General features: G+C 38.5%; 5 protein-coding genes, 1 long non-coding RNA gene and 2 pseudogenes across 23 annotated transcripts; 7 read left to right on the forward strand and 1 right to left on the reverse strand.

The window, feature by feature from the left end:
- The first annotated feature begins 29,592 nt into the window (after positions 1-29,592).
- Positions 29,593-56,039, forward strand: UBE2D1 (ubiquitin conjugating enzyme E2 D1). Of its 2 annotated transcripts, XM_032491438.1 has the most exons (7): positions 29,593-29,869; positions 47,134-47,197; positions 47,291-47,322; positions 49,400-49,477; positions 50,527-50,632; positions 53,270-53,363; positions 54,102-56,039. In XM_032491438.1, the coding sequence occupies exons 1-7, from the start codon at positions 29,846-29,848 to the stop codon at positions 54,145-54,147; spliced, it is 444 nt and encodes a 147-aa protein (XP_032347329.1). In that variant the 5' UTR covers positions 29,593-29,845; the 3' UTR covers positions 54,148-56,039. The 2 variants fall into 2 exon arrangements, with proteins under 2 accessions (XP_032347329.1, XP_032347330.1); XM_032491439.1 differs by lacking the exon at positions 47,291-47,322 and having other exon boundaries at positions 29,638-29,869.
- Positions 56,040-69,880: 13,841 nt separating this feature from the next.
- Positions 69,881-82,877, forward strand: TFAM (transcription factor A, mitochondrial). The gene is made up of 7 exons (XM_006190994.3): positions 69,881-70,303; positions 70,865-70,983; positions 72,260-72,330; positions 72,733-72,882; positions 75,103-75,198; positions 79,515-79,571; positions 80,056-82,877. The coding sequence occupies exons 1-7, from the start codon at positions 70,203-70,205 to the stop codon at positions 80,200-80,202; spliced, it is 741 nt and encodes a 246-aa protein (XP_006191056.1). The 5' UTR covers positions 69,881-70,202; the 3' UTR covers positions 80,203-82,877.
- A 74,961-nt stretch (positions 82,878-157,838) lies between these two features.
- On the forward strand, positions 157,839-409,488 carry BICC1 (BicC family RNA binding protein 1). Of its 5 annotated transcripts, XM_014564592.2 has the most exons (22): positions 157,839-158,297; positions 238,301-238,347; positions 302,636-302,705; positions 366,903-366,982; positions 368,937-369,095; positions 370,366-370,419; positions 370,864-371,058; positions 371,285-371,536; positions 373,727-373,858; positions 375,956-376,142; positions 377,956-378,117; positions 378,720-378,916; positions 379,056-379,188; positions 379,726-379,882; positions 387,108-387,273; positions 389,970-390,009; positions 390,399-390,553; positions 394,929-395,085; positions 398,576-398,736; positions 401,407-401,506; positions 404,209-404,288; positions 406,885-407,021. In XM_014564592.2, exons 1-21 carry the CDS (start codon positions 158,108-158,110, stop codon positions 404,262-404,264), a joined length of 2,850 nt encoding a protein of 949 aa, XP_014420078.2. In that variant the 5' UTR covers positions 157,839-158,107; the 3' UTR covers positions 404,265-404,288; positions 406,885-407,021. The 5 variants fall into 5 exon arrangements, with proteins under 5 accessions (XP_014420078.2, XP_006191055.2, XP_032347331.1 ...); XM_006190993.3 differs by lacking the exon at positions 404,209-404,288 and having other exon boundaries at positions 406,885-409,488; XM_032491440.1 differs by lacking the exon at positions 404,209-404,288 and having other exon boundaries at positions 387,111-387,273; positions 406,885-409,488.
- On the forward strand, positions 276,413-277,626 carry LOC116667344 (annotated as a pseudogene).
- On the reverse strand, positions 390,924-927,792 carry FAM13C (family with sequence similarity 13 member C). Of its 11 annotated transcripts, none has more exons than XM_032491443.1 (20): positions 927,040-927,210; positions 921,245-921,301; positions 917,668-917,869; positions 882,097-882,215; positions 866,478-866,541; positions 852,647-852,731; positions 838,118-838,328; positions 836,856-836,994; positions 831,948-832,029; positions 830,295-830,503; positions 822,797-822,892; positions 821,384-821,583; positions 819,824-819,925; positions 816,524-816,648; positions 700,817-700,886; positions 462,112-462,197; positions 406,934-407,149; positions 397,730-397,821; positions 394,889-394,970; positions 390,924-391,286 (listed from the first exon to the last, which is right to left on the reverse strand). In XM_032491443.1, the coding sequence occupies exons 1-14, from the start codon at positions 927,099-927,101 to the stop codon at positions 816,525-816,527; spliced, it is 1,752 nt and encodes a 583-aa protein (XP_032347334.1). In that variant the 5' UTR covers positions 927,102-927,210; the 3' UTR covers positions 390,924-391,286; positions 394,889-394,970; positions 397,730-397,821; positions 406,934-407,149; positions 462,112-462,197; positions 700,817-700,886; position 816,524. The 11 variants fall into 11 exon arrangements, with proteins under 11 accessions (XP_032347334.1, XP_032347335.1, XP_032347336.1 ...); XM_032491444.1 differs by having other exon boundaries at positions 394,889-394,996; XM_032491453.1 differs by lacking the exons at positions 390,924-391,286; positions 394,889-394,970; positions 397,730-397,821 and adding an exon at positions 927,527-927,792 and having other exon boundaries at positions 407,019-407,149; positions 927,040-927,078.
- On the forward strand, positions 432,041-447,574 carry LOC116667157. The gene is made up of 3 exons (XR_004323939.1): positions 432,041-434,263; positions 435,936-435,942; positions 447,564-447,574. It is a non-coding gene; the product is annotated as an uncharacterized LOC116667157 (long non-coding RNA).
- LOC116667404 lies at positions 549,554-549,653 on the forward strand (annotated as a pseudogene).
- On the forward strand, positions 768,606-815,134 carry PHYHIPL (phytanoyl-CoA 2-hydroxylase interacting protein like). 3 transcript variants are annotated; one of them, XM_032491454.1, is made up of 5 exons: positions 768,606-769,300; positions 806,305-806,501; positions 808,330-808,504; positions 811,576-811,693; positions 814,069-815,134. In XM_032491454.1, the coding sequence occupies exons 1-5, from the start codon at positions 769,195-769,197 to the stop codon at positions 814,601-814,603; spliced, it is 1,131 nt and encodes a 376-aa protein (XP_032347345.1). In that variant the 5' UTR covers positions 768,606-769,194; the 3' UTR covers positions 814,604-815,134. The 3 variants fall into 3 exon arrangements, with proteins under 3 accessions (XP_032347345.1, XP_032347347.1, XP_032347346.1); XM_032491456.1 differs by lacking the exon at positions 768,606-769,300 and adding an exon at positions 774,530-774,549 and having other exon boundaries at positions 814,069-814,812; XM_032491455.1 differs by lacking the exon at positions 768,606-769,300 and adding an exon at positions 778,447-778,738 and having other exon boundaries at positions 814,069-814,812.
- Positions 927,793-1,069,409: the final 141,617 nt, after the last annotated feature.

Here is a 1,069,409-nt window from a genome sequence, read left to right on the forward strand (position 1 = left end):
ATAATGCCATCCAGCATATGGACTTGAGTAAGTCCCTGATCCTGAAGAACTTTTAGTGCTCTCAGAAGTGTGGTCACTGGTCACAGTTTAGGTTACAATTCTGTGACTTAACACTTTTGGCGTCTGGTTTGCTGAGACACTGGTAATGCTACATGACATTTTTTTTTAACCCTGAGAAAGAAAATGTTTCAAATTTTGACCACTACAATGTGCCCAGTACCCCAAACAGTACATAGCAGGTGTTTGATAAACACTTGTTTTAATTAATAAGAGATTTTAATGTAATTTTAAAAGAATACAAAGGTAATTGCCAAAAAGTCAGTATTTCTGTCTTGTTCTGCCCCCAAATCCTGATTATCTTTTTTTTTTTTTTCAAATTTGCTCCTCTGTATGCAGTATTACAGACTTTGAACATGCCTGTTAGGAAAATTTACTAAGAGCTATCTTATCCTGACAAGATTGGCTATAATTTAATCAATACTTCCATGCTTAAACTTCTAGTATAAAACCCAACCAACAAGCAAGTACTACTACCTAGATAAGCTTGTTTTGAGCCAGTGTGCACATGATGCTTTATCATTGGGGGGAAATGTGGCACTTGGGATGTTTAAGATCTGTGGACATTGCTTCAGGAGAAGAGAAAGCTGTTTAGAAAAAGACCAAAGGTTTGTCAGCCCAGAAGGCTTTCTAATTGCATTTATCACCTCTTTGGTGGCAGTGTGTGGACAGGGGCAACAGTCATGGGCTTCTAAATCAGACTTAAGTTAAAATCCCTGCTCTGCCACTTGAAGAAATAATTTTCTGTGGCTCTCCATGATGGTTAATTTAGTATGTCCACCAGACTGGACTACAGAGTGCCCAGATGTCTGGTCAAACATGATTCTAGGTTCTTCTGTGAGGATGTTTTTGGATGAGAGTAACATTTAAATTGATAGGCTAAGTAAAGCAGATTGTCCTCCTTCATGTAGCTCGGCCTCGTTGAATCAGATGAAGGCCTGATTAGAACAGAAAGGCTGACCCTTTCTGGAGGAAGAGAGACTTTCTGCCTGCAGCCTTTGAATGGAAACATCTACTTTTCCTGGGTCTCAAGCCTGCCAGTCTTTGGGCTGGAACTACACCATCGGATCTTCTCGGACATCTCCACTTTGCTGGCTCACCCTGCACATCTTGGGACTTCAGGTAGATAGGTATAGATAAATAACTCTAGAGATCCCTGACTAATACAAGCTCTTTTGTCATTATTTTTAAACATGTAAAAGGGGAATTATATCTACCTGAGAGGTTTAGAGATCATGTATTGGAGCATCTATCATCTCACACATAACTTACCCTAAAAGCATGTCCCCTACTTAAAGCAAGATAGAAGGATATTTGAAATGGTTTTCTACATAAATAATACAAAGAAATGATGGAACGTTGGCAAACTTACTTCGTTAACACCCCCAGGACAATTTTCTAAAAAAGTCACCTATTTTTCTGCATGAGGGGGAAAAAATCAGTTTTCTAGATTGCCAGGTCTTTCTACACCAATTTCTACAAATAATTATTAAGTACCTACTGTTTGCCATGCTGTAAGTATCAAGACTGAAACAATCCCTGCCCTTATGTAGTTTATCAACTGATAACTCTTGGGAGGAGGGGAGGTTGTTATATCATCAGGCCATTATTAATATGATTAGAGCTATGAGGGTGACAGTTACAAAAAGTATAAGAGCACAAGGGGAAAATATCCAGAACCAGAGGATGAGTAAATGTCTGAGGGGGAGGAGAGGTTTTAATTTTCAAGGCTGGGAGACCAATTCAGAGTGGTCCACTTTGCCCTCTTCTCCAAAATGGCCCTGATTGGTTCTACCCCTTGTTATGTCTGCAGTGTTCCTTCCTGTGGCATGATCACCTGAACAGTCTTTTTCTTCTGACTTTAAATTGCAAGATGAAATCCAGTTGCCATCCCTCATTCATCAAGTGAAAGCAAGACAAAGTCAGGATTAAACCCAGGTAGGTAAACCCTCATTGCTTGGGCTAAAACTGAAAAGGTCTTGTATTCAACCTTGATCAGTTCACCAGTGAGGCCAAGAAGTCAAATCAGTGGAGTTATGTATTGTCACTGGCTAATAAAGAAATACCTGATCTACATGGAAATGTTTCATGATCTCAGTACCAATAGTGGTGTTTTAGATTAAGCAATACTACACAGTAATTTTGAAGAGGAAGATTAAGTGGATATTTACACCAGAACCATTCTCAGTATTTGCTGCCCATCAGTTAGCACGTAGGAGGGTCTCTAACAAAGTAAAGAGCTGAGGACTCTGCCTTTTCCATTGTGTGACCTTGGTCAGATCACTACCCTATTTAAGCCCCTATAAAACAGGGAGAATGCGACTGACTATCTCACAGGGCTGTCATGAAGATGAAATGCACATGAAGCGCTTGACCCATGCTCAACACCTGGTAAGTGTACTCAGCTGCTCATTATTGTCCATTATTGTTCAGCTGTTTAACAGAGTACCAGAGTGCTGTAAAAATTGTTACGATTGCATCTGCCATGACCATTTTAGTTCAGAAAATTTTTCTTGATCAAAGACTACCATTTGGTTAGAACCACAGTCAACCAATCATAGTTAGTTTGTGTGTAAGATTTCTTTGATTATTACATTCTTTGATCAACATCCAGAACAAGAAACTGGAAAAGAACAGAAGCAATAAACACCGCACAAAGGTGATAAGATTGGAAATAAGCTGAGAGAAGTAACCCAAACAGTCCTACATTTTTCTCCTTCCCACTTTGTCCTTTAGTTAACATCTGCTCCATAGGATGAAAAAGCCTAGTGAGAAATGCAAAGTTCTGAAGATTCCCAGGTACCTATTACCACGACCACCAGGGGGAGACCTGGCCACACCTTTCTATGGCCAGGTACTAGGTATAGTGGAGCAGTCTCTTTCTTGTAAGTTTCTTATTAACATTTAATCAAGAATAGAAAAACTGCAGTGCTGTTGACTAATGGGAGTATACTAGTTGATTTCAAAGAAGCTGTTTCATCTAGCTAAGCTTTTATTAGTATCCTCAGAAAAACAGAGGAGAATGTAAACCCTAAGGGTAGAATCAAACTCCAAATAATAAGCAGATCAAAGCAAGTGGATCTGAGACTTTTTTATCAGTAGGCACAGAAAAATGCACACGTGCAGGGTAAGAGCTCCAAGAAATTATGTGTGTGATATCAAATACAATTTCTAATCTCACATCACCTTCAAACACATCTTAAATGATAGGAAACATTTAAAATAATCCACTTCCCGAGTGAAGCACATTTCTCTAGCCTTAATCTTCTAATTTTCTGAAGAGTAAGGAGATTTCTTTTCCTTCTTGGTAAGAAGGATTCAATAAATTCATAATTCTTTGGGAGGATGAAATGAACAGTCAACTATCTCTTTCTCTGTGTGTGTGTTTGTATATGTGGAAAATACTAATGTTTTACATGTATCAGCTTCAAGTTAAAAAGTCACTTTACAGATATAAATCAAAGTATAAGGTATGCAATTACAAAAGAAGCAAACTGCTTTTGGAGGTTAAATTTTTATTGCAAGATGTACCAGCAGAAGGTCCAGAGAGATTCAAAAAAGATAAAGGACTTCCCTGGGTTTCAATAGTTAGAAAAGACTACATGAGAAAGCCAAACATAAACTGAGTCTTAAAATACACACAGTAAGGAAAGAAAGACCTGTCGTAGTCCATTCAAATCTGCTAGAATAAATGAACAAATGGCTTCACTCCCTCAAAACTGTTTGAACAGAGGTAAAGCAGCAGAAGAGTTCAGTGTGAAGTGGAAGTTCATGACAACCTTCCTCTTATGCAAATGCCATCAAATTTCTTAACCCACTAGTCACTTGGGCAATCATTTTAACCCAAATAATTTAGTAAGAAATCGTATCTTCTGCTATTCCATTTGCATGATCTGCCCTCCCTCCGTCTTATTTGTGTATAATATTACTTATGTTCAACATCCATCTCAAATGCGATTTCCTCTGAGAAGCCAATGACAATCTTGTTCCTTTCACACTCCCCAAACACTAATATGCAGATATTTAGTCATTCAAGGAACAAATATGAAATATCTTAACAGACACTTTGGTTGGATACAAAGACATACTTAAAAACAGCCCTTAACTTTAAAATGATTCCAACCTAGTTGGAAAACTAATAATAATAGCCTAAAACAAAATCATTATAGCTAAAATAAAAGTATGTGCAAACTACAGTGATCCAATCCATTCAAATTCCGTTCTTAGGGCTTACAGAGAGGTTGAGACCATCTTTCCAGAAAAACTGGCATTGAACTGGTACATAAAGGATAAATGAGATATTCCCAGTCAGAAACTAAGAAGAAAGACATTAAGGACTGCGGGGCGGAGAAACCAATGGGGAAAAAAGCAGAGAGGCTTTAGGCTGTATAGGGCACTAGTGGCGTGTGAAGTTATGGACTCAGTGTAGTTCTTCATGACCAAGCCCGACTACCCTCTGGCGCCATCATTCAGCATTCCCAAACTATGCTCTAGGAATCAGCTATTCCATCCTAATTTAGATACCATACCAAGCTGCTTTCTCTTCTTGGAATGCCCCCCTATACTTTAAAATATATATAAAAATCCAACTTCTCCAAGAATCAAAGAATCAATTCAGACAGACATTGCCTCCTCTGGGGAGCCATCCCTACTCCCTCAGTTAAGATTAGCTGCCCCTTCTTTGCAGCCCACAGAACTCTGCTTATTTTCTCTCCGAGTCCTTACTACACTTATTAGAAGCCTTTTCGCTTAAGCCATGAAGTCTTTTCTGTTTCCCTACCAGCTAATATTTGTTGAGTGAGTGAATGAACACACAAGTGAATGCATGGACCTCTGTTAAGTACCAGAAACTCTGGTAGGTGAGGGGAGGGGGACAGAGGTGCAATAAGACATAATCCTTTCTCTTAAGGAGTTTACAAGTCCCGGTAAGTCATCAGTGATGTTATCAGTGGCTGAGGATGAAGGGAGAAGAGAGGCCACTGAGTTGTAGGAGACATTGGCTGACATTGGAGGGAAGAGGGATGCCTGATGTCTGCTAACACAAAAACTGAGAACTGGTAGACCCGTGGCCAGAAGAGCCACTGGCAGGTTTTGTTTACCTCTTTAAGCTAACATTAAAAAACCAGAAGATTTTCTGTAATAAGGTAGATTTTTGGCTTCATTTGAATAATTTGGTGACATGGAACTGCATTCTCAGGACTAAAGGAACAGCTTCCCTTTTTAGATATGGCATTAACTCTCACGTTTGCCAGTTTTTATATTAGAAATAAACTTATCTCAGTTAAGGAATGTGTCACTTTAAAGAAAAGCTTAGGTAAATCACCGTGCAGGCAATATTGAGACATGGCCTCAAAAGTGACGGTGGCATTTAAATGATGATTCAAGGCCACAGAAAACAACTTCAGATTCTCACCTACAGTTCCCAATAATTGGTCAAACTGTACATGTGAGTCGGGCATGACTATCTGTAAGAACGTCACTGTATACAGCACAGTTTTATAAAGTGTCATCTTTGTAATTCTTTTCCAGACTTTAATCTCATCTGAAATTAATATCATAACCCCTACCTTCTTTTATTTGTATTTTCCTAGAAGATCTTTGTTCATCTTTTTCAAATTTTCTGAGTAATTTTAATTTTGTACTTTCTGTGCAGAATATACATAAGAGAAGTGCAGAATGTTCTTTATTTTGTAATTCAACTAGAGTCTTTTTTTTTAGTAGTTAGATCCTAACATATTTATATCTGTGGATACAAGTAGTTAGATAAGTTTTACTTCTATCATCTTTTAATGATTTCTTTCTTATCTTTAGTTTTTTAAAAATAAAATTTCACTCTATGTTCTACACTTGTGTTGGTGTATGTTTTTCTTGTGACAATTTTGGAAAGTTCCTATTTTTGTTTTAATTGTTATCTTTATTATGAAATAGACTTTCTCCTCTATTTGATTAGACAGTGTCTGACTCCTACCTCTTCAAGAATCATGCCACGAGCACATTTGCACTATCTCTCCCTGCCTTCCCTCTCTGCTACCAACCTAAATAGACATCTGAGGGAAGTAGGTTATGGGTGGCAGAACAGCAAGTGTAAAGGCATAGAGTATATTATGCTCAGCGTTTTTTGTTTATGTGTTTGAAGAACAGCAAGGAGGCCCCTGGGGCTGGAGCTGAGTGAAAGAGGGAGTGAGAAGTGATGAGCCAGAAAAGTTGTTAGAGCTACGTGACTATTTGTCTTTTACTCCGAGAAGGAGCAAACACTACTGGAGGTTTCTGAGCGGGAGGCTGACATCTGATTTACATGTAACACAGGCTCCTGTACAGAGACCAACTGTAGGGGCACGAAACACAGAATCATGGAAACCTGTTGGGAGGCGATCGCAATAACCCAGATGAGAGGAATGGTGGCGACTTCATCTAGGATGCAGTGGTGGAGAGTTGGTCAGATTCAGGATAAATTTTGAAGATAGAATAGATCAGATTTGCTGATGGGCTGGCCATAGTGTGTGAAAAGGAGAAAGAATCACTGCAAGGCTTTTGACCTGAGCACTCACTGAGACATTCTCCAGACTGCTGTAGGAGGATAGCAAAACCTGTAATTAAACCCCGAATTAGCAACCTCAGACAGTTAAACCTATTATTAAACTACAATAATAATTGAAATGGTGTGATAATGGAGCATGAATTTGCACACCAAAAAAAAAAAAACTATGAAAAGAATTGAAGCTTAGAAAGGATATTAATTCAAATAAGAATTTAAAGTAAAAGTGTTATTTCTAATCATCATTAAAAGGATAAATAATTCAAAGGATTATGCTAAAACAACTAAATATCCAGCTGGGAGGAAAGAATAATGTTGGAAACCTGCCACTACCTGATATCTTACACTAAATGCTAATCCTCCCCAAAAATGTAAAGATGGTGAGAGACTATAAAGTTCTGAAAGAAAAGACAGAACAATATTTTTTAACTCATGAAGTGGGAAAGACTCATTAATATAACACAAAACACAGAAGCCATAATTTTTTACTTCATTAAAAGACAACAACTTTGCATGACAAACACCCAATAACTAAGATCAAAAGACAAACAAGAAACTGGGGTTGGGGGTACTGTTTGAACAAACATGTATGATATACTCGTCACCTTTTTGTAGTTAACAAAAAAAGCTTTTTAATCTCATAATAAAAAGATTGAGAAGAAAGATAGAATTCTGTAGAGATTTAGGAATAGTGGCACAGGGCATTGGTGGGGAAATTTTTCCCTCACATTTTTCTGATTCCTGGTAAGTACGAAAGCTGTGGAAACAGAGAGGAGGCTTGATAATGCAATCCAAGGCCAAGAAGGAGACAGACATCCTTTCCATTTATTGGAGCTATGTTAGCAGGAGGCTAACTTTAACAGTGCATAACTTTGACACAACATTGTAAAATGATTATAAATCAATAAAAAATGTTAAAAGCAAACAACGACGACGACGACAACAACAACAACAACAACAACAACAACAACAACAACAACAACAACAAAAACAGTGCATAAGGCTGGCTTTCTTTTAGGTACTCTACCCGTTGTCCAGAACACAGCACAAGCCTCTTCCCCATTGCTTGTCCTACCTTCGGAATCTGAAAATCCCTGGCCCCATCTGATAACTGAAGCAATAAAGGCAATTTAAACTCCAGGAATGAGAGAGGAGCAAAAGGATTTATTTAAGTGAACTGAGCAAGGGAAAAGAAGGAAATAGATAGAGTGGGCCAAGGGAGAGAGGTTTTTGGAGGGGAGATTGGTCATGCAGATTGTCCCTAGAGCTAGGAACTGAGGCCACATCTGAGCACGTTGGATGAGATAGGTAGGGATATTTCACACTCTCCTGCACTATGCAAGTGCAGCACTAGGACACTGAAGGCTGCAGAGAACACAGTGCCATTTAAGCAATGGATATGGAAGGTTCCTCTTGAGAAGCCTGATGAAAGCAGAGGTAGCAGGGCTCACCGCATATGACAAGCACCCAGTGGGAGCAACTCTCCTGTGAGCACTGAAGGTAGCAGCAGGATGGTACCAAGCCCAGTGACAATACTGAAGTCAAGGACACACAGCTCATACATACTGACAGAGGGTTTCAAGCGGAGGACCACAGAGGAGCCCTTGGGAGGTGGTGGAGGGATTCTGTTACATGGAGTTGGATGACTTCCACACGCTTGTCTATGATGAATTCTGAGCACTTTTGAGAGCCCTGGTTCTTTTCCTTCTTGTATGTGGTATGACTTTGCTTCTGGAGTTTGTAATTTTGGGATGGGCCCTGTGAAACTTTGGTACGAGATGGGCAAACTGTCCAACTGCATAAGACTGATCAAGATGTATCATGCAGTGGATTTCCTTTAAAACGTGTGTGTGTTGTTTGGAAGGAAGAGTAGTGATAATATTTCAGTACTTCTTTGTAGGCAGCTCAACACTAGGAAAGAAGACTGAAGAGGCACACTTGGCCCAGTGACTTAAGCTGTTGGCCCCACTGATCCCAGGAAACTGTAGTAAGAACCTGAGGGGCCTCCCGGGCAGGGACACTGGCTGGGCAGATGTTCAGGCCAGGAATCCGCCAGGATGGCCATTTCAAATATTAAATTATTGAAATTCCTCTGAACCAGCCGGCGAATGGCCTCTGCCCAGAGACGACCCCCAAGTGCTGCCCTGGCTCTCCTACATCTTCTCCCAAATCCCCTCTTCCACCCAGTTCCCTGCGATCCAACAAGAAAAGGGCCTCCAAAATCCTGTTCCAACACTACAGTCCAAGGGAATGAATGACCAGAAAAAGGTCTCAATTTTTCCGTCAGCTTTTGCATCATTTTCCAAACTTTGTTACACCCTCTCCATGCTGGTTAAACTTCTTTTTCCCCCTCCCTTTTCTACTTCCCATGTAGAAGTAGCTAGAACCTTCTTTTCTCCCTACACTTACCCCCACTGAGCCCAACTTCTCAAGATAACCTTCTTGAGACTAAAACTCTGGAAACTGCTGACCAGTCCTGGATCTTCTGTTGGAGCAATGCCCAGCTGCTAGGCTGCATCCAGTTTCTTGGAAGGCTGGGCATCAGCTTCTGCAGCTCTTGAGAGTGATTAAACTTAAAAGGAGGGTGAGGTTCCTCTAAAAACAGTGTCCCTCCCAGCCCCTTTTCTTCCTGTCCTCTCATTTCTGCCTTATTTTCTTCACCAGGTTTTTCATTTCTTGGTTTCTCTCCACTAGGCAGATGCTCTTAAAACAGAGACTGCCAGACCCTGGGGTTCAGACTTGGACATATTGGGCACCTGGCCTTTAAAGAGGCCTTTCCTCTCCTGGTGTGCATCTGTTAGGAGTAGGAATACAGCCTATTTCTGTTCTGTTTTCTATTCTCTTTTTAAGCAGTGTAAGGAATGGTTTCTTTCCCCATAACTTATTCAGCTACTTTCCTCTACAGAATATTTTCTCATTTCTAAGACAGGTGAATTTTATAAAACACTTTTGTCCACAATAGACACTAGGAATACATTTTTTTAAAAGTTACTTGAAACACATCCTTTTTTTTTTTTTTTTAAATGGAGATCCTGGGGATTGAACCCAGGACCTTGTGCATGCTAAGCATGCTCTCTGCCACTGAGCTATCCCATTCCCCCAGCAGTACTCTTTACGTGAATGGTGTGTGTGCTATCAGAGTCTGCTAAAAGGGGGTCAAGTCTCTGTTTAAGGCATTATAAAGGTGAAATAAATGCAAAAGAGATTTCCCCCATTCTTTCAATAGTTTAAATGAAATACATAAAATCTTCTCCATCCCCAAATAAGTAAGTTTTCTGATAAGAACTAACCAGGGCTTTATATTTAATACTGGCATTTTCCCCAGATGATATAAGAGTGAATGACTCCTTTACAATCAGTACTCTTTTCATATCTGACACGAGTTAACGCTAGCTGGCGTTGCTGGAGAGAACAGCTAGCTACTGATCCTGCCGCTGCTCGGTTGAGAGCACGGTACTTAGAGATGCCCTTAGAGGAAGCAGCTTAACTAGAAGCAAATTCCTGAAATGTAAAGCTTCCAAACCCTGGTTCATTATTTTTAGAACTATTTTACTGTAAGTGAAGCTCAGAGAGGTAAATAACTTGGCTCAGATCACACAGCTGTTACATGGAAGAGTCAGGAATCAAACCCAAGTCTCTCTGACTCCAAAAGTCCAAGTCCTTGCACACAACTCCACTTTTCACTCAGTCCTAAACAAAGATGGATGCTGAAGTCACTACTTGCTGTATTTAAAGAAGAGGGAGAGCATCCTGGACTAAAACGGGCAGAAATCAGCTTAGTTCCTCTCTCTGGAAGAAGGAAGAGAGTGAAGAAAGGAGATACTGCAAACCGGGGGATACAAGGAAGAGGACTAAAAGACACAGGAAGAGAAAAGGCAGAAGGGTATCACTCATCTATTGCTGCCTAACAATCTTACTGGAAATTTAGCAGCTTAAAACAGCACACATTTGTTTTCTCACAGCTTCTGTGGCTCAGGACCCTTTATTTCAGGGTCCCCTGAGGCTGAAATCAAGGTGTTGGCCATCTCATCTCAAGATTTGACTGGGCCAGCATCTGTTTCAAACTCAGATGGTTATTAGCAGAGATCTGTTCCTGGTGGCCTGTTGGGCTGAGATCTTGCATTTCTCACTGTCGGCAGAGACTGTCTTCAGTTCCTGGCTGGTTCCTGGCCAAAGGGCTACCCTCAGTTCCCTGCCACAAGACCTCCCTAACGTGACCTTTGCTTTATCAGTGCTGTCAAGGTGCACGTTATACCTCATGAGACATAACTGCAGAAGAGACACACTGTCTCCTTTGCAGTATTCTGCTGGTTAGAAGAAAGTCACAGGCCCCACCCACAATCAAGGGGATGGGATTACACAAATACATGAGTACCAGGAGGTAGGGGTCATCGTGGGCCATATTAAAGTCTGTCTACCACAGGGAGCAAGGAGTTTTAGGCCTCCAGACTCTAGTTTGCCTCTCTAAAGCCAAAAAGAAATCCCAGAAACCAACACCTCCTAAAATTATTCTCCCACTTCTTCATCTGCCAAATGCATAATCATCCTTCCAAACTCAGGTCAAATTGTTATTTAATGATGAATTTGGTTGTTTTTTCATGGTACCCCATCCACATGTTTCATTCCTCCCTCCTCGGTTGTTCCACAGTGTTTTGTTCAAACCTCTAGTAGAGATAGCACTTAGTAATTGTTTATTATTATCTGTTTATGTGTCTCCTACCCATTCCAGCTTTTGAGGGCATGGCCCTGTCCTAGTCATTGAAATAATAACAGAATGTAGGCAAATACCTGCCACATTGTAGACCAGCAATAGTTGTTCACTGATTAATTATGACATTAAATATCTCAAGATAAATTATAATAAATCCTAGAGAAATGACATAGTAAGCATTCAGAGAAGTGAGAAGTTACATTTATTTCCTATGACCACAGATATTACAGTTAGACTTGTGGGTCAATTGTACAAGGAAAGCAAGTTTAGGCTCACTATAAAGAGAAGTGTTAACTATAAAACCATCGCAGGAGCTGATCTGTTCCCAGACTCACTAGAATATCTTGTCATTACAGATCGTCAGGTCTGGGGATTCCTGTGTTTTTTGAAGTATGGGACCAAGTAACCCTTAATATCTCTTCCAAACTTCCAGCCTATAACTTTATAAAGTTCCTGGGCTTTTGCTTCCAACTAGCATCTCATCTGTACCCTCTTCTTGGGTTTGATATATAAGGGGATTTTTTTCTCGGAGGACCTGTTGAAGGAATTGGAACTAGAAAGAGCTCAGAGTTTTTTCAGCAAAGTAAATCTTAGTCTGCATTCAGATGATCAGTTCACCCTATATTATGTATTCTGTCTGTTGGGTTGGGGAAGGGGTTCAGGGATAAGAATTTCCATTCACAAATGAGGTAATTACCTGGGCAGGTTTGCACCAACCATTTGTTGCAGAGAAGGAAAGAGGTGAGAGGAGGAGGACTAGACACCAGATGCTTGGGCCTGGTCACAAGGAAAGAAAACAGAACTTGAGTCTAGATGGTAGGGACCCATTAAAGTGGCTTTCAACAGACGAAACTTGAGAAATAATGATAAGAATGAGATTATAATGAACCTTTTTCAAAAAACCACATCCCCCTACCTTTTCCGATATAACCAACTTCCCTTTTCCTGGTCCCTAAACTGCGCTTCTCCCCATCACTTTCCTTCCTGCCCCCTGAGAAGCCCCCCCCCCTTCCTCATGGTACCCCTCCAAAGCCTTCTCCCTCTTCTCTGTTGCTGGCAGCTAGACTTCTGCTTAGCGGATCACCTTGGTTGTGTTCATTTCCTCAGTGTACTTACCCACGCTTGTTGCCACAGTCTCCTGCCTGCCCGAAGACCGGGACAGCCAAGACCCTAACCCCGACCCCTCAAGGCTTTGAGAGGAGCCTTGGAAGAAACACGAAAGACTTCTTCTTTCAGAGTTTCTCTGATGAGGGGGTAGGTACAGCTCAGTGGTAGAGTGCATGCTTAGCATGCGTGAGGTCCTGGGTTCAAACCCCAGTAATTCCGTTAAAAAAAAAAAAAGTTTTCCCTGCACTTTTCATCTGTGTGAAAGTGGGTGTTTGGTGCAGGAGGATTTTTTCCTTCTCTAGTGTTTGTACTGTGTCTCCAGTTCTCGCCTTCCCAGTTCTCTTTCTTCCTCCCTGTTTTAAGTTATGCTTTGCAGATAGCACAGGCCCCAGCAATATGGGCTGAAACGAATCGAATGCACTTTCATGGTAGGCTGCTTCACTGGACCCAGCAGCCAGTACTAAGCATTAATGGATCAATCTTTTGTTTCTACGAGAAAATAACTTAGTTTCAGATAAATACAAAAACCATCAATGTTAACCTCTATGAAGGGGATTAGGTCATTATCTTTAAAAATTAAAACCTTAACATACCATATACCAGAAACTCCACTTCTAAGAATTTATCCTAGAGTCACTCACACATAAGTAAAGGATATAGTTTTGAGGTTATTATGTGATGCATTGTTTGTAACGGCAAACCAAAAGAAACAACCTAAGGGTTAAAGAATAGAATTCAGACAATGAAACAAAATGCAATTTTTAAAAGAAATGGGGTAGATCTTTATGTACTGATACTAAACTCTCTACAATATATGTTAAGTAAAAAAAAGTGCAGAAGAGTTTGTATATGCTTTATTCATAGCTACATTTTGTATGAAAAATGTACATTTGTGTCAGTGTATATTTGTGTGGATATGCATAATTATGATTAAAATCATAAGGTTTCAGGAAAAATCAGTGTAAAGCTTTACCCATAGCTACAACGCTCAAAATATTTGTTACATTGGATGGAGTGGCATTAGCTTCTGGAATCCAAGCCCAAATCTGAAGATGACTGGAAATGGTTGGTAGAATTTTGCCTCAGTTATAATAGATAAACCAAAAGGACATGAGCTTTCTTCTCTAAGCAGGTCCCTCTAAATCAATTCAGCACTTAAAGTTCTGACAGACCCAACTTTTCACATTTCCTTATGCAGTTTCCTCTTTCTTCTATAATTCTGTATATAAATAGTCCCTTTCAATTCCTGCTCAACTTTTTTCCCATAAAGCCTTCTCAGCTGTAAGAACCCCTAGTGACGGCTCCATTTTTTGATCCAATAAAGATCTCAGTCAGGTCTTTACGGGCACTTGCCATATATTATTTATATAATTTTATCTGTTCATCTTCATTTATGGGTTCTGAATTCCCAGTTCAGCTCCAAACACCTGCAGCAGAGTACCTCTCATTGGAGGAAGATCCGGATTCACATCCACTAGTTAGAAATTACGTGTTACTATGTAACCTTGTTTACTTTGCTAAACTTCTCTAAACCTCATCTGTAAAATGAAAATAATAAAACCTACAGCGTGAAGTTGTTGGGATGACTAATTCAAAAACATGATGCCATTCCTAGCATCTGACATGTGTGAGTTCCAGATGTGAGTCATGCCCCACCCAGGTTCTAACAGAGTAATTTGCAGGAAGTCATTAGTATATCTTTATTTATGATAACATAGGTTTAAAAAAAAAAAGGAACGAAACACAATGTAATTTTCAAAGACGATCAATGTAGTGGTTAAATATCTTGCATACCCAACATCCAGAGTAGATCATTTTGTTCTTGTTGCTTTTAAACACCAACACCTTCTATTCTATATGACAAAATTAGCTTCAGTAATATTGTAAAAAGAAATGAATAATAATAATGGCCAGAAAAGAAATGCAGATGGAGAAAATTTTCTTTTATTTAACTTTATGTATATCAGCATGCTGGTAAAAATTAAAATTTTAATATTTCAGTAAAATTAAAGAAAAATAGCATCCATGCTGTTTAATTACATGAATGTCTTTTTTGAAAGAAAAGGAAAACACCTACATATTGGTCTGTGGCAGAAATGAATAACATCACATTTTCTGTTTGGGGTGTTAACTTAGAAAAACTTGTCAGTAGCTTTATCAAATTAGACCTTCTTTGTATCTTCAAGTTAATACTATGGCCAGATTTGTGGATCTATCTTCAGAGCAAACAACACATTTCAATCATTTTAACTTGGAAAAGGTTTCTTTAACACACAGAAACAGACATACAAAGAGTTAAGGAAGGTTTTAAACGTCACGATAAATTTGGCAGAGTCATAAAAATCAGATTTAAAAAGAAACTCCAGAAATTGCAATACACTTCATGTCTTTGTCTTCAGGTCTGATTCTAGAGGCTTTCAAAAGTCTCCACATCAAAAATTTTCTACTAAAATGTTACCTTTACCAGAATTTACCTTTTCAGTAATTTAGTAATAACTTCCACAGGTTTTCATTCTATTAAAAAAAAATCTGTGAAAATGACTGAATAATAGTAAATACTGGCATTTTTTTGGATCCATTGCTTTAAAATTGATGTCCAGTGCTTGGAATTCAAACATTGACTTTTGATTTCTTCTAGCAATGTAAGACCAGAATCTTTCATTATTTCTCTTGGCAGTCTTTGAACTTTTATTCTTTTTTAAATGTGAATGTCCCATTTCCTGAAATTTTGTTGTTATATAGCCTTCTCCTCAATTTCTGTGCACAGATCTTCAGGGAGAAATTTCAAAGCTTGGCGTTTCATCAGATATTATTCAAGTTTGATTCTCGCTGTTGGCAAATATTTTCGTATCTGATTAACATCATCTAAAACTTTCATACCAGAAAAAAAAAAAACAAGAGAAACTTGCTTATATCTATCATTGTTTATTTGAAATCTATAGTTTAAATGTAAGTATGCGTAAATTACAAGGATTGGAGGCAAAAGCTGCCCAATGACCTAAAACAATGCTCAATCATTATGAACTTATTTTCAAAATGAATGCATGTAGCTAAATTCCATTGGGTCAGAAGTCAACAGTACAACTGGAAATTCTCCAAATTAACTTGCATGTAGTATGCAAACCTATTAAAGGATTAGTAATAAAAAAATGTGCTAATTAGAAGCTTACTAGTGTATTACTAAAACCCAACAGGTGATGAAAATGTTCTAAACTCGGATTGTGGTGATGGCTGCATAACTCTGTGAATATACTGAAAACTATTGAATTGTGTACTTTTTAAATAGGTGAATTTTGTGGTAGGTGAATTTTATTGTAATAAAGATGTTAAAAAAAACTGAAAAGAGACTGCAGCGATGGTTTATAACTTAACATAAGTGAAAGATTTTTGAGGGTCGGAGAATTTTTTCACTGACTTTGTTTAGAATTGCTGGCAGCTTTATATTATTGTTAAATTCTCTACAGTGAGCCCCATGTAGTCTGTACCCAGGGCGAACAGTGCCCTTGCACACTGCTGGATCATTCACGAGTTCATAATTCTATGTAATATATTTGTTACTAAATTTTACTCCTTTCGGTTCTCAACTCAGGGCAGCTATATTACAGTTGCCCAAATGCTGATCCACACACTAATACAGAGGATTGTGGAATCAGCACAAAATGACATAATCAGGGATGACTTTGCAATTTCCTTGCCTCTGATACTGATTTTTCGGTCTTGTAATTCCTCTGTCTCTCTCTCTCCCTTTCCCCTCCCCAGCATTCTGTGTTACATCTGAAAATTATTCCAAGAGGCTTAATGTTCTGAAACCTGTCAGTTGCCTGAGACTTTTTTAAAAGGTGGTTTCCCTTTTTTAAGGTACAAAGGCTACAGCAGCTGTGTAGTTACAGCACCTACCTCAACACCTACCTTCACATGAATTCCACCTCCTTTTCCTGCCAAGGCAAGAGAAACTTCAACCCAGACGCTGAAGACTTGCTTTGTTTTGAGGGGGGTGGGATGTTAATGTTAAAATGTGACTCAGTTTTTTTCCCCATCCCCCACTAGAGTGGTGGGCTGGGGAGACTTAAGAAGTTAACCAAATAGCAGTCACTTATGTAAGTGCACCTTTATGGGATGTTTTTGTCAAAGCCCAGACACTGTGGCTCTCTTTCCCATTTCTAATCAATTGCCCTCTTCCATTTCTTTCCCGACAGGCAAGCTTCAAAACAGCACAGCTATCTCCTAGCAAACAAAGGGCCTCTGCCCAAAGTCTCTCGCTTTTTCTCGTGGTCAAATGTGCTTTCTCTTCACTGTTTTCTAGGCAGCTGAACTCTTTAACTTTCAAGTTTTACAAGGTGGATTACCCCCACATTTTCTAACTCTCCTCATGTCTTGCGTCTCTGCATCATTTAATGATAGAGTTTGTGTCTTTTCTTCAGGACAGCAATGGATGGAGTTCTTTGGCAAGTAAAAGCCAGAGACAAGTGTACAAAAGGGACTGGCTCCCAGGGTGGAGTCACCCATCTGCTCTCTCTATAATAGAAGGGTTGGTAGAGTGAATGCCAAATCCCACCCTCTGAGAGATCGACTGTCCACAAGAGAAAGGGGTTATTTGTTAGGGGAACACAGACATTCAGAAGCATATTCTGGTGCAGTGGAAGGCGGTGAAGAGCTGTGGCTAACAGCTTGGCTATTACCTCAGTCACTTATAGGCTATGTGACCTCAGGAAATAATTTTTTCCACTTTAAATCTCAGTTTCTATATATGTAAAATGGGGCTAATAAGAAGTATTTCCTTAATTAAAAAGCAGACTGTTTTTGTATTTTAATGTTTATGACTGGGATATCTGACCATCTGTGCTGTTTTATATTGCATGTCTCCTAGTGCCCACCCTCTAGGGTTGCTAGGAGGCTGAAAGGTGATTGTATTTTTTTTTTTTCTAATGGAGGTACTGGGGGTTGAACCCAGGACCTTGTTCATGCCAAGCACACTTTCTACCACTGAGCTGTACCCCCACCCCTTTTTATTTTTTATTTCTGATTATGTGTAAAGTGCAGTTCACTGGTGGAAATTCTTCTATGATGGACACATTCTTCTTTGAGAAAGTAGGGGAAGCATGTTAGAATCTGTGGGAACATGAACATTTATTTTTATTGTTGGGGGTGTGAGTTTGTGTATGTATGGGTCTTTATTTTCCTTCATATCTTCATGTTGGCCAGAGCTCAACTGAGACAGCTCACCTCTGCTCCAGGAAGCACTTGCCCTGGAAACTTGAATAGGGCTGGAGGACCTACTCCCAGGATGGCTCGCCAGGTGCAGGTGAGCCTGCATCTGGTGAGTTTATTTTTAATATGTATCTTATTGAGGCATAATTTACATACTCTAAAATTCACCAATTTAAAATGTACATGTCAATGATTTTTAGTGAATTTATTGAGTCTAAGCATCACCACCATCTAGTTTTAGAACATTTCCATCACCCCAAACAGTTCCTTTGTGCTTCTTGACAGTTCATCAACGCAAGCTTGTTGACTTGCATTCTCAAGCCTAGACAGCCACTGATCTGCTTTATTTCGGTCTTCATAAATTTACTTTTGTTGGACATTTCATATAAATGGAATCATACAATATGTAGGTCTTTTGCGTCTGGCTTTTCTCACTTTGCATAACATTTCTGGTGTTCAACCATGTTGTAGCATGTGTCAGTAGTTTGTTCCTTTTTATGGCCTAATAATATTCCATTTTGTGAATATGCCCCATTCAGTTTATCTGTTCACCTGTTGATGGATATTTGGATTGTGTTCATTTTTTTGGCCATTATGAATATTGTTACATAGATGTCTTTTTGTACACATATGTTTTATTTAGGTTGATTCTAAAGTGTGAAATTGCTGGGTCATTTGGTAGAGTTTATGTTTTTGTTAAGAAACTGTCAAAATATTTTTCCAAAGTGGCTATACTATTTTATATTCCCACTAGCAGTGTATGAGGAGCTCCAATTTATCCACATCATCTCCAACATTTGTCTTTTTAATAAGACTTTTTTTTTTTTCATTGTGATTAAAAAAATGCCCCACAAAACTTACCATCTCAACTCTTTCTAAGTATACAATTCAGCAGTGTTAGGTATATTCACATCATTGTGCAACCAATCTCTAGAAATTTTTCATCTTGCACAACTGAAGCTCTATACCCATTAAACAACAATCCCTCCTTCCCCCCACCTTCTAGGCTCCCTGGCCCCTGGAAAGCGCTATTCCACTTTCTGTTTCTATGAATTTGATACCTATTATAAGTGGAATCACATAGTATTTGTTTTTTTGTGACCGGCTTATTTCACTTATCATAATGTCTTCAAGATTCATCTATGTGTCAGAATTTCCTTCCTTTCCAAGGTTGAAGGCATGAATTTTTAAAGGCTAAGGAACACTGCATTTATCATCCTTAGGGTTAAGCAAAGTCCCTCTTGCAGTCCTAGGTGCAGGGGAGGGAAAGGGAAAGAGAAGGAAAGAGGGAGGGAAATAGGAGAAGGGTATTGGGGAGGAAAGTTTCTGAAAAGGAGAAAGAAGTACAGAAAGGAGTTAGGAATACACACTTTATCCCCGTTTTGCCCAAGGTGACCCCAGCCACTAAACTCCTTGGCAGTCAGAAGTAATTGCCTCTCACAAGATACATGGATACATGTATAAAGGTTCTCCTGGGCAGACTGGCTTTTGGAGTCCTTGCAGCTTTTAATTGATTATGTAGTTGGCTCTGCATTGACTGCCCATAATTAGATCCTCTTAGGCTTTGCAGAAAAGCATATCCAGCCATGATTCTGGGCACTCGGAAATAAATTTGTTAAAGGGCTGTATCATGTAGACTTGTTTAACAGCTTTTATAGAATTCACATGTTTAATATTGTTTAAACTGAGAAGTAAAATTCCTAGTGCCTCTTTTTCTCAGTAAATTGTCATATATTGTCCTGGATTACTTAGAGAAATAACAGAGCAGGGTAGTCATTTACTGCCTCTAAAGAATACCCTTTACTATTACATGGTAATATCAGATGGAAAATGTCCAACTATTGGAAAATAGAGCAAAAATTCCCAGAGCGATGAAGTGTAAGGTTGGAGTTGACAGGTTCCATCCAGCACATTTATATCATAGCCTAATATGACAAGTCCCATCAAAGGATGAAGGGACTAAGTTTCTGAAAATACTTGTGGAGAGGCAAGAGATTTCCTGCCATAGGAGAAAATTATTAAATAGAATTGAAAAAAAAAAAGAAAAAGAAAAAGAGAGATCTGAAAAGGAAGAACTCTGCAAAAGGGTAGAACACATCTAATCAGGGAATAAGATTCTCTCCACAGACAGCTTTCTGCTCTAGGACTATCAGTACCTTCATCTTTTTTACATGAAACATCTGAACTGAGTTGCTTAGGGACATTTTCCTATAGAGATTTCTTTTTTCATTTTAGAGAAGAAAACATGAGAGGAGACTGCTGTGTTGTCATTGTTGCTTCTTTAAGAAATTATACAAATGAATTCGTGTACTATTTGTATAATTTCTTAAAACATTTTTTTTTAACAAGGGCCACATCAGTGATTTCCAAACCTGTTTTTCAAGTGCTAGAAGCCATTCTTCTAACAAGCTCTGAAGTAGAATCCAAACACAACAGCAGCTAATTTTTTCCTAAGAAGCCCCATGATCCTCTCACTGGGCTAAGTGCATCACGTGCATTATCTCACGTCGCTCTATGAGATGGGTGCTGTTAAACCAATTTTTATATGAGGAAACTTACCAAGTCCACTGAGATAGGTTAGGAAAACCAATAAATGCCAAATTGTTCCAGTACTTGTGTGGGATGAGAGGGCCCAAGCCTAGAGACTCATCCACTGGTCTGCCGCCAGCACCTCCTCATGCTGGCTCCCACGAGCCGAGCCCTAAGTTCTGGGACTTCAGTGAAACACCACCCTGCCTCAGAGTGTACTGTCGGGAGCCCATCTGCTGGGCACTGTGCTAAAGAAGGAGGTGATGCAGCTCCTCTGTTCAAGGAGAGTCCTAGCCACCCAGATGTGGTTCATTTTATGTGTCAGCTTGAGGGGGTGTGTGTGGGGGCGATCACCAGCCTGAGAAAAGAAGATCCTTCTCACCAACGGTGGTGGTGTCATCCAATCTGTTGACGGCCTGAGTGGAACAAAGAGGCTGAGGAAGGGTGAATTGTCTCCCTCTCTTCTTGAGCTCAGACATAAATTTTCTCCTGCTCTTGGACATCAGAGGACACCGGTGCTCCTGGTTTGGGGGCATTCAGACTCCAGAACCTACACGAGCATCCCCTTCCCTCCCTCCTCTTTCTCAGGCATTTGGTCTCAGACTGAAGTTGCATCTTAGGCTCTCCTGGCTCTTAGACCTTCGGACGTGGACTGAACGACACCACCAGTTTTCCTGGTTCTCCAGCTTGCGGACAGCATATCATGGCACACCTTAGATTCCATAATCATGTGAGCCAATTCCCATAATAAATCTCTTCTAACATATCTATGGTCTGTAGACCCTATCGGTTCTGTTTCTCTGGGGACCCCTAACTAATTCACCAGGGCTGCTCAATGCTTTATTAAAATGGATTCTGACTGGAACCACGGAAGGCTTTTCCTTCTCATACCATATCAAACAAACAAAACCCCCCAAATGTTCAAACATTCTTCTGCTTGCTGTTCAGTGCTCAAAAGTGGTTTTCATGAACAATAAAAAAATAGGCTACAAATGGACAGAAACAGTTTTGAAAAAAATGCAGGTTGTAGAAGGGTACACATAACAGAAACACCCTTGAAGGAAGCACATGTCTGTCACTCCTGAGTTTATGGCTGACTTCATAACCATGAAGGCTCTCTGTTCTGTGCCCCTCTCAAACCATGGTTCTGGTCTAGTTTCAAACAGAGGCTCACTCAACACTGGGTCCTAACTCAATAGAGGCTTACTTGGGAATAAGGAAGTTGATGCTACAAACACAGGCCCCAGACTGGAAATGGTCCCCTTGAAGTCTCCTGGCCTGTAGCTGGACAGAGTTAGTAGGAGAGAGGGTAAGGATAGAATCTTGACAGCCAGCAGCCCAGACAGCTATTCTGGAAATGCTTTACAAGGAAATGTTTTGACTTCATGTGCACCACACACCTATTCTGAGCTATTCTGAGTCTTCTGACTGGGTTCCACCTCCTGGTGATTCTGGTTTTACAGTTATGGAACCACAGAATCACAACAGGGAAAAGGCCCTGTTGTATCTGAAGACCACAGTGGTCTTTATGCCTGGAACTGTCTTATAATAAATGAGAGCTCTCATCAGCCCCAAAAAAGCACCCACAGGTCAAAAGAGCTGGGAGCACTTGGGCAGGGAGGCCCTTTACAGACAAAGACTTTTGACAGCATAGCCACAAAGAGGCACAAAGGAAAAACCAAACGGAGCTCTATATTTGCAAAGACAAACATGTCTTCATAGAGAGCAGGTGGAGGAAAAGCAAAATTGGCAATCAGCAGCTATTCCCAGCAGTACCTGAGGAATCAGATAACTTCCTGTTCCAGAGAGAGCAAAGCTGATGGTGGTGTCCCTGGCAGGGCAGCCACTCTGCTGGCCCTGCTCAGCCAGGGTGAAGTTCATGGACTATAGACACTGGACTCCTGGCACAGGCTCTACTCCAGCATGCCCCGTTCGCCAGGAATGCCTGACTCTTTTCACCAAACCCTTCCTTTGCACTCTGCTCTGAAAACTTCTGGCCAGATCAGTGTGTCAGTTTCTCTAGTGTCTTCATAAACAGTCCAGGTGTCTGTTTTGACTCTATCAGGTGTGCTTGGCCAGCACACGTCAGCTGCTCCCAAGAAGCTCTTCGTTCACCTCTTTCACTTGCTCAGCAAACGTCTCCAGGGACTTCTCCAAATAGGACAATTCCTTAATTCAGCCTCTTTCCCTGGACCAATCTCTTTCCCAACTAACATGACTTGGAAACCACTCTGTAGTCCAAGTGCTGACAACGGCTGCTCTATATCCTGCAGAGATTTCCATTTAAAATTTGAGTTTCTGAAAGGAAGTGCAATCCATGTGGCCAGTTCAACAAGGTATGCAGCCGCCATTGGGTGATGGTTCTGCTGCAGGCCTGCTGCCGAGTGACAAGAAAGTCAGGATTCTCATTGCCGTGGGTGACGGTCGCATGGAGACGTGGAGTCTAGCTCCCACCACCTCCTAGGTCTGGCCCAGAGGGAATGAACTATCTTCTTCAACTGCCTCCCAGAGCTTCGGGGCAGGCAAGGCAAGTGGGTCGGGTCTGTGGGCCACGCGCCAGGCGAGCAGAGGCAGGAAAGGGCCAGGTGGCTCTGGGTAAGGCCTGTGGGTGAGCTGCTGGGGCCACCCGTCCCTGTGCCTCCCTGTGCCTCACTGCCCCAATTCGGATTTCTAAAGAGTGATTCTTGCTAATTCTGATGCACAGCCAGTGTGGCGAACTACTTTACAGATGTTGGGGCTGGAGGATTCAGAGATCTTCTTTCATTTCTTATTTGGAGGGGGTGGAAATACAAACTCAGCAGCCTCAAGATGGAAGCTGGGTTAGGACTGACCAGGGAAGAATCCAAGGAAAACAGTAATGGTGATGAATCCTGAGGATTCAAAGCCCAATGTGGATAGAACTGACTTAATCTTTGTAAAACAAAACAAAAACAAAAAACTAGTTTTATTGAGATATAATTACATACCGTCAAGCTTAGAGTGTACAGTTCAATGCCATTTGAACAACATGAAGAGCCCCTGAGGGCATTATGCTAAGTGAAATGAGCCAGACAGAGAATGATAAATATTGTATGATATCACTTATACATGGAAGAATCTTTTCTAAAAAATCAAACTAATAGAAACAAAGAATAGAAAAATATTTGCCAGGGTCTAGGGAGAGGGTGAATAGGGAGAGGTCTGTAATAAGGTACAAACTTTCAGCTACTAGTTGAATAAGTTCTGAGGATCTCATGTACAGCATGGTGACTATAGTTGTTAACATTATATTGTAAAATTGAATTTTGCTAAGAGAGTAGTTCAATGGGAACCTCAGTCCTACAACCATAAGGAACTATATTATGCATGAGCTTAAAAGAGGACCTCAAGCTCCAGATGGGAAGGCAGCCCAGCTGATACCTTTCTTTCAGTCCTTCAGGAGGAAGAAAAAAAAATGACACCAGATGAAAATTTAGATCTACATGAAGGACTGAAGAATCCCCAAATAGCAAATATGTGGACAAATGTAAAAGACTATCTTTGTTCTGACTGTTTAATGTAAAATTATAATGTATATTGTGGGATTTATAATGTTCATAAGTGTAAAATATATTGTAACAATAGCACAAAGAACAGGGAGTTAAGCCATTGTAAATGCTTACAGTTAACCTGAAGTGATACAATGTTAACTCTGAATATACTCTGATAAATTTAAGACACGTATTTTAATCCTTAGAGCAAATGAAAGAAAGAAAGAAAGAAAGAAAGAAAGAAAGAAAGAAAGAAAGAAAGGTAAAAGAGGAAAAAGAAATATATAAAGGATTAGCTACAAATCTATTGGAAGATTTTCCTCATATTCTTCCTTTTCTTATTCCCCATCCTTTTCCTTCCCTCCCTGAATAATTCAGATCTAAAGCCAACAGGTAGGGCCAAGCAAGGTAGGCGTCTATGCCAGCGTTGGGAGAGACACAGTGGCTCGCAGTGTGGTGTCAGAGCCCAGCTAGAGTGAGGAGGGCATCCACACGGGGTGGGTGTGGTAAGGAAGGTACGGGAAGCAGAATTCTCAGATGCTCTGGTATTAGTTTCCTAGGGCTGCTATAACAGAGTGTCACAAATTGAGTGACTTCAAGCAACAAAAGTGTATTTTCTTACTTTTCTGGAAGCCAGAAGTCTAAAATCAGGGTGTTCATAGGGTTGGCTCCTCTGGAGGCTCTGAGGGAGATAGCTTCCCATGCCTCTCTCTGCTTCTGGTATTGTCGGCAATCCTTGGCATTCTTTGGTTTGTAGCATCATTACTCCAATCTTTGGCTCCCTGTTCCCATGGTCTTCTCTGTGTCTACCACCTCTGTGTCCAAATCTCCCTCTCCTTTCTTTCATAAAGACACAAGTTATTGGAGTTAGGGCCCACCCTAAGTCCAGGATGATTTCTTCTTGAGGTCCTTAATGAACTACATCTGCAAAGACCCTGTTTCCAAATAAGATCACCTTCTGAGGTTCTGGGTGGAAATGCATTTTTAGTGAAACTATTTAAATCCACTGCATCCCCTAAGACTCCCACCCCCTGCTAATTAAAATAAAATTTTTTTTTATTGAAGTGTACTTGATTTACAATGTTAGTTTCAAGTGTACAGCAAAGCGATTCAGTTATACATATACATACATACATACATACATATTTTTTTCTGATTTTTTTCCATAATGTGTTATTGCAAGAAACTGAATATAGTTCCTTTTGCTACATTTAACAGACTGTGACACCTTGAGCAGAGAATCCATCTATGCCCTGCCTGGACTTCTGACCTACAGAAACCGTGAGATAATACACAGGTATCATTTTAAGCCTTTAAGATTGTGGTGATTTAATACTCAACAATAGAAAACTAACACAGTGTCTGCAAAGAGGGATGCCTGGTGCAAGGTATAGGAGCCCAAGTTGGGTAAGAGCATCCATGCAAAAGGAAATTCCAGCTTGGATTGTCAGTGAGCAAGAGGAGTAAGGAAAGTGTCCTGGTGGGAGGGTTGCTTGGTGGGGGGTATCAGAGCCAGGGGATAGGAGATGGAATTCACAAGGGGAAGCACCCCACTGTGGGGTGCTTAAACACGGTAAAGAAAGCGTCCATTTTGAGGGGAGAGTAACCTGATGCAGGTGTTGAAGCCTGAATGGGTGAAGAGAGCTTTCATGCAGTGAGACAGCCCAGAACAGAGAGTTGGAACAAGAATGGGATGAAAAAGTCATCCATATGGGGATGGAGGGAGAGGTGGCTCAGTCCAGAGCATTGGAGACCAATTGGGAATCACAGGTACTTGGCAGGGGATGGGGAGCAGGGGGGAGCCCTAGGAAACTAATACCAGGGCATATTAGGAGATGAATTACATCAGAGGATGATAAGAAGCAAGTATTTTGAGTATAATGGGAGATATGTTCATGTTGCCAGGAGAGAGAGTTTAAAATATAGAAATGAAAAAATTAGAATGAACTTCATAGTGTTAGAGTTGAATTGGAGCTATTGGTGTAAATTTCAATTTTCACTATATCAAGATAGTTATAGAAATAGCTATAAATGCAAATGTTTGTACCTGCATATACACACATGCATATAGTCCTTAACTTTGTCCATGGTGAGGGCCTCGGAATAACTGCACCCAATAATAGTGATACATCAAATGCCCAGATTTTGGTTTCTAAATAATAATAGCTTTTCTTTTTAGATTCCACATATGAGTGATATTACATGGTATTTTTCTTTCTCTTTCTGACTTACTTCACTTAGAATGATGATCTCCAAGTCCATCCACGTTGCTGCAAATGGCATTATTTTATTCCTTTTTTATGGCTGAGTAGTATTCCATTGTGTAAATATACCACAGCTTCTTTATCTAGTCATCGTCAATGGACATTTAGATTGTTTCCATGTCTCGGCTATTGTACTATGAACTATTGCTATGAACATTGAGGTGCATGTGTCTTTTTGAATTAAAGTTCCCTCTGGATATATGCCCAGGAGTGGGATTGCTGGATCATATGGTAAGTCTACTTTTAGTTTTTTGAGGAATCTCCATATTGTTTTCCATAACGGCTGCACAAAACTGCATTCCCACCAGCAGTGTAGGAGGGTTCCCTTTTCTCCACAGCCTCTCCAGCATTTATTGTTCATGGACTTTTGAATGATGCCATTCTGACTGGTTTGAGGTAATATCTCATTGTAGTTTTGATTTGCATTTCTCTGGTAATTAGCAATATTCAGCATTTTTTCATGTGCCTATTGGCCATTTGTGTGTATGACCCAGTAATTTCAGTTAAAAGGTTTTATCCTAGAGAAATGTCAACATACGCCCACATAAGAGATGTGTACAAGAATACTCATAGCAGCATTATTTATAATAAACCCAAACTGAAAATAACCGAATGTTCATCAACCTGAGAAATGAGGAAAAAATTATAGCGTATACATACCATAGAATACTACTCAACAATTTAAGAATTAACGACTGATACACATAACAAAATGAAAGAATCTCAGAAACATTGTTAAGCTAAAAAAAGTCAAATACAAAAGGGTTTGTATTGTGTTTTTCTATTTACATGACATACAACAACAGATAAAACTCATCTATGGTGATGGAAATCGGGACAGTGGTTCCCTACTGGGAACTGAAAGGGATCACAAGGGAGTTTTCTTGGTGATAGAAGTGTTCTATGTCTTGATTGTGATGTTGTTACACAGGTATATTCATTTGTCAAAATTCATTGAATTGCATACAGATAGGTGCATCTCATTGCATGTAAATTTTAGCTCATTTTAAAAAAGACATTTTCCATATGTTCATAGAATTCACGTTCTAGTAAGATAGCCAGTTATGAGCAAGATCAGTGATATCCCTAGAGTAGGAACATCTTGCTTCTGAAATTCAAAGAATAATATAAATATTAAATCCACTTCAGTGAATAGGTAGAGGAGGATCTCATAAAAGCCTGTATCATTTGAGTTGGGTCTTAAAGAATGTGTTTGTTGAGTGATTGGTGGGAAATCATTCTATGCAGATAGAATGCATTATGCAAGGATACGTGACATTAATTAACTATAGTGTGTAAGCTAAAGACGGAAAGGAGGCATTTAGGGACAAATTGGGATGGATATTTTGCAGTAAGCTGAGGCATTAGACTTCCGTGATACAAACCAATAGAGGCTTTTAAGCAATGGAGTGATGTGAATAGGGTATCTTTTAGTAGAATGTAGGATATCCAGAAATAGGGAGAAGTTGATGCCAGTGTCCTGGGTTCTCTGTGCCTTCTGAATGAAATGGCCCTGAATGTACCTTCTGCTTGAGTGTGTTTTTGTGATCTATTGAGTGATCATAAGACTGTTCTATCAGGACTTCCCACTTAATGACCCTGGAGATCTTTTCTGGGCTTCTTGGTAATGAGTTACCTGCAACTAGTGCTTCCCCATAGTGGGAGTGGCTGAGCATGGCCTCACTTCCTGCATGATATCCAAATACGACCGGCTTGGAAATGCAACTCTCTAAAACAGCTGGTCTGTCCAAGCCAAGACTTTCTCCCCTATTTACAAAGACACTCTCAGGCTTGCCCTATAAAAAGGAAGAGCAATGTTGGGATAAGGTCCCAAAGATGGTGCATCAAGCTAGCCCCAATAGCGTTTCAGAATCCTCTGCCCCAAAGTTCTTCAAACTTCCCACAGCTGATTGGACCATAGGTGGCTAACCAACCCAAGAGTAGTCAATCCACACTTTGCTCCCTAGCTGACAGTTTATAGCCTGGAGTTAAAAGATGGGTTATAGCAATGAGAGTCTTCCTTTTAGGGAGATAAACAGGGAGTACCAAAAGGCTGGGCCGTTTAGCAGCTGAAGCAGTTACTGGAAGAGTGTCAAAAAGTAGAGTAAGGGTGGTTGGAGCTGAGGCCATGTACAAGAGAAGCTAAGGGGATGCTGGAAAAAGGAGGGTGGGCCAGTATGCAGAGACAGGAGACCTCAGGAAAAGGAAAGTTAAAAGAGTAGCCAGACTCCAGACCTGGCTTTTAGTTTTAATTTTTTAGTTTTAATTTTTTTGGGGAGGGGGTGAGAGGCTTCTAAATTAAGTTTCAGATTCCATTCATTATTTCTGTCATTCTTTCACTATCCTATTTCCTAGGACATTTTACGTTACGCGAGTAGATTTTTTTCCCCTTGCTCTTTGTAAGTCTTTAGAGTGCTATGGTAGCTTTTGTTTGGGGCTTCCTGGAAAGCTTTCCTCCAACCCTCACCTTGTAAGACATTCTGATTCCTGGCCACTGTGAAGGAAGGTGGACATGTCCAGTAGGCTTTTGGACATAAAAAGCTGAAACTGGGGTGAAAGTTTGGCTGGAAAGAGAGATTTTAAAGCTATCATCATACAAATAAAAATAAATAAGGAAATCAGTTTTATAGAGCACTTTCAACATATTAGATATTGGGTTTGGTACATTATATTAATACCAGTTACTTCTTGCAATAACATACCCAGATATTATTATCTCTTTTGTCATGAGAAGACTGAGGCTTAGAGGGTTTAAGTGGCTACCCAGTCACACAGTGTGCAGGGGTCAGAGCTGGGATTCTGTCCCAGAATAGGGGTAAGTGTACACAGCTCGAGCTCCTCCAGCCACACTGAGTGGCCTCCCAGTTCACGGAAGGACACGAAGTCTATCTTCCAGGAAGGTATTGATGATGAGAGATCAGAGAATGGAACTCCAGGGCGCTCTCACTCTTGAGAAGAGGAGCTAGTAATGGAAAATGGAAAGTCAGAGAAATAGAAGACCCAGCGACTGTGGTGCTGTGGAAGCCAGAGGCAGTGAACGTTTTGAAATGTAAAAGAATGACCAGCAATCCAGTGGCCCAAAAACATCACGGAGGATAAGGAGTGAACTGGATTGGGAATTAGAACCTCAAGAGCAACCTTGGTGAAAACCGAATTCTGCCGGTGCTGAAAGCAGAAGCCAAATTTTAATGAGCACTCAAGTTCTTAAGAATTGAGGGGATGAGGAGGGCGAGGAGACTGCATGGATTGAGCGATAGTGTACTGACAACGGAAGGGAAGGAGTCAAGAGTGAGGATGAAGCTCAGAATTCAGAGTTACGAGGAGGGGCGGACATGCGGGATTAGCTCGGAGAGAGGAGGCGCCTTTTGAAATAGGAACTAGGGAGCTAAGTGAGGCGTCATAACTGATGTGAGTCTGTGCACGTGTGAGAAATTGAGGCAATTTATATATTTGAGAAGAGAGTGAAATCTGTAAAGGTAACAATGACAAGATCAGCTGTAGCACATTTTAGAAATTCCTGTACACGCTTTGCGAGCTAATTTATTGTCCACATTCACAGGTTGGAGCCCAGGCTACAGGTGGAGGTGGGCTCTGAGCAACCCGCCCTCGCAGCGCGCTGGAACTACACTTCCCAGTGTGCCCGGCGGGGCGGGGCGGGGCGGGGCGGGCGCTGGCTCCTTCCCAGAAGCAGAAGCGGAAACAAAAGAGTCTCGCCGGCGTCCCCGCCCGCACACTCGCGCACTCTCGCGCTCGGGCGCACTCGGAGCAGGCACCGGCGCCCGGAGCGAGCCAGCGAGCGGCGAGCCCGGGACCCACCCGGCTGAGCCAGCCGAGCAGCCGGCGAGCAGAGCCCGCGACGACCCCACGCCCCCGAGCCCCGCAGCTGCCCGCCGCCCGCCAGTGTCCTCACCGCCCTCCCTGACCCATGGCGCTGAAGCGGATTCAGAAAGTGAGTGCCCGGGCCGGGCCTGGGGCGGCGGGGCGGGCTTCGGCCCCCTGCCCACGCTGACCCCGGCGGTGGTCCCGAGAGACGCGCCGGGAGGGCACAGGAGGAGAGGGTGTGCTGGGGCTGGGGCGGGGACGGGGGCCGGAGGTGCCGGCCGGGCCGGCGGGCACCCGGCAGGTGAGGAAGGAGCACCGGCAGGTCCCGGGGGCTGGAGGTGCTTGGAGGCAGGGAGCCCGCTGTGCGCTCGCGGCGGAGCTGCTCCCGGAGCCCCCGTCTGGAGATCCTCCGGGATCTCCAGACCTCCCCGAAATCTGTGCTTCACGGTCACGGCTGGATTTTGCCCCTACCCCCGGCTAGTTTTGGCCCTTGTCATGCTGCTTTCTCCACGTTGTTTTCTTAAGCCCGTTCTCTTTGATATTCTTGCTTCCCCGAGCTCCTGGGGAGGGCTAGGAAGGTGTGGTGGGCCTGCAGCCTTCCTCCGCGGAGCTGTTGGGTTTGTTCTTTCTCTCCTGTGCGGCTGGCTCTTGCTCAGATGCCCGAATGGGCTGGAAAAGCTCATTTGGGGCCGAGAAGCCTCCTGCCCCTTCTATTTTGGTGCCTCTGCTGCTGCCACTTCAGGTCACATAGCTGTAGTGAAAACATAGTTGCTGATACACAACAAGATGACCTCCTGGCTGTGATTCATGGTGAGTCAAGCCAAGCAGGTTCTTTTTCCCTCATGATAAACTTGTAAGTAAAGTTTGAGACACAACAGAAACTGTCACAAATTAAATTGTTTGATGCTTTGACGCATGGGTATAGAATGAGGAAGAAATGTATTATATTCATTACATATTTATCCATCCCAACGCAATGTGAAGAATTGTCTTACCTTGCATAATATTATCACTACCGTCTTTAATGTGAACGTCTTACAAAATTGGGGTTAGGGCATTTTCTTTCTGTTTACTTTTATTATTTGTTGGGTTATTTGGTCTGTTCACTGACGCAAGTTTTAGGTTTCGCTATTGTAGTTCATGGGGAGAACATGGAGAATTTGTTTTTTTAATGAGAAGTTCGTTCAGCCAGTTAAGCCAACAGTGGATAGCATGTTTTGTAAAGGATTTCAGAAGACATCTATGCCTACCAAAAGAATTTATCAGCTTTTTCAGGCATGAATCAGTAGAGCAGTGATAGAGATGTATACATTGTGTTCTCAGTCTCCATTGGTGGCATCTTCTGGTACAGCGGACAACAATTTTGAGACCTAGCCAATTTTTTTTTTTATTTTTGGTTCAAATACTAAAACTAGAATATTGGTTTTGTGTGTGTGTGTGTCTTTTAAGATTCCTCTCACTGTAAAACACAAAGCTAATTAGCATTTATTAATTAATATGTTTTATGATTTGAAGATAATGCAAGTACATATTTTTTTCATATAGTTAGATTCTAATTTTGAAGCCCTACTTGGCATCTATGCCATGCTTTGTATATTTATTAATGATGATGTAATATTGGCTCACATTTGAAGTAAACAGCACATATTTTCCAAGGAAGTCTTAAAATTCCACTTCCTTCTTCCCTAGTTGTGAGAATTTTTCGCAAGACTTTACACATAGAATAGATTTGAATAGTATAGAATTTGTCCACAGTAATTAGACATTCAAAGAAAATTGACACTATTTGTGAGTATTATACTGGGCAATTATCAATCATCATGCTGAGTGAATATATTTGGCTTGTATTTGTAATATGGCATGTACCCAAGTCGTATTTTTAGTAGGTATTAGTTATTATTAGTTTCTAACAGAGTTGTCTGGCAAAAAAAAAAAAATTCTTACCTAGAAATGATGTCAGACCTTTAACAAATTGATATTTTGGAGAAGAAATTTGGAATCACATAACATCCCATCTCTGCGTCAATCTTTGGCTTTCCTTTTCTGTTGGAAAAGTTGACCTGCACAAATCTCTTTCCATTAATCACATTTTCAAACCATTTCCTCAAACTTTAGGTGGTATTATTTTGTTTGATTCCCCCCTTTTCCTCTTTCTTTACCTACCTCCTTGATTAGAAGCCAGTTCCAGGGGAGGTGTGCTGTTTGCCACGTGAACAGTTACAAACCCCTCTTTGATATCATCAGTGTACAAATTCTTAAATCTTGGATGCTTCAGCAAAAGAATGTACATATTAGCTTTTGGACTTTCTTTTTAAGTTAATTAAAGTAACACTGTCAAGTACCTTCCAGGTCATTGGGTTGTGATTTTCTTGTACCCACACGGGCAGACTTTAGAACTATGCAGAACCTCAGTGAACTCTGCAGTAGTGCAGTGGAGTCTCAGAGTGGAGTGGAGGGCAGAGGAACAGCCTCTGGGGTGGTGTATGAGAATCATCCCCGGGACATTTTCAGACTGTCTCCGCTGCTGTAAATGGAGAGATGTTGAATCCCTCGGTTGGGCTGGGGTAGAAAGAAGGCTGAGAATCACTGATGTTCTAGTCTACTCTCCTTTCTGTTCAGAGAAGGAGCCTGAGATCTGGAGTGGAGTGCTTTGTCCAGGTTAATCTCTTAAGAAGTGACTTGGCATATTTGAAAATGTTAAAAAGTTCATGACTTTACATTTCTTCAGTCATGTGAAAAGATTAAAGATGGCTGAGTTAAAATTGTATGAATATACAAAGTATGAGGATATGAGTGCTTAAATATATTTTTATGCTTGAGTATGCTAAATGATTTAATACTCTAATTTAGACATCCAGTGCCAGTTTTGCATTTCAGCTCATAAATTTACACACCCATGCCCTATTTTTAGATGCAGTGGTAGATGTTATCACAGTCACCTAAGTCACTAAAGGAAAAAAATCTGAACAAAGTCTGAGGAGAAATATCTAAAACATGTCTGAAAAAGAGGGCAGTTTTCCAGCTGGGCGTTTATTATTTTCTAGAATTAATTTTGAAGTGTTTTTTCTATCAATTCTGTTTTCAAACCTTGGTAAACTTTTTTTTGGAAATAAACTTTTTTTTTTCAATACTGAATGTCTTGAAAACCAGAAAGGAAAAAAAAAGGAAATCCTAATACAGTCATCATCATCTTAGTATATTTCCCTCTAGATTTTTTTAATTTGTCAAGAAATTGAAGTAATAATCATACTAACATGATGTGATCTATCTTTTGAAAAGTGAAACAAAAGAGTTTTGTTTTGCAAATATAGCAACACAGATATCTATTCCTTAATGTATAGTTCTGTCCCCAAGATGGATTTTTTTTTTAGTAGTCAATTTCACTTAAAATGTATATGTAAATATAAATTAAAATACAATTTTATGAATGTTTTAAGCTGCTGAATTTTTCAATTTATACAATTTCACATTAAACTATTTATGTCAGTGTGAAAATCTTAGGATACTTTAAAAAAAAAAACAAGAAACACCCAGCCTTTTGTGGATGGAGCATCAAATGGGAGAAGCAGCTCTGGTTTCTATTCCTGGCTCTGAATTACTAGCTTCTTCCCCTGTCCCTAATGACGCTGCTGAGAAGTACAACCAGCATGTGTAACACATAATGATTACTCTGTGCTAGACACTGTACTAAGTGCTTGACATATATTAATTGATTTTATCATTAGTAAGCCCAAGAGATAGAAACAATTATCCCCATTTTACAGAAGATGAAACTAAGGCACAAAGATGTTGAGTAGTGTACTCAGAATCACATATGTGGTAAGTGGCAGTGTTAGGAGTCCAAACCAGACTGTTGGCTCCAGAGTCCATGCTCTTAACTATTTCACTATCCAGATGGACTCACATCTTATATCTGTTTTACCTAAATTGAAAGACATAGAGTCAGATGAACTTATGGATGTAAGTATTTTGCAAACTGGAATTTTCTATACAAATGTAAAGTGGCATTATAATTAACACTGGCATATTTAATAATTTTCATTGATGGATCACTCGTGTTGGTTATGCATTGTAAATTTCTGCTCTGCAGTCATACGCACTGGATCAGTTAACATGGTAAAAGAATAATATATCTGTACATCTTTGTTTTGTCACTTATTCATAAATGTAATTCATAAATGTTTTGTCATAAGTATCATCTCATTGTGAAGATTTCATTTGAGAAAGTAGTTTATGAATTGATCTAGCTGTTTAGTTCCTGTAATGACTTTGAATAGTAGTCAGCAGTTCAGTTTGCACAGATATGTTAGGAAGACTGGCGGATTAGAAGATTAAGCCTAAGACTCCAGGTTCCTTCCAAAAAAAAAGACACTGCTTTAAAAAGTTTTTAAAAAGAAGGAACACAGTATTCATGCTTTTTGGTAGATAAATGGTTTGTCCTGAGATGAAAGGAAAAAAGTGTTCTTTATCTAAAAGCCACTGTATGAATTTTTCTGCTTTTAAGTCTTTATAATTAAGCTCAGTCTTCCTTTGGCCCCAGTATCATGTATTTTTCTTTCCTCATCACAACAAAGGTGTAAAAAGACAAGATAACTACTGTCTATCCTAGTTTAAAAGTTCTGAGGTTCCTTCTCTGTGGAAATAAATAGCATATCCAAATATGGCTGTTTGTGCCTATTTTAGGAAGCCGGGTACATATTATAAAAACCAAACCTAGCAGGATGTGGGATTGCCTCCAGCGAAGGAGAGTAGCATCCTTACTCGTTTTAGTTCCCCGAAATACATGTAGAAAACATATTTAATGAGTGCCACTAATCAAAATGGTCAGTCTAATAGTTCCCATCAAACTGAGTTAATAGGTGTCTCCAAGGTATTAGTTCCCCTCATCCCTTTTTCAACAGTGGATGAACTCGTATTACACTTAAAAGCTATTATTGAGGTACTTGTCCTCTCTCCTCTTAACCCTGTATGCTGCAATAAAAGATATTTAGTTCTGGGATGAATCTGTGAAGGTTCAGTTAACACACATTAGATGGTAGTCCGAGGCTCCTGTGTTCCAGGGGTTGTCCTTAGTATGGGAGGGCACTGCCATCCTGAAACAGTCTGGCGCTGCCCATCTGATCACCACCTTTCTCTGCGGCTTCCAGACTTGTCTCTTTTCGGAGGTTTCCCCCACTGTTCTCTAGTCATACTACCCTGTTTGTGTGACTCTTCTCCTTCACTGACGGCACCTTGCTTATTAGGCTTCTCATCTCCTTTGAGATTTTGGAAAGCCTTTCTAACTGGGGTGAGGTAGGGGATTGGTTCCTTCACCTTAAACTTCTTTAGCCAGTAAAATTAACCTGATGGTTCTCACTCCAGGAGGCCACCCTCCTTTTGTGAGTGGTTTGGATTGCTCTGGAGGGGACCTAACAGACCCGGTGCCTGGGCTCATGTTCTTCTCTAAATCTGTAAAACTCTTGCCTGTGTTTTTACTTGCCCCAAGTTTTGATGTGTTCTGTTTTTTATTTTCACTTAGTTAAAAATATGTTCTGATTTCCCTTTTAATTTATTTTTTGACTCAAGTCATTTAGGAGTATATTATTTATTTCCCAAATAATTGGGATTTTACAGTGCTTTCTGTTCTTGATTTCTAATTTAATTCCATTGTGATCAGAGAATATGTGTTTTTATTTGACTCCTTTAAACTTTTTGAGATTTGTTTTAGGGCCCAGAATGTGGTCTCTCTTTTTTACTTACGCAATAATAGCACCCTTTTGGTGTTCAGCATAGCCTTTGAATGAACAGTGAATGAAGTTTAATAATTTCTAGTCTTCATTTTGCTGGGTGTCTGTAGAGTCTAGGTTATGCCTAAGGAATGAATGCCAAACTAAGGTCTACACCTTCCCAGTGCCTCAGTGTCTCCTTGTACTTCCCTGAGCTTTCAGAACAGGGGTGACATAATCAGTTTAGAGGATCACAAACAACATTTTAAAAATTGGAGAAGGAAATATTAGTGCTTTGGGTGTAGTAATGGTGTTGTTTTTTCAAACTTTTGTTTTAGTTATGTATATATGTCCCTGTGTGTGTGTGTATGTGTATGTGTACTAGGTTGTGATGTTTAATGTTTTTCTTATGAATTACCATGAGGGAAGATTGAAAATCATTGTTCCATAGCATAAGATCTTTAGGTAAAAACAATATTGTCAAAAATACCTGCCATATATTCATACATGTACATATATGTGTTAACATGTATGTATAGAGAAAGCAAATGAACACATACACACACATATATAGATAAAGACATAATGTAAAATATTCTAGCCTTGGAAATATTTCTATGTAATACGAACTGTCAGTGCTCTTTGTTATCTAGTACAAGTAGCAACATTTTATAGTCATAAAATACAACCACAGTATTTAAGAATAGAACTGAGTGATGCTAAAAGAGATTAATTTATGATGCAAATACTTATTAAGTGCCTACTATATCTATGCCAGCTATTAGGGACAGAGCTGTGAGAAAGTAAATATTTGGTAAACATTGGTAGATAAGTTTGTGTTTTAAGTAGGTTTTAAGAACTAGATTGCTAGTTTTTTTCTTTTTCCTTGAAGCACCGTCTTTCTTGGTTACCATGAAGTAAATAGTAATTTTTCATAATGGGGCACTCCAAATGTTCTATGTTGCATGTTCCATTGTGTGTCAAAATTCTATTATGTGTTTGAAAAGTTGTATGTAATTTCCTATCTTTTTTTTTTTTTTTTTGCATCTCAGAGTGTCTTTGAGCACAAACACTCTCAAAGCGTATGAAGTAGTGTTCATGTCTAACCTTAAGTCTCCTGGGAAAAGGTAATAAGAATTCCTTTTCATTGCTTCACTCTTCACAGTTTTGTTTCTCTTGAGCATAGCTGAAAATGTGCAAATGGCCTTAATTCAGTCCTGGAGCATTGTTGGCTCCAGTGTTGATTGAGAATAATGTGCTCTAGTTATTACAGCCTTGAGATGAGTATTGTTTGGGGTTGGGAAGGGTGCTGGAGTGGAAATCAGCTGGTCTGAGCCTTTGTCCTAGCTTTGGCTTTGTGACCTTGGCCAAGAAACTCATAGCCTTTATTCTCTTTATCTAGGAATGGATTGAACTAGGTAACTTCTATGGTCCTTTCTGATTTATAATTTTTGGCACACCTAAGTAATGTTATTTACTGTTTTGTTCTTGTTCCATAGAAAAATGGTTATAAAAATAAATATTGAGCAATGCTATATGAAACTTGAGTTAACATTCTATTTATTTTAAATTGTCAGAATTGAAATAGACATCTTAATGTATAAGATCAGTGAGCCTCTAAAGACGTATTACTTTTTGATTAAAGAGCATTTATTTGTGATGCAAATAAGATGTATTTCTGTTTTTGTACTGGTAACACAATGTACTTTTCTAATTCCATTTAGCATCCATCTGTTTCACAGGTATCTTTTATACTTTGAAGATTATTTTATCCATGTATTTAGACAACTGCCTTACACAACTGCCTTTCATGTAGATTTTTTAGATTCAAGTTAATGCATTTAGGCAGCACCTTACGTATATAAGGCATATACAAAATGTAATAAGGAGATATTTAGGAAAGTAAGGATAGCCAGCATTGTCTAGAAAATTTAAAACTAATAAGGGTATAAAACATCTTCTGTCTAAAAGGAAATGATGTTTGAAGCTAGGGGCAAGATAGCATTTTGCGGAATTTAAAGTCATTATGACTGGTGTAGAAAACATTGGGGGAAGTGGGAGAATATATGAGGCTAGAGAGGAGTCAGATCCTGGAAGGTCTGCTCAGCCATTTTAAGGATTTATAGCATTTTAAGGATTTATACATCTTCTGTTAAGGCTAATGAAAAGCACTGATACGGTTTAACGTGGTACTTTAACAAGGTGATTTTGACCCCACTGTGCTGGTAGAGAAATAGGAGGTCAGTTAGGACATCATTACACTTGTTAAGTGAAACCCAAAAGGATTTGAGCTAGCGTGATGGCAGAGGACATTTGGAAAGAGGGGTATGTAAGAAGGGTATGTAAGAAAATTACATACTTGGCCTTTTTGAATTGGCCTGACCCACCCATGCCTGCCCCTACTTGGCCCTGCAGGTCACACCTCTAAGGCTCGGCAGTCTGGCCAGTCTTCCGCCTACTGCCTAGTCTGTTCTCAGATTCCTTCATAGCATCTCCCTGGTTTACACTTTTGGCTTCTTACCCTGAAATGTCTCTCCTCTGGCTTTTCTCTGATGCCCTTTGGACCTCAGGTTTTTTTTATGACTAGCCTGTTCCTGGGACCATTTCAGTGGGAGGATCTGTACCAAAGGAGAAGCTGAATAACTTGGTACTGATTCATGTGCGGGGGTGGGAGGGTGGGGTGGGACAAGAAGGGAAAAATTCCAAAGTTTAGAGTTCGGATTACTGGAATAAGTGCTTTTTTACTATAATACTTCGTAAAGTAGACTCAAATACAGTTTTTTTTTTTCCCCTGGGATACCTTGGACTTGTCTAAGATGTGTTTTTATTTATGTAATTCCTACAATGGAAGTATTACATGTGAAGGGAGGTGATTGAGTCTTTTCTTTAAAAGGAAGCCATGTTTTAAATTAGAGGCAAGATAGCATTTTGGGAAATTGGAAGTCATTATGGCTGCTTTAGAGAGCACTGGGGGAAAGTGGTTGCAGATCTGAGGCATTGGGTAGACAGTGTCCCTAATCCTGACCTCAAATGTTTATTCTAAATTGTGCTCTTTATAGTTCAGATTCAGTAAATATTAATTTGATGTGGTGAAGTCAATGGCATCATTGCTTTTTTGATCTTCTTCCTTTTGTGTTGAATTTGGCTGCTTTGATATCATTACTTTTAATAAACAGCCTTTGCCAGAGATACCTGATCCAAAGAGACAGAGAAGCAGCCAGGACCAGTTTGTTGAAGTGAATTTGGTCCCTATAACTTAATTGGATGTCGTCAGCATTTTGAAGTCTTCCAGCAAGAATCTCCATGGTTTAAAATAAAGATGTTCTTTAATTCAAGGGCTTAAAGAAGTCTGTATTCAGAGACATTTCTGAGAATTGTTTGACATCTCCCTATTGAAATAGCTCTAGTCAACTGGATAAGGAGATCAGAGTCTGAACTATAAGCCCATGAAATGTTTATTTACAGACAAACCAAATATAGCTCTTATATCCCTTTAGAGACAACATCAAAAATGCAATCCAGTAAGAATCACTGCCTTGTTTTAGGAGTTTTGAGATAAAGATGGTTGTGTCACATTAATTAATTGCCTGTTGAACCAGGATTTTTGAAATAATGCTTTCATATGCTTTGGATTCAGTAATTTAGAATTTGGACTGTAAATCAGTCCTTATGCATGGGCTGCTTATGTCCTTTACACACACCCGGTGGGGTATATATTATATCTATTATGGAAATTTAGACCTTCTGAATGTTGAAAGTAGACAAGAACAAAGCATTTTCAGTCTGGTCAGCATAAATTTTAGAGAATATTTACTGCATAGTGTCATATGAAGTCTGACCATAAATAAGGCAACTGACTTGTTAGCTTTCATTCTCTACTGTTCAGATTGGGCTGTTACCCTTCTGGGAGCTGAGAGATTAATGCAGCCCTCTCTTCTCTTATATTCCCTTCTTTGTTTCCTTTTATTTGCTTACTTTCTTTGAATTAGGCAGCCTCGTCTACTTTTAGATTTTAAGTCCCCTAGAGGCAGGGACTGTGTCTAAGTTGGTTTTATGGAGAACACTCAGCATATTGTGGGGGTGTTATAAACATACCATCCTTGCCAATTTAAAATTCAGCTTCAGGCCTCTCAGTACTTTTCTTTGTGTCTAGTTGGTTATAAAAATCTGAACCAGAATAGAGGTGCTTAGCCATGTAAGTCTATATAAATGCATTAAGTACTTGTTTTTGTGGATTCATAGTGCTTTTATAGTGCCAGTCATAATATAGGGACTATCTTGTAATCTACCTTTCATTACTGTATATCTTTATTTTGAAATTTAAATACCCTAATTAGTTTTTTTTATTTGAGTGTGAGTCACACTGGAACAGAAAACTGCTTCACTGACACAGATTACACAGATAACTTTAGCATTCTTTCACCAGTTTGATTGATCTGTGTTTAAGTATAAGGTTGGTTTGTTTTAAACTTACTTTGTCTCAAAGGAGAAGGAAATTGAAACTGTATTTCAATTTTAGATTTAAAAAGTCACTGAAAATGAAATTGAAAGATATACACACACACACAAAATATATGTATACACACTGTGTTTACTGTAACAAGTTCTTTTCATGTATGGGTTTATAGCTAGTATCATTATTTGATAGCCATCTTTTACATCATATGATTTCTCTGTATTCTGTTCAAAATATAGCTGGCAGTAGAATTGCTGGGTCCTTGAGCATACCTGTGTTCACTGTTAGTGGTTATTGTCAAACTTTTCCTCTTCTACCAGCAGCATATGAGAGTTCCAGTTGCTTCATATCTGTGCCAACATTTGTACTGTCTTCTTTAGTGGCATAGCATTTTGAAAAATTTTCCATTTCCGTCCACTACAATGTCACTGTCTTCACTTGTAGTTTTTGAATTCCAAGTTTGCCATTTTCTTTCCATTTTCAGCAAATTGATGAAATAAAGTTAAAGTAAGTTCTCATGGTCCTACTCAGATGTCAAACATCAGCTTAAAGGATGTGCTGTCCACTTCTTTTATGTGCAACTTTCTGTAATGAAACTTTGTAGAGCCTTGGAAGGGTTGGGGAGGGTACCAATCACATTGAAGTCTATGTAAATGGCGCCCCTTGGAGTTGGTGCACATGGCCTGTGGGGCAAAATGCAGCAGCCCTGACTGCTGCTTGTAATAACTGACAAATACACACACACACACACACACACACACATGCACACTCTCTCTCTCTCTCTCTCACCTTTTTCTGTGCTCCAGCAATCCACATTTTAACAAATGAGGATTATTTGTGTTTAAGCATTGTGGTGTGCCACAAGTTTAAAGGAGTGGAGTAAGGTAGAAACCCTGAGGCAATCCGTCTGGCTTTTCAGCATTTCCTACCTCTTATAACCTTTTTAATGTTTCATATTTGTGTTTATTTTTGATATAGAAGGTAGTTTGTGCCAGTCAAGCTATTTTATACCGGTTCCTTCCTAGATCACACTTCTGTCCTAGGAGAAACTTTCTTTCTAGCACTCCCTTGAGTGTTGTAAACCTTAATGAACACATTCAGATGGTGACCCTTGAGGCTTGTAGCTATTTTTACATACATTTTCTTGGAGAAACAACTACGTGGAAGTTTCTAAGGATCCAGAGGACCTCTTTTCTATATCTTTTAAACCATATCTTATGAAGTTACTTAAGTATTTATTTATTCATTTATTTTGTTAAGAGGGGCACTGGGGTTTGAACCCAGGACCTTGTGCATACTATGCACCACTGAGCTATACACTGCCTCCCCCATGAAGTTACTTTTTTCCACAAATAAGTTCTCCTTGAATTTCATGCCCCAGTTTAATCATTAACAAATGTGCCTGACCAGTGACTTATGAAGATTTTTATTAGCATCATAATATTATGTCATTAAAATAAATCTTTAAAAGATTGGGAGTGTACAGTTGGGACTAGAGTATAAAATCAGAATCATGATCCCTATTAGAAAGGATGTTGAAGTGCTTAATAAACTCTTGCTATAATCAGTTGGGCTGGTTAAATTGAGCTTGGAACAAGTAAGGAAAAAAAACCTCTGTCCAGACAGGCAGCTCTGTCTATGGGTAGCTCTGTCACCAAGGATTGCTAGTGTTTGGAAGACAACTTAACTTTGAGACTAGGTCAGCTCAGCACAAATCCCTAACTCCTTTTGGAAAAGCAGCCGAAAGCTATGTCCTGAAAGTAGGTCAGCAGCATCTTAAATAAACAATAAGAATGGAATGTTTAGAGTGTTGAGGGCTTCTAAATCAGAAAAACCATAACAAAAATGTCTAACAAGAATTCTGTGTGGCTTTGAACACCTTGCTAGAATGTCATACGTTCTGTAAATTGAAAATAGTTGTGGCAGTGGTATGTGTTTTTAATACCTTAATGATTAATATTCTTTTGAGGTTCATTTCTAGATGTTATTATATGTTATTATAAAAAGCTACCCCCAGTGTTTTCAAGTGATTTTTCACTATTTTCAACACCTGTTATTAAGATTTTTTTTAAATTATATGCAGTCTGTATATCTACATGAAGGAGTAATTGATTCTGATTCTATTGCCAAATCTAATCATTTGCATTCCTAAAAAATAGAAATTTGAGATATCTATGCTCTACTGATCATGTTATTCCTTAAATTTTATTGTTTAACTCAAACTATCAAACACCTGATATGAAAGGCATTGTGCTAAGTATTGTGGAGGAATCCATGAATAAAATGCATGTAAATCCTGATTTTAAAATAACATTTTGGTAGAAGAGGAAAGAAAAGGAGGAAACTAGTATTTATTAAGCTTCTGTTATACACAGCAGATATTAAGCTAGGTACTTACGTGTTTTCATTTAATTTTCAGTGTAGTTCTTCGAGGTCATCAGTGATATCCCCATATGAGGCACTTGAGCAAGAGGTCAAGCAAGTTGGCCAAGGTCACATAGCTAGTAAGTGCCAGTAGCAAGGCCAGCTCTGACTCCAAAACTCATGTTTTTTAAGTGGCCATTGGGAAGACAGCCACTGTTAAGGACAATGGATAGAATTTGGGCACAGGAAGATAGTGTAACAGGGAAGAACAAATCTGACTCCATATTAGATCTGTTCCTTTAGCTCTAACTCTTTGCTGTGTTTCCTGGGTTTAGTCATGCTGGTTCTGCACCTTTTGTAAAAGAATGTTGCCTATTGCCTGAAGATAGCCCATTCTCAAGGCTCTGACCTGTAAGGGTATAAAACTTTTTCATTCATACAGAGATAAGAAGTTTCAGAACACAAAGGATTCTGACACCAGAAAGTTTCCAACAACCAACCACACTTCTGCCCCCTTTTAGTGTTAAAAGAGCCTAAATTCTGACTTGGGTGAGATCGTTCTCCAGGACGTTTGTGCCCCATCTTCTCGGTCTGCTGGCTTTCTGAATAAAGTCGTTATTCCTTGCCCCAACACCTTATCTCTCATTTATTGGCCTGTTGTGCAGCAAATAGAATGAGTTTGGACTTGGTAACAATAGAAGGAAGGTTATTTTGGACAATTATTACAGTGAGGTGAAATTACTGGGTCAGAGACCATATTCATTTTCTGCTTTCACAGTTACTGCCAAGTTGCCCTCCAGAAGATTCTGTCTCAACTTACTCTCTCTCCAACATCGAGTGACATGCTTATTTCCCACCAAAGCCATGGGTGGAGATACTCTAATAGGTTGGCTGTGGTTTGGTTTGGGTGATGGCCTTGTGGGGGTTTGACTATTTATACAGTGCTCTCTCTGTTTCTTCCCTACAAAGCACTGTTTTCCTTTGTTTTGCTTCTGTAACACACACATATACACACAGATACAATACTTAATTAAAATGAATGGTTTAAAATGCTTTGTCTCTGGGACCTTTTACTTTTAATCAGCATGGGATAAAATCATAGCCATGAGCCTTGGATTTTGTGAGGATCCTATACATTTGAGCAACTTGTGTAAGTCAGTGTTAATTCTTAGAGAAAGAGTGAAGAACAAAGGAAGAGATTACTGGTCCTAGCATTTCCTTTTGAAATATAAGAATCACTAAACTATTTTTAATACTCCATATGTGGGTGTGATGCTAGACGTAGATAAATAAGAATGCCAATAATAGTAGAGAAAACATAAATCAATTAATAGGGTGGTTTTTGAAAACCTTGGAGTAAACTCAGTCAAAGGGAGAATTTAACAAGTATAAATAGTCCTTGATTTCTTGTGTTTATCTAGAAGTACACTGGCTTCTGAAGAGACTTAAGAGCAAAAGGGATGAGTTTTGGTTTGTTTGTTTGTAGTTTTTGTTTGTTTTATACTTTCACCTCCTTAGCACATCTCAGAATTCTTCATTTTTCAAATTTAAGACCTGTATTTTTGTGGGCAAGGGAGGGTATTTATTGTGCCTTTTGTTTTCTGTTGGTCATTCTGTCTGTGCATATGCACCATAGTTTCAGTGGCTTATTTCCAGGAACGTTTCCAGACATTTTGACAAAGGGAGAGAACATTAGAAATTTAGACCCTTTAAAAGAGTCTAGGCTGTGTAAGTCTCCTCACCAAAGTGCTTGAGTCGTTATTAGTCGTAAGGAATGATTGCTGTGACTGTTAAGAATGATGTACTGTCAACTGCCTCTTTCCTATAAGTGAGCTTTAAATAGACAACTTAAGAACCTGGCCTTTGTAGATCAGTTGTTAGATTTTATCTCTCGTTCTTAGCTCTAACTTCAAACAGGAGGTAGAATCAGGACACAAAGAAACGAGAACAAGATAACAAGTATTTTTCTATACTATTTTAAAGGGATTTGAAAGAACAGTCTGACATTTGAAATTTGAACACAATTCAAGGCTATTCCAAGTAAACTATGGTTTGAGGTTTTTTGTTGAACAAAATTAATTTGTATGTGTATGTATAATTTATTCACATATACATTACTAATAAAATATATACATGCAAGTCATCAGTTTTTTTTTAAACCACAATTAGAGACTATCATTTTCTAATTAACTAGTTTTTCTAGTTAAGGGCAAAGAAGTTCCATTTACCCATTTAAACTAATGTTTAGAAAACTCAACATGATGAATCTTTTCAAAAGCAATCTCCTAAAAGCCCAAATTTAGAAAAATGTTAAGTAAAGCACAGTAATTCTAAAATGGGGCTGTGACTTGGGAACTGCTCCTCCCCAGTCACTTAAACTGGTTAAATAATTAGAGAATTGGATGGTTGTCATCAGTTCCATATTATCTTTTTTTTTTCTGAGGGGGGAGGTAATTAGTTTGTTTATTTTTTTTTTTACGTGGAGATACTGGGGATTGAACCCAGGACCTCCTGCATGCTAAGCATGCACTCTACCACTGAGCTATACCCTACCCCTAGTTCCATATTATCTTTTTTTTTTTTTAACATTTTTCATATTATCTTAACACTTATTTGAATGCCTTCTATGTGCCAGAGACTGCTGTATGCCTCATATGTACCATTTCACTTGTTTATCATAGAAACTGTGGATGAAGGCTGTAATGCCATTTTGTATTAAAGGAAACTTAAGGCTTGTAGAGAAAAAAATGTTTTGCCCAGGATCATTTGGCAAGTGAGTGATGGTACATGGACTTGAACTGAAAAGCCTTGCTTTTTTAACCACTATCACTAGGTCAAAGACTGAAATCTTCCTCTTTATTGTTTAACTAAACCTGGACCAAAGAAGCCGCTAACTCTGTTAGTTAATTCTTGTCAGGAGGAGAAGCACGGCACCAGCTGTGGGGGAAAAAAACAACAAAAAACAAAAATGAAAGTACCAGGGTGTAGAGGGTGTATTGAGAAAGACTGGACGCCTTGGAAGGAGACTTGAGGTTGCACTTGGCCCAGTTCCTTAGCTCATATATCACTTTCTTTTCCCTACCACATCCTCTTCCTTGTTTGTCTCTATTAGAACACTGAACTCATTGCTGTAACCACTGTATTGCAGTGATTCTAAGGCGCTCGTCTTTTTCATTTTAACATTTCTAAAGTCTGGATGTGTCTTTATAATTGATGGTGTCTTAAAATTAATTGGCAGAGTTTTTTCCTTAACTATTGGTACATAAAATAAAGATGTAGTTTACAGTCAATGGTGTCTTAGATTTGCTGAATACAGTGTTTGTTTACATGTGTCCCATGAAAATGTTTATATCATTTGCACGGTTTTAAATACCAGGTGTATACAGTGCTTTTTCTGATAGCTAGTCCCTTTTAATCTCCAGCCCTGCATGTTGAGCTAAATTTTTCCTTGGTGTCACAAGGATCACAGATTCATTGTGTCTGTTTTCCAAATCAGTGTGTCTTGTAGTCGTCCCACATCTCAGTAGGTGGTATCTACCTTTGTTACATTTGTGAAGCTAAAAAGCCAGAGGTTCCACTACCAGGATTTGATTCCCAGTTCCACCCTATACTAGTTCTGTGAGCACACAGTGAAGTGTGGCACCTTTATTCTTCATCTGCAAAGTTAGGAGCATAGTAACACCTATGTCTCAGGATTGTTAGGATGGTAAAACATCAAGTAAATATTGGCTGCCACTAGTCTTCACCATACGTATTTGTGACCTTTCTCCTTACTCTGTACATGTGATTCATCATCAAATCCTGTGATAAGTAAGCCCTTCAAAATATCCCAGACCCGTCCTCTTTTACCTGCCCCTCCTCCAGTCCAAGCCCCTCTTCTTGTAGCTTCTCTTTCCCACCTCTAATCCATTCAACACACAGACCAGTCGGAGCCATCTCTTAAATCAGATCATACCACTTCTTAACATCCCTCTCAATGCACTTGGTGTAAAACCCCAAATCCTTAATATGGTGTATGTTGTTCTCAGTTTTCTGCCTGGCCTCTGCCAATTTCAACCTCATCTTATACCGCTCTGCCTCCCAATGTCACTCATTTCTCCCAAAATTAACTCTCTCGTTCTCTAGATTTCAGCTGAAATGTTACTTTCTCAAAGACATTCCCTGATCTTCCCAACTAAATTAGATTCTTCATTCCTGACATTCGGTCTTTCGTATTGAATGTGACCCTTTCATATTTGAGGGTGAGCAGTTCCTTCCAACTGAAGGGAAGGAAGTTAAGTAATTTCCCCAAGGTCACAGGGCTCGAGCTGGAATGCCAACCCAGGACTGGCCAGCTAAAGCTGCGCCGCTTCCATGTTTCTTCCTTTGCTTCCTTGAGAGCAGGAAAGAGCATATGAGTCAGTGTGCTAGGCTTCACAATGTGGCCCACTGCTCTCCTTTCTTTCCATTTAACCTGCACGTTGTTCCTGTAACACCCATCTCTCTGTGAGCTTTCACTTGACCAACTTGGATTATGAGCTTGTTGAAGTAGGATCTGTTTCTTACGTATTGCATACCTAGCACTTAATATACGTTACCTTGAATGCAGTAGATACTCATTAAATATTTTGTCTTAGGGATGTTCAAGAAAAACCGTATTTTAACCCATTTGATTTTTTCCCAAAGTTTGGAGCTGTCTCATGAAGGAACTTAATATCCTTATTCCATACTCTTCTACCTGTCAGTGACAGAGTACATTTTATGTCTCCATATTTTTGAATAGGACTGCCTAAAATGATTTTAAAATGAGTAGTTTGTGTCTTCATGGATTATTATGCATGTTTCCCTGGAAAAGAATTAACCTGAAGTATTTTTTCTTCGCTTCAGGAATTAAGTGATCTACAACGCGACCCCCCTGCTCACTGTTCGGCTGGACCTGTGGGCGATGACTGTAAGCTTTGCTCTCTTGCTAGGATTTTACTACCATTAATAATACAGGTCTGAACACTTGTTAATGACTCCAAAACTGCTTTGTTTGTTTCAGTGTTCCACTGGCAAGCAACTATTATGGGGCCTGTAAGTATGATTCATATATATGAAATTAAATCCCTCAGCCATGCTTCATTCTTGACATTTCACCTTTGAGCAGATGTTTGTGGCTAGGGTTGAAGTTTCCTGTACCCTGAATCACCCAGGAAGCAAAATATGAGTAGAGGATTTATGATGATTTTCTAGAGCCCTGGTGGCAAATACTTGCTAGGATGGCGTTGTCTTTGCCAAATCCATGATTGTTAGGCGTAGTAATGGATCGCCCACAATTTGCAACCAGGCTGCATGTTTGCTTTATCTTTTTTTAAACACAGGGAGTCAGTTGTCCAGAACTAATCATAATTATTCTCACATCAACAGTTCTAGTAGTTTAGAAGTGAGTCTAATTAACCCAGTAATGGAATTCCTACACAGAACAAGCACCAGTTTGCAGTCAGTCTCATCGCTGTTCCTGTGTGTGAGGGAGAACTGATACTTAAGTATCACAGTGGCTCTGTCCTTGCCACCTCAGGAACTGGCCTCTTGGTTTCGTTGCATTGTCTTGAACTTAAAATTATCTGCTGTTTTATGCCTGGCTTCTCTTAACACATATTACCTTTATTAAGATTTTTTTCTTTCTACACCTGAGAAGCAGTTATGACTTGAAGCAGGCTCTTCTTTCTGTGGGCAAAAATCTGATTGCATAAGAATGGGCCCTGCCAGCTCAAATCTATTTTCTGGGTGAGAGTAACTTAGTAACATGTTTCCATGAACAGCATTCTCTCCTCCTTCCCGGGACAGAGCCTTACCTACCTAGTAAGCCATAGAGTTTTTAATCTTATTCCCTTATGTTTAAATTTTAAAAAATAGAACAACTGTTGAATTTTCAGAGCAGGAGTCCTGGGCCAGTGTCTTAAATTACTAAATTGTTACATTAAGTTAGTTTTTTAAAAGGGTGAAGTGCACCATATTTATTTATCTAAGAATTTTTAGTAAGAATCTATTTGTTTTTCATTGCTTACTAAGACCTTCAAAATAGTATCATTTCAAGGCTCACCCTTGCCATTTGAATTATATAGCCCTTGACAAATATTTCTTAGGTGAATCACGTGTAGCAAATGGTGACAATTATGTACTCATACCTACCCTTTCCTTTAGTAATGTAAATACGCTGCTCTGTAGTATCGTTTGAATATCTAAGCAGACCATATCTGTTGATTGTAATTTATTTACATTTTCTACATTCCTTATAATTTTTTATGAATTAGAATTATGTATATAGTAAGAATAATTCTATAGTACAGTCCTCTAATGTATATGCAGAAACTTAAGGAGGAAGTAATGAGCTTTGCTATTATTACTAAACTGTTAATATAATACAATTGATTAAATATAAAGGAATTAAAATAGAATTTAAGGTATTTTTGCTACTTTTTTCCTTTTTAAAAAATCATCCTTTTTTTTCTCCTTGCTTGTAACATTATAAATATTTCCTAATTGCCATAAAAAGACATGGCCAAATTTAAATTCCTGTTAGAAAGTTGTTTCTTAATTTGATAATTGTATGAAATTGAATTTGTCTAGTTTTGTTTGGGGCTTTTTTGCATTTTCCATGTTATCTTCTAAACTGTTGCTAAGTGAAGATTTGATATCTAAATGATGTAGCAGTGTCACTTAGCCTTTTCATAACTTGGTCATTTCAATTCATCTCCATTCTTGCCCTTTAAAGTACCGTCAGAACTTAAGTTTCATAATTAAGAAGGTAAACAGTAGCCCCAGTCCTTTTTTCCATACTGATTGCTGCTGTAGAAAATTATTCTTTTCTCCCAACAGCCTTGTGTGTTTACTGATCTTTAAAAGTCTGTACTCATAAACAGATTTGTTTGGGCAAATCACACCACTGTGTGTGTCCTATTTTTGTTTTGTTTTAAACTGTGATGCCATTATGATTGTTGGAAAATCCTCCTTCGTGCCTGCAACGAGAAACCTGTTTTCAAGGTAAATGATTTGAACTTTTGACAAGATGGCATTTTTTTTTCAAACTGGTAACTTTGGGGGAAATCATTTTAGGTTACTAAATAAATATAGTAATCAAACACTGATGCAATTTATTTTGTAATTTCAGCCTGATAGCGCATATCAAGGTGGAGTCTTCTTTCTCACTGTACATTTTCCGACAGACTATCCTTTTAAACCACCAAAGGTATTTTTATTTTAATGATTGACGTGAGTCCTGGTCAGGGATTTTACTCTATCCAGAGATATTTTCATGATGTCAGAAGACTGTGGGTAGGTTAGCATGTTCAAACTGTTTTATAAAACCACTGAATCTAAAATATACTTTCTTACTCAAATATTGTATTGTATCTATAAATAAAAGGTAGTATCTGTTAGGCTGTAAATTAGCTTCCCTACTTGTCTTTCTCTCCTTATGTATAGTTTGGGAAGTTTTTATGGTCAAGAATTAGCATTTTCCATTCAGTCGTTCCTAGGTTGACCCTTCTTTCTCAGTTTTTAAGTCATCAGCAAACATTTATTGAGCACCTGTACTGTTCTGTTGCATTGGGGAAGACACAAGAAAATATGACACAGTTCCTTTAGTGTGATAGGAAAGATAAAAGCACATCCTTATTAAATCTAAAGAGGAAACAAATGATGGAGGTATCAATGAGGGAGAAAATCATTAACAAATTGTGTAACTGAGGAAATAATTATTTTAGATTTCTGAAAACACCTGATTAATATTATATATGAAATAATGTAACAACTCTTGTGGGAGAATAGAATTCTTGGTGGATTTCTTAGGACAAGTAAGCTGGGGCTCCTCAACCTTCCTCTGAAACAGGGTCAACACCCTAATTTTAGTTCCAAATATCTCACTTCCAGGTGTCACTTGATAATCAAGTTAAGACAAGGATTGCTTTGAGGAATGATGAAAGCAATGGTTGATTTCTTCCATTGCTACTCAGCCAGTCACACTAGCTATTACAGACTTAATTTACTACACTTTCCAAAATACTTCTCAGTTCCTTGGGGTAGGGGAAGGCAGGAAACTGACTTTATTTACTTTCACATTTTCAGTAGATAAAACTACATGTGCATAAAGTAGATGTTCATCCAGTTTGTGCTGAATATATTTCTCCTCTAAGATCCCATAAAACTGAGGACATTTTACCCTAGAGCAAATTAGTTCTGTTTGGTTTCTCAGTTTATGGATTATCACAGTTTTGTTTTGTTTTGTTTCATGTTTAGATTGCTTTCACCACAAAAATTTACCACCCAAACATAAACAGCAATGGAAGTATTTGTCTTGATATCCTGAGGTCACAGTGGTCACCAGCTCTGACTGTATCAAAAGGTAATTTCGTTTATCAGATTTATAACAGTGAAACAAGAAAAACACAGCAGGAGTATCTTAGGGAACAAAGTGTAAAAAAGCCAATCTACTATGTTTTTTTCTGCTTTGATCTTGCTTTGCTTTCTTAGCTCTTATGTTGTTCTCGCTTTTAACAGTTAGCTTGCGGGACTGATGGGCAAGTATAAATGATGAAATGAGAGAAAGTTAAAATGCTAGAGCTAGGAATTTGGGGATAAGCCTGTTGACATTTTACCCCTTCAGTTTGGGCTTTATCTTTTAAAAAAAGAGAGAGACAGAACCAGAGACACAGAGGGAGAAAGAGACAGAATTAAAAATAAGATTTTAGGACCAGTTTTTTCTTTCATTAAATGGAATTATTTATTGATACAATGCGTAAAGCATTATATCTCTTTTACTTCATGTAAGAAGAAATGTCAGATTAGTCAGATAAATGATTTAAAATGGAAGACATGGGATTGGGGATTAACAGACACACAGTACTATATATAAAATAGATAAACAACAAGGACCTATTGTATAGCACAGGGAACTATGTTCATTTTCTTGTAGTAACACATAATGGAGAAGAATTTGGAAAGAAAATATATATGTATGTTTGTGTATAACTGAATCACTTTGCTATACACCTGAAACTAACATTGTAAATCAACTACACTTCAATAAAAATTTTAAAAAAAATAAAATTTTAAAATAAAAATACACATTCTATATGTAAAAAATAAAATGGAAGACATATTCCACACTTCAGAAGAATGCAGTACATATAGCATGTTAGTCTAAACTTCAAATAATCAACAGCATCATTGTAAGGACTGGTACACAATCCATGTGGATTCTCAACTTTAACACATTCTTTGCTAAATTATGAGATATGTATATAGAGCATTGGAAATTGTTTTATTTCATTAGCCAATACTATTTGCTGTGCCAGCCTCTTAATTTTGTCTTGTTTCTCTAACAGAAAAGAACCTGAGTTACTGTTCTGAGTTAGAAGCGTCTGCCCCTGAAAGGAACTTGGCAGTTTTCCCTTTTTATAAAATTAAGAAAACTGTTTCTCTTGAAGAATCTGGGGGAGGAATCCCTAGTCATTTAAAACACTTTTTAAAATAAATGCTACCTGAATACTTGTTTTAAAAAGTGGTAAGGTTTTTAGGAAGCAGTGTCCACAACCATGATTATTTCAAGTATTAGATAAGTAATAACCCTTCAGGTCAGTTAGTTATTTTTGAATGACAGGTTTTCTGACTTAAAATGTTCGTATACCACATATGCACCCAGCACATAGTAAGCACTCAAATGATTGTCAACTATTATTACCTTTTTCCTTATCTTAAAACATTTTGATTTGTTTGCATAATAGCGAAATCAGGGGACGTGGCTCTTGGCAGCAGGAGTGGGGAGATGAAGAACTTCCCTGTTGCTTATTATTGTAGCTTAAACCTTCTTCCTTTGTTTGTACATTTTCTACTTTTTATATTTTAAATGTCTTTTTTTTTATCATGAGTTTAGTCTGGGAACTTTCTGGAGATCTGAGCCCAGATAATCTACCCTGTTGGTTTAACATACAAGACTTGAAATTTCACTGGGCAGACAAGATAAAAAAGATGAATAAAGTATTAGATTTTGTTAGTTCTTTGCAATCCCTTTCCATGTCATTTAAGAATCAGCTCCACTTTATAAATTCACTTCTGTAAGAGTAGGAAAAGATAAAGGAATACAGTAGAGTAAAGTGAAGATGAAAGATTTTTCCAGAGATTTCTTGTACCGCCTCAGAAGCGGTGGCATGTAATTGAAGCAGACAAATGAGGAACCAGAGTCCTATTCCCTCCTTTTTCAGATACTTACATTTGTTAAAAATTATAGCTATTTGCATTAGTACTTTGATGTAATGTTCCAAGAAACAACTACCATATTTTTTCAACTTTCATTTACATTTTAAAATATATGTTACGAAGTGATAGCTGTTCATATTATTTTTAAATGCATTGATATGGATAATGCACATGGAATAAAAAATTCATTGAAAATAATCTTACAAATCTTCCTTCTTTAGCACTAAGCCCAAGCTGAAAAAATGCATGAGCATGATCTCTAAAATAGTAGATTGTTAACTATCATTTGATTACTTTACCTTTAATTGATTAAACACAAATTTTCTGCATTAAAATGGAATAAAAAGTGGACAGTTTTCTCATTAAAGTAAAAAAATATCTCTAAGAAACATCTAATGCCATTCTAGTATTTTTTCCATTATGTACCATTTGGGGTATATGTGTTGTTACCTAAAAATATTTTTGTAGAGAACTTTTGAGTTTAAAGGTTATTAATAGCTACTTTGGAGGCTCACATTTTTTAAATAAGTAGAAATTCAAATTGAATTTAAAGCTTCAAAAGTTATAATAATTTTGTGTTATACATACTGTACAGTAATTTTGCATTTTAAAAAATTAGATACTTGCTACCAACCAAAGTTAACCTAAAGTGTAATTTAATGTGTTCATTTTATTATATGTTTTCTTTTTAAGTTTTGTCTATTCAGTATAGTTATTTTCACATGTGTAATTTGTATAAAGTAGAAAACTCAGAATCTAATATGATGTTTTCTTTTAAATCTAGTTTTATTGTCCATATGTTCTCTACTTTGTGACCCTAATCCAGATGACCCCTTAGTACCAGATATTGCACAAATCTATAAATCAGACAAAGAAAAGTAAGTGTTCACTTATGTTAGTTTCTCTTTGGGTACATTTTCTATGTAATCTGCCAAAACATAAGTATTATCAATGTTTTAAAATACATTTAGTTATGCTTGTTATGTTTATATTGTTTGTTTATCTTTCCAATGCAGTAAACCTTTCTTTTTTAAAAACTCTATTAGTCTTTTTACAAAGAATCTTCTTCCGTCTCACTTATTGTTTAATCCTTTATTATTTAATGGTACTTCTGCATTTGCATAGTATGCATATTTTTTGGTAGTAAAGAACTATAATTTTAGGTAGTAAATTTATAAATGAAAAAAATTGATAATTGGAAAGTATTGAATATCATATTGCTTAGCCTTTCCCAGAAAGAGGGTTACTTCTAATTCCCCACTAAACTGACCTAATTTTCAAGCTGTTTTATCTTACTTACATTGATTCATTTGCATTTTACAAATAGTGCCCATTCAGGGTTGGCGTTTATAGGTTTCTATTAGAAGTTGGTTTCTTCATTTTTTTTATGATTTAGGTATGTTTTCATATAGGTTATGAAGAGATCCATTAATTTAAAAAATCATTTTATGTTTTCTGTTTTATTTATTCATGAGCCTAAGTTACATTGACCCAATAATTAGTGTATGTATGATTATTGCAATTAAGCATATGAAGGTAGAGTATACAGTTTTATATAGATAGATTCTAAAAGATTTAATTTATGTTTTGATTATATCCCTTTTGTATACCTACAGATACAACAGACATGCAAGAGAATGGACTCAGAAATATGCAATGTAAAATAAAAAAATTTTTCATATATACCAGAGTACTGTAAAAGCTAGGTTTTTTCAACATTAGCAGTAAATTGAGCACTGTTTACTGTTTCATTGTACCATGAAATCCTTTGATTTTTACCCATTTTAAATGTATTTCTGAAGCAAGACAAAACAAACTTCCAAAAATATCCTTAAGACTGTGATGAGAGCATTTATCATTTTGTATGCATTGAGAAAGACATTTATTATGGTTTTTAAGATACTTGGACATCTGCATCTTCAGCTTACAAGATCTACAATGCATCTGAAAAGCAACCAAATTATTTTTTGCTGAAGCTAGATGTTTTTACATGGAAAATACTGTATGTGTTGTCTGAATGTCGTCAGTTTTATAAATCTGTATTCAGATTTCATTCTTTGTTAGCTCACTTTATAATTTGTATTTTTTTACTGTATAGACTAAATATATTCTATTTACATGTATGTCAACTCATTACTTTTTTCCTGTGAACAGTATTGATAAAACCCAACACCTGATAATGAAATGAATTAACTGGCTGTCTCCCCTGTCTTAAGGTATTCTGTAGGTTGCAGATTTCTTAAACATGAAATGATCTTTACACTGTAATTCTCAGTATACTGATTATGAAGAAACACTTGTTTTGATTTTGTTATACTTGACTTAACTTTATTGCAATGTGAATTAATTGCACTGCTAAGTAGGAAGATGTGTAACTTTTATTTGTTGCTATTCACATCTGAATTTTTTTCCTGTATAGGCAATATTATATTGACACCTTTTACAGATCTTAATGTAGTTTTTTCCATATAAATAAAATGCTTTTTCTACTATTTGTCTTGATTACTTAAAAAGATTTTAAAAATTACTTTAAATTACTTTATAAGTAAGGATCAATACTCTATATGAAATTTTGCATGAAAATTAATTCCAAATTATGAGAATGAGATCTATTGTATTAGGCATTAATCACCATTAGTTATATAAATTTTGTTGTTTTAGATTTGTATCTGTTTGCCAAGTTGCCAATCTAAAGGATGATATACGTTGGTTCCTTGTTATAGAAGAGAGTTTAGAATAAGTTGGGGTTTGTCTTAGATCACATCTAAAATGGATTATTTACAAAAGTACTGAGATGAATGTAGGTAGTGTTACCCAGATTGAAGAAAATCTTTATAGACTTGAAGAATAATTAGGCTAATTCATTAAAATGCCCCTCTAGGTGTAACTGATGTATTTCTTAACAGTGTAAAACTAGAATTTCTAAAATAGAATTTTAGTGCCATCACAGTTTAAAAGAGGACATCCATTTTTTACCGTAGAAGTTACAAAGAAAATTTTGAAATGATACTTTTCCTATTTTATAAATTGTCAGTTAAAAGTGATTTAAATAAGCAAGTTATTGTTGCAGATTTTAAAGAAAGCTAGAAAGTTCTAATGTTTTAACTTGGAAAAAAAAATACATCTCTGATTACTAGCATGCTTACCAAACCTGAGTGTCACTTTTAGGAAGGGTTGTAGCTCTTCTGATGATTGCAGTAGCTGTATAAGTGTGCAAGAATCTGTGATGGGTGTAGTCATTAGCAAAGCATTTAAATCACTGAAGTATTTTACCATGGTTCATTATTATTAAAGCACAAAATAACCCATTGTTAGAAAATGTGTTTTTATAAATGAATGTAAGATAATGAAATGAATTGTGAAATGGATGTTTAAGAAAATATAGGTTTAAAAAGTAACTATATTAAGTGATGTCTTGAAACAGCCATATCATGAAAAACACTACTTTACTAGCTACATTATTATAAGCTACATTAGCCCAGAATTTGAACACGCAACATCATTATATTTAAGTATTTAGTATATTTTGATAATAAAAGGTTTTGTTTCTTGAATATCTTCCACTTTTTAAAAAAACTTTTATTTGTGTGGCATTTATTTTTAGAAGTGTCTCTTTTTCCTTTATTAAAGTTTTTGAAACTTGCCTAACTCTTGTTTGCCTTTGCTTACATCTGAATTGTACAGTCACACTCTTGAGGAGTAAGCCCAAATTCTCATAATTAATTAAAAATCTTCAAAGTTCAGCAGTGGCATATTGGTCAGTCAGATCACCATTTTGAGTATGTTGTTTTGTTTAATTCTAACAGAGTATGTGAATTACCTAACTGAAAATTCCAAGCCAAGAGCCTTTCTCCATAGGTTAACCATTAATTTAAGGACCTCCTTGGAAGAAGGGAAATGGGTAGTCTTTTGGAGATTTAGGATCCTATCTCTGGAAGTCCTGGATGCTTTGAGACATAGTTGGAAACCATATTCAAATTGGATTCTGGACACTTGGTTTTAAATTGTAAATGAACTGAACTAGTAGGAAGAGGGAATATTCACGTAAAAGTTCTAGCATTTGGGGGACATTTTTGTATGATAAGATTTATTTCTTTTCTTTTTTTAAATAGAGGTGCTAGGAATTGAACCCAGGACTTTGTGCATGCTGAGCACATAATCAACCACTGAGCTATACCCTCCCATGAAGATAGATTTCTTGACAGACTTATTTTAGTGCTCTCTTAGGTTCTACTGTTGTAGAGGGAGGGATGTTCCTTTCTTACCTCGGGAGGAAGTCGCTTTGATTATGCTGGCACAAGTGCAAATTCTGAGCGGTGCTTTCCTCATCTCATTTACTTGATTGTGTTAAGATCTTTCTAGTGCAAAAGATCACTATGAGTTGTGTACGAGATTTTTTTGTTGTCAACTCTTAATATACATGTTGTGGGGAACAGTTGTGAGACCACTTGTGTTAGCACTCCTGATACACTTGTTTTGGCAGGCCTGTGACCACCCACACATTCAGTGTGTCAGTAGAAGAATTCACAAGACGAAGCATATGGTTGTGCTCACAGCTAAGATTTATTATAGCAACACAGCAAAAATACACAGCTGTATCAGTAAGGGGGAGAGACAGATCAGGCAGCGTCTTAGGAAGCCATGTGCAGTCTTCCTTGTTGCATTAGTGAGGATCACCCCCAGCATTATGCTAAATACAAATTGTAGTAGCAAGCCTTATTTGTTGATATCTCAGGCAAAGCTTTCATTACTTCAATATTAAGTATGGTGTTTGCTTCATATTACTAAGTTACCTTCTATTCCTAAGTTTATTGAGGATTTTTTATCACTGTTGAGTTACATGTTGAATTTTATTGAATGTGTTTTCTACATCAGTAAGATTATTATTGTGATTTTTATCCTTTTTCTCTTTTCATGTAGTATGAGTGATATTAACTAATGTTCAAATGTTAAATTATCCTTACATTTCTGGACCAAAACCCACTTTGAGATGTATTATCTCTTTAAAAATCACTGGATTCTATTTGCTAAATTTCGTTGAGGATTTTCACATCTATGTTCATAAGAGAAGATGGCCTGTAATTTCCTTTTTTGAGTATTTGTGACCTCATAAAGAGTTGGGCAGTATTTCCTCTTTATTTACTGAAATAATTTGTGTAAGGTTTGTGTAATTTCTTCTTTAAATATTTTGAAGAACATTCTGAAGCCATCTGTGCCTGGAGTTTTCTTTGTGGGAAGGTTTTAATAACAAATTCTATCTCTAACGTATATAGGACTAGACATATTTTCTAATTGTTACTCTGTTTTGTTAAATTGTGTTTTTCAAGGAATTTGTGCATTTCATCTAAATTATCAATCTAATTGGCATAGAGTTGTTCATGATATCCTCTTTATAGTCTCTTTATAATCATATCTTACATATTATATATTTATATTTTCATTCTTTTTTCTTGATGACTGCTAAGGGATTTTTAATTTTATTAATCTTTCAAAGAATCATTTGATTTTAAAATTTTTCTCTTGTACATTTGTTTTACATTTCACTGATTTCTATTTACAATTTTCTTCTATTTCTTTTAGTTTTGATTTTTTAAGCTTGTTGAGATTGAAACAGATAATTTTAGCCTTTCTTATTTTCTAATATGTGCATTTAAGACTATTTCCCCTTAAGCACCACTTTACCTGCATCTTACAAGTTTTGAAATATTACATATTATCATTCAGTTTTATAATTCCTATTTTGATTTTTCCATTTACCCTTGAGTTGTATATACAAATGTATTGTTTAATTCTCAGACAATTGTGTTTTTTAAATTTTTGCTATTTATTTCTAGCCAAGTTCTCCATGGCCAGAAAACATAATCTGAGTTATTTCAATCCTTTGAAATGTGTTGAAGCTTGATTTAAGGCCCAGAATATGATAAATTTTGATAAATGTTCCATTTGCATTTCAAAATAATATGAATCTGTTATTAGGTGCTGAGTTTATGTGCCAATTAGATCAAGTTTGTTAATTGTGTTCACAATATTTGCTTGTTCTCACAGCCATTATGGGAGATGTATTCATATCTTTATGATTGTGAAATTGTCTATTTATTAGTTTATTTTTGCTTTAAAGATTATGAAGTTGTGGGGAGGATACAGCTCAGCGGTAGAGCACGTGCTTAGCATGCACAAGGTCCAGATTTCAATCCCCAGTACCTCCTTAAAAAAAAAAAAAAGATTTTGAAGTCATAGTAATGGATACACATACAGTAAACTCACATATAAAAAGATGTATAGAATGCCTCATTAAGAGATATTTCTTAATGAGAAAAGGATCATTCTCATTATGTTTTATTGGCAGAATGAGAATCTTATTAAAAAATGTCTCTCTTTATAATAATGCTTTTGCCTTAAGGTCTACTTTATCTAATATTAAAATAGCTTTCTTTTTGGCTAGTGTTTGCAGTGTATATCTCTTTCTGTTCTTTAACTTTCTTTTAAAAAATCTGTGTCTCTTGTGCTCATTACATAGTTGGGTTTTATTTGATTTGGTTTTTGTCCAATATGACAGTTTTAGTATTTTAATTGGAGTATTTAGTCCTTTGCATTTAATGGAATTGCTGGTGTAGTTGGGTTTCTACCATGTTCCTGACTTTTTTTTAAACCGTGTTTAATTTTTTGCCTCCTTTCTTGCCTTCTTTTAGATTAATCAATCTTTATAATAATCCCATTTTTCCCCTCTGATAACTTGTTAGACATTCTTTTCTTTTTGTGTGTGTGTGATTACCCTGAATTAAAATATCCATCTTTGTCTTATACTTTTAGTATAAATTCTTACTTATACCATTTTCCCAGTAATATAAGAAACTTAAACTACTTGGGCCCGTTACCCCTTTCTCACCTTTTACATTATTACTGTTACGAAGTTTGACTCTACATATATATTAAATTCCACAAATGTTAATATTCTTATTTTGTATGTTATTGCCAGTATACAGACCTCTGTATTTACTTTTCTAGTGTTCTTCATTGTTTCTTGAATTTTCATGTTTCTATCTGAGATCATTTGCCTTCCTTTTAATATTTTAGTGCAAATCTGGTGACAAATACTTTTTTTTCTTGAAATGTTTTTCTGCTATCATTTTTTACAGGATATTTTCACTGGGAATAAAATTTAGCTTACTATTTTCTTTCAGCACTTTAAAGATATCATTCCATTGTCTTCAGATGCCACAATTCTGTTGAGAAATCAGCCATTTTACTGTTGCTGCTTTAAAAATAATGTCTATTTTCTCTGACTGCTTTTAAGATTATACTTTTGTTTTTTATTTTTAGCAATTATACTATGATGTTACAAGGTGTGGTTTTCTTTGTCTTTATCCTGCTTGAGGTTCATACAGCTTCCTGAACCTGTAGGTTGATATATTTTCGTGAGTTTTGGAAAATCTCAGCCATTGTATTATCAAACATTGCCTCTGCCCCATTCTATTTTTCCCCTTTAGGACTCCAGTATAAAATATATTAGACCTTTTAACGATATCCCACATATTTCCTAGCCATTTTCTGTGTTATCCTTTGTTCTTTTTTCCTTTGTGCTTCTGTTTGGAAATTTGTATTCACCTTTTTTCCAGTTCACTAACCCTGTCTTCTGTGTATTCAATCTGCCCTCAAACCCATCCACTCAATTTCAGATGCTGTAGTTAATTTCAGGTGTATCTTTTCAGTTTTAGAAATACCATTTGATTTTTTAAACATATTTTAGTTTTCTATTAAGTTCCTAAATTGTTTATTTTGTCCATGTTTTTTTCTATTGTTTGAAGTCCTTAATCATGGTTATTTTAAAAGTCTTTGTCTGCTAACTTCAATGAACGGAATCACCTGTGGGTGTGGTTTTATGCTTTTATTGAAAGCCAGATATTGTGTATAAAAACTGAAGAGTCTCTGTATGATGTTCTGTTCCACCAGAGAGGGCTCACCCTCTCCTCTGCTAGGGAATAGCGTGTAAAGACGATCACCTTAAGGCAGTTAGGATCCGCACTTAGTTGAGTCTGGTTTGCAGTTTTAAGTGATAGAGTTTTGTCTGGTTTACCCTTCTTCATATGCATAGCCTTCTAGGATTGTCTTTGTCTCCCCAGACCAGAAGATTCCACTCTGCTTTTCAATAGTATTTTTGATTCACAGCTTTATCCTCTTGCTTCTGAGAGCTGCAGAATTTGGCAAACATCTGGAGGGGTAACTAACCATACATTTGAAGCCTTTCAAACCCACCATTTTATCACTTTTGATCTGTGCAACCACCAGAAGTACTACTTGTTTTTCAATCATGAACAGTCACCTTCTGTCAGAGATGAAGCCTGAATTCTCAGCCTTATGCTAAGTCCAAATCAACAAGTGTCCCAGGTAAAAGGGGGACTGTCGATCATCAGTGTCAGCTCCCCACTTCAGTCTTTTAACTCCTAGTGTGTTCCTTGGGGCCCCTGTCTTTCTGCCGGCCTTGGTCTTAATGCTGTGAGATGGCAGGAAATTATACTACTTTTTCACAAGTTTAGTTCTTTAGCTTCCTTATCAACATCGCCTGATTCTGGCACATATCTTGAGGAGAAAACCAGTTGCGTGTTGAAGTCCTTTAAGTTTCCACTTTTGTCACTTCAGCACTATGCAACCACAGGAAGTCCTGCTAGTTTCTCTGTCCCCTAATGGTGCTCACTGCCTGTGCTCAGCCCAAATTCTCAGCCTCTAGCTTCTGCTCCAGGAGAATGACTGCAGATACTCAGAGCTCAGTTTGATGTATTTCATCCAGTTCTGATTCTCAGTAGGACCTCCGATCTGGAAACAGAAATCCCTACCTCTTCATTCTTTGAAGAGGTACTACTACAACCTCCTACCTTTTTTCCTACCCTTGGACTGTCTTCAAATTTGTCATCCTCAGAAATATGAAAGTATTTCATTTAACCCAAATCTCATCTTGTGGGTTATCATTTAAAAAATTTTAATAGTTCTCCACAGCCTCGGCAAAGAAAGAAAGAGGAGTCTGGGAAAGAAAGAAGGGAGATGCTTATGGGTTAGCCTTTGAATCCTACACTTCTACTTCAAACAGTGAAGCTCATTTTTATCGGATTTATATATCAGTGTCCTGTGGGTTCACAGGTTCATTTTCTTGGTTTAAATATCAACCAGTAGATTAAAGTACTAAGTCCTTAAGACTCTCATGATCTGACGTGACTTGCATCTCCAGACTAATTTTCAACTCCCTGGTGCCCACCAAACTTCCTACAGTTCCCATTGGCTCTTAACCTCTTCCACTTCAGTAGAGACTGGTGCTTCTCAATCTCAGACTTTGGTCAAAATGTTCATGCTGCCTAAAGTGCCCTCTTCAATCCTTTAACTCCATAATTCCATGTTTCTTCTTCCTTACCTGATGAGGAAGTGAGTAGTCCTCACTGGTGCTGACATTACACTCAATGTTCATCTTTTCCCACCAGCTTTGTTGAAATACAAGTGACATAAAACAGTGTGTGAGTTTAAGGTGTACAACAGGTTGATTTCACACACGTGCATATTGTAAAATGATTGCCACAGTAGAGCTAATTAACACCTCACATCATTACTTTTTTTGTGGTTAGAAAATTTAAGGTTTATTCTCTTACTAGCACATAGGCTTTCTTCACTCTTTTTCATTTTTTTTATTGTTTTTCTCTTCTGATTGGATAATATCAAAGTTTTTGCCTTCTAACTAACAGATTGTTATTTTGCTTATTCCATTGTGATATTGATGCTCTTTACTGTACTTTGCACTTCATTCATTGACCTCCTCAGCTCCAGAATTTCTGTTTCAGTTTTTTATGATTTGTATCTCTTTGTTAAACGTCTTAATATTTTCATTTATTGACTTCCCTATTTCATTGAATTGTCTTTATGTATATTCTTGTAGCTCATTAAGTTTCCTTAAAACAGCTATTTTGGATTCTTTTTCAGGTAAATTGCAGATCTCTGTTTTGAGGATCAACTCCTGGAAGACTACTGTGATCCTTTGTGACATCACGTTTCCTTGATTTTCATGTTCCTTGAAGTTGTGTGCTGCTGTCTTTGCATTTGAAGTAGCACCTCCTCCAGTATTTACTAACTGCCTTCAGGAGAGAAATAACTTCTGCCAGCCCTGCTAGGGATTCTGAGGCTTTCTCAGACCTTATATAGACACACCTGCTCCATACTTCTTGCTCCATTAGTGGCGGACCTCTTAAATTTGGATGCCTTTTCTCAGTCCTGTAATGCACCAGGTTGAATTCTGACAGCTTTCCTTTTGTTTTCTCAAAGGGGGCGCTAATGCTCAAGTTGCAGTCTCTCTGGCCTGCATATTCTGGCTGGCTTTCTGAGCGTGTTCACCAGCCATATGCCAAAGCTGGCTCTCACTACTGTTATCAGAAATGCATGCAGGGAGCTGGACACAGGGCGGGTGTGTGTGTGTGTGTGTGTGTGTGTGTGTGTGTGTGTGTGTGTGTGTGTGTGTGTGTGTGTGTGTGGTGTACCAAACATGGGATGCTTGTGAACCAGCTGGGGGTCCACAGGTGATGTGTCCCTTGCAGCTCATGGGCTGGTTTCTTGATGGAGTCCACAACACAGTATGAGCCGTGTCCCTTTAATGCCCTCCAGGAATTCTGTCAGGCATTCTCCCAGCCTCTTCCTACTCCCCAGTTCTGAAGTTCATGATTCAGTATTCTGGATGGGCTGAGAGAACTCCTTTCTGTGTTCCACACACCTGGGGAAGCCAGGTGGGCACTTACTCTCACTTTCCCTTGTTGGAGATATCACAGGCTCAGAAGATGGAGTTGAGCTGTCTGGTGGGAGGGTTGACGTGCAAAAATCCAACTGTTCCTTTTACCTTCTCCAATATGTCCAAACTCATATATATATATATTTGATTTAACACTGTCCTGGAAATAATAAAGTAAAAATAAGTGAAAGTGGCCTTGGTAGGTTTATGTGCAATTAATGAGAGAAAAAGATTAGGTGGAGAATACTGGATGTAAAACCTTGATTTGATAGCCTGCAAGAAATCAGTGTTAAGTTTTTGATCAGCAAAATGATATAATAAAAGCATTTGTCTTGGGCTATTTATCTAGCAAAGTATCAAATCTGAATTGGAATAGTCTGTCATAGTAGAATCCTCAAGCCAGTCTTAGCTTCCAGGTGTTTAACTAGTTAATGAAATCCTGGTGATTACACTTAGAAATGTCTTTGCAATATGAGCCATGGCAGAGTCTTAGTTCAGAATCTCAACCTCTTTCCTGGATTATAGCAATAGCCTCCTAATTCATCTCCTTCTTTACAGTTTCCTCGCTCCCATCAGTCAGTGCTCCTACCAAAGAGGTTTTTCTAAAAACAAGTTTAAGCTGCCTAAAAAGTTACTTGTCCATCTTTTGCTGACAAACTTCTTAGCACATTACACATAGCCCTTCACAACCTAATGCGACTCAGCCTCTTTAGATTTGTCTCATACCTCTCATTTCACATACATTTTGTGTTTTTAAGGACACCATGCCCTCGTGCATATCTGTGCCTTGTACACACTGTTTTCTTTTTCTGGAAAGTATCTCCACCCTTCCTCACTTGAAAAAACAGTTCAAATGTCACCTACTCTATGAAGCCATCCCCTATTCTCCCAGCAGATTTAAACAGATGGATCATGCCTTAGTCATCTTTGTATTTTTAGAACTTACTGCAGTATCTAACATTGTACTGGCTTCTACAAAGAACTGAGTTTTTTTTTTTAAGTATTTAAAAAGATAAAGATTACTGTTGTATTTTGAAAAAAATGTAAAACAATATGGAGCCATATAAAGTAAAAAGTGAGTGCCATCTACTCACTCCTGAAATACTCAGGTATAGTCACCATTAAACCCAATTTTGTGTGTATTATTTTGCACAATTTTTACGCATCACACACAGGCATAAGAATGTGTGTAGTTTAAAAAATTTGAGCCTGTGGTTTTGAATGACTGAATGAGTGAATAAAGGAACTTCTTTTATTTTAACAATCCACTAATTGTTAAAGAAGACAAGGAAGAGTCTTTATGAGGATGAGGATAGGAATAAACAATACAATGTAAGGGAGTGTTAAAAAACTACTGCAACAACATGACTGAATTGCCTATAGTATGCTTACATAGAGTCAAATATAATTTCAAAGCTGCAAACTGTGAATTTATAGTCAAATATAATTTCAAAGCTGCAAACTGGATTTACAGGAAATTTTTAACAAGATGAAACAAGGGAGATAATCCTTTCTATATAACTCTCTGAATACCAGTTTCCATACCTGTATAATAGAAATAATTCCACCTTGTAGGATTTATGAAAGGATTAGGGATAATACATTAACATGCTTGGCACATAGTTGAGCAATAAATTATAGTTACTATCACTTGTATTGATCATGTTTTTTACAATAATGTGAGGGCAGATGATGTAGGTTATCTTGTTTATTAATAGCATTATTCCTGCAATACAATTATTCTGAATTTCTTTCATTCTTTAAATCAGCTTTCAAATCCGGCAATGTGAATTTGGGTTTTATAAATTTGCATAAAATTATAGCTATCCTTTTTACTTGTCCTTCCTCCTGCTGACTCATAGAATCAGCTTTAAAATAGAAAAGCTATATTTATTTTGCATAATACTGCTACAGTGAGTGGCCAGAAATAACTCTGATACACTCTTAATAATTAAGGATGCTTGCAGATGTTGTTCTAATTGAGAAATAATTTGTAAACTAATTTGGGTATATGGGAACTATTAATATGCAATAGATCTTTCTTTCTAATTTATCTCTTCCATCTTTTTGTATACTGTTTTTAAAGGCAAACTCGTGATGTGATAATAGACTCTAAATGAAAGAAAATGGTTTGAAGAAAATTATACATGTAGTTTTCTTCATATATAAATTATATTACTGTTGTATTTTGAAAAAAGTTGTAAATGAAGAAAACTAACTTTATTAAAATTTTGATTTGTAGGAAAGATAAGCTCAGAGATATTCAGATTATAATTTTTTCTCACATTGCTGCAATAAATTGTTACACTTTTGTAATGTTCGTATGTTTTTACTTTATTTCCCCGGTCAAAATGTAACCCCTTTGAAACAGGTATGATGTCATCTTTTTGTACCACTTCTAGTGCCTATCATAGTGCTATCTGACTGCTGATGAGTAAATTTTTTTTAACATTTTTTATTGATTTATAATCATTTTACAGTGTTGTGTCAAATTCCAGTGTAGAGCACAATTTTTCAGTTACACATGAACATATATATATTCATTGTCACATTTTTTCCTCTGTGAGCTACCATAAGATCTTGTATATATTTCCCTGTGCTACACAGTAGAGAGTAAATTGTTTTTAAATGTAGTATTTACAGTATAATCTTATTTCTAGAAATATATTTTACTTATGAGTTCAGAATCACATCTATACCCCGTGCTGAGCCTACTAGGTGATTGCTTCTACTGTTGCTGGATTATTTATCCATTATAATTACAAAAGCAAGACTGCTTTCTCTTAGGAATATTTTTTTCTTGAAGTGATATCTCTGTATCTAACTCTGTTATTCATCAGGGAATTCTCTTGGTCTCTGACTACTGCTATTTATTGGTGCTACCTTCAGCTTTACCAGTGTGCAGTTATCAATGAATGTGATCATTGTTTTCATAGACATGTTCCCAAATTTTACACGGTTCCCATCTTGACCCATAGCTGTCCCTCCTGTTGGCCAATGACACTTGTAACAGGTAAGTGCTGTTTTCTATGGGGCTGTTTGTATATAAATAATTTGTGCAGGTACTAATCTTCTCACATTTTTTTATCTCCCTCTCTCTGTCACTCTCTTTGTCCCTCAATCCATCTGTCATGCTCAATACACTATGCTAGGTACTATAGGGGACAGAAAGAAGCAGAAGACTTAATGTTGTACTCAAGTAGCTTACCAAATGTTGAGGAAAAAATATTTGCACATAAACATAGATTAAAAACTGGAGTGCTATATGATGTCACAAGAAAATAATACAAGCTCATATACCCTAGAAGATCCAAGGAAAATCTTTTGAGCTGGAATGATGTGATGTGTTGACTGAGTCTGAGGGAGAGTCTGATAATGGGAAAAGCACAAGACAATGAATTGGAAGACCAGGTTTCCACCTCCACAACTTACTAACTATTGCAACCTTGCAACGTGGGCTTTCTGAAGTTAATTTCTCTCATCTATAAGTTGGGAACTATGATGATAATACCTTCTCTGTTGACTTCTTCAACTTGGAATTATACAATTAAGTACAATTACATTAAAATGTTCTGAAAACATTAAAGAATGATTCCAACCTAGGAGTATGTTGTTTTAGTTTTTCATCACCTACCACAGTGTTTACACTCAAACATTGCTAATTTAAAAAATGTTAAAAGTTCAATAGAAGGGGAGAAGCGATGCAGATATATAATATGTATGTACATATGCTATTTAATATGGAGAGGAAACAACCAGAAAAGTAAAGACAGGGCTGTGAAGCAAATCTGACTTTTTTTGTTTCAGGACAATCCATACCATATCTATAATTATTTAGATACTAATAATAATTGTTATGAATAATGTAAGGAAAATTATAGCCATTATTTATTGAGTTTTTACTATGTGCCAGAGGCCATGTTAAGAACCTTTAACACATTTTCTAATTTAATCTTCATAATGATCTCAAGAATCAACCATTACTGTTCCTTCACAGAGGGGAAATCTCTGGGTCAGAGAGATTGTCATCTGGCAAGGTCACATAGCTAGTAAGTAACAAGAGCAGGATTTGAACCTAGATCTGTCTAACTTCTAAGCCTCTATTCTTATTCAGTAATTTCCATAACTTTGACATATCACAGAAAATGGAACAGTAAACTCAGAGCCAGACTGAAGTGGTTTGATGTACTTATTAAATCAGAAGAAGAAGTGGTTATTTAATTAATAAATTATTTCAAACAAAGGGGAAGTGAGGAATGATGCTATAGAGGAAACAGAAAGGCCAGTTCATGGAGGACCTGTATGCCATGTATGAGAATTGAAGCTTGATTCTGTGGGTAATCAGGAGCCACTGAAGATTTCAAGTACATAGAGTTAGTGCTCCATACGTGTCTGATAAACAAATGAATAAATGGGATTTGCCTTTTAGAAAGATGGACCTGGTGACAGTGTGGAATACAGTTTGGAGGGAAATAAGACTGAAAGTAGGAGAACTACATCAGATTTTGGGAAAATATGGCAGAGCCTGAACCAGTGGCATACAGGAGCTGGTTGGTACAGCTTGAAGAGCCAATTATGTGTATGTCAGGTTCAGCAACATCCAGGTGGTACTTTGAAATCAGCCATGGTGGGAGTATTTACGCCATGGAGAGCTGATATATCATCACACTACTGGCCTGAACAAATGCAGTGGCAATAGAGGCAAAGAGGAGGGAAGTACTTCCTAGAGAATTTAATGAAGTAGAATCAGCAACTTATCATCAGTTGGTCGATGGGGGAGGAGTGAGGGAGATTATAAAATGATTTATCAATTCCTGGCTTAGATAATTTCAGTGGGATTACTGGTGTCTCTTACCAAGAGAAGGAGTTCAAGATAGGGGAAAGATAGTGAATTCTGTTTAGGGAAAACTGAGGTAGCTGTGAAACATAGTGGTAAAGATGCACAGAAGAGAGCAGTTATACAGATGTGGGACCAAAAGGAGAGATCTGGATTCAAAATAAAATACGGGAATCATGAGGATATAACTGATAGCTGATGTGATGGAAATGGATGAACTTTTAAAACATAATAAAGGGACGGAACCCTGGAGAAGACTGTGGTAAGTCTTCAAGTTTTGTAAAGTGAATATACATGAAACCGTATGCCTTTTTGTTTAAAGAGAGTTTGCATAAGTAGGTAGAATTACATTTTTTGTGTAAATACTGAATTTGGAATAAAATTATCACTGCAGTGTACATGAGTTTTAAGGAATATTGGCATCTGATGAGAACAGAAATGTTACAGATCAGATCTATAAGAATTTTACAGCAAGATTTATCAAAATGACATTTTTAAAACCACAAAAAGATTTTTTACATATCCAAAAGAAGAGTAACTTTATGTCAAACATCTGAAAGAAGAGAAATATTCTAGAAAAATGTAGAGAAAAACTGTTTCAGAAATTGTAATTGTTCATTTTTGACCTCTGCCACTAGACTTTACTGGAGGTGGGGAGAATGTCTTGCCTTTTACCTACGTTTGGGAACTTGTACATAAGAAAACTCCCCCAAACACCTGTTTCTTGCAAGACAGGGTGAGAGGTGAGAACAGATGACCTAGAAGGTCCCTTTCAATCCTGAGAATCTGTGAAAAGGGAAGTGGTGATACTTGCTTATAACTGAAAAGAAGTGGGTTAGTCCTTTGCAGCATCAAAGGGCCAGTGATTCCAAAGCTACAGAAGGATAGCAGATTCTCCGTTCCATATTACACTGCTGAGAATTTTCTAACACAGCTATCCAGCAGAGGAAAGGCTGTTTCAGGAGGCGGCTATCCTTGAAACTGGAATGTAAACGCTAGAAGGGCTCTTAGATAGCTTTAGTTTCGGTCTTCCCAATCTTTTTCATGCCATCACCCCCAGGGAGAACAGTTGTACAGCAAACGCCATCAGGGAGAACAGTTGTACAGCAAACGCCATCGCAAGGCGTACTTGTCACACGTTCTCAGAGCTTAGGTTGAGAAAACTCTGATCTGGTCCAACATCCTTAACTGCAGTGGGAGAAATTAAATCTGAGAGAAGGGATGCGACGTTCCCGGATCAAAATGTTAATGCTAACGCTGGGGCTAGAATCCGTTTCCGGACAGCTAACTAGCCAAAGTTTCCTTCCTGCAAATTAAGCATATTGCCTTGAAGACTGGGTCACCGATGGTTGCAGTGGATGGGACGATGGTATTGCTTTAAATGTGGTCCCATGACTACTGGCATTAGAACTTGTTAAAGGTTGAGGAACTTGTTAAAAATACAGATGCATGGGACCCACACAGACGTACTGAATCACGCTTTGCAGTAAAGCCCGGGAATCTGCATTTTTAGATTTGAAACCATGTTCCATTCCCCTCCTCGGCAGTGTGTAGTCGGACTCCTGCTTGCACTGAGGCGCTCAGGTGGGCTCGCAGCACCCAGCAGCCTGACCTCAGCAGCGTGGGCGGCACAGCTACCCATGTCCTCGTGGTAATACTGTTTGTTACGTCCTAGCCCTTTCCGCCGTCACAGGCGGACGCCACCCAGTGCCTGGTCGGGGTGAGGACATCGTAGTGCCTCCATCAGCCTCCAGGACCCGCGGCGGAACAGACCGCGGAGGGGGCCCGGGGGCAGAGGCGGCTCAGCAGCGCCCCCTCGAGGCCAGGGCCCTCCGCAGGCGAGCCGGGCTGCGGTTTCCCTTCTCCGCCCCCGAGCTCCTCCTCCTCCTTCGCAGTACTGCCCACCAGGGTAGCCGGTACAGCGCCTGCGCCAGTACTTCCTTGCCCCGCCTCCTGCCTAAACCGGATGTTAAGCGATTTCCCACAGTGCCCCGCGAGTGGCGGGCATGATAGCGGGGTCTGGACAGTTTCTCACGGCTTCAAGTCGTCATTGTTGGAGTTGTTCTTGTGTGCCAGGGGGCTGTACGAGGTTGGGGCTTGGTTAGTGCTTTGTCCGCGGCTGCAATGGCGCTGCTCCGGGGCGTGTGGGGCGTGCTGAGTGCCCTGGGAAAATCAGGAGCGGACCTCTGTGCGGGCTGTGGAAGTCGACTGCGTTCTCCCTTCAGGTAGGACAGCCCGCCTGCGCCTCAGGAGGCGGCAGGGCTCAGGACAGCCTGGGATTGGAATGTAGGCGCTTTTCTCCCCTTTCTGATCCTCCTAAAAGGTCAGGGCCATCTTGGCCCTTTGATTCACACCTCGACCTTGCCTAGGGGGTCGTGGTTTTGGGACCAGGCCTTACTCCATCACTACCCAGTGCCTTGGCTTCCGGCCTCCGTCCACCTTCCGCCTTCCTCTCCGCCCCTCTTCACCATTCATCCTTGGAGCACCCGGTTCGGCGTGCCCTGCGAAGTTGCTCCAAGAGCCTCCCGCCTTCATTTAGGCATGGAGAAGGCGGGGCCCAGGAGCTTTCCTCCACTCTCTGCCCTAAGGAGGTAAGGGCTTTGGGACTTAAGTTTTGCAAGCTCTTACCCCTGGATAGGACAGGATTTTAAATGTAACTAGCTTTCTTGTCGGCGGTGTCGTATTAGCATCTTGATGACATCTTATTTGGCATCTGTGTTCGTGTGCATATGAATATGGGCACTTAAATGCTTAATGATGGTTATTTTCTTTTTATTTGTATGTAGTTTTGCGTATGTACCGAGATGGTATTCATCCAACTTGACTGGTTATCCAAAGAAGCCTATGACTTCATACGTTCGATTTTCTAAAGAACAGCTACCCTTATTTAAAGCTCAGAACCCAGGTAAGGAATTTTGGGCTTTGTACTCTTCCCTGATGTAATAAAGAGATCATTAAGCAGTTAGACTGCAAACGTGATTTACACTACTAAACCACCTACTGCCTGCAGAAACATAACCGTTCAGTTTAATGGACTGTAAAATAGGAGGGTTTTTTTGTTTGTTTGTTTGTTGGTTGGTTGGTTTTTTTTTTTTTTACCATAAAGGTGCTTTAAATGTAATTGAGGACTAGTGAAAGATACTTTAAAAATAGTGTATAGAGGGGGAAGCACCCAGGGAAGAGGATGAAAAAGCTGGATTTTGGGCCTAGTTGTCAGTGGCCTAGAGGACCATTGATGAATCATTTTATCTCTTGCTTACTAGATCCTCCTTCTGCCTCAGGGAATTGTTAAAGTTGCAGTGAAATAACTTTGTGGAAGTGTTATGTAAACTTTAAAGCTCTGCACAAATTAATGTTAATTTCAAGTGCTTTTTCACTGAAAATTGGTTCTTGAGTTCCTGAGATTTCCAGTTAGGTTTGTTGACTCCCTAGAAAGACTGTGGGTCTTCATTTGGGTTATAGTGTGAAAATAATGACTAAATTAGTAATAGCCTTTGCTTATGATTTCTAAAGCCCTTTCACACACAGTGCATCACCAGGCACTTGGGAAAATCAAATGAGTTGTAATCTCACATTATAAAGAATTGGTTTAAGACACATGCTTAAGTACTTACATCTTTTAAAATGTAGGAGTTGAAACTAACAAGTGGTTTGTTAAATCATTTATACCTTGTTATTCCAGTTAAGATGGGGAAGGAAGTGGGGAAAAATGATTGATTTTAGGATGATTTAGTTTTTTTGCAAATGGTATTATGAAATACAAGGAGGTGTTATGTGAATCAAGACTATATTTTGTTGTTTAGTCAGGTTTTATGATCTTGATAATTACTGAAAGACTTGAAAAAATTGTTTCAATGAAATATGAAGTAAAAATCTTGTAGACATTGATTACCCAATTGCTTAAACTAATAATGAATTTCTGAGGACCATTTTGGTAGTGTGTGATATATTCCTTAATTAATCGATAACAGACTTTAACACTGTTAAAGCATTAAGTTATTTATCATTTAAATTAGCTGGTTAAAGGAAAGATAAATCATTGTATTAAGTTGTGTGAGTATAGGGGTGTCTGTAAAAATACTAACTTTCAGAGCTAGTGGATTATGTGTTCCTGGAAGTCTTTAGAAATTAATCCTGAGACATAAAATTGTGACATCTTTTTTCACTATTCCATTCTATAGATGCGAAAAATTCAGAACTGATAAAAAAAATTGCTGAGCTTTGGAGGGAACTTCCTGATTCAGAGAAAAAAGTAAGCATATAGGTTTTCAACATTGCTGACCAGTTATTCAGTTAAAAACAGTTGTCATCTCCTTTAAGGGACCAGATGCCCTGGGTTTTACTTAACATCCATTGCCCAAAAGGAACTTCATACCTTCTGATCCATGTAGATGATGAGACTGGATATATGGGGGTGGCAGTGAAGAGTTGGCAGGAATTTGAAATTGGAAGCCAATTGCTAGATTCTTACCTTGGTTATCATGTATATGAAAAATACGTGATTTATAAATGAGATTGCAAGGCACATTTTCTACCTGGTGGTTCGGTATGTCTTTACCCAAAGTTATGTAATTGTCTCTCCCTGGCAGATGTGCTATGTTTAATTAGCCAGCAACAGCATAGTGACTTCTTATTTGGGTCTTTTAATTTATAGATATATGAAGATGCTTACAGGGCAGACTGGCAGGCATACAAAGAAGAGATAAATAGAATTCAAGAGCAACTAACTCCAAGTCAGGTGGTATCGTTGGAAAAAGAAATCATGCAGAAACGTTTAAAAAAGAAAGCGTTAATAAAAAAGAGAGTAAGTATCATTGAAATATTCTTTTCCTTTGACAAAGAACTGAAATTTATGTATCTATGAATATAGGTCTTTTTTTCTTATTTTGATGATATATGTGGCTATATGGTAGAATGTCATCAGGTGTACTCCAGTTAGGAAAAAAGGACAGTTCCCTTCTGCCACTAGAGAAGCACTTGCCTTTGAGTCTGTGTTGGAAACCCTTGTTGATACTCTTGGATGTATCTGAATTTAAGATATATAGTTAGGACTAGCATGAAAGCTGTAGGAACATAGTTTTGAAATAGCTAAATCAGGAATAGCAAGAATCTTCGTTTCTGAGTCTTATCTAGAATAGCCTGCTGATTTGAATTGTTCTATAGCTAATGGTGAATTTGATTCTGAATATTGCTGAAGAGATTGGTCTGAGAATTCCAGCATTCCTGCCATGTCTAGTTCTGATGCTTGCTTTGTCTCTTCAGATTAGGTTTTTCACCTTTTAGTATGCCTTGGAATTTTTTCTTAATAGCTAAACATGATATGCTAGATAAAAGGAACTGCTGTAAATAGGCCTTGCTAATGTGGTGGTAAGGTGTGGGGGGCAAGGCAAGTGTTATACAGTCCTGTGATTAGGTCCTGGTCCTTTAATGAGCCTATGCCTTTGCATCGTGAAGTTCACAAGTGTTCCTCAGATTTTTCTCCCCCTCCCTTTGGTGGAACAGGATGGCTTGACTGAGCTGCCACTCAGGGTATTCCTTTCACTCAGTTCAGGCTCTGATAGTACCCTAGCAGGTTAGGTTCTGATTAACTAGTTTTCCTTGAGGGCAGTCTTTGTTAAGAATAATAAAGTGCTCAGCCATTTCAAAAAATTCCTTTTCCTCTCCTCCTGCTCGGAGTAGGAGAGGATTTTTCTTGATATTTAGTGTGAGAATCTGGTAAAGTTCCTGGAGGTAAATCTCACAATATTGTGAGGGCTTTCCTATGACTGTGTCCCCCTGGAGTTTTTAAACTCTCAGAGTTGCCCATGTGGAACCTCTAGCATTTTGTTAACTATAGTTCAGGTTTTCCTACCCAGCACGGGTTTCCACTTCTGAGTTTCTCCTTCTATAAGCTCCCTGTGTTCACCTGTCTGTGTCTGTGTCTCCAATCTTGGGGGTAGCAGTTTGCCCTGTGTCCTCTTCTGTGGATCCAAGAAGAGTTGTTGATATTTTAGTCTCTTGAGCTTTTATCCTTGTTGGGACAGAGTGGTGACTCCCAAGCTTCTTACATGGGGAACTGGAAACCTGAATCTTGAGTATTTTTTCCTGCAGATTTCCATTCTCTCCTGTAGGAATTTTTCTTCCCATTAGGTTCCCAGTTCCAACTAGTTAGAGATCAGGTGAGAAGTGTGGGAACCAGGAAGTTGCAACTGAAGCATCTAAGAGAGAAAACTCTAGTAGTAGCTCTAGAAACAGAAGGGGAAGTGATGCATGGTTAAGTTGTAAAATGCCTAGAGTCAACAGTAGTTGCATGACTGAAAGGTTCAGGAGGAAGGAAGTGATCTCTACGTGTAAATCAGAGGAGCCCTACTTTACTTATCCATGAAAATTGGGTTTGTTATTGACTATACCAAATTGCTATTAAAAGCCACATCATTTTATAAACTACAATACTATTTAAATTCAGAAACTAAATAGGCAATATCCCTCATCCTCTGAGCTTAGAAACGGAATTGATTTAGATAGCAAGGAATACTTGTATTCTCTTCCATTCCCACCCCACTTTTGATACCTAGTAAAAAGAACTGAATCTAACACATCTATTGAGGGTTAAAGGTTGAGAGACATGCAGAGAAGGAAATGAAATAGGAGTTTTATTAACAGATGTTCACGAGTTGTGGAGGCACATAGTGATTTGTCCAAGGAGATGGTAGTGTCCTGTAAGGATGAAACAGAGATTGTTTTATCTTTTAAGAAAGGTTATGTACATATGTGCTCAGTTATTCAGTTCATGGAGACCATGAAAATAATATGTAAAGGAAATGTTTTTGTATGAAAAATAATTAATAAAATTATAATAATTTTCAAAATAGTACTATCAAAAAATTCTGACCCTAAGAGGGAATAGTCACATACTTTATATAAGAATTGTAATACTCACTTTAAAGAACATTCTGTAATGCATAGTAGTGACTAAAGTTTCTGTAGGTAAAATTAAGTCTCAGAGGTTAAAACTTCATCTCACTCTTCGATTTTTAATACTCAGGAGTTAACAATGCTTGGAAAACCAAAAAGACCACGCTCAGCTTACAACATTTTTATAGCTGAACGCTTCCAGGAAGCTAAGGATGGTACATCACAGGTAAAACAGAACTGTGTTTGTTTTAAAAATTTTTTTTATTCTAATTTTTAAATACCTTGACAAGAAATTTTAGTGGTGCCATATGTCAGGTGGTAAAAAGAAGTAGTAAATACTATAAACAAGTACCATATACAAATAAGGCCCTCTTTCTTGTATCTCTTTTAAAGAAAAATCCTTTTTCTTACCACATACAATTAATTTGAATATGTAGTTGCCAATATGTATATATAGTTAACTTTTTTAATTTAAAAGACATGTAAAATTTTCAAGTTTATAAAGGTGTTAAACTTCTGGAGACTTTTCCTTTCCAGCAATTCTTCACTGTTTTACAATCACCAGGAAAGAATGAGAGTAGAGGTATAATATTTTGTACCAGGATTTGCATATCATCTATGGCTTCATGTTGTATCCTTTAGTAACATTTTGGTTATGCCCATGGCAATGTGTTACACATGTGAATGTCGTCATATGAATGTGTCAAAAAAAAAAGCTTGTCATTCCTGTTGTGGCTTAGTCTTTCCTTTATTTCCTTCTCAGAAGCTCCAAATTGGCAGTTGTATTTTTCCTTTTATAATATGACGTGGTAAGAAAAGTGTTCAGATCCCTAACTCTTGTCAGTCTGAGATTTAGGTTTTTGCCCCTCTGCCTCTTTGGGTTACTTGGATCTTTAGTTCATTTCGCACATCCTGTTAAATATATGATTAAATAATGTGTATGTTTTATGTACTTTTTTTCAGGCTACATACTTTCGCTGATTTACTTCTATTGGGATTTTGGATATAGTGTCCATTACTAAATCTACATTACTACATTACTAAAAATGCAAGCCTTTTTTTTTTTATTTTTTTAATATATTTCTATTGAAGTATAGTCAGTTTACAATGTTGTGTCAATTTCTGGTATACAGCACAATACTCTGGTCATATAGGAACATACATGTGTTCATTTTCATATTCTTTTTAACCATAAGCTGCTACAAGATATTGAATATAGTTCCCTGTGCTGTACAGTATAAATTTGTTTATTTTATATATAGTAGTCACCCTATTTATTTTTTAAGTTGAAATTTGCTCAGTCACGAATTTACCATGGACTTAGTTTTCTTATTAGTATAAGAACGTTATATGCTAGAGAATCCTTCTAAATCAGTGATTCTCAACTCTGTACTTTGGAATCGTCTTGGAATCTTCATAGCTGGGTCTTTTTCCTGGAAATTAAAATTAACTCGATTATATCATTTTTACTCATGTAAAAAATGTTGGTTATACATCCTTATAGTAGAAAGAATCAAAATAAGGTTTGTTATGAAAGATACTAGTTTTTAAGTTAGGGTCCTTACTCCTAAAGCAAATACATTTTGTTTTAGTTTATTCTTGCGGTATTTCCACATCTCTAAATAATATCCTTATATTGTTACCTCTTGATTTTTTTGAAATTTTAAGCATTACCTATTTTAGGCATTACCTCCCACTGTTTATTTAAGACGAAAATTAACTTTTTCTCATTCTGCTATTCACAGTTCCATCACCCTATTGCCCAATATAATTACCATAATTTTGTTTAGATCAGTATTGAGTACTTACTATGTGAACTGTATTCATAGGTGAGCTGTTCCACTTGCTAAGATTATTTTTCCTTTCTTATAAGACTTTTCCTGAAATTGATTATGTCTTGTTTTTTATTTGCTTAGTTTTTTATGTACTATCAGTAATTCAGCCTCAGGCTCTTCAGTTTTCACTAGCTTTGAGTACATTTAGTTGCATTAGATATTCTGTCAGTTTGAATCTGGAGCTGTTGATTTGTTCCAGTTTGGTTGTTTCCTTTTCTACCTAGTGTTCAGCTGACATCCTGGGACCTTCTTCATCCTTGTGGTGCTTTTGCTTCTTTTGTTGTCTTTCTTGGTTTACTAATTCTGTTATAGCATCTCCCCCAGTAAGAGTACATGGGAGATTAAGTTTTTGAGATTTTGTATGTCTAAAAATGTCTCCACTTACATTTGTTTGATAGGTTGACTTGACATAGAATTCTAGGGTAGAAATCATGTTCTCTCAAGATTTTTAAAAGATTGCTCCTTTCTCTTGTAGCCTTTTTAAATTGCTTTTGAGAAGTATAAAGCCATTTTCGTTGTGGATCTTTTGAATGTGATCTGATTTCTTTTTTCTCCCCTTTTCTCTCGCTCCCTTTTTTTTCCTTCTGACTCTCTTGAACTCTTACTTGTTTATGCATCTTCTGAACTAGTCCTCTGATTTTCTTAACTTACCTGTATTGTTTTCTCTTTTCTGTCAGTGTAGTTTTTGCTTTTCTTTCTGGGATATACATTTTCACTTAATCTCCCTGTTTTCAGCATGGTACCATTACCCCAGCTGTCCTGGGTATTCACAGAGCAACTGTTTGAAAGGATGAATGTCCTCCATGGTGGGGGTTTAACCTCTTTTTAAACAGACCTCTTCCATCAGTCCTCCTGTTTTAGCCCAACCTTCACCTCTATTTTATACCTATCTGGTGCTGCCAATTTCTGTGCTACTTGGGAATTCTGCATTGTAAATCAATCTGCCTTTTTGACTTTCCCACAGCAAGCTAAGTTATAAAAAAAAAAATGAGGGCATTTAAGCAATTCTTTCCAAAACTAAGAGAACAGTTATTTAGTGAGTAACTATACCTGAATATATTAGATGTGTTTGTAAAGATAAATTTAAAATGTTCAAAACATAGTGGTTGTGTAGGCTCAGATACTATTTTGTACCTTTATTTTTGTTGATAGGAAAATAAAATGCTGTCAAAGCTTTGGTCAGAATAGTAAAGTTCATTGTTCTAACTCTACTTCTTAAAATCACTGATGTTACCCTCCTAGCTTTAAACAGATACTTTTCAAATCATATTCCTCTTTCCCTCATATTCTCCTTCTCCTGTCCCTCTGTCTCTGCCCCTCATTCTCCACCCACCCATTTTCCCCTTCAGTCTTTGCTGTCTGGGAGCAACAGCACAGGCTGTGTGAGGTGTACTCACTCTCCTCTCTGCCTCTTCTCCAGCTGTGGGATTCCTGCATCCCTTTAATTTTATAGATGAAGAACCAAGCCTAAGGGAGGTAATACGACTTTTTTCCAAGTCACATAATTAAGTTCAGCTAAGTAGAATAAGGACCAGTTGTTGTTCCTATTGCTAACCTAAACACTTCGGCACAAATTTTAGAAAAAAAAAACACTAAGCTACAGAGAGGAAATAAAAACACTTAGTTTTTAAACTTAATCTATGACAGGATGTAGATTATACTCAAATATTAATATTTCTGAATCCAGAAAGACAAATATCTGCACAGCAAAAGGAACCACCAACAAAATCAAAAAGTCATCCTACCAAATGGGTAAAATATTTGCAATGATTTATCTGATAAGGGGTTAATATCCAAAATATATAAAGAATGCATACAACTGAATAGCAAAAAAAAAAAATCTGTTTAAAAAAGGGCAAAGGATTTGAATAGACCTCTTCCAAAAGAAGACATACAGATGGCTAGTAGTACATGAAAAGGTGCTCAGCATCACTATCAGGGCAATATAAGTCAAAACTACACTAAGATATCACCTCATACCTGTTAGAATGGCTACTTATCAAAAGGTCAAGAAATAACAAGTGTTGGTGAGGATGCAGAGGAAAGGGAACCCTTGTACACTCTTGGTGGAAATATGAATTGGTGCAATCACTATGGAAAACAATTTGGAGATTCCTCAAAAAATTAAAAATAGAACTATCATATGGTTCAGCACTTCTTGTGCATATTTTTCTGAAGAGAGCGAAACACTAACTCAAAAGGATATCTATACCCGTATGTTCACTGCAGCATTATTTACAATAGCCAAGACACAGAAGCAACCAATGTGTCCATTAATGGATGAATGGATAAAGAAAGTTACATATGCAGTGGAATATTATTCAGCCATTATAAATAAGGAAGTCTTACTATTTGCAACATCATGGATGGTCCTTTAGAGTATTACACTAAGTGAAGTCAGAAAGACAATGTATAATCTTATTTGTATGTGGAATCTTTAAAAAAAAAAAAAAAACAACTCTAGATACAGAAACCAGATTAGTATTTGCCAAAATGGGGGAAGGTGGGCGAAATGGGTAAAGGTGGTTAAAATGTACAAACATCAGTTATAAATAAAGTCCTAGGATGTAATGTACAAGAATTGGTGAGTCTCTGCCCATGATTCTTGATTATCTGAGTTTTTGTTGTTGCAATGAATAATTTAAAAAACCTTCCTCTAGTCACTGAAGTCCCTATATCTGGTTCTTAAACATACATTGTTTTACAGGTAAAGCTGAAAACTGTAAATGAAAACTGGAAAAATCTCTCTAGTTCTCAAAAGCAAGTAAGTAGTATGGTTCTAGTCTCAAGTGTCTAGTTAGAATATCTATGAGAATATATTAGGACAAGTCTTGATTCATGTGAAAACAACGTTATATCACTAAGTTCACAGTTAAAATATTTTAAAGTTATTTTCGTATTCTTGGAACTAATTTGGCTTTTTTCTTTTGGTAGTTTTTGGCTGCAAATAAAGTTGGTTTTTAAAACATTGTCATTTATAACTTAGTGTTGCTCTATCTAGTGATGATCACAGTCTGCTCTTGCTCCTTTTCCACATTCCAAGCCTTGAAATTGTAACAACTTCATTAATATTTAAAAATCTTTATCTCTTACCTTTTTCTTGTCTAATTTTTACCTCACAGAAACACTCCTTTTCAGTCCCCCTTTATACATGCACAATAGTAAGGTAATTTATAGGGAAGCATTTCAGAAATTATTTGCAGAAATTCCTCTAAAGAAATCATTTTAACAATTACACTTTTTCTCAGGTATATATTCAACTTGCTAAAGATGATAAAATTCGTTATTATAATGAAATGAAATCTTGGGAAGAACAAATGGTTGAAGTTGGACGAGATGATCTTATACGTCGCAAAATGAAGCACCCAGCAAAAAATGACACTGAGGAGTATTAAAATAGAAGATTGAGTTATGTTCATAATGGATAGACACAAGAAACCAATTAGGTCTCAATACCTAAAGCTGTTGTAAAATTAGAAAGGATAAAGTTGGTAAACATTTTATATTTAATTTCTTTTTCTTTAGCCCATGGACTTCTGCCAGCCAGTTCAATACATTTTGTATTGGTATCTTGCTTTGAAAACCCAAACAGATGAGAGTTCATGCGGAATTTATTTTGTGTTTAGGAACTACTGAGGATCAAAATAATCGATGAAAGGTAACAAGTGAATCATTTTACCTTTGATAAAGGTAAATCAAACTGTGAGGGTTTTTTTTTTTTTTTTATATTTGATGACTATGGAAAGAGTATTCTTGTTTCCTTATATTATGGAAGCAGGAGTTTCCTGTTCAACAGTGTCTCAAATTTTGTGGAAGCCATAGTGTGCTATGATACAACTGTGCATTTTTAAAAGAGTGTCCAGAACTCATCTTGGTAAATTCCAAATCCTAGGTGTAATTCATATTGCAGTCAGATTTGATGGTTGTACATGCGAGGAACTGCTGGTGTCAGTTGGAACTTTTATGAAAGGGATGGTGAGATTTATAAATCTTTTCCTCATGGTCTTTTTTCCTAAAGTAAAAACTAAGAAATTATGTACCAAATCTATTTTGCAGCTTTCTGTCTTTTTTTTTAAAGTAAGATTTGTATTCTGAATAATTTTCTCTCTCATGTAAATATATTTATCCAGAAAGTAGAAAACTTGTCTGGTATAAGCTTTAAAATGAGAGATATAAAAAAACAAGTCTCCAGAATCTCTAGACTTGGAACCTGTCATTTTAAAACATGTTGCGTAACCTATAAAAGTCTAAAAGGGACAGCCAGCTCTGGCCTGTTGGCCGAATCCAGCCTGCTTCTCATGGCCTTGTGAGCTAAGAACTGTGTTTATATTTTAAATGTTTAAAAAAAAAAAGAATATTTCAAGATGTAAAAATTAACATGAAATTCAGTTTCCATAAGTAAAGTTTTACTAGAGCAAAGTCATACCATATCCTTTACTTATTGTTTATGGCTGCTTTTGTGCAACAGTGACAGAGTTGACTACTTGCTAAAGAGCTGCATAGCCTGCAAATGCTGATCCATATAGTGTGGCATGAGATTCTCTTAAATTATTTGCTGTGGCTTGGTAAAATGAACCTTAAGAGATTGCCGGTTAGCACATAAACTTCATCATCTTTTAGCATTTGTTTATCATTTTAGGAGGGTCAAAGCAAAGGTTTGTAAAATCCACACCACCTTTTTGAGCTAAATAATTCAACTGTCATCATCAGTTCACAAAAATAGGATAACTCAAAATTTATATGTACTTTATATTATGCAAAAGATTACACAAAAAATTGTATATCCTAGATCTCCAGAAACAAGTGAAGATTTTTGTTGTTTGTGGATAGAAAATAAGTAAAAAGTCACAAAAAATGACTTTTTATATACTGAACTTGATAAAGGTAGGGACTGTAAAGAAAAATATAACTTAAAAGGAAACATAAGATTTACATATATAAAGTTGAGTGTTTTCAAACAACTTTCCCTGTGGTTAGGAATACAGGATGGAGTCTGTCATTAGATAAATAGACACCAGGGGTCTGAGGCTAGACTATTTTTGGGGGGAGGATTTAGGAAAGAAAAGACGTGTGCTAGTGTCTGTCATAAGTTTTTCTCGGTTAGGTTTCCAGGAGAGAATTAAGCTGTATTCCCTGTAGCATCTAGAATAGTGCTGATTTTGTCCTTAGGAAAATGGAGAAAATAATCACTCAAATCATTTACTGTGCTTTATGCTTCAGATGAGCCCAGGAGCCAGTGTTTGTAATGAATATTATAGAATGGGTGAAGTAGAAAAATGAATTATGTAAACACCTGTAGGACAAATGTAGTATAAAACATGACTTTGCAATTACCTTCTGAGCTCTTTTGGTACTTTATAGTGAACATATTCAAATCATGTCTTCCCAAGTATATTGTGGAGTTCAGTGTCTAGTAAGTTCTCAAGTATTTACATCTTAATATGGTGAAAAGAGCTAGAGCAAGACCATTTTATGATAATATTTGGGTTTCTATGTTTCTAAAAAAATTGTTAATGCTTCAAATATTAGGATAACCTGATTTTACACCGTAATAAAATTTAGTACATGTTGAAGACTGGCATGCCATATATCAGATACCATCCAGTTTAACAGTATACACAAGTTTTCTGTTGTTACAAAGAGTAAGAATTTACATCAAAAACCATTGGCCAGTCATATAAATTCTTACTTTTAAGGCTTTTAAGTTGACCCAACAAAGTAATTGCTGTAAGAGGTAAAGAAGAGTGCCACGAGAAGGGATGCTGAAGAAATGAAAGTGGTGTTTATGGTGTCTGAGCAGTTGGTCATAAAGAGATGTTTACACTTTGGTTCATTAGCATACCAATATTAGATTTTTTGGAATAATTTGATGATGGACAGGGCGTGTGTGATGATTTTACTTTCTGATTTTTATTTAATGAATATTGTGTGCAAATTCAGCCTACTGTAATCATGTAATTTTGCTATTGCTTTTGGCTAACTCCTTTTTTTTACAAGTTTTTTAAATAGTCCCTGTGAATGTGTGTATTTAAATTTCTGAATTAAAATGATACTACTTACAAGTGTAGTTAAAGTAACTAGAAAATTTTATTGATTTGCCTGACATTTACTATACCTAGAGTCACCACCAGGTTGTGCTAAAGTAGCAGGAAGTTTTTATATGGTTAAGTGATAGTACCCCATTATTTCTTCTAATTTTATGTATCTTTACTATAAGAATATTCTCTCCCTTTCTTTCCTGTCCTCACAGCCACTCTCCCTCCTTCTCTTCAAAGCTCTAAGCTGTTACAAATTTGAAAATGTTATAAGTACAGATTGTATGTATATGTTTTGAAATTTTAAAGCAGTAATACTCTTTTTTAAAACTGAACCTTTGGGAAGAATAAGAAACAGAAAGCGAAACTATACAAAGCTAGTATCATCAGTCTCACATTGTTCACAAATAAAATACTTTTGGTAATTGAAGGAAATAATAAAGATCAGAGCAAAAAGAGAGACTAAAAATCAGGAGAGAAGACCAATGAAACTAAGAGCTGGTATTTTGGAAAGATAAAATTGATAAACTTTTCATCTGCCTCATTAATAAAAGATAGAAGGCCCAAGTAAACAAAATTAGAAATGCAAGGGAAGTGACAACTGATATCACAGAAATACAATCAGAAGAGAATTCTGCAAATAGTTATATGCCAATAAATTGGGCAACCTAGAAAAAAATGGATGAATTCCTAGAATCATACAATTTTCCAAGACTAAATCAGGAAGAAATAGAAAATCTGAATATACCAATTACCAGTACTGAAATTAAATCTAATTTAAAAAACTTCCAAGAAGCAAAAGCTGAGGACTGAATGGCTTCACAGGGGAAGTCTACCAAACATTTAAAGAGTAATACCTATCCTCAAACTATTCCAAAAAAATTGAAGATATTATATATAGAAAACCCTAAAGACTCCACCAAAAAGAAGAGGAAATACTTCTGAACTCATTCTACAAGGCAAGCATTAACCTGATAACAAAACCAGACAAAGATGCTACAGAAAAAGAAAATGCACAGGCCAATATTCTTGATGAATATACATGGAAAAATTCTCAACAAAATCAGAAACATAAATCCACAGAATGGATTAGAGAACCAGAATAAACTCAAACACATACTGTATGACAAAGAAGATTATACAATAGGGAAATTACAATCTCTTCAATAAATGGTGCTGGGAAAACTAGATAGCTACATATAAAAGAATGAAATTGGAACATCTTTTCCATATACAAAAATAAACTCAAAATGGATTTAAGACCTAAATGTAAGGCTTGAAATCATAAAACTCCCAGAAGAAAACAAGTAGTATGCTCTTTGACATAGGACATAGCAATATTTTTTTGGATCTGTCTCCCCAGGCAAGGGAAACAAAAGCAAAAATAAACACATGGGATGTAATCAAACTTAAAAGCTTTTGCAAGGCAAAGGAAACCAGCAACAAAATGAGAAGGCAATCTACTGATTGTGAGAAGATATGTGCAAATGATGTGATAGGTGTTAATATGTAGAATATATAAAGAACTCAAAACAACTCCATATCAAAAAAGCCAAACAACCTGATTGAAAAATGAGCAGAGAAACTGAATAGGCATTTTCCCAAAGACATACATATGGCCAACAGGCACGTGTTAAGATGCTCAGAATCACTAATCAGGGAAACACAAGTCAGAACCATAATTAGGTATCACCTCACACCTGTCAGAATGGCTATCCTCCAAAAGACAAGAAATAACAAGTGTTGGTGAGGATGTGGAGAAAATGGAACCCCAGTACATTGTTAATAACAATGTAAATTGGCACAGCCACTGTGGAAAACTATGATGGTTCCTCAAAGAGTTAAAAAATCCAGCAATTCCATTCCTGTATATATATCCGAAGAAAATCAAAACTGTTTCAAAAAGATATGTGTACCCTAATTCCATATGTAAATATAAAATGTAATTATTACTCAGCCATAAAAAAAAAGAGTAAAAATTTGCCACTTGTGATGGACCTGGAGGGTATTACACTTAGTTAAATAAGTCAGACAAACAAATATTGTACGTTTTCATGTATATGTAGACTCTAAAAAATAAACTAGGCAATATAACAAAACAGAAACAGACTCATACAGAGGAACAAACTAGTTATTAGAGAGAAGAGGGGCAAATAGATGAAGGAGATAGGTAAAAACTACTACGTATAAATAAGCCACAAGGATATAATGTACAGCATAGGAAATACAGCCAATATTTTATAACTATATGAAGTATAATCTATAAAAACATTACATCATGATATACCCCTGAAAATAGTGTAATACTGTAAGTCAAGTATACTTTGATTTTTAAAAAATTACTTTTTTTAAGTTGAAATTTTTATTCATTGAATCTTGGTTAGGGAAGCAATGAGAGGAGGAGTCTAAAGTTGTTTATTATTATTAATTATTATTAGAAATTATTAAAGCATTATGACCATTCTTCTACTCAATTTTGAATTTTTTTCCTCAGCAGTCTGAACAGTTCTTCAGTAGTTGTGTGACTAAGGTGAACAGTTTTACTGGTGGTAGTTACCTAGAATTGCCAGTAGTTTTTCCAAGCTGAAATTTGTACCCTGACTATAATACTTTGTAGATGGGGAGTAGTGGAGATTTGTTAAAAGTAGAAACATTTTCTTATAATTTTGACATGAATAGCATCTGAATTTATGTATGTTTAGTATCAGATATTAACAGTTTGAAAGATTTTTCCAAAACTCCTCACCTTCAGTTTTTACTTTTGCTAAGCTCCTAGTTGTCATTTGTAATAAGAGCCAGACTGACAAATTGACTGGTGACTTTACAACTCATAGTCAGTACTATTATTGATGGTGTTATCTTGGATTCAGAAGAGAAGTGTTCCTCTTAGGGAAAATGGGAATTGATTGTTGATTGAATTTGTTGCTGGGTGGTAAGAGCTAGAAAATGTACACAAACGAAACAACCACAATAACTAGTCATTGTTCTATAAAAACCAAGTGATGAAAAAAAGGCTTGAAAATGATGAGACTAAGTCTTCTTTTTCCCTCTTCCAAGGTTTTATTAAAGTGACTAAAGAAATGCAAAACAAGTATAGCAGACAATAAAGCAACATTAGAAAACAGGAAACAGTACCATCAACAGAGCAACAATTTCTAGGTATTTTTGGAAGTTAGGAGTTAGGAATCAAGAGGTGCTCATTAAAGCCAATATGAGCGAACCACATAGAGTGAGTGAAGTAGAAACACAGAAGTCTCACTAGTTCTGGGTTTGGGGGAAGGCGATAACAAAGGTTAATCCTTAAGGTGAGTGGAGAGACATTGGGATTGGTTGGTGCAGGAGAGGAGTTCATGAAAATGGACAGACTAGAGTTTGTTTCTTCCCGGTTACTTTGCTTAAACTGAGGAAGTAGAGTGATGCGCTACTGCAGGGCAGGCTCTGTTTGAACTAGGTGGTGTGATTCTCAGCGCTTGCTTAACAGAATCAGCCCTAGAGCTTTTATACATACAGATGTTTAGGCCAGAATCTGGAGGATAAAACTGGCATTGGTGTTTTTTAAAAGTCCTCTAAGTATAGTAATACTCAGCTAAGCTTGAGAACCAGTTCGTGGGAGCAGTGCCCTAGCTCAGAGCTTCCCAACCTGATAGAAGTATTTGGTATTGAGAGGGTTATAGATAAGCTAATCATAGCCCATTATCTAAGCTGGGAGATTTTTGAAAAAGTGGAAAACTATTAAAAGTTATACCTGGACGACAGGCAACATGACACAGTTGCTCTAGTTATGAATGTTCTTGGTTATTCATTCCTTTCACCTCTTCATGTAGTCGGCTACTGCCTAGAAGAGCCAGTGCTTCATTAGGGAGCCTCTTCTGTTTACTCCAGTATGCCTTGTGAATATTAGTGTTTTTTGTATGCCATGATATGAAAGATGGGTAAATATGGTTTCTAGCCAACTCTATGCTACTTTTAACATGTAGTAAGATACGAATTTCCTCTGAAATAGATGCCACCTCCCATGGTGTTGAACCCCCAATATAAACCTTGGCCAGTAGGCTTAATGCTATTGAAGCGTGGAATCAAACTGACTGAAAGACTGTTTTCCCTTTTTCCCATGTGTGGCCAAACATATTGACTTTCTTTTTAAGAGCACATGGAACATTCTTCAGAATAGGCCATATATGTTAGGTCATAAAACAAGCTTCTGTAAGTTTAAAAAGATTAAAATCATACAAAATAATCACAGTGAAACAATAAGAAAGTTTGGGAAAGTCACAAATACATGAAATTTAAGCATCACATTCCTAAATAACAAATGTGTCAAAAAATGAATCACAAGAGAAAAGGAAACTATTTTGAGATGAGTGAAAATGAAGACAACATACCAAAACATAGTGGGATGCAGCTAAAGCAGTGCTTAGAGGAATATGTATAGGTACTCCTGCCTACCTTATAGACAAAGATCACAAATCAACAACCTAAACTTTCACCTTAGGACAGCGGAAGAAGAGCAAGTTAAGTCCAAAGCCAGTGGGTAAAATGAAATGAAAATTTCAGCAGAAATGAGTAAAATATTCTGTCTGTGAATAACCGGGTGACCAGCAAATTATCTCTGTTGCATTTCCGTTATAATTATTAAGTGATATAAGATAACCCTCAAGCTCAGAAGGACCAAAATTTTGAATTTGTGGAGGAGCTTGCTTCCGTGAACAAATTTGTCAGTGAACAGTAGCCAAATTTTAGGGCTCTTGAACTTGAGCTTGAGGCCAAATGGCATGGCTGGATGCCCTTCTCGTAGATCCTGGATCTGACTTCAACAATGTGAGACTTTATCATCACAGATGCTTGTTCTCTGGTTACTGTCGCATAGTTTCTCAAAGACTGGGCCAAGGATCTGGTGCGCCAGAATCACCTTTTGTGCTTGTTTTAAAAAAACCCAAAAAACCAAAAAACCAATGGGCCAAAGACCTTAACAGACACTGCACCAAAGAAGGTATACAAATGGCAAGTAAGCACATGGAAAGATGCTCCCCATCATATGTCTTTAGAGAAATGCAAAATAAAACAACAATGAAATAACACAACGTAACTACTAGAATCTGAAAAGGCTACGTACTGTATGATTCCAACTATTAAGACATTCTGAAAAAGGGAAAACTGTGGAGATAGTTAAAGATCAGCAGTTTCCAGGGGTTAGGAGAGAAGGAGCAATAAAAAGGTAGAACACAGGAAATTTAGGGCTGTCAGACTGCTCTGTGTGACACTGTAGTGGTGGATACACGTCCTTATACATTTGTCCAAACCTATAGAAATGTGCAACACCAAGACTGAACTATAATGTCAACTGCATACTTTGGCTGATAGTGGTGTGTGTCCATGTTCATTCATCAGTTGTAACAAATGTGTCACTCTGGCAGGATATGTTGTTAATGGTGGAGAGGCTATACCTTGGCAGGGGCAGGGAGCATACAGGAAATCTCTCTACCTTCCTCTTAGTTTTGCTGTGAACCTAAAACTGCTCTGAAATATAAAATCTGTTTAAAAAAAAAACACCCTCCTCCCCATGCCAGGGCCCAACCCTAGCCCTACTGAGTCCCAGTCTCTAAAGGTCCCTTAAATTTTCATTTTCAGCAAGTAACTGAGATGATACCTATGCCCACTAAAATTTAAAATCTGCTGTGCAAGAGGACATAGACACCCTCAGCTTTTTCATCAGCTGATGCTGCCCAGTTCAGGAACAGCTCAGTCCCCAGCTGGCTGTGGCTGAAGGCATCAGAGTCTGACAGCGAACTGGAGTGAATGTCAGCTGTCTTCCTTCCAGAAAATAATCTTCCCTCTCTCCTCTGCTTTCTTAACCTCAGCTAGTGATGTAATACACATACTGTGCTGCCGCTTGATTTTTGTTGTTATTTTTACATTTAGCAATATCTCAGGACATAGAGAACTTTTTTAAGAGGCTGTACTGTATTCCACTGTACCATAACTTTTCTTTAACATATTCCCTAATGTTGGTTTTTAAACATTTGCCATTACAAAAAATGCTACCATAAATTGTCTTGTGCATGCATATATGTAGATGCCATTTTGCTCCTTTGTGAATATATCTGTAGGATATACATGGTAATGCCAGATTAGAGTTATATGCATTTGCATTTTTGATCTGTGGTGCCAAGTTACCCTCCACAGAGGAAGTACCAGTCATAACACCCATCAGCAATATGTGGGCACTACATAATTTTTTTTAACAGCTGCATATTATTCTGTTATAGGGATTGCCATAATTTGTTTAATCTGTCTCCTGCTTGTGAACATTGAAATCGTTTCTCTATCACATTTATTTTGCTCTCAAATCCGCACTGTTCTATTGTACTATGACTAAGCAACCCACCATGAGGGATTTGACAGTCTCAGGAGGGTCCTTGTGGTTAACTTATTATTGTCATTATCATAACAACAGCACTACAAACTCTTTCCTAAGGGTGTCTGTGTCTATGATCTCACTTTTGTGGCTAGACCTCACCTCTAGCCCCTGGAAATTTCTTCTGTGAACCCAGCAGGATGACATCCCTCAAGTCAAATTCCACAGCTTTGAAGCAGATCAGGAGATCAGGGCCCCCTAATGACTGATTACACACAGCTCTGACCCCACACAGCTTCAAGCTTGTTGATTTCTGCAGCCTTTCATCCCTGCATCCTGAAGATGAGTCCACCTCTTCCCCAGTGGGAAAGCAAACAGTGGAGCAGGAAAAGCATGATGCATGTCCCCCAGGCTATGCAGAGGGGAAACACTCTGATCTCTGCAGTGACTTGTTTGCAAATGCCTTTCCCTTAATGCCAGAGGACCCAAGAGAGAAGTGGGAATGGGGACTGGCACCTGGAAACTGAAGGTTTATTGGCATGAAGCAATATACAAAGTGGTTTCGGCTGAGCATCTCCAGCTTCTCATATCTTAGTACTGCTCTAGCCTCAAACTTGGATAGTTTCATACTGTTTGTCAAAGAGTTCCCAAATATTTATAAGTTTTCAGAGATGATGGTCTTAGGGTAGGGACAGTTCTCAGAAAAGAGTGCTACAATTCCTGCCATGGTGGCTTTTTCTCAATCTCCTTGGCTTCTCTAGATTGTATCCAACTAGAAATCAGAGTGACATTGAAATGCTAGTAGAAATTATTTTGGCCAGAGACACATGAATATTTAAATCCTACCAAAGAATAACCAAGAAAGGCATATAGTCAAGGAAGGTTAACAAAGGAAAACAGAGGAATGCTTGATTGAAAAATGTGCTCCTTGACCCCTAAACCCAATATAGACAATTCATATGAAGTTGTCCAAAGAGGAAGCCTATCCTTACTCAATTTCACCCATCCAAAGATCCCCAGCCACAGTTCTGGTGTACCACAAAATGGCCATGAGGGAAGAAGAGGGACGAGAAGGAGATGACTACAACCCGTGAGCATAGACCCTGGACCTTACCACCTTAGCAGCTTGGAAGGAAGACAAAAGAGAACCACACTTCTATGGATGCACCTCCAGGGGGAAGCATGATCAAGCAAGGACAAGGTAAGGGCATGCTTCATGTGTCCAAAGGACAGCCCCTCATCCATGGATTTTATTATTCAATCCATGAATCTGGCAAGTGTTTTGTATTGCAATTGATAGCTTTGGATTTAATAATTTTAAACATAGTAGCCTTCAGTTCTTGGTTGCACTGAGCAATGTTTTATTTAGAGCGTTGTTTTGTTTTGCTGACATACACTTACGCTTCCTGGCATAAAAAATTCTGAAATCAGTGATGTTCTCCTAATCACTAACTATGATGGTGGTATGGTTACAAGGATCTTGTAAAGATGGATAACAGACCAAGAAAAGTCAAAATTAAATTAACAATACTGGCAATAAATTAAATGCTTTATTGGAAGTCTTCTCTTGGACCCATAGTTTATGAAAATGATTTATAATTTAATTGATCATATGCTTTACATGATCTTTACATGATCTTGATCTTTACATGAAAATCAAGAAATATTTGAAATTACTCCCACTCTGCTATGAAGGAAAAAGTAAGCTATATCAAGAGGTCTGAGTCAACACCTTGGCAAACCTGAATGTCAATTGGCTGCTTCATTGGGAAGTAGTTTTGTTGTCTAGTTCAGTGGATTTTTCCCAATTTCTATGAAATTCAGACATCCATAGCTATTCACCCTGGATAACTGCAGCTCCACGCATACTCTCATCAGGCTCTGTTTTAGCGTTTTTCAAAAGTAGTTTATTCCACAAACATCAGAGGGCAGCATTTGATAGGGATTTCAGAAAGGCAGCAAAAATTCCCCCTAGCTCCACTGAGCTAGGCTTTTCTCTCTTCTTTTCTCTCTTCTTTCCTGGTTTCACTCCTGTTTTCAAGCCAGGAAATGCCTTTTTTTTTTTTTTTTTTTTTTGCTACCCACTGCCCGCTGCTCCCTCTAGGGACACAGCGAGCTGGCTGGGGTTCCTAGTGGGTTAGTGCTTGGCACCCCTTTCCCCTCCTTTTAGGACTCCTGTCTGTACCACATAGGCTGGACAGGCAAAAACTCAATTCCCTTACAGTTAAGGTTCCAGATGTGATTTAAGTTTGTCCAATCAGATGAACTTGTGGGACGTTGGAAGACAGATACGGAGACTGGACATGGAGAAGCACAGTTACTGCTTCTGTTTCTTGTAGGCAAGCGTGGTGTGGGGCGGCTGGGCTTTCTGTAGTAGCATCACCATGTCCAGTCACTAGCTCCGTGGGCGTCAAGGCATGGGGTCTTGACTGTGGATTTGGATGATGCCAGTCCAGCAGCGTGCCTTTGAAGGCTAACAGCAGCACCTGTGGGGCATCATGCTTCTCAGATTGCTGCTTAGGCTGTGAGTTTCCGGAGCTAACAGTTCCAGGACTGTTTCCTGATCCTACCTTCTCGGTTCTACCTGGTGCCTTGGTAGGGCAGTTTTGTCATTTGGGAGCCATTCCTGGAGGTCCTACCTCAAATTTACTTCTCCAGATCTTCTAATATTTTATATTCACCCCATTCTTAAATCCCTTCCTGCTTACAATAGCTAAAGTGGTTTCTGTTTTTCTAAGCTGAGCCCTGGGCTGAAGGCAAACAAAAGCTGCAGCCCAAGTATAGCACTGTCATCCGGATCTCTGTGCTCTTGGGAGCCATCAGGTGAACCGATGAAGCACCAGCAGGAAATCGCAGGAGTAATGAGCTCCTTCTTCCCGTGTGCTTGGCTCCATGTCTAAAGCATGCAACCGTGACCCCACTACTGCTGCTATTATAAGACATGTGAGGTGGTAATCTCTTGGACTGCATGTTGGCGACCAAGCTCGCAGCCATAATTCATTCAAAAAGTGTTTACCTAGCAGATGACAGTGAGACAGTTTAGGAAGGCTTCTTAGGACTAACCACACTAACATTAGTGTAGCATGGCTTCGCTGGCCCCCCACAGACACACTGGCTAATGGGTTCTGCTATCACTGGCTTGAGGGACCTACAGCTCCGAGGATGCCTGCCAACTTCCTCAGCTATTCTGCATGCTTTCCTTGTGTATGAGACACAGCTGGGATGTGTTTCCTGACACTATTCACACACTAGTATGAGAAATATCTAGACTGATTCAACTTCATGGGATAGATCCTAAACCAGACACATTCTACTTACTTATGCTTTTCAACAGCTGCTCTTGGAGTATTTGAAGTCCAAGGGCACTTTCCATGAATCTGCAGTATACCAGCCACTCTTAGAACGACTTCATTACTCCAGCTGGTATATCAAATACAGAGTCTCCAGTAAGTGGATTCTTTACTGGATAAATGTCCAGATTTTTACACAAGATACTTGACAAGACTCCAATTCAACCTGCAGCTTACAAAATCAACCTCAGAGTTTGATTTTCAGAGAGTCGCAAACTGAAATTACTCAAGTTTTTTTATGACCAGCAACCTACAAGAATCCCTAACTTTTGTAGCTGCAGGGCTGAGACTGCTATGAGAATTAGTAAATGAATCAGATTTCCAAGTACTCAATCTCAAAAGCCCACCATTAAAATTTCATTGCATAAGGAAGCAATTCACTTCCTTGTCTATAGAAACCATTCTTTTTGCCATACTAAGAGCTCTGTTCCAAGAGGAAGCTAATAACTCCCCTCACGCTACATCTACTGTCATCAGGCCAGGGACTAGGACCAGCTTTCATTTGTTGCCTGGAGTCATATGCAAAACCAGACATTTCAAAAGAAAGTTTATGTTCTGAAAGCATTGCAAGAATTGGTTAATTTTTATCAACAAAAGAAAAAAAGAAAGAGAAAAATCTTTCTATTAGTAGATATTGAGGCTACTTGGCTCAGAAGCATAGATGGTACTTTCAGGTGGGGCTAAATTTGTTTCTCTGGGTACACAATTCCCTGATGGTCTACACCCTACAACTTGCTCCCTAGAACCAATTTTCACGTGTTAGAATTCTTCAATTGTAAACAACATAAACCAACTCTGGATAACTGGAATGGTGTAGTGATTAATAGCTTCGGCTTTCCTGGGTCCAAATCCTGATTCTTTAACTTACTAATTATGTCACTGGCCAATGGACTTCTACTTGCAAGAGCTAGCTTTATTTCTGTAGGAACATGCTGCCTCATTTCACTTTGAACCCCCCACAATATGTACATAAGTCCTTAATAAAGATTTGTAGAATGAATGAATAAAGGTCTGCAGAAGTGTTTCATAACTTGCTTCAGATTACCCAGGAAATGTATTAACTCATTAAGCATTTATTGAGAACTTACTATGTTAAGACTAGTACTTAGAGTTAAGCAACACAGACAAGCTACCTATCCTTACGGAGCTTAAATTCTAGTATACACTGATGATAAGGATACTGAGAATAAATAAGGAACAAGAAAGTAGCAAAATAGTAAAAAACTGCTATGTTGGAAATATGTAATAGAAGTGATTGGCAGTGTGGTTCTTTATGTGCAGTGGTTGGAAAAGTCTGCAATGAGTAGACTTTTTAAATTGTAAAATATACATAATATAAAATTTACCATTTAACCATTTAAAAACGTACAGTTCAGTGGCATTAAGTCAATTTACATTGTTGTACACCCATCACTGCCCTCCATTTCCAGAACTTTTTTGTCATCACAAACTGAAACTCTGTACCTATTGAAAAGCACTAACTCTCCATTTCTCTGTCCCCTCAACCGCTGGTCACCACTTATCTACTTTTCATCTCTATGAATTTGCCTGTTCTAGGTGCCTCGTGTAAATGGAATAATACCATATTTGTTCTCCTGTATCTGACTTATTTCACTTAGAATGTCTTCAAGGTTCATCCACGTTGTAGCATTTATGAGAAGCTGACTTTTTAAAAAGCTTTTAGTTGCAGTATAACATACAAATAGAAAAATGGATAACTCCTCACAACCTGAACACATCAGCGAGCAGCATGTAGATAAGAAATATAGTTACCAGCACTGCAGAAGACCCCTGTCATGCTCCCTTCTAGTCATAATCCCAATGGTAACTTCTCTCCTGACTTCTAAGAGCATAGATTAATTTCACCTGACTTTAACTTTATATAAATGAAACCATATAGTATTGGTTCTTTTTCTTTCTGCTTCCTTTTGCTTAGTGTTATGTTTGTGGCATTCATCCGTATTGTTGTGTCTAGATATAGTTCTTTTATTCTCATTGCTATGTGTGAATATTCTCATTGCTACGTGTGATTACTCTCATTCTTTTGTGTGAATATACCACTGTTTCTTTATCCATTATGCTGTCGATGGGTGCTTTGGTAGTTTCTGTTTTTAGCTATTATAAATAGTGCTGCCATGAACATTCTTGAACATGTCTTTCAGTGAACACATAAATAGACTTATTTATATGTATATATGATGTATGTTGAATATATAGTACATAATATAAATATATAATATGAAAATATGTACAGGTTTCCCCTGCTAACCGAAAACAGGGTGTTCTTGTGAAACCTTTCATAAGCCAAAACAGAGTAAAGTGAAGAAACAACTACCTTAGGACACATCTTGCTGGTGGAGGCACAGGATAAGCAGAGATAAAGCACAGGTGCTCACGGGCACAGTTCAGAGCCCTGGTGGCTTGATGCTGCGATGCTGAGTGTAGTTCCCTTGCTGCCTCTGCAATGGCTTGCTGCAAAACAAATGCTGAACGCTGCTTTTGTTTTTCACTTTTTTTTTTTTTCAAAAGCAAAAACCCTCTTCAGATTTATTTTGGTTAGCAAAAACAGGTACTAAGTTGGGTCTTTGATTAACGTGAAGGGGTATAAAGCAAACTTTTGAAAAGCGGGGGATACCTGTATATGCATGTACATGCATATTCAGAGTTGGAAATGCTGAGTCACAGAGTGTGTATGTGTTCAGCTTTAGTAGCTTTCCAGAGTGGTTTACCCATTTAGAAAGGATCACCTTTAAGCAGAGGCCTGAAGGACGAAGTGGGGTGGAGGCTGCCTTGAGATTTCTATCTTAACACCTCCACACCATTCTGCCAAAAATATGCCCTTTCTTAAAGTGGTTAGTGTCCAATGGGAGAAGTCCTCCCACTCCTTTCTGCGTGGTCTCCCAGTGACACTGTGGTGAGAGGAGCCTCTGTCATTTTGGGCAGACCCAGGGCGATGGGAGATGATGACTGATGACTCAGCCTCCCCAACTCCATTCCCCAGGGCTCCACTCGCCACATCAGTGAGCCTGGCACTGGGGGGAGACGTAAACACAACACGATGTTGATATCAATTCTAGCAGAGATGGCAAGAGCCACAGCCCGAGAAGAGGAGGAGAGAATCAGGGTAAATAAGCTAGTGAGAAAAAGACCAAGTGAGAGACTCGAAAGGCATGTGCAAAGAATTGTTTAAGTAACAGTGGCAAATGGAAACAAAAGGCCTGGACTGCTAAAATAATCAGTGGTACCTGTCTCAGATTCCCAGGCATCTCTGTGTTTTGGGGAGGTCTTGGGGCCCGGGGCTTGGCCAAATGTGTGGCCTGGGAGAAAAACCATCAGTAGAGGCTGGAATTAGGGCTTTCTTTTCAACAGAAATGAAAGGAGGCAAAAAAATAAATAAAATAAAATAACTGGCCACAGTAATGCCTGTAAATGGTGTGTGGGTGTGAGGGCCTGCCTCTTTGTCCCAGCTCAGGAAGTATAAACAAAACTGGTAGAAATGGGTCATTTTGGGAAAATGTTTCCAGTGGGAAAGAGAAGACTCTAGTTGCTTTGCCCTTCAGTATTTTAAGTTCCTTCAGGGTACAGAGAGATTCAAGTGGGCATCTTTCAGATGCTGCTCATAAAGTCCGATTTTTTAAAGAAAATAAAGAGCAAAAATGGTGGGTACGTCAAGGTGAGGTTTCCTTTTGTATACAGGTGGCCACAAATGACTGATCCCTTTTCAAACTGCTGTGTCTTTAAGGTGGCCAAGCAGGTGTGCAGCCAACTGCTCTCAACCACAATGCCCAGGGCTAGAAGGGACTGAGCCTTATGCCAGAATCTCTTTTGGTTACTTTTGTTTCTTTAGTATGTACAAAAAGATTTTAAAAGTAGCTCAGGCTCATCATTCTGAACTATAGTTGAGTGTTCATATTAATAGAGTTGTAGATGCAGACAGTATTAAAGATGGGAGCGTACATATCCTGTCACAGTTGTGCATATGTACGTTCTAAGAGAATTTCTTGGATGACATAATTCTCTTTCATTTATTTGTGTTTCCTAAGAGTTTTCTGGGAAAAAAATACAAGTTAAATTAGCTAAGAAAATTTCAGTTAGCTGGGTTCTACTCATCTTGGTTTCCCTATATACAGGGATAAAGGAAAGGAGAAAGAGAGAAAGAACCCATTTAAACACGGGGCCCCAAGTGGTCCAGTCTGTACGGTGTGTCACATTCAACTAAACACAAGTTTCACAATCAGACTCATCAGAATGTAGTTCAAATACTTACTGAGACTCTCAAAGAAAATCAGAAGACTGTCTTGGGGAAGTCCTTAAAATGATTTCTTCGTCGCTTATTCTATTCCCTACCCACTCTAAAGTTCTTTCCAAAGGCTCTCTCGGATCATCTCACCAGATCTCTTTCTCATCCCTGTGTGCACTCAGAGTTCTGCTCTTTCCCCGCTTTTCTGCCCAGACAGAGTAAGTTTCCCCCCTCTTTCTAAGGTTAAAATTATATACACCCTCAGTTTGCCTATTATCTTCCAATACTCAGATCTTTCTATCCATTGTCCTGATTAGCTTCACAGAAGGCCTGGAGGCAAGCACACAGTCACAGAGGGGCAAAGTTGTGAACTCTTACACTGTAACTTTTTGGTGCCATCTGCACAGTAATTTTAATATAATCCATATGACAGACTGTTTTCCCATCACTAAATGGCAATTTTTTTTTTTTAATTAGAGGCAAGGCTGACAGAGTTACCCAAATCCACATTTTTGAAAACTTGAGGAAGGGATGTGGGAAAGAACTGAAACGTGGTACAAGATGAGCAACAGCTTTGAGCAGAGCTGTAATTCTGCTTAGACCCACCTCTTTCCCTCCTCTGAGGACATCACATAGGCTTGTACTTTTCCCTGCAAGCCCCATTTCTTAAAACCTGATGTCATAAACCAATAAGTCTTCCCCTTGGAAATTTGCCTTTTTGATGGTTATTTATTTGATCAGAAGACAAAACCTAAAAGGGAGAGAACAGAACTTCAAGGTTAAGTTTAGCCATTCCTTTGCTGTCTCTAGTGCCTGAGAGTTTCTTCATTAGGACTCTCTTTCTCTATTAAAATCAAACAGTCTGATCTCTGCTTAAAAAGGGGCTGGGATTGTCCACTGCTGGTATTTAATGCTGAACCTGAAGCCAGGACAGCTAAGGTGCTTTACCTGCAGCATCCTCAAACCAGAGCAGTCAGAGAGGGAGTCTAAGAGCACACAAAGTAAAAACACATAAAGATATGATTTGATAAGATATAAGCATAACAAAAAGAAGAGAAAAATACTACATACACGCTAAATATAAACATGCTGAAGAGATCGTCAGATAAGAGGGTTTTGATAGTGTGACAGAACAAATAAAGAAATATTTCCTCAACCAATAGTATATTTAGAAAATTTCTGTGTCATTTGTACTTGTCTAGAAAGAGCTATTTCAAAAGCATCTAGATGTCTTGAGATTAAACTTCTCAGCCCTTAGGGAAAGAAGCAATTGCCTGTTCATTTACTCATTCATTCAAAATATATTTAAGCAGAATTTACACATACCAAGCACAGTATTAGGCACTAGGAATAGGACAGAGACTAAGATCAGCATGGTCCCTTCCGTCATGCAGCTTACAATATGACAGGGAAGGCAGACATTGAATAGGTTACTACTCATTCAGACATTGAATATGTGCATTGATATGATGGAGAAGTGCATGGTGCTTTGGAAGCTAGTCAGTCAGGGAACAAAATGGAAGAATATGAGTTTAAAAAAAAGGAGGTTAGGATTGCCTTCCTTTTTTGGCCTGTTAAACCAGGTGAGTGTCTGTTGAGCAATCCAGGTACCACTGCTGTCACCTCTGGGCAGAGTCTTTCTCCTTTGCCTGAAAAGAATACATTAACATCAGATTAAGCAAAGAGCTCATAAAATGCTTGATGGCGCACTGACCAATCAAAACATACCAAGCATTCTTTTCCAGAGGATTGGGAAAGAGATTCATTTTGAAATAATTATCTGGCAATAGGTTCAACCTGAAAAAAATAAACATGAAGCCATAATTATTTTTCAACAGAACTGGAGCCTTATTCATCCTACTTGCTGAAATTGTATATCTATTTCATAGCACTGGAAGCTCAATACTGTGTTTTATGTTCTGAGGGTAAAAACATGATGTCTGTTTTATTTCACAACATGAATTGAAAGCATTTGTGGGACAGGATGTTGTTTTGGTTCAGTAGGTTGTTCAAGGTTCCTTAGGAGTTTTATCCAGTAACTGCTTTCAGCTTTAAGATATTAATGTTTCCATTTGGTTTTCAGATCCAAAGACTGCATAAGCAGATTTTTCTGTTTTTGATGCCTTACTCTACTGCTAGTGTGGTTTAAGGTAATCAATCATATAACTGAGAGTAATAAGGGACTTTGGCTAGGAGTTTTTACACAAATAAAACTTGCGTTGGTTTGAGTGGGGATGGCGATTATTCAAGGATTGCAGGAATTGCTTGGAGTCAGACCTCAGAAATGTCCCAGACTTGCAGCTCATGTGCTGTTTGGGAAGGCTGTCCCTCATGTTAATTCAGGTAAGATGCTGGCCAGGCTCATGCTAGGAAAATGAGAGTACCTGATGGTAACGATAAAGTGACTGATTCCCTTAGGCTATCCAGCAAGTCTCTACCTGTAACCTCAGGAATCTTTCTGCCAAACACCAGAAGGAAAACCTGCTCTCTCTTTTCCAAGTCCAGGGTTTGTGTTTAGGAACACAATGAAATAAGTCAAATTTGTCATGGACTGTTTTCCCTAGGACCCTTTTTCCCTTCAGGAGTGTGTTATTCCCATTTTCCAGGACTCAGAACTCTCCTACTGCCCTCTAGAGTTCACCACTGCGGAGCCCTACTTTGGTTGGCCCTATTTGGCACAATATTGCTACCTGTTTTGATATTTTCCCCCAAGTTTTATGCTTCCCCAACATTTTGGCTTCCAATTGTTGCAACAGGTTACCTCAAGTCAGGGCTTAAACCAGCACAATTTTATTATTTTACAGATCCGAAGGTCTCACTGGGTTAAAATCAGTGTTGGGCAGGGCTGCATTGCTTCCTGGAGACGCTAGGGGAGAACCCATTATCTTGCCTTTTCCAGTTTCTATAAGCTCTCTTCCATCTTCACAGCCAGCAATGTCTGGTTGAGTCTTAACTCAGATCATGTATCTCTAACTTTGCTTTTGTCATCACTTTTTACTCTGACTCTTACTCTCCTAGCTTTTCCCTTTCCAAACATAACACTCTTCCCTACCATTGGTGGTAACCACTAACCTAACTTCTATGTTTCAATTTCCTTGCTTTTCATTTTAGTTTTGCCGCCCAGTTACATATCCCTAAATAATATATTTTTGTTTGTTTTTAAACTTTATATAAATGAAATCACACACTACATATTTATTGTGGCTGACTTTCTTTTTCCATTAAAAAAATTTTTGAAATTAACTCAAATTTACAGAAAAGTTGAAAATATGGGCTAAAACTTCTCTTTTCCTGCACTATTTGAGATAAATTGCTAACATAATCATCATTTTAGAATTCTTTAGTATTTCTTACAAACAACATTCTATTGCATAACCTCAATGCGATTATCAAAAGCAGGAAATTAGCATTGATGTGGTACCATTTACTCCTTAGATTCCATTCAAGTTTTGTAACTTGTCTCAGTAAAGTCCTTTATAGCTAGTAGACCCAGTTTAAAGTCACATGTTGCATTTTTTTGTCCTGTATCTTTGGTCTCCTACAACCCAGAATAGTTCCTCAACCTTTCCTTGACTTTCAGGACCATGAAACTTTTACAGATTATAAGTCAGTCAGTTTGTAAATGTCCCTTAACTGGAGCTTATCTGATGTTTCCTCTTGATTAGATTTAATGCATACATCTTTGGCAGAAAAACTCTAAAAGTGATGTTATGTTCTTTTCATTGCATTCTACCAGATGGCACATAATTTCTATGTTCCATTATTGTTGTTCATTTTGATTAAGCTGATTAAGTCTTCTAGGCTTCTCAACTGTAAATTTACTCTAATTAATAGATATTTTGTGGGAAGATTTCATTTTATTTTATTTTTTATTGAAGTGTAGTTGATTTACGATGTTAGTTTCAGGTATATAGCAAAGTGATTCAGTTATACATATACATACATATATATATACACATACATATTTTCAGATTATTTTCCATTATAGCTTATTATAAGAAATTGAGTGTAGTTTCCTGTGCTATACAGTAGATCCTTGTTTTTTTTCCCATCTATTTTATATACAGAGAACAGTATGTATCTGTTAATCCCAAATTCCTAATTTATTCCCCCCTCCCTTCCCCTTTTGGTAACCATGGTTTGCTTTCTGTGTCCATGAGTCTATTTTTGGCTTGTAAATAAAATTTGTATCTTTTAAAAAATTCCACATATAAATGATATTATAGGATATTTCTCTTTCTCTGTCTGACTTACTTCACTTAGTATGATATTCTCTAGGTCCATTCATGTTGCTGCAAATGGCATGATTACATTCTTTTTTATGGCTGAGTAATATTCCATTGTGTATATACACCACATCTTTATCCATTCACCTGTCAATAGACATTTAGGTTGTTTTCATGTCTTGGCTATTGTAAATAGTGATGGTATGAATATTGGGGTGCATGTGTCTTTTCAAATTATAGTTTTTCTCAGGATATATGCTCAGGAGTGGGATTGCTGGGTCATATGGTAAGTCTATTTTTAGTTTTTTAAGGAACCTCCATACTGTTTTCTGTAGTGGCTACACCAAATTACATTCCCATAAACAATGTAGGAGGGTTCCTTTTTCTCTTGTGGAAAGATTTTTTGATGATATTGAAGTACCTTATTTAAATATCCCACAAAACTTTTAGTTTATTCATTTTAAAATTTATATTAAATTTGAGTCATGGTTTCCAATTTTATTAAGTGGGCTATAATGCTTTAATAATTTATTTTGATGCTCAAATCATGCCAGACAGTGGTCCCTTCAGGATAGTTCTTTGCCCCTTTGACCTGTCACCATCATTTTTTTTTAGCAATTCTGCATTTTCTGGCACAAGAAGACTGTTCCAGGATCAACTTCTATTTTCACGCCCCTACCCTGGAACCAGCTATTCCTCCAAGAAATTTAGCTGTAAGATTCCTTTTAGTGGGTATTTAGAGAACAAGGTCTGGGCAGTTGGTTTGCTCATTTCTCTTGAGTGTATTGTTGCTCCCATGCTCTCTTAGTGGACATAGCTAAAGAATATAGGTATGTGTATGCATACATTTATGTGTATATATAATATTCACACATAACAATACATATGTACACCTATATTTATTTCTCTATCAATTTATCTACGTGTTAAAAACTATGAGTCCACAATGATAACTCTAATTTTAATTCAGTACTAGTTTTTCTCTTTCTACATTATTACTCCCTTTCTCCCAACAGTCAGAAAGCTGCTTCCCATTATTCTTAACAAATTTACTTAATTGATCAAGCCCTTGTAGGCAACCAATCTCCTATCACTGCTTCTGGTCCCTTCCCCACTTTTAAGCTCTCTTTGCTTTACTGGTGCTCTGACACCATGCAGTAGGCCTGTGACCAGCCTTATGACCGTTTGTAATCCCTCTGCCTTGCGCCTCCCTAAGCAACCATTGATCTCTATCACTATAGATGGGTTTGAATTTTCTGGAGTTTTATGTAAATAGACTCATACAGTGTGTACTCTTTCATTCGGCATAATTAAAATTCACCCATGTTGTTGTGTTCCCAGTTCCTTCCTTGTCATTGTGGAGTAGTATCCCATTGTATGGACACACAAAAATTTGTTTATCTGTTCACCTGTTGATGGACATTTGAGTTGTTTCCACTTTTTGGCTAATAAAAATAAAGCTGCTATAAACATTCATGTACAAATCTTTGTATGGTCATATATCTCCTTTTCTCTTGAGTATATACCTAGGAATAAAATAGCTGGATAATATTCTAGGAATATGTTTAACTTCTAAAGAAACTGCCAAAATCTTTTCCAAAGTGGCGTGCCATTTTGTATTCCCACCAGCAGTGTATGAAAGTTTCAGGTTTTTGACATCCTTGTTCATACTCTGTAAGGCCAGTCTTTTTAATTTTAGCCATTGTGATAGGTATGTAGTACCTCACTGTGCTTTTAATTTTTCATTTCCCTAGCGACTAGTTGAACTTATTTTCATATGCCTTCTGTGTATCTTCTTTGGTGAAGTACCTGAGTAAATCTTTTGTCTAGTTTTTAATTGTGTTGTTTGTTCTCTTACAGTTGAGTTCTGAGAGTTCTTTATTTATTCTGGATACAAGTCCTTTATCAGATATATCCTTTGCAAAGATTTTCCCCAGTATGTGGCTTGTCTTTTCATTCTTTCTTTAATTTAATTTTATTTTCATTCTTTTATTTAAAAAATGGTTTTCAAAGAGCAGAAGTATTAAATTTTGATGAAGTCCACTTGATGAATTTGTTTGTTATGAATTGTCTTTTTGGCATCATATCTAAGAAATCTTTGCTTAACCGAAGGTCACCATAAGTATTTAATATTTTTGCTGCTGTTATAAATGGTAATGTTTTTCAATTTAATTTTCCCAATATTTGTTGCTAGTCTATAGACGTAATGCTATATAGTTCCTCTCCATCATGTCTGGAGGCACATAATGTCTGGTTTTTCCACTCTTAGCCATGTTGAGATTTGAGTTGAGATAGTGTCAATATGATCTATCCGTGGAAAAGTTCCCCATCAACCTTTCACCTAGTATTTCTGGACCACCAATATTGCCTAAATGAATTATTTCATTAGGGGTTTCAAACTGATGATTTTCTAATGCTATCATTCTTCTTTTTTTTTTTTTTTTAACATTTTTTATTGATTTATAATCATTTTACAATGTTGTGTCAAATTCCAGTGTAGAGCACAATTTTTCACTTACACATGAACATATATATTCCCTAATGCTATCATTCTTCTTGAATTTACTAGCTATGGTTCACTTATAAAGAAGAAATTTCCTTGGTCACTTATTTTGTTAGCCTGAGGTAGTGTACCGGGAAACAGTGTACAAACTTGATTGTTTCTTTTTATTTATCATTTTTAGAATAAAGATTTCATGCTCTAGCAACTTCTAATATTGATCAATGAGTTTTTATTTGGAGTATCATTAGGGACACATGGATTTGTATATATTTGATGTACTTCAATCCATCAGAGCCATTATATTTTAGATGCTTGAGTTGTCCCATCTTGGCCTATATGAGCCCCTTCTAATTGGCTCGTGTGTTCTTTCAGTATCTCTCTAGTAGCCACGGATACCTTTTTAGCTTTCAGGCCAGGCAAGACATCTCAGATTCATCCTGTACATTTCCTGTTACAGATTTAGAGCTGCCATTTCTATAAGGTGCCCTGGTTCTCTTTTTGGAGACATAATATAAAGAAATGATCACAATATACATGCTTTGGTCACTCATTGCTCTGGGACTGTCATTATTTCTTTCAATGGTGTATGTTCGTAAACAGAAGTATTTAATTTAAATTTAGTCAAGCTTATTAATATTTTTCTTAATATTAATCTTATATGTTTTGTGTGTCTTGTTTGAGTATATTTTCTTACCCTGAAGTTCTAAAAATATTCTCCTATATCATCTTCTAGAATGGTTTATTGTTTTGCCTTTCCTATTTAGTGCCACGAGCTAACTGGAATTGATTTTGCTGCATGTCAAGTGTTCCAACATCATTTTCCCCCAGTAATGCTCCACTTCCCTGTCGTTATGTATTGAAAAGTCCACCCATTTCTAACTACTCTGCAGTACTTCCTTTCTCCTAAGTCAGCTCTCCATATGTGCAGGTCCCTTCTGGAGCACACATATTTTCTTCCATTGGTCTATTTGCCTATCCTTGCACCGCTACCTCATTCCACTAAGTACTATAGTTTAATGTCTTACTTTCCAGTAGAGTCAATCTTCCTATTGTAATTGTTTCTTGTGTATTTTTGGGTTTTTCTATGTATAGTGTGGACATTTTAACAATAGTAATTCTTCCAATTCATGAGCAGGAATATCATTCCATTTATTTGTGTCTTTTTCAATTTTTTTCTTCAGGCTCTTATAGTTTTCTGAGTACAGGTCTTTCACCTCCTTGGTTAAATCTATTACTTGGTTTTTTTTCTTTTTGATGTGATTATAAATGATATTAAAAACTCTCTTTCTGATAGTTCATTATTAATGTATAGGCACACCACAGATTTCTCTATACTGATTTTGTATCCTGACATTTTACTGAATTTATTAGTTCTAGGTGTTTTTTTGGTGTCTTTAGAATTTTCTATATGTAGTGCCGTGTCATCGACAAATAGTGACAGTTTTACTTCTTCCTTTCTGATTTGGATTGCTTTTATTTCTTTTTCTTGCCTAATTTCTGTGGTTAGGACTTCCAATACTGTGTTGAATTGCAGTGGTCGGCGTGGACACCCTTATCTTGTTCCTGATTAAAGGAAAATCTTTCAGCTTTTCACCATTGAGTATGATGTTAGCAGTGGACTTGTCACATATGGCCTTTATTATGTTGAGGTACATTCTCTACTTCCTTTGTTGAGAGTTTTTTTTTTTTTTTTTAATCATAAATGGATGTTGAATTTTGTCAAATGCTTTTTCTGCATCTGTTGAGACAGGTGAGATGATCATATAGTTTTTACCCTTCATTTTGTTTATTTGGTGTATCACATTGATTGATTTACAAATGCTGAAACATCCTTATATCCCTGGAATAAATCCCACTTGATTCTGGTATATGATCATTTTAATGTATTGTTGGATTTAGTCTGCTAAAATTTGTTGAAGATTTTTGCATCTATATTCATTAAGGATATTGGCCTGCAATTTTCTTTCCTTTTTCTTTAGTGTCCTTGTCTGGTTTTGGGATTAGGATAGTGCTGGCTTCATAAAATACATTTGGAAGGTTTCCCATCTTTTCAGTTTCTGGGTAAAGTTTCAGAAGGATAGGTATTGAATCTTCTCTGTGTGTTTTGTAGAATTTGCCAGTGAAGCCAACTGGTGCTGGGCTTTTGTTTGTTGAGAGATGTTTAATTACTGTTTCAATCTCCTTACTAGCAATTTGTCTATTCAGATTTTCTATGAAATAACAAATTTTAATTTTGATTATATATCCAGAAATCTTGCTAAACTGAATTAATAATATATTTCTAGATTATTTTTGTATTTATATGTATATATAATCATACCAAATAATGACATTTTTGTGCTCAACCTATATTGATCATGTTTCTTTGTCTTACTTTATAGTTTTGACTAGAACTTTTAGGGCGGTGTTGCCAGGAAGTGGGATAATGGCATCCTTATTTTGTTCCTGATATCAAACAGATAATTTCCAGTGTTTCCTCATTAAAAATTGCTTGTGGGTTTATAAAATTTATTTTTATATACTATTTCTAAATAAGGAAGAGTCTTTCTATTCCTAGTTGACCGAGCATTTTCTTTTTAATCACAAAAGAATGTTGAATTTTACCAATTTTTTTCTGCATCTACTGAATTGATTTAAAATTTTTTCTTCTTGAACTTCTTAATATGGCAAATTCCATTGGTTGATTATTTTTAAGTGTTAAACCAACTGAGAATTGCTGGTGTAGACCCACCTTGGTTTATATTATATCCTTTTGCTATATTACTATATCTATTACTATACTGCCAGATTCAGGTTGCCACCTTAGTGGGGTTTCAGAGGTGAGTGAAAGTAGGTGCATGTTTTCAGCCTGCCATCTTTACCTCCAAGTTAATAGTCCTTGATTTTTGCCAGCTGATTTACTATGTTGGCATCTTCACTTCTATGTGGTATTCCTTGCCACCTCTCTCTACCCTGAATTCTGGCATCCCTAATTGAATTATCTTCTGGTTGTAAACTAATATGAATGTTCCCAGCATTGTGCTGGTACTACATTGCAAGTATTTTACTTGTGCTAGTTTTCCTTTATTGGACAGTGAACCCCTTGAGATCCCAATCTTGCTTCTTTGTCTTTGTGCTGTCAGATGCCTGACACAGTACATGTCTAGTAAATTTGTGATGAAGGAAAGGCTGGACAGGAACCTCCATTTTCCCCTGATATGTATCAAAAAATCCCTTACCGCTACAGTACCATTTGGCAACTGCTAAAAATGCAGCTGCCAAATGATGTACAAGACTGTGTTTAAATGCCCCATTGGGTACAATAAATTCCACTAGTATAGAACCATTCTGTTTAAACTTTCAAAGCATTTTAACAATAGTCCTCTTCTTTGATCCTCACAACAACTGTGAAATAGGTATATTAGTAGCTTTATATGTAAGTAAATGAGTCCAGAGAGACTAAATATTTACCCAAAACCATATGGCTAATGTTTGGTCAAATTTAGGTTAGAATCCAAGTCTCCAGACGTTAAACTCAGGCTCCTCTAAGTAGAACAGTTGTTCTCAACCTGTGGGTCTCAGGAGCTGCCACAGAATGAGGATGGGAGTAGGATGGAGGGTAAATGATCAGAGATCTGAGCCCTCCACCCTTGTCACTGTTCTGCCTTTGTCCCCTCTATGTGTTACCATTCCAAGTAACTTTTCATTTGGAAACTAGCTTTGTTGCTGATAACAACATGAATCCCCTAGTTTTTAAGCACATACTTACTTTCTGGCACCATGTGATGTTTCAGTTTTACTTTGTAAATTCCTGGTCCTGTACTTGGTTTCAGCCATTTCTCCAAGGAGTTCTGGTTCCTTTTGGTCAGGAATGAGTTTTAGAATACAACACCTGGGCTCTAGTTGTGCTCATGGCTACTGGTGATCCCCCATTTTTTCTAGCTCTTTTCAGGGAAAAGGGAAATAACATTTTTTAAAATCCTGTGTTTTTTACTGATATTACATGTATCAAATGCAATGTCATAGTGTTTCTTATCTTCTCCCATTCCATTTTTTTATCTCCCTTCTCCCATAGTGAAAACTCTGCTATCCAAACAACACTGCAAACAGTATTTTGTCATTTTCTCTGTCCTACAGTGTACACGAAACATTTTTAGAACAGTAACACCAATACCCTTATTCAACTCAAAACTTCTGAATAGAGTTCAAAATTTCTTTGCAGTTCATTTTTGTCTTTAGGCTATACCATAGTAAGTGTGAACAGTCAAAGAATTGTGTTCAAAATTTACTTGAATTAAATTAATTATTTTCCAGTGTGGTTAAGTGTTCTATCAATTTGATTTATAGATACAGTCATTTGTTTTTGTTTGTATTCAATTTTAGAGTTTGGGTTTTAAAAATCCATTTTGATTTGACTTAAAAATATTTATGTGTTTCACAGTTGAATATGTATGTTTACATAGATAGATAGATATGTGTGTATTTACTCAGAGAAGTCCTGAGCCCTATTTTTTCACTCCTCTCTTAGTTCCCAACTACTCCACTCTATTACTCCAGTCCATATAATCATTTTCATTTGTAGTTTATCTTTTCTCTGCTTCTGTATATACATTTTTTTCTTCTTTCATATAAAATGGCAGCATACTCTATACCACTCTAATGTATCTAGCTTTAAAGTTTTAAAAATATATTTGAATTTATCAATTTATGACTTTAGTAGTTTTTGCGTGTTGTTTAAGAATTCTTTACCTGCCCGAAGGTCATGAACATTTTCTACTGTATTATCCTGTAAATTTTTAAAGTTTTGCCTTTTTCATTTAAGTCTTTAATCAGTCTAGAGTTGATTTCACACATGGTGTAAGGGAGCAGTCCATTATTTTTTGTTATTGTTTGTTTTGTTTTGTTTTTTAATATGAATGTCCATTTATCCTATTTATCCTGATATACTTTGTTGAGTAGTTTATTTTTTACCCACTGATATTTAATGTCAGTTTAGTTACATAATCAAGTGTCTGCACTTTCATGAGTTTTTTTCTGAGCTTTTGCTCTGTTTTATTTGTCATTTCATCTATTTTGGAGAAAAATCTCTAATTTTAAAATTTCAGACATATTTTTTCATTCTAGAATTTTCATTTTAAAAAATAATTACCATTTCTCTTTTGGAGGATTTTCTACTGTTCACTCATTATGAATGTTTTTCTTCTATGTTCTTGAGGATAGTTAAAATAAAATCTTTGCTAATTCCAATAACTGGCCAGTCATTCTCCACTGATTGCCTTTTCTCTTAAATATGCATCACATTATTCTATTTATTTATATGTCTGGTAATTTTGGATTATATCCTGGACACTGTAAAGATATTTTGTAGTCTCTATTAGATTCCTCTGAGAATGTTGATTTTGTAGGCAATTAACTTTTCTTACTTCAAGCTCCTAACTCTCTTTACCATGAAGGTAAAAATCTATGTTTATCTCTTTCAGCCTTATCAAGGCTATTTAGAGTCTGTTTCATGCATGCACAGTTAAGAGATCAGCCAGATATTTGGGTAGAATTTACATCCAGAATTAGGGACTTTCCCTTTTTGACTTCCTCCTTTCCTGGATCTCTCCCCTCACCTTTCAGCTATTGTTTTTGGCCCAAATCTGTTCTTCGGTTTTTAAAGCCACTAAGATTGCTGACTTCCATCTGAGTTTTAGCTGACTAATGCCTGTGTGCAAATAAAAATCCACTTGAAAATGAAAAACTCACCCAGTTCCATTACCTTCATCTTAGTGTAGACTCCTCCACAGTTTCTACCTGCTTTTAGTTGCTTTCCAGTTCTTTCAGGGAATTGTTTTTATATTTTTTCTAGAATATTATTTGTTATATGTAGAGGGTTAGTCTAATAGGTGCTATTTAATCATTAATAGGAGCAGAGTACCACACTATTTTATTTATTTTGGCTTTTAATTAAACTTATATCTTGTATAACAAGTCCCCTCACCTTAGTCTAATTCTTCAAAGTGTATTAGCTATTCTTGTGTAGAACCTGAAGTCTTAGCTCATACACTCTTCTACTTTCCAGGATAAATGGAAGGACTCTGGAATTAGTCATGCCAAAGGAAGAATACATGTAATACAGGAAAGGAAGCTGTTTATGCTTTGTACCTGCATCTTTAATGTCAAGGGTGGTGGTAACCTGAGGCATAGACATGATATACACATGCATGTCTGGTGTGTTGAGGGAAAGTCATTTAACACAGGACAGAATATCTGAGAAAAAAAAGTATTTTAGTTGAATGGAGAAACACCTGGGAATTCTGAAAATGGAGACATGGGTGGGTTAGTTGAACAAAAGCAACTGTCACTGAGAATGCAGAAAGGGACCAGATATGAAAGGGAATTAAAAACTGATAAACTTTGTATTCAGTGATATGTTGCTAAAGGAGATACTTATAAGGATAAAAAAACATTTCCTCCATCACTCAAATCACAGCACGTGTCAACCTCTTACTTTGCTTACACATATAATAACACTATAGAAAATCCAGAAAAAACAGGAAAAAAACATCCAAAATTCCACTCTCTTTATAAAACCACAAATATTTTATATTCCCTTCTAAGTCTTATTCAGAAACAAACACATATTTTTCATATATGTAATCATACCCTGCGTTGAGTGTCCTTGATATATCATAATTTTTATTATTTCTATCACCTCAGTGAATAAGCAATTTTCATCTTGCTGATCTTCATAATTACATCTTTTTAAATATCTGCATTGTGTTCCGTTTTTTTCAGGTACCTGACTTTTTGAATCATTATTCAATTTGTTGGACATTTATACTGCTACTAACACTATAAATAATGTTCCATGAACATTTTTAGTATATTGTTAGTCTTTCCTTTTTGTGGGAGACAGATTGTCAGCAGTAAGATACCTGTCCTAGCATAGATACATATAATGATGTTTCATGCATCTTAATATTTACTCACTAGAGCCCGGATGTTAAAAAGCCCTTAGGGGGATATGTGTGAGAGTCTTTCTATTCCAGATCATTACTAAGAGAAGGGACTTTGCCTGTTTGTGGTTTTAGGATCTAGCATAGTGCCTATTATTAAATAGACTCATAAGAGTTGTGTTTCAAATGAGTCAATCAGTGAATAAATGGATGATTAGTTTAGTTGTCTTGTGAGGAGAGTTTTAACTCAATTCTTGCCATCTGGATGCAATTTGGATACAAATGTACCCTATGAGGTTGGCAAGGTCTAGAGAGACATTTAGAGAGTTACTCCTGTGATTTAAAGAAATCTGGAATCTTGCCCTAAGAACACAATTCACAACAGTATCTGTCTGGGATTTTTACTTTTGCTTCCTGGATCTCTTCAAATCCAAGTACTTTCATGGGCACCCTTCTCGGGGGAAAAAAAAGAATATGATCTTTTCTTTTTATTTATTTATTTTTTGTTTTTTAATTTTTAAAATTGAAGTATAGTTGGTTTACGGTGTGTTAATTTCTGGTGTATAGAACAGTGATTCAGTTATACACATACACACACACATATTCCTTTTCATATTCTTTTTTATTATAGGCTGTTACAAGGTATTGAATATAGTTCTCTGTGCTATATAGTAGGTCCTTTTTGTTTATCTGTTTTATATATTAGTTAGTATCTGCAAATCTCGAGCTCCCAATTCGCTACTCCCTTCCCCCCGGTAATCATAAGTTTGTTTTCTATGGCTATGAGTCTGTTTCTGTTTTGTAAATAAGTTCCTTTGTGTCATTTTTTAGATTCCACATTAAAGCAATATCGTATGGCATTTTTCTTTCTCTTTGTGGCTTACTTTTTTCTTCTGAAGGAAACTTTCCCATTACTTTCTACCTCAGTGCAATAGGTAGAAAGGTAGGGCAGGCTAAGCTTGGGCCAGAATGTTTGGATACCTTGGCTCTGTTCTCTCCTGGGCATCAGAGAACAACTGCGTTCACGCTCAACTTAAACGGGGTCAATGTTTCTGTTTTGCTGTTTGATGCTTTTTTTTTCTTTTGGTGGTGGGATAAAGGGAGAGAAACAATTTTGGTTCAGATCAACTTGTAAAAAAGAAGTTTGCTTTGGGATTTAGCTAATCAGATTCATAGAATTGTGGAAAGGAGATTTTCTATCAATGTCACTTGTATTTTACTAAAAATAATAATTACTACCGAAGACACTTTGTGCCAAGCTTTTTTCTAGCACTTTGCTTACATAACTTGGCTTGATTCAATCATCACAACAACCTAACCCTAGGAAGTAGATAATATTATTATTATTGTTTCCGTTTTGTAAATTCGGAAAATGATGCTTGAAGTTCTTAAATCACCTTTCCTTAAGCTCACGGAAGTGATGAAGTCAGGATTCAAAGACAAGTCTGCCTGATACCAACGTCCATGCTTGTGTATCCATTTACAGAGCACTTCTGTGTAAATTCCACTCTCTGATTCACAGCTGCAGCAGTAGGAAGGAGACTGGGATTAGTCCTGCATGGCAGAGGTAGAGACAGGGATTCAGAGATCCTGGTCTTTGCCATCCAGGTTCTCACAGGAAAGAATGATAAGAGCCGGGCTGCGCATGTAGACCTTCTGGTTCCTCATCCCACACCCTTCCCATTGCTCCCCCTGGAGATCTCTCTGAATCCTCCACTTTAAAGTTGAGGAAACTGGGGCCCAGAGTATTGCAATGATTTACCAAGGTCACACAGCTGGTTAGCAAACTAAGACAAGAGCCCAGGTTTTCTGCCTCCCAAGCTAGTGTCTTTTCTATCATGTCTACGTGGCAAACAAACGCTAGTTGTTAAAGAATGTTCAATGTGAGTTATATTCCAAACCAGAAAAGATATTAACACAGGCCTTCCAGGGCCAAGACCTTTAACATCGATTTCATTTTGAAAAAATGTCCTCCATCATTTGAAATACCTAGTCTATCTGTTAACCGTCAAATATATACTGAATGATTAATAAAAATGTGCTTAGCACTGGGGCCAGCCCCTGAGTGGGGTCTCCACAGTCATTCTATGAAAAGTCTCAGGATTAGCAACCCTCCCTCCCCCAGTGTAGACCTCAAAAGAGCCAAAGTAAATAGAATTTTCCGCCTCAACAGCTGTATTTATTTTGGGCTGTTTCTCCACCTACAACGCCCATTTGCTGTCCTCGGAGCTTCTGAACCTGTTTATTTTCAACCTCCCAGAGGCAGCCAGCTGTTGTATTCCTGTGTCAAGGCAGAGAGAAGTCTTCTGGAGGGAAGCAAGCCATTTCAAAAGCTTAAAGGAAATAACCCAAAGGAGAATTTACCAATTGAGGCTATCTCCTGAGCAAGACACCATCCCTGCTCTCAAATATCTTAAGTAGCTTAACAAGACGTAATTGGAGATAGCACTTGAGCACTGAAAATTACACAATAAAATAAAAAGGGCTAAGTAGCAATATAAGCTTAGGTTTTAAGTGGTATCAAGTGAATGGGATTGAACAGAGTCTCCTAGTTGGTGGGCTGGACTAAACTCATGGAAATATTTTGCCTGGGCTCTGAGTTTGTTTCTGCATGTATTTGCTTTTTAGTAGCCAGTATTAGAACATTAAGAGCCTAAAATCCAGATTTCTGACTCCAAGCGACAATTACTATAACAAAACCCCAAATGACAATTACTATAACTAATAATAGTAGTTACTTTTTTGTGGGGTGGAAGAGTTTAAAATTAACTTTTAATCTTGTCTTAGGGCAAAAGACAACCAAAAAAAAAAAAAAAGCAAAAAAACCCCCAAACAAAACCAACCCCAAATTTAATTTATGCACATAAATTAAAAGACTTTGTTTGGAGGATGGGCTTATTCTCTGAGTGACCTTTCTTTCTCAACTAAGCCTGTGTAACATGTTCCAACGGAGTTTTAGCAGACAAAACATTTCAATGTATTTTCATGGCTTCATGATTCATGGCACATTTACATTTTATTGTGATGTTTGATTCTCTTGAGTTTTCTCTAGGGTAAAGAAACTGGCACATTTAAATTGTATTTAAAAATGGTGTTTATTTGCCTTTGCATGGATTTGGGGAAAAAATAAGTTTCTATGTTGTTCATCATTCACTTTTTAAATACATTTGAAAATTTCTAATAGTTACTTTTATTGAGCTATTTCTGTATTCCAAACAATTTGTTAAATAACTTACATGCTTTAAATTTGTGAGGGATTTATTATGCGGAGACAATTCCATGTGGGTCCTGAATTTCTGCACATCTTATGAGCAAGGTGCTGGCTGGCTCCCCTCTGTTCCAGACTAGCTTTTGAAGGATGCTTGGATAACAAACAGCCTTGGAAGACAGACAGGTGTCTCCTGTTAGAACAAAGGACAGGCATGTTTATTGACCATTATAAAAGATTCCTGTTCCTTAAACTCAAGGTTTCTCTTTTGTCACACAATCCTCTTTGCATCTCCAGTGGGAAATGGGGCTTGGGGAGCCAGTGCAGAAATGCTGATTCTCTATCTACTGCTGTTGCTGTAAGTCATCAACTGTCCTCTGTTTCTGACCCAGGAATCTTCTATCTTCTTCTATCATCCATGAACGTATGGCAGGCTAATCTATTCTTGGGCAAGTAGGGTAGTATCTCAGAGTCTACACAGTCCTTTGAAAGATTTTATTATTCCCATTTTACAGAATAGAAACTGAGGTTTTAGGAGGCATTTTCAACTGCTAGTATGATTATATCTGATTTTGTACTTCAGTTTTTCCTCTGGATAGTCTGCCTTTTAGAGATTAAATTGCCATTTCAAAGTGTATTTCTGGCACCCAAGTCCTAGTTTGATTCTCAGTTCCTCAGACAGTCATCTGTCCGTCTATTGAATGTTTACTCAGTGCATAATATTGATCTTGTTCTCATCAGTTCTTCCAGGGAATGAAATCTATCTTTGAACCTCAGCTCCCATAACTCATAGTATTGTGGTGGAAATTAAATAAAAATAATGGATATAAAAACATCTAATACAAATGATTCTCAGACTTTAGGTGGCATGTGAAATGCCAGGATTTAAAACACAGAACCCAAGAAAGACCTCATCCCAAGAGAATTTGAATCAGTAGATCGAGGTGAAAACCAAAAACCAGAATTTTCACTGTCTAGTCCTTGCTTACCTCTTGTCCTGTCACTCTACCTTGTGCTTGACTTTCTAGCAACTCCTAGGAGCATGTAATTCTTTCTGCTTCTCCTCTTCTGCACCTTGGCCATATTTCTTCTCCACCTAGAAGAGCTAACCCCTTTTCATCCTTTAGCTCAGGTGTCTCCCCCTTTAGGAAGCCTTCCCTATATGACAAAGGGACATCCTTTTTTTATCCTCCCAACATTTGCTGTGTTTACCTCTATCATTCACTTAGACCTTTTATTAAATGCCTATGTCTGTCTCTACCACCAGACTATAAACTCCTTGAGGGTAAGTAATTTGTCTTGTTCACTCTTATACTTTATACAGGAAGCCTTTTATGGGATAGTAGAGTATATGGTTCCCAAAAGGTGTTGGGCTTTGAAATCAATTTCTGTTGAATGAATAAAAGAATGAATAAATGGTGGAATGAATGAAGCCATTTGTTTGCAGAAAACTTTCAATATAAAATCCCATTAAAGATATACTCTTGATTTTCTTAGCTACACTGATTTAATGTGAGGTAATCCCAGAAATGTGAGGAAAGGGAGAGAGAGCAAGAAGTTAAATTTTAGCATGGGTAGAGAGAATGAAGATAATAGAGCCTGGCCTCCTTACTTTACTGAGAAGGAAACTGAGGTTAGAAGGAATAAGTGAGTAACCCAACATTACACAGCTTGTTAGTGGGAAAGCAAGATTGGAAACTTCATCTTTTGCTTTTCTGTCCCAAGTTCTCTAGACTAACCATGATCCCTCCCTTCCACTAAGTTATTACCCTACTCCAAGCCCAGCTAAAGTTTTCATTATCCTGGCTTTTATTAACCTCATCTGATATTGATAATATTGTTATTTCACATTATCTGAACAATTCTAATACCATGTTTTCTTTACATAAATTTGCTTTCTCTGATGTATACCCAGTATTGTTTTTTAACTTTCATTGTGTTTATACTTAGTGTTTAATTATATTTTTGTTTTTATATCCTGTGAATCATATTTGCTTCCTCATCTTGACTGACTAGTTTTGATATGATAGGTTTTTCCAGAAAAATGATTCTTTCACTAGTATTTAGGGGAGGAAAATGCGGTATATTAAAAAATAAGCCTCCTTGGTTTCCCAAATTCATCCAAAATACAATCATCTCCATCTGTGTTTCTTCTCTCACTTTTATAATCAGATGTGGAAAATATTTAACATCCCATTGAGTCCTCCAGTTTAAGTCAGCACACATGATAAATTGCATGGGGGTGTTTAATTTGCCTCGCAGTGGAAACCTTTATCTTTGCCCTGCAGCCTGACTGTAGTTTAATGAAAGAAAGGCCCTTTGACTAGATCTTGTGCAATATGGGGTCCCAACCAGGTCTATGAATAATTTATTAGGCAAAGATCTTATTTCTGTTTATGAAATACTATTCTGGGACCAGTAGGGCTAGACCTGTGCAGTAGTCACAAAGTTCTTCTTGAGTTCCAGCTAGGACTGTGCAGAAAATTGTTGCTAAAACTCCTCAAACATATGGCAAGGTCCCGGGCAATCTGTAACTTTTTTGTGTTGTGTCCAAAAGTTTCCAATTATCAACAAAAGATGGCATACCAGCTCAATTACTCCCGATGCATTCCAGTCAAGGATTCCAAGTAACCCTAGTTGTGTGGGTGTACATGGCCTGAAATCACAGGATCAGTGAAAATTTCAAGCGTAAATACACAATGGAGATCATTTACATATCACAACCAGACAAACGTCTCCCACTGAGCTGAGTGTGCTTTCAACAGGAAGCAGGAATTTTTGGGCCACCTCCCAACCCCTGATTCTCAGCGGTTGTCAACTATTTCAGATACATTTTGTTTCCAGTTTTGCAACAAACTTCTCCAACAGCTTATTTGCTTCATGTGTCAACAAACTTGAAAAATTAGTCTCTTGCATAAGATCATGAGAAATGTGAAAGCTATTGTTAGTGACCTGTCTCCCCCCAAAACTTGGGCAAAGATATTATGGACTGACATGGAAGCAGGCTTATCGTGATGGGCCTTAGCTCGTCCCTTCAATTCCTAGATAACTCTTACATGCATTGGAATGAATTGGCCGGGGATCCTTTTAAAGGATGTTTATATTTAGTGACTCTAAGAGCCAAAAACTAACAAAGTAAGAAAGGGAAAAGAAGACTTTGCATGGTTCCAGGAAAATCGTTGCTGCCTGCTTTGGAGGCAAATCATCCCCAGAGATGAGGCTACAGGGAGATCCCTGAGGGCAAAGCCCCGATAGCCTAGGTCCTGTGACGGCGCTCAACATTTTCTTTATCTGTTCAGATATTAGCAGAAACTACCAAACCTGTCTGTGAAAGTGGCACAAAGTCAACCTTGATCTTCCCAAACTGCAGCTCAGATCATGTCACTGAATAGTTACTGGTTCTTCCTCATTTATAAAATCAACTGCAGAATTCTCACCCTGGCTCTCAGTACCCTCCCCAAATAATTATCCAATCTGATCTTCCATTCATCATACAGATTCTAATAAAAGTGGATTATTGGTGAGTCCATGAGATAGCCCCTATCTTTTCTATTTTGTTGTCTTTGTCCATGTGGTGTGACAAATACTGTTGACAACGGTACTGTTACTAACTCTAGTATTTGTTGAGTACTTGCTGTGGGCCAGGTACCATGTGACAACGGTCCCTGCATTGTCTTATTTCATTCTCATCACAATCTGTGAGGTCAGGACACAGAGTTGCTGCTTACTTGCTTAAGATCACAGAACCTACAAGTGGCAGGGTAAGGAATTTGATCCTGTCCTGTGTATGTTTGACACGAGAGCCCTTGTGATACTGCATCTGAAGGTCTGTAAAAAATCATATCTTGGAGAGAGTTCATTTTCTCTACCATTCTTTATAATCACTTCGCAATCTTTCTGACCCTCTCCCTAATGACATGGTGAGAGTGGGGAGCACAACTTTGCATTTTCTATATCCCATGCAGCACCATGGTCTTGCACAGAGTAGGTGTTTATTTGTTCTAGATGACTCTCTGATTATCTGGTGATGAGGACAGGATTCTGAAAAGAAAGGGAAATAAGATCCAAAGTGACCTCTGGCATCGCGGTGTTCCCTCTCTGTGCTCCTCTTTTCCTCCTGGGAGAAGGTCCCATTCTCCAGGGCACCATCAGAATGGGGAAGCAGAAAGCTGTAAGTGTTCTATCAGGGCCAGAGCTGGTTTGTACCACTTCATGAGAATCAGTAACGAGTATGTTTTCTAAACTTTATGCTCAGAGGGAGTAACATTGGAAGCTTGAAATTGACCATGTGGGCACATTTACACCATGGAAATCAGCAAACACTACAAATTAGGACCACCCCCTGCCCATCTCCCAGAGAGCTGGTTTTGCCAGTACCCTAGAGCCTGCCCAAAGATGTGAGGGCCCCATGATTCCAACTGCCTCTGCTCCCTTTAACCATCTCAACTTTGGGACCTGCAGAACTTTGTTGAGTGCCTACTGGAAGCAGATACTCTGCCAGGTGATATGAAGAATACTATGATTACTGCCATCGGGTTCCTCAATGAGGAAATAACAGATAATGAACAACATGAGTAATTGCTAACTGATGATCTCATTTGTTTTCTCTCTTCATTAGTTTTAAAATTAAAAGTATGTCTATTTACCTCTATGAAAGTGTAGGAGAATTGTAAGTGTCATGAGGGCAAGAACTTGACTTTTCACCACTGTTACCCACATGCTGGAATAGGGTGGGGCATGGTGTAAGTGTTAAACAGTGAATGAATGAAATTACACATGAGGAAACTGAAAAGAATATATTAAAACACTGACAATACTTACCTATGAATGGTGGGGTCATGGGTTATTTAAATTTTCTTCCTCTTCTTTTATTATTTGGTGGGGGCCTTATCTGTAGTTTGGAAAATTTTAGTAATGTGTATGTATTACAATGGAAGCCAAATACAAATAAAAGGAGAAAAACATCTGTAATTATGCAAAGTGGTGAATGTTAAGAACCAGAAGACACAGAAACACAAGCCTTAGTGAAGTCTAGTTTCAGGAGAGTCTTGTTGGAAGGCTACTTGCAGAAAGGCTTGAGGTTTGAGACAGGTTCAAAATCTCTTTCTGTCAGTCATTGTAGGCTAGCTATCACAGGAGAAGGATCAGGTAAAACAGTTAATGCTAAGGGCTGAGTGACTGGCAGCTAATGATACCATCCCTCCAAGCACTGAAAATTCAAGCAGGTGGACTATGCAGTAAAATCTTCTATGGTGTTGCCAATTTTTCATTTGCTTCTTTGTCAATTACTGAGAAATGTACATTAACATCACTCACTTTGGTGGTGGATTTGTCAGTCTCTCCTTCAGAAACAGCGATTCATTCTGTGAAATGTTTTTCAGATCTATTTTCCAGGTCACTAGTTTTCCTTTCATCTGTGTCTAAACCAATGTTTAAACCTTCCTTTGAGGTTCAAATTTTAATTATGAATTAAAAAAAAATCTTTAGACACTTTATTTGGTCGTTTACCCCTTTGTCTCATCAATGTTGATACTTTAAATACTTTTGTATAGTTCTTTAAACTTATTTTTGTGTTTGGTATCTAATCATTCCATCATCTGCAGTCTGCTTAAGGCTGGTTCTGCAGTTTATTTATTTCATGATGTTGGTGATGACTTGCTTCCAAATACACTTAGAGTCTTTTTAAATTGCGCACTAAATTCCTCTGGCAACTTTGAGGCCCATCTTTAAGTGTGTTCCTCAGGAGAGGACTGGCTTCTTCTGTTAGGTGTTTTATGGCACTATCCACCTGGGGCTGTTTAGATGTGTGAGTTCTAGCTCCAAATCTGTGAGGTGGGCTCATGATGAGTTAGCAATTACCAGGGGAGATTTTTTTTCTTTTATTCTGCTCCTTCTAGAGCTAAGGCTGAAACAGCATAGTGTTCCCACTACTGTTCTTTCATAAATTTTTCCTCCTAATTTGTCCACTGAACTCATTATCTTTTAGGGGCTCCTGAATTTACACAGTGGTCTATGATACAACCTCCCACATTTCAGTGCTTTTGCCACTTGTGCATAGACTGTTAGACTCAAGCTGTCAGCTACTAGAGACTTATAAAATGACCCCCAGTGAAAGGTGGTTCCAATGCTTACTTTTTTCTTGGGACTTGTACTTTCTTGTTATTTCCTCTTCTCCCCACTAGTTCAGCTATGTATTGAAAAATATGAATTCTGTATTTTAGAAAACATTTTTGGATGTTCTGTACTTGGAGAGCCTTTCTGGAGTATAGATTGCCTTAGTGTCAAAAATAGATGTCCTGGGTCCAAGCAACAACTTGCTGTCCTGTTTAAGAGGAGTCAGTGCCCTCATTACCCTTCTCCTCTGCAAGTTTCATTCTTCCTCATCCTCCCATCATCATTTCATCTCTTCCAACTCATAAGTAATAAGAGCTCCCATTTTTCTGAGCACTTGCTATGTGTCAGTCATTGCCCCAAGTTCTTTACATGTTTTATTTCATTTAGTCTTTAGAGTAGTCCTGAGATGTAGGTAAAATTTGAATCTTTATCTTGTAGAAGAGGAGCCTGAGCTTCAGAAAAGTTAAGCTATGTGCCCATGGGAGTCTGCGTGCTTGTCCACCAGGCTAAACAGTCTGTCATGACTGACAGGCAACTTGATGTGGCAATCTCAGTGTCTTGAACTCAGATATGTTTAGGAAACCCAGGTAATTAGAATTAAAGGATTTTCTTTGCAGAGAAATACAGTAAATGTGCACTGTGAGTCTTTAAGGGAGTGAAGTATGTAGCTTTCCCCAAATTCCTTCGACCACAGAACTCCTCTTTTTTTTCCCCCCAGGGGAACATCTCTAACATCAATGTCATAGAACACATTCTGGGAAATGTTACTATAACATGATGAAATTTATCCCTCTCTTTCTGCACACTTAAGCATCAAAAATTTTGGAAGTTTCAGAGAAAGGTGAAAAACAGTTTTTATAGTGATGATGATGATAATGATCAACACCAAATGGAGGGTCCCAGCCTGGCCATCCTTTTAATCGTGCAAATTTGTCTTCACGTGACTTTTCCAGTGTTTACAACCAGCCTCTCATGACTTATCACCAAGGGCATCAAAAGACTATGTCACAGTCTAAAGGGAGCTAGTTACCAAAGGGGGTTCCCTGACTTCCTGCTATGTGGAGAGCATTGTTGGCACAAGTGTAAGTGTCAGAGGGACATTAAAGGGGCCACCCTCACTAGGAGTTATACATTCAGCGACACTAAAATCCCAGCAGGCTCACCAAAAGGAATTCACAAAAATGTTGACAGTGATTATGACTGTTATTTTTCTCTTTAAACTTGTCTGTATATTTAAAATGTCTACAATATTATGTATGATTTTTTAAAAATTGAGTTGTGATTGACATATAATGTTATATTAGTTTCAGGTGTACAACTAAGTGATACAAGAAAAGGATTTTTCAAAGAGGAATCTTGTAACTACTTACGAGGGCCAGTAAGTTTTAAAATTTTTGGAATCTGAAGTGCAGGGAGGAAAGTGGCGTTTCCAAAGCCACACGGTCTGTCAGAGGTCAAATTGTAGTTCTTTACTTCCCTGGCCAGGATGCTCCTCAGGATACGGTGTTAAATTACCCAATCGTCACCCAGGGTGAGCCACTGCTGGGGCTGCCCTTCCTCAGGAAAGAAGTTCCCCAAAGAAGAGAAACATGTGTCTTCTGGATGAGTGAGTCCCCACCCTCAGGATAAACAGGAAGCTATGCTGCCTGTTCCACGAGTTCTCTTGCCCACGCTTCAGAGTTACTCTGTTTTTCTCTCCCAAAGGGTGCTGTGAAAGGAGAGGGAAGGGCTTGCAATAGGAGTAGGGGAGAATTTCCCTCTCTCTCCAGGACACCCTCCTATGATACACGGGGCATTGTTGCTGCTGTTTTTGTTTTTGTTTTCCCAGGCTGTTTATTTCTATTGAGAACCCCCAGAAGACATGGAGAAAGAATGTCACTCGGCCTCCTTTCTAGGGAAGAGTGGCTAGAACCACCTAATGTGAAAGTTTGGGGGATCTTTGGTTGCGGAGGTTGAGAGATTGGGAGGTCTGTGGTGATTCTGGAACTCATTTTACAAAATAGACAATGAAGTAATTGATTGATTCACTGTTTTCAATTAAGATTGCATTTTTGTGGTTTTTCTTGTGGAAATAAGAGCTCAGAGGGATGACGGTATAACATTGGAAGAAGGATGTTGGAACCTCACCCACCTGTATTTGCCCTCCCATACAACTTGAGCAGTGGAAGCTGGAAAGTGGGGGATGAAACGAGGACTAAGTCCTAAGTCTAAGTCCTCCCTCATCGTGGTGTAAGACTAGAAGGAGCACCCAGAAAGCCTTGGTGCCAGCCTCCTCAGTTCTCACATGGGGGAAAGGAAATTTTACAGAGGAGGCAATGATAGTTATTTACATATTCATTGACTATCTAGGATGTACTACATCCCGAGCTAGGCATTGACCGTACGGCAAAAAACAATACCGGCGAGTCCCTGCCTTCTGCAATCTAGAGATTCAGTAAGTGAAACAACAACCCCCAAACCAGAATCCAGATCTCTGAGGTCCCAGTCGGTGGTCTTTCTTACGTTTTCCATCTAATACACCTTGGGCACCGAAGTTTTTCTATATGATTTTGAGCAGCTCACTAAACATGTGTAGGCTTCGGTTTTACTCATGTACCAAAAGAAACTGATACATTTATTCATTCATTATTTATTTACCAAATATTTACTGAGAACCATCTATATCCCAGGCTTATAGAACTCAGAATAGGATCTTTTTGCTGAGAGCAAATTTCCGTCTGTCAGTCAGGAGTTCTTTCCAAACAGTAACCAATAGGTGGCTGGAAATTCCAGAGTTGGCTGCATTTTCTTTCCGCCATTCAAAGTTGACTTACTCCTCCAAGTACCTGAACCCCAACTGGATTTCTTTCCCCTTCCTTCCCTTCTTCTTTCTCTTCTTTCTTTCTGCCCACCCATCTTCTTTCCACCTGATGTGTAAAACTTAACCCCAGTGAACTGATTTACAATAAGAGATTTCAAAGTCATAAAGCTGGATACTTGCACTGGCACAGTTAGTATATTCTTGCTTTGTAGCTGCTCCTCATTGTAACCTTTATTTGTTATTCCTAAGTGAGAACTTCTAAGTCTCAAGTTTTTATTCAACAAAGGGGATGTCAATACTGGATTACATCTACCACCATGTCAGGAAAACATGTTGCTGGCATTAATCCCATAGAAGGCAAGAGTAGGGGGAAGAAAAAGGAAAAATGCAAAGTGACATGACTGATTCTTGACAAGTTCAGATAAAAAGGAAGAAAAAGGCACTGGTCCTTATCAGGGCAAATAGTGTTATCTCTCAAAGTACATAAGAATTTCCAATATTAACCAACCTGTACCCTTCAAAAGACGTTTTCTCATAGCTGAAGAATCACATTCGTGTTGGCAGCTGATTTATAAGGGCAGGAATGTGGTTTCTTGGACCATTGCCTCATTAGAATGGAGAAAATGTAGAACTAAGTGGGGCTCATCTGTTTGTTTTTTCAGTTCACTTGCATGTAATTTTTTCTTTCAACTTTCAGGAGATTAATGAAAAGTAGTTACTTGAAATTAGCAAGAGTTGATGGGCATAGTTCGAAACACTGCACAGTAGCCCTTTCAGGGTCTTATTTCAATAAGTGAGCAGGTGAATCTACATACTTTCTTTGAAGATCATTGTTAGAGCAGCGTAAAGATGGACCATCTCATTGAGATATTCCTCCCGTTAAGCTGGAAGTTCTCCCAGACACTCTGTGTCCATTCATTGCTCGTGGTGTGTGTGAAGGGGGTAGGGGGACTGTTTCAGAAGGCCCTGGGAGCCTCAGCAAGTACAGTTGATAGATCTATGGTCTAATTGGTAAAAAGGGCAAGTCCTGACTGGAGAAGCACAAAGCTGGCCCCCCTTTTTGGCAGGATCTTGATGCTGCCAGGACTTGGTTTTTCTCAGGTCGGAAGTACTCTCCTGGAAGCCAAGTGGGTGCCATTTCAAACATTTTCCTATGGGTGGGGAAAAAATGGCAAAGTTAAAAAATACACACACACACACACACACACACAAAGACACACACACACACACCCTTATTTATTTATTTAGTGGAGGTGCTAGGGATTGAACCCAGGACCACATGCATGCTAACTGAACTATACCCTCCCCTACTCCCCAAAATGTCCAGTTTTAAAGTTCCATTCTATTGAGAGCAAGAAGATCACGACCAAACAGTAGGCTGGAAAGAAAACTGTTCTTCAGAAAATCCCACGTGATGCTCCATTGTACTGTTTGTTTTATTTTTTCACTTAACGTTTATACTTCTGTTTCCGCGACAACACCTACCTATTGCACATGTGCGTTTTTCGCAGAGCACCACAGGTAAGTGTCTTGTATCCCTTAGCTACAGTTCTTGCTACTCTGTACCACTACTACCTCTGTGACTGCCATCAGTCTTCCTGTAACTACTACCCTGGGTCATCTCAGCATTGTATTTGGATGCTCAACAATTCTAATATTATTCTGAACTCTAGAAAACTGTGATGTTTTAGAAGTCTGTCTGTAGGTGACAGAAAATTTAACACAAACTGGGGTTAAGAAAAGAACATTAGCGTTTCACTGTTGACTATACAGTGAGCTAAGACAACCTGAAATCTTCCCACGACAAACAAAAAGAAATGCTCCATGAATTTTTTTCTTGATTTTAAACCATGAATTTGATTTCTCAAATATTTTTGGAGTATTCACATTATTTGTTTTATCAAGGATGAGTTTTAGTATTTCTGCTTGTTTTTACTTTATTGTTTTTGGGCATTTTGACTTTATTGTTTTTCTGTTTTCTATTTTATTGACTTCTGCTTTTACCTTTATGGTTTCCTTCTTTCTACTTGCATTGAGTTTATTTTGCTCTTTTTTCCCTAGTTTATCAAGGTCCTTTCTGTTAGCATTTAATGTTATAAATTTCCCTCTAAGCACTGCTTTAAATCATCATATAAATTCTGATATGTTGTATTTTCATTTTTGTTTGGTTTAAAATATTTCCTAATTTCCCTTGAGACTTTGATGAATGGGTTTATTTTGAAGGATGTTGCTTAATTTCCAAGTGTTAGGTTTCCTGTTATCTTTCTGTAAGTATTTCTGTTTTAATTCCATTATAGTGAGAGAGCATACTTTGTTTGACTTCAGTTCTTTTAAATGTGTTAAGGTTTGCTTCATGACCTGGGATATAGTCTATGCTGGTGACTGTGCCACATGCATTTGAAAAGAATGTGTATTCTGCTGTTGGATGCAGAAGGTTCTAAAAGTATCAGTGAGATCCAGTTGGTTGATGGTGCTGCTCAGTTCATCTACATTCTTGCTGATTTCCTATTAGTTCTATCAATTACTGAGAGAGACAAATTGAAGTCTCCGTAATTGTGGATCTGCCTATTTCTAGCTTTAGTTCCATCAGTTTTTGCTTCATGCATTTTGAAGTCCTGTTAAAGGTACAAACATATTTAGAATTGCTATGTCTTCTTGGTGAAATGAGCCTTTTATCGTTATGTGATGCCCATCTTTGTCCTTAGTAAGCAGTTTTCTCTGCCGTTTACATTGGTATTAATGCAGCCACCATAGCTCTCTTTTGATTAGAGTTTGCCTAGAATCTCTTTTACTATCCTTTTACATTTAACCTACCTATGTCATTAAACTTGAGGTAAGTTTCTTAGAGACAGTGTATAGTTGGGTCAGATTTTTTATTTATCTACTTTGGCATTCTCTGTCTTTTAGTTAGTGTGTCACAACTGAGGATCATTTTGACACCTCTCTCATAGTTGTGTCAACCCAAACTGTCTCCAGATACTGTCAAATCTCTCTCCCTCTCCCTCAATATTTCTTTCCCTCTTTCTCTGTCAGTCAGCTGTCTATCTACCTACCTACCTACCCATTTGCCAAATGTCTCTTGATGGGCAGAATTGCTCTCAGTTGAGTGCCATTGCCCTAAAGACTTCCATATGCATCCTTAACTTGTCACAGTCTGTCTTACCAGTACACTTCCTGAAGAATGTTAAGAATCTTAGAACTTGATTCCACTTGTCCCAGTCCTTTTAGTGAGCTGTTGTCATATACTTTACACTGTGTCATGTGTTCTAAGTTCTAAAAGATGTTATTATCATTGTTGCTTTGAAGTTAGTATTCTTTTCTATTTATCCACAGGTGTATACTCTTTTCAGTGCTTTTCATTTCCTTCCTCCCAGTTTTTTTGTGTTTCTAGCTGAGAAAATTTCCCATCTACCTAAAGAAGTCCCCATAGTACTTACATCAATGATGTGCTACTGGCAACACGTTCCCTTTGTTTTTGTTTGAAAAAATATTTTCACTGGCCAATAATTCTAGATTGGCAGTGTTTTTCTCTCTCACAACTTTAAGGAAGTCATTCGATTGTCTTCTGACTTCCATAGTGTGTCACTTTGAGTTCCCTGAGGAAAACACCAAGATGATATTAAAGATGCAAGAAAGACTTACTGGAGGAAAAATGCTTGTGAAAAATAAAAGGAGAAGGAGAGGAGGAGGTAGGGAGAACCTTCAGTCATCCAGGAAGTTCCGACACCCGTGAAAGATGAGAAGGAAGAAAGGATTGGTCAGAAGGCCTCAGACTATCAAACAATTGTAAGAAATGCTTGGCCAGACCAGTGGAGGTCTCCTTAGCTAAGCTGCCTGTTAGAGAAATCCCACATCTACTCAAGTGGCTTGGTTCTAATACCTTCTTTGTGCTCATTCATTGGCTAGAAGCGGCCTAAAGGAAGTGTGACTTCGTGTGAAGGTTTCAGTGAATCTGAACATGCAGCAGCTGTCAATCAGATATGCTCCCTGCAGTAGGGTTTCTTGAAAGAAGATGTGAGGAGTGCACTTCCATGGCCATCACACACAGTTTCTCCTGAAAAGGTAGCAGTCCGTCTTCCTGTAGCTCTCCTTAAGACAGTGGGTGTTTCTTTCTCTGCCTGCTTTTAAGAATTTCTCCTTTAAAAAAATAGTTTCTATAATATGTCCACATATGAGTTTTCTTTATGTTTACAATGTTTTGGAATTGTTGAACTTCTTGAATTGGTGGGTTGATGTCTTCCATTGTTACTGGAAATTTCTCAGTCATATGTTTTCAAATATTCTCCTGCTCCATTTTCTCTCCCACCTCTCCTTCTGGGACTCCATTCTGCCTATATTACACTGTTGGAGTATGTCTCATGTTTGGACATACTTTTTCTTTCCAGTTTAGTTTTTCTCTGTGGTTCAGTTTGTGTATTTACTACTTATCAGCCTTTGAATTCAGTAATCCTGACTTTTATGTCCTGTTTGCTCTTAAACCCACCCAATATGGTCTTAAATCCAGAAATTACATATTTTTAGTTCTGAAATTTTTGTTTTATATTGTGGATTCTGGTTTTCTCTTTAAATCCTGTATCATTTCTTCTGTTTTCTTTAACATGTTAGGCATACTTATTGTATTCCACTTTTACTATAACTTCATTATCCCAGTCCTCTATGGGTTTGTATTTATTTTATTTTTTGAGTATCAATCACTGTTCCTGCTTCTTTGAATATATAATATATTCTGAGTGTATGCTAGGCATTGTGTGTAAAAGGACTGTAGACACTTCACTTCTGATGATATCTTCCATTAGAGAGGGATCCTCTTTTTCTTTGTTAGGAAGATAAGGTCAGTGGCTAATCACCTCAATTCAGTCATAGACGGAGTTGGAATAGGGCTGGATTTACAATTTTAGCAAGATTCTGTCTATCCCTGGTTTGTCTCTGTCCTTTAGGCAAGGCCTTTCCAGGCCTTTCATTGAGAGCCTGGGGTGTCTTCGTCTTCCCATCCCTTAGAAAGACTTTTATTTCATCTAATTCTCCTCATCTTCTTGATGTCTTTAACATGTTTCTTTCCATTTATCCGTTTGTTTTTTAGTTGTTGCAGAAAGAGCTTTGACCTCCTGTAACCTCCTACATTGTATCCAGGAGCAGAAGTGTATCTAATCTGTTAGTCATACTAATAATATTGCAGTACGTAATCTTGTACATGCTTCATTTCATACAAATGCAGTACAGCTATAGGATAAATTCTTATACCAAAGACACATACATTTGTAATTCTGGTAGATTTTTCCAAATTGCTCTCCTTAGAGACTGTACCAATTTACATCTCCACCAGCAGTATACTGAAAATACCTGTTTCACAGCACTATTACCAGTACTGTGTGTTAACTTTGCAGGTCTTTGTACACAGAGTGACATGATCAGAGCCTTGCATTAAGGTTAATTCAGTGACATTTGATAGATGGATAGGAAAAGGCCAAGGACAAAGTTTACTTACCTCATAGTTTTGTTTTTGTTTCTAACGATCTACCAAGTGAAAGCCAACTGTACTCATGCTTGAACATGTTCCCCATCTTTTCCCATCAGGCTTCTTTTTAGCTGAAAAATTGATGGCTCCACATCCTTTCATGGGCTTGGACAAATGTTAGGAGATTTTTAATGGCTGTATGTCTGTTTGTCACACCGATCTCAGCATTGGAGTCAGGAACAACCAGTTTTGTGATTCAAGAGTAGAAGGGACAGAGATGGCTGTGGTTTCCCCTTAGGGCTCCAGCAGAGGAGACAATCTGGGGACAGCAAAGAACATGTGATGATGTCTCTGTTAAGAAGAAATCTGTTCCTGCCTCATTCTTGGCCCAAACAGCCATAAGCCTGATAAAACAATATTGCATGTTAGCTTCAGGAATGTAGCTCAGCCATTTCAGTGTTTCCTTTCTGGGTCTCTGTGGACTTCTAACCCTCACTTTAACAGTAAGGCTATATTATCCTCATTTTCTCCTGCCATCACTCGGCTGTTTTTCTTTCTCCTGGGTTCAGTGAGTCATTTCCTCAAGTCTTCCCTGGTTTGGCTTCAAAAATTTAGGGTAATCATCAAGAGCTGTCCTCCTCTCCCCTTCAGGCTTAAATTCCTCTCAGTGTTAGAGACCTTTCACACCCCAGTGTCTGAGGTGGGTGGGCTCCAGCTAATATCTTTCCTTAAATCTTGGTGTGTGTGCTTGAGAAAGCTTGACAGTTAAATTGCGAGAAAGAGGTTAACAAAATGAATATTACAGGAAAGAAAGAGAGGAGAGAGAGAGGGAGAGGCAGACTCATGCTTCGTCCAAATTGCTGATATAGATGCATTACTGAAATATTTAAACCACTGGACATTTCCTTCAGAATAACATGAAAAAAAAAACTGCTTTGTGAGAAACTGACATAGTTTTTGTTTTGCCTTCTAGGTCTCTGTGTTCTTTAACTCTATGTAGATAAGCTCTTGAATCCTGAAGTGAGACAGATCTGGGTTCAAATACTGACCTACCACCTTCTAGCTTTCTGATCGTTGTCAGGTTATTTGACCTGCATGTGTTTTCCCTTTCTTATCTGAAAACGTGGAGAGTATAATAGTATCCATTTCACAGGACTGGTGGAGCCATTAGATGAGGAAAGCTTCATAAATTGTAATCCACTATTTGCTCGTATGTTTTTCTGGGATGTTCTCATGTATTCAGTAAATAATTAGGTCTACATCAGGTGTTGTCAGACTACAGCCTACTGGGCAATCTGGCCCACGCCTTATATTTGTAAATAAAGTTTCATTGGAATAAAGCCATATACATTTTTTATATATTGTCCATGGCTGCTTTTGCTCTACAGTTGCAGAGTTGAGTATTACAACAGAGACCATGCGGCCCTCAACAACAAAAATACTTAACTGGATGGCCCTTAATAGAAAAAGTTTGCCAATCCCTGGTGTAGATCATCATATTTTAAGTGTCTTAAAAGTAAACAGTTGTGGATAAATTTGTAATTCTGTGTCTCGGTTTCTCTAAGTGAAAAAAAAATGCATATATTAGGTAAGATGACTCCTGAATAGGATATTCCTAGAACTATTCAGCTATTGTAACTTGTGGAATCTGGGAATTTGCAATTGGTTTGGTCTTTCTGGTGGGCCCTTCTATAAGCTGGAAGGAGAGATGAAAAGCAGAAAACAGCCCTCAGTAACTCAGATGTCAAATATCATAGTGAATCACAAGGAGAGATTTATTCCAGAGAGGGGGATGGCAGTTTTGTGAGGCTTTAGCGTTTTCCCTCTGCAGCCAGGTGCAGGAGATTTTGGTCACCACTGGGCCCCTTCCTGGCTGATTTAACAATTTCCCCAATTCTCTGGCTTAAAAAGAAATCATTCTATCCGTCTTCCCACTGCCTGCTCTCCATCCCCCTCCCTCTCCAGGTTGGCCCCTGACTTTTTGTCCTCCTCTTGTCTGACTTCTTTCTCCAGTGGTTTCTCAGCCCTCGGCTCTCCACCCTCTCCCGCCCCCAAATGCAATAGAGGTGGACTGCCCAGTGTCCCAGCCACCCTCGACTATGCCACCAGTACTGACTCCAGCAGAGCCTCAGCTCAGGGCCTGAACTCCAGGCAGCTGGGGGACCAGCAAGCAGTATGAAAGGGAACTACCACCCACCAGTAATCATGTGACTCATGTGTCCTTTGAACTTTAGGGGTGGGAAGCAGAGAAACCTGGGAAATGTTTGACCGTTCCTGCTGGGTACCCGGGGAGCCGCCTCAGACACTGAGTCAGGACTCTCTGTTTCAGCTCTGCCCCAAACCAAGCGTGGAGTCCTTGGGTGGTCCCTTCTCTTCCCTGAGTCTTAGTTTCTCTGAGTAAAGTGAAAATCAGTCCTTTCCTGCCTTCCTCACAGCGCTTTATGCTGGTCACATGTACCTGAAAGAGCTTTCTTTTTTTTAAAAAAAAATTACTATTTGATTTCTGTTTTTTCCTTTTCAAAATTGCATCATGCTTATGTGCTATAAGAACATCTGTCCTTTTCACGGCCACCCAGCAGTGTCCACCATTCTTCATTACAGAACCCTGATTTCCTTTGGGAGAGTCAACCTGCCACCATTGTGTGTAATCTTGCTGAGATAAAAGTCCAGCTGCCTGTGCCCTGAAGGTCCAGATGGTTTCTTTCCTGCCTCCTGTAGCCAGAAGGCGGGCAGTGGCTTCAGCTGGGCTGGTGGAAGCTCTCTGCTGGGACTTTGACTTCTGAGTGTGTGAAATTGGTCTGTGAAGGGGTTGGCATTCTTTTTTCCCGGCAGCAACATCCCTGCCAGGACCAATCCTATAATTCCTGCTTTCTAGACCCTGAAGCTAAACTGGCTTCTGCCTATTTCTGGTTGGAGGCCTAGTTCTCCAATTTTCCTGCATTTGTTTTAAATAGATTTTATTTAAGTTGGCCAGAATTTACTTCTGTTACCTGTAATCAAAACCCCCAAATGACACACATGTTCATTCAGGATCATTTATGGAGTATGGGTAAGGCCATGTACTTAGAGCCCTGCATCCATTATTTATTTAATCTTCCTATGAGCTGGTTATTATTATTTCTAAATAACATATGAGGAAACTGAGGCTTGGTGAGGCTGAATAACCTACCCACATATGCGTAAGGAGCAAGTGCCAGAAATAGGTATTAGAACAAAGGTTTGATCCAAGATGTCTTTGATTTTACACTTTTTAACCTTTATATTATGTGAAAATGGTACAACAGTGGACATTTTGTTTTGTAGCATGTGCTTTTTTGGTTTAGAAATTTATTATGAGCATCTCCATGTCAATAATATTCTTGAACAATATGACATATAATGGCTGCCTAATAGTCCATCATTTGAATTCACTAGCATTTACCGAAACAAATTGATAATGATTAAAATTATGCAATACACTTAATGAATATCCTTAAATATCTCAAATTTTCTCCTTAAAATAAGTTCTTAGATGTGAAATTTCTGGGTTTAAAACTCCTGCTTAATATTAAGATTTTTGATGCATATTGACACAATGCCCATCAGAGAAATCTCAAATGTTCCCGTTCTTCTCAAATGTTTGGGTACCAACAAAAGGGCTTTCTAAATGGGGGAAAGTGCTAAAAAGGTATTAAGAGCCCACAAATTAATGCCTTTCTTATTAAAAAAAAGAATAAAATGCCTAAGTTATATCTATCACAGGAAAATAATAGAGAAATAAAAATAAATAAGGGTCCAAAATTAAGGTACAACCTGAAATGTAATTAGTATTCAAAATGTAGGCATTGGGTTTGTATACAGATCCTGGAGAAAGGGAATTACTTTAATTTTGAAGGTTTTTTTAAGGAGCAGAATCAAAGAGGGAAGCAAGGGGAAGGTGATGGTGAGGCTGGAGAGGGGGAGGGAGAGGAGGATCCCGCAATGCATCTGTGGTGGTCATAGAAGCTGCTTGGATTTACTCCCAAGGCTTTTCCTCTGCATTCCTCAAGAGACAAAGGAAAGTGAGGTTTCTCCCCAGACTTTTGGTAGCCCCTGTGGTAAGGAGGCAGCTGGGCCACCCAGACTTACATATTTGAGGCAATAAATAGTGATCAAAGCAGTATGCCTTGAAGGGAACAAAACTCTTCCTCTCCGTATACCACTCTTTTTATTCCTCAGTAAGTGCACTTGGTTTCTTTTGTAAGAACTTCTACATTAGGATGAAAACTGACATCTGAAAATTCTATTGCCCATCATGAAAACTCTAGCTATAATTGCTTTATAATTTTTATTCCAATCATTTAGCAAGACCTAAGAGAATGAGATACATGACTGAATTATTTTCAGAGGGACAAGGCAGCATGAGGAGGTAAAATCATCATGGTTAGCAGTAAGGGACACCTCTAGGAAGTTTTGGAGACATTTGGGAAATGAGTGGGAACTTGAGGCTTCAGGGAGCCTGGAGTGAGGGTGTGAAGAACCACTGGTAGATAGAAAGTGGGTTGTGTAATAGGGAGAAACAAGAGTGAACTTTGCACTACTTGATAGACTAGTATAGGTATGTTGTAGCAAATGCCAGTAATGTGTCAGGGCTTAGAATAAGAAGTGAGTCTCCCAACACCTGAGTGTATCTCATTGATTCTGGGATCTAGTTCAATATCACTGAAGATGGGATGCATCTTACAATCAATGGTGTGTCATTTGGTAGTATCTTTTTCTTTATTAGTGGTACATAAAGAAATGGTGCATATTCGAATCTATGGTGTCTTCAACCTGTGTGTGTGTGTGTGTGTGAAAGAGAGACAGAGAGAGAGAAAGAGAGAAGGGGAGAGATGGAAGGAGAGAGAGGGAGAGAATACTGTTCATCAAAGGAAATGTCAGAAAGAATATATATTGACTACATACTCTATTTACCTTAATAGTTGGTATCCTCTTGGTTTTCATTTTTCATTTATTCTTTTCTTTTTGGAGAAAGAAGCTTATAGACCACTGAACCTGATGTCTTCATTCTGCTGATGAGGAAATGTCCCTGAAGTATTAGGTGACATTGTGTCCATCACATGCGTTTGGGGAGCAGTGATCTGAGTGAGCGTTTGGAGCATCACTTCTCGAAAATGGCTTACAAATTACAATGGTTAGGAACCCCAAGCAATAGGGTCTGTTTGGAGTAGAAGGACTAAGAGTGATGAGAGGTGTGCTCTGTGAAAACCACAGAAGGGGAGGGAGGATGAAGACACTGATCAGGGTCCGGGGTAGTCCGTAGTGTTAACACTGGTTCCATTTTGCTGACCGGACTCCCCACCCCCACTCACTTTAAGTGGCTGTGAGGCATGGTCAGATACTGGATTTAGTTTTCCCTTTGAATGAGGAGAATCTCTCTTGCCTTGTTGGCCAGAGAAGAGACACCTGTTGTTTTATGTCCTCTCCCTACACCTATGGGAATCAGTCAGCATTGCACTTGTTATTTACGTGTAGATTTGGGTCCAGGTGGGCCCGGACAAAGCAGCATGGTCACATTTTTCCCGCTGATCACCCTAAAATTGTCCCACCTAATTTTTAGCCCCCTTACTGATGCTGTAACCTCCCTTCCCACAATTTTCTCTTTCTCTAATTAAATGATATTCTGATCATCCTCAGGTCTAACTGGGACATGGCTGAGGAGTGTTTCTGGATCTCCTTTTAGTCACTATCTTCTTTGAGTCTTAGTGCTGGCGTTTTAGCCATGTGACCCTGGGAATCTTGAACCACAATTTGCTCATTACACATAGGGATAGTGAGACAATTAAATGAAATGCACACGAAGTCTTTTTGTTTCTCAATGTCAGACACAATGTTCAATAAATGATAGCTATTTTAAATTACTTTTTATGGTAGTTCCACTCCCCTTCCTCAAGCACTATATTACAATTTTTTCACCATTATAGCAAATTTATTCTCTATAAATTATAGCTTTTAATATTAATGAATGATGCTTGTGTGATTTTTAAGTTGTTACTCTCCCAAGAGGGTTTGCATGCCTCACTTCAGTTTGTTTTTGTAGAGCATAGACCCTTCTTATACTGAAGGAAGTCTAGTGAAGTCATTTCAGGGGGTACACTGGTGGGGAGGTGAGGAGGAATGTCTTCCCATCCACTTTGTCTCCTCCTTCCATCTCTAGGTAAGGCTGATCCTATTGTCTACCCAGGCATTTCCCCTTGTTCTAAATGCCCACTCTGTGGCAGTCCCAGTCTTGTATACACCAATTCTACATCTTCCCCATTTAACTTCTCTGTTCCAGAAAACCATTCCAGGTCTTTTAAAGTAGAGAAATATTCTCTCTCTTTTTCTTTTTTTCCACTACCACCTACTTCCTTTCTCTCGATGATGATACCCCAGGCAAAACACAATTGAGTTATTTTCACCTCTCTCCCATATCTCAAATTCTCTTTAGCTTTCTCTTTCTTTCTACTTCTGCACAATAAATTGCACTGTGTCTTCTATTTGTAAATCCAGAAATGACTATGATTGTAAGTAATAAGGAGGAGACTGGAGACTGTGGTAAGAACAGTATCCAGGAAAAGAAAGCTGTAAATATTTTTGTGTTTTTATTGGATTTATTCAGATTATAAAAGTAATACCGAGTCACTTAAAAAGTTTGAATGATATAAACATGTATGAAGGGGAAAGAGAGAGTCTCATATAACCTCACCTACAAGAGGCAACCACTGATAACATTTTGGGGCATATCGGTTCAGAGATTTTCTTTTTCCTAGCGGTGTTAACTTTTGAGGTGTAATTAGACATAATGGAGAAGAGCTGGTTTCCTAAAGCTCTAAAGCACATTTGAAAATACCCAGACCCACTCTTAGGAATCAGCATAAAACCTCCAATAAAGTCTGGTCTTCTTCAACCCTTCTTCAAAATACATAAAAAGAATCTGTATTCAACTTGCTATTTTGTTTAATAACGACCATTGCTCAAGTATTGTATGGCACTGTTTTCTTAATAAACAAAATGGGTTTCAGATTCGTGATAAGTAGAACAGGCCTAACCTGGAAACTTGGCCACCATTAAAATATTATTTCTGTAAGAAAATGTGTACTGACAAACTTTGGAAAGATAATTTGGGAACAGCTAATATTTACTTCCAAGTGAGTGAAGCTTTTGGTCAAAGCATGCAGAAAAGGACCAGACTGGGAGCAGATCTCACTTCATTGGGTGTTAAAGAAAACCTGGCTTAGAATCCAGCTCTGGCTTAGATGATAAAACCTTGGGCAAGTCATCGAACTTTGCTTGGTTGTTTGGCTCTTGCTAGGAAATACTGTAGCAGGTATCATCTGTATGCATGAATATTACGTGGTGGCTGCCACGAAGGCAACAAATAATGGTTTGAGAATGGAAAATGGGACCGTTTTGTTTAAAAAAAAAAAAGTGCAGTCAAGTGTTTTTAGAAAAAAAAAAGTTGATTTTAGGGCTAAAACTAGCAAAGTGCAGCAAATTAAGAACAGCTGAGTCAAACAGGCAGTGACAGTGAAAACCCGGGAACTGAGGCTATTCCACAACCTTTCAAAGGCAGCAAGGTCTGCATTCTTGTGTTTCTCTCTGCATGCTGTCTGTCCCTGCTCTCCAATAATTTTGACTTATAGGTGATGGCTCTGGCTGTGAGCTTGACTCTGAGCCAGACTTTGATATCTTTGAAACTTGTCTTCCCCAGTGAATTGAGCCAGTCTTTCAGTGTCCCAATTTCAAATCCTGAGAGTGGAAAAATCTGATTGGCCCAGATTATGTCAAATGTCCTTCCATCATCCAGTCAACTGTAACTAGAGATGCAGTAGGGGCTCGGCTTGGGAGTAGATTCTCTTAGAAAAAGCTGTGGTAGTGATGGCCACCATCTTTGACGTAACTTAAGAGAAAAGAAGGGGGGGTGCTTCTTAATTTCTGGTTCTAATTCTTTGATAGCTTTTATTTCAATGTAATTCAATTCGACAAATACTCAGATCTCTTCAGTTCTAAGTCATACTTTTTCATAATTTAATGTATCTGGTATCTAGTCATGCCTCAATCACTGTGTTCAGCCAATGATTTAGGTTGTAATATTTCTTTTTCCTCCTCCCTCATAGCCAAAAACTATTACTAAATTGATGAGATTTTTGGACCAAGGAGATACCGCCTATATTACCGACAGGGCATCCATTGCATTCCATGGAGGACATAATAAAGTTGCCACTAGATATGGGGCTGGGTTAGAAGATGGGGAAATATTTCAATGTCTTCTTCCCACCACATCTTAAACACTGCACCAAAAGACAAAGGAGGCTGTTTTCCTCTTTGCTGTAAGAGATGAAGTCTATTAAAGATTCTGAGGTGGTCTTAGAATTTATAGCCCTGGGAAGCAAACATTTATTTTATAGAATAATAACTATCAGTGCTGACTGAGCAGGAAGCCAATGCTAGAGCACGTGTGGGTACAAAATGTAGCTTTGTATGCAACCAAATTCCAAGCAATTGCCTCGTCTAATTCACTCAGAATTTTTTTTCTTGAATGCTTCCTTTGGAAGTGAAATTCTTTCTACTTGGTTTCAGCCCAAAGGTGAGCATTTTTTTTTGAGAAGGTTAAATCTTTTCAGATGTTTTTGAGGTGTACAAAGAGGAAAAGCGAAACCATCCTCTATTATGCATATTTCTCGCTTCCATTACCCAAATAAGTTTAAACTTTACTATTTTTATTCTATTTTGAGAGTCCCATGATCTGCTCAAAAAGTAGCTTATGGAAAAAAGAACTCTTCTCGAATAAGTCCTGAAAATAGCAACTTTTCTGCTTGCTTATGAGAGTAAACTTTTCAAACTATGTGAGAGGTACACATAAGATCTATATATAGAAACTCATCAACTGGAAAACTGGCAGATAGAATCTGGTACATTCCAGGAAAAACTTGAATCAAGTTTTTAAAAAAATAGTTAACCTTTAAAGCATCCATGGATTGGCAAAACAGAGCATTCAAACTAATTATGGAGGCCGCACGTACAGTGGGTCAGCTTTGATGCTTAGTAGCTGACTGTGGTTGGTTAAATTGCTTCCCCTTTGTTTCAAGTTTCTCATTTGTAAGAGGGTCATAATAAAATAACTTATTTCAAAAGATTGTTGTGAGCAATAAATCAGGTAATAAACCCAAGGCACATAGAACAGTGAGTAGCACATTGTAAGCTATCAGTAAATGTTTTTTATTGAAATACATGAAAACTACTTTAAGATAGCTACAAATACTATTTAACTGAGAAATCAACAGTGCCATTTTAGTAGTCATTCGGTGTTTCAACTCATTACTGTCAAACTTAATGGCATTTTTTTCTCATGTCAGTGATTTCATGTGTTTCTTTACAGTTGGTGCAACCTGCCAAATGCAGACTGGACCAATTGGAAATGGGACAGTTTCTGAGTATGAGCATTCCGTATGCATAGTAAAAATTCCAAGCTACTCACTAGACTGCACATTTGGAGATACTCTCCTGACATTTGATATGTCTCTGGAAAAGCAAAAGTGACTCTTGTAGAAACAGGAGACTGTTGGCACCCAGCAGACCCTCCTGGGCCCATCCACACCCCACCACCTCCAGTGTTAACTTTGCCGGAGAACCATAAAACGTGGGGGTATCACTGATGCCACCAACAATTTCTTTAACTGGCTTACTACCTTTCTTTTGCATGAGGCTAAAAGATTCCCGATTTTTCCCTTTAAGGCTGGCTAGGCCAGAACTCCATGCTCAGCATCAGTGACCATTTTGCATAACACCCTGAAACAAGGCAGACACTCAATTTGATCAATGTTAATAAGTGAAGGACACATTTCCACTGTAGATGAATATGGATTTCCATGCTATGTTTGTTCCTAAAATGTGTGCTGTAGACTACTTTTTTATAAATTGAAATTGATCATATTGTCCTTTCATAGACATAATTTCAGGTATCTTTTTACTTGTCTACAGACATGTAACATAAAGTTTAAGTGTTTCTTTCTTTTTCTGACTTCACAGCCTACTAATACTGACTCCCTCTTCTCTGTCAAGACAGTCATGACATGCAGGCATCTCTTTTGAATTAGAATTATCAGTTCCACCACTCTCCCCCTCAACATTTGCTTCTTGCAAATTTTAATTTCCAAGTGATAGGTTGTCTTCAAGTCAGGGCATACCAATAAATATATTTATTGCATCATCAAAAGGCAAATAGAAAATAAATTTCAAAGGTAGATAATGTTTCCAATTTTATAATCCTGAAATTAGTGAATAGAAAGAGTATCAATCCTAAGAAAATAAAAGATGAAAGTTTGGGGTAAAATCTCTTAAACGTAACAAAAAACTCTGTTACTTTTATGACACAAAAACCAAGGTACCTATTTTCCCTTGGCATAAATAGTATGTGTTGGCTAGCTAGGAATGGTTGTAATTATGTGGTATACAATAAAAGGTTCCAAAGATGCCAAAAACAGAAAAATGGGTGAACCAGACCAGAAATCATGTATTGGGTAAACAGCTTCCCAGACAAATGAATTTAGCTGATTTTAAAAAAGCAGTTTCATTTACTTTCAGTTTTATGATCTTTATAGGTAGATCCAAACTCTGTTAAAAGATTTAGGTACATGGGTTAATATCACATATTTAATTCCATGAAATAGTATAGTTTAACAGAATAAACTGACCGTACTTTGGGAAACTACTTTTAGGACTTGAAACACCAAGTAACTTAAAGCTAACCTTTGTACAAGTTATAAAAAAGGGTGGGGAGGAAATTAGATCACTCTTGATTGACATCTTGAGGTTTTTTATTTGTTGTCGTTTTTTGTTTTAGTTTTGTTTTCTTCTTGGGAGAAAATTTTAATTAGATTTAACTCTTTTTGGTAGTAGGATGCACAATAATTATGATTTTGAACAATGTCTAATCATCTGGGATTTAATATAAAGTATACATTTAAAATTCTAAATTTAAGATAATTTATATTTTCTCAAATAAAATAGAAAATACAAATAAGCAGAAACATTTTAAAATCTGTGATATTTTTCAACCAGAGATAATCACTGTTAACTGTTAACTTCAATATATATATATTCAGTCTCTTATTCCCCCATGATTTTACAATCAAGATTTTTAAAAATAGCATATATATATATATAATGCCATACCATGAATATTGTTCTGAAAGCTGTTTTTCTAACCTAACAGTATATAGCATTGACATGGTCCCATGTCACTCTTTGGAAGTTCTGGCATTTCCTATTTTATGTATAGGACCAAACAGGTGCAGGAGAACTGATGGCTTTGGAAGCAACCAGCTATTGTAGACTTGGCAAAGACATTGACATTGAGATGTCTTCAAAGAAGTTTTATGAGACATGGACATGGTTAAGTGGGAGCTGGAACATTACATTGTGGATGTCTCATAATGGGTTATGCTAATAGATTGATGTGTGACAATATATAATGTCCTCTTTGAAGAGCCCTTTGAGGTGGCACTAAACTTCTGTTTTAGCTGGTGAAGAAGTGCTTGGTGAAAGATAAATGTGACCCCATTTGCAATCACAGTCTGCTGAAGGGGAACCTGATATTTCTGTTTCCTTATGTATACATTATACATTCACCATCACAAATAAGTTATCAGAACTCAGTCAAGAAAACAAAAAATGCACTATTATTTTTAGCAAAGAGAAATTTTTGAGCATTTCCTCCAATAGGTTTTATGTATTGATAATCTGCTAGAGCACTTCACTAGTTTTCATACATTTCATATTTAATCATCATAATAAACCTGTAACCTAAGTATTTTTCCTTTTTATTTTTTCATTTATTTATTTTTTATTACATTACTTTCAGGTGTACAACATAGTGATTCAATATTTTCTCAACATCAAAAACCAAACAACTCAATTAAAAAATGGGCAGAAGACCTGAATAGACATTTTTCCAAAGAAGACATACATATGGCCCACGGGCAAATGAAAAGAAGCTCACCACTGTTAATCATCTGAGAAATGCAAATTAAAACCACAGTCAGAATGGCTATCATCAGAAAGTCTACAAGTGAAAATGTTGGTGAGGATGTGGAGAAAAGGGAACCATAGTACACTGTTGGTGGAAATGTAAACTAGTGCAGCCACTGTGGAAAGCAATATGGTGGTTTCTCCAAAACTGAAAATAGAACTACCCATATGACCCATTAATTCCACTCCCGGGTACATATCTGGGAAAAAAAATGCTAATTCGAAAAGATACATGCACCCCAGTGTTCATAGCAGCAGTATTTACAATAGACAAGACATGAAAACAACCTAAGTGTTCATCAACAGATATATACACACACACACACACACACACACACAAGGATATATTGTACAACAACAAAGAATAAAGAGAAATGAATCTAAAAATATTTTTATAGGTTATACTCCATTTAAAGTTATTATAAAATATTGGCTATATTCCCTGTGCTGTATAATATATTCCTTGTAGCTTATTTATTTTATATGTAGTAGTTTGTATCTCTTAATCCCCTTCACCTATCTTTCTGCTCCTCCTTTCTTCTCCTTCTGCTGTGGTCGGCTGACTACAATGGACAGCCTGATACGTGTGAGTGGCCCCTAGTCTGGTTGGTTGCTGGGCCCTCCTTTGTGTAGAGGCTACCAGCTGTTGGTTGGCATGGCCAGGTCATGAGGAGGGTGAGGCTGGGGCCCTGGGACCCTTCAGCCCCTTATTATACTGGTCCACTGTTGGGCAGAATCATGTTCTAGAATAAATAGTTGCAGGGCCAGGGTTCCCAGTGTCGGCCTGCTGATGATGGGGCAGGTTCCTGACATGGCTGGCACCAGGTTCCAGGGTGTTCCAAAGCTGGTGCTGGCCTGCTGGTGAGTGAGGCTGTATCCCGGGCTGGTGGGCTGAGGGGTCTCAGGTGTTGGTCTGGTGGTGGGTGGGGCTGAGGCCCAGGGCAACACGAGGCTCATGCTGGCTCACTGGTGCGTGGAGCCAGGTCCCATTATCTCTGGCTGCAGTGCCCTTGGTGTCCCAGGGCTAGTGCTGGGTCACCAGTGTGTGGGGCTGGGTCCTGGACCCTCTGGTGGACAGGCCTGTGTCCCAGGGTGGCTGTGGGATCAGGGGGTCTTAACACAGTCCACCTGCTGGTATGTGGGGTGTGTCCCTGCATGGCTAGGTGCTTGGCCTGAGGCATCCCAGGGTGGTGAGTGCAACCAGGTTCTGGTGCTAATAGGCTAGAGGGAGGATTCCAAAATGACACTCTGTCCACATGGCAGAACAAGCTCCTCAGAGTGGCTGCTGCCAGTGTCTGTGTCCCCGAGGTGAGGTAGAGTTGCCTCCTGCTTTTCTGGGAGACTCTCCAAGATCAGCAGGTGGGTCTAACCCAGACCCTTTTCAAATTACTCCTGCATTGGGTCCTAGATCATGTGAGATTTTGTGTGCTTCCCTTAAGAGTGGCATCTGTATTTCCCATATCCCTTTGGGTCTCCCCAAAGTAAGCCACGCCAGCCTTCCAATTCAAATATTCTTGGGGCTTCTCTTCCTGGTGCAGGACTTCTGGGCTAGGGATTCCAACTGGGGGCTGGAGCCCTTGCTCCTTGGGGTTAACCTCTGCAGTTGTAATTATCCTCCTGTTTGTGGGTCGCCCACCTAGGGGTGTGGATCTTGATTCTTGACTATACTGGGTCTCCGCTCCCCCCTACCCATCTCATTGTGGGTCCTTCTTTATATCTTTAGTTGTAGAAGATCTTTTCTGTTGTATTCTAGTCTCTCTCATCAATAGTTGCTATGTAAATAGTTGTAAATTTGGTGTGCTTGTGAAATGAGTTGAGCAGAGGATCTTCCTACTCCCCCATCTCCCTCACCCTTCTAACAGAAAGCATTTAATACAGGAAATTGATTATTCAGTATTGGACATAGGCAAAAAGGGAACATTAAGGTAGTACAGATAAACACTTGCGGGGAGCAACTGTGATCCCCATGGCTGGGAGGACAAAAGGAAGAGCTAGAGTAACAAAACCTGCAAGTGTGGAGGGGCCCCGAGAAGCTCCAGCCACCACCTCTACAGAGGCGGTGCCACCACCTGCTCTTGGTACCTCTGAGTAAGAAGCTAATTCCAGCAGGGGTGGAAGAAGCTCAAAACTGCAACTAACCTGTGCTGCTGGCGCCAAAGGACATTACTGGGACAGTGATGACAGGAACAGGTGGCACAAAGGACAGAGCAGATCCCTTCTTCCTCCTCCAGCCTTCTCGTCTCCTCTATTGTTTCCATTTACAGAACCTAACAGAAAGTGCTTTTGCAAAAGAGAGATGGCATGTGCAGAGCCCCGGGCCCAGCATCATGGAGCAGATATAAAAGAGCCAGTTTGTAGCTGAGAGACGGTAGCTTAATCCCTCACAGAGAGTGCTCGAATATACACATGATTCCCATTTTGTAGTCACAAGGTGCTAAATGAGAGCTGGACATTCCTGTTTCTCTGGTTATGAGTTATTAATCCATAAGCACAGGCGAAAAAGCTTATGAAGAAGACAAGTTGTCTAAGAAGGTAAGCATGGGTTCATGGTAATTGAGTTCTCCACTAATCTGTGCTTAGTAAGTAAATCCAATTGATTTTGTCAATAAAAAAGTAGCAGTAGTTTCCAAAATTATTTTAAAAACCTTTTTTGACAGAAAAACTTAAAATTGAAGATATTCAATTGTCAATTTGGTATTTTTAAATCAATTGGGGGAAATGTTATTTTATTTACTTGAGAATCTGAGCATTAACCCAACCCTGCATTCTGCCGGACATATTTAGAACCAGCATCAATTTGGTAGTAACTGGCTGTAAAGAGTAGATAGGCACCACATACTAAGGGCTAGTCCTCTTTTACTGCTTGTCATTTAATCCCTTCCTTGAAATAGCTCTTCTTCTAAAGTCCATGAAAATAATCATTTAAAAGCCATATATATATATGGTTTTATATATATATATATAAACTGTCACTTAGAGCCAAAAAAAGCAAGAGAGAAATTCTATTGGTTATTTTGTGCTTGAGCAGAACTCTTGATGTTTTATCTTTTCCCCTTTTCGTTCAGTTTTGTTGGAAAGTAGAACATTAATTCATTCACTGTATTTAGTGTCTCCAGTGTGTTAACTTTGTTTAGTGCTGGGAATATAAAGATAAAGAGACTGAGCCTTCTCTTGAGGGACTTAATGAACTAATAGATAAAGATGGGTTTGCATACAGTAACTGAATTGTCAGGTACCACAGCAGCATCAGGGGACAGTGCCATGAAGACACTAGAGCAGTGGTCAATTCTGCCTTTGGGATGGGGGTGGATAGGAAAGTCTCCACTGAGGCATTGACTTTTGAGTCTTAAAAATGAGAATGTATCAATCAAGTAGGATGCATTGATCCTTCTTCTTTCCATCCCATCCCTTTCTTGTGTGGATCAGATGTTTTATGTGGAAATATCAGAGATATTGTACCAGTGAAACAGTAAGAACAAAACCACAGGTGTAACGGCCCAAAGAAAGAAGAAAGAATTCAAAAATATAAAGATCTTTGCCAAGAAGAGCAAGTTTGTTTTTTTTTTAATTGTTGGTTTGACCTTGAGCTTTCATAATACACTCTTCCTCTTCCATTTAGCTAGTCACATACTCCCTTCAAATGTTATTTTAGCCATTTTGCCTTTGGCCTTATAAAATGCAAATTATACAATGGAAAAGCAATTTTAATATAGGAATTAAATGCAGACTCCATTTGTTTTCACTAAGTATGTGCTATAATCAGGGAATACTGAGCTGTATAACTGATGGTAGAATTTAACTTGGAGTTAAAATACGGCAGTAATTGAAACATATTTGAGGGAGGATTTCAATCACAAATATGCGGGGTTTGAGTGGTTTGGATTTTTGAACAATGTGTTTGAACATGGGTTGAAGGATGAGTCTGGAAGATTTTTGGTTGATTTTCAAGAGGAAAAATATCATTGAAGTGTTTAATTTCTCTTTATATTAAAAAAAGGAATATGTAATTGGATACCTTATTACTTCAGTGAAAGGAATATTGCAGGAACTGACTATATCCCAGTCATTTGTGCCCCAGCCAGCAAGACCCAACTTTAGAGAAAGGTGTGACACCTGGACATAGAGATTATGTTTTGTTGGAGTAAGAATTTAAAATAGTGATTTTCAAATGACTTCTGGGTCTTCTGGAAAACATGTTAATGTGTAGATCTTCAAGCTCTCTTCCTCCATTTCCCTCTGTGAGATTCAGATTCAGTTGGTTTGGGAAGAGTCCCATAAATCTGCATTTTTAGTAAGTACTCCAAGTGATTCTAACATAGGTGACCTTGGGCTACATTTGAAGAAAGGCACCATAGAAATTTCATTCTGAAAATTTTTGTATCTGAAATTCCTTCTTCATAATGCAGAATACAAAGCCACTGAAAGGCAAAAATCTTGGAACAATTCTTAAATTCTTCTTACTGATTTCTGCTAAAGTAAGATGACTTTCCTAACTTAATGCCTGTAAGCATGAAGGCAATGATGGTGTATGGTCTTGTTAGTTATCGTGTTCTTTTTCTTTTTTCTCTCTTTTAAGATTTTTCTGTTTTTCATATGCTCTCCTGGTTCTTCCTCATTTCTTTCTGTTGTATTATATCTACATTGTCAGCACATAGAGACATTACAGACTATACTGTCTCCTGTATCATGATCATTTAGTCTTAGTTCTGCAGGTAATATATGTTTAATGTTCAGTCCTTATATTGGATATCTCCCAAATCATTTTGTGTGCTGAGAGCTTAAAGTAGATTCTTTAGAAGACCCCGTAAGAAGGGCTCTTGGGAGCAATATTTTCTAAGTATACTCATAACAGTTTATCTGTAGCCTTGTTGTACTAGTAAACAAGTTTTAGCTGCATATAGAATCCTTGATATGGGAGTTTTCTTAATTTTTTCCTTGAATGCCTTAATTTTCTCTTCTTGAATATATTATAATAAATATAAAATAAGTTGAATATATTATATTAAATGTATTATTTCTCTGACTTGTGGCATAAAATGTTGCTGTTGAAAAGTCTGATTACGATCTTATTTTCTCCTTATAAATGATTTGGACTTTTTTGCCTGGCAGTCCGAAGACTGTTTTTCTTCTTATTTAAAAAATATAATCACTTTTACTAGAATATTCTCAGGGTTGGCTATTCTAGGTTGATTTTCCTAAGTTCTGGAAGACTCCTTTAAATATGTAGAGTCATATCATCCTTTATTTCATGAAAGTTTTCTTAAATTACAGTTTTTAGTATTGTTCTGCTCCATTGCTTTGATTTTCTTCTTCAGAGACTCCTATTATGTGGGAGTCCTCCTCCCATTGTTCTAACTCTATCACTTTCTCTTAAATCTCTTTAAAATATATCTTTCTTTCTTTATTTTTCCTTAAAATATTATTCTCCTTCAATTTTTCTATTCCTCTTCTGGTATTATTCATTATGTCTGTTTACTCTTTAGTTTCTTCTAAGTTAGTGTTGATTTCTTAATTTAAATTTGGTTAATTCTTTCCTGAGTCCTTTTTCCTCTCTTTCAAATCTCCATTTCCTCCATTCATATTAGAGTTTTTAAAATTCTTATTTATTTCTTCTTTCCTCAAGTAGAGTTCTCAATTTCTCTACACAAAACAATTATTAGAAATAATGTCCATCATTTATTGAGTATTTACTACATTCCAAGTCCTGAAAAAATTAAATGTTTTATAAGGTATTAGTTGATTTTTATCACACCGTTTGGACGTAGCCACTTTATGCCTATTTTAAATAAGGGAGTTCACTGATGAATATAGATGCAAAAATCCTCAACAAAATACTAGCAAACTGACTCAAACAATACATTAAAAGGATCATACACCATGACAAGTGGGATTTATCCCAGGGATGCAAGGATTTTTCAGTATCTGCAAATCAATGTGATACACCACATGAACAAATTAAAGAATAAAAACATATGATCTCAATAGATGCAAAAAAAGCTTTTGATAAAATTCAACGTCCATTTATGATAAAAACTCTCCAGAAAGTGGGCATGGAGGGGACATACCTCAACATAATAAAGGGCATATATGACAAGCCCACAGCTAACATCATACTCAGTGGTGAAAAGCTGAAAACATTCCCTCTAAGAACAGGAACAAGACAAGGAGGCCCACTCTCGCCACTTTTATTCAACATAGTTTTGGAAGTCCTAGCCACAGCAACCAGAGAAGAAAAGGAAATAAAAGGGATACAAATTGGAAAGGAAGAAGTAAAACTGTCACTGGTTACAGATGACATGATACTATACATAGAAAATCCTAAAGGCACCAGAAAACTACTAGAGCTCAATGAATTACTATTAGATCAATACATTCGGTAGAGTTGCAGGATACAAAAGTGACATACGGAAATCTGTTGCATTTCTATACACTAACAACAAAACATCAGAAAGAGAAATTAAGGAAACAATCCCATTTACCATTGCATCAAAAAAATAAAATGTTTAGGAATAAACCTACCTAAGGAGGCAAAAGACTTGTACTCTGAAAACTGTAAGACACTGGTGAAAGAAACTCTGACGTAAATCACAGGAGTAATTTTTTTGGATTTGTCTCCTAGAGTAATGGAAACAAAAGCAAATAACATAAACAAATGGGGCCTAATTAAACTTAGAAAATTTTGCACAGCAAAGGAAACCATGAACAAAATGGAAAGACAACCTACAGAATGGGAGAAAATTTTTGCAAGTGATGCTATCAACAAGGGCTTTGTTTCCAAAATATATAACAGCTCACACAGTTCAGTATCAAAAAAAAAACCAAAAACCAAAAAACCAAAAACCAAACAAACAACTCAGTCAAAAAATGGGCAGATCTAAATAGATATTTCTCCAAAGAAGACATACAGATCGCCAACAGGTACATGAAGAGATGCTCAACATTGCTAATTATCAGAGAAATACATATCAAAACCACAATGATGTATTACCTCACACCAGTCAGAATGGCCATCATCAAAAAGTCTATAAATTAATAAATGCTGGAGAGGGCATGGAGAAAAGGGAACCCTCCTACACTGTTGGTGGGAATGTAAATTGGTGCAGTCACTATGGAAAACTGTATAGAGCAATGATCCAGTAATCCCACTCCTGGACATATATCCAGAGGAGATTCTAATTTGAAAACATACATGCACCTCAGTGTTCCTAGCAGCACTATTTACAATAGCCAAGACATGGAAGCAACCTAAATGTCCATTGACAGATGAGTGGATAAAGAAGATATGATACATATATACAATGGAATACTACTCAGCCATAAAAAGAATGAAATAATGTCATTTGCAGCAACATGGATGGACCTATCACACAAAGACAGATATCATATGATATCATTTATATGTGAAATGTAAAAAAATATGGTACAAATGAACTTACAAAACAGAAATAGACTTGCAGACATAGAAAACAAACTTATAGTTATCTACCAAAGGGGGAAGGGGTGGGGAGGGAATAATTTGGAATTTGGCATTAACAGATACACATTGCTATATATAAAATAGATAAATAAGGACCTACTGTATAGCACAGGGAACTATATTCAGTATCTTGTAATAATCTATAATGTATAAGAATCTGAATATATATATATATATGCTGAATATATATTCTGAATATTCAGTATATAACTGAATATATATATATATATAAAATATATAACTGAATCACTTTGCTGTACACCTGAAACATCATAAATCAATTATACTTCAATAAAAAAATTTAAAAAATTTTAAAAACGGATAACTAAGGTTTAAAGAGGTAAAATATTTGGTCCCAGGTTGGAGTAGGCAGCTTCTAAGATGGTACTAATGATTCCTGCCTCCTGTTATTAATGCCCATATGTATTCTCTTTCCCTCATTATGGACTGGATTAAATGACTTGCTATAATAAACAGAGCATGGAAAATGTGATGGTATGTCACTTCTGAAATTAGCCCACAAAGAGACTATGATATGGCCACTTGCTCTCTCTTGCTTTCTTGCTTGCTCATCCTGATGGAAGCCAGCTGCCATGTTGTATGTTGCCTTAGGAGAGACACATGTAGAAGGAACTGAGGGAGGTTTCCAACCAATAGCCAGCAAGGAGCTGATGCCCTCAGCCCCAAAGCCCATGAGGAACTGGATACTGCTAACAACCATATAAATGACTTGCAAGTGGATTGTTCCTCAGTTAAGCCTTTGAATGAAACTGCAACTCCAGTTGCCGTTTTGATTGCAGTCTTGTGAGAGATTTACAGCCAGAGGCACCCAGCTAAGTTATACTTAGATTAAAAATTTACTAATAATATTTGTTGTTTTAAGCTGTTACTTTGGGAGTAATTTGTTATACAGCAAGAGCTAAATAATGTGCAGGTCATAAAAGTAATAAGTGTGATAGCTGACTTGGAACACAGGGGCTCTGGTTCCAACGTCTATATTCTTTACCTCTTTGTGACATTGACTTTGAGTAGCCTTTACCTTTATGAGCTACTATTTCCACCATAATGAATTTGATGGTCTTCCTGTTCTTTCTTTATTCTATTTATTCTTCTTTGAAAGAACTTTTTCTAACTAGAAACTGTCTGTTGCTGAACTGAGTAATAAGTGAGCACTGTATTTAACTCATAGAAATTTGGAGTTAGAAGGAAACTGAAAATTCAGATAGTACAAACCAAACTGTTCCCAGTTTTTACACGTGAGGAAATTACGCTCAGTGAAATTAAGAGACTTGCCTAAAGTTACAGAATTAATGAAAGAATGAGAGTTAAAATCCAGGGCTTCTAATGTCCGGTTTAGGGCTGTGAGCATGTACCTACTGATAATTCTGCATGATCATAGCTCTTTACCACATTCTGAATCTGGAGTAGATTCAATTTGATTCTCATTCATTTCCTTTGTACAAAAACACAGGGATCCCCAAGGGAATAGCTGGCAGACAATGAGTAGGATATTTACTTCCTTTGCTCTTAGGCTCACCTTCTCTGAAGGAGGGGTCCACAGCCTGTCCAACTGAAAGACTATTCGTCTTCCAATCCCTTAACCACAGCACTGGATCCAACATGGCAATGAAGTTGCATTTTAAGAGCCAACTCAGAATAATTTGTCTTGGCTCTTTGGACTTACTGAGAAGCATTTCCTGAACTGGAGTGGAAGGGGCTGTGATCAACAAGTAATGTCAGCCATGAGTGGAGGTTGAGGGTGTGGTAGAGTATGTGCCATGTATTTGGCCACTGGCATTTCTGCAGTTTTGGGGCCCGGTCCTTCCTTTGATGATCCACACTTTTCCTATGAACCATTTTTGCCATTCAAACTGCCCAGGAAGGCTCACTTTCAATGCTCCGTTGGCCCTCACTCCTGGAATCTTCTTCTTCTCATTTGACGTGAGGTTCAGCACATAAGTGGCATTGGTAGAATTTACCTTGCAACTGAGTGTAGTGTTAGAAGCAGAGCCAGTTCTCACATCCCTGAAGGTTGGATGTTTTTATGGCTTTGTAGGCTTCATTTCTGGCTGGATCTAAAAGTCTCATTGCCAGCAGACTGTCAGTCCATCAGAAAAAAATGTAGCAAGGTACAATTTTGTACATGCGTAATCTGTCATCTTTTGCTAAACATTCCATCTTCCTCAGTCCCAGGGAGTCATGAGAATAAATTTATGTGTGAGAGTTAGTCCATGTATCCTGGACGACAGGGTGAAATACCGGTTTAGTAGATCAAAAGCACAATTAACATGTGTCTTGAAACTTGGACAACTGTAGGAGCTATGAGGCTGAGGCTTACACATCTCCATGGGTGGTAGTTTCATCATAGTACTGGTAGCTGGTTTTTTTTTTTTTTTTCTTTTTCTTTCCCACTTTAGCAAAGTGGAGTGTTGGGTACTATTAGAATTCAGGTAAGTGACTGGAATAGTTCATTTCTTTCTTTTATTCTTTTGTTTGCTGTTTAACTTTCTTCTTCCATTTTAATCTACTCTATTCTCTTCAATGACCCACATTTTCTCTCTTACTTTTCAGCCCCGGGGTGTTGAAACCCCAATGAACATTTTTACTTTTCAGAATTTTTTTTTTTATTAGAAGCCTATTTTATTGAAATAATAAGAAAATCCTAGGATATTCCCTGATAACAAGATATCCTCTGCCCTTGACTTCTGGAAGACACAAAACCCTTCTGATGAGAAAGCAACAAAAACCTGAACATGACTTGGTGCTTTGAGCTGTGGAATTTGGGCAAGTCACTTTTGCTCTACTTCATTTGTACCCAGGTATAAATGTGTGTGAGTGTGTGTGTGTGTGTGTGTGTGTGTGAGTGTGAGAGAGAGAGAGAGAGAGTGAGTGAGAGAGAGAGAGAGAGAGAGAGAGAGTGAGGGAAAGAAATCAGTAGTTTTCTGAGCCTTTGGAATCCTGGGATCATGGAAGGCAAAGACTGAGCTAGTGAAATACCCTGTCCTTCTTTGACCAGAACAGCTTTGTTATTACTAATTTTCTGTGAGAGCTTTCTGCATCAGAGTTTATGTGGAACACAGATTCTAGTTTTTAAATGTGAAGACTGCCAGCATCAATGGGCCTTAGGTACCTCCCACCTCTAAAATTTTGCATTACCTGCATCCAATCAGATCGCCTCAGGTAGGAGGGAAATCCCATGTGATTGTTAAAAACACCATCTGTGTCAGATGTCTCTGTGTTTGAATCACAACCACTCCAGACTGTGGGTCTCCAGGCATGTTATCCTCTCAAGGCGTTAGCTACTCTCTTCTTTAAGATGGAGGTAATAATTGTACCAATCTCATAGGATTGTGGTGAGAGCCAGGTGAGATAATTAACAGTGTCCAGCAAATTATAAATGCTCAATAAGTGCTAGGTATTATTATTAGCCCGAAAAGACATTCACATTACACATGGTATGCTCAGCTTCCTTTATTACTTCATTTATGTATATTTCAAATAAGCCTCCACCTAGAACCAACTCTGAAGGCATGAAAATAGAATGTTAACTACATGGCTGCTCTTTTAACTTGACATCACAGGGAAAATTTACATAGTTTTAGAATGGTCATTTAAAAGCAAACTAATCTCTAAAATCTACTGCACCATACCATGGCTGTATAATTTGAGGCCAAAAAACTTCATTGAAAAGTTAAAGTTAAAAAAAAATTGAGGTGAAATAAATTGTTTCTTGGATGATGCTTTGCTAAAAATCAGCTTTTTCATAAGTTTTAAGTGTATATTTGCACATCTTAATTTTTGTTTTGAGTCTGTGTGTCTCAGTTTTTTGAACTGTGAAGTCAAAGGACTGGACCAGATATTTTTTTCAAATTCAACACTGATGATTCTAAGTTGATATTCACAAAATGTGTCACCCTAATCAATTGGTCTTATTTCTCCAGTCCTTTGTTTCCTCAGTGGCAAATTAAGAGAATGTTCCTGCCTATCAGCTGCTTTTAATTCTAGCATTAGAGTTTTGACTTTTCTTTTATGTTCTTCTTCAGCTGAGTTATTCTTTGGTTATATAATCATCGAAACTGTATCAAAAATAATTTCTAAACATATGTTTCTAAGTGCATAGTTAAAAGCTTGTTAACTTACACCAGGCAATTGCTGGGTGTTGGTGACAATGATGTAAAGACACATTTCCTGCTTTCAGAATCTCAGACATCAGATAAATAATAATAATGATGATGCTTATGATGATAATAAAGATAATAGATGCAAAGATAATTGCTTTGATGGGAATGAGCACAGCATTCACTCGAAACAAAAGTTAAAGAGAAGCTAAATCCACCTGGTGGTGAGGAGCTTGTGAAGGTCAGGTGAACAAGATGGGAGAGAGTATTCCAGCTGCAGTGATACTTTTTGTAAAGCAGCGCTCCAGATAAGAGCGCAGGGCTAGACCAGGAATTACAAATTGTTCTGTACTGTTGGAGGGTGAAATGTAAAAAGAGAATGAGGTGGGCTCGCTAAACAGGAGCCCGCTAAGAGCTTTGCAGGCCATTTAACTGAATAATATCTGGACACATACTGAGATTATTCAAACATAATTGAAATGCCAAGATTTTAAACTAAAATAGAAAAGAGATTTTAATGTAAATTGCTGAAACTCTTACAAAAGTACATAAGTTCAGGATCAATAGTTTTGTATTTTGCCTTAGAAGAAACTAACTCAGAGAAACTAATTAAGAGAGTCTGGGAAAGAACACCAGCCTATTTTACTTTAAAATGTTCCCAGAGGAGATTTTTTCATCAGATTACCACTAATCAAAAAGTCCAGCATTCATTTCTAAAGTAAATGTAACATAATACTGACTTCTAATTTTGTTTTGTTTTTAATCTCCTATGGATTTTCATATTTTGTAAACTTGAAGACTTAAGGTGATCTTAGGTACTCAAGTTTTTCTCAGTGATTTGCTTTTTGAGAGCCCTGCTCCACTAAAATAAAATCTACAACGTTGATTCTCTGGCATCTGATCTGTTCCTATACTTTTGGGTAATTGAAATTTATTCTTTTATTAAATAATGTAGGAAGATAAAGGCAAACAAAACAAATATACTTAAAGAGGACAAAAAAGATTGTCAATTATTCTAATTTTGGTTCAATTTTTGTAGGAAAGCACTGCACTTAAAGTTGTGAATTCAAGGTTCTGTTATTTATATACCATTTTAATGACAGTACTATGGATTAGTTCATTAGCTTTTCTTTCTTTTTTTTATCTTTTAATGTTTTTTTATTGAAGTATAGTTGGTTTACAATGTGTTAATTTTTCGTGTACAGAATAGTGATTCAGTTATGCATATATATTCCTTTTCATATTCTTTTTCATTATAAGCTATTAACTTCATTAGCATTTCTAAAATTAAAGTTATGCATCCATATGGTTTACAGAATCAAATTGTTCTAGAAGACTTGTATAACAACCAGAAGTACCATATGCTTTCCCATTTCCTACAGGCAACCCCTGTTAACACTTGCAGCTTCATTCTATTTTTACCTTCATATCTCGAAATAACATGCTTATATTGCTACTTCTTGATTTTAAAAAAGTTTGAGTCATTATCCATTTATGTTCCCCTAAAGCAGATGAGGTTTCACTTTTTTTTAACCATTGCTCCCCAAAGCACCCACTACCCACATGCATACTTCCCAGTCCCTCAATTCCTAATCTAGTTCTATTTATAACTTAGGTTAAATCAGTATCTGTGGTTTACATGATTACAACTACATACATCCTAGTTATATACATACACACATCCTCAGCCATGTAGCTTACTCTGACTACTCTAACTTTTCAGCATAATGCTTTGCTTTTCTTGGAGTTATCAACTGTCTTTATTTTTTTTTTTTTTGTTCCATCGTTTTCTATAAACCAATCATGACTTTAACTCCAAAGTCTCCACCAACTTTCTTAATCTCCTCTGAATATGTTCATACTCAGGAATTCTATCATTTAATCTAGAAGAAATCTCAACCTTTGAGACTTCCGACCTATTTCCGTTTTTGTTCTCCTTTCACCATCATTCTGAGGAGCCCCTTTGCCTCTATCATGTGCTGGATCTCTTATTTTCCTTGTTTCAGGTTTTTCTCTTCATCTCGATGTACTCCCTTGTTGTGGTGGCACAGTCTTGCTCAGATAGAGTGTCAGGAAAAGAATCTTCTTTGAGACCTCTCTTACTTACACATGAATTTGTCCTCATGTTTGATTGAGAGTTTTGCTAGGTTTTACTTCTTTAAGAGCTTGCTCAGTGTCAGGAAAAGAATCTTCTTTGAGACCTCTCTTACTTAACACATGAATTTGTCCTCATGTTTGATTGAGAGTTTTGCTAGGTTTTACTTCTTTGTTGAAGGAGTTGAAGATGGATGTTGAAAAGGATCCATCAGGCACTGCTGCACTGCCTTCTAGCTGCTGGTGTTTCATCTATTTGGCAGGACTCCTCTGTTTTCTCTGTGCCTGCACCCAAGAAGCTTAACACTGGTGGAGAAAGTCAGGACAAGCAGGCTGATCCCATTATAAATTTATAACTACCAACATCAACTGGGCTTTCAACAGTACCAATTCATTCTTTTAAACATTTTTTATTGAGGTATACTTGATTTAAAACAGCAGCATGTCTAACTCATTCTTTTACAGATTCAAAAGGCTATTTTAAAACTTTTAAACACACACACACACACACCCACACACACACACACACCCCTTTACTTTCCTCAAACCTCTGGTGGCTCTCCTCCCAAACTCTCAACAGATAACTTTGACTTTTTTGGGGAAAATAAATGCCATCAGATGGGATTCCCTTGTGTTCTAGAAACAAAACCTACAAACTAACCAACATTTATACCCATCTGTTCATCTTCTGATGAACTGTTTCTCCTCTGCTTGTGTCTTGGAGTCTATTCTGTTTTTGTTTTCAGATTCCTATAATATTGATTCCTCCTTTTATTCTTATGTATTCAATTTCTGTCAACTGGATCATGTGTAGTGGTTTTTCCGGTGCTCAAACCTCACCTTTTGATTGTCATCCAACCTAACAGCCAACCAACCCAATAAACAAGAAATATCTTCTACCCACATTATTCTTCAGCTACTGCTATTTCCTCCCCTTCTCAGCCAAACTTCTCTCAAACTGTTGCCTTTACTCTTCATTTCATTAGCTATCTTCACTCCTCCACCACTCCATTCTGGCTTTCTTGCTAAGGTTCCAGGGACCTCCCTCAAAAAATTTGGACCTCCCTTACTATACAAAGATGATCACACTTTCCTTTTGGAAATAATCCTTTTCCTGGGCTTACATGACAAAACTTTATTTGTTTTGTTTTTTTCTTATCACTTTTTTCATCTCCTTTTCCATTATACTGTGATCTACCAGATCACTAAATATTAGAATTTGTGAAAGACTCTTTCCTTGGTTTTCTTTAACTCTTTTCTCATTCCTTAGACAGTAGTAGCCATGTATATGGCTAGAATTACCACCTAGAAACAAATCAATAAAATGTTTTAATCTCTATCCAAGATCTTTTCTGAACTCCAGACCCATATATTCAGTTGTTTACTTGACACATCTTCTTGGAAGTCTCAATGGCACCATAAACTCAATATGTCTAATTCAACTTCATCTTTCCTCCAATGTAGTCAGTCCTCTTCCAGTGTTTCCTATTTCAGTTAATGGTATCTATCTCTCTCCGATTATGTTAGCCAGAAGCCTAGAGTCATTCCTGACATTTCCCTCTGCACCACCCCGTGTCCAATTTGTTACCAATCTAGTTGATGATATTTTCCATCAAAGTATTTCTCAAATCCTCGCACAGTTCTCTATCTTCATTACTCTAGAAAAGCTACCAGCATCTGTTACCCAAACTTCCTGTATAGTCTCTTAATTGGCCTAACTACTTCTATCCTGTCCCTCAGTCTGTTCTCCATCCTATAACCACTGTCATCATTTTAAAATGCAAATCTAAGTAAATCATCCTTTACTTAAAGGCTCTACATGGCTTCCTTTTGTTCTAAGGATAAAAACAAAAACTCCTTCACTGGACCTATAGGGTTTACATGCTCTACTCTTTATACATCTCACCTGCCTTGGCAAGCACCACCTGCTTTCTTATTGTCTTTTACCAACTATGCTGGTTTTCTTTTGGTTCCTCCAATGGAGGGACATATGCTGCTTCCTCTAACCACGTTATCTTTGCTTATGCTGATCCTACTGAGAGCTGATAGATAGCTTAATGGCTAAGCATAGGGCACCTGAAGTCTGATTTTCAAGGGAGACTGTCTGGGTTCAGATCTTGATTTGATAACTTACTTGTTTGTAGAACCTTGAGTAACTTACTTTACCTCCTGTGCCTCAGTTTCCTCAACTGGAATTAAAGGATAATTTTATATTTGATCATAATAATGCTATTATGAGCAAACAATCATTTTCAGGGAAGGCTCTTTCTTCTCTCTTGCCCAGTTGATATTTTCTCAAACTTCTGTTCTTAGCCCCAGATTCATTTTCTCAGAGAAGCTTTCACTGACCTCTCTGAACCCCATTACTTTATTACAGGTTGTCTTGTATGTTGAGTCTCATTTGTAATGCTTAGTACAGGTAGATCTTTCTACTTTCCTGAGTGATTTATATATTTATTTTTGGTTGCCATTCTGTCTTTCTCACTAGAATGTCAGCTCCAGGAGCCAAGGGATAGTGTTTATTTTTGGTCACTATTCTTTAGGCCTACCACAGTATCCATCACTTGGTAGGTTCCCCCCCACCAAAGTATTTGTTGACAGAAAAAGACTGTAAACATCTTTGATAGAGGGCTCCTTGACAACCTGTTTTGATGCTTAAATTAAAGTGCTTTGCACAGTAATGAATAAGTTCTGAGAAGGAACACATGGTGGTGAATCAAGCACTTAAGCTATGCATCTGCTCCTGGGTCTTCAGGAGGACCCTGAGCAGGAGGGCTCTCTGCTCACAAGGCAGGGCTTTGTGGAGATGATGTGTCAGGTGCACAGGCCTGGGTTCAACCCTTGGCTCCATTATCTGCTGCAACCCTTGGCTCCATTATCTGCTGCTGTGTGACCTTAGTCATGTCACTTGACTTCCCACAGTCCGGTTTCCTCATCTGTCAGTCATATCACAGGACCCAGCACAGAGTCAATTCTTGTTAATTAGGCAACTGAACCTATAAGAATTTTGACTAATCTTAAGCATAGTACATGACTCTTTATGGGCTCCTGCCAATGATACTGCTTGCCCCTTGTGTAGGCCAGTACCCAGTCTTCTTGGCTGGTTACAAACTATCTCATTCTCCGCTTCTCACCCTTCCACCCCCCCCCCCCCCATAAAAAATAAAGTATTTGTGCTCTTGGTCACAAAAGAGGGTTATGAATCAGTGTGAACGGGGAAAATAAAGTTTCAATGGCATCCCTGATACAAACAAGTTTCTTCTTCCCTGGTGCTTCAAGTCCAAGTTTGACAGTGGCAGTGATGGGCCGACCTGGGAAGGTGGGATCAGAGATTCCTCTGCTGGTCATCATCTGTAAGAGACTGACCTTGGGAACAGAGAAAAGCCCTCAGTCCCTGACAAGACAGCTCTGCCCAGATGCCGGCTGGTTCGGGCTAACCACCACAAGACTCTCGGAGCCTCTTTCCTCCTGAGCCTGTCTTTTTTTATCAGCTGAATCCATTCCTTGAGAATTACATAGAAAATGACTCCCCCCTCACCTCATTTAAGAAAAACAAAATCCCATTCCTCACAATAAAGAGTAAGCCTCCTGTCCTTCCACCTGGCTACTTTGCTGGGATGAGAGGAGCCATCTGCTTTGAACTTTTAGTAGAGGAATAAAGTTCATGTAAGCAACGACCACAGTGATGTCTGCTAGGGATGGACATTGTTTCTTCCGCAATCCTTCCCTTTTTCTTCTTCCTCCTGTTTCAAACTTGTGGGACCAACCAGGGCTGTGCGTTTTAGGGTGAAGTGTGTGTACGTAAATAAAGTGGGATCTGTGTGTACTCCGAGTGCGATCAGAAGGGTGCTGTGCTGCAACCGGGCCAGGCTCTGTGTTGGAAGAAGTGTGAAAGTATGCGTGTGAGACCAGACTTATACGTGTAAGCGCAGGAGAGTGGCAGTGTGTACGTGGTGAGTGTGTGCGCGAGCCGAGGGCCGGCCGCCCGCCCGCCGCGGCTCCCCGTGGGCCGGCCGGGCCAATGAGCGCGCGGCTGCAGGCGCGGCGGGCGGGGAGGGGGCGCCGGGCCCTGCGGATGGAGGCGCGGGCGGCGCGGCGCGCTCATTCCGCGCGGGCGTTGCTGACGGGGGGCGGCGCAGCCACTGGCCCGGGACCGGGGCCGCGACCGGGGGCGGCGGGCGGCGTAGGTGGCGCCCGGGGCTGGGATGCGCCGGGGGCTCCGTGGCGGCGGCGGCGTTGGCGGCGGCGTCGGCGGCTGCGGGAGGACGAGCTAGCGCCGGGGCGCGGGGAGCCAGTCGAGCCCGGCCGGCGAGCGGAGGCGGCGGCGCAGGCAGAGCGGCGGCCGCAGCTGGAGTCCGAGCGCCGCGTGCCCACCATGGCCGCCCAGGGCGAGCCCGGCTACCTGGCGGCGCAGTCGGACCCGGGCTCCAACAGCGAGCGCAGCACGGACTCCCCCATGCCGGGCTCCGAGGACGACCTGGTCGCCGGGGCGCCCCTGCACAGCCCCGAGTGGAGCGAGGAACGCTTCCGCGTGGACAGGAAGAAACTTGAGGCCATGTTACAAGGTAGGCATCCCCGCGCGTTCTCGGACACACCGGCTGAGCCCCCGACTCCTTCCCGAACATCCTTGCCTAGCGCCCCAGCGCACGCCACTCTGGCCCAAAGCCGACTTAGTTTCCTTGTCCCTTCCCCCGCGGAGCCGGGGGACACCCAGGGAGTGGAGACCTGGCGGGAGTCTCCACCCTTCCACGCCTCCCAGGTCTCCACGCACGGGAACGCTGTGCTAACTTGACCGGCTTCAGAAAGCCGAGGGCAGTGTGTACACCGGCGCGCCCGAATTGCGTTCTTGGACTTTAGAGGTGCCAACTTTAGTTCGGACACCTGGGCTGTGACATCCGGACTCAGTCGGACCGCACAGAGTGTGCGTGACTCTCCCCACTCTGGCAGTCTTGAGGTCTAGCTGTTTCTCTCTCTCCTCGTCAGTATCCACTTCCTTCAGCTGAGGGGCCTTGTCTTGCTATTGGGAAACGCTCTGCAGATGTCAAGGCTTAAGACCAGAGCTCCCGCCCCACCCCCACCTCCACCCAGGAGTAAGAGGGGCCAGGATGGGGGTGAGCGGCCAGAGCGTGGGGATTGTGTCAGGGCAACGCTGCTGAGTTGGAGGACAGTGTGTGTTCATCTCCTGACTGGTTTATAAAACACATCTTGAGTTACACTAGATTATTAAAAATCTTCCCGTACTGTGGGCGTCAGACTTTGTCTTTCACAACATGGGGTTTTTAAAAAAAATTTAAATTTTGTATTTTTTTAAACTCCCTCGTTTCTGTGGGACTTTCCCAGGCATAACAGCTTTAACCATATCGGACTGGGAACAAATTCTGATTTTTAATGGGAATGATTGGAGTTCTCAGAGCGAATGCCAGGATGTCCAGGGTCATTTTTATCTTCCTTAAAAAAGTGTTAATTACTAGCCAGTAGTAGTCAATGTGGCTCATTTCCCTCATCCATAGAACTGTTATTCTTAAAATACTGTGGAGGGACCAGGCAGTACTTTCACTAAGGGTGCAGTAGTGGATTCATTCAGTAGCTGGTGTCCTTATATCAAGGGAGGATTGGAGCTTTCCAACTTTCTTTTGTGGTTTGGTGCATAACTTACTTTGACTTTATCAGTTAGTGCATCGCAGTATGGGAGCTATTTAGCCCTCCGTGGAAGTGCAGTGGTTTTTTAGAACAATTAAGCAGGTTATTTTAAGACAGAACAAGATGTTTTCCAAAACAATAACTTGGTGGAAACAAATAGCAGGAGTGTTTGGCAGGCATTTTTGGATGAGCTACAGACTTGTCTCCCTTGTGCTTATTTTTATTGATAAACATCCCCAGGGCTTGTCATGTCTCTGTCCTTCTCCCTCTTTTTTTCCCCCGTTAAATTATGTAACTTTCTAGGAGAGTTACTTCTGTGATAAACTGTTCAGGTTAAGAATACTGCAAAGTAGATTAGGAAATTAAACCCCAGTTGCATTTTCAGTAGCCTATTTTAGTTACTTCATTTGTCCCATGGTTTTTTTCCCCCTAGTATCTATTATAAAACAAAATATTAAATTTACTCAAAAATATTATTGTGAGCTTGTTTGGGTTGAACTGATAACATACATACCTATCCTTTCAACAGGTTTCCAATTTGTTTTCCACATGAGTTTGGAAGGATGTGAAAGATGGATCTCCTAATAATGCTGTGTCTTCCTTACCTGTCTTGCCTGGGTGCATACAAGTAACCACAGTCGTGGTAGCTTCTAGGAAGCCCTCTTGCATGACCTGAGTTTTAGAAGTGGATTTCTTTTTTGAATTAATTCCCATTTAGAATGAAATGAAACATGAATGAGGCATTTTTTTTTAAATTTGAAGGCTGTTCCCTTTGTAGATATGACATTCTGACATGAGATGGTTGGAAATTGCTTTGCTGTGGTAGTTTCTTTTACAGAAAGCCTTAATAGAGTTAGCATTTCTTCAGCAACATATGTATCAATGAAATATTTACACTTAAAGTGCAAAGAGTTCTTTAGTAAACGAACATAATGCTTTGATTAATGTTGTAAAATCATTAAGTGAATGATGTCTTCTAAGAAAGTAAGAAAGAAACCTAGCACACTAAGTACCAAGGCATTTTGTCATGTGGGCTTCCTAGTGTCATGTTTTGTTGGAATTACCACGTTTGAAGGAATAAGACTAGTTTTCCGAAGCAAACATAATCATGTGTCTCATTGCTTTTATACCAGGTGGTTAAAGCAAATGTGGGTACTAGAATCACTCAGATCTAGGTTCAAATCCCAGGAGGACCTTGGGACAGTTTCTGGGCACCTCTCTGTCTCAGTTTGCCTGTCTGCAAAATGGGACTGATATTAGTACCTTTCTCTCTCAGTTTTGTGGGAATTAAAAGAGATATTGCCTAATAAGCTAAAACTTGCCACACTGCTTTGTAAATGATAACAGCTTAATATGTCAGTTACTTTTGTTACTACTAGTAATAAATATAGCATGGATTCAAAAGATTTCCAATGCCTATCACAATTTCTGGCATATAGTATATGTTTAAATATTTAGGGAACAAAGAAGAATTCTGTAATTTCATAATTGTGGAATGGAAATAAAATAGAGAACAAGGTAGAAAGTTTGGAAAGTCAACAAATGTTCTAGTATTGTTAGATATTCTTGGGTGGAAAGCTTTTCATTAAAAAAAATGCCGAGTAAGAAAAGTCTATATTTGCCTTGTTGAGTTTCTGATTATTGTGAATTTGGATTTGCTATTTTTTTTGCACAGTTGCCTTAAAATATGTGGAGGTTTCCAGTTTAAGTCAGGATAAGTAAGATTCTCTGCCTTTAAGTCTGCATAGTGCAAATTGGTGATTATAATGCTTGGAATTTGTTTCCAGAGAGACTGTCCTGGGGGTAAGTTAATCTTTAATGAGTTGTATTTTTATTAGTAGAGAAATTCTTCTACGCAGTGGACCAAAAATTTAGTGAGGTTAAAATATGGGCAGTAGGGTAGTGGTCAAAGAAATGAAATATCATTCTTGGATGATCATTGAATCCCAAAAGAATTGATATGCATAAAATCCACCAGGCCAAAAATGTAGGGAAAAAATCATTAGCTTTTTATTTTTTAGTTTTTATTTTGTCTGAAAATTACTTTGGAACAGCCATGCAGAGTATCTCGCATTTTTGTTTGAATCTAAATTAAAATCTTATTAGTCAACAGTTTTGTAAATGGGAATTTATTTTCAAGTTTAGTTTAGGTTTTTGATGGGTATGATCAGCCTTGGAGTGGATACCATGGACAGCATTATAATGACAAAAATTGTGTTTGATTTATTGAATTCTGATCTTCAAAATTTAGACTTCATACTTCATGTGAGGTAGTATCGATTCATTCAAGTCAATTAAATGTGCGTTACGGTGGGTAAAGAGGAAGGTAGGTTCAGAGCAAGGTCTGTGAGAAAGTAGGAAGTAAATGGGTTAAATGAGTCAGAAATACAGCCTTGATGTTTGCCAGAGTCCTGAGAGGCAAATGTGGAATTTATATATTTATACTTTTCCTTTGTTTTATACCTTACTATTATACTTTTATTTTTATGTTAAAGAACATATATGTGTGCCATGCAAATAAAAATTCCTACATAAAATTTAGAGGCATAGGCATTTTCAAAGTTCTGAATTCCTTATTTCATCATAGAAGGAAGTGTTATAAGGGGGGCAGCGACCTATTTTCATGAATTGAGGTTGACATCTGGTGGGCTTTTAGGATATTGCTATTAAACACTTTAAAAACCATGTTGCATTTTTACAGTTATGGGCACAACAAGGATCATTGACTGCTGCTTGCTTGAGCAGCAGAACTGGCCTCCAAAACAGCTAATCACACATTGATTGAAAGTAAAAGCAGCAATTACATAGTTATGTATCTTTTTAATTTGGCAAACTTTAGTGAAGATTGTCTTATGATTTGGTAAATAGATAATAGTTTTTTAGATTAGTTTTTGTGGGAGCAGGGAGAAAGATGAAGTAAACTATATGAAACTGGGGGAGTACTGAAATTGAAAATAAATAAGAGCTAAGCTTATATAGTTTTCTAGTTAAGGCTTGATTAAGGCTGATAAACAACAAGAATAAATCAAATAACTTTATGAAGCTTAGTGTTCAAAAGCAAGGGGCCCTTGGCCAGATCTGGATTTGAGTGTCGGTCTTACCTTTTAATAGAGAGCTTGGGAAAATTCATTACCTGTAGCCCCCTTTCTAAAAGAGGGTGTTAGTCATAGTGCCTACATCCTGAGGTGGTTGTGACAACTAAGAGAAAAAAAGATGTATGTAAAAACCTCACAGTGCTGGCCACTTAAGTGCTGAATAAATGAATATTAACCATATTCATTATAAATCATAGTTCATAAAATGCACATTCTTGCATTGAAAATGAAAATCAAGTATATTGGGAAATGAATTAAATGATCTTATGATAAATGAATGTTCACAGCTATGTAAATATTATTATTGGCCTTCCTGGTAGCTCACAGCGTGCTGAGGGTATTAGCCCCTTGTAAAGGTGGATGAGTACGTTCTGAGTGAAGCCGTATTAGACACGAGGGTGGAATTGTAGATTTTGCTCAGGATGAAAGGGCTTTACACCCTCTTGTCATTGTTCTTGGCTTGCATATTTTTTATTCTTTGAACAGTTCTGAACCAGTCACTTCTAATATTTTTACTAGAGATTAGCTGCAAAATCAGTTAATCACCCTTTTAGTTTTATGTTGCTCTGAACTTGTGGTTCATTGGTGTCCAGAAAGAGACTTTTTCGAAGAAAATATTGTGCCTGGGCTAACGTGTTCTCTTTGCTCTCTTGTAAAATGGGAACAATCATAGTCCTGTCTTCCGGGGATGCTGTGAGCACAGAATGAGGTGATGTGTGTGAAATGCATAGCTCACTGCCAGGCACACGGTGCTTGGTCACTGTTACTGCAGCAGCAGGAGCAGCAGCAGCACCGTGCCTTGTGATGGACAAGGATTTCAAAGGCTTAGTTGGTTGCCAGGCTTTTTTTCTTGAAACAACTGCATATGAATTTTTTTTTTTTTTGACGGAGGGGAAGGGGTGATTTGTTTTTCAGTGAAAGTCTTCCTCCGATCAGAAAAGTTTATTAGGACGCATGTAATAGAATCAGCAGAACTGAAGGTTAAGAATGTTTTCTAAACTAAATGAAAAAAATCCATCAGAGGTTGTGGAGCCTGGCAGTAAAGAGCTCAGGAACTGCCCTCCAGCCGGCCTGGGTTGGGGTCCTCACTTTGCCTTTTGCCGAGTCCCAGGAGGATGATGTGAGGTGGGCCCTGTGCTCGTGGGCATGGGGTCAGTGCTCTCAGTAAATGTACACGCTCTCACTCAGTCTTATCTCTGTGCAGACTTCTGGGGTTTTGGTTAAGTTGATCATTGATAAGTTAAAACGGAAAGGCTTGTCAGATCGATGATTTTAACAGGCAGGAATGTATTTGGCTGCAATTAACAGAAAGCCCAACACAGAGTGGCTTCGTCAAGCCAGGGGATTATTTTCTTGACCAAACAAAAAAACTGGGGCTAAGAGGTCCAGGCCCCAGTAGCTGCCTTGAAGGAGCCCAGCAACTTCCCCCACGACGTTGGCCATCCTTACCTATGGCTTTTGGACTTATTGTTGCGGTCTGGCCTGGGGTAAAAGGAGGACAAAACTTGTTTTTTATTCCAGATTTCGCCTAAAAAGGCAAAAGTGTGACAAAGAGTTCTCCCTCCTGGAATTTCCCACTGTATTTCTTTGGCTATTCTTTGCTACAAGAGATTCTGGGAAAGTAGCTTCTTTTCCAGCTTCTCTAGCAGAAGTAGGTGAGGAGGAAGGGAGTCAGAACCGATGCAGAGTGATCCAACCCATGGTTTCCCCACAACAGGCGAAGCAGGGGGTGTTGTGACAGAAATTCCAAGTTGTGTCTGAAGCAAAAGGTTACCTGTGTCAGACACTTTGGCCTGCATTGATAATCTCCAGAAATCTAGATTATTTGGCAATTTTTATGTGGGTGGACTTTCTTCTTGGCATTAGTCTGGGAATAAACCTAATTGCCAAAGAGAAAACACTTTTGATCATGGAAAGCTGCTCTCATCTTGTTACTCCATTTGCAAACAGGACCTAGGGCCTCTTAATACTGTAACTATCTTTCCTTCCTCCAGTATTTTCTCCCTGTCAAGTGTTTTGTTGTTTTTTTTCACTGAAAATTACATGACACAATACAAATGCCTGTTTTACCTTTTATTACTCTAAGATTTCTTTTCTCCTCTCCCTCTTCCTTACCACCCACCACCCATCTCAAATTGCTTTTAGAATTGATGGGTTCAGTGTAGTTCATGCTCCTGCCCTTTTGGCTTTTCTTAGAGTGGTCACTGCAATAGAATCTGGCTGCAAAGCCAGAATTTGTTCAAAAGATGAAGTCATTTTGGAAGCAGTTTGGTAGTAGAGTTATCATCAGATTTGTGCCATGTTTTGCTGTTTGAAATTGCCCAGAGTGATGAGCTAATAAAATATACTCATTGGCTCATCCTTGGTTTATTCTGTTGATTTTAAAATATAGTTCTTAAAAAAATGCGTGGGATAATAGTGCCCAAATGATTCCTTTACGTAAAATGCTTCATAAACTACCTGGAGTGAGGCACAATTTTAAGGTTAATTTATTAGTGGCTTTTGCAATGTGTGGGGGTGATCTTGGCAAGAAACCCTCGTTGTTATACCGCAGAAGCCACCACATTCGATTTTTAATCCATGCGGTACTAGCACTTAGGGCAGTGTGTTACCAAAATGCACAAACCATTAATAGAAACATTTTGTGGATAACGTACATTTATAAATCAATTTACTACCTAATAAGCTACTAATAACTGAAGTTGATAAAAGCATTTATATTTGTAACATGTATTAAATCTTGTTCCCATTTATGATGCTGGCATATAAAAATACCATGCTCACTTTCTAGCTACAAAGTAGTTCCTCTGATACAGTGAGTAAGATAGACCACGTATTAGTCGGCATATTGACTTGCTCTGGAGCTTAACTACATATCTGGTGGAAGAAGATGCTTAAACATAAGATCTAAAAATTAGCCATTGCGTTTTTTCCACATTGTGAAAGTAATACAAACTTATTATAGAATACTTGAAAGTACAAACAGATGTAAATAAGGAAACCCAAAAGTCACCCCTAAGTCCAGAATCCAGCAGTAATCACTGATAATATTTCAGGAATTTTTTTTACTGGTCTTTAAAAAGTATGTTCACACATAATTTATTTTTGCACAGATATTGAGTTCCTCCTATAGTCAGGTACAGTGTTAGACAAAACCAAAATAAATTATGGTCCCTTGTTTGACTTGTGTCCCTTAAATTCTAAACTGGGGTCACACTTCCTTTCTTTTTCACTTAACATTGTATCATGGGTATTTTCCATTTCATTTAAGATTTTTGAAGAACATAGTTTTAAGTAGCTATATAATATTACCTTGACATATCATGATTTGCTCAAACATTATGACATTTTATAACATTTTCAGGTGGCCAGGCAGTGGGAAGAACCTAATGTTTCTATTCAGACTGTCCCAGATATAGATACTGGCTTTATCATTTATTGATTACATGGGCTGGGACAAGTTAATAACTTTTCTGAGCCTCAGTCTTCTCATTTCTAAAATGGGATAAATATAATTCCTAGGTTGTGAGTGTTAAAAATACTACATGTAAAGCATGCGACCAGTGCCAGATGTAGTGCACATACTCAATATTGGCAGATGATGAATATTGACACTGCTACCCCAAACCCTTTTGCCTAAAACCTTTTTTTAAGAGGGCATCTTTAATTATTCTTACAGGAAAAATTCCTACTAGTGAAATTTTTCAGGCAAAGGGAATAGATATTTTTAAGGCTCTTGACAAAGTTGCAAAATTATTTTCTGAAAAGAGCCACAGGTTAGGCAGAAGAGACAACAGCTTTGCAGGATTTCTGCTCCTTGTACCTTTGATCCCAAACCTGACTTATTTGAGCTGGTGATTGTGAGAAATTAGGAAATAATTGAATTACCAGTCCAGAGTTAGGGTTTGTTTCTTTCACCAAAAACTTTGAGTGACGTTTATTGTACCCAATTAGCATGTCTGGGAATTAATCATTCTTCAAATCTGAGCATAAAATTCACCTGGGGAGATTGTACAAAATGGCAAACTCTGGGCTCTCAAGAGATTCTAGTTCTGTAGGTTTGAGGGCCATAGTGGTGGAAGGAATCTGTAGTTTGAAAAGAATCTCATGTGAGTCTAATCTACATGGTCCCAGGAACATACTTTGAGAAATATTGCTAGATATTTAGATGAAGATGATCAAAAGTAGGAAGACTGAGATCCTTTTCTTTGATTCCGTTTACCCCTGAAGCTCGTAGTTTCTCCATGTTATTAAACCATTTTGAAGCATTTTTAGTCTAGGAGCATAGTTTATAACTGGCACAGTGTTGTTTAGAGTGGCCTATCCTAAGGGCCTTGGAGGAACAGCACAAACCTATATACTCCTGTGGAGGAGATACATTGTCTTTGTTATTGCACAGTGGGCTCAGAGTGCATTCAATTTTCCTACAAACTCCTATTGAGTTAGGTGTAATAGACACCTTTTGAATATATTATGAAACAAGTTAAAGCACACATTTTTTTATTACAGAAATTTAAAAAGCCGTATGAGGAGAACTTTTAGAAAAACAATCACTGGTAATCTAACCATTCTAACAGCCATTTTCATTTTTCTGCCGTGAAATGTAGTCCTTGCAATATGGTCCTTGACTATTTGCATAGAGTTTATGTAGCTGCTCTTGTAGCACTGACTACTGTTTTGCATTCAGCACTAATCTAATATATTAAGTATTTTTGTATTTCTAAGCAGTTTTCAGAATTAAAATTTTATGGTTACATAATGGTGCATTTGGTCCAAAAATATTTCTTTGCAGTTACACACCACCTTACAGTGAACATGAATTATGTAGCTTTTTTCCTCTTTTGAAACTATATTCTGAGGAAAAAAATTTGAGGGCTATGGCTACTGAAGAATGATGGTGATTTTGAAAGCGGTAGTTGAATTTAACTGAGCACTTACTATGTGTGAAATACTGTTCTGATGCTTTATGCCTGTACAGATGCTGTTTGGATCTGATTCATAGACAGAAAAGCTGTTAAGTCCTTTCAATTTGGGGCCTGGGTTTCTTTTTGGAATTCTGAGTGGATCTACATACTCATTTTCTTCTTAGGGTTGTCATAGATTCATAGCTCTTAGGTAGTATGGAGACATATCGAGTCTGAGCCTAGAATGATAAACTGTACTCCAGAATAGGTTCCAGTGCTTCCCCGGCTCCCAGGTGAAATGCAGAGGGGTTTGGTGGTAGGACAGGGGTGAGTTAGAATTCTTGGTGAGAATGCAGACGTTCCAAAGCATTGCCTTCTGCCAGCTTTGGTTAAGTTTTCTCTGTTTCTTCCTTTGTGAAATGAGGATAATAATACCTTTCTCCTAGGGTTATTATGAGGATTATATGATAATGTATGTAAAGTTGGCTTGCAGTTGGTGCCCTGCAATGGTCTGTGTGTTTCAAATTAATTTCTTATTCCTCTCCAGCATCTATCCCAGTGCTGTGAAAATACACAGAATTTCTATGTTTATGAAAAAAATTCTGTGTTTATAGAATAAATGACTCACGATGAATCTGAATTAAAAACTGTCCCATTTTGGGCTGGTGGACCTGGCATTGACCTCATAGAATGGAACTTTAAAGCTAGGGCATGTACTTGACCTTAAGAAACACCAAATAGTTCTGCTTTACATAAATAAGGCAGAGTATTTCTCCACATACAATGTAGTCTTTCTTCACCCTCAGTCTGGGCTGTGTAGAATGTTGTGTTATTAGTGACAGTACATTAGTGTGGAGTTTTGAGTGAGGATATGCAAAACTTAATTCAAGTGAGGTTAATGTTGGATAATTTTTGTCTGTGTCTGATCTGGATTAGTTTTACAGATTAAAATTGGTCAAGGTAAATATAATTTTTCAATTTATTTGGTTACAGACACTAGATTATCTTATTCTTAGATCAGTACATCTTCAGATACTTGTTTAAATATGATTTTAAGGCTTGTCGAATAAAAGATAATCTACTTTTAAAATAAGTGGACTTTTATGTTAGTTTACTCACTGTACTGGGATAACTCATTGAGGTATTTTGGGTCAAAGGGAAATAAGTGGAGTGGGTGACCGGGTGTCAGGCGACTTGAGTTCATGACCTGCTTTTGCCACTGGCACGGTCACCTTGCACGGTCATTTAACCCCTCAGAGTTTGGATTACATGCCCCCTAAAATCCCTTCCAACTTCAGCATTCTGAGTCTTTTGCGTATTATACAAGCCCAGCAGTACTTGGCATGTGGTGTTGGAGCCTGACTCAGATCTATACCCCTGAGAAATTTTGGGAGTGATTTGCCCTGATTTGAACCCCACACGTGAACATTCACAGCAAATGGGGAAGCTGGTGGAATGAAAACTGTTGGAGTGTCTTTGGAGGGGCAAATACTCCCAAGACAGCTGACCATAAGCTCTGCTTTCTGACATCTTGGCAGTCAGGTTGACAGTGCCCTGTAGTCTGTGAGCTAGATGTTAGCTAATTTAAGGTTTTCTGCAGTAATTGAGCAGGAATGTCAGTGTAAACTATAGTTGAGACTTGTTGGTGTTGACATCCCATGTTAGGTGAACAAAGGAGGTTGTATGCGTCCCCAAGTAGCATCTTTTTGTCACATTTTCCTTCCTCCTCTGCCAACGTGTTCAGTTACCAAGTTTCACGTTCCAGGGTTTATACGCCATGTAAACCACTAGAGAAATGTAGCAGGGAAGCATATTAATGTCCATTAGAGTAAAATCTCAATTTAAAGGACGTTTATATGTTCGAGTTTTAGGTATTTTCCAAATTATTGTAATTTCTTGATTATTGAGAACTAACGGTATTTCTCTTATCTTATACAGAAGACCATAAGGCTTATATTATCTGTTTTGAGTTGGTTCCTATATCATATTTTGAGCTTTTGACGTGCCAAACAAAGGCAATATTTTGGCAAGCTTCTATTATCTTTCAAATTGCTTGATTGTTATAATTTAATTTTATAAAGCCAGGAAGATACATGTTTAGCTTGAGTATTACAAGAGGAACCATATAAAGAAGTGTTTATTTTAACCCAGGGGGAATGTTTTTCTTAAGTTAAAAAAAAAATTGTATGGGAAACAGAAACCCAAGATTAGCATAGTTCTATAGAGTTTTAAGTGTTTTTTTTATTTTAACAAAGATCTCTAATTTAGTAAAACATTGTTGACAGTCATATTGTCACCTGAACAGAAAGATTACCTTCAAAAATATATTTACTCTTAGTGAATGGACATCTGGGATGCATTATCTATGGAAAGTTTATTTGACTAAGTTAAAACAAGTAGGCTTGAGCAAAAAATATTATAAAAATAAATTTGAAGGAAGTTCTACATAAATGATTAGCTTTCAAGCTTGTGAATATTTTCTCATTATAAATCATTGAGACTTCTGGGCATACCCAGAGGGAACCTTACTTAATTCAAAAAGATACACCTGCACCCCAATGTTCATATAAGCAGCACTATTTACAATGGCCAAGACATGGAAGCAACCTAAATGTCCATCAACAGACGACTGGATAAAGAACTTGTGGTATATTTATACAATGGAATACTACTCACCATAAAAAAAATAAAATAATGCCATTTGCAGGGTGGACCTGGAGAATGTCATTCTAAGTGACGTAAGCCAGAAGGAGAAAGAAAAATACCATATGATATCACTTATGTGTGGAATCTTAAAAAAAAAAAAAAAGGACAAATGAACTTATTTACAAAACAGAAACAGATTCACAGACATGGAAAACAAACTTATGGTTACCAGTAGGGGAAGGGGTTGGGAAGGGATAAATTGGGAATTTGAGATTTGCAGATACTAACTAATATATATAAAATAGAAAAACAGGAAGTTTGTACTATATAGCACAGGAAACTATATTCAGTATCTTGTAACTTGTGGTGAAAAAGAATATGAAAATGAATATATGTATGTTCCTATATGACTGAGGCATTGTGCTGTACACCAGAAACTGACACAACATTGTGAACTGACTATACTTAAATAAAACTATATAATAAAAAATAAATCATTCAGGAATAGTGAGGCCATTTGAAAAACTCAATGGGAAATTATGGCATGTGTTAAAATCGTGAGGTCTTGTAATGGAGCTGCACAAGTGAATGAGGCCTTTTACCTTTAAGAGGAATACAGTCTAGTGGAAGAGAGGAAGCCTGTCTGTACTTGTTCACAGAAAAGAAGAGACGACCCCACAGAGTAAGGCCCTACTTACTTAATGTGCATCTTTGTCTGGGGCTGCCTACCTCAGTCGCACAAGATAAGGATGTGTGACAGCTGGTTTATTTGGGAATTGCTCTTAAGTAGAGTCACATGCGGAAGAAGGAGGCAAAGCCAATACAGTGATGCATTATTGAGTTGGTTACCTCTGAGGGTGATTGCTATTTCTGGTGAATCCTAGAGTCTACATCCATAAATCTCCCATCTAAGAGACTCAGAAAAGTGTTAGTCTATCAGCTTCTGTCACTCTTTGAAGAGGATTAAGGGTTGCTCCATGAGGTTTGCCTCCCGTGTACTTCTGGGTTACACATGTGTGACACCTACGAGTCCCTACAGGCATCCAACAGACTCTCAGTGCAAGAAGTGAGAAGTCTGTCTGGTGTAAGTTTGAGATGAGGCACTGTCAGCACAAAGTGGTGTTTTTGCCTTGTTTTTTTTTTTTTTTTTTTTTTTTGTTTGTTTGTTTTCTTTACTGTAGCCTGACTGGAATCAGAAATGAAGTGCAGTGGAGGTGAGGTGTTGTGTACAGTCCAGTATCTTTATATACTTTAAATGCAAAAAAACCCCCAAAAACCTTCAGAAAGGGAGAGATAGAGGTGGGCATTTGAAATGTTTCATACTTTTGTTCTAATCAAAGAAAAGTCTTTACTGTAAATTCTTGTTTACTTCTGTTGTGTATGTTTATGCTGGGTTTGCTGTATTGTGAGATTACAGAAATGAACCTGCCTGTGGTCAGACAGATGGTGGAGTAGGAAGCTCCAGAATTCACTCTCCTACAGAAACACTGCTTTAACAATATACAGGTCAAAAAGCCACTATGTGAATGTCAAGGCAAACTCAAAGGCAAAAATGGCTGCAGTGAAATGGGTCAGAAAAGTGCTTTGACTTTATCTACATCAGCCCCCTTTTCAAGCTGGCAAAGCTAGCAGTTGAGAGGAGAAGCCCAATGTGCTGCTTTTCCCTTGGAAGGCAAAGAGAATAGTGGAACTTACAGCCAACATTCCAGTTTTCTGGGGGGACAACCTGAGGGATAGGTTTCTGTTTTGCCTGACTTGGAGTGCTGATGGGGAACTGGCATACTTTGGATGGCTGGTGGCTGTTGAGAACTAGAGAGAGCTCAGCAGCCTGTGGGGGCACCAGAGAACCTGCAGTGCTGCAGACAGACATCAGAGGGGCAGGAGGCTAAAGCTGTATGAAAAAGAAACCAGCAAGCTTCCCCAATTGGTAGATCACACACACAAGCCCAGAGAAGATGCATCCTTGTAAAAAGTTTGAAAGGCACCCAGAATATCTAACTGGGCTGATTGATGGAAGTCTTCCTCTGTACGAAGCCAGTTTGTAAAGGCTGGGAGAGGTGGCTGTCTTTTAAATGCAAAAACCACAACAGAAAATGACAAGGCACACCAAAAAGCAGGAATACATGGCCCAATCAAAGGAATAAAACAAATCTTCAGAAACTAACCCTAAAGAAATAGAGATCTATAAATTACCTGACAAAGAATTCAAAATAATTGTCTTAAAGCAACTCTGTGTGCTGCAAGAGAACGTAGTAAATGAAATAAGGTAAACAGTGCATGAACAAAATGAGGCCAGTCAACAAAGAGGAGTTATAAAAAGAGAACCAAACAAAATCTGGAGCTAAAGAATGTCATAACTGAATTGAAAAATTCACTTAAAGTGGATCAACATTGGACTTGGTCAAGCAGAAGTATCAGTGAACTTAAAGACAGATCATTTGAAATTACTGAATCAGAGGAATGAAAGGCAAGAAAAATGAAAAAAAGTGAAAGAAGCCTAAGGGACTTACAGACACTATCAAGTGGACCAGTATGTACTGTATGGGAGTCTCTGACAAGAAGAGAGAAAAACAGGGAGCTTATTTGAAGAAATAATGGCAGGAAACTCCCCAAATCTAAGGAAGGAAATAAACACCCAAATTTAAGAAGCTTAAAAAAAAAAAACTCCAACTAGGATGAACCCAAAGAAGTCCAAACATTATGATCAAATAGTCAAAAGTCAAAGGCAGAGAATCTTGAGAGGAACAAGAGAAAAATAACTTGTTATGTGCAAGGGAGCTCCTGTAAGCTTATCAGCAGGTTTCTCAGCACAAACATTATAGGCCAGAAGGGAGTGGGATAATCTATTCAAAGTGGTGAAAGAAAAAAGAAACCTGTCAACCAAGAATGCTGTATTCAGCAAAACTGTCCTTCAGAAATGAAGGAGAAATAAAGACTTTCATGGATAAATAAAAGCTGAGGGAGGTCATCATCACTAAAGCATATGAAAATATGAAGAAGTGCAAATCAAAACTGTAGTGAGGTATCACCTCACACCAGTCAGAATGGCCATCATCAAAAAGTCCAGAAATAAATGCTGGAGAAGGTGTGGAGAAATGGGAACCTTCCTACGCTGCTTGTATGAATGTGAATTGGTGCAGCTGTTACGAAGAACAGTATGGGAGTTCCCTAAAAAACTAAAAATAGAGCAACCATATATTCCAGCAATCCCACTCCTAGGTATATATTTTTTTTAACATTTTTTATTGATTTATAATCATTTTACAATGTTGTGTCAAATTCCAGTGTTCAGCACAATTTTTCAGTTATTCATGGACATATACACACTCGATGTCACATTTTTTTCTCTGTGAGTTATCATAACATTTTGTGTATATTTCCCTGTGCTATACAGTGTAGTCTATTCTACAATTTTGAAATCCCAGTCTATCCCTTCCCACCCTCCACTCCCCTGGTAACCACAAGTCTGTATTCTCTGTCTGTGAGTCTATTTCTGTCCTTTATTGATGCTTTGTTTTTGTTTGTTTGTTTGTTTTTGTTTTTGTTTTTTAGATTCCACATATGAGCGATCTCATATGGTATTTTTCTTTCTCTTTCTGGCTTACTTCACTTAGAATGACATTCTCCAGGAGCATCCATGTTGCTGCAAATGGCATTATGTTGTCGGTTTTCTAGGTATATATTTAGAAAAGATAAAAATTCCGATTCAAAAAGATACATGCACCCCAGTGTTCATAGCAGCACTATATACAATAGCCAAGGCATGGAAACAACCACATGCTCATCACCGTAAGATTGGCTTAAGAAGATGTGGTGTGTACGTATATGTATAGACACACAGTGGGATATTTCTCAGTCATTAAAAAGAATGAAATATTGCCTTTTGCAGCAACATGGATGGACCTAGAGAATATTATACTTAGTGAAGTCATACAGAAAAAGACAAGTATATCACTAAGTGGAATCTAAAACTAATAGAAATGAATCTATATACAAAACAGAAACAGACTCACAGACATAGAAAAGAGACTTAGGGTTACCAAAGGAAAAGGGAGGGTGGAGGGATAAATTAGGAGTATGGGATCAAAAGATATGAACTACTGTACCTAAAATAGATAAGCAACAATGACTTACTGTATAGCACAGGGAATTATATTCAATATCTTGTAATAACCTATAATGGAAAATAATCTGAAAAAATATATAATGAATCACTTTGATGTATACCTGAAACTAACACAATATTGTACATCAACCATATTTTAATAACAAAAATGAATTATAGACCTAAACATAAGACCTGAAGCTCTTAGAAGAAAACATAGGGAAAAGCTTTATGACGTTGGGTTCGGCAGTTATTTCGTGGGTGTAATATGAAGAGCACAAGCACCAAAAGCAATAATAGACAAATGATATTACATCAGAGTTAAGTGCTGCAAAGGAGACAATCAGCTGAGTGAAAAGGCAACCTATAGAATTGGAGAAAATATTTGCAAGTCATATATCTGATTGAGAGATTAATACCCATGATAAAGAACAATAAACAATGTAATTAAGAAGTGGGTAAGAAACTTAAGCAGCCATTTTCCCAAAGAAGATGTACAGATGGCCAAAAAAAAAAAAAAATGAAAAGGTGTTCAACCTGAAATAATCATTAGGGAAATGAAGTTTAAAAACACTGTGAGAGACCACCTCACACTCATTAGGATGGCCATTATAAAAAAGACCAGGAAATAACAAGTGTTGGTGAGGATGTTGAGAAGTTAGAACTCTTGTGCACTCTTGGTGGGAATATAAAATGGAACAGCTATGGAAAATAGTATGAAAGTTCCTTGAAAAATTAAAACTGTCATGTGATCCAGCAGTCCTACTTCTGGGTATATATGCCAAAGAATTGAAAACAGCATCTCAGAGAGAGAGGTTCACATGCATGTTCATTGCAGCATTATTCATAATAGCCAAGTGCTGGAAGCAACCTAAATGTTCAACAGTAGATAAATGGATGAAGAAAATACAGTATGTACATAGAATAGAATGTTACTCAGACTTAAAAGAGGGAATTAAAAAATGATTCTGATAACTTTTTAAAAATTATTTTTTTAAGTATAGTCAGTTTACAATGTGTCAGTTTCTGGTGTACAGCATAATGTTTCAGTCATCCATGAACATATTTATATTCCTTTTCATATTGTTTTTCATTACAGGTTACTACAAGATATTGCATATAGTGCCTGTGCTATACAGCAGAAACTTGTTGTTTATCTATTTTATATATAGCAGTTAATATCTGCAAATTTCAAACTCTTAATTTATCCTTTCCAACCCCTTTCCCCTCCCTGATAGCCATGAGTTTGTTTTCTATGTCTGTGAGTCTGTTTCTGTTTTGTAAATAAATTCATGTGTCTTTTTTTTAGATTCCACATATGCATGATATCATATGGTATTTTTCTTTCTCTTTCTTGCTTACTTCACTTAGGATGACAATCTCCAGTTCCACCCATGTTGCAGCAAATAGCATTATTTTATTCAGAAAGAGGGAAATCTTATCACATGCTACAACATGGATGAAGCTCTAGGACAGTCACAAAAAGACAAATGTATACTGTTTGATTCCACTTATATGAGGTATCTGAAATAATCAGACTCTTAGAAACAAAAAGTAGAATGGTGGTGCCAGGGCCTGGGGGAAGAAAAAGGAAAATTGGTCAGTGGTTTAAGTTTCCATTTTGCAAGATGAAAAACTTCTGGAGGTCTGATGCATGACAGTATGTGTGTAGTTAATCCTAGTGTACTGTATACTTAGAAAAGGTTAGGATGGTAAATTTTATGGACCACCAAAAAAAAAAAAAAAAAAAAAAAAGAAAAGAAAAAGGAAAAAAGTCCTTTGTGCTGATTTTTTACCTAATATGACAGATTTGCCTTAAATAAGCCTTTATGAACAGTCATAATCTTTTAAAAACTGAAAGTTTTCAGCATGAAAGAGAAAAGGCACTTAAAGAATCATAACTAGTTCTTTATCTTTTGTTCAAAGTTTAGAGAGGGGAAGCAGTTTTATTTCAGAAGGGTGAAAGCATTCGTCCATTGAAACCTGAACCATGAGTATTTCCTTCTGAGAGATGCATAAAAATAAGCAGGCCTGAAGGCAGAGTCCTGCAGTAACTGGAACCTCGTAATAGCCTTTACATTTGGTTCTAACACGCACATAACAGGAAGAAGGATTCAGTTATTTTCAAGCCCTCAAATCCCAAATGTGCTGAATAAACATTTCTTTTAAAAAATAAATACTCAAAATGGATTTGTATGACTTGAAGTTTGAAAGAAATGTTCTTGCATTCCATAGTTAACAATTGTAACAGTATCACTTTCTCAAATTCCCATATTTTTAAAGTGGACTATTGTGGTTTGGCTTAGCTACTAAATTAAATTATTGCCTGCTTGCACATTCCTGCTGGTTACACTATAATCTTTACCTCCGTTGGAAAATATGCCCTATTTTGAATGTTTGTTTCGAGCTACTTGGCTTGAAATACCTCTGTTTAGCTGTGAGGCATAGATATGTGTGTGATCTGTGTTATGAATCTAGAAAGAAAAGAAATAAAATTGTGTTACACATACACGTTACTTGGGCTATGAGGCACTTTAGAAGTGGAATGAAAAATACTAAGTACAGTTAAATTGTTTTGACAGTTGGTAAGAATGGTTCTAATTATATACATATACACATACACATAACACATATATGTGCATATGTGTAAGATACACATACATACATGGCTGTATATGTTATGGAGTGAATTGTGTCCACCCAAAATTCATATGTTGAAGTTCTAAACCTTAGAATCTCAGAATGTGATCTTGTTTGGAGATAGGGTCTTTACATAGGTAATCAAATGAAAGTGAAGTCATTAGGGTGGACCCTATTCTGGTGTAACTGGTGTATTTATAAAGAAGGGGAAACTTTAGACACAGAGGCACGTAGAGGGCAGACAGTGTGAAGAGACACAGGGAGAACCTGGCCTTCCCTCACAGCTGTCAGAAGAATCCAACCCTGCAGTACCTTCACTTTGGACTTCTAGCTTTCAGAACTGTGAGATGGTAAATTTATGTTGTTTAAACCTCCCAGTTTGGGTACTTAGCTATGGCAGCACTAACAAAGTAATACAGTGTGTTTCTCTATTATGCTGCAAATCAGGATGTACTTATTTAGCTGTAATACAAGATGAGTCTTTGAACATTTTAACACTTCTTATTATCTCTTAAGCACTCTTTCTTTTTTTTTAATTGAAGTACCATCAGGTACAATGTGCCAATTTCTGGTATACAGCACAGTGTCCCAGTAATGTAAATACATACATATATTCATTTTCATATTCTTTTTCATTAAAGGTTATTACAAGATATTGAACATAGTTCCTTGTGCTATACAGCAGAAACTTAAAAAAAATCTATTGTTATATATAGTGGCTAAAAGTTGTAAATCTAAAACTCCCAAATTCATCCCTTCCCACCCCTTTTCCCCGGTAACCATAAGATCGTTTACTATGTCTGTGAGTCTGTTTCTGTTCTATAGATGAGTTCTTAGTGTCCTTTTTTTCTTTTGTTTTTGCAGATTCCACATATAGAGTGATATCATATGGTATTTTTCTTTCTCTTTCTGGCTTACTTCACTTAGAATTACGATCTTTAGATCCATCCATTTTGCTGCAAATGGCATTTTATTCTTTTTTGTGGCTGAATACTATTTCATTGTATAAATATACCACAACTTCTTTATCCAGTCATCTGTTGATGGACATTTAGGTTGTTTCCATGTCTTGGTTATTGTATAATTTGTATATTGCTGCTATGAACATTGGGGTGCATGTATCTTTTCAAATTAGAGTTTCCTCTGGATATATACCCAGAAGTGGGATGGCTTGATCATATGGTAAGTCTATTGTTTTTTTTTGAGGAATCTCCATACTGTTTTCCATAATGACTATACAAACAACATTTCCACCAGCAGTGCAAGAGGGTTCCCTTTTCTCTACACCCTCTCCAGCTTTTATTATTCATGAATTTTTGAATCATGGCCATCCTGACTGGTGTGAGGTGATACCTCATAGTTTTGATTTGCATTTCTCTGATGATTAGCAATATTGAGCATTTTTTCATGTGCCTATTGGCCTTTTGTATGTCTTCATTGGAGAATTGCTTGTTTAAGTCTTCTGCCCATTTTTGGATTGGGATGTTTGTTTTTTGTTCATAAGTTGTATGAGCTGTTTATATATTCTGGAAATTAAGCCTTTGTCAGTCACATCATTTGCAAATATTTTCTCCCATTCCATAGGTTGTTGTTTTGTTTTGCTTATGGTTTCTTTTGTGTGCAAAAGCTTATAAGTTTAATTAGGTCCCATTTGTTTATTTGGTCTTATTTCTGTTGCTTGGATAGACTGCCCTAGGAAAACATTGCTAAGATTTATGTTAGAGAATGTTTTGCCTATGTTTTCTTCTAGGAGATTTATTGCGTCTTGTCTTATATTTAAGTCTTTAAGCCATTTTGAGTTTATTTTTGTGTTTGGAGTGAAGGAGTATTCTAACTCTTAAAAAATTAGTTTCCCAGTTTTGCAGGTTGAGAAATTCAGGTTGGCTGTGATGATGAAGCCGTTAGATTTGAAAGTGGATCTAGAAGCTCTGACCCTGCTCTGTACAAATACAAATCAGACCTTATTCAGGAGTTTATGAGATTGTGCAATTTATATCAATGGTAGAGTCCTCTAGAGACCTAAACAAACCCACTCTCATCTAGCACCAAAAAAAAGGGAAAAATCTTGAAATTACACATACCGGAATTAAGTTTTCTGGAGATTAGAAACAGATGTCATCAAATGACCATTTTCCCCACTGCCCCAAGGTATACGTGCCTTTTTCTTGTACTGATGTTGTCATCAGTAGAAGGGACATGAGTTCGGTGCTTGGAAAAGTGGGAGATGCAGTGTTCTTTCAGCTATATGCCTCTACAGTCCAATGCATACCCCGGTTTCCCATATCCCATGTCTGAGTAAGTGCATATCTGAGTTTATGAACCCCAAATGATGCGAGAACACACCTGGCTTACCCAAATCTCTGACTGGGGAATATTGGAGTTAGTGCTAGAGAAGAAGAAAGCTATTTAAAAATGCTAGGTATTATTGTTGTTGCTGTGGATGTTGAGAGAGGTTAACCTTTGGGTGAAGAAGTACTATACCTACTTCAATTTGGTGGATGAAGGTAGTGAAGGCTGTTAAACTGGCCTGAGCAATGATTTTCACAGTAATTTTTAATTAAGAAAGTGAAAGAAACTACGTTAAATAAAGCTAGCCTTCTTCCTGTTATGTTATTGGCTGTTTGTCTAGTAGTCTAGTAACTCAAAATACACCAAGGTGTGTCGTCTAAAAGTTCTTGGTGTTTACTGTTAGACTGTGCGATTTTTGGAGTAATGAAGACCCTATATCTCTTGGAAAAGTTGACCTAGTCATTGGTAGACTTTTATGGTCTATTCCAAAAATGAATTTCATCTTTAGAAAATAGCTAATCGAGGGAGATTATATGATTTATTGTGTTTATGAATTTGAATTATTGTTTGTTGTCGCTCTGAGTGCCCTTTCTAAATGTGGTGTGCTTTTTTATGACTATTCCAGTCATAACATTTCAAACCCACGGCTTTTAGTTATAAAATAATCTAGTCAGTCACTTCAGAGTAACTTTTTGTTTTTATTTTTAATATTTTAAATTGTGAAGTGTAATACAGATACAAAAATGTGGCAGAAATGAACAATAAAGTATTTCCATCACTCAGGTCAAGAAAGAAAATATTGTCAGCATCCCAGAAGCACTCTCTTCATGCTCACTCCTTGCCTTTGAAGTCCCAGCTTCCTTGTTTGGATGCTAATCTCTGTCTTAGTTTGCTGTATAGATTTACCACCTATATGTATGTGAATCCCTGTATATTTTGTTGGCTTTTGCCTTCTTTTAAACTTCATGTAAATACAGTTATATAATATATAATCTATTGGGTCTGGCTTTCTCCCTTAAAATTTGAAATTCATCCATATTCTTGTATATATTAGAGTTTATTGATTTTTTTCATTGCTGAGTTTTTCTGTGGTATAAACATATTTTAGTCTATCCTTTCCACTCTGACAATCCTTGTTTTTTAATTGGAGTGCTTAGTTCCAGAAATACTTAATATGATTTTTGAGATAGTTGGATTTTTTTTTTTTTAGTATATATGTTGCTGAAACAAGCATGAGATAGTTGGATTTAGATACATAATTTTATGGGGTTTTGTCTTTTTTTTTTAAATTTTACTTCATTTTCAGTAGACTTTATTTTTCAGAGCAATTTTAGGTTCACAGGAAAACTGAGAGGAAGGTACAGAGATTTCTCCTGCATTTCCTGTCCCCACACATGCAGTCATTGCCAGCGTCTCCCACCAGGGTAGTACAGTGGTTTCAGTCGCTGAACCTCCATCAGCACATCGTAATCACCCAAAGTCCATCGTTTACATTAGCGCTCACTTTTAGTGTACATTATGCGGTGAACAAGTGTGTAATGGAATGTTCTTTGCTTTTTCCTATCCAGCCTTATTTTGACTTAATTGATTACTTACAAAATTTCCACTTAACTTATCTAATAGCTTTTTGGCAATAGCCCTTTTTCTTATTCATGGTGGCTGTAGGATTATACGGCCATATGTATTTTAAAGCCATATGCATTTTAAAAAAATTAAGATGGTAAGTTTATTTGTGAATCTGTTTACATAGTTGCCATTTCTTGAGCTCTTTATTTCTTCCTTAATATCCAAGTTTCCATGTAGTACTTAACTTTCATCCTGAAAAAAAAGATCCTTTTATTACTTGTAGTATAATTTTTGCTGGAGACCAGTTTTTAAGGTTTTATTTGAGCATGTTTACTGCTGTAAATTTGTACTTTTTTTGCTCTGGAGTCTACCATTGTATGCAAATACTACAGTTTTTTTGTACTACCAGTCATGTTATTTTTGTCTGTTCACTATTATGAATAAAGCTGCTATGAATGTTGTTGTGCATACTGTTAGGTTGACTAATTTCTATTGGACGTGTGCCTAGGGATGAAAATGATACATGGTAAAAAATATGTTTAATTTTAGAAGGTATTGCCAGTTAGTTTTCCAAAGTGGTTGTACCACTTTGCACTTTATGTATAAGCTTAGAGTCTTCTAGCTGCTCCATAACTTTGCCAGTAATAGGCATTGTCACTTTTTAAAATTGTGGTCCTTCTGGTGAGTGTGTAGCAGCATTTCATTGTGGTTTAAATTTGCACGTTCTCGATTACTAATGAAGTTGAGTATTTTTTTCATGTTTACTGGCTATTTGGATGGTCACTTTCATGACACATTTATTCAGTATGTTGTAATCTTACATAACTCCAGTGAGTCTTACATAACTCCTGACTTTTTAGTTTCTAGCTGAGAGCATGATGTGGGTTCTCAGATGCCCTTCCTGAAATCAGCATGTGCTTCCCTGGGAAGGCCCCAAATCTGTCCTCCCCTTCCCGGTCTTCTGTACCTCACTATATTCCTGGCTTGGCAATTCTTCAATTTCTTTTTAATTCTCTAATGCCTCCAAGATTTAAAAAAAAAAAGTCCATCTTTTCTAGATAACTACAGTGAGAGGATCTCTGTTATCTGTTACTTGGTCTTTCATTACAAAAGTGGAATTTCTCAGTGTTTTTTTTTTATCAAATGATTCCAGTTTTTCTAATAATTTTAAAGATATGGAGGAAAACATCATGAGACATTAAGTTTTAGAGGGAGTAACTTTTAAGGGAATTTGTATGGAACTTCACTTACGGTTTTGTTACAAATTATTTCTTGGCTTTCAATGAATTTTTCATATAAGAGCTATGCTTAAATTTTCGGTTTTCATTTTGCAATATTATTTCTTGATGTTTTAAGAAAAAATATTTTGGCTACACTTGAACTTTAAAATAGTCTAGATATATAATTATGGCAGCAAGTAAAAAAGCACATTCTTTCACAGTAATTTCTTATATATCAGAATATCTGCCCTTTCAGTTGAGTTGATATAAATAGACTGACTGGATAGATGTGGATTGTGTTCTCATAGAACTTACAAAATGTAATACAGTGGGTTGGGGCACCAGGGATCTGTCTTCCCACCTGGACAACAGTTGCAGTGGCGGACTCTATCTGCTGTAACTATTTTGGAACTCTGGAGTCTGACACATGCTACAACATCGATGAACCTTCAAGATGTTATGCTAAGTGAAATAAATATGATTCCTCTTATATGAGGTACCTAGAGTAGTGAATTCATAGATACAGAAAGTAGAATGGTGGTGCAGGGGGCTAGGGGAGGGAAATCGAGTGTTACTGTTACAAGTAGAGTTTCAGATTGGGAAGATGAGACAGTCCTAGGTGAAAACCACCTAGATGGTGGCGGTGGTCACACCTCAGTGTGACTGTACCTAATGTCACTGAACTGCACACTTAAAAATGGTTAACATAGTACATTTTATGTTATGTGTATTTTACCACAATTAAAAATAAATGATAAAAAGTGATACAAAACATTGGAAAACATTTTATTAATTCTTGCTCCTCAAATATCTAAATGAAGCCACAATTTGGATGTTTTACATGTTGTAGCTATGCATAGAAATCATATAGTGAATTATTTTCCTGAAGCGAGGCCTATTTTTGACCTGATGTTTGTTTTTATAGATTTAGAGTTTTATATATTTAGTTTCTTTTAGTGGGACCCATTGTCTTGATGTGACATACAACTCTTTTAGGTGAGGGAGCCTTCTCCATCTAATAAAATAAATCCTTGACTATTTGTAAATTATTGTTGGAAACTCGTTCTAGATTGTAAATTATCCAATGAGCATTGTGTATGTGCATTCTTAAAAATGATATGGCTGTGGTAAAGATTGTGTAGGATGAGCAATAATAGTTTTCCTGACCATGGCAACTTTTTCAGGAGAAACTTTATAAAGACTAGTAAGCAAATGAATAAATAATTGGAAAACCAAGTTCATCCATCCAGATTATTCAGTACCAAGTTACAGGCTCAGAAACAATTTACTTTGAAAATACAGCTGAATTATTCTGCACGTCTGTAGGTCCTGCAGGCTTTGTATAAACAACCCTTGTTTTACTGCAGAAGTAGTATGTCCCTCACGTATGGCCGTTGTGCTGCTTGCTTCAGCTTAGCCTTTTAGATTATTTTAGTCACCTTTTAATTTAGGATGTATAGATGTGCATTTTAGTCTTGGTTTTTAATTAAATACTTGCATTTACACTTCCATAAATCTGCTCTTGCAGGTTGATTTAAAAGTTATCCTTTAGGTGGGAGGGTATATAGCTCAATTGATAGAGTGCCTGCTTAGCATGCAGGAGCTCCTGGGTTCAATTCCCAGTACCTCTATCCCACCCTCCACCCCCCAAAAAAGCAAATGAAAGTTATCCTTTGGATATATTTTTAAGAATAATTTCATTCTTAAAGTTTAAAATGGAAAATTTCAACTTTGATTTCTCCTTAGAGTATTTATTACTATGGTACTGAGTAGTTTGGCTGTTTTGTGACTGCTTTATTAGATACGAAAGTATGAGGTTTGATGTTAACTTGTAGTGTTTTTCTGCGTCTGAGATTTGCTCATGATCTTGTATCTTGGATTTGAATGGTTGTGACTAGCTTGAACTAGCCTGACTTCAATGTTTTTCTTTAAATTCATTTGATATATGTAGTGGAAATAGAAAATGCCAAGAAAAGTGGGTACTCCATTCAGGCCGATATTTGGCTCATATTCTTTAGGTATTTGTTGGAGGAACAGTGCCTGGAGAGGCGAGCCCTGCGTGGGGGAAGGGTGAAGTTGGCCCTCTGGTGGCAGCTCCAGGCTTCTTTTTCTTGTTTCAGGAAATTTTGTTGCTGCCCAAACTTGCACATTCCACCTAGTGAAACAAGCCCACCCACCCCTTTAATTAGTCCTGCTCTCTCGGAGACTCTTTGACCTGTCTTTTGTGGAGTTCACTGTTTATGCAAAGAAGGTTATCAAGTTATTCTCTCCCAAACATGCAGCATCCTTTCTGTGTTGGGCTCTGGTAAATACCATTTTCTCTGTCTTACTGTGTTTGGTTATGTTCTGGTGCCCTAGAGGTTTAGAGCCCCTGCAGGCTTAGCTCCCTGGAGAGCAGCTCAGTTGGGCTGGCCCTTATTTCAGCTCCAAAAGAAGAAGTCCACACAGGTGCCCAGGGCCTCGTTCCTCTTTGTCTCACTTAATGAGCCCATGACCATCCCATTATTCTTGATTCCGAAAGGTAGACAGGAGTTAGCAGAGTGTGTGTCATTGTATCTTATTTTATCTGTTACATACCCATCCTGAGCCTTGATTTCTCTTTTGAACCAGAACTAAGCAGTTAATGCTGTTTTGACATTTTTAGTCCTGTTGCCCATTATTACTAGTATAATTGAGGATACTTCTGGGTCATGAGACAAAAAATACTATTACTTGTATTAGCTTATGGACATTGTTGCTGTGTCTCCAAGTTAACTGTTTTTCGAATTTCAGGAGTAATAGGGTGGAAGGTGCAGAGCTGTAAGTAAGTGGTAAGTGAAGTGGGTTTGGATATTAAAACTAGGGAGTGGTGGGGGTTAAGGCAAACTGGAGAGGCTGTGCCTGGCCTAAAGGGAACACCTCTGCTACATCAGGTTGTGGCCCTGTAGAAACGCAGGCCAGATGTGGCCAGATCTTTCTAGTGTTCAAACAAAAAGGCAGAAATTTGATTTTTTTTTTTTACGTGCAGTCTCCCAATTTTTATTATTGGCAATGAGTTCAGATTAAAAAAAAATTATGGAACAAGTAAAATAGAACCCTTTTCAGCCTCCAGTGGAGAGTATAGGAAGCTGGTTTGTTGCCCCTCCAGGTAGCAGGTGATGCTTATAGAACGTTCCTCCAGTGAGGTGTCAGGGTGACTAGTCTTGTAGGAGTCGGCTCTGGGGCTCTCAGGAAAAACTCAGATCCAGATGGCACTCGCAGTTGATCACAGTTTTACCTGAAATGAATGGTGCTCTTTATTATTGTAATTTAACTTGTTATCTTGTTATCAGTAGTTTCAAATCGTTAAGAAAAAAAAATCAATGTAACAGTATCAGTTTTGGAATCCAGAGGATGTTTGTACTTTTAAAAAATGATAGGCTTTAAAAAATGATAACCTATTGGCCTCCTGCCTTGTGAATGTGTCAGCTTTTATTTTATTTTTAATATTTAAGGTATGAATCAGACTTCTAGGTGCATTTTAAATTGATACCTAGAGAAATAATGGAGGAATCTTATTTTCTTCACTGGTAAGAATTTTTAACTCATTCTTGTAGCATTTTTTTTAAAGAAAATTTTTTTAGAGCAATTTTAGATTTACAGAATAGCTGTGAATATAGTACAGAGAGTTCCCATATATCCCACACCCAGGTTCCCCTCATTAATAATATCGTACATTAGCGTGGTACATTTTCACAGTTAATGAACCAATAATGGTGTATTATGACCCAAAGACCATATTTTATTCAGATTTCCTTCTTTTTAACATAATGTCCTTTTTCTGTTCCAGGATCCAATCCAGGACACCACATTACATTAATTGTCATGTCTCCTAGGCTCCTCTTGGCCTACAGTTTCTCAGACTTCCCTTGTTTTTGATGGTTTTGACAGTTTTGAGGAGTACTGGTTAAGTGATTTGTAGACTGTCTTTCAGTTGGGACTTGTCTGAGGTTTTTTTTTTTTTGATTGGACTGGGGTTCTGTGTTTTGGGGAGGAGGACCAGAGAGGTGCAGTACCAATTCTTACCACACACAGTGTGACCTGTTACTATGCATGTTAATCCTGATCACCTGGCTGACTTAGTATTTGTCAGGTTTCTCCATTGCAATATTATTCTTTAAAAATTTCCCCTTTCCATGTTGGACACTTTGGAAGAAAGTCACTAGGTGCAGTCCACACTTACGTGGGGACTTATGCTGTACCTTCCTGAGCAGGGAGCACCTATGTAATATTTTGGATTTTTTTTGCATGGGAGGTAGGTTTCTTCTCCCCCTTTTCTTTATTCAATCATTTGTGTATATCAGTGTGGACCATGGATATTTATTTCATACTTCGTGATATAAGGCAATACTACTTTATTGCTCAGATTCCAGCTTTGCCCATTGAGAGCTTTTCAGTTGGCTCCTGTGTCCCTTTGGCATATTCACATCATTGTTGTACCTTTTTTTTTTTTTTAACTGAGCACTTTCTTACTTTCTGGCACTGCACGATGGCCATGCTCATCTTTTCTAGCCCTTGATCAGCCCTAGAATCAGCCACTTCTTTGAGGAGTCCTGGTGTCTTTAGTTGGAGAATGGTATTAAAAACCAAGATCTGGTGTGCTCATGGCTGCTGAGATGTGTTACTTCTAGGCCCTCTCACTGACAGAGCAAGAAGCTATACTGTGCATAGTAAGCCATGTATATAAACATATTTCTCTTTGCATCCACTTGTATCTGTACTAAGCTAAACATGAGCTCAGAACTGGTTGCTCCGACTCTAACCTCACACATGGATTGTTGGAGCTTTCTTCTCTTGTTTGTAAACTCTTGCTCCAACCATGAGACATCTGGCTCCCACGGTCCACCATTCATTTCCTTAATTGTTCACCTTCGGTATACAGTGTATAGTGGTTTTAGAGTTGTTTACTAATGCCTGCTGTGAGAAATAATTTTATCCACAGTTCCTTTTGCCTTTACCCTTCCATACTGCAGTTATCTCTGAGGATACTTAGGTTGGCACTTCCCTCTTCCCACTTTGGTGAGTTTATGTCACACATTTGTTAGAGTCCTTTGTCACAGTCTGCATTCCATCCTGGGGTTCTCCAACCTCATAAACAGTTTAAAATTGGCATACATTAAGGTTTTCTCTGTATGCTGTAAAGTTTTACGGGTTTTGACCAGTGCACAGTGTCATGTATTCACCATTATAATTTACAGAATAGTTTCACCATCCTAACCATCCCATATACTTTACCTATTGAACCCTCACCTCTTCCCAACCTCCTGGTGACGACTGACCTGTTTACTATCTTTGTAATTTTACCTTTTCCAGAAGGTCACATAAATGTAATCATATAGTATGTGGCCTTTTCACATTGGCTTCTTTTACTTAGCTATATGCATTTAAGATTCATCCATATTTTTGCATGACTTTATGTAGTTCACTGTCTTTTGTTTTTTTGGTTTTTTTCCTGAATAGTATTCCACTATAGGGAAGATAGTTTCTTTTTATACATTTACCTGTTGAGGCTGTTCAATTTTTTGGCTATTATGAATAAAGCTTCTATAAACATTCTTACACAGGTGTTTGTGTGGACATAAATTTTCAAATGAATTGCATAAATGCCTAGAAATGAGATTGCTGGTTTGTCTGTTAAGTCTATGTTTAGCTTTATGACACTGCCAAACCATATTCTAAAGTGACTGTGTACCCTTTTGCCTTCCCACCAGCAGTGAATGAGAGTTCCCATTCTGCATTTTTGTCAGCATTTGGTATTGTCAGTTTTTTGGATTTTAGCCATTCTAATATATGTATAGTGGTATCTCATTTTAATTTCCTACTTGGTGTATTTTCCTAATGATGTGTGGTGTTGACTAGTTTTTCACATGTTTATTTGCCATCTGTGTATCTTCTTTGCGAGGTTTGTTCAGATCTCTTGCCCTTTGTTTTTTTGTTTGTTTTTAAAAAAATTTATTAATATTTTTACATATTTGATCATCATGTTAAATACTTTGAAATATTTTCCTTATGCTACTCATCTATTTATTGATTTATGCATTTCTCATTTAAGCATGTATGCTTAAATTTTATATAGCATTTATAGATATTTAAATTTATACTTATGAAAGGAGATTATTCTGATAATGATTTACTGCTTTGGGGAATTCTTGTAGTAGAACTTCCCAAATTCTTCAGGTTGGTTTTTCTTTCTTTCTTTCTTTTTTTTTAATTGAAGTATAGTCAGTTTACACTGTTGTGTCCATTTCTGGTGTACAGCACAATGTCATACATGGGTATACATGTATTCATTTTCATTTTCTTTTTCACCATAAACTGCTATAAGATATTGAATATACTTCCCTGTGCTATACAGTATAAACTTGTTTATCTATTTTATATATACCAGTCAGCATCTGCAAATCTCTAACTCCCAGTTTATCCCTTTCCACCCCTCTCCCCCCATCTTGCCCATTTTTAAATTGGGCTGTTTATTTTCTAAGTGTTAAGTTTTAAGAATTCTTTGTATCTTTTATATGGAATTCCTTTATTGGATATGTGTTTTGCAAATATTTTCTCCCAATCTTTGACTTGTTTCTTTGTTTACTTAGTAGTATCCTTCACAGGGAAGTCCAGCTTATCTTTTCTTAGATCGTGTTTTTGGTACGTATCCAAAATTTCATCATCAGACCCACGGTTGTGTAGATTTTCTTCTGTTTTTGCTTCTGGAACCTTTATAGGTGTTTTTTTTTTTTTTTTTTAATTGAAGCATAGTCAGTTACAATGTGTCAATTTCTGGTGTACAGGAATCTTTATAGTTTTGCATTTTATATTTAGGCCTATGATCCACTTTGTGTTGCTTTTTGTTAAAGATCTAAGCCTGTGTTTATTGTTACTAATTACTTTGCGCATACATGGCCAGTGGTTCCAGCACTATTTGTTGAGCAGACTGTCCGTTTTCCATTGAATTGCTCTTGTGCCTTTTTTCAAAAATCAGATGTCTATATTTGTGTGGATCTATTTCTGCTCTTTTAACTCTGTTCCATTGATCTATGTGTCTATTGTTTTGTCAGTTCCACTCAGTCTTGATTGAGTTTGATCTTAATTGGTATTAAATTTTAGTTGAGAGTTGAGAAGGAGGTTCTCATTCAGTTGTATAACAATGCTTGTGTGTTCGAGTGTTCTTAAACCATTAGATCTTTTATCTCCTTCATCTTGTCATTTACTCTTTTTTTTAAACTTTTTTTATTGAGTTATAGTCATTTTACAATGCTGTGTCAAATTCCAGTGTAGAGCACAATCTTTCAGCCATACATGAACATACATATACTCATTGTCACATTTCATTTTCTCTGTGAGCTACCACAAGACCCTGTACACATTTCCCCGTGCTGTACCGCATAATCTTGTCCATCTACTCTACACATGCCCATCAGTATCCACAAACCTTGAACTCCCAGTCTGTCCCCTACCACCCTCCCCTTGTCAGTTACTCTTAACATTGCGCATCATGTTTGTTTTCAAGTGACATTGAGAATGCACGTCTCTAGTCCTCCTTCGTATCTCTGTAAGAGTGGCTACAACTGCTCCCTGACATGTGATGTACTTATTTACTTGTTTTTCATCTGTTCCTCTGTTCCTTCACAAGAATTGAAGACCCACTGGAGCAGGACTTGGTGGTTGTTCACTGCTTTATCTCTTTCACCTAGGACTTGCCTGGCATATAGTAAGTGCTCAGTGATGCAGTGTAAACTAGGTGAAGGGAATATGGTGTCTCATCTTTATAACATCCTTGAGCAATAGGTTACCGCACAAAGGTGCATTTACCAAATAGCTAAGCATTCTAATCATGTAAGCGTTAAGCAGGACTTACAATTGGAAAAATCTGCAGTTGGTGTTGTCAAAGCGCAATTCCATGCTTCTCTCATTTCTTAAACACACTGTACTGAACCCAATGTATTCTTTCTGCTGTCTCATACAGTATTTTGACCAGAAATCAAAAAATTGAGTTAAAGGACTATTTCTGAAATTCACTAACCAAGGGATCATAGAAAAGTTACAATTTCTTTGGGTCTTGGTGGACCGCTGCTTTCAGTGACCAGATGAGCTCTTTAAGACCCCATCAGTCTCTAAAATTCTGATTGATAAAGACCTCATTCCTTGTGGCAGAGAATATATGTCTTTCCTCAAAATAATGTTCATGTATGTAGAACTGTTATCTCTAACAGCAGGTGGCTTCAGCCAGCCATATTTTTAATTATTAAAAAAAAATCATACGTCTGTCTTTTGTTGCTAAGTGTTCTTGTGTTTATCTCTGTATTTTCCCCACTGAATTGTTGTTTTATTTTTTTTTTCATCCTCATTAAATTGACTCCCACAGGGCTTGTCCATCTTATATTCTGTGAGTGGCTTTCTTAGTAAATAATAGATGTGGTAGGTGGCAGTTGTCCTAAAGTCCACATCCTAATCCCCAGAGTCTGTGAATATGTTACCAGGGCAAGGGAAAATTAGGGTTGCTGGTGTGAAATTAAGTTTGCTTATCAGCTGACCTTAAAATAGGGGAATTAGCCTGAATTATCCGGGTGAGCCCACTGTAATCACAAAGGTGGTAAGTGAAACAGGGAGGCAGGAGGGTTAGAGGGATAGAACGTGAGAAAAACCCAACTGACCCTGCTTGGCTTTAAATGAGCCAAGGAATGTGGCTAGCCTCGGGAAGCTGGAAAAGGCAGAGAGACAGATTCTCCAATAGAGCTTCCAGAAGGAACACAGCCCGGCCAACACCTTGATTTTAGCCCAGTAAAACCCATTTGGGACTTCTGGCCTTGAAAACTGTAAGATAATAAATTTGTGTTGTTTTAAGCCATTAAGTTTGTGGTAATTTGTTACAGCAGCAGTAGGGCGCTAATGCAAATACAGCTGTCTAGTGCAAAGAGTGCTGTGTGAATCAATTTCAGAAATTAATTTTCTGAAAATATTTATAAAATATATCAAACCAAACAGTTTTTTGGGAGGGAGACCCCCTATTTTTAGCTTTCTGTAATGAATTATAGTGATCATTTTGTATGCTAAAACATCTTGTGTCATTTTCAAGGTTAGCTCTTTAGAAGTTTTGCCAGTAGAGTACAAAAATTATAAGAAATTTGAAAGTGTCAGCCTGCTGGGTCTGGATGAGAGGACATTCACTCATATGATTACAGTTTTAGCTTCTTGGTTACTTACAGTATTTGAGGGGGATAGTGACCTACAGAATTTAAAACATCAAATAATTTATATTTGAATTTGGATTATGTTGGATGGCTTAGAATAAAACTTTTATTTTAAAAATAACTAAAATTTTTATTGTGTATATTTAAAAATAGTTAATACTAAAATGAATTACATATTATCAGCATTTTAACGGGTGATTTCTTACTAGCTGGCAAGTGGAAGGCAGGAATTGATTGAATTCAGGGTTGTTAATCCCTTATTAGAATCACCAGGAGCCATGAAGATTTGCTGACGTCACACTGATTCCAGCAGTAAGGAAAGCTGTGGTTCAGCGAGGGTAGTTGAAGGGATTAGCTCAGGTTAGCTAACCTAACTTACCTAGCTTTGTTTTAGAACCCTGAGCAGAGTTTGCATCTCTGGGTTCTGACACCAGTCTTTTTCTGTCTTGCTGCACTCAGAGGTAAGGTAAAAACTAGAAAATTTTAAGCTCTTAAAGTTAAACTTCATTGCTTCCATTAATTCTGCAGTTACGTACTTTTCATAAAGAGCCTGCAGGATATAGATGCTCTTTCTAGATGCAGCATCTTAGACAAACAGGCATTTGTATTGTTCAGTTTCTGAATTTTCTGCTTTTTCATTTTTCTTGTAATGCAACCGTAGATAGCAGTAGTTCTGGAAATATAAAGAAATGGCCAAGAATCAGATAAAATGCTGGTTTCTTTGCTAGGATAAAATGCTTTGTTTGCTTTCCCCAAAAAATGGAAGCTGAGGTCTAGCATATTCAATATAAGAATTACTTTGTGCTTTGGACTCATATGAACACTTGATAAGGCAAAAATGAAGGACCTAGTTTTAAAAATTTAGTAGTAATATTGTTTTAACTGTCTGATTTTTTAAACTTTCTACGTAAATTACAGGTAGTTTTTTCTTCCCCACCTTTGTTAGAATTTAATTTTGGTATAAATTCTGCTACATTTTGCCTACCTCTTTTTCTATAATGCATATTAATATGCTATTTTATTTCTTCATAAGCTTAATTATGTTATGTTTGTTTCTTTTTTGGCTTTGTGTCTGATCAAGAGCATAACAGAAAAACAAAACAAAGCAAAACCAGGCTATCAGTTTGACGAAGCTGAGTTTAGACTTTAACTATAAATAAGGTACCTGATCTTTTTGTATTGGCAGTCATTCCTTATTTCACGATTGTAAGCATGTTACTGCTTTAAAAAATGCAATGCTTGGATTTAATAAATAGGGGATTGCTAAAATGTTAAAAAAAAAAAAAAAGAGCACAACCAAATGTGTAAACTCTGAACTCATTATTTTCAGTTTGCATGTTTGTTCAGATTTCGTGATAGATACTTAAAAGTCCTTTCAAGAGTAAAAGAACAAATCATAAGTAACTCACACATAGTGGGGAGAGTAAAATCATTATTTTAGTTAAAATTGTTTAGCTTTAGAATAATTACTTGGGGAAAAGTACATTTTTGAGATTTAAAAAATTTTTGAGTTATGTTCAGATGGTGCAAACTTCTGAAACTTGCTGTAATGCACTTTCTGTGGTTATGACAATTTCATGAATATCAGAGTTCTTTTACTGTTGAAGAGAAGGGAGGCTGTTGGATTCCTCAGGTGGTTGGCCTTACGGAATGAGGAGCAAGCTAACAAGTGCAGCTTGTGGTCCCAGATACTTCACCTGTTTGATTGAATTAATTACACCTGAGCAGCATTGCTTTTGTGTCGTGTCGGGGAGAGAGCTGACTGCCCAGTTGGTCAGAAAGTAGAGTCCGCGGTAACCCTACCAGGAGTCCTAAAACATCCATATAAATAGGCACATTTTCACTTGTGATCATCGAGATCAAAAAAGGGAAGCTGAGTCCAGGTAATGAGGTTCTCTGTATGTGGAGTCAGTTAATTTTCAGTGAGCCCAGCAGCATTCCCGCCTCTCCTCACGATAATGATTAGCAGCCCGTGGCAAGGGGAGTTTCAGGGAGTGCTCAAAAAATGTGTGTCAGTGAGGCCTCTCATGTGAAACGAAATGTTGGCCTGGTATGTCTGGAACCCAAACGATGGCCAAATGGGTTTGGCCTTTGTTAAACAGAGTTTTAATCATTAAATGGAAATAGATGAAGTTGGTGAACTATAAATATAGTGGCTTCAAAGCCCTGATTTCTGTTTTTAAATAGTCCCTAACCTTGCTTGGCGGAGAGTCAAGTGAAATATTTCACCGCTGATGTTATCACTAAAGAGAATTAGTTCTGTAAATGGTCCTCGCTTCTCTAAGCATGCCGTTCTACACTGAGGATCAGAACCGTCATTCCCGGTTAAGGTAGCATTTGGGTGGAGAAGTAATATTAAATTGTATGTTTTTAAAAATGTCTTCCCTTTATTTGCTTAATTATGTTTATTTCGATAATTTATACATTACAGAATGAGAAAGCCTATTTGTAAGACGAACTTCTATTTAGATGTGTTGGAGGATGGTTAATATTACGACCAATTATTAACTTGGGATGACAGTTACACTCCCCAGGTTGTGCTAAAAATGTGACTTTACTGCTGAATGGGAAGCCTTGATTCTGTCTAATTTTTACTGTCATTGGTGTGTGCATGCAAGTGGAAAAAGATTAACTTTGCTCATTTGCAGTTTCTCAAATTCTGAAATTGCGTGACTAATTCTAAAATGTTATAATAAGTCACTTTGGTCATGCATTGAAGCATTTCATGTGAGGAAAAAATGTATAAGTTACTGAAATTCTTGATGGGCCATAAATCCACTCAGCATAAAAGTTTGCAAACTGGTTAAGAGTATAAAAGGGAAAAAGTTTTCAAGAAATGTTACATACAGAATTTTGACATAGAGTTAAGTTAGCTTAATTTCATTTTGTCCTTAGAATTAATTTGATTGCTAGAGCACTTGATGCAGGAAGACAGGAGCCTTGGCTTTTTTCAGATCACTTTTTTGATTGTTTGTGAGTTCTTTTAATAAAAGAGCTTTTACAGTATTACAAATATACAAATATTGCTTGCTGCAGAATTTGCTGCAGAATGCTTGGAGTGGTTAAGAAAAAAACCAATCTTAAATTACTAAATCTGCAGATAAAGGAGAATGTTCCAGGCATCAAAGTCCAAAGGAATCTCAAATTTTTTCATACGTCTGTTTCTTCTCAGTCATACTCAGTTTATATTGTATTTTAAATATCATGTATTCTCTTGCATTATTATTATTTTTTGTTTTAGTGTAACATTTTTAGTAATTTCTTCGTATAGGGTGTATAGTAGGCAGAATTATAGTTTCCCCCAAATGTCCGTGTCCTTATTCCTGAACCCTGTGAATGTTTCCTTACACGATAAAAGGTACTTCACAGATGTGACTAAGTTAAGGACCTTGGTGAGATAATTATTTTTCTTCTTTTTGAAGAATTTCTTTTACTATTTCTTACCCTTGAACATTCTTGTTTTGCCTTCATTTTTAAAAAATATTCTCACTGGGTAAATAATTACAGGTTAACCATTTTTTTTCCTCTCTCATTACTTTAAAGACGTTTCACCATCTCCTGGCTTACTTTGTCTCTGAGAAATTGATAATCATTATCTTTGTTGCCCTGTAAATAATATGTATTCTTTTCTTTAGTTGTTTTAAAGATTTCCTCTTGAACACTGGTTTTAAGCAGTTTGATGACGCTATATGTCAGTGTTGTTTTATTCATGTGTCTTAAGCCTGGAGTTCATTGAGCTTTTTGACTTTATGTGTTTATAGTTTTCATCTGATTTAGTAAATTTTCAACCATTATTTCTTCCAACGTTTTTTTCTGTTCCCCCTCCTTGGGGCCCCATCTACATGCACATTAGACTGTTGAAGTTGTGTCACAGCTCGCTGATGCTGTTTATTTTTTCCAGTACTTTCTACCATTGTGTTTCATTTTAGTCTCTATTACTATGACTTTAAATCTACTAATATCTTTTTTTTTTTTTGCAAATTGGTTAAGAGTATGAAGGGAAAAATTATCAAGAAATACGATTTACAGACTACTGACATGGAGTTGACTGTCTGTGACTGTCTTAATGTGCTGTCCACCCAGTGTGTTTTCCACCCCACATATTGTAGTTTTTCCTCTCTAGGAGTTCAGTTAGGATCTTTTGAATATCTTAAAAATTTAAAAATTTCACCGTTGTTTATGTCCTCATCTGCTACTTCTAACACGTGCCAGTTCTGGGTCAGTTGTCCGTAACTGATTTATCTCCTAGTTATGGATCGTATTTCCCTGCTTCTTTTCATGCCTGCTCATTGCTGATCAGATGCCAGACATTGTGCTTTTCATCTTGTTGGGCACTGGGTATTTTTATATTCTTGAGCTTTGTTATAGGATGTAGTTAAGTCACTCGGAAAGGGTTGGATACTTTCATGTCTTGCTTTTAAGCTTTCTTAGGCAGAAATGAAGCAGCATTTACTATAATTTTATCACCTCCTGAGGTAAAACCCTGCTAAATACTCGACCTGATGTCTTGTTAATGATGAGATTTCCCACTCTGATTGGTGGGAACAGGAGGAGCCATTTCCAGCCTGTGTGGGCCTTTGGGGATTGTTCCCTCTCGTCCTTTCTTGTGGTTCTTGGGTCGTTTTCTCTCGCACATGGCTCGGTCAGCTGAAGACCCCAGGGGGAACCCAGCATACCTCCACGTGTCTCTGTCACCTCTTCATCTTTGTGCTGTGCCCTGCTGACGGTGGACATCAGCCTCCTGGAACCGCTGGCTCCATCTGCTCCGCTCAGGGAGCTCACCAGCCCGCCTGGCCTTGTGCTCTTTGTGCTCCAGTCTGGAAATTCTGTCCAGGCAATAAGCTTCATGTGGTTACCTTGCTTGTTTCCTATCTCTCAGGAATCACTGTCCTTTGTGGCTTAGTGTCAAGTGTTTTAAAATCATTTTTTAAAATATTCTGTCTACTTTTGAGTTGTTAAGTGTGTGGATAAATCCAGTCCCTGTTTGTCCATCTTGGCTGGAAGAGGACGTCACTTGCCTATGTATGAGATCATAATGATCTCCAAGTAACAGTCTTAGGATTGCCTTGTTGTTAACTTAGGATGCCTCTTGTTTAATAAAAACACCCAGACTTTTGTTCTTTTGCTGTGGCTTGAACAGTATTATGTTGTTGTACATTTAGGATGACTGATGACTTATCTAAAGGCCTATAAGACAGAGTAAAAACTTCAGAGTTCAGTGAGAATGCTGGAAGGTATTAAAATTCACATTCTGAATGACTTAACAAAACTGAGAAATGGTAGCATACTTACTCACTTTTTTCTGTTTTAAAAACATGTTTTAAGATCAGAGTGCAGCTATTATGTAGGTTGTGTGTATCTGTTTTCTGGAATACATAAAAATTTAAATTCAGAAACAATGGAGTGTTTTAAAGTTTCCTTGAGTGTCTCTTAGCGACAGCAAACAAATAATTTTCTTTGGATTGCATTTTTATAGGTGATAAAATTTTTCGTGATATGACAAAGTTATTGAAATTTCTTGGGAAACAGTTGCCAACGTTTTCTCCAGTGTTTGCTATAAGAAACAGGTTGTGTAGTTGAATACCCAAATGCGTGTACTTAATTACTAATGGAATCCTGTTCCACATTTTATTATATACAACTTTTCCTTTCGACTTGCAAATGGAAAAAAATAAAAGCTCTGTGCTATTTGCTGATAGCTATGTGATCAAAGTTTGCAGTGAGTGAAAGGTGATGACATGTTTTAAGCTGATTTCAATTAGAAATCTCTTTGTTTTAGCTTTATGTTTTGGTTATGTATCTGGGCAAAGCATAGTAATTTGGGGTCATTTTCAGTCTTCCTTTTCCCTTTCTCATTTTGGGCTGTTTAAAAAATAAAATGGTTTTAAAGCAAAGTCTTTCACAAAGTGCTTTGCTCTTAGTTACTGCTTATTTGCCATGGCCCAAAATCAAGTCTGTAAATGAGAAAATGGTCTGGGCTCCAGAAGTGCCGATAGCCACATGGAACCATCGGGGCTCTCCTTGGCTCTGCAGGCGGCGGGCACTTTGTGCTCATCATCTCAGAAGCCCTGGGAGCACTGCAGCGACGTTACAGATGAGGGACTCGATCCTCAGTGAGGTCATAGGAAGCTGCCCCTCCAGTCACACCACCAGCAAAGGGCTGACTCTCTGGGCTCTGTGACACCCACGACATTGTGCTGTCTTCTGCCCTATCCTTTTGGACAGGTAGAGACAACTTTTGGCTCTTCTAGGGCCCTTGTCCTGTCGTAGAGATAGGTACCTTCAGCCAGGGGAGCACTGACCTGTCAGTTACAGTCGTGAACTAGTCTGTAGGGAAATTCCACCGCTTTATTGAAAGTGGGCTGTGATAACCATTTTATATGATTTTAGGAAATGTGGATGTGAATGGCTCTGACTGTTTAAGAAAAGCCTATGAAATGATGTCCTTTTAGGAACAATTAAAGAGTATCTATGAAATGACACACTTTTGTGCATAATTTTGTTCTCATATCAACGGAAAAGGGGAATAGGGAAGAAGAAACTATTTAAGAACCTGGGTGCTGGCCACTTCTGACACTCTCTTCTTTTTGATTTGCATCTGATTTACGTATGTACCATTTTTGCTTCATTTTATTATAAGCCAAACCTTCCAGCACTTTTTCAGATTTGCCAATTCATCTCCTGGGTATAACGTGAATATTTTTGACTATTTGTGTTCCTGAGTTAGAAGGTCATAGTTTGAAAATCGAGGGAAAGATGCATGTTACGTTTAGGATTTTATCGGCCCTTATGCTTACTATATGGGATTTTAGCAGGGAGGCACAGGTGAGGGATCTCTGGCATGTGTCTGCTAGTCCCTGTGCCGAGGGACACAGTGTGAACATGGCAGGCCCGGGCTCTCATCTCCAAGGGCTTGCAGTCAAGGATTGCAGGACTTTTGGAACCTTGAACAGAGGCTGAGCAGAGCCTCCTTGATCCTGTCCTCAGGGGAGCTGGTCGGTTAAGTGGGCCAGAAAGCTCTGCCTCTGTGCAACCCTTGGAGGTTTAGGAAAGAGAACAAGCCTCTGAGGGAGAAGGCAGACTACCCCTTGTCCTCACGGTAGCTGGAAACCACTGTCCCCCCAGCCCGGACTGCCTGCCCTGGGAGGACAATACTAAATTCTAACGGAAAGATAAAATACTGTAACTGGGAGCCCTTTGTCGTATTATGTAGATCTCTCTTTGGTTCAGGTTGTAAAATTGATTAATACTCTCAAAGTCCTTGAGAGTCTGTGCTAGCTTCTTCAACTAATCTGTGGAAGAAGCGGGGAGATGGCATTTTTAAAATGAGGGTTTGTGATGTAGTGCTGGTCCAGGTAAATATCCAGGCCAAACCCAGATTTTTCTCTCTCCTTCTTCTATTTTTCTCCTTTTTTTAGTTTTTCTTCCTTTTATTCTCTCTTCCTCTCCCTCTTTTTTTCCCTGTAAAGAGGGCTAAGAAATGCATGAGAAATGTGTTGTTTAATATTTCCCATCTATGAACCGAAAAGTGTGCATGTATAAATGAAATTTCAGTGAGTAAAATGTTGGATGTTGATTTTGTTATCTTTTGGGGGTGTGGCTGTACTTACGCTAAGCTTACCTGTGTGCTCTTTGTTTGGACCATATCTGTAGACTGACTTTGTGATTTACACATCTAAAACTGTTAAATATTACATATATGTGTGTGTATAAGTCTGATTATAACCATACTAAAATGCATTTTAAAGATTTGTAGGTGGCTTATAGCAATTAAAGTACTTATTCTGAGACATTCATTTTCCTGAAGCTGAGAGGGTCAATTAATAATCAGAATGTTGCTTGGTAACGCTATAGAGCAGATCTTCAATTAATAAATAAAAATAGCTGATAAATGAATGTGGCCTTATAGCAGAAAGGGTTATCCTAATTTAACAGTATTTCTGGAGAACTGAAGCCTATACTTTTAACTCCCAAGTGAGTAAAAACTGTATTTCAGCATGTATTTTTCAGGTTGTAAAGATAATGTATGATTATTGTAGACAAAGTTACAAGAAAGGGTAAAAAAAAAATAAAAGTGCCTCTATTTTAACTATTCTGCAGTACTTTTTTAGTGATAATCACTGTTAATCTTGGTTTTATCTTAATATCTTTACTTTTTTCCCATGGCTATATATGCTTGTGTCTGTTAAAAATCAGCATCAGATTGAGCATATTGTAAAACAGATAAAATTTTAAGTTTAGGTGCTTCTGAAATTCTTTATACACTTTTCTGCCTTCTTGAATACACTGACTTTCTTAGTGTTTTAAGATCACGATTTTGTACTGTAGGGTGTGAGCATTTTATTTTTGTCTCCTGGTCTGATGTTAATCTGTATCCTGAAGTTAGGCTCCTAACATGTCCTCCGTTCTTCTACATTGTGGTTCAGTTGTGCTGTGACATGGTTTAGCAGGTAACTAACCTTTTTAGGAATTTTGTTAAGAGTCAGTAAAATTCAGAGAGAGGACTTAAAGAATAAAGAGGAGGCTTTCTTGCTGGGATTCATGGTTTTATTTCCATCAATCTCCTTATAGGAGGCTGACAAATCCTCCCTCCCCCCAAGATGTCCATGTCCCAGTCCCCAAACGTGTGAATATATTACCATATATGGCAAAGGGGTTTTGCAGATGTGATAAAGAATCTTGAGCTGGGGAAACTGTCCTGGGTTATCCAGAGGGCCCCATGTAATCATTGGGGTCCATATAAGAAGAAGGGTCATAACAGAGAAGGAGACAGGAGGACAGCAGCAGAGGTTGGAATGATATGCTTTGAAGAGGGGGGAGGCGGCCTGAGCAGGGAATGTGGACGGCCTCTCGTAACTAGAAAAGACAAGGGAATGATTCTCCCTAGAGCCTCTGGAAGGAATGTAGCCCTGCCAACACTGTAATCTTAGCCTGTAAGATCCATTTAAGATTTCTGACCTCCTGAGCAGCTAGATCATAAATTTGTGTTGTTTTCAGCCACTAAGTTTGTAGTAACTTGTTGTAGCAGCAATAGGAAACTAACATACCCCCCAAACAGTGAGGTTTCTAGAGGGCAGAACTTTCTTACATTTTAAAATCTAATGCAGAACACAGTGCCTGCTAACTAAAGGTACGGAAGAAGAAAAGAATGAGCAAATTAGGAAATGAGTACTGACTTCAACACTGGAATTTAGTTAAACTTACAGTCTAGGGGTTGTCAAAGTTGACAAGAATGAAATTTTGAGGTGGTGGTTTTCAAAAAAAGGCTTCCCTAAATTTAGAGGAATTTGTAACAGAGATCTGTTAATTCATTAAAACTCAGCTGTGCTTAGGGATGTAATTCTCCATTTAATTAAAGAATGTTTGTGTTTAAAACACCCTTGCAGCACAGCAAGTGCGACACTTTTTTTTTTCAGGGGGGAAACTCATCTTAACAGTTAGTTTTCTGAAGTCTTGCCAGGAAGTGGCCAGGGACATCGAGAACGGAACTTGCTTTCTCATTGCCAGCTGGAGCAAAATCACTGTCAATAGCTTTAGTGGGAAAAAGACTCTCAACACCTTCTCCTATTGCATAGGTCAGCTGAACTACCTCAGCAAAAAGACCAGTGTCTGTAGTAACCGTCCACGCCTGGGAGGCTTTGGCGGCCATGAGACGTGGTTAACGGAGGGCGGTGCCATCCTGACACGGCCCGTGCTTCCCGGCGGGCGGACACGGTGCCGCCTCCGCTTGTTTTGTTGGCAGGTAACCGCTTCCAACCCAGGCGTCTATGAGAAAGGCACTTACTGCGAACCCGAGTGTTTTCCTCCGTTACTCAGTTTCAGCAAGTTTCCTTAGCTGGGCCGAAGTCTGCAGCCAGCTGCAAGTGGCACATCAGAAGCTTAGAGAAGGAATCCTTAGACCAGTCGCTCCGACTGTGGTCAGCGTGGAGCACCGTTGGAAACCTGATGGGAGAAGTAGGAAATGGTGTGAAAACTGAGAGTGGTCTGGGGATGCTGCCCCTCACGTCCCTGGAGGCTGTGTGGCATTGTCATTAATGTTCGTGGTGATGACCTGGGTTCAGCTGTCTCTCTGTGCCTTATGAAAGGTGTGGAAAAGGTGTCTCATACGTTTGTAGAACACTTCATATACTTAATGATTAACTTCAGTTTTGTTGTAGTTGTTTTGCTTAGGAGTATAAATTTCAGTTTTCTATGATTAATTCCCTAAAAGTGCCCGAAGTGTTGATCTCATGAACCAGTCTTTACCATAAACCCTCAGAAATAATTTGAACTCTTTGCCCCTTTTGTGAGAGCTGTGAAAAGAAAGAAAAGTGATTTGTCGTTTCTTAAAAAAGGAAATATACAATGTATCTATAATGAAATAATACATAAAATATATATCTATTTCCTCTTCCTCCCCCCATAATTGGCTTATTTGACTTTGATGCTTCAGTATTTGATTTGAGTTTTTAAAAATTTTTAATTTTTTAGCTCCTGCTCAGTGCTATAACTAGACTTGTACATAGTATAGCCGACAAGAACTTAAGACCAGCAGTTTCAAGTTGAGATTTAAATAAATTGCTTATTGTTAAATGGATAATTTATAGTGGTATTTTTCAAGTTCCTAGTGTCTAGAGATCCCCTGGCCAACTGTGTCTGGCAAGGTGGTGAAGGCTGCCCCGGTGGGGGTCGTGAGATACCATCATCTGGTTCTGAAGTGAACTTCTCAGGCAGGGACAATCAGGCAGAGGCACCTTCTAGCATAAAGGCTCGGGTGTTAGGAGGGAGGCATGGTCTGCTCAGAGAGATGAAGGATGTTAGGTGATCAGAATACTGCAGGGAGGAAATCTGAAAGACAAGAAAGAAAAAAAAATGTTAATCTCTCCTGGAGTAGGAATTTTGCAGCCAATGACATTCTAATCCTAACTTTCCCACCACATGAATTTGGGTAATTTACCCCACGTCTCTACCTTAGTTCCCATCTGCACAATTGATGGTGCTAATAGTGTCTGTCTCTAGGAGAGCTTTCATAAGAACCAGCTGAGATGATACAGAAACTTCTACGACACTGGCTGGAATCAAGTCCTCTACATGGGATATCCCTCCTTTTCTTCATTCTCCTCAGGACCCCTAGTGACCATCCCTGGGACTCTGAGCAGGCTGGATCGGACTGTTCAGGTGCCAGACAGAGCCCCAGACTTGTATGGGAAGGGCCTGGCTTGGGAATGCCCTTGCTAAGCACCGTTTGGTTTATTTCCTTCAAAGAGGAGTTCCCCCTTAGAGGTTCACACACTACACCTGGGTCACATTTGTTTCAAGGCCTTCTAAATCTAATTTTGTGTTGCATAGTATTTTTAAAATGTTCCAGCAGGTTATCTCTTCACCCCAAAGTTTAAACTGAGAAATCCTCCTGGCAGGGATGAAAGGAAGGGAGGAAGGGTTGCTGGCCAGCAAAAACAGAATAGAAGAGAAGCTTGTGCATGGATCGCCCACATCAGCACACCACATCCACTCCAAGGAGGCAGGAGGTTTCCCAGTCCCCCACATCCAGCCAGGGTTTTTTTAGGTAAGGGTTGGTCTTTGTGTTCGCTGTTTGTCTTGGACTTCTCCACACTCTTTCCTGCTCCTGGTGCTCCATCGCCTTCCCCCCACCTCCCTCACCTTCTCTCTACTCGTTGGATTATCAGAAGAGAGGGTAAGAATCATATCTGAACACCTTCTGTAAGAACGACATGAAAATACCAAGGCCTTTCTGAAAGAAGTAGTTTCACCTCCCAGCTGCTGGGCCGTGGGCTCTCCTTGCGGCGGGATGCGGAGACCGCTCAGGCCTCCCCTCTCTTACCTTCTGTGTTCCTAGGGAAAGGTTTCCCCCAAAACCAAGTCAGGACCTTCCACTTTTTAGGTTACGCTTAAGAATTCTCAGTTTGGGCTTAAATTTTTTTCTTTTCCTTCTTCAGATAGCACAGGTAGGGAAATGAACCTGGGTGTTTGGTAAAATGCAGTTACAAGTGCTGTTTGTGTGCTTTCTCAGGTTACGCTGAAAGAGGGGAAACAGCCCATCAAGTAATGTGTTGATTTACAGTTCATACAGTTGGTACAGCCAGTGACATTCATCTGGAGATGGTGCAACTCCACGTTTATCTGTGCAGCTTTCTGGAGGGTCTTCAGTCTCAAACCCCTTTAATTACCCAGAGTTGCCTTGTCTCCCTTGTTACTGTTCCTTCACCGCAGGGAACGTGGGTCCTTGACATAACATTTTAGCGTCTCGGTGGCTCTATACCACAGTTGAATGGAATGTCAGGAGTCTTTCTGGGGGAAATACTTATTTTTATGAGTGTCCTTCAAACCTATAGCCTTGGGAACTATAACTCGAGGTGACTTCTTGATCACCTGCAGTAATCAGCATAGAAGCAGCATGACCGCCCAGCCACAGAGCAATATTGAGATGAATGTGTGTTTCTTGGTTCTGGGAAGCTCAAGAAAATTTCGTAGGAGTTTTAGTTAAAAACAATAGGTGCAGCGTCTAGTTCTGATGTCAGGCTTAGAGAAATTATCTTTGGCCAAGGTTGTCTTCTATCTTGTCTTGCAACATTGAAATGCCTGCTGCAGCGTGATGCCTGCATGTGCTTTTCCTGGCTCACTGCTCTCAGAAGTTTGGCCCTGGTAGGCTTAAAGGTTCTCCAAGTTGGCCCAGCTCTCAGGACGAGCTCTTTGAGTGTGATAGGCTGGAGGCAATGGCAGGAGCAGCCAGGATAAGTGGAGCTACGATTCTGGTGTTGAAAGAGGATGAAATGGAGCTATTCAGAACAGATGCAGAGTTACTCATTCCAATTGATCCCGTCTTCGTAGGCTTCTTGTCAAGCTTTAGAACTGCTTCTTACTTTGGCTTTGTATGTTTATCTTTCCCTTAACTTTCTAGCCATAATGTATTTGAGCCAGCAGAACCCAGAATTTGTGCGAATACACTTTGGAAACTTAAAGGTTAGGGAAGTTCCGTGTCAATAGGAAATTTAACTTAAACCAGAACTGGGTGTGTATTTCCTGGACCTGAACCCATTTAACCTGGAATCACTAAGCCAACTGGTAATTTAGCGTTGACCCAACCTAAACGGAAACAAATGGGTAGCAAGTACAGTTTCGGTCAGACTCTGCCAGATGCTCTTGCTTTATGTGAAACATAAAGTAGGATCTTGGTCACCTTGGTCAGATGTTTCACGACACCATTTCTGTTTCGGGTGTGTGAAAATACTGCTGCTGGTCTTTTTTTGTTCTTCTTGCATAGAAATATTTTCTTGACTCTGGTCATTTTCAGTACCCAGCAAAGGTATCCGTTTCACAAATTTCCCATTTCCTTTACCTTCTTTTGTCATTCCTGTGTATCCAGTGCATTCTAGCCTGGTTTGTAAGCAGTACGTGAAACAATTTGAATTGTGAACCTGACTTCCCAGTTTTCTTATTTCTGCTTCGTAGCCTGCAAGTTTTTAGGAGGGCACTCTGGTCAGAGCTGACCAGTTCTGAATGGAGTAATGAGAATTCAGAGACTTGCATAAGTTTATTTTGGAGGGAGCCTTTGTCTTTCCACTGGCCCTGTCAAAGTACCTAGCTAGTGGAAATGCTTATTTCAAAACTTGTTGAATTGAGCTGATACAGTCAAGCAGTGTATTGTTTTTATAGATGGTGTTGATGGAGGCCAGATTTATAGAGATTACCTAGAGGCAAGACTGTATTACTTCCATGGGGATTCCATTATTAACCTAATATGAAAACATCATTTGTGGATTCAAACAAATTTCATTAAAAATAATATGATTCTTTATGTGCATAAAACTGAAAACCACACAAAAAAATCACCCTTAAACATTTAACGTCTCTCATACCTCTATTTGTAGATAGATATTTAGCATATATATTTATACTTAAATATGTAGAGAAAACTAGGCGGACAGTATGCCAAAAAGAATTATCTTTGATGTTAGGAAGCGTGAGAAAAAACAGCCAGAGAGAAGAACACCATGTTGGTGTATGTAGGTATGTAGTTGGTGGTCCCCTCACTTTTGGAGGGAGAGGGAAATAAAATACTGTGAATGTTTTCCATTGTCATTGGCTATTCTTTGAGAGCATGTTTTTCTGTGGTATTCCATCATATGGATATTTAGTTTGTTTTGGTTATTTGGGGGATGGGAGAGAAGATTTAGTGCTTATTATTAATAATTCTTCATCAGGATTAATGGAAGAAAACTCAGGCGGACAGTTGACATCTGACTTCGGATTTCGTACTGTCTGAAGTCGTACTTCAAGCAAAATGACTGTACAACGCCGTGATGTGGCTTCAATTTTGGAGGCTGCGTATTTTCCCTTCTCAGCTCCGTCCCACTCTTCCAACACTTTCTCTTCTGCCTTCCCTGCTTCCTCCAGTTGCAGGTGGGGCTGCGCTAGTGATTGTGCTGGGATGCCCTGAGCTGACTACCTTTTTGTCTTCTGAAGTGTCAGGCCCAGTTTCTAGCACTTTTACAAAGGCGTAGCTCAGTGCTGGCTCCTTAAAGTAGTCAATGGATGTTTGTTCCCTTAACTACTTTTCTTACAGGAGAAGGTAGCTAGATGCCTCATAAAAAGGTAGCTAGACTCTGAAGTGCATCCATTGGAAAAATCTTACCTGGCCTTTGTCGGTACTGAAGATGCTGGCTTTGTAAAGCTTTTGAGCCCTTCTAGGCAGCTCTTAGTTAGGTGACAGTGCTGGACAAGAAGGAGTAGGCATTTCTGAGGCCACAATGGTTTGAAAGAGGTTTTGCTAACACTACTAAACTAATTTGATGGTTTGTAGTTCTTGGTCCTTTCTGGAAGGTATTCATAGCCTCATAGGCAGCATAGGTGAGGGCTGTAGGTTTGCTCCTCAATAGCCTTATGCCAGGGAGGGTGTAACTACTAAAACAAATTTCACATGGAAGTCTGCCTCACATGCAAAGCCTTATTAATGAGCAGGGCCCAGTATGGCTGTTTCATAAGTTCAGTGAGATCCTAACTCTCTGTCCTCCTGTGATGTCCTTCCTACAGTCCTTGTGTGATGTTCACTCCAGCCAGAAGGGAAGTTGTTCAAGCACCATGATTAACTTTTGGTCAACCCATGCACTGGAAGTGCTAAGCCTAGGGTGCTGATCCAAAGGGGCTGGGCCACTGGACTTGCTCAGTTCATGGGCTCTGTTTGGTCAAGGGCTGGGGTACTCTACAGTCTTCGTAGCCAGTCCACATTTTACAGATATTGCCATTTCTCCCATGAAAACGATTTTTAACATTTATTTTGCTAATTAACAAAGCCTCTGGTATTTAAGAAAGGGAAAGAAAAATTCACATGCCTGCTGGCTGACCTTGGAGTGTGTCCTGAGTGGAGGCTTTCAGATACTAAGGAAGCAGGCCTGCAGTGGTCTTAGCTGGAGTATCCAGCCATTCCTGGGGTGTGGGTCAGAACCAGCCAATGTGCATTTGTCACATGAGCTGTGCTGAAGTATTTAAAATATAATTGCAGAGAACACAATAGGAGGATGCTTTGTGATTTTTCTTGTATGTGAGAACCAGATTGGGACATGCATTTGGACACAAAAATGTTGAAATATAAGGAACATTTTTGTGGTTGATGGGAAAAATTGGAAACATATTTGATGCTAAGATGGGCCTGGAAAACCTGGACACATGGTTGCCAGAGAAGAGGCCATTTCAGTGCTGTTTTCTGGGCAGAGGCAACTTGAAGTGAGATAAAAACACAGAATGCTAATAAACTTTGCATAAACTAGAAATGCATACTGAAGTAAGGTATATTTACAAATACAAAGTTGATTATATGTATGGATTGCATATGAAAGCATACACAGCCTTTTCACCTTCAGCAGTGTTTAAATATTTGGTCTCTTGGCCCTTTGAATTTAAAAAAAAAAATTTAAGGACTCCCAAAGAGATGTCATTTGTGTAGATTACAGCTGTTGATATTGACAGTATTAGAAATTAACATGGAGAAATTTTAATATATTTATCAGTACATTAAAACATAAATCTAAACCCATTGCATGTTAATGAAAAATTTTTTTTCATGAAAAATTCTGAATTTTTCCAAAATGAGACTTTGAGATGAATGACATTGTTTTATGTTATTGCACGTCTCTGTAGTGTCTTCTGTACTGCAAGGCAGCTGGATTCTCATGCCTGCTTCTGCATTCAGTCTGTTGCACTCTTAACTCTTCATGTAGCCTCTGAAAAACTCTAGTGTACACTTGTGAGGACAGGAGAATGAAAAAGGCACAGAATGACCGAGTATTGTTACAAAAATAGTTTTAATCTCTCAGACTCCCCTGGAAAGGATGTCAGGGGTCCCCAAGGGTCCTGGACAACACTTTGAGAACTTTTGCTCCAGTGTGTCAACAAGTGCCCTTTCACCCACTTAACACCAGCCCTGAGAAGCAAGTAGTGTCTCCATCTACAGCTGAGGGAAGCAGAAGTTCCTGCAGGCCTCCCCTTGAGCACACAGATCCTGAAAGTTCCTCAGGTGCCACTGCAGCAGTGTTTCAGCCAGGGTCTTCTCATGGTTCTGCTCACGCGGTTGGTCCTTCTCAGTAATGTCTTCATTTACCAGAGCTTGTGTCTGCACATCAGCGAGGGGGAAGCATTCGCCGTCACTGAGGCAACTTCACATCAGAGATTTGTTGTTTGCAGAGTTACAGCTCTGGGTGATTTTACAGATTTTTTTTATATCAGGTTTTCACTGTAATATTTTAATGCTTAATGAGCACTTACAAGAAGAGTAAGTGATACTCTTTACTATGGTTGTTTTTTTTTTTTTTGTAATTGTTTTTAATAGGTTGTTTCAGGACAGTCAGTCATTTTATTTTTCTCACCTTATGTGGATAATATTTCACACCTTAGAAGGGAAAGTGGATTTGGCAGAATGTCACCTAATGAACTATGTTTATACTCTCCACAAACTTGTGCCCTCCGTGGAGGTCAAAGCAAGTCTCTCTCCCAAGTCTTTCAGGAACAGAGCTATTGAGTAGGAGCTGTACTTTGAAATTTTAAAATTGTGGTAGACTGTTCCTTTTTGTTCCATGTACTGTTCCTTTAATAGTCAATGAAAATGAATTATGAGAAAAATGAAAATTACTAGAAAAGCAGCAGAGATAAGCCCTGCTTTTTAAATTATTTTATTCCATATACATGTGACAACTCTTTCAAGTTACTGTAAAAGTTTCTAAATGCTTCTCAATTCTGTTATTCAGTGTCATCTTGCTGTCTGGGAACAGGCCACACTTTGAGTATCATTCAATGTCCATTATAACCACTGTGCCTTCTCACATAATTCAAACCTGGAATTTTAGTCATTTTACATCCCACCTTCCATCCTTAACCTCAGTTTAAACTAGAAAATTCTTATATATTCTGTGCCTCCTCAAATAATGTGTAAATAGTATTGTACCTTGGAAACTATGTTACAGAAGTAAGGTGTATATATTCAAAGTATAATATTAAAAAGGATCACTTAACTCTTCCAAAAATACACTCAAACATGAGTTCAAGTAACACTGTTCTGAACCTTATTTTCTCACCTAACAACATGTCAGCACTGGCTTCCTTGTTTGAGGACAAAATAGCAAGTTAGTGAGAGATAGAATCCCAGATGGCTTGAGTTAAGGGAAGGAATGAGTGGTTGCTTATTTTTTCTTTACTGGATTCTTCGACAGTCATTTGGTGGAAGGCTTGTGGATGAGGAGGGGAACAGAGCCACAGCCAGTCAGAAGGGGTGGCAGCTGAGAAAAAGAGGGAGAACAGAATCAAACAGGTCAGCCAGGAGCAGAGGGGGCGCCGGAGACAGCGAAAGCCACTTTATATCAGATGATGTTGGTTTCCAAGCTGTCCAGCTGTCTACTGGACCTGTGGCTGTCGTGGTCAGCGCTGGGTCTCTCTGGGCATTGACCACTTATTGGATGCCTACCACGTGCCAGGCAGGGGCTGGTTTCTTTTCATGTAACCTCACTGAATCCTCACGACAGACCCAGGGAGGAGGGCAAGAGGGCAGTGAAGCCCATGAAAGTGAAAGACTTCTTCAAGGGCACACGGCTGTTAACTCGTGAAGCTGGGATTGGAACCCACATCAGGGTGATGCCACAGCCTGTTGCTCCTCCCTGATGCTGCAGGTGGAAAAGATCAAGAGTTGAGACCGAGGTGGGCCTACATGAGAGCTGCAGTGTGTCTGGGGCTTACTCAGTCCGGTGTAGATTCCTACCCATTCCTCCAGGACTTCTCCGGATAAAGAAGATGGACGATGAAGTATCTGTTTCCAGAAACATTTTTAAGGAAATCAGAGAGAGGCCAAGAGGGACTTAAGTTTCTCCAGAGAGGAAGTTGAGAAACTCAAGTATAGCAAACCACTAATGCCAGATGTTATTTATCCAAAGGTTTTTGGCTGCGTTGCAATGCTTTCTGGATCTCTGCTAGTTCTCTGCAATCTCTCTGAAGCTGCTTTGAGTTTTATAAATATACGTACCTGAATTTGAAACCATGGTCATTTAATCCAAAATACGCTCTTAAAACCCTAAATTCTTTGTAATAACAATGGTGGAAGCACAGAAGGAATCACTCCAAACGATTATTTGAAGTATTATTTTATTCCAAGTGGAAAAGATATTTCTGCACTGGCAACTATTTCGGCTAGAGTAAGCTGTGTTTTTGCTTTAAAGAAAGTCACATTTAGCACTGTCTTACTACATACACATGGAATGTTTCCTACTTAAATTTTTAATTATTATTCCTTAATGGAAGGCCAAAAGGAGGTTCCACTGTAGCTGACTTCGACTTTTCTACCTAAGTGATATCAGAAGCTTTTATATTTAGTCATAAGGCAAAAAATAATTACTTACTACCACGTAAAGTGTGTGGAGAAGTGGATATGGGGGTAAGGACAACTAAAATTTTCTCTTGTAAAAAGTACTGTTGATTGGCGACCTCAGTTTCTAATTATCCTTCTTTTCCTGTGTGACATTTTCAGTAACATTCCAACTTTGATATCTTTACTTTTGATCACTTTTTTCTCTTCATTTAGAGAGTGTTTTCAAGGGAGTATTTTTTTGTTCCAGAGACTTAAGAATCTCTTCCCATTGCTGTTTTTTATTTTTCTACAAGTACATTTTGAAATCTGTTCCTCAGTATAATCACACAGCCCCTAGTCTAGGGCTCACGGTGTATTCTAATACACCTTCCTAATTGGTGGAAAACTTGGAGTGTATTAGTCTACTTAATTTATTTTTCTTCCTAATAAAGAGTGATGCAGAAACATTTTCTTCTCTTTTTGACTCTGGCTGTTGAAAATGTTCCTAAAATAATAGCCCACATTCCTGCCTTAGTAAGCACAGTGGAAATGATTGCCTCCTGATGGCTAAAAACTTTGTAGTGTTTGAGAGCGGCTTTTCCAGATATCACTTCTTCTTAAACTGACCACTGTGTGGTGAATGGGGAGATTTGAAAGGAGTGGAAATAGACAGCTTCTGGCATGACTGTCAGGAGGCAGGGGATCTGGTTGCTGTGTCCCCGTCCATGAAAGAGGAGCTCGGAATCTGTGGCTGAGCCGTGCTTCTCTCCCACCTGTGCGTGTGGGAGTCGCAGGTGTGCAGACTTCTCCCCGCGCCCCTTTGCTGCTTCTCAGTGAGAGCTTTCATCCTCTTGTGCATGTGAAGGAAGAAGTGGCGGTGTTGAAATAAATCCTCATGACACCTACATGACTTACGAGTTGATCCCTCGTGAAAGTCTGGGCTGATGAGGACTTGATGAGGTGCTCAAAGCTGCCCTCGTGCTGGACCACTGATGGCCACCCATCCCTGCTCTGCTCCCCCAGAGACCTGCTGCCCTGATTCGCTTGTGCCTCTGGCTTCACTGGAACTTCCCTTACAGCTGGTTTGGAAGTGAGGCTTCGTGGGTGGCCGTCTTGGGGATGGGCTGCTCCACGTGGGAGAAAAGACACCCTGACTTTACTCTCAGGTTCCGCTGAGGTGGCCTTACACCTGTGGTAGAGGGAGAAATTTCCTTACTCAGGAGTCGCTGTGTGTGTGCGGGTGTTCCTTGGTGGCAGACACCATAACAGTGTCTCATGTCACTGTGGTCACACCCTGGAGCCTGGCCTGGGGTGAGGAGTGTTTCCCTGGCTGCACTGTTCTTATGTTGCCGAGAAATTTAGGGCTCTCACTGGGTGCCGTCTTATCACCGCCAGGGGATTAGTTCCTTCTCTCAGGAGGGAGGCGGAGTGGAAAGTGCTCAGTCCTTCCTAAGTTATGAAGTGACGGGAGAGTTTTCTCCCCAGCAGCTGAGCCAGTTGTGAGGCACCGACGCCTCCCCTGTGTCACCTGTGTGCCTCTGGATTCCTCTGGCCATTGAGCTGTGTGCTCCCAGAGGGAACGCAGGCTCATCAGCTTTAAGGGAGCATGATTAGAAAGGTAAATCTACAGGGCAAAGGAAGCCCTGAGGTCTTCCAGTGAATAAAAGAGCAGCTTTTGGGATTACCAGTTATTTTAGATAATATGATGTGTGCACTATCCACTCTTTTTTTAAAAATTTAATTAATTAATTTTAAAAAAACTGAGTTATAGTCAGTTTACAGTGTTGTGTCAGTTTCTGGTGTACAACACAATTCTTCAGTCATACATGAATATACATGTTCATTTTCATATTCTTCACTGTCCACTCTTACTCACTCCAGTTTAGTTCCGTAGCTGTGTGAGAATTGACTCTGTTCCATTTTCCTCTGAATTTGATGCTTTGGGTTTTTTGGCTCTCTGTGCTACCAGCCTCTCCTTCCTGATTTCAAACAACATTTCCTTTAAATTTGAAAACTTAATGGGGGATACAAACAAGAGAGATTAAACTCCGTGTATAACAGAGCTAGTGGTTTTTCAAGATCAGCATCAGAGGAATTTTGTGTTTAATTTTTAAGTCAGCTTAAGATGTCTTAATGATGGGAGTAAGAACAGAAAAATTTATGTGACAGCTATTGTAGTTGATTCTAGGAAAGGTTTTAATCAGGGAGAGCCACGGTGTGGTATTCAGATTTTGAAGTTGTGCACAGAAATCTTAGAGGCGTCTAAGAATTATTTTCTTTTTTTGTTTTTTTTTAGATTGTGATACAGTTGACATGTAACATTATATTAGTTTCAGGTGTACAAAATGTTTTGATATTTGTATATGTTGTGAAATGATCACAATAAATCTAGTTAACATCTGTCACTATACATAGGTACAATTTTGTTTTTCCTTGTAAGGACTTTTAGGATTTCCTTTCTTAGCAACTTTCAAATATATGATACAGTATTATTAACTGTAGTCACTATGCTATATTATTTTTCTTTTAGAAAATAAATGGTAACTATTTCTTGGTCTCCTGAAATCAGTGAAATTTTTCTCTTGTCCATATTTATTAAAGGAAGTAATAAGAACCTGTTTATATTCTCATTTTTATAAGGATAATACAATGTCTCAGATAACTGTGCTTAATAATATCAAATGTTTCATACACTGAAGCATCTTCTTAAGCATTAACTGAACTACTTTTAGTAATAGTCCTTTCCTAAATTTGTGTACTTCAGAGAGCCACAAAAAACTAAGTGGTAGTGATTATATTTAGAATGTTAATCAGTTTATTATGATATTAAGTCATTCACTGTCAACTTGTTTGTAATCATACACATACATGTTTAATACTGATTTAGATGTCTTCTTTTTCTTGATCCATAGATATTGATTGATATGGTCCTTGAGAGAATGTTTGAAATACAATCCAGGTTTTAAAAAGAGGATATTTCAACTTTTCATGTGCCTCTGTTTTGTGGTTCTTTTAAAAAAAAGTTCAAAGGATGGATTTTGGGTATTCATCATGCTGTATTAGAACTAAGAGGAGGGAAGTGCTGAGGGACCCCATTTGCTCCAATTTGGGGAGATTGAGAAAAGCTCATCTCTTTGCTTTGAATGGATAATACATACACATGGTAGATTTCAAAAGATAAAAATATACATTAAAAGTAAATTTTTTCCATTCCTTTCATCATCAAATTACTCTTTTTTTTTTTTTTTTTTTTTTAAGATTACTATTTCTACCAGGTTCTTAAGGTTTTCTCCACCCACAGGTCATCTGTGCATATATACAAGCATATGTTTGTATAACCTGTTTTGTTTTCAAACCAAAATTCTAGCATTTTCTACACACTTTCTGTAAGCTTTTCATTTTTCACTTAATACTTTGAAGGTTGTCCTTTACCAGTACTCATTCTTTGTAACGTCTGGCTGGATATACTAATACTATTTATCTAGGGCTCTATTGGTGAGTATTTCTGTTGGTTTCAAATAGTTTTAGGGTATGTGCAAGTTGATTTCAAATGATACTACAAAGCTGCTCTCCGTAGACTCCCCACTTTGTATTCATGGCAGTAATCAGTGAGATTGCCTAGTTTTCTGCATTCTCTCCAGCATCATGTAGTCTAACTTTCTACCTTTTATTTAATCTGATAAATAAAAAATGGTGTTTCAATGTAGTTTAAATTGGCATTTCCATTAAATGAGGTTCAACATCAAAGAATACCTTTAACTGTCACGAGATATGATTTGAGCACCAGCCTGTTAGGCCCTTTTCTTTGTGGTGTATATCCTCTGTCTAGATGATATATATTCCTATTCAATTACTATCCACTCAGATGTCTCAAAGTCCACTTATATTTGGTTCCTATTGGTTCTGTAATAAAGCACCACAGACTTAGTGATTTAAAACAACACACAATCATTATCTTACAGTTCTGGAGGTCCGGAGTCCAAAACGGATCTCACTGGGCTAAAATCAGTGTGCTGGCAGGGTTGTGTTCCTCCTGGAGGCTCTGGGGGAGAATCCCTTTCCTTGCCTCTTCTGGCTTCCAGAGGCTGCCTGCATTCCCTGGCTCGTGGCCCGTTCCTCCATCCTCAAAGCCAGCTGTGAAACCTGACACTGACTGACTCTTCCATCTTTTAAGGACCTTTGTGATGACACTGGGCCCACTCAGAGAACCCAGGATAGTTGCCTTACTTTAAGGTCAGCTGCTAGCAATTTTAATCCTATTTTAGCCCATGTGCTTCCTACCCATGTGACCGAACCTGTTCACAGGTTTCAGTGATTAGTGTGTGGGGGCCATTATTCTGCTTACCATGACTCTTAAACTGCATGTATCCAAAACAAAATTCAGCTTTCCCACCCTAAACTAAGTCTTCCTCTGATGTTCTGTGTTTTAGGAAATGGCTCTACTGTCTGTTGGTTGAGCAAATGGTTACCTCAGTGTTGTCTCTGATTTCATCTTTTGCTTTCTTTGTATGTAATCTATCGTCCACTTTTGTAGATTTTGCTTCCAAGAAAGCTTTCAGGGCAAAGAAAGCTATCTGTCTCTGCTGTACCTGTGCCAGGGCACCTTTTATATCTTGTTTGAACTGCTGTAGAACTTCCTAACTACTCTCCCGGTATGTTTTTTTTTTTCTGCTTTATTGAGGTATGATTTGCAAATGAAAATTGTCCAGTCAGTCCTCTGTATTCGCAGGTTCACGTCCACAGATTCAACCAAATGCAGATTGAAAATAATTGAGAAAAAAAATTCCAGAAAGTTCCAAAAAGCAGAACTTGAATTTGAAGCTCGCAGGCAACTATTTACATAATACTTACATTGTATTTACAACTATTTACAAAGCATTTACATTGTATTAGGTATTATAAGTGGTCTAGAAATGATTTAACTATACGGATGTGTGTAGGCTACATGCAAAGACCAGTGCCATTTTGTATAAGGGACTTGAGCATCTGTGGAGTTTGATATCTGCCGGGGCCAGGAAACCAATCTTCCTGTTGATGCTGAGAGACGACTGTATATATGTGGGTTGTACAACACGATGTCTTGTAAGTGTACAGTGTTTGGGTATGTCCTTTTGACCTCCTCCAGATGTTCTCCACATTTTAGCCTGAGTGATTACTTTAAAAAATGCAAATATGCTAGCGTCACTTCTCTTCTTAAAAGCTTCAAGATAAAAAAGTCTATGATGTGGCTTCAAGACTGTACTACTGTTCCTTTTCTCGTCATTCTCTGTGGTCCTTCTTCCAGTTTCCACTGTGCCTCAGGGCTATCATGTGGACTCGTCCCTCTGCATCTCTGCCACCACTTGCCATCTTTACTTAGTTAACTCACATTCATTCTTCATATTTTGGTCAGTACACTTCCTCACGGAAAACCTTCCTTGTGCCCATCACACTGTGTCAAGAACCTCAGTTGAGGGCTCTTGGACTTCTCTGTACTTTTTCTTCATAACTGTTGTCACAGTCTATAATCTAAACTACTTTATTGACTAGTTGAGTGTCCTTACTTTGAATGTTAACACACCACACACGTGTACACATGCATAATTTTTCAGCAACTGTTCTTGGCTCTGGTATGTTGAAACTCCCTTTTCTGTGAGGTAGAGTATAACGTTCCTTAATGATGTTTCAGAGATGATAACTTTCCTTTCTCATTTCTGTGTTTAAGTCTCAATCTTGTGGTTTTTTACATCTTTTATCTTCAAATCAGGAATGGGAAGAAATAACCTCTTCCCCCATGAATTCTATTCTCCCCAAAAGGTGACCATCCCCTGTGTTGTCAGTTGCAGTTACATATTGACTAGGGTTTGGGTGGTGTTGGGACCAGTCCTGGTGTCTCTTAGTAATATCTGTGTGGAGGGCTTCCCCAGCATCTGGTGCCCCGCCGCTACTCTGTGAACAGGTTCTGAGGTGTCCTTAGCTCTGGGCCTTAGCTGTAATTGCGGGTACAAGGACTGTTGCTGTGATGCTCTGCTGATTTCTCATGGTGTTGGCTAATTAATTTCTCTCTTCCTTATTGGGCAGTGAGGTTCGTGTGTATAAGAATCATATCTGTTTCTTCCTCTTCATTTATTTCTTAGTGTGGGTGACCAACTATCCCACTTAGTTTAGGACCGATGGGTTTTCTGAAGAAATAGGACTTTCAGTGCTAACAATGGAAAACCCCTGGGGAAACTGGGATGAGTTAGTGTAGTTCAGTGTTTTCTTAGTACAGTGACTAACACAGTGGGTATACTACACTTTTTGAATAAATGAGTACAGAAGAGTTTGACAAAGTCTAACATGATTTCAAGTGTTCCTGTTTTACTCAGTTAATAAAAATTCAGAATAAATAGTCATTGTGCAGCATCACCTGTATAGTTATTAATTTCTTTCTCCTTAGATCTCTAATTGGCAAGTGTTAATTTAAGGAGTTTTGGAGGTAGAGAATGAAAAGTGGAATTCAGTTGACTCAGTGCTGTGTAAACCAGATCAACAATCTGTGATATTTCATAAGACTGGAGTAATGTATTTGTATAGTACTTCTTACTGCTATTCTTTCCTTTGGTTTTGAAGAGTGTTTTGCATGGTCAAGTAAGGATCAGGTGGTCTGTGTGCTCTGTTCCTATCCAGGACCATGTGACACAACTCCCTGTGTGGTCATTTTGAAATTCACTTTTTTAAAAAAACAGCTGTGTTTTCTCAATAATTATTGTTAATTCATTTGTTCATTTAATTATAAAAATTCTAGATAGTGTAGGTGTCATTTTCCCAGTATGACAGATAATGATATATCTTCAGCGAGGTAGTTAAGATGTACTGTTACTATATGTTAACAGATGAACAACTTTTGTTTTGAAAGGTAAGGTTTGGTACACTACACACAAAATTCACAGTATTTCTAATATACATTTTGATTGTTTTCTTTCAGTTAAACATTATCGTTTAAGAGAGATCCTCACCTTAAAGTTTTTCTGTAACTGTACAGTGAGCTTATACGAGTTAGTCGTCAAAATGTAGGCACGTGCAGTTTTCTCTATGAGGATTAAATCCTCTAAGTAGAATAACTGAAAAATGCTACTTATTTCCTTGATTCTTTTGTTTCTTAATCCATGTATTCATTCATTGATCCACCCATTTAATGTATATTGTAGGTCTGCTACATTTCAGGTACATAGATTAGGGGATTGGTGAGTAAAAAACAAATGTATAGGTACGATTCCTGTCTGGGTGGATTTCAAGCTCTACAGTTCCTGGTAGCCCCTGTTGATGAGCAGTTAGCTCTGCAACGCGTGCCGAGTACTGTCTCAGGCATTGTTGCTAGCTGCCTGAAATACAAAGCGTATAAGATCTGCACAGATTTCCTGCTCTCACATGTCACGTAATAGATATAAACACACACATGCACTATACACATACAGACACTACACACTATATGTGTATGCAAGTACATATACAGGCATAGAAGCATGCAGTTACATATAAACATATGTACCTTGTTTGGCATTGTGTGTGTGTGTGTGTGTAAATCAGTGAGCTCACGGAATTGGCTTCAGTGACTTCTCTGGTCAGGTTTGCCCACACCTCTGTGAGAGAGACACAGGGATCTGCCAGTTAGCCTGCTCCCAGCTATGGGGTTTATTTGCGTGTCTTGTGCAGAAGATGTTACCACGGTGGCATAATTAAGACCTCATAAATATTGAGTGCCACATGGCTCATGTATAATTTGCACATCATGAATATTTAGTACCTCAGGTGCCTCTTGCGTATTTACAGCCTTACGAATATTATCTGCCTTTTGTATATTTAGTGCTTCATGAATTTTTAGGTGCCTTTTGGTCCTTCCATCCCTTTCTGTGTTTGCACACAAATGTTCAACTTTGTCACGTCTCATTACTTATCTAAGCTTACACGTTTGAGGAGTTTCATTTATCCATCTATTTTTCCTGTATCATTGAGCTGAATTTTCTGCCCTATTGACAAGAATTGAATTTTCTGAAACAATACAGCAGGTGTACATTACAGATGGCAGGTTATGAAGTTCCCTGAGCCTCATGTGCAGAAGCTTCAGGTAAAGGAAGAAATATTTCCCATAGTCAAAATTTCAGATCAGTATTGTGAAGTTTGTGGATGGAGATAGTAATGCTGTTTGAAACACTTTTTTGTCCTCAGGATTTTGAATTTGATCTTAGTTTCATTCTTCTACATTGTAAACATTTTTAATATAGTTATGAATCAAAGTTATAGTGTTTGGAAGTGTTATTTTGTAAGATAAAGTGTCAGACTAATGCCAGTAGGTTTTGCGTGGCTAAGAAGCTCCATTTCATTCTGACCAAGAGCCAGGTCTTCATGAAGCTCCTGGCTTTTGAGTAAATCTGAGAGCATGTTTAAGGTTAGCAGGAATCGATAGGATTGTTTGCATTTTTCTGTCTTGTGGAAAGTAGTTCATTCTTTTCATTAATAACCGGTCAGGAAGGGGCCTAGAGTTTGGTTTCTTGTCTGCCATTTTCAGGGAGAGTCTCACGTAGATGGTTCGAGGAAGTACCTTTGAACAGATACCCCAGCCACCCGACGTGTACTACCTGGAGAAGTGGTTTCTGGCTGTCTACTGAGAAGTGGTTGCAGACAGTGGAAGGGCTTTTCCAGTGTGACTCAAAGAGGATAAACTTGGATAAATTGGGGGATCATACGAAAAATACACATACTGTAAATATTTATACCCTTAAAATATAAATATACTTTGACTTTTGTTGTTGTTGTTATAGGGCCAAGGCATTTTCTGAATATGAAGGATTATAAATAGTCACATTTTTCAGGATTATTTATTTGACAGACATTTGGGAACAGATGCAGCTGGTGGGGGTGGAGCTGCCCTGGGGTGTGTGTGTGTGTGTCTTGGCAGCCTCGAGGGTTCAGGGCCGTCTTGGGCATCGGTCACTTCACTTTGTAGGAGAGCAGGGAGAATGTTGGTGATGTGGAAGGTGACCAGGAAACCTGCTTCTACTGGTTTTGACATCTTCAGTTCTCTTTTATCTCTAACCTGAATTTCAAGCTGAGCGTCTCTGCTCCGAATCAGTGACAGAGCAGGTAAGAAAGGTATCTCTTGCGTCAGAGCCTCTCCTTTGTGGCATTCTGGAGCCTTTGAAGCAGGCAGGGCCTGAGCAGTGTTCTCCAGCGGACCCAGCTCCCCACGCGGGGCCCTCCCTCCCAGGGAGGGCGTGATGCCCGGTGGGCACACCGTGGTCTAGGCACCTCATGTCTCCCAGGTGGTGAGAGCAGATCCCATGACTCTGACGTTAGTGTGAATATACAGATATAGCTCTCATCCACCGCTGAGTGCTCCTCCGGACTCAGCACTCTGCCTGGAGGAGCACATCCCATCCCCATGATGGATGGCAGAGCAGGCGCTGGCGGTGCCCCGCCATACCCCATCCACTCACAGCACCAGGTAGGGGGGCCAGTGGCTTGGTTTGCCTGGGCCTGAGGGCTTTCCTGGGAGCTGGACGTGGAGCTGAAACTGGCTGATGAGTTGGTCCCTCAGGCCCCTGAGAGCACTGCAGGGTTTGCTCACGGCAGAAGCTGGCCTCCCCCAGTGACAGGCTAGGGCGGGGAGGTGAATGCCCGCCTCTGAGCCTCGCAGGGGGCAGCACGGTGATGTCTCTCTGAGAGGTCCCCACAGAGGGGACCCCTCACACACACACCTGTACACTTTCTTCTTTCCTGCTTCATTTTCCCTCCTCCCCTGGGATCAACTTCTGCATCATTTACTTTCACTCAGGTACTTGTCACGGAGTCTGCTGGGAGGATCCAGTCAAAAGCATAATGACCAGGAGCCATTTCTGCCCTCATTTAACAGAAGGGGAGACTGAGGTGCAGGGAGGTGAAGTCACTTTGCTCAGCGTCATTCAGGGGACACATGGTCAAGCTAGTAATGAACTTTCTGTTACTGCGTAGTGCGCAGATTCTGCTTTGTCCATCCTCGCCCATTTGCAGTTATTTCCAGAAAATCTAACATTTTATTCACATGGAATTAACAGTAAGCAGCCATCCATCCAGTGGGATTGTGGATGGTATGATATTTATTATTTTATCTCTGCTCCCTTTATTTTTGGAGGATTGAGTGTGGAGCAGAAACCTCCTCTTAAGAGGGTTTGGGGTGTTTTCACTAAGGAGAAATCCGTCTTCTATACAGAGTTTCCCAGATCAGCGGAGTTGCTGACTAAGGACGCAGTGCTGATCCTTGCCCTCGCGACGCTCAGTCTGGCCTCGGCTGGAAGGAGGACGTTGACGTCTCTGGCGGGGTTGAATGTAAACGGCCTGCTTGTGCTGAGCACTTGTGTCTGCTGCTCTTGGCTCTCACCCTTCAGCTCTCTATCTATGAAGTGACTCATTATAAGGAAGTCCGTTAGGAACAAATCTCCCCTGTGTTAGAGCATCTCTTAAAATTTCTCTTTAATTAAAGAATTTTGGTGCTTTTCAGTTCTAGTTACTACCAAGAAGCGTAGTGTGTGCGTTGAGGGAGACTGTGATAATTATGGTACTTGAATTTCTCGTAAAGATGGATGCTTTGGAAAATGGGTGTATTTCCCCCTTGTTTGAAAGAAGGAGCCTTGGGAACTTAAAAACTTAAAAAAAAAAAGCTTTCACTGTAGACCTGCAGCCTAACTGAAAGTGACTCCCTACGTGAGCGTTTCAGTTCCTTTCCCACCGTTCTCCATCCCTCACAGTTTTATAGATTCTTTAGATTCTCTGCTGAAAAAAAGGCAACTGCCTGGCAGATGGTCCACAGGAACGAAATGAGATTGTGCAGAAGTGTGGAATATAACCATATGCCCATGTTTAGGAGTCAGTGGGAAATATTTTACTATAAAAAAGACATGAAAGAATTTTGCTTTTGCGAAGCCGATCTTTGACTGTAAGGGCTCACTTGCCTTCTCTAGTCTGTTCATCCTTTCTCCAAGTGCGCTGCTGCCTTTCCTCAAAGATCTAAACAGATACTCCCCAGTTTTGGGAAATATGCCCTCATTAGTCACATCTGGCTCCGCGTTTTCCAGCTTCACATCTGCCTCACATCCTGCGCTCTGAAGTGCCACAGACGTGTGTGCTTGTTCCCGTTGCGTTAGGTGCTGCTGAGTCGTGGGAAGACGAGAAATGCTGGGAAGGACTAAACCCGGTGTGGGTGTGATTTGGGGGCCTCTTCCCTCGGGAAGACTGGAAAACATTCATTCCCTCTGTTGTGGCATAGTAAGAAGTACGGGATGTTAAGCTTAACTGGCGGGGAGGTTGTAAGATGCAGTGAGAAAACGATATTGTCCCAGGTGCTCTGAATTCTTCTTGTATGTAGTTCTGTCTCTAGGCTGTGCAACCAAGTATCACAGGTTTGATACCTACATAAAAAGTAGTGCTCAGCCATGTTTCTCAAGATGAGGTGGTGATGACTATTTTTCTAGAACACATAGAGCATAGTTCCTGGGATGTGAAAACCTTTGCATTCTCTCCATACCTTTTATAATTTTATACATGTGACTTCATGATATCCTTAACTTCTCCCTAGAATGAAAGTTTCCACAGAATATTTTGTTAGGGGAAAAATATCCTCTAATAAATACCTCATTCATTATATTAATGGGTCTTATCTGGACACAGTTCTTTTTTCAGGTGTCATGATGAGAAATACATGCAGTAGTGTGGCTATTATTTTGGTTACAATCAGGATAATATTCTTTGTCCTCTCTTTCGTTGTTCATTTTTATTTTTGTGTGTGGCGGAGAAGGTTGGGGACAGATTTTGAGTCACTATCATTAGAGAATAGTCTGCATAGTTGAAAATAGTTGATTTTCCTTCCTAACTCCTTAAAATAAGTTTTGAAAAAACTCTTCTTCATTTTTCTTTTACTTACCTGTCCTCTTCCTCCCCTGTTATCTCCACCTTGGAGAGGATTGGATCCAGTGTCTATTGCTTCATCAAAGATCATCTCCATTTAAAAATTCAGAGACCAGTTTCCCTCCATTTCAGGGCAGAAGGGGGACGAATAAAGGAGACTATTTTTTTCCTTCCGATGGGAGTATTTCTTCATAAACTGTAACCACCTGAGTATCTCCCAAATGACATTCTTGCTTGAACCAGTGCAAGACAATGAAAGACATTTGATTGTCTTTCACAAAGTCTAGTAGAACAGGGATGGGAGGGAACACTGGTGCTTCTCTGCTTTGTGATTCCTTACATTTTTGGAAGTTCTTCAGGCAAAGATTGCTCAAGAATTGCTTCAAGATGCATGTAGGGAGGCTCAGGATAGTCTTTGCTAAGTGTTCGGGGTGAGCTTTTTGCTCCTCCCTTTGCGTGCATTGTCTCTGCTGGTGAGTGTGAGGGGGGTTTCTCGTGGTTCGTCCAGCAGCGCTATTTTGAGAAGTTGAATTCTGGCCCTTGCTGCTGTAACAGGCACATCACATGGCACCCCATTTTTTGAGATCATTTTTGTTGGCTTGTGATGGTGCTTGTAAAAGGTGCTTATTTGGAAGGCCCACAGCTGTAGAGTTCTGCTTATAGCCACTGAGTAGGTACAGTTAAGCTAAATGCCTTGTACCCAGGGAGTCTGTGTGGATTCAGGGCCGGGGACCAGAAGATCAAGGCTGTCTCTGAATCGGCGTGGTGGGAGGAGCTTGGCAGGACCTGCTGGAAGGCAAACATCCTAGCTTGGGTAGACATTTGAAGAATTTGGGCAAGATGTATTCTTTTGTGCATTCCTTTTGACTTCGTTAATCTTAAAATATTCTTAAAATATTTGGAAGTTTAGATTCTATTGGGTTTAGTTAGCTATATGAGTAAACACAAATTCATAAAGTCCTTATTTTCTCAAAGGAGATAATTTAAAAAATGAATAGACTTATGATAAACACTTACGTGGTTTTTACTTTTATGTTATGTGTGTGTCTATATTTTGGGGGAGATCGTTTTCAGTGTACTCTATTTATATCCCTAGAAAATTTTGGGGAGTAAAAATACATATAATGCTATAATATAGTGATCATATTCTTTCCTAGCATACACATTTTGGCCATTTAATGAATGGCCCTAGTTTTTGTGTGTATACTAAAAGAATAATAGTTGTAATCAGTATTGCACATACAATTTTATGACCCATTTACAAATCATGCCTTATTTTATTTGTTTTTTTTACTGGATAGTTAATTGTTTTTCTCTTACTGCTTCACCTTTTGCAAATCATTAAAACTGTCTTTTCAGATAACCTTAAAATGTTTGAATCAGTGCCTGTGTCTGTATCTTCTCAGCTCTCATATTGCTTTTTCCATGCCCTTTGCTTATTTATAAATATTTTTAAATGAACATATTTATGCCAATAGTTTTTCCTTTTTACTTCATGTTTTGGGTTATATTCTTAGGATCTAGTCTCCTAGAAATAGAATTACTGCATAAAATACATGGAAATTATAGGTACTCTTTATATAGATCACATTACTTTCTAAAATGATATACACACATTTGCATTTCCCTGGGCAGGCACTGTATCCTTACTGGTGCTTACAGTATTACTGAATTTCATGGTTATTATAGTTAACATAAATTGTAAAACTTTTACTTACTTGAGGTAAAGTCTTTACATGCTCTGGGAAAATATACCATTAAAAAAACAAAAGGATGCATTCAGGTATTGTATCTGACCCATTACATACCAAGAATTTATTTTCAAACCATTCTGAAATGAACCTAAACAGATTTAGCAAAATTGGAAAGATAATCTAGAGAATTTTTACACTTTAAAAATTAGGATAGGTGCTTTAAGTGTGAACATCTAGAACTTGACAGAGCACTGCCAGCTGTCAACCCCAGGCTGGAAGAGAAATTTTCATTACCTTTTTAGAAAAGCTTGAATATTTTGAGACTGGTGAATAGTCTAGGTCTAAGACATTTAAGTTCCTTGAATGTAAGAAAAACGAGCTTAAACTTTCCAAAGTAAACAGAGTACCAGAAAACTGCTGAGAAGATAGAACTGTTCAAGGAAACGAATACATCCAGGCCCACTGTGCTATTAACAGCAGATTCATTTTAATTGAGATAGAATGTGGTCCTTAACCAAAGTTACAATTCTGGGAATAAGAATAAAGCTATGGCTTAGAATATGACCACCACGTTTGCATCATAAATATACGCACATATTTTATGAAAGGAAATCGAGGTACTGATACCGGTCGTTAACTTTTATCCTAGGCCAAAGACTATTACCTTAAAATTACTCTTCAAGCATTGTTTGAGATGAAAACCACATTTAAAGGTGGTTTTCTGCCTACTGATGAAAAACGAATTCATGTTAACAAACCAAGGACCTTAAATGGAATAAATTATAATCAGATGTTAGATTTCAATCAGCTTTAACAAAAACAAATGATTCCTTTCATAAATGAGAATTGATGGCTTAGCCCTCAGAGTTTATCTTTCTTCAAACTAAACGTCTCGAGAGGAGGGGATCTGCTTAATTTCCTAAAAGCAGGCTTGTGATTTATCGGCAGCAAACTGCTGAGTTCAAGAAATAAGAGCTCCCCTAAATGTTGTCCTAGGCATTCTGAATGAGGATGCCTTGATCTGTAGTAACTTGATTATGCAAAGCCACATTGTACAGAAGGTTGAGTTGTGCGGCTGGCCGCAGAAGCAGGACCTGCGGAGATGGTGGTTCAGAGCCCCTCTGAATGAGTACCTTTGCTGTCTTCCTTTTGCATACCTGCACTCATTCCATAACCCTGTGGATTATAGACCTGGTCCTCTTGAGTGGAGGAAGACGTCCTCCAGGACTACCGGACACCTGCTGACTGTCTTAGTACTTTACACTCCCTCTCGTGAGATGTGTCAGGCCATGTTGGCTCAGCAGTCCTTGAGTACAGCAGGTTTAGAAAGAGGAGGAAATGATTTTAGTAATAAAATAAAAGTCTGTGACCGCTTCTGCTGTTCTTTAGTTAGTCCTGCAAAGCAGCTTCTCTGGGCTGTAACGAATTATGCTACATACCCACACCACTGGCATGGCCTTAATGCGAAGAATGACTTATGTTGTCAGATGTAAACCTTTCACCTGTCTCAGTATAATTGTATTTCTCTGTAGTCCTGGGGTTAAGGTGAAATGTGCAGAAGATGGCAGTGGGGGCAGCTGGCCAGGATATTAGGAAACCAATTTGATGGAGAGTTTGGAAACAAAAAGCATCCATGTCACCATGTGATTTTGGTGATGTCACAGTGCTTGAGACTTAACTGTTTGTTAGAACTATCTGGCATGTTTATTAAAATGCAGATTTTGGGGTACCCATAGCAATTAAGATTCAGTCTGAGGGTGAGGCCCCAAAATATGATTTTTTTTGTGAGCACCCCTCTCCCCTAGTGTGTCTTCAAGTTGCTATGCCTACAGTCCACTGGGATGTTAGAAAGCCCTTGTCCAATTGGTTTGTTTGCTTAAGCAGATCTGTCTCATTCGAGCTAGTGGGAGCGTCCAATGAAAAAAGATACGTTTTGTGATAATAGTTAAATTTATTGACAACTTAAAAGATGACAGAAAGGTCAGGTGAATGCATTGCCCGCTTGGTAGTTCACAGGTTAATTTTGTGGAGAAAGTGAAAGTACCTAGACAGTACGTTGACAGAGGTGGAGTCCTCCTTGCAGTGAAAATTACAGTCTTCCATCAGGAGTGGGAGGTCAGTAACATTCTCTTGGTACAATTTCTAAACTCATAAAGGAAATCAATAGAAGAGTGGACAATAAGGCACGCATTTAGTCCTGGATCCAACATGCAAGTAATATTAAATATTACTGGTATTAGGTAGGCCTGTGGAATTTTTCTTAATAATGGTCTTCAGATAAGTTCAGATCTGTCTGTTGTGTGCAAAAGCCTCTCTCCTTTCTTGACAGCTACAGGCATTCTCTGCCCCGCTGCCTTTCCATTTGGCCTTTTTCTGCTTCTGCCTTCCGACAGGATTCTGCACTGCCCAGAAGACTTCAAAGCACAAGGGCTCTTCCAGTCTGCTGCCCCTTGAGTGATTCACTTAATGCCACCATTATCCCGCAGCATTCTAGTAGTAGAAGAACCCGCAAGTCTTGCTGCTGCTGTCTTGAAGGCTGCAGTGATCAGCTACCGTTTTCTTTTTGTTGTTGCTGTTTCATAATCTGATATTTAGACCACTCAACTTTAGTCAGAATCTTTTAAAATAAAATATAAGTGTACAGCCTCTAAGATCAAGATAAAAAAATTAAAAGCATGATTTCTATCTTTACATATCATGGAAGAGCATTAGCTCTGCTTTGTACTTAGCAAATGTAGTTATAATGGTCTTAGGCCAAATGATCACACTTGCCCTTTGTATTCTTTCTGTGTCCAGAGTACTGAAATTGTCTGGTACGTTAAAAATGATCATCAAATAATACATATACACAGTTTAAAAATGAAATTGTTTAAAAGGTTTATTAGGAAACCATAGTACCCTTTCCTATAATATCATGTACTATTCCTTAGTTGCAGTTGCTTTTTACTCTTTGAGCTATTTCTTCTAGTATTTTCTCCATTTTCTAGATTATTTTTATTGCTTTCTCTTGATTCATTTATTTCAGACATATTCTACTGAACTCTTCTGTGTTACAAATGGTTTAGTTGTCCACTTTTCTCCTCCCCTCTCTTCCCAATAAAGATAAGTCGCAAGTTTTAGTTAAATCAGTATTTAGTCTTTATATTATATTATGTATCTGCTGCTGTTCCCTGACAAACCCAGGAGTATACAGAGATTTCATTTCCTCCTTTGTTAGAATTTTGTTTTCCCTGGAGTTAATGATTGCCTTGTTTTTTCCCCCTCAAGCTTAATATTCTTTATACCTATTACAAACTCTTCCCACACTCTATATGTCCTCCCAGTGTAATTTTCCACATGGTCAAGGTTTCAGATGATTAATCAGTTACTCCACTCCTCCCCCACCCCAAGAACCTTCCTCCTGAAGCTAGTTGTTCTGCTTCCTCCTTTACCATTTGCCTTCTGTTCTGGGTGTGCAGCTGTCATCTTGGAATGGTCCTACCATCTAAGGAATTATTTTCACTTCCATCTTGGAATCCCCCCCCCCCCCAATCTGTCTTTAACTCTCGATTTCCTATATTTGGGAAAGTCTCTCACTTCCTTGGCTGAGTTCCTCATTTGGTAGCATGCAACTTATAATAGTGCCAGGAACTAGTAGGGAAATAATTTTTTTTTTCAACTTTGCCTGAAAATGTCACCATATCCTTTGACTTAATTGAAGGTTTAGCCACGTAAAGAATTTGGGGTTGAAAATTTCCCTTAGAATTTGACTTTACTCCATTATCACATGGCTTCCTATGGCATGAATGTGAATTCTGATGCCATTATAATTGCCTGTGACTTGTTCTAGTCTCTCTGGAAGATTTTAAGATGCTTTTATTCCAGATGTGAAATTTCAGTAGGCTATGCCTTGATATGGGTAATTTTTAATTCATTTAGCTAGATATTTAGTTGGCTTTATCAATAAAAACTTATTTTTTTAATTCTGAAAAACTTCTGGGTTTTTGTTTTTTGTTTTTTGTTTTTTTTTGATATTTTCTCTCCAGTTTATATTCTGTGTTCTCTCCTTCTGGAGAATTTGATTAGTTGGTTTTGGACTCTTGGACTGGCCTTCTTAAAAAAGATATATTTTATCTTTCCTCCTTTATTTTATATACATATGTCATCTTGTTTCCTTTCCAGAGATTTAAAATTTTTTCTAAATCTTGGATAGAAATGTATTATTTTTGTTATATTTTTAGTTTACAAGATTTTTTTCTTATTCTCTAAATATTCTCCTTTTAAAAATATTGTCCCATTTTGGGAGTGCATTACTTTTCCTTCTCATTTTGATAATACTGTAGGCTTAAAAAAATTCCCCATTCTCCTTCCTCTGTCTTCCCCTGTTCCCCACCCTGTCCTTCCTTACTGTCGTCTCCTCCTTCATCTTCCTCCTCCTCCTCCCCAATCCTCCCTTCCTCTTCTACCCTTCTCCTTTCTTCTCCCTGTCCTCCTCCTCTTTTCCCTTCTTCTGCTTCTCCTTCATCTCCTCCTCCCCCACTTTCTTTCTGTCATTTTGTTTTGCTCTTGTTCATATTTTAGAGTGAGGCACTAAAACCTTATCTGCTTTGGTGGGATTTGTTGACAGGTAGTCCTCACCAACCAGAGAATGACCTTGTATGCTGATACTTTCCAAGGTGAATAACTGCTCTGTGGCCATCTTACCACAGTGCAGTCCTCAGCACGTAGAGCAGTGCAGCAGCTGTGGACCGGAATTAGAGTATGCTGCACTAGAATCGGACATGTGCAGTACCCAGGAGCAAATTTTAACCCTGAGTAGGAGCAGCTGTTGTAGTTTTCATGGCAGTGCGTGGCCCTTGAGTAAGTCTAAGCCACTGATGGTTCAGAGAGAAGAGGCAGAGATAATGTGCTATTTAGAAGATCATTTACTGCCCCATCTTGTGACGACAGCAACGGAAAACACCCATATATTTCCAGACACTCCTCTGGGGAGCATTGCCTCCTCTGGTAATGAATCTCTGTGAGCCAACTTGGGAAAGTCACGTTCCCGGTCACTGGGGAGCTCCCTGTCCTCTCTGCTGTCCTGCACCTACAACTCCTTTTAGGAACAGGTGCTATTTTAAGGGCTCTGAAGCATATAAAAGGGAAACTGAAGTTTTAGACAGACAGACAAGGGTGTTCACAGCATTCTGCCTGCCATGTCTTTTCCACATCACCCCATGTCTCTTCTATCTCTTCCCTTATTTAACAGTCTGCTCAGAAGCTCCATACTGTATTCATATTTTGAATTCCTATTACCTGTAACTCTTATATGTATAATGTTCAACTTTTCAGAGTCTTGTCATTTTTTTATTATTGGTCTCAAAGAACTTACAGTCTTCCTGGTAAGTTCTTTGAGACCAAAGTTATGAGCTTTCATTTATTAAGTTCTTATAGAGTGCTTATTTGCATATTTTAGAGGTGAAGATAGAGCCTTCGGGAGGCTGGATGACTTGCCATTACACTGCTAGTAACTGGTAAACCTGGAGTTGAACCTAGTTTTTTCTGATGCCACAGCTTCTATCTCCTCTCTCTATGCCTCAGGTGCTAAATAAGTAGTGTTTAAGTGAATCAATAAATGAGCCTTTCAGCATTAAGATGATTGGAGTAGCCCTGATGAAAGCAAGCCCACCTTTGCGCTCTCCTGCCCCTGTGCCCACTTTGGTGGAGAGAATAACAAATAGTTCACTCTGTCACAGATTTTCTGCGTATACCTGAACTTTAAACATGCCTGGAACACATTTGGTTCTAATTTGAAAACCAGTTGGTGTGCTCCATTGCCATGTTATTACAAACACAAAAGAAATATAAACTTCATTCCATTAAATAACCATCCACATAAACTCTTAAATAGTTTTGGGTTGGGACAAAGCTGGATATTAAGGAAATGGTTATTAATGTTGTATGTTTAACTCAAACTACTCTAATACTTTAACTCTCCCACCACCTCTCCAGACACCAACCAACCTTTTTCTTTTTTCCCCTCAAAATGTTTCCCAGGATGTTGAGACAGATAACAGCTTTGATTTCGAGCTGCCGACGCCCACTATTTGGAAGTATTCCTTGTTTTCAGTCCTTTGTAGCCTGTCACAGTGCTCTCTGCTTGGATCTTTTCAAACCTCCTTGGGTCATAGCAAAGCAAGTTATTATCCCCTATAGTATAGCACTGTGAAACGGAAGCGTAATGTGTGCCACAATGTAATTTAAAATTTTACAACCATATAAACAAGAAACAAAACAGGTGAGATTAATTTTAATTTAATTTTCTTTGACCCAGTATATAAAAAATTATTTCAACATATAATCAAAAATTATTGATGAGATTTTTACTTTTTTTTTGTATTGTCTTTGAAATCCACTGTGTTTTGTAGTCTTGTAGCATGTCTGGATTCAGACTGTAGCCACGTTTCAAGTGCTCAGTAGCCACAAGTGGCCAGTGGTTATTGTTTTGGACAACACAGGTCTCTGGCAAGACCAATGTGAGCTACATAAAGGCTATGAACATCCTTTAGCTTTTGGTAAAGCTAGAAGAGTATTGATTAAAAAAAGTAAACTAATATTATGTAATACTCCAAAGTTGTCAAATAGTGCTTATGACCACAGGCTGAACTAAATGGTGCTTCAGAGATTGCTTATTTAAGAGAAATAGGGTTTATCCCTATCAAATTATCTAGGACATATTTCACAGAACTAGAACACATCATAATAAAATTTATATGGAAACACAAAAGACCTAGAATTGCCAAAGCATTACTGAAGAAAAAGAAAGAGGCTGGAGGAATAATTCTCCCAGACTTCAGACAATTCTATAGAGCTACAGTAATCAAAACAGCGTGGTATTGGTACAAAAACAGACATATGGACCAATGGAGCAGAATAGAGAGCCCAGAAATGAACCCACAAACTTTTGGTCAACTCATCTTTGACAAAGGAGGCAAGAATATACAATGGAATAAAGACAGTCTCTTCAGCAAATGATGTTGGGAACACTGGACAGCAGCATGTAAATCAGTGAAGCTAGGACACTCCCTTACACCATACACAAAAATAAACTCAAAATGGATCAAAGACTTAAGCATAAGACAAGATACAATAAACCTCCTAGAAGAAAATATAGGCAAAACATCTGACATACATCTCAGAAATGTTCACCTAGGGCAGTCTACCCAAGCAATAGAAATAAAAGCAAGAATAAACAAATGAGACCTAATTAAACTTACTAGCTTCTGCACAGCAAAGGAAACCATAAATAAAACAAAATGACAACCTATGGAATGGGAGAAAATTTTTGCAAGTGAAACTGACAAAGGCTTGGTCTCCAGAATATATAAGCAGTTCATATGACTTAAGAAAAAACAAACAACTCAATCCAAAAATGGGCAAAAGACCTAAACAAGCAATTCTCCAAGGAAAAAATACAAATGATCAATAGGCATATGAAAAAATGCTCAGTATCACTAATTATTAGAGAAATGCACTTCAAAACTATGATGAGATATCACCTCACACCAGTCAGAATGGCCATCATTCAGAAGTCCACAAATGACAAATGCTGGAGAGGCTGTGGAGAAAAGGGAACCCTCCTTCATTGCTGGTGGGAATGCAGTTTGATGCAGCCACTGTGGAAAACAGTATGGAGATTCCTCAAAAGACTAGGAATAGACTTACCATATGACCCAGGAATCCCGCTCCTGGGCATATACCCAGAAGGAACACTACTTCAAATAGACACTTGCACCCCAATGTTCATAGCAGCACTATTTACAATAGCCAAGACATGGAAACAGCCTAAATGTCCATCAACAGATGACTGAATAAAGAAGTGGTGGTATATTTATACAATGGAATACTACTCAGCCATAAAAACTTACAACATAATGCCATTTGCAGCAACATGGATGTTCCTGGAGAATGTCATTCTAAGTGAAGTAAGCCAGAAAGAGAAAGAAAAATACCATATGAGATTGCTCATATGTGGAATCTAAAAAAAAAAAAAAACCACAAAAACATAAATACAAAACAGAAATAGACTCATAGACATAGAACACAAACTTGTGATTGCCAAGATGGGAGTGGGAAGGGATAGACTGGGAGTTCAAAATTTGTAAATACTGACAGGCATATGTAGAATGGATAAACAAGATTATACTGTATAGCACAGGGAAATATATACAAGATCTTGTAGTAGCTCACAGCGAAAAAACAATGTGGCAATGTATATATGTATGTTCATGTGTAACAAAAATTGTGCTGTACACTGGAATTTGACACAACATTGTAAAATGACTATAATGCAATAAAAAAATGTTTAAAAAAAAGAGAAATAGGGTTTGAAAGCAAAACACTTGACATGACCAAAGTTTCTGTTAATCAGTTGGACTGAGAGTCCATTGACATACATTAAGATCATCAGCCCACAAGGAAGTCTTCATTGTCAGGCCAATAAATTTGAAGTCTGAATAAACTGTTAGCCAGGGTTGCTTGAAGAGTTCAAGTTTGCTTGAAGCAATGAATCATATAACTTAGATGTTCTCAGATTTTTGTGAAGTTCGTTTTCCTGCATTTGACAGCAACAGATGCTTTCTGAAACTAAAGCCCGTAGATTAGAGAACGCTGGCCTTTGCTGGAGGCTACTCTGTGCTCTGAGTGTGCCAGGGCCACCACTGTCTTAGATTGTCCCTTGCATTAGACTGTTGGCAGAGCTTTGTTGCCCTGAGAGATTTAACATGAAAAAAAAATCCCCTGCAATACTAGTTTTGAGAGATGTGTAGTCTGCAAAGGACTTAACTTAGAGTTAGCAGATGTAAGCTTTAGAGAGGCAGCAGTGGCCTCCGTTGTTAGAAGAGATCAGGGCTCCTCTCCTCACTCCATCATCTTTGTCATTCCTATTAGCTCTGTTGAAAATTTGGTGGGAAAGGAAATTTTTAAAAAGTAGCTGCCGTGGATGTCTTGGATGATTGGTGTAGTTCATGCTCTTTGCCCAAATTATCATAGATAATCCATCCCTTTTCTTTCAGACTCTTAGCCATTGAGCCCTTTTAGAATGTGGTAAATTACTAAGGTGTTATCTGTTTTTTTTTTTCTTTTTTCCTGTTTCATTTAATGTGACCTTCCAGTAAAAAATGGCTTTCTTTTAAAACTACAATTTATTATTGATATATAATTAGAAATATATGGTAAAATCATTCTCTTTTGATTCCTGCCTTTTAGAGAGCATCTCTTTCTGTCTTTTGGGTAGCTATTAAATTTGGATGTGAATTACAGAGGGTTTCCAAATACTGGATTGTTTAGTGTTTTCAGCTGTGAAGTTTCTTACCCTAGGTGTAAGTTGGTAAAACTTCCTTACTGAGAGTTAAGTTGCACATAATCAGTAATTCAGTCTAGAAAATGCCAAGTTAAGTAAGGCCTATGATGTTCCGTATTTGGTGTGATTTTATTGACTTTTATCTGTAGCTGATACTACATGATTCATTTGTCTCCTTAGTTAGCTTATATCCACATTGGACCTTCAGATATTTGCCAGGTTGTCTCATACGCTGGGCTGAAAATGAGGCTGTGACAAATTTGTAAAGGTAAAAACCTTGGTTCACTCTCTAATAGGAAGAACAATTTCAAATGATTTTTACGTGATTTTTCACCCTAATTAAAGGCTATTAAAAGCTATTTATTTAGACTTTTTAAAGATACTCTGAAAAATGCAAAGGAGGAAGCGATAAATGACCCAATAATTCATCCACTCAAATAAGACTTGTTAATATTTTTATGTTTATCCTGTAAGTCTTTTTAAATCTAGCATAAACATTGTATGTATATGCACACATGTATATATAAATACAGAATTGATCATTTTGTACATCTTGTTTTATAGTCCTCTTTAAGAATTTTTTGTATTTTTGGACTTGGGAATTTTTTTAACTGGAAAAATAAAACAGTATTTAAGGAAAAAGCCTGAAGCTGAAGAAAACCATCCTGAAATATCCAGCCACTACTAAGATAAAAAATTTATTTTATTTTATTTTTGTTTCTTGTTGGTTTTTCTTAGTAGGCGTACATGACTCTTTTTTCAGAGTGGCTGAGTTTGATTTGTTCTCAATGGACTCTGGGAAGCAGTGAGGGAGTTTTAGGAGAGACAGGGTCTGAAAATCCTCACACTTACTGTGATACACAACCTTCCGATGACACTACTTTCTACTGGAGGGACCCTCTTGGAGATGTTCTTGGGAGATGTTCTTCAGTTGGTTAGAGTATTTGAATGATTTTAATTGTGAATCGAAGAACCTTTAAAATTGACTTAATGTCCGCTATTTCTGCATTTAGTTCTCAGAGCTGTGCACGCCAGTCCAGAGTTTAGATACGATTCATGAACGTAAGTTCTCTGGGGATATACAGAAACTGCATCTTCTACAGCTCTTGCTGATTCCTCTCTCAGTAGAATTGGCCAAATTGTAGGGAAGTTTTCTGAAAACAGTAATATATGAGTAAAATATATGGTATAGCTCTTTTAGCATGTAGATTAAATTGATACATTAAGTGAATGTTTAAAAAAAAACTGTTAGTAAAATATTTTTGCAGGCAAATCAGACTAGCTAAATGGTTACATTTATCTTACAGGTGCCCTTAAGATACAGCAGCCTTGTTATTTATAAATGTGCTACAGTTAGGTTCTGTGGGGGGGAAAAGCGAGGAATGCCCTGAATCTTTATAGATTTGAAGAATTATTTCTCAATTTTTTTTTATAATTTGAATTTATTTTTTCTTGCTCAAATTTCACAAAGGTGAAAAAACTCATTGCTTTTCAAAGGAATGTTTAAACATATTCCATACTATATTTTAAATATGAAATACATAGCCCTTGTGTTTTTTTATTTGGCTGCATAAAGCATCAGATGTTATAGTGGAAAAGCATTTCAGAATGAAAAGGATATTTAAACAAGTTTCCATATGCCCGGTGAAGAATTTAAAATTGAGCTCTTCCCCCCCTCTTTTTTAATTCAGTAATTAACTAAACTTGCCCTGTAGTTGGAGGGACTGTAATAGTTTACACCTGTTTCAACTTTGGCTGTTTTTATTGGCTGGGGCTTTTGCCATCCCATATTTCTTGCGAAGCAAAAATATGAAATAAAATATAGCAGAGCATTGGAGAAATTATAATAAACATAAAAAATGAATTGTTCAGCTTAAAATATGAAATGCTTACCTGCACAATCCACAAAGCCAGGTTTCAGTAGTATTGAAGTAATTTATTCTTGGAGTTCTGTGTCGTGAAAATAAAGACAGTTGCTTTCATTGGCAGGAATAACCCAGGGTTTTTTTTTTTTTTTTTTTTTTTTTATAATCAGATGATTAAATTTTGGAACATCAAGGCAGAAGGCATATTGTAAAGACAGAGAAAGCCTGCTAAATCATCCTGTGTGTGCGTTCATGTTACTGTGAATAAAAAACCTGAGGGTGTGCCGGTGTGTAAGAGAGTGAAGACTCCGTAGATCTGTTGTACCACAGAAGAGAGTCAGCCTTCAAAGGTCAGGGCGTGCTGCGATGGCAGGCGTGGGCTGGCTCATTTCACAGGCAGCGTTTCCCCCTCCAAACGTAATGAAAAGAAAACTGTTGGGTCAAGATAGTATCATATCATGTTTTTTCTTGCAGTCCCACTTTCAGAGGGTCCCCCAGAAGCACTCTTTATCCTTCAGTCCTGACGTTAGTTGCTGAGCTCTGGTGTTGGGTAAAGAGTAAGATGACTAGCTTCTTAGTGCATTGTCCAGAGTAAGAGGAGCTAAATTAAATTTCTGGTAAGTTTTAATTTGGATAGAGTTGTGACTGTAACAAGATCTTTGGGAAAATTGTCTCTAGAACTGAATTTTAATTCTTGATTCACCTCACTAGTTGGATGGCTGTGCCTGTATGAACCAAGGTTGCAGGTTGAAGGAAGGCAAGGCCTTGCCTGTTTCGATTCACCAGCAGCTGGTGAGAGACTGAGCTGCTCTTTCCTTTCTGGGTCTGTCAGATGAACATCTTAAATACCTGAGTTTACACGGAGAGAGAAATATTCTGCAAACCTCCTCCCCCCACTCTCTCGTTTCTTCAGGAGTTTATATTTTAATACCGAGGAGTTTAGAGTAAGTTTGAGAACTGGCCCCTCAAATGTGAGCACAGGAGGACCCCTCTTTGCAGAGGGGAGAGAATGATTTTGGTGAAGTGTTGCTCTCCCTTGATTGACTTCTTTGGTCTTGACAGCGTTGCTTGTGTGGGGTCTGTAAAAGTCATGTGGGAGACCCAGCAACCTGGCTCAGTTCTGGAAAGCAATACGAGGCATGCCGTGAGGACACTCCCAGCACAGGGCCGCTGACCGGGCCTCCCCATGGTCTGCGCCTGACACAGTGGCTGACCGGGAGCCCAGCCAGGGGCTGTTCCCAGGTGTTTGCGGTCTTGGAAATGGGCACGTCTCAGGATTCAGGGGAAAATCGGGCCCAGATTTGGAGTTTCTTGTACACTTGGACTTAAAAGAGCCCCAGGTTTTTGGTGCCAATGAGAGTGCCATCTCTGACTCCCTGCCTCCTGCTCCCCCTCAAATTGTAAGGTTGCTAAAAAATGCAGGTATTTGGTTACATTTTAGATGCTTTTCCTGGGAATACAGTTATAATTTGGGTCTAAGTAAGGAAATGTCCCCTTTTTTATTCATCCAGGGATTGAAAGGCCATTCTATGAAGTCTGTTTAGCTGGACTTGGCATGAAGGGGCATTTCAAGGTTGTGACATAATGCACTTGCCATGAGGAAAATAAGTGTCCTAAAAGAAGTTTCTGTAATAAAATGTAATCGTATCATGAAATTAAAACTGAGAGATTCTAAGTGGTGAAGCAGCCCCCTGTGGGTGAAGGGGGTGTTCATCTGCCTTGCTCGATAGGCCTTGGAAAACATCTTAGTAAAACTTCATTTTAAGGAAGAGTTCCCTCCACGTCACTGCAATTTTTTTTCCAATCTTTGTGCCCTGGTATGCAATCTTCATTGCCAAGCAATTGTGTCATCGAGCAGGGGCTCCCTTTAAACTATTTTAAAATGGAGATAAAGATAGCCCAAGAGGTGGCTGGGTTGAAATGCCCCCAAGGCTTTTGTGTCATTAGGTCTGGGGGCTGACCTACTATCTCGCTGGCCCCTCTGGCTGGGATCAGCCACGTTTGCCAATTTATTTAGGAAGAGTGAGCTTTGTTTTTTTGGTTCAAAATTGCTTTTTATGTTCTTTCAAAAGCTTTAGTGTTGGCATCTTTCCAAGTCAGAGTGAAAAATTCATAACTTGTAGAGTTAACTACAAAGAGTCTGTGTAAATGCGTGATTCACATGCTCACATCAGTGTCTCTGCTCAGTTCATGGTGTTGATGGTGTGGTGTTTGTGTAAAAAGTACAGTTAAAATTATTAGTTTCATTTTGGCGCTGTAACAAATCACCACAATTACAGGGCTTACAGCAACGTAAACTTATTTTCTTGCAGTTCTGGAGGTCAGAACGCAGAAATGCACTTTACTGGGCTCTTTCAAGGTATTGGCAGGAGCACACTTTGTCCAAAGGCTCCAGGGGAGAATCTGTTTCCTTGCTTCTCCCAGCTGCTGGAGGCCACCTATATTCCTTGGCTTGTGACCGCGTCCTCTGTCTTCAAAGCCAGCAGGGTAGCTTCTCTGTATCTTTCTCCACTCTGACCCCTTTCCTTTTGTGAATTGAGATTTTAATACTTATTATTTTCAGAGCAGAGAGAATTTCTTGGAGTTTTGAGTTCTCTACTTAATGGGAAGATCTGCCACACCTCTTGGGTCTTTAATAATTTTAGCGAGTGCCCTCGTACATACACACGCACACACACGCGTGTGTGCACCCACGTGTATGTGCAGTGCCCCTTGATGACATTGCCCAGCAGGTGTTTGGGCTGCCGTGGTCTTCTAGATTTCAGTCTCCGGGAGTTCTTGCTCCAGCTCATTTCTCCAGTTAGCCACTCTTCCACCCGGGGCCTGAAGCTGACACTTGGTGTCTGCCTTCTGAAAAGTGCAGTTTGAGGCTGTTGCAAGCAAGATGCTGTCAGCTCTTTGCCCCGTCTCTCCTTTTAGTCAAATTTCCCACGCCTCCCCACAGATTAAAGAAAAAATGTTCACAGAGTTGTAAAAGTTTTGAACGTACAGAACTGGGTTTGTCCTTTATTTGTAGGCTACCATTTAGATACAAAAACAAATGTTCAAACACAATGACCTTTCAGTTAAACTCACATGAAATTTTGTTGTCTGTTCCCCTCACCATTACTTTTTAGTCCTCATGGTCCCTCTCTTTGTAAATGTTGAATAAAGGATTGAGTTAAAGTAGTATATGATGCCAGCCGAAATCCGAGTAGATTATATAGTCATTGGAAAGCATAAAACTGAAACAGCTCCTAGCAGGCCTTGTCAGATAAGCCATCATTTGAAAAGGCAACCTCATGCCTGGGGCTGATTACAGACAGGAAGTGCTCACAGCACTACCGCTGAATATTACAATGCATTGTTCATGTATGTAGTTGCTTAACAATCAGGGGACAATGTTACTTTCATCCATGTGTGAAAACAGACATTTGGAGGCTTCCAGACAGAAAAAGGGGTGTGAAGTTATTAAAGATGTCTAGCTGATTGGATTAGTGCATTATGCTTAGCAATGTTGCATCACAGATGAGGCCTGTAATAAGCGTGCGCTGGGCTTTGGGAGAGCAAGGCTCGGGTCTTGTTTACCTTTGTATTCCCATGCCTGATACTTGAGAGTGTTTTGAATGCATAGGTTGAAAAATGAAACTATTTTAAATGTATACATTTTTATTTACAGCTGCTGCTGAAGGAAAAGGCAAAAGTGGGGAAGACTTTTTTCAAAAGGTAAGTTGCTTTTTACTCCTACCTTGGTGATAATTAAGGAGAAATATACCTGTCCGAGTTGCTCCAGCAGAGGCCCCTGAGAGCTCCCCTTCCATTTGAAGGGGCGGGGAATAGGTTTCAGTAAGCTAGCTGGAGCTGCTGGTGGGGGCAAGGAAAGGGCAGCAGGCTGTTTAGGACTTAGGCTTCTTCTGGGCAAATGTAGTCAAGTTTTTGCTTGGAGGCAAGGAGGCCTTGAGGGCTGCCAGATGTGCTGCCTAGATCATCCCCCTTTCCTGCTGCCGCCCACTTCCCCCTTCCCCAAACACCTGCCTGACTTGGGTGGTGGAAAGAAGTGGTCGCTCACAGCCTCTTCATTTTTTTCTGGTCAGCACGACCGTGAGTGGGTTAAATATAATCGACAGAAGATGCACCGTTAGACCTGCTTGCTCACGCTTGGTAACCATGTCCACTGTGTCCCTCGCTGCCCTCTCTAAGTTCTCACCCTCCGTGAAACCAGTCTGGCCAGTCATAGATGGAAATAGGAGTGGAGCTGATTGAAGATGAGACACTATGAAGAGAAGTTGATTAATTCTAGTTAGCTGTGTTTTAAAATAAGTGTTTTATGTAAGGGAAGATGCCTGTCCTTTCAAAGAAATGGACTCGAGTTAATTTTCTTCTTTCCTTTGTTCACTGGAATTCATTAGATTTGTGTGTTGTTGGGATCCAGAAAGCATGTGTGTAGGGGCAACCGTGCAGGTGTCCTAGAGTGAAATGCAGCAATTATGGATGAGGCTAAATATCACTGTAGAGGGTTATCGAGCTTTTGGAAAATACCTGTGTGACCAGATGTGGCTTTTACAAGCCTCTTCATTCTCTTGCCTTCTGTGTGACCTGCTCTTTTTTGGGGGGGGGGGGTCAACTTCATCCTTCATCTGCATTTTCTTCCAGAGATATTAAAAGTGAGTATTTTCAGATCTGACACTGGTATTGCCATTTCTTCATTCTGAAAATACTTAACCACCTGCTGCATGCAACACGCTGGAAAGACCAGAGTGAGCAAGGCATAGTCCCTGCCCTAAAGGAATCAGTCTGGTGTTTGATAATGCAGTCACCTAAATAGCAGGAAAGTCTGGGGCCATAGAGGATTAAGTACTTGACTGGGACTTGAGATTAAAAAGGACTTCTTGAGGTCTTTAGAAGAGTAAAAGTTAGCTCAGTGAAGAAGTGGGCTTGGGTGGGTTGGAAGGGCAATCTAGGGGAAAAAACAGAAAAGAAGAAGGCTCAGAGGTGGAAGAACTCACGCAGCTCTCAACGTCAAGTACCTGGCTGGCACATGACATCTGAGGGGTTCATGGTGCAAGGTGAGGTACACTATCCTGTAAGACCAAATACCTTCTTTATGTGGGCTGCCTTTCCTAAAGGGATTTCAGTGTTAAAAACTTAAACATACTGTGCCAGCCGAGTAGAATGTGCCAGACCACAGTTTTCCACCCCTGCTTTTTAGGCTCATGCTGTTGAAGTTTGTGTCCTGTGCCTGAAGCCTCTTTCATTGGCATTATCTGCCACTGGTTAATATCCAACTTGTACTCAATCCTTGGGCGATTCAGAATACTCTGCTTTTAGCTGGGGCAGGCTTGCCGCAAGGGGAAGAAAAGAGAGGACAAATAGCAGAAGTCACAGATTTGCCTTGGGTTGCCTGGGATGGTACAAATACACGCGATCTGTGGAGGGTTTTAAAAAATGTTCTCAAACTTACAAAGAGATGTGAAAAGCAGATTGCTCAGCTTTGTGTGACTCAGACTTTTAAAAAGCTGAATCAAAACACAGTGTATGTGGTTATAAAGGACCTTCATTCTTGGAAGATTTGCTAATATTTATCACTCTTTGTGGAGCCATATATACATTCCAGCAGTTTAAACGGAAACACATGTTTGAATCCAGAAACATGTGTCTGTCCCACAAACTGAGTTGGAATCGTGGATTCCATTCTTGGTCACAGGTTAATGAGGTTTCTGAATAACTAAATGGGAGTACTTTTCTTCTCATTTTCTTCTCTAGTTCAGTAAAGACTGTCTTCCTGATTGACAAGTGTCCATATAGGATTTGGATATTTACTCTGGAAACAAGCCATGTAACTTAATACAAGGCAAATATCCCCAATTTCCGGAAAGTAATTTTTAGTGTTTTGACCAGACAGAAGTAGACATTATGGTTCATCTGCAGTAGAGTGAAGGAATGGAGAAGTATGGGATTGTCCTCCAGAAACTTTCTTCTAGTCTCACGTCTACCAATGAAAAATAATGGCATTTTGGGGAAACATTGAGGAACAAAAAATAAACCACATTGCTAGTCATTAGCATCTTTGAAAAAAACTTTCTTCTTCCAGGGAAATGCAAATATAATGATTCTATATGCTTATTATTAGATTTTTTTTTTTTTTTGGTTTTGACTTTTGGGCATGTATCACAAACCAAAATCAAAATCTCTCTTGAGCTGAGTTTAAAATTTGACTCTCCTGACTTTAAAAACATCTGAGTCTGAAAGGATACCTCTCAGATTCATACTGGCTCTCCCTAAAGAGGGGATTGGAGGAGAAGTGTGAGACTTTTATATGTTACTTTTTTTTGGTACCATCAAAATATATGTAAAATGATAACAATATGATTATATTAAAGTAATCATTCCCATTAATAATTTTTGCAATTAAAAATAAAGGAAAAACTTAAATATCTTTAAGAATAAGAACTGGTAGATTTCTACAAAGGGTCAAAATTGTAGTTTAACAGCTACTGAGATCATTAAATACATTGTCTCAGATTTGGAGCTGTGCTAGTAGTTGTTCAGTTTACTCTACCCTTACACTTCTCCCACAGAGTCACAGTTACCGTTTCTTTCAGAGATCAGCCCCGATTTTCTGTGTACTGTTCTATTGTATGTGTTTAAAATGTTTCATTTCCACTGCTACTCTGTTAGGATAAAAGACCAACTTACTGTAGCAGTCGAGCCATACAGTATAGTACCTTGAGGAAAAGTTATTTATTTTACTTCCATGTAACGTTCTAAGGAGAATGTTCCTGCTTGGTGGGTGGCGTCATGCCCTGCTGCCAGTTAGAGACCAGACCCCTTCTAAGACATAGCTCTGCTGTTCCTTAAGGCATGGAAGTCACCTCTGTGTCTGAAGCCGGGTCATCACCGTGTCGGAATGTGAGCTGGTGAGAAAGAGGGAGAGACGATGGAGGGAAGTGTGCCACGGTCTGAAGGCCCAGGCTCGGTTCTGGCACGTGTCACTTACTCTCACATTCCACTGGAGAAAACTCATTTGTGTGGCCTTACATAACTGCAATAATAAGGGTGCGAGGAGGAGCATACGGAGGAAATACTGATTTTGCAAGCACTATCTACCAAAAGACAGATTGGTAGGAAAAAAATACATGTGGTCAAAGTGTAATGTCTCTGCACACTATGCTTCAAAACCTTTTGTATTAATTTTTAGGGCTGCTGTAAAAATGTACCAGAATTCCAGTGGCTTAAACAACAAAAACTGGTTGTCCCACAGTTCTGGAGGCTAGAAGTCCGAGGTCAGGGTGTGGACAGGGCTGGTTCCTTCTGAGGCTGTGAGGGAGAAGCTGTTCCACACCTCTGTTCTAGCCCCTGGAGGTTGGCTTGCCGTCTTTGGCATTCCCGGCTTGTAGAGGCATCACCCCGATCTCGATCTTCTTCACCTGGTGTCTCCCTGTGAGTCTCTCTCTGCCCAAATTTCCTCTTTTTATAAGGACACCAGTTGCATTGGATTAGGGCTCACCCTAATGATCTTATCTTAATAATTACATCTGCAGGGACCTCATTTCCAAATAAGGTCACGTTTGAAAGTACTCCCGGTTAAGATTTTCACACATGAATTTTGGGGGACACAATTCAACCTGTGGTAGCTTTTAATGGGTGAAATGATTTTGTAGAAAATTTACTGTAATTAGAAAAATTTGGCAAATTTGTAAATGTTATTATCATGTTTTGATGCTCAATTTGATCTATGGATTTTAACTTCCTAGTCATTTAAACCAAATCATTTTCCTTATTACAAGTCATTTTTAAGTTGTCTGTAACAAGTGTATAATTAACATGCAGGAAAGAGAAAAAAAAATCTACATAGTCATGTCACCTTTGAAAGACAACTACCATTTATACACCCTTAGTCCTTTTTTCTGTGTCTACTAAAAATGTATATAAAGTGCTTTTTAATGTTCTCTAATTGGCTGATGGCATTACAAATTAGACTGTTTGCACTGGATGCATCCCAAATATTTTTCTATGTTAAAACTTTGCAAGTTCTCCAGTTATTGTAATTTTCATTCTTTGGATCTAACTGTACTTACAAAAGGAGAGAATGAATACAACTTTATTGATATTCTCTCTAGTTCTTTGTCCACTTCTCATGGCAACTTTAATTGAAACACATGGAAATGATCTGCCAGGATTTTTACAGTCCTTTGGGCCGTTGTTCATGGCTTACTCACTGTCTGTCCTGCTTCCTTTTAATCTGTTCTTTTTTTCTTTCTCTTGTGAAATGACTATGGCTAGATCTTGGAGGGGAAAATGTGTTACAGTATATTAGGTGGGGATGAGTAAAGTGATTGTATTACAAATGTGAGTCATCAAAGCAAAATGCTTTACGAAAGCTGAATCCCAGTGGCTGAAGAAGACAAAATCCAGTCAACATCATAATTGATAAAAGCCAAGTTTTTCACTGCATTGAGTTATATACATCATTTCTTCACAAAGTACGTATCACATATTTTAAATGTAGGGGGATTTTATATTCTCAAAATGTGTCAGTTTAGGAAACTGACCTATAAGCTGTGGCTTTTCAGAAGGGCCATCAGTAAGATTCATATAAATAAGATACTGTTTGGTGGTTTATGTGGTATATTTTTATTACCCTCAAACTCATCCTTTTTAGGCAGACAGATTACTTTTGTCATTTTGGAAGTTTTATGTGTCGGCTTCTGGGGAAAATTGCTGGGAGGAATATGGGCTCCCTTTGTGCCTCAGAATGAGTCTTAGATGGGGGCTGCTTGAATCTTTCTATTGGAGGGAGGCAGAAATCCCCAAGTAAAATTGCTTGTTCTTTCTCCACTGGCCGTTGTTTTGTATAGGTTGGATGGATCATGTTACTCTGGTAATAGAAATAACTTTTGTTAATTATTTAGAAGTGAATTCAGTTGACTATAGCCCATGATATACTTTCTCTGAGTCTTTATGCTTAAACATGTAAAATTTTGATTTCAATAAAATTAGGATAGTTAAAATTTTGATCTTAATATTTGTTTCAATAGGTAGTAAATTCACATGATTCACAATTCAGACATTACAAAAGGGTGTATATATAGGGAAGAGTATTTGCCGTCATGGTTCTGAGGACATGCTGAGAAGGCTGTGCAGAATTAGTGTCAGTTTTGATTCCAGACTTAAGCAAGGGTTATCAGCAATGGATGTCATCACTAATGGACAGTTAGGCCCGAAAGCTAGCATTCAGGGACACTGTGTTCTTGTTCTTGACTCTTCTGCATTACAGCCCTGAGAATAAGCTTCACTTAGAGAATCTGTGATCACTGTTCTCTCATATGACTGGCTAAATAAGGGTAACTGGCCCGCACAAGACTTAGAAGAAAGGAACAGCCCCTAAAATAGGCTATCTGGTCATCTTCTAGAAAGTTGTTACAGATGAGAATCTGTCCTATTTTTGTATCTTTTAATTTGGTCTCTGTCTTCTACCCAAGAGTCCAGCAGATAAGGGCTAGTGAGAAAAGATTAAGAAAAAGGCTGTCTTAAGCTCATCACCCGTTCTTCTTGCCTTCTGAGCTGTGTCTTTGTGTTCATTTGGACACGAGAAGCCTGGGTGTCACACCCGTATTCTCAAGCACGTTGTCACCTGTTGAGTTCTGTCACAACGTTGCATACTCGGCTTTTATTTTGGCAGTCATTTCACACAACTGCTCTATAAAAACCACATTTGCTGTTTTATTCCTCTTTCTGCAAACATGGAAGCAGGGGATGTCCGTGAGATTCCTTTAGAGAGTGTGTTTCATGGCAGTGAATATACCCTAATTGCTATTTTGATTTTTTAAAGTGAATAATTGTAATAAATTTAAATCTGTATCTTGTGAAAGTTTAGTTGTTCCTGGTTGTAATGTTCTTCTCTCTTCTTGAAACCAAACTCAAAGCATGGGATCATGTGGAAAATCAAATTAACTTTATGATTGGATTACTGTATAGGCCTTAAAAATCATGCTTTTTTGGTAAATACTTAATGACTTGGAAAATCGAATATCATGTAAGTGCAAAAATTAGGACAAAAGGCATATAAATAGCTTGACTCGTTTTATATATATATATATATATTTATGCTAGAAACATTACTGGGGCAGAAATTATTCTAAAATGTTAACAATGTCTGTCTCAGTGGTGGGATTATGGTTGATCTATATTTGTTCTCATTACTTTCTGTACAGTGAACCCCTATTACTTCTAAAACCAGGATTAATAACCACCACCACTTCATGGAGAAAAACAGATTGTAATGGCTAAACTAGGTTGAGATTGCCCATGAATGCATAAATTATTGCCAGTTTATAGAACATACCATATTTCGTTGAAAGAAGTCTGAAAGGTCGTTTGGTTCTGCAGTACTGAAGTTCCTTCTGTATCCCCTACAGCAAGCAGGTATAAAGACAGTACGGGGCTCAGATGCGAGGTAGATCATTTTCAGTCAGTGCTAATTTTCAGAAAGTTTTCCCCTTTCTTTCATCCATGTGCCCTTGTTTTGCCAGTTGGAGGTATAAAAATTTTTTGAAGGTTTTTTTTTTTTTTTTTTTTAGAAAATCTGTATGTCTTCTTTTCTTCAGACTAAAGATACTTTGATTTTATTTATCATATGCCTTGATTTTCAGATCCCTTACCATTCTATTCACTTTCAGGAGCAAGATCAAGGTTGCATTTTAAATGTGGCAGCAATATCTGGGTACAGTATTTTGGCTATAGCCTAACCCTGTACTGTTACAGTGTCCATGGTGTGGATGGATGGGATCCAGAAGCAGCTAAAGATTATGTAATTCTCAGGCACTGTTAAATGGTCACAGGCATGAGGAGTTGACGTTTGTTTTACCGCTCTTCATCCAATCAAAGAGGAGTGTTTGGCTTCAGTTGTCATTGCTAGGTGCATGTAAAATAAGGATGCTAGATTTCTGACTGGCAGGTAAAGCTTAGAGATAGCTCACGTATTCTGTCTCTCACTGTAAACTCTTGACCTGACATTTTGCTTGAAGACCACATGGCCATTAAGGTGGCCAGAACATGGAAGTGTGGGAAGCATTCCTCTGAAAGATTTTACCCGGTTCTGTGACTGCGTAGTTAGAACTCCTGTGTGATGTTCTTTCTTCAGTATGCATCCACAAGGTTTCCTGGGGAAAGGATTCGGCTGCAGGAGAACAGTCCATTAGATGATGGGGACAGTACGGTGCCTTTCAGTGTGACTCCAGTGAATGCTGTGACAGTTAGTAAAGAACTTTAAGCTTTGCTGATTTAAAATGGGTTTTTGGAAGAGTCAGTGCATTTTAAAACTGGGTGTGGTGGTGATGTCTTTTTCTTCTAGACAATGATCTGAATAGTCTTTGGTTGATTTTTTTTTTTTTTCAAAGTCAGATAGTTAGTTGGTGGCAGCTAGGACTTGAAGAGTGCTTTCCTGACTTTGTTTGACTATTCTTAATAAAACATAAATGATTTTCTTTAAATCAGATGTTATCATGTCCTCTAAGGTGGATGGTGCTCCTGTCATGAGAGTTCTGTCTAGAGCTGTAAGTTTTGCTGAGTAGGGCTCTGAATTAAGGTCATTGTGGTACATTAGAGGGCTAAACAAGGGGCTAGAGATAAGTTAATATAGTGAAATAAATGGTGTTGATTTTGTATTCTTTTTTATTTTGTTGGAACACTCAGATTTCAAAATCATATTAAATTTGTTCTGAAGTCTACACCTGATATTTTACTATTTTACTCTATCTAGGAGACTTACAATAATGGCTTATTGTCATCTCCTGAATCAATCCTTTCTTGAATTTAGGAACTCTGTTTTTTAAAAGCAGCCTTCTGCTTGATGTGTTTAACATTTTGCACTTTATTTAGACAAAACAGATTGCTGTGGAATTTGTCCTTTCGCTAATTAAACTCTTACCTTGCTTTTTGTCTCTGAATAGTACTTTTAAATGTACATACCTTGTCATTGGTGTGATTGTATGCCTGCCTTCCCACATACCCTCCCATGAAAAGAGGAGAGGGGCAAGCCGTGTTTTACATCACCTAACTCTATTGCCCAGCTCTTCCAGCCACAGCTGACAGATGTAGATGTGGGCACCAGACCCAGTGATGACTCTTCCACAGACACTTGCCGTGGCCTGTGTGACTGGCTCTGAAAACTCACTGAGTGAGACTTGTTTCTAGCAAAATGGGAAACTGAGACCTGCAGTAATGATGGGAATGGGATGGGAAAGGTCCTTATGTAGGGTGGGGGTGGGGAGAGAAGCCGGGGTGGCAGTGTTGACCACGTGGAAACGCTGGAGTCATAGGGAGAAGAAGCTGTGAGGAAGCAGCGGAGGCTCACCCACAGAAGGGTGCGTGGAGCAAAGAGAAAGAGAGAGAAGTGGACAGGCTGGAAGTGAGTGATGCCTCTGTGGAGGGCTGGCCATTTGTGATGCTTCTCAAGTTTAGATCTGTCGGTGTATTTGCAGTCTTCTTCCTTCTCTTGACTTGGCTGAGAACCTTTGTGAGGCCTTGAAACTAAGATTCAGACTAAAAATGCACAAAAGACATTCAGTTACTTGAATAATTGCATAATCATCCTCTTCAGAAGGCTATCCATGCACCTGTTCACAAACATGTGGGATGTGGGATGTTGAGTAGCTTAACCCCTCAATGAGTATCTCAAATTAACTTACATCTTTAAAGGAGCAGCATTCTAGGTAATACATAAGACATTCTCCCAAAGCAGGTCATTAAAATATGTCTGTAGCAGCAATACCTCAGTGTGCTGGAAAACATGAAAATGTACTATACTGGTACCTGATGAACACTCTGAATATAATTCATATATATGTGTATATATGTGTGTATGTGTGTGTGTGTGTGTATACATATATATGAATTGTATTCTCATTCAAGGTGTGTTTCTTTTTGTAAGTCAGTTGCCAGCATTATTCAAGGAATAGTAAGATCATAATTGCTGTTAATATCTTAGGTGGAAAAAGCTTGTCCTTATTTTCCAAAAAGATTTTGTTGTGGGCTTTAATTGTACGTTTTAGGATTTCTCCTTCTCTTTGACTGCTGACACTAATAATTGTTTTACTCAATATTGTACTTTTTGTGGGAAGTTTGCAGTCAGCCAACATACAGATGGGTTAGTACAGCCTAAAACATTTTCTATTTTTCTTAATAGTGGTTAGGGAGAACACTTTGTTACTCTCTGCCTCTTTAAGTAACTTGATCCTTAAATATCCTAAATGTTACTCTTTGATTTTGTATGTTTAGCAGTTGTGGTTTGTCTCAAACTAGTTCTTTTGCAGTTTTTAAAAATTTCTTTGGAGGCAGTTTCCTTCTTGAAAGGAGCTGCCTTTTGTCACTTTAAATGGTGAAAAAATAGATTTCATGACCTTTTTATTTTCCTTTGGTGGAGTCAGAATGGTCTAGGAGAAGTGTATCTGTTTGTCGTTCTATCCTCACCGTTGACCGCTGCTAGTCCTCTTGTCACCCTAGGTTATCATCCACTTGCTCAAATTTGCTGCTGCTTAGTGGCTAAATTGATGATGGTTGGGAGTGAAGGCATTTAGCCAGAGGTGAAACCAACTACAGGCAAATATATAGAGGCTTCTGTGTTTCCTTCTTGATTTTCTTTCTTGAGTTCACCATCAATAAACTTTTTTGAGAGAGAGAAAAAAAAACCAACTTCAACTCCCATGTGCCTGTTTATTTTGGAGTTACCAGGAAACCCTAATCCTATGTGAATAAGAAAACTTTAAACTCCTTTAGCTTGGAGTTGTTTTCTTAAGTAGACTGTCTTCCTGTTGTATTTTTGTAGGGATTTTCTAAGATGATGGTCCAAATCCACGTGTAAGTCAGTAGGTGGTGCAGTATCGAAGCTCTGTGGCTCTTCCCTAAGTTGGTAGGTTTGGAGAGCCTACATTTTTCTTGGTTTCAGCCAGTATTTTGAGAATTTTTAACAAAACTGACTGAAATACTATTTTTCACTGTTCAATTGGAACATAGATACTGAGTTTCTTCTCGTGTATGAGTACGACTTCACTTCAGTATCCCACTCCTCCGTTAACATGTATGGTGTGCCTATGTCATACTCTGTGAATCTAAAACCTTCTATTGTCTTCTATTTTCATAGAAACGCTAAAGAAGAAATAATCTCTACCTTCAAAGAGCTTTCAGCCTGAGGGGGAAAGATGTTTACAAGAAGGGGTTAGAATGAGTGATTAAAGACAGGCTTTACAAAGATGCTAAAGAGGCCATTCGTGAGATGTTTACTGCCCTGCCTGTGAATGTGGCACCGCCCAGGTGCACGATCGTGGTGGGGGGAAGCGTGGCCATCTGGCCCCTGTCCTCAGGAGGGTCACACTGTACAGAAGAGATGACAGTGTGGCAAGAGCAGGTGATGGGGAAACAGGAGGAGTGACTTGTTCTACTCTGAGGAATCCTGGAAGGCTTCCCTGGGCAGAAAGTGAGCAGGGATTTGAGGAAAAGGTAAAAAGAGTATGATTAGTATGTTGGGTGAGATTAGGTAAGGCTTTGTGGGAGAGTTTCTGAGCAGAGAGCAGGGTTTAGATTAGGTTAAAATGCCTTCTTAGATCTGTGATTCCATGACCTAAATGTTTTAATGGAGGCAAACAGACAGGCATTCCTCGCAGAAAGAAGGAACTGAGTGCCGTTGCAAAGACAAGAGTCAGTGGAGAGTGTTTTTCTGTGCTATGACCGAGAAAGCAAATGTGTTAAAAGTGATACATATCATTGTATCATTTTATCTGAGCTAATTATTCAGATTCAAGGGAAAGGGTGAGAGGATGAGTAGGAGGTTTTGAAATCCAGATTCAGTTTAGGAGATCCTGTTGTTCGTATTCTTTTGTCTACTGAGAGATGATGAGAATTAAAGACAATAGCTGGGATAACCAAACACTTTGCAGTACAGTTCGTTTTGCCACTTTTGACTTCTTTGTAAGCGCTGGGTATGGGATGTATTACTACTTTTTTCTTCCCTCTGCTTTCCTGGAGGGTAAATACATTCCAGGAAGATTAACTTTTTAACTGTGCTTTTGAAACACAAGTTTTCAACTGTTGTCATACTTTCATTCCGTTTTGGACAACAAAATTTCCAAGTTTGGAATGGTGGCTCTAAAAGAAAAAGCATCATTTGACTAAGTCCTGAACCTTCTATGATAGCAGTTTTTAAAAAAATATATTTTCCAAGAAGACTGTTGAAAGTTTTGGTTTTGCAATTTACTTCTGGCCGTGTTTTATGGGAATCAAAGTAAAACTTCTGAGACCAATGATTCAAATTTGGCAAATAATAGAAAATTTGGTTCTATTTGTACTAAATTAAAGCCTCTCTTAAAGAAATTGTTGGCTATCAGTGACTTAACATTTTCTAGTATCAACGTTAAACCACCAGTATAATGGTGAACAGGTACAGAGAAGAGAAGGCCAAGAACATTCAAGATCCAGTATTATATGCAGAATAAATACAGCCAATGCTGAATTTTTTAGGTTAAAGTTTTCTAACTGAATTAACTGGAATTCATGTTCCTTCCCTTTCACATTTCCCCAACTCTATCATTAACCGTTTTAAAGTTAGTAAACTCTTAATCTACAGCAGTGTTCTTAACCCTCATTGGTGTAGGTTTGCCTGAGGATCTTGAAAAGTGATTGATGCCCAAATTAGAGATTCTGATTTAATTGTTCTGGAATTGAGTATTAGTATTAAAAAAAAAAAACTGCTCAGGTGATTTTTAACATGCAGCTGAGGTTGGGGACCACTGATATGGCGTATGGGTAAATGCAAAGAGAAATTGTAAGTTCATGTTGGTCTCTAATGCTGATTAAAAGGAAGGCATTGTGTGTATTTTGTGTGTGTTTGTGTCAGTTATAGATGGATTTCACTTTCTTTTAAGTTTCATACTCTGAGGACTAAATGTTTCATGATATGATTTCGAAGAGGGTATACTGTGGAACACCAGTTTCTGCATTGTTAGTAAATATCATACTTTTAAAAGCTCCATGATTAGGAGTTGGAAGAATATACAGTTAAAAGTTCTTTCCTGCAAAACTGCTTCCAGCTGTTAATGTGATAATTATTTGCATTTTGTGACTTTTTAGAGGCACATATAGTATACAGTATGCTTAATACTGTTTGATCAATTTTTTTTCTTTGGTGAAAATCTAGTCTAAACAATCAGCGAATCATTTGGAAATCGTTTTTCACTGACCAAGATTTGTGTTAGGGCTGGACACATCGTTATACAAAGGAGGCTTTCTTAAAAAGTGTATTATCAGTGAGCCTCATGATAATGTTGAGTGTAAATCACTTGAAAGTGCATGATTCTTTCCAAAGACACAACTGCTATTGTTTGATAACCAAGCTCAGAATTTCTTTAACATCTCTCCATCACTGTCTAGATGAAGCTAGTTGTCTACCTTTGGCTTTGAGTGTTCATTCCAGTCTGGTTCTTTCCTGTTTATTTACCTTTGTCTCTCATTGCTCCTCAAACCAATCTCCCTGGTATCAACCAGTGGTTTCCCCAAGCTGTAATCATTCCTGACTCTTGTGGCTGGAGATAAAATTATCTACCCACCTAGGTCTTTCTCACCTTGATCTCTGACCCTCTCCAGTTGTGTAACAAAAAGTCCCACCATCCTGTGGCATGTTCTGGGCAGTTCCAGTCCACATTGACAGTTTTCATTTCTTTATACATTGCACGTACATAATGGCATCATTTTGGATTTTATTAAAAAGTTTATTTTCTTGCATTGCCATTCTGTTGCTCTGGATTGATATACTAATAGTCCAACTCATTTCTGAACTCCTGAAAGACTCAAGTATTTTGGGCCCTAACACATTTCTTTGTGGGTATGTTTGGGGCTAAGTAACTTCTTAGAATCTTGATACTGCAAAACTGGGAGGGGTCTTAGAGATTTCCTGGTTTAGCATACAGATGAAGGAAGACCTAGAGAATTTAATTCATCTGTCCAAGTCATGTAACTTCCTAATTCTTGAAGCTGGGGAGGAAACTCAATTCACTGTTCTTTTCATTACACGGACAATTCACATCTTAAAAAAAAAATCCATATGTTCTTCCAAGAAAAAATTAAAATCTCACGTCCTTATTTCTTGTTAATGGTAAAACACAGTAAATTATTGTTACTTAAAACAGATCAAAGCAGTAAGAGTCAGTGCTGTCATGCTCCCTACCCTCCCACACCACCTGGAAAGATACCTTGGAAGCTCTTCAGGAGCACGTGTCTCTGGTGGGGTCTGGGAAGCTGGTTTTTTTAAAACTTGAATGTTCCGAGAGGTGATTACAATGGACATTCCTTTATACTGTCGTCTCCTTATCCCTTCTTCCCTTTCCTGATTCATGCCATGTCCTCATTCTGAATCAAGCAGTGGGTGAAACAGATAAAAGATGTCCATGTTACCAAAAAACACTAAACTAGGAGCCATGAGATCTGAGTCCCAGCACAGTCCCAAACTGAAATCTTGGGCAAAGCATTTGGTTGTTGAGACTCAGTCCTCTTGCAAAATGGCGACAGTTCCTTTGTGAGGAGAGAATTGTTGTTAAAATCAGTTGAAAGTGAGCAGTTTCAAATCAGATGAAATCAAAAAGCTTTGAGCAAATGTGAGAGACAATTGGATTCTTCAGAGAGACATCCTCTGCCAGTGCTTGCATCTTTGAGGCCGAGGGCAGCCTGCAGGGCTTTATTGTGTGAGACTTTGTCTTTAATTGCTTGGAGGAAAAAATCACACACATGTCTATAATATTGTTGGTGATCTTCTCAGTTTAGAGTGGAGTGGGGATAGTAGCCTTCATCTGAGGATTCTACTTTCTGGATTCTTATGCTGAGAAAAGATTTCCATTTATTGGTTTTTTTAATTGACATATGTTGATAAGTATTTTTGTATTTTGCAGTAAAAATGTTTGCTTCTTTAACGGTTTTTTTTTTTCCCTTTCTTTTTATTTTTTCTTGAGGTGGTGTTGATGGTGTTAAGTTCTTGTGCAGCATGATAGTTTGTCACTTATAGAAATCCTATTACTCCTTTGTTATGAAATGGAGAATTGTCAGGGAATGAATGGTAGGCTGTGGCTGGGTGAGGTTTGCTACCAATGAAGAATTATCAGGGCAAACTCAACTTTCATTTTGGATACAAAAAAATATTTTTGTTCTGCCTGGCAGAAGAGGATAAAAAGAAAATCCAAGCAACTTTTTGATTCAGGAGCTGCCAGTTCTCTCCATGGCTCAAGGACCGTTTGAGGTCTCGGCCACAAGTATTTGCCATCTTGGTTCAGATGTGCACCATCTTCCCTCCTCGTGCGTGCTCTGCTTTCAGCTTGTGGCTTCATGACTCTCTGCTCGGAGTGATGAACGTCTTTTGAAGACTACTCATGAACTCCTCTTTCTCCAGCCCACTGACCTGTTGACAGGGCTAGTGGGAGCCATGTGTCATTACTGTTTGGAAGGCTTTTGTTGAATATGGAATGCAGGGCACTGTTAGGCTTCTGCAGGGATGTGATAAGACAGTAGATTCTGTTGGTTGCTCACCATAAGGGGAGGCATGTAATTGAGGATCAGTACAGGTTTGAATACTGTACCTGACGATTACATTGGTACAGGCATGGTCGACTAGTGCTGTGGGGGTTAGGGGGAGCCACTTAAATAGGACCGTAAGGTGAAGAAGACCGGAAAGTTTGGGCAGATATGAGATAGGAAGATAAAGGGGCAAATATGAGGAAATGGGAGTGAGGAATCTTGCTAGCAACTAGTAAAATGGAGAAGAACATGAAAGAATGAAGGATGATGTCAAAGTTTCTAAGGCGTAAAGAACAGACATAGTAGCGTCTAGCAGGAGAGCTGTTTTAGAGTCATGGTGGAGACAGTAGAGTGTAGCAGAGAGATCAGGGCAGGAAATAGTGACTTATTTGGAATCACTTGCATTATTCTAGAAATGGAGAGGTGATTCATGTAAAATTGCCCATAAGCTAGTTTTCTTATCCATCTTCTTAACATTATGGAAAATAGCAGTTGTATTTTATGGTAAATAAGTATGTTTTTTTTTTTCTCTTAAGATTTGGAATAAAAAGAAGCCGGCTAGAAGATATCCAGTAGGAGGTGTGGGCATATGTGTATTCTTTTTGAAATGTGGGTCTGGGTTTGGAATCACTCCAGCTGCAGCTAAAGGAAGAAAGCTTCGTTTCTTCGGCTCTTGCCTGCTCTTCTCTCTCCCTGTCTCAGGCTCCTCTCCCCTAACTCTCCTGCCCTCACTTTGGTCTCAGTGCTACTGAGATGTACGCCAGTGCCTCACTGCCACATGTGCATCAATACGTGGTTACCCAGAGTTCACAGACTTGAAAGTTCCTTCTTCTGAAGAGCCACGTGTGTCACATCAGCCTGCCCAGTGGTTTTGTGGCATGGTGGTAACGAGAAAGGAGGTCCAAGGCTACTGAACCCAGCTTATTAATAGTTATTGGGAAAAGAGCATTGGATGAGGTGAAAGAAGGGGGAGGTAATCCCAGCGCTGGATGTCTTTTCTAGGTCTCTGGTTCCTTTTTCATTATGAGAGGCTCAGAACCATCTGGTCTCTAAAGCTCTGACACTGTTTTTTTCGTACCCAGATCCATGCCCATACCATAAGCATTCCCAATAAATCAAAACAGAGTGTAGTAGCCACTCATAGAGCATATTTGTTCTTCATGTGAGATTATGTAGCACTCTTGCATTTGCCAAGGCTTTTATTTTCCTACGCTCCCCAGAAGGATAGTGTAGTCGGAAGGTCTTCAGCTGTTCAAGTAGTCTTGATAAGCAAGCCTGCCATTGAAATGAATCCAGGTTAATCTTCTCAGGAACCATGTGGTCCTGATAAATGGGGTCAGGTACAAAAAAAGGGATTCAGGGTTTGCCCTGGGCCTCATTACTAGCTCTTGTTAACTGCATTTTGGACAGAAATGGTAATTTCTCATTAAGCGTAAGAAAGCATTATCTTTAGTACTCCCTTTACTGGCAGAAGCAAAATATAGTGAATTAAGCAATATAAGTGTCTCAGAAAGGGTTGGATGAGAAAAAGAATTGAATCCACAGCATAGTTTCTGTTCTAGATTCACATCATATGCCCTACATTTGTTTAGGGGAGACATTCCTTGCAGACTCTTTTCTGTTTGGTACTAAAGGTGTTGGTTTTATAGGAAGAAACAAAAGTGATGGCAGAGCCATTATACCAAAATGTTTACCTGTAAACAGGTGGGGCTATTGTGAATTGTAATAAGTAGTCTTTATTCATATTGAGAAAGCTGAATTGTGGTTTTTTCACATGTGAAATTTTAAGGTGTTTTTAAGTCATTGGATTTTAAAGAAATTAACAAACTACCCCTCTCTCCATTTCGTGAGTTTTTAATTCCAGAGACCAAGGAAATTTACATATGCAGCTTATAGACATTTACTAAATCTTAAGATGGTTGTAGGGATCACGGAATAAAGTTACTCAGTACATATTTGTTGATAGAATGAGTGAAATGATGAATTTACTCATTAAAATGATTTTTTTGAGTTTTTTAGTGTGTGCTAGGTACCGTGTTGGGCATTAGGAATACAATGGTGAATAATTTAGATTTAAGTTCTGCCATTATGGAGCTAACAGAAATTTTACTAAAGGATACAGACAAAATATAAGAAAATAAGCAAATAAAATAATTATGGATTATAATACATCTATGAAAGAAACATGCAAGGTGCTGAAATGGAGGAAGGCTAGGACAAACACATCAAGTAAAAAACTCAATTTTTAAAAACAAAGTAATTTCAGGGGACAGCTAAATTTTAATCATTTGCTTTGAATAGACAGAAAGCTTTTTTAAGTATTTACTTCAGCTTTCAAAAGCAAGTCTTTACCCTCCCACTTACTCTAACACATTTAAGAAATCTTACCCATTAAGAATGTAATTGTATTTTCTTTCAGTTGTCTTGATTGGAATTCTTTTACAGTTCTTCCCAAACAGTGATACATTCCTTAGAGCTAAGCCTCAGCAGGAATAATGAAGCATCTCATTTGATGTATTATTCCATTACCTATGATGTCAAGACGGTTGGTAAATAATTTCTTTTTATAGAGCAATCAGAGTGGAGGGGGAAGGGGAGAAAGAAGGATTTCACCCCCAATCTCAACAGTCTGGTCCCTAGGAAGTGATTTAGGGAGGCTCTGGCATGTGACGACTGCTATTCATTATCTGCTCTCTGTTGGACAGACTTGGGGTTTTGTTTGCCTTTTAAATCAGGGCAACACTTGGATTGTGGTTTTGCTGTCGTGCCCTTTCTTCATGTGGGAATTTTTCTAGGGCTTGTTGCAAACTCCGAGGCAGATGTTTGTCTTCCTGAGGTTAGGGGATGATTTGGCGCCATCTAGGTTGATTTCTGTGCTTTTCCTGAAAGAACATTTGCTCAGTAGTTTCAGGCAGTCACGGCAGCTGAAAGGAAGTGGGAGGGTGGTACCTTCGTGCCCCGAGCTAGTCAAGTATCTGTTAGCCTCAACTAATCATTTGTAATTTTAAGTTCTAATGATGGAGTGAAACTTATCACTCATATTTTAGGAAACCAATAGCTTTTATACTTTCTAATGAAAGATGAATTGGCCAACTGGTTAATAACATGGTTAGTCAGAGAAAAACTCACTTTAAGGGATTCTTTGGTTTTTGTTATTTTGGTGAAATACACATACCACAAAATTGATCATTTTAACACGTTTAAGTGTGCAGTTCAGTGGCATTAAGTCCATTCACATTTTAGTAGTACTTAAACTCTTGCTATGAAATAGCAGCCCATCTGAACTGATATTTTAACCTTAAGATAGTCACATGTTTACAGGGAAAAGAAACTTAAATTGAATCACAGATCCAAAATATTCTGCTGGGAAGATAAAATTGGAACTGTAATTGCTTTACAGTAACTGGAATAGCCAGAGTTCTTAGAGGCCAGCTTTGTGCATTTCAGTGAACGGTGTCTAGTCACTCTGGAGCAGGCAGTTAGAATTATTAAATAGTTGATCGATGCTGAGTGCCTCAAAAGAAGCTCAAGGAGTTGTCTGCATTTGTGAGGGTAAGATGCCCTGCACTTCAGGAGTGAGTGACAATAAACTGCAGCTGCTTCTCGTGGCTCTTACTTTGCGTTGTAAAAGGTGCTGGTGGGGGAGGGCAGAGCACAATCCCGTCTAGAGCCCTGTCCATCTTCCTGGAGGTGTTTATTAAGTCTGTGTGTGCTGTGTTCCCATGTGGAGAAGACTGACGCTGGTAGGGCAGAGAAGGAAGTCAGAGAGATGAGTTCTAGGCTGGTGTTATTCCTGGAACTTTGTGGAACTTTTTCTGTAATGAGTTCCTGGTAACTTGAGACATCTGTAAAACCTTGCCGTTTTTTGTGTCTGGGCCATGAAGTCATCACTCCTGTTCCACCGGCCTGGCCCGTCGTCCTCTATGCAGCCAGTGGACTTACAGGAAGGTGTGGTTGACTGCACAACCCATCACTGAATTTGACAGATCAGCAAACAACACATATGCTCCTGAAAACATAGACCATTCATTTCTATTATTCTGAAACCTTAATTGCCTATGAGGTGATATTTACTTATGGGGCTTTTCAACCAGATCTGTCTTCTCTGGGACACCACTAAACGAAATTTTGTGTTGTCTGGCTTTTTCAACTAACCATTACTTAAAGGAAAGCTGAGTTGACTTTCTCAGCTTAAAAACTGGGGAGTTGTAATGCCTGTGGTTGGTTAGCCTCCTGAAGGCTTTGTGACGGTGCCAACCTCGGATCAGGACATGAGCATCCGAGGGAGGGATAATATTCTCGCTTACGTGATGGCCTTGTGCATCCAAAAACATTTGGCTGTATCTAGCAATTTGAAGCACCCTCCTTTGATTACAGAGGTCTTAGTCGTCTTCTTTCTTTGCATCTAATTTTGTCAGGCTTCCCAGATATTTCCTGAAGCAGTTTCCTCCCGAGTCATCAATCACCATCTGTCCATCAGAGAAACCTTTCCATTACCTCCAAACTCGAACTTGGCTGGCCTGGGTTGAACACAGCAATGTTAATATTTTTAGTGTGAATTCCGAATGGCAGAGTGGTCAAGCTTTAAGATCCACTGTGTTACCCCTTGTTCCAAAAAGGGATTTGAAGTGATTTAATAATCTACTAATCTAGTAATTTAATAATCTAATAATTTAGTAACAGACTGAAAGAAATGCAAGAGGAAATTGGTGTGAAGGGAAAATTAAGAATTGGAAAATAATTTGAGGTGAGGAACAGTAAAATTTGTCTACAGCACACACCTCAGAATCAGAGCTTTGCCCCATGGCCAGAGCCAAAAAGGAAGCCTGACCAGTTGTAAGAATCATAAGGTCCAGGAGATTAAAACTGAGTCAGGGACTCAGGAATATCACAGGTTTTATTGCTCCAGGAACCTCAACCTCAGAAGAGTTTGCCTGAATTTTCTGAAGGAGGCACTGCAGTATGTGTCTGGTAGAATATGTTGTCAACAGCAGCCACCTAGCCCGGTGTATGATTGTTCCTTTTCACCTCTCTGTATAGGAAAAATAGAGTTGCTGCTGCGTTTGTGCTAATATGAATGAGAGCAGTTCTACAAAAGTTAGGAATTTAGGGTTCCTGGGATGACTTACACAGCTGTGAAGCAGCCCTCTATTCTCCCAGCTGAGTTAGGTAAGCTATTGCTTGTTTATTTTTCATTGTCACTAGTAACTCTGGCGATAGCACCCCTTACGGCACGCAGCCACCCTTTCCTGTGCCTGTAATGCATCAGACATGGTACTAAGGCACTCACTGCAGGAGAGCTCTCGTAATCCTTGCAGAAGCCCTGTAGCTTTATCCTTATTTTAGGGCAAAGAAATTGGCTCAGAGAATGTGACTGACCCGGCCAGGTTTTCATGGCTGCCTGGTGCTGACTCCATCACCTGAGACCAAGAAGTGGTGCAGAGAAGGCAGTGCAGCTCTTTTGAGCCAAATCTCAAAAGCAGTCCGGGGAGCAGCCTTTTTTCCACATTAGCTTGTGCAGCGCAGACATGGCCCCCACCGGCCGCCGCCGTGCTGGGGCGCCTCTGTTTTCTGTTTAGCCCCGGGTGTGTTGCCCGCGCGCTTTGTGACATTCCACAGCTGGCTCCCCTTAAGACTCAGACGTGGGCATCCAGGGCCACGTTAGAGCGACTGGAAAAGCAAGATTAGAACAAGTTCTTTTTTTTTTTTTTTTTGCTTTGATTTTTAAATATTCTTAAACTTTGAAAATATAATTAAATTTAATTTGGCTAATGTTACCCGGAAGGGCAGAAAGGGGGGAAAAAGTCTTCCACATAAAGATATCTGAGATCTGATAGTCTTTCTGCCATGTCCTCTTGATTAAAAATTTAAGTTAAAAACAATGTGTATATTATCTCTTTCCATCATTTTGACGGTATGGTGTATGCTGAAAAGTATCTTTAATATGGCTGTATATATTTTAAGCTAGAGGCAAGGTTACTTTTAAAGGTCAGTTGTTAATAACATCATTTGTTGAATGGTGTTGTATCCACATTCTAAAAGGTTTAATGTATGTTTAGACAAAGTGTTTGCTTTATATGGACAGATAGGCTCCCCCCCCCCCCAACTGCCCCATTACACACACATCATTTTGGTACCTTAGGTCAAAGTAGAGAAGCTGATGGTAAGTTTTAAAGAGAGAAAAGATATGCAATTAGAACCATATTGGCATTTTGGCAGGTATTTATTTTTCCAGGGTGAACGTGCTTTCGGAAATTGCCAGTAGTTGCTAGGCAGACTTCAACAAACACAAAGGACATTACCCAAGCGTCCAACCTGGCTGGTTTCTCAATTTAAATTTTGTGATTCTGGCTCACAGAATGTAGTAAACTCTATTACTCTTCAAACTCGGAGTGCAGAATTTTGTCAGCAGTCCCACTGGCATTTGAGGCAGTGATGAAGTTCTCTCCCCAGGAGGCCAGGTGACTGACTTTAAGCAAGGGTGTGCTATCCAAGGTTGTGGGCAAGGTCATATGAACTGCCTCAAGGGTGGAGAGAAACTATATAAAGAAAACAGCTCCCTCTTGCCAGGAGCGGTCGTCTTTTCCTTTGGTGCTTTCCTTTCTGATGACTGGATTTGCCTGCCGAAGATATGCTGGCTTTCTGTATCTTTCTCTTTCTTCTGGCAAATGAACAAAATTTTGTTGTACTCAGTCTTTTACTTAAATAGCTTTTCTAGATGAATTTTGAGCAATGAAACTGAAGAAATACATGCCTTTTCTGCACTAGTGATTAGATGTGAAAAACTTAAAAAAAAAATTACTGGTTAACCATAGGTCTGTCCATTGATTGTGTTTTGTTTTGCACTGACCCCCCCCCACCCCAGGCCAAGAACAGTACTATGCTATTTACTATGAGTTAGAAAATGCAGATGAGGTATGAAGGCTCAAAGTTTAAAAGACAACACCTCTTAAATGTGTCCACCATGCTATGGGCAAGATGCTGATAAATATAACTTTTCTTTCTGCTTTCCCAAATAGAGTAAACATGCACATTTGGGATAGTAGTAAGAATGTAAAATAGGAAATTTACCTTTATCTGTAAAAGGATTGAGTGACCCATTGTTTGGGCTGAAATTCTCCACAATACACTAACAGAAGTAGCTTTACCATGCGTTCTGGTGAGGTATGACTGTCATCTGTCCTTCCAAAAAGGCTTCGGGTCTTGCAGGCTGCCTGCGTTATCTGTTTGGATATCATTACATAGAAATGAGGCTACGGCGGTTACTGTAAAGATGGATATCCTTCTGTGTATTGCTCTGACTGCTAATAGCCCTTTTTAGTTAGTCTCATGTGTCTGGAATATTTTGATGGAGGCTTGCATAGTATCTGTGCCTCCTGCACAGAGCCTCTTAGGAAGCTCACAATAGAAATAATGGGAGTAACAATTTTATTTTAGGTCATCTTTTGTGAAAAATGCAACAGGTAACCCTGCAGTTGAGAGACATAAGGTCTCTCTTGCCTTCTTCTGAATTTAATTTTTTTTAAACTAACCACTAAGGAGTTTACATGCTGGATACAACAGAAGATGTTTCTTTTTGTAAGTTTATACTCCATTTGGAAAAAGACCTTTTTCTTTTTGGTAAAAAATGCTTTATACTCACTGAAAGAAAAAAAAAAAAAGCAGAATTGCTGAGCAGAAACTAAAGAACAGCCAAATTCCTCCCTGAAGATAACATACAAATTTTGGAAGCATCTCTCTGCTCAACTTCCCATCATAATTTTGCCTATTAATTTTTATTTAATTGTCACTTACTCTCTCAACTAGTCTATATTCTGTTTCTTCTAGTCATCAACTTTTCTTGTTCGTAACTATGGATTTGAACGTCCTGTTTGGTGATCATGGAATCACTTAATTTTCCCATAATAATATGAAAATATTTTACTAGAAAACTAGCATTAAACATTGAAAATTTATCTATAGGAACCATTGAAAAGAGAGGATGTTAAATTTCTGCTGCAAGAAATTTAGTGTATAAAGCATTGAAATTAGGTTGTCTTAGGAAATAGCAGGAATGTCAGAATCTCTCTGCTGCTTTAGAGTATCAGAAATCCTTGGCTTTTAGCTTAATTCAGAAATTTGAAAGAACTTACAGATAATTCATGAGTTTAGGAAGTATTTTAACGTCATAAAATACTAGTTATCTGGAATCCAGAGGAATGAATCATAGTGGTTATAGTATCAAAGACTGAAGGAGTGGTTTTCCCAAGGTGATTTTCCACACTCCTGAAAACCATCATCTGCACAATAACCTGTGTCTTTTGGCTTGTCAGCACTTTGGAAACCTAAGACTTTTCCAAGTCACAAAACCCTCTTTGGCTCTTCACAACTCCTTTTCTGTCTTGTTGATGGGATATAAAGAGCTATCCTTCACCATTGCAAGAATGTGTGCTTAAGGGATTTGGGGAGTGCTTTCTCAAAAAAAAAAAAAAAAAAGAAAGAAAGAAAGAAAGAAAGTGTGTAATCATGGGAGAGAAGCATAGCACAGCCCTGCAAATGTGAAACCAGGTGAAATTTTCTCCAGCCACCTTTGGTCCTTCGCTTGGTCTCGAACTACAGAGAAAAGTTGACAAGCATTGCCGTGATTGACTGTTACTGTGAGTGTTGTAAACTTTTCGGAGGACACACTGTGTTCAGCAGTGTATTTTCCAGAAATCACGACATTTTTTCCCACCCCAGCTTCAGGACACGCTGAGTACTTCGTCAACTTGATCTAGTGTTTTCATGCCTTATTTGAATTTGGAAAGGTTTTCAGAAATAAACATGACATAACCAACTATAAAAAAAAAAAACAAACCAAAAAGAATCCCCGAAGATTTTGCTTGTTCAGCAAGCCACCAGGCCATCCCAGTGAGCGGTGTCACCGCTTTTGATGGAGACCTTTCACAGTAGAACATGGCTGAAGTCATCATCTGCTGCAGGAGCACGTGGTACTTGGAAGTTTTAGATGCTCACAACATATAAAAATATTCCAGCAACTCTCCTCTCTGAGCTGTGGTCTCGTACACATCCCAGTGCACGTGGAGTCTGAACTGGTACTGATCCTTCAACATTTTCTTGTGCTCACCCGTTTTAAATGCCATTTCCTTCTGCCCTTTTTCAGAGAAGCCTTTGCGTCTAAACTATAAATGGTTTTTATCAGACACAGAATTTTATTCCATGTTGTGTACTGCACTCCTGTGTGATAACCACTCTGCTGTGACTTAGTTTATTACTGTGGAGATGTCCTATGATTTTAAAGGCCGTAGTAGAGCAATGCCATGTTTAGCCTCATTCTCTGAATCAGTCAGTCTCACTCTGTCTCACACCCACACACACACCCACACCCACCATCCTGTATCTTTAACTGCCAGAGCGCTGAGGCACAGAATGGCTCTCTGTTGTTGGAAATCCTCTCCACTGCCTAAGCATAAAGCTCCTTGGTCCTTCTGCCTCTCCTCCTGATCATGTTGACTTCTGACCACTTTGCTTCTCTTTCCTCTTAGCTTTTCTTGTTTTCTTGGTAGTTCCACTACACAAGATTTGCGCAGGACCTTGTCCTGTTACCTCATGATTGGCACCGAGGACACTGAGTGGAGGGCCGTGTGTCCCTGGCATTCTGAAGAGAGCTTCAGAAGAACTGCCAACCCTGGAATCCGTGCAGCTCTTCACACTTCCTAAGAGGTGGCAGAAGCTGCTGTAAGAACAGTAGCCGCTACTACAAGCCACCCCTCTTCCCTGCAAACCCCCTTCCCAGTAAGAAGATGGAAGTGGGAGGAAAGAGGTGGAGAGTCGTTGGTGATATGGGGCTCGTCCCCATGAAGAGGTGAGAAGGTGATCTCTTGGGAGAAAGGACTTCGCAAGGAAATCTCAAAGACTGGACGTGTCTGCAAGAGGAGGCGGGCCACTGTTTTATTACCTGCTGGTGCAGATGTGCTGATGTGCCCCAATGCCCATGTGAGATTTGAAAAGAGGACTGGGCGGAAATTCTCCTGTAGTTCACTGTGGGTCCAGTAGATACCACTGAAGATAACTTGACTGGAGAGCTGTCTTTCTGGTTACTCACCGCTAGTGAGTGGAGCTCAGCATCTAGAGACCACTGGGTGTTCTGCTGGTGTCAGAGGATAAGGACACGTGGAGGCTGTTGGTTTTCTCATGTCAGGGAAGTGTGCAGTGGAACCAAGGATGCTTCTCAAAGCCTCATACAGATTCCCCACAAGAGAGCCACACCCGCAGACCTTCCCTGCTGAGCCTGTCAGCCGCTGGTTAGCATTAGCCAGGGAAGCACTGGAAAGCAGTGGAGAAAAGATTGCTGATGCAGCCAGAGAAGTAAGGAGGCATTTTTCTTCCATTCCATCTTCCCCTTAATAGCTGATCTTCACTGGCATGTGCTGTCGGCTTTAATGTGTTAACTCATCTAATCCTCCCAACCACCCCAGACCATAGTTTCTAATACTGTTCATAGTTTAGATACATAGGAAACCAAGGCACAGAGAGATTTAGTACCTGGAATTTGGATCCAGGTGGTCCAGCTCCCAAGGACATGCTGTAACCACCATATTGTGTTGTCACACCATCCGAAATCAAAAGAAGTGATTTTCAGTATTTTGACTGTAACCAGCAGTAAGCAGTACATTCTACACCCTGACCCAGTACATATCTACATAAAAATAAATGATAAAAGTTTAATGAAATAACATTTACATGTAATACAACCTGATCTTTTCCTATTCTTTTCTCTTCTGTTAAAAAAAAAAAATGCTAGTTCCCACCTACTTCATGGATGCTCTGGAGCTTGGAAGAGATTTGAAGGGAGGAAAGGTCAGTGCCCCCTCCCCAGTGTGCCTTCTCTCTGTGTTGCTCTCTCCTCTTCTGTCCCTTCTCCCATGCCGCCCTGAGTTTCCTGAGCTGTAAATCCAGCTGGTCATGGCGCATGGGGTTAGCAGAATCGGTTATGAGGGTGGGGTACTGCACTGAACTGGACTGAGTTTCTAATACTGAAAGTGACCAGAAATGTGTGTATGGATGCTTAGCTTCATGAGAAGAGATGGGGAAGAGGGGTCCAGCGAGCCCTGTTGAAAGTAGTGACAGCAGGGTTCATGGTACTGTCCCCTGCCAGTCGATTTCTTTGTGAGCTGGTGATATCAGCCTTTGACTAAATGACTCTGTGAGGGGCTGCAGTCTGACTGAGATGGCCTGTCCTCTGTGGGTCTTGCCTGCCATCCATGGAACATAGGCTACACTCTTCTTACTCACAGCTGAAGTGGAGCTGTTAGGTTTCTCATTTCAGACCTCAAGCTATTTGGTATTACTAGCCCAGAGCTGATTTTTATCGAAATGGCTTATTTTGCTAGTTCAGACTTACTTATTACTGCATTTATTACTTATTGCATGTCATAGTCATTCATTCCTCCTTGGTGTATAGTTTATTTTCAGTAAAACTCAGCCTGTTTATATCCTTTTAATAAGCTTTCAAAGTCAACCTGGAGCTCCTTTGTTAAAAATAAGTCAAGAAGAAAAAAATGTCTCAGTAGGAGAAGATGAAACCAATGGCAGTGAGTCTTGAGAAATTTATAAGAAGGACAAATGTTAATGGCAAAACTTCTGATAGAGTTCATTGAATCACGCTTTCTAGAGACCAAAAAATTACTAGGCTCCTCCTTCACCCCACTCCCAACTTCCAGATTACTTTTGTTGGTGATGAGGAATGCCTGCCTTGAACACTTTCCAGGCTGAAGTGATCGTGACCAGGCTCTGAGCTTTGTGACCTTAATCGCCCATTTGTCTGGGAGTTGGAGTGAAGCCAACTTCTCAAAGGGAGATTTTGGCCTTTTTTGCCTGTACTTCAGTGCTTGCATGTACTTCTGCGGCCCAGTGAGGTGGGCTGTCTCTTCTTTATTTGGCACTAGGCCATCATCCTGTATTGAGAGACTGTGAGCAGAGAAGACCCAGCACATGCCAGTATTGTGGAGGACACTCACCACATCACAGACTGGACCCTATGGGGAACCTCCAGGGAAATTGCTTACAGATCTTTTTTTTCCCCCAATTCTAATTTTTTATTGAAGTGTAGTTGATTTCTGATGTTAGTTTCAGAGGTACAGCAAAGCGATTCAGTTATACATATACATACATATTTTTTCAGATTCTTTCCATTACAGCTCATTATGAGAACTTGAATAGAGTTCCCTGTGCTATTCAGCTTGTTCTTATGGTTTATCTATTTTATATATAGTAATGTGTATCTATTAATCTCAAACTCCTAATCTACCCCTCCCTCCACTTTCCCCTGCTGGTAACCTCAGTTTGTTTCTATGTCCATGAGTCTATTTCTGGTTTGTAAATAAAATTTGTATTTTTTTTTTTTAGATTCCACATATAAGTGACATGTGATATTTGTCTTTTTCTGACTTACTTCACTTAATACGATAATCTCTAGGTCCATCCATGTTGCTGCAAATGGCATTATTTCATTCTTTTTTGTGGCTGAGTAATATTCCAGTAATATTCTTCTTCTGTGGTGTATATATATATATATACACACATCACATCGTCTTTATCCATTCATCTGTTGGTGGACATTTAGGTTGGTAGCATGTCTTGAGTATTTGTAAATAGTGCTGCTTTCAATATTGGGATGCATGTGTCTTTTCAAATTATAGTTTTATCAGGATATATACCCAGGAATGGGATTGCTGGGTCATACGGTAACTGCTTTTAGTTTTTTGAAGAACCTCCATAGTGTTCTCCATAGTGGCTTCACCAATTTACAGAGTTTACAGATCTTAATACCAGCTTACAGACCTTAATTCCAGCAACTCTGTGCTTTTGCCTTGAAAAATGGAGCTTACTTTTTAGCTTTATGGACCATGTTGAATACTATACAAATGTGGTTTCTCTTTTTGCTGGAGGGAAGCAGGAGTCAGATTTGCAGCCCAAGGAAGTGACCATTCAAGCCCGTGTGGTGTGAAATTCTCTGCTCCAATCCTTCCCTTGGCTTTATTCTTCTCCCATTCTAATTTTCCTTCTGGGATTCTCTTGATTCTTCATACAATGCTTTTGTCTCATACATGCTTTTTAAGACACCTCCAGTCCTCATGGTGAATTATGTACATCCAGAGTGCTGTTGCCACATAAGTGTAACGTGTGTTCTTAAAGCTTTAGCCTCATTCATCTACTGCCTTAAGTAGTGGTTGTGGTTGAAAAATATGTTAAGACTCCAAATTCATAGTGGGAGAATGAGACCACAGCTTCTCTACAGACCTTGAAATCTTGTTCCAGGTTTGGCAAGGGTAGATATGATTAAGATAAAAGTGAATTTTTCTTCAGATAATAGGATGAAGATGATTGAAAGGTCATGTTAATTACTCAGAGTTACCTAGGAGATTTTAAGGAACCATCCAGAGGGCCGTCCCAAACTGAGTAAAGAATTTGGACAGAAAGCATATTAAGAATTCTTACTCAACAGTTCAGAAGGTGGAATGTGAGGTGTTGATACTGAGAAGCAAGAGAACTCTTAAGCAGCTGCACTGCTTTGAGAAGCTGCTTTCCCTTTTTCAAATTAGTCATCCCCTCTGTAAAGTGAAGAAACTAGGCAAAGTGAACATAACAATCTTTCCAGCTCTAAAGCTCTGTGATTTTCCAAAGGCAACTGAAATAGAACCTTGAAAAGAGAGTTTACCATCACTACTTGTTGTGAGTAGAAACTTGGAAGTCTTGGGATTCGGGGCCCTTAGTGGTGGTGGAATTAACCTTCATCCACAGACCTGCACTGCAGCCTCTTGGCTGAATGATTGGCCTCCAGACCCAGAATACAAGTGTTTTTCTGACAATTTGCAGTATAGCAAATGAAAGTAACTGTGTGTACACACATGTATGCAGGTGTGATGATAGTCGTTACCAGGAAGGTTACCAATTCACAGTCATGTTCTCAGTGAGTTTTGATATGCCCATTGTGGGTGTTCAGTGTTTACTGTTCTGACTTGAATTTCACAGCATTACCCATTTAAAACAGTCAGTTATAGAGAGGTGCCAAGATGGCAGAGTAGAGAGACTCACAGCTCACTCTCTCCCACAAATACACGAAGAATTACATCTACAAACCGACTGAATCACACAGGACACTTACTGAACTCTGGTGGAGTGTCTCTTGTTTCAAAATACACAAGGATTCTCACAAAATCTGATAAACAACAAGTTTATACTGTATAGCACAGGAAACTGTTCAATATCTTATAGTAACTTGTGGTGAAAAAGAATATGAAAATGGATATATGTATGTTCATGTATGACAGAGGCATTGTGCTGTACACCAGAAATTGACAAAACATTGTGAACAGACTATACCTCAATAAAAATATATACATACACAAAAAAACCCTGGTCAATTATATAATGCCTTGTTACTTTACCTTAGAATGAATTTTTAAACATTTTATAGAGACATAACATTTTAAAGTTGGAAGGGACCTTAAAATCTACCTTGTTAAGCATTTTAGTTTTGTGAGTTTGGGGACAAGGGTATTTAATATTGCCTGGCTGGATGTAGCTTGCTTTTATTTGTTTTACAGAACTCTTAAACATAGTCTACACATTTGGTAGAAGAAAACAAGCACTTTGCCTAGCATGTAGTTGGAGCTTAGTTTTTTCTTCCTTTCCTCAAATGATTGTCTGCTGTTAGTGGAAGACTTCATAATTTGCATGTGTACACGTGGAGGCTGAGCTGAGGTCTCCTTGACGGCCTGGTGTATATATGCACTGGAACGTTTTGGCCATGGCAGTAAAGACTTTAACCACTAATACAAGAGACAAACAGGGAACAGATTAGTAGACTAGCCACACAGTAGCACATAGTTACTGCCTTAGAGCTAATTGTTGAGTGCTTTTAATGTGATTGCAACATTGTATTTAAAAAGCTAGTTATTCTCTACAATGTGTATATTTAGCCAGGGTGAATGAATTTTGATGGTTTGTGCTGCTGATTGGTAGCTGCCAAATTTCACAAAAGAAAATGCATTTTCAGTGAGGAGGAGCAGACACAGATACCGCCCTGAGCTTGGCCAAGTAACCAGAAATAGTTTGGGGATTCATGGAGTTGTCTCCAAAATTCCAGGGATATTGCATCATCTTCCTGGGTCTGGTTTGTTTTCGGTTCTTTTTGAAACTGAGCCCCACTGGTGGCACAAATGCTCCATAAATCACACCCATACTAAGATTGTGCACACCAGAGGCATTTGCGGAAATTTAAAGCCCCCGTCGTAAGCATCAGACTGGACAGGTCTCTTCTGAAGTATGGCTTTAGGTCTGTGAAAACAGCATTTCATCAAGGTTTGAACTCAGAATAGTTGAGCATGAAAAACTGCTGAAGTCTAACCTTCATTTGCCATCTGTTCAATCCACAGTCCTGTTTGAATCAGGGTACTGTGTATCCTTTACCCAGTATTACTGCCGCTGCCTTGTTCCACTCCAGCAAGTACATGTTTAGCCTGTACGGATTTTGACTTCAGTAAGGAGACATAGTTTTTTAAATCACAGAAGTTCTAGTAAGTTTGGTCTTGCAGAATTTTCATGCCTTAATTTTTATTTTTATTCCTTAAAATATTCGCAATACTTTATTTCCGAGGATTCTGTAGGCAAATAATGTTTGTATTAGTTTGTATCCGTATTTGAGATCAAATTCAGTAATTGTTTCGTGATGCTAATAAGCATCTGAGAGATTAAAGACTTACTTTCCCATCACTATTAATATTTTACTTACGTTTTCTTAGTGCTGTCTCTGCTAGCAGTATTGACTTTGTCAGTTGTGTTAGAACTATTTAAAAATATTTTTCAATATATGGATTATGTTCTGCATGTAGACATGTAAGATTATGTTAAATATGATCATTTCAGCAGTAGTGTCAACCATGTACTGAGCAGTTACTGTGCATCACGGAGTGCCAAGTTGGTGGGTTTTCCTAAAAGCATTAAATATTGGTCTTTGATTCCACTCCCCATCCCCAAAGATTTGATTGGTCGAAGGGACAGCCTGGAGTATTGGGATTTTTAACAACCTCCCCAGGGGATTCTTTATTAATAGGTAAGTTTCTCTTTTAAATAATTTTAGATCTCCACAAATGTTGCCAAGGCCTCTTGCACTCCTGTCACCCAGATTCCCAAGTGTTAACATTTTCAATGAGTTTTCTCCCCTTTTTATTAATCTATGTAATATTAAATAATGAAATAAGGTTCCATCAACCCCAAATACTAAATGCTATGGAGTGTACCTCCCCCAAAGAAGAACACTCTCCTGCGTGCACTTATATTTACAATGACCACTCTAGTCTTCTTCCCCCTTCACCTCCATTCTTCCTGCCCCATTTGCTTGGGTGTCAGTGTCATCATGTTGGGGGTGGGGCAGAGTAAGGCAAAGGAAAGTAAGGGAAGGAATTGGAAGAAACTGTCTATTAGCTGTCAGGAAATTAGCATTATACAAAACCATCATACGGTCCACACACTTCATTCAGATTTCACCAAATGCCCCAGCAATGCCTGTCTTTCCCTTTCTAGTCCAGAACTGTACGTATGAGCCTATGTTGAATTTAGTTGCATGTCTATCTGTCGTCTTCAGATGGAACACATTCCTTTGTCCCTTGCTTGTTTTTCACATTCTTGAGAGACGATTCCTTCTGTAGGGAAACCCTCAGCCGGGACCACTCAGTGTTCTCCCCTGACAGGACTCAGGCTGTGCATTCTTGGCAGGGGTGATGCCATGCCCTTCAGAGTGCATCACGTCACAAAAATACTCCGTTGATCTGTCCTGCCACTGGTGATGTTAACTGTGATCACCTGATGAGGCTGGTGAATGCTGACTTCTCCACTGTGAAGTCACCATCATCCCCTTTGTATTTAGATTTTATGAGATGTTCCCAGATTGTGCCGATATCCTGTTCTTCATCAGTCTCCACCCATAAGCCCTTGAGTTCATTAATGGTCCTTCCTTTTCAGGCCTCCCCCTCCCCTGAGAGATGCCGAATGGTGACTATTTATTTTAATTTTCCCATCTACATTTGTTAGTTGACATTCTGTAAGGGCTTTCTTTTCTTCTCTGTTCATCAGTTTATTTATTTACTTGTTTATATCAGTATGGATTAATAATTCTCATTTTATTCCATGGATTGTAATCTGATAATTTCATTATTTCGATAGTCAGATTGCCCCAGATTTGAGCTCTTTCCCATCGACTCTTGTGTTCTTCTGACAAATTCCCATCAATATTCTCTGCCCCTGTCCTGACCCTTGTTCTTTTGAGGAGAATCATGATCTGGGTACCAGTGGTGTCATTACTTCTAGGCCCTCCCAGCAGGCAGAACTAGGAAATAATACATAAAAGGGGAAAAAATTCAGTAAAATATTAACATTTAGGAATCTGGGTGACAGGAGTGCAAGAGTTCTTGGCAACATTTTTGGAGACCCAGAATACTCATGTGTATATCTGTGACTATTTCTGTATCTTCCTCTGTTTGTATAACTTAAAAAAAAATGGGTTTATTCTGATCAATTTGTAATTCAATTCCTCAGTATTCTTTCAATTTGTAATTCAATTCCTCAGTATTCTTTCTAGCCTTCCTTCTCCAGAAGTTGAGAAAACTGGCTTTCATTATCCGCAGTGTATTAATCTTATGCCCAATTAATTAAGTCTGCTAATGTAACCAATATTGCAACTATTCAGGAATTCTCTTTTCTGCCATCTTTGTGCTCCCCCGTTCCCCTCTCTCCCTGGCTGTCCGCGCACGATTCCCCCACCCCTCCCATCGTGGCCACACTTCTTTGGATTTCAGCATCTTCATGCCGGGAGGGAAGAGAAGGGGATGTAAAGAGAGAAGTCTCCCCTCCACCCACTGGTGATTAATTGTACTGCCAAGATTGAAAATCACTGTATTTAACGTGTTACGTACATTAGGTCTGATTTAAATATTTCAAAACATATATTTCTTTCTCATGAAGATTTGAGAAGATATATCTTTTTAGCAGCTTAGCTTTTTATAATTAGTCCATTTCTCCCGTAAATGGAGTCGAGAGCAATTCTTATAAATTGGGAGGCTCTAGCAGGGTATTGATAGCTGGATTTTACTCTAATGCTTTTAATTTCCTTCGTGGTAGTAGGATATGCGTGATCTGGTATACTGGTAGCAGCCTGCTTCTGGCGGTGTTTTTAAGTGGGGAGATTCTTTTCTTTATATTTGTGGCTTTAAAGGGGCTCGAGTCCTGAGCTTGGATTTTTCTGATTTTTCTTTTGGTCTCTGCAGTTCTCTCATGCCTCTGCTTCTGCTTCTTCACTCACCTCGGGAGCACTGACATCAAGATGGTCCTACGTCTTCTCTCCCTGGAGTTTAGAAATGGCATTTGAAAGCAGTAGCACATCCCCTAAACTAACCCCTGTCTGTCCCTTTTAGGAAATCTGGAGGGAGAAGTGGTTGCGAGCCAGTGGTCTAGACGATAAAAATCAAAGCCCCCAACCTGATTGGAGTCAAAAGAATCCTAGGAGTGATCTAAAGTGAAATGCGTTGCTGTGTGATTCATGATGATCTAAGACTTTGCATCTGTTTTTCATTTTCTGAAGATTGTTAAGTTGGTTGCTATTATCGACAGTGTTTAGGTTTAAACAATTAAAATTGAGGTGTAGAGTTACCTCTGTATGCTGTTGTCAGATTTTGCTTATTTGTTGGCACATGTTCATTCTGCAAAGGTTCTATGGCACAAGTTTACTTTAGATAATCTCTTACATAGTGGAAAATATCTGAAGTCGGTTGGAGGATAACAGAGTACTTGATGTAAAATTTCACTTTTACTTGAAAAATTGGATTAAGTATTATTGAATTTATACTAATTTCAAATCTGATACAGTTTGGATTTTAAAAATATGAAACTTGTAGTATTCATTTGACTAAAGGTTAAATTTCATAACTGAGATTTGATCCAGTTTTAAAAGATCAAGAAGTCAAGAAAGGAAAAGCATAAAAATTAGAGTGTAGTTTGAGAAGAAAATTGGGAAAAATAGAGAACTGTATTTTTAACTTCGAGAACTTCCGTATTTTGGAATTTTCAAAAATGGCTATGAATGGGGGATACACGGTTGTATCTCTTACGTTCTGAATTCCTGCTCGCTGTGTTTTCACGGTGATGACGTCTGTGTGAGACTCATAGCATCACGCAGTTCTGTCATCTCAGCATGTGTGTGGAGTGACACCTGTCATCTCATGTACCTGAAGGAAGCATCAGGGACTGTGGAATTAGTAGTCCATACAGGCCGAGATATTGTTGACACAGTTCATGGAAATATTCTACTAGAAGCATATAAATGTCCCAAAGGCTTGTAAAAAAAAATTAAGATAGTGTTAAAGCAAAAGAAAAAAGAAAAAAAAATTTTTTCTAAAGTTATCTCTGTAAATTATGCCACCTAAAATAGCTTCTTCAGCAAAAAGATACTCCATTTAATTTTTCTCATTCTGGAAAGTATATTTTTTATAGGGATATTCCATTTTAAAAATGCCTGAATGAAATGAACCTTTTAAGAAGGATTTTCGTATGTTTTCCAGTAAGGATAAAGAAGGAAGTTCAATATAAGACTTTTAACTAAAACTGGGAATAGTTTTGTTGTCCTTCAGTTCTTACATTAGAAATACAAAACCAGACATCAGCTAAGTCGCCATAGCAATCATCTCTGTTTTTGAGATGAATAACAGATTTCAGTCTGAATTTTTGGCAAATTCTTGAAAAGTGAAAAAAAAGTTCACCAAAAACATCAGGTGTTTTGACTAGAAATTCAGTCATTGATTATTTTGCATTATAACTAGAAAGTGTGACATGACCACTGATGACATTCACAGCTTTCTCACTTGGGTTCTTATCCGTGGGAACATAGGAAAGAACTATTTTGTTGGTTAGACTGCAGTTTCATATGGTTCATGGTAATAAATATATTGTAAATCATCATGATAAAACAAAGAAGAGTTTGTAATGATCTGTTAAGAAGATGGAAAAAAAAAAAAAAAGAGTTCTGCCTGATGACCTTGTCAGCCTGTGGAAGACTTGTACTAAATGAATTTGATTGCATTTGTTCTCATCTGCTACTTTTCCAAATATTCAGACTCTTGCAACTGCAGTTGCACAGTGTCTAGAGTGGTGCTGGCTACGTCGCAGGTTCTCAGTCAGTGTTTGTTGAATAAATAACGTGCATAATATTTTTATCTGTAAGTTGGTTTTGAAAATTCAGTTAAAAGAGCCGTTTCCTTCCCCTCAGCTTCCACACCTTCCTGCCACAGATCTGTTTCTCCCCCTCCAGTTTGGCCTTTTCCAGGATGTCATTTATGTAGCATCATGCAGTATTTAATCTTTGGCATCTTCTTTTGCTTAATAATAATCTTTCGAGATGCATCTGGGTTTCTGGGTATATCAGTAGTTTATTGTTTCTGTTCTTAGGAGAAGGAGAAATCTGTGGTGTAGATTTACTACTTTTTTGTTGTTGTTCACTCACCAGTTCAGAGGCATTTGAATTGTTTACATTGTATGGCCGTTATACATGAAGGTTCTGTAGAATTCACAGATTGGTCTCTGTGTGGCCATACATTTTTATGTCTCTTGGGTAAGTGCCTTTGATTGGAGTTGCTGGCTCATAATGGTAAGTGTGTGTTTCACTTTGTCAGAAGCTGCCAAATTGTTTTGTAAAGTGGCTCTACCATTTTGGATTCCCACCAGCAGCGTGTGAGCATTTCAGTTGTTTCACATCCTTTCCAGCGCTTGGTACTGTCCACCTTTCTAATGTCGGCCCTTCTGGTGGATACCTTAGTTAATTTCTCATTGTGGATTTATTTACATTTTTCTGATGACCAGTGTTGCTGAGCAGGTTTTCATGTGCTATTATTGGCCATTTCTATGGAATCTTTTGTTCAGTGTCTGTTCCACATTTTGCTAATTTTTCATTGGGGCTGTTTATTGAGGAGTAAGAGTTCTGGATGCAGGTCCTTTGTTGGGTGTATGTTTTGTCAGTATTTTTCCAGTTTGTGCCTTTGTTCTACATTTCAAGCATTTTCATTTTACTCTTTCTATATAGTTTTCATCTCTAGTAAACTCACCCCCTCCATATGTACACGGTGATCATTTTTGCAGTCAGATCCTTATCATAGTTGTTACTGTTTTAAATGTCCTGTCTGATGCTTAAAATCTGGGCCATCTTGGGGTCTGGTTCTGTTGACTATGTCATTTGTTAACAATCATGAAAAAATATAGAATAAAATGGAAATCTTGAATACTCTTATTTTTAGGAAGTAGTTTTAATTTCTCTGTTCTAGATTTTTTTTCCTTTAAAAATCAGATGTGTTACCAAATATCACAACTTTTGGGGTAGAGGTGCTGCTCCTTTTACTACCTTCTTGTGGAACAGGTGAAGAAGAGTGAAACTGGATAAAGGCAAGGAAGACAGGGGAGAGGTGGAAGGGAAGAAGGGGGTGTGGGCATCCATCATCAGTTCCTAAAAGGCCAAATTCACCTTTTAATGTAACTGAAATGTTTAGTTGAGTCTTTATTTTGCGAATGAGAGAATAGAGTGTCAGAGGTGACTGGTATTTATAAGATCAATATGTAAGATTTATTGCTACTTAATGGCGAAGCCAGGACTGAAAGATGCTCCTGATTCAAAGCTCCATGGTGCTAAACAAGATCTTTGATCTCTCTAAACTTCCTTGTCAAGTGTCGAAGGAGGAGCATGCCTGCTTTATAAGGCTGTATGGATGAGGTGGAGATCGTGTGTGTGTGTGTTTACGAAGTGTTGATGTATACCAGGTGCTTGGTAAACGTTTCTTTCCTTGGTTTCATCTTGGCTTACTGTAAATTACTTTTTTTGTGGACATACTAAATAGAAAGTTGGTAGTAAATGCAGAATTAAATCTTTTATGATCCTTCGTTTTTTTTCCCCCCAACAAAATGCACAGGGTCAGACTGAAAGTAAGACTTCTTTTGGAAGATTCCCTGAATCATTTCAGCTTCAGAAAATAGAAGTTTTATATCATCTTTAGATGCTCTGATTTCAGTCAGTGCATATTATTGCCTTGGGTCAGGTATGCCAATTTATACAAAAAAGCAGTTTTGAAGACTTTTCCTTGCCTTTTCTTCTGTGAATTCCTCTTGTTGTGAGCTTTTGATCTTCACTGAATGACCTTGGAAAAGAAAGGGAAAAGATCAATAAAGTGTAAATCTTAAACTTTCCCGTCAATTTTTTTTCCCACATGAATTCACAGCATTCTGAATCTCACCTTTAGGTCTGACCCTCATTGAAGAAAACCTCAAAAATTTTCTTTGGCACAACAGCCTGCATCCTAGGAATCATTTCTGAGCTTTGCACTACTTTGTTTGCCCTTTTAACGAACACACATTCCAAGGATTGCATTAGTTTAAATGGATGGTGTGTGTAACTCGAAGTTCTCTTACTTGGGAAAACTCAGTTTTATTAGTGACATTGAGTTCTTGTGTTTGTTTACTACATTTATAGAAAGCGCTTTGCTTTGGGCCAGTTACAGTATGCAAACCAGAGCCCATCAACTTGTAAAACAAGATTTCTTTTCCTTCTCTAAAACTGGTGGGTGTACCTAGTTCAATAATTTTTCTGATCAGACCAAAGAAGAATTTAAAAACTGAGGACTTGGGACCAGCCTTGTGTTCACGTAGCTATTTCTTTTTTCTTTAACAGTAGGGTTCCAAGAAGAGATAGTGTCTAGATGTTTACTTGAGGGATTAATAAACCTTTCTTTTGGAGTTTAAAAGGATTGTAAAAAGTTTTATACAGTAAAAGTCCAAGCTGATAGCGTGAGCAGTTAGGAAAGCTATTTGTCTTAGAATATTCACCAGACTATATGTTAAAAACTTCACTGCTGACAGTGAGCAATAAATCATAGTTTCCTAAGCCGTGTTTATGAATATGTAATTAAAATACTTCTGCTACTAAGTGAAAACTCTTTTCTTGTGTAGTATCTACAGTAGTGCTTGCCACGTAGTAAGCTCTCTGTAAGGATTGGTTGAGTGAGAGTAGATATTGAGCCTTTTAATTTGTTACTGGTTTTGAAAATACAGTTTAGTTAAATTTTTTACTTAAAAGGATTATTTGAGCTTAGGGCTCAAGGTGTGGCCTGTGGTCTGTTCAAGTCAACATTCTCGCTTAAGTGTCCAGAGAAGAACCAAGGTGCAGAAGATGGAAAGAGGTTGGCTCCGTGGGGAAGGACTCTTCCTCTGCCTCATTCTCTACCTGCTGCTCCAAGAAAGAGAGACACTTTCGTTATTAGTGACTTAGGTCTTGACCAGCATGGGATAGATCCTGTGGTCCAGCAGTGTTTGACAGAAATGCTTCCATCCATACATCAGCCACAGCATTCCCACTCATGTCAGCATCTCCTTCACATGATGACATCGTTCCTGTGGCTAAATAGGATCTAGTACAACCCGTTGATGAGGTGGAACCCAGAGGAATGTGGGGGTGTCAGGAAGTGCAGCATGGCAGCTGAGAACCTGTGGCTTCCAGATACCTTCACTGAGGAGTTTGTGGATGTGGATCAGGTGCCTGCAGGTCTCAGGGCTTGTGTCAACAGTGAAGGTCCATCAGATACGATAAGCCACTATGGGTGGTCAGCATCTGAAACCTGGACATCTTCTATTTCCCCATTGATGAACAGAGCTTCACACTCACCTTTGGCGCTTTCATCTAAACCAGTGGCCGTCAGGCACAGGTCCAGCTTCTACATGATGAACCTTCTGGTAAACCGGTGGCTTTCTGCTTGTCATCAGTGCCTTCAGTTTCTAAGTGCTGGCAGAAGGTGAGAGTCGTGCCCCATTCCAGACGATACTTCTGCAGGACCACGTTATCTTTCTACCCATGATGAATGACTTATTCCTGGCCACTGGCACCCCCTCATCAGTGTCTGCTTGGCCCTGTTTATCTCTGATGGTGCAGGTCAGCTTGCTGGAGACCGTGTTCATCACCTGCTTGTTGTACCTGGCCCCCACCTATGCCTTGGGGGGCCACTCTCTGTTTCTATGTTGCACCAGCCCAAGGAAATGCTGCCCCACTGCACACCAGGAGGGAAACAAGGGTCTAGGTCTCACCCCCGGCCACCTACCTGCCCTGAAGGTGCCAGGGACCAGAGAGACAGAGTTAAATGGATGCCTTGCATCAACAAGGGCCGCTAGGAACGTGAGACTCAGAAGCAACACTTGGTAGACCTGTGGGTGCTGTTCAGCCACACAGTAGACACTCTGTCTGCTCTTCCACCTCTACCTGCCCTTCTTGGCCTCCTCAGTCAGCACCGTCATTATTCTCCAGAACACCTCGGCCGACGCCCATGTGCAAACTCCAGTCCACAGCTTCTCTTGCCCCTGAAGACCAGTCAGGCTCTCATGCCCGTCCAGGTCCCAGCCCCACAGCCCTGGCAACCACCTTGTTTTTAACTCACAAATTCCTGCTGTACTTCTTTGGTTGAATTATCCCCAGTAAACTCCTTTGCAGGGGGAAAAAGGGGGACAATTTGACTTTATTTTTTGAAGATACATTTTTGGTAGAATTTAAGCCCTTAATAATTTTATAGTTGCTAATGTTTTTTTGTGAAGAAAGATCTAGGAGTTTTAAGTAAAACGCTTGTGTTTGATAGTGTACATTGAGAATATAAACAGTATTCCTAGGGAAACTTAAAAAATACGTTAATAAGTAACATAATGTGACATTCAGTATGCCAGTAGTAGTTACATACTTGTTAAATAGGTCCAATGTATGAAACTAAGAAAATAGTATCCCTCAAAATGTTACATAATTCAGAGTGACCATTATTTTCCCTATATTAGCTGGAACTTTCCCCATTTTCCTCCTGAATTATTGTTTCATTGCTTAAAGTGCATTAAAATATTTCTGTTTGACTCTTTTTCTGCAAAGTACATATTTTGGGCCCTTGATGATTTCAAGCAGCATAAAATTAGTTTTCTTTGGTGACTGAACTGGTTACAAATGCCTTAGTAGTAAACATTCATGGATTCACAATAAAAGGGAAGAGGTGAAGGGAAGGAGGGAGGGAGGGGTGCGCTTGTCTGTAATACTGTGAAGTTACAGGTAATGCTTTTAAAGAAATGTGGTTTGGTTACTTAAGGCTTTTCTACCATTTTATTATAAAAAATACAAAAAATTTCAAAGGATGATGCAAGGGCTACCATATACCCACTACTTACATTCTGTAACTACTTTTTCCATACTTCCTTCATCACATGTGGATCCATCTGTCCATCTTTCTGTTTATTCGTCCATCCATTTTACTTTTTGATGCATTTCCAATGGATGTGCAGACATCAGCACACTTCAGCCCTTCACTGTGCATACCAGCAACTGGCATTTGATACGTATTCCTAGTGTTTTGTTGCTGTTAAATTTTGAGTAAGTGTAGCATTCAATATGTTTTGACAAACATACACATCCCAGTAACCCCAAGTCTTAGGAAGATATAGACTATGACTTGAAGTTTCCTCCTACCCCTTCCCCCAAACTCCCTTGAGTCTCCTATCCCACCCACTGTGACAGCCACTCTGAGTTTTTTTTTTTTTAATCAATAACCTTTTTTGTTCTAGAATATTACATAAATTGAGATCTACCATATGTACTGTATGGTGTAAGACTCACTGAGCATAATGTTCTTGGGGTTTCATCCATATTGTCACGTATATCAGTAATTCGTTCATCTTTATTAATGAGTTGTATTACACTGTATGGAACCCACCAGAGTTTATTTCCTTGTTTATGGACACTGGCTGCTTCCCGTTTTTGATTATTATGAACAAAGCTGCTGAGAACAAGTCATTTACTTGCTGGGTATTTCCATTTGATTAACTCGGGGACTTGAAAATTAGTGTGCTCAAAATTGAGCTCACCTGAATGTGTCTCTTCTCCGTGAGTCCCTGTGTCAGTGAGTGGCACCACCCTGCGCAGTGCTGCCCGACTCATAACCTCGGGTGCCGTTCTCGACTGCCCCCGTCCCTGATCTCTCAGCCATAGTCAGATACAAAGTCCTGCCAGTACTGTCTTCGTGTCTACTCACTTTGCATTGTGCCATGATCACTATCCTGTTGGAAGTTGTCACCATTTTCCTCTGGGTTGCCAAAATAACCTCCTTACTGGGCTCCTTGCCACCTCTCCGGGTTCTCCATTACTTTCTCCAAACTACGGTCAAAGATCTTTGAAAAAATACACATTCGATCACATTATTTTCCTATTAAAACGTCTAGTTGTTTCCCATTGCTCCTAGGATAAAAAAGTAAAATCCTTAGTTTGCAAGGCTCTGCATTGATTTGACTCCCGTATCTTCCCTGGTTCTTAAATTTCTAACCACGTTGGGTCTGCACATCCCACGTGCTTCTCACCTTAGACTTCATCTTCCTCTATCTTGGAATGTCTCTCTGATCAGATCATTCCCACTTACACAGTTGTGTTTTAGTGTCTCCTGTATTAAAAACAGACCCAAACTGCCTGTATTATTTGGGATTAGAATTGTCTGTGGAAACGGAAAGTGAAAGCAAAGCACAATGATGGTTGTTTAAGTAAGTTGGAAGATTATTTCTCCTGAAAGGATTCTGCGTGTACAGTTTCCCACTCCGAGACTGTGGCCCTTGTCTTCATAATCCAGATTGGAACTTCAGACGTTGTGGTCCAATCAGCAGGATGGAAGAAAGGACATGAGACAGTCACTATTTGGATGGTGAGACTTCCTGGAGCTGGCTAACACTTCCCTGGGCAGAACGTAGTTACCTGACCACACCTGTTTTCAAGGAAGGCTGAGTACTTATGTTAGGTCCATATTCCCAGGTAAAAACTGGAGATTCTAACTGGGAGAAAGTCAACATTGGGGTAGGCTGTTTGCAACTGCCAGACTTCCCTTAACCTCACATTCCCCTCCAGCACTGTCTTGTTTTTTCTGCTGCTTTTTATAATCAAAACTTGAAAGAGTTGTCGACTAATGATAATTCTCCTTTTTCAAACCCCCTTCTCAATTCTCAAGTCACACCAACTCCTGTGCTCGTTTTCCACTAAGTTGATTATGTCAAGGTTACCCTGACCTTGGTGTTTCAGAAATCCAAAGAGTACTTAAAAGTCTTCATCCGATTTGATTTCTCAGTAGCTTTCAGTTCTTTTCTTTTTCCCTTCAGGGACGCTCCTGTGTGCAGATCAGCCTTGAGTTTTTCATTCATTTTCTGTGACTTCATCTGCCACTATTCTGGAAGCTCATTACCTCTTATTTTTCAGCCTCTCCTATTCTGCCCATTGTCTGAATGCTGGAGTTTCTCAAGGTTTAGGTGTTTTTCGTTTGTTTGTTTGTTTGTTTAATTGTAGTAGCAGACACATAGCATAAAATTTACCGTAAAACTTCAGCCATGTTTAAGTGGCATTAAGTATATTCACATTGTTATGCAACCATCACCACCATCTACATGCAGTACTTTTCCAGCTTCTCAAAGTAAGACTCCATAACCATGAAATAATACCTGCCCATTTCCTGTACCCCCAGTTCCTTCCAGCTGCCATTCTGCTTTGTCTCTTCTTGGTGTCCTCCCTATGCGAGAGCCTCAGTTTCCATGACCTTAAATGTCACCTATCCAATTCCAAATTTATGTTTTCAATTAGATTTTTTCCCCCTTTGATCACTAGATTCTTAAAACTTTAGCTTGATATTTCCACTTGGATGGAAATCTACTTCAGTGGCTCATAGACTTTAAAAATACAACTTATCTAAAACTTAACTCTTAACTTCCTCAGTCTCATTGCTTCTTCTCCTTTCTTCATTGATGGCACCAGCTATCCAGTTATTTAAACCAGAGATGTGGTTGATAACTTAATAACTTCCTTTCCTTCCCACCTCCCCAATCAAATCAGTCAGTAGTCTTGTGCGTTCTGCCCTCAGTACATGTGGATTTGATTGACTTTTCTTCGTTCTGCCATCCTAACCCTTCTCCATGCTCCTGTCATCTCTTGCCCGGCAACTGCAGTGTCCTCCTAACTCATCTGTCTACTGCCAGTCCTGCCCCCTTCAGCGTGTTCTTTAAAACACAGATTCAGTCATGTTCCTCCAAAACTTGGAACCCTTCATTGCCTTCCTAGTGCTCTGAGAATAAGATCCACTCTTTCTCATGACTTTCCAGGCTTTGTATGAAGTTGACCCTTCTCTCTGCATCTCATCTGTTGCCACTTTCTCCTTCCTTTCTGGTCTTTCAATTCCTTTAACACCGAGTTCCCTCCTGCTTCAGGGCTTTTGTGCTGCATTGTACTCTCTGTCTGAGATGTCCTTTATATGTGTGTGTGTGTGTGTGTGTGTGTGTGTGTATAATTTTATTGAATTATAGTCAGTTTACAATGTTGTGTCAATTTCCAGTGTAGAGCACAATTTTTCAGTTATACATGAACACATATATATTCATTGTCGCATTCTTTTTCACTATGAGGTACCACCAGATCTTGTATATATTTCCCTGTGCTGTACAGTATAATCTTGTTTATCTATTCTACATATGCCTGTCAGTATCTACAAATTTTGAACTCCCAGTCTGTCCCTTACCACCCCCCTCCCCACTGGCAACCGCAAGTTTGTATTCTATGTCTATGAGTCTGTTTCTGTTTTGTATTTATGTTCTTTTTTTTTTTCTCTTTTTAGATTCCACATATGAGCGATGTCATATGGTGTTTTTCTTTCTCTTTCTGGCTTCACTTAGAATGACATTCTCCAGGGACATCCATGTTGCTGCAAATGGCGTTATGTTGTCATTTTTATGGCTGAATAGTATTCCATTGTATAAATATACCACACCTTCTTTATCCAGTCATCTGTTGATGGACATTTAGGCTGTTTCCATGTCTTGGCTATTGTAAATAGTGCTGCTATGAACATTGGGGTGCAGGTGTCATTTTGAAGTAGGGTTCCTTCTGGATATATGCCCAGGAGAGGGATTCCTGGGTCATATGGTAAGTCTATTCCTAGTCTTTTGAGCTTTATATATTCTTAACTTCCTTCAAGTCTTGGCTTAAATGACCCTTCGTTGGAGAGATAGTCCCACTCAGTGTAAAGTACACACCCTGTTATTGTTCTGATTCAGAGCATCCTGTTCTTTTTTAACCCCTCTCCCACTTTAAAAAATGATTTCTTCCCCTCCTTTCTCCATTTCCTGAAGTAGACTTATTTTGTTAAAAAATTTGTTCATTTCCCACAGTAAATTGTAAATGTGACCAGGGACTGTTTAAATTCTATTCACTATAGTATACCTAATGTTTCACACGATGACTGGCACATGTTTGGCGTGTAGTAAATATTTGTACGTGAATGAAAGCTGATCCTTCTCCCTGGCATGATTCATGTTACCCCCTTTGATGTAGCCATGCTCCATACCGTGGCTTACTTTTTCAAGGTAGCTTTCCCTGTTACAGACTACGTGACATCCCTTTTTTAGGTGGTATCATTGCAACTTCTAGATTTCTTTCATGAAAGGTCTTGTTCTGTGTAATTATACATTGGTAAGGGTTGTTTGGTTGGTTGTTTTCCTGACTATACGCTCAGCCTCGTGAGAGCAGTGGCTGGACCTGTGTTTGCCTGCCATTGTCGTCCCATCAGTTGAGGATAGAGTCCCACACTCATCTTGTGTTGTAAATGAATTCATGGCTGTGAAAGTATACCTCACCAACGGGTTCGCATTTCATAATGTGATAATTATATGCCATTTTATCAGATGTGGCTAGGTGCTGGAAACTGAGGATGTATTGAGAGAATCTTAATTTCTTGAAATTAGCATTTGGAAAGTTTAGTGCTTTTTAATTGGATTCTCCTTGGATCTTTAAGAACCTAAAAATTCACAAAGCAAAAACTGTTTTGAAACTTTCACTCTAAGAATCACATGAAGAAATCTGAAATACTGCTAAATGTGATTCTGCACTGTTGCGGATTAGTGAAATCCTACATCTGCATGTTTGTCTTTCCAGGTCTCCCTTGTGACATCATTAGTGAGCTACAGCCTCCAGAGAAACTTCTTTGGAAATTTTCATAATCAATTAAATTCATTTTTGAAATGTGTGAATTCTTTGACTGTTACTCATAACTTTTTATGGGCTCCACACATTTTCCTTTATCAGAAAGATTTAAAATTACTTTCGCAGAAAAATACATTTGGAGTACAGGAGATATTTTCTACCACACTGTATAAATTAGGTGGGGTAACACTTTATTTATCTGGCATCCTCTTGGAAGGAATTATTTCCAGTGTTAATTCAGGAAAGTCTAGTGGCTTTTAAAATCCTGCCATGTGCCAGGGGATTCATGTACAACTTTGTGTTAATTGGCCTCAGTTTCCCAGCAGCTTTTAACCCTAGGCCTCCCCACCATACACCCTTGACCAGAAGTCAGGTGCTGGGCTCCAAAGCTGTCTGTTCACTCTCATTCTCCCTAAGATCAAAGCCTAGCTAGGTATAAAATACCATAAGGCACTGCGTTTTCTGATTCTGGTAGCAGCACCGTCTATGCACTCTTTTGGATACTGCCCCTTTCCTGTTGAGTTTCTTTTAATTTAACTGAGGTAAACAGGAAATGGACGGGTAGCTTGCTGGTTGTATTTGGCATACAAGCCTGTTTCGTTAAGTCCGCACTATATTCGTCTGAGTAGTGATTTTTGATATGTTATGTATCTGCCAACATTTAAAAGCAAGGAGATTTTACATACCAATCTGGTTTGGTAGCTTTTCTTGAAAAATCTGAGAGGCTGGGTGCGTTGGGCCAGCTCCTGTACATGCCCATTGGAGCTGGTGATGGTAGCCCTGGGCAGGACAGGTGCTCTGTTTGTCTCACCCCCCTGCCACGCACTGTTGTTTCCCTGACACTGAGGTCCAGTGTCCATTACCATTTATCCTTGTTGTGAGACTGTTGATTTTCTCAAGGTGGACTAAAATAGTTCTTGTACCCCTGTCTGGAAGTCAAGGGGAAAGGTGATTGGGAGGGCAGTGAATTCCAAGAAAATGAGAGAAGGTATATTTGTTTGGGGGAAATGAGTAATTTTCATATGTCTTTTTCTTTCCTTTGTGGAATGTACATCTGAATTAAAAGCATGCACTGTGCCCATTCATTCCCCACAATTCCTCGCTTGGCTCTTCTAGACATACGGCTGTGTAGTAGTCCATTGTATATATTCCATTCTTCTGTCTATGGGCACTTAGATTGTTTCCATATCTTGGCTATTGTAAATAATGCTGCCATGAACATAAGGGAGAGTGTATCTTTTTTAATTAGTGGTTTCATATTCGTTGGATAAATACCCAGAAGTGGAATAGCTGGATCGTATGATAATTCTATTCTTAATTTTTTGAGTACTCTCCATACGGTTTTCCATAGTGACTACACCAGTTTACATTCCCATCAACAGTGTATGGAGGTTCCCCTTTCTCCACATCTTCTCCACCATCACTTGTTATTTCCTGCCTTTTTGATAATATCCATTCTAATGGGCAAGAGATAATATCTCATTGTGGTTTTGATTTGCATTTCCCTAATAATTAGTGATGTCAGGCATCTTTCATATGCCTGTTGGCCATCTGTATGTCTTCTTTGGAAAAATGTCTGTTCAAATCCTCTGCACACTTTTTAATCAGGTTGGTTTTGTTTGTTGTTATTGAATTTTATGAGTTCTTTATATATTTTAGATATTAATCCCTTATCAAATAAATGATTTGTAAATATTTTCTTTCATTTAGTAGGTCATCTTTTCATTTTATTAATGGTTTCCTTTGTTGTGTAGATGCTTTTCAGTTTGATGTAGTCTCATTTGTTTGCGGTTGCTTTTGTTTCCCTTGCCTGAGGAGACATATCGAGAAAGATACTGCTAAGTCTGGTGACCAGTTGCATACTGCCTGTGTTTTCTTGTAGGTTTTTTATGATGTCAGGTCTTAGATTTAAGTGTTTAATCCATTTTGAGTTAATTTTTGTTTATGTGTAAGATAGTGGTCTAGTTTCATTCTTTTGCATGTAGCTGCCCAGTTTCTCCAACACCATTTATGGAAGAGGCTATCCTGTGTTCTTTGCTCCTTTACCATAAATTTATTGTCCATATATGTGTAGGCTTATTTCTGGGCTCCCAGTTCTGTTCCTTTGATCTATGTGTCTGTTTTTCTGCCAACACCATGTTGTTTTGATTACTATGGCTTTGTAGTATAATTTGAAATAAAAGTGTGTGCTCCCTCCAACTTTGTTCTTTTTTTTTTCTTTCCCTAGAATTCCTGTGGCTATTTGGCATCTTTTTGATTCCATACAAATTTTAGGATTGTTTTTTTGTATTTCTGTGAAAAATATTGTTGGGATTGCATTGAATCTGTAGATTACTTTAGGTAATGTAGACGTTTTAACAGTGTTAATTCTTCCAGTCCAGTGAGCACAGAATGTCTTTTCAGTTCTTTATGTCTTCTTCAGTTTCTTTCAGCAGTGTCTTACAGTTTTTAGTGTACAGGTCTTATGCCTCCTTGATTAAATTTAATCTAAGGTATTTTGTTAATTTTGTTGTGATTGTAAATGAGATTGTTTTCTTAGTTTCTCTTTATCACAGTTCATTATTAGTGTACAGAAATGCAACAGATTTTTGTATATTGATTTTGTACCCTGTAACTTTACTGTATGTGTTTGTTATTTCTAAAAGTGTTTTGGTAGAGCCTTTATGGTTTTCTTTGTATAAAATCATGTCATCTACAAATAGTGACAATTTTACTTCTTCTTTTTCAATTTGGATGCCTTTTATATCTTTTTATTGCCTAATTGCTCTGGCTAGGGCTTCCAATACTGTGGTGAATAAGATTCGGCCATCCTTGTCTTGTTCTTGATATTAGAGGAATAACTTTTGTTTTTCACCATTGAGGATGATGTTAGCTCTGGGTTGTCATATATAATGTGTGTGTGTGTGTGTGTGTGTGTGTGTGTGTGTGTGTGTAGGTATGTTCCTGTATACTCGTTTCATTGAGAGTTTTTTTAAAAATCATAAGTGGGGGTTGCATCTTGTTGAATGCTTTTTCTGCCTCTATTTAGATGATCATGATTTTTATCTTCTATTTTGCTACTGTGGTGTATCACATGGATTGATTTGCAGATGTTGAAACACCCTTGATTCCCTGTAGTAAGTCCCACTTGATCATGGTGTGATCCTTTTAATGTATTGCTGTATTTGGTTTCCTGATACTGTTATTGAGGATTTTTTTTCATCTATCTTTGTCAGAGATATTGGCCTGCAGTTTTCTTTTCCATGTGTTGTCTTTGCTTTTGGTATAGGGGTGATGTTGGCCTTGTAAAATGAGTTAGGAGACTTTCTCTCCTCTTCACTTTTTTGGAAGAGTTTGAGGATAGGTATTAAATTTCCTTTGAATGTTTGGTAGAGTTCACCAGGGAAGCTGTCTGGTCCTGGACTTTTGTTTTTTGGGATGTTTTTGACTGCTGTTTTAATCTCCTTACTAGTGATTGATCTATTCAGATTTTCCTTTTCTTTGTGATTTGGTCTTGAAAAGTTGTATGGGTCTAAGAATTTATCCATTTCTTCTAGGTTGTCTAATTTGTTAGCATATAGCTGTTCATAGTATTTTCTTATAATCCTTTATATTTCTGTGCTATGTTTTTGTAATTTCTCTTTTTTCATTTCTGATTTTATTTATCAGAGCCTCTCTTTTTTCCTTGGTGGGTGTAGCTAAAGGTTTGCCAATTTTGTTTATCTTTTCAAAGAATCAGCTTTTAGTTTCATTGATCTTTAGGTATAAGATTAGACTGTTTATTTGAGATTTTTGTTTGTTTTTGAGGTGGGCTTGTATTGCTGTAAACTTCTCTTTTAGTTCCTCTTTTGCTGCGTCCTGTAGATTTTGTTATGTCATATTTTAATTTTTATTTGTCTTCAGGCATTTTAAAATTTTTCCTTTTGTTGTTTCATTGACCCAATAGTTCAGTAGCATGTTGTTTAGTTTCCACATATTTGTGATTTTTCTAGCTTTCTTCTTGTGATCAATTTCTAGTTTTATACCATTGTGGCTGGAAAAGATGCTTGATATGATATCAGTGTTATAAATGTATTGAGAATTGTTTTGTGTCCCGACATATGCATTTGAGAAGAATGTGTATTCTGCTGCATTTGGATGGAATATTCTATATAAATCTAAGTCCATCTGGTCTAATGTTTTATTTAAGGCTGCTGTCTCCTTGTTGACTTTTTGTCTGGATGATCTACCCCTTGATAAAAGTGGGGTTTTAAAGTCCCCTACTATTATTACATTGCTATCAATTTCCCCCTTCGGGTCTGTTAATAATTGCTTTGTATGCTTTGGTGCTCCTATGTTAGGTTCATATGTATTAATAACTGTTGTGTCTTTTTGATCATTTGTCCCCCTTTTCATTATATTATGTCCATCTTTGTCTCTTGTACCTTTCTTGTCTGTTTTGTCTCATGTGAGTATGGCTGCACCCTCTTTCTTTTGGCTGCCATTTGGTTGGTATCATCTTTCATCCCTTCACTTTGATCCTGTGTTTGTCTTTAGAGCTGAGATGAGTCTCCTGGAGGCAGCACATAGTTGAGTGTTGTTTTTTACTCCATCTGTCTAGTCACTTTGTGTCTTTGAATTGGTGACTTTAATCCATTTACATTTAGAGTGATTATTGATATATGAGGACTCAGTGCTGCCATTTTAGCTTTCGTTTTCTGGTTGTTCTGCATCTCCTTTTTTCTTTTCCGTTGTGTTGGTTTCTGACTGCCATTTTATTTTGGCAGTTTTCTGTAATATTTTTCTCAGTTTTCTCTTTTATGTTTTTGCTCTAGATTTATGTTTTGTGGTTACCATGAGATTTGTATAAAATGTTTCATGGCTAAAATAGTCTTTTTTATGTGGATAGCATCTTACCTTCATTTATGTCTATGGGTTCTGTTCTTTTCCTCTTCTCCTTTTATGTTTTTGTTGTCTCAAGTTACCCTTTTTATGTTGTGAATTTGATACCAAATCAAGTAGCTGTAGTTTTTTTTTTTTTAAACTGCTTTCCCCCCTTTAACCTTTAGGTTATAATTAAGTGTTTAACAATTACTGTGATACAGAGTTGCATTTTTCTGATTTCTCCTGTCTGATTATCACCTTACTTAAAAGTTTTGTGTATTTTTGCCTTTTCGTTCCAGGGAGAAGAGCTCCTTTCAACATTTCTTGTAAGACAGGTCTAGTAATGAACTCTCTTAAAGTATGTTTGCTGGGAATGCCTTTATTTTTCCTTATCTATGAAGGATAACTGCTGGATAGAATGTTCTTGGCTGACAGTATTTTATCTCTCAATACTTTGAGTATGTCATTCTACTCTCTGGCCTGTAGACTTTCTTCTGAGAAATCTGCTCATAGCTTAATGGGGGTTCTTTCTAGGTTACGGTCTTTTTTCCTCCCTGGCTGCCTTTAAAATTTATTCTTTGGCATTGACTTTTGGCAGTTTTAATGTAGTGTGTCTTGGTGAAGGTATTTTTTGCATCAAGCTAGATATCCTCTTGGCTTCATTGACTTGTATATACAGTTTCTTCCCCAGGTTTGGGGAGTTCTCAGCTTTTATTTCTTTTTCTTTTTCTTTTTTTATAGAAGTATACTCAGTTTACAATTTTGTGTCAGTTTCTGGTGTACAGCATAATAGTTCATTCATACATATACATACATATATTCATTATAGGTTACTATAAGATATTGAATATAGTGCCCTGTGCTATATACAGAAGAAACTTGTTGTTTATATATAGTAGTTAGTATCTGCAAATCTCAAACTCCTAATTTATTCCATCCCACCCCCTTTCCCCACTGATGACTATAAATTTGTTTTCTATGTCTATGAGTCTGTTTCTGTTTTGTAAATAAGATTGTCTTTTTTTTTTAAGATTCCACATATGAATAATATTGTTATTTTATTTCTCTTTCTGGCTTACTTCACTTAGAATGACAATTCCAGGTCCATCCATCTTGCTGCAGATGGCATTATTTTATTTTTCAGGGCTGAGTAGTATTCCATTGCTGTTATTTCTTTAAATAAACTCTGCTCCCTTCCCCTTCCCTTCTCCTTCTGGGATACTCATTAATTTTATCTTGCCCTTCTGATACATCTTACCCTTCCTAATGGAGTCAAGATTTTTTTTTTTTCCAAATTTCTTTACTAGAAACAAAATCTTAGCCCTCTCTCCTGGGTAATTTCTAGATTTCTGTATTCAAACTTACTAATTCTGTCTTCCATATGGTCTGCTCTGTTTCCAGTGCTTTCTAATGTGTTTTTCTAAAAAAAAAAAAAAAAAGCCTCATTTACTGAGTTCTTCAGTCCAGAATTTGTTTAGTTCTTTAAAATTTTAGAGTTTCAGTCTCTTTGCTAAAGTATTGTTTCCGTTCACAAGTTTTATTCCTGAGACCATTGGACTATCTTTCTCATACATCACTGAGTTTCTTCATGACAGGTACTTTAAATTCTCTGTCATTCAGATTGCAGTATTCCTTTAAGAAATGACTTTAAGTTTGGTTTCTGGAGAATTGTCATTTTCTTTTTGCAATACTATGTTACCATGGTTTTTCACGATGCTTGATGAGTTGTTCCTCTGCTGGTGCATTTGAAGTAGTGAATGAATACCTTTCTTCCTTAGGTAACGCTTTTTTTTCCACTTGATTCTAACAATACAACAGGTTTGTAAGTAGAGGCTTTTCTTTCAGTAGATGGCGCTGTATCACAAGTTTTGTATTTCTCTTACCTGAGCTGCCTTTTGGCTATCTTGAGAATTGGCACTTGCCATCCTCCACTGCCTCTCTGTCAGTTATGTCTCCTGATGCCCTCATTGTCACTGTTTGTGCCTCTGGGGTTGCTGGTGCCTTGCTGCTGCTGGCGTCACTGCTGGGAATAGTGGGAGGGTGGGCACCTCCACCATGTCTGGGCCACCTGGGTTGCAGGCACTGCTGCTGCAGCAGGTGGAGAAGGAAGGATGGGGAGGTGAGTTGGGGTCATGGATACCTCTCTGCATCCAGGGTTTTGGGGTTCATGGGCACTGTTGCTGCATGTTGAGGGGGCAGCACCAGGGTTGTAGGCTCTGCTTCTGCAGCTGCCCAGTCCCCTGGCTACAAGTGCACTTGCACCTGGGAGGCCAGAGCCTTGTCCACTGACTCTCCTGCTGCTGCCGAGTTCTCTGGTTTTGCTGGCTCAGCCGCTGTGGCTGAGGGCCAGGGTCATGGATGCTACCTCTGCTGCTTCCCTGGTCTCACCGCCTCCATGTGTTCCAGTCCACCCATTTTTAGGTATGCGGACGTGCGGATGTCTCTGGTGGCCTGGTGTGTTGGGCAGAGGAACCTTTGTTGAGTTACAGATGTTTCACTAGTTGTAGATTAAAGGGGAGAGACAGAGGGAGCATCTCATGCCACCATAATGCTGATGTCACTCCATCTTAACCATTTTTAATTGTACCGTTCAGTGGTATTAAATACCTTCCTCACCACCATCCAGCTCTATAGTTCTTTTCAAAAAGTATTGAAACTCTATACCCATTAAATAATAACTCCCCTTTGCTTTCTCTCCACAGCCCCTAGAAACCACTGTTCTACTGCTGACTCTATGATTATGACTCTTTAAGTTTCTCATATAAATGGAGTCACACAGGATTTGTATTTTTGTGACTGGTTTATTTCACCTAGCATGATGTCTTCGAGGTTCATCCATGTTGTAGCATATGTTAGGATTTCCTTCCTTTTTAAGGCTGAATACTTCATTGTATGTATGTATCACATTTTGTTCATCCATTCATCCAGTGATGGACATTTGGGTTTTCACATTTTAACTCTTTTGAATAGTGCTGCTATGAACATGGTTGATACATGGAAGTACAGATGTTTCTCCAACACCCTGATTTCAGTTCTTCTGGGTATATACCCAGAAGTGGAATTGCTAAATCATATGTTAATTCTATTTTTAATTCTTTGAGGAACTGTCATACTGTTTTCCACAGTAGCTGTACCGTGTTACATTTTCACCAGTAGTGCACAAGAGGTCCATTTTAGCCACATTCTTTTCAACACTTGTTACTTTTTTTTAGTAACTATCCAGATTGGATATGAAGTGGTATCTCATTATACTTTTGAGTTGCATTTCCCCAGTGTTCAGTGGTGTTGAACATCTTTTCATGTGCTTATTATCCATTTTGTATATCTTTATTGGAGAAATACCTATTCAGATTCTTTGCCCATTTTTGGATCAAGTTGTTTGTCTTTTTGTTGTTGAGTTTTAGCATGCCTATTTTTAAGCCAGTCCCTGGCAATGGGAGTGACATCTGTCTTAGATAAGTGGGTTGAGTTTTGGACTCTGGGTAGGCAACTTACCATGCCCAGTTGCATGGAGAAGAGATTGTGTTCAGTTTAAACACGTCTAAGGAGCTAGTGAGATATCAAGGTGGAGACAGGCTTAAAAGGCTGCGTGTCTGAAAAGAGCAAGGGAAGGTTGTACCTTGGAATAAGATCTCGGACTAACTGATGCTGAATCTTTTAAAGAACTATCTTGCAGAGGCAGTAATGCCCAGCAAATATTCTAGGTGCCCCTTGCATGTCCCAGTTTCCTTTGGGTCTGCAGAGCTAGATATGTAGTCATGGCCAACAGACTGTGAGGGAGGTAGTGTGTTTTCCTTTTAGGCCAGGGCAGTAAAAGATCAATGCAGGATTCTTCCTGTTGTTCTCCCAAAGGGAGACTGAGGGGGCCATGGACTCCAGATGGGCAACTGTAAAATGGAAGGGCCTCCATCAGCTTGGGTCCCTGAATGACTGTGTAGAGCCAAACCCCTTGCTGACTCATGCAGGCCATTCAATGTGAGAGAGAAATAAACTTTTGTTGTGTTCATCTACAGAGCACACTACATGTGGAGTTGCTGCAGTAGCACAGCCTGCATGGGGTTTTACCTCTTCTTGATGTTTCAAGGACATTGTGTTATTGTATTGATCTGCCATTTCTCATCAACGTCAGTGCCTTCAGGGATGACTAAGCTAAGTAAGGTTGTTGCTCTAAGAAGAGTAAGATGAGCTGGGTGGTATAATGTATTGCCTAAAGAAGTATTTAATGTGGATTCATATGAATGGAGTAACTAGGCATATGAAAAATTGGAGGTTAGAAAATTAACAATCAAAGGTTGGTAACTTAATTTCATTAAATATATCAATAGCATTGCATCCCCCCTACCCCAAGCTGTATGCTGTTACACTCAAGTTACACAAATGTTAGAATCTGATAGTTCAAATGTAATAAATCTCTATAGCTACTCATGATGTCATGTAGAGATCTGCGTAATCCTTCTGAACAATTATAATAAAGTGATACTTGGAGAATAAAATAGCCTGAAGAATCACAGATCATTATGTCTCAGGGGAATCAAGAAACCAAATTTTCACTAACATTGTAGGCCGTCATGAATAACTCACTCATATGCCCTGAAAATTCTCCTTGGTTTGGAGCATAGATCAAAAAGTGGAAACTAGATGTTTTTCTTGCCTACTAAGTGTTTTTACATAATTGAAATGAGTCCCAACGTTTAGAAATAAGGAGATTTAACACAAAAATCTGGCTCATCTTTTAAAATGAGTGGGCGTGCTCCCTTCCCCCACGGCTGTGCCAACCATAGGCCGGAAAAGAAATGACAGAACTTAGGTTTCCCACTTTCCGCAGCCTGTACTTGGCCCAGCTTGCCCCTTGCTGTACCTATCCCACCGCTTCAGACATCTTGGTTGAGGGGTGGGTTTCCTCTATCATAAAGCAGATATACCCTGGGGGAATTAATCCTGTCTGTGGTCTAGAATTGACTTTCATTTAATGAATATTCACTCAGTTCATTTATTCTGATAAGCATACTCCTCAAAAATACCACGTTTTGGATGAGTTAAAGGAGCCTTTGTAGATGGAACGGCCATACTGTGTAATCCACCGAGTGCTATGTAACTGGAAAGACTTGTGTAAAGGGAGTCTCCTCTTGCCTTCCTGATGCCTCCTTCATCACTGCTGACTATGTCACCACTGCTTATTGAGATCCCTAGTGCTAGATTCTCATGTTTAAAGATGGAGAAAATACAGTTGTTGGCCACCAGGAGCCGAACTCATTGGTGGGATTGGTTACATAAACGAAGAAATAAGCACTATAACATTGTTGCTACAGAGTCTGAATGGGGAGGGGAGAGAGAAGGCTGACCTCTGACTGGGAAAGTTGGAGGAATTTTCACAGTGGAGGGCACATTTGAGCTAGGTTTTGATTGGTAAGTAAGAGTTCTCCGAACTTTTTGAAATAAAGTAGCTAAACCTGCCTACAGTATAAACAATTTGAAACTCCTTATCAGTGATTTTCAGTGGGGCATAAAAGGTCGTCCTCACCTTGTACCAGTGATGTGGGACCCTCAGAACGACTGTGCAAGCTGAAATCGTGCGAAGCCCTTTTAGCAGTCAGTGGGAAAGTGGAATGGTCTCCAACCTTTAAAACTTTGTCAAAACATTAAAAAAAAATCTCTTGTCAGTCATGAATGTATAGGAAAGTGGAAAAGGAATAGAAAAACTGATACTTACTCAGAACACCTGATTTAAACATTAGAAATACTGAGAATGTGTTTTCATTTGTAAAAAAAAAAAAAGCTTGTCAAGAACTTGTCGAGTTGGAACAGTGCTGGCTTTCTTTTTGTTGTATAACTTGCAGTAGGGAGAGAGTATTTTCTTTGCCTCAGTAAAGTGTCATAATCATACATCTGGATCAGATTCAAATATTTCATCCTTTGTACTTTCAAAATTGTGAAATATCTCCCAGAGACTTTTTTATGTGAAGTGTTTTGCTGGTGTGTCTTCCCCTGGGGCATCTTAATCCTTTTTGTCAGAACAGCTTTCATTCTTTACATTGATACCTCTGTCCTCGCTGAGTTCCTGTGTGTATTCAGAGTCTCTCAGACATCGGCAGCGTCACCATGCCCCGTGTCAGCTGTTGATCTTACACCCATTGACATTTGATTCAAATTTCAATTCCAGCCGTATAATTTTTTGTTTCTTTGCTGCACTTTCATCTTTGTTGGCCAGTTTTCACTTTTGGTTATCCATTTTTCATAAATGTCACTTGGTTTTACCACTGGAAGATGAGAGTTCAGCACAATTCCTTGCTTTGCTGTCTGTGCGTGAACTGATGACAGATGTCCAGTGAATAATCACAGACAGACTCTGAAAGAAGCACCATGATTGGTCACTAGTCAAGGTGAGCATCTGTTATATATGTAATCATTTGTCTACTGAAGAGCTGGCAGTGGAATTTGTAATTTGATGCAACCACTCACAATCACAATTAATATACTGTGGTAACTGTAATGTAAACTTGTGTTGTTTGAGGGTTGGTAGTGTTTCACTGAGCTGTGGTAACTGAAATTCATGCATGTGAAAACCGTGCAAAGCCAGGACTTTCTCTGTGGATATCTTGAGTCAGTTTTCCCACCCTTTGTTGGAAGTTCAGCATCTGGAGTGCTGGCCGCTGGGTGTCACTGTGACAACCAAAATGCTTCCCACGTTCTCCGTGCGTGGGGATGAGGATACTTCCCTGGACTGAACCATTCTGGAGCCATCTATGAGTCACTCTGTTATTAATTGATCAGAGTGTTGAGGGGCAGCCCCTCACTGCTAGTGACTGTGTCAGTGTGGCAGAGTTCAGACGGTGACCTCCCCACAGTGTCTGGTGCCTTCCACTTTCTTCATAAGCCAGGTGAGGCAGAAATCGCCCTTGTGCAGGGAATCATGTGACTTAGGATCGAGCTGGGCTGTGTCATGTGCCTCTCTGCTGCTTAACCTCTTTGAAGCCTGATTTCAACTGTGAAGCAGGTGTCACACGTCTGATTTGCAAGATGATTGTGAGGACTTGGGACGTGTGCGTGAATGTCAGGCAGATGTGGGCAGTTGTTCTGGGGATGATGAATCATTGGACATTTCTTGGATTTGGAATGAAATACAACAGAGGCTTCAAATGTCTCAGTAAAATAAACATCCTCAGCTTTGAGACACCGCCTCGTGTGAGAAGTTCACTGCTTTCCCATCCCCACTTTTCAGCGTCTTCTAATTGGCTTTTTTCTCCCTTAGCTCCTTTTATGGTGTGGTTCGGCAAATTGACTCATAATCCCTTAGTGCACGAAGTGACTTGAAACAGCCTTCTCCGTGAAGGTGGACCTTCTTATTGTTACAAGGAAAGCAGAGCACACATGAGCTAGTCTTTTGGAGACGCAGCTGCAGATGGCTCCCAGCTGGTAGCCATTGTGGGCGATGAATTTTCAATAGTTTAGAGTCTGAATGCCGAGTGTTCTTTTCCTGGTCCAAGAATAAATGGTTCAAGTAAAGTCAGCATAAATAGACCTGTCTTGGGTTGATCTGAGATCCTGATTATTTACCTGTGGATTTTTCACCTTACGTCTGGATTGAAGAATTGGGTGAAATAAGCACGTTAGTAGGATGTTGTTGGTTTGGCCAGGGTTTCCTTCACCTGTAAGATATTATCCTATAATTGCTGCACAGACTTGCAGGATGTGTGGTATAGAGAACACTCATAGATACGTTCTCTTTCCACATGGTGTGCTAATCCGGAAGTTGTTGGCGATGGAATACAACTATTATAACTTGAGCATTGAAGGATTTAAGTGGAATTTTTAAAATCATGAATCTACATGAAGGATTTGATTAGATTGTGCTTATTTTATTCTAATTTTGGCAAGTTATTTAAGAAAAGTGATATAATTTAAGTGATTGCATGTAAATCTGAGGTGAAATTTTTTTCAATAGCTGATAGAACTTGCTTCCAATCAAAAAACTTCCGTATTCCAGCTTCTGTAAACGTCACTCCCCCTTCCCACTCTCCTTCCCTTACTCCCCACAGAAACTGAAACCAAAATAAGAACATAGGGTCCCAGGTTTATTAGGTACCTTTTTAATATAAAAAGCAGTGCTGCTACTCTTTGATGAGGAAATATTACTCCTTGTTTATGAAAAGCAAATATGAATTAGAAAGCTAAGATGACCCTTTAGGTTCCAAAGCTGTTACCTGTCCATAAGATTTTATCTTCATCAGACTTTCCACGATGAAATGTAACCTTAAAAATGAACTATAAAAGTACCTGTTCTTTCTAATGTTAACAATCTTAATTTTAATTGCTGTATATATTCCAAAATTGGTTTTCTTTGGTCAGATACTTTCATTACAATGAATATTTGCATTTCATCATATAGGAGATTAGCATAAGAATTAAGTTCCATTTTAATTATGAATCCCCTGTAAATAATGAGTGCAGTAAGTCTAACAATAGAAATTTAAAAGTTATTTTTCAAAAAGTTACATTTTTAGATAGGCTTCTCCAAAATTTCCTCTCTCCCTGTGATATACAGGATTGCTGCCTGTTATCAGAGAGCAGCTAAAGAAACCTAGCAGAAGTTGGTAGGATTGAGAAGGGATTCTTTTGACAGTGAAGATGTCCGGAAGTTGAAACTGACCAGTTTGAGATGTCGTAAACATACAGCCTCCAGAATGATGACTTAGAACAAGTCTTTAAAATATTCAAGATGTCTTTTAATGTTTATTGAGAATGATTCAAAATCACATATTTGTTCTTGGAGCTTTGATTTTGTAAAGGTGGAAACCAGGACAATAATACAATTTAGGGGGAAAAGAAACTAGCTAGAACTCACTTCAAGATTTTTTCTCTTTTTTCCTGAGGCAGAAGATAGTCATTTTCTCCTTAGAGGTTTTGTGGCTTTGCATACCTAGGCATTCCTAGCTCAAGCAATGTCAGGGTATGTGTAGTTTTAGTCTTGAAAGGAAACGTTAGTCATTTTCAGCATGTTCCCTAGCTTTCAGTTCAAATTTCACACAATGGGGGGCATCAGCATCTTATTTTGGTCAGCGTTCGCCACTTAATTGAGTTATTCCTTGAATGCAAACCGAACACTTTGGACATCATCCTGATTTGCTTAAGAATGAGGGTGTCTTGTGGGTTTCTGGGAATTGATTTCTCTGTGAAGTTCTGCAGGAATTAATTGGATAATGGAAAATGGAGACTATCCTCTTGAAAAGGTATCATTGTTTCCATGCATTATAAGATCTATAAAATGAACTGCTTTTAGTGTCCTGTTTCCATGATTTTTTTTTTAAATGTCACTTGAATTCTCATGGTTATCTGTTAAACCTGTCTCGATTTTGTGAGGATGGTGAGACGGCCCACAGCCCCTGTGATAGCTGCTCCTGCTGATCTCCTTGCCCAACGTGCTGACCCATTGGATGTAGTGGTAACTTGTTGCATCCATAGCCCAGTCTACTCAGTGACTTACACATCATGTGTGTCCACACCCAGGCTCTTGTTCAACTCAAAGACATGGCCTCTTTGAAAAGAAAAGGAAGCGCTTAGGTCAGGGTTGTCTGGAAGCCCTGGGACCTCTTTTTAGAAACATGTGGAACTGACCTGTAAGCTTTCTAGCTCTTTTTGCCCCTAGGAGGAATCCTAGCTTTTTCTCTGACCTTCACTCATTAGCTGCTTTATTAATGTACAGCATCCAGAATTATGAGTTAAAACAAGAATCTTTAAAATGTTTAAGGTGTAATTTAATGTCTGTAGGACATGATTCAAAATGAGTAGTTCTTTGAACTTTGGTTTTGTGCAGGTGGAAATGGGCCATAATAAGATTAAAAAAAAAAGCTGGAACTCACTTCAGGACTATTTTGTGTGTATGAGACATGATGGTAATTTTTTTTTTCTCAGAGGTTTTGTGGTTTCTTTGATTTCAGCCACTGCTTCCTGACCTCCCCTTTTCCAGTTCCCCCATCTACCTGTCTTGATGACCCTGTAGGGTATCTTTTTAAGCATAACATGCTAGATACAGAGCTTCTGACCTGCTTGGTGCCCTCCTTTATGCCTCTGAACTCCCTGACCCCCACCCTTACCCCACTTCTGCCAGGGGACATGGCTGCCAGCTCCCTGTTCCAGTAATTCAGTGTCGGTCCTGGGGTTCCTGGCCCAGCCTCCACCCACACTTCCAGCGGAGACCTGTACTCCCCCTCCTCCTGATCATGCTCTCTGCTGCTGGTGTCTCCTGTACCACTGCTCCTCCCACAACTGGCTGTTGTGAAAACCAGTTAGCAGTGTGCCATGTCTGAGCTGTAGAAACTGGCTTGGGGTCACTGTAGATGATGATTTGAAAAGCTTCATTGGTAAATTCCTATGCGGAATTTTGACTGCCTAAAAGTGAAGTATGGCCCCTTCCCATTTGTAGTTAGCCTGCCAGTTCTCAGAATTGACGCCTGGCAAGTGACAGTGAGCACAGGCCGCCGGTGGCTCTGGTTTGTGTGGGGTCTTCAAGTCTGTATTGCGCATGTCCATGCACAGAGCCATAGAAGGGTGGTGAAGATGAGGGACACACTCCCTGGCCTGGATGCATAAGGTGAGCCTTGAAGCAGCTCCGCTGGCTGCATGAATCACGCTCAGGCTTGCTGGGGTACCTGCCCCCTCTTCTAGACCTTTCTGCACGCATTGCTCTTCTGCCTTGGTCGCTTTATCCCCCCTTTCCCCAGCTAGCCAGCTCTTTCTCCTCCTTTAGGTGACAGCATTAGCGGCATTTCCTTGAGATAACGTTCTGTGACTGTGTGCGACGGGGTCAGGATCCCTTCTGTACATCATACTGGCCTGCCCCATTCTGAAGCTCGGCGCACATGGTACCTAACGGTGGCTTAACTTGTCTTTTCCCCTGTTAGACCACGAGCACTCCCTTGTTTGCTGTTGTAGCCCTAGTACCTAGGACAGTGCCTGGCCAGGTGTCATCAGTAAGGAACGAACACAGCAAGGGTGTTACCCAGCACTCAGTGTGTGCCAGGCTCTGTGCCTGGGGTTTCCCACGTGTTTCATTATTGAAATCCAACAGCAGCTGTGTGAGTAATTAACTGTATAGAGGAACAAAGCGAGGCTGATGAAAGTAATTTGCCCAACACGGTAGCAAGAAGGCGGCAGAGCTGGTCTTTGATTCTTGAGCCACGTGCCCTTAGTATTTTAAACACAGCGATGAACAAATAAAGGGGTGTCTGAGAAGGCATCCAATCAGAGCTCCAGTGGGGGCTGCAGCCTAGTGAACGACCCCCGAGGTTGGCCTTGGCTGGCCACAAACAATCAGTGGAGTTGGTTTTTTCCTAGTCATATGGGAAAGGTCAGCTACAGGTGCCCAATTCCAAAAGTAGTATTTTTTTTTTCTTTAAAAATTTTGACATTTACTGCAGCTCATCGAATTTTGGAGATCACGTGGTACGGAACGATGGAACTCTGATTTTAGAATTAGGGATACTAAGCTTGGGATATCCTCTCTTCCCCTCATGGACAGTCTTGATGTGGGTAGTTCGAAAGTAAGTTTTTTGGGTCTCACTTCTTCACTGCACAGTAGAGACACTGGACTGGTGTGAGGTTTAGAGGGAGTGTGTGTAATGAGGCATTTTGACTTGGTGACTATTACCTACTGTTAGGATATTTTCTGTGGCACATTATTTTCTGTCATAGAGCATCTATTGGTGTTTAATATAAAGAGATGATCACATGCAGGGTAATTTCTGCAAATAATTAAGATTTCAGAAAGTTATGTCTTCCAGCAATATTCAACAAGGAAGCTTCTCTATTACAGTATTATAATGATGGCACTGGACATAGTTTACTGGTTTAAATGGCCAAATTATTTAATTAAGAAAAAGTATATAATTTTCTTCCTGCTCCCACACCAATAGCATCATAGTGAGATTGTAATTCTCCATTTTATCTCTTAAGGTGTCTTAGCCAACTTAGAGGAAAATTTTGAATCTAATTTCAGTCACTTTGGAGATGCACGTACAGTAACTGGAACTAATAGGTGATAAAGTGTGACCAGTGAGAAACCCCTCCTACCTGGGCCTTCCTGCCCTCGTTCAGTGACTAGTGAACTTGCCCACAGATTTGCGTTTACTTGGCTTTTGGGACTTGAGTGATTTTGCAGGTTTTATCTTGGAGAACCCTTTACTAACGTCCCCCCGACCCCGACCTTTCCGGAGAGGAGCCGGGGCCCCTGGTGCGCTGGTTCTGTGTGGTACCCAGCCCGCTGCCAGACAGTCGCCCTTTTTTGTTCCTCCGCATCCCTGACTTGACTGTGAGCTTGTGAACACAGGGAATCGTTTCTTGTTGCTCTGGGCCCTGGCACCTGTGGCACCTAAGGAGGCTTTTGATAAATATTTGTAGGTTGTTAAAACCAGACAGTCTGCCCAAAGTACACACATTTGAAAGAGCTAGAGGCCCCGTATTCAGTGTAGTGCGGTGGCTGAGCGAATGGTCTTTGTCTGCGCTCTGGGGCTTTCCTCCCCGCTGCTTCCCTGCGGCTGTGTGGGGAATAAAGGAATCTACTTCCTCAGGGTGTCGTGAGGATTTATGTACCCAAATGTGTGCTGGCTGTGTGCAGGGTAGAGAGCTTTTATTTTGCAGAGACAAATGATTAACAAAGAGAAAAAAGGAGAATTTCAGATTGTGATGAAGGTTAGGAGGGAAACAAACACAGTGAGGGGTTGGGGGATGGGGTGCGGGGGAGGGCGTTGGGAGGGTGGTGGGTGGGGACGTGAGGGTAGGTGCACTGCCCTGAAGGGGACACTGGGCACATTCTTGGGGGGCCCAGTGCGGCTGCAGCAGAGGATGTGGAGGAGGATAACATTTATTTTATTTTAAAATGTGGATTTAGAGTTAACTGAGCAATTTAATGGTGAAGACAATGAAACACGTTAACACGGACAGTGTAGATGGGAAGAGAAGAGGCAGGGGCCAGGTCTGTAGGATGCGGGTGACAAGCTTACCTACCTTCAGGGCCAGGCGGGTACCTTGACTTTGTGAAGATAGTGTGAACTCACTTTTGTTTGCCAATTTTTAATAGAGACAGGGGTGCAGGGAAATACTTCTCCAAGACAAACGGCAATGCAAACACCATGATGAATGTCAAGTTCTGTGCCGGCACCCAACCCATTGCCCTGCAAACGTGGTGATGATAATGGCACTTGGCTCTTGATCTCATTATGGGAGACCCAGCCTGCAATCTTCCGACCCTGAGTGAAGGGGGCATCTAGTCCTCAGTGCCAGCTGGGTGTGGCTGGGTAGGAACGTGGGCTCCAGGTACTGAATCTGCCACATTTTTCCAGAGAACCAGAATCTGAATGTCTATGTGAAATTCCCAGGTTTAAGAATGTCGGCTCACATTAAAGAAAGAAAAACTTTATAATGGGTTGACAAAATGCATCTGTGGGCTGCCCATCCGAAACGTCGGCTGCAGGCCCTCTTCTGCTCTGATCAAGGGGATTAAGTGAAGTATAGTGCACGTTAACATGCTGACCCTCTCACCTCGTGCCCAGTGCATAGCCAACACCGAGGGGAAAGGGTGCTTTTTATGCATCGCACTGTTGGTGCGTTTCACTGCCTTCACCATTCATTTGTTTTGTTAACTCCAAATCTGTATTAAAAGATAAATATTCTAGTGATTAAGTGGTAGTTGCTGTCATTTGCCTACTAATTTGTTTAGCTGTTTGCTCTGTTAGATTGATTAATTTTATATTCGTGGTATAAAAGTAAATATGAATCTAGGCTAATTCATGTGATAAAAGTGGAGAAAAACAAAGGATGAGTGTGTTTTGGTTACTTACTCTTCTCATTTACCGTCAACATTCTCTGCTTTGCACACATGACTTTCATCCCTGCTCTGGGGCTTTCGCACATGGGGGTCTCAGGTCCTCTTGGCCAGTGTTAGCTGTGTGTAAGTGGGAAAGAACTGTGGCAAAAATGCTATTTTAGACCAGGCGAAAGGTGATGGGGAGTGCAGCTTTAGGATGACGTGGTGTTCTGTTTAGATGCTTTACGTCAGTTTTAATGAAGTACAAATGTGCCCATAGCAAGTCACCCCACCCCCCGAAAAAAAAATCTTCATTAAGTATGGCCTAACCCACGTAGTTTTGTATTACAAGGATCATGTTTGGTGTGTTGAAATCCACTGGCGATTGTCTTGGGGAATTTTATTCAGTGTAAGCATCTTGAATGGTTTGGCATCAAACTGGGTCAGTTACTTATTCGTGTACTTTTTGGTCTTGACGTTAAAATTCTGGGGCATCACAGAGAGGAACATGGGGAGTAACAAAATATAGTTGAATATTTTAATAGATTAAAGGCTTATAAAAATGCATCTCTTTTTTCCCCCCAAGGGTTTATTTTTTTGCATTGTTTTAAGAGAAGATCATTTTGTTGCATCAACATGAGGCTAAGGACTTGAAAATAATTTTTGAGGGGAGAAATCTTATCTGTAAATACAAGCTCTTAATTGAATCAACATTTTTCTTCTCATTTTTGTTACAGATTATGGAGGAAACAAATACGCAGATTGCTTGGCCGTCAAAACTGAAGATTGGAGCCAAATCCAAGAAAGGTAAATCATGAGAGATGGAGAAATTGGTAGTTTTGATAAAGGAGACTGTGGAATTCTTGCAAGTTTGCCAGGGAGAAAAATCAGCCTTTATCCTTACCATGTTTGTCCCCAAATATTTGTTAAATAGCAGTGCTTTGGGAGGATTATCATAATGAAAAACAATGTACAGCCTTTTATTCGATAGCAGAATGATATTTTAAAGTATTTTATTATAATAGAAATGTTATTCCAGAAAATGCCATAGCATGTTATGATTTCAAGGATGACCACGAGTCATGGTAACTCTTCACAAGTAATCGCGTGTTTTCAACACATGAACTCACACTGTTTACATTTTAGGCTTCCTTTTTCTGTACCACACAGATTTAATAGCTGATTATTTTCCCTTCCAATATGATATGAACTTAGTTTCCTTTCTCGTCGGCTTCTTCTCTTTCTCTGTCACACAGTGAAGAACCCACTAGACTTCTCTTTCAGGCTGAGCATTTCTCTAGCCTGGCCTTCCCTCGGCTTTAACCTAGAGGACACTCACGCACACTTGGGTGGTCAGAAATGGAAGTATGGGACCCTTAGTTTTCTCGCAAGGTTACATCGTATTTTCAAATGATCTGCCAGTATATATTTTTATGGATAGTTTTTCTTTTCCCAGCATAACCTCAGTGTCAAGAAACTTGGTTGTGTGTAATTCATTAAAAGATGCACATAGTCGCTAGCAGATAATGGAAGCTGCTACCATCAAGCAGTTTAAAAACCAGTGGTTGTGCAAGCTGGCCATCATCTGCTAGCCTTTTTCTTGTTGCTGTTTAGTTTTGTGTTTGCTGTCCCTTTTCCCTGTGACTTTTCATGCTAAATGGTCCTAAACACTGCAAGATTTGCAACTTTTTTTCTTTTTGTCCAGATTCCCTTCTTTTAATCTCACGTTGTTAGAGTTACTCCTCACATAGAGTGTAAGTTACTTTACAGCTATTGCTGTGAGTGCTATTAACTGGACTTCAGTGCACTGGAATTCCTACTGAAGTTCTGACCTTGTTACTATCTTTTTTGTGACCATGGTAGGTAAGAGAAGGGAAACTTATGTGCTCAGCCGTCATAAGAAGACATGGTGAATTTCTGAGTGGAATTCCACAACTTTGTGGAAACCTTGCATTTGCCAAGTGCTGTTGGATAAGTTTCTCACCTAATCTTCAGTGTGCTGAGTTGCTGTAGACTCACTCTGCAGGAGAAACTGCCTTTAGTGGGCTGTCTACCTGTTTGGTTGTTTGTGGCCATTCAAAACCCCTGGCCTGCAACTTGAATAAATTGTAATTTGGACATGTCCTGTTGTCAGGTATTTTAACTTAGAGAATGAAATGAGCTTCATTACTAGCTTAATAAAAATGTAACTTGATGTCTCCCCAAAGAAAACCCCCAAGGAAACAAGAATATTAAAACAACCTCAGATAATTTTGGATGGCTTATTCCCTTGCGTCACCCACACTACAGTTTTCCCCCCACGATCGTGAGAAATGGAGAATTGATTCATTTTTTAGTTTAAAATGTGGTTACAACTTTAGAGATGTTAAATAATATGGAGATGAATGGATTAATGTTTTAGATTTGTTTCCAGTCGTTGACACATTTAACCCATTCAGAAGGGCCAACTATATTCCACATTTTGATTATACATTGTGCTCTGAAAATAAGAATATTTCAGCAGTACATTTGAGGGCATTTAGCATAATTTCCACATGGTTAAAGTTAACCTTTGGAATTATGCCTAAGAATTGATTCCTCCAGGCCTGGGTCTACAGACATCATTTTGTTTTTTTATTATTTATGAAGTGCTGTGAATGTACACAGTACTGCACGATGAGCAGGATGTGCCAAAAGAGAGAGGCTGAGTTCAAGGAAGGGAAAAAGAAATCAAAAGTTTTCCTTAGAGGAAATTACTGTTCAGAGTTTACTTGAGTTGCTCTTATTACTTAAGCATACAGCTGCTGAATCAGTTCTTGGCTAACATTCTTGATATGATGAATATTCCTATATTATTTTTAAAATGGTCTTGTTCAGAGATGAAGTTTGTTTGACTGCAGTTTGTGGTTAGTGAGAATGCCATGCAAATGGCAGGAGGAACCTGAGGAGGTAATGGCTTGCCCTTTCACCGATCGTGGCTGTCCTTTCTCACCTCTGAACGTCGTAGAGGAAAGTTAGTGGTCTTTATTTTAAGCCTTCTTCATCCCAAACTATTATTATTTCATGAGACCAAAGAATAGAAATGTATCTAGGGCCCCGTGCCACGTTTTGGATGGTTATTGAATTCTGAGTCCCAGGGTGATGTGGAGATTTGGAAGAGACAGGCGAGCCCTGGCGTGCTGGAGAGACAGTACAGCCGTGTGTTTGTGTTGTACCTCACTTTCTAGATTTATGATGCTTACTGGTTGAATATTTGAGCCTAGACAAACATTTTTCATGGCTACTGTTACCATAGTCTGTCCCTTTCTTTACCTTATTGGAATTAGTCCTGTGTTTTTCAAATGAACTTCTAGTAGTCCTGTCCCAACTTTATATTTTTAAGTCATCAATCTTTTGTCAGAGCCGCCATATGACAACTGCCTGGATCCTGCCTGGCAGAAAGGCAAGAAGCCACCAGCTGGCATTTGCCATCATTTAGGAAATGAAGATTCTTCTCTAGAGATTCCGGGTCAGTCGGTCTGAGGTGGGACTGGGAATCCATATATTTAACAAGTTCCTCCAGTGGTTCTTAAGGTTGAGTTTGGGAAACCAGAATCTCACCACCTGACACAGAAATACCATGATTTAGTCACTGAGGAGACCATGTGTTCAGAAAGGCAGCGAATGATGACTGCTATTGAGAAACAGGCAACATCCTTCAGTGGTGGTTGCTCTTGGATAATGTCCATCTTGGTTTCTAAAGGACAACACCTTTATGGATTCATTCATTTTAAGTTTCTTTGCAGTCAGTTAACATGGATAAGTGTAGAGTGATGATCACCTCGCTGTTCAGTGTCCGTGTGAGATAGTTTTGGATAAAAGATCGTGTGGTGTTTGTCCTGTCCCCTCCACCTCTCTTTCTCCTGTGCCACCTTCTCCCCTCCCTCGTGTCCTTTCACTCGTCTTCCATTCATCTTTAACCACAGAGAAGATAGTGGAAAAAATGGAATAGGAGCATTGTCATTTAGTAAGCAGGACATTTTGGGGAAGTGCATGTTTTATGATACAAATTCAGGGACTATAGAATTTTTAAAAATATTCCCTAGCATTTGAAATTATTGGAAGATTGAATCCTCATTCAAGCCAGAAAAAACTTAAGAATTTAAGAGTCAGTACACCAGAAATTGACACAACATTGTAAACTGACTATAACTCAATTTAAAAAAAAAAAGTCAATATACTGGGCACTTAACTAGGCCAGTCTAGGAGTGTCTTAATGTGAGTCATGATTAAGAAAAATAAAGCAATCCTTAGTATTTCTTCTGTATAACATAAATTCATTTTGAGTGGAAGAAAATGAAGCTCCAGCTCTTGGGGTCAGAATACTAGAACGTTCTGCTTTATGTAGAAAAACCTGAGGTTTGTGCCTGTGAGAGCAGTATTTAAGAACTAAGGTATATAATACTGTAAAAGCTTACTAACATAGAATAACTTCAGGCATTCATTAGAATTTTGAATGTTACTCTGAATCACAGCCTATTTTAAAGTAAATGCAGCTTTATTAAAGTACAAGTAACATTTGGAGCAAGTTTAACTGTTTTGCCAAATAGAAATCCTGCCAAAGCTGCCTTAGCAAATAGATAAAAGTGATTTGTGATGAGAATTTATCACCCTGGTATGATCACGCTGCGTGCTTCGTGATGCCAGATGAGTGTATTCTTTCACATAAAGGAAACATTTTTCTTACAGTCCTCTTCTTGCTCTTAACTTGCTCATCAATCTCTTTCTTCTTCGACTGGCAAGGGTAAAGTGGGTAAAAATTGTTGACAGTCTTCATGCCAGATTTCAAATAAATAAGGTCAGCATTCATGAAGCTTGATTGTCTTTTGTTCTGGGAAGAGCTGTCCTGCAGAGTTTAACTAAGTGATGGGAACTGTTCTCTGTGTGCGTTTCTCTGACGACCACGTAGGACGCCCCAGGACAGCGAGGGGATGAAAGGTGTTGACTGGGTGGCTTGATGCATCCTGTTTTGGAGGCCATTTGGCACCAAGTTTGGCTATTCTCTTCCTCCTCGAATAAACAAGAGAATCATCAAAATTCCATGAGGTTTTATTATTTTTGGTTGTGTTCCATCAGAATAAGCAATATCTGGTAGAAAAATCTTAGCATGGGAAAAACCGTAGGCTGTTTACTTCATTCTTTTTCAGAGGAAAAAATTTGTTGAGTGTGCTTCTACTTTGGCTTTGTGTCCTCACCTGGGACGAGGTGAGGCCTTTACCATAGTGACACTCAGAGGGCAGAAAAGAGGCCTGGCGTCGTGTGCTGGACCACAGTGTTTCCAGGGGTGGGTTGTGACCTGTTCGTGTATCATGAATTAATTTAGGTGGGTTGTGACCTGTTAGTGTATCGTGAATTAATTTAGGGGTCACAACCAGCTTTAAAAAAAATACAGCTAGATTAGAGAAGAAAATACCGGACTGTGCAAGTAGTGTCATGAACCTTTTTGTCATATACGTATGTTTATACATACGAACAAATACACACATGTATATGACTAGGTCATGATGTAAAATGGGTGACAAAGGTCAGAGAACCCTGTTCTAGGCAGTTAGCTCCCCAGAGGGTAAAGAGTACATGAATTTTGTTTATCACTGTGTCCCTAGTGCTGTAACCAGCACATAGTTGGCACTGAGTAAATATTTGTAGGTTGTCTGGTCCCTCAGCTCAGTTCACTCATGGTTATAGTGGAACTGCTGATACGGACGGGGATGTCTGTCACTACGGTGTATTGTGTAGGAAGAAGGTTTAGAACCACAGCCTTCACGAAGGAGTGGCATTCACTATTATGAATTACTATTATCAGTACTGTGACTAATGGTATCTTTCCTGTAGACCTCTTAAGTGAACGAAGGTGGGACATGATTTGTGGCTGAAGCTTCCTTTCGTGGTTCTGAGCAGCCCTAGCTGGGGAAGTGGAAAGAAACGTAAGGGAAATTAGCTGGTGGTTGTCATTCATGGGACACCTGAATGTCAGTGTATCTCTTTCTACATGAATAACCTCATTTGTAGATAGTGCCAAACGTGCACACTTGAGTTCTTTTCTGAATGTGATGTTCTCATACACAGACACACAACACATGCACACACACACACTTCATGTTGTGGGTGAAACGATTCATGCTATGTGACACCTTATCTGGACTCAGGACCCGAGCTTGGGTTTGTTTCTCGATCTCCAGCAGACTCCGTCTTCTTCCCTCCTGAAGGCCCCGGGATGGGCTTACTTGCTCTTCTTGTAACTACTGCAGGGCAGCTGCTCGCTCCAGTCTTCTCTCTGTCTCCTGTGCCAGGGCCGGAGAGGAAAGTGGTCATTGCTTTTCAACTGTCCCCTCAAACCTGAAAAAAGCAAATAAATCTGATGGTTTTTTAGAAAGATATTTTTCATTAACTTAGTTAAGGAAGCGAATTTGGGATAGAATGGAGAGGTGAGAAAGTCAATGGAAAAGTGAAAGCATTAAGATAATAAGGAGACAAACCAGAGACTGGGAGGAAATATTTGCACAAGATATATCTGATAAAGGGCTATTACTCAAAATGTGCAAAGAATTCTTAATACTCAACAGTAAGGAAATGAACATCGCAGTTAAAAATTGGGGAAAAGGCCATAATAACATATACCTCATCAAAGAAGGCATACAGATGGCAGATAAGCATGTGAAACGATGCTCAATATCATATGTCATGAGGGATTTGCAAATGAAAACAGTGAGCTACCACTACACACCTGTTAGAATGGCTGCAGCCAAAACGCTGACAACCCCACGTGCTGGTAAGGACGCGGAGCAACAGGAACTCTCACTCATTGTGAAATGGTACAGCCACTTTGGAACGTAGTCCAGCAGTTTCTTATAAAACTAAACATAATCTTACCATACAGCCGAGCGATTGCGCTCCTTGGTATCTCCTCAAATGAACTGAAAACTTAGATCCACACAAAAACCTACACACAGATGTTGATAGCAGCTTTATTCACGGTCAAACTTGGCAGCAACCAAAAGGTCCTTCGGTAGGCGAACCGGTACCTGCAGACAGTGGGATATCATTCAGCGCTGAAAAGAGGTGAGCTATCAAGCCTTGAGAAGACATGGAGGAACTTTAACTGTGTATTACGAAGTGAAAGAAGCCAATAATAGGTACTGTATTATTCCAACTATATGACGTTTTAGAAAAGGCTAAACTGTGGAGACAATAAAAAGATTAGAGGTTAGTATCTGCTAGGGGTTTGTGGGGAGGGAAGGATGAATAGGAAGAGCACAGAGGATTTTTAGGGCAGCTCAGCTATTCTGTATGATCGGAAGTGGTGAATGCATGTCATTATACAGTCATCAGAAGCTACAAAATAGGTTTTGATGTTGGTGTGATGTTGATGGTAGGGGAGGCTGTGCCTTTCTGTGGGGAGGGGCATACTGAAACTGTACTTTGCATCAGTTTTGCTGTGAACCTGAAACTGCTCTGAAGTAAAGTCTGTATTTTAAAAAGTAGTCATATATATTGGGTGCAACACTTTAATCAGCATCTTAAAATGTATTATATACAAAGATAATGTTACGTGATCAATAACTCTTAGTGTATAAGTGTAAAAGCACCACAAAATCTCTTAAGAACCAATGAAAAGTTTTGTAAAATTAAAAGAAGAAAGCAAGAAGGACGGTTAAATGGTAAATCACACCTTTTTTTCCCCAGAAAGTGGCTGGAGCCAAGTCATGAGCTCTCTTAGCTTACCTGCCTCTGTGACCATCTCCTTGGAAGAGTTCCTTTTCCTTCAGCCCTTTTCTTTCCTGAACAGGTGTTTTATTTGAAGTCCGTTGCCTTTAGTGAAGAAAGTGCCACCCCAGGACCCTGTCTAACTACAGTTCTTTCTTCTTGTTAAACCCCGTGAGGGGGAAGGGCAAAAATATTTCTTACTTGCCTCCCTTGTAATAGGCGTGTTCTCGGTGTGTTATCTCTCTTAATCCTCACAAAATCCTACATGAATGGCTGTTATTAGCCCTGTTAAACGTGTTAATAACTGATGCGGAGAGATGGTGTAACTTGTCATGATAGTGTTTGAAGTGATGGAGTTAGGCTGTAAACATTGATTTCAAAGTTCAGGGTAATTCCCACCACTCCACAAGCAGGCATGTTGGTGCTAATGATGAGTGCTGGTGACCAGACAAATGAAGATTCACTTGCACATTCATTTAAAAACACTCAGATTTAGAGTATGTTTCTTAACTGTCTTCTTCAAGAAGAAATGAAATCCCAGCTCCTTACTCACGTTTTAGAAGCTTGCTGAATGTCCATCTTTTACAGTTTTCAACCTAGATTTATGTTTATTTTTCCCTGTGCCTTTTGCAGTATTTTTTCCTTCCTTTTGGCCTCTTTTGAGACCCATTCATGGTTTTACTGGGATTTATGTACTTTTATCTGGAGTAGTGGTTCTCAAGCTGGGACGATTTCATTCCCCCGGGGATGTTTGGCACTGTCTGGAGATATTTTTGGTTATCACAGTAGCCAGTGGTGCTACTGGCATCTGATGAGTAGAGGCCAGGGATGAGGCTAAACATTCTGCAACTCACAGGACAGCTCCCCCCACAATGAGGCTTATTTGATGCAAAATGGCAGTAGAGCGAGGTCGAGAAATGCTGAGCTTAGAGGAGCAGGCGTGGTATCAGGAGACTGCTGTCTGCACAGCACTGGATTCTTAGGCCATTTCATGAAGCGCAATGCCCTGTGTAACTAGTTTCCTTTTGCAGCCTTAGAAACAGGATAGTTTATCTATATTGGTGACTCCCGAAGGAAGGGCATACCTAGGTAACAATGTAGGCGAACTGACAGAATTTCAGTAAGAGAGAGAAGACATGGTAGGGGGGCAGGTGTACACATTTGAAAAGCTGATTTGCAGTCTATTTTGATTTGTGGAGTTTGTGCAACTTCAACTGCTTGTTTATTCTCTGTGAGTGTTTGAACTGTGTTTTAAGTTGTGCCTGTAGCCCCAGGGCTGGGGAATGACGGATGCACCAGCTACCGTCCCCATTCCTGCTGCCTGTGTCTTCTGTCCCTCTTTTCTGGAATGTGTGGTTGTGATCACTGTGACAGTTTATGACCATGTTTGAACACTGTGATGGTGCCGTGTGCTCCTCTCTTGGCCTGGAGATGGACACCAGATTTTGATGGTTTCCCAAACCACGTGTGGCATTTCCCTAGCTTTCCTCCATTAGTCACGGCACTGCTGGACAGAACTGGGTGACAATCTGTCAAGCCTGTCCGTAGCCATTAGATGATTTTCCCGAAGCCTTTTGCAGTTGCAAACATTACCGAGCTACCATGTGGCATTTCTCATTAGCTACAGAAAACAACAAATCATAGTGGCATCCTCATTTCTTCAGATGGTCTTTTTGTGGCATTAAAGGATGGTTTGTGGCTTATTATAACATTCTTAAACAAACCTTGGTACTAACAGGCATTTTTATCAAAAGATACTAGAGAGATTTCAGGAATGAGGAGTTAACGTTCTTTTTATATCCTGTTGCCAGACATGACTCTTAAAGCAGAATAAGCCCTGCCTGAAATAAAAAACAAGAAAACAGAGTATGAATGTGGTTGGCTCTTTGGTCTATGCACAGAGCTCTGTATTATCGCTTTGTGAAAATGGGCTTGTTCTATGCACACACACATTTTTTGCAATGGGGTTTATCCACTTAAATGAGAGGATATTTTCCATATAAGCACGTAAATAATAATGCTATTTTTATAGCTGTATGAAATGCCATTGTGTGTATGTGGGGTATGGATGTATCTTAATGTATTTTGACAGATCTGTTTTGCTGGACATTGGGCTATGTTCTCTATTTTTCTGCAATGAATGTCCAATTTATTTGTGCATTTATATATAAGCTCTTTTGTTGCATAAATTCTTACAAGTAGAGTTCTGAGGCCACAGGTAGTGAGCAGCTTTGATAATTTTTAGGGTTGCACCTTGTCCTCCCAGATGACCATTGAACCCCTACCAGGCAGGGACCCACTTCTGGAAAGGGACTGGCTCTTCCCTCCCGTCTTTGCCAGCATGTGCTTTCCCATCCTCGGGCAGCCTAAACAGTGAAAAAGACGTGGTCTCCTGCACTTTGGTAATTAATAGAAAAATTGAACACTTTCACCTGTTTATGGAGCGCTTACTTGCATCCTATCAATTGTCCTTTTGTTGATTTAATCATACCCTTTCCCTATTCTAGTCAGTAGTTCATCTGTTTTTTCCCTAATGAAATAAAGTCCTTTAAATTGCTTTTTTCTACTCGGCAGTTTAAGATTACTTATGTGTGTCTCTAACTGTATTGTCCAAATGGCTCATTTCTCACTATTAATATTTATTTACTACTAATTCATGGATCATTGCTATTTGAAACTAGAAAGAGATGAATTGACTTTAAATGTTAATAATGTGTTAATTTTTGAAGGATTGTAGAAAAGTGTGCATGAATACTTAACACACTGGATTTCCAAAGTAAACTATTTGAAGATTAGATCTTTAATATTAATAGCATGGAATTTGTCTAAACATATATACACATATACATATACATATGTATATATATGTACGTGTATGTGTGTATGTATTTGGCAAGGCACGAGAAATGGAATATTATTTAAGAATCATTGAGCTCTGGTTTTATATTTTAGTGGAGAAAGTTTCTGAAAATTTTTCCATTCCCTTATTTTCAAGGTAAAGATGCTTAAATACGTAATTTTGGGTTGACCTGCATTCCATTTCTACATTGTCTGCATTTTTAGAGTGGGATCCATAAGTAAGAATATTTAGTTGTTGGTATAATTTACTTCCTCTTCAGCATTCAGTTCACTTAACAGAACAAAAACCACCTTCTGCATTGCCCTGTTTCAGAAATGCCCCTTTGCTTTCTTTGTTGTGATTGCTTTCTCAAATCTGACACAGCCCCAAGGGGTTCTGATTTATTTCACTTGGCTGGGAGGTATGTATGAATTCAGGAAAGTGAGGGAGAAGAAAGCAAAAAGGACTTTCAGCCACCAAGGACATACATGTTTGAAATCAAACTATATATCTTAATTTCCTTCACTTTCATGATCAAATGGGTATATTCTACTTTAATCCTCTTGGCAGGGAGAGGGTATAGCTCAGTGGTAGAGTGTGTTTAGCATGCACGAGGTCCTGGGTTCAATCCCCAGTACCTCCATTAAATAAGTAAATAAATAAATAAACTTAATTACTACCCACCTCTCCACCCCCAAAAAAGGTCCTCTTGGGTTTTCTCCTTAGGTCAGGTTTTGAGTACAGTTTGTTTCAGCAGCACTGACTTCTGTTCAGTTCCCCAGCCCATGAAGCCATTTCACACCTTTACGTCTGCTGTGTCTGCTGTGTGTTGACTCTTCATTTTCCTGTTGGTCAGCTCCTAGTCATCCTTCCACATCCATCTCGGATGGCGTGTCTTCCTGGAAAGCTTCACCCACACTCCAGATGGAGTCTGTACTCTGTTCCCTGCATGAACTCAGTTCTTAGACATACTTACATTTTGGCACTTTTCATGCTTGTGATGTAGTAGCCTGGACGTTGCCCTTTCCTCCTGGACTGTGAGCGCACGGACCTGTGTCAAAGGCCAGCACATCTTCCTCCCTTCCATGTGCATGTGCCTGTCAGGAGTGGACTTAAAGTTTACATTATCGTTTAGGTTTAGAATAAATGTGAAGTTAATTCAGCAATGGTTGAAGTCATTCTGGTGTCTTTTGAGTAATTTTTGAGAAAGTGAAGAAGAGCCCTGGCAGTTGGCCACACTGAATACCCCTCACAGAATATAAATGATCAGACAGGGCTACTCCTTGAGTGTGTCTGAGGCCAGGCTGAGACTCTGCAGCCACGAAAGTAATTAAGCCTCTCTCTCTCGTGACTGACCTAAGTGATCACTGCTACTTTACCAATGATGACTCTGACTCTGCTTTAATCCTCTGCCTTCTACATTAAATTTTCCAAGATACTCACTGAATACATTTCCCTTACTTCTGGACAGTTTACAATCCAAAACTGGCCACTATTTCCTTACACCTTGGAATCACCGAAAACAAACCCAGATTCTATAATAAGCATACTTCAGTTTCCTCCTCAGGTGCCGCAGTTTCTTTGGTGTCTTCTCTCCTGCTGTAGCAAGCTGAAGAAGTCTCAGGTTACTGACTGCAGGTGTGTTCCTGGTGGTTTTTGGGTAGTGGGCACCACAGTGAGTGTTGGAGGAACTTAGGAAAGAAGCACTGATCTCAGTCTCTGCCCCTTGGATATTTAGTTTGACCCTCTGCCCTACTCACTTGCAACAAATTTTTAAAACTGCATTTGCTGTCAAGACTAGAATCATTTAGTGGAGAAGGAGGAGAGTGCAAGCCACAGCCAAGGATGATATTCCTTAGGAGTTGGGAGTTCCTTGTGTGGATTTTGGAAGCGTGGGTAGGGTTGAGGCATTCTATGTGGGAAAGACTCAGAGCTGAGAAGGATCATTGTGTGTTAGAGGAAGAGAGGAGGCTGGTGAAAGGGAGAGAGTTCGAAGGGTTGGTAGCTAATAAGGTTGGACAGGTGGGGCAGATCAGTGAGAGCTGTGACCTCATGAGAACCTCGTCCATTCTGTAGACAGTGTAAAGTCTGGGGAAGGGGGTGGTGGTCACAGGAGATAATTGACAATTGTTGTAGGAGGAGGGTAAAGACTGGAGGACAAGTGTGATGGATCATATTTGATGGCAGTAGGATCAAGGAAACTTTTTTAATTGAAGCATATTCAGTTACAACGCATCGATTTCTGGTTTCTTAAAGGGTGAGTCGGCAGAACATGGCGACTTGACAAAAGCAAGGAACTGGGTAGTTGGCTGATGTAACAAATACTGTTCTTAGGCTCTTGGTCTATCTCTGCCTACGTTTACCTGTGGTGGGCATTTCCCACGCAGGCTGACAGCTTCCCACCTCAAGTGCTGCGTCCCTGACCTTCTCTCCCGGGTCAGCACTGCGAGAATTTACTCCTCTGGGGCAGAGCAGCCAAGTGCTGGCAGTGATGCTGGTGTGTGAACTCTCCCGGGGACAACCTTCAACCAGTGAAGGACTGAGGTCAGAAAACAAATGTCCAGTTTCCCCTTCTCTCTGTGGGACAGATCTAAGGCAACTTCTTCACGTCCCCTCAGAACTCCCTGGGGGGATTGAGCCCCAGCAGTGACTGTTCATTCCGTTTTCTTGGTTGGCTTCCCTCTCTCTCTGTCGTGTTTTCCTTGCTCCCTAGCTTGTGCTCCCTGGGACCACCTCTCAAATAGACAAGCCCAAGAAACACACACTAACCCAGAGTCTTGTCTCAGTGTCTTTTTTGAGGGAACTCAAACTAAAATGGCCCTCTTGGATGATTGAACAGTCATTATGCCATGGAAAAATGGAATTGGCATTCTTTCCCCGTCGTTAATTACCGACTCTTTTGTTTAGTGAAAAAATGACTTCAGTGATCTCAAGTGTATTTTATATATCAGTACAGAAATATGGCAAAATGATTTAGAGTTCATGGCTCATTGTGAGAAAAAAAAAATGCTCCAAACCATCTGCAGAAGTATTAAAATGATCCCAAGTGGAACATAGACACTTGAAGCAGTTTCCAGGCACATTAGATTGTTGTCAACAAAGAGAAAAATATCCATTCTGGAGAGAAGCAGGAAGAGAGAAAGGGTCCGGAAACCTGTGATTTTAGCAGGTCAGGAAAAAAATGTTAGTGGGTGAGCAGGCAGGAGCCCTGAGCTTCCTCACCTGGGTGTCATCCAGGTAGTTGAGGAATCCTAGGCCATTGGCAGCTCTGGTGTGATTCTTGCCAGGTTAGGGAGCACTGATGATCGATCACTGGGGAGAGACTCAGCCATAGCATCGTTTCTGTCCACTTGTCCTCTCCTGAAAGTCATGCTTAGTGGCTTGAGCCAAGTTAGGAAAAATATTTCCGTTACTAACAATGTAGTTGTTAAGTGTGCTCCATGGGGATTCTGAAGTACTTACTTGACAGTAATCATTAATTTCAAATCAATTTCATTCTTTTCCTACTTTTCCTCATGATCATATTAGCATCCAAATATTTTAAAAGTCAGCACTTGATGGAGTTTAATAGACAAATGGCAAGAACATTGCTTATAACTAAAAGAAGCAGTGAATCCAATCAGTTTCCATGAACAGTCATACCTACATTCTGCAGCATTTGGAACTGATGCTTGACTGAAAAGATGCCCATGCAGGGGTGGTCCTGTCTATTACATTCTCTTAGAAAATGAAACCCTGGCTTTCCTTAGCCCTATGTTCTGTGTTGGACCTTATTCTAGAAGGGAAAGAATAGTGTTTATTGATGTTTTTCTCCTAACATCTGTGAGTCAGAGATGCTTAATTCTGTTGAAATGAGTTTAAAACATGGATAGTTTGTTTACCATTTAATATATTTTGGAGGGTTCATATGCATTATCATGTTATAAACTCATCAGTCACTTGAATTAAGGGATAAGATAATAAGACATGAATTCTTTTTAGGAACATTTTTTTTTTAAATCAGATCTTCACCTCCATTGAATAAAACATCATATATAGGAAATTAAAATTAAGTAATGATCACATCAGTGGCCTTTGAGAGAGCAACAGAACCTAGAATACAGTGATCAGGAAGGGAAGAAGCAGCAGCGAAAGCTGAAGGGCACCTGTCTGTGAGACAGGATGGCAGCAGACGGGGCGATGCTTGACACATCGTGGGCTGAGGTGAAATTAGCTTATTTTTCTTGTTCTGTTTCATCCTTACAAGAATAAAAGTCAGTTGAGTGGATGTCTAGGCTGAGAAAGTATAGAGAAGAGCATGGCACTAGGGAAAATAGGAGACCAGGGCTAGATTTAAGAGAACATGTGTTGGGGCTAGGATTAGTTCGCCTTGGGCTATTCACCTCAATTTGTGAGTCCTTCTGCTGATATGATGCTCATTTTAATAAAATAACCTACTTCAAATTTTGGTTTCTGTGGCCCTCAGTTGACTACTAGGTATGCTCATGAGTTTAATGAGCCAGGTCGTTAATTCTGCCAGGTCCTTGCCTAGTAGAATGCTCGGCTGGTAGTATGTCCTCAATAAATGTTTATTTAAACTGGTCTGAACATATTTTCCTGAGTTTGGTGAGAAGGAGGTGAAAAGAGTAAAGATTATTATAGATTTAAGAGAAAGGGGAGAAAATTGAGTGTAAATTTCCTCTACTTTTTCTCAGTCTATTTGGAGATGAAGTCATCTCTTGGGAGCATAGGGGGATAGTCTGGACACTTGAAGAAACTGAGGAGAGTTCAGAACAGCTGCTTATGGAAAATTCAATAGAGATGAATAAAAACTTGCCAAACCAAGTTAGTATCCAGCTGAGGCTACATAGTATGTATTTGTAGAATTTGTAGTTCTGGTTGTTTGGTCACTCAGAAGTGGAGAGCACAGATTGGGGGAATTTCAGGGTGTGTGATGAGAAGGTGAAATGGATGACCAGGGAAGACTGAAGGCAGCAGGAGGCTAGAGAGAGGGCAGGGAACCAGCAGACACGATGACCTAGAGCACCTGTAGGGTTGAGGGCATTCAGGAGCTGCATTGCTGGGAGAATGTATCCACAGAAAGAAATCATCAGTTAGAAGTGGCATGGTCTGGGTTGTGATAAGGTTCAGTTTATGGCTGGCTGAGTTTGTGAGTTACTAATGCATAATTAATTACACAACTTAATAATTCTTAGCGCCTTTAAGGTCGCTTAGCAGAATTACATTGGATTCTTTAAACAAGCAAAAAGAAACTTGTTAATGAGTTAAAACCAAGTAAGATTGAAACAGTTAGTGTCATTATGACTCCAGTTTACCGAATTTTATGTGATTTTAAAGCTAAGTAGCCAAGCTCATATTCCTTTGGTAATTGACTTTCATGTATGGAAGAATGACTTACATAACAGCCTATCAGTGCTTTTGCTAGCCAGTTTTAAAATGTTACATGTGCAAACACCTCATAACTTATGCATGTTTTCCAGTGAGAATTACATCATAGGTCGAAAGAAAATAAATGCATCCATGTTTCTTAGATGTTACACAATCTAGGAACTACATAACTTCCTAGTTACATAATTTGAAGTCATTGTGTAATCTCATGGCTCCTGACAAGGGGGAAAAAGTTCTATTTCTTATAGAAGTTCAACACAATGATTGGCTAAAGAACATTTGTGTGTGGGTGTGTGTGTGTAATTTTTCAAATACGCAGATATTAAGTACTGGTTAGAATTGATCTGACCCTCTCTCTGGCTGCTCCCTCTCGACCACCCAATGGACATCTGGGTCATCTCTCAGTTCCAGAACATCGGTAGTTGTGACCTGTGCCAGCCCAGAGCTATGCACAGGGTTCCTTGGAGTCATAGGGAGTATTGGCCACCCTCCCACCCGTTCCTTCTCTGCCAGGCCTTTGACTCTGCCTGAGTGGCCATGTATGCTCAGCCCTCCTTGTCCCACCAGCATCCCCTGAATTGGTTGCTGCAGTGGCGGGGCTGGGTGACTTCCAGGATGTGTAGGCTTTGGCTTACAAACTGCCAACTCTGGAGCACGTCTGCCCAAAGCCACAGCTGCCACTGTCATGACAAGGCAGACAGTGCACCTTCAGGTCTCTGATTCTGATACCTCCAGTGACTCATCACAGGGTCTGGCCTCCCTTACTGAGAAGGGAATTGGAGAGATGAAGGCAGATCAGAGTCTCCACAGATCTTGCTGCCTGTTCTGGCTGCCTGTCTCTGCCCCTTTACTAGCCAGAGTCTTATTTGAACGCAGATACCTGCCTGGTACAGTGTCAGCTGAAGTGCTCTACTCCCTTTGAAATCCGTTTTGCTCAAATCCCTCCTCATTTGCAGTGAGGCTCCGGAGTTCTCTCTAGCCATGTGGGTAGGGGGTGGGTTTGGGGAGACGGTCATCTAGCTGGTCATTTCTACCTTATTTAACGTGTGGCTTCATTTCCCGCCTGTGCTCTTTATTATGTGTTAATGGCAGGGAGCACAGTCTTTCCTTTTGGCTCTGTTTTACAGACATCAGCCAGACGAGACGTGTGTGTTTGTGACCGACTTAAATGTGCGCTGCAGCGAGAGATCTCGCTTAGTCTGCGCTTTTCCTTGGAGACTCTCTGCTTCCTGGCAGCCCCACCCTGCTGCAGGCTCTACTCTGGGCTCTGCCCACACGTAATTCTGCAAACATTTTAAGACGTCAGATTTTCTCTCTGCCTTCATCTTGATTCTGGGCCCCATTTGGGCTTCTCTGAAGTGTAGATCATCTGGTCTAGGTTCCAGCTTGTGAAGTTACCTTCTCCCTCACCTACCCGTCCTTAAGAGGGGAGAGGAGCAAGCTGGGAACATGTTTCACCACATCATAGCAGAAGGCAGAAATAGCTACTTTGGGGAATTAAACCTCATGTGTTTGTGTTGTGTGTTTGCTTGCTTTACTTTTACAAATACACTTGGTTCTTGAATCTTCAGACTGTGGTGGACCTGTGGACCCTCATCTAACTCCTGGGGCCTTCCTGGCCACCTCAGGATTGGTAGATGGCTTGGATTACTAGTCTTGACACCACACATTTGGAACTGCCTGAGGAGATATCCTGTGGGCTCTTGGTTTCCTGAAAACTTGTTTTTAGGGGAAAGTTAGTAAAAAAAGATTTTTGTATGCTGAAGTATGTTGTTGAAGGCTTGCCTTATGATTGTTTTGATTGATGTTTCTTAACTTTATGGGGAACGGTTGCACACTCAGTGCATTAAAAATACCCTTTATAATTGGGGATGCCAAGATCAACTTTAATGTAGATTTAATGTTAGTGTTGTTTTTACTTATAAAATTATTTAAAAGGTTTCTGCTGCTTTCCCTCTCTTATCCATAAGGGATTAGAATCTGTTCCTTTATGTAATGTAATTTTAATTAGAATGAAAATTGAGTGATTTGATCAACTCTTCCCTTCTCATTAAAATTAAGTCTTTAGAGAGGAGGGTATGGCTCAAGTTTAGAGCACGTGCTTAGCATGTATGAGGTCCTGGGTTCAATCCCCAGTACTGCCTCTAAAGATAAATAAGTAAATAAGATCCTCATTAACCCTCCCCCCAAATTAAGTCTTTGTCCCCTTGAATGGGAAGAATTAAAAATAAAAATGGAATCAGATAATAAACATGTCTATTTTCATTCAGATAAGACTATATTACTATCCACAGTGGGTTTAATATTTTGACCTGTTTCAATAATAATAGTAATCAACTATTATTTATTGAACACCTACCAAGTCAGGCACTGGTTTACAGTGTATATGTTTTATAATTTATCTCACTGTAATAAATTCTTTGAACTAAGCATCTCATCTCAAATGCAGAAACAGGCTCAGAGAGCTCCACATGGTTATATAGCTCGTAGGTGCCCTAACTGAAATCTGCATCCACAGTTCATTCTGTGGTATCCTGTCCTCTTGACAGTGCTTAGAGCTTCTAGTATAGAACCCTGGACCAGACGTTTTGTACTCGGAGAACACAAACATACTTTTGAGCACTTTAATCTTTCTGATTTTATAAGACAGTGCTTTTTATTCCATGTCTTATGCATAGAGAGGAGATGGCTGTGCAGCCCTCGTCCGCCCTGTGTCTCTTACTTGTACACAAAAGAAATCAACTGGTTGCCTTTTCTTTTGGAACAACTAGAATTGGCCTCCTACCTTTTTTTTTTTTTTTTTTTTTTTGATCATGATCTTAAAAATATCCACCTATTACCATGGAATGTTCTACATTTGTTTCTTAAGGTTGAATAACTCAATTGATGGTAAATATCTTTTAATCTGTGTACAAAGGAACAAGTTTACCCCAGGGGAAAAAAATCAGATCTTCAGACTGTTACGTAAGATGAAACCTTTTCCTCCTGGAACTTGGCAGAGTTTAGAGTCCAGGAGGAAAAGAGTATGTGTGTGAGAGGGAGATTGAGAAAATGTGAAGAAGTTGCCTGAGAAATGTAAGCAATTGATTGAAAAGGAAGCAGAAGCTATTCTTACAGAGCTTTGTAACTATCTTACTGATGTTAATGTTTGCCTTTAAAAGATGATAGAATTTATTATAGCTCTTTTTGTTCCAAAACCCAATTGAATTTTACTGAGAGAAAATGGAATTTTCCATGGGACAGTGAAAAAGTAATACATACGTGATTAAAATGTTCATTCTGGCTACAGTTTACCTATTTACTTCCCCTTGAGAAAGCTTAATGCATATGTCCAAAATCTCTAGCCAGATAGTTAAAAAATGGTTTTCATACTTGACAATTGCAAAAGGATTCATAGAAAAGTTCTATTAAAAAAGTAGATGTCTTTTTGTATTGAAAACATAGTCTTTAAAAATAGGATTCATGTTCATTTAGCAGTACACCTGAGTAATACCGCTTAAGAGCTTAAGCAATAAGCTATGAATGTATGGGGAGATTAGATAGACAATCATGATGTAGCTATAATAAGCTGAACTCTGTGGACACCTGTAATCCTTCTCATTTTTATAAATCGCTAAGAATAGGACTTTGTGAAACAGTTGCCAGCTCTTGAGGTAGTGCCGGTGCACGGTAGTATTCAGAACGTTTTTTGAGTGTGCATGTGTGAATAGGAACATGCATGGTTGATGCCTGGGTCGGTGGTTTGATATGTGACTACATGGGTATAACACCTCCCTTTGCTGCCGATGCAGTTTTTCCTGGTTCTAATACACAGCCAGTGGTTCCTCTTCTTTTCCCTGTCTCCTTACTCTGATACACTTAGATATGTGCTCAGGGAGTGTGCTGGCTTAAAACTGGAAGGATAATCCCAGGCACACAGGCCAGATAAATTTGGGTGAGATTTATGTTATGGAGGTGGTGTTGGTAGGGACCAAGTCTCACCCAGAATAGCCTCAGCACCCTGGACATTCTCAGTCCCAGACTGAGCTGAAGCCGAGCAAGTCAGAGGGCTCGCTGGCTGCCGCAGCCACCGCGTGGTCAGTCAGCCTGGTTGTGGTGAGTGCAGGACTGGCTGATCCTGATTATCTTGGAAGCACTTTCTTTTATGCTTTAACGGTCTCAGCCTAGCACAGAGTAATGGTTAGGACCATGACGTCTTGATCCAGAACTGCATATGTTGGAATCCTGGCTCAGCCTACTTGCTCGTTATGAAACAGTGGGCACTGGGCCCCCTTAAACCTCTCAATTCCTCATCTGTAAAATGGGAACACAAGTACTAGCTATCTCTTAGGAGATTTGTATTGATGTCCACCTTCGACTGTGAAAGCTGCACTTCCATCCGTGGGAAAAGTCTTTTCTTTGAATGTGGTCACTGACGTGCCCAAGGGTCTGAACAAAAATGAGGAGGATTCTAACATGTAGTCAGGGCTGTGTTTAATTATTCATCTGCCACCATGCCTTGGTCATCTGCAACTACTGGGGAGCGAACGCTGTCTCCCTGTGACTCGTGAGCTTGGTGAGGCCTTCGGGTCTCTGTTCCCATCAAGTGCCAGTGTTTAATTAAACTCTTCGGAGTCTGTGATCATGATGATAAAAATGTTCATCCTGGAAAAGTTTGAAAATGCTTTCTGGTTAGAATGAGATTTTTAGTATGTTTTGACTGTGATCTTTGGCTATAAATGCCTGAAATGCTGACATAGTTGAATTTATTTTTGTTTTAAATACAATTGCTAACATTTCCAAGCGTCCATATGGACTCGATAAATACTTTGCTTCTGCTTACTGTATATAGGAACTGGATGAAAAGGAATGATTATGATTTGGGGAATCCTGAACATTTGTCTTCATTTAGCTTGATGCTGAAGTGAATTAGAAATATTTCTTTGTCATCATAATTTGGGGGTTTCAGAATTGTTTGCATTTTCAGGAAATTGGTGGTAACTTTATGTTAGCTGGGGAAAGTGAATTTTAAAATTCTCCTTGAAGAGGCAAATGATCTATTTTTCAGAGGAAAAACTTATTTTTCAAGAGAATTTGCTGCCAAACTACCTGCATTGGCTTTAGGCATTGCTTGATCTTTTGGCACATCAAGAAATTATTTTCTTTGTCTAAATATTAAATCAGTATTTGGGGAAGGCTGGGTATTAGATGGGGTGCAGTGTGAGGGCACAAAAACAGTCAGCTGTGCGTATTTCCATATCTGCAAGCGGATTTAGTTTCTGCAACTGTCAGTCAAGCAGATCTTATGGAATGAATTTTCATTCCCCCATGAGTTGCCATACAAATTCTCATTCTCCAGGAAATAAATCACAATGGCCTTTCTGACAAAGGTAGATGGTGAAAAACAGTAAGAGGATGTAGTCCCTCCACTGTTAAGCAGAAGTAAATTGCTTGTTTTGTTTCTTTTATACTATTAAAAAAAACAGTTTCTTCTAAACATGCCTTATCTACGTGGGGAGAGGCTGTGTTCTTTTTGTGACTGTTTACTTCTGCCCGCAGCGAGGACTGCTTGGAACATGCGGTCTGCTGGGAGGCCCTTGTCGGGGCTGTTTTCTCAGCCTCTCTACGATAGCTGGCTGGTGCGTGGCGGCACCTTCGGCTGTGATGTGCCACAAGCTGTTGAAACCTTTTGATGCTGAGTTTCACAGGGCACAAAGCCCTCTAGGATGTATTTTATCAAACTCTTCCGTGTATGTGTCCATCTTGTGGAGAGGTTGGTGTTACTTGTGCTTAACAAATGTGTTCACTGAGATTGGAAGAGAAATACAAAGTAAACTTTTTTAAAGCATCTGCTATATCTCAGTCAGTGAGCTAGACCACAGCCACCCTGGGATTACCTCCCCACCCCCATGCATGACTGGGAAACTGATACTGTGGCATTTCTGGGAAGCTGTCCAGCTAATAGGTGTGGGTATCAAGCTTGTATCCTTTAGACTCTAAAGCCCACATACCACACCAGTCACCTCACTGAATTTTACAGTGACGTGAACTATTCAGGATCATCAGTGAATATTGTCAAGCTGGAAAGAAATTCACAGAATTCCTGTCTGTGTCCCAAGCTGTGTTATTTGCACCGTTAGGTCCCTGGATGAAAGTGGATTTCTCATAGGTGCCTTGTTCTTAGCTTGACCCCAAGTGAACTTATGATCTCCCTAGATTTGTCCCTCTTTTTGAGTTCCCGTTTCAGATGCTCAAGCCAGAATCCCAGGAGTTACCCTTGACCCCTGTCTCTCACCCTCCACATTTCATCGGGCACAAAGTACCATTGATTCCAGCTGTGAGGCATCACTGTGTCCGTTGGGAGAATGTCTGGGGAAGAAGCAGGGTAGAGGCCTGGTTTAGCTCTGACACCTGCGAAAGGAGATTGCGGGAGAGGAGACTGGGTCAGGGGCGCCTCAGACTGTGACACAGGTCCAACAGCGCCTCTGCTGGGCCAGCAGCAGTTCTGAAGCAAAAGTTGCCTGTTACGGAAATCCCTCGTGAACAGAAAGGACAAGATCCTGATATGCCCCTGGGCTTAGTCTTTGGGGGCTGCTGGGGGAGAGTGTCCTGGGCTTACAAGCGGAGGTGAACCCTGAGCTCTGCAGCTGGAGCAGTCTTGCAGCTGCACTGCAAGTTCTGAAAGGGAGATGGGAATAGTGCCCCTGACTGGCCACCAGCATTGCTCCAGTCTGTTCACCCCGACCCCAGTTTCTCCTCCCAAAACCCCGCCCCGCTCACCTGGGCTACGGTACTCTGGCCACTGGGTCTCCATTCTTGTTCCACTCTGATCCATCCCTCCAGCCGTTTGGTTTTCCTTTGGTTTTTAAGAAGGAGGCTTGATTCAACAAATGCAAATTTAAAAGTTTCTGCTTCTTGTAGGCTACATCTCGAAGTAAGACCACGTTTAAAATGGATTTGTACAAGTCACCTTGAATGAATTCTCTTTGGCAGAATTATGGCTTATTTGCTAACACCTTTTAGGTAACTTGGAAACCAAGAAATAGAGCCCTCAAAGGAGTTATATACAAAAATACCGACCAGGTGGCAACAGGGAGAGATTTTCAATAAATTTTCCCTGGTGTGACTTTTAGACCGCATGAAATATTAAAACTGCGAAGTCTTGCTTAAGGTGAAAGGACGTGTTTCTTTGTCCTTCTTTTCTTTTTTCTTTTTCATTTTGTTATAGTGTCACTACTAGAAAATAGCTAATATGACACATGAAATGGGATATTTTTTAACTTCCTGTGGTTCCATGCCAGAATTTTTTAATGAATGCCATCTTAGACCTCTAGTATTTCTAACCTAAGGCCTTTGAGCATCACAATACATGCATGAAGCCAAGGTTGGAGGACCACCAGTATACAAACCGAGGAATAGTCAGGTTTATCAGAATTTCAAGATGATTTCCTTTCCATGAAAGGCTTTGGGTACATCCACCCTGATGATCAGATCACCTGGCCTCAAGGCCTGGGGAGAAATTCTCTAGTGGGCCATTGTTTATTTTTCTCCTGATGTTCCCTCTTTGTTTTCTCTTGTCCTCTTTTTGGACTCACCTCTAATGATGTAAATAGTGATCTTATCACACCTTTATTTTTTAACCCCCAGGCTGAATTCCAGACAGGGCCCTGAAGGAGCTGTCCTGTGTCCACCACTTAACCTCTCATCCCCGCTCACCCTCGACCCCAGTGTTGGAGAGCAGACTCTGAGTGGGAGTTTCGTGTCGGAGACATTTGTGGGGGGTGCCCTCCCCCTGGAGACAACATGTGGGGGAAGGCGGGGTGGAGAAGAAGGCTTGACGGGGGAGGGAGGAGTAAGCTGCAGGCCCGCCTCCATGGCAGGGCCCCCTACCCCCGGGAAGCTTTGGCATTGAGAGGCCCTTCAGAGCTGCCCCAAGTTGGGTCACAGGGCCAGGCTTTTATTTATCATGAGCTGAGAAGTCCCTAAATGCTAGTGGAAGGAGGCTTGACCAGGCAGGGGAGTTTCTCCAGCAGGGGCTGGCCACTCCCAGCATCCTAGGGGGAGTGAGTCCTGCATCCTGCAGGGAAACCGGCAGGGCTCGCCTCCGCTGGGCTCCTGGGCTGGATGTCTCCTCCCGCGGCCCCTGGGCCTGCTTGTCTGCTGCTCCTCTCACCCGCACACTTCCTATTGGCGGGTTCCTCCCTGCTTTGCCTGTTTACCTCCTGTTTGCTCTTCAGATCTTACCTCGTGGCTCTCCACCACAGGGAAGCTCTTAGCAGACTAAACTCTTGTTATGCAAAACCCAAAGCTATTTCTCTTTCTCCTCCTTTGTAGTGTCATTACTTGTTGAGGGTCTTCATTCCCTCTGAGAGGCCCCTTTGTGAGGCATGGCCCACTGACTCCCTCAGGGGTGGTACATGGTGCTGCCAGGCATTCAGCAAACAGATTTTGATTCAACAAAATGAGGCAGTGTTAAAATTACTTATTAAAAAATTATTTTGCTTTTCAAATATTTCTTCTCTCATAAACAATTTAAATAATACGCAGAGTTCTGTGATTACATTTGGTACTTGCTTTATTCATTACTTCCTCGAATGTAACATGCTATTTTTTTTTTCTGGTGCTTCTTGTGAAGAGTCAAATACTAAATAACTCATGTGAGTCATCATAGAGGTGGAAATATTGGTCAGTTTGGAGCATTTATGACTGACTAAATTTCCGTAAAATTTAAGAAACACTACAATGCTATATTTCTAATGGACATATCTGTGATTTATTGATGCATTTTTAGAAAGTATAAACAAGCAAACAGATTTTAAAATTATCTCCATGCTGATTAAAGAAAGACCATGTGTGAAGGTAAACATGTATTTACTTACAAAGCAGTTAAATTGAAGGTCAGTGTTACGGTGTAGAATTCTCGTGTCAGTGGAAGACTTAGTAGAGCACAGTGCTCACCAGTACTTGACAAACAGCAGTGAGCTGAGTAGTTTGAAGGAAACGTAAGTCTTAATTGTTTGTCATATTTGTTCAAGATGAGAAACATTGATTTGGTTGGAAGAGTAAAGAAAATAGAATTCACGAAACTTTGGTTTAATATTTTCTGTACTTTACTTCCAATAATTCTTACATGAACTGCAAGATTTTCCCCTCATGTTTTTTTTTTGAGATAATATAGATACATTTTAGTATAACAAACTCCTTTGTTCTTAGACTGAGCTTCTTTAAATTGAATTTATAAGTTCTGTCAAATTTTAAAAATATTTATATATCCTTTTCAAAGGAGATGTTAAAGTTTCTCCCTTTATAAGGAAATAAAAAGTACTTTTGATGACTTGGTTTAGCACTCTCAGAGATTGGTATATAAATCTTAGGTGAATGGCTCATGTGGAAGCCTACTGGTTAGAGAAGGCTGCCCCTTTGAAATGGACAGTCTGAGCAAGTCTTTGGTAATTGGCTCCATGGAAAGTCATCCAGTTGGCCTGGCTTTTGGTACTATTTTGTAGCTTATAGAGTATGTGCCTCAGCCAGGGAGTCACAGGGTCTGGATTTGAGTCCTCACTGGGTCATGTCTAGCTGGATTCCCTTAACCTTTGTGACCAACCTCCTCATCTGTGAAATAGAAATAATGACTCCCGCTTCATTGCGTAGCTGCAGGATGTACATGCGGGCGTCTGTGGGGAGTGCCCTGGGGAGTCCTGGCACTAGGCCCCCAGCAAATGGTAGCGATTATTATTATGACCAGTGTCTGGAAATAGCATATGCTTTTATTTCCTTATTTCAAAGTTAATTTTTGAAATGAAGGTTTATTTCCCCATCGAGTTCTAAAAGTTTTACACGTGTATAAAGAAAAGACTGTTACAATTTAGAAATTATATTTTGGAAACTTATGAGACTCTTAAAATTTTGGGGCTATTCCCTGAAACTCCTTTGACATTTAAAAGTTGTTAAGACACCATCAGTTAATTCAAAACGAGATCAGGTCTGATTCATTTGGATGAATCTGATGGGGTCTGAATTTATTTGATTATATTGAGGCTTTTTGTTCCCAGTATTTCCCTGGATCTTGTGTGTGTATGTATGTGTGTGTGATCAAGGGGAAGTATGGAGTGCCTGGGATTTTGGTGGAAAAAAACTCTTTGGGAATTAATAATTTCTAAATCAGTGTTTGTATCCTTTACTTTTGTTCTTGAATCTTAATAGATCCCCAGGACAGAGTTGAGAACAAAGTGCTGTGGAAGTCCACAGAAGGAGTGACTAACTCATTCTGGAAGGCCTCACAGAAGAAGTGACATTTGGGTTGGCTTTGAAGGATGACTTGTTTGCCAGATGGAGAACGGGACGGGTGTGGGGTGGCTTTTACAGACCAAGGGAGTGATATGTGAAAAGGCAGAGCCCTGGAAGCACACGCATTTCATTAACAGTAAAAATATTAGCCACTGGAACCGCAAGCAGTTACAGTGTGAACGCTGCTCCCAGAGCTGTGCTAGCGGGGCCTCAAGTTGGGCAGGTGTGAGAGATACTGGAAGGGGATTTGGGGCCCAGTTGAGAAGGGTGTGTTTCTCATGGAGTTTGTTCTTTTCTTGGAAGGCTGTGCTCACGTTTGTATTGTAGGGAGGTTTCTGGGTGGAGCAGTTGCTGAGGAGGTGAGAGAATAGAGGGGCTGTTGGAAGGCGTAGACCATAATCCCGGTGAGAGATGAGACGTGGTGACAAGTGAGAACCAATGAGGTGAAGAGTGGGATCCTTAGGTGATAGGATTGATTTGCAGAAGGAGAAAGGATTTTAATTAATATGTATGGGATGTCATGAGCTTTAACCTCATACTGAATTTTTTTTGAAGTGAAGAAACAGGAAGTTTATTTTCTAAAGTGCATCCAGTGAGTATCTTACATAATTGAGGAAATGGTTTCTCTTTTAGGCATCTGACTCTTTTATCAAAAGAAAATCTGTCCTGCTGAGCCCCGCCCCCAGGGGGACAGAAGCAGCCCTGAGCAGTGTTCTGGTCCCAAAGTGAAAGGCGGGTGCCCGCAACAGAGCCCCTTCAATGCCCAGACCCCCTAGGCCTGGTAGGACTGCTGTGAGGGGGGCAGCACCCTAAAAGACACCCACATTTCCCCACACACAGCCACAGAACCCATGACATAGGTTAGTATTTTGCAACCAGTTGTTTTTTTTTTTTTAAGAAGAAGAAATGTCAGTACATTCCTTAAAAAAAAGTAAGACAAATAAATTTGGGAAAGAGTAATTAAACAAAGTGAAATAGTTTTTGCTCTAAATATGTTATTCCTCATAATCTTTAATCTGATAATATGCTTTGTGAATTCCAAGAGAACAATAATAGAATAACAGAAATCTATCTCAAGATCTATTTGTTTTCTTTTATTTTTTTTAATTCTTAGATGACTCATATCCTCACTTTACAAAATGGGTAACTGAGAGCAAATAAGATTAAATATCTTGTCCAAGGATTTTATAGTTAATAAGAAGTCCTTATATTTAAATCCGTGCTGTTTATTTTACATGATACTGGTTCCCTTTTGAAATTGTTGGGTTTAGGGTTTGAGGATAAGAAACAAGTCAAGGCCGACTCAGAGGCTTCTGGTTTGAGTGACCACAGTTGCTGGCACTTTTAACTGAAATAGGAAATGTGAGCCAGGGAGCAGTTTTGTATTTGTTTTGTGTGTGTGGGAACAGAATGGATAATCATTTAAGCTTTGGACTCGTGGCATTTGAGGTAGTTGGTGGAGATGTCTAGTAAACAGTTGGAATACCAAAAAAAGGAAAGGTGTATTTTTTGTACTTGACAGAACTGTAACTTTTTCTGCTATACAATGGGCCAATAAAGTTTGGATATTCAATTGTATTATGACTTTAAATAGAAGTTTCTAAGCTGATGTCTCAAATTGCCACAGCAGTACACTTTGAAAGCTTCTGGGTTTTTTTTTCTAGATGAGATTATCACTTCACACCCAGGTAGCATACTTTATTTTTTGTGTGCATATTTTATTAGAAAGCTGTCTAGAAAAAACTTGAGAAAAATATGTTTAATCTTTTTCTTTAGAGAGAATTATGCTGTGTCTAGCTCCTCTGGAGAATTTTAAGAATTTCCTGACACCAGGAAGCATCCTTGTGAATAACTGTTGTATCACAGTGGTGTTTTCAAGAGTCATTCATCTCTGCTGTGAGGTTACGTGTATGATTTTTTTAAAAATTATGTTCTAATAGTGTGTCTTATACAACTTTGGCTTGGTCCGCTTAAAGATTCATACTTCACTGTTACTACGTTGTTGATTGTTGAAATCAATATTCCTTAGTTTTTTGCCATCCCTTCTATTACTGCCCAGCTTACTGGAGAACTAGCCATCAGATCGAGAACTGTAACTCCCTCTTCTTTTTTTTTGTATTTATGTATTTTTAAATTGAAGTATAGTCATTTTACAATGTTGTGTAACACCCTTCTTAACTGGTCAGTATTACATAGAGGTGAGGTAGACCCCTAAGTACTCTGGGATGCATGAAGTTAATGTCAAGTAAGCCATATGAATAACATAGTTATGTCAATTCAGAAGGCATGTGTGCTGGATGGGGCTTGGTCATGGTTTTATAGACCATTTTCTCCTTGTAGGAAGGTGGCTCAGAGGGCATTCCGGTGGTGGGTATGATGAGGGAAAGTCAGAAGGGCACACAGCATCTTTATGGAATGACACGCAGGCTGATTAGGCTGGAATGCAGGGTTCATGGAATACTGTAGTTTGAGATAGGCCTAAAATAAGGTGGCTTGGAACTAAACTAACTTTACAGTATCTGTTTTTTTAAGAAGATTCAATCTCCAGGTCTCTAAGTATGAGTCTGGCTATCAGCCTTCCGTGGGCTGATGTAAGACCACAGGGCCAGTGCAACTGAAGCTGTAAAATGGCACACGGATGCTGCCAGCCAATTAGGATCTGGTCCTCCCCTCTTCTCTCCTGAATTTTCATTTCTCTGATGCCACTTGATTTCACCATTTGGGCAAATTTTCTGATATTTTGATGGTGATTTTCAGATAAGCTTAAAGAAAAAGATGAAATTAGCTGAATTTATTTTAAAATACCAACAGAAATTAAACAAGGAGACAGCAGCTGTAAAAACATACACCAGACTTGTCAGTTACGGTCTTACCGTGCCAGCGTCGGTGCGGGCTCACACCGTGTGCTGTGGTTTCCATGACTACTGCTGGGCAGCAGGTCCCCCAGGTTGGTAAGCTCTAGCTTCAGAGTTTTTCATGGAAAGGAAATTTAAGACTTTTCAAAGACTGAAGTCAATACTTCTTTCTTTTTTTTTTTTCTTTTAGCAGATGGGTTATACATTTTTAAAAAAAGAAAAATGGTCACCACAGTTTTGATTTCCAAGTTATAAGTGAAGCCAGACTTGAAGGCAGTATTTCAAGGGCTTTGAAATTCTGGCATCTAAATGGTTTCTCCTATATCGTCCCCATGACAACAAAACTCAGTGCAGGTATTGAGTGTCATCTTTGCTGTAAAATATTCATGCCATGAAATTGCCTTTAGGTCTTCATGCTACTTAATAAGCTAAGGCAGGAGAATTTAGCTTGTTTACGGTGTTATATGGACAAATATTTCAAAATCTTTTTTGTTTTATGAGCTTAATAAAATTAGAATTATAAATGAACTGCTAAGAATTGAGTGATACACTGTATTATAGTCTTAATGTTTTGTTTACTTAAAAACAAACATTATTTCAGTTGCCAGTTGGAAAAAATACTGTTTTATGATTGAAAATTTTAAATTCCTTAAGCACAGAAGAAGATTGTTGTTTTAATAATGCTGATTTTTGTAGTGTAATAAAGTCTCTCAGTATTCTCGAATACACCCTCTCCCCAATTCTGCCAAACAAAAACTTTATTTCCCGGTTAACACCTGATCAAGCCATACATTCATTGAAAGATGTAATTTAAAATAGTTTTCAGTGTTTTAGTTCAGTGGCCATTTTAATGTGTGCTTTTTGAAGCTTTGTAAAGGATTTAAACTGTTACCCAGGTATAATGAATGGGGTGCTTTTAAGGAATAAGCTGTTTATTCCTTAACCAGAAACACTTGAATTTTAAATCTTGTATTTGTTTATTGTTAAATATTCTGTTTTATTTTATTGACCATTGAGGAGAAAGCATAAAATCTTAAATTCCATGATGAACTTTCCATGATTTGACATCTTTATTCTTATCTTGGGTAAGAAACCATTTGCTGATCCCATTTGTCAAATCCAGATGTCTCTGTGTGGTGTTCAGTACAGTGTCCACTTCTAGACCACAATTCCAGGAGAAGGATGCAAGAAGTCATGGCAAAGACATTGGGAGGTGGTGAGCAGGGGTAGCTATATAAGCTCTGAACCACGGAAGGGAAATTAATTACAGCAAATGGACAGGATGTCTGGTCTGGAAGAAATGAGAAAATTTGACTAATTTTGAGAGATCTTACAAGTGCATTTTTACTTGGTGTATTTCCACAGATTCAGTCAGGCCTTAAATTAGATTTTTCTTCTTGTCTCCTGTTATGACTTTATTCTGATACATCCACATTCTTGATTAAATGTTGCAACATACCACTTCCCTCACTTTGACCACATGGTAACTCTGATTTTCCAATGACTCTTCATCACTTTAAATTTTAGCCACAGGATTTGGTTGTTCATGAGGTGTTCTCTGCAGCGTTATATCTTTCATAGTGGAAACCAGTGGCTGACAGTGTGGGCACTGGAGCCTGACTACCTGGGTTTGGATCCTGGCCCTGCCAGTGACTGGCTCTGTGACCTTGGGCAAGTTACTAATGTCTGTTGTCACAGTATCTTCATCTGTGAAATAGGAATAGTAATGGTACCTGCTTCTTAGGATTATAAAGGAATTGAAATAGCAGAGTTGTCTAATATGTCGGTTTTCTACCACTGCTGTAACATATTACCACAGCCTTACTGACTTAAAATAACACACATTTATTATCTTACGGTTTTGTAGGTCGCAATTCCCACACAGGTCTCACTGGGTCACAGTCAAGGTGTCAGTAGGACTATGTTCCTTTCTGCAGGCTCTAGGGGAGAATTCATTTTCTTGCCTTTTCTGGTTCCAACAGGCTGCCCACCTTTCTTGGCTTGGGGGTGCCCCATTCGTCCACCCTCAAAGCCTTTTCTTCTGTAGTCACATCTCCCTCTGACTCTCCTCTTCTGCCTCCCTCTTCTCTTTTTAAGGACCCTTGTGGTTACATAGAACCCAATTATGTAATTCAGGAAAATCTCCCTACTTTTAATATCAGCTGATTAGCAACCTTAATTCCATCTGCAACCTTAAATATCCTTTGCCATGTAACCTAACATATTCACAAGATCCAGGGAGTTAACATGTGGAAATCTTGGGGGACTGTTCTGTCCCTTTTGACCTCATGCTGGTGTTACAGGGTAGATGTGTTTATATTTTCGTATAGTTCTTCTCTGTTTTGGAGCAGATATGTTACCACAGGCAGAGAGAGGAGTCAGAGAGAGAAGTGGGAAGAATTATTTGCTGATGCTGGTTTTTTGCACCCACATAGACTAGGGATAATTTCTCTGTCATACTTTCGTAGCCATCCAAATTGGCCTTCCCCTTTGGTTAGTGCCTCTGAAAGTTTGCTAGTAGCAGTTAAGAAGATATGAACAACATTTAATCCGTTTATCCTTGAGAGGTTGTTTTTCTAGTGAAATTTTTTTTTATCCATAAAATATGACCTAACTACATCAACTATTATGATTTAGAGTGGGCAAAGACTCAAAACAATGAAATAAAATGTATTAACATTGGCGAGGTGGCTCACAGGTTACAAATGTTTTCATAAAGATTATTTTATGAAGCCTGTCAGGATTTTTGAGAAGTAAAGCAGCCCAAATCTTTTAGACAGCAGAGTCATCTCTAGAGATTTGCTTGCTCATTGCTTCTGCTGAGGAGGACGGGGCAAGAAAAACACCTGCTTCTAACTTAATTAAAATTTGGCCTAAGTGGGATCCGTGGGAAGAGGGAAAAATGAATGCGTAGGTGACTTTTCACGTGTGCCGCCGAGGAAACTGAGGCAAACGTGACGGCTGCCTGGGTTTGTGCCTGTGTTTCTCCGTCCGTGTGGTTCTCTGTTCCTTGATGTGACTCAGTTTGCAGGGGTGGGACAGGGGAGTGGAATTCTTTTCCTTTCCTAAACCAGGCCAGGAATATATGAAGGCATTGTTCTAGTGCAGCGTACAGTTACCAGCACACTCAGTGATCACATGTAATAAAAAGGAGGTGGAGGGAAAAATCTGTTCTGAGTTCACAGAACTCATGAAAGAAAAAATTTGAAGTCAGCTGATATGTCAACAGCAGCGAAATAATTCATTTTCTTCAAATAGTGAATGCCAATAACAATAGCCGTGATTCTGGCAGCGGAATAGTGCTTGCGAGGGCGACTTTCAGCCCTTGGCTCTCTCCTTTGCCTCCGTTTCCAAAGGACATTCTCCCTAACAACAGAACCGAATGATTTATCCTTGCTCATGTAGCAGCCGAGGTCCATGGGACCACACAGTGTGGTTGGGGGGCCAGGTCTGTCTTCCTAGGGCTATAATTGCAAAGGAAGTACTCTTTTTACAAAAAAGAGAAATACAAAGTGATATATTAGTTACTAAATCCTTTTGGGATGCAACGGAGATTAGCTTTGGGGTGCCAGAGTAAATTACATTAAATAAAGTCATGAGCCTTTTACTACTGTCTTCATTGGCCCTGAAGCTTGTGAGGTCAGTGAAGTGAATGAGGCAGCCTTCCCTTAATGTCCACCTTGCTTGTGTCTCTGTATCAAAAATGTTGAAAGATACGGGAATGAACTTTATGTTGACTAATTATTTATAAGTAAATAAATAATTTATGTAACAAGTTGATGTAAGTCTCCACAACTTTTTTCATTTTTAGAAGGTATAGATTTTAAGTAACATAAACATTAATGTGCTTTCCCTAAAAATAGGCATTTGAAAGCTGCTTATAGCTTTTCATTTGCTTTTAAATATAAAAGTAATAATAGTTGTAGCGCTGTTGCTTTTTTGATCAGGGGTTGGCAAACCACATTCCACAGACCACATCTGCCGTGTTGCCTGTTTTTGTAAATAAAGTTTTATTAGAATGCAGCCACATTCATCATTTACATATTGTCTCTGCTTACTTTCCTGCTACAGAGGCAGAGTTGGGTAGTTGAAATAGAGACCTGATGTCCTGCAAAGCCAAAGATGTTTACTGTCTGGCCCTTTACAGAAAAAAAATATTGTCAACTCTTAGATAGGTAAGGTATATCGCACCACACTAGGTGATGTGGGTTCAAAAATTATTTAAGGCTGAGTCTCTAATAACTTACAATATAATTAGAGAAGAGACATCCTCAAGTTGAAGTGATAACACAAGTCAAATTTAAATTCATTTATTCATTCACTCAAATTGAGTGACTTTTGAGTGTCTCCTGTGTGGATCTAGAAGTAAGCCGTGAAGACGAAGTTTCTGTCTTCATGGAGCTCACAGCCTTGTAGAGCAGGCAGATGATAAAGAAATGAACATACAGTGTAATGGCTGGTATGTGCTTTTATTTTTATATGTATTGAGATGCAATCCTGGGGCCCACCAACGATGTTGTTTGTTTTCAGCAAAAAGAAAATAGTTAGTTTTCCTCAAGGTCTTAATCTCCAGTGAGATTCAGATTTTTAAAAAAGGGAAGAGAGGGAGAATGAAAACATCTCAAACCAATAATTCTTTCTCTGCGCTTTTGCACGTGGTTCAAAATTATATTTATACATTGATAAAAAGTGGCAAAGACGGTGTACATGTTTTGGTGTGGTAGAAGAATATTTGATCAGGCAACAGGAAACCTGTGTATTAGTCCCTGTTAAGTCACTTTTTGGCCGAGTGGCCTTTAAAGGTTCTTAATGTCTCTGCAACATGTAGGCGGTTGTGTCCTGTCAGTGCCTCTCAAAGTTGAATGTGTATCAGAATCATCTGGAAGGACTGTTAAAACCCAGATTGCTGCCCTGTCCCCTGAGTTTCTGATTTAGTGGGTCTGTTGTGGGGCCTGAGAATTTTCATGTCTCACGAGGTCCCAGGTGAGGCCAACTCTGCTGCTGGCCTGGGAACCACCCTGAGAGAATCACCACCCTGCGTGATTGTGGGGGGCCCTCTCAGTCCCGCGATTGTTTTAAACTCCCTGAGAAAAGCTTTGTAGCTCTTAGGACCAGACTAGAAGATCCCACTAATGGTTTGACCAAGGTGACTACTTAATATTCAGGACTGTTTACTGAGGAAAAGCTTCCAAAGAAGTGAGAATTATAAAACACTTTCCCGTGGTCACATGGATTGATATGCATTTATTACGTTTTCTATGGCTTCTTTAGGAAAATTAATGGACAGTAAATTCTGAGGGTGGAAGCCATGATTGTTCATGATTTTCTCCTCTTTGTATCCCAAGCCCACGGTTTGCAGTACGTGCTCAATACTAATATGTTTAATGGACCTACACTTAGAGAAAGATGGACTGCATCATAAGGTCCTCTTCCTGAGTGCTGTTGGTTTCCTGTAAAATTCCACTTAGAATTAAGGAGCATTAATTTCATTGGATGCCAGAAGTCTAAAATGTATTCTGTGTTTGCAAACTGTAGTGTTGTTATTTCTATAGAAATTAACCTCAAACCTTCAGTGATACTCAGTCTCTCCCCTTTTGAATGTACAGCAGAAGAAACAGGCAGATACAAAACAACCAGCATATTAAAGTAAATGAAAGTTCTCCACACTTTTCATTATATATGATAGCAACCACTTACTTAGTTCAGTGTAACTGAAGACATTTCAGTTAGGACTTTTGCAGAGCATCCCCCAAAGCTGTAACGTTAGTAGGGTGGGTTTTTTCTCTAAAAAGTAAATATTTATTTCAATCTCTGTTTATAAAACTGCTACTGTGGGACTACGAAGATAAAATTTCGACCATCAAGAGACTTTCAGACCCTTAATTGGATAAGGCAAGGATTGCACATTGAAATGTCTAAGAAGCTGGGCACCCAATACTGAAACTTCGGATTTTTGTGATTTTTTTTTTAATGTTGGCTCCAGTTAAAAATAAAACATAAAGTGAATCAACAAAACGTAGTTCACCAGCTGAATTCCAACCTGAGGCCTTCCGTTTGTAATACCCAAATACGGATCGTGCAGACATAGTATTTGGCGTGCCTCAACGAGTTGGGGGGTGAGACCAGATACAGATGCAGAGATTAGAAAAGGCTGTTTAGAGAAGGTGGTATTTGACATGGACTTTGAAAGATGAGTAAAGGTTCAAAATCTAGAACAGTGTCAGGATAGTGCATGAGGAAACAGCAGGAGAGAATGTGGGGACGTGCTTAAGGGAGGTGGATGGAGCAAGCGTTTAGGGCATCGTGAGCAGTTTATTCCCAATAGCGGGACAACCAGCATCGTCGCTACTGAGGGCAAAGCCTGATAGAAGCAGTTGGGACTCTCCTGCGTGGGGGCCCTACTGGCCGGTGGGAAGGCTTGATGCTCAGTTAGGCAACTCGAATCACCAGTCACGGCCAAGTGCTGCTTACCTGGATTGTATTTATGCCCTGCTTTATTGATTCCAGTGCCACGGGACATACATGTACAGCACCCGGGGAGAAAAGAAACGCTACCATTTAAACTAAGATGCGGTCCTTTCTGGTCATTTGGAATTATTATTTTAAGTTTCTAAGAGCTCTTTTAGAAATGTTTGGACACAAATGTGAAAATATGAACCTTTGTGTCCCAGTTTGCACAGTAATGGAACTGTGCCATCCATGACCAGCACAGGACCAAGGGCTGCGGGAGCTGTCAGTTGAAGGTGCATCACAACTTCACTGGTGTTGAAATATACATCTTAAAATCAGTGAAATACAATAAGTAAGATTTCTACTTGCTGGATATTATGTTTCTGCCCATAAACTGGATTGAGTGGAAGATTTTTGAAACTAAACAGCTAGATCATAACTAACATTACCGTCCAACTGTTATCACTTCCAAGTGAAAAGTTTTTTTTTTAAGAAAGACCTAAGTTTTAGAAATCTGAAGGGCACCTGCTTTTTAATTGGAATCAGTCTTTACTCTTTTGAAGCCACAAATATTTTCTTGCGGGAAGGGTTCTCACTGAACACAGCTGATTCCCATTTCATGTTTGTGTTCTTTTTTGGAAAAGTCTTTTGCTTCCCACATTTTTCTCTTTCTAAAAAGAAATGTTAAGAGTTTATGAAGTTGATGCACAACCCTGGAGAATCAACTATTAATCACAAGCTGATAGAAGAGGTTTGCAATGGAAGATGGACACACCCAAATCAATAGCAGCGGGGGGGGAGCAGGGCTGCTGGTTTCCAGGAACTGTTCTTAATTCAGAAAGTGCCATGGGCTCAGAATGATTATAGTTGTTTTTCTCATCTCTGGTAATTTTTTTTTAAATCATCCATTCCTGTAACTTATCTAAAATACCCCTTTAAAATTCTACACTATGAAGTGATTCTAACATAAATGGTACAGTTGCTAAAATACTGATCTTAACTGTTTCCTAGTGTCTCTACTGTGATTTTGACTGGTGTCAGCTTAAACATCTCAGTTTTGAAATGTTACTGGTAAATGTTTGTAATATATAGATGTCAAAAAAAAAAAAAAAACTGTGTCAACCATAGATGTCCTTAAAATTTAACTAAGTCTTTTATTAATAGTATCTGAGATATGTTTTGTGTTTATGAAGGAACATGCCTAGTAGGAACTAGTTCATCTTTTTCTGTGTGTGTGTGTGTTTGTGTTACAGTTTTGGGATACAATACTTACCAGTTAAGATGCAAAATATTTCACTACTGGAGCAAACAGATCAGTATTGGTGGAGAAAAACAGGAACTAATACAACCCCAAATATAACCGGGGCTTACTGTCACTCAGAATGCATACTCTGCTTATATTTTATTTTTATTTTTTTGCTTATATTTTAATTTTCCTTTATTGAACTATAAATGCTTCAAATTTTGTTTCTAAGAGGCAATGAAAGTTGATTTATTTTTAAAGTGCCTGTAACATTTATCCATTTACGTGTATCTTTGGAACCAAAAATTCATAGGCTCAGTGTTTTTAGGTGATCTAATTCACTTGGGAATTGAGACTGTGCTTTTTTTTTCTCCCCCCTGGAAAATCAAGTTAAAGAGAAGGTGTTAAAATGGCAAGTCTCCCTGACTGTTATAAACTTCTCTGCGGTGTACTTCGCTGTGATCTAGCATGAGCCTTTGGACTTGTGCAGTGTTGCTTATTCTGAGACCTAGAATCGAATGCTGTGTGCGTTTTTTCTTTTATACCGTTTCAGGTAAGGAGGGAAAATGCGCCCCCACCCCAAATCCAAAAACCAAAACCTAGTTTGGTGTAATAGTAGTTCTGAATCTGAGATATTTCTCAATTGTTTTAAAAACTCTGAAATGTTTTACCGGAGGCATGGTTGGCCCACTGGCGCTTGGGTTATTGTTGAGTTGTTGCCTGAAACATATAAACCAGCTTTTGTTATCATCATTGTATTGATGGCATTTTCAATGGACGGTTATACAATTCTCTGATCTCAGAAGTGCTCAGGGGCAGAGTTTGAATATCTCAGTAGATGGACCTGATTCTGTCTCACACAAGTGCAGAGACTTCTTAACTGTCCCAGTGTCCCTCTGAGGCCGATTCCACCCTGAAGGCCTTTGGACCCTGGGGTGGCAGCAGTTGAACCAGGACTCAACAAGGGTGATGGAAGAGCTCTTTTCCTCCAACACTATTATCTTCCTTGGCCGCTGACCACTTTCTGTCTCATGTCTCTTCCTCCTGAGTCTTCCTCTGATACTCAGATCCTCCACTGGATATTTTAGAGACGCTGTTGATTGAGGAATTAGTTTTGATTATTTTCAAGAGCACATCTGCTCTGTGTATTAGGAGACATTTTCAAAAATAGTATGGGCATAGTTTTGTCAGCCTTGGGGATATGTAGCATTTACTTGATCATGCACTGTCGTTCATGGCTACAAAGAACAGAAACCTCAGTCAGCAGTAGTTTCCAAAAGCAGAAGCTGTGTTTTTCCTTGCATCACAAGAGATCTGGAGGCCAGCAGCCTAGGGCCAGTTCCACTGATGGATAATGTTTGAGGCCAGGCTCCAGGTGCTTGCATTCTCTCAGTTACATGCTGATCTTCATGCTTGTCGTCTGTGGTCACAGGATGGTAGCCGCATCGCTAAGCCATCAGGAGGAAGTGGGGAGGAAGAAGGCCTGTGTGATATTCCATCCCTCCTTCCTCTAATGATGGAAATTTAGACTGCCTCTGCTGGTCTCCCACCAGCCCAGAGGCTCAGAGTTACCTGATTTTTTTGTTTTCCTGTTTGATTTTACCTTTCAGGTGTAGATCTTTGATCCATCTGGAATGTGTTTTTGTATATGATGTGAGGTAGGGATCCAAATTTATTTCCATAAAAGGATTCAATTTTCTTAGCACCAGTTTTTAGGAAATCTAGGCTTCCCCACTGATTTGTGATGCCATTTCTCTTGATAACTAAGTTGATGTACATAGACATACAGACACACACTCTCTCTCTTCCTCCCTCCCTGATATTTTTCTGGAATTTGTTCTTTTTGTCTCTTAGATGTCATAACATGTCTTAGTAAATCATAGGCAAAGACTGTTTTTTCTAGTCCTGTCCTGTCCTTCCTGTCCTTTTTGTTTTCTATTTTATCCTAAGATTTTCTTTTCCTTTTTTCTCTTTTTTGCTTTCCCCATCTTAAAATTGACATTGTGGTGGAGGTGGTGTCTCTGCATTCTCATTATGTGGTAGAGCTTATCAATTTTTGTGTTTCTATTTCACTGATCACCAATTTAAAAAGCAAGTTTGAGGTATTAGGTACACAAGAAGACTAGATTCAACAATAACCCCTGTAAAAACAGCAATATGAAAATCATACTATGCTGGCTACCACAGAAGTTCGTGGTTTGGTTTGATTTTCTTTGTTTCTTTACTGCCAGATGGAACAAAGTGTTCACCTAAAACTATAACATTTGGCCCTGAACAGTGTGGCCTTTTTTCACTCTTGTACCCTCCTCATCCCTCTTATCTGGCTAAAACGGAGTGTACTGGGAATTTAGAGTGAATAACTTTGAGAGGAAGTGCTTATTTTCTTGTATTCCAAGTAGAAAATGACATTTTGGATTCTGTTGAATAGTACTTGAAAGACTCTGAATAAATCTAGCAAATTCCATCAGCCAACTGGAGAGTCCTGAGGTTGGAAACATGAAGGTCTACAAAAACCAGTCACAGGGGATTAAGGCACCTTTGGTCACAAGTTGTTTTAAAAAAACAACAGCAGCAGCAAACTCTGCAGCTGTTGTAAAGTGGGCGTTTCCTCTTGGAGAGAGGTGCAGTCTCTTGGAATTCTATTTGGATTTCTTTCTAACCTGCCAGAGGTTGGCAGCCTCTGCTCAGCTGATATCCCACACTGCAGGGAGCAGAAGGAACGTCTCATCTATGTCTGGAGTGTGTGGTCTAGGGGGAGCCCAGGGACACCTTAGGCGTGGCTGGGAATTTTTCCTTCTGTGGCCGTCTGTACTGTACTGGCTTTAGGGAATAATGAGTGTGTGTGTGTGTGTGTGTGTGTGTGTGTGTGTGTGTGTAATTGTGTAAGACTCTCCTTGAACTATAAGGAATTTTTTACCTTCCAAATAACCAAGAGAAAAAAAGAGGAAGCCTGAAAAGGGACTTTGGATGTGAAAATGCTCTTCTTGTAGCAGACCAAAATTGCAAGCGGGTACCCTGCAGACCTGAGGCTTATTGCTGCCATACCAGACGAATTACAGTATGTATTGTAGCCATTGTATTTTAGGTTACATCTGCTTTCTCTTAAAGTTCCTTGGTAAACCGAAACTGTCAGTGAGTAGAAGCCTGACTCTGAACATTTGGAAAAGCAACCATGTCCAGATCACAAGACTTTCCTTTTGTTTTTGTTTTCATGGAGGAATTGTTCTGGGTTTGGTGACAGTTTATTTAAACCAAGTTCGAATATAGGGAGCTAAACAGCCTTATTTTACCCTTATAAACTTTGGTTTGTTTGATTCCTTTTTTTAAAAAAAAAAAACCTGCCAGGGCACACATTTTAGTGTCTGCTCTGCTTTCTGTCCCCAGCACTGCTGTCTCGCCCTTGGTCGTCTTGGGGAAAGAGGCAGATGACAGCATTTGTCCTCTGATTGTTCTCCGCCTTACAGCCTCCGCGCCCAAAGCCAGAGGGGCTGTTGAGCTAAAAACTGAGAAAAGCGGGTCCCTTGGTGGGCAGCTGAGACTCTTCATGTGACTTTGGTTTACATTTGGTCGGTTCACATTACAGTCCATTTGGTGAATTCTTTCTTGGGCTCTGGCAACTCCGCACCACTTCCCAGGTTTCAGTGGGGGTTTTTCAGCTACCTTCCTGGATTATTTATACATTTTTTTCTTTTTAATTTTTGTTTTCCCTTGGGTGTATTAAATGACAGCATGGAAGGGGGATTCTGATTGGGTTTTGGGGAAATCTTGGCAACAGCGGTGGAGTCTAGAGTAGACCCGGCCGCACCCACATCTGGAACAGCCCGGGACTCTGCTGGTGGCACTGCCCGTGGCGTGGTGATGGTCACCTCTCTGTTCTGCTCTCTCGGCCGTGAGGTGACCTCGCTTGCCCCGTAGGTGCTCATGGGCCCTCTGTCTGGTTTTGCCCACCTCTCCTTTCTCCATTTTCCTCTCGATTTGTTCCCCCCACATTTCTTTATGCCATTACTTCTTCTCACCCTTCAGATGTCACACCTCTGCGTGTTCCATTTTCACTAGTGTCTTGAAGTTTTGCGTCTTTTCCTTTGGAAAAAAATTCCTTTTTCCACATGTGACCCATTCTAGCATCGTCAGGATGGAGGCCTTTTTTCAATTCCCTTTCACATCTTTAGAAATCAGTAGCTTTTCTCACTCAAAGACCAGTTGGAAAGGCTTCTTTTTGCTTTTCTGCTTTTTTGCTGTTCCTCAGTGGACTCGGTTGCTTCTTCCTTAGAAACCACAGCATTCTGGGTGAAATGAAACTCACTGTTTTGAGATTGTGTGTGTGTGGGTAGAAGAGCAGCATATTGAGTCTCTAGTCTCTGCCTCCCATAGTTGTTTTTTTTTTTTTAACATTTTATTGATTTTACCCTGTTTCTATATTTAGGACAAGTTTACTGAGTTTGCCTCTGGTTCTCTTTCTAGCAGGACACCCAGGAGCCCTGTTTGTTTGCTTCTTCTTACCGTAAACGTTCTCCGGGTAGACACACCTCTTTCCATAGAGGTTCTTGGTCATCGGAACTCTTTAGCACCTATTAGGGTTTTTGCTAGAAGGTTCTCCATGGTAATAATGACATATTAAGTTAGCAGCTAATTCCTTTGTGAGGAAAGGCAGGAGTTGAATAAACAGAGTGATATTTGTACAAGTATATCTGATTTGACACTTTGGCAACATTGAGATACCTTTTTAAATGGGTTCATCTCACAAAGAAAAGAAATAACTTTCTATCCTTTGTGTGCTGCACTGTGCAAACCATGCTATCAAAACTTACCTGTCTGAAACTCAGGGACCTAATAGATCCAGATAACGTGAATTTATTAGACTTTGGTAGTGAAGAATCCTTGTATGGTATTTGCAAAGAATTTCCCTAGGTGCTAACATTAAAATTTTCAATTTATTTTCTTGGTGCTTTAATTTCTTATTTGCTGTGACAAGAAAACTCTTATTATGCATAGAAATAGCCATATGTAATTAAAATGCACAATGCTGAACATAATTCATGTGTATAATCAGATACCTCACTTTAGAATAGACAAGGGGTGCATGTAAGATAATACCAGTTCTCTGCCTGGCATGAAACCAGCCGCCTCGTTGGACGTTAACACTACCGGCATATTGTCTTCTGTGGATTTATATTTGCTCAAGAATGTGTGGACATTTCTCATCTGTGAAATACAGATTTCAGTAAGTTCTTTGAAATCATAGCACATTCTCTGTAGGAGGAGTTTTTGGCTTTACCAATTCATTTTCCAACTATTGCATTTCTGTGTCTACTGGAGAATGCATGCCTAACTGAGATGTAGGAGGTGAAAATCTCACCAGATACCAAAGTGCCTCTGTGTGGGCATTGCTTTTTGTGTGAAAGACACAAAAATAAATGTCAGAGAGTCCACTGCCAGCGTGTAGCTCAGGATCATGAGTGGATATTCAGGATCTCTGACTTAGGGTTCCGTCGCTTCAGGAAGTGTTGTCTGGAAAGAGGGGCAGGAAGGGCACAGGCCTTTTCCTAACTGCGCACCTGGGTAGCTCGCGTCCGGCCCCGTCGTTCTCAGGCGCTCTGAGTTAGAGAGTAAAGGAGGTAGGCAGGACTGGACCAAGAGAAGACGTTCATCAAAGATGATCTGTATGTTTAGGTTGCTCATGGGTAAAGTGTGTTAGAACCCGAGACGCTACACATACTGATGCAGTCTGTCCTTAGGCCTGAAACCTCCAGCTCACATCAGCTGTGAGCAACTGGCCTGCTCATCAAAGGCTTCCCTTTTTGCTGTCGCAGCAAGAGGTTTGACGTTCTTGGAAGCTGGCGACGCTGAGAAGCTGCGCAGCCTGTCTCAGAGACAGCCTTAGAAATCGTGCTTGCTTTTCAGAGCGGTTCTGGAGAAGACAAGACGTACTGACGTGCATTTGCATTATGTTTTCTCTGTCTTAAAAAATTATACATCTAGATTCTTAGTCACCCAGTGGATTATTAGGCCTTTGGGAGCCAAACCTGGGACCAGAGCCATCATATTAAAAAAATTTTTTTCTTGGCTGGGAAAATACATTGCATATTTTCTACAACCAGTCCATAAAAACCCTTCTAGAATGCACCCTGTTCATAAGTTTGTAGTCCACAATGTGCGTTGAGCATGTGCTGTGTGTACCCGGAGACACTGAATTACGTGGGAGCCCTCACTGTAGGTGCCTAAAGATTGCTGGGTGGTTTCTCCCCCTCCTCCCGAACCAAATGAACACTTCACTGAATTCTGCTGAGTAAAAAGGGAATTTGTGGTAGATCCTGGTGGAGGCAATTCTGTTGCTGTCATGAGTGTGATACTCAGTAACAAGCAGTTACTGGCACACAGTTATCTCTTTTTTTCTCCCCTCCCCCATGGGGGCTGTGACTGGAAAAAAAAAACAAAAACAAAAAACAACAACAAAACCAGCCCATTATTCTTCCGATCTCCCATTTGGTAAAGACAAAGTTACTTCTAGTAACCAAACTGTTGGACTAGATAATTCCATTTCAGCCCTTTAGACCATTACCAAAAGCTGTCAAGCATCAGAAATATTTCCCCAGCCACTTCTCACCATCTGTAGGTCCAAGATAATGAAACAAATGGGACTAACTTTTATTATTTCTTACTTGTAAAAAATTTCTGTTGCTCTTGGGACTAAAAACTATTAAGTTCTGTAAAGTGTGATCAGAAAAAAGAAACTGGAATTAAAATAAAAACTGAGCATTTGTTCCAATGAGGGTTTTTTTTTTTTTTTTAAGCTGGCCTCTTGCTGAAAGCTCAATTTAGATTCCATGGACAATACCTTTAGGCATTAAAATAGAAGTCTAAACATATTCCAGTATAAACAAAAACAACCAAAAAATGTAAAACCTAAAGTCTTTGTAAACTGTTCTAGAGAAAAAAATCAGATTGCTCTCTGGGAAGTAGGCATTTTAAGCCCTTTTCTGGCACGTGGAAAGGATTAATTGGTAGGAACAGCTCCGCATGCTCACGGTTCGTATTTGGGTAGTGCCAAGGAACTTTCTTCCCCGACTTACAAGTCAAAGTAGGGGAGGGATGAAAACGGCTGAATTGCTCTTTCATTGTTAAGACAGTACTTTCCGTTATTCTTTTTCTTTGTTGTAAAAGAAACTCCTTGTTCACCTTCTGTTTTGTGAAACCTAAAAATACAGTTAGACTAAGAAGAAGGACAGAAAGGTGAGGAAGTTTCACTTCTGAGGGAATTGTGGTCGTTTGAAACATGGCATCGCGTTAGCTGTTTTCCATAAACACATTTTAAGCTGACACGTTCTTAGCTCTGTTTTTGGTTTTAATAGTAAGTCCACTGTGAATTCACACATTGTGGGAAGAGCCAGTGGTGCTAAAAGGAGCCTGGCTGTTTGTTGCCAGGTCTGAGAATGGGGTTGGTTTTCTCACGGAACCCTTATTCCACCAAGGGTGCTCAGTTACTGTAAATTACACTCCTGCAGCAGATTGGTGAGTCCCCAACTGACAGTTTCCACTACTTTCCAGCTTCTTAATGCATCTGTGCCTGATAGTTTTGCTTCTTGTTAAGCCGAAGAACTCATACATTATGAATCTTCCACAGAGAAGCTCACGTGCACCTTCTAGGTGCAATCTCACTCACCACAATAAATACGTCACCACCAAACACTGGAGAATACGTTTCCTAAGTCACTTATTTGAACTAAAACTGAATGCAGAGAAATTTCTCTTAGCCAAGAAATGCTTTTTGGAATCTATTGTAATGGGATTTAAACTGTCTTTGTTAATGGCCTTGGGATTATTTGCTTTAGGGTTAAAGGATAATTTTCCCCTCAAATGGAAAATCCTGACTCTCATACAGATATAAATTGAACACATGTTAGAGATTTTATTTATCTCATTATTAGTGAGAGAGCCAGACAGATGTTATAACCTTGCAAAGGAGAAGCACGCACTTTCATGGAATAAAGGAACGTCAGGATGAATTTACAAATGAATCTGAAGCGGGCTTTTTATCTAAAGGGAAGGGGGAAGGAAGTCAAGTGATTCACCAGGGGACAGAATTTACTTGCATGTGTGAGACAACACTTATTCTGCTTTGCTCTCAATTACCTAAAATTTAAGGAGTTATAAATAGTTCAAAGGCACTGCAAAGCTAGCGTCAGAGAACCTGGGAGGATGCGCCCTGAAGGACGTGCGGTTCTCCGCGGGAGACACCCCGCAGTCTCGGGTGCTTATCGTTGGCTCACATTAGTTGTGAGGGACACGGATGAACATTCGATGGTGCCAGAGGAACCAGTTGAGCCATAACATACACAGCCTCCCTGTGTTTTTTCCTGAAAGGTCACAGGTTATTATAATTCCTTTACAGACAAAGGAACATCTTCATTCACTGTCATCAAGGATGTAAAGTTCATTCGTTAGGGGTATGATTTAAGATTCTGTAAGGTAAGACACTAAGAATTTATAAACAGAATGATGAGTTTGTGTGAAACTAGATGATGCTGAGAAAACCTCTCCTTTGCGAGGTTATAACATCTATCTGGTTCTCTCACTAATAATGAGATAAATAAAACTCTTTAACGTGTGTTCAATTCCTATCTGTATGAGAGTCAGGGTTGTCCATTCCAGGAGAAAAGTATCCTTTAACTCTAAAACAAATAATTCCAAGGCCATTAATAAAGACATTTAAAATCCCATTACAGTAGATTCCAAAAAGCATGAATGGAGGTCACTCCCTCTGTACCAGCTGTCTGTAGAAGGAGAAGGATGGGGCTGGGAAGAAAGTTGATTCCTTTCTCATTGGAAAACGAGATGTACAAGTCCTTGAGGAGAAGGCAGTGACGAGGTTTTAAATCTACAAGAGAGAAACACTGAAAAATGAGTCAGTGAAGGACTTTAAGCTCCATGGAGCCTAATCCAGTTTCCCTTTGAAGGAACTGGCAGAGATACCTGTCCATATAGCATTTTAGGGATGGCTTATTGTGATTTCCCTTGTACGTTAATTAGTTCCATCTGTCTCTCTTTATTTTGATAAAATCACTTAGAAAAATGTAGACATGTTTGTGTGCTTAAATACTATAAAACAGCAGGAAAGGGTGTTGTGCCCCTGTAGATAAGGGTTGTCGAGAATAATTGACTAACAAATGGTCCAGGCTGCTGATTCCTTGATTCTGTTTACGAAAAATAAATAAATGAATAAATAACTGAAGGCCGTGACTTGGGCTCCTCTCCTGGAGACCGCAGAGCCGGCACTGGCGTGGGAATCCGATTGCTGGACTGTGTCACCATCCTCCAGGAGTGCGGAGTTAAGTGCCTATATAATCCTTTCCATCAGCAGATTTTAAGAACTGATGGGTTTTGAAGTTCACATCAGCCACTGAGAAAAGCAACCATTTCCATGATGATTTTTATAGGGAAAAAGTTCTTATGAAATATTTCCATCAGGAAAGAACTGGGAGTCTCCAGCCAGATGCAGATACGTCCAGTTGTAGAAGTCAGCTTTGTTTGGTAGGTGTGAGTCCAGGTTTCTATCTGAATCCTTTTTCAAGTGTCTGTTGTCAGCTTGGCACTGCTTCCCCCACGTGTCACTGTTGTTGATTTACATCGGAAAGAGGCTGCACACCCTGTGGCCCCAGCCTGGGACAGGCCCGTTCCTCCTCACTTGAGTGGAAATTTGTGGCCAGGAGCCTCTCTGAGCCTATCAAATTCAAGGCCAAGTAAGTGAAAGCTGAAGAAAGTGCAAACACAGAAAAACAAAAATCATGGAAACTGGAAGAGAACAAGACAAGAGACTGGAAGAGGTGACACCGACATGAGGAAGTCGGGTCAGACATTGAGATCTGATTTGCAGCCAGCTTGATGGGAATGTCTGTGAAATATTGGAGAGGGTCATTGTCAGGCTTGCTGAATACAGTACAAAATGTCTGAAGCATACAGTGGAAGTGCCAAGATCAAAAATCCATAAGGTTTTCCATGGTATCTGGCCAAAAATGTAGTCAACTTTGTTTTCTTTTGTTTCCACATCATGTGGTTAGAGAAAGAGGAGTAGGTTATTAGGTGCCTGGCATTCTTTACAAGCCCAGGGGTCTGGGTCTGCCCTGCTGCAGGTGAGGTCCGGCCTGTCTGGTTAAATGAGTGGACTGATTGTCACAATGGGCCACTTGGGCCAGGTGACATATGTGGCATTAAGCTCCTGTACATTCTCTCTTCAAAATTTTCTTTACATGGCAATTGACTTGAGTTTTTATTGTGAGATGGAAATTAAAAGGCATTGGCCAAACATGCAAGTGTACTTTGGAACTTAAAAAAAAAATTAAATAAAAGAGTATTCCTCTCTTTCTAGATTTGCCTTATAATCACAGTGCAGTATTTGGGCAATTTCATCTTTGAACAAAGGATGGTCACTGCATTCTTCACGGCCACAGCAAACCCCCCTCCCTGTGTGGTTAGACTCAGTGGAATAGAAGGTCTATCTGAATTTCATAGGTTCTAAATGAAAAATGAAGCCAGCTCTATTATGTTTGCTGTTTCAAAGCCCTGTGATCTCTTTGTGAGTAAAGGAAAGGTAGGGGAAGCCACTGACAATTGAGTTGTTAACATGAAGTGATTTCCCTCCTGATACCCAGATGTCGTTCTGTCAGATCTTCATACTGACCCAATCTTGCCATCCCTACCAGGGATAAAAATAATAGAGTTTTCCAGTAATGAATAAACCTTGAAAAAATAGGATAGTTACTTTAAAGATATCGGAGACTTTGGGAAGAATTATTGCCTAACATGTATTTTATCTTCTTTTCCCTATATTGTTCAGGCAGCGGCCACTGTAGCTGATCGTACAAGTTGGCCAGCTTTTAAAGGTGATTTTTGAACTATGAGCATGTAGCCCTGAGCTTCTCCTAAGACAGCATCCCCAAAAGACAAGTTAAATCTGGTTTAGATGAAGGAAGAACATGTTTGCAGATAAAAGTGAACTTCATAAATTTTGGCCTTATTCAAAGAAAAAAATAAATACAGTGATTCCTAATAATGGTTAGCGCCACCCTGGCGGGTGCCGCTGAAGATGAATTACTCACGGTGGGGAGAGAACCAGGAGGAATTCAGTTCTGAGCACAGACCCTGTCAGGTGGGACAGGATCACATGCTGGTGATCTGTTCATCTTTGAACTATTTTTTTTGCACAAGCATGTTTCTTCCTAAACTCTGGAGATGCCCATTTCTCCCGAAAGCAGAGAGGACAGTAATAAATTTTGGACCTTCCATGTTGAAATTGGAGAGTGTAAGGTTAGTGAGAAGTTGTTTGCTAGTGGCTGGAACTGTAGGGAGACCAAAGCTGGGAAACTAGAGCTGGAAAGCACCGGGGCATTGGGTGGGAGTTAAAGCTACACTAGTAGATGGATTATCCAGGCAGATGACACAGACAAATGCCAAAGGGGATACCTCGGGAGCAGAGGCAGAGAAGGCGGGAAAAGAGTCTGAGAAGGAATACCGGGTGAAGACTCAGTCATAAAATTGCTGTAAGTTTAGTGCTGTTTGGGGGCCCCTGGAAGGTGTAGGTGCAGTAACACATACTAATGTTCACTAAGCACGTATTAGGAAATAGGCAGTTTATCAAAACCGTTTTATGAGAAGGAAACAGTTCACATCAGTAGAACCAGGACTCATACTGATTTTACTTTGATAATAACCATTTGCCTACCTTAGGCTTTTGAATGTTATTAGGCAAATGTTCAAACACAGAGAGCTAGAAATGACTGCAAATTGCCAGAAACACAATTCCATCAAGGATCTGTAAGAATTTAGCTTGCTTACCCAGAGACCTTAGACGTGAGCAGCAGATGTGGAAAAAATCTAGTTTATGTGACTGTGGGGAAAATCTGTACTTGGCATGTGGTATCCTTTTCCGGACACCTTATTGGCAGGGAGATCCATTAACTTGGAAGGGGCCTGAAATTCACTTGTGGATGAAAAAGCGAAAGAAATGCTTAAGGCAGTAAAGCATACAGAAAGTGAAGAAGGGGATACGTGTGTGTATGTGCTGATATAGCAGAAGGGCAAAAAGACCTGAGTAAGAGTAAAACCCGCCCCAGACTCAGGAGAGAGAAACAGAGAGCCTTGAAACTGAGCCATAATTTCCTTTTTTGGGGGTTCCAGGTCAAGTGTTTCCCACTTTATTTCTAAAACAGGAAAAAGGGTTGGTTTTAAATTTTATGCCTTTAATTTTCTTTAATCCCTGTCTAATAGAGAGAAAAATATAAAATTAGTGGGCTGAAATTCAGGGACACTGAGGAAATGAAAATGGAATAAAATTGGGCAAGTTCACTAGCCTGTCTGGGAATAATCAACAAATTATGTGAGAACAAACATTTCAGTAAATCACGACTCATCCAGAATAATCAGTCTGTGTTAACTAGGAGAAAATTTGAATTCAAAAGCTATTATTTGAAGAAAGTTTTCTTTCCTTCCTTTGGGTTGTATTATCAAATTATTACCTAATACTCCTGAGGAGACTAGTTTAATGACTAGTTGTTATGATTCTGTTGGTAGTTTATGGTTTAAAAGGTATAAATTTGGCTTCTGAAGGACCAGATGGTGTTCAAATAGCATTTCTCTAGCCCATTTTTGTTTACATTCATTTACTTATTAGCACTTTCTTCATTTCCAAAGAAAAGTAAACCCCAGCCTGGCTCAAAGCTTCCTTGTTTGAATTGGTGACATTCACATTAGTGAGGCTGCACATAATAAACTCTCAGTGCGAAGCCTGAAACATGTTCTCTGACAAGGATATGAGAATCCCTTTAGTATCTCAGATTTGAAAACCTACTTGAGCACAGTTCAGGATAGGCCATAGCACAAATGAAGCAGTCTAACCTTTCTCCAACTAAAATTTTTGGTTCTAAGATATGGACTCAGAAGGGGAAAAGACTATTCTCCTGCTCCAAAAGGGTACTTCTCATGCTTCTGTACTTACGAATACTTTTGTCAGAAAAGTTAATGCCTATTTCACTTCTTCTGAGCTCTATTAAGAGGAAAAAAGCACCGTTAAAATTTAATCAACAGAAGCAGGTGTTACAGAGAAGGGTAGGTCTGTTGAAAGATGCCAGTGAATCCGACTACCATAACTACCATCTCTTTCCCAGGCACACGATAGTGTTAGTCCACAAGGCACATGAAATCTTTCAAGTCCCAGTAACGTCAGAGGACGTGTTGTGTTACTGGATGCAGTGCGGAATGTTCCCTTTTGGCCCAGTTCTTAGCCCCACATCCCCAACCCCCAAAGCTTCCTCCTGCTGGTTTGAAAATCTTGATCACTCAGGCCGGACAGTAGTACTGCTCTCCAGTTACACTGCTGTGAGTGTCTGGTGGTTGCACAGGCGGTTCATGCTGATCATGTTCCAAGAGAAAGCAATCCATGAGCCAGAGTAAGGGCAAATCTCGTCTTGGGTACAGGGCCGTGGGGAGGGGTAGAGAGGCGTGGCAGGGCAGCTGGACCTTGATGGAATACTGTAGTAGGAGAATAGCCCCGTGCATGTATTTTTAAATGTCACTGCTCTCCCTGGAATGTAGTAGGGAGAGTAACTGAGTGTGGGTGCAGGAAAATGTTTCACTTCCTTGTTAGCACATACACTTGTGTGTGTTATGCAAATCTTAACAGTTGGATCATCTCAGAGTTATCAACTGAAGGAGCTAAGATATCTTCTTCAACAATAAAATCTCTTAATTTTTGAAGCAACCCCCCCCCCTTTCATGCCCATATTTCATTAGGGAAGGATTTTATACCATTATGAAAATGAGTACCATGTCATGTATTTTCTTCGATTTTAAATTTCTCATTTTTCTCTATCTCTTAACTGGTATTCTCTGAACCACTATTGGCCCAACCATAGATACATAAACAGGTCTAAACTTGAGCATTCAATAATTGTTATCTTCCTTTGGAAAATATTTGTGTGAATATTGATGGCTTTTTTATTTTGAGGTTTCACCTTCATCATATGTTTTATTTCATTAACCATATACCATGTTTATATTTTAGCAGCTAGGAAGCTGAGAGGATCCCCAGATATTTAAGATTTGGGCCTAAATTCCTAAAAGTGGGAATACATAGAAAATGCTCAATAAAGTAGTGTGGGTTAGGGACTTTTGTACCGATTAGTATGAACATGGGAGATTTTTGGAAATAGGACTTGCAAAGTGTCCCAGGTTTACATGTCTTTATTATATGGTCTTTCAAAGCTATCTGAACCAGTGGTTAAGTTTTTAATTACCATTGCAAAATGAAAATTCCTAAAATTTTCTGAGTAATCATTTATAATATGTAGCAGATATGACCTAGTTTAACTTCTAGAAGTCTTGCTTAAAACTCCTTTGCTGGGTTTTCTAATTTATAATGTATCATTGAGAGATTCTGCTATGAAAAATATAAATCATAGAGATGTGATGGATTTATGCTAAATTAGTCTTCATTGATTTCTCGGTTTTAGAATTCCTATTGTGGCCATAATGATCTAATCTGATTATTTTGCTTTTTGGTGCAGGGGAGCGGGGAGGAACAATGAGGTGACAACAAAGTGGATACACCTCGTTTTAATCCTTGCCTTTCTCTTCTCAAATGCTCTCCTCTCACAGGCTGCAGAGGGAGTCTGTCCACTCTAGGGAGTTACTGTGCTGCTGTGTTGGACGTTCCTACTACTCCTTAAAAGTGAGGGAAGGTGGGAGAGTACAGCTTAGTGGTAGAGTGTGCTCAGCATGCACGGGGTCCTGGGTTCAATCCCCAGTCCCCCCATTAAAATAAATAAACAAACCTAATTACCCTCCCCTCCCCCCGGGGGGGGGGGGAGTGAGGGAAAGTAAAAGATCAAATGTCAAATCGCATATAAATGTTTTCCTAAAAAGCCCGGAATAAGAGTTTATCATATTGTCTTTTATTAATCTCTCTTCATGATGCGAACAGTCCAATAGGAGTTTCCCATTAAAAAAGAAATACTCATGTAATAAAGCTAATCAGAGACATGTTAATGTAATTTATATTAAACCCATAGTAAAAGAGAAGTTGTTGGCACTTGATGGGACAGTCCAGGGAGGGAGAAATGCAGCGCTTACAGCAGGGGGTGTGAGGGTGTGCCAGAGATTAAAGATTCAAAAGAATTTAAAATTTCTTCACTTAAAGTCAGTTCCTAGAAGGGACAAGGGAGGGAAGCAGGGACGATTGCCCCAGAACAAAATGATGGCGAGTGTAGCTGGTGGCTGTGATGGGTGTGCCAAGAGCAGTGGGCTTCTTTGCGTGGAGGAGGTGGGGACACAGGCATGAAAAATCTCAGTCAGTCTCATGAAAGCCTGTCATCCAATGCCTGGATTCTAAGATGCAGTGAGCAGCATATTCTGTGGAGGATATAAACATGCACACAGTGCATCCCGTCAGATCAGGGAGCCTGCAGACTGAGGAGAGTGGTAGGTGTGTGGATAATAGGGAGCATGTGCAGGACTGCTCAGGGATGAACAGTGACAGGAGAAGCCAGCAGGGACCTGATGAAACGTGACGTTGGGGTTGACCTTAGGTGGGCGGATTGGACAGGTGGAGCTGAACGTAGGGAACAGTGTGCTGTGTGATGACTTCAAGCACAGAGGCGTGGAGATAGGGAGTCATGGGACGTTTCGTTGTAATGGTGAGTGTTTAGGTTTGGCTGTAGCAGGTTATGAAGGGAAAGAAGGGAAGTGAAAGAGAAACAGCTGAGTGAGATCCCAATCGTTAAGGTTTTGAAGAGTACAGCAAACAGTCCATGTTTCTGATTCTGTAAAGTTGGGGAATCATTGGAGGTTTATGATGAGGAAGATGGTTTGAAGAGAATTATTTTTAACAAATAACTTTTGCTGGTTGCAAAAGTAGTACACTTTCCGTCAATAAGATTGTAGCAGTCTTGATGACAGTTCGGGAGGAATGTTACAGAGAAGAAAGCTTGCTGGGAGTGGGGAGTTTTAAAAAACTGGGCCCTCAGTGAACCTGATGAGGGAAGAAGGGGTGGGGATTAGGACTCAGTTCCATTCCAGGTCTGAAGTTTTTTGATATGATTCAAGTTGTTCTGAAACAAGATTTCACATCATCAGTTGAATAAAGATCTATTTCTGGAGCAGAATGATAAAAGTTCTAGGATTTTTACTCTTAAAAAAAATAAGAGTTTTTAAAAAGAAATAACTTGATTCAGTTGTGCCTTCTTTCACAGACTTTCCATTCTTTCTGATTGTTACTATTTCCTCCTGTGTCTCTTAAAATAACTGAGCGAAGTGATGAACACAAGTTTGGGGTCATCTTATTGGTTAGCATTCATGTTTTAAATGTAATTGCTGAAATTATATTCAAAAGTATAACTGTTGAAAATTTCTGAATAGAAGATAAATACCAGCTTGCAGTAGTGCCAAACGAAAATTGAATATTTGAATGTTTTAAAATAGGCTCTCCTAATGTCGAAAAAAATTCCATACTCCTTAGACCAAGACTTCTTAACATTTTCAGCCTTATTGAGACGCTATAGATTCATTCAAAAAATTTACGAAAGCAGGTGTGCACAGTCTTTGAATGCAATTATAGGCTGGTTCACAGGCCCCACAAAAATGATCCATAGACCTTTCCTGCCCAGCAAGGGAGTCCGGCTGTAGAATGATGCAGTGGTTTAGAGAAATTCCACTTCTGTAGATTTGAAGTTGGCACAAAACAGATCTATGTATATGTTTAAAATAGTGGTCTTTTTGGGAGGCATGCAAACAAATACTTTAGAGGTAACAGTTGCATAGAAGCCCAGAAAATATTACAGAAATTTTTAAGTGCTGTTGAATCCACACATGTTTCTCAAAGGTCCTATAAACATTACAACACATTTATCTAGGAACATCTGAAGGTGCCAGGATACTTCTGGTAATGTACCAGGGTGAACATGACCATATGGTGGAAATGCATTTGCATAGCCTGTGGAGAGAGAGACAGAGAGACAGAGACAGAGAGATAGCAATGGGTGTGGGGGGAGGGAGGGACAGAGGAGAGAAAATAAAGAGAGAACTGTATTACGGTTCTTTACTATAGTTGTGAGATTGGCTGTGTTGAGCAATAAGAGGAAATCAGTCTTTTCTGAACATGTCTGCTAAGACCTAAGGAATATTATTTTTAACCCATGTAAGGAAGGCATAGGGTCCACCCCTAATGGTGCCTTTGTGGAGAAGAGGTGGCGCTGATGCTGAAGGCCGGGTCCCCCACTTCACCACCTCAACCTCAGGCACACTTTCTTGTCCAGAGAAGAAGAGGAGTTGTTGGTGGAAAAGGTGTCCTCTCAGTCTTAGTCTGACAAAAGCCAAAATCAACTCCCAGTGATTTAAATAAACTCAAACAAAGGAGCGAGCTACTTAGAGTAGACAGAGTAGATGTGCGGAGAGTTATTAATAGATGAAGAGGCACAAAAACTGGCAATAGCTGGAAACCATTTGCACCCAAGGGCTGAAGGGGCAGGGGGAGGACAGAGTGGTGGGAGCCTGGGAGAAGGGGCGGGGCCGGAGGGTGCTCAGTGGTGTCCCCGCCATGGAGCCACAGCTCCAGCCAGAGATGCTGGTTCAGCTTCCTGGGCACAGAGCAGAGCGGAGGAACCTGGGGCAGAGGTTTTCAATTCTTGGACTTCTGTGCTGAGCAGACAAAGAAATTGTTACTGCCACCCTGCTGAAGCTATTTTTGTTAGGAGGGCACTGACTTAGAGATGATTACTTACTTACGTTAATCGGTGGTTTAATCGCACTGTGGGAATGATATGTAAGTAATGCTTCTCTCAATGTCTTTGCTTGGTGGGGGACATGGAAGAATTCTTTCAAGAAGGAGCACTATAATCTCACTACCAGGATTGCTTTTGTTTCCATTTATTTTGGAAACAATTGCTGAAGAAAAAGAGACATGTGGCCATAAATGTTGGAAAGAATTCCATGTGTAGTGAGTGGTGGCGACGAACACATGCCTTTCACCAACTCTTTGGACTCTGTTCCGGCTGTGTCTTTCCACTACAGTTCACCCCATCATTATACAGTCTTGCTCCAGTTTCACTGGGGAAGTCTGTGTTAGAGCCAAAGTACGTCGATAAACTATGAAGGGCAAGGGCACAACAAATAAAAAGAGGTGAAGTCCAGGAAACGCCTGGCAAGAAGCCTGTCACAGAGTTGTAAGTGAGAAAGAAGGAACTTTTCTAACTGAGAAGGCACTGTTGTTATAATCGTGCACGTTTTTAAAGGTCTCAGTTTTTAAGAGAATTCTTCTTGAAATATTGTGCTTGGAAAACAAGGAGTTCTGACTTAAATACATTTTGTTTTAAAGTACAAGGATGTAACGGGAGCAAGGTGTTTCAGGTTTTACTGATACAGATGATCTTCTTTTAAAATATGCATATTTTTCTCACATTATAAACGTATTTCTTTTCATAGTAGAAAATACAGAAGAGCCTGAAGCATAAGTAAAATGAAAATTACCTGAGACCCAGCTATTTAGAAGTAGTTGCTATTAATTTGGTTGTTTTCCTCTTTATTCTATGGAATATGTATGTATGTATCCTTGAAATTATGATATTATGAGTCTTCATTAATATTTCCAAATTGCTCTCCAGACATTTTTCACCAGTTTTTATTTCCATCAAGAGTATGTTAGTTTGTCTAATTATATCCTTGTTAGCCCTACAATTTAAAAAATCTTTCTCAATTTAAAAAAAAATTTAATAAATTTTATTCATGTTTATATATTGCTTTTGTTGATGATTTAAATTATCTATTGATTGGCCATTTTTCTATTAGGTTATTTATCCCTTTTTTTTTTTTTTTTTTTTTGCCTATTTTCCTATGAGACAATTAGTATTTTTTCCCTTGATTTAGAGGAGCTCTCTGTATGGAAACAAATTTATTTAAGATGATCAAATTTCTTGTTAGAAAAGATACAACAGATTGGTCACGCCTTATCAGGTGACATTTGTTTTCTGTGATTTTTGATGAGACGCCCCTACGTCCTTGTTCTCAAAAGATTAGTCAGTTTTTAAAATACTGAACTCTCCAATTTTTCCTTATTTAAGATATTTAAGCAGGAGTATTACCTTTGGATAAATATTTGGTGAATACTGAATTTAGAAATCGTTAGGCCTCAAGGTAACTTTAGATTTTTTTTTATTAAGAACAATAAGGGACCATTTTAAAGTTATTAGATAATTTAAACTACATTTCCCCCAGAAGACAGAAATCTCTTAGGACTGAGAAATTAAGACACTTGGTTCCTAGTTCCTGGAAACAGTTACCAGAAAAGTATGAGTGAGTGAGCGAGAAAAACAATACAGAGAATAGTTTACAGCCAGACACAGGGGATGACTATTGTTTCCAAGCTGTGCGGCCGCATAAAAACCAGTCACCTGCCAGCTGCTGAGCGGGTCTGTGGATGGTGCAATGGGGGTAGGAGGGAAGGATTGGCAGGTAGGCATTTTCCAAATAATTTTCAGGCTCATTTACCTAATATTAGATACTTTCAATTTTTTTTTGTAAACATTACTAACTTTCTTGAGATCACAAAAAAGATTGAACTATCTTTACCACCCAGAGTCATCTGAACGCTTAATTAGCTGGTCTGCAGTGCAGTCTGTAAAACTTCCTCACGAGATCTTACGACAAAGAAGAGAAAGGTGGAGAATTTTAATGCCAGTCTCAAGCTGGTGAGTTATTTTTAGAACTGAGCTCGTAAATTGTGCTATGTCTTACATAAACCCTTAATTGTGCCTCAAATACCTTTTTCAAAAGACACAATTTCTGTTTTTTAAATTTCTCCTCTGCATAGGCCAGACATCAAACAAAGGGACCATGTATGTGGTGTGACAGGGTCACATCTTCATTGATGGGACGTCCCTTGTGTAATGTGTGTGACTCCTCAATGTCTGGTGGCTTCTTTGTGACGGCAGCCAGAAGTTACGTGTTAAGACTTTGCATGAGTGGTCCCAGCTGCTGCAAGACGGAGCAGTCTGCCCTGGCCACAGATGCAGAGTTTGGGGTTGAGACCACAGGCAGTACCGCTGGGACTGCCATGGACACTGTGGGCATCAGTATTCCTTGGAGAGAGACGGAAGATCAGTCACTTCTGGCTCCTAGAAGTTCTTGCATAACTTGCTGTTATCTCAGTAGTTTCCTGGGGATACTTGATCCTGGCACGAGCCTCCAACCCCACTTTTGGGCTCCTTCCTTTATTAGATGGACCACTGAGTATCAGACTGGACTCCAGTTCCACTCCACGGGGCTAGTTTTTTTTTCCACGCCCCTTCCTCATCCCGGGTTCTTGCATCCTGGATTTTTGCTTTTGTCACGCGATGTGGCTTGGGCTGCTTGCCCACTGTCACCGAGTTGCCCATCTCTAGTTGTCCATATGTGGCGTTCTTCCCGGGAATAACCTCGCACTGCTCACACTTTCTGTAGACTTAGGTAAAAACCATCCTGACGATTCCAGATCTCCTCCTGGCACTTCCTTCCCCTTCCTCTCCCTTCCCAGAATCCTGTTCCTTATCTCTGGAGTGCAGAGCTCGGATGCCAAAAGACTTGAAGCACTAATTGAGTTAAGCTTTGTGTTTTTAACTTTCTTTTTCCACCCCCTGTGTTCCGAAGCTAGATTTCTCTTGTGCTTTGAATTTTTTTCCTCCCTCCCTCTACCTGAACAGCAGCTCTGCAGTTATGCTCAGAGTTCAATTTACGCTGCATAAGATAAGGTGGTTTACACGATAAGGTCGTTAACTGTTTTCCAGTTCTCACACACCTTAAATACATCTGTTCTTGGTGATCTCATCTGTTATGCCTTGAAGTTTGCTTTATACTTTGTTTGCATTTTGTTGTTTTTCTCTGAGATTATTTCTAGGTTTTTGCTGAATCCCTAAAACTCTGTTTCTGATTAAATAAATACCTTTGATAGAGTACAGAGGAATCTTAACAGAAAAGAGGTATGTGCACAATTTACCTCCTTTTTTATGCCTTATTTCCTCCTCAACTTGAAATATCAGTAAAGAACAATTATAATAGCATGTTATCATTATATTTGAACTGTCTTATTGCTGATTTTGTTGGGAACGCTGGTATTCCATCAGCAAAAGCTCTTATATGTCTTCTAGCTAGCTGTAGATTTTCTCAGGTTGATAGCAAGTTTCTGCCAACTTGATGAAGGGTCCACATGCTCCATCTTGGTACGTGAGTACACCCTTTCATTTCGTTCCACAAGAACTCGCCTGAAGTGTTTATTTCCATAGTGAAGAGGGCGCCCCATCTCTAATCACTGCCAAATACTTAACTGAAAAATGTCTCGAGGAACTTGCCATAGTTTCTGTCTTTTCGTTTGTTAGTGTCATTCATGCCCCTGTCATGTCAAGAATACCCTTTCTCTGTTGAGTACTGTTTCATTCTGCCAAAAGGAATTTTGACAGGAAGTTATCTAAGGGCATCATGGTATATAATGGAAACATTTTTTTTCCCCTGGTGAAAACTAGATTTTTGAATTTAGAATATATTTGCTTTTTCACATCTCACTGTTCCTTTTCTCTTCTAGTTGACTGGCAGGTAGATTAATTTTTTTTGTTTTAAGACAAGGTAAATAAGGCTGAACACAAGGCTTATCCTAAAGCAGCATAGTTGCCTTAGGTGAATTTGTTTTTTCTCGATCCCAGTTGTAATGTCTAACTGTTACGGCCACTCACCAACATTTTGCCTTAAATACTTAGAGCTTCGGCTCTTCCTGTCCAAATAGACTCTTTGCCCTTTTACCCTAACTCAGTTTATTGAAATTCTTGTTGTCAAAGAGCATCCCTTGAAAGAATCTGGCAACTATATTACTGGCTACAAAATAAGCTTAAAGTGCATTGACTTCCTGTTACTCTGTTTCATTCTTTTAAAGTCATTTCCAGTCAGGTTTAATAAGTGAGTTCAGGTTTTCTCTCTCTGTTGACAAAGTGTCTATCTTTACTTCAAAAAAAATTGTGATACTGGTGTTAGTTGACCCATATAACATTTCTGTCTAAAAAGGAAAGTCTGTTTCTCAAGAAGTCAGATGGAAACTCTTTTTAGTTTCACAGAAAAACTTGGGCCATGGCCAGTTGACTGTAAACTCAATTCACTTTTGCTGATCAGCAAAGTGACTTTCCAGCCTAAAGGAAAAGTGATCAAAACAGCAGACGTATTGGATGGTGTCTAATTTTGAACTGGGACACTGTTCAAGTAGGGCTGGAGGTAGAATCCCACCTCCATGTGGGGTTGTCGCTGCATTGTGTGTGTGCGCGTGCGCACGCCTACAAGCACCTTATGCAAGAGATGCCCGTGGGGCGAACACTTGATACACATGTCCGCGTTCCTAGAGTGTTGCGAAACAGAAGGAAAGCGCACGCTGCCGTGTCTGAAGCCGGGGGGGGGGGGGGAGGGAGGGTGTCTGTCACCGCGGTTGCACAGAGCTAACCTTCCTCCGCTCAGAAGCAGATTGCTCTTTCAGACATATTTGTGTTTACTCCCTGCATCTTCAGGTTCTTGGAAACATTTAAGATTGTGATATCTTTGGTGTGAGCCACTTATCATGAGATAACCAAAAAATTGGAAAATAAACCTGTTTCTGAGGTTAGTTTTATTTAAGAACCTGTTAGGACTGCGTCACACCAAAGAAATTTAGATTTGTGAGAGAGTATAGCAATGATCTGACCAAACACCCTCGTTTTTTTTGAAGGAAGTACATACTCTAGAGACTCAGTGGCCTTTCCAAGGTGGCAGAGCTTGTTTTTGCTTAATGGGATTCAGAACTTAGTATCACGATGGTAGAATCTACATCTTTCCCCACAACATGAAGGGAATGTGTAGCCTGTGGCAGAGTCAGAGACGTGGAAACTTCCCCCCTTCTCTGTGGGCTCTGCTGGTTTTCCCTAGCATCTCCCTGTGTGATCCAAGTCAGGCAGTGCCCTTGAGATGTGTGGGGCTTTTTCTGAGACTTGATGTATTTTGGCTGTTTGACAGAATTCTTACCCTAGAGCCAAAGTCTTCCTTACTTAAAAATGTTGGCCGTTACTACTTTGGAACTACTTGCCAATGGTGGATATATCTGCAGTGGTCAGAGGGAATTTCAGAGGAAGTTGAAATCCTCTGCCTGTCAACACCGACTACTCCCAGTGGTGTTGATGGACCTGTCCCCAGTCAGTGTCCTTCTTGGTTAGACAGGTTTAAAGGCTAAGACTCTTTAAGGAGAACATGAAATAGAAGTGAAGAGAGCTCCAAACCAGGAGGAAGTGAATTCTGTCCACTGGTTTCTTCTTACGGATTTAAGGCCAGTTTGATCGTTTGTTTATAGGCATAAGTGTGCCAAAGCCGACTTGACTTTAGGCCACAATATGGAACAGATGCGCAGTTCTAATGTGATGTCTTTTATTTTGAGGTGTTGTGAGTGGGAGGAGTGGGGTTAGTCAAACAAAGGATTTTCTGTTGTTTTCTCTCTCCAAGAGAACATGCTGAGAATGAAAGCATTGCTTTGAATTTTTCTGATTGAATCTTTTCACTCGACAGCCTTCAATCATGGAGGCAGGAAGGCAGTTACAGACAGATCATTGGTGGAACACTGAAGGCTTAAATTCATCAAGTGTCAACAGCGCCTTCCTTTCTGTAGCATAATAAATGCGGTGAAATGGCCAACAAGACTTTTCTATAGATTTTTGCTGTGGGATAGGAGTGAAATGGAATGGGGTGAGGAGTGAGACGCTGTGGAACGGGGGTTTAAGCTTGAGGAGAGAAGGAAAAGACAATCAAATACTCATCAGTGTTTCCAGGAATGGGAGTGTTTCCCAGGATGGAAGACCAGAGAGCAGAAACCAGAGTTTCAAGAGATAATCTTTTAAAACCATAACTTAAGCTTGTATAGACATCCCAACTCTTTGAAATGTTTATCTTTACTGAAAGTATGGTTTTTAGCATGTTCTTATGAAAACAATTGTTGCCTTACCAAGTCCTTATGAATTTCCATATAGAGTTGTGAAAAAAAAAAAGAACAACTTTTTTTTTGCCCCAAAGTTTAGCTCTTTTGCAGGGTACACGTAGAAAGCACCCATATCATATCCTTGTCCGAACAGCTTCATGTTACCTATAGAAGGCTGGATCACTGTCTGGTCTCCTCTCTTCCATAGGGTGACACCAGAGAGCAGAGCAGACTGATGTGATAGGAACCTAAAAAACCAAAAATCAGGATGAATATCTGACAGTTTTCTGTATTTTCATAGAGGTACTAAAATCAGAATATTTGAAATCAAAACTGTTTTGGAAGTGCAGGATACCTGGTCACCTTGGATAGGAGGTTTAGACTCTGACTACAGATTTGCAGCCCCTCTCTGTGTTTAGCCATCTCCAGAAATAGGGGAGCCATCAGTCTTTTCAGCAACAGTTTGCTAAGTATGTGCTCCTTATTTGGCAGGGTGGAAGTTACAAAACCAGTTAAGACAATCCCTGTGTTCAGAGAGCTGGAGGGTGGATTGTACAGCAGTGGTTATGGTTTCTAGAGTAATGGCTCCAAACTGCCATGCCCACATTAGAGCTGTCCTCCAAAGCAGTTAGCTTTGGGGAGGGGGAGACTACACACTTACCTCCTGTTTCTCCACCAGCTTCCAGCAGTCTTCATGGCTGACCTTTTCCTTGTGTTTAGGTTTATTAATATGGTTCATACTTTGATTTTTCATCTCTCCATCAAGTTTTTCCAGAATGGGTCTGAATGAAACCTAGTTCCTTGTGGTATTACACTGGACAAGCCTGAATGGTAAACTGTAACGCTCATTGAAAGCAGAGAATTGTACTTTGCGGTTTGAATGAGCACATTAAGTTCAACTGGGAATAAGGGCTCCAATCCTGTGGATATCTTCTGACAAGAGGGAAAAGGGAATGACAAATACAAACTACTGGCCACTTAAGCAGTCTGAGCCAGAATTTTGTCATTTTTGTTTTTCCCCGTACTTACAAGACTTGATTATCTAAAGAATCACTTGGGTCCTGATTTGGGTCCTGGAGACAGCTGCATGCTGTTGGCGACTTTTCTGTCGCGTGTGTCCGTTGATGGTTTATTCTGTTGGTCACTAGATGGTGCTCTTTCACTTTGAAAGACTTTTTTTCTTAATTGAGGCTTTTGCTTTTTTATTTTGTTTATTGTTCTGTTGACGCAGAGATGGTGGAAAATCAAATTCTTTCCTAAATTGGATCTGAGGTTTCCTGTCCCTCTGAAGATGCATAGGAGTTTTAATGTGATTATCCAGACTGCAAAGTAATAGGTTTTCAGATTATCATACCACTCAGTACTTACTGTTAATTTATTTTGTGAAAAAACTTTTTTTTTCTTTAGAAACATTTTATGTTATATATACTTGGCCAATACATAAGAGACTACAATTACATTTTTTATGTGGTTTGATCTACCGTGTCCAACCCTTGATTTAAGAATCACTTGGGAAAACAACAGAATGCTGATTGCTGGGTCCTGGAGACCCAGGAACCTGTGTTTTAGCAAGTGCTGCAAGTGCGTCTGATGAACAGGCACGTTTTGGGAAGCACCAGGCTGTGAACCCCCGCTGGAGGAATGAGCATTTTTAGTAGACATTTATGTCAGAGTCAGCCTACAGTGGTTCAAAGCAAAGTTGAAGATCGTTGAGACCAAACTTTTGAGTGTCGACAGCTCTTGAGTAAATATTGTCTAGAGGAGTCCTAATGGATATGATAGGAATTCCTAAAGAGAATATTTGTTTACGTAAGTGTGTTAAAGTTGGCCAGAGCCTCACACAGAAAGGGCGGTTCCTGTTAGGATGCATTAAGGAGCAAGCAGTGTGGACAGGAGGCTCTCCCAGCTTATGGTGGTCCAACCTCAATTTTCCCCTACTTTTATTTAGGCTCCTCTCCTTATAATACCTGATATTTAAACATTTTAGAAAGTTTTAACCAATCTTGAGGTCTTTGATCTTCACAACGTACCTTTGACGGGGCAAATGTCAGAGGAGGGATTAAAGAACAGGATAAGGAGAAGTGCCCAAGCCAGGAGCCTCCACTGGGAGACACAGTCTGGGGAGAGGGTGGGGCTGGAGGTGATGGCACCGACTCAAATTAAACACAGCTGCGGGGAGGGCTCCCCAGGAGGCCAGATACATTCCTGAGCTCTGAAGCTCCATGGTGTATTGTTGTTGACTATGATTGCTCCATCCTGGTCCTGAGAGTGGGTAACTTTAGAAAATGGTTTCCTTCCTCTTCCAGTCTTTCATTCCTGTCTGTCTGTCTGTCTCTTGATTCTTCTCTCTCTCTTTCAATGGCATTGATGACTGTGGGGTGGAGGAGGATAGCGTAAATCAGTTTCAGGAAGTATCCACAGTTTGACAAAATCTACACTAGATTGTTTTAGATAATCAGTGGTTTAGAAGGACTTGGGCAGAACTGCTTGCTCATTTGGAAGTTGCTCAGCAAACATTAGCTAACTCTGTTGTTGACCTAAGTGTATGAAGTATACTTAGCAGAGAAGGCAGTGTGTTGTAGGCAGTCAGTAAGATTGGCATTATTAATGACTGTGATGATGGTAAATTTTCTGTTATTCAGCTTTATCACTAAAGCTAATGGTGTAGAACTTTCCGCTTACTCCAGGATGGTAGGGTAACAGAACACCCAGACTGCTGAAGAGACTTGAAAACCTGATTAAAGAGAGAATCCAAGAGGCATGTCCCCTCACCTCAAGAGCTTCAGCTCCGATGTCTCCCCGCACCTGGAAGATCCTAGCTCAGCCAACTGCCTCGCCTCCCCTATGCCTTACTTCTTAGTGAAGCCTAATGCCCCTTCCCATAGCTGGTCTTCCTGATCCTTTGTCCTGTTCTCCTTTTTCTTTTTTTTCATAATAGTTATGTTCTGATATAGTAGGTAATTTGTTTATTTGATTTCTTTTTGCCTCCCTGCACAAGACTGCAAGCTCCATGTGGACAGAGTCCTTCTTTGCTTTTTCATTACTGATGTATCTCCCAGCCCCTGGAATAGTGCCCAGCACATGGTAGAGGTTCAGAAAATATTTGCAGAATGAGTGAATGCTTGACTGTATAATATTCCCTGGCAGCAGTAAACAATAGACATAGTGCATATATATAAATTTTTTTTAATTGAAGTATAATCAGTTACAATGTGTCAATTCCTGGTGTACAGCATAATGTTTTAGTCATATATATACATACATATGTTCGTTTTCATATCCTTTTTCACTAAAAGCTGTTACAAGATATTGACTATAGATCCCTGTGCTATACAGAAGAAATTTATTTTCTATCTATTTTTATATATAGTCGTTAATATTTGCAAATCTCAAACTCCCAAATTTGTCCCTTCTCATCCCCTTTCTCCCCCGGTAACCATAAGATTTTTTACTATGTCTGTGAGTCTGTTCCTGTTTTGTAGATGAGTTCATAGTGTCCTTTTTTTTTTCTTAAGATTCCACATATGAGTGATATCATATGGTATTTTTCTTTCTCTTTCTGGCTTACTTCACTTAGAATGACAATCTCCAGGGCCATCCATGTTGCTGCAAACAGCATTATTTCATTCTGTTTTTATGGCTGAGTAGTATTTAGATATAGCATGTATTTAGTCACTTGATACTAATTCTGAATAAATATTAAATATTACTGAGTGAAGATTAAGTTTTTTTCTATTAACCTTGATCCATAAAATATCTTCTAAATTATCACATAGTTTAAAGTATGGATCCAGAGTTAGAAATCACTGGATTATAATAAGCCCTGAACAGTTTTCTGGGCAAGTTAGTAAACTGTTCTGTGCCTTAGTTTCCTCTGCAAGTAACCTCATAAAACCGTGTGTAGATTAAATGAGTCAGTGCATTTAAAGGCTTAGATCAGGGCCTGGAATGTAGCAAGAGATGAATTAATAAGTTGAATGCTTAGACTCCTCCCTTGTTTAAAAAATAATCACATGGTATTCTTATTTTGCAATTAAATTTAAAGTTGGGTTAGCTAGTGTTTAGAAGTAATAAAACGTAGATAAATGCACGGTTTGGGTATTTTTCATATTCCTGTTTTTAGCACAATGACAATACACCTAGAATAAACCAAGCACCGGGTTTATTATGGCATCACTTTTCTTATATTGTAGCATCAGTTTTAAAACAGAGTTTGGGGGTTTCTTATGAGCCCTTTGTTTCTAATTTCTTGTAGATCCCCATATTAAGGTTTCTGGAAAGAAAGAAGATGTTAAGGAAGCCAAGGAAATGATCATGTCTGTCTTAGACACAAAAGTAAGTGAATGTTAAGGACACTCAGATGTCAGAACCTTGTCTCTGCAAGGGCTACTTCATGCTGTTATGAAAGAATCATTTGGAGAAGAAAAACCAGGAGAAAGTAATGGTGGGTTTTAAAATAAGCACGTGTGATTCTACAATGGATGTAAAGTTCTGTTTAAAATGTGAATAGGTTCTCTCATACTGGGTAATTGAATAATATATTCTCTCTCTCTGTATATGTATATGTATGTATGTATATATGTATGCACATACGTACATATATGCCATCTTCAGAAAGTCATCGACCCCGATTGGTATAGGGCAAGTAATAAAGATCTCAAGAATTAGCATATTTGCCTTCATGATGCCAGTGGAAAACCAAAGGAATCTGTATGGCTGTGTGAGAGATGGCATGAAACTTGACACTTTGTCCTGTATGTTCCTCTCAGTGCAAGTATATGTAGAGAGAGACAATAGGGAAATTAAAGTATGTAAAACTGTGTACTTATTTGTGAGAATTTATTTTAATAAACACTTCTAAATCACTTACTATATGCCAGGCACTGAGCTATGCACTTTACAAATATTAATTTGTTTAATCCTCATACCTTAACTCAGCACAGAGATAGATGTTGGGGAATTTGCCCGGGATCCAGTAGCTGATGGGTGGGGAGGTGATGTCTGGTTCTTAACCACTATGTTTTGCCACCTAGTATTTACTGAGATGGTTTCTGATCTCTTCCTCTTTCTTTTCTTGTTCCTTTTTGTTGTTCCTGTTGTTTTTTATTTTTAAGAATGATTCACCTTATAATTATTAAATATTTTAGAATTTTCTCTCTAAAAAGGATATCTTTTTCTTTTTTTTTCAATTTTAGAGGTTAAACTAAAAACTGTTTAAAAACTAAAATATTTCATGGATATAAGTTTAAAATTTAAGAATTCAGAAGATGTAACACTATTGATATTTTTAACATCTTGCTGTATTTTGACTTTTTAATTTTACTTTCTAAGGACTGAAGAATTTCAATATCAATTTTGTAATTGATTCATAATCATAATTCATAATTATTTATGAAGCCTTAGAATTTTACATTTTGCTTTAATATAACTAATCTGACACTCTGTATTGGTTTACTCAAGCCATTTACCCTGGAGTTCTGTACTTGGTGGTCCCTTCATCACATTTCCTACCAGCAAGAATACTACATCTCCTTTGTCAAATTTGACATACAGTGACAGAGAAGTTGTGGAAACATTTGTAAATACTTTTTTTTATTCCATTCTGAGTTTTATTTTTACTTCTAGTTTTCTCTCATTGTTCAATAGTCCTAGTAACATACATACTCAGCCTTGTAATTGTTTTCATATGTTTCTAGTTATTTGAATTATGTTTCATGAATAAGGCCTATTAAAGAAAAAATGAGTTATTTATTTGTAATTGTATCTGAATTACGTAACTGCCACTTTCTAAAACATTGTCTTGGTAAAGAATGTATCTGTCTATTTCTTCTGACAAGTTTGTCTTTAAATGAGAATTTTTTAACACCTTCCTTGTGGTATGACTCCTGTACAGTAAACTACACATATTTCAGATGTACAATTTGATGAGTTTTGATAGGTGTATAGTGGAAGGGCATAGTGCAGTGGTAGAGTGCTTGCCTAGCATGCATGAGGTCCTGGGTTCAATCCCCCGTACCTCCATTAAACAAACAAGCCTAATTCCCCCCAACAACAAAAAATAAATAAAAAGATAAACTTAAAAAAAAAAACCCTGAGAATTTCTTTTTTATTAGCCAAAGAGAAATAGATAGAAATTGAACATTCATAGATTAAGATTATCTCATTAAGAAATCTGTAAGATCTCCTACTGGGTCACTTTGTTAATACAGTTCCCTTGGGGGAAAGGTGTTTGAAGGAATTGTTCTTTCCTTTTTCATGCATCAAGAAATAATACATTATTTCCATGTAGAGCAATCGGGTTACCTTGAAGATGGATGTTTCACATACAGAACATTCTCATGTCATTGGCAAAGGTGGCAACAATATTAAAAAGGTGATGGAAGAAACAGGATGCCACATCCACTTTCCAGATTCCAACAGGAATAACCAAGCAGAAAAAAGCAACCAGGTGCTTTGTCTTTTCACATGAACTTTTACGGGACAAATTAAAGCTTGATTTTTCTGTATGCATGTCTTCTTTTGGGAGAGGAGAGCAAAAGAGTAACCACGGAGACAGCACATGGATAGACTGTGTGTCCTCCTCTAAGGAGACCGGAGGTGCTCTGCTTTTGTAAAGAGATGAGTTGTAGATGGGCCGTAAGTTCTTGGTCTCTACATGGGTGGCGGAAGAGAGGGAAGGATGTCAGGGCAGCATACAATGCGGTCCCCTGTGGAAAGGCTCAGAAGGCCTGTGAGTTAGGAGAGGACCTGCAAGCTTGCCTGGTCCCAGCTCCTATGTTTTTCTGGGATTGTGCATCGCACAAGCGGTCCTCCTGGCTACGGCACATCACATTCTGAGAGACAGTGAATGAGTGTCCGACTTCCTCAGGTTGACTTAAATTGTGTCTCTCTTTAGTTTATACACATTTTTTTCCAGTTCTTGTGGTTGAAAATAAGTGGAACTCACCTGTCTACATGAAAAGGCTTTTAGTACTTGAAGAACAGGTGGTATTATTTGTGCCATTTAGAAGTTTTCTCTCCTGATCTAATCACACTACTAGGAATTAGGTCAGCCACGAAGATGAGTAAGATAGTGTTCTCTGGGGGGGACTGATGGTGACAGTGGGCACGTACATGAGGAACTGGATAGAAAGCCATGGATGAAGCGAGGGCAGTAATCAGAATATGTGACAGCTGGTGTGGCTTGGGCATGGCTCACGAGAGCAGTGTCCTGGAGCCCCACCCCTTCCCCTAATGCCGAGAGTAGTTCTTTAGTGGATGCAACATAGGAAGGCCCAGGAGCTCCCAGGGGAGGGCTGCTGGAGCAACGGTTTTTTGCCAGGCAGCATGGGAGTAGTTCATTATCTTGAGAACTTAGCGCAGCAGCATCACTGCACGTTGATGTCCATCTCGTATGCAGAGAGTTTGAACCAAAGGGAGAACATGCAGTGAACAGGAGAAATTATGAAGGGGGCAGGATGGCCTGCTGGGGCCTGTGATGTTTTAGGTAAGTCCAGGAGGTGATGTAGATCACCGGACACGAATGTTAAAATACAAATTCTGATCAAGTAGGTCTGGGTTGGTGCCTGAGATCCTTCACTTTTAACGAGCTCCCAGATAAAGGCCCTGCTGTTTCCTTTCCTGGACAACACTTTGAGTAGCGAGGATGTAGATAACTGGAAAAACAGATGTGGGTCCAATTACAATAAATCTGACTCTTTGTTTTCTTATTTTTGTAGGTATCTATAGCAGGACAACCGGCAGGAGTAGAATCTGCCCGAGTTAGAATTCGGGTAACTATTTATTACTTTATGGACTGTAAATCAGTGTCCGCGATGCTTGCATTGTAAGGCAATAAAAATACCATAGTTTATCAATCTATATCCAGGTCATATGTTCAATATGTAGGAAATAGTGACAGAAATTGTTTTAATGTATTGAAGATGTTTCTTCGACTCATTCTGGATTTTATCTGACTTGGTTTCTCTGATGATTTTGAAATGATCAAAAAGATTCCTGAGGAAAAACGCCACAGGCAGTCCAGGTTACATAGTCTCAGGTTTCACCAAAGGCTCCTTTCATTTAAAAAACTTTATACCGTCTGTCTAAGTTTATGGCTGTAATAAAAGCCTTATGCTTTAAGATTCCATCTTTAGAAAAGAATGAATGAATTATACACATCTCTAAATGTCCAGCGATTTAACTGTCTGATCTGGGTTCTCATAATTTATTTTCAGGAGCTGCTTCCTTTGGTGCTGATGTTTGAGCTACCGATTGCTGGAATTCTTCAACCAGTGCCCGATCCTAATTCCCCCTCTATTCAGCACATATCACAAACGTACAACATTTCAGTGTCATTTAAACAGCGGTCCCGCGTGTATGGTGCTACTGTGATAGTACGAGGGTCTCAGAATAACACAAGTGCTGTGAAGGCAAGTGGTTTTGATAATTCTGAACATTGTAGGTGTATAGATCATGAAAGTTTTATTTTTTAAAGGATTTTAGATGAATTTGTTTCCCAGAATTTTTTTCTCTTATTACATTCTGGTTTTTAGAACGTGTTGAATTTTTCCATAGCTGTCAGAAGTGCAATAGACTCTTTCCCTTTGTGTGGACAGTTACTGTATAGGATTATTTCTCTCCCGCCCTTCCTCCTAGGAAGGAACTGCCATGCTGTTGGAACATCTTGCTGGGAGCTTGGCATCCGCCATCCCCGTGAGCACACAGCTAGATATTGCAGCTCAACATCATCTCTTTATGATGGGTCGAAATGGAAGCAACATCAAACATATCATGCAGAGAACGGGTGCTCAGATCCACTTTCCTGATCCCAGTAATCCACAAAAGAAATCCACCGTCTACCTCCAGGGCACCATTGAGTCTGTCTGTCTTGCAAGGCAATATCTCATGGTAGGTTTACTGAAATTAATGTTACACTGTACCCAGAGAGGTAAAAAAAAAAAAAAAAGATATGTTGCTGCACATATTGTACCAGTGTGGTATTTATAGAAGCACTTTGGAATCCTGGTCAAATAAGGAAGTGTCTTGGTAAAAGGAAATAAAAGAATAAGGTATATAGTGCCTCACAGACTTAATTTCATTAGCTAGGTGAGTAATTTCCTTGCAGTCTTTGTTTTTTTAAACTTAGACTAAACATGGAAGAGGTTACAGTGAAAGAATTGGCTGTATTTTGTGAAAGGTGATTATTTTTATCTGATGTATTAGTTTGCTTTGATAAAGAAAGTCTTCTGTTTAAACAGAAAAGTTAAAAAATACATTAAAAATTTTTTTAATTTTTTATTGACGTATAGTCAGTTTACGATGTGTTAATTTCTGGTGTACAGCATAATGCGTCTGTTTTATACCTTTTGAAAATACATTTAAAATTTTACCCTCAAAGACATAAATTTTGGTAGCATGAAACTTTGAATATTTCATAAATCTCTGAAACAATTTAAAAAATGCTATTTAAGCCATGAATTTGAGTGTCGTGCATTGAAGAAAAATAGCAGTTATATAATGTACTACTGCTTCCAACTTATAATTTGCAATTTTTCTTTCCTTCCTATATTCATTTAAAAACTCAGTGTGTAGGTTGATATATAGTAACAAAATGGACTGACATACTCTGGACTCACAAGTTTTCTTATTATAAACACCATTGTATTCTCCTGTTCAAGTTAGACCTTTAGTGACATTTGAATCCGTAAGCTTCAGGTGTGACCTTTGCTTTTATTAACTTACAGAATTAGTTTTTGAGAAACTTAAAGAAAATCCAAATTTGTATTGTTGATCCAATTCTTCTGACAGACGACAATCTGTTATAATCAATAAAGGTTATAATACACTAATTTTAAGAAATTAATTTTGTGCATGATTTTTTGTAGCCAAGCTGAGTTAGGCTATTTTTAATATGCTACTAATTAGATAGCGTTTTTGTATCCAAAGATTATTATGATTATTCTTCACATTTTTTTGCACTGTTCAAGTTCTTTAGATCTTATTCTGAGCTCAGTGAACTTTCAAGCATTCTGTGCAGTAATGAGTTCATATTCATACTTTGATAATACCAGCCAAAATATGGGTGTGCAGTGAGATGCAGTATTATTATTGCACAATCTTGAAAGACGTGAGGAAAGGGTAAATTAAAAGGCTTTAACTTATGTTTTAAATGCCATCACTTTTTTTTTATAGCAATGTCCTTACAAACATCACTTATCCAGAGGAGAAACGGAACACAGTGATTTCATTTTAGTTCTAGTATGTTTGATGGTGACTTCTGAGACTTAACATGCAGACCCGTCAGTCAGTGGGCCAGCACTGAGTATCCTGTGCATCAAAAAAAAAATGTATGGGTTGTGGTTCCTATACTTAGTAGATGAGGGGACAGAAAGAAAGCATCAGAGATAAAAAAAAACAGTGCTGAACTCTGTGGTGCTAAGAAGTGAGATAGTTTAAAGAAGGGATAATGGTAGCAGTTTACTCCAGGAAGGAGGTAAGGTTTGAGCTGCATCAGAAGAGAGGTACCCCAATACTTTCGATAAGTAAAGACCCCGATGGACAGCATTTCTTTAAAAGATAGTCAAGAGGGTGGTCTAGTCTGGAGGAAGGGGCGGATGTGTACACATGTAGGCCCATGATTGCACAAGCAAAGCTGGGCTGAGATGTGGAGATTTTAAAATGCTGACACATGTTTAGATTCCATTCAGGAGGCGATAAAAAGCCACTGCTGCGAGTCTTTGAGCCAGGGCACAGTATTGGTACCCTTGATGTGGTTGAGAAACTAGTTTCTGGCATTACTAACAAAACCAAAGTCAGAGAGTGGAGGAATTTTCCAAGGTGGAGAGTAGGTTAAAAGTTCAGAGCCAGAAACAGAAACATAAGATGTGTATTTTTGTCATCCAAAAAATAGTTTCCACCCCTCAACATTATTTCCACACCAGCATTCTAAGCTGTGTGAAGGTATGTAACTTAGCTTTAATATTTTGGCTTACTTCTTAATCCATAAGATACTGCATTCTTTGTAGGCATGTTACATTATTGGATGTTTAAATGAGTAACCTTTTAACCTCCCACACTTTCTCTCATGATGTTTCCTAGGGTTGTCTTCCTCTTGTGCTGATGTTTGATATGAAGGAAGAAATTGAAGTCGATCCACAGTTCATTGCTCAGTTGATGGAGCAGCTCGATGTCTTCATCAGTATTAAACCAAAGCCAAAACAGCCGAGCAAGGTGGGTTCAGAGTCTGGACCCAAAGAGAACCGCATATCATATCACATTCTGTATAGTTTTATTTTCATTTAAGTGTGTATTTGCCTATACATGAAACTAAATATTCTATATAATATCCATCATTATGTGTTATACTTAGTTATTTTATATAGATACAGATTTGTAACAACATTCATTATGATCATTTTATCTATGTGTTGGTTTTTGGAGTCCATTTGTGACTATTTTTATTATATATGAGAAGGAAAGAGAAAACTTTTTTTATTAACTTGCCATCTGGTAACTTGAAGGTTTACTAAGCTGCCAGAGAGTTGATAAGGCTAAGTAAACGTTACGTTCTGTGTGTCAGTATACATGTACATACCCGATGCAGTTCAGCAAATACCTAGGTACTTACTGTTTGTGAGCCGCTGGGAGATTCAAAGATTAGGTGCCGATTCTCCTTCATAAATATTTTACATAATGACATGTCCCCAGTTCAGCCTTCTTGGAATTTCTCCTCTAAGATGTTGCAAAATTTCATTAATTACATGTACTGCCCAAATTTAATGGGATAATTATGATGATATCAAGTACTAGTGAACATGTGAGGAAAGAGGAATGTTCCTACTTTGAATCGTGTACATTGGCACAGCCACTTTGAAGAGCCATTTGTAACCATCTGATCATGCTGGAAAAGCGGACCGGCTTCCCACCCGCCCCCAGCAGTTCTGCTTCTAGTTAGACATGCTGATGAAGCTTTGTATCAGAAATCAAAGGACAAGGACGGTGTTAAAAAAAAAAAAAAAAAGAAAAGAAAAGCAAGTTGTGGAATAACATGTACTACATGATAACATTCATGTATACATTTTATTATAGTTGGTAAAACACCAAACAATTGTAACTCCCATTTTTTAAATTTCTAAACTGTGAATTTTATCATAGCTGCCTATGGTATACATGTAAGATGCATTACTGTATACAATTTTGTATATGTGTAAATAATGTGGTGTTTGGTGGCCAACTTAAGAAAAGCAAACACGCCTTCCTCAGAAGAAAACCATAAAGGAAAAAATAGGATTGCTTCTAAATGAACTTGACATACTGAGTTGCACGTTAGAGAATAGGATACTAATTTTATGAACCGTGGAGCTTTACGCTTGACTAATCTGCGCTGACTGGAGTCACTGTAGGTACCAGGACTGAAGGATACAGACAGAAGGGACCTCTGAGGACTTGGGCATGTAGAGATGCACAGGCATAGGAAGATTTCTAGATTTGAGTGAGAAGTGAGCCGGGGTCAGGGGAGAACAGGTTGTGAGAGCTCTGAGAGCTTGAGTGGCCCCAGGGCCGTGTGATGCTGCCTCGCTGGCCCTGAGGCTGACCACTGCCCTCACTGCTTTCTCAGCCACACGTTTTCTTCATTGTTCATTGGAGGCTTTCCCCCTTGGGTGCACATTTTCAGTTCTGCAGATGGGTCCATTGAGGAAAAAAAAATGATTTATTGTCTGGAAATGAATTTTACCACAAGCTTTGCCACAGATCTGTCATCGAGAAATAGTGGCACCTCAGGGTCCGTTAGTTAACTAGTAGACTGTAAATGTCAAATGTGACTGTTACTGTGCAGTCTATATATGGTGACAAGTTGGATTTGTTTTGGAAAGACGAGGTGCAGGGGGAGGGGAGCTTTCGTGTAAAAGCAAGAGGATGTGAACGAGAAAAAAAAGAATGGGCTGAGGGACGGCCCCAAGTTGCAGCCCTCTGACTGCCCCTCCACAGCTGCGCCGTGACCGTGGGCAGCGAGGCCCTGAACCTCACTGAACAGGAATAAGAATTCCCACCCCATAAGGGTTTGGCAGGAATTGAAATATATGTGCAGCTTCCATCAGTGCCTGGCACACAGGCCACACCCAGCAAATGGTGACTAACATTTCATGGCCTTACCAAAAGGACTGAGCTTCAGAAATAAGGGGTTAGAATTTGCAGTTGATTTTAAAGCAGCATTAATCCAGTGCCTGAGTGGAATTCTTATTACCATATTCATTTCTCATCCTCCTCCCCAGTTCATTGTGGACTACTTGCATGTCACTTTTTCTTTCTCATTATGTGTTTTCATAGTCTGTGATTGTGAAAAGTGTTGAGCGAAATGCCTTAAATATGTATGAAGCAAGGAAATGTCTCCTCGGACTTGAAAGCAGTGGGGTTACCATAGCAACCAGTCCGTCCCCAGCATCGTGCCCTGCCGGCCTGGCATGTCCCAGCCTGGATATCTTAGCTTCAGCAGGCCTCGGACTCACTGGACTAGGTATAAAATTTATTATTATAGCCTTTCTTAGTCACTGGGGGATTGCATATCCAGTTCCCTTTCTTTCTGTCATTAGAGGCTACATTTTAAAGGCAATACTTCTCCCTCTTCAGGCTCTTAAGATCAGGTGAAAAGCAACAAAACTCGAATCAATCCATTTTGATTTTTTTTGTTAGACTCTATGGATTTCTGTTAACCAGATTCTTTTTATTTCAGCATAAATAATCAAGGTCTGGCTGTTTTATTTTCAGTGGCTGTGTTTGTTCTTCTAAATTAAGAATGCCATTGAGAGTGAAATGAGCAGACTGACTGTAATTTATGTGTTTGTTCTCCCTTGCATTTGCAATATTGCCATCAGTCCCTAGAGATAAAGATTATCCAGTGTGCTTTTCAAAAAGTAATTGCAAATCTGCAAGAGAGGTGGGGAGAAGGGGAGGTGAAAGCAGGCAGGACCCCCACTCCCACAGGCGAGGCCTGCCTTGCCCAGCCACAAAGGAAATCTAGCCTGTGGCCACCAAGGGAAGCAGACGGACCTGTATTTATATCTAAGGCGAAGAAGAGAAAGATGAAAGGACAGCAGGATCTCGGTGCTTTAGTTCCTTGAGAGAGTAGATGTGTGTTGCCTCATTTACAGATTCCCATCTTGCGGGCTGAAGCTCACTGCTATATTACCGTTATGCTGGGTTCACTACTTTCTTGCACATTATATTTAAAGTTAATGTAACAACCCTCACAAATCATTCTGCCTCATTCAGTGTTGATTTGAGACAGAAAAAAAATATACTTTCAGCAGGCTTTAAATTTTTTAATAGCTATTCTTGCTTTTAGAAAGTGTAATACGGTTATACTATGATTAGGATTCCAAATAGCCCTGCCCAGACACCATTACAGGTAAAGTCAGATTCCTACCCCACCTTGGCCCCTAATCTCCTACAGTTGAGGAGATCTGAAGAGTCGTAGTAACACTGCAATGCATGTGAGTTGGGAAATTGCCAGTCAGGCGACTTAGCAGGAACTGAGTTCCTCCTGCACTAGAGAGGAAAAAAGTGGACAAAAGATCAGAGTGACTTAATTTTTAAAAATGTTTTCATGACTGTCCCTATCCTGTAATACTTAATGCTCTAAGTATTCCCGGAAACTTATTATACAGATTCACTCTTCAGAACATATTTGAAATGCCTAAAGGGAAATTTCATTACTAAATCAAACATTTAATCCTTAAAAGAAGCAAAAACCCCCAAATACTATTTTCCTGAGAAAAGTTTTCATATGCGTTGGGATGGACCACAAAGAAGTCATGGATGTGTTTTGACATCCACACGAAAACGTTTCCAGGTAGGCTAGCCCGTCTGCAAATGGACAGAAGGAAGCCATCCCACCGCAGGCAGACATCCCCTATCCACAGCTAATTGTAAGTGGTTTGAAAAGAGGTTGTTTGGAAGCTGGTGACAAGTGAGTTATGCAGATAAATAAAAATGGGTTTCCACTGGAGCAGAGCTGTGCTCATCCTGGCAGTCGAAGTGAGTCCAGAGCTGCAGGGGGGTGCTCAGTGACTGGGCTGCTGTCCTGGTCCGGGCACACCTGTCTTCCATTTCCAGATCACCATCTACTTCTGGATAAGCTGGGTCCTGTGCTGGAGTTGTGCACATGCAGTGTTTCATGTGAATATTTGAAAGAAGGTAGTCTATCACTCATATGTTATATTTAGAAAATATCAGATTATGTGTGTGTGATTTTAAATGGCAATATTGGTGCCATCTGTATTTTAAAATTTTAAATTTATGTGTATTGACTTCACATTCATTCATTACAGGTCTTTTGGGACCCACCACCTTGTCTCTAAACACTTCGACTTCTCCGAACTCACTCTTGAATGCTCTCAATAGCTCAGTCAGTCCTTTGCAAAGTCCGAGTTCTGGCACCCCCAGCCCCACATTGTGGGCACCCCCACTTGCGAATACTTCAAGTGCCACAGGTCAGTATCATTTAAGTATAACCAAAGGCGTGTATCCTTAGACATGATCAGTTTTTAAATGAAATTTATGAGTGGTTCTGTTTCCTCAGGGAAAAATTATGGTTCAAAGCATACTGTAGCCAGACAGATTCCCCAGTGTGTAAATTAGCTAAAATGAAGCATAGCAAAGAAGTGAGTTTTTTCATAAAAGTAGTATGTAATCTTCCAATGTGACAAGCAGATCAGGAATAAGAGCATGATGTGCAGGGGGCAGTGGCAAAGGCACGGAAGGGTCACTGACCCGGCAGTGAGGAAATGCAGGTTCTAGTTTGACAGATTTGCTTGGTAGCCACATGCACATGCTGAGTCCAGCTAGTGTCCTCCTCTGCACAGTGAAGAGCTTGGATTAAATATTCTCTAAAGTGTTCTTCCATTTTCATAATTTTTGTGTTTTTATAGTAATGTGTTAAACCTGTTAACAGAGGTATCAAAATTGAATTCTCTTCTGAATGTGCAGCAACAAAAATGACATTTTTTGTTGTCATTACTGAAAATGATAAAATAATACGTGTTGATTCTGAATTTTTTTCCTGTCTAATATTTGCCTTCATGCAATGTTGTAGGTTTTTCTGCTATACCACACCTTATGATTCCATCTACTGCCCAAGCCACATTAACCAATATTTTGTTGTCTGGAGTGCCCACCTTCGGGCACACAGCTCCATCTCCGCCTCCTGGCTTGACACCTGTTGATGTCCATATCAACAGTATGCAGACAGAAAGCAAAAAAATCTCTGCTTCTTTAAATGGACACGCACAGGTAATGCCCTTCAGCTAGAATCATGTGATCAGTGCTGTTTGTGAGGGATAAGCCACAGGTGACACATTTAAGCTTTCACTGAAATGAATTTTAGAATTATGACCATATCTGTATGTTATTTTTTCTATTATTATTTCAGTCTCCAAATATAAAATATGGTGCAATATCCACCTCGCCGCTTGGAGAAAAAGTGCTTAGTGCGAATCATGGTGATCCTTCCAGACCAACAACTGGATCTGAGCAGGTGTCTCCCAAATCAAATCCTGCAGAAGGTACCTTTCCTTCTGCTCTGCATTTTGGATAAAGGGGATTGTAGAAAGTCTGTGCAGTGATTTTAAGTTGGTTTTGCTAACTGGTCATAATTCATCCTGCCTCTAGTATGCAGAAAGACATTATCTTGAATAAAATTCCAAAGAGCATGGTGATAAACTGAAAAGGACTTTTCCACAGAAAGAATCACTTTCCCATTACATTGGACTCCCTCAATTAAAGTGAATGTAATTGTGTAGCAGGAAAGCATCAGTTTACTCTGTGTGTGTGTGTGTGTGTGTGTGTATAATTTTTTCCAAGTAGAGTATTTCTTTTTATAACTCCTTCATCCCCTAAGAGTCTTTCAAAAATATGAGCATCTTTTCTTCAAAGTTCATCTTGAGATTTTGAGACAGCCTGAATTTAAGATGTCTTCTCTGCAGCTGAAAATTGTTACATTTATGTCTCTATAGTGTTGGATTCTGATTTGTTTCCACTGCAGGTGATTGTTGATTTTAAGGTGATGATCGGATTTTACTTTTTTCTCTCCTCCTCTGCAGGTTGTAATGATGCTTTTGTTGAAGTCGGCATGCCTCGAAGTCCTTCTCATTCTGGAAATGCTGGTGACTTGAAACAGATGATGGGTCCCTCCAAAGTTTCCTGTGCTAAGAGGCAAACAGTAGAACTATTGCAAGGCACGAAAAACTCACATTTGCAGTATGTATTTTAATCTTAAAGGCCCTTGACCCTTTGATAGAAAGTGTATAATAGGCTGGAGTTGTTTTAAACTCAATAGTTCATGCTCTTTAGTTCAAGTGAGTTTGATTTTATCTGAGTTTTTTCATTTCTCTTTATAATTACCCTTTCTTTTTCCTTTTAAGCTTTTTAAATTAAGAAATAATACCTGGTAAATTTCACCACTGCTATAAAACAAAATTCAACTGAGTAAATTTAAAGATCAAATTGGCTTTATTTAACGATTCATGCATCAGCAGCCATCCTATTTAGCAAATAGAAAGGAGCTCCAAAGAGCTGCAGGAAAGATTTTTAAAAGCAGAAGGAGGGTGGGACAAAGGATTCATAAACAAAAGAAAGGTTTATTTCAGACAAGGTCACCTTCCTTTGGGAGAAGGCACTGATCAGTCAGGTGGATTACCTCACTAGTGCTGGCCAAGAAATTCTAGATAGGGCTGGTTAAGATTACATTCCTAGGAGAGGCTGAAACTGGTTAGGTCAGGAATAAAGTCTTGGTTTGCTGACAAGGGGTTTAGCACAAGTGACTCCATTTTGGGACTGTTGTGTCCAATTCTCTCCTTTTGATCAGACTCAGCCTGAGCAAGAGATGTGAAAATTTTGAGGCGTTAGTCCCACTCTCAGGATTCTGTAGTTCTTACAGCTTTTACTTATTCTCTATGTGACATTCACAGGTCATGATTTTTTGTTGTTGTTGCATCTCTGTGGTATTCAGAGGTCATGACTTCAGGCTCACAATTGTTTGCTCAGTCATTTTCTTCATTTCTTTTCTGGCATTTAGCTGTTAGGGAGATCATTTGCTTGGTGGTTAGTGGCTGTGAACGTGCATTTAAAACTTTTGAGAGAATGCAATGCACCAGGGAGATCATTATGACTATCTGTGGTCCCCCAGACTCAAACCAACCAAAATTAAATAAGTTAAAGCCCTTGCTGAAAGAGTCATTTTTTTTAAGCCAAATGGCTTTTGCTCAGTGACCTTATGTAACTGGCTTGTAGCTTCCCCAGAAGTGTTATTCCAGGTGCAGCAAGGGGTGTTGGCCGCAGCACAGACACTTCCTTGCTCAGCTAAAAGACAGTCAGAGGCTATCCCATTGTCAAGAACAACGCTGGTCAGAGAGTCTAAGGATGTTTGTTGGGCGTCTGTTATCTTAGTAGTAGATTCTACAGTATTTTCAAGAGTTAAGGAGAGGTTCCTGATAATGGTTGACATAAATTTACTCATAACCATGGGGGTAGGGCTCGGCCATGGAATGTGAATCCTGAATCATGGAAGCCTCTTGGTAAATCTTTTCTAAATCGACAGTGTAAATTCAGGGGAAGTTGCTCAGTGAAGTGTCTCAGTTTGATCGTAAATAATTAGGGGCACAGTTAGAAGACCTAAGAGACATTGCCCAGTTAATGCGCACGCCATCTAGGCATCCATATCCCAGGGAGAACGATAGCCACCACAGACAGAGATAAATGCTGTCAGGGCACAAACTACTTCCACTGAAGTGGCTCTGTTCGGGGCTTCATTCGCAGGGGCTGTTGCATTTGCCCACTCAAGCTACTAGTTTGTTAAGTGTTCAGTGCCTTTAGAAAGTAAATCTAACGAAATAAGTTCTAAATGCCAGAGGTTACCCCCTCTTAGCAGTGGCCTTGGGATACAGGTGACGGTATTATCTTTCCAGTACAATTCTGAGTAAATGAAAGAAAAGGAGAAGTATAAAGTCTCGTTTAAAGTATAAAGTCTCGATCTCGGGTCTTGGGAGGAAGCAGTCTACCTCAGTCACTTCTCTCACTAGTCAGCTTGAGTCTTCGGTCTCCGGCTGGTGTGCAGGACTGGATGTCGGGTGGAGGCGTCTTCAGCTGTGAGATGTGTGCCTAGGGTCCTGTAGTTTAGCTGCCATCCGGGTAGTGAAGATGATCTGACATAGTGCCTTCCAAGGAGACTCAAACACTTCTTCTTGTGATAATGTAAGATAATAAAATGCCTTTGTGAAGAGATGAAGTGAGGGGAATGACGTAGGCATTGCGACGTCGTGTTAGGCTTCTACTGACCTGGTGGTACGTCAGAAGGAGTATCGTCTGCTCCAGGTGGTCCTAGATCGTTGAGCCATGATGGTGTTCATGGCTGGGGATCCCAGGATGGAGTGGAGGGAGATGGCCACTTCACCACACTTCTCAGAGAAGTGCACTGTTTAAAACTTACGGCTTGCTTATTTCTGGAACTTTTTATTCAATATTTTCAGACCGAGGTTGATTGTGAGTAACTGGAACCATGGAAAGTAAAACCGCAGATAAAGGAGGACTACTGGATTTAATTTACTTATTTTATATGAGCATTTAATTTGTTAAGCCATTTAAATAGAGGTTTTTTACAAATTAATTTTGGCAGTAACATCTGAAGGTGGAAAATACCATACATCTGCAACACATATGTAGGCACACATAAATAGTCTCAAACAGAGACCTTTTGGATTTCATTTTTAAATCACTGCCATGAATCAGGTACAATAATACAGAATTCATTAGTTATGAAAGAAGTTGGATTTAAGTTGTTTTTCTGGTAGATGGAGTAAGTTAAGTTTACCTACTCAGATGGTTAAAGCATTTGTGGGGAAGCCACTTAAAAGATTTTTTATCTACCTTTGTTTCAATGACTGTTTCCCTTTTGTTTACCTTCTGATAAGAATTACCTCCCTGAAGTTTGTAGAATATTTACATCTCGGAGGTACAGGGAAAGAACGCAAGTTTCTCCAAGGACTTTGGTTTCCTAAGGGTAGAATTTCTACAATGCTTATAAGCCTTTTGGGATAAATAGGGGAGGTCTGAGGATTGGAAAAAGGCGTAGGTGGATTTTGAACTACCTCTAGAGCTGTATTTCTAGTTTTGCAAAGATTTGTGAGATACAGTTGCTCTGAATTCCTTAAAGAATTGGGTTGCAACCTAAACAACATCATAGTTTGATCCACCCATCCAACTACATTATTCTTAATTTGCTTTAAAAAATTATATATATATATATATATATATATATATATATATATATATATATATATATATATATATATAAAATCAGGGAGAAGATTTCTAAGATGAAAATCAGAAGATTTCTAAGATGGAAATCAAAAGATTTCTAAGATGGAAATCAAAAGATTTCTGTGTTTTAGTAAATCCCTTTCACAAAGGCTTAAGAGGGTTTTTCTTTCCCTCTGAGTTTTTGACTTAAGGGAAGAGGCCTAAAAAGAATTCCTATCAGGCTCTGAATATAAGCTTCCAATTTCTGACCAACTTCTGACTAGAGGGCTACTTTAAAAAATTCTTTTAACCTAGTGTACAGTAGGGACAAACAGTAAATGTTTCTGGCGGTAGTGAACAACCTCATGGATTTCAGAGGTGCTCCCCAAGAGGGTGCAAAAGATATTTTATTTTCCTCTCTTTATTGGGCTCTACAGACAGAGCCCCAGGAGCGCTGACTCTGGTAAGAATTCTCACCTTTAACCAGCTCCTGCCAGTTTTCCTGGATGCCATATGCAGACCCCAAGTGGGGTTTAAGGAAGTGGATGTAGCTCAGTATTGGCCAGAATTTGGCAGTTTTTCATTAATTTTAATTTAGTTTCCCTTAGCTATTTAGGAGAATAATGTAGCAGTTTACCAGAAAATTCCTCAGAGTCTCAACAACTCTGGGAGGGTCCCATAGAGGGGCTCTCCCTTTGACAGTAGATACGAGGGTCTATAAGACCACTAATTTGGCAGACTTCTGTTTAGTCTTGAAGTCTCTTCAGAGTGGAGACATTTGAGACAGGATTACTAGAACAAGTGCTCAAACAAAGGAGGGTAGAGGGGAGCAGGAGGAGTCACATCAGTCTCATAGTCCCTTGTTTAGGTACCTCTGGTGTCTTTAATTTTTCATTAGCCTTTTTGCAATGAATCTTTCAATGAATCTGTTTTGGAATTTTGAAGCCGTTTGGAGGCGTCTGCATGCCAATTAAAATAGGTGTCCCATTCTGTTTGATTTAGGAGCCCTTGCTTTTAAGTACAATTTCTTAAATAATGTTATCTATTTGGAATGTTCTTCATAATGGCCATTGTAATTCTGTGTTGTCTTTAGTAAGACTTGGCCATTTTTGTAGATATCTGTAGCTTCCAGGATCATAGTTCTTAGACATAAAACAAACAGGTGTACTGGCAGATAGCACACTTAACTCTTCGGGTTTTAAGAATCCCATTTTTTTTAGCCAAGCTATTTGTGGCTTGGAGCCAGGTTAATACCTAAGAAGGATGTGCCACAGGTTTTGGGATTCTGTGGTGTTTTACAAAGTGAACCTTGTTGCAAAGAAATCTTTTTGACGTTGGTGGGTGACCTAGTGTCAATCTAACCTGCTCTGTGGCCTAACACAGGAGCCTTTGTGTTAGGCGGCTAGTGCTTTAACAGCTTTTTAAGTGTGCCACCTGCACTCACCAATTTTTGAAGCCTTTTGGCTTCTGACATTCCTGTTAGCAATAGCCTTTATCTACACAAAACAAGACAAACAAATGTGTACACTTCATCAGTAACCAAGAGATGCTGTGTCCTGGCCCAGAAAAGGCCCTTTGTATACCGCCAACAATTCCCAGCATGGAACATTGGCCTGGGAAAGGACTGAACCAGAAGTCCTCAACAAATGGGAACTAACAGTTCCCACATGGGTCTTGGGACAGAATCAAAGCCTGGGTTTTCCACCAATTAAATGAGAATCGTGGTCTGAAATAAAGGCTAGGGGCTTGGGCTCCAGGCAGAATTGTCTGCCAGCTCAAGCTGACCTGCCCTGTACTGGAAAGCCAGTTAGATTGGGAGCTCCCTGCAAAGAAAGCAGAGCTCAGAACCAAGAGGAGATTACCTACAGCCCTCAGACACAGTGAGAGAGACAGAGAACTCGAAAGGGTTTGCGGGTGCCACACCTGTGTTTCTCATTTGTCCCCAAAGCTGTTGAAATCTCCTGCAGTCCTATCACTGCCACTTAATGAGTTAAAAAACAAAATCCAACTGAGTAAATTTAAAGATCAAGTTTTCTTTATTCAGCAATTCCTGAATCAGACAGCATCCCATCTACAAAGTAGAAAGAAAATTTGAAGAGCTGTAGAAAAAGAAAGATTTTTAAAGGCAGAAAGAAGGAGGGACAAGGAAGTCAAAGAAAGGATTATGTCAGTCAGTCGGTCAAGGCAGGGATCTATCAGTCAGCTTACCTCCCTAGTGTTGGCCAGGAACGTCCAGACTGACTGGCTGAGGTTGTATCGCTAGGAGAGGCGGAAACCGCAGTCAGGTTAGGGATAGTCTTAGTTTGCTGACTTGGATCTTAGAGCAAGTGACTCCACTTGGGGCCTGTTGTCTCTTTTTCAGTACCTTTAAGTCTTCTCTATCGTTTATGTCTGGGTCTTCTAAACCATCTATATGCCTCTGAGACTTTAACATTCTCTCTGCTTTTCAGGAATCAGCAGGGCAATTTTTACTCTCTGATTTTTGCTATTAGAAATTTTCCTGCTGTGAATTCACCTTCATTTAGCTTTGAGTTTCTAAGCTAAACTATGGCTCCCTTGTTCCAAGGTAGTTAATTGTTCACCTTTGTAATAAATACTTGGCAGTATCATGATTTTAATTACTACAACTTACAGTAAGTATAAATACTTAGGTTAACTATAACTGTCTCTTGCCATGGCACCGTTACAGATGTGTTACCCTTACTCTATTTTCTTTTTCCATTTATTTTATTTTCTCAAATAGGCAGTCTATTCACGTTTTTTAAAAAAGCAAAACAATGGAATGCTTCTACATTGAAAGGTTTTGCTCCCTAGCACCTCCATCCACCCAGTTTCCTCTATTTTCTTACCTGTCTGCACAGAATAGAGTATCTTTAGGCAAATATAGCATATATATTATTTCCTTTTTCTCAATAAAATGTTTGTTTTTATAAACTCTGGTTAATTACCATTGTCTTCATTTTGTCCAAATCTGTTTTATCTGTGTTTTTATTTACATGGTACTAATACCCCAAATTAACATTATTTAGTATAGGTCAGAGAAATGATTTTATTTTCTCTCTATATTGATGCATTTAAAGTACATAGCTGTTACTTGCATCATTAAATGTGATCCCTGAGTGTTTTCTGACTTTTTATTTCTTATCTGCATTAAGCTGCAGTTTCCAGAATGGTCTCCCTGCCTCCAATCTCTTATTGGCTTGATCAGTCCTTTATTTTGTTCTAGTAATTTCTGTCACATTCTGGCTTTAAAACCACCAGTGATCTGCCTTACATGCTTCCTTTTCTTTGCTTATGCTATTCCCGCTGAGTTGCTCTTCTCTTGGCCTTTTGCACTGGTGAGCCTGAAGGTGTCCTTTAAATTCCAGTTCCCATACCTGTGTGAAGCCTCTGAACTTTTGTCAAAGTTCATCGCTCCTCCTCTTGTATTCCAACAGCCCTTTCTAAATTCCTCTGAATTCCCCTGGCACAAGTGAGTAGTGAATGATAAAAAGAAGAACGCACGAAAACATCAGCTCTTTGACTAATACCGTTTCTTATTTCTGATTTACTTGAGCTTACTGTGCAGTTGGATTTGAACTTGAGATGCACGTACAGGGCATTATCAAGTCTTGTAGCTCAGATAAGTGTCCCCCATTTTAAGAAGCACTTTCATGCTCTTCCCCTGCACCCTGGACAGATGGTAAAGGATATTTATTTATCTGCTACTTTTATCATCACAGACTTATTAGCAATGTCATGTATGTTTCACACAGATGGACTGGACCATCTGCACGCCTTCAGATTAACTTAGTCTGCTTACGTCAGTGATATCTCCTTGATGTATACAAATTAAAAATCTTGTCTGTATGTCTATTTCATATATACCAACTACAGTATATCGTTATATTTAATATGTGTGAAAAAATATCATGAATAGTTTCAGCACCAGCTCTGGGGTCAGAAAATCTGGGTTCAAATCCCAGCTCTACCATTCACCAGAGATGTGACCTTAGACAAGGTACTTCCCTCATCAGAAAAATAGGGATGGTAATACTGCCTTCCTCATAGTAGTGCCGTGAGGATTAAATGAGGTAATACCTGTAAATGGTTGACAGCGGTAAAAGTACATAGTAAATGTGGCACCTAGAAACATTGGGTCCATTTGTATGGAACAGTGGAGCATTCAATTCCAAACTCTCTTTCACAGCAGCACTGACAGGTTGCTCTCAGATCCTGAACTGAGTGCAGCAGAAAGCCCTCTGGCTGACAAGAAGGCTCCAGGGAGTGAGCGTGCTGCAGAGAGGGCTGCAGCCGCCCAGCAAAACAATGAAAGGGCCCGCCTGGCCCCACGGCCATCATATGTCAATATGCAGGTAATGATAAAAATAAAAAGAAATGGGTAAGTCATCCAAATGTAGGGTGCGTGGGTGAGGGAACAGGGAGTTCAGTGAGTCTTAAGCAGTAGAACAGAAGTTAAGTTTTCCTTCTGCATGCTGGCCAAAATTAAATTTAACTTTATATGCACTAGTTAGGAATTGGTTTTGGTATAAACATTAAAAATGAAGTGCAGGATTTAGTTTAAGTGAGAATTCTTTAAAATATAGTATTAAAGATGACATAAAATGGTCTATATCACTATGTCTTATGCAAATGACACTTTTCATCTGTTAAAAAGAATTTAGATGAATGTGAGAGCTGTTATTTCTCAGCATTATTGCCTCATGTCATAGTCATAGTCTTGGATAAATAGATGTAATATCCTTCTGTCTGTGAAATGGAGATAATAACTTTGTTTGGTGTCCTTAGTCATTATAAAAATAACTAATGTGAGGCTTTAGTTTTCCAAAAGTAGATGCTAAATATGATTGATGATTATGTTGGTTCACAGATTTTTATGATTATTTTACACTTTCTTCTGCCAGGATTTTCTCTGTATCCATTTTCAAAATACTAGGTTAAGTACTCAAAGCAGACTATTGATCATGAAATTCAGAATTCTGATCTTTATATCGATTGCAATATGAAAAATAAGGATTTTGTGCTTTTAGAGATGCCTATAAACTTTTTAGTATCGGAATCACTGGGTAGACTTACCTACTTTATTAAGGGATTTATCATCCTTATCCTCCACCTCCAAAAAAGGGAAAACTTTTCACAATATCCTGCAAACAAAGACACTGTCACAGGTATATCCAAGAAATTAATTCATGGAACTAAATTGTACTTCTATAATGCCAGTGAACACTACAGTACAATCCTACTTGTCTGTTTTTTAAATCCTTTGCATCTGAACATTTTCATGAGTTTTTAGACGAATGTTTTTATAAAAGCCATGGCCTTTATAAAGTACAAAGTTAAAAAAAGACATTTATTACATTTTCTCTGGTGGGTTTATTTTCAGTTAATATAAATTAAAATTCTCTTATAATCTAAGAAGTATCAAATCCCTTTGTGATCCCTTTATGGTTTTTGTGCATTTTGTGATTTTCATCTTTTCCATCAGGCTTAAGCCTACAGTGAACCATTTTCATGGTCCTTTCTTTTAGGATGGATATGAATATTCTTGGTGATAGTGTTTCAACTTAAATAGATGTATTTATGCCATTAGTGAAGAGCTGACTCTTAAAAAATCACTAAGAAATCAATGATAGTCACTGAGCATTGACAGGGAGGAAGATGGAAGACTTCCCTGATTCCTTCAGCTAGAAATGATCTCTGTCTCCTGATTGTTCTTGGAGTTCTGTATCTCCAGCTCTCTTTTCACATGTTTCTCACTTTCTAATTTATTTTGCAGTGATTTCTTTCACCCATTCCTGCTAAGACTCTACATGCTTCGAGGCTATAGATTATTCAGTTCATTGTTGTCTTCTTCCACAAAGTGCAGCACAGTCCCTTTAACCAAAAGGCACTCGATAAATATTTATTGAACAAGTGAATTTAGAATCTCCCCACAACTTGCCCTTACACATTAGTCATGAAAAGCTGATTTTAACTCCTGGAGCCGTTTTTGACCTACGATTTCAAAAAACATCAAACCGTGTTATCTAAAAATCTGACCTTCCCAGTTTACTGGCATGTTCTTTCTGGTTTGTCGGGATCAGCCCGTTTACTTTTTATGATTTTGGACCAATCATTTGTAGCACGGTTTACTCTCAGAAGTGCCCTGTTTCAGACCATAAATTATATGGACACCCTACATATGATGGCATAGTCCTCCTGGGAGGAAGGTCCAAAGAGCTCTTGCCAACTGGTTCTTGACCCTCCTGGTAGACCCTTGAGACATTCTTGAATTGAGTCTAAGGTAGTTTCTAAATTGGGTAGTTGAGAACACTGCGTTAGCATTTGAGATGTAGCTATTGTATCTGGTCTGCTTTCTTCAAAACAACCTACCTTGGTCCCTACATAGCCCTGACTGTCACAGCCACTCTTTCAGTGTGAACGGGAAGAACAAATGGTGTCATCCTAGTCCTATGCAACAAAAGATAACTAGGTTTTATTTTTTTCTTTAGGTTAATTTTTTTAAATTTAGGTTTAATTTTAATGTGTTTTAAAAGCTAGACATTTACCATTTGTGTCATTTCAACAGCAAAGACAATGCTGATTAGGCTAAATAATCTCCTGGGTTGTCTTGACATCATGCCACCTTAGGCCATGCTTTACCTAAATGAAGAGGGGACTTGGAGAAACAAAGGAGGCTGACAGAGAACCTGAAAGCGTTTTGATAATGCATTGTTTTGAAATGTAGCATAACTATCATTAGGCTGTGCCCTATACTTTAGCATATGTTGGTCCTGGTGTGTTAAATATTCATAGTAAATAGGATTTTTTTTTCCTTTTGAAGGAAAATTTCTAACTCTTATCACTGTCATGACAAAGTCAGAAGTAATAATTTATTATTCTAGTTAATTAGTTTTGAAAGGATGTTCAAGTTTATCAGACAGTCTGGATTACTGTCACATTAGCATGTGTCCCTGGCAGATTCATGGGCTGTAGTCAAAATCTTTGTTCCCTAATCATGGGGAAGACATTAAGATAGACTGGCAATAAAGATACTTTCTCTGATTTTCAGGCATTTGACTATGAACAAAAGAAGCTATTAGCAACCAAAGGTATGTGATATGTTAATGATCTATACTTTGATTTTTTTTTCAACAGACACATAAAAAGGTTTTTCAATATTTATGTTGAACTGTGAAATTGAACCTCCATTTATAAAAAGAAACCCAGAATGTTTAGGTTCATGTTGCACAAATTTTGTTGAGGTGGAATAGATTATTAGCATTAGATCAATTAAGAAATATGTATCATTTAAAAATTTACCATTACTTTGTATAAAATGTTTCATTTGTTAAGATATTTTAAGGCATTCTGTGTTAAGAAATAATATTCAGTGATAATAATTTCTTTACATGTATCAAAAAAACAATACTCATCAATATTTCATTTAAGAAATACATTTAAAATACCAAACATTTATTTTATGTTCTGTTTCCCAAAGCAATGTTAAAGAAACCAGTGGTGACAGAGGTCAGAACACCCACAAATACCTGGAGTGGCCTCGGGTTTTCTAAATCCATGCCAGCTGAAACTATCAAGGAGCTGAGGAGGGCCAACCATGTGTCCTATAAGCCCACAATGACAACCACTTTTGAGGTTTGTAGCGTCATGCCCTACCCATTCTTCCTGTCTGTTCTCTTCAGCGAAAAGAGAACAATCATCTCTTCCCCTCTCATTCTGTATTTACATAAGGCAAGCCATTCATGGTGATTTTTTAAAAATTTCTATTTCTGTAAGTATATTGCTGTGAAATTGATACAATCTAATTGCAATCTTTTATATGTCTTCTGTAAGTTGTTGACCAGCTGAGAAGGAGATGTAAATGTGGATAAATGTGTTTTTGTTACGGGGGAGAGTGTCGTAAGTGATACAGCAGGGCTGAGATTAAGCAAAGGACAGATGTATCACTAGCAAGCCCACCATAGGGGGAAAAGGCAAATACTCAAGAAAAACAAGTTCTCAGATATGAGTTAAAAATTCAGTGTGTTCACATGTGCCAGGAACACAGCAGGAAGTATCACAAACAAGAGCTCCAGAGTGTTATGTTTCCCAGACGCCAGCTGCACTGCTCGCGGGGGACTGGGAAGCTAGCATCCTCAGCATATGGAGAAGGGATCCCGAGTCCCAGGCTTCTGGGTCCGGCTCTACATGACTCACTCAGCAAGGGCCTTTCAATAGGAGAGTGTCAGACTGTGGCTCTGAGCCTTTTCTAAGTGACGATGGAGTCAGAACGCACGTACACACGTGGTACTGGGGAGACCGCGTAAACCCAAATGTGGATGAGAATGATTTATCCAAGAATCGCCGTGTTCAACCACAACACTGTAGGCTGAAAAAGAGATACTGGTTCAGAGTTTATCATAATTGTTAGCCTAATGACTAGCATTTAGAGACTGACCTGCTTTTCTCCACCCATTTTCTTTGTAATAAATTAGAATGTCAATGAAAGGCGAAAACAAACATGCAATTTTTTTCTTTGTCCCTTTGAGTAAGTGAAAAAGAAAATGCTATTGCAATACAAAAAGAACAGTCTCCTGTGAATTTCATGGTCAGACTTACAGTAGCAACCTGGCAGGCTGTATTTAAAGATTGAAGTTACTGTCAGCAGCTGGAATGTCGGAACCATTATGAAAAATTTGAGGCTCTAGGAGGTACACGCCTCTTTCTGCTGTTAAAGTTCTGAGAGGAAATAAGCATTTCCTTTTGTGGGCAGAAACCTTAAAACCGCTGTGCTAATTCTTAGGCTTCCACTGGTGCGCCTACAGTCGTCCACTCCACTTACCTTTGTCATTGGCAGAGTAGAGTATTAGAGATGGCTGATTGAGTTTTTGTAGTTTCAGAGAGGAAATACTCCACTTTAGAAATGCTAATTTGGTTCTCAAAGACCAACAGCAAGGCAGGTTGAATGGTGAGCATTCTAACAGCGTAGTGGTCAAGTGCAGGGACCGAGGGGTCTGACAGCCACCACCGCCAGTTGTACAGCCCCGGTGAGTGACTCTACTCTTCTGAGCCCAGTTTTCTCATTGGACTTGTTTCGAGGATGACAAGGGAGAGAGCACCCAGTATGTAGCATGGTGTGTAGGAAGTTCTCAGTGATGTTTACTGAAAAATAGGCTACTGTTATTTCCACTCAAGAACTTCACTCTGAAGGAAACCAAGAGCCCGATGAAAGATGTGATCATGTCTGTGAATGCTGATGCTGGGAGTATTTCTGCACATTCAAACTAGGTATGTTTCTTATATTTAAAGGAATAACTTAGAGCAGTATATGAACATATATAAAGTACTAGTAATAATTATCTTAAATCACATTCATTTATTTCTTTGTGGTTTATTAGGTACATTTTCATCCATAAGCTTATTTGATTCCTGTAAGCTCCCAGAGGGAAAGCAGCCCAGATGGGTTAAGTGCCTTACTTGAGGTCATGGTGGTAGGTGTCAGAGAAAGAACCTGAATTCATTTTGCAAAATTTCTTATACTCCTCTGCCTAATGGTTTAACTCAAGAGGATACATAGCAAAGGTGCTAGGTAAATGTTCTAGAACCATGTTGCCATACCTTAACAGATGTAAGAATCACTTGGAGAACGTGATAAAAATGCACTCTCCCCCCAGGATCCCATTCATCAGTTAGGGAGCCAGCACAAACCAGTAACCTGCATTTTCAGCAAAAGCCTGGTGTGATCCAGTTGAGGCACCCTTCTAGAAACACTACCCTACAGGGCTGTAACACCAAGAGGGATGACACAGAAATGATGTCAGAACCGGACTCTTCTGCCCCAGCACTTGTCCAAGGACAGTAGACTGCTTCCTGTGGGCAGTAGTGTGCAGGGTCCTGACACAGTGGCTGAACCCCCTCCTGTGGCTTTTCGTGCTTTGGGCCAGTCTGTCCCGCCTTCCTGGCTAACATCTAACAGCCCACTCACACTGAAGGTGGGGGAGAAGATGTGACGAGCTAGATTAGGGCAGGGTATCCACCGTGTAACCTGCTTTTATCCTGGCCCCTTTAAACACTGCTGATGGAGAGAGAATCACACTCTCTTTGGGAATGGTGTTCTAGATCCGTCCTGGTGTGCAGGACTTGAACTTTCCCTCGGGCATCTCAAGTCCACTGAAATGGGGTGGAAGGGCCCTGGTAGCATGATCTGATATTCTGCAGCAGTTCCTCTCTGCAGCTGCATGCCTTTCCCTTGTTTCTGTCACAGCTCAGAGGGATTAAAACTGGGCAATTAGTGAGGATTGCTTCTCTGGGTTAGGACATGGGGACGGGATGGGGTTGAGAAGGACCTGGGGAAAAGTGGAGAGAACTTAAAAAAGTTTTTTTGAAAGATTGACCACATCTCTGCTTGTAGCACTAATATTTTCAAATTAGAGGGTAGCTAGAAACATTCTCTTTCCTTATTCTTAACGGACGGGAGTAGATGCTGATCTGGAGCAGCACGTTTAGCCAGTAGGTCCTGGTGGGTGTGCGGGGGATCAAGGTACAGGAGCTTCCTGCTCTAGGAAGCTTGCTTAAGGCAAGAAATTGATACTGTGAACACCTTGTTCAGATGACTGAGAAACTAGATTTGAGCAACTATTTCCAGTTTTAAGGCAGTTTTGAGAAATTAGCCTTTTCCAACGAGCTCCTTTAGATAAGAAGCAGATAGCTTGAGGCTTATTTTTGTTTTCTTCAAGACTCAAAAATATGATCTTATCCACTTGTTGATAGACTGGGACACCAAAGGGCAAACAAAAGGCTGCTTTGACCTGCAGTATTTCTGTCGCATTAACAGAACTACAGAAGGTTTGGGATTTTCCTTTTCTTTTTGCCACTCATCTGTTAAAACCATTAGGAACGGTTCCATATTCTCTGGAGCAAATAAAAACCTGCATTGGGAATCAAAAGTTTTTTTAATTTGCCCAGCACTAAGAGTGATGAGGTTGTCTGATTATTTTAAGTTTTACAAACCTAAGAGTGGAGGTGAGCTGCTCTTTTGATACTTTAGTTAGTAGATAGCAAACTATTAAATATTACAAGATTGTGTTTGACGTAATGTTTTTAGAAAACACCGTGTTTAGCCAGGTCTGATACAGCTGTGTGCATTAAGTCAGCTTACAGCTTAGATGAGTGGTTTTTTTATATTCAAAGAGTTTAGATGCAGAAGTTTTAAAATATATAGAAATAATGCATAATGATCTCATTAATGCTTGTAGTAATTACCATTCCTTAGTAAAAGATTCTGTTGGAATTAGCCAGTAAACATAAAACTTTTAGAGTCAGAGAACCCCGACTCTTAATACTCTAGATAGAGTACAAAGTAAGGTGCCTATAATACAGTGATTTTAAAAATGAATAAAGAATGAATAAATGCAAGTTCAGTGCGGATTTTGAGATCTTTTAAATTACTATTTCTATTTAGATTTGGAGGAATTAAAGGAAAATTTTCCCAAGTATTTGTAATTTGCTGGGAGATCATATACTTACCTGGATACAGAAGAAATGCCAGCTCCCTCTCCACCTCCCACTCTGAGAGCCTGGGTGCTCAATTCCTGTCAAAGCACTGGGCGTAGCTACACCTCTTCCCCATTCGTCCTTCTTACGTGATACAAGGCAGAGAAGCTCCACTCTACCAGCTGGAAGATTTGCCTTGTGGTTCCCCAAAACAGGAGTCTTAGTACCCACTCTTCCAGGTCTTTAGGAGTGAATCTTTATGCTGGGGCTCTCAGAACTCCTCTGGGCACCCTCATAATCTGCTCCCTCATAATGAAGGAAGAACACCTCACCGTGCGTATTACCAAGTGTCCTTGGTGACTGGAGGACAAAGGCTACAGACGGTTATTGCAGCCTCTTGAGAATCAGCATCCGTGGGTAACTGCAGGGGCTAGCAATCAAAATTAACGGTAGTGGTCCAAAGTGGATTCCTTTCTCTTCCTACCCCAGGAGACCTACCATTTTAAACATTTCCTTTTCTGGCTTTGATTGTTTGCAGGGCTCGTCGATGTCCCTCTCGAGGTCCAACAGTCGTGAGCACCTGGGAAGTGGAAGCGAATCTGATAACTGGAGAGACAGAAATGGAATAGGACCCACAAGGCATAGTGAATTTGCAGCTTCTATTGGCAGCCCCAAGCGCAAACAGAACAAATCAAGTGAGCTTTGACTTTTAGTCATACTTTTAGATGTAACCAGCTTGGAATTTGTTTATTTGGTTTAGGGTGATGTTCAAGTATAAACTCTGGACTCCATGCCTTCAAGTGTTTCGGATTACTCACAGAAGCCTCTGAGAAGCCTTCCCTATTTTTCCAGGGAAGCAGGCCACGTGGTTCTCTGCTTTCACTGCATTTTGTATATGTTTTCACTCTCACATTTGTCGTATTGAAGCACAATTACTTACGTATCTCTCTCTTTCTATAGAATTTGAGCTCCATGAGCCAGGGACTGTATTCAATCTGTAAGCAATTATTTAGTGTCCATGAGCCAAGCATTCTTTCTGCCTTATTTTTTTTAATTGAAGTATAGTTGACATACAATATTATGTTAGTTTCAGGTGTTCTGATAGTGATTTGACATTTGCAGGCATTATGAAATGATTGCTACCATCAGTCTAGAAATCATTTATTCCTATACAGTTATTACAGTATTACTGACCATATTCCTTGTGCTGTATATTACATCCCTGTGGTTTACTTATTTTATAGCTGGAGGTTTGTACCTCTTAATCACCTTCATCTGTTTCACCGCCCCCACCTCCCCTCTGGCAACCACCCCTTTGTTCTCTGTATTTACATGAGTCTGTTTTCATTTAGTTTTGTTTTGTTTTTTTGGATTCCTCATTTAAGTGAGCTCACATAGTATTTGTCTTTCTCTGACTTATTTCACTTAATGAAATACCCTCTAGATCATCTATGTTATTGCAAATGGCAAGACTTTATTTTCTTTATGACTGAGTAATCCATTGTATGTATGTATGTGTATACACAGACGCACACAGAGCACCTTTTCTTGAATCCAGTTGTCTGTTGATGGACACAAGTTGCTGCCGTATCTTAACTATTGCAAATAATGCTGCAGTAAACACAGGGGTACATATAGTCTTTTGAATTAGTGTTTCTGCTTTCTTTGGATAAATACCCAGAAGTGAAATTGCTTGAAATGGCAGTTCTATTTTTAATTCTTTGAGGAGCCTCCATACTGTCTTCCATAGTGTCTGCTCTAATTTATAATGCCACTAATAGTAGGCTGTGCCTTATTTCTTAATTTGTTTTTTCCTCCCAGATGTCTAATGGGGTCTGACACCTCATAGGTGCTCAGTAAATGTGTGTGGAATGAATGTGTGAATGAGTCGTGCACACATGAACATCGAAATTATGAGGAAAAGGCAGGGATGTAAAGGAGTTGAACAGAATGTGGTCAAATTAGTATCTTGGACAATAGAAGAAAGTCTGCCCAGCTACCAAAGGTGAAGAACAGGATTTTTCAAACTGACAAGATGTAGCTAAATGACATCAACAGGAGAAAAAGTTTAAAGCATAGGCTTTGAACAAATATTAAGACTGAGCATGAGTCTCGTGGTTGTGTCTGTAACAGCACCCATAAGTCTCCATAAACAGACATGAATTGACACAGTAATCACCAGGTATGCCCCAATGCCTTTTTTTTTTTTTTAAGGGTTTCTGGCAATTTTGAAAGCCTGAAACATATAGCTTGGAGTATTTGAAGAATACTTGAAGAAAGGCAATCTAAATGAGCACAGTAAACACTCAGTAACAGCCAGTTGTTACCATCAATCAAGAGTCTCAGATTGGAAAAGGCCGGTCGTGGTGTCGGCCAAGTCTGAATAAGAAAGCATGGCCAACTCTTTCATTCCCAAGTATGCTGTCCGTGGTACCTAGAGGCCTCCTTGAGTCCTGGGCTAGGTCCTCCATCGCCCACAGGGGATGGAGCTAAGAGGCTGGCTGGTGCCAGGGGCAGATCTCAGGGTGAAATGATCTCCGTTTCACATTCCAACATAAATTAGCTCTGTGCATCTCTCCTCTGTCTTTATCTCCTTTCCCTTCACTTAACAACGGATAATTAAAATTGACTATGCAACTTAGCTGCACTGAAGTTCAGAATTGGGGTTAAGATAAAAGATTGATTAAAGAAGAACTGTTCTTTGGCTTTTGTCAGATGTTTTAAGAGCCTAGCGGATTTAAAAGAGACTATAGACACTGTAAGTAAAGATAAAAAGAAATGTAAAAAAAAAAATGGTGTATCATTATAAATATTTGTCAGATAAAAATATTTTAAAACATTTTTTCAGCTTTTACTGATGTACTTGCTTCACCCAATATATGTAAAATATTATCATTTAAACATGTAATCAATGTAAAGACATATACTTTATTTTTTGTGGTAAGTCTTTAAAATATGGTGTGTTGTATTTTACACTTACGGAAACATTTTAATTCCCACTGGCACATTTCAAGTGCTCAATAGCCACATATGGCCAGTGGCTACTGTATTGAACAACAAAGTTTTAGATAATTTTTCCTGACACCTTTACCAATGTCTAGGTTTTCTCTGGGCATCCCTGTTTCATCAGGTGTCCCACTATAATTCTCAGTAACTCTGTCTTTTTTTTTTTTTTTTCTCAAAGTAACCTATCATTTGGACAGTAAACTATGTGGCCAGCCTGCCAGTGAAGTCCATGTTGTCAAGTCAGTGGCCACTCCAGTGCGTGTCACACTTGAACCAGGACCTCACTGGTCATTCATTCCTCCTCGGTCTATTTTGGTGACTTTGGGGCCTTACCTTCGATTGGTGGAATGTTCCAGGGCTCAGGGCCTCAGGGCTTGGTCCTGGATCCTTTTCTCTACACATTCTTCCCACAAGAGATGAAACATCTATTTTTAAAAGAGAAACCTTATCAAGAAACTTCTTCCACCTGAGATATACATAGGACTTTCAAATGGGAGATGAAAACAATGACAGAAAGTAATTAGTGGCACCCGGTGCAGTGCAGAACAAGATTCTTAGATTTGGTGAATGCACGGATCCCAGAGGAGAGTAGATGGATCTGATTAGCTTGGTGAGTGTCTTCTGTCCCCATCAGTCTGGGAATCCCTCCTGAAGCTGCGTCTGGTGTAAGAGGATAGAATCCCCACAGTGGTGACAGTCGGTTGTCGGTCAGGTAGGAATGGCTGCACAGCTCTGCTTGATTCTGTAGATGGCTACGGAGGGCCATCCTGCATCCAAAAGGAGCCTGGACTTCCTGTAATTTTCCATACCTTTATTGTGCCCTAGGGGTCCTCCTTCCAGTTCCTCATTTAATTCACATCAAATCAATTAGAAAGAGCAAATGTTTCAGAATGCCTGGGGAGAATATGAAGAATGATTATGAACTACAGAGGCACTGTTGCTGAATTGCTGCCCCCCAAGTGTAACCTTTTAAATGGCAAGAGCCTCCCTGAAAGCAATAACCAGCATTTCCTTAATGAAAAGCCAATGCTTCAGTAAAGGATGGCTGTATTGCTGCAGCTACTGCTCTATTCAGCCCAAAACAATGACTCTGGAATATTTGAGTGATTAAAACTTTTAATTAAACCACGTTCTCTCTGGGCATTTGTGCTTCAAGCCTGCCTCTCCTTTCCTTTTCAGCGGAACACTATCTGAGCAGCAGCAATTACATGGACTGCATTTCCTCGCTGACAGGAAGCAACGGCTGTAACCTGAACAGCTCTTTCAAAGGCTCTGACCTCCCTGAGCTCTTCAGCAAACTGGGCCTGGGCAAATACACAGACGTCTTCCAGCAGCAAGAGGTCAGTCATTATGTGTTTATTTTCCCAGGCACCTTTGTTTTGGTTGTGTGTATGACGACTTGCAGAATGGAACCACTCGCTGACCTAAGATGACTGTGCTTTCACCGAGCATTTATGCAAGTCTCACAGCTTGGTTTTGCTGCTGAGAAAAATCGCCCTCTCATTTCTTATTTATTTAGTGCAGCTGGTAAACAGGATAGCAGAAACAGGAAATTGTGTTTGCAAAAACACATATAGCCATCCTTCACCAGTTTCAAAACTAAAAGACCTAAGGAGTATATTGATTCGTAGGAACTTTTGATTCACGGCTTCCCTAAGGTCAGCAGCAAGTCTATATTTAATATGATTTTCCTGTTTCATCTGTTGCTATATCTTCATTTGTGGCACTAAAAAGTAATAATAGCATCTGAAATAACTATGGTTGTTTTCATGTTACTGAAGTCTGTTCTCACAGAATATAATGCGCTTTTTATACATGTTAACTTATTCATTAATTTACTGTTTGGCTTTTACCTCAACTGAGACAGAACTAAGATGTCTCCTGAAACATCCTTACCATGGATTTTGGTCAAACTGATCAGCCGTGGCCATGCAGCACTGGCATAAAGAAAAAAGCTCCTAAGCATGATTCTTTCTCGTCATCTGATCTAGTCATAACACCAGGGCACAGCTAATCCACGGCAACAGGAAGTGAGAACAGTTCTCTAAATCTGTCTGTTTTTCAAATCCTGACATGGTCCACGTTTCATGCCAGTTGGCTTTATTTCATGCTAGAGAACATCTGATTATGTCAGTAATCCCCAGGCATGCAGCAGTCAATAAAGAATCTAAGATTTTCATTAGGCACTTTATATCATAAATCTAATGTCATGCCCATGGTTCAATAACTTATCAAGTTTAATTGCTGAACTTTTTTAACACTCAAAAAATGGATATTTTGGACTTCAGGATAATAATGATTTTGTTTTCTTTTCCCCACGTCTAAATGAGTGTTCATTTAACTGAGGGTTTTTCTAAGTTGAATAATAATACTTTCATCATCAGTACATTAAAGAACTGCATTTACTTAGTCTTGCTGGTTAGATATAGGTGGCTGAGAAGCTCAAGGGCAGAGGTATTTTAATTTGTTCATGTATAGAAGGTTTTAGAAGTAAGTGATTAGATGTTATTCAATGATATTCTGGGTTTGTTTTTGATATATGTATTTATTTCCTATTTGAAGAAGCACAGAAATAAATTGACCATAGTTACTGCTTATCTAGTTACTTCAAAAAGAAAGAAAACATAATATAAAGCCAGGATGGCTTATCTAATATTAACGGGAGCAGGGGTCAGCGAATTACAGCCTGCAGACCCAGTGCCTCATTTTGTAAATGAAGTTTTACTGGGACACAGCCATACCAACTCATTTACATATTGCCTGTTTGCTTTTGAGCTAAACCAGCAGAGTTGAGTAGGTGAACCAGAGACCATATGACCCACTAAGCCTAAAATATTTATTCTCTGGACCTTTAAGAAGAGTTCGAGGATCCCTGAAATAATCTTCCTTGACCAGAATTTCTAAAAAACATCTCTAGACCTGTTATAAATGATAAATAAAAAGGTTTCTCAAGATCTGGATGTACCTTCCAAATCAAAACAGAAAATTGCAAATTAATTTCCATATAATTTGAGTAAAAAGTATATCTTACTATTTGCAGGTGTGTTGAAATTTGGTACTGTTGCCTTCATGGAGGATATTTTCTAATATTCAGATATGACTTAACAAGAATCCCCCATTAAGCAACCTTCTGAGATTTATTTTAAGCAGGATGAAGATTTATTTAGCAGCTTTCACAGATGATCTGTCTATATGCATTGTTACTAACCATAGCTGCCAGCTCTTTTACCCCTTTGGTGAGTGCACTGCATTGTATCTAAGATCATGTTTAATGTCCACTACAACCCTGTGAGGTATGGTCTTGTCAACCCTAAGCGCCTACAACGCATAGTGGCACAGCGTCTGAGCCCAAGTCTCTCTGGCTTCAGAGCCTGTTGCCTTTCTGTTCTTCCAGACAGTCTCCAAAGGAAGGTGAGACTCTTGGGCTGCTTCCTTCCACACTTTGTTGCTGATGCCAGGTTGTACAGTTACACTGTTCCTGGAAATACTTCATATATGCCACTTTCAGAGATCGTCTGCTGGGCTGAGCCAAGTGTGTCACGGGTCTGAGGTAGTTGGTGAATTCTGCTGTGACTCTTATGTAGACTATAATGGAAGATACCACTTATGGTGCTATTTTTTTTTTAATGGGGAGACATTTAACCAAGTCAGAATCCAAAACTAAGAAATATTTTCTCGCTTGAACAGATAAGTGTTCCTCCTTTCACCAGTTCACAAAAACCGTGTAATTTGTGTTTTCCTTTTTGCCCTGAGTGCCAGGATGCTAAGACCTAAGTTTATATCTCAGGTGCAGTAAATCATTGGCTTAGACTGTCTTTGGCTAGAATTACTGCCTTCATTTTACCACCTCTGTTACTTAACTCTTGTCCCTGAGGTTTGTGACACCACCATTCTTTTCTGGAAGTAAGCAGAGCATAATGAATAAACAAGTGTAATAATGAGTTGAACCTATAAGGAGGAAGAAAATAAGTACTTAATATATTGATTATAGATTACTTTTTCACCCACAGATTGATCTTCAGACATTCCTCACTCTCACAGATCAGGATCTGAAGGAGCTGGGAATTACGACTTTTGGTGCCAGGAGGAAAATGCTGCTTGCAATCTCAGGTGAATATAAATGTTCTTATTCACATCTTAAAATCTGAAGAACCTCTGCCAGTGGTCTCAGCCAGCAGGGCTGGTTCTGCCCATCACTCGCTTCCTGTCCTGGGACTTCGTGGTTGTGCAGAGTGTTTTCCCACCAATGCTGACATATGCCAAGAACACCCCCACTCCTTCATTAAGGCATAGCCTGAAAACCTGCCTTGACAATGTCATTCCTTAAAATGGATCTCTTCAGGAAGGTCTAACCCAAATTCCCCTTGCAGAATGTGAGGATGAGGGAGCAGTTTAATTCTCCATTTCGTGGTTGTGTTAACTTATGATCACTGGGTTTGTGAATAATTATTCTGGGTTGGTTATCATGCTTTAAATGCATGTGCCCTCATAACCAGCTCAGGTCACTGCACCAGAGAAAAAGAATATGCTCCTGGGTATAGCTGGAACCTGGTAGTGTTTCTTGTCTTAATGCTTTTTAATTTTTCTCCAAGTTTTAATAGAATTTGTGAATCATAGAAGAGTGTAGTATCCTAAAAATAGTCACAGGATGAAGGAGAGTCTGAAGGTCTGTCTCCCAGACTGCCACTTTAGTGCATCTTTTGCATAAGAAAATATTCTATATGCATTTACTAGGTACCTCCGCCAGGTGATGAGTCGGGAGTTGGCAAATACTTAACGATGTACCTCAAAAAGATGTTGACAGAAATGAGGAAGAAAATTAGGGGGCAAAAAAATGATGTGCTTACTTTCTGAAGACTTTCTGATAAAGTTCATGAGTGTTAATTTTATATGTGTGCCAGTCTCTCAAAAAGACAGAGACACCAGGTGTCAGGTGTGGTGAGAAAATGACTTTGCTTTTTCAAAACACGGAATTTGCAGGCTTTGCTAGTTTGAGGCCAGCAGTGGCCTCCAACTGGTGAAAGTCCTTTCTTAAACAGCATTCTCTGATCAGATCATCAAGTAAAATTAAAAGCCTCCGTAGTTTTCCATTTTATTTTAGCAGCAGATCAACGCTACCCACCACCCCAATATCTGCTTTAGATTTTAGATCTATATAAGCAGAGTAGCTTTAGGGCTGGAAATTCAGCCGTTGGGCAGCCTGTTAGGCTCCTCCATGGGTAAATAGAGTTCTGCACACAGCAGACTGAGAAGCCTTCTTCCACCCGGTGCACCCAGGCTGCTGCATTAACGGTGCTCCACAGGGCAGCCGCTGTTTCTTGTGCTTGTATCAGCTCGGTACAGTGGATAGAACGCTGTATTCAGAATAGGAGAACTGACATTTGCTTCTCCACATCATGAGCCCTTGGATGAGTTTCCAAACCTCTTTTGGTTTTGGTTTCATACCCATGACGGTGGATTGGCGTAGATGATCATGTAGGGTCACTTTCCATTTCTAAGCCCTGCCCTTCCATGTGATGGCTCACCAGGCGGAGTGAAGCGAACCTGAGGTTTTACCAGTACGTGTTATTAGGAGGGGTCCCTTGTTCTTTTTTACTGTCTATGCCAATATCATAGTTTTCAACTTGTTTACCCTAAAGCTCAGCTTCAGAGGGCTATTTCTGGATCCAAATTAACTTTATATATCTTTATATTCTTTTAATTGTTTGAAAGTAAAATTAATATACTGCTTGAAATTTGATTAACTCAGTCACCACACCAGTACTGTTAAAATATGCCAGTGGGCTAGCACATTTACACCAGAGAAGTGTATGTTTCAGAACGCCATAATCTTTCACTAGAGATTTGTGGGATGTCCGTGACAGTATAATGAATAGTCAGTCCTTTCTTTGTGCACCAACCCAATTACAAACTTTCTAAAACTTCCAGCAACAAGCACACATCTCTAAATATTTTCACAGGTTCCAGTTGCATCGTCAGTACTTCTGCTCTGGAATACATAGGTGATGTATTCCAGGTGTGTTCTGGGGAGTAGGGTGTGAAACAGGAGGCGTTTTGAGTCCTTGTTTAAAAAATATTTTCTTTAATCATCATCTTTAGTGTGGTTCTATTGAGATTGTAGCCTGCTTCTCCAAACTGCCTCTCAGTGGGTTTCACAGGTCCTCTTGCTTTTAAAGGGAATTAAAGACTGAATAAGATGCCTTATGAATGCTCTGCACAGCAAGAAGTATTTGATTATTTTAAGGATGATTTTGCCTTACTTTGTTGAGTGCATTTGTTTGAACCTGGTAAATCATTTTCTCTGCAAGAAATAAGTTTTTATAGAGAAACACTTCATCAAAAAGCTTCTTTTTCCAATTCAACTCATCTGATAACAGACATTCATTTATAGTCTCAGAGCACTTCATTTCCAGATAGATGCAGGGTCTCAGGGCAGCCTTGACTCCCGTTGGTCTTGTGGTTACACAGTTTAGCTATAGAGTTTGCTCAAAATTCCTTTTAAAAATTTTGTAGATTTTTAACTGGAAATCAAGAGTTGTTCTTTCAGTGTAAGGTTTTGTTTTGCTTTTAATCTTGGGCCAGAAGACATTTATTTTAATTGTTATAGGAGTTAAGATTTATCTCTAATAGAATGGACCAGAGAAAAAAAATTCTTTTTTCCCCCAAATTCACAAGTCGATTTTTCTCTGAGAATTATAGTGATTGGTTACCTAAGTGTACAGGAACTAAGTGAAAGGAAGTTTAGCATCCTGTTGACAGGCTTGCCGCCACGGCCTCAGGTAGATCTAACATCTCCCGACCTATTCTTTTAGTTTGTGACTCTGTTCAGATCCGCACCAAGATCCTGAGAGCTGCCAGGATTGTGTGAACCTTGGAATTTCAAAGAAAAAAGGTTGGTATTTTCCCAAACTACCCCTTAGGCCTACTGAAAAAAAAAATCAGAAGAGGGAGTTTGCTTTTTAATTTAAAAAACAACAACAAAAAACGGAAGTCTCTTTGGTAGGACTTGATTCTTGATAATCTCTCTAAAAGACTTACCTGTGTACTTCACACTCTTAGAAACTACATCTTTAGGGAATGGCTGACTTTCTTCATGATCATTTATTCTCTCAAAAATCTGGGGGATGTGACTTTTCACATTGAAGTTTTCAACATCTATTTAAAAATGTCTTCGGTGACCCGATCGTTTTCATGTGCTTAATTGTACATGTTTTATGTGCTAGGAGAGAACGGTGTTTGCCGCCTTCCTTTCTTTTCCTTCTCTATAGTGTGGGAGTGTCCTGGATTCATGGGTTATCCCCCCACGAGAACATGGAGGGCAAAGAAAGTCTCCTCATTTAAAGGCGATAAAAACTTTCCCAGGCTATGTTTAAGAGGATTCAGATATTTTTAATTCTCCTACAAGTGTGCCTTTAAATATATTCAATTGTCTTGATTTCTGAATTTTTTGTGTTTGTTTTTTAAACAGGACACACGTGATAGGAATGTCATTGCTACTGTTTCTGGGGGAACTTGAAACAGTAGCCATCCATATGCATGCCTGCATGTTTTTTACTCCTAATATCTTCCTTGCTTCTTTAGAGTTTCTAAGCTATGTTTTTCTGTTAAAAAAAAAATCAATTTAGTATACATATAAAGTGCGAAAGGAAGGCTCTGTTATCCAGCATACCTGAAACTACCAATTTCTCAAACTTCTATTCCCGATGCCTTGGGTGGTCTCCACCCAGTGGGTAGATCCCTGCCGCCCACAGCATGGACCTTTGCCTCAGGCAGAAAGGGCTTCCTACTTCATCCGTTTCTGAAACTCAAGTTTTCTTATCTATAAAATGGAGGATGGTAGTATTACCTGCCCTTTAGAATGTAAAGTACTTGTCATATTAATAGGCTCTAATAAATCACTGTTGTTTTCTTTTCTCCCCTAAAACCTAGAGGTAAACAACAAAGAGGTGTCTCCCCTCTTGGAGTGCCCCTGTGGGGCAAACACTGACATTTTGGGAGGCAGTGGGGTGAAGTGTTAAGGTCACTGGTCCATCTTTCAGAACTTGGGAGACAAGAGCATGTCTGGCCAGATGGCTGTCCCTGGACACCTCTGACCCACTGCAACCTGCCTGAGTCTCTGTTCTCGTCCTCAGCTTTCCTGTAGCAGGCCATCGCTTGCCCTGTAACTTCAGAATTCAAAAAGGGATTGTATGTGTGTATGGTTGAAAAAGCACCGAGCACTTTGTAAATATTAGGTGCCGACTCACTTGCTCCACCTGACCCCCACCCTCCCAAAGAAAAAGACAACTTTAAGCACATCATCTATATAATCCCTCTATCTGAGACTGAATAAATTTAAAGATACAGTTGACCCTTGAACCACATGGGCATTAATCCCTGTATAACTTAAGTCACTCTTTGTATCTGCAGTGCCTCCTTCTGCATCTGCAGATTCAGTCAACCACAGACCAGGTAATACTAGTATTTACTATTGAAAAATATCCACGTAGAAGTGGACCCAGTCAGTTCAAACCCACATGATTCAATGGTCAGCTGTACTTGCATTTGGCAGCTATCAGAAACCCCACTTTCCACAGACTGACAGTTCTATCTACTTGTATGAATTCATTAGTGAGAATTGTATCAGTTGACTTGAGGATTTGTGAATGTGTGTATGAAGGGGAAGATGGGACACTGCTTCAAGTGTTCACCTTTGTGGTTAATCATTTTGAGTTGGGAAAAGACAAATTAAACAGTACTGTGGTTTCTTTAAAATTAAAATTGAGCATCTTAGTTTTTCCCTGAAAATTTAGATTCAAGTATTGGTCATTTTCAGTTGTGTTAATTTCCTAAACTGTTGCTATTTTTACTAAGTTGATTTTTTTACTCAAAGAAACCTGCTGGTAAGCTTCTTCGGATAGCTCTTCCTGACTCAAGGAGTGTAGGCAAATGAGTCCCTGGAGCCATGGGGCTGGGGCTTAACTCAACTCATCAGTATGCTCCTCCAATGTTCTTGTGTTTAGATGTGGAGTCTTCTTTTCATGTCTGATTTAAATAATTAATGACTTCTGTGTTTGATATGGGTGAGTTTATTGAGCTGTAATAATTTTCTGGGTCACTGGTAATGCATCCTCTCAACTGCCTTTTACCAGCTTCGATGGTCCCCCTCCCTTTGCCTCAAATGACATCTGGGATAGGTCGAACTGTTTATATTGTGTATCTGGACTTCAGAGGGTTCTGAGAATGACATATCCCCTGGGTAGTTTACAAACTGCAATGAAAACTATTTGCTGTCCTTGGTTCTCTCAGCTACAAGATGCTACCTTTCATATCAGACGTTCTAGCATTTCAAAAATGTCTTGACAGTGGACTAAAGGTTTTCCTTTTTGCTACCTACTTAACTTTCCCCCCAAAACTTAACCACATCACCATTTCTGAGCTCTAATGCCATGTCCTGAAGATTACAGAACTTCCCCACTGAGCTAACAATCCTCTCTTTCTCTCTCTAGAATTAAATAAAAACCGAAGAAAGCTTTTTGAACCACCAAATGCACGCACCTCTTTCCTGGAAGGCGGAGCAAGTGGGAGGCTACCCCGTCAGTATCACTCAGACATTGCTAGTGTCAGTGGCCGCTGGTAGCAGGACCCTTCAGGCACATGCCCGCCAACTCTGTCAAGTGGACACAGGAGCTCTTTGAACAGTCTTCACTGCACACCGTCCTCAGCACTCTGGGTGTCTGGTATCAGGACCAAAGCATCTTATTCGCACCTGAACTTTGTGCCAGAAAGGAAGAAAAAAGAGAAGATGTTCTTATGTCACCATACAGAATGCCACATGTGGATCACTTTTTTTTTTAATGGCAATTGGACAGAATTTGCAATATGAGGATAGGGCTTTTTTTCCCCGTTTTTATTTACCTATATAACATGTGCACTGATTTTTTTTACTTAAAATGAAGGATGAGTTGACATCTGGGATGCCAGAAAACATAGAACTTATTTTGTTTGCTTTTTGGTATTTGGGGATTTTTAAAAAAATAATCAAAGTGGAATTTCCTGGCACTGCTTTAGAGCAATTGCTGAGGGCTTGCAGCACTTTACGCTTTCTAGCTTCTCGTCCTGTGGAAATGCTCTCTTTCATTTTCATGTCACTTGATGTATTGGTACGAATCGGATTTAGTCACATCTTTTCTGCGTTAAATTTTTATTTGAATTAGTACTGGATTATTAGTTTTTGTGCAGAATATTCTGTGACTTTGGGAAATAGTGACTCCACTTGGTTCTGGACCAGTTCTGTTCATTTATGTCAGCATCCTAGGAACACTCAGCGTTGAACCTAGTTCACCGTAACAGGTACAAGCAAAGAAAGACCAAATGGACTTTGCAATATTAACCCTTTGCAGTCATCATATTTAGCTGCTGCCTTTATTGCTAAAATGATCTTAATGGTTATCTGAAGGCAAAGGGCTATTCTTAGTATACTGCCACTAAAGGACACTTATTTATATCAAACTTTTATTTTTAGATATTATAAGCATACAGTACATAACTGATTAAATTGATATCTACTAGAGATTTATGATAGAGAATGGACGGCATTCAATAACTGGAGCCCTAGATTGTCACTTTATTTAAAAAAGACAAATAATCATCTGACAAGACAGCACTGTTGCCATTAGGAGGAGAAATACATTACTGTCTTTATGTACACATTAGCTGTGCTCCATATGGTCACAGGACTTACCTAAAACCACATCTGTCTGCTTGAAGTAGACTTGGGTTTGTTGAGAATGGAAAGGCTTTATTTGAGTCTCCAGGGTAACAATTTATAAAGACAGCTGAATTCTGAAGGAGGGGGAAAAAAAGACTATTTTGTAAGTGGCTAACTCATCGTTACAATCTTATACTGTGAAAGTCCAAGAAATCAGGCAACATTGTTTCCTAGGTCTTTTCAGACATCTTCTTATGGATTTATGAAGGGTTTTCAATCCATGAAGAAAATCACTAAGTGCCTTTCTTTCTTTAAAGCATTATTATTTCCAAGTGTATTAATTTGTTGGAAAACTTTCCCATAGGAAATGTTGTGACTTACCTGTACTGTAATGACTTATTTATGTTCAGTATTCAAGACTTTCTACGTGGACATAAACCACTGTCACGGGCTCTCCTCAGAAGGCATTAGATAATCATACAGAACAACTGGGGACTTTCATACAAGTGCGGGATCAGAAATACTTGTCTGACATTTTTCCATGGCTAAGTGTTACCATTAAGGTAAGAACAAGAATTAAAATTTTGCACAGAGAAAAATTCACTTAAAAAAATTGGTTACCTTGAAGGCATAGATAATGGACCTGTCATAAAATTATCAATTGTAACGGCTCTAAGGGGATGTAGAACTAACTTGCTCCCTGTGCAAATACAATGGTATCATCCTGCACATGTCACATGTATGCAGGTCACTACGGGAAGCTCCCTGCCTTATGGGGCTGTATGAACACAGTCATGCTACACATTCAGCACAGGGTAAGAATTCCAGATCTGTTTCCTGTTCAACAACTATACTTAATAAGACCTTCCCAAATAGAAAATAATCATTTAGAGTTTTATCCCAGCTCTCAACCTGTTGCATCTGTAGCAGGAGGAAGATGGAATGGATTTACAGTGTTAAGTTGATACAGGTTTTATGAACAGTGCTTTAATATTATGCCAAAGGGAAAAGTGTCCCAATTAAACTAGATTAAATAGGGTGGCTAAAAAAAATAAATAAAAACACTGGAAATGACTTTTCTCACTTTCTCTTGATGCAATGAAGGGAATATGACACTACAGTATACGGTGTTATCAGTGTTATATGATGCACAAAATATTTGGATTATTTGAATAAATGTTAGTTTTTAATCAATCTGTGCCTTAATAGTGACCGGTTATCTGTAAATATAGAACAGATACAGATTGTATTTTTGTGTGGGTTTTTGTCCTTTTAGTGATTTTTTTTTTAAAAAATGAAAGATGGAATTAAACATTGAAAATGGGAATTTTTCTAAACTAATCAATTGTTATATGAAAAATAAATTTATATAATCCGTTTGTATTGCCCTTGCTAGATGAAATGAGTCTTTGTTTTCTAACTTTTTTTTTTCTGTTTTCAGCAGAATTGAATATGCACTCTCTGTCCTGTTGTCTTGCATTGATGGTCCTCATTTTCAGCTAGAAGCTAAGGCACTTTATTTGAGCCAGAGAATCAAGGACCAGTAATCAGCCATCCGTTCTGTGGCCACCCATAGGTACATACAAAAAGAGTAAGATTATGAACAGGTTTATTCTTCTTCTTTCTTTTATAAAGACTCAGGTATACGATTGCTTTGATGTCTTCATCCATCAGCAAAGGAGCTCCTTACTAAAGTGATGCTGGGCTTCTTGACCCAGGTTCCCATTTCAGAAACTAACCACTGTGCTATCATGCTGGATGGTTACTGTGCCTTGCCCTGAGATTTGTCTAAATCTCAGAAACCCTAGCCCTCCACCCATTATGCTCCCAGAAATATCTCCACTTAAATTACGTGTGCCAATGGTTCTTAAAAATTGTTTCTAGCACAAGAGTTCTTTTGATAACTAGAAATATTACTTGGGAACCCAATATTAAATAATTCATCCGTTAACTCATTCATTCATTACATAAATACTTAATGAGAGCTAAGTACCAGACCCTGTTCTAGGGACACCAGTAATTGAACCATAAAGCCTTATCCTCACTAGGCTTACATTCAAAATGAAGAAAGACGAAAGTGTTGTAGATGAATAGAAGGATGGAATACCCTACCCTTTAACACAGGCCTCCGTGAATTTATAGCACTTCAAGCCAACTCGAGTGCTGCCTAGAAACCCTGGTTTTTGACAAAACTTTTGAAAGTACCTATCTCATAAAAACAGGCCTTTGCTCCCAGTGCAGCATATTGACACCTCCCCTTCCTTTTTCTAGGTTTCATAGGTTTAATCACATTCTTAAAAGGAGTGTGTGGCCAAAAGGGTTATGACACACCTTGTACAATGACCTGTCACTTCTTAGATTTGACTCCAAGTGACTTTGCAGTATTTGGGAATCAAGTTTACCTTGAGAGAATATGTGTTTGCTATCCCTGAGGATACTCCAAGAAGGCAGTCATAGAGAGATGCCACCCGGATGGTAACAGGTTATTCCTGACTTTGCTTCCCTTCACTAAAACAAAAACTAATCACTATTGATGGACAAGACACCACTAAGGAGGGGCTTGCAACAACCGGGGCTCAGGTCTTGGCAGTCTGAGTTCCTCCCTGCAGTGCCCAAGTAGCATTCCCAGCCAGCGGTTTTGCTCATCTGCAGAATCAAGAAGGGAGCACAGTCTGACGAGGAAACTCAGAGGGGTGCAGGGGTGCCGGTCTGCCTCATTCAGGCCCTGGGGCCTGGTCTGCCCATGCCAGGTAACGGAGCTGAGTCATAGCTCCACCCACCGCCAATCCTGGCTCCAGGCACCTTCTGACCAGAAGCCCTGTTTGGGAAAATCTGGGAGTTACCTGAAGCGGGCCCTCCCAGTCCCACTCAGGCAGGAGGGCCGAGTCATAGCCCCAGCCTCTGTGGAGTGTGACGCTTCCACTCCATCTGACAGGAAGGGGCTGTATCACAACACCTGGAAGCTGCTGCAAAACCCAGTAATGCTCAACCTGAGAGGCGGGAGATCAGAGATGACCTCCTTCAGAGCAAAGCAAATGGCCCTGTGTGGGTTGGGTTGAATCAAAACCACAAACAAAGAGACTTTCATGGGCGCTGCTCCTCCCACTGCATTAGGGAGGGAAATGAATTCATATCGTTACTCAATGTTGAATACAGCCTTCAGGCTGCCTGACTAGAGAACCTAATCAGAGAACACCGCAGAGCCCCTCTAACAACCCTGCTTATGGCAGCCCTTAAAAGGAGCAAGCCATGGCTTTTCCCATCTGCAGAGCAGAACCAGTGGCCTCATCTGACCAACGTATTCAGTGCACGCTCTTGCCTGATTCCAGTCCCCAAACAAGCTGTGTAGCCCCTGGGTCCTATCCTACAACCCTGCCAAGCAGGCTAATTCATAGCCCCACCTACTGTTGAGTATAGTACCCAGTAGTGACCATTTAATAAACATCACCAGAGAATCCAGGCAACTGCGGAGCCCATCCTACAGCTTCCCTGGGCAGGGAACCAAGCAGCAGCAGTCTGTCCAGCTGTTCTCAGCTATGGCTCATGCCTCACCCCAACCTCAGAGCTCAAACAGTTGCCTTGCTCCAAAATAGACCTTAATAGCAGTTGCCCACCTGCCCAAGGATGTTACCAGCAGACACGCCCAGAAAAACCAACTGAGCTGACCGGTGAAAAACTGTCTCTGCCTAAGTAAACCAGCAAAGTCTGGAAGGGGAACCTACTTATTCAAATACAACAACATAAGAAATAAAGGATCACAAAACATCAGGTAAATGTGGCAACATGCAAGGAGATTAATAAATCACTAATAAATGAGCCTAAAGAAATGGAGGGCTAGTAAATGTCAGGGAAATAATTCATAATAATCCTCAAAGAAATTCAATGAGATACAAGAACATAGAGGCAACACAATGAAATTCGGAAAGTAGTCCATGAACAAAATGAGAAGTTCAGTAAAGAAAAAGAAACCACACCCCAAAAAACCATACTGGGAATCCTAGAGCTGAAAAAAGTAGAATAACTGAATTGAAGAATTTGATAGAGAGCCTTGAAAGCAGGCTTGATCATGCAGAAGAAAGAACCAGCAACCTGGAAGATAAAACATTTAAAATTATGTAGTTGAGGAACAAAAAGGATGAAAAAGAGGAGGCAGGTTGGCAGAGCAGGAGATTCTGAGCCCAACTCCTCCCACTGACACACCAAACTACATATAGAACAACTTTCTCTGAGAACAACCTAAAGACAAGTAGAACAGCTCTTCTACAACTAAGGATATAAGGGAAAAAACCCTTGAGACAGGTAGAAGGGGCAGAGACACAATCTAGTCAGGGCCAACAACCCTAGAGGGTGGCCCACAAGCAGAAGGGGCTATCACAAAGTTGGAGATCCCACCTAAGAAGTTAGGAGTTAAAGCCCCAAATTGAGAACTGCAGCCCTGGGGATGGCACTGGGAATATAAGCCCCCTTAACTGGTTTTGAAAACCCTTGGGACTTACAATCAGGAGTGCCAGAGGACAAGAGGAAACCAAGAATTTGCTCTTAAAGGGGTCACTTGCTCTAAGTTTCAGCATAGAGGCAGCAGAATGAAAAAAGTACCTGTTACTCTAGCCAGTCTGCTAAGACAGCCTTAGCATGCCCCTCACCCCCCAGCCTATTCTGAGCTCCAGTTCTAGACCTCCTTACCCACCAGGGCAGCAGTTCCCAGTGCACCACAGGAGAAGCCATGGTCTATAATGGGCTCCAGTGGCCCTCACCCTAACCAAGGTGAAGACCCCAGTGTAACCTTAGAATCCCTGGCTTTTAGCAGGCTCTGACCCCAGCCCCTAGTCCCCAACCCCTACCTACCAAGGTGACTGTCTTGGCATGCCCTGGGAGAAACCCTGGTCCATGACCACTTCAGCTCCAACCCTTCTGCCAAAGCCACCAGACACACAGAGTCTGCATAGGGATGCTTCGACACAAGGGCATACTTTCAAAACTGGGAGAGTAATTGTCACCTAATTTGTAAACACAGAAAGTCAAACAAAATGAAGACAGAGAATGTGTTTCAAATGAAAGAAAAAGGCTGAACCCTACCAAAAAAACAAACAAACAAACAAAAAAAAACACTAATGAAACAGAGATGAGTGATTTATCTGATAAATAGTTCAAAGGAATGGTCACTAAAATGCTCCCTAAACTTGGGAGAAGAATGGAGAACACAATGAGCACTTCAAGAAGAATTAGAAAATATAGAAAAGAACCAATCAGAGCTGAAGAATGCTATAACTGAGACAAAAACTACACTGCAGGGAATCAATAGCATATTAGACATAAAGGGGGAAAAGTGACAGTAATACAGTAATAGTGGGGAACTTTAACACCCCACTTACATCAGTGGATAGATCATCTAGAAAAAAAACTAATGAAGAAATAGTGGTTTTTAATGACACATTAGCTCAAATGGAGATTATATATATGTATATATATCCATATATCTATATCTATATATATAGAGAGAGAATATGAATGAGAGAGAGAGAGAGAATTCCATCACATAACAGCAGAATATACATTCTTTTCAAATGCACTTGGAACTTTCTCCAGGATAGATCACAAGCAAGGCCACAAAACAAGTATCAGTAAATTTAAGAAGACTGAAATCATACCAAAGATCTTTTTCACCCACAACATATGCAACATGAAATTAATTACAGGAAGAAAACTTGAAAAAAAACACAAGACACTGAGACTAAACAATATGCAACTAAAAAACCAATGGGTCAACAAAGAAACCAAAGAGGAAAAATTTTTAAAAAGCACCTTGAGATGAATGAAAATAGAAACACAACTTTCCAAAATCTAAGTGACACAGCAAAAGCAACTGTAAGAGGGAAGTTCATAGTGATACAGGCCAACCTCAAAAAATAAGAAAATGCCAAATAATCTAGTTTTACAACTAAAGGAATTAGAAGAACAAAGCCAAAAGGTAATATAAAGAAGAAAATAATAAATATTAGAGCAGAAATAAATAAAATAGAGACTAAAAAATAAAAGCAAAAATCCATGAAACTAAGAGCTATTTTTTTAAAGATATAAAAAAAATTAACAAACGTTTACTCTGACTCATAAAAGAAAAAGAGGACCCAAAAGATAAAATTGGACGAAAGGGGAAATTACAACTGATACCACAGAAATACAATCAAAAGAGAATATACAATTATATGCAAACAGAATGGACAACCTAGAAGAAATGGATAAATTCCTAGAAACACAATATTCCAAGACTGAATCAGGACTAAACAGACTATCTGAACAGACCAATCACTAGTAATGAAATTGAATCAGTAGTCAAAAAACTCCCCCAAAACAAAAGTCCAGGACCAAATGGCTTCATGGGGGAATTCTACCAAACATTTAGAGTTAGTACCTTTCCTTTTCAAACTATTCTAGAATACTGAAGAGGAGGGAATATGCCCAAACTCATTTTACAAGGCCAGCATTACCTAATACCAAAATAGAAAAGGACACTATCAGAAAACTACTGATCAATATCTTGGGTGAATATAGATGCAAAAATTCTCAATGAAATACAAGCAAACCATATTCAGCAGCACATTAAAAGTATCATTCACCATGGTCAAGTGGGATTTATCGCTGGATGCCAGGATGAATCAAAATATGCAAACCAATCAATATGATACATCACATTAATAAAATGAAAGAAAAAAAAACACTATGATCATCTCAATAGATACAGAAAAAGCATTTGACAAAATCAGTATCTTTTCATGATAAAGAGTCTTAACAAATTAGGTATGAGAAAGAAAAATGCCATATATCCCTTCTATGTGTAATCTAAAATAATAAGGACACAAATGAACTAATTATTATTTATAACTCAGATGACTGATTTCTTGAATATGTGTAAGCACATCTGACTGTCCTTTATGATTGGATTACCACATTCTGTTTATTCTTATTTTGTGGTTGGGTTTATTCCTTTGTTAACTATGTAAGTTTAAAAAGCTAAAGCTCTAATCTGTTCTTAGAAACAATGATCAGTACATATATTTAAACTAAAAAAAATGTGCAGTATATTGTGTATATATATATTCACATGCAATATAATGTTTATGTGCAAAAAAGTAAGGTATAAAAGAAATGTATCTCAATGTAATAAAGCCCACAGCTAACATCATACTTAATGGAGAAAGGTTGAAAGCTTTTCCTAGAAGACCAGAAATAAGATAAGGGTGTCCACTCTCTACACTCTTATTCAACATAGGACTGGAAGTCCTAGCCAGAGCATCAGGCAAGAAAAAGAAATAAAATCATCAAAATTGAAAAACAAAGTAAAATTGTCTCTCTCTGCAGATAACATGATTTTATATGTAGAACATCCTTAAAGATCCCATTGAAACACTGTTATTTCTAATCAATGAATTTGGTAAAGCTGCCAGATGCAAAATTAACCTACAAAAATCAACAGCATTTCTACCTACTAACAAAAATTACCTAAAAAATAAAGAAATGGATCTCATTTACAAAAGAATAAAAATAGTAAATACTTAGGAATAAATTTAACCTAGGAAGTAAAAGATCTATCTCTGAAAATTGCAAGACATCAAAGAAAGAAACTGAAGAAAACAAATAAATAGAATAATATACCATGGACATGGATTAGAAGAATTCATACTGTTCAAATGTCCATAACTACCCAAAACCATCTGTAGATTCAGCATAATCCCTATCAAGATTCCAATGGCATTTTTTAACAGAAGTAGGAAAAAACCTAGATTTTATATAGAACCAGAAAGACTCCAAATAGCCAAAGCAATCCCGAGAAAGAACAAAGCAGGAAGAATCATCCTTCTTGATTTCAAGCTATACTATAAACCTATAGTAATCAAACCAGTATAGTTTTAGATAAAAACAGAGAAATAATGGAACAGAAATAAACCCAAACATACATGGTCAACTAATATTTAAAATGGAGCCAGAGATAGTCGACAGAGAAAAGGCAGTCTTTCTAATAAATTGTCATTCACATGTAAAAGAATGTAACAATATCCCTATCTTACTTTGCTCACAAAAATTAACTCAAAATGGATTAAAGTATTAAATGTAAGACCTGAAACTGAAACCATGAAACTTCTAGAAGAAAATACATGAAAAAAGCTCCTTGATGTGGGTCTTGGCAATGATTTTTTGATACGACTTCTAAAGCCCAAGCAACAAAAGCAAAAATAAAAAGTGAGACTACATCAAACTAAAATGCTCTGCACAGCAAAAGAAACAGTCAACAAAATGGAAAGATAATCCAGGAATGAGAAAAAATATTTTCAGTCCATACATCTGATCAGGAGTTAATATCCAGAATACATGAAGAACTCATACAACTCAAAAGCAAAAAACCAAAAAATCCAATTAAAATAGGGCAAAAGAACTGAATAGATTTTTTTCCCCCAAAGAAGATACAGGAATGGCCAACAAATACAAGATAGGATGCTCTACATCACTAGTCATTAGGGAAATGCCAATCAAAACCACAATGAGGTAGCACCTGATGCCTGTTAGAATGACCATCATGAAAAAGATGAGGGAATAAATGTGTCAAGTGTGGAGAAAAGGGAGTCCTTGTGCACTACTAGTGGAACCGTATACTAGTATAGCCACTGTGGAAAACAGAGTGGAAGATTTTTTTTTAAATTAAAAATAAAACCATCATGTGATCCAGCAAATCCACTTCTGGAAATATATCCAAAGCAAACAAAGACACTAACTTGAAAAGATACCACCCCTATGTTCATAGCAGCAATATTATTTACGATATCCAAGACATGAAAGCAACCTAAAGGTCTTATCAATGGATAGAGTTTAAGATTAAGAAGTTGTGGTAAATAAATACAATGGAGCATTCATTATTCAGCCATTAAAAATGAGAAAATTCTGTTATCTGCAACAACATAGACTGAACATGAGGGCTTTATGCTAACTGAAATAAGTTAAAGAAAGACAAATGTAGTATTATCTCACTCACATGTGGAATCTAATTTTTTAAATTCATAGAAAAAGATTAGATTTATGGAAGCCAGAGGCAGAAGGTGGTTGAAAGGTACAAACTTCCAGTTATAAGATAAGTACGTGATGATAAAACATGATGACTATAGTTAACACTTCTGTATGATATATAGGAAAGTGGTTTAGAGGGTAAATCCTAAAAGGCCTCATTACAAGGAAATAATTTTTCTTGCTTTTTCTTTTTATTGCATCTATGTAAGATGATGGGTGATAAATGTTGCAGCAATCATTTTACAATATGTGCAAGTTAAACTATTATGCTGCACACCTTAAATTTATCGAGAGATGTATGTCAATTATAGCTCAATAAAACTGGGGGGAAATGCAGTAATATTCAGAAGTTAATTCCAAAAATAGACCTCCCAATTGTTTTATGTATCCCTTAACAGCCTATTGCGGATATGGATGATTTTAGTACTTTTGTCTTTTACCTTCCTACTAGCTTTTTGCATAAAGGATTTCTGACCTTTACTGTATGTTTGCCTTTACCAATGAGCTTTTTAATTCCATAATTTTCTTGTTTCTAGTTGTGGCAGTAATCATGAGTAGAGGAGACTACAAATGCAGGGTTTTAAAAATGCACTTGATATTAAGAGATTGGCAACTTAAAACAATTTATACACACACACACACATATACTCATACATATATATATGTAGAGAGAGAGAGGGAGACTGCTATATAAAAAACTCATGGTAATTACACACCAAAAATTTATAATAGGTATACACACAAAAAAAGAGAAAGGAATCCAAACATAACACTAAAGGTAGTCATCAAATCATATGAGAAAAGAACAAAAGAAAGGGGAAAAAAGACCTGCAAAACAACCCCCAAACAAGTAACAAAATGGCAATAAGAACACACATATCAATAATTACCTAAAATGTAAATGGACTAAATGTTCCAATCAAAAGACATAGAGTGGCTGAATGGATACAAAAACTAGACTCATATATATGCTGCCTACAAGAGACAAACTTCAGACCTAAAGACACACACAGACTGAAAGTTAGAGGATGGAAAAAGGTATTCCATGCAAATGGAAATCAAAAGAAAGCCAAAATAGCAATACTTAATATCAGACAAAATAGACTTCAAAATAAAGACTGTTACAAGAGACAAAAGATACTACATAATAATCAAGGAATCAACCAAGAAGAAGATATAACAATTAGAAATACATGCACCCAACATAGGAGCACCTCACTATACAAGGCAAATATTAACAAACATAGAAGGAGAGATCGACCTAATACAGAACTACTAGGAGACTCCAAAAACCCCACTGACATCAATGGACAGATCATCCAGACAAAATTAATAAGGAAGCACTGGCCTTAAATGACACACTAAATCAGATGGACTTAATTGATAGAGGTATACATTTCATCTGAAGGCAATAGAATATACTGTCAAGTGCACATGAAACATCTCCAAGATAGATCCCATGCTAGGCCACAAAACAAGCCTCAGTGAATTTAAGAGAACTGAAATTTTATCAGACATCTTTTCCGACCACAATGCTATGAGACTAGAAATCAACTACAAGAAAAAAAAAAAAACTGCGAAAACACAAACACATGGAGGCTAAACAATGTGCTACTAAACAATCAATGGATCACTGAAGAAATCAAAGGAGAATTCAAAAAGTACTTAGAGACAAATGAAAATGAAAACATAATGAACCAAAACCTCTGGGACAAAGCAAAAATAGTTCTAAGAGGAAAGTATATAGTGATACAAGCTTACCTCAGGAAACAAGAACAATCTCAAATAAACAACCTAAACTTACACCTAAAGCAATTAGAGAAAGAATAACAAAACCCAAAGTTAGTAGAAGGAAAGAAATCATAAATATTAGAGCAGAAATAAATAGAAATTTAAAAAACAATAGAGGGGGGGTGCCAGGATGGTGCAGTAGAAGGATACTCCAAGCTCGCCCTCTCCCACAAATACACCAAGAGAGACATCCACAGACCCACCCATTCACTCAGAACACCTGCTGAACTTTGACAGAATATCACCTTCTTCAAAAGACAAAATTTCTCACAAAATCTGGTAGGAAAAAAAAAAAGGAAAGGAAATTAGCGTGGTACTTGTCCCACAGGGAGGGAGAAGCAAAGAAGAATAGCACTCTTATGCTGGGATGCCCCTTCTCCAATGGAGAGGTCAGTGGGGACAGAGGGATAACCTCCAAAGCTCAGAGGAATGCACAGCAGCCTCTTGGCCAACAGAACTGAAACCAGCATAAGGGTCTCTGTGATCCCCAGTGCTAGACATGAGCCGGCAGGGGTGGGCAGGGACTGGCTGCCCGACCTGGGTGGCAGGTTGGGGCAGACTGTGCAGAGGCAGCCTCAGGGGGCTGGAGTGTGCTATGGGCTGTGGCTGGGATTGTATACAGAATAAAATAGCCTGGATCCCCCATTAAAAAAAAAAACAAAACACTGCTGGTGTGTGTTGTGGGGAGGGGTGGAACACAGCGTGGCCATAGCCACTGTCTTCACAGGCCCAGGCGTTCTCATGAGAAGAGAGGCGGAGCTCAGCAATAGCCACCATATTCACTGGTGCGTGGCTCTCAGGCAGAGGTGGGGTTGAAACCTGAATCCATACCCAGGGGTTCTGCAACTTCATACCTGGGACTGAGGTTTATTTACAGCTCCAAGAACAGGGGACTGATTTGCTCCACAGGTGCTGTTTTTGGACCCATGCCTCTAAGAAAAATGAGCAAGGAGAGGAGTTCTGTCACACAGCAGGGGCGAGGGCTAGTGCAGCCATTTTCAGCGGGCCTGAATACAATACAAGGATGTGGCACTGGGGACGGTGCTGACCTGGTAGCATGACTGCACAATTGCTGCAGGCCTGGAGACTCTAGCAGTGCAGGCCTCTAAGATGAATGAGCAGAGTCTTCACAGCAGGGGTGAGTGTAGGAGCAGCATTTTAGCGAGCCTGCTTACCATGCATGGACGTGGTGCTGACCCAATAGCACGCCACAATCCATGTGTGTGGCCCAGATGTCAGTGGATCTGCACTGGTAGTTCTGAGGGCAGAGAACCTGGGGGACACCAGAGCAGAGTACTGATATTCCTACCACTGAAGTGGGGACAAGGGCAGCATCAACAAACAGAACTTGAAACACACCAACCCTGCCTACCATGCACTGCAGCTCAGAACCAGGTCTGGAAGCCTCCCTTCCACAGAAGAGGAACAGACCTGGCCCCTGTCAGGGCTGTGACAACCACAGAACAAAAAGGAGGACCTGCCCAACAACCAGGGCAGGCTCTGATCACAACAAAATCAGCCACACCCCCAAAGGGATAACAGTCAACACACACAGAAGTAAGACATGGCAACCATCTATACTAGAAACAGACCATGCGACAAAATTATTAGAGATACACAGTCTACACAGGAGCACATCCTTTTTTTTTAAGCCCTCTAAGACCATAGTAGATAATTGATACTCCATAATCCACAGTGCCAGAGAGATCTAAGTAAAATGAAGCAGCAGAGGAACTACTCCCAATTAAAAGAACAAGAGAAGTCCCCTGAAAAAATGATCTAAGAAATAGACCTTGATAGTCTACTAGATCACGACTTCAAAAAGGGGATGATAAAAGCACTGAAGGAAATAAGAGAGACTATGAATAAACATGCAGAATACCATAAAAAGAGGGGCCAATTAAAAATAGAAAACTCAATGGCTGAGATAACAGCCAAGCTAAAGGCAGTCAAAAGGAGACTACATAATGCAGAGGGACAAATAAGTGACCTAGAAGACAGGATAACAGAAATCACCCAATCAGAACAGGCAGAAAAGCAAGTGAAAACTAGTGAAAGAAATATAAGGGACCTATGGGTCATATAAAGTGCATCAACCTACACATAATAGGGGTCCCAGAAGGAGAAGAAAGAGAAAAGGGGATTGAAAAGGTAATTGAAGAAATTATGGCTGAAAACTTCCCAAACCTAAAGAAGGAATCAGATATCCTAGTATAGGAAGAACAGAGGGTCCCAAATAAGAAGAACCCAAATGGACCTAACCAAGACATCTTATAATTAAGATGGCCAAGGTTAAAGATAAAGAAATGATTTCAAAGGCATCAAGAAAAAAAAATAATCAGTTACAAGGGAACCCCCATAAGGCTTTTCACCTGATTTCTAAACAAAAACATTGTAGGCCAGAAGGGAGAGGCAAGATATATTCCAAGTCCTGAGTGAGAAAAGGCTGTAAACTAGGATACTCTATCCAGCAAGACTATCCATTAGAATAGAAGGAAAGATAAAGAATTTCACAGACAAGCAAAAACTAAAGAATTCAGCAATACTAAACCTATGCTAAAAGAAATACTGAAAGGTCTAAATAGAAAAGCAGGATGCTACAGAAATGAGAAAACCATAATTAGAAATGAGATAACTACAATGAGTTGCAACAGAACAAACATGAAGATGCACAAGAGGACATCAAAATCATTACAGGTAGGAGAGAGGAGCAAGAAAATACAGATTATTTTTCTTTTTTTCTTTCTTTTTAGGATATGTTTGAGCTTATATGACTATCAGTTTAAAGCAAACAGATATAGTAATGGGTTAATATACTTGAAAAACAGAGTAACCACAAATCGAAAGCATTCAATAGAGTCACAAAAACCAAAAAGAAACCAAGATAATACAAAAGAAAATTATCAAACCACAAAAAGAAACAGAAAGGAACACATATCTATCAATAATTACTATAAATATCAATGGACTGGATGCTCCCATCAAAAGACACAGACTGGCAGACTGGATAATAAAACAAGAACCTACAACATTCTGCATATAAGAGACCCATTGTAGAGTGAGGGACACATAAAAGATTGAAAATGAGAGGATGGAAAAAGATGTTTCATGCAAATGGAAACAAGAAAGCAGGAAGAGCAATATGGATTTCAGATAAAATAGACTAAAACAAAGACCATAAAGAAAGATAAAGAAGGACACTATATAATGATTAAAAAAGCAATACAAGATGACAATATTACACTCATAAACATATATGCACCCAATATAGGAATATCTAAACATATAAAGCAAATACTAACAGACATAAAGGGAGACATTGATGGGAACACAATCATAGTAGGAGACTTTAACACCCCATTAACATCACTGGACAGATCTTCCCGACAGAAAATCATTAAGGCAACAAAGAAACTAAAGGACACAACAGAATAACTGGAGTTGGTTGATATTTTCAGGACATTACATCCCCCTAAAACAGAATATACATTCTTTTCAAGCATGGAGCATTCTCCAGGATAGATCATATTTTCAGGCACAAAAGAAGTCTCAACAAATTTAAGAAGACAGAAATTATTTCAAGTATCTTTTCTGACCACAATGCCATGCAACTAGAAATCAACAGAAAAACAAAGGAGAAAAAAATGACAGCATAGAGATTAAACAACATGCAACTAAAAAAACACCAATGGGTCAATGATGAAATCAAAGAAGAAATAAAAATACTTTGAGACAAATTATATGAAAACACAGCCACACAAAATTTATGGGATGCAGCAAAAGCAGTTCTAAGAGGGAAGTTCATATAGAAATAGGCCTTCCTCAAAAAACAGGAACAATCTAAAGTTAACAACCTAAGCTATCACCTAAAAGAATCAGAAAGAAGAGCAAACAAAACCTAAAATTAGCACAAGGAAGGAAATAATGAAGATCAGAGAGGAAATAAATAAAATAGAGATGAAAAAAATAGAAAAAAAATCAATCAAACCAAGAGCTTTTTTTTTTTTAAGTAAACAAAATTAACAAACCTCTGGAAGGCTCACCAAGTAGAGAAGAGAGAGCACAAATAAACAAAATAAGAAAGGAAAATGGAGAAATTACAACCAATACCACAGAAATACAAAATATCATAAGAGAATACTATGAACAACTACATGGAAACAAACTGGACAACCTAGAAGAAATGGACAAGTTTCTGGAAACATACAGTCCAAGACTGAATCAAGAAGAAATAGACCACTTGAACAGATTGATCACTAGAAAACGAAATAGAATCAGCAATTTAAAAAAGAGTCCCTGCAAACAAAAGTCCAGGATCAGATGGCTCCACTGGGAAATTCTACCAAACATACAAAGGAGAACTCATACTGATCCTTCTCAAACTCTTCCAAAAGACTGAAAAGGAGGGAGTACTCCCAAACTCATTCTATGAAGCCACCATCACCATGATACCAAAACCAGACAAAGATACTACCAAAAAAAAAAAAAAAAAAAAAGTACAGGTCAATATCACTGATGAACATAGATGCAAAAATCCCCAACAAAATGTTAGCAAACAGAATCCAACAGCACATAAAAAAGGTCATACTTCATGATCAAGTACAATTCATCCCAAGGACACAACTATGGTTCAACATACAGAAATCAATGTGATCCACCACATTAACAAAAGAAAGGACAAAAATCACATAATCATCTCAATAGATGCAGAAAAAACATTTGATAAAATTCAATACCCATTTATGATAAAAAAAAAAAAACCTCTTACCAAAGGGGTATACAGGAAACATATCTCAACATAATAAAAGCTATTTATGACAAACCCACAGCCAGCATAATACTCAATGATGAAAAACTGAAAGCCTTCCCACTAAAACCTGGGACAAGATAAGAATGCCCACTCTCACCACTTCTATTCAATATAGTCCTGGAATTCCTAGCCACAGCAATCAGGCAAGAAAAAGAAATAAAAGGGATCCAAATTGAAAGAGAAGAGGTAAAACTGTCACTATATGCAGATGACTTGATATGATGTATAGAAAACCCTAAAAGCTCCACACAAAAACTACCAGAGCTGATAAAAGAATTTGGCAAGGTAGCAGGATACAAGATTAACATCCAGAAATCAGTTGCATTTCTTTACACTAAAAATGAAATAGCAAAATGGCCATCACTCAAAAATCCACAAATGACAAATGCTGGAGAGGCTGTGGAGAAAAGGGAGGGAATGCAGGTTGGTGCAGCCACTGCAGAAAACAGTATAGAGATTCCTCAAAAGACTAGGAATAGACTTACCATATGACCCAGGGCATATATCCAGATGGAACCCTACTTCAAAATGACGCCTGCACCCCAATGTTCATAGCAGCACTATTTACAATAGTCGAGACATGGAAACAGCCTAAATGTCCATCAACAGATGACTGGATAAAGAAGAAGTGGTATATTTATATAATGGAATACTATTCAGCCATCAAAACCGACCACATAACGCTATTTGCAGCAACATGGATGCTCCTGGATAATGTCATTCTAAGTGAAGTAAGCCAGAAAGAGAAAGAAAAATACCATATGAGATCACTCATATGTGGAATCTAAAAAAACAAAAACAAAAACAAAAACAAAAACAAAGCATAAATACAAAACAGAAACAGATTCCTAGACATAGGATACGAATTTGTGGTTGCGAAGGGGGAAGGGGGTAGGAAGGGATAGACTGGGATTTCAAAATGTAGAATAGATTAACAAGATTATACTGTATAGCACAGGGAAATATATACAAGATCTTATGGTAGCTCACAGAGAAAAAAATGTGACAATGAATATATATATGTTCATGTATAACTGAAAAATTGTGCTCTACACTGGAATTTGACACAACATTGTAAAATGATTATAAATCAATAAAAAGTGTTTAAAAATGAAATAGAAGGGAAAGAAAGTAAAGAAACAATCCCTTTTAAAATCACATCCAAAACAATAAAATACTTTGGAATAAATTTGACCAGGGAGGTGAAAGACTTCTATATGGAGAACTACAAAACATGATTAAGGAAATTAAAAATGACTTAAAGAAATGGAAAAATATTCCATGCTCTTGGATTGGAAGAATCAATACTGTTAAAATGGACATACTATTCAGGGCAATCTACAGATTTAATGTGATCCCTATCAAATTACCCAGGATATTTTTCACAGAACTGGAACTAATGATCCTGAGATTTATATGGAATCACAAAAGATCCAGAATTGCCAAAGCAATATTGAAGAAAAAGAACGAAGCTGGTGGAATAACCCTCCCAGACATCAGACAATATTACAAAGCTACAGTAATCAAACCAGCATGGTATTGGCATAAAAACAGACACATGGATCAATGGAAAGAATAGAGAGCCCAGAAATAAATCCACAAACCTACGGTCAATTAATCTTTGACAAAGGAGGCAAGAATATACATTGGAGAAGAGATAGTCTCTTCAGCAAGTGGTGCTGGGAAAACTGGACAGCAGCATGTAAATCATTGAAGTTAGAACACTCCCTCACACCATACACAAAAATAAACTCAAAATGACTTAAAGACTTACACATAAGACAAGACATGATAAACCTCCTAGAAGAAAACATAGGCAAAATATTATCTGACATAAATCGTAGCAATGTTCTCTAGGGCAGTCTACTCAGGCAACAGAAATAAAAGCAAAAATAAACAAATGGGACCTACTTTAACTTATAAGCTTTGCACACCAAAGGAAACCATAAGCAAAACAAAAACAACCTATGGAATGGGAGAAAATATTTGCAAATGATGCAACTGACAAAAGTTTAATTTACAGCATAAACAGGTCATACAACTTAATAAACAAACAAATCAATTCAAAAATGGGCAGAATACCTAAACAAGCAATTCTCCAATGAAGACATACAAATGGTCAATAGGCACATAAAAAAATCTTCAATATCACTAATTATCAGAGAAATGCAAATCAAAACTACCATGATGTATCACTTCACACCAGTCAGAATAGCCATCATTGAAAAGTCCACAAATGATAAATGCTGGAGAGGGTGTAGAGAAAAGGAACCCTCCTACACTGCTGGTAGGAATGTAGTTTGGTGCAGCCATAAAAACAGACTAATCATATGATTCAGCTATCCCACTTCTGGGCATATATCTAGGAGGGAACTCTGATTCAAAAAGATATATGCACCCCAAAGTTCACAGCAGCACCATATACAATAGCCAAGACATGGAAGCAACCTAAATGTCCATCAACAGATGACTGGATAAAGAAGTTGTGGTATATTTATACAATGGAATACTACTCACCCATAAAAAAGAATAAAATAATGCCATTTGCGGCAACATGAATGGAGCTGGAGGTCGTCATTCTAAGTGAAGCAAGCCAGAAAGAGAAAGATAAATACCATGTGATATCACTCATATGTATTAAAAAAAAAAGAAAAAAAGAGGACACTACTTAACGCATCTACAAAACAGAAATGGACAAGCAGACATACTTAACAATCTTATGGGAAAGGGGGTAGGAAGTAATGAATTGCAGCAATTGAGATATGCAAACATTAGCCACTATATATAAAAGTAGATTTAGAAAACAAGTTTCTTCTGTATGGCACAGGGAACTATATTCTATATCTTGCAATAACCTTTAATGAAAAAAATGAAAACAAATATATGTTTGTATATGCATGACTAAGACATTATGCTGTACACCAGAAACTGACACAATGTAACTGACTATACTTCAAAAAAAAAAAAAAATAGAAACGATCAAAGAAGCTAAAAGCTGGCTCTTTGAAAAGGTACACAAATCTGATAAACCTTTAGCCAGACGCATCAAGAAAAAAAGGGAGAGGGCCCAAATTAATAAAATCAGAAATGAAAAATGGTAAGTTACAACCAACATCACAGAAATACAAAAGATCATAAGACACAACTACAAACAACTATGCTAATAAAATAGGAAACCTAGAAGAAATGGACAAATTCTTTGAAATGTACCATCTCCAAAGATTGAACAAGAGGGAATAGAAATATGAACAGCCAATAACCAGTAATAAAATTTAATCAGTAAATTAAAAGCTCCCAACAAATACAAGTCCAGGACCAGATGGCTTCACAGGTGAATTCTACCAAACATTTAGAGAGAGCTTAATACTATCCTTCTCAAACTATTTCAAAAAATTGCAGAGGAAGAAATACTTCCAAACTCATTCTATGAGGCTACCATCACCTTGATAACAAAACTAGAAAAAGATATCATAAAAAAGAAAATTACAGGCCAATATCACTGATGAACATAGATTCAAAAATCTACAACATAATATTAGCAAGCTGAATCTAACAATATATTAAAAGGATCATACACCATGGTCAAGTGGTATTTATCCCAGGGATGCAAGGGTTTTTCAATATCTGCAAGTCAATCAACATGATGAACCACCATAACAAACTGGAGAATAAAAACCATATGATTACCTTAATAGATGCAGAAGAAGGTTTTAATAAAATTCAACAGCCATTTATCATTTTAAAAAAATCTCCCAAAAGTGGGCACAGAGGAAATATACCTCAACATAATAAAGGCCATATATGACAAACTCACAGCTAACCTCATAATCAATCATGAAAAGCTGAAAGCATTTCCTTTGAGACCAGGAAGAAGACAAAGATGCTTAGTCTCAACACTTTTATTCAACATAGTTTTAGAAGTCAAAGCCACAGCAATCAGAGAAGAAAAAGAGATAAAAGGAATCCAAATTGGAAAGGAAGAAATAAAACTGTCACTCTCTGCAGATCACATGATACTGTACATAGAAAATCCTTAAGATGCCAACAGAAAACTACTAGAGCTCATCAATGAATTCAGTAAAGTTGCAGGATTCAAAATTAACATACAGAAATCAGTTGCATTTCTATACACTAACAATGAAGTGTCAGGGAAATTAAGAAAACAAGCCCATTTACCATTGCATCAAAAATAAGATACCTGGGAATAAACCAACCTAAGGAACAAAAAATCTGTGCTTGGAAAACTACCAGATACTGATAAAAGAAACTGAAGATGACACCGATGGAAAGATATACTGTATTCTTGGATTGGAATATTAATATTGTTCAAATGACAGTATTATCTAAGGCAATCTACAGATTCTGTATAATTCCTATAAAATTACCAGTGGCATTTTTCACAGAACTAGAACAAAATATTTTTAAAATGTTTATGGAAACACAAAAGGCCCCAAAGAGCCGAAACAATCTTGAGAAAGGAAAGCAGAGCTGAGGGAATCAGTCTCCCTGACTTTTGCCTATACTACCAAACTACAGTAATCAAAACAGTATGATGTTGGCACAAAAACAGACAGATCAATGGAGCAAGATGAGAGCCCAGAAATAAGCCCACACACTTATGGTCAATTAATCCACAACAAAGGAGGCAAGAATATACAATGGAGAAAAGACAGTCTCTTCAATAAGTGGTGCTGGGAAAACTGGACAGCAGCATGTTAAATAATGAAATTAGAACATTAACTAACACTGTACATAAAAATAAGTTCAAAATGCATTAAAGACCTAAATGTAGGACTGGGAACCATAAAACTCCTAGAGGAAAACAGGCAGAATGCTCTTAGACAAAAATTGCAGCAACATTTTTTCAATCTGTCTCCTAAAGCAAAGGAAATAAAAGCAAAAATAAACCAGCAGGACCCAATTAAACTTGAAAGCTTTTGCACAGGAAAGGAAACCATCAACAAAATTAACAGGCACCGTACTGAATGGGAGAAAAGAGGTGCAACTGATATGACCGATAAGGGGCTAAGATCCAAAATATATAAATACCTCATAACACTCAACATTAAAAACCAAAAAACCCAATTAAAAAATAGGCGGAAGATCTGAGTAGATATTTTCCCAAAGAGGACATGCAGATGGGCAAAAGGCACATGAAAAGATGCTCAACATCGCTAATCATTGGGGAAATGCAAATCAAAACAATGAGATAACACCTCACACCTGTCAGAATGGCTATAATCAAAAAGAACACAAATAATAAATGTTGGCAAGAATGTGGAGAAAAGGGAACCCTCATATACTGTCAGTGGAAATGTAAATTAGTGCAGCCACTGTGGAAAACAGTATGGTGGTTTATCAAAATAGTAAAAATAGAACTACGATATGACATAGAAATTCCACTCCTGGGTCTATATCGAAAAAAATGAAAACACTAATTTGAAAAGATACATCAACTCCAATTTTTAATCACAGCATTATTTACAATTGCCAATGTACAGAAGCAACCTAAGTGTCCATCAACAGATTAATGGAGATAGATAGACAGACAGACAGAAAGACAGAAAGGAATCAATGGAATACTACTACTTAGCCATAAAAAAGAATTAAATTGTAGCAACATCGATGGACTTGGAGGGCATTATGGAATGAGTCAGATGGAGAAAGACATTTATTGTATGATACCATTTATATGTAGAATCTAAAAAATACAGCAAACTAGCAAATAAAACAAAAAAAGAAGTAGACTCACAGATACAGAGAACAAACTAGTGGTTATCTGTGGGTAGAGGGAAGGGAGGGGCAACATAGGAGTAGGGGATTAAGAGGTACAAAGTATTATGTATAAAATAAGCTGTAAGGATACACTGTACAACCAAGGGAATAAAATCATTATCTTATAACAAGAAAAAAAACAGCTCTCCCAAAAGACACTGGACAACGGAATCATGGAGTCTCTCAGATGACGTTTCCAAGGGAATTTCAGTCTCTTGGCTATGTAAATCTTGGTATACATTATTAAATTGGCTCAGGATTTGTCCTGAGTAGTTATTAACTATATTCAATTATGTTAATGTGCATTTAACTTAATTTGGATAATATACTGAAGTTTTTTCAATGTTACATAATTCCAGTCTTCACCAGAGGCTATGATCCTGCTTTTCCTTCCCCTTACAATCCTGCTCCAGGTAAGTCTTTTCCTTTTCTCACCTCAAGAGTCATTCAGATAACTTTCAGTGAATTTGGCTGAGTGGTGAAGAAGCTGGACTTCGTAGTTTGACAAACATGCACTCAGATCTTGACTTTAGACCTCAGGAGAATCCGTCTTTGCCTGACAGGCCCTATCTGTAAAATGGAAATAACACCTACCTCTTAGAGTGGTTGGAAGGGGAAGTACAAGTCCTGTGTTAGTCACCCCACGTGGTACATGGCACATAGTGAGCAGTGATTCAGGAGCAGCTACTTTGGTTACTAGCTGGGCGTTCCTTTCACTGTATGTTTCCTTGCTCATCAGGGAGCTTCACTGTGTTCATCTGCCTTCTGCTTCAGGAGGGGAAGCCCATTTCCTGGGCCAGAATATTAATCATGAGAACCATAAATTCCAGTGTCAGGTACCTGCCTCCAGACTGAAGACTGAAGTCAGGGCACTTTCCTGAAGGTGAAGGTCAAGGACCTCACACTTTGTACAGAAATCTGTACTGTATTTGATTGCTTTTTATTTTGATTCTTTTAAACCTCTGACTCACCAGAGTTCTGATAACAGACTTCTCCAAACGTGTGGAGAGGATTTAGCAGCTAATTCTAATAGTCATATACTTTGTGCCTAATTGTCATGTTCCAGAGAGTTCTTACTACTTCCAGATGGCTATTTTTTCCCCTAAGATCACCTCAAACCTACTCCCTGGTTTTGCCCAATTTCTCCCATTCTAATTCCCTTGGTCCCACCACTACCCTGAGATTTAATACTGGTTTCCTTTGGTTGTGTATAATGAGCTTTTCTTTTCTTCTCTTTTGGAAGTAGCCATTTGCCTAGATTTGTGCTAAGTTTAGTTGTTTTCCACTTTAAAAAGTGAGTTGAATTAGATAATAGTTGACCATTTCCACAGATGTGGCCAGGGCATTTCAAAAACACTTCATCAAGGGATTTCACATTTTGATTGCTTTTTAAAATACTTTGACTCATTCTGCAAGGAGACAAGTGGAGCCTGAAGTTCCCTTTCTCAAGGATTAGGCCATGAGTGTGTTTTGGAACAGATTTTTGGGAACTGGATTCTCAGTCTGACTGTGGAGGCAGAATTTCAGTGTGGGAACCAGAATCTTTAGGAAAAAATTACAGTAACTAGAATGTTTCACTTTGTAATAGACTGTTTGGATGGATTACAAGAATAGCTCAATAATTTGGTGTGTGTGCCCCCCCCCTTTTTTTCAAGGCCAGAGAAAATAAGTGACTCTGAAATTACTGTGTTCAGTGCTTCTTAATCCCTAATAGAGAGGTTGTGGGAATTAGACATTACAGGACTTTAGCAAAACATCTAGAAAACAATTTAGGTTCAAACAAAATTTTCACTGAAGTACTACTGACTTTGTCTGAACCGCTGATGCAGTCTGATACATAAAGTCATTGTGGATGCTGTTCTTCAGTGGTTTAACTTTGGTGATGTGGGTGGGTGACACTTCCTGTATTTTTTCCCTTCTTTGCCAGAATCTTCAACTGGCACTAACAACAACCAAATGAAATTGCTCTACTTAAATTCTCTCTATAGGTTGAAAGATTCTCCACAGTGAAAAGTTATGCTACCACCTGTTTCATAAATCTGAGTTAAATTCCTCAGCGGGGGTGGGGGAGTTCCATCCTATTACTTTCTTTATATATTTTAAATCTTTAAAGGACACATAAAACCATCTTAAATATTTCCATCAAAATTGTGGGAACAAGGTAGCTTTAAGGACAGTTACAGCTTTCACCTGTCATGAAATAAATTTTGAATCAGGTACTCCCATATAATGATGTCTTTAAAAAACTGACTTGTTAAAAAATATCAGAGAACATAGAACTGAGTTAGAAAAGAGTATCACAGGAATGATAAAAGTAATACCTATCTCCTTTGTATTTTTAAAAGCCTAGTATAAATGCAAACTTTTTGGAATATCCAACGTATTAGGAAGTGGAAACATGAAAAATGGATCCCTTAATTTCTGGTCACACTACTTTTAAGGCAATAATAAGTTAACAAGACAGAGAGGCCAGTTAAAAAGTTAAAGAAAGAATTTAAAAGCAAACCTTAGGTGCCTAACTATACGTCCTCCTTATACAGCACTTCTTGCTGAGGTATTCTGTATTTCTGCCAGTTTGTTAGAAACAATTAAACCTAGGTGATGCAAACCTGGGTGTTATTCCGGTGCTTCCTAAACCGTTACGTGATTAAAAAGCCAGCTTTTTTCAATGCATTTAAAAAAAATGAATTCATTTGACTAATACAGTTGTAAAATACAGTAAAACATTGTGGCAGTATGAAATTATTATAGTTTCTAAACACTTCCTCTCACTTCCTGTACTTACTGGAGACCAGGGATAGACAGTTCTCCCATGCACACCTGTCCAGAGACCACTCTTAGAGGAGGACTCAGTGATAAGGTTTCAAAACAGATACCTTAAAAACGTATCTGAAAGGATCCACATGGAATTACTGTCATCGCATACTTTACCAGCTGTGCCAGCCTAGAGAGAACTTGGATGTGCTTTCAAGTGTCTTTAAGACACAGCAAGCTGAATAAATCTCCTGGAGAAATACTGAATGCGCCTCCTGTGTGTGCTCAGCATCAGCGTGCTTTGCTGTTGATGTCTGTTCTTTTGCCAGCCCTGTGGCTACTACTGCTCCTTCCTCTGTGCTTAGTGTATCAAATTCTCCCTCTGCTGGTTTCTCCATCTCACGCTGTCCCGTGAATTTATGCTTCCCCACAATTGAGGGGAAATAGCATTTTCAGGCACTTGGAGGAGAGTTTATTTTGTGTGGCAGTACCTCTAGGATCTGGCATGCTCTCGAAGCGGAAAATATTTCCTTTGATGTTCTCAAGATGGTGGCTTGGAGGGTTCCAAAGCAAAGGCTGGAGGGGCACGCATGTAATATTATAGCATTTTGGAGGCAGGCCCGTTGTCATTTTCACCTTTGCAAGGCTAATCCAGGCCACTTTGTTTGGAGCCATTCTTTATTAGCAGATGTTAGAACTTTACCTCTTTAGGATACTCTAGGAATTTGATTTCAATGTTTCGCTAAAGTAGAGGAATCATCTCAATACCCATGGCATGCAGTGACAAGGATACACTTTCAGCAGCAAAAAAAGGAAGCAAAATCCCAAACAGTGGCCACTCCAGCCCACAGCCTAGAGAAACAAGTTGACAGTTATGTGAAGAGGATGTCCAAACCAATGTGCCTGCTCTGGAACCAGAACGGAGAAACCACGTGGAGCAACTGTAACAAACCAACTACAGGCTGGTTGAGGATTATGAGGAACAACTGTTCACATGAAAGGGAAAGGAACCAAATACAATAGTAAAAAGGAAAAGAGAGAAAGTGGGGGACATGCTACAGCAAGCCTCTGCACACGGCAGAATGAAATCCCCGGGACTGTGTGTGTGGACCTTGGGTAGGTTCTGCGTCCAAATCCTCCAGCCACGCAGTGGGAACTGCTCCATTTAACAAGCGGACTCCTGAGATGGTGGCTCCATGAAGCAGCTTCCTTTCCAAGGACTGCTCAGGCCTTCCATATCTCTTCTAGTTCTTTTGGGGGTAGAGAGGGGACAGACAAGAGCACTGCCATTCCCATGATGGGAGGAGTGGGGGAGGCACCATGGCAAATCTGAAGTTAAGCCATGATCAGAACTTGGACACAGAACCTTCCTTTGTAAATAAATAAATACACCTCCTGCAGCTACACATCTACTGTCCTGCCTGGGTGCATGGGGCTGCGTGTGTACAGTGCCCGTGACGGCTTGGAGGGTCGCGTATGATACTCTCACTCCTGGCTCTCAGCCTCAGCTCCACTTGTGAGTTACAAACATTCATTCCTGCCTTGTGCTTTTTTTCTTTTTTGACTTGCCATGCTTCTGCCCATACATCTAATTTTAATGTTTACTGAATTAAAACCAATAGTTTTGAAATACAGATGTCCCAGCTCCACTCTTAATGAAAAATTTCTGGGGGAAGGTTCAGGGAATCTGTATTTTTCTCAAAGCTTCCCAGATGGTTCTCTTATATCAGGGCTAGAAGCCCAGCCTTTGTAACCTTTGGACCAGACCATTGTTAAGTGATCATTTCAAATTCAGCATTTTCTATTGTAAATTTGAGTCTAAAACCACCTTTTAAATACTATGTAAAGAATTCTGGTAGAGGATGAATTGCAATTTGCTTTTGTTTGACAAATCCATTCTTCAAAGTGTAAATAAAAGGGGGGCAATTAAGAGTTCTAAATGGGGCAATCCTGAGGAACATGCATTCTAAGCTCTCTCACACATTAAAAACATGTACTGTGTACACATCAGTTGCAAGATAATCGAAAATCAGTCACAGATTCCGTAAAGATTTGTATAAGGCAGTGGTCTGAGTATTAGACTAATGGGTTGGACATTGTACTGGGAAGGGACAAAATTACATTATTAGAATTCTGCCTTTCAGACTGGCCTCCCTTCCCCCAGTTTGTAAAGCACCCCCCAACCGCTTTAAAAGTCAATTTTTGTTACTGAAGTTCTTTTTTGTATGATAAAGCCTAAACCTCCATGTCCTCAAGCTCATCATTAGAAGTAATGATCTGCCGCATTCTGTACCGCCATATTCTCTCCCTCTTTTCGTACACCAACAGGTTTCTCCCTCTGAAGGGATGAGATGTTAGTCGGGACCCAGAGCAGGCAGTGGCACCTGTGTGCTGAAGAAGGCAGCTCGCATTGTGGGTCTGGGAGCCCACGCGCTGCTGGGACTTAAAACATTTCTCTTCCCGGACTGTCACTGTACCCGAAGCCCATCATTAAATCTGCCTCTTGGGCAAAGACAGCTATGTTCCTGAACAAGCTGCAACAAGATGTGGAGGTGGGAATCTGTATCACTGTACCTCTTTTTATCTTTCCTATGTTGCTGGATCCCTCGGTTCTGAGTTCGGTCAGCTTCATGGACATATAACCAGTGCAGCCACCCAGGGCCAGATGCTTAGATAGGCCTTGTGCTTGGTTCAATGCTCTGCTGTTGCCATCTTGAAATTCTTAGTAATTTTTGAATAAGAGGCTATGCGTTCTCATTTTGGGCCCACCAATTATGCAGCTGTTCCTGCCTCTAAGGTTGATCCAGCTCCCTATGAATGCTCAGAAACACTTGGCCAGTCCAACTTCCTTTCCATTTTTGTGGCTGTCACATTAAACTGTGCAGCAAAATGAATGTGGAGAGGTGACCTGATTCGGGGGATTAGACATAGGTCTTCTCACTGGAACTGTGATGGGGAGAATGCTTCCCTTGGCCCATTTCCCCTACTTGGCAAGACACATAGAGCTCCATCTGAGCCACACTTGGCCCGTAGACTGGGCTCCATTCAATAAACAGCCAATTCGGCATATAATTTTATCATTATTGTTTCTGTGGAGAGTTTTAGGGAAGCCAGAATCATAAAAGAATCCTTTCTTCCTGGCCTCTTGCTTAGGCTGGGCCATGGCATGTGTGTGAAGTAAAAGGGCCATGTGGTCTGGCCAGTGACTGCCATTAACTTCTTGTTCATTCTGACCAGGGGCTTTGCAAAGGAGCCTGCAGGTCCACTCTTCTCCCTTTTTGGATCATCTGCCTTTCTGTAATCTTTAAGCTAAAACCAGCTTCGTATCAAGTGGGACATCAGGAATAAAATGAGAGTGGGAGTAAAATGAGAGGAAAAAGGGATGTTGGACCAGGACAGGGCAGGTCAGTGGAGAAGGAAAATTGTTTTCTTTAGCCTAGGGCATTGGACAGGAAGGAGGTAGCATGTAGTCAAATGAAGGTTAAAACCCTTGCCCAGAATTGCTTCCTGAACCCTTTAAGTAGCCCATGATTTATGTTCTAAGATATCCTGGATTTAGCCTGATATGTATCAGGGAGGAGAAAGGTCAGATGGAAGAGTCAACATGACAAGTAGAGGTGGCACTGGGAGGAACAGTACCTGGCTAAATTCTGAGAACTGCAGAGATCAGAAGTTACTCAAAGGAGAGAAGAATGTGAGTGTCTTGGTATTTAAAAGTGCTGGGGACTTCCTGGCAAGCACAGCCTGCAGAGGGGGTCAGTCTCTTCCAGAGAGCTTTGCACACATCAGGATGTGAAAATGGGCAGGCTGACTCTCAACTGCTTACTGAGCTCTTGCCAAGTACTGTACATGCACTGTGCTAAGTAGTTCACACAGATTATCTCATTTCCTCCTCACAGTCACCTTCAGGGAGAATGTATTGGTTAGCAGTCCTTAGGTTGCAAGTGACAGAAACTCATCTCAAATGTGTTTTAGCCAAAAAGGGAATGCATTGACTCGTATAACTGAAAAGACCAGGGAATGCTTTAGGCATGGCTGGATCCCTGTGCTCAACAATGTTCTTAGGAATCCGTTTTTCTCCAACTCTCAGCTTTGCCTTTCTTTCTGTTGGCTTTATTCATTAGCTCTCCCCAAGACAGCTGCTAGCAATTCTAAGTTTATAGCCTATGGAAAGATGTCTTTCACAATATTCTAGCAAAAGTCCTGAAGGAGACACTTACTGGCTTATATCAGATCACATGATGAACCCTGACCCAGTCTTTGACTTTGATTAGGCAGGCTTGGCTTACACACCCATGCATAAAGCCCACAGAGCCACATGGATTGAGTAGGGGAGGTGTAGCGCCCCAAAATAAAAAGGACTGTTGTTGGAAGGAGATGAAAAAAAATATAGCATGGAAAACAAAATCTTCTATTATAAAGTGGCACTATTGTCACTCCCTCTTGCAAATGGTAAAACTGATGCTGTCATTTACCTAATTTGTGGGAGGTCATAGAATCACTGGGAGATTAAATGGGATTTAAACACAAGTTCTTCTCCACTCTTTTCCACTATGCTGAGATGCAAAAGATCTGGGGCAATGTGGGCTGGGCTGATGTGGCTGGGTCGCAAGTTGCCTACTTGTTTTTAGAGTGGAATTATGGGTTAGAATATTGGAAAATGACTTGAAATGGAACATCTCTGTCTCTGGGAGCAGACAAGAGGGTGGGATTCTGTGCAGCCTGCCCTCTGCAGGCAATGCTGAGAAGTGCTGATCAGACTATCATGTACAGGCAAGGGTCAGAGCTGAACGTGCACAGCTTAAAAGGGGCAGGACCTCCTCCAGACTGTGTGTTGAAAACTCTTGACTTGGGGGAGTCACAGATGGGAATAAATGTGGAAATGCTCTTTCCTGACACTTTAGCCCTCTTGGGGGATTCACATGCTCTGATTTCTCTAATTGTCAAAGAACCTAAAGAAGCCTTGACGTGGAAAATAATGTAAGGGTTATGTGTTTTAGCCAAAAAGGGAAAAAACTGACTCTGTTTTCCAACTTACATACACTGTTTTCCAACTTACCTTTTTTTTTCCAATCAAGAAAAACACTGCAGTTATCACAGGAAGGGGAAGAGGCATGGAACGAGGCAGATATCCCCCATCCCACTTTTACTTTCACCCTCCATTCCCAGCCCTTCTTCCTGGAGGGGGAACATGTCTGATGTATCTTTGAATTCCTCCAATGGTATTGCTGGGAAAGTGTTTAATTCCAAACATTCTGCTGTGCTCCTCCCAGAGATCTGATGGAATTTAAAAGGTGACTATTGGATTTAGCCCACTTAGCAGCTTGTCATTATTCCAGAGCAAGGTATTTGGCTTCTCTGACACTCAGGCTTCTCATCTTAAAGTGTAGTTAACAAATGACTACTACCCAGGGTTATGCTAAAGATTAAATAAAACAATTGGGCTTAAGCATCTCACTTGGTATCTTTCAATCAGCATGTACTCAATACATGTTCATATCTTCTCCCCTTCTGTCCCAGTTATCTTTGGAGGGCAGCACTTCCAAAACTGTTGGAAAAAACAACTACTAAAGCTATCTGCTTAGAAATGACATTTTGAAATCTGACATCCAGGTTCCTTGACTCTCCTGAGGTAGATCTTCCACATAAAATAGTTGTCGATGTCTCCCAGCCAGACTCACAGGGAGCACACCTGGAGCTGATGACTGGATTTATTCTCCATTGCAGGGAGGAAGAAAGCACCCTGGTGAACTGTGGTGTCTCAGTATGTGGTGTTAGGAAGGCCTTCAAGGGCCATAAAGAAAGATAAAGTAGGACATTACATAATGATTAAAAGAGCAGTACAGGATGAGGATATTACACTCCTTAACATATATACACCTAATATAAGAGCAGCTAAATACATAAAGCAAATACTAACAGACATAAAGAGAGATATTGATGGGAACACAATCCTAGTAGGAGACTTTAACACCCCATTAACATCACTGGATAGATCTTCCAGGCATAAAATCAACAAGGCAACAAAGAAACTAAAGGACACAATAGAATAATTAGAGTTGGTTGACATTTTCAGGACATTTCATCCCCTCAGACAGTATATATTCTTTTCAACTGCACATGAAACATTCTCTAGGATAGATCATGTACTTAGACACCAAAGAAGCCTCAACAAATTTAAGAGGATAGAAATTATTTCAAGCATCTTTTCTGACCACAATGCCATGAAACTAGAAATCAACAACAGAAAAACAAAGGAGAAAAAAATGACAGCATGGAACTTAAACATGCTACTAGAAAACCAATGGGTCAATGATGAAATCAAAGAAGAAATTAAAAAGAACTTGGAGACAAATGACAGTGAAAACACAGCCACACTAAATCTATCGGATGCAGCAAAAGCAGTCCTAAGAGGGAAGTTCATAGTGATACAGACCTTCCTCAAAAAAACAGTGTCAAATAAACAAACTAACCTACCATCTAAAAGAATTAGAAAAAGAAGAGCAAACAAAACCAAAAGTTAGCACAAGGAAGGAAATAATAAAGATCAGAAAGGAAACAAGTAAAATAGAGGTTAAAAAAAAGACAAGAGAAAAAAATCAATCAAACCAAGAGCTGGTTTTTTTTGAAAGAGTAAACAAAACTGACAAACCTCTGGTCAGGCTCACCAAGAAGAAAAGAGAGAGAACACAAATAAACAAAATAAGAAAGCAAAATGGAGAAATTACAACCAATACCACAGAAATACAAAATATCATTAGAGAATACTATGAACAACTATATGGAAACAAATTGGATAACCTAGAAGAAATGGACAAGTTTCTGGAAACATACAGTCCAAGACTGAATCAGGAAGAAATAGACCACTTGAACAGATTGATCACTAGAAAATGAAATAGAATTAAAAAAAAAAAAAAAAGCCCTACAGGCAAAAGTCCAGGACCAGATGGCTCCACTGGGAAATTCTACCAAACATACAAAGGAGAACTCATACTGATCCTTCTCAAACTCTTCCAAAAGACTGAAAAGGAGGGAGTACTCCCAAACTCATTCTATGAAGCCACCATCGCCCTGATACCGAAACCAGACAAAGATACTGCCAAAAAAGAAAATTACAGGCTATATCATTGATAAACATAGATCCTCAACAAAATATTAACAAACAGAATCCAACAGCACATAAAAAAGATCATACATCATGATCAAGTAGGATTCATCCCAGGGACACAATGATGGTTCAACATACAAAAATCAATGTGATACACCACATCAACAAAAGAAAGGACAAAAATCACATAATCATCTCAATAGATGCAGAAAAAGCATTTGATAAAATTCAACACCCATTTATGATAAAAACTCTTACCAAAGGGGGTACAGAGGAAACATAACTCAACATAATAAAAGCTATTTATGACAAACCCACAGCCAGCATAATACTCAGTGGTGAAAACTGAAAGCCTTCCCACTAAAATCTGGAACAAGACAAGGATGCCCACTCCCACCACTTCTATTCAATATAGCCTTGGAAGTCCTAGTCACAGCAATCAGGCAAGAAAAGGAAATAAAAGGGATCCAAATTGAAAGAGAAGAGGTAAAACTGTCACTATATGCAGATGACATGATACGATATATAGAAAACCCTAAAAGCTCTACACAAAAACTACTAGAGCTGATAAAAGAATTTGGCAAGGTAGCAGGATACAAGATTAACATCCAGAAATCAGTTGCATTTCTTTACACTAACAATGAAATAGCAGGAAAAGAAAGTAAAGAAACAATCCCTTTTAAAATTGCATCCAAAACAATAAAATACTTTGGAATAAATGTGACCAGGGAGGTGACAGACTTCTACATGGAGAACTACAAAACATGATTAAGGAAATTAAAAATGACTTAAAGAAATGGAAAAATATTCCATGCTCTTGGATTGGAAGAATCAATACTGTTAAAATGGCCATACTACTCAAGGCAATCTACAGATTTAATGTGATCCCTATCAAATTACCCAGGATATTTTTCACAGAACTGGAACTAATGATCCTGAGATTTATATGGAATCACAAAAGATCCAGAATTGCCAAAGCAATATTGAAGAAAAAGAACGAAGCTGGTGGAATAACCCTCCCAGACATCAGACAATATTACAAAGCTACAGTAATCAAACCAGCATGGTATTGGCATAAAAACAGACACATGGATCAATGGAACAGAATAGAGAGCCCAGAAATAAATCCACAGATCTACGGTCAATTAATCTTTGACAAAGGAGGCTAGAATATACAATGGAGAAGAGATAGTCTCCTCAGCAAGTGGTGCTGGGAAAACTGGACAGCAGCATGTAAATCATTGAAGTTAGAACTCTCCCTCACATCATACACAAAAATAAACTCAAAATGACTTAAAGACTTACACATAAGACAAGACATGATAAACCTCCTAGAAGAAAGTTTAGGCAAAATATTCTCTGACATAAATCTTGGCAATGTTCACCTAGGGCAGTCTACTCAGGCAATAGAAATAAAAGCAAAAATAAACAAATGGGACCTACTTTAACTTATAAGCTTTTGCACACCAAAGGAAACCATAAGCAAAACAAAACAACCTATGGAATGGGAGAAAATATTTGCAAATGACGCAACTGACAAAGGCTTACTTTCCAGAATATATAAATAGCTCATACAACTTAATAATGAAAAAACAAACAACCCAATCCAAAAATGGGCAGAAGATCTAAACAAGGAATTCCTCAATGAAGATATACAAATGGCCAATAGGCATATGAAAAAATGCTCAATATCATTAGTTGTCAGAGGAACGCAAATCAAAACTATAATAAGGTATCACTTCACACCAGTCACAATGGCCATCATTCAAAAGTCCACAAATGATAATCGCTGGAGAGGGTGTAGAGAAAAGGAACCCTCCTACACTGCTGGTAGGAATGTAGTTTGGTGCAGCCATTATGGAAAACAGTGGAGATTCCTCAAAAAACTAAAAATAGACTTACCATATGATCCAGCAATCCCACTTCTGGGTATATATACAGAGGGAACTCTAATGCAAAAAGATACATGCACCCTAATGTTCATAGCAGCACTATACACAATAGCCAAGACATGGAAGCAATCTAAATTTCCATCAACAGATGACTGGATGAAGAAGTTGTGGTATATTTATACAATGGAATAGTACTCAGCCATAAGAAAGAGTAAAATAACGCCATTTGCAGCAACATGGATGGACCCAGAGATCGTCATTTTAAGTGAAGTAAGCCAGTAAGGGAAAGATAAATATCATTTATCACTCATATATTGAATCTAAAAAAATAAAGGACACTGTGAACTCATTACAAAACAGAATCAGACTTGCAGACTTAGTAAGTAATCTTACGGTTACTGGGGGAAGGGGGTGGGAAGGGATAAATTTGGGAGTTTGAGATTTACAAATGTTAGCCACTATATATAAAAATGGATTTTAAAAATTTCTTCTATATAGCACAGGGAACTATGTTCAAGATCTTGTAATAACCTTTAATGAAAAAAATATGAAAACGAATATATGTATATGTATGCATGACTGCAACATTGTGCTGTACACCAGAAACTGACACATTGTAATTGATTGTATGTCAATTAAAAAAAAAAAGAAAGGTCTTATAGGATCTGGGCTGGTGTTAGGTGATTTGGGGGAAGGGTTTAAAGGAGAGGTTTTGCTCTGGGTGGGATGCTGTCAGGAAACAGGGGTAATTCTGACTGGGTAAAAATGCATTTTATCTAGAAGGATACAGGATAGGATAAAGGTGTAATATGTAAAAATGCAACAAGCAGTGACTCATATGAGCTAGGATAGTGGGATGTTTGGAATTCTGAGGGTTGGACAATGTTCATGTTTTGTCTATGTTCAGACGTGGTGATGGAATGGTCTCATTTTTGTCTTCATCTATCACGGTCACAGAGTGGCCTTTTCTGATGTTGATGTTGTGTAAAACTGTTTGTGTTCAACAGGAGAACAGTGAGTTCTGGCTGTGAGTGCCAGGCAGCACTCCCAGATGTTAGGGGCTACCTTTCTCTTGTGACTTTTTTGTTTTTGTTCTGGTTAAGTATTTTCTTGAGCAAGCTAATTTATGTATAGCGTTGACTATCTAGTACATGCCAGGGATTGTTCCAAGAGCTTAACTGATGTCAATACATTTAATCCCATAATACCCTTGAAGAGGTGAGTACTTTTTTTAAACCCCCATTTTACAGATGAGGAAACTGAGGATCAGAGAGATGAAATAATTTGCCCAAGATCATGGCTCATGGCTGACAGAGCCTGGGACACAACCCTACGCAATCTGGCTCATGAGTCAGGGCTCTTAAGCTTCATCAATGAAGACAGATTGTGTTTGTCCCAGAAGGCAGCCATCTGTGTCCTTTCAGCAATCCCCATCCCTGCACAACCACATGAGTTTTACCTGCCTGCCCTTTAGGACAGCTCCTGCCATGCACACAAGAAGGAAGAGATTTTGAAAGGGCATGTCCCTACTGCCCTGATGTCTGGGACTGAAGCTTCAGAACTAGTCCTGGGACAGCTTGGGAGAGAAAGGCCAGAAAAGGACAGAAGGAACATCAACCACAACAAGTTCTCATGGTCCACATAAAGGTTTTTCAAAGTTACTTTTGAGTTTTGCTCTTCCTTGGATCTTCTCATTCCATCATTGACTCTGGATTCTCTGCATTTGTTCATTCAAAATTCTTTAACTGAATACCTACTGTGTGTACACAGTGTGTGTGTGCCTATGTGTAACCCAGACATTGCCAGCCAACCTGTGGGCAGTCTCCCTTCTCTGCTGCACCTATGTCAAAGAACCGGCACACCGGCCCCTGTTTATACCAAAGCAAGAGACAGGTCACTCTCTCTGGTTCAGTTGTTGGCAAGGGAGATAGTGAATCTTGAGGGCAGGTCAAGTCACAACCTCCTACCTGCCAGCACTTGGACTGTGTGGCCAACACCTGAGCAAACGGGATGAGACGTTTACAACCCAGAGAATGCTGCAGCAATTCCAGGTGTTGCTCAACCAGAGTGACAGCGTGGAAGATGAACTGATTAGGTTGGGAATGGCTGACCAACCATTCACTACTGTTTTAGTGCTGAGGTCAGAGAGTGGGAAGATGCAGGACCATCTTCCTACATGGTCAGCTTATGGACACAGTGACATTGGCTTGAGGTTTCTTTTGGCAACGCATCTTCCAAAGGAATTATAATCGAGACTCCTCCCAAAGCTATAATCTAAGACCATCAGCAATTTCTGTTGTCTGCAGTATTTCTCCAGAAGGAAAAAATGCAAAGACCCCAAAGAAAGTGGGAAATGCATGTGGAAATGGCAAAGATAAGCTCAGAGCTGATAAAGACGTGAGATTCTGCTTCTAGGGGGTCAAATATCAGTGAACAAAAAGCCCACCTTCCCTCTAGTAGCCTATCTTGTAGAAGCTACTAGGAGGGAGCTCTTCCTTATGCCTAGTTAAATCTCTCCTTCCGCAGCTAGTTCACCTCCTCTTTGCATGCTTAGTTCTTTTGCATTGGAGAGAAACAAAATTATCTGTGGGGAAAAAGCTGTAGAATGAGTACTCTATCCTTGACAGGCTCTGCGTTCAGCTTCCCTTCAGTCTTCTAGACCCTCCAGTTTCCCCTCCTGTATCTATTTTCATAGGCTCCCCAGCCTGTGTCCCCTTCCTCGACAAATCAGTTTTGCTTTCAGGTCAAATAAGCTCACCTAAGGAAGAGAGGGAGAAAAAAATCTGCTTAGGTGTGAATGGGCAAGAAATTCTTTTAATTCTCAAAGTGGCTGTTGGTAACTTGTCCAGAAATAATGACTTTATCCAACAGAATGAAGAACCAATGGTGGAGTATCAGGCATCAGCTGTTGTCCTTTCTAGAAAAGATTTTCTGTATGGTTTTTGTAAAACTTTGAATGGTACCAGGGAACCAGGCACTTGCTCTGTCCCCATTAGAGGCTCCGTGGAGGACTGATGATCATCATGAGTTAAATAAATAAATAACGATCATCATGAGTTAAATAATGCTGTTGCCTGTTTTGTGGTCAATGCAAGGCATCCATAATCATTATGGTCTATGAAACTGCTTTTTACATACTTTGGTTATTACTGAGATGGGCAACTGAACCTGCAACTGGAGGTCATGATCTTGGAGAGTAATAGATTCAGGCTGGGTTTAATGTGTGGGAGTGCCATTTGCCCCATCTCCACTCCAGGGTATCCTGTTCTCAAAGGACAATTGGATGTACCTTTAGGCCTTGCTGTGCTTTTTGTAACTAACCATGTGATCCCAATTGCTTTTTATTAGTACATGACCCTGGTAATTTATACTCTGACATTCTGAGCTAAAATATCCTGTGAACATCATCCAGGACACAAGCTGACAGAGGCTTGGAAACTCACATTGGACATACACCAAAGATGCCTGAAACCAGACACTATTATAGAGATCTATGTGGATCTGAGCCAAGTCATGTCCCAGTTCTGACATATTTATCAGGGAGGTAAGGTTTTCATTGGCTAGCTTTGGGGGAAGTGAATCCCCTCCTTGCAGTGCTCTAAGGTCATTCCAGAAAGACAGGGTAGGCTTAGCTGCAAATTACAACATGAAAGCATCCTGGGTTAGACCCAGTGACATACAATGATATACGAACAGGTTCCTTTGGGGATGATTATGCTTCTCATCCAAGCTCATGCCTCAGGGTAAATGAGAGTAGTCATAGAGGAACCATCATTGGGGATGAGGCACGAAGGCATTTACACAATACACTGAAGTCTAAAGTAAGAATGATGTAAAATTAAAAGTGGAAGGGGGCTAAATCTAATTAATGTTCAAACTGGTTGTTGTGGCTCTTTTCTTAGCTTGGTTTCCCCAAAATACAGAAGAAAATCTTTTGTGTTAACACTTCACTGGGAGTGCACTGATCAACGAGGAGTGAAGATAAAAGGGGAGTGAGTCAGAGAAGGCAGGACTGTAAAGATAAGGCAGCGCATCCCCAAGCTGGACATAGCTGTGTGACGAGATGATCGTGGGGTCTTGCAAGAAGTGTTCCAAGGGCCACGGATCCCCAGTCTCTCCAACCAGCCATAATCAGACTTATGCTCCCCCAAGCATCAATTCCCACATGCTTCTTTCTGGGGTTGTGCATGCATGGGTTCCAAGAGGATCCCTTTGGGCCTCACACCTCAAGGGGGCAAGCAACCCCCAAGCAGATGGTACACAGTACGGGCATGAGCAAGATACTGTTGTGACAAGCTCAAGAGAGACTGAAGGATCAGGACCAACCCACACAGCAGGCCCTGCAGTCCACGGCAGGAGATGGAGGCAGAGATCTGACTTTCTGACAATAGCGCAAGCTAAGGTTAGGGCTGTTTAAACCAGAAAGCAAGGAGAGGGTACAGGTCTACATTTCCTATCTCCTCCTCACACCCTGGAGGGTGCTGAAACGAAATGAAAACAGAGTTTGCCTTTCAGCCCGCAGGTAGCCAAGAGTCAAGAAAGCCTGAGTTTAGAAGAAGTGACCCAACAAATTAAAAACTCTCTGGACAATGGCCTTATAGTTATCGTTCAGAACAATGGGATAAATAAATAGATCAAAGCCATGGAAAACAAAAGATACTGCTTTTGATGCAGCAGAAGAGTTCATAAAAGGATGTCACCATTTGGAGGAAGGGGTAGAGGCAATTAACATTTTAAACAGTTTAGAGGGAGGGATTATAATAAGAGATTTTCATAATTATCCTATTAATATTATATTCTTTTTGCAATGTAGTCTAAGAAAAGACAACAAGAATAAATAGGAAAAAAATGTCCTGAAGGGCACCTTTTTGGAGGAAGCTAACGTATTTCAGAAGATAGGTAGGGGCTAATGAGAAGGCAGTATTGATCAGACTGATAATCCTGAGTCGGAAGGGGAAAGAGACCAGGGTTGGTAAGAAGAAAAGAATGGGTGAGGTCCGTGGATTCAGAGTAACATATATGGATTACAAAAGATTGTGTGGGGAAACAAAATACAGAGGGGAGCCTGCAGAATGTTTGAACTGTGTAACTACAGAGTAAGGTAAGCCAAGGACACCGTGGATGTTAGAGTAGAGGTGCTTCTGCCATTGGGGTAGGACACCTGTGACCTGTGGGGCTCCTCCTCAGGAGAACACCTGCATACAAATGAGGTAAATGGTCTTTAGAGGTGTTACTATGGGTGGGAATTCTAGAATTTGAGAGCTGAGAGCAAGTATGAAGAATGAGGTGAAGGAGAAGAATGTGAGTTCTGCAAATAGAGGTAAATGGAGCCTGTGTGATCCTAGGGTCCTGGAGGGTTTGGTTTTTGTAGAGGTTAGAGCAAGTATTACAAATATCAAGCAGTTTCTTACCCACATTGCTTCCAAGCTGGACTTAACAGCAATGTTGCCTGAAGGAACTGAGGGATGAAGAAGTGATGGACACATTCTCTCTGGGTTGCAGCGAAGGGTGAATGGGGACACAGCTGTTGATGCATAGATTCTCTCTGCTTTTATTTCCAGGAGGATGGTCTGGCCCACCCAGAAGGGAAAGACAGAGTAGAACAGGAAGGCCTCAGGGAATAGTATCCAAAGGGGAAATGAAGTGCTTTTTTTTGTTAACAGCTGAGTCCATACCCAACATTACTTCCAATTCCCCCTCCCAAAGAGGGCTTCTTTGACAAAACTGAGTTTGGGAACATGGTTGAGGTAAAGTGAGGTATCCCTTCCCTCTGCCATGATACTGGACAGTTGGGTCGATGGAGCGCAGTCTGAGTTCATCCCTAGGGGCTGGGCCCTGGGCACGCATCACATGGAAACAGAAAGTGGGAAGAGGAAGTGAAAAGGGGGCCCATGGGGCAGGGACCAGAAATGGCACGAGGCAGGCTGAAGCCTGGATTCTGTCTCTGAAGCTCAGCACTAGCCCACTAGGAGTAACAGATCCAAAGAATGCTGGAGGCTCTGCCAATTTGATCTGTAAATTTTCCTTTTTTGTGGAGGAATATATGGGAAAGACCATTCAATGACACTTCTCTCCTAGATGTTAGCTGACCTAGAAATTTAAGGTGACAGACAGGAAAGTCATCCCCACCTCAACATTCCCCAGTTCCTCAGATCAAGGTTCAAGTTCCTTATTATAGTTTTCAAGACCCTCCACACTTCGTTTCTAGTCTCATCTTCCAAGACTCATAACACATACCCTCTGATTAGCCTGAGTAAACAGCTAGATAGTCCTTGAACATTCTCCATATCCAGGAGCACACGTCCATGTCCCTTCAGCCTGATGTGCCCTCCCTGACACTCGCTGGTTGGAGAAATCTTACCCATTTCTGCAGGCCCAATTCCAAAGGCAGCTCCACCATGCAGATTTCTTGATTGCCTGGGTGGAAGTATCTTATTCCTCCTTTGAACTGCTGTAGCTCTAAGTAGCCCTCTCACATGGTTGGTCAAATATTGCCTTGTAACACAGTCTGAGGATGGATGCTAGCTTTCATTCTTCTTTCCACTGCCTCAGTGGGCGGCTAGGATGGTGCCTAAGGTAAGGACTCAACCATACGAGCTCAGCAAATACTTGCCAGCATGAACTGAGTTCAAGGATACTTGATGGAAAATAGGAGATACCATAGAGAAGTGCAAATGACCAGCATTTCTCTTCTGCTTCTGCTTAATAAATATTACTGCATAATCAGTTACAGCGGAGGAGGTCCTGGAGGTGCCTGAACTAAGGCAGGAAGCAGAAGGGTGGAAGACACATGAGTTACAATTATCTTCTTTCCAAATTCAGAATCTGTTGTTCTTGAAATGGGCAAAAAGCATGCTCGGCTGCAGCTCAGTGTCATTTCACAGCATGAGCCATCTGCTATAATTGCTCTGTGAATATTTGTTCTGACATTTGGTTTGATGTGTGTGTCAAAGACCAAATGATGAAACGGATAAGAATTACTGAGAAGAGCTTCAAACTGGAAAGGGGAAATGGAACTGAGAACAAAAATGAAACATAAGTAGGAGCAACTAGGGGTACTATCTGGTGGCTGATATCATTGTGGAGTGTACTGGGAGTCAAATCTGCTAAATAACACGCTTAGCAATGAGGACTTTCACTGGCCTGAGAAGAGGCTGGTACTAGAAACCAGGAAATCTAAGTTCTTTTCATAGCTCTAATCTCCTCTAGCAATTAACTTCGATCGACCTCAATTTTTCCATCTATGAAATGGTCCTGATACACTGCAAAACATCTGTCTCCCAGAGAGTATGGAGCACACAAAAGACACTCCTCTCAATTCACGTCCTGAGAACCCCTGGCCTTTAATTCTATTAGAACAACAGGTCATGCAGGACAACACAATTTGTATCAATCTATTCCAAAATTATTGCGTAAGTAGCTACTGTGTGTGGGCTCTGCAATATGTTCTGGGAATGGAAAACTGAAAAAGACAGATACCTTTTGAGGCCAAATTGCATTTGATATGATTGTAGCCAAGTTTGCTTTACGAGTATGACCTTGGGCACCCTGCTTTCCATCACCAAGCCTGTTTCCTTACCTGAACAAATAAGATGACAATAAAATCCAACTCAAAGGATTGTTGTGAGGATCATATAATATAAAGATGTGCAAAGCTTTCAGCAGAATGTCTGGCACATAGACCACTAACAAATGTAAGCACTGATGATGATAATGATTTGAGTGTATCAGAGTGACAGAGAAGCTAGGATTTGGAGGGAGGCATGCAGACCAATCTGAGTCAATCACATGACAACTTTTAAAAATTCAGATAAATCATGGTACATTCAGACAGTGGAATATTATTTGGTGCTGAAAAGAAATGAGCTGGAGAGTGACTTCACCAAGATGAAGGTCAGGTCACCCCTGACTTCACTCCCCCTCACAAGAAGAAAAACTAAAACTATTCATGGACAGGACACCACTGAGAGAATCCTAGAACATGGGGATGAGGCTGAAGCACCTCCAATACCACAGAGACCAAGACAGACTGCACTGAATGGGCAAGAAGAAATGGCTACATGCTGACCACGTTGCCCCCACCCCAGGCCAGGGTAGTACCATGTGGTTGGTCTCCTCTGAGTCTGTAGTTCCTCCACAGGAAAACAGAGCCTGGGAGGGACATCTAGCTCCCCGCCAGTGTGTGGCTTGGTGGGAGCCCCCACTCTAGTGTCACCCCATGGGAGTCTACAGGACTCAACCACTGGGCATTTGACTGTGAAGGAGAAGAGAGGAGAGGCTTGCAACCACAGCACTCAAATCTTGGCAGACTAAGTTCCTTCCTGCCAAGCTGCAAACCAGCAGATTTGCTCAAGTGTAGAACTAAGTTAGTGGTACACTTTGACCAGGAAACTCAGTGGAGTGCAGGTCTGCCTGATTCGAGTCCTTAAAGTTTTGCCAGCCTTAGAGCCTGGTTTGCCCATGCCCAGGCAAGGGATCTGAGTCACAGCTCCACCTGCTGCTGCAAGCATGACTCCTGGCCCCAGATGACCAGCTGGGCTGGAGGGAAGCTAGCAACCTAGCAACACTCCACCTGAGAGCGGGCAGAGCTCACGTCCAGGGCAAAGCCAGTACCAGGTGTTAAGAGCTCCGCTGCTACGTCCAGGCAGAGGAATTAACCCATAGCACACCTAAGGCTGACGTTAGCTCCTGGCCCCTCCTGACTGGAAAGCCTCTTCAGGAAAACTAGGAGTTGCCTGGAGTGGCCCCTCCCTGCCCCACGCAGGCAGGGAACTGAGAGCTCACCTGCTGTGGAGCCTGGCTTCTGGCCCCATCTGACCAGAAGAACTAGAGACAACACCTGGAAGCTGGTAACCCAACAATGCTCAAGCCAAGAGACGGGCAGGCAAAGTTTAGTCTGCAGAGCAAAGCCAGCGGTCCTTTTCAACCCAAGGGAAGTTGAGGCATGGGTCAGCTTGAGTTAAGGCCACAAACAAAGAGACTTACTGACCTTAGAGCTGCTTCTACTGCTGTGCCTGGGCAGGGAAGCTACTCCGTAGCCCCATTTATGCACAAACAGGGAAACTAATCAGATCATACAGGAAGCTGCAATGCCCATTCAACAGTGCTCACTTACAGCAGCACTTGGACAGACAGTACAGTTTTCCCATCTTCAGGGCAAAACCAGTGGCTTCACATGGCAGGGAATTCAGTGCACACACTTGCTCGACTTCTCCAAACACAAGGCATATAAGCCCTGGGTCTTGTCCTACTGCCGTGGCAGGGCAAGGAAGCTAATTCACAGCCCTGCCTACTGCTGAGTAAAGTACCCAGTCAAGACCATCTAGTAAGCAACACCAGAGAAACCAGGCAACTGTAAATTCCTTCTTACAGCCTCACTTGGGCAGCAAACCAAGCCAGCAGGCATATCCAGCTTCTCAGCCAGTGGCACACCCCTCATCCTGAACTCAGAGGTCAAATAGTTGCCTCATCCAAAAACAGACCCTAATAGCAGGCCCTGCCTACCAGGGGCATTACTAGCAGACATGCCCAGAAACCTAAACTGAGCTGATTTGTTAAAAAAAAAAAAAGTCTCTGCCAAAGCAAATGTGTAAAGTCTAGAGAAGAGTCTGCTTATTCAACTACGCAGATACCAATGTAAGGAGTCTACTTATCTGAAAAGTTAGATAAATATGACACCACCAAAAGAAACTAATAAAGCTCCAATAACTGACTGTAAATAAATGGAGATCTATGAACTACCAGACAAGGAATACAAAATAATCCTCTTAAAGAAGTTTAGTAAACTGTAAGAAAACACAGACAGGTGACTAAAAATTAAAAGAAAACAATGCATGAACAAAACAAGAAGTTCCAAAAAGGAGTAGAAACCATAAAAAAAAAAAAAAGACATCTAAGAGCTGAAAAATGGAATAACTGAACTGAAGAATTCAATAGAGAGCTTCAAAAGCATACTTGACCATACACACAAAACACTCAGCAACCTGAAAAATAGGCCATTCAAAAGTATCCAATCTTAGGAGCAAAAATAAAAAAGAACAAACAGGAGTGAAGAACGCCTATAGGACCTATGGTACACAATGTGAAGAAACAACATTATGGAATTAGAAGGAGAAGAGAAAGAGAAAGGAACAGAAAGTATATTTAAAGCAATAATGGCTAAAAATTTCCCAAACCTGGGGAGAGAAATGGCATCCAGATCCAAAAGGCCCAAGAGGACCCTAAATAGATTGAACCTGAATAGGGCTACATTGAGACACATTATAACTGTCAGAAGTCAAGACAAAAAAATAATTTTAAAAGCATCAAGGGAAGAGAGAAGTAATATACAAAGTAGCCCCCATAAGACTGTTGGTGGATTTCTCAGTGGAAACATCTCAGTCCAGGAGAGAATGGGGTGACACACTCAAAATATTGAAAGAAAAAAACTGTCAACCAAGACTTCCATACCTAGTGAAGCTGTTCTCCACAAATAGAGGTACAAAGACTCTCCTAACAGACAAAAGCTGAAGAAATTCATTACCATTAGATATGTCTTACAAGAAATGCTAAAGGGAGTTATTTTAGTGAAAGCAAAAGAACACTAATTAACACCATAAAAACAAGAATGTAGCATAAAACTCACTGGTTAATGGTAAATATATAGTCAACATTAGATTCTGTAATATGATAACGGTGGTACATAATTGACTTACAATTCTAGTTTAAAAGTTAAAAAACAAATGAAGTCAAAATATCCATAACAACAATAATCTTATTAGTTACACAATATAAAAATACATAAATTGTAGCATCAATAACCTAAAATGTGGGGAAGGGGGAGTAAAAGTATGAAGTACAGGAATCCTCTTGAAGTTAAAATTTAAACCCTTATTTTAAACTGGTAACAGCTTAAGATATTTAACGTAAGCTTCATGGTAAACACAAGGGGGAAATTTTTAGCAATTACACAAAAGAACATGATAAAGAAGTCAAAGCATACTGATATCAATAGACATCAAAACACACAAAAAAAGACAGCAGTATAAGAAACAAGCAGTAATGGATTTATAAAAAACCTGAAAACAATTAACAAAAAGGCAATAGTAAGTCTTTGCCTATTCATAATTACTTTAAGTGGAAATACATCAAAATCTCTAATCAAAAGACACAGAATGGCTAAAGGAATAAGAAAAATCAAGATCCAACAATATGCTTCCACAAAGACTCACTTTAGCTTTAAAAATGCACACAGACTAAGTGTGAAGGAATGAACGAAAGGTATTTCAAGCAAATGTCAGCAACAACAAAAAAGCAGGGGTTCTATACTTATATCAGAAAAAGTAGACTTTAAACTAAAAATGCTAAAAAAGAAACAAAGAAGTTACTATATAATGATAAAGAGGTCAATCTATGAAGAAGATTAAAAAATTGTAAATATTTATGTACCCCATGTTGGCGCACCTAAATACGGAAAGCAGAAACTAACAGAAGGAAAAATAAACAGGAATACAATAATAGTTGGGGATTTGATATCTTGCTCTCAGACAGAGAAGCAATAAAGAAATAGCAGATTTGAACAACACTATTGGCCAAATGGACCCAACAGACATATTCAGAACATTCAATTGGACAACAGCGGAACACACATTTTTCTCAATCACACCTGGAACATTTTCTAGATATGTTAGGCCATAAACCAACTCTCAGAAAATTCATAAAGACTGAAATCGTTCCAAGTATCTTCTCTTATCAAAATAGTATGAGCCTAGAAATCACTAGAGTAAATCCGGAGAATCCATGAATGGCAACACAATATACCAAAACTTTTGGGATGCAGCAAAAGCAATTCTAAGAGGGAAGCTTGTAACAATAAAAACCTACATCAAGAAGCAAGAAAGATCCCAAATAAATCACCTAACTCTAACTCTACTCCTTAAGGAACCAGAAAAAGAAGAATAAACTAAGACCAAATTTAGCAGAAGGAATAATATAGATTAGAGCAGAAATAACTGAAATAAAGAACAGAAAAACACTGGAAAAGATTAACCAAACTAAAAGTTGATTCTTTGAAAATAAAAACAAAATTGACAAACCTTTAGTTGGACTAACCAAAGAAACAAGAGGAGACCCAAACCAACAAAATTATAAATAAAAAAGGAGTCATTACAGCATATACCACATAAATACAAAGGATCATTAGAAGCTACTACAAACAACTATATGCCAACACACTGTACAAACTAGAACAAATGGAAAAATTCTCAGAAACATACAATGTACTAAGACTGAATCAAGAAAAAACAGAAAATCTGAATAGAATTACTAGCAAGTAGATTTAATCAGTAATCAAAAATCTCCCAACAAAAAAACACCCAGTACTAGATGGCTTTGCTTTTGAATTTTACCAATTATTTAAAGAAGAACTGACACCAATCCTTCTCAAACTCTTCCAAAAAAAAAAAAACAAAGAGGAGCTCATTTTTTATGAGGCCAGCATTATTCTGATACCAAAAGCATAAAATAAAACACTACTAGGAAAGAAAACTACAGGTCAATATCCCTGATAAATATAGAAGCAAAAATTCTCAACAAAATATTAACAAACCAAATTCAGCAGCACATTAAAGGGTCATTCACCACAATCAAGGGGAATTTATCCCTAAGATGATAGGATATTTCAATAACCACAAGTCAGTCAATGTGTTATATCACGTTAATAATGATGAAGGAAAAGCATGATGTTATCATCTAAATAGAGCAGAACAAGTATTTGACAAAATTCAATATCCATTTAGGATAAAAATGCTTAACAAATTAGGTAAAGAAGGAACATATCTCAATGTAATAAAGGTCATATACAACAAGCCCACAACTAACATCCTTAATGAAGGAAGATTGAAAGCTTTTTCTCTAAGATTAGGAAGAAGACAAAGGTGCCCACTCTCACCACTCCTAGCCAACAGTGCACTGGAAGTTCTAGCCAGAGCAACCAGGCAACAAAAAGAAATAAAAGGCATCAGAATTAGAAAGAAAGAAGTAAAACTGTCTCTATTTGGAGATGATGTGATTTTATACATAGAAAATCCTGAAGACTCCACTAAAAACACCTTTTATCCTAGTCACTCTCTTATTTGTGGGGGACACATTCGAAGACCCCCATGGATGCCTGATATCACGGTTAGTACTGAAGCCTATGCATGCTTTTCCCTATACAGGTACTAGTGGGCAGGTAGTGTATATAGCATGCACATGCTGGACAAAGGAATAAATCACATCCCAGGCAGAACAGAGTGAGATGATACAAGATTTTATCACACTATTCAGATCAGTGGGCAATTTGCAATTGATAAATTTTTTTTATTTCTGGAATTTTCCATTTAATATTTTCAGACCATGATTAGGCTGTGAGCAACTGAAACCACAGAAAGTGACACTGTGGATCAGGGGAGATGACTATATATCTAATCCGTGAATTCAGTAAAGTTGCAGGATACAAAATTAACAAAAATTAATAGTGTTTCTATACACTAACAACAAAATGTCTGAAAAAGAAATGAAATTGATCCTATTTACAATAGCGTCAAAAACAATGAAACTTAGGAATAAATTTAACCAAGGAAGTGAAAGTTCTCTACTCTAAAAAATACAAGACATCGATAAAAAAAAAAATCAAAGACACAATTAAATGGAAAGGTAGGCCATGTTCATGGACTGGAAGAACTAACACTGTTAAAATGTCCATACTACCCAAAGCCGTCTATAGATTCAATACAATCCCTGTAAGATTCCAATGGCACTTTGTACAGAAATATGAAAAAAAATCCAAAAACTTATATGGAACCACAAATAGCCTGAATAGCTAAAACAATTTAGAGAAAGAGGAAGAAAGCAGGAAAGCTATAGTAATCAAAACAGTATGGTACTGGCATAAGAACAGACAAACAGACCGAGGGAAAAGGATTGAGAACCCAGAAATAAACCCTAGTATACACGGTCAACTTATATTTGACAAGGGGGCCAAGGATACTCAATGGAGAAAAGACATTTTCTTTAATAAATAAATGGTCCTGGGAAAATTGGATATTCACGTATAAAAGAATGAAAGTATAACCCTATCTCATAGAAAAAGAAACCATATTTATTGTTACCAGAGGTAGGGGGTGGAGGAGGGGATTGGAAAAGATGGTCAAAAGGTGCAAACTTAACAGCTGTAAGATGAGTAAGTGCTTGGGATGTACTGTACGACATGGTAACTATACATACAGCTGCTGTAAATACATATGAAAGTTATTAAGAGAGTAAATCTCTTAACATCTGTCATAAAAATGGAGTTATCAAGTCACAAAAAGACATGGAGGAAACTTAAGTGCATATTACTAAGTGAAAGAAGCCAATCTGAAAAGGCTACGTACTGTATGATTCCAACTATGCAACTTTCTGAAAAAGGCAAACTACAAAGACCATAAAAAGATCAATTGACAGAGATGGAGAAGAAGCAAGAGGGAAACACATCGAGGATTTTTAGGCCAGAGAAAATACTTTATATGGTATGATAATGATAGATATATTGTCATTATACATTTGTCAAAATCCACAGAATGCACAGCAGCAAGAGTGAACCCTAAGGTAATCGATGGATTATGATTATGATTATGGTGAGTCAATGCAGACTTATTCTTAATAACAAATGTACCATTGTGGTGAATGATACTGATAATAGGGAGGCTATTCATGTGTAGGGACAAGGGGCACCTTCTTCTGAATTTTACTGTCAATCAAAAATTACTCCAAAAAATGAAGTTAAAAAAGTACTTAAAAAAAAATTCTAATGTCCTGAATAAAATCCTTCTCTTGGGTTTTGGTCACTTAGAAATTCCAAACATTTCTACTCTTGGCTTGCACTTAGCAGATGTTCTATTCAATGTTCCTAAGGTCCAGGATTCAGTGTTTCAGTGTTCAGTCTCTAGCTTCTGTTGTTGGCACTTAGGAACTTTAAGTAGTCATGACCATGGCTCATGACAGCTTCCTATCCTGGGGAAGGCTGGGAAGGGTGAAGAAGTGAGCAGGGGCAGCCCATGAGGGACACTTGTTTTCAGCTTCCAGCTTTCCCAAGGTGCCATTTTCTGTATTTGAGAAGATTAGACTGCCAGGAGTGACAGAAATTGAGACTCAGAGATAGTTAAGTGGCTTGCTATTTAGGATTGGGACTAAAACCTACATTTGCTAACTCTCACTGCAATACTCTCTCCTTTATGGTACATTTCACTGAGTTTGTTGCATAGCAAATGATAGAAAAGAACAAGGAGGGTCTGTGGTCTTAAATCTGTATCTCTCTTGATATGTTTTTTGTCATCAACAAGTTCAAGTAAGTTTTAAGTTAACTACGTATAGTATCCAAGATGGTTTTATGCTACTCTGCATTGTAACGGGTTAGCCCCAGTCTCCTTTTAAGTACTCCCAAAGCACATGTGGTTTTCTTTTCTTTTCTTTTTTTTTTGGAGCAGCAATATTCTAAGGTAAGTTGGGTCCCTCCTCCAGGTACAAGGAATGACCCACAATGTTTCTAAAGCCCATTACACTAATCTCAATGATTGGCTTTGTTCCGGCCAATGAAATATAAAGATATATCTATTAGGGACTTTTGGGAAAGAATTTCCTCTCTGACAAAAAAAGAAAAAGTCTTCTAATAAATTCCTTCTTATGTACTCAGCATGGGAGAGGCATTTTCCTTAACTTCTTGTCTTTGGCTCTTTCCAAAATGATGAGATGTTGTGGCAGCCATTTTGTGACCATGAGACAAAACCAAGAGAATTGGAGAGAAGTCATTAGGCTGTTGAATTGCTTAACTCTGGAACTCTCTAGCTTCAAGCTTCTTTTTACATGAAATAATGACGACTAATTATTTTAAATATTCTGCTACTTAGAGCCAAAAGCATTCTAACTGATTTTGGAAACTTCCTGGAGGAGACGAGAAGTAGGTCTTAAAAGACAGTAAGATTTAGACAGAAGGTAGACAGAAAGGAAGTGGGGCAATCTTCTATTAGAGGATGAGCAAAGGCAAAGAAATAGAAATTAGCTTAACCCATTTGGCTGGTTGTGGAAAATGTCAAATGAAATAACTGCGCCTTTAGAAACTCATAGTATTTACTTTTACTCTGTGTATATGGATTTGCAAATGTTTATTTGTTTGCCGATTTTTGTCAACAGGATGAGAAAAGTGGTTTGGCTCAGGTACCTGAGATGAGGACAGTACGGTTTTTTTCCCAGCTTTTAGTCCCTGGCCAGGCCCCACAAGTTTTTTCTGCAGTCTTACGGAGCTGTGGCTGCAGGCAGAAGCCAAAGGAACCCTTCTCACAGGGTGTTGTATAAGGCCGGCCCAAAGCAGAGGCTTTGGTTTTCAGGTAACTAGACTCCACAGAGCTGCGGCAAGGCCAACACTGTGTGGACTGCTTTAGCCAGCTCTAGGGGCACCAAAGGCCTGTGGACTGGGCTGCATCGTTGTCTCCTGGAGGCGGGTATGAGCAGCTGTGCAGGAATTTCTCTCTGAACTGCCACAACATGGGTAGAAGCTAAGGGAAAAAGCCTACATGACCCAGGTACAAATTCACCTGAGACAGTTCCTGCAACACAGAAATAATAGCATGAGACCCTGAGGGGAATGAAGTCCTTCACTGTGCGGCTGGGCCTGATTCTATGAAATATAGTCCTTACAGTCAATGCGGCTCTGCTGGAATTCTCTGGCAAGTGAAGCTAGATCAGGGTTTCTCATTATCAGCACCACCGATTCTTGGGCCAGATGAGTCTTTGTTATGAGAGCTGCCCTGTGCATCATGGGATGTTCAGCAGCATCCCTGGCCTCTACTCACTAGATACCAGGAGCACTCCGCCTCCTGAGCTGTGATGACTAAAAGTGTCTCCAGACATTCTGAGAACCACTGGTCTAGAGAACCATGGGAAGAATGAGTGAGTGAGTGAGTGAGTGAGTGAATGAATGTGTGTGTGTGTGTATGTTTGTGAGAGAGAGAGAGAGAGAGAAACGCACACACATGCATGAGAGAGAATGTAGTATCTGTTAGTCATTTACATTTATATTTGTCGATCATTTAGATTTCCATCTTTTCACTTTACAAAAGCTTCAGTCAACATTTCCTTAGTTTAATCTTTGTCAACATCTGTAATTATTTTCCTGGGATAAATTCCTAGACATGGAGTTGCTTGGTGAAAGAACAGTAAACTTTAAGGCTTTTTATATACACTGACTAAATAGGCCTATAGAAAGATTTTTCCAAATTAGATTCCAATCAAATTCGACACCTCTTTTGAATCTTTCCAGAGTTTAGGACCTAGTTTTGCACATGGTAGGTCCTCAGTGAATACTTGCTAGTTAATTGACTGAATGTTGTTTGTGAGTTTCCACCCCTCTTTTTTCCAACAAATACCTGGTCATGTTGGTCTATGACACTTCGTAACAATTTCTGTATGGGCTGGGTCTGCAGAAGAATATATAGATTACATATATTATTTCCTGTAGATCCACACCTCTTAAAGTGTGGTCCTTGAACCCATGATCTTCACCTCGGAACTTTCTAGAAATGCAAATTCTCTGGTCCCACACCTCGACCTACTTTGTGTTTTAAAATCCTTCCAGGTGATCCTCTAAAGCTGAAGTCTGAGAATCACTGCAACAGACAGTAAGAATGAACAAACACTTCTCTCATTAGCATGAAGCTGCTCTTCCTTAGAACTTCCCTCTATAATGGCATCTCCCTGGTAGGAACTGGCCAGCCTGCTGTTTGTTCATAAGAGATTCGTGATCCTTCACAATCTAAATGTATGTAATGCTGTCTCATTCCATCTGGTACCTGGTTGGTCTCTGTAAGGTTCTCCTATACCTTATACTAAGGCTAACTCAGCCTGCCTGATGGTCTACTGCCTATAAGCCAACAGCTGAGATGATCACAAGAGACCCAGAATTGCCAAAACAATACTGAAGAAAAAGAATGAAGCTGGAGGAACAACCCTCTCAAACTTCGGACAATACTACAGAGCTACAGTAATCAAAACAGTATTGTATTGGCATGAAAACAGACACATGGATCAATCGAACCAAATAGAGAGCCCAGAAATAAACCCACAGACCTACGGTCAATTAATCTTTGACAAAGGAGGCAAGAATATACAATGGAATAAAGACAGTCTCTTCAGCAAATAGTATTGGGAAAACTGGACAGCTGCATGCATATCAATGAAGTTAGAATATTCCCTCACTCCATACACAAAAAATAAACTCAAAATGGCTTAAACAAACATAAGACAAGACACTATAAACTTCTTAGAAGAAAACATAGGCAAAACATTCTCTGACATAAATCTCAGCAATGTTTTCCTAGGACAGTCTACCCAGGCAATAGAAATAAAAGCAAAAATAAACAATTAGGACCTAATTAAACTTATAAGCTTTTGCACACCAAAGGAAACCATAAGCAAAACAAAACAACAATCTATGGATTGGGAGAAAATATTTGCAATTGATGAGACTGACAAGGGCTTAATTTCCAGAATGTATAAACAGCTCATACAACTTAATAATGAAAAAACAAACAACCCAATCCAAAAATGGGCAGAAGAATGACACAAGCAATTCTCCAATGAAGACAAATGGCCAATAGGCACATGAAAAAATGCTGAATATCGCTAATTATCAGAGAAATGCAAATCAAAACTTACAATGAGGTATCACCTCACACCAGTCAGAATGGCCATCATTCAAAAGTCCACAAATGATAAATGCTGGAGAGGGTGTGGAGAAAAGGGAACTCTCTCACACTGTTGGTGGGAATGTAGTTTGGTGAGGCCATTATGGAAAACAAGTATTTTGATTCCTCAAAAAGGCTAAAAATAGACTTACCTTATGACCCAGCAACCCCACTCCTAGGCATATAACCAGAGGGAACCTTAATTCAAAAAGATACATACACCCCAGTGTTCATAGCAGCACTATATACAATAGCCAAGACATGGAAACAACCTAAATGTCCATCAACAGATGACTGGATAAAGAAGCTGTAGTATATTTATACAATGGAATACTGCTCAGCCATAAAAAAGGAATAAAATAATGCCATTTGCAGCAACATGGATATACCTGGAGATTGTTATTCTAAGTGAAGTAAGCCAGAAAGGGAAAGAAAAATACCATCTAATGTCACTTGTATGTGAAATCTTAAAAAAAAAAAAGACAAATGAACTTATTTACATAACAGAAACAGACTCACAGACATAGAAAACAAACTTGTGGTTACCAGCAGGGGAAGAGGGTGGGAAGGGATAAATTGGGAGTTTAAGTTTTGTAGGTACTAACATATATAAAATAGATAAACAAGTTCATACTGTATAGCATAGGGAACTATATTCAGTACCTTGTAGTAACTTATGGTGAAAAAGAATATTTTCACGTACGACTGAAGCATTACGTTGTACACCAGAAATTGACACAACATTGTAAACTGACTATACTTCAATAAAAAATATACATATACAAAAAAAGGATACTTGCATGTTCAACCTCATTTGCTAGATTGCTCATTAGATAGATAACCCTATCTTGGCCAGATATGAAGTACCCTGTGAGTAAGGTGGCCATCTGTTCAGGACTGGGTCCTTCCTCCAATATAATCAGAGATCATGGGACTCTAGCAGGCCCCCCTGCCAGAGCAAAGAGCAGAAAGGTCCCTGGGGCCGAACTGCACAGGTGGCTGTGAGCAGGGCAGAGGAGAAGATGGGGTGTTGCACACACCTTCCAAGGCTGAGTCATTCTTTCCTCCATAAAGGACAACCCCAGGGCATCCAGTTGTCTTTCCAAAGTGTAGGCGACAAAGTCAGGAGGTCAGTTTGGAAGGGAACAGCTGCAGTTGGCAGGAACCTTAGTGCTTGCACTCACACCTGGTTCCCCTCCTCCCTCGTGGGTCAGAAATGAGTTTCTGTACTAACAGCTCCTGACATCTGTAATCTCTGGGAACTACAGGATTTTTTGTATGTGCGTGTGTGTGCGCGCGTGCATGCAGTTGCCTAATTAGACTGCACTCTCTTAATTAAAGGACAGGGGCTATGCCTCTTACCACATGCTCAGCCTTGCTTATAATGGGGATTTTTAAGTCAGACTGCCTGCAATCCAAATGCTCATGCATGCTGAAGGACCTCATCTTCAGGCTTCCCAGGGAGCACTGTGTGGTCCTGCTCACAGGACACATGCTTCTGAGAAGCTTAATTGTATAAGAGATTAAAAAACCTAATGAAAAACAATTAGTCAAAATTCTTCATTAGGGCCAGTTTCAGATACTGCTTTGTAACTGAGAAGTTTTTAAATGGTGAAATGTATCACTATTCATGTCTGACATCTCTATCCCAGGTTCACAGGCAACCTATCTGATGACCAGTTCAGAGAGTCAGCAGCTCAAGGGAATGGGGTTAAATTCTAAACAAGCCGGGAAGCTCTACAGCCCCTCTGGCTGGGAGGCAGGAACTAGTCAAAATAATCCCATCTGATTTAAGCAGACCAGGTCAGTGAATAAAGCCACCATTCTAAGGAAACGGGTGCCAGGCGTTCGAGCAGTACTAGCTGAAGTGAGAGTCAGAATAAAATGCGCACAGTCAGAACACGTTTGCATGACTGGAGGCCTCTGTAGCTGTGAAGAGCACAGCTTGACATGGCTGGAATGCGCTGGAATGAAGAATCCTAAGGTTTCTTGCTAACCTGACCCTAACATGAGTGGACGGTGACCAACTGTTCTGGTTTTACACTCAAAGTCTGTGTCCCTAGAAGTCCCTCAGTCCCAGAAACACTAAGGTAGGTCACTCTACCTGGCTTCTGGACGTCTTCTCTGACAGTCTCTTCCCGCAGAGTTCAGAGATGGCTGAATTCCTCGTGAGATACATTTGATGCAGTCCTGGAAAATAAGAAAGCCAAGTCAGCTATTTTGATCTGAACTTTTCTTCTCTCCATGAAGTGTGTGCTTGGTGTTTGTAGATTTTATATGTTTTTCCTACCTCTCAGATCTACGGCAGGGAAGCAGCAGGTATGGCAGTCCTAAAGTGGGGCAGCTGCTCAGTGTTGGAAGTAGAATCTGCCTCAACACTGGGGGCCAGACTTCCCCGGATCCTTTGAGTTTCCTCCAGGTGTCTCCCCTCAACCTCTGGTGTTCCAGCAAGAGGTGTTGGGTGAGGTGATGTGTTACAGTGGGAGTGTGTATTATATTGCTACAAGTTTCGGTGTCTTTCCCATTCAGTTACTTGGTTATCACCTCTCTCATTCCTAGGACCCTGGTCAGGCGTGTTTCCGTTTACAGGCTTATCAATGCCCTTTTGGATTTTTGACACTGTCTGGCTACAAAGTCTAAAATTCTGAGAAGCACTTAGGTTCCAGAATATTTGAAAATAGAACAGTAGAATATGTTGAGAGTATGGTTTTTGGATTCAGACTTCCTGGCTTTGAATCCCATTTTCTTCCCTTTAATATGTATGACCTTGGGCAAGTTATTCAAATTCTCTGACCTTAGTTTTCTTACTATAAAACAGGGGTAGTAATGGTATCTTTCTCATAAAGTTGTCATGAGAATAAATGAGCTAATTTATAAAATAAAGTGATTTTCAATTAAAAAATTTCTTTTCCAGTTTTACTGATATAATTGACATTAACATTGTCTAAGTTTATGGTGTTCACTGTATTGATTTGCCGCATTTACATATTGCAAAATGATTACCGCTAGTGTTAGCAAACACCGCCATCACATTGTTACTATTTCTTTTTTTGTGTTGAGAACATTTAAGATTTACTCTCTTAGCAACTCTCAAGTACGTAATACAGTATTTTTAACTATAATCATCATGCCCTGCATTAGATTCCCTCGAACTTATTCATCTTATAACTGGAAGTTTGTACCTGACAGTTTTTCTTTCATGTAATGCAAGTGTCTGACTGAAGCTTTGATTGCCAGGGATCCACTTCAAAGAGGCATCCACTTCAAAGACAGCTATCTTGAATAAACACCTTGCCTGCCACATGACTAGATAAAGAGCCAGGCTCGAGCTGCTCCCCCACCACTCAGGCTCCTTTGTTTCAGAGTTTTTTCTTTAATAGCAGTAGCTTTATTGAGATATAATTCACAAAGTTCATATCTTTATATCTTTAAAGTATACAATTCGGTAGTTTTTATATATTTACAGAGTTGTGCAAACATCACTGTTATCTATTCCAAAACAATTCTAAAATTCCAAAAAGAAATCCCATCCCTTTTACCATTTCTTCCCGTCCCCTGGCAACCACTCACTGACTTTCAGTCTCTATAGATTTGCCTATTATGGACATTTCATACAAGTGGAATCATACAGTATGTGTGGCCTTTTTCACTTAGCGTAATGTTTACAAGGTTCACCCATGTTGTAGCACGGGTAAGTATTTACTTTCCTTTTTATTTCTGAACGTTATTCCATTGTTTGGACAGACCAATTTTTTATCCACTCATCAATTAAGGAACACTTAAACTGTTGAAAAGTAATACTTTTAAAATTACACAGCTTAAAACATCAATCCCACATAATGTATGTGTGGACTAGTAATGATCAGTAATATTTATTGTGGATCTACTATACACAAGGGGTTGTTCTAAATGCTTGTAAGTTTCAGCCCATTTAATGTTCACTACAACCCCATGAGGGGGCTGTCACTATTACCACCATTATTTTTACACAGAAATTGGGAAATAAGGAGATTAAATGACCTATCTCAAGATAAACAGTTAGTATATGATTCAAACCTAGGAAGTCTGTCTGCAAAGCCTGCATTTTATTTTTCATTAAAAGAACTATTATATAATAAAACTGACTTTTTTTGTGGGGGGGGGATATACAGTTCTATGAATTGTAATACACACCACCACAATCAGATAAAGAACTATTCCATAACCCCCACAATACTCTTTATATCCATCCTACCCTCGTCCCAACTATTGGAGGAGGTCACTGAGAGGATGTGACAGCTGGTTTCAGAGATCTTGGTTGATTTTGGTAACTGACCACTTGGGCTGCTTGTTTTTTCCCTTCCTGTTCTATGTCTTAAGTTCACCAATAAACAGAAGGCCTTGAAACCCTAGGTCCCCACATTTGATCCCAATAAAGGCAGAACCTCAGAACTGCTGCCTGATTTTCCCTATTCTTGACCTCACTGTGTGGGCTGAAGTATGCTGTGTAATTTCCAGGACCTTCGAGTAAAAATCCTTTTTATTCCCCAAAAGTTTTCTATTATTGTTGAGCTCATCTTGCAATCATGATAAGGACCACAAGGGCCAGTCCAGCAACAACACTGGTTACTGATAGGTTGAGACCAGTATGAAACAGACCCCTTGATCCACATCTCCCCTTTTTCCCTACACCTCAGCCCTGGGTAACCAACACTCTCCGTTTCTATGAGTTTGGCTTCTTTAGATTCCACATAAGTGACATCATACAGTAGTTGTCTTTCTCTGACTTATTTCACTTAGCATAATGTTCTCAAGATCCATTCATGTTGTCTCAAATGGCAGGATTTCCTTCTTTCTCATAAGTGAATATTTTCCTATTATGTGTATTTATACTACAACTCCTTTATCAAATCATCCCTTAAGGGACAGTTGGGCTGTTTCCATGCCTCGGCTACTGTGAATAACACTCCAGTGAGCATGACAGTGCAGATATCCCTTCAAGATATTGTTTTCATTTCCTTTATGTATACTGAGAAGTGGGATTGTTGGATCATATGGCGGTTTTATTTTTAATTCTTTGAGTAACCTCCATACTGTGTTTTATAGTGGCTGCACAAATTTTCCCACCAACAGTGCACAAGGGTTCCCTTCTCTCTACATCCTCATCAATACTTGTTATCTTTTATCTTTTCCAAAATAGCTATTTTAACGGGAGTGTGGTGATAACTTATTATGGACTTGATTTGCATTTCCCTGATATTTAGTGATGTGGAGCTTCTTCTCATGTACCTGTTAGCCATTTGTATGTCTGTTTTGGAAAAATGTCTAGTCAGTTCCTCTACCCATTTTTAATCAGATTTTTTTTGCTTTTTTAGTTGTATAAGACCTTTATATATTTTAGAATATTAACTGCTTATTAGCAATATGATTTACAAACATGTTATCCCATTTCATAGGTTACCTTTTCATTCTGTTGAAAAAGAGCATTTCTTTTGCTGTGCAGAAATCTGATGTAGTTCTACTTATTAATTTTTGCTTTTGCTGCTTATGGTTTTGGTGTCATATCCAAAAAATTACTGCCAAAATCAATGACAAGAAGTTTTTCCTATGTTTTCTTGTAGGAGTTTAATGGTTTTCAAGTCTTATGTTTAAGAATTTCATCCATTTCAAGGATGGGATGATGTAGGCAAAATGAATTGTCTTTCTTCTCTTCTTGTGTAGTTATTCTCAGACTCCACCCACCCCCCTCCCCATGTTGCTGAAGTTTATTAAGCAGGCTCCAGGGCTTTTCCAAGAGCGGCTTTTGTTCATGGATAGCTTTCTAATTGTTGATCTTTGTGAGGAAACGGAGGCTGGAGTGATGTCACCTCAAAGAAATGCTTAGAGCACAAAAGGAGTGCTATGTAAACACTTGCTATAACCATTATGCCCATTAATATTATGGCTGCAAGTGGAAAGTGTTTAAGAGAAATGGCTCCAAAATATACTTTTATTATTTGCTAGCTGTATGGTTTAGGCAATTTATTTTACCTTTCAGTCTCAGTTTTCTTACTGGTAAAGTCATACCCCATCAGTTTGTTATGAGAACTAAATGAGATAACTAGAGTATCCAGCAAAATGTCTGGCAGCTGGCTTGCTGATTCTTTTCTACCCATAGTAAGTTAACACAGATTTGGTGCCAAAATTATTTAGTCACATTATTCAAGTAGTTACATGTAAGGCTGGTCCCTGGATTGTCATTGCTCCTGGGTTGGGTGCAGCGTGTGCTAAACTTTATACATGATTAAAATTGACATCCATGGTCTCTTTGTAACTTCAATGGCAAGGGCTACTGAAAAAATTTCTCTGAACCCCATAGCTCCTGAGAATATATAACTTCACTTCACAACAATGCATATTTTCATGAGTCATGGAAACAGTTATCCAACTCCCAGAAGATTTTGTTAACAATCACAAGATTGCTTATTAGCTATAAATGAATGCTTCGGTCTGGCCAGAGCCAGCTCAGTACCATGCAGTATCTGGAGATGTGCCAACTAGGGCACTGCGGTCTTTCTCCAGATGGTGCCATTACAGATTGCCTTATGTCTCCATCCCTTTGATCCCCTCCTTGCATGGCATGGCCTCACACTCCCCCTGCTTTTTGCCTCTGTTACTTTGTCTGACTCACAGAAGAGCACGCACAGCCCTCCCTTCTCCCACCCCCGACACAAGACAGCTTCTACATAGCATCACATTGTCTATTTGTTCCTCCTGCTTTGATTTCTTGGAAGAACCAAGCTTTCAAGCTTGATCTGTCTTTCCTTGAGAGGACAAGAAATGAGACCCTTTCTGACCCATGTGTAGGGTTCATGCCTCTACCATATGGTTCCAAGGAAAGTCCACAGCTGTTCTGGGGCCAGGGAGCCCCATGCTAGTCACCACACAAGAAAGGTCAGCAGCATAACTCTCTTTACCTTACATGCATACTCCCATTCTTTTCACCAGCTTCCATTTTTATCAGAAGGCCAGATAAATGGATCATGGATTCTAGACAACTGTTCTAAGCCACACTTCTGAGTCTTTAATAGAGCAGGTCACGTCTGGGTGATAACACTTGCATCTTTTCATTACCTTAAACAGTTCACACTTCTGGGTATCTGATATGAATGTAAAGATGAATAAACAACACGATTGTTTCACGGGTATGAGATCATGTCTCTTTACATCACCATTTGACTGAACTTTTGTTAGCCACCCACTGTATGCCATGCTGTGCCAAGCCCTGTGAGAACAATTCACATAACACGCAACATATTGGCACGACACTTGTATTATGGTGAGAGAGAGAAATTCATCAGTGATAAGAGGACCATGAAGTAAAATCTATGACAGAGACATACTGAGGGGAGCACGCTGAGTCCTCGTTGGAGGCGAGGGAGGTGAACAAGGGGGAGATTTTGCAAAACTGACACTAAGCTGACTTAGTGTGGAGCAGTGGTTAAAAGCCAGATGGATAAAGACAAGTGGGAGAGAAACCCACAGCTCCCTTAGCCCTCTGTCCCTTCTGATTTTGTCACTGTAGACTACACATTGTCCCTGCTCTCTCTGTGCATTATGGACTCTGGAATTTTCACATAAAGAAATGGAAATCCCTGTTCCTCATAGTACAACAACAAAGTAAAATCTCTATTCCTTGGGAAACAGTGACTGTTCAGGGTAGTTTTGCTCCACTCTGTACTCAGACATGGCCTGTAATTTTAGTTTTTGATTTGTTCTCCACTAACCCCTTATGATACTGGGGCTGCAGATGGAGCAGGTTCTCCTGGATCTCTGAACTTGAGAAGACAGACCATTTCTATGATGCCCTGTACCCTCATCTTTGGGAATCTGTAATCATGGAAACAGGGCAGGCAAATTTCATGAGGAAAGGGTTTTCTGCTTGGAGAGTTCAGTCCTGTGTAAGTGGCAGGAGAAATGTCTGAGTAATCAGGGAAGAGTATGAGGATTCAGGATGCCAGAAGAATGTAGGGAAAGAGGAGGAAACTTGTAAGGGAAATAAGGTAGCTTCAAATATAAACTTGGTCTTCCTTGCAGCATTTTTGTTGCATTCTGATTACGTCCCTAGCTAAGTTGCTCTGGGCAACAGAAAACGAATTATAGCATTTCTTAAGAGATAATCAAGCCTTAGCAACAACCAACATCTGTAGTGGAATTGCAAGGACTCCCACGCAAGGATGCACATCCAAAATTACCAGCTCTTTCCTAGGGAAGGACTTTATTTTCCGGAAATAATCTGTTGTTCCTGGAAAACTAAAAGCCCTCTGCAGTCTTTTAGGCCTGACTGAGTATATGGTTTCTATGCTGCTAAACAGGTCAGGATGGATGCTACGGGATATGCTAGCAGCTGGGGTGTGGGGTATTCCTGTCCTCTGAGGTTCAATTTCACCCAGAATTCTTTAACACCAGCTTCTTGTCAAGCCTTCACTAGCTGTTTATGATAATAACCAACCATTATCTGAGTCTAGTCTGAGAACCTCACATAACCTTACCCGGAATTTAGAGCTGGGATAGAATTACAAGTCCAGAATTAGGATTTCATACAAGGGCCAATTAGGGAAAGTTGCATCACCCCTCACAGTTCATGCTGCAGTAAAGTCCAAAGTAAAAACCACAGCCTGTTTGTGATTATTTAATATTGTTCTGGGACACAGTCTACTCAAATGCAAAACAAAATGCAGTTTATTACATTATGCTGAGAAATAAAATAAAGCATACTGTAATCATTAGCAGAATATTTTGGGGGAAAAGATGATTCAAAGACATTTTTTTCTTTTAGTCAAAGTCACCTCTTCCACTGGACATACTTCAAAACTTTGTAACCAATACCTATTCTAATTCTTTTAAGCAATACAGGAAGGAAACAGTAGATGAAAAAACAATTTCCCTTTTGAAGAATAATCCAATCCAAAGAATGTTGCACAGCAATGCTGCTAATAACTCTGAAATTACTTGAGATAATAAATGTAAATGTAAAATTATGATTATTCAAGAAGAAAAATAGAAATAAGATAGTTACATAGTAAGTAGTATATTTCTGTACAGAATTGTCAAAGGTGTTTCAAAAACAGAATCATAGTTATCAGTCTAAAGGGACAGTTACAGCTGACATTCAGCTTCTCCAGAACCTGTTCTGATCTGTTTTTGCTTCTGCCAGAGCCTGTTCTTGAGACTAAATAAAGATTTCATCCCCTTTTTAATTATTTGTTTATTTAAAGAAGAATCAAGAGGCTAACTGAACGTAAGAACTGAGAGTGACTGCCAAAAGAAGAGTCAGGAAATGAAATGGGAAGTACCTTGAATCATGGCATAAATATATTGACTGGGGAAACTGAAGCAGCTCTCCTCGGACAATGAACATAAAAGCCCTTATCTGTTATCGTTAGTGAAATGGTTTCCCAAACACGGGCTGATGGACCTGGGAAAGCTAACTCTCACTGGATGTTCTCTTGCTATCTTTCTTTCTCACGCCTACAGAACTCTCACGGGCATAAGTACTTTCTTTCTCGGATGGTGACTTGAGAATGAGACAGCTGTGATACCTGCCAGCCCTCTGACTGCTGGGGTTGATGTAACTGATCTGGCTGCCATATCCTTTTCCTCACTCCTCACATCATGAAGAATCCTCCCGAAGTTCTGAAAGGATGTCTTTTCTAAGAAAAGAGGATTATTCTTTAATAAAAGGAAAGCAATCACAGTACTCTCCTGCAAGGCTAATTTAAGTAGAAAATGGTGATTATTATGAGGGAAAGGGGATATTTTTAGAAGAAAATATAAAAGAATATTTTCATGATCTTGCCTTGTTATAGTTTTCTTCATGTTTCTTGTTCTTGAGGTTTGTTGAGAATCTTGCATGTGAGTTCATAATTTTCATCAGATTTGAAACATTTTCAGCCATTTTTTCTGCAAATATTTTTTCTTTATTCTCCTTTCTCTTCTCTTATCCAGGGACTCCAGTTGCACATATAGTATGTTGCTTGAAATTGTTGCATAGTTCATTAATGGCCTGTTTGCTTCTTTTTGGTTTTTTTCAAATGAACCTTTTTGTTTCATTTTGGATAGTTCCTATTGTTATGTCTTCAAGTTCACTAATCTTTTTGTCCACAATGTCTAGTCTGCTATTAATTCCACCAAGTGCATTCTTTGTCTCCTGCATTATAATTGTCACCTCTAGAATTTCAATCAGGATATTTTTTATGTCTTCCATACTTATCAGGTTTCATTTTCCTCTAGTTCTTTTAACTTAAGGAATACAGTTATAAATGCCTTTTTTTTTCCCAGTACTTGTCTGCTAATTAAAGCATTTACATTACATTCAGTTTCAATTTTTAATTTATCTTCTTATTGCGGGTTTTTCTGTTGTTTCTCCTTATTGCCTGGAAATTGTTTAATTCGATGGCGGACAATGTGAATTCTACCTTGAGAGGTGCTAGGCACTTTTGTATTCCTGTTGAAAATAGTTTGATCATTTTAGGCCTTGCTTTTAAATTCTGAGGTGTGACCACAACACTTATTCTATGGATAATTAATCCCCACTGCTGAGGTAAGAGCCTTCTGACTACCCAATTTCTTCTCAATTATAAGATTCTGTAGTTTGGTGGGGACAGGAGTCAGGAAAATAATGCTTTCTTAACAGACTGCTGGTACCTGAATAAAAGGATGTTTGAATGGCAGACAAGCCTTGGGAGTTAAAGATAAAGGGCCCTTGGTACTATTAATAACTGACTTAGGGATCTTCATCCTTTATCCCACAAAGAGCATTTATGTTAAAAAGCAGAAGTCTTCCTCTCTCTGGAGGAGTAGTGGTATCAGGTGTACAGCTCTCCTATATAGACCCCATGCACACACAAGAGATTTTTGCCCCCAGTGCATTGCCCTTTGGGGAACTGGAGCATGCAAGACTGATAACATATGTTCTGAGTAATTAAAAATTTGTCTCTGATCTAGAAACCTCATGTTTCCTGTCAAAATAATTAACAAATATAGATATAAAAACTTATTAACAGGCACATTCCCAGTACTGTGTGAGCGCTGAATACATTTCTTCTAATCCTTTTGCATGGTTCATTTCCTAGCCTTGGATATTTTTATCACAATCATGTGCTGATTCGTATTCTGCTGTATCCCTTTGCAAATCTTGAGTTTTATCTCTGTTTATATTTCTCTCCTCTGGTATTCTGTCCTGTGAATTCTAGCTATAGGATCTCCCTGGACCCCTCAGCTCTGTTTCTTCAGCTTAGGGAAAACACAAAGCTTTGCCTGAATTAGTCCTTACTGTACCATAACATGAAAATTCTCTAAAGGCAATAAATTAGGGCATCAGAGGGCTCACCTCACTTTTTTCTTGTCTCTTAGAGATCACTGTTTTTTGTTGACTAATGTCCAATGTCATGTATTTTTTGTCCAGTGTTCTGTTACAGAGGGAGCATTGGTCAACAGAGAAAATTGTAAAGAGAATCAACTGCTCATGTCAGAGGAATACAGACATTTTCTGATAACCATACAGTGATATACACTATAGCTTGAATTTTAATGAAAAAATCTGACATAAACAGTATTTAGTGCCAGAGACATACATACAACTGCCTCCTCAATATCTCTACTTAGTATAAGTGAAAAAGTAACTTGTGGGATAATATGTAGATTATCATACAAGATAAATGTGGTTTAGAAAGATGCAAATCCATACTATTATATATTAATTTTGAATATGTACACATGGAGGATGAGCATAAACATTTCTACTAGAATGATAAGCATCCAATTGAAACATGTTTATCAGTTACCTTTTGGGAATAGCATATATTTACAGTTTTATTTCCTAAAATATTTGGTCAGTATCTAGACATCTGATTGTGGACAAAACAGCAGCTCTCTTCAAAATGCAGCTCTGTGGTGTTTTCTGAACTTATTCCAGGAAACTCAGATTTTAATCTGTGTTTTCAACAGTGATGTAGGAATACATGTAATATTCTATATAAGTCCCTTTCTGCTTAAAGTAATTAGAGTATATTCAGGTCTCTGCAATTAAACTTGACTCATATAAAATACCATTCAAAAAAAGGAAGAAATGGAACATGAAGAATGTGTAAATTTAAATGGGTAGAGATGGGGGTAAGGTATTTTAGGTAGAGAAAACAGTAGAAAAAAAGGATCTGGAACTTCTCCATTTACATTTAAACATTCTTAATTCACTCACGTCTTAGAAGAAGGGCCAAGTTTCCCTCTGTGCACTTACACCTGGTTTCTGCCAACTAACCTCCTTTTCAATAAAATCATTAGACAATTTCAATCTTCAGATTACTTGACCTGTAAGTATAGTCATTGTTCCCAATTATAAATTCTCTTTCTTGAGCTTATAATACTATATTCTGCCGATTTTCCCCTTTTTCTCTAGCCTTCTTTTCTCAGACATCATTGCAGGCTCATATAGCAGGCCACTTAATATTGGACTTCTTAAAAGTCTGCAATAGGTCCTCCTCTCACCTCAATACAGTATCCCTAAGGAATATCACTTATGCCCATGGTCTCAACTATATTCATGTATAAATTTCAAATTTCTATCTCCTGCCATGACATCTCATGTGAGCTCCATCTTTTATATACACCCAACTACTTAGTAAATATTTCCAATTAGTAAAGGCTCATCAAACTTAACATGTTAAAAATCAAAAAAGTATTATTTGCTTTCAGTCCGGTATGCAAGTTAAGCACCAATTTTACAAATGAGGATGATACTTGGTGAAATCAAGTAACGTGACAGTTACAGGACCCAGGAATTTAATGAGGCAAGTAAGTCTTGACATTTGTCAGCACTGATTAAATATGTCATGACTGTATAGATTAAACCCCATTCAGAACTGATCATCACCCTCTAACAGTACAATTGGTGCAATGATGAAAAAAATTGTTGAAAGTCTAATTTCCATGAGTGGATCTGGTATGAATTATAATATTTAAACAAGTTAAGGCAATTAAAAGACATACAATCATACATCCTTAATGTGAACTTCCTTAGGATGCCCACTCTCACCACTTTTATTCAACACAGTCTTGGAAGTCCTAGACAAAGAAATTAGGCAAGAAAATAAAGTCATCCAAATTAGAAAGAAAAAAATAAAACCATCAATGTTTGTAGATGATATTATATATAGAAAATCCTAAAGACTCCATCAAAAAACTGCTGAAACTAATAAATTCAATATAGTTGAAAAAATCAATATACAAAAATCTGTTGTTTCTATATACTAATAGAAAACTATCAGAAAGAGAAGTTAAGAAAACAATTCCATCAAAAAGAATAAAATAGGTAGGAATAAATTTAGCCAAAGAGATGAAAGCTCTTCACTGAAAACTACAAGACACTGATCAAAGAAATTAAAGAAGGTACAGATATATGGAAAGATATTCCATGTTCATGAATTAAAAAAATTAATATTGTTAAAATGTCCATACTACACAAAGAAATTGACAGATTCAATGCAATCTCTAGCAAAATTCCAATGCCATTTTTCACAGAAATAGAAAAAAAATCCTAAAATTTGTATGGAATCATAAAAGATGCCTATTAGCCAAAGCCATCTTAAGAGAGAAGAACAAAGCTGAAGGCATCATGTGCCTTGATTTCAAACTATGTTACAAAGCTGTTGTAATCAAACAGTATGGTACTGATAGAAAAAGACACACTGATCAATGGAACAGAATCAAGAGCCCAGAAATAAATCCAAGCATGTATGGTGAATTAATTTATGACCATGAAGAGCCAAGAATATACAATAGGAAAGGACAGTCTCTTCAATAAATGGTGTTGAGAAAACCAGACAGCCACATGCAAAAGAATGAAACTGAACCACTATCTAACACCAAACACAAAAATTAATTCAAAATTGATTAAAGACTTGAATGTAAGATATGAAATAGTAACACTCTGGAAGAAAACAAGCAGTAAGCTCCTTGTCATAAGTCTTGGTAGTGATTTTTTTTAGTCTGACACCAAAAAAGAAAGCAATAAAAGCAAAAGTAAACAAGGCAGACCATTTTAAACTAAATTCTCCAATGAAGACATACAAATGGCCAATAGGGCACAAGAAAAAAATGCTCAGTGTTGCTAATTATCAGAGAAATGCAAATCAAAACCACAATGAGGTATCACCTCACACCAGTTGGAATGGCCATCATTCAAACGTCCATGAACAATAAATGCTGGAGAGGCTGTGGAGAAAAGCAAACCCTCCTACACTGCTGGTGGGAATGTAGTTTGGTGCAGCCTTTATTGTAAACAGTATGGAGTTCTCAAAAAGACTAAAAATAGACTTACCATATGATCCAGCAATCCCACTCCCAGACATATGTCTAAAGGGGATTCTAATTTGAAAAAATATATGCACCTCAATGTTCATAGCAGCTCTGTATACCAATAGCCAAGACGTGGAAACAACCTAAATGTCCATTGACAGACGACTGGATAAAGAAGCTGTGGTATATTCATACAATGGAATACTACTCAGCCATGAAATAATAAAATAATGCCATTTGCAGCGATATGGATGGACCTACAGATCATCATTCTAAGTGAAGTAAGCCAGAAAGAATAAGAAAAATACATATGATATCACTCATATGTGGAATATAGAAAAAGAAAAAAGAAGATACCAATGAACTCATCTACAAAACAGAAACAGACTCACAGACATAGTAAAGAAACTTATGGTTACTGGGGGAAAAGGGGTGGGAAGGGTAAACTGGGAATTCGAGATTTGCAAATATTAACTATCATATATAAAATAGATAAAAAACACTTTTTTTTTCTGTATAGCACAGGGAAGTATATTCAATATCTTATAGTAACCTATAATGAAAAAGAATATGAAAACAAATATATTTTTATCTGTATGCCTGAAATATTATGCTGTACACCAGAAATTGACACATTGTAACTGACTATACTTCAATTAAAAAATGGGCAGAGGATATGTTTGGATGTTTTTCCAAAGAAGACATATAGATGGCCAACAGGTACATGAAAAGAGGCTTAACATCACTAATTATCAGGGAAATGCAAATTAAAACCACAATGAGGTATTACCTCACATCTGTTAGAATGGCTATCATTTAAAAGACAAATAAGTTTTGGCAAGGAAGCAAAAAAGGAAAGTGAATTTTGTGTACCATTGGTGGAAATGTAAACTGGTGCAGCCTCCATGGAAAACAGTAGAGAGGTTCCTCAAAAAATTAAGACAGAACTACCCTGTGATCCAGCAAATCCATTTCTGGGTATTTGTTAGATGAAAATGAAAACACTAATTAGAAAAGATATATGGACCCCTTGTTCATTGCGGCATTATTTACAATATCCAAATTAGGGAAACAACCTAAATATCCATTAATGCATGAATTGATCTGAAAAAATGTGATACACACGTATACACAATGGAATACTATTCAGCCATAAAAAAGAACGAAATCTTGGCATTTGCCACAACATGGATGTACCCTGAGGGCATTATGCTGGGTGAAATAAGTCAGGCAAGAAAGACAAATATCATATGATCTCACTTACATGTGGAATCTCAAAAACAAAACAAAACAAACCCCCAACAAACAAACAAAAACCCCTCAACAGAGAATAGGTTGGTGGTTGCCAGAAGGGTTGTTAGAAGGTAGATGAAATGGGTGGTCAAAAGGTACAAACTTTCAGTTATAAAATAAATAAGTCCTGGAGATGTAATATACAGCACAGTGAATATAGTTAATAATCCTGCATTGAATATTCCAAGTTCCTAAGAGAGTAGGTCTTAAAAGTTCTCATCACAAGAAAATTTGTAACTATGTGTGGTGATGAACGTTAACTTATTGTGGTGATCATTTTACAATATACATCAATATTTAATTCGTTTATACCTGAAACTAATATAATGTTATATGTATAAATATCTCAATTAAAAAGAGGAACATTTTTAGCATGGTTTAATTTGAGCAAATCATTAATTAACTAGAAGTGTTAGAGGAAAAGATGAAAGATAGGTAATAATAATAATAGGTATTATTTAGGACCCTTACATATGGGAGTGTAATAGTTGTTTTTCTGTGTGTTGGGCTGACAACTTGCTATCATGAATAGCTGTTTAACATGCAGCAGAGTAATAGTGGAGAACTCATATGTGTTCTACACAGAGATTAGACTTTTTTGAGGAAGAGCAAAGAGAATTACAAAGAACAATCAAACAAAAGTGTATTTTCATAACATATAATAATGTTTTGTTATACTTGCTTGTTTTTTTTAAAAAGAAATTAAACTAAAGTCCCTATGTGTTCACTGCTCCTATTTGCAGACTACAGAATCCACTCAGTTGAGCTGAAAGGGGTTTTTAAAGGGTAGTAAGGTAGTGCATAAAAATCTCACGAGGGTAGAGGACCAGGCTTGATGCTACATAGCCAGGATCAATGCAGCCGAAAGACTAGACCAGCCATCATGGGTCTGTTGGAGCAGAAGCACCACTGCTGTTGCCACCCATTACTCAGTACTTATGATGCTAGAGTTTTGAAGCTAAGTTTGCCACAATGCCTCAGAAGAATCACGTGCTTTCACCGTCATGCATTTCCTCAGGCAGAACCACCATCTCACAGAGCTGACTCCCCTGTTAAAATTGTACACAAGGTCTCTGCTTGGCAGAACCTAGGCCATATGAAGAATATCAGCTGCAAGACAAACTAGAAAGGGACAGCATGAGTGTGGAGCAGACAATCAACGGTGTTTATTCACTCTAGTCCCTTTGATCACCACTACTGGTCCCTTTTTCCCTGTAACCCCTTACCCTTCCTCCCCCAGAAGTAACCAGTATACACATTTATCTGTAAACAATACACATTTTTAATTTATATTCATTGTATCTTCTTTACATGGTTCTATCACTTGATTTTTCCTTTTCACATACTTGAGACCTATTCATTATCATATTTTACTCATGGGTACCCTCCATCTAAATATGTGCCATTTTTCACTCACTTTTGATGGCTAGTTTGTCTTCTTTTTTATTATAAAAACTGGTAAAATTTATATCAATATACATATATCCTTGGGCATAATTACAGAAATTACTCGAAGACAAAAATCTCTGGAGGTAAAATCACCTGGGGGGCACTTACTATAAACAGAGCTTTCCAGGCTCCTCCAGAACAGTCAAGGGTCAAGTAGGAAAGTTGGAAAACTTAAAAAAAAAAAAAATGCTGAAACAGGTTAATTACAAGGGGATTATTTTCAAAACTAAGTTTATAAGTTATGGGTGGGAAAACCTTTTCTGTCAAGGGCCAAACAGCAGTGTTTTAAGTTTTGTGGGCCATATGCTGTCTTGTCTTCCTCGCCTTTTTTTACAATGGTTTAAAAATGCAAAAAACATTTTGAACTTAATGGCTGTGCAAAAAATAGGCTGGTCATTTGCTGCCTCCTGGTTTGGTGAAGCAAGGAGTAGTAGAGTCATCTTGAGACAGGAAGGGGGCAGGGTCCAGCCATTCAAGGAATGCTATAGCAGTTAACATCAAAATGGTGAAAGATTCAACCCCCAGTAGGCCTTGAGGCTCAGGATGATGAGATTTAACTTCTAATAGATCTTGAGCTTCATTATACGTCCATTGTAGTATATTAACATGGTGAATAACATGCCCACAGTCACCATGGCAATCCCAAGGCTAGCCATAAAAGGTCAAAGAGTGGAAAATGGCCAACTTCCTGCGAATCCCAGCCCCTTCCCCTTAGACTGGTCCTTCCACTTATTAGCATATGAAGCCACCAAGCCCATAAAAACCAGCAACATTGCTCCTAGAGGCCAGGTGCCCCTCTCTCTCTCCCTCTTCAGAGACGGCTCGCATTCTGCCTATGGAATGTGTACCTACTTTTAATCCGAGCACTCAACCCCCACACCTTGTGGCCTTTCTCTTGCCTTTCAATGTATCTTTCTGAATAAATCTACCTTCACTCAACTGTGGCTCGCTCTTGAATTCTTTCCTGTGCAAAGCCAAGGACCCACACTTGGCGGGGCACGTCCCAGGGGCTCAACTGAAACCTGGGACACAGCCCTTCTCATGCCCCACATCTGTTTTCCTGCATCAATCTGGTGCCAGTAGCAGTGGAGCTTTTAGTCCCCAGATCCGAAGGGAAGAGAGAGGTTACTGGGACTTGAAAGGAGAAAGAGTATCCTCTGGAGTCAAATGCATGCCTTGAGGGGAACTGTGAGAGAGCCTGCCAATGGAGATATTCCAGGAAGAAATTAACATCTGAACCTCACTCCTCTGCCCTCCTGCTGGGGCTCGCTATTTGGCTAAGCCAATCCTGAAGCCAGGGGCAATGGAGCCCTGTTATGCTGTTATGCAATCCTGCCTTCTGGGACAAAGAATAGGGTGGGTGAGGGTAGAGAGCGGGTTTGGAGGAATGAACAGAATGCATCCAGGAGGCTTCCATTCATGATTTGAGTTAGTATAGCTGGGATGGAACCTGGGAACTGCTGATTTTAACAAGAATCCAGGTGATGCTGACCAAAGCTTGAGAAACACTGTTCAAAGGTGTACAGCTAGAAGTGAAACTGCTCGATCAGAGAATATTACCCATTGAATATTACCCAGTGAATTACCCATTTTAGAGCTAAATTATTCTCCAAAGTGACAATATCAATTTAATCTACACCATCAGAATACAAAACCAGTTTTCCTTTTAATCTGACCAAATACTTGATATTGCCAAACTTTTCCATTTTTGGTAATTTAATGGGTGAAAAATGGAGTATATTTTGGTTTTGTTGTAACTAACATTTATCTCATTTTCAGTGAAAGTGAACATATTTTCATTTATTTGCCATTCTAATATCTCTCCTTTTTTGAATTTATTTTCTTTGCCCATTTTTTCTATTATATTATTTGCCTTGTATTATTTTCTTAATTGGTCAGAATTTTTTACATATTCTGGATATAACCCCATGTCTAATATATACTTTGTATATATGTGAAGGAAAAGCCCAGATGGGCTAACGAGCTAAGTCACAAATCTAAGTGTGATAAGTGTTGGTTTACTGATATAAGTTCTGCCGGGCTAACTCGTAAATCTGAAGTTTAGTGTCAGTTTACTGGGCTAACAAGCTAACTCGTAAATCCAAGCTCAACAAGTGTCAGTAACGTGATCTGTTCTGAATTGATAAGCTTCAGTGTACTGATTCCTTGCTTTTTGTTGTTTGAACCTTATTGGCTAATAGCCCCATACTTGTAATTAACCCTATAAAACCTCATGCGCACGTCTTGGAGGTGCTCAGAGCTTCGGAGCAGAAGCCCCTCTGAGCCCGCCGGCGTAATAAATCTGAGTACTCCAACTCTCCGAGTGGTGCTTGTTTCTTGACTGGCCTGTCGTTTCTGTAACATATACACCTTTTATACACTTTGTATATACACCTTTGTCTAATACATCTTTTCCTAGTCTATGGCTTACTTTTTTCATTCTGTTGATCTTGTCTTTTGCCATATAGAATTCGAAAATTTTATGTAATAATTTTTTGATTTATACCTTTTATGACTTGACTTTTTATGACTTCTCCTATCAAAAGTTCATTAATACGTGTTCCATTACTTTCTTATAATGTCATAGTTTTATTTACCTTACTTAGTATATCTAAAATATTTCCAAACATAATACACTAAAAGTCATATAAAATTATGCTGAATTAAACTATTAATTCAAAATTCATTTAAAGGATTTACATTTTTCTGAGGGCCAACATGAGCAAACTATTTATACAACAGATGTTTGAACATACCAATTAAGAAAATTTTGAAAGAAAATATATTCGGCTTTGGTTAAAATAAAAACTACTGTATGAAGTAAAATCAATTTATTCCAGTTAGCATTAATAATGAAAAAATATTTCTCAATGTAATATTATTGTGTAATACAAGAACAATCTAATATAAAAATGTTTAAGTTGAGTCATCTGGCTAATAAGTAACCTATTATTTCTATTAAAAATTATGGAGAAAGTGGTGCTTTTAAGAAATGGAAAAATGATATTAAGATAGTATTTTTGGAATCTTGTCAAAAGTCTGGCTTCAGCACATACATCTACCTCAAACATCCCAAATTTCTATTGAAACAAGAGAATGAGTTGAAAATAAATGTGATAATAAAAGTTCTGAAATAAAAGACAATCAGCAGTAAACCAGAACATTTCAAGGAAATCCTGGAAAATATAAAATATATGGAATCAGATTAACGAAAGAAAAGGGAAAAGATTAGGGGATGCCACAGTTTTCCCCAAACAGAGGCATAAACTCTCCTTTTCAGGGAGCATCCTTACTGCTCCAAGCTCAAAGTGAGCAAAGTGCTGGATAATTATTTAAAGACCCACTGTGTTAGTCTGTTTGGGCTGCTATAACAAAACTACTTAGACTACGTGGCTCAAACAAAAAACATTTGTTTCTCACAGTTCTGAAGGCTTCAAAGTCCAAGATCAAAGCACCAGGAGATTCACTGTCTGGTGGGGCACGCCCCCAGTCAATGGTGGAAAGAGCTCTCTGCAGTCTTTTACGAGGACACTGATCACTTTCCAAAGACCCCAGCTCCAAATACCATCCTCACATGGCGTTCACATTTTAGAGGGGAAAGACAGGCAGTAACAGAAATTCAAATTCAGAAAAAGGCTAAGAAGGAAATAATCAGGATAATGTGGAAGGTGGTGTGGAGGCTGCTTCAGAGAGCATGTGAGAGCCGGCCTTCCTCAAGTAACAGATGAACTTAGATCTGTAGCAGGAAAAGGAACCAGGCATGAGAAGAGCTAAGTGGAAGCACATTCTGGGCAGTGGGAGGAGAGCGAGCCAGGCAGCGCTCCTGTTTTTAAGGGAGTGTTGAAGAAACAGACCTACACAGATAAACGGTGAAGGACTTCCGTTTGTCTGCCAACTTTCCTTTTTGCCCCCTTTAGTTTTTCCCTTTGAGCAACTGCTACCCAACCCGCTCCAATTAATGAGGGGATCGTCAGCCATGGGGTTCTTCCTCCTCATTCCTACTCAGGTGAACCTATAGCCTCAGTGATGCTTTTGCTAGGAGTTTATATCTTGAGTGGAGCACTTCAGGGGAGAAGTGTTTGGTGCTATGTCATTTTAAACGTAGCTCCTTAAATAGGCTGCCGATTACTTTCTGCTTTCTGCGGCCCGCTGGCTGCCTGGCACCTTTCCTTCAAAGGCAATTTTCTAGTTTCAGTTCTATGGCTCTGAATCCTCCTAGTGAATTTTGCATCTTCTTAAGTTAACTTTTTCTTCATAACCAAATTATCCTAACTTTACAGAAGACCAATCCAGGCACCTATGGTAATCAGTCTAGTTCTTTAATCACTGAAAAAACCTGAACTAAAGATCACATGACATTTGGGGAACACTAACAGCAAAAAAGTTATTAACCAAGAAGAGCAACTAGAAAAACTGGTATCAGAGTTAGCAAAAGCACAAAGTGATGATTATAAAACATAAAATAAATATTATAATTTTGATCATTAAAAAAATACATATAACAAACAATAAGGCTACAGAGATGCAAGTGGTTGGAAGTATACATACGTTCAACTTCTCATCTTGCACAGTGGGAAGTCAACAAACCCCTTAGTATCGACAACTGAAGCCAGAGAACTATGAATATATTATTTAAACTTGTAATAGTCAACACTAGAAAATCTTAAAATCAGGTACTACCTAAACTAACTACTTCAGGGAGACATTGATTTGAAGGTGGGGAACAAGAGGATTTTAAATTTTAGACTCTTGCATGGTTTGAGTTTTTTAAACTCCACCTAGTTATTAATTTAATTAAAAACTAAACCTAGTTAAAATGTAAAAACATAATTTGTATTATGCAAATAATGCATATTGAGTTAACACCTGCCTATGTTTATTTTTAAATAAGAAATTAAATCCATTAAGGCTAGGATATCCAGAAAACTCCAAATCTCATTCTTAACTAACGACTCTTCCCCAAGGGTCCACAAGTATGAAATATGCACACAGGAGGCAAAGCAAGGCAAACCGAAGGCAAAGTAACCCTTTAGTCCTAGCTGTGGTCTTATCCCACAAACCAGTGCTCAACATCATGACACTAGTTATCTGGGCTGTGACATACTCGGCACTTTCTTCCTTAAATAACCTGAGAGTCAGTCAAGCAGGCTGTGAGGCAGGCTTGCTTTTCCCCACCTATACCAGAGTCAGAGCACACACTCCGATGGTAAAGAAGTCCAATCCTGAGTTCACTTGCCAACACCAGAAAATTTGAAGCCCTAGAGTCAAAAGCCCAAGAGAAAAATAACTCCCCTCCCACCAAACTGAGGAGTGGAAGCTTACCTCGGGAGAGCGAGCCGCCTGTGCGTCCTCCATTTTGGAGCAGCTCTCAGCCCTTCCAGCTTCAAGTCGTATGGAAGCAAACAGCAGGAAGAGAGGCAAGAAAGATCCCACCCACGCGTGCTGACCCTTACCCAATGGCTTGCAGCCTGGCTATACATAGAAATCACCTGGGAAACTTTAAGCAAAGGCCTGTGCTATAGCCCAGAAGTTGATTTAATTGTTCTCAGGTGCCTCGGAGATAGGCGCTTTAAAATTTCTCTATGTGGGATATGGATTAACAATTCTGAAACTGCGTTTTTCTGTATACTCGAGTCAAAAAATAAGTAAATGGATGGTGGATGGTGGCTGACAGTTTTCTCAGTCAGAGAGGAAAGTTCCAGATAAGCAAGAAAGGAAGGCTAGAATGAACCTTGTGGTGCTGGAGTTGGGGACATCAGTATGAATGCACGTTTAGCTACACACACACACACACAGACACACACAGACACACACACACACACACACACACACACACACACACACACAGTGAATAGTACAGAATACAGATACGTGTTTATATATAGACTAATACACAAATACATATTACTTAGCTCGGTTCACTGAAAGCAGTGACACTCCAATAGCAGCAAGCATTCCCAGTTCCTAGATCTTGGTTGTTAATGATCGTTCCCCCAATAAAAGTAACCAAGTCTCTTTGGAGAAATGGCTGGTTCTGGGGCCAGAGCAGGGAAAAATACAAAATAAGCCTGGAGTATCTTGTACTACCACAAAGTAAGGCAGTGCTCAAAAAAAAAATAAAAGGATGGGGTCAAAGGGACACAGGAAGCAATCTGAACGGACTCCCAATGACTAAAGCTGGAAGTATTTGAGAAACAAAATAAATAACATAGTATTTGATTATAACCCAAAGTATGAAATTAATACACATGAGTTCATACTGATATAATTAAATAACTGAATTGATAAGTGAGAAGAAAGAGACAAATCTTTTGTACAGAATAATTCCAGGTAATTTATGTAGATACTATCTTGTCCAGGAAGTGGAGCTTCATTCTTCCCTCACCTTCCTGAGGGTAGGCTCAATTTTGTGACTTGTTGTTAAAGAATAAAGTAAGGGAAGGGAAGATAGTAACTATTTAAGTGGAGGAACCTGGAAAACACTAACCAAGTGATGAGGGTTAACACTGCCAATGATGTCACGTGGCTAGCTCGGACCCTCTGATGTGATGAGAAGGGCATTTGATCTCTGGTACAATTTTCATAAACCCATAATTACAGTCTAATTATGAGAAAAGTATCAGACATACCCAAATTGAAGGACGTTCTATAAAATACCTACTAGTACTCTTTAAAGCTTTCAAAAAAGTAAGAAAGGAGACTGAGAAACTTATAGACCAGAGGAAATCAGGAGACATAATATCTCAATGCAGTGCAGTACCCTGGGTTGGATCCTGGAAGAGAAAAGGGAAAAACTGGTGAAATCTGAATAAAGTCTGGATTATAGTTAATAGTAATTTACCAATGTTAGTTTCCTAATTTTGACAAATGTACCACAATAATGGAAGATGATAATGTGAGAGGAAACTAAAACTGGGTCGGGGTATAGGAGAAATCTGCACCATCTCTGGTACTTTTCTGCGAATTTAAAATAATTCCAAATTGAATTTTACTTAAATAACAACAACAAAAACGACAACAAAATTAAGCGGATAAAAACTGGCCAAAAAAATGCCCATGCCCAGAAGAAGCAGGGATGTGCACAATGATCTTAAGAAAGTTCTGATGTGGGAAAAGCAGATTCCCGAGCTAGCCATGTGACGTCACAGGCAGTGTTAACCTTCATCACTTGGTTAGCGTTTTCCAGGTTCCTCCACTTAAATAGTTACTATTCCCTTCCCTTACTTTATTCTTTGGAAACAAGTCACAAAATCGAGCCTGCCCTCAGGCAAGTGAGGGAAGAATCAAGCTTCACTTCCCCACATGATTCTAGTAGCAACCACATTTGAGAATCCCTGTTTCAACCCCTTTGAAAGCTTTGTCACTAGAACAGGTGACCAAATTGGAGTCTTTGATTTTGACCAAATATTCCACTTCCTGTTGAAATGGAAAGAGGAGGCGGCTTGGGGAAGTGAATATAAGGTCTTTGAACTACTTACTCCACAGGCCAGCGAGCTAGATTAGGGTTGTAGAGGAACACTGTGGATTGCGGACATTTAATTTTTCTTATTTTTCTCTGACAGGCTCTTCAGGCATATTTAGGAAAACACAGGAGGAGAACTAAGGATGAAATCAGCACTGGCTTGTAACGGGAAATGGTATTGATAGTAAGGGGGGATCTGTTTCAGCAATTTAACCAGGTTCCAGAGAAACTGAAGGAGCATGCTATGCGTGTTCAGTGGTTAATGTTTCCTTGCCATGGCACATAGAAAGCACTAAACACATACATACTGAATAAATGGCTTAATGTCTTCCAGCGGCCAGTACAAGAGATTAGAAAAGAAAATTCCTGAACTTGAATCACAAGACATTACTTATGAGAGAAATTGGCAGCATGCACTTAAAAAACTTGAAAAGATGTACAGTCTGGCATGTTAGAAATGCGTAATAACGCCCCATTTGTACTACTTCCACCAATCTTTGTAATTTATGTACTGTGTTATGGGGGAAAGAAGAAATGATCCTAAAATGAGGAAAATCTACTTTTTGTTTTTCAAGGATTTACTTAATTTCACTTCCTGAGGTTCAGAGGTATTTTCAGAAAACACAACTTCCCTCTTTACGTATCAGTGAAAAATACACTTTCTTAGAGCTCAAGAATTCTTGCTATCCCCTGGGAAATGTGGTAGGACACTGAAAAACTTCATTCCAAATGCCAAACCCATCTTGGCAGATGATCTCATGGCTTATGTTTTCTGGGGGAGAAACAAGATGAAAATATGGCAGAGAGAGGAAAGAAGAAAGAGGAGGGAGGGTGATTAGGAATGAGTGGTGAGCTGTGATGCAGGAAGAACCAGACAGTTCAATAGGAGAATTAAGAGTCAGCCTTGTATCAGGGAAATTAGTCCTGGCCTAAGAGGAGGTCTGGAAAGGACAGGGGGCAAGGAAAATGTCTTGAGAAGATCTGGTCCAGGACCTCTCCAAGGAAAATAGTTTATAAAAGTTTAACAAGGGAAAAGATATCTGGGATTTGTCATTCCCCGGGGGCCTTTCATTTTGTGTTTTGAACTGAGAAAAAGAAGATTGCGGCAAGATAGGTTCACCACAAATAGAAGTGCTCACAGGGTGCCCACTCCCCAGATCCCCAAATTGAGCACATCAAGCACACAGGGCAAATGTGGGAAGCTGGAGGGATGGAAAATGTAGCCCACAATGAAAGGCGGGAACAAGGGGTGTATTTATCAACCTCAAAATAAGCATTGTAGAAGTTGTCTTCCCAGATCCTGACCATAATGGAAAAATCTTTCATTATCAGAAATAATATCTACTAAGTGGTTCCTTTTTTTCACTATTGGCAAATTTTTTTTAACATACAAAAAGCTGTGCATCATTAATGTATACAATTTGACAAGTCGGGAGATAAGTATACATCCATGAAACCATCACCACAATCTATGCCATAAACGTATCCATGACCTCCAAAGTTTCCTTCTCCTCTCTTTCATTACTTTGTAAGAAGAACACGTAACATGAGACTTACCTTCTTAACAAAATTTTAAAATAATGAGTCGTTCTTTAAAGGTAAGGAACTTGAATTAAATGGGGGGGGCTGAGGGCTAAATGATTCTGCCAACTGTCTGTTAACACTGGTGAAATCTGAATAACAATACGAGAGTCTACAGGATATGAGTCAGTGTCTTTCAAACCAGGGCAGACTGAAAGAAGGTAATTTCTTTCCTAAATTAAACTAAAAACTCAATTCCTTGGTTCAAAGTATCCTATCTCCCTTTTTTTTAGGGCAATATAGTATGCTTAAAAAATTCAAGGAAAGATTATTCAATCACAATGGAGCTTAAACACTAGGCTTTATCATTACTTGCTGAATATCCATCATGTCCCACGCATTGAAGAGGCACTCGGGACACCAGGACAAACAAGAAAGAACATCGTCTTGCTTTCCTAGCTTGTAGTTATCGCCCAGTTAGCAACAGGATCTTTGAGAACCGCATAGATTTAGCTCTCATTTCAGAGTCTGCAGAAAGCATAGCTCCAAATTTCTGCAGTGCACGTCTGGGCTTCTGACCTAATGGTACACAAGGATAGACAAGTGTTACACTTGGAGAGACAGTTTGAGTTGTAAAAAGATGAAATATATGCCTCTATCCATCTCCATTAAGAACAGAGACATGTTGGAATAGTGCAAGTGGTAAGAACGATTCCACTAAACTTGACCAGTCTCTGACATTTTAGAGTGAGTATATCACCTTTGGAGATCACTGATGTTTTAAATAAAGCTGTGAGAGCTTGTGAAATTATTTATCCTTTGAGCCTCAGTTTCCTAGTCTGTAAAATTGGGATAATACCTACTTTACAGAGTAGTCATGTGATATCAATATCAATCTAGTGCTGGGTACACAGCTGATCCTCAAAATGGTTGATTTCCCCCCCTTCTCATTTTTCACAATTTAAATGGCTGATTGATGAAGTGGCAATTATTCCGTATGTGGAAATATTCATTACTGAGGTACTGGAATGAGTAACAATTGATAGAGACGATACAGAGACAAGCCACTCATCAGAAAGGACTAGAACACGTCTGGATTGCTTTCCAACTCTGAGAGTCTTTAAAAGCCTTGGTTGGATGTTGCTGTGGAACTGTGGTTTCTTCTGCCTTAATAAGCAAGTAAGGACACCCAATCTACTTTAGAGGTTCAGCTGGGCCTAGGTTGTTTTCTTAAGCATCTGATGTGGGAAGCACATTCCAGATTATGGCATTTAATCCTTCCAACACCCTGGTGGGAAAGGGATTTTAAGATACAACAAAAAAGACTCAGCAAGATAAAAATTCAATGTAAACTGAGCATAATAATATTTAATGTAACAATTCAATATAAACTTAATGAGTAAGTGAGAGTTTGAACTCAAGACTTTCCACTAATTCAAATCCACATCCTTCCCTCTCTTCAGTACTCAGGGTAAGATGTGGTTAGAATGGAGCTCGATTTATTTGGCAGAAGAGGCCATAGGTAACGGGTACGTTGGCCCCTGGTCACTAAACTCTGCATGTGCTCTGCTAACTTCACGTCAGCAAGGGCCACCTGTGCTTCTCACTGTTGCGGAGGCCACTTGGACAGCATTTTACCCACTGGGTTCTGGGAGCACAGGTGTGAGGACTAGAGTAAAAGCAAAAAATTGAATGATTTTTAACTCCCAAAGCATGGGGCTCAGGGCTCTCAAGCCCTGAACTGAAGGCACAGTGGAAATAATGAGAAGCAGCTGCATTGTTTTCCATCATTTTTAGGTTTTAGAAGGGTGCGGGGCAAAGGAGGTCATTGTAAGTGATGTATTTTATAAGTTCCTGGCATATTAGAAGAAAACCTTTTAATATTTGTCATGTCATAGTTGAATATGAAATGTAATTGCATTTAAATTTTCTCATCAAGCCTGGAAAAAACAATTTTGCCCAGAGGTATCCATCTGGAAGTTTAGCAAACCAGGCACCAGATACATTTCATAACAGACTGGAGAGATACCCAAGAAAACTAGGGTGTGCTGGCAGAAGTGCTAATTTTCATTAGGTCAACTGTGGATGGTAAGAATTCCTCCATGAGGCTTTGAGCCCATTTATCCAAAGGAATCTCCAAATAAAGTTCTCTTTTCCTAAGTGACCAACAAAGGCTGACAGAGTTGAAAACAGAGGAAACTCGCTCTCTTTTCAAAGGTCTGCTGGGCTCTGGTTGTTAAACCCACAACATCTAGCAGAATATTTAGACACTATTTTGCATACTGAACTCAAACCTGCATTAAATATTTGCAGCATGGAAGGCAGTAGATGTGGAAGATAAAACCCCAAACAAAATATTCTTTACTGCCCCCGTGTAAGAAGTAAATGAACCTTCCTCCAGTATTTGCTGTGATCTGTGTGCTGTTGGGATCTTGTGCAGTTACTATGGAAATGTCAGGTCTGAAAAAAAAAGCTATGATTTCCATTAGTACTGCAAAAATGACCCCACTTAGCACAGTGAATTGATTGAACCCTGCCCTGAAATTTGGTTGAAGGCTTAAAGGCCTCCAGTCTCTCTCACTGTTCTTATTAAAAGCAGTGGGCTCAAATAGCTTGTGTTAGAGAGTAGTAAAGAAATGCAATGGTTTAGTTAAAAACTAGACCATATATTTAAGGCCGCACATATCTTTAGAATTATAATATCAAATGATGTTTCATTTCTATTGGAAGTTTAGGAATGTGAAATGGTTAACCAGGCTCAACTGGTAGTATGCCATTTATTTTATTTCTCAGTGAGAAATGATCATTTGTTATCCACTGCAAATTTATTCTGAGGTTTCAAGGTAAGCAGAGAAAAAAATGTTTAATTTTTCACGTTTGAATTGGCTAGGAAATCACAGAAGAAAAGAGATGAGTTGTTACCAGATTTGATATTTCCATCATTTGAAATATGTCTAAACTCGTTACTGTTCTAACTGCACTTTTCATCAAAGGAATTGACATGTAAATTATACACCACAGTGATCTGAATATTAGAGAGGTGAGATCCACTCTTCCCTATTTGCTGATGGGTGGTGAGCTGTCAGGGAGACAGAGAACCCTGCCAGGGAATGAGGAGGGCAGTATTTCCTTTCGAGTTGTATTTTCTTCCAAACCTGGGCTACCCAATTACTTTCCAACGTCTCCACAGCACCACCCCCCCCAATTTAAAGATGTGATGCTTTGTGCCTATTATTTCATCACAAGCTCCTTGCCCTCAGCCACCCAACACATACTTATTCAAATTCTACCTCCTATAAGCCCCAGATCAGAGTTCTCTGTAATGCTGCCTCAGCTGGTCCAGTCAGCATCATTAAAATTTCTACAAATGAAACTTTTTCCCAAACCACTAAGCCACTTGTACTCTATGCCAGTCATTGCATTTTCCCCAGTGAATCCAAGAGCCTCTCTTAGTTTTCAGCCTTACCAACATCTCTGCATCATTTGGCATCACTCACCAGACCTCTCTGCCCATGTCTACCATGACTCTATCCTCTCTTGGTTGCCCCTTACCTTTCTTAATGCCCTTTCTCTGGTCCCCTGCTGCCTTCCTTTCCTTTACACAACATTTGTTCATTCATTCATTAGACAAATTCATTAAAATTTATGAGTTGCTTATCAAGTATGAGGCTCAGTATTGAGAATCTGCAGATACAAAGATGAATAAGATTAGACTCCCTCCATCAAGAAGTTTACAATACAGCCTAAAGGAGAAGAAAGGTCAGCAAATCAGCTGTTGTATTGTAATGATTCCTTTCCAGCTACATGTAATGTCCACTGCTTGTGAGAGCAGAGACGAAGAGTTTTTAAAATCCAGGTCAGAAAAGGAATTAAAGGCTTCCTGCAGAAGGCAACCCTTCCTACAGAAGCTAAGTCTTGATGAAGGTGTAAAACTTACTCAGATGAAGGAAGAAAGTGAGTTTTTCAGGCAGAATAGCATGCGACAAGGCATAGACATGTGGCATAGCATGTTCGGGGAAATAAGGAGCTTGTGGGTTGGGAGACAGTGTTGTATAGTAGGGAAAATGATAGTCCCTGGAATTGGATGTGGGATTGGATCTTGGTCATATGACCATGGACAGATTGCTTAACCTCTGACTCAGTTTTGTCATTTATAAAATAAGAATAATATCTACCTTGTGGTGTTCTGGGGTGAGGTTTCATGATAAATAACATTAGGCACTTGTATGAAACCTGGCAACATAGTAGACACCCAGTAAATTTTTAACTATGGTTATTACGGTAATAATGATACAGTGGTTAATTTTATGTGTAAGCGTGGCTGGGCCACAGCACTCAGATATTTAGTCAAAAATTATACTGGATGTTTTCTGAGAAGGTGTTTTTTGGATGAGATTAACATTTAAATTAATGGATTTGAGTAAATAGATTATTCTCCATAATGCAGGTGGGCCTCACCTAATCAGTTGAAGGACTTAAGAGAACAAAGACTGACCTTTCCTGAGCAAAAAGGAATTCTGCTTTTGGACTTGAACTACAACTCCTCCCTGAGTCTTGAGCCTGCTGGCCTACCCCATCAGATTTTTAGACTCATCAAACCCTCCACAATTGTGTGAGCTAATTCCTTAAGATAAATTCCTCTCTCCTTATATACACACAGACACACAGTTAATTCTATTTTCCTGTAGAACTCTAATATAGATGGCTTACCTGAACCAATATCCAACTGCCTACTTGAAATCCTCACTTGGCTAATCAGCATTTCTAGTCTAGTATGTCCTAAACTGAGTTTCAGATTTACCCTCCCCCACCCCTCGCACCAAACCCTACTCTTCCTGCAATCTTTCCCCTCCCAGTAAATAACATCTCCATTCTTACAGTTGTTTGGGTCCCAAACCTTGATGTCATTCTGGACTCGTCTTTGTCTCATACTACACATTCAATGCACAGGCAAGTCCTGTTAGCTCTATGTTCAAAACACATTCAGAATTCAACCACTTTTCACCACTATCCCCATGATCCAAACCACCTGGATTATTGAAATACCTTTCAAAATTGTCTTTCTTCACCTCCTTCTCAGAAACCAGAGAGATCCTACCATTCTCTGCTCAAAATCCTGCAGGGTCTCTCTGAGAGTAAAAACCTGAAGTCCTTACCTGGCCCTCAAGGCCCTACTCAGTCTAACCCCTTCCCTCTGCCTCATCTCCCACTATTCTCCTCTTGCTCATTGTTCTTGGCTGCTCTGTCCTCCATGTTGTTCCTCCAATTCACCACATCACAAAGGTCTGAGAGTACTTGCTATTCTCTCTGCCTGGAGTGCCTGCCCCCAGATTTCTGTGTAGCTCGCCCCTTCTCTCCTAAAGATCTCAGCTGAAGACAGTGATGACATCTCTGAAAATCCTGTCTAAAATTACAACTTCCTTCTCCCCATACCCTCTCCACACACAATTCCTGTCCTCCTTCTTTGCTTTATTTTTCTCCTTCACACACTTATCACCATCTAACCTACTAGATTTAAATTATTACCTTCTTTACTCTCTCTCTCTCCCTACTAGAATTAGGCTGCATGAGAGCAGAGAGGTTTAGTGTGTTTCATTCAGTGCTGCAATCCCCAGTGCCTAGAACAGAACCTGCATAACAGGAGCTCAATAAATATCTGTCAAATGGTCAAATGATCAAGATGATGATAATGAGGAGGAGGAGGAGGAGGAAGAATACCTAAAACAGAGGTAGGGTCCTGATGTGTTATCTATGATATGGGAACATGTCCGTCTCTCAAATCTCCCAGCCTCAGAAATCTAATACCTCAATGTTGGGCCAACTTCCCCTTCCATTTCCACCAAGAATACTTACTTAAAATGCGGATCGGTGGGTCTTACTTCTGAGATTTTGATTCAACAAGCTTGGGGTAGGCTGTAAATCTTTATTTAAAAAAATGACATTGATGCAGGTGCTCCTTGGACCATACCTCAAGAAACAATGACTAGGACTGAGTTCCAAATTGTGTAAGCCATGTCTGGCTCACAGATGTATTTCATTTGGTCCAGAAAGTATTGGCTCACAAAATGCTTAAGAAAAGTGCATTATTTATCGACATCTAAAAATGAAAATATTTCCTATATCATCATTATTCCCAGATTTCTGTAATGACTTGATGACCTGGCAACACTGGTCCTGTCTTCCTAGATAGCAAAAACTGGCTGAAGCTGGGTGGCAGCTGCAGATTTCTTCTAAAAGACGTATCTAACTGCCCACTCCAGGTTACCACAGATACCACCTCCTCATTATGTCTGAAACACTGCACTCATCTACATTACTCACAAACCCCAGGAAGCATTTGAGTGTAAGGCCACTCCCCTAACTGAGACAAGCCCAGGATGGGAGTGGCGTCAGGTTGGCATAACTCTGTACACAACCTGAAACTCAAAAAGTCTTTCGGCCACTGCCTGAATCTGGGATGCCCAGAACAGGAAACACAAAGACCACAGCTGTGAGGATCATGAAGAAAATTGCCTTTTTCTTGTTTTGCTGATTCTGTTCTACAGGAAACATAAACCACTGAGTAATTTCTATATCAAACTTTTAATACATTAATCATTTTACTGGTAAGGAGCAATCAATTTTACATGAAGATGTAAAAGATGTACCTAAAGATATACATAAAGTTTTTCATAATTCTTCCATAAGACATGAGTGATCAGTTCGTGGCTCCTCAGAAGAATTCTGCTCATCTCACCAGAAGAAAGACAGACACACACTGAGAATCACACTCCAGAAGGAATATTCTGATTGGACCAGGCACCTGCTCTGACATATCAGACTTCTCTCCTAGGAGGAAGCCTCTTATGGTCAGCCTGGCAGTACAGTTTTGGTTGTGATCTGGCTGTGCCACTCAAATATAATCCAACCCAGTCCTAAGTAAACTTTTTCCAGTTGTCTCAAGAGTGGATTAGAAGAAAACAGGCAACCACACTTTGGAGAGCCCAATCTAAACATAACCCCCACTCTGAGAGTCCCAGCCTCTGAAAGAGTGGCAGTCTTATGACAGCAGGAGCCACAGCTGTGACACTGAAGGACCATTATTGGCAGAACTAGTGGCTCGCCAGTCAGGCTGGCAGGCAGTTTGGTGAAATGTGACCTTGATATTGACAGTAAACAGACGTAACAGGCTCTCAAGGGGCACATGGAGACTTTGGGATCGTACTAAAGTAAGGGAGGCTACTCCAGCTTCTAGTGACTGTAATTGGTGTAGCCTTAGTCAAAGATATTTTCCATTGTTATTGTTATCCAGGGCCTTCACAATCTCCCCCAGCTTCTAAGGCCTAGGAAGCAGTGGCTACATTGATAGCGGCACCAGCATTAAATGAGTTCAAATATTTTTATCCTATTCAAAGGTAAAAACGCTGAAGATCCTTTTTCCTGTAGTTTTACAGGAGTTTTAAAAAGCTATCGGTCCATGCAAAACCCACTGTATTAAGATGGTTATTTCCTTTTTTCACCCTCTAAGTGTCTGTCCTAGGATTCCCTAAGACTGCTAAATGCATTAGATGAGCATCCAGTCAGATGCTATCCTTGAGTTGGCAGCCCCACCCCGCTCAATCAATTTGAGGATGGGCACCATTTTTATATTCTTATTGGTCACAAAAAGGACTCTACAAGAGTGTAGACCAATGAGGAGAAAGACTCTCCTCCCCTGGAAAAACATCCGAGGACGAATGACTCATTTCCAGTTTTCACACAGAATGCAGCATGTTGGGAAGAGAGCAGGTCTGAGGCCTGAAGAACTTGGGTCAGGACTAAACCTCTGCCACTTCCCGGGGGACAGCCTTGAGTACTTTATCTGCTCCCTGGAGCCTTAGTTTTGTCATCTGTAAAATGACGATAATAATTCATTCTCCATAGGGTTTGGGCTCAGATGAAATATAACACGTGTAAAGGATCTAGTCCACTGCCCGGCTCACCAAGGCTCCACGAAGCGTCACTGATTTGGTTATTGTGACTGTTTGGCCACAGTGGATGTCACAGGGAATCAAAGAGCCATAGAACTGAAAGGGACCTTAAGTTTTCTAATCCTACTTTCTTTAAGAGGCACAAAGCATTTCAGATAAGGTATTATCCAGCCTTTGCTTCAAATTGTCATTTGCACTCATTGACATTAATATTCCCTAACGTTGTTTGCATACTGACTATGTGTTAATCTCTGGTGTTGAACGCTCACTCCAGTACTATCTCCCTGCTTTCCAACTGAGGACTTGGAGGCGCAGGCAAGTTCCATCACCTGCCCAAGGTCAGACCGCTGGCCTGGATCCCTGATGCTTTCCCCACCATTCTATGTTGTCTCCATGTTCAGACTTCCAAGGTCAGTCCTGCTGCCCACACAATCCCTTTTTTAATCCTTCTAAATAAAAACCAGGCAAATGGAACACACATACCTCCCAGGCATATAAAACCCCTGCTGATACCAGAGTCTCAAAAAGTAAACACACCTGATTCATTAGCCTTCTGTTTTTTGACCTCTTTTCACCCTAGCTGTAGCTCACCAAATTCAGAAGCTAAAACCATTTTAAATGCCCTTGGCTTTTCTGTGATGATGGGCAATAGGACACCTTTCTGAAATCTTTGCCTGAGAGATTCTGGTCTAAGGTTCCACTTCATGATTTTACATGTTGGGGTTGCTACATGACTATGTTCGACTGGGTTATTCCAACGTGCTCTAGTGGTGACATCGTTACGGGTGTAGCTGTGAAAAGGTGAACAGGGAATTTAAGGGACAAGGTGAACCTGACAGAGCACTTAAGGATGGAGTCTGGCTAGAGGGACACTAGGGGTCAGATCAGTCTGAAAGGAGGTGGCAACATTTGTTTCAGGGTCTGTTGCTGGTGCATAGAGTCTGGATAGGGGAGGGTAGGAACCTCCTCTGTCTTCAGCTTCAGGGGTAGTGGTCTGGCTCTTTGGTGGGAAGAGTGTCTGACTTAAAACAGCAATATGTACTCTATAAATATTTATGGGATCAAGGAACAGGAGCAGCTGAGGAAGGAAGAGAAATGTGAAGACAAGGAGAATGGTCTTACCAGCAGTGACAGCAAAAAAGGGATACTTTTCGGGTGACAAGCAGAGAAGTAGGTGACTTTTCAGGTCAGGCAGCCAGTCATACATAAGTGAGAGTTTTACTACAAAAATAGGACACAAAACTCCATAGTAAGTTGTGGATGGATAAATGAATGGATCCATCCACTAGAAGTTTGTAGGGTTTATAACTTGGGGTGGAGATGATGGATGGTTTTATTTCCTTCTTTTTGTTTATCATTGTTTTATTATTTCATTGTCTTATTCAGGTTTGTTAAAGTTTACCTAAACATTATGCTTGGGTGTGTCACAGCTTGCAATTAACTCTGACAAAGCCTCTGTCCTTTTGTCTCATGTGGGACTGACTGAAATCTGCAAGTCAGCTGAGCCTTAATGAAGAGAATTTTTCTTAACTTACCCAAGGTTTGTTTGACTCTCTCTGCTTACCCACACCAGCCAGCGGTTGACAGATGCGCCTTTCTTCATGACTCTTTCTGTCAGTTCTTCCTAGCCCTTGTTCGAGTGCTTTCCTCAGCTTCCCCAGACATCAGTTAAGAGAGGGATGTTTACATTATCTTTTTGAATGGACAATGCCCTATTTTCTTTTCTTATGTACAATCTCATGTATAATAAAATCTTATTAAATATTGGTAGCTACTACAGAGACTTACAACAGTAGCATAAGAGAAGCTGTTTTCTCAGTCCAAACGATTGTAGAATCCTATTGGCTTTGCAGGTGAAATGTATCTCTGACATTGACTTTGGTATTTTCCTTCTTGTCTTGCCTCCCTGTTTTTAGCCTTAGAGGTGGTGTCACCTGGGGCTTGATGCCAACCTCTGGGTGCTCAGCAGGATAAGAGGCCTGGGAAAATATTGTTGGACATAAAAGAATGTTTAAAGTTTATTATTTGTGAATGTGCTGTTGTGTACAGAACAATTACGCTACACCTTACTGACTTCCTTTTTTGCTTGGAATATGCCTCGGCTCTGATTTGCCTGATGGTTATCTACATGTAGCCTCTCTCTCCCTCTCTCTCTCTCTCATTCCTGCTCTTGTTGCTCTCATAGATAAAATAGCTGAAGAAAATAGAGGTGAAGAATGGGAACAGGGAGGAAGGTGTTGAGATTTTTCAGCATAACTACTGTAATTTGAGGAACAGATATCGGGGAAGATCCCCTTACTTTCTGATGAATTTAAAAATTCAGGCTTATGTATAAACAGTTTGGAACCCACGTGATCTCTACTTTTAAAGGATAAAATCCTGGTGTGGTAACCAGCCCCATTTTTTAAATTGAAGTATACAGTTAATTTACAATGTTGTATCAATTTCTGGTGTACAGCAGACAGATTCAGTCATATGTATATATACATATATTCCTTTTCATATTCTTTTTCATTACAGGTTACTATAAGATATTGAATAAAGTTCCCTGTGCTGTACAGTAGAAACTTGTTGTTTATCTATTTTATATATAGTAGTTAGTATCTGCAGATCTTGAACTCCCAATTTATCTCTTCCCACCCTCTTTCCCCCGAATAACTTGTTTTCTATGTCTGTGAGTCTGTTTCTGTTTGGTAAATAAGCTCATTTGTGTCATTTTTTTAGATTCGATATATAAGTGATATCATACGGTATTTTTCTTTCTTTTTCTGGCTTACTTCACTTAGTATGACATTCTCCAGGTCCATCCATGTTGCTGTAAATGGCATTATTTTATTCTTTTTATGGGTAGGCAGCCACATTTTATAGTGAACTCTCTGAAATCTAGGTCTAGGGGTGACCAGAGTCCAAGGGATGGAACAGTAGGCTTGGCTGTTTGCTTCCTCCTGGTTTTCCCTTTCTACCCCATCTTTCTTCCGCAAGGTACTCTTGTCTTCATCAGGACCTATCCCTTGGAAGGAACGGATATCAGGCATTTATACCTTAATGTAAATGGAAGTTTCTGTGTTAGCCTTTGTGAGCATTTTAATCTTCATCTCTCATTTTGTGTCAAAAGATAATACTCTGAGAATTTAGTAAAAGGTAAGAGGTACAAATCAAGTCTGATAAAGGTTGATTAACTCCTCCAAGACACTGTGTCCATTAAAGTGACATCCATCAAAGGTACCAAGGGAGCAGTGGGTAGGTTCTGTTCAGGTGGATAAGTGAGAAAGGCAAAGATACAACATACTTTCAAGGTTTTTTTTTATATTAAACAATTACATATTAAGAAGAGGATGCATGTTTATTAACTCATGTTTCCTGATCACAAGCCAACTGTAAGAGCTGGAATAAAAGGAACGTAAACATTACGTACAAACTAGAGTTTTTGTTTCTTTTGTTTTGTATTATTTTTACTACTTCAAAGCAATAAACTACACCAAGTTGAATTTTTTTTATACCTAGAAGAAGACTATTATTATATATGTCTCTGTATCTGTGTATCTGTTTTGTCAGGGATAATAATAATTAATGTGTTTTCTTTTTCCTCCTCACCTGCTAAAGAAATTTTGATATTTGCCCATTCCATCTCTCTCTCTCATTAATCTCTAATGAAAATACTCTTTGAGTGTTCAGTTTCTGGGCCTTTGTAATGCAGAAAGGAACTGCACCAGATACAGTCAGTTTCACCCTCAAGAGACATAATTTCAAGAAAAATGAGGGAGGCTAAAGAAAGGAAAAGCGAGGAAGACTGGGAAAGAAGGGGAGACTAGAGATGGTTTGACAAAAAGGTTTGGAAGCATGGAATTGGGAAAGAGAACTTTAAGAAGTAAATTGGGGTTATATATTGATATCCTTTGAGAAAATGGAATAAAAATTTTGATTAGTTTTGATTACTAAAGTGTTTTCCTTTGAATAAAAAATAGTAATAAGAGAACCATGATAAATCCTTCTAAATATAATCAGAGTTCACAAATGCATGCATATGTATTCTGTATTTCATTTCTGAGATGATTATCTAATCTGTGGTTATTGATTTTAAGATGCATCCTCATTTCATAGACCTACATTTAAGAAAGAGAAAAACACTTTTAATCATTATTTTAACAAGTCACCAATTACAAGATACGTCTGTTTCAAAGATATTAAAATGTGAATAAAATGTGTATCAATAAAAGAGTATAGAAAATAACAGAATAAATACACCAAAATATTGAGTACTTATCAGTAGATTTTGGAATTGTAAGCTATTTTTGTTTTCTTCATGCTTTTATGTGTTTTGAAAGTGTTTCACTCTGATCACGAGTTTCTTTTCTAATTAGAATCAAAAACATGGTTCAGATGTAGTTTTGCCAGAAATTCACAGGGAATGAAGCCTTTTGCTTCTGGGAAGTTCTGATCTCATTGGCAAAAATCTACAACTGCTACCACCATCAGATAATTCTGTTCTGAAGTCCAGCAAAAGAGTCTTTGAAATTATTGTAACAATTTGTTCTCTGGATTTCCCAGGACCTAGTGAGTGTCCCTGCCAACAAAACAAACATAACCTTAGTTAGCATAAATTATTTGTACATCTATAAATGCAGACATACCCTTTACAAAATGTAATAGTGGGTGAATTTCTAAATAGTGCAGTGCACAATTTCTTTTCAATGGCCAGTAAAACGTTAAAGTCTATCGATGTTCCTTAGGTCTCTTTGCTTCTCATGCTTGCTTAGCTCATCTGATGGCCAGTGGGTTCAAGGTTTGAAGTATCTGCCATGTAACCTTAGGGCTTAACTCTTCCAAATGACTGTATTCAGGGGGTTAAAGTGTCATCTCCCACCTTCCCGTAGTGAAGAGTTCAATGGAAGAGAGAAGCTTAATCAGGAAAAAGCTTTCATATTTCCTGTGGCAGAGTTTTCAGCTTGAGCCAAGCTCAGTATGCCTAAGAATACAAATGATTTTGAGTGAGAAGGGTAGCTTGGGAGGAAGAAGGACAATGATTTCATTTCTGAAAAACTTTCCCCCAAAGCATCATCACCTTTTAATGATTTTTTAAGATAACCATCAAAAAAATCTCTAAAAGTAATAAAACACTGGTGGTCAGACAGTGAGACATGCAGTCAAAGGGTGGTGGCTGTTTATGTGCTTGCTCCCAACCCAAAGTGCTTTCACTCCCAGCACCATCAGGACCTCGTTTGCTTAGAGTCTGGGCACGTCTTGAGGGCCTGGAGGGCCAATCCCCAGGGTACAGAATGGGAAAGACTCATTCAACTGGATGAGGGAGTTGGGTTCACAAATTCAAGCCAAGGAAAATAGGTTGGAGTCAGAGGGCAGAGGTAACTCTAAGTCCAGTGGAGTGTCTGCCTCTCAGTATGTCCTCTGGATCATCTCTTGCAGAGTCATGGATTGTTTCTGGAAGATTACTTCAACAGAGAGGAAGTTTAAAGAAAAAAGAAAACAATTCTAATAAAACCTCAGGAAGACCAGGAGAGAAGGGAGTGCCGTGGAGCAGAGGGTGTGCAAGTGGGGATAAAGGAACCTTCTTGCCTTGAGGAGGCCTCTGGCACATGGAACAATCTGGCTTACATGCAGACTGGAGACAGAAGCCTGGGAGATGAACCGTGGAGCCCCAGCCACACAAGATACTCTGCTAAAGAAGAGATGGTTGACCACAGTAGCTTGAACAGGAGCAGAGGGAAGACAGAACTTAAATTGCAGCCCAGAGTTGAGGCTAATGAGCATGTGATGTGTTCTGTAAGGAAGTATGCAGAGGCAGTCTGAAGTGGGGCAGGCTGGTGTTGCAAAAATACCAGTGAGGGCAGAACCGCAGACACACTGTTCTGCTATTCTTTCAGTAGCACTGTTATGACTTACAGAATCTGGGTTACATACTTAAACCACTGTTCTAAACCGGGCACAGAGTGACTCCTGATTTTGCATTTGGTCACTGAGGCTAGAAACTGAATCTGTCCAGGGATCATGGCCCTGAGGCGGTGTTCGATGTCAGAGATAAGACTTATTGCTGGGCGCTGCCCCTCTTCTAACACAGGAGGCTGGAGGACTTCAGGACTCTAAACTTGGCAACCTTCACATAATTTAGAGCACCCCAGATTTCCATGGGTTCTCCAGGTTTCAGAAGGAATCCTTTCCCCAAACCAGTATTCTTATTTCCCATCAGGTGGAACTTGGGAATCCATTTATTTTTTCAGAAGTATCCATCCAAGTATTTCCTGGGAATCACCAAAGAACAATTAAATATTCTGGTTTTGGGTTTTTTTCTTTCTTTCTTTTTTTTTTTTTTGGTCACCTGAGAAGAAAACTACAATGCAGAAAAAAAAAAAGCTTAGAGCTGAATAGAGACACCACTCTTCCTAAACTTGTTGGAAATGTCCTTCTAGAAGGTTCTTTACTTGACATTGTCACCAGCTTCCAGAACTAAGCCTACCCCCTCTCAGAAATACGCCTTTGAGCAGAAGTTCCCAGTATTCTGGCTCCCCAACTTGCAGCCCAAGAGTGGAAAGTGTCGCTTCCTCCTCCAGGCTAAAACCTTCCCCATTTTCTCTCTTCAGGTGATTTGAGAGAGGAGACATAGGTTTTCTTTAGAGGAATGCCATGCTCTTGTTTATAGGATTTGGCCTGGCTCCCAAGTCATGGGATAGAGCGAGTACAATATCTGGACAACAAGACTTGTCCCAGTTGGAAGTATGCTACTTGGGGCTTTTAGAAGACCAGCAGAGAGTGGGTGCTGGCAAATCCCATCCATTCTGTTTAATGATCCAGCCACCAGCATGAGGTAAAGACATGCCAGACCTCATCTTTCCTGCCATCAACCAGTCTCAGCTTCTAATTTCTTGTAGGTCATCCTTAGACATCACACACACACACACACACACACACACACACCCTTCATAGGAACAAAACAATACTTTTTTGTGGATAGAGATATCTAGACTAAAACAAAAAAAATCTTAATCTGTAAAGGCACAATCAGACATCTCATCTGTGTTACTAACTGTGTGTTGGGAGCAGTGTTCTCTAAGAGAAATGGGTGAAGTACTTGTGCTACAGCTGCATTAATAAAAGCACCAGCTCAGATGGCCGTTCCCAAAGACAAATTCTGGTCTTTACTACAGAATAAAAAAGTCTGCACTCAGATGAACAGTTCCTAGCTTTGATAATTTAAATTTTCATCCTCCACTGGCACCTTCCTTACAGAAATACATTAGTAAATACAATCAAATAAGACCTTGAGAAGCTGCCTAGTTTCAAACACTTTTAAGGCACATTTGAATGATTTTGGTTAAGGATAGTCTACTAAGATAAATATTTGGATAAAAGTGGTATTCTGGCCTGATTCATTTCCAGAATATTTTGAGTTAGGATCTATGAAAAGGAAGAGAATAAGCACTTGGATTTCATTCTGGAATAACTTTCTTACAAGCCAGCACAACTCTGTGAACTAATAAATACCTCTACCGCCTTTACTTTTACATTTAGAAAAGGACTTTCTTCTTGTCTTTTAAATGGTCCTTTGGAAAAATAGTTTAAATCCTCCTGAGGTTTTTTTTTTTTTTTTTTTTTTTTTCAATTCTAAGCCTAACCTTTTGAATCACTACTTGCTGGCTTCTCTTTGGGATCATGTTTTTCTGTTTGATTGTTACAGTTCCAACCTAGTAAAAGGTTCACCCAGGATGAACATAGTCAAAGCAATGGAAATGGCTACCTACGTGGAGTTCTCCAGTGCAGTGCTCATCAGGGGAAAAAGGGAACTTCTGAGGTTATGCCACCTGGACCCCTCATGGCCTTGGAGATAAATAAAGTCTTTGCATTTTATTTTTATTCACTCTCCTAGATTTCACTCTACTTTCATTTTGTTCCTCCAGATGTTTTGTTCCTCTGATTTTTTGCCTAGCACCTAGATAACGATCTATTTCCTAGACAATGATGCAGCTGCCTAATTTTATTGTATTAAATAAACATTTATAAAATGTTTTGCTCACTTCCTTTTCTTACATTAGTTTTCTCTCCCCTCTCCTTTATCTAGTAAAGACTGAAAGGAGATAAGGGAGCTAGCCATATGGATAAAAATCTGGTGAGAAAACTTTGCGGAAGAGGAAACAGCAAGTTCAAATCCTTGAAGAGGAGTGTGGCATGGCTGGCACAGACTGAGCAAGAACAAGAGGGTAGAAAAGATGAAGGAGAAATCAACTAGGCTTTATCAGCCATGAAGAGGGTTTGGTTTTCACTGAGTGAGATGGAAAGCCCCTGGAGGATGCTGATCAGGTTTAACCTTCAGTTTTAAGAGGCTCACCCACACTAGCAGATATGTTGAGAATATAGTATGACCGACCAAGATAGAAAGGTACAAAGGTGAGAGCCAACTGAAATAATCTAGGAAAGGGATAATAGTGACTTGGACCAAGTTAGTAGCAGTTAAAGAGATAAAAGAGTTGTTCAGATTCTGGATATATTTTGAAAGTAGAGCCCACAGGATTTGATAACCAACTTGATGTGTGATGATGAGAGAAAAAGAGATAAAGGATGAATCCAAGATTTTGGCATAAGAAACCGGAATAAAGGAGTTACCACTAACTGAAATGGGAATGGCTGGGACTGTGGGATAAGAACAAGATTAGGAGCTCAGTTTCTTTGGATATATTCTCATTGGGAGTCCTAATAAATACCCAGATGCAGATGTCAAGTAGGCAGGTGAATTTATGGATTGGGAATTCAGGGGAGCATTTCAGATTGCACATACAAATCTAAGAATTCTCACTATATAGGCAGTAGTTAAAGATGGGAGAGTGAATGAAATTTCTAAAAGAGTAAGAGGATAAGAGCAAGAGATAAAAGGGAAAGGAGGTCCATGGATAGCAGCCTAATCTACTCAAGTGTTTTCATCTTATGTCCCATTACTCTAAATGTCTCACTGGCATAGCAGTCTGTCCTCCCTTTACTGGGAAAATGCCCAGAGAATAAACATCCTATTGAGGGCCTTTTTTCTGTTCCTTCCATAGAGTGCACACATTCATTGGCAGTGATCCAAGAACAAATGTGTGTTTGTCTGTGAATCTGTGTGTTTGTATATTTTTTTCTCCTGATTTTGAAATATGTTGAGTGCACCAGAGTGATGGGAAGTGTCATCTATCGAAGGAGGAAAACATACCAAGAATTGTTAGAAGAAATAAGTTAATTGATAAATCTAGAGAAAACTGATGACACAGGAAGAAGAATTTTGCTGAACGTGTATTTCTTGCTACCACAAGAGTGAGGTGAGCAAGAACGCTATTACAGCCTGACCAGATGGGAGAAACGCTTGGCTGACTGCACAAGTGCCATCCCTGGTTGCCTTGGTTACAGGCAATTTATAACACATGCAAATGAGGTAAATGGTAATTAGCAATGGAGCAACAGGTGACCTAGCTAGCACTACCTTGGGGGAAGGCCATGTGGCAGGAATAGGATGAGGACGGGAGACAAGGAACTTAGGTGAATAACAAGGGCAACATTAGGGCTGCCTGTTCAGGAACCTCTCAGTGTGGTGGAACTTTTTGTATCTTCCACTAACTTTGTTCAGCCTCCATGTAGATAACCTACATCATTGCCACCCTGGTCCTGTCTACTGTCCTTCTAGTGCTGAACAGAAGGGCACCCTAGGGAGAACAAAGTGGGTGGGTGAACAAAATCATTTAAAGAAATCTTTGTTCTCACAAAAGGGAAGAGGACGTTCTGAAATGCATCTGAGCATTTTAGCATTAATTTCCTTGGAAATCTCTGCGGGAATATACCCTCAGATATTAGCTATGCATTATTCCAAGATAAAGTGAAATGGAAAATAAATCATTAATAGAATCTATGAACATGGTTCTGATTGCTCAAACCTTCATAATAAATCCAAATCTCACAAGTAACATAGGCAACATTTAAGGCATGAGATTGTTACTGCCATTATAGGGATCTGGTAGTTTGATCTGAAACAACTCAGAATTTCTCTGGAAGCCTAGGTGTGAAATTAACTCCCTCCTCCCCAACTGGTGGGTTGGCCTAATTGGGTTAATGACGTCTCAGGAAGAAGCCAGCCCTCTTCTTGTGAGGGTTGTGGCACAGCCTCATAATTTGGAGCTATCAGAAGCCACAATGAGTAACAGTATTACAACTGGGGCTCCTTCTTGAAGCATTTAGAACCAATTTGATTTTGATTCTGCTCCCTGGCACAAAGATACTTTGGAGGTGCTGATTTGGCCATTTCAATATTGGCTTTACAGGAATCCTACAATGTTTTGAGGGTTGGATTGAGGAAATAAAGGTAGCCAGGAAACAAAGGAACTTATTTCTGTTTCTAATGTTGATCCTCTGCCACCTGGATAGAGCGTACATGAGTGGGAAATGGTGCACAGTGTAGATTTCAGCCAGCAAATTTGGGAAGTCAATTATTTTGCTCCATGTGGTTTCATCAGGGAAAGAAGAAGAAGGTTAGGACCATCGGAGGAATGCCAGATACAAAACATGCTTCCGCAAGCGAGAGCACATTGGTCATGTTGTTTGAGCAAAGGCAGAGAGAAGCTCCAGCCATGAGCACAAGCAGATGGAATATCAATTTTTATTCTTGGCAAAATAATAAAGTCAACACTTCAAAGCTTTAAAAGCTTTTCAAATTATTCAATATTCACCCAAACATCAATTCTTCCTGTTAATGTTTATGCCGATAGGAAGAAGTACCTTGTGGCTAAATGAAGCCCATAGACAGGCAATTACCACAGTGTATTAGGAATGCTCTGTGTAAGGGAATACTTTAAATAACTAGTGTCTCTTTGCATTGAGATATCTTTTCCCCCTGTACAATCTGAACAAGAACATCAACAACCTACTTTCTCAGAAATAGCATTAATAACAGTTTAAAAAGGAAATTTTTACGTATAGATGCTAACTGCTTTGAGAAGACTCATTCTTAAAGCGAACAAAAACATTTGGAAATCAAAAGCAGAATCTTCTTTTCTTTAAATAAGATGGAAGGAAGCAGAGAGTATTTAAAGCTTGACTTTGTTGAGTATATGCCTTCAAAGAGAAAATGCTGAAGGACGACATTTCTTCGTCAGGATGTTTTCTTTTTTAATAGAGATGGTACGCATTTGTGTAATCCACACATTCTGTTTATGCAGCAAGCATTGACTGTTTATTATTCTCTTTATTAAAGATGTGCGCCATCCACTTTGTAACATGTGTGACCCAGCCCCTGCCTCTTGGATGTGCCCGAGAGAACTTAGCAGTTAGCTTTCTGACTAAACTCAAGGAGATAAACTTTTACAAGCTTATCCCATGTGGAAATTACTGTAGTTAACTAGAAATTAGAAATTACCATAGATGCTTGTTATTTAGATCTTTTTTAGGTCTGGATGTAGGTCTTGTTATTTAGCATGTAAATAAACATATCACTATATCACAAATTTGGTTTTTTAGATGTTTTGTATTTGACTATAATTGGTTTCCTTTGTGATTTTACATATTTTATGCATTTAAGGACCTTATTCTGAGAAAGTAGTCATAGTAGTCTCACCAGAGTGCCAAAGGAGCCATGGCACAAGGAAAGTTTAAGGACTTTTTTGCAGTTCTTGTTTGTCTGAAAAAGTTTTTCTCTTGCTTTTGTTTTTGGGAAAAAAAATTTTTTTTTGTCGGATATTAAACTCCAGGTTGGCTATTATTTTATTTCAGCATATTGAATGTATCTATCCATGGTATTTTGGCTTTCATAATCGCTACTGAGATGTCCCTTCTAATCTAACTGTCACTACTTTGAAGATATTCTCCTTTTTTAAAACTACTCTTAAGGTTTCTTTCTTTCATTTTTCATTTTCAGTGAATTAGGTTTAAATGTGTTTATTTTTTTATTTGGTTGGCTTCTTGAAGCTATGGCTTAATGTTTTTCAATAGTTTTGGAAAAATTCTCTGAAAATTCTCTTCAAATTTTGCCTCTGCTCTGTTATCTTATTTCTTTCAGGGACCTTTTCACTCTGCCGTATGTCTTTCAGTCTTTCTTTTGTATCTTACATCTTTTTGTCTACTCTTGTGTTATTTGGTTATTTTCTCTGGTCTGTCTCCCATTTGTCTGATTATTTCTTCAGCTGTGACCAATTGGCTATTATCATTGTCCATTGAATTCTTAATTTGGGTTTATAGTTCTAGAATTTCTGTTTGGCTTATTTTCAAATCTGTTAGGTTGCAATTTCAGAGCCCTTGAGTTACAGCTTTTTTTTTAAAACTCTTCTACTTTCTCTTTTCCAAATCATGTTTCCTTTCCTGCATTCATTAGAACCACATGTAGATTAAAAGGCACAATTAAACTTTGCTTTTAAAAATAAGTTTAAAATCATTGAGTTCTACATAGACTAGAACTTGGGCACTGGAACTTCTCTCTGGGCCTCAGTTTCCCTCTCTGTAACATGAGGGGACTGGGAAAGATCAGTAGCTTCCAGAAATTGTCGGATTTTACAAGTCAGTAAAATTTCCAAAAATAATTTGGTATGCATTAAAGGGTTGTCAATCCTTTTTATGTTTCTAAACAAGGGTATTAGCAAAATAAGCCACCATTACTTCTGAGAAGAATGGGCATTTAACACAAACAAATTTTGAAATAATGATCAATTCTTCCAAAAGAAAGTCAGCTTGCAACTTCCATGCTCTCCTTATTCTTCTCATTTTTCTGCAGACCAATCCTGGAAAGAATGAGTCCTCAGACGCAAGTTTTGGAACCAGATGAATTAAGAATATGAAGTTCATTCCAGAATTTACATTATCTGATTTCTAAAAGAAAGTACTAATTATGTAGAATTTTTAATGAACACAATCAGAGATTCATTAGAGAGATAAGATGGTTTAACTTTGTTGAGCAAAGTTTCACAGCAGAGTCAAGACTTTCACTGGAACTGTTCTATTTCAGCCTAAGAATTGTCCTGGGGAGGTTTAAAAATTCCCAAAGCTCAGGGTAGTGCCATTCTGATTCTGACTGAACTGGTCTGGGGTGGAGCCCTGACAGGGACAGTTTTTTACAGTGCCCAGGTGACTCAAATGAATAGCCAGGATTGAGAACCGCTGTGCAAACCTTACGGGCTTTGAAATTAGAAAGTTTGAAATTTAGAGCGAACCCTATTGCTTATTTAGTATATGTATGATTAGGCCACTCAAGATGGTGGTTCTCTTGCTCTCTGTACATCCCCTGGTCCAACCAGTCCCTGCTTCACCTACACCCTACTCATATGACTATCCAATCCTCTTAATTATAGGGCATAATCAGTAACTACATGCTTGCCCCCTGCTCTAGCCGCTGGTTTCCATGGTAAATGATGAGCCAACCTGACATCATTTCCCGCTATAAATGGTAGCCTTCTCCCTGGAGTCGGGAAGACTGTTGTCCTGTCTGCCATACATGGCAGGGTCTCACTCCAGGACCTTTTGCTTCTTGTAAGATTTCCTATCCAGTAAATCTTGGCTGTCTCTTTCTCTGGATTCTTTCTTCAGTTTTGTGGCTAGGCAGTTATAAGGCCTGTAGACCTGTGGAGTGCAGCCCAACACTATGTAACCTTTGCAAGTTGTTTAAACTTTCTGGCCGTCAGTTTCCTCATCTGCAAGGTGGGGATTATAAAGCCTGTTTCACTGGATCAAATCAGATAATACATGAATATTCCTTTGTAAACTATAGAATACTGTATAATAAATCATGTGATAATGTTATCATCTTTCATTGTTGTAATGAAGGCAGAGAGACCAAAGACAGCCTAGTGCGTGTGGAAGTGATAGAACAAAGACAAGCTTGACTGTAATGGGGAACAGTGAAAAACAAAGATTTATTGGGTCTTCAGTGTTTGGCATAAGTTTCAAATTAAAGCAAAAGTTCTGTATTACTCATCAGAGTATTGGAAATATTCCCATATGAGAGGTACTTTTTTTAATTGGGTGCCTACTGCATTGATGCTAGGTGCTTTACCTGTATTATTTATAATCTTCAGAATGGCCCTACAGAATCTTAGTATCATCATTTGACAAATGAGGACACACCTCAGGAAGCAAAATCACGTTATCTAAAGGTTACCTAGTGCATAAAGAGCAGAACCAAGATTTGAACTCAGGTCTTTCTAGCTCTGACTCCTGTGCTCTTTGCATATGTAAGAACACCAGGGTGGTATTTCAGTTCTGGGTTGGTCAACAATCACTTTAACATCTTATTTTGTAAACTAAGTTGTCAGCTCTTAGAAGAGGAAAATATGTTTTAAGCCAAATCATGTAAGCTAGGTAAAAATATCACTTGCAGATAGACCCAGCCCTGGTATTTCTGAAGCTCAAGTTCATAGGATGAAACTGATCTCGGAGAGTCCTCCATCCCTTCCCTCATCAAATAATCCTCCCATTGGGAGAATTTTCTCCATCTCACTCTTGTGAGTTTCACTAGCAAATAAAACAAAATAAGAGACTGGCAGCAGTTCAAATATTCCCCTTCCAGGGGTACCTGCATTTCAACAGGGAATTCATCAAGCTTGAAACACATTCAGGACTCAAACAAATGAATCGCCTATTATGGAAGGTTAGAAACTATGGTCAGCAGCTGGGGAAAATATTTTAGGACAAAGCACTTTAATTGAGAGCCTCTGGAATCATAGCCCTGAAATGTACATGAAAATGCACAGTTTATTTTTACTAATAGTGGTTTATTAGAAGGAAAAAGAAAAGAAAGATGAGAAACATTTCAGTATTGGGTAGTGAGACATGGAAGCAAGGGTATCATCCTCACAACTTAAGATACAAGAGCAGCCACAGGAGTCTGAAGCCAGTGGGTCTAGACACGACTCAAATAGTTTTTGATGCTCTGAAGTTAACTCTTCAATCTCTGCTAGTCTCCATGGGCTGCTTCTTCCTGTTTGGCTCCTAGCCACCTCCTTCTAGATTCTCTCTTCTCTACTAGTGACCTTCTCTTGGTAAGATTTCCTACTTGTGCTACTTTGGCCTCTGCTTACTCTCACTGTAAGTCCCATTCAAAATCTCCAAAACATGATGAGACTAATTTGAACTGCTACCATCTGGTATGAAATGCCCCCACTGGGCAGAGGTCTCAAGGTAGACCGCTTCAGAGGGCACAGACCATAGACAACTGTCTGTAGCTCAGATGTTGACTCCTGGTCAAAATGGCTATAATCAGGATAGCTGGAACCCATCGTACAAAGTGGGGTGACTTTTGGTTAAAGAACCACCAAAAAGGGGACTAAAAGAATGATAGGCATTCAGTATGAACTGTTAAATACATGCTCCATGTAGACACAAACATATTCCATATACTTCATATCTGATTACTGTTCAGATGTCCTACTGAGCAGGGCTGGGATTAGGGGAAGGCAAGAGAAATAAGGTGCAGAATTTTAAGAGGCACTCAATTTCAGGGTCCTGTAAGGACAGAATCAGTGCCTAAGAGTGAATGCCTCCTTAGGTTTTGTATCCTAGGCACTTCATTTGCCTTACCCTAGTCCTGGCCCTGCTGTAGAGAGGCAATTTCCTTTGCTTTGACTTCCTTTTACTGTCTATCACTTAAGTTTTAATGGCTGTCTACTACTAACACTGGTATTCCAACTATTAAAATCCATAGAAGTTCTAAAAGCCTGTCTATATGGTTGTATTTTCTTTGTAGAGGTAGCATTTAGCAAGTCTTTCTAAAGGAATTCTAAAGGAAAACAAAAGATCAACCAGGTTTCATTTCACTTTCATAAGGGTTAATTAACAGTTTAAAAACTTTATCATCAATTTGGTTCCTTTTGGTATTGAAAGAAACATAACAAACAGCCCATGTAGTTATTTTCTGAGCTGAGCTCCAGTGAACTGCACACATTTTAATTCTCTTTCAGAGGTGAAGAATGAAATATCTTGTGATAGAGGGTCAACTATTTTTCACAGAACAGAAAAAAAAAGGATAACTTTTTCCCTTAATGAATTGCTTAAAATTTGAATCATGTGGTGTGCAACTAGAATTATTTGCATCAGGCTATAAGCTGTTGCCAGTATTGGTCATATTCCTACACAGATGAGTCATTCTATAATATCTTAAGTGGCACATCTCAAACATATTGGACTTGAAAGTAAACCAAAGGGCAATTAAAGAGCAAGCACTAAGGGTAAATGGCAATTTTTCTTCCCTAGTAAATTAAATGTGGATCATAAAAGCTTTCTTTGGTTAAATAAATAATAAGACCTATAGTGAGTGCACCAACCAGATCCTTGTTTAGGAAATCATTCCTCCAGCTGGCAAGAGTGTTAGCCGCTGAAGGCTCATGACCATGTCCCTATTTGGGGAACTGCCCTCAGTCTACTGATAACTGCTTTACCCAAGGTTTTGCCCCTTTCCAAGGGAGCAGCCTGCAGTCAATAACTGGCTGGTGCAGGGATACAAAAGCCTGAAACTTTTACCTGTTACAGACATCTCTAAAGAACCATCCCAGCTTCAGAGCATCCTGTAGGATCTATGAGGGTATTGCAATTGCATCATAGTTCTGCTTCTCACTCTGCCCAATTCTTTTTACCCTGTATCCTCAGAGGTGTTGTTCCTGAAAACATCCCTCAAAAACTCTCTCACATATGCAAACCTCAGAATTGCAGTATTTATCTCCTGATCTGTGAGAACTGGAATCAGAAGCTATCCTAAGAAGCAGACTCTAAAATGAGATTTTGGAGCTGGATAACCCCCTAGTCGGGCAGCAGTGAGAACCTGATCACTGGTGGTAGGTGGAGGACAAGTAGTGCCTGACATGCTATAGGAAAGGAATTGCTAATAATTAATTGGTGCGGAACTGGGATGTGATACTAGTAGAAGAAAATGCACTGAGAGGTATATCTCAGATGTATAAGAGATATGGGTATACTGTCTTTAGAATATGGCTGTAAACTTTTTATACTGCTCCCATTAATAGGTAGGAACTATGTCCTCTATCCGTGAATTTGAGCTTTTGACTGTTTTGAGCAATAGGTTATGGTGGAAGTGATCCTATGTGATTTATGAAAATGTCATAAAAGGCCTTGCAGTTTTTTTTCTAGATTTGTTTACTCTTTTTCAAACAACAGATTTTTATTTATATATTTTTCATTTTAATCATTTATAGTGTATATGGCTCAGTGACAGCATTATTTTTGAAACTTCGTACCACCATGTAAAAATTCAACTGCCCTTAGGTTCCCATGCTATGAGGGAGCCTGTCACCTGGAGAGGTCCTGGAAGAGCCTAGCTGTTGAACTGTCCTAGCCCAGGTGCCCAATATATGGTGGAAGAAGCCTCCAGATTAGGATTTCTCAAACTTAGCATTATTTGCATTTGAAGCCAGATAATTAATTCTTCATTTCGGGGGACTGCCCTGTACACTGCAGGATGTTTAGCAGCATCGTTGACCTCTACCTACCACTGCCAGCAGTACTCCCTTTCCCCTAGTTGTGACAAACAAATATGTTTCTGACATTGCTGTATTCCAGGGGACAAAATCACTCCCAGTTAGGAACCATGCCCTCAGATAAATTCAGCTCTCAGCCCTTTGTATAACAAGGTATTTGAGCCTTCCTAGGATGTCTCCCAGAACCATGAAGCCGAGAAAAGCAGTATCTCCCTATTGTGCCATGTCTAAATTCCTGTCCTGCAGAATCAGTAAATATACAAAAATTGTTGCTGTTTTACACCAGTAATTTTGGGAGTATTTTAAGCAGTATTAGATAATCAGAACAAGGGAAAAAGAGTAATTATGATGACTATGGAATTGAATGACTATAGCTGGAGGCAATCAATACATTGGAAAAGATAATGAAAACTGAAGATGTTTAATCACTAAATTAAAAAAGTGAATGTGAAAGCCAGAGGTTCCTGTTGGCAACATATAAAGAGATTTTTATCTCCAGAAAGCTGAAAATTAGGTCCCAAATCTTAATTATAAAAGTAGCAGGACTATAGAAGAGACTGAGTTCTCAACTTTGGCACATTTTCTATGCCAATGGCAGGGCTATATTTGGAGAAGAGAGACCCTGGGACATGGCACAGAGAAATTTGGGGTGATTATCTAAAAAATCTTGAATCCCTTGATTTTCCTTAACGTAGTAGGCCTGAAAAAGTGGCCCAAACCTCTCTTAAAGTTCAGTTCTCTCCACTTGCTGAAGTCCCTTGCCTTGCTTTCACTTCCATCCTTCGCCACCAGGTGAATAACTAGCACTGAGTCACCATTCAGTCCAGCTATGAAAGTGCTGGGACTGATGAGAGAGGAAAGGGGCTATATTCTGAGGATGTGGAGTTGCAGGCCCGAGTCAACATGTGTCAGCAAGAATTGGGAGAGAGTGTACAGTACTTAATCCTGAACTTGCTGGATCAAGCAGGGAAGAACATATGGGAGAGCTTATATAGAAGCACTTTTGAGTAATACAGCATTTAGCACCCTGGAAAATATATTGAGAGATGATGTTAATGCTGTCTTTGAGGACGGCTCTTAGAAGCTTTGAGGGAGATAAATTCATAGCAACAAATAAAGAAGATATTAAAAAGCTAAGTTAATTGGACATGCTTGAGTAGATACATCATATAATTCAGGAAAACCCACCAGCCCACTATATTCTGTGAGAAGGCCCAGAAGACACTCTATTTACTGATGTCATAAGGAACACACCAGTAAAAGGGGAACAGCATTGACAAAACTCTTAGTTATGATCTTCCTCTGTAGGCCAAGGTTGATAGTAGGAGATGTTGTGTAGAACTGGGTCTCTTGACAGCAATAAAGTAGACAGGAGAGTGATTTCTGAGAATGATTAGTACATTCCTGGCTTCTATTAAATATCAGAAGTAGAGAGTTACTGTAAGTGTTAAATTAGATAAAGTATATCACATTACTTCTTAAACTATAAATGCTATTCATATAAATGTCCAGGATTGTTATTAGTAAGTTGTAAGACTAAGCCATAGTAACTCTGTATCTCAGTCAAATAGCACAGTGCCTGGAATGCAGAAGGGGCTTAATAAAGGTTTGTTGATTAAATGATTGTGAAAATTAACCATTCATATGCCCAAAATTCTCAGAAACGTGAGTGACGTGAAAGAGTCAAAATATCTATTTTTAATATCAAAATTGCCTTGACAACAATCAACCACATACTTATCATAAATTGTAGAGGAAACTCAATTTAATAAAAAATTAACATGTAATTTTTAATCTCTACCCTTGAAGACAAGCTCTATAGTTAGAGATTATAGTTGGAAAAACTAGACTCACAGCAAAAACAGTAAGAGAACAAAAGGGAACAAGACAAGAGAGCATATTAAGTGTACTGTAGATCAGAGACTTTAAAGATCAGTGCAGGTTGAAATGGCCATGAACAGCAAGGGGAAAACAAATAATTAATTATAAGGGAACCCCCATAAGGCTTTCAGCTGATTTCTCTATCCAAACACTGCTGGCTAGAAGGGAGTGGCAAGATATATTCAAAGTCCTGAATGAGAAAACTCTGTAACCTAGGATACTCTACCCAGCAAGTCTATCCTTTAGAATAGAAGGAGAGATAAAGAATTTCACAGACAAGCAAAACCAAAAAGAATTCAGCAATACTAAACCTATCCTAAAAGAAATACTGAAAGGTCTACTCTAACTAGAAAAGAAGCAAGAAGCTACAGAAAAGAGAAAACCATAATTGGAAATGCAATAACTACAATAAGCTGCAAGATAATAAACATGAAAATGTAAAAGAAGACATCAAAATCATAAAAGGTGGGAGAGGGGAACATAAAAGATGGGAGAGGGGAAGAATGTAGATGTTCTTTGCGTTCTTTCTTGGATGTGTTTGAGCTTATATGACTACAAGTCTAAAGTAAACAGATATAGGAATGGGTTAACATACTTGAAAAACAGGGTAACCACATATCAAAAGTACACAATAGAGTCACAAAAACCAAAAAGAAATCAGAACAATAAAAAAAATTATCAAATCACAAAAAGAAAAACAAAAAGAAAAAGAAATAAACAAAGAAATATCAAATCAACTAGAAAACAAAGTTCAAAATGGCAATAAACACACATCTATCAATAATTACTGTAAATGTCCATGGACTAAATGCTCCAATCAAAAGACACAGAGTGGCAGATTGGATAATAAAACAAGAGCCTACAATATGCTGCATATGAGAGACAAACTTTAGGGTGAAGGACCCACATAGATTGAAAATGAGAGGATGGAAAAAGATATTTCATGCAAATGGAAATGACAAGAAAGTGGGGGTAGCAATATATCAGACAAAATAGACTTTAAAACAAAGGCCATTAAGAAAGATAAAGAAGGACACTATACAATGATAAAAAGGAGCAATACAAGATGAGGATATTACACTCGGTAACATATATGTACCAAATATAGGAGCACCTAAATACATAAAACAAACACTAAAAGACATAAAGGGAGACATTGATGGGGACACAATCATAGTAGGAGACTTTAACATCCCACTAACACCTTTGGACAGATCTTCCAGACAGAAAATCAATAAGGCAACAGAGACACTAAATGACAGAATAAAATAGTTGGACTTGGTTGACATTTTTAGGACATTACATCCCCCCAAAACAGAATATACATTCTTTTCAAGTGTGCATGAAACATTCTCTAGGACAGACCACATACTCAGACACAAAAGAAGCCTCAACAAATTTAAGAGGATGGAAGTTATTTCAACTACCTTTTCTGACCACAATGCCATGAAACTAGAAATCAATCACAGAAAAACAAATGAGAAAAAAATGACTGCATAGAGACTGAACAACATGCTACTAAACAACCAATGGGTCAATGATGAAATCAAACAAGAAATTACAAACACTTTGAGACAAATGACAATGAAAATACAATGACACAAAATCTATGGGATGTGGCAAAATTAGTCCCAAAAGGGAAGTTCACAGCAATACAGGGCCCCCTCAAAAAACAACAATCTCAAATAAATAACCTTATCTACCATCTAAAAGAATTAGAAAAAGAAGAACAAATGAAACCTAAAGTCAGCAGAAGGAAAGAAATAATAAAGTTCAGGGAGGAAATAAACTAGAGATTTAAAAAATAAAAGAAAAATCAATCAAACCAAGAGCTGGTTTTTTTTGAAAGAGTAAACAAAATTGGCAAACCTCAGGCCAGGCTCACCAAGAAGAAAAGAGGGAAGACAAAAATGAACAAAATAAGATAAGAAAATGGGGAAATCACAACCAGCACCACAGAAATACAAAAAAACCCATAAGAGAATACTATGAACAACTATATGGCAATAAATTTGACAACCTAAAGGCTCCACACAAAAACCTACCAGGGCTGATAAGAGAATTCAGCAAGGTAGCAGGATACAAGATTAACATACAGAAATCAGTTGCACTTCTTCACACTAACAATGAAATATCAGAAAAGGAAAGTAAAGAAACAATCCCTTTTAAAAATCACACCCAAAACAATAAAATACTTAAAAATAAATCTGACCAAGAAGGTGAAAGACTTACATGCAGACAACTATAAAACACTGATTAAAGAAATTAAAGATGACTTAAAGAAATGGAAAGATATCCTAAGAAATAAACAGTGGAGAGAAGACAGTCTCTTTAGAAAGTGATGTTGGTGATACTGAATTTGTGCCTACGTATTACATAGATATTAATTACATGGTATGGGTGACTTATGTGGAATGTGAGTTATATCTCAATAAAGCTGTTATAAAAATAAATAAATTTTTTTAAATGTTAAAAAAAAAAGATAGGGTACCAGAAGGACGTTCAATCCTGGAAGCCACACCCTAAGTTGGCACTCCTCATGTTCTTTAATTGGGAAAATATTTGGAATTACAAGACTTAGAGGGAGCTCAGGACCTATGGAGTCAAGAGTCTAAAGCTAGATCAGAAACTTATGATCAGAAGCACTGACATTATCCAATTGGTGGCTCTGTGATTCTCTCTGAGCTGTGTCTAATGATTGACATCATTAGTAAGACTAGGGTTTGGGTGGGATGTGGGGGGTTTGGCTGATACACAGCTATACAAACATGAGACAAAGAGGTTATCAGAGAGGGACAGACTGGGAGTTTGAAATTTGTAGATACTGACAGACAAATGTAGAATAGATAAACTAGATTATACTGTATAGCACAGGGAAAAATATACAAGATCTTGTGGTAGCTCACAGCGAAAAAGAATGTGACAATGAATATATTTATGTTCACAACTGAAAAACTGTGATCTACATTGGAAATTGACACAACATTGTAAAATGAATATAACTCAATAAAAAAAAAAAGAAAGTGATGTTGGGAAAACTAGACAGCAGTATGTAAATCAATGAGATTAGAACACTCCCTCAAACCATAAACAAAAATAAACTCAAAATGGCTTAAAGACTTAAATAAAAGACAAGACACTATAAACCTTCTAGAAGAAAATTTAGGCAAAACATTTCTTGGCATAAATCTTAGCAATGTTCCCCTAAGGGAGTCTACCCAGGCAATAGAGATAAAAGCAAAAAGAAACAAATGGGACCTAATTAAACTTATAAGCTTTTGCACACCAAAGGAAACCATAAGCAAAACAAAAAAACAACCTATGGAATGGAAGAAAATATTTGCAAATGATGTTATTGACAAAGGTTTAATTTCCAGAATATACAAACAGCTTATAGAACTTAATAACAAAAAAACCAAACAACCCAATCCAAAAATGGACAGAAGACCTAAACAAGCAATTCTCCAATGAAGACATACAAATGGCCAATAGGCACACGAAAAAATGCTCAATGTCACTAATTATCAGAGAAATGCAAACCAAAACTACAATGAGGTATCACCTCACACCAGTCAGAATGGCCATCACTCAATAGTCCATGAATGATAAATGTTGGAGAATCTGTGGAGAAAAGGGAACCCTCCTACACTGTTGGTGGGAATGCAGTTTGGTGCAGCCATTGTTGAAAACAGTATGGAGATTCCTCAAAAGACTAAAAGCAATCCCACTCCTGGGCATATATCCAGAGGGAACTCTAATTTGAAAAGATATATCCACCCAATGTTCACAGCAGCACTGTTTACAATAGCCAAGACATGGAAACAGCCCAAATGTCCATCAACAGATGATTGGATAAAGAAGTTTTGGTATATGTATACAATAGAATACTACTCAGCCATCAAAAAGAATAAAAGAATGCCATTTGCAGCAAGATGGATGCTCCTGGAGAATGTCATTCTAAGTGAAGTAAGCCAGAAAGAGAAAGGAAAATACCATATGAATATCATTCATATGCAGAATCTAAAAAAGAAAAAAAGAAGACACTAATGAACTTATCTACAAAACAGAAACAGACTCACAGACATAGAAAACAAACTTACCGTTCCAGGGTGGAATGGGGGTGGGAAAGGATGAACTGGGAGTTCAAAATTTGCAGATACTAACAACTATACATAAAATAGATAAACAACGAGTTTCTACTGTATAGCACAAAGAACTATATTCAATATTTTGTAGTAACCTATAATAAAAAGGACTATGAAAACAAATATATGCATTTATATATATGACTGGGACATTATGCTGTACACCAGAAATTGACACATTGTAACTGACTATACTTGAAAGAAAGAAAGAAAGAAAGAATGAACGAGTGAGCCATGAAGGTTTCCAGGAGGAAGTGGAATTTGGGTTGTGTTTAAATGAGAAGAGAGTACCCTTTTAATTTTTACTTCTTAAACAATTCTCCCAGTTTTAATAATATTTTTCTAAAATATTTTTATTATTATTATTCTTAAAAATCCACATCATTTCATTTTATTTCTCTTGGTTTTGATGTCCTGTTATTGATTATACACAGGTTTCAAATACATTTTTTCCCTCTTTTCTCCTTTTTTAAAGGTTTTTAAAAGACATCTCAACCCAATTGCTATTCTGCTTCAATTTGCTCTTCTATTATTCATTATACACTGTTTTCAAACCTTTTTTTCTCCCTTCTTTTAAAATTCTCTTTCTCTCTTTTTTTTAAAGTTTTATTCCTACATAGGCATTAGATAGATAAATAAATAAACTCCTTAAGGACCACAATAGATAACTGATAATCCATAAACCACAGTGCCAGAGAGGTATGAGCAAGATGAAGAAGCAGAGAAACCATTCCCAATTAAAAGAACAAGAGAAATCCCCTGAAAGAACAGTCAATGAAATAGACATCAATAGCCTACTAGATCAAGAGTTCAAAAAAGGAGTGATCAAAGTACTGAAGGAACTAAAAGAGATAGTGTTTAGAGATATAAAATATGTCAAAAATGAAATGGAAGCTATAAAGAAGAGCCAAGTAGAATTGGTAAACTCATTGGGTGAGATGAGAATTGATCTAAAGGCTGCGCAAAGCAGACTAGATAATGCAGAGGAACGAATAAGTGGCCTAGAAGACAGGACAACAGAAAGCACCCAATCAGAACAGCTAGAAGACAGGACAACAGAAAGCACCCAATCAGAACAGCTACAAGGTAAACAAATAAAAACAAATGAAACTAGCATAAGGGACCTATGGGATAATACAAAGCATGCCAATCTTCGCATAATAGGGGTCCCAGAAGGGGAAGAAAGATCAAAGGGGATTGAAAAGGTACTAGAAGAAATCATGACTGAAAACTTCCCAAACTTAAAGAAGGAGTCAGATATCCAAGTACAGGAAGCTCAGAGGGTCCCAAACAGGAAGAGCCCAAACAGACCCACCAAGACATATCATAATCAAGATGGCCAGAGTCAAGGATAAAGAAATGATCCTAATGGCAGCAAGAGAAAAGCAAAGAGTGAGTTACAAGGGAACCCCCATAAGGCTCTCAGCTGATTTCTCTACACAAACACTACAGGCCAGAAGGGAGTGGCAAGATATATTCAAAGTCCTGAATGAAAAAAAGATGCAGCCTAGGATACTTTATTCAGCAAGGCTATCCTTTAGGATATAAGGAGAGATAAAGAATTTCACAGACAAGAAAAAACTACAAGAGTTTAGCAACACTAAACCCATGCTAAAAGAAATATTGAAAGGTCTACTCTAAGTAGAAAAGTAGCAGGATGCTACAGAAATGAGAAACTCACAACTGGAAAGGTGATAACTCATGAATTACAAATAAAATAAACACAAAATTGTAAAAGAAGACATCTAAATTATTGAGGGTGGTAGAGGGAGGCAGGAAAATACAGAATTTTTTTTCTTCCTTTTTTAAATTTTTTGTTCTTGGTAGGATGGGTCTGAGAGCATCTTACTATCAGTTTAATAAAAACAATGATAGTAATGGGCTAATAGACTTACAAAAAATGGTAACCACAAGCTAAAAACTTACAAGGAAGTCACAAAAACCAAATAAAATCCATGATAATACAAAGGAAAATTACCAAACCACAAAAGGAAGAAGAAAGGAACAAAGAGGAAATACCAAATCCACTACAAAGATAAGTTCAAAATGGCAATAAACACATATCTATCATTAATTACTGTAAATGTTAATGGACTGAATGCTCCAGTCAAAAGACATAGAGTGGCAGACTGGGTAATAAAGCAAGAACCTTCAATATGCTGCATACAAGAGACCCACTTTAGGGAGAAGGACACATACAGATTGAGAGTGAAAGGATGGAAAAGGATATTCCATGCAAATGGAAAAGCCAAAAAAGCAGGTGTAGCAGTAGTGATTTCAGACAAAATAGACTTTAAAACAAAGTCCATAAAGAAAGGTAAAGAAGGACATTTTATAATGATTAAAGGAGTGATACAAGATGAGGATATTACACTCATTAATATATATGCACCCAATATAGGAGCACCTAAATACATAAAATAATTACTAACAGAGATAAAGGGGGATATTGATGGGAATAGAATCATAGTTGGAGATTTTAACACCGCGTTAACATCACTAGACAGATCTTCCAGACAGAAAATAAATAAGGCAACAGAGAAATTTGTAAATAATACAATAGAAAAATTAGATTTGATGGATATTTTCAGAGCATTACACCCCTCAAAAATAGGATATACATTCTTTTCAAGTGCACATGGAACATTTTCAAGGATTGATCATGTACTTGGGCACAAAAGAAACCTCAACAATTTTAAGAAGATACAAATTATCTCAAGCATCTTTACTGACCACAACGCCACGAAACTAGAAATCAACAACAGAGAAACAAAGGAGAGAAAAAGGAAAGCATGGAGATTAAATAATATGCTATTAAAAAACCAACGGGTCAATGAGGAAATCAAAGCTGAAATTAAAAAATACCTTGAGACAAATGAAAATGAAAGCACAATCACACAAAATTTACGGGACACAGCAAAGGCAGTGCTAAGGGGGAAGTTTATAGTGATACAGGCCTTCCTCAAAAAAGAAGAACAATCTCAAATAAACAATTTAACCCATCAGCTAAAAGAACAAGAAAAAGAAGAACAAAAAACCCCAAAAGGCAGCAGAAGGAAGGAAATTATAAAGATCAGGGAGGATATAAATAAAATAGAGATTTAAAAAACCATAGAAAAAAATCAATCAAACCAAAAGCTGGTTTTTTGAAAAAGTAAATAAAATTGACAAACCTTGAAGAAAAAAAAGAGAGCACAAATTAGCAAAATAAGAAAGGAAAATGGAGAAATTACAACAAATAACATAGAAATACAGAATATCATATGAGACTACTATGAAAAACTATATGGAACCAAACTGGATAACTTAGAGGAGATGGACAAGTTTCTGGAAACATACTGTCAACCAAGACTGAATTAAGAAGAAACTGACCACTTGAGCAAACTGATCACTAGAAATGAAATCGGAATAGCAATAAAAAAACCTTCCTACAAATAAAAGTCCAGGACCGGACGGCTTCACCAGGGAATTCTACAATACATACAACAAATTCTACCAAACATACAAAGAAGAACTCATACCAGTCCTTCTCAAACTCTTCCAGAAGATTGAAAAGGAGGGAATACTCCCAAACTCATTCTATGAAGCCACCATCACCCTGATACCAAAACCAGGCAAAGACACTACCAAAAAAGAGAATTATAGGCCAGTATCACTGATGAATATAGATACCAAAATCCTCACCAAAATATTAGCAAATAGAATCCAATAACACATAAAAAAGATTATACATCATGACCAAGTAGGGTTCATCCCAGGGACACAAGGCTGGTTCAACATATGCAAATCAATCAATGTGATACATCACATAAACAAGAGAAAGGACAAAAACCACATGATCATCTCAATAGATGCAGAAAAAGCATTTGATAAAATTCAACACCCATTTATGATAAAAACTCTCACCAAAGTGGGTATAGAGGGAACATATCTTAACATCATAAAAGCTATATATGACAAACCTACAGCCAGCATAGTACTCAACAGTGAAAAACTCAAAAGCTTCCCACTAAAATCTGGGACAAGACAAGGATGCCCACTATAACCACTCCTATTCAACATCGTCTTGGAAGTCCTAGCCACAGCAGTCAGGCAACAGAAATAAAAGGGATCCAAATTGGAAAAGAAGAGGTAAAAGTGTCACTATACGCCAACGACATGTTACTATATATAGAAAACCCTAAAAGGTCCACACAAAAGCTACTAGAGCTGATTGAAGAATTCAGCAAGGTAGCAGGTTACAAGATTAACGTTCAAAAATCAGTTGCTTTTCTTTACACTAACAATAAATCAACAGAAGAAAGTAAAGAAACAATCCCCTTTAAAATAGCACCCAAAGTAATAAAATACCTAGGAATACTTCTAACCAAGGAGGTGAAAGAATTATACACAGAAAACTATAAACCATTGATGAAGGAAATTTAAGAACTTTAAAAAATGGAAAGATATCCCATGCTCTTGGATTGAAAGAATCAATATTGTTAAAATGGTCACACTGCCCAAGTCAATCTACAGATTTAATGCAATCCCTATCAAATTACCCAGGACATATTCCACAGAACTAGAACAAATAATAATAAAATTTGTATGGAACCATCAAAGACCTAGAATTGCCAAAGCATTACTGAAGAGAAAGAAAGAGGGGAATAACTCTCCCAGACTTCAGACAATACTATAGAGCTACAGTCATCAAGACAGCATGGTATTGGTACCAAAACAGACATATAGACCAATGGAACAGAATAGAGGGCCCAGAAATGAACCCACAAACTTCTGGTCAACTAATCTTTGACAAAGGAGGCAAGAATATACAATGGAATAAAGACAGTCTCTTCGGCAAATGGTGTTGGGAAAACTGGACAGCAGCATGTAAAACAATGAAGCTAGAACACTCCCTTACCCATACACAAAAATAAACTCAAAATGGATCAAAGACTTAAACATAAGACAAGATACAATAAGCCTCCTAGAAGAAAATATAGGCAAAACATTATCTGACATACATCTCAAAAATGTTCTCCTAGAACAGTCTACTTAAGCAATAGAAATAAAAGCAAGAATAAACAAATGGGACCTAATGAAACTTACAAGCTTCTGCACAGCAAAGGAAACTGTAAGTAAAACAAAAAGACAACCTATGGAATGGGAGAAAATTTTTGCAAATGAAACCAACAAAGGCTTGATCTCCGGAATATATAAGCAGCTCATATGACTTAATAAGAAATAACCAAACAACCCAATCCAAAAATGGGCAAAAGACCTAAACAAGCAATTCTCTAAGGAAGACATACAAATGATCAGTAGGCACATGAAAAAATGCTCAATATCACTAATTATCAGAGAAATGCAAATCAAAACTACAATGAGGTATCCCCTCACACCAGTCAGAATGGCCGTCATTCAAAAATCCACGAATGACAAATGCTGGAGAGGCTGTGGAGAAAGGGGAACCCTCCTACACTGCTGGTGGGAATGCAGTTTGGTGCAGCCACTGTGGAAAACAGTATGGAGATTCCTCAGAAGACTAGGAATAGACTTACCGTACGACCCAGGAATCTTGCTCCTGGGCATATACCCAGAAGGAACACTACTTCAAAAAGACACCTGCACCCCAATGTTCATAGCAGCACTATTTACAATAGCCAAGACATAGAAACAGCCTAAATGTCCATCAATGGATGACAGGATAAAGAAATGGTGGTATATTTATACAATAGAATACTACTCAGCCATAAAAACTGACCACATAACGCCATTTGCAGCAACATGGATGCTCCTGGAGAATGTCATTCTAAGTGAAGTAAGCCAGAAAGAGAAAGAAAAATACCATATGAGATCACTCATATGTGGAATCTAAAATCAAAAACAAAAACAAACAAACAAACCATAAATACAAAACAAAAACAGACTCATAGACATAGAATACAAATTTGTGGTTGCCAAGGGGGCGGAGGGTGGGAAGGGATAGACTGGGATTTCAAAATTATAGAATAGATAAACAAGATTATACTGTATAGCACAGGGAAATATATACAAGATCTTATGGTAGCTCACAGAGAAAAAAATGTGACAATGAATATATATATGTTCATGTATAACTGAAAAATTGTGCTGTACACTGGAATTTGACACAACATTGTAAAATAATTATAAACCAACAAAAAATGTTAAAAAAAAAAAAAACAGATAAATGAGAAGAGAGGACACTGGCAGAATGCGTGAAGTTGGTGTGGTGGTGGAGAACAGATGAGGTGTGGGAGGTCAACTAGATTGAAGGCCTGGAGCCAAAATCCTAAAAAATATACAATGGAGAAAAGACAGTCTCTTTAGTAAGTGATGTTGGGAAAACTAGACAGCAGTATGTAAATCATATTTGAGTGTGGTGAGTTTATAGATGGAAAGGAAACAGATTCCACCACATACTCTGGTGGAGTGTATGTTGAAGGGTAGTGGATGATTTGCTATGGTAAAAAATGAGGAGTCACTGGAAATTTTTTAGCATTGGAGGGAGTTATGTGCTCTTTCCAGCTCATTTACCCTTATCCCTACACAGTATTCCTAAGGCACCTCCAACCACTAAGATAAATCATTCAGAGCATTTTAAGATTTCTCTGTATTTTTCCTTTATGTGTGTGGCTTTATGATGATGCTTAGTCCTGTATCCTTTGAGGATAAAGTTAATGTATTTTTCTATTTCTTTATTATCTTGCAGCTCATCTATAAAGATGTGAAGGAAATGGCACTTAGCAACTGTCTTTGACCTGCCTCACCAGCTCTTTCTGACTGGCTAGGTACATTCCTATTTATAACGATCATCACTCTGCAATTGCAGTCAGCTCTTTTTGATCTAGTTACTGTTCTTTCTTTCTGCGTACTTTTACTAAACTCTTCTAGGGTAAAGCATTATAAGGCTACTGAAATTTAGAATGGTAAATGTCTAAAACAATATTTAGAAATTATTTCATCAACCAAATTGGTTCTTTTTCATATGTTAAAAATATGTTCCCTATTAAATCAGTTCCCTAGGCTTGTATATTCTGTAGAATATATAATTTGTGAATAAAAACATTCCTTTAAAAAGTCCTGAAACTTGACAGCATCTTTTGCTTAGAGGAAAAAAGTTAAGGAAAGAAGGAAGGAAGGAAAGAAAGAAAGAAAGGAAGGAAGAGAGGGAGGGAAGAGGGTGGGACATAGGGAGGCAGGGAAGGAAGGACAGAAAAAGAGATAAAGAAAAGTCATGTCTGACATGGAATCTGTCAAGTCACTGCTATTTTTCCTGATGTGTGGTTGTGTGTTGGTCAATATATATTGAGACTGCATTAGAAGATTTACCATGTAGGAATAAATTTGCTAAGGCAATATTCTTGGGGTTTGGTTAAGAGACAACTGGTGAAACATTCTAGGGTAGAATGTATTTCTCTTTTCAAATTATTTCAGACATGAAAAGTGACTGCCACCAAAGTGTAAACTTCAGTTTTTAAGCACATCTTTAAATAATTAAAATGTAGCCTTTTATTGCTTGAATACTGATTGAATTGAGAAAAGATGGAACATCACTTTTAAAAATGCCATTAGGAGCCACAAATTGGCATATTCTGTAATCTCAACCATTTAAAAAATGATCAATCATCTAAAACTGGTAGTCTCTGTGAACGGAGCCATAAACTGCTGAAGTTTCTTTATGGTTATTACTCTCTGGAATAGGTTTTTGTTAATAAGTGGGTGACAGAGTTCTTTCCAGTTGCTTGGTTGCTTGCATTTTTGTTTGTTTATTTAAATCTCTTAGGTTTTGGACCCTATTTGTGTCATGTTCGGTGTGGGGATCCTAGTGGTCTGGTGAAGAGAAATGCATTTTCATAAATGGCTATTTTGACAAACTCTGACTGAAATTTGCCATTTTGTAGTTTGTCACCTCAGATAACATGGCAGTCCACAGAGGCAGAGAACAAGTAAAGACTAGAGTGATAAAGACCTTTAGACATCCTAGTTCACATCTTTTATTTATAATGATAAATGAGAGACTAAGATCTGGAGATTCATCCCACAGAGATGGGAGAACTCAGAGTTCTTAACTCTTGGGTTAATTTATCTTGCCTGACTTTATCTTCTCCTCTACATACTAAATGTTCCTCTCTTCAGCTCACTCTCATTTGCTCCCCTGCTCACACACAGACATCACCACAGGGATGATTCTGTTGAAACATTCATCTCAGCACATTCTAACTTGGCCTTATCAAATATCAGTGGCTCAGATAAATTTGTATTTGGAATACTTTCTGAAAAGGACCTCCCTAGCCACCATAATTTAAATACACAATATTTATAAGCAATATACAATAATATATGAGTGCTTGTATGTGGCTTTTTTTTTTTTTACCAAATGTGTACTCACAGAAAACTCTTAATGCACTTTTAAATTCTGATGCCTTCAGATAACTTTAAAAAAATTTTACGGATCCTATATTAACTAATCTTCAGAGGTTTAGTATTTTTCAGATTATCCAAACTAAAACACTCTTTCATTTAAACACTTGCCTCACCCCGATGACCCTTCCTTACCAAGCATAAAATATGGACCATTAATTTTAAAAAAATTGAAGTATAGCTGATTTACAATATTATGTTAGTTTCAGGTATACAGCAAAGTGATTCAGATACACACAGACCCACACACACATATATATACACATATATTCTTTTTCATGGGCCATTAACTTTTGACTGTCAATCTCGTCTTGTAAAACTTCCATCTAAACTTTAACCATTATTTAGGACTGGTTAAATATATAGATCTTTAGAATCTGGGTGTTACTGATGGAAGGCAGATAGCTTCTCATTAACTCCACTGTTCTAGAATAGCTCGTCTATGATTGCCTTTCTTGTGTACCAGAAAACTTCTTTTTCATTTTGACTTTTAGTCCTGTTAACCTTGAATCACACTGGTCCAGGTCAACCATGTCAACAATTCAATGAATTCCAAATTATACCCAGCAGCCAGACTGAAGGAGCATTAACTGAAATAAACTGCCCCGAGGGTAAAGGTACCATGGGGGAAACAAAACAAAAAGCCACAATTCTATTCCAGATATAGGTCCAAAGAGCCTCCTTGACTGATACTCTATCAAGCTGTTCTGCCCATACTGAAGACCATTTAGCTAGGGGAATAAAAAAAACTAAAATACCCATAAAGCCGTATTTTTGAATGCCTCTGTTAACTAGTATTTAACACCATGATGCTTTTTTGTAGATTTAAGGGTTTCACTGGATTAAGTTTTTATTAACCAGTTTCGCAGGTGTTTCTATGATTACGAAAGTAATATAATTTCTTTATAAAATGCCCATATTTTACTGAAAAGCATAAAATGAATCACTTGTCATTCTATCAGAGATAACAACTGATAATATTTTGGTGTAAAGCTATGCAGACAAATGTATGCATATTACAGAAAGTTGAATCATGCTGTAATACTGCTAATTTCTCTAGATCATCTTTTCTATATAAAATCAATTGTCTTATGAGTGACTCTACTAAATTCCACTTCATGGACATGGCCCAGTATCATTAACTTGTGCCACTTTTTAAGTAGCTTCTAATTTGAAACTGTTATAAACAACACTGCTGTGACCATCCTGTTTATGCATCTCTGCCTCTTTGTCTAGTGCTTTCTTAGGATTAATTTCTGTATGTTCAATTTCTGGGTAAAAACATACATTTTATGGATTTGGATGTATACTGCCAAACTTCCTCTCAGAAAGTATGCCTAGATAGACTCCTAGCAACAGTAGAAGAGGACCCTTTCCCTCACTGTGTGCCCCACACAAACAATAAGATTTAGAATTCCTTTTACCTTCGCTAATCTGAGACGTGAAGAGGGAATTTTGCTATTTTACTTTGCTCAAATACTAGTAAGGTTGAACATCTTTTCACATATGTTTTGGGTCAAGTCTAACTAGAAAGCAACTTAGAGGAACTCAGGTAGAAATTGTATCTAATGTTGATTTTATTGAACTGAAATAAGTAGGATGGTGAATGTACTCTTTGAGGCTATTAAGTTAACTGAAAGTAGGAAAACTTTTCATTGCTGAGTCTTTTACAACAATAGAAGTTTACTGAGTACTTTTATGCCAGGAATTTTTCTACCTTTGTTGAATTTAGTCTTCATAACAATGCTGTGCAGTAGGTACACTATTTTATTCATTTCATCAATGACAAGATTGAGGAACAAAGAAGGTAAGTAACTTACCCAAGTTAGGTAAACGGCAGAGCTAAAATTTAAACTCAGGTCCTGCCTCCAAAACTCACACTCTTAAACTCTACGTCACTCTGGCGTTTTTACCTGCACACATACCCAAGATACCTTGATGGAAGGTTATTAGTAGTATCTTCCTCTATTTTATGTGTTATTAATAACTTCTCTACTTATTAATAATAATATTTGTACAATATATCTATTGATAATAATACATATTAATAAATAATAAATAGAGAAGTTATTGATAACTTTTTATCAGTTATATCTTCTGCTATTTTGTATTCATTATTAATAAATTCCTCTATTTTATATGCTATTAAAATAGAGTTAATAAAGTAGTTTTCTTAAAAACTTTTCAGAAAATATTTTAATTTTACTTTAATTTTCAGCTCTGATTTATATATATAAAACTAAAATTTGTGCTCTGCTTTTGGGGCTGAATCCTCAAACCTTCAGAAATACACGACTTAAACTTTCATCAATTTAGTCGTTTAGGCTAAATGTTGAAGCCCTCACTGGAAAACAAAACTCTTCGCTTTTTTTTTGGCTGACTTCTCTTCTGCTCAGTAATGAGCTAGTTTTCTGTATTCATAATTACCTGAATTATCAAGCTGAACTGCTATTTTTTGAGATTTGGAATGCATATCCAAGGTTATAGGATTGGATGTGAATATATAAAACAAGTTTATACTTAAAAAATATTTAAATGCATAAGCAAATGTGTATGTGGTTGGTGATACATAAGTAATGAAAAGGCTGCTACCATGGGTGACTGGAAAAGTCAGGATGAAAAATTACTTGATATCGGCTTATGGTAATGAGGATTAAAAAATGAAAAACATAGTTTTGACTTAAAAGGCCAATCATCTAGCAAACGCCAGAAAATACTAATTATTTACCCTCAACCAGTTCAGAGTAAGAGACCTGAGTGCTGATGGTCAAGATCCCCTTACCTATGAGATGAAGCCTCACAGTTCATGGCACTCAGGTCTCAGTGCATTAAGTGCTTCCTACACTCATGGAAATCGATCTTCTCTTTGGGTTTAGGAAGCTTCAATCCCAAGTTCTTGCCTGAACTTGCAGGGATTCCAATTTGCTCTAAGTATAAGGGGGGCTCCAATCTATTTGGGCCAGTGATGCTTCATATTCTAAGTTTGATTTATAGAGCTGAGAAAGGTAGAAAGTGATTTCTTTTGAGTACCAAACAGTATGATATTTAATTCACAGTAACTCCACGGGCAGGTCATAGCACACTCAGGTTGGAGAGATGAGCTCCCTTCATTCAAGGAACAGAAAGATTGCTTGGGAGACTGGCAGCACTCCCTTTGTGATACTCCCCTCTTCCACCCCACCACCATCCTGCTTAAATACTTAATGCTAAAAAGCTTGGTCACAAGAATGTGATAAAAACAACTGCAGTCAAAGAAAAAAAGACAACTCTACTGATAGCCCTAGAGATATCCTAGTTATCTTGGGAGTTGAATAAGATGCAACAACTATCATTTTAAAAATCCATTTTTTTTACAAGATGTACATTTCAGTTAAGATACAAGCTTTATATGAATTCTCTTCCAAATCTCAATTATTTCTCCCTTCTTTGCACCACACAACTAGTTAAAATGTGAAAATTTACATGGTCATCTCTTGCTCTCTCATTTTGTAGATCAAAAATCCCTTTTCAGTCTTAATATTACAAAATAGTTTATTTGATTGCTTTTCTTTTATTATTGCAATGAGATGGACATATAGAAGTTGTGAGTATTAACCTCAACACTGTCTCTTTTTCCAATAGGACTAACAGCAATAACAATAGCCAACAGTCATATATGTGTTCTACTCTATTTATATTCCAAAATCCTTCTCTAATGCAGTTAGTGGGGTCCAAATAACTCAAAATTCTAGAGAAGCATGATTTAAAGTTCATTGTTAGACGGCTAGGAATTTCCTGGGACAATTATAATCCATCCTTGTTCTGGCTATGGCTTGACGCCATCTGGGAGCAATAATTCTGGATCCTGAAATCCCAGCTGAGGCTCCCAGGACAGTATGAATGATTCCAGGAGTCTCTTAATTAGGTGATACCCATTTCTTCAGCCCAATCCTAGGATATATGATGAGTAGAATTCTGGGGTCATAGGCTGGACCAAGGATGGGAGTGAACCAGGTTATGTGTGAATGTGTGTCATCGTGGGGATAGTTATTCTAGGAATTGCTTTCTGTATTAACTCGCTAAAATCCCAAGGTAAATACTATTGCTATCATCCCCACTTTTCAGGCCAGAAAACTGTGGCATTGAAGACTGAGTAATTTGCCCACATAGCTAGTAAGCGGAGGAACTGGGATTCTAACCCAGGCAGTCGGGCTGTACTCTACTGCCCCTTTTACCCTTGTCTACCCCGTGATTCCCAAGGATGAACCATGTATAACCTTGTGAATTATTACCCAGGACCCCCCTACCTGTGTGCTTCAAGCGTTTTGGTAATGGCAGAGGGATTTATTATTGATGTACGCAACAAAAGAAGACAATTGCATCTCTGAGACAAGAAAGAGGAGAGGGAGCAATGGCCACCTGCCTTATTCTAGTACCTGAATGGAGCTTCGGGAGGGCTAGTGTTGGTGGGGACTGACTCAGGAAGTCTGTAAAAGCCAATCTGCAGTTTGTGAAGAGGAGTCATAATCCTGTCATTAGTTGTTAGACCCATCAATACTCCTGCAGCGTGACAAAGCCAGCAAGGTTCCAGAATGCTAACCAGGTAATTATTACTGTGCTAGGGCTTCTCTTGTTTTCCTTCTTTGCCTGAAAAACATAAATGAAATTACGTTGCCGTTCATTTTATTCTTTATGTCCTCTTACTGTTAGGTTCTTTCTTCTCTTTCCCTGCTGTTAGCTAGATGAAAAAGGCTGCATATTTCAAGGCTTTCTGTTGACCTTTGAGACTTAAAAGTCTCCCACAAGGGAAAGAAAGCATCCCTGAAATAAATGCGGATTCACGAAACACCTCAGGCTTGCAGAGGAAACAAATGACTCCGGGTTCTTTTCAACTCACAGCACATCGCAGACAGAAAAGCAGCAATTTGAGATTTCAGTGAGTCTGCGAGCCCCACAAGATAATGCTGAGGGTTGGCAGTCAAAAGTACTAGTAAAGTGTTAGTGCTGCAAATTTAAAATGTTCATAGTGCCCAGGATTTGAAAAAATAAGGCAGCCATAAGCTTATTAAATTTGGGCTGTCAATAGAATTTTTAAAAATTTATCAATTTGGAGGGAATTCCCTTGCTTTTATTTGGTAAAGAGACATCTCGATTGCACATATTCATAAAGAATTCTAGAGAAATGAAAATGTTATGCTGTAAAGGAGACACAGCATAGCATACTACAAAGATTATCAGCTTGGAAGGAAGACAGACTTGTGTTTGAACTGACCATTGAACAATTAATAATTCTGTCTTCTTGGGAGGATCATTTAATACCATCACTGTCCCTGAATTAGCACAGTCAACTCCTAACTTGTTTTTCTTCTTCTACCCTTACTTGTCACGCTTACGATTAAATCTAAATATGAAGTCCTTGCTATGACCTATGAGGATCAACCTCTCACCTTATTCCTGACTAATCCCCCTTCTTCTTCACTCTGCTTTAGCCACACTGGCTTCCTTGTTCTTCCTTGTTCACCAAGCACAGATCCACCTTGGGCTATGAACATGCTGTTCCTTTGCCTGGAATTGTTCACTCAGCTGGCCCCTTCACTGCATTTGGTTCATCTCAATTTCATCTCTTCAGAGCAGGCTTCCTTAAACTAGTTTTCTAAAAAAGTACGCCTTGCCATTTTCGATTCCCTTACTTTGCTTTATTTTTCTTCTCAGTTCTTATCTCCATCTGAAGCTGTTTTAGTTTACATGGTTGCCAGTCTTCCCAACTACAAGATAAACTCCACATAGACATATTTCTCATCTGTTTTGTTCATCACTCTATCCCAAGTGTCTAGAACAGTGTCTAGTACACAAAAGGAAAACAATAATTATTTATCAGATGTGGTTTGGTTTCTCTCTCATTAAAGTGAAGATGGAAAAAAAACCCTTGCAGCGTTTACAAAGACTATAAATAATGTATTAAATGGAATCTCAAAGTCCTCTAGCACATTTCAGTAAAATTTGTCTGTGCCTCATCTGTTTCCTTCAGGCTTTACCTATTGTGTGTACTCTGCTGGACTTCCAACTGCCAATGCATGCTGCTCTCTGCCCAAGGACTATTCTTGAAGACTTGGAAGGACAGAAGTGCCTGGGAAATAACACTCTCACCCCAGAAGCCCACAAATTATGACTCTTAGGTGCTGGTGCATAAATATCTCAATTGCCTAGCAGCTCAGGATAATTCTAAGGCTTCCCACTGCTTCTCCAAAAAATCAAGCTGTAGCCAATCACTGCAGTAGCTGGCTTAACAACTCATCCTTTATTGGCTGTGTTCCCTTTCCTTTATCATTTCTCCACTCCTCCTGTTGTTTCCCAATAAAATAATTGCATTGAATTATTGCCTCAGGATCTGCTTCTGGGGGGACTCAAACTGAGACATTTAAAAAATGGTAGTTATTAATATATAATGACTTCCTCTAGTCTACCAGGTAAAAGGCAGAGTTTTTAATGTAAAATAACTGTACCGGTATAAGTGTGTGCTATTCTACAAATCTTAATAATTATTAAAAAATAATAATATATTTCTCTGATATTTAGCTCATACCCAAATATCTTACACTGCAGTCCTCATCTCTGCACTGCATATTTATTTTCTCATGCTTCTTCCATGATGCTTAAGTGTGTTTGATTTATTTATATCTGGCATAACTATTTGATTGTTATATGGTTCTCACACCTAGCTCTGTTCCAAAATTATCCATATTTTTTGGGTTACAGATCATGTATTGATACTTCAAAAATCTCTTTCATGGTCTCCTGTGCAACTAAAGTGGCCAACTCTGGTAAGTCTTCTGTAATTTCCCCCTTTTCCACGATTTCAATAACTTTCTTTTTTTCTCCAGAGTTCTCTGCAGTTCTATATGCTCACAGAGCTTTATTTTTTTTTTATCTTAAAAGCCTCTTTTCTCTGTTTTGTTAGCATTTGTTTATGGGTTATCAGAGTTTCAAAGTTAACAATTTTTAAAATGTCACTTAAGTCATTTAAATATTTAAAGCCTTAAGATTTTGTAACACAGCAAACTGTTGATTTCAAAGTATGTGAATACATTTAAGTTAATTTATAGGCATTTTAACCTTCATTTAAAAAATACTAAGCATTAATACAATGTGGTATTGGCATAAGGATAGAAATATAGGTCAACAGAAGAGAAAAAAAGAGTCCAGAAACAAATCAGTATGATAGTCAACAAAGGTGTCAAGGTAATGCATTGGAGAAAGGAGAGTCTTTTCAAGTGGTACAGGAATATCAGATACCATATGGTATTTGTATATATCAAAAACTTTGACTCATAATTTTACAAAACACAAAAATTAACTGAAAATGAATCACAGGCCTAAATTTAAGAGCTCAAACTATAAAACCTCTATAAGAAAATATTGGAAAAAAATTGTGACCTTCCTTGGTTTAGGCAAATATTTCATAGATACACATTACAAGCATGATCCATTAAAAATATTGGTAAATTGGAAATGCAGTTTGGTGCAGCCATTGTGGAAAACAGTATGGAGACTCCTCAAAAGACTAAAAATAGACTTACCATATGATCCAGAAATCCCACTCCTGGGTATATATCCAGAGGGAACCTTTATTCAAAAAGACACCTGAACCCCAATGTTCATAGCAGCACTATTTACAATAGCCAAGACATAGAAACAACCTAAATGTCCATTGACAGATGACTAGATAAAGAAGTTGTGGTATATTTATACACTGGAATACTACACAGCCATAAAAAGAGTAAAATAATGCCACTTGCAGCAACATGGATGGCCCTTGAGAATGTCATTCTAAGTGAAGTAAGCCAGAAAGAGAAAGAAAATTACCATATGATATCACTCATATGTGGAATGTAAAAAAAAAAAAAAAGACAATGAACTTACTTATAAAACAGAAGCAGACTCACAGACATAGAAAACAAACTTATGGTTACCAGCAGGGAAGGAGGTGGAAAGGGATAAACTGGGAGTTCTAGATTTGCAGATACTGACTAGTATAAAATAGATAAACAAGTTTATACTGTATAGCACAGGGAACTATATTCAATACCTTGCAGTAGCTTACGGTGAAAAAGAATATGAAAATGAATATATGTATGTTCGTGTATGACGGAAGCATTGTGCTGTGCACCAGAAATAGACACAACATTGTAAACTGACTATACTTCAATAAAAAAGTTGGTAAATTACACCACATCAAAATTCTATACTTCTGCTTTTCAAAAGACACCTTTGGGGCAATGAAAAGACAAGCCATATACTTGACAATGATATCTGAAAAACATATAAGGGAATTATTCAGAATAAGCAGATAAGGGAATTATTCAGAATACATAAAGAATTTTTATAACTAAATAACAAGAAGACAACTCAATAGAAGAATTGAGCCAAAAGTTTTCAGAAACAAGTTCTCATAAGTGGCTACTGACTACCTTCACCTGTCAGTATTAGTATCATCATTTCTAAATTAACGTTTGTGATTTTCAGGTGGTCATTAGATACTTTCATATTCTAATTGGTTATCATGATCACATAAAAATTATATTCAGCTCAATATTGGGCAAACATACTTAAGCAATTTGCACATAAAGATATTTGTTCAAAGGTAAAGAAAGTAAATGTATAGATAAAGGTGAATCTTGTGGAGATTCTCCTTTACCAGAGTGTTTCTAAAGGGCCAATTACAATTATGTTCTAAAGAATGGGTAAGGTGCCTTCTACTTCCAAACAGAATGTAGTAATTCATGGTAGGTAATGACAAGATTTAGTAAGTTATGCCCCTGAGGCCAACAACTAGAAAAAGCCAGACAAATAATAAAAATCATATGAAAAGAATTATACAATAGAATACTACTCAGCCATAAAAAAGAATAAAATAATGCCATTTACAGAAACATGGGTGGACCTGGAAATTGTCACTTTAAGTAAAGTAAGCCAGAAAGAGAAAGAAAAATACCATATGATATCACTCATATGTGGAGTCTAAAAAAAAAAATACAAACAAACTAATTTACAAAACAGAAACAGACTCACAGACATAGAAAACAAACTTATGGCTACTTGGGGGGAAGGGAGTGGGAAGGGATAAATTGGGAGATCAAGACTTGCATATACTAACCAGTATATATAAAATAGATAAACAAGTTCATACTGTGTAACACAGGGAACTATATTCAATATCTTGTAGTAACTTATGGTGAAAAAGAATATGAAAATGAATATATGTACGTTCATGTATTACTGAACCATTATGCTGTACACCAGAAATTGACACATTTTAAACTGACTACATATCAATAAAAATATATATATATATACACCAAAAAATCATATTAAAAGAATTAGAGAGATATAGAAGTCTAAGGAACTACTTGGACTAAAATTCCAGAGTGGGGAGAATCATTTATCGGTGAGTGGACAATTAGCTACGTGTTTTTGCCTGAGGCACATGTCAATTTTTTGTTTAGGCTGATAAATGGAACTTGACCCATGTATAAGGCTGATACTGGGGAATAGATAAATCAATAAATCTTTAAAAAATTGGAGATTTTAGAGGCCCCAATTAATTTTTTGGTTTTCTACAAAAGACATTTGCTGTAACCTGATGTTGTATGAGGGTTAAGAGATAAAGAAAAAAAATCTGACAGGCTGAACAAAATCTCTTGCAGTACTTAAGAAACAAAGGTCAACCAGGCCAATCCTGAAATTAAATTAGGCAAGAAATGAAATCCCTAGAGGAAGTATATAATTGACATTGAATATATGTCTTTTCACCTGGGGACACCTCTTCGGGGAAGGGAAGGAAGAACACAGGAAGAGGCTGAAAACCCAAGTTTGGCCCTGGCAAAAGCTGCTGTTAGGGACAATAGCATAGTTTTTGGCATTCACGCCGGACTAGTGAGTTGAGATTCCTCAAACACATTGCTGGTCAAACATCTGACAGATTTGAAGCTATGTCAGGACACTAACAAACTAAACTGAAAAACTCTGAAGAGTAGAACTACTGAAGTTTTATAGAGCCAAGACGACAAATACTAACCAGTCTTTAAAATGAAAACTCCAGAGGACCATACCCTAGAAATACTAGCAAATCAGAGGTAGACTGAACTTTAGCAAAACCAAAGTCCAGAGAGGACCTATCTCAATTCCTGAATGGATTCAGGTTGAGTAGTCCCTTACTCGACTTAACAAAGGAAAAGAAGACCCCTCTGTGGTGGGAAATAACATCATCTGGGAACTCTATGGTTCTTTCACACACACACTTTGTAGCATACAGGAAAAGTATGAGACATGTGAAGAGGTAATACCATACAATAGATAACTGGAAAAAAAAAAGCCCAGACAATAAAAGATCAAATATTGGAGTTAGCAGATGAGAATATAGATGAGCTCTGATTAATATGTTCAAGAAAAAAGAGAGAAAAGAGAGATAAAATATAAAAGGGTGGAGAATTTCACCAGAGTACTGTAATTATAAAAAGGGAATCTAATGGATGTTCAAAATATAATAGCTGAAATTAAGGACTGATGGATTTAACAGCAGATTGGACAATAAAGAATCTAGAGTCAGTGAATAAAATTGGTCAGTAGAAAATACCCTAACAGACTGAAAGAGAGAAAAAAAAAATGGGGGAAAAACTCAGATGTGACATAAAAGATAGGTGAAACACAATCAAAAGATCCAGTGTACCTGTAACTGGAGTGCCAGGTAAAGAAAAGGGAGTGGAATACAGCAATATTCTTTGGTGTTTTATCCAAGAATTTTCCAAAAATGATGAAAATCAACTAAGATTTGAGAAATTTAGCAAAGGTCAAGCAGGATTAAAAAGACAAAAACCAAAAATCCCTAGACACATCATAGTCAAAATACTGAAGGGAAAAAATCTAAAACTTGCCAGAACTTAAAAAGCAAATTAATTTCAAGGATTCACAAACTGAAAAGCTAATTTCTGAACAGAAACAACTTCCAAAGCCAGAAGAAAATTGGACAATGTCTTTAAAGTGCTGAAAGAAAATTAATTGCCGACTTGGAATTTCATACCTAACAAAAATATCCTCCAGAAATGAAAATCAAATAAAGACATTTTCAGAAAAATTCTGATGGAAATCATTGTTAGTATGGTTGTATTAAAAAAAAAAATAAGAAAAGGGCTTTTTCCAACAGAAGGAAAATAAACAGAAAAACATGGAAATGTTGGAGAAAATGAAGAATACCAAAAAGGGTAAATATGCAAGAAATAGAAATAAATATTGACTATTATAAAATAATTACAATGTTTATATAGTTTAAAATGTAATTAGAACTAAGTTCATGAGAACAGTAACAAAAAACTTGATAATGGGAAATTAAAGGGGTGAAAATGTTCTAAAGTAGGTTTTGGGGAAGTGATAATTATTTGAGTTAGCTATAATAAATCAAGAGTGCATATTGCAATCTCTAAGGTGGTCATTAAAGGAATAATATTTACTATTTAAAAGAGGAAAACTAAAATAATACAAAAGTGATTGATCCAAAAGGAGAGAAAGAAGAAAAAAAGGAATATAAAATATGTGAGAAACAGAAACAAATGGAAAAATTGTAGTTATAAAATCAGTTATATCAGTAATTAAATGTAAATAGATTAATATTACAATGAATAATGAAGATTAATTGAATCAAAACCACAAAACCCAACTGTATGTTTCTTACGAGTGAAGTATTTTAATTTTAAATAACATTACAGAAAAGTCAAAAGTGAAAGGATGGGCTTGGAGATCTTGAGACTACAAAGATTGCTACTCCCACACTTTTATAAGAACATAAAGAGCTGTGCAATTTTCAAGTTCATGACTTTCCTTGAACCCAAGAGACTGCAGTACTTAAGAAACAAAGGTCAACCAGGCCAATCCTGAAATACGGACAAAGATGGGACACAAGAGCTTGCTTTCCTGGGTAGATGCAGCCAGACACCAGCAAGAAGAATTCAGCTAGGATAGTTGATAAATAGGCAAAAGTAAACGCAGGCTAGAGAGGGAGCTGGAAGACCTTGAGGTCCACAGATGTAGGAGAGGGGAGGAGTTTACATCCTCTTGCAAGTTTTTTTCTCTACGAATCTCTACAAATCACAGGCACTCACCAGGAAGACTAAGGAGAATCGTGAGAAAGAATCTTTCATGGTGTAGGTCAGGGAAGGAGAAGAGCAGCTGTTGTGGCAGGAGTACAAAGCTCTGCACCGATCTTTCTCCTCTATTTCCCCGTCTCCTCTTTGGAACAAAGCCTTGCTATACAGCGCAAGGAGAGGGCAACAAAAATTGTTGCACCTAAGGTAATGGTGAAAAACTCCTCATAGCTGAAAGAAGGAAACAGAGATGTTACCGTCTGCCTCTGGGGGAGGAGCTTGAATTTTTCTTGGGTCCAGAGCTATAGCTGGAGGATAGGCAAGAGGATTCTAAAGGCTACAGTCCCCAGACTCAGGGAAACAGTAACTTTCTAAGAGTGAGGTTTAATCAGAATATCAGAGCACATAACCCCTACTTCACTGCCTCCATAATGCAAACAACCATTGAGTGAAAGAATCGGGTGGACGACTGCCTGGAGAGCTGTAATATTCATACCCTCTATACAGCGGAGCATAAAAGGGAGACCTAAAGCTGAGATTGGAACAAAGAATGAGAAACACCCTCCTGGCAACCAGCCCCCAATCTAAACACATGTTATCATTAGAGAAACTCTGCATGCAGTGAGAGCAAACTAAGCAACAACAAACCTCAAACCCAAGCTGAGTCTTTGATTAACACAAACCCCCCAATACTAAAGGCCTATCAGAAGGAAAGGTGTGTCCATTGCAAGTTCAAAATCTACTTTACCTCAGTCTCTATTGTCCTTCATAAGTCAAACACACACTCACACTCACACTCACAAGAAGCAGAACAGTCAGCAGAATCAGATGTGGCTATTATAGGGATGTTGGAACTGTCTAACAGATAATTTAAAATAACTGATTCATATGGAAAAGACTCAATAGAAAAGTTGGACAATGTGTAAAATTATATGCGTGATTTCAACCAAGACATGGAAACTAACTAAAAACGGAGTTACCATATGATCCAGCAATCCCATTCCTGGGCATATATACAGAGAAAACTATAATTTGAAAGGATACATGCATCCCAGCATTCATAGCAGCACCATTTACAATAGCTAAGACATGGAAGCAACCCAAATGTCTACTGACAGATGATTGAATAAAGAAGTTGTGGTATACGTATACAGTGAAAAATGACTTAGCCATAAAAAAGAATGAAATAATGCCATTTGTAGCAACATGGATGGACCTAGAGATTATTATACTGAGTGAAAGTAAGTCAAACAGAGAAAGACAAATATCACATGGAATAAAATATTTGCAAGTCATATTTCTGACGATATTTGTATCTACCAAATATAAATAATTCACAATAATAATAAGAGAACCAACAACTGATTTTTTAGCTAAGTGATTCAAACATACAACCAAGTTTGGAAACCTCTCTTCAATGGCATCTTCTCTCACTTATGTGAGAATCATAACATCATAACATCTCTTCTATCTTAGATTAGAGTTGGCTGTGAAATATAAATCTAAACTCCAGGCTCACTCAGATTCCTTTGAATTTGTGGTGGTTTCTGGTGTGTGTAGTGGCAGCCTACAGACATCTGGGCTGGTATTTCCCTTCTGGTCCTTCTGTCACTTGTTTATTCTATTCTTTCTTAGCACCTATAGATTTCAATTTGGCTTATCAGGCAGGCATATCTCTTGAAAGGCAAAATATGGAGTGTAAACATCTGATATTTGCCTTTAAAAGATGCTTCTCAATTTATCCTTATAAACTTCTACACTGATAAAGTTAGGACATCTTTGAGCACCTCTCCATGAGCAATTTGGGCATGCCTCTTTTCATTTAGGACAGACCTTCATGCAAACCCATTAATAGTAGAAGAATGGTGGCAAGTTAGTTAATTCTTCTAACATTGAGTTTTATAATTTGCTCATCAGTTTGTTTCTAAGGACAATTTCCTATTAGAGTGATGATATTTAGATTTTAGCAGGCATAAAAATTACCTAGAGAAGTTTTAAAAAATGTAGATCCTTGACCTCCCACCCCCAGAAATTGTGGGTAGTTAGCGTTGGGTAAGCCCCCCAAATCTATATTTTTAAATAAGTACCTTCCCATGATTCTAATGTAGCTGGGACTGTAGAAGACCCCTTAAAAATCCTGGTAAGGATCATCTCTGAGAATTTTGTGTTTATGCATGTCCTGTTACTGAAAACTAGCATAGATATTTAACTTCACCAACGCAGACATTGTGAGGCAAAAGAGAGTTTGCTAAAATATAACAGGAGAACATCTAGCCTTGAAAATGAGCCTCCCTTTCACTGATGCTTTAAAAAAAATTTTTTGTAAATGACAACTTTTGTGAAATGACTCACTGGAGACTTATTATGGGCCACGTAAGTGATAGTCATTCATATTCTGGCCACAAATGCATTTCATTTGGTAAATTCTAGGCTCTTCAAAGTATAAAGCATCTAATGTAATTGCATTCTGCCCCTAGGACAGCAGACCCCAGGGTAGCCAAGGATCTCTCTCTTGTAGCCCTGGATAGAAGCCTCAACCTGTGGCCCTGAAGTGGAGTTGTTTCAGTTTTCATCCTTCCTCCTATCTCATTTTCTTTTAGACTACTCAGTTATATTCAGAATCAGAGGGAAGAACATTTTTTTCAGTCTTTTCATCCTAGGGTCCTGACTGAATATGAAAATATTCTGTTTGGAAAGTTAGTGTAAAAAATTTATTTCCATATATATACAATTATGAAACTAGTAAGGGAAAAGGGGATATCAATTTGGTTATCACCACTGTACTGTGTATTGCCTTTGCCTTTTGATTTTTCCTCGGATCTTAGCCATTTCTTTAGTGAGGAATCTTGGGATATGTTGTCATTATATCCACCCCCAAAATACTTACCCCATCAAGTGCATTTTCTTTCTTTACTTCATTTGCAATTTAGCTTTCGCTAAGTACAACTGGGAATGGTATTATGGTCTCAGATAATAGAAGAAAAATTAAATGTGTTGAAAAGCTCTCTGGTGCCTTTTCTGGGAGGGGGAGGCTCATTGTCATGCATGGACCTATTGGTTGACTTCCAATGCCGAGCATAGGAGTGTGAATCTGGAAAATCTTATTGTGTTTTTTGGGAGCTCAGGCAAGCTGCATGGTCACCACGGCTCAGGCATCCCATCCTTTGCATTTGTTAAAATTATATTTCTCATTAGAGATAACACTTGTAACAAGCCAGAGGAAAGTAGGTCTTGCTGCAGTTTAATTTGAGGAAATTGATTGAGATAAATTTTAGATTGTGCCCATCTTAGAGAAAAATGAAATAACTCATTATGAAAAGAACAGACTGCTTTCTATTATTCTGATAGGGAGCAATTTAATGAGCAAATTTATGAACTGTTGAAGCTAACTTCTTGGCATTTGCAATTTGCCTCGTGGTTCCTAAAAAAAAATAACCCACATTAGGACGTGAGCAGATGTTAACACAGAAAAATTTGGAAAATACACAAAATTACAAAAGACAAATAATATTGTTAACATTTTGATGCATGTGCTTCCAGCCAGTTTTCTATGTGTGTATATGTTTTTTGACATCATATTTTATATACTTCTCTGTATACTGCCTTTTTTGCCCTATTCTTTGAGTGTAAGCATTTCCCAATGCTATTAAAATATTTTCACAAATATAAATGTAATGTTTGTATAATGCTACCTTTATTTATGCACTATGTTTTAAGTAACCATTCTTTTATAATTGGATATGAAGTTTATCTATAATGCTGTAATAATCTTGATCCATCATAGAAGGTCTAACAGTTTTATGAAAGATCTCGTATTTCCAAAAATAAATTAAATGGCAGATGGTGAATTCTGGATCTTCCTGTTTATATTAACTAACTCACCTCTTGAGAAAATATGAAATGTTAAATAAGATTGTAGGCCTTAAGGACTGGTTATTTTGGGAATGTCTTTTTGTTATATTTGGTTTATTTCTGGAGTTGTGTCCATGTTTGAGGTCAATGGATTAAAGCAATAGTTTCAGTCTTTTCTGCAAGAATTGAAGGAGAAAAGGGAGGGAAGATAGATTACAGCTCCAAATCTGCAAAGTTGTGGAAATTCATCATGAAGTCTCTGAGCTGGGTATGAGAAACTGATCTCAGAAGCTCTGATTAGGTAAGGAAAGGGAGCAAGGGTCTATGGTGAGAAAAATGGAAGTCTGTGAAATCTGTGAAGTGACTAGGACTTGACATGGAGATACTTTGGGGAGAGAAGTGATAAAGTAAATTTTTTACCAGATAAAAGTTTGAGATTTTCTAACACTACACATTTGGTTGGCCACATCAAAGGCTAATTTTGGAGTGGGAAAGCCCAACTGAAAGCCTGAGTAAAGTGTTGAGCATCATAAGTAAGTAAGTGGATGAGTGAAGAATAAATGAATGAATGAATGAATGAATGAATAGCTCTTATTTCCCAATTCTCTAAGACAAACTGGAATCCAACATTTCAATTCAATTCTGACACTAACTCCCGGATTTATCAACAAACCCCACAGGTTGAGGGTTCAGTCTCACAAGCCTGCCCTTCTGTCTAGCTTGACTGGAATGATTCACAGAACTTAGGGAAATTCTATACAGTAGTCTCCCCTTATCCACAGTTTCACTTTCCATGGTTTTAGTTACCTGTAGTCAACCTCAGTCCAAAAATATTAAATGGAAAATTCCAGAAAGAAACAATTCATAAGTTTAAATTGCATGCTCTTCTGAGTAGTGGTGTGAATTCCTGTGTCATCCCACTCTGTCCTGCCCAGGACATGAATTGTCCCTTTGTCCAGTGAATCCACACTGTATACATTACCCATCCCCTCATCACTTTAGTAGCTGTCTTGGTTATCAGGTTGACTTTTGCAGTGTCATGGTGCTTATGTTTAAGTAACCCTAATTTTACCTAAAAATGGCCCCAAAGCACAAGAATAGTGATGCTGGGAAAACCACAGTATTTATAGGATTCAGTACTACCCATTGTTTCAAGCATCCATTGAGGATCTTGGAACTTATACCCCATGGATAGCGGGGACTACTGTATTTACTACTGCAGTTTATTACAAAGGATAAAAGTGAACAGACAGATAAAGAGGTACATAGGTTGAGGACCAAAAGGGTCCTGAGTGCAGAAGCCTCTTTCTCCATGCAGGTGGGGCACACCACCCTCTGAATACTTCAATGAGTTCATCGTCTTGGAAACTCTCCAGACCTTGTCATTTAGGAGGTTTTATAGAGGTCTAGTTGTGTAGGAACAATTGATTAAATAACTGGTCATTGAGGGATTGAACTCAATCTCTGGCCTCTGCCCCCACCCTTCAAAGGAATTTAATTTTAATTGAGAAAGCATCTTAAATCAGTCAAGCTTCACTTTATAAAAAGTTCTTGAGACTGCCCAATAACAAAGGAGGGGATTTCTTCAGGTCTTGCCTGCTATCTTCCCTCCCAAACCCATTTGCTCTGCCTCAGAGGCAGCATTTCCTCCTGTGAATCATCTCCAGTAGGCCTCTTGATGGGTAATACTTTGATCCCAGTCTTGATTCACCCCACAGGAGGGCTCCTGGCTCTGCCTTTGGCCCATATTCTGCATTCACTGGCAATCCCAGGTTCATTTAACCTCCGCCCTGTCTTGAGCCTTGTCTGTCCAGGAAGGGAGAAGGGAACACACACAAAGTAACATACAAAACAAGTTCTATTCAGAATTGCAAACTGGCTCTTTGCCATAATATTAACAATATTAATAACAACAATGTTAAAAACCAATAGCTATAGAGAGCTTACTAAGCACCTGGTATTGCTCTACCCACTTTATATGCATTATTTTAATTAATTCTTATGACAGTTCTATTAAGTTGTTATCACTATTTTACAGATCGGGAAACTAAGTTACAGAGAGATTATTCAAATTGTGGGTGGAAGAAATAGGATTCAAACCCAATCATTCTGATGCCTGTACTAAGGCAACGTGAAGCTACACTGATAGACGAAAAAAGGTGAATTAGGGAAGGTTTCCTGGAGGAAGGTTTGTAATTTCTTTAATTACAAACTGGATGGGAGGGGGCATTCCAAATCAAGAAAATGCTCTGTACCCATGCTCCCAGAACCTAGTGTGATTTCTCTTAGCCTAATGTCTTTGCCCATGTTAGTTTCTGTACTTGGTATGCTTTCTGCCTTTTATTCATTTGACTAACCCTGGTATAAAACTTAGCTCAGATACTATCTTGTTTTGAAGACTTCCTTGCATAAAATGCTCTTGGTTTATTGCTCCCCACTCACCCTGTGCTGACTTCTGACATAGCTCATGGAAGATTGATTGTAAAAAATGCCCCTACTTGTCCACCTCTCTCTGTATTCATGTACTTTGCCATGTACCTTTGCAGCCCTAGTCAGGAGGTGGGATCTATTTCCTTTGACCCTTGAGCACAGGCTGGCTTTATGACTTTCTCTAGCCAGTAGAAAGTGGTTTGACTGATAGCGTGCGAATTTCAGCCTGAACTTCCAGAGATCTTGTGACTTCTGGTGTCTTAGAGCTCTGCCTCTCCCATGAGAACAGGCTGGGATGCCTGTTAGAGGGGGAGGAAGCCCATGGAGGAGGGCTAAACCAACCCCCTATAAATAGATCATAGATACATGAAGGAGCCCAGAAGATAACTGTCAAGTCTGGTCCAGATAAGCAAAACTGCCTAGTCTACCGGAGACATGAGAAACAACAAATGGTTACTGTTTTAAGCAGCTAAGTTTGGGGATGATATATTGCACAGCAATTACTAATGCACACAGAAATTGATGCCCATAACAACATCCTCATTATGTGCCATTGGTTTTGTGGCATTTGAGTGATGAGTGGAAGCAAAAAATGACGGGCAACTGTAAGCTCAGGCTGGAAAAAATGATGAGGAAATTTTTAGGAGAGGCTGGAAAAACAGTAACCCATGTTATATAGTAATGAAATGATTAGCAAACTTGGAGCAAGGGATATATGCCTAATGACCTTTTCGATTTGGCTAAGAAGATCTCTAGGCACAATGTTGAAAGTATCAGTTAATTTCTGTTGGATGAAAATGATAAGGTACAGAAAGAAGATGTGCTTAAAAAAAGACTGGTCAGGTTTCAAAATGTGAAGAATGGAAAATAAAAATGTTTCTCATCTCTAGCCAGCAAAAGACAAAATACCCCATGCATCAGAAAGACATAGCCTTAGGGTAAAGATGGACATGGAAACAGGGAAGCAATTTATAGAATATAGGAAAACAGATTTTGATCTACTAAGAAAAAACATAATTGGTTAACATTGAGAAATTAATATGCAAAAAATCTAGAAAGGACTGAGATAGCTTTAAAATTTGTTTTTTATTTTAAACATTTTTTTTATTGAGTTATAGTCATTTTACAATGTTGTGGATGTGGACTTATGTCTAAACCCGTCAACTTCTTTTCTCCCCATAACTATCATCCTTTTCTCCTTCTCCCTCATTTGCTCTATTTCTTTTTGCTTACTCCTTTCCTATCTCTCAGTGATGAGAACAACATAGTAATTTAAATATAATATCCCTATAATATTTCCCAAACCATCCTTTTTATGTAACAGACTCTGTATGATGAGTCTTAAGCATAATTATGATAATTGGATACCTGGTAATTGCATTATTGAATAAATGTATACTTTTAAAGAAGAAAGTATAACTTAATACTCTTTTATTATTGTGGTGGGTAAACACTATTTAAATTTGAAATTACAGGCAAATCAATTTATCAAGTCCTAGGTGTCAACTGAAAGTCCCTTAAAACAGAACATTGTGGATATCTTTCTTTTTTATTTTTTTGGTAAGCAAAATAGTTGTAGAGAACTTTTTTTTTCTTTTTAACCACTCTTGGATTTGGGTCTAGTCTGAAGCCTAGCCTTTTGGGCTTCTGCTTTCTACAAGTCACAGGGTGGGGATGTTTCTGTTTGCCAAAATTGAAAAGGCCAGAATAAAAAAAAATCGTATGTTGCAATATTCTGTTTCCATTGCCAGAGCAGGCTTAGTTCCTTCCTGGTTAGACGAGGTCAAGTGGAGATCTCCTTCTGAGTCACCTCTGGAAAAAGCTATCTGCAGTCTCCACATATTTTCAGTGAGTAGATGATGATGATGATGATGATGATGGTGATAATGATGATGGTAGTGATGATGATGATTAACATTTTTCAGAATAATTCTTGGAATGCAGTTTCCCACTGCACAAAATGGGTGAAAGATGTGATATTTGGATTCAGAATAGTTTACCAGTGTGGTATGCTGGTTAGCAAGGCAGGATGGGACACATCAGCAAAAGAAGTGAAATATGATAAGCAAGTCTCTCCTTTCAACCATACCATGGCTGAAAGTTCACCCAAACTAGCATCCGGTCATGAGTCTCTGTGCTCTGAAAGTTGTGAATATGTTGGGGGTGTTTAGAAGCAAGCAGGCAGAGTCATAAGTCCAGCCTATACAAGATTTAAAGAAAGGATCAAAGAGTATCCAAGACTATTAAGAGTATTTGAGTATCTAATGGTCATAAGTAGTGGGTCAGGAAAGCTGCCTGATCACTAGGACTTCTGTTTCTGGCATCATGGAATGACTTGTATCAAACTAATTCTCCTGCCAAGACAAACTGTAAAAGCTGGATAAAACAATAGTTTGAAGATACTGGGGAGCAGCCAAGTCAGCCAACACTCGAAGGGCCAAGAACTCTGAGAGAAATGAGGTGCTGAAGAGAGCCCACATTTACTTCCACATCTTACCCTGGGTCATTTGCCAATTTATAGATCAAGGAATAGAAGCCTAGCAGGTTGACACAGCCTGGAATTTTGACATTCTCATTAGGTGAGGAAACAGATATTGGAGCTTGAGGCTGCCAAGATAGCAAGGAATTGAAGACCCAGAGTCCTGGAAAGAAGGGAATCTTGGAGAAATGAGCCTGAAATTCTGTGTGAAATTTTCCCTGAGACATCCTTCAGATCCTAGCTGTGCTCATGTAAGATAAAGTAAGCCATATCTCTGAAGAAAACAGTAGACAGCAACAACTGGGAAGCTAAGTAGCTGAGCAGAGATTTTGGCAGTCATCTAACACTGGGTAGACAGAAGTTGGGGTTCAGGGCTCAACAAGGTAGAGAAGCCTTGGAAAACACTCTCATGCTTTTAGCTGAGACTCCAGAAGGGGAATGCACTGAGGGCTAGGGCTAAACAACAGCAATAAAGACAGTCCTGAAGTAGACAATGTTCCCCTTATCTCTTACTGTTTTCCAACCTTTCTCAGAAGTTAGGGACTGAAGACAGTGACTTATTATTATCTCTCACAGTTCAAGAGGTTGACAGATTCAGTTGGGTGGTTTTTGTTTGGTGTCCTTCATATGCAGCCAGATAGTGTTTGATACTGGACTCATTTGAAAGCTTCTTCACTCACGTGTCTGGAGCCTGGGTTGGGAAGTCTGGAGTAGGTGGGGAGTTGCTGAGCATTTATCTCTACAGGAATCCTCTCCACATGACTAGTTTGGGCTTCGTCACACATGGAAATCTCAGTGTAGTTGGACTTCTTATATGGTGACAGGTTTTTCCCAGAGTGGACATCTCAAGAGACAGGAAGTAGAGCTGGCAATCTTTTATGATCTTGGTCCAAAATGGCACAGCATCACTTCTACCATATTATATTGGTCAAAGCAGTTCCAGAGCCCATCCAGTTGTCAGAGAAGACCTAAACCCTTCAACTGGGTGGGAAAAGTGTAAAAGAATTTGAGGCCATCTTTATTATGCCACAAACTAGTTCTAACAAAGCTTTAAGCCCAGCCTTGACTGAAGTTGATATTCACATACTCACCTGCCTGTCAGACAAAATTAAATCCTCCAAAGAGAAAGATCACTTCACCCAGACATTCTACAAATTGTTCACGCAAAATGTTGAATAGTCAAGGAAAAATTACTAAGAATGCCAAGAATCAGGAACAGACTAAAAACGCAAAATAAAAAGCAAATAATAGAAACAGGTTCAGCTATGATACAGGAAATTTAAAGTAACTATGATTAATATGATCAAGAAGATTTTTTAAAAGATAGCTTTGCCAGAAAACTGGTTATCTATAAAAAAGAACAGTCAAATGGAAATTGTAAAACTTAAAAATACGGTATCAGTTACTACGCATTCAGCAGATCACACATGGAGTAAAAATAGGTCATTAAACTGAAATATAGGGTAGTAGAAAATATCCAAATCTAAACACACAGATAAGAAAAGAATTGAAAATACAGAAGGAATTTAAGAAATATATGGTAGATGGTTAAGATGACTACCACGTGTAGTAGGAGTTCCAGGAGAAGAGATGGAAGGAAACAGAAACAACTCATTTGAAAAAATATTAGTAAGGAATTTTCTGTAAGTCAGAAAACATTACGCTTACATAGTCAAGAAGTGCTCTAAACCCCAAGCAGGATTAACACAAAGAAGACCACATCTAGACAGAAAATATTCAAATTGATAAAAAACAAAATACTCAGGGAAAAATCTTTAAAGTAACAACAATAAAATAGACATCCTCCTTCAAAACAATAAGATTGACAGTTGTCTTTTCAACAAAAATGTTGAATGCCAGAATTCGGTAAATTGATTGCTATATTTAAAGTGTTGGGAAAAATAATTGTCAATTTCAAATTCTGAATATACTAAAGATGTCCTCTAAGATAAAGTAAAATAGAGACAGGTTTAGACAAACAAAAATGAGAGAATTTGCTTCCAAAAGACCTGCACTAAAAAACTACTAAAATGAAAATTTTATTTTATGCAGAAAAAGAAAAATATGACCTCATATGGAAATAAAATAATTCAAGAAGGAATGAAGATCACTGTGGGTGGGGAGAGTGAGGAAATCTAAATAAATATTGATGATTGAGAAAAACAATTACAAAATCTTCTATGGTTTAAAATATATAGAGTGCTATAATCCATGAGAACAATTGCGTAGATGGCTATGGGGAACAATAAAGAGAGTTGCAGTGATGTATCTGGGAAGCAGTAAAATAACTACTGTTAGGAAGACTTTCATAAATTAACAATGCACCTTGAAATGTCTAAGATAACCACTAACACCATTCTTAAAGAAGAAAATAGGAAAATAGTTTTAAAGACATTTGATTTTTTTAAAAAGGCACAAAAAAAGGATAAAAACAAAAATAGATGCAATGAATAGAAAATAATCATGTAGTAGATTTAAACCCAAATTTATCAATAATTACGTTAAATATAAATGAGGTAAATACTTCGATTAAGAGACAGAGATTGCTAGAGTGTATATACAAAACAAAATCCATATATATGCTTCTTACATGGTACAAAATTTAAATATAAAGCACAGGTAAAAATAAAAAGAAAGTATATCATGCAACACTAACCAGAAGAAAGCTGAGATAACTATTCCAATATAAGACAGAGTAAATTCTAAGGCAATAGCACATTACTAGAGATAAAGAGATATTTTACCATAAGATGATAGGCACACATTATATAAAGAAAAAATCTAAAAAATAAAAAAGCACTTGCTTTGGCAGCACATATACTAAAATTGGAACAATACAGAGATTAGCATGGCCCCTGCGCAAGGATGACACACAAATTCGTGAAGCATTCCATATTCTTTACTGACAAGTATATACAGAATAGATAAACAAGTTTATACTGTATAGCACAGGGAAATACATTCAAGATCTTGTAGTAGCTCACAGTGAAAAAGAATATTGAAATGAATATATGTATATTCATGTATGACTGAAGCATTGTGCTGTGCACCAGAAATTGACACAACATTGTAAACCTACTATAACTCAATAAGAAATTACACACACACAAAATAAAATAAAATAAAATAAAAAGAAATGAGAAAATGACAAATCCAAGATCACTGACTTGTCTACTTTTAACTCAATAGTCTTTGTGATAAATAGAACAAGCAGACAAAAGCAAGCAAGAAAGCATCAAAAGGAAGAAAGCATCAAAAGGAAGAAAGCATCAAAAGGAAGAAAGAAAGCAAGCAAGCAAGCAAGAAAGGAAGAAAAAGAGAAAGAGAAATGACCAATAAGGATATAGACAATCTCAACAACATATTAATGAACTTGAATTAATTGACCTACATAGAATAGTACACCACAAAACTACAAAAAGTATTCATTTCAAGCACAAATGGGATATTTGCTAAAACAGACGTATGTTCAGTCGTTAAGGAAATCTTAACCAATTTCAAAAGGATGAAAATTTGATATTGGGTTATTGTACAACATGGGGAATATAGCCAATATTCTGTAATGATGTAAGGAAAAAAAGAAAAAAATTAATACTATGTACTCTGACAAGAGTGAAATTAAACTAAAAATCAAAAACAGAAAAAGAGCAAAACAAAGAAGTCCCTAATTTAGGAAATTAAGTAATATACTTCTAAAAACCCATGGGCCAAATTTGAAATCACAGTCTAAAATAGAAAATGTTTTTAACTTTATGACAAAGTGTAACATATCAAGATGTGAGGATGTAACCAAAGCAGAAAAATGTAGTCTTGAATGTTTGTCTTAGAAAAGAAGACATGCTGAAAATCACTCATTTGAGCAAACATCTCAGGAAGAAACAGAAGAAGAAACAATACTTAAAGAAAGTGAAAAGAAGTAAATAAGAAGGAAAAGACTAGAAATCAGTTAAATAATGAACAAGTACACAATGGGAAAAAGCAAGAAAGTTAAAAATTGGTTCTCTGGGAAGATTAATAAAATTGTAAAGCCACTACCAAGACTGATCAATAGAAAACAGAAATTATCAATGTTAGAAACAGAACAGGGGACACCAATACAAATTCTACATTCAAAAATAATTAAATATTATGGCAACTATATGCTGATAAATTTCACAATATGCATAAAATATACAAATATTTTGATAAAGAGAAATAGAAAATCTGGATACTCCTGTAACTAAAAAAGGAGATCCCAGAGCCAGATGGTTTCACAGGCAAATTCCACTAAATGCTGAAGAAAATTAGCATGATTGTTACACAAACTCTTCTACTAGTGCCCAGTACTCTGTTAAATGCTAGCACAGTATACACTGCAGAAGCATAAGGATAGGGTTTTGTTTGTTTTTTCACTGAAGTATAGTTGATTTACAATGTTGTATTAGGATAGGGCTTTGATTACATGCAGTTTATTTGTTCTGGAGGAACAGATCTTTGCAGAGAATGTACAATTGAGTTGGGTCTCTAATGTTAGGTAGCAAAACCTACCAGACACAGAAAAGGAAGACCTGACATTCCAGGAAGTGAAACAAGGAGAGCAAAAGGGTCATCTTGAGTATGTTAGTTATGGTCAGTGTAATCAGCTTGGTGTAATGAGTACAGGTGCCTGAAGCAGGGAGAAGGCAGTGAGAAAAGGTAATCAGTGAGCTACTGCCTGTCTTGTTTCTTTCACTTTGACTCTCTGGACTCCCATAGTTGATTTCATCGCTGTTTTCTCTTTGCCAGTTTGAGGTGAAACAAGCAACATTTAAATTACCTTGGCAAGAGGCAGGAGTGTAGGGAGCAATAAAGGGAAGACTGTGGGATGAAGGTGGAGAGATGCAGGAAGTAGTGAGAGGAAAGACAGCTAGTATCTGCCACTGTCCCAGATATGTGATCCTGCTGCCCCAGCAGTGACAGATGCACTCTGGTACTGATCCAGAATCCCAGCTGTCTCCACTCCTATATGTCCCAGTTCCTGCAACTTGACTTCTAGTTTTGTTCTCACTGATTCTTGATATTTTTATGCCCAGGCTTCTATGAATGTGGGCACAATAAGGGTCAGGGCTGAAATTGACCTGTTACTGAATGGATCATTATCATGACAACATCAGGGCCCTAAAATTGGAGCAGCCCATCTGCCACTTTCTCCTGAAGTCACAGCAGGACAATCGGATGCACTAGGGAGACCAGACCAATAACCATTAGAGGACAAAAGAAGGTAGCATATAATTAAGCTGTTATATTGTCGATATAAGCTTCCAGTCGTGTGGCAGAAAATCACAAAGAACAATAAGGACTTCTGAAGTCAGGGGAGTCCTCATATGGATGATATTTTTCATCATGACCACCCGGGAAAGAACAGAGCATAAACATTTTTGTTTTCATAAAGAAACAAAGAAAACCCTGGAGAAAATACCGGGAGGAGAAAATATTGTCTATTCATGTCACTTAGTCTATATTGATAGGAAACAAAAACAACCAGTCAATGCAGTTGACTCAATGTTAGAAGAAAACATCAAGCCTGCTGCCTAATCAATTTTGTTATTTGACTGAGCTTGACAAAGCCTTGAAGAATCTCTTGTCTTCAGAAAATAGGAATAGGTTCAATAGTCATTGAAAGGGGTTAGTTTCAAATAGTTTGAAAGTCCCAGAAGTAAGGCTGGAAGTAGGGCCAAAGACCTCGAATGCTCTCTGTGATTTTACCCTTGATTAATTGGCCTTGGCCAGACTTTTGTTGTGTTTTTGTCTGAGGTTGTTTTGGATGGCATTCCACTTGTCACATATCAAGACTTTGTAATTAGATGCTGCTGGTTCTTACCAGTATCTCCTCAAATGCCTTCTGTTTGACGTCATTTTCTCTTCCTCTCAAAGATGAATTAAACAATAACTGAAACTGTTAAGAATATTGTTTGTAACTGGTGTTAGAAATGGTTAGCCTATTTTGACTAGTTGGCACTAAGCTCTGGACCCAAGTAGTCAGTTTAACTGCCTGCAAATGTTTTGTTCAACCTGAGAAGTTTGTTGACCTGAGAAAAGTAGATTCATGAAGTCCATTTGCATTTCCTTTTTAAAAAAATTTTTTGTTAAAGTGTGGTTGATTTACAATGTCAGTTTCAGGAGTACAGCAAAATGATCCAGTTACAGATATATATATACATATATATTTTTTTCTTTTCAGATTCTTTTCCATTATATGTTATTACAAGAAATTGAATATAGTCCCTTGTGCTATACAGTAGGTCCTTGTTGTTTATCTATTTTATAAACAGTAAAGTGTGTCTTTTAACAAACCCCTAATTTATCCCTCCCTGCCCTTTCCCCTTTGGTAACCATGGTTTTTTTTCTATGTCCGTGAGTCTGTTTTTGGTTTGTAAACAGAATTCATATCTTTTTTCTTCAGATTCCACATATAAGTGATATCATATGATACTGGTCTTTGTCTGACTTGCTTCACTTAATATGATAATCTCAGGGGGGAGGGTATGGCTCAATGGTAGAGCACATGCTTAGCATGCATGAGGTCCTGAGTTCAACCCCCAGCACCTCCTCTAAGAATAAACCAATGAGTAAACCTAAATACCTCTCCCCACCAAAAAAACCAAACCAAAACAAAACAAAATATGATAATCCATCCATGTTGCAGCAGGTGGCATTATTTCATTCTTTTTTATGGCTGAGTAATATTCCATTGTATGCATGAACCAGTCTTTATCCAGTCATTTGTTGATGGACATTTAGATTGCACCCACATCTAATAGCAAAATGTAGTAAAAGATTTTGGTTGGTCATTTTGGAAATTTTGGCTCTCATTCACTGTTTGTGTCAAGTGTTTATTGACAGACTACTATATTTCAGCTTAGGGTGTTTTGTGGGAATATTTAGGATAGTGTTTTCTAAACTGAACATCAAGATGTTAATAGATGTTCCTTTGATAAAATGGTTTTTGTAACACAAACTGTCCTCTTTGAGTCATAGAGCATGTTAGAATAGTCAAGTTTCAGGTAAGTCTTACAGCAAAGAAATCTGCTTAATTTTTCTTTGATTTAACCCAGCATTCTCTTTTCTTAAATTATTTCTGCTCATGTAACCCCTTATTTTGGAACACCTGTTAAATTCCATGGGATTCCTGGGAATTCTGGGAAAAGAGGACTGAACTAGTCCTGTCTGCTGCCCACCCCGACCCCAGCCCCTTATTTACTGGGGATGGACATTGATGAGGCTTAATGATACACCACGTGTCAGAGAAGTGCCCAAAAGCAATGGCTGTTATGAAGAATCTGCAGTAAAACATGTTAATGGCAGAAAAGATCCAAGATCCATGTAAACATTTAGTCAAACTACTTTTTCTCTCTCATTTTCTCTTTTTGTCTCCTTATTTTCATCTCTGTAACCTTTCTTGAGCCTCAGGCACAGAGAGGCAGTAATTCCTTTTTCTGGAACTGTCTTATTGGTCACCATACTGTGCCTTCTCTCTCTGCCAGTTTCTTAAATTATTTGTTTTAAGTGAAGTGTAGTTGATTTTCAATGTTGTGTTAATTTCTAGTTTACAGCATAGCAATTTGGTTATACACACATACACATATGTATACTCCTTTTTATCTTCTTTTCCATTATAGGTTATTACAAGGTATTGAGTAGAGTTCCCTGTGCTATACAGTAGGACCTTGTTGTTTACCTATATATAGTAGTTTGTATCTGCTAATCCCAAACTCCTAATTTACCCTTCTCCTCCCCTTTTGATTTTTGATGCTGTACCTACAACCTATGTTAAAAAAAGGTTTGGATTTACCTTCTCATTCAAGATGCGTGACCAAGCCTCATCAAGTCAAAAGCTGGCCAACAAGTATGAAGGAGATTATTTGGAGACAGATTCCCAAAGCAGTTGGTGGCTGCGCAGCCAGGAATCTTTCCCAAATATGAAGAATGTCCCTAGAGTGGGTAGAAGACCAGAAAATTGCCCCAAGTGCACAATTAGGTTAGTTATTCCAAGAATCAGGGGGATCATTAAAATACTAGGGGTGTCGGTTAGTCTGGTGAGTATGACAGCACCCACATTCCCTTGTGGAGGCTGTGAGGGAGAATCCATTTTCTTGTGCTGTCCAGCTTCTAGAGGCCACCCACATTCCTCGGCTTGTGGCTTCCTTCTTTGATCTTCAAAGCCAGCAACATAACATCATGTGACCCTGCTTTTGGTGCACATCTTTCTCTGACCAAAGCCAGGAAAGGTTTCCCTACTTTTTAATGATTCATGCCATTGGAATGGGTTTACCTGGATAATCCAGGATAACACACTTATTTCAATGTCTGTAACCTTAATCATATCTGCAAAACCCCTTTTGCCATGCAAGGTAACAGGTTCTGGGGATTAGAGTGTAGGCATCTTTGGGTGGGGGTGGGTGGGTCATCATTCCTCCTACCACAGGCAGGGATGACTCTGATGAGGTAAGCAAAGACCACATCATGGATGGAAGGCCCTGTGTGTCTGCCACGTTTTTGAACAAGGTTCTGGTTTCTCTTTTCCAGTTTGAATTGATTCCCTTGCCAGTGCTCTGCTATTTGGGGGCTGAAGCTGGTCTCCGGTCTTTGTGGCTTATTGACAAAGAGAATGGCTGAGGGCTGATTGCTTTTCATTGTTCTCCATGGTGCTCCCTGACCCCAGGCAACTTAACCCCTGTACCAGTAATTAAAAAGCAATCTGCTTCCTCTTCATTGTATATCTGAAGACACACACCAAGATCAAAGGGAGTTTGACTTCCTACAGATTCTGCCAAGCCTATTTTCTGCCAGATAGTGCCATCCTTCTCTTAAATTTGATTTTCAGTTACATGCACATAAAAAAGATATGACAGATTCTACATATATTCCTTCCAACTGACTTATATGAGTTACTAAAGATGAAACTGGTCCCAAACCAGTTCTTGAAATTATCTTGTTCTGTATTTTATAGAAGAAATCTTTGAGACAGTCCAGCATTTCTCAAACTTTTGTCCTCTTTCCACACTGTTCCCATGCTCAGTCAATCTTCCTCAGAAACAGCACTCATTAAAATAAGTGATTCTTAACGGAACATAACTCAAAGTTTGAGAATAGTGGATCTGGTCAATCTCCATAATTTTATAAACTAGAAAACTGATACTCAGATAGGTTCAGTGCAACGTGATCAATGTCACATAGCTACTTAACTGAAAACCCAGGATTTGACAAGACTATCTACACTTTTAAGCTTTAGACTTCACATCAATTTAGTTTCAAATTTAATTTTCTCTCAGGATTTCCAATTACTCCTTTGTTTAAAGGAAAATAACTTTTCATTTAAGTCTCTTGTTTTCTTTGGGTTTTTTGTTTTTGTTTTGGCTTAGTCCTATATTTTAGAGGCTTTACTACCTTTACTGGAAAGGTAAAATTTAAGGACCAAACACTGACAGGTAGTCTCCTACTATTTTTGACAAGGAGAGATTAGCTTTGTTGGCTTATGTTTCTTTTTTTAATCTGTTCTTTTTATCTCCCTTGTAAGACTCACACTCCCCTCACTTCCTCTTCACTTCTAGTTCTCTTTCCTTTAATAAAATCCTGCACTCTATACGCCTCCTTGTTTCCTTGGGGTCTAAGACTAACAACGGGCAGACACAAATAGCTGCAGCAGTGGATGTGGATTTAATTGTTTGGCCACATTCTTACTTTTCTCCTAATTTTCCAGATGCTTACCTAATTTTCCTCCTCCTTGCTCTATTTTTTCCCTTCTAAAGAAAATGCACCCAGCCCCATCCACATCACAATTTTCTGTCAGCTCAGGCAAGGAGTCAGCATCCCAAAAAAGATGGATATATTGAGCGTTTATGTAGCACCTGCCCCCTCAGCCATTGAAAACCTTCCATGGGGGAGAGATATGCCATCTCTATTACGTTACTGATGAGAAATGGAGGCAGGGAGTAGAAGGAGAACGCTGCTGGAAGGTGGAAAGAAGATACATTACCAGTTACACTTTACTGATGGAGCAACCAAAGTACAGATTAGGTCTACCCAACTATTTCCCTTTATCATTTGGGGCCTGGGAGGAAGTCATAATGTTGGAGCATTGATCAGCAGACTGGCTTGCCAAGAAATCAATCCAATCCTGTAGCGAAGATACCTGAAATAGAGAGATCTACACAGCCCACAGAGGAGAGCCGAGGTGGGACCAGCTGCCATAGAACACAGCAAGGCACCGTGATGAAAGGCGCTGCATACAGGGCTCGGACGCTTTTCTATCTTTCCCTCATTAATCTCCATGAGCCTGCTATTTCTTGTCTGTGAAACTGAGAAGGGCAAATATGCATTTCAGGGCTGTTTTCAGTGTTAAGTGATTTTTAAAAGTCTTGAATTCAGTTAAAAGCTGGAGGGAAAGATTCAGTATAAAGCAAAAAATTTAAGATAGGAGAGGAGATAATTTATAAAGCAAGGTCCCTCCCTGATAAAGCAGGGCAGGGGATGGTGCAGGGTTAAACCCTAACTAGAAAGAAGGGCCTCTCTTCTATAGTGACAGGAGGCAAGGTGGAAGAAAGTCTGCATAAGTGCATGGGTCTGTCAGTGTGATGGTGGGAAGTTGGAGATTGTCTCCTCTGAGGGTCTCTATCATCTCTGTGAGGTAGGAGTTGATGCCACCTGTTTTGAGTACTGAGGGATGTGAGGAAGTTAAAGAATTAAGGACAATGGAGAAAGTATGTAGTCCTCACTGTAGAGAATAGAAGAGAGAACTGGTGAAAACTCAACTGAATTTCTGGGCAGTGTGTCACGTCCTGTTGAAGATGCTGACAATGAACACATAATGACAAGACTCTGCCCTGATGCTTTTTCTGCAACCATGCTCAGCAACCTTGGTCGATATTTGGATTCATTGAGAAGCCAAGTAGGTTTGACAAAAGGATAGTGGGGCAAGGGAATTGAGGAAATTGATGAGAGTGGTCGAAGTAAACGAACACTGAATATAAGTAGAACAGGGAAGGAAGTGAGGAATGAGTACACTGATAAGTGAGAAATTGTGAGGGTGGTCCAATGAATTCAAGGAGCTGGTTTTACAGAAATAACAGTGTGTACCACTTGGAAGGATAAGAGTTGTGACATGTCTGAGTCGTTGATTTTGAAGGCAGAATTGTTCTGGGTGGTAACAAGGTCCATGGAGTGGCAATAAAAACACATGACCCAAGTTGGGAGTGGAGTGAAGATGACAGAAGATGAAGAGTTCAAGGAACCCAGCAGCCAGGATGCTGGGTATTAACATAAATGAAGTCACATGGGATGGTGACATTAGAATCTGGGGATAGAGACCATGATTTGGTAGATAATAGTGACAAAGAGCAGTAGAAGATGGTAAAGCCAAAAGCAGGAGTCTTGGTGGAGCAGGGGCTTTTACAAGAGGGTAAAAGAACAGTAGTGCGCAAATGTCACTGTGGAGTGAGGAGGCCCCTTCAGACTCTAGGATGTGTGGCTGAGCAAATACTCCTTGAGAAAGCTGTGCAAAAAGTTTTACCTCCAGGAGAGAGCGAGCAGTCTACAAAATGGGGACAAAGAACAGTCAACCCTCTATCCGCGGGGCCAACCAACCGCAGATTGATCCAGGGTGGGTTGAATCCTGGGATGCAAGGCGTGGGGATGTGGAGGGCCCACTTCATCACTTTGTATAAAGGACTCGAGCATCCAGGCATTTTGGTATCTGCGGCGGTCCTGGCACTATCCCTCTGGATACAGAGGGACGACTGTACCTACACTACGGAGTTATCATGATTAAATGCGATACTGCATGTTGAAATGTCTGCCATATAAAATGACGGTCTTATATATTTAAACAATAGAATTTACAATGCACATGATACTATGCTAACTACATTTTGTGCATTATCTCATTTAATCCTAACAGTCTGATAGGGAAGTACTGTTATTATCTGCATTTTATAAATGAAGAAGCTGGGTTTTAGTGGGGTTAAGTAACTTGCATGGGTCTCCCAGCTCAGAGGTGTCAAATGTGAACCCAGGCAGCTGAGGCCAGAGCCCACACTGTTAAACATTAGTAGAAGCTGACTATTCTTGTTTTGAAAACAGCATTATTGGGTTGTTACATATGAATGAACTCAACATATGAATTTCTTTTGAAATCACTTAAACTAGGCCTAAACTAAGTTAGGCACAATTTAAGGGTAGATACAAAAATTCTCAAAAGTGTAGTGTTTATGTTATTTTCAGCATGAAAATCACACTACCATCATACCCTATTTATAGGGCCAGGAAGGAGGATTAAGTCCAGTTAATAATTTTTTTTGAGCCTGGTGCCTCAAGGCAAGTCTGCAAGGCTATTTTGGACTGTTTGATCTTGAATGATGACTCTGAAATAACAGTGTGAGTCAGGGAAGAGATGAAAATGAGCGTGGAGTAAATGTAGCTGATAGTTGGAGTAGGTGGAGATACAAGGAAATATGTTGGCAGGTGTGGGATGATGGGAGGGCTAGAAAGGGAGAACCAGGGGCTCTAGTTGCCTGCATCTCCTTAATGTAGATCAGAGAAAGGACAGAGGAGGGGATGCTGTTCCATCCCTCATGGGTCTTGCAAGGGGGAAATTGTCACTCTAGGCTATTGGGGACATTCAAACATAATTTAGAGTCCCAGAATTCCAAGAACTCTGAGTTCATCCCCAAGAGGGAAAAGTCAGGAGTGGTAATGGTCAAGTCACAAGAACATTCACCCGGTCTTGGATGCTTATTTGGATCTCCTTGTCCTCATACAACCACCACACTGAAACTCTGGGTGAATGTTCTCAGTCTTTTCTTCTCTGAGGAGCTAAAGTCTCCAGGACCTCAATGCAGTGCTCTAAAATTCTGCCATCAGGATAGTGCTCTCAGCCATGGGCACTGTGTGAAGATGGAAAGGGTGCACAGAGATTCAGATGCAAACTAAGGTCATTCTTGATCACATCTGGGGATGGTGAAATGATAAGCATCACTCACCACGCTAGTGGTTGAGACTGGAGGAGAGATGATCATGAGAAAAGACTGATGGAGTGAATACTGACATTTCCCTTAGTGTTTTCCTTTTTATCAAGAAGATTTTTTTTTTGTCCCATCACTGAAGGGACCAAAATGGTACCCTAGATGATCCTTAACTCTTTGGGACCCTGTACTATTTTCCTCCCCTGGTTTGTCCCAGGAATGTGAAGTAGTTACTTTTTCAATTTATGGAACAAAGTGATAAGCCTGAACATGTTCATGAGCTGGTGGCACTGTTTTGAGTAAAGAAGATTTTTTTTTAAAGTACATTCAGAGCCAAAGAGTTTCAGGTAAGTTTTTCTGAAGTACCCAGTGAGAACTTCCAGACAGCCACATCTTTTTTTTTTTTCCCTTTGTTTCAGAAGCCCAGTCCCTGAAGTGCTCAGTTCTGAGCCTTGTTAGGAAAGATGAAACTCCTGCTGGCAGGTACTGAGAGGTTTGGTTTGTTTGGACTCTGCACTGATCCCAGGAATGTTGAAAGGCATATTTTCATGCAATCCACACCGATAAAAAAGATGACTATGGCTAAATCCAGTCCCATGGGGTAGCTAAAAAAATAAAAATATGTGTATGTTGCAAAACCTAATGCTTCTGTAGCCAAGTCTGACAGGTTTACAGAGGGGAGCTTTCTGGAACGTTTTACACCAATGCTGTCTATTCTGATTAGGGTGGCAGTCCCTAGCTTTTTCAGTTATGGTTTGTCAGTTTTTCCATTAAAGATGACGGCTTCTCGGAACACAAATTTCTGGAGTGTTTCTAATCCCTCCCAAGTCTTGCTGATGGCAGGCAAGCCAATGGCATGCAACACACACCCTGCTCCACATCTCTGTCTAACTTTTTGGTGTGAAATTCCAAGTTTTGTAAGTCTAATCTTTCCCACATGATCCCATACAGCTGTCTTCAGATCCAGGAAATCTTTGGACAGAGAGCAGAAAATCAGATCCTCTGCTTTCTGGAATGTGAGGAGTTTTAAACAAGGGAGTAAGAGATTCCTGGCATGTAACGTGGAACAAGTTTCAGTTGTTTTATTTTCTTTTGGAAAAAGTCAGCATTGTTGGCCAGATGTACTTCTGTTAGCATCTAGAACAAAAAAAGCCTGACTTGGTCAGGAAGCCTGGATTAGAGTTCCGGCCCTTTCACTGAGTAGCTGTATGGCCCTGGGTGATCATATACTCTCCATGGGAAATGGCTTCCCCTTTAGTAAAATGAAATGGTTGAGTGTGTTGGAATCTAAGCCTCTCCTAGCTTTCCAACCCAGTAGATTCTGGAGAAAATGAAAACGTCTTGTCATAGGTTTCACAGTACTACCCCATATCACCAGTAGATGGCAGAGTCGCATTGTAATTTGAAATTGATACCGTGATGTGATACCAGAAGTCCCAATGGTGATGAAACCTGTCAAGGTAGGTACAGTATAGTCACTATTAAAAAAATAAAAAGATTCTCGGTTACCATTAAACCCAGTGGGGACTCCACACCTGAACAACTGGCATCCTTTCAAACTATATTTTGAAAGGCAACGTACCCACTGGAGCAAATCATGCATTTCTTCTCTCACTTATTAATTATTAACTTTCATTTATTAATTAAAACTCAACAACTATGTGTCAAGTCCACTATGTTCCAGGTCCTGGGATAAGTGCTGAGGATACAGAGGTAAACAAAAAAGACTTCAGCACTCAGGAAGCTCATCCCCCAGAGACTTAGTCCATTGAACAAGTAATTGTTGTCATCAAGGAGAAAGTCTACAGAGAAGCACAGAGGAAGACCCTGAAGCATGGGTGCTGAGAGGCAAAGGGTGTCAAGAATAACTTCCTGGGTAAAGTACTGGATATTCGAGAATCAGTGAAGTTTGGTTTAACAAACAAAAAATTAATTGGAGAAAGAAGTGCTCCAGGCAGAAGAAAAGTATGTGCCAAGAGTCAAAGGCGAGAGAGGGTGAGGAGCATTCCAGAAGCAAAAGAAGCCAGAATGCCTGTGGCATAGAACCAGGCAGAGAGTAGCATAAGAGGAGGAAACTAGATCTCATGGGGCCAGTCTAGGCCATGAGAAGCAGAAAACTGGCTTGATAGAATTCTTGATTTCCCCATGACACCATTGGCAAGGGCAATTTTGTCAGACCAGTTAGTTGGCATCTTGGTGGGGAAAGGAGCCTGGTCCAATAATAATAGTAAAAGAGAGAACAGGTTCAATTTGTCTGGGAAGTAGAAGACAGGAACATGGAGATCTGAGAACCAAAATGGACTTGGATCAGTTTAGACCAAAAGAGTATTCATTGCATTTCTGGGGTTAACTGATCTACCCCTCGCTGGCCAGCACCCAAGATGGCCACAGCTAGCCTGTCAAAGTGCCGCAACAACCTCTCACATCTGTGTACCGTGGGCTGTATTCTCCTTAACACTGCTCACGGCTACTTGTGTGCCAGACACTGGGAGTGCCACTTGCACTGCAAGAATTTGCAGCACTCTGGAACCACACAGCTTGGCTGAAGAGGCCTGTGTCACCCCTCATTTGCCTACCATCCTCTCACTCATCATGACTCTGTATCAATTAAGCAATTGTTTTTCTCTGTAAATCTCAGCTCTCCAATAACATGGCTGCTTAGCAAATGACACTGTGAATTAGCTCCTGAAGTGTTTCTACAGAGTAGAGGGAACAAACAACATGTCATTATGGATTTTCTGGCCATAAAACCAAGACATGTATTAGATTTTAAAGACTTACAGGCTGAAGACAAGGAATCACTTAGTTTCAAAAGCCAAGTTAGGTTTGTGATCTGCTGTGAGTCATGGAGTGGTCACGAAGTTGAAGGTAGAGGAGTTGTATCTGTGAACTCAAATGACTAGCCCTGTACAATGCCCCCTTCCCCAGTTCTGTTTAAATGCCCAGAATAGTGAGTACTGTGTACTTAGACATTTGCTTGAAAGCATGCAAAATCCAAAGTCAATGAATCTTTTCCCCCTGCCTTTATGTGGAGCTAAGCACATTTACATAATGCAATTCTGTGTGTGAGAAATCAGATGCTTTGGGTCCACTGGAAAGTTTTCATTTAGCTTGTAGTGACATTCTTAGACCATGTAGAAAAAAAAATCAAGAACTATTTGTTTTCACACCCTGGCTGCAGTTTGGCATAATACGGTGGCCAGCCATTTATTTTCACCCATCTCCTTGCCTGATCTAACCATATGTCCAAAAGTAGGTTACTATAAATATAATGAGGATCGTTTGGGGACGTGAGCCCAGCGTCTTAGACAGTTTTAATAGTATTCATAAATATTTATGTTACAGATGTAATCATATTATTACAGTTTTGTATATACTCACATAAAATTCATAAGCTACTAATTTTATCAACTCAGCCATGCCCCCACTCCTAGGCAGAAAAATATATTAGAGATTATAAAAATAAAGACCTATCAGTATCTTGGCCACAATGCTTCTAATTGAACCATAGTGCTTAGGGTCAGCCTGACCCACTGGTGGGTCAAAAGGCTCTCCCCTCCCCATATTGCTCTTCTCTCCTTCCTGGCCTGAAATCCTCACCTTTTGAGACAATCATGGATGGGACTATCAGTTAATAGATTTTTTCCACTGAAGGAGGCGCAAGGGGTAACCTCCCCATATTAAACACAACTACGGGTTACCTAAAGTTATGTACAATTCTCAGTGCATTAATTAAATTCCCACTTCATTTTCCACTCATAAAATGTAACTGTATCATTTACATAAGATGTGAACTGTGAGCAAACCAATACACAGAGCAGTTGTAGTGAGAAATAATCTCTGATATATCCCCTGTTATTGATTCCAGGTTACAGTCTTCAAGAGGTCCAAGGGAAGACTCCAGAAAGGAGCCTACAGGGCTTCACTGACTATCTGAAGAATAAAATAATTATATAAGAATAATAATCACGGCAGTTATTATCACTGGAATGCCAAAGGGAAGGGACAGAAGCAGCATTGGCCAGCTTCTTAAGAAGTAGAAATGAAGATCAGAGCACCTTCCCAACAGAACTGTGATCATCAAGACAGTAGGGTTTTCTCTGCACATGTCCATGTGTCCCTGGATGGACGCAGTAGGGGCACATGTACTGACTAGATAACTTTGAAAGGCTGGATACAGGAGGGATCAAGGGGTGCCATTTCCTGTCTATGTCTTGTTGCACCGAGGCTGACAGAACGTTGGAGCTAGGAGGAACTTAAGAAGTCTCCCTCACTTTCCAGATAGTTGAGCCAAATCCAGAGAGGATGAAGTTCACCCAGGAGCTGTGACCCAGAGCTGCTGGGGCTGTGGCTTGAACCCACTTCTCGTAATTACCAGTGAGGTCCAATTTCCCTCACAGTGCATATTAAAGCAATTTATAGGAGAAGCAAGGAGGATAAAGAAACAACAGTTCAGTTGCACCCCCAGGAATTCCTTAGCTTGCTGAAATGGATACTTCCATAAGAAACAGTAAAATGCAATCCTCACATTACTCTTGGTTAAATGATGTAATGGACAACAAGCCTTTGGTGTGATCTGTTGAATACAGTCCTTTCTCTAAATTAATCCGTTCTCTTTGTCCATTTCACACAATCCTGGACCCCTTGTGCCTTTTGAAATTCCCCACCCATGCCTGATCTCCTCCTTCTTTTGGCCAAAACAAATAGTTGCTTCCATATGAAACATACATCTTTTTAATTTTGTCCTTCAAGGTCAGATGTCTTTTGCCCAGCAAGTGTCTAGCTATATAAGCTGCTAAACCTATTCAAGTCATCATAGTGAGGAAATCTAAAAGGTACTCCTAGAGTTATCCTTCCCTACTTAGCTACCTTGCCCTGCCTATAAGTCCAGCAGCATAATGGAAAAAGGAATTAGAAGACTGAATTTGAGTCTTAGCTATATGACCATGGGCAAGACTCAATGTTTTTGAGTTTTAATATTCTCATCTATAAAACACAAATTTAAAATCCCTCACTTTCTATGCCTTACAGTGTGGTGAGATCCCAATGTGAAGGTGCTTTGATAAACTTAAAGCACCTTGTAGATTCAGTGCATTGTTAGTAGCCCCTAGGAGTCACGCAATGGTAGGAATCTGAATCCAGGTATAGAGAACTCCTAAGAATTCTTAAAATTCATGCCCTGGTGACTCCTTGTTTAACCTGCACATAGAACCAGCTGTGCTAGATTTTCTCACTGAGAGAATTATCATCTTCATGGAGATAAATACACAATATTACACCATCCCTAATACATCAGAAATTGCCTCTTTCCACTGTTGCAACTAACCCAGAAGCATAGATGGTTCAGGAAAGAACCAACTTTTCCTTATTATCAGGAAACCATGTGGGTTTTCCTTACAGTATCTTTCCAGAAGATGCCTCAAAACTTTCCTGTGGCCTCCTTGACTATCTTGATGATACCATGACAGAAACTTCACCTGGTATGCACACTTTTTCACCAGTCATGAGTACTGTGCAATAGAAAAATGTTTTTTCTCATTGCCTTGTAAGCCAAGAGTACCAAGATTTGGTTTTGCCTGCATTTTCCGAACGAATTTCCTCTGTAACAAATTTTTGTAGTAAATCTTTCTTGAACCTGGCATATCCTTTTCTTTTCGCACATTTATCCCATAAATTCACATCTTTGTTTTCTCACCCATCTGACACCCTGACAGACAGTATAATTTACATAAAGAATTAAATGTGCTCTGCCTTTACGCTCTATAGGATGCCGCCCAAGCACAGGCCACGCACCTGCCCTTTCTCACCTATGACATTTATGGCTTGGGCTCCATCAACTAATCATGTTTGCATCCTTCCAGACCCAGTTTACACTGGACAATCTTGGAATACAAATCAGATCAAGTGCTGATCATTTGGCAGATTATCTGAACTCAGTCTGTGCAGAAGCCTTGGGAAACAGATATTTCCAGGGAGATGAAAGGATTTGAAAAACATTAACAGTTTAGGTAAATGTGTGTCCAGTAAATAGAGGGGACATGGTTGAGTTCAGGTGGTGGCCCAGAAAATTGTTAGAAGGCGTCCCATATCTCCTACTATTTTTGACCAGGGTTCTTCTAAGACTGAGGCTTTTTATTTTATTTTTTGCCCTGTCAAAAGGATGAGTTGAATAGCTAAACACACTCTGTAACAAGAACTATGTAGAGGGACTGAACATTCCTACATACAACAAATTGTACCTCTGTGTGTGCATGGGTAGTTCATGTCAGCTTCCCATTCCTCTTACTAAGGAAAAGATGGCTAAGGATATGTTTTATTTAAATTATTTGGATTTATTTTTACCCCAACTTTCCATCTTGAAAATTTTCAGATCTACAGAAAATATTATAAAAAGTAAAATGAATTGCTGTCTATCCTTCACCCAGATTTATTAACTGTTAAATTTTGCCACAATTTGTTTGATCTCTGTCTTTATATTTCCCCCTTTCCCCTAGAATGACTGAAAATAAGTTGCAGACATCATGATAATGCTTCACTCACAAATACTTTAGGGCATTTCTCCTAACAAAGGCAATATCATTATTATATCTATAGAATTTAACATCAATATAATTTTTAAATAAATTTTTACAGTGAGACAATTTACATATAGAGAAATATATGGATGTGTACAATTCAACTGGTTTTAACAAATGCATATAGTCCATGCCTCTATTAAGACACGTCTCTATCAAGAAAAAGGGCATTTCAGTCACCCTAGACGATTCCCTCGTGCCCTTTCCCAGTCTTCACCCCAGAAGCAAACACTGATCTGATTTCTACTGCCACAAATTCATTTTGCCTCTTCTAGAATGTCACATAAAAGGAGTCAGACAGTATGCATATTTTAGTTTAGCATTTTTTCTCTCAAAATTTGTGAGATTCATTCATGTTGCATAGTATATCAGTAGTTCATTCGTTTTTATAACTGATCAGTATTATATTATTTATGTAGCTCAGCTTGTTATTTACCTCACCAGGCTGTTTTGAGTTTTTAGGCTATTATGAACAAAGTTTTCTGGACATATTGATGCAATATTCCTAATATATAGTCTATATTCAAATTATTCCAATTATCCCCCAAATGTCTTACAGTTTTTTTTTTTTTCCATTCCAGGATGAAATCAAGGATCACACATTACATTTGGTTGTCCTTTCTCTTTGGTGTCCTCTAATTGAGAACAATCCTGCTTTTTAAAAATATCTCCTGTGTCATTTGGAAATATCTACACTGGTCTTTGAGCATTTTGAGGGAATAATTTTAACTCTAGTTCAGTCTGGACCTTCTCTGTGGATCCCAGAGTCTATACAGCACTGGGATTTCTGTCTCTTGTTTCAGATCCCCTATTAATAATTGCAGAATTAATTTAAGTAAATACTTACTGAGCACCTGTCAGCACCAGGCATTGTTCTAGGCCCTGGGATACAGGCCTAGATGAAAATGTGACTATAAGAGAAAAAAAATCCTGGGTGTTATAGAATTTACATTCTAGTGAGAATGTCTCACATTTTGCTTACATAATTTTTCAAGTTGTTCTAAAGACCAAGCCTTCATCTCCTGCTTCTGTAGAGATTTTTTTTTCTGCTCTTTAAAATACAGGCTGTTTGCTTCTTTCTTAATTAAGGTGGCAGCTTATTGCCATAGATCTTCTTTCTCTCCCTCTCTCTCCCTCTCCCTCTTTTCTCTGGCTCTCTCATCTCCTGAATTCTTATATTTGAGTTCCTTTTGGTAGTTACGTCTCCTTCATAGGATCAGCCATCCTTTCTGCACTATGACAATGAGAGAAGTGTTTTAAATATTTTGGACATGAAAAAAGTCCCTTCCATCTCAGAGTCCAGCTGAAACTAACTTCTATATTCTGCAGCCTCATGATACTTTCTGTGAAAGACTATTAAGTTTCTCCCAGAGGCAGTCATTTGGGGCATTACTGTTTAATCACAGGAGTTCTAATTCTACTATTAATTCTAATAGTGCATGGGCTGTGTGAGGACCTAGATGATGTGAAGCACACAGTCAAAGCACAGCTGATGCCTATTGAATGTAACGTAATAAACCCTTGGGTTGATGTGACTGAACTGACTGACTATACATGTGGCTTGCTGTTTTAGTATTACGTAGGTCTTTTATTTTATGTGGAAGGTTAAAATCCTACTCAAGACTATGGTCATTTGGGGCTTCTTTCCTGTGCAGAAACTGCTAACTCTAAGCAACAAAGACTATTGATCCCTCTTCTGTTTCCTTAGATTTCATATCAAAACCTTCTTCTACTTTTCCTCTATACCAGTGTTTCTCAACCGGGGAGCAATTTTATCCCCAGGAGACATGTGGCAATGCCTGGAGATGTTTTCAGCAACATGACTAGGGGGTGCTATTGACATTTAATGGGTAGAGACCAGGATGCTACTAAACATACTACAATGCACAGGACAGCCCCCCACAACACAGAATCATGTGGTCCAAAACATCAGTAGTGCGAGGTGGAGTAATCCTCTATACGCATGGTCTCAGTCACACTATAATACATAAAAGTGCTAATACCCAGAGTGTAAGTGATGCCTGGACATAGCCCTGGAGTACCATAAGCAACCGTAGCACTGGTAATGGTAGCAGAATCAAATTTTAGGAGCAAATGAACAATCTGAGTTACTAGGGGAACTGAGTTTCACAAAGAATGATCTAGAAAGGGTTTGAGCTTTTGCTGCTCTCTGTGGGCTTTTTAAGGGAATTCTACTCTGCCATTTGTATTTTTTCTTCACTGTTTCCCTCTTGGGTACATGTGAAGAGGAATGGTCCAAGGACTCCAGTAAAAGATGCCTTTATCCCTTCCTTGCCTTACTAAGCCTTTGTTTCCATAACCTGGCTTGGCCTAACAGTCCTCACCTTGCATTAGAAAGCACCGATTCCATTCTTGAAGCGCTGCCACCCTCACCCTGTTGGTGTTTAGGGGCCCTGCTTCTGGTGCTGGGCCATCAGCTGCTTCCACAGCCAGCGAGCAAGTGAGGTCACACAAGCTGTGGTGGCAGAGGTTTCACCAACTTTTTCATTTGGCCTGGAATCCCATGAGGCATTCAGTCCCCTCTCCTGTGGTGCTTTTGTGGGCCTGCCCCTAACAAATGCCTGCTTGTTCTTCCTCAGAGCTCACAGGGTGTCAGAATCTAAGACTGAGCCCTCATTTGCATTCCCAGAGCCCACTGGCATGACCTCAGGAATCCTGCAGCTGCAGCATGAATGGAGCCATTGGACGGTTTAGCTGAGGGCTTACGTGGAGTTGGATGGCACAGAATCCTCCCATTTAACAGCACTGTCAAATCTTCAACCAGACTCAAACGAACGCTCTTTGGAAAAATCACTTGCTTGTCTGAGTTCCCCAACTTGCAACTCTGCAACAGAGAGCATCAGAGATCAGGGTTCTGCCCCACAGCACCAGCACTGGGCTTGGCACACAGTGGTCAGTAAATATTGGTTAAACCAAATGATTTAAGCCGAAGTGCCAAAATAAATGAAGCCTTATGCATTGATTGGGACTCTAGGGAAGAAAAAGAAATCATTTTTCTCCACCCATTTTAGCTTCTCTGGCTGGAGCCCTATAAATTAGACTGACAAAAGACAGATTAACAAGGGAAAGACACAAGTTTATTAACATGTGCATCATCCATACACATGAAATACTCAGAGGAGTAACTCAAAGGAGTGATTAGAATTTGGGCTTATATATCAACTTAGAAAAAGAGCAATACATTTTGGAGAAAGGACAAGACAAAGGAATAGGACTTTGAGTTTCTAGCAGCGGCAAATTGTGAGAAGGCAAATACGGGGGAAACCAATGGCAGATAAGTGCTAGTTTTAGTGAGGCTTGTTACATGGATTCCTCTGGTGCTGTCTCTGGACCAACAAGGAATGGTCCGGAGTTGTCTCTGTTGGTTAACTTCTATTCTTCCTGGTTGGGGAAGCACTTTTACAAATTTATGACCTGCTTTTAGGCAAATAGGGAGAAGGCAGAGAGCTTTTCTTATATATGCTTCTTCTCAGTTGCTTTCAGCTCAAAATAATCCTCTTGCCAAAGTGCCATAAATTTGGGTAACATTCTGTTACCCTCCAGTACTGTTTTTCTTTGTCCCCAACCCCATCCTATTGCCCCTATTTTTAAATTTAAAGAGCAGCATTTCCTGAAAGGAGTAGTTTTCAGGAAGAGCAATAATATGTTTCATTACAGTCAAAGAAATCCCAGCCTTAACACCAGCCATATTGTTCCCATATAGCAAACAGACTGATCACTTTTAAAATGCAAATTTGACTATGTCCAACCCTCAGGGAAAACCCAAAGTCCTTGGACAGGTTCTGGGATTTTCCACTAGTGGCCTCTGTAACCCTCTGGACTCAAAACTGAACACTTCTCCTCCAAGTCTAACACTCCTGGACTCTGAGCTCACCAAACCCCTTTCCACTCACCAAACCCACTTTGCTGTCTCTGCCACTGAGCCTTTGCACATTCTGTTTTCTGTAATACTCTTCCTGCCTGTCTTTGTGGGGCTAACTCCTACTCAGCTGCATTTACCTTAGACAAGTGGGTCTCAAAATTTGCTGCATATTAGAATCAACTCGGGGAGCTTTTCATCACCCTGCCCCCGCCCCATACCAATTAAACCAGACTTGCTAGGGGTAGAAGCCAGGCATCACTAGTATTTTCAACTGCCCAAGTGATTCCAGTGTGCAGTCAAGTTGGAGAACCAGTGGTTTAGAGAGGTGTTTCTCACACTTAAATTGCATAGGTATCACCTGGGGCTTGATGCAGCTTCTGACTCAGTAGATCAGGGTGAGGCTGGAACTGCCACCTTTCTAACAGGTTTCCAGGTGGAGTCTATGTCATGATGCTGCTGGTCTGCAGACCACAGTTTGGGTAGTGTAGGCTGAGACTTTGGTTCCTCTAGGACTGTGGTTCTCAAAGTGTCATCTCTAGACCAACAACATCAGTGGCCTGGAAACATGTTAGAAATGCAAATTCTCAGGCTTCCCCTGAGACCTACTGAATCAGGAACTCTGAGGTGAGCGGATCTTATGCACACTCCTGCTTGAGAACTGCTGCTCTAGGAAATATTTCTGAGACCCCAAGTCTAGGTTGATTTCTCTCTTTCTAGCCTCCTCTGCTTCCCAGAGCATTCTGTGCTCCCCTCTGCTGTAGCATGTTTTATTCACACTGTTCAACTGTTCATTGGCCTATATCTCAAACTGGAGGGGAAGTCTATATCCCTGGGCCCATGGGATACCCATGACCTAGCAGCTCAGTGCCTAACAAGCACTCAGTAATATTTGTTGACTCTGTTACATAAGGACAGAAAGGTAAACTGCATCTCATTGTGTCATTCTTTCGAGGTAGTTCCCTCTGTGGCTAACATAAAGAATGAGGCCAAGAGAAAGAAAAGGTTATAAAATACCATCAAGGTCACCTTGGTGCCTGAACTCTGTCCTGAAGACTGGCCCTCAGAGGGCAGGGCCCGAGTTTCCATGACTCCTCTCTCTTGAGGAGAGCTACAAATGGCAGTTTAACAGATGCCTTTCTGGGAGCAATCTGAGTCTGGCAATAATCAAAATTGGGGAAGGCAGAGGGGCAGCTGTCTGATAGATTTTCTTGTAGAACTACCTGGCAGTAGTTTCTTTCCACTTTTGCTGCAACATGATGAAAAGAGAGTGATTTAGATTCCTTTCACACTGCACTCTCTGAGGTTTTCCCCCTTACCTGATGGGGTCATCTCTCTGATGCTCCTCTCAATAGGAGCACCTCCATTTCTACCAGGGAACAGAGGTGGGGATGTGCCAATTGCTAGGGATCATAAACATGATTTTTTAGCAGTAAGATATAGGGAGAGAGACTCTTGCTATCCCTCAGCCACAGCTATCAGCAGGTTTCAGGGAGTATCCCTAGCAAATTCATTTTGGTTGGTATAATTCTGTTGGAAAATGTAAAATTGCTTCTAATCTACCCAGAGAGGCATAGCAGGCATCCATAATTCTCCTCCCTGGAGTCACAGAATCCCCAGACAAATGCCTAGACCAACAAAATCAGAATCTCTAAAAATAGGATCTGGGCATGTGCATTTTTAAACGCCCCAGGTGACTTTAATGTTCAGCTTCAGAACCACTAGATTGGTGTTAAGACCAGGTAGGGGCTAAAAATCACCCAATCCAATACCACACAGTGGTGAAAATGAATGAACTAGATCTCTGCACAGAACAAAACATCACAGCATGGAGTGCAAAGAAAGCAAGTTGCAGGACAGAAGTGTAGAAAGATTCAAATTATAAAATGCATCCCCAATATTATATATTCTCTGTGTTTTCATATAAGTTAAAAAGGTCTGCAAATAGACTCAACGGAAGTGCTTAATTTCTTTCAAGTGGTTTTCTCTGCAGGAGAGGAAGGGGTCTAAGGAGGGAGGATCAAGGGCCTAGAAGGGGCGTCCATCTTCTGTTGTGCTGTACTTCATTTCTATTTTAAAAACAGGTTTTGAAATAAACATTACAAAATGTTACCAATCCTCTCTTTTTGCTGTAAGGTAGACATAAATAATTACATTCCTTTGCATTTTTCTATATATTTTAAACGTTCCCAAAACAAAAATGATAAATAAAAAATAAAGATCTAGCACCTAGGTTTTTCTAAATGAGAACTATGAGGCCCTGAAGCGTATTTGACCGATCACCATGTCAAAGGCAGGGCCTGGGCCTCTGGACTCACCCGAGGGCTCTGCTATTGACCTCTGCTGAGTCACAGATCGCCCTGCCTGGAAAGCTCTTCTCAGCGCTCCCTCTCAGCATCGGCTTAACTGCCTCCTCTGATGGAGGTTCACGGCCTCCCCAGCGCAGGGGCTCTGGGGTTGGACGGCTGCCGGCTGATTTCTCCGCCTTGGCCCCTGTCCAGTGCGGCGCCGCCGGCCCGCTCGGAGCCAGCGCGGTGCGCTCTGCTGGGCAGCCCGGCTCCTGGGCACCGCGGCGTGACCCGGGCAGGCTGCGGCAGTGGCCGCCGCAGAGCGGGCGCTCAGGTGGGCGTTCCCAGGCGGGAACCCTGCAAGGAAGGCAATCAGTCCGCTTGTATCCACGCTGAAAAGCCCCCTCTGCAGGCAGCAACTCAGACACAAAGCTGGATAAATGTGCTTCGCTGCAGAGCATGCAGCTGGATTATTGACTGGGGCTCAGAAAGGCGTTGAAACGAAATCGGGAGACTGAAAAGATCTACTCTTTGATTCGGCTCTTCCAGAACTCTGCAGGCTCCAGATGGCCCTAGTCCAAAGTTAAAAGAAAAAAAAAAAAACCCCAAAACCAAAAAAAAAAAAAAAAACAAAACCCTCCCAGTGATCCTAAGCTAAAATTTGGGGGAGTCATCTGAGTGAATAATTTTCTCTTAATTAAAAGCAAGTGCACGATAGCACGTGCTGGTTTTTCTCCCCTCCCATGTTCTGATGAGGTTGGCTCACCTGTCACTGAGCTGTTTGAATGAGCTGGGTTTTTCCTCTTTCTTAGCAAGCCCTAGTGTAAAGCAAGCTGGTGCCTGGGAACAGCTGAGGAGCCATGTTCATGGAGTAGGAGTACAGTGGCAATTATGCCAGGCAGTCAGAGGCTTTAATGGATGAATAGCTGTCAAAGCACAGTGGGGTGTTTGATAACCTCTAAGGCTGCTTATTGTGAGTGGAAACCACAAGGTGAAAAAAGAGACAGGGATGGATGAGCTTATGTTTCTTTCCCCTCCTTGCCTTTGACGAGTCTGACAATACTATCAAGTATTCCTTGGGGAGGGTACTCTTAGGGACCTAGCAGGACTCTGGTTTGAGGAATGAGGAGGAGAGCCACAACATTATGGAAGGAAAAAGCAGAAATTGGGGGCAGGGCTGCACATTTAATGCAGGAATTCAAAGCATAGAAGTTCCATGGAGGGGAAAGAGACCAAAGCCCCATTATCCAGTATCCCCAGAGGAGGAGCTGGAGTCACTGAGATAGGATCCCCACCCAAGGTCTCCAAACAGAAAATAGGGAGACGGAAGTAGAAGCATCTGTTCACTTTTAAATCGGTCTCTCTCAGGATTTTGCCAGCTCCAGAAACTGAGCTTGAGGGGTGTTCTAGGCATCAAAGTGTTTTATTGCTGGATTGCAGTAGGAGGAATTTTCCTTAATGCCTGGAAACAAGAGGGCATTGGCTCTCTAATGCAGGGACATCAGACAGAGCTCTGTGTACTTGCCAATGCCATTTGAATGGCAGTGGCTGGCTGGAACATTCAGTTCAGTCAGGAATGGTTTTAAAGTCAGATCCAGGCTCTGGGGGGAATATTGCTTGATTGATAAGTGACATCTCTCTTGGGTATGGAATGGTAAGGGTAGTACATGTGCTTCCGAATTGTCATCTCTGCTCGGGATGATTTTCCTTCTGTAGGACACCACCATCACTGACATTAATGTAATAATCTTAATTTCAGACTTTTCTGCTAAGGAGCTTTCAATTTAAAAGGGAAGGTCAGCCATGGTACTTATTTCTAAATTTTTTAGGTCCTAAGAATTTGGCCCATGTATAAATCAAGTGGCACTGAAATGCTTTCCACTGGCTTGCCACCATTACCAAAATGCCTGCAGTCCTTATGCCAGAGAGAACAGACCTTTTTGTGCATAGATTCATCCTCTGAAATTAAACTTGTATACTTAGGCTCATCTTCCCCAACTGAGCAACCAGAAATTTACAATTATATGGCTACAATAAATGTTCAGTGACTAAGTCTTTCAAGAGCCTGATGTACGTAGTTTTGAGCACAAATCCAATTATGCAATGTATCCTTGGGCTTCTTGAGCACTAATAACGCTTATGGTGAAATAAATAAGGAAGGGTAGCTGGAACAGAACTCTGCCACCAACGTCTTGCTCCCTACAGGAGGAAGGAAAAGCCCAGAGATGACTCAGTATTCGAATCCAGACAGAGCTGAGTTGAAGGGCAGGGAAGAGAGAAAAAAGAATGTGAGAGGGACTCAAATCCTTATTGCAGACAGCCCCAGCTTGTCAAAAATGTGAAATACTCAAGTTCATCATGATAGCCTGTGGTAGGCTGAATGACGGCCCCTCAAAGACACCCAGGTCCTAATCCCTGGACCTGTATATGGTAAAAGGCACTTTGCAGGAAAGATTAAGATTATTTGAGATGGTAAAATTATCTTGGATTATCTGAATAGACCCACTGTAATCACAAGGTTCCAGTAAGAGAGAGGCAGGAAGACCACAGTCAATGAAGGAGATGTGATCAGGGAAGCAGAGGTCTGAGTGACCCAGGCCATGAGTCAAGGAATGTGGGGAGTCTCTAGAATCTAGAAAAGGTAAAACAGGTTCTTTCCTAGAGCCTCCAGAAAGAACACAGTCCTGCGGTCCCATTTTAGATTCTGACCTCCAGAACTGTAAGAGAATAAATGTGTTTTGCTCTAAGCCATTAACCTTGTGCCAATTTGTTAGAGCAGAAATAGGAAACTAAGTCAGAACCCCGGCTGACTTCTAAATTGTCTCCTCCATTCCCACAGCCTTCAGGCTTCTCAGTCCCATAAATGCCTCTTCTTAGGAAAGGAGGCCACATCGTGTGTTGCTTAGAATAAGTTTTAGTCACACATTTCAGTCAACCTCAGCAGTGTTTGGCTAATGGCAAATTTTGACCATGTTAAAGGAATTCCAAGCATAAGGACCCCTTCCTAACCCTCTACATTTAAGGCTACTAGCTTAGCATCAAAGGAATAACTATGTACAAAGAATCTTTAAGGTGGAAAATCCTTAAAATCCCAGACTGTGACCTGTTTGCCATGATAAGGTATCACTAAACCAATAATTAAAAATTTTTTTGTTGCTCTGTCAGTTATGAGACTATAAGACATATCTCTACATCACCCCATTGAGGGAAAGAGTTACTTCAGTCAGGCATCTAAAAGCATCTGTGTCTTTTCAGGCTAGTGAAGGTAAAATACATTGAAAACTTCTTTGAGAGAATTAACCTATAGGTTCCATGAGGCCAGGATCAGGGCCTGTGTTTAGCCATCAATGTGTTCTAGCAACTAGCAGAACACCTAGTTCAGAGCAGACATTGAAGCAATAGATCTCAGATGGATAAATGAATGAACCAAGAAGTAAATAATCTTTGATGGTGGTCATTCAATATGTGAATTTCCTAGAGGGAAATGACACATAAAAAATACTAGAGACTATTGTTGATTTTTACAAGAACTATAGTAGTCCTTAATATGGAAGAAAAAAAAGAAGATTTCCCTGCATGTGATCCTTGATATAATTACAGGAGATTTTCATTTTCTCCCTCATCTTTGTCTGTATCTTTAAATTTTGCATGGTTAATATAATTTATATTTAGAATCAGAAAAGAAAAATTTAAAGTAGGTACTTAGGGAATATAGGTTAGTTGGCTAGAGTTGGATGACTTTCCTTGGGGATGGATTTAGCTGTCAGAGGGAGGCATTCAGCTCGTGAATATAGTTGATTATTTATCCCTAGTTTTCTTACAGGAAAGTAAGACATGGATACAGCCAGGAGGTACGGTTTAGTGTTAAAGGTCAGAAGCAGTGGCTGGAGTCAGAACTTGAGTCTGTCCCTTCCTAGTTGTTTGACTATAAACAAGTTACCTAGCTTCTCTCAGCTATGATGTTCTCATCTGTAAAATGGGGTAAACATACCTCACAGGACTACTTAGAGGTTAAGTGAGATACTGGCTGTAAAGCAGTTAGCCCATGCCTGGCACATTACAAGTACTCAATAGATGTCAGCTCTTATTACTCTTCTTATGAACAAACTGAACATTCTTGGCCTGGATGCTGACATTTCCTGCTGATATGCAAACTGGTTTTTCAGTGCACATACATGGAGGGCACTGGGAATTCCTGCATTTTTTCTTAGCAATAATTAGAAATGACAGAGTGATTAGGTGGTTAGAGGACATAATTAACCTCTCTGACTCTCAGCACTCTTCTCTGTAGGAGAAGGGAATGGAATTGGAAAACCTTTAAGATTCCTCCCTGCTCCCTGTTTAAGATATATTTTTTCACTGGAAACCTTCATTCAGAGGATAATGACTTTTGTAAAATTCAGTTTTTTAAACTTTTTTTTAACTATGATCCTCCTACAATCTATTATCCCAAATGAACCTGGGAACATAATAAGAATGATCCTGGTATCTGGCCAATTGTCTTTGGATTCTATGTACAAGGCTAGAGGTAGATTCTAATTTTTGTTGTCGTTGTTGCTTGAGAAAATTAAACAAAATTTGTCTTGGAAATGTACTAGAGGATGAGGAGGGCTAAGAATTTTTAAAACTCACATATTGTTAAAGAGAGTGGGAGCTAACCATGTCAAGGTGAGCTACGGCTAACATTGTGATGGAGAAATTTAAGACTGTACCTGACTAAAACGAGTAGTAACTTTTGTTTTATAGATGACTGCCGCATGGCTGCCCAGGGCTACCAATTATGGTGCCACTTCATCTAACCTCTCACTCTGTCCCTTTCCTCCTCATCAAAACTTACCTGCTCAATGTTTCATCCCCCTCAGGGCCTTGCTTCTAGTTGCTATGGTAACAGCTAGCTAATCCAAACTTAATGTGCCCTTCCTGCCTTCTCAAGCGAGGGAGACTTCTGCAGACATCTCTTCCTAGACGTGAAATGACACTAATGGAGGAATCTCAAACTAAAAGTTAAGACTGATATTTCAAAACAAGTAGCTTGTTGCACCCCTCAAATTAAAACATGGAAGCAGTCTTCCTTCCTACCTATATGTATAGCCAACTTGGTACCTTGTTACTCTTGTTCGTTCCTTTTGCTAAACACCTGAGTCCTATCTGCTGTGATAACAGTGGCATGCTGACTGTGGTCTGTCCCATGGAGAAATACTGAGCACTGTGTCTGCACAGGTGATATTCAAATCCAACTAGCTAGTACCTTTTCCTGGACTCTCAGTAATGCAGGAAGAAATGACACTGTAGGTAAAACAAAACAACCTCTGGCAATTTCTCACCTTGTGTCTGATTGACTTCTTTTACACCCCAGGGAGGTATTGTCAAACCAGCAATCCCCCAGAGCTGTGTTGTCTTGGAGATGCTAAATTGCAAAGGGAAAACATCTCAGTGTTAAGGAGGAAGAGCGCTCTGGATGTGGAATAATTATAAGGTGGAATAACCTCTGGAAAAATGCTGCAACATCTCAATAGTCTTATACTCTAATATTCTAGTTCTGAGATTTCCCATCTCAAATGCTCAGACTTCCAAACTGTATCTCCCCCCCAACCATACTTTCTAGCATTTCAATGCACCAAAGAAGGTAAATGAGTAACAACAGTTTCATGTTACCCATCCCCAGAGATATCTTATCTTGACATGGAATGAAGAGGCAGTTCAAACTATAGTAGAATTCAAGTGTAGAAGCAGGAAGGGATAAGAGGAACCCAAAATGCAGATGATTCTATAGTCCAGTAACCTGGAATGAATCCCATCTGCACTTCTGCCTTTGAGCAAGTCACTTAACCTCTTTAAACTTTCATTTTCTCACCTATATTAGGGGATCATAATTGTTCTATCTCATAGAGGATGTTCAGAAGACTAAATTAGTTTATCCATATAAAGCGTCAAGGGGTTGAGTACATGCCTAAGAAATGATGGTTTTTGCTATAAATAAAGCTTTGAGAGAAGTAAATTAAGACTAGTTGTGGAATTTAAAACATTCTTTCTTTCTTTATGCAACAAATGCTTCTTAAGCACCTGTCAAGTAAGTCCATGTACTGTTCTAAAGGCTGGGCTGGGAGAACAGCTATGAAAAAGGGGGACAAATTCTCCATTACTGAGCCTACATATTAGTGGGGAGAGGCAGGGAATAAACAAATGCATATATAGTATAATTTCAGGTACTAATAAGAGCTATGAGTGAAAATAAGTGGGATAAGGAGATAGAGTGATACGGAGGGGGGCTATTTCAGACAGGATAGGCAGGAAGATCTCTGAGGAGGGGACATATGCACAGAACTTTAAGTGAAATAAGGGAGTGAATCAAGTGAGCTCTGTTGGAAAGAATCAGCAAATCAGTCATGCTTTGTTGAAAGATTGGTTTTTCTGAAAATTTCCTGTTACCTCTAAAATTATATCAATAGATGGAAATTTACTTGGCTAAGGGTAAGACTGATCTTGAATCTCAGATTAGGGCTAGATGAAAGAAGGAAACCAGAATTTGCTGAGTTCTTATTATGTGCCAGGGGTTGTACTCACTGCTCTAAACACGTTCATTTTGTTCTCTAACTACCTAATCACTCTCATTTTTCATAACAGTCTCTGATGTGATTATTACTCTCTCAGTGTGGAAGCTGAGCCTTGAGAATTTTCAGACACTTGCCCCCAAATAGTAAGGGGCGGAAATGGAATTTAAACAGATTCCACTGATCCCTGGTAGCCCTCCTTTAGATAGTACACTCAGTAAGACTGTGCCCTGGAATGCCTTGGAAAGCAGCAGCTACTCTCCTTCCCCTAGAAAGCCTTTAAAAGCCATAAGCCCTCATAGGGTCATTGAGAATGTATCCAAAAGCCCTAAATCTTCACTGAGCACAAGCACAGATTACAGTAATCTGACCGTGAGCCATCTTTAAAAAGAGTATAGATTCTACTTGAAGCAGAGAGCTGCCCATTTCTAGACTCACCAAGGGGAGAGCTAGAAAGTAGGCATTCTGTTGTTACAAGACGACATTCTATTGCTACCTTCCTGTGCCACTATTTGTGGGCTCAAAGAATTTCACAGAAGACCAGCTGTTCTGCTCTGTGGGGAGTTTTCAGAGGAGTTAATGATTTTTTTAATGTGCAGTCAAGTGGCAGATTGCCCACAATGGGCCTTTGGTCACTTGTAGCAGGTGTAACTATAAAGAATATTACCTTTTTGTTGTCTAAAGGAGCATACAAGGAGGTAAGTGTAGACAAGAAGGTTGACCCTTGGGAAACTTCACTTATTTAAGATGCTGCCTTTGCTTAAAATATTCTACCTACCATTTAATTTTATCTGTTTAAGAGGTAGGTGATTTTATCCCCTTTGTGCAGATGGGGAAATCTGAGACACAGAAATATTTGTTGAGTTACCTAATTTTAGCCATTTAGTAAGCTTAGATTTGAGCCCGTATCTGTCCAGATATGCCAAAGTCTGTGCCCTTTCAACTAAAGCTGCTATTTCTTTTGAAATTTACCTTCAGAATTGGCAGCATGTTCTTTCAAATAACCCCACTTGTAGCTGACCATTGTCCTTTCAAAGTAGAGTCAGGTTCATTTGAAGTCAAGACTAAGTGGATGACCACATTGCATGATGTCATTTCTCATTCATCTTTTCTGACCTCTAGCACAAATACGGTATTTTACACAGTCGATCAGTGTATATTTTTTATTTAAAATTATTTGTGAAATATTACACATTGATCTGTCATCAGCCATCTATACTTAGCATTAACTTGTTGATTAAATTGTCTGTCAGAGAGGAGAATCCTGAAAGAATAGGATAGAGAACAGGTGAATTTTGATGGTAGGGTTAGGATGCAGGAAGGTCAAAGGAGATGGGGAGGCTGGAAGGTAAAGGATGAGGAAGCTAAAAGGGAGGAGGTGGGGATCCTGTGGGTAAAAGTATAGATGGGTGGAGGGCAGAGGTGAGAAGTGTGAGAGCAATGAAGACATGACTATAGGACTAGCTCTCAGAAATCGGGCTGGAGGGGAGAGACTAGAAGGAACAGGGAAACTTACCTTGACAGTCTTTTGAAAGAAAGGCATTCTGGGAGTAAACTATAATAAAATGTTACATAAAATTATACTTCCAGGAACCACTTAACACCTTGGAAGAGGTCATGGTAACCTCATTTGCCTCAGGGAGAGCCAAGTATTTTTCTCACTTGATTCACCATGGAATTAACTCCAGCTAAAATATAAATCCCTCTTTTTTTTTTTTTTTTAAAGAGATTTAGTAACTTCCCTACCTCAAATGTAGCTGTGGCCATTGTGGAATGATGATCTACCTTTGACCTCATCCATCACCAATAATAAGCAAAGGGAAATTAATTAATTAAAAGTAATTAATTAATGTCTGAATATGCTTTAATTTACTTGGGCTGGGCAGGCTTCTCTTTCCAGTTAAATATTTACTGAGAACAAATAGTTACATGTTAAACCATAGAATTCTAAGAGCATACATACAGAGGCTTGTACACTTTACCTTAAGTAGAGGATAATTCTTGGAAATGGAACTTTAGTAATATAGCCACCCTCACTGGTGGAGCTATAAAAAGCAGTTCCAATTTTAGCAAGGCACCTAGAATATGTTATAAAATGTCTGCATATAATTAATTCAAAATACTCTCATTAAATCATGTAATGATGCTTTGTGAGCCCACATAAGCTTAATTAGGAGTAACGAAACTAAGGAGACTGAGATCCAGAGTGCCATAAATAAAATAACAGTTAGCAGCTCCTACAGTATAAATTTAGATCATAAGGTAGTCTTGAAAATGTCCCAAGATTTGTTCTAGGTTGATAGTCTCTATGTGAAGACAACAGAAAAACTGCTAAGTCTTATCACTGGAAGATCTGAAGAGTTTCACTTAACAGTCAATAAATTCCTTTCAGTCTGCAGTGGGTGAATGAGTACAGCACATTCAGAGGTCCCTGGAGGGTGGGACATTATACTGTAGTGAACAGAGTTCTGCAGATTCAAGGACATTATGTTTGACCTCAATAATTTGTTTCCTCATCTGTAAAATGGGCAGAGTGTATTGAAGATGAAATGAAAAAACTCATAGAGTGCCTTGATACAGGTGCCTGGCACACAGGAAGCATTCAAAAAATGCTATTGGTTTTCCATGCCCCCAGCAAAGAGTGTTCTGCACAGTGTAAGAACAATAGATAATTGTTGACGTGACTGAAGTGTGCCCATTGAGATTACTTCCCTAAGAGGGTGGCCTATATTTTCTAGTCAGACATTGAAGCAACAAATGGAACCCCAATCAGATTTAAGGCACAATCAGGCTAATGGCAAAAGAGAGACTGGATAAACATCACAGGGTCAATTGTGAAAGGAGTCAACTCCTTGCTCTCCCATGACGGGATCCCAGGCTGAGGGCAGAAAAGCAGACGTGTGCCATTTGTTCTGCTATTTCTCCATATGCCCCTATAGCCATTATTAAGTGACCACAGCCATCTGCCCTCTCTTCCCAGATGGGTCCTCAGATTCCTGAATACAGCATTTGGACAGCCATTCATAATCAGGTAGTGCTGGCATTTGTGATAAAACCAGCAGAAGAGTACAGCCCACTGCCTGATGGACCCTATTAGTTGAATCTCAAAGAAGAACAGCTACTCTTCTCCTTCTCTCCCCTTCCTGAATCCCTTCTAAAGCAAGAGGAAACGGCTGAGTATGTTTCTCTTTGTAGAGTAACTTTTTAGTCTATAGGTGATTCCTTATATTTGAGCCTTTATATTTGGATACCACTTCAGAGTTTGTATAATATTTTAAAGTGCACTTAATCCTGATAATAACCATGGGTGAGAAGTGCATTATATATTATTACCCTCACTGTATATAGGAGAAAACCAAGGCTCTGAGAGGTTAATGAATTTATCTAAGATATCAGTAAGTGGCATAGTTGGAACTTGAAGATTGGGATATCCAACTCCAAAATCTGGCAATGATTTAGAGACAAATGCTGCCATTAATAAATAACATCAGGGAGAAGACTATAGACAATGATGGCATATGAATGCTCCTTAGAGGAGAAGCTAGTCTTCAAAGAGAAGATAAGATTTGGAATTGAGAAGACATGGCAGGATGGCATTCTAGGCAAGGTACTGTGAGCAACTGTATGGAAGTACAACTTTCTGGGCATGGCAAGCAGTGGTGGTTGGTATCAGCCAAGCATGGAGATGGCCACGACTGTATGGGAGGTCACAGGAGGATGCTAAGGAGTATTAGGAGATGAGTGGACAAGGAAGGTACATCTTCTGGGGAAAGCTTTGAATGCAAGGCCAAACATGCTGAATTACTTGTTTTGATTATTGAGCTATAAGCTCTGATTTTATCAAAACCCTTTTGGAATCAGTTTATATTTTCAGTTTGTCAGATATGGTCACCATCTAAATTTCCTTGCCTTGATCCTAAAATAATGCCTTTGAAGAAAAGAAGAAAGGACTAATCTGATATTCTTTAGTTCGCAAACATGTCTCTATCCTTTCTTCTTACTCCTCTAGTGACTTTTTATGCTGCTATATCTTGGGGCTATTGGCCTTTCTTGGAAAATAAGAATACTGAATAAAATTTAATATACAAAAGTCAATAAGGTTCATATATACAAATCCTAGCAAGTTAAATTTTATAAAGGAAGAAATGATCTCTTTCAAAATATCAAAGAAGAAAAGAATCCAAATCCATGAAATAACTAAAAACTAGGCTTAAATAAGAAATGTGCAAGATTTATGTGAGTACATTTTTAAATGTTAAAGAGGGATACAAAATAATGACTTGAACAAATGAAACTACACATATACTTTGTTTTTGGAAAGACTCATCATAAATATATCAATTTCCTTTAATTTAAAATATACATTTAATGTAATGTATATGTATACATGTGTAACATAATGTCATTATCAAAATACCCTCAGGTTTTTTTTAAACTAGATAATCTGTTGCTAAATTCATCTGGAAAACTAGAAAGCAATAACATCCAGAAAAATTATGAAATAGAAGAGTAATGAGTTAGGCATAGTCCTATAGGATGTAAATTATAAAAAGACAGTAATTAAAATAGAACAATTAATGGACTAAAATATAGTCCAGAAGTAGACCTCAATATGTATTTAGTATATGATAAAAGTGGCATTGCTTATCATTGGGATAAGGGATTGTTCAGTAAACATTAAAAGTAGAAAAAGAAATCAGAAGTACTAGAAGAAAAATAAATATATATATATATAAAATATGTATACAATTCAAAAAATAAAGTCTATATTTTTACATATAGACTACATATTACTATATATCAAGTATATTATGTATTATATATAATATTTTTATATATAAGTGAATATATATATATTTGCAGAGAGGGGAATGCTTTGTTAGGAATGACACAAAAATCCAGAAATCATAAAAACTATCCATATATTTACTGGGATAGATCTTAAATTTGCAAGAACAAAGAGCACAAACAATCCTAAATGGACATCTAAGAAAAAGTATTTGTAGCATATCATAGGTTCATTTTCCTAATTAAGTATAAGTGAGTATGAGAAAAAACTAAACATTTAATAGAAAAAATTAGAAAAAATATGATGAAATAGTTCATAGGAAAATAGATCTTAAACATTTAGAAAGATGTCCAGTCTCACTGATCATGAGAGAAATACATATCAAAGCCACAGTGATATTCCATCTTCACCCATCAGAATAGCAATGATCTTGTTGACCCTGCATTGTGTTAGTGAAGATGTAAGGAGCAATCCATATCAGACATCAGTGGCGGGACAGTGACTGGTGCAACTCTGTGGAATGCAATCTGCAACATCTTTTAAATTATAAACGCACATTCACTTTATCTCAGAAATATCACTTCTAAGAATTTGTCCTATAGGTATACTAGCACATACATATGTAGAATATGTAGAAACATATAGGGTATATCTATGATGGTTTATAATAGTCAGAGATTGAAACAACCTAAGTGTCTGTCAGTATGGTGCTGGTTAATTAAACTTGGTAGATATATATAATGATATATGCATATATATAATGTGCAACTATTAAAATTTAAAAGTAATAAATTTTAAATATTAGCTCTGTTTTGACCACTGCAGAGCTCCAAGTTCTCTTTTCATTTTTGGCAAAATCTCAAAAAGTTATCAGGAAGATGGGAGGGACTATGAGTGGTAACTTCTCTCTCCAGTTAAATTCGTTATAATAGAGTAATGCATTAGAAGGATGATTCATTATATTTTAGACAGGCAGAGTGAATAGACTGTGGCTGCCCTTTAATGTACATCCCTGAGAGTGAAAAGGAGATCATGAAAAAGATAGTTGTATGTCATAATCAGGAATGTTCCTGGAAAATCTCTAAGGAGACATAAACGGAAAATCTCTAGGTCCAGTTGTACAAGAGGCTGTGTAATCTGCAACACAGACACAGACCAAGAGAGATGGCCTCAATATGGCATAGCAAAATGTCAGGATCAGGACTCCAGAAGCTAGGCCTAGGGGCCATGGGTTGCTGGAAGCACAGTGCTTGCCTTCCTGGTAGACTAAGATACTTCCAGGTGCTGATATGGATGGGAATTGGGGCAAGGGATAAAAATCTGGGGGCACTTTGTGGAGAGTTGTCCACTGTCACTATGCTGCGAGCATCCCTGTGAGGAACAAAGGAGGACATTGTGGGCCAACATTTATGCAGACATATCCTTTGATTACTCCAAGGGTTCTCAGGCTCAACCCTGCCTGCTCATTACCTGGAGAATCACCTGGGTTGCTAATAAACATTTACCAGTACCTAGGCTCCTCCACCAGTGGTTCTGATTTAAGTGGTCTGGGTGTGGGCCCAGGCATTGGTATTTGCTAAATTTTCCCCCAAGTGATTTTACTATGAACTGGCTATTCCCCAGGTGATTCTACCAGGTCTGAGATCCTTGGGACTGTGCTCTTATAGCTCTTTTTTTTTCCATGCTTAGTAATGCTTGTGTGTAGAAATGTTTAGAGTTCGTGAGTTTCATCTCTGTTACTCCCCAAACTCAGTTGGGTCTCTCATCAGGCTTAAGAGAAAGAGAAAGAGGCAAACAGAAAAACAGATAGAATCATTGAAAAGAAAACTCTGACAGAGAAATTTAAAAGAAAAAGGGAGTGAAAGGGAAGTGTCGAGTTCTTCACTCCAAACTCACTCCAGAATCTTTGAGGACAGGACCTAAAATTCTTCGGAAGTTTATAAACTTCTGAGTTGATTTTTTTATGCACATTTTAAGTTTGAAAGCTCAGATCTATTGGGAGATCCATTTAAAGTAAAATCAATGAGAGAAGCAGATAGGGCTCATGTGCTAACTGGTGATGGGTGATGGAACAGAGGGTTCCATCATCAAGGAGATGTGGACTAAGCAGAGGAGCTTGTGTAGATTGCTTGTACTTTGCCTAAACAACCTCAATTGTTTGAAATTGGGGGGCTTTATGTGAAAAGCAAAACCTAACTACATCCACTTTTTGATGGCAAACCAAGCTGAGTTGGACACTTGGAATGAAGCTTGTCACTGACACCCATCATTGGATTTAACACCCATTCTAATCCACTTCTTCATCTTAACTTGATTGGGTCAGCAAAGACCCTCTTTCCAGATAAGGTCATATTCATAGGTACCACAGGTTAAGATTTCGACATATATTTTTTGGGAACACAATTCAACCCACTACAGATAACTTGTGCAAAGCTGTCTTCCATTTAGCTTAAAGCTATTTTACCTATGAGACCAGCAGTGGCCACACTTTTGAGATCCATTTTTCCTACCTCTTCATTTATAGACCTATAAAGTACTTTTTCTAGAGTGGTACTTCCATTTGGTAAAAGAATAGCTGAGAAACAAGGGATAGTGACACTTTACTTTCTCCATCACCACACTGATAGGCATTAAATTACACTGACAAGACAGATGCCCTAGGAGCAAATGGCCAGTTTACAGAGAAAAAAAGAATAGCAATCAAAGTACATGTGAGGAGAGCTCATTTTAGACCTCCTTTTCCTGCCCATACATTGGAATACTTATTTGAGCACAAGAAGTTATTTGGCTTCACATAGCCACATAGCCATTAGTTTTTTCTGTCCCCAGTACCTGAAGGTCAATGTGAGAAAGCACAGAATTCCAGAGACGCAGGTTAAGTAGCCCCTTGGGATTCTTTGGGAACATTTTGGTCTAGTTATTTTTTTTCCTATTAAAAAGGAATAGTTATAAGAAAAACTCCTAAATCTAGTTCCAACCCAACTGCCTTTAAATCCATGTAAATACTCCAAACAAAGAAACATCTTTGCTATTTGGTCACTGACTAGGAATAGACTGAGTTCTTACTCAAAGAGCTTTTATTTCCACTGGGACTTGTAGGCATGATTTTAAGTGGACAACTCTAATTCCAAACTGTTAATGAACAGAGCCATTGGCATCAGGTTGCCAGGATCTAGGGTCAGGATCATACAGATAAGTGTGTATAGAGGAGAGAAGAAGTAGGGATAATAAGGAAAAAAGGGAGATCAGAGGAACAGATGTTATAATCAGAAGGAAGGTTATTGAGCTGAATGGGAGCAGGATAAAATATACAACTAAACCCCCTCATTTATGCCTATATGACTCAGATAGGATGAATATACTCAAAAGGTTTAGGTTGCAACTATGTTGGCATTATGCATTAAGAATTGGGGGTTTCCCACACACTGAGATTTAAGGGATCCTAAGAAAAGGTCCCCTCAAAAAATTTTCCACTAGGACTCCACAGAATTCTCACAGCTTGTACTTCCTCGCAGAAAGTTAATACCCAATTAAGAGATGTAAAGCAGCCTATAATGGTAGCTCTCCAAGCCAGTCGCCATCACCATCTTCACGGCTATTCTGTTTCCCCTGGTTGGAAATCTCAGCAAGTGTCATGCAGGAGGAGCACTGCCCTCTCACCTATTCTACTGACCAGCCCCTGTGAGCACCACCCCTCCAGCTTTCAAGAAAATGAATAGAACCATCTTCTACACAAGAAGTTAGGGCTCCCTGAGTTAAAGCATTTAAGTTACCAGCTAACTACATATAAAACATTTAAGTCTTAGCAGTCTTTAATGTATTAGTGTAAATTTAGAAGCAACTTGACATAGAAGCCAAGTGGGTACAGACTTGGACTCAAAAGGCCTGAATTTAAATCTCAGCTTTTCATATCATTGCCGTAAAAATCTGGGGCAAGTTATGTAATTTTTTTGAAGCTCGTTGTCTTTACATGTAAAATACTTATCTCACAGCATTGTCCTAAGGATGGGATGACACATGTGTAGTTATGCTTGAACACAGTAGGGAGTTAATAAATGCTTATCTAATAAATAGATGATTACATTTTTCAAAAGGCTTTTATACAGATTACCCACTTATTCTAATTCTCCAATGAGATAAGACAGGGTAATGAGGGCAGAACCAAGATGAGAATCCAGGACTTCTGACTTCCCAGGAGTAGATCTGGTGTTTCCCAATAGCATAAATACAAAGGGAATAATGGAAGAGCACATCCATCTACTTAATTACTCAGGAAATTAAAGAGTTAGATTGAAACGGAGGGTAAACAACTTGCCCTCTGAATAAAATATTCAGCTGTCTCTCCTTATTTGGTAGATAAATTCATTCGCTCCCAGGTATTGGGCTGTGTCTTACAACTGTTCCATTTGGGAAGCTCGTTTCAGGAGTTTAGCACAGCAAGTTTCCCCTGGACAAGTCCCAAGAGGCCATATGAAGAACCTAAGCAGTACAGCCTGAAGTCAGCGCTGTCAGGCTCCTCAGGGGCAGCTGACACAATGACTGACTTACTCATTGCCAGCTCATCTGTATCGAGTCACAGGTTTTCTCAAATCCCTAGATGGACTCCCCCTTTTTATTTTCACCAGTTATCGTGCTTTTGAAATAGTTCTTTTGGAGGGATGCTAGTCCTCTTTCTCAACCCAGGAGATTCAGAGAGGTAGACTCACCTGGCTCCAACATGAATTGCTGTCTTTGCCAGAAATGGTTATTCTCTTCAAATGCCAGGGTGAGCAGTCAGGAATACTATTGCTCTTTTTGGGGTACCTGATAAGTGAGAAGTGTGCCTGTCCTAGGGGACGTTCTCTTCTATCTTAAAATTACAGGAATTTACATGAGTTCATGTTAGCTGTGGCATAAATTAACGTGCCTATGAATCCTCCTTTTAAAATATTTAGTTAATTGGAAATGAGGATTTATCAGGTAATTCCATAGTAGCATCTCAAAAAAAAGGGTAGTTTCAGTTTCTGAGGATATTTTTATTTTAAAGGCCACCCAGCAAAAAAGTTCAACATAAACTTTGGTTGTTGTCTCTGAAATGGCTCTAAATAGTGGTAAAAGTGTTTAACTTGTTTCAAAGATGCTAATTTGAGCCTCAGACAGCTGCTGTGGTTATTAATGTGAGCACAATGGCTGACAATCTGACAACAGCCTCTAGTTTTCATTTACTGCTTTCATACTAAATGTCCCTTTTGTGCACAGGGTGTAAAAACCATGGTCAGATGACTGAACTGGGAGACATGCCTGTAGACTGGCCAGCATCTAAGAGCCTTTTTTTTTTTTTTTTTTAAGAAAGTGATACCCTTTTATTAGGGAAATTGATAGATCTTATACTAGGTTATAAATCTGTAACACATTATTAGTCTTTCCACAGTGCAGTAAAAACTCAAGAAGAAACTTATTAATAAAATTAGTGAGGAGTGATGTGTTCTTAATGCATATTTACTCTAGATAAATTGACCTATAAAGTGTCATGGGACATTGGCCTAGTGTTAGAACAAATAAGCAGTTCTTTGTCATTCGGCTGAAATGTGATTTAGAGATAAAAATTTAAATAAAAGTTACATTTTGCCTGCTTATTCCTTGTAATTTTCAAAAAGTAATGCTATCTAAATGAAAAAAACCTAAAACATCTACAGAAAAACATCTAATGACATGTATTTTCTTTTCATAGTAGTTTTATGAGTCTGAGCCAAGTGGATGTGTATTTACGTGTGGTCTGTGGGTTTTTCCTACAGAGCACCATTTTGCTTGGTTGAACTTTGTTTTGTAAATGCACAAAGGCTTAAATCATCCTGTGAGCATCTCTGCATGTGTCACATTCACCAGACAACTTGTCCAACTCTGTGAATGTGTTTCTTTTGAGGGACTCAGCTGATCCATTGTTTGAATAAAAGCAAATAACCAGCTATATTCTGAAAGATGTACAACTTAGTGTCTGTGATCCAGGCTCAGCCAAAGGCAGAATTATAAAATATAAGCATTTATTTCTATAGTGTATGATTTCACAATTTAAAATGAGTATCTTAAGAAATTACTACAAAGAGATTGATTAATTAGGAAATTACACTTTACATCAAGCAGTCTGTCTTCCCAGCCAGAAGGCAAGTACTATATGGCCAGAGAAAGTGTTGTTTCACTGTACCTGGTTTGGTGTCTGTCACATGAGTGAGTGAATGAATGAATGAATGAATTCTTATAGGACCTGAATGTAAATTGTTTAATTCTCACTACCAGTATTCAATGTAGGCGTTCCTATTATCTTGTTTTACAGAGAAAGAACGTTAAATACAGGTTACAATGATTTGTCCAGTGTTATCCAGCTAAGAAGAGTAGAGGTGAAAGTTGAATCCTATCTTTTCACTCCTAAGTCTAGGCAATTTCTAAGTCCTCATAATGTCAAAACCCTGTCCTTAGAATTTACTTCTGCTCCTATGTTGATCTTATTCTAGACCATTCTTTATCTTTTAAGTGTAAGCAATCTTTCTGTGAAGGACCAGAGAGTAAAAATTTAGGGTTTTGTGGGCCATGAGGTCTCTGTCTCACAGTTTCTCAATTATGCCATTGTAGCACAGAAGCAGCCATAGACTCGCTACATCAACAAATGAGCACTGTATGTGTTTCAATAAAACCTGATTTATAAAACATGGTGGGCTGGATTTGGCAGTCCTCCAGAATAACAGAACAGAGGATCATTCTTGGAGAATATCAGAGGATCTAAGTCTTAGTCCAGGGTATAGTATGAGAAATGGAAATAGTAAGACAATAAAAATAACAACAGCACATTAATTAAGCAATTCCAGAAAATAAGTGCTTCATCAAATTTATCTCATTTAATAAGCCTACATACAGAAAAGCTATCCTATTCATTCAAGGTCACTGAGCTACTAGTTGTAGAGCTGGGTTTAAACCAACTCTGCCTACTTCATATCCCCTCAAGGCTTCGGAACAATGATAGGAAGCTCCTGCTCTCACCAAGCTCAAAAAGCTGTGCTGCAGAATCTGAAAGAAGTGAGTCCATCATCTTTGGTGACATGAAACCCAGGAAGAAACTATGCTTTTTGTGTTCCCATTGGCTGGAGTGTGGGATGCTGGCTGCCTAGAATGAGCCCATGGCTGCATGATGCATCCACTGGTGACACAGGACTCTGGAGAGAGCAGGCGCTGGGGGATACTCGCTCCTCCTCCTGGAATTTACTAACTATTCTCTCTAGGCTCTGATTGCTTTCTAGTACATCAATTAAAATGTTTTCCTTTCTTTGAATATCTAATAAATAACTCATTTAAATAGAATTATGCAAAGATCGTATAAGACAAGTCACCATGCCAGATTCAAAGTTGTGTGAACCTGCACTCCAGGCCACAATACCTTTTCACCATCTCATCTTCATGGAATGCATGTCTGGTGCCAGACAGGGACAGACAACCTCACTTCATGGGCGTGGCCACCAGACAGTCTCCCAGACTGAGTGTGTATATGTTACCCTCAGAGCTTTGGAAGGGTGCCCTTGCTGAGACAGTAGTACTAGACTCCTGGCTGCAGGTACGTGGTTGGGTGGAAAATTGAGAATTTTGGACAGGCACGACTCAATGCAACAATGGTCAATATAGAGAGCTTTCACACAGGCAAAATGTGCAAGTAAATTTCTAGCCTTACAAGAACCAAATAGTCTTCCCCTCATTTTCTTCCACTGGCAATCCATTCTTTGCCACTTGGTTCACAGACTCCATAGGGAAGATAACATCCTGAGACCGTGGCATCTTCAGATCCCTTTCCCCACTGTTGAGATAGACCAGAGCAGCAAAAATTATATGGCACCATAAGAAGGTGAAGAAAATGGAAGAAAGACACAGAAAGAGGAAAAGATGAGCAAAATACTGCCTTTGATTAGTTTAAAAAAGAAACTGGGGGAGGGATGGGTTGATGGTGCTCAATGGGTATAAGAGCTTTAGTTTTGCAAGATAAAAAAGATTTAAAAGTTTTATTTTTTTAAATTGGGTAGTTTGAGATTTGCAGATACTAACTACTATATATAAAATAGATAAACAGCAAGTTTCTACTGTATAGCACAGGGAACTATATTCAATATCCTATAGTAACCTATAATGAAAAAGATTTTTAAAATGAATATATGTTTGTATATGTATGACTGAAACATTATGCTGTACACCAGAAACTGACACAACATTGCAAACTGACTATTCTTCAATTAAAAAAAAGTTCTAGAGATTTGTTGCACAATTTGAAAATCCTTAACACTACTGAACTATACACTTAAAAATGGTTAAAATGGTAAATTTGATGTTATATGAGGTTTTTTTTTTACCATAATTGAAAACTTTAAAAAAGAAGAAAAAGTTCAAAACCTAGCTCCATGACTAGCTGTGTGAATCTGAGAATGCCTAGCCTTGTTTTCTTTATTATTAAAATTGGGGTTAGGATTCCGACCTCATTCGGTTGATGAAGGTTAAATGAGATAATGTACATAAAGTGCCAAGCGGAGTACTTCACACCAGCAGAATCTCAATAAAAGCTAGTGTTCTTTTCCCACGTCTATCACTTTCCTCCAGCAGTTCCTCTCCCTGTTGCTGTGGTAGCAGATTTTATCTTTCTATGGAATATTTTTTCCAAGGAGGTGAAAAATATTGCCAACTGAATTTAGCTTGCTTTTCTTTTCCCTCATTACTCAGCTGGTGTGCATATACGTTGTGGTCCACCCAGTGTGGTGAATAATAAACTAACAGTTACATTTATTCCGCATTAACTCTTGAGGCCATTAAATTGCAAAGTATGAACTCAAGGAATGTGGGATGAAATGAGGTAGAGAAGCATTTCCTGAGTGTCCCAAGGAAGAATATGGGTCATTAAACAGTGCTAAATCTCCAGGCATGACAAGATTAAGGAAAGTTAAATATAGAATATGAATCAGGAAATGTGATGCTAATGAACTGCCAGATGTCTCCTTCAAGGACAGTAGTGGAAGCTGGGGACCACATTGGTGAGGGCTATCTGTAGCATTTACTAAGAATTTATATTTCACTCGATGCTTTCTAGAGGCAAGGTGATTTACCTTAGTCTCCTTCCCATAGCCTCAGATTTAGTTTGACATCAAGTGTTTCATGTAGAGACATGTATGGTACAGTTTTATACAACCTACTTTTTTCAGTGGCCCTTGGCTTTTGACATAAATTTGTACCCCGTGCCTACTCTGGGCATAGAGCATAGTGTAGTGCCGCATGTCAAGAGGAATAATGAGAGAATGCCAAGGGTCCTTCCATGGTCTCCTGGGTAAGAAGGCAAGAATGGAAGTGTGTGAGCATACGCAAACACACAAGCACATGGACCAGTTAAGCACAGTGCAGGGCAGGTACATTAGTAATTACAAACCCGGAGCCTTGGACAGTCACTGCTTCAGATGTTTACAGAAATGAGAACTCAGGGTAACATGGATCAGTGTTCCTCAAACTTTAAAGTGCAATTGAATCCCCCTAGGATTTGTTAGAATGCAGATTCTAATTTGGTAGGTCTGGGATGAGACCCAAGAGTCGGCACTTCTAACAGGCTTCTGGTCCACTTTGTTTGTTTATGCATTTGTTCATCATTGATTCTGCCATACACCATGCATTGTGCTATAAACTGGGGGTAAAATCATGACTAAAAGGTAGCCTTTCCCTCAAGAAGAAGACAGGTAAAGCAAAGATTATAACTTCATAATTGATAGAACTATCCCCCAAGGTTCTTTCTGAGCCCAGAAGTATAGGATGCAGGCTGATTTATGAGGGATGGATAAGAGTTTCCTCAAGAAATTAAATCACTAAGGGGAGGAAAGAGGTGGGGCAGTTCAGGCAGGAGAAACAGCATGTGTGAAAGCCTGGAGATATTCAACAGACTCCTTAGGGTGCTTTTACATCTGGTGATATGATCAAAGCAAAGGCTCTGGGTGGAAATGCACAGGGAAAAAGAGCTGGACAGTGGTCAGGGGCAGGGGCTAGGTCCAGAGGGCCTTGTGTGCCAAGCCAAGATGTTGGCATGACATCCAAAGAGCTAAGTGAGGTGTGGAAGGGAATCCAGAGACAGCTCAGAGGTCCCCTGTCTGGATGGTGTGTCCAACACCTTGTTCCTTCACTCTCAGGGGACCATGCCACCTCCTCTGCAGCACTTAAGCCCTTATTTATGTTTTATCTGATTTGATGCCCAGTCCTCACCCCGACTCAAATATGTGAAGCTCTGCTGCTCCTGTTTCTGATGCTCCAATGATTTTCTTGAGAAGAGGATGTGATGCCCAAAGTGGGGCCTCTCAGAGGTTAAGAGAAGCTTCAGCAGCTTTCAACATTTGAGTTTCCTGATTTATTTAAGAAATAAACATGAATCAAAAGAAGGTGACAAAGTTTACAGTCTATTTTAAATATTCCCTTGAATAATTAAAACCTTTACCATAAGAAGTGTACCACAAGTGTATGCTATTTTAGAGATAATTATAGTTTTATAAACATTAAAGTACATTAAAAGCAGAATGGAGCACAAGATTAATACCTGCTTTCAATTTTGCATCTCTGTGGTTGTATATATAACCTAATTTGTAGACAAAAAGTGAAAATATGTAAATGTGAGGCTAGGGCAGACTGCCACTCCACTCCTAACCTCCCTACCCATTCATTCTAATAGGCTCTGATCCAGGAGCTTTGGAAATTCTATTTTCTGCTTTAATTATTGGAGAAACAAAGCCCTAGACCTCACAGGGAAAAGCAGCGCACTGACTGAACAGTATGCAAAGTCAAGGACCAAACATCAGTGACCTTCAAAAGCCACCTTGAGGGCCAAAGAACCCACTGTGTTGCTCCAACCTAATGCCAACGCATGGGCACTTTGAGCAAAATGACAAAAACCACTGAAGAGGAAACGGGCATGTCATCACGTAAAAGACAGACTAGCTGGTCCTCTATCATCACCTCTCTCTCTCTCTTCCTTTTTTTTTTCCCCTTTTTTTCGGCTTAGTGGAAGATTTCCTGATTTGAAGAGACGGGTTTATTTCAGAGACAGTGAAACACAAATGAATGCACAAACAAAAGGCGTATCTGGCAGCAGCAAAAGCAGTTTGGAGTTTAAAACACAACGGCACAAACCAAATTTAGCTCCCATCCCCTGAACAAGCTGAAAACTCAGCCACTGCTTGTGCTCAGCAAGCCACATCCAGCACGCAGATCCACCTCTGTGCTGCGTTTGCTGGCCCTGTACTTCAGGGTTGCAGATATTTGTAGGAATTGCTCCTGGGCTTTCACGATTTTTTTTAGAAAAATAAAACAAGACCTTGATCCTTACAGAGTCCTATGAGAGAGCTTACTGAGAGAAAGGGCTTTATCATGAGTTACAAAGAGGAAAAGGGATTCCAACAAGGGAAAAAATAATTCAACTACTCTTTAGTCACTTTGATAAATGAACATTGCCTAGCCTGGGCAAAGATCTGACTGTCCAGAGTGAATCTGGGAGTGACATTTTAGTTTTGTCTTTTAAAAGCCATGTAAATTGGCAAGCATAAAGCTGACAGGACCTGCAGGCTTCAGAGAGCACACACTGTCCCTCTCATTTATTTACAAGAACGCTGCCCCAGCTCAGAGGCCTGCAGTGAGCCGTGCCACTGCGGTTTGGGTCATGAGTGCTTGATGCAGTCTTGCGGGAGGGTGGGGTAGCACCAGGAGCATTCAAATGAGAAAGGAGTCTGCTCTGGAGAGACAAAGGAGCCACAGAGCCATAGGCATTGGTCCAGGAAAATTCCCATGTGCTGCCCTTTCCGACACAAGAGGATTTTTGGCATGGCTGAGACCTGAAACTTTTCCCCTGAGAATTCTGAACTCTAGTTTTTGGAATTAGGATTTTAGGGCCTGACAGAACTGTAATGATCAAAGTAGGTTAAATTGATCACTTTGATCCATCTCTGATTAAATGCCCTGTAGGATACAGAGGTGTCTGGTCCAGAGGATAAAGAGGAGGTTGGAAACTATAGTTGAAATGGGAACAGAGAAGTTAACCAACTATGAGGATGCCAGAGCAGAAGCGGCTTTAGAGGTAACCTGGCCAGATGCCCTCATTTATACAGATGAGGCAATGGAGTGAGACCTCAAGTGATTTGCTTAGGGTCATACAACGATATGTCGTTGAGGTAGAGTATTTACAGCAGTAGAACGTCTGGTTTATGTGAGTTCGGCAGATTTATTGCCAAAGTGCCTCCAATTCTTTCCTTCTTTGCATTCCTCTCTTTAACTAGAGAAACCCCCAGCCAGGGCCTGACCAAGATCAGCAGAAGCAGCCAGCCCACTGTGGATTTGTGAACAACAATAATAGCTGTTGTTCTAGCCCCTCGGTATTGGGGTGGTTTGTTTGTGGCATTCTTGTGGCAATACTTAACTAGTTGGTGGCACTGTAATGAGAGGTCAGTCACTGAGACGAGAAAGCGGTAGCAGGATAATCTGCCAACTTGTTAAATGCTGCAGTTTCCCTCATCTGGGAATAGTGGAGAACTTGGAGGATGAGAATACGTGCTGGAAATGGGATTCCGGAAAAACCTCCTCAAAGTTGTGTAGTTGTGTGCTCCATTTGCTAGGAGATCCTGAAGCACTTGTGTCATCACACAGTGAAGCTGGGACAGTGCTGGAAATAGTCCCATCCTGATTTTACAGATATGGAAACAGAGGCTACGTAGGGTTTAGGCAGAGTTGGCCTCATAATTTGAGGGATCCAGTGCAAAGTGAAAATGTGGAGCCCCTTCTTAAAAAATTAAGAATTTCAAGACTGTGACTGCAGAGCACTCAACCAAGTGCTGGCCCCTTCCAGGTGAGGGACTGAGGGACGCTTATGCAACTCGTTGGTCTGAAGCCAGCCTGCAGTTAAGCAACTGGTTGAAGGACACACCTTCAGAAATCCATCTGGTTAATTTTTACCAAAGTTTATAACTTATTTGTTAACAGCTAATTGAAGATGTAAGGCAAGAATCTAAGGCCTCTAGTTTCTACTCCAGTGACTCATTTTCTTTATTTTGGGGCAGGCTCATAGAAAGAAAATCTGAACCAGAAACAATGTGGCTGGCTTGGGGTCTGACTCAGAGGGAAGAATTTCTAATTCTTCATTGAACGTATTGAAGCATGGGAATTTGGATTTAGGCAAGGGAAGTCTGAAATTAGAATTCTTACATCAAGTATTTGCTGTGCCCAATTATAACTTCTTTGATACTTTCTTTGTGGAAGTTGATTACTGTTCCTTACAATAAATTACTTGAACTGTCTGTCTCTTTATTTAGCTATTTTCTAGTCTTTGCTTTCTTGTTTTTTCTTTTTTTTTCTTTTTTGGTAAGCAAAACACTCTCAGGTACTAAATGACAAGGGTTTAATTCTTTTTTGTTTGTTTTACTTTCCTTATGACATTAATAATTTTCCAAAAGCTCTGAATTCTTTCCTTTAGAGCTCTGGATAAATGGTAGCTTAGTATGTGTGTTACCCCATCCTTAGCCAACTTCATCACTATTTTGAACATTCTTCTTTTGGACTTATGCAAGACATTACAGTTAAGTATTATTAGAATCTTTGTTTCTATTGGAAATCAGTCTCCATTATTTTATTTTATAATTAATTAGAAAGAAAATGGAACCCTGGGCTTTTTTTTTTTTTTTAAGGCGTCTATAAGTTTTTTCTCATTGTCTTATAAGGGGGAATTCAAAAGGGCTCTTTAGGTAACAGAAATGAGTTCTTGAATTAAAAAAAAATTATTTTAGAAAAGACAAGGTTTCTGTGACCTCTGTTTTTAAAGACAATGAAAGTGATAAGGCAAGATCTTAGATGATTAAGTTAAAGGCATCACTAAAGGCAAAAGTCAGAGATGAGAAACAACTGTAAGAACACATATAAAAAGCTTGTGGTGATGTCATGAGGAACAGAGCTCAATTTTGCATCGAAGTTTAAGCTAACCGAACACTAATGCTTCAATCCAGGTAGAGTCCCTGCTAGGTAGAGGCTGGTTGCTTTCTGCTTTAACACAAGTGCTTGCTTTAAAGGTTGCTTGCTAACTCACCAAAGACATATGTCAGCCCTGTTATCTGCATCCTTTTTTAAGGCTCACATCCACCCTGGCTTTGTCTATGCAGCTACAAAGGAAGGCTAGGTTCTCAGGGCATTTACCCTCCTCTCCACTTCTTTTCCTTCAAAAATCACCATTCTGGGCTTACATTTAGCCAATGGCATCTAACTGGATTAATGAAATGAAATGCCTAATTTAATTTGGAACAGTGAGCCTTGATTCTACTTTGGCTTGTTCAGGTTTTTATTAAATCAGAATACATTTTCATAGTCCCTAATGGAAATGGCAATTTTCTCCATCAAGGTGGCACAGCACTTCCATTATCAAAGAAGTTTACAAACCACTTTTCAGAGGAGGTCCCTTAGGGGTTAGAATTGGTCAAAGAACTAGGGGTTGTAATACTCATAACCTGGTTCTGGTTATTATCTTTTGGGCCTGGTTTCTCTTCTGCTATCTGTTGTTTCGACCCCCCATGTATTTCTTACCTCTTTTCCTCTTTTCTCCCCTATATTTCCCCCCAAATACCAAAGCTGTGATCCTTCTTTATGTTTGCCAAGGTCACACTGGCACAGAAATCTTTCTGCAGGCTTCCCTCAAGGACAAAATCAAACTGAAACTTTCTGCCCTTAAGCTAAACACTGGGTAAACTTCTAGCTACTTGGCTTCTGTTTGGCTTTTATTTTCTCTTCGTCTTTTAGGTACTCTTTGCCCTCTTCTTATCCCAAATACCAGATACTCTAGATTCCTTTCTCTGTCTCTCTCCTGCTTTCTTTCATTTGACCCTGAAAGACAAAATGCTAATAAGCTCCATCCCTTTGCCTCATTAAAAAATTGCCATAAAATTTACAGCTGGCTTAGGCCAGCCATCACTGATCTTCTTGATTTAGTTACTGCCAAGAAATGTTTTATGATTATCCACTGACTTATTTACAACAAACACCACAAAGTCCTTGGTGTTAGGAATCTCTATAGACTTTCTGATTTGTTTGGAAAATACAGTGGGTACTTGAAGTTCCTTGTGTGGAATGAGGTGGTTTGGGTGGTCTGACTTGCACATATTTATACAGGAAGATAAAATCCCCAAGCCTTAAAATGTAATAGCATCAAATCATTTTGCTGTTGAGTAGAAAAGGTATACAGCTCTGAGACAACTCAGGAAACTTTCCAATACTTCCCTAAGCATTAGTTTCAGAAGGCCATTAGTGAGGCTGGTAATTAAAAACAAACTGTATTGGTGACGTTAAAATTGTATACTGGTGGAAACTGTTTGAATAGCTGAATGTGATGAGGTTAATTGATTATACAAGAGTGATTTAGAGGCTGATGGAATAACCGCTAGTCTTGAGTCTGCTATTTGAAGGATGAGTCAGAGCAGGAATGATTTAAACGCTATAAACATTTGAATTATGCTGATTATTCAGTTGTATATTTGAAACACATGAAAGTGATCTCTTCCTCCTGTGACTCGTATATCATATTGGTCACTATGTGAATTTAAGGTGTTCGATAGTACCCAAAGGTCTCTAACAAATGATGTTTTTTCTCAGCAAAACACTGTAATTATCTGGAACAGATCCTTAAAAAAGAGTTCTGATGTGTGTTTCCAAAAAGAAATCTCGACTGCATCTTTTGGAAGTTCACTCAAAATTATGATGCCAGTGGTTATTTGAACACTTCACTGTCATAGAAGGAGTCATCGAGGAATGGTTGTACTGTTCTGCCTTCTCTAGTTACTTTCTCCAACATGGCTGAGGCTAGGTTTGGGATCTGGGGTCATGGCAATGAAGGTTGGGTGTCTACAACTGTACCATCGACAACTGTTCACTCCTTGGATGAAGGCAATGCTATTCTATGGGGAGTTCCTGGTGGAAAAGAGCTTGTTGGTGAAGGTAGAAGGCTCATTTGCATAAGTTTAAGGTGCAGTTCCCCCAATAAATCCAGAAGTCACGAGGAGGAGCAATCATGTCAGCGCAAGCCTGTCACAGCACTGTTACAGAAGCGCCACTTGGACATTCAGGACATGAACCAAGTACAAACTGGGGCCCCGTGTGGCCTCATCTCCACATGATGCTTCATTAAAAAGAATGGTCCAGAAACCAAAGTAGTTACAACTCAAAGCTAATTGTTAGTTTCATCTCTTAAAGATCATGAAAGTAGATTCAATTTATAATCCACAGTAAAACACCTTTCAAAACTCTCTTTGCTTCCTTCTCAGTTTCTCAGACTCCAAATCTATTGCAGAGACTCCCCTATACACTTATCTCATGTAACACGTGGACTGCACATCCCCTGTCCCACCCTTTCAGTCTTCATTTTGCAAGTCTACTCTGCCTGTCTGGATTTATTCCCCTATCTTTTGTTTAATGTGGCTCTGCCTATTCTTACAGAAAGGGCAGTGTGAACGAAAAATACTGCAAACCATATCAGTAAACAAAGACTGCTGAAACCATCAAGTCATCATCAGCTGCTGCCACCCCCCAGTGAAGAAAAGCCTGCAGCCCAGCCCCTGCAGCCCAGCCTCTGCAGCCACTCACAATGGTGCATTCTGAGAGGACTCAGAATAAGAAAGGACAGGATACTGGCCCTAGATAGCTAGGTGCTTGTCAAAGAAATGAATTCAAAGAGCCCAAGTGTTTGCTTCCTCCCATACATAGAAAAGCACTAAACTCTTTAATTTGAGGTGCCTGGTTTTCTTTAAATAACAAGCAATCATTTATTGTTCCAACTACCTGGTCTTCGCTGTAAAGCTCCTATATATCCTAGCTCTCCGGAGCAGTCCCTCAGAGTGATCTGAGAGGCTATCATCCCGGCTTGAGTCCTCCTGCCAAATAATACATAACTCTCAACTTTTAGGCTGTACATTTATTTCGGTCGACAGTAGTACTTTGGAAAAATTCTCTTACAGCGTAAGGCAAGGGCAAGGGGAGAATCTGAGCAGGTAAAGACAACGTTCTCTTATTAGCTGGGGTGGGACCAGGAATGTCAAATTACTGCTCAGGTTACAGGTAAGATAACTTGTCCCTAATACAATTGACAATAAAAGCCAACATTTATTAGTAGTTAACATGTTTCACTCATTGTTCTAAGTGTTTTTACATCATGTAATAACATTTTGCAAATTTGTAATAACACTTAAAAATAAGGCAACTGTAGTTTAGAGAGGAAAGTGAGTTACTTGCCCAAGCTTACATAGCTGGTTAATGGCAGAACTAGGATTTCTGGTCCTCAGTCTCCTTCTAAAGCCCCTGTTCTTACCATTCATAACTTCAGGGATCAGCATCCCCCAGTGGCTGAGGTTATACTGACAATAAAGTGATCATTTAAACACAATGACACTGGTTTGTACATACGAAATACAATTTTACTCCATCCTTGAAACTTTTTACCCTTTTATTCAATTTTTTAGCTGAATGTACCATTTTGGACTCAGATCTGCAATAGCATACCTCTTATTAAACGTTGGACAGTTGTCTACAAATTAGTACTGGAACTTCTCAGTTATCAATGCTTGGGATTTGGGAGAGCAACTTAAAATTTAAGTTTCTGTTATTATTTTAACTTTTTTTTATTCATTTATTTTTACTGTTTACTGTTTTCCTCCTAAAAGTTCAGAGGGTATTCTGTGGCTCAGGATTACAATCTTGAGTGTGTTCCCTCTGAGTAATTCACTCATCTCCACTGGCCTCATCTGTGAGGCTGGAGGAAGGATTTAGAAGGAAGATTAGGAGCTCATCAGAGCATGACAGTGATGAATGGTACCCAGAGTGCATGTAAGAAACTCCAAAAGCAGTTGTCTGTAGGCTCTGCTGTCAAGAATGCAACTCAAAAATTATCTTCACATTAAATTTCTACTTTTTGAACAAATTTCGATAGATGTTTCTGTACTAGCTTGGTATCCTGACTGCAAGTGAAATGCTATGCTTCTGATGAGATTCCTCATTATTCTTTGAAAGGTAAGTCTTAACCCAATGCTTTCCATTTTTCTTTTTCAGTAGATGCCTTCCACAAGGAATACATGCGTTGAGTTAGTCACTTTCATTTTCACTGTCTGGAATTGGTGTTAACTCACCATCTTGGTAGTGAATCTCAGGTCAATTTTCTGGGCTGCTGATTGGTTCTCTCCTGATTGAAATTAGAGTTTGAGCTAGTTATTTAAAGGAAATGGAAACAGAGGGATAGGGGATAGGGGAGGCTGGATGTAGGACTCTTACCATACATTTGGAGGCCTGGGCTTTTACAGTTAAAACAAACACCTGAGCTATAAAAAGAATCATTCTAAGTCATGTCCTCAGTTTCTTGACCCTATTAAAGAAGGGGTGTATGGAATTATTGTAAGAGATCTACTCATCCCTATGTAGACTGAATAAAGCTTACATCTTACACATGCATATACTATTTACATTTCAAGTGTTGTAACCAATATGATACAACTTATTTTAATAATATTAATTTTAGTGTTTATTTTATATTATATATTTTTAGTCTATATATTAATATAGGCAAGAGATCCAACTACTGTCATAAGACATTTATGAACTCTTACATTCGAAAGGAATTCTCATTTTTAAAATAGTTGGGGATCACTAATCTAAATAGTGTTGGTTCCCATGTGAACAGTAAAATGAGAAGAAGCATGAAAAAGGTCAGAAATATGAAGGCATGTCCACAAGAAAGAAGAGTAGGGGGCCCCTACCCAAAGCTATCAATTCCTGACAGGAAATTGGCTGACATATCCTTGCTTTACCTTGGAGCTATGGGAGCCTGCTGCTTGATTTAGCACGGGTGTTAAAGTACCCTGTGTCAGCAAACTCACAGAAAGAACTTGTCATTTCTACTAGTATTCTGTCTAAACTTCAAAATGGCACAGCACTCAGGTACCCTAGTATATCAAAATGTCTTTGACATTCTCCTGAGGAAAAATCACAGATTATGAGGCAATGTAGAAAAGGGAGAATACAGGTTATCCCTGACTGTGAAATTTCTGCCTCTAGTTGATGATCAAAAGGATCATTCAAGGGGCATAGCATGTACATGGTTCTGTTGGTTTTTACAGCCCCAAATTGACCTCTCCTGCCTCTGGTAACAGAATCTTTGTTTTCCTTTAGGGAATTTTCCATACCCATTGCTGGCACACGGCTCAGACTTAGTCTCAAAACTGCTGCTAGAATTACTAAGAAAGAGGTGAATTCCTCTGGATAAAGGTTTGAAGCTGGGAAGAGGTCAGCTTAGTGCTGCTTGCCTGTGGTCATTTTTGCCATCACTGGGGGGAGCCTGAGCAAGAACAAAACAACACATGGGACAGTTGGCCAACAAGTGGAGAAAGAGTCCAAAAACAACATTTGAACATCTGACCCAAGTATTCCTGATTTTGACTTTTGGGTTATGTGAGCCAATCAAGTTTCCTTTGTCGCTTACATGTTTGAGTTAGGATATTATCAGTGCGACCATAAAGAAACCTGATTAATGCAAGGTTGTCCTTCAGCCTCTGATGGAATTTACCATTCTCTTTGCATTGTTTCTTTCCACCTTCCAACTCCAAGACATCTGCAGTCTGCCGTGTCAGGACTGCTGCAGCCTTACTCCATTATGAACCCTCTCAGCGTGGAACAGGACTTTTCCTCTAGCTCACCAGCTGACTCCTAGGGACAAGGCAGTCACAGCCCTGATGAGGTTCCCCACAAAATGGTGAGAAGTAGAGACCCAGAAGTTCTCCTGAAAAGCTTGACTGTTGGATGGCATGGAAAAGTCACCACAAACTGAAATGCAAACTGAAGCTTTCTTTCCAACTGGCAATAAACAGTGAGTGAAGCACTGCAGTACACAAAGGTTGCCAGCTTTATAGAGTAGCTCAGTAGCTCAGCCAGGGATTCTACTAAGAGGGAAGACTATAATAAGCACTGTTTTATAGAGAGGGGGTATTTTGATGCTGACCCTTCAATTTTGCTTCTATTCTCTTTTTCTGATTCTTTTTCATTCTTATTCCCCCCACACCATGTTCTTTTCCACTAACTGGACCCACAGAAATGAGCTTGTAAAAAGGGGACATGAGAATCCCTAAATTTCCCTCATTCTTATTTTCTACTTTATTAATATTTCAGTTTATGAGACATACAGGAGTTATTTTAGCTCACTGGCTCTTCCACTTAGTCATGTTACTGTCTAATCTGTTGCATGGAAAATTTGAATATGCATCATAGCATCTAAAACCGACATTTCTAAATCTGTCTGCAGTACATTATGTAGGAAAATACTTCAGTCTCACTTGTACTTGAGAAACCCTCATCATACATCATTTAAACCTAGGGAAAAAAAATAAGAGGGAAAAGAGGAACAGCAATATTGCAACCCGTTGATAAAGATTAAATTGTCTTGCTTAGCTTAACTGGACATGGCTTGTCTTTGATTTTTGTGTCTCCTTGTGCTGCTTAATACAAAAACAAGTAAGATAATTGTTCTTCAGTGGTATTTGCATAGGAGTAAAACAAAATCTGAGGGTAAAGTCTTCATAAACTTTTTAAAGTTTAAGTGATTTTTTTTTCCCTCCATGAAGCTTTCTGGGTTACTCCTGAACGAATGCAACTGTTTGGGTTTTTTTGGTACACTTGACTGTAGTGTCTTTTTACCTATACCATACGTCCTAGGTTATAATATACTACAGAATCCTTCACATATGCTAATTGAAAACTTTCTGCTTTAGTTGTTATTGTGTGTTTTATGTCTGGTCTCCCCACCAGGTTGTACTGAGGGCAGAAACGGTGTCTTTTGTTCACCACTGAATCTCCTGTCCCTCCTATAATATGCGAACATAGTGAGCACTTAATAAATATTTGTTAAATAAGTGAATAAATAAATTAATGAAATAGCTCAAGTTAGAGTCATGGTCACTGAATATTAGCATGGATCAGTAAGTAGTTATCAATGACGTGTGACCAGGTGAAACTAAAAGCAACAGCAACAGCAACAATGACATCATCCTTGCGCTTCAGGGTAAAGCAGCGCGATGTATTACAGGGAAGGGAAAGAGAATGATCCTCTCCTGAGTGCTTATTATTTAGAGAGAGTATAATGCCATGTATGTAAAAAATCTTCATAACCTACAGTAAAAAATACACTCTATAGCAACACTCAGTATACATGCACATTCCACTAAAACAAAATTTTCACAGAATATTTACCTTTACTGTATGGGACATACTAATATTTCTATTCTAATCCATTTTATGCTTTCTCTTTTATTTCATTAAAAGATGCTGATCATAAGCCACTAAATTGATCTCATGTCTCTCTCATGGGTCTCAAGAACCCCCCGTAGCGGTGAGGACTGAGGGTTCTGGAGTCAGACTGCTCGCTGGCTCTGTCACTTACTAGTGGTGTGACATTGGTCCAAACATCCAATGTTGTAAAGCCTCATTGCTTCATCTAAAAATGGGAATAGTGTTAGTAACTACACCATAGGGTGGTTGTGAGGATGAAGTGAAATAATGAGTGGAAAGCTTTTACCACAGTGTCTGGTACAGAGAAAATCCTCAAAAATAATGAGCCACTAACAGGTACCAGATACTACATGTACGCTTCTCAGGCATCTCCCTTTATTCTCTGAAAAGTCCCATAGTGTAGTATTATTATCCCAATTTTACAGTAAGGAAATTAAGGTTTAGTGAGGTTAAATGAGTCACCCAGGGCCAAATGGTCAATAAATGGCAGAGCGGGGTACTCAAACCAGGTCTATCTGACTCTGACTGAGACCTGTGGTTTTTATAGGAAACAGCAGAGAACACTTAAAGACGGCCCCATGGAAATGGCGGGACTTGAGATGGCCTTTGAAAGATGAGTGAATCGTATAGAGCCATTATGCCCAAATGTTATTGCCCGTGTTTGAAAGATGGGGTTTAGGATGAGCCACACCTGGGTTCTATCCTTGGTCCATCATTTATCAGCTTAGTAATTGTGTGCAATTTTACTTAGCCTCCCTAAGCCTCAGTTTCCTCAGCTTTATGCTACTGATAATACCACCCTTGCAGAGGTCTCATGAATAATGAACCACATGATACATTTTTTGTCTGACCAACAGGTGCTCAACAAATGGAAGCTATTTTTATTAGACAGAATTTGCTTAGAGGGTACATGAGTTGAAACAATCTCTCACCTAGGGGTTCATTAAATTTGCAATTTGTAGACTTCAATAGATGTAATCTGCAGCCATATTGAGAGCATGGGTAAAATATACTGTATTAATCTTAAGGTCTGGTAAGTTTTATTATTAATTATTGTAAGCAGTTCCAAATAGTGACACTGAGGTTGCAGCTATTGATTGTCCTTCTGGTAGTAGAGTTTGCCCAACATAGTCTCTTCCAAGTTAACTTGTAATATTATTTGGCTTTTCAGGATTAATGTAAAGTATATTTGCCTCACCTAAGAGTCATCAGGACGTTACAGTGACATTTTGACAAGTATTATAGAGCATCAGATGACAACGGGGCCAACTTGGCAGCATTGTTCATTTCCATCTCAGCTTAATTACCAACTCTGCTGCCTGCTCTTCAAGCCTTGGGACCAAAGAGGAATCAAATATAGGAAATATAAGGTTGACTTCTGTTTCTGCCCCATCTCATTTCTACCTCTGTGAATTGGAAAACAGAGAAAGCCAAATTTCTTGCTCCCTAGGGTATCAATGAAAAACACACGACTTAACTGGGCATGCTGCTTCATCTGTTCTCAGCATTCGTTACTCTAAAACCATTCAGTTTATAGTATTTCCCCTGTGGATGCCATGGTGTGTTAGGTGGTTACTAAACCCCTGGACATCAGAGGTGGAGCATAGCTGTGACTCTACAAGGTGCATTCACAGGTAGAGAATGGTGATGGAAGAGCTTATGAAGTTGCGATGCACTCTTAAGGCTCTTAGGTGCCCAGTCAACCCTGGAAAAATTCTATCCTGCAAGTGAATTACAGAGATGCAGGGAGAATGAATGTTTTAGTCTCTGGGGCAATTAAAATACTCCTCAGACAGAACTACCAGGAGAGTGGAAACTGTTAGAAAGGTGATTTTACACACATATATTTTCTTAAGTAGGAATATGATTCCACATATCAAAAGGGAAGTTTTAGTTTTTGTGTTTGGTGACAGAGTGAAAAATGCTTTAGTAAAACATATGCCCTCAAGTAATTTATTTCTTAACAAGGAGCAGTAAAAAGCACTGAAGTTGAGAGAATGGAATTTGAGCCCTCATCCTACTGCAATGGTTTCTGTTGACTTGAGTAAATCACTTACACTTTAATCTCTTTTTTTTTCTAATTTGTATAATTCAGATTCATATCCATGGAACACACAGTCCAGTTCTAAGACTATCTTTCTGATATTCTGAAAGTTGCATGTGATCAAGCTGAGATTTTTGGATTGGGATTAACCTCCATTAACCTTTCTTGAACAGCAAGAACATTTTGTACTACGTTAAGGGACTCTATCCACATAAATCAGCATATGACTTGTCAGGTGAAAGAACCAGGTGTACAATACTTCAATAAAATATATCCCTTCAAATATTATATTTATTAATGAGTAGCAATCAAAGAATGAAAACTACAGTTTTCAAGATTTTCACCCATTTATCTCATTTGATCCTTATAAAAATTCTGTAAAGTCATTTCAGTCTAACAAACGAAAGTAACTAGGATTTTAAAAGGATTATTCTCTTGACTATATTTACCTAATTAATAAATAGCAGAGATGGATCTTAGCATTCATGTTCTTGACGTTTACCCCACTGAGGAACCCAAGCGGTCATGATGATATTAGGAACCCTTTTGTATTCTGCTGTGTACATTTCAACTTTCAACTGGATGCTCCTGATCATATGCATTTGGATCAGCTAAAGCAGGAGCTGTTAATCTGTGAGATGCAAACCCCTCGGGAGTTGTTTGGAAGGTTATTTCTAAAGGCATTTGAATCTTCATGGACACTAAGAAATATCTATTCACTAAATGCCTTAAGTCAATTCAAGCTGCTATATAATCAAGCACCATAGACAGGGTGGCTTATGAACAACAGAAATTCATTTCCCCTGTTCTGCAGGCAGGAGGTGAGGGTGCCAGTATTATCGAGTCCTGGTGAGAGCTCTCTGCCACGTGACAGTCAGCCGACTTCTTGTGGTATTCTCACAAGGCAGAGAGCAGAGAGAGCTCTCTAATGTTCATAAGGACATTAACCCCATTTGTGAGGGTTCTACCCTCCCAAAGTCCTCACCTCCTAATACCATAACATGAGGGGTTAGGAATTTTGGGGAACATGAAATATTCAGAATATTCAGTCCATAACACCAAATAAGTAATACCTCAAATACATGTGAAGAGTTTTTTATTACTCAATTATTTCCATGCACTATTATTATTAAAACAAATAATTATGTGAAAACATTACTGAATTAGTATTTTCTATCCACATGTATTTTCTAAATCAATGGATACTGAGAGTTCAACTAATATTTGGATTCTGTGAAATTTTGGATATTAAAATGAGACCCTGTGAACATCCTGGGGTTAAGGAAATGTTCTGTATCATGATTCAAGTGTTGGCTACATGAGTGCATATATTTGTCAAAATGCATTATTTTGCTTAGGATTATATGCCTAGGATCTGTATATTTCACTATTATGAATTTTACTTCAATTAAAAAAAATTAGGGCTCAGGTACTTGGAAAGTTCACAACCCAAATGTACAACAACCTCTCAAGTCCTAATTAGCTTTCCCCTTTTGGCAGTATTTGTGGTGATAGTGAGGTGCCCTTCCTCTTGTTGTCCCCCATGGACTAAACTACTAAACATCACCATTAATGGTGAAATTAGACAGCTGTAGGTGCAAACTAAGAAATGTCTTATAGATGTGTGCCTGGAAAGTGTGAAAACAATTTCAGCCAAGGTGATCAGGACATAGATTTGTGAAGGCAGAAAGAGAATGTGATTGCAATTTAGAAAATGGAATCTAATTGAATGTTTAGAGAAAGGAAAGAGTCAAAATAATTGATTAGGTTTTTGTGAACAGAAGAGGGGTAGTCAATCTGAAGCATAAAAAGGAGGTCTGAGGACTGGCTAATGCTGCCCAGGGAAGAAATGTCCTGAATCTAGTAGGTTCAAATTCAGGTGTTCTCTTGGGCGGAAATGTGGGTCATAAAACTTCATCTAGTCTGGATAAAATAGGTTTAAGTTAACCATCTTCCTTTGTTCTGATCCCCAATCTTGAGGCAATCTTTTGTTTGCTGACTTTTGCTTTTCAGGTGACATAATTCTGAGAAATGGATGCCATAGGTAGAAGACATGAATATCTTAGAGAGTTGCAAAGGTCTATTCAATTAATTTTCTGTTTCATACATCAGTCTCTTAAGTTTGGTGAATGCAAGTCAATTCCTTTGTGTCTAATCATTTCTAAAGACCTCAACTTTAAGTTCATGTATCTCAAGACTATATTGACTCCTTGTATCAGTTAAGAATTTTGTTTTCAAGTAACAGAAACATAACTCAAACTTGCCTAAGCAAAAGCAGGAATTCACTGGCTCATTTAACTTAGTTCAAGTTGGCACAGCCTTCAGATGAGCTGGATCCAGACAATTGAATAATTTGGTTAGGAATATTGCATTCTTCACTGCTAGGCTCTGCTTTCCCCTCCATTAGCTCCATTTTTATTCAGTCGTACCTTTTGTCCTGACCAAATGGTCGTCAACAGATCTAAATTAGTCCTACATTCTAAGGTATTTCAGTGAGAAAAGAATCTCTATTTCCAACAGTTTCCCCCAAATCGCGGACTCATATCTAACTGGCTTGTCTTGAGTCAAGTGGCTAAGCTTGAACTAACCACTGGAACCAGGGAAATGGAATGGACCAGTTGGCCTGAGATTTGGATCCTAGACGTCTACTGCAGCTGCAGGGTGGGATGGCCCCTTCCAATTTGTGAGGAATTTGGGGAAGGGGAGTTCTCAAATTGAAAGCAGAGGTACTAACATCAGGTGAAGGAAGAATGGAAGCTAGGCAGATAAAACACAATAAATATCCAGCGCAGCCCTCAAAGTCACACTGGTCTGCGAGGCTTTGCCTGGCCTGTCCACCAATAATCCCTGACTCGTCCTTCCTCCCTCTTTCCTGTGTCCCCTCCTTTCTCCAAACAACATAAGAGACCAAGGAAGTATGAGTGGGTCATGGTTTATAAATGTCTTTTTAAAAACTAATCTATTCTAAATTTCATTTAGGAAGTAAATCTGATGTAATGTGGAGTTGTATCTTAAGGGTATCATGACCCCACTACTTATCCTTCTATAAATGGGGATCTGCTGAGAGCAAAAAGATATCCTGAAACTAAAATAATATTTTTTGAGGTGTGATCTGCTTTGGATTTTCTATTCTCCTCCTTTAGTTTACTGAGACTGTGGCTGGGATTTTTTTCTGTTTGGTTCACAATAAATAAATAAGCAAACAAATAAAGGCTGCTTTGTAACAGTGGATTATCTACTTCATTCTGCAACTAGTTATTAAGTACCTACTATGTGCCCAGAATTGATTCTAAAAGAATATAGTATTAAAATTCTGTTTATGTGATTGTGAATATGTGAGATAGTAATGATTTTAAGGATAATAATACTACCCCTCATTTGGGTGGGTATGATTAGTATTATTATCCTCAGTTTATAGATAAGGAAACTGAGGCACTGAGGCATTGTGTCTTGCTCTAAATCATACAGCTAATAATTGATGGAGCTATAATTTGAGCTTCGCCTTCAGAGTCAGTGTTGTTAATAGACTACTTGCAGTAAGGTAATCACTTAAGTACATAACTGAGGCTCAAGAAATTGCAGGGCATGATTATCAGCAGTAAGTCCAGGAGCAGGTCATGTGCAGTGACCCAGGAAATAGGCTAGTTGCTGATGTTAGGAAGGATTGGAACAAAATCCCAGGTGTGTGGTAAAAATCTAGTTCTTAGGAGAATTTGTCAGGAATAAAAGTGAGTCTCCTTCCTGGAAAACTGCTAAACCTTGGAGATTTTAGGCATAAGACTGCGGCAGCTGGGACCATAATATGGTCCAGGTCCTGGAAGAGTGTCACAAAGTGCAAATCATCTCAGAAACAAGGCAGAATCCCTGCAACTAAATGGTAGCTCATACTTAGAAATGGGCTAGCAAGGAAGCACGGCATGATTCCTCATCAGCCAGAGGGCTCTGACTAGCATGAAGTCAGCCTGGGGGATACTGAGCTACAGCTGGGCATCAGGCAGCCCCGCTAAGAGGAGGGAGAGACAGGCAGTGGGAGTAGGATGAGGCAAGTTACCCCTGTCACGTTTAGTGATGACAGTAAACTGCTGGTTTAGCAATCCCGTGTGTGTGTGTGCGTGTGTGTGTACATGTCTGTGGTGTTAATCAATCTTCTAGTGTGTATGAAGCTATTTTTAGAATGCATCCTTCCTAAGCGTACTGTGGATTCCTAAAACATTTCTACAGCCACCTTATCAAAATGACTCTTTGAAAAAATAAGCTCGTTATCTGCAAGCAACCAACCAACTATAACAACAATGATAAGAATAAATTGTAAAACCTACTCCCAAATCAATCATTACAATAAAAATAAAAATTAAAAAGCCCTTTTAAACAAAAGGGAGACTAGATTTTCAACCGAGTAACTATTTAGACATCATCTTTAAAACATGTAGGATCTTCCTAACCTTTCATTGTTTGAGAAAATAAATGCAGAACCATACAGAGTGATTAACTAAGGAATAGACTTAGGAAAAGATTGTGAGGAAATCAGCCAGATAACAATAAAGGACCTCCCTCCACTCCATTTTCTTTTTTCTTTTTTTTCCCCTTTAAATCCAAAATTTGAAAAGAAAAACCTGGCCTGGACTTTAGAAAGAAGCACTGGACCCTAGTTCTCCAGGCTGTTTCTTCTCCTGGCATCCTTTGAGGGAGAATATGGAACTGAGCTGATAACATCTGGATGAAGGACAGCTCATTTCCGTTTAAGTTTACGTCTGTTTCCAACTCACATAAAAATTAAATGTGTTTCTTCGGTATCTTACTAAAATCGAGGCTGAGTCTTATGTAAGTTTCCCACAAACTAGTTGTTAAGGAACGAGAAAATCCAAATTCGGGTCTGCAATCTATCTTGGCAAGTATCTTAAATTTTCTGGGGCTGTTAATTCCTCTGCAAACCAAACACTTTTGAGTAGATTCAAATTTTTAAGAATCCTGGCACTTTGGCAACATGGTAAAGTTTTTATATTCACAGGCTAAATATAGACAACATGCCCACATATGGCAAATTATAATGAAGAATTATACTAGTTTGAATCCTATGATCCATAAATTAAAAAAAAATTTCTTCAGAAATGGTTAGGAGACTCCAAAAATAATAACAATGTTAATGAAGTACTGAAAATAAGATTAGAGGCGGATGTTGTAATATTTTCCTTCTTCCTTTCCATGTCATTCCTTTTCTGAGGCATGTTAAATTAGGCATTGATTTTCTACCTCCAGGTGGCAATGTATAGCAATCTGGCTCCGACACTGGGGCCAATAGCGATAACAGCAGACACTTCTAACCATATGGCAGACCGTGTCCCAAGCAAGGATATCACATACACATACCCTCTCTGCAACACACACACCATTTTACAGACACACACACAGAGTTTTTTCCTAATGCTCATATATACCAACACCAAAAGCAACAAGGGAAGAAGGACAGGCCTAGAGGTAACATGGAGTGAAGGCTTCCAGGCACTAATTATGTGTGGCCTTGGGTGAATCTCTCTGATTGACCTCCTCTTCGTGTAGTATGTTGTTGTATGATCAGAAAGACTGGGTGTTAAAAAAAACTATAAACTCAAAATTAGTCAAATAATTAGACAACTAAGAGCACAAAGTACCCCTGGGAAGTGGAGGGATGGGAACCCTGAACCAGAACAGCTTTGGTTTTTCTTGGGTCTCAGGATGATAGGTCCATTATCTCTGCTTGTCAACTAATCTGCATCCAAGAGGCATTTTTAAACTTGGAAAGTGCAATTCAATAGGAAGTGTCACTGTACAGAGATGATCACAGTTAACATTTCTGTGTTTTTTCCTAATCTTTTTTCAATGCGCGTGCATGCATGTGTGTTTCGTGTGTGACCCTCTACATAGTGCAGCTTGTCAGCAGCCTGTGGCTTCCCCCACACTCATCTTCTATGTAGCATTCCACATACAATGAGCAATTGCTATGTTACCGATAATTTCAAGCAAATGAGAGAAAGGGGTACAAACTGCCTCAGAGAGCAAGTAGTATTTTGCTTTAAAAAAAATACCTGTTCTCTATTCAGCTCCTGGCTAAATCCTCTCTCCCACTGTATTGTCCCCCATGTAGGCAGTTCTGCTTCTCTTCTCAGCTTACAAATACCATAATCAGAAAAAAAGGCTGGCATCTTGCTGAATAGCTACCATGTAATATCCAGGTGAAAGCAAATATGATTCCAAGTGTCATGTACATACATGTGTAGACACATATTATCTTCTGAGAACTATACTCATATTATATATTTTTATCTCCTTTTTTCACTAATATAGTCTATTCATTTCCTCACGTCATTAAATATGCTTCAAGAAAACATAATTTTCAAAGGACTCCCAACAAGAGTAAGAACTTTTGATATGAGAAAAGCAGTGTGGATGTGACATGGACTTTGTAAGGTGCAAGATGACCTTCATCATAGGAGACTACGTGGAACTTTATCACCTACAACACTACATGAGGAAGCTGAGATTTCCCAGAGGGAGCAAGGAGGTATGGAACCTAATACTGTGTGCTTTATCCTCATTATCCTATTTAGTGTCCCCCCAAAACCTTATGAACTATTACTTTCCTATTTTTCATATAAGGAAACTGAGGCCCAGAGAGCTCTAGCTAATTTGGCACAGACCTTGGATTTGGGACCAGAGATGCCTGAGTCTAGACTCAAGTTTTTTGTTTTTTTTTTCCTATTTCACCATAATACTGTCCCTCTGAAAATGGAATCTTAAAGTCAAGTCATATAAAATGTCTCAGAACCACATGAAGAAAAAATTTTAACAAATGTTATGAGCAAGAATAGAATATTCAGTTACTCAGAATGAGAGAGAAAAATGTAATGTCAGCGTACCTTATATTTAGCTCCCGAACCTAAAATAGGAGTCCTGTGGGCCTGGCAGGGAAGCCCTTTCTCCTTGGACATTCAGGGATCTGGGGGCTGGACAAGGGTGGAGCAGCTGCTGAGATGATGTGTGGCTCAGCTTGAGGGGAGTGGAGCCAGCTCAGCTGTGTATGAACCAAGTACTGGAAGGGACTGAAAAATCTCTGTAAACCCTTCATCACTTCTAACAAGTAGATCTGCTGGTCTAGAAGGTATTCCAGCAGTGTAGGGTTGAGGACATGAAGAGAGGTCTTTTAATATATCTTGGCCAAATGTCTTAAGTGATATTTCAGAATCTTGGCAATAAAGTCCTGTACTCTACAAAATCATGATTTCTTAAGAAATTTTTAAAAATTTTATTTGCTCAGTTTGTATTTTTCCCCTTTGTCTTTTTTGACCTTCCCTTTCTAGCTGGGCCTGACTCTCTGACACAAGCAAGAAGCAAGACAAGTATTCAAGTAAGTGAACTATCAAGAAGGCCAGCAACCCAAGTCAATGCCAAGAGTTACCAGGACAATCTGTTTCCTATCTTCTCTCCAGGGTTTCTGCCAATCAGTGATGGTGACAGGTAGGCCAGGAAGTTACAGATGCCACTACACTTACACTGTTCCTTAAGCTGATGGAGAAACAAGAGTCAGGCATGATGCCCAGAAGGTCTCAAGCAGGTCACTCAGGGCATCATTTTACTCAGAGCCCCAGATATTCTCTATCAACTCTCAGGAATGGAGCCCAGACTCCTTCCAAGATCTTCAAGGCCTCTATATAATTCCTTCTCCTTTAACAACCCTGTGTACCCAGTATAGGCTGGGAGAGACACGTTCTTATTACTGATGAGCTTAATTCTATCACCTTAACATATTTTATTCTGCCAAAAAATATAACAAATTATTTCCAAGCATGAACAATCACATAAATTATGCCTTTTATGTATAGAACCTAATAGAACATACATTTCTCTTCATGTGGCTTAGAGTAACAATCTCTCTATTCCAGGCTACAATAAAGAGCAGAACTACCATCTACATTCACCTTTACCAAGCTGAGGGGAAAGGTCACCATGAGCCAGCCAGATGAGAGCAGCACCAGAAGGTGTAGTGCCAGGTTTGGGATAGGGACAGAGCCAGGGACACTGGGACAGTTCCCGAGGTGGGCCTTCAGAACTGAGGTGAGGAGGAGGGACAGCTGTGGCAGGAACTTCCTCCCTCCTTGTGAATGTTCTTAGCCACCAATAGCTGCATTGCCTCACCAAACCCATCCCAATGTCCCCTTGACTTTTCCATCAGTGGCTTCTGCTGTTGTAATGGTAGCCTTGGCCCCTGGCAGGGTCAAGAGATGTGCACAGTCATACAGTCCCTCTTCACTCCTTTCTGAGTCCTTATATAACTTCATAGACTCTTGGGTTGAACAGAATATCCTGTCAAAAGCAAGAGGTATCAGAGAAAAGGAGGCAAAGGAGAATTTCAGGGCAGACTCCCTAGTTCCCTCGAGCCTTGTCACTGATGTCTGTCATCTGGTAATAGTCTGAATTCCCCCTTTCCCAGTGTGCCCTCCTCCAGAAGCACTCACATCTCTATGGTCCAGACAGCAATTACAATGAGCTGCTGACACGCAGGTCAAGGAGGTCTGACAAGATTAGCCTCATGTCATAAGAACAGGGTGTGTGTATGACAGAGAAAGAGCCAAAAGCTTTCTTTACTCCAGAGCAGCATTTTATTTTTTATTAAAAGATCAGTTACTCAAATTCTACACTTAGATATATACCTGAAAGAATTGAAAACAGAAACTCATACAGATACTTGTATGTCAGTGTTAATTGTAGCACTATTCATAACAGCCAAAAGATAGAAACAACCCAAGAATCCATCAACAGATGAATGGATAAACAAAATGTGTGTGTGTATATGGAATATTGTTCAGCCATAAAAAGGAATGAAGTTCTAATATATGCTCACAATAGGATAAACATCAAAAAATTTGTTTTAAGTGAAATAAGCCAGACACAAAAGGACACATATTGCATGGCTCCACTTACATGAAATATATAGAATAATCAAATTCTCAGAGGGAGAAGACAGATTAGAGGTTAGCAGGGGCTGAGGGGAGAGAGAATTGGGAAGTTATTGTTTAATTATTTAAAGTTTCTATTTGGGGGTAATGAAAAAATTTTGGAAACAGAAGTGATGGTTGCACAGCATTGTGAATGTAATACATGCCACTGAATTGCACACTTAAAAATGGTTGAAACAGCAACTTTTAGGTCATATATATTTTACCACACAAAAAGAACAGTTGCTCAGTGAACATTCATTTTCCTCGCTATTCAAAAACTGTCTTTTTAGATTCTGCCAAGTTGCTGGAAATTTTTTGATGTCATCAGAGTGGCACATATTTTCTTTTCTCTTTCTGCACAGCTCCATTATCTGATCCTCTGAACAACTATTAGTAAAAATGGAGTCCCAGGCAATCTTCTGTTCTACATGACTTAAAGACTTTAATTTACGTGAAAAGTACTATCCTTATCATCCCTATTTTACTGAAGTGAAGGAAAAGCAGGTATCCTTCCCAGTGTCACCCAGCAATTAAGAGCAGAGTCAGAATTCAGTCGTGAATAGTCAGGCTCCAAAACTCACATCTTAACCATTAGTCTATGGCATCCTTGGAACTCTGCAATAGACACTTTCAGGGAACTTGTAAAAAATCAGACTCATAGCTTACCTCATATTTAAAAAGATACCCATGTGTTCCAACTTCAAAACTTACTAGAAAGCTATAGTGGTCATGCCAGTGTGGTACTGGCATAAGGATAGACATAGATTAATGGAACAGAAATGAAAGTGCCCCATACTCTGGCAGCGTGTAGAGGATGGACTGGGATGGTTAGAGACGGTTATATGAGATTTTAGAAAGAAAAATTCTGAGGAAACTGTAGTAAATTACCCAATTTAGAGACGAAGACTGGAGTATGACAAGGGGTAAGGGAGGGGAACCATTTGAAAATAACTCCATGGCATCTAGCTTGGGTGACTGATAATAGAGTAATGCCATTTTCCAATAAAAAATACTGGAGAAAGAGCAAATTTTTTGAGATGAGGAAGAGGACAATGAATTATTTCAGATTTTTAAAACTTAAGCAGCCTGTGAGGCTATCCAGAGTGGCTTGGCAACACCAGTCAAGAGGTATGGGCTAGAGATCTAAATTTGGGATTCAGGTGCGTGGCGGCATTAACTGAAACAGTGGAGGAGGTGAGATTCTCTAAAAAGGTCAGAGAGACGGAGAGCCAGGATGAGCACAGCACATTAGGGAATACTGATACTTAAGGGGTAGGCAGAAAAAAGAGGCACAATTAATGGAGGCTGAGAAATAGATGGAGAAGTACGAGAAGAACTGGAAAAGATTGCAAGGCAGACATTCAAAGAGAATGTGGACCCAACACACCCATCGACAAAGTACTTATTATGATACTTTAAGCTGCAAGTAGCAGAAATCCACTTGAGCTAACTTAAGTGGAGGAGGAGGATTTAATAACAGGATTCAGAAGTGTTTCACTCAATCGAAAGGCAGACTGTATGGTTGGGGCTCCCACGGGGGCTAGAATCAGGAACCTGACAGCTGTCAGGAACCAAGGGAGATATCTGCTCAGTTCTTTAAACAACTGCTTCATTTATTTCTCGGCAGACTATCTGTTTGCTTTTGCCCACCTCACAGTGCCTGATATGCATACTGAGTAGTTCTCTGAATCCAATTCCATGTCACTAGAAAAAAAATCTGATGAGCCCCAGTTGTCAGGTGTCCACCCATGATCCAATCAGTCACGGCCACACTGGGGACAAGGAAGACACATACAGAGCAAACATGGCAGCCACGATTCACTTCTTAAATAAAGGGAGTAGTCTCAGAGATGAACCACTTTGAATCTGGTGGATGCCCCCAAAGATATGTACTCCAAGCTTAATCAAAATGTCTGCACAAAGATGTGGGTGCCCATTCACGGAGGCATTAATTATAAGGAAAGTTGTGAGAACCCTGACTTTTCCTCTCTCTCTGTTTCTGTTTCATCTGTCAGCCCAGAGGGAAAGCTGCATTAAAGTCTGTGTTGATTTCTCCGTAACAGAGACAAGAATAAAAGAAATTTCTTGAGAAAATGCCTTGACATCCTTAGGTCAGAGAATCTAAACAAATACAAAGGATCTTTTTTTTTTTTTTCTAGGGAGAGCTAGAGCTTTCCTGTTGTTTTTGCCTTTGGCTGGGTCTCATTGATTTCCCAAATTGTACTAGATGCTTTCTGGCTTTCATTAATCAAACTGCCACCTGTGATAGACTGTTGGTCCCTCGTCTTATTTTGATTAATTCCATTCTCACATTCATCTCTCCAGCACAGTTTGCAGTGGATGATTTGTTAGGGGCAGAGCAGGATGGGGGATGACTAGAGATGTGTAGTAGAGCAGTCTTCTCCTGAATCTGACTGAGTCTATCTGTTAACAGAAATATTTTCCCCCCTCATTCCTTCCAGCTCCAAGAATAGCAGTACCAGCTGTACTTGCCTGAGCCATATCTAAATTAATAAAATAAAGTGGGATTATTGACATTTTCTTGCTTCAACTAGCAAATGTGCATCTTTGAATTTTTATCAACTAAAATGCTCTTAACATGGAACATTCGTAGAAATGGGCTTGACTTAAAAATGAAAATGCTCACTTGACTCATGCTAATTATGCATTTGTGTATGTTGTTCTTTTATCTATTTTGCATTTTAGAAATTAGTATTAAACTAAGGCAGTTAAAGGAAAGCAATGTAACTTAGTAGTCAGGAAAGGGGTTTTGTGGTCAGACTTGTGTCTTATTGCCAGCAATACTACCTAAGACCTGGATGACTTGAGGGAATTTATTTAGCCTTTCTGAGCCTTCCTTTTCACATCTCCGCTATTACTCTCTTTTGCAGTTTAAATGATACATGTAAAGAACACACCATTACAGCCACTATGGAAAACAGTATGAAGGTTCCTTAAAAAACTAAAAATAAAGTTACCATATGATTGCCAGCAGTCTCACTCCTGGACATATATCTGGAGAATACTATAATTTGGAAAGATACGTGTACCCCAAATGTTCATAGCAGCACTATTTACAATAGCCAAGACATGGAAGCAACCTAAATGTCCACTGACAGATGAATGGATGACTGGATAAAGAAGATGTGGAAGATATAAAATGGAATACTTCTCAGCCATAAAGAAGAATGAAATAATGCCATTTGCAGCAACATGGATGGACCTAGACATTATTATACTAAATGAAGTAAGTCAGAAAGAGGAAGGGAAATACCATATGATATCAACTTACATGTGGAATCTAAAGTATGATACAAATGAACTTATTTACAAAACAGAAGCAGACTAAAAGACAGAAAATAAACTTATGGTTCCCAAAGGGGAAAGGGGGTGGGGGAAGGATAAATTAGGAGTTTGGGATTAGCAGATACAAACTACTATATACAAAATAGATAAACAACAAAGTTCTACCATATAGCACAGGGAATTATATTCAATATTCTTTAATAAACCACGGTGGAAAAGAATATGAAAAATTATATATATATATATATATATATCAGTGAATCACTTTGTTGTACACCAGAAACTAATACAACATTGTAAATCAATTATAGTTCAATATTTTTTTTAAAAAAAGAATGCAACATTAGTATCTGACACATAGCAAAAGTTAATTAATGTTAGTTCAGAAAAGGTGTTTTGATGTGTAGAGAGTAACTTCTCAGCCACACTATTCAGAACCTTTGTTTCAGGTGTCGAGATAGAGGAAGAGTTTAATGTGGGGATAAATCCAAGAGAGATCTGGGGATTTGATGTAGCAGGGGAGAATAGTGGAAATGGTGGAAATGGGGTCATGCTATCTTTTGCATCGCATAGGAGAACGTGACAGAATTAACAGTCTGAGAACCTGTCCATTCTTTACACTTTACACTATCTAAAGGTCTCTGGGACTGGTCCACAGCTGCCTATTTGCATGAAGGCCTGAGGAGGCTTCTGGGAAAGAACTCTTCCAGGTTTGTGTGACTAGAGGCCACAGGCCAGGCTCAGTAAGCAGGGTGATATTGAATTGAAATACTATTCAAATGTCCTGTGGTCCAGACTATGGGTCTCATGGTTAAACTAAAACTAAGAGATAAATGATCTCCACTGACACCCTTGTAGGGCATTCAGAGCACAAGGCCGCATGGCTTTGTAACCTGCTTAATATCACAAATCAGGGTAAATGAAACTTTCCTGCCTTAAGATAACTTCTAGAAGCAAAACAAGTCAAGGCTACAAAGGCCTGAGCAACACAACTGATTACCTAGAAAATGAAATAGCAAAAGAAGAAACACTTGCGGGCCCTTGGCAGCAGAGGACTAATTCACAAACACAGGCAAGACCCAGGGATCCGAGCTGCCATGGTGGGGTTATGGGCAGAGCTAAGGAAATGCCATTTGTGGCTGCTGCTGTGATGCTAATTTTACCCTCTGAAGATGTAGCCTGGGAAGTAATCGGTACCTAACAATGTTTGTGGAATAAATTTCTACTAAGTAAGCAATTTATATGCATCATACTTGTATATTGTCCTTTTCATTTATTTTGTTTTTAGGGATTAATATTGAAGTTAAAAAGTTCAAAGAAGTCTGTGTGGTGTAAACATGGGCTTTGGCATCTAGGAGGGACTTGGGCAAGTTACTTTATGTCTCCATGCCTTTTTTATTTCATCTATAAAATAGGATTGCTGGGAGATCTAACTGGACAATGGTGTCACTGTGTGTCTGATCCCAAGAATGGAGTTTTCTGCATAGCAATAATCAGACATAAGCCGCTTACCAAGAACTCACATATACAGTTGTGTCTCCCTATTCTCATAGTTGAAGATATAATCACAAAAAGGATTCAAAATTAACGTAAAATTAATGAGTAAAGATGTCTGCAATGAGAGGGGCAATCTGACCCATTTGAGTTACAAATTATAATAATTTTATTGTAAAGAACATGTCTCATCCTTATTTAATACTTTCTGAAGTCTTTAGCAGCTCTCGGTTCATTTAGGTAGGTTTTCAGTAAATACATACTAATGTACTGCTTGGGCGTACCCTTCACAATTCCGGACAATAATAATGCAGCAGTAGAGCCACTGAACTAGGAGCCAGGAGACTTGGGTCAAGACCTAGTTTTGCAGTACTAATTGGCCTGTGACCTTGGGTAAGCTTTCAGGACTTAAAATATTCTTCCTTAAAGTAAAGCGTTTCCTCCAAATTCTTACCAGCTCAAATGTTCTATATTTTCACATAGGCTCTGAAGAGTGTTTTTCAGGAGGAAAAAAAGGAGCATGGAAATAGCAGATGGGAGGGCCCCCACGTGAAAAATCACAGTATCCCAGGCACTAACAACTTGTGAGAATCAGAGAAATGATACAGTATCAACAACAATTTGAGTGCCTATCAAATTTTAAGCACTGTGCCTTAGTGCTTTACATACATTATTTTATTTAATCTGGACAATAATCCCATGAAATAAGTATTTATATTCCCAATAATAGCTAAGGAAACTGAGTTTTAGACACTTAAAATTTTCAGTGACCACTTGCCTCTTACACAAACCTGAGAAAATCTGGGATGCCCTTCTTATTAACAAAGGGAACTGGAATTCGGTACTGGAATTATGTCCATAGCCTTGGTTTGTTTATCATGGTTCTTAACCTTTATTGAATTACAAATGCTTTAGAGAATTTGATGAATGTCATACAGATGGCAGCAGAAATCACAGACCCTTTGAAGTGCATTTATGGTTTAGAACATATCTCAGATAAAGCATCAAATCCTGCCCACAGTCTTTAATGGCAGTCTAAGAGGATCCAAGAACATCTCAAGTAACTGTTCAGAGAGTGCTTCAAAGGTCTAGCAAGGTGATAAAAACCCTTGCCACTATTATCCTTTCAAGATATCATGTTTTCTCATTTCTTAAGTCTTCTTCCATTCACATACCTATTTTACTGAGGCCAGAGTGTTTGCTTTGGAGCAATAAAAGGTGAATAATTTGCCCTAGATTTTTGCACTGCCTTTAATCCACTTCTCCATGGGCTTTAATTCTGGATCTTTACCACATCCCCCCTGGATCTGGGGGATGGAGATGATTACCCAATACTTATGGGTATTTGTGATAAGCTTGGTGACAGCACTTCAGCCTGCTTATTCCATCAACTGCAATCTGTCCGGACTGAATTAGATTATAAGGGGCTGCCATCCTGCCATTTAAAGACCCTTCAAATTAAAATGGCCAAGAGTCAGATAAAGCAGGACCTTATCTGCATTAACAAGGAGTTTGCATTATATACCAGGGGAAAATGTTGGAGAGTTTGAAGCAGGGGAAATATGACCTGATCAGATTTGATTTTTCAAAATGGCACTGTGACCACAGGAAGAAAAGGCTTGGAGAAGATGAAGAACTTGCATAGGAAAACAAAGTAGGAGAATTAGGTCATCCCACTTCCCTTTGAGCTCCTTGAAGGAGAGACTTTGTCAATCTTTCTCATGATGGTGTCCACATCACCTAGCACAGAGCCTGGTACAGTTTAATTAATCAGTGAATGAATTAAGAACTAAAAGCTCCTTGAAGGCAAGAATTCTTTGTCACGTCGATATGTGAAAGGCTACTGTTTACAAAGAGTGGGCTTGGTGTAAAAAATCACAAAGTGGCACAGCATCTTTCTCAGTAAATTATAAGCTCCTGAAAGCAGCAGCTGTAAATATTTTTCTTTGTGTCTCTGAGTGCCCTTCCTCCTAGCACTTAGCACAGTTGTATCATAGACTAGTAACAAATGTTTACTGAATGAAAAAATCTGTTTGTAGACTAATGGAGTTTTTTCTTTTAAGCAAAGTGCTAAAACATCATTTTCAACATCCTACACTTACCAGGGCCTCATAGTGGGGCTGATTCTGAGAGTTACATCTATGAGCAACTGAAAGAAGTACAAGCAAAGAATGCCCAAACTGGGGAAGGCTTTAGAAGTTATCTGATCCAACTCCGTGGACTGTGAATAAGAGTACAGCTACTGTGGGTACTGCTTTATATTTTGGTCTCATGCTCGACCCCTGCCTGACTTCTCTGAGCTCTGTCCTCATTTCTTTCCAGCCCTGGGTAGTACACATTTGTATGACTCTACTAAGTCCATTTGAAAATATAAAAATGGGATGAATTCCTGGTGTGATCCAGTGCCTGTCATTCATCTTGGCTCAGATCAGCTTCTTTGGCACTACTTAAAGGAGGGCCTTGGCCAGGAAGTGCTGGGAGTTCTAGAAGTAAGTATGCGCAACCAGCAGGTTAGGGGGCATCTTTGTGGGATTTTACAGTGTGTGCCACTTGCCCCTACCAAGCACATTAATAAGCAAAGCAAAGGTTGCTGGGGGGGTGTTGGGATTATGTAAATTCACCATTTAACAATTTTATCATTAATAAAGCATTCCTGGGCTCTGCAGTAGAATTTTTATACCTCTTATCTATTTATAAATAAAATGCTTCCATGGATCTTATTTCTTTTTGTCAGTACTTGTTTTGGCACCTAAATTCTTTAAAATATCACTGATGAACACTTACTCTGTGACACACACTGTGATTTGTGTGGCAGGCCATGCAAAGAAGTAGAGTATTTGCCCGGTAACAGCACGTTTCAGTTGCCAGCAACAGAAAAACTGACTAACTGGCTGCAAGGCTATCAAGCTAAAATAGCAGGCTTGGCCAAAACAGGATCTGGTAGATCTAGGAAGCCAAGGTAGCAGAAGTGAAACAACTGCCCCAGGTCACTGCCACTAGAATAAATCAACTGGTTTTCCCTATGTTTGTGATACTTTGTTAGAGCTTCAAAGCCCTGGGAGAGAATTCCAAGAAACCCTTAAGTTACCTACTTACCCTTCTGGAAAGGAAGGGCAGAAAGCTCTGATGGGCTGTCCCGTCAAGGCCACACACAACCGAAGAGAGATAACTTCCTGAGAGAGAAACAAGCTACTGTTTCCAATGTAGGACAGTGGATACCGAATAGCCAGAAAACAACATATGACTACTACCACTGGTTTCCCTGTAGATTTTACAATCGGGCTTGGAAGACGTCATGTATGTCCATGAAGAGTTAAAAGGATGAGGGTTGAACAGCCAAACAAATCAACAGCACAAATATCTCAAGTAATGGTCTGTTTAAGTCTCATATAAATAGTCATACTGAGGATAAGAGCTGTGAATTTAGAGAAACCAATAAATGACTAGGGAAAGTCAGGCAGCTCTCACAGAGAAGGAGCAATTTAAGCTGGGCATGGAAGGATGGGTAGAATTTGATTAGGTGGGTGTTGTTCAGCATGCATTCACTCCTGAGGAGATTTAAAATAAAAGGTCCAAGGTGTGCCTGGACTAGAATAGTTCATGGGATTAAGTGCAAAAACTAATTATTGAGCAGCAAAAGATAAGACATGTAGCCTATTTAGAATAGGGCCTTTCCCATAGTAAGCACTTAACAGATGTTTACTATTGTTATTAACATTATTATCATCATTATAAGTTTAAAACTATTCTTCAAATTATACATGGCATTAATTTTTATATGTCTCCAAAAGAGTCTAGGTCTGTGCCTTACATGTTACAGAGTCTGATAGGAACATCTGCCAAAGACTGTGTCCCTGAACTGACTGAAAACTGATTTCTGGGACTCAGATTTGAAAGGTCAGCCATAGCAATCATAACTAGATTTTCACCTAAATTAGCCAGGATATTTTTAGATGCACCCAGGTTGATATAACCATACCCTATCTAGCATGCTGTTCCAGTGTTGTCACTCTCCCTGACAAGACATTCTTATTTGTGTCACATCAAGTTATTTTGCTGTAATATTTACGTGTGCTCAAGTGTATAGAAATGGAAAACAACCTGTCAGCCTTCTCCTCATAATGATTGTTATACTTGAATGTTATTGTCATTTTTTGGCTTCCTCCTCACCAAGCTAAAAACAAGCTCTTTTCATCTTTCTTTTAAAGCTCCCCAGCTTTAAAAAATGCTGTTGTTGCTGCTTTTTTTCAGGATCACTTCCAGTTTCCACACATCTCCTTTTATACTTTCTAGAACAAAATTATATAGCGTAGGTGATCATAGGGAGTTCCTATGAATAGGGCCAAGAGACCTCTCAAGAAATAATAATAACGAACAATTGTGGAGTGCTTATTATGTCCCACGTATTGTGTTGAGTAATTTACAGACATTCTTTAGTCAGAATACTCCTATGAAGTAACTATTATTATCCCTATTTTATGCATATGCAAAGTTTCAGAGCCAGTAAATGCACAGATAGGATAGTAATTAGATCTGTTCAATACCAAAGTCTATGCTTTTAATCCTCAGGCTATATTCCAGCCAACTGAGTTTTGGACCATGGTAACAAACAGAACATTAGATGATTAAGGCCCCCAAATGCTCTACCTTAGAGCAGTGCTTGTCCAATTTTTCCCACTCTAATGTTCAGAAGACATGGCGGGAGTCACAATGTAGTCTACCAGAAACAGGAGAGATTCTTCAGGAACTCATCTTTTATCTTAAAAATTCACGTATAATTTTGAATTCCATTTAATAATATACTCACATTTATTCACATATAAAAAAGTTCAGATTATAAACACCAAAGTAAAATTGAATCTTCAGAAAAGTGCATCATACTTATGGACACTTTGAGTTCTCTAGGACTATGGGAAGCCCAAATTGAGAATTAGAGCCTTGGCCTCGGCTACAATAACTTTAGCATGGGAAATATTTCAAAGAAGTTGTAATCCTTTTCCCTAGAACCGCCCTCCCCAAATCATCTTAGCCAAGCATCGTAAGAGATCAAGCATCACTCAGAATGACATCCTGATGTGCTCTCTAATATATACTGTTTGTAAAATGTCTGTAATAGAACTCAGGGTCTATGGCATGGTGTTATTCAGAATAATCTAGGAAAATTTGGGGATATCTGCCTTAAATGATGATTATCATTTAAAAAAATGATTGCTCTGCTGCCTTTCATTCTGGTAATAATTAAACATTATGGAAGGAGTGGTTGCTTGTTAAGCTCATTCTGAGTTTGTAACAATAGTCTATGTCACCTGCATTTAAGGGAAGGCTTTTCCTTCTACTCTCTTTTAAGAGTGGTGGTGAGGAGGGTGACAGTGCATCAAGCTTATCCCAAAGTATAATTAAATAGTTATTCTGTGAAGTTAAAAGAGAAGGAAAATGTTTTCTGCTTCATCAACTTAACTTTCAACAGTAGTATTAGTGGTTATTGGTAGCTCTACTTGAGTATCAGTTATTGGATCAGGAAGGAAAGTCTGGCTCAAAACAAGGGTGATCCTATAATTTATCATTCAAACTGGGGCACTCTGGAGAAAGAAAGAGGGCACTATTAATAAATAGGCCTAGACAACAGTCATAAACTGGGACTGTTCTGGTCAAACTGGGTCACACAGTCACCCTACCGATAACCAATTCTTCACATGAGTAAAAAGCCAAGGATGGTTCATTATACTAAAAACCTAATGTCATTCTATGTAATTTCAGGTTGTTTTTTTGGTGACACTTAAGACTAATTTTTATATATGGGTGAGAGCTATGGGCTCTCAAATTTAAAAAAGCCCTCTGTCCCACTCTTGACAATTCCTATACTAATGTGACTTTCTTCTTCCCATACTTTAGGTGTTCATGTATGTCTGTTTACTAATAATTACATCTAAACTAGCAACATCCATTGCCTATTCATGTCCAATTTATGTTGCATTTTGACCATGAGATTTTTTTTGCAGCAATAAAGCATTTAGTCACTTTCTCATCCTATATCTCAGTATGTGTGTTTGCTCTTAATTGCAATCTGTATAATTATTGAATTTCCATTCCATTTTTGAAGGATTTCTTCACACTTTACAGTAAATTTGATTCCTGCCTTTAAAAGTGTTGGTAACATTTGTCAACTTAACTCAGATGCCATCTTAATTGTTGTTGATATCACAGGACTGTTTAGTGTGACACCAATGAAAAAGGCTTCCAAGGTCATTCTAACTGCCCTAACAGATAACTCTAAAATCTCAGTGGTTTAACAAAATAGAAGTTGTTTTTTGACTCAGGTCAAAACCAAATGGTTATTCCTAATAGACTTACCATATGACCCAGTAATCCCACTCCTGGGCATATATCCAGAAGGAACCCTACTTCAAAAAGACACCTGCACCCCAATGTTCATAGCAGCACTATTTACAATAGCCAAGACATGGAAACAGCCTAAATGTCCACCAACAGATGACTGGATAAAGAAGATGTGGTATATTTATACAATGGAATACTGTTCAGCCATAAAAATAACAACATAACGCCATTTGCAGCAACATGGATGTTCCTGGAGAATGTCATTCTAAGTGTAGTAAGCCAGAAAGAGAAAGAAAAATACCATATGAGATCGTTCATATGTGGAATCTAAAAAAAAAAAAAAAAAAAAAAAAAAGAACATAAATACAAAACAGAAATAGAGTCATAGACATAGAATACAAACTCGTGGTTGCCAAGGGGGAGAGGGGTGGGAAGGGACAGACCAGGAGTTCAAAATTTGTAGATACTGACAAGTATATGCAGAATAGATAAACAAGATCATACTGTATAGCATAGGGAAATATATACAAGATCTTGTGGTAGCTCACAGAGAAAAAAATGTGACAATGAATATATGTATGTTCATGTATAGCTGAAAAATTGTGCTGTACAGTGGAATTTGACACAACATTGTAAAATGACTATAACTCAATAAAAAAATGTTTAAAAAAAGAAAACTGCCACTATCTTATTTATGTTAACTTTCAATAGGTTTATCATCATCAAGTGAATTAATTTCTAAGGAGGTTAGTTTCTTATGCAGTAAATATTAATAAATACAGTCCACATAAAAAAGCTCTTTGAGGCCTCAATAATTTAAAGAGTATAAAGAGTTCCTGAGACCCAAAAGTTTGAAAACCACCAAGAAAGAGAAAGACATTAGAACAGTGTAGGCACTGAGGAATTTCCAGTCAAGATGGTCAAGTAGTAGGACCACGAACTCTCCTCCTCTCATAATCACAACAAAACTACAAGTGATTGATAAAGTATTGATAATTAACTTAAATGTAAATGAATTATATGCTCCAACCAAAAGACACAGACTGGCTGAATGGATACAAAAACAAGACTCATGTATTTGCTGTCTACAAGGGACCCACTTCAGAGCTAGAGACACATACAGACTGAAAGTGAGGGGATGAAGAGCCAAAGAAGGACATTACATAATGCTCAAGGGATCAATCCAAGAAGATGTAACAACTGTAGATATATATGCACCCAACATAGGAGCAGCTCAATGTGTAAGGCAACTATTAACAGACATAAAAGGAGAAATTGACAATAACACAATAATAGTGGAGGATCTTAACAGTTCACTTACATCAATGGACAGATCACCCAGAGAGAAAATCAGTAAGGCAATAAAGGCCTTAAATGATGCATTAGAACAGATAGTTTCAATTGACATTTACAGAGCATTCCATCCAAAAGCAGCAGAATACATATTCTCCTCAAAGGCACATGGAACATTCTCCTGTAACACATGCTGGCCCACAAAGCAAGTCTCAGTAAATTTAAGAAAACTGAAATCATATCAAGTATCTTTTCTGACCACAGTCTTATGAGATTAGACATCAACTACAAGAAAAAACTGCAAAAACCAGAAACATGTAGAGGCTAAACAATGTGCTACTAAACAATCAAAGGATCACCAAAGAAATCAAAAAGGAAACCAAAAAATACTTAGAGATAAACGAAAATGAAAACATGATGATCCAAAACCTCTGGGACACAGCAAAAGCAGCTCTAACAGGGAAATTTACAACAATACAAGCTTACCTCAGGAAACAAGAACCATCTCGAACAAACACCCTAACCCTACACTAAAACAATTAGAGAAAGAAGAACAAACAAAACCCAAAGTTGGTAGAAGAAAAGAAATCAGAAATATTAGGGCAGAAATAAATGAAACAGAGACTAAAAAATAATTTTAAAAAGATCAATGAAACTAAAAGCTGGTTCTTCAAAAAAAATAAACAAAATTGATAAACCTTTAGCCAGACTCATCAAGAAAAAAAGGGAGGGCCCAAATTAATAAAGTCAGAATTGAAAAAGGAGAAGTTACAATTGACGCCACAGAAATACAAGGGATCATAAGAGGCTACTATGAACAACAATATGCCAACAAAAAAGGACAGCCTAATTGTAAGACTGGATACTATAAAACTCCTAGAGGAAAACATAGGCAGAACACACTTTGACATAAATTGCAGCAATATTTTTTTTCAAACCAATTCCTAAAGTAATAGAAACAAAAGCAAAAATAAACAAATGGGACCTAATTAATCTCAAAAGATTTTGCACAGCTAAGGATACCATCAAAAGACCAAAGAGACAACTTACAGAATGGGACAAAATATTTGTGAATGATGTGACTGACAAGGGACTAATTTCCAAAATATACAAACAGCTCATACAGCTTAATATCAACAAACAAACAGACAAAACAAGCAACCAAAAAGTGGGCAGAAGACCTAAATAGACATTTCTTCAAAAAAGACATCCAGATGGCCAACAGGCACATTAAAAAGATGCTCAATTTTGCTAATTATTAGAGCAATGCAAATCAAAACTACAACGAGGTTATCACCTCATACCAGCCAGAATGGCCATCATTAAAAAGTCTATAAATAATAAATGCTGGAGAGGGTGTGGAGAAAAAGAAACCCTCCTACACTGTTGGTAGGAATGTAAATTGGTGCAGCCACTATGGAGAACAGTACGGTGGTTCCATAAAAAACTAAAAATAGACTTATCATAATGTCCAGCAATCTTACTCCTAGGCATATATCCAGAGAAAACTGTAATTCAAAAATACATATGCACCCCAATGTCCATAGCAGCACTGTTTACAATAGCCAAGACATGGAAGCAACCTACATGTCCATCGACAGACAACTGGATAAAGAAGATATGGTGTGTACATACATATGTATGTACATACATATATGTATACACACACACACAATGGAATATTACTCAGCCAAAAAAAAGAATGAAATAATGTCATTTGCAGCAATGTGGATGGACCTAGAGATTATCACATTAAGTGAAATGAGTCAGACAGAGAAAGATAAATATATGATCTCAATTATATGTGAAATCTAAAAAAAATTACAAATTTTATTTACAAACCAGAAATAGTCTCTTAGACATAGAAAACAAACTGTGGTTACTAGAGGGGAAAGTGAGGCAGGGGAGAGACAGATTAGGAGTTTGGGATTAACAGATATACATTACTATATATAAAATATATAAACAACAAGGACCTACTGTGTGGAAGAGGGAACAATATTCAATTTCTTATAACATAAAATGGAAAAGAATCTGAAAAGAAAAAAAATGTATGTATATGTATAACAGAATCCCTTTGCTGTACACCTGAAACTAACATTGTAAATTGACAACTCTTCAATAAAAAATAAGAATGAAGAAAAGGTTAAAAAAAAAGGTTATTCCTAATGAACAGGATGACTCTACTCTGAGCAGTGACTGAGAAACCTAATTTTTTTCATCTTCTTCTTCTTAGGCTAGGTATGGAGATGGTACACATCACATCCAGCTATCTTCTGTTGGCCAGAATTTAGTTGTATGACCACACCTTACTAAAAGTTTTGTAAATGTAGTCTAGCTGCAGTCCCAGAAGGGAGAGGAATTAAGTTTGGTGAACACCTAGGCATTCTATGCTACAGAGGTGATTTTTCTATACCATTTGTTTGGCATCTTAAGCAAGAATTATACTTAACACAGTAAGTTCAGAACCTAGTCTATACCATATCTCCTTAATGTGCAAATAGCACAGATACTAAAGCTTTATCAAAGCCCTTGCAGAGGCAAAAGATCAAAGAGAGTCAGCATGACCTTATGTAATTCACTTAAATTCTATAAGCCTCAATTTTCTCATCTGTAAAATCTAAGTAAAAGTACCTGACACAATTCCTGGCACACAGAAAGCTCTGTAGTTAAGATTATTTCTTAAGGTCTCACAAGGAATGTGCTATACATCAGTATTTGTTTCACTGTAGTTATTGCTTTGTTTTGTTTTTGACACTACAGTGTAAACTGACTATAATACAATTAAAAAAAAGAAAGAAGCACTAGCATTAACAATTGTAAATTGTTCAAAATCAAGAACTGTCTTCAGGCCAGATTCTCATTAGACATTGTTTTCTGGCAGTGTATATAAGTGCCATTTTTTTATTTTTACATTTTCCTTCAGGAAAGAGAATGTCATGGGCTTACACATATAGTAGAGGAGGGAGGGAAAAACACACAATAATAGGCACTTACCTACATTAACTCATTATTTTTCCCAGTTGTATTGAGATATAACTGATACATATCATTGTTTTGGTTTAAGGTATACAACATACTGATTTGATATATATTTATATATTATGAAATGAACATTAAGCTATTTTATTCTAATACATATAATCCTATTAGGTATTGACACCCTCATTTTAATAAAATGAGTCAGCCAAAATTCAGAGAGATCAGTTGACTTGTCCAGTTTTGAGGGAGGCTTTAGGCTTCACAGAAGACACATGCTCCTTTCTAACCCAGAATTTCTCAAGATGTGGTCCAGGTACTACGGACTTCAGAATCATTAGAGCCCCAGGCAAGGTCTGTAGGACCCAAAATCTTGGAAGATGGCTCTCAGAAACCTATATTTTAAACAATCATCACAGGTAATGTTGGAGCCATAGTGTAAATCAGCTGGTCTCCACCACTGCTATCCCTACTGTCCCTACTGCTCCACAGAAATCAGTCTAGCTGAGGTATGCTATGACCTGCTGGTACTAACTCCAACGGATATTTTCACTCCTAATCTTACAGTCTGTCACCTTAATTTGAAGTTACTGATCACTTTCTTTTTGAGAATTGTACTACCTTGGCTTTTGAAGCAATTCCTGCTCATGATTTGTACATGCTCTGTTTCTTTTCTATCCTCTACATGAGTCCCCTTGCTCTGCCTGCACTTTAAATGCTGGTATTCTCCAGAGTTATGCCCAAGGCCTACCGCTCCCCTCATTCACACTCTCTTCCCACAGGGTTGCTAATACCTCTCACCTGCTGTTTGTTTTTGCTGCCCAGAGATTCAGACACACCTACCCAGGGGTCCATTATGTGTCTTGATTGTCTACTTCAATATCCAGTATACCCCAAACAGAACTAACCATTCACACACATGAACTACTTTAGTTCTGAAAAGAATCTATTCAACTTTTTATTGAAATATAACATATATCCTGAAAAGAGCACAAGTCATAGGCTTAGATCACAGATTGATGAATTTACACAAAGTGAACACAGACATGTAAGCAACACCCACATCAAAAAATAAGTCATTGCTGGCCGCCAGCAGCCCTCCCCATGACCCCTTCTAATCACTGTCCTCCCCATTTTAAAAGTAATGCTATTCCGACTTCTAATACCATTGATTAATTTTGCTTGCTTTTGAATATTATATAAACAGAAACATCTAGTACGTTTCCTTTGTGCCTGGCTTCTTTAGCTCAAAATTATGTTTATGAGATTCGTCCGTGTTGTTGTATGTAGCTGTAGCATGTTTATTCTCATAATTATGTGATATTCTATTGTATTAAATAAATAACAATTTATTTTTCCATTCTACTACAGATGGAGTATTTTGTTATTTCAAGTTTGAGGCTATTATGACTAGTGAAGCTATAATATTATTGCACATGATTTTTGGTGAACATATGTACACATTTCTGTTAGGTATGTATCTAGAAATGGGATTGTTGGCTCAAGGTTATACGTAAGTTTGACCTTAGTGGATATTTCTAAACACTCTTCCAAAGGATGGTGCCAATTTATACTACTACCAGCAGGATATGAGAGTTCCAATTTTCCCATCCTCACCACCACTTAGTATTGTCTTTTTTTCATTTTAGCCATTCTGGTGGGTGTGAATTTAATTTGCATTTTCCTGGAGAAAAATCACTAATCATTTTTGCAAGTTCTGTTTCATTACATTGGTGCCACCATCTACCCAATCATAAACTAGAAATCTGGGCCTCATCCAAGCCCCTCTCCCTTCCTTTACCCTCACATGCTAATTTTACCATGTAAATATTTATCAAATCCTTCAGCTTGCTGCTACCAATCCCTTCATTCAGAGCTTCACTACTTCTCAATTTGTTTACTTCCAAAGTGGTTTCCTCTTAGTCCCCAAATTAATTATCCATAAAGGCATTGGAATGATCTACACCAAACCCAAATTTGCCATGTTTCCACCATGTTTAACCACTTCCATGGCTCCCTGCTTCCTCTAAAAGAAAGTCTAAGATTCTGAAAATAGCATGTAAGACCCACCAGTGTCTGGTTTTTGTCCTCCCATTTGGCTTTATTGCTTATTATCTTCTGCCACTGGCTCCACATTCCATAAAATACACATTTTTTCCTAGTGTCTCTTTTCCTCAAGAAATGCTGTATCTTCCACTTTTCACTCCAAAATCCATCTCATATGTCCTTCTCTGCTCCTAGAAAAGTTTCAGTTTACACTAGGTCAAAGAAATGGTTGCTAAACCCTGAGGTATTTCCTCTTTATAGGATTTTTTTTTTTTTTGAGGCTGAAAAACTAGTCTCTAATTGTGGAATTTCTAGCATTAGTGTAGATGTGGAAGAAATACAAAATTACACCATAAAGCTTGCAGCCTATGCATAAAAACAGCTTTTTGAAATAACAATTTTAAGTATATTTAGGAAAGAATAAATCTACAGCCTTATATAAATCATTACACCAAATTCCAGATGGATCAAAGCTTTAAATGTTAAAAAAAAACCCAGAAGAATGTGAGAAGAAAATATTTTTTAAGATAATTTGATGAGAGGGAAAAGCCTTTCTAAACATCATAAAAAAGAAATTATGAAAGAAAAGATGGATAAATTTGATTCCATTCGGGAAAAAAGCAATATATGAAAATAAAAAGAATCAGTATAAATATGATTGAAAGACAATAGTAAACTGGGTGTGGGGCATAGGTTTCCTATATCTTTGCTGCCTGCTATAATTGGAACAGCCTTTGTGGAGAACAGTGTGGCACTTTGTGCCAAAATGTAAAACATTCGTTTACTGAGCAATCTCATTTTGGAGCCATTAACGTGGTGATACATATTGATGGAATGTTTATGGCTTATTATTGAATGGAGAAGTGAGTAGATTATAGGCTGACTTTAAAGCAATTTCATTTGTTTATAATTAGTAAAATGATATATGTATATATCTACCTGTGTGTTTATGCACAGAGAAGTGGAGCTCTTCAAGGACCATTAAATTCTAAGGCATGAGGAAAGACACTATTCGGTCTTGCACACACCTCTGAAAGCACAGTGCCTGTCACATAATAGGTGTTCAATAAATATTTGAGGGAGGAAAGGAAACAGGAATGGAGGGAAGGAGGAAGGAATGGAAAGATTATTTGTCAAAATGTTTATATCGGTTTATAGGCTTCAAGTTGTTTTTACTCTGAAGATTGTACTTGTTTATATCTTCGTGATTATTTTTTCCTCCGAGGAGCATGTGTAATTAGAAAAACAATAATAAAGTTATTTTTAATCAGTAAAATCTTTGTAGCTGTACAAATTTTGGTGAGATCTGGAGGATTTGTGAGAGATTCTGGAGTAGTCCAAGAGTGAGGAGAAAGGGCTTTCACACAGCCAACCAGCAAGAATGGGTTTTCATTTCAATTGTAGTTCAGCGCTGTTTTGCCACCAAAAATGTAACTACTTCCTCCTCAGGTTAAAACAGGAGACTTTCATCCTAAACATAGCAGGTGGTGCCAACAGTTCCCAAAGCCTGCTTCCCTGCACAAATGGAAGTCCCCTGAGCAAACTGGACCCAGCTCAGCTCCAGGTAGAGTCCCCTAGTTGGTATTAGCCGGAACCATGGGATTTGCATTGCTGAGCTAAAATCATCTTCACCCTCCTTCCTCTCTCCCTGTTCCCTCTTAATAACCTCCTCTGCACTTTTTCCCTCAGTCACTGATTTCCATCTTTTAGGTATCCTAGGCACATGATCCAGTTCTAGTTTCTCAAACAGACAAAAAGGAAAATGTCTGCCTGCCAGGAGAGGAAACAGAATGCTAAAGTATTGCCACATTGCCCCACATAAAGTGCTTCTGTCTGGATCTTCTCCCAGAATTCTTGGGAGAAAAGGGGGAGTGCCTTTTCAGATGGGTTTTGGCAAGTCAGAGATATTCTCACTTCTCTCTGTGCTGTGGGAACACTCAGGCCAGATTAGAGGAATGTGGTCTCTTTGGGATTTGCCCCTGAGAAGCTGAGGCTAGTGCTCTGGTGTGTTATCTGCCCAGGGCTCGAGACAGCCAGGCTCCAGTCAGCTCAGATGGATAACAGCACTTTGCCTTTGAAGGCCTTTCCAACCTGACTCCTAACATTGACAGAACCACCTATTTCTTTCTAAATGAATAGAAGCCAAGTTTAGTTCCAGGGCACTTTCTCAAACAATTGGTCTTTAACCTAGACAATGAATGTACTTTGACTTGATATCTTAATATATACTCTGAATACTTACTTCTGTATTGGTCAGTGGGTTGTCTTGTTTTATTTTTTGAAATAAGAATGGTTTCTCATTTTCCCCTCTCAAACTGCATTTTTTAATTTAATTTTAATTTTTTAACCCTGTCTGCTTGCTGCTTTGGAGTTACAATTATACTTTTATTTGCTTCTTGTGCAACTGATATAGTAGCTTAAGGATCAGCAGTATCCTTTCAATACTTTTTCCAAAAATGGCAATTTTTTCTAAGTATTCTTTTGACATGAAACTTGAACAGGGATTTGTTAAGACATACTGGGGCTTTATGTAAAGCCACTCCTTCCATGCAGTGTGGGGAGCTGTGGGCATTTCTGGTAGAGGATGGTGAATGAGGACCCTCATCATTGGTCTGCGAGCCTGGGTGCCCCTGCCAAAAACCAATTAGCTTACACAATTAGAAGACTTGGGGGAAGGGGTTCGGGGCAGGGGTGTGACACAGGGTAGAAAAAGTCCCTGAAGAACCAAGTTTTGGGAGGAAGGAACCAGGGCAGCTTTGGATACTTCCCAGTCTAAAAGGAGAGCATTAAAAGCTGTCACAATTCTCTTTCTCTTCGTGGCGCTTGCTTCTGCTTCTCTGTGTATGCTCAAAACTGTATATTCTCTTTTAGACTGAAATGCTTTTCTCTACCAGGTAGGGGAATGTCCTCTGGCTGTACAATCCTGTGTTCTGAGCTTTCCCAGCAACAAGGAAAGAATCCGACCCCTGAGCCTGCCTGCATCAAGCCCTTGGCCAATCAGGAAGGGAGGAGAGTTGTGGTCCTGTGATTGGTGCCTTGCTGGTCAGTCCTCCAGCTCTGGACCAATCATTGGGGCCGGTGAGGCAAGGTCACGAGGTCTTGTGAGAAGATGACCGCTCTCATTCAGAGGACTTGTTAGAGCAGTTCCCCAGGAGTAGGGTCGTGCTGGGTAGACTCCAAAAGTCCTCTGCAACTCTCCCTCAGAATACCCGTCAGTGGTTCCTCAGTCTACAGAATGTTCCTCACAAGCACGCTTGTCCTCCTCTGGTTCTACCTTTGTAGTTTCATGTCTTCCTCTGCAGTTCTGAAAGAATTTCAGTTACTCTGCCAAGCCTTTCTATTCCCCTGGGCACGCCTCTGTGTCATCAATTTAGCAAACTTCTGTTTCACTTTCAAGATTCCATTCAGATGTCACTTCCTTGGACAGACGCTCCTGCATCATCATCCTTCCCCAGGCAATTTTTTCATCCTGTGGGTCACCATAACTTCTTGTTTACATCACTGTAGTTCTTAGGACTCAAAATTGTTTATTTATGTGTTTTACTGTCTCTCTTCCTCAGGACCAGGGGCTACACTGAGCTCTACTCATCTTTGTACTCAGGGCTTGACACAGTTGCTGGCACTTCCTAGATGTCTGCAGAGTGTGCAAGTGAGTAAATGAATGGAAGAGAGGGAAGAAGCAAAACCCTTTCAATCTGACCAGGTTTATAAGCACTTTAGAAAAGAATTTATAGAAGGTTATATAATTTTAAAGCCTCCATCATCAAAGCAATTTGTATTGGAAACATGTTTGCAAATCAGAGGGTAGTAGCAGCAGAGCAATCCCCTACCTTATATTTAAATTAATTAAACTACACCTAGCAGCTGGAATGCTGGTGGAGGGAGGGAGGGAGGCAGCTTGGAACAGCCGAGAGATATAACCGAGGATAAGAAAATCACAGGATTTCAGACAGAGGAAAGCATATGTTTTGCATTTTCCAGGGTAGTTCTGATTTTAAATATTCTGTCCCATTGTCTCCTTAAGCATATTAGTTTCTTTTAGATTGTCGTTCTGATATCTGGGTAGGGCAATATAGTAAAAATATGTCTAATTAATCTCTCCCGTCTAGTTGCTAAAAAAGAAAAGAAAGGCATGAAAGTGAAGGTACTAAAGGGAACGATACGAATTTCTCCTAATTTGAACCTTTCAGCCTAGTAGAACAGTTTATTGATACAAGGCAGAGAAAAGCAAATCTATGAAAAGTATTAAATTAAACATCCAATGTTATTATTTAAACATTAAGCCTCAGTGTATCACATTTTATTGAGGTACTTGATATCTTAAATAAACATTCATTTTCATGAAGAAAAGCCTATTGCTGCCTTCTGTTTTTGCCAGACTTACTGGAAGTCTGGCCCCCAAATCAAAGTATTAATTCCCACATGTTGATAATGATGTTTAATTTTAGAGAAAAATAAAACTTAAAATGGTAGTTCCTAATCCTAGATGATCTTTTAAGTCTACTGAAGTGATAACGCTCCCAGTCTCCTTCCTCCCATTCTCTTACCAGATTCTGGCTTTAGATAGCTCTGGAGTGGAACCTATGTGAAGGCTTTTAAGAAAAGCTTCCCAGGCAGTTCCAGTCTAGAGGACTGAGCTTGTGAACAAGTTTCTCAGGTTATGGTCCTGATCTAACCCAATCAGAGTCATCTAACCACTTAAGAGAAAGTTGATTCTCAGATCCTGCTTGAGGCCTACTGAATCAGAGCTTCTGGATGGAAAGGTCAAGAATCTGCATTTTAAATATATTCCCCAGACAAATCTCATGCACACCATGAGAATGCGTGGGTTTGGGAATCACAACTAATAAGCTTCTGATTTAGAATCAATAAATATGATGACTGCTAATATCTACCTAGAGATGTATACATAAAAATATCTTGATTAACCAGAATGCTCAGAGAATTGGGAATTCTAGTAAATTAAATGTTGTGGCAAATTCATCCACAACTGAACAAGGAGAGCTCCCATCTTCTGTGCCTAATCATAAATTCTGAAATTTCCAAAATTTCCAGAAAAGGCCTACCATGCTTTTATTTACAAGTAGAACTTATGAGTCTTCTGGGAAAGTCCACCCTAAAGAAAGAGAAGTTGAAGAACTCATACTTGGTTCAAAGGCAATGGGCTAATGCCAGGCAGGAGGGCAAACAGGGAGAGGGCAGAGGTTAAAAATAAGAACTTTATTCATCAAAAATGAAAACCAGTAAAACTGGTTTTCAGTGTTGAGGTGGCTGGTTAAATGCACACTACAGAACAAAGAGAAGACTGTCCAGTCTTGACCAAGATGGAGAAGTGAGAGGGCAGCCACACATATGAATGCTGAGAAAGTCAGAAGAAAGTCCACTATGGCTAGAATTTGAGGGGAAAAGCATTGTGAGCCCTGTGAGATGCTGAAAGGCTAATATTCTTCCTGGCCCGTGAGATGCGAGCGCTGGGGACTTCCTGAAATCATTAGGGGGAGATTTTTGGATTGGGTGGTCTTCTTGTAGATAGCAGATGTGCGTCAAGCTAGGAAGTTCTCCATTGTCACTGTTTTCATGAGACTTGTAATGCCTAAGAAAACAGAGATTCTATATGGTTTCCTTGTTGGAAATCATTCTAAAGTGCTATGTTTCTGCACAGTAACTGGAGTGGAGAAGATCAACTTGCGGTGACAAGAAAGAGCACTAGACTGCATCAGAAGCCCAGTATTCTAATTCTGGGCTGTAATCTTGGGACTCATTTTCTGCTGTGCAACTTTGAGCAGGCTTTAGTTTCCTTTGTGATCTACCACCTAGGGTTGTGCTATGATTAAATTAAATAATAAATGGGAAAGTGCTATAAAAATGTAAGGTGGACTGATTGTAATTGGATTTGCTCTCTACTGAGGAGCCTTGGTGGTAAGTGAACAGTTCTCCAGAGCAATTGTTCTAGGGGTTGTACCTCAATGCCTGTAAGACTTGAAAAAATAAAAAGTACTCCTTGGCCCTGACCTTGGATATTATGACAAGAGATGAAGAAGGTATCTACATATTTTAAATTCTTCAGGTGAATCTTAGGGTCATCAGAGGTTGAGAGCCACAATGCTTTAGCATGGAGGTCGGTGGTGAGCGGAGAGCACTAGCAACCTGAGTCCTTGTTCTGCTCCAACAAATATTTCTGTGCTGCTGGAGGAAAACTGGCAGGCTCTTGAAAAGGTCACTATATTCTTCATGCTTCACTTTTCCCATTTGTAAAGTGCAGAGCTAGACCAACCAGTGAACGTCTCCCTTTTTAGGCCACAGACTCCTTTATTCAAAGAGAATTTTACTTGGGAGCTTTAACATATACGACAGAAAAAAAAAAAAAAAAAAAGGCAGCTCTGCTCTGATTTGTGCTCAGCAACCCCCGACAGGATTTCAGAAACCATTGGCCTGGATGGTCAATAACATCCCTTCTAGCACTAGAATTCTGTTCAAGGCACAGAAAATTTTAATAAATTTGTACTGGCTCTATTTGGGAGGTTGGAAGTTTCATGGTACATATATTCTGAGGGCTGTGAGTTAAGGCAAGTGGGCAGACAGAGCTGGACTTCTACCTGCTTGCTGTCTTATCTTTTCCCTGCCCTCCTTGGTTTTTCAGATGCACTTGCCAACTGGCTGTCAACTAGGTTTGGCCAAAAGGATGCACTGGCAAGATACCAGAAGACAGGAAAAAATATAAACCAGAATATTTCAACCCTCTTTCTCTGTGTTGGGTGATGTTTCTGGAATATAGAGGCTGTCTCTTCCCTTTTTCCAGAGTCAGCCAGCTGGAGAAAAGAATGCACAGGTACCCCTGGCCTCTAATAATACCCTTCTTTCTACTGTCCCTCCAGCTCCAGGGATGGTAGCAGCTTCTATCTATAGCTGTGTGCTAACATCTACATTGCCTAACCACCACTCTCTTTGGCCTTTCAATTCTTTCAACACCTGTGTAAAAAGTTTCCTGTGTAAATTTCCCTCTCGTGAACTATCTGGCAGGGACTCTGTATTTCTGACCATATCCTGACTAAGTGGAGTGTTGAAATTACATCACCGGACCTTGAAAAGTATACTAAAGAGTTTACATTTTATTTCCTAATGTTGGGAACCTTGTATGTTTTGTTTTGTTTTTATTGAAGTATAGTTGATTTACAATGTTGTGTTAGTTTCTGGTGTACAGCTTAGTGATTCAGTTATACATATAGATATATTCTTTTTCATTTTCTTTTTCATTACAGGTTATTATAAGATATTGAATATGGTTCCCTGTGCTATACAGTAGGACCTTGTTATTTATCTGTTTTATATACAGTAGTGTGTGTTTGCAAATCCAAAATTCCTAATTAATACTTCCTCCTCTTTCCCCTTTGGTAACCATAAGTTTGTTTTCTATGTTTATGAGTCTGTTTCTGTTTTGTAAATAAGTTCATTTGTGTCATTTTTTTAGATTCCACATATAAGTGATAGCATATGATATTTTTCTTTGCCTGACTTACTTCTCTTAGTATGATAATCTCTAGGAGTATCCATGCATTATGGCATTATTTCATTCTTTTTTTATGGCTGAGTAGTGTTCCATTGTATAAATATACTTCTTTATCCAGTCATCTGTCAATAGACATTTAGGTTGTTTCCATGTCTTGGCTATTGTAAATAGTGCTGCTGTGAGCAGTGAGGTGCATGCATTTTTTCTAGTTAGAGTTTTTTCTGGATGTATGCCCAGGAGTGGGATTGCTGGATCATATGGTAACTCCATTTTTGTTTTTTATAAGCAGTATCCATCCTGGGAACCCTGTGTTTAAGGAAAATGAGTGTGGACATGGACTAGAAAAACAAATGAGAGGACATGGGGAATGGCAAATGTTACCATAATATAATGGAACTGTTTCTATATTCAACTTTATATAAAACATATTACCTATTTCTGGCTATGTTTTTTCCATTGAAAATTTATTGCTAGCACCTTGGAGGAATTCTTCCCTCAAATATCTCTTGGCTACCTCATCCAACCCTTTTCACTTTCTTTCAAAAAGAAAAGTCAGATGTCATATAGAGTGACCTGAGTCACCATGTTAAAGGAATTCCATGGCAAAGGAGATGGTGATAACCCATCATTAAGAAAAACAATTTCATTCCTAGGAATTGTTCATACATCCAAGAGAAATAAAAACATCAACACAAACACTTGCATCCTAGTTTCTTAATATTATTCATAACAGCCCCAAATTGTAAATAACCTGCAGATCCATCAACTGCTAAGTAGATGAATAAAATGTATATATCCTCACAGTGAAATTCTATTGAGAAATAATAAGGAACAAACTGCTGATATATCCCATAATTAGGCTGATGAACTTCAAAAACATTATGCTAGGTTAAAGACACCAGACACAAGAGACCACATGTTATATGATCCCATTTATATGAAATGTCTAGAAAAGGGAAATCCATAGAGACAGGAAGCAGATCAGTGATTGCCTGGGTAGGATGAGGAATGTTGGGGGTGGGGTGGGAAATTAACCCATAAAATGACATGAGCAATCTTACTGGGGTGATAGAAATGTTCTAAAATTGATTTATGATGATGGTTGCCCAACTTGGGAAATGCACTAAGAAATTATTGAATTGTACAGTTGATGTGAGTGAATTATATGATATGTAAAATATGCCTAATAAAGTCATTTTTTAAAAGGAGATAGGTAATCACCTCTGTAGTCCTCCACTCTACCAATATCTCATACACCTTAATATCAAAAAAACAAGCAACCAAATCAAAAAATGGGCAGAAAACCTAAATAGACCTCTCTCCAAACAAGACATACAGATGGCCAACAAGCACATGAAAAGATGCTCAACATCACTAATTGTTAGAGAAATGCAAATCAAAACTTTACAATGCGGTATCACCTCACACCAGTCAGAATGGCCATCATTAAAAAGGCTACAAACAATAAATGCTGGAAGTGTGAAGAAAAAGGAACCCTCCTACACTGTGGGTGGGAATGTAAATTGGTGCAGCCACTATGGAGGACAGTATGGAGGTTCCTTAAAAAACTAAAAATAGACTTACCATATGATCTAGCAATCCCACTCCTGGGCCATATATCCAGAGAAAAATATAATTCAAAAATACATATGCACCCCAATGTTCATAGCAGCAGTATTTACAATAGCCAAACCATGGAAACAACCCAAATGTCCACTGACAGATGACTGAATAAAGATGTGGCACATATATATACATATACACACACAACGGAATACTTCTCAGCCATAAAAAGGAGTAAAATAATGCTATCTGCAGCAACATGGATGGACCTGCAGATTGTCATCCTAAGTGAAATAAGCCAGACAGAGAAAGAAAATGCCATATGATATCACTTATATGTGGACTCTTAAAAAAAGGACACAAATGAACTTACCTACAAAACAGAAACAGACTCACAGACATAGGGAACAAACTTATGGTTTCAGGGTATAATGGGGCTGGGAAGGGATAAAATGGGAATTTGAAAATTGCCTTTTTGGGGAGTGATGGAAATGTTAGCTATCCTGACTCTGGTGGTGGTTTCATTGGTGTATATACATCTATCAAAATTCATCAAATTATACATCTAAAATATGTGTAGTACAGGAACCTTACTACAATAAATGTGTTAAAAAAAAACAGTTACTGAGCAGCTAAGCAACTGGTGTCTGCATAGTACTAATGCCATAAATGCTTTACGTTTTAAACATAAAAAAAGGAGATAGGTAATAGGCAGCAGAACTATTGATAATCTAGGCCTTTTTAGAAACCAAATAGTTACCATGTCATTTTCAGCTACATTATCAGCTACTATGTTGTTTTCATGGACTTTCATCTCAAAAGAGCACTGAGAGCTTTGCTGAAGTCTAACTATATTATCATTAGTCTGGTACTCTATGCTAGCATTCAGTTCCATCAAAAGAAACAGTATGGACTGATGTGGTTCAGGTTCTTATAAATGTGTACTGATTTGAAAAAAAAAAAAAAAAGGATCCTTTTCTTGGAGGTTGAGCACCTTAAATTCCCACCACCATCTAACCCCAAAATGGTTCAGAAGTTGGTAGTCTAATACCAATTCCTACCAGAGGCTTGGGGAAATACTAACTGGTGCCGGAAAGTCTGCACTGAGAGGTTCGGAAGAGAATGCTTGCCTTTGTTCTCTGCACCCGATAGCTGGGATTTAGGTGATAAACAAATTCTTTTAAACATAATTTCTGCCTAACGTGGTAATAGCTTTAATTCCTATGATCTGAAGAAGAAGCCTTTTTTATCTTGCTGTGTTATGGCAATAAGGCACTTGCTGCGAAAGTATGCTGCTCATGACAAAGCTCAGTGACTCACATAATAATCTATTGATTCTTCCTACACTGGGTTTGTCATTACCTTCAGATTAAAGCCCCCTCTCCTGACTTCAGTGTTCACAGATCTCCCATGGAAAGCCTAGTGAGTACAGGACCATAATCTTTGAAATGACTGAGCTGGATATTTAGTTTCTTACTTTTATTATTCTTTCATGCTTTCTCTCTGGGAAGGAAAATAATAGGCCCCCACCTCTCCACATTCCAAGCCTGTACCATCTAAGCATGGCTAGAAGAGGGGGGATTTCACTCAGACAGAGTTCTGCCATCATTAATTGAGGGACCTCAGGAAAAGTACTGGACCTTAGATTCATCTACAAAACAGACTTCATACCGTGCCTGTCTCCTTTAAGCATAGTTGGGAAAAGGGATGTAATAGATGTAAACATCTTTTTAAAATATTTACTGGAGGAAATATTCAGGATATTTTTGATTCTGGGCTGAAATCAAGCTGAGTTTCAGGCCTTTAGGGGGATGTATGAGAGAAGCAGACTACAGAATTAACCCGAAATTTGTCAAGTGCTGCATCACTCCTGGATTCTGAAAGCTCTCTGCTTGGTGCTCCTCCCAATGGGATCTCTGCAGCTGATTGAAGTAGAGGAGGGACAGCTGCAGGTCCTTGGATAATTGAATCTTAAGAGGACTGACAATAGATGCCACCGCATCCCCCTCCAGTCACACCTTACTCCCACTAGCAAGATGTCTACCCTCGATCAAAATCCTGTCTTCTGCACTTTTCTCCATTGCCTCTGCTCTGCCCCACCACATCTCACATTCTTTTCATCTCCTTTTAATAGATGCCTAATGCCTGCCGTGTGATGGCAATGCCTGTTCCCATGGAGTCACTGCTTCCAAGAAAGCTCGCAACAAAGACAAGGCAGAAAATGGTCTCCTAGCTGAAGATGAAAAGAAGCTGTCCTGGTGAGGAAATCAGTTCTCAGTTCTTGTCGCTAAAATCCTCCTCTTCTGCCCCTGGTTTTCTTTATTGTGCACCCCCAGAAACAAGTGCTCTCTCATAAGGCAACACACACAATAGAGAAAATATTGATTCTATAACCTAATTTCGATAAATGCAACCAAAGCGGAGAGAATGATCTACCCAAAGATAGGGCCTCCTGATTACTTTACGGTTTCATCTCCTGTTGTGCCTTTATGTTGCTGAGAGAACTCTAAAGCTCTGACTTACACTTTAGAATACTTGGAAGAAAACACCATGCCCCGTGTATCAGTCTGTGCGGGTGTACCATACACCTGTAGCTGTGTCTGCTTATTAGAATCAATGCATTTTAAAGCACCTAGCACATATCGGATACAATGCTGGGCACTGAGGAAACAAAGGTGACTGGGATGCTGCCTTCCAGGAGCTCACACATTAGAAAGGTAGGCATATGAATAGGTATCTGCAAACACTGTGCTAAGTTATTTAGAAAGTACAACAGGACTGCAGATGAGGTAGCAGAGAACTGTGGTGGAGAAGAGGAGGGAGTTCGAGAGAAAGCTATAGGAGAAATGACATTGTTGTGGAGCTTCAAAAGGTGAATTGAAATTTTGCTGGTGGGACCAGGATGGAAAGGGCACTTCAGCAGAGGTAAACTGAATAAAGACCTGGAGACATGGAAGTGAATGGCATACCTGAAGGGTTAGAGCCCTGGGTAACAATTCACCACGTATGGGCATCAGCATCACCACCATTTGGGGTATTTGTTTAATGTTTCAGCTTTTTGAGCCCCAGCCAAAACCCAGTGAATCAGAATATCTGAAAATGGGAACCAGGAATCTGAATTTTAGAAGTGCCCCCCCCCCCCACCAAACCCGAGAGTGTGATGAGTAAAGGTTAAGTACCATCTGATTAGGCTGTTCTAGGTAGGGTGGGGAATACAGGGAAGGACACATTGATTTATGACTCCAGTTTGTAGTGTAGTTATGTGCCTATATACTGTTGAACAGATTGGCCAATTCAGTTCCAAACGTGTTCAATCAAATAAATAGAATTTACTGTTTGTCAATTTATTATTGTAAATTGTGAAACTTCTGTAAACACACACCCACTTATTGTGAATTGAAAGAGTCAAAAGGCAAAGATCCAGCTGAACCTGTTTGAAAGCGGGGAATGTTTCCCAGACTGTTCTCAGCTGCAAAGAGAATCGTCTCATATAACACTGGGAATCTTGATTAAAATCTCTCCCTGCTCAGCAGCACAAAACTCTCTCAAGGAGTCTCAAAAGAGATTCATCTCAGAGTGGCTCTCCCCATTCCCTCCATCCTTGAGCTTAGTTGTAGCACTGTACAGGCTTGTGCGACAGCAGAGCCACTGTGCGGAGCGAGGGCAGAGAGCAAGCTGGGAAGTTGATGGACTCCTTGTCTGAGGCACGGAGCCTGGACCAGAAGGACAGGATGCTTCAGAGAAAGATGGACCTCTTCTCAGTGGATGCATTAGCATCAGGGCAAACTGATGATCCCAGATTAGAAGCAGACAACATGAACCAGGCAGAGCAGCACAATAAAACCACAGCGAGGTTTTTTTTTTTTTAATAACAGACATCTACTTTTATTATTATAGCATGAAGGGCTTTGACAGGGCTCAACAATGACTTTGAGTTTGGTTTGTCCTAGATTCTCAGTTGGCTCAGCATCCTCCAAGCTCACATAGGCCATGAGGCTGGGAGAATAGGGGGCAGGATTTGGGGAGCACATATGTCGGGGGTGTGGCAGCAGCCTGGCACTGTATGTGGCAGTTCTGCACCCCCCCCCCAAGTTACCATGCTAGGACAACTGGGTAGCAATGCCCCAAATGCAAGGAAACGAAGGGGCTGCTAGGACAGTGATGACTGCCTCCCCCGCAGCCTAAGCAGTCCTCCCCGCACACAGCAGATGTTCCCCATCAAAAAGCAAAGTCTCCAGGAAGGAATCATTTTTAAGGTATTATTAACACCTAAGAGTGAATGAGTTTATCAGCTCTTTCCTGAAATCAGGGAGGGGAAAACAGGAAGGCACCGAGCAGCCACTTAAAGCTATTTGCTTCCCCAACCTTTCCTCAGAGGGATTTGCTGATTTCAGAGCCATATCATAGTTCTAGCCACCCATCATCTCAACAATTGCACACACAAATACCTGCAATTAAGTTCTTGGCTTAAAATTCATACATAACTCAGCCAATGTTGACTTAACGTTTCTCAACATAATCTTTTTCCTCCCCTATATAATTGCCAAAGTACTCCTCCATCAGACTCTTACTTGAGCTTGTTAAAATGCAGAGGCTTGGGTGCTACCTCCAGCCTTCAGAATCAGACTCTCTGAGGTTAGTGCCCAGGAATCTGCATTTTCACAAGCTCACACAGGGGATTCTTAAGCACATGAAAGTTGAAGAACCTCAGCTTTCAAGTACCTGGTTAAGCAGCTCTTCAGATACTGCTGAAGATAACTGAACCAGGAACCCTCCCTGGGGCCAGTCCAATGGAGTACAACTGGTATCAAAGTTGAACAGAATTGGGTCCTAATGAGGTGCAGTTTTAGGGAATGAATGAAACAAGCCAGCTATAAAAAAATTCCTGCATATTTGCTTAAATGAATAAAAATAATCAAATTATTTTGATACTGTGAAAACAGTCAAAATTCAGCTCTTTATAATGCCCTTGCATCATTGGAGCAGAGTGTTTGGGGGAGACTAATAAATCAAACATGGCTCATAAAGATTAAGGAGTCATAAAATAATAGAGCTGGAGGAGGCCGTAGAGATGGACTGACCTGGTGTTTTATTTTACAAAAGAAGAAACCAGAGCCTGGGGAGGCCTAGTGACCAAGGTCATATAGCTCATTAGTGGCTGAGAACCAAAATGTCTGGATTTCTGGCCTAGGATTCTTTCCATGGTACCGCCTCTGAGAATACATTCCTGCTACTAAAAAGGTAAAATAATATTTTCCCTTAAAAAGTGGCCTCATCTTCTCATTTAAAAAGTCACAAAACAAACAAACAAACAAAATAAACAAAAGATGCTGACTCAAGGACCAAAAGGAAACTTAAATGATTGATGATCCCAGGCTGAAACTGTCATTGACATTCATTCATTCATTCATTCAGTAAGTGTTATGGGATGATTGTTCTCCTCATCCCTAGAGGGAACAGGAAATGCTCTCGAGAGAGAGGCAGTGACATTTTGGGAAGATGACACTGCAGAGAGCTAGTTGTTTGGCTGCCAAGGCCTCCCTCATGTGTCTGCACCCTGTCAATCTTCTCTCTCACTGTTTCTCAAATTGAACTGTCTGCCCCAAGAGGCCAGACCCATTCTCCCTCTTCGTCTTTCCTCCTGCTAGGCCCCAGCCTGGTGTGCCTCCCAACCTCTCTTTGGTTCTCTAAATTCTGTCATTCAAAGACCAAGCTTGAGAGTCTGCCTCCTCCTTTAAGACGATTCTCTCTTCTTGGATCGCAAGACTTTCTCTTCAATGAACTCCTATTACCCTCAGTACAGAAAACACACTGATATTTGGTTTTCCAATATTTAGAATTTTGTTAGTGCGGCTTTGGTAGGTAGGTAATAGGGTGTGGTTGCAGGAGCACAGGGATTGTAGCTACAGCACTACCTAACTGCCCGGGTGCCCTGTGAGATGTCTTACAGGTATCCCCAGCTCAGCAACTCTCCCACTCTCAGTCCACCCCCGAAGAACCAGTTCCTCTCCTTTTGTTCCCTGTCTCACTAAATTATATGCCACATCGAGTGAAACCCAGGGGTCATCTTTTGCCATTATCTCTCCTTCACATAGTGACCATCATAAAGTATAATTTCCCTTTCTAAATATATCTAGAATCCATCCACTTTTCTTCACCACCACTCTTGCTACCATTCTTAGGGCTGCCACCCCTTCTGACCTAGATTATTTTAATAACTTCCTAACTCCAACCTTACTTCTTTCAATTTTGCTCCATTTTGATACCAGCATGCTCCTTCTTAAATTCTCAAGCTGTCACTTCCCTTCATACTATCACTTCCCTGCTTAAACCTTTGGACTCTCAGGATGAAGTTCCAATCTGTTCAAAGCCCTTTCATGATCAGGTCCCTTTCCAGGCCTTCAGCCCCATTTCTTTCTGCTTTGTCACTTTGAACTTTCCCACTTTCTCCAGCCAGACTGAACTGCTTGCATAGTACATCAGATTCTCTTTTGCTGCTGGACCTTTGCATATCCTGGTTCTTCTTCCTAAAATGCCTTTCTTTCATGTTTTTGCTTGACTGTCCACTGCAGGTTTCAGAGGACTTAGCTTAAATACCATCTCTTCTAAGAAATTTCTCTGACCCAGGTGTCACTTCTTCATATTTTTCTGAAATTATGGACTTACTGCTTGTTATAGATTGAATTGTGTCCCCCCAAAAGATATGTTGAAGTCTTAACCTTTGGTGCCTGTGAATGTGACCCTATTTGGAAATAGGGTCTTTGCAGATACAATTTAGCTAAGATGAGATCATTAGGGTGAGCCCTAATCCAACATGACCCATGATAAAAAGAGAAAGACACCATGTGAAGACACAGACACAGGGTGAACGTTATGTGATGACAGAGGCAGAGATTGGAGTGATTAGGCTGCAGGTCAAGGAATGCCCAGGACTGATGGCCAGCTAGGAAGAATCAGGGAAGGGTTCTATCCTGAGTCTCAGAGGGAACAGGGCCCTGATAACACCTTAATTTCAGACTTCTGGCTTCTAGAACTGTGAGAGAACACATTTCTGTTTCTGTTTTTTAAGCCACCCAGCATTTTGTTATAAGAGCCCTAGGAAACTAATACCCTCCCATTGTGGTACTTACTGCACTCTGTTCTGTTGGCTGGGCAATTTTGTTATTTATCTCTTTCCTTTTGCATTGAAAGGTGTTATTGAGTATACATCTCAGTCCTTAGTCATTGCTCAATAATTAGTGAGTGAGTAAGTCCAGTAATACAAAAATGAACTAAAATATTTAAAAACCTATAGCAAAGTGTCTGACATGACTTGGTAAATGTCAGCTGCTTTCCCTTTCATCACCCTAAAAGTTAAAAATCTTCTCAGGGGCAAAGATTTGGCCTTCTTTTCCCTTGTGCTCCTTCTCAGCATCTGGAACAAAGCAACAAAGACCACTGGGGCTCGCCAACCATCCATGTGCTCCCCCACATTCTCCAGCCTCCCTGGCACTTAGGGTTAGGGTCTTGTACCCAATTCTGGTCAGTGTGCTATGGACAAAAGTGAGATTATTCCAACCCATCCTCCTTAACCCTCCAGGGGCTCCTTCCCATGCCATGGCAACCTTGAGGGCCTACAGACCAAGTTAGATACAAGATGAAGGAGCTTGACCCAATCTGCACAAGACTCTCTATGAATGGGAAATAAACTTTTACTGTATTATCCACTGAGATTTGGTGGGTATTTATGACCACGGCAGAGCCTTAGCCTATTTTGACTAGTATACAAAGCAACATGGACACATGGGAGGTACCAAGAAGTCCCTGTTGGTTGGCTAATTAAATCATGACAACAAATTAAGATATCAGGGAGTCCTGACTGAATAAAACCGAGAAATACAGGCATCTTTATCCTTCCTCTTGGCATGCTTCGCTAATTTTAAAAAGTGTCTGGAGCTTGAATGTTTTGATTGAGAGAAAGCTGCCCAGCCAAGACAGCTGCTGTGGTGAGACTGTCTCGTCATGATACTGAACCAGTCCATGTGTCTGGGCTTTAAAAGAAATTGGTTCAGTGAGACCAAATTTAATTGAATACTGTCTTCTCCTCTCTCTGCAGGTGAAAGGGGTATAATATTTTTTTTTAATCATCAAACATATCTTTGTAAGAACTTATTGTTGTGATGCAGCTCTTGCCATAAAGTTAATAAAGATAGTGAATTAAGACATTAAAATCTAAGCCACAGTAATTATCTGGAAGTAAAGTAAATGTCTACTAAGCTAGAAAACAGAGCATTGCCAATAAAAGACACAAATTGAGCAGACATTCTCTAGTACAACAATTAAAATTTCACAATGTAAACCAGATAGCCACTTGCTGTTAAAATGTGCATCTAAAATTTTATTTGCACAGAGACATAAACCCCAGAACATTTGGGGAAAAGTTCCATGGTCTAATTGGTGAACTGGATTTACTTCACCTGGCTGGCTGTGCATTGGATGTTCCTAGGATGAGAAAGGAGACTTAATTGACCGCAGTGATTCTCTGATGCCCAGAGGGCAAAAGTCATCAGCATTTATTTATTATGAAGGGTAAGTATGAGTGTATCCTGCTAAGAGTGCTCACTTTTGGTGAGAATTAGGACTGTAGTGAGGCTCATCAATCCAACTATTTTTTTCTTGTCTATTTTGTCTGCACACACGTAGAAGAGTATGCTGGACCTTTTTCTCTCTTCTCTCTCTGTACCTCTCTCTCTAACTTCACTCCCAGTTCATGACAATGCTTCAGATTTTACTGAGGAAACAAAAGCAATGGCAAGAGAATGTCCGCACATTCTCATAATCTCACTAATTCACTTACCTGCATCAGTTCCCATTTAGTCTGCCTTCTCTTCTATTACAAGGAAAGAAATGTCTGAGATTTTGTACTTGTGCACTAGATTCCAGTCCCTCTTACCTACTCAAGGCATCATTTCAGAAATTCTCCCTTCCCTCTCCTCCATCAATGGCTTTTTCTCCTCTATTGATTTGTTCTTACCAATACACAAATGTCAAGAACTGTGAAAGGTCTAAGATTTGACCCTACTTGCAAATCACAAATTAGCCTGCCAGTTTCATAGCTGCTGGCAGAAGCCACGAGACTCCTGGGTCAGAGACAAGGGACTTTATTACTGACAGAAACAGCAGTAGCCAGAGGATTGGCATTTTATTGTCCTGGTTCCCTGAGCCCCAAACCCCACAGGTTGTTACAAAAAGAGCCAAGTGACACCTGCACACACAGTGAACTGCATTACAGGAGAGGAACTCTGAGCTTAGGGAACTTGAATTATTCATTATACTGGACAGTAAACATGCCTACTCTTTGTTCTGGAAGGAGACACCCTCCTTGTTTGCAAAAGCTGTTCATTATACAAATATTCCTGAAAGGAAAGCTGAGAAGAGAAGCAACAGTGTCTCTGCTCACCAAGACATACAGAAATGCAAGAGACTCATGGAAATTTGGCTTGCTACCACAACATGCTTTAATTTCTACCATCATTAATAAAAATATCTGCCTTGACCTTTGTATCCGCTCTACCTACCACCCCATTTCTTGGCTCCTCCTTATAGCTATAATCCTCAAAAGACTCATCCATGATTGCTGACTCAGATTTATCTCCTCCTGTTCTCTCTTGAACACACCACCGTCAGGCATTCATCCCTACACTGCTTTGTCAAGGCCACCAATGATATCTGTGTGCTAAATCCAAAGCTCAATTCTCTTTTCATATTTCTTGACCCATCTGCAGAATCTGACACCATCGATCACTCCCTCCTCCTTGAAACACTTCCTTCCCTGGGATTTCAAGGCAACATTACTTTCTTGGTTTTGCCTTCTACTTCACCTACTGTACTCTCTCTGTTTTCTTATCTGGTTTTTCTTTATCTGCCATCATACTGGAGATTCCAGGGTAGGAACTAGAGCCTTTTGTCTTTTCTATCCACTAGGATAGATATGGATATCTATATGCAGCATGTGTAACCAGGATTGAGTATATATCACCCTTAGATATCCAGAATTATGGCTTTAAAACCATCAATGGGATGATGACTCTCAAGTTTGGCCGTGTTCTCTGAAATCCAGACTAATATGTCTATTGGCCTATTCCACATTTCCTCTGGTCTTGTAGACATCTCAGACCTAACAGATAAAATACAGAACTCCTGGCTATCCTACCCCTAAACCTGTTCCTCCCACAAGCTTGCCCATCTCATCAAACAGCAACTCTATTATTCCAGTTTCTTAGGCCAAAATCCTTGGCACTATTCTTGCGTCTTCTCTTTTAAATTTCACATTTTATTAGCACCAAATCCTGTTGGCTCTATCTTTAAAATATGGCCAGAATCCAGTCACTCTTCAGCACCTCCACTTTTACCACCCTGGACGAAGTCACCATCCCTTCTTCCTTGGATTATTATATGAGCCTCCTAAATGGGTTACCTGCTTCCACTCTTGTTTGCTTTCAGTCTGTGCTCAGCACAGAGGATCCTGTTAAAACATAAGTCAGATCATGCCACTCTCCTCATTCATAACTCTCCAATGGCTTCCCACTATATTCAGAGAAAATGCTAATCTTTGCAGGATCTCCTGCTCCTCGTCAGTCTTTGGCTTCAGCTCCTACTCCTTTCCCCTTTGCTCCACTGACCTCCCTCCATTCCCTGTGCCTGGCCATGCTCCTGCCTTCTGGTCTTTGTGCTTACTCTCCTCTCTGCCCATTACGTGCTTTTCCCAAGATATTCTCATAGTTTCTTCTTTTGTCTCTTTGCTCAAATGGCACCTGAACATATAATTGTAAATGGAAAGCATGCCCCCACCCAGAACACTTCCTATACAACTTGTAACCTTATTTTTTGTCAATGACATTAACTAAAATATGATCAGATTTATACAGTTGGTTCTTGTTTCTCATGGTGGTTATGTCACGGTGGACGCTGAGTTAACAAATACTGAACCCATGTTCTTACTGTAAGCCTTGTTCACAATATTTTCTTCCATCACCAATGCATAACCTTGTTTTATGTGTGCTTCTGTTTAAAGTCACTTTACTTAATACATATTGTTGATTCATTAACATTGAACTTACAACTTATGCCTAAACAAATCTTATTGAACACACATATTTTCTCTGTAAGGGGTATCACAACCTTCTTGCACTAGGAAACACTAGATAGCACTTTAGCACTATGCTTGTAGGACAGTTTTAAACAGTGAAATTATTAACAACACAAAAGTGAGAAAAACATTCGGTGCTAAGTAGACTGAGAAAAGTACACCTGTTAGTATGAGACAGAATGAAACCAGAAACAAGAAGGCGGAGTGCTGCCTTGTTTGACCTCATCTGGGAACATGCCTGTCGGGTGACACAAGTTTTTCACTCCTCTGTCATGTTTATAAATGACCATGAAATGCTGTGAGTATTGATTTGGGAGTTACAGATACATTTTAGCAAGTAGGCGAATTTGCAAATATAGAATCCTCAAATAATGGGAATGGACTGTGTTTACGTGTATTAGTTACGTGTTTGTGTATATAACTATTACATATTTATTGTGTTTCCTCCTACTAATATATAAACTCTGTGAGCCTGAGGATGTTTGTTTATTTCACTGATGTATCCCCAGTGTCTAGAATAGTGCCTGTCACCCAATAATGTTGAATGAATAAATGAAAGTGCCTTTCTCTCCAGGTTCAGAAATGCATTCCTATTGAAGATTCTAAAGGCCAGGACTGTTGATGTTGAAGGACAGAGCTCCAGGGGCACCGAAGCCAAGGGAGCATTTACAGCCGAATGTCCAGGGGAAACATGGGGTTGATAAGCCAGAGAAAGAAATCCAAATGGGTTATCAAACCCAAACAGGGAGAAATGCATATGGAGTATGGATTGACCTGGGGAGCTGAGGACCAACACAACAGTGCACTGAGCACTGAATCAAAATAGAAAGTAGGACAGCAGTCAGGAAAATCTCTGCAACTGTAGTTAGTATCTTTGGCTGGATAGTTCATGACCATGATGGTAGACTTATGGGAGGGCCTGATGGGTATAAAAACCTAACAACATGGAATATGTCACTAGCTGTGAGCTGCTTGAAATTAGAACATGTGTCTGATCTATCTTCATACTTCTAGGTCTTGGTAGTAACTGGCATACCATAGGTGCTAAAAAGATATTTATTGCATTGAAAAAACCTCTATTACCTATTACAATCTTCTTGGATCAGAAAGAAGAGAGAGTTTCTGCACACTCTTGGGTCTAGGGGTCTTATAAAGAAAGCCTCCATTCAGACTAGACTTCATGTTAACCAGGACCCTAACTCAGGGTTGAATTTCTTCCTCCCTGTTCTCAGCCCACTCTAACTCTCTGAGCGAGACTTCTCTGTATTGTCTTAACCCTGCTGTGTCCTGTGTCCTGTGTCCTGTGACCCATCAAGACAAAATGTTTACTGATGTGGATTCACTCAGCTGTCTTTTCCAGGGCAACAGTTCTTAATCTGGCACATATGAATTGGCCTCAAATCTGTGAACCTCCTGAAATGAAAAATGTAATGTGCATATGTGAGTGTGTCAAATTTTCTAGGGAGAGGATTCATAGATTTCACAAAAGGGGATTCATTATTCAGAGAAATTTGAGAACAATTTCTTAGAAAGATTCTGATGGTTCCTGCAGATCAGGGATAGAATTAAATATAATCCTATTCACTAGAGCTGTGGTGGGGGCTGAAGATCTACACTTTCAAAAATCTCCCAGGGTTATTCTATACACAGACATGATTAGAACCATTGCAGCAGAGGCCAGGACCAAAAGCAGCCATGTTTAAAAAATTCCACATAGTGGGGAAAGCTCTCCTTGTGGACGTGATCCCAGAAACAAACGGGAAGTTAAATATTATAGCCAAGTTTTGTTGAGAAGACATTTACATTTTATTAACCTTTGGATTTCTCTTTAAAAAGGCAAGTAAGCAAGTGACAACTTAGTACTTGTTAATGTTTTACATTCACAGAAGTCAGTGAAAGGAAACACAACCCATGGATTGAATTTCAAAATGGAATATTAGCCACGTACAGGCCAAAGTGAGAGCCATACTCAGACTTCCGGTGAAATTATTGTAGCTCCACTAACAGTGTGATTAAAATGAAAATGACTCAATTAGGGAGTTGAGTGAAATCCCAGAAGAAACAAGGATTCCAGGGACTCAAACTTTTTAGAACAGTACGTTCTTCAAACACCAAATAAGAACAATTCAAATGCATCATTAATGCTCAAAATCACCTCCAGTTATAGGCAAGAGTCTTAAGTAATTACTTTGTAATTATCACTCTCGAAATTATGAAGAGAAGCTAAACATCAATATCCAAAAACAAAGAAAACCCGTAACTTTATACCATTTCTACAAAGGACAGGTTAAAACTAAAACCTTGAAGAAAGTTTCAGTATTATTTTACTAGACATTCAGTTTAACTGAAAACTAATTCAGTGCTTATTTACCATAGTTCAAACGAGATGATTTATAATAATCTGTATGGAGTTCTTATCATGATATCTACTATAGCAAGTGTTCAATAAAATTACCCTACCAACTTAGGATTCTAGAATTTTTTAACAAGTCTAATGTGCATGAAAGCTTTCAGGAAGCTTTGGACTAGACTTTGTGACTGATGGCTGGGCTCCTCAATACAACAATTAAAATTCTCAAATCAAAGAGAGTTGAAGCCTGCCCTAACCTCTACCCCAGGCAGATGGAGATCTTTCTAAGGTACGAGAGTGTCAAGGCACATCTTTCCTGTCTTAGAACACAGTTCTAATGTTGACAAAACAGGCTCAAGTGGTTTCAGACTATTAGTTCCAAACTTGGAATGAAGTACCTGGACAGAGAGAAATGTAACCATGAAAAGCAAGTCAGATACCCGAGGCCCCCTGGTTTTGTCTGAAGAAGGTCACATTTGGAGATAAAACCTCTTGGGAATCTCTCCTGACTTTTAAATCTCTCACTCCTATTTTCCATGGGGGCCCTTCACTGGCTTTTTTCCCCCTGCCTGTACCCACCCTCCCACTCCATCCCACTCCCAGCAATTTAGTGCTTAATACTCTTCTTTGCTTCCTTAATTCTCATCACCTAAGGTCTTGTCATGGCTTTGCTCTGAGCCCAGAGCTACTGATTCAGAAACATATTTTATCAAGATCCCCAGGTCATGCATATGTGTATTAAAGTTTGAGATGCACTGGCTGAAGACACATAATTTAGCTCCCCTTTGCTTCTTGGTATCCATGGAGAGCTTTAAACTGCACATTAAGAAATTTGTGATGAATTCAGGAAACAGGGAGTCATGGAAAAATTTTTTGAGCAGCAGAGTAAAAGAGCAAATGCCTGAAATTTGTTCATCTTGCAATAGTAGTCTTGTGGCACTAAGGTTTTTAAATTACTTTGGCTGTGAGAGAATCTGAGTAGAAGCTGAGAATTTTGTATTAGAGCAAATATCGTGCAGCATTAAAAAAAAAAATAACTGGCTTAGAATCTTAAAATCGAGAACAGGATACAGCTACCTCAAGTTATGGGTGTTCCAGGTAAGCCGGCACCTACCCTCCTGCCAGAGGAAGTATCCTCACAATAACGTGTTAATCATTTTCAGCTACAACCCTGAAGAGGTCATAATAGTTGGTTTTTCTGACATGCTTGTGATTTAGTCTTATGAGTCATCCTTCTTAGCAAAACAGAAATTGGATCTGGAGCCATGGAATTGTACAGAAATAGCTCATGGTTCAGCTCCCCAGATCTCTCACTCTGCTTTTCTTTGTTGTTGTTGAAAAGCAAACTCTCCTAACTATGATTTTTGACCCCTAAAAACCACCACTGTTTGAGCCATATAATTTTTTCAAAGAACTGGCCACTTGGTTCAGCAAACAAAAGCCAAATCAACCAACAGCAGACACCAACAGATGGCAGGCAGAAATAATACTTACGCGCAATGTGAAGAATAAGCAGCAAAAGGTGAGGATTTAAAGCCATCAGGAGATAGAGGGGAATAAGGACATCCCCAACCCATTCAAATTTAGACCAGGAGAAGTGACAATAGTATAAGCTGAAATTCTGAGCCTCTCTAAAGTAAAATTAGCAGCTTTAATTTGTTGCTTAAGTATCAGATATTTAAATGTATTTTTCCCAATTCCCTAACAACCCTGCAAAGTGGGCGTCATTTTACTCCTCACAGATGAGCTCACTGAGGCCCAGAAGTTACCTAACTTGCCCTAAATTAGAGACACACCAAGGGCAGAATCAGAACATTGTCTCAGATACGACTCTCTTTGAAGCCTAAGACTTGTCCACTCTACTACAGTGGTCTTTTGAGGAAAGGGTCTTCTTCCATTTTTATGTCTGCTGAAAGTTCTCTCACCGTGAAGAGGAAGAGCTCCTGGACCTCTTAAACCAGCATTTCCCAGACTGTGCTCGATGGAACACTAGTCTTGAGATATCCTCTGTGAAACAGGGATTCTAGGGCCAGGTAAGTTGGAAACAGGGTCCCAATACACATTTAAGAAGGCCTTGAAAAATTATATGACCTTGAAACATTTTTTTCTACCTATATCTAGTATTTTAAAGATCACTATAGGAAATCTTGTGTTAACCTCTTTTATTACCTATGTCCAAGTGCTTAATAAAAAAACAAAGCAAAATACCTTAAGCATTATGGGAAACCCCTGGAGCATTACCCTGAGAGCCAGATAAATCCTCCACATTTGTGAAGGATCTCCAAGCTAAAAACTAACTCCTGAACTCTTCCCTCTCTCCCACTTCCTGAATCCACTTGGACTCTAGATTCTGATCTTTCCATGCTGCCCAAATCTGACCTCTTCAACAGGGATAGAGTAGCCCTGTTGCCATCGCTTTGCTTCTGGATCTTCATTTCCACATTTCATCTTCCACACTTCATTTTTCCAATCAACTGCATTTTCTACACTTCATCTAGAAATCTTTCTAGAAAATTAAATCTTAAGAAACACATCTGCTTGTGCCAAATTTCATTTTAACACCTCTACTCTCTCCCTGCTGCTTACTAGATAAAGTTCGACCTTTTAGTTGGCACAGGAAAACTTCACATTCTGGTTCCAACATATATCTTGATACTCTCCAATCAAACTGAGCTCAACATGGTTCCCAGCACATTCCAGGTCCTTAGTGATTCCTTAGTGCACGGTGATCTTCTGCCCAGACTGTTCTCTCTAAACTTCTTTGCATGGCAAACCACCATTCCTCTTCACACCCAGTTTAATTACTACATTCCTATTAACACCTTTTCAGCTCTCTGAGGAAGTTTGCTACTTTCTTTTTTATGCTCTTAATGGATTTTTGTTCTTCTCTCTATAGGTAGATTTTTTTTAACATTTTTTATTGATTTATAATCATTTTACAATGTTGTGTCAAATTCCAGTGTAGAGCACAAGTTTTCAGTTATACATGAACATATATACTCATCGTCACATTTTTTTTTGTCTGCGAGCTACCATAAGATCTTGTGTATATTTCCCTGTGCTATTAGGTAGCTTTTTAATTCATTGCATTCTTGTTTCTCATCCTCGCTAAACAATAAACTCCTTGAAACTAAGAACTCTTACTTTTTCAGTCTTGTTTGTAATATGTATTCATTAAATGCAGCAAAAATTGAGAGCTTGTTGTGAAGCACTGCAGATATAAAGATTTAGCTACAGCAGCCGGTCTTTTTTCTCTCTCATGCTTTGTCATTTTGAAGTGAAGCTTCATCACACTCTAAATCCCTTAGATTTTTGTGACTTTCCAAGTTTCACAATTATGTCTTCAGGACTTCTGCCTGAAGTGTGACAGTCATCATACCACTTCTTTGATCATCAAGAGCCTCTTGAACCAGGCTTATCACTTTTGCACAAGTGCTTATGATCTAAATCTTGTTTCCACGTAGAAGAGAAGCTTTTCCTTCTGCGAGGCATCCAAGCTGATTCTCAAGAACCTGAAAGTCAGTGAATTGGACACAGCTCTCCATAATGATGCATTTCTCCTTTGCTTATCTCAGAGACTTGCGGCAAGGTAGCATAGTGCATGTGTAGGACAATTCTCAAAGTGTGGTCCTTGGAATGGCACTGGCAGCATCATTTGGGAATTGAGAAAAATGCAAATCCTCTAGTCCCACCTCTGACCAACAGAATCAAAACCTCTAGAAGTGGAGCTCCGAAGACTGTTTCAACACGCCCTACAAGTAAGTCTGATGCATGCTGAAAGAGTTTGGGCTCTGGAGTCAGCACACCTGGATTCAAATTCTCATTCTGCCTCTGCACCTTATGTGTTCCTGACACCTCTTGTGTCCCATTACATATCCTCTCAACCTGCTGCACTCTTATCCTTTGCTTCCTGCTCTGTCACTGCCCCCATGGGACATCTGTAAGAACCAGTTCAACATTCTAACGCATGGCCAACCTGCAAGTGTAGGGGAGTTAACCACTTGTGGGACAACCACTTATTAAGTAGTTCCTTCTTCTGTCCCTTGAGGACAATATTGGGCCTTCTCTTCAGCTCCTCAGAGGGTCCCAGGTTAGTTGAGGTCCTGTTGCCCACTCAGTGATCATGTCAGTTGCACAACTTGGACTGGCATTCCCTCCTTCCCTCTCTCATTTTCCTCAGTCTTCCATGACTATTCCTTGGGGTCACTTTCCAAAATAAACTATTTGGTGGCAAGCCCCTATTTCAGACTCTGCTCTTGGGGGATCCCAGCCGAAGGCAAGTTCCTTCACTTCTTCAGACAATCTTCAGCTTCCTAACCTGAATAAGCATAATAATTCCATTTATCTTGTAAGTTTTTTCTTAGTATTAGGTATGATAATGAAGATAAAGTGCCTAGAATAGCACCTAGAACAAATTAAGGATCAACAAAAGTTAGGGTTACTATTATTCCCTTCTTTTTTTAATTTTTCACTTTTAAAAATTTTTACTGAAGAAGAGTTGATATGTAACATAGTATTAGTTTCAGGTGTGCAACCTAATAATTTTTATATATTGTGAAGTTATCATCACGTACGTCTAGTTAATATCTATCACCATACATAGTTACAGAAAAATGTGTGTGTGATAAGAACTTTTAAGGTCTACTCTCTCAGCAACTTTCAAATATGCAATACAGTATTATTTACTATAGTCACCACGCTATACATTACACCCCTGTGACTTACTTACTTATAACTGGAATCTCTTCTCTGTATCTATGAACTTAGGAGGTTTTTTCCTTTATTTTTAGATTCCACATGTAAGTGAGATGACATGGCATTTGTCTTTCTCTATCTGATTTATTTCACTTATTATAATACCCTCAAGGTCCATCCATGTTGTCACAAATGGCAAGACTTCATTCTATTTTATGGCTAAATTATATGTATGTATATGTACATATACATACCACATTTTCTTTATTCATTCATCCATTGATGGACACTTGGGTTGTTTCCATACCTTTTTAAATTTTTCATAACCATTTTTTGTCTGTCTGTGACAACATTTTTGTTTCTTACAGTATATGCAGACTCTAGAAATCATCTTTTTATTTTAAGAAATCATCTTTGAGAACAAATTTCATCTTTTCTTTTTTGTCTCTCGGGGGAGCTAAACTGAAATGGGAAGATTATAGTTTTTGGAGCTGGAAAGCACTGATTTCAAACCTTGCCTGCTCCTAGTAGCTGAATGAATTTCTGAAAGTGTTGCGTCTTCTGCTTTATCTGTAGACTTGGGGTGATCTTACCTACCTTTCAAGGTCGTCATGGGCAGTACATAAGATAATGCACGTAAAGGGTCAGGCACATGGTAGGTGCTCAGTGAATGCTGGTTCTTTCTTCCACTTAAAAATATGCCCTTTTTTCTCCATTTTTATTGTCACCACCTTGGTCCAAGATTTTATTACCTCTTAACCTCATCTCTTGCTGGACTTTCACAACAGGTTTTTGTTTCTTTCCTCGCTGTAATCTTTATGGCCTTTAATCCATACTGTATACCCCTGTCAACCCTTGTAGAAACACTACTGCATTTTTATAGCCTTTGATAATCTAGTCCTAACCTACATATGCAATTTTACTTTTCACTACTTCAAATTCTATTTTTCATACGTTCCACATTTCTGATCAGATACCCAAATTTTGTATTCTCACTCCTCTCTGCCCATCCTCATGCTCCTCCCACTTTCTTTTCTGACTGTTCCTTTCTCAAGCTCCCTCATCTGGAATGCTCTCCCCTTTCCCTCTGAAACTACAGTGTTCTCAGTTCCCAACTGCCACCGTCAGCAACAATCCCTCTGGTCTCTTTCTCCTCTAACTCCTCCTGCACTTACACACAGTTAGGTGCCTAAGCATCCACACTGGACGCCTGCCCTTCCAGGGCTCAGTGTCAGGGCAATGGGACAGCATCAAGTAACAATGACAAGCAGTACCTAAGCGTAGGGAAGTTAGAGTAACGTTTCTTCACTGTCATTTCAATTTCACAGAGCCATTCAGTCTAACAGCAGGACTTGAAACAAGAAGTAATTGCTCACCAAACAAAAACATCTGAAGGAAAGCTGCCCAGGCTGAAGAACATTTCAGCTATTGTCCTCATTTCACTCCTGCTCATCTCTGAAGCAGTTCTAAAAACTGTGCAACTGTCTGTATTTATTTAATGAATGAGGAGAAACTAAATCCACAGTTTTCTGCTTCCCTTTGCAGAGGGAAAAAAAGTTAAGATGTAGAATTTCATGGCTCTCTCTCCATGCTCACCCTGGGTCACCAGGTCTGAGTGCCACCCAAGGACACATGATTTGCTCACAAGGTATGAGTTGCAGCAGCTTAGTGCTTGCAGATGCTCCTTCATAGCCCCTTTGTTTTGGTGGTGAGCTGAATGCCTGTCTCAGGGAGATAACTTATGATTGCTGGAATATATTTATAATTCATGATCATTTATTTATAATTTATAATCCTTCTTCCAAAAGTAATTTTAAGTGTCTTGCAATAAAAATGAATATATACTCTTACATGGAGTTTAAAGTAGATAAGAAAAGGACATCAAATGTCACACAGAGGAAGATCCCAAGTCTCCAAGGACGTCACTGAGGAAACAAGAGCTGCCTTTATGTGGTAGTCCAAATGATTGTCTTAAAAACCATTGCCACTTCCAAGATCTTGGCTGATTCCCAGCCTCAATCAGATAATCACTCCATAGACAATCCCTTCTTCACCTAGTCATTTGGGAAGTTAGCGGAACAAGATAGAGAAGGATGAGCTATTAACAGTAATTAAATATTGAGTTAACTTCAAGCTCCTGACAGCCAAACCAAGAAAGAAAAAAGGAGAAATAAAGTTAGATATAACTCTCATTCTAATAAAAGGGAAGAAAAATGCCTGATCTTCAGAAGAGATGAACTGTCCTTCTGACACTGAGTTTGGAGAAATTAATCATAAGAATGTCATGAAGCCAAATTATGGGAAGTACCTTCAAAAGCAGTTCTTCAGAGGATGCTTTTTGGTGGCCATTTCTCACATGAACCCACAATTTAAAAAAATACAATATTAAATTGTGGTTTGATAAAGGCATGTCTACAGGGAGATGTCCAGTACAGACACATTTTGGAGGTAAATTCAAAGTTGTTCTTAGCATATGGAAAATCAGGACGATAGCCCTTGAACAGTTTGTTTGTGAGGAAAGGCAAGTTGGTGGGAGCAAAAGCAATCAAATTTACAATCTGATGGTCAGTGATTGAGGAAGGCATCTAAGAGTAGCAAGGAATTTGTCTCCATGGGCTGGCAAAATACAACTACACATAACCAAGCCCTAAGCCCAGGATCAAAACTAAAGCAAGTTCATTCCCCAGCAAGATTTTTCTCCTGAAATCTGTAGGGTGCTCCTTTGGTACAATTTTCCTTCTGGTCTTTATGGTCTCTGTGTACTTCATTTTATCTGTATAGAATGGAGCTGGGGGTTGGAAAGTGGTCATGTCGTGAAATTTTGCCCCAGATCCACACCTTTGTGATGATTCTGAGCCCTTAAACGCTTAAGACACTGGATTCCCAAGGACCCACTGTACTACACTTTGTGAAATTTAAGCCTGAATTTTATAGGCAATTCATTCAGTACTAGAATTTTCTACAGGTACTTTTAGACTTTTAGAGAGGAAGTACTTTAGTTGGGATACTCTTCAACTGAGAGTTTTCCAGCTCGGCCAACAGCAGAGTACTAACCATGGAAAAAGTGTTAAACTGCTGTTGTGTGATGGAAAAAAACAAAGTATGTGAAGTCAAAAGATATGTAGTAATTACTTGTATTTATCCTGATGAAATCATGTTACCCCTTCGGACTCAATTTCCTCAAAATTAAAATAAAAGGTTCAATTATACCATCCGTAAGCCCTAGCTGTATTATGACATTATTTGTAAATTATGGATATGAGTGTGTGTGAAGGATGTTTGTGTGTGAGCATGTTACTCCACTATGTAATACCCTTTGATGGCTCTTTGGGTAAATCCATACTCTTTAGATTTGGCTTACAAAACTCCTTATGATCATATGTGGTTTGTCTTCATCCCATCTCTTGTCACTTAATATATGTATGTGTGTGTGTGTGTGTGTGTGTGTGTGTGTGTGTGTGTGTATAAAATGTGCATATATGTATATGCATTTATTATATATGTATACGTATACACATATTGTACTTACATACAATTACATACGTATTATACATATATACATACTTGTATACTCTACACTATATATATTTCATATACATACTAAATGTCCAGTTACCCCAAGCTCTGATGTCTCTTGCCTGTAGCCCTTAAACATAATGTTTCTCCATCTGACATGATCTCCATCTTTCCCCTGGTTCTCACCTGCTCATCTTTCAAGTCCCAAATAATTATAAAAGCAATAAAACAGTAGTAATAGCATATAGTAATAATAATTTAAGAATAATAACAAAAATGATAGTATCAACTGTGTCTTTTCAGAACTTACTATGTCCAGCAACTATGCCAAGAACTTCACATACATTATCTCATTTAATCTTCACCTCAATTTTCTGAGGTAGTATTCTGATTCCTGTTTTAAAGATGAAGAAACAGAGGACCAAATGCCTGGTGTAGTACTTGGTTTATAGTACACAATAAATATCTACTGAATTGGATGGATGAATAAACTCAAATCTCTCCTTACACAAAATTTTGACTTAGACCTAATTAGGCATCATTGTCTCTCATTCTCCATTCTTTTGCCCATCCCTCCTTTGTGCTTGTGTTTCTAGTCACTTAGTGGATACTCGTTAGTTTTTGTTGCTCAGCATCTAAACTCTCTTCACGACTCAGTGGACGGTAGGGTCCTATCTCTCATTACAGAAGCCAAAGGCTTATAAAAATGTTACTTTGACTATGGCTAGACACTAGCTGCCATGGTAGTTTGAGGATATGGAGCTGCTCCTGGCTCTGCTGCCTTCTGAATCATAATAATCTATTCTGTAGAGGTAATATTACCTCCTGACCTGTGGATGACAGAGACTCACATGTAGGAGCTCCCCACATGTTCCAGACTGCCCCCTTGTCTGCATCCTCCCCTCCCCACCCCACCCCCACCAATGAAGAGGACAATATGAGAACTTGAAGATTCTGCTCACCTTGCCTCTGGAGTGGTCCTGGGTGCTGACCACCCATTCCACTTGGCAGAAATGCCACATAGATCACTGTGAATTATGAGAAGTATACAATGAATTTCTCAGTAAAGGAAAAAAATAACATGCCAAGATTTGTCCTCACTTGAAATCCTCTTTCTGGCTAATTTCCTTTTACTTGCATTTGGATTGCAGCCAGATCCTTATGTTTTCAAAACTCAGAGATCCCAGGACTTGATGGAATGGCCCTTTCCATTAGTCATCAGAGGCCCCAGTTTACTGCAGAGTCTTCCACAGTTAAAAGGAAAGATGGCAATCTCTGATGAAAGTCAAAACTTCACTTAAACATTTTCTCTTTCAGAGATACAGGTGCAACACAGAAGGGTATTCCAGTTATATTTTCAGGATCTACAGTTTATACCACATCATTTCTCTGTGCATGTAGACTCATTCACTTAGGGGTTCTACCATAGCAGCTCATTCATATTATGAAATTGAAGCGAACAAGAAATTTTATTGATAAGAAGGTGTAGTGTAATCAGAACTGCTTGGTGGGATCTGAGGTCCTAGACATTGTTCTTGACTTTGTTGTGGATCTGTTGGTTCCTTAGGAATGTCCTGGACCCCCTCCCCATTAGCATCTGTTTCCAGATGAAGCTGGGCTACAATAAGGGTCTAAGGCAACCTCTGAAAAGCAAAAAAAAAAAAAAAAAAAAAAAAAAAAAAAATTTCAAATGTAGTCTTCTGAGAAGTGTGGAAGGAGGAAGTTCAGCTGCATATGATATGGTCACATGCAGGGCCCTTCTTAGCAGCATCTGAAGTTCTCAGTGGCCCAAGTCTGTGGTCTGTGAGAATGGACCTAATTTTCCATCCTCAAGGGCAGCTCTGAGTACAAGTCAACCTTACTGGGAGAGGACTTTGACAAACTGCCCAAGTGAGAAAAACACTGCCTCTGTGATACTAAACTTTCCACTTAGGGGAATAAAGAGCCCTGAATCCAGACGTGTTGCCCACAGGGAGATGCTGGGAAACAGCTGTCTCTTGGATTGATCTGTCTCCTCTAATTTTTATCCAGATGTGTGCCAACACCAAGATCCAGCTGGAAAGTCTGTTTGCAATCCCCCCTTTTCTCATAACTACTCTGCACATGCTGGCAGAAAAAGTAAAGCAATGAGAATGGCAAACTACAGCACTAATAGGCTTTAAAAAAAAAAAACCAAAACTGCCCAGGACGCTGATCACCTCTGGTTTGCCACGTGACACCTTATAGGCCAGAAAAGGCCTGAAACGCCCGACTCCTCTGAGCTTCCTCACCACAGTCAGTAGCTGTTTGGGACATGTAATCTCAACCTCAAGGTTTCTGAGACACAATCACGTAGAAGCTCTTATTAAAAACACACATTCCTGGTTTCTGCCCTTGAAATATAGAATCAGAAATTCTGTGCAGGGAATCTGCATTTTAAATGAGTTCCTGATATGATTCTTATATACTCCAAAGTTTAAAGACTTCTACATATTTAAGAATCCAAGCAGTGGTCCAAGTGCTAAGAAGATTCACTCAACTGCTTAACCATCATAAAGAAATACTTAAGTTAGAAAATATCCCAAGTCAGTGTTCTGATAGGCTCTCCATTCTGCCAGCTCTTACTCCTAAATTCCAATCTGCTATTGCTAACTCTCATTCATCTCTTATTCCTAGTTCCTGCCCAGCCTTCCTACCTGGTTTCCTGGCTCTGCTTAGTTTCAGGAACATAAATTCTCAGAATGTCAGAATGCCAGAGCTCAGAGGGACTTTAAAGATCATCCATGTTCTGACACCCATGTCCCATGAAGGTTTGGCCTTGGTGGGGTCCCACTGAATCTTCTCTTGGGAGAGTCTATTTGGGGAAAAATTATCTACTGAGTCAAACCCACATTTTTCTAATATGACAAATAGGTACTCTGAGTCTAGCACTGTGTTAAAGGGCTCAGCTCTGAGAAGCCAGAGCCATATCAGTTCAAAGGCGTCATCAAAAGCAAGCCATACGTGTGTTGTTCTCTGTTTGTGATTAGTTCTCCCTGAGTGCAGGTTTTATGTTATTAGCATTATACTCCTGTGTACTTAGCACAGGCCTGCACATTAAGGCTCCTGGCAAATATCTGCTTAATGGTGGAAAGCAGGGAGAGATGAAAGAAAGGAAGAACTCTCTAAAACAGAATTCAGAGCTGCTCTTGATCATGTGTACCTGAACTGTCACAACAGTCTTCATGCGGCTAATAGTGCTGGGGTCCCTCAATATTCATGTCCTTCGCTTCATGAGCACAGAACCACACTTTCCTGTCTCCTTTGTGGACAAATGTGGTCTTATGACTGAGCTCTGGCTAATGAAATGTGATAGGTACCACTTCCAGTTTTGGTCCATGAAGACCTCCCACACAGGATTCTTACTCTCCTCCCCATCCACCAATTAAATGGAGTCGACTATAAGGCTCTAGAGGGAGGTAGGCCAACAAGACTGAACTTCCATCTCTGGCTGACTACGTGGAGCAAAGGTCTCACTGGCCTTCACTGGACTGTGATGTGGACAAAAAGGAAAATTTTTTGTTTCTATATCTACTGAAATTTTACATTATTTATTATATCACCTCGCCTATTCCACTAATCATGCTTGGAAATAATCACGCTTATTCTCACAGCTTTCACCCTTTGCTGTGATGCTTCATTAGCCAGGAGTCATTGAAAGAATCTGTTTCTCTGAGTCCTAAGTTTCCTGGTTCCAAGGAGTCTGCACTTAACAGACCTATGGTCACAGCCAAAGAGTCAATATCTTCCTGTCTTCTAAAGTTCATTTACAGGTGATTAACCCAAGAAAGGATCTGGACTAAACAGAGGAAGGTAATATGTTAGGCCATGTTTCACCGTTCCCTAAATGACCCATCATCAAGGCCAACTTCATGCGCATTTACTTGGTTTAATGTTCGGCTGTTGCCACTCTGAAATTTTTAATACTTTTGAACAAGAGGCCTTACCATTTCATTTTGCACTGGGTTCCACAAATCTTCTAGCCTGTCCTGTTCAACATACTTAAGGGAAACAAGGAGTTACCCTTTGGCCCGTCTTGAACATCTACCTCCTGAATGACTGGCCTCAGGACTTTCTGAACTATAGAAGTATGGCTCAAAGACGAGACCTGGCCAGTTGTTGTCTATGTACAAAAGCCCATCTCATATATATCATGCACCATGGCAACTTTCTAAACTCTGAGCTGCCTTATTCTTTGGAAGGTACCTGGATGGTGGAGGTGATGACAGATTTCACTCCAGTTTCCCAGAAAGAAAATGGAGGATCTCCTTTTTAAACACTGGCAAGAAGGTATGCCATCATTTTAAGGGCTTTCTGTGTCTTGCTTTGCCTTGATATAACCTTCTCCCCATCTTTAATGTTTGAATTATCTCTTATTCTTGTGATTCTCCTGGTTTCTGATTCTTGGCCTAGACTACCCTGATTTCTCATTACTGATTAGCAACCTCAATTACCTGCTACCTCAGATGTTTCAGATTCTGCTCTCTGTGCCAAGGTACTTGTCCATTTTTAGCTGGCTCCTCATAGATGTCCCACTGAACTTTCTAGCCTGTCTTTCATTCAGGTCCTAGAATTTGCCCTCCTGTTCTAGTTTGCCTATCAGTTCTTGGTTTTTTGACTCAAGTTACACCTCAATTCTGCCATCACTACCAGAGGTATCCCTCCCTTTTTTTTTTCTAAATGGCCTTAACAAATAGTGGCTCATAAATGTTTAGCAAGCAGCTCATCAGAGGGAAAGGGGATAAAAGCCTAATTGGTAGAATTTGACAATATCTAAGATATAAAGACTTCTGCCATGACCAATTTCAAGCTTTCAATGTGATGTCACTGAATTAAGAGTTAGGAAGAGACACATGCAACTGACTTTCATAAGCCCGTGTGAGATAGCTCCAGTATACCACTGGCTTAAAGTTTAATTTGCTTCTTTCTGAAGAACAACTGCAACATAAGTTACACAACTGCCCAAGTCAAAACGTTCCTGTCTTCCAAAGTTCCCTTGAGGATGAACAATTCATTTTATACAAGAGAAAGTCAGGACTATATAAAGGAATTAAACTTGATGGCAAGGGCTATGTTCAACTTCTCCCTCATCCTTATATTAATTGCTCACTAAATCACACATAGTTTATTTCCTTAGTAGCTAATAAATCCATGCCATCTTCTCCATTTCTTCTGACACTGTCATTTTTTGGCTACCGTATCTTTTCTTTTACCTGGATTACTTAATACTTCTGTCTTGCCCCCTTCTAATCCCTTGTCTATGTTACTTTCTAAAATGTAATGTGATAGTATTATAACCCAGGTTAAAAAGCTTTAACAGTCTCTCATTGCCTATAGGAAAGAGTCATACATGGTTTTTGTGAACTGATCCAACTTAGCTCTTTAGTTCCATCTGTCGTTCTCTCATCTCTTACCCTATGCTCCGGCTAAGATGAAAAACTTGAAGTTCCCCTGGAATGTTATGCTTCTTCTTGCTTGTGAGCCTTTGCCTATGGTACTCCTCTGCTTAGAATATTCTCTTCCTGCCTTTTTCACATTTCTAATTCCCATCAATTTTCATTTGATCCTTTAGATACTATCTCCTCCAAAGTCTCCTTGATATCCTCCAGGATGGTTTTATATTTTTAATTCCTCCTCTGATCTCATAGCACCATGTTATTCATGTTATTCACACTAATAAAGACATATATTTATCACATTCCCAACAAGAAACAGATGGTATGTTTCAACTGAGAAATTTGAGGAAAGTTTAATAGAACAAAGGTATAGGCAGAGTTTGGGGAAACCAACAAAAGATAGTATGCTGGTGTTAGCAGTATCAGAAATTATTACCACCCTAATTATTACTAGCCCTAAGCCAGCTGAAGGAAAGGGAAGGCGCAGTTACCACGACTCAGAGAGAATACCTGATGGACGTAGTTCACCATGTGAAAGCTGTGACCTCTGGTAGAAAAAGCCATAGCAAGTCTACAAGGAGGGAGCCCAGAGAATACATACCTCAGCCTCACACCCATCATGCCCTCTAATCTACTGCCAATGACTCCAGTTGGCTAAATCCAACCAGAAGTTAAAGAACAAATAGAGGAAGATACAATTTGTATGTGTAATCCATAAAGGTCAGCCTCCTAGGTCACAGAACAGGGTTAAGAGAAGCAGAGTGCAGATCCAGAGGCACAAACACAAGTTGTCCAGAACAGTCAATATTCACTTATGAAACACCCACATTACTTGACAAATGGTAGTCCTAGTTCATAAATGTGCCCTACGTTGAATATAAAGTTAGCTGTATTCTAGAAGTGAGAAAACAGGCTCAGCTAGCCAGCTAGCTAACAGGTGGCAGGACAAAGATTAAAATGCAGTTCTGTCAGAGTCTCAAGACTGAGCTCTTTCTACTTTCCGATACTACCGTTTTTGCAATATTTTGTCTCATCCACTAGACTGCGGTCTACTTGGATACAAGATTAACATTTCATTTGTATTTATATCACCAGTACTTTGTAAGGTGGCTTCCCCATAGTAGATATAAAAGATAATAGATATTTGTGTAATTGATTAACAAAATTAACAGAATAATTTAGTAGTGTAATTTATGTGAGTGGGGAATTGGGTAATGGGAACATGCCAGTAGACGTTAGTGAATTATATCTGGCACTAAGCCTCCTCTTTGTAATTGTCCTTTATAAATAATTTCCCTCCTCTTAGCATCATAAGGGGAAAAAAAGCTTATCTGGTCTCTTAACCATAATAGAGTGGAACAAAAACTGACAATAAGTGGGTTCTCTGTATGCTGATCATCCTCTTTCTTCCCTCTGACTTGGCTGAGAGCTGAGGGTAACACACAATGGAGCTTACTTGCCTTAGTCCTTCCTCTGTGACTTTTCTTCTGAGCTGCCATGCCCCTTTCTAATGGTTCATTTCTCTTTCCCTTTCACTTAACTCAGCTTTTATATATCTGTCCATCACTGCCTCTCTAACTACCAGCTAGGATGGCCCATCTCTTTTTTAAGTTTCAAAAGAAGCTGCCTGCTCTGAATGTGTGATGCTAGAGAATGGGTTTGGTAAGTCCTCAGGAGCAGTTGTTTATGTCCTTTCAAAGGTTTCCAAGTAATAAATAGTTGTTTGAAAGTGAAGGGTAAAGTGGTATTTCATCACCCTGTTCTCGGCTGTTCTTGGGATGGCTCAAATCATAAAACAGTGTTTCAACCTTCGTAGGGAGATCTCATCAGCCTAGGGTTATTGAGTGGGCAGAGACACTTGCTTCCCTACTCAGTATCCCAGGGCACTACTCAATTCCAACCCAGTTGGAACTCCGCTAGTTGAACCTTTGAAACTCTGAGGCTGACTGAAGCTTCTGAGCCAATAAAAGAGGCAAAGGGCCTTTGTACTTCAGCAAGGAAATGTTCCAGTTCTTTTGCACTTTCCTAATGAAGGCTGGCCCAGCAGCCCTAGTGTCCCTGGCACACAGAGGGGGGTTGTAGGGAATAAAGGCAATTCGACTCTTTGGGGTCACTCTTCTCTTCCCAGGGACTTTTATAGATGGCTTTCCACCCATTGAGGGTTTTGCTACTCATTCAGATTTCATAGCTTTAAATCTTGGGAACCAAAAAAGAAGTGCTATTTTGTGGATTGCTGAATTGCATCAAATGTTCCAATGTATCTCACACATGCCATGTCTCATTTACATTAGTCCCTACCTAGCTTCATTCATTTAGGTCACCTGACCAGCCTTGCAGGGACTTCAGTTTGCCATTCCAAATTTAATTTGTAAATTACAGGGCTATGGAGATGTAAATTGTTCACTACTGTTAATGCTGGATCAAGTTAAAATGCTTCATAGTGTGGAATCAGGTATTAATTCCAGTACCACCCAATGCCTCCAGTAAGCTGAATAAAGGGAGGTTTCTCTCCTGACACAATTCTAGAAAATGTGAGTTTTAAAAGGCCCAAACTCCAAATTCCATTGTGACTTGTTATGTTATATATCTGGATATGGAAATTGAGGTAAATAGAACTGTATATAGCAGACCTGAAAGGAGTTTGGAATTTGATCCCCAATCCTTGACTTTATAAATAAGTTATTTGGGAACCAGAGAAATTACTGGATAGGAATTAGTGTGTAAGATGACAACAGTGTTCCCCTGGTCATCAATTAGAAATCTTCAAATTTGCAGAGCTCATTAGATTAATTATGATATAGCATCTGAGCTTGCAATGAAAGAAAGCAATGTAAAAGATGGTTCTGATACCACTCAGAAGAATCTGGCCCTGATCAGATTTCAATTTTAGACCTAGTCCTACCTAGAGTTTCCTATAAATTATTACATCAGAAGACTGAAAGAGTCATTTTTATGCAGAGAAAATTGGACTCAAGTAAAAGTTATTTTCATCACTTCATCTAATTACCAAGCTGAGCACAGAACCGTGACAATTGAAACATGTTGCAGATATAACAAAGAGAGTGAATAGCAATGAAAGATGGTCTTGACTAGCTGCCAAGGTAAGCAAAGATGGGGAAAATGATTCTCATGAATGGAGGGGAAGGTAAGGAAGCAGTAATTTCTTTTCAGCATGTTTACATACTCTGTTTAGCTAAGTATTTTAAGGGTTAGTGTTAAATATGATGTTGATTATTCCTTAGTAGCATGTAGCTTATCCCAGGAATGAAGTGTGTTCCTATTGTAACTGACTTCAAGGAATATGGTCTCCCACTGAGGAAATAAAGAGATGGATAGACTTAATGGTTGGGCCAAGGCATATGAATTTGAGCAAACAGACGTAAGAGTTTAGATTTAGGCTACAGGTCCGTATCTTTTTGGGTGATTCTTTCCTTCCTTGGGATAACACAAAAGTACATTAGCATGGAGGAGGGAAACATTAGTACTGAGGAGAGAAAATTTAGGCAAAAACAACGCTATGTTTAAAAGTGAAGCAAAAGAAAATTTAGCATGATGAGGGAGAGCTCATAAGTCAGTCAACTATTTTGAGTTGTTTTTTTTTTAAAAGCAAAGAACTCTATTTGGTTTAGAGAAAAACTCTTAACTTTCTCTCAACTCTCAATTACCTCTGGGTGAGTTAAATAGATTTAGCTTATCTAGTTTCCTTCTAATACACTGTTGCTGAAAAGTAGTCTGCGTACAAGTCCGAGAAACCTGGAATTAAATCCAAACCATGTAGTTTAGAGCCATGTGAGCTTGAGCAAATCACAATCTCTCTAAACCTCAATTTCCTCATCCATTAAATAGTATAAATCATAGTTATTTTTAGGGTAGCCATGAGAGTTAAGTGCAAAAAGATAAATCTCAATAAATAGTAGTTTTAAATTTCTGATGAACAAATTCTCAGTGCTGTCAGTTTATTCCCATTGTCTCTGGAAGTGATTGAAAGAAGAGTTATTTTCTTATGCATTCAGTTGCTCTTGCTGCCCAGCAAACAAACAACTTGGCAAAAAGATATCTTTACTCAACATGAGGGTTTGCACTAGCCTAAGATATATTACTTCCCAGAAAATAGAAGAGGCAGAATGAGATTAAAGCAAGTAATTTTCAGACTCCTATGATCTAAAAACGTACTGCACTTGCAGTTTGGCAAATCCCCAGGATTTCGGACACAGCCATATATAAATATGTTATTACATAAACATAAATGCCAGTGGCCACTTGGGGAGGTGGTGAAAGGCATCACTCCATGAACATGGACATTTTTATTTTGTTTTAAATTCTTATTAATGAGCTTCCACCATGTGTTCAACACACACGTACAGTGTTTAGATGCTTTATATATGCCATTTCATTTAATTCTCACCATTATCCTATAGGAAAGATATTATCCTTATTTTGCACTTGAGGGAACTAACAGAGAGGTCAACCTGGATTCATGACCATTGTTTACAATGTAAATTAGAGGGAGGGAAGCCAGTTAGCACTCTCTTGCAGTAATGTGGTTGAGTGGAATTGTTGGTCTGTGAGAATGGAGAGAAGTAAATTTTTTGGAAAGATTCTAGGATGTTGTTTTTGCTCCAAATGGCACATTACAGAAATCAATTAATCCAGTTAAACAGCAACAGAATGTGCAAACTTGTTCTTATGACTCTTCTGGATCATATCTTATACCTTCCCTTTAATAAAAGTAATTTATAAATAAATTAAACACACTTGAATTTGGAGATAACATCAAAACCCTCATCTAGTTTCTGTTTTAAAGATCTTTAGATAGTGAAATTGAGCAATCTCCCTTGTGAAGTGTTCAGCCATCCTGATGGCCAGGACCTGCCTTTAGAAATCTAAATAAAACTGAACCTGCAGCCGATGAGCATTATGTTGGCTCTGAAGGGATCACTATCATCTCAATAATTTACTCCAAATCTACTAAATGAAAATAGCCATCATAATCTTGTTTTATTTAGCTGTGTGTTTTATACTATCTTTCCCTTCTCTGTAATGAACCATGTATACACACAGCTGTAAAATAAAGGTATATCTTTAAAATATGTATTTCTATGAATTTCATTTTGAATAAATGTATGACTTATCTATAACCAGGTAAGTTTTATGTTTGGCCACTAAAAACTTTCCTCCACTAAGCTGATGCTAAAGTCTTATATTTTGCAATCAGAGAGGCTTCCAGTATCAAAATGCTAATTACTCTAGAGTAGGGTTTCCCAAACTTGACACTCCAATTATCGTTATGGACTAGACAGTTCTTTGTTGTGTGGAGTTAGTTGCCCTGTGCATTGTAGGATGTTTAGCAGCATTCCTGGCCTCTCCTCACTAAATGATAGTGGCACCTGCCCCCTCCCTTTCCCAAATTGTGATAATCAAAAATGTTTCTAGACATTGCCAAATAACCCTTAAGGAGGCAAAACTGTCTCCAATTGAGGACCACAGCTCCAGAGACCAGACTGTTACTCTACTTTCAGTCATTGACAAAATGAAGTTATCTGTTTTTCCACATGACAAAAGTCTGTAAGACTAAGCCTCAACAGATAAGTTTATCATCATCATTATTATTAAAAATAAATTTATCTTTGTTAAAAGAAAAAGCAATATATATTCATTGCAGATAAAAGCAGAAATACAGGTAAAACTATCAGAAAATATTTACACACTTATACCATGTTCCAGAGACTGCCAGCATTATTATTTATGTGTTAATCTTCTTGATCAAACTCTTCAAAGTGAGATTATACAGTACACACTGTTTAGTAAGTTGATTATTTTTAGATTAATAATACATAAAATTTAATTATCCACCCACAGCATAATTTGAAATAGAATAGCATTCCACCGTATGGCTTTACAATTGGTTAGTCACTCATTCATTTAATAAATATAGTGAACCTCTACGTGTTAGGCGCTGTGCTTTGTGCTAGGGATAAAATAGCGAAGAAGATAGATGGGCAGGAAACTGCCTCACAAAGTTGGAGAGACCAACAAAGAAAATAAATAAAGTAAGAGACTAGGCAATGGCCTAACACCCTGTAGGAAGACAGGCCTTGACAGCCGGGGGAGGTAGATCAAGACAGATGAGAACAGAAAAGTGAAGAGTAGCTAGTGCTGAAGACAAGGTGTCATCCTATTGATCTATGTTATTCTCCATACATTTATAATTATACTGCTTAATAAATGATTGAAGAATTTAAATATTTATATAAACTTGAACATCTCCAATCATTCCTACCCTTGGTTTGATAACCTTTCTACTACTCTTCCTCCCTTCCAGCTCCCCAAGATGCGCAGGCAAACGTTTGATGTCTTGTAGCTGTGCTCCTAACAGGTCTGGATATATGCAGAGTGACCCTCAGACCCTATTGGAAGCACTCAGTAGGTGAAAATTGTGATTAAAAAAGTATATGAACTTAAATTGACATAGTGTTTTAGACTAAAGGTTTTCTTGTTTTATGGAGTTTCTTCTTAATGTAACAGCCCTATCTTTCTGACTAGTGTCAATATTCTTGCCAGGATGGTAATTTCTCTTTTTGTCCATCGGTCCCTTGATAGAAGTAGCCTTGGAAGAAGGAGTTCAGTGGGACTTTTGTTATTCCCTCCATAAACTCACAGAATCCAGAGTTGTAGGAACAAAACTTCCCTGCGTGGGTCACTAAGTGTGATTAGGTAATTAGGACCATTCCTGTTTCTATTTCTTGGTTCCTGGACCCATGTATTTTGCTAATTGAATAAAAGCACTATACAGTAGTCATTGATTTACAGTATATACTGGATTTTTAGAAATGGCATCCTCTCCTCCTTGGGTATCATTTCTAAGCTGGCACCCTAACAGGTAGTTCTGTCACTCAGGCCAGCAGCTCTAGGATGGTACAATGTGACAGGACTAGTAGATCCCATTGTAATGTGCCCATTGCTGCACTTCTTTTGTTTTAAAACAGGTCTCTTGATCTATGTAAAGTTTTGTGGGCAGTGGATCAAACAGTCTGAAAGCCAGCAGACAGTGGTGCTGACTGAGGACTCATAGGCAAGGAAAGACAAACTCATATCAGGAATAGAAGTCAGTCTCCATCAAAATGGAAACTTCTATTCAAGATTGCACTGTAGTTCCTAGCCAATGTGATATAGGAAGAAAAGGAAATAAAGCAATTCAGGTTAGGATGGAAGAAATAAAACTATTTGCAGAAGACATGCTTACCTATGTAGAAAGCCCTAAAAAAAAAAAGCCACAAAAAACCCTTTGAAGACCAAGAAGTGACTTCAGAAAGGCCAAAGAACGTATATATAAACTTTCAGCTTAAGGCACTTGTATAGCAATGGGATCAAAATACATTTACAAATGACATACAAACAAAATATAACAAAAATAATAATTAACAGCATCATTTTTATGTGATGGGTCCTTTTTTCTTTGCTTTATCATGAATATTAGTCCACTGTAACATCCTACATTGTTTGGAGGTAAGTATGCCTATTAACTTGTTCCATATGATAACTCAAAATTTTCATTTATCAAAATTGACTTACATTTTAATTGGCTGGAATACTTCATTTATTTGTTAACTCCTGATTAGTAAGCATAAAAAGAGTGATATAACTTGAACTCCAAACTATCATAATCACAACTACAAATGTAAACTTTGGCACTGAAATGCTGTGGCAATACTCAGCTTTATGTTATCACAAAAATGATCCAGAATAGGATTACATTAATTAATTTTAAAACAGTTTTCACAAAAATGTAAAAAAAAAAAATCACACAGAGACCTTCCATAATAATACAACCATGGACTATACAGAGGTTCATAGAACCCAGTTTTGAGAAACACTGATAAATACCACTCATTTGGTAATGAACTCTGTAATTATAGTCTGCTTGTATTGTGTCCTATACATTAGACCTAGGAACTTTCAAAGCTTTATTATGGTAAACAGAGTGTGTTTAGTGTGGGTTTATTTCTTATTTCCTAACATACAGAGGGTATTCATCTGATATTCATGTGTTAACATATACCCAAATTCCTCTTCAATGGATAAAATGCCTTTAACCTACATAAAATTCTAAGCTTCAGATTGTTTTCTCTGATTGTAAAAATGTGCCATCTAGTTTAAAGAGCTATTCAAATTAATATTCCCTGAATACTAAGCACTGAATGCTTTTATGCATTGCACAGGAATACAAGCTTTATCTCATTTGAACCTACCACAGCTTTATTAAGAAGGTAATGTTATCCCTACTTACAGTGCTTAGGAAAACATAAAGCCCTGAAGCTTAGAGAGGATCAACAATTTGACTAACATCACCTGGCTACTAAGCAGCACACCTGGGGTTTGAACTCAGGCAGATTGGTTTTGAACCAGAGTACCAAACCCCCAGGTTCTAATACTCAATGAATCCTGGAAGTTTCTTGGGTATCTTTGATGACATTTGCTTCCTGAGTTCTACAGTTTGCCTTCCAGCTGATTAAGTTGCTTGGAATGACTGATACATAAACATAAGTACAGAAACCTCATCTTTGGTCCATGAAGATCCCTAAGAAAATTATCTTATTTCTCAATGGGAGTTTGGTAGGTTTATTTGTACTCTGGAGTTTTATGTATCTATTTTTCTTAATAATTTGATTTGGGCAGCTGTGGCTTCCTAGAAGCATTAAGGTACTTATGTTAGGAGATTCAATTTTTATAGTAAAGAAAGAGATGATTGTGAATTTCTTTAATAATCAAAACTTAACACAGCTCCTTAAAATACCCAAGGAAAGGAACTGCTTCTCCTCCATTTTCTATGCTAACCTAGGTGGAACTGAAGGAAATTCACAAGCCATTTGGATTTAATTAGACAGTGCACTGTGTAGATATGCTGGTAGCAGCACTGCTGAGGGGAATTAGCTTTAATGGAGAGAACCTTAGATTGGGAGTCAAGAATTCTGGTTTCTCTCTGCCTGCTGTCACTAACCTCTCACTCTATGTTTTTCTTTTATCAAAAGAAAAAAACATCTCCTCTGGTACCTCACTTAGTTTTACTTTTACGTTGGCGATCAGATAAGTTGTTTGGAAATGTTTCAAAACATAAAGCACAAAAGCACAAACCACTGCAGAATACAAAAGAGTTTTTTGTTATTACTATAGTACTGCAAAAATCAAACCATGTTTTGTTGTTATTGTTGGGTTTTTTTTTAACTTTTATGATTATATGATAATTAATTTGTGACTACTTGGTCACAAACGATGGGAAACGGGGCACTTTGAAGCTCTAATTTTGGAGTCTAGTATCTCTATATCACCTCCCTCAGCCATAGAAGCCCTCCCCCATACAAGTAGAGTTTGCCTTTATTTGCAGACTTCCCTTTCCCTTACAATTTGCCTCAGGTTTTCAGAAGCTGAAATATTCAGGCATGTTTACAGGAAGTCAGAGTGTTATTATTGATTCCATATTGGGCTGAGGATTCCAAAACAGTTCAAATGAGAGAAAAATAATCTACATAGAGCTTGTAATTAGCCAGCTGTGGCTAGGGGGGGACCAGCTTCTATTAGGGGAAACTTCAGCTGGATTAAATAATAGCAGTGTACAGTTAGCTGATTCTGGCCCCAGTTTGGAAATGTAGTGACTCTGCATAGCATTTGCTCTTTTAAAGATATTTGTAGCCATCCTCATTTCATAGCCAAATATTTGGAAATTTGGTACACGCAGTGTTTTTGCAAAGTTGTCAACTGTTCATTAGGCAGCTCACAGTAGGAGGGGTGAAAAGATTGCATATCTCCACTTATATCAGACTCTCAGCACCAGTCTTGCTCTTTTGGGAAGTCAGAGGAAGATAAAAAATAAATACATAAATAAAAGAACAAGCAAACAAAAAACCAGCACATGAACACTGAAAACCTAAAAGCATCAAATTTTTTTTTTTTTTTTTTTGCCAAATCCACTCTTCCGGGAGGCTTAGTGTGATTTACTAACTAAAAAACAGATTTTCATTAGTTTTATTCCCCAGCATGAAGCTTTAATTTTGTACTTTTCTAATATCTTTTTAAAATATTTTAAAGTATTATTACAAAGATGGTATGTGGTCTTGGTAGAAATATTTTATATCTATTGATAAATATAAACGAAATAAGATTAAAAAAGCAATCAACTTGGACAACCCATGGGTTTATCATCATCCTTACCGACCTTATCTCATTGGATTAAAGAAGATTAAATCAGATACGTGATATGACAGTCTTCTTAAAGGGTCCAGCTGAATACAGAATAATAATAGCTACCTTCACTGAGAGCTTACTGTGTGCCAGACATTGTACTGACCACTGTGCAAGTGTCCTTTTGCAATGTTATCCCCATTATAGCGATAAATGTAAAGCACAGGGGTATTTAGTAAGTCACCCAGAGCTACAAAACTAGTAAGGGAGAGAACCTGAAATCAAACCCAGCAGTCTGACTCCAGAGCCCATATCCTAAACCAAGAGTCATCAAATTATAGCCCAAAAGCCAAATCTGGACCTCCTACTTGTTCTTGTCAATAAAGTTTTAGTGGAACACACACACACACACACACACACACCACATGAATCATAATCTTAAAACTCAGGAATAACCTTGTTGATGGTTAGCAGGTACATCCATGGTTTTCCAATTCTTTTCTTTTTTCTTTTTTTTCTTTTTTTTGATGGGAAAGGGAAGAGATAATAATGGCTAAGAAAAGAGCATTTATTAAACTTAATATTTATACCAATTCAAGACAACTACCACTCAAATGATTTATAAGAAAGAAGTGTTCTATAATACCTCAAAGGGAATAGAACATGAGTTCATTAAACCCTTTGCACTTATCTATTAGATAGGGCTAAACCCTCAGACAGATTTTGATAATGTGTCTTTGATAAACACAGCTGGCTGTACTGTTGTCATAGCTCAGGACTCAATTAAAGTACTGATTTATGCCTTGACTCTAAGCAGGACTCTGAAAATGCTACTAAGTTTGAGATCCCGGCTTGTAAGTAAAGAATTGTGGGATGTAAACATAATTTTGAAATGTAAATACCAGTTATTCTTGAAAACAAAACAAAAACAAGATTCTAAAGGCCAGCAATTAATCAAGTGAACATCAACATATATTTATTAAGTCTATGAGAACTTAAAATAGATATTAAAAACATAACGTCTCTAGTTTTAAAAAGCATATAACCTTGCTGTTTATTCTCTTCGTGAACAGGGCTCCTTGCCAGTATACATGCATTGTTTAAAGCACGTTTTCCAGGTTATTCTATTCTGTGGGGACTGTGAATCTTTAACTGCCTTTGAACTATTTTACAACACTGTAAATTGTAAGTAACTGATAGCAGTACAAAAGAATTCTTGTCTATAGATATGCAAATAAATTTTATCCATTGTAAGTTCAAAGACTTCCCTCCTCCATATGGAAGCAACCAGTTGCGTGTCCATTTGCAAACTCATTTCAACATTCCTGATCTATAATCATGTCTGTCCTTTGGATACTCTTTTGAACTGGTTATACCATCTTACTAGTTCTCTGATTTATTTAATGCGTTAAATAAAATACCTGACATGCATTCATCATGTATTTGTTAAAAAAAATTATCCCTTAACATGAGCTTAGGCTCTGGAGTCAGTCATAGATCATCCCGATGCTAGTTTAGCTATTAGCAGCTGTGTAAAATTAACCAAAAAGTTACCCTCTCTATTAATAATACCTGCCTGGGACACTTTTATTTTTTGAACATTCTTTGACATAAAAATGCAGTATTTTTCTGGATTCATCTCCTAAAGTAAATGAAATATAAGAAAAATAAACAAACAGGAACTAATTAAACTTAAAAGCTTTTGCACAGCAAAGGAAACCATCAGCAAAATGAAGACAACCTACTGAATGGAAGAAAATATTTGCAAATGACATTGCTAATCATCAGGGAAATGCAAATCAAAACCACAATGAGATATCACCTTACCTGTCAGAATGGCTACTATCAAAAAGTCTACAAATAATAAACGTTGACAAGGATGTAGAGAAAAGGGAACCTTCGCACACTGTTGGTAAGAATGTAAATTGGTGTAGCCACTGTGGAAAACAGTATGGAGAATTCACAAAAAACTAAAAATAGAACTACCACGTGACCCAGCAATTCCACTCCTGGGTATACATCCAAAAAAACCAAAAACACTAATTTGAAAATATACATGCACCCGAATGTTCATCGTAGCACTATTTACAATTGCCAAGATATGGGAACAACCAAAATGTCCATCAACATATGAATGGATAAAGATGTGGTATGTGTGTATACAGATATAGATATGTATCTATATACACACATACACACACAATGGAATACTACTCAACCATAAAAAGAATGAAATTTTGGCATTTACAGCAATATGGATGGAGTTGGAAGGTATTATGCTAAGTGAAATAAGTCAGACAGAGAAACAAATACTGTATGATATACTTATATATAGATCTAAAAAATACAACAAACTAGTGAATATAACAAAAGAGAAGCAGACTCACAGATATAGAGAACAATCTAGTGGTTGTTACCAGTGGGTAGGAGGAGGCAATAAAGGGGTGGGGGAGTAGGAGGTATACACTATTGGGTATAAGATAGACTGAGGGATGTGTCGTACAACACAGGGAATATAGCCAATATTTTGTAATAACTGTAAATGGAAAGTAATCTTTAAAAATTGTATAAAAATTCAAAATTAAAAAAAAAACCTGTCTCATTAAACTGTTGTGGGATTATATGACATGTTACTTCTATTCTGAAACTTAGATGTACTTAATGAAATAAAACCAAAGTTTAAGGCAAGAAAAATTTAAACACCAAATGTTTTTCTCTGCCTGTTTGGGCCTCCTCTCCATCCCCCACTCTAGTGTGCTTTGTGCATCTGTATTATGCATTAACCAGACCTTCCTAATGGCAGAAATATCTGCTCAACCATAAAGATCAATTTTTCTTCTTCTGGTGCCAGCCATGTAACTCCTTAGAAGATAACATTCCTTTCTCAATCCTGTAAGGCTCCACGATGGCTGACCACTTTTCTTGTATGTGCAGACATCGTTGGTGAACTTTATGTATAATGCCAATACATTGTTTCTCTTAAAGATAGCAATTGGTATGGAACAGACTGGTCAGATGACCTGGGAATATACTGGGCCATACCTAATGGAAGTTCTTAGCTTAAACACTTTCTTATGACCTTGTTAATGTCAACTAGCTACATAATTTGTATCTGTGTTTTTTACAAGATTATTGTTTTCTCACATTACCCAATATGTGATTGAGCCTCCGGTAAAAATAATAATTACCAGATGACTTGAAACAATTGACCAAATATATAGTTCTGTAAGAGCAATGATTATAATAATGTAACTCTAGATATGGGAAGAGGTAACAAGAAGGAACCATTTCCTGAAACATAACAGACTAGTGAAACTGGTGGTCCAGAGACCTTGGCTACTATTAACAGGGCCTAGTTCAGTAATAGGACACTGAGTGGCCTATCAATGAAATTCTCACGTGACCTGGGGACGAGCATTCCTTACATCATGGGACAAATTAGTCATAAAATGCCTCCCAACCCTTGGTCAAAATTAAGACCAAAAGGGAAGGGATTGTAAAATAACAAATGGAGCCTACCATCCAGTTCTAAAGAATCTAAGAATCCAGTCATTAGCCACTGCAGTTGCTAACCTACAATATACTGTAACAAGAACTCAGGGTGGAGATCAAGATGAGGCACTTTGTGCTCTGGGAAAACTGGGACAACTGGCCTTCAAATAGTTAAATACTTTCAGGAGAAAATTTTGTGAACCCAGTTTCTTGCATCTTTCCATTCATAGGAAAGCACTAAAACCATTAACTAAGATATCTCCTCCTCAAGAATAGCAGTAACCTTCTATCAAGATGTGTGCTTGATTGCATGTACCCCTTTACCAAAATCACGTATTTACTGGCCTCTCCCTTTACCTCCTCTCAACAGTCTTCAGAGCTTTCTGAAAGACTGTCTCCCAGATTATAATCCCCAGGCTGGCTAGAATAGAATTCTCTGTTTCTTTCTTTGATTGACTATTAATTAATTTTTAGTTGACATACTTAATAATAACAAAAAAGCATTTTTTAAGGAATTAGCAGAGTCAAGGTATGAACTGTGTACTCTGTAACATCAACAGAGTAGTGTGGACCCATGTATCAATAACCAGGAAGTACAATGAATGTGACTGCTCTTCTTTTTTTTTTATACCTCTGAAGTTCCTGATTTAAGGCGTATGACTCAACTACTTAAATAGGTCAAAATGTTTTCCAAAGCCATATAAATGAAACAGTCTAATGAAGTTCAAATTCCAGTTACACATATTTAGTATGCAAAGGTTAATCAGTGAGTAATCTTCGCAATCATGTTTATATAGGAAGATACCCATAATAGTCAATTTCAAGTACTTCCTCTCTCTCAGTAAGTTTTCCTGAAGTTCTTCCTCTAAATAGTCATCTAGTGCCCATTAACTATGAGATATTTTTCAATGGATTAAGAACACAGGCTGTCTTCAAAAGATTAGTAATCCTTATCCTTAATTCTAGCTCAAATCATGAATATAATTAATTCCTCCTACAATTATACTTTGCCTTTTACATTTAGACATATTGAAACAAGCCTCTTTTGGGGGGAAGCTGGAATAAATAATTAAATAATTCTTTGAGTGGTGAAGAGCCAAATGACAAAACTGAACATATGACTGTGTAGTATTATACGCCATTTACATAAACAGTCATTAATTCCAATTTGAGGCCCCTTTCAAAATCCTTCAGAGATTAAAATGATCTCTGGACTTTAGAAGATTCATTACCAATCTTCTTAACTTCTGGAACAAAATTATTCTACCCAACCCACTTCAACATTTCCCACCCATCTTGTCCATTCTGTACTTACATGCATACAAGTTGTATTTCCTAAATGAGAAACATGAGAGTCTCAGTAAGCTCTATGTAAAAGTGACTTTGGACTACTGGATACAACATCCCTGTTGGAGAGTCACAAAACAATGGATTACTGAAGACTCTGAGAAGGCCTACAGCAATGAAGCCTGTTAAATCTAGTGTCTCCCAAGTTCCAGGCCTTGCCTCACACGATCCTCCTCTCTGCCATCTTCCTCCAGGCACATTCACCTCCTTTCATTCCTATGTCTGTGCAACAGAGCCTATAATAAATGCTGCTTCTCAGTACACCCGCACCGGATCTCAACTCTGGTCCACTCAAGAATCCCAATCCCCAGCCTAAAGGGCATCAAGGATCAATACTTTTTTCGAGTGCCGAGGTGATTCATGTTTTAGCCAGTGTCAAGAACCACTGTCCTGGGCTCTAACCTCCATGAAGGCAGGGCCTGCATCGGATTTTGTTCACCATCATTGTTCACATAGTAAATAATAAAAAAGTGGCACATAAAGGGATGAATCAAAGAACACATGTGTCAAAGGATGAATGAATAATGAATTTGTCAAATTAAGGGATGAATGGATGAGAGGAGCAAACAGGGCTCTTTGGGAAACACTGCCTTAAGGAGACAGGCTGAGATGTCTCAGTGTCTTGAGAAGTTAGAGAGGTGTCAGAGAATTTTTAAGTTTGCCAAACAATTAGTACCAGAGGGGAGCCTATTCTTCCAAGTCAATAAGAAAAAAACCCAGATTGCTTTCCTCTCACTATTCACCACTTCTTTCCCCACCCAATTTTACAGAAGAACTTCTTTTAAAAGAGGGCAGGCAGCAGTGGCAGACTAGAATCACCTGAGGAACATTTAGAACATACAAATGCCCATATTTTATCTAAGACCAATTAAAAATCAGAATATTTAGAGATGGGGTTGGGCATTGGTATGTTACAAAATGTCCCCAAGTGAATACAATGCACAGGTAGGTTTTGGGGAGGTAGGCTTTTGGCAGCGAGAAAATCTTTAGAGCAGGACATTTTTCTAGATACCACAGAGGATACAAAAATGTGTCTCTGTACTCAAACCATCTTGTAGGAAAAAACTTCTACCTGGAAAAAGATAAGTAGCCAAAGGCTACACATGCTGGGTATACGAGTGGGTAGAAACTAAATGCCATAGAAATTTAGAGGTGAAAAATCAGTGAAAGTTGGAATGGCCTAAGATTTCATGGCACAGGAGGGAGATCATTGGAAATTTAGAGGAACATGAAGTCAAGAAATGCCATCCTTGACTTTTTCATACCAACTTTGCGTCATATTTTCAGGAGTGAAGGGGACTGCTTAAAATACTCACATTTGTGGCCTAAAATTTTAAGACACCACAAAACTTTTGTAAATATAATTTATTATTTCTAAAAAGTTTCAATTCTCAGAACAGCTCTTGAAGACAATGCTATTGTTATTTTCTGTTGAAGAAATTGACATTTAGAAAAAGTAAGTGACAGCTTTAACAAAGTGTGGTATACAGGCAGGTGCATATTAGACCTAAGGGAACAAGCAGGTAACTTCTGAGGAACTCATGTTCAGGCCACTTGCCAATGTTTCTCAGAAAAGTCAGTGTTCCTTTTGCCTTACTGGTCTCTTCCTAGGTCACAGAGAAGGACAAACTTCCCCATAAGCAATGGGCTAAGCTCTAATGGCCTGATCCCCGTCTAGCAGCGTATAGTCTTCTTTGCACGTGAAATTAAAATTAGTCTTTGACCACTGTGCTCCTCTTGGTAAGAACCAATCATTTCATTTCTACTCATTTCAACCCAGTTTCTTTGCTATTGAACCTAAGGGTTTTACACAGGAAAAAAAAAAGCATAGAAATTAATGTACATTTTGTCTCCTTTCAAGAGTATCTTTTTTTAAATGTGGAGTTTGAGGTATCTAGACTTTCATTTCTGAGACTCACACCTTTGTAACACTTTAGTCAAAGGAAACTCATTAACTTTCCCTAATAGAAAAGTTAGAGGCGTCACATGCTTATTTGAAGCTGAAGTTTTATTCTAATGGGGCTGGCTTAAGATCCCTTTTTGGAGGGGATCTGACTGAACATTGACCCCAATTACTGGCATTTTTTGTGCTTCAGTGCTGCTGTTTCAGAATAAAAACCAATAACTCAACCCAACAGAGAAGCTTTATAAACTTCTCCAGTAAGTCTGTAGCTCATTTCTCTTTTTTTATGGTCGCTGATTTTTCCTTGTTGCTTGTACATGGCATTCGATTATAGTGCATTGCTAGAATCCGATGACAAGCAGCTATCAGAGAAACTACAGAACTTAAGGGGGAAATTTACAAAATTTTAAGTCTTCTCCAAGGATAATATCCCAGCCTTAGGCGTTCTCACCTGGAGAGCTTGTCATCATTTTAGGTTGCTCTAACAGGTAGTTTGGATTTTGCCTTTTGCGAGAACATATCAGTTGCCTATTAAGAGTCATGTGTAAATTGTTTTAATTTTCTATTTGAGGGTATCTCTAAAATATAAATGGAGTAATTATTTTTTCAGGCATCCTTTGGAGTTGATATTAAAATCAAGCCATTAATAGTGAGCTAGCATCCACCAAAATAAAAAGGTAAAACAAGAAAGAAGCCACGTGTTCTGGTTACAGGAATAACCCAGGAGAATGGCAAAGGATAAGAACTGTGCTGTTTCCCTTCCAGGGAAACTAGTTCAAGTTGAAATAGAAGGCCTAAATTGACTTTAGAAGGAAAGTGCAGGAAAAATGTAAATAAGAAATTATCTGACAAGTTACATTTGTGAGTGATTCTATTGAAATGCTGGCTGCCAGAGGGTGTAGAAAGACTTAAGTGTAAAGACATAGAAAAACAAGTGAATTTTTTTAAAGGATGCAATGAATAACTCTAGGGAAAACAAAAGTCATGTTCAGAAAAAGAAAATAATGTCATGACTTAGCACAGTATTGAATTACAATTATATAATTACATTAAACTAAAGTTAATACTTAAAAATATGGACATACATACCAGAAGAAACAGGTAAGATATTCGAAAGTAGTTGCCTTTAGAGAGTGGAGCTGATGTTGCTGGAGGTAGGAGAGAAGTGGCCCTTTTTTTTTTTTTTTTAATATAAGTTATTAGGACTATTTGATTTAAAAACTTTGTACCTGGTACCTATATGGTTTTGATTAAAAAATTAAACATTTTAAAATTTAAGTTTGTATTTTTAGCCCTTTTTTTTTTTAGCATAAGTACAAGGTTGGCATGCTTTTCTCAATGTTTTGTGGAGCAGCACTTAAGGAAAGGATTGTCTTTTTAAGCGTTTGGATCAGGAAGATTTGGTGGGATTGGTAGGATGGAGGAAGAGCTGTAGGACTAGGGTTCCATCTGGACCTGGTCAGTTTTGTTAATAACCTCTGTTGGCATGGATCCAGCCCTGATGAATAAGCAGGGAGAATTTCATAAAACTCAAGAGGGTTGAGTTCTGTGTGTTCCTTTGGGCTGCTGAGCTTTTCCTTCCCATTATTTGCTATTGGCCCAAACATTATTCTCATTTTGAAAAGTGTTCTTCTGGGCTGCCTGAGTGTGCACTGGACTTGTGTTTAAATCTTGGATGTGTTAAAGCATCTTGCTGGATCTAAGATCTTTGGATGAACATGAATACAAGAGGCTGAGGAACTAGAACACATTTTGAAAAAAAAAAAATGGACAGGGATTTACCTTGAATACTTGTCCATGAGCAGAAATGCTCTGTACCTTCTTATTCAACCTTAAAGCAATATTTCTCAGTTTGCAAAACAGGACCCAAGGCATTGTGGTAAGTTTCAGTTAGTAATGACATTTTTTTTCACTTGAATGAGTTTCTAAATCTTGTATCAGCTGGCTTTTGTAGCATGGCTAATTATATGCATGCATTAATGTTCTGTCATGCCTTAGTCATTCAAACATAGCAAAAATGTTTCTGGGACTGATAACCAGTCATTTGAGTTGAGGTATGTGATTTTTTATGATCTGAAATTGTGGAGTTGTTTACACTCAGGTTAAGAATTAAAGAGAAACACGTTTAGTGTAGGCTCAGATTAAGAAGGAACATGGTATGTGTTTGGGGAAGGAAACTAACATTACTCAGATGTCTACTATGCACTAGGCACTTTACAGGTATTATTTCATTAATCCCCACACAAACGCTGCATTATTCTCAAAGTCAAGATACAGAAAGATCATGTGACCTTTCTAAGGATGTCTAGCTAGTAAACTGTAGGACAGGAATTTTAACCAAAGTTTTGCTAGCAACAAAATAGGAAAGAGGTGAACAATTTTTATCAACATAAATCCACTTGCAGCAATATCACTTGTAAAACTTGTTAAAAAGTGGATATTGTAGGGCTCTACTCCGAACCTACTAAATCAGAATTTCTGGGAGAAAGGCCAAGGGAGTACACTATGACTTTAATGTACCCCAGAGTTTGAGAACCACTATGTCATGATTGTAAACTGTGTTCCAATTATTTTGCAGAATACATGATGCTATCCTGTGATTAAACTTCCTTGAATATTAGCCCTGTTTTAACACCTACTATTTCTCAATCTCTATGGATGCAGTCAGAATTCTTAAAAACTACATACAGAAAATATCAGAAAATTATAATTTAGACTCAAATTGGGCCACAAAAAATTAGCATTTTTCTCCTTAGACTAGTTTATGGAGTAGTGATACAAAACAATGGTGCAAATAAGAGCTGAAATACCATATGAGATCGCTCATATGTGGAATCTAAAACAACAAAAACATAAATACAAAACAGAAATAGACATAGAATACAAACTTGTGGTTGCCAAGGGGGCGGGGGGTGGGAAGGGACAGACTGCGATTTCAAAATGTAGAATAGATAAACAAGATTATACTGTATAGCACAGGGAAATATATACAAGATCTTGTGGTAGCTCACAGGGAAAAAAAAATGTGACAATGAATATATGTATGTTCATGTATAACTGAAAAATTGTGCTCTACACTGGAATTTGACACAACATTGTAAAATGACTATAACTCAATAAAAAAAAGTAAAAAAAAAAAGAGCTGAGAAATTTTCTGTGCATGCATTCATGGTAAGAACCATGATTGTGCTGCATCTGTTTACCATGGCATCTTAACTACTGACACAAGTTTTAACTGATATATGCATAGATTCCCCGCCCCCATCTATTCTGATGGATCAATAGCGATGTTCTAGTCCTTTTTTATTCTCTTTCTCTTTCTTTTGGCAGTGCTTATGCATAGTTTATGCCTTGAATAGCTTAGAATTTGAGAAGACTGAATGAATGTTTCCAGAATCCCTGGGAACCTATAAAAAGATAAATATATACAAAAATCAAGTGCAATGTAAAATTAAGAAACACAGGAAAGAGGATAAAAAGAATGGGAGAGTGTGTACTGGCCTATTGTTCCCATAAACCCAGGTAAAAAGGCCATGCCCTAAATATACCAGAGCAGAAATGACAAGCTGAAAAGAGATAACTGCAGTGTATGCTCTTCCTACTGTGTCCCTTTTCAAAAAAGGAAACTTGCTAATGTAGAAAGATGGGAGGTAGGGGTTTGGGCAACAGAGTTTGGTTTTTCTTTTCTAATAATTCAGTGTATTTTGAAATAAGAGAGCATAAGGTCACTAGTTCAATCTGTAATATTCATTCTGAATTTAACAAATATTTATTGAATGGCTTCTATATTAAAGTCCTCTAAGTTTTGAAATGCTGAAATCCTACTCAGGGAATTAAGACACATGAATTTTAGGCTCAGTTAGTTGTGTGACCTCTAACTGGTCACTCATTTCCTCTGACCCTTAACCTCTTTCTCTGGAAAAGCAATCAGATGTTTCTGAGGATCTTTCAAGCTCTGTGAGTCTGTGTATGCATTGACAATCATATCAAAGGGAGGGTATGAATTTTTTTTTGGTGGATTAGGAAATTTTGAGTGAGGTTATAAGTTTGTTTAAACTGATGAAAAATTATACTTGTACGGGAAGATACTTAAAGCCAACATGGCAGTCATTTGGGATAATAGATTCAGTTAATATGAGTCCTATCAAGGTTCCTAGTTAGCATCTGTCTATTTCTGAGACAGTTATCAAGTTAGCTATTCTGCTGATAAAATAAAATGCTAATGTTTAAGGTGTGCAGTGAAGAGGAGAAAGTAGTAAAATATCTGCATCCTCAACACCCTGAGGTGGTATCTTCTGTGCATACTACTGTATTCTGTTTGCTTTCTAACAGCTTTATTGAGGTATAATTGACATGCAGTAAACTGCACATACTGAAAGTGAAATTTTATGAATTTTGGCATGTGACATATGTCCACATGTTTAAAATGACCTATGAATCCATAACTACAGTAAAGATATTGAACACGTAAGGCACTCTCCAAAAACCCCTTTTTTTCCTTTGTCATCTCTCCCTTCCACCCTTGCCCACAACATCCCCTCCTACTTACCTGTCTGGCAAAAAATTATCTGCTTTCTGCCACTAAACATTAGTTTACGTTTCCCAGAATTTTATATAAATAGAATTATATGATAGTTTGTATTCTTTTTTTGTCTGGTGTCTTTTAAACTCAGTATGCTTTCATTTCTCCTGGGTAAATAAATACCAAGGAATGAAATGGCTGGATCATATGGCAGGTATATGTTTAACTTTATAAAGAACTTCCCAGCTGTTTTCCAAAGGGATTGTTCTATTTAACACTTCCACCACCACTGTGTGATACCTTTGTCATTATGAAATGATAGTGTTAGTATTGCATATCTTTTTCGATATTTTTACTTTTAACTTATTTGTGTATTTATATATGAAGTGGTTTGTTCATATGCATCATACACTTGGGTCTCAAATCTTCATTTAGTGATAATCTCTGCCTTTTAATTGAAGGATTCAGACTATTTATACATCATGTACTTTACTAATATGGCAAGATTTAAATCGACCTTCTATTTAATTTCTCTTTGTCCTATGTGCTCTGTGTTCCCCTTTTCCTCTTTCTCTGCCTTTTTGTTTTGTTTTGTTTTGGATAACCTGAGCATTTCTTATGATTATATTTTATCTCCTTGGTTAGCTTATTCACTAACAATTCTTATTCTTCATTCTGTTATTTTAGGGGATGCTTTAGGATTTAGAATATACATGTTTAACTTATCACAGGTTATCTTCAAATAGTAATATATCATTTCAAGTGATATTATAAGGAATTTATAGCAGTTTACTTCCATATCCACCCTATTAGTCTTTGTGCCAATACTGTCACACATTTTAATTTTAGATATCTTATAAAGCCCACATCTCATTGTTATTATTTTTACTTATGCAATCAATTATCTTTTAAAGATATTTAAATAATAAAAACATAGATCTTTACTGCCTTTGTATAGATCCAAATTTCCAACTAATATTTTTCTTTTGCCTGAGGGCTTCTTAAAACATTTCTTATAGTACAATATTACTGCTTATGAATTATTTCAGTATTTGGATGTTGCCTTTATGTAACTTTTTTTTGGAAATGTATTTTCAAAAAAAAGCCTTTATATAACTTTTTGGAAGGACATTTTTGGAAAGACATTTTCACTGGGTATCAAATTCTAGATGGATAGAGTTTTTTGCTCTTCCGGAAATTTTAAAATGTTGCTTTGATGTGTTTCCACTGGCATTTTTGACAAGAAACTTGCTATCATCCTTATCTTTGCACCTCTGTATATAATGTAACATTTTCTCTGGCTACTTATAAAATTTTCTCATTATCATTGGTTTTGGAAAATTTGATTATGATGTACCTTTGGGTAGTATTCTTTATGTTTCTTATTCTTGGGGTTTTTAAGCTTTATGAAGGTTTACAGTTTTCATAAATTTGAAATTTTTTGTTTATCATTTCTTTATCTTTTTCTGGTTCCCACCTTCCTTTGGGAACTCCAATTACACATACATTAAGTCACTTGAAGTTGTGCCACAGTTTACTGATTTTTATGTTCTTTTAAATTTTGTAGTCTTTTTTGCTTCATTTTGGATAGTATCTATTGCAATATCTTCAAGTTCACTAAACTTATATAACGTTTAATCAGCCATAATCCCATTAATGTTTTTTCATCTAGGTTTTATTCCTAGAGTTTATTTTCTTGTTTTTGTCTCTAAAAGTTTGACATGGGTCTTTTTTAAATCTCACTCTCTAATTATGATATTCAATTTTTCCTCTAGCTTTTTGAAGAAATGAAATATAATATAATGATTTTCCAATGTCCTTGTCAGTTAATTTTAACATCTCTGTCAGTTCTGGGTCAGTTTTGGCCAATTTGTTTTTCTCCTTATTGTAGATTTTCCTGGTTTTTGGCATGCCTGGCAGTTTTTGATTGGATGCAAAATATTGTGTTTTCCTTGTTAGGTGATGGATATTTTTGTATTCCTATAATGATTTTTGGGTTTTGTTCTAGGACACAGCTAAGTAATACGGAAATGGTTTGATCCTTTCTGCCACTGCTTACCAGATTTATAATGCAAGGCCTGAGCAGTGTTTTGTCTAGATCTAATTATTCTCCACTGCTGAAGCAAGACTATTCTCAGTATTCTATCCAGTGGTTCATGAATTATGAATTTTTCCTTTCTGGTAGAGGATTGGTCTAGTCTATTCCTTAGCTGATCCCATTAGTCCTGGCCCCACGTGGGATCTGAGTGCTGTTGTCTCTAATCTTTTTGAGTACTTTTTCCCTAGCCTCAAATAGTTTCTGCACATGTATGCCCTGATCATTATTTTGCTGCATACCTGAGGGGGACCCTCTGCCAATCTACAGAGAACTCTCTCTTTGCAGCCCTTCTCTCTCCAGTATTCTGCCTGCAAACTCTAATTGCCTTGATCTCTCTAGATTTTCAGTTCCATCTTCTCAACTCTAGAATTTTGCAGCCTTTGCCTGTGTTTCTCTTCAGTATGCATTGGTCTGGGAACTCTCTCAAAGCAACAGATTTTGACAGTCCTAGGGTTCCCTCATTTGTTTGACATCTCTTTGAGATCACTATCTTTCATTGCCTGATATCCAATATCTTGAAAATCATTTCTTAATTTACTTTGATTCTTTAGTTGCTTCAGGCAAAGGAACAAATTCAATCCTTATTACTACTTCTTAGTCAGAACCAGATATCTTCTCCACTTTTTTTTTTAAAGGAGTAACCAGACAATGCTAAATAGAAGTAAAGGCAAAAACACAGAAATCATTTGGGAAGAAATTCTACAGCATTTGGGGAAAAAGTATAAAATTCCTTTGAATCCTAGTGAATGTGATTGACCAAATGTTTATTTAAATATATAAATGAAATAAGTTAGGAGAGGCTTTGAAAATCCATCTTGTAGAGAGTCTCAAGAATAACTTTGAGAAATATATCATTTACAAGCATACTATTATTATTTTTACATATTCTCAATGCAGAATAGAAAAGGAAAAATACCATTCCAGTCATAAAATCTGTGTAGTTTAAAATGTGACTATTTCCCCGACCCCAACTTGGCTGTGCTGATCCATTTACTATGCACTGAGTAACTTGCATCTAAGGGCACTGTAGATGGCAATGAGGTTTTGAAAACCTTCACATGAGACCTAAGTCTCATCTTTGCAGAATGACGCAATAGATCATTACTGTTGATGAATTTTAAACAGAACAATCGTTTTGATTGCTCAAGTCTGACTCAGTAAGCCTGCAAAAAGCATTTCTCTCTTCATGCTGAATCCTAAACAAATCTCAGGATTCTACCAGACATTTTCCTGAGAAAATCTGAGAAATGTCCAGAGTTTCACATATTACCACCTGGCCAGTGTGACTACTTTTCCTATGCCATGGTCTATGTGCATTAAATGGAAAAAGAGAATACAGTACTAGAGGATAAAGTTAGGGAGATTAAAATTAAACCTCAAATTTCATAGTTGGTTCTTATACTTCCTTCCTCTTTTTTATATATTTAATCTCATTTCCTATTCCATTTTCTGAATTCTTTTTTTAGCTTTTAAAAAGTATAGTTAGGGTACCTCAAATTCTTTAGGAAAGGAATGGGCAATAATACATTCAGTGCATGTAAATAGCATTCTAGTTGGTTACAGCAGGTAGCTGACCTGTTTGGAGAGCAGACACTTCACATCCTTAGCAAGTAGAGAATCAGTCATAGCATGATGTGATGCTAGAACTGGAAAGACCTTCCGTGGTCAAGGGATGGAAAGATTCTGGCATTAAGGGCCCTTGTTCCTCTATCCCATGGTTATGGCTAATTTATCACAAAATACTCTCCCATTGCCTCAGGTTTTATCTCAGCTGTCTCAACTCAGCACCCCAAGCAGCTACTCCCAATCACTCAAAGTAGGACCATAAAATAAATCCTATTTGCAATTCAGCACCTGGTCCATTCTCTTACTATTATAGTTATAGAAACTGAGGCTTCTAATCAGCTGCAGCGCTCAGATTGATCCCTAACTCTGAGCACAGTTATTTCAGAATGTCTCTATAGTCCTAGAGGGCCAAATATTTCTGTGTGAATACACAATGACAAAGCAGTTATGTAGACGCTGGATGATAGAGCTGGCCTGGAAAGAAAGATTAAGAGGCTTTCATCCTATTCTGCTTGTTGCCACACTGAGCCCAGGTATGAAATGGAAAATTTTACCAAAAGAATAAAAAGATTTTCAACTGATTTAGGAACTAATCCTGTTTGTCAAGCAACCCAGAAGGAAAGGGTAACGTGATATTTTTGTTTGTTTGTTTTTGTTTTTGTTTTCTTAGCCAGCTTTATATAGACCCAGAGAAGAAGAATATCCAAATAAAAGTATTTCAGAGTCACTGGAAGTCTCTACCCACTTCAAAACCCTTCTCCCATCATCAGTTCTTGATACATGAAGTTCCTTTAGTAGATATATAGCCTATCAGTACTCGCTGAATGATTATACTGAAAAACAAATTCCTCGGGAGAGAAGGAAATCTTGAATAAGGTGTCAACAAGTATCAACAGGGTATTTTCTACGAGCAGTTTATATAAAGAGGGGAAAACAGAAAGAAAATACTTAGCAAGAGAGACGTGAAAAAGGAGGCTGAGACAATACAGGGTAGTTTTAACAATACTGAGGATAAGTGAGGATTAAGTGAGTTGCCCAAAGTCTTTCAGGTGAAATTGAATTTTGAATCCTGAATACCTTGACCTGATTCACATTACACTCTGCTGCACTGCACACAGCCCTGGCAGTTCCTCAGAGACCCCCTCCATGAACAAAAAATATCTATCAAAGTTCCAGGTAACAACCACTAATATTAGGGGAATACTTACTGTGTGCTAAGCTATATGCTTACTGCTGCTCATCTGTGTTACCTCACTTAGTACTCACAGAAAACTTATGAAGCACATTCTTTTATTATCTCCAGTTTGCAGATAACAAAATTGAGTTTTAGAGAAGTTAAGTGATTTACCTAGGGACTTCTGGCTAGAAAGTGATAGAGCAGAGATTTGAAGCACAATGCATCTGATTGCAAGCCAAACTTCTAATCACTACACTAATATGCTTTCAGTCTTTCCAGAGTCAAATAGAAGAATCTTAGGCTGGATTTATATGTTCCTCAGTATTAAGAATGCAATTATGGGACAATATATAAGAATGCTAAAGAATTCATATTCTTTCTTCAGTTTTGCAAAAAATCAGCAAAACATGTGACTAGATCTAAGATTCTGACAGACAACATACTGTATCTATATTGAGATATCTGTTTATCTATCTACCTACCTACCTATATAGAGAGAGTGACTGAGCACAAATATAAAATGATAAAATTATAATAAAAGCTGGTATATGTTAAGTACCAAAAGTCTAAGCCCACTACTAATGGTCACTCAAGTTCCAAGGAAGAATCAGAGAGTGATGAGAGAAGTAAGCCAAGGAACCTAACTCACTGTTTTATCCAAGAGGAAATAAGACTCAAAGAGAAATTATTTGCCTAAAGCTTTAACAGCCATAGTAGTTCCTCACTGAGCCGAAATCTCCTGAATCATTGGTCCAAGGCATCTGCTATTACATCAGGCTGTCAGGGAAAGATTCATGAAGCAGAAAGAATTAAGCTGACCCTTGCAGAGATGTAGAGATTTTAACATTTTTTTGTTATCTTGGGCTCGCTTATTGGAGGTGGGAAGTTCAAGATCAAGGTGCCAGCAGATTCCCTGTTTGGTGAGGGTCCACTTCCTGTTTTATAGACAGCTGTTTTCTGTGTCCCAACATGGCAGAAGGGACATGGGAACTCTCTAGAGGCTCTTTTATAAATGCACTAATTTCATTCATCCCACTCTCATGACCTAATCACCTTCTAGAGACTCCAGCTCCAAAAGCATCACATCAGGGATCAGGATTTCAAAACATGAACCCTGAAAGAGGACACAACATTCAGCCTATAGCAGTTCCTAAGTCTTTGAGCACAGTCTAGGAAGGCAAGAGACAACGTCCATAGACGGCTTAGGCAGAAGACATGTCTCTGTCACTCTGTTCTGGGAATGCTACAAGGAGTACGTATCTATTTGTATCTCAGGGGAAAATACTAAGACCCTAAATCTCTACTTACACAGCAATTCAAACATGTAAGTTGAATGGTCCCAGGTCTCTCTCTGTGAATTCATGTAAAATCACGTAATATTAATATCTTCATCATTTGTCCGAAGCTACTACCGCTAATGCAGGACTTCTGGTTCCTTGCAAGATTCCTCAAAAAGGGGATGGAAAATGTGGAATTAGGTAGTGGTGATGGTTGCACAACATTATGAATATACTAAAAGTCACTTTAAGATTATTAAAATGGGGGGAAGTGCCAAGACGGTGGAGTAGAGAGACTCACAGCTTGCCTTCTCCCACAAATACACCAAGAATTACATCTACAAACCCATTGAATCACACAGAACACCTACTGAACTCTGGTGGAGTGTCTCTCGCTTTGAGGCAGGGCTACAATCTGCTCTGACCTTGCAGCACACCATGGATTCAGGCGTGTGACTGCATGCTTGCTACAGTGGGTCCTAGCGCCTGCATTGGCGGATTTGCACTGGTGGTTCCAGGGGCCCAGAACCTGGGGAATACCACAGAAGGTGGCTGACATTTCCACATCTAAGACTGGGACAAAGGCAGCATCAACAAAGAATACTTCGTAAGTTCACGCAAGTGACAGACAACACCACAGAAGGCACTTCCCAGTAGACATCTCCTGTGGAGGTACATTCAGCAACTCTTTTTCCCAGCTGAAGTGCTCCAACCTTGCCTACCATACACCACATCTCAGAAATGGGTCTAGAAGCCTCTATTACAGCAATAGGGGAGCAGACCCAGCCCCTGTCAAGACTGCAACAACCACAGAACAAAAAAGGAGGCCCCACTCAACAACAATCAGGGCAGGCTCTGATCACCACAACACCAATCACACCCCGAATCAAAAGGTTAACAGCCAACACACATGGAAGAAAGACGTGGCAACCACCCATATTAAGAGCAGCCCTCATAACTAAACTATTAGATGCACACAGTCTACACAGGAACACTCCCACTTTAACTAAAAACAAACAAAAAATAAAAGAGCCCTTCAAGACCACAGTATATAACTGATACTCCTAATCCACGAAGCAAGAGAAACGTAAGTAAAAGGAAGAAGCAGGAGAACCACTCCCAATTAAAAGAACAAGAGAAGTCCCCTAAAAGAATGAAACATGAGATAGACCCAGACAATCTACTAGATCATGACTTCAAAAAGGGGGTCATAAAAGCACTAAAGGACTATGAAAAGAGACACAGAATACTATAAAAAGGAAATAGAAACAATATAAAGAGGAGCCAACTAAAAACAGAAAACTTAATGGCTGAGATAAGAGCCGAGCTAACTAAAGGCAGTCAAAAGCAGACTAGATAATGCAGAGGAACAAGTAAGTGACTTAGAAGACAGGATAACAGAAGTCACCCAATCAGAACAGCAGACATAAAAGCAAGTAAAAACCAATGAAAACAATATAAAGGACCTATGGGAAAATATACAGCATGCCAACCTACACATAATAAGGGCCCCAGAAGGAGAAGAAAGAGAAAAGGGATTGAAAAGATATTTGAAGAAATCATGACTAAAAATTTTCCAACCTAAAGAAGGAAATATATTCAAGTACAGGAAGCAGAGAGGGTCCCAACAAGAAGAACCCAAACAGACCTACACGAGGACATACTATAATTAAGATGACCGAAGTTAAAGATAAAGAAATGATTCCAAAGGCAGCAAGAGTTAGTTACAAGGGAACACCCAAAAGGTTTTCAGCTGATTTCTCTATACAAACACTGCTGGCCAGAAGGAAGTGGAAAGATATTTTCACAGTCCTGAATGAGAAAAAGCTGCAACATAGGCTACTCTAACCAGTAAGACTATCCTTTAGAGTAGAAGGAGAGATAATGAATTTCACAGACAAGCAAACTAATTCAGCAATACTAAACCTATGCTAAAAGAAATATTAAAAGGTCTACTCTAAACAGAAAAGAAGCAGTGAGCTATAGAAACAAGAAAATCATAATGGGAAATGCAATATCTGCAATGAGCTGCAAGAGGAAAACATGAAGATGTTACCCAAAAAAAAGGCATCAAAATCATTAAAAAAAAAAAAAGTGGTAGGGGGAGCAAGAAAATATAGATTTTTTTTCTTTTTTTTTTCTTTTCTTTTTCTTTTCTTAGTTCTTTTTAGGGTATGTTTGAACCTACATGACTACCAGCCTAAAGCAAACAGATATAGTAATGGGTTAACATACTTAAAAAACAGGGTAACCACAAATCCAAAGCATAAAATACAGTCACAAAAACCAAACAGAAACAAGCTAATACAAAAGAAAATTATCAAACCACAAAAAGAAAAACAAAAAAGAAAAGAAAGGAACAAAGAAGAAATACAAAATCAACTGGAAAACAAAGTTAAAAATGGCAATAAACACACATCTATCAGTAATTACTATAAATGTCAATGGATTAAGTGCTCCAATTAAAAGACATACAGTGGCAGACTGGATAATAAAACAAAAGCCGACAATATGGTGCCTTTGAGAGACCCACTTTAGAGTGAAGGACACACATTGATTGAAAGTAAGAAGATGGAAAAAGATATTTCATGCAAATGGAAATGACAAGAAAGCAGGAGTATCAATACTCATATCAGACAAAACAGACTTTAAAACAGAGTCCATAAAGAAAGATAAAGAAGGACACTATATAATGATCAAAGGAGCAATACAAGATGAGGATATTACACTCTTTAACACATATGTACCCAATACAGGTGCATCTAAATATATAAAACAAATACTAACAGACATAAAGGGAGAAATTGATGGGAATACAATAATCGTGAGACTTTAACACCCCACTAAGATCACTGGACAGGTCTTCCAGACAGAAAATCAATAAGGCAACGGAGATACTAAATGACACAATAAGAACAGTTGGACTTGGTTGATATTTTTAGGACTTTATATTCCCACCAAAACAGAATATACATTCTTTTCAAGTGCTCATGGAACATTCTCTAGGATAGACCACATACTCAGGTACAAAAGAAGCCTCAACAAATTTAAGAGGATAGAAATTATTTCAAGCATCCTCTCCAACCACAATGGCATGAAACTAGAAATCAACCACAGAAAAACAAATGAGGAAAAATGACAGCATGGAGACCAAACAACATGCTAATAAAATGATTAAAATGGTAAATTTTATACTATGTAAATTTTATCTTAAAAAATACAAATTGCCTTGAAACATTTTCAAAACTCAAACAATGCTTGCAAATGCTTACAAAGCCAGTCCAAGACTCCTGCTCACTTCTAGCTTCTACTACGTCACTGCTTTTTAAATTTTAAAAAATATACACAACAAAACATTTCAAGCACACAGAAAATATCCACCATCCAAAATCATATCACCACTCAGAACCAACAAATACCAACATTTTGCCATTTTCAGATTATTTTCACTTCAGATTTTTTCATTAAAAAATGAAATGTAACATACATTTGAAGACTTTCCGTCTCATTCTCCTCTCCAAAGACAGCGACTCTTCTGAAGCTGTTACACTTCACTTCTGTAACACATTTAAAGATATTTACCACTGATAAGTTTTTTCATAAACTATATACAATGTTATCTCACAAGTTTAAATTTGGTAAATAAATGGTATCTTACTGCACACAAATTTTTATTCCGTGTTGTATTTTCAAGATTTTTGTTGGAACATGTAAATGTGTTTAATTCACTTTAACTGCTGTATATTATTCCATCATATGTATATACAGTTTTCATTCAACCCTTGTTGATTGGCATGTAGGGTGTTTCCAGATATTTGTTATTTCAAACAAGATAGCACTCAGCATCATTGTTCTGTCACTATATGCATACTTCTATGAGTTTCTCAAAAATATACATATGAAATAAAATATGTAAGATATTACTAAGAGCCTTTCAAAAGAGGTTTTTGCTATTTTCTCACATCTTCCCCCACATTTGTTATATCTGCACTCCTTATTTTTATTTCCCTAAAGGATGAGAAATGGCATTTCCAGGTTTATATTTCATTGATTATTAGTGAGTTTGACCATCATTTCTTAAGGTTTTTGGCCATTTGTGTTTCTTTCTCTGCAAATTTGCACTTCATAACTTTTGCCAGTTTTCTGTCTGTTATTTGTCTCTCTTACTAATTTGTGGAAGTTCTTTATAGTCTGAGTTCCACTCTTTTGATTATACATCTCCAAGCTGAAGGCATATAATAAAAAAAATTAGATGTATATATAATCAGATTTATCAGTCTTTTCCTTATGGTTTCAATATTTGCATTTTATTTAAGAACTTCTGCCTCATCACAAAGACATATTCTATATTTTATTAATAATTTTACTTTTTTGCTTTTTACATATAAGTATTTGTTTCTTGCAGGAATGTTTTGGTAATAGATCTATTTTTTCCCTACATGATAGACAACTGTCAGAGCAATTGTTACTAAATAGCTCCTTTTTTCCAATTTAACATAATGTCACCTCTCATATATACCAAGTTCTGTTGCTGCACTCTTTTTCTGTTTCATGTACATATTCATTTGTTCTGAAGTCAGTACCATGCTGTCTGAAGTACTATAGCTGTATAATAAACAGGTTTTGATATCTGAAAGACAAAGTCCTCAGTCACTGGTTGGATTCCAGTGGGGAAGGGAAACCCTGAGATATATATTAGTATGCAGGGGGTTTATGAATTCCTCTTGGAATTAAAATATGTGGAAGGGAAAGGAAGGAAGCTGAACTGGGCTGAAGGAGAAGTTGAGCTGTGATGCAGTCCCAGTGAAGGTCTTAGGGAACCTTACAGGGATCTCTGGATCGGGGATAGCCTTTTAGGGTATAAAGTCTGGGCCTTTGTACCCCAGCACTGATCAGTAGACTGCCCTAGATAAGGGGCATGGTTTTGGGCTGGATGGCTGTCTTCAATCGGGGCAATATCTGAAGGCAGCTGACAACTAAGGACTGTCTGTCAGTGGCACTCAGCATCTGGGGCATGAATTCCTTCACTCCTGAAGAGGGATCTGGGTGGCACGTTGCATCCTCCCTTTTTTCCTTATTCACAATTATTTCAACTATTCATGGCTGTTTACAGTTGGTATGAATGTTACAATTATCTCATAAAATTCCACAAAATCAGAACAACACCTGTTGAGGTATGACTGGAATTTAGAATGCATAAATTGTGAGGAGACAACATTTATGATACTGTTTCCCCATTCACTGACCATGGTCTTTCTATTTATTTAAGTCTTTTTTTTAATGTCCTGCAATAATATTTTATAATGTTTTCCACAATGGTCTTGTGCATCATTCGTTAGATTTATTCCAAAAGTATATCATATTTTGCTGCTGTTACAGTTGGGATTGTTTTAATTACTATTACATTTTGAAAACTGTTTGAAGTGATATATAAGAATTCAAATAACTCTTCTATCTTTTTTTTAACATTTTTTATTGAGTTATAGTCATTTTACAATGTTGTGTCAAATTCCAGTGTAGAGCACAATTTTTCAGTTATACATGAACATGCGTATATTCATTGTCACATTTTTTCTTTCGCTGTGAGCTACCACAAGATCTTGTATATATTTCTCTGTGCTATGCAGAACTCTTCTATCTTGATCTCAAATATGGCAAACATAATGAATTCTTATTATTTCTGCAATAAGAAATATTCCATTTGTCTGTAAATTCACTGGGAATTTTCAAGAAGAGAAAAATACCATCAGTGCTATTAGGTAGCTATAACAATAAAGCACAACACTGAATAGACACACCAATAGTTGATGTTCCCATTCTGTTCTTGACTTTAAATGGAATGCTAAGTAACCTTAATGAGGTTAAGAAAGTAACCTTCAAATTCTATTTTTTTCCCTAAAAGGACTCTTTAAGTCAATGTACATACTAAACACTTTTAGAGATAAGATATTAACAAGTTAATATTGATGAAGCTGGCACCTGATCAAGTGGGCACTATTATTATCTAATTTTACCAATGAGAAAATTAAGGGAAGTATCTTGTTCAAGATCACACAGCTAGTAAATAGGATTTGAACACAGAAGCCTATCTTCAGGGTACGTGTTCCTGTTCTTATGGTTTTTTTGCGTGTGTGTAAGGGGGTAGAGAATTGGGTTTATTTATTTGTTTGTTTGTTTGTTTATTTAAATGCAGGCACGGGGAATTGAACCCAGGACCTCATGCATGCTATGCACTTTACCACTGAGCTATAGCCTCCCCCTTCCAGGGTGCATGTTCTTAATGGAACACTTACGGCCTCTCAAGTTCTCTAGCAAGCTCACCCAACCTCCTTGACATTATTTCCTAGTATTTTATTTCTACCTTATTTTAATTTTGTCCTTTTTTTTTTTTTTTTTACTCAAAGTCCCAGGCTAATGATAAGATTCCTTGCCACTTTCAGACTCAGTTTTACAGAGGGGGAACCCTAATGGCATACTATCTTTGAAATTCGTGCAAGAATCTCAGTTCCAGCTCTCTGCCTTTAATAGGGCAAAGACTATATTTCTGGTCCTTGCTTGGGAACTAAAACCCAACATCCTGGTCATTAGGATTATATTTGAGAATAGTACCCCATTGGTCAGTCATCGTGGCATTAAGCACATGTGTTCAGTATCTTGTTTTCATATGTCTTCTTTATTTTTAACATCTAATATTTTTCTTTTTGCTTGCATTTCATCATAATTTTTTGTTATATTTTATTCAACTCAATGGGCATGGGAAGGAAGGGAGGGTCCCTCAGTGTCATGTCAGTCCAAGTGTTGCTGGAATTTCTACCTCTTGTCTTGTCTCTTCTATGCTCTTTTCAGCATTTCCCTGGCCTCTGCCTCCAGTCACTTTGTTAACCTGGCTTGTTCACTCCAAATTTACTAATGATGCACAATTCTGCAGTCCTTGTGAAGCCAGAAGGAGAAGGTTCTCTCCTCTGTGACACTTCAGTGCTGGTGTCACAGGGACAAAGCACTTCCCTGGGCCTAAACGTGGCTCTTTCAGTGTTCTCTAAATCAGAGTAGGTTTCAGCCACTACTCTGTACTCTGACCCACTGCTCCTCTCCTCCCCTCGGGCCCTGTTGCTGACTCTCATTAAACCAAATTTTTCTTATCTAATGATGAACTGGATTTCAGTGGCCCTGTCATCCTTTCCGGCGAAGCTTCTGCTGGCATCCATCCTTCCCTCTAGTCAGCACCCACTCCCATCTCCAGAAGACTCACGAGATGCAAAGAGATACTTGAGCAGGGACAAGGGTGGGATGGAGAGGGGTGTCATCTCTCTTTGATTGTGGATTTGCCCAGTCGCAGCTCTGGCCCACCAAGACCCACTGCTCTGTACTAAAATCAAACATGTGATGTAAATCTTGTTTTAAAAGAATATATTAAAACATTTTTTTCAAATGGAGCTGTTTTCTATGCAGTAATGAAGTTTCCCATAAGTTTTCTGTTCATGAAAGACGTAAGTAGAATGACAACAGAAGACCTGAATCCTGGTCCCACCTTTGCAAGGCCTTAAATCAACATTCTAAGACAGAATGTTAAGTCTAGATAATATGTGAATATCCACAGTTAGGGAGCAAATCTTGTGTGGGGACCACTTCTGCTTACTTGGTAAAGACCAACTTCTTCCACATTAATTATTTATTTACTTATTTATAACTTATATACATTAAAATTCACCCTTTTTTGAGGAGTATACAGTTCTATGAGTTTTAACACATGCCTAGATCATATAACCATGATCACAGTCAGAACAGACACTCCATCACTCCCCAAATTCCCTTGTACCTCCTCCTATAATCATACCTTTCCCTGACCTGTAACTCCCAGCAGCCACTGATCTGTTTTCTGTCACTATAGTTTTGCCTTTTCCAGAATGTCATATAAACATCACATAGTATGCAGTTTTTTGAGACTAGCTTATTTCCTTCAGCAGAATGCCTCTGAAGTTCACCCATGCTGTTGTATGTATCAGTAGTTTCTTTCTGCTTAATGCTGAGTAATATTCCACTGTATTACTACAGTTTGCTTAGTCATTCACCTGTTGAAGAATTTTTGGGTTGTTTCCAGTTTGGGGTGCTTATAAATAATGCTGTTTAAACATTTTTATACAGGTTGTTGTGTGACTGTAAGTGTGGTACATACCCAGGAGTGGGATTGTGGGGAAATACAGTAAATATATGCTTAACTTCGTAAGAAACTTTGTAAGAAACCAAACTGTTTTGGAGAGTGGTTATGCCACAAGCAATGTATAAAGGTCCTTATAGCTCCACATCCCTTGCCAGAGTGCCAATTTTGGGGTATTTTGTTATTATTTTTTAAATTTAGACATTCTACAATAGGTATGTAACAGTATAAACAGTAAATAAGCACACAGAAGAGGCTGAACATTATTAATCATTAGGAAAATGCAAATCAAGCTCTTCTAGCACTCTTATGAAAAGGGTATTAGGTTTCATACCAGAGAGACATGAAATTTTTTTTTTTCTGGAATGTAATAGCATAGCAATGTTGGCAACTAGATGGCCTATGGATGGGGGAGGGAAAAAAAAAGGAGATTCAGTAAAGATTCTGGAAGAATGCCTGGTCCAGAAATAAGAAAATACACTTCACAATGTCCTGAAAGTCACTTGCTGTGTATGTCTGATCTGTTGTTGGAAATCGGGTGTAGAATTGATTTTCCAATAATGGATTTTTGACAGTTGTTTAAAAAAAGGCATTACATTTGCAGTTGAAAAGCGTGATTTTTCTGTGCTGTCTGAAAATTCAATGGTCCCTTCACTACAGGAAACAATGTGTTATATACAGATAAATAGAGAGAAACTGAATTACTGGACATCAGTCCCACCAAAGGGTTCTATAAAATTGAAAGAGACCCTTCACAGTTTGTAGAAGTGCCAGAAACTTGAGGTCAATTTATAGCCACAGACTTAGAATTCTGCCAGCAGATCTTGCCCTCCCCCAACAAGTTCCAAGATCCTCTGTCCCCCTGGCCTTCTCTAGTTTCCCCTCAGCAATCTGGAATTATGAACCTTTTCCTCCTACTCACTTCTTCCCAAGTCCAGGTCTTTGTATCTCATCCTGCCTCCAACTCTCCCCAAACCTCATCCCCAGGCTTCAAGGCAGGGACACTGCCCACTCACTCAGCCAGGCAGGGTTCCCAGAGTTGAAGGGGCTATTTTTCTCTTTGTGGCCTCTGAAGGCCCCCACAGAGTCCCTCCAAATTTGCTTTCCTACTCTGATGATTTCATCTCTATTTGTCGTCAGCCCTGAGGACACAGTTCCTCTACTTTGAGCCTTGGCAGCACTATTGCTAAACCCCACAAGTCACATTGGAGTCTCGCCTGAGTTACTTTCCTTTTCCTCTAGATTGCAGTAAGTTTCCAATTAGTTTCTTCTTAACGTATTTCATACCTTTTCCAGCTTTCTTTGACCATTTCTGTGCCAATAGACATTGTGGACTATTTATTTAAAGTCATTTAAGTCCAATCCTAAATTGAGGGCCCCACTGTCCAGTGAATGATCAGTGTAATAAGAATGCTACCATTTTCCATTTGCTTTATTATAGGGTCATTTCTATGGTACATTGCATCTGGAAGGTATTTTGAACTCAATTATTTTGATCTATTCATTCTGGAAATAAGAGATAATATTCTTTGAGAGGAAGGATGGCCTGAGAGAATTTATGACAAAAGCTTGGCACTTCAAGCACAGACAGATTCTAGTCCTAATTCTGTTGTTGACTCATGATAGGACCACAAAAAAGCCGTTTAGAAGTATGCTTGCCTGTTAAGTGAGAATGAACTGACTCTTAGGTTTCAGATGAGGAATAAATTGCCAAACAACTTTCCTAACACATTGTGTTCTGTAGCTCATCCATTGTCAGGGACCTGAGCTAAGAAGCAGGGAAACGGCTCTCTGGATTTCATCACATATCACTCATAGATGACTCAATTTTTCTAGGCAATAGAACTCACTCATGGGACCTAGAAAAACAAAAGTTTTAACCAAATCATAAAGAAGTTAATTATTTCAGGCAATGGAACTTATATAAAGAAACCTAAAAAACGTTTTATCTAAAATTTGTTAGCCTTAACTTCATTTTCACCTAATTTATGATGTTGCAAAATGGGGTTAACCTAGACTTGGAGCCCACAAGGCCAAAAGAACTTGAAGGTATTTTCACCTATACCACTGAGGGGCACTGTAATTAATAACAAATGATTTAACACCTTTCTTGCTAACAGACTGTAAGTGCCATCAGAGCAGAGTTGTGTCCTATTGTGTTCAATATACAGTTGTTAAATGAACTAGTAAGTGAAAAAATATGACTTTTGAATTAAACAGCTAAAATATAGTTTACAAGTGAAACTGATGTCTGGATTTTGTTGTGTCAGGGATTCCAAAGTACTCAGGAGTTGAACATTCAATTCCAGTTGTCAGGTGTTACTGGCACAGCTGACAACTACCATTTGGTGTGTGCAGGCAGGCACAGATTTTTTAGAGGAGGTTGGTCTAATTTTTAGTGAGATGGAAGGTTTCTTTCTTTCTTTTTTTAGTGTTTAAGTCTTCTAAGGGGGAACTTATTTAGCCTACAAATGTTGGACCTGAGATATAAAAATGTAAATAAAAGACTCTATTTACATAGGCTAATTAGATTGGCAGTCTGAATTGGGTTAGGAGCACAGAATTTAATCATCAATAAAATATGCCTATTCCCATCAATTTGGCTTCTAATCAGCCCCATATGTCGAAGCCTATTTTTCTCTAGTGTGTCCTTGAGTATATACAATAGCAATAGTCTCCGCCCACCTCCAGAGTTTTGTTCTTTTGTGCCACTGGAACTACATAGGATTCCAACTGTAGCTGTTGAGCTCCCTCTGGACATAGCTGGGGCTCTGCTGGAGGTGGATCATTAAGCCCAAGGATCAGAGCTGGACTCGTTTTAATCTCACTGCTGTAGTAATCACTGACTTGGCAGCTCAGGAATAATCTTCCTGGTAATCTGCAATGGCAATCCGACATCAAAGAAGAATCCTCACTTCGTTGTGTTCTGATCTTTAGGACATTCACGCACCTTCCTCAAATGCCTTCAGCAGGTGGCTTAGTTTTTGCCTCTGCCACCATCATCCCTTTCATCTTCATAATAAGTTTTGATAACTCATCCAACTCTTTTGTCTGAACCATCTAAATTGTAACCCCCAATTTAGAGATCAAGGCTATTTAAAACCACTTCAGACACTGAACCTCAAACTCTATAGTCTGTGAAAAAGTATCATTCATGTTAAGGTGGAAAGAATGAGTAAAATCAGAGAGGCAAAAGGAAGAATGATTGAGGGAAAGGAACCCATAACTCTAAAGGGTCAACAATGAGTGAAAGAGAACCCCGCTCTTTTAAGGAGCTGAAAGACACTCAGCATGGCAGGGCAAAGATGAGAAGTTTCCTCCTAGAAGAAAACATAGGCAAAACATTCTCTGACATAAATCTTAGAATGTTCTCCTAGGGCAGTCTACCTAGGCAATAGAAATTAAAGCAAAAACAAACAAATGGGACCTAATTAAACCTATAAGCTCTACAGCAAAGGCAACTATAAAGAAAATGAAAAGACAACCTATGGAATGGGAGAAAATATTTGCAAATGATGCAACTGACAAGGGCTTAAATTCCAGAATACACAACAGCTCATACAACCCAATAACAAAAAAATAAACAACCTAATCAAAAAATGGGCAGAAGACCTAAACAAACATTTCTCCAATGAATACATACAAATGGCCAATAGGTACATGAAAAAATGCTCAATATCACTAACAGAGAAATGCAAATCAAAACTATGATGAGTTATCACCTCACACTAGTCAGAATGACCATCGTTAAAAAGTCCACAAAGAATACATGCTGGAGAGGGTGTGGAGAAAAGGGAATATAGTTTGGTGCAGCCATTATGGAAAACAGTGTGGCTATTCCTTAAAAAAATAAAAACAGAATTTTCATATGATCCAGAAATATTCCTGGGCATGTACCTGGAGGAAACTCTAATCTGAGAGGATACAGGCACTCGGATATTCACAGCAGCACTATTTACAATGTCCAAGCAACCTAAATGTCCATCAACAGATGACTGGATAAAGAAGTTGTGGTGTATATATATACAACAGAATACTACTCAGGCATAAAAAGAATAAAATAATGCCATTTGCAGCAACACGGATGGACCTGGAGGTAGTAAGCCAGAAAGAGTAAGAAAAATACCATATGATATCAACTTACATGTGGAATCTTAAAAAAATGAGACAAATGAACTTATTTACAAAACAGAAACAGACTCACAGACATAGAAAACAACATTGTTGTTTACCAGAGGGGAAAAGCGTGGGTAGAGAGATAAATTGGGAGTCTGGGATTTGCAGATACTAACTACTATATATAAAACAGATAAACAGCAAGGTCCTACTGTATAGCATGGGCAACTATATTCAATACCTTGTGATAGAAAAAAAATATGAAAAGGAATATATATATATAGAACTGAATCTATACATATATAGAATTGAATCACTATGGTGTACACCAGAAATGAACACAACATTGTAAACTGACTATACCTCAATTAAAAAAATTAAAGAGTTAGACAATGCAGGGCACTGGGAGTCTTAGAAGTCACATTAAAGAGTTTGGACTTTATCTCAAACCCACTGAAGGAGTTCCAGCAGAATTCTAATAAGGTAAGAATTACAATTTTGGAAAGATCAATCTGGCTTACATATAGAGTAGGGATTTGAGGAGGATTAAGACAAGTAGCCAAGAGACCTATAGGAGCATATTGTAGAAATCTAGGAAAGACACATTTGCATGAACTTACGCAGTACAAATGGGGAGAAATGTATGAATTACGGAGGATTCCAAGAGGGAGAACTGGCAAGCTTTGGTGATAAATAGAATCAAAGGGTAAAAGCGAAAGGCTTGCTAAGACTGACTCTCAGATATGTAGTTTAGGGAACTGTATGGTGGAGGAAGGTGATTAATTTGACTTGAGAGAAGTTTGAATTATGTCAGAAATCCAAGGAGAAATACTTGTAAGATATTTAAATAGCTGTATCTGGCTATTAAAAAAGAAGGGTTTGGGTCAAAGATACAGACTGGGAATTTGTCTATACATAGATAGTAACTGAAACCAGGGGAGTGGATGAGGTTGCTAATAAAATAAAATTGGTAAAGGAGACTAAAAAGGCTGATAAAATGCTAGAAAGGTAGGGGTGAGGAAGGGCTTGAAAGTGGGGAGTGACAAGCAAATAGGTAAGCTACATTCCAGCAAAATGAGTAATTCCACAAGTTCCCCGCTCCCGGTACTATTGCTAATGATGTTCCCTTTTCTTAAAGTATCTCCCCCCTCAATCTCACTGTTAACCTTGTAATTTTAGTCATTTGGCAAGTAATGAATGACTTCTGCACTCAAAGTCTTTTATTATCCCTCTCCATCCAAACCAGAGGCCACTTCCCCTCCTCAAACCACTATGGCACTTACTACACCTTTCCCTCTGGGCTATTGCTGCCTATGTGTATGTTGTAAACTCCTGGTTATCTCCTTCAATGTTTGGCCAGTCCTAGAGGACTAGGGATTCCTGTTGATTGTAAATTATATGAAGGATGAAATTATCATTGAAAAGCTGCACTCAGAGGTTATCTACCTAATATGTCAAAGGACTGAATTCCATCATGACAATTCCCTAAAGCTCAGACTGTGGTGAACAGTAAGTTGTCTGGGTCAGGAAGTTAGAATGAACTGGGCTTCACTCCCTTCATCTTCTTGCTTCACTTTTTGTCTGCCTCCTTTTGCCAGCTTCTTTTCTCTACTCTTTCCCCATCCTCTTCTTTCTTCCTTCTTCATGGTTTTCTCATTCTCTCCTCATTTCTTTTCAGCCCATTTGTCCTTTCTCCTTCCCCTTTTTCCTCCACAAGTGTTTTTTAAGCATCTATTATGTAGAAAGCACTTAAAGTGAATCAAATTATTGATCTCAAGGAAAAGAAAATCTAACTAAAGCAAACAGAACACACACATCTTAATATAATTCTTCAATAAGTGTCTGGAACAGGCCTCTCTATTCCTAATATTTGTTGCCCCTTTCTCTCTCGCCTTGCCGCCCTTATTCTTGTGTCCAGTTCCTAACAACAGTAGCTTATTTTCAACTGGCCATCAAAATGCACTATAGCTTTGGGTTTGCAAACTTGGGCTTCAAACACAAGCAAGCCTTAGCAGAAGGCCAGCTCTACCACTAGCCAGCAGAGTAACTGTGGGCCAATTAAGCCTCAGCTTCCTCATTGGAACAGTTAAAATAGTATGTTTCTTTCTTAGGATTACTGTTAGATTTAGAGATAATTATGTAAAGCACATGACAGAGTATCTGGGATAGAAGTACTGCTTAATAAGCAGAACCATGCTAATGATAATCATCATACTACATCGAGTATTACTGAGTCACATTCTACATTTTATGTTTGAAAACCATGTTTGATTTTTAACTATAGTCAGTTTACAATGTGTCTGATGTACAAAATAGTGATTCAGTTATATATATATATATATATATATATATATATATATATATATATATATATATTCTTTTCATATTCCTTTTCATTATGGGTTATTACAAGGTATTGAATATAGTTCCCTGTGCTATATAGTAGGACCTTGCTATTTATCTATTTTATATATAGTATTAGTATCTGCAAATGCTGAAAACCGAAGTTTGAGATAAACTATAGCTGTTAAAAAAAATACACAACTAAAGAAGCTGCTTATATATCACATGGCTTTCGATACGGGTAGGGGGTGGATATGGGAGTTACTGTGCTCTGTGGGAACAAGCAAAGGAGCATTTTGCCTACATATGGATGGGTGAATGGCAATATCCATCCTTGATCTCCCCCTAACCCCCCGCCCTCCCCCTTCCAATGACTAGGAAAAGTAGACCTTCTCAAATGAAAAGAGAGACTCTGTTTTCTTTATGTTTAAATTTAGTTCCACACTATAAATTTCTAACTCTACTGTGGGACATGGGCTGCTTTCTGTTAAGAAGATCCCATGAAAGGGTCAGGCTAATGTTTTTTCCAGAATTGTGTTTTTGGTATGCTGTTGGAACTGACAGTCCCTATGGTTACACACTCTGTTAGCCAGAGCACTTTCTGTGAGCAAGCAGAGCAGTAAGGAACCAGGGCAGAGGCAGCGGCAGGCGAATGCCCAGCAAGCAGTCTTGTCAAGGGAAAGTAACAGGGTAGGAATGATAGATGAAAGAGTGGCTTGTGAAATGGAGACAAGCAGAGGCAGGAGGAATAATAACCAGGCTGAAAAGGACTCTGGAAATAAAAGGGAACAGAAAGAATTTACCATAAAAGAACACAGGGATAAAAATACAGTAATTATTAATATAAAGATAGATCACAATGAACTTTAAGTTCCTAAAATATTATGTGGAGAAGAAAGAAAAGTTATTTTGTGAATTTAAGGCATTTGGAATTATTTTGTAGCTGCTAATATTTTTTGCACTAAAATTTGGAAGTCAAACCTATCTGTTACACAGATTCCCCTACACCTCCAATCCCAGAGAAATGGTTCTTCAGCTTTTTGGAGCCATGAGATACTTTTTAAGAATATGATGAGAGTTATGAACCCTCCTTCCTAGAAAACAAACTACACTTATAAACAAAATACTACACACATAATTTTATTCATTTATGGATACAGACATGCTAAAGCTTATTTATGGACTCCAACAGTCTCAGATAAAGAGACTGGAATAAAATCTTTCACCCTCATTTGACGGATGTCTTAGCTAAAAGAAATCATTGTTTTCAGAAAGGAATCATGATATTCTTCAATGGTAAATATTGGGAAGGACAGAAAGTTATTACTTAGTCCCAAACTCTAAGAAAGTATTAAAAACATTCACCCTGTTAATGTTATAATACAAATTAAATATAACATTAACAAGGCTGTCAGATTGACCTGACAACCTCTGCTTATGTGTTTTCTCTAAGGGCCTAAATTATGTAAAAGAAAGTAAAAATTGTACATTTCAGCTAATCTACTTTATGTATATTACTCTCCTGGTCAGAAGCATGGAGTCTTCAGAGATGAGACAAGGCAGAGAAAAAAGGGGCCAGAGAGGGACTGTGAATTGGAGAGAGATTTACAAACCTAGTGAGTATGGTGAATAAATGATAAACACAAGAAGTTGAGAGAATTAAATAAGGAAATGGCCAAAAGATACAATTGACTTAATATAAGGGCTTTGTAGGACATAAATCCTAAAACTCAAAAGTGAAATTTACAGAACCATGCATTGCTAAATGAAATGTATGATGCTAGGTTGGATTCTAGAAAAAAAATAGTTCATCAGCAGAAAAGCTAGGGAAATCTGACTAAAGTCTATGGTTGAATGAATAGTATTGTACCAAGGTTAATTTATTAATTTTCATAAATATCATGGTTATGTAAGATTGGGAGAAGTTGAGTACTATCTTTGCAACACTTCTGTAAATCTAAAATTATTCCAAAATAAAAGATAAATTTTTTTAAAGAATCCTAAACAGAGGAGCTAAACTAAAGCTTGAAAAAAATCACCAACTATGATTTCAGAAAACTACGTAGATATATGTATATACCACAACTTCTTTATCCAGTTATCTGTGGATGGACATTTAGGTTGTTTCCATGTCTTGGTTATTATAAATAGTGCTGCTAGGAACACTGAGGTGCATGTATCTTTTTGAATTTGAGTTCCTTCAAGCTAAATGCCCAGGAGTGGGATTGCTGGGAATGGTAGGATTGCTATATATACAATGGAACACTACCCAGCCATAAAAAAGAATAAAATAATGCTATCTGCAGCAACATGGATGGACTTGGAGACTGTCATTCTAAGCGAAGTAAGCCAGAAAGATAAAGAAAAATACCATATCACTTTTACGTGGAATCTAAAAAAAAGAGACACATATGAACTTATTTACAAAACAAAAACAGACTCACAGTCATAAAAAAACAAACTTATGGTTACCAGTGGGAGAAGGGGGTGGGAGGGGATAAATTAGGAGTTCCAGATTTGCAGATACTATCTACTATATATAAAACAGATAAACAACAAGTGTATACTGTATAGCACAGGGAACTATATTCAATGTCTTGTACTAACCTATAATGAAAAAGAATATGAAAACAAATATATGTACGTATATGTATGACTGAAACATGCCATACACCAGAAATTGACACAACATTGTAAACTGATTATACTTAAAAGAATAAAAATAAAGACATTTCCTCATCCAAAACAACAACAACAACAACAACAACAACAACAACTAAGTAGAGATCCGTCCCACTTTGAAAAAAGATTCCACCTTGCTCCTTAGTAAATCGCCCTCCCATTTGATCTCCCTTACTACCATAGTCCCACTTCACGTTTAACTCGGTTCCTCTGACTATGTTTTTCATTCTTGAGGAAAGGGAAATGCTTGGTCGACCATGTTTTAGCCTTTCATTTTCTTGAGCTAGCTCTTCTATTTCCTCGAGCAAAAAGACTCCTCTTTAACCTTTTTCACAGACTAAAGTAATCCAGCAGTTAATCGTTTCCATGCTGCTCAAATTTGCTTCAAATGTCAGTTTGTCCTAAGATCCTGTCTATGCACACTCAGTTTAGTTGGCTGAAAAATATCTAATGCATACTATTAAGTGAATGCCTTTGTGTGTGAGCAGTAGGGGAAGAAAACACTGCTTTTCTAATGTTCAAGCAATTATATTGTCTGGCTTAATAAAAGCAGATCCATTGAATATTTTTATGTAATCCAATACAATAAATGTTTATTGAGAATCTTTTATGAGCCATGTGCTGAGCTAACCAATAGGATAACAAGGCTGACTAAAATGAAATCCCTGACTTCAAGGAGATTCCATTTCGGGGAGGATACAGAGAGGGAAAGAGTTAATTTCAGTGTATTAATTGCTACCAGAGAAATACATATGGGATTTTAGAGGACTGCATGAGAAAAGTCTTGGGATTGTGGCCAAATGCATATTTAATCATTCTTTTGTTCAGTGTTAAACACCTATAAAACAGACTAAAATGGTGCCTCTCCCATGAATTCTTTTAAAAACCAATTTTTTTTCCCTACACACAAAGGATCTTTAAATTGTTCTACTCTAGACACAAAGCATCTATGACATGCCATTTTCTGTGAAACACATTGTTGCATTTTTGTCTAACACCTTATTTTCCCAGTGACTATTTATCATCTGCTCTATGTTTGTCTAATGAACAAAAAGTGTGAGGCAATGAAATAAACCTCAGCAAAACAATGAAAAGGCAACCATGCATCATCGATTCAGCAGGGTAAAGGAGGAACAAACAAAAAAGGGCATAGAGGTTCAGTTGCTTCTGAATACCAGGAAAAGGCATCTGTGTTTCTTAACAAGTTAATAGCACCAACTGAGCCAACTAGTTGGAATCACTGAGGGAAAAAAAACAGCCAGATTATAAACCAAAATAAAACAAACCAACCCCATTCAGCTGTATTCACGTGCTCCACAGTATGCAGTCAATCAAGAAGCCAACAAAGCAGCCGTAATAAGATTTCACATGTGTCCATACACAGTAACTTCTCCTACCACTACTACTAATTCAACCAAGGAAAATGTATTCATATTTTAAAATAATTAATAAATATCTGGAACTACTACTCATGGATCTATGGGATTTTGTTAAGGGCACTCAAGGTGCCATTAAGAAATACCACAGATGAGGCAAATTAAATAGAAATTTATTTCTCACAGTTCTGGAGGCTGGGAAGTCCAAGATCAAGGTCCCAGGACAAAAAAGGTTTCATTCTGAGGCCTCTTCTCTTGGCTTATAGGCAGCTGTCATCTTACTGAGTGCTCATTGTGAACTGGGGTTGGGAGCAAGCTCTCTGGTATCTCATAAGGACATTAATCCTATCAGATCAGGGTCCTACCCTTATAACCTCACTTAACCTTAATTATTTCCTTTAAGGGCCATCTCCAAATACAGCGATGCTGGAGGTTAGGGCTTCAACATACGGATTTTAGGGGGACACAAACATTCAGTTCTTAACAACTTACAAAAGAAGAGGGAGGTGGTGGAGGGGGTGCTGAGGAATGCAAAACATCAACTGAAAATAATATAAAACCACAGGTTAAAAAGTTAGTTCCTGGATACACATTTTCTAAAAGCAATGTCAACTACAGCAACATTTCTAGAGATGTCAGTGCCTGAGGTGTACCTTCCTGATTGTCAGAACAAATAGTGTGTCCTGGGAAACGCACATATCACAAATGATAGGAAGTAGTGCAGTGGTTGAATTAGGGCTAGAAAAAAGGCAGTAGATGCAAAGATGACAGTAGAAGAACAATATTCTCCAGGAGAGTATTTAAAAACCTGAGAAATAGTAACTTTCTAAACTTATGTTTGTATTAAAATAATACATTGATGAATTTCTGAAAGTAGCTTTGGAAGCATGTAGAAAGGCATTTTAAGAGGATCTATGGTGCTGTGGGAGGGGGGTGTGTGTGTATTTCCCCAGTTCTATCCTGAATATGTAGAGTGCCCTAAGACAGAACATTTTTAAGTTCTCTGTGTCTAGGCTGCCACATTCATTATGTAGAATGGTATTGATAAGTATTTTTTCATAACTTACCACATTAAGACAGAGTAAGTTTTTTTCAATTAGGAGAAAAGGGATCCTAATACAAACACAAATGCAGCTCATACATTTGAACAATGTACTTAGCATCACTAATTGTTAGATTCCTTGACTGTGAAACAAGCATGTTAAACTAAAATCTGATATCTAAGATTCCACTCAATTTTAAGACTGTATGCTTTTTTACATGATAGGTTTAACAAGACCCCCAGGGAATCTTTATTATTAGATAAAACTTTAAACCTATTTTCTTATTATTCTAACTTAAAGGAAACCATTTTGCTTTATAAAGCCTTAAGTATATATAAAAGTAATTTCTCTTATCTTATATTTTTTCTCACTACTCTCTGTGAGACGGATTTCAGTCTCCATTTTCAAACAAGATAACTGAGTCCAGAAAGGTGAAATGATGTCCAGGGAGGTGAAATGACTTGCCCAAAGTAAACAGAAGAGACTGAATGCATCCTTTTGACTCTAATCTAATATCCTTTCTACTCTACTGTCTTACTAGTAAATTGTACTCTTTAGTCCACATGAATATCATTTTCAAATGGAAATTAAAAAAATTACTTTTCAGCCAACCATACTATTTCACATGAACTTACTGAATATTTATATACTTGGGCTGGGATTTGAGGTTATGTTAATTATGTCAGAGTTCTTGCAAGATCCCTTTCTACAAAGCATCTATGAATCCATAAACATGATTGTAAAACTGAAGTTTCCACCACTTGACAATATTTTCCACTCACTAACACATCTTACTAATTTTTAGTCTTCCTAATTTCTACCCTTTCCATAAGAATAAGTCACTAAAGGAGATTCCATAACATTGTACTGTCTTGATGTGATAGAAAGATCACCTCATCTTTCCATGTTAGACCACTTGGAGTTGAACATGCCATGTACCAGTGTAATTACCATACAGTATTTCAGCTGTTTGAGCTATTTAGTATCCAGAAGAAGTTTAGAAAGACAGTTTCTAAATATAGAACTGAAAATATAGGGACTTTGAGAAAAGAATATAGCTTGGTAGTTAAGAGCACTGGCTAGGGAGACACAATGATATTTGAAATTATGGGTGCAAAATAGAGTTGGATTTGAAGTGAACGACTGAATTCTAGACTCAAGTTTAACAAGCTAAGAAGAGTGAAAGCTCTCTGGGCCTGGACCAGGCTGTGGTGTAGAGTCGACAGGAAAGGATGGCCTCAACTTGTGACAGGGGTCACGAATGAGGCTATATAATTGGGAACTCTCATACCTCCTCAATTAATCACTTGTTAAAATTTACTGAGGAAGGACTGTTCAAATATCTCCACATATCTAAACCAAGCTTTCTAGCAGGTTTTATTCCCAAGTCCTTCAGGCAAGACAGTTACATTCTTACTTACGTTAATTTGGCAACTGAAGTCAGAGGAGTGGATCCATGGGAGTCTTGGGGTCAGGGAATATTGCTAAATATACATTTCATTTCTGGCCTAAAAGACCTTTAGCATTAAAATTAACTACTTGGTTTCACTTATATGAAAAAAACCACATTTTACATTGCTGAAACGCAGCTGAGAAGCATTTGTGTTAAATAATTATTGGGCAAGAGAGAAAATGTATAAAAAAGTACCTTCATTAAAAGGTAAGCGTTACTTTATTAGTATTCACACTCTGCAATCACTGGTTCATGAGAAAACTGGGAAGAAAAAAAAATGAGGCAAGGAACAAGAAAATGCTAATGGCTATTATGTTTGTTTTTGTGTTTTTACAACACTGTACACATGCTACACATACCTAACTATGCTTACATAATAGCAGGTTACATAAGGTCTTACATAGTTATTAGCCAGGTTATACAGTCTTATGTTTACCATGGAAAGATCTATATTCTGTTCCTTAGGCAACAAAATGCTATTTTATGCCTTGGAAAAAGCAAGTAATGAACAGGCTAGAAATACATTTTAATTTCCTTAGGATTCATAAGTAATATTGAGGATTTGTTGGATTCCTCAAACTCCTTTGATCACAGATACAGTCTGATTAAAGCAACTTCATCCACATAAAAGACATATGTTCTTCTCTAAAACAAAATTTAAATTTTGTTCTAGTGTATTTAACATAGCTATAAATGATCCTGTGTTTTAATTTCAGGTATAGCTGTATTTCAACTTTTTTGCTTTATCAATTGGATCTATCAGAATTTTAAGATTTCTTTGAGCTTATTTGATTTTATTTTACTGTTTGGACTTATATTTTGAAAGCATTAAAGCAATATGTATTTTGATTTTGCTTTTAACTATATGTACTTTGTTTTTTATCAAAAATGTTGAACTATTACTTTTAAAACTTGGTAAAATAACCATGAGTGATATCAATATTTAACTAAGCCTTTCTTAAAGAAAGATCCTAAGAATAAGTTACTTAAGTAAATTCCAGAATAGCATTTACTGGAGATAATCAACTAGACTGTTAATGCCATGACCCAGGGAATCTATCTATGTCCAATAATAATCCAAACTTGTGAACAGGAGCTATGACCACAGCTTGATCAGATTCTATCTTTGCAGAAAGAGTAGGAGGCTCTGGTTTTTATTTTGTAATCCTACAAGATATTTTCTAAACATGCAAAGCAAAAACCATGGGTGAATCTCATGTGATTTTGTTTTTTGGTTCTATTAGTGGAATTTATGGCTTTCAGTGTTAAAAATGAGAAAGTCTCAGGCAAAGTGAGTTGAGTTGGTCACCCCACTAATTATCCTTGCCGCTTCTCCTACCTTAAAAATGAATGTAATGTCTAGGGATTTAACTTTCATCTTGAGACTATAAGGACAAAAGCTTTATACAGATAGAAGTGAAAACAGATAGCGAAAAACCTAGGTCCCTAATGCCCTGTCTGAGCAGCTATTTCAACTTTGAACTGACTGCCTCTAAGTTAGGTTTGGAAAACCAACATGGTTTTGTTCAAGTAACTGTATTAGTATTTCCAGGTAGATGCAGCCAATTGCATTTCAAACTCATGAACACATCCAGTTAGATCTAGAATTCAAAGAAATTTCTTAGAAAACGTGATTAATTTGAGTCTTGATCAAAGAGTAAAAACTAACAAGGCAAAGAAAAGCTTTTAGCTTGAGGTCAAGCCACAGTACACACTTCATGGAATGACTAAAACTCGACAGAAAACCTGTAATCTCTCTGACATGAAGAACCAGCGGATAAAGTCCACAGCCACTGGAAAGTAACTGTGTGGGATGGGGGCTGGAGGATTGCATAATTCCAAAAAGGAGAAAGCCAGAAAATATGAAAGGCATCCAGAGGAAAATGACCTATAAACATAGGCAAATAATAATACCTCACAAATAATGGAGACCAGACAGTAGTGGAACAAAACTGCTAAAGTGATGAAAGGAAAAACCTGTGAATCCAGAATGCTACATCAAGTGAAAATATCCTCCAAAAATGAAGGTAAAATAAAGACATTTTTCAGATAAGGGAAAACAATTCAGATAGCCTACCTTAAGAGAAATGTTTAATGAAATTCTCAAGGTAATAGGAAACGGCATTAGATGCTTAGAACTACAGGAAGAAGTGAAAAAAAATTTCAAATTGTAAATATATTGGTAAAAATAAAAGAATATCCTCCTTATATTTATTGAAAGAAATGACTCTTTAAAAATTATACCACTGTGTTATGGAGTTTAATTTTACAGATGTAATAATGAAGACTACAGTATAAAGGATGAAGAGCAACAATAAATGGCCTATAGAGGTACAAAGTTACTACATTTTATACTCTAATAATGTTAACTCTAAGCATGTTGTAAAATATTTACTATGTATATTAGAAATATAGCTACATAGTCCACAGATACATTAAAATAAAATTCTAAAAAAAATTCAAGTCATCTTAAAGAAGGCAGCAAAGGAGAAACAAAGGGAAACAGAACAGAAGGGAAAAGCAAAATCGAATAATAAAATATGAGATCTAAATCCAACCATACCAATAATTATAATAAGTATCAATGAACCAAATGCTTCAATTAAAAATTAGAGAAAATAATAAAGGGTTATCAAAAAAGGTACCAATATATGCTCTAGACAAGAATCAACTTTAAAATATAAACACAAATAGTTTGAAAATAAACGGATGGAAAATATATAGTATGCAAACAGTAAGCATAAGAAAGCTGGAGGGACTCAATATCAGATAAATAAGACTTCAAGATAGAATACAACCAAAGATAAACAGGAACATTTCATCATGATAAAAGTTGAACTCATAAGAATTAACAATCATAAATATGTGTATACCTAACAATAGATAGTGTTTCAAAATATAGTTGACCCTTGAACAATGAATGCAGGGGTCAGGGGCGCTGACCCAGAGCAGTTGAAAATCTGTATCTAAGTTCATAGTTGGCAGTCAGTGCCTGCAGTTCTGCATCTGTGGATTCAACCAATCATGGATCATGGATCATGTAGTTCTGTATTACATATTTATCGCAAAAAATCTGCATATAAATGGACCCACACAGTTCAAACCTCAGTTGTTCAAGGGTCAACTGTGAATGAAGCAAAAATTGACAGAATTAAAGGGAGACATAGACAGTTTCATTATCACCTTAAGAGTTATCAATACCCCTCTCTCAGCATTTGGTAGATCTAGGAAAAATTCAATAAAGACATAACTGATATGAATGGCACTATCAATTATCTGCCCTTAAATAACATTCCAATAACTACAAAATACACCTCATTTTCAAGTGCACATGGTATGCTCAACAATAAAGGAAATAAATCAAACAAAGTATCTTTTCTGACCACAGTAGAATTAAAGAACTCAGTATCTGTAAGATATCTAAGAACTTGCTGGAGAGAGAGCAGAAGGATATGAGAAGAGAAGCTACTACAGGAAGGACTGAAAGACAGTAGTATTGAAACGTTTGTCCAAATATTGTCACATGGAATTATTATATATCAAAATAATATAAAACAAAATAATTATTACAAAATGCCCAAATTCCAAGTTTTGGGTAATAATCAAAGCCTGCAGGGGATATCTAAATATAAAGATTCCTAAATTAAATGTGGAAGGAAGAGAAACTATCATATAGATCAATTAGATCTTAGAGTAAAAACATACATTTCTAGGAAATGTCAACAGTGGCCATTTCATTCAGAAGCCCTTGTAGAGTGTCTATCTTGAGAAAAAGCAGCTTCACAACTGGTTCCTGTTCAATTTGGGAACCCAGAGTACATCAACTCAACTCTTTGTATTCTAGTTTCTTATTTATTCTTATCCACCTTGGTCATGGGCTCTTAGAAGAATTAATGAACTGAATTAACAAATTGAAACCATTTGGGGCTATCTGAGAAGATACTGTTCATTTGGGTTTTATGCCCTTAGAGTAGAAGTACTACTGGACATTCAGTGGTTATACTGATACATACAATATATGTTTTTCTTCTAGAGCAGAAGTTTGTGTATACAATTCTTATCTGATCAGTTTCTTCTATCTGGTGGCGCTTCAATCTATTGGAGCCATTATCCTTTTGATACACAAATGCCCATCTTTGGCTTATAATAGCCCTTTCAAAGTTGTCTCTTGAGTCCTCTTGACACAACCACAGTGGTCTTTGTTCACTTCCATGCTTTCCAGCATAATAAGATGTTCCAGGCTAATCTTGTACATTTCTTGCCAGGATGTGGCATTAGCCATTTCTCCTAAAAGCCTTGGTTACTTTTAGTAAGAACAGAAATTTAGAGATTTCAATTTGGGCTCAGTGATTTATTTCTATTGTGTTGATATTACTTCCAGGATCTTTTCTATGGATAGACCAGGGAACTAAATATTTTTTAAAAGGAAAAATGCATCATGAATTTATGATGGCATTAATAATTCAATTAAAATTAAGGATTTCCCCTTAACTCATTTAATATCAGTATTTGCATCTCTTTTCACTTACTCTAAAATAATAATTCCTAAAGATATTAATGTAATTATTTATGGGTAAAGTAAATAAATAATATAATGAATTATATGAGAAACTAATACATACATATATTAATTATAAAATAGCAAACCAATATAATTACTAAATATCTTTTACATTTTATCTTTTGTCTTTTTGTCTTGAGGATATATCTCCTAAGAACATACATTCAAATTACTGAGTTTTGTAGATACTTGAAAGATTTCTTCTATGTTTGACTAAACTACCAACTTGACACAAAGTTAGTCTTATTTGTTTCATCTATTATTGATTTTTAAAGGAATTTCTTTGTTTTTCAGATTACTTCGACTAGCATGATTATGTATACTTTGCTTATATAGTTACCTTTTCAAAACAATTTTAAGATATAATTTATACAATTCACCCATTTAAACTGTACAGTAAAATGTTTCTTAGCATATTCATAGTGTTGTCTGACCATCACAACAATCTAAGTTTATATCATTTTTCTTCACGCACAAAGAAAGCCTGTACTCATTAACAGTCACTCCCCATTGCCCACCACCTCCATGCCCTCAAGCTGTAGGTAATTGCTAATCTACTTTCCATCTCTATAAGTTTGCCTCTTCTGGACATTCCATATAAATGGATTCATCCAGTATCATTGTGATTGGCTTCTTTCATTTAGCATAATGTTTTCAAGGTTCATCCATGTTGTACAGTCTATAAATACTTCATTCCTTTTTATTGATGAATAATATTCAATTATGGAGGAGAAGATCAAGAGAGCAGAGTAGGAAGACCATGAACTACATCCTCCCACAGACACACCAAAATTGCAACTACTTACAGAGCAACTGTCTATGAGAGCAACCTGAACTAGCAGAAAAGATTTCCCACAAATAAAGATAATAAAAAAAAGCCACAAGAAGACAGGTAGCAAGGGCAGAGATGTGGTCTAATCAGGACCCACACACCCAGGTTGGTCCACATACAGGAGGGGTATCACAACCACAGAGGACCTCCCTGAGGAATGAGGGGTCCAAGCCTTACATCAGGCTCCCTCGCCCAGGAGTCTTGCACTGGGAAGACAAGCCCCCACTGAGTCAGGCATTGAAAACCAGCAGAGCTTATGTTCAGGAGAGCCTGAGGGCTATAAGAAATAGAGACTCTGCTCCTAAAGGGCACATACACAAAAATTTCACATGTTCTGACTCCCGGGGGAGAGGCAGTAATTTGAAAGGCACCTAAGTCAAACCCACATGCTAACCCTGAAGAGCTTCCCAGGGAGGCTGGGAGTCACCTTGTGGACTGAGACAATGATAGCAGCTATTTGGGGGATCTCATTCTACCATGCTGAAACCATGCTGGCAAGTGCCATTTTGGGATCTCCCTCTAGCCTATTAGAACTGGGGGTGTGTCCCACCTACCCGCAGACCCACAGCAGTCATGCACCTAATGTATGATGCACAAGGAGCCAGCCCCACCCTTCAGCTCACCTGCAGCCACTGAACAAGGCAGGGCCTCATAGCCACTTGGGCTAGGTGCAACCCCACCTACCAGCAGGCTTATAGTAGCTGGCCCCACCACAACAGAAGCACACATGCAACTCACATCCCAGGTACATCCTGGGAACATCCAGCTCAGGTGGCCAGAGGAGAAAGTGATTTTGGGCCCCACAGAACAACTCCTACATAAGGTCAATTCTCTAAGATTGGAAAATGTAATAGACCTACCAAATACATAGAAATAAACACAGAATTAGACAAAATGAAGAGAAAAATATGTTTCAAATTAAGGAACAACACAAAACCTCAGAAAAAGAACTAAATGAAATGGAGATAAGCGACCTACTCAGTAATGAATTCAAGGTGATAATTATAAAAATGATCACTGATCTTGGGAGAAGAACAGTGAAAACTTCAACAAAGAATTAGAAAATATAAAAAAGAACCAATTAGAGCTGAATAATAAAATAACTGAAATGAATAATACACTAGAGGGAATCAATGGTAGATTAGAAAGATGATATGAAAGAATGGAACAGCAATCTGGAAGATAGGGTAGTAGAAACCACTCAAGCTGAACAGAAAAAAAAAGCAATAATCAAAAAAAATGATGACAGTTGAAGGGAATACTGAAGGGACAACAGCAACTGTACTAACATTTGCATTATAGGAGTCCTCAAAGGAGAAGAAAGAGAGAAAGGGGCAGAGAACTTATTTGAGGAAGTAATAGCTGAAAACTTTCCTAATTTGGGAAGGAAACAGACATCCAAGACCAGAAAGTACAGAGAGTCCCAAACAAGATGAAGCCAAAGAAGTCCACACCAAGACATTATAATTAAAATGTCAAAAATTAAAGATATAGAGAGACTCTTAAAAGCAACAACAGAAAAGCAATTAGCTATACAAAAGTGAATTCCCATAAGAATATCAGCTAACTTTTCAGTAGGAACTTAAAAAGCCAGAAAGAAGTGGCATGTTATAGTCAAGGTGCTGAAAGAAAAAAACCTACAACCAAGAAAGCTTCACCCAGCAAGATTATCATTCAGAACTGAAGGAGAGATAAAGAGTTATACAGTCAGACAAAAGCTAGAGGAGTTCATCACCACTAAGTCGGCCTTAAAGAAATGTTAAAGGGATTTCTCAAAGTGGAAAACAAAGGCCACAACTAGAAATAAAATTATGAAAGGAAAAACTTACTGGCCAGGCAATATATAGTAAAGGTAGTGGGTCAATCACTTATAACGCTAGCAGGAAGGTGAAAAGATAAAAGTCATAAAATCATCTACATCTACAGTAAAAAATAGCTAAAGGATATACAAAATTAAAAGATGTAAAATATATCAAAAACACAAATGGGATGTGGTAAAAATGTAGGCCTATTAGAATGCATTGAAGCTTAAGAGATTATCAACTTAAAATAGGTACCTATATATAGGTTGTTATATATGAACCTTATGGTAACTCAAACCCAAAAGTTTATAATAGATGCACAAAAACTAAAGAGAAACAAATCCAAACATAACACTAAAGATACTCATCAAATCTTAAGGGAAGAGAGCAAGAGAAGGAACAGAGAACAACAACAAAAATAACCAGAAAACAACTAACAAAATGGCAGTAAGTACATACCTATCAATAATTACTTTAAATGAAAATGGACTAAATGCTCCAATTAAAAGACATAGAGAGTGAATAGACAAACAGGAGACCTATAGACATATATATGTACATATATATATATATACACACACACACACATACACACACTGCCTACAGAGATTTATATCAGATCTAAAGATACACGAACTGAAAGGGAAGGGGTGAGAAAAATATTCCATGCAAATGGAATTGAAAAGAAAGCTGGGAGAGTAATACTTACATCAAAGAAAATAGACTTTAAAACAGACTGTAACAAGAGACAAAGAATGGCATTAAATAATGATAAAGGTATCAATCCAATAAGAAGACATACTACTTGTAAAAATCTATACACCCAACATAGGAGTACCTAAATTTATAAAGCAAATATTAAGAGACATAAAGGGAAATTTGACAGGAATATAACAATAGTGGAGAACATTAACACCTGACTTCCATCAATGGAGAGATCATCCAGACAGAAAATCAATAAAGAAATATTGGCCTTAAATGACACATTAGACTAGATAGATTTTATAGATATATACAGAACATTCTATCCAAAAATGGCAGAATACACATTCTTTTTAAATGAACATGGAGTATTCTCCAGAATAGATCACATGCTAGGCCATGAAACAATTTTCAGTAAAATTTATAAGACTGAAATTATTTCAAGCATCCTTTCTGACCAAAGTGATATGAGTTTAGAAATTAACTACAATAGAAACAACTGAAAAAAATAAAGATTCTAAACAATATGCTACTAAACAACCAATGTGTAATTGAAGAAGTCAAAAATGAAATTTAAAAAAACCTGATACAAAAGAAAATGGAAACATAACATTCCAAAATCTATGGGATACAGCAAAAGCAGTTCTAAGTGGGAAGTTTACAGCAATACGGGCCTGCCTCAGGAAACAAGAAAAATCTCAAATAATAATCTAAACTGACAGGTAAGGAAAGTAGGGAAAAACCCAAAATTTAGTAGAAGAAAGGAAATAATATATACCCAAATGGAAATAAATGAAATAGAGACAAAAGAAAAAATATATAAAAAATCAACTGGTTGATTGGTTCTTTGAAAAAATAAACATTGATAAACCTCTGCCAGACTCATCAAGAAGAAAAAGAGAGCCTAAATAAAGAAAGTCAAAAATGAAAGAGAAGTTACAACCAACATCACAGAAATATAAAGGATCATGAGATTACTATGAACAATTAAATGCTAACAAGTTGGATAATCTAGAAGCAATGGATACACCACTAGATGTACAATCTTCCAAGAATGAACAAGGAAGAAACAGAAAATCTGAACAGACCAATCACTAGTAATGAAATTGAACCAGTAATTTAAAAATTCCCAGCAGACAAAATTTCAGGAACAGATGTTTTACAGGTGAATCCTACCAAACATTTATAGAAGAGTAAACACCTATCCTTTTCAAACTACTCCAAAAAAATTGCAGGAGAGGTAGGAGAAGATGGCGGAGTAGAATGACGCTCGCAGGTCACCCTCTCCCACAAATACACCAAGACCCAATCTACAGACCCACTCAGCCAACCAGAGCACCTGCGGAACTCCGACAGAACATCGCCCTCTTCAAAAGATAAAGACGTCAAAAATCTGGTAGGAGAAAAGAAAAAAAGAAAGAACAAAAGGCAAAGCAGCGCGGGACGGGTCCCGCGGGGAGGGAGCGGCAAAGGAGGACTGGCGCTCACTCGCTGGGTCTCCCCTCTCCAACTGAGAGGCCAGCGGGACGGAGGGGGAGCCTCCGAGGCTCGGACCTGTACAGAGCAGCCCTTGACTAACAGAACTAAGTTAAATGGGCACAGAGCGTCCCCCCGACACCCAGCCTGAGACGCGGCCGGCAGCAGCGGGCAGGGCCAGGCTGCCCAAGGCGGGCGGAGGATGGGGGCAGCTGCACGGAGGCAGCCCTGGGGGAACGCAAGGGGCTGCGCGCCAGTGGCTGTGAGTGCACAGGGCAGAACAACCTGGGCCCTCCATAAAACAGCAAGGTTGATGTGCTCCCGGGGGAAGGGTGCACACCCCCATCTCTGAAAACCCGCGGAAAGTTTTTGGGGGAAGAAAGGCGGGACTCAGGCGCAGCCGCCATATCCTCCACGCTGAGCACTCAGGCGGGGGCGGGGCGAAACCTGCATCCACACCGAAGGGCTTAGCAGCCTCAAAGGCCAGACTGAGACTGGCCTGCAGCCCGGGGCAGATAGGATCCTTCCATCCTGGTCCCTCAGAGAACTTGCTCCACAAAGACAAACAAGGAGCTGGGTTTTGGCTCGGAGCAGGGACAAGGCTGCCCCTCGGTCTTCCCAGAGCCCACCCGCGGAGCGCCAACCAGGGCGGCGGAGCGCGCAGCTGCACAGAGAGCGGAACTACCGGCAGCGCAGGTAGAGGGAGAGCGCCCCCCCCCCCCCCCCCCCCCCCGCCTTTCGGGCAGGAACACAGCCCCTGACCGAGGTGCTGGGAGGGGGCACGACCCGCCCTTCTACCTGGCCAGTCTGCAACATCTGACTGCGGCATCCGGAGGGGCAGCGACCCGCCCGCCCACAGCAGAGGAGAGCTGCACCTGACCCAGTGTTAGGAGGAGGCGCGATCTGCTTGCCGACAGGTGCTGGGAGCAGCACAGAAGAGGGCGCCAACGGAGGGCCTCTGAAAACAGCAAGCTGAGCTTCCAAAACAGGACAAAGACAGAAAGACTTCACATTAAAAGCACACAGACTCCAGGAGAACACGGACAAACCCCCACCCTTTTTTTTTTTTAAATCTGTTTTTACCTGTTCTATTTTCTATTACTCTCTTAATTTTTACTTCTTAATTCATTTCTATTTCTTTTGGGTTTTGATGTCCTGTTATTGATTAGACACAGGTTTCAAATACATCTATTCATCTCCCCCCCCCTTTTTTTGTAAAGGTTTTAAAAGGACGTCTCAACCCGATTAATACTCTGCTTCAACTCGCTCTTCTATTATTCATTATACACTGTTTTCAAACCCTCTTTCTCCCTTCTTTTAAAATTCTTTCTCTCTCTCTTATTTTTTTTTTCTTTTTTTCCTAAGTTTTATTCCTAAATAGGTATTAGATAGATAAAATCCTTAAGGACCAAAATAAACAACTGATACTTCATAAACCACAGTGCCAGAGAGGTATGAGCAAGATGAAGAAGCAGAAAAACCTTTCCCAATTAAAAGAACAAGAGAAATCCCCTGAAAGAAAGATCAATGAAATAGACATCGATAGCCTACTAGATCAAGATTTCAAAAAAGGAGTGATCATATTGCTGAAGGAATTAAAAGAGATAGTGTTTAGAGATATAAAATATGTCAAAAATGAAATTGAAGCTATAAAGAAGAGCCAAGTAGAATGGGTAAACTCATTGACAGAGATGAGGAATGATCTAATGGCTGTTCAAAGCTGACTAGATAATGCAGAGGAACAAATTAGTGATCTAGAAGACAGGGCAATAGAAAGCACCCATTCAGAAGAACTACAAGATAAGCAAATAAAAAATAATGAAAATAGCATAAGGGACCTATGGGATAACATAAAGCGTCCCAATCTTCGCATAATAGGGGTCCCAGAAGGAGAAGAAAGATCGAAGGGGATTGAAAAGGTTTTTGAAGAAATCATGACTGAAAACTTCCCAAACTTAAAGAAGGAATCAGATATCCAAGTACAGGAAGCTCAGAGGGTCCCAAACAGGAAGAACCCAAATAGACCCACACCAAGACATATCATAATCAAGATGGCCAGAGTCAAGGATAAAGAAAGGATTCTAAAGGCAGCAAAAGAAAAGCAAAGAGTAAGTTACAAGGGAATCCCCATAAGGCTCTCAGCTGATTTCTCTACACAAACACTACAGGCCAGAAGGGAGTGGCAAGATATATTCAAAGCCCTGAATGAAAAAAAGATGCAGCCTAGGATCCTTTATCCAGCAAGGCTATCCTTGAGGATAGAAGGAGAAATAAAGAGTTTCACAGACAAAAAAAGAGCTGCAGGAGTTTAGCAACACTAAACCCATGCTAAAAGAAATATTGAAAGGGCTATTCTAAATAGAAAAGCAGCAGGATGCTACAGAAATGAGAAACTCACAACTGGAAAGGTGATAACTCATGAATTACAAATAAAGTAAACATGAAATTATAAAAGAAGACATACAAATCACTGAGAGTGGGAGAGGGAGGCAGGGAAATATAGAACATCTTTTTCTTTCTTTTTTAAATTTTTTTAACAGTAGGATGGGTTTGAGATCATGTTACTATCAGTTTAATAAAAACAGTTATAGTAATGGGTTGATAGATTTACAAAAAGGGTAACCACAAGCCAAAAATTTACAAAGGAGTCACAAAAATTAAATAAAATCCATGATAATACAAAGGAAAATTACCAAACCACAAAAGGAAGAAGAAAGGAACAAAGAGGATATACCAATTCAACTGCAAAGATAAGTTCAAAATGGCAATAAACACACATCTATCACTAATTACTGTAAATGTTAATGGACTAAATGCTCCAGTCAAAAGACACAGAGTGGCAGACTGGATAATAAAGCAAGAACCTTCAATATGCTGCATACAAGAGACCCACTTTAGGGAGAAGGACACATACAGATTGAGAGTGAAAGGATGGAAAAGGATATTCCATGCAAATGGAAAAGCCAAAAAAGCAGGTGTTGCAGTACTGATTTCAGACAAAATAGACTTTAAAACAAAGGCCATAAAGAAAGATAAAGAAGGACATTTTATAATGATTAAAGGAGTGATACAAGATGAGGATATTACACTCGTTAATATATATGCACCCAATATAGGAGCACCTAAGTACATACAAGAATTACTAACAGAGATAAAGGGGGATATTGATGGGAGTACAATCATAGTTGGAGATTTTAACACTGCATTAACATCACTAGACAGATCTTCCAGACAGAAAATAAACAAGGCAACAGAGAAATTAAATACTACAATAGAAAAACTAGATTTGGTGGATATTTTCAGAGCATTACACCCCCCAAAAATAGGATATACATTCTTTTCAAGTGCACATGGAACATTTTCCAGGATCGATCATGTACTTGGGCACAAAAGAAACCTCAACAATTTTAAGAAGATAGAAAGTATCTCAAGCATCTTTACTGACCACAATGCCATGAAACTGGAAATCAACAACAGAGAAACAAAGGAGAAAAAAAGGAAAGCATGGAGATTAAACAATATGTTATTGAAAAAACAATGGATCAATGAGGAAATCAAAGCTGAAATTAAAAAATACCTTGAGACAAATGATAATGAAAGCACAACCACTCAAAACCTATGGGACACAGCAAAGGCAGTGCTAAGAGGGAAGTTTATAGCGATACAGGCCTTCCTCAAAAAAGAAGAACAATCTCAAATAAGCAATTTAACCCACCACCTGAATGAATTAGAAAAAGAAGAACAAAAAGCCCCAAAAAGCAGCAGAAGGAAGGAAATAATAAAGATCAGAGGGGAATTAAATACAATAGAGATTAACAAGACCATAGAAAAAATCAACCAAACCAAAAGCTGGTTTTTTGAAAAAGTAAATAAAATCGACAAACCTCTGGCCAAACTCACAAAGAAGAAAAAAGAGAGAGCACAAATTAGCAAAATAAGAAAGGAAAATGGAGAAATTACAACAAACAAAATAGAAATACAGAATATCAAAGGAGAATATTATGAAAAACTATATGGAACCAAACTGGATAACCTAGAGGAGATGGACAAGTTTCTGGAAACATACTATCCACCGAAACTGAATCAAGAAGAATCTGAACAGTTGAACAATCCGATCACTAGAAAGGAAATAGAAATAGCAATTAAAAACCTCCCTACAAATAAAAGTCCAGGACCGGACGGCTTCACCGGGGAATTCTACCAAACATACAAAGAAGAACTCATACCAGTCCTTCTCAAACTCTTCCAGACGATTGAAAAGGAGGGAATACTCCCAAACTCATTCTATGAAGCCACCATCACCCTGATACCAAAACCAGGCAAAGACACTACAAAAAAAGAGAATTATAGGCCAATATCACTGATGAACATAGACGCCAAAATCCTCACCAAAATTTTAGCAAATAGAATCCAACAACACATAAAAAAGATTATACATCATGACCAAGTGGGGTTAATCCCAGGGACACAAGGCTGGTTCAACATACGCAAATCAATCAATGTAATACATCACATCAACAAGAGAAAGGACAAAAACCACATGATCATCTCAATCGATGCAGAAAAAGCATTTGATAAAATTCAACACCCATTTATGATAAAAACTCTCACCAAAGTGGGTATAGAGGGAACATATCTCAACATAATAAAAGCTATATATGACAAACCTACAGCCAGCATAGTACTCAACGGTGAAAAACTCAAAAGCTTCCCACTAAAATCTGGGACAAGACAAGGATGCCCACTATCACCACTCCTATTCAACATCGTCTTGGAAGTCCTAGCCACAGCAGTCAGGCAAGAGAAAGAAATAAAAGGGATCCAAATTGGAAAAGAAGAGGTAAAAGTGTCATTATATGCTGATGACATGTTACTATATATAGAAAACCCTAAAAGGTCCACACAAAAGCTACTAGAGCTGATTGAAGAATTCAGCAAGGTAGCAGGTTACAAGATTAACGTTCAAAAATCAGTTGCATTTCTTTACACTAACGATAAATCAACAGAAGAAAGTAAAGAAACAATCTCCTTTAAAATAGCACCCAAAGTAATAAAATATCTGGGAATAAATCTAACCAAGGAGGTGAAAGAATTATACACAGAAAACTATAAACCATTGATGAAGGAAATTTAAGAAGACTTTAAAAAATGGAAAGATATTCCATGCTCTTGGATTGGAAGAATCAATATTGTTAAAATGGTCACACTGCCCAAGGCAATCTACAGATTTAATGCAATCCCTATCCAATTACCCAGGACATATTTCGCAGAACTAGAACAAATCATAATAAAATTTATATGGAACCATCAAAGACATAGAATTGCCAAAGCATTACTGAAGAGAAAGAAAGAGGCTGGAGGAATAACTCTCCCAGACTTCAGACAATACTATAGAGCTACAGTCATCAAGACAGCATGGTATTGGTACCAAAACAGACATATAGACCAATGGAACAGAATAGAGGGCCCAGAAATGAACCCACAAACTTCTGGTCAACTAATCTTCAACAAAGGAGGCAAGAATATACAATGGAATAAAGACAGTCTCTTCAGCAAATGGTGTTGGGAAAACTGGACAGCAGCATGTAAAACAATGAAGCTAGAACACTCCCTTACACCATATACAAAAATCAACTCAAAATGGATTAAAGACTTAAACATAAGACAAGATACAATAAACCTCCTAGAGGAAAACATAGGCAAAACATTATCTGACATACATCTCAAAAATTTTCTCCTAGAAGAAATAAAAGCAAGAATAAACAAATGGGACCTAATGAAACTTACAAGCTTCTGCACAGCAAAGGAAACCAGAAGTAAAACAAGAAGAAAACCTACGGAATGGGAGAAAATTTTTGCAAGTGAAACCGACAAAGGCTTGATCTCCAGAATATATAAGCAGCTCATACGACTCAATAAGAAAAAAATAAACAACCCAATCCAAAAATGGGCAGAAGACCTAAACAAGCAATTCTCCAAGGAAGACATACAAATGATCAAAAAGCACATGAAAAAATGCTCAATATCACTAATTATCAGAGAAATGCAAATCAAAACTACAATGAGGTATCACCTCACACCAGTCAGAATGGCCGTCATTCAAAAGTCCACAAATGACAAATGCTGGATAGGCTGTGGAGAAAGGGGAACCCTCCTACACTGCTGGTGGGAATGCAGTTTGGTGCAGCCACTATGGAAAACAGTGTGGAGATTCCTTAAAAGACTAGGAATAGACTTACCCTATGACCCAGGAATCCCACTCCTGGGCTTGTATCCAGAAGGAAATCTACTTCAGGATGACACCTGCACCCCAATGTTCATAGCAGCACTATTTACAATAGCCAAAACATGGAAACAGCCTAAATGTCCATCAACAGGTGACTGGATAAAGAAGAGGTGGTATATTTATATAATGGAATACTACTCAGCCATAAAAATGACAACATAATGCCATTTGCAGCAACATGGATGCTCCTGGAGAATGCCATTCTAAGTGAAGTAAGCCAGAAAGAGAAAGAAAAATACCATATGAGATCGCTCATATGTGGAATCTAAAAAACAAAAACAAAAACAAAAACAAACAAACAAAAACAAAGCATAAATACAGGACAGAAATAGACTCACAGACAGAGAATACAGACTTGTGGTTACCGGGGGGTGGAGGGTGGGAAGGGATAGCCTGGGATTTCAAAATTGTAGAATAGATAAACAAGATTACACTGTATAGCACAGGGAAATATACACAAAATGTTATGATAACTCACAGAGAAAAAAATGTGACAGTAAGTGTGTATATGTCCATGAATGACTGAAAAATTGTGCTGAACACTGGAATCTGACACATTGTAAAATGATTAAAATCAATAAAAAATGTTAAAAAAAGAAAAAAATTGCAAAGGAAGGAATGCTTCCAAACTCTTTCTAGAAGGCCAGTATCACTCTAATTTCCAAACCAGATAACAACACCACAAAAAAAGAAATTATGGGCCAATGACACTGATAAATATAATGCAAAAATCCTCAATAACTTATTAGGAAACTGAATTTAATAATATATTAAAAGGATCACACACCATGATCAAGTAGGATTTATCCCAGGAAGGCAAGGTTTATTCAATAGCTTCAAATCAATCCATATGATATACTATATTAACAAAATTAAAGATAAAAATCATATGATCATCTCACTAGATGCAGAAAAAAAATTTGACAAAATTCAACATTCATTCATAAAAACTTTCAGCAAAGTGGGTGTACAGGGATCATAACTCAACATAAAAAAGGCCATACATGACAAATCTACAGCAAACATAATCAATAGTGAAAAGCTGAAAGCATTTTCTCTAAGATTAGAAACAAGGCAAGGATGCTCACTCTTGCTACTTTTTTTTCAACATAATATTGAAAGTCTTATCCACAGCAATCAGACAAGGCAAAGAAATAAAAGGTATCTAAGTTGGAATGGAACAAGTAAAACTGTCACTATTTGCAGATGACATGATATTATATATAGAAAACACTGAAGACTCCACCAAAAAACTATTATAACTAATATATGAACTCAGTAAATTTGCAGGATACAAAATTAATATAAATAAACCTGTTACATTTGTATACACTAAAAACACACTATAGAAGCAAAAGAAAACAATCTCCTTTACAACTGCATTAAAAAGAATAAAATACCTAGGGATAAATCTAACCAAGGAAGTGAAAGTCCTGTACTCTGAAAATTATAAGATATTGATAAAAGAAACTGAAGATGACACAAACAAATGGAAAGATATACTGTGCTCATGGATTGGAAGAAGTAATATTGTTAAAATGTCTATACTACCCAAGGTAATCAACAGATTAGATGCAATCCCTATCAAAGTAACCAAAGGCATTTTCCACAAAAGTAGTACAATAATCCTAAAATTTGTATTGAACCATAGAAGACCCAAAACAGCCAAAGCAATCTTGGGAAAGAAGAATAAAGCTTGAGATTACATGCACCCTGATTTCAGACTATACTTCAAAGCTACAGTAATCAAAGCAGTATGATTCTAGCACAAAAAGAGACACATATAACGAGTGTTGGCAAAGATATGGAGAAAAGGGAACACTCATGTGTTGTTAGTGGCATTGTAAGTTAGTGCAGCCACCTTGGAAAACACTATAGAAATTCCTCAAAAAATTAAAAATAGAACTATCATGTGACCCAACAATTCTACTTCTAGACATTTCCCTGAAGAAAAAAAAAAAACACTAATTAGAAGAGATATATACATCTCTACATTTATTGCAACATTGTTGCAAACAGCCAAGACAAAGATGCAACCTAAATGTCCACTGATACATAATAAATAAATGGATAAAGAAACGGGACACATAAAAGCCATAAACAAAGAATGAAATCTTACCATTTGCGACAACATAGATGGATCTAGAGGGTACTATGCTAAGTGAAATAAGTCAGACAGAGAAAAATAAATACCATATAATCTAACTTGTACATAGAATCTAAAAAACAAAACAAAGGGACAAACAAAAGGAAAGCAGAGTCATAGATACAAAGAACAAAAGGGTTATTGCCAGAGAAGAGGAGGGGGAATAGGGGAAATAGGTGAAGAGGTATAAACTTACAATTACAAAATAAATAAGTCACAGAGAGGTAATACACAGCATAAGGAATATGTTTAATAATAATGAAATAACAGACAGTTACTAGACTTATTGTGGCGATTTTGTAGTGTATTTAAATGCTGAATCACTAGACTGTAATTTGAAATTAACATACTATATATCAACTGTATTTCAATAAAAGAAAAAAAGAATTATGTAAAGCATTTCTAGTTCAACATACATTTATTACCTTCTCAGACATTCTATCTTAAATGAGTTATTAATAAAAAAAATCCATTATATGGACATTCTATGATACATATTTATCCATTTATCAGTTGATGGGTATTTTGGTTCTTTCTACTTTTTGATATTACAAATAATACTATTATGAACATTTATGTACAAATTTTTGAGTGAATATACATTTTCATTTTTCTTGGGTCTTTATAAGATATATTTCTTTCTCATTATAGAAGATAGTAATGACGCTATTGTTTGTCATGTAATTCCAGACCTAGTACTAAGAACTTAGGTACTACCTTATGCAATAATTCAGAAAAATATCTTAGGGTAGTTGTCCCTGCTTTCTTTTATTTAGTAGATGTCCAAAGGAAAGACGTTGCTCTCAAAAAAGAACAAAGGAAAGTCCAATTTCACCTAAACATTAAAAGGTACTTACTGAGACAGACAGAGGAAATGGAGAATTATGTAGTAGGAAAAGCATGTAGTTGAAAGTAAGAGATCTGGGTTCAAATCATCACTGTAACTCAGCAGCAGTGTGACCCAAACAAATTACTACTTAGTTTTTCTGTACCCAGGTTCCTTCCCTGGAAAAAGGCAAATGACACAAACCTAACTAGTCTTGTGAAAATTAAATTTAAATATTATGAAATACATAGCAGGATGCTTTACATGTTCTATGTACTTAACAAATGCTGGTCATGATCCTTTTTATTGCATAATTTCAGTTTAAGACTGAATGATAATAAGACAGAGTGAAAAGAGTTTAGTAACTGCACTGAATTCTTATTCTACAGGCTATATAATTTATTATCACCAACTCAACAGGGGTTTAGAACTGGCATGGTAGTGAGTTGTACACTGGGTTGCCTTGACAAATTGTCGTGGGAAAGTTGTAAATGTTCTGCTTCCAGCAATTTGTGTTTCTTCCTTCTTTCACATACCATAATAAAAAACCTGGAACACTACTCAAGAGGACAGATGAGAAGAATGTGTCCTTAAAAGTGACTACCGATAAGACTCCAGCAGCTTGGTCCCTGCCCAGAATTTCCCCATTAGTTAAAAGTAAATACACCCATTCAGCATTTTCCGCTGAGACTTAAATCTCTTCTAGTAATAGCATCTTCTATGCCCGTTATCCTTAGGAGAAATAAAATTAATTTCTCTAGGTTGAGTTCCTGTTAATATTATCATAATAGGTTCCTGTGTTCAATCATTGAATCTAAGTCAGTTGGTCATGACTCAGCCCCATTTGTTTCAAATTATAATTATGTTTGCCAAGTTAAGTTTATTCATAAATCTTCCCAGGTGTCCAAGGGTCTACATTATGCTCATAATTTGTTAAGAATTGGAATGCAAATTTAAGTGTAGCACCATTTAAATTATATTTTCATTTATTCCATTTAACACTGTGAATTGCAGAGCTGGCAATAAGCCAAAACATCTTTCATAATTCTGACAAAATCATTGTGTTTTACTAAATTGCTCTCAAGTTGACACTTCCTTCTTTGCTAATGGGGAACAACACAAAATTTTCTAAAATAACAATCATTCTATAGCAATAAACTTTTAAGAGACCTTATTCATCAATATTGTTTACATAATTATAAGTGTAAACAAATCTGTAATGCCCTATAATGCCCTGAGGTCCATTTAAAGAATCATTGTTTATCTCCTACATATAAAATTTCTGTTATAAAAAATAACATTAGGCAGGATAAAAATGCATAATTTTAGCAGCTTTTTAAGGTATAGTTGACATACAATAAATGTACACACTTGAAGAATGAAATTTCATACATTTTGACATATGGCTATATACCCCATGAAACCATCAACGTAATTTAAAAAAAATCATTCCCAGTATTTTTCTCATGCCCCTTGGTAATCTCTCCCTTACACTCCTCCTGTCCCCATTCTCCCACTGCAGATTCATCCTTTGGCCATCACTGATTTGCTACCTATTCCTATAAATTTGCTTGTAATATAAACGTATTGTACAAATAAAATGAGTAGGTATTCTTTTTTATCTGTTTTCTTTCACTCAGCATAATTATTTTGAGATTCACCTATGTTGTAATATCTCACAGTTTCTTTATCAATTCACCTGTTCATGAATATTTGGGTTATTTTTAGTTGGGTTATTATAAATAATGCTGCTGCAAAAATTTGGCACAAATCTTTATATGATCAAATCCTTTTGTTCCTCTTAGGTAAACAGAAGGAGTAGAGTGGCTGAATAATATGGTACTTGAATGGTTAACTTTTTAAGAAACTGCTCATTTTTCAAAGTGGTCGTACCATTTTACATTCTCATCAACAGTGCATCAGAGTTCCAGAATATCCACATACCTGTCAACACTTAGGACAAGCAGTTTTTTTCATTTTAGCCATTGTCACAGGTATGTAGTGGTAATTCACTGCACTTTGAATATGCATTTCCCTAACAGTTCATGATGTTAACCATCTTTTTCAGTATTTATTTAGCATCTGTATATCTTTATTGAGTTATCAGTTTTCCTCAGTATTGAGTTTGAGAATAATTTATATATTCTGGATATAGGACTTTTATCAGGCATATGAATTTAAAACATTTTCTCCCTGTCTGTGGCTTTTCTTCTCATTTGCCTAAAAATGCCTTTTGAAGAGCTGAAGTTTTTCATTTTGATGAAGCTCAATTTTTATGGGCTGTGCTTTTGGTGTCCTGCTGAGGAAATGTTTACCTAACATGAGATCACAAAAGATTTTCTCTTAAGTTTTCTTCTGGAAGTTTTATAGTTTAAGGTTTCAAATTTAAATGTATGATACATTTTGATTAATTTCTGTTTGTAGGGCAAGTTATGGATTGAGGTTCCTTTCTTTTGAAGGTGGGGTATAAACTTCTAATTGTTTCAGTATCATTTGTTAAAAAGATTTTTCCTTCTCCACTGAATTACATTTAAGCCATAGTCTAAAATCAGTTTCCCAAATACATGTGGATCAATTATCATCAGAAAAGTGAGACAGTTGCTTCCCAATCTTTCAGCTTATAAATTTTCTAATTTCCCACTTGGTCTTCTTATTCCTAGGTAAACACACCAGTTATTTCAATTGCTATCCCTAGTCATGATACAATGATGGATATTTTTCCTGGTTGGGAGTCAGAAGAATGAAAAGCAGTCCTCCACTTACTATGGACTTTAATTCTATTCCCTTTTGGTAATGTTTATTGTTTCATTATTTGTCTTTAAAAATATAACAATTTGGTAATCACTGCCCCTATGTATATGATTATAACTAAGGTTCTAAGTCCATCATTCAATGTCAGTGAGACACAAAGGCACCAAAAACCTTCTTGTGCACATGTGACACTGCTACAGAAAAATCCGTGTAATATAGCAGGAGGGCACACATTTCACAAACCCTTTTACATATCTGCTGTGCCTAAACTAGCCAGGTAGATAAGTCCCCCTTTATCAGGGCAGGATAAAAACATGCACAGAATTGAAAGTCTGCAGACAGAAATAGGAAGGAAAGTATGCAAAAGGAAGTCAAAGATAATAATAGGGGGGCAATGGTAGCATTGTGCCTATTCCTAGAGTATGTTCTCCTATAGTGTCTTTCCTAGAGAATGAGCAATCCCTGATATCATATATAAGTATTTAGCCTTTCACAGGACAATGACAAGATCAGGGGGCTACTGTAAGACACCACTCAGAATACTTATGTGTACACACACCCCCACCCCAGATTGAGTTTCTGAAATATTTTGCTTTGACTCACAAGAAAGCTACTGAGTCACTTAGGATAAAATTCTAATAAGGACATGAAATTAATAGCTAGCTAACTGGTTTTCAGGGCCTTTACCATACTGCTGTATCTTATTTATATTAAAAAAATACTTTTCTCCCAATATTTAGATGCCTACTTCATGAAGGATAAAGAAATAGAGAACCCAACATGTGAAATAAATTAAATAATTTCTTTAATTCTAATTATCTGCTAAATGCCTGATAGGGCAGAAAAGACTCCATGTAAATAATATGACTAACCCTTCCCTAAGTCAACCAAATGAGTCAATGTATTTATAAATTCAGGCTCAAGCTTATTGATTAGTGTGGCTTTTCTTATCTATGGTTTTCATTAGGCAAGGTATTTTTGCTCCTTAGCACAAGTTGAGAGGGGGCTCATAATAAAAAAACTTGCATTATCATTATAAATCAATAATGATAATGAGTTGGCCTACTATTTTTATATCTAAATGTAGGTGATAGTTAATGTGATCAGAATAACAATGTATGAATTTCATGTTTGCAACAACTTAGTGAGCAAATGTCCATAACTCTCCTCCTATGGAAACGTATCACCTAGGAAGCTATTTATACTCAAGATATACTAATAATCATATTTTCTAAGTAAGAGGAGAATAAGAACAGGTTATAGTTGCAGCCAATGGGTTTCTCAACAGCCTAGAACAAAAGTAAAAGTACATTGCAATTGTCATTAGTATTTCATAAAACAGAACTAAATTGTCCTTTGCTTTATACAGTTTTTTTGTGTTTTTAAACCTTAGTTACATCTAAATTTTCCATAAAAAAAAAAACCAAAAAAAACCCTTAGTTACATCTAAAACCTCAAATCAAATTATTTTCTTTCATAATTACTTCTGAGTCACTAGATAATAGGGAAATGTAAAAAAAAAATAGGGACAACCCCTTTGGGATTCTGTATATTTAATTATGCAACAACTGTTAAATAAAGACTCATAGTTCTTTAACTGTATTTTAAAAATATAAGCACTATACACATTAGGATAAGTCAACTGTTTCCTTTTGGATGTTGATCCCAAGTAGGTCATCCCAAGGGCTTTGTCTACATATGGCCAAACCACCACCTGCTCGCACAGGACATCAATTAGCTGACTCTCTTAATGATCCAAATAGGTCACTGCACAATTGATTTGTATGTGGCACATTCAAATAGACTGAATAAGTTTGCCAGTTCCATTATGTTTGTCCATTTTTCAACTGCCAACAGCTTCTGTATTGTGTGCATAATTAAAAATTAAGGAATAGGGGTTTGGAACACACTTGTCCCAAAGTTTAAATTTTTCTATAGAATGAATATATGAGCTACCTTAGATATTATTAACTAAACAACACTTGACTGAAAATGTGTAACAAATGACAGACCCAGCTCTCTCTTGCTTTGGGGGAGAAAATCCCTATCTTTTGATATAAAGAGGGAATAGCTACAAACACATAATACCTATCATGTACCACATAATTTTCTGCCCATTTTACATTCATTACACTCATTATTGCACAACAACTATATGAAATGGATCCAATTATTATCCTTATTTTATAGAGGTGGAAACTAAGGCACAGAGGGATTAAGTAACTTGCTCTAAGTCTCAAAGTAGTAATTGGCAGAGCTGGAATTTCGATCCTGTTTGACTTCAGAGCCTGTACCAACAACCATTAGATACACTACCTCTCTTTCCTTTTGCTTCCTTCGTATACTTACCCTCTTGCTATGTTTAAGCTTCACTTCGATTTCCAGAAAGACTTTTCACAACTGCTATCCCTTTATCAGTGTGCCCACTTGCATATAGGTTGGGGTGGGGATGGACCAGAAAACAGTTGAGTTGAGAAAAAATGAGCTCAATGATCAAACACGGTTTATGGGAATAAATATAAAGAGCTAATAAATAGTAAAATTTTAAAGAGTAGCAATGGCAAAAGTTTCAGGAAGACTAAACATCTGATGATTAGTTTCTGCAAAAAGAGAAAACATAATCTCTCTGGATTTGAAAGAACATAAAATGGACAATTTAATGATCTGAGATTCCTGAGATGGCAAAGAAATCCTCACTAAGCAATGTGAATCTCTAAAAACAACAAATACTGGCAAATCATGTTCTAAATATATTTTTGAAATCCTCCAAATGGTAGTTCAAGCAATAGTAGTAGAATGCAGGATTGGTAGTGGCAAAGAGCAACAGCCCGTTAGCTTTGCAGTGGTGTGTTGATAAAGGTTTTAACAACCAGATGGGAGGGAGCTGGAGGATTCCTGATTTGCACCGTTAGTTCACTCATTTTTGTGGAATAAATGCTCCTGCTATGGACGATTTCAAGCTACTAACTTAATATCACTGAATACAGAGTATAGAAGACATGTGCAACAGCACGCTGTTTTACGGTGTTTCCTCCATTCAGATAAAAATAGATGTCAATAACATGAAAAACATAGATGACAGCAAAATGTGTAAAATAATGTTTTACATATTTATAAATTTGTGTACACTTTATCTGTAGGTTTATATAATTTAATTTTTAATAATAGCTGTGTTTAGCAACCAGCTGCAACATTCCTGAAAATTTACTAATCAGCTCTTGTGAGCTGATGTGAACTGATTACAACACACTACTGTCACCAAAAAATGTATAGATGACTTTGTGAGCCATAATGTCAAAAAACAAAAGTCCACTAAATTTTACATGCCTGATATCAAGTAACTAATTAGAGGTAGGACACATCTCCAAGTTGTCTTACTCTGGAACCCCAAAATAAATTCTGTATTATAATCAATTACTGGGAAGGCAAAAATGTTTATTAAGAATGTTCTCCTAACATGGAAACAGCCTAAATGTCCATCAACAGATGACTGGATAAAGAAGAAGTGGTATGTTTATACAATGAAATACTATTCAGCCATAAAAAATGACAACACAATGCCATTTGCAGCAACATGGATGTTCCTGGAGAATGTCATTCTAAGTGAAGTAAGCCAGAAAGAAAAATACCATATGAGGTTGCTCATATGTGGAATCTAAAAACAAAAACAAAAACAAACAAACCATAAATACAAAACAGAAACAGACTCATAGACATAGAATACAAACTTGTGGTTGCCAGGGGGAAGGGGGGGTGGGAAGGGACTGGGATTTCAAAATGTAGAATAGATAAACAAGATTGTACTGTGTAGCACAGGGAAATATATACAGGATCTTGTGGTAGTTCACAGCGAAAGAGAATGTGACAATGAATGTATGTATGTTCATGTATAACTGAAAAATTGTGCTCTACACTGAAATTTGACACAACATTGTAAAATGACTATAACTCAATAAAAAAATGTTTAAAAAAAAAGAATGTTCTCCTAGCCAAGAATATACAATGTAGATGTTGCTTGGTAGGAAACTATCTTCCAGAATTGCCCTAACTGAAACAAATCTGTGTTTAGAAATTCTATAATCACTAGAGAAGGAATATAGATTGACTATCACAGACTAAATAACTGGCTGATAACACACCATTGATTCTAAAAGAGACAAAGTGTAGCACAGTATTGAAATCCATGAACACTAGAGTTAGACAACCTTGCTTCAAATCCTGGCTCTTGCACTCATCATCTTTGTGGAGTTGGGCAAATAACTGTTTATTTCATCTGTAAAGTGGAAATCAAAATAATATCTGCCTCAAGAGATTGCTGTCAGAATTAAATAAGTTAATACACGTAAATTCTGAGAACAGTACCTGGCACATAGTAAGTGCACATTCAGGGATTGTCCACTGTTAAGAATAGAACAATAGAATAGAAGAGTAGAACTGCTACCTTGTTGAATTCTTTATCAGCTCAAGTAGTTTTTGTGTGGAGCCTTTAGAGTTTTTTATATATAGTATCATGTCATTGTCAAGTATCAAGTATAAAGGTTAACATACAGAAATCAGTGGCATTACTTTACACTAACAATGAAATATCAGAAAAGGAAAATAAAGAAATAATCCCTTTAAAAATTGCATCCAAAACAATAAAATACTTAGGAATAAATCTGAACAAGAAAGTGAAAGACCTAAATGCAGAGAACTACAAGACACTAAGGAAATTAAAGATGACTTAAAGAAATGGGAAGATAGCTCATGCTCTTGGATTGGAAGAATTAATATTGTTAAAATGGCCATACTACCCAAAGCAATCTACAGATTTAATGTGATCCCTATCAAATTACCCAGGACATTTTTCACAGAATTAGAACGAATAATCCTAAAATTTATATGGAATCACAAAAGATCCAGAATTGCCATTACTGAAAAAAAAGAATGAAGCTGGAGGAATAACCCTCCCAGACTTCAGACAATACTACAGAGCTACAGTAATCAAAACAACATGGTATTGGTACAAAAACAGACACATGGATCAATGGAACAGAATAGAGAGCCCAGAACTAAACCCACAGACCTATGGTCAATTAATCTTTGACAAAGGAGGCAAGAATATACAATGGAGTCAAGACAGTCTCTTCAGCAGATGATGTTGGGAAAACTGGACAGCTGCATGCAAACTGATGAAGTTAGAACTTCACACCATAAACAAAAATAAACTCAAAATGGCTTAAAGACTTACACATAAGACAAGACATGATAAACCTCTTAGAGGAAAACATAGGCAAAATATTATCTGACATAAATCTCAGTAATGTTTTCCTAGAGCAGTATACCCAGCAAACAGAAATAAAAGAAAAAATAAACAAATGGGACCTACTTAAACTTATAAGCTTCTTCACAGCAAAGGAAACCGTAAGCAAAACAAAATGACAACCTATGGAATGGGAGAAAATATCTGAAGAAGATGAGACTGACAAGGATTTAATTTCCAGAATACATAAACAGCTCCTGTAACTTAATAATAATTAAAAAAAAAAAACCAATCCAAAAATGGGCAGAAGACCTAAACAAGCAATTCTCCAGTAAAGACACACAAATAGCCAATTGGCACATGAAAAAATGCTCAGCATTGCTAATTATCAGAGAAATGCAAATCAAAGCTACAATGAGGTATCGCCTCACACCAGACAGAATGGCCATCATTCAAAAGTCCACAAACGATAAATGCTGCAGAGGGTGTGTAGAAAGGGAACCCTCCTACACTGCTGGTGGGAATATAGTTTGGTGCAGCCATTATGGAAAACAGTATGGAGATTCCTCAAAAGACTAAAAATAGACTTACCCTATGATCCAGCAATCCCACTTCTGGCATATATCCAGAGGGAACCTTAATTCAAAAAGGCACATACACCTCAGTGTTCACGGCAGCACTATTTACAGTAGCCAAGACATGGAAACAACCTAAATGTCCATCACAGATGACTGGATAAAGAAGTTGTGGTATATTTACATAGTGGAATACTACTCAGCCATAAAAAGAATAAAATAATGCCATTTGCAGCAACATGGATGGACCTGGAGAATGTCATTCTTGGCGAAGTAAGCCAGAAAGAGAAAGAAAAATACCATATATAACTTACATGTGGAATCTAACAAAAAGGAAAAAGACAAAGTTATCTACAAAACAGAAACAGACTTACAGACATACAAAACAAACTTATGGTTACCTGCAGGGGGGAAGTGGGTGGGAAGGGATAAATTGGGAGATTGAGATTTTCAGATGCTATCAACTATGTATAAAATAGATAAGCAACAAGTTTACACTGTATAGCACAGGAAACTATATTCAGTATCTTGTAGTAACTTATGGTTAAAAAGAATATTAAAATGAATATATGTTCCTATATGACTGAAGTATTGTGCTACACACCAGAAATTGACACAGCATTGTAAACTGACTATAGTTCAATAAAAATATTAAAATAACTAAACAAAATTTTAAAATTTTAAAAAGAATAGAAAATACACCCTTTTACTATTTTTCTGATCCTTTTCCTTCATTTATTGTCATATAGTAGTAATAACATTTTCAATTTATTGAGCACCTATTTTTGCCAAGCCTTTTATGTATACATGTGTGTGTCACAACTCAATTTACAATGAAATTTAAGAAAAACACATATTACCTCTTCTTTATAGTTGAGAAAAAATGAGCTTTGGTGAGGCAACATGACTTTCACAACTGACACAGCTAGTAAGTGGTGGAGATAACATTTAAACTCAGTTCTCTCTGATCTCAAAGAATGAATGTACCTTTTCCTTATTTAACACTGCCCTTCTGTTATATCCCATAATTTGATGTTCTTGATCACACAACCTACTACTTGAAATATTCTTTTCAAGATTGCTATGACACTTATTTTCTCTTGATCCTATTTCTACCTAATCATCCCTATCTCAGTAAGTCATAGCCTCACATTACAAACCATATTCATGTGGTATTTATTCTCTGTACATGTCCATCTCCATGTCCACATTTTTCCTTTTTTATAAGGACAACAGTCATATCAGATTAGGGATCATTCTAATAACCTTAATAGTAAAACCGTATTTCCAAATAAGATCACATATCGAAATACTGGAGGTTAAGATTTCAACATATGTATTTTTCAGGAGGAGACACAATTCAACTTGTAACAATGCTTACCCCCACACTTATTTCCTCCTAATGAGAAATTTCTGCTTGGTATTTTACTGTTTACCCAAGCATTTTTTCTGGGCTTTCATTTTAAAACGTATACACTTGCAAAAGAGTGAATTTTGCAATTATTTTTTACATCCTACCTCTTCCAAAGAGAATTTGCAATTATTTACAATACAATAAAATGGATAGACTAGATATATAAAATAATAAATGTGAAGATAAAATAAGTATAGACTATAAATATAGAAGTTTTTTTTCTTTTTGTTATGTTTCAGGTGGAGAATGTCATTCTAAGTGAAGTAAGCCATTATAATGTGACATCTGTATACACCACAAAGTGACCATCACAAATCTAGTGATCATCCATCACCATACAGTTGACCCCTTCAGTCATTTTGCCCATCTCCTAACCTCCTTCCCCTCTGGTAATCACTAAATGGTTCTTAGTATCTATGAGTTTGTTTTTGTTTTGTTTGTTTTGTTTAGATTCCACATGAATATGGTATTTGTCTTTCTCATCTGACTTACTTCACTTACCTCATACCTTCAAAGTCCAACCATGTTCCTGCAAATGGCAGGACTTCGTTCTTCTTTATGGCTGCACAGTATGCCACTGCATATAAATACCACATCTTCTTTATCCATTCATCTGTAGATGGGCAGTTAGGTCTTTCCACTTCGTGACTATTGTAAGTAATGCTGTGATGAACATAGAGATTAACATATCTTTTCAAATTAGTGTTTTCACATTCTTTAAATAAATACCCAGAAGTAGAATAGAGGGTCAAATGGTAGTTCTAGTCTTAATTTTTGAGGGATCTCCATATTGCTTTCCATACTGGCTACATCAATTTACAGTCCCACCAACAGTGTACAAGGGTTCTCTTTTCCTCACGTCCTCTCTAAGATTTGTTATTTCTTGTCTTCAATTATAGCTATTCTAACAGGTGTAAGGTGATACTGCATTGTGGTTTTGATTTGCATTTCCTTCATAATGATTTTGAACATCTTTTAATATTGTCTCTTGGCCATCTGTATTTTATGTACTTTGGAAAACTGTCTATTCAGATCTTCTGCCCATGTTTTAATCAGGTTTTTTTGTTGTTGTTGAGCTGTATGAATTCTTTATACATGTTTTAGATACCAACTCCTGGAAGTTTCTTTTTATTTTATATGCCATGTACAATAACTAGAGATGAGTTTCAAGTATGGATTATAATAATTTAATATGATAAAGAACTTTCATGATTATAAAATATCACATTTATTGTAGAAATTGAGAAATACAAAGAAAGCATTAAACCCATACTTAATCCCACCACCATAAAATTTGATACATATCATCCCAAGCTACACTATAGCTATATCAATAAATAGATATATATTTGTAACTTGGAAGTTAATTGTATATACAATTTTTTAGGCTTTTTAATTTATGATATTGTGAGCATCTCTCTATGGTTTATTACTACCATAACTTATTTAACTCATGTGATTTAAATTTTTTTTTAAATGAGTGGCTAAGGGCATTGTGATTTTTTAGAGAATTTGACCAAAGATTATAAAATCAAGAACTCTATGTTAAAATTCAATTTTACCCAAACAGAATAGGCAGAGCTGAATATAATTTAGCAAAGAGTCCACCAAAAAATATAAACCACCAAAGAGAGAGTTCAGTAGAATCTCATACAACAAAAGGGCACCAACAATATTTGAAAGACTCTTATTCCATTTAATCCATTGATAACTTTTAGGACACAGATTGAGCAAAATTACTCAGGCATGTATGTTCAGTAACTTCTTTTTGACATGCACTATTCCATTCTACCATCGGAACTGTTTCTTATGAAGAAGATATAGTTTATTAATGTCAAAAAGTACAAAAGTCCTGAGATTTCACCCTGCTTACAAACTAATAAGCTAACCTGATACTATTTCATGGATGCTGGCAGAAGACACAAGACTCCTGGATTAAAGACAAAGGACTTCATTACTCTTAACAAAGCAGTAGCCCAAGCTTCCTGTTGGTTTGCTTTGGCTCCCAGTGCCCTTCCAAATCCTACAAGGAAAATGCAAGTGGGCCTAAATGAATGCCTTCATAAACACTGGGCTGTATTCCAGGAGAGGAACATGGAGCTTAGGGAATTTACTACTTTCATAGTAGGTGCAAGTAAACCTGTCCTCTGTCTGAAGAAAGAGATTACCTCATCCCTCAAGGTTACTCACTGCAAACACGAAACTGAGGGGTGGCCTGGGCAAAATGTAGTCAAGCTCTTGCATTCTTGGAATACCAAGTCAGAAAGTACAGGAACCCTCATAGCCCATGGCATATTGCTCTGTCGACAATCTCCATTTTCCAGTCATAAACTCAACGTCACCAAATCTTGGTATTCATGAGACTGTTTTTCCCCTCTTAATTCAAATGTTTAGATTTGCTTTTGAATAGGCCTTTAAAAATGGACACTTTAAAAAAGTTTTTTGCAGTCCTATACATCCATTTATGTTAATAACTATAAGTAGTTATCGAGAACCTATTATGTCAGGAAATATGTAACATGCTTAACTAGCCTTGTTCCTGATTCTTATCTCTACTATTTTCTCTCAAGAATCATTAGATATACAATATGTTTTTCTTTGATATTTACCAAAGTACCAGATTTTGTATTTTTTTCTTTATATATTTTCTTTCTCAAATTTGATCCTTCCTAATCAGATTAATTTTTTCATGCATGCTCTTCCAAGTCTCTCATTGCCTACTATTCCATACCTTTTCAAGAATCCATCATTATAGCTTAATAAATCACCATAAAGAAAATAAGACCCTATTTTCCAATAGCATCTGCATAAGCAGTTTTTAACTTTTGCATTCTGCTTTTTGTGCCAAAGTCACAACTCCCAACTTGAGATCTAAATCCATCTGTGCCCCTCCTTAGTCTTCCAGATTCCCTCCCTAAACTTCCAAGTCAGTAAAACTATGTTCCAGGTTTCTTCTGGCTTCCTCAATCCTCCTGTATAAATCTGTTTTCACGGAGAGCAGTTGGTAGGTTTCATGTATCTTGGCAAGCTTGTTCATGCATCCTAGGTGCTTACTCTAGGAAGGGAGCACACATTTCAAATGACAATTCAATTTCAGGCCAATAGATGCCTACCATGCTCTATTTCTCACTAAGGAGCTGCATACCACCATATTTTCCTTTTCCTCCAAGAAGTGGTAACTTGATTCCAAACACCTGCTATTGACCACGGCCCTCCTTTTGTTGGTCTGGGAAGCAAGGAATGTCGCGTCATCTTCAGAATGTACAAATTCACCATTAACTGTATTGAATTTCTACTCCTCTTTCTACTCTGTGGCAGGTTCTACTTTATATTAACCTATTGGCACTGGTTTTGATTGCCTTTATCTCCTTGAATCTTTTTTCTTTCTGATTTGCTTTCTGATTTTATTTTCCCACCTTATCTAAGAAGCCTTAGTCCTGACATGTAAGCCTTAGTATTGACATACATTCCTCAGTTCCCTCAGTTTCTCCCTTAGCAGGAAAGCTAGCTTGCATAAATATTATGCTGGATAGAAAGGCAAAAACATCATATTCATGCTAGCAATTTAAACCGATACCCTAAATTTGTACTTATGGATCCTAAGTTGAAATTTTCTCCTTGGAAGCTGTTATAGTAATGATTTGATAGGCCTGTTTACCAGAGATTAAAGGAACTCTTACAAACATTGCCTTAACCTTGCTTGGCTACTCTGCTCCCCTTTCAGGTAATCTCTGCTAACATTTAAAAATAAATAATTATTATAACTAATTTTACCAGAACAACAATCTAATTTTTCCTTAGTAAACAAATAGCTATGTTACATGATACTTAACATTTAATGAATTCCTGCTGTGTGCCAGGTGCTTTATTTATCAAATTCTAGTTTAGATAGCTCTTAAAATATGTTTTGTAAGTGAAAACTATATAATTCTAAGTGCTTTCAAGTATTAAAATGGTGGAGCTGGGAATCAACCCCAGGCAGTCAGATTCCAGATGTGTGCTCTTAATCACTGATACGTATTTAATTTCCACAATAACCCTGCAAAGCTACTTATCCACAATTTTAAAATGAGAAAACTTAGGCAGAGAGAGGTTAAATAAATTTCTCAGGGCATCCACCTATAATTGGTAGATGTCACATTGAAACCTAAGTTTCACTGACCTCTTTTCACAAAGCATATTGCCTCTTGTATAAATTATTTTCATCCTAATTAAAACTTGCCAAATAATAGCACCATTGTATCAGTTATCTAGTAACAAAATAATCCTACATAACAACCGCAAAACCTCAATGAATACATTTTTTAAATGTATTTATTTCATATGTCTGTATGTCTCCATGTACTTAGGCTGGGTTTGTTCATGCTTCTGTACTCATCAGTAGGTCAGGTAAACAGATTACTGATCCTGGCTAGACTCATACTCATATGTCTTGAGATTGGTTGACTGTCAACTGATTTAGCATGGTATTAGTTGCAATGATAGGGAAATCTGACTTTGCTAGCCTGAATATGTTCTCATGGCAACAGCAAAAAATCAAGAGAAAGCGTGGAAATACGGCCTTTTTCAAGCTTCCACTTTTACCATGACTGCTAACATCCCATTAGTCAAAGCAAGCCATTTGGCTGGTTCAAGAATATCAGCAGGAAGACATTACAAGGTTACACGGCAAAGGATGTGGATACACGAGGGGTGAAGCATAGGGCAATAACACAACAAGCCTCCTGCACTTATTATCACTAGGACTAAGTAACCAAGTTATATAATTATTAATTTAGTTATGAGAGCTAAGTACTAAATTTTCAGAAATTCTGCAAGCCAGCTGCTAAACCATTAGCAGCTTGAAATCAACCCATAGCAAGAGTATACCACAAAAACTAGTCAAAACGCTGTAAATCAGAGCTGTGCATAGCCATTTACCAGCACACTGTTGTTTGTATCTCAGAACCCTCAGTCTCCCTGCTGTATAGAAAAATTCAAGAGGGGGGAGAGGTAAAATTGTCACTATAGGCGGATGACACGATACTATATACAGAAAATTCTAAAAGCTCCACACAAAAACTACGACAGCTGATAAAAGAATTTGGCAAGGTAGCAGGATACAAGATTAACATACAGAAATCAGTTATATTTCTTTACACTAACGATGAAATAGGAGGAAAAGAAAGTAGAGAAACAATCCCTTTTAAAATCACATAAAAACAATAAAATACTTAGGAATAAATCTGACTGAGGTGAAAGACTTATACATGGAGAACTACAAAACATTGATTAAAGAAATTAAAGATGGCTTAAAGAAACGGAAAGATATCCCATGCTTTTGGATTGGAGGAATTAATATTGTTAAAATGGCCATACTGCCAAAGGCAATCTACAGATTTAGTGTGATCCCTATCAAATTACCCAGGATGGTTTTTCACAGAACTAGAATAAATTATCCTAAAATGTATATGGAATCACAAAAGACCCAGAATTGCCAAAGCAATACTGAAAAAAAAGAACAAAGCTGGAGGAATAACTCTCCCAGACTTCAGACAATACTACAGAGCTACAGTAATCAAAAAGCATGGTACTGACATAGAAACAGACATATGGGTCAATGGAACAGAATAGAGCCCAGAACTAAATCCACAGACCTATGGTCAATTAATCTTTGACAAAGGAGGCAAGAATACACAATGAAGAAAAGACAGTCTCTTCAACAATCGGTGTTATGAAAACTGGACAGCAACATGTAAATCAACGAAGTTAGAACAATTCTTCCCACCATCCACAAAAATAAACTCAAAATGGCTTAAAGACTTACACATAAGACAAGACACAATAAACCTCTAAAAGAAAACATAGGCAAAATATTATCCAACATCTCAGCAATGTTCTCCTGGAGCAGTCTACCCAGGCAATTGAAATAAAAGCAAAAATAAACAAATGGGACCTAATTAAATTTATAAGCTTCTTCACAGCAAAGGAAACTATAAGCAAAACAAAACAACAACCTACAGAATGAACAAAATATTTGCAAATGATGTGACTGACAAAGGTTTAATTTTCAGAATACATAAACAGCTCATACAGCTTAATAACAAAAAAAAAAGAAAAACTTAATCCAAAAATGGGCAGAAGACCTAAACAAGCCATTCTCCAATGAAGACATACAAATCGCCAGTAGGTACATGAAAAAATGCTCAATATCACTAATTATCAGAGAAATGCAAATCAAAACTACAATGAGGTAGTCAGAATGGCCATCATCCAGAAGTCCAAGAATGATAAATGCTGGAGAGGGTGTGGAGAAAAGGTAACCCTCCTACACTGTTGATGGGAATGTAGGTTGGTGCAACCACTATGGAAATGGAAATTTCTCAAAAAACTAAAAATAGACTTACCCTATGATCCAGCAATCCCACTCCTGAGCATATATCTGGAGGAAGCTCTAATTTGAAAAGATACATGCACCCCAATGTTCACGGCATCACTGTTCACAATAGCCAAGACATGGAAGCAACCTAAATGTCCATCAACAGATGACTAGATAAAGAAGTTGTGGTATATTTATACAATGGAATACTACTCAGCCATCAAAAAGAATAAAATAATGCCATTTGCAGCAACATGGATGGACCTGGAGAATGTCATTCTAAATGAAGTAAGCCAGAAAGAGAAATACCATATGATATCACTCATATGTGGAATCTAAAAAAAGAGGACACTAATGAACTCACCTACAAAACATGAACAGACACACAGACATAGTAAACAATCTTATGGTTACCAGGGGAAAGGAGGTGGGAAAGGATAAATTTGGGAGTTTGAGATTTTCAAATGTTAGCCATTATATATAAAAATAGATTAGAAAAACAAATTTCTTTTGTATAGCACAGGGAACTATATTCAGTATTACTAATAACCTTTAATGAAAAGGAATATAAAAATGAATATATGTGTGTATACATATATGGGGACATTGTGCTGTACACCAGAAATTGACTCATTGCAACTGATTATACTTCAATAAAAAAAGAAAGAAAAGAAAAATACAAGTGATTATATAATCAAGTTACTTTTCCATCTTGCTTCAAAGAAATAATATAGGTATTATAATCAGGTTGCTATTATTTTTCCTTAGTTGCCTTCTATGTATGCAAATAGCTTAAAATTAATAGTTCTAAATATAGATGGTTCATCATTTCTTGAATAGGTATTGTAAGAATAGTAATTAAGTAAACATCATCAAAGAAATTAGTTATGAGTCTAAAGATTCCAATTTACTATTTTAATTCTCATTCATTCTGTGTTTCCAGCAAATCTACTGTAGACAACCCCAGGGGCAGCATTAATTTTGTCTTAAGACAGTTGAAGTTGTAATTTAGGCTGATTTAGAATCACAGATCACATGTGGAGTCCCTTCTGTCACTCAAAGGATTTGAGCATAGGTGTGTCTTTTTTCATAAATAATAAAATCAAGATTCCTTCTATTTCAAGTACAAGCATTTCACAAACTGTGACTGATGAAGCTGGGGATGCAGGAAATGCAAATCTTTTTAACCTTTTAGCCACTCCCCAAGTCTCAGGTATCCCATCACTGTCATCATCAAGAAAAAGAAAGAAAGAAAGTTGCCAACAGGTAATTATTCAAAAAATAATATAAAACTGGAAAGAGTTGAAAATGACTGTGTAACTATGTTCTTTCTTCTGTGGGTAAGGAAAGTGTGAAGTGAGTCTTCTTCCTCCGTAAAAATTTTATAGCAGTAAGTTGTAAAATTGAATTCAGTGTTTCTTTCTTATTAAGCAACGAAAACACTGAATTTGAGTAGACATATATACGCATATATACAGAATACACACATATATTCTTTCTCCCTTTCTTTCTTTCTCCATGTGTGTGTGTATCTTTTCTTTTTTCTTTTGAATATAAAGATGTCTGAAGCCAAACTACTTGACATTCAAGGTCTGAAATTTTGAGCAAGTATTAAACTTCTGTGTTCATTTTCCTCATCTGTAAAACTTGGATAAAAAGAGTATTCACTTCAAGGGTTGTTATAGGTATTAAAGGAATTAATACATATAAAGTATTTAGAATAGCGCCTATAAATTCTCAAAAAATGTTGCCTGCCATTATTATATGATACCCAAACCATTTTCATTCAAGTCAGTTTTAAAAAAGTCATCAGTTAGCTCAAAAAGTTTAATCGTATTAGTTGTCATTATTTAAGATATTTCTTTATTTCTCCAGAATCTGTGTGTTACATCGATACAGTTTAGGAGTGTCTAGACACAGTATGAGGACGGCACCAGCAGTTCAGACTCAGGATAAAGACACAGACCTCTCACTTCAGCTTTGATGGTCATGTATATTAATATATACAGAAGTGTATATAAGAAACACCTTATGAAAATATGCAATCACTTTATAATCTTATATCCCTGAAATTATAGGATACAGAATAGATCTTAGTGTGCTTACTAATTGTCCTTACTTTAGGTATCTTTTAACTAGGAAAAAAATCTTAGCTGTAATAGAAATATTTACTTGTATTTTTATCTTTTAGTAACTGTAATTTCACTACGGGGTCAAAGAGAAAGTGTGAACTGTTATCTCTTAATGGTATATGCTTGGCAAAAGCCCAGAAGACATAATGGGAAAAGAGAAGAGTGAATGGTCCTGGTAATGGAATATGAAGTATAAAAAGATGACTTTACAATTTTATAATGTCCTAGCTGAGATAAAAAAGACATTTTTATATTTCATAAGCATGGAGCTTAATTACATAGAATAGATAATTGGAAATCTCACATGTAAGAAGAAGACATGCATATCTCAATGAAAAACTTACTGAGGTAAAAATTTGCAATTGAAAAGTTATATTCTATAAAATGATTTTTATTATGCAGTGCTTATAGGTAGAGCAAAATAGACTGGTGATGCTATTTATAAATCTATTTGGAAGTCATGTGCTGTGGCACTATTAGGCAGCATCTCTACAACAGGTACTGTTTGTTTTCCTAGCCTTTATTTGAGGACATGGGCAGAGAAAAGAATTATTGAGGTTATAAACATGCAAATTGCTATGGTTTTTATTGATAAAGATATAAATATATATTCTTATATAATATATAGATATATAAATATATAACATATAAGTATATTATATATTTACATAATATAAATTATAGAATATATACATTTATTCTTATATTTATATTTTAGATGAGAGAAATATAAATTATATTAATATTTATAGATTAAATAGCCTCAGATACTTTCAATGTAATAGTCACAGAATATACATAAGAAAACAATATTAGATAACTTTAATTTTAATTTAAAAATTAAAACTTATGATATCAGAGAGTATCACTCAAAATCAACCAGAGTTGATTGAGAAACCCAGATTTTTAAAAAATAATACTGCCAGACCAACCTGAGTAATCCTTATAGACGAAACAAAAAAATAAAGACTTTAAATACTAGCCTTTTTAATAGTATGAAAGTATTTTATAGTATACACAAGTACTTTCATTACATTAAATGAAATTAAAGTTGTCTATATAATTGACCACGTTATTCATCATTGTTAAATAACCTCTGTACACACAGCATTCATCCTTTCTACTCATTATAAGGTCTCAATCTGAAAGAATATATCAGGTACTGACATTGGGCCATTTAATTAAACAATTTTTTCCTGATATATCAATAGAAAAGAAAAAAAAATTGTTTTGGGGATAGGATGAATGCTTCTGTGGATCCCTCTACAGGTTAAAATGGTTGACTCAGCAGCACTTTGAGTACAATGTAGAGCCTAGAGAAACAACCTGATAGCACTTTAGTTTATTGTACTTAACGGCACTCAGGACAAGTGTTTTATTCACATAGATTTCCCCTAGCTGAAATTAATTTCTCCCTTCTTTGTGCTTACACAGCACACAATTTCTTCCTCTCCTGCAGCATTTGCTGCATTTTGCCTTCTTCTAAATTCTACTTTTTTGTGTAAAAAGGTGAAACATCAATACTTATAAATATCTTAATAAAAATTTTAATCTTTTTCTGTATCTTCCCTCCTTCTTCATATACCCTTCTCCTCTAAATCAGTATTAGAAAGCACAAGCTTGCTACACAGAATGCAAGTGTAGATCAATCAGTACCACTATAAAACAACATGGAAAATGAAAGAAGAGTGAATTAGGGTGAAGGCACAATGTCATATTTTATACGTATTTTAGGGTGTACACTGGCATGCTAGAAAAGTATCAATGTCTTCTTTCTCTCTGACCAAAAAAATGGTTATGGCATATCATGAAAAGCAAATTATCTACATGAGTTTGAGGTCTCCTCAATGGCAGTAGCCTTATTTTCTCATGGGTAAATTCAATCTCACAATAAAGTCTTACACCTCTCTGTGTCCTAGCTCTTATGGCCCTACACATAGGAAGTACTAAAAATCTTTGTTAAATTGCATAAGTCAAACCAATGGAGTTTACATTTGTTGATTCTAGTCTTCAAGCCAATGATTTGGCAAACATCCTTCTTCCACTCAGTATCCACAGGCCACTACCATCCAAAACAAAAAACAAAAATGAAAAAGAAAAGTTTTTAACTGACTTACTTTTACTGTTTTCTTTGTAGTCTGGGGAATTGAAGGACAGAGAACAGATAGATCTAGTCAAGGGATCATGGATGAAACTTGAAAGCTAAATTATCTTATAACTCAGCTATATAAACAATTTCACAAGTTTATCCTTTCAAATCCTTTAGAGGCCATTACCTTGATAAAGGCACTGAAGGCCCAGGATTGAGAAAGAAAAGACAAGAGCCTTGAAACAGAAACTTAATATATTCAAATTAAGTCTGCATGTGAAGTGGTAGAAGAAAAAAATTAATCACTTGTTTCTGACCCATAAGGATTTTTCTGCTCGTCCATAGGAAGGTGAGACCAGTAAAAGTATCATTTGTACCATCTACTACTATAGATTCACAGCCTCTTATGAAGACATGAAATAAAGTCATTATGAACAGTGTTTTAAGAAATTCTAGCATGGTTTCAATAAGATGTTCAAAAAAGCATTTTAAAAGACTCGTAGACATAAAATACAAACTTGTGGTTGCCAAGGGGGCGGGGGTTGGGAAGGGACAGACTGCAATTTCAAAATTTGTAGATACTGACAGGCATATGCAGAAAAGATAAACAAGATTATACTGTACAGCACAGGGAAATATATACAAGATCTTGTGGTAGCTCACAGTGAAAAAAAATGTGACAATGAATATATGTACGTTCACACATATAACTGAAAAATTGTGCTCTACACTGCAATTTGACACAACATTGTAAAATGACTATAATTCAATAAAAAATGTTCAAAAAATAAAAAACTTTAAAAATAAAAGTATAAAACAAATTAGACACTTGACTTTTGATGTGACATCAGACAAATTAGTTTGAATACATACTAATATATTTGCTGAAGTAAACAGTTGTTCATCTATAAAGCCATCCTTAAGAGAGCAAAATAGAGCTGACTAATAAGGGCCTATAATGGTCCAATTGAGTATCATATCTGTATTGTTTTGTCCTCTTTTCCTTCCCTGATCCCACAAGGGGATTTGGCTACTATGATAGGAAGGAAGGAAGGAAGGAAAGAAAGAGAGAAAGAAAGAAAGGAGTAAAGAAAGAAAGGGAGAGATCTAGACAGAGTGACTGATCCATGGATGTAAGACAGTGAATAAGGAAAAACAGAAACCAGGACAACAGAATGTAGTGTGCAGCAAAAATGAAACTAAATGTGCCTAATGTGTCTTAAAAGTTCAATTTTGCCAGGTGATGGCTTAGAATTTAACTCTGTATTTCTATCAGTCTGGTTCCTGGGAGTGTTAGGACCTTTTCAGTGGGGTTACTGTCTATGTAGTGTCTCTGTAGAGTCTCTCTTGGCTATGTTTGATATAGGCCCTTAATTCCTCAGTTTTGTGATATTCCAGACCACTAGTTTAGCTGAGCAACACTTTTGTGGAAGAAGTAAACGCAATGTCGGACTATGCTGTAATAAAAGTATTACATGAGAAACCAAAGAAATAATCCCCTTTATCATTATAACAGCATCAACTAAACCCTTATAAGGCTATCAGGTTTGCTCTGTGAATATCTGAAATGAGGCCCCTTTATTGCATTTCATGGACTGTCAACACCTTCCACACCATGGAATATTAGCACACTATCTGTCCTACAAAATGTGTGAATCCACAGACAATTTTTATCAAGCTTCAAATAACATATTCTGATTTAAAGGTCTTAAGGATCATAGAGTAATCAACAGACTACATAAAATATAACTACATTGCAGTACTTATCTCATTTTTGATATGTTATGCATAATTAGCTTTAATGTCATCTGTGATTTGTAAAAATGAGAACCGTAGGCATTTCTGTAACCTAGAAAACAGAAGTTCAAGAAGGTTGTGGGGAATAATAAATGCAAGTTACTGTGAAGGACTTTCCAAATACAAATAGTCATACGCTGTCAAATAATGATCAAATAACATTTTTAATGTGAATAAACCGTCAATTTATGTAAGAGTACATGTTTGTAAACAAACAGTTCAGATGAGTTGCTTCACTGTGATCAGACGACCCCCATTATATTGTGTGTAGTTCTGGGCATTATATTTTAAGAGGGAAATATATAATTTTAGAGCATATTCAAAGGAAATCAAGGACTCAATATCTTTTGAGTCAAGCTGCAACATATGGGAAGATTTAACCTAAGGAAAAGATGAATCAGAAGAGATAGCAATGTTTTCAATTATATATATATGGCTGTCATGTGAAGAATTAACAATGTCTTCAAGATAAGTGGAGAAACCTCGACAGTGGAGGAAGTTTTTAAGTCCATACAATGTCGACTCTGGAGCTCTCTCTAGGTATAGCAGGCTACTTCAAGAGAAAATCATTTTCTAGTTGTGAGACATAATCATATACAACTTGGGTTAGCTATTGTGGAGAACTTTCAAACAAGATAGTGGTAAAACAAATCTTCCAGTCTTTAAAACATTTAATACCTTTATAAATATTATACAATGAATATGAACACATATTGGGACAACAAATAGTCTCATTTGTGTGTCCTAATGACAGGGACATTATTAGAAAGAGCAGAAGGTGATAGTTATCTATCTCCATGGCCCTCACTATTGCCACTTTCTAGTTGAAGCCCCTCCTGTGAATAGCTGCCTCGCTAATTTTTATGATGCCATCTCCTCTTGCTAAAATTAGTCAGAAGCAACTCTATTAATCTGCAGTATAGGATAACAACAGTAACATGGGGTAAGGGGAAATGTTGACATGAGCAGTGTCTTTGTATTATCACAGAAAAACCTAATGACCACTCAATAATGTGTACCAACTTCATGTATACATACATACATAAATACAAAAATAGCATTGAATCATCATTCAGTGGATGTCACTGACTGAGTAATCTTTTTAATAAACGTCTGCCCACCCTGATGCTTTTTCCTTATGGATCTTGGCCTAGCAGGCGTAGCTTGGATGAAGTTAGGAAAGTTAAACTCCAATTGAGTGCAGGGTAGTAGTTTTGTTTATTCAAATATTACAAAGCAAATCTCAAGGCCAGATGTGGTTGTTGAATCAGGGCTTCATATCATACTAATGAGTGTATTGCAAATTTGAGCTAGCGAACTCCACCAATGTTACAGTACAATTTGAGTTGGAACTGGGTGTTGAGAACAATGAGAGAGCTTTTAGAGATCCTATAGGCATTTCTTTTAGTCTAGAAGGGACTCTGGGAAACCAGAGTGTGTTAATCATTAAAAAAGTCACAGCTCCAATTCTGCCAAGATAAAAATCCTAGAAAAAGAATCAGGAAATTTCTGTGGTTATATTTAAGGGGATACTAACTAAATCAGGATTTCAGAAAAGCATTTTTGAGCTGTGTTTGAGGGGAACAGACTAGAGATCCTGTTTGTCAGTAATGTAAATATGTAAGTGAATGGTGAAAAACTCAAAACTAGAAAGATACATCTATGAAGGCAAGAACAACCTAGAACTGTGGCAAAATGATTGTGACTATATACTCACATATCTCTGTTCACTATATATAATTTATTTTCAAGATTCCTGACATGATATTTATGGAAGACTGTATAGTTGAACACATTCTAAAAAATCTCTGTTCTAATACATACTGAATAGAAGGGGAAAGAACAAGAAAGATAAGACAAAGGCTATCAATCAAAGTTGGTCAGTCTACAGGGAAGTTCTTTCTTCTCTATACCTCCCAATATTTCTTACCCCCAACAACCAACTCCTTTTAAATTTTAACTAGTTTTGATTTGCATTTCTCTGATAATTAGTGATATTGAGCATTTTTTTCATGTGCTTATTGGCCATTTGTATGTCTTCATTGGAGAAGTGCTTATTTAGGTCTTCTGCCCATTTTTGGATTAGGTTGTTTGTTATTCTTGTTATCAAGTTGTATGAGATGTTTATATATTCTGGAAATTAAGCCCTTTTCAGTCCCATCTTTTGCAAATATTTTCTCTCATTCTGTAGGTTGTCATTTTGTTTTGTTTATGGTTTCCTTTGTTAGGCAAAAGCTTGTAAGTTTGATTAGATCCCATTTGTTTATTTTTGCTTTTCTTTCTATTGCCTGGATAGACAGAACATTGCTAAGATTTAGGTCAGATAATGTTTTGCCTATGTTTTCTTCTAAGAGGTTTATCATGTCTTAGCTTATGTTTAAGTCTTTAAGCCATGTTATTTTTGTGTGTGGTGTGAGGGAGTATTCTAACTTCATTGATTCGCATGCAGCTGTCCAGTTATTCTAACACCATTGCTGAAGAGACTGTCTTTACTCCATTGAATGTTCTTGCCTCCTTTTTCAAAGATTAATTGACAAAAGTTTGTGGGTTTATTTCTGAGCTCTCTATTCTTTTCCATTGATCCATATGTCTGTTTTTGTACCAATACCATGTTGTTTTGATTACTGTAACTTTGTAGTATTTTCTGAAGTCTGGGAGGGTTATTCACCCAACACCAGTCAGAATGGCCATCATTCAAAAGTCCACAAATGATAAATGCTGGAGAAGGTGTGGAGGAAAAAAAACTCTCCTACACTGTTGGTGGGAATAGAGTTTGGTCTAGTCATTATGGAAAACAGTATGGAGATCCCTCAAAAAATTAAAAATAGACTTATCATATGATTCAACAATTCTAATCCTGGGCATATATCCAGAGGGAAGCTTAATCCAAAAAGATATATGCACCCCTATGCTCAAAGCAGCACTATTTACAACAGCTAAGACATGGAAACAACCTAAATGTCCATCAACAGATGACTGGATAAAGAAGCTGTAGTATATTTATACAATGGAATATTATTCAACCATAAAAAAGAATAAAATAATGCCATTTGCAGCAACATGGATGGACCTGGAGATTGTCATTCTAAGTAAAGTAAGCCAGAAAGAGAAAGAAAAATATCATATGATATCACTTATCTGTGGAATCTAAGAAAAAGACAAAAGAACTTATTTATGAAACAGAAACATACTTACACACATAGAAAACAAACTTATGGTTACCAGTGGGGAAAGGGGGTAGGACGTTTGAGATTTGCAGATACTAACACATATAAAATAGATAAACAAGTTCATACTGTATAGCACAGGGAACCATATTCAATATCTTATGGTAACTTATAGTGAAAAAGAATATGAAAACAAATATATGTATGTTCTTGTATGACTGAAGCATTATGCTGTACACCAGAGATTGATAAAACATTGTAAACTGACTATACTTCAATAAAAATTATACATACAGAAAAAAATTTTAACTAGTGACAACAGAGTATTCTAAAACATGCTACTCTGAGAGCCATTTTTAGTTGAGTTTTGTTTATCCACAAATACAGAATAAAGACTAGATGGTGCATTAGTTCTTGAAGTTAATCTGCTTGTATATCATTGGCAAACAACTATGTTATTTTAAAGATGGAAGTAGTATGTTCAAACATTTTTCTTGCTTCATATGCCATATGATGCTGTACTATAATATTAATATTTACAGCATATAGCCATCAATAATATGAGTGAACAATTTAACCTTTTAAAATATCAAAGAACCTCTTCTTTTTGTGATTTTTAAAAATAATCTCAGAAAACAATAAAACAACACCACTCTCTGAAATCCATTGCTTCTTTTACATTCCCAATTCTACTGTCTTAATCTATTATACCTTATTTTTTGCCTCAACTATAATAATCTCCTAAACTTTTATCATCCTCCATTCCATTCATCCTATGAAACATGGGCAGATTAATCCTCTCATAACATTGCTTTGCAATTGTCATACACCTGCCTTAAGAACTTCAGTAACTCACCATTAACTACAGAACAAAAAGAAGTAGGTACTGTAATTTATTGAGCAAGTTCTGATTAACAAAGTGCTTTAGTAGGCTGATCTCATGAAGAAGGGGGATAGGAAGACTATGTATATGATAATTTCAATTATCTGATCAAAATGATGAGAACTTAATGCATTAGCAGTACTTATAATTCAGGAAAGGATTACACATCCAAGAACTATTGCAAAATTTTAATTATTTTCAAGAGTTTCGTTTAAATAGGAAAAGAGAAAATCAGAAAACTGGGTAATACTGGATAACTAAAGGGTTCTGCTGCCAGTGACTATAATGAGGAAAGTTAAAAAGAGAATCATTTTTGGGAATGAATTGATCAATTAGAAATGGTTATGGGAATGTAAATAAAACTGTTAATTGGAAATAGGACAATGGCTTTTGTTTATAGTTGGGAACTTGAGATAGGGATCTGATGATAAAGGTGAGAATTTCACTAATAAAACATTAAAATTTATGGGAATGCATGCATTCTCAGAGGAAATGGCTTTAAACAGGAGAGAACATAATGTCAGAGGCTGAACTTTAACAAACACCTACACTCATGAGGGCGGCTTAGAAACTAGAGTTGATAAACATTAAGCACTCATGTAGGAAAAGAGCCAATAGCGTTCAGTGCTACAGATGTTCAGCAGAAATGAACTGCTGAAATACCAAAGAGGATGCAGATGATAAAAGGCCTTATATTTGGTGATGTGAAAAATATTAGCAAATCCAAAGATGATTCTGAAGAGTAAAAATAAGAGTAGCAGAGATGGCTGATCAATTGTATGAGGAAACAGAGGCAATGAATAACACTTTTATGGCACTTCACAATTTAGAATGGGCTCCTTCTATATCTTAGAATATTAACATATTAGACAGTAATTGGTTGGTTCAAGTAAGATAATTTTTAAAATCAAGGAGATTTGGTAATATTTAGAGACAAAAAGGAGAATCAGAAGAAAAAGACCAAAGCAGCTGGAGGGGGTAAAAGTAGGAAGCTAAATTTATTCTGCAATACACAGGCACTGAATGGAGAGCACAGATTAAGTAGCAAGTTTTACCAGGACCTACGGAGCTACAGAGAAGAATAAAAGAACTTCAATCTGCCTTCATTTTTTTTTTTTCCAGAAAAGAGAGAGGGAGAGATCATCTTGTGAAAGTGAAAGTGGAGGTGGGGGTTTCAAAGAGAAATGGTCTGCAAAAGCTACTGAATTGTTAAGCTAGCTGAATTTTGACAGCATGATAGATCATTATAGTTCTCTACCTTCTCCCATCAGTATTTACTGAAACCAGAATTAGGAGTGCAGAAATCAAATACTGGGCAGAGATTCAATACTGAGTATTTGCTTATGGGCTTGGCAAAAACCTACAATTGAGATAAAACTCAAAACAAACAAAACCAGGCATAATTTTTAAGGGTCCCAACATTCTACATCATAAAGATATTCTAAATATGGAAGTTCTTAATGTTTTGAAATAGCTATTAAAATACTGTAAAACTGATCAGATATCCTTTCCTAATGGCATTCTTAGTGTCTCATGATAATAACATCCTAACTTTCTGAAGTGCCTCACAGCTCACACACTTTCATATGAGTTATCTCATTTGATCTTCACAAGTCCAGACTTTACTTGAATCAAGATAAAGAATTTAGAATATGAGTTGTTTTCAACTTTGTCTCTGTCAATCATGAGTTTTCTTTCACACTGCTATTAATAATAAGGGCTTAGGAAAAGTTACGGTAATGTTATGAGATAAAGAAAAAAGACTCCTTTGTTTACTATGCATTTTTTGGAGTTCGCTTTTACCTATGGTTTTGGTTCTCATTCTTTTCCTTCTACCTAGCAATAAAAGAAACTGGGTTGTGCCTATGGCTGTGGGTCCTCTAAGAATGACTCTCTGCACTTACAAGCTTACCTAACCTACTTTTTCTTGGGGTTTGATAAAATTCTGGGCTAGTTGCTGCAACAGACTCAAACACATTTAAAGAACTGAATGAACTTCAATCAAATAATTCTATACTATCTTCTGTATGCAAAAACTATGTGCATAAAATTTACAACATCACAGGGAAAATAAGAAATGTTCAGATATGCGGTATAGATTTTATGTGATTATAAGCTCAGGGTGTGTAAGCAGAGTGATACAACATGACTGGCATATAGAGCAAAGACATTGATAGACTACTGTGTACTCCTTTATATATTGTATTTATAATATAATTTGTAATATGCATATTAAATGTATATTATATTTCCACGTCTAGTGTGTTCATCCAAGATCTTTTAGAAAAATTAAAGCTGTCCAGGGGAGAGTGTCCAGAGTGATAGAAGGACTCAAAGTAATGTGATATCAGAAATGCTTGAAAGAGCTAGGAACATTTATCCAGAGAAATGAATATACATGGGCAGCAGAAAGAAGGATTATCACTATTGTGTATGATCAACAGAGGGGAAAATTAAGGTCTTTGTATTGACCATATAGGAGGCATATTTGGGCTTGGGATGAGTAAGGCTTTGAGTTACTTCATTAGGATTTTAATTAACCATTTATTAAAATATAAACAATTTCCTGTCAAGGACTTCAACATTGGTTAAGGGATCGAATTGGGATGTATTTCGGGTCCTTTTCAAATTTTAGCCTGATTCTTCATGTATAATAATAACTTATAAATCATAGTGTGATTATGTCTGTAGATAATTATAAATAAAGTGCCATGTAAAGAAAACAAAAAGATCTTTGGCAGATGAAATTTCATTCACTGATATATAGGTGAGGGAGAATAATGTGCTTGTAGTCTAACCCAGTCTGAGTTCAATAGTATTTAAATCAGTTCCTTTAGGTAAAGATCAGCTTTTTTAGGTAAAATCCTCAGTCCTTCAGATTGCTACCTTTTCACTTACATCCTATCCTGATTTTTCCCAAAGATCTGAGAACAGGGGCAGAAATTTCTCTGTACTTGAGTCTTCCCATACCTATCTGGATATTTCTAAAGCTACAACCCCTTACTCCACACCCTCAAGGTGAGAGTGAGTAGAAATGTTATTGGTTGCCTTCCTTGAGCACTTCTACCTCTTTTCCATAATTCTCTGAGCCAAAGGGTATAGGATTTTCTTCTACTTTACCTACCTCATAACCATCATCTAATTTATACTAATCTCTGGCCTAAGCCTTATGGTGGACTGGGATATCTTGTATTCACCATAGGAGAAACTCTTATCATTTGGATCAATTGGCCTAGTCTTGATATATTAAACCATGAACGTATTTATATTTCACCTGTTGACAATGTATTGATTTGAAGCTTAACAACTTGCTTAAAAAAATCCTATATAGAATGTCAAAAGTTAAACATTAACTTTTCCTTTCATATTTCTTATGTAACAATCTAAATTCTTAGCAGAAAGGTGCTTTGGATTGAATAGGTCTTGTACCCAGAAAAATCACATTAATATTTCCAAAACATTACCCCCTTTCCCATTACACAAATATCCTGGCCCACAAATTTGATCATGGTAATTTCCTTTTTAAAGCCCTTCAACCGTTTCCCATTCCTTCAAAATTAAATCCTTCTAGAGGCTTTCCTAACTAACCAGACTACAGTAGGGCCCCTGTGTGCACTTCCACAAGTTTCCATACTTCCTCTTTCATAACACTCATCAGAATCTTACTTTGTCAATGTCTATCTTTCCCAATAGATTTGAACTCAAAATTTCCAACATCTAGTGTATAGTCCTTGGACATAGCAGGTGCTTATTAAACACTTGTATGAGATATAATTTTAATTATATGCATAAATTATGTTTCTCATCTGTAAATCAATAAATTGGTAATCTAGTTTACACAGTTCCTTTTAAGATTTGTAAATTTGATACCATAAAAGATGACCTCACTGTATTTGGGCTGACAGAATCAATTTCTAGTCCTCCAGAGCTAGGTTTTGGAACATAGAAAATTCACCAATAAGCGCCATCTTGTCATATTTCTTGACAAGTAGTAATTTATCCTCTTTTGGGGGACACCCCTACCTTGACACAAAAATTCTCTCAAACTACATGAAGGATACCTAAGTTCACAATAAGGACGTTTCACTTTAAGATACCCAATTATCTCTACAGATTTTTATCAACTTTCAGTTGTGCCAAATTTTCTCATAGGCTTACTTTATCTTAAGCTGGTCCTTCTGTTTTAGGAGGCTTCAATTAACCATATTTTGTCACGTTATAGCTAAATGGATGTGCCTAGAAAGGGTAGCATATAGCAATCTGTATGTGAATTGTTACCTTATTGGCTAATATTTAGGTTTGAAATTGGAAAAATCAAGGAAAAGAAACTTTAATTTCAAATAAAAAGGCACACTAAAAAGAGGTGGGGTACTATTTTTGATCCCCAAGATAGCAACAAAACTAAAAACTATTCCAAAGAAGTAAATGGCAACAGAGATCAATAGGTTGTGACCTATTTCTATAGTATTAAAAAAATTTTGTTTTGCACTTCCACTGAGTGCACTGCAGAATCTTAAGCCACATTAAAAACTGGGCAGACAAGTTCAGGGTAACTAAAGGAAGCACATTTTTCCACTGTGGAAAAGGTCCCTTCCACAGTGATGAGGTCAGGTACTGTCTTTTCGCCCTTTCCTGGCGCCCAGAACAATGTTTGTTGGATGACTGAATGGATGGATGGATGGATGAAGCTAGACTGCGAACGCTAAAAGATTAGTGGCTGTCGGCCCCCAAAGCACGTCTGCTGCGTTTCCAGCAGGCTGGCTAGCATCTCGTCATTCCCTCACCTTTCTGGCAGTTCTGAATTCCCATCTTGCCCTTCCTTCGGGATGACCAAAATCCTGACCCTAAACCGCGCCTCTCCTCAGTTAATTGCTCATTACTCACACAGACACAGCTGTTTCCTAGGAATGGCTGGCTGAGCAAGCGGGGTTTGGACGGCCAGTAACCCGGGACCTTGAGGGGGCGAAGGTAGCCTGCTCGCTTCAAAACCCGATGTAAAAGGGTCTGGACCCCCATTTTTCTAATCCTTGATAAACAAACAAGCCTCTCACTCTCACCTCCCCGAGCAGACGCCGTAGTGCCCACCTGGTTTTCCACTGACACTGTAAGGAGGGAAAGACGCCAAATCGCCCTCACCAGGAGAGAGTGAGAGACGAGCACGCGCCGCCCACGCCGCGCCGTCCGCCGTTCCCGCGCGCTCCGCGGTCCGACGCTTCACGCGCAGAGGTGGCGGGTGCAGAGAGCCACGAGGGCAGCCGGGGGCGCGTGCGCGAAGAGGGACTGGGGAGGGCGGGGGGAGATAGCGCCGCGCGCCAGCAGGTGGGCTCGCCCTCTCTCGCGCGTGCGCGCGGCGCGCCTTCTCCCTCACGTTCCCCGTTCGCCGCGTCCCCTCCCCGCCGGGAGCGCGCCGCCTCCTGCCCTCGCGCCGGCTCTGTCTCGGTCTCTCAGAGCTGCACGCTCTGCGGAGCTCCTGTCAGTGCCGTCGCCTCGGCAGCGGCTTTCTAGCCCGGCGGCTCAGCCTCGGCCCTTCAGCGCCGCGTCCTAGGCTGCCTTCCCTCCCTCCACCACTCCCCTTCCCTTTCCCGCTCTTATCTCCCACACGGTCCACCGAGAGAGCCTGGACACGAAGATAGCGGGCTTGAGAAAGGGGTTGGGAAAATGGAGGTGCCGCGCCTGGAGCATACCCTCAACAGCCCCACCAGCCCATGTGAGGAGGTGATCAAAAACCTCAGCCTGGAGGCCATTCAGCTGTGCGACCGGGACGGTAAGAGCGGGACCTTGAGAGGGGCCGAACCCGCGCTCGGGCGTCGCGGCTGCCGGGGCTCCGCCGACCCTGCCCGCCCGGGCAGCGGGGTCTTTTGTTGTTCTCCCCACCCCCGTGAAAATGAATGCTGGTGGGGGCTTCCTTTCGCCCACCTACCCTCCCCTCAGACTCCAGAAACAAAAGGACCCCGGGGCTCGCGCGTTGGCGCGGAAAGTCGCCGTCGTCCTCGGCGGTGGCGCTTCTCGCCGTCCTCGCCTGCCTGGCCCGGGTCGAGGGGCCGCCCCCTCTAGGGCGCAGTTGCAGCCGGCGGTTCCTGCCCGGGACGAGGCGTTTCCGATCTTTGCCGCAGTCCCGCTTTCCTGGGTCTCCTGGCACCGAAGGGGAGATACCTTCAGGATGTTTCTAGCATCCCCTCCCCCCCGTACACACTGGTTAGCGGTCTCTGCCCAGAAACTTAACAGTTTCTTTTTTGAACCTCCCATCTTCAGACCTCCTACGTCTAGAAGCCTTTTTATCCTCTCAAAACGGGATTGGGGTGACAGCTTCGTTTCAGTGAAAGGGCAGAAAGAGTACATTTCAGCACCAAGGACAGCCACAAGCTTAATGGTTTGGGGCTGTGATTCAGATACTAGAAAATCTGTAAAGGAAGTGGCCTAATATATCTGCTGTGATTCAGAATACGTGGCGAGTACTCACCATTGTGTCTTGATATTATATCACTTATTCTGTTGTTAAAGTTGGTAGTCTTCTAAAGAAGGAAATTGATTAAGCATAGGTCTGAGTGTTAAAGAGATAAACTAGTACTATATGCAGTATGGTTAGTTATAGGGCTTCTGTTTTAGTTGGAGTAGTTGGAGAGTCGGTGCTGTTTCAGTGGTGTGGAATAAAACTTCATTTGTAAAGAAGTCGTCTGGTTAGTATTAATTGGCCAAATAATTGTAAAATTGTACATCTGACAAAGAGAAAACAATTTACATGTTGTTAAGATGATCCCAAACAGTTTTGGCTATAAATGAAATTAATGTTTAACTGTGTATAGAGATTATGATTTTAAAATGCTTTTTAGCCAAGGTTATGTAGGTATACTAATATCCTCACAATTAAGGTCGTAAAATTGATCAGTATGTAATCCAAGAGGAGAGCTGAGGTCTTGTTTCCAGAGTCATTTACATGGTGGTAACTTAGGCGTTGCTATACAGTACAGTTTAGGTCAACTGAACACCGAGTTTCCATTTATTTATAAATTTAGGATAATCGCCCTTTGAGTAATTACTCTTTGAAGCCAACGCCACTTTAAATAATTCTGAAACAGAAAACAAATAATTCTGAACCAGGTGTAGTATGAATAATATTCTTGTAACAGCTACCTATATTTCTCTTATCCTTAGACTAGTTTGGTCACCATAGTAATAGGTGCACATATTTATGGCATCTAAAAAGACTCCTTGTTTTGGTATTCCATATATAAGCCTGCACTGTTAGACCATGCAGATTATTTTTAATATACCACGTAGGAAGTCCTATGGGTTTTAGTTTATACTTTTGTGAAATGACTTTTTCTAATTTTACCATTGTAAATATTTTGATTTTCCTAGATTGGTTTGACAGAAAACCAAGAGTCTAATAAAAGTAGATTTTATTTTCATTTACTTCAATGATTTATCAAAAGCTCATTACTATAGTTATTGGAAACAGGCAATCGATGGTTGCTCCTCAGAAGCCTTAATCAATATTTAAAATTTCACTTACCACGTTTCAAAGATTCTAAAAAAAATAAAGTTTTAAAAATTATATTTAGAGTTAATAGCATAGAGTACAAAAATTAATGTGCTGCATTTACCATTGTCTCTTCTCCGAGTAGTAATTTTATTTTGGCAATATTTTTTAGTTGTTTCTGTTCACATTATTAATCCTGCAAAATGAGCAAATTATATAATATTTCATTTTGGGGGGTACTGGTAGTAGGCAGTATCTATGAAAATTACTGCTTATTTGCGGATTTCTAATTGATTCAACATAGATTAATTAAATAGTGTTTCATTTTATAAAATAGCTTATACCAACAAATACAAAGGGCTAACTCTTTTATTGAAGGATGTGGAATTTGAACGTATCTTGTGTAAAGATGTTGTTAAATGCCTAACTTTTCTTTTTGTGACTCTATATGTCAATTCCAAAAATGTTAATTTTGCCTCATAGGGATAATTTAGAGATGATACAGTTATTTTTACAGAACAACTTTTAAATGTACCTTTAAGTTTTTCAACTGGATTTTATTTATCATAATTATATATTGAGAAATGTTCAGGTAGATGCTATTTCCTTCCTTCACTCCCTTCCTTTTGGTCTCTCTCAGGTCTCATTATTTTTTTCTTCTATAAATATAGAACATAGAAAAATTAGTATGTGACAGATCTATCATGTGCTTAAGTACATATAAAGTGCTATATTTTCATAATTTGATAATTATAGAAATAGATTTGTCTTGTTTGCTCTTTACTTTTCTTTATTTTACTCTATTAATCTGATGATGGGAAAAAATTAGAACAACATTAAATCCTTGGAAGTGAAATAAAATAGATTAAGAAAAAGTGTCATGTGATTATTTAATAAAAATTTCTTTTTACCCTCTCCACTTATAGACATTTTAAATTTTATAATATTTTGCATATCAATTAAGAGCTGTAGCTGTTGGTAAACATAACTGTATGTCTTATGTTTTCCTGGCTCTCCTCTTTTATGTTTGTTTTTTTTTCTGTCCAGTTTCTAATAAATTAATCTGTTTACATTATTAGCAACGATTTACAATGCTTCTTTTTCTCACAGTTCTTCAAAATATTTAATAATCTCTGAAGAATATGGAATAGAGTCCAAGTGGTCATATAATTGGATTTTTTAATTAAGCAAGAGGGTTCTTATACACACACATTATTTCATGTGTGCTTTTATCCTAGGCATGTGCATTTTGGTTGTGAGTATGTGGCCCTTCCTAGATGTTACCAGTAGTTCAAAATGAGGATTCTGGATAGACTTCTGTTGGGGAGGCTCTGAAGATGTACTGTAGATCTAGTAGTTTCTATAATCTCTGTTGTAAGTGAAGGAGTGTTTCTGATTTTCCATCTCTGCTGTGCTGAAGCATCCTCAAGTTGCATATATTATGTACTTTAATTGTGGCTTTTCAAAAAAAATCAAAGAAAAAAACATTAATATCTCATCTGGAAGCATCAGTAATATGGGAACTCATTTCCAGTTTTGTTTCTTCACATAGATACTTCAGACCCTCACTGACTTATGATATGACAAAACAGCTCTGACCCCACACATAGAATTCTATATTAGTTCTCTTCATCTTTTTTATCATGCATATACATATTGAAGCTCTTTCCTTGCTGAGAAGAAAAGATGAATCTTTATGTTGCTTTATATACAGCCAAGCCCCCGTACTCTTGTTATAATAGTAAGGAAGAAAATACAAAATTAATTTGTTGTACAGCACTTAAATTCACCCCCAAGGCGTTCTAGCTTTAACAAGTATTATTTCCATGATTAGAGCATTATGACTGCCTAGATATGGTTTGTGGAGTTTATGATGCTAGTTAGCAAGGGAACACATTTTAAAGAAATTGAACAGACAGAAGCTGGCCCATTTCCCTGTCTTTGTCTCTAATAGTAGTTTTGTGGAGGAAAAGGAAAAAAGTTTTTTCTTTTACATATTTTAAAAGATAAATTTCTTTGAATTTGGACTCTATCATATTTATTTAAATTATAAATCGGTTCTTTTTTATCCTTATTGACATGTGACTTAAATTTTAATTTTGGAAATAAAGTAATACAGAAGTGCTTAGTAGCACGATAGAGTTAAATAATTCCTTTTTAATATTTTATTTACTTGGGGGGGTTATTTGGTTTTTGGGTTTTTTGCAGAGAAGAAGTAATTGGGTTTATTTTTTTTTTAGTTATTTTAATGGAGGTACCGGGGATTGAACCGAGGGCTTTGTGCATGCTAAGCAAGCACTCTACCACCGAGCTATACCCTCCCCTCTGTATTAGATAATTCTTAATGACATTTTCTAAAGCAGAAACCTAGGAAGAATGCTCTTAAGTATTACCTTTAATAGTACAAGAATGCAGGGTAGGCACTACTCAATCTCACTGACATGCACACAGCATGGTGGTAATACATACATTTTAGAGTCAGCCTCTGACACAATATTGATAGCTATGTTACCCTAGGCAAATTATTTAACCTTTTTTTTAGCCTCAAGTTTTCCCATGTAAAATGAGTATAATTCAGTTTTGTAGGGTTGTTGAAACAATTAAATGAAGTATTACTTATGTAACATTTCTCACAATTCTTGACACAAAATAGAGAATAATAATTATTACTGTAAATGGAATATTATTCTCCACATGCCTTCTTGAGTTAAACTGCTGCTTTTTAACTCATCATTTTTGGCCAGTGTTTAGATCTTTGGGGTTTTTTTTTTTTTTCTCGTGTCAGTTATATTTGGTTTACACAGCAAATCCTTCTTATGTCACTTCATGAGTAGTCAGTGGAAACTATAAATTCTGAATTTTAAAAGAATAGTAAAATCATAGTTACAGTACTTTATCCTTTGCTGATATTTCTCTATCCCATCAGTAATATCCTCAGTATTAATCCTCAAAGCTATTTTCAGCTTCTACTTCAAACCTGCTGTTTGCAGTTGCTTTGATGACCTTGATACCTACTTTGGGTAGGTATTTGCATCAGAGCCCTTCTCTGTTCTTTATTTAACAATTTTTTTTAGGATTTTTTTTTTTAAATATACATCTGTACTGGCACATGTGACCTCTGGATTCGTTTCTTTAGATATGACTATAGAAATGCTGTCCATTTTTATTAGTATGAAACAACCCAAAAACAAAATAAAAACTAAAAGAAACAAACAAAAAGCTTGAAAAACATCAGATTACATTAAAACAATTTATATTCTTGGTAGCGTTTCTAATTCATTTCCAGAGAAGACCAGGAAGTTATTAGAGTAAAAGTCACATCAAAGGATGTGTGACCAGACTCCCTCCAGTGGTAGAATGACTGATATGTCATAAGTAGTAACATTGGCAACTTGCTTTGTTGCCTAGGTAAGTCAGCCAGTTAGAAATTCACTCCATAGAACACTATCTAGACAACTTCCAAGTCACTTTTTTTCATCGCTGCTGATGTTTCCTTGTCTTTAGGTCTAAGTTTGATTTTTCCTTTAAATTAGGTGAGTAGTTTCATGATAACTTTTATATTTTATCCTGGTTTTTAGGAATAATGGCAGCTGTATCAGTTACTGCAGTAAGCATAATTCTTCTACTTTTTGGTTTTCCTTCTCTGCCCTTAGTAAATGTATAATTTAAGTTTTCTTTATAGCATTTACCTCTTTCGTGGGTTTGTTTTCCTTTTCTTTTCAATTTCCCTGTAAGAATCTTTTTATTGTTTGTAAATTATTTAAAGTCTGTCTACCATTCTAAAGCATTTGCCTCATTTTAACTGTTTAAAATATTTTATTACTAGACAGTAGTTAAACTGTCTTATTAACATGACTGTATTTTATACAAATACATTTGAGAAGTAAAATTAGAATTTGGGAAGACCTGTACAGAAATAGAAGAGTTGAAGAGTCTCAACAGGAAAAATAGGCAGCCTCAGTGTGTTCTCTACATGGGAGGACAGTTAAGCAGGAATGGTACTAAAGAAATCCAAAAATCATTACCGAGCATTTGTGATTGAATTTTCAAACAAAATGGAAAGTGACCAGGACTACTTTAGGATTTAAAGTCTGGGAAATCAGAAGAATCATTGACAAGAAAGAAAAAAAGGAGAAAGGAAATAGTATTTAGACATCATGATGACAGTATTTTATGTCTCAAATTTAAGGTCTTATTGGACACCTAAATAAGTCCCAAGTGCCTTTTCCAGAGGCACTTCCCTTTCAGAGAAATCATATGCCCAGAACAGTGTTATATACTGCCTTCTTACTGCTTCAGTGGGGATCTCCACAGGAGAACACATTTACATTCTTTTTAGACTCTGCTTTTTCTTGATCCCCACTGTTTAGGGCTATTCATCATCCAATGATAATATTTTCAGAATCATTACTAGGTAAAAACTAAACCACTTGATACCTTATAAAGCATTATGAAATAGAGATTTTTGAGTCATCTGCATAAAGGTAGTTTTAGAGTCTTAGGAGAATTTTCACAGGCATTTAGTAGAAAATGAACAGAATTTGGAACATTAAGACTTTTGAAATCTAAGGTAAGAGACTTCCTTGGAAACCTGAACATTTAGCAACTCCACTTGTGTTCTAGGGGGAAAAGTTCCAGAATGAAGAAGAGAATTGTTCATAGAACTATATATTCCACTAGGGAGACTACAACCTAGGTGAAAAAGAAATATTAAAATTTGACTTCAGTTTGGGAGTGACCTCTAATGAGCTTTGTGTTTTACCCTTTGAACGTGAGGAGTGATCACATGCTGGGGAAGGCTAATTTTAAACACCAAAGATGAAATAAATCTACAATACGGGCTTTTAAAAAATGTGAACAAGTGCTCTGCATTTTGAAATCGCTCACTAGATGTGAGATGAACAAAAAGCATCATACTCTGAATTGTGATTAGTTTTGTTTGTGATATTATGATTATTTGGGCCAAGTTTGTGGTTCATTTTAAAGGGGTTGTGGGATTTTTGCATATATACTGTTAGTTGTAGTGGTTGTGGCAACCAGTATAGATAAATCTTTTTGTTCTCTATAGCCTGTGGAAGTGTTGCTATCTAATAATAGTATGAAAGGCTTATAACTTCCCTAGACATATGCTATGCCATTAAAGACAAGGCACAACATTTTTTTCATATGCTTTCTTTGAGTTTTTTGAGAAATAGTAAGAATTTCTTCCCAAAGTTAAATCAGTGTAAGTCCTTTTGGAGGAGAGTGATAAAACTGATTCATTCATCAGTTCATTTTTTTCATTGTTTAGTGAGAAAATAATGTGTCTTGTAATATTCTGTGATACTTTGATAACATTTTTAAAACAGTCCTATTTGTGGTGATCTCTTAAAATTTCAGAATAGCTTAATTTGATTTATTTGAATGATGAATCTTAACTCTAAGGATCAATTTCATTACTGATACTTTATCTGCATTTATAAGCTTGGTAATGTGTTGACTGTATTGTCAAATCCAGTTTTTTCAGCTTGTTACAAAGTTATATAGTCAATATTTATTTATGTTTGAAAGATATTTGTCAAAGGACTTTTTAATTAATAAAGTGTTTTCATATTTCTTTTGAAATACTTACACTGTGCTTCAGTATACCCACCTAAGTTTGGTGTGAAAAAATTAACTTTGAAATTTTCTATCTGTACCATTACAGTTAGCTCAAAAAAATAGGAGAAAAATCCATCAATTTAAATGATTGTCTATATGTAATTAGGCAAAACTATATTGAAATATCTTAATATCCAGTCCTTATTACTGAACAATTCCTACTCAATGAAAGCTGACAATAGCTTTTACAGAATTTAAAAAAAAATTTATCTACTTCCCTCAATATAGTTATCTCAATAATTCTGACAGTTTAGTTGATGGTGTGTTGATGGTAATCTAGACATTAAAATTTTCTTGTCCATTGTGTGTTGTTTTTAGCATCCTTGAATTTACCTATTTGGGAAATTTTAACAAAAGTAAATGGAGAGACATGCCACATTCGTATTCTTATGCAGTTAAATTGGAAAGATCCTGCATAATCTCAACATTTGAATTAAGCATAGGTGATGAATAATTTTGTATTCTCTGCATTTTTAGTCATGTACCAATATTTCTTTCAGTTTTTTGATAACAATTTACCAATTTAACATATTTGTTGCACTGTCATGCAGGATTTACTAAGATTTTTTTCCAGTTGTGTATGCTATTGTTTATAGGTGATGACTTTGTTCCGAGCACATTTTAACTGCTAGATTTACAATAACTTTAGGCATACTTCTTTTTTCAAAATTACAGAATTTTCAAAGACCATATCATTACAGGTTCCCCCCAACTCCATATCCAAAAGAAGAGCGTATCTCTGAAAGCTTTCCTAAGCCAAAGTGATGTAAAGTGAAGAAGCAATTACCTTAGGACACATCTTGCTAATGGATGCACAAAATAAATCCATATAAAGCACAGGTGCTCACAGACAGTTCAGAGTTCTGGCGGCTTGATGCTGAATGCTGACTGTAGTTCCCAGGGAGGAAGTTGGCTGTGCTGGTCTCCCTGCTCAGGGTACATACTGCCTCAGTAATGGCTCCCTGCAAAACGGATGCTGAAGATTATATTAGCTTTTCACCTTTTTTTTGTAGAAGGGAAAATCCTCTTTGGAATTTTTTGGTTAGCAAAAACAGGTACTACTGTAGATATTTTGTAAGAACCAAGTGGCGTAAAGCAAATTTTCGGAATGCAGAGAATATCTGTATTTGCAAAACCTTGACTACGAAACCCCATGAAAATTTACCAGTTTTTATCACTACACTGTAAATTCTACCAACAGATGACTACCATTGAAATTTAACATTGTATTTTAGCTTTATTGAGAGCTCCCAAATGTTAGCTGAAAAATCAACTGCTACTAATTAGTAAAGACTTTGAGACACCTGGAGCCAATTCTGTCTTAATGTTACATCAATTGTTAACATTTGTTTAACATTCCTGCTTTTAACTAGGGATCCAGTTCTAGTTTTATAGGTAATTATTTCATAACCTATGCTGGAAAAAGTGTAACTCTAACCCAAACTTAGAATAACTTCACAAATAAAAAGAAGTTCACAAAATTCAAAATGAACCCTCTATTTAATTTGTTCTGATGAGTTGAAGGGCCAAACAGATGCACCTGAGCCTTGCCTGCAACTAATTGAACACTGCATGCAAGCACATAATGTTTGTAAAAATTTTACTTGAGTAATACTTGCTGACTTCAAGAAAACAAACATGAAACATGATCAGTGCCATAACTTTTTATACATTGTGCCATTTTGTGCACTGAAGTAACAAAGTTTTATTTTGATGTTTATGCTAAATCATAAAACATCACAATTTAATGTATGCTGTAGTATAGTTTTTAAAATAGTTCAAAATTATTAAGAAGAAAGTTAAATGATACTGTTTGCTGAACCTCTTAATCAGCTGTGTGTTAAAAAAAAATGAAATCACTTGTCAGAACCAATTTAAGCCATTGGTTCTCAAAATTTATCACCTGGAGGGCTTGTTAAAACAGATTGCTTGACCCCACCCACAGTTTCTGATTCGTTAGTTCTGGGGTGGAGCCCAAGAATTAGCATGTCTAACACATTTCCAGGTAATGCTGATGTTGGTGATTCAGAGACCACACTTGGAGAACCGCGCTCTGTGTAGCTTGACCAACGATGTTCTTAGGTAAGGAAGAGATATTACATATCTGGTTTTAATATATCATTTTGAGGAATGAACTGGGATATTAAGCTCAAGCGTCTAACCTCTTACAGGGCAGTTAGAGATAATAGGAATTTTAAGAAAAGGTAGATAAAAATTAGGGGTGGAATTGAACATTTTTGAAGTGAAAATCTGTTAACTTTGTAATTAAACTGAAAGTGTGCGATATGAAAAAGGAGTTGTTGTTAATGGCTAAGTTTGCTAGATTGGGAGATTGGGTACATTTTGACACCAGTAAATAAAGTAGAAATTGTTGGCTGGAGAGAATATGAAGGAAAAGCTTTGATAACAGGCTACTCTCAAGCTATTAAAGTGTTTTCTGGATAAATTAGGTTTGAAATATTTGTGGAATACCTACCTAGATGGAAATGTCCAGAGGTGGTTAGAAATATCTATTTGTGTCTCAGGAAGGGAGTTTGAGGCTAAAGATGAAATTTGGTGGTCCTCTACAAGCTGTTTTTCTGTTGCTCCTGTATCTCCTTTATTAAGTGTTTCTTCCCTCATCTTCTTGTCAGTCTTTTAGACTCATGTCAGATTGTTGAACCGCTTATTAGAGTGAGTAAATTCAAAAGTTGGTGTCTTTTTTGTGGTGTCTAAAAGGAGCATTTGAAAATTAATTACTTTTGATATAATTAACTGTGGCTTGGGAGTGGTTATTTGGGGCAGTTAACATGGAAGAAATAACACTGACCTAAGTTCTATACTCGGTAGATTTCTCTCCCTTATATTGATGGAAAAAGTTAAATGTATGATTTTCTGTGCTTACTGTGAAAATACACTGGACTAATTTTTCCCTCCTTGGCAACATAAAATTGGCAACAGTGCATAAAATAAACTGTTGGAACTCAAATTAGCAGAAAAATAATGACACTGGAGCCTAAAGAAAAACTAAAATCTTCACCAAAGCTATTTCTAAAGCTTTCATACTGAACATGTACTTCCAAGACTTTATTTTGACTTTAAACATGCTAATTTTAATGTTACTATGGTCTGTATTGGATGCTAGTCTAAATAAGAGTTTTTTTTACACTTAATTTTTGTTCCTTACAGATTTGGGGGTCTAAACTTAGATAAATCTTCCATTTTAATAATAGTTTTTATGTAACTTTTTCAAGCTGCACTAAGTTTGGGTGTTTGAGCCTATTTTTATATATTTTCATACAGTTTAGTACATCCAGTATTAATTTCCCTGCAGCTTGATATGGTTTTTTGTTTATTATTTTTAGTGATTAAAGGGAAGAAAGGAAAGCCTAATGACTGAAAAAACAGTGATTCTGGAATTTGCTGTTTGCACTGTATGTTTTGCTAAAAGCTTTACTCATTCCAATTCTACTAATAAAATTTATATTAATAAAACTTGAGGTTGAAGTAGTGATAAATGTTCCACATGCAATCTAGCCATCTCTACCAGAATTTTTATTCTGCACCAATGTATGTAGAAGTGTATCTTCATCTATATAAATATTTCAGGAGCTACACAAATATTTCTAAAAGCTTCATATGGATCAACAGTCATTGAACTTTTTCTTCACTGCCTTCATAGTAATTTGAAGAATATTTTTCCCAGTTTTTTGCCTTTAGTATTAATACATTACAATTTAATTTATTGACATACAAAGACAATTGTGTATTAATAATTTAATGAAAAAATTAAATGTACTTTCCTGGATACCTGCATATATCCTGGATACTACTTAGGACAAAGAAAAGTGTACGTGTGTGTGTATTTACTTAATTTCACTGCATTTTAAAATGCAGGTGTGCTGTCCTTTAAGAAAATCTGAAATATGAAATCTAAACTTAGGAAACACATTCATCAGGGAATAATTATTTTCCCACAGTAATGTTCTCTGTCATTTCTCTAGTGTTATGTTTCCTTCAGAAGAATGTGACAGAAGAGCAAAGTGGCAGTAAAATATAATACCAGCTACATTGTCTATGCTTTCTTAAATTATCTTGGGAAATTTTTACAAGAGGACGTAAATAGTAGACATTGGAAATACAAAGATTTAACATTTTTAGCTTCATCTCTATATAAATCATGTCTAAGATAGCAAAGTTGTTATTGTGCTGACAGTTAAATTCAGAAACACTCTAGAATGCTGCATTCATATCATTTACTTACGAGTCTGCAAAGCTTTTTGCCCAGCATTTCTATAAACATTTCTTTAATTTTTTTCTCTGGGCACACAGAACTCTTGTGAAATGTCAACAACACTGTTTTTAAGTAAAAGACTCCTAAGAAAGCTAAGTGTGATGATGTAAGAAAACAGAAAGGAGAAAAAGGATTTTACCCAGAATAGTTTTTGTTATATTGAAAAGTAGTTCTGCAGAATTTTTGCATTGACTAATGTTATTATACTAACAATATAAGATAACATAATTTATTGTGGTGCCAGAATTTACTTAGTTGCTTCTAAAATGACTTTAATTGTCTTGTATAATCATTAAGCGTTTCTGCAAAAGGCTATATTTATCTGTTATACTCTGCTACTTTTTATGGGGAAATTATATGCTTTGTTTCTACAGGATAAGGACTTTCAAAAGTATCGCATAAATGCTATAGGTATATTGTGTATAAACCCCAGATGTCACATAAGATAATCAGTTGGGCCATGGAAGAAGTAATAGAAGTTCTATTAATATTTTTATCTTATCTAATATAAAAAAGTTTGATTAACCTTATCTATATAAATATTTCATATGTCAAACTATCATCTAACCCTATGTGCATGGGATGCCTTTATATGATTGGTGTATGGAACTGAGAAATAAAAATTATTAATGTTTCATAAGACACCTACTTGCTAATGCACTTTTTCCATTCTGATGTACCCATTCTTGTGAGGTATTTTTTGCAAATGTAACAGCCCTTAAAACCAGGTATCTTAAATAAGTTTAGAGGTTGTCATTCGAATTGCTATATCATAAAATGTTAAATCAAGATTATCAAAATAAGAACACATATTCATATACTTATTTTAGTAATAAAATATTTTAAATACCATATTTTTATTATATTAAATTTCTATTTTGTCCATAATCTACAATTTTTGTAATGTAATTGACCCTTGAAGAACGCAGGGTTGAACTGCACAGATCTATTTATGTAGTTTTTTCCAATAAATATTACAGTACTGTATGATTCACAGTTGGTTGAATCCCAAGATGTGAAACCTGAGTTACAGAGGGCTGACTGTGGGACCTCAGCATCCATGGACTTTGGTATCTGCAGTGGGTCCTGAAACCAATCCCCCTCAGTTATACCAAGGGATGACTGTATATTATACAGTAATATGTGTATATAATTTACAAAGAAATCTCAGCTTTTTTTATATGAGGTGTAAGATCAAAAAATTTTTTTAATTTATTGGCATATAGTTGATTTACAATTGTATTAGTTTCTTGTGTACAGCAAAGTGATTCAGTTTTGTATGTATATATACGGAAAAGAATATGAAAAACTGTGTGTGGTTTTTCCACTATGGTTTATTATTGGATACTGAGTATAGTTCCCAGTGCTATACAGTAAGACCTTGTTATTTATCTGTTTTACATATGGTAGTTTGTATCTGCTAATCCCAAACTCCTAATTTATCCCTCCCCAACTCCCTTTCCCCTTTGGTAACTATACGTTTGTTTTCTGTGTCTTTGAGTCTGTTTCTGTTTTGTAAAGAATTTCATTTGTATCATATTTTAGATTCCATATATAAATGATATTATGTTGTATTTGTCTTTCTCTAAAAAAAGTTTTAAGAATGAACTTTTTATTCTGTTTTTACACACCTTGCTTTATAGAGCAAGGTGTATTTGTAATAAATCCACTCAACATTCAAAAGTAGTCATTACGATTACATTACATAATTAAATACTCTTTATGATCAAAACCATTTCTTAAATGTGTTTTATAGAGGTATAATGATATAACAGTATATTAGCTTCAAGTATACAATGTAATAATTTGATATTTGTGTATGTTGCAAAATGACCACAAAATAATTCCAGTTAATGTCCATCACCATACGTAGTTGTAATTCTCATGATAAGAACTTTCAAAGTATTCTCTCTTAGTTACTTTCAAATATGCAATATGGTATTATTAATTATAGCCACCATGCTGTGCATTATATCCCCATGACTTACTCATTGTATGACTAGAAATTTGTACCTTTTGACCCCCTTCACCCATTCCATCCACCCACCCCTACCCCTGCTTCAGGCAACCACCAATCTGTTCTCTATACCCATTTATTCAGGGGATTTTTTGTTGTTGTTGTTTGCTTGCTTTTTGTTTTTGTTTTTTAGATTCCACATATAAGTGAGATACAATATTTGTCATTTTTTGTCTGATCTATTTTACTAAGCATGATACCCTCAAGATCCATCCATATTGTTTCAAATGGCAAGATTTCATTCTTTTCTATGAATGAATAATATTCCATTGTGTGTGTGTACATTTTCTTTATCCTTCATCCATTGATCGACATTTAGGTTGTTTTCATGTCTATTGCATATAATGTTGCAGTGAACATGGTGATGCATATATCTTTTTGAATTAGTGTTTCATTTTTCTTCAGATAAATTCCCAGAAGTGGAAATGCTGAATCATAAGGCACTTCTATTTTTAATTTTTGAGGAATCTCCACACTATTTTCTACAGTAGCTGCACCAATTTACATTCCTACCGATAATGCGCAAGGGCTCCCTTTTCTCCACATCCTCACCAATACTTGTTATTTCTTGTCTCTTTTGATAATAGCTATTCTGACAAGTGTGAGGTGGTATCTCCTTGTGGTTTTGATTTGCATTTCCCTGATGATTAGCAATACTGAATATATTTTAATGTGCTTGTTGGCCATCTGCATTTCTTCTTTGTAAAAATGTCTATTAATTTCATCTGCCCATTTTTTAATTTGAATTGTTTATTGTTTTGCTATTGAATTTTGTGAGTTGTTTATATATTTTATCAGATGCCTTATTAGATATGTGATTTTCAGGCATTATCTCCCATTTAGTACGGTACCTTTTTCATTTTGTTGATGGTTTTCTTTACTATGCAGGAGCTTTTTAATTTGATGTAGTCTTGCTTATTTATTTTTGCCTCTATTACCAAATGAAAAAAATCGTTGCCAAGAGTGATGTCAAGGAGCTTACTGCCTATGTTTTCTTCTACAGTGTTATGGTTTCAGGTCTCATGTTCAAGTATTTAATCCACCATGGGTTAATTTTTGTGGATGGTGTAAGATAGTAGTCCAGTTTCATTCATTTGCATGTGGCTGTCCAGTTTGCCAGCTTCATTTATTGAAGAGACTGTCCTCATCTATTGTATATTCTTCACTCCTTTATTGTAAATTGATGCTATAGGCATGGGTTTATTTCTGGACTTCCTGTTCTATTCCATAATTCTGTGTCCTTTTATGCTCTGTACCATACTGTTTTGATGTCTGTAGCTTTGTAATATATTTTGAAATCAGCGAGCATGTTACCTTCAGCTTTGTTGTTCTTTCTGACGATTGCTTTGGCTACTCAAATTCTTCTGTGGTTTCATATAAATTTTAGGACTTTTTTTTTTCTATTTGTGTAAAAAATGCCATTGGAATTTTTCATAGGGAATGCAGGGAACTGCAAATTGTTTGGGGTAGTAGGAACGCTTTAACAATGTTAATTATTTCAATATATGAGCATGGACTATCTACTTATTTGTGTTGTCTTAAATTTCTTTCATTAATGTTTTATAGTTTTCAGTGTAATATCATCCCACAAAATAAAATCAGTAATAGGTATACTTCAGAAATGTTTTTCAAACTGTTTTGTTAATACTTTATTATTTTTTTATGTACATATTATAATTTACAAAGTAAAAGTCAAACTAACATAAACTGCAGTACACGTGTCTCAACTTTGGCAGACTGTAGTGATTACTAAAGAGACCACAGATTATGGTAAATTGATCAGTTGGCTACATGTACGAGAATTCCTTTCTAGTGACTTGAAAGGGAGCAAAAGAAACCTAAATGGTTTTATTGTTACAGAAATCTACATCAAGGTCAAATTCCATGAAAAGTCTTTATATAGCTAAAGAATATATAGGGTGTATAGAATGTTTATAGGGTTTATGCCAATAACCCAGGTTTCTGAAAAACTTTACAAAAAGACCTATCAAGAGGTACAACAAGTCATAGAATATGCTTTAAGTAGGTACAAATACCAACAAGGGCATAACTTTCAAAATATACAAACAGCTCAAATAACTCATAACAAATAACCCAAGCAAGAAATAGACAGAAGACCTAAATAAACGTTTCTCCAAAGAAGACATACATATGGCCAGTAGGCACATGAAAAGATGCTCAACATCGCTAATTAGTAGAGAAGTGCAAATCAAAACTACAACGAGGTTATCACCTCACACCAGTCAGAATGGCCATCATTCAAAAACCTACTAATAACAAATGGGGGTGTCGATAAAAGGGAACCCTCCTACACTGCTGGTGGGAATGTAGTTTGGTGCATCTCTTATGGAAAACAGTATGGAGATTCCTCAAAAAACTAAAAATAGACTTACCATATGATCTAGCAATCCCACTCCTGGGCATATATCTGGAGGGAACTCTAATTCAAAAGATACATGCACCCCAAACCCCAATGTTCATAGCAGCACTATTTACAATAGCCCAGACTTGGAAACAACCTAAATGTCCATCGACAGATGACTGAATAAAGAAGTTGTAGTATATTTATACAATGGAATACTACTCAGCCATAAAAAAGAATAAAATAATGCCATTTGCAGCAACATGGATGGATCCGGAGACCATCATCCTAAGTGAAGTAAGCCAGAAAGAGAAAAAAAATACCATATGATATCACTCATATGTGGAATCTAAAAAAAGAAAAAAGACACAAATGAACCTATTTACAGAACAGAAAAAGACTCACAAACATAGAAAACAAACTTATGATTACTGGAGGGGAAAGGGTGGGAAGTGATAAATTGGGAGATCAAGATTTGCAGATGCTAACTACTATATATAAAATAGATGAAGAAGTTTGTACTGTATAGCACAGGGAACTATATTCAGTATCTTATAGTAACCTATAATGAAAAAGAATATGAAAACAAATATATATATATATATATACACACACACACATATATATATATGACTAAAACATTAGGCTGTACACCAGAAATTGACACAACATTGTAAACTAACTATACTTCAGTTAAAAAGAGATAAAAAAAAAATAGAACATCAGTAAATGACCTTACTTAAGAATATCACAAATGAGTTTTATTTTGTTCATTAAGTATAACTTTAGCTGCTTTAGAGTACAACATCTGAATAAACCAAAATACTTTTTTAAGGCCAACTGATTTTGTTTATTCTGTCACTAAATAAAAGCTGATCCCTTTCTTAAAGTTAAACTTGTATTTCTGATTTCGTATTTCCCTTTTTCAAAGAAAGGGCTTATGTTATTTTTCTACAGGTAAAACCGAACTGTGAGTGAAGTGTTTCCCTAAGTAGCTATGTGCCCTGTAGTTTATGGGCCCTCATAGACTTAGAGTCATCTCAACGTAACACTTAAGATTATATGATAGATAAGCTATATGTATTCCCAATGGTGTAATAATTTTCTAAATGTAGATTTTATCTGCTCTTCAAGTTGTGCATCATAGATATTAAATTAATGATAAATTATAATTCAGTTTTTGAGTCAATTTGATTTGATTAGAAACTGTATTTGTTGTCTGTCATTTTCAAGGTGTCACCCATACTTTGTATATGGTTACAAATTATAGCTTTTGGTTAATAATTTGTAGAAGACTATTTATAATGTGTAGTAAGATCCTAAATCTGTTTGGATAAAAGGACTTTAAAAAAGAAAAAAGATAGTCTCATTATTTTCCTCTGCACTTTCTTCAGTGCTGCCAGAGTGGTTTTTTCGAACAAAAATCTAATCATGTAATTTACTACTCAAAATTATTTAGTGGTTGCTTATGTCTGTATTATTAAATATTAACTCTCTACCATAAAAAAACTATGTGACTTTACCATTGTCTCCTAATCATGGCCTTATTTCCTGCCATTTCTCCTGTCTTTTTCTAACAATGTCATTCTGCTTGCTTTGCCTTTAACACCTTGTGCTATCTTTTAAAGCTTCAGAATATTTTTAGAAAATTAATATTTAAAAGGTAGCTTTCAGTGGTAGGATAACCAACTGTAGGTATGTTTACCATGTGAAATGGAAAATATAAAAACAATGAGGTGATATGAGCTCATGTTCAGTGATACGTATTAGGTACATATTAGGAGTCAGTTGCTGGGGATGGTAGTGAAAATTCTGGTAATTGTAATTATGGACATGAGTTTCAGCCACAGAATGTAGAGCAGAGACCCAAAGGCTGCATTTTGGGGAATGCTCACCATTGAATTGTGGAGGGAAAATCAAATTGTGTAAGTTAGGCTTCTTGGCTACGAACAGCCAAAACTACTGTGTTTAAGAAACAAAACACAATATATTAAAAGAAATTCAAGTGACTCTTAATCTGTGTTAAAGCCAGAAAATCTAGGTTGGGCAGAAAACAAGATGCAACACAGCTAAGATTCTGCCACAACAATAGGCTACTTTAGGTACTACCACTAGTGCCATTGCCAGTAGATGCTCTCAGCCATTGTCACTAACTCTTCTACCACTAGAAACGCCTGCTATGAGTCTGGACTCTTAATAAGTGGTTAAGAGATGTTTCTAATGCTTGAGGGAAAAGATGGATTATTCAATAAATGGTGTTGGGGAAACTACATAGCCATTTGGATAAGAAGACAAAATGGATTCCTACTCTACCGTAATTCCATACAGATCAAAGTTGTAAACATTTAGAGAATAAAACCATAAAAGCACAAGAAAAAAACATGAATATTTAAAAATATGTACTCTAGGAATGCAGCAGATGCTCAGGGGTGACACAAAACCATGAAATCATAAGAAAGATTGATAACTTTTAATACAGGGAAAACATAAAACCAAAAATACTCTTAAAATTTAAAATAAAATAAATAAAATTAAACTTCAGAGTTTATCCAGTTAGCAGCATAATTACACAGAGAGGAAGTATTCCGAGTGACTTGAAAACATAACAGTTACAGTGTACCTCCCTCGTGATATATACCCTACAGAAAACAGAGCTGAGGAAAAAAAAACTAACAACTGTTTACAGAAATCATATTGTTGGTAGTAACGTTATATTATCTCAGACTGTTAATGTGTGGATTGTGGGATTTAAAAAAATGAGTAAGTAGTATTCTAATTTTATCTTCCTAGTCCCACTGAGAACCAGACATGAGAGGAAGGAAGTAGGAATATAATTTGAAGGGGTTAAATTAAAATCCTATAGTACTAAATTTGAAATAGAAGTATTAGTAGAACTCATAATAACTTTCCTCTTTAAAAATAAAACAATTATTTTTTAGGTCTGTCAAATGAAAAAGCCTAAAAATAAAGATCAACCCAATAGGAACGAATATTTTTAGTGCCCAAATTATGCTCTTAAAATGTCATTTTCCATGAAAAACAGCTAAGAAGAAATTGAAGAAATGAATGATTCCAGATCTGGAAAGGCAGATAACAAGGCTGTGTGCATAGAATATTCTGGAAGGATATAAGGAAAAACTGTTAATAATGGTTATTGTTGCAGAGGGGAATTGAGAGGCTCGGTAACACTGTAGATAGTACACCTTTTATGGTACACTTCTTTCCTTTCTTTGAATATTATACATTCTTTTCAGAATGATAAAACCATTAGAATTATTTGGAGAGATAAATTCTTGCTCACTGTTATTGTCTGCCTGAAAGAACATATTATTTGGGGCTGGGGTTGGCAGGATTTACCCATACAGTGCGATAGCAAAACACTGTAGTGTCATGCGTGTTTTAAAGTATACATAACTTCTTTATTGGATCTATAAAAGTGAGCATTGCTTTCTAATAGGTTACCAACTGAGTAGTACAAGAAAAAATGGATAATTTCTTTTATTATGAACCTTTGGGAATCAAATAATTAAAATTTCCTTTGCCAATTAAGTGGTATTTTAGAAGCATAAAAATAACGTTCCATTTATGAATTTGAGGAATGGACTGACACTTAGTTCATGTATCCAATAAATATTTATGTTAACATTGTGGAAATATTGGTAACAAGATGGACATGATCCCTGCATTCATAGATCTTATGATCAAATTAAAAGAACCAATTAAAGATAAAAATAAACAAATACAAATTATGGAAGAACTTTGAAGGAAAGAAATAAGGAGCTTATGAAGAGTATCTGTAATAAGAGGAAAAACTTAATTTAGATAAGAGACCTGAAGGATGAGAGGGAGCTTTTTGAGAACTGGAGGTAAAGCATTATATGACAGGGGAAGCAGACTTCAGGGAGAAAAGAACTTGAATTTTTGAACAATTGAAAAAAGGTTAGTTAACCTGTATTAGTTGTTGAAATCTAAAATTTTTAGATGCAGCATCTGGGCAGATGCTGAGGCCAGTTTACTAAAATGGGGGAACACTGGGTTGGAGCATAAGTTGGGAAGGAAAATCAAGGGTTCTGTTTCAGATATTTTAAATTTGACATGTCTGTGAGACATCCAAGTGGAGGTGTTAAATACACTTCAGATCTTGAGATATAAACTTGGAAACTGTAAGCAGAAAAGATGATAGATCACTTAACAGGGAGAAGTAAGAAAAAAGGGCTTTCTCTAAAGCTATGTCATCCAGTATAGTAGCCATTAGGGTCAAATGAGTATTTAAAATTAAAATTACATCAAACTTGAAGTGTATTTCTTCCTTCACGCTAGCTACATTTCAAGTGCTCAATGGTCACATGTGGCTGGTGGCAACCATACTAAACAGCACGTAAGAAACATTTATCATTGTAAAAAGTTCTGTTGGACAGCACTAATGTAGACCTCTGAGAAACACTAACTTTTAGTTAGTCACAAAGGTCTGGAGAATATGAAGGAGTAGTGAGATAGGAGAAAAACTAAGAGCATGTTTTAAGAAGCAGTAGATGGTGACCTGTGTTAAATGCTGTTGAAAGGTAAAGTCAGGGGAGAACTGAAAAGTATACATTGGATTTGCTAACATGGAGTTTATTGGTGACATGACATAAGGACTTGGAGTGGTAGAGGCAGAAACTAGATTTGACTGGGTCTAAGAGGGAATCAGGGGTGAAAAATAGAGATAGCATGTTTTGGCAGGTGTTCAGAGAAGTTTTCGTTATGAAGGGAAGCAAAGAAATTGATCACTGTCTGAAAGGGTATATAAGAGAGCTTTAAAAATTGACACGTATATATACACACTTATATACATATGCATATATATATGTTTGCTAGATTATAATGTAAGCTTCTTGAAAGAATGAACTCGTGTCTCATTGATCGATCTTTTAATCTCTGGCACTTAGGCATTCAACTAATGTCTGTTGAACATACCAATCAATTAGCTTTGAAACTGTATCTGAGAAAACAGTTTGTAATATTTATTTTATTTTGCCATTCTTGGAGGGAGATTCTAATACTCAAAATTTATGTATTAAGGAGAACTGCCTTTTCATAACCTTGAGTTAATAAGTAATATTATAGTAGACTACATTTTGCAAAAACACACATACACACACCACAATTGCATTATCTATTTATCCATTGTGTGTGTGTATGTATATGTATATCAAGTAATCATGATGTATACCTTGTATAAAGGTATATTAAAGTATATACCTTATATAAAGTTGTATAAAGCTGTATTTTGAAATTTTAAAAAAATAAAGAATAGGTTAAAATTGGCTAGATTTCATATATTCAAAAAACTTTTAACCTGCTCTGTAGGAGTGGATCTAAATAACGTGTCACCTCAACCTTATATAACTTGGAAGACCTGCTTTAGAAAAAAGAATACATAATTACAAATAAAAAATTATGCACTAGGCCATGGACGAAGACCATGCAAATGAGGTTCCCTGAATATTAACCTTCATTAGCATCATGGTAAAGCATTTCATTACAATATAGAAGTACAGATTTTGTATACAATATTTATTATTTTGGGGAAGCTGTGGAATTATCATATTGAATAAGTTTTATTGAAATTAGATGGTGTTGATCATATGCATAAAAATTATATCCTAAATATTTTAAAAGACTTTTTGGTATCCCTTAGTCGTTTTGGGACTGTTTCCTGCATGTATTCCATTAATAAATAAGAAAGTAGTATTTAAAAATAATAAAAAGTAGAAAGCCAAGTAAATAGAACTGTGAACAAATTATAGTGTTAATTGATCAGTGACTTGCTTGTGTAGGTATTTTTTTAGACAGTTTGATATTTACGTTCTGAAATGTAATATGTAAACATGAAGCATCCATCTATAAGTCTCGTACAATAAAAGTGCTTTTAGTTACACAGATGGGAATAAATAAATTAAATGTGGTTCACTAACTAGTCTCTAGATAGAGTTTCATGAAGCAGGCTTATGACCCAAAGTGTTCTATCCACAATTGCTTTTATAAGTCACAATATAATGCTAATTGGATCCATTTATATGAAAAGTTATTTATTTTTCACTTTTATATGAATTGTGACCACGATTTTGTTGAAGTTTTGAAAATTGATGCTCATTATTTTACTACGTGGAAGTACCTTCATTTATGTCAATTAAATGAATTTGCTTATATATTGATAATTTTTTAAGATTACTAAATATACTAGGGGAACAAGGGTCATTATTAGAGAAGGGGAAGGAGGGAAGAACTTTGAGTTGACATCCATAATGGACAGTATCTTTTTCCCTGAGAGAGGATTATTTCATGAAATAATTCCACTTCAAATGTATATCTTCCTCTGCATTTCTAGTAGACTACAAGGTATTAATCACAAAACAGATGTCTTACTGAATTCATATAAAAATAACAAAGCTCAGGTAAATTGAAAAAGCAAAGAATAGGATTATGCAAACAGTTCGTGTTTGTTCTGTAGTCATGGAGAAAAGGAGCAGCAAAAGCAGTTCAGACCTTAAGTTTAAGGTAGATTCTGCCTCCCTTCACACCATTTTTATGCTGAATTGCTAATAACTAGCAAAATAAACTGATAGGCCCCTTGCCTGTTCCCACTTTTTTCTACCCCTAGGTGTCCTTGTTGAGGATTTAATACTATAAAATGGCAAAAAGACAGGCATAAATAGTCGACTTTTAAGTAAATTAAAGTTGATCAGTTCTGCTTTTTATCATCTAGGCTTTTTCAAATCAAGAAAAATGTAACATCTCTAAAATTAATGGAACACATTGGCAAGTCCCCTCAATTTAAAGAGGAGGAACTTGAGTTCAAGAGAAAGTAAGTGACTTAGCTAGTAACTAAAAATGACTTAGCTAATAACTAAGGTCGTACAACATGTCAATAAGAGAACTTGGACCAGATACTAAACTTCTCTATTCCTACTCTACTACACCATGATGTCCCATTTAATGGCCCTATTGCAAGGAAATATTATGAGAAAAGAATTGAATTCTTCGATAAAAGGATATGTTTAATTTGACCATGAGGTGATGGAAAATTTTGTTAACTAATACATGCTAGAAGCTCAAGAAAACTGAACTTAGAAAAAATGTGGTAGCCAAGTGTGGAGACGGAAGTGATTTCAGAGAGTATCTAATGCAGGTAAGTTCTCTTATTTTACAAGTGAGTAAACAGAGAAGGTTAAGTGATTTGCCCAAAACAATACAAATATTCTAGAGCAATGATCATAAGGCAGCTGTAGTTATAGCAGTTAAGAAACTACAATTTAATGCTTGCCTCCTGGGTTGAAATTTTGGCTTTTATATCAGCTATTTGACTTTTGTCAAGTCATATAACCTCTTTTTACCTCAGTTTCCTCATCTGTTAAAATGGGGTGATGATAATAATACTAATTCATAAATTTTATGAGGATTCAAAAATACATGTAAAACATTCAGAACACTGTGTAGTGGGTACAAATGTTTAATAAATGTTTCTATTACTAAAAGGTTTTGATTGAATGCTATACTTAAATCTTATTATAGTTGACCAAGAAACCAAGGTATAAATAGCTTGATTTGCCTAGTTAGTGAGAAAACCTGGGCTAGCCTTGATGTTTACGGTTGTCATCTAGTGTTTGTTTTCAGTCATACAAAATTGTTTCTCTTCTTATAGATTTCTTTCATCATGTCATTTGTCACAGGTGTGTTCTTCAGTTTTATTCTCCATATAGGTTTGACATTTGAGTACCGAAACAAGTGAAAGACAGATTTATCTTATCTTTAAAACTTGTTTAACACATTTTGGCTTTTATAAGGAGAAATGACAAAAAAATCATAGCTATTTTAGTTATTTTAAACCACGTATATATAATTTTTGGATATTTCAACTGAAGAGTAGATACTGAATGAGTTTCACTTTTTTATTTGCTGCTTATTTACTAGAGCTTCAGTTCAACTTTAGGGGCAGGGATCACATCCATTTTAAAACTGACTAGGCAGTTTAACTCAGAATTTAACACAGGATACAGCCAAGAGAGATAAGCCTACTAATAGTGTGAAGCATTAATCTTGTGCTGCTGCTTATGTCAGTGAAAGCCAGACTCTTGTTTCTTCTGTGAAATGAAGTATCCAGTGCTATCTGTGAAGGATCAGCATCACAGAAATCAACCAGTTTTCTTGGTTTCACACAAAAGAGCAAAATACTGTAAAGTCCATGAGCACTGTAATTTAATTACATTTTAGATTCTTTTGAATATTGGTGTCTTGGACTTCAGGAGTCTGAGGTTCCAGGGTGATCATATTCCCCTGCTTTTGACCACATAGATTGCCTTTACAGAGAAGAAAAGTTTTCATTAATATTCTGGTGCCAGTGTTCCCTGTAGAACTATTTTCCTAATGTTGCGATAGTTGGATTTTTATGTCCTCCGTTTGTAACTCCTAACCTCTAGAGTAATGAGAAGCTGTGAAAAAATGTTGGTATCAGGAGGTTTCAATAGCCCTGCAGCTGGTTCAATAAATGCAGTTTCATCTTTGGTGAAGAATAAAATAGTACCTCATAAAAGTTTCTTGAAAAATAAATTGGAATTCTCTTAATAGAGAAGTACTGTTACATGGATTTGAAACAACCCCAGGAAGGATAATCACAGAATAGAGATGCTAAGATCCAAAATAGGGGTGAAATGCCATTTGGAAACTATGGGTATAATTGGGAAATATGCTTTCAAAAATATTAATGATTTGGATGTGAAATAACTATGAAAAATGTACAGATAATTAGCATGTGCTATGATCATAAATCTGAGAGAAATAATTCAGAAAGAGAGGCTTAAGAATTAGGTGCATAGAAAAGAGGTAATAAAAAATGATATATTGTACAAAAATAAAAACTAAAGGCCTGTGGAAAGAAGGAATACTCCAAGCAGGGTGGCAGGCTCTAAGATAAAATAACACTCTAAAGACAATAAATAAGGTGTGATTTGTTTTTGTTTTTGTTTTTGTTTTTATAAATGTTGAGTATATTCAAGCAAGAAGCATGAGATAATTAGATATTATTTATACTCAAATGTCACATCAAAATTAGGAATTTATAGCCTCTTTTAGCATATATGGATTACTAAAAATAGTTGCGTGTATCTGGACACTAATGAATGTCAGCATATTTGAAGGATTTCCAAAGAAAATAATCATTCAAGACACAGAGGCACTGACGTTCTGGAGTGAATTAGAAGAGTGAATTATGCATTAATTAGACCAAAGGACAGAGTGAATTTATATTGCTTTTTCTGTTAATGTAATGTTAAATTAGCTAACATTTATTGTCTACTACATGCTAGATACTGTATTAAATGTTTTTTCTGTCTGTGTTACCTGATTTAAAACTCATTGACCCTGTGAAGAAATGGAGGCTTAGAGAGTTTTGCAAGGTTTAGACAAGATCAGACAATTCCTTGTGGCATAGCTAGAATTCAAACTCTTGTCTGCCTGCCTGGTATATACAGTCTTAGCCAATCTGTAATCAGTAGTTGTGTACTTGTGTGTGTGCGATATGCTGTCAGTGTAGGAAATTAATTTGAGTATTAGCATAATGGAGATGTATAATTTGTGATATTTAGAGATAAACAAACAAATGCAGGTTACCTTATTAAAAATGGGACGCAAAATATTTGAAATGCCTTTGGCCTACCTCTGAGATCTGTTCATGGGTTCCATCACTTTTCTTAGCTGTGTCTGTTTCACATTTCCCTCCCTGGATTAGTCCTGCAATTTATTCTTTGCTCTTCCTGTGTCCTCTTTCAAATGCTGCCTCAATATGCAAGCCTGTTCTTACCTCTCTTGTGTAGTGTAGCATAATCTTTAGTTTCTATCATGTCTCAGTCCTATATCTTATTTTCTATTTTAATACTTAAGGGATATTTATCCTCAGTTCCTAGTTTCCTTTAATTCTGGAAGTTGGATGTCCAGAATTACAACTATCTTAAATCTGAAAAACATGTATTCAAGTGGATAGGATACCACTAAATAATGTATAGTAAAATAATAATAAAAATAAAAATAACTGAGTTCAGTGATATAAAAAATAAGTTATTAACTGTTTAGGTTATTTTTCAAAGGACTTATACATTAACATTAAGCAACTGACTTATTTGAGGTTTTTAACTTAACTGATTGAATTGATTAGATATTTTATGTCATGGACCAATGAAGCTTCACAGAGTAAATTCACTAGATGCCAGTAGCATCCTCCCTATGTTGCGTTGATAAAAAAAATATTTCTAGACATTGTCAAATATCCCCTGGATGGGGGCTGAGGGGTCAAAATCAGTAAAGGTATAGAGTAACGTACATTTTTTATTAGAAACTCTTTCAATTTAATTCCAGATTTTAGAAATTAATGAATTAAGTGAAAGAGTCAGAGAAACAGTGCCATGTGAAATTATACAAATCCAGTGTGACTATACCATTAATTTACTTACTGGTAAATTATGGAAAAGTTCCATCAGCATTCCACTCACTGAGGAGTCTCTGTTACATAATTTACACGTGAAATTCCCACTATAGAAAGGACTGTATAATTTTGACTCCTTTTCCTCAGAAAACCATGTGTTACTGCAGGAAATACAGTGGAGAAGCTCTTGGAAGGGACATGATCTATAACCCTTTGATCTGGTGGATAGAGGGATCAATGGGAGCACAACTCCACTTGAATTTTCCTAGTTGCTGTGGTTCAGTGGTCCTTGAAAGCAGGTATGCTGTGGGCCACAGAAAGTGGTATTATCCACTAGTACCACCTGGTAGGTTTGAGGCATATCCCTAAAATAGTAAGACACTTTTCTGATGTGAGAATCAGCAATTAATGAAAGAATCCAAACTTGGCTCTACATTGTAACTGGAGGGAGGCTTCAGACCAGACAGAATGCTAGAGGTGGCAAGCTGTCCTCTATCAGTAGGTTAACCAAAACCAAGAGTATAAACTGAGATGATGTTTCTGTCCTCAAATTATCCATGTCTCTGGTTCTTTTTCCTCTTCATACAGACTTCAGGATCTCTTAACCAGAAAAATAAATGCATAATTGCCCCTTCAGATTAAGACCTAAGAGGAGAAGTTTGATAGCATTCTCTTATAGCAAGCGAGGAGATAGATCCTTTGCCAGACCTAGAAATGTCTTCTTGTTCAAGGATAAATACACAGAAAAACTAAAATGAGACCTATCTATGAAAAGATTCTACAAAGAAATAGGTGGAGAAAAATGTAGCAATAAGAGGTATAATAACACTGCAGAGAAAGATTTTCTATAGTAAAACCATGTAAATGTTATAGATTCTGATTTGTATTCTCAATAAAATTCAAGATTGGATTTAATGAAACAAAAAATGAAAGATTAGATAAGATAATAAACTAGTACATAAAGAGATAATTAATATATAAAGAGACCTAATTGTGAACAGGAGAGAATATAAGAAAATTTATAATGCCATACCAATTCTGAAACTTTTATGATAAAGAATGGAAGCCACACTGAAGGAAAAAATCAGAGATATGGAGAAAACACTTAGTTTTTTTGTTCAGAATATAAAAGAAAAGGCAGAGGTGAAAACAGAAGATAACATATACCTGGAGGTCAGAAACAGATCCACCTAAACAAAAGATACACTTAAACCAAATTTACTCAAAAAGATTTAAAGTAAAAAATAAAATGCAGAGATGAACAAAGATATACCATACACATGCAAATAGAAATAAATCAGGATACAAATTATTTTGTATAATTAATACATTACATATATTAAGGTAAAAATGGTTATTTTTAATTGAAAAGGCTATAATGCCCAATGAAGTTATAAACACACACAGACACACACACACACACACACACACACACACACAGTGGCATCAAGATACAGAAAGCAAAAAGGAGAAATTAGCTGAAGCATTGGTAGAAGGGCACTTCAAGTAGGCAAAAATAAATAAAGGTGGGGAGGGTCTGAGTGTTTTTCCTTTTATGGATCATGCATTTGCTTTAAGTCTAAGAACTTTTTGCTTAGTCTAGATCCCAAAGACTTTCTTCTGGTTTTTTTTTTTTCCTAAAAGTTTAATGGTTTTGTGTTTTACATTTAAGTTTTCAGATCAATTTTGAGCTGATTTTTGTATAAGGTGTGTGGTTTAGGTTAAGGCTCATTTTTTGCTTTTTTAAGATAAAATAAGATTTCAATTTTTGCCCATCAAAACTCTTGGATATTTTATTTTACTTTAGTATAGTCAATTTAAAATGTGTTAATTTCTGGTGTACAGTATAGTGATTCAATTTTACATATATACATATATTCCTTTTCATGTTCTTTTTCATTATAGGCTATTACAAGATATTAGATATAGTTCCCTGTGCAATATAGTAGGACCTTGTTGTTTATCTATTTTATACATAGACATTTTAAATAGTAATACATGGAATTAATAAAAGTACAAAAAATACACATTCTAAAACTGTAGTTGGGAATACAAATTGATGAAAACAAATGTGATTCAATGTTTGCAGTTCTTGGGATTTATCCAAAGATAAAAAAATCATAGATATGCATAAAATTTACATAGAATAGTGTTGATTGAAGTATTATTACAGGAAAACACTGGATAAATCTGTATATTTGGTATTAGGATGACTGATTAATAGAATACAATATACCAGTATTAAAATTATATATCATAGGAAATTGTTCACAGTATAGTAAGTGAAAAACAGATTATAAAACAATATACTGCAGTATGTTAACAGTATAGAGATTACAAGAGATTTTTATTGTTTTGTTTTTTCCTAAAAGTTCCAACAATATTCAGTGTTACTACTGAGAGTATTTTGTTTTGGGAGTTTATTGTGAATAAAGTGGAGAACAGTTTCAGATTTTGTTATAGTTACTATTTTGAGTTTTATTACTGTCTTAATTAGTTTTTCTTTAATGACTTTAAAAGTATTGCAGCATTTTAATGTTTTATGAAAAGTATTTTTACCACAGCAGACTGTATCTCTTATTTTATAATGAAAATTATTAATATATGTATTTAACATATATATACAATTTTCATTGTAAAATAAGCCCTCCTGTTTGTACTATATGGTAGCTGATTTTTTTATCATTAAAACTTTAGGAAGAAAAAAAGATATGATAAGAGAAAATTTTTCCTGATTGCTGCTTTTAAGGGAAGTGAAACCTAACACTTGTAATTTTTTTTTAGAAGGACAGCCTAAGGCCCATTTTTAAAACTAACTACCTTTATTACCTAATACTCTTTCTTTTATGTCATTTAAACTGAGTTATTTATGCCCTTTTAACTACTGTAACTATGATTTTAGATTATCTTCTAGGGAAGATAATATGAGGAAGAAAAATTACTCATTTTTACAAAATTTGTGGGGCCAAGGGACAATGATACAAAAATTTTGCTACAAACAGGTTCTCAATAAATAGAAACATGTTATGTTGCAATTTTTGTCAGAGTACATCTGTTTATTAGGTAGTTTACATTTTTAATCTTAATTCAGACAAAACTATTTTTGGATTAATCATTTTGGGGGAGACACTTCATGAGGTAATTCATGAGGAAATCTTGATAACCAAGTAATTTTTTTCCTCTGATATATCTTTCAAAAAGGTAAATATAAAGACATCTCAGGTTGTAAGGAATTTAAGGATTTTGATAGGTAAATAAATCTCTGAACAAAGCAATTAAAAAGAAAAAATATTGTATCATTATATATGTGTGTATTATATATTCACACAGATGAATGCACTGTGTGAATACATACATACACATATGTATGTATTCACATATATACATACATGCATATATAATGAAACATACATATATAATGAGATGAAAAGATTATGTTGCATGATTTCTATTCTGAAATATGGCCCTAAAATAAAAGAATAAGGATTATAAAGAAAATACAGTTGCTTAATGCTTTTTCTATTGTTTCCATTTAGAATGCCATGTCCTCAGCTCTTTCACTACTGTCTTCAACTGTTAAAATTCTGCCTCTCCCACAGCATTGTGATTATAGTTAATTAACAATACTGTATTATGTACTTCAGAGTTGCTAAGAAACTGGATCTTAAGTATTCTCACCACAGAAAGGAAATGATAATTGTGGGACAAGATGGTGCTATTAGCTAACTTTGTGGTGGCAACCATATTGCAGTTTATAAATTTTATTAACATATATGTATCACAGTCAACACAGTTATACAATCAAGATAGTTAACATTTCCATCACTCCTCAAGAGGTGGAATTTTCAAATTCCCAATTTATTCCTTCCCATCTTCTTTACCCCCTGGTATCCATAAGTTTGTTTTCTATGTCTGTGAGTCTGTTTCTGTTTTGTAGATAAGTTTGTTTGTGTCTTTTTTTTTTTTTTTAGATTCTACATATAAGCAGTATCATATGGCATTTTTCTTCATCTTTCTGGCTTCACTTAGAATGATGATTTCCAGATCCATCCATGTTGCTGCAGGTGGCATTATTTTATTCTTTTTTATGACTGAGTAGTATTCCATTGTACATATATACCACAGCTTCTTTATCCAGTCATCTGTTGATGGATATTTGGGTTGTTTCCATGTCTTGGCTATTGTAAATAGTGCTGCTGTGAACACTGGAGTGCATGTGTCTTTTTGAATTATATTTTTCTCTGGGTATATGCCCAGGATTGGGATTGCTGGATCATATGGTAAGTCTATTTTTAGTTGTTTAAGGAACCTCCATATTGTCTTCTGTAGTGGCTGCAACAGTTTACATTCCTACCCACAGTGTAGGAGGGTTCCTTTTTTTCCCATATCCTCTCCAGCATTTATCATTTGTAGCCTTTTTAATGATGGCCATTCTGACTGGTGTGAAGTGATATCTCATTGTAGTTTTGACTTGCATTTCTCAAACAATTAGTGATGTTGAGCATCTTTTAATGTGCTTGTTGGCCATCTGTCTTCTTTGGAGAGATGTCTATTTAGGTCTTCTGCCCATTTTTTGATTGGATTGCTTGTTTTTTGATATTAAGGTGTATGAACTGTTTGTATATTTTGGAAATTAGTCTCTTGTTGGTCACATCATTGGCAACTATTTTCTCCCATTCTGTAGGTTGTCTTTTCATTTTGTTGATGGTATCCTTAGTTGTACAAAAGCTTTCAAGTTTAATTAGATCCCCCCATTTTTTTTTTTTTTTTTTGCTTTTATTTTCATTACTTCAGGAGCTGGTTCAAAAAATATATTGCTGTGACTTTTGTCCAAGAGTGTTCTGCCTATGTTTTCCTCTAGTTTTATAGTATCTGGTCTTATATTTAAATCTTTAATCCATTTTGAGTTTATTTTTGTATATGGTGTTAGAGAATGTTCTAATTTCAGTCTAACTTCCAGTTTTCCTAGCAACACTTACTGAACAGACTGTCTTTTATCCATTGTATATTCTTGCCTCCTTTGTCATAGATTAATTGACCATACATGCATGGGTTTATTTCTGGACTTTCTATCCTGTGCCACTTACAGCTGTGTCTGTTTTTTGTGCTAGTACCATACTGTTTTGATAACTGTAGCTTTGTAGTATGGTCTGAAGTGAGGGAACATAATTTCCCCAGCTCCATTCTTCTTTTTCAAGATTGTTTTGTCTATTCGGGGTCTTTTGTGTTTCCATACAAATTGTAACATTTTTTGTTCCAGCTCTGTGAAAAATGTCATTGGTAATTTGATAGGGATCGCATTGAATCTGTATATTGCCTTGAGTAGTATGGCCATTTTAGCAATAATGATTCTTCAACCCAAGAACATGATATCTTTCCATTTGTTTGTCATTTTCAACTTCCTTCATCAGTGTCTTATAGTTTTCGGAGTACAGGTCTTTTGCCTCCTTGGGTAGATTTATTCCTAGTATTTTATTCTTTTTGGTGCAATGGTAAATGGGATTGTTCCCTTAATTTCTTTTTCTGCTATTTCATTGTTAGTGTACAGAAATACAACTGATTTCTGTATAGTAATTTTATATCCTGCAACTTTACCAAATTCATTGATGAGTTCTAATAGTTTTCTGGTTCCTTCTTTAGGGTTTTCTGTGTATAGTATCATGTCATCTGCAAAGAAGTTTTACTTCTTCATTTCCAATTTGGATTTCTTTTATTTATTTTTCTTCTCTGATTGCTATGGCTAAAACTTCCAAAACTTTGTTGAATAAAAGTGATGAGAGTGGGCCTCCTTGTCTTGTTCCTGATCTTACAGGAAATGCTTTCAGCTTTTCACCATATGGTATGATGTTAGCTGTGGGTTTGTTATATATGGCCTTTATTATGTTGAGGTATGTTCTATCTATGCCCAATTTCTGGAGAGTTTCTATCATAAATGGACATGGAATTTTATCAAAAGCTTTTTCTGAATCTATTGAGATAATCATGGTTTTTATTCTACAACTTGTTAATGTGGTATATCACATTGGTTGATTTGAGGATATTGAAAAATCCTTGCATCCTTAGGATAAATCCCACTTGATCATGGTGTATGATCCTTCTAATGCACTGTTGGAGTCAATTTGCTAGTATTTTGTTGAGGATTTTTTCATTTATATTCATAAGTGATATTGGCCTGTAATTTTCTTTTTTTGTTATATCCTTGTCTGATTTTGGTATCAGGGTAATGATAGCCTCATAGAATGAGTTTGGAAGTGCTTATTCCCCTGCAATTTCTGGAATAGCTTCAGAAGGATAGGTGTTAAATCTTCCCTAAATGTTTGGTAGAATTCCCTTGTGAAGCCATCTGGTCCTGGACTTTTGTTTGTTGGGAGTTTTTTAAATTAGTAATTCAATTTCAGTACTTGTAATTGTTCTATTCATACTGTCTATTTCTTCCTGGTTCAGTCTTGGAAAATTGGACCTTTCTAAGAAATTGTCCATTTCTTCTACATTATCCTTTTTGTTGGTGTATAGTTGCTCATAGTAGCCTCTTATGATCCCTTGCATTTCTGTGGTGTCGGTTGTAACATCTCCTTTTTCATTTCTGATTTTATTAATTTGGGTTCTCTCTTTTTTCTTGATGAGTTTGACTAAAGGTTTATCAATTTTGTTTATGTTTTCAAAGAACCAGCTTTTACTTTTATTGATCTTTTCTATTGTTTTTTACTCTTTACTTCATTTATTTCTGCTCTAATCTTTATGATTTCTTTTCTTCTGCTAACTTTGGGTTTTGTTTGTTCTTTCTCTAGCTGTTTTAGGTGTGAGGTTAGGTTGTTTACTTGAGATTTTTCTTGTTTCCTGAGGTAGGCTTGTATCCCTATAAACTTACCTCTTAGAATTGCTTTTGCTGCATACCAGAGGTTTTGGATCATTGTGTTTTCATTTTCATTTGTCTTAAAGTATTTTGTGATTTCCTCTTTGATTTCTTCACTGATCCATTAGTTGTTCAGTAGCATATTGTTTAGCCTCCACGTGTTTGCAGTTTTTGCAGTTTTTTTCTTGTAGTTGATTACTAACCTCATAGCATTGTGCATATAAAAGAACATACAGGTCAATAATTACCTTAAATGTAAATGGATTAAACACTCCAACCAAAACACATAAACTAGCTGAAGGGATACAAAAACAAGACCCATATATATGCTGTCTACAAGAGACTGACTTCAGAGCTAGAGACACATGCAAGCTGAAAGTAAGAGGATGGGAAAAGATATTCCATGCAATCGGAAACCAAAAGAAATCTGCAGCAGCAAGACTTATTCCCAACAAAATAGATTTTAAAATAAAGACTGTTACAAGAGACAAAGGAGGGAACTACATAATGCTCAAGGGATCAATCCAAGAAGAGTATATAACAGTTGTAAGTATGTATGCACCCAACATAGGAGCACCTCAACATATAAGGCAATTGTTAACAGACATAAAAGGAGAAATTGACAATAACACAATAATAGTGGGGGACCTTAACAACCTACTTACATCAATGGACAGATCATCGAGATAGAAAATCAATAAGGAAATACAGGCCCTAAATAACACATTAGACCAGATGGACTTAACTGCTATCTATAGAGCATTCCATCTGAAAGCAACAGAATACACATTCTTCTCAAGTGCACATGGAACATTCTCCAGAATAGACAATTGATTTTTGCCAAGAGTGCCAAGGCAACTAAATGAAGAAAAAAAATAATCTTTTAAAATAAACAGTGCTGGAACAACTGCATATCCATATGAAAAAAAAAATGACCCTGGACCCCTACTTCACGCCATATACCATGAAAATTAACTAGGACTGGATCTAAAACTTTAACTATTAAAACTGTAAAGCTCTTAGAAGAAAATTTAGGTGTAAATCTTTGTGACCTTGGCTTAGGCAATGGTCTCTTAGATATGACACCAAAAGTACAAGATAGATGATAAGTGTGAATGAGGATATGGAGAAATTGGAACCCAGTTACACTGCTGGTGGGATTGTGAACTGGTGTAGCCACTTTGGAAAATAGTTTGGCGATTCCTCAGCAAGTTAAACATAAAGTTGCCATATGAACCAGCAGCAATTCCATTCCTAGACATATACTCAAGAGAAGAGAAGAACATATATTCACACAAAAACTTACACATGAATGTTCATAGCCACATTATTTATAATAGCCAAAAAGTAGAAACAATCCAAATGTTGAGCTGATAAGTAAATAAACAAAAGCTGGTGTATCCATACAATGAAATATTATTCAGAAGTGAAAAGAAGAATTTATATAACATGGATGAACCTTGAAAATATTATGTTAAGTGAAAGAAGCCAGTCATGAAGGACCACATATTCTATGATACCATTTAAATGAAATACCCAGTATAGGCAAATCTAGAAACAAGAAATAGATTAGTAATTGCCTAGGGCTGAGGTCAGAGGGGACATGAAGAGGTTGGGGTTGGGGAGTGATGACTCAGGTATGTGGAGTTTCTTTTTGGTATAAAAGAAAAATGTTCTCTGATTCATTGTGTGGAACGTGGATGGATGCATGACTCTGAATCTACTAAAAGCCATTGAAATTTTACACTTTAAATGAATAGTTGTATGGCACATAAATTATATTTCAATAAGTCTGCTTTTTAAAATCTGATCTTTTTTTCCTAAGGCAACTTAAGTTCAGTGAAAGAAGAGCCATATATATGAAATGAATCAGTGTAATTTGGCCATATTTTCAGTTTGCATTTTAATAATTGCTGTTGTTAGAAACGTGCTTTTGAAATGTTTGTTCTGAAAAAGCAACTTTATTTTGGATGGATAAAAAGTGCCACTTACTGGTTCTCCATTCAGTATTACCAACGAGCAGTACAGCTAGAGTTATGAAAATTGTTTGGCACGTAGAAGCACGTAGCTAGAATTACCCTAAAGACGAAGTCTTACTGATAAAGGGAAGCTACCTTTGAAAAGAAAGTACACTTGATCGTATAGATCTGAGGTAGAATTGGCTAGTTATTGAATATGAATGTCAGGTGGATCACTGTTTCACCAGTTTTAAAGACAGAATCATTGTCTTCTGTCATTTATCTCAAAATCTCAGTTAAAAATTGATGCACACAGCATGAAGAGGAAGGAAGTTATATGTAAACTGATACTCTATACTAGTTTTTCCCAAGAAAGCTGCATGAAGGCTAATCTGGGGGGGGGGGGTTGTTAAGGAGTATAAGTAGCTTGAAAATGAGGGTTCTTGATAAACAAATTGTTTCTAGGTTTGAGCTTTATATTGTTCTGAATGGCAAATTATGATGTGAGCAAAAGTTACCACATTTCAATAAAGGTAAATTTTTTCTCAAGTTTTAATAATTAGAAGAGAAACTGTATAAAACAAAGTATTATATTCTAGAAAATAATTATTTGTAACTTTAAGGTTGAATAAAATAATAATAGAAGTTGAAATGACAAAATATATTATTTTAGTGTCTGTATTGAAGTTGTATTTTCATTAAATTGGATCAAATGCAAAATAGCTTTTTTTCTTAAGAAACAATTTTTCACTCAGTTGTTGTAAAATTACATGGACAGTCATAATGCATATGATTTCTACAGAAATTTCTGCTCTTAAGAGTCCAGAAAAATTTTCATTAATGTTGCTTAAAGATATATTAAAGATATAAATAAAGATATCCTGACTACAGTCAGAATAATAGGTTAAAATCTGAGCTTTTCTAAATAGAACAAAAATCACTATTTGCATATTTTTTGCCTTCCCTTTCCCAAGGCCATTAACAGGATGCCACTTGGTTTCTTCCTTTCACTTTCCTTATGAAAGACTTCAGGCCAGAAGCAATTTGGGGATTCTGTGAGGCCAGGTGGAAGGAGGAAGAAGATGAAGGAGTAATTTTTCTGGGAGTTTTATGGAGTGGGGGAAACTGGGATATGATAGAAGCACGTAAGAGAAGAAAGAAGGATTTTTAAAAGTATTATTCAAGAAATGACAATAAAGAACTTTCGTTATTTTGAAATTATTTTTTGATTGTCATACAGTTTCTCTGGCCACAACACAGCTTGGGATGAGACAATATGGGTCAAAGATTTAATAAGACTGGGAATTGTCAAAAGTTTTCTATCAGTAATTGAGATGGGAGCTTAGGGGTGGAGAGCGCAGTCTAATCTGGAAATGGAAGGTATTGCCACAGGTGACATTCATTATTGTTGCTTTTAGTTTTTGTTGATCAAGATTTGCTATTTTATTCTATGTAGGAACAAGCTATGTGGCTGATTTATGACCTACCATTTTTATCATGAATAACAATGACATTTATTGAATTTTATGTTGGTTTGGGGGCGGAGGTGGGAAGGGAACATAGGAAGGAGAAGTGGAGTAACATTTGGTCCAGTATGCCTTCCTTATATATGAAACAAACGTGGCAAGTCTATATTTTCTCTTTTTGTCTTGTCATTTGTCATATTCTGCTCTGTAATGTTAGCCAAAGTGAAAGCATTTTCTCTATCTTGTGGATTGTTTTCCTGCAGGTAACAAATCACAGGACAGTGGCATAGCAGAGATGGAAGAACTTCCGGTACCACATAACATCAAAATAAGCAACATTACATGTGACTCATTCAAGATTTCATGGGAAATGGATGCAAAATCAAAGGATCGTATTACACACTATTTCATTGACCTTAATAAGAAGGAGAACAAGAACTCCAATAAATTTAAACACAAGGTAAAATCCTAACACATCCTTACATTCATTTGTGTCTTGAAACTTTCTAAATATGATGACATTTTGACAGAAGGAATAATGTTGTATTAATTACTTATGACACTGGGAAGAAACTCTATTCCTCTAAGAAATTTTTGTTAGAAAATGAAATGCCAAGTATATTGCTAAAATAGTTTTTTCCAGAAAACGTGAAACTTTGAGTTTCATACAGAAAATGAACATGTGTTAAAGATTTTATTTAACTCACTAATGAGGTAACTGATGTGGTATTACAACCAATTCAAAGGATGATCCAAAAAAAGGCACCTTTATGGATCAGGACATTGAAATAAATGTAGAAGTGGAGGCAAAGCCGGTCTGGGGTGGGGTAAGGGGCAAGAGCAGGAGGGGAGGGTTGTACTTCCACTGGACAAAGTTGACTTGCATGTATTTAGACAAGAATAACTGAATTGTTATCAGTTGTCTACAAATCACAGAGTTGTAAAAATAGAACCAGAAGGAGGTAGGCAGAAGTGTGCTACAGACGATTCATAGTTTTCCACTGAAGCACATGTTTTCATATAATAACTGCCAAAAGAAGAATGTGATGCAGCTTACAAACTTTAGGATATTTGTGAAAATACTTTAGGGCTGAAAATTGTTCTATGTAGTCAATTTTATTTTATGGTTTGAGAATAAAAATTAACCTTTAGGTATTTTAGACATGTAGCAATTCTGGTGTTCATTCTCTTACCTGCCTGCTTACCACATCTTTTCTGACAGGCATCCCCCTTCAGAAGTAGCTACAGAAAGGATAATAGTTACCTGGTTTAAGAATTCTTTGTGTTTCAGTATTTTCACTGATGATGAAAACTGACCTTTTTTTTTTTTTTAATATTGATACTAAATTTTAACTTGGCAAATCTTTTGGAAGAATTGTCTTGTCTGGAAGCTATACATTGTAGTAGATGTGTAATTATACTACTAATGGTAAATGAGGCTTATCCATCCAGATAAGTGCGAAAGAACAAGATTGGCAAGTCGTTATTTTCCCCATGTTTCTATTGTAATTGTTCTTCCTGGTCTTGCATATTCTCTTTGCTGACATTTGCCTTCTTGAAGTAGTTTTGAAATATTTAGCATTAAATGATGAGGGGTCAAATCAAGATTTGATCCTCTGTCTTCATTCCACACTTAGAATATCATATCTTAGGAAGTACAGTGAATATTCAACTAGCAGGTTTAACTACCTTATTAATCATTGTTCAGAAATGTCTAAACTTTTCTGTGACACATAGACTCCATACTTGAATACAAGTAAAGCAAATGTCACCTCATTTGTATGTAAAACTGATCATTTACTTTTAAAATGTTCTGTCCCCTCACATATTTTTAATAATGGGCTACTCGTATAAAATTATTGTATAGTATAAGTTAAACAAATATAATATTTTAAAATACTAAATCTGTTGAATTTTTATTTGTTTTTGTTTGTGTTGCTTTATCATTTAATATTATAATACTGCATTTTAAGGAGCATATTAAGGAGTGTACGGAGAAGAATATTATACTGGAAATGGATCCAAGTACATTTATGTCATTAGCTAGCCTGTCTCTTGATCAAATTGGGCCTTAATTTTTATACCTGGAAAATTAGAGATTTGAATCTAATAATTGCTAAATATCTCTAAACAGAAAACTTGTCATCAGCCAGGACTTTAATAAGTTCTTCCATATTATTTACAATTGATTCAAGTTATACTGCTGAATTTGTTTATTTCCTTTCTCCCTTCCTTCTCCTCTCCTCTCTTTCTTCTTTCCTTCCAACTTCCCTTTCTTCCTTTCTTAGGATGTTCCAACAAAACTGGTGGCAAAAGCTGTTCCCTTGCCGATGACTGTCCGTGGACACTGGTTTTTGAGCCCAAGAACTGAGTATACAGTAGCAGTGCAGACTGCCTCAAAACAGGTTGATGGTGATTATGTTGTGTCTGAATGGAGTGAAATTATAGAATTCTGCACAGCAGGTAAGAGAACCGGGTACAAATACAGGGGAAAAAACTTATTTAATAGTTCCTGGAAAGCTAATTATAGAAAATATATTTTTTGTAATTATGAAGTGATACATCTTGCATTGGTCATTTTTGCATTGCCACTAGCATTGTGACAGAGGGAGCTGAGGTTCTCAGCAAAAACTAGGTAATGGCATTAAATTACTTCTGTGCTACATGCACAGTTTGATTTTTCAAAATGAAAGCTCTGCAAATAAAAATTGATGCAGCTTAAAAATATACTCAGCATATTTTGAGATTTATTTTGAGAGAGAGCTTTATTTTTCTTCCTTTATTTTTTTTTAATTTCTTATTTTACAACTCTTAAAGAAGCCAGGAGCATCCTTTCTCTAAGGGAGGTGGAGGCTGATCTCAATGACTAGCAGAAATGTCATTGGATTTTTCACTTGAATGCTGAAAATCTCTAAGCTAAAGTCGTGTGTGTGTGTGTGTGTGTGTGTGTGTCTGTGTCTGTCTTTGCTTAATTAGAAAATATCTCAGCCATTTAGCACTGGGATATCTGATGTGGAGAATCCATCCCCTTAGATCATGAACTGTACCTTAATAATAGACTGGTTTGTAAATGTTACCATTCATCTTATTCATTTATCTATTTGTTTATTTATTCAATCAAGAAACAATTATTTATTGAGCACTTAAGTAGGTGGTGAAGGGCAAAAATATATCTCTATTTTAACACATCTGTCATCCTCTCCTTTTGTCTCTGAGAAGGGGCTTTGTTTCCTCTTTGTCTAGGTAATTGTATTCTCTATAAAATTGTAGAGAGAGGCTGAGTGTTTCAACACAAAGGAGCTTGTGGAAAAAGTCTTTAAAACAATTTGCCTCACCTATTGCAGGTTGCTTGGCAACTTTCCCCAGCTGAGACATCCTTCAGATAAATCAGCTTTTCTTCCCCCATAGCCTCACACTTGCATTTTTTTTAGACTCAGTATGTGCTTAGTTACTGCTGTATCTCTCCTTAAGATGCCATTGATTATAATAAGAGCCACCATTTTATGTATCACTAAGAAAAAACACTGCCAATTAAACTGCGAAACAGTGTTTTGTTACAACGTTTATTGTCAGACTCATGTCAAAGATGCTAAAATGTGAAAAAATACATTTTAAAATGAAATATGGCATACATCATAGTCCAGTAAGCAGTAACCACATAGCTAAAGATTTCAATATTATATAGTGTGTAAAGAATTCTTACTGATTTGACTTTTACCTGTATTTGTGTCATACTAAAATTAATATATCCTTTCAACTGTTTCCTGAATTAAAATTCCTCCTTGGAATCTACCTCATGTTTACTCTTATTTACACGTTTCCATTTACTTTTATTGCATCCTACCAGGGAGGTTTAATCTAAGTAAGACACAGTTAAACAGTATCTTTTGACACTGTTTTAATACATAGTATTTTCCCTAGGACTGCACCAAACAATACCATAGTTGTTTATTCATTTTAAAAAGCTATAATTTACCTGCTAAAACCCGATTTGACAATAGGGAAAGGTGTGAAATATTACTTCTTCTTTAACATAAAGAAGCCCTCTGGCATTTTCAGTTCAGAAATAACTATATACATACACACATATACACATATTCACTGTCCTATATATAACTACATTAGTACATCTTTTATTTCTACGTCTGTCAAGAAAAACCTTGTTGTCTTACTTTTCTTCAGAGTGATCTCCCTATTGCTCTTTTATTCAGATGCATCCTATAACTCTAAGGAAATTATAGGATAAATAAATAAGGAAAATGCCAGCTTTTAAATGTGCCACAATATTTTTATGAATTATTTTGCATTTTTATTTTTAGATCTTATTAAATCTAATGGGAGCTTAAGCAGTTCAAAGCTTGTTATTTCAGTTTATCAAAATAATTCATAGCTTATTTTGCATAAACTTTATCCATAACCTCGACTCTGCACATTTTGAGAAAGCTATTTTATACAAAATGCCTTTCAATCTAGACATATAATTCACTCATAATTTATTGGGCATGATTGTGCTATGCACTGTGTAGAGTACTGGAAATAAAACAGAATGCCACTGACTAATTTCTAGTCTAGTCCATGACAGAGATAAAACCCTGTAAGTCATAGTTGTCTGTATATTTACCTCTTCCCTTAGACAGTGAATTCTTTGAGAGGAAGAAAAATATTTTTTTCTTTTAACTTGATCATTTAATTTTGCATGATGCCTTGTACATCATATGTTCTAACCTAAATGTTTGTTGAGCCAGTAAAGCAGTGAGTAAACAAAGTATGCTGCCATGAGTAGTTCAACTAGGTTTCTCTTGTTTGGAAAGTCTTAAAATCTTTATAGACCAAAATTTTTGCCTAGATTGTAGTACAAGAGTTTGGCAACAATCCTCAGTTTTCGAAACAAAAAGTTGGTGAAAAGATCAGATTAGTTTGAGAGATGCTTTAGACTTTCATGAGTCTTGTGTATTCAAGAACTACCAATCAGGAGCCAGAGATCTAGTCTCTAAGTTACAAGCTTTATGGACATTTGGCAAATTAAACTGTGACAAGCCTCCATCTCTGCATCAATAAGATGGTCATACTTAATTTACCTTGCCAACTCCAAAGATTTAGGGAGTAAATTAAGTGACCATTTTTACTGTTACTCCTTTAAATTCCATCTGCTACTGATTGCAGGTTACAATAAATCTTTTATTTGGTTTATCAGTTGATTAAAGAAAGGCTAGTATGGTGCTGATTGACATTACTTGGGCTATGCAGAATCTGCATTCCTTATTTAACATTTTGGTTTCAGGATCTTTAATTTCAGTGAATGAAAAAAAATGCAAGGGTATTCTAAAAAGCAACCATAAACCATAGCAAACACTTTTGCAGAAAGAAAAAAAAATATGCCTCACAAAGATAATGTTTTCCTGTTTAAGTGTAATTTCCTATTCACTAAGATGAATTTCCTGAAAGTAAATTTTAATAGTGTACAATGTAATAAGCCTGTAGTTGATGCTTTTGATAAATGTATTTTTAATAAGACTTTTTTTGGTTATTTTCAGACTATTCAAAAGTTCATCTAACACAGCTGTTGGAGAAGGCCGAAGTGATTGCAGGACGGATGCTTAAATTTTCTGTTTTTTATCGTAACCAGCACAAAGAATACTTTGACTATATTCGGTAAGGATCAAAATATGTACACTGATTTGCTTTACTAAGTGCCATTCCAAATTCCTAGCTCAGGTTTCCCCTGAGTCTGCTTCTGTGAAACAGCAATTTCATCTTTCTTCTCAAAACAGTTGATTATACTCTGACTTTTATTTCCCAGAAATAATTAAGTAGAAAAAGTCAGATTGTGGGATGTTTTTTCCACATCACTTAGATTCCTTTCCACAATCATTTGTAATACCAGTTGCTATCAATTTGAGTGGAAGATCTTAAACCTCCAGGGTTAAGACTGATGAGCATTTCATATACAGTTACACACTCCCCTAATTCCCAATAAGTCAGTGCCTTCTGTCTCATACAAACTACTAAATTTTCTCCTTTTCTTATGGGTTTCTGAAAATGAGAGAATAAAAGGGTGACCCTTTAATAAAATACTGTGGTGAATCAGGTGAGATTTTCAGGCTTATGCCTACACAGAAATCTCTCAGCCATTATCTTGGGTTAATTATTCATGAGGAAAATCTGTTTACTTTTGAATTCTAGTGTTTATCTAGTATTTCTAAGATATCTTATGTTTATCCCTGGAAGCAGTTTCCAAGAATTCAAAAGAATTTCACACTACAAGTAGTTTTAATACTTACAGCCGTTTAATATTTATAGGAAGTTTCAGGAGAGTGTTTTAAAGTGAGACTGAAGCTTTTAAATTGATAAATGCTATATAGGTTCTAAAACTTCTACATGGTAACCCCTGTAAATTGTCATTTTAAACGCTTTAGTCTCACTTTAAAACTCAAGTATTCTTGACGGGATTGTATATGAAAAAAATTTAGGAAGTTTTGTTATTTTTTGTTTAACTCTAGTTTTTCTTAAATCAAAATTGTAGTTCCAGATCTAAATAAGCTGCAAGCTGTGGAAATGCAAAGGGAATCACAGAGAAATGAATTTAGGCATGTGTGTTCTTCAAATTGAGTACTTTGTAATATCATATATTTTTATATTTTTTATTGTGAAAATTTTTCCTGCCTTCTGTTGGAATATCCTATACAGAGTTTAGTCCATAATTTGCTTAGCTATAAAATTATTTACCTGAGTCTATATAGTTCATGGCAGATGCCATTCATCTAATTTAGAGAATATGAACTGGGAGATGCAACACAAACTACACCTGTTGATGTTGAATAGGGATGACCATACATACTTGGTAAGAAAGGCATTTCTTTATATTTGTTAAGCATAAAATGAGAAATAAAAGATCCACTGTTGCTATTTTCTTTAATAATACATTAATAGGATAAATCATCTTTGGTACTAGGCTGATTGCTGGACTATTGCCAGCATTTGCTGTAGATGGCCACTAGAGGTCACCAGTTCTCTGATTTTTCTCTGTCCTCTGGGAATTGGCCTTCTGTTTCCAGGTCCTTGCATACTCTAGAATTTGTTCCATTTGTTTTCAGAGATCCTTCCAAGAAGAAAAAAGATAGAGAGCATGGAAAATGGAAAAAAATATTGTATATATGATTGATTCCAATATATTAGTATGAAAGGTGTATTTACTAACAAGGAAATTTACCTCTTGGATTTTCCACGATAGTTGTAAAATCCATGTAAATTATATTTTGATGCAGTATATGTACATATATTTACACACACACATATACACACTTGCCAAAGCATGGGTACAATTTTTCAACGTTGGTTTTTTAAAAAGCTGTATTAACTGAAGCTACGTTAGCATCAGTGAATCCTATCCTTTTAAGTAATGCACTCTGTAATCAGTGCACACTTTATCAGGATTAATTTAAAATGTCATATTGTTATTCACAGTGCTTGAATAGAAAGGAACCTTTCACTTAGCTGACACACTTTCCAAATCATTGAGTTATGCAAAAACCCTAGATAAATTGACTCAGTTCACATGGGATGAACTCATTTTGGTATCTTCCTCTAGAAATGAATTCCTAAATGAATATTGCTTTACCTTACCCCAAATCAAAATACGCTCTCTCTCTTCCTTCAAGTTCACTGCGTAGTCTAACTGTCCTTAAAACACCTGTTTTCTCTTCAGGAATCCACTGAGATGGCAGACACGTATAGGAACTCCAGCGCTTTCTGGTGCTAGATTGTATTTCCTCAAAGATGACGTTTGTCACTGGTGTTAGGGCATTTCTCGTAGCCCGAGCGCCTGTTGAGATTTGGTCAAGGCTAGAATTTAGCCACCTATAGGTAATGTCAAAAGATGCATTATCCTTGATCTGATGGTAGGATGGATGAGTACTCAGGCTTTTAATACCAAACAGTTGACGTTCAGGCCTATCACCATTGAACGCTGTACATCAGTAGCTTTACCACAGCTGTACCAAGCAGCGACCATTTGTTTTCTCTTGCAGAGAGCATCATGGGAATGCTATGCAGCCCTCTATCAAGGATAACAGTGGCAGCCATGGTTCTCCCATCAGTGGAAAACTAGAAGGCATCTTCTTCAGCTGCAGCACTGAATTCAATACTGGCAAACCACCCCAGGATTCACCTTATGGAAGATACAGGTTTGAGGTTGCGGCAGAAAAACTTTTTAACCCCAATACTAACTTATACTTTGGGGACTTCTACTGTATGTACACTGCTTATCATTATGTGATTCTTGTTATTGCCCCAGTGGGATCACCAGGAGATGATTTTTGTAAGCAGCGCCTTCCTCAACTGAATTCCAAGGATAATAAATTTTTGACCTGCACAGAAGAAGATGGGATGCTGGTTTACCACCATGCCCAAGATGTCATTTTAGAAGTCATTTACACTGACCCTGTGGATCTTTCTCTAGGCACTGTGGCAGAAATCACTGGTCATCAGCTCATGAGTTTGTCTACTGCAAATGCAAAGAAAGATCCCAGCTGCAAAACCTGTAATATCAGTGTTGGACGCTAATGCCCACTTTTCTTATTCTTAGTCCTTTTCTTCCCTTAGGAGCATTGATCCTCTGTAGTCCATTTTCATCACCAGATGTTTTCCACTGACGCATGCACATGCCGCTATCACCAAAAGCAAACTGCCACTTTTCAAATTTCATTCAGAGCTGTTTTAGTGTTTCCTATTCCCTACCCTTCCCACTACGTTCAATGATGAAATAGCCTCAGTTGTCCTTCTGACACTTTCTTGCCTAGATGCTGCAATGTTTTTATTTTTTCTTTATGCCAAATGTAACGAAACAATTATATAAACTGCTTTAGCAAAATACAAAATAATAGCTTATAAATGGTGTTTAAATATGCACTCATTTTAATCTACTGAACAAATATTGGGATAACTCCAAACCGCATGAAAGGGTGTAATTGCAGCATGAGTTAAATCCTGAAGCTTAGAATTGTCAGCACTTCCAACTTGTTGTTTGACAGTGTTATTTATATTAGCTAACAGGAAACTACTGTGTTTCAACATAATAAATATAATAGAAAAATATTTTATTTGTATTGTTGTATAAAATATTTACAATCTTATAGAATATATAGAGTTACATTTTAATAGCAATTGTATACATGTCATGAAACCATTTCCCTTATCAAAGATGTAGTTTGTAAACCTCAGATAGCTGTGTAATCTGTCCTGTTACAAGTAGATGACTTAATTAAACAAATGTATGAAGGACATTATTCTGATTCAAGTTATAAACCACCAGGTAAATACAGAGAAAACAATAACCCTGTGAAAGTGTGCTTCTGAAAAGTCAATACTCTTCCCATCCAAACTATATGAAAATGTGAATACAAACATGGTTGTTGGTATTAAGAGAAAAATGTTGACCTTTTACTTATTTTTACATAAGCAAAAAGTAATAAACATGTGGTTTGGTACAAAATAATAACAAAACAATATACACTAAAGTTCATGAAGTAAATCAAATACTCTGGCTTCACTTCCAAGGTGTCATAACAAACCATTTTCCAAACCTTTCATTTTATACAGAATGAGGAACAACTACAGCTCATGAGAAAGTTTTTTGACTTTACAAACAGACCTTGGAACATTAAGAAAAACACGTATTCCCAATGGAAAAATAGTTATATAATCTTAGAGTAAACAAAACAATTAGCAATCATAACTGTGATCACATTAATTATATACTACAGACACATCTATCCAAAATACCTATTTTCAAATTTCAATACAATATTTTAATATAAACATCTCTCAGTTATAGACAAAGATAAATGCACAAAGTACATGCTATCAGAATGAACTTTGGTAATCAGAAATGTAAAATTTTAAGTAACATAAAATACTGTGCTATTTTTATATAGAAATAAAAAATTAGCAGTAACACACTCTAGTATATTTTAGGGTGCTTAAAGCCTAGCAGACTTAAGGGACAAGGTAGTAAATTTTTTTTGTCACTTAAAAATCTATTAGAAGTTTCAAATAAATTACATTCTTACTAGCTGTATCCCTTCCTACATGAAATTAAGATTTTTCTTCTTCTTACTGATATTTTAAAGTCATGCTGTTTTCCATATGTCAATATAAGCAACCTTTGGACACTAAATAGACTCTCTCTGACAAGTGACCCATTGAACATGGTGATGCTTTGTGTTATTTAGAGTTGATAAAATAGCTGTTTTCTAACATAATTATACTGAGTTTTCTCCTTGTCCTGGAGAAGGCTGAATTTTATTTTCCAATTGTACTGTTACTTGTATTTCCCCCCCCCCATTTTACTCCCTTCTGTTCTTAAAACAGCTAATACTACCACTAAAGTGCTTCAGTTTTCAGTTGTCAAAAGTACTTAGCAAGAATGGCAGAGGAAGATAAACAACTCTCTCAGGTGAAAGCAATCACAAACATTTTCTGTACCTCAGATAGTTTTGGCCACATCCTGCTTGCTGATGAGGACCTCTAATAGCCTCAGTTTGGCTTTGATGTGCTTGTATTCATAGTACTCATCTGCCATGGGTATCTTATCTTCCTTTTGTGGACTTCTGCAAAAAAAAAAAAAAAATACCATCTATTAGTTCATAAGGAACCAAGTCATTAAAAGTCCTTTTTGAATTCTTAAATGAAAAAAAGGACAGGGTAGCAGTTTGTACTTGATTTCTACATCTTTTTTTTTTCCCTTCCCTTTCATCTTCATTCACTCCCTCATCCATGTGTTACTAGGTCTCAATATAGCAGTACTTTTTGAGAAGCTAAGTATCATAGGTATTTTGCAAATATGATCCAGTGCATAGACATATAATGTTGAGGCAACTGAAAAGGTCTGAGTAAAAAATAAAAAAATCAGCACCTTCAAGGCATTTCTTATCTAGTCATTCTCCCATTACCCACACCACAGTTCCATGCTGTGCAGTGTTTGGTCTTTAGAGTGATGTTAAAAATATCAACCAAAAAATACTACAGAAATTATACTAATAGAAACAACAAATTTATAGTGATAAGAGGAAAACTCAGTATCTACCTTAAAAACATGAAATATTTCTAAGTTTTCTTGTAATTATTGTATCTGTCTCTGCTACTGTATAGAAGAACCACCGAGAATTGAGAATTTCCTTTAAGGAATTTATAAGTCTAAATTGTAGTGATTCCCTTTGCACACTAATTCTACTAAGACTAGGTACATGATGATGCATCTGTTTTTATAAAAATGCATTTTAACTACTACATGTTCTTGACATTTACTTTGAAGAATACTTGGGTAACACCTGGAGTTCAAACTATTTGCCTTCCCACAAAAATACACTGATTGCCAGGATATGTTTTCTAAAGGACAATAGCTACTTCAGGATCTCAGAAGGGTCTTTTCTCCTTACTTAATAAAGATGGCCAATTGCTTTTAGAATATTCCATCCGTAAGTTTGAAGTACGAAGGGTGGAAAACACACGTGAAGTCTCCACAATTGCTACTGAAAATAAGCACGAGCACTCTCCAATTAGACCACCGGGCAGGCAGCAAGCACGGAACATTCCACCTAGACCCTGTCTACTTTCCCAGTACTGATAAGATTACAAATAAAAGAACCGTTAATCTATAAATAGAACCCCTAAGAATGTAGTTATCTACTTGTGGTGTAACACTGTATGCTGCCCTGAAATAATCTTGTTCAGAACAGAGAACAATGCTCAAATCTATACACGGGGTTCTTTTTAAATGTTGTCTCAGTTACATAATTCTTTGCCTCCATTCTGTGTTCTGGGCCAAACTTATAACTGGGTGTCTAAATACTATCTTAATTTGTGTAAACAGATCTAAGTGAAAAAATGGTCTAATTTACAGGGAAACACTAATAGTCCATTATGTAATTTTCTCTGGCCCTGCATACTCCATTTTGGCTAATAAACCAGGGTACACTGGCCAGAGTGAAAATCTTTTCAAAATATTTCCTTAAGCAGTTTTCCTATTATATAAAATACACTACTGTTAAGCACAGTTCTTGGCTCATAACTTAATAATGTCATATGTATATAATTATGCTTCTTGCATGGTGAATATTACCAAGAACATTCACAGTACCTTAGAATTTTTAATAATCCATTTGCATGATTATTTTACCTATGGATAGTTAACCTTTCCCAATGAAATGTTTTAGGAAAATAAGATTAAGATCCATATTTTCTAGCCATTCAACTGTTTGATTTTACTTGTAACATAGCACCGCTTCTGCAGTTAGTTTAAGTGTGTTGCCACAAGAGGGCATATAACCTCAGTCAACTATCAGGCGCATGTGAAGTCGGTCTGGGACTCACTTGTGCACAGAATGCTAACAAGCAGAACATTAACTTCCCCGTATGTGGAAAGGCATGCAAGTGCTGCTGCAGACCATTAGGCAGGACCACTAACACATGGGGCAGCTCTCCAACTCTTCAAATTCCTGGGTTCAAATAGGTTAAAAAGATGTAAAAATTGTATGGTAATTTTGTAAAGGCAGAAGTAGAAATGGAAAAAGCAAACAAGAAATTACGTTTCATGTTCTAAATTTAACAGCCATATAACATTCCTCATTAGATAGTTAGCAGCAGCAGCAAGGTAAGTAATTTGGACTTCTAGTCACCAACTGGAAGGAAAGATTCCAGCCAGAACACTTGGTGGGCTACCTCTGTACTTGCAGAGAGGAAGAAGTCTGATAGGTCTAGTCCGAGCGAGCCAGCACTGGCGACCTGAAATGGAAAGTTACTAAGAGGTGGCTAGACTAAGCTTCCAAGCCGCTTTTAGAAAACAGTCCCTTCTCAATCAGGGCAACCCTCGAGCTGCTGAAGTCAAAGCCATTCAGGAGAGGCAGGCACCTAGACGGAGAAGAATGCTGAGGAGCGAGTGTATCACTGACGCCCATCACTGACTCTGCCACCTTAACAATTTGACTTTGGGAAAGTTAAAGACTGATGTCCCACGTGACAGCGACAGCTTTCCAAAGAATCCCAGGGACTCCAATCATTTCATTTTACAACTGTGGGAACAGGCTCAGGACAGCTAAGTGACCTGTCTCGGTCTCTTCTAGAAGTAAATAAATAACCCTTATCTCATGATTTTATACATATATACATACATACCTGTATTTTTATATTTTTACATATACATACATAATTTTGATGGTACACCAAAATTTATAAGAAATTAACAGAGTGCATAAAGAATCATGGGTTGACATAGAAAAGTAGAGGATGTGACTAAACATTTATTTAAGGGATAGAAAGACTATAGCTGTGAACGTTTGACCAAACTCCTGAAATAAAATAATTAAGGGTAGATCCCGATGCTTAAAGGATAAATGTAAAGCAAATGAAGAATTATTTAAGTAGGGAATAAATTGTGGAACTAAGGAACTAAGAACAAAGAAGTTATATGGGCTGAAAAATTGATTTTTTAAAGGGTTAGATAAATTCAATAGCTATAATGAAATTTATTATGCAAAGTTGGGGGCTTGGGAAGTTCACCTTTTTTTAAAATCTTGATGTCTCATACCTGATAGCTACAGCCTCCCATAAAACATACCCAACAACAGCACTATTAGAATGTTGCATTAAACAAATCCTGGGTCTAAGTCACTGTGCAGATTATTTAGGTCTTGTATAAAGTCACTGTTCCTGCAAAAAAATGCAACTCACTCTTACAAGTAGTTTTCTAGGAAATATTAGCTCAGAAATATCTCTGCCTATACTTACCTTCCTGTTTGTTTAAAAAACTGTTCCTCAAATTCTCTTAAGGCTTTCCGAAGTCTCTTCTTGTCAGCCCTGGTTTCTCGGAGATGATCGAGAAGTACAGGCCTGTGTCAGGTAAAACACGTATTTGCCATTAGTGAGCTCCAGCGTAACTGATTATCATGAGCTGACTGACCTGTTTAGCAAAAGTATATTATGATGTAGAAATGTTCTGCCTACAAGAGTGTCTTCTGAGTAAGTTTGGCACATGTAGAGCCTGACCAAGGGAGCACATCACAGAGGAAATAACTTGATGAAAACAATGTCATAAGAAAAGAGAAAGGACAGACAGGAGGCAAGTGGACTGAGTCCATTATAAAAAATAATGAGAGTAAAGGACATATGAACACATGAGGGAGAGACAGACATTCTGGAGGAATACTCATCAGTACTTGGTGACAGACTAAACTTAAGAGGCACATGAGGAAGAGATTTTAAAGAAAATTCTACCCTTCATCTAGTATAGAGAGAGAATGGCAAAACCCTTGGGAATGAAACAAAGAGCCAAAGAAAAAAGCTGTAATTCTGTTGCAGGTTCTACTCCATTCTCCTAAGAGAGAAATTTAGAGCAGGAATTTTCATCTGGGGAACTTATATCTGGTTTCAGAAATGTTGTGAACTTCCTTAAATTATATATGCACATTTTCCAAAAAGAAAAAGATTGCATTGCTTTAAAAAAAAAAAAGTCCAACACCCAGCAAAAGTTAAGAATAGCTGTTTTAGAACTGCCAGCAAATGAAGGGAGGGAGGAAGATTGATACTCTGCTTCCAAACAGGTCACTCTTCCCTGAGCTAAAACTGGGGTACCAACTGATACAAGCACAACTCAAATCTCAGCTTACAACTTAGTCCTTGGTCTTGCCTCCTTATTTGTGGGGATTCCATCTCTATCTTGGGGCATACACTCACTACAATATAATACACGTTAAAGAAAAATCTCATAATCTGGCCTATAATACACAAACCAAAGAAGGCCAAGTGATCAAGAGGAATGCCAGCTACTGAATAATGGTTAACAATAATGATAATATTAATGAATAGCCAAATAGCTCCTGACTGAGGGGCCATTAGGATAAAAAGGTCAGCTCATTTACTTGAGGCCCAGTCTGGAGAAACCATTTTATCTAAATGGAATAGATTAGGATAAAGGCCTTGACAGCTGTGGACCCAACACTGGATCCCAGTTCCTTTTGGTCCAGCATTTTCAAAGGGCAACTCTGCTTCGCACGGCACCAAGCATGACACTGGAGCCAGACCCCGCTGAAAACGTGCAACCGTAGCAAACTGAACATGAGCATTCATGACATCTTCAGGATCTGATCAGAAGCCTTGGTTCCTCGTGGCTTTGTTGTCCCTATTTTTCTGGCAAGAGGATAGATAACCAGATTGTGCTTTTAAGGCTTCTCTCTGGTAGACAGTATTTTTAGAGAGTTTAATAGCTCTTCTGAATTTTGTGTGCACATATAAGGTCCCCCAGACCAGAGGAGTTAAAAGGAAAACTCCACACTTAGGATTCACACTCACATGGTGGCCTCGTGTAAATTGGACATGGAGAGGGCTGGCTGTTTGATTTCTTTCTTTTCATCTGGCAGCAGGACCCTAACAGGCTCAGTCTCACTAGGGTAGGTGAGGTGGTCGCCAGCAGGGAGGTGGGATGCTGGATTTGGCAAAGAAGGTTGTGGGCTTCCCTGTGGACAGTCTTCATCAGAGTCTTCTTCCTCCTGCTTATCATAGGAAGAGTTAAAGTCACAAAATGCTAAGTGCCTCTTGAGGAAGCAAGAACAGGAAGGGGAACCGTAAACAGACATCATGAGAACAGTGACCTCTGTGCCTACTGAGAACCCACAAGGAGGCAACCAAGAGGAGCCCTTGCTCAGTTGCACCAAAAAAACTTGCAGAAGTTAATGAGCCAAGCAGCAGCCATCCTGGGCTAAAACGCTCACCAAACCCAGCTCTCTTCGCTGGGCTAACGAAGGCGTAGACGTCTGGAAGGCAGTCCGGGCTGGGCCACAGTGCCTACTAGTTCTCCCCTTTCACCCAGACCCCTGGGCCCCAGCTTCGTAACAGTGACATGGGTTGGACTGAGATGGACTACAGACTCTGTCATCCAGAAATACCCACAATCAAGTTCTATGTGGGCCACTTTCAGATACAGAGGATACTCAGAAACTTGAAAAATTCAGGGAAGAGCTCTACAAAGGCCAAAACAAAATGGAGTTACTCCTTAACCTGTTCTGGTAATGCTTATCACAACCAAAAGATGTTCTTACAAGGAATCAGTATCGTCTTTATCTTTAGAATTGTGGAAGTCTAAATGTACTATAGTATACTTAAATTCATATTTGTTAACACTTATTTCTTTTAATACTGATATCTTGAGCAAGTGTCTGTTTTAATATTGATGGAGTAGGATTTGTGGTGTTTTTTCTAGTTCTGTATTCCCATAAATCATTCTTTATTAAAAACAGTCTAACTCAATTTCCACATTCATATTTTCTAATGCAAAAGATCTACTTATATCTTGCACAGTGATGGTCAAATGGTATCAAAGACAAATGTTGCATTATATCAAGGAACATATTAAAGGAGAAAAAGTAACAACACACACAGAAAGTCTCTGTTTTGTCTAGCTCTGCTGTAAATTAGATAACGCCAAACTATAATCTATTTTATTCTCCTCACCCAAGCAATGAAAGCAAATGTTAAAACTGGCTTCAAAAACGGAGTTGCTGTATATTCCTATTTGGTGACAGTTTTATCCGTCACTGTTAAGCACACTGTTGGGGCTGAGGGAGACCACATTTCTACTTTTTGAAATAACAGCTGGCCTTGTTGGCAGCAAACAGTGCCAAGAAGGCGCCTTTATAACTGTCCCTAGCTAAACACCAGTACAAGCACAAGGACAGGTTTCCAGTTAATGCAAGTATCTTGACTTACAATTGTTGGGATAAGGGAAGGCGTGGACAGGATTTGCTTGATAATTCTGTATCGGTCATAAAGAGGCTTTATGAGGTTCTTGTCTTGCTTAGTCACCTGGAAAACATGAAATTAATTATTGTTCCTTTCTCAAACAAGAATGAAAACATGTCAGTATTTCTAGCAGGCCAAAAAAAAAATGTTTTGAGGCCTCAGAGTAAGGGTAATAATACTCTAATGCATCGGTAATTAGGAAAAGGTAGGTCAGTCATTCATAAGATACCATATACATTACATGCCAGTTTTCTTCGAGGAAAGGTTTCTTAAAGAATAGGTCCAAGTTTAGAAAGATGTGTCTACAGCTTTCTGAAGGAGTCCACTGTTTAAACAGTGAGGAGCCTGTTCTTTAATTACTTTTTCATTCTTAAAAAACCAATGGGTGATCAAGATCTATCCATTTTTCTTCTGACACATGCATTTTATCTGGACTTTCAAGGTTGTATCCACAGACGCCAACCTTGTCCAGGTCTTCATCTCTACATGCCTGGATTATATGCTAGTTTACTGGCTCAATCTGACATAAACTAAATACTTTGGATAAAACCTCTGAGTTCTCAATTTCCTACCTATACGACAAGTTAAGTTGGAGTTAAAATTTCCTTCTGACCAAAATATTTAATAACCTCTTGGTCCACTGATGCATTCTATTACCCCTCTGTTCTTTGACTCATCCCTAAGCACACTTTATAACATGTCACAATGTACATACAATTTTAAGGTTTCCCATTTATCTATTAGTCATCTATTTACCTACCTACCTACCCCTACCTCTCCATCCAAAATTACCAAACTCCTCTGCTTGCCTTGGTTTTCCTCCCTGAGGTGTATCCTGTGTTAATTTTCTACATATTTACTACACACCACCTCCTTTTCGCTCCAGTCCAAAGGTTCTCCCTTGGCAGGGAGTGGGGAGGGAATGGGAGAAACAGCGCAGAGCATAATCTCAGGTATCTTTCCTCAAAGTGCACGTGCCCAAGTGTCTTGAGTCTGCTTCCAGATCCGCTAAGAGAATCTTGAGGGAAAAGAAAATGGCTCCAGCGTGTGTATTTTTAAAGCCTTCTAGTCACCCCATGCTTCCCGCCCCTGTCCCCGGTGAGGACCGCTCCGGCCAATACTCATCTCCCTCGTCTCTGAACTTCTCCGTGTCTCACTGTCTGGGCCTTAGCTGTTTCCCGTGTTTCAGTCCTATCTCCCCAAATAATTTACAAGTTTCCTGAGGACAAAGATTATATCATATACCCCTTTAAATTCTCACAGGATCCAACACGTCCCTTTCCCTACTACCAATCTAACAACCCAGGTTTACATGCAAAAGTACTCTAGTTTTTAATAATCATATAAATTCCACAGGCTATAATCTAAGGTTCTTTTATTTTCAGTAGAAAGAATATTTCTCTGTGGAGCCTTTTAAATATTGGTTAAGTAACCCCAAGAACCCTTCATTTTCTAGCCCCATCATTCCTTAAACATTTTCAGTCATGACACATCTTTACATGAAAATTTTTTTTCTCTCATATATTCCATGAGATTTCATGTATTTCTTAGGTGACAAAGAAAAACATCTCTAAGTTCAGAAAACACTGAAATAATGTTCTTTACTCAGTATCTCATTGGGACATACTCCATAGAGAACACTTCAGAAAATGATGTATGTAACTATTACTGGCATCTCTCTATTACAGTTTGATTTTTGTGATTTTATTTATTTTTAGTGTATTTTCTGGATTCTAGAAAAGCTAAATTTAGTCTTAAAAGAGAAAAAGAAAAGAGTGACCAAAAAGCAACTTAAAATGATGAATGCCTTTAGAGAAAAGTTCCTTCCACAGACACTAGGTGGATGTCAGGGTATGTGTACAAGGTACGCACCCTCTTTCATTTCAATGATTCCATGTTTTTACTCTTACAATCATCACCAAAGCAATCCCCAAAGAGAGATTTGAGGGTTCAATGGCTGTAAGTAGAGGAAACTGTCAAAACTCTAATACCCTAAATGCTTGTCTTCAAGTATGTTTCGACAGGAAGGCAGCTGCCTGCAGGAGGAGGGTTAGTGGTGAGACCGTGGGCCAGGAGCTGGCTCCTACTCACAGGCCTGTGGAGACAAGCTATTAGGAGGCCTGTGAAGTCAGTCTTCATGCTGGAAAACAAGTCAAGAGGTAGGCTCTGCTGGACAGGTGCCTCAAATCTAAGGGGCTATTCCTCAGCCATGTTCTACTAAGAATCAGAACATTTTGTCCTCTGAATTCAATGGCCCTCTTTTTCTGAAATGCATCCTCCCTCCCTAATTCTGTATGTTGGTGGCTGACTGTGGTATGTTAGTAGCATATAACCTTTGATTTTTATCTAAATGAAGGAAATAAGGACCATGTTGAATAACCCCAAAGAGCCAGGGAGAGATACCAAGGGAGAGAATGGATTGTCAGGTGTTAAAGATAAATGTAAGGAGATAAACCCTAAAGCTAATTATCCTTACTTCCTGCTCCTCCATTTCTGATGGCATCAGAAGGAATGAAACTTACAGGAGGCTGAGCAAGAGGGGACTGTGCATAGTAGAAAATCTGACATGTTTTGCTGACAGCCTGACAACTCTGTCATAAAAAAAAAAACTCCTGGCCCCCTAACTAGTAGGTCATTCAGATCATCAAGGTGTGGAGTAGCAGTCCCCAAATAAGCTGGCTGTCCAGGCAGAACTGCTGCTGAGTGGCTAGCCCACGTGTTCTTCCTTTCTGGGCTCTGGTCAGGAAGCTGTCTGCGGAAACCTACCATAGCTTAAGTGCTTTAACCACCATGCTCGTCTCCCTTTCTCCCCATTGCACTGGTCCCTCGTATTCTTTCACAGTAAACCACAGAAACTAATAAAAATCATTCGAACCGCCCCCATAAACATGCTCTCTCCTGGAGACGGAAGTAGAACTGACACTCTCCGCTGTGGACAATGAGTGGTGGGAATCTATTACTCTTTAGCTTAAGGGACTAAAGTCCTGCAAAACCTTCCCTGTGTCTAAGTCTCCCCAGTCCCTCACTGAGGGAGACAGTATATGTGGAACAAGTCTGACCATCTGAACTAACCGGTCTGTCAAACAACATGGAAAGTCAATAATGAGCATTATCATACAAAGCAACTGCTGAAGAGAATGGCTTCAGTCAATTCTGATTTCTAAGCAGATTGCAGACTAATATTGGCCTTGAAAATAGAGGCCATGAGTTCAGATAACAAGATTCAAAAATTACACACTATTTTTAATTTGGAAAATTATGAAACCTCTGAAACTTCATTCTTAATATGCAGAATGAGGATCGCTTCTAATTATCTTACGTAAATGCCTCTGGCACAGAGTCAGGGGCCCTAAATGTTATCTAAGGTATCAAGCTAGTTGATCTGAGGGTACTGTCAACATCGTACCTTACTAAACAAGGAATACTATGGTGCTATTAAAGAATAAATTTCAAAAATAAAAAAAATGAGAAGCTGTCTATGACTTGATATAGAAAGCTATCTGGAATATGCAAAATGCAAAAAGGAGACATAATTACAAAGACTGCTCTGCTACCTTTGCTTAAAAGGGGCAAATTAAGAATGTATATTGATACTCTCTGATATGCTTTGTATAGAAACTCCAAAAGAAGACAAAAAACATTAATAACAAGAGTTACCTGCTTGGGGTTGGGAGACCTCAGAACTGGAGATGGCAGACTGGGTGGGAAGGAGTCTTTTTAATGAGTAGCCTTTTATATATATTTTTTTTTTTTACTATGTGAGAAAGTATTACCTAGTCAGAAAATTAAATTTTTGTTTAAAGGAACTTCCCATCTAGGAAGATGGATCTTCCTTCTGGTGCCCTTTACCTGTAAGTCTCCCCTCACTCTAATGCACAACTCACTAATCAGTTATTAAATTTTTATTGGCTTAAAAAATAAAATGAATTATGATGTTTTTTTAAAAATCTGCTTTTCTCCTCAAAGATGCTGCAGCTGATGAAGGGCCAGAACAAGTAACTGCCACTACTGTGGTAATTCGTGCCGTGCACCTGACCCCACCTACAGTTCTTGGAAAGGACCATAGAAAGGGTATATATGCCAGTACCAATTCAGAATTTTCAAAAGAAAAAGACAAATAGGCACCACAATCAGACCTAGGGGATGACTCATTCATTTCTAGCGCTCAGCAGATACTCTGCGACCCAGAAGTGATTATCTCCCTAAATCAACCCTAGGTGACAGAGGAAGATTACTCAGCAGCAGGGTCTGAACTGACGAGGCCACACTGCAGGACTTCCCAGCGTCAGTGTGGGCTCTGACTGAACACCAAATGCAAACATTTCAGCAAGAGTCATAATAAAGGTCTCTCCAGAAAGAAATAACTCTTCATCTTGGAAGCTTTAATATTTAATGCATTTTCAGCAGTAAAGCAAAGACCCCAGATGAAAAACATCTGTCAATTTGAATTTAAAGAAATAGGACCTAATGAGATAAACTCAAATGCTAACGAGCTCACTGAGAAGCCAGGAATAATACAAGCCATTGTGGGAATGTATTATCCTCCCTTTCCTTCTGCTGTGTCTTCTGGACTCCCCCCCTCCCCCCAGGAGCCACCCAGTAGCTGCTCAGCCACTTCACGCTTCACCGTGTTAGCCTCTCCCAGGAACAACACTGCGGTGGAGGACACTGAGGCACACGTGCTCTACAACCAATGCTCTCTACTCCAAGGGCCGAACTGCAGCCTCCTGAAGAGACATTAGGTTTATCTGAAGGGGCTTCTGACTCTTACTAAACAGTTCAACAGGTATTTCATTTAAAATAGAAATAAATTTCCATTTACACAAAGATGACTTACAAGGAATGCAGAGATTTTTCTCCGATCTTCAGACTTGCATTTGCATATTTTTACTTGACTTAGGTGCCTTCATAGGGTAATCGACCTTCCCAGTTTTCCCAGGACTGAGGCTTTTTGTGGGCCATGGAATACTCAGTGCTCAAGTCAGGAAAGTCTAAGGAAGCCTAGGATGGCTGATTATCCTAGTCCTCAAAGATCTTACTATGCCCCAAACAGACCCCACTCCCACACTCAACCTGCTGCTCCTCCGGTTTCCCCCGTCTCCGTAAGTAGATCCATCATCCCCTTGGTTCTTCCTTTCCTTCACTCCCTACCATCCAATAATTCAGCACGTCCTTTTGATTCTATATCCAAAATATACTTTGAATATGTCTACTTCTTTCCATCTCCAAGACCACCATCCTAGTCCAAGCCACCCATTTCATCCTCCCTTTTCCAGTCTTCTCTCCTCTGATTTATTCTCCACACAGCAATCAGAAAGATCTTTTAAGCATAAAGCACACCGTGTCACTTTCGCACTTACAACCATTCAACAGCTTCCCAATACTTTCAGTGGCCTAAAAGGTCCTGTGTTATGGGCTCTGATCTACCTTTCTGACTTCATCTCATGCTACCCTGTGTTCCAGCCCTCAGACCTGAGAATTCCAACCACAAACAAGCTCCTCCTTCAAGGCCTCCAGGCTTGCAGTTCCCTCTGTCTAGAATGCTCTTTGCTGCTCTCTTGGCCTGCTGATCCTTCTACATTAAATGTCACCTTATTGGCCTTCCTAATCACCCTATATAAAGTAGAAACCATGCTCATTATTTTCTATCATATCATCTGTTTAATTCTTTGCACAGCACTTATCAAAATCTTTAATGATTTATTGGGTTATGTCTTGTTGTGTCCCAACTCCCAGAAAAACATGAGCTCCATGAAGGCAGTGACCCACATCACTTCTCTATCTGGCTTATTTTTTGTATCTAGCATGTATTGTAGCTCACAACACAAGGCACTCAAATCTTTCCGCAAATGAATGATTGCCAACAGTCACCAGGCACCTCCCTTGAGTGTCACAATAGTTATATAAATAGGTATTATCTATACTTTACAGATGAGGAAGTTGTGTTTCCGAGAATTAGTTCGTTTAGCAAGTGTTTATGATTAGCAAGTGGCTTGTTCAAGGACTGAGTCCTGCTCTAAGTCTATTACACCAGTCCCAACTCATCCCTCTCTGCCCTAATCAATTGAGGAGAACACAGAATTAGGACCTGGGTGTTCATCAAGTTGCTTGCATAGATGTGGTCAAAGTAACTATAAAATACAGGAAAGACCATCAGAAGCACGGAAGGATGGAAAACCACAGATATGCCTGCATATGAGTGTGTTTACACACACTCACCCTCACAAATAAGTCATCTACTTACTCACTGACTATCACAAAAGTCTAGAATCTCTAGGGGTGGGAGGAGGGAGACAGGTTGGCTGAGTGGATAAAAAATCTTCTATTTACTCGTCAAAACATATATTGGTTATTTTTAAGTCTAAAGTATTTCACAAAGACAGAGATGGCCAAGGGTCCATTTCTACTTGTAGGTCACATGTACCAATGTAAATGACTTGACCAGGGGTATATGGTGAGCCTTCTGGGATTTGGCATATGTTCCACCTTATGATTAAGACTAGATAATGTAAAGCCAGCATTCTTCTCAAGAAGACTTCATTTCAAAGTTAGTTATGCTAGTTTGTTCACTCATCTATCCATTCACTCTGCAAACATTTATTCAATACCTACCACGTAAACACACTGCAGGATCATGAGCAATAAACAGACTAAACTCAAGAAGCTTAAAGTACTGTAACATGAGAGACAGAAAGTGGCACACAGCATAGTTAGAACTGAGACAGGGCAGCTGCAGATTACTCAAGAAATAAAAGGCAGCCACACCACTCTGAGCGTTCTGACAGGAAGGACCACAAGGAAGGTTCCATGGCATAAGTGAAATGTAAGCATGGATATGCAGGATGAGGAAAGATTAACTAGGGAAACATGAAATCACTTCACAATCTTTTTGTAAAAGATAGTAAATCTCTTTGAGCTCCAGGCTCATGTATCCAAAACGTGTAACTGAAAACTCTACCCAGGCGTCTCGCAAAGATTTCAAAACGATGATGTCTAAAGCTGAAGTCTTTAGTCATATTACCTAATAATCCTCAAGAAACCCTAAACTCTCCATTCTTGTCATATAAAATACCAAACCACTTCCCTTACTATTTATACCTCATCCCTGCTTCATTTTGTACATAAAACATACAGTAAAATGAGATGGTAATCCTAGTCTTGGATTCATTTGCTAACTTACAGAGGGAAACCAGGGGAGAAAGGGAAGTGATATATCCTCGTGTCTTTACCATTTGTTTCCCATCAACATGCAACACACTCTCCTCCAGAAAGGCAACATCCTGGAATCATGCGGCAGCACCCTAGGTCACAGCTAATAATCCACTAGGAACTCACCTGACTGAAATTTCAGAGCCAGTCACCTAAAGATGTTTATGTGGTACCTAAGTGCTCTTACAAATTGGTCAAATCATGATCTCACTGGCACGATGTGGAGTGCTGGGCCCTGTGAAGGTTAGCAAGGTACCTTAGAATCCTCCTGAGAAGGAAGCTGCTCCCTCTTCTCCTTCAGGCATGTCAGCACAGCATCTGGAGTCTCCTCTCCAGAGGAGCTTGGCTCAGGGCCCGCAGCTTCCGGCTTCCCGTTCTCTCTGGGGACTGCGGCTTGCTCACAGGACAGGTTTCTAGGTGGGCCTTTGGGAACACTTCCTTGTTCTGACAGCTTCAGCTTTAGTTCTAAGAGAATTGCCACAAGTTATCAAGAGAGGGAGGACTCACTGGCCCTAATAAGAGCAGAGAACCTGAGGACTCCCCTCCCCTAACACCAAGATGGTGGAAATGAACAGTGCTGATGACGGCTTTCCATGGGGCAAGGGCAGCCTCAATAACTGAAGCCAGCAACACAGGCTCCCAGTCAGACGTGAAGAGAGATGGCTCTTGAGGCTGGGATCTCATGGAGGGGAGGATCATGTGTGGGAGTAACTCAGTGGTTTAGAATTCAGAGGAGCTGTTCTGGAGGAAGACCAGTGGTACCTGGCCCCAAAGTTTTCCCCTGCTATCTACCACAGCACCTGAAAGTCTGCACTCAAGATCCATTTACTTGGGTTTTGAAAGTTGTGCAGTCAGTAAGAGCCTCTGTGGAAATGCAAGTGCTTCTGGAAGGCATTACACATGCAGACATCTGAGGATATGCAGGAGGGATGGGAAAGGGGAGACGGAAGTGCCAGCCCCAGCTTGACAGATTTCACAATTTTGTCTAATGCCAGTATTTAGAATCTGGAAATCACCATTATTGCAATGTGGCTTTATAAAAACCTATAGAATTAAAAATAAAAAGGCCACCTGGGAGTTACCAGGGAATTACAAGGGACTGGTCGTTGGAATGAGGCCATTTATATTGATTTCTCAATTACATAGCTCATTCTCTTTGTTTGATGTTTGTTTTCCAGTTAGACATTGGTGTGGTGTTTAAACACTACACATTTTATAAACCTGCCACATCACTGTAGTTTAATACCACTGATTAATATTCCTTTCCAGTTCTTTATCGCAATCCTTTTAGAAATGTGGGAAAACTCCCATATCTCTAAGTATTGAAATAAGAGTTAGAGGGAAGAAGAAAATATATATGTATTTATTTTTGGTAAATGACCACAGTCCCTAAAAACAGATTTTAGAGTTAATGAATCTTCACACCACCATCTCCAGAGAGACAAAGAAAGAAGAACACTGGATAAGGAGGCAAGAAAACAGGTTTTACTCCGAGCTCAGCACCTCCCAGCTACGTCACCTTTCCCTCTCTCTGGACACAAATGTCTTCATCTGTGTAGTGGGGTATGTGGAGTAAATGACTGCTCAGGCCTCTTCTGTTTATAACATCCAAGAATCCAATAACCCAGGGAAGTGAATTCTCCACACACTGAAATGTTCCTGGCACTGAAGTGAATCATTCCACCTGGGAATCTGGAATTCCCCAGTCTCTTCACAGGGGGACTTATTAAAAGGCATTGAACAATGAAGGGGACTCTTTACTCCTTATTTCAAGATGGGGCCTCCAGTCTAGGCAGGAGACAAAGTTAAAAAGAACACAGGTAGAAGAGAATCAAAAACTCCTTGGAGCACATTATCACTGTTTTAACTGCTTCCTTTATGAGAAAGGAGACCCTTAGCTGGCATTTACCTTTGAGCTGCTTACGACCTTTAGCCAAATCATTCATCCATTTCAGGACTTCAGGATTAGATGTCTTGTCACCATGTGAAGGCTGAGAGGGAGGGGAAAACGGGGGTGTAAGGGGAGAACGGAGGGAAAGGGAGGGAGGGAGGAAGTGGGGGAAAGAAATAGAGAAAAGGAAAAACAAAAATTTTACACAACTGAAGCAAACAAAGATAGTTTAGGGACATATAAAGCTGGGAGAGAAATTCAGGCGTGAAATTTGCAGCTGATGGAGTTGCCTCTGAAAAACACAGTAAACATTCTTGACCTCCTCCACTCTTTCATCCTTGCCATGGACGTCATGTCTAAACACGCCTGATCACCCAGCAATTTTTACATTGTCCCAGCCATGCCAATGCCCACTCCAGTCTAACTCTCAATCACCTTGTGAGCTACCCACACCCAACACCCCACTGCCAGTCCATTCTTTCTGTCAGAGTAGACGGCTGCATGGATGCAAACCAGTGCTTACTCCCTTGCCTCTGATCATGACCAATGACTGCAACCCGCCTGGGGAACACTCACCACCTGGACACCTTAGCCCCAATCAGTCATATCCTCCAAGCTGAAGAAGAGAGATCTCAGTATCTCTAAAACCTGACAATCATCTGAGAAGTCAGTATGTCAGGGGAACCCATATTTTTACTCCTCTCACTGTCTATAGACTCAATATCCTACTGGGCTAACATTAAAGTAAAACTTAACCTTTATTTCAGTGTGAACTTGGGCAAATTATTTAGCCTCCCCATGTCTCAGTTTCATCTACCAAGTGAGGATTATAATAGCATCTCTCTCACAGGGTTGCTTTGAGGGATAAATTATTGAGTACATGTAAAACACTGAAAAGAGTTCCATGCATGTGGTTAACACTGTAGCTATGCTAGCTACAATTAAACATACTATTATTGTCATTATTATTGGCAGAGGTGCAGTGGTAGTAGTGTTACTATCAGACCTTCAAAGGAATAGTGAATTAGGTTTTCACCAATAAACATACATGTAGGGGTTTGTATGTCCTACCAAGTAGCTAATCACACATGGATGCGGCTAAAAGAATGTATTTTTAATTTTAGAAGGATATGACTCTGTTCATACAAATCATTCACCGTGATTTCTGGATTTCTTTTCAGAGCATAAAAGTGAATTTTCTACAGAAAAGAGAAGCTAGGGGAGAAGAATAGCCAAAACACCTAGCCTGCACCCCCACAGAGCAGCAGGGAACTTTTTTAAACAAGCTGTGGCCATGCAGGCTCTGGAAGATTAGTGGCTACTGTGAATTGGGGATAAAAGAGCTATACAGGAATGCTCAGGAAGACATCATGAACATCCTAACAGTGCCAGAAAAGTGTGCATTGTTAGTGACGAGGTCTGGGGGCTCTGCCATGTTTAAGGATCCACTAAGTATAACAGCAAGCTGTTGCTGAGAGAGGTATAGGGAGAGGAATGAGTTCCTCTCAAATTCAAAAGGAAAAACAGTGCTTGTGTGACAGGATCACCAAATGCACATGGGATTAGATATTTAAATTATGAAACACAAGACACGGTTCTGTCACTTCTATAGTGATGTAGAAAACATACATTTTAAATTCAATGTGGAAAATAAGACTGAGGGAAAATGACAGTGATTTTTTTAACCCTAGGGGAACCCAGAAGGGAGACTGGCTTCCGGGAGGGAAGCGCTGGTTTCAGGACCACGGACAGTGGCATGGGGGGCACACCTCCAAACTGCTTTGCCTGGTCCTACCCATGGTCTGCGGGAATGCCGCACTGTACTACTTCCCTGATACAATGTTTAGCACTTTGGTTTTAGGTGCCAGTCTGGTTATATGAACAGTCACTGTTTTACATTTGGTTTCTCGAAATCCTCACAGAATTCTCCACTCTGATCTGAAAACACATTTTATTCTCTGGAACGTATTGTTTTCACTGGATATGCTCCACAGAGTTAATGCCATCTTTTGAAATACCATTAAAAACAAAAACAACAAAAACCTAAGACCCTCTGCCAGTAACCACCAATGAAATAAGCTTTCACTACTGCAAACAGGACTTAGTAGAAATTTAAGGTTGAATTTTCTGACAAAACATTGTAAAGCCTGAAATCATTTTCTGAAATAAATTTTCTATTTCCCTACTCTGGAGGGAGCTTTCAAAAGAGGTTAAATCATGCTCACAAGGAAGGCAGCTCTCAAATCACATGGAAAGTTTTCACGTACAAACTGTGGATGGAAGGCTTGAAGAAGCCTTCTAACTACCGAAATGAAATATTTCACTTTAGTAGACCCTAAGGGCCATAACCCAAAGGTTACAGTTTAGATTTTGTTCAATGTAATTAAAATTGAAGTTCTAAATGACATAATTGAGGGCACCACTGGACAGAATCTGTGGTCTTCCAAAGACAGTTCAAAAGACACTTAGATTTGAACTGTCTTCCAAAGACAGTTCAAAAGACATTTAGTAATGAAAAGACCTGAGTTGTTACCTTGGCTAGATCAATTCTTTGCTGTGTGAACCTGGGGAAGTCACTTCCCTTCTCTGGGCCTCAGTTTCTTCTATGGTCAAGCAAGACTAGCTGATCCCTTCTAATTCTAACACCATCTAATACTACTGGAAGAGGATACCTGGTTGAAATAGCCTTAGTTAAATGTAAAGTCAATTGTAGGGAATAAACATGGTTTGGGATAGGAAAGTGAAATGGTCACATTTAACGGAGAAGGAAAGATGTATATTGTACCAGGGCATCACGCTAGCACAGAGGCCCAGCAGGAGCTCGGATTCAAAAATTAGCAGCGGGTGCTATTAGTTCCACAGTCAGGCTGCCAAGAAGGAAAGCCATACACACAGCAACCAATTAAAGCCCACTGACATGTCAAACCTCTAACCACAGCCTGGCACCCAGACAGGAAGGATGAAGGGAAGCCCCATTTCCTGAGACATGGAAGGCTCTGATTACACCAAAGATTTTCACACACACAGAAGCAGTGAACATGATGGCTTCTTCCTTTACTGCTCCCAAATCCATCCATCTGCATGTTTAAGTGTGTGGACGTGTAACTTCTCTGGCTCTAAAGCTTCTCTAGACAAAAGCAGGGGGTGCCAGGAGAAATTCTTTCCTAAAATAGTTAGCTGCTGGGTGGCTATTTAGCTGAGAGAAATAATCCAGGGTCTGTGGCTGCAGGTAGAAAAATCCAGTGGAAAATGTGTACAATTTTATTTTTTGACAAGCAGAGGCTGCCATGGGATAGCCTGTTCAAATATCATTCAAACAGATTAAAAAGTTAATAATATCTAGGACTACTTATCTATCTCCTTTAGCCCAAATTGTAATAAGCATTATATATGCACTCCCTAATTTAAAACTCACAAACTTAAGAAGTCACTACTAATATTAACTCCACTTTACAGATGGGTAAACAGACTCAGAGAGGTAAAGAAACAAGTCCAAAGTCACAGTTTCCTAAGTGGCTATGCTGAATTCAAATACAGATCAGTCCGATTCAACAGAACTGCTAGGTAGGAAATACTACCATGCCCTGGGAAAGGAGCCCCTACATGTTACTCTGCAGTTTCCAATTTGAGGGCATCACAGATCCAATAACACTCCAGCAGCAAACAAAGAAAACCAGCTTCTCTCAGGGTATCTGGAGCTTTCAAAATGTGGACACTTACTCCTCCACCGCAAAACCTACTCATCTGTAACCACCCCACGCCTGAGCTGACAGAACACAATTACCTTAAGAAAGTTACGTCTATGCTGGGCCTCAGTTTCCTTTCCTGTAAAATAAAGGCCTGGACTCAGGATGTCTTGAGCCCCCTCCTGCTCCATAACAGACAGTAAGTAGCTCTGATTGCCTGGCTTCAAGGAAAAGAGAAGCCTTCAACACCCTGACTAAGGCTGTCTAGAGAGCCAATCTGATTTTTTTTTTTTCATTTGGCAAAGTTAAAAATCACTCCCTAATATCCCTCTTTTAATGAATCTGAAACCGCTGTGTGAGACACAGGGTAGGAAGAACAGAAACCACCCACTCTCACCTCCCTCCTCAGAACTTACCCGCACACCAGGAACCTGCAGATCACCTCTGTACTAAGTGCTTAGTGAGCCTTTAAATATTTCATGATGGATGCAACATTATTCCCTGTTCTCTTTCATTCTAATAAAACAGCCCAAGCTGTTCTGGGCCCTCTGCCAAATACCCAATATCTTCATGCAATTCTACATGGATTTATGATTTCTCTCTATGCCATGGTCACTACTGGAGAAAATAAATAAAACTAGCACTGGCCATCAGGACACTCACCTCTGACTCTATCATTTCTTTTTTTAAATTTTTTATGTAAGAAAAGAAAAGGTTCCTGACTGCAACCCTACAGCACCAGCGTGAAGCCTGGTGTCTCTGACAGAAAAGGATGGGTCAGGGCTTGTTCTGAGAGACCTGAAGAGGTGTCACTAGATGCATCTCTATCCATCAACCAGAAAGTACTTTACTGTCAAAAAAACCCACTCTCTCCCTCATTCTGTTCCATATTTAGAGATTCTGCCCTTTGGGCCCTGAGTAGGTTCTTATCAAAATGCCAATGAGAAAAGGTTAAAGAAAAAATAAGACCATCATCCAAAAGCTTAAGGAGGGATCAATAATCAAACAGCTTGGACAGGGCTGTAATCTGTTACTAGGACATATCTTAGCGGAGATCAATTGGCAGCCTGCGTGGACAAGACGGATGCAGGAGGGAAACTCGATTTACGATGGGTCTTGGGTTGGCCAATGGAAACCGAGCCGTCCCCTGGCACAGAGAGGCACTCAGGAAGGGAGGCAGAAAAGCCCATACACCTGTGACACGATCCACTCAGTTCAAACCACAGCACGGGGTCCTTACCCGGTATTTCTTTTCTTGTTCAAATTTTTCTTCAAATTTCCTAATTTTCCGCTTGAGGCTCTGGATGTGCTTGGTGAGCTGAGTAATGGTCTGTGGCTCCTTGCCATCACCACAGCTGCCCCGTGAAGAGCTCCGGGGCCTGTGGAGAATACAGGGAGGGAAATAATCATCAAAACCATGGTCTTCCAGTCAACACCACGGCTGGTCTACCAACCAAGCCTCCTGGATTCTCACAGAAGTCCAGAGGGCAGTTCATTATTTGACCAGTCCACTGGGGTAGTATTTGCTCACTAGTGGAGACCCCTGATCACAGCACTCATTATGGGCAAATGTCATCAGGGACTTTAGTCTACAAATGTCAGAATATTAGTCTAGGAAATGCATTTCCTACAGCTTGGAGGAAACCAATTTCAGACTAAATCAAGACAGTCCTGTTGTGCTATTATCCTCAGTAAGTTGCGTAAGCCCCACTTAGCAACATTTTCAAGGGAGATTTAAATGAGTAGTTAACTTTTCTTGGTATAACACAGGCTTTGTGAATCTGATGAAAGGAATAGAGCTCCTCTCCAGAAAATGAATTCACTTTCTCACTTGACACACTGTGCAATAGCAATAATTCTCTAACTCCCTCAAGTCCATCAGTAGACAGCCCATGGACTGAGGTTTGGATAAATTCATGAATAGCAAGAGTTATTAAGGAGAAACTAGGAATTCCCTGCACATATTTTTAGTCATAGGAGACTCATTTTTGCATCAAAACTATTTGCAAAACTTCAAAAAAAATAAGAGCACATGGTTTCACATTTATATTTTTGTGTGGGGGAGCTATTGCAAGCTACCACTTTTATAGAATCTAAGACTAAGCGGAGATGGACCACTCCCAAGTGTTGCCAACCACAAAGGCCCCTGTTGGACATGGAAATACTTAGTGAGGTAACCAAGAATGATACTCCTGGTATTTGCATGCACGTATACTTTAAGATTCTGGTCATCTCACCAAAAACATTCCAACATGTGAGCCCCAGGGCAGCCTGCGTCTCGAGACCATTTCCTCCTGAGACAGGAGGACTGAAACAGCACTATTCTCGACGTGAAAGTACACTGGTTTTTTGCCATTTATTGCTCAGGGCTTGCAGTTGCATTTGGTACATCTGGTAGGCACGTGTGCTCTACTTCAGACACAAACCTCACTGTAGTTTATAACTGCAGTATTTGAAAAACCTTTGTGAAATGAAGACAATAACAAAACAAGATTTTCTTACATCATAAACTGCTGAGTGCTGGGTGGAGAAGGGGCTGATTCGGGGTCTAAGTTGAATCTCTGGCTTTGGCTGAAGATGGAGCATCGCGGTGACAGCAGCGGGTTGTCGCCATCGGTGATATGGGAGAGCAGCCTGCTAGTCTCGGCACCCTGGAGGTCCTCTGGAGCACTGTCTGCTTCAGCCAGCCCATCTCTGTGGCCTGGCACGGGGGCTGAGCAAACAAATACATCACCAAGACTTAGAAGTGACAGAGGGCTTGAGACTGCCATGTTCCTAAATAAAGATCATCAACATCCATTATAATGTCTTGGCTCTTTGTCACTTCTTCTTTCTGGAGACAGGAAAGCCTTTTAAAATACTGTCATGTTTGTTCTCACAGAACTGGGACAGAAATATTACAAAGCCAACACTCATACAAAAATGGAAGCACAAGTTATTTCGGTTTCAGTTACAGAGCCTGCAAAGCCCAAAACTACAAAAATTCTTTGTTTCATATAATTTACATATGTCAGAGAGTATATACAAAATGTTAAAGTGAAAAAAACAATAAAGTAAAATGAAACTGGAGCAAAAGAGGATAGATTATGAGGAGGGAAAGGTATAACAGAATTGCCAGTGAAGAAAGGGAGAGGAGGGAGTAGGGAGGAAGAGAGGGGAGAGGAGTCCTCAGGCAGAAAATTATTCAGCACTCATTAAAAATAATGGAAAACTCTGCTTATCAACATGGGATGATGTTCAGAATATGCTAAATGGAAACCACAAATTTCAAAACAAAATCATGACTCCGTTTTATATAAGAAGTATGCATTTATGCGTACAAAGCAATGCACTAAAAGATCAAAGAAGCTACGGAGCAACTACAAAGCAGGCTAGAATTAGGAATGAATCTATTTCTTCTCCAAAATTTTACGTAGCATTTTATTTTTGGACAAAGACAAAAACCAAGAACCAAAGCCTGCTCTAAATCATCTCCCCAGCAATGCAGCTCTCTACCTGGCTTCTCACTGTGATTACTCCCCTTTTAAACGGGCTCAGTATCTCCCTGCCCCCATGGCCAATCCAGAAGCCTTATGCTCCAGAGGGAAGGGCAGTAGAGTGGGGAACTTTAGGACACTGGGTCAGGGTGGCCAGGATAAGAGTCTCTCCGTTCCAGGGCGCTGTACAGAGTGACTCAAGAGACAGCCAAAACAAACTCAGTTTTGCCCAGCAAACAAGTCAGGACAACCCAAGGCTTTCTTTTATTTCTACTACCCTAAAGAAAGAGGAAAAACAGATTTTCTGGGTGAATAAGCAGAATCTGAAAATACTGACAATCCACTTTTCCAAAACAAACATTTATCACAATTTGTACTGGATGAATCTTAATCAGGTTTAGAATGGCTCACTCTCTGGAGCTTGAAATGCAATTTGCTTTGTGCAACAAAGGTCTGATTAGGTCCTCCTGTGTTTTCAGTTGGCTTCTCCCCTGCTGGGCTGTAGGCTGGGAGTGGGGATAACATCTCCTGTTGTAACTCTGGAGCTCACTGACAGCACTTCTGTCAGGGGCTGAGGCTGGTCAGAAATGGACAGGGTCAGGCCTGGGGAAAAGCTGGAGCCAGATGAACGTTGATGCCCAGGCCCAGAGGCAAGGTATGCTGGTGGGACTGACACCACTTGCCACAGGCAACACCCTTACTAAGAAGAATTTATCCAGAAAATGCTGCCATTGTGGCAAGTGCTGTAAGGAGTAATGGGAGTAACAGTTACTAACCAGTAAATCACAGCACACACTAACAATGACCTTCAAAACCCACCAGGAATCATATGAATTCTTCACCAATTCCTTTTCTTAAACTATTAAGCTCTAAGAAGAAATGCATTTTAATTATGTTGCCTGTTTCTGGGCAGTAGCTTCTGGTAAAAATGATGGGGAAGAAACGAATCTTTAGCAAGCACCTGGGATCAGCATATTTCTCCTGAAATGGTAAAGGTCTGAGGCCTTCTACCCTTCAGCTCAGCTGTGGTGTCAGGGTCAAAGCTAACAGGAGTCTCCTGGTGCTGTCTTAGAATGACAAGACAGGAGCACTTGGGTTCCTGACCACATGACTAAAGGGGAGGTGAGGAAAGAGCTCAGCTTCGGAAACCCAGAGCCCTAAGACATGACTCCACAGAATCACAGGCCGGCTGTGAATGGCTCTTTCTGAACCACACAGTGACAGCACCTGTAAACTTCCACTTACACAGCAACTGTCCTTTGTGGGCACTCGCATCACGGACCAGTGCTGCCTAATTAATATCCTGACCTGACCTCTCTTCCCCCCAGTTCACCACTGAAGGAAGCAGTGAGCCCCAAAGACCCCAAAGTCACTGTCTAGTTGAAAGCAAGAAACAGTCAAAAACTGGTAATTAGGTAGGGCCTGAGTTCTCTGATTAAACTCACTGAGTTATGAAGTGGCTTAACTAAATGAGTGAGCACATGTCTGTGTGTGTGCATTTGTGTAGACAGGATTATTGAGCTCCTTGTTCAGAAGGGGCTGGGGTAGATTCAGAGCCAATCATCATTGCTGCCATCCTGGGAACAGAGCCCAGGCCTCCACTTACAGACCCTGCTCCCCAACAGAGAGAAGCTTATGGCAATATTAAACTCAAGTGGCTTCTGGTGGGACCCTGGGAGCACATGGATTTTTCTTCCAAAGGAAGGGGAAGCTTGCCAGGGCCCAACATGCGACGCAGTGTGGTTTAGAGGAGGGTCTGGGAGCCAGGAGTTCAGGTGCTTATACTTTCTTGTGGGGCTCCAGCCAGTTCACTGACCTGTGTGTCCTTGTTTGGACCATCTTTCAGGCTATGACAGAAAAATCAAAGAAGATCTGCTGTACAACATCCAGCCTGTAGCTAACAACATTGTACCGAACACTTAAAAAGTTAAGAGTCTATATCTCATGTTACATGTTCTTACCACAATAGTTTTTTTTCTTTTTTTCCTTTGCATTTTCTGAACTTCTGTAATGAACCTGTCTTAATTTTTAAGGAAGGACAAAACAATAAAAGTTAATATAAAAATTTCAAAAAAAAAAAAAAAAAAAAGAAAAAGAAAAGCATTCTTGAGAAGAGAAGTGAGAAACAACCCCAGGGGCAGCACAAGAGAAGGCAAAGATTGTAGTGTGAATCCCAGGTCTACCACCTGTTAAGAGGTACTTCAGAAAGGGTAGCCTTTTTAAAAAACATCAGTTTCTTTAGCTGTAAAATGGGAAAAATAATGGTGCCCGCCTCTCAAGACCAAGTGAGGATGAAAAGAAAAGAAACTGTATTCCCTTCAAAATTTTTGCCATATCCACATAAACCTATTTTTAATATATGTATATATATATGTGTGTGTGTGTGTGTGTGTGTGTGTGTGTGTGTGTGTATATATATATATATATATAAAATCTTTATTTTAACCTACATTTTTAAAATTCAACTTCATTAGACAATGATGGCCAAGAAACATGAATCTGATGTGCTAGTTAGCTTTTTAACTAATACACTTTAAAATAAATTCCTAATAAAAATAACAACGTTCACCCATGCACCCTCTGTACAACATATTTGTTGAAACACTTAAGATAAGCCATAGAATATGCACAGTAACCAAGAGAACCATCATTTTAACAATTAGTATTATCAAAATAATAAAGTTGAATATTATTTTCTCTTAGTAAGCACCAACCACACTAGGCGTCCTTCTGGGGTTAATACGGGAAACGAGAACTAACACACTCCTCAACATACTGTCCCTCCTACCAGTTCTTATTTATAAGTTAAGAAGAATCAAATCTAATACTTATGTAGTGACTCACTATGTCCTCAATCTTGTCCTAAGAGTTCTTGCAAGTATTTAATCTTCATAACAACCACAGGAGTACTATGAACTCCAAGCAAACCTCAGTACGGAAGGTGGTATGACTACGCTAGCTGCATGCAGAGAGGGTCTGACCAATGCCCATGACAGAAGACTCCACATCTCTGAACCTGGCAGCCCACTCACTGAGCAATAGGGAAAAGAGAACTAATCATCAGGTGTGAAGGCCAAGAGCCCACTTCTGATCCGGCTGCAACCCCAGGCAGGAGCAGATGCTTTATTTCAGCTGTTACATCAATCAGTCAGCCTGAAATTTATGCGTTTCTAACATGAAATTTTAAGAGATTCAAATTGTAAATCAACTATACTTCAGTAAAATGTTTTAATTAAAAAGTTAAATAAATAAAGTGATGCAAAATTTAAATAAATCTCTATCTGCAACCCCTTGAGATGGACTGCTGAGATCTGAGTCACAAATTAGCCATGGGCTTGTGGGTTTGTTAATTTGCACTCCTGGGTTTGTCCATCATGGTAGGCTCATAGATGGCATTCAGAAACATTCCAAAATGCCATACATCAGCCTTTGATGGTTTTAAAAACTAAATGAGCCAGAAGTATGTGTCCATGATTCTCATGAAGCTCAAGCATCAGACAAAAAAGGCCACCAAAACAAAACCAAAAACCAAAAAACACCTGATAGATACACAATGGATTCAGTTTAAGGTGTGTTGAATTTAAGCGCCTGAAGGCAATAAGTGTTCACAAGAGCGAGAACATGGGTAGCCTGAAGTCACCCTAATAACTAGCCATCCCAGTAAAAGGGATTCCAGGTACATGAGGCTGATCGAGCTACAGAGTGGGACGAGGCTGGCACTCCAAAGCAGGTTTCTACATGCCAGCCTCTGTGGACGACCACCAGAAACATCAGGGAGCTAGAGGGGTGAGGTGTGCGTCACCGTGAAAGCAGGGCTGGGATCTACAGCAAGCAACCTGCAGATCCCACGAGGCAGTTTGCTGTCAGGAATAAAAGCATGAGCTATAGTTTCAGCAACGCCTAGATTCAAGTCACAGCTTTGTCCAATGTGCTACCTGAGACCTATTATCCCATCTTTTTCTATCTCAGTTTTCCCATCTGTATAATGAGAATGCATCCAATTCAACAGATGTTTACTGACCATCTCTGCAAGCCAAGTCCTGTTTCAGGCAAGAATGACATCAGTATCTACCTCATAAATTGTTAGCAGGATTAAAAAGAGATAAGGAATCTCAAGTGCTTAGGACAGTGCCTGGGGAAAGGGGTATAATAACTCATCAATACATGTTTGTTGTTGTTTGTATTTGTGGTGGTATCTTTCACCTTGTTAGGTAATTCAGGAGGGAAACCAAAGGGAAAAATGAGTTCAGTTCTGGGCACGTTAAGAAGCACTTATGGTCACCCAGGTGGAGATGCCCAATAGGTCCTACACGTGTGTCGGTGTGAGCTCAGGAGACATAATCTAACTGGGTTTGATCTCAGCATGCATTTCCCATTTAAACCCCACTTCTGGAGCGGGGGGTGGGGCAGTCAGCATCATTTTTATTTTGAAGGAGTCAATGTCCTGATTTCAATTAAAATGAACCACCAGTAGATTAGGTCATTGGGTTAGCTGAGCAATGAGAAATTTTAAAATCCTTTCTGAAAACTGGAAAACCACATGGATCAAGAAACCTCAAATCTAAACTTATTCCCTGCCTCTGCATTTTGCATTTTTTGTAATTAAATTTGTATCAGTAAACACATATCCAGGTTATAGGTTTTTGAGTAGTTTTCAAGATAAATTAATATTATCACTCCTGTTCCCTAAAGAATTACAGAAAGACAATTTTGGAATATTGTTTACTTGAGTTGCTGCTACTGTATCTAACATATACAACACTTTCTGCCTAGTAAACATTACCATCTAAATCACAGAGAAACATAAACACATAAATCTTCAGGGTACACTGTCACTGACCATTTTAGAAGTTCAATAATAACTTACATGTACTCTCCTAAGAGACTTTTACAGTTCTTTTTTAGTATTTTCACTGTTTCAATGGTAAAGATAAGGAATAAATGACCTCCAGTTTAAAAAAATGTATCACCAAAAGCCCAAGGAAAGGAAAATCACAAAGTCACTGGGCTAGTATGTTGCTTACAGTATCATTTTGGGAGGTGTAAACAATTTGAACTCACCCATATTTTCAGCATTATAATGATACTCAATAAATGTAAGTGCCTAGATGAAATTCAGTAACTATCTTAAATACGTTTTAATTTCACATGGTAACTAGCCTAGCAAAGCAAAGTCCCAAAGGAAAAGGAGGGAGTAGGGACCACTAGATTGAATGGAGACAGAGAAAGACAACGTGGCAAGGCAGTGGGTGGGAAAGAGGAATAGCCAGAAAGCCGTGAGGGAAGAAAAGGAATAGAAACACAGACACACCACGCGGTGGGGGTGGGTGAGAAAGCAGGCAAGGCTAGGTGACAAACGTTGAGTTCTTTCTGAGGAATCGTGCAGTGAGGTAAGCTTCTAGCCTGGGGCAGACTGAGGTCTTTACACACTAGCAACTTTACCCTAAATCAGAATTGTACTGTGGGCTACCATAACATGCCTGCACCGGGGACAGGTGTGAGATCTCCAGATCGCTGTCACATGGGGAAAGGAAAGAAGTCTATTCTTTGCATTGTTCTGTAGTAAACCAATGAGGCAGGGGCAATTCATACTTTTGGAAGCAGTTTCTATACAGCACCACACCAAATGCACAATTTGGGGAGATAAGAAGAAACAATCTTACAGACAAATCTACCAGGTGACTAGACAAATCTTTTCACTTTCCTCTGATTAGTGAAGACTTACTTCTTTGCCTATATGCACACTGTCAAAGAACAGCTGAGGAAGAGCCAAGGAGAAGGGCCAGTAACCAGTGTCTCATCTCTGAAGGCAAATTTTCCCCTCCCTGTGTCACAAAAGTGGAGTCGAGTGCTCAGCTGAGCTGTGGGGATGACAAAAGAGCAAGTACCACGCACAACAGTGTCTGAGATTCAGAAGCACCCTCCGCATACACGGGGAAAGCTGGGTGCTGTGATGCTGTCATTTTTCAGTCTCAACAACTCCCCACGTCTTCTAGTCGATTCCTACACAAATGATCCCCTCGATAGGTACAGCTGATAAAAATCTGCTAGTAAGGTAACAAGAGCCATTTTCAAAAGGGGGTTTTCATTTACAAGCAGATGTGTTTTGAGAAGCAGAAGGGAAATCCTATACAAAGCAAACAGGAGGACGACTGAAAGAAATTCCAACCTTCAGTGCAGATGGTGTCTTTAGAGGCTCATTTAGTGTCAGCTCGGAAAAATTAGTCCAAAAAGCTGGACCCTCAGTTCCATATAAGGGTAAGGAAAAGTCTGATTCTAGGGAACTGAAAGAGACAGGAGAGGTTGTCCACCTTGGGCTGGGGGCTGTTTAGGGCAATGTCAGACAATAAGCATCTAGGCACACCATCTGGTCACTTCCAGACTATTCTTAACAAGCATGAGAAAATGAATAGCCAGAAAGGAAGGCTTTTAAATGACTGTAATATCCAAGAAATTATAGGCAGGGGAAAGGAGGCATATGAGAACTCTACTGGATGCTTAATTTTCTATAAAACCTCTTAAAAATAAAATCTGTTAATTAAAAAAATAACATGACTCTAAGCCTACTGGTTAAAAGCCCAGACTCTGAGATGCCACATGCTCATAGCTGTTATGTCCTTGGCCAGATGAGTCTCTTCAGAGTCCTTTGTAAGAAGCATGGCAAGAACAATTGGGACAATGGATACACCACAATCCTTGACCTGACTTAAAAACTGAATTAAAAAAAAATTTTAATAATCACCTGTGGTTTATGCTGTAGGACTGATTTTCCCATCCTTATAAGGCAGTTATAGAAGTGGTATCAGAGAATTACACTGTCATTTATGGATTCTGAAATCATTTTTTAAATGCTTCCTTTGGAAAACAAGGGGTTAATGTGACGCTCCCTCTTCCAGAGACTATGACGATGGTTATAAAAGCATCAGAGAAAAGTTATTCATAGTAAAGCTCTTTCCTAGCCAAGTCATGTCACAGGTTTAGCACAGGATAGATTTTATGATAACAAATGTAGTTTCAGCTTTAATAGGAGGTAATTATTCAACCCTCAGCTCTATAGATTATTGCTGTTATAAATACCTTTTGCTTAAGGGAACTAGTGTAATGTCAATCATATGCAAGACCCTAGAGAGGACCTAGGGAATAAACGGTACTAAATGTCATTTCTACACCTTGACAGTAGTTATAAATTATGATAGAGTAGACACTTAAAGGCAAATGTAAGCATTTTCAACTGGAGGGAAGGCACTATAAGCTCTGAATACAGTAAGAATGCCCAGTTTTTAAAATAACGATAGCTGACATTTATTGAGCCTTTACCACGGGTGATATGCGAAGAAGCTCCTAGGTATTATGCTATGTCATTCTCACAACAATCCTAAGAAGTCGATCCTATCCTTTTTCCCTTTTTAAAGAAAAGTTAACTGAGGCAGAGAGGTCAAATAACCTCTCCAAGTTCGCCCAACAAGCACATCAAGTACAAAGAGCTATGCTTCTGAAAAAGGTAGAGCAATGAATATAACTGGGGATTTCCAGAAATCTACAGCATGGTGTTCATCCCAAGACTTGCTTAAAAACAAAACCAAATGATGGTTGGGCTACATATTTTGTAAAGGATAAAAAAGACTCACTTAATGATATGCCCCAAAGAACAGGGTTGAATTCGTTTCTTAACGACAGACACATCAGTACTAACCCTTGCAAAAGGATCCTGGATTAGTCTCATTTTATGTTTCAGAAATGACATGGAAGAGGAAGTACAATCATGAGTCTGAGCTCGCAGATGATGTTAGTATTTTTCAAAGAGTAAAATGCTAAGCACTGAAGAAGCTCCCAAACCATGAGCAGACTCCATTGTGGCAGATGACCTTCCCTGTGGGCCAGGAGGCAATGCAGCTGGAAAGAAATGAATCCACCTACTCTTGGCAAAAAATAAGCACTAAACTATCAGTTTGATACGGAATAGGATTTTTGGAGCTCTTATAGAATATAGTTATATGACATAAAAGCCAAGAAAAGAGTGAGCATCTCTAGGAAGAAGATGGAAAGTAATCTAACAAACATAATTACTTAGTAATTATTTTATAAAACACCCCCTGCCCATATTTTTCAGGCATGCATTCTTTGTTTTTTAAGTTGAGATCATTGTTGTTTCAAGTGTAGGAAATAAGAGACAGGATCTTTTGTACCGTTGGCCCAATTTCCCTCAATGGTATCATTTTGCAAAAGGATAGGATCTGTGCCCATTTTCACAAATAAAATTCTACCACTTGACTCCATCTGGGATACACTAGTCAGGTCAGGTAAAGACACATCGAGAAAGGCATAGGGGCCTGGAGATGGTTTAGATCAGAGGTGCTGAAATGACTACAGGAACAGAGGGGCTGCACCAGGTTAATCTAATGCAAATCTAGGTCTCTTCAGTCCAACAAAACAAAGTCAGAGATGGACTGAAAACTGACTTTAAAACACATTAGTTATGTGGAGTGTATACAGGCCTCAAGTTCTAGAATATGAGAACTATGTGGACTTAACATTTAGGCAGATGGCAAATGACACTGTTTGAAATACTTAGACCATGGAGTCTGATTGGGGAAACTCCTCCCTTCCTCCCTTTCCTCCCAATCCCCCACCACTCAGCACCAGGACCATCAACAAGTTACATTAACTCTGTAACATCATGTCCTCATCTTTCATCTGGGGAGATAACGGCACCTGCCTCACAGGGTGGGTGTGGAGGTAAAATAAGAAAATTCATGTAACAATGCCTGGCGCAAGTGAAGAGGTCATTGTTAGCTAATGTTGATGCTATTCATTTCAAGACCTTTAAACTTTGGCACTACTGACATTTTGGACCAGATAATCATTTACTGGAGCAATGCAGGGCGGGCAGAGGATCTTGTACATTGTAGGATGTTCAGCAGCACCCCTGGATCCAACCTACGAGATGCCAACAGCACTCCCACAGCAAAAAAAGTCTCCAGATATTGCCAAATGTCTCCAAGGGGGCAAAAAAAAAAAAAAAAAAAAAATCAACCCAGGTTGAAAATCACTGCTTTAAGGGAATCAATTTAGGACAAAAAGATGAAGTACCACTTTCTACAATGGTAGCCATCTTCAAGTTAAAGCAACTGGTGCTACTTACTGAAAACACAAAAAGGTTCAAGAAGGACTTAGAAAAAAACACAAAAACATACACAAACTCTATGTATACAGTTTCTAAAAGACAGCTGGAATTCTGTGCACTTCCGAGGTTGAGGTAACGAAGACCCCCCTTCTGTTGACTGTCAGAGACCCTCTAGGGCTGCTGCAGGCAGGATGAACCATCGTGTGGATGGTCAGCCCCACCTAGTGGGATACCGGAGATGCTTCCTGTTCCCGAACCAGATTATAAACTGGACCTGCAGCAAGAACACCTTTCATGTTGCCCTTGGAGGGGTGCTGTGTTCTAGAAAGTGTTCCTGAACCTCCCTGAACATCAGAATCATCAAGGGAGCTTATCAAATATGGGGATTTTCAAGTCTCATCTCTACAGTTTAATTCTGCATCTTAGGCTGAGTAGCCCAGACATCTCTGAGTTTACTAAGCACTCCAAAGTAACTGGGAACTTCTGATCAGGTAGACAGTGTCTTGAAATATGACAGAGAAGGTCAATTTCTCTTTGACTCTACCCCAATTCAATTTCAACATTAGGAAGAGACCTACAGATCATGCAGAATTTGTTATGGGAATAACTATAGGCTGTAAATAGATATAATACATCAGTATTCACCAATAAGCAACATTAGCACTGAGGCTCTTACCCTAATGGAAAGTTCAATTTGAATATCAAGATTTTAGAATAAAGTAAGTAATTAGGTATTGCTTTGAAACTATTACTACTAGTAATAAGTCTTCATTATCTCCAGCAATAGCTTTTGCTAAAAACTATCACCTGTGGTCAGACAGCACAGGGGTTACTAAGCTTAGCCATATGGAATGTCAAGCAATCCTTGTACAAACTTTGAAAAAGACAAGCAGCCAAGAAGACAATCTTCATTCCATTTTCCAATAAACACCACCAGAATAGACGCTTACTAACGCCACAGTGGAAACATTTGCTGTAAGAGGCTGTTGATTAGAGGGATTTTGAGCCTAAGTACTGTGTGGGTTTCCAGCTCACATTATGTGGTTTGCAACCTACAGGTATGGTGAGCAGCTGTCCTGGACTGTCTGGAGTTGAGGATTTCCCAGCATGTGGAATTTCCAGTGCTAAAACTGGGACAGTCGGTTACTCTCTGTGCAGTCCCAAGGCTGCCTTGCAGCTGGTACCCCCTCTATCACTTTTCCCTAAGAGTCTCTACATCCTTCAAGTTTGTTCCTGTCTCCATGCCATTCATCTCTAGCTCCAGCTGAAGCAGCTTTCTCCTCCTGAAGTAGATCATCTGAGCCAACTTGTCACAGACACTGAGTTCTAAGTCCACGTGGTCTGTGAGCTTCTTCCTGCTGATCAAAGAGAACCTGATCTTCTCTAATTCAAGACACTGTCCATTTAAATTATGGTGGTTCCCAATATTTAAGAATTTTTATGAACTATAAAGACTCCAGGACTTCCAACCCTAGACTGTCTAGAGAATTCCCATATACAAAAGCTTCCTGGTAACTGTGATGTGCAGGAAGATTCAAGAATACTCTCTGTAACACAGTGCCCCTCCGGATGCCACACAATCTGCTCTTGCTGCAAGTGTAGTTTGTAAGTGGATTTCTAGAACAGGGGAGCATCTCAGGTATTTTACTAGATGAGATTCATCTTTGTATCCTATAAACACAAGTTAAAACTCAATATTTTGATCTCAAGACATAGAGAATACAGTATTCTGCTCAGAACATCATTTCAGATGCCCATAGTCAAAGCTGAACAACTTTACTTAAGGCATGCTTTAATCAAGTCTAAAGGACTTAAGTTTGAAACCTATTTAAATCACACCAATTTATATCTCTGAATGTCTGCTGTGGATGGTTAATTGGTAGCATATTCCATTCAGACATTCCTGTAACAATCACCTGTTGGATCTTGTCCTTGTTATACCAAATATTGACATCAACAAACATTAATCCAAATTTTAAAAATATATGGCCCAGGACAAGATTTTAGACTGTAGAAGTTTTTAAGCTACTGTAATTTTTTACAGACTTACGGCCATCTGTGCTAATCTTATGCAATCACACTGTCATCAGGGCTTTGTGCTCACACAAAAAAACTATAGCTTCAGAGTGTTCAAAGATCACTCCAGATATCCATGCACAGGCCCTGAGTTAAGAACTGCTGACCTAATATGAGCATAAATTTCTTCCTATTGAGTAACACATGGACTAGAAAATGCATGGCGTTCCTGTATGAGTATCTTGGAAGCCAATGAGACCAAACCACCCCTTAACTTGAATCGTGAAAGCCTCTTCCAAATGCTCACCACTTTCACAATATTCCTGCCAAATAAAAAGACTTGTTAGGTCCCCGAAAACATCCAGTGAGCAGTTTCTAGATTTTGTCAGGGGGATTTCTGATAAAACTAGAGCACCAAATAAAGCATTCCAAGGTTCAATTACAGGGACTGGGACTTCTTCACTTTCCCATATCAATTCCCATGTGGTTATTTTAGCTAAATGAGATTCCTTATTCATAAACTCTGCAAAGGTGCAAAACATCAGGATGGGTTTTATCTCTGAACACCTGCAAGAAGTGTTCTTGCCCAGTGCGTGTGCACATGCACGAGCACACACACCCCGCAAACACACACTCAACACAGGGTGGAAGCCTCTCTTTTTCATAAACTCTCTTGGAAGTCTCTGGAACATCTCAGATTCACTTACATTTTAAAAAATCCTTCATCCAACCAGCAAGCCTCCTCTGTAAGGCGCCTTCTGCCCATTTCCATCATTTGACACTTCTCATGAAATACACTGATGGTTTCTTTGTGTGGGGGCCATCCCTACACCAACTCAGTACACATTTCTATTTTACAAAGAGTGTGCTAATAAGTTTGTTCAAAATCCTGTCCATCCAGAATGAGAAAATGTAAAACTATTATTGACCTTTGGGGAAAATAAGACATATATACATATAAAAGTCATGATTTAAAAAAAATATATATATATATATCCATATCCAGCATGCAAAGAATATTTTATTGGACAGTCTTTGCCAGATCCTTGTGAAGCTATACAAAACATCAGATAATTCAAAACTTAATGTGTGTTTGGCTTGAGACTTCTTTGTGTTTTGTATGTTAATTGTTACAGAGAGTGGAATAAGGGGTTGGTGGAAGAAGAAGGGTATTGTCTCATAATCTGACTCAATTCCCTAATTGGTCTGACATTGGCTCCTGCCCAGTGTTACTCGCATCTCATCCAAACACAACAGCCAACAGAGTAGAAGAGCTCACCAGGCGTTAAGAACAGCCAACTGGCCACCTGCATCCATAAGGAAATAATTTTCCACCTACCAGTATGGTCACACTAGGCCTCAGTGTTCTTACTATGAATGGTATTATTTCACAGGTTTAAGGATTTAATATAACAGCTATGAAGTGCTTAGAACAGTGCCTGGATCAGAGACAGTCTTCAATAATAATAGTAGCTACTACTACTAGCTATCATTAGCCACTATTACTAATATACATTGAAACACCGAAGATGACTGTCCTGCCTACTTAGACCACGTGGGTTACACAGTAATGTCTTAAATGCACTATTGCTAATGATACTGAAATAGGTTACCTTTGTAAATCTCTTCCTTCAATTCCTGGCGATAAAGGACATCTCATGAAGCAAGCTAACCTAAGTCTATTTCTACCAACCATTCAGAAACCAGTCTGTAAACCTCTGACTCATTTCTGTTAGATAAGCTATGTTCTCATTTCTACTCATGTAAATTAGTGTTTCTTTCCTATCAAAGTCCTCCTGGGGAGCATTTGCCTTTTGCTTGCTAGCCAACCTACTATTCCTGAGATTAAAACTAGAGAAACCAACAGACAAATGAGACTCAAGTGTGAGACTTTTCAACACAGAAATTAATGCTAAAAAAATGAGACAGAAAAGACAATATAGGGTCAGAAGGAGCTGTATCACTCACCTCCACCTCCCCTGGGTTGATGGATCCTCTTATAAGCAGTTAACAGAAGAAATGAAATAGCAATGTTGAAACTCCCCCAATCTCTCAATCCTTCAAAAATATCATGAGTCTCAAGACAGCACAGATACTGTAAATCCAGTGACATGAGCATACCACTTGCTTGTCACAGGAGACCAAATAGGAAAATGAAGACAAGGAATTGTGATGGATAGCTTTTCACCTGACAACATTTATGGACATCTGACTCTTGGCCCCCAGTTTGAGAGAGAGCTCTAGGCTCCAGCAAGTCTTAATTCCTCCTGCTCCCTCTCAGCTCCCCGGGATCCCTTCAGCCTTCCCGTTGCATCAGGCACTGTTTCCCACAGGGGCCACATTCAGGAGGAAGCAGCAAGGGGACTAACCTGGCCCGAGAGTAGAACTGAGGACCTCCCCAGCCCAGCCTCTTACCTGCAGCATCGGCCCCCTCGGCGGGCACACTCTGGGTCAACGCGGGGGCTGGGTCCTTGACTGCCGGCACCTGAGCAGCTTCTTCCTGGTTTGTCAAAAAGGCAGAGCACAGATCAGTTTCCAAGGCTTGGAACTTCAGCAAGGAATTCTGCCAGCAAAAGCAGAACATCAGGCTCGCTCAGTTCGATGCCTAACACCCAAGGCTGGGTTTGCAGCTCCTTTCTCAGCACCTGGCACAAAGGGGGTCTCGGCCTCAGGTGCTTCAGGCTGAGCTGGTAGTGCCAGAATCAGATCCACGTTATTCCACAGGCAGCCTCAGTGTCCGCTTCACTTAAATCCTAATGTATATAGGTATCTGTGACACTTGGGATTGGTGATTTCGTCAGCAAGAGACGCTGCACCCAGAGAACCAATCTGAGACGTTATCTGCTGCCTGGATGCTTGAGGCTTTACGCTTTGCAAGTGTTTCATTCACTGTGCTGACATCAGGAGCGGATGACATTAGGCCCCTCCCAGGCTACCATTCATAAAAGCCAGCATCCCTCCACTGCAAAGCCTGCAGCAGACCGCAGTGCACAAAGAGTTACTGCTGCAGAGTCTGCCTGGCATCTGGGAGGTGCTTCGGGGCTTCCTTATCTACATCTGCATGTGGGCTGCAGGAGGGTGTGTGCGTGCATGAGTGTACGTGTCTTCTGAAGTTACTTTACTTTTCTCACACAGGATGGCTACAGCTGCCTTTCATCAAGAGCAGAGTGGAGGGATTGAGGGACATGACCTTGGCCCCTCAGTATGACCCAGCCACTGAGGGGAGAAACAATTTATCTTTCCAAACTCCCAGCACAACCTTCCCTCCACCCGCCCTTTTTTTCTCTCATTTTAAATTTCTCCCGTGGTCCTTAATAAGAACAAAGTCATACAGACTGACGCAGGGACCCTGCCGCGACGCAGACGCCCAGCAAATGCACTCCCCCGACCAGGTGAGAGTGAGCCGCTCTGCGTCCCTGGCAGAAGGGAAGCTCTGCAGCCCTCAGCAGCCCCGCCGCCCGCTGGGGTCCCGGCAGGGGTGGCTACTGGAGAGGAGCCACCGGTCCTTTTCCCTACCATGACCCCCCAACACACGCTCACACACATACACACACACGCACGCACGCACCTACTTACAGCTTGCCCTGCACATAACCCATTCCCCACACACCCATATCCTGCATAGCCAGCTGCCACACTGTACCTCCATACACAGTCCATCCCATACACCCCTCACACCGGATTCTGCACACACTCTGACTCCCTGCCTTGTGCACACCTTCACCCCTGTATTCCACACCCTCGTGCCCAGCCCCCCACCTTCATACACACTCTACTCCACATATACTTTTAACACCCCATATACACTCTCCTTCCTACTCCCACTCACCCCTTTTATCCCCTGCTCCACACACACACAAAAACAGCCTACTTTATATACACCCCACACACCCTCATCCCCACCTCCCACACTCATGTCCTATACCCACACACACCCACCCCTAGTCCCCCTACATCTGGCCCCCTCCACACACACACCCCCTCATCTGTTCTGTGAGTGTGAGTAAATATGAACAGCAGTGTTTGAAAAGCCACTCATTGAGGAATGTCTTGAATCTGTTCTCTCTTGGCAAGTCTGTAAGTGGCAGGTGCCTCGCAGACTCAGGACCTCTCCTCCCCTGTGCACAAAGATGGAGCAAGCACAGGGCACAAGCCTCCCTGTGCTCAGGGGCTGCAGCCGAAGAGCCCATAGCTCGGACGAAGCCCCTGCCTGCCACCAGGCCTTTTTTTTTTTTTTTTTAAACAGCTGCTGCTTCTTTTCTGGGACGTTCTCCCAGCAGCTAAGTGTAGAAGCGAGAGCCCAAGGTTACTGACAGGAGGTACAGAAGGAGTAAGGGCACCATGTCTTGGGAAAGATTTAGTAACCAAGGAGGTTACTGGAGGCGAAAGGAATGATTCCAGGCAAACTTCGTACTAAAGGACCTTGGAAATCAGAGTGACCTCTCAAAAAGAGTACAACTCTACTGAAAATTAAGAACTAAGACCCCGAGAATGTTAGATGGTACAGCTGCTACAGAAAACAGTATGGTGCTTCCTCAAATAGGTGGTTCTAATAATAGGCAGTTCCTCAAATATGGTAGTCCTAAACACAGAGCTGCCGGGTGACCCAGGGCGCACACTGCTGTGCATACCCCACAAAAGAAATGAAAGCAGTGACTCAGACAGATATTTGAACACCCAAATTCAGAGCAACATTATTCAGAATAGCCAAGAAATGTATTACGGACTGACTTGTCTCCCGCAAATCCATGCGTTGAATCCCTGACCCCCACTGTAACTGTATTTGGAGACAGGGCCTTTAAGAGGAAACTAAGGTAAAATACGGTCATAAGGGCAAGGCCCTAATCCAATGTGACCAATAAGAAGAGAGAGAGAGAGACCAGGGATGCACACACACAGAGGAAAGGCCGTGCGAGGGCACGGGGAGAAGGCAGCGTCTGCAAGCCAAGGAAAAGGCTTCTGGAGAAACCAATTTTGCTGGCACCTTTATCTGAGACTTCTCACCCCTAGCACTGTGAGAAAATACGTGCTTGTTGCTTGGGCCTCCCAGTCTGAATTATCTATTTTTTTTTAATGGAGGCCCTAATGAAGTATTAGCAGATTAATACAAGGTGGAAGCAACCCAAGTGTCTATCTACCTGATAAACAAACTGCAATATATACATACAATGGAACCCTACATTTAGCCTTAAAAAGGAAGAATACTTTGATGCATGCTACAACACGAATAAAGCCTGAGGATAATATGCTGAGTGAACTAAAAGGGCTTAATGAGCACAGTGCTTCAGACTAGGAAGATAAAGTTCTGGAGATGGATGGTGGTGATGGCTGCACAACAATGTGAATCTGCTTAATACCACCGAACTACGTATTTTAAATGGTTAAAGTGGCACATCTATGTGATGCATATTTTACAACAATTAAAAAAGAAGTAAAAGAAAACCACTCTTTCCCTATATTGAGAGGGAGGATGTGGACCAGCTGCTTCTCGTAAACTCTGTGCTCCTGTATATTCCACAAAGCAGACAAGGACACGGCCCCACACAGAACTGGAGGGCACGTCAGCTCTGCTACATACCAGGCATGTGACTTGGGGCAAGAGTCCTGGCTATTCTGAGCCTTAATTTCCTCATCCATGAACAGAGGCAATAATGACAGTGACAGTGGCACCTGCTCTAAGCAGCAGATGAGGGAAGGCCTGGAGAGCGCTTCACTCAGCACCAGCCCATGGTCAGCACTCAAGGACTGGACACTGTGCTTATCAAGAGTATCTCTGAAGCCCAGAGGCTGCTGGGCAGAGCGCTGGTCTTGCAGGAGGCTGAACCCCACATCTGCTCTGTGACCTTGACTCATCACTCTACCTCCCAGGGCCTCACTCTCTGCATCTGCCCAGGAAGGACCTGAGACTAGATGACTGGTAAGTTCCGTTCCAACTTCCAAGGAGAGAAAAGCAAATGTGCACGTGTACTGAGGCTGGTGCAGAGTCTGACAGAGGGGCTGCCTGGACAGTGCTTGTGGAACTGAACCAAGTGTTCACACAACACAAACAGCGAAGAGTTTCACTGCATAGGAGCTCGTCGGATCACGTTCAGAGGCCTCTCCACATCCCCGAGTGGGGTATAACGCTGAGACTGCGTTATGGCCGATGTCATAACGGGGTTGTTCTCTCCCACCTCCCCTCTCCTTCTCTCTCACTTGTACTCACACTGAGACACAACCAAGACTCCGAGCGTCAAAGGAGATCCATTTGCCTGGTTGGTTTATGCCTCTCTGACATACCGGGCAGGAGGAAGCTTAAAGGAATGGGGAAGAACAGAATCACAAATAGAACAGGAGAAAGGGACAAGAGGACCTCCAAGTAGAAGGGAAAACCTTAACTGCTATAAATGAGGCCAAGAGGGAAAAATGGGAGAAACCCCGCAGACCAGCTGTCGTCAGCTGTGTCCCTTCCCCACCCCGAACTGACCCATCCCCTGAGGACCGCCTGCTGTTCCTCAGCACAGAAACACAGGGTGGGGACTTGGACACCCTGTGTGGGACAGGCCCCGATGACCAGGGAACCCAGGAGGCTTTACCTATGAGCAATCTACACCACTGTCACATACGTGTCCTTCCCATCGTTGACAGGAGACATCCAGTCCAGCCCATCAGATTGGAGCCCCACAGAGCCACCCCTGGGAAGGCTGATGGACCGCAGGCACTGCACTGGCAAAGGGTCACGCCCCATGCAGCTGTAACACCACACGTGCAGCTGCCGGGCTCTGGCATCAATGCACAAAGAGCCTGCGCTCGACAGCAGCGGGAGACTGATGTCAGCCCCTTCCTCTTGGGGCTCCAGTCTGGTGGGGAGACAGCTAATAAACAAGCAAACAAATCAAACAATGATGACAGTTATTACTGTCACCGGGCAATGGAGGGGAAAACCACAAGCCCAGGGAGAGAGTGAGCAAGCAGCTGTTTCACTCTCTAATCCTGCCTGACTTACTGACCTTTTATGCAGGAATAAGCTTTCCCCTTCCAGAAAAATGAAGGCCAGGAAACCCCTGTGGTCCTGGTGCTACTTTAGTCCAGCCTTTCTCTCACTCAGGGGCTTCCGCTCCCTGTGAAGGTGCCCCCAGCCTTTCCCCCCGGGGCCAGCCGGCCAGTGCTGCTCCAGGTTTACATCCAAAGTCTCCCTGACTGGGTCTCTGGGAACTGCAGGAAAAGTGAACAAAGGCTGACGAATCCTCTGAAGAACAATGACTACCTCTGCTCCCCCCAATGCCCCCATCTGGTCACGTAAGAAGCCAGAGGGACATCCGTGAAACCTAGGTGTGGTTTTCTAAAAGCTAATTTTTCCCCTTTACATAATGGAAAATAGGCTACTTGTTTTAGAAAATACTCTACTCATTTTCTGTGGTCTACAATTACCAGGTCCCACCTTAGCTGAGTTGCAATGCAGAACACCCACACAGGCTGGATGGTTAAGTATTATTTTAGGATGCCTGTGTCTGCAATTCACCAGTTGCAGAGCAGGGACAGCTCACTTTTCATGTCTATGAGGAGGTTTTGAGGCCCTCTCCCATCCCTTTATCCATCCAAGAACTGTACACAGATCTTCAATGGTGATATGAAGCAAAATCAAATTGGAAATCTGCTCAAAATTGAAGATACAATGGAGTCCCCAAACATCCCCATTTCTACTTACCACTCTTTTTCCCTGAGCTTTCATGTTTCATGTGTACACTACCCCACCACACACACACACACACACACACACACACACACACACACACACACACACACACACACACACACACACACACGACCCTTCCTTTTCATCTGCTCCCTGCCCCTACCTCCCCAGGCCAAATTCAGCTATAGCTGATTCACAGTCAAATTTCCATCAAATCTTGAGCCAGTTCTGATTACCTTATCTGAACAGTGCCCCCCAATTTCTCTTTTAGCATCTTGTGTATTTCCTTCCCAATCCTCACCATAATATGTAATTTTATTTATTTCTCTCCTTGTTTATTGGCTCTTTCCAACCCCTGAAGGGCTGGAACCACGCCGCCATTGTTCACTGCTGAACCTCACACAATGAGTAGAACAGGAGCCAACCATTAAGGACACTGCCATTGTGTATTAGTTTTGTTTTCCTAGACCCATTAGGTGGTACTTGGGAGGCCCTTCTGAGTATCTAATTTCAAGTCTCCCTGCTGCCCTGGTTCAGAAATTTTTAAATGCTTACAAATCACTGGGGAGTTTGTTGAAGACGTGCACCCCCAGGCAGCGAGAGACTCGGATTCTATGGTCTGGGACAAGGTCCCTCAGATGCAGGAGGTCCAAGGTCCACTTTGAGAAATACTGCCCTATTCCCTAGGGCCTTGACTCACTCTAAATGCTGCCTTGGTTGCTTGTTTTAGCTCCATGGATCACAGGAACCATAGCTTTTCCCCAACCCCCAGCCTTCTGACACCCTCATCAGCCTCTAGTCCTGGCACCCCTCCCTGGAGCTGGACCCCCACCTCAGGAAGTATAAAGCATGAGGTGCTCAGAGCAAGGCAGTGTTACCTCCTGAACTGATGCTGCTGCACTCCAGATGCTCTTCCCAAAAGAACTGGGACCTCTTCCAATGCTGATGGCTATAGGAAAATGCCACATTCACCCCATCCCGAGGACACTGGGCTTTTGGCTAATCCATGTGGGGCCTTTGTGGCTTATGTCCCAGCATGCTTTGCAGCCAAGTCTAACTGAAGGATGACAAATCTCGGCTCAGCCCATCCCAGCTTCCTCCGCTCAGAATGCGCAGCCCTCACTGTCCTGCACCACCCAGTGGAGAGACTCAGTGTAAGAGAACAAGCTATTCACTTCAAGCAGTCCTCTGCTGACAAGAGGATCCAGGTCCTGCTCTGAGGACAGCAGCACTTCTTTGTTAAACAGGGACAATCTTGCCACCACACACGACAACCCAAAGCAAATTTCCTTCCAGCCAGATGATTTGATTTCAACTTGGGAAGGGGGAGTTCTGCAATTAGTTTGCCTCTTTGTGATATCCTCACTATGTCCACTTTATTAAACAAACAATAAAAACAAGATGTTTGAGAGAATAATGCAGTTTTATAAACTCATATTTTAATTCAGGACTCTGAGCTTTTCTAGATGATAAGACATTGATTTTCTAAAAACAGAGTATGTCATTTTCAACTCATGGAATGGATTCCAATAGTTTCTCTTTATAGCTTCTAGTACCTACATTACCCAAAAGCACAGGAATTAAGATCAATAAACTCCCTAACAGGTCATTTTTTCCAGAACATCAATTATATTCCTTGGGCTGAAGTCCACAAGTCTAGTCCATGTTGTAGCCCATATGGTTACTTCTTTGTGGCTACTTAAAGTTCCAATTTCTTTTAGCCTGGAAAAATATTCTGCTTAAAAACTAAACTCAGTAAGATGTATACATAGTACAGGGACCACTGGGGCTTTTAATCCCAATTTTACCATTTGCTCCTTCTGTGTCTGCGGGCAGGTCCTAAAAAGGCAAAAGATACCAATGCCAGCAAGGCCAGACTCTAGGATACTGAGCTGATGTGTGTCACTACAAATCCCTAAAAAGTGGGGATTCATCCTTCTGCTGCAGCCCCAATATCCCACTCCAGTTCCCACCCAGAGTTCGGTGTGTATCTGCTTCTCAAGAAATACTGTTGAAAGAAAGAATTACTCCTCAGAAAAAATATCCCAAAGGTCAGAGCTTTCAGGCAAAATTCTGGTATTAGGACCAGCAAAAATATTTTGTTAACATTTAGGATGGGTTGGGGGAAGCAAGTATTTCATGAAAGCTGTCAGCTTTATATTCTGCCAAGTGAGAGCACGTGGGAAAATAGAGAGACAGAGAGAGAGAGAGACAAACAAACCTCCCCATCATTTAATCACAAAATGAAGTTTTTAAGAACAATCTCTAAATTAAAGAGTTGTTTGCTGACTCAGCTTTATGAAAAACCAACTACACTATTCTTAAATTTCTCCTTTAGCTACAAAGCAGTGAAAGCTACCACACAGGCTGACCCCTGGGAGCCACTGAACTAGACACAGTCCCTTTCCAGCCTCCTGTGAGACAGCAGGGAATTAGTAGCGTGAAGAGGAGTGAACGTACGAGTGAGCACAAAGGAAGAGGATGGTGGTGCTACACCAGAGCAAGGAGCAGGGGCAAGCAGGCAAAGCTGTGTGGAGTGGGAGATGGCAAGGCTGGTAGGCAAAAGGCAAACACAGGTGGGTCAGCTATGGTGAGCCTTGCACAACTTCTCTGCTCAGCCAACACCCTTGAAGTTTCTCCAAGTCAATTCCCAGACAAGGAAGAAGATGAGCAGCTGCTGCCACCTTTTCTGCCAACACCACTTTAAGGATTCCCCTGAGGGTGCTGACTACAAACCTGGTTGCCCTGGAAACAGAAGCTAGGCTGGATGGCTGCCTCTGAATACTGGGTCAAAATAAACGAGGCCTGGAAACAGCTCAGAGTTTCTTTGCTGTGCAGTTCATTCAACTGGGAAAGAGAACCAGGGTTCACATCATGACCACATTAGCTGCAATATGTAATTGTTGACACTGACAAGACAAGTGGGCTAAAATCAAATGAATTATATAGCACACCATTCCTGCTGAGGAAGAAATGTTGGTAGGGAAGCAAGGTCATAGCAGAAGGAAACCATACCAGAAAGATGCCAAATAGCATCCTGCAGTGGTCCAGCACACAGGAAAATTACCTTGGATATTATGCTTCCAGAGACCAATATTTTGCAGCCCAGCATCCATTTATCCATCTTCTAATCCAAGATGGGAAATATGTCTATGTCTAGTCAATCAGCTTATTCCAAACCCCACAGTCTTAGTGACTGGTTCAAGAATGGGCTACAGACCCCAAGCCAGATAAACGAGACTCAAGTATGGGACTCTATGGAGCTAGAAAGGACTCTTCTTCCACTGTGTGACAGGCAGAATCTTAAAGATAACCCCCAAGATTTCTATACCCTGGTATTCAATCATACACTAACCTCAATGCTGCTATGAAGGGATTTTGCAGGTATAATTAAAGTCCTAACTCAGTTGACCACAGATACAGAGATTATTTGGGTGGGCCTGACCCAATCAAATGAGCCTTTTAAAAGCAGAGTGATTCTTCCAGCTGGCAACAGACGTCAGAGAGATTTGGAGCCCAGGAAGCTTTGGTTCCACTGGCTCAAAGATGAAGGGGTCCATGTAAGAAGTAATGTGAGCAGCCTCTAGAAGCTGAGAGCTGCCCCCAGCAGTTGACCAGCAAGGAAACAGTGTCTACAGTCTTACAACCACAACGAAGTAAATTCAGGCGACAACCTGAATGAGCTTGGACGTGGACTCTTCTCCATCTTCTCTAGAACTTTCAGAGAAGACTTTATCACAGTCAATGCCTTGATTTGTTTTGTGAGACCTGGAACAGAGAATCCAGTTAAGCCTACCTCATTCACGACTTACGTAACTGTGAGCTAATAAATGCGTGTTTGAAGCTGATAAGCTTTTGGTAATTTGTTGCACAGCAGTAGAAAACTGATATACACTGGAATTACTAACTGGAAGAATAATGTGTCCCTGGAGAGAGGTCGGCCTAAAGATACAGTCAATAAAGGAAAGCAAGACTCAACAAATGGAAAGAGACGGCATCTAAGGACAAGTCTTATAATCCCTGAATCTAACCGCACGTGAAGCCTACCCTGGTCCTAAAGTTTCAAGTGTGTGGATCAATGAAATCCTGTTATTTATTAAAGCCAGGTTAACCTGACTTTCAGTGACAAGAAAAAAAACCCAATACTGGGGGAAAAAAATCCCCAGTCACTCCTGATCTAAGTCCCAACCCTGCAGACTGGGTTTGCATTTCAATAGAAAAATACAGCTGCCTATTCCTACAGAAAAATTACCATTCAGCCAACTCGGGAATATCAAATGCCTGAAGAAGCCTCTTGCTAGACCACTTTCTCAAAATTAAAACAATTTTCAGGGAGAAACACATCTTAAACATAATAGCAAGTACCATCTTGGGTCTGATGTGACTTGAGCCAAAACGTCTATACGCTAACCTATGGATGGTAATAACAAGACAGTCAAACCCTTCACATGGAGACACACACACACACAGACATGAATGTGCATATCGGCTCAAAGAGGGACACTGCCAATGTGCACACAATAAAACACAAGTGTTAAGGAATTCTTCATAGACTTTAAAGAGGAAGAGATCTTAATATTGAAGGTACTACTGAGCTATTTTGAATAGTATAATTCAACAAATAAGAGATACCCACAGTATACGAAGGAATAAATTTTTATATTGATTTCAGATAGACAAATGACCTCTTTCATAGCCAGCTAAATAAAACAGATGTTCCCTTTGAATAAGAACTGTGATTACAAATCTAAGGTTTAACTTCTTGTTACTGATACTAGGTCATTACTGAGCATGTCACAGGCTAAAATTTATTACATTTGTTTCTTACAACATAGACCTTAAAATTCCAATAGTATTCCCAAGAGTTTTATTCCTTCATGGTAGGACCTCTGTCAGAATATAGCAGAGCACAAGACCAAATCCAACCTCTCTCTGAGCATCTTTTTTTCTTCTAGTTTTTTACCAGTGAGAGTGACACCACACATAAATACGAAAATGTCCTAGATCTTTTTGGTAAAATCAAAACTGCACTTCAAAGTAGCCATAGGGATAGAGCACATTTCTAGGACGCCCTGTAGGGTCAACTGACACCTCAATGAAGGTGAGATCAGTGAATGTTAAAACGAAAGCACTCTCAGAGTTAACCCATTTCAGAACACCCTATCTTGATTCTACAAATAAAAAACTAAAAGACGTTGATGTGATGCTTTATGACATGTCTAGGAGGCGGAAAAAGTAGTGTGAGTATCCAATATGGCATGTTCTCTCAGTGAAGCGGAGATCCATTAGTTTTCTTTTTACATCTGTTATTTTCCTTAAATGAAACTAAAGGCAGGAATGGGATCTCCTAGGATGTGGAGAAGGAAAACAGTAATTTTTCTCACTTAACCCTTCAAGCAACTTTTCAACCTATTCACTGATTATTGATTATATGGACATGAGAGAATAACTAAAACCAAGGATTAAGGTGAATGAGACACTGACAGACCTTAAGTTCAGAATATTTTCCAATCAAGATCCAGGGGACCCCAACAAATGAAGTCTCCTGATATCTTACAGAGACAGAGTCCGACAACTCAGGACAACAGTAGGAGGGAGACTTATTCAGTTTTTCAGAAACCAGTTCCTATAGTATTATAGACAAGACACCAAAAGTCATGGAATGGAGATACAAATCCCACCAAGAGACTGACCCAAGGTCAAAAACTGGGAGCTTGAGACTGGCAGAAGAAAAGAGAAGCTGGCAGGAATCAAATCTATACTCATGCCAAGCACAGAAACAAGAAGTGAGCTTTTCAGTTTACTGGCAAAGCATGGAGAGCACACAGAGAGACAGACACTCACAGGTAGATATGACACATTATATATCACCTTACTGCACAGAGGAGCTCTCAGGTCAAGTACCAGCTCTGGAATAAATATAGCTAAGCCCCATCTATATGTGATACCGCAAGCAGAATTAAGAAGATCAAAAAGTAGAGGTGAAAAACCAGATTTGAGGAAAACAGAATGCATATATGTAAGACCTTAAAATTGTTATAATCAACAATTACAATATTAAGGTCCATGGAAACGTCTGGAAAATATTTGTAGACCATGCTTCTCATGAGGCTCAAGAAACTCTCTTTTGGACCTTAGACCTGCAAGTTGGAGTGGAAGGAAGAAAGCAGATATGCAACTAGAGGGCTTTTTTTTTTTTTTAGAAGACTTCTTAGAAGGCTGTGTTGGAAGGGTGGAATGTAAATAAAGGAACAAGGAGCAATGAAGATGGTTAACACAACAAGAAAGTCCACTTTACATTTCCATTTAGAGATACAAGGAATAATACTCCTGTAAAAATCAGCTGTGCAAAGGGTGAGCAACATTGTTGACAAATAATGACTGATCATAAAAGTCAAAAACTAGAAACCACCATACAGTGGGTTATAGCAAGGAAACCAGAAAACTAAAACTACATGCCATACACGTATGAATCGCACAAACATAATACTGAGTAAATAACCAGACTCAAAAGAGTATACACATCCATTTATAAAAAACTCAGAAATAGACAAAACAAATCTATGGAAGTCTGAAGAACAGTTATACTTATAAGGGAGTAGTGACTGAAAGGAATTAAAAAGGGGTGTCTGAGATGTTAATAATGCCTGTTTCTTGACGTAGTTGATCATTACACACTTTGAAGAGAATTCATCCAGCTGTACACTTACGATATGTACACTTTTCTATATGTATTTTCTACTTGCATTAAAAGCAATAAAGCAGTATTCCCCACCTGTGTTCCATAGGACTCTGCTGCCAAAGAAAAAAACGTTACTATGAGGTTCTTCCATAAAAGATCTTAGTGTTCTCTAAATTTGGGAAATGTTAGGAAAGTCCCAGTTAAATATATTCCCACTCTACAGGATATCTCCATCGATGTTTCTGAACATAATGACACTCCCTGTTTGGCCTTGGACCATGAACTGGCCTTGTTCAAGCTTTTCTAAGGTTTCCTCTAACCCTCAAATCTTAGCCGCAATATGATTTGCACACACGATTTACCCCAACTGGAACAATTCCACTTCGAGCACACACTCACTGTTATCAACCAGTCTGGATCAGCAGCACCACCTACTCATTGAAGAGCACACATTTACAATATGGTGCGGACTGCTCTTTTGGCTATATGTCTCCACTCAGCACTCTTGCATCTATGTAATCACAGGGTAGTGAGCTGGCATGTTTCATATAATTTGCAAATACAGTATAGTGAAGGCATACAGAAAAGCAGATTTTCAAATAGCTTTTTGCAATTGAGATTTGAGAATGCTCAAGTAATCTTAGCATTCTCACGGGGTTCCAACACACAAATCAGTTTCTCCCAATTACCTGAAACCTATCACAAGTTGCTCTTAAAATCACCTCATTTTTCTAGTCACTTAGGTCAAAACAAATCAGTGCTTCTTTACAACTAGCATTTTGATGTTCACAGTGGGACAAACAGCAGTGTTCATTGATTCAGGTTCTTGCCTCTCTTCTCAAACTCTTTTTCACTCCTATTACCATAACAGAGATTGTGGAATTTGAAGCTTGTCTCTATGCACCAGGAAATAACAAGTTTTGTGTTGTTATCTTTAGGACTTTTCTGCAATCTTAGTTTTTTAATTTAAATTGGTTTAATCAGGCACTTGGTTTACTTTGACTATTCACTTCTGCCAACCTCTACAGTAAAAACGGAAAAAGAAAATCACCTAAGTTCAGTTCATTACCATTTTTTTTTTTTTTGGAGAAGGAGAGATGGATCTTCAAATGATGAACAATTTGCCTGAAGCCCATCACTTCTCTCCTCGACATCTGAGCATTAAGTCTTTTCATTCTTTCTGCTATGATCCTAATCAGATATACCACCCACTGCTCCTTCACTATACAATGAAGGCAAGAGAAATGAGGCAGATTATTCCAAACCAATGTCTTAGGCTAAAGCATTCATAACGACAGGGATCCTAATTATATTATATTGATTTCCAATAGGAGGATTAAATTATATATTTTAAAGGAAACCCAGAACAAGCTACTAACATTGTGATGTCCAGTTCAAAGGAAAACCATTCGGATTGGAAAATATGGCTTCAGTGTCTCAAAGCATACTAGAAGACCATATTGCAAACACCAAACTATAGCATGTTCCATGGAAAAATAGTAAGATGATCATATTTGAGACTGCAAAAACCATTAAAAAAGCAGGGAGTGGAGGGAGAAAATAAAATTAAGAGGAAATTTTTACAAATGTAACTGTCACAGCCACGGTTATATAATCCTAAAGCAAAGTTGAAAGAAGTACAATGAAATGAATGCTGGACTCGGTTTAGCTCCAAGACATAGTGAGCAGCCTTGCAAATAATATTTTAAATATATTTGCTCCAAAGCAAGGAAAAACATTACCCAAAGAATTGCAAAGAAAACAAGTTCACTTAAGAGCAAAAATACTTAAAAGTTTTAATCAGAAAATATTCGAGTCCTAGGAAAAAGAATAATACATTTCACAATTGGCTGATTCATGTCCATACAACCAGCAACGACTGCACCTACCTCACTGAAGTCCTGCCGTGTTTCAAAAGCATCCTTTGGCCAAATGGCAGCCCTCTGGTCTATTCTATAAAATACAAAGAAAAATTATTTCCATTTAAAAGAAACCTTTAAACACTGCTTACTTAAATCTGGTAGCTACAGATTTGGCCATATCCCTGTTAAAAACTCTCAGTGGTGTCCTACTGCCTGAAGAATAAAAACCAGACCCCATGTAATAGCCTGCCACATATTACAGGGTTGAACTCTGCCCATCTTCTCTCCCACCACCTATCACTCTCACCCTTGACCCCTCCCTCCCAGTCTCCCTGGCCTTCTGTTTCTTGAACACACAGTGCTGGTTCCCTGTTCAAACCTTCACATTTGCTTTCCCCCCAGATCTTCACAAAGCTGACTCTTCCCAGCATCATCTATGCTCCTCTGTCACCTCCCAATGAGGTCCTCCTGATCTCTCTAATACAAGTCCCCTCCCCTTCACTCTCTACTGCACTGTCCTCAGATTTTCTTCTTAGTGCTTATTACTACCTAAAATTACACTGTTTATTTGCATTTCCCCATTAAATTGTAAACTCCAAGAAATCAGTGATTCTGTCCATTTTCTACACTGCTAAGTCCTCAGTACCTAGCACAAATCCAATGCTTTTTCATTCATTCAAAAAAATTTTTTTGAATACATGAATATGATCTGTTACAGCTGTTACAGAAAGTTACCATTTGTTCCCTGAAGATAGCTTCTGGAAATGTCATCCTATCTCTTAACACAATAAACGTTATAGCAACTGTTGAGTAACATGTAAAGCGAGATTTTGCCACTTCACAATTTCCAACGGAAGAAAAAGGACTTAAAATCACACAAACTGACTCAGAATACATTTTTTAGGTTAAAAACAAAAAACCCAAACTCCACTACAGGCAGATGCTTAGCTCCAAATCATGATTCATCAAATGCTATGGTTCAATGGCATCTATTACATAACACTGAGGTTTTTCCACAGCAGTTTGCTATTATATAATAAATATATTCAATTATAGTTATTATCCTTATAAAAAGGCCTGCTATCTTAAGGAATAAAAGATTTAGTCAGTGGTAAGTCATTTATAAAAAGATTTATTTTGGGACATAATTATTTACAGTTATTATTCTGCTTCAGTTTGAGTCCTACAGAAAGCACATAGGTCCTCCGAATGATCATCAAGGTTAATGATTTCTAAGAGTCATGATGCATGCTGAGAAATGCCACAAGCCAAACTCCTTCAAAATATTCTTAAGAATGCAAAGTTCTCTCAGTCCTAGCACTGGGAACTGTGCAAACAATTTACTTCTAATGAGAAAAATGAGATGGTAAAACAAAACTGTGATGCTCACACTGATGTCTACAATGTCTCTCCTGGGTGTGAGAGAAGTCTAAGGGTCCCAAACATGAGCTCAGGGAGAGAAAGCTCAAGTGAGAAAAGAAAGTGAGGAAGAAGGCTGTTGACACACCCATTCTCTGCACATCAATTCCCTGAGCCATGAACAATGATTCCAAAGCTTCTGAAAATACCAAGTAGTGCTTTCCTACTACAAAATGGGGGGAATCCTGTCCCCCTTGGGTGTAGGGTTTAAACCCAACCTATCCAGTAACATCTAAAACTTTGAATGGCTCCTAATTTCTCTGTAACCTAAAGTGGTTCTCAAATTGTGTTTCTAGAGAGTTATGGTAGCACCAGAAAAACGAAAGTCAGGTTCTCTAACGGAAAGAATATTTACCATTTTACAGTTTTCAATCAAAAATTTCTCCAGGGCTTTGATGCCAGCAGATTGTAAAACACAGTAGCAAATACTAACAGAAGAAAGCAGAAACAGACTTTGTTAAAAATATACAGTAGGTATTACTGAGATGCAGAGATTACAGCCTACATGTAATTACTCACACATTCTTCCAGGAAAACTATTTGTAGTCGCACATAAACCTCCAGATCAAGTTTGAGAACTGCAGTCTAAGCCTCAAAGGTGCTTTAATTTGACACCCATCTGAGTGTCTCCTGTGTGCCTGGGACAGTACTGAGGAGATAAGAATCAACAAGCAGACTCTAGGCCTTTAGGAGACTTACAATCTAGTGGATTCTGAAGCAGAGAATAAAACTAATTAATACCCAGTCTTGAGACAGTTTCCATAAATCAAGGATCAGGGCATGGGAGCTGATACTAGAACGACAGAGAGGAACTGGGGTGGTAGAGACACAGAAGAGATGTTTTCAAGGGTGAAAATAAGCAAGAGGTCTTGGGTCCGTATTCAAAGTATGAAACGAAAGAGATGGCGTGATGAAAATTCTTCCAAAGTTTTGAGCCTGTGTGACAAGAAAGATGATGAGTGGTCTTCCACAATGGAGACAGAAAGATATGTCATTTGTTGGGGAGAGCGGGCAGCTGGCGTAACAAGAGGCAATTCACGAGTTTTGACTTAGATATTTGAAGCTTGAAGCAAGGCTGAAATATGGAAGTGAAAACCCACGAGCAGGGCTCGCCCCAGCACCGGGTGCTCAACAGTGGGTTCAGGAGAGAGAGGCTGGTGATGACAGTGGTGACACAGAGGCTACAGGTCCTGTATCAGTTTTTAACTCACTGTGTGGCCAGAGCCCAGCACAGTGCCCAGCACACGATACACACTCACTACATGCCTGCTGGGTTGATGAATAAATGAAGAAGCAGAAGGAACAAGACCCAAGAATGACTTCGTGATCTACCACCTTTTAGGTGTGTGTACCCACAGGCAAGGTATTAACCTCTCAGCCTCAGTTTCCTCATCCGTAAAGTGAAGATAACAGCAGGTACCACAGCAGATAGATAACTCAGGAGGGAAACTGAAGGACAGTTCATGAACAATGCTTACTGCTACTGTTAACTGTAATAAACGTAACACATGAATTCTATAATTAAATTTAAAAATACCATTAGAGATTTATAAATGATGATGATTAATGGTTCATTTTATTAATAAAATAACTGAAGCCTTGTAAGTAAATAAGACGAAAAAGGGAAAAGCTGCAGTCATCCTTACTCAGAGCCACTGGGTAGATCTCTGAAACTGGCCAGTTAGGAGATAAAAGAAAGAAGAGACATGAAGAAAACAAAGATGAATCAGTAAGAAGAAAAGAAGCCAACCAGAACAGCACTCTAGAACTAAAGAGAAACATGTTACAAGAACGATGAGAGTCACGCAGAGCCCAACAATTTCAGTAAATTCCAGGCACTCTACTGACATTATTTCATTCAACCCTTGTGGTAACCACATGAGATTAGCACTACTAGATCCATTTGACCTAACAGGAGACAGTTCAGGCAATTAAATAATTTTATCCATTCATTAAACAAGTATTTATTAAGTACCAGCTTATGCCAATTGCTAGTGCTGAGAATAAAACAGGGAATGAAACACATCTCTGCCCTAATGGAACTTATGTTCTCCTGAAAGCAGAGAGAACGTAAGGAAATAAGCCAGTGATCTCTGGTGCCCAGGTGCTACGTATTAGGGAGAAAAAGAAAATGAGGCAAGGAGAACAGGGCATGCAGGAAAACTGCCCAAGCTCACGCTGCTAGGAAATCTCAAAGTCATCTGGAGCTAATGAGGATGAACTAATGTGGAGACATAAAAGGCCACTGGATCCGAAAAGATAAAGGTCAAGGCAGAAGAGAAATCTAACAGAAGCTTCTCACCAGAGGAATTTAGCAATGAAATGAAAACTGGAACAGGTTTTCTTTTTAAGATCTTTCAAGACAATGCTTGAATCATTTACAATCCTGCCTGGAAGCTGGCCTAAACACCAAAACTGGGTCACACCAAAACACTCCAATTCTCTCAACTCCCTTCACCCAAAACGACAGTAGGAAAGCGGCCAAGCACATCTCCGTCAGAAGTGTGCTACTGGAGAGGGCAATGAGGAGACGGCCAGTCAATTCCAACACAACTGTGCCCTCCAGCCCAGGCCAAGGCCATGGGAAATGCAGCCTGGACTCCTGATACGGCTTCAGCATTGATGCCTCCAATCACCATCACTCCCAACACCCTCCCCCCCACCCCCACCCCCCCACCACCACCATCACTGCTACCATGATGACCACCACCATGAGAGACTTCAAAATAGAGAAACAAAGAGAACTGTGTGCTGATGTTAAGAGTTTCTTTCTGGATTCTACAACTGCAAAATTGTGGATCGCCTGTGGCCGTGCAACTTTTTCAAAAACTTCTGGTGTTCCCACATTGCTAGAACCCAAAGCCTGTGCTGAGCCAGCCTGTAGGGTCATCCTGCAGTGACCTTCCCTTGGGAAGTGGACTGGAATTCAAAGCAGCAAAACAAACAAAGCATTAAGATATTTTTCTTGGCTCAAGGATAATGTCAAGCCACAGATGTGATAATTTGTGAAGAAGCAGTATTTTAGCATAGGATTGTTGATTTATATCAACTTTCTATAATTAAATTAGCAGATAAAAGCATTCCTTATCTCAGTGAAAAGCTTCCTCATCTATCCAGTTGCTCATGAAAGACTGAGAATTATCTGACACTCTCCTCTCCCTCAAGCCCAATATGCCAACCCATTAACAATTCCTTCAATTTCTTATCCCAAATAACGTTTGCATCTGTCCCCTCACCCTCTCCCTCCCCCACGACCACCTTAGGCCACATCACCATCATCTGTCTTCTGGGCCACCTCCCTGATCTCCTTCTCCTCTACCCTCCGCAAACCATTTCCCACACAGAACATCGTCACCACTTTTCTGCACACTTAAAGACCAAAATTCTTCAAGCATCCCGTGACATCCTGAAGGACTACATCTGCCGACTTCTTCCACCTCCATTCACCTCCTCCTCCTCCTCCTCCGTGTTCCCGCTACACCAGCAGTCTCCCAGTCCCTTGGACACACCACATTCCTTTCCACGTCAGGCTCTCTCACATGCTGTTCCTGGGCCCCTAATGCTCTTCCCTCTCCACTTTCCTAATTAACTCGCTCATCCTTTAGCTACCAGGTACCAGACCAATCAGGTCTCCCTCTTGTATGTCTCACTAAACTCTGATCTTCCACGTCTGCCGTGTAGCACGTCTCAGTCCCTAACCGTGTATCTGTATAATTATTTGATCATCTCTGTCTCGTGATAGTAAGCTCTATGGGGCACAGGCTGTATGAGTCTTGCCTAACATTTTATTCTAGAGCTAATCCTGGCATTAGACACATAGTTGACACTCACATGTGGTTAATAAAGTATTAACCCCAGGGTTATGTACAGCTGCTGATTCTGATACGTTCCTGAGTGTGTGCAATGATTAGGATAAAACTCACACTCCCTCCTCCACCTGGAGCATGCTAGCAGGACTGGCAGGATGGGATGACTCTTATTCCCACCTGCAGGTACATTTCTTGCAGAGGAGACCTGCTAAAGATTAGCAAGTGGCTTTCTAACCCATGTTTAGAAAATCTAGGCAGAAAGAGTAAAAGGAGAGGCTCCATCACACTTTTCATGGTCCTTCATAAACAATCAGAATCTTAAAGCTACACAGTGCCTACCATGGATCACATCTTAAGAGTTCAAGGTATTCCACTGCCTCTGATTAAGCCCTGTGTTAGAAAGCAACACAGGATACGCTAATGTATACCCGGATGACAGTCAGCCGTCCGTATGACTGATGTTTTTCCTGAAACCTTTTTGGAAACAAAAGGTATATCCCAAGAGGACAACCCACTGAGCAAAACAGTCTTTATGTACAAACAATAGCTCTATATGCAGACACAGACAAAATGGCAACAAATTCCAGTAATATTATTAGAAACAAGAATAGCCCTCAGAACCAGTAAACATAAAGTTCCTTTCCCTGCAGCCTGTAAGCTGTGTTAAAGCCAATCTCTTCTTGATTTTTTTTTTTTTTTTTTTACCAAATTACTCTGCTAAAGGACTGAGATCAAATACTGGGCAGCCCACTTCAAAGATGGAGAAACTGGGGCACAGAGTTTCAAAGGACTCTCAGAGAGACAGCTGACAGAAAACAGAACTAGAAGTCGAGAGACATTCATAAACTGACTTTTCAACCCACGTATCTCTTTGTCCAGGTCAATGAACTCCCACAGTGGGCACAAGGGTGTCAGTGCTAGAAGTGGAACGCTGACCCCCAAAACAGGCCCTCCAGTAGCTGGGATCCAAGCCCCAGTCCTACCTCCCATCTTACACTTCTACACAGATTCCTGGACTCACACTTCCTGAATCAGAACTTCCAGAGGACTGGACTGCCGGTGTGTATTTACCAAGCACCCCAGGGCATTCCCACCTAGTTAACATTATCCTCAAAGTCCAGGGGCAATGACCTAGGAGGAGACCAGCAGCTGAAGGGTGCAGCTGAGGGACTTCTAGGGGTACAGGAGTGACCTGGGTGTTTCTGGCCTGGCCTCCTAGGGAACACATTCCAGAAGAGCGAAGGGCTAAGTCCTTGGAGACACACTGAGAAACTCTGAACACAAAGCAGCCCAACCACACGGGGATAAGCACCACTCCTTACCTTGGTGGGCTGGAATGGACACAAGAAACAGCCAGAACCATGTCAATGCCTGGAGAATACATGAAAAGGGGACTCAGGCCCCTAAGGCCAATGTCAGGATGGGGAGAGGGAAGGAGGAAGAGTTTGTGACAGGATCTTGAAGACAGGAGATCCAGCAGAAGTAGAGGTCCCAATAAAGTATCATCATTAATAATAGCTTGGTTTGCTGAGCAGGACACAAAGCGGTCGGCTCCCATCACCTCACTAACTTCACTCACTGAGTACAGAATAATGAGACACCTGCTCCGGTGCAGAGTCCTTAGCTCAGGAGGCAGAGTGGTCTCAGCAGAGCTTCCGGCCCATGGACAGCTCTGCTCACTCACCTTTCCCCACTTCAAGTATTTGCCAAGTCTCTTCAGTTTTCTGCCGCAAGGGTTTTGTTTGTTTTTAAGACAGAGCTTGATTCCTTAGCCTGAAGGTGTGGGAGAGTTACCTCCACTGGGGCCAAACCTCAGCCAGCAGAGCAGAGAGGGGAGTGTGTGGATAAACACTGCAGCGCCCCAACTTCCAGAGGGATACATCTGAGGACTTTCTGAGGATCACACTGTAATAGTGGTATGTAATAGCTTCTATCCCCACGTATAACTAGATCATGAACATGTGCCCATGTTAAGTAAAGACTCCCATAAAACATTTTTAAGTTTTAAGTATCCATCATGAAGATTGGCATTTCTTAAGGGGGTGATGGTATGCCCTCTAGGGGACATTTAGGAAACTGGGGACACAGAGGCTTGGGGTGCCCACTGACACCCTGTGAGCTAAAGCCAGTGCCCTTGACATGCACAGAGCAGTCCCACATAACAAGGAACTGTCCCCCACAACCCTGCATGACTGCCAAATGTTCGGTGGGAATGTGAGAACCAGAGGCACCTGCCTTCAGCACAATCTGAAGTAGAAAACGATGAGGGCTAGTGGATGAAACAGAAATACCTAGAATACACAGGTATGGAGGAGGGAATAAGACTTAACTGTCTCAAACAATTTTACTCAGAGCCACTATCCTATGATTCCACCACATATAGAAAGCCACGTGACTTCCCACCTACTTCTCTCAAAGTTATCGATTTTCTATTATAACCCTGTCTTCTTCCATGATTGATAATCTCCAGATCCGACAATGAAACATGTCCATCATAAGTTTCACTATGGTTAACCATTTCAAATCCTACGCCTAGGCAGCTTTTACCCTTAAGCACAGACCAAGGAAACTATAATGTATGTATATACAAAATATTTTTATATGATTCTTACTATAGCAATACCTATAAATATAAATCCTAGAAGTCATCAAAATATCAAGTAATTTGGAATTAGTTAAATAAAAGATAGTATATTCATAGAATAGACTATTTCATAGCCATGAATGTTTTATGATATGGAAAAACACAAATTAAGTGGGACAAACAAGCTACAAAGAAATATGTTTCTAAGATTTCATATATATGCAGAAAATTCATGTATCTATTTCACATAGATTTCAAATATTCTCTTTCATATATATCTATTTCATATGCATATACAAATTAAATCAAAAATGTTTTTACCTAGAATTGGTAAAGGATAAAAGAAAAAATAGAGGCAGAGTGGTGGGAGCTGTGTGTGTCGTTATATACGATGTGTGTGTATGTGAGATATTTTAGTCTTGAAAAGGAATGACCCTGTCGATAATACCAGCAGCACTGGAGTAGCCACTGCCTCGCTGGGAAGACAGAGAGTAAGTAAAAGAATAGCCTCATTCCCATGTCCTCAGGAACACTGAACACTTAACCAGCTAATCAAAGTCCTAAATCAGATTTAATTTTATACACACTCTATCTCCTATAATCATTATTGACATTTCTCTCTTAAATCTATTCCAAGCTAGGCTAAGAAGTTTTCCAAGATGTTGATACGATAAGGACAAAAGTTTTCATTCAATTTCCTAGAAGTATTATTTCTAACACAGGGTTATAATGACACCAAAGTTTGCAAAACAAGTTTCTAATAGAAAAATGAGTTTCTTATAGAAAACTGTATGTTAAAGTATTTGGTATAAAAAATCAAATTTGTTCACCATGGCCATAAATGATCTCACTAGCTTTGTGATAATTAACCCATTACTCAGCCTATGTATAAAGACTGTATAGTCAGAATGCACTCTGGTCTAGCTAGCTTTATACTCTGGGGCCTGCTTTAAATAAACAGTGCTTCTAACAGATTCAAACCCTAATGCATCAGAAAGCCTCTTTCATACATCATTCTTTTTTATGTCCACATTAAAACAACAGAGACAACATAAAAATGCACACTACAATGGTAACAGAGGTCATATCTGGGTGGTAAGATCACAAGAAATTTTATGTCCTTGGAATTTACTGTTTCCCAATATAATCATGTTTCACTTATTTTATTATTATTTTTAATGAAAGAATGAGTCTCCCTTTTATTTTTACGCTAGTCATTGTCCAGCCAAAGTGCTAACATTTTATCAAGCAATCAAGGGCAGACTCCTCCAAAAAAAAAAAAAAAAAAGATTTCATTCCCAGAATAATCAAGTGTGGGCTCATTTTCAATCAGCAGTTTAAGGATTTGGTGTGGGGTTTGTGCGTATGTGTGCGCACACGCACGTGCTCTACAGTAGGGAGGATGAAGTATTTTTATCCGGGACTGCAAAAGCTTGTATTATTAAGCTAAAGTCTTTCCATGTCTAATCCTTTAAACAGCTAGAATGTTGAGCATTTTCAGTGTTGGAGCCAGAAGGGGCTTTAGAAATTATCTGACCCCAACTCTTATTAGAGGAGGGAACTGAGGGACTTCAGTGAAGTGGCCAAGGTCATCTGATAGACATAAGACCCTCCATTTCTTAATCTGAAGGTTCTTTCCATTCCACCAGACTGCTTCTGTGCCCACAGGGTGGAGGCAAGATTTGGGGGTGTGGGAGAGCCCTCACTATACGGGCCCCTTTCTACACCGTGTAAGAAGAGAAAGCTATTTTTAGAACCTCCTCACTACCCAACTGCATACCAGGGAGTTTCAAAACATTGTCAAGACAAGCTAATTTAAAAAAAAAAAAAAAACTCTACCTCACCCCATTGCCCAATTTAAAAAAAAAAAAAAAAAGAAGAGAAAAAAATTCTAAGAGTACACCGATAAGAACATGCTGATGACATGCAGAGCTCCCGCTCTGGTACAGTCCAAGAAGGCAGACCTTATCTTCTTTATTATTAAAAATCTCTGGATGCTCATTCTCTTACTCGTGTTTTTTTCTTTTTAGCAGAGCCCATTAAGACTCTGCTTACTTATATGAAAAACATTTGAACAAGAAACAATCAGCTATTAAAACACATACAAATTGTCTCTCTCAAAAACAAAAGATGAAAGGATTTATCCCCCATGGAAAAGTTGCTGCCAACAAAACTTCCTCTTTCCATAAAGCAACAAAGCCTTTTCTTTTATCTGGAATGTTACAAAAATAGTCAAAGCCATCAAAGGCTGTTATCCTTGCTAATACCCCAATCTTCAACCCCCTCTAACTGGGGACTTCCAGATGAAGAAGCTAATGAACTTCAACTGGCAAATGTAACCACCAACTTAATTAGTAGTAACACACTGCTATAGAATAGCTCCTGTTTATACAGAGGAGGTCTTTAACGACATTAAAAGGCTTAATGCTGTCATAAATTCTAATATAATATTTTAAACACAAGTGAATTAATCACTCTCAAAAGTAAATTTACTTAGCTGGGTAAGAAATCCCCAACTTCATTAGTATTCTCGTACATTCATAAATTCCCCTTTGTCATATCTTGAGCATTTACAGGATTGGCACTGGCTTTAGCTATAAAAATCAATCAAACTAATGCATATTCATCAACTCACTGCTCTCAGCAGATTGATGGCACTTGTCTTGGTTCTATTACAAGGGAAGTGAGGGCTTAAGCCAATCACAGCCTCACAGGGTATCAAACTAGAAAATGAGAGGGTTGTATTAAATGATTACTAAGGCTTCATTCTTGCTCTAACTAAATGCAGTTCAATAGTTTGACATGTTTTGAAAAACTCCAGGTACTGAGGAGCATGCTAGGGTAGGGTAATTTGTGGCCCCACCACTCAGATGCACCAAAAATCCAAGTTAGAATGTAAACACAGCATCTTGGAAAAGGAAGCATTAAGGCATTATCAGCCCTTACTTTATTAGGGCTTAGCTCCAGGCAGCTAGAATCCAAAGGATGAGCAGTTGCTGGCAAGAAGAGGATTGAAGCAGGCATTTTAAATCAAATGCCTACAGGAGCCAAGCAAAGAGCATAAATAAATGAAGAGATCTGGGTGAGAACTGTGAAAAAGTGGAGAGCTGCTTCTCAGCTCTAGCTAACTGCTGCCTTGTAGGAATGTATGCCCTGGGTTATCTCATCATATTTTTCAAAAGAACAAAGATTTGTAAAACTTGATTTTTAAATATTGAAATAAAGTATGTTAAAACATTCTACAAGCCAAATATGTCTCCATACCAGATACTAGGACCCCATATCTGAGATCTCTGATGTGGGGCACTGTACCACCAAGGAATATAACAGAGGGACGTAGGGATATAGCAAATAGGAGGAAAGATGCAATGGAAAAGGGCAGAGTGGGCTCAGTCAATATCTGAGGCTGGCTCTGTGGAGGGAATGCAAACTTGGATTTAAGAAGAGATTAAGACAGTGAGTCTAAACCTTTTGGGGGGTCATGGGTAGCATATGAGATTCTGATAAATGCTTTAGAGATTTTCCCTGGACAAATAAACACATGCAGTAAGCAAAATAATGCCACCCACCAGGATGTCTGTGTCCTCACTCCTTGTCCCCCTCCTGACGTTACCTTTCGTGACAAGAGATTCTGCCAATGTGATTAAGTTAAGGACCTTGAGATGCAGAAATTATAGTGGGTCATCGGAGTGGACCCACTAATCACATGAATCCTTAAAATCAAAAAACCTTTCCTGCCCATGGCTGGTAACAGAGAAGAACAAACCTGACTCCATATTGGATCTATTCCTTTAGCTCTAGTACTCTGTTGCTTGTGCTGAGTCATGCTGGCTCTGCACCTTTTGTAAAAGAATGTTGTCTATAGCCTGAAATACACATATAGTCCATCTCAAGGCTCTGACCTTTAGAGTTACAACACTTTTCCATTCATACAGAGGCAGTTGCAGAACAGAGAACAACCTTTGTTTTGTTGGAGGTTTACAGGAACAGTGTGATCAAATAAATCTACACGGAAAGCTGCAAGAACAAAAGATTCCAGCACCAAAAAGTTTGCAAAAATCAGCCAAACCCTCTCCCCTTTCAGTATAAAAGAATTCTGAATTCTACCTCTGGTAAGATGGACCTTTGGGCACTAGCCCACCTTCTTCTCAGTCTGCTGGCTTTCTGAATAAAGTAGCTGTTCCTTGCCCCAACAACTCATCTCTCAATTTATTGGCCTGTCAATGAGACCTGCAGTAGGAGCTTGGACCCAGTAACACGGTCAGAGGGAGACACACGGAAGAAGGCTCAGAGAGATGCCATGTTGCTAACTTTGAAAATGCAGCAAGAGGCCATGAGCCAAGCAGTGTAGACAGCTTCTGAATGCTGGAATAGCCAAGGAAATAGATCAATTCTCCCTTAAAACTTCCAGAAAGGAGTGCAGGCCTGGTGACGCCTTTATTTAAGCCCAATGAGACCCATGTTGGTCATGTATCCTACAGAATTTATAAAACTATAAATTTATGTTGTTTTAAGCCACAGGTTTGTGGTCATTTGTTACAGTAGCAATAAAAAACCAATATAGTATATACACATTCAGACTTTGGCAAAATCATTCATATGCCTCCCTGAAGCTCACCCACAAAGATAAAGGCTCCTGGTGCTAGAAAGAGCTAACAACACACTCTCAGCGCTGTAAGGTATGAAACTGTTTCCCCTTGGCACACGTGGGAAGATAAATACTCACCCCATGCCACAATCAATTACAAAATCTCACTTCTACAATGATGGAGTCACTCTCTGAACACTAACTACTCCTTTGAGACTCACCCAAATTGCATGTGACCCCTTGATGGCTCGTTGCTGCAGAAGTCTTTCTTCCTTTTCTCAAAGTGTTCATTATGCTAAGAACATGCTTCCCCACCTCATCCCCAAGAAGGTGGCATTTTACACCTGCTGAGATTTAGCCTGGATTCTTCCCTCACTTTGAGCCAGACCTAGGTCTGGCATGTCCTGTTACAGTACCATGTCACCATCAAGTTCTTACTGGGCATGGTATTCCCGAACCTGGCCATATGCTGGCTTAAAACGGAAGAGGAATGTTATCAGGAATGTGAGCTACCTGACTCAAAGTTGTTTTTAGCCTCAGATCTCATTTCATCAGTTCATCAAATTTCACAATCCCTGTAATATTTTGAGATTGTTTTTCTTTTAAGTTCCATTAGAATGACCCTAGGTAACGCCACCATGGTTGTGACAAATAACTCTGCAGTTTAAAGGTTGCCATCCCAATCTAAACACTAAACCTAATATACCAGACACAACTAGCCTAACAAAGCTCCTGATTTGGGACTTAACACCGGATCCTGTGATTGCCAACACTGGTGCACAGACAATTCTGGAATGCTGCTGGCTCAGAAAGCTAAATCCTGTCAAAGCAGAATATAGAGGCTAGAAGGGAAAAAGAAGAAAAGAACAAGGTATTTGGGGTCCTATGGAAGTTTGCTAAAATGAAGAGGAAGAAAGACTAGAGACCAGATCTGTTTTTGCAAGAAACGGCCTATCTACTGGGGAGAGAAGCCTGACTTAGTGAGGAAGGCTGCCCAGTGACCCTGTATCTGATTCCTTTTCCCGACATACAGAAGAGGTCTAGGAACCTCCTAAAAATTTACATTAACTTTTGTGTGTATGTGCATCCCTTTTGTTCTAGGGAAAGGTGCTATGAATCTGAGAATCTTAATGAAACTCCCTACCCCCAAATGTAAGAAATAGCTCAGTGGCAGAGCATCTGCTTAACATGCACAAGGTCCTGAGTTCAATCCCCAGTACCTCCATTAAAAAATAATCATAAAAATTAAAAATAAGTAAAATCTTACAAGAAAAAGAATTGCTGCCTTTATGTTGCCCCATGAGGGCTTTTCTAATTCAATACACTTAGCTCTTACTAGTCATATGTAAATGACTCCCACCACAGGATCCTATTAAATTGCTGACTTTCCTTTTGATGACATTAATATTACCATTTACCTTCTCCACAGTACATGGGATATAAAGTGGTTTTAAGGGTACCAAATATCAAGTATCTTGAGAAGGGTAACTGCTAATGTAATTTTCTTCATCAGCTTCTGTGGAATATCCACCCCAAAGGGCCACCATCTATTCCTTTTGTTTTTAGTGTTTTGCATTACCTTTTTTATTATTCTGAAATACGCATGGGAATATATAGTTGGCCTTATTCTTGCTGAGAGAAGCAGTCACCAGTCTGATGTGGGGGAGACAGGGTCACTGCCTAAACTGGTTCCAGCCAGCCTAAAACTGCTTTGTTACAGTAAGGCCTCCAGAAGGAGGGAGAGTGTCCTGGTCAGCAGAGAAATGACAGGGCTGAGTCTTACCGAACCTGACCTGAGATCAAGATAAACAGACAAGAGATGGTGACCAGGAGTTGAGGCCAAGATGGCGGAGTAGATGGATGCAGTGCCCACCCTCTCCCACGAACACAACAAAAACTACACTTACATGTGAAACAACTTGCACAAAATACCTACTGAACTTTGGGAGATTATCTCTTACATCAGAAATAAAGGGAGAATCCTCATAAAACTGGATAAACAAGTTTACACCATATAGGATGGGGAACTATATTCAGTATCTTGTAGTAACCTATAATGAAAAAGAACATGAAAATGAATACATGCACATGTATGACTGAAACATTATGCTGTTCACCAGAAACTGATACATTACAAACTGACTATATTTTAATTTTAAAAAATTAAAAGAAAAATTTTTTAATTAAAAAAAAGAGAGATGGAGGGTGAGAAAAGGCACCCAGGAATCCAACCAGATAATCAGTCCTCATCAACCCTCTGGGGCTCTACACATTTAGTAAGCTGAGTATTTAAAAGCACAATTTCATAACACAGCCAATCTTGTCTGTAGTTGTTGATTCATATCGACTCTGCTGCCTTGGAAAAAATTTCTAAAGGTCATGCTCAGAAGTATAGCCCTCCCTTTCCCTGAGCAAGAGCTATGATTACACTGTACACAAGATCCTACAAAGACAGCTGACACAACTAGCGGTTGAATTCTTTCTTCTGTTTATTTCCAGAAGAGACTTTCCATAGACAGCTGCAATGCCAGGCTCCCATCCGAAGGCCAGGCCAACCTGGCTACAGACAGCCTTCCGCCCACATTCCTGCCCTGGACCCCGGGCTATCTCCAGCAAGTCTAGCAGAGCAGAGAAGCCAGCCTCAGGGCCACTTCAGGGCTTAAGGGCACCACTTGGATCAATCAGCACAGAAGCAGCAGCACCTGCTATGCTGTAATCAGACATCTGGAGGTTCAAATTCTGGCTCAAACTTCTTACTGTGCAACATTAGACAAACACCTGAATGTCTCAGTCTCAGGCTCCCCTGCCATAAAATGAGGCTAGGAGTACCCAGTTTCTGGAAAAGTGGCGAGGGCCAGATGACAGAAGATGTGAAAAGCAATTGGCTTGATGTCTGCACTGTCATCACTAATCATTATCACAGAAGAAAACCTAATCACCTCTAGCAGAGAATGAAAGCAGACACAATAAAATCAGCATTTCTCTAAGGGCAGACTGGTCTCCACTCCCCTCTGAGCCTTAAGGCTCATTATCTTCCAACTGAAGGCAGAGAAAGCAGTTATTTACATTTCTCTTAAGCTCAGAGTCAATGATTCTCCGTCTGGGCCTCTTTAAGCAGCTTCTCTCACCTCAAGGAATGCCAACAGAAGTGCCTTGCCTCTTGAGTGGGGGTAGCCAGCACAGGCATTAGCATTTCTGGGCAAGGACTCCCAGGCCCAATGCAACTTCTGTCAACAAAGGACCCACCTTGGTTGAACTCGCACGGTTTCTTGGCACCTAAAGGTATGGTCCTGTGGACTCTGCTGAGCTGGCATTCCTGTTCTCCCCTGACACTCTGACTGGCTGGGTACCACATGCTCTGTCTCCTGCAAGAAAAACAGCAAAAGCAGATGAACTGTCAGCAGCCATCAGTTCCTCAGTGTCTCCGGCGTGGGGTGGGTCTCAGGTCAGGGCAGCAGCAACACCAAACACACGCTGCCGATGGGAGAGGGGAAGCAGGCCAATGAGGGACCCAAAAGTTAAAAAGCCTCTTTCTATCAGTCAGTTGCTGCAAAGTTACAGAATAAATAAAAATAATAATAAAAATCTAAACTTTATAGACATTAACAATATTAGAGAAGAGTATTTGATGAACAGACATATCTAAAAATACTATCTCCAGAATATTTATAGCATAGGCTCATTTTTGCAAAAACAAATGTATGAATGTATACACACACACAGACACAGACACACAGAGATTGGGATAAAGTGAACCAAATCTTAACAGTGACTAACACTAAGATGTCATTTTTTTTTCCTTTGAGCATCCATCTATATAAACATTTTTTTTACAACAATCATACATCATTCCTGTAATAAGAAAGAAATGCGAGTTAGTCTGAAAACTAAGGAACAAATTATTTTTATAAATTCCAAATCCCCAGCATGCTCGGTCTCCATACGTCCCTCTGTCCCTTCCTCCCTTCACACCCCCCCCCAACACACCCCTACACGTGTCACTGGCTACTCTACATCCAAAGAAATTACCTTATTAGTTCCATCATCCCATGATGAAATCTACTCAATTTAGAAACTCCCTAGAAGCTAATTCTAGAGAGTATCACAAACATGCCCAAGCTAAGATGAACCTGTATTCAATACAAGGACACACACCCAAAATGAAAGGCATACGTAAGTTCAGCAATTGAATCACTATGGTCTTTAAGCTAGGCCAAACCTCTGACAAATTTTCCTTAGGATAATATAGCCCCTCTCTACCTGATAAATGAAACACTAAGGCCAAAATCAGTGAGAAATTTAGAAAATCCAGATGGCTACTGTCATGCAGTCAAAAACATTCATGTGATGCAGTGAATCTGGGTCTGACTGTGCAGTTTATTGTGGTGACAATATAGACCAAGTTCCTCTAGTAGAGATGTGGGTTGAAGTCAGTACAAGTGCCAATACATCAGGTGTCTCAGAAGTCACTTTTCCAAAATAAGAATAATTTGGTGGGGCTATTTGCCAAGTAGTCATCACAAAATCATAGTTTAGATGCCTTCCTATAAAAGGGACAGAGTGGACAGTGGGGAGCAGAGCTAAGGAAAAGGAATGAATTAGACCTACCAGGATCCTTTCTTTTATTCCATTTTTCTAAGCCTCCAGCTTGAGGCAGGAGAACACATTATATGAAAGGCTTCCATTAATATACAATAGTTCCCTAGACATAGTAGCTACTTGTGAAAAATTCTACAGCTACCCAAATACTGGCCAAGATTATCCAAACAATGGTTTTCAAGTGAGATAGCTCTGCCTGCAAGTATTCTAGGTATGTGACCTCAGGTAAATTACATCAGTTAGCTGGACCTCAGTTTTCTTGTCTATAAAATGGAGCTAATACTCCAAACTCACAAAGTTGTTGAACAAAACGTAGTAGGGAAGAACAAACTTGACTTCATATTAGATCTGTTCCTTTGGTTCCAACCCTGTGCTCTATTTCCTGTGCTTAGTCATGCTGGTTCTGTACCTTTTGTAAAAGAATGCTGCTTGTAGCCTGAAATACACATAAGGCCCATTGTCAAAGCTCTGACCTTTAAGGGTACAACACTTCCCCATTCATATGAAGATAAAAAGTTGCAGAACAGAAAATAACATTTGACTTCTTGGAGGTTTACAGGGACATCACGACCTGACCACAGGGACAACTACAAGAACAAAGGATTCTGACAGGAAATTTGCAACAACCAACCATACCCTCTCCCCTTTTTAGCATGAAAGGAGCTCAAAATTCTGACTTGGGGAAGATGGTTCTCTAGGACATTAGTCCCCAACTTCTCTGACTGCTGGTTTTCCGAATAAAGTCATTATTCCTTGCCCCCACACCTAGTCTCCCGATTTACTGGCCTGTCATGTGGTGAGCAGAACGAGTCTGGACTCAGTAACAAAGATGCTCTTTTACTGCTTACCAACTGGAGGCACACAGCGGATGGAAGTTGTTGATGATGATATTCCTTTTATAAAGATTCCCTCAAAGCTCAATATTCTGAAATTAGTATTAAGGAAATCCTTGGACACTTAACCCAAATGAGTTCAGCAAAAGCAACCTTATTTTTGTGGTAGGATGCTTGTTTCAGGTTTCTATACTAATAGTATTATTTTAAACATCATATTGAGAAGCCTCCATACTCATAGACCTAAAGAAACAGCCCTCCTAATCTCTAAAAAATTTGAACCATAAATTTCCATTTTACTAAAACTTAATCCTTTTAGGGAAGAGCAGGGTTTTTTCCCCCAAAGACAGTGTTTTATCTAATCCTTTGAACCAACGGAGGTTGAAAAGGGTTAGAAGCCACACACTGCTAGACTCCCATGGATTTTATGAACAAAAGCAAAAATAAATAAATGACACTACATCAAACTGAAAAGCTTTTGCACAGCAAAGAAACAAACAACAAAACGAAAAAGCAGCCTATTGAGTGGTAAAAGATATTTGTAAATCCTGTATCCGATAAGGGACTAAAATCCAAAACATACAAAGAACTCACACAACTCAGTAACAAAAAAAAAAAAATCTGATTAAGAAATGGGCAGAAAACTTGAATAGACTTTTTTTTTTAAGGAAGACACACTGATAGGCAACAGACACATGCAAAGATACTCAACACCACTAATCATCAGGGAAATGCAAATCAAAACCACAATGAGATATCACCTCATACCTACCAGAATGTCTTCTTGATAATAGCCAACAAATAAATAAATGTTGGTAAGAATGTGGAGAAAAGGGAACCCTCATGTACTATTGGTGGAATATAAATTGGTACAGTCACTATGTAAAACAGTATGGAGTTTTCTTTAAAAATTAAAAATAGAACTACCAAATTTTAACTGAGCAGGACCCTACTGTCATCAGTGACCACCTGATATCTGTAATGGTGTTTGTAATGGCTTAGCTGTATAATGGTTTCAAAGGTTTTTCTCCTGCCCCCGCTGACCAGAGTTAGGCTGGAAAGGAGGGAGGCTTGCGTGGTCCGCCCAACCCCCTTGTGGTGCTGGTGCTGCCTGCAGGGATCATGCTCAGTGACCTGCTTTTGCCCTCAGTGCCTTGTTCTTGACACCAATGCCCTCCTCTTGACTCCAGTACCCTCTTCTGGACCCCTTCTGGTTTCTTTGTATCCTGTTGTTGAAGCTGCAGGTCCCAGGCCTCAGGCTGCTTAAAGGCTAAAAGCATTTATCAACCTGACTCTGAACTATACAAATTTTTCTCTAGAGCTCTTTTCCATGGAGCCCCTTCTTATGCATCCTTTGTTCTAGGTACAAGAATATTAAGACAGTTCCAAAGCCAGAGGTGAACTTCATACCCAGTAGAAGGAAGATCACTGCATCTACAAAAATAAGAACAATTTTGCAACAATTTGTTACCCTGTAAGTCATCTTTATGGAAACTAGCTCCACCCCCTTGAACTTTTACTATAAAACCCCCTGCCTTCTCTCCTCAGCAGGCTCACAGTCTTAAGAGTCATTACCCCACAGTAACCTTTGCCTGGCAAAGAAATAAGGCTGCCTTGTCTACTTTATCCAAAACTCTGTCCTTGAGTCTCAATAAGGTAAGTGGGGTACAGAGGCCATGTTTCAACAACAATAGGATTCAATGATTCCATTTCTGGGTATTTATCCAAAGAAAATGAAAACACTAATTCAAAAAGATACATGCACCCCTATGTTGAAGCATTATTTACAATAGCCAAGATATGGACGCAACCTAAGTGTCCACAGAAGGGATAAAGAAGATGGTACATACACACACACACACACTGGAATATTACCTAGTCATAAGAATGAAATCTTGCCATTTGCAAGACTAGGATGAACCTAGAGGGCTCATTCTAGAGGACACTATGCTAAGCGAAACAAGTCAGACAGAGAACGACAGACACAATATGATTTCACTTACATGTGGAATCTAAAAAACAAACAAGCAAAACAAATAGACACACAGATACACAGAACAAACCAATGGTCACCAGAGGGAAGGTAGGTGGGGGATTGTGCAATATAGGTGAAGGAGATTTAAGAGATATAAACTTCCAGTAATAAAACAAGTCACAGTTATGTTATGCACAACATAGGGAATACAGTCAATAATACTGCAGTAACTTTGCTTGGTGACAGATGGTTACTAGACATATCATGGTGATCAATTAGTAATGCATACATATGTTGAAACACTGTGTTGTGCACCTGAAACTAATGTAACACTGAAAGTCAACTATACTTCAATTTGAAAAAAACAATCACCACTATTTACAATAGCCAAGACACGGAAGCAACCTACATGTCCATCAACAGATGATTGAATAAAGAAGTTGTGATATATAATACACACATACATACACAATGGAATACTACTCAGCCATAAAAAGAATAAAATAATGACATTTGCAGCAACATGGATGGACTTGGCATTGTCATACTAGGTGAAGTAAGCCAGAAAGAGAAAGAAAAATACCATATATGATATCACTTATATGTGGAATCTAAAAAATAAAAGGTACAAATGAACTTATTTATAAAACAGAAAGACTCACATAGAAAACAAAACTATGATTACTAGGGAAGGGGAGGACGGAGGGATAAATTGGGAATTTGGAATTTACAGATACTATATACACTATTCAGTATCTTGTAATAGTCTATAATGAAAAAAACATGAAAAGGAATATATCTATGTTATAAATAAATCACCATGCTGTACACTAGAAATTAACACATTGTAAACTGAATATACTTCAATAAAAAATTTTTAATAAAATTTAAAAAAACAATCACCAAGAATATTGATAATTAAGAGAGGTATATTAAAGTAAGACATCCCCACCCCCAAAGAACTTTAAAAATTGACTTTCTGACAAAGACTGAAGTGTGAGAGGGCAGACACTACCTTGCCTTCTTCTATGTTAATGTGTTTGTCAAATGAGCAGGTCCAAGTGGACCAAGGCGAACAAGGGAAGTAGAAGCCAAGACTCCCTCCTCCAGGCTTATCTTCTGCCACTTGGCCAGGCACAGTCTGGATGGGCATCTGTAAGAGCAGTCATCCTACATCTTTTCCTGTTCTCAACTGTCCTCTTCTACCCTTCGACCTCACCTCCAGCATTTCCCAAGTCCAGCCTCTACAAAGTGATTTGTTGGTTCTCTGCTATATGCAGGAGCAATCAAATCGACTAAGCTCTGAGATATTTTACAAGAAACATATTTTGGTTATTTTCTGATCCATGAGCAAAGGCTAGGATGGTAGAGAAGTTATTAGGTTGAAAGGATCAAAACCCCAGCTGAGATAAGAAAAAATTAGCTGCCCATAAGCAGAAATGGTGAAATACAATATTTTGTACTTATTGGGATCTTAGTGAGTCCAGCTGCTTCACAGAGAACTTGAGAGAATCTAGTTTTAACTCAGTGGCATGGCCACTGCTTCAGGCCCTTCCAAGCTTCCCAATTTGTAGAGATCCATAAAGCAGAAGAAAGAATTCTTCACCCTCATTCCAGTTTTTGCCCATCTGCTCTAGTTTGCCAAATCAGAATATTACCCTTGGGCCTCAAAGACATATGCTTCCTGTAAATCATCCTTCCAAGGTGTGGTCAGTCAAAACATTAACTTTTTTCAATATTCTCAAACTTGAGGTTTTATCTGTGTCCATTTTACTCCAAAATTGATTTAAAATGCTATTTTCTCCAACTGTTGGCTTAAATTTTAAATTAAGTGTTTTTATAACTAATCACTCCATTGCTAACAATGTCTTGCATTTATGAGAGCATGTTCTTCCCAAGAGCTCTAATTAGTACATGATTAATGCATCTGATATCTTCCTAGCTCAGAAAAGCATACATATTCAGCTCTTAGAACAAACAGGGAAAGTGCTATAAATCTACCCTCTATCACCCTAGACTTCCTCTTACTTTAAACCTGAACATGTCTGTGAAAGTAACTTAAACTCCTGCTGAATAATCGGGAGTTTTAAAAACCTTTACCTCTGATTAAAAGAGCTATTCAATTATCACATTCATTTCATGATTGGGGGAAAGGAAGCCCTGAAAGAGATGATTTTAATTTCTTTTTAAAAATGTATGTCTGATTATTACTTAATGTTCTTGTCTATTAAGAAATAAGGAACTTAGATAACTATTTCTTTAGTCCTATCAGTCCATTTTCAAAAATAATTTGTCTACCTTAGTCACTATTTCAACACACAAAAAAACATATGAAGGAAGGCAGGCATTGGTTCAAAATCCACACATATGCAAAAAGTTGGATCTCTGATCCTATTTCCTTATCTGTAATAGAGAGATATCACCATTATAGTTTCAAGAATTTCTAGTAGAAAACATTCAATTTAAGTTGTCTATCTTGTCCATTTTCCAAATCAAGTAACATTCACTGAGTTCCTGGTCTGTACCAACCACTAAACTAGGTACTTTTAACCTACATTTCCTCATTTAAAACTAGGAGGTTGATTTGCCTCTTCCAGTTTCCCCCGTGAGAATATTCAAGAGAAGACAAGACAGATGACTTACCTAGGCTAGGAAGACTGTCTTTCATGCAAGAGATGCCTTCCTGAATTCCCTGAAAAATCTGATATTTATATATCTTAAGACCATTCCCATACAGAAGACATTGGGTATTTCTGTTCACCAGGTAAAGTGGAAGTATTTCAATAAAATAAACACAACTTCTAATTCAATAGACCTGAACAGCTTTCAAATTATGCAAATATTGATAAATTTGGGGGACTACATTATTTCAAACTGTTTGCATTGAGACATAATACTTTATATTTAATATTTAATTCAAAATTGCATAAACTTTATCATTAGACCTAGAGAACTCAGATCCTAATCTCAATCTCCTAAATCCAAGTTCAGAGTTCTTTCCACTATGTTTCAACATCCTGAGTTTACTACTGTCAAATGACAAAAACTAAAACAATTTAGTAACTAGTTTGATGTCTTTTATTCAAGGGAAAATGATCCATGGGTTGGGGGAGTACAGCACCTATCAAGCAGTAGAGTGCTCTTCTTGAGGGATTATGGGCAAGAGTGAGTATTACAGAGCATTAGAAGAGGCAACACAGAAACAGGGCATGACTGGCTAGGAGGCCAGGTATTTCCTTATAAGGCTAGCTGGGCCTATCTTCTGGTGTAAGGTAAACTAACTAAAGATTAGTTGGAGGATTGTTAATTGATGTATGTTAGCTTTCCTCGATAGGTGTTTCCAGTAGGTGCAGGCTGACTAAAGTATTAGTATTGGAGGTCCTGGCCAGAACAATTAGGCAAGAAAAAGAAATAAAAGGCATCTAAATTGGGAAGGAAGAAGGAAAACTGTCACTATCCGCAGATGACACAACATATAGAAAACACTAAAGGCTCCACAAAAAAACAGAATAAATTCAATAAAGGTGCCAAATGCAAAATCAACATACAAAAATCTGTTGCATTTCTATACATTAATAATGAACTATCAGAAAGAGAAATTAAGATAACAATCCCATTTACAAATGCATCAAAAAGAGTAAAATATCTAGGAATAAATGTAATCAAGGAGGTCTAAGACCTGCACACTGATAAGGCATTGATAAAATAAATTTTGAAAAAGACACAGATAAATGAAAGGATATTCTATGCTCACGAATTGGAAGAACGAGTAGTGTTAACATGTCCACATTACCCAAAGTAATCTACAAGTTCAGTGCAATCCCTGTCAAAATTTCAATGGCATTTTTCACAGAACTAGAACAAATCATTGTAAAATTTGTATGGAACCACAAAAGACACCAAATAGCCAAAGTAATCTTAAAAAGAACAAAGCTGGAGGTATCATGCTCCCTGATGTCAAACTATACTACAAATCTTTACTAATCACAACAGTATGATGTTGGCATAAAAACAGACACATAGATCAATGGAACAGAATAGAGCCCAGAAATAAACTTATGCGTATGTAGTGAATTAATTTATCACAAAGGAGGCAAGAATGTCAACTGGGAAAAAACAGTCTCTTCAATAAATGGTGTTGGGAAAACTAGCCAGCCATATGTAAAAGAATCAAACAGGACCATTATCTTATACCATACACAAAAATTAACTCAAAATTGATTAAAGACTTGAACTTATAAGACCAGAAACTATCAAACTCCTAGAAGAAAACATATGGTAAGTTCCTTGACATCATCCTTAGCATTATTTTTTGGCTCTCACTCCAAAGACAATGGCAACAAAAGCAAAAATAATCAAATGAGACTACATCAAACTAAAAAGTTTCTGCACAGTGAAGGAAACCACCAACAAAATTAAAAAGCAACCTACTAAATGGGAGAATACATTTGCAAATCACAAATCTGATAAGGAAGGGGTAAATATTCAAAATATACAGAACTCATACAATCCAACAACAAAAAAACCCCAAAACCAAACAATCCAATTAAAAAATGGGCAGAGGATATGAAAAGACATTTTTTTCAAAGATGACATAAAGATTGCCAAAAAGCACATGAAAAGATGCTCATCATCATTAATCTCAGGGAAATATAAATCAAAACCACAATGAGAACTCAAAACCAGAATGGCTATTATAAAAAAAGACAATAAATAATAAGTGTTGCCAGGGATGTAGAGAAAAGGAACCCTCATGCACTGTTGGTGAGAATGTAAATTGGTGGCAACACTATGAAAACAGCATGGCAGTATCTTAAAAATAATAAAAATAGAACTATCTAACAATCCAGCAATTCAACTCCTGGGTATTCACCTGAGAAAAAGAAAAACACTAATTTGAAAAGATGTATGACTCCAATGTTCACAGCAGCATTATTTACAATAGCCAAGATATGGAAGATACCTAAGTGTCCACTGACATATGAACGGATAAAGATGATGCAGTTCGTGTACATATACGTGTGTGTGTGTATGTATACAATGGCATACTATTCAGCCATAAAAAAGAATGAAATCTTGCCATCTGCAACAACATGAATGAACCTTGAGGGTATTATGCTAAGTGAGAGGAGTCAGAGACTCATATTGTATGATTTTACTTACGTGTGGAATCTAAAAACCAAATGAAACTCATAGATACAAAGTGGTTATCCAAGGAGAAAGGGATTGGAGATGGGCAAAAATCAAAAACGGTGAAGGAAGGCAACTGCGTGGTGAAGGACGGTAACCAGATTTTTTCTAGTGTATATCAATATTCAATTATGTTATACATCTGAAACTAATACGTTATATATCAAATTTACCTCAATTGAAAAAGAAAATATTTCTTCATAATGGTGGTTGTTAATAGCTAGCTAACTTGCACCTACTTACATTTTGATACGCCCTCCATCAAAAAAGTCTGAATTTCTTCTCTTATTTCCCCAAGTCCGCTAGTGGTTTATGCTGCAGACTTAATCTGGAGGCTTTACCAAGTCCCCTAACGGCTGCCATCTTGCTTTCTTTAGATTAAGGGGTACCTATTATTTTCCCTTGAAATAATCCTCCCTAATTCAACTAAATTTACTGTTTCTGGCTGCCTGTGCACAGTTCCTGAGACCTTAAGTCTCACCATGAAAACCCAGAGTCTCTCACATCCCACCTGGAAAACTCAGGATGAACAAACTCAGCTCAGAAGGCAAAACAAGCCAAGCCGTATCCGAGGGAAGCGCACTGTAGAGCCCGGAAAGCGGCCCCAGGCGCAGCCAAACAAAAGCCTCTGCTCCTACCTTCACCCGCATCTCGGAGCCGGCCCGGACCATTCGGCAGCTGTCTTTGCGTGTCATCTCCTTAACCACTGTCCGAAGACAAAACTAAAACAACTTAGTAACGAGGGTGGTGTCTTTTTCTCAAGAGAGCGCAATCCGTGGGTAGAGAAAGCCCAGGGCCTCGCAAGCCGTGGAACACGCTTCCGGGAAGGTTCTGGGCAAGCGTGTTGGCAACGGCCGCGCGGAAACGGGGTATGATTGGCTGGGAGGGCGGGAATTCCTTTTACAGCAGGTGGGTCCTATTTTCTGGAGTAAGATAAACTAGCTAAAGCTGAGTTGGAGGGTTGTCGTCGGTTTGTGCTCGATTTCCCTGACAGACAGGTGTTTCCCATATGTGCAGGCTGACTCCCGTTTAGATATGTGAGGTGAGCTGGGTTCCGTATACAAATTAACATCACCAGAGACCTGAGAAGTAGCCCATGCAAATAAGTATCAATATGAATGCAGGCATATTAAACAAAAAGTGAAAGCTGGGCTGGGGTGGGGCTATTCAAGTGTAAAATCAACAGAGCATACAACAGGGTATAAAAGAGAATCACAAGGAATTTGGGTTCTCAGGTATATTTATTTCTTCTCTGCAGCATGTAGATAAAGGACACGGGGACTCCAGATCGAGAGAGAGATTAAAGAAATGAAGGTAAATAAAATAAAGAAACGAAGGTCTTCCTTTAATGAGCTTACACAGACTGGGAGTTGGAGGCCGGCAGGGAGTAGCAGGATTAAACAGCAGCATGAGACGCCAAGATTAGCCGCCATGGATGTTGTGACTACCCAAAATCCGAGTACCTCACTCCAGGAATCCTCACATGTCAGCTCCTGCCCCACTGAGCAGTTACGCCGTGTTCAAGCCTCCAACTCTCCCACTCACTCCAAATGCAACACATACTCGAGTCTGCAGAAGGCCTCAAACTGGACGAAGCGTGAAGGAAAGCAGAAGGCAGATTCTGGTCATGATCACTTTGCTCTACTCCCTAGTGGCACTGGCATCTCAAAGTGCCCCACCCAGGCCCTGAAAAGTGCTGACAATGACCTTTGCACCAGCCTGATCCCTCAAGGTGAGTGAAGCTTCTGACTTGACCATTATAACTGCTGGGATTCAGGAAAGGCCACCTCTCAGCATTATGGGCTTCCTGGGTTTCTGACTCCAGTTAAGCCTTGAACAACTTAGCGGTTAGGGATGCATGATTTCCCCACCCCTGTCCCCACCCTCCCTGTTGAAAATTTGTGTACTAGTGTCTCTGCCTCAAAAACCAAGGAATTGATCAATGACTCACCAAAGGGCAGGAAGCTGAAACCGTCTGGATAGAATCAGGACTCAAACCCTAGTTCTTTTGATTCCACACATTGTTCTCTCTAATCAACACAAACTTTTTCCCACATACAAAGATCTGAAAAGTGAAAATATACTTACTATATTTTTTGAAAAAAATCTGCATATATTTGCCCCCCAGCATTCCAACCTGTGTTATTCAAGGGTCATCTAAACATTCATTTATCGTTCAAAGATGTGGCTCCTATCAGGTGCTACATTCAGTGCTCCTCCTAGTTCTTGCCCTCAGGGAGCTCGTGGTCTAGTGGTGACAATAGAGGGGGTGGGAGTGACACAAACCACACACAGGCTAGTACAGTACAAAATATCAATGCTATAGTAGGATAAAGGTGTGTGGGCGATACTCTGGGGACATGTAGGAACGACACCAAACCCAGTTCATGAGAGAGGCTGATCACTGAAGTGGTCTAAAGGATGGAGCAGAGATGGGGAGACAGAATGTACCAAGGCAAATGTGTAAGTAAGAGTATGGCGTGTTCGAGGAACTCAGAGTGGTTGGCAATGTTTGGGGTTAGAGTCAAGCACAGGTGAGAATGGTGACCAATGAGGTGGGCAAGGCATAGGCAGAGCTAGATCATATGAACCCCACGAGTTTGGGCTTTATTCTGAAGGCAGTAGCAAGTCCCTGAATATCGTAAGTAAGACATGTTTAGATCTGCACTGGAGAAAGATCATCTGGGGCCTGTGAGGCAAGTGGATTAGAAGGTGAGCAGGGAGAGTGAAAGGAAGGAGGACAGTTAGATAATTAGAGCACCCCAAGCAAGAGATGATTGTCACTGGCATTACAGAGGTGGTAGTCAGAATGAAGAAAGACTGACTGATTTAAAAGAGATTAAACAGGTGGAAACAATAGGCCTGGTGATTGACATACTGTGGTTGAATGAGAAAGAGGAAAGACTAAAGATGATGCCAAATCTCTAGCCTGGAAAATGGAATGAGTAATACTGCTGCTTCCCGAGATGGAGACTGGGAGAGACACAGAGTTGAGCAAGAGTTGGGGGTAGGGCCCACACAGCATCCAAGGAGGCATGAAAATAGAGGGACTGCAGTCCCAGAGACAGATCAGGGCTGGGGATATATATTTGGAAATAAGCACGAAGGCGACTAAAACTACAAGTGGCACAACTCCATTCAGCATGTGCAGAGAAAGAAGAGAAAACCTAGAAGAGAACCCTGAGAAACACAAATATTTAGGGGACTGATGATATATCATTAAATTAAAAATTAAGCTGCAAAATAGTATACACAGTGAGAGCCCCTGGGGAAAGGTGGAGGGGAAGCTCAAATACATGTGTGTGTGTTATTATGTACTTAATTTTTTTAATGCGGGACATGTTAATTTATAAACTACTCTGTTATTTGAGTTATTTAATGAATATGTACTGTTTTTATAATTTAAAATAAAAATATTTCATTTTAAAAACATTTAAGAGACAGGCAGATGGGAGGAAAACTGCAAAGGAGACCAAGAAAGAGAGATGGGAAGAAAATGTGGACAGAAGGAAACTTACTGCCTGACGCTACCTATCTGTTATCTCACTGTAATGCTGAAGGATTTTTACTCCACATGGAAAATCAGGGTAAGGAAATAAAAGAAACAATACGTATTAGTAATGTGCACTCAAGCATACGACTTCTATCTGAAAATGTTATAAATAATGTTCTTTAAAATAAATGCCACTGTTTCTTACAGTCTATGTATTTTAATAAAGACATAGAATTTTCATCAGCAAGTAATCAAAAATCATGACCAGATGGGAGTAATGAATCAGCACCTATAAATATGGCGACACTGAGTTAAGCCTTCCGACTAGAGCTCGGTCATACCCACAGGGCAGACGCATGAAAGAAAGGCTTAATGGCACCTTCATCAAGTCTGTACTCCCTCCTCAGCCCCGTAGCCTCTTAAGCCTATGACAGAAGCTAGTGACTAACTTTCACTTTAAAAGATTACTATAATATTAAGAATCAGAAGTGCTAATTTCTGTGATTTTAATATAAATGAAATATTTAAGTATATTTTAAATCATCTCCCTTTGAGCTGAGGCTTACACTATTTTAAATACATCTCTCCTACTACAGCACGTCACCTCCCCAGGAAAAACCACCTTTTATTCCCCTTTCACTGAGAAAGTAAACAGCCTGTTGATATGGAAACTCTACCATGTTATTTTCTGAAATGATTAAACTATGTCTGTTATTCTTTGCTTTCAAATATCCCTCAGTGTTTCATTTCACAAGCTCCCTTGTTTATTTTATTTAGTTTAGCAAGAATCAAATGATTCTTCTATTCCCAAAGCAGTCATGAGAAAAATCCAAACATACCATCCCAAAAATTACCCTAGATCCTCAAGCTTCTCCACTAATGTCAAGCACAAGGAGAAACTGGGATCCTTAAAGAGAAAGCTCCATATTCAGTGAGCAAGTGGCAAAAGGGGCCCTTTCAATTCTAGTTACTAATGAACTCTATAGTTCCTTGATGGCTACTCATTCAAGGATATTCTGAATACTTTCTATAGTGCCAGGGACGGTTCTAGCTGTGGGACTACAGTCGCAAACGAAACAGATCATCGCTCAGGAAAACAACAACAACAACAACAACAACAACAACACCCTACTGTATAGCACAGGGAACTATATTCAATTTCTTGTAACATACAATGGAAAAGAATCTGAAAATACATATATGTATATGTATAACTGAATCACTGTGCTATACACCTGAAACTAACATTGTAAATCAACTAGACTTCAATAAAAAAATTTTTTAAAAAGGTAAAGGAAGAAGAAAAGAAGATGTTCTAGGTTTTTGCTAAGTCAATGCAGATTCCTCCCCATTTCCCACCTTCCATAGTATTAATGGACAATCAAATTAATAAGCCTAAGAGCACCACAAGATACCTGATATCTTCTGAGAAGGCCCCTCAGTGCCCTGACCACCTTTCGACTCAAACCGTTTGCTTTCTCAATGCACTTCCCTCATTCCTGGGATGCCTGCCTTGTTCCCATCTTATTTATATCCTGTTTTAGTTCAGACTGATGTAACACAAATACCACAGACGGGGTGGCTTAAACAACAGAGATTTATTTCTCACAGTTCTGGAGGCTGCGAAGTCCAAGGTCAAGGGGCCAGCCAATTCGGGTCATAGAGAAGGCCCTCTTCCTGATTTTCAGATGGATGCCTTCTTGCTGTGTTCTTCCGTGGCAGAGAGGAAGCAAATCCTCGCTTGTCTCTTCCTACAAGAGCACTAATCCATATCCCAAAGGCACCATCTCCAAATACCATCACATTCAAGACTAAGGTTTCAACATAGGAATGAATGTTGAGGGTACACAAATATGCAGTCTATACCATATCCCATGAGTCCCCCTCAAATCCCATGTCCTCTGATGACTTTAGGCCACATCAACAGCCCTCTCTCCTTCTGGATGCTCCCCTCATCCTCCATGTGTTTAATCCTGTATAGCCTTGTTTCTGCAGTCTCTGCAGAATCTGTGCGCTTAGCTGATGTCCCCCAAGTTAAAATGTAAGCAAGCACCCCAACAGAGGACTTCTGTGACTTGCATTTCTTTTATTCTAAGTGTTTCAGCACTTAGTAAAGTATTTGTTGATTCATTCAGTCAGGCATAACCTGTCCATTGAGTACCAGTGCCTGATGCTGAGAATCCATCATTTATGGATTTGGGAAATACACACACACACACACACACACACACAATTTCCACAACATAAAAACTAAATATTTTTTACTGAAACACCAGGAGCTCATTGCTTGCATGCTCATTTCTGTAACTGGAGTGAGGCTAAGAGAGTTTGGCCTAGGGAACGGCCTGCAACAGCTGTTTTACTGAATAAATAAGAAACTGCCAAAAACTAACAGCAGCTTGCATTTGCAATATGTAAACCTCTCAAACTGCTTTCCCATCCATTAGCATAATTTATCAAGTATGTTTCTTAAATGAAGGCATCTAAGTACTTGGAAAGAATCAGAGTTTTACACATTATTATGTTTATAATAATGTTATAATATCATCGTTAGTATAATCCTGTCTCCATTATTATGTCTAACAGTTTTTCATAGCTGATGGTCATGTAAAATTCAACCCAGACTTTTTCTTACAAATTCTGAACGAATGAAAACGTTAGGTCTTCCTCTAGAACACTGAGCTTCATCCAAGTGCTGAACAAACACAGCATTAGACAAGGCTGTTTCACAACTCTCAACACTGGGCTCTAAGCATGTCCCTGTATTAACAAGGGACATGTGTCTCTCATCCTATTGAACCAGTCATTGTGGACTTTTGGGAAATCTAACTGTTCTTACAAAATGTGGAACAGTTAACATAAAGGAGAATCGTGTCATTCCAACATTCTTCTTTTTTAAAAAAAAAATTTAACACCTTTATTATGGCATGACTCCTGTACAGTAAACTACATATATTTCAGATGTACAATTTGATGAATTTTGATAGATGTATATACCTATACACCAATGAAACCATCGCCACAATCAAGATAGCTAACATTTCCAACATTCTCCTTTTAAAGATTTGTGGAAGCATCAGATCTCTCCCATCTTTAAAACACAAGGTTTTGTTTTTGGCTTTTTTTTTTTTTTTTTTTGAAGGATGTTGTACAAGGCAGTGGAAGGAGAAAGAGAAGTAATGTTATCTCTGAAACCAAAAATGCTTGAATGGCTTTTAATTTCACAGAAATTTATTTTCAAAAGCATTTTATAACTGGAATTAAAATAAACTGAAGTGAAATGAAATAATATGTACTACATTCACTCAAATTTAAAATCAACAGCAGTAAGAATATAAATCCTGACCAGAATACTATCCTAAGATATCTAAAGAGAATAGATGTATCAAAAATAGTGGTATCTTGTGAAGACCTAACATTTACCTGCATTATGGCTTCTTGTCCATTTTAACAGTAGTCAAAAGACACCAAATCTTTGATGCTAGCTTCCCTTGGTAATACCCCGGATACAAGACCGTAGGGGATCCCACAAAGGTGAAAAATACTAGCTTCTTCGCAATATTAGTACAAACCAGGATCAACTCTAGAAATCAAGACTTGTCTTATCAAAGGCCACACAAGCAGTGTCTCTGTCTAATTTCCCAATGAACAGTGATTAGGACTATTTATCTCCAAGTCTTTTAACAGACTCTCAGCTACAAGTAGAATATGTAAAGTTTTTGCTTCAAAGGGGGGTGGTCTCTATTTTAAAAGAATGTTTCTTTCCACACAGTAAGATTGGATGACACAGTGGACTAAACTGAATACTCCAAGTAACAGTAACTCATGAAAAATGTTTTTATGTAGAACTGGGAAAAGTCTAAGAAGATTCTATTAGACCCAAATTCTTATTGTAGCATCACTTACGCTGAAGAAGCTTGTCATTTAGAAACCCAGCAGTTACCCGGAATGAAGAAAGAGCTTAACACCCAGAACATTTGAACTCAAAAGCATTTGGAGCTCAACAGATATCTGGCATCTTAAACCCAAAAGTCATAGCTTCTTGCTCCAAATGGGTTTACATAGAGCTTCAAGACACAGGAAGCCTTGGAGACAAGATTCCACCCAGTGAATGGTGATAAGAATAACTGAAGGAAGCCCATAAGAAGCCATTCTACAAATCAGGTCACCTCGCTTCCTTAGGTTAAAGTATCTGCTAGCTCTCCATTGCCTGCACTGTGCTTCTTAACCCAGGTCAAGTCCCCAGGGTTAGGAATGGCAGGCTTTAGGTGCTGTGCCAGGGGGATGCAAACCCACAAGATATATGTTGGAATAAAAGCTCCATTATGAGCTAATTTTCCATAATATCACACAGAGGTTCTCAATAAATATTTGTTGAATGATGAGTTATTAACATGGTATAGTTTCTTGGGACATCAAATTTAAGTGAAGATTTGGAGGGGGGGAAGCCCTGTTTCCATTAAAACAAATATGTTAATAAACTGCAGGATCCTTAAGACTTTTAAGATGACATGCATGTACCAGTCAGGATTCTTCACTTCAAACAATGGAAACAAACTCTAATTTAAGCCAAGAATGAATCTACTGGGAAGCTTACAAAGTAACCCAAAGGTCTGGAGAAGCAGACATGGAGCTACAAGGCCAAAACTGCTCAGAACTGGTCCAGCATGGACACTTCTGCCATCACTGAGCATGCTGCATCTCCAATGCCACTGACCCTAAGACCACCATGTTATTATTTTAGTTTTTAAGGAAAAAAGTAGATAATGCTGCATATCAAACTCTGTTACAACATTGGTTGTCAGGAGCACCCTGATTTCAACAGGACTAAAATGCTGAGAATATGGGAATCTTTGGATTATGAAGAGGAGTCAGTCCTGTGGTGTGCAACGCTCACCCAACCCACCCACTAGCCACGGGCACCACCACCATGACCACCGCACACAGCCCAGGTCTCCTCTCCCGCTGCATCTGCTCCCACCCCAGGTTCTGCCCGTGTCCTAGCTGAAATGGAGGCTGGAAAAGCAAATACTGGCATTTTGGCTTCTATAGTGGAAAAAAAGATTCTGCTTTTTTCCCTCCTGTGGGAAATTCTCCAAGCACAAGAACAGAGTTCAGATGCTGGGCAGCCAAAATAGAATAACAAATATCCCCTACAGGGGATTTCAAAGAAACACCCTCTTATGGTAAAAGTTCAGTCTCCTCTGTGGTTAGGACTTACAACGTTAGAAAAATGTTTGAGAGGCACCAGCACAGGAAAACTCCTTAGGACAGACTCCAAGCCCCATACAATCCAGCCCCTAAAGACCGTTCCAGTCTTAGTTTCTATCACCCCACCCTCTGCACGCCCCACAGTCCAGGGATGACAAATAGGTAGCAGCTCTTGAACTGCCACCATCATCAATCATGTCTTCACTCATGGTGCTTTCCCTCAAACTAGAACTCCCTCCTCCTGCAGTTTTTCTCTACTTAATACCTACTGCACAACTTGGATCAAAAATCACCCCTCATGTGAACTCTTCCATGTGACCTCATCTTTGCAGTCCCTTAGCACTTTATACAGATCTCCACTATGGAAGGAAGAGATCCCCACTCAATAACTGAACAAAAGCTAAATTAAAGCTTGATAAAGCAGGGGAGAGTTGCACTTTCACAGACCTCACTGAGCAAAGCAGAGAGACCTGATCGTATACAGGGTTTGGAGATTCACGGAGCTGAGGGGCTGGGAGACTTCCAGAGGCTGGACTGTTGAGGCATTAGTGGATCTTTAGGTACAGAAGCCAAGCTGGAGTGAGGATGGGGTTGACTGGCTGATTTGCAGCAGTGCACTGGCTGGAATTAAGCTGTTGCTGACCATCTGGCTTTATAACTGGGTGTGTTAACAGGGTTGAGGGCTGCTGTCACTGATGGGCTAGATTACAGAAGCAGGAATGATTGCTGTTATTGATCAGCTTAAACAAGTGAAAAAAGGTTCTGATGGCTACTGGTAACCACGGTCACAGAACAATCAGTCTCTTTCTAAAAGGAGACGAACTTTTCATTCCCACTATCGTGACAATATATGAGGATATAATAATCCTACTAACAGCAAACATGCTAATATTTATTGAGCTTTTACTATGTACTAAGCATTAGAGGAAGTACTTTACAAGGCTTATGTCATGTAATCCTTGAACAACCTTACAGCAGGGTATTATTACCCATCATTTCACATCTGGGTAACTTGAGGGACCTCACTGGAGTCCAAGTATAAACAGAATGACAAGAGGCAGCGCTCTCACCCAGGGCATGGTAACACACACAAAACCAGTTTTAACTATGTGAGATGATGGATCTATTAATTCTCTTGATCTTGGTAATCATTCTACAAGGCAGTATATATATAAATTATCAGGTTGTACACTTCAAATGTATACAATTATATTTGCCAATTTTTCCTCAATAAGTTAAAAAGACAAGGCTGTGCATGATCATTACCACAGAAATAATATTTTCATAATGATTCCAGCTGTCCAGATGTGACCTACAAGGTCTGAGCCAGGGCTTCCTACTGCAGTAATATTGGCAAGTAAAGGACACCCAGAAGTGATATCTGGGCTTGAAGATGAAAGCCTTCGATTCATGTACTATCCACTTCTAAAAACACATGGAACGGACACGGTGCTAAAGAACCATGCCAACAGTGAACACCCGAGTATACATCCAGAAACTTCTGGTTATCCCACTGTCTCAGTGATGAATGAGCCTGCCCCTCTGACTCCACCCCTAGAAGAGCCCATCTGACCCTTGGCCCGTGTTAGGTTTGACTCCAACAAGACGTGGGACTGAATCTGTCCTCGGTCAAAGGAAAGCAAAGTCAGCGTGGGTAACGCAGCAACAGGTGTGTCTTGCTGCAACGGCCACCCTGAAGTTTCACTGAGTGTCTGCCTTGTTCCTGTCCCCAAATCCCACTCTGTGCCCCACTGCAGTGACCGGATCCCAGTCCTATACGCACATCTCTGCCCTGCCCGTCTGCTTAGTGGCTCACATCCTCCTGGACTGGAATCCTATCCAGCCCTGGCCAGTTCCCCAGGAGCACGGGGGAGCCAGCCTATGCACAGTCTAACTTCAGGAAGCCCCTGGTGTTTCTTTCCTATGGCTGCTGTAAAAGTTATCATAACTTGGTGGCTTAAAACAGCAGAGATTTATTCTCTCACATCTGTGGAGGCCAGAAGTCCAAAATCAAGGAGTAAGCAGAGCACGTTTTCTCCAGAGGCTCAAGAGAAGAATCCTTCCGAGCCTTTTCTAGGTCTAGGAGGCTCCTGGAATTCTTTGGTGTGTGGCAGCGTAACTCCAATCTCTGCCTCCATCTTTCCGAGGCCTCTTCCCTGGGTCCCTCGAAGTCCTCCCCTCTTCTTATAAAGACACCAGTCATTGGCTTCAGAGCCCACCCTACAGCCAGATGATCTCATCTGTACTGTTACATTAAATACATCTGCAATGACCATATTTCCACATAAGGTCACATTCTAGGGTTCCAAGTGGACATGAATTTTGGGGAGACACTACCCAATTCATTACATTCCTCAAGCTACAAGAGGGGAAACAGATGCCCCCTCTGGCACACTCAGTCCAGCATCACCGATGAAACACTGGGTTACTGAGTCTGCTTTGGCAAATCAAGCAAAATTGATAGATGGTTTTGCCCAGGAAGGGATTATTATTGAAACGGACAGTCTGGGAAGTAAAAGAAGAGGCCAGGTCAGTCTGCATAGAGCAGGCTATCTTTGAAATAGAATGTAGGTCCTCAAATCACTAAAGCTAAAAATGGTGACATTAAAATCATCCATTTTGATAGAAGGAGACGAAGATAATCTGTACGCGTATTAAAGACATGCTCTTTAGTCTTGTTTGCAGTTGAAAAACCTCCTTCGAAAGAATACAATATTAAAAGGCTCTGAGATAAATCACTTTAAGCAATTAGCTCACAAGTAAGAGGAAGCCAAAACAAACAAACTTCAAAAGTACCCTAGTCAATGACAAAATGTACTCACAGTTACAGCATTGCAATCACACTGTAATAAATTTTAGAAGTGTCATTTCAGAAATTTTAATCAAATAATGAAATTTTCAATTACAGGAAAACAATGTTCAAATACAGTTGCAGCTACTGCATTTTCTGCAGTAATATCTCCTAAAATCATTATCTACAAAGACTTTCACTGTTTTGTGAATTCAAATTATATCACTGCCAGAGATTAGATCCCTGTTTCTTTTCCAGTGTGAGTTCCCTGCTGCCCTCTCATCTGATGCCTACCTCAAGCCCACCTTTTATCTCCTGGGGCCCCTCACTTGCCTCTAAACCCTGGAGACTCAAGACTGCATCAGCCACAGCAGAGCTCAGCAGGTTCCTTCCCTGTAGACAGCCCAGGGATAGCTCGAACATCCAGACCCTGGTTCTCCAACTCTGTCACATTAAGAACCAGTCACCGAGTTCCCATCCTGTTTTTTAGCATAAGGTGAAAGTGAGATAGAGTTTTAACAGGGTGTGACGTTTTGGTTTTTTTCTCTGTTTCCATCTTGATGTTTCACATCTGGTAGAAAAGATCACACTTGTCAAATCTTTATAAGTAACAAGGAAAAAATAAAATAAAATAAAATTGTAAAAGGAGGCTTAAATCATTAGTATATGTCTGTTTTTTTATTTAGAGCTGAACTAATTCAGTCTTTTATTCAGTTCACTTGTCTTTCAGAGTTCACAATATCTGGACCAGGCTCTCTTGGTTTCTAAATCAAATGTCAGTTTTAATACGACTGAGAAGACAGTAGGCAACAGGGAGGGACACAGGGAAGAGGTGGGAGGGAACAATGCTGTTCTGTGGATCCATCAGCACAACATTCAGCGATCTTTTCCTGGTGGCTTTAAAGCTGGTAGGTCATACCTTCAGTACAGTCGGTGTTTTCTGGGTTAAAACACACTAAAAGCCAACTGTTTGCTCCCACCACACTGGCAGACTAATTAAGAGAGCTTTAAACTTTGACAGTATCCTGTTGGTTATTTCATGCTAGTTATAGCTGAAAACTCTGAAAATCTAACATTGGGATGACCTTTTCTATAGAAAATTTATCTGGCACATGGCAACATCACCAAGCCAAGCAATCATAATATTGTAGTTCAGTGTGTTAAGGAACAAAAGAAGCAGAGCTGAACATCTTTGTTCCTGTAAGAAATCCCCTAATTGTGGCTACAACTTATTAAGCAGTAGTTAAAGTTGCAGAAAGTTCAGCTGTTTAAAAAAAGAAAAAAAAGATTCAGAGCAAAACCAAGCAGGGCTTTGCTGAGTGGGAAATCAAAGCACCATCATGACTCATAGACCACCAGATACTATGCCAGAAGTCAATCAACTACATAATGAAAGAATGCTTAAGACAGGAAAGCCATTCTTGCACGTGGCACTAGCCTCAGCCTAGAGCAGCAATTTTCAAAGCAGCATCCTGTCTGGCTGTTTATCCTCAGTACAATTCGTGCTCAAAACACCGCTATCATTCAGTGTCTGACATCAATTATGTTGTTTTCGATCATTTTAACACAGAAACAGGCTGATTAAAGTCAGCATTTCTATTAACTTGATGACAGTCACTGCTCATAGCAAGGGGCATCCAGTGGGATCGTCTGCAGACTTTGAGGGCAGATTTTCAAGCCTTTCCCACTTTTACCCAGTTTTTAAGGCTTTGTCATCCCAAGAAAGTGGGCTGCTTTTTCCAGAATGTTTCAAACTGTTTGGACAATAACGATGTGAAATAAATACTGCAATAAGCCTCGAGATCTGGACAGGCTGCTAACTTCCCTTCCTGTACCTATTTTAACTATCCTAAAGGGATCAAACTTAAAAAAAAGTTAGTTCCTGATATTCTCTGGCTAAATGGGTGCAACTAGTTACTCGTACTTTGGAAGAGGAGTGAGGTTAAATGTGCAGGCCATTCATTCTTGATACAGTCACCATATTTAGTTAATAAAAACTCAATGTCCAGTTAAATTTGAATTTCAGGTAAACAATGAACAATTTTGTAGTGTAAGTATGTTCCATATAGATATTTGCTTGCACAAAACAAATTCCTGTTGAAAGCAATATCTACGTGGGACATACTTATCCTAGAAAATTATTCATTGTTTCTCTGAAATTCAAATTTAACCAGGAATTCCATATTTTATCTGGCAACTACATCTCTTGCAAAATATGGAGCCTAAAACTGCAGGCTTGAGGTTGATATGTTACGTCTCAGTCTCAAAGTGATATTTAACCATGTTTGATAAAGTTTAGATTGGCAATTCTTAGTTACCCAAAATGTCAGTTCATTATGTTTCTGCTCTCCAGACTTTCCAAACAGCTTCACTTCCAAGCTCCAAAACAGGCTGTCTAACTCCTCGCTAAGCTGTTTTCTTTGCCTAAAGAACACCCTGCTCTTGGATAAATATCACCAAGTACATGAGGATGTGAATTTGCATATCCGTGTGTATGCAATCACAGCTCCCACAGCTGACAATATCCCAATTGTCAAATCTACTTTCTATAGGAAGGATTATTTTGGGGTCAAATTTTAAAATGCCTCTTAATCACAGCCCCACAAGTTTAGCTGACATAAGCCAAAGTCACTACAATCTTCTGTCAAGAAGAAGACCACAATTATTTCCAAATAAAATAAAACTGACAAACTCTGAAGTTTCATTTGGCTATGGAGACAAAGTCAATAACTAAACCTACTTCTTTTTTCCTGATCATAATGAAGCAGGTGTTTAACAGAAGGGATGTTTATATAAAACTCCAATTTCTGTTCAGACCAACAGTATAATGCCATGTAGCTCCTTTGGTGAGTTAGACTAATTAATGTTCTTTTTCTTCTTCTAGTCCTTGACATTAAGAACATTGATACATCAGTATTTTGAAGGACCGGAAGAGGCAAAAGACCAGTTAACTTCTTGCTTTAGGTTATATACTAGCTTGAGAGATGTGGAAGTCATTAGTGCTGCTGGCCAGTATTTCATTCTCCCCCTGGGCACGCATTGTAGGATTAGAGTTCCTTGCCCCTGTGTTATACAGGTGTGGTTATAGGGGAAACACATGACCAGCTCTGGTCCATTAGTAGAGAATGGAAATATTGTGCGGCTTCAGGCTTAAATCTTTTAATTATTGTTTCAGAATCCTCCAGAGCTCTATTTTCTCTCTGACTCAAAACCACACATCCAAAACTGTCACTATTTTGTTAGTTTGAGTCCTTAATTGACCGCCATGAACAAATTCTTCCTGGTGACCAATGACGGATATATAGCAGGTACAAGAAACACACTTTTGTTGGTTTTAACTACTAAGGTTTTGGATTACTTGTTGATGCAGCAGAGCCCAGCTGAGCCTAACTCAGGAGACATGCAGTTATTGAAATTTTAGTGTTATTCAGCCAGATGAGTCTATAAAACATTCTATATACTCTTTTTAGCCCCATGAAATTTGCTGAACAGTTAGGTTATATCATTATCACTTTCAATTCTCAACAAACTCTAAAAGTAAATGCAAATTATTATCTCTGCTTTATAGATGGAAAACTAACACAATGAGCTAGTAAGTCAAAGCTTAAAGTCACACAGAAAGTAAGTGGCTGAGAAGGAATCTGAATCCATATCCACCAGGAACTACAGATCATACTTTCCACCTCACTACACTGCCATTCAATTATTTACCTCTGGTTGTTATTAGAGGAAAATTCTCCATAGTAGAGGGAGTAAGTCTTGGAACCCCATGGAGGGACAGCAGGTGCCAAAAGGGACAATGGTGTCCCATGGACATGTTACTCCTCTTTCTATATGTTGGTGGGTCTTGATTATTGGCTGAATGTGTAGGGCTATATATATGATATGAGAAACCACCTTGGGAACTATGTAGAACAAAATCAGAGATTCTTTAAATAAGAATTTATTTATCACAAAGGATGCAGAGGAAGAAGAAAAACAACAAATTTAAGAGCCATCCTATATGGGAGCCACCTGCATCTCTGCTAAACATTATAGGCAGCATGTGAGTAGAGATCAGTCCGTGCCATCCTCCACTGCTACACTCAGGTGAACCAATACCATCAACACTGTCTTGTTCATGTTTTTAAGGGAATTCTTCTGTATCCATCAGAAGCAGAGTATCAGTTAAATAATGTGGCCTTGAGCACTACAAAGACAACGTTTTAAGTATCCCATTGCTCATAAGCTTGTCTCAAACCAGTTATTTGAACACACACTGCCTTGAGTGATGACTTTTTTTTTAACTTTTAAGATTCAATGCCCAGGCAAACAAGGCACATCACTTAATTTTAAGTTTCCTTCATGTCAGTATTAAGCTAAATATATTTGTTCACTTGAAAAAAAGTAATAAAGTTATATTACAGACATTCCAGGTTCCTTCCTAAAAATATCTTTCTGAATCAACTTCATCACTGAGAACAGGCTGGCTGTTATTTCAAAGAGGAGGATCAGAATCTGATACACCATGAGAAACAAGTAAATCCGAACACTGACTCAGATGGCCTCACTTTCAAGGACCTTGAATTTCTCAGAACTGTATCCCCCTGAATCTCAAACATTTTACTCTCAGAGAAGTGATGGGGAACTTGGAACAAAAATCTAGAGGATCACCTTTTGTCCTGACCAGTAACAAGTCTTCCCCCACATCCACACCTAAACAGGAACTGAAGTAAAACCTCTACACTGGAGCTGCAAAATCACATGAGAGAAATAAAGCAACAAAAACGAATGTGTCAAAACAATTATCTAAGACCAATTGTTAGAATCACAATGAATTCAGGCTTTCGACACACTGCAAAAAGAAATCCCTCAAAGGCATATTCAGAACTTAAAAGTCTTCCTTTCAGGGAAAAGCAAGTGAAATTCTATTTGAAGTTCATTTTAGCTTTCCAGGGCTCTCAGTTTCAAAGTCAATCAGCTGTACCAGTTTTCTTGCTTTTACCATGTGCACTAGCATGGTGGTTCAGTAATATATTAAGAACAATGTACATAAGGTAGAACTATAATTGGAAACAGAATCTTAGTTCCTTTTTGGGTAAAAAAAAATGACCCAGAATTAACTTTGTCTTTCTCTTAATTCAGAGTCTAACGCAGGAAGAATAAGAGCTGTACTCTCCAAAAACAGAAATGTAGTAAATACTCCACAGTTAAGTTATTTTGCCTGAAGAGAGGTTAGGGGGTTTTCATTTCTGCAGAAAGATAAAAATGCAATTTTCACAATCAGTCCTGGATCCCTTTCCAGGCTCTTAACACATTTACAAGAGCCAAGTGGAAGAAACCTAATGCTGATGTACACCAGACCGAACAGCTGGTCTCCCCAAGGAAGTGGATTAGCAGCACGATCATAGTACACAGCTCAGTGCAGAAGAACTCTCTCTATAGCCTCCTACCTTTTGTCTTCTGCTAAAGTACCACCAGAGGGGGAGGACAGAAGGATGGTGCATAGCCTGATGCCTACCTGGTAGGAAGTGAAGATGGTAAGACTCGATCCACCAATGCTAACTCTAAACGTCCTCTGGACACTTGTGAGGTCCAAAACATGAAGCTAGTTCTGTTAGTCAAATCTAATCATCCCCAGATCAGGTTGTTAAGGATTAATACTATAGCAATATAGAATCACTTCTAATTTTTCACAAAGTATTACAACATATAAAAATCTATTGCCTTTTTTCAAACCAAGTTCATTTTAATCAGTAATATCAATAAATAGGGATTTTTTAATTAAATAGTAGGTTTCTAAATTTTTCACCATGTAATCAGGAAAGTGTGAATATAAAAAATTGACGTGAGACAAATAGTTCTAGAAAATGGTAGAAATTGTACCAAAAACAGGAAAAACTGATTAAGACTGGTGGTCACACTCAAAAAACAGAAAGTAAATAACAGAGATGGTCTCACAGTCAATCCCAAAGTTTTCCAAGGTGAAAAATTACCTAAATATTCTATAGGGGAGAGATGAAACCTCCAGAGCTTGTTGTTAATCATGGGATAAGGCATACATATTTCTCACTGAGATAAAACTGGTATGACATCATAACATAATGAATTGACATATGTATATATTGCAAAATGATCACCAAAATTAGTCTAGTTAACATCCATCACCACAGTTAACACAATTTTTTGCTCTTGAGAACTTTTCAGATCTACAACTTTCGAATATGCAATACAGTATTATTAACTACAGTCATCATGTTGTACATTATATTCCCAGGACTTATCTATCCTACATCTGGAAGTTTGTATCTTTTGACCACCTTCACCCATTTCACTCACTCCCCATATTTTGTGTAATTTTTCATAAATTATTACAACATATATGATCTATTGCCTTCAGTCAGTTCTCCTCCTTGGAAAGAGTGTTTGCTATTTAATAAGACATTCCACAGGATAGCAAACTGTTAACTGGAATATACTTTGATGAGGAGTTTCTGCTTAGCACAAACTAAAGTCTTGTTTTAACTTCAAGTTCATTATATCAATAAACTCTAATATTAGCATCAATAAAACTTGACCTTTCAGGAGACAGGTCATTAAATGGTCCTTATCCAAGCCACTTTTTTTTTAACAAAGCCCTCTGCCTAAGGAAGAAAGGAATACACAAGCAAAAAGGAAAATTAAAACTGACCCTCGTGAAATGAACATTCTCCTTCCTCTAAATATCTTAACTTTTCTTTTTTCTTGAAATATAGTTGATTAACAATACTGTGTTATTTTTCAGGAGTACAGCAAAGTGATTCGGTTACATGTATTTTTTTTTATTCTTTTCCATTATAGGTTATTACAGAATAATGGATATAGTTCCCTGTGCTACACAATAAATGTTTTTGTTGTTTATCTATATTATACGGTAGTATGTATCTGTTAATCCCATACTCCTAATTTACCCCTCCTCCACTTCCCCTTTGGTAACCGTAAGTTTGTTTCCTATGTCTGTGTGTCTATTTCTGTTTTGTCAATAAGTTCATTTGTATCATTGTTTTAGATTCCACATACAAGCAATACCATAAGTTATTCGTCTTCTGTCTGACTTACTTCATTTAATATGATAATCTTTAGTTCTATCCATGTTGCTGCAAATGGCATTATTTCCTTCTTTTTATGGCTGAGTAACATTCCATTATATATATATATATATATATGCACACATACATACATACACCACATCTTTTTTATCCATTCATCTGTGGATGGACATTTAGGGTGCTTCCATGTCTTGGTTATTATAAATAGTGCTGCTTTGAACATTGAGGTGCGTGTATCTTTTCGAATTAGAGTTTTCATCTTTTCCGGTTATGCACAGGGATTGCTGGATCATATGGTGAGTCTATTTTTAGTTTTTCAAAGAACCTCCATATTGTTTTTCATAGTGGCTGCATGAGTTTACATTCCCACCAACAGTGTAGGAGGGTTCCCTTTACTCCACAGCCTCTCCAACATTCATCATTTGTGAACTTTTTAATGATGGCCATTCTGACTGGTGTGAGGTGACACCTCATTGTATTTTGATTTGCATTTCTCTAATAATTAGTAATGTTGAGCATCTCTTCACATGTCCATTGGCCATCTGTATGTCTTCTTTGGAGAAATGTCTATTTAGGTCTTCTGCCCATTTCTGATTGGGTTGTTTGTTTTTTGATATTGAGTTGTATGAGCTGTTGGTATATTTTGGAAATTAAGTCCCTGTCAGTCACACTGTTTGCAAATATTTTCTCCCAGTCTGTAGGTTGTCTTTTCATTTTTTTTTTATGGTTTCCTTTGCTCTGTAAAAGCTTCTAAGTTTGATTAGGTCCCATTTGTTTATTTTTGCTTCTATTTCTTTTGCCTTGGGAGACTTATCTAAGAAAATTGTGCTACGATTTATATCAGAGAATATTTTGCCTATGTTCTCTTCTAGGAGTTTAATGGTGTCATGCCTTATATTTTAATCTTTAAGCCATTTTGAGCTTATTTTTGTGTATGGTACGAGGGAGCATTCTAATTTCATTGTTTTACACATAGCTGTCCAGCCTTCCCAACACCACTTGCTGAAGAGACTGTCTTTTCTCTGTTGTATATTTTTGCCTCCTTTATCAAAGATAAATTGACTGTAGGTATTTGGGTTTATTTCTGGGCTCTGTTCTGTTCCATTGATCTGTATGTCTGTTTATGTGCCAATACCACGCTGTTTTGATTACTATAGCTTTGGGGCATTGTCTGAAGTCTGGGAGGGTTATCCCTCCATCTTTGTTCTTTTTCTTCAGGATTGCTTTGCCACTTCTTGGTCTTTTGTGGTTCCACATAAACTTTAGGATTATTTGTTCTACTCCTGTGGAAAACATCCTGGGTAATTTAACAGGGATCATGTTAAATCTGTAGATTGCTTTGGGTAGTATGGCCATTTTTAACAATATTAATTCTTGCAATTCAAGAACATAGGATATCTTTCCATTTCCTTTAATCATGTTTGATTTCCTTTATCAACATTTTATAGCTCTCAGTATATAAATCTTTCACTGTTTTGTTTAGGTTTATTCCTAGGTATTTTGTTTTATTTATATATTTATATAAATATATATATATATATTTATATAAAGTGACTTTATAAACAGTATTTTTTTTTACTTTTTCTGATATTTCATTGTTAGTATAAGGAAATGCAACTGATTTCTGTATATTAATCTTCTATCCTGCTACCTTTTTGAATTCACTTCTCAATTCTAATAGTTTTTGTGTGAAGTCTTTAGGGTTTTTACATAGAGTATTATGTCATCTTCATATAATGACAATTTTACCTCTTTCCTTCTGACTTGGATACTTTTTATTTCTTTTTATTGTTTGATTGCTGTGGCTAGGACTTTCAATACTATGTTGAACAGAAGTAGTGAGGGTGGGCATCCTTGTCATGTTCCAGAATTCAGTCGGAAGGCTTTTAGCTTTTCACCATTTAGTATTACATTGGCTGTGGGTTTGTCATAAGTGACTTTTATTATATTATTTATTTTATTATCTTTATTATATATAGATATTAAATATCAATTTCTTTGAGAACATTCTTGCATTGCCTTCCTGATTCCCAGACTTTTATTGGATCAGCAAATACACCTCTTTTAAATCATTCATTGTTGGTGAAAAACTGGAATCACATTCGGACATACACATAAAACCTCAGATTCTGTACTCTACCCTCAGAGAGGTGGCCAAAACCAAAATTAAAGAAAAGTTGTTGTAATATTGAGTCTGATCCTTCATAAGTAGACTTTTTGATTCTGACTTTGGGGCTGATCAGAAAGGTAAGAAAGATCCAAACTTTCAATGGTTCCTATCGGACCCCTTCTCCTTTGCCCACACCCCCATTCCCAACCTGGTTAGGATCAGACTGAAGATCCACTCTGTGATGAGAGAACCCAGAAATGGCAATAGCTAAACTCTTATAATGGTGCCCTTCAGCTTCAAAGAGGGTTCCTTCTAAGTTCATAAAGCTGTGCCTGTAGGTTCTTCACAGGTACTTTTGGGGAATGATGATTTCATAACAGACCAGCTAGAACTGTGTTCTGATGACAGCAACCAGTGTCAAGCAGGATTTGTAGCATAAGCTCAAGATCCCCAAATAAATCCAGCTTTATGAACAGAACTACTCTCTCTACCACAGTGCATGGTAAACCTAGTTAGTGGGTCATTTACCCTTTGATCCAAACTCTTATGAAATATATAGTTCTATCAAATTCTGGTATATTTGTTCCAGTCCTATGGAACTTTGCCTGATAATATTAGACAACAACGCTATAGAGTAATCAGTGATAACTGTGGTTATTATTTAAAAACTAGACTTGTCCATGGCCTTACTTCTTTCATTTGAATCTGGCATCATCCAGGCCAGTGGTTTTCAATCAGGACACACAACAGACTTGTCTGCGGAGTTTAATAATAATGCAGATGTCCAGGACCTACACCAGACTTAACGAATGTCTTACTTGATACTCTTGGCATCTTCTTTTAGGACTATTATGCTATACTTTAAAGTTTTTTCATCTATAAAAATTATATTACTCCATTTTTGTAAAACCAGAAGTAAATTCTCTGACTTCTTTAAAGATAGGCTTATTTTATTATCCCCTGAGACATTCTAACTTGATGGGAATGGTTTCACTATCTTGTTTTCATGTCACATTATGAATCATTTTTCTTATGAACTTTCATCAGACTTTTCACATTTGAAAATTATTAGTAGTAAATCAATGAAAATAACTGTCAGTTTCTGTGATCTATAGATGTTTGTTTTCTTCAGACACTTGCCTTAAGGTTCTACTATCAGCTTCAGGTCAGGGTCTCTGTCATCAACTAAGAAGAATATTCTCAAGAGTCTCATGGTAAAGGCCCAGATACTTTAAATAACTGACATTCCAAAGAACAGACTCTTGGGTATAGGTGTCTGATAACACCAGTGGGCTGGGTCAGGACTTGCAGAACTTTAGTCCAGAAGCAGACAACTTCTTGCTATTGCTAACCCAAGATCAAGTGGAACAAGGTTTAACTACACAGAACTGAATGGACTGATAAGGGAAATTTTACAGTGGTTATCTGATTGGAATATTGTTGTTTTAATATAGTCTGTCTTCTGGCCCCATAAGAAAGTCCTTTCTCTTTCTACTTCAACTATTTGTTACCCGTACTATTTAGTAGATTTTTATAGCAAACAAGATAAATGACTTGCCCTGGAAATAGAAATGTGCCATTCATATGCAAACTAACAAATCCAGAACCCATACGCTGAACCACCTCCTCTACCTGATTCATACACTCCAAGAAGCAATCATCCTTTGCCCTAATCATCCCAGGGCCAGGTACCAGACCACTAGAGAGAACCCCTATACATCAGAGTTCACGGAAACTATTCAAACTAGCCAATTCTAAGCCTGCTTACTCTGCCTTGCTTTTCCTTCCAATAAAAGCCACAATAATGCCTTCTGCCCATGCTCCATCTTCCTCCTGACCAACCTTGGTGCTTCCCCTTGTGGCACTGCATGACATAGTATGCCCCCCTCTCTTCTTAAGAACTATGAGTAGGAACTTTTCCAAATGATAGTCATCTTCTGATCCATCGGCCATTCTGTTATATATATTATATATATAACATATATAACCATTCTGTTATATAAACTTAAATGAAATATTTTTAAATTATACCTGAATCTCACTAAACCCTAGAATCCAGAAACTCATACCAAATGTCCTTACTTTCAATGGCAATAGAATTATTTCATATATTCAATAATAACATCTTCTGTTTTACCAAGACAAAATTGGATAACTCTATTACATAACTAACATCTTGCCTGAAATGTCATACTGATCTTGGATCAGGTAGAACAGGCTGATTTCAAGGAACTAACGTGGCTTTAATTACAGAGTCAATGCCTACAAAGGACTCCTAGGATAACTAGCCTGCTATCTAGTTTAGAGGGTCCAACCTTATAGGTGGTAAGGACCATCACTTCCTTGGAGGCCAGGAATCTAAAGTTATTTTGGGGACCTTAAGAAAAGAGGAATTCACCTAAATGCATAAGTACTGCAGGTGAAAAAAGGTGGAGAGAATTTCTTCAATTTGGTTCCCTTGCCTTGGGATTGCAAACAACAGGGGCATTAGAAGTCTAATCTGAGATTCCTTATGAAAGCTTCCAAAGAGAAGTTCATTCTGTAATTATTCAAAACTATACGGCTCTAGATTTTGCAAAGCATATGTAAGAAGAACTAGATGGTAAATTAACACTCTTGCCATGCCTGTCTAGGTAAATAATAAGGCCAAACCTAAGGAGAGTAGTCTTATCTTGCGATCAAAGTTAATCTTTCTTTGAGATTATCATGATCACAAGGAAGAAGAAGGGAGGGAGGTCGAGACTGTGAGGAACAATTATAAAAGACTTTGAAATTTAGTGGATGTCCTGGCTAGCTCACCTATCTGAATAATCTCTGCTTTTTGTTCGTCTATGTAGAAATAGAAGTTAACTTGCAGAAACTGATGACAATGCAAATAACTTCTCTCCACAGAAATGCAAATTGTGTCCACAGCAAAGTAGTTGATTATCACGCTATGGATACTGCAAGTATGGCCAATTTTGTGTGCACTTCTAAATTTACTTCAGCATTCCTTGGCAGACTGTAAATGTGTGGTATTTTGCATTCTTTTTTGTATTGACTGTAATATCTTATTGGTTCTGTCATTAATTCACAATTTAAATAAAATCTTTGACACATCTTTACTTTGTATCTGTATAAGAGTCATGATTATATCCTCTTTTAAAATGAGACTTTTTATAATTGAAAAGATATTATGCTTCCACTTTACAGAAAAATATGGAAGACCTAATATGCCATTTTACAAAAAAGTTATGCACAATATATATAATAAATATATACATATTTAGGTGTGTATGTATATATATATATATATCTCTTACCAATTTTGAGTCATTCAGTGAATAATACTGAGTGACTGAGTGCCAGAGATCCAAAGACAGACAACAAAGACTGATTCACTGACCTCAAAGAACTTAAATTCTAGTAGACCTAGCATTCACTCAACAAAGTGTGCCTAACTGATGTGACCAACATCACAAAGCTTTAAGGCAGAGAAGAAAATCACACTTGTAAAACTCCCTCAAAGTAATCCTTTCTAAATAATAATTACTGCTTAGCAACACAATATATCACCAAAGGAAAAAAATTCCAGGGTGAAATAATAGGTTTTATATAACAATTAAGGTATGAGTGATATAAGGGGGTAAATAAATCACTAGACACATAGTTGGAAGTTCTGGGTACCTTTTGTTAGAAACACTATGATTTATGGAAAAGACATTCTACTCAAGTTCTTCCAAATCTTACTAAAGTGGTTAGGTAATCTCTCTGATCCTTAGTTTTTCCACTAGTACAAAAAGATAATTGTCATAAATATGGCTACATGCCTAGAACACAATAAATGCTTAAATAAGTGTTAGTGGATTTTATTAATAATATTATTTATAGATGCTCAGTTCTTGGTCAGTACTCAACCAATGTTAATTATATCTCCTTAAAGAAAATGGGAAGAATGATATCTGTTTCAATTTTCTCCAAAATATGGAAGACCTAAAATAATATTATCAAAGTTCTCTTAGTCATTAGAGGGGAAAAAAATAGCTCATTGTGTACATAGAGATGTTAAGAATGAACTGGAAGTTTTGCCTGCAGTCCAGGGTTCCGATGATGTACTACCAGCAAAGACTATACAAGCATATCTCTCTCCTGAAATCTTTCTGTGCATGAGCAACATGTTGGGAATTACATGCCCCATTAGCACCTTATTACAAGTGATAACTGTGCAATTTCTATGAGGCCAGACTACAGGATGACAAGAAAGAGGGCATTCCAGGAGAGATGGCTGGTCACCCAAAGCCCACAATGTCACAGGTGACACTTAGTGGGAGATTCAAGGTCAGAGCCTCCCGGAACCAGCCAGACTGTGCAGGCAGCCCTTTGGGTACCTGTGTCCTCCCCAGCACCACACTCCTAATCAAACAAGTGCTGGGTACATTCAGCAACAGGCAAGGTCTCAAGTTTATCATAACTTAAATGGTATTTCACACTTAACCTCTCTCTGCAACTCAACTCAGTTTCAAATAATCACAACACAGCTTCATGAATGCAGAGGGCATTTCATCTCCCTACAGAATTAACTGACTCAATAAGAGGTCACCGTGCCAAAAAAGAAATGAAATGAAAGTCACAAGGCAAATAAGAAAGTTATAAGGTCAGGTAAACTGCCCAGCTAAAGCTGTTCTAACAGGAAGGAAGACCACCTGGTGCCCCTTTACTGAATAGGACTGGACTTAAATTTATTACATAATTAACCTATTACGCTTAGAGCCTCCCACATTATTTAACAGTTAGAGTGTTAAAAAAAAAAAAAAGCAAAGGTCACATTAATGAAGCACCTACGTCCCCAAAACTGCTTTAGGTGCACTAGAAGTATAATCTTAATTTTGGGACCATCAACCTCAAGATTAAAATGGGATATATTCATTTAATCTCTTTTAAAAGCACCATAAATTATTTGAGGGGCTTTTAAGATTTTTTAAAATCACATTCTTTAGTACATCCCTCTACAACTAGAAAAGTAAAATAAGTAAATACGTGCATGTGTGTATATAATGCAGTACTTGAATCAATTTGAAAAGATGCTTCTTTCATACATTTAAGTACTTATTGACCTCAAAGAACCAGATACTACACACACATACAAACAGGCACATACAAGCTTGAGTGTTTTTCCGAAGCCGCTAAATCACAGCCTAAGAATGGCTCTGGAGAAACTTGGGACTTTTGATTTGCGAAAAAGAATCTCTAGGTTTGGGGAAAGAGCTACCTGCCTTAGATACATGAAGGTAACTGGAGGTCTTCCTTCACTCTCCCCCAAAATGATGCAGCAGCTCCTCTAAATCAATGTCAGACTTCAGTATTTAAGAATATCAGTTTGGAAGAGCGCTAAATTGTCAGCCTGTCCAGAGCGCTCCACTATTAACGCACGGTGCAAGCAAGCGTCCCAGGCCGCTGGTGCGCAAGTCACATTAATCGCCTCTCGCAAAATAAAGTGCTCAGACCATCACCCGCAACTGTGCCCTCGCCTGAGAAGCACCCGTCTTGGCAAAGGGCTGAGGAGGTCTACCTGGCTTTCTCTGTGGCTTCTCCCATTCTCGGCCTTGAAGGTGGACTTGGGCTTCCGGGACTTGAAGTTGCCCATGCTGGGTCGCAGCAGGCCGTCCAGCAGTGCGGTCTGCTCTACATGCTGCGGCGGCGCGCAGGACAGCGGCGCGGGCTCCTCTAGCGGAGGCCCGGCGTCGGGGTAATTTTCTTTATGGTCTTCATCTCTAGAACAAGAAAGATCCAATTTAGAAAGCACCAAAAAGAGTATAATAACCTGCTGTGGGAAAGAGAGGCTGGTGATACTGGTTGCTGCTCTATTTATATATACGGTACCTCCCAACTTGTTAGTGTAGACTTAGTTTCAGAGGAACTGAATTTCACTCGAGATCACGCCCATTCCCTTCCAGTCTTTGCTAATGGATGTATACTTTTTGTAGTTGTAGCTTCGTCCATACTATCATAATCTGCTTTTAATTTTTCACTTCAAGATGGATTCACATATATCTTGTTTTTCTCTCACAAGAGTAATGTGATATAGATGGCTTAGTTATTGTCACCCCAACTTTATAGACTGACTATAAAACCCAGAGATTAAGTGCCGAATAGAAGGGCTAATTCACCCAGGCCTGGAGTGGTCAGGTGGGTCTCCAGCCTCTCATGCCTGTGTCCTTGGTTCAAGGTATAATGCTTCCTCCTCACTGGAAAGTCTTTAATCATCTCCTTACAACTTAAGAAGCATTTAAAAGTTTAACAGGGCTCTATTTTAATAGGATATACTACCTGAGTAAAATATAACACAAGGGCCAAATTTTACCTGACCAAGCCATAAGAACAACACTCAATGCAAAGCTGAAGATCCCGGCATCTGGGTCCTATTGGTGCAGAATTGCTGGAGAAGACTGAACAGGCCGGCATTACCTCCATACACTTAGGGCTGGGAGGACAGTGTTCATTTTTACTCATCAATCAAATTCAACACAATATCACCCTGGCATTTCAATTTTCTCAAAAATAATGACATAATAACACTCTTCTTTGAAGTCATTTGTCTGTCTTAAATCTAGATGTATTTTATTTTCTTATTTTGCTAAGAATTCAGCAAGCACCATGGACATAACCAAATGGGAGCATTCCCTTTGTTTAAGCAGTATCATCATCCTTAACCTATTGGCAGTCATTCATTACCAGGTCATACAATTCTGCAGGAGTGGACACTTCCCCCAGGTGGTGTTTTTCCCTCCTGGTCCCCGACCAGAAGCATCCATAAAAGAGATTTTGGCCAGGTCAGCTAAGAATCAATTCTTCATGGCTCAAGGACATGTAAAGTCAAGAGACAAGACCAGCAAAGGAAGGATTTCTACCCTCTACTCAGGATGCCTTTTCACGAATGAAAGAGATTAAATTCACTAAGCTGATAGCAAGAGGATGAGCTCCAGGTAGTCCCTGAGGGAAGATCAAAGAAAACATCAGGACAGGAGGTCTGGAGCCTGACCAGAGTGCATGCAATTGGGCAAAACATGGAAATAAAGTTATGCTGAAAGAGTTAAATTTAAGCCTTAAAACAGATAGTATCTGGTAAAGAAAAACCCAAGAAGTGAAATAATTCATGTTAGTAACTGAAAAACAAAACAAAAAGAACTACACTAATTTGTTTGAAATGCATTTCTCTCACTAGAAACAATTACTACCCATCCAAGTACTCTATGTTCCTGGGTGTGCAACAAAAGAAAGAACAGCTGCATTTACAGTAACCCAAACGTTCCTCATTCAAGGAGAATTCCAGAACACTCAAAATAAGGGGAACAAAGTGATTTTTCAAATCTAAAATGACTCTTGGGGGAAGGTATGGCTCAGTGGCAGAGTGTGTGCCTAGCATGCAGGAGGTCCTGGGCTCAATCCCCAGTACCTCCATGTTAAGTAAATAAATAAGCAAATAAACAAACAAACAAACTTAATTACCTCCCCTCCGCACAAAATGTATAAATAAATAAATAAAATGTCTCTTGTGATAGACTCATTCCTAAAATAATATCTGAATTTTATTTTTATATCATATTTTCAAGGTGCCCCAAATTTACCAATGTCATCTCATTCACTTCCTTGGCTTGAAAAGCAAGGAAGGTGGGGGGGAGGAGCAAAAAGCATCTGTCTCTCATTACACAAATATAAAACCTAATACAAAAGTCATGTTTAGAAATATATTTTCCAACTGGTTCCTCAGAATCCCCAAAACAGAATACAGGTAATTTGTCACTGCTCATTGGAATCACTTGTAACTGAGAATGAGCATGGTATTCTGAAAAGAACAGGAGTCCAAAAGATCCTCCCACTTGTTATAACACAGCCTGAGCCACACCACTTCACCTCTGCGACTCTTGTCCATAAGATGCCTGGAGTCTCTACTTTGCAGAGGTAATAGTCTCTGTGAAATGCCTACCACAGAAAGTTGGCTCAAGGCCACAACCCAGTAAGTAGGGGCTATTATTACTCTCACTTAGGGCCTTAGGTGAATGGTTATTCGCAAAGAAAAAACATGAGGGCTATTTTTAGTCTTTCCAATACCTCCAGGATAAATTATAAACTCCTTAGCAGGGCACATGAATCCTTCAGAATCAGGTCTTTGTTTATCTCTGGAACTTTATTTCTTACCACTCCTAGCCTCACCTCTCAGGGTTCCTGCCATCCTGAACTGCTTGCTGTACCTTCAACTTGAATTATTTTCTCTATCCTCTATTGGCTAAGTTGCTCCCTTTGTAGCATCATGATGTTTTGGCCTTATATCCCACCCCAAAGAGTCATGTGCCATGTGTAATTTTCTTTAGGAATCCATCCCAGAAATCTCACTAGACTACACTAAGTCTTCTAAGTGAATCCTCTGCCTGATCCCAGTGAAACAGCACTCAGTGCACAGCAGCGTCATCACCTGTGTTCTTGCCTGTCTCCTCCAGTGGACTGAACTTCTGGGAGCAAGGATTGGTTTGTCTTTCTCTACCCCAGATCTCCACTGGTTTCTGGCACCCAAAATAGGCCTTCAACAAACGTTTGTTATCCAACAGTGGACTTTAGTGTCAGACAGACCTGAGCTCAACTTCATTCTCAGAGTGGCTATGTTATCTTGGATGAGCTATCATCCCTCTGAGTCTCAGTTTCTCCACCTACAGGATGAGAAAGGAAACATCAGCTTCCTTTCATTGCTTAAATAATAAAGAGTATCTGAAAGTGCATATCTGAATAAAATGTGGAAGAAATGGTGACAGGAAGGTTTTGCCATTGTATCATGAACCCCTTGATAACCAAGACCACACTCCAGACATGGGTGGTGAATAAAGCTAGAACCTCTTCCTTAGGATCTACGATGGGAACATTGAAAGGGGCTAATCAGTGTTTAATTCAACAGGCATTTATTGAGCACTCTCCATGTAAATGTACTGTCCTGGGGAGTATCCAAAAGTAGACAAGACCAAACTTCCTTCAAGAGCTGATCATCTATTACAAGAAATCAGACCTGAGAATAAATTATTAGAATTCAATGAAGAGACTTAAGACCAGACCCAGATGGTTTCTGTTCTTCATAAGAAGCAAGCAATGGTGGGTCATACCTGAGACTGGAGCAGTCAGTCTGATCTTCATGCAGAGAGACTGTGTCTTCGTCACACCTGGGGAGAGGGAATAAAACTGTATCAGATCCAAATGTATGCTGCAGTAGAAACAGCAACAGTCTAGGATTATCTTAAGATCAGCCCAGTAAACTTAAAAAATAGAACAATATTTACTGCTTTCACCTAAACCAGCAACGATTCCCTGAAATTCTACCAGTTAATGATACCAATGTTGTCATATCATCTGAGCTTAAATGCTCAGAACCAGAGGTAATGGCCCTTTTTCCTCCACTGCTCTGCATCACCTAACTAACAAGATTTTAGCAAGGATCTAAGTGTTCACAGTGCTTGAGGGGACATTGGACACCAAGATTGGTGGACTGCTGTTGGCTCCAAAGAGACTCTGCTACATGTCTCTTGGCATTACCTCTGCCTTAGGCAGTCCCAAATCACACCAGCTGCCATTTGGTTTACTCCATTGGCCACCAGACTTTCTCAACCTCTTTCCTTTTCACAAAATCTTCTCAAATAACCTTGTGAAAAATTCTTGGCTCTTCCATACTGAAAAATCTCCAGTGCTCCACATTGCTTAAGGGAATCTGGAGTAGGACCATTCTCTCACTCTAGTGTATGAGGGAGCTTCTGTTCCCATTCTCAGCCATTCCCCACACCACTCCAGCCTAGAATGCTTTTTCCATCTTCAACTCCTACTCAGCCTTCACTGCTCAAGTCTCACAAGCTCTGTGAACTTTCCCAGCCAAGTTCACCCACGTGCCATGTTCCCACTTTAATCTAAATATATACATGTTTACTCTTCATTCTGAGGTTTCAGGAGCCAACTAATTTTGCCTGGCACTGTCCAGTAATTCCTTTGTACCTCTGAGCTGTGTTTAATTCGTTGTTAATTCCATGAAAAGAAATAACCATAATTTCTTCTTCTAGATACGGTGCCACAGTGCCCACAGTGCTAACCCAAAGAAGACACTCAACAAATGCTTGAATTGAATCATTAACTCTGGCCCCTCAGCAAGTCTAGTCCCTGATATAATTTAACAAGCATTTACTGAGCATTTACTGCCTTCCAGGCACTGCAGTAGGCACTGGAGCTGTGCTTCTCAAACCCCTTGGGATTCAGGATGGACCACTTGGTTGTCTATTTCCAATCCACTGTGGATAGATAATTTGGTAAAAATGCCACAGGAATGCCAAATCCCTATAAAAGTTATTAAATGCATAGTCCCTGTTTCGGTACTTTTCTTGTCTCAGACATATTACAACCTGTGAACCCACACTTTGAATAGCACGACTACTAAAGGATAGAAAGTTGAAAAAGAACCTGGATCCTGCTCTGAGAGATTCATAATGTGATAAGTGGACCACAGTAAATAAATAAATATCTACATACATAGATATCACCATAATATTGTATTTATCCTATATGAAATCACTTTTAAAAATTTTAAATATTGCTTCCTGGCAATGGTGTATAATTTAGCCACAGAACAAACTGATGACAGCTTCAGTTCTCTCCCCTTACTACCTTACTTCCCTTTAAATTATTGTTTTGTAACGAATTAAACAAAGGCCACCAACCCTCTCTACCTGCTGAAATATTTTGCTCCTGCTGACAGTTGAAAAAAAAAAATCCATTGCCTTAACAAAAATGCTCTCCTTGACAAAATGAACTATATATCCTTGCTTTCCCACTTTTTGACTCTTAATAATCCACTTTGTCCATCTCATAGAAAGCAACAATTAAATTCCTAAATGTTGCCTTGTTCTCCTCCATTAGAGGCATTTACTTTAATAGATCATAGATCATTGTAATGTGAATAAAGATGTTCCCCCAACAAAAGCAATCTAGCTAAGCAGAAAAATCAATGAAGAACAGAAATCTAGAATTACTGCTTCCAAAGAACTAGAGTTCAAACAGAGGCTCCACCTCAGAGCTCAACAATACCTATTGTTTGGGAATTTGGCAAGAACTTTTTTTTCTCCTCCTCATTTGATTTATTAATCTTTCTTCTCAAAGGATAATTAGTTAAAAATGGAAACTTGGCACCAGAACATACGAAGTTGCAGATGCTTTCTCAAGTATGAGGCCAGACCTAATTAGCTGATCCAATTTTAAGGACTACTGAACAACTCTAGACACCACTCAAGAAAACACAATGCCTAGCTTGCAGATATAACAATGCAATAGATCTCCCTGTGGCTTCCATGGTGCACATATACAAGCTCTTTTAGTTGAACTGAGTTTTCATTTGCTTCAGTGAAGACCATCAAGTTGTACTTAATTAGTATCTTTCTGATTGCTCTACTGATTCCTTGCCCAGAGCCCCCTGCAAATGTACAATATTGGCCCAATAAAAAAAAAAAAATTGGATTCCACAGTGGGAACCCATATTTAGATAACCCTATACCTGAAAGAGAATCAACTCAGATCAAGTGCCCAACTGGCCTTGGGCATGAGATTTTTCTTCCTACGTTGTAGGAAGAATTTAAAGACCAATCTTTTTAATGATCTTCGTCTTAAATATTCAAAACTGGACACCTTCAAGTACAATGTTTTTCAAACTGTATATTGTGACCTATTGAGATTAGACAGCAGCTACAGCATGTTGTTGTTACTATTGTTAGAGAAAGAGAATAGAAAATGTCAATATAGTGAGGGTTATTTCATGAAACTTGTTTAAATAATTCATGTATATATGTGTGTGCTGGATTGCAATAGAAAATGTTTTTCTTACTGTTGTTCACAGTAAAAAAAAAAAAAAATTGTGAAAGATACCTCTATTAAATGACTTCCCTCTAAGCCCCAGAGTTCTAATTTGTGGTTGCCCAGACAATATATGGGTATTTTATCCTTGCAATCAGCAAGGGGACTTCCATTCACCTGCAGTACCATGTTCTTTGAAGGCAAAGTTGCAGAGGTGCAGCCTGCAGTCCTGTGGGACTTCTCAAAGTGTGACACCAGGAACCTCTTGCGTCAGCACTACCTGGAGTGCTGATTAAAACAGCAGGTTCCAGCCTCATCCCCACCCCAGCCCTACTCGATCCACTCTCCAAGGGTGGGGCCCAGGCATGTGGGGTTTTTTTTAACCAGATTGCTCTTCTTCCCACATAACTAGTGTGCTTCCAAAACGTTTACACTGACCTAAAGCTTTACAAAACTCAGACTAACACTAGGCTAACTGCCACACAATCACTCATTCTGGTTTCCCACTTTGGGATAAAACTCAGGAAACTGGATTTTTTACAAGCCCCAGTCCCCTTCTCCAGTTGGTATTGATGGTTTTTGAGAACCACTGGATGATAATTAAGTCGTTGCAGAATTCACTGCTGGCCAGGCATCATTTCAAATAGCAGGTTAGGCAGGGCACCACAGGAAATGACCATGGAAAAATAACAGATGAAAGAGTGCTGCAGATACAAAAGGGAAGGCCAAGGCCATTCTGATCTTGGATGAACTTGGGTAGAAAAAGAAACCGACTTGGTCCAGATAGGGCCAGGCGTGGGAGAAAGTAAGAATAAAATACGTCCTTGAGTCCCTCCCAATTCCCCTGCCCTTTGACTCTTAGAAGATCCCCAGCTGGCTAAGCAGAACCCTGTTAGGTTAGACTATCTGATAACATAATTTATATTAAAGTATTAATGACACCTTGAATCCACTTCCCAGGGGCACAGACTTTTTAATTCCAATTTAATAAGGGTCACCACCAGAGTCCTTCATCCAAAAGAAACCATCTCTAGGTGGAATTTCAGGTGCTCAGGAAGAAACGAACACATGGACAGGAGGAAGTGGGAGTAGGGGGACAAAGGGAAGGGGAAGTTTTCTTGTATCCAAAACATATAAGAGAGGCAAGTGCTTCCTCTTTATATGCCAGGACCAGATCCAAACATTTACTGAGCACCTGCTACTTCTTTGTCCCAGGATAGTGCATCCTGGTCCTGCTGGCTTTGGGGTCATGCCCAAAGAACCAGGGGAAACAGTTCGCATTACTGAGGGGAGGAGAAATGTTATATTAGACAATGACTGGTTTTAAATGACCCTAGTCTGTTCTGTTACACCTATGAAGATTTTGGTAGGTTTTAAATATGCTCCTCAGATTTTTAGATTAGCCAGATGGCATTCCAATTGTCACTCAGTGCCTTTTAAAATAAATCACTGTCACTTCTCTGAAAACAACAACAGGATCTTATGCAACCAGAACTCCCTGGGGAGTGTCCAAAGACAAGGCACCAGACTATCCCCAGCATTTACCCATAAAACCTTATTTTTTTAGAAAAAATTGTCCACCTGAAATCTGAAACTAAGTATCTCCATTTTGAAGCTGCTATGCCTGTGGCTGACTCTGGGGATTTGGCCACATAGGGGTCCTGAGAATCAGGCCCAGAAAGCACTTGGTACTGGAGGCACAGCGAAAGGAGGAAAGCAGTACCTGCGCCCCTGAACCAGGAAGTCACAGCCTCATCTCTGGCCTGTATACTTCAGCCTGCCTCTCTCACCTGTCTCAGGCGCTCACAAAAGCAAAGTTGTAACATTGTTACCAAGCAATCTCATTAATAGGATGCATGTCCCAATGAGTATTTTATATTGCATCTTCTAAAATCAACCCTGGGTCTTTTTTTTTTTTTTTTTAAGTAACTCCACTTAAGGGAGCAGGAAGCTCAACACCAAGAGAATATCGTATCTAAACAGAGAAACAAAAGCATGTGAAAAACAAGAGGGCCTGGGAATCTTACCCTCCATCACCAAGACATTTGACAGGGATAAGATTTGAAACACATAATTTATTTGCTGTTTAGGGAACTTGAACAAACAGTTTCCAAGTGACCCAACTTTCTATATCAAACTTGCAGCATTTTTTAAAATGTCATTGAGTATACAACCTTATACACCTCTTTTTCCTGAAAAGCTATTTAGAGTGACTTCTGTCATAAGGTCCCAGAAGTAAACATCATGAGTTAGCCTAGAGAAAGACTGCTAAGTGAAGTTAGATATTTCAACATACATATGTAAATTATATATGTTACATATAGTATTAGCATATACCTATTAATTTTTAACACTTAGTATAGTATTAGGAAAACATTAAGGAAGGGATGACAAGGATTAAACCCATAAACTATAAATATCTAATAAAAAATCATGCATGCTCGCCTTGAGTAAAACATTACACTCCTTCATTTCATGTTTAAACGGTGTCTGTCACCCCAGTCAAAAGCTTTAACCATAGGACTAGATAACTCATTCCTCCTATAGTCAGATCTTTGAGGTCAGAAGACAAAATTGACAAAGGGCATGAAAGAAAAGTTCACTCTACTGTGTCTTAAAAATCTGTAGACAAGAGAGGGTGAGGATAAGTTCAGCCTGTTTATCACATGCTGGAATTCAACTCAAGTCATTTCACATCAATCTCCCATTTGCTCTAAATGTATACAAGCGTGCTCCGTGAAAACACACCAGTGTTGGCAAAATACAACAATGCTTCCTTTCTGACATATCAAATAGATTTATTTTTTAAATATCTGAACTCCAATAACACACATCTTGAAGCACTGAGCTCCCGGAAGCAATTAGTTTGTTTTAATCTCTCTCCCATAGTTGCTAAAAGGCTGATTTCAACCTGTAAAGATCTCTGGGCCCCATCAGTCCGCATGCCTCACAGTCTTCACAGCCCCAGATTGCAGGAGACAATGCATCTAGTACCACGAGCGGCGGGGGACGGTGGAAGATAGTTGCTTCCAGAGAAAAGCATGCAAGTCTTATTTTATTGACAAGAATCACTTACTCTGTTACAGCGGTGCTGCTGAAGGAATTATCCTGAAGGCTGAAACAGAAACAAGAAAACATCAGCCAAGTCCGGCCGGGGAGCCGTCTCCCTGCTCGCTCTCCGGGAGTTAGAGCACATACACAAACATGGCATTGCAAGGCAAGTCTCAGGGCTCGCCCGGCACGCTCACTCTACCTTGGGCTGCTGTCTGCACATGCTCGTAACGACACCCCCAGCAGGGGCCCAGCCGCACGGGCGAACCACAAAGCCCAGCAGCCTGCGAGGCTGCGGGGACAGAGCTGGGCGGGGCGCAGCCACGGGGCCAGGACCCCGGGACCCCCGCCAGGAGCACCTGAAGTGTTACCGAGCGACCGACCGCAATCTTGCCAACACCTGGCCGCGTTTAATCCAGGCCTCCCGGTGCCAGCCACCCCCGGGGAAAGCCCAACTGTTTCTGCCTAGGTGAAATCCCCGGGGGACTTGCTTTCTTCCAGACGTCTCCTACCAGTTTTACAGAGCTACCCCCTCTAGGGATGGAGGCTCGCAGAGATTCATCAATCGTTCAGAAAAAGCTGGCAGGGAACGAGAAGGGGGAGGGGAACATAGCTGCTGTTTCTGGTGTGTGTGGTGCGGTGTGTGTGGTGTGGTGTGGTGTGGTGTGGTGTGGTGTGGTGTGTGTGTGTGTGTGTGTGTGTGTGTGTGTGTTGCCCAGGCAAAAGAGCCTCTGAAGGAGGGCTCGCTGCATCAAATCTGATCTGTCTGCACTCTGTTATTTTAGTCCCTAAGAGGAAGCGCCCAGCCCTGGACCTCAGAGCTGTGAATGAGCCCACACAGGGTGAGTGGAGAATTTATTCCAGACAAATTTATTCCAGGCATTAGCCAGTAACTGGGGAGACCGTGCTGCAGGTGGGGCTTGCTCTGCCCAGAGCAGCTCGCCTGAGCTCCACTCCCACCACCTTTGCAAAAGATGAGAGCTGGAATCCACCAATGGTATCTATCCCCTTTAAATAAAGGCAGCCCTCTTGGGAGAGGGGAAGGCTGCCAGCCCCTACTTGCTTGTTTCCCATGGACATATTTGTCCAGCCCTCTTTCCATTGTTAACTTCTCCTGCCAGGTTGACCTTGATAAGAAGGAGAGAACAGTCACCTGGGAAAGATGCTTCTTTTTGAATTTTGAATTGAGAATATCCCCATTCCCTTCTTTTAATCTCTCCACTCCCAGAAGCAGCTGAGATGGTAGAGTTTAGTCCAAATTATCTAAGCAGATGAGTTAACTTATAACACAAAAAAATCAAATTTTTATTTTCAGATTAGAAAAAATATCCAAAACTTAGTAATAAGGGGAAAGAGGGAGACCTTTCACACTGAGACACTATTTCTCAGGTCTACCCAAGGACTGATTAATTCGCTAAGAAACTGGACTTGTGTCTGACTTGCTATTCACTATTGGTTAGATCCCTGACCCTGTAGATTTACATGTTAACATGGCACATTTTGTCCACTCTGTCCAGAGGAAAAGGTGACTTCAGCATTCATGGTTTCATTGCACTGTGCAGCTTTAACCAATTTTGTGTCTAACCTAGCAATCTTATACTAACATTCTTTCTAAATGCCTATAAATATGCAGATCCTCAAAATGCTCTTAGAACCAAGAGCATCATCATCTTATAGATCCTCTCATTATTAAATTAATAGATGTCTGATTGTGCCTATATTTATATGAGTCATATATTTAACTTTCAAAGTTATACCTTTGAAAAAAATCAAAATTTACTTTTCAAAGAACAACAGGTTCTTTGCAATTTTCCTTTCCTTTCTCTAAATATTTTTTAGGTAACTGAATAAAAGCATAATACAGGCATTCCTTAGAGATATTGTAGGTGCAGCCACACACAATAAAGCAACACCACAATAAAGTAAATGTTGCAATAAAGTGAGTCACATGAACTTTTTGGTTTCCCAGTATGCATAAAAGTTATGCTTTCACTATACTGTAGTCTACTAAGTATGCAATAGCATTATTTCTGAAAAAAAAGTACATACCTTAATTTAAAAATACTGCTAAAAAATACTCATCATCATCTAAGCATTTAGTGAGTTATAATCTTTTACTGGTGGAGGGAGTGTCTTGCCTCAATATTGATGGCTGCTGACTGGTCAGGGTGGTGGTTGCTGAAGGTTGCAGTGACTGTGGCAATTTCCTAAAATAAGACAATGAAGTCTCCCACATCAATTTACACTTCCTTTCATGAATAATTTCTCTGTGGCATGCAATGCTGTTTGACAGCATTTTACCCACAGTAGAACTTCTTTCAAAATTGGAGTCAGTCACCTCAAATTATGTCACTGCTTTATCAACCAAGTCTGTAGTATTCTAAATCCTTTGTTGTCATTTCAGTAACCTTAACAGTATCTTCACCAAGAGTAGATTCCATCTCAAGAAACTACTTTCTTTATAATCCATAAGAAGTAACTCATTCATTAAAGTTTTATCATGAAATGGCAGCAATTCGGTCACATCTTCAGGATCCACTTCTAATTCTAGTTCTCTTGCTATTTCCACCACATCTGTAGCTACTTCCTCCACTGAAGTCTCAAACCCTTGAAAGTCCCCATCCGTGAAGGTTGGAATCAACTTCTTCCAAACTGCTATTAATGTTGATATTTTGACCTCTTCCCATGAATCACTAATGTTCTCAATGGCATCTAGAATGGTGAATCCTTTCTAGAAGGTCTTCAATTTACTTTGCCCAGATCCATCAGAAGAATCACAACCTAGGGCAACTATAGCCTTACAAAATGTATTTCTTAGACAATAAGACTTGAAAGTCTAAATCACTCCTTAATTCATGGGCTGCAGGATGGATGGAGTGCTTTAATTTCCTTCAAGAATATTTCCTTTGCATTCACAACTTGGTTGTTGGGTGCAAGAGCCCTAGCTTTCGGCCTATCTTGGCTTTTGACATGCCTTCCTCACTAAGTTTTATCATATCTACCTTTGATGCTAGTGAGAGATGTACAAACTCTTTCATTCACTTGAACACGTTGAGGCCACTGTAGGGTTATTAACTGGACCAATGTCAATATTATTGTGTCTCAGGGAATAGGGAGGCCTGAGGAGAGGGAGGGAGACCTAGAGTGGCCAAATGGGGGAGCAGTCAGAAAGAACACAAAGAACATTTTTCAAGTTCACCATCTTATCTGGGACATGGTTCATGATGCCCCAAAACAATTAAAAGAGTAATTTCAAAGAGCACTAGTCACAGATCACCATAACAAATACTAATAATGAAAAAGTTTGACATATTGAAAAAATTATCAAAATGTGACACAGACATGAAGTGAGCAAATGCTGCTGAGAAAATGGGGTTGATAGAGTTGCTAGACACAGGGTCGCCCCAAATCTTCAATTTGTAAAAACACAATATCTGCAAAGATCAATCAAGCGAAGCACAATAAAATGAGGTATGCCTGTATGGTCTTAGATCTGAACCCTATGGACTAAGATAAGTTTAGAAATAGTCATCCCTTGAATGATTTAATATACAGTATATATACATTTCTAAACCACCTACTGCCACAAATGAGCTATGTTCAGGAGTGTCTGACATGGCCTTTTCACTGTATTTGTGTATACATTATTTAGCCATCACAAAATGAGGTCTACTCTTTGTTTTAATGAGCCCAATAAAGGTAAGTTTATATTCAGCATTCTTAGCTCTAAAAATTCAAAAGTTGCCAGGTTTTCAGAAATCCTTTTTACTCATTTTCTGTGGTATTGATTCCAAACGTTCTAAGGCAGCAAAAGATCATACTTTTCTCATTTAAGCATTCCCAGTGATCCATTTGGAATGGAAAAACATAATGCATTCAACTTTTAAACAGGACTTGTACAAGTATATGAAATAATGTGGGCCCTTTGAAAATAACATGAAATAACAACTGTATAAAATAAATGCAGGTATTCAATAATGTCCACAGAAAAGAAACAAGAATTCTCAGCAAATCCTCATGGGAATGCAGTTTGGTGCAGCCACTGTGAAAAACAGTATGGAGATTCCTCAGAAGACTAGGAATAGACTTACCATATGATCCAGTAATCCCGCTTCTGGGCATATATCAAGAAGGAACTCTACTTTGAAAAGACACCTGCACCCCAGTGTTCATAGCAGCACTATTTACAATAGCCAAGACATGGAAACAGCCTAAATGTCCATCAACAGATGACTGGATAAAGAAGATGTGGTATATTTATACAATGGAATACTATTCAGCCATAAACACTGACAACATAATGCCATTTGCAGCAACATGGATGTTCCTGGAGAATGTCATTCTAAGTGAAGTAAGCCAGAAAGAGAAAGAAAAATACCATATGAGATCACTCATAGGTGGAATCTAAAAACAAACAAACAAAAAACATAAATACAAAAGAGAAACAGACTCATAGACATAGAATACAAACTTGTGGTTGCCAAGGGAGTGGGGGGTGGGAAGGGACAGACTGGGATTTCAAAATGCAGAACAGATAAACAATATTATACTGTATAGCACAGGGAAATATATACAAAATCTTGTGGTAGCTCACAGCGAAAAAAAAGTGACAATGAATATATGTATGTTCATGTATAACTGAAAAATTGTGCTCTACACTGGAATTTGACACAACATTGTAAAATGACTATAATTCAATAAGAAAATGTAAAAAAAAAAAAAAAAAAGAATTCTCAGCAGCTCCATGAATAGATGAATAGCAGGGACAAAAATAAGATTTTCAGTAGTACTCTTATTCAATGAAAACATTTTGTTGATACAGTTGATTATGGTTAACAAACAAAAATGTCCCAGAAAAAAAAAAACTCAGTTTTGGCAGTATGGAAAAAAATTAACTACTTAAATTCTTCTAACATTATTTGTTTTCATCTTAAATCAGGTTTAGAGATTATAGTGTCTGGAGCTTTGTTTTGTAGTATTCAACTTGGAACAGGACAATACTGATGAATAATCATACAACATCTGGTTATTTTGGAGACCCTAACTGACTAAATAGTAGCTCAAGGTGAGTTCAAAAAGAGAATCAGAAAAGCTAATACTGGAGTTCTAGAAGAAGTAAGTTCTAGATCAGTGTTTCCCAAAGTGTCCTCAGTAGGAATTGTGTTTCCCATATGGTTCAAGAAAAGAAAACAAAAGAAAGTTACATGATCAAAAATAAGTTTTGAAAGGATATATATTATAACTTAACCATGCATATTAGGCAGCAAAGCAAAGTATTTCATTGTTTTTAACCAACATTTCTCAAACTCAATGAAGACCACACAGTTTTTTGTTATATATGTTACCTATTAGTATCAAGTTGAACTAGGATTTTTGAGGAAGAATACCCTGAATATATCAGGGGAAAAATGCAAAGCAGATTAACTGGTATAATTATTAACTGAACAAATGAATGAAGGAACAAATGATGCTACATGCTTGTCGCTGTTCCATAGCTATGAACAAGACAGACATAGTCCCTTTCATCATGACGTTTCTAGAGTAATTATTTATGTATGTATATATATGTAATGTATATTGTAAGTACAGCCCTATTTTATACAATTTAAGTAGACTAAGGGGGAAATGGAAACACTAGATTTTGAATATGGTTAATTCACTGACATGTTCAAAGTTTCAATGTATTACTTTTTCTACCAATGTTCTTAAAATCAACATCTGAATTTCAGACTTAATAACAATAACTTAGTCTTTATTACAATTGAAAAAAATTTAATTCTAATGTATTGACTTGGCTATATGCAAAATATAAAGCAATAAAGTAGTGGTCAAGAAAGAAATTTCTAGAGTTGCCAGGGTTTAAGACCTACCAGTTACTAGTAGTCTGAACTTGGACAGCCACTCCATGCCTCAGTTTTCTCAGCTATAAAATTGGAGATAATAATGACCTTTCTCATGGCTTCCAATGAAGATGAAATGACATGACTGAAAATGACAGAAAAAAGTCAATAAATGTTATCATCATTATCATTTCTATTATTATTATAATAAATAAGAATATATAAACATAAAGCTTGGAACAGTATGTACAAACCGCTGTGCTGGGATAGTAGGTTTACAGATAATGTTTTCTATTTCCCATAATGGCCCTGTGTTTACAAAGGTTTTTTTTTTTTTAAGTACAATAAAAATGAAAACTCTACTAAACGTAGATGGGTTGCTCTTAAAAATGAAATCAGCTCCATCCAGAATGGCTTTGTGCTCACTTTACAGCTTTTGATTTAAAATACTCACACATCCCTGGAGAAACATTCAATTCTGAGAAATCACTTTCTGCAAGACCCTGCGGCAAGGAGCCAGGAGTGTACAATGCCAGGAAGTCAACAGAGGCCTGCTCTCCTGTCCTGGACACAGTGACTTGGAGCTTCCTGCCAGGACCCCTGGGAGTGACCGGGCTTCCCTGTGGAAAGAGAAGACTCTTGCCTGAAAAGATAATTTTCCATAAAGAAAACTCTCCCTGGTTCTCTGTCTTCTTATCCTTTCCCTCACCAGCCCCAAGACCTGGTACAAGAACTAAAGAGGCCTCATTATCTGAGCGGTCAGTATCTGAGCTCCTGAAGATTCAAAGATGCCCAGGGAAGCAAAGTTGTGATACCAAAAATATAAACTGATGGTGGACTGGTTTTGATCCTGGTCTCCATTCAAACATCCCCCCACCCATTAATGCTAGTATACAGCAAGTTCACCTCTGTCTGAAAATCTGATTCTTCTGACAGCAAAATACAGATACAATATAAATTGATTGCTAAGCAAAATTGTAATTTTTGCAAATTAAATTCTTCAGGATTTCATGAAGTCAGTGGAAGTAATGGTGGAGAATGGCTTGTATCACGTTCAAAACCAAAGGTTTTGGCAATAGCAACTAAAGAATAAAAAATTAACAAAGATGGTGACATGTCAATTCCAAAGGGGATGAACTGACTATCAAAGGATTAAGAGTGGTTCTTAGAAAAATTTATGAAGCCCTTAATTAATTTTGTAAATGCTACCTTTTAAAATTATGCAGTGAATGTTAAATGTGAGCCGAAGGTTATCATTTTGAGATGTTAAAATTTTTGCAGAAAAATTATGTTTATCCTCTCCAATGGGCATAATTTACTCTTTATTGTTTCTAAGAATTAGTTCACTATCACAATTATATCCCAACTATAAGTTAAGAACACTTTTATAGTGTATTTACTGTTTACCATCATCTACCAGGCCGTATGCGCTCTGGCCAAGAGACAACTGAACTTGTCTCCAATCATATTGGCCTCCCTGCTCTTACTCCAATAGGTGAACTTGATCCTTCCCTAGGCTCTTTGCACTTACTATTCCCCCTGCTGGGACAACCACCCCAGATCTGCTCAAATGTGCCTCCTTGGGGAAAACATCTCTGACCACACCCTTTAAATCAGCAGCTCCCATCACTTTATTCTGCCTTACTTTCTTCATAGGACCTGTTACTACCTGATATTTAATATTTGTTTGCCTCTTTGTATTATAATTGTCTCTCCCACTAGAATGGGGAGCTCTTTGAAGGCAAAGATTTGTGGGTCTTATTCATTACTCTATCCCCAGGGCTGAAAATGGTGTCTACCGTGGTAGCTACACAACAAATGTTTGTAGTATGAAATAAACAAATGAATATTGAATATCATTTTTTTCCAAGATAAAGCTCTGTTCACCCTTAATTTTTTCTATTTACTTTGAAATACTAGCTTCTGTTTTAAGTGACTAACTGTAGGTGGGATTTTTCCAAGACAAGTTACCTTCAGGTAATGAGGTTTTCCTGTATTAGACATTCCTTTCTTTGCTTTGCAGAGATAACTAACAGATTTCATGCTGTTATGCTGATACGGTTGATGGTACCGGCTTCCCAGAGCATCGTTGGTTTCTAAGATTTGGTTGCAGATCAGCCAGAAAGAGCACTGGGATTGATCAGTCAGCAGTATTTGCTACAGGACAGAATGAGGACATGGTATTAGAATTATTGAATTAAAACACCTTATTAAAACAAAGATTTTCTTGGGGAAAACACATTTCATTATTAACAGCTTAGCTTGAATGAAATTTTAGATAATCAAATACATCCTTCCTATTGGTAAGATTCTCAAGAACCTCAGGAGTTACCTGGTCCAATTCTGTTTTAATATCTAAACTTGTACCAGGACAGTCCCCTACCTGCTGCTTGAAACCTTCAGGAACAAGAAATTTATACCTCACAGACTCCTTTATTAGACTCCTCTAATTCTTGAGAAAATATTTTCCACTTGAGCCCTTCCCTACCTCTTGCTACTTTCACCCATGATTGAATGCCCCTAAAAAATTAATCTACTCCATCTCCTGATCTCCAGGTCAGATCTTCCCCACTCCCTCAGTACATTCTCACATGGTGTGATTTGGAATCTCATCTATGTCTTTCTGGGTTGTGTAGCACTGGATAAACTGTGAAAACACCCTCTTAAAATGCATCTGCTACCCTAAACATGTTATTAGTCCAGGCATGGTTTGTTCAGTGAAGAGTGAAATGGGATTTGCACCTTCTTCTTTTTAACATTATATTCTTTTCATGTGACCCAAGATCACTGTGAGTGGTTCTGCTGGTTTGATCACACTAGAGACCCAGAATGTTGGAGTCAACTGCTACTCCACATTGTAATTGACTGTACTTCAATAAAAAAATTTTTTTTAATTTTAAAAAACAAATTTCTTCTGTATAGCACAGGGAACTATATTCAGTATCTTGTAATTACCTTTAATGAAAAAGAATATGAAAATGAATATATGTATATATATGTATGACTGGGATATTATGCTGTACACCAGAAAGTGACACATTGTAATTGACTATACCTCAATAAAATAAATAAATTCATAAACAAACAAAAAAAGAAATAAACTGCTACTCCAGATCCACATCTGTGCCTTCTGAAAGGAGAGCAACTGGTTGGTTGAACCCAAGTCCCAGCTTTGCATACATTCCTATGAAATTCTATATTGTTTGATCTGACATTTCATACTATCAAACTAACCTTTCACATCTTTTTAGAATAAACGTCTTAGCAAAAATTACATTGGCTATCTCCTCCAGTTTCACAGAAGCAGTACTCTGTAGATACAGTCCTTCCAAAAACTGGAGCATACAATAAATATACTTTTATTCAATTCATAATGTTTTCATTTATATAAATAAGGAAAAAAGTCTTAAATAATTATTTACTATAGTAAAACTTAGAATATTTGAAATTACATTACTTTAGGGGTGGTAGGTGGGCAGAGAAGAAATGATAAAAATGACTTGGGCTCAACATGTGGGGGGCTACTAGAGTGAGAGATAGCAATGGGGGAACCCTTGGGTTACCAGGTGGTAGAATGATTAAACCAATTCAAGGTAGGAGTGGCAATTCCATCGTCTTCAGCACCTCTTCCACCCAGCAAAGTGCTACAGCTGAAGCTCTAGTCAAACACATAGCAATTTAATGACTCATCCAGTTGAAGAAGGACAGCTTCACACTTCCTGGGGTTCACATAAGCAGAACACATCTAGGATACCTGGGGCCCACTCAGCAAAACCTCTTTTGTTCTATGAAGGGGAAAGGGTATTTTCTCCCCATAATTCCTCCTACACCTTTCAAGAGAAATTTCTAAGTTTTTCTTTCTCCTCCCACAGTTCCATTTAACTACTCTGTTTTTAAATCTCAATAGCATCCTCTTTCTCTATACATGAGCTTCGGCCCATGTAACTCTGCTCACATTTCAACTGGTAATCTTTTTATATAAATGCCTTCACTCACAACATAATATTCTGTATCTCTTTAAAATTCTCAACCTATGTTGTTCCAGTTATCTATTGTATTTATGACTTAAAAATTTTTTTTTCTCCTGATTTTGAGGGTTAGAAATCCCAGAAGAGTTCAGCTGGTCATTTCTGATCAATGTGGTATCAGCTGAGGCAGGTGGAATGGGAGGACCGCCTTCTGAACTGGCTTCTTCACCCAAATAGCCAATAACTCAATGTTCCCGGCCTTTCTGTCCACACAGCACCTCATCCTTCAGGGCTTCTCCATGTGACCTCAACAGCATAGTGGTCTCAGGGTAATCTATCCTCTCACATGGTGGCTGACCTCCAAAAGACAAGGTAGAAGCTGCCAGGCCACTAAAGGCTTGGCCTGAACTGGTATGACATCACTTCTGCCATACTCTATCACTCAGAGAAGATATAAGTCAGCTCAGATTCCAGGACAGGATAAGAGACCCACCTCTTAATGGGAGGAGAGTCAAAGAATTTGTATCCATTTTAATCTGCCACAGACATTTACATTGGTTATTGATTTCCTTATCCTTAGAGTCATGACAGCAGATAGCTATACTTCTCATTTCAATGGATCACTAATCTATAGATTTTTGGGTATAATATATATATATGATATAGTTATTAATTAAGAAGAGAGGCAAGATTTCCGGTTTTTTCAAGGGAAAAAATTGAGCTAATCCAAGCAACCGTCCTCACCAGTGTTGTTTCAACACCGTGGCATGACATGATCGAACTTGCAAGTTGTTTGTCAAATACTGACCTTTGCGAATAACTGAATTTCAAAATAATAAATTAAAGCAGATCCAAGCTTTTTTCTATAATAGCATCACTCTGTCTCCCATGCATTCTTCAGTGGAGGTTAAGGGACGAAGTTGTTGCAGCTCTTCCACTGGGAACTGCTCACAACCCTGGCACACTGATGGAGAAATTCCACATCCCAGCCATCATCTATCCCGCGTGGCTTAAGAGGGAAAAAAAAAGAAAGAAAAGATTAAGAACTCCTAGCTTAGAGCAGGTTGCTAAAGAAACCAGTATTAGCTAGCTAGATGAAAGCTGGATAAAATCCAAATATGAAGCAGTTAAAAATTTTATTTTGCTCAGTAGCAACAAAGAAAAATCTTATTGCTGTGTTCTTTTTCTCTTCTGCCTCTCTCCTTCTCCCAGCCATTTCCCCAGAGGGCTCACAAATGTGGGCAAACGACACTTAGTAAAATGTACCAGCTACCAATCATACTGGAAAAAATAACTCAAAAGTCATACATTGCTAAGGCTGGGCAGGAATACTATTTGCTAATACTAAAAACAGCAGATATTTATAGTTCCAAAAGCATAGTGTCTCATTCCACAACTATTTCTAATTACTAAGCACATACTCATAAAATATATTTTGCCCTTATCACCTCCTTGAGACAATGGCTTAGCTCCACTTTCTATGGACTTTGTGAGCTGCTTGTCAGTTGCAGGTGGTTCACACACATCCACAGGGAACCACATTCCCTCCGGCCCCTGAGCAGTCAGGGCTGCTATGTTTCTATATTTGGTGTCAATCCCTCAGCGCAGGACTCAGCTCACATCTGCTGGGCCTGTTGTTACTGGGCTGGACTTTGCACAGAAACCAACTAACTTCTTAATGGTCCTCAAGAAATCATTAAAAATTCAGTGATACTGTGCCTTTCAGCCAAAACAGTAAATATCAAATTGTAGAACCAACAGGATATGAATTACTAACACAAAACAGATCAGAAATGGTTAGTCTAGTGAGCAAAAACAGAATATCTAGAATCAACTGACAAAGAAATATCAATTTTAAAACATCACCCATTAGAGATACTTTTCATCTAATAACTAAAATGCTAAAAGCTTAAAAACCTAGAAAGCAGCATAAGGCAAGAAAAAGTACAGATGGAGAGTTCTGGGGCTTGAAAGCTGCCTCAGCTCTACTACTAACACATTCAACCTTGTAGGGTGAGTGACCTTTCCTGGACCTCAGTGTCCTAAATAAGAAAGCAGCTAGATTTGACAGTCTTTAATGGCTTGGCCAACTATAAAATTTTGTGGTTCTCGGGAAATGTAAAAAAGTTGCATGGCCTGTTTTTGGAAGAGAGGGAGGAAGAGAAAAAAAGAAAGGGAAAGAGGAAGAAAATAAGGAAAGGGAAAAGGGGAGAAGGGGAAAGGGGGAAAGAGAGGGAGGGAGGGAAGGAGACAGATTTAAAAAAAAAAAGTAGAGTAAAAGAAAAGCTGGAATATAGATACAGATACATATATATGTGTGTGTAGATATACATATATATATACACACATATATAGATACATCTGTGTGTGTGTGTATGGAAAAAAACTTTGAAGTTAAAATGTTATCTAGGCAATGACCACATCAACACAATAAATGACTTAATGAAGTGGTAAAGGCCCAGCCAGGGATTAAGAATTTGAACTAATGGTATTGCAAGACTACTTAACATTGTTTGGCTCATTACACAGAATGTTGATGGGTTCTACTTACAAACTTCTAAGAAGCTTCAATAAACCAATCAGAAAATTGTGCTCTATTTTTGGAAATAGAATGGGACTGTTTCAATACTGTCTGCCTCCAATTTCTGCTGCATTATGGGTAAACTGGCTTTTGTGGGCTGGCCTGGCTACTGTGACTCCACCATGTGTGAAGTTGTTTCTATGGGAGGAAACTGAAGGGACTAAGATGACTTCCTCTCTCCCCACCTCATTACAGTCACTGAAGATCTTGGAGTAGAAGTGGAGAAAAGGAAGTGTTTGGAGGCTACTGAAGCCAGGCTCAGAAGGAGAGAACAAGGGATTATGAGAAGCACGAATGAAAGTGAGGAAAGAAATGGCAAGCAAAGTACGTGTGGATATCAAGAGGCAATGGAAGTATCCCGATTTCCAATCAGGCCCTGGGATTCTCCCAACTGCCAGGCTCCTATGCTGTTTACACACTGACAGTACCCTTACTGGTTTGTATACCATCTTCCTACCATCAGAAGAAACAACTCAATAGAAGAGGGGTCACCTCACACTCTCCAAGCTCCAGAGTAAAGTCCACCACTGATGAAGAGCATGCTCGTAAGAACAGCATTGCAGCCTGGGTCTGCCTGTACCACTCATGAGGGGCCAGGGATGCTTTGTCATGCTATATACTGTCAAGAATTGTGCTGGGAGTTTTGTGTTCACACCCCTCAGATGGAAGGAGACCAAATCACAGGGCTATGGGAGGCTGACACCAAGGCTCTATTTTCCAGCCTGCTTATCACGTTGTCTTGAGCTCTCATCACTCACTCACCAGCTCCTTTCCTTGGCCTCCAGCCCATCTAGGTTTTAACTCAAGGATTTTAGCTTTTTTTTTTTTTTAACTTTCCCAATATACACAAAAGTAGAGAAACACGTGTAACAAGCCCCATATATACAAGATTCAGCTTTTCCAATTATCAGTATTCAAGCCATTCTTCTTTTACCAAATGCCAGCTCCTCCAAAATATCATCAAAAAAGACTTTGATACAACAAAGCTAAGTTTATTCTTACCTGTTAAGGGAGAACACCACCTTGCCAGACTTTCACCACCCTCTTAAAGTGAGGATGGCAAAGTTGGAATATTTATGAGATTGTGGGGTCTAGTTGAAGGTGGATCATTCAGTGGGAAGGGGACATGATTAGGACAAGTAAGGATCATGATATAATGATTTATGACCTGTGGATACAACAAGGTAAGGATTTTGAGGTAGAGTTCAAAGAGTCTTGAGGCATACAAACACTGGCTTGCTGCTGCCTGCTGAGGAGGTGATTAGTTTTAATGTTCATTTAAACAGACTTTAGGGGAAGTTCCTGAAACAAGCAATAAATATATTTGCAACTTTTATCTTCCTGGGCAAGAATACCCTGGAATAGTGAAATTAAATTGATGAAGGCAGTGGAATAATAGTCACATTGGTTAAGCAGCTGAAAAGTTAAGTTGTGATAATGTACACGGTAAGTTCTGTGGATGGATGTCATCAAGCCGCCACTTACTTTTATTGTATTATTATTTGCTAGAGTATTTTAAATTATTCCTTACTTTTTTTTAAAGTTGCCAAATGGTATCCAACTCATATATACAGTCTGTTATCTCTAATAAACAAAACCTTCATATACATGTAATTTTTTAAAAAATCTTTCAATTTTTCTGTTCATGGCTTTATCCAGAAAGCCAAGGAAATAACCCCATGCTAGGAATTCACTACCACACTCAGGAATAAAAATGTTGAGGACTGTTCAGAATCTCGAAGAGCTCTACACAGACATCATCGCCTTATTTGGCCAACAGCCAGTCAGCCGTGATTACAGGGGCAGAAAGAACCAGCAAGTGGGACTTCAATGTGAACTTTGTGGGGAGAGTGAGGGGAGAGGTCGGCTCCTTTTGAGTAAATGAAGCCATTCTTCTGAAGGAAAAAAACTGCCTAAAGAAAACGTACCATGAAGTGGATATCTACTCCTGTGGGGTTTTCGTAAAAATATATGTGTATTCAGGCTACAAACATTAACTGAGCACATTTTAAATGCGGGGCCAGTAGGAATTGTGCAGAAGGGAAAAGCCATCTCTGAGTTTTTGAGGAAAGCCTGCCTTGGTGGAAAGATCACCACCTTCAGAGCCAGACTTGGGTGGGAATCGTGAAGAAATGACTCAATATCTAATTTCTTAATGCTTCTATGTTTCAAATTCTACTACAAAAGCTTGCAAGCTTTTAAGGATGGAAAGAAATAATGTACATATAGTGGCTGGCATGTAGAATTTATTGTTTATTGTTTTAGTTGCAATTTCTGCCTTTGAGGAGACTGGTGAAGGCCAAGAGTAGGCAGGAAGGCCTGCAGGTCATGTTGGGTCCAGCCACCTTGGGCCCACACTGCCATGCTAGACAGTATTTTGTGCATCTGTGAATACTCCTGAGTACGATCCTGTTACGATTAGAGCCACACTTCAGGAGGATGAATCTGACAGCCAGTGTGACCCTTAGACTCGGGCAAGAGGGGCTCTGCACTGGGCACATGCTTTAAGGACTGTTAGCGCACACATTATGCCTCTTGGGTCCTTTGGGGACTCAGCACCGAAGGAGTGTGACCTGTAGTTAAACGTTCACTCCTGCCTCTGATGCCTCATCAGCCTCCGGCAACTCTGCTCCACGTCTCTTGCCTTATATTCTTGGAGAGAAAGCCACTGTGTCCAAATGCCCCAGTAGTTTGCATGTTTTCCCACAGACACAGCTCCAGAGAACTGGGAGAATCTGAATGACAGAAAAGCTTGAGTAAGAGAAAAGACAAATTAGCTAGTTTGTCAGTCACCCCTCTTAGAGAGCTCAAATGCACTAGCCTCCTGCATAATGAAGTATTTCCCAGGAGCACCGAGCGCCCATTAGCCCCTGTTCTTCCCTATTCATAGTTCTAGAGACACTCTCAAACTAGTGAGGTGCTGGCAGCTGAAGAACATCTTACAACATGAAATAATTCAAATAACTTAAATGCATATCAGTTTGAATCATATAAAATTGTCCCTTTTTTTGTAGATTAATCTGCATGGTGCAAACACACACACGCACACACACACACACGCACACGCACACACACTATATCTAAAGGCATATATACATGAAGCATGATAGCAATTCTTTACAGTACTATCTGGTTCTAAAACTGCTTTAAGATAGGGTGAAAATAAAGGGATAAGTGTAATAGATTTATATAATGAAATTAAACTATATTACAATATTTTCTGTGATCGTATTTTACCACATGCAGCCCTATTATGGTGTTTAACCATGATATGTAGATTCATGGCTTGTATATGATATTTAAAGTTCATGATTATTTCCAAATCGAAATATTGCTTTAAGCACTTTTTTGACAGTTCCAATTGCTATTGCTTTAGGAACATAAAGTTTCTCTGAAATAAAGTTAATTAAAAAAACCATCTAGAACCACAATAACTCACAAGGATGGCATGGCTGAGAATAGAGCACAAATTATTAGAAAATCTTGTTCTAACAACCTAAGTATTTGTTTTGCTGAAATAAAAGCAAGACCCATAAATATAAAATGGGCTAAATATAAAATGATTCATAAATCATGTAGATCTTTATTATTCCTTAAAACATCACTAGCTCATTCAAAGAACCACCATATAGGTGCAAAAATAATTTGGAAAAATCAGCCATCTTTGACATTTTGCCAGATTTAATTCTATTAAACCTATAGCTTATAAGATATTCTTGATTTGTTATTACAAAGATATATTTGCCACAGTAGGAGGATAGGATGGATTTTACTTAACAGTTTGTTAACTTGCTTTCTTACTTTTAAATATCTGTATTCTTGCTGCAGATCCCTCAGATGTTCAGAGAAGGCCTTTTCCCAGCAATATCTTTATTTATCAGTCACAGTTAGTCATTGGTACCTACAACATGCCACATAGATTGGAGAGAATACAAGTTTAAAGGTGACTAGACCACAGAAGAGACTCTGCACTGCAAGGCTCTTTGACTCAAAGCCTAAAGAGGCCAGGCAATTATCACAAGGCAGTGAGGCAGGTGGGAAGGAGTGATAGGGAACGGTGGGGACTGTGGTGAACTGGACAGAGTTCCTGTTCTATCTGAGGGAGGCGCCTATGGCTCAGCTGCAGCCCACTGTCCCACAGTTGCTATGGGGGAAAGTAGGTCAAAGATTCCCAGAAAGTATCTTTTTTTAAATTAGGAATATGGATTTTTTTATATAAAATCTTTGTTAAAACTATGTAGATCAAACAAAATATTTCTATGGACTGGATTTAACCAATAAACTTCCACTTTGCAATCTCTATTTCAGATGGAGGTACAAAGGACAGGAACTAACATTTGCCTTGTGCTCTTTTGCCATTTCTCATTCCTCTCCTCACTGCTGAGTGTCTGTTTCCTCCTTCTCCTCTCCCCGCCGCCTCCCTCTCCTCTCCTCTCCCCTCTCCTCTCCCTCTCCAGTTGGACTTTCTCCGCTTTTCTGTGCCCTTGGTGAATACACAGCTGGCACACCCATTGTCATTTCAGTTACAGTTAGAAACTAACCAGCCAAGGAGAGAGAAGTTTCTCAGCACCATATATGTATGAACAGGGAGAGGAGTTTCTAGAGAATGTGGTTTGGGCACCAGAGGGTACCCCCAAGGAATGACAGCAAATTGACTGATCCAAGATTAAATTCCCTTGAGAAGGCATATTTGTATTAAAAAAAAAAAATCAAAGGAAATTTTTGTACCCAAATGACCAAATACTTGCTATTTCTCAAGTTTACTACTTTATATGCATAGTTACCAAACCTATTAACCTCACAGTCTCTCACATTTGAATAACAAAAGCCAACTTGGGATATTAATAATAATCCTTATTATTATTCATGTATGTATACAACCTATGGCATAATCTAATTAAAATTGTTACATACACTCAGAATGGATGATCATTATCCATGAAGATGTGTTCTCAATTATAGATGGCAGTACATTTAGGGGTAGATTTTTTTGTGCTAACACAGCAACTCCCACACAAAGGCAACAGGAAAGAAAACAACAGGGGCAAGAAGAGAAAGGTGCTAAGAAAATTATCACAAGAACCCAGCAAGAGAATTGGCAAACTGAAAGCCAGAGGTCTTACAGTGTAGCCACAAAAGACTGAACAGGATAGGAAAATTGCATCTCACTTAATATTCTAACACTTGTCCATTTCAAACCTATTTCCCCCATTTCTTCTCTGAAATCTTCATTTTCATTGTTCATAGCAGTGACATTTCTTTGCCCTAAGCAGCTATTTATAGAAGATCAGACATTTAAAATGTCAAATAATATTCAAGACAGCAAACACTTAAACATAAAATACACAATTACTCATCAGGGATTACAGTGGCTTCTTGACATGCAGGCCCAAAATGACAGGCTCTGCTTTAAGGAAAAAGTATATGGAATCAGAAAAAAGAGGAATCACTGTCTCCCTAATCTTCTACAGTAAATCATTTTTCTGTCTCTTTCATCCCCCTCAGTAAAGCAGGAGTTTCTGCCATACAGCTGACACATCTATCTTGCTAGAAGTTTACACAGATTTCTTGTGTTTGGCTTTAACTGTAGGTGGAGTATGACCTCTCACCACTTTACAACACACCTTTTGTAGGTGAGTACTAAGAATTATATGGTCAGCAAGTTTTAGAGTTATAAAGTCCTTAGACATCTATCTCTCACATTTTATAGATGAGGATCACAGACCTAAAGACATAAATTGACTTTGGGGGCCAAAAAGCTAGTAACTGGCAGAGCCTGGGCTTGAATTCAGAACTCCTTAGCTTTAATATCTTCCTACTCTTTTACACAGAACTTTCTAGTAAGACAGATAGACCCTTTTGGTGGTTAATTTCATGTATCAACCTGACTGGGTCACAGGATGCCCAGACACTTGGTCAAACATTATTCTGTGTGTTTCTGGGAGAATGCTTTGTCAGATGAGATTAACATTTAAACTGCCAGGCTTTAACATTAGATTAAATTAACATTTTAATAGTGGAGTATGCAGATTGCCCTCAGTAACATGGGTGGGCCTCATCCAATCAGTTGAAGGCCAGAATAGAACAAAAAGATACACCCTTCCCTGAGGTAAGAGAGAATTTTCTGGCTGACTGCCTTCAGACTTCATCTGCAATGCTGGCTCTTTCTGCCTGACAATTTTCAAATTAGAACATCAGCTCTCTGTAGGTCTCCTGCACTATGGGCACACCTTGCAGATAGTGGACTTACCAGCCTCCATGATCATATAAGCCAATTCCTTATAATAAATCTCTGTACATGTATGTATGTAGATAGATTGTCTCTCATTGGTTCTGTTTCTATGGAAAATCCAGACTAAATATTTCTGAATAGGTCTATTTTCCTAAATGATAATTTTCATGCTGCTTCTTTTGTATTTTTACTTTTTCTAAATTTCTCATATTATATAGTTTCAAATCAGAGAGCAGTATTTTGTATCAGACTGAATCTTGTATGCCAACTCCAGTTGGCCGACGGTCCCCTGCTTTCAGGCAACAGCTGTCTCCTGGACCACAAGCCACTGGGAATTCACTAAATTCCCTGAGATGGGAGGTATGAGTTAAATTCTCAGGCCTCCATGGCCCCATGACCCTCATGCCAAATGATCCCTGCCTTTTAGGACACAAATACCATACAGTGGCTTCCTAAGCTGCCAAGGGGACTGATGGCACAATCTAGAAATGTGGAGAGTTAAGTCCCTGAAGAGTGAAACTTGACCAGTTGGAAATGAGGGACAGGAGAGTGTCAGACAGATCATCTGCTTTCCCATCCTACTTCTGCAGACTGCCTGAAGGTGCATGTACCCCTCACAGTCCTTCTGGAGGGTCCTCATGCTAAGTGAGCCTGCCTCCTGAATGACTTGCCATTTCTCTTTGTGGCTCATTGGGACATGGTAGCCATAATGGAAATACATCACATCACATAGCATTGCATCTTTCTTTGGCTCATTTAGCCTTCTTCCTCAGCTTTGCCACCCTAGATTTATATCTCTCAAATAAAGTTTCAGCACTTCAATCCTTGCCTTAGGCTCTGCTTGCTAAAGGATCAAGGAAAGACATGCTTTCTGAGTTAAGATCAATGATTGCTTAATAACAGATTGGTGTGGGAGGTAAAGGATAAATTTGTTCAACAATTGACTATTTAAAAAATCAAAATAGAAGTTGTGTTGTATATTTTTATATGGCCAGATAACATCTTGCTAAAATATCCAGGGAATGAAGGACACCATTATATAAAATTCCTGCCTTGCTTATAATTAAACTCCTTTCACTCCAAAGCAAATTAAAAACTTTTGTAGTTCATGATTCCACCTTTATGAACGAATACAGAAAACAGACTGTATATTGACTGTCTGGTAACTTAAGACTTTTCAGAGTTTTGAGCACCATCCATCACAACGACGTGGTACCAAACACAGAGATGATGACTAAAGCCGGGTGGATGACTGCCTTGGGTCTGATGAGATACCTTTTAACCAAGTCTATCTGTGATCTGTCTCCTTCCCTTAAAGTGACAAGTTTAGAGTTAGTCTGATAAGTTCTAACTTAACCAAAGTTTTCCTGACTATTGTGGACTGAACATGTGTGCTCCTCAAAGTTCATTCGTTGAAGCTCTAACCCTGCAATGTGGTGTTATTCAGAGGTGGGGTCTTTGAAGGTACTTAAATTTGGATGAGGTCATGAGGGTGGGGTGCTTGTGATGGGATTAATGCCTTTATAAGAAGAGACCAGAGAAGTCCCTGTCTCCCTACCCACCACATCAGTATACAGGGTGAAGATAGCCATCCATAAGCCAGGAAGAGGCTCTCACCAGGAACAGCAATCAGCTGGCACGCTGACCCTGGACCTTTCAGCCTCCAGAACTGTGAGAAGTAAGTATTTGTTGTTTAAGTCACCCAGTCTATGCTATTTTTTATAGCAGCCTGAGTAGACTAATACATCGACACTGATACCTTATTACTTGTTCTCTCTAAACCAGTCTGTAAAAACAGTCAGAATTAGCGGAGAGGAGAGTAAGAAAGGCAAATGATCAATGAAGGGTTCAGAGCAAAGTTGAAATGCAGTAATTCTGCTGGAATCTTCTCTAAACACAAACCATTAGAGAAATAAACTTGCTCCGAAACTCAGAATTGCTGATGTTGACCTTGGCCTCTACAAATACCTTAGGACGTCAGAGCTGAATGCTCTGGCCTAAATCCCATGGAAACAGGATTTAGTAGTTTCATCCAAAGTCACAGTTCAGGCATACTCTGGTCAACAAAAGGAACAAAAGTATCATCTGCATCTCCTTAATTATATTTGCCCTAAGAGTTAATTTAAATTTGTTTAGTTTGTTATGCAGAGGGAAAAAACATCATCTCAAAATCCCAGCGTTTCACAAAGCCAGGGATCATGGAAGTCAAACCACAGATTCAGCCACATACATCACCAGTAATAGACATTCTATAATTAGAGATTAGCCAGCTGAAATCATTTCTGATGCTTCACACAGCTGGATCAAGCTGATTTCATCTCAGTTGTGTCAAGCTGGAATGTCCCATTTTTGCCTTTTTAAAAGAAATCAGCAAATAGTGTGACTCAGAAACACAGAGATTCTCTTCCCCCACCCAACTCCCTAACGAAGTATTTTTGTACCTATACATTTTTTTTTTCTAGCTTCACACATCTTCCAGATAAAACACTTTTATTGCCATGTTGCTGCTGGGTGAGATGCCTGGAAAATCTTTCATCTAGACTTCAAATTGATGGCATTAGGAATGGTTCTTATGAACTAAATCCTACGTTCAATCCCACACGAAAGAACCACTTGGTTTATTTTCTCTAGCACTGGCTGGCTGAGAAAACCTAGGATTAATGATCACAATAAGAGCAGTGACAATGATGACTTCAACACCTTCATTACTAATGGAAAAGTAAGCATTCCAGATTCCTTCCTCCTAATTCTAACTCACTGGGCACTCCCACTCAGCCTGCACCTTGTGCCTCAAAGTCCTTCTATTAATATCTAAAGCTGCAGATGCTATTTTGTCCATTGTTCTCATCATCACTCTGCCTCATGAGATGGGAGGCTGGCTTTACATTTTAATGGAGGTGACAAAGTCAGACTAGCAATAAAGTATTCCTCAGTCTTACTTGCTTCTAAGATGGCATCAAAACACTAATGATCTTCCACAACTTAATAGGATCTCTATTTCACAGTAGTTAGAAAAGTTGTTTGCATGGTGAACGTTAAGATTCACAACTTTTCCAGTTCCACTAAAAAAAGAAAGAAAAAAAGAAAAACTAAACGATTAAAATTTTTTTTAAAAGTCAGTATTGTCAACTTTTTTAATATTAGGATTGTAAGATATGGCTTGCAGGTATCAGCTAGGATTGTTTTTCTCACCTACCCTCCGTTCTCCAGCAGTTGGTCAATATTAGGATGAATGACTGTGTTCTCTTTAAAGGGTCTGAGAGGCGGCTGGGCCAAGCTTGGAGGCTGGAGGAGGTTGAACTACCCACCCGAGAGGCTGTCCCACACCGGCATCTGTCCTCTATGGATAAGAGGGCGGCTGGGAAACACTGAGTGGTGACTTCCTTAATTTATTTTCTGATATTAGATCAGGCCACTTGGGAATTCTCAGGCAGCCAGAGAGATAGGAAGCCACCCTTCCCACCTGCTGGGCACAGGGCCCACACAGGTGTGCGCTTCCACACCTGTTTCTCCCATCAGACTGTATACTCCTGAAGATCAATTTCTATGCTTTATTTACATTTTACCTCTAGAGTTTTGCATAGTACCTGACACACAGTAGGTTACTCATACTTTATTTAATGAATCAATGAGTAAATGAACAAATGAATTAATGTATATCATATAAATTACCACTGTTGCTGACAAAGATAAATTTTCTACAACATTCGAAACCAGCACTGAAAGTGGGCAAGATCTAAAGATGAGCCAAGTGCTGCAACACTCAAACCTCTTTCCCTAAATGCAACAGAATATTGGATTTGAGGCTTTTGTAGCTAAGAGCAACCTGGTGTTTGTTTTCACAGGCTCCTTCCACCATTTTTCTGCTTAAAAAAATCTTTTACTTCTTAGCCAACAAGGCTACGGGACTTAACAGGTCACATTTGCTTTTATGTCCATTATTCCATTTGATCCACATGCCTGTAAAGGAGGTATTATTATTTATTCTGTTTTATAGGTCTGGAAACAAAGGCCTCTGAGAGGTCAAACTTTGCCCAAGGTCACAGTTAGTAGACGCAATATGGGGTTTAACTTTACATCTGCCTTCTTCATGGACCACAAAATATACTTAATGTACAAAATATACTTCATGCACCAATTTCATTATGACTGTTACCCAATCATATGACTGGCAAAGTGAGAATCCTAGAGATGGTCCATAGAAAATTGCAGAGTCACTCACACACCCAGATGTAAGATGGACGCCACCAGGACTGATGAGTATACGATGGTCTCCATAAACACAATGAATATATAGTAAAGGTTTGGTTATGTGCGGGAAAAGCACGAACACACACAAACATACACTGAGATAAAAATATATCGAAAGGTTAATTTAAACGCAGTAGTTATTGGTCATTTTAATTTTAACTTTCTTCTCCAGATTTTCAAGTGTTTTTCTTATTTTTGCAATAAATGTGTTATATGCATACAATCAGAGCATGTTATTTGAATAAAAAATAACGTCTAAAATTGAATAAATGGACAGCCCTACTGAATATCTTAGAAGCAAAGTCAACATCTAAGAATTGAGAACAGAAGCTCACCTGCTTATGAATGTTCAGCCTAGAGCCCTAGACAGTCATAAACAAAACCACAAGCCAGAGAAAGGTCCTTGTCTTTGTCCACTGCCAACAGATGGCACTAGTTCTTCCTGGGTTTTTTGGATGTAAAGACAAATGGACTTACATACAATCTTCAGAACTAAACTGTTTTTAAGTAGAAGAGTCTCCAAATATGGCAAAAAGAAGTACCACTAATAAATGGGAAGTTTTTTTTTAAAGTACTGACTTTTATGAAAAAAATCATAGCATTATTTATAAAAACAAAAATTTGAAATTCACTTAATTATCTCAAAATAGGGTAATGATGCAATATAAAAGGTATGCCTAGATTATGAGTTATCATACAGCCATTAGTTGTGTTTACTAAGAACTTTAATGACTTTAGGAAATTGTCAAGATATGATGCTATTTTAAAAAGTCAGGATGCAAAATTGCACATACATGTAAACAATATAAATATATTATGTACAGAAAAGAATTTACACCTAGGAGTGAGTGTTTCCACATAGGAGAGTTATATGGTAAATTTTATTTTGTATGAATATTTTCTCTATATTCTATCATTTTCTTCAATGAACATTTATCAGGAGGATAAAAATTAAAATCTTTCTTCTCTGTCTCTGTCTATCTATACCTCTCTATCTTTCTCTCTCTCTGTCACATACACACACCCCTGAAGGGAGAAATCCAAAGTTTGAAACAAAACAGATTTAAAATGGAAGCAGACAACATCCTGAAAACTAAATAAACCCTTGGGTGAGCAAATTAAATGATTCTGCTGTGAACACTCAAACCCTTGGCTGACCTTGGTTTTTATCTACCCAAAAGACCCAGGTCCTGGGCTTGGAGCTGGATGGCAGATAAAAGATCTCCAACTGCCCAGGCCAATGGAACTGCTGATCTATCTTGCCAATATTCTCAACTTTTTTTCCCACAACTTTCTGCTCTGCAAGGTGCAGATTTCCCCAGGCAGCAATATTCAGAGCTCTAAGAGTGCAGCAAGATAAAAAAAAGAGTTGAACAAATTACCTTGAAATTCATCATAAATGTGAGATTGGAATTGATGAATCACATATATGATTTATGGTTCCTAATTTACAAAACACTTTGCACATGTATTGACGTACAACCACAGTGTGTGATAAGTAGCCATATTCTGTGTATCACTGCTTCACAAAAGTATTTAAACTTTTTGCAAGAACTCAAACTTTTCTAAGTTACAGAGCCTCACTTGAACTCTAGGGTTTCGAATCCAATCCTATGCTCCTTTCACTAAAGCATGTTATTCCTTAAAAACAGTGTTAGTGCTTCCAGCTAGAAATATATTTATCATATTCATCTTAAGAAAGCAGACGCTCTGTCATGTACAACTTTCCCAAGATTCTTAGGATAATTCTAAGACTATTACAGGATTGCTCCTGATTCCATGCCCGAGCACAATTCTATGATTGCCTTATGGGGGGAAGAATGGACTGCATACCCATCAGACAATGTGCTTGTTCCACCAAGTTTATGAGTCTTGAATTACATTAAGCTTGGAAGTCATGCTCCCTGTATTAGGCTCAAGTTGCAAGTGACACAGATCCAATTTAAACTAGTTTAGGCGAAACAGAATTAACAGGCTCCCCTTGAAATTACCAGAAGGAACGAGGTGCAGTCGGGCCTCAGAAACAACTGCAATCGAGGTCTTGACCACAATCAATACCCTCTCCCTCTCTCATCTCTGCTTTTCTAGGAATATTAGCTTCATTCTTTCAGACTGGCGTCTTTTGCCTAGATCCTGACCACTGGCAACTCTTGAGCCCTAAAGTTCCCACCCTATGACTTCATTTAAGCCTAATTACTTCCTTAGTGGCTCCATCTCCAAAAACAGCCACGCTCGGTGTTTAGGACTTAAACAGATAAATTCAGGGGGACACAAACATTCAGTCTATAACGGGATGGACCAGTAATTTTCTAATGAAGGCTGCTACTTCCAGAAGAGGGAAATGATGCTTGACAGACAAAGCATTAGATGGCCCAGTGATTGCTGTCAAGACCTGGACCGAAGTTATCCTAAACTTCTGGTTACATGTGGAAATGTGTATTTTAACAACCAGCCAAGATAAGATATGGCTAATTTTCTTTTGTGAAAAATGTGAAGACTGACAAGCATATACCATTTTACTTCTGAGCTGAGAGAGGAGGCTTACACTGGCCAAGCAGCCCCTAAAAAGGTTGTATAGGAATTGCTGAACCATATGGTAGTTCTAATCAGACTCACAGATAGAGAAACTTATGGATACCAAGGGGAGAGGGAGGGGGGAAGTGACAAATTAGGGGTATGAGATTAATGCAGACAAACTACTATGTATAAAATAGACAAAAATAACAAGGATATACTGTATAGTAAAGGGAAGTACAGGCATTATCCTGTAGTAACCTATAATGGAGCATTATCTGTGAAAATATTGAATCACTATGCTTTATAACTGAAACTAATATAATATTTTAAGTCGACTATACTCCAATTAAAAAATGGGGGGCGGGGAGGTCGCATTGGTTTTTCTTTAGTACAGAAAAGGTAGTTGACATAATGGGATACTACCTTACACTTGCCAGAAGGGTTATTATCAAAAAGTCTACAAATAACAAAGGTTGGTGAGGCTATGGAGAAAACAGAACCCTCATACACTGTTGGTGGGAATGTAAATTGGTGCAGCCAGTATGGAAAGCAATATAGAGGTTTCTCAAAACACTAAAAATAGAACTACCATATGACCCAGCAATTCCACTCCTAGGTATATATATGGGAAAAAACACTAATTCAAAAAGACACATACCCCTCAATATTCATAGAAGCATTATATTTACAACTGCCAAGACACAGAAACAACCTAAGTGTCCATTGACAAAATACTACTCAGCCATAAAAAAAAAAGAAATTTCGCCATTTGCAGCAACATGGATGGACTTGGAGATGAAATAAGTCAGACAGACAATGACAAATATTATATGATATCACTTATATGTGGAATCTAAAAAATACAACAAACTAGTGAATATAACAAAAAAGAAACAGAAGCACAGATGTAGAGAATAAACTAGTGGTTTCCAGTTGAGGGGAGGGACAATACAGGGGTTAGGGATAGGAGATACAAAGTATTGGGTGTAAGATAGGCTCAAGGATTTACTGCACAACATGGGGAACATAACCAACATTTGCAAATGGAAAGTAACCTTTAGAAATTACATTAAAAATTTTTTAATAAAATAAGAAAGAAAAGGTAGTTGAACCCACAAATTCTACACCATAGATTATAGCCAAAATAGTGTTACCTTGGAAAACATTTAAAGCATCAGATCCTCACCTATGAAATTAAAAATGTAACTGTCAGGAAAGCCAGAGAATATTTAAATTGTGCACTCTGAGCTCTCCTCCAAAATAAACCAGTTGCAAAATATAACACAACATAATGGAAGAGTTAAAACTTGCCATATAAAAGTGTTGGCTAGAACACAGTTGAGTGTCAGACTAAATCTCATCCTCCCAATATAAACTCTTTGGTATTAAACATTTGATCTGAATCTTTTCTTTTCTCAGTAGTAATTACAGAGCTGGTTTGGTTATCTATTAGGGGCCCTGCTGGTTCATGGTAATAAAATCATGACGTCTGCATTATCAAAGAACGTTTATCTATCTTCACTCTATGGAAGACAGGTATGTCTCTATTCCAGGCAAAAGTAGTTTCAGGACATAAAGCTTTGAATTAAATAGGAACAATGAATGGGACACACTCCTGAGGTGAAAATTTCTGTGAGATTAATCAAAATAGCGTTAACAACCAACCGTGACACTTGAAGTCATATTAAGTCTGTACCTGTATCAAAAACAAAGGATTGCTTTTAAGCTAATCAACTGAACCCATAATTCATACTTGTACACTGAATCAAAGACTGGGGAAAAGTAGATAAAAACCCTGAAGCTGCTTCAATTAGTCATAAAAGAATTCTCATTCAGTTAGTGATGAGTAAAACAGCATTTATTTGCTCCTTGATTATTAGAATTCCGGCCCCCAAAGCCCAAACTTGCAATCAAGAGAGAAATGTATATTTTAAATGAATTGTATAATAAGGTAATACATCTTTCATTTTTTATAGAAATTTTTCAAAAAATGAAATACATTATTACTCTACAACTTGAGCAATATATATGTTCTTTATAAAGAAATGTATAGTGGGCCCCTGGTGCTGACTCTTAGGTATGAGTCATGAACCAACCCACTCTGTACCCATATTTTAACATTAAACTACATAAGCTATTACAGTCTATCCCCTTCAAAACTTCACAATGTTTGTGGTGATGGAAGAAGTACCTCTCCCTCTTTGTGTGTGTGTGTGTGTGTTATTCATAGCACAGGATGCTCCAAATAAATACTCTAAATATTCTCACTGAATCTCCATTCTTTCTATCCTTTGCTATCCTCTAAGGATAGAAAGATCCAGAAGTCATAAATAATTCTTGAATATTTTCTTTGAAAATCTGCATGTTGGTGGTTAGTCTTTCTACCCTATTTTATCTGATTCTACAACCTCTTGATATCTCAGTGTAAATTTCCAAGTTAGCATGCTGCCACAGGATATTAACACAATTGCCAAGGGGGGTACTGAGCCCCCTTGACTATCCTTGGTTATCAGATGTCATCCAGAAAATCCAGACTGTTCTCCTGCAGAGGGCTCACTTAATTTTACTTTTTATAGTTTCTCATTCACATAAATACAAAATATTTTTAAATTCTCACAAAAAATGTATGGACTGAATAGATTATGTGTCCAAACATAGTTTGGAATAGACAACATTCTGGGTCGAGTCAAATGAGACTTTGCTATCATATTGAAAAAAGTGATTTCATTGGCAGGGTATCTATCTTCCTAAGGTGTTTTATTCAGATTGTAAGAGCTTCTGTTTGTCTGCTCGTTTGTTTGGGTAACTGTGCAATGAAAGAGTTGATTAGCAAGCAGGTTCAGATCCTCAAAGTTTGGAGTTATGAGTTTGATATGCAAAACTGGGAAACTGAATCCGTCTTGCCAAGTAGACATCAAGATCTTATCTTCATACATCTGGCACCTGTTTCCCATGGCCAAATATGCTATCCAAATTCAGTTCTTCCTACATCTGTTTATTAAACCTGAGGGTTTTTTTAAGGTGATTTTAAAATTACAATATTTAAATTTGATTTAAAGAAAAAATGTGATGGTCTTTTCAGGTCACGCTCAACTGGCCAGTGTTGTTTTTTTAAAACAGGCACTTGAATGACTATCAGGTTTGTGGTGGCACAATGCAGATGGATCTCTTTAAGCTCAAATAAAATACTGATAAAGGGGGAAGGAATAAACTTTCCACTGAAGTATCAAAGGCAGAGTTTTAAACAGGCTTTGAATAGCAATAGGCCACAACAGAGTTTTAAAGATTTGATCCACCTTTCTTCTCTCAGCTTCTGGCCTGAAAATGAGTAATGGACTCTGGGACAACTAGGCTGCATATTAAAATGTTGTGTTTATTTTTCCTAGGGAAAAAAACAAATCATACTGAGATAGTAATAAACAGAGAGGGTAACTTGACACAACAAATGGTGCTGACATCAAAATTAGACATGCAGGTCGTTGGGAGTCACACGAGCCCAGAAGGCATTACTTAGAGTATAGCTCATGTGGGCGACATACCCTGGAAGTTCTGCAGTGTGGTGGCTTTTGGATGGAAATTCTCTGGGGTTTTTTTCTTAAGCTACCATATACATCACCACTGTCAGGTATTAGGTATATTTAGTGTGAAATTTCTCATTTAAAGTGATGTATCTGATTCTAAAAAAATGTTCCTACCCTGGATCTTTGGTTCTTAAGATTATTTGGAGAGAGAAAAATATTGTTCAGGTCTAGTAGAGTCCCTGATAAGGACATCAATCATCAGTGAAAGAATATATTTCAAAGTGAAGAAACAACTATTAACAAAATAACTGCTGTGTTTGTTGTGTCTTTTTTTTCCATAGGCTAACTGTGTTTGATAATAAACATCTGCTTTGATTGTTTCTATAAGCTTTGTAGTTTGTTTCAAAATTAATTCTTTTAATCAATTTATATGCAATTCATTTCTTATGATTTTTAATTGGCCAGGAAGGGAAAAAAAAGGAAACAAGTTCATATTGTATAGCACAGGGACCTATATTCAATATCTCATAGTAACTTATGGTGAAAAAGGATATGAAAACAAACATCTATATATGTTAATGTATGACTGAAGCATTATGCTGTACACCAGAAATTGACACATTGTAAACTGACTACATTTCAATTAAAAATATATATACATATCAAAAAAACCCACACATATACAAACAAAAAAAAGAAAAAAAGGGAAATCTCCACTGAGAAGCTACTATTCATTGTAGCTGTTCATTGTTACATACATTTTTCTTTTTTAATTCTCACTGCAAGCTTAGAGGGTTAGCGTTATAATCCTCATTTTTACAAGTGAGAAAAGAGATAATGAAAGTAAGAGTAAAACAAGAGCAAGAGAGATAAACTAGAACTATTTACTTCTCCTGTAATACTGCATTCAGAAGATTATATTAAATTTTAAAAACCTTTTTTGTTCACGTTTTTATAGATGATGATTTCCACATTAAAGATGGAATAATTAAGATAAATAAATGTCAATAAAAGAATGTTCTGCAGGGAACCAATCTTCTAGTTCCCTTTGATTCTAGATGGAAACCCCTAAGACCATAGCTAATCCTAAAATTCAGGTCCCCAGAGAAAAACTCTGCTGTAGAAAATTATAATAAATAAATGTTACATAATCTTATGAAACCAAAAGAAAAAAAAAAAAAAAAAAAAACGATGAACAATTCAGGAGAAAGACAGGCAAATGGTGTTACTAAGAGGGACCTGTAAAAGCAGTGTGGACGGAGAGGAATCTTCCAGTTCTCCCCAAGTCTAATATAGGTCTTCTCTGTGACTCCTACACTCCTTATCAGCCATGATAAAAAATTAATCAAGGAAAATATATGATCAATTTTTAATAATTAAGGAAGAATGGGAGGTTAGAAAGACAGTAACATTAAAACACTAAGGAGGAGGGAGAAAAAAAGAAATAAAATACAGATTAAAACGAGAGACTAAAAAGCCTAGCAAAGGCAGGAGATTAACAATCAAAAACAGTAAAAGAAAATAAATGATGTTTAAAATAAAGCATAAAAGGCAAGGGCTAACAAGATTAAGGAATAAAAATCTAAAGACGAAAGAGATAAAGAATAAAAAGCCATTCAATAAAAATAAAACCCATATAAATATAGGAGATTAAGGATTAAGAGCAGAAATTAGGAGATAAAAAGGTAAAAGTAAAAAAAAAAAAAAAAGAAAAACATCAATATGAAAGGATTAAGGAAAATTATGTATAAAGGTCACGGAACTTTAGAGAAATCATTGGAAAGAAACGATAGAGCACAAAAGTGGACCCAGTGGAAGGGGATGTGGAAACTATCAGTAGCTCTTGGGCTGAGCATTTTCTCTTCATAAGGAGCTTCCCTTTGTGTGTGGTGGTCCTTGCAGGTAGGATGGAGAACAATCTTACACATATATTCCTTGGTCTTCCTAAAGCACAAATCAGTAACCTATGGTAGACTGACCTCTAGACACTTCTAAGGCAAGCCTCACAGAGAAGTTAAGTTTCTTCAAAAGACAAAGACTAGAGGAGAAATGACCGAAGCATCTAGAAGAAGAGGTCATAGAGAAGAGGCGAATATGGATTTTTTTAAACCAAACCTCTTTCTACCACTTATACAAAGAGGCAAAATTAAGACAATTTATGAGAAGGCATTTTTACACACAAGTTAACAAACATGAAATTCATAGCTCAAAGAATTAGTATAGAAAATATTTAAATAGTTGTTGAAAAGATTTGGAAGACAAAAAACTGGCAGAATGCAGTGTAGAAGAATTGACAGACATGCCTAAGGTTCTAGTTCCAGCTCTGCCACTAGCAGACCTTAGGTAAAGCGATTTATGTTCTTGTATCTTACTTTGCTTATGCATCTGCAAGAAGAATAAAAAGGGCTGGATTCGATATTCTCTAAAACTAACATTCGAGGTTGGTATTAAGAAAATGAGTTTTTGTCATACATTGACTATTGGACTGAATGGGTTGTGGATCTAGATCTGTTAACAGGATTGAAAATAATAATTCTTAGAAGGGTTGAAAGGTTAAGGAAATGAAAGAAATGATCAGGCCTAAGACAAGAGGGCTGTGAACAACTGGAAATACATGTCTCCTCTAAAGGTCAGGGTCATTGGTCATTCTCAACTATACCTAATGGTTGCCATACTGAAATGTAGGCAGCCAAATGTTCAGATTTTTCTATGAAAGTCAGAAATTCACCAAATGTGAAATTTTTTTAAATTAAAAAAAATTTTTTAATTAAAAAAAATCACTAGATGAGCCAGCTGAAAACTAATCTGCTAGTTCAATTTTGCCTCTGAATCACTGTTTACAAACTCTGCTGAGTTGGATTTTTGATGTTACAGCTAAGAAATATTTGCTTGTATGTTTTCTACTACACTCTATACTTAAAGGTTTAAAATTTAGGTGATTCATTTGATTTAGTATCTGTTAATGGGATGAGGTATGGATTAAAGTTTTGGGGGGGTTTTGTTGTTGCTGTTGTTGTTTTTGCATACAGTATCCATTGGGAGACAATTCTCCATGGATCTTACATTTCTTCATATCTTATAAGAAAAGCCACCTTTATTTCAGACTATATTTTCAAGGACATTTATAAGACCAAATTACAGTGGAGGATGGGGACAGTGTCTCCCTTCAGAGGAAAAAAACAGATTGGTTACCTGTCCAGAATAAGTAATTACAAGAAGAAACCTGGAACATTCACAAATGTGTGGAGATTAAACATCCTCTTGAATAAACAGTGGTCAAAAAAAAAAAAAAAGCAAAGAAAACATTTTAAATATCTTGAGAGAAATTTGAGAGAAAAACACCAAAACTTATAGCATGCAGCAAAAGAAGTTCTAAGAGGGAAGTTCCTAGCAATAAAGGCCTACATTAAAAAAAAAAAGAAAAGAAAAGAAAAGAAATAACCTAGCTCTAACCTCAAAGAACTAAAAAAGACCAAACTAAGCTCAAAATTAGTAAAAAGAAGAAATAACAATGATCACAGGAGAAAAACATGAAAGAGAAACTTTAAGAGATTAATGACATTGTTTTGCTAAATATATAAACAAAATAGACAACTCTTAGCTTACCAAGAAAAAGAGACATGAATCAAATAAGTAAAATTAGAAATGAAACAGAAGACATTACAACTGATATTTGACAAATACAAAGAATAGTAAGGGACTACTATAAACAATTATACATCAAAATTTTGGAAAGTCTAGAAGAAATGGGTAAATTGTTAGAAACATACAACCTACCAAGACTGAATCATGAAAAAATAGAAAATGTAAACAGACAAAACTCCTAGTAAGGAGTTTGAATCAGTAGTTTAAAACCTCCCAACAAACAAAAGTCCAAGACCAGATGACTTCACAGGTGAACTCTACCAAACATTTAAGAAAGAATTAATTCCAATTCTTCTCAAGCTCTTCCAACATTCTTTCATGATGAAAACTCTCAACAAACTGAGTACAATCAGTCCCCTATATCTGCAATGCCAAACCCATAGATACGGAGGACTAAATGTACTATTCCATTTTATTTAAAAGACTTGATTAGTCATAGATTTTAAAATCCATGGGGAGTCCTGAAACCAATCCTCCATGGATACCAAAAGATGACTGTATAGAGGCAATTTACCTCAATATAATAAAGGTGATATATGACAAGCCCCCAGCTAACATCATTATCAACACACAGACTGAAAGTGAAGGGATGGAAAAAGGTATTCCATGAAAATGGAAATCAAAAGAAAGCCAAAGTAGCAATACTTATATCAGACAAAACAGACTTTAAAGACTTTTATAAGAGACAAAGAAGGACACAACATAATGATCAAGGGATCAATTCAAGAAAAATATATAACTATTGTAAATATATATGCACCCAACATAGGAGCACCTCAATATACAAGGCAAATATTAACAAGCATAATAGGAGAAATCAACAGTAGCATAGTAATAGTAGGGAAATTTAATAGCCCACTTATATCAATAGATCATCCAGACAGAAAATCAATAATGAAACATTGGCCTTTAATGACACATTAGACAAAATGAACTTAATTGATACAGTTATTCTCTGCAAACACTTTTGCCCTCTAGCAGGAAAGATGACACGTTAAAAAACACATACAGAAATATAATCCACAGTGCTATAAGATGGTAGCGTGGGAACACAATAATACTTAAACCCTGCCTGGGGATCTTGGGAGGTTTCTTAGAGACAATGACTATATTTGAAGAACAAAGAGAATTTTGACAGACGGCAAGAGAGGAAACCAGGTTTGGAGGAGAAAAAGACAGGGCATAAACCAGAAATTGTGAAATTTCCTGTTTAATAATGTCTGAAGGGCACTGATGGGAATATAGGTTGAGAAGGCAAGTTTAAATCTCAAGGAGATGTGAATCCTTGAATATTCAAAATTAGCACCTTGAATATTATGCTAAGAATTTGGACTTCATGTGCCCTTTGCCTTTGGGAGATCCTGAGAATTTTTCAGGGGATGTAATAAGGTTAGAACAGTGATTTAGAGTGTAAAGTAGAACAGAAAAGGGGAGAAATAAATAGAAAAGAGAGAGAAGACAACTTTGAGCGAACTTCTTTTCTTGACAAAGCACTTCAAGCCTTAGGTCTAGAAATAATATAAAACCAGATGGAAAGATGTCAGTACTGAAAATTATTTTATCACTATTTTCATCCTACTTGAAGAAGCATGCCTTTTTTCTTGTACAGCAAACAATCTCTTTTGCTTGGAGCCATTTTCACTTGGAGGCACTACAGACTGACACTGATATTACTGATGTCTACCTCTGTAAGTTCCTTTGCCCAGCAGGAATTAAGGCTTGTAGGTCTGGGTATCTGAAAACTCCACAGAAGTGAAAAGTCAAATCAAAACAGAACAGAAAGTCATCAGTTCTCATGAATCAGTTCTTCTCTGCAGCAAAAGAAAATGGAGGACCACAGTCTCCCACTTGGCTTTATTTACGGGAATTAGGTTGAATTTGGTGTACAGAATATATTTATCTCGATGAAATTTAAGTGTGGCACAGAAGATAAAGGGTACTTACTTTGAACTGGAATTGCTTTTCATTTTGGTGTCAGGGTGATTGAACATTCACGTATTTTTCCTCACTTTTCTTACATAGTCACGCAAAGGTGTATTTCAGCAAGGAAATCCTATATGAAAGGAGGATCTTAGGATTAGCTCTTGAAGATTACTTCTAATTCAAGTATTTGGAATGTCTTTCAATTGTACGCATTCAAAGTGATTTGGTAATCCATGGGAAATAACTGAAGTGTTTCAGGTAATACTCCATAGTGTTAAAATAAATAATCACTGTATCCAGAATGATTCAAGAAGAAAGCTAGTGGGATGCTGGGTTACTTAATTTATGAGAAAATGCAGACTCACATGCCCAAATGTTACTTGAAATTTTTAATATTTTTGTTTCTTCCTGTCCTTGAACAACCTTCACTGGCATTACTTAATTTATTAACTTAACATCTGCATAATTTCTGTTATAGATACATAAAATAAGTAAATAGCCCCTAGGACTTAGCCATGCACACAATAGGAGAGTGCTGATGATAATCATAATGAACACTTTGATTCGCACATCTGGTATTTTCAGTATTTGGAGATTCTTCTACCACATTGTACCTTCCTCTTTGAGCCACTGTCTTTGCTATACATGTCTTGACCATAAATCTATGGCTAAGTACTCTTCAATGTATTCTCTAACATGTGATTCTTTATTTTTTATAGACTACATTGATCAATTCTGTACCTTGTGGATCTCTTCAATTCAATGTCTGAGTAGATTATATAATTTAAAGGTCCCTTGGGAAAAATAGAACAGGACAGATACAGAGAAGTGGTTGGGCCATTTAACATTCATATCAAATTCACTCTGTGGCCAATTCTATGAACTGGGCAGACATTAGCTATAAGAAGGCCAAAGAAAAACAAAAAACAAAAACAAAAAGCCTGGAGTCACTGAAAAATGATTGCTTCAGTGACTGTCCAGAGAGCTGTCACTGAACCTTTTCTTGAATCTCCAGAAAGACAGTTGCTAGGAGTCTGGCAGTCAAATATTGCTGCAGAGCAAGGGTAAGAAAACCATGGCATGACTCTTGTTTTGATACTAAGAGTGATTGTTACATTTTTAAATGGTTGGGAAAAAAATCAAAAGAATAATATTCCAAGATACATAAAAATTATGTAGAATTCAAATTTTAGTGTCCATAAATAACATTTATGTATAAAATATTATTTCTTCTATATAAAATGAATGAGTGTGCCACAGCCACACTCATTTATCTACACGTTGCCTATGACCGCTTTCATATGACAGTGGATAGAACTGGAGAGTTGAGACAGACTCTGTAGCCCACAATCGTGAAATATTTCCTATCTGGCCCCTGACAGAAAAAATGCTCCAAACCCTGCTATAGCACAAAAGCCAGTTGTTCATGCAACTTTTACTGCTTTCAAGCTGGATTTGTTGGAACCCTTTTGTCTGTGGCGGAAATTCAACTCAAATATGGTTTAAGCAAACAAGAGGATTTATTGGATCATGTAGTTTAGGAATAGATCTAGCAACAAGCATGACAAGATTCAAGAATGAACTCCTGACCCAATCAGGGCCAGCCAGTGATCTTTCCTGTGACTGATGGGCAGATTCTGAAAGAATGATGCTGACTACACCCTTCTACTGGTGTTGCTAACCTGATGTCTTAGGCCTGCGGCTCTCCTCCAATGGTGACGAAGATGACGATACGACAAAGATGAAGGTGGCACTTGATGTTACCAGCAGAAAGAGTTCACCTTTTTTCCAATAGTTGCAGCAAGTCCCCAGGCTAACTCTAACTGTTCTGAATTGATGGGGTCCAGGATACCATAAAGCAAAGCACACGGACTGAGTGTGGGGAGAGGTATTTGTGCACAGGAAAATTGGAAAGGAGAGGAAATACCCGCCAAGCAGGCATAGCCAGCAGACGGCCACTGCAGTGAGAAAAGAGAGCACCGGTTCTTCCTTTTTTAGAGGTAAGACTACCTAATCTCCAAAACGTTAAAAGACTTATTCAAAATTACCCAGATGGAGAACCCAACCTGTCTAACTCCTGGTCCATTCTGTACCAAACTGTGATGCCTTTCCAAATGGTAGTTGTTCAGGTGCCAAGCATGCATATGTTGGCCTGAAGGAAAGTTTTCAGTCTTCCATAAATTAGATTTCTCTAATGTTAAGTAAATATCTCGTCAACTACCTTGGCTCAATACTCAAATTCATGTTTATTAAATTAACTTCAACCATTTAGCCAGGCCCAAGGGAGAGGACCTTAGAGGATCAGTTTGGTGCAGAGGGAGGGAGCAAGGGAGTGGGGAAAGTTTCAGAGCAAAAGGTGTCATCTGATGAGAGAGAGCCACAGTGTCCAACCATCAGAACCCAGGAAGTGATTGGGAGTGTGTCTTTGTGTGTCAAGAAGTTAAGGAGTAAATATGCACTCAACGGAGGCTTGAGAAGAGCTGCTGGAAGACAATTTCTGCCTGTTTCCCAGTCTCACCACAGCAGGGTCCTGGCACCCTCCTCAGGTGTAAATTGGTCTCTATCCAGAGCGTAAACTAGGAGCAGACTCAATATGCTAGACATTTCCATTTGCTTTAGGCAAGCAATGAGACCATTTCTTGATAGCTTTCTGACAATAACGAAAGTGCACGGCTCAGCAAGGGTGACTCACTTGGTGAGTCAGTTGTTTAACGCTCTTTATAAGTCATCACTCAAATCAAGTTCCAGCATACACCAGTGACTGGGGCCTCATCTCAGCCCAACTTAGGAAGAATCTTCCAGTTCAACCCACTGGCCACCTGCCCAGCTCATCCTTTACTTTGGGAGAAGATACTTGGCATCTGTATACATGGAACATGACAATCTTGGGAGCTACGGCCAAAAGAAATTAAAAATTGTCATCACTATGGTTTTGTATTCAGTTACCAGATGAGCAAAAATGCCTTAGCACCTTCTTTGTGAATTCAATTCAATTTCCAAACATTTAAAACAGCAGGGATGTAACAAAGCAGACATTTAGCTGAACAGTGAATTGAATTCTGGTCTGCACAGAAAACATGAACTAGACGTTAAATAAATGTCAATATTCAGCAAGCTGTTTTCCATTTCCAGACTAGAGAATTTTAGCTCCCCATAAATTTCTTAGGAATAAAAGTGTAACCATAAGCAGAGCTTTTATTAATTCAGCTGCTCCAATTGTCTCATTTGATTTTGAGCTCTGACATTCCTGAAAGGATATAAGTCTTTTAAATCTAAACCAAAAGAATGTTTCAACCTCTGTTAGAAAAGGACGTTTGGCACATCAGGATTGTAAACAAAGGCAAATCATGTTACCATCCCATACAGAATTCTTTAGCCACTACAGTCTCTTGCACTTGTGTTAATAGCTCCAGATTGATGGAGGAATTAGACTTTTTGAGAAAAAGAAATGTAATTAACATGAATTCCTATAATATGTTGGAATGAAAAATTATTTTTTCCTCTTCACCCTCTGCTAATTTTCTTTCCTCTCAAGCTTAATAGTGGTATACCCCAGGCAGGTTAGAGAAAACGGTTCTTTTGTAGACTGAATGGGCTGTGATGAAACCAGCAAGGGGCAGACTAATAAGAGAGAACTGGGGCCAAGACTTGATAGGATGGAAGCAGAGCAGAGGCTGCTAAGAGGTGGGGACAGAGGGCCTCCAAGACCCATTTTGCCCCTCAGGAGCAATGTCATAGGAAAGAAGTGTTTGCTCTGGGCCCTAGGGAATCCTTTTTGGTTCAAAAACTGGTAACCAGCAGGCTACACGGTAAATATCAACCGCTTCTGCCTGCCTATCTCTTTTTCCAGTAATAGAAATCATGGCTCTTGTCCTCTGTTATGTGACCTCACTTGACCTCACTTCTTTGCTCCCCCCTCACCAACCATGGTGGTCACACGACCCTCCAGCCTGACCATTCACATAACCTATTCCCTTAGCCTCAGTGATTGACTCACAGTTGGGCATGGAACCCATGCTAGTCCAATGGGAGTCTAAGTGCTTCTCTGGATTTATTGGAAAACAGCCAATAGAATTTCCCCCATTTTTCATTTTCCCTAAGCTTGTTAAACAGGTAGATTGGAAATTGGGTCAGAACAAGACCATTATGGAAAACAGTAGACCTCAGTGACAGACGCCCACAGACCCTACATAAAGATACTAGCATCCTTTGTGTCCCTCAACTAAATCATGCCTGATTTCCCTCAAACTTCCCAGTTACATAAGCCAATAAGTCAGCCCCTGTATAATCTAGTCTGAGCTGAGGTTCTGTTGTTTTCTTAATTACTTGCAACTGAATTAATTTTACACAGGTTACCTATTTTCATTTTCATCCTGGATTACGATAGGAAGCAGACAAAAGGACAAAGAAATACGAAAAGGATAAGGAGACATTCTGCATTGGTGTCAAGTAACAGGCATCCTTCAAATAATCTCCTACTTGGGAAACCAAGAGATGCATTTTTTGCAGCAAGCTGTTTTTCTTTCTCATGAAGCTGTTGGAGGAGGATTATTATCTCAAGAGAATTTTCTCCTACACATTTTACTACTCAACCCATCATCTAGTACACTTTCAGTTTGAATGAATTCTGATACCCTCTCCAATTTGTGTTATGACAACCTAATCTTCAAAATACTCTGTAGGTTCTGAATGACACCTGGGATAAGACTGACTCAAAGCAATGGAAAAGCTTATAATGAGTAATCATGATCTGTTATAATGCACCTCTAATTTTTATGTTTAAAAGCCTCTCATCTGTAGGTACTCTGTCCAGAAATAACTAGTATCAATTTTCTCATAGGTATGAACATAGCAAAGAAGTTCTCCTGTCGTGTGATTTAGATAATGAAGGTGAATACATTGATGCTCTTTTAAGCACTCTACCTGGCTGTTGTATTGTTGTCGTTTTTCAAAAAGGAGGTGAAAGTGGTTAAACAAGTGACCAGTACTGGATAAAACCACTGTCTCCTCGGAACCTTGTTATTTTCTGAGAACAATGAGTCACGAAGCAAATGAGCTTATGAATCACTCTCCCCAACACAGAGCACATTTATAATAAGGTCTTCAGGTACATTCATTATTTATACTACAAAGATTTTCCTAGAACAATCCAAAACACTAACCATAACCTATCCACTATTCTTAAGTATCTATTTGATTGGTTGGAGGAATAAGAGGCTAAACAACAAGGACCTGGAAATATAGGTTCAAGTCCTGGTTCTGGATGAATCGCTGAACATCTCTGGACCTGTTTCCTCTGTGAATGTGCTGTGGGACCAAACTGTGCATTGGACTTTGCATCCATGACAAAATCAGAATATGATTGGCCTGGTTTTTATGGCTAAGATAGTGGTATTTAAATATTACACTTTTTAGGAGCTGAGGAGACAAGTCAGTAACTTATATCTATAAAATCTATAAGCTTTGTCCACATAACACCAAGCATCTACTTTAAAAGTAAAAAAAAAAAAATTAAGTCAGTTGGTTTTTACAGAAGCCCCCATTCAACAAAATAACTGACATTTTCCTCTGACACAGTGAATTTACCAGTAGTAATTAACGTTAAGTGAACTATTTTTGTTTGTAGAGGGTGTGAGGGTCCTCCCCAATACCAACCTTAATATCTGTTCAGGCATGAAATCACAACCTGCGGGCTTGCCAGCTTTTTGTTGACTTTTTTCTTGGGTGACAGAAATTTTTTGGCTTACCTCTTATTTTCTACTATTAATCTTGAGGTCTTAGAGGCTTCTGTGTATCGTCCCTGTCCCTCACATGAATTCCCAATCCTTTGCATTCTCTACCTCGCTAGTGACCTGTCTTACTCCTTGACTCTGCTTGGCGGACATGCCTATGCCTTTTCTCGAGCAAATTTTCTTACAATGAGAAGAGCAAAGGATTTAGGACAAAGAGAACTGGATTCTTATCCTAGCTTGGACTCTGTTCCCTACTGACTTAGTGACACTAAGCAAGATGCTTTGCCTCACTGAATTTTCATTTCCTTATACAGAAAATAGAGGTAACAATGCTATTCGCCTGTAGCAAAGTTAAGAGTGTTCAGTAAAAGTAACAATACGCTATTTTGCATTAACAATGACTGATTGACAAATGCTAACATCTAGGCCACTGCATCCCACACTGGGCTGATCCTGCCATCCTGCACACTTTACTGTTTATTAAGCCTTCCAGAGTTCTTTTTATCCAGGGAAGGAGCAGCTGGGGAAACTATGCCTCAGTTGCATAGTCTTCCAGAAACTTTGAGGGGCTCTCTGGAGCACTAGTTTGGGGGAGCATATCTTCTCCTACATGTATTCCCCCAGATTTACCAGTCAAGTCATATGGTCATGGTTGTTAGGTGCTTTGAATGCAACTCCCCATGTTACAAAAATTATCCTCCTTCCTCCTTGATCTCAGAGCTGAATTTCTATCCCGTTTTGCGAGCCATATGACAGCTGTCTAAAGAACCTTTCCTGGGTAGCCATATCCCCCTAACTCAGTGGTGTTCAAAATGGCACATCAGAAATCACCAAGGAGATTGGATTCCCTGGACCTCCTTCTCAACCTACTGGATCAGTCAGAATCTCTCAGAGTGGGGCTACCATGTATATATAACAAGATCGTTAATTCATTTCTCAACTTTGGACTTAGTTCCCTTCCCGTCAGGCCAAAAATCCATTTCCTCTCTGATTATCAGTCCAATCTGACAGGCACATGAGCCAGAACCTAGCGTCTTACTTTCAGTTTTATTAGTATCTCTATTCTGCAGATGTGGAAATGAGGACTCAGCTATAAGTGAATTGCCTAAAATCAAATAAAGAGCAAGGGGCAAAGGTATACCTTAAACACTGATTTCCTCATGCCAAATCCCTGCTCTGTCACTATGCCACGGGATCCTCCTCCCCTGCCCCAGGCATCCTGCTAGCATGGCTGGCAAGTCCATCCTCACTTGTCAGCCATGCTAGCAAGGTCCAGGTCAATAGGGGATCTTATCCCCTCTCCCTAATCCCCAATCCTTACTCACCATAGATAACCAGTGGGTCTCAAGTCCATCAGGGAAAACATCAGACCATTTTGAAGCAGACCAAGAAAAAGAGATATGCTATCTAATGGAACTTTTCCTCAAGGACCTCCCCATGTATGATCAAGATTGATTTTTCACTAAGCACTTTCATATCAATTAATCTACTAACTTGGAAGAATAGTATATTGTCCCATTTTGCATTCTTTATTTCATTAGCTTCATAATATTATTCTCGTTTATAAATTAAAGTTGTGTGTTGATATCAACTTTAGGGGAAAATATTTTAAATGTTTTATCATTTTTGCTTATGCTGACCTCATGATACTTCTCGTGCTAACAAACATCTCAGTTGCTTTGAGGATTCTCAGTTTTATAATCATGTAAGTGTCCCATAAAAAATCAAATTAGTGAAATAATATATCCAGTACTTAGCATAATCGTATAGATAGATTTGTGATTTTACTCACCTTAAGCCTCTTTCCCACTCAGAAATTTTAAGGAGTCAATAATAGTAAATAAAGTCAATATATATTTAAGTGAAGCAGCGGGGAGTCAAGGCCTATTTGAAGATTATTTAGTTACAAAAACACAATATGTAAGTAATGGATGGAAAAATCAGTGCTTGAGATCACAAAAGTGCTCAGTTATTCATAAAAAATTCTGCCAATAATCTGGATTCCCAACCACAGAGTAGTGAATACACTTAGGGACTAAGATGGATCCTGAATAATATTCCTGAATTGCTCACAGGGAATTTCTCAAATTTTTATTAGTATGAGTATTTGTTATTCTATAGACAAAAAAAAAGTCTGATTCACTGAATGTTTAATTCTTCAGCTGAATGGTACATGAGTGGAATTCATGCAATGAGAAAACCAATATATTTTACACTGTCTGTTAAGCCCTCTTCTTTGAGTTCTTTCCCATTTATTCAGTGATACCTAGGGCAGGTCCCATGAATTTCCTGGTGACTATCAGAATGTGAATCATCCTCTGGTCCCTTTTAGTCCCAAGACTACTCATTTCAGGCATTAAAATGCTCAGTTCTGGCAAAAGTAAAAACTCAAAACTCCATTCAAATTAGACTTCTCCCTTCCTTCAGCCTGGGGCTACTGCATATGGGAAGCCTCCATAGAGTGGGATTCTTTGGTTTCCCAGGAGGGTGTTTCCACTCCTCTTTCCCCACCTACAAAGCTGCTTCTGACCTCCAAGGGCCTCAAGTAGGAGGAGGGGGTGGAGGGGAGGCAACTGCTGTCATTGCTCTGCCCATCACCCGTCATGCTGAGTGCAGGGCACCCACGACTTCCACCGACTGTGGCAAGCCCCATGACCCTACATCTAAGGACTTCCTTTGGCCACTGGAACCCATTCCTTGTGCACCCAGAGTAGGCAAGAATGTCTGAGGAATTAATGTTCCTGGAGCAGCCCTCAATAAATGACTGACAAGAATTGATGGAGACCCAGCTCCCTTGGCTGGAATAACTCTGAAGTGCATTCTATACCCAGAGCAGGAGGATTGAGCTTCAGTTCCCATACCAGTAGCCTACTCAATTTCTAATGAGTTACTGGCTTCCTTCCCTTCCTTATCTCACTCACTACCCACTCCCCTGCCTGAGCTTCTTGGGATCACCTCCCAATACACTATGTGAACTCACATCCATGTCTAAGAGTCTGCTTCTGTGGGAACCCAAATAAAAGAAGAGGAAAAGTACAGACACTGTCTTCCTTGAAAAACAAAAAGATGTCTTGGTTTTCTCTGGCTGCAGCAGACAGTTTAAGTAACTCTCTCTGAACTTGCCCAGTGCCTAAAGGGGCTCTCTTTCTTGGAGTTTATAAACAAGTTCTTTAGGAACCGCTTCATTTCTGAAGCTATCTCATTCTTTATTTGAGGTTCCTATATTTGGGCAATAATCCACTGCAGCTGGCTAGATACATATAATATATAGTGTTATATAAATATATAAAATAATTTTTATACATAGTTACAGTTATTTATGTGTTTATTTTACATATATATATAATAAAGAAATGTATTCTAAAAAATGGACTCAGGATTATGGAGGTTGAAAAGTTCCACAATTTACCATTTGCAAAATGGAGACTCTGGAAAGTCTGTGGAGTAGTTCTAGCCAGAGTCCAAAGGCATAAGAACAGGGAGCACTGATGCTATTAAGTCCTAGTCTGAGGGTAGAAGATGATCAATATTCCAGCTCAAGCTTTCAAGCAGAGAGAGAGAATTTCCCCTGCCTCCACCTTTTGGTTCTATTCAGATACTCAACAGGTTAGATGATACCCATCCACATAGGGGAGGGCCACCTGCTTTACTCCGTCAGCCAATTCAAATGTTAATCTCTGCTAGAAACACTCTCATGGACATACCAGAAATAATATGTAACCAAATATCTGGCAACCCTTGACTCCTTCAAGATGATTCAAAATATTAACTGTCACAGACTGTCAGTCTTTGGTTTTCTGGTAGACCACATAATGACAAAATTAAGAGTTCCATTGTCTGTAGCCACGCTTTTCATGTCCAAAGTCCCTTTAAAATGACTCTGAGCCTGCTCTCTGTACCAACATACTCACTTCTCATGCATTTTTTCACACTGACAAACCCTAGGATTGCAAGCTATTTCCAAGGCAATAATCTCTTTGGCTGCCAGCTTCACTTTCAAATCTTTAGACTTCCCCTTACAAAGGCTTTACATTAGCCTACAGTCTCTATGAATCACAGGTCAAGCTTTTCAAGTCATCTCCTTGAAATCCTCTAAGCTTTGTGGTAAGAGGTTTATCCTCCTCTCTCTCCTCAGAGGTACACACTGCATCTCCCTCTGAAGACATCTTATCTTTAATTCCCCATTCCTTGACCACTTTATCTTAAATCTACATATACCCTCAAAGAATGAGTTGCCTGGGATTAGCTCTAGGAGACATGGGCACCTGAGCCAAGGGAGGTCAAAAAGCCCCTTCCTTATCTGGACTCAGGACCTGAGGCACTGTCCAGACAATCTCTCCTCAGAAACTGAAGCTGTAAGGTGTAAAACCTGAGGGCTTTCTGCAGTTGTGTGGGGAACGTCTGCCTGTGGAGAAAGAGATTGGCACTCAGGTGCAGAGAGAACAGAGATAGGAATTGATGAGAGAACATTCTGGCAACATCAGGACTGAGGGCTTCTATACGTGGAGGCCCTGCTGGATCCCTGATCTTTCCTCTTACTCATTATTCTACCCTTCTATTGGTAAATTCCACTTTTTGCTTAAGGTACTTCAAGATGGGTTATGAAAAGAATCCATAATTAGTATATATTTGTTCCTTATGTCCATAGACCAAGAAACGAACTCAATGTTTATCTAGATCATGAACCTAATTTTACAGGTTAAATTAAAATAATAATAACAGTTATTACTTACTGGACACCTGCTATGTGTTAGTAAATATTTTATATACACGATTTGTAATACAATAGGCATCCAAGGTATGTATTCTCATCTCCAGTTTATAGAGTTTATAGGTGAGAAATTTGAAGACCAAAGATGTTTATTACCCATAGGCCATAAAGACAGTTTAGGGGAATTAAGAAGCCTCAATATTTTCCATGGGTTATTTTTCTCTGCTGGTTTATACTAAATGATGAAAATCTATGATGAAGTTTGGAAAAGTCAGATGACTTTTCACAAGAGTATATGAAGTTCACCATAAAAATTGTAGGGAAAGTAACATTTTAAAAATGATTAACATTTAAAAATGATATAATTTTACAACTATCAAACTGCAAAACAGAACAAAACAAAATTTTGCATGAATATAGATGGTGTTATGCAGGAAATAATACCCTCAGACGTTGCTTGTTGCTGCCGACACTGGTGAAGGCTTTTTTGGAGAGCAATTTGGAAAAACATTTCAATAGCCACTCAATGCTCACATCGTTTGATGCATGTAATTTTACTTCTGGAAAAATAACCTTAGGAAATAATCCAGAACTTCATTCACCAAGATGTTTGCTAAAGCTAAACTTATAACAAGACAAATTGGACACCTCTGAAATGTGTAAAAATTAAGATTTGTTTAAGGATGAATTTGTGGGTTTATTAACTCATTTAACCAGCAAACAATGAAATACCTACCATGTGCCAGACGCTATGCTAGACACAGAGGTGCACAAAGGTAAACAGGCAGATACACAGCCCTGCCCTGTGCAAATACTGTGCGTTTGTGTGAGCAGAGAGAACACTAGAACACGAAAAATAATTTTGTATTTCCATTTACAACTCTTTTTCTCACTCAAAGGACGGGAAGAGGCTTATATCACCATAAAACAGAATAAACAAATGCAGGACCAGGGAAAATTCACGCTTTGACAGAAAATCAAGTTCAAGGAGGAAGAGTACAGATACTATTTGGTTACTGAAGTTGGAGCTCAAATTTGGTTCTGCGCTTACAGGCAGGTAAAGGGAAGTATTAATAGTAAGTGATTTGCCTTGTTAATGAAAAGAAAACACCAAGGTTTCTCAGGAGAGATCAGTTACTCCTTATATTTTGATCTCAAAGATATCTCTCTTTTTGTAAATTGTCCATATGCAATATTATTGGCATCTCGTAGGAGTTTGGAAGATTTTTAGAAATGAAATATTCCAAGCATATGAAAATGTACATAGAATAATGCAATGAGCATATGTGTATCCCACACATGGTCTAAGGAATTAAAATATTACAATTAAAACCTTTTTGTACCTCTCCACAATTCTATTTCTTGGTACCCCTACCCTGGAATAATTACTCTCCTAAATTTGGTGTCTCTCTTTTTCAATTCAATGTAAATAAAATTTACTCAATTTAAATTTAAACTTAATTTAATTCAATTTTCAATTCAATTTATACATATGCCTCCATTGTTTTCATGAAATACATAATAGCATTTCTATAGACGAGAGGTGTGGGACCTCTAGATTGTTCACTTTTTACTTCTGAATAAAACTGTATTCTGTGAATATGCCACAATCTTTCCATCCCCCTATTGATAGACATTTAGGTTATTTCCATTCTTTGGCTATCATAAAGCAGCAACAAACTTCCTTGGATGTACCTTCTTGCCTTCTGTGTGAAAGCTTCTCCAGCACTGTATCTAGAGTGAAACTGCTGGCCAGGGAATATGTGCATGTTTATCTTTACTTAGTATAGCCAAATGGCTCTGCAAACTGGTCATACCAACTTACATGGAGGATAATTAAACGTGAAGGTATTCAGTGACAGTACAGCCAGGGATGCAGCAATGCTCTGCAGACTACCACCTCTTCCCTGCCCCTGCAAGGTTCCTACTCAAAGGATAAGAATAGAATTGAAATTTTAAAAGTACCCTTCAAGCCAGCATCTGATGACCCTTGAGGCAAAGGCAAGGAAATGAAATTGGCGGCAAAAGGCTTAGATCTTCCACTGCCTCCTGATTCTAAATCCTAAATTCTCTCAGACACGTGTGTAAAGAGAGATAGTTTGCAGGAATAGGGACCAGAGGCCACATGACCTGAGTCAAAAAGAGGTCCAAATGGGGAGAGTAACAACTCTCAACTCACCTTCCTGCCACCTACAGGGAGCAGAAGGAAGAGTCAGAGAGGCTCAGAGGTGGTACTCCTTTGGTAAATGTGGTCTAAATGATGATCGTAATACAGGAAACTACTCCTTCCCAAAAGAAGAGCTAGCACTTGGAGTGTTGGTGAGAATATTAGAGAACTGAGCAACGCAGAGTTCCCGTGTGACTGTGGATAACTTATTTTACCACAATGATAAACAAGCAACATTTTTTATTTTTTTTAAGGGGGGGGGGGGATTAGGTTTATTTATTTATTTGTTTTTAATGGAGGTAGTGGGGATTGAACCCAGGACCTCATGCTTGCTAAGCAAGCACTCAACCACTGAGCCATATACCCTCCTCCTAAAAACCAACATTTTTTAAAGTCTTCCTTAAAGCATGATAGTGAATGAGATTTTCATTTCTTCTTCCCTCATGAAATCATAAAAAATCTTCAGCAATGGAAGGGGCTGATTAGGAAGTTCAGGCAGGGGTGAAAGCCACATACAGATAGCCAAAGTTTCTGCTCTGGGAAGCTCTCTTTTTACAGTTATAGTGAAGAGTAGAATTACTATTTTGTGTTACCATATTGATGCTCCTAGAGTACCTTCAATGTAATTTAGTCTATTTTTTTCAAACTATAAATGCCTTGGTTAATTTCAGGATTATTAGTTTAATATCCTCATTTTTTGATAATAGCCAGTATTTGAGAGCTTATTTGTGAATTTGAATTCACCATGTTGGCAATGTCATTTCTGCTGTAATAAGAACTTTAAAAAGATCTTCAGATAGCTGTGTATAATTATAAAGGAAAAACATTTGTATAAAAAGGCTTTTTACTCGGCTTCTTACCCATTTGTGACCACCAAAGATGACCTAAAAGGCTCTCTTCTCTCTTTTTTCTTAAGATACTAGAGAGAAAGGAGATATGGCAACTGCCAAAAATCATTATATAAATAAGCAGTAAATAGCCATTAAAAAATATATTTCCCACTTCTCACATCTTCCAACTCCAACTGCAGATACAATCAATAGACAACAAAGGACCTGAAGTGGTCCAAGACTGTAAGGGTCATAGAAGTCCTGACTGTAGAATCTGTGTTCTCTCAAGGTCTTTCAGAGGACGGTGAGCACCTAGTCAAATATTACTTACTGTTGAGAAACCCTTGAAAGTCCCTAAGGAAAACATCCTTCCAGCCCATTCATTTTTGGAATGGAAACATTGTTTATTTTATATTTATGTTTCCTACATCTTTATTTGGAAAAAAAATTGTTCTAACTCCCAATAATAGCTCAACACTCTCATCTGGATTTTTCTGTAAAATCATAGGAAAAAATGTTTTATGTAAATTCCCAGCCACCTACATTCAGTCTCTATGTTATATAAGAAAACAAACAACTTTTATTTAATTATATTGACGTTTCAATTCCTTGTAGCACAAATACAATCAATCTTAACAGTTATATGTCGGCCACCCCTCTCCGTCTTCCGAGATGGCCCACATTCTGTCTATGGAGTATGTACCTACTTTTAATCTGAGCACCCAACCCCCACACCTCGTGGCCTTTCTCTTGCCTTTCAATGTATCTCTCTGAATAAATCTACCTTCACTCACAAAAAAACAAACAAACAAACAAACAAAAACAGGAAAAAAAAAGTTATATGTCCTTATAGTGACAACTATTAAATGCTGGTAATTCTTTACTCATGTTGTTTCAGCTTCTGCCTTGTCATTCTTACAACCACCACAACTGGAGCCCAAACCCCAGTATTTCATAGCTGGATTGCTGAAGGAGCCTCTAAACGTGTACCCTTCTCCAGTATTTCCTCTCCAATTCGGTTGGTATTCACCAGATTAACCTTTTAGCAAAACCCCCTATAATCATTTATTTCCCATAATCAGAAATCTTTAATGATTTCTTACTAGTTTAAGTCTAAAAACATGGCCTGATCTTCAGGGCACTCAGCAACATGGCCCCAGTCGGCCTTTCCACTCCATCTTTAACCACCCCTAATGCTGTAACCTTTCAGTCTACTTCTAACAACCTAGTCAGAGTCCCCTGGACACACAGTTTATTCCTACCTTTGTAACTTTCCTCATGTTCTCTCCTTAATTTGGCAAATGCAGATTCACCAGGCACTGGGCATAGTGGTAAGCATGGAGAGGCAAAAATGAATAAATCAAAGTTCCTGCTTTCTTCTCTCTAGCCACTTATTGCAGGCTGAATCATGGCCCTCAAAGATGCCCATGTCCTCCTAATCCATAGAACCTGTGAATGTGTTACCACCTGTGGCAAAAGGGTCTTTGCAGAGATGATTAAGTGAATGATCCTGATTTGGGAGATTACCCTGGATTATCTGGGTGGGCCTTCAATGTACTCACAAGGATCTTTAGAAGAGGGAGGCAGAAGGGTTAGTGGGGTAGGGATCCAGGGTGTTGGCGATGTCACAATGGATTGGAGTGATGCAGCCAGGAGCCAAGGTATGCCAGAAGCCTCTAGGAGGAGGAAGAAGCAAAGAATAGACTTACTCCTGGAGCCCAAAGAAGGAAATGGCCCTGCTAGCACCTGAATTTTACCCCCATCAGACTCCTTTTAGGCATTTTATCATTCCAGTAAGATCCCCCACATGCTCATTTATAGTCAGTCCCTGTTGCACTCCAGCTCCAGGAACAACTAATCTATTTTCTGTCTCTATAAATTTGACTTTTCTAGACATATCATCCTTCCTTTGAATCTTTAGGGTCCTATCAGTCATGTTTTATGTGAGAGTATATATCTGAGGACCTCACATTACTGAAAACTGATATATTTCATATGAATATTCTCATGGAGGAGATAAATACTTCTAATGTCTGAATCTATATATAACCACTGTAGATTTTCTTTAATTCTGCTTTTATTTTTTCACCATTATCTCTAATCTTTAGAAGAAATTCTTGCAGGGTGGGGATTGCTTTCACTTCTTTTATGTATTCTACTCATCACCTTTATTTTTTGTTCCAAAGATCTTGGCTTGGGTCCACCCTCCCCCCGCCCCCTTTTTTTTAACATTAGCATTAGCTCTTATACTAGCATGACCACATAATGAATACTTAAATGGCTTTGTTACAGAAAACAACATTTTAAATTATAATAATGAGTGTTAAAATAATAGGACAGTAGTCATCAAAATAACATATATATAAACAATAGCTAGCAATTCTGGCAGTGTTGGGTATTCCTACTTATCAGCTAAAGTGGTACCAAAAGTTTGCCACAGTCAAACCATGAAAAACAATGACAATACACTCAGACAGTCAGCTGTGAAACTGGGGCACTTTTTTTTTAATTTGGAGGCCAAAATATGAGTGTTATTAATAGCTTTATATTGTTCAATTTAAAATTCATATAAAATGTGACCTCATTTACTCTTTTTACCACTCATTTGACACATGATAGAAGACCTTGATTATTCTAACTGCCCAATCTCCTTAGGTATACTAGAAGCTTGCTTGCTTTCTTTTTTACTGTTTTTCCCTTTTTAAAAAAAAATTAATTTTTTAATGGAGGTACTGGAGATTGAACCCAGAACCTCATGCATGCTATGCACAGTGAGATATACACCCCCAAGCTTTCTTAAATCTTTCGTCCTCTCACTATCTGCTTCCCCCTCCCTCACTTCTAGCATATATTAGAACACTCTGTGTGGGCTACTGGACAGTACTTCACTCAAAAACTATTCCGTCTTTTGAAGACCACCACCTCTTTGAAGATTTATAAATAATTACTCTAAGAAAATGCAATTTATGTTACAGTAAAATGACATTTTCTTATTTCACTCATGTGCTTCTAAGAGAAGAGAACAATGGATCAACTTATAAATACTTTAATTTATATAACTCTGGTATCCTAATTTGGAAGAATATTTCCAACTATTACCCAGTATCACTTTCCCAGAGTTCTTACCTTTTTTGGTATGAAAAATTAAGCTAATAAAAATCTAAGACTACTTTTCCTCAATAATGATAATGATCTTAAGTTGTTTCTAGTCCCTTTAGGACATAGCCAGTGTGGAATTAGTTTCTTCGTGAATGGAAATGTAAGCTTTAACTCAAATTAAATTTTTCCCCAAAGACTTTGCTTAACAGAGCTCAAAAGAAAATTGAGTCAATAAGGTTATACGTAACAAAACAGAGCGATGGCATTTTAATTCACATATGCAGTTCTCCAAAGATAATGAAGTCATTTAGTAATGATTTATAGGTGGAATTTCAAAATATTAGAGATAAGTAGAGGAGGATGCTTGTCATTAGTCATTTAAATGCTATCCCCAAAGCACTTAAAGGTGGTATATCATTCTCACAGCAGAATATTTTTGTTCAAATAATTCTGTTCAATAAAATAGGCACAAATAAGATTAAAAAGTTATTTAGGGACTAAATAATGGCTTTTGGCATTCAGCCTTGAGTCCAACTCCAAAGGTCAAATCATTACAAATCTTTAATTGATTTTCATCTGTTTCTGTTAACTATGTCACCTAAAGTGAACAAGGTCATAGTAGTCCAGTTACTGGATTCCACAGATTTAGACATCTTGATTAAAGCACTGTTATTAATCTGTCTAAATAGGGCAATGGAAGTGGGGTAAACAGATTATCTTCAGGGGCATAGTTCTCAGACACAAAATTGTTGCTGTTCTTTAATCACATGTCCAAAGAAGAACAAATTACTTTCCTGAAAACCCCCTTTTATGAAATGGGTTTCTTAAATCACGGAGAATGGGACATCAAAAAAGTACATCTTCATTTCCTCCACCCCAGTGGTCAAGATAACCAGAAAGAAGACTTTGGGGAAAAAAGATACTAACCTTCAAGCAAGGTTCTTATAATAATTTTTAAAATAAAGATATCTAGCTTTTATTTGATTCTTACTAAATGCCAAGCACTTTTACATGTATTATCTCATTAAACTCAAATGGTAATCAGAGAAGTAGGCAATAGTGTCATCACCCTCATTTTGGCTCTATGGAAACACAATTAGAGAGATTAGATGACTTAAACAGCATCACATAGCTGAGCATGGAAGAGCTGGGATGTGAACCCTGACTTCCTGTCTCCAGAGCCTGGGTGGGTCATCCCTGTGCCACAGCTGTGTGAGGACCAGAAAGACCTAGACAGATATCTTGTCCAGTGATCATATGCCACCCTCCTTTTTGATGTTGAGATTTGTGTTCATGTTCCCATAATGATATTATTTGTTCCAAAAGATTCAGTTATTTTATTATTGTGAATTTATCATTTATCATTATACTTATATAATGATACAATTTATATAATATACTATGTATCATCATAAATATTTTTTGTATCATTAAATGCTTTTATCCATGAATGGGGGGTTGCCTCATACTATTCATGTGACGTCTGCTTTCCTTTGTTTTTTGCAGTTGCCCATGTATCTTTGCTTATTCTTCAAACTTTCTGAGTCATTTTGTTAAGATGTATGAAAGAAAGCTAATGTTGTTGCAGTAATTACACAGGGTCAGATAATTGAAAGAATGCATGGATTCTTGAAGTTGTACTCAGGAAAGGATTCAATGAAGGTAAGGATTATAGCACAGCAGCAGAAATAAAGCCTCGGCAAATATCAGAGAGAAGCGAGTTTCTAGGCACAGATTCCAAGGTTCTTTCTCAGATTCCCAGGATATGCTTTGACTTCAGGTCCAGACACCAAGATACATGCAAGATTCTTGGTCTCAGAAGAACCACTTATTCAAAGAGGAGTCTCTTATACCCACTCTGGTCGCACAGTCAAAACCAGAACATAGACTAGATTCAATAGTAAAACCAAGAAAATGTAAAACAAATGCAAAGCAATCTATCAATACATTTTCTATAAAATGTGCTGACTTGCTTGGTACACGTTGCCCCTGATCCATCTTCGTGCCCTTCATTTAGGTTTAGCCAACGGTTAGCATCATGGTTTGAGGTATCCCCAGAGATAAGCACAGCTGAGATTACCCAGTACTGACCCAGTCTACCCCTGATCCTTGGTCACGCCTTCTTTTTGTTGTTGTTGTTAATTGAAGTATAGTCGTTTTACAATGTTGTGTCCATTTCTGGTATACAGCATAATGTTTCAATCACACATACACATACATATATTCCTTTTCATATTATGCCTTAATTATAAATTGCTCATCATTTTTCCCTCTGCACCTTTTACACTACTTCTAAAACAGAAAAAGCAGGAGGATAAACATCAAAATACTACTCATTTGTCTTTTCCAGTGAGGTTTAAGACTGCTTTAAGGAAACATTTCAGTTTAGCAAGTATTCTAACACAAACTTATTCTTCTTCATGCACAAGCTGGACAACTCACATCTCCCTCCACTACTGACTTTGAACTTCATGAATAATACCAATAGTTTGAGTCAAAGTAATAATTGATAATTAACAAAATCTACTTCTTTCTCTGGCTCATCGGTTTCCACCAGAAGAATATCTGGGGAGAGTTTTCACTTATTCTTCCAATTTGGTTGATCATCATTATCATATTAGCATAGCTTTGAAGCAAACTTTTTCAAATATTAATAATGTGACATGTACTTTGCTTTGGTTTTCAGTTGCCAGATATTTTTCTGTCATTCTTTGACAATCAGTCTTTCTGAATTTTAGGAGTGTGAAAGCAAAATGGACATATTGCCCTGAGTCATTATGAGTATGTACATTGTGACCCACCTTCAGAAAGGAAAACAAAACAAAACCACTTTGCACGGAGACAAACCAAAAATAACAGGTCAGTTTGTCAAGGTCTGGTCCCTGAAATAAATGAAACATTGAGCACTTCCTGTTCAAGGAAACAACTTTACTCCTAGTGTTTATAATAATGTGTGAAGACATGCCCTGGCCCTTGCCACTACAATAATTGTGAGAAATGTCTAGTTTTTTCAACATGTTCAGTTCATTATGAATTAGTAACTGTGGAAATCTTATATTTTTTTCCTTTAAATGATATTATATTTTTATTTGGTGAGAAAATGTTTCTGATGTCCAACTCCCTTGCACTTCTTTGAAAGTAACATTCTTCTCTTTTCCAAAATGCTGTTGAGGCTGTGTTTTCCTTTGACATATGTGTCTCTTGCTATCCAAGTAGATGATACTTCTGTTGTTCTCCTTTTTTGTGGGGGGAGTCACTAGGTTTATTTGTTATTTTATTTTATATTTTATTTTATTTTATTTTATTTTAATTTTATTTTATTATTATTTTTAATGGAGGCACTGGGGATTGAACCCAGGACCTCGTGCATGCTAAGCACGCACCCTACCACTGGGCTGTACCTTCCCCCCACCCAATGATACTTTTAAAAAAAAATGATTCGGGGCCATTTATTGGTTGCTCTTCTAAAAAAAAAAAAAATAGAACTTTTGTCTTTGTGCAGGAAGAAGGAACTATGACAGAGCAGGAATTTAGGGGGAAAGATGTGATAGCCTTGTAGTTCTCCCTACTTTAATTCCACTTTCAACAACATATTCAGCATCTATTAAGCAGCGGTCACAGCTTTAAGCTCAGGGAATACACCAGTGAACTAAACAAATGGTCTCTGACCTTATTGTACTTCCATCCATTTGAAAAAAAGATAAACAATAAAGAAACGTATAAGCATGTGGTGGTTGGGGTTGCGTAAATGCCTTGAAGAAAAATAAAGCAAGGAAGGAGAATAGAGAGTCACTATGGTGGGTGGCAAGTTGTGTTTGTGGCCTCTCTTATAAAGTGATAGAGTCACAAATGAAGTAAGGAGATTAACCCTGGAGATATCTGGAGAGAAAATAGTCTAGGCAGAAGAAGTCGTAAATGCGAAAATTGTGACGCAACAGCTTGTGGGGCCAGTCTGCTGGGACCCGAGAAAGCAAGGGAGCGAGCTAGGAGATGGGGTTGGAAGGGAGAGGTGGGTGTGGGGTAGATCTTTTAAGGCCTATAGACCATGATGAGGCCTTGAGCATTGTAACAGGAAAGCCCTGCTTGGGTTGTTTTGAGGTGAGAAATGGCATGATCTCACATTTAGAAGGAACACTGGCAGCTGTGTGCAGAATAGCCAGCAACAAACAAGAACTCTAGCAAGGAGACCAGGTGGGAGGCTGTTACACGATGGTCCAGATGAGAAAAGATGGTGGCAATGGAAGTGGGGGGAATTTGTCAGATGCCAAAATTTGGGGGTTTTCTCCTTTTTTCTTCTTTTCAGTGGTAGCCTATGATGGAGAAGGCAGCATAGTCTGGCTGGGTCATAGGGAAGGTAGATGGATAATCAAGACAGAAACAAAAGATCTTTTAAAAATTTTATGTGGGCAGTGATGGTGGTTGCCCTCTCCTCCTAAATTTGTCTAACCACTGAGAACTGAAGGATTTGCTACAAAAAAATAACAGGATGCCAGTGGGGTTAGGAAACAGAAAACATCAAATCAACTACATCTGGTGGCTTCCACATAAGAGGATAAACTGAGAAATTATATTAGCTATGTAGTACAAAATTTTTCATTTTAACTATTGTTAAGTGTACAGCTCAGTAGTATTAAGTACATTCATACTATTGCAGAACACATCTCCAGAATGCTTTTCATCTTGCCAACCTGGAACTCTATACCCATTAAGCAACAACTCCCCACTCCTCTCCTATCCCTCCCCACTACTGGCAACCACTCTTCTATTTTCTGTTTCTGTGAATCTGTCTACTTACTCTAGGTATCTCATATAAGTGAAATCATACAGTATTTGGTTTTTTGTGACCAACTTCTTTCACTTAGAGTAATGTCCTTGAGATCCATCTGAGTTGTAGCGTGTGTCAGAATTCCTTCCTTTTTAAGGCTGAATAAAATTCTGTAGTATGTATTCACCACACTTTGTTTATCCATTCATCTGGCTTTGCCCATTGTCTCAATGGGCAATTTGTCTTTGCATTGTTGAGTTGCAAGAGTTCTTTATATGTTCTGGTTACAAGTCCCTTCTCAGATATACAATATGAAAATAATTTTTGCCATTCTGTTGTTGTCTTTTTTCCTTTCTTCATAGTGTCCATTGATGCAAAATAGCTTTAAATGTCGACTAAGTCTACTCAATCTATTTTTTCTTTGGTTGCTTATGCTTTAGGTGTCCCATCTAATAAACCACTGCCTAATCCAAAGTTACAAAAATGTATACCTGTCTTTTCTGCTATGATGTTCAAATTTAGCTCTTACATTTAGGTCTTTGATTAACTTTGAGCAAATTTTTGTATATTCGTATATCTATCTATACATGTATATGTGTATACATATATACAAATACATATATACTAACATGTAAAGTTATGATCTGAAGGAGTCAAATGATGTACTACAAAATGCTAGATGGGAAAATAACCCTTAAAGCTAACACTTATTAAGCACTAATACATTTAAAGCAGTCTGCTCACAGTTCTATGAATGATTATCTAATGTAATCTTCATAACGACCCTATAAGGTGGGTCCTACTTTAGGTCTAATTTACAGCTGAAGAATTGGGAACTGATTCCAAGTCCTGCCTAACCAGTTGCTAGAATAAAATTGTGTTCATTACGTTCTTAACGTAATTTCACAGCAAGGTTTAACTTCCTAATATTTAGGTCCTGTCTGTGCCTAAGCAACACCTGCTTATACTCACAAATTCCTTTTAACTTCAAAACACTTTTGTAAGAGGTCTTTTAAAATTTTCACTTCATTGATGAGGAAACAGAAATCCAGAGATTTGGCAAAGGGCGTGGCACAACCAGGGTTCAAGTGGAGAACTTCTCACTCCAACCTTAGTTCTCCTCCTGGTACACCAAAGCGGCTTCAAAATCGAGTTGATATGCACTAGGAACACTGAATTTATATTTAATTTGGTAACCATAAGTAATTTTAACAGTTCTAGAAGCTGACTCAAAGCCTGAATATAATGCCAGTTAAAAATAAGCTGAGCTGCTATAGATTCTGCAGCCTTCTTTGTCTCAGCACAGAGCAGTCTCTCTTTTGAAGGCATATATTCTCTTTCCGTTGGCTTTTGTGTGAGCAAAGATGGATGTTTCTTGCATCCTCTGCGGATGTCACTGTGCATTGACCCATTAGCCAACAAGCATATATTGAACACCCACTGTGGATAAAGGAGTTGACACAAAAATAAATGTAAAAGAAAATCAAGCAATGAGGAATTTGAAATGTAGATAGATATGAAAGCCCACAGCTCTAGCCTAACCTTTGATACGTAAGTGTAATCTGGTCCTCATGTGGTCCAGCCTTCAAGTGGAGTCACAGTGAAAGACATAGCTATCTAACTCCACAGACACTGAGGAACAAGGTCCATTGTTACAGTAGTTTTCCTTAAGGAAGCAGTGTGGGAAGTTTACACAGCATCCCCAGAAAGTTCCCTTAAAAACATCGTTCACAGACATCTTTCTCCCTTCTCAAGTCATCCTGCTCATGGAAGCGGCTTCATTCTGCCCCTTTCCCGCCCCATGATTTGCTTTTCTCACTGCTGTGCTGCTGTTCTCACTCACTCACTTCTACCTCAAACATACAGGGCTCTGGACATGTGAATTCCCTGTCACAGGCAACCCCCTAGCAACTTTCATTTTCCTCCAGCACCAACTCCTCATCTTATTAAAATTAGAATCAGTTATCTGGGAATTCTAGTAAAAGGAACTGTTGTATGGTACACACCCCAGGGATTCCACTCAACGTGCCATTGCTTTTTGTTAAAATGGTTAAAAGAACCAAGAAGGCAGAACATCTGGTTATGACAACAGAAATTTTTACTGCTGACAAGTCTCTCTCTTCCCAGCATGAAGGCTGCAGGCTTCTTTATAGAAGCGAATCTGGATCCATGTTTCAGTCCATGGAAATTTCTTTGCGATTTGTCTCCTGCTGCCTTTTAGAATCTACTCACTTTTTTTACTCCCTAGGCGCTTTCCCTGATTATAGACTCTTGGCTTCTTACCATAGTTTTTGTCTGTTTCTTTGTTTATATTTTGGTTTAGCCCTTCACTTCTTTCCTCTGTTTTGATTATTTTGTTTTGCCACTGTCATACATTTTCCTACAAGTATTCAGTGAAAAACAACTGTAAAAAGTAAAGAGTAAACATTTCCCCTCTACTTAACCAGTTCTCTAGTTAGACACAGTTAATAGTTTAGGGTGTATCTGAATACTGACCTCTACATACAGACACATATAGGCATAGACACATTTTAAAAATGTGTTTCTATTTGTAAGTAAATTTTTACTTACTAATAAATCATGGACAGCTTTCTATTGTAGAGCTTATAGATGTATCTCATTCTCTTTAATAACCTCTTAGAAAGGGGCACTTTATTCAGAGTCTTCTTGGCTTTAGATCCTGTCTTTGCAGACACACTATTTTTATTCTCTCATGTCCCATAGTCCTGGGACTTGGTTAGCCCAGTTCTAGTCCTTTCCCACACACAGCCCAGGGCCTTATAAACCACTGCAGGGACAGAACCAGTGGTGGGCTGGACTTGACTTTAACTGTCTCATGAAAGCCAACTGTTAAAATTTCAGGAATTTTGTAAGTTGGTTGTCAAGCTCAGCCACTATTAAAAATTAAATTATACATTTGGTGCAGCCATATGGAAAACAGTATGGAGATTCCTCAAAAAACTAAAAATAGACCTACCATATGATCCAGCAATCCCGCTTCTGGGTATATATCCAGAGGGAACTCTAATTCAAAAAGATACGTGCACCCCAATGTTCATAGCAGCACTATATACAATAGCCAAGACATGGAAACAATCTAAATGTCCATCGACAGATGACTGGATAAAGAAGTTTTGGTATATTTATACAATAGAATACTACTCAGCCATATAGAATAAAACAATGCCATTTGCAGCAATATGGATAGACCTAGAGATCGTCATTCTAAGTGAAGTAAGCCAGAAAGAGAAAGAAAAATGCCATATGGTATCAGTCACATGTGGAACTTTAAAAGAAAAAAAAGGACACTATGAACTCATCTACAAAACAGAAACAGACTCACAAACATAGTAAACAATCTATGGCTACCAGGGAGATGGGGTGGGAAGGGATAAATTTGGGAGTTTGAGATTTACAAATGTTAGCCACTATATATATAAATAGATTTTTTAAAAAGTTTCTTCTGTATGGCACAGGGAACTATGTTCAATATCTTATAATAACCCTTAATGAAAAAAATATGAGAACAAATATATGCATATGTATGCATGACTGGGACATTGTTCTGTACACCAGAAATTGACAAATTGTAATTGACTATACTTCAATTAAAATTAACTTAATTAAATTATACAAACTTACAATTAAATAAATTACATTAAAAATAAGGGTAATAAATACTAAAAGACAATCCTATCTGCATCTTTTTATTACATTTTACTACTATCTATGCTATCAAGTTTATTATTTATGTCCATTGTTTCTGAATAGTGAAGATACTACACAATAATGTGCTATCAGTATTTCTTCCCAATTCTTCATCCAATAAGCTTTCACTGACAGCTTGAAATCTGCCATGATGGGAATATTTACACTGTGGAAATCAATAAATAGTACAAATTGGGGTTCAACTTATAGTTTTGTTGATTGTCCAGACTAAAACGGTGATGAAGAAAACATCAATAATTCAGACTGAACTGAAAACTGTGGGTGTCCATAGTCATTAGATTGTCAATATCACAGTCTATGAAAACTATTGTCAGCTTCAGCCAAGAAATCACTCATCTCATTGTCAAATGGGTTACCTCACTTTTGTATGTGCAACATTTATACTGGAACAACACTTGGTTGTCAGTGAGGTGAGTAACTTCTTGGCTAACCGGACAGTCATCATAGTTTGATTTTGTGACACTACTATTGGCAACAGAATCATAAAAACTCATAGACTTTGTAAGAAATAGCAAGTCACACTGAAGTTACACGTATATGGAATTTATAATAAAGTATATTGTACTATTTTATTATTTATTTATGATATATATCCTTTCTATCTATAAAATTTATAATAAAGTTGTGTTTTTATAAACATGCATACTTTTTTGAGAACTGATCATTAAACACTGGCCATCATACCACTGCAAAAGACCCTGGGGCTCCACTTGCCTCGAAGGAGAATTTGGGAGAGGAGTATAACTTGTACTTTGCTATCAACTAAATCTCTGACCTTAGACAAGGTTTCTGGATTTCAGTTTGCTCTTTTTAAGATGAGGGCTTTGAGTGTATGTTAACCATTTTTTCCACGATGGATTCCTTTGGGAATCTAATAAAAGCTTTGGACATCGTGAGAAAAATGGATATGTACACACACATTTGTAAATTATTTCTGGAGGTTTATGGACTCCTCAAGTTCACCCAAGTACCCTAGGTTAAGGATGTATATGTACTCTCTAAATTCCTTCCAGCTCTAGAAGCTATAATTCTGGGATGTCAAAATGCAATCTCATAAAATATTTATAAAAATATTTAGAGAAACTAGTTTTTCCTCTGGCTTCAGCAGTAAAATCAGAGTAATGCAAGTTGGAGTTAAATCAGCAAATGGATTTATTTCCAAAAAAAGATAATTGAAGAACAACCCACAAGCCGAACCCACATGGCAAGTCCTCCTGCAGAAAATTCTTGTTCCTAAATTTGAAATGTCCCACTCCTACTGCACATAAGATAATATTATTATTAGCAGGCAGAAAATTCATCGTGACACCGATTTCAACAAATATTTATTTGGTATTTCTGAAAAAGGTAGGAAAAGTAAGAGCTATGTAGATAAATGTGAAAGGATTTCCAAATCCTTCAGGGTAAGCAGGATATGAAGGAGGGAATGGGAAGGAAGAGACACACTTTTTCAAGCTGCCTGAAAAACTAATTTCAGTTTCTGGAAGAGCAGTGCCCCATTTGTGAGGGGCAGCATATTCCTTCCTGAAGAAGGCAGGGGCCTGAGAATTCAGATGTTTCTAAATAACCAGATCCAGTAGCAGCCCAGGTCCAGCATATATTGTAATTGCCCAATGATTTATAAAGTTCACTCTGTAAATTTGTCTCACAGAATTTCCATGTGGTGATTTAAATTGCTATCAATCAATATGCAGAGGCAAGTACATGGGAGATAAAGTTATCACAAAACTGTATGCATTCACATGATTCAATATATGTAAAAATTAAAAAAGGAAATGGCATGTTAAGTATTCACTGAAAAAATGGGAGATTATACAGCAAAATACTAATGGTTATTTCTAGATGGTAAATTTTTAAAAAAATTTTCCTGGGTTTTTAACTTTTTTCACCAATAAATGTGTTATTTCCATAATCAGAAAGAAAAATATATAAAATAATTCTCATTTGAAGGATAAAAGGTCCTATTACATCAGAACTATTAACATCTAGGCTTTGCTCTTGTTTTTGCTTGTGTCTTATTAAAAGGTCAAAATACAAGTGGTTTTTAAAATGTACCAGTTTTTAACTCTATTGGTATATTCTATTTTGAATACTTAAGTACTAACCCAAAATAATCTTCATCATTTTTTAAAAGTTGAAAGGAAGTAATCAGCTTTGATTTATTGGTGCCTAGTGTTTGGATTCACACAGACACAAAAATGAGGATAGATATATTTTCTTTGATGAACAAAGAAACCACTAATTGTCTTTATAATGCCAATCATTAAAGAATTATTGAGTGCCTATTTGAATAAGGTGTGCTGAAGGATACGTAGGTTCATAAGACACAGCCTCTGCTCTGTAAGTTCTATAAAATCTATAACTTCTAGATGTCAAACATACAGCTGGTACAGAATCCAAGCCCAAAAGAGTATGTTCCCCAAAAGATTAACACTTGGACTCTTAAATATAACTTTAGTGAATTCTTCCCTTCCTCTTCCACCTCAGTTGAATACACTGCATCCAGAAGGCATACATGCTAGAGTCTGAAAAAAATTGAGCTGTCAAATTCTGTAAACAAAGAAGGTCAATTATAGGTAGAATGGGTGATAGATTGCTTGGTGTGTAGTGACGTGTGCGAGGCTGTCCACTGGTCAAAAAGAAGTCCATCTCTACCAGGACCTCCAGTAACCTGAAATTCTGGTATTAGAGATTGGTTGCCTTGAATTTCAAAGTTTTTTTTTTTACTTTTCAAATATTCCTTAGAAATAGGAAATCATCCTATGGGTGACAACAGCTAAGTCATCATTAGCTCACATCTTGGAAAAATTAAGCCCTTTGATTCTGGGACGTAGGTATGCAGCAAAGAAAGAAAGAAGAAACTGGGTACCAGGAGAGGGTATAACTGGAGATGCTGAAAGCAAGGTGTACTGATTCAAGCACACACACACACACACACACACACACACACACACACACACACACTTCTTTTAAAACCCTGGATTGTGCCCAAGATTGACCCAAGCCATGGAAAGGTCTATACTTATATTACCTTACAGTTTAACAGTAAACACTTGCTACTTAATAGATAATAATGAATGCCAGAGATGAAGTGGTTATTAAGATTTGCCTGAAAAGGCAATGTGGATGAGTAGGCAAAAGGGAGAGCCATCATGCTATCAGTGCTTAAGAAATATTTATTGAGTTAAATAATTAAATATGTGAAAAAGATAAAGGCACATATGATAATGGTAATATTATTAATTATAACAGCAACAGCCACTTTAAAGTGCAAAATGTTTAAGATCCATAAGTAACTTTTTATATATCATCAAATCTTCACATTCGTGTTTGGAAGAGTGCAAGACATGTCAACTCTTTCTCAGGGAAAAAAAAAAAGTCTAACAAACAAGTCAAAATACCAAGTCTTGAACACTTTCCTATTTCTTTGTTATTTTATTTGTTCCCTTTTTCAAAGTGAGTAACTACTGACATTCTGGGACACTCATAAATTGGCCTGGAGCTCTTATTTCCACTGGGTGACCTTAACATGAATCAGAAGCAACCAAAGTCTTTTGCTTTTATTAATTACAGGTTCTGGACTGGTCAAAAACTTTATCTGGGCAAGACTAGCTGGTGTAAAGTCTGCAACCTAGACTTAAGTGAGGCATGTGTCATGCTTCACCATCAGAGTGAGGTTTAAGAAAAGACCGATCTTCCATTTAAGAGAAGTGCTTTGCACATGTCGAGCAGAAACCAAGCAACTCAAACCAGAAGACCCTCTGCTGTATTTGAATGCCTGGGCATCTAGAATGGCTGAACTCTGAATGGATGAATGAATGGATTTGACAGTTTCTTCATGAGGTCTCCCAAGTTTTCCAAGCCAGTGGAAAAATGTAGTGGTGGTACAGTGACTCTCCCTCATGAATTTTCTAGGCAAGACCAGCATTTTGAATAATGGATCATCCTCCACAAAGGTATTAGCGCATTTACCATATACCATGATTCAGGGTTCAGAAGAAATGGCCTGTGAATTTTGGGATCAAATATCTTCCCGTACAATAGCTCATGATTACAGAATGATGCAATAGGATTGTTGGCCTTGTTTAAATTTATTATGTTGCTATGGACTACGGAGAATTTATCTTGATGTTTAACCTACTTTTTTCATAGACGGAATACTACACCCCCAAATGCCCTTGAATATAGCCGACTTTCCACCTGATTATAGTCCAGGGTAAAGGACAATAGATAAAAGGAAAACATTAACTAAAATACTAAACAATAATAAAATGTTCATGTTAATCAGATTGTTTGATTACCGAAGGATTAGGCGGAAGCAACTTCTGCAAAAATAGTTTCCGAAATGTATGAGTCATTCTTCAAGTATAAATATGGTGAATGGAATTAAATCCATTTTAGGGGTTCAGGTCATCAGTCTAGACTTTAATTTTTCGGGGATTATTTCTGAAAATAGACTGGCAGAGAGTGCAAGCCATTGGACTAAAGCTACACTGACTTTAAGATAGTTTCTAAATAATATTTGGGGCAATGGGCTTTAAAAAATTTAACCTGTACAATAATATTTTGTTTTTTAAGTTGTCTAAAAGGATTTCAGCTGTATTTCTGATTGGAGGTTCTGTTTAGTAGGATTCTATTTAATAAATCTGACTACCTTCTACATATTCAGTCTTTTGCTACCTGCTGTGCTCCGTTGATCAAAGTTTTACTGCTGTTTTTTCAGATAGCTTCTCTAAATTTTAGATGTTTATTCTTACTCTCATTTGAATGCCTGACTTTATCTTTGTCTGGTGTTTGTGGGAGGTGTCTGTGAACCTTGAATAAGAAATACCATCTGTAGTTTATTTCTTTGGCATAAGGGTCCATTTAGGGAGATTTTTGGCATTTAAAATCAAACTGCTGTGCTACCCTCTGGCTGCTTCTGATAAAATCTAACAGAAGAAACTGCTCCCACGTTCCCTTACAGGTCTTTCTCAGTGTGGAATTTCGTGGTTGTCTCACAGCCTAGCTGAGTATCTACTCATCTTATCAGGTTGACATGTTTTATTTCTCACGGATAGGACTGCAGACACAGGTGAAACAAATCAGCGTGATCCTGCTTTCTGTTAAAGTCCTCTGCGTGCGCACACTTGTGGTAATTTTCCGGCCAGTAAGCTTGAGTATATTTTCTAACAGTTCAGATAGGCCATTATTTTCCATTTTCACTTGTCCTTTTTTGATGCCTGCAGATTGGGGAAGGGCCAGGGGAAATGCCACTTTATCTGCCCTACATTTTGCCAAAGGTGGAAGATTTTTAATGGTCCCTCTCTGCAAGCTTCCAGAGGGGGATAAATGACCTATGCAGTGACACTTATAATCTAATTAAGATAAAACATCACATCTTTCCAATTAACTTCACTTCAGATTCAGAAAGCCTAAATGTGATCTCTACTGAGGGCACATTTTTATCAAGCCTACCCTGAGAGCAGAAAAAGATATCCTCTTTCATCATTCAAATAGCAATTCCTTTCTTCCTTTTCCAAGATGACAACAGTCTATCGAATTCACAAAATTTTAAACAATATTTGTACTTTACATTTATAAAGGGCCATTTATCAAAACCTCTTGTTTGAAGTAGCTTTTAAAATCTAAAAGGTAAATGTTAAGGGACTTCTGGTTTTAGCTCTGACAGATAAAAAAACTTTGAAGTTGTCACTTCCACCCTTAGAATAAGAAAAAGCTGAACAAACTAAAATCTGGCTCCACATACCAGTGGGCCAACACCTGCTCTAGGACACTCCAAATCCCACAACCAGCCATGTCAAGAACCAGCCTCATGCACCAATAGGCAAACACAAGCCCTGGGACCCCACCCCAGGCTATGACCCCATGAATGAGTAGGCAAACACTAGCTCCAGAACCCCTGACTCTGCAGCCAGCAGCCCCAAGACCAAGTTCTCCCCACCAGCAGGCCAGTACTAGCCCCAGAACCCTTCAGGGCTCCACAGCCAGGTCCCTCCCGACCTGGCACTGCCCTCTAGTGAGGCAGCATAAGGAGAAAGACTCCCCAGGTCATGCAGCCAGCTGTGCCAGGACCCAACCCCACCCAACAGTGGCCAGCAGTCTCCATACTGGGCAGGGTCTGGCAACCAACCAGAATGAGGGCCAGCCATAGCTACCAGCATGCCTACAATAGTTAGCCCTTCACAACAGAAGAATCCACAACACACTTAAAGGACACCCTTAGAGTATGTAGCTTTGCTGAACAGTGAGGAGTGCACTCCTGGGTCTCATCAGATGTCTCCTACATAAGGCCACTTCTCCAAGATAGGAAAACATAGCCAATTTACCAAATACATAGTGTAAAAAAAAAAAAAAAAGTATTAGGCAAAATGAAGGGACAGAGAAATATGTTCCAAACAAAGGAATAAGATAAAACCCAAGAAATGTACATTGGTGCAGCCACTATGGAAGACAATATGGAGGTTCCTTAAAAAACTAAAAATAAACTTACCATATGATCCAGCAATTCTACTCCTGGGCATATGTCTGGGGGAAACTATAATTTGAAATGACATGTGTACCCCAATATTCACAGCAGCATTTTTTACAATAGCCAAGACATGGAAATCTAAATGTCCATCGACAGATAAATGGATAAAGAAGATGTGAGATAGATAGATAGATGGAATGGAATATTATTCAGCCATAAGAAAGAATGAAACAATGCCACTTGCAGCAACACAGATGGACCTAGAGATTATCATACTAAGTAAGTCTGACAGAGAAAGACAAATATCATGTATCACTTATATGTAGAACCTAAAAAAAGAAACAAATCTTATTTACAAATCAGAAACAAACTCATAGACATAAAAAAGAAACTATGGTTACCAAAGGGGAAAGGTGGGAGGAGGGATAAATTGGGAGTTCAAAATTAACAGATACACACTACTATATATAAAATAAACAACAAAGGCCTACTGTATAGCACAAGGAACTACACTAAATTTATTGTAATAAGCTATAATGGAAAAGAATCTAAAAATATATGCATATATCTATGTGTGTACTGTATAACTGAATCATTTTGCTGTATACCTGAAACTAACATTGTAAATCAACTACACTTCAATAAAAAACAAAATAAAAAAAAACTGTACACATAGAAAGGGTACATTGTATTATATGCAAACTATACCTCAATAAAGTTAATTTTAAGTCAAAAATGACTACCAACATATAAAAATTAAAAGAAAAACTTTAGACATTAAGAAAAAAATAAAACCCAAGAAGACAAATTAAGTGGAGATAATGAAATCTACCCAATAATGAAATCAAGATAATGATAAAAGCACTTGGGAAAATAATAGATGAACACAGTGAGAAGTTAGAAGTTTCTAACAAAGAGTTAGAAAATATAGAGAATAACCAAACAGAGCTAAAGAATAGTTTAACTGAAATAAAAAATAACACTAGAAGGAATTAACAGTAGATTAAATGATACAGAGGAATGAGCCAGCAAACTGGAAGACAAAGTAGTGGAAATCATTTAAGCTGAACAGAAAGAACAAAATAATTAAAAAAAAAATAAAGACAGTTTAAGAGACAGAATCAAACATAATAACATTCACATTATAGGGATCCAGAAGGAGAAAGAGAGAAAAAGGGGTAGAGAACACATTTGAAGACATAATGGTTGAAAAATTCCCTAACCTGAGGGGGAGGGGGAAAAAACCAACAACAGACATTCAGGTCTAGGAATCACAGAAAGTCCCAAACAAGATCAGCTCAAAGAGGACCACACTGAAACCCACTGTAATTAAAAATGGTAAAAATTAAAGATGAAGAAAGAATATTAAAAGCAGAAAGGGAAGACAACTAGTTACATACAAGGGAACTCCCAAAAGACCATCAGGTAACTTTTCAGCAGATTCTGCAGTCCAGAAGAGAGTGGCATAATATATTTAAAGAGTTAAAAGGGGAAAACCTACAACCAAGAATACTCTACCTGGCAAGGCTATCATTCTTTATTCGAAGGAGAGATCAAGAATTTTATAGACAAGTGAAAGCTTAAAGAGCTCAGCGTCACAAAACTGGCTTTATAGAAATTTTAAAAGGGCTCCTCTAAGCACAAAAGAAAAGGCTACAACCAGAAATATGAAAATTATGAAAGGAAAAAGCTTATTGGTGAAGGCAAATATACAGTAAAGGTAGTAGATAACCATGTATAATGCTAGTAGGAAGATTAAAAGACAAAAGTGATAAAATCATCTATATCCACAATAAGCAACTAAGGGATATACAAAAAAAGGGTGTGAAATATGTCAAAACATTAAAATTGAGGGCAGAGTAAAAAAAAAAGCAGGATTGTTAAAAAATGCATTAGAACTTAAGAGATCAGAAACTTAAAATAATCACATACATAGTATAAACCTCATTGTAACCAGAAAGCAAAAATCTACAATAGACACGTACATATACATACAAAAGAGAAAGGAATTCAAACATAACACTAAAGTAAGTCACCAAATCACAAGTGAGGAGAACAAAAGAAGAAGAAAGGAACAAAAAAGAATCACAAAAACAACTGTAAAACAATTAACAAATTGGCAGTAAGTTCATACCTATTGATAATGACTTTAAATGCAAATGGACTAAATACCCCAAGGACATAAAGTAGCTGAATGGATACAAAAATAAGACCCATCTATATGCTACCTACAAGAGACTTACTTCAGATATAAATAAACACACAGACTGAAAGTGAAGGGATGGAAAGAGGTATTCCACACAAATGGAAACAAAAAGAAAACCTGAGGTACCAATATTATATCAGGCAAAATAAATAGTAAAACCAAGACTGTAACAAGAAACAAAGAAGACATGACGTAATGATAAAAGGATCAATCTTAAGAATATATAACAATTGTAAATATATATGCACCCAATGCAGGACCACCTAAACACATAAAGCAATTATTAACAGACTTAAAGGGAAAAACAGACAGTAACACAATAATAGTAGGGGACTTTAACATCCCACTTATATCAATGGATAGATCATCTGGACAGCAGTCGATAAGGAAACACTGGCCTTAAATGACACATTAAACCATATGCTTGGTAGCTGTATATATAGAACATTCCATCCAAAAGCAGAATACACATTCTTTTCAAGTGCACATGGAACATTCTCCAGGATAGATCAGATACAGGCCACAAAAGAAGTCTCAGTAAATTTAGGAAGACTGAAATCATATCAAGCATCTTTTCTGACCACAGTTCTCAGACTAGAAGTCAAATACAAGAAAAAAAATTGCAAAAAATATAAATGCTTGGAGGTTAAACAATGTGATATTAAACAACCAGTGGGTCACTGAAGAATCAGAGGAAATGAAAACAAAAACACAACAATCCAAAATCTATGAGATGCAGCAAACGCAATTCTAAGAGGGAAGTTCATAGTGATACAAGCCTACCTAAGGAAACAACAACAGAAACTCAGACAACCTAGCCTTATACCTAAAGTAATTAGAGAAAGAAGAACAAACAAAACCCAAGGTTAGTAAAAGGAAAGAAATCATAAAGATCAGAGCAGGAGTAAATAAAATAGATACCAAAAAATAATAGAAATGATCACTGAAACTAAGAGCTGGTTCTTTGAAAAGATAAACAAAATTGATAAACCTTTAGCCAGACTCATCAAGAAAAAAAGATAGAGGGCCCAAATCAACAAATCCAGAAGTAAAAATGCAGAAGTTACAACCCACACCACAAAAATACAAAGGATCATAAGAGATTAACACAAAAAATTATATGCCAACAAAATGGACATCCTAGAAGAAACAGACAAATTCCTAGAAATGTACAATCTCTAAAGACAGAATCAGGAAGAAACAGAAAAAATGAACAGACCAATTACCAGTAGCAGTAATTTAAAAAACAAAACAAACCAAAAAAACCTCCCAACAAACAAAAATCCAAGACCAAATAGTTTCACAGGTGAACTCTACCAAACTTTTAGAGAAGAGTTAACATCTATCCTTCTTAAACGATTCCAAAAACTTGCAGAGGAAAAAATGCATCTGAATTCATTCTATGAGGCCAGCATAACTTTGACTCCAAAACCAGAGAAAGATATCACATAAAAAAGAAAATTATAGGCCAAAATTACTGATGAACATAGATACAAATATTCTCAACAGAATATTAGCAAACTAAATTCAGTAATATGTTAAAAGGCTCATACACCATAACCAAGTGGGATTCATCCCAGAGATGCAAGGATCACTTAATACCTGCAAATCAATCGACGTGATACATCACATTAACAAATTAAAGAGTAAAAACCATCTATTCTTCTAAATAGATGCAGAAAAAGCTTTTGACAAAATTCAACATCAATTTATGATTTTAAAAAAAAAAACTCTCCAGAAAGTGGGCATAGAGGGAACATACCTCAACATAATAAAGGCCATCTATGATAGGCCCACAGCTAACAGCACACTCAGTGGTGAAAAGCTGAAAGCATTTCCTCTAAGATCAGGAACAAGACAAGGACGCCCACTCTTGCCACTTTTATTTAACATAGTCTTGGAAGGCCTAGCTACAGAAATCAGACAGGAAAAGAAATAAAAGAAATCTAATTGGAAGGGAAGAAGTAAAACTGCCACTGTTTACATGACCTAACACTATACTTAGAAAATCTTAAAGATGCCACAAAAAAACTATTAGAACTTTTCAATGACTTTAGTAAATTTGCAGGACACAAAAATAAAAATATACAGGATCCTGTTGCAGTCCTATACACTGATAATGAACTTTCAGAAAGAGAAATTAAGAAAACAAACCCTTTTACAATCACATCAAAAAGAATAAAATACCTAGAAATAAATCTAACCAAGGAGGTAAAAGAGCTGTACTCAGAAAACTATAAGACACTGATGAAACGATTAAAGATGACAAACAGATGGAAAGATATGCTCATGGCATGGAAGAATTAATATTGTTTAAATGACCTTATTTCCCAAGAAAATCTTCAGATTCAATGCAATCCCTATTATAGTACTATTGCTATTCTTCACAGAGCTAGAAAAAATAATTTTAAATTTTGTATGGAAACACCAAAGACCCCAAAACAATCTTGAGAAAGAACCACAAAGCTGGAGTTATCATGCTCCCTGACTTCAGAGTGCATTATAAAGCTACAGAAATAAAAATATTATGGTACTGGCACAAAAACAGATACAGAGATCAATGGAACAGAACAGAGAGCCCAGGAATGAATCCACACTTATATGGTCGATTAATTTACAACAAAGGAGGCAAGAATATACTATGAAGAAAAGACAGCCTCCTCAATAAATGCTGTTGGGAAAACTGGGCCACTACATGCAAAAGAATTAAACTGGACTACTGTCTCACATCACATATATGAGCTCAAAATGGGTTAAAGACTTAGTATAAGGCCTGACATCACAAAACTTCTGGAAGAAAAACCTAAACAATACACTCTAAAGCATCAGTCTTAGCAATATTTTTTTGGATCTGTCGCTTCAGGCAAGGGAATAAAAAGCAAAAATAAACAAACGGATTATATCAAACTAAAAAGCTTTTGTACAGTGAAGGAAGCCATCAAAAAATATGAAGGCTACTTACTGAATGGGAGAAGATATTTGCAAAAGATATGTCTGATAAGGGATTAATATCGAAAATATACAAAGAATTTATATAACTCAGCATCAGAAAACAAAGAATCTTATTAAAAAATGGGCAGAGGACATGATTAGACATTTTTCCAGAGAAGACATGCAGATGGCCAACAGGCACACAAAACAATGCTCAAAATCACTCATTCTCAGGAAAATGCAAATCAAAACCACAGTGAGGTATCACATCACACCCATCAGAATGGCTATTATGAAAGAGATGACAAACAACAAGTGTCGGCGAGGATGTGGAGGAAAGGGTACCCTTATGCAATGTTGGTAAGAATGTAAATTGGTACAGACATTATGGAAAACAATATATGGGAGTTCTTCAACCTATTAAAAATAGAAATACCATGTGATCCAATAATTCCATTCCTGAGTATTTACCCAAAGAAAATGAAAACACAAATTCAAAAAGATATACGCACCACGATGTTTATTGCAGCATTATTTATAATAGTCAAGATATGGAAATATCCTAAGTGTCCATCAGTTGATGAGTAGATAAAGAAGATGCGAGGTACACACACACACACTCAGCCATAAAAAAGAATGAACTCTTGTCATCTGTGGCAACATGGACGGACCTAGAGGGTATTATGCTAGGTGAAATAAGTCAGACAGAAAAAGACGAATAATGCATAATTTCACTTACATGTGGAATCCAAAAAACAAAAGAAATGAACCAACAGAATAAAGCAGAAATAGTCACAGATACAGAGAAAAAATAAATGGGTGCCAGAGGGCAGGGGGTTAGACAGAGAAGAGAATAGGTGAAGTAGATTAAGAGGTACAATCCTCCAGTTAAAAATAAATGGGTCATGGGTGTGAAATTTACAGTGCGGGGAATGTAGTCAATAATTATGTAATATCTCTGTATAGTGACAGATGGTAACTAGATTTATCATGGTGATCATTTTGTGGTGTATAGAAATATCAAATCACTATGCTGTATACCAGGAACTAACATAGTATTGTAGGTCAATTATACTTCAAAAACAAAGAAAGATTAAAAACAAGCCCATATGAAAAAAATCACATTTGTAGTTATCCGAAGTGGGGAGTAGGGGGAGGAGGAATTGGATGAAGGCAGTCAAAAGGTACAAATTTTCAGTTATAAGATAAATAAGTCCTAGGGATATAATGTACAACATGATAAAAATAATCAACACTGCTATGTGTTATATGTGAAAGCTGTTTAGAGAGTAACTCCTAAGAGTTCTCATCACAAGGGGAGATTTTCTTTCTATTTCTTTCATTTTGTATCTGTATGAGATGGTGGGTGTTCACTAAATTTTATGTAATGATTTCATGAAGTATGTAAGACACATAATTATACTATACACCTTAAACTTACACAGTGCTGTATGTCAACTACATCTCAATAAAACTGCAGGAAACAAAAAGACAAATATACATGATATCACTTACATGTGGAATCTTAAGAAGCCAAACTGATAGAAATGGGACTAGAATGATGTTTTCCAGGGACTGGAAAGTGAGTGGATGGGGACATGTTGATAAAAGGGTACAAACTTTGAATGATAATATGAACAAGGTATTATATATATATATATAATATAACAGGGTGACTATAGTTGGTAACACTACATTGTATAAGTAAATTTGATGAGAGTATAACGTAAATGTTCTCACTGAAAGTGGGGGAGGGGTAAATCTGCAAGGTGATGGATGTGAATTAATTCAATGGGGAAATTCTTTCACAGTGTATATGTATATGAAATCATAACACTGTAACTTTATATATCTTACAATTTTATTTGTCAATTACACCTCAATAAAGCTGAAAATAAAGTCCAACATTAGAAGAAAAATGCTGACAGAATTTATCATAAGCTCTTCAGAGAGAAGTAAATTAATACAGGTCAGAAATTCAGATCCGTATTTAAAAAATAAAGCAAATCAAAGAAGGAATAAATTTAGATAAAATAAAAATCTTTTTATCTTTCATATTATTAATTGAAAAAATAGATCATTGTGAAATATAATTGACATGCTAAGAGAGGAAAGAAAATGGAGTTATATAAATGTTCGTTAAAACAAGAGAAGGCAGAAAAAGGCCAAAAAGAAAAAAAATAAAAAGTAAGGGCAGCAAACAAAAACAGTTCTGATATGGTACATATCACTCAATCAATAATCACTTTAAACCTGAATGTTCTAAACATTACAATTAAAAGTCAGAGATTATCAGAGATGATACAAACAAGACCCAACTACAATGTTGTCTACAAGTAATCCACTTTAAATAAATAGACCATAGATTGGTTAAAAGTTAAGGGGTGGGAAAAGATACACTAATCATGCTAGCATTAATGCTAATAATAACTGAAAAGAGTTCTGGAATAGTTGTATTAATTTCAGACAAAGCAGATTTCAGGACAAATAAAAGGACTAAAGACAAAAAAAAAATCAAACAATATCTAACTAAGTAGAAAGATATTCTATGTTCATGGATTGGAAACTCAGTATGGTTAAGTGTCCATTTTCCCAACTTGTAGGTTCAATGAAATTCCAATCAAAATCACAGCAAACTATTCTATAGATATGAATAAACTGACTCTACAATTTATATGGAAAGGTAAAAGACCCAGAATAGCAAAATATTACTGAAGAAGAAGCAGCATAAACTCTGAGGACTGACACTACTCAACTTTAAGACTTTACTATAAAGCTATCACAATCAACACAGCAAAGAATTGTCAAAAGAATAGAGACATAAATCAATGGAATATAACAAAGAGCCCATAAATAGACCTACACACATATGTAAACTGAACTTTAACAAAGAAGCAAAGCTAATTCTGTGGAAAAGAAGAGTTTTTCCAATAAATAATGCTGGAACAACTGGACATTAAAAAAAATTAATTTAGACATAGACCTTATCCCTTTCACAAAAAGTAACTCAAAATGAATCATAGACCTAAATGTAAAACACAAAAGTACAAAACTTCTGGAAGAACACAGGAGAAAATCTAATTGACCATAGATTTGACGATGAGTTTTTAGATACACCATCAAAAACATGATTCATGAAGGAAAAAACTGATGTTAGATCTTATTAAAATCAATAATATCTAGTCTGTGACGGAGAAGGAAAAAATAAGCCATGGATTAGGGGGAAATAACTGTCAAACACATCTGATATAGGGGTTATATACAAAAGATAGAAAGAACTCTTAAAACTTAGCAATATGGAAATAATCTGATTTAAATTAGGCAAAAGATTTAAACAGACACCTCATTAAAGAAAATATACAGATGGCAAATAAGTGTACGAACGATGGTAAACAACACATATTATTAGGACACTGGAAATTAATACAATAAAATATCACTACTTATTTATTAGAAAGGCTAAAATTCAAAACATTGACAACATCCAGTGCTGGTGAGAATGAGGAGCAACAGAAACTCATTCATTCCTGGTGGAAATGAAAAATAGTACAGCCACTTTGGGAGACAATTTGGCAGTTTTTTACAAAGCTAAACATAGTCTTACCATATTATATGGCAGTTGTAGTCCTAGGTATTCATCTAACTGATTTGAAAATTTATGTCTACACAAAAACCTGCTGCAAATGTATACAGCAGCTTTATTCATAATTGCCAAACTCTGAAAGCCACCAAAATGCCCTTCTACAGGTGAATGGATAAATGTGATACAACCATACAATGGGGTATTATTCAGTAATAAAACAAAATGAGCACTAATATTCATAACAATATTATTCACAATGGTCAAGAAAATAGAAACAACCCAAATGTCCACCAACAGGTGAGCAGATAAACAATATGTGGTATTATATATACAATGGAATATTATTCAGCCTTAAAAAGGAATGAAATTCTGACACATGCTACAACATGGACGATCCTTAGAAATACTAAGCTAAATTTTAAAAGCCAGACATAAAAAGACAAATATTGTAAGATTTCACTTATATAAGCTCCACAGAATAGGCAAATTCATAGAGACAGAAAGCAAATTAGAGTTTACTAGGGGCCAAGAGAAAGAAGAATAGAGAGTTATTTTTTAATGGGTTCATTTTAAATTCGGGATGGTGAAGAAACTCTGGAAATAGTGGTGATGATCATACAACGATGCGAATGTGCTTGATGCCACTGAATTGTATACTTTAAAATGATTACAGTGATAAATTTTATGTTATGTATGTTTTACCACAATATGGATGACATAGTAAATATGCAATAAATATCTGTTGAAAGAAGGGAAACAATGAAATGAGCTATCAAGCCACAAAAAGACAGGGATAAGTCTAAAATGCATATTGCCAAGTGAAAGAAGGGACTTGATGAGATAGCACTTTACCTCTATGGTCCTCCTCCTCAAAACCTATCATACAAGTCCAGTCACGAGGCAAAGATCACTATCCTAGTCTCTTCTTGACTATCCTGCAAATCTAAATCTTCTAAAAATGTTTTAAAAAGCATATTGAGAACAAGAGAAAAGATGAATATTCTCAAATGATTTTCAAAAACTCTTGAGTGAGGAGTTAGAAGAAGGGAAGTGTTACAGAAACACGGTATGGTTTTACAAAACGAACAAACCAACAAACTAAGTCTTTACTGAAATTTTTCAAAATAATTCACATTTAGCTTAAGGAAACAAATTCTACTGTACTTTATGATACATTGAGGTAGTCCCAGGTAAGTCCTCAAACTCTTAATTATTAATGCACCAATTCACTTGGAAACATAATTTAACTCCTATGATTTTAACATTGTGCCATGTCTCAGGCTATAATGATAAATCAAATTCAGCATATAACTTCACGGGGCTCTGTCTGATGGGAGAAACCAGTTATAAAGAGAAAGCTAGAAGGATGCAGTCAGATCCCTAACTGTAGGAGAAAACTGTGCTGTGGGCACACAGAAGAGGAAGGGACAAGGGGAGGCCAGAAGAGGTGATGTTTCTCAAGGCTGAGTAGAAATACATGAGACCTCACAGGTGAGACTGGAATGCTTTTTACTTTGCAACTGTTTAGGTACAGGAAAGAATGTGTGCAAAGGCCCTGTGGCCTGTGGGACTGTAACTGGGCAGGCCCCTCTCCCATATCCTCTGCTGTAGCTCCTCTCTGAAGTACGCAGATCATGCATCTCTTGCATGTTTCCTGAGTTTTTCAGATGCTAAAAGCCACCACCAAATGGAAGAAACTAACTACTTGATAATCGAGAGCACATGGCCCCCAGATCTTCTGTTGACCCAGGCATGCTTCATCACCATGTTAACCTACAAGGGACACTTCACTTCTACTAATATTCCATTAGTGGGAACTAATTACATGGTCACAGGTAGATTTGAGGGCAGAGGTAGTGTGGCCGACTGGGAAATGTAGTCCTCGGCTGGGCAGCACGTACCAATCACTGGTCCACACCATGGCGGCAGAATACTCACCTTGACAATGACTAGCCATCTCTGCCACCTGGCTTGAGATCCTAAGACTCATTCTTATAAGCAAAGAGAACCCAGAGAGCAAGTATGAAAGCTGTGGCTAAAATCCACAAAAATGGGCATTGATTGCAACAGGAAGTGATAGCCAACAATTTGTCTTTCTCCCATGGGATAATGAAAAAGAAAAGACGGTGTGTGGACCTATTTTACACAGCAGAGTAATCCATCTCTGGTAGTAAGTTCCCAGGTTGCAGGAATTAGATGCCACATCGCCTAAAGCCCAGTTACAATAAAGCATTCATAAAGCTAATGTATTGATTCTCACTGACTCTTTGGGTCTGTTTCCTACCAATTAGAGCCCAATGGGAGGAGTGATGAGGAGTTGGAAGTCCTACCCTTCAACACAGGTAAGTGAATGAGATAAGAAGTTCAAAATAATCCTGTTATATACTGCTGTATATCCCAAATCCCCAAGTATAATCAGTTATAGAGAAACAGTACCAGCTCAAGGCACTTCTTTTCTCTACCCCTTTTTCTTACCAAGTAATTTGAACCTACATCAATTGTCACTCATATACTTCAGGGGACGTAGAAAAACGATGGGGAAATTGTGAGATGTATGACCTGTGGTTTCTAGATGTCAGCTCCAGTGTCCGGTGAAAACCCAGTTAGGATGTGGCATTTGTCTTCAGTAGCAGCGACTCATCCCCGCTGCTCTCTGAGGCAATGCATCGTCCCTTCACCACTGAGCTGGGCCTTTTCACATTGCAGTGTGTCCTGGAGCATGAATGCCCTTAAGCAAAATTCAAAAGGTGAACTCTTGCCTAGGGTGGCAGGAGGAGGAGAGAGATGGGAGGCTAAAAATTACTACATCAAAATTTTCCATATTCAGAGAAAATCTCCTCATGGATGATTCCTTTCACTGAGCATCAGGGAAAGAATGCTGGACTCTGTTTCTCTATTCTAAGATGGCATCCAGCAGCAGATGTGCACTTGTAAACAGAAGGCCAAGCATTCAGACCACACCAGCTGTACTGGACACCTCGTCTGCCCTGTTGCTCACCCTTTTATTCCAGCTTTTGCGTGGCAGCCAGCTGTACACGGATGCAACCTGACAGCACCTTGCTCTGCTGCACATTGGGCTCCCTGGCATCTGCTGGAATCTCCTCAGCCATTCTGATGTGTGTGCCCATCTGGAAGCACGAGTTACCCTGGACCAACAAAAGTCCCTGGATAAACACTGCCCTCTTTCTGCTCTGGAGGGAACAATTCTGACGTGCACTCCACATGGCTCCTCACAGGGTTCTCAGGAGATCCATTTGCCCACAGCAGTGACCAGCTTTCCCAGCCTCCCAATTTCATTCTTCCCAGACTCCCACTCCTGTTCCTTGGGTTCACTTCCCTAAATAAACGACCTCCACCTAAGACTTGGTTGCGGACTCTATTTTGTTGGGGCATTAGGAGGAGGGTAGGGAGCTAAAACACCGGTTGAATGGGCTTCCCAGATGACAATTGTAAAAGACCACAAAAACAACAGGACCATCAAGGTGACTGTCTGTCTGTCTGTCTATTTATATATAGTTTATTTCTTTCCTTTCTGTTATGGAAATATTCAAATATGCATAATACTCGAAAAATAGCATTAGGGACCCTCACATATCCATCTCCAAGCTTTCATAGTTGTTACCCTTCTCCCTTTTCCAGTAGATTTTTAAGGGTACCTTGTTTGCTAATAATAAATGTTGAGATGCTGCGATCATCATGACTGCCTAAACCATTGGTATAAAAGTGCCTATGTGCTCTAACAATCAGAAAACTAAAATGAAAACTACTGCTACCCACTTACCGCAGTGATTGGATCAAACACGGATGTGTACTGGAGGCCTAATTCAGGGCGTGGTCTTCTACTCCCCCAACCCCCTCACCCCATCCGCATCCCCACCCCAGCCCCAGGATGGCATCTGGATGGGCAGACTTGACCTATGAGTCTACTCAGACTGAACTCAGCACTTTGTTAGATAGTTGTGGAAAGCGACTTTCTTGTTTCCTATTGGAGAAAATAAGGCAGCACCCATCCCCACAATTTCCTGGTAGCCACCTGCGTTCATGAAGCAAGCTGGCCTCAAGCCAACACCATAGAAAACACAGAGAAGCACTGGGTGCTTGTGATATCACTGAGCCATTGGCTCAATTCCTGTTTGATGTGCCCATACTTTAGCGTTTTCATTTATAAGAACCATACATTCCTATCACTATTTAAGACAATATGGGGAAGGGTATGGCTCAGTGGTAGCGTGTGTGCTTAGCATACACAAGGTCCTGGGTTCAATCCCCAGTACCTCCATTAAATTTCTTTTAAATAAAGAAATAAATAAACCTAATTATCTCCCCCCAAAAAAGACAATACGGATTTTCCATAACTTTCATACATACACATTCTAACTAATCGATTTCACTTAGAAGTCATGGCATTTTGCAAGTGTTTTCAAAGTCTTTTCCTCAAACATGGTTATAATAAAGTTAACGACAGTTTTAGGTATCAGGAAAGTAAATTTATGTCTTTATTTTTATTTCAGGGTTACCCGATAAATGAAGTCTTCTTGGATAAGATCTGAGCATATCAGAACTTACTGTTTTTTAACCATAAGATCATCACTAATCACCAATTGTTTCAAGAAGTTTCATGAGTTCTCAAGTATTATGAAAACCTTATATTCAAGAATGATGCACAGATTTGCATGAAGGTCTCTTCATTTTTGTTGCTATTTTTGTCAACCCCAAAATACCACTGCCACCCATTCCCCTGCTTCTGGAACTGCAACTTAGTCTGGCACTCCCGGTGGCATCCTGAGTCCTAACTGAACACGACTAAAGACAGTAGAATAAAAGAACTTGCTCTAGTTCACCTTCACCAAGCTAATGCTTTCAGACATCAAACAACTTTTTCAAACTCGTATCTTCTTTCCTGGATTTTCTACAACCAACAATTTATAGTACTAAACCTAGAAGAAAAATTCTATAACCATAAGAATTTATGTGCTAAAATTTATGGGATAAAGTTAGGCAGAGAGTAATTGCAATTGGTGTTTCTTCAGAAGGTAGCAAAAACGGGGTCAGTACAAATGCCCTTGGGAGTCCTGAAGCCAGCCCTCCCTGTTACTTTACTGATGCTTTTATTGCTTTTATTTCTTAAGTGTGGAATGTATTTGCAAAGTCACTGTACACTCTCTGTGTAGAGAAATAAAGAAAGCCACAAAGAGTCCCACTGTGATACAAAAATGTGAAATATACTGTTCAGTTAAAGAAGCTTATCCAGCCCTTGCTGAGCCAGATGACCATGGGCTCCGAATAATAGGAAATAAGACAGAGGAGGGAAAGGTGGGTGCACACGAGTAGGGCCAAGACAAGAGAAAGAGTGAGAAAACAGGGGTAGGGGAATCAAGGGAGAGAGGGAGACCAAGGACTTGGCTGGAAGAGTGTGTATTCAGTGGGATAAACTTAAAATCACAGAAGGCCTTTGAGTCTGCCTATAAGACAGGAAGAGAATATACAGTGATGATACGTTCCTGTGCAGGATAAATGCCACAGGGATGTGTTATTCAACCAGGGCTAGACTCCATTTTCTGTCACTCTTTGCTGGGAAAACTTCAGTGGTTTCAATGGCCTGTGACTCCAGGGACAAACACTACCTAGACATTGAAGGTTTTTCATAATCTAATTCCTATTCTTCCTAAACAACTGGATATTGTTTTACTCCGTATAACTGGATATCTGTTCTACTCCCACCATGTGATGACTTCCTACATCCATGGAGAGTCATTTCACCACCTTACCTGTGTCCACAGTGCTGTCTCTCCCTGGATTGCCCTTCTCATTCTTCACACACACCTCCAGGAAATCCCACCCAAACAAGAGGACACAAATCACATGTCACCTCCTCCCAAAAGCCTTCCTTAACCACTTCAGCCTCAAATGATCCCCTTCATTTTCTGAGGCTTGGCTAAACTCAGCCTGGATCATTCTCTTTCTGAAACCAGTTGGAGAATGAAGTAAGTAAAGTGTTCACACTATTCATATCCATTCTTAACCACTCATCGCCCTGCTCTGTTATCTGTTACTTCATGCATAAATCTTTCTCTTTTCATACAAATTGCACACTCTAGACAAATAAGAACATACTAGACGCAACATCAGAAAAAAGACATTTAGTACTAGGACTTCTCGCATCTCTGCCTTCACTAGAAGAGCATTTCCTTAGTAAAAAAAATCAAAGGAGAAGAGTGTTCTATGAGAAATTCCTCTTTGTCTAAACATGTTTGTGGAACTTGGATGCTAGCAGATTCCGTGCTTTAAAGAAACATCTTCTGCTTCAACTTTTAAGAGACAGGAAGCAATTTCTGATCATCAAAAGAGGTATCTACACTAGCGGTTCTTCTGGAAGGAGAGACAACTCCAGGTCTGACAAAAAGACAGGCACTGTCTGCTGAGCCATGTGGAGCCAAAAATGGAAGCAATATCACGTGAGAGCTGCCCTACTGATGTGGCACCTCTTTGTGTTATGCCGTTTTTAAATGGTGTTTGAATATCCACGTTCCCTGGGACCACCTGGCACGGGAAAATCCCTCTTGGAGTAAACTTGTAACAGGGGCCACATTTCATTGTGAATTTTATGATGAAAAAGAGCTTTGATTCTGATGTTTAAAAATTGTTTTTAAATTTGTGAAAGTCGGTTTATTTGATCTTCAATTTAACCACGTTAGACAAAAATACAGACAGGCTCTAGTTATTAGAAGAGACACAGAATGAAGCAAGCATTGATGAGAAGACAGTTTTGTTTCCTGACAAAACTGTATACTATCTTAGGCCACTTGGGCTGCTGTAACAGAACTGGCAGCTAAGAAACAACTGTGAGATTTATTTTTCACAGTCTGGAGGCTGGAAGTCTGAGATTGGGGTGCTAGCATGGTTAGGTGAGGGCCCTGTTCTGGACTGCAGACTTATTGTATCCTCATGAGGGAGCTCTATGGAGCCTCTTTTAAAAGGGTATTCATCTCATTCATGAGGTGTCTGCCCTTAGGACCTAATCACCTCCCAGAGGCTCTTTTAAGTGATCTTCCAGATTCCTACCCCACTGATATCTGACTGGTCTTCCATTAATATATTTTGCCAAATCATTAGTAAAATGATGACTCAGGCAGGGATGAGGCCCGAGTCATGTGGCAAATCACTAGAGACTTATCTCCAAGTTTGTCATTATTGGTCAATCAATAATAAATTTCACATAACTGTAACACAGACTCTATCCTTTGTCTCCTCCACCAGGAGAGCAAGAAAGCCGTCGTCAGTCATCTCATTAACATCCAGACATGCTACGTTGAAGCATTCTCTGATTTTATGGCTCTAATAACCCTATCAAGATAGGGGCTTGGTTTAGTACAGTATACTTCACTTTTGGTAATTCCATATCAACTGTAAGTGATCATATCATTGCTTGAATCATCTGTTTGATATTTTATTCCAGAATTTTGCTTTGGAGAGACTTCAAGCTCATTAAAAGGAAATACCTTATCCTTTCTTTAAAGAAAAAATTTTCTTCCTTTCAGTCTGCTATGCTTTGAATGTTTGTGTTCCCCTAAAATTCATACGTTGAAATTTTAACCCCCAAAGGTGATGGTATTAGTAGTTCCCTAGCCTCTTCTACCATGTGAGACGACAAGAAGTCTGCGACCATGAAGAGGGTCCTCACCTGATCATACTGGCACTTTGATCTCAGACTTCCAGTCTCCAAAACTGTGAGAAATAAACTTCTGTTTTTCATAAGCCACCCAGTCTGTGTTATTTTGTTCTATCAGCTGGAACAGGCTGAGACACAGACTTTTTACATGTCTTCTGGTCCAAAAATTTGCTCAAAGAAAATGCTTCTGATTGCCAAGTTCTCTCTGTGCCTTGCAGAGTCATCTCTTCAGATGAGGAGATCTGAATTTATTTAGGGCAGAATATTCAACAGAAATCATCCCTATCTGAACCTTCATTTCTCCCTAACTAAATTGGTCCTGGCCTTCCTGTCATTCTTCAAAACTGGAGTCAAGCAGAACTTGGCTAGTTTTATTTCATCTTCAGACCCCTGAGGTCACATTTAACAACCACGTGGAGCTCTTTTAATTTTTATTCTCTCAAGTTTCTTATTTCATTAAGAAATTCAGCTGCAACCAACCACAGAGTAGTAGTCTGAGAACTACCATCTTCCCAGGAGTATTCTCCCCAGCCCTCCATGGAAGAAGGACCATTCATTTCCATGTCATTTATAGAAACTCTTTCCTTTTTTATTTTTTATTACTTAAGTCCTCTTCCACTTTATTTATAACTTATTTGTACTTCACATTTCATTTCAAAATAAATTTCTGAGGCTTAATACCCAAACACAGATTTTCAAATAGTTACTCAGTCTGATGCTGTTAACTACATCCAAATGGAGCCACCTCTCACCTCCAGGCAGCCCATATAGAAGCAGTGCCCATGGGAGGCAGACACAAGACAAAAATTATTACCCCAAGGGTGTCAGAATTCTTGTGATTCATTCCCATTTCCATTCCTGAGGTGACAGCAAGAACCACAGGTCAGACAAGTGATTTCCTAATGTAGCCATTCTTTCTCTTAAACCCTGATCTGCTGTCAAGTGCTATTCACTTGGCATCTGCAACACAATGCAATGATTGCATTTGGGTATCTTTGTTGGTTTTTTGTCTTTTGTTTTCTAAGAATGAGCAGATGATAGACAGGTCATGCCCTGGAGAGATTCCTTCCTGAAGCCTTTGCCATTAAACCAGAGAACACAGCAAATTCTGTGCAGGAAAATTAAAGCCAGGCTGGTCCGGAGAAGGTAAAGACCAAGGCCGGTTGTTTCTACTGGTGCAAAAAGCCATGTGCCCCTGGAGGCATCATCAGTGAAAATGAGAAATAAGGCATTAATTTTGATAGTTAAAACTGTCCTCCATCTTGTGGAAATCAATTTCAGCAATGACTAAGCACTCAATAAATGTTAGAAATCATTTTTATTATTATAATTTCCTACCAACAATAGGGGATTTTTCGCTTTTTTAAAAAAATTTAACACAAGGGGCCAGTCCTCAACAAGGTCACGAAATAAAAGCTTGTCCTGTTCAGGACCTCCACCCTAGTTCCAGGCTCCCTTCTTCTCCAGGGAGACCCATATGTCTCAAAATTCCCAGTTAGCCAGTTGGACAAGCACTATTCCTGGTCTAAAGGTCTATTCAGTTATTTCCTGAAGATGTTTGAGTTCTGCAGTAATAAGCCCAAGAAAATACTTGGCCTTTGGCAAGTGTCAGGCTACCTGGGAGTTGAGGGTAGGAGGGTGTTGAGGGCCTTGAATGATGACCGTCTCTGTTCCTGAGTGATGTGCAGTGGACGAGACCCACTCTTCTATTGGATTACATAACTCTGAGGTTGACAGGGTGCTCCTGGCTCAGTGGGGCGCTCTGCATGATTGATTCTGGCCAGCCTCATTCCTGGCCCCGACCTCCCATCTTCTGACCAAGATTTTCTAGGGGAAGAACCCAGGAATCTGAATGTTTAATGATCTTATCAGGAAAATTGGGAAACCCTGCATCAGGGGACACTGCCTTTTGGGTTGGCAGCCCTTTACAGAAAAGAAGCACCACACAGCTCCCAGGGCCCAAGGCCTTAGGACTAGTAAATTGTAGGGCTGAGTCTGAGCTAAGGGCAAGCTCTGACTGTACCTCAGTCTAATATTCCCTCCGCCCTCTTCACCCGCCTTGGTTCCCTTCCTTTAGGAAACAGAAGCAGAAGCACTGAAACAGAGGGTCCATCATGATCTGAACATTCTCTTCTTTCTGAGGGTGGCATACTAGTCACTATGACAAGCCTCAGTGACATGGCCCTGACTCAGAGTCACACCGGAGGAAGTGAGGAGAGACACTGAGGAGCTCACCTCAGCTGTGCCAAGTGCAACTGACACTGCAGACTCAACAATCATAAATGCTGCATTTAACCCTAAACACTCACTTTGAACTTTACCACTGCTATGTGAGAGGAGGTGAAGAACAGACAGCACATTTTATAGGCTCTACAACTGACTGAACATGGGCTCTGCCATTCATTAGCCTCCCACTCTCAGCCTCAGTTTCCAAATCTGTAAAATGGAGGCATTTACACATAGCCATTCCAGAGCACTATTGCATGCCCAGCAATAAATTCAACAAATAAGTCCAACAAATTCTTTCCCCACACCCAAGACCCAGGTTGGAGAAAAGGGAAGAAAGGTATCGTGGGACCTGGTGACATATAGGGTCATGGAAAATTAAGGAGAGCACTTGGATGGACACCCTGTCTTCACAGCAATGAAACCATCCATTTCCCCAGATATAAATCTACATTATAACTCTATTGGCTGTGCAGGGAGCCCCTGAGCCCAGAGTAAACAAAGGTGCCTGGTGTTGTTTTCCTGTCCCATACATGCAGACAGGGAGATGATTAAAGACTGAATGACAGCTTTCAAGAGCTTGCCTGCAGTGGTGCCCTATCTGACATCTCAGATGGTAGAACTAAAGCCCTGAAGGATAATAAAGCTTTAGAACCGCCACAAGTGTCCAGGACTTGTGCTTCTGGTTACTCTGCCCTCCTCTCCTACCCCACCACAGGGCAAGGCAGAGGTAGTCTCATTCACAGCCCTCTTTAACCTGGAGCCACCTGGTGCTCCTACTTCACATTTAAGCCAAGCACTAGGAGACAGGGATAAAGAGAATTTAAGCAGAGACTTTGATGAGGCAATTTCACTTCTGGATCTCCTAGAGCAGTGGTTCTCAAATCGTGGTTCCCCAGAGCAGTAGCACCATCAACACCTGAGCACTCATGAGCAAAGTAATGTCTTGGGTCACAACCTAGACCACCTGAATCAGAAATTCAGGGAGTAGAGCCCAGCCTCCTCTGTCTTCACAAGCCCTCCAGATGATTCTGTACATGCTCAAGTTTGAGAACTAATGTTCTAGACATATCCTTGTTCCTGTGTGAAAATTCATTGGAAAAAAAGGTATTTTTGCAGTGCTATTTATAACTGTAAGATTTTTTTAAAAAGGAAATAGCCTAAAAGTCCATCAGAAGGGATGCATTAAATGATTAGAGCACATCTAGGCAACAGAATATTATGCACACATTAAAAAGAACAAAGAAGCTTTGTATGTTCTGAGATTAAGAGATCTTAGAATGCACAGTTAAACTAAAAAAGTAAACTTCAGAACAGGGAGTATTATATTCTACCATTTGTGATTAAATACACACAGTTAGACATTTAGATATTAAGTATATGTCTAGAAATTTATATTTAGATATATGTTATCGAATGTGAGTCTTGTGCTATGGACTAAAACTTCTAGAAGTCCTAGAAACCAGAACTCTAGGTTCTGAAGGTAGTGAGGTAGACCCTGAGGTCCACACAAGAATTGGAAAGGAAATGAAATGACTGTCACTTAAATGTCTTTGGATTGGTTGATAACTGCTAACACTAAACAGCTTGCACGTCTACCTGGCTGTCTGCAGCAAACCAGGGGGCCAAGGAAACTCAATGCATCCTCTTATCAGCTCAGACCTAAAGGACCAGGGTTCTTTGCTGGTTACAAGTTCAGTTAAGAGACAATGTGAAAATGGCCACACACACACACACACACACACACACACACACACACACAAAATAAAACATCTTATCACCTTAGGCTCTTTGATTAAATGTAAAAGAACTGGAGATGTTCAGGTGGAGAACAGGAGATTTAAGAGGATGTGACAGTTTCCTTTATGTATCTGAAAGGAAGATGGATTGGACACATCTATGTTTAGATTCAGGACAGAACTGGGATCATAAATTTTAAAATGTTAAAAGAACACAGATTTCAAATCAATTAATAAAATGTTTCTAACTGTTAAAAGAAAGTGTTAATACACCTGGATGCCTCATCAGGTAGCAAGTTCCCTGTCACCAGATGTATTCAAGAAATTCTGGGGTTGTTTTTAAATGAATTAAAGTATTGGGAAGATAACTGGATTAAGAAAGCTTCTAGTTTCTTTCATTTCTGAGATACTTTGATTCTGCTCTATGCTATGGCTGTGGCCACAAAATCATGTGCCTGTGCAGTCAAATGTAAAATATCTGCTAGAGTGGGCATCTTATTCTACCTTGTCTTGTTCTTACTTATTTTGGATGAACCCTTGCTTTCCCCATTCTGATGGCACAGAAAGTACATGAATGATTCATAAACCTTTCAGCCACATGATGACTTTGATGCTCATCTTCCCTGAACACTTGGGAAACGTGGCTTTCCACTGAGGGATGACCCCGAGAAATTCATGTTCAACTTGTAAATTATGGCTACCTCCCCAACAAGAGTGACAGTTCTGAAGAAGCAGTATTTTGGTGTGTTTTGCTTTGTTCTTTTATCCTGAGGAATAGTAAAGAAGACCATATGAAAATGTTCACAGGGACATGAGCAAGGTCTTAGAGAGTTTTTGGACCATCACTTATAAGAGAGCTCCATGGATCTGAAGGGCCAAAGCTGGGACCCAAAGTGAATATGACAAGATAGATTTTTAGGAGAGAACTTTACAGTAATTAGAGCTATCTGAAAAATAATGAGGTCCTTTGTGGAGCAGTGAGTTCCCTGTCAACACTGAGGATGTTCACACCACTTATAAATTAGAACCAGCCTCTGGGGAACTAGACCAGATGACTTCTAAGGTGCCAGTGGTGCCAGTTCTCAAAAGGTAGGTCCACTATTCACTGCTGGGCTAGAAGGCTCTTCCTAACAGCCTAAAACTGATTCATAAACATATGCCTTCTACTCTCTTCTTGGACAAATAACACACAGCTCCCAAGATTCATTTTATAAGTGCAAAGAATCTTCATGACCTACTAAGAAAGTTATTAAGGATAATTAAACTTTAATTATTATTGTAACATCAAATTATTTTTATTTAAACTGATACTCAAGTACATTTATGTTTGTTTTCTACTGCTGCATAACAAATTACTACCAACATAGTGGCTTAAAAACAACATCCATTTATAATCTCAGTTTCTGCATTCAGAAGTCTGGGTATGGCATGGCTAGGTTCTCCTGGTGTCTGAGATTTGATGAGAAGTGGAATGTTTAAGTAATGAATTACATACATTTCAATGCTCAGGGTATCACAAGGCTCAAGTCAAGGTGTGGGCCAGGCTGCTTACTTCATCAAGAGCCCAGGTTCCTCTTCTAAACCCGTATCTTTGGTTCAGACTTTAGTTCCTTGCAGTTTTAAGACCGAGGTTCCTATTTCCTTGCTGGCTGTCAGCGAGAGGCCAAGATTCTAAAGGCTGCCTGCATCCCATGACATGCAGCCTTCTTCAACAATGCAGAATTTCTCAAGCATGGAATAGCCCCTCATGCTTTAAATCTTTGATTTTTTCTGCCTCTGACCTCTAGACCCAGATTTAAAAGGCTCTTGGACCAGGTCAGGTCTTCCTGAAAAAAAATCTCCCTTTCTTAATCAACTATGCCATGAAATATAATCTAATCACAGGGATAAAATCCATCAAATTCATAGTCCCAGGGATTAAGCAAGATGTGTACACTAGAGGGTGGGGATCTCAGGGGCCATCTTAGAATTCTGCCTGCCACATTTTCTTGGAAAGTTAAAACATGAAAAGACTAAAGTTCTAACTGACTGCTAACCACATCCACCAGAGATATCCACTTTATCAATTTGACATTTAGCCTTCTGAATCTTTTGTGGGTTTATATGCTTATATATGTATATGTAAAACATGTGGCATAGTTTTTAAAGAAAGTTATCATACTGTTTTATAGTTATTGTATAGGTTTATAATTTGCTATTTTCGCTCAAGAGTATGCCTCGAAGATTTTTGTGTATCAGTTCATACAGATCTATCTCATTTCTTTTGTATGGCTATACCATAGTTGATATAATCACCCTCTTATTGATAGACATTTCTATTGTTCTCCATTGTTAACTACTATGGACAATGTTGCAGTGAGCAACATTGTAAGTGCCTCCTGGTGTCTGAGAATGAATGAGAAGTAGAGTGTTCGAGTATTAAAATATACACATTTTAAATTATAGGAGATACTACAAAATTGAGTGGCAGTATTTTTAAATATAAAAATCCATGTTAAAGCTTACAATGTCTCTCTTATAAAGTAACTCATATATGTGCCTTTTTGACTCTTATTACCATCAAATTTCTTTCAATTAGAAACTGAAAGCATGAAGTAAGGTGGACCATACATAGGATTTGCTGCCCTACCTGAATTGTGAGTTTACTATTGACTTGTGAAATATGTGTATTTTGCGTATAGGTAATCATAGGCAGCCCTTAAAATGTGGGAGGTGCAATTTCCCTCTAGAGTGGGGGCAGGCACCCTCATTGCACATGGTTTTTCCCAGTTGGGAGTATCTCTGGGTGCCAGATGACAAATCCTGAAGTAGCTCTGTCACCCACAGGGGTGCTTCAGTGGGGCTGGCAGTAGGTTAACCCTGTCTTAACCATGACTTAAATTCTATCTGCCAAAAATTCAAAGATTCCATCAAAAAAACTATTAGAACTAATGCATGCATTCAGTAAAGTCAAGATACAAAATAAATATACAAAAATTAGTTGAATTTCTATAAACTAACAAGTAACTATATACTAAAGAGAAATTAAGAAAACTATCCCACTTACAAAAGCATCAAAAAGGATAAAATACTTAGGAATAAATTTAACCAACTAGGTGAAAGATCTGTGTACTGAAAACTATAAGATATTGATTAAAGAAACTGGAAAAGACACAAATAAATGAAAAGATACACCATGGTATGGGTTGGAAAAATTAGCATTTTTTAAATGTCCATATTACCTACTTCAATCTACAGATTCACTGCAATCCTTATCAAAATTCCAGTGGCATTTTTCACAGAAATGGAAAATACTATTCTAAAATTTGAATAGAACCTCAAATAATCCCTAATAGTCAAGGCAAGTCTTTGCTTTGAAAGAAGGAAAAAGACAGAGGCATCACAGCTCCTGGTTTTAAACTATATTACAAAGCTATAGCAATCATAACAATATGGCAATATGGCACTGGCATAAAAACAGACACATTGATCAATGGAACAGAATAGAGAACTTGGAAATAAACCCATGCATATATGGTCAATTAATTTTTGACCAAGGATCCAAGAATATACAATGAGTAAAGTATTATCTCTTCAATAAACAGTATTGAGAAAACTGGATATCCACATGAAAAAGAATAAATCTGGACTATACATGAAAATCAACTGCAAACGGATTAAAGACTTGAACATAATCTTCAGCCATAATAATTCTAGAAGAAAACATAGGGAATATTCTCCCTGACATTGGTCTTGACAATGATTTTTTCTTATTTGACACCAAAAGCAAAGGCAACAAAAGCAAAAATAAACAAGTGGGACAACATCACACTGAGAAGCTTCCACACATCAAAGGAATCCGTCAACAGAATAAAAAGGCAACCTAAGGAAAGGGAGAGTATTTACTAATCATACATCCAATAGGGGTTAAATCCAAAACATACAAGGAACTTACACAACTCAAGTGAAAAAACAGCCCAATTTTAAAATGGGCAAAGGAACTGAATAGACATTTTTCCAAAGAAAATGTACAAATGGCCAACATGTACACAAAAAGGTGCTCAGCAGCAATAAACGTCAGGGAAATGCAAATCAAAACCACAATAAGATATCACCTCATACCTGTTAGAATGCTATCATCAAGAAGACTAGAGATAATAAATCTTGGTGAGGATGTGGAGAAAAGGGAACACTGGGGCACTGTTGGTGGGAACGTAAACTGATGCAGTCACTATGGAAAATAATACAGAGGTTCCTCATGAGATTAAAAATAAAACTACCATATGATCCAGCAAAACTCCAGCCTTAAAAAATAAGGAAAATCTTTCCATTTGCAACAACATGAATGAAGTTGGAGGCCATTAAGCTAAGAGAAACAAGCCAGGCAGAGAAAAACAAATTCTACATGGTATCACTTATATGTGAATCTTAAAAAAGGGAAAATGTCCAACACATAGAAACAGAGTAGGAAAGTGGTTGCCAGATCCTGGAAGGTGGAGGAAATAGGGAGAAGTGAGTAAGAGGGTACAAATTTTCAGTTTTATAATGAATAAGATCAGAGGATCTAATATTTAACACGGTGACTGTAGTGATAACACCATACTGTAAAATTGAAATCTGCTGAGAGTAGAATGTAAATGTTCTCACCAAAACAAAAACAAAAAAAAGTAAATACAATAGATAATTAGCTTGATGGTGGGAATCTTTTCATGATGCATATGTACATCAAATCGTCTTTTTGTAAACTTTAAATATCTTACAGTTTTGTTGACTAAACTTCAGTAAAGCTGAGAAGAAAAAACAAATCTCTGAGGAGGAATGATCAGAGCACTGCAGAGCCACTTACAGGAAGAAAACATAAATTATTTTCCCCCAAAGGCCTTAAGAAACCAGTAAACATTCATTACTGTATGAGGCAGTTGAGGAAGGGAGAGTAACTAAAAGCCTTTGATAGCATGACCCAATAACCAGAGGGCATCTGATTTCATACCCAGCCAAGCTGCACAATACATTATTTGACCTCTGCAGAACCTTATGATACCCACACTCTCTCCCTTGGCATGGATAGAAATTGATACCTTAGGTCCTTTTGGATGGATTAGGCCTCCTTCTTCACCACCACCTTGCTTTGTGTGTAAATGCATATCGAAGCTCAAATGACCTTGGTTTCACTTGGCATGCATGTAATTTTCTTCAGCGGAAACAGTAGGTCATCACCGTGAATTTTATGCTCTAAGTCTCTACTAACAGTGCTCAGTCTACACCAATAGTAATTATTCATGCTCTGTCATTTTAATACTTGCATGAAGAGAAAATAGTGAAGTCAACAGAGTCTCACCTTCAAAGCTGATTAGGGACTATACTGTAATATTCAAAGACTGCTAAACATCTGTTCATTCTAGCTGGCCCAGTTGCAAAATAAAGAAATGTTTAATATATTATTTTGAAAAATAAAGAGAGAAAAATAAACTTGCAGGTGCTGTCAAAAAAATATTCCTGTCTTATAAACAAACATTTGACAGAATTTCAAAGCTTTAAGTTCTTTCCTTTTTCCTACAGAGACTTCATCAGTAGGAGGAACCAAAGGCTAAATTATGAATCAGTCTGCCAGAAATTCATATTCCTTGAGTAAGACACTTAACTTCTCAGGCGCTTAGATTCTTTTCTTGAATTGTAAAATTAGGGGGTGGTTAACTTTTTCAAAGTTACTTTCAGCTTTAATAGTAAAAAGACAAAAAAAAAAAAGCCTCTCAAACATTGAAAAAAATGTCATTACCAACATGTGCAGAATTTCACTATGATATGCATTCACCTTTCTGTTGCAAGGATAATCACATGTTAATGGTAATTACATTTAAGAGGCAGAAATGTAAAATGCATTGACGTTTTCCCACCCATTCACTCACTATTGGGGGTTTAATCTAGTGAATACTTCAAAAAATAATAACACTGAACACTCCTGCTATAGACTGAATGCTTTATGTCTCCCCCAAATTCATGCTGAAACCTAAACTCCAATGTGGTGGTATTTGGAAGTGGGGCCTTTGGAAAGTGATTAGGTCATGAGGGTAGACCCCTCATGAGTGGGATCAGTTCCCTTATAAGAGAGGCTCCAAAGAATTCCCTTTTCCCTTTCTGCCGTGTGAGAACACAGCAAAAAGACAGCTGTCTGTGAACGAGGAAAAGGGCTTTCGCCAGACACTGAATCTGCTGGCACCTTGACCTTGGACTTCCCAATCTCCAGAACTGTGAGAAATAAAGGGTTTTTGTCTATAAGCCACGCTATCTATGGTAATTTGTTACAGCAGCCTGAATGAATTAAGACAACTCCCAAATCCCCTTCATATTCTCTTCCATTTCTCTTTTAAATGATTCTAATAAAGATGGTAAAATGATCTACATTATCATTTTTATGTTTTAAGAATCACCTATTTCAACAAACACCTTCCAATTTCTTCTACATTTTAACACACTGTGCTCTGCAAGATTGATAGTGATAATCTGCAGTGGTAACAGTTGACAATATTTGACCTTGGTCAGAAATTAGATGGACAATAGTGAAACATCATGTCACCCAGCAATCGTAACATGATTTATAGTTCTGAGTTGCATCCTGGATGAATACGGTCCAAACAGGTAATCAAGACTTAAGATTAGGCAGCAAGAGAGCATTTATTCTGCTTTGGTGTTCATTTCACTGAAAAGAACTGACAAGAGAAAGGGAAAGTGAAGGAAGGGTCAGGAGGAGGTAACTCAGCAGCTACCACTCATGGCGTGAGAAGCAGGGCTAACTGCTCAAACCTTGACTGGGTTACTGGACCACAGACACTGGCAGATGCAGTGCTTTTGAAATTAATGTTTTGGGAGCTTACTGTGCCATTTTCTATGCTGAGTTCTTGGGTAAGTCCAGCCAAAATCCTTGCAGTCGGTTTCTTCATATATTTTTCTGCATTCATTCTACTCAAGCATTTTTCTTGGTCATTTAATTAGGGGAGTTGGCTGAATGTGGGTAAAGTGACTTCGGGTATACCTTTTCTCCCCTCAAGAAAACTGTGGTGGGGAAGTTTTATATAATCCATGTCTTTCTTAAGTTTGTGGTCAATATTTGTACTGAGTTCTGCTCTAGATAGCATCCTGACTGGTTTTCCCTAAATGTGAGTGTGCATCACAGCCCTCTGGGGAGCTGTTCTAAAATACTGATTCCCTAACCCCACTCCAGATCTCCTCTAATTCAGCACATGTGAAGTTTGCCAAGGCATCTGTTTTCTGCTGCTTCTTCTTCTTATTGTTGTTGCTGTTTTTAAACAGCTTCCTAGGTGGTTAGGATGGAGATATGGGATCTGCTGGGACTTGACTGAGACACAGAAGACTTGATCTCAGCCCTAGTGCTTAATGCTATGTGATCCTGGCTGAATTTTATGCTCTCTGGGAGTCACTTTCCCATCTCTAAAATAAGGGATGTGAATGACCTGCCCTGCCCTTTATGATTGATCCAAATGTAACTTTCTCTAAAGCTAACAAAGTCAATAAATAATCAAGATGCTAAGGACATCAATTGGTGCCCTTTTTTTAAAAAAAGAAACTCATTAAGTCTTTTAATGAACACATTTTCAATGGCATGGATAACTAACTAAAATCATTAGCAGAGTGAGTTAAGATTGATTTATCTGCATTTTAATTTTAAAAAACTCAACTGAACTATGGGTATGTAAGTCTGTGGAATTTGCATTACAGCTCTGGCTATACATTTGTCTTATTGGATGATTTTCTGTTTTCACAAAGGTATATGTGTTATCTTGTAAATCAATAAATTTTTAAATATTAGCACTAAAGAGTCCTCAAAGTGGAGAAATAGTGGACACATTTTAGTAGGTCAATGACTTAATTTTGTATATTAAGTAAACATATCTAGCGTTAAGTGAACAGAATCTGGCAAGCAGGTGGGAGCAGGTGTGGTCATGCCTCACTGGGGAAGTTCATAGGTATTAAGCTTGAAGGGAGCCATGCTTAGAAGGGGTCTGCAGAGAGGTGGCTACATGCTGGGAGTTTGCAGAGGAGAGTGTGGGGGATGTAAGGTCTTATTTGGAAAATAAAGCAGGAAGAGAAGGAAAGTCCTTGAAATTGAGCTTCAAATGAGAGGAGCAAAGCAGGAACGAAACTTTTTTTTTAAGTGTCAGCACCAAGCCACAATTTAAAGCATGGACCAAAAAAAAAAAAAAAAAAATAGGGGGTTACTTAGTACCATCCACCAAACAACAAGCAGCCTTATGCATAGTCCAGCAGAAACCCCAAGATCAAGGATAGATTCCTAATGGGACCAAGTTGTCAAATAGATTTGGCCATGGCCTTTTCACTCGGCACTGAAAAATAATACAACACTCTGAGATAAACGACCCCCAAAGATAGGTGAAACTGAACTAAAACAAATGAAAAATCTTACAATTAGGTCAAATAAGAGTACAGAATGGGAGAGACAGACCAGGTGAAACCAACTGATTCTCAGTTAAGGCAGATGGAGACAAACACTTCACAAGGGTGATGCCTCTTAGTCAGTGAACTTGTGGAGACTGAAGTGTCTAGAGAGTCTGTACTGACAAATCATAACCATGGCTACTATTTATTTGGCCCCAAACATGTGCCAAACATTAAGTATTATCTCATGAAATCCTCTGGAAGAGGTACTGCCATTAGCCCCATTTTACATGCGAGGAAGGCAAGGTTGGGCAGGGATGAGTTTCTTGCTCAAGATCACATGGTGGGGCAGGGTTCAAGCACAGGCCACTTGGCTCTGGGGTCCACATGCTTGTCCCTCATGCTCTCTTGCCTTCACTGGCCAGGAGTGGTAGAGTCTTGAGAAATCAAGCCCCACATGGTTGATTAAGTGATCCCACTCACCCTATCCATCCTTAGGAGTCTATGATTCCAGACTCGGCTCTGTCACCAGGTAAGTATGTGTACTTTGAGTCTTTTCCTTGGATCTCATTTCCATTTTCCATTGGACTAGAAATCAGAGGAGCCTTAACCATTTGTTAGCTGCTGAATTCTTCAAACAGAATCTTGCTGAAGCCCAATGTTACACAACTAGGCGAAATCAGGGCTCCGATGATTGAAATGTTAGGTAGTTAGAAAAGTGGCGGCACTGGGCGGACAGGTGGAAGAGAGAGAGGATGGTCCAGAAGATGGTGTTATGCTGCCATCTCCAGCATAAACGGACTTTACTTCTAAACGAATGCCAACAAGAAACCGGTTAGAACCCAACAGCTACAACTGAGCGATAGAGAGAGGGACCTAATTCGAGAGGGCCCAGTGCTCATTGTAATATAATTAACAGTGTGGTTTAGGCACCTCCCACAGGTGGGTTTTTCTGTGTACTGCCATGGGTAAGGACACATGTAAAGGGGTCAAACATAACTAAGCATTCCAGGGGCAAGAGCCATCAATCAATCAAAAGACCATCTCTAAGCGAAGGTATAAGAGAAAGGGCAGACAAAGACCTCTGTGTTTTCCACTCTTGGATCAGTCTGCCTCCTGTTCTTGGAGGTGTACTTTTCCTTTTCTAAATAAATCCTTTAAAAATCTTTCACTACACAATGCACCGTCTCCCGTCTGTAATCTTATCTTTCAGGTATGACAAGAACTGAGGTCTTTTGCCTTTTCCTTTTAGGGTAACAGAAGCAGAGGTGGGAGCCCGCTCAGCCCAAGGCAGAACCCCCCACCCAGTTTCCTCCCATGGTTGCCCCTGGGGTCCCTGCTCTGAAGCTCTACATTCTACTGAACACATTTGAAAACCACTGGGCTGGATTGTTTCTAGGATCTCTCCCAAGTGCAGGATTCACAGATCCATGACCTAGGTGTTGTCAGAGGCATGCAATATTAGCAAATTAAAGTTGGCTCTTTAGCGCGCAGAGTAACCTCTATGGATGTAACTTGGAAAGGTTGGTCCCTCCCTTCAAGAGCCTAGGGAGAAAGCCAGTGGCTCAATTTGTTCTGAGAGATACTTGGAAAAAAGATTGTTTTTCATCTTAGGAAACTGGTTTATTGAAAGAGCAGCCAGTTATCGGGAATTCAAGACAATGGAACATTAACATTAATGAAACAGGTGAGTTGTGAAACCACCACCACAATCCATCTTAGAACATTTTCATCACCCTAAAAAGAAACCCCTTACCTCTCAGCAGTCCTTCCCAATCCCCTCAGCCCTGGGCAACCACTAATCTACTTTCTGTCTATATAGATTCGCCTATTCTGGATATTTCATTTAAATATAACCAAACAATATAAGATCTCTGTGACCGGCTTCTTTTTTTCATTTTGCATAATGTTTTCAAGGTTCCTCCATGTTATAGCATGTCTCCATAGTCCATTCCTTTTCATGGGTGAATACACCATCAACATTGTATGGATGAACCATATTTTGCTTACTCATCCATCAGCTGATGGACAGGTGGATTGTTGCCAGCTTTTGGAAACTGAGCAAGTGTTCATGGCTCCATGTTGTCCCCTCCCCATGTGCTGTCACTGCTGCCTTGAGAGATCACATTAGAGAAAGTTTTATTCCCCCTTGACTGCAGGCCTATATAAGCACAGAGTAAATAACATCTTAATTTAAAATTTCATTCAAACCTGGGCTTGTGGACTGAGATTCATACTCACAAGAGACAGAAATGAGTCAAAAAGGAGACTAAGTACACCAGTGTGTGATTAGGACTCAGAAGACCAGTGTCTCAAGCCTTCCCTCTGGAGTAGGAGGGATAAGAAAGAGCAGAAGAAAAGTCAGTCAGTCAGACAAATCCAGGAAGGCAGCCATTCACTATTGCTTAGGACGAGATATGGCAGAATATGAGGGATGGAATCTCCAGTAACCACCAGGTGCTCAACAGACCACTAGGTACCCTGAGCATGTCCTTCATGTTATTTCTATTTGTAATCTGTACTTTATCCTGAGCTCCATGGTGGGCTTTTTTGTTTAAGTAAAAGACTGTAGTCTAAAAGCTATATGCTTTGTTGGAAAATGCATATATATATATATGTTATGTTGGAAATAAATATATATACACACATATACACATACATACATATACACACATGCACAGACATATATATGTGTGTATGTATATCCTTGTGACCATAAGCGACTACTTTGCTTTGTTATAGTGATGTGTTTCTATAATCACAACTCATTTACTCCCATCAAAACCTATTTCACAGCCAGCTTGCAATCACTGAAAACCAAAAGTGGGTGGATAAATGTGAATTTGGAAGTAAATTTTAGTAACGTCTTGGGATGTGCTTTTAAGAGAAAATTTTCCTCCCACAGGAGGCAAAGTCATCATATTTGTCCTTTCCACCAAGGGGGAGTTTATTTATCCATTTATAGTTTACAGCTCTTACCTTTCCAACTGGGTCACCCACGTCTCCCTATCACTCATCATTTATCAGCCAAAAGGACCTGCTTAACATTTCTCACGGACACACCAGTCCTCTGTGACTTTGTGCAGAATGTTCCATTTGTTGCATCTGTTTGCACAATCCCTCCCTTCCTGGTTCCCTCAGAGTACTTGACAAGTGCTTCTGCCTCCAGATTTTATTGAAAAAAGCTAAATTCTCACCTTAAAAAAAAATCCACTTAATTGAAGACCCAAATATAGGTTTAACTTTAGGACAATTCTAAAAACAAACCAATTCTAAATACATAGTTGGAGACCATGAAATCTTGAGGGCACTGTCTTGTTCTGTCTTGTTAATTGCATCTCCAATGCCCAGAAGGGCATCTGAGGCATAAGTCAATAGGCAATGAATTAATGAGTGAATGATTTAAGATCCATGCTTTACTCTACCCTGTTTTGCCCGTGTTACCAAAAAAACTTATTTTGTATTTCCTTTTCCCTAAGCCATCAACATGGATGTTTTGCTTGACCCAACCTTCTTGTTTCTACTCAGCCCCTTCCTCTCCTTGAGGAAGTCTCAAGAATCTCAGCATTGTGCAGAAAGAGGACAGGTAATACTTGGAAGCTGACTGTCATTACAGACATGCGAAGTTCAGTACCATTACCGGGTATCTGAGCACAGGAAAAGCTATTGGAAAAGCATGCCTTTAGATTTCCCAACCCCAGATATACTTGTCTCCACCTCATTAGTGCCCCCATTGATACAAGTTTGTTTCCATCTCTGTGGCTTTTCTCACAGCTCAAATTATCCTTCAGTAGTTAGAGACCCATCACCCAGTTAATGCACTTTATTAACATGCAGCAAACCAAGGAAATTATTTTAACTTGTCAGTCCCCTCAAAGGGAAGGAAATAATTTGCAGTCTTCCAAACTACCCAGAAGCATATAATGCTTTTCATTAGCAAAAGGCAATTTTGCCAGGCATTATGTTGGCTCCACATACCCTTAAACAAAACCTTGATGCTAATTCTCAAATCCATCATGACAATTAGTCTGCTCAGCACTTCACTCTCCAAATAGCAACATGACTTGAGAATTCTCCTACAGGTCACTTCCTGAAAGCAGAAATTCTGGCAAGCAGTTGAGCTTAGGGGTGTGCAGCAGGGTGGTCTGAGTACATGAGGTGGGGAACGGGTGTACAAGCAGCCTTGTAGCTCTCTCTTCTTGGCACAGTGATTGAGATCCTACTGAGCTCAAGGACAGAGCAGCAGGGGGCAGCGGAAGCCCTGGGTGGAATTCACAAAAGCGGTGTTCCCAAAGATAGTCCATTAATCTCAAGTCTAGAGTTAGTTCCCAGCCAAGAAACCTCAAGCAAGTGGCGTATCCTCTCTGAGACACCTCCCTTTCTCATCTGTAAAATGGAGACAGTAAGACACAACCTTGTCTTTTGTTATGAGAATCAGGACAGAACATATCTGATTCCATGATGATTCCAAGAAGTTTAGTCATAGATAACTGATTAGCTTAGGTCCCTGCTCAGTGTGGCTTCTGTAAATTTAATGGGATCTCAAGAAATGATGCTACTCTGTTCTATATAGTTCTTTATTTTTAATTGAATTATAATTCACATACTGTAAAATTCACTATTTTAAAGTGTTTGATTCAATGGTTTTTAGTATATTCACAAGGTTGTTTGAATATCACCACTATTTAATTCTAGTACATTTTACATTATTTAATTACAGTACATCTAAAAAGAAACTGCATACTCATTAGCAGTCACTCTTTTTTTCCCTCCATCCCTCAGCTAGACAACCAATAATTTACTTTCTGTCTCTATGGATCTGCCTGTTCTGGACATTTCATATGAATAGAATCATATAATATTTGGCTTTTTATGTATGGCTTCTTGTACTTAGCATAATATTTTTAAGTTTCATCTATGTTGTAGAACATATCTGTACTTCATTCCTTTATATGGGTGAGTAATACTCCATATTGTAAAAACATTGCACAGACATACCACATGTTTTGTTTATCTGTTCATCGGTTGATAGACATTTGGTTGTTTCCACTTTTCATCTATTATGAATAATGTTGCCAAGAATATTCATGTACAAGTGGACATGTTTCCAGTCTCTTAGGAATATAACTTACTCCTAGGAATGAGGTATACCTTAACTCCTAGAAATACTGCGTTATATGGTAACTATGTTTAACTTTTTTAGGAACTGCCAAACTGTTTTCCACAACAGCTACACCATTTTATATTCTCACTAGCAATACATGAAGGTTCAGATTTCTCCACATTATCACCAGGCTCATTTACTTTTAGGAACTAATTTTCCCTCAGTCATGGAACATTTTTAAGGGGAAAAGAAATTTCACCTTTTTCTTATGTCTTCTTTTTTTTCCTTTCTCTTCTTTTCCTCTCTTCCTGCTTTCTTTTCTCCCTCTCTTTCTTCCTCCCTTCCTCTATCTTACTGCAAAATGCCTACCTAAACTAAAGTATGATTTAAATGACCCTAATTCTCACTAGGTTGTAGTTGAAAACGTATGGAAAATTTTGTAGCTTACACAACAGATCAATTTTCCTTAAAGTTAATGTGACTGAATGACCTGCTTGAAAAATTAACAACCTTGTTCCCTCTGCTGCAATCACAAATTGGAGAGAGGGGTTGAAGTCTTGGGCATGTGTGTTTTGCTCACCCTCTGTGAAGAATTACCAGGTCTTTTCCTTTTTTAAAAGACTTTGATTAGCCTGAGCAGATGAGAGGGAAGCTATGATATTGAAGGGCTAATGGAAAAAGAGCCTAATCCTTGAATGTGGTTCCCTAGGACTTTGGCGGACAGGAAAGGGAAGGTTGCAAGTCCTACAGAAGGGCACAGCCTCTGGAATGGGAGCTTCAGGGATCTCTGGGGAGCTTCGGTGAGGGCCCCTCTGAGCACCCTGGCATAGAGCAGTGGTCTCTACTACGATTAGAGCCATCTACCCAAATAAACTCCAGCAGTGACAGTACGGGATTGATAACCTGTGGCCTCTACCCTCATTGTCTTTACAGTGGACTCTTAGAGGCTTTGGGGAGTGGAGCTCAGAGGTAGATTCGATTTACAAAGTCAAGAAGTCATCTAGCACACTGAGTATCACGAAGGAGCTCACACCTGTTTACACCTGCATAGCATGGGGGGAGGGGGCAGATATTATCCTTATTTTTATGAAAAATGTAATAGACGTTCAGAGAGTGTAAGGGATTTGCAAAGCTCACATAACTAGTGAGGGGTAAAAGCTGGATATCACATCCTGGTGGGGCAAAAAAACAAACCCTCTCCCACCACATCACCCTAGCCTTAGGATGCTAGGGCCTGCAATTTACAATCTGAGACTTGGTAATATTGGAGAAGGAAAAGAACCTCCTGTCAAGCAGCATTTTCCTCTGGCCTGCACTCCCCTTTCTCCATCCAAGCAATGCTACTGATGTCTGATTCATCCTTCCTTAAGGGAGTGGGGACACAGTGGAACTTATTTACAGCCGAAGGATGGCTAACTTCATCTCTACAAGGAGAGAAATGATGAGCAAGTAGGACATTCTGCTGTTTTTACAGGATCAGGAAAATGTAAGCTTTGAAAAATCAGCATCTACTCTACTAAGTGTTCTTCAAACTAGGAATAATCTTTAAATTTTTTCTGTAATTGCATCCATCAACTTAGATTATATGTTTTAATTTTGTTTGGAATTTTATTTCATCTATTGCTTATTTTTTTCTAAATATTCCAACACTTCCAATTTTCTTTCTCTCTTTTTTTTAACTCAAATTAAAACCAAAATGATGTAGTCATTTTTAAAATTACATTGCTTCATTCATCATTTTCTTAGTTCACTTTCCTTCTGCCTAAGCAAGAAACCAGCTGGCAGGATCTTAACCCTGGGAGAGAACATTAATCAAATCCCAGACTTTGAGATGATACATTTATAATGCAACCACAAATTATTAATAACATCCCCTTCATGAAACAGAGTAGGACATTAACCTGAAAAAAAAATTAATGAGAGAAATACAGGAGAAAGAATCTGATTGTACTGAAATGGAATGTAAAATTAACTTTACTTGTTAGAAAATGAAGCTTTTTTTCCCCTCTAAGTTTACATTTTTCTATACCTACATCACTTTCATCTTTAATCATCATTTCCTAGAAAGTACAACAGTTCAGGTCTTCATTTAGTGATTACGTTTTAATATTTCCTTTTATTTCACTTTGAATTTTCATCAGCTCTTTTCTGGGAGTTTACAGTATGATGTCTTCCTCATGTTTCTCCAAGGAAGGGCAGAGATCACAGTGGGAGTTTATGACACTTGCTGAGAGGGAATCACTGGATGAGGACACTGCTTAAATTACTGAGTTAGAGAAATTCACATTCAAAATATATCCCTAATTCTTTAATTACAGAATCCCATGCAGTGGAATGATCTTTGTAACACCTTCAAAAATAGTGAACCAGCAACAATGAAAGGAACCCAATTTAAAATAGGTGAGACAGAAGAGAAAGAGAGAGCATTTACTGACCAATGGGATGGGCAGGGGAAATTTCTGAGGAGAACAGAAGTTTTTATCTTTTTAAATTCCTTCTTCTCTGTTTATTTATTCCTTCCTTCTTGCTCTTTTTATCCTCCTCCATTTTACTACAGAGTCTCTTTCCAAGTGTTAAAGAATGTTTGTGTCCCCACCAAAGTTCAAATGTTGAATCCCTAACCCCCAAAGTGATAGTATTTGGAGGTGAGGGCTTCAGGAGGTGATGGGGTTTAGATGAGATCATGAGGGAGGCACCTGTCTTGGGATTTGTGTACTTATAAGAAGAGGAAGAGACCAGATCTTTGTCACTCTCCACCCTATGAGGACGTGGTGGGAGGGCAGCCATCTGCAGCCCAAGGAGAGATACCTCACCAGACACCAACCCTGCTGGCACCTTGGTCCTGGCCTTCCCAGCCTCCAGAGATGTGGGAAATAAATGTCTGTTGCTTAAGCCACCAGTCTATGCTATTTCGTTATAGCAGCCTGAGTTAAGTCGCCAAACTAAACCAGACTTCTCTACAGCGGTAATTTGAGCAGTCAGTATTTTCACTGGATCATACCTGAAGTACGAAAACTAGTGAACAGCAGAGCGATTTTTGAAAAGTTAATGCTTACAGAATTTAAGGATGAGTTTCAGAAACCTGGTATCTTGAATTCGAACTGGGGATTGAACTCAATACCTCTCTCTTATCTCATCTCAGCTTGTTTTCACATATTGATCAAGCTCATTACCTTCTACTGCAGACAGGACTTCCCTGGGTGGGTGGCAGAAACATGACCACTGAGAGTTTGGCAAACCTATGCAATGAACCACACCACTTTAACAAACCCTGGATATCCTTTCCATGCACTAACTGCCATAGGCCACCAGAAATCACTGTTTATATAAAAACAGAAGTCACTGTAACCTTCAAAAATGTACAAATTTATATCCTTACATGTTTCTTTATATTTCAACAAAAACTGCATATTGCTGTATCTTTTAAAATAAGACAATGCAGGATAAGTGTTTAGGCCTCCAGCTACACAGTTTATTAAGAGACTTTTTGAAAGCTTCCTATCACAGAAGCTAATATTGTAAGAGCCCAGCCGTGGCCACTTGGTTCATCTGCTTCTTGTGGGCGGCAGGAAATACACAAGCCAACGGAAGTAGAAGTCGCTTTTGTACTAGGACACCACTTTGAAGCTTTACATCATTCATGTTTAATTATCACTATAAATTTACGAAATTTTTACCAAACTTTAAAGCCATCTGTTTGGTAACCGGTTTCCTGGCCCTGAACAAAGAAGGAACTGATTTTCACCTGACATTTGCTGTGTTTGGAGCTTTCTAGATAGCACAAATAGTGAGTTTAAAGTCACATTTCAGGTTGAGAAGGAACGTTTATAATTTAGAGTCAACAGCAGCAGAACTTAGCTCAATGGTAAACATCGGACATGTGAGAAACACGAAGTCACCAGCTATTAGCAATTTCTCTCATACCATTTGTTAGTTGAGAAGCAACACAAGAAACATTCATGCAATTTGCTCCTCAGAGAACATCTTAGCTTTTTAGAAGGCAATTACCATGGAGGAAAGAGCACAGGCTTGTGTCAAAAGCAAGACAAAGGAGTGAATCTTCCCTCCACCACATACTAGTTGTGAGACATTAATTAAGTCACTTCACTTTTCAGAGACCCTGAAAAGTGATCACAGTTACTTCACAACGTGGTTGTGAGGAGTAAATGAATCTTTAAATGTACCACATAATGAGTACCATGTACAGCATATTTTAAATGCACAATAAATGCTAGTTTCTTTCCACTCTTTAAAACTGAGAAGTGGGCCATGGGAAATAAGAGGGTTGTGTTCAAATATTCTAGAAAAACATTTGCCTGATTTTTTTTATCCTGTTGGAAAAACCCTCACTTGATCCAAATTTTGACTCCAGTTATTGGCCATTTCTTGGCTCCCCCTTAGAGAAAAACCCAAAAGAATTATCTGTCTTTGCTGTAGCAAATTTCTTTTCCGACATTCCTTCTCAGGCTCACTGTAATGAGGCTCCAAAAGAAAACAATCACGATGAGGTCAGTCATGACATCCTCCCTTCTCTATACAGTCACTCCCTTGATGATCTCAACCAATCCCATGACCTTAAAATCTACCACCTTTACACTGGTGACCCCCCAATGTTTATCTCTATCTTGGCCCTCTCCCATGAACTTTAGGTTATTATATTCAATATTACTTGCTCAAAAGCCATACCTGGGTGTTTTGAAGGACACCTCAAACTTGACATGTTCCAAACTAAACTCCTTATCTTCCCTTCATAACCTACTCTTCCCATAATCTTTCCATCTCAGTCAATGAACATTCTATCCTTTTTCAGTTGCTCAGGACAAAACCCTTCAAGGAATCTGTATCCTTGAGCTTTCACTGAATTATGTTACTGTAACAATAACAACAACAACAACAACAACAACAACAACAACCACCACCTCAGCATCTGACAAACCAATGTTTACTACTTGCTCGTGTTACATACCAGCAGCTGCAGGGGGTGGGGGGAGTGGGCAATGGCTCTGTTTCATGTCTTCTTTGCCCCAGCGTCCAGACTAAAAGATTAGCCCCATCAAGGACACTGACTTTCTCCTGGCAAAGAACAGAAGATGTCCTACATAGTGGCATTTAAAGATTCTGCTTGAAAGGGGCACCTTATTTTCCATTCCTGATTTGTTGACCAGAGAAAGTGACATGTCCAAGCCTGATGTCAATGGGATGACGGGATAATTCTCCCAGAGGGATGGGCCCAGTAGAGGGTCAGCAAATATTCTGGCAATAATACAAGAAGCTGTGAATTCTTTCTTGTAGGCCTCATATCCAATCTGTGAGAAAATCTTAGAGTCTTTCTTCAAAATATATCCAAACTGCAACCATTTCTTATCACCTTCACTGCTGTCTCCCTGGTCCAACACTCCACCATCTCATGCATGGAATATTACAGTAGCCCCGACTGGCCTCTCTGCTTCTTCCCTTGTCCCCTTACTCTTCATTCTTAATATGACACACTGGGTAATTCGGCAAAAATGTAATTTGGAACATTTCACTCCTCTGCTTGACACCCTTGATGGGTCTGAATTTCTCTCAAAACAAAGTCAAAGTCCTTACAATGGGTGATGGTCCACAAGACCTTCCATTATTTGCTCCCATTTCTTTTCTCACCACTCCTTGATCTCCCTACCTACCCCAATTCCAATCCAACCACACTGAACTTCTTGCTGTTCTTCAAATTATAGGTACACCTCAGCCTCAGGGCCTTCGCACTGGCTCCTTTTGCTTGGAAACCTCCTCCCTTAGGTAGATGCCTGGCTGGCTCTCTCCTTCAGGTCTTTGTGTGTGTGTGTGTGTGTGTGTGTGTGTGTGTGTGTGTGTGTGTGTGTGTGTTTTATTGAAATATAGTCAGTTTACAATGTTGCATCAATTTCTAGTACACAGCATAAAGCTTAAGTCATATATGAACACACATATATCTGTTTTCATATTCTTTTTCACCATAAGTTACTAGGATGTATTGAATATAGTTCCCTGTGCTATGCAGTATGAGCTTGTTGTTTATCTGTTTTATATTAGTTATTATCTGCAATTCAGGTCTTAAATGTACCTTCTTAACAAGGCTTAACCTGACTACCTCATTTAAACTTTCAGCTCCTTACCCTATGCTAATTTTTACTGTGAGATGATACATTTAAAATCTAGCCACAAGTTATTAACAGCATCCTCTTCATGAAGCAGGGTAGGCCACATTACATTTCAACTTACTATGTAGTTTACTTATTATTCTATTACCACATCTTGCTAAAATGTAAGCCCCTCAAAGGCAGGAATATTTGTTTCATTCTCAGATGCGTTCAGAGGCATCTAGACCCCTAGACACATCTACCAGATTCTGACTAGAACAGTGTTGGGAACGTGTAGGTGATTCAATATTTGTCAAATGAATGAATTGAAGGAATGAATGACTCTCACATAATTTCCTCACTCTGCCTCATCAATTCCCTTCCCTAACATTGTGAAGTTAGGAGGTATCCAAATAAGTATCTATAGCTGACATCAACATTTCTTCTTTTTCATTAGGCTTTATTATACCTCAGTAATTTTCTGAAGAAAAAAATAAGAATTGGATCAACTAAAATTGAGAGTCATTTTGGCTGAGCAAAAATTTTGCTATTTCTTTAACTGCATTATAACAATAATATTAACAATTAAAACACTTGTTTTTTAATTGTTTTTTTCAGATATTTTTTGCATAGAAGAGGTGGGGGCAAGTATTTTAAACTAAAACTTAAGTCTTAGAGACTTTGAAAAAGAAGCGGCAAAAGAATTCATGCAAAAAGAGTGACATCTTAATTATAATTATCTTTGAAAGCAAAATACACAAAATAACTAGCTCGGGAAAAAGGAAAAATGATAAGTGAAAATATTTCCAGATAATACTAAGTTATTTTTCATTTTGAATAAGACCCTATAGTTAAGCTGAGATATTTTTGCAGTTGTGCAGTCTCCTTGGAGGAAAACCAATTTCTTTGGTTACTGGCTCTCTTTCAATCTTTCAAAATAGATTGAGCCAATCTCTCCCTGCTATTTCATATGCCATCATTGATAAAGTCTCAGCCAATTTCTCTTTATATTAATAGGAGTCAAAATAATTAACCAGGGTGGTATAAGCATTAAAACAAAAAGTAACAGGTAGAATTAGTCCAAGAAAAATAAAATTGTAGTAGTAGACACATTGGTTCTACATATAATAAGCAGGTTTCATGAATAGATTGTTGGAATGGACTAAAACCAAATGTATATTCTGTTTCATGATCAGAAATAAATAAATGAAAATATTTCAATGGGTATGGCGGTAGGGACTATTGGGCCAAATGTACCAAGTCAACAAAATGAACGGTGATATTTACAACAGTCAAGACATGGAAGCAACCCAAATGTCCCTGGACAGATGACTGGATAAAATGGTGTGTATGTATACACACACACACACACACACACACACAAAATGAATACTACTCAGCCATAAAAAAGAATAAAATAATGCCATTTGCAGCAACATGGATGGAACTGGAGATCATTATACTAAGTGAAGTAAGTCAGAAAGAGAAAGAAAAATACCATATGGTATCACTTATGTGGAATCTTAAAAAAAAAAAAAAGACAAATGAACTTATTTACAAAACAGACTCAAAGAAAACAAACTTATAGTTATGAGGAGGGAGATGGGGTGGGGAGGGATAAAGTGTGAGTTTAGGATTTGCAGATACTAACTACTATATACAAAACAGATAAACAACAAGATCCTACTGTATAACACTGGGAACTACATTCAATATCTTATAATAACCTATAATGGAAAAGAATATGTAAAGGAATATATATATGTATATATGTATATGTATAACTGAATCACTATGCTGTACACCAGAAATTAACACAACATTGTAAATCAACTGTACTTCAATTAAAAAAAAAAGAACAGTGATCATACACACTAATACTCTATAATGGCAGAGAAGACAAGCTGTCCACCCAAAATTCATGTTCCTCCTTTGAGAATATAGAGTTGTTACTGGAACGTGTCTGCCCAGCCAGGGACTACATTGGACATCCAGGTGGGGCCAAGGGCAAGCTGTCATCTGTGAAATGGCAACAGAAAGGATGGATGCCACTTCTTGGCCATGTGGTTAGGAAGCAGGTATCTTCCATGCTCCTGCCCCTTCTGTCAGTGGGAAGCAGACCCTGTGGCCCTAGGGGATGGCCAACCACAGATGGAAGGGACCTGGGTTCCTGAATCACCATGAGGGGAAAGCCTAGAGACCAAGAACTCATTTGGACTGTCATCTTTTTTAAAAATCCAAATTTGGAAAGAAAAGTCATGAAAAGTTTCCTTTGAAGCATTATTTATAATAAAAATGGACATAAACTTTAATAGCAGGAGAATTCAGGAAATGATGATTCGTTCACTTAGACTGGTTATCATGTATTGTCTGCACAAAGTTATATAAAATATACCTTAGAGCTGGTGAGATGAGATTGTTGTTGGAGAGGTGAGGAAGGCGAAAGATGGATGGATGGATAGATAAAAGAGGGATGGAGGGAGAACAGAAGGTAGAATGCAAATGGTCAAACTGGGCAAATCACTAAAAACCTGAACTTAAGAAGAATCATATTCTATTCTGATCCCACAGCCACATTAAGAGAGAGAGGGGAGAGAGAGAGCAGTGTTGTAATGTCTGGGGAGGTTTCAGCTATTACGTGGAAAGCTACCTCTCTCATTGTAGTCTGAGTGACTGGTTTTTTTCTCCCCTACCATTTCCTAGAAGCCAGACTTTACAAATTAGGCTAAGACCAAAAGAGCTCAGATTTTCATCATCTATACTTTAGTGGCTTAGAAATGAGTACCCTTCCCTATTAGTAACTTCCTTTCAGGAATAATTCTAGTCTATTTCCTACAAAAAGTTAAGCTCCTTGGGAGCAGGGCATGTCTTGTGTACCTCTGCATCCCTGCCAATGCTAGCACACAGCAGGCTCTTCATGAACTCATTTAGACATCTACAACTGTTTCCATGCCTATTATGTGCTAAGCCTTTTTCTAGGCACTAGGGGCAGAGTGGTAAACAAAGTCACTGTCCTCCTGCAGCTCGCATTTGGAAACACAAGTGAGGTCAGTGCTACCTGCTTCCCTTTCTCACTCACACAGAATCCATCTGGGCTGAAAGATACCACTAAAATACTTTCAAAATAGTTTTAAGGAGCCTTTGCCACTACATACCCAATAAGATGGCTATAATAAAAAAAAAAAAAAGAGAGAGAGAGACAGATAATAACAAGAGTTAGAGAGAATGTGGAAAAATTGGAACCCTCATACACTGCTAGTGGGAATGTAAAAGGGTGCAGCCACCTTGGAAAATAGTCTTGCACTTTCTCAAAAGGTTAAATGCAACTACCATATGATGCAGCAATTCCACTCCTAGGTATACATTCAAGAGAAATGAAAATATGTCCATATAAAGACTTCTCCAAGAATGTTCACAGCAGCACTGCTCATAATAGCCAAGGATGGAAATAACTCAAACATCCATCTACAGATGAATAGATAAACAAATTATGGTACATCCATACAATGGAATATTTACATAGCCATTAAAACAAAGGAAGCACTGATACAAGCCAAGACATGAATGAACATTGAAAACATTATGTCAAGTGAAAGAAACTAGTCACAAGGAATCATGTATTATATGACTCCATTTATAGGAAATGCCCAGAATAAGCAAATCTATAGAGAAAGAGGGTAGATTCGTGGTTGCCTAGGGCTGGGGTGAGTTGGGAGCTAAGAGGAGCAGGGCTTCCTTTAGGGTAATAAAAAGATCTAAAACTGATGGTGGTTACAGTTGCACAGCTCTTGTAAATATAGTAAAAAAAAAAAAATCACTGAATTGTACACTTTAAATGAATAAATTGTATGCTGTGTGATTTATATCTCAATAAAGCTGTTTTTAAAAGGAGGAAAAGGAAGAAAGGGAAGGGGAAGAGGAAGAGGAAGAAGCAGCAGCTTCCAGTGCATAAAATATCAGTGCTCGGTTTGCAGGTTGGGTATTTGGAGCCACTATGTAAGGTTCTGCATGAAGCCTGGCAATTATTTTGAGGATCTGAAGCTCCGTCAATAGAACTCAGTCGTGTTTACAAGAAATTTATCAACAGTTTTAAATCTCTTTGAAAAATTGAAAAGCGGCATCCCATGACAACAAACTATTTTTTTTTTATTTAATGGAAGAGACATTAGAAAAAGTCGTCAATCCTTTTTGCCATGGAAATATGATTTGCAAAGTTGCACATCTGGAACACATCAATCGACTCAGACGGTTTCTGCTTCCCTAATAACCATTAGCAACAATGAGTCAGACAGAAACAGATCTGTCTGAGCAGATAGATCTGTCTTTCTGTCCAGCTGGAATACACTCATTGAATAACAGATGAGAAGAGCAATGGTGTTAGACTTCTTTCAATATAAGCCTTAAAGTAAAAGGATCCAAAAATCCTTACTGGATATTGCAATATGAATTTTACAGAAAAGTGTTTGGAGCAAACTGGTCTCTATTACAAAAATGCAAATGAGAACATGAGTTGTCCTCACAGTAGTCTGAAATTAATCCATTAATCTGAATTATAATGCTGATAATTCATGGCCAGAGGGCTGGCCAGGATTCGTCTCCTGACCACATACAATTCCCAAGTGACAGGAGCAGGAAGGTGCTGGGGCTCAATTCAGTGCCTGACATGGCCCAGCTTTCTAGCAGGCTCTGGGGGTTGGTCTGTTTGATGCCCTGGGGCAGGCCAGGCAGAGGAACACCCTGTTCCATCCCCACGTTGCAGCAAGCCCTGGTGATGTTTACTGTTTGGTTTCCTTGATATGATCTCAACCTCGTTTCCCTGTTTCATTCTGACAGGGCCTTCCTCTGGATTCAGTGTTCTGCATCTGTTGATTTAGACTTCCACACCATGCAAAGATCACAGAAATCTCCCTTCAAAAACAAGACCGCTGAAACCAGCAGGTGAATTTATTCAAACAGCATGCTGGCTTTCACATTTTATTTAAACAAAGAGGTCCTTTGGGTGCTGATGCTACACATGTGGCATGATTTCTCTGTTCTCATCTCTTAGTTCTAAGGAATAAAATCTCATTCTTGAGATATTTTTATGTAAATAATGGCAGAGGGCCTTGCTAGGAATAGTCAAAAAGGTCAGAGAATTGACACACTGCCGGAGGGAGCACCGAGTGAGATGCAGATCACACTCCTCCCTGTGTACCCAATCCAGCTGTGTGCTCTCAGACAAGGCTTTCTCCCTCTCTGGTCTCATGAGAAGAGATTAAATTAGGTGTTCTCTAAGGCCTTTTCTGACTCTAAAGTACTTGTCTTTTAACTCAGCTAAAACTGACCTCTATAGAACCCAATTAATTCTGTTTCTCATTAACAGGCAGAAGTATTTTTATTGAGAAATTAGCTCTTGGCTACTCCTTCAAGGGAAATAATCACAATTTGTAGCAAACGACACATGATTTATCTTTTTGCACTTAGGATTTTGGCTTTAATTTGAGAGTCAATTCCCGAAATGCAAAATGAAAGAATTTAAAACAAGCAGCAGCCAAAAGCTTCCTGGCCAAGAAACTGCCTCGGCAGCAGCTTGATTTCTCGAGTCACTTTTGAGATTTTACCCTGCAGTTGTGTTCTGGCAAATCTGATTAAATCAATATGTCTTTTATGGCCAGGCTGGGTCCTCCAGCTTCATCTATCTTCTGTTCTAGAAAAAGCCATTGAAGTCAGCAAAAAGAAGTTGGGGGAGGTTTTATTGCAGAGAGTGAGTCTTTTTCAATACAAATACTGACCCTACTGGAAAAGTGTGAATGTAGCAGTTGCAGAAATCAAAGTCAAGGTCATCTTAACCATTAGCAGAAGAAGTTGGGGCCCAGGGAGGTGTGAGTATTGGTCTAGTGGAGACCTTCCCGATAAAATCTCCCTGACCCTCACTTAACCTCAGACTACAATGGGAAATACTCCTTTAGATCAGCAAGCACCCTATTTTAAAATAGAAATTTTCTGTTAGGATGTCAGAGAGGAGAATAAGAGCCGGTGGGGGCTCAGAGCAGTGCTGGGAGGACTGACAGGGAGCTGGCCATCAGGAAAACCCCTCAAGGACAGCAAAGAACAGGAAGGAAAATAACTCCTGAGACACACCTCCCCACATTTCTCAACAATCTTGACATTCGTTTTTTTCTTTCCAGCCAGATTCTATACTGGGAAGCAGGCAAAGCACAAAACAGAACTATTGACTACGGCTTGGTGCTGGCTGAAGCAGAAAGTTGGCTGCTCTTTTTTTAAGTTGAAAGGAAAAGCCTTTGTCCTTCCCTATCAGGCAAGGTTCTGTAGCTACAAAACCCTGTTAAAGCTCAACCTTGAAGAGAATTTCTTCACCACCTTTCCAAGCAGGCACGCCTCTAAACAAGACAACACAACAGCTCCAAGTGGAGGTACCTCTGTCCGGAGTGGGCCTCTGGAAGACCGTAAGTAGCCTACTAGGAGGCTCAGTCCTTCAAGTGTGGATACTATGTGAACCAGACAGCTTGAGGCTGTGGTTCTTGGCACAGAAGGTCCAGTTGCCTTGGGATTCTGAGGTGTGAGGATTAGCAGCCGCACTGGCTGACCCTTATACAGAGATGCTTCACTTGGGGAAGCCATTGCTTCAGCACATCAAGCAGGCAGACAAAAAACCAATCACTGTACCTCAGACTCATCCCCAACAGGGTCAATGGCCACCTATCTCCCACTCCCCTGCAGGATCCACCCTGCCTCCAAAGGGCAGCCTTGGTTTGGAGGGGATGTCAGCAGCAGAGAGGACGAGTAGGGATGGAGCCAATCCACAGCACAGGCCCTCCTGAGAGGTGCTGAGGCTGAGGTCCCTGCAGAAGCTCCCAGCTCCTAGTATGAGGCAGCAAGGTGGATCGCTGGTACAGACCCCCTGTGTGAACTGTGCTCTATGTGCAGATCAGTACATCTGCTCCACGAAGCCTTTCTTGACCTCTGAAGTCCACATCGATTTCATCATGACTGCCTTCCTGCAACTTCTGAGACTTGAGGAGTTCATCTTACTCTCAGATTCCAGCTATTCAGTGGGGCTCTCTGGGGGACCAAGTGGGAAGACATCCTGAGCCAGCCCAGGGCTTAACAGGTAAGAGTGCCCTGGCTGGGTGGTGATGCCTGCCCTGCACCTGGCAGGCAAGAGCAGTGACAGTCCAACCACACTTCCCGGCAGGCAGTGTGCTGCTTACAGTCAGGTTTACCTTCCCTTCCCAGTGGGGAGATGAAGTCCTTCAGCCCAACCACCGATCATTCTGCTTCTCCTGAATTCTCTCCCACTGCCCAGCACAATGCTCGATGCACTCATTTATTGCGCTTCAACTATCACAAATTTTCGGCAGTTTTAGAAGCACTGGCACTGAGTCTGCAGGGCCACCATGTAAATTTGTAACACAAGCTGTGGAATCACCGCAGAATCTCTTAGTTCGCGCAGCCTTCCTGTCTTTTTCTCTCCAGTTTGCTCTCTCTCTCTGTGTTAGCAGAGAAGATTAGGTAATAAAATGACATACATTAGAGAACACTGCCATATGGTATATAATCAAGTGCTAAATTATGTGGCACAAATTGTAGGAATGCAGGGATAACAGACATCAACTGTTGTAGACAATGCCTTGTTGGTTAAGTGGATTCTCTCATTCCACAAATATTTAATAAGGGACACAAATTTACGAGCCAGGTACCATGGCAGTCACTGGAAAATGATGGTAGTAAGACTGGCATGGCCCCTGGGCGTTTATGGGCTCTTCCATTCCAGCTGTGCATACAGATGGTTACCCTAGTGTGCTAGGAGCAGGTCTTGGATCTGCTGCCCCTCAAACCTCCAAAAACAAGGACCTCTGAGTCCATTCACAACAGAGCATCTACCACCAAGTTGGCAACCACTGCTCTTATCTTTTTTCCACTGTAGACTAGTTTTTCCTATTCTAGAGCTTTGTATACAAGGAATAATATAGTACGTACTCTCATGTGTGGCTTATTTCATGCAGCATAACACATTAGAGATTCGTCCATCTGCTTGCTGGAGCAGTGTGCTCCTGTGTGTTGCTGGAGGAGTCTGCCATATGACAGACCTCGTTTGTTTCTCTGTATTTCTCTGCACCAACCCCTGGGCTGTTGATAGTAGTTTAGGGTTTGCCTCCTCTTGCCTGTTATTTTGCCTCCTTCCAGCCCACATGGACTTCCTTCCACAGTTAGGCAACGGTCACTGGAGTAACACTGACATTGAGCATATTATTGGCCTCTCTGACTCAGTTTGCTCCTCTGGGAGTGGTGGTAATAACATCTTACAGCAGAAAACAGCTCTAAGACAGGGACCTGGAAAGCAGCCAGTGTTCAATAATAGGAGCTTTCCTTTTTATGTCTATTGTATTCGTTTCTTAAGGCTGCCATCACAAAGCGCCACAAACCTGGTGGCTTAACACAGGGGACACGTTTTCCCTCGCAGTTCTAGAGGCTAGAAGTTTGAGATCGAGGTGTCAGGAGGGCCATGCTCCCCCAGAAGTTTCTACAGCAGGCTCTGTTCCATGCCCTTCTCTGAACTCCAGCAAACCCTGGAGTTCCCTGGCTTATAGACGCATCGCACCAGTTTCTGCCTCCTTCTCATATGGCATTCTTCCCCATGTCGTCTGCCTCTGTGTCTCATTTCCTGTTCTTACAAGGATACCAGTCATATGGGATTGAGGGTCCACCCTACCACAATATGACCTCTTCTGACTAGTTACACCTGCAACAACCCTGTTTTCAAACAAAGTCACATTCAGAGGTTTCAGAAAGACCTGAATTTGGGTTTGGGCATGGTAGGAACACTATCCAACCAAGTACAGCTATCTCCCCTGCTGAATTATAAAGTCATCTGCTTAAAAGATGGCGTCCTATATAATACTTCTCTGCATCTCTTGCACACACTCAGTGGTCAATAAATATTCGATAAAGCAGAAATTGATCATGATAATGAATTTAATTTGTCCTCTGGGGAGAGGTAAAAAGAAAAGACTCAACTGCAAGATAAAACAGATTTTTAGCCTTAATTTCTGTAGGTTTTGCTGTACTATTTTGGAAGCTTTAAAGTCAAGAAACGAATGTGCTTCCACAAGAAATTAGCACTTTCATCTAACTAATCAGAGATCCATGTAGTTCCATCTAGGAAACTTGATTAAAGATAAAGTTAAAGATTGAAAGTGATTTTCAGATTTTATTCCAGCTAGAGTAACACATGTCTTTAATATCTGTTCCCAGCTACAGTGCTATGACATTCTACAAGGCCTGGCAAATTCCTCCTAGGAGGCAGAGACTGCCCAAATACATAATCACGTCCCACAGAGTCATTCATTTCTCAGTTTTTTAGCTAAGAAGGAAAAAAAATCAAATTCAGATCCTTGTTTACACAAGAATAGATATTTATAGTGGCCACATCTATTCTAATTTCCTTTGTCTCTTCTCTATTGTCTACGTAACTTTGCTTTCACAGCCTCATATTCCATAGGGGTAGAGTATGTCAAGCATCAGAATCACAATTAGATGTAAGTTAGATAATAAAGTTTCAGTCTTGTTATCTATGACATCCAAAGGGTAGGATATATGAAGCCTGCCTAGTTTCCTCTTACAGTCCTCAATCACTCTTTAGGATGAAAAAGTACCAAAACTCCCCCAATGGTGCTGTGTCTCAAAGATGCTGAAGTGTTAAGATTTTAGTGGCTCAAAAAATAATGACTGTTTTCTCATGGCAGTCTTCTATTTAGTTTTGCAAGCAACCTGGTTGTAGTAATAGGCATTTTTTCCAAAGGACTCGGTAAAAGTGCTTTCATTTTGAATGTAAGTCAGATAAAACTAAAAGCCACTTTTATTTTTTCTAAACTCACTCCAGTTCTAAGATAGTTTCTCTTCACCCCACTAAAATCACTGCTTGAAATTTTGCCAAAGTATCCAAACCAATTCTCATATCCCATAAAACACAGCAGGACCAACCATACAAATACAGAAAAATGCCAACGGCCTACATACTGAGGGATATTGCTCAAAAGGGGAATCCCTGTAGCCCAAATACAACTAAAGCATGTTCCTCCACCTTTCCTGAATTTCCTCCATCATAATCCTGTTGGGTTTAAGTTCCCAAAGGCTTGGGTTAAAATGCAAACCCTTGCTGAAAGAGGTAACTAAAACAAACAAACAAAAAAGTAACACTTGCCCAAGTAAATGTACACTGTTAGATTATGCCTGGATAGGGACATGAGGGAATGGGACCCTAAACAGGTACAGTTTTACAAGTATGAGAACAATATTTGCAACACTCCTTATGGGTCATACAGCACATCTTCCTTTTCTATATCTTCACAATAATTTAACAGAAGATTTTTTTTCACTGACGTTAAATTCACATGATATAAAATCAACCATTTTAAAGTATACAATTCAGTGACATTTAGCACATTCATAATACTGTACAACTATCACCTCTATCTAGTTCCAAAACATTTTCACAACTCCAGAATAAAAAAACCCCATATCGCCATTAAGAAGATACTCCCCATTCCTCCCTCTCTCCAGCCCTGGCAACTACCAATTTACATTCTGTCTCTACAGACTTACCAATTCTTGGTATTTCATATAAATGGAATCATGCAATATGTGGCTTTTTTTGTGTCTGGCTTCTTTCACTTAGGCCTAATATTTTTGAGATTCATCCATGTTGTAGCATGTAGCAGTACTTCATTCCTTTTTTATGAGTGAGTAATATTTCATTATATGGCCATACTACATTTTGTTATTCCATTCATGTGTTAATGGACATTTGGGCTATTTCCACCTTTTAGCTAACATGAACGGTGCTGCTATAAATATATATGTCCAAGTACTTGTCTGAGAATCTGTTTTCAATTCTTTTGGGTAGAACTGGAAGTGGATTCTTCCACTTCTCCAGAACTGGAATTGCTAAATCATACGGTAACTGTATCTTTAATTTTGAGGAATCACCAAACTGCTTTTCATAGCAGCTGAACTCCCTCCAACAATGTATAAGTGTTCCGATTTCTCTTCATCTTTTCCAAAACTTATTTTGTTTCTTTTTCTTTTTTGTTTTAAATTATAGCCATTCTCATAGCTATGAAGTGGCATTTTATTGTGGTTTTCATTTACATTTCCCTAACGACTAATGATGTTGAGCACAGAAGTCTTTTTTTTTTTTTTCTTCTCAGCCCGTTCTCCGAAGGTGCAAAGCCTCTGTAAAAACCTATACGGTGGCCTATGCGATTTTTGGTAGATTACACAAGGACAGTCAGTTAATAAATATGTGCTCTTGATTGTTAAATATCATCAATGATCTTTCCTCATTGCATAAATATTTTTAAGTATATGTTTTAAGGATTAGAATTCACCTACTCTGTACTTTTGAAGAACAGTATATATATTTTAGATATTTAATTATAATTATATACTAATAATATAATAAATAAAATACTATAATTACATAATAACATTATTATTGTTATTGTTGATTTCTTTAATACTTAATCTCAACAAATCTCCTGTCATGGACCACAGTATTAAAACTATGCTGTGAATACAGAGGTGAGGACCACTAGCCTAGTCCATGTGTTTCAGAGTGTTTCCCAGTCTGGGAGTAGTTTATGCTTCCATTTACGTAAAATTTGGAAAATGAAAATGAGTCAATAGTAATAGGAAAGAAATCAGTGGTTGCCTCAGAACAAAGGGGAGAGACAGGCCAAAGGAGAGGCATTAAGGGCCACTAGGGAAGAGAAAGGCAAGGAGATAATAAGGAAGTGCTTTGGTGTGATGGGTATATTCATAGCATTGATTGTGGCTGGGGGTTTCACATAAACATGCCAAAATTCATCAAATTGTATACTATAAATATGTATAGTTTATCTTATGTCAATTACATCTCAGTAAAGCTGGGTGAAGTTTTTAAAAGAAGGAAAATATTATGTATTCTATGATCACATTCTCATAAAAATTATACCACACATTTATGCATTCATAAATAATTGGGACAATATTTTCCAAAATATTAGCAAACCCAAGCTAAGAGTTTCTCCTATGTTTTCTTCTAGAAATTTTACAGTTCTAGTTTATGTATATGGGTCGAAGGTGGCTTTTTTTTTGTATATGAATATCTATTTCTGCACCATTTCTTAAATCATCCCTTCCCAATTTGACTGTCATGGTTTCCTTATCAAAAACCAGTCTCTCTGTATTATTTCTGTACTCTACTTTGGTCCATTGATCTATTTGTTTATCTTAATACCAAATATCATACTGTCTTGATTATGGTAGCTATATAGTAAGTCTTGAAATCAGGTAGTGTTAGTCATTCAAGTTTGTTCTTAGTTTTCAAATTTGTTTTGACTATTTAATGTCTTTTGCACCTTCACATAAGCTTTAAAATCAGTCTGTCAGTGTCTACCAGAAACCTCCTGGGATTTCAAATTGAGTAGTTGGATCCATAGATCATTTTGGAGAGAACTGACCTAATATTGAGTCTTTCAATACATGAACATGATATATTTCCCCCATTTCATTAGGTCCTCTTTAATTTCTCTCAGCAATGTTTTGTAGTTTTTAGTGCACAGGTCATGCACATCCTTTGTTAAATGTATTCCTAAGTATTTCTTGTATTTTGGTACTACTGTGATACTCCAATTTTCAACTGTTAATTGCTAGGGTATAGAAATACAATTCACTTCTGCATATTGACCTTATGTCATGCAATCTTGATTAACTCATTTATTATAGCAGCTCTTTTGTAGGTTCCATAGAATTTTCAACATAGACGATAATATTGTCTGCAAGTACATAACAGTTTCACTTCTTTCTTTCCAATGTATTTGCTTTTAATTTCTTTACTTTCCAAGATGCTTTGTTCTCACGGTTTAAATTAATGAAAAGGTGTGAGGTTTTGTGGGCCAAGTGGACTCCACATAAGACCTAGGCTTCAGTCGTCTTGCAAGGAGCCACCCAGAAGTCTCAATTATAGAAGGGAATCACAGTAGCAACCGTATGTGAGGTGAAGGTGGACGGCCTGGAGCCAGAGCTGGGAGCTGGCAGACTAGGGTAAGCTGAATCAGAGAGAGACCTCCCACAGCAAGGAGCAAACACTGAGTGGGGGGTCCCCCTGACCCCACAAGACCCAGCACTTAGACACCTGACACACAGTGGACTTCTGTGGCCCCGCAGTAAATACTGGCCAGAAAAGCATCACCAACCAACAGAAAGAACAACACAACCAGTCACTTAAATAAGAGATGCTTGTCCTCTTTCTTCCTCCTCCCTATTCCAACACAGTGAAGGGTAAGAGCCCCCAGAAGAAAAGGAAAAGGCTAAATGAGCTTATTCTGTCCCCCAGTATGAGGGAGGGGGGTGCAGAATAAAACAGCACATCATAACCCTCCTTCCTGACACATACATACACATGACAGTCCCTATGAAAGTGAAAATTTCTGAATCAGATATGAAATTGAACTTTCAAATATCAGACTTTTGAAAACCAGTACCCAGGAAATTATTATTTTTTCCTAAGATGCTATTAAGGGAGCTGTTGTATAGTCGGAAAGGGAGATTTAACATAGGTCATGAGGGATATGACAACAGAAAAATAGCAATTCAATGTACCCCGCCAACTGAGATAGGTCAGTAAGCCGGATATATATGGTTTGAAGATGTCTATTAAATTAATTGAATGAACATAATCAGTGAATTTATCTGGATAAAACCCACTGGAAAGACTTTCCTATTTGATGCTAGAACATCAGAAGTGTTCTAGCAGATCCCATGACCTGGGACCCCCTGAACTGGGCTGAAGCACCTGTAAACTCGAAGCCATGGTCTTACTGAGTAAGAAGACTCATTTAAAATGGACTTGTGGGGTGGAACACTCTTTGATGTAAAATTTAGCAATATATTTTGGATCTGTCACCTAAAGCAAAAAGAAATAAAGGCAAAAAATAAACAAATAGGACCTAATTAAACTTATAAGCTTTTGCACAGTAAACAGAAAAAATGAAAAGACAACCTACTGAATAGAAGAAAATATCTGCAAATGGTATGATTGATAAGGGGTTAAAATGTAAAATATATAAACAGTTCATACAACTCAATATCAAAAAAAAAAAAAAAAACCCAACCTGATTTAAAAATGGGCAGAAGATCTGAATAGACATTTTTCCAAACACATACAGTTGGCCAACAGGCATTTGAAATATCCTCAATATCTTTAATCATTAGAGCAATGCAAATCAAAATCACAATGAGATATTACTTCACATCTGTCAGAATGACTATCATGAACAAGAACACAAACAACAAATATTGGTGAGAATGTGGAGAAAAGGGAAACTTTGTACACTGTCAGTGGGCATGTAAATTGGTATAGCCACTATAGGAAACAGTATGGAGTTCCCTCAAAAAACTAAAAATAGACCTACCATATGATCCAGCAATTCCACTCCTGGCTATTTATCTGAAAAACTGAAAACACTGATTTGAAAAGACACATGCACCTCAATATTCATAACAGCATTGTTTACAATTTCCAAGATATGCCCATCAACAAATGAACAGAAAAAGATGTGGTACACATATACAATGGAATACTACTCAGCCATAAAAAAGAATGAAATTTTGCCATTTGCAAAAACATGAATATATTTGGAGGGTATTATGCTAAGTGAAATAAGTCAGACAGAGAGAGACAAAAAAGGGAATAATATCACTTATATGTGGAATCTAAAAAATAAACTAGTGAATATAACAAAAAAGAAGCAGACTCACAGATACAGAGAACAAACTAGTAGTTACCAGCGGGAAGATGAAATGTGAGAGGGGAAAGGTAGGGATAGGGGATTAAGAGGTACAAACTACTATGTACAAAATTAAGAAGCTACAAGGATATATAGTATAACATAGGGAATATAGCCAATATTTTATAATAAATATAAATCAAATATAACCTTTAAAAAATCATGAATCACTATGTTGCACAATTGAAACATATAATATTGTACATTAACTATACCTCAATAAAACAAGACTTTGAAAAATAAATCAATTTTAAAAAATAATAAAATGAAAAAAAAAGGACACTATGAACTCATCTACAAAACAGAAACAGACTTGCAGACACAGTAAACAATCTCATGGTCACTGGGGAAAGGGGGTGGGAAGGGATCAATTTGGGAGTTTGAGATTTACAAATGTTAGCCACTACATATAAAAATAGATTTTTAAAAGTTTCTTCTGTATAGCACAGGGAACTATGTTTAATATCTTGTAATAACCATTAATGAAAAAGAATATGAAAATGAATACATGTATATATATGCATGACTGGGGCATTGTGCTGTACACCAGAAATTGACACATTATAACTGACTGTACTTCAATTAAAAAAAAAATACTAACTTAAAAAATAATGCATTTGTTGGGTCTCCATCTCCTAGACAGTAAAATGAAAAAGGTTGGACTAAATTCTCTCTGATCCTCTCAGTGCAACTGTCTTTCTCAAAATAACCAATTTATATTTTCCTCTTGCTTCTAAATAGTTGGGATTTATCTCAAAAAGAATCACTTATCTGTTCCTCAAACACACCATGCCTGTGCATGCCAATGAACTCAGCATGTGTTGCCTCCTTAGCCTAAAATACCTCTTTCCCACTCACCACCTGGAAAATAACCTCACCATCCTTCAGAAGATCGGCTTCTGGGAATCCCTCTCACTCCCCAGGGAAGAATGACTGCCTACCTTTTCTGATTCCCACTGTACTCAGTTTATTCCTCCATGGGAAAAAAAAGACAAAGAGAGAGAGATACTGAGTTGTGTCTGCTGTCTTCTCCCTAACCCATCTCTCCTTTAAGGAAAAAAAAAGTCCAGCTTCTAGCCAGTTCCCAAGCAAGTCTTCATCATACAAAACTTGAGTGATGGAAGAACAAGAAAAGCGAAAACAATCGTAGAGGTGAAGCCTAACAACATAATGAAGAGATAAGCCTGAGCAGGGACTGGAGAGCAATCAGACAGACAGCATGGGCCAGGTTTGTGAGAGAGTTTGGGGAAGCTTGCAGTGAAAGAAGGGAGAGCTTTCAACAAACGCTGCTGGAATCATCAGATATCTAGTGTAAAAATGGTACCTGGGTGCCATGACAGCTAGTGCAGGTGTGAGATACGCGGGGAGGGAAGGAAGCAGATGTGTTCTTAGGCTGTATGAATGGGGCTGCCTTTGGCATTTTTAGAGAACCCTCCATAGAGTTTAAATCGTTTTTCATTCTGCACTCAAGCCATTGTGTCTTTGAACAAGACCGCACATTGAGGCTGGGACTTTAAGCTAATGGCATCCATCCTGCAAATCTGAGCTACTTGTAATTCTATTTTCATGTCTGTTTTCTCCTCTCACCCACCCCTATCTCCCTGAGAGCAAGGATGGTGCCTTGTTTATCCATTTGCCCTGCTTCTATGAAGGAATTATTCACCTAGAAAAGGAGACTTTCTCTGGAACCCTACACACAGTCCCCAGACAGGTTCTGGAAGTATACAAATGTATACATATGGAAGGCTTAAGAGCTCTGGGGTCAAATAGGTTTGGATTCTAATCCCAGCTCTGCCACTTACTAGCTTTCGGACCTCTAACTCCGTAAGTCTCAGTTCCTTCAACTGCAAATGGTGGACATCCCTGTACTTGCTACATAGAGCTGTTCAGGGGATTAAAGGAAATAACACATATTAAATACAAAGTACAGTACCCAACACAGACAGACACACATATTATAGAGACACAGACATGACACACCTAACTATACTCAAACATACACAGACATATTCAGCTTCCATTCCAAATCTTCCCTTAGAAATGTCCTTATCCCTTAGATACATGTATATTAAATCCAGTATTTTCTAAAAAGGAAGGGGCAGTAACACTATCACAAGTGTTACAAGTATGTTTAACTGACTGAAAGAGAGCACCGAGCACATAAAACCTAAATGTATATTCATCACTTTAAAACTATCAATCTATTTCACATCATACGTATCTGTCAGGCAAAGGTTAATAGAGAGTTTATGAAACTGGGAATGCAATTAAGTCTCACAGGAATCTCAGTTAGAGGCCATGCCAGTTTCTATGGCAACCAAAGGGCTCTGGCAAAAAGTGGGGGAAGGGGAGTTAATTTAAAGGCAAGATAAGCACATAAATGTAGCTCATATCTACCTTTTCTTCTGAATTCCAATAAGCAATCTTTGCTGCATTTCAATTATTACACAAAGGAAAGTACAAATCAGATTGGTTTTTCACTTCCCAGAATTAAATACATTTTTGCAAAATGTATAAAGGTGATTCCAGTTTTTAAAAAGGTATCACTTCTCTGGATACCTAGATTATGAAGTGTGTCAGGTATGTCTCAAATTCCTCAGGGGAAAATAGGAGTAGGGACTAAAAGAACAAAACAAGGTGTCCAGAGTGATTAGAGCAAACTGTGAATAACCTTCTCAACATTAGCTAATTAGCTTTTATTTATGATCTTCAAAGTTGCAATCAGGCCAAAGGGAGAAACTGTGAAGAACTGGTTTTCCTGTCACAAATTTCACATCATCACTGAATTAAAGAAGACTTTAGCAGGCACCTTGTCAAAAACCTTAATTTTATCACTAAAACCACTTCCCTTGAGAAATTAACTTAGCTCCCTAATTTAGTTGAGAGAACTAGATACCAGCAGATACCATGGCCAGAATCTGAGACCCCTGACTACAGCTCTTTCCTGTTATCTACATATCACTCTCTTGTCCTTCACTTTTTTCTTATATGCAAAGCTTAGGAATGTTCTTAACCAAGCAGTTTCCAACTGTTGAATTCCCTGATCTCTAGATTATTGCAGATGGTCTGATTCGTTTTGTAAAATCAGATGAATCTTTTTTTGGTACCCTCCACATAAGCTCTTAATTTGGTTCACATTAGCAAGCAACTTCAGGTTTACCATAAAAACTGCTTTATGGAAGTTCTGTATTTACTTACCTGTTTTATCTGGCAGTCCAGCAGCCCCATGTTCATTGGCAGCAACGTGCTCCTGTACATGTCCCACGCAGTCTGTGTAAGAAGAGTCTGATGGGGAGAGGAGGCCAGAGAAATTCACCCAGTTATTAATACAAAGAAATAGATGTCATGGCTGTTTCAAACCCATGTCTTAAAAGGGAAATCTTATAAGAGGAAATCTTTCCCATGCTTTTAAAACTGTGTTTGGGCTGCATTTGTTGTGGTGTTGTGAGAACCTCAAGACTGTGATATAGTGGAGAAGAATGGGTTGCAGAAAGAAACACCTATCTAGACAATGGTCAAAGGGAGAATTCTGGGCTCATTTCACTGGACCCCTTCTCAGGACTCTCTCCCCACTGCCTAGTGGTTGATCTGCTCTGGTGAGGCTGGACTGCCTTGAAAAGCTTCTGCTCTCTGCGACACAAGGGGCTTCAAATTAGCATCAACATCGTGGAATGTTAGAGATGGCTACGCGAATTCGACGGGGAAGAATCAAGCCTTGCACTAATTAAATTGAGAGTCAGGAATGAAGAACAGCTAAAGGCTCTTGAGAAATTTAGGAAAATCCTATTGCATAGTCTCAAATTCTTATTCTGTCATTTCAAGTTAGTCCTTTTTAAAGAGAAGAGAAAATGGGATAAGACAAGATAGAATAGGTTTCTCTATGTCTGTGAGTCTGTTTTTGTTTTGTAATAAGTTCACTTGTCTTTTTTTTAGATTCCACATGTAAGTGATATCACACAGTATTTTTCTTTCTCTTTCTGGCCTACTTCACTTAGAATGACAATCTGCAGGTCCATCCATGTTGCTTATGGTTGCTGCAGGGCAGGGGGTGGGAAGGGATAAATTGGGAGTTTGATATTTGCAGATACTAACTACTTATATATATACACACACACACACACACACACACACACACACATACAAGTTCATACTGTATAGCACAGGGAACTATATTCAATATCTTGTAGTAACCTGTAATGAAAAAGAATATGAAACAAATATACATATATGTATATTATGACTGAAACATTATGCTGTATACCAGAAATTGACACAACATTGTAAACTGACTATATTTCAATTTAAAAAAAGAAGACTAAAGTTATAATTCAGCCTGCATTTTTAAAACAGTGAAGTCCTGCTATTCTCCCAAGGTTTGCATTAAATGAAATCTGAGTTTCTCATTTTATTTCAAATAAATGTAACAGATTCCACTGTGAACAGCTCATGGTGATTTCTCTGAGCCTCGGCAGGCATGTGAAAAGGGTGCTTGGTGCAAGTGAGGGGACAGGTGGCTGGACTGGAATCTAATTCTCCATTTCTAACATTTCGAGACTGAGGAAGGATATCAAAAGTATAGATAAGACGCTGTGCTTATCTCTATAAACCACATTCCCTCTGAACTTTTGTCTTCTCATTTATAAAACAGAGATAAACTCAGCCAACCAGACCTCACAATGTTATTATGTGGATGAAATGAAATTGTAATTGAAAATTTTGATTTATTGTGAAATTTACCCTGGGTTTAGCAGCCATTGTGCTTGCCCTGCCTCTTTGTCCTTCTAACGGACGCTTCCCCACCCAGAGCCTCTACTAAATAGGCAGTCATGTTTTTTCACGTAAACCTATTGACTTTCACATGCCCATTCAGCTGATGCAAAGGACCACCACCACTCCAATGCCTGGCCAAAGCCTTGTGTGGCCTTGCTCAAAACAATAAACTAGATCAATCAGACTAATTTTCCCAGAAATTCAAAACAAGATGCATGTTTTAAAAAAAAAAATAGTGTGTGAGTAGTGGGAACTGTGCTAAAAGGTCCAAATGGACTGAGCCAGGTCAAGAAGCAGGAAGTATGAGGGAGCAGGAGTCAGTTGGTAGCAGGACAGAAAAGAGACCTGAGGAAGGTAGCTGAGTACGAATGGAGTAGCGATTCAGGAGCTGTGGCCACCAGATCTCCCCAAAGCTTGCTGGAAACAAGAGTCACCCAATCTTGTGTAGCTCACACCTTAAATAGTTCTCTGTATCTCCCCTACTGCCACTTTGGTCCATTGTTATGAAATTAATCAACTAATTGTTTAATACCCCCAATCATTCAACATAATTTTTCCTAATTTTAAGAGTTTATTTGAGCAAAAATTGATTCAAATTGGGCAGCATCAAGCCAGAAGTGGTTAGAAGGGCTCTACCAACAGGAACTTAGAAATTATATTCATAGAAAAAAAAAGTGGAAGCAAAGTAAAGCAATTATTAATGGGCTACTTTGAAAGCCTAGTGAGCTATTTGTACTTGATTGTCCTCGGTGTTTTGATTTCATAACCTTGAGGCATTCACAGGCTGAGACTTGGGTTTGCTTACATAGGCTGCCAAGGCATTAGAGCCACATCAGTCTAACAGCCTCCTTGTTTAATTAATTTAACAATTCTCCCTTTTTGGTCATCCATTCATATGTGAGAGTATTGGTATTAGCACCCCTCTCAGTCACTATCAGAGTTAGTTGCTCTTGTCTCATTGTGACACTCATAGGTTATGATGTCAGATCCGTGGAAAAATTGTTCTTGCTGTTTATCTCATTGTTCATCTTGTTTTGTTTTCTCTAAGCATACTGAGACCATCTGATTTACTGCTGATGGTTGTGGACATGCATTTAAGTCCTTTGAGAAAACACAAGTGCACCTAGACTACAATGAAAACTGTTAGGACAATACCAAGAGACTGAAGTATACTCATTAGCCAGGGCCCCCATAAACCAAGCTGGCTAGTAGCAAGTAAATCAAAGAATGTACCTGAAGGAGCATCAACCTATTTTAGCCAAGTGGTTTGTTTGTTAATTTCTTGTATTTGCTACAAGACCAGAGGTGTTGATTCAGCAGCAAGTAGTATTTGCTATGGCCCAGGCTCCTCCTTGTTCAGCCAGTAAGAAATCTAAGGCAATTCTATTGTCTAAAGCCACCTGAACAAGAAAATGTAGGGACTCTTGTTGTGCAGTTATTATAGCCTTAGCAGTAGATCCAGCAATAGTTGCCAGATTTAAGGAACATGATCTTCCTGTGCAATAAAATAGAGAAAAAGTAAGTCGTGAAAAGGCAAAAGGCGTAAAAATTTTATGTTGGAGATGAAGCTTTTGATCCGTGATCTTGGGAGAACTGTCTACCACAAGATGCCATCTGCTTCTGGGGAGGAACCTTTCTAGGCAATTTTAATTTTAGATCTCTAGCTGATATTCAGTTCCAAGAGTCTGGAGGACCCCTTTTTAACTGGGGAATGTAGACCCAAAGTTCAAGTCCCTGATGTATGACTGCCATCTGGGTAGTGAGGAGGATCTGGTATGGTCATTTCCAAAAATATTCTGGGGCAGTCTTTGTTCTCACCAACTCCAAAACAGAAGGATGGGAGAAAACTGGAAACATAAGTTTGGAGAGTTATAGCCAGATAGTTGAGGAAATCAGAAGAATTCAGGATCTAGTTCAGTTTACAGGTAGACAATAAAACCACAAAGACAATGAACAGGGTTACAATCTGATATCCATGAGGCTATGTTACAATATTCTACTGAACAATTTTTTTTCCTCTATAATCACCCTCATTACTATCAAGGATAATCACAGTAAGACTAATTTGTTTGCAAAATAAGTCTAGTCTCATTAAACTTGTCCTTATTATTTACAAAAGTGTAGTCCTATAAGGAAGGTACAAGGGCATTGTTTACAAAGAGTTTTTATTGGCTCCATAAAGTCAACCTTAGTTCCTTATAACTGTGTGGCCATATCTGATTTTATGTGTATTCTCAAATATGACATTCCAGTCAAAGTCTTAGTAATATAACCAATGTTTCCAATTGTGCCCTGTTATAAGGAGAACAAATTCTTACTCAACTTATGCAAACAACTCTATTGCCATGAAAATAAGAATACTCAATAAGCTTTTGAATTCTGGAGGTATCAGGTAGGAAGAAAAAATAAATGTTTCCATTTTATTTACAGAGATATACTTGAAAAAATTCCTAGAGGTCATAGATGGCTTAAGAGAGAAAAGAAAAAGATTTCCTTAAAAGTGGAAAAATTGGGGATGGAGATCAAGATGGCAGAGTAGGAGGATGCTGAGTTCACCTCCTCCCAAGAATGCACTACATGTGAAGCAATTCTCACTGAAAACAAATTGGAGACTGGCAGGAAGACTCCTATACATCAAGGCTGTAAAGAAAGAACCACAGGGAGTCATGTAGGAAGGGAAGAGAAGCAATCAGGTTGGGACCCGGGTCCTTGGGTAAGGACACATAAGAGGAAGTGGTTTACATGGGCTTGGAGATCCTCCCTGGGGAGTGAGCAGTTCAAACAACATACTAGGTTTGGAGATTTAAACCAGAAAGACAAGAGCCCTTAGCTGGTTTGAAAAACCAGTGGAACTAACAGGACAGTTTTAAGAAACCCAGAGTCCACTCATGAAGAGTGCACACATGCTCCCTTAATCTCAGGAACAAAGTGGGGGGAGCACATTGAAACTGCCCCCTAGGGCAAGGGTGCCATTGCCAGGGAGAGTGCACCATTGCGGGAGATGGAACCAGCTTCGACCTGGCACTGGCACTGCGAAGGGTGAGGGTGGCCATCACTGGCAGCAGATGGAGCTGTGGAGCTTTGTAACTGGAACTCTGACTGGTATGCTGGGACCACCCCAGCATGTAACCCAGCCCACACCAAACACCCACTCCAGACCCTCAACCTCTAGCGCTGCTCCCCAGTGGGACAAAGGTGCCAATGTTGAGGAAGGAGGGAGAGCAGACACTGAGAGGGAATGGAAACAGCTTGAACCCAAATGTAAGGACTTCTGCGCCAGCACCTTGGGACATTCCCACATCCCCAGTAGGTCGGCATCAGTCACTGTGCATAGGAGACGCCCTAACTCACAGCTGGCTCTGGCTCTAGCCCCTCCATCTCCAGCCCACCTCCCACCAAGCTGATAGCTGCCAGCACACCCTGGGGGAAGACATGACCTGTGCTCACCTCAGATCCATCTCTCCCATCAAAGCCACTGGGCACACACAGACTGCAAAGGGACACTCTCACACAAGTGCAACCCTTCAAGACAGGAGTAGGTAACTGTTTCACCTAATTTTATAAAGACAGAAAGAGAAAGTTAAGCAAAATGAGAAAATAGAGGCATTTGTTTCAAATGAAAGACAAGAAAAAAAACCTAAAAAACAAACAAACAAACAAAAAAAAAACTAAGAAATGGAGATAAAAAAATTACCAGATAAAGAATTCAAAGCATCAGTAATAAGAATGCTAACTGAGCTAAGGAAAATAATAGATAAGCACAGAGAGAATTTTAACAAGGAACTAGAAAACATTTTTTAAAAATCAGAAGTGAAGAATACAACAACTGAAATTAAAAACATACTAAACATACTAGAAGGAATTAACAGCAGGCGAGGTGATACAGCAAACTGATCTGGAGGACAGAGTAATGGAAATCACCCAATAAAAACAGCAAAAAGAAAAACAAATTTTTAAAAACTGAGAACAGTTTAAGAGATAAGAAAGATCTCAAATGAACACTGTAACCTATCATTCTAAGGGAACTAGAAAAAGAAGAACAAGCAAAGCCAAAGTCAGTAGAAGGAAGGAAATAAGAAATACCAGAGAGGAAATAAATAAAATAGAGACAAGGAAAGAAAGAAAGAAAAGAAAGAAGGAAAAGAAAGAAAAGAAAGGAAAAGAAAGGAAAAAAGGAAGGAAGGAAGGAAGGAAGGAAGGAAGGAAGGAAGGAAGGAAGGAAGGGAAGGAAAGGAAGGAAAGGAAGGAAGGGAAGGAAGGAAGGAAGGAAGGAAAGGAAGGAAGGAAGGAAGGATCTATGAAACCAAGAGCTGGCTGTTTGAAAAGATAAAACAAAATTGAGAAACCTTTAGCTAGGCTCACCAAGAAGAAAAGGGAGAAGATCCAAATAAACAAAGTAAGAAATGAAAGAGGAGAAATAACAACAATACCAAAGAGATACAAGAAAAAATCCTAAGAAAATACTAAGAACACTTATATCGATCTACATGTTCTGCCTTAAATCAAAATTTTATTCACGTGAGGCCTCACACTGGACTCAGTTCAATTTAAGTCAGATGCAGTCTGACCCTGGACCCAGTCCAGTTTCTAAGTTGGAACCAGTCCAGTCCAGACCCAGTACTATTCCAGTTAGTTTCTGGATCCAATCCAAAAAAGGAAATGCACAAATCAGCTGAATGCTCATAATGCAAAAGCTGTGGAGCTAGGATCCAGGATCCAAGAGGGACTTACCCACGATCTCCAGAGGCAGAGAGCAAGCATCACGCTCAAGGGACTCGACAGGTACCCACGCCTGTTGCTCACTGCTCCTAGGAGCCAGCAGGGCTCTCCTTCCCTTCCCTTTTCTGACAGAAGGTAAACTGAGGCATAGTAAAAATTGTAAGAGTTTATTTGAGCAAAATTTGATTCCAATCAGGCAGGGCCAAACCAGAAGTGGTTATGAGCACTCCTCAACATAAATTCTTAAACCTATTTTACATGAGCTAATTTGAGTAGGTCTCTGCCACCAAAGACTCTTACAAATACTTGCTAGTTAACCTTCACCCTTGGCTTAGAAAAAAGGACTTTACTCAAGTGTTACAGTAACACTTGATTTGACTACCCAGACTTGTGTATTTTTGTCATCCCTTAGAAGCAACACACACACACACACCCCTCTATACTACTGCCCAGAGTCTCCAACATTAATATGTCTTATGCTAGACAAGGTATTTTTTCCCATTTAGGAAGGTAACACACTAACTGGCTAATCCATTTAAAGAGATTTGCTTATATGATTAGATCTTTTCTGGAGGAGAGGCTTAGTGAGGTTAAAGAGTTTCAAGACCAGCTAAATTGCCAAACAATCAAATAAAGGTCCAAGGCAGCAGGAGGCTGGTTTTTATTTGTGGATCAGATAGTCCCACAATCCACAGAAAAGGCACAGAAGAATGTTAGAGCCAGAGAAGACCTCTCAGGTCATCTATTCCACCCCATGCCATGGTCAGAAAACAGGCAGGACAGGGAGGTCACATGGCTTATGCAAGACACGTCACTGTAAGAAGCCTCGTGAGAACTCAGATCCAGCTACGTCCCTGGCTGAGACCCTCCCGACCGCAACTCACAACCCTTGTCGAAACCCAGCTCCATTTCGCCATCTCATTTAGCCACTGACAAAGTTTCCTCAAGATCCCAAAGACCAACATTTTAGAAATAGGGCTTGCTAAAATAAGCATGAGTGTCTCATCTACATAAGCACAGAGGTATGTCAAAGCAGAAGCATGTTGCTTCAGAGACTTATCAAGACTGACAGTGCTTCTGTAATGTCACGTTTCCAAGACTGAACCTCCCCAACAAGGGACACCATCCCAGGTTATCTGCAGGGATTGACGTATGTTTACATTTAGATAAAGGAGAATGAACAAATTCAGTCATTTATTTTCCAGGCATTTCACTTCTCTAGCTCTGAGCAGAGCTGCTTCTATCATATCTTATTTTTAGTTTGAGAGAGAAGGAAAGAATGACTGTGAACTTTGATTTTCCAATTTGAATCTCCCACTAGTCCTCTGCTGATACATTGATAGTTCTTGGCTTTTTTCTCTACTTCCATTCTTTCTCCTTCATTACTCATGGGACGGTGACTCTCTCGCACGGTTGCTCCCATTTTCTTGCTTCTCTTTCTCACTCACACAATATACAAAGAGACACCCTCGTTCTGCTTTGCAATCACAGGTTTTCCAGCAATTGGGTCCCTAAAAAAGTTTTCTGAGTATTTCAGGATACTCTCCAGATGACTGTGTGATTCATACTGTTAACTAGTTAACAGTTGCTCATTGTTCCAAGCTTCCCTACACAAAGACTTGTAAGAATAATCCTCCACACTGAGTTCTAACAGCATCGTGATAACACTCGTGATGGATAATGATGGATGCAAAATGTCCGAGGCAAATCCCTTTGATGAGTCCTTAATATCATTCAATCATATTTTCAAGTCTCCTGAAAAGTTTTAGTTTACTTTGCAGAGTTATGCAGCAACTGTCCAGAAAGCATACAAAAATCGGCTAACTGTATTGCATTTGGTAAATTTGTGTTAGGACTGCCTCACTGCAGCCTATTTCTGTGGAAGCTGGCACTTGGCAGAATGAACAGTCTGTTAACTACAATGCTCAGCTTTGTGAGAAGCACCAAACCAAGAGCCTGGGGACTAAGCTCCCAGAGCCAGCTGGGGAATGACACTTCACTGCTCCGGGTCTCAACTTTGTCCTTTTCCAAACCATGGGGAATTTTTTAAGTCTCTGAAGTTTCTTCCAGCTGCCTAATTTGACATGATGAGATTCAGACAAGAATTTAGGATCCTATAGTGCTTAAGAAGCATAATTATTCAGTGGAATAAATGTTTACTGAGGATTTTCTAAGGAAGATAATTAGAAAAGAAATTATGAGAGAACAGAAGTGAGGGCAGGACGTGATCTCTGCTCTCCAGTTTTCCTGAATCTATCCAAGAGGAGGATGACATAGGAATCATCAGCCATGATGCTTTGTGTCCTTCCTCAAAAGAGCATCACGGGGAGGCAGCACTGGCCCATATCAGTGTCAGTTCGATGCCTCTGCCGCTGTGACCACCTGACCCCTTGGTCTGGCCCATGTGGGCTCAGAATCCAAGGGGCTGAAGCTCCAGTTGGAAATCGTAAGACATAAAATGACACAGTGACATCCTCCTGACATATGTTCAAGGACTGCAGAAGACACAATGATTAATGCATTTGAGAAACTGGCAAATAGGAGTGGGGGGAGAAACTACTTTTCTGATCTGCAGCTTAGCTAGTCCCTAAATTGTCCAGGAACATGAATATCCAGGGGTGTGACAGCAGTTCAGAGGACTATGATCCAAACTGAAAGGAAGAAGAAGAGGAGGAAGAGGAGGGCAGGGAAGAGGACAAGGAAGGCATCAACCCCACAGACACAGAGGACTATTTTGGAGGGGTAACCAGTGACCTGGAGCCGCAAGGAGCCACTGTCTTTGATCCTGATGCCTACAAGGAGTCCAAGGGTGCCCTCAACGAGCACATGACAGGCTTAGTTTCTGTGCTGAAGGCTCTGGATGCTCAGTGCCATCAGCTGAGTCCTCCCTATGGCACTGGACAGCTGACTGCAGTGACGGATCCCAATAGAAGAAGGAGGAAATCCATCCTGAATAAAGTCAAAGCACAGAGCTGGGCAGCTGGTCACAAAACTGCTGAAAAGTAAACCCACAACCAAATCACTGCTGGAGTTGTCTTAACTAAGCTATAGGGAAATTCTAGTGCTATCTCCTTGCAGAGAACAGGTCAGGGGCTACACAGGTCAGTCATTTCATCTTACCAAGAGAAAGATCATCTCTTCCTCCAGCTTTTGCCACTTGTCATATGCTCTTTACCCCAGCCACACTGACCGTCCTTTGGTGCATGAATAGCCTTGTTCCTCCCTGCCTTCAAGATATGCCTGTGTAAGTCTTTCTGCATAAGCACACATCCACCCTTGGTGCCTACCTTCTTTCTCCCTGCTAACTTCTCATTATTACTCAGGTTATGGTTTTCTCTTCTGCTTACTAAAAATGCAATCACTTTCAAAATTGTCTTCACCATCAAATCGTGAGCTCCTTAGGACAAAGAATTCATCTTATGTGTTGGTCCCTGGACCTCCCAGATCCTAGAGCAGTGCTTGGTAAATGGTACATCTTCAAATGCTATCTGTGCATGAAAGAATGAAAAGGTCCTTTTGGATTATTGGGCAATGATTATTTTTTTAAATGTCATTTCTCATGGATTGCAAAGTCTTTATGATTCAGAGATGATTTTAATTAGATTTTGTGTATCTAGTGCTTAGTGCAGGCCCTGACATGATAGACATTCCATGAATATTTATGGAGTGAATGAACTAATAAATATGTATTTATTGAATGCTTAGTATGTACTCAGGCTGCACAAGGCATACTGATGGGTAATGTATTCATGATCCCTGGAAAATTTGAGATCTTGCTTTTTTTAACACAGACTGTTTTTGAGAATTCAGTCAGTTTGTGAATAATATTTCTGTCCTGGTTCAGGTTACAATTTTCTCACTGAGCACTTGAACCAAAAGCAGCATCAGTTTAATGACTTTGTGGCTGTATACAAATTTGATTTCCACAAATTTAATCCATATATGGATTTGGTTCTGATTAGATTGGTCAGGTATCTTGTTTGCAAACAGAAAAAAAAAATCCAAAATTATTTCAAGCAAAAATGAGAAATTATCTAAAAGACCTTGGTTATCTGACATAAAGTTAACTGCAGAAGTTCTCAGAGTTCAAGTGTATTGTGAATCTTCTAAATTTCCCTACCTTATTTGACCATGAAATGTATTTTTGTGGTGGATATTTTTCCTGAATACTTTTTAACATCTTGTGAAACACTGGGATTTTGTAGAACACACACTAGGAAACACTGTATTAGAGAGAAGCCCTTTATCATTTCTCAACTTCCCTCCCACCTAAAGGTCATTGACAAATATTCAAAAAGCAAACCCACCAGATCAGTAGGTGATCCTATCCCAGCTTGAGTAAAGGCCTAGAACTAAAAGTGAGACCTGACAAATGTTTCTCATGAACAGAGATTGCAAAACTTCTTTTAAAAAGTTATTAAATTGAATCCAACAATGTATTTAAAGTATTATACCTCATAATTAAGTGGGATTAGTTAGTATAAACTTTGAAAATCAATGAAAATCATAACGTGAAGTCTAAAAAGAGAGAAAAAAAAACAACATATGGTCACTTCAAAAGAAGCACAAAAGCACTTGGGAAAATCCAACATCCATTCTTCATGAAAACTTTCAACAAATGAGAAATGGAAAATTATTTCCTCAGTCTGAAAAAGGGAGCATTTTTGAAAATCCTACAATTAACATCACACTTAACAGTGAAAGACTGAAAGTTTCCCCCCTAAAATCCAAAACAAGGCAAGAATGTTCATTCTCACCGCTTCTATTCAGCATTGTACTGGAGATCCCAGCCAGCACAATAAAGCGAGAAAGAGCAATACAAAGCAGCACAATTGAACAACAAAGAAATGTAATCCTCTTTAGTCACTGACATATGATTGTTTATGTAGAAAAATTTGGCGGAACCTACAAAAAATGTACTGGTACTAATGAGTGAATCTGATAAGATTCCATGATTCAAGGCAATGTAGAAATACCAATTGTACTTCTATATATGAGAAACAAAATTAAAAATTTTAAATAACCATTTAAAACAGCATGAAAAAACATGCAATACTTAGAAATAAATTTGACAAAGGATGTTCAAGATCTTATCCTGAAAACTACAAAACATTGCTGAAATAAATTAAAAGCAATGCAAATACATTGAGAAATATACCCATCTACAGGGACAGAAAATAAATCAATGATGGGTGGGAGAGGCAGGGAGGAGTGGAAGAGAGGAATTACCAAGGGGCAAAAGGAAACTTTCAGAGATAATTCTTATGTTCATTATGTTGAAGTTTTGATAGTTTCACAGGTGTAACATTTGTTAACACAACAAATGTTATACTTTAAACGAGTCAATCATTATGTCAATTATACTATAATAAAGCTATTTTTAGCTATTTTCCAAAAAAGGTCAGTTCAGAATATACCACTAATTCAGATTAACTATGTGTAGAAATTAGGAAAATTCTATATAGTACAACTAAGAACTGAGTCAGGATGCTCCTCATATCTGGAAATGTATAATGCAAAAACCACAAGGTCATTTTTCTTTCCTGCACATTTCTCTTCTTATTCCATCTCTATGTTCTTATGCTTTCTTATGCTTTCTCTATCTTAGAGTAAATCAAATAACAGCAACAGAGATAATTAAAATAAGGACGAAGAAGAGAAAGGGAAGCAGAATCTTAGCATTATTTTGCTACAAATGTTCTACTTGGAGCATTATTTAGTCAGAGAGAAATGATTCTCTGTCATCTGTTCTCTATCCCCTGAATGCAACATGGACCAGTTTTCACAAAGGTAAAGTGCAAAGAAAAAGTTGCATTAAAATGATGGTTTTATGTGCTAGGGTGCGTGCCCACGAGAGAAATTCATTTACAAGCGTGAAACACATGGTTCTGTGGAGAACAGAGGAATGGACAGCCTGACTCATATGCTTCCTTCCAGTCCCTGGATCCTACTTCTTATGTCTTTTATAGCCGTCGACTACAAGTGTATGATATAACACATATTTTCATATTAGCCAAGAAATTCAACTTCAGTACATTTTTTTTTTATTTAGAATTTGTATTTGCCAAGGCAGACAACTCAACCTCTAGAGGATGCTCACTTGGAAAATCTCTCAGGCTAAACCCTAATCCATTTGTTGGTTGACATCACATTTCCTGATCATAAACAATTTCCTGGGCTGTGGGCGGAGTGGGCATGTGAAGCGGACTGGCTGACTACGGTGGTACTTTCCCACCAGTTATTGGGGTCAGGATAAAAGATGGCGGGGACTCTGGAGATTTCAGCCACATTTTCTGGGGATGCTGTTACATCCTACAAAATAAGAAGACATGCCCTCAGCATTCACATTCACCTGTCTAGAATGTACCTCCAAACTCTCTACTACAGAGGCCTTAGATTTTTTTTTTCCTGAAACAATCTCTCACTGCATGAAAGCCATGTTTTATTCACGTGGCTCATCATCCATGTCCTCATCTCCTGTGTGCTCACATTAACCATGTCCTTACTTCTCTCAGTGGTGATCTCATCTCCCATTAAGTCTGATCATGACAGTCCCTAATTCATTACTACCCCACTTTTGAAGCTTCAGCTGATATTTTAAAATCCCACCACGAAGCTCCTCCAGGATATTGATTTTTTTTTTTTTGAAGATCCACTTGATGGTGTAAGGAACAGACATTGAGCTGGGAATCCAAAGCTACTGCTGCCAGTGGCTCAACAAAGCCCTTTGTTAAGAAAGAAGGAGAAAAACTGCCATAGTCATTCCACCCTGCATTAGCAAACACAGACAGACCAGGAAAAGTCAGACGCCAAAGCCTTGATACCACTGCTTACTCTTTTCATTCCTAAACTCTACCTGTTCCTGTTAGGAGATTAAAAATAGGCTTTTGCCCAAAATGGCATCTATATGAATAAACAGCCAGCAATCCAACTAGCTGCACTTAACTTACCAGGTAGAGTCAGGTAGAGGAACATTATCAGTATGGGAGTGACCTGACCCCCAACTTCCTCTCTGGAAGATCACTCTGTCTTTTAGAGAATAGCCGATTGTCCAGAAAATTATGGACAACAGAACAGTGGCCTTTGGAATCACCACAGGGCTTGACAAGACTAAGAACAATTCTGATTTTGTCTGAGAAACATTTTACAACCTGAAACTGAACAAGCTCCCACCCCATCCCCAGGGGACACATGACTCTGATGAGGCAGGAAATTGAGAAGACTGAGAATATGAGATGTCTGGGTAACAATTTGCTCCAGTACATCAGCAAACATTAGTGCTTCTTGGTGACTTCCCACTTCCCCCTGAGAACGGCAGGAAGAAACCTCTTCATTCCCAGGTACTACGGGTTCCTGAGAAGACAACAGAACAGTGACATGGGTCCTAATTGGAGAGGGGGAGAATAGGAGGCACTGTGACAGGTTTTTCTAAACCTCAATTTCAGTGCTGTCAAGGCTGGGAAATGAAAGTAGAACTCACCCTCTTCTTTCTTTCCTTAGGGGATCCTAAAGAGGAAGGAGGCCAGGTGACAGATGTTTGTTAATGGGACCCATGCTTACATGGGTTAATAATACTGATCTGTATTTTGAAAGAAAACCTAACTACAAGCTTTCTTGGGCATTTTATTGAAGGAGTTTGGGACCTTTGGAAAGGAGCTGGATGGGAACCGAGGGTGGGTAGAAGATTTTGACAAAAGTGAGGCAGGGGTGCAGCCATTATGGAAAACAGTATGGAGATTCCTCAAAAAACTAAAAAAAAAGATTTGCCCTATGATCCAGCAATTCCTCTCCTGGGTATATATCCAGAGGGAACACTAATTTGAAAAGACGTATGCACCCTAATGTTCATAGCAGCAACATATACAATAGCCAAGACATGAAAACAATCTAAATGTCCATCAACAGAGGACTAGATAAAGAAGCTGCGGTATACTTATACAATGGAATACTACTCAGCCATAAAAAAGAATAAAATAATGCCACTTGCAGCAACATGGATGGACCTAGAGAATATCATTCTAAGTAAGCCAGAAAAAGAAAGAAAAATACCATATGATATCACTCATAGGTGGAATCTAAAAAAAGAAAAAATACATTAATGAACTCATCTACAAAACAGAAAGAGACTCAGAGGCATAGTAAACAAACTTATGGTTATGGGAGGGAAAGCAGGTAGGAAGGGATAAACTGGGAGTCTGAGATTTGCAAATATTAACTACTACATATAAAATAGATAAACGAGTTTCTTCCATATAGCACAGGGAACTATATTCAATATCTTGCAGTAACCTATAATGAAAAAGAATATGAAAAGGAATGTATGTATGTATATGCATGACTGGGACATTATGCTGTACACCAGAAACTGACACATTGTAACTGACCATACTTCTATTAAAAAAAATAAAGTGAAACAGGGAAGATGCTGAAGAGTACTATGTTAGAGCTCCCATTAAAAGTGGCAGCAGTGGATATGCCCAATCTCCCCCTCATTCTTCCCCCATTTACCAAGTGCCACAGAAATAGCTGCCACTGAATCACCCACCAAACTCCCCTAAACTGATGCGGGGGAGAAGCAGTAAGCAGAGCGAGCAGGGGGTAGGATGGCTACAGCCAACATGGAAAAAAAAATGAAGTGGTGGTCCTTCCCCTAATAAGATATGTAACTTAAGTTAGGTAGGAGCTAGTCAGGGACTGCATCATTGGATTTAGGCCTACAAAGGGATGTCAAGTCTTGGTTCCTTAAACCTTTAGCCATAAAGACTAGTGAGGTTGAATATTACATTTGCCACTATTCAGCCTACTTAGGTTTACATGATACTGCCAAGAAATAAGTTGGAAGCATTCAGGAGATATTTAAGATTAAGTAGGGTAGGCCCTCACAGGAATGTTTAGAAACAGAGACCTGGTTGGCCGGCCACCCTCCTCATGTCCTCAAAGAAGCCTAAACTCCCTGAACTGATGATCTCCATCCACTGGCGCACAAAAATCATCTGAGCAGTTGGCTTTTGTTTGTTTCAGGCATGTTCATAAATGCTCACTGAAGCATTTTTAAGTTATCCGCTTTCAAATACTTATCAAATAACCCCAACATATGTGCCATCTCCATGTTGACGTCTACTGATTTTCTTCTCTTGGTCAAGATGAGATTTTCCTGGTTCTTGGCAGAATGAGTGATTTTTTTTAAATTATATTCTGGACATTTTGGGTGTTATGCTTTAAGGCTCTAGATCTTACTGAATTTCTTCTTTACCTGACCTGTACTGAAACTGGGCTGATGGTGGTAGGAATACACTAACATCTTTTCCTCTTTATTACTAGGAGGAGCTGAAAGTCCAGATGCTCCCACCCATTACCACCAGATGTAGGTGGAAATTCAAGCTCCCTGAGTGGCCTCCAATGAACAGTGGGATGGGGGTAAAGGGAAGGTTGTCTCATCAGTACAGGACAGGGTGGAAATCCAGGCTCCCTACCTGGCTTCCTTGTACACCACCTCAGCATGGAGTGGGGAGAGCACCCCTACCTCTGGTCCAGAGCAGAAGTCTAGGTCCTCCACCCAGATTTCTCTACCTTTCTGACAACGTCAGTGTGTGACATGGTTTCTTCCCTGATGTTTTCCTGGAGTAGGGCATCTATTGTCAAACAGTTTCTGTCCAGCTAGGCTGCACCTTTCCCAGTCTTTTGACAAGAGAGAGCAGGCTTTTCTTGGGACTTTGTGCCCACTGAAGTGCCTGAGTTGCCGGCTTCTCCAGCAAGAAGTCTGCGATATGTAAGAGGTGAAAAGAAAAACCAGAGAACTCATTCATCATATCATTCCTTGAATCCTGGGGTCCCTAACCAGTCCACCCTCTTCTCTCCACCTTTCAGAGAATCCTTATGTTTGTTTTCTATGTAATACCCAGAGTTTTCAGCTGCACTTAAGGGGAGGGCTAGAGATAAATGCATTTACTTCATCTGTCTGGAACTCCGAGTCCTAGAATTTGGGTTTTTTGTTATTGTTTTTTGTTTTTGCTTTAAAAAAAAAAAAAGAAGAAGATTCTTGTCCAACATCCAACTAGGAAATTCTGCTTCTATTACATCAGCGTGAAACCCAGAACACACTGGAGGAGTCAAATCCAGACAGAGCGTGGAGGACATTGTTTAAGCTCCATAAAACAGCAAAACTGAATCATATGGTTCTAAAAATGGCCATAACAATCTATGAAGCACAGTCTGTTTTCAAATGATTGTCACATCCCATGACCTTTATCCTTATACCACTTACAGAAGAACTCAAGTTACACCCGATGATGTGACTTGTCCAAAGTCATATCAATAACCACAAAACAGAATGAACTAGAACCCAGATTTTCTGATTTCTGGCTCAATTTTAGCCTGTTTCAACTTTGGAATTCTTCTGTATTTACAGTTAGCTCTCAGCACTCCATGTTCTCCTTTGGGTCAGTAGTTCTCCATCTGGCTACACATTGAAGTTATTTGGACAGCTTTAAAAAAAAAGTGTTAATCCCCAAATTCCTTTCTCCCCCTGAGATTTCCATCTCTGTTATGGCTTGGGCACCAGGATTTTTCTTAATCTCCCCAAGTGACCATAATGTGTAGCCAAGGATGAGAACCACTGTTTTGATGTCTAATTCTACCTCAAACAAGTATCTGTAATCTCTCTTTTAAGGAAAAATCCAATGGATTTTCTAATAGCAACGAGGAAAAACACCTGGAGGTAAGATATTGCCTTCTCAGCCCCCTTGTTGCTAAGCCTTTGTCACTATTGTGTGATAATAAACTGTCACTGCAGGTCAGGTCTCTAAAGTGTTCATAGGGATGAAAAGGTTCAGAAGGTGTTAATATTAAAATAAGATGTCGGGACAAAGGAATTAAAATGAATTAGCCACCAAGTTTGTTACAAAGCTAGTCTGCAGCTGATAATCAAGGGGTGGCTGGAGTTGCCCTCGCATAGTTCAGTTTTGTTACTATGTGGATATTTCCACTGAAATTCCCAAGTTAACGTTTTTAGGTTACAAAAAACAAGACAGCAGCAACGATCAGGAGCACAATACTGACCCCAAGTGGAATGAAACCTAAACAACACTTAACATCCCTGCAGAGATGAGAGTCAAGGTTCTGCTGAAAAAGAAATGCCATGTTTAAGACAAACCTGCTCCGCTTTAAAGATGCTTGGAAGAAACAAATATGTTAATTCCTGTATCTGTAATAAATGTCAATGTAAAAGATAGTGATTCATGAGAGAATATTTGTTGTCTAGTAAGTGTCTTACAAGGTCATCATGCACATAAATTTCCAACTATTTGTGTATATGGTTAAGGTTAATAATCATAAATTTAAGGTATTCTGAATTTTTTTTCTGAAAAACAAAAGCAAATTCCAAGGATTCTCAATAAGGTTCTCAAAATGGAAATAATACATTTTTTTACCAAAGCATTTAAAAGAGGGTTTTGTAATTTGGTTTCTCATACGTAATGTTGAAACTCATTTCTGGGTTCAGTATTTAGGAGGAGATGCTGAAGGGCAGAAAGTATAAGGGCTCTAAAGGAGAAGATGGGGTCCGGTGCTCCTAAGGCAAACACTGAAGGCTACAAGCCTGTCTCAGCTTGTCCATCCTTCATCAGTCACTCAAATGTATTCACTTACCTGAGTGTTAAAGAGGGGGAAGGAAACAGCAGATTTGGAAAGTAATTGCATAAGCTTTTTAAATGACTCTGAAAGCCATCTCTCTGTATGTGATGTAGCCCAGCCTATTGCTTGGTGTCCATTTCTTGGGAGATAGTCTATGGCCAATCAACTCTCTCCAAGTTCTTTTGACCAAAAGCCCTGTCTGATTGGTTACCCCAGGGCTGCTTGGGTGTACAGTATGGAGGGGACTGTGGGTGATCTCACCCATAACTGATTCTACAAATGAAGAGGATGCCTACCAGCATATGTGCAGGGACAGGAAGGGAAGACTGGGTAGAAGAGCTGTGATCCAGGCCCTTAATGAGACAAGGTCACTGCTCTGAGTCTCCTTCTCACCCAGAAGCTAGATATTCTCATCAATTTGGATCATGAAAGCCACATACTATGAAAAAAGGGCAAGACTTCCTATAAAACAACATGAAACTAAAACAGAACCTGGACATAGGAAATTGTCTCT

The sequence above is a fragment of the Camelus ferus genome, chromosome 11 (assembly GCF_009834535.1).
Source record: "Camelus ferus isolate YT-003-E chromosome 11, BCGSAC_Cfer_1.0, whole genome shotgun sequence".
NCBI lineage: Eukaryota > Metazoa > Chordata > Mammalia > Artiodactyla > Camelidae > Camelus > Camelus ferus.

Excerpts from the sequence above, each read along its gene's own strand:
- UBE2D1 (XM_032491438.1), top strand. The coding sequence starts at position 29,846 with ATGGCGCTGAAGCGGATTCAGAAA. Across the intron at positions 47,198-47,290 it reads TGGACCTGTGGGCGATGACT|TGTTCCACTGGCAAGCAACT; the intron begins GTAAGCTTTGCT and ends TGTTTGTTTCAG. Across the intron at positions 53,364-54,101 it reads TATAAATCAGACAAAGAAAA|ATACAACAGACATGCAAGAG; the intron begins GTAAGTGTTCAC and ends GTATACCTACAG.
- TFAM (XM_006190994.3), top strand. The coding sequence starts at position 70,203 with ATGGCGCTGCTCCGGGGCGTGTGGGGCGTGCTGAGTGCCCTGGGAAAA. Across the intron at positions 70,984-72,259 it reads ATTTAAAGCTCAGAACCCAG|ATGCGAAAAATTCAGAACTG; the intron begins GTAAGGAATTTT and ends TCCATTCTATAG. Across the intron at positions 72,331-72,732 it reads TTCCTGATTCAGAGAAAAAA|ATATATGAAGATGCTTACAG; the intron begins GTAAGCATATAG and ends TTTAATTTATAG.
- BICC1 (XM_006190993.3), top strand. The coding sequence starts at position 158,108 with ATGGCCGCCCAGGGCGAGCCCGGCTACCTGGCGGCGCAGTCGGACCCG. Across the intron at positions 302,706-366,902 it reads TGGAGCCAAATCCAAGAAAG|ATCCCCATATTAAGGTTTCT; the intron begins GTAAATCATGAG and ends AATTTCTTGTAG. Across the intron at positions 379,189-379,725 it reads CAAATCAAATCCTGCAGAAG|GTTGTAATGATGCTTTTGTT; the intron begins GTACCTTTCCTT and ends CCTCCTCTGCAG.
- PHYHIPL (XM_032491454.1), top strand. The coding sequence starts at position 769,195 with ATGGAGGTGCCGCGCCTGGAGCATACCCTCAACAGCCCCACCAGCCCA. Across the intron at positions 769,301-806,304 it reads TCAGCTGTGCGACCGGGACG|GTAACAAATCACAGGACAGT; the intron begins GTAAGAGCGGGA and ends GTTTTCCTGCAG. Across the intron at positions 806,502-808,329 it reads CCAATAAATTTAAACACAAG|GATGTTCCAACAAAACTGGT; the intron begins GTAAAATCCTAA and ends TTCCTTTCTTAG.
- FAM13C (XM_032491443.1), bottom strand. The coding sequence starts at position 927,101 with ATGTTTTCTTGTTTCTGTTTCAGCCTTCAGGATAATTCCTTCAGCAGC. Across the intron at positions 836,995-838,117 it reads AGCACTCAGCAGTTTATGAT|GCCCCGGAGCTCTTCACGGG; the intron begins GTAAGAAAATCT and ends TATTCTCCACAG. Across the intron at positions 822,893-830,294 it reads CTTCTCAGGAGGATTCTAAG|GTGACTAAGCAAGACAAGAA; the intron begins GTACCTTGCTAA and ends CATGTTTTCCAG.